General features: G+C 46.0%; 2 protein-coding genes across 2 annotated transcripts; one reads left to right on the forward strand and one right to left on the reverse strand.

The window, feature by feature from the left end:
• Positions 1-48,830: 48,830 nt before the first annotated feature.
• SF3B5 (splicing factor 3b subunit 5) lies at positions 48,831-49,606 on the reverse strand. The gene has a single exon (XM_085611804.1). The coding sequence runs from the start codon at positions 49,492-49,494 to the stop codon at positions 49,234-49,236; it is 261 nt and encodes an 86-aa protein (XP_085467930.1). The 5' UTR covers positions 49,495-49,606; the 3' UTR covers positions 48,831-49,233.
• A 512-nt stretch (positions 49,607-50,118) lies between these two features.
• ANAPC1 (anaphase promoting complex subunit 1) lies at positions 50,119-821,389 on the forward strand. The gene is made up of 47 exons (XM_085611802.1): positions 50,119-50,521; positions 89,570-89,731; positions 106,987-107,038; positions 108,158-108,258; positions 125,878-125,960; positions 178,388-178,461; positions 185,619-185,764; positions 192,933-193,159; positions 211,442-211,648; positions 250,952-251,047; positions 271,367-271,457; positions 271,568-271,633; positions 276,158-276,295; positions 282,996-283,136; positions 301,403-301,463; positions 384,803-384,990; positions 393,677-393,751; positions 400,296-400,561; positions 425,483-425,574; positions 437,379-437,527; positions 459,807-459,885; positions 460,021-460,057; positions 460,213-460,283; positions 492,228-492,406; positions 493,873-494,099; positions 498,967-499,085; positions 504,472-504,743; positions 511,676-511,910; positions 527,383-527,474; positions 545,864-545,998; positions 546,899-546,981; positions 552,225-552,303; positions 560,277-560,351; positions 570,018-570,094; positions 594,078-594,168; positions 594,268-594,321; positions 630,172-630,365; positions 644,316-644,402; positions 665,690-665,807; positions 668,861-668,938; positions 669,128-669,195; positions 698,672-698,810; positions 714,218-714,304; positions 785,862-785,957; positions 786,884-787,082; positions 807,540-807,674; positions 821,016-821,389. The coding sequence occupies exons 1-47, from the start codon at positions 50,291-50,293 to the stop codon at positions 821,129-821,131; spliced, it is 5,868 nt and encodes a 1,955-aa protein (XP_085467928.1). The 5' UTR covers positions 50,119-50,290; the 3' UTR covers positions 821,132-821,389.
• The last annotated feature ends 134,883 nt before the right edge of the window (positions 821,390-956,272 follow it).

A 956,272-nucleotide genomic window follows, 5' to 3' on the forward strand; every position in this document is an offset into this window, starting at 1 on the left:
ATGTGATTCAAGAACGACCCATCTTAAGGAGTCTGCTGTGTGATGGAGACTTTTAAAATGGCAGTACAGTTTCGTGGTCTCCTTTAAGCATCTGATGTTACTTTTGTGCTCTGTAATACGTGTCTTGATGGGTCGTGTCGTCATCCCTATGTAATTCAATGTACAAGGGCACTGTAACAGATAGATACAATTCGTAGAGTTACAATTTGTATGACGTACCAATGTCCAGGTTAAGCTGTCGGACAGAATCAATTCCTTGGTAGTCATCGTCTGTTTGCAGGATGTGCAATTTCCACACGGGAAATGTCCAGTGACTGGTGGAAGCCCCCATAGAGTGCCCTGGGGGTTCTGCGTTACTTTTTTAGGTCTGGTGTGGATCAAAATATCTTTCAGATTTTGCGTTCTTTTAAAAGCAAACCTGGGTTGGGGCAGAGACAGGTTCCCAGCAGCTAGGATGCCCCAATGTTTTTTAATTACTTTTTTCATGTTATTAGAGGAAGGGGTGAACGAAGTGACACAGGTCAAGGTATCGGTTTGTTCCCGGGTCTTGGTCTCAAGTAAAACCTCTCTGGGGTTATTCCTAGCACGTTTCATGGCTTTTGTGATAGTAACGGTTGGGTACCCTCTCTCTTTTAAATTATTTGCCAAAATGTCTGCCTCTTTTTTGTAGTCTGACACAGAGCTGCAATTTCTCCTCACACGGAGAAACTGACCAAAAGGTAGGTTGTCCCTCAGTGCTTTGGGGTGGTGACTACTATACAGCAGAAGGCTGTTCCTGTCTGTTGGTTTTTTGTAGAGGCTAGTTGTCAACACCCGGACTCTAATCTGATGTCTAGGTCCAAGAAGGCAATGTGGGAAGGAGAAATGTGGTTGGTAAATTTTAAATAGGGGTTCTGGATATTGATCCATCGACAGAACTCTTCACATCTGCTCAATGAACCCTTCCAAAGGATGAGGACATCGTCAATAAAACACCTCCACAAAATCAGATTCTCATCAAAGGGGTTGGTGGGGCACTGAATGACCTCTTCCTCGAAAGCTGCCATATAGAGGCAGGCTAGACTAGGGGCAAATGTGCTGCCCATAGAAGTCCCTTGGTATTGGTGGAACAGTTCGTTCCTGAATTCAAAGAAATTCTCCGTTAATGCTAGGGATGCTAGGTCCATGATGAAAGACACAGGAGTGGGTGATGTCCAGTCTTCCTTACGAAGGGCCTCTTCGATCACAGTTAGGGTGGCTTGTTGTGGGATATTTGTGTATAACGCCTCCACGTCTAAGGTGACCAGAAGGCTGATCTCCCCATTAGGTTCAAACCCTTCTACTGTTCTTAGGATGTCACTGGTATCTTTGATATAGGACGGTATTCTTTGGACCAGGGGTTGTAAAAAGTGATCCACAAATCTGGACAGTGGCTCTAGAACGGAACCGATCCCGGACACAATGGGCCTGCCTGGGGTCGGAAAAGTTCCTTTATGGACTTTTGGCAAAGTGTAAAAGTATGGTGTTACGGGATTACGTGTATTAAGGTAATCGGCCTCTTTCTTTGTGATCCACCCATTAGTCTCTGCCTCCAGGGTAAGGCTATTGATAGCGTTCTTCAACCTAGGAGTGGGGTCTAATGTTATAGGTGTATAGTATTTCCGATCACCTAGTTGTCTCCGACACTCTCTCTCATAGTCAAGGGTGGACTGGATGACTGTAGCCCCACCCTTGTCTGCTTGTTTAATTGTGATTGTGTGGTCGTCAGCCAGAGCCCTGGCTGCATTCATTTCCTCTTTTGAGAGGTTATAGAAAGTGTTAGACCTGTCTCGTGTCACGGCAAGATCTTTGAGTATCGCTTTTTCAAAGGTTAGGACTTCTGGGGGAACCATGCCAGCGCTGGGGGTAAAGGTTGATGGATTATGTAGCCCAGTATCTGTGTTATCTGCATCTATAAAAGATTTGTTATGAAAAAAGGCTTTTAGGCGAATCTTTCTAAAGAAACTATGCAGTTCGCATGCTTCCCTGAATTTGTCTATCCTTGGTGTGGGTACAAAACCCAGTCCTTTGCGAATCACTCGCAGTTCAACGTTGTTGAGTGGTCTTTCAGAAAGGTTGATTACTAGGTCCTTCTGCCCCTGCGTTGGCTCCGGGTCTCCATCGGGGGCTGGACTTGGTCCTGCCACTGGACATGCTGTGTTCCTCGCCTTCGCCCTCTTCCTCTGCCCCAGCCTCTGCCTAAAAAAGGTTGGGGGTTGGCTCCTGGATAGAATTGGGGAGGGCACGGGGGAAACATAGGATATTGCCAAAAGTGAGTTTGTGGTGGACCGGGGAACATTGATTCCCCTCGATTATAGAAGGTTCGGTTGTTCTTTCTTTCTTCTCTTTTCCGACCCCAGGCAGGCCCATTGTGTCCGGGATCGGTTCCGTTCTAGAGCCACTGTCCAGATTTGTGGATCACTTTTTACAACCCCTGGTCCAAAGAATACCGTCCTATATCAAAGATACCAGTGACATCCTAAGAACAGTAGAAGGGTTTGAACCTAATGGGGAGATCAGCCTTCTGGTCACCTTAGACGTGGAGGCGTTATACACAAATATCCCACAACAAGCCACCCTAACTGTGATCGAAGAGGCCCTTCGTAAGGAAGACTGGACATCACCCACTCCTGTGTCTTTCATCATGGACCTAGCATCCCTAGCATTAACGGAGAATTTCTTTGAATTCAGGAACGAACTGTTCCACCAATGCCAAGGGACTTCTATGGGCAGCACATTTGCCCCTAGTCTAGCCTGCCTCTATATGGCAGCTTTCGAGGAAGAGGTCATTCAGTGCCCCACCAACCCCTTTGATGAGAATCTGATTATGTGGAGGCGTTTTATTGACGATGTCCTCATCCTTTGGAAGGGTTCATTGAGCAGATGTGAAGAATTCTGTCGATGGATCAATATCCAGAACCCCTATTTAAAATTTACCAACCACATTTCTCCTTCCCACATTGCCTTCTTGGACCTAGACATCAGATTAGAGTCCGGGGTGTTGACAACTAGCCTCTACAAAAAACCAACAGACAGGAACAGCCTTCTGCTGTATAGTAGTCACCACCCCAAAGCACTGAGGGACAACCTACCTTTTGGTCAGTTTCTCCGTGTGAGGAGAAATTGCAGCTCTGTGTCAGACTACAAAAAAGAGGCAGACATTTTGGCAAATAATTTAAAAGAGAGAGGGTACCCAACCGTTACTATCACAAAAGCCATGAAACGTGCTAGGAATAACCCCAGAGAGGTTTTACTTGAGACCAAGACCCGGGAACAAACCGATACCTTGACCTGTGTCACTTCGTTCACCCCTTCCTCTAATAACATGAAAAAAGTAATTAAAAAACATTGGGGCATCCTAGCTGCTGGGAACCTGTCTCTGCCCCAACCCAGGTTTGCTTTTAAAAGAACGCAAAATCTGAAAGATATTTTGATCCACACCAGACCTAAAAAAGTAACGCAGAACCCCCAGGGCACTCTATGGGGGCTTCCACCAGTCACTGGACATTTCCCGTGTGGAAATTGCACATCCTGCAAACAGACGATGACTACCAAGGAATTGATTCTGTCCGACAGCTTAACCTGGACATTGGTACGTCATACAAATTGTAACTCTACGAATTGTATCTATCTGTTACAGTGCCCTTGTACATTGAATTACATAGGGATGACGACACGACCCATCAAGACACGTATTACAGAGCACAAAAGTAACATCAGATGCTTAAAGGAGACCACGAAACTGTACTGCCATTTTAAAAGTCTCCATCACACAGCAGACTCCTTAAGATGGGTCGTTCTTGAATCAGATCCAGGCATTACATCACAAGCCTTGTTTAGATTAGAACAAAGATAGGTACACAGATTGGCATCTGACACAAGAGGTCTGAATGACGACATACCATGGGGTACCTTGACACATTGAGATCCGGATGCATGCCCGAGTTTAACCACCAGTCCTGTCCTCACGAGGGATACAAGGGATGGACTTAGATTCACAGTACTGACAGTGATCGGACATACCCTGTAACCCCTACAGGATATCACTGACATCCACTGACATTGCGAGTGTTCCCGTTATGCCTGTTTTAACACCAACTACCCATTCATATATATATATGATTTCTGATTCATGGCATTATGCACACAATGCGTTGCTTTTCTGGATTAGACAGGGATACACTAGACGAGGACTTTATGAAGTTCATTATCACTCCCAAGAACCCCCTCCTGACCTCTTAGATGCACTAACACCATCTGTTACCTACCGTAACACCCCATTCCAAGATGGCGCCCATAGTCACTCTATGTAGACGGGGTTGTTTCCGAACTAATTCGTCAGATTACAGACGCCCAATCAGAACTCGCTTACACCTTACCGGATTGGTTCTTAACTGAACAGTGGAAATCAAACCACACTTCCCGGTTTCGGCGGAGCGGGGTAGGTTTGCAGACCACCCTTGGGCGACAGAACTGTAAGTAGCTACTTCCGATTAAAATCGTTAGACTGAACGAGCAGAGATCCCCTCTGCTCCGGTGGACGGCTGACCTCGGCTGTTGCAGCGAACCGATCCTTAGGCTACCTCGTGTTCTCTCTTGGGAGACGCTCGGGGCCGGGGGTCGAGTCGCTCCTCGGGCGGCGGCTTCCGGTTACCTTGGTGCCGGGGGACCTTGCTAACTTTGTCCTGACTATACCTAGCACCAGTGAGTGTGTTACTCGGACACACCTACCTGTGTGAGCCTCTTGCTTTACATTTTTGTACTACTATCTACAGTAGGCTAACACGCCACCCCAAGAGGCTCGCCATGTACCGACTGGAGCGGCACTTTCTATAACGTTAGGTGAGCATTACTAGACTTCATAACGTAAGATTTTGAGTGGTTTGGATGTTTATCACTTGACATGTACCTGCACACTGCATCCACCTATGCATGATCACTCCTGTTTAGCGCAACTGCTTTTATAGTGGACATGCATATGAGGAGTCCTTGGCTCCATACTACGAATTGTATATACATGACTAAGTGTGTGTTTTTAATGTACTGTGTTGGCCTGTTTTGCTTCCTCTCTCCTTTTCCTCTAGGCCAATCCATAACGGAAGTGTTTAGTTTTCCTGACACTTCCCTAGGGTAGTTTTTATCCAGACACCACTGTAAATAATTGTTTGCACACCCTCACAATTTTGTAGATAGTTCAATTTCACCGGTCCTGATGAATTGCCGCTGGATCCCCCTGACCTTGAGGCAAGAAACATGTTGACCATCTGAGTAGAGCAGAGTAGTCCCTGACCCATTGTGTCTAGACCACCGCCTCTCATTTCGTTTTTAATAGGGTGGTTTACTGACCGAATAAAATCCATTATTCAGACTAACCAACCCCGTTTTAAAACACACTCACTAACGTCTACACCTACCTGGCCCTCACTTGCACTCACCTTCGGCAAGGAACAAAAGATCTCCGCTAAAGAGCCCCATCTTTGGGTGCCCGTCGGGAATTGCAGCGCCGACCCGACGAGGAGCAAAACCCAGATGATGAAGCATGACACCTAGCTTGCTGGGTGTGTGAGGGTTTTAGTTCCACCAATGTGGGTTCCCCCATCCAACACATGCTAGTACACTCCCAGGCCAACTAGACATTGCTCCCCACTTTGTCTCGATCCCAAGGATGAGTGTATTCTTCACACTCCTGTACAACTAGAGGAACTGTATACCCTTCTCGTATAACTAGTTTATCCATCAACGCCAGGGCGCGGATAATGTACGGCGTATTGCGCATATCGTTGGGAAGGCTAAACACTGGAGGATTCCGGCCTGCCTGTTGTCGCTTGACGCGGAAAAAGCGTTAGACCGGGTTGACTGGACTTTTCTCCGAGCAGTGCTGCGGAAAGTAGGCCTGGGTCCTAAGATGGTGGCGTGCATTATGGCCCCGTATATTTCGCCGGTTGCCAGGGTACGGGTTAACGGTCAGCTCACGCAACCCTTCCCCATCTGTAGAGGCACTCGGCAGGGCTGTCCCCTGTCGCCCCTGCTGTTCGCCCTGGTGGTGGAGCCCCTGGCCATTATGATTCGGCGGTCCCCTGATATCTGCGGTATACCTCTTCGCGGAGTGCAGCACAAGATCGCTCTCTTCGCAGACGATCTCCTTCTCACCCTCTCCGAGCCCCTACGCTCACTGCCGGCGGTGCACTCGCTACTCCGAACCTACGAACGCGCCTCTGGGCTCAAAATTAACCATGCCAAGTCCTGGGCCCTCAATATTTCGATCCCGGCCGAAGAGCTTCCGGCGATCCGAGCTTCGGCCCCGTACCAGTGGGCGGACGCGTCAGTGCGATACTTAGGTCTTAACTTGACTCCAGACCTGGCCACTTGGACGCAGGCCAACTGGCAGGAATACAAAACCTCTGTCCTAGCTGACCTACGGGCGTGGAGGGCCTTGCCGCTCTCTTGGCTGGGCCGACTCAACACAGTGAAGATGTCGATATTGCCAAAGGTCCTCTATCTATTTCAAACTCTGCCAACTCCGATTCCGGAACACCAAATACAGGGGCTTCAACGCGAGCTCAACGCATTTGTGTGGGGGGGGAAAAAGCCACGGTTTTCGAATAGAATCTTGAGTCTCCCCCGGGATAGGGGTGGCCTGGCCTGCCCTAACCTTCTCGAATATTACTGGGCGTCGCATCTTCGCTGTGTCCTGGAGTGGGGGGCGTGGGAGAGTGAGAAGGTGTGGTTCCACATGGACAGGGCAGTCACCTGTCGCCCGCTATGGGACCATGCCTGGCTTCCCCGGGCGGCCCGCCATCGCAGCGCTTACATGGCCGTCCCTACCAAAATGGTCCTGGAGATCTGGGATAAAGTGGCGGTGAGTAGGGGCTTGACCACCTTTCCATCCCCGCACACCCCGATTGCGCGAAATCCGCAATTCCCGCCGGCATGTCGGCCACCCCACTTCGCGAACTGGACGGAGTCGGGCTGCAGGACGATACGGGACCTGTTTCTCGGTGACTCTCTCAAAACCTTTGCACAGTGCAAGCAGGAGTTTGGGCTCCTGGACGGTGACAAATACCAGTACATACAACTGCGTCACTGGATACAGGGCTCGTCTCTGACGCCGGCGGCCACGCGACCCTACACGCAGTTCGAACAGCTAGCGCGTGACTTCGGCAACTACAAGGGGCTAATATCTCGCATATACAAGGTGCTGCAGCGCTCGCGCCAGCTAGACCCCCACCCGTACCAGACGAGATGGCATTCCTCTACTGGCTCAGGCGTCACCCCTGCCCAATGGGCCCGGCTCTGGGGCGACATCCCTAAAATCCTGCGTAGCATTCCCCAACAGGAATCGGCTTACAAAGTAATGACCCAATGGTACTACACCCCCGCCAGACTCCACAAAATGTTTCCCAATTCATCTGCCCTGTGCTGGCGCTGCACCCAGGCGCAGGGAGACTTCATACATATTTGGTGGACATGCCCGCTTCTGAAAATCTTTTGGAAAGAGGTCCTCAGCCATGTAAAAAAGGTACTCGGGTTCCCCCTTCCGGAGGATCCGCTGGTGGTCCTTCTGGGCATTAGACCAGCAACCCTGAGAGCCATGACTGGTCGTGATCGGCACCTTAGCCTCCACATGCTGGGCGCTGCAAAACAAACAGTAGCCCTTTACTGGAAGAAGCCAGAGTCGCCCTCCGTAAACGTGTGGTTTACTCGTCTGTGGCATGTGGTGGCGATGGAGTCTCTCACGGCGCGTCTGCAGCTCCGAGACGCCAAATATAAGAAGCTCTGGAAGCCTTTGGTTGATTACCTGGGGCGGCTAGAGCACGCTCGTCTGCAGCCGCCACGACTTAGAGCCCTGAAGCTCTTTGATGACGTGCTAGATCCCACAGACCCGGGGGGGTTCTGGAATCCCGCAGGGGGTGTATAACATAATTCCCTAGCGAAAGCGTGCCTGGAAGGGAGGAGATCTTGCTGTTAGCGGACTACACCCCGTAAGCCCCCCATCTGATGATGATAATTGAGCGCACACCCCTTCCTCCCCACCACGATTGTTGCCCTTTGCGATGGTTCACACCCCCTCCCTTTTCCCTTGTTCTATCCCCCTGGTTGTTTGGTCGCCGCGTTGGCAATCTTTGATGCAGGGATTGGGGCGGTATCTTTGCCCTGGCATGGCTGCTGGATATTGGGGGTGGAGGGCTCAACCCTTAGTTGCGCTTGCAGTGGAAGGCCTGCCGGAAGCCGACTTGCATAATGCCCTGTACATCATTGATGAAAGTTACTGGACTTATACAGCGTCTCTTCTAGGCGATATTCGCTATAATATGCTATGACTATTACATTGCACGAATGGGGCGCCCTTGCAGTCTTACCCTAACGCTACCTGCCCGGCTGGCCCGTGACAATTGTGACATTCTATTAGCCATGAGTTTCTGCCCTTTATGAACTGTCTATGCAGGGTTGCTGGGCGGGAGGTTTACTGAGGGCTCGACGCCACTAAGGCGGGAGCCTCTGAGAGTAAATGTCTTTGTGGGGGCCGGTTTTTGGGCTATAGGTAATGTTACTTGTGCTAATTTATGTGCCTTTGCTCCTGACAATGATTAGTCACCTGCTGCCGGCCATTATGGTTGTAGGCGAACAAGCTGTGTATGGACTTTTGCACGACCGTTAAAATCAATAAAAGTTGGTTCAAAAAAAAAAAAAAAGCGCACATCCGCGCCAGCAGACACAGACACACTTACACAACACAGAGGTGCAAACAGGGAGACACACCAAAACCCTTGAGAACAAAGGAAGGAGACAGCCTAGTGGCATAGCGACACTTGAGGGGCCCCTGCAAATTGCACAGAGACCCCCTCGCTGTGGACCAGCTGTGAGCTTTCAGGCCTGCTGCCCGTGCACAGTGCCGAAGGGGGCCCTCAGGAGCTCGGGGTCCCCCGCAAAGTGGGGGTTATTGTTAAACCACTGAGCTGGCCTCATATTTAATTTTTGCTGGGCTTTGAACACATCTCCAGTCGGATTCATTTTAGAACACTTACCTGACCGAGCATAGGCTCACAAATCTTCTGTGGTGATCACCACAAACGGACTGCCACGTGAAGGGCCTTAAAGTCTCACACATAAGGCTAGTGCCCTAAGACCCTGCAGACACAGATTCCATTGAGCTTTGATTCGTACCTAACCGATTTTTCATTTGGCATAGTATCAGCAGCACCCTTGCTCACACCATTAACTTTCACAATGTTCATGCGCCTCAGCCCCACAACCAAGAGAAACACAATGAGAACAAGCTGATTTGTGAAGGGCCCCGTGGCTGAACGTGTTACCTGGGCCTCTCACACTGGGTGCCAAGTACTGTTGTGGTGGACTGTATTACCGAACGTGCTGTTAACATGTCTAAGCAATTGATTTAAAAAAAAAAAAAACATGCACTGCACAGACGTCTGGCCATTGAGACTAGAGGCATCATTTGTCTGGGTGAGAGGGGAATAGAATGTACCAGAAAAGGTTGTATATGTGTTCTCTCAGTATTTCTCCTACTCCCTGCCCCTCCCCTCTTCTCTGGTGTCTTCTTCCATCCCGTCCCACCCTTCTCCTACCCTTACTCTTCCGGGGATACCGGTGTACTTAAAAAGAGATTACACCACTTAAAGAGTGAAGAATAAATGTTAACCCTCTGCCTCTACATTCCTTACCAGCTCAGGAGAGGACAAGAAAGCCGGGATCTGTCCTCCATACTCCCTCCTATAGTTCTTTGTCTGGTTTTTGTCTCCATTTGGCTTGACACTTTTTAGGTCTCGGCCTGACGAAAGCAGCGCATGCGGTGCTCTCATCATACAAGGGTTTCTTGGAATCGATACGATTCCAGAAGCTCGCTTTCTGCTCCGTCCGTGTTTTGCATTGGTGCGCGTCATTTTGCGCCACCAGTTATGCACAACCGGGTGTTCTGATTGTCCAGGAGGGTTTTTGTCCCTCCTGGCTACCATCCTGTCTCCTTTTGGCCCCTCCCTCCGGGATTGCATCTTTTACTGGTGGCGGGAGACAGTGTCTCCTAATTAACCGCTAAGCACTTTTTTTTGGTATAGCTTTTCGCCGTCCCTCGCTGATCCTCAGGCTTTGTTTAACGTCCCCCCCTACACATACGCCCGCAAGTCGCTCCTACATAAGGCCGCGCTTGTTAAAATATATGTCTATGTTGTATTTCGGAGATAATCGTGTACATGATTTGTCCTCTGTGTTTTTGTGGCCAGCAGACCTGATGCGCCGAAATACTGGTGGTAGAAGTATGAGGGAACTCAAGCACATAGTATATGATGTGGCACAGCATTGAACCCGTCACTACAGGCGCTGACGTAAGACCGCAAATTAGCTCAGCGCACAGCTTTTCATGGCGCTTTTTGAAATATATGTCTATGTTGCATTTCGGAGATAATCATGTACATGATTTGTCCTCTGTGTTTTTGTGGCCAGCAGCCCTGACGCGCGGAAATACTGGTGGTAGAAGGATGAGGGAACTCAAGCACATAGTATATGATGTGGCACAGCATTGAACCCGTCACCACAGGCGCTGACGTAAGACCGCGAGATAGCTATGAGGGTTTGCGCCTGTATTCGAGATTGGTACGGAATAATAGCAGCTGTTAAGCTCACTGGTGTAATACCAACATCCCTTCTAACAAGGTCCCTATGCAGCACTGGGTTCATACTGGTGCATTCTAGGAACAGCATGCCCACCTCCCTTGCCCTCGGGAGGCACAGTGAAGCTGCGCCTATATAGCGCTGCCGCTGCTCTCTGCCACCGACTCGCTCGTAGACCCAGACAGATGCACACGCAATGTAACATCGCATCACTCAGGTGCGAGTGATGCACCGCACCGTGAATACACATTCTCGGTTAGGCGTAAAGTAATCCAATGTTTGTTTACGAGTTTTGTGGTGCTCCACACGCACGATATGCAACGCAGAATCCGTAGCATTTGTACTCCACACCCTGAAAATATAAGATAACCTCGATCATATATTCCCTCTTGTCATCAAAAGTATCTGTATTGGAAAATATGACTGTGTTTCATAAACGGCGATGCGTTTTTGAGTTTTCGGTGATATTGCAGTGTCATCTTGCATATATTTTGTTACAAAAGAATAAACTGCCTCTGTACAGCACTTGCTGTGTCAGATTCGTGTCTACATGTTGCACTGATTTACTACTGCGCTTGATTTTTCTGTAACAGTGACTGTGTTTTCGTTTTCGTGGAGCCAGTTCAGAGTCGGCTTGCTGGGTTCGGTGAGTGCCTGTAGTCTGCATGGCGCACAAGGACTCGCTTAAATATTAGCGGGTTGTAGGTTCAAATCCTCAGCGTGACCGACTCAACCGTTAATCCTTCTCTTTTTAGGTCTCGGCTAGCGAAGGCTGCGCTTGCGCAGTCTGGCTTGGCGAGATTTCATGTTTTCTAGTATGGGGCTTGAACCCGCCCCTCTTCTCCATTGGCTGGCTTCCTAAACGGAGGCCAGCCATTGGAGGAGAGGGGCGTCTGTCCATTTAAGCCCCGTCTTTTTCGGTACAAAAGGGGGTGGTGATGGACGGAACATCAGAGCCAATCAAACACTCACACCCAGTCAACAGATCTGGGTTTGATCCATCACCGTTCTTTAGCCCACTCTGCCACCCCAGTTCAGACATGGCCATATGCAAATCAGTCTGACCCTGTGCCTCATGGGAAAAGTCCAGCCCGACCTGCCAAGCCATGCCTTCCCTGGACCGGAAACAAGCTTCCTAGGACCGGTTTCTGGCATTTCACCCGTCTTCAGCCAGGCTTGCTTGAATCCAGTGGCAAAGTGAGCAAGGGACTCACGTCTGAGCATACCCTGCCAATTTATGGCGAACAAAGCGGTACAAAAGGGGGTGGTGATGGACAGAGCATCAGAGCCAATCAAACACTCACACCCAGTCAACAGATCTGGGTTTGATCCATCACCGTTCTTTAGCCCACTCTGCCACCCCAGTTCAGACATGGCCATATGCAAATCAGTCTGACCCTGTGCCTCATGGGAACAGTCCAGCCCGAACTGCCAAGCCATGTCTTCCCTGGACCGGAAACAATCTTCCTAGTGGTACTAGGAAGCTTCGGGCTGGACTGTTCCCATGAGGCACAGGGTCAGACTGATTTGCATATGGCCATGTCTGAACTGGGGTGGCAGAGTGGGCTAAAGAACGGTGATAGATCAAACCCAGATCTGTTGACTGGGTGTGAGTGTTTGATTGGCTCTGATGTTCCGTCCATCACCACCCCCTTTTGTACCGCTTTGTTTGCCATAAGTTGGCAGGGTATGCTCAGACGTGAGTCCCTTGCTCACTTTGCCACTGGATTCAAGCAAGCCTGGCTGAAGACGGCTGAAATGCCAGAAACCGGTCCTAGGAAGCTTGTTTCCAGTCCAGGGAAGGCATGGCTTGGCAGTTTGGGCTGGACTGTTTCCATGAGGCACAGGGTCAGACTGATTTGCATATGGCCATGTCTGAACTGGGGTGGCAGAGTGGGCTAAAGAACGGTGATGGATCAAACCCAGATCTGTTGACTGGGTGTGAGTGTTTGATTGGTTCTGATGCTCCGTCCATCACCACCTCCTTTTGTACCGCTTTGTTCGCCATAAGTTGGCAGGGTATGCTCAGACGTGAGTCCCTTGCTCACTTTGCCACTGGATTCAAGCAAGCCTGGCTGAAGACGGCTGAGATGCCAGAAACCGGTCCTAGGAAGCTTGTTTCCAGTCCAGGGAAGGCATGGCTTGGCAGTTCGGGCTGGACTGTTCCCATGAGGCACAGGGTCAGACTGATTTGCATATGGCCATGTCTGAACTGGGATGGCAGAGTGGGCTAAAGAACGGTGATGGATCAAACCCAGATCTGTTGACTGGGTGTGAGTGTTTGATTGGTTCTGATGCTCCGTCCATCACCACCTCCTTTTGTACCGGGTTGTCTACAGGAAGCATGGTGTGCCCTGCCTGAGTGGAGGTGCCACTGAGCATGCGGTGGCCTGCAGAGGCTGTGGCCGCTGTTTGCCGCCTGGCGCAGGCCATGAGTGCGAAGGCTTGCTGTGCACTTCCCAAATGTTTTGCCAATGGTAGAAATGAGTTTGATGTTCTTGTGGGTTGCAGGGACTTCGTAGTGAAGTGGGACAGGGGGTCGTGACGGTGAAAAGGGGCCAGGTGATGAGATTTAGGGTCACGCCCCCAGTTGGCAGTCGCCGCGCTTGAGGGCCGCAGGTGACCGGTAAGGGGCCATTATAGGGCTGGGAGCACAGGGCCAGCTGGTTTGACAGTTTAAAGTCCAAGGGGATGTCGACATGGTCACAGAAGGGCCAAGGGGACCAGTATAGGGCCACTGAAATCGGACTAAGTGGGTGCCGGTGCGCTGCCCGTGACTTAATTGCTCGCTGGCACTCGGGACAGTCTGCCACGGGTTGGTACTGTCTGTATATTTTAGAGATGACCCCGAAGGCATGGATTAATGCAATTGGCAATAAAATCACTGCTCCCAGCTGCCCAAGCCAACCTGTTAATCCGGAGGGTTTGAAACAGGCTGAATTTTCACGTTTGCACGAGTACCCGGGTCCGTAGTTGTGGTGTTACTATTGAGCGGCAGCGTGGCAGGAGCAAGATGTGGTGCATAAGGAAGTGGCGCCGGACAGGAGTCCAGGCTTAGAGTGGCACAATGGTCAGGCGTTCCTTAGAACTGCCTTGCGGTATGTGGCACGCGCGTATGCCGATCCTAGTTTTGCGCTATACTGGGCGTCACGAGGTATGTGTCGCCGCGAACAGCCCTAGGTGAGAATTGGGTTATTACTCTGCCTTCAGTTTGCATTGCGGTACATTTGCCATGGGGGTTACCGGACAGGGTGCCCTGGGTGGGGCAAAGCAGCACACCAGTTAGCGCTCCACCTTTCCCAGCAAGGTAGACGTAAGCGGGTAGTTGTCACTTGAGGTCGAGGAGCGTTTCTTTCAATGCTTTTCCCCATGAAACTAGTCATGCCAACCTGGTTTCAGAGTTTGGAGGGTGCCTGTGTCTCAAAATCGATCAATATTCAAATGAGTATTGGTTGACTCGCTGTCCACTGTACAGGCTCTGGTATCCTATACGTGTCGGGGTCCATGACTCCAGCTTTGCGACTATAGACTCCTGTGGAGTACCCGGTCTCTGGGCTTCATTTAGTTAGCTTTTGTGGCTTCAGCTCCAAAGTTTTCATTTCTGGTAGGGATAGCTCTTCTACAGCCAAGGTCACATTGGGATTACTTTGGAATCGGGTTGTTTGGTTTAAACCTCGGTGTCCTGCCGGTGCCTCTGTGGCATGCGCCGTGAGAAGGCTTTCAGATTATTCCATTTGGTGTGTTTCCACGAACAAGGGTGCATTATCGGCCTAGAACCCATGTAAACTTCCCGGGGCTCTGCCCACACCTAGGAGGACCAACATCACACGAAGCTTCGGGGGAGAGGTCATATATGACATCACAGACTTGAGCTGTGACATTACCAGGGTCTTCCGTGGTCCCAATTTAGACTACAGTTATGGTCTGGCCCAGGGTTGACAAAGGATAGTCATGTTGTTCCTGCATGCACCGATCTCGCAGTACAGCGAGGGAAACAATTTGTCTCCAAGGCGGGGATTGTGCGCCACCACTCCGTTTCCAGAGGGCTCCCGCCCCCGCACCTTGATCACGTGTATGTGTCCTGTCTGGCTGTTGCGGAAGTTGATTAGTGTGTTGGTTCATTCGTGGTTGAGCTCGCTATTCATTGAAGGGAGACGGTTGAGGAAGGGTCAACACGTTAAGGTGACTGTCCCACCAGGTCAGAATTGAAGCATCCGCAGTAGGTTACGCAGGGAAGCTAGAATTTTTTGTCAGCTTTCTTAGACTACTAGCAAGCATTGTTTAAGCCAAAGGCACTGGCATGTAGTGAGGCACGGTGTTTGGGTTTATACACGGAGGCAATGTCATGAGCTGCTAAACTACAGCCTGCCATGCCACCGGCGAACAGCCAAAGGGGGTGAGTTCTGCGAGGTCTTGGGGCACAGCGGGGCCGCTGTCAGGCATTGGCAGAAGCACATACATCCTCCAGTTGTTGTTACCTGTCTTGTGTTCCTCAACCCCCCACCTCAGACATTTAAGGTAACAGACCCCGGCTCTTCAGCAACATCGTGCCAAGGGGGCATGCGCGCCGTGCAAACAAAGAGCCCCAACCATAAGGGTGTCGAGTAGTAAAACTAGTAGATAGGTTTAAGAGGTGTCTCTCTGGCCTTACAGCTGTGTTAAACCACTATCATTTAGAGGTGCGCCCAGGTGAGAATGGGGCGCTCCCTAAGGTTCGGATGACCACTGCTGTTTGTGGTACCTCCCAGCGGAACCACTAGTAGTGTACTGCAGCTAGCAGGAAACTGGGAACCTGGGATAATGACACTGGTACCGCGCTTGGGGGGGTTGTGCTTGGACCATGCCGCAGGCAATGCGCACTTCTTAAATAAGACAGATTATCTAAGCCAGTATGCCTGAGCGGTCTCTCCACAGAGTGAGCGGAACTGGCACAATTCCCACATGGAAGAAGGGATACATGGCAAGGGCGTGAGAGCCCTTGCGCATGGCCACACACTTCAGTTATGAACACTCCTGCGCGTCAGGATTTAGCAAACATAGGGACTGTTCATAGGTTAAATAGAATCCACCTAGCCAGAATAGCCAGAGTAGCCAGGCGGGTGGGGGAGTCGTCACCTAGCTAGCGGGTTGCTGTCCCAGAGATGGGCACGCAGGTTTTCAGGCGCACTCAGTGCTAGGAGAATGACAGCTAGGTGCAACCAGCACATAAACGAGGCCTTGCGAGCCTGGGCGTCGGCGGCCACCCCGCCCTGAGCTGGTTCGGGGGGAGGCAGGTGAAGCAGAGGAACTTTCACGCATGGGGGTGAATTGCTCTTGGCACAACTCCCCAGGCCTGACGGGCCTCTGGTTTCAGCAGACACTATCTGACCCAGGATAGCGTCAAGGGCTTGGGATATAGATGGGGCCATCTATAACCAGCAGGGATGGTTCTCTTTCATCTGGATTGCAGGAAGCTCCAGACAGGAGAGGTGGCAGGTAAGACTATAGCTGCTTTGGTGGGGGGCTCTGGCGGCGACGGTGGCCGCCTCCAGAGCTGTGGCGGAGTTACAGGGCGATCTGGAAGTAGGCCGGTACCAAGGGTACCTCTGCGCTGCACCATAGGGGGTGCCAGAGACAAATCCGAGGAGCCTCATGGGAGGGTCCCGAAAGCCGTGTCGGCGCCCCGCTTTCCTTCGGGCGGTTGTGGGCCTGAACAACCGGGGGTTTGCTATGCTACACTCCGCCCCGGGAAGGGGCGTGAGTAGAAGTTACCAACAGTCACGTGATCCTGGAAGAGAATCACTTGGACGGCAGCATAGGCGGGGTTAGCCCCAGTGCTGCCCGGCTCATCAGGCGGGCAGGCGGCCCAGTTGGTTGCCTGCCCTTGGATCGCCCGTAAGATAACCCATCTATTACATAACGGTGTATGTAATAAACGTGCAGCATTTTGTACCCAATCAAACAGTCTGAGTGTGTGTTATTATTGGGTAATGTATTTTGTTGGAGGGGGACCAAGGGGTGCCAATGGCGATACTATGCCGCTGACCGCGGCCCCCGCAGGGGGCCACTAGAGCGGTCGGCGCCCTAGTGTCGCCTGGGCACCGGTCACCCCTCCCCGCTCCCTCCTGGGGGGGCAGGGACTCCGGCCGGTGTTCCCCTCCTCTCTTTCCTGCCCGGAAGTGACGCGATGGGCGTCACTTCCGGGGCTCCTCTGGGCGTGGGGGGAGGCTATATAGACCTCCCACACCATGCCGGCGACCTCTTGTCGCCCCGCACGCCTCATCCCTCCCTACCGCTTACCCGGCGTGGTTGGCAGGTGGGGGTGAGAATATTCTAATATTTCCTTTTTTCGTTGCAGGCGGAGTTACAGGGCGATCTGGAAGTAGGCCGGTACCAAGGGTACCTCTGCGCGGCACCATAGGGGGTGCCAGAGCCAAATCCGAGGAGCCTCATGGGAGGGTCCCGAAAGCCATGTCGGCGCCCTACTTTCCTTCGGGCGGTTGTGGGCCTGAACAACCGGGGGTTTGCTATGCTACACTCCGCCCAGGGAAGGGGCGTGAGTAGAAGTTACCAACGGTCACGTGATCCTGGAAGAGAATCACTTGGACGGCAGCATAGGCGGGGTTCGCCCCAGTGCTGCCCGGCTCATCAGGCGGGCAGGCGGCCCAGTTGGTTGCCTGCCCTTGGATCGCCCATAAGATAACCCACCTATTACATAACGGTGTATGTAATAAACCTGCAGCATTTTGTACCCAATCAAACAGTCTGAGTGTGTGTTATTATTGGGTAATGTATTTTGTTGGAGGGGGGACCGAGGGGTGCCAATGGGGATACTATGGCTAGCGCCAAGCAGGGAGAACACTCCGCAAAAGCTCCTTGAAGCTCTTGCTTCCTAGTGGGCGAATACCACGCAGCTCCTTCAAGCCGGTGCTGCAGAAATAGCCCAGGCCACTGAGGCTCCTCGAAGATCGTGCACAGGCCACGCAGCTCGCTCAAGCCTATGCTGACCAGAGGGTACAGGCAGTACAGCATCTTGAAGCCAGACAGAGAACACAGACAGCTGCGACTCATTGAATCCGTTACTGCCTAGAAATCAAATCACTCGCCGCTGCCGGGCAGCACAGGTTGCTGAAGCCCCTTGAAGCCCTTGCTACCAGGAGAGTGCAAACCACTACAGCTCATTGAAGCCGTTGCAGTCTAAAGTGCATTACCGTCTAAAACTCGCCGCAACGGCCGGACAGCGCAGGCCATGCAGCTCCTTGAAACCCTTGCTACCAGGAGGGCACACACGATTACAGCTTTTTGAGGCCCTGCCTGCCTATATACTTTTTGGTCTGAAACCCCTTCTAGCTCCTACTGCAGAGACAGCACAGGCCCCTGTGACACTTCAAAGCCGTGCTGCCTAGGAAGCAAAGGCCGCGCAAAGAGCTCAAGATGCTGCAGCTCCTTGAAGCCCTTGCTACCAGCAGGGCACACACGATTATAGCTCATTGAAGCCCTGGCTTCCTAGGGAATTTTTGGTCTGAACCCCTTCTGGCCCATACGCAGAAACAGCGCAGGCCTCTGTGACACTTCAAAACGGCACTTCCTAGGAAGGAAAGGCTGCACAAAGAGCTCAAGATGCCGCAGCTACTTGAAGCCAGGATGCCTAGAGAACATGGCGCTGCAGGACAACGTGTAGCTTAGAAGACACAGGCTATTTGTGGTCTTTGAAGGCCCCGCGGCCTAGTGAGCACCGGTTGCAGCAGCCCATTGAGGCCTGCGCTGCTCACTGACGCCCGTTGCTGCCTACTAAGCTCAGGCCATATAGCTCCTTGAAGCCCCTGCTGCCTAGAGCGTTCCCGGCCGCCACATCCCATTGAAGCACAGGGAGCTCGGGCTTCTGCCAAGCCCCGGAAGGTAGGCCGCCCCAGCTCTCCCACGCCTCCCGCGGCCCTGTGAATAAATGCAGGCCGTAGCAGCACTTTGAAGCCGGCACAGCCTGCCTACAGAACACAAGGGGCTCGCTGCAGCGCCTTGAAGTCCCGACTGCCCAAAGAGAACAGGCCCTGTAGCTCTTCGAATCTCATGTGGCACTACATTGCAGAGGGCTCAGACCTGTCCATCCCATCGTGAACCGAAGCAAAAGCGCTATAGCTCCTTGAAGCCTCTTGCTCCTGGCGCTCTTCCCATAGTGTATCCGGATTATCGGAGCGGCTGTCAGTTTTTGGCTCGGGAACAGGCCGAACCTGCACCGCCGGCCGCCCCGCAGCCTCGCACGGCTATGGTTATGCCAGTAATTACACGGGCGAATTAAAGCGCCACTGGAGCATTTGATGCGGTTTCTATTCTCTAGCGAGGTCTGGCGTAGACTCCTCTCGGGGGCGGGTCAGCGCTTCATTCTCAAGAAGAATGTATGGCGCATTTTATGAACAGAATCAGGGCTTGCTTATTAAATACCAGCAGATCTGGAGAAGGGAAACGGGTGACGGGGAAGGCAGCGCCAAGAGCTAAAAACGGCTATTGAAAAGGAGTAACTCCAATTCCTGCTGAGCGCTACCTCTAGAGGGTGCGGGGGCTCTAAGGGTCCTTCTCAAGAAATACATATTTTAAATGGTTCGAAACTATTTATTTTATTGGAAAGCATTGCAAATTAAACGGTGTAAAAGGCTTAGGGTGTTCAGGTATTTCTGAATGGGAGCCATGAACTACTCCAGCGCCTTAGTGACTGGCAAAATATGCAGCAACTTTATTTCACCACAGCAGCAAATCACGTGTGCGCTTAGCCAGGTTTTTACCATGCGTTGAGGGCCGCTTTGAGGCCTGTGAAGGTTGAGGCCCACCAACTCCTACAAGAACTCTACACCCAAAATTAACAAGGGTTCCCCAGTTCCTCTGTGACACAGGAGGGGTACAATATAGACGTGACATGTGGGAGGAAAACAAATCAGCGTGGGAAGAGGGCCGAATGTTGTGGGAAAAGGAAGAAAGAGGTGGGGTGCAGAAGAGAACATGTGAGGTGGAAACACAAAAACAAGGAGAAAATAAAGACATTTGCTTTGAAAGATTCAGGAAGTGGTTGGGTAAAAAACAAATTTTTAAAATGTGAGGGAGTGGAGGACAGAATGGGTGGCGAAAGAAGAAAGGACCACGCATGGGAGGAGAATAGTGTGGAAACCAGAGGTCACGCTATAACCCAAAAATAGACATAGCCTGCCCTGGGGAGAATAACCTACACAAATAAACATCTGTGGGCAAAAGGAGCTTGTTTTTGAAACAGAGAAATCCGAAGTCGGGGTGAGAGGCGCTCTTGTGTCTGCCATACAGACTTTGTGGAACCAGGATTTGTAGCGATGTGTGATCTTGGGCAAATGACACCTTCTCCCCTGTCCGTCAGGTCCCACATATGTTAAAAAAAAAAATAGAAGTCGGAGCGATTAGTAGAAGGCTACATGTATGAGCAGGCTAAAGGTATCATAGAGAAATAGAAACCTAAGTATCTAAGGAGAGAAGGAGGAAGGCAGGGAGGGTGCGCAGGGAAGAGAGGCACAAGTGCGCGGTGAAACTGTGGAAAAGCATGGGATTAGAAGCATGCCGGTGAAAGTGAAAAGATGATTGTGAAACGCAGCGAGTGGCCGGATTACTTTTGGAATCAGCAGGGAATCGCCTTGTGGGACGGAGTGATACCTATGGGATGGAAGAAGGTAGTTTGTGAGAGGGTGGGATTATTGGGGGGCAGAAATGAGAAGTGGAAACGGTGGAGGGAAGATGGAGGAAGAAGGAATGTGTTGTCAAAAGCGAACTCCGGGGAGTTTGTGGAGGACGAAGGACATTTTCAGGCCAAAGTGAATAGGCTTCTTTCTATGAGAGAAAAGAGAAAAATCTGCGTGGGAGGGAAATCGGATGGAGAGGAGGAAAAAGGGACAGGACAAAAATTGCGGGTAAATGAATAAAAGTTGCAGGAAAAGGAGAAATAGGTGGGAGAAAATGTGGAAAAGAAGGAAAGTTTGTGACAGAGGGAACTCTGCGGGAAAGGAGGGGCATTTGCGGGCGAGGTAAAAGCGATTGCCGTAGCTCCTTTGTATCGAGGAATGTGGAATAGAAAAACCGCTCCATATCGCGATGGTGAAGCGGTTTATAGCAGTGCGGAGAGCACGTCATCTGCTCATGGGTAGATATCTCCGTAAGCAGGAGGTAGAGGGTAGGAAATCACTCCATCTCATTGCGATGAAGTGGTCTATGCTTCTCTGAGCGGAGAGCGTCAGCCCCCACCCCCATAAATGATCAAATACAACTCCACAAAGGATGCTAGAGAACAGAGGGACGATAAACAACTCTTCCTCGCGGTGATGGAGCGGTTTATGGAGCGGTTTATGGAGCTGAGTGGAGTGGGGTAAGCCATACCCGGAATAAATGACAGAGCAACTCTATGTTCAGGAGACAGAGAAGAGACAAGCGCTTGCCATCTGTTTTCCCTCAGCCCTTGTTTATATTTGCATCACGCTTTCACTTTCACTGAAAGAGCTATGCAAAAATTAACATGGGGTTGAGTGAAAACAAATGGCCCGACAAAGATAAGAAAATGCTTTGCGAGAGCTGCAAAGCAGACGAGACTAAAAGGCGAAAAGGCGGAAACAAAAATACCTCATTTCCAATGGCAGGCCACTGTTTAGCATAAACGGTGACGCCAGCCAATGGAAATGAGGGGCGGGGCTTCAAGTCCCCTTCTGAAATCTGCTCTCTTACAATATCTCTCGCCAAGCGAGCAGCGCTTTGCGCTGCAATGCCAGGCGAGACCTAAAAAACGGGGGTACTCCCAACAGGATTTGAACCCAATGGCTAGTATACAGGGATGCTCTGTGCATGTCTTTTTACATATTGTCTAACGAAGAGAAGTGACACGCACCTGAAATTCAGGGTTTTATATGAAACTTATGCAAAATGCAGTAATAGGCGACTAAGTTCCAAGGTATTCACAAAAACACGTGTTATTTGCGCCAGTCTCCATGCAACAAACATACAATGAGCAACAAATGTAATTTAATGTAATATATTGTTGTATGATCAGAACTAAACATAAACTGCATTTGGCAATGCTCATCTGCAGCTACTGAAAAAGAGGAAATGTTAATATCCCTAGATTCAGATGGGTAAAACAGGCTGGAATCAGTGTGCATGTTACAGGCTTTCAGACGCATTAAACTCGGGCGCTTTTCATTTCCTGGGACCATTCGGGGTCACATTTTTCCCTCGCAGGAATCCGGATTCCTTTTATCGCCTTGTGTATGAGGGATGTGTTACAAACGAGTTAGCGATTTAACTCATCTGACTTCGCGAAACCGATTTCATTTCTGTTATTTCTAGTGTTTTGCGATTCAAATGCCTCCTCGGACGTAGTACGCGCTATATCAGCGCTATATAAATTACTCCGTGTTCTGATGCGGTGGGGCAGAGGGGGGTAAAGCGGGGGCAGGCGTGTCCCAAACCTTTGAACACCATCACCCGCCCGGAAGAGGTTGTCATGCAAATGTGCAGATAACTTCACCACCTAGTTTATTGAATTAACAATTGGCACCTCAGTCACAAGCACCCGCTGGCCGTTACCTTTTGGCCCAGGTCGGAGGAGGGCGGCAGCAGGACAAACTCCTGTGTGAGGCTGATTTGGATGGTGAAGGAGACGCCCGAGACACCCGGGCAGGGTAGCAGGGGCAGCAACGAAGGCCCGGGTTCCATGGCGTTTGTCGCACAGGCTGTCCTTCAGGAACTGACTTGCCGGCTCCCGCTCAGCTGTCACCACACGCCTGACAACAAACAACTGACTGAACCCGACTCCCGCAAAAGCTCGCACCAAGTAAATTGATAAAGAATAGTGGGCATCTCAGTGCACAAACATGTGTAGCGTGGACAGTTAGCCACTAGGACCGCACACCAAGGCGGAAGAGACGCCGCAAGCAAAGAGACGCCGTGCACGTCGCAAGCAAAGAGACACCGTGCATGTGCACAATCTCCAGTCCGGATGGGCGAGCCGGAAAGGAGAACGGGAGGGGGCCAATAAGCCTCACTGCAAATCAAAGGCGAACGTTTAACATAAAGTGTGACGCGCGCCAATAAAAAGCAGAGGCGGAGCTTCCACCCCACTTTCACAAGCAAAGTGACGACAATTGATCTCGCAAGCGAGAAGCGCATGTGCTGCGACGCCAGTGAGATCTAACAAGCGTGCAGCGCATGCGCTGCGACGCTAGCAAGACCAAAAAAGGGTAAATTGCAGTGCATCCTAGGTAAGTATCCTTGGTATGATTTGTTCTGTATCTTGATAATTCTGGATGATCGGAGGTGCATCTTCCAGTAACCAATAGCCACGAGACGTTTCATTTTTATTTAAATACTGCCACATGTAGGGCACTGTTGTGCACCTCAGAATATTTAAGGAATGACTAGTTTTGGAACTGGACAATCTTTGTTGGGAAAATGTAGATTTTTCTTATTTTCATCAACTAAAACAAAAGAAGTGAAATGAAGAAGAGCAATGTCATTCATATTAATGACACCGAATTGAGTTAGCTGCCAGTCTTTTAGATTAATGATATAGTTGACCACCCGCTCTCGGTGGAGAACTGGCATCATTATGCACCAATGACCCTCTTATAAGTAAGAAAAAATTGTGCCCGATTAGTGAGGTTGTTTGAACACAGAATTATTATTAGTAGTTATCATGCCGGTAAACTAGAAAAGTTTCTTGGTATTTATAGTTCACAGTAAAAATCCTTGCAGCCTGTGTAATTTAGGGCGATTATGTGATGTTTAATATTTAGGGAACTCTGTAATTCCGAATTAATGTTTTACTTATGAGAACTGGTAGTATAGTAAGCAATAACTTTTAGTCAATCATGACCTCGTTTGAACCTTACTGACTAGAAAAACATAATTTAGTCCTTATATATATAAATTGGTATTTGGATCTCCAAAACTGGCATTATTTTTTCGACCTATCACTCGAATAAAGATTTCATATTTACACTGGGTGCCTGTTATATTTTGTTCTAACAATCAACCTTAGATGACACAAGTCAGCAATTTAGGTAATACCAGTTTGAAGAAAGATGCAAATTAATTTTGTTCTGGCCATAATAATGTTGGAACAAATGTTACACTAATTCATTTTAAAGAACCATTATGAAATGAAGCTGCTGCACTCAATACATTTTTTTTATTTTTAGCTTTATTATTTAGTATGGGTCAACAAATACATCAAATATATTATAAAGAAAGAATTTTGTTGGGCAGATGTGAATATTCAATTGTATCACAATTACCAAACTTTATATGTAAATCAAAAATGTTTCAGGAGTATTTGCAGTTTATATCTTTGCAGAAACTTAAACCATTTTTGATGAGAGAGTTTGTATTCTTTAGAACACCTTCTGAACGATGTAAACGTTTTCATTATACTTATAGGGGGAACAACCTTTACAACGCAACTTTTACAACGCACTACACTTACAACGCATGACACTACAACGCATTTTTAAAAACTACCTTTACAACGCATTCCATTACAACGCCTACCATTACAACGCATAATATTACACTACACTATCCAACACTTACCCTACTGTTGCACCCCCTGGAGTTAGAATAGTAATTTTTACCCCTATACTATCCAACACTTACCCTACTGTTGCACCCCCTGGAGTTAGAATAGTAATTTTTACCCCTATACTATCCAACACTTACCCTACTGTTGCACCCCCTGGAGTTAGAATAGTAATTTTTACCCCTATACTATCCAACACTTACCCTACTGTTGCACCCCCTGGAGTTAGAATAGTAATTTTTACCCCTATACTATCCAACACTTACCCTACTGTTGCACCCCCTGGAGTTAGAATAGTAATTTTTACCCCTATACTATCCAACACTTACCCTACTGTTGCACCCCCTGGAGTTAGAATAGTAATTTTTACCCCTATACTATCCAACACTTACCCTACTGTTGCACCCCCTGGAGTTAGAATAGTAATTTTTACCCCTATACTATCCAACACTTATCCTACTGTTGCACCCCCTGGAGTTAGAATAGCAATTTTTACCCCTATACTATCCAACACTTACCCTACTGTTGCACCCCCTGGAGTTTGAATAGCAATTTTTACCCCTATACTATCCAACACTTACCCTACTGTTGCACCCCCTGGAGTTAGAATAGCAATTTTTACCCCTATACTATCCAACACTTACCCTACTGTTGCACCCCCTGGAGTTAGAATAGCAATTTTTACCCCTATACTATCCAACACTTACCCTACTGTTGCACCCCCTGGAGTTAGAATAGCAATTTTTACCCCTATACTATCCAACACTTTCCCTACTGTTGCACCCCCTGGAGTTAGAATAGCAATTTTTACCCCTATACTATCCAACACTTACCCTACTGTTGCACCCCCTGGAGTTAGAATAGCAATTTTTACCCCTATACTATCCAACACTTTCCCTACTGTTGCACCCCCTGGAGTTAGAATAGCAATTTTTACCCCTATACTATCTAATACTTACCTTAAATGCAATTTACTATTATGCGTTGTAATGGTATGCGTTGTAAAGGTAGTTTTTAAAAATGCGTTGTGGTGTCATGCGTTGTAAGTGTAGTGCGTTGTAATGGATTTTGCGTTGTAAAAAATGCGTTGTAAGTGCATGCGTTGTAAAAGTGTGCGTTGTAACGACATACATCCTACTTATAGTTATGAAGAATATAGTAACGTCACATCTAACCTTCTGAGATATCAGAATTTTTCACGAGGTGTCTTACTAAATGGGAAATCAGCTTTCAGAATACTTGTTCATGTGGTGCTCACATGGTGATTTAGAATAAGTGTGTCAGGCTGTCACTCTTTTAGACTTTAGAACTTTGGGCCAGATAACGAATCCTGCGGTGGTCCATCTGCTGGATTACGACACTCTGAGTCGGTCCGGCGGTGGACCACAGGCTGCGTCAGGGAACCGCTGTTGCTTGGTGGTGGCGCGGGGTGTGATATGATAAGTGGGAGTGGCATGGTCCAGCTGAGCATATTACGAGTTCCTCCACTGCCAGCCTTTTCATGGCGGTAAGCCCGCCACAAAAGGGCCGGCGTTGGGGAAGTCATGCACCCCCGCCATGGGGATGCATTTAGGGGGGCACAACATGTGCCCCTCTGTCTGCTTGCACCCCCAGTTCCAGCACAGCATGCAGTTCACGGCCAATGCTGTGCTCAAACATTTTATGTCATTCCGAATGCAGTGCCCTTTTTTGGCATATTTGGCGGTGCTGTGCTGTCAGAAAGGTGGTGCAGCACCGCCAAAGTAGTAATCGGGCCCTACGTTTTTAAGCATCTTATCTAACACTCAGCATATAGCCCTTTTGTGGTGTAAGATGCGGATGATTTCAATCACCAAGGAGATATATATAACCTCTCGCTGAGCATTTTCAGTTCCTTGCATCTCCTTTTTCTAAATCATATTACGCTCTTGCTTTCAAGAGATATTGCATATAAAAAGGGGCTTGCAGCCTGCCCAATGCTTACCATTTGTTGGCTTCATTCCCACTCTTGTTTGCTGCCTTCTAATTGGCCAGCGCATTCTGGTTTCACTTCCTCTTCTTTTAGCTGGAGCGTAGACCAAGTACTGATTGCTTCCGCTTTATTGCTGTCCTTCTGATTATCGTGCTATGATTGGGGCCCTACTTTTATTTTTCCTTGTCATCCTTGGTGAACCTCTTGTCATTTGTGGCTGTTTTACTATGCCACACACACCTCAAAGAAGCCTTATTCTCCTTTGAAATGGATCTGCTCTTACAGCATGCAGATCCCCCTCAGTCCTGCCTGCCAGTGCTCGACCCCCCCCACTGCAGGCGAGCACAGTTTGAGTCCCTGTGACTCTCCGCTTCACCACTATCTCCCTGTAGTACCTTTATTCTTGGCCTTTATTCCCCCTTACATGCCTTTATTTTTGGACTTTTCTTGTTGCCTTTCTTCTCCTGCCTTCTTGGCATCTCGCCTGATATTTGCATTATTTGCCTTTTTATTTATTTTTTCTCCATCCTCCCCCTCCCTATCCCTGCTTCCCCATACCATTGTTTCCTCTCTCCCTGTGATTTTTCTCGCTCTGTCCCCTCCCGCCGCTGCTGCCCCTGCGCCCGTCTCTCAGCTGTTTCCTGCCCTCCCCCCACCCCTACTTATAGGCAGCCGCACCGCTGGCATGCCAAAGGTAAGCCCGCCTGTGCCCGTCTGAGACCCGCCTGCGACTAGCACCAGGAAGCCTGGTCCTCCGACCCACCAGCGATACGACTCAACAACCCTTCACACACTCAACCCCGGAAGAAACAAATGCCAGCTGTCTGACACCCAACACCACCCAAGGCCAGTTCTCTTGCCGACACCGCCTCCACACTTTCACCCACCTCCGGACCCCCACTGCTGCCACCAACCCACCGGACACCAGTGCACCCAAACCCCTGAGCTGCATCCCCCTCAACGTTCGCTCACTACACAGACATGCAGTAGAAATCTGGGACCTCCTCAGCACCCTCACGCCCGACGTCGGCTTCCTCACAGAAACCTGGACCAACACCAGCTCCGCACCCGACATCGCTACCGCCGTCCCCAATGGATACAAGATCCACAGGACGGACCGCCCCAACCACCCAGGAGGCAGACTCGCACTTGTACACAAAAACTCCCTCCGACTCACCACATCCAGCACGAACGACTCCATGTCCCTCATGGAACACCTGTATTTCCAGATTCAGATCAACCCCAGAACTACTCTACGTGGCACCCTTGCCTACAGTCCTCCCTGACAGCGTGCCTCATTCACCACCACCATTGCAGACCTCAACACGCCCTCGCATCCACAGACTACATATTCCTCGGAGCCCTGAATTTCCACCTCGACAACCCTAGTGACCCCAACTCCACTGCCCTCCTGAACAACCTTGTCAATATCGGACTGAGACAGCTTTTCACCCCCCCCCCCACAAGGCAGGACACACTCTAAACCCCATCTTCACGGAAGGACACAACATTAGCTTCTGCCACACCATGCAACCCATATGGACGGACCAACACTGCGTCCACCTCTCCTTCTCAGAACCCACTGCACACAAGCCCACACCTAGCCCCCGTGCAGGAGCCCGAACTTCAATGCACCATCAACTGCTCCCGCGAAACAGGCACATTCCCCAACGACTGGAAACACGCAGATGCCAACCCCCTCCTCAAGAAGCCCACCGCAGACTCGACGGAAATCAAAAACTACAGACCCATCTCTCTCCTGACCTTCGTAGCCAAAGTCGCCGAGAAAATCATCATCAACCAGCTCACTAACTTCATAAAGGCAAACTCGATCCTCGACTCTTCCCAATCCGGATTCCGCAGCAACCACAGCACCAAGCTGCCAGGGACGACATCTGCACCCTGCTCGACCAGGGCCACACGGCTGTCCTCATCCTGCTGGACCTCCCAGCAGCTTTCAACACCGTCTACCACCGCACACTAACTGCCAGACTCCGCATGGCCGGCGCCCAGCCCCACGATCTTCAACATCTACATGGCACCTCTCGCCAACATCGTCAGAAAACACGGACTCAGAATAGTATCTTATGCTGACCACACCCAGCTCAGCCTCTCCCTCACCAATGAACCCGACATCACCAGACACAACTTCCAGGAAGGTGTGAAAGACGTGGTCTCCTGCCTAAAGCTCAACACAGAGAAAACGTAAGTCCTGGTGCTCAGATCCACCCCCTCCGCATGGGACAACACCTGGTGGTCCACCACCCTTGGCAAACCTCCCACACCCCCAGACCACGCTCGCAACCTTGGCATCATACTTGACTCCACCCTCACCATGAGCCGACAGATCAACGCCGTATCTTCCACATGCTTCAGCACCCTCCGCGTCCTTCGCAAAATCTTCAAATGGATCCCCCAGGAATCCAGAAAAATTGTCACCCATGCACTCATGATCAGCAGACTGGACTACAGGAACGCCCTCTAAGCTGGAATAAACAAATCTCTCCTCCACAAACTCCAGACTATCCAGAACACTGCAGCTAGACTTGTCCTCTGTATCCCACGACAACACCACATCAACCAACACCTACGAGAACTTCACTGGCTCCCCATCGAAAAGAGATTGACCTTCAAGCCCCTCACCCACGCCTACAAATCCCTCCACAACATAAGACCCAAGAGAAGCCATTGATCTTGCCCTGGCCGAAATCCCTTGCATCCGCAGAGCCAGAGAGGGAGGACGATCCTTCTCCTAGATCGCTGCCAAGACTTGGAAAGAACTCCCTCTCAGCATCAGACTAATCCCCACACTGCTGGCATTCAGGAAGAGCCTCAAAACCTGGCTGTTCAGATGAGACGAAGCTGCACGCAACCCCCTACCCCTCACCACCGCCTTGAGATCCACACAGGTGAGTAGTGAGCTTCAAGAATCCCTGATTGATTGACTGATATTTATTGTGACAACAGGTGTTATCAGTTTTTATTTGAACAATACATTTTATCTGGTTCCAAATGCATTTTCACTGCTCACACTTTTGAAACTCTTTACCCACACTTTCAAGGTACTGCCTAACACTGACTCAACAATCGTATCTGCTTTCACAAACCTTCCAGACACCTCTGCTTGTCCATACTCCTACTTGCACATGTCCCACGCTTATGCAATGCCTGGTCCAGCAAGCAAGCCTTCTCCTACATCGCTCCTAAAGCATGGAATGAACAGCCACTTCACAAAAGAGCCTCCTCTTCGCTTCTTGAGTTCCACAAGAAGCTGAAGACCTGGCTTTTCGCGTAGTCCAACTATGCCCTAGGTGTGCCTTAACTCACACCTGCTCATCGCCAGGATACGCTCCCGGGTGATAGTGTGCTCTACAAATCTGAATAACACGACACAACACACTAAGAAATGGGTGCAATTGCTTTCTTTAGGTGATAGTTTTTTTTTGCCAAATGTCATATTTTGTTTCTTTTTCACGCATGGTGATATTAAGTGATTTGCTCAGAATCACAGGGGTGTTGTGCCGAGAACTAACAAGCAATGACAAAGTCAATCGGTCTTGCCTTTGAGACTGTTGGCTCTGCCATTGCCTATTGTTCATGCTGTATGAGGAAAGCCAACTTTGGCAATGATTTTCAGTCAGGCTGTAGAGCAGCAGGGTTATAAAAAATAAAATTGGACTAATCAAGCATTCAGCCCTAATTCACTTTAAAAAAAAAAAAAGCACATTGCATGCCTGCATCATAGCGCTTATTTAAGTTTGGCCTGCAAAGAGCTTAGAACCCGCCCATTACTTGACTCTCACGTCACTTTAGTTTTCTAGCTTCTTATTCATCAGAGCCTGTTCCTCTGCTTCCTTCTGGGTGTCAGTGTCTCTCCCATGGAGCATGGATTAAGAACAGCTTCATGTCTGCAGCCATTGTCCTTCCACTGGCCGCAGGCTCCTGTAGGTACTCTTTTTTAACTTCTTAACATGTACCCTTATAGAGTGCAGGTTTTTGCCGTCTGTTTTCCTCCCACTACCCTCCACCTACTGTTACTACTCTCTACTCTTGCTCTCCACCATCCTCCTCATACTGTCAACGTTCCCCACGTGTTCCACCCTCCTCCCGCTGTTGTCCTCTCCGCTGTCCATGGTTTAATTCCCCCTGCGCCCTTCTCTCACTGCTGTGTTTTCCCCCAACCCCACCTCCTCCCGCTGTCCATAGTTTCTTTCATATACTATGCCCTCCTCTGTTCTGTTGCTTGACCAACATCCCTACTGTGCTGGTTTATTTTTATATGTTGCACAGCAATGAAAAAAAATCTATGACGCAGTCAACGCTAGCCACGTCAATTATTATTATTTTTTTACTTCACGCCATGTTGCACTGCAGGTTGCGCTGCTGTGCAACATGAAGAAGAAAAAAAGATTGGCAAAGCCATGGATCTCACATAGGCGTAAGTCATTGGCTCTGCCAATGCTTGTTTAATTAGTTCTTGCCACACTGCAAAGCATCCGAACTGCTGTACAGCATGGCCACAAAACATAGCCAAAGACAATAGCTCTCATAAAAGAAAATAAAGGGTCTACAACCAGAAATTGACTGCCTACAAAGTCTGATTGACTGAAAGAAAGTGACATTAATGAAATAACTTATAGACCTCCATTCCTTGACCTTTAGCATTATATTTAAATAGTGTGAGACAGTTCGGCGCTAAATCTCATTTTTTAGGTCAAATAATCTTCCAAAGAACCCTTATTTCTCCTGTATTAGCCTAGTATCTCACACTTGAGATGAGGCGGAGAACAGAGGCTATTAGGCGTTCCTACATTGATTTACCATGAGGCTGCATGGCCTAAACGATACAGATACTTCCTGTCAGCACTGAAACCTTTTAGCTGGCTACAAGTCAAGTAGAGCTAAATGATCACCTGCAGGTAAACTATCAAATCTCTGATGCATTCCTTATCTCTAGAGGCACCCGCTAGGACTGTCCCCTCTACTTTTCATCATAGCCCTGGAACCCCGAATCTGGACACTTACAAGAGTGACATGTGTGCAGGGACCTACACTTTCGAAGGGGTTCGATACTGGCGTCTGTGTACGCCAACATACTCCTGTTTGTACGAGACCCTCCCCCACACCTTCCCCCCCCATTATTAGAGAAATCCTAAGGCATGGGGCCCATTCCGGTCTGTCGATAAACTACAGCAAGTCAGAACTATTTCAACTAACAGATGTCACTATTTCCTGGCGTACTCACTGCACTGCTGTGATGATTCCCTTAAGTATCTTGGTTTATCCTTTATATATCAAAACTATGGAACCGCAGTCGAAAATCTCATCACTCGTATTGTCAGGTAGATTTGGCTACCACTCTCTATTGCTGGATGCATCACCGTTATTAAAATGGTGGCGTTTACTCTACCTATTCCTAAACATTCCTATTGCATTAAATAGTTCTTATTTCTTCACGTTACGCAATCTCCTGGCATGTCTCAAATGGGCAAGCTGCCGCAGTCCCAAAATTAAATGGGACTTCGATTCTTCTGTATGCTAAGGGTGGTTTTAGATTGCCGGATCTCCACTTATACTATTTGGTGGCACAGTGACACTTCTACTACTGGTATCATTCTGACACTATTCTCCCCTACTTGAAACCTGAACATGACCAGGTGGAACATCTTACCTCTATCCTTGATTCCCCTCAAAGGGCTACCATGCAAACCCCTTGACATACACACCATCTCGACAACCTGCTGGCTTGGTCCAAACTCTGTAGATACCTAGGAAAAGAGCTTCTGTACTCCCAGGACATTCCCCTTAAAAACAATCCATGGTGCTCTAGGACACTAGAAACATTGGTGCAGCGTACACTTTTTGACTCACCAATTACATACTATGGGTGACCTCTTGACTAACAGCAGAGTAGATCTTCGCACTGAATTTAAGTAGACAGGGCTACCTCCGTAATGGATCAATTTGTTTGCCTCTGTCTACACAACATACTACGTGGCATATTACCTACATACCCCGAGAAGCTGGCAGCTTTTCCCACCAATGACTTTATTGATATCTATCATTCAGAGCTCCAGGCTCATCTCCCGTCTCTACCGTACCTGTTTGGAACTGACACCGGTGTGGATCACTGTATCCCAGGCGGCGTGGGAGTGCAACCTGGACTACGTCCTCCCTGACACGACGTGGCAATACTGTTACACACAAACCAAATTGGTATCAGCCAGCACAAACTTCTCCGCTATAAGTTTCTTCATAGAACGTACGCTGTATGAAAGTAGGATCTGCTTCTTATGGTTACCCCTACATTTTGCTTGATGTTGCAAAGTTTCTGACTAGTCTGACTGGGATCCTGCTAATCAGGACCCCAGTCTATCTGCTTTCTCCCTTAAATTGGTACACTCCAGATTGGATACTGGGGTACCCTTATCAGTCCCTAGTAAATGGTACACATGTACCCAGGGCTTAGGGACCCCAGAGGCCTCCCAGCGGCTGAAGCATGTATTATGCCACCCATGAGAGGCCATGCAAAATGGAACTACAGGTCTGCTGCTGCAATCTGTGTGCGATATTGCTTGCACCACTTACATTAGATATAGGTTCACTATATCTATAGGTCACTACACTTAAAACTTATAAGTCACCCCTATAGCAGGCCTTATCAATCCTGAAGGCAGGGTACTGGGTTTTTAGTGAGAGGGTGCACCCGCATGAACAAAGCCCCTCTGCAGCCTTCGGAGACCATTCTCTTGGATTGTCTGTGACACAGCTGGACATATAGGTTGAGATACATTATAACCGCGCTATCTCAAAAACGGCTGCATAGAAACATATCGTGTTAGGTATCAAACACCTTGGAATCATACCTCCACACCGGTAACCAGTGTGGAAGGTATGATTCCACCCTTCTGAAGCTAGCTTCGATGGGTCACTGGTCTATCCGGTGCCAGCCTTCTCGACCTGGACAGCACAAAATGGATGCTGCCGACCAGGGACACATTTCTGCCCTCCTGCTGCTAGCCAAGCTCGAGCAGAGGAAGGTAGCACAATAGGCATCCTGTCACAGGGAGGTGTGACCACCTCCCAGACAGGATTTAGTGTATTGGGGCTGGGTGGGTGCACTCAGAGTGGCTGAAAGCCTGCACTGGGGGCACATTTGGTGTCCCTGTGCATAGTCCAGATCAAACCAGTTCTGGGAGCCATTTGCTCCTGCTCTGGCGCGAAACTGGACAAAGGACATGGGTGTAACCACCCCTCTGTCCTGACCCTCCCCTAGGAGGGTCCCCCAAATCTGTCCAACTCCCTCTAGTGGGTACAAAAGGGCTTACCTGGCTGTAAGACTTTAGATTTTACGTGGACAAGATTCTACAAGAAGAAACCACTGACCTTCGACCGTCTGGACACTCTGGACTTCGCTGGACTTCGACTCGGCCCGACTTAGTCTCCCTCTCCGTCCAAAGCTTTGTCTGTGCCCTTGCTCTATACAGGCTCCGTGCAGGACCTGAGGTGCACTAAGGACAACCGAAAAATCTCCCTTGGAGTAAAGGAGCATCTCCCCTGCACTAGATGGTGCCACAACCGACTGACAAGTCTGCTGCTCTCGAACTCCTGCAGACTCCGAAGATTTCAGGAACACAGGAGGTGGGTTTCTGAAGGATCCAGAGGATTGATCTGCCATCTCAGCAAGTTTGATGCCAGTATCCCTTGTAGGGACCGCATAACTTGAACCCCTGTGCACAGTGTACATTTACAGTTACAGTTACATATGCTTGTTGGTGATTCCCAAGTTTGTGCATTGGACTTCTTGTTGTCCTGACACCGAGCAGTATTTGCATCAAAGCACTCTTCACACCGAGTGCTCAGTGGGCTGGTACTTTGCAATCTTGCTTGAGGTCCCCTCGTGACTCCTGGTCATTAGGCCTGTGGGTCCTCCTCCGGGTCATCTTGATTTCCGTTGGGCTTCCCTGGTTGCTCCAGACGTGCCCTGACTCTCCATTGCTTGGAGAGTCTTCTAGACCTTGCTGGTCCACACCGTAACCTGCTTGACCTTCCTGCGTGGATTGCTTTTGCCAAGGCTTGTAGGTGCTTCCGCCTAAAACCGATCCCTCAGCACTCGTCATCCTTCGTGGGACAGCTCTCCTCTGGCTCCTGGTTATCGTCGCTGTCTCCTGGTCCATGTGGCTGCAGAGTCAAACATCCCTTCTTGGCACCTAAAGCACCCGACATCAGTGGGCATTAATCTACCGAGCCCCTGGTCACTCTGAAGTGACCCAGACTCTTCCCCCTCTGCTTTCAGGTTCCTTCCTTCTAGGATCCAGGTTTGGATTCCACCGGACCCTTTGCACCTTCACGGTAGCAGTACTTCTTCACAGCCCTCCACTGAGAACGACTGCGGTGTCCTGACACCACTCCAGACCTATTCACCTGGCTGCTCTGGGATAGGTAACTCGGGTACTATGGTATCCACGGGTGGGGTGGGGTGACTTTCCAACCTCTTAAGTTCCGAAGGGTTTGCTCAAAGTCCTCCTAGAAGGGTCCTTAAATTTTAAAACTGCCACCGTGACTTCCCCATAGACTTGTACGGAGCCCGCTGTTGTGTTAGCACACTACACCCGTCCTTTGTGGGGTCCCTATCTACTTACCTTGGGTGGTTCCTTGGGGTCCCAGAAATTCTACGTGCTCTAGACTGTGTCTTGACCCGAGTCGTGGTTGTTATATAACTCTTTTAGTATATGGTTTGGTCACCCCGTTAATTGTGCTACTTACAACTGTTCTATTGATCTTATATTGTGTGCTTTGTGGACTATCCTCGTGTAGAGGATACTAGAGAAAGTTATATTAATACATACATATTTTTATATAACTACTACGTGGTTCTCCTTTCATTTAGTTAATATAGGAGGTGATATTCTGGTAAAACAAGCTGCTTTACATTCCTTCCAGATTAAGCCTGAAGGCTGCTCTCCACAGCTACCACTAGGATAGCTTTCTAAAGTTTATCTTTGACCTCATATATCAAAAGGGTCGTTTGGACTGGTGCATGGTGCCCACTTTAATTAATGGACAGCATATGCCAGGCCGACTTTTCACATACACCACCCCCTTGATTTGCAAAATTAGATCCCTTGCGTTCCCAACGTTGCCCCAAATGTGAAACTGACTGCGCACACTTTATTAATCTAACCTGGAACTGTACCATTGTACAAACATACTGGCAGGTCATATTTGTTTTGATCTCTAACATGCTAGAACACACTGTAGACCCTGAACCCCTCCTAGCACTCCTGGGGTATGTTAAACAACTGAGCCCTTGGCTTAGGCGATTTGCCACCATAGTGTTACTGTTAGCTAAGCATCGCATTGCCCTTGAAAGGGGTAGTGACAGAATACATAAAACGGATGACTGGCTGAAGATTATGATATATTGATAACACTAGCAAACGTTATGCCTTATTACAACCACCCATTTCCAGGTCTGAAGACATCTGGCCACCCCATCACACCTACCCGTTGATGGTGGATTCTGTTACTTCCGACAACGCCTCTATGTGATCCCCCTGTGCTTTAATTTACATACTGCTCCTGCATCTATTTGCCACGAACATTAACCTGCTGTGGCCGGCGCTTCCTGTGCAGATGATACCTAATTTCCCCTTTCAGACCCATCCATCTCCCTGATGGCATTTGCATGCTTTCACATTCAGCTGTATAGGTTCGCAGGACCTGGATACAAAGCACTTCAAGTTGTTCCTCTCCATCTCCAATGATGCAGCCTTGTTAACTGAAAATAAAATATACACATTCAAAAACAAAAAATGTAGAAAGTTGAATTGAAAACCATTAACCTTGTAAAAATACATAGCTGCACTCCAAACGCTTGTGTAACTTAAACACTCATAGCATCGGTTGGATAATGTCACTCACACACCACCTCTTGCTCCTTATGGCAAGTCCGATGCCGTAAGGATTGTTAACTGACAATAACCAGCTCTAAGCTGAAAATACTTATAAGGTACAGAAGATCAGAAAATGTGGACTCAGGCAGTGCAGTCATTTGTAAATCAGGGGTGGAGAGGATAACATAAAAATGAAAGTAACAAGTATTTCTGTATTGGAAGGTGTGCTTTACAAGCAGTCTTTGACAGGGGAGGTGTTTGCCTGCTGTGAAGCGAGTTACAGTGCATCAAGGTCAGAAGCTTGACTATCAGAATCTTCCTCCTGCTGTAGATTTGTGTCATTTTATATGCATGAATGTGAGTGCTGCAGAAGAATACTGTTTGTTTTGTTCTGCTGGGGTGTACGCCTGTCCAGTGCCCAGCTGCATGTGATTGTTATGTTTTGAGGCTTCTCTGGCTATTTCTGGCTGTGATATCATTGTGTGTATGTGGGTGTAGTAGGTTTTAGATCACTTCTTCAGGGTAGTTTATATGGTTTTATGTGAGAGAACGCACACGTCAGTATAACATGATGAATGTATCTTTGAGGTGGCAAACGCTTAAATAACTAGATGAATCAAAGCAGCGGTGTGCGCATGAAGAGACTAATGGCCAAATTACGAGATATTGGCGGAGTGGTGGCGCAAAGCTGTTGTTGTAAAATCTTTATTTCGGCATAGTAGCCATAAAAGAAGAACATATATAAAATAAGCCCCAAAACGGGTTATAATATTAAGAACAGTTAAAAATGTGGAACAGAAACTATGCTTTAATGATTTATACAGATTTCAGTAGTACTCGTCGCTTGGACCACATAGCAGCCAGAAATTTTGAAACAGCGAATACAACAGATCTCGTCACATCTGATTTGAGTATACGGAATGCATGCATGCAGTGAGTGAACCCCAGATTTTTACACAAAGGTACGAGCCAATACCTTCTAGGCTTACTATAAGCCGGGCAAAAAAATAAAACATGTAGTTCATTTTCATTATCACAATTGCAACCGGGACAATTCATTGGAAGATAAGTAGACCACCTAGTCATAAAGGCTCTAAGCGGTAGGGTTCCATATCTCCATTGCAGATACAGTTTCCTGGCTAAAATGGGGTAGATATCGTCTAAAAAAAAAATCAAAATTATATACATGTTTAATCTTTAAAAAGGATTCTGTGAGAGTGCCCACCTCTTGATTATGGAGAAGAGAATCCAACTCACTATCATAAAACAATCTGGAGAGGTGTTTGCGAGAGATCGCGTTGGAACTATTCAAAGGGTCGTCCCATAAAGCGGGAATGCCCAACCTACCACATTCGCTCTTGACATACATAAGCCAGGGTATTTTCCATATCTTGGGCATACATAATAATTATGCCAATTCCAACCTGTAATTTAATAACTCTGGAGTTACCCAGAGCCTACGCCAAAACCTTAAGGGTTTGACGCCAAGCTCATGGGCATTCGGTCTTATACCCAGATCTAACCTCAATGGGAGGAGTGGAGTGCTGGGTGGTAGGGCCAGTAGTTTTTTTAGGAATTTATTTTCAGTCATGCTAATGTCAGACTTACAAACATGACCCCATAGTTCGCCCCCATACATCACCGCGCCCCTGGCTTGTGTTTTATAAATCTCTAATGGTGGTCCTATTGGCTTTATGGTCGACTTGTTAGCAAGCTTTAGAATGCCCCCTGCCAACTGTGCCAATTTCAGTTGGGACTTGGTTTGCTGGGGGGGCCACGTCATACTCTCATTGATAGTTACCCCATGATAATCAAATATCTGGACCCTCTCCAGTCTTGTAGTGCCTAATTTTGGACTGGGGGGCGTGGTCGCTAGTGGATTGAAAATCATAAATTTAGTTTTTAGTGCGTTGATCTCCAATCCCCGCTCAAGGCAAAGGGACTCAAATCCGTCCAGAATGCGTTCAATCCCCCATTCGGGATTTTTAGAGCAGGAGGCTGTCGTCTGCAAACATAATTGCAGGCACCCGGTTTCCCGCCAGCTTTGGGGCATCAGTGTTTCGAACCGTATTCAAATGAGCGATCACTCCGTTGACATAGAGGCAGAACAGGGTCGGTGCCAGAACGCACCCCTGCTTTCCCCCCCCTTTCAACGGGTAATCATGTTGTCAGGGCTCCATCCTTCCCGCACCTTACCCAGGCAAAATTTGCTTTGTGGAGCCTCATCAAAATGAGCAAAAGATGATGACGTATACCCAACACATTGAGCACAGACTACAATTTCTGGCGTGGAACCAAATCAAAGGCGGCGCGTAGGTCCACAAACACCATGTAGAGGCTGCCGCCCTCCAGCGTAACCGTCTTCCAGAATAAAAGAGATAGACGGAAGATCTGATCCATAGTGGACGTGTTTTTCCTAAATCCCGCCTGGTATGGGCTCAATACCGAATGCTCATCAATCCAGTCCTGCAGATGAATTAAAATTAACCTTGCAAAGATCTTTTGCGGGACATCTATAAGGCTGATGGGCCTGTAGTTGGCTGGGAGCAGAGGAGAGCCCCTCTTAAATATAGGGACTATCTCTGCGCCCAGCCAAGTACAGGGCACCTCCATGCCTCTCAGGATGGCATTGAACAAGATGCACAAATAAGGGACCCATGTCCTTGGTTCGTGTCTAAAGAGGTCACCCGGAGGTTTGTCCAATCCCGGGGCTTTACCGGGTATAACTTTACCAATTGCTTCATGGACCTCTTCTAGCGTTAATTCGAACACCTTCTCGGATGAGGTGGATATAAACATGCTCCTATCGATCCCCTCAGATTCGAAACCCTCAACTGAGCTGTACAGGCTCCGGAAGTGCTCCTCCCAAACCTCCGCTGCTATATCGGGTTCAATTGCCGACACCGGCTCCCCAGAGCCAGTGTTGACAATGGACCGAAATTCCCGATGGTTTCTAGTTGCAAGGGCAAAGTGGTTTGAAAAGTCTGGCTGAGAGGAAACTTGTAATATGCTTACCGTCCCGCCAAGCATATTGTGGCCTCTGACCGCCGCTCTTACGCCAGGGAACGGCGTTTCCCTGTCAGAGCCACCAGTCCTAATGCAGTCCGACAGCCTGAGTTGTAATCGGTTGGACCGCCGGACACATAATCTGGCACTAAGTGTCTAATGTGTATTGTTGTTGCTTAGTGATGGGTTAGTAGTCAGACAGATGTTTGAAGCCAAGTTGTGCTCACTAGGATGAAATGAATTGTGTCTGTGACCATGGCCAGAAGAAGCTAATGTGTATGCATGAACTACAGCAAAATAAGCGCATAAATCCATATGAATCTAACATTGAAGTGGCAAGATTAACCTACTACGTGGCTCAGAGCAGTGTTGGGCACTTGAATTTTCATGGGGCTGCTTCAAATGTGCATTGCGTGTGTAGGTTATAGGAGGAATATAACAATAGAGATTTGTTGTCGAGGTGGAAAACACTCAGTCAAATATATGGTTTGGAGCAGTCTTGTACACAACATGGAATACTGGATTGTGTCTAACGAAGGGAAATATCGTTTACAACACCCCCCACCCAAAAATATATAATATTGCATTATTTGGGATCTAGTGGTCTAAAGGTTTACAACCAGATTAATGAAAGAAATTGTGCGGAGGATCATGGTGATGTGTATGTTAACATTCTAGAAGACTTGGACAACTACTACAGGCCCACTTTGTGTGTTGTGATAGAGGACTATACATTTTTCCAAGGGAAAGAAGAATCTATACAGGATTACGTGTCCGTGCAAAAAGATTTGGCCCTCACATGTCAATTCGGAAACCTGCATAACAAGGTCATAAGAGACCAGATAGTAATGCGAGCTGCTAACTCCAATAGTCAAGACTCCTTGTGGCTAAAAGGTTAAAAAAAAACCTAAAAGGATGTCATTGACATTGTTCAAAGAGAGGAATTGACAGGAAGGATCACTAAGGCTGTAGTATCTGAAACAAGTTAAAACAGTAGGAAGTGGCAGTTGTAGTCAAAGCAAGTGGTGTCAAGCTAGCTTCTTAAGCACCATTCAAGAAAAAAAGAGCAAGGAGAAGCCTGAGATGGGGTTGGGGGGGGGAGGTATGTAATGAGTTCTACCCCAAGGAAATGTTATAGGTGTGGTAACACCCGAAAAATGACACAAAATACCCGGCACGTGCACAGAAATGTACCAAGCTTGGCATTAAAGGACATTTCTGAAAAGGTTTGCCAGAGAAAGTCAGGAAATAAAGTTAAAATGGTAGACTAGGAAGGGGAAGACAACTCAGGGCCATCTGATTATTCCGATATTAATATGTGCGTTCTGAATATAGATGACGTGCAAGTACTTAATTTAGAAACAGGAGCTAGTGGTAACAGGAAGAAACCCATGTGCGTGATGTTTATTGGTGGGGTAGACATTTCAATTGTGGCCGATTCGGGCTCACCACACACACAGGACTTGAAAAATCAAAAATCTTTTTACTAGACCTGCTTTAATAATCTACTCAACCTAATTCTAATGTACTTGACCCGTGTACTGGTCTCAAATTGTGTGTTCCTAGGCAAATATTTTGTGTTATGAATCCACCTTTTTCTTTATTATCACATAAGAGAACACCTTCAAATATCCACCTTTTTCTTTATTATCACATAAGAGAACACCTTCAAATATGCAAGTTCACTATTTCTGCTGTACAAAAAAACTATTTATTTACTAGACTTAACATTTGCTCCATGTATAATCAGAATCGAGCCCACATACAGGGTGCACATGATCCCTGGCTTGCCTCTTAGGGCATATTTCCAAGCCCCTATCGCCGACAATACTACACTTTTTCTGACGTTGTGGTGGCGATAGGGGCTTCCTCTTATTTACAAGGAAGAGTTAAGCAACTTAATGTGGGTTAACGCCACCTTGTAACTAAGGCACCCTTTCACACTATACTTAGAATGAAAGGGGCGGGCAAAGGGTGTTACGGTGGGCGTTCCATCGCAACACCCATTGATTTTGATGCTGCCCCATATTTACAACGGCTCGTTTTTGCTGTTTCCATGTGTGCTGTTATGTGCAGCACACAAAAACAGCAAAACACCATTGATTGTTTATGTGAAGGAAGGTGTCCCTTCTCGCACACAAACAATCATTAAAAAAATGACTTCTTGCAACTTCTATGCGTGCTGCATTAAGCAGCACACATAGAAGTTACAAAACACCATTTCAGATTGTTTATGTGCAGCAAGGGACTCCTTCACATAAACAATCTACCCTTGCAACGCAGGCACCCTTGCACTATGATGCAAGGATATCTGCATTGGCGCTACGCGGGCTAAATTAGCGCCAGCGCAGGGGTAAGTGCAGGGCTGCACTGTATCCTTGTAAATATGATGCAGACCTGCATTCCATAAGTGGTGGAGTGCAGCGTTAAGCCAAGGAGGCGAACGCCACACTCTGTTATTACTCGTAAATATGCCCCTCAGTTAAATAATAGCATTGTCATCTGGACAGGAGCAGTAATAATTCCCAGTTCATGTTTAAAAATTCACTTTTCATAACTATATTACTAAAGCATGATGTGGCAGTGCACTGTCATTTACAGATAGCATATTTTCCAGTGAAATGGCCACAAAATGTTCCCACTAACATAGTTTTAATGATAATAGCGCATAATCAATGTTTGAAAATTGGGTTTCAGCAAAAAAAAAAATTGCACATCACCAAGTAAACTGCTCTAATTTGATCCTATAAAAATATTTTTTTCATCACATAATTACAAAAATGGGTCTTCATAAACTAGTCAAATGTATTTGAAGTTCACTTAGCTGTTTCAATTTTGTGTTAGAAAAAAGCCCAACATCTTACAGCCTTTCATTTCACATACTTTGTCACACAGTTCACTTTAAAAGAAAATCCTCTAACTTCTGTCAAATAAAGTAAAATAAATGAAGACAAATTGACTTTTGACCTCTGTCTCTGAAAGCCAGCAAATGTGACAAGATTTAAAGGCATTTGTATTGCGCTTTCACTTTGTGAGCAATAAAGACGCCTTTAAATCCTGTTATCTTGTCACATTTACTTTTTGTTCTGTGACAAATTAGAGAATTTTCAGCTCAGTCCCTAAAATACCTTGTCCTGAATAAATCTTGGTCGACAATGCAAGTGGATTTTTCAAGCCCTGACACAATAGTGAACAAAGATGTATGGGGTGAGATTTGTGCATGCTTTGGGACAAGAGTTGGCATTACTTGATATTACGCTAAAGACATTCACTGGTGAGGCCACTGAAATCATTGGTTACAGAAAACTTAAATTCATGTTTAAGAACAGAGAAATTATGGGCAAACTGTATGTATCTGCTACTGGTCCTTCCGTACTGGGTGGAGAGATCAAGGCAAGTTGGGATGACCTTGAATCCCAATAGTCCAAAACCTGCTTTGATTGTACAACCAGAAGAATAATTTGGATTCCAAATTTCTAGCAAAGTCACCACTGTTTTCACAGGCAATATAGGGAAACTGAGGGTGTATCAACATAAGATCCAACTTAAGGCCACCGCTAAACCTTGAATTCACAAGGTTAGAAACATATTGTGCTCCCTAAATGATGAAGTGAGAATGCAGCTGGTAGAACCACAAAAAGCTGGAGTGACGGAACAGGTTGAATCGTCAGAGAGGGTGGCTCACCTGGTTGTAACTAATAAAGCCAATTTAAAGTTATGCATTGACTTCCGCAATCTTTCTCAGGACATTCTGGTGGACCAGTATCCCCTACCTAGAATCAATGAGATGTTAGCCTGCACCAAGAATGTAAAGTGGTTTTCCACTATTGATCATACTGCGGCCTATCATCAGGCATCATTACACCCAGACCGCATCAATCTCACCACTTTCGTAATGTCATTTGGGTGCTATAGGTTTTAAAGTGTACCTTTTGGCCTAGTCTCAGCCATGGCTATGTTTCAAAGGTTGATGCACATGATCTTCCAGGGAGTCAAGAACCTCCTTATCTTCCAAGATGACATCCCGATAATGGGGAAGAGCATGACCAGAGACTGCTACAGTTACTTAGTCTTTTGGGTTAAAAAAAGCATGATCGCTGAATTCAGCAAATGCAAATTTGCAAAGAAACAGGTTAGTACCTGGGGTATGAAATAACAAGGGATGGGATTAAACCAAGAAGAGAAGCGTTGAACGCCGTCAGAGAGGCGCCAGTCCCCAAAAACAAAGACGACTTCAGGGTGTTTCTGGGATTGGAAGAAGTGCATTTAAAGTCTGAAGGATTTTTCCACTAAAACGTTTGAAGTCAGTCAACTACTAAAAATGAGGAACAAGTTAGAGTGGTCCAGTCAGTGTCAAGAAATGTTCATTGCCCTCAAAGAAGACATTTGAAATGCTCCACCCTTACAAGGATTTGCTAACATTGTCATTACAGATGCCAGTGAAAAGGGGATTGGTGCAGTCCTTACTCAGAAGAATAAACTAGGTACAGAAGACACCATTTCATTTGCTTCCTGTTCACATACTCCCGAGGAAAAATACTCAGAGAGCGGGAAGCACTTGCTTGTGTGTGTGTCTTAAGAGTACGTCCGCCAATTTATTTGGGGCAAAAGAGAAATCTTACGCAGTTACCATATACCCATTAGCAAAGTGTTAGCATTTAGGAATTGCATGCTACATCTCCCAGACTAGCCCTCATGTATGCAAGACTATTTGATTTCAACTACGAAGTTAATACATCCCAGTTTACAAGAATGTGGCAACAGATTTCCTTAGTCGTATGCCACTCCTATTGCGCCGGGAAACCCATTGCGGGTAGCTGTTGCGCGTTATAAGTTCAATAAATAAATAAATGTGCGAAGCCAATCCGTATGTTAGGGAAGAATTTTGTGTAGCTAACATTTCTGAAGAAGTCCCTAACATCACAGGTGAGGAGTGGGAATAAAGCCCAAGAACAAGATTTGGGGGGCTCATTATGATGGCAGGCGGACATCAGTCCGCCCGCCATCATAGCGGCGCTGGGACCGCACGCTAGACGCGCGGCGGTCGCACCAGCCCAATTAGGATGTGCCCGCCAGTTGGGGGGCGCATACTGGCCTTTTAACATTGCGGACGGTGCTGCTGGCTGCAGCACCGTTCGCAATGCCAAAATGCCACGATGTGCATTTCCATGCACAACATGGCAGGCACCACGCGGTGCCTGCCACCTTCTGCATGGGAATGTAGGGGGGTACCAGTGCACCTACACCCTCCCCCCACACTGAGGGGGCCGGCAACAGGCCCCCAAACCAAATCCACGCCAGCCTTTCCATGGTGGCAGCTCCGCCATGGAAAGGCCTCTTCCAGGGCACATCATAATATGGCAGACGGTGCCTGCTAGGCACAGCCACCATATTAGTGGCCCGGTTCCATCCGCCAGGCAATCGGTGCGTCCGCTGCGATACCCAACGCCATCCTAATTTGGCGGTGGGTAAAATGCTCAGTGATGGCGGAAGGAGCGCCGACCCGGCGGTCCTTCCGCCATGATAATGAGCCCCTTGGTTCTCAAAAATGTAAGAAGAATATTGGAAGGTTGGTCTGATAAGAAAGCTATCAGTAAAGAGTTAGTCACATATTGGGAACTTAGACATGAATTGTCCTTAGAAGGAAGATTAATTTTAAGACAAGAGAAGGTGGTACCCCCTGCAACGTTAAGAAAGAAAGTTCTAGATTTTTTCCATGAAGAGCATTTAGACATTGGCAAGACTAAGAATAGAGTCAAATGTCGGTATTGATGGGTAGGGTGCGACACAAAAATAGAAAGAATGGTCAGAATTGTATACAGTGAAAAAATTCAGACAAAACACAAGTGACCCTCAGACGCCCCATTAACTCCCCTTCCCAGTCCAGAAATGCCTTGGGGAAAAAGTAGGTATTGACATAAAGGAGCCTATATGGGAGCGTGAAGCACAAGTGTATGTCGTTATTCTTATAGACCACTTTTCTTAAGTGGCCTGAAATTGAAATACTTCACAGAACTGATTTGAGTAGCATCATCAATATCCTGGACTAAGTATTCACTAGGGAAGGGTTACCAAGTACATTCTTAGTGACAATGACCCCAGTTCATGTCAGAAAATGTCAAAAACTTTGTGGGAAGGAATGGCAGTACACACAAGACAACATCTGTGTACCATCCTTTGTAGGAATGGAGCAGTAGAACGGTTTAACTGTGTCATTAAGGGTATTGTCCAGCTAGCCAATAATAACAGTCTACTACAGAGAAGTTAATTACACAAGACGGTGTGGGCATACAGAATTATCCCCAATGAGAGTACGGTGTCCAGTCCATTTGAGTTGATATGGGGGAAGAACCCCCATATCCAAAGATAACATAGGATGGATGAAAACTGCCAAAAGAGCAGATTGGTCACTGGATGCTGTGAGAGAAAACTTAGTACAAGCACAGAACAAATGGAAAAACCTTTATGACTTAAGGCATAAAGGTAAAGCTGTACAAATCAGGATTGGGCACAGAGTGAAAAGAAGTGGTTTCAATTGGAAAAACCAATGTCGGTTTACTCATCTCTTGGTAGTTGAGACTATTGCAATCCAGTATTGTTAAGAGATGGAAAGAAAGGTCTGGTGCTTGTCCGTGCTCTCCATATGCAAGAACATGGGGGGGGAAGGGCAACGATATCTATAGTTCACAAGATGATAGTGGGTTCCCGGACCAAATGGTGAAAAGCAATAAATTTGAGTGGTTACATGAGGAGGATGAAGCACAAAGTAATGAAGGGGCGGACAACCATAGTATGATAGTGCCTGGTAAGAATGACTGTGTGAACAACTAGAGTCTGGAGAGTATGGATGATGAAAATGATGCCGTGATCAATGAGGATTCTGAAGTTCCCCAGAACCAAGGTAGTCCCAATGACCATGCAAATGACCAGAGTCTGGGGAGTATGGATGATGCCCTGAGCACTTTAAAGTTTCCCGTAACAAAGGTAGTTACATGCAACATAGTGAAACAGAAGACTACCATGTGAGTAGTAGTACCAGCAGGACAGGACGTACTATCATTAAAACTAGTAGGTTTAAGGACTATGTAAATGACTACCTGTTTCCATAATACATATTTATTCATGCATGTGTTGCTGAGCAATGCTGTGTGGCTCTAGCTTGTTTAACTTCCTTGCATTTTGCAGCACTGCAACACATGATGTATCCTTCCTCATGAAGGTGCATTTTACTTTTATATTTACAGATTTCCTCCTAGACTGGGACTACCTCATTTGTATTGTTTAGCTTAACTTGTGAAGAATTCTTCCTTCCAAAGGAGCATCCTTCTTCCATTTTGTAGATTTAAAATGCTCCCATAGGTAATGTATATATATTATTTTTTCTAGTGTAGGTATAAGGGGTGAGATGCGTGGTGATGGTAGGTATTTGTTTAGGTATCTGCATGTGCATCCATTTCACAATAGGACTCAGTACCCTCTGCTATTCACCTCCATTGTAATGTAATCAGCTGGCAATCTAGAATGTCAGCTGATTCATGAGCAACTGTCAGATGCAGAGAGTTATTGGCGGGAGCAGACGCGGTGTGGTTACTGTGCTGTCCTCCCCCCCCCCCACCCCCCGAGTGTGTTAGTGTGCCGATTGTGTTAGTGTGCAAGACTTTAATAAAGGAGTAAAAGTAATTTTACACTGCATTAATTGTTATAAGTGACAAGACATTTGCGGTACCTTTGCACTACTAGAAGGCTCTATGCAATTCAACTGATTTCCACGTGATCACAAAATATTCTTAATTTATCGAGAGTTCTGTTTTAAGGAAAGGCATTGTGGTAGCAATAAAAGGGACAGCAACATCAGTGCCCAATTCCTACACCAACCAAAACTTCAAATAATTACATGTATGTGCCAATATAACCTTGGAATAAACTTCAACCCAACTATGAGCTTGGAATCCTGCACTACAACAACAGCTACTGCCACCGGACACCAACTAGTCAACATTCATAAACTGTGTAATGACAGTAAAACACTACACTCCGTGCTGGTCTCGAGCAAGATGGATGTCTGCGAAAGCTTACTACATGGCCCCCTCCATTACTACCACTGGTCACGGACCTGAATGTTGCCACAAGCACTTTTATTTTTTTAGTTTTATATAGCGCAAACTCGACCCGACGGTATCAAAGCGCTTTACATGAGCACCAGTTGTGTTACAGACGGACAAATTTATTTTATTAGGCACAGGGAGATTAAGTGATTTGCCCAAAATCACAGGATGTTGAGCGCCCCTGCCGAGGCTCAAATCTTGTTTCCCAGCTTCAAGGTTGACTGCTCTAGCCGTTAAGCCACATCCTCTAACCTACCAAAGCATATCACAACATTGTCGTAAGAATGTGATTGTCGGCAAAAGCAGAGCGTCAAACTACCAATTATGTTTCCAATGCCATGAGCAACTTCTCAGCGTACAACATATCTCAAATGTTAACCAGACACGTGTCCCACCAACCCTTTACTTAAAAGTAAAGTAGATTGCACTACGAATTCCAGTGCTGCCTTCTGTTTCCTTACCATCAACTCAGACCACACGAATGAAACTAGTTTGCTGTCGCATCATGCTCTAAATCAGGTATCTCTAAGTAGCTTGTGACCTACTGGTAGGTCTCCGCTACCAGTAAGTGCGCTCTGCTGTGCATAACTCAACCTACTAAATTAGATAGTTTTGCTTGGTTTAGTTAATATATGGGTCCCAAAATTAAAAGTGTGTAGTTGAGATGAAATGAGTATTTTTAGAACTCACAACGAGATGTGTGGAGAAGAACTGTTGGGTTTCTAAAATATATAGTAAGCGGATATTTGAATGATAAGCCATAAAGCACTGGGGAGACTCGTTAATAATATCTTGGTGCCAGTGTAGCTATGGCTTTCATGTATTAACCTTGTAGAAGCAGTCCAGATTGATAAACCCTTTTTCACATTACTGATAGCAACCCTGCGTGATGTACTGAAATGATCATTGTGGGTCATACTGCATGGAGTGTCCACTAATGTAGTAATCTTGTCTGATGTGATCCCTATTTCCACACTAAAAATAATAGTAGCTCGGTATAAATTCGTTGGAACATAAGTAGCTCTTATTAAAGAAAAGGTTGAGGACACCTACTCTATCTCCTCTCTTCCAAGGGCGCCCCTAAAAAGCTTTACTTCTAAATGCAAAGTGGTCACATCTAATCAAAATGAGTTCCATATCGCCTCACTATAATGTTAAAAGTAAATACGATACGTCTCTCGCGTCTTTATATTGGCACTCAAATACCACCAACCCCATTTTGCCCACAATCTCCTCTTAGCTCATATATTTAAAATCTTATTACGAATTGCAAAATTCCTCTACAGTGCATACGGACATCGTGCTCATAAATTATAGCTATAAGCAGACGTGCAAATTACATCCTGTTCTAAACGCTTTTTGAAAAGGACATTTCCCCGAGCTATTCAATTAAATTGCTTTCTAGAGAGGGCCAATGTGAAAGACCGGCGTAGCGGTGAAACAGGTGTGCGCGCAATCGGTAAATAGGATATACGGTTGCAGGGAGATACAGGGAAAAGACAGAGATAACAGCGTCTGTTACCATCAGAAACTGAAATTAGCAGCACAACTGCGTTGCAAGCATACATGCGCCTCATTCTGAGAGACAGCCTAGGAAGCGTAAACATGCGTTCAAAGAATTTACTGAGCCTTTCGGTTTCACGTTGAAAATGCAATACAAACCATGGAGCGTTACATACAGGATGAATGTGTTTATTTAAAAATACTAATTAAAAAAAAAAAAAGTAAGTTGAGGGTAAAAGCCAGATAAACACAATAATTCTCCAATGAGTAAACTCTTCGGTGATTTGGGCTGACATGCTCGACGCGTTGATAATGTTCAAAGGAGGACAGACACCATGAGGAGATTTAAAGGTCGGTTGGGTGGCATGGGGGCTCTTTATCATATGGTCGGGTCACCAAAATCCATCGAGGGCACGGTAAAGGTCCTCTTGATAGCCGCACTTTTGGAGCCAGTCGAAACCCTCACTGCTCCCAATCATCGCACCCAAAGCACATGAAACCTCCTACGGCTTGCTCCAGTTCTCCACCATGTGTGACGTCGCACAGGTTCACACTGCTCCCACCGCTCCGGCGACTCTAGGCCTCCTCGGGTTTGTCAGTGGGCGGCCCGCAGGGTTGGAGCATCTTCTCCATAAGGTTGAAACGTACGCGAGCTTTGCTCTCGTTCTCGGCCACAGCGAAGTAATTGAGCAAGTCGAAGTGACCCATGTAGGAGCAGTAAGAGTCCCGGTGCTGGTTCACCAGCCACTCCCATTTGGTGGTATCAGCGTGGCCAGTGCCAATGTACTTGGACTGCAGGTGCTCTAGTTGGCTGTGGATGGTGTAGCGGTCAGTCATCGCGGCGAAAGAACTCGAGAAACAATCAGCAACAAGAATAACCAAACTCACGTTCAACCGGAAATGTAGTAATTTCGCGTTAGCTTTGTAAAACAACAGGCATTTCCGGGATTCTAAGTGTGTATCCGGGTGACTCTACCTGGGATTGGGCCGCGCCGAGAGCTTCCGATCCGTAAATGCAGCGGCCATCTTCGATTGGTAACTAGGAGCCTTGTGTCAAGGCTCGTCATACCCATGAATCATTACAAAACGTAAAACTTTCAAAGTTCACAATGATCGTGTAATCAACAGCAATGAATCCCCATAATTACACAATGTACTCAAAATATTAGGGCAGATGCCTCCTTCGTGATTGGAATAAAGTAGACAAGCCGTCGTTTTTGTATGTTTATCAAATGTATTAAAACGTTCAATGGCTCCAATACTATTTACTTATCAAATGGCGCTGTTAATGAGCTAATTCAAAAGGTCCGCTTAACTGCACAGACATGAGTTGCCAGCACACGTTCTACAACGTTCAAATCCACTTGGAGACAGACTAGAACGAGACTCGCCTGATCACAGTGACACAATGTGCAGTGCCGATTAAGTCTGTTTTCGCTTTCTCTGTTGCTCGTGCAATCCGTATTTCCCGCGGCTGCCTGTGCTGTCGCTGTCTTGGTGCTGTAGCAGAGACTGCCTCCGCGCTTCTTGGCTTTTCTGTCCTGGTTGGAGCTGAAAGGAATGCTGCGCGGCAGTCCCCTGCAGCGGTAGCGGGTGTGTTGCGGGGCGCGGTGTCTCGCCTCCTCGGAGCCCCATGTCGAGCAGCCTGTATGAGTGCGGCAGGGACAGCATGATCACAGTGCGTGCTCCGCAGGAGTTCCTTCCCTCGGGTCGAGAGCATAGTCGACAGCACCCCAATGCTCTGACCCTGCAGCCGCGCCGCCTTCAGCCAGCCTCTGAGCTCTGCCAATCTTCAGACGGAGGCGGCGCAGCGGCTGGGCTGGTAGGATCCCTGCAGGAAGTCACCATCCACGACAAGCGCAAGGTACTGGTTTCCCAAGTGCCCAGATCAGATAAAGGCAGAGGTACTACTTGCCCAAGATCATACAGGCTGGTTGCTGATGTTTTGTAGTCTAATGTACATAATTCTTACACTGCCAGTAATGTGTATCTACTTTAGACTTTATATATTCTTCTATGCTAGCCATGGGCAACTTGGCTGCTGAAAATATTCTCAAAGTGGTCCATGGCCGGTGTTTTGAGCACTTTAGTAGTCAGTTCAACGACATTAACTATTGTCTCTGTGTCTGGTTGCCATGCAGAATGGAGGGTAAGTATACAACAATTAAGAAAGAGTGTTTCGCGGAGCATTACTTCCTGCAACAGTGTGTCGTCTTTGCAAGTATTGACCCAGACTCGGAATAGACATTATTACACAGTTTAGCTGCATCAGTTGGCGCTACAGTGCTCACTCATGATCATTTAGTTAATCTGAGTCTAAGTATACTAGTGGCATTCTGGGCAGGCAATCAGCCCTTTAGTTCTGTTCAAAATTGGAAGGAGACCCTTCGATGCATCACCCACAAATAAAAGCCTCACGAGTTGTAGAGCCCCCTTCCAAAGTCTACCAATCATTTGTAGTTCTTGCCACCTTGAACATATTTAGTAATCATGTTATATTATACTCCTGTAATTTGGATAGTAATCTCACCAAACGAGATGATCCTTTGCCTAAACCGTTCCTATTTCAGGAGATGAACTAAAGGTTTGTGACTGATAAAAACTTCAAAGTTAGAATCACATAAGTATGTTTTAAATGTTTGAACTGCCCACACACAAGCTGAGGCCTCTCTTCCGAAAGTGCTGTTGTTCAGTTGTGGTTCCTTCATGATCCAGTATCCAAAAGCTACTGTATGGTCATGTCCCTTGACGCACGTTCTAACTCGGCACCTAAGCTGTGCAGGGGAGCAACAACTGAAACAAATCATTTCTCAATAGACATGTAAGATTTTATGGCGTAAGCCTCAATTACATGTTTCTTAACAACTTCAAATCCTTCATTTGTTTTATGTGTCCACTCTAATTTTGACATCTCCTTAAGTAAGAGTCTTAAAGTTTGTATTATGGATATCCTCAAACAAAGCAAGCATAATATTCACAAAGTCCAAGGAAGGACCATAATTTATCCTTATTAGAGGGGGGTGGTGTTTTCTGAATGGCCTCTAAATAACACTTTAGGCAATTTCTTGAAAGTGTAATTGAATGACCACGGCAGTCCACCTCTTCGATAAATAATTTTAATTTCTCTGAGCTGACTGCCATGCTCCTCTCAGTGAGCATCCTTGAAACACACTCAACAATTGCCACATGCTTAGGGGGATTTTCTGTAAAACATAAAATATATATAGACTTGGAAGGCATGCATATTACTAAAATTGCCAAATAATCAATCATCTTTTGAAAAACACTGTTCGCCAAAGAAAGTCCAAAGACAGGAGTAAATATTTGTAGGCTCCAACGGTGTTACAAAAGTTGTGAGATCCTGGGATGGAGACGGAATATATTGATATGCAGAATGCGTGTCTGTAATGGATAAGCATTTAGCATTACCTAGGTTACCAAGTCACCTGTTATGTTCTTATTGAGTATGCAAAGGTCCACACACAGACGCAAATCCATAGATAGTTTTTTTTGGTCAAAACTACTAGAGAAACCCATTCCGATGAATCCGTGGGCTGTGTGATGCCTTCAGAATAAAGCATATCCAGTACTTTTTAAAGATAATTTCAGTTCATGCTTGTTATCTGACATTATAAATTACTTAACCAACATTATGTTTTAACTTGGTGCAATGTTCAACCACTTTTATTTTACCAACACAATTTGTGAATTTTTCAGGGTACTTGACTATCATCTTCAACAATGTGAACAGGAATGTCCCCTAGAACAACATGATTTTCAGAAGCAGACCTTAAAGGCAAACAAAGTTTAGCTAAATTCCTTCAGTCTAATATGTCTTGCTCCTTTACAGCTACACATACTTTCCTTTCCATTTTCCTTCCCAAACATTCCAATGGGCTGACAAAATAACCAAACAAGTCAAAGTCATGGACTCTGAAAGGCTTAGGGTTAATACCTTTGTGTGGCATTACTTTCAAACACACATCTTTATGTGCTTCACACAGCAGACCATTTATCGTAGCTTCAGTGAGCATCCACTTATCAGTTTCTATTGTGAATACCACGTTTTTCAATCTTTCTTCACAATCTTGAGCCAGGCAGCGTCACTACTTTATCTGCAAACTCCCATTTCTTGCTTTACAATCCAATAGAAAATGGCCAGTCTTTCTATAATTATTACACATTTTACATATTGCAGGGCAAGTGGGGTTGTTGCCTAGGTGGTTTCTCGAACCACATCTGTAGAAATTAGCAACATATCTCCTCACATTTCTTTTATTAACTTTATCTTTAGGGTAGATGAAGTTAATGGGTACCCATTCAAACACATTGTTCACTGTGGAAGACCCTTCATTGCATGTTAAAGCTTTTGATGGGCGCATAGACAACCCAGAACCTATCTATCAATTCTAATAAGCGTTGATTTCTGTAAGTTAATAGTCTTTCCTGTACTTTACGTGAAAACCAGTGTAAAATGTTTTTTTCATAAACATCTATACAATTTTCAAAGCCACAAGAAGCTGCTAATCTACAAAGCACAGCTATATATTTTTCGACACTCTATTCACTGTTCTGTTTGTGTTTAAAGAACTTGTCTTTCCAATAAAATACTTGGCTCCTCAGCATACTGTTTCCTCATTCTTTCCTTTGCTTCAATATATTCACCCCATTCTACAAAATTACTTGTGCCGCCTCTACTTCTGGTAAATGTTCAAATACTCTTTTGTCCCCTGGCCTAAACTATTAAATAATAGAATTGTTTTACATGGTTCTTCGTATTTCATGGCATCAATAGCTATCACAGTTTTCAGAATGCTGAATAGACACCATGTCATATACATGATAGCTACACAGTTAGAAGGTATCTGTTCTGTACAACGTTGATGTCAAAGTAGTTGAAGTTTATCTTTCTTTGCCTATTTTGCTGATTTAAATAAAATGAGTATATCAAAAGTAAAACAATGTAAGAACATATTAGAGAACATCCGGTACAACGCACAAGAGACTAGGTTAGAGCTGTCTCACAGGAAAGAATAAAATATTTTGTAGATGTATCTAAGACATAAACAGTACCGACCATGATATCTTGACAAGAGGAAATCTGAAATAATTTCAGAGATACCAAAAACACACCATTGACGCTTAAAGTTCTCAGATGAGCTTCCCAGTTGCTTCTCGATGTTCATGGTGCTATCCACCTAATGCTATTCCAGGATCGGAATGCTTCTCTTTTTTTACTCTTCATTTTCCAGTAGTCAATCCTATAAAACTTTTTAAAACACTACATTTTCCATGACCACTTCATAGACACATGACCAAACATAGAGCCCAAGCCCAATATAGCCTTTTTACAGCAATACAGCTTCCTCTTTGCTTGCTGCTTCACAGCCAGTTAGCCAGTTAAGTGGACTCCTTTAATCTTAGTCATTTTCAGGTCTCGCTGAGTCAGCGCGCATGCGCTACTCGGAGAGACATTTTGTAGTTGACTTTTCAAAGAGCTGCTGGCTGGCCTAGCGCTTGCGTTCATGCGGGCACCCGCCAGCTTTCAGCCCCACACCGCATCCGCCAGCTTTCAGCCCTGCACCGCATCGCACACCACTCGCCAGCCTACTTTTGCCATCGCGCGCGGGCTTGGAAAAACTCTGCAGGCCGGCAGTGCGTGTTTTACCTCCTGCCTCATGTGCATTTCATTGCTGGCACATGGCTGGCGTACACGTAAGCCTCTTAAGGATTATTTGTTGCCATCTTTCTATTTTCACATTTGTATTTCAGGTTTTCTGTGGTATATTTAACAATAATCAAGGTGCACTTTAAGTATGTGCACAGCAGAACATTAATGCTGTATCGCAGCCATCACGCACACCACTCGCGCGGTGCAGATGCTTGTTAAAATTTCTTTCCTGCGTAGCTACAGCACTAACGACTAACTTATCCCCATACCAAGTTATACCAATGCAACCTTTGAGCGTACATAAAAAGTTTGAAATTGAAAAAACTCTGCAGATCGGCAGCGCGTGTTTTACCTCCTGCCTCATGTACATTTCATTGCTGGCACATGGCTGACGTTTACGTAAGCCTTTTAAGGATTATTTGTTGCCATCCCTCTATTTTCAGATTTGTATTTCAGGTTTTCTGTGGTATTTAACAATAATCAAGGTGCACTTTAAGTATGGGCACAGCAGAACATTAATGATGTATCGCAGTCACAGGTGAAAAAAGGTACTAGCCAATCGGAGGCAGCCAACTCTATGGACAAGTCTTGGAAGAGCCAATGGGTTAACATGTATGCTTTTTACTTGACTTGATGTGAGGTCATTGAGTTACACTTTGTGAACACTGAGGAACAAGTAGATGATGAGGAATGGAAGCCATGTCTCTGTAATTGCAGATAGTGCATTTCATGTGTGTGACACAGTAATATATTGCATATTCATACAGTTTAACGTGAGATTCACTTATTGGTAAATCTAATGACTCTACAATATATTCTTAGTATGTGTTCTTGCTGTTCATTTAAACATTTACTTGTTCGCGGCAAATTCATTTACATGTGATTAATTAACAATATGTAATGAATCGAGTCAGTGCTTGCACTTATTCATTCACGATGGACTCTGGAGGCCGCACCCTTTAAATCCTCCTAGTCTGGCAAGTATGGGCACATCTTTCTGTGGATAGATGAGCAGCTCCGCCATTCTTACCCTAATCCCAGGCGCCATCTTTGTACGGGTATTCTAGCACATTCCTGATCTGAGGTGCAACCAAAAACAACCAGCATAGGGGTCTCGTCAGCTGTTCACTCAACATGGTTTCTACTAACTCTGCAAACGGCAATAATTACCAATGTCGAATCAATAGACTCAAAGGCAGGATGCACAACAGGCAACTATAGTTTATAAAACTACCCAAATTCGCACTGTTTGAGAATGATTTACAGCCAGAACACGTCCAATAGACTATAGTGAGACTGTCTGTTTAACTATTTCACAATATTCTACAAAATGTAACTCGGCTCTGAGAACTGAATCCAGATGACAGTGGGGCGAAGTCAAACAAACCACTTCTTGTTTTAGTTTTTTAGCTGATGTGAGGAAGCAGGGGGGGTGGTGAGTACTGTTGACACCTCGAGCTGCTGTTGGAGGGTTTATGGATGAATCCGAGCTGCCTCAGATCAAAAGGTCGGCCTCGGGAGCTACGGTGCACTGGAGGGAGGCTGACAGAGTTCAGGCACTGGAGGCTAATTTCTTGGATGGCTAGAACCAAGGTTTAATAGCTGGTTCAGCGGGGACAGTGATTTAATTCAGCAGGAAGAGAACTTATGGTTAAGGTCCGATAAAAGGTATTACTATTATGTCAACTAAGCGAGGTTTCTTCATTTTTCCTCCTTTATTCCTTCCGTTCTTTTTTTAATCTCTTCTATTTTTTACACTTTCGTTATCTTGTTTCTCACTTTTACCAATATTTCTCACCCATATTCTGCTGTTTTGCTTTGTTCCTTCCGTCCTTTCTTTCTTGATTTTTTCTTCCATTTCGTCACTTTTATGTCTTTCTCAGTTTAAATGTATTTGCAACCTTATTTCTTTCTTTCGCTTTCTTTTTTCTTATCACACTTCCCTCCTTCCATCTCATCTTCCAAGCATCCATTACTCCTTTCTCTTTCCCCGCCTCTTCTTATTTTTTACTTGTTTATTTTCTTTCTGTATGAACGCTTGCATTTTTCTGTTTATTTCTTGTTTGCCTCGTCTTTTACTTTTTTTCTTTCTTTATACCTCCATGTCCACCACAGCTTCCGACATCATTGCTGGCTTTATCCTATCCGTGGCTTTTAGTCTATTTTGCTTTGCCTGATTAGGGTGGGACCTGATAGGAATGAATTTCAAAGAGGGGGGCCTTGTAAGATAGTTGTGAATTAAAAGGTGATCAGAGTGACCCCGCAAGCTGGATTTACCTTACTAGGTCTGTGAAAATTGCATTTAAAACGTTGCTGGCTGTGTGTAGGACCTGGCAATAATTGCTGGAATCCAAGGACACCTAAAGTCTCTCATAAGTCTGTCACGTGCTCGGTACACCCTAGTTCCTGTATTTAGGCGTGCAGAGCTAGACTAGTTCTGGCCGTTAGCAAACAAATTAGTCTCATATTTCCATAGACTAATTTACCACAAATCCTTTTTTTGGTTATGGAGTAGCATGCTACTTGCCGAAAGGTGTTTCAACACCTCATCAGGGGTAGCAAGCAATATATAAATGCAAACCTTTCCCTCTTCTATCCCTCCACTATCCTCCTCAATCCAAAGAACAGACTAGCATATCCACCACTCAAATTAATTTCATATTTCACTATACTAATTCAACACTAATCCTTTTGGGTTTTGGAGCAGTGCGCTACTCACCGGAAAAGCACTTCGACGCCTTCTCAAGGATAGTTAGCGCTATATAAATGCAATTACAATACAATGCATTCTCTGGATCTTACTCTCAGTTTTACCATCCCAGTATATCATTGCAGGTGTATCACTGGACGGCAAACAGTGGTAAGAGACAGATTGCAGATTGGAAACCACTTTGGCTGAGAAGCACAGTCGCAGCACGGTTGATGGTAAAAGGCTGTCTCCGTTCTAAGACTTTGTAGCAGATTAACAAATTGGGTCGCCACAAGGGCCATATATCCTGCCCCATTATGATAAACTTCTTCTTGTGCTTTAGTTGAAGTGTTGTTTTACGACTTCTCATTAGTGAGTGAGCGGTCATGAGGAAGTGCAGTCATCCCGTTTACTATGGGTGTCAAACATGAGAACCGTGTGGGATGGAGCGGTGAGAGGTTGAGGAGGTGCCAATAAGGAATATGAAGAAAATTGTAGGAGGATTCAATGCATAAAAGCAGTGCCTAATTTGTAAAAGAATAAGTGCATGGGCCCAATGTTTTGCCCAGAAGCCTGCAGCCGGTGCTATTGAATGTTGAGGTGCTGAATACCAAGGCTGCCTAGTTTTGATTCTACCTCATGCCTCTTTTATCCATAACTTACGCTTCTTACCGGTTATCTCGGTCTTACAGGTCCAGGCTTTTGGGTCAAAGGCAAATGAGTAACAAGCATTGGCATAGCCAATAGGTCTCGCATTTGGGACCTTATAAGTGTTTAGCCATGCAACAGTTGGTGTTGTTGCACCAAGGATATTCTGCTGCATAACTAAATACTTATAGGGTCCAAAAAGCGAGACCTATTGGCTATGCCAATGCTTGTTATTACTTACTGTTGTTTCCCTTGCTTTAGTTATTGTGTGCAATATTTCGAATGTACTTTGCAGTTTATGCTGTTGTGTTACTGTGACTCTGTTCATGTGCATATTTGGAATTTTATTCCGTGATCAGCTGTTATCACCACATTCACTCAATGTTCGTTACCTTTGATGCAGGAACTGCGCAGGTAACGGAGTGTTTACCCGTCTGGCAGGGCTGGCGTGTCACCCTTGCATCTTTTGATTCTGTGGAAAGGAAGAAGGGGACCGAGGACATGCGACTGATTGGATTGTCGATTCCGGCTATTGCGGGCATGTTTGAACACAGTGAGACGCGTTTGTTGGTGTTCGCCTCTGCCCTTTGTTTTTGGCTCCCATTCTACACCCTGGTGGGTTGGCTTGCTCCCCCAGTGTTAGAACATTTTGCATAGGCTCTTCCTATAGTTCTAGCAGGTCCTTCCTCCACACTTAATTGTAATACAACCACACCACGTGGCAAGACTTTACCTACTTATGGGTTGCTAACTGTTTATTCTTCCTGATTTGCTCCCGATTGGTGGATTGGCCTTGTCCTCCTACTGCACATTGGTCCTTATTACCTTCCTGAGGCTCTTGTATCTCTGCTGGGCAGATACTAAGGATGTCAGAGTATTATGATGAAAATATGGGGGGCTTTTATTATGATGACCCTGAGGGGTCTTTGGAGCAGGACCTGATGGCGGTCTTGATGCTAGGGTACAGCATTCTCTGAACAAAGCGCTTGTGAGGGCTATTGAACCTCTAAAATGACACCTCTGTGGGTATGTAGTGGAGTAAGGTTGCATACCACTCCCCCTTGCAGATTGGGAGTAGCCAGTTGGCTCCTCAAGCCAAGTCCTTAGCAAAAACCCCTAAGGGCCAAACACTGCAGATTTTGAGAAGTTAGCGGATTCACAGGCAAAGGATCACGATTATAGCACTCAACCTGTTCCCACAGTTCCCAATACGAGGCAGAATGACACAAGCTCTGCTTCATCTCAGGGCTTAGACCAAGGAGACACACCAGGCCCCAGTAAGCGCAAACGCAATACACTCCACATTAATGTGCAGGAACTTTGAACCTAGTGATATCATCCACCCGAAGTCCACTGTGTGGCTCTTGCCACAAGAAGTGGCGGATTATGTACAATCACATATCCAGCAAGGGTTCAACAAGACTGTCAGAGCGCGGCTGCGATCCCAGTGCCCCAGACCTTCCAGACGAGCTCAGTGACATCCCAAAGGTAGACCCTACCGTAGTAACTTATCTGAAAAAATACTGTAAGGATCATAAGAAGGGTATAGATCAGGCTTGGTGCGGTTGCCAAGATAAACTACTGAACATATTAAATCCACTCCTAAAATCCTTGGGCTAGATTATCAAACTAAAGAGTCAGCGACCCCCTATTGACACAGATGTCTTGCTCAGCTGGGCCCAAAGAACTGTTTGCCAGCTGGGAAATGTAAACTTCGCCATATCCAGTGAACAGCACTGGTCCATCCTCCTTAAATATGAACTGAAGTTCACCGAGCTCATGTCATCTGAGTCAAGCCCCTTAGCTCAAGGACTGCTGTTTGAAAACCCCTTTCTGAAGTTGTAGAAGTTTGTTGCAACTTACAGTAACTTGGATAAGGCACAGGGGATCCTCAAGAAGATCTTCTGTCCTCTTTTTGACAGGGCCAGGAGCTTCCGGGGATGAGCATTTGGCCGTGGCTACCACCAAGGCCTACAGCGAGGATTCTGTCAACAAGGTAGAGGTGGAGGCCAAGATTAATCTTACAATACCACCTCCTACCCCTCTGGGCCCGAGCCAACATGAATCGTTTCCGGAAGGGGTGATACGGAGGATCGCAAGGCACTTTCCAGGAGTCTGGTTCCATAGGTGACAATCATTCCACTTTCAGAGGTGGTGTTAGTGGGCAGGACCAGGTTATTCCTACACAACTGGCAGAGTGTAATACAAGACCAATGGGTTCTCGAGGCTCTGCAGGGTTACAAGTTAGAGATTTACAGCTCTCCGATGCAGACCTCTCCCCCTCCCACAATGTATTTTTCCCAACAAAAGCAGGATTTTGTCTCCTCAGTCATTCCCCCACCCAGTCAGGTTTCTGAGTTGCATCATCTTAGTAGAAAAGAAGGGAGACCGCTTCGCGCTGAATCTGAGGGGTTTCAATGGTGTGATCATTTACCATCATTTCAATATGGAAGGAATCCATCTCTTAAAGGATATCCTTCAGGAGGGGGATTGTATGGTCTGGTTTAAAAGACACCTACCTAGCAGTCCCTATTTTACTGCCTCATTGGTGCTTTCTTTAGTTCCTCTGGCAAGGCTGTTGTTACGAGTGCTCCCTTTTGGTCCCTCCTCTGTCCCTTGGTGCTTTACAAAGATCCTGAGACCTGTGGTATTTTCCCTGAGAGCCAGAGGTGTTTATCTGATCATCTATCTAGACAACATCATTATCATGACCCCATGTCCTCAGATGGCCCTAACCCACTTCGAGTGGACGATTCTCCTTTAAGATCCTGGCTTCATCTTAAACGCTCAAAGGTCGATCCTGCCTTCCTCCCAACGGCTGGAGTTTGTGTGTTTTCAGGTGGATTCCCTTGGGTCGCAACTGGTCCTTTCAATCCAGAAATTCTGAAACATCAAGAAAGAATTGAGGTCCACGTTGAGCAAGCAGACACTATTCTTGAGGTTGATAACTTGCATTTTCAGCCTGTTAGCCTCATTGATCCAGGCCATATTTCCCAGTTCACTCCACTATTGCGTCCTTCAGAGACTCAAAATTCAGCATCTTCGAAAGGGTCTCCGCTACTAGGAACCGATTCTTCTTCCGGAGGAGGTGAAGACCGAAATATCTTGGTGGTTGAACCACACTGAGGCCAGGAATGGCAGGGCAATTTTTAATATGACTCCAAACATAAATATAAAGTCTGATGCCGGCTAGTGGGGTTGGGGAGCACATTGTGGTCATATCTCCATGGTGGGTCGTTGGTTCCCAGCAGAGCTGGACCTCCCCATCAATTGCTTGGAACTCTTTTGTGGGTTTGTTTGTGATTCAGAGTCTCTCTCCGGAGAAGTCCAACTGTTGCATACTTCTTCATATGGACTATATCTCGGCAGAACGATATGTGAACAAGTTGTGTGGGATGAAATCTTCTTGCAGAGATAGCCAAGAATTTTTGGCATTTTTGTCTCCAACATAGAATATCAGTGGTAGCGCAGTACTTCCAAGACTAGAGCAGTACTATTGTGGACCGGCAGTCTCAACATCTTTTGGACTTTAGTGAATAGAGACTTCACCCAAACGTATTACAAGCGCTCCACTGTCTTTGGGGACCATGCTTAGAGGCCCTTTTTGCATCTCGCCTCAACCGGCAGCTCCTAACATTTTTCAGTTAGCATCCGGCTCCAGAAGCCTAAGCCGCTGATGCGTTTCATCAGGACTGGTCTCCCTTCCTGGGTTACGCCTTTTCCCCCATTTATGATGACTCCCAGGGTTTTGACTATAGTGAAGAGTTTTGACAAACTGCACACCTACTGTTTAACTAATGCTGAAAAGTTCTTACGGTAATCTTAAAGTAATCAAGGGTGCAGCCTTTGAATGCCTGTGCAACCCCTACACAGGCCCTGAAAAGTAACAAAAGTCATTCAAACAGAAGTTTGAAAAAGGCGCACTGTCCACCTGCCCTATAACATTTTGGTTTTATGGAGGGGTACGAAAGAATCTCTGGAGAGCGTGATTTTGAGTTTGAACAACTGCCACCCCCACATAAAATTTACACACTCTATTGATTCCACCACCATTAATTATTTAGACATTCTAATTGAAAGACAAGGTTCCACATTGACAACCAGGATTTTTAAGAAACCGACTGACAGGAATAATGCACTTCACTTTCAGAGCTTTCACTCACACTCTCTGAAAAACCATTTACCTCTATCACAGTTCATCCGGGTGCGTAGAATCAGCTCGGATGACAATCAAGGGAAAATTGACACTGAAATCATGTATCAGCAATACTTGGATAGAGGTTATCCTGCACCAGTTCTGGAAACGGCGAAACTTAAGGCATACAGCATGGAAAGAACGCAACTACTTCGAAAAACTGAGAAATCAGTCTCTAAACGTGAAGTTTGTGTCCTCAAATACTCCACAACAGCAATGGCGATCAAACGGAGTATCCTCAAGCGATGGGAAATCATAGAGCAAGAAAATGATTTTGTAAACGTTTTCCACGCTAAACCCATTTTTGCCTTTTCAAGGTCTAGAAACATCAGAGAGATTCTGGCTAAAAAAATTCCCAATCAATCTACGCTTAAAAACGCAGGGATGCGTAAATGCTATAATTGTGGACACTGTGGGAATGTCATGGTGGGTGATACATTCACACATCCACACACGGGCAAATCCATCAAGCTTAGACATTCCTCTGACTGTAACACTGCCATGGTGATATATGCCATCAAATGCCCCTGTGGCTTTGTTTATGTGGGGAGAACAACCCGTAAAGTAAAAATACGGGTGACTGAGCACAAAAGTGCTATTCGCACTTCCAATCTGAAATCTTGCTTAGCATTACACTGGAACACACACCAGCACACTATACCCCAACTCCGATTCACTGTTCTTGAGCAGATATCTGATTCCATACATGCTGATCCCAACAGGCACTTGGCTCAAAGAGAAACATTTTGGATACGTTTTTTACAGACCATGAGTCCAGGGGGTTTGAATGACAAAATTGAACTTATTCATTTCCTGTGATAAAATGTGGTTGCATTTCATTTAACATCTTGATGAAATTTCACTGCTGAGTTATTAATAATGAGTGAACTTTGCATTGCTTTATGTATGTTTCACATGATTATATACATGTATTTTGCACACGAATTAATTGTATTTGGTTAACAGGCATCTCTGCCATTTACGAGACATTGATTGTTTATGGTGTATCTCCATGTCTTTTCTGTTTTTCACTGGGTCCTTGGTTAGACTGCACCCGTTTCAATATGGCGCTTTCGATAGTCCACTTTTTCTGTCTATGGATCTCTTACTTGTCACGTGATCCGCGACGGCTTAACTACTAACACACTTGCACGACTTGTACTCATCGAGTCGTTGCCGTTCGAAGTCAGAACCCCTCCGAGGTCGAATAACACGCTACAAATGCAGGTAACTTTACTGGCGGCAGGACGTAACTGCTTTTGACAATCTTGAGCGTTGAGACATTGGACGCATTATGCTTATGGCATTATCTCTTCATTTTTCTCGTAGACGTTGTTAATGTGATCTTCACCACATTGTCTCTACTGAATGGTTCTTGATGCTTTAGCATCATGGAGTAGGCAAAGTAAGTGGCACTTCACGCTTAACCGCTTTCCATCACTGGTTCATTCCCTTCGGAATCACGAGAGTGTTTATTTTTATTTATTTTTATCTGTAGCATTCGGATCCTTGCGAGTTGCGATACGGACATCTTGCTTGTGTTAATTCGCACTCGAACGCTGGGAGGTGAGTCCTCCGTTTGCAGACCTTGTCTGATCACGTTGGCTATAAGGCATTTGTCTCACTCGAGCGCACATTATTGAAATCTATTTTTAAGCAAGTTTTATTATCATTTTGACGGGCACTTTTCACATCAAGTTTGCTCACCTGCTTTCACATTTCGAATTCACTGGCGTTTCTTATTTGTATCTGGTTTTTCATTTTCGTTGGGTTTTCTAAGCACCCCACTCATTCATTAATTAATTCTTCCTGTTTCCTATTTCTGTATTGCAAGCTGAAATATTGGCTGGATAACAATGGATGTTAAGGGCAGCACAATGTTAAAAAATGTCAGACATTGACATATATATATGTTTGATTGGACATTTGTATAGTTTTCATTTGAATTGACATATATACGTACATATATATTTTTTCAGTATTCCCTGAAGAAGGTGTTTCACACCGAAATGCATTGGGACACCTTGACGTTCTTCTGAAAATACTAAGAAAATAAAGAAGAATCACAGAATTTATGATGATTCACAGATTTATGTTTGGACTTGCAGTTATTTTTTGATACGTAGACTGTAGCATATTGAAACAGTGGGCAACAAAGAAGTGTTTTGGAATATGTTACTTGTTTACTTCATGTTTAGGACGATGTTTATGATTCAACCTAAATAGGTTGCCTTTCACACTTCAGAATACATATGCTCAGAATTTATCTATCTCTAGCAATTGTTGTACGTTACATACTTATCACATTTAAAATATTGCACCTTATAGGGCAGGTGGACAGTGCGCCTTTTTCAAACTTCTGTTTGAATGACTTTTGTGACTCCCAGGGTTTTGCCACAGTTGAGATACCAGGGAGCAGAGCTGAACATAGTGACCCCGCTTTGGAGAGCGCAAGCTCAGCCCACCATGGAAAAGCATTAAAGGCGGTACCTGTGTTCATTTTCTCTGTTGACAGTGAAGCTCACCAGCTACTTTCTTGGCACTGAAATGACCTTTTCCTACTTTTAACCAGTTAGTAGAAAAACCGATTAATTCTGATTCCTTCCTGTTAGAACCGCCTTCTGGGTCCAGTGGGCCGTCCACATCCACTGATCCTGTTGGACCACCTTTCTCTAGTGAGTTGCAGATGGAGTCTTCCGGGACTTTTGCAAGAGGCTACTTGTTTCAGCGGGTAAGCCTGGTCGTCGGGCACACATGAATGATATGCATACACATGGAGGAGCTGGTGTAGTTGGTGCCATGAATGGGGTGCAGATCCCATTGGAGCAGGTTGTAGTTTGGTCATACATTTTTTGTCCTCCCTGGCCTGGCCTATCGAGCAGCAAAAATGTTCAGGTCCGCTATCTCAGCGGATCATTTACCGATTGATGGTAAACCAGTTGGCGAAAACCCAATAGTGTGTATATTTTGAAGAGGTATTTGTATGGGAAAGCCCCCTCAACCTAAAATTCTGTCTTATGGAATGTTAACTTAGTCCGGAGGTTTTTAGATTTTTGGCCAGACAATAAATATCTATAATAGAAACAATTGTCAGCCAAATTGACCATGTTCTTGTGCCTGATTTCTTGTAAGCGTGTGTCTGACGTATGCGCTTTAGATCTGGCGGGGAGAGTGTTTCTCCTGAGGGTGTTACATTTTCTATTTCTCGACAGACCAAATGTAATTCCAGCTCAGTATCTTAGCGAGCCTTTCCAGATAATTCTACGCTTTGTGTAGTGCAATGTCTGAATGCTTATGAGGCGAGTTCCCCTGATTTTCGAACAGATATGAGAGATCAATTGTTAATTGCTTTGCAGAAGCCTTTTAGTTTGGTAGCATTTGCCAGATGGATGAGATGGATCCAACACGTCACCCTCCGTATCCTAATCACGAGACTCCACGACGCCGGCATCTGCGACAAGGCACTGGACTGGATCCACTACTTCCTCACTGGCCGGACTCAGAGATTTAGACTACTGCCGTTCCTCTCAGAACCTACAGAGATTAGCTGCGGAGTGCCCCACGGTTCCTCCCTTTGCCCCTCCCTCTTCAACGTCTACATGGCCTCCCTCGCAGCCATCATCGGAAGCTACAGACTCAACATTGTCTCCTACGCAAACAACACCCATCTCATCCTTTCCCTCACCAATGAACCCACAACCACCAGAACCAACTTCCAAAGTGGAATGAAGGCCGTTGCTACATGGATGAAAGACAGCTGCCTCAAGCTTAACTCTGACAAGACCGAAGTACTCCTCCTGGGACCCACCTCTTCAGCCTGGAACAACGCTTGGTGGCCAGCCGCGCTGGGACCCCCTTCCATTCCGACGGACCAAGCATGCAACCTCTGGGTCATACTGGACTCATTGCTCACAATGAACCACCAAAACAACGCAGTTACCTCAGCCTGCTTCCACATGCTTCGCCTGCTTCGAAAGACATTCGGATGAATCCCCACAGAATCCAGATAGACGGTCACTCACGCACTCATCTCCAGCAGACTTGGCTACAGCACCGCACTCTACACTGATGTCACCCAGAAACTGCTCAAGAAACTACAGAACGTTCAAAATGCCGCAGCCAGACTTGTCCTCGACATCCTCCCGATGCAGCCACATCATGCAACACCTCCGACAACTCCACTGGCTTCCATTCAACAAGAGAGTAATCTTCAAGCTCCTCACACAAGCCTATAAAGCTCTCCGCAACAAAGGACCAGCATACCTGAACCATGCCTTTCAATCCACGCCCGCGCCAGACAATTCCGTTCCGCCCAACTCACCATAAGCCTCCGTCCCCAGAATCCACAAGACCAGAACCAGAGGAAGTTCATTGTCCTACCATGCCTCCAAGACCTGTAGCACCCTTCCCCTCAGGCAATCCATGTCGCTGACCGAATTCAAGAAAGACCTCAAGACCTGGCTCTTCCAATGATCCTCCACCCATAGGGACCATCAGCCCCACACCTTGAGACCCTCATGGGTGGGTAGCTGCACTTTATATAAACACCTTATTGATGAGTGAGGCCGGTATTGATACCTCTGTTTTAGGCGCCCACTCTGCTAGAGGGGCGATGGCTTTCAAATCATTTGCTTTGGATTCTCATTTTGATGAGTTTTTAAAAGCAACAGATTGGTCAGCAGAATCTACATTTTAAATCATTTTATTATGACCCTATTATTGATTTTGCTTCCGTGGTGGCGGCTCAGTTTTAAACAAGCTTAATCGGAGCCTCCGTTCCTGACACATTTTCTATCATTTGCAACAAGAATTTCAAGTCTACTGAGGACGCGGAGGAGAAGATTATCCCACCCACCTACCCACCCACCCATTTATTAATTTTTTTGCACACACTTAGTTTAATAAATATGTATTTTTAATGATCGTTTTATGACTATTTTCTTTCCCTCCCAGGTGACGTTGTGTATTTGTTCTGATATGTCCCTTTGAATCAGTGTTTACGGCTCCAGTGTTTTACTTCCTTGCAAGGAAATGTGGACAAATGATTCATCTTTCGACGGTGTTTTGAAATTATGGGAATGTGCCTTGCTATTTCCAGAATTTGTCTTGGAATGTTCGATTTTCCTGATGTTGCAGATGGAGGACTTTAGGTTCCATAAAGCCAAGATTTTTGAGCTAGGCTCCTATTGTGACTGCTTGTGATTAATTTTCAGTTGGTTAATGACCCTGTCGTTGCAGGGTCTCGGACTGTTCAACTGTTTTTCTAGGACTGGTGCAAAGAAAGAAGAAGCTGTATTGCTGCAAGAAGGTTATATAGGGCCGGGGCTCTGTGCTTGGTCATGTGACTATGAGGTGGTCATGGGAAACGTAGTGTTCTAAAAAAGTTTTATGTGATTTGCGGCTGAAAAATAAAGAGTGAAAAAGAGAGAGGCATATTCCTCGCCTCCATGTCCTCAATAAAATTGAAAATTATTGTAGTGCATGACAGAAAACTTTTTTTCAGGCTAATCCAAGATGCTAGAAAGCATGTGATGTCATATGTCACTTGCTGTGAACTGCATGGGTATCTGGGAACATCAGTGTATGATCTGCACGGGACCGCCAGAAGCGTGTGGTGCACATGAGTTAGGACACAGCTCATGGGGCCACCCGAAGCCATTGGGGAATACTCTCAGCCTACCAAGGGAAAGCAGTAAAGGCGGTTCCTGTGTTAATTTTCACTGACAGTGAAGCTCACCAGATACTTCCTTGGCACTGGAAGGACCTTATCCACCTTTTAACCAGTTAGAAAGACAGATTGACATTCATATGTGCTGGTTAGTTTCCTGAAGGAAGACACCACACAAAAACTCTCATTGCCAAATTGTGTTGTCTAAGTGACAAATATGCCACAATATCTGATGGAAAATCACCTTTATTCTGAGGATAAGGAACCCATAGCAGGGACACAACCAGCAAGTCCAAGAGCAGTTTAGCAACTGACTATTCAGAATGCATGCTTGCTCCTGAGCTCCCAACCACATTCCATGTGTGTGAGTATTCACATGTGGGTAAGTAAATAATCAACAGAGAAACTCATGTACATACTACTTGCACGCCTGCTTATTACTGATATTTTGGAGCTGAATGTACATCATTATTACACTGTTACTATTGAATATCAGTTTTATACTTCACTAGTTCCTCTATGCCAGTCATGGGCAGGTTGTCAGCTAAAACGATTCTCAAAGTGGTCCATGACCAGAGTTTTGAGCACTCCGATAGTACAATGGGATCAATTGTGTTGTGTGTCAGATTGCTATGCAGAATGGAGTTGTCCGTGTCAAGCAAGGGATTTCTGTGCACTGTGCTGGTTTTGCGGAAAAGTTCCTGACTGCGGTTGGTGCACATCAGCATGCTGATCTCATGGGCTTAGAGCACCGCAAGCAAGCTGCACTGCAACAGCAGGTGACCACAACAGTATTTGGAGATCTTTCTTTTCCTATTGTTGGGTGACTATGAGCACTGCTGCTGTCTAGAGTATTGTCTTGGGCTGAGCTGGACAGTGACAAAGGTCTCTGCTACACTCCATGCTTCATTGAGTAATCCTCTATGTATGTGTAGCTGCGTCCTGGTTCTAATGGTAGTTAGAACGCCTGTCAGGCACATGGCAGTTTATCTCTTTTATTGTTGCAGTCCTTAGTAATGCAAGCTTCTTTGCAGCTATTTGAGTCTTGAGGTTACTGAGGTTGTTTGAAGACAGCCAAACCTGTTTGTCTTTAGACATTATGACCTCTTACCAAATCGAGAGATCGTTGTTTCTCCAGCTTTTGTGTCGAGTAAAATCAATCTCCCACTAGTTAGATGAAGCTGCGTTACTTTTGACTTGGATGCAGCTGATTTGGACATGTTTATTTCTATTGATCATGTTTTATTTTCATATAAATAAGAAGAACATGTCCACATCTATTGCTCCATGACAAAATACTGCACTAAATATGATTCTGAAAATTAAGAAGCATACTGTGATCCTCTGTGAGCGTTCTCACTGCTGTATAAATCGCCTTTTATTTCTACGTTTGTCCTGCATACAAAATTGAAGGTCTCTGTGACTTCATGCATATTAATATAAAGCCTAGATTTCACGTCTTAACAGAAGTGTATGCTAAATATGAGGATCCGATATTTAATCCAGTGGATGTTCTGTTCCTTAGTTTAGGGAGTCTTCGCTAAACTATTCATGTGCCTTTTTTTCTGTTCTTGAATTAACATTTTTTTTGAGTATGGCACAGTGAGAAAAGGCTGCCATGTGGGCATAACACCTGCACTTCCCTGTTCAGTATACCATAGATTGAATAATGAAATACAAAATAATGTACTTCCTTCCCTTTCCTCTTGCCACCACTCCGGACTGTGCAGGATAAATCATGGTAAATAGGTCATAACCCTCATCAAGCAAGCTGGAATGTAACTTCATAGGTCAGGCCACTCTTCCTCTTCAAATAAGCCATTCGTGGTTTAGTTGCTTAGTTTTAAAAAGACCTTCTTTCCAGTGCACGTCTTACATTTTATTCTCATGTTGTGAGTTTCATACAGCTGTCATTCTTGTTGCCTGATTCATGACCCAGTACCAGATCTGAAAGTAGAAAAGTCTACCGCCCGAAGCTACTACTCATTTTTGCTCAGTATAAAACCCTTAATAACACTCCTCATGAACAAGTCACCACCAGCTATATAATTTTCGTGTGGCCATTTTAAGAATGCCTTAGCTGCATTCCAGGGGTGAATTGAGGGTTAATCTCTTGTTGTACAAGAAGGTAATGGTATGTTGTGGTATGGTAGTGTGCCACCAGATAGGCTCAGGTTTCAAGACGCCTTCTAGCTTCATGGCTAAGGCAAACGCCATGTGGCTGGTCTATCTTGGGTAGTCATAAGTGCCACAGAGCACTATGTGCTATTGGTTGGTCCACGTGCACCCATGGTTTTGTCGGATTCATGACCTATCCACCCTGTTACTAACCTCAGGTGCACCGTATAATTGTAACATATTATGTATGCTCCCCAAAACCGCATCTGAATCTGAACTGTCAGTACTCTTAGACAAATGAGGCTTCTTTCCTTCTCAAACACTTGATAATTTATGATTTCAAGGAATCGGGGTGGGATGATCTGAAATAAATATTGGTGGCACGGTGGAGTATTCATTTTAGCCATATTTATTTGGGCCAACCATGACAAATATTGATGTGTAACTCTCCCTGAGTCTGCTCCTCTAGTCCTCAGTGAGTTAGGATTCAGGAGAGAAAAGTTTGAGTTCACTCGGTGAATTCTCAGATACTTAACTTATTGTTAGCTCTCTGAAAGAAGGCATTCTTCAATAACTGTGCTATTTCATCTGATCCACATGTCAGGTTAAGGATCTCTGATTTAGTATGGTTGAACTCAAAACTTGAAGTTGCATGACATTTCCAGCTAAACCACAAGGGCAGCAAGGGAGATCTTTGGTTCTCCTAAGTAGTGTGTTAGGTCCTTTAGCCAATAATCGGGCATAGAAGATAGTGACTAAGGTAAGCTTCCCCACTTTATCAGAAACTGTTATCCCTTTATCGTTATTGGCTTTGCTGATACTGTGTATTGACCTGAGGTTGAAGTCCTGGGTCTGTGTCTAAGAGTGGGGAATACTATTATACACTATAAACTTCTCAAAGGGACTTCATATTTCAGAAATCCATTATGTCCTTTAAAAATTCTCTTGTTCCATTTGGTGCCTTGTAACCAGGTGACAAATTATGGCAGTATTTTCATTGGATCAGAACTATGGTCATAGCTTCTCTAATTATGCCAGGGCTAATATTAAGCCTGGGCTTGGATTCTATTGAGGCTCTAATCATACACTTTTCTGATTATGATATACTTTAAACACACACCAGGGTTTGATGACTCACCGAAATTTGAATATTGAATATTCACAGGCTCTGCTTATGAAGAGGCAGTGTTATGAATGATTTTGCTTCGGTTAGCTTTGTGATCACTCTAGGAATCTGAATATGCCAGCACCTTTCATTATATTGAAGAAGCATCTTGTGAATTACTCTGCAAAATTGATTTTTTACGCATACACTCTATTTCACAAAATGTTACTGTAAATAAGCTCAGACCCTGTTTTTGGACCCGTGCTCAGGTTGCCAGCTGAGGATGAAAGGCGATCGCCCCAGACTGCCATTTTCCTCTTTACCACATTGTGTAATTCTTGTGCGGATTATTTCATCTCAACTGTGCAACAGCTCCTTGATTGTCATAAATGTGAATACATCCCAAGTGCTACATCAAGAACTTGCCATTTATATGTTACAATCAGATAAACTCTGCAAGTCTAATCCGAGTCAGAAATGTATGGGCTATCTACAAATGTAATTTCTCCTTTCACATGCAAATGTAGTTTTTTTTCACTCATGAAAGCATTTACTTGCATAAATGTTTTTACAGGGACAGGAAGTAGGTGATAAGTGTTCCTTCCAGCGCTTGAATACTCAGAGAGATTGTGCGCAACCACAAAACAACAGGTTTAAGCATATTTACCAACTCTCCCCTACCACCATGGAAAATGTGGAGAATTGCCTGCACACGATGTCAGAAGGAAAACTTTGAATAGGTGGGAGGGAATCTCCTTGAGGGTGCTGGGGAATATATTACCCTACCCCTGGGGCTAAAGGAAGAAAAGCTTTTAACATGTGAGTTTGAACTTAAATATTTGTATGAGCAAATGTACATATGTATAGATCAACTTCTGTAAACTCTTCTGAGTTTGTGAATCTGCACTAATGCCAGGACATAGACCTACAGGTGGACGTTTGTGACTTTCATTAAGCGTAGGGCCCTTGTTGATCTGACGCTGTCAATCAGGTTTTACACTGATTTGCCATTATGTTATTTTATATTGGCATGCCTCAAACAGGTTTCATTAGGTGATGCTTTAGAGAAATTATATTCAAATTTTCTTTAAAAAATGCATTGTGGTTTAGTAAGACTGTTTGGAACCGTCGTCCATTAAAAAAAAAATTACAAGTAGTTTTTTTTGGGTATTTTGTTTGCTTCAAACTAAAATCAAAAGTCTTGTTTCCATTCTTCAGCATGTATCTGCATATAATGAAGGAACATTTCGGGAGTATTGTAAATAGCCACGAATTGTTCAGTTTTACAAACGTGAACACATTTGTATATTGGATCTACTGTCATTATTGTAAGATGAGCTTAAAGTCATTGTCTTTGCGTAGAGTGCTCACACTGACAGTAAAGACTTTGTATTAATCACAAATACCATTTTGCACATCTTATACATGTTGATACAAATCTTGTCTTTGTGCCAAATACTCCTGTTTCCTGCAACCATACTCTGACACTTTACATAGGTAGCAAAAGGGTTTGTACGGCACAAGATTAAACCTACTTGTCCTGTGGACAAATAAAGCAGCTGACATGTTGTCATTGACACCAAACAGTATATCCTGGGAATCCGAAAAGGTGTGCCCCTAAGCCGAGATGTGTGTGCTCTGCTTTATCTGCCTGCAGCATGTGGATCTGTCGTTTGACTATTAATCAATAGTTGTTTCTTAAAGATGCATCATTGTTTGTGTAGAGCCTCAAGTTCCAACAGAAGTTGTCTTAAGTAATTTTTCCACTAGTCTACACTTAAGTTTCCTGAAGGGTTCCCCCGTATGCTTGCCTTTTGAGTGTTCTGCTTAATAGATTGTGAGTTAGGATCTTTGTTATTGACTTTCAAAAGAGATTATAGTACACTTTAGATCAGCTTTATGAACTGGGTCCTTGAGCACTTCCACCAAGGTGTTGCTTTCCCTACCTGCTCATTCCCCAGTGAAAGTTCACATCAGCGTGGTCAAAAAAATACTTCCTTTCGGCACTCTTTCCAGTTCCTCTAGCTGCGCTGTGCTATGAAAAAGTAATCAGCAAGGGAGTTTGACCTACGCACATGGGTCTTCTACACTGTGTGCCTTTCTCACCACATGTCCACTACGTCCCCTGTCCAGACCTACACTCCCTAGATGCCCTCATGCAGCCCCTGTCATGCCGGAGACTCCCTGGAACTATTTAAAGTAGTGCTCGAGAATTGGTTGTAATCACCCCCATGATTATGTAATCCAGAGCGATCTCAAGTAATTTGTCTGTAAAAGATGGCAAACGTGTTTTTTTATTACTACTGGGGCTATAGAAATTAACAGGTTTAATATGCGTTCCATTTATTTCCATTACCACCACTGTGACCTGACCTTCCCATTAGAGTTGAATATTTCTTGGAAGACTGCATGGGGAATTGAACTGCTAAAGACTGTTGTAACTCCTACCGTCTTATTGGTGCCCTAGGTGAGGTATTGCACCTGTTAATAATTATCAATCAATCGGGGTTTGTGAAGCACAGCTACTCACCCGAAAGGGTCCCAAGGCGCTGGGGGGTGCGTAGCTCCTGGGTGTTCACCGTAATTCTTCGAAGAGCCAGGTCTTGAGGTCCTTCAAGAACTTGGAGAGTGTTGATGTCTGTTGGAGGCGGAGAGGGAGGGAGTTCTATGCCTTGGCCGCAAGGAGGGAGAAGGAGTGTCCTCCTGTTCTGTTATTCATGATGCGTGGCACCGTCACAAGAGAGCTGGGCTGAGAGGAGGGATCTGTGGGGTGCATGGAACGAGTGGCGGTGGTTCATGTAGGTGGGTCCATTGTTGTGGAGGGCCTTGTGGGCGTGGGTGAGAAGCTTGAAGGTGACTCTTCTTGACGGGGAGCCAGTGTAGTGTCTGTTGGTGATGGCTGATGTGACAGTGGCGCGCAAGGTTGAGGACTAGTCTGGCTGCGGCGTTCTGGAGTTTGCGAGTGAGGTTCTCGTTGATCCCAGTGTAGAGTGCATTGCCGTAGTCTAGTCTGCTGGTAATGAGGGCATGGGTGACGGTTTTCTTGTGTTCAAGGGGAATCCAGTTTAAGGTCTTTCGGAGTAGGCAGAGGGTGTGGTAGTAGGAAGGGGTGACAGCGTTCATTTGGTGGTCCATTTTGAGTTCGTAGTCCAGTTTGATTCCGAGGTTGCATGCATGGTCTGGGGGAGAGGGGGTCCCCGAGGGCATAGGGGCCACCTGGTGTCGTTCCAGGCGTTTGGGCCCATGATGAGTACTTCAGTTTTGTCCGTGTTGAGTTGTAGGCAGCTGTTCTTCATCCACCTGGCAACTGCTTCCATTCCTTCTTGAAAGTTTAGTTTGGAGACGGGTTTGTTGGAAAGGTAGAGGATGAGTTGGGTGTTGTCTGTGTAGGATACAATGTTGAGTCCATGGGATCTGCCGATGGAGGAGAGCGGGGCCATGTAGACGTTGAACAGGGTGGGGCTGATGGAGTATCCTTGGGAAACTCCGCAGGTGGTCGGTTTGGGATCTGAGAGGAGCGGTGGGAGTCTGACCCACTGCGTTCTGCCAGGGAGGAATGTGCGGATCCAGTAGAAGGCCTTGTTCTGGATTCCTGCGTCGTGGAGTCTGTCGGCTAGGGTGTGGTGTGAGGCTGGGTTGAAGGCGACCGCGAGGTCCAGGAGGATGAAGGCCACAGTCTCTTCTCTATCAAGGAGGGAGCGGATGTCGTCTTTTGCAGTGAGATGGGCGGTTTCGGTGCTGTGATTCTTCCTAAAGCCTGATTGGGAGGGGTCGAGGATTTTGTTTTCTTCTAGGAAGGAGGCGAGTTGACTGCTTTTTCCATGACTTTCATCGGATATGGGAGTAAGGAGATCAGTCTGAAATTCTTGAGGTTGGTGGGGTCTGCCGAGAGTTTTTTCAGGAGAGGGTTGATCTTGGCGTGTTTCCAGTCGTCAGGTAAGGAGACGTTCTCGAAGGGGAGGTTGATGATTAGTTGAAGCTCGGGGGCGATTATGTCTGCTGCTCTGTGGTAGATGTGGTGGAGGCAGGGGTCCATGGGGGCCCTGGAGTGGGTTGTCTTCATAGTCTTTAGGGTGTCTTCGATACTGAGGGCAGTCAGCTGTCCAATGTCGGCTGCGTGGTGTGGGGGACGGTGGGTGTGGGTTCTTGTCGAAGTTGTCATAGATGATTTTGATTTTGTGATGGAAAAAGGCGCGGAGTGTGTTGCAGAGATCTTGGGAGGGTCTGATGTCGATAGTCTCACTGTTGGGTTGGGTAAACTCTTTGATGCTGAAGAGTTCCTTGCTGTTGTGTGCATGGGTGGAGATTCTGTCCTGGAGAGCTTTCTTCCTTGAGTATCTGATGAGTTTGTGGTGGGTGTTGATGGTTGCTCTGAAGTTGTCGAGGTCTGCTGGGATGTTGGAGTTCCACCATAGCTTTTGAAGGCTTCTGCAGGTTTGTCTAGATTCTCTAAGTTATTTCTTGGTGTGTGGGTTGGACTTTTTCCTGAGGGGGGCAATGGTGTTGGAGCAGTCGGTGATCCAGTTGCGTAGGGTACAGGTGGCGGTAGTAGGGTCGTTGTCTGTGGGGCTGGGAGCGGAGTCGCTGAGGGAGATGGCAAGCTGGTCGTCGTAGATCTTGTTCCACTTCCTGCGCTGGAGCTGGTGTGGGTGTCTGCGGGGGATGTTTGTTTTGAAGGTCAAGTGTACACAGAGGTGGTCCGTCCATGGGAGTTCGGAGTTGTGGCTGAAGGCGATGGAGTTTCCTGCTGTGAAGATGAGGTTGAGGGTATGTTGATTCTGGTACGATCTGTTTGAGTCCGATGTTTTGGAGGTTGTCAAGGAGGGAGGTGGAGTTGGGGGTCTTGGCGGTTGTGGAGGTGGAAGTTGAGGTCTCTCAGCAAGGTGTAGTCGGTGGAGGTGATGGCTTGCGGGGTGATGATTTCGGTGAGGGAGTCGGAGAAAGGTGCACGGGGTCCTTGGGGTCTGTAGATGAGGGTGCATCGGAGGGTGGCAGATGGGTTGGTCTGTATCTTAAATTGGAGGTTTTCCATCAGGTCTGTGGGTTTGTAGGTGTAGGTGCTCAGACTGAGGTCGGCCTTGTGAGTGATGGCGATGCCTCCCCTGGGGCGGTCCTTCTGGGTGATCTTGTAGCCTTCGGGGATGGCGATCGCGATGTCCAGTCCCGAGGTGGCGTTCGTCCAGGTTTCGGGGAGGAAGGCGACATCAGGGGTGGTGCTGTTGAGGAGGTCCCAGATTTCTGCAGCGTGTCTGTGGAGGGAGCGGACGTTGAGGAGGGTGCATTGCAGGGTTTGGGGTGCGGTGGAGTTATTGCAGGAGGGTGGAGGTGGGTACTGGGTCTCGGCGAAGGTGAAGGGGTTGTGGCAGCGTCGGCAGGTGAAAGGTCCGTGGGTGTCGAGAGGTGAAGATAGCTTGCAGTTGTTGTTTTTGCCGACGTTGAGTGTGTAGAGAGCGAAGGAGGTGTAGTGTTGGCGGGTCGGAGGGCCAGGGTTCCTGGTGCTGGTCGCAGGCAGTCACGGACGGGCGCAGACGGGCTTGCCTTTGGCATGGTGCGGCCGTACATCGGCTGCTATTAAGTAGGGGCCGGGGGAGGGAGGGACAGCTTGGAGGCGGAAGCGGGAAGGGCCGCGGGGGCAGCAGCGGTGGGAAAACTGCAGAAGGGGCTGTGAGGTAAAGGAAAGCGAAAATGGATGGTAGAAAAAAAAGAGTAAGAGATAAAGAAGTTAAGAAAGAATTAAGTTAGAATTAAGGCAATAAGTAGGGAATAAAAAAGGACAAGCATTGGCAAAGCCAATAGGTCTCGCCTATGTGAGATCTATTGGCTTTTATCAATGTTTTTTGCCATCTTGTACAGCAGCACTATGACGCGGTTAACGCTGGCTGTGTTATACAGCTTTTTCTTTACTTTAAGCCATGTTGCAACATGGCTAAGAAACATTGGCAACGCCGATATATCTCACATAGGTGAGACCTATTGGCTTTGCCAATGCTTGTTTTAATTCAGTTGGCTCAAGTGATGTGAAAAGTGACTACAACATGGCCGCGTTGGCAATTCTGCCACTCTGTTATTTCCCCTGTGAGCTGCATGTCAGGGCTTTCAAAACTGGAAGGGCTGCCATGACTCAAGGGTGTTCTGTGACCCCCTTCTAGTGGCCACCTACTGCAGTGCAGTGCTGGCTTGAACATGTTTGCCTGGACTGATTTCGTTTTCCAGTCCACTCTGAATTAAGGATTCAGTGAAAATCCAGGACCCCTAATAACCCTAGCTTTGTCTGTCTCCCTGATCACCCTCTAGCTCTAGTAGTGCTTTTCTGCTTCACGTAGCTCACTGAAACTGCAAGCGGGAGGCGGGCCTCGCAGACCTTGTTCTTCAGATAGTTATCCAATCAGCATGTGATTGGTGTGGTGAGGCTATCTCTGGCTGGCGAATATTTTTATTATCCGAGCTCCAGCAAGATCGCCTCTCTTTCGCTTCTCCCTCTCCAGCAGCTGACAACTCCTAAAAGCTGCCATGAAACTGCAGACCGTCTTGAATGACTGGATCTGGGGCTGGAAAGGTAAGGAGAGAAAGCTGCGCAGTGTTTACCATTGGGATTAAGAAAGGTTATGCAAGTTTACCACACTCCCTGATCCGCCCGAGACCTGAAACTACTCAAATTGTGGTATTAGGAGTTTGTTTGGCTGCCTGGTAATTAGTTGGCTACTTGAAACCATGGTCACGGGAATTAACCAAGGTACAGTTTATCTCCAGAAATCAATGGCAATGGGGATGGATCCTGCAGGTATGAGATGAGGTGCACAAGAAAGAGCCGTAGGGTCCAAGTGCAGAGTAACTGCGGTTGAAGCAGGTCAGAACTGATACATAGTGGCAGAGACGCCTTGTGGAGCCCCCTTCTGGGATAGGTGTGTGCTACGGTTCTGGGTGTATGCGCCTGTGCCTATGGCCAGCCTGTGGAGGTGCAGGCTGGACTGACGTGTTCTTGGTTAAACTGTGGTGCTTCACTACTGGAAGAGGGTGAGATACCCAGGACAGAACTGAGGCGTGACAGAGGTGCGTCAGAACGCCTCAGTTCCTTGTGGAGAGATGGAGTGGGGTAGTTGGGGGCGTGGGTGTTGAAGATGGGGTCACTTTCTTGTATAAGCAGAGGCCTTTTGTGTACCCGGATAGAGGTGCACTCCGTGCTTAGAGGTGTTCACTGTCTTGGAATTGCTAGAGGTACCATGGGCCCGGTATCCATGTGCAGCTGCATGTTTAACAGACACATCCAGGATAGGCCAGGCTGGTAAGGGCTGTGGTTCGCGTGGAATGCATGGAGAGAACAAGCGGAGCTTCTCTGCAGGGAACCTGACCTTCTGCAACACTTAAATCCAGCTATTGACTAATGTGAGCACACTTCTCCTAAGAGCGCCATCACCCTTTAAGTAGTTTGGCGAGGTGGTAAGGCATGACCAAGCAGGAGGTAGTGCTGTCCGCCGTACCCCCATCGCGGATCCCTGCCGGGCGGTCTCGGTGAGTGCCTGCCAGGGCACCTCCCGAGATGAAGCATTAGGGGTTAATATTACTGCCGCCGGCCCGATTCCCGAAAGGAGAGAGTGGCGCTTAATGTGGAAAAGTCACCGCTGCCGGCCCGTGAGCCTCGGGGCACTGTGGTTACTTCCCCACTGACGTCAAGGAAGAGCCGCGCTGGAATTGGCTCCAATGCGAGGCGTTGCCCAGCAACCAGGGGGCTCGTCCGCTCTGAGAGTCGTGCCAGCCCAGGAAGTACGGAGGAGCCCGGGGAGCCGCTGCGAAGCAATCAGCGATCCAACGGAGACCACGCACCCAGGTAACAGCCCCCACCAGTTGGCAGAGCGGAGGCGGGTTACCCTTGGGGACGGGGAGCGTGAGTCTGGGGTGCGGGTACCGCGCTCGGTGCACCGGGCACTTGGGAACTGACTTCCTCATGTATGTAAAAATTGCGCAGACTCCAGTAGAATGGTCCAGGCTCCCCGCCCATAGAGGGTCATTTAAAGAGCTGGCAGTAACGGCGCGCACTCGCGCCGGGTGACAATTGCCTCTAGGTGGTACAGCGAACTCGGGCAACGAAGCGGCAGCTTAGTGGCCATGACCATGGAAAGCTTTTGTCACAAGATGACGTCGGACTGTCCACAGTCCCTACGGGCACGCGCATGCTGTTTGCTTTGGACAAATGGCGAGAGCAGCCATCTTTGTCCATGCCGACGCGTGCATGTGTGCATTTGGGAGAATTGATTGCAAAAGGCCCTTGCATGGCGAGGGCAGCGCATGCGCTGCTTTTTCCAGGCGAGACCTAAAAAATGGCAGGCAAGAGTAACCGGCAGGAGCAGGAGCAGACCGAGGGTGCGGCACAGGGCCTTGAACCATGGTCTGCGGCGGTGAAAGGTAGAGGCACTGCCTGGGTGCGCTGTGGTGGAGCTGTGCGCTGGGAGAGCAGAAACCCAAGGGGTTCTTGTCTAGGTATCCCCTCCCTTTTGAATTCTATATTTAATTTTTTTTCTGGTGTAGGTTTCAAGTGTAAATGTATGTGTATTAATGTTGTTATACATTGCAACGTGATAATTCAGTGCTTGAATATATATTCATGTTTTTTCTCTATTTTTTGAATTGCAATCCCAGTGATGTTTTTTAAAATTAGTAACGCGTCTCTACTTCTCACATTGTTTTTAAACAATAAGCAGCTCTCTCAGAATGTAAGTAAGTGAAAGGTTAGAAGGGCTTACTATTAAACTTTCAACAATGTTTGTCCAGAATATATACTCTGGAAAAGAGTGTTGTGGGATGCAGAGGAAGTCCATACTAAAGACTCGAGACAGGCCGAGGGGCGTAACAAAGGCCTCCGCAGCCCCCGCGGTGCGGGAGGGGGGCCCGAGCTCCAGGGGGCCCCTTCAGCCCAGAAACCTGTCAGCAGTGCTCCTGAGTGTGGTCGGAGGGGGACCCCTTCATGCACTTTGCAGGTGGGCCCCCTCAAGTTTAGTTACGCCACTGGTCAGGCCATGCAGGTCCGTAATCCCCTGCCTTGCTGAAGGCTATGAGGAAGACATATGTAGCCGTTTTACTGCTTATCTGTCCGCTTGCTGTTGCACCAGAGGACAGCCGTGGGTGGCTATTTCTTTGCTGAACACTGGTCCTATGATCCATAACAGAATGCTGGTATGAGCCACCTATTAAACTGAAAGTGGGTCTTGTTTGCTTAGTTAGCCGAGAGAAAAGCGGGGATGGGGATATTGATGTAAATTATACAATCGTAAAGGTACATTATTTTTTACTGCTCTCACTCCTAACAAATGTCATTGCCACTATCTTGTTTATTTTTATAATAGTTAATATACATATTGAGTGCAATTTAATAGGATTTAGATTTTAATACATCTTGTCAAAATATTCCTGTTTTCCTGGTGTTCTTGAGTGTGCTCATTCATAATGAAAGAGAGTTTGGGTTCCACTAAAATCTGAAACTTCACAGGACTGATCATTACCAAGAACACAGGTCACTGATTTAATGCTCAGTGGGTTGCAATCCACCAGCTGTTATGTCTCAGGTTGCCCTGTTGACGAAGTATTTAGCGTAGACAAAAAGGAGAGAGTTTCCCAGGTGTACCAAAAGGGACCGGGTATGTAAGATTAAACAAAAGAAGCTTCCCTTTTGTATTTACTTAGTATATGCCGATAGTCAGTTTAGATATTATATATTGTGAACCCGAGACCTAGAATCTACAGACCATTACACTTCAAGTATCTAGTATAATAGTATTTATTAAAAAAAAAAATTTTCTCAATTTATTTAAAATTATTACAGTCAATGTCACTATAAGTTTAGCAATCAACATTAATTCATAGAATTCATATAATTATCAATCATAAAAACATATATTCAACAAAAATAATCACAGTTACATACAATTAAAATGAACACTCGATAGATCATTTGAATTAACTAAGCATAACAAAATTACAGTAATAGAAAACAACAACAAATATAATTTGTGTCCTCTTGTCGACGTGTTTCGGTGCAATATCTAATATGTAACACCTTCTTCAGGACCAACACATTAAACAGCTCACAATACCGATTAAAAACAATCTATAAAAAAGGAGGATAGATACAATTAGTGTTCATGGTACTGTCTCATTCTCTTTCGTTCACAATATTATATTATATTCATAGGTATCTCATATGGCCCATACAGTAATTTCTATTATGGACCACTTTTAGAATAAGGAGAAGGGACCTATGTTATGACGTAACTCTCATTGGAGGGAATGAATAATTGTCCACCCACAGAATATAAAAGGGGGTGTTTCAATCACGCCGTCATGATATACGGGGGTCTAATGAACAGTGTATACTCCTTCATTTGATATTACACTCTCTGCTCATAAATGAAGAATTTTAAAGAATTTTTGAATAGAAAGGCCCATTTTGGGATCAATTCAGTGATTGTACTTACACTGAAATGGGACTTCAACTCCAATAACAAGGACGACCATAGGAGAGTGTATCAATTCACTGCATGCCTATACAGCAAGACAAACATATAGTCTGAATTCTGGTCATAGTTAAATAACTATCCAGGTATTAAGCTGTGGTCATTTAGTTTCTTTTTGTATTAATGGGGAGTACGCTTACCCAGGTTGTTGCTCAAGCGATTAAGTAAGACGACTCTTCAGTACTTGTGCTTGTGCTATTTAATTCTTTGTTCAAAAGGCTATGTTAAAATACAGAAATTGTAGGTATTAATCCACTCTGTATGTTGATTTTAGCAATATTTTAAAACCAAGACTCTTAATGGAACTCACCATTTGAACTTTAGTTGAGTTTCATATAATTATTCATTCTTCTTTAAAACTCAGTGTGTTGCGTTTTTTCCTTTTTGTGTGTCGCAATCACTATGGTTCTTGGCTTTCAATTAAATTCAAGCTCAGGCCAGTATCTAAAGTTAGAAACGAAAATACGTGCTCTCAGGTTATGTAACCCTAATATTTTAAACATTCAAATCAGTTAATTCAGTACTTTATTTCACTAAACTGCGCAACTATTTTATCATTACCATAGATTTTATTAACCCCGATGTGCGTTCTAAAATCTTCTTTAAATTCAGCACACCACAACAAAACCACTGACAGGCACAGATCTGTCCTACCCCTTTTCCGTGCTCCCTATTCCGTGGTTTACTCTAACATTAGTGCGTGGTTCTCCAATCCTGGTTTTTACGTGAGAGGACCACGTGTACGATTCCCCGTATATTATGGAAATACTTTCTATTTAGTCCTCCAATCTTGGTTTTTACTTGAGAGGACCACGTGTACGATTCCCCGTATATTATGGAAATACTTTCAATTTAGTTCGCCTTTTCTACATTGGCGAGACTGGCGTTACACCTACAGAGATGTTATGTGTGATACTATTAGTAATTATTACCAAAACCGGTTTCCCAATTTTACCTGCTTAGAATTGCGTTTTTTTAAAAAACATACGCTGCCATTACAAAACACAGCCAGACCGACATGTTTTTACCTCGTTAATCCGCGCTGCCTGACGTCTCACGGGAGTTTCCAGATGATGTTTTCATAAGAAGCAACGTCATTTCCTCTTTATTTATACTCTACGTTTGTTGCTTACGTACGTTTATCTGCGTGGCGGCCATTTTAGTAGTCTTTTTCTTTACACTTTGAATCGCCCATACTTTATTTATTACTAAGTTACAACACAGAAGAACCGAAAAAAATACTGTCGTTTAGACATTTATGCTCTCAGTTCTTTTTCTGAACTATGTTATATCTGATATTATCACTCTGCAATCAGTTGCTTACGTACAATTGTCTACGTTTGTCCTTTTCGGTGGTTTTTCTCATTATACTTTAAATAACGTATACTTTATTTATTACCAAGGGCCAACACAGAGGAACAAGGGAAAGTATTGTTTGAACCCTTTTCTGTCCGATGTTATCACCATCCAGTCAGTTGCTAACGTACGTTTATCTGCGTGGCGGCCATTTTAGTAGTCTTTTTCTTTACACTTTGAATCACCCGTACTTTATTTATTCCTAAGTTACAACACAGAAGAACCAGAAAAAGTACTGTCGTTTAGACATTTATGCTCTCAGTTCTTTTTCTGAACTATGTTATATCTGATATTATCACTCTGCAATCAGTTGCTTACGTACAATTGTCTACGTTTGTCCTTTTCGGTGGTTTTTATTATACTTTAAATAACGTATACTTTATTTATTACCAAGGGTCAACACAGACGAACAAGGGAAAGAATTGTTTGAACCCTTTTCTGTCCGATGTTATCACCATGCAGTCAGTTGCTAACGCACATTTGTCTATGTAGCGGCCTTTTTAGTAGTGTTCTTCATTATACTTTGAATATCGTTTATTTTATTATTTCTAAGTAGTAACACAGAGGAATAAGGGAAACCACTAAATTTTAGATTTTTTTACCCTCATTTCTTTGTTTAAACCACTATTATCTTCATATTATTATCCCCCAACAGGGGTGCCCTTTCTTGGCTCGATCTGTCCATCATGTTCGTAAAACAATGATGTTCGACTATGTTATTCCACGAAAGAGATATAAATCTATCAGTTATTGGTTAGTGGATTTCGTGGACATAAACTACAGGGACTACTGTGTTCATAAACACCATTAATCTCCGCAGGTCGTGTAAGTTTTACTACAACTGTACTGTTACTATTGATCCTGGTTCTATATACATTCATGAATAATCAATTGTAGTTACTGCTATTTTGTCACAGATGGTGTGAACAGTATAGACTCTGGATAACCGATGTTATCTAATGATTCTTTCCCATTCCTCTCTGTTATTTAAACCCTGATAATATCTTTTAAATTTAGACATGTAGAATTGTTCCCTTAGCTTTCTTTTTTTATCAATGTCTCCACCTCTTTCTGAAATTCTCATCTTTTCGAGGATAAACCATTTCAGATCATCTTCCTTGTGTCTCATCTCTTGCCAATGATCTACCAATGGCGCATTCTTTTTGCCATTTCTTATGGCTGATCTATGTTCTGTAAGGCGAAGTCTCATCTCTCTGCTGGTTTCGCCTATGTATCCCTTCTGACAGGGACATACAAGGAGGTATACTACATTTTTAGTTCGGCAATTGACCATTTCATTTATCCAATGCGTTATTCCATTTAGTACCACCTTTTGTTCCTTAATGATCAATTTACAATGTGTACAGTAACTACACGGAAAATTTCCTTTCAATATTGTTCCATCTTGAATGTTAGTTTGTACACTCCTACTCGGTTCTCTGTAGGTTTTTACAAGGTGGTTTCGAATGGTTTTGTTCCTTCTGTATGAAAAGAGGGGTTTATTAAGTGGGCTCTTCCCTGGTTTATTTAACAGATGCCAACTCTTATTAATCAGATTCTTAAGTTTATGGCTCAGACCATTGAAATTGCTAACCATCACTATTCCTGGGTCTTTTTTGTTTTTGTCAATGGTTTCAAAGATGCTTTCACGGTTGTAATATCTCGCTCTCTTATGGGCTTCCTTGACGAGCCTTTTAGGGTATCCTCTTTGTAAAAGTTTTTGTTGTAGGGACAATGAGTGATGTTCAAAGTCCCTATTGTCACTGCAATTACGCTTTATCCTTAAAAACTGACTAAAAGGAATACTATCCTTTTGACACTTAGGATGATAACTTGTGTGGTGTAAAAGCGTATTTCTGTCAGACGGCTTAGTATAAAGTTCTACACTAAGTTTTTCATCTTTTGTTTTGATAGTAATGTCAAGGAAGGCAACCGATTCTTTGCTTCTATTGAAGGTAAACTTCAAATTGACATCACCGCAATTGAGCCAATCGAGGAAGGATACCAGATCCTCCTAAGTGTCAAAAGGATAGTATTCCTTTTAGTCAGTTTTTAAGGATAAAGCGTAATTGCAGTGACAATAGGGACTTTGAACATCACTCATTGTCCCTACAACAAAAACTTTTACAAAGAGGATACCCTAAAAGGCTCGTCAAGGAAGCCCATAAGAGAGCGAGATATTACAACCGTGAAAGCATCTTTGAAACCATTGACAAAAACAAAAAAGACCCAGGAATAGTGATGGTTAGCAATTTCAATGGTCTGAGCCATAAACTTAAGAATCTGATTAATAAGAGTTGGCATCTGTTAAATAAACCAGGGAAGAGCCCACTTAATAAACCCCTCTTTTCATACAGAAGGAACAAAACCATTCGAAACCACCTTGTAAAAACCTACAGAGAACCGAGTAGGAGTGTACAAACTAACATTCAAGATGGAACAATATTGAAAGGAAATTTTCCGTGTAGTTACTGTACACATTGTAAATTGATCATTAAGGAACAAAAGGTGGTACTAAATGGAATAACGCATTGGATAAATGAAATGGTCAATTGCCGAACTAAAAATGTAGTATACCTCCTTGTATGTCCCTGTCAGAAGGGATACATAGGCGAAACAAGCAGAGAGATGAGACTTCGCCTTACAGAACATAGATCAGCCATAAGAAATGGCAAAAAGAATGCGCCATTGGTAGATCATTGGCAAGAGATGAGACACAAGGAAGATGATCTGAAATGGTTTATCCTCGAAAAGATGAGAATTTCAGAAAGAGGTGGAGACATTGATAAAAAAAGAAAGCTAAGGGAACAATTCTACATGTCTAAATTTAAAAGATATTATCAGGGTTTAAATAACAGAGAGGAATGGGAAAGAATCATTAGATAACATCGGTTATCCAGAGTCTATACTGTTCACACCATCTGTGACAAAATAGCAGTAACTACAATTGATTATTCATGAATGTATATAGAACCAGGATCAATAGTAACAGTACAGTTGTAGTAAAACTTACACGACCTGTGGAGATTAATGGTGTTTATGAACACAGTAGTCCCTGTAGTTTATGTCCACGAAATCCACTAACCAATAACTGATAGATTTATATCTCTTTCGTGGAATAACATAGTCGAACATCATTGTTTTACGAACATGATGGACAGATCGAGCCAAGAAAGGGCACCCCTGTTGGGGGATAATAATATGAAGATAATAGTGGTTTAAACAAAGAAATGAGGGTAAAAAAATCTAAAATTTAGTGGTTTCCCTTATTCCTCTGTGTTACTACTTAGAAATAATAAAATAAACGATATTCAAAGTATAATGAAGAACACTACTAAAAAGGCCGCTGCATAGACAAATGTGCGTTAGCAACTGACTGCATGGTGATAACATCGGACAGAAAAGGGTTCAAACAATTCTTTCCCTTGTTCGTCTGTGTTGACCCTTGGTAATAAATAAAGTATACGTTATTTAAAGTATAATAAAAACCACCGAAAAGGACAAACGTAGACAATTGTACGTAAGCAACTGATTGCAGAGTGATAATATGAGATATAACATAGTTCAGAAAAAGAACTGAGAGCATAAATGTCTAAACGACAGTACTTTTTCTGGTTCTTCTGTGTTGTAACTTAGGAATAAATAAAGTACGGGTGATTCAAAGTGTAAAGAAAAAGACTACTAAAATGGCCGCCACGCAGATAAACGTACGTTAGCAACTGACTGGATGGTGATAACATCGGACAGAAAAGGGTTCAAACAATACTTTCCCTTGTTCCTCTGTGTTGGCCCTTGGTAATAAATAAAGTATACGTTATTTAAAGTATAATGAGAAAAACCACCGAAAAGGACAAACGTAGACAATTGTACGTAAGCAACTGATTGCAGAGTGATAATATCAGATATAACATAGTTCGGAAAAAGAACTGAGAGCATAAATGTCTAAACGACAGTATTTTTTTCGGTTCTTCTGTGTTGTAACTTAGTAATAAATAAAGTATGGGCGATTCAAAGTGTAAAGAAAAAGACTACTAAAATGGCCGCCACGCAGATAAACGTACGTAAGCAACAAACGTAGAGTATAAATAAAGAGGAAATGACGTTGCTTCTTATGAAAACATCATCTGGAAACTCCCGTGAGACGTCAGGCAGCGCGGATTAACGAGGTAAAAACATGTCGGTCTGGCTGTGTTTTGTAATGGCAGCGTATGTTTTTTTAAAAACGCAATTCTAAGCAGTTAAAATTGGGAAACCGGTTTTGGTAATAATTACTAATAGTATCACACATAACATCTCTGTAGGTGTAACGCCAGTCTCGCCAATGTAGAAAAGGCGAACTAAATTGAAAGTATTTCCATAATATACGGGGAATCGTACACGTGGTCCTCTCAAGTAAAAACCAAGATTGGAGGACTAAATAGAAAGTATTTCCATAATATACGGGGAATCGTACACGTGGTCCTCTCACGTAAAAACCAGGATTGGAGAACCACGCACTAATGTTAGAGTAAACCACGGAATAGGGAGCACGGAAAAGGGGTAGGACAGATCTGTGCCTGTCAGTGGTTTTGTTGTGGTGTGCTGAATTTAAAGAAGATTTTAGAACGCACATCGGGGTTAATAAAATCTATGGTAATGATAAAATAGTTGCGCAGTTTAGTGAAATAAAGTACTGAATTAACTGATTTGAATGTTTAAAATATTAGGGTTACATAACCTGAGAGCACGTATTTTCGTTTCTAACTGTAGATACTGGCCTGAGCTTGAATTTAATTGAAAGCCAAGAACCATAGTGATTGCGACACACTGAGTTTTAAAGAAGAATGAATAATTATATGAAACTCAACTAAAGTTCAAATGGTGAGTTCCATTAAGAGTCTTGGTTTTAAAATATTGCTAAAATCAACATACAGAGTGGATTAATACCTACAATTTCTGTATTTTAACATAGCCTTTTGAACAAAGAATTAAATAGCACAAGCACAAGTACTGAAGAGTCGTCTTACTTAATCGCTTGAGCAACAACCTGGGTAAGCGTACTCCCCATTAATACAAAAAGAAACTAAATGACCACAGCTTAATACCTGGATAGTTATTTAACTATGACCAGAATTCAGACTATATGTTTGTCTTGCTGTATAGGCATGCAGTGAATTGATACACTCTCCTATGGTCGTCCTTGTTATTGGAGTTGAAGTCCCATTTCAGTGTAAGTACAATCACTGAATTGATCCCAAAATGGGCCTTTCTATTCAAAAATTCTTTAAAATTCTTCATTTATGAGCAGAGAGTGTAATATCAAATGAAGGAGTATACACTGTTCATTAGACCCCCGTATATCATGACGGCGTGATTGAAACACCCCCTTTTATATTCTGTGGGTGGACAATTATTCATTCCCTCCAATGAGAGTTACGTCATAACATAGGTCCCTTCTCCTTATTCTAAAAGTGGTCCATAATAGAAATTACTGTATGGGCCATATGAGATACCTATGAATATAATATAATATTGTGAACGAAAGAGAATGAGACAGTACCATGAACACTAATTGTATCTATCCTCCTTTTTTATAGATTGTTTTTAATCGGTATTGTGAGCTGTTTAATGTGTTGGTCCTGAAGAAGGTGTTACATATTAGATATTGCACCGAAACGCGTCGACAAGAGGACACAAATTATATTTGTTGTTGTTTTCTATTACTGTAATTTTGTTATGCTTAGTTAATTCAAATGATCTATTGAGTGTTCATTTTAATTGTATGTAACTGTGATTATTTTTGTTGAATATATGTTTTTATGATTGATAATTATATGAATTCTATGAATTAATGTTGATTGCTAAACTTATAGTGACATTGACTGTAATAATTTTAAATAAATTTGAGAATTTTTTTTTTTAATAAATACTATTATACTAGATACTTGAAGTGTAATGGTCTGTAGATTCTAGGTCTCGGGTTCACAATATATAATATCTAAACTGACTATCGGCATATACTAAGTAAATACAAAAGGGAAGCTTCTTTTGTTTAAATTTAGACGAAGTATTTAGCGCCAGAAAGTCTACAAAACCAATTTCCGGTTTTAAAGAAATTCAGAACGAGTATTTCATTAGTAAAAGCTTGTCTAAAATGATCACCACCCTCACAAATATCCCTTGTAAAAATATTTCATCACAGGCCAAGAAAATCTGCCCTAATTATGTGCCTTTTTAAAAATATGTGACTTTGCATATGCCCTAGGAGGCACTAAGTGCCATTTGCGCATTATTTACAGTTCTGTTGTAGTACTGGAATTTATTTAGTGTTACATTTATATTTAGTGTTATTTAGTGTTATACAAGTTGTAGAGTGGACAATGTCAAGGAGGATTGCACAGAGAAAAGCATAACTGCAGAAAAAGGAGGTTGTGGTAACTCCTCATTTTTAGTGGTCAGTCATCATGAATACTTTCTCCATTTCTCAAGATCATAACTTTAGAAGTGTAGACAAAATGGTAGAATGCTCGGCGAGTGTTACAAAAATGGTGCATGCTGCAACCTGGATATCCTATGAGAGGTCTCGGATTTTTATTGTACACTATAGAGGAAAATGGGGTACAGTAGAATAAAGGAAACAAACCACGGTAAGCAGAGTGTGTGTTTTGCTAAAAGAGCAATCCTACAATTGAAAGACCTGTTATGAGACTGCAGGAAGGGAAGGCTCAGGAGTAACATTAGAAAATATTTTGTTCACACAAGAAGCAGTGGGTGCAGTCAAGTGAAGTGCTGGAGACAAACAGTAAAAGATGTAAAGACTCTGGATAGAAACTGGGAAATAACTAACGCTTGAGACCATGTGGGTTATGTGACCGATTGGGGCCTAACTATCCTTATCTGGGGCCAGTTTCTTTATTTTTAGGAACTTACCTCAAACTCTTTTCTTAAAAGTAATGTTTGCTTGCTATTTTTTTACAGGAGAGCTGGATATTGAGGAAAGGTGTTGGTGCCCCTGGAGAAAAAGTAGAATATGATGAAGAGCTCTACATCACAGGGAATATGGTTATTTGGAGCAAAGGAAGTAGAAGCGATGCAGCTGCAGTTCATAAAGCTTTCACAGTGGATAGCCCGGTTTTACAGGTACTTGCTGTTTGTGTTATGTTTTTTCTGAAACTAAGGGACAAATTGCGGTTGACTACGTCAGTCATTTTGAGAGGGAAATAGAGGATTTGCTGAGTTCTCTAGCATTTCTCTATTTCAAAATGAACCCCTTGCAATGATCCTGAGTCAAGCTAGAATAGACTATCATCTATATGCAGATGACACCCAACTCTACATGAAAATGTCATCCGTCAAAGACATCCAGCACCTAAATAACACTCTTGTCGCAGTTAAAGTCTGGTTGACCAGCAACCAGCTCAAACTCAACCCCAGCAAAACGGAACTCCTTCACATCCATCCCTCCAAAAATCCTTTCCAATAGAACGCTGGCTCGACAACCTCACGTTTGCAAACTGCAAACTGTCCATCTCCAACTCTGTTAGATCCCTGGGGATTACATTAGACTCCCACCTAAGCATTAAAGCCCATATCAATTGCCTCTGCAAAAAGCACATTTTACACCCTGAAGAGTATCAAAAAAGTCAAACTCTTCATCCCCAGCGAAGACCTAAAGACAGTGGTACAATACTTCGTCTTACCCAAGCTACACTGTGGCAACACAATGGTTCCGGGCGCCCCAAAATCTTATCTAGCCCCACTGAAAGCCACTCTCCATGCTGTGGCTAGACTTGTGTCAGGGAAAGGTTCTTTGATCACATCGCTCCCATCCTCAAACAACTCAACTGGCTACCAAACGAGGCAAGGGCCATACTAAAAACTGCCTGCATAACCCACAAAGGGCTCCAGAGTGAGAAGCCAATCTATCTCACGAATAAACTTTCAAAAGCCGGCCAAAAGAGACCACTACGAAGCTCAAACAGACTACTCTTGATCCCTCCAAAATTTAAGAACGAGAAATTGCGCACCCCCTCCTTCTCCGGGAATGCGCTAAAAATCTGGAACTCCCAGCCCTGGGATATGTGGGAAAATCAACTCTTCCCTCACTTCAAGAAGATACTAAAGCTTCTCCTCTTCAACAAATACCTAAACCCACCTTAAAGCTCCTGCCTAGCATGCGGGCTTCCTCCCCACTCCCTCAAAATAAATCTGTGCACCACTACCCCGGGGAAATCTGTGGCTCTAGTTCCCCCTATCCACAAGAGGCCTTATCCCCAGCTACCTCAGGCCTACAACTCCTGTTTTTACTTCTGTTCAGCCTGTTTTGTCGTATTTATTGACAGTATTTGTTTTGCTGTTTTCATTTTACTCTACTTGTAATTTTGTACCATTGCAGCTGTGCTCTGCATAGCGATATGTAATGTGTATACCGTATCTACCTCGAATTAGTATTGACTCTCTCCCCACAATGTCCTTGTACACCTCGTCACATAATGTCACCGCGTATCTATTTGTACCCCAAATGTAACTTAAATATTTAAGCTTATGCAATTTCATACATCGTATACCTCATCACTTTCTATCACTATGTATCTGCATTTACTCCAAATGTATCTCAAGTATATGCTGCTAACTCTGTGAAGCGCTCTGATGCCCTTGGGTCAAATTTGCGCTATATAAAACTCAATAAATAAAATTAAAATAAATGGCAAACCTCTGTCAGTGCCCTATGGCTATCCCTCAATGAACAGTGGTAACACCCTACTCACAGGATTGCTGAATGCTTCTTGGTTCTCTTAAAAGCACCTAACCTAACTCGATTAACAAAATGCATACCATGACCCCATACCTGATTAATCAAACACTGCTACCCCTGTTGTTCAAGCTGATCTTTGTAATTTACAATTTTAAATATCATACACTTCAAATAGCCATTTAACTTGTCCATCAAATTTGTCATCTTGGTCAGATTTCCTGCCAGAGGGGCCCAAGCGCTGGAACAATGTACATCACGTCCTCTCTACATCTAACAAAATGTGTGCACAGGCAGAAATTATGTTATTCCAAGGTAGCAACAGGTTTTCATGAGGAAACTATTTGGAGCCACCCTGGAAAAAATCCTCTATCAATGTTGGTTGTCTTATTTTACATAATATTTCAGCAAGGTAAGGAATCCCTGCATCCTAAAAACCAAGAGCTTTCTGTGGTTAAGCACAGTTCAGGCAAATAGCTTTGTGTGTTTTGCATCATTTTTTCTCTTATTCCTAAAGGTTGACCGTATTGATAACCTATATAGCTACTTCTCTCATTTCTTTGACATTTATTATTCTGACTGCATTCTTTTTTCACCTTTTCTCTGACCTTGCCTTCACTCCACTCTCCTGCTAATCCTTTGCTATGTTGCTGCTGGTCAGTTATGGACTGTTATGTTATGTTATATGAATTTCTAAAACGCATAGCTGCCCAAGGGCTTCCCAGTGCTAGGTGACTGAGCTGAAGAAGGGAAGTGAGTATATTAACAGTACTGCGGGAATAACCATGTCTTTAACTTTTTCCTGACGCTAGATTCCACTTCTTCAAATCTTAATTCAAGTGGCAATGTGTTCCAAAAGCTTAGGTGCCATATGTGAAACGAATCTTGTTGTCTTGATTCTTGTAGTTATGAGAAGGTGTTCTTGAACTGATCTTAGGCTTCTGATGAGGACATATGGCACAGCCATGCCTCTAATTTTGGGACACATCTATTGTTTATTGCCTTATGAGTCAAGCAGAGTGCCTTAAATGTAATCCCACTCTTCCCCCCTCCCCCTCTTACTTTTCTCTTTACCTTGCGTACCTTTCATGCTTCTGACTAGCATCAACCACTTGGCTCCCTGTAAGCTGTGGCCTGGTCAAGGAATTAGAAGATTGTCATTCTAGTGCTTTGAGACACTTGCTTGCACCTCCAAGTCCGTGCACATGTCCAGAAAAAGACTCTCTTAGAAGAAAGCAGTTAGTTCTAGCATAGCTTTTATACAAAGCTCCCATAAAACCCACATTTTACAGAACTGGCAATTTTGTAACTTAAGTGGTAACATTTTGAAACGTACTAAAAATGCAAGTGGTTTTTAAAACCAAATCGTGTCAAATTAAACACAAAAATATTGATACAGTTTTCTTTGCCTATCTTGTATTTTGTTTGTGCTGTTATAATGTTGCAGTATTCAAGAATTATGTGGTATTGAGTAAGTTGAATTGAAATTTCAATTGCAAAAAAAATAAACAATAGCAATGGTAAGTTAACCGTGGATCTCATAATAGCAGGAAGCAAGCTGTAAGTTGATCTCTTCACAAAATCCTACGTGGTGAGCAGAGGAGAGCCTAGTGTGTAAGCAATGCTTGCGGTAAGACGACCTCTCCCAAATTGCTCCATAAGGAACTATTCCATAGCCCAGCTAGCCGTCTTTCCAATTCCAGGTGTAGACATTTCATTACACTGGAAACGTACGTTAAAGTGTACTTGTACTAGCAGAAGTTGATTTATAGCCAGTGCATTAGATCTGGGCTTCTCCTCTTATTTTCCATCCACTCACATTTATTCTTCAGTTTGTTCTTTCTGACAAGCTAATATGCGCATACACACCAGTACTCCAAATGGAGATTTCCAAAATACAGTAAATAAACTAATAAAGCTGATAAATAATTAGCAGTTGGTTAGGTTCACTGTCTCTAATCATGTAAGCATGGTCTGACATAGGCAATTGTTTCTTTTTTTGTTCGCTGCACATAGGTATTGTAAAGGCTTTTAGTATGGTATAAATGTTTCCTGAATCAAAATGCTAAGCACGCTACGTTGGGTTACAAGCATGTTGCAATGCCTTGTTAGTACTGAATGTTGCTGTCTGTGATTTCGAAGTCTATCTGAAGCAAGCAATTTGTACATGTGCTTAGCATATGCTTAGCAGTGGAGGCTTTCTGCATGCGTCCTCAGTTCTCTCTTCCTCCGGACAGAACGGTGTAGTGCAGTGAATCCCTTGCTCCTAAAAGGCATAGTGCAGACAGGTACACTACACTGAAAACATGGTTCCTGGAAGCTTGAAATTTAACTGGCAAGTAATTACAGCTGTCCCATTTGTGAACTGGCAAACCATTTCTATTTGCTAATGACCACTGTGCAAAAGTGAATGCTTGAAGGCAACTACCTTAATTTTTAATAGTCATTCTGCCTAGGCCACTGCATTGTGGAGAAACGTTTAGATAGGACCGCCGTTTCATAGCCATTGGACTCAAAACAATGAAATTAAAAAACTCCTCACAACCCAGACACTAGTATTTGCAGGTGATACGTAGGCTTTGCTAATGCAACAGTAAAATCTTTTCATTAATCGAAAACAAAACATTTTGCCTTGTCGAATGGCGTTTTTGAAAGGCATCAAATGTGTAGTATCCTGCATATATTTTGTAAGGTAATTTACTACCCCTGCTCAGCCAGTGCTTGTGCTCTGACTCATTAGAATGTTGGAGTCTGATGATGCCTCGGAATGTTGGGACTCACAGAGGTGAAGTGACAGTTGGCCATGGGTTGAGCAGCTGACAGGCAGCTCCTGGTCGGACTCTGGTTTACAACGTAACTATTTGATGTTCTGAACTTTACTACCTGTTAACAACTTGAATAAATCATCCTGAATTACATACATAATACAGAGGTCTTCCACCTTTTTGCCCTTTTGCCACACAATGCATCCTCAAGGAGTTCACCGCCTTCCATTCTATTAGGTGAGTGCATTAAGCCTCCACCTCCCTCCTTCATCTGCATTTGCTTGCTATGCGCCGCTGGTGTATCAGGAAGTCCAGCAGCGAGTTCAAAAGGCGTTTTACAGCATTCTAGCCACATTGCGGGATTCCTAGTGACACTGCTTCTCAGCTGTCCTCTCCGGACCACATAGGACAGGGAGATATACCTTCTGCTTCATGGTTCTTTCTGTTAAAGCAAAATAATGCCTTTGGATTTCCTTTTTGGCGCTATTGACATATCTCAAATCTACTTATATGCTTTCTACATGGACAGGAGGTGATTGTCCTTATAGTCACCATGGACTTTGTATTTCCCGCATAACTATCTTGATGCATTTATCTTGCTCAATTTACATGTGTACGTTTTACACATTATTTTAACCACGCTCACGTTTGCCTACATGGGCTACATCCTTCGTGTATGGATTCTGTGTACTTACCTACATTGGGTTCATTGTTCTTTTTACACGTGTATGTTTTACACAATATTCTTCCCTACTCAGGGATGGGTTTCGGTGTAGCCCATTTCCCCATATACTTTCGCCTTCATGGGCTACACACGGTTCTCACCCTTACACAGGGCACCATTCCACGGGTTTCAGTCCCGTTTACATTTACACAGGTACCCTTACTCAGGGCACCGTTGCTTGGGTTACAGTCTCATTTACATTGACATTGCTACCCTCACACAGGGTGCGTCTTATGGGTTTTAGACCCATCTCTACTCTGCACTGCATTGTACCTCTACGTGGGGGTTGTCCTTTCACGGGCATTCACATTATGGGTCACAGTCCCATTCACAGTGCTCCTCACACTCTTGCATAGGAGTAGAAGACGGTCATGGGTTTCAGTCCCATTGGCTGATTTTGTCTTTCTACATTCAGTATTTTGCTGTCTATTTTATAATGCAATTTTACACTTGTATCTCATTCTTATTGGATTTTTTTTTAAATATGCTAATTTTCAATATTACTTTATTCAATTGTCCATTTGGAAATGGGGAGGAGTATAGTGATAGTGTTTGTGTCTCTTCGCTTCCTCCCTGTTTTCTCCGGTTCAGATTTCCTATCGATGATCACTCCTCTTCATCTTTGGAATCTGTTCCATACACATTTCTCTCTTTTTCTTCTTTGGTTCTTAGTCTTTCCCTTTCTGCAATATTCTTCTTGTTCTTCCTGGTTTTGGAGGAATCTCTTCCTTCTCTTCTCCCTGTGCGTGGAGTGGTCTTCTCTTCTGTCTCGTGCCTGGTCCTTCTTTCCTTGCTTGCCTGCCTGGCCAGTGGGTGTGCGTAGGGGTTGTCGTATTTTCTCTTTTCCGCCTCACTTTCCCCTTCTTTCCATTTCATTGTTGTAGAAGTTGGGGTTTCCTTTTGCTAACTTTCACTTTCCCTTCTCCTTCTTGTCTTCTCACTTTTTTTTCCTCGCTCTGCTTGGTTTGCTCTTTTCCTGGACTTTCTCTCTATCACTTCGTTTTTCCTTCCTTAGTATTTCTCCCTTGTTCACTCTCGTTATATTTTAACTTTATTGCATTTGCTCTTCTGTTGGAAGCAAAAGGGATATATGTAGTATCCTGCATATATATTGTAAGGTAATTTACAACCCCTGCGCAGCCAGAATGTTGGGGTCTGATGATGCCTCGGAGTGTTGGGACTCACAGAGGTGAATTGACAGTTGGCCATGGGTTGAGCAGCTGACAGGCAGCTCCTGGTCGGGCTCTGGTTTACACCTTAACTATTTGATGTCCTGAACTTTACTACCTGTTAAAAACTTGAATAAATAATCCTGAATTACATCCTTCCTGTGTGGACCTAGTGAAAGTAGTGTAATATTTGATTACAGGTTGTTTATTTTCCCTGTCAGTCATAATGTTTAGCTGCTGTCCTTCATTTCTACTACTTGGAGCCAACTGAAGAGTCTACGTGATATTTTGATAACAGGAGGGGTTTGTAGTATTTATATTGTACTTGCTTCTCCAGGTCTTGTCATTGCTTCCTTTACAACAAAATATTGGTGTAGTAATGAGGTTCTAGACATTTTTGGAGACACCATCTTGAAAGTGTATTATACTTGTTTTGCGGGCAGTTGTGCTTGAACATGCTCTCTTGAGCTTTTGTCCATGTGGCAGAAAAGCTGTACCAAAAATATTTTGAAATAGATTCATTTATTTGAGATTTCCAAGGCCAGTATATCTTTGGAAACCTCAAGCGCCTACAGGCTGATGATACGTGACAAGATGGATAGAGAGCATCATACGTATTAAATATTATTCAACGATCTTTAAGTACAACCTAAATGTTACTGAAGTATAGAGGATCACTGCGGAAGACTACTACAGAGGACTTCTACTTGAACTGCAAATCTGTCCTCAACCAAAGAGGAGAGTTTGAATAAATAGAATCCATGATTGGAAGATCGAGGAGGTACTTGTGAATGGGATTGTAATTTCTTATATTGAAGTTTATCTGTCTGCTGAAATTAGCATAATTTTTCCAAGCCTAGGGCTGTAAACACTTATTGGACAGGGTTTTATTAATCCTGTTTCAAAGTGATTGGTAGTTGGTTAAAAAAGTTTATGTCCACCTTTAGAAGAAATGTTCTCATGTTCCTCATGCAGTTCAGTATGTGATTACCGGAAGACATGAAGGTATTAACCTGAGGACCAAGGATATGTTTGAGTTATTTATACTAATAATACTTTATGCTTTCTCCTCTTTGCTAATGTTCTGAGGAACTAATTTGGACATCTGTTAAAGCCTATGGAGGTGTTTGGGGAAAGTCAAAAGTACATTTTCACTGAGATTTAGGCTTAACTGAGAGCTTGATTGAGCCATTTCCAAACAAGCTAATCTAGAGCTTGTTGTCATAAAGAAATCGCCACCAGAGCATTCGAGGGAGGGGCTAGGAGGTCAGAAATACATTTAACACAGTAGGCAAAAGGATGGAGCCTTTGCAAACTTTGTAGGACATTGAAGTGGGCAGAAAGGAGAGGGAAGGGTGCAGAACAGCTCCCGCAATTACATAGATAAAAATAGCGACTGACTTCATGCTGTATACTATAGTAGTGTTTTTATGCAGATTGTCAAACGCTGCTCACAAAAAAACTGATCAGTGGGGCTTACTTCATTCTTTAAAAAAAAAAAAGAAAAATGTTATTAGATTTTTTGTATAACAAATTTTATTGAATGTTTAAGTACATCGAACCCTGACTAGCCCTCACAGGTTTGTATATACATAAATGCAACATGTATTGATGATACTATTGTTACATGAGCAAACAAAACGGGCACAAACAGAACACTATGCCCCAGAACCCTGTACATTAATAACACCCATGGACATATGCATATTGCAGGGAATGGGGACTGCTACTATATCTGAGGCCCATATGATTGTACCTCCATTATGACTTCTGCTGGAACACAGATAGCAACAGTATACCTCGATGACCTGCCCACTGCCGGCGAACCCTACCATGCGTCTGGGGGCAGCCCCTCGCATGAAAGACTGCCATCTCTATCTCAATCACCATCCCCATACACCTATCCATAGCTGTCTTCCACACTCCCACCAAGGGCGGTGAATCTGCCTTCCAGTTCTCTGCTATGTAGCGCCTTGCTAGGGCTAGTCCCAAGAACAGAAGATGCTGCTTGTTTCGATTTCCCCCACAGGAAATCGATGTGAAGGAGAATCTGTTTAGGATCAAGAGGAACCTCCCACAACAATGCCCGGGCCAAGCAAGAGGTCACCCCCTCCAGAATAACTGCAATGCTTCACAACTCCAGACTGTGTGGAGGAAGGGCCCCGCCTCAATACCGCATCAGAGACACATGGGGGAGGATATCGCACTGATCCGCCATAGGCGGTGTCTGGTATGATAGGCACTATGTAGATACTTGAATTGGATTCGACGGAAGCGGGAGGATATGTCCGCACTGCAGTGGGCCGCCAACACCTCCATCCATTCATCGTTGTCCAGGTCCTCTATGCCTCCCCTCCAAGTCTCTGGCAAGGCTGTCAAGGTTTTGAGGCTATGTGTAACCAGAGTCTGATAAATTTGTCTAATCCTATGGGCACCTAAATCTCCCATCAACAGCATGTCCTCCAGTGGGTTAAATTCCCGCAATTCTATGTCGGGACCGGAGGCGAGGATTATCCTCTGGCAGCGCGGACAGACTCATTTCTTCAGAATTGGCAGAACGAACAAGGCTATGCCTTTCCCCCGTTTGCCATGATCACGAGGGTCTCAGCCCAGGTGCGACGCCAGAATGCGGACGTGATTTTAATTTCTTCAATCTGGAGGTCTCAAGTGTGGTTTCCGGTTCTTCTGGAACTTTCTTGGGATTTTCCAATCCCACTCCCCCACTTTCCGAAACTCCTTCTCAATCCGGACGGAGTTCCCCATCCATTGATAGAGCAGGGCTCTCTCACTCTCCTGGCATGGAGAATTACAGGGGACGCTGGGCGGTCCCAGGCCTTTCAGGAGCGTCTGAGGAGTTAATGTCGAGGGCTTCTGCCAACAGCATCCTCAAGCGCTACCACTCCACCTGGAGGAGGTGGTATCGTTGGTGTGTGCAACGGTGTCTCAATCCCGTGGCAACGGATGTGACCTCTATTTTGAATTTTTTAATCTCTCTGGCGGAGGAGGGCTTGGCTTAGAGGACTTTCAACACCTACCGTTCCGCCATTTCGGCGGGTCATGCTATGGTTGACGGGTCCCCTGTGGACGAATGTTCCTTGGTCTGTCGTCTCCTCCGAGGCATCCGCCTCTCGCTACCACCTGAGCCTCTTTATTCTCAGCTTTGGGATGTTAACCAGGTGTTAAATTTGTCTTGGCAGCCGAATAGATTCCTCTCTAGGAAAGAGCTATCGGCGAAACTGGCAATGCTTCTTCTATGCCTTATCTCATGCAGAAGGGTTTCAGATGTCAGAGCCCTTGATGTTACCAGTAGAATTTTTCCCCCACAGGGGTCACTTTTTTACGATTCGCAGACGAACGAAGTCTGGAACGAAATCCATTTCTTATCCAGCGTTTCCGGATTCTCCGAAGCTGTGTGTGGTTGCTTGCATTAAAGCGTATGAGGAAATGTCAGAGGAGTTCCGTCCTCTGGGAGAACAGCAATTGCTCATTCCGAATATATGGGAGTCGAGCATGTCGGAACTGTAGGTATTGACCGCATTGGAGTTGGTATTCTTCCTGTAATTGTTGGATTTGAGTACCGTTCCCTTCGTGAGATCCCCCAGTGTAGAAATGCCAATGAGGTCCCAGCCCCGCAAACCCGGCAGCGCGAACACCTCTCGCTACCACCTGAGCCTCTTTATTCTCAGCTTTGGGATGTTAACCAGGTGTTAAATTTGTCTTGGCAGCCGAATAGATTCCTCTCTAGGAAAGAGCTATCGGCGAAACTGGCAATGCTTCTATGCCTTATCTCATGCAGAAGGGTTTCAGATGTCAGAGCCCTTGATGTTACCAGTAGAATTTTTCCCCCACAGGGGTCACTTTTTTACGGTTCGCAGACGAACGAAGTCTGGAACGAGATCCATTTCTTATCCGGCGTTTCCGGATTCTCCGAAGCTGTGTGTGGTTGCTTGCCTTAAAGCGTATGAGGAAATGTCAGAGGAGTTGCGTCCTCTGGGAGAATAGCAATTGCTCATTCCGAATATATGGGAGTCGAGCATGTCGGAACTCTAGGTATTGACCGCATTGGAGTTGGTATTCTTCCTGTAATTGTTGGATTTGAGTACCATTCCCTTCGTGAGATCCCCCAGTGTAGAAATGCCAATGAGGTCCCAGACCCGCAAACCCGGCAGCGCGAACACCTGTCGTAGGAAGTTCCCGTGCCACAACGGGGTCCCCTGGTCAGTCTCCCCCACAAGCCCAGCCGCCGAACAGTCTGCTGCCATAACCGAGTGGCTACCCGGGCTGCTGGAGGAAGATGTTCCATCCCCTAGTCGCTATAAAGGAAGTCAAGGACTGGCCGGTCACCCATCGCCCACCTCTTCACAGCATAAGCTGGATCATCTTGCTCGCTGTAACACCAATCATTAATGTTGAGAAGGTGAGAGGCTGCATAATACGAATGTATGTCGGCAGCAGCGATTTTCCACCCACAGAAGGTGGACTGACTGCAAGTTTGGAAAGTCACTTGGATCGCCCACCAGATCGGACAGCATTCATTTGTTGAAACCACGGTTTCTGAATATCGTAGGGGTAATATTGGAGCCTGTACAACACCTGCGGCAGAGACACCATCTCAAAGATGGCTGACCGTCCCAGCAATGACGGGGGCAATGGGGCCCACAACCGCACCTCTTCTCGAACTCTGGACAACAGAGGGCCAATATAATGGGACCATGAGACCGCTGAATCAGGGGAAATTTAGACACCCCAAGTAATGAAAACCATCAACTTTATGCGTCAAGTCTGCGGCCCATGCCTTTCTGCCCTGGAAACCCACATACCGGAAAACGGATCGACTGTCAGATTCCTGTAGTGCACCGAGGTCTCGCCAAAAAACCCGCATGATCTGCATGATCAGCGGGCCAGAAAAGGCCGGGTCGGTAAGAAATAACAGGACATCATCCGCATATAGTGCTATCATGTTGGATATCTCATTGGACCAATCGAAACTACGCACCAGGGGGTCTTACCTCTCCCATGCAGCCAGTGGCTCCACTGCAAGCGTGAATAACAGAGGGGACAGCGGTCACCCCTGTTTAGTGCCTTTTGTATATAGGGAAAGGGTCAGAAACAATGCCTGCCACCTGAACGGACACCATCAAATCAGTGTATAATAGACTAATATAAAAGAGGAAAGTGGTCCCAGGTTCAGGGCCTACAGAAGGGTAAACAGGTACTGCCTGCTTATCGAAATCGCCTGCCACGTCATCTGGGCCTCATCTAAGTACAACTGCTGCAGTTGTTGCTGGGATAAAAGCAGCTGATGCTGCAACCCCTTTGACATCGCCCTCTAGTGCCTGCATCTGAGCCTCCAGTTCCACTATCTTTTACATTTTGCGTCGCTGATCTCCTGCGCAAAAACTAATGTCCACCCCCACAGTGTGGTTTTAAGAGCATCCCGTACGACCACACTGGAGGAAGCCGTGTCCACATCGAGAAAGAAATATTCCACGACCACCCGGTGGAGCAGGGACTTCTACAACGGGTTATGCAGGTGCCATGGCGACATATGCCATCAAAATGGGGACTGATGAGGACCAGTAAGCAAAGGGAGGGTCACAGGAGAATGGTCCAACAACCCTCCTGGCAAGATCACAACAACCAAGACCCTGGGAACATATGAGCCAGGGAAGAAAGATGTAATCCAGCCTGCAGAAGGATCCATGAACGGCTGAGAAAAAGGTTAAGCCGGCCGCTGCTGGGTGATACGCCCGCCATGCATCTGTCCACCCCAGAGAGCATGGCAAAAGGTGCAGCTTAGATTGGTCGTGCACCATCTATCCTCCTCTAGTGCCAACACATCATTCCAATCCCCACCCACCACGTATAATCCATCTGGCAACTCACCCCAGAGGCGTAAAACTCTATCTGCAAATGCCTGACCCAAGGGAGGGGGGTGCATAGACTGTACCCAAAGTCAGTAATTCCCTCACCGTCACTACGGTGTACCTTCCACACCCTGGTGGGCCTATAGGGAACCCTACGTTAAATAAGAACTGCTGTACCTCGCGAGCCCCTAAGAAACCCTGAGTGGAATATCTGATCAAACATAAACGTACAAGGCATGGTGCCCTCGATTCCATCATATGAGTCTATTGTAGCAGCAATATGTCTGTCTCAAGCCTTTTAACTTGCCTTAGGATTGCCCCACATTTAACCTTATCGAGGATGCCCCGGACATTCCACGTCATGATACGAACCCCCCCCCCGAATCCGTCTATCAAGGTTGTATGTGTCCATTTAGAATTAGGGAGGAAACCATACGAAGTCAGTGTCTGAGGTTCATGATGTACCTGTGTCTTTGCCAACTTAAAACCCAACAAACCCGGATATCAGCAAGACCACCCCCACCCCAATACTTCAACAAACCAGAAATATATGTCACACCAGGTGTGTCTCCTTGGGAGGCTCAGGAACTCCCTTCCAGGTACGCAATCTTACCTGAACCCCATCACCCCCTACCCTTACAGAGGCATGCAAATCTGAGTCCTCTGCCCGTACAACAAGGACACCAGTTGAAGCCGGAATTCAACAGTAGCAGCCCATCATCCCTGACCCCAAGCTCTACATTGTGGATCTTCTTTTTGATTATGGGATCAGCAATTGGAGTGGTATTGGTGTCAACGTTTCTATGTGGATTTCTTTGCTCGATTCTGTCGGTCACCCTGGGAGGAGTCACACTCCAGAGGCGGAAGCGTATGCGGCCGCAGGCGTATCATCTCGTCTGTCCATGCAAAGACCGCTTCAGGTGTTTCGAAGTACAAGGACTGTGACTTGTAGACAACCCTCATACATGCCGGATATAACAGCATATATGAAACATTCGACTCTCGTAATCTGCGCTTCGCCGCCACGAAGTATTGCCACTGTTGTTGAACGATCCTTGTGTAATCTGGGAAAATCCTGATTGTGTGCGAATCATGCATAAGTTTATCATGACCCACGGCGAATTTGAGAATAGTGTCTCTATCTAAGTAATTCAACAACTTGGAAATCACTGACCGGGCGCTTGCACCTGGAGGGGGCTTCCTCCTTAGCACCCTGTGTGACCTCTCAAGAACGAAATATGTGGACCGGGAACCCTCGGGTTTGATGGACCGCAGCCACCACCATACAAATTCCTCTATTGAAGCGCCCTCGCACCCCTCTGGGAACACCACAAAACGCAGATTGTTGGGGTGTGCGCGGCCCTCTGCATCTTCCACCGGCACCGCCAATTCTTGAGTGACTACTGTAAGTTTGTTAACCTTCTGTTGAAGTGATGTCACAGTGTTTTCGACAGTCGACAACCTGATCTCTGCTCCTGTTATGTGAATGACTGCCTTCCGAAGGTTTTGCCTCAACAGGATAGCCCCAGATCCCACCACCCCACTCTTTGCATCCAACATGTTGCGATATTGCGTGGTTGCTGCCAACAGCAGGCCGTTATCCGGGAACTTTGCAGCACCCCCCTCTGCATCGCTAACCCCGGTGTTCATGTAATGGTCCTTGGTTAACGTGGCGGATGATTTGTCCTTAGTCCTGTTGACGCACTAGGGCTCACACGGCACAGAAGACCCCGCTAGCTGCCCGGAAAGTTCCTCCCAGATGGTCCAGCAAGCCTCTTCTACACAGCACCGCTGGGCACCTGTCTCCCCTCAGCAACACTGATCCAGTGTCTATGCGCTACCGGCTGGACCTCACAGACTTGGCTAATCTGGGGCCAGAAGCTGCACCGGGGCCTAGCTCGCCCGCTTATGCAGCCCCAGGACCAGACACAACGTGGACCCCCTAAAGGGATCTTACACGCCGGGCCGCCAACCAGCTACGCACCTGACCAGCAGCAAGGGAGGGGCACTTGTTCCCCAGCAGCACCCCTGGGCCCGATCTTGGCAGCCCGGGCGGCAGGCAGACCCCAGCACAGGCCCCAACCACTGCAGGCCACGGGGGTCAACAGGAGGCTAGATCAGCAGCCCCTGCGCCAACAGCCGGAATGTGGGCCGCATGCAGTTCAGCTACACACCCTCAATTACCACAATAGCCAGTTGGCAACTCGGCCCCACAGGATTCAGCCCGGTCTCCTCGGGGCCACATCAAGCTTCAGCCGCAGCCCCTCGGCCTCAGCCCCTCACGAGCTGGTGGCCGGCACCACGGAGCCACCAAGGGTTGGGCAGGCCCATGCCCGGCCCAGCTGCAGATAGCCGCTAGGCTTGCCCCTTCGCAGGAGCAGACTCCACTTAGGCCCCCTCCGTGTCCAACCAGCAACTGCTGTGTAGACATGGGTGGCAGAGATTCCACTCCGGGTATCCAGCGACCTCTACGATGCCGCCACCCAGCGACGATGGTGTCTCGCCTGTCCCGGGGTGCCTCAGGGCCGTGGCGGTAAGTTATCGGTGTGGGTTGGCAGGATGGTGACGGATGATGAGGCCTGACTGCTCGGAGCGCACTCAGCTAGCTTCTGCCATGCTGGCTCGCCAGGCCACGCCCCCTTTTATTAGATTTTAAACAAAATACAACTATATAAACAATCCCCTTCCATTACTTGCACCTGCCTTGTGGGTGGCCTCCACCACACCTCACCTCAAAGTACGGGCTCACATATTTCTGTTGGATATCTTCTATGACCAATAGGAAGTTATGAAAGTTAGAGCAACCCATCAAGATGTGTTATTACTGAAGAAAGGGAGGGCAGCCTCTGAATGCCAAATTTAGTATGCGATCCATGCATGGATAAACAGTGGTGTCTAAAAGGTTGGAAATATGAAATTATTGGCTAATCTTAAAAAGCGTGTAGATGTATTTCGATGTTCGGAATGAAGGAGAAGGAAACAATGGCTTGTTGATAGGTAACTACAAGCCTGCAGTAATATGAAGTAAGGTTTTTGTAATACAGTAGTAAGAGGTAGAAATGTCCCCTTGGTGAATAAGACTCAGCTGTCCTCCAGTTTTGGTCACATGGATTTGTGTTGTAATTTTCACTGTAGGTATAGTGAAGAGAGTGTTTTATCTGGCCAGAGATTGAGGATTTGATACTACAGTTATGCGGACAGGTATGTAATGAGCTGGAATGTTTTTTAGTTCCTGTAAGATAGGGGCTACTATAGAATTTGAATCGAGGATTGGGAGTGGGTGGGAACCTGGATAACTGGGACCAAGGACGTTACAAAGAGACAAGATATAGAGTAGGACAAGATTAAATAGCATAGCATAGTGTGAGGCCTATTTAGGAGAAAAGATTAGCCCAAGTTGGAGAGATATGTAAACCTGAAAGTGAATAGGAAAAAAAGGTACAGCAAAGAGTGTGGCTGGGAGTTTAAAATGAACTTAAAAGGAGTAAATACTAAATGAGGGTCCTTGGAAGAAGCAGAATGTGTTACGAATGTGAAATTAGGTGAATTGGGGAATGAGTGAGATAAAGGGAAGAAGCAAATAAGGGGGGAAAATGAGTGAAAACTGAGGGAAGGTTAAATGACATGTAAGCATGGGGGAAAGAGCAAAGATAGAAAAATAACAGCACATAAGCCACAGAGGCCTCTGAAGAGTAAGGGCCTAATACCTGAATCTGGGAATTTAATGACAGTATAAGAAAATGGATAACAAAAACCAGACGGCACAAGAAAACATGCCTGGGAGAGTTTATTATTGGCCATCAGTACTAATTATTGCTAGTCCATAATAGCTGTAACATTAATAGTCATTACTATGCGGCTCGCCAGTCAGCGTTTCACGCATTCGTTTTTTTTTCTCAGTGCTGCTATTCTATTGCATACTCTTAAGCATTAAAATTAAGGTAACTTGCTACACCGGTTCTCCATTGTGTGATTATTTAATTGCAGCTTACCCATTCCCCTTTTCTTTAAATGAGTTCTTCAGGATTCGTGCTTCGAAAGCTATATCGGAATCATATTGGGCCATTTTTCATCTTAATAGTTTGGACGTCAAAGGAGCAAATACAGAAATAAAAACATGGCCACAAATTACTAGGTGAATAGGCTAGACTATGACAGAAAAGTAATGTCTCTACATAAGAGCCATTGTTTTAGGCATCTACCCTATTTATGCGGTGTACAGTTGGTTCATACTCTGGCTCTGCTTGTCTTTGGATGTGAATGAAAATTCCAGTTGAGTAACTACTACTTGTAACAATAATACAGCTTGTTTGAGGCCTAGAGTTTCATTGCAAGGCGTGCAAAGCCAGCCAAATATGTGGTTGAGATGTAGAATTGGCAGCTAGGTCACTGTATATGGTGTAGTTTCCAAAGATAGCACTTGGGCATACTAGTGTTAAATAAAATAATAAAACCCAACCTTACCATAGTTCTGTATGGATGAACACTTTGGCCCTAGATTACCTGGTGACTTTGGGTGGATTGTGTACACAAAATACAGTTGCAAATATATTGTCGAAAAAAACTGCCCACTAAAACCTATCGCAACAGTGAAGCTGGAGGTGGTGGAGGGCAACCATTTAACAACACACCAAGGCACCCACCTTGGTGCAAATGAAAGGTTGTATGTCTTGCTAAAGAAAGATTTTTTTTAAATATCTTAAACAGTAACACAATTTGTGTGAAAGTCAACAGTGTGCAATAAGGACACTGAACTGGATTCTATCTGCATAGTTTCAGCAAAAAACATTTGTGGTGGTTTCACCCTCTCTTTGGAGAATAAGGTTTTGAAAGAATGTGCAAATGAAGAGCTTGCTCAAATAGTGGCTAGCCACCGGTCAGTAGATCTTCCCTTTTAGAAGCCCATGTCTTTGTGTTCTAACTCAAATGTATGACGAAGTTAGTAGGAAAACGTATTCCAGTAGTCGGGAAAACACAATTTTAGTGATTTGGTAGCATTTCCGAAACCTAACTGACCATATAGGTAATCCACATTCAGCATTATGTGTAAAGTGTATTGTATTGTATTGTATTGTATATGAAACTTAGCCTAAACCCGTTTCACTGGTTTGTTTGTAGGCTTTGTGGTGTGATTTTGCCGACCCAGAGAATAAATCCGAGCACACCAATGGTAAGTGACTTTTTTGTTTTCCAGTTTTTTTTTTAACTAGATGATAATTGTTTAGACTCCTGCCTCGAAGAGCAGATGTAAAAGCACTTGTCTCCTTTTTGTGCTGTTCTCTATCATTGATGTAATGTATGCGGTATTTCTATAGCGCATCCCTAGCCAAAAGGCAGCTGAGTGCTGGTCGGGGTCAAAGACAAGAATACAATCAACAAGTTGCAGGTCTGGTCGATGGGTTGTGGCAGTTGTAGCTTTGATTGTTACAATTGAGGATTGTGATTCATATATATGCCTGGTGTTATACTTATGTCTTTAGACCACAGTCCATCAGGATGATATCAGATACCCATATTTTTCAATTTGGTTTTCCACGTGTGACTAAATATAGTCCAGACTCTGCTTAAAGAGTATTATGTACTGTCTACTTTTAATGTATTCTCTGTAAATGTTTTTAGGATAAATACATATTATGGATTTTAATAGATTTGTATTCCTTTCAGGATTTGATTTCTGACCCTATGTTAACACAATCCTCCTGGTTTAATAAACAGGTCGGACACCTTTAAAGGAGTCTGTAATCTGTATTGCCCTTGTTTCCTATATGCATCATGATTGGTAATTTAAGCAGGCCAGCGTTCTCTGTGCCCTTAACCCAAGAATGAAGTGTCCGCTGCATCAAGAGTTCACATTGTCGGTCTGGACATAAACCTATTTAATTACAACGCTCATACATTGTATTTGATCATTGAACCTGAACTGAATACAAGTTCTACTCTTTTTAGAAAGGGTAGAGTGACTAGTTAATACATTTAATGTGTTTGGTATTTTAATTGTGTGTCAGAAGTCGCATAGCAAGGTTAAGCTTTGACTGTTAAATATGAAACATCCTGGGTTTCTTTTAACTGATTTTTAGATTAGTTTACTTTTATTAATATTTTTAGCCAAAATAGTTAGCTAAATAAAAACCTTACAGAGAATTAAGGATGTCTGTGATTTTCGGCCAAGGTGATCCTGTAAATCAGAGTGGCATTTCCAAAATCCATGATTTGCAAGCATTATATAAGGAAAAGTAGACTATTTGATTTTAACAATACATTTTTGTCTGTTTTATTCCCTCAATTTCAGGTACTCTGAAGACAGAAAAATGTGTGTGTATTCTACAGAGTTCATGCATCAATATTCATAGCACAGAGGGGAAGGATTACATTGCACCACTTCCTTTTCAGGTGAGAGGAGAGTGCTTCTAGTGATGATGGCAGCACTCAAGAGTAGTTATTCGGCTAGTAATAGACCTGTGAAATGATTTTATGGACAGGAGAAAAAAAGAATAGTTAAGAGAATGGTAGAAATGCGTTTGATGATGTGGTGAATTAAGAACCAATCAAAGTTGATCACCAAGGATGAGGGAAGTGTTTTTTGTACTTTTGTTGCTATGACTGATATTTAATTTTTGGATGTCCAGTATTATTTTGTTGCTATAATGGAAAATGTAGACTGGGAGCTGTGTGCAGCCCAGCCGCGGATATCGCACCCTTGCTGAATGCTTCGTCTGTGAGTGACAGCACTACGGCCTTTCTCAGAATAAGCTGAGAGCAACTGCCTGGTTGATTCAGTGATGTCAAAGCTGGCAGTGCTCGCTTCTTCTCCTTAGATCATTTTTCCATCTGTAGGTTTTGTAACAGACGTTGTTCTTAGAGATGACCAGAAGATACCCTCACATCTATTATCACCTGCGACATACTTGCATGTGAACCATATAAGCTCAGTGAGAACCTCTAAGTGGCTCACTGTATTAGGAAAGTGCAATCCTCACTATACACAACTCCCTTCTACTTCTGGCACAGCATAGAGTCTTGTCTTAAAGATAATTGCACATTTTTCAAGAATGTTCTTCTGAAAAAGTCACAAGGTTAGTGTGAATTTCAGTCTAGTTCATGCAAAAGAGACATCAGACACCTTTTGCAATGTGTGCATTCCCAAGGCCTTTAACACTTTCAGAAGTCTGCACTCTTTTCCAAGACAGCCAGCCTAATCCTCTGTCATCAGAAATTGTATTTTGCACAGTTCACTCAAAAACAGTATTATGTTCAGCACTCTAGATATTTTTAGAAGCTCTTATACGTAGGAAGCTCATGTGACAAGAAGATTTGGCCTGTAAATCAGACCCTTCCCGGATATAGCGATTTGTGATTTGCCAAACAAATCCTGCAAAATCGGCTCCTATGTAAACATCCTGCGATTTTTACAAAAATGCGCACAAAATTAGAATTTTGATCATTTTTTACATAGTGCAGATTTGATCCGAAGTTAATGGAGAGCTTTACATGAGCACCAGTTACAATACACAAGGACATATTCACTCATATTTCAGAATGTTTGTTGAGCTGACGCCCAAACTCAAACCTGGCTCCCCAGTTCCAAAGCGCTCTGGCCGCAGTGCCACACCCTTTCCTCATGCTAAGTTAGACACCAGCCTTTGACATGGCACCGGCTGCTGAACATGTATTGGTGCAAGGGGCCTTTCTTATCTTGTGCCATGGAGTGACATAAAGAGCTGAGTTCAGCTTCAGCTGAGCGCACCCAACATGATGCTATTCAGAATTATGTTAGTGCCTTCGGCTACCTTTCTTTACCAGGTGCAGAGTTGAACTCAACAATGTGTCAGTTTCAGTAACCTGGTAAATGCAAGAATCATTTTAAATTAGCAACAGCATAATTTTCCCGGAGCAAGACCTTATTGTTTTTGAAAGATTTATTTGCCACATTTTTTATTAAACCTTTCAAACTCTTAGAGAGAGAAGAGGCTAACTTGGAGGCCAGAAACAAAATGTGCCTTTGTTCACATTGGATATCTCCTTCCTATCATTCCTCTTTTCTCAGGTTATTGACTTTGCTACCCTCTCCATGTTCCATCTATACGGTTCTAACCTTCCTTCTCCCTTTTGCTTAATTTCTACTATTCTTCACACTATTTCTTCCTCTAACGTTTCCTCCTGTTAAGTTTTATATGTCGATTACATACTTTTTGCCCTTCTGATAAGCAAGCAAGTAAGCAAGCAACGGAAAAAAGGGTATGAAGTCTGAAAGACAACCTTGCAACTGCCATCTTGCTGCAAATTCCTCGTGGATTCCACAATCCAAAACAAACCCCAGAGACATTCAAGCATTCCATATTCGAACTACCCAACATTCCAAGAGCAGCTGTACTCAAGCGCAGCACATATTTCTCCCAACAAACTAATGAGGAAATAATTTAAGGGATAAAGAGAGGGAACAGACAAGAAAAAGTAACCATTAAGCCAAAGAGAGATGGTAGAATAACCCCTCTCGAACAACACTTAATTGATAAGTATCTCAGGCAGAGCTCTGTTTCTCGCACTACATTTAAATCCAACACTGTTGCCACAAGAATGACTCTCAAAGATATCATCACAGGAGTGACTCTCAGCACTACCTCGTTCCCTTCCAGGGCCAGGACATCATTCTCTTTCCAGCTAGACTCAATAGGCTTGGCTTCACATGCTCTAAAACATTCTCATCAAGTAACACAATATTCATTCCATTGTCACTCCCAGTTAAACCAGCTTCTTCCACCGTATGCCATAGGTGCTTGAAATTTGTCCTTAAAAATACAAATCTATTGGAAAAAAAACACAAATGGGAACTTGAGGCTGAAAGGTGCGCATTTTATTTCCTCAGTCAATAGAAATTAGTGGCTAGGCCTCACAGGCCCAATTTTAATGTTTTAAGTGTGGGCAGATTAGAGGCTTGCTTACTTTTAGTATTTTAGCTGTCGCAAGGATGTACAGGCCTAGTTTCTGTGCTTGGTTGTGAGCAGATTTCAGAAGCTGTTTTTCTTTCTTTAGTTGTGTTAAGGATTCAGATGCCACCCCAAGGCACAGCCGCCCAGAAGTCAGCCAGTCAATATCTTTATTTCGGCCTAAGAGGCCATAAAAGAGCAAGCTAAACACATGAATACAAAATATTTAAAACAAAAAATACAGAGCATATAAAAGAGAGAAAAAAGATCTATGTTTTAATGGCTGAGACTATCAGCGGATTTGGGCAAACTCCTTGTTTACCATAGTGGCCTACGTTTCATTCATTTGTTTTAAACACCTTTACACCAATTGCATTCAGCATCATGACATGGACATCAACAAAGGACTAATTTGTTCATGCTGGATCCTCCGCTATGTTGGAGAGGACTATAGTGTATGAAATATAGAAAAACATTTAGGTTTTGTAGAATAATGCATCAAGCAGGGTTATCGTTTGTCACATTTCCAATTTAAATATAAATCAGACTAATGCTGCTCTTATTCTAAGTGCTAGAGAACCTAATGCATTTTAAGATAATATGTTCAAGTAACGCTACCTTAGGTGGGCACATTTTCTACGTACGCTTATGGTCTCCCTGCAGCCAGGTTACTATTCAATTAAACCCAACATTTGTAGTTTTACTTGTCGCCAGATTGCTATAGACCCACAATCATCTTCTATAATCTCTGTCTTCTACTTTACTAAAAAGTATTGGAATTTAAATTTGCCTAGCTATGGAGAAGGTAAGGTTCAATACTATAAAGGAAACGGAGGCGAGGATTATGCTATCCTTTCTTCGCTTTAATCACAAAATTCATAAACTGCAGCCATCAACCCAAAAAACTAAACTTCCCATGAAACCAGGGAAAAAATATGAACAGCAATTTCATTAGTCCCTTCACAGTGTCCACATTCCAGGCTGTATAATACTCCATGTCACTTCCTACAATCCCTCTTTCTTCTCGCTAGTCACGCTATTCCCTCCTTTTCATGCGTCTTGCTTTGACCCATCGTTACCTGGAAAGACAATATGCCTCTGCCAAGGAAGAAACAGCTGAAGAGACTGAAGGAAAGGACTGACCCTTGCTGTGTGTTCTGGGGCTGGCCTGCAGTCTGCTGCTTTAACCAAGGAGAGGCTAAGGGACTTTACTGTGTGCTGTGTCCCCCTGCTTGAAAGGACTTTGCTGTGTCCTGAAGTAACTTGTCCCTAAGGGCCTGAGGAGAGCTGGCTCCCTGTTATGGAATCTCAGGAACATAAAAGTTTCCAAGTGTGTCTCAGCGACGCTGCGTGCGTGTACTTTTTGCAGCCCGAGACCTGCGTAAGAACTGCCCCGTGGTCGTGTGCACCCGGAATCCAAGTGAGTCTCCGCGACGATGTGTGCGTGTGCCCTGTTGCAGCCTGATTGTTGCATTACGCATTGCATTATTTTGGCATTACGAACTGCCTGATCGTTGCATTACGCATTTCATTATTTTTGCATTACGAACTTCTTGAATGTTGCATTACACATTGCATTATTTTGGCATTACGAACTGCCTGATTGTTGCATTACTCATTGCATTATTTTTGCATTACGACCTTCCTGATTGTGGCATTATGCATTGCATTATTTTTGCATTACGAACTGCCTGATTGTTGCATTACGCATTGCATTATTTTTGCATTACGAACTTCATTATTGTTGCATTACACATTGCATTATTTTTGCATTACGAACTGCCTGATTGTTGCATTACACATTGCATTATTTTTGCATTACAAACTTCCTGAATGTTGCATTACACATTGCATTATTTTGGCATTACGAACTGCCTGATTGTTGCATTACGCATTGCATTATTTTTACATCACGAAGTGCCTGATTCTTGCATTACGAGCTGAATAGCATTGCATTAGGTCTGCATTGGATCATCGAGAAATGCTCTTTAATACTGCAAGATCCTACAAGGACTTGTTGGCCTAATAACCGGCAAGTTGAAATATTACAAATATGCATATGTTGGATTTTTATCGTGAGGTCTCATCGTGTATCTTTTTTTATATAAACAAATAATTGTTTTTATAAACTCCTGTGGAGTCCATTTGTGGTGTCATCACTGGGTTACTGAGAGTGTGGTTGCAAATACTTTACACATTTGCCTTGGAGATGAGCCTGGCTGCTCGTGCCAAGCTACCGAGGGGGTGAGCAGGGGCTATCTGAGAAGGTGTCCTTCCTTTCCTTGACTTAGAAGCAAGGGTCCCTATAGGGGCTAAGGTACCTACCTCAGCCAAATGGAGACCCCCAGTTCTAACAGCCCCGAATGCCTTTCTATTAATGCCCGCCTCCTGCATTACCCACCTGACCCAGCGGGCTATTGTGGGTGAAGAAACCACTTTGAACAGTTTTCTGAGCGCTATCAGGAGTTGTTGTTTGCCCGGTGGACGGACTTCCTCTGTAGCCTCCTCATAGGCCTTAAGGTATTTTACCACACAGAGCTTCTGGGAATCCGCGAAAGCCGGGTAGGAAATCGTGCAGGTGTTTGACTTGGTGTGTCTACTCGCTGTGAATGTTGCCCCATCCAGGGAAAAAACTCTAGCCGTAATATCTAAGGCTCGGACGTCGGGGACCCTCCAGCAAGAAAAGCGGCACAACAACATCGGCAGCTTTGCTGAAATTTCTTTTTGCTAGAAGAACCGGTTGGGTTGCCAGGATAAGAAAAGGTTTAACACCAAATTGACGTCCTAAAGGACCGAGTATCGAGGTTTCGGGGGAAGAGACAAACGGATCCCTCTCAGTAATTTACAGACAAAGGGATGCTCGCCTAGAGATACCCGTTCAACTGGAGCGTGCCCCGCTGAAATGGCGGATCTGACGGTATTAATTGACCTATAGGCCAAACCCTTTTCTGCTCAGCTAGCCAAGTAATTCAGAACGTGAGTCAAATCTGAACCCACCAGATCCACTTCCCTTTGCATACACCAGCATACCCATCGCGTCCATGCAGACCGGTAACGCTTAGATGTGCTGTCGGCCCAGGTTCTGGAAAGTAAGAGCTCACCATGTCTCGAAAGGCCTGGGAGTCTCCATCTTTGCCTGTAATTCTCCAGGCCATGAGCTGTACTGAGCCCTCTTCCACCAGATGGTGGGACTCACACTCCGGATTCGTCGGAATGTGAGGAAACTGTGGGAGTCGGGTTGGTGAAGCCCAAGAAAGTTCCAGAAGAACTGGAAACCAAACTTGCAACCTCCAAAGCAGTGTTACCAGTACCACCATTGCCTTCTGCCTGCAGACCAGGGCTTAAGTCTGCGTGATCATCGAGAACAGGGGAAATGTATACCCATTCTCCTGACTCCAATCCTGGATGGATGCGTCCGTCGCTGCTGCCAGCGGGTCCGGCCTCCAACTGATGAACCGTGGAAGCTGGAGGTCGAGCTGGCACGCAAACAGGTTGATGTAGAAAAGGCCCCGACGATCGGCCAGCAGGCGAAAAAGCCTGTGGATCCTGTTTCCAGACACTGGCTACCCACAGATGGCGGAAATGCCAATCCACTAACTGGGTGTCTCAGCCAGGAAGGTACTCCTCCATCACCGAGACCTGGTTGTCCAACCAGAAATTCCAGAACTCCTTGGCCATGTTCGCCAAGCCTCAAGACCTGATGCCTCCCAGATGATTGATATACCTCACTGCCGAGACATTGTCTATATTCAGGAGCATAGAAGTCTGAACCCATTCCTTGGTCCAGCAGAGGACCGCAAACGACCCTGCCAAAAGCCCAGGCAGTTTATATGCAGGTGGTCTTGAGGGGACCAATTTCCGCCAGTGGAGAAATCCACACACCGAGCGCCCCAGCCTGACCTGCTAGCGACCCGACTCTATCACCAAGTCGGGAACGGAACCAAAGGTAGCGCTTCCGTTCCAGCCTCCACTCCAACGTCTCTCTCACTCCGTCTGTCAGGGGAACCACTTGGGAGTACGTAAGACCCTTTCTTAGATGATGCGTCTTCAGACGCTGCAGGGCCTGGTAGTGTAACAAGCCGGGAAAGATCGCCTGAATCGAGGCCGAGAGTAGACTCACGAGGTGCGCGATCTGTCTCAAGGAGGTTCGCTGTCTGGATGGGGTCTGTCGAATCTCGTGTCGGATCTTTGCGATCTTCCGCGAGGGAGGACTTAGAGAGGAGGAGGTGGAGTCTATGATGAAGCCCAGAAAGACCGCCCTCTGCGTCAGGACCATGAGCTACTTTTGAACGTTGATCACAAAGCCCAAGCCCTTTAGAAGCTCTACGGGTATCTGAAGGTGAACCCCCAGTCTTGAGGGGCTCTGCGCCAGAACATAATTAGCCTGACTCCTGGCACACGAAGAAACTCTACCGCCGGCTTGAGGACCTTGGTGAAACACCACGGGGCGGACGAGAGGCCGAAGGCCAGAGTTAGGAACTCGTAAGCCTGCTCACACCACAGAAATTGGAGATAATGACCGTGGGGAGGGAATATGAGAACCGTCAGGTACGCTTCCTTCAGGTCCAGGCGTACCATCCAATCGAATGGAAGCTGCACGTCCCTGAGGAGATGGATACCCTCCATCTTGCTGTGGCTCGTGAACTCCTTGAGGTTGATAACCGGCGTCCGACCCACATTGACCTTGCCGACCAAAAAGAGATTGCTGACGAAACCCCTGGATGAACCTCTCTGCAGCAAATTGCTCCCTTGCGTAGGGGAGCAGAAGCCTCTTCGTCTATCATCGCCGCATCGGCTATGGAAAAGGAGATTCGCAGAGGGCGGTCGAACTGGTGGGGGGAGCCGTCAAACACTATTTGGAACCCCTGTACTGTCTGGAGAACCCAGGCGTCTCCTGTAAATGACTCCCAAGCGGGGAGAAACGGCGCCAGCTGACCCCTGGCCGCAACTGCGCTGAAGGCAAAAAACTCACTGTTGGAAACTCCGCCATTGCCGCCTTTGTATCCTCCGCCGCCTTTGAAAAGTTGTCCTCTTGTTGGGTAGAAGTTGTTAAATCATGGGTTTGCCTGGTGCTGCCCGTGTCCGGAGCCTTTCCCCCAGGGCTGGGGGTTTTGAGATGCGAACCGGCTGGTCAAGCGGCCCCTGCCTCGTCCGGCCCCTTGGAAAACCCGAGGGTGGAAGACTCTTTTAATATTCGTCTGGGCTTTGTGCAGCAAAGTAAAAGTCACAACAAACTTGCCCAACTCTTTGACGAAAGGCTCGCCAAACAAATCCCCTTGCACTACTGCCCTCACCTCCGAGGAGACCAGGTCCCCTAACTTCGGGTCAACCTTAATTAACAGGGACCGTCGGCGCACCGTCGACAGGGCGTAATTTGCGTTCCCCATAAAACAGATGGCTCGCTGTGCCCACGCCAAAAGAACATCCGGGGGCAATGGGGGAACCGGACAGCCGGGCCTCTTCGGCCATGTCCAAAATCTTAGTCATGAGACCAATGGCATCCAGGAGCTTGTCCTGGCAAGCCCGCCAGGACCGATCTATCCCCTTTTTGGGATCCTTAACAAACTTCACCAAGAACGTGGCCATTTTGACATCGATATCTGGCGTAACCACGCCACCTTCCCCTCCAATGTGGGGCGATGGAACTCAGCCCTGAGTCCACTGTGGGCCTCGTTCTCCAAAGGCTTCCTGATGCGCTCCACCACATACTTCGCTGCCTTATCTGCGGGAGACAGTGGATGGACGATGTCGTCCGAAACCAGCATGTCTGACATGCCCTCCTTAGGAGGTTCCGGATGACCTGGCAGCTGCCACGATCTCGAGGAACCCGCTTCCTTGTCTGACTCCTCAGCGGAGTCCGCCTCCTGGGGTTGGGGTGAATCTGGCTGAGGGGTAACAGAGTCAGGAGCTCCTGCAGGGACTCTACCTGTGAGGTTTTAGCCAGGAAGGCTTTCTTAAGGCGCGCAAAGACATCCTTATCAACCCCTTTCTCACACTTCTTCTTTAGGGGGGGGGGGGGGGGGGGGAAGGTCCATCCCTGGTGTCTTGGTCCGGGCCCTTTTCCTGGGGAGGGCTGGGGAAGCACCTGCGCCGACTGTGCCATCTTGGCGCACTCCTGCGCAATCCTATCGGCCAACCTCTGTTCCATGAGCATCATCAGCTCATTGACAGCCTGGTAAATGGAGGTTGTTATGCCTAGCAATGCTTGTTAGGTATGGTGAATGTTCTATATGAAGTCACTATGTTCTGATGTCACAGGGTTCTGGGTGGGACAGTTGGGGAATCCTGATGGCACTGGATGTGTGAAGCGGTGGCTCGTTGAACCTACAATAAAACTTGTTTTTTTACAACAAGTGCTTGGACAATCCTATTATTTTAATAGGCTACAACATATTTTTGGCGACGAGCGGGCGAGCCATCGCAAGGAACATCATATGGTGGATTGGATTTGTCTGGATTTAATCTGGTGTTCCTACATCCGACAGGTCACGACGCGCCGCGTGGTAGCAAAGTTGTGGTACCTTTGGACTTACGTACCAGTGTTGTGCCAGCGCTCTTGTAAAGTCATTTCAGCGAAACAGTTCCAGGAGTTGTGATTTTTAACTCTTAGCGGGACAGCTGAGCGGAAAAAAAAAGGACAACTAACATCGTGGCAACTCCTGTGCCTGTTTCAAGCGGTAGGAATACCTGGTTGTGGAGACGTCGCTGTCGGACAGTCTGAGAGCCGTTGTGAAGAGGCGACGCTGTTCGGTCAATCAAAGAGCCGTTAGTGTGCCAGTGGTTGTTTCCCCGAGGAGCTCTGAAGAGGAGTGATGACGTACTAGAATGGTACGCGACGTGTTGGTGGAAGCTTCGTTGACAGCAGCCTATCAGAGGTAATGTTGACGTACTAGCATTGTACGCAACGGATTGGTGGAAGCATTGTGGGCAGCAGCCTATCACGAGCGAAGACGCTTCCGCTGCGACGCTTCAGACGCGTCAGTTTCTCGTCAAAGAAATCAAAGCTTCCGTGAGGTGCCGAGTTTGTTTTTCTTCGTCCACGTAAAGACCGAATCAGCGGTCTAGGGGCATCGGCTGGTGACTGAGTCGTTTTCAAAAAGACGTGAAAAGTGAATCACTCGTCTGGGAGGCTGTGGACATTTTCGAGGACTTTGAAGGTCAAGTGATTTTACTCCCGTTTTGGTCATTCTTCGTGAGCGTTTCATCCATCCAGTGTGTTTTTTTTTAGTGGTAATCTTTGGACTCCATTTGTGTTATCTACAGGTCTCCTGGCCATTAACTGTTGGGCTGAATTTGGAACAGTGTACTTTGTGACATTTTGTTGGTGTTTCTCTTAGAGTACGATGCAATCTGTAAATCCACCTCCCCCGTTCCTGGAAAGTCCGGGTGCGCCACCAATACAGTGGAGGCAATGGTTTGATGCGTTTGAAACTTATGTGGGGGCCATTGGTGCTTCGCGCTACAGAGCGGAAAGGAAAAAGTTTCTACTTTTAAATTCATTAGGTTTTGAGGGAAGAGAAGTTTACAAACATCTTCCTGTGTTGGTCTTAGCTGAAGGTGAAGTTCTTGATGAATACCAAGAGGCTGTTAAGAAGCTAATAATTAAGTTTGACGTTCAGCCAAGTTTGGTTGTTTTAAGACACAAGTTCTTTAAGAGAGCACAAGTACAAGGAGAAAATGTAGATACCTATCTAAGTGCGTTGAGAAAGTTGTGTGCTGAGTGTGATTTTGGTGATTACAGAGATCAGTTGGTAAGAGATCAATTTATTGCGCACTGCGCAGATAAGCAGATACAACAAAAACTACTCACAATGGGGAATCCTAGTTTGGAGGAAATTATAAAAGTGGCAAAAAGTTTGGAGTTGGCTCAAAACTCTATAAAGGAGTTGGGTAGTGGGTTGGTCACAAAAGATACTGTTAGTGCGGTTGCAACCACTAGTGCTGTGGGGAACACTATTAGAAAAGATAAAAATCAGTTCAAGGGCCCCTTCAAGAAAACTAATATATGTTACCGTTGTGGGTATGCTCCGCATGGGAAGGATAGGTTTTGTCCCGGGAGAAATGCTAAATGTCATAAATGTGGCAGACTGGGACATCTCGCCAAGGTGTGTCAGTCGAACTTGTTGAAAAATGAGAAAGTGAACAGTGTTGGCAAAGACGAGAGTTTGGATGAGAATGAGTTGGTGCAAGAGTTTCAGGATATGATTGTGACTGTTGTTGATGAGAGTGTAGTTTCTGGAAATCCTGCAGATTGTGTGGATCCATATGAAGAAATAAAGGTGGGTGATGTGACTTTGAACTTGTTGGTGGATTCGGGAGCACGTATCACGATGATCACCCATGATTTGTTTAAGAAGTCCTGGGGTAACAGACCCTTGTTTCCACCAGATAGAGCACCTGTCTCCTACGAAGGACGGAAGATAGATCTGGAGGGATTTGTTGAAGATGTGCTGGAGTTTAAGGGGCGCAAGATCCATGGTAAAATCTATGTGGCTGTGCGTGGTCTCAACATTCTAGGGTGGTTTCACCAAGGTTTGTTCGGCATGATATTGAGACCAGGTACGAGTGAACAGGTGTTGGTTGTGCAAGACTGTTTGGGTTCTGACAAATTGGAAAGTGATTTTCCTGGTGTTTTTTCTGATTCGTTGGGGAAAATTAAAGGTTTCAGACACAAAATTAAGATCAAAGATAATGCTATCCCGGTTAAGCACAAGGTGAGGTCTGTGCCTTTTAGTCTTAGAGCTGACCTTAAAGCAGAGTTGGACAGGCTAGAAAAATTTGGTATAATAGAGCCAATTGAGTCTAGTTTATGGCTTAGTCCATTGGTGGTCGCACGTAAACGCAATGGCGAGATCCGTTTATGTGTTGATTTGAGGAGTCTCAACAAGGAAATTTGGGTGGATGCACATCCTTTACCAAAAATTGGGGATTTATTGGAGGAACTGAGAGGTGCTGAATGGTTTTCTAAAATTGATTTAGCTTCAGCTTACCATCAGGTGTTGTTGGATGTGGACTCTCGACATTTCACAGCTTTCAATTCACCTTTTGGGTCATTCCAATTTTGTAGAATGCCTTTCGGGTTGGCGTCGGCAGCGTCTGTCTTCCAGAGAGTTATGCAATCTGTGTTACAGGATGTGAAAGGGGTGGTGATCTTTCAGGATGATGTATTAATTTTCAGTAAACATTTAGATGAACATGACAAAGTCCTTAGAGCTGTTTTAACCACTTTTGAAGAAAAAGGGATTGTAGTTAAGAAAAGCAAATGTGAATTTTGGAAGAAGGAGATAGAGTTTTTGGGACATTTGGTCTCCGGTGTGGGTGTGAGTCCGAGGCCTGGTTTGGTTAAGGCTGTTGTGGAGTGTCCTTGTCCCAAGAATAAAGACGAGCTGCGTTCTTTCTTGGGGTTATGTGAATTCTATTCGCGTTTCATCCCAGGGTATGCCGGAAAAATGAAGGCGCTTTCCAATATGTTGAGATCTAATGTCACGTTTGTGTGGGATGAGTTGTGTCAAGAAACCTTTGAGTTGGTCAAGGCTGAAATGACAAATGCAAAGTCTTTAAGGGCTTACGATCCAATGATACCTTGTATCATTACGGTGGATGCCAGCAACTATGGTTTGGGGGCAGTTCTTACCCAAGTTGTGGGTAATGAGGAGGTTACTATTAGTTATGCGTCTAGGCTTTTGAGAGATGCTGAAGTCAATTATTCTGTTATAGAGAAGGAACTGTTAGCATGCTTTTGGGCGTGTGAGAAATTTAGAACGTATGTTTGGGGCAGGAAATTTCAGATTCACACTGATCATAAACCGTTGGTTTATATTTTAGGAGGTGAGCGTGTAAAGTATGCAACTCCCAGAATTGCGCGTTTGACCACTAAGTTGTTGCAGTATAATTTTGTTACAAAGCATATTCCTGGAAAACAGAATGTCAGGGCTGATATGTTGTCTAGGCTGCCTTTGAGTGATGTTGATCCGTTGGATTTGGAAGAGGATAAGGAGGATTGTTTTATTGCAGTGGTAGATGCAGTTGACAACAAGGCTTGTAGTGAGTTGGAATGGAATGAGGCAGTGAAAGCTGATCTGTGTTTGGATAGTGTGAAAGAGTTTATTGTGAAGGGGTGGCCACGAGAAAAAAATGTTAGTCAGGAAGTTCAACCCTTTTGGAAGGTCTCTGAAGAGCTGTCTATTGAAGATGGTGTGATTATGAGGGATGGCAGGTGTGTTCCTCCTTCAGGCATTCGGTCCAAGCTCATTGATTGTGCGCATGATGGCCATCTGGGGGCTACCATGACGAAAAGGCGTCTTAGATTGCATTACTGGTGGCCTTCTATGGATAAGGATATTGAAGAGAGCGTGAAGTTGTGTGGAGTGTGTTGTGGTGCGGAAAAGAAGCTGAGGGTTGCTACTCCTCCTCTTCAACCTATTGAGTTTCCCATGAGACCGTGGTCGAAAGTGGGGATAGATCTAGTTGGTCCTTTCAACTTTCTTCCGCATAATCTTCGTTTTGCTTTCGTATTAATGGATTTCCATAGCAAGTGGCCGGAGGTGAAGTTTTGTGCTACTCCCACTGCTAATAATGCCATTTTGTTTCTCAAAGAAATTTTCATGAGAGAGGGTTTCCCGGAGGTCATTGTGTCTGACAATGGTGTGCAATTTGTAAGCCAGGACATGGAGGATTTTCTGAAGGAGTCAGGAGTAAAACACTTAAAGAGCTCAGTTGGGCATCCACAGACCAATGGATTGGTGGAGAGAATGAATAGGGTCGTAGGAGATTGTATCAAATGGGCAAAGCAGAACTGTCTTGATATTGAAGGTGCGGTGAGGTCCATGTTGTGGTTCTATCGTACGACGCCTCATTCACTTACCAAAATTGCTCCTTTTGTGTCCTTGAAGGGGAGAATTCCCACTTCTACTTTGTATCCTGCTTGGTTATTGAGGACTGTGGCCAGCAAGGTGTCCTCTAAATTTGATCAGAATGCTTTGGAGGTACGTGTGAAGGTTGCTCAGGAGAAAATGGCAGACAGATATAATATTAAAAATTCTGTCAAGCTGATTGGGATTAATCCTGGTGATCTGGTTCGAATTAAAAGTCCGAGGTACGTCTGCAAGGGTGCAAAGAATTTTGGTGAACCGGTTCGTGTAGAAAGAGTGTGTGGTGGTGCTGTTATGGTTGAAGGTGGACACTGGTGGAACTTGGGCAAAGTAGTCAAAGTTCATTCCGATGTTGGTGTTTCTCCTTCATTGCATTCTAGTTCTACTGGGGGTAGTAGTACTGGGGGTAGTAGTACTGGGGGTAGCAGTGGGTTATGTATGGGGCCCAGAAGGTCCACACGTGTAAAGCAACTTCCGTGGAAGTTGCGGTAATGGGTACTATGATGTGGGGTAGAGTTATTTTGTTTTGTTTTTGGGTTTGTTTGTTTTATCGTGTTCTGTGTGCTTTTGTTTTTGTTTATTTCAAAGAGAGGTAATATGTTATGCCTAGCAATGCTTGTTAGGTATGGTGAATGTTCTATATGAAGTCACTATGTTCTGATGTCACAGGGTTCTGGGTGGGACAGTTGGGGAATCCTGATGGCACTGGATGTGTGAAGCGGTGGCTCGTTGAACCTACAATAAAACTTGTTTTTTTACAACAAGTGCTTGGACAATCCTATTATTTTAATAGGCTACAACAGAGGTATCAATGGCCTCATAGAAATTATCGTCCCACTGTAGGTAGGCTAAGGAGTCCTCCTCCTCGTAATAATCCTGCTCTATTGTTAAGCTACTTGGGGTAATCACTAAGCCACAAGGGTTGAGGCGTCCCTAGGGGAGCAAGTACACGCAGCGTGTGAAGATTTAGGCTGAGGGGTGCCCCAGATAATTCCTGGTGGCCAGAGGCACACAATTTTGCGAGGCACGAGCCTCAGGACACCTAACACCCACCAAATACTCAGGGTATGTCCTGCCTGCAGAGAGGCGTCCCTGCGAAGGCCAGGAGGCCCAGCGCTTCACCTACTCTGACTAGAATCACTTCAGGGTGTAACTGAGTAATGCTTTGGTGCACCGCACCACTACTGGTCTAGACGGGCATTTATATACACAAAAGGGGGAATTGGAATACAGACCCAGACACTCTGGGCGGAGCAACCAGCCGGGGACGCGAGCAGTGACCGGCTGAGCGGAGCGCGACTGGGAATTCCCTCACGGGAAGCGTGATCCGCAGCCAGCGAGTCGTGGAACCCCGCAGCGACCTCTAGCAGACGGAGGACCACACTGTGCTCTCAGGATTGGAAAAGCAGTTGCGTAAGGAGCGCCAAGCGGTCCAGCGACTTAATTAACCCCTTCCCCGCTCATGACGGAACCACTCCGTCATGAGCCACGGGTGCCGTGTGCTCATGACGGAGTGGTTCCGTCATGCTGCGGCCGCTGGCCGCAGCTCCGCCCACGCGGCGCTAATTCCCCGCCTGTGCGGGAGATTAGTGCCGTGGGCGGAGTCATGACGGAACCACTCCGTCATGAGCACAGCTCAACCGTGACTCATGACGGAGTGGCTCCGTCATGAGCACAGCCCCACCGAGCTGCCCCCAAACCCCCCCCAGCGCTGCGGCGGAATTCCTGCCGCAGCCAAGGGGTTAAGGGATCGAAAGTATAAACAAATTATAAACACGCTTCCACTTCCTAGCTTGGCGCCTCACATGAAAAACATTCAGCCCAAAGTAAGGAACAATAAAATGGTACTTAACTAGCTGCCGAGCTGCAAAGAAAGAGGGATTGCAGGAAGTGACATGGAGTATTATACAGCCTGGAATGTGGACACTGTGAAGGGACTAATGAAATTGCTGTTCTGATTTTCCCCTTGTTTCATGGGAATTGTATATCTTTTTGTGTTAATGGCTGCTGTTTATGAATTTGGTGATTAAAGCAAAGAAAGGATAGCATAATCCTCACCTCCGGTCCTGACCTAGAATTAGTATCCAGTCCTTTGATGTCACTTGGTCATTCCGACTGTCTGTTCAAGTAGTAACCATATTTAAAGTCCACAAGTAGCTGACAGATTTTTCATTGCGTCTGGCATTAAAATGTACTGTTCACCAATAAGTGTTGCATTCCAAAAATGCCCTGGCCTTACTTCCACCAAGCAATTACATTGCATCAATGTACCTCAAAGTGAAATCACACCAGAGGCCGTTATCACCGCTCAGTTTTTTCATCAGCCCTCATCCTCAGTCAAAATTCATTGTTAATGCAAACTGCAGCCATCAGGCTGAGGGGGTCTCCATAGGTTTAAATCCATTGGCCTCCCAGTCCCCGAGCTGACTCCTGCCGCCAGCTCGTACTTCTGCCGCCCGCTCGTACTCCATCACAGAGGAGGAATTGCTGCAATGCTGAAGGTCTTCTGACTACCAGCATCTGAGCTCCCCCTTCGGTCTTCCTCAATACGATGCAGCAGCACAGTAGCATTGCATCGAGGAAGACCGAAGGTGGAATTCGGAAGCTGGTAGAAGGAAGACCATCAGACCTCTCTGGCAAGGAAAAAGTAGGTTTAATCACAATGGCCGGGAGACCAGTTACCTCCGTAGAGCTGAAAGGTTGATCTCAATTTGCTGCTCGCAGGCAGTTGCTTATATAGTTTAAAAAGTGATGACCTCAGCGCAGTTATCTAAAAAGCCAATAACTGGTCAAAGAATGCATGAGTTAATGATATACTTTTACATAAACGTTTCATCACCTGTGTCCTTAACCTCGTAACCTTTTCTCTTTATCATGGTTCTAACAAAGCTTTAATGAAACATTAATATGCTTTCCCGGGGTATGTTCATTTTCATTACTCTGCACCCAAGACCTCTTAACTGAATCTGTATGCTTCAGATTAAAGTCGCCTTCGACCAACATTTTCTGAACCACGTCTCAATTAACAACGAGAATGGACTCTGCTTGTGTGCTGTGATTATAATCTCTTCAAGGCTTGTAAACATGTTTTTCTATTTAACTGAGAACCTGCTCGTGTGTCTGCTTTATGGGGATCTTTAACTTACATTGCATCTTTATGAAACCAAGGCATATATTGCTATTCAACCATGTATCGCTCGGCGTTTCTCTCTGCTAATGTCTGCAGTAGTGCGATTTTCTCGCAATTCATTTTCTCTTTAACAATAGTTAAGCACTTACACTGTACCTAATAAATTGTATTGCCATTTTGAAAAATATATCTGTAAGCATAAACTAATCTACTTATTTGCTATGAATATGTTGACTCGCACTTGTATGATAAGGATAAAATATAATTAAAGAGATGTCTATGTGTTTATACATAAACAAACGCGCATTAGAAACCATTTGAGGCAAACTTTCCAGCTGCTCCTGATTTAGAATTTTTTGTCTGTAGCCGATATAACTTGTTTGGATTGAGGCTTCAATGGTGAAACATTTTCAGGGTGCTCTTGGCAAAGTTTCTCCAAGTGACTTCACCCGGGTGAATCCCGGGAACACACGTCTCTGGAGCATGAATAACTTGTCTGTGAATTAGAGTGCCCCATCCCACTCCACTCAGTATTCACATTGACTTCTGATTTAAACGTATTTAAAAGTTTTTCTTTGATAAAACTGCCTTCGTGAAACCTCTACTCCTTTCTCCTTAGCCATCCCATTTTTTGTTTCACGCTAAATTCGATATCTGTAAATTTTTTCCCTGTCCTGTTCATCTGCTTCCCAATTAACACCTCAGGACACACCCAGGGGTCAACATGTAAATGACACCTTATTTGCCTGTCTTGCTGTACTTGCATCTATTCTAGCTCTGCCTTTTCAGTAGCTGCGTTTTTCTCTTGGACACCTTTTTTTTATTATGGTGCTATTGTTCTTACTTAGTTGTGCTCCGAACCTTTGGCCCGCTCCTAGTTTCCCAGAACAGGTATTCTGAGTTTTGGGCAAACGTAGAAATCTTCGAAGATTGCATGAATTCTACATAGTTTTTTCCATATTTTTCACATAATGAGACACTGTCCTGTAAGATTTGAATGTGATATTTGCCAGATTGATCAGTTTACAAGTTCTTCTCGTCCTTTTTCTGTATATGTTATTGTATATTATTTATTATGCTGCAGGTGGGCTGTGTCTGGCCATCTAAATATGGATTGTTGTTTGAGCGCTGCAGTCCCTCACATGAAGTACCACAGAGCCCACCACGGTATGTTGAGATCTTTGTTTCTCCTCACATATATTGCTTTTATCTTTTTTAGTGGATTGTTATCAAAGGCGAGGTGCAGAACCTTTCAAAATGTTATGTTAATTTAATTTGTAGCACGCACAGATACTTGAGAGTGTCCCGGTGCGAAGCACAGAGGAGCAAACGTCTGAAATTAGGCAAATAAATGTATTTTCAAGTTCTTCTTGCAAATCAACAGTTCCTGAATGTTCTGAAGGGCGAAAGGGAGTGCGTTCCATGCAACAGCAGCTTTCCTAGCTAGAGAGCTGCCTCCAAGCCTCTGACATTTAAAGCAGGGGACCTGGGCGAGGCACTGGGACGTGGAACGCAGACATCACGCTGGAGTGTAGAAGGAAAAGCGTTTTTGCAGGTAGATAGGGCTATGCTCATGAAGAGCGCGATGGGCCATAACTAAAGATTTAAATTTGACCCGGTCGGCTACGGGAAGCCAATGCAGAGAGCGTAGGTGGGGTCTCATGCTAATCCTAGAGGAAATCTCAAGAAGAAGTCTGGCTGCCGCATTTTGGACCACCTGGAGTTTTTTTAACAGATAGCCCGGGATGCCCACATAAAGGGCATTAGCGTAGTCCAACCGAGACAGAAAAAGGGCACAGATTACAGTTTCTTTCGCCACCCTAGGCAGTATAGGGAGACACTTCCTCAGGGTTTTCAAAAGGCCAAAGCAGGTCCCAGCAAGTTTCCTGATCTGCGTCGAAAAGGAAAGATTCTCCTTAAACCACACCCTCAGATTCTTGGCGGGCTTCCCTGTAGAAGAGGGAAGAGGGAACTCAGGCGGCCAAAGAGTTTCCCTAAAATTGGAAGAAAAATTTTCATAGAGGAGAATCTCCGAATTTTCTTCATTACACTTGAGTTGTGCGGCAGCTAGCCAATTAAAAATAGAAGTCAAGCAGTGTTGAGCAGAGGAGACAGAGTCAACATTCTTATTCCATGTAAGGAGAAGCTGGGTGTCATCAGCGTAGGCCATAACCTTAGCCCCAAGGTCTTTTGCCAGATACTTCAGAGGTGTGACATAAATGTTAAAAAGAAGGGGGCTAAGGGAGGACCCCTGGGGACTCCTGTGGTCACTGACTGGGAGAAGGAAGAGGACGATGGAAGCCATATCTGCTGAGCCCGTCCTTCCAAGAAGGACCTGAGCCAGCCCCAAGCAGTGTCCGACACACCGATCTCGGTTAGACTCCTGAAGCTACGCACAGGAGTGAATCTCCATGTCACTCTGGGGACTGCTTTTGCCCATGTGCTTTCATGCCTGTTTGGCTCACTTTCATCTCATGTACAGAGAGGTGGATTATTTGAAGAAAGACAGAGACTATAGCTTCAACAACAGTCAGCTCTGACTACCGGAGTGCTTTGCAAAAAGGGGTATTTGTCTTCAGCAACCCTTACAGTTGGTCACTGAGTTACACATAGGCAACATTTCTTTGTAATGGCAGTATCACTAACACATGGAGGTACGAGGGTTGCTTTCTTTTATTGACTGGCTACTTTGTTCATAGCTGTGTGTAGATCAGTTATGGTTTGAACATCTGAATAAACAGAGCTCCCTTCACATGTTGTGAATGAGACCGTACATAAAATGCAAAATGGCATGGCTATTAATGCATCAACGTGGTATCAAAGTGTCAAAATGTAAACTTTGTTAAAGCTCATTTAATTTAAACACAGAGGCCTGCAGTCCAGCCTCTAAATTCCTTAATTCAGGCATCTTATGACGTCTTTAGTTACCTGTCATAGAGGAATGGTTTTGCAGCTCATATGTAATAGCTTAATATCGTTTAGATATGACCTCATAATGCCCGCTTAGTGCCTACCGTCAGGGTGAAAGGCACATCAGGGAGCATTATTAAAGCTGCAGCTTAAACAGAGAAACTGAAACTTGGGTATTCTTCTGCTTTCTTTTTCTAGATGAGCAGTGATCAGCAAAAAGGGGATATTTATGGCAACATGTTTATTTTCTGCAAAATGTATTATAAGAAAAAGAAAACCACACATCATGTTTCTGTGCCTATAGCATTTCTTTAAATCTGATTTGTATTAAATTGATTCTGATATCTTTTTGCAGTGAATATCAAACTGCTTTTCGGTGACTTTAAGTTTGCACTCCACAGTCTACTTTTATTCTTCATGTCAAACATGTTATCTCTTTCATATGAAAGAGCAAAACACCAAGGATTCAAGCAGTATGTGGTAAGGGTGGCGATGTGACCATGTATTATAAGAAATAAAGAACCCGCTGCCATGCATTATAAGGAAATTGTAAGTCACCTTGGAGTTCCATTACATTGTAAAGGTACTCTGCCTTCAGCATCATTACTCTTTGTGATCACGGGGCTCCTTGGTAGCTCACATTATCACTATAAAGTATGATATGGGGTACTTTATCCCATATATGCTTAAAGGTGTGCAGTCAGTAATTACTTTGGAAAAGGGAGTCAAAGTAAAAAGTAAGTCAAGTAATGCACTGGTTGCTGGAATTCCTAATGTGTAGGTGTTAGAAATTCGAGTCTCTAGCTGGCAGGTTGTTACCCTGTCCAAGTAGGGACCCTTCTTCCTAGTCAGGATAAGGGGGGGATACACTCCTAAAATAACCCCTGCTCACCACCTTCACAGCTTGGCATGAGCAGTCAGGCTTATTTCAGAGGCATTGTGTTAAGCATTTTCACATAACCAACAGTAAAACAGTGAAAACACTACAAAAGGACACCTCACAAGTTTTAGAAAAAAAATCCAATATCTTATCTGTATAAAACAAGACCAAAAAAGATAGCAATCCACCATACAATTCTTAGAAACATCAATAAGCAAAAAAAAAAAAAACTTCAAATACAGTTCTTTGAAGTAGATAGCTCTGCCTGGGACTATCAAGGCATCGTAAACAACAAATCCAAACAGTTCTGGATGACTGCTGTGCCACGGGCCAGCTGCGGTGTCAGGAAGATCTGCCAAACAGTACCTTTATAAATGCAGGGGTCAGCGACCTCTCGTTGAGCTCCGAAGAGCTGATGTTGGTTCCGGAGGTCAGTGCAGGAGTTGTCTGGCCCTCGAAGTCACACACATTACAGATTGAATTTCTTGTGGTTGAAGTCGGGAGCCCCGGCATCGCCGGCATCAGGGCTGCGGTGTGAAGTGCAACAGTGCAGCAGTGCGGGTGCGGTGCCCTGAGGCCGCGGTGCAGGCAGCGACACAGGGACGGGCGTCCAGCCGCATCTGTGAGACCTGGACTGCGGTGCAAAGTGATGTGGTGCTGGTCAGGGTGCTGGCAGGTCAAACGGTGCAGGCAGTGGTGACTATATTGGTGTGAAGTGATGCGGTGCAAAGTACGGTACCAACAGGTCGCTGTGCAAGCAGCGGCTTGGTGGTGTCATCAGGCTTCGTTATTGGTGAGACCAGGGAATTCACCTCCCCAGCCCCTGTCCCTCCAAAGCGACAGTCAATCCTTAACCCAGCTGAGGCACCCAGGATGGTTAAGCAAGAAAATGCCTACTTTCTAAAAGTGCAAAAGAAACAATTGATGGACGGAATGCTGGGAAATGCCAACATTCACACCCAGTAACAAGGATCAGGGTTTAATCCATCATTCTTTTGCTCAACAAACCACCCCAGTTTGGACCCAGCCATATGCAAATCTGTCTTGACCCTGTTCCCTGTGGGAACAGTTCAGCTCGAACTGCCAAGCCTGGTCCTCCCTGGACTGGAAACAAGCATCCTAGTACAGGGTTTTCGACCTATGGAAGGACATTTTCAAACACACAACTTAAAAACCATCTTTACTAAAAGATGTATTTTTAAATTCTGAGTTCAGGCATTCTAAGCTCCTTTCTCCCATCGTGTCCCAATGGAAAATTTTACTTGTAAGATGTTACAAAGTATCTCTCATTCTGTCTATTGGGACAGATAGCCTTTCAATAGTGAAAAAATAAATACACTGTATTTCACTATCGGGACATGTCACTCACACCAGTACATGTCCTACCTATCATATACACTGCATCTTGCCCATGTGGGGACCATGGCCCTACCTGACGGGTGTCTTACATGTAAGAAAAGGGAAGGGTTGGGGCCTGGCAAGTGGGTGAACTTGCCAGGTCGACATGTGTGTCAAAACTGCGCGCACACACTGCAGTGGCAGGTCTGAGAATCATCTGAAGGGCTGCTTGTGTGGGAGGCACAACCAGTACTGTAGGCCCACTAGCAGCATTTGATTTACAGGCCCTGGGCACACACAGTGCACTGTACTGGGAACTTGAAGGTAAATCAAATAAGACAACATGGAAGCACCAATCCATAACCATAATTCACATAGGAGCAGTTGCGCTTTAACACTGATCAATAGTGAGAAAGTGCGCAGACACTAAACCATCAAAAACAGAGTCAAAACCTGGAGGGCAGAAAGCAAAAAGACAGGGGAAACACGCTAAAAGATGCCAGGTCTTACATTAGGCCTTTGACCTGCACCTGTTGAGTGGCAGATCACAGTTCCTTTTGTGTCATGTTCCCAGCTGGCAGACGGTGCATGGCACTCTCCCATTTGTTATCTGTGGCCGTCTCTTCTCAACTCATCTTCTCTGTGGGTCTTTGGGGGTGGAGGAGAGGTGAAATTGGGAGCACAACAGTCTTCAATACCACAAATCTTATCAAGATTTACCAGTCTACAAGGGAAATTGTCACCCTCTAAGATGAGAGAGCATATAGACTATTGTAAGCAGATGTCTGTGATGGACCCTCACGAAGTATATTAGTGACGTCTGTATGGGGTTGGAGCACTATTCCAGGGCCTGTGACGACTGCGACTGGATGAGCTCTTGGGTAATACTGACCCATGAAGCTAAACTTTCCATCGCCAAACACAAGAAGGGTGAGTACGTCTACGTGCCTCCTGGTCTTAATAGGATCAGATTCAGAGTCTGGTCCTGGCACATCCTGAATTCCTGGGACCGTCTGCGACATCACAGCAAGCAGAGGCCTTCAGAGAAGCCATGCAGCACCATTTCAGGACTTCCTGCCTCTGTCATTCCTTCAGGACCCGTGGTTCCACAGGGACTTCTGGTTGGACGTCAGCCAGCAGGCCCGCCCTCGGCGGCATCTGTGCCCATTAAATCCTTTATGGGGTTTAGCACCAACTCTGATGCTGAGTTCTGTCCCGAAACCATTCCCTGTGCCAGTTGCCTTTGCATTGACTCTCATGTTGATGGTTGAAGAGGATATACAGCACATCATGCTATCCATCTCTGAGCAGAATCCACCATCACCTCAACTGAGAATGGGCTGAGATGGGCACGCAACCTATATGCAATCCTTCATATTCCGATACATTTTCTTTATCACATGGTAGGGCTCATACTTAAAACAATCTTTTTGACACTGATCTATACAATTACAATACCAATGAAGGGGATGGTTATGTTCACCAATATGATGAGGAAAGCTGAGATGAAAAACTTCAAGTTTCCAGTGGTCTGGATACTTCTCCAGATACTTTCCTTGTGTCTCCCTCTGGCCCTGCCACAGAGGAAGCTCCTCCTTCGCAGTTTATATGTGAAGGTCAGCAGAAGTTCCAGACTTGCAGCTTCCCTCTATGAAAGTGAAGACTAATGTCAGGCCTGAGAGACTCCCAGTAACCATTTAATGAAGCTCTTACCTTTCGTGCATAATCTGTTAATAGGCACCATTGTCCAGCATCAGGCGACCCAATCTTACAATACCCAACCTCAGAGGCATTCACAAATAAAGTAAATACCAACACTTTTCCTTCCCTGCCTCCTGACTGTGAATTTAAAATAATAGAGACATTTGGAAAATGGATGTTAGAAGGATATGTGCTGTAGATGCACATGCTTTGCATACTCCTGCCCTCTAGTGTGGGGTCCGGATGTCTGCAAGTTGTTTTTCTTTGAAGAAGTGTTTCAAGTCACACTGTAAGGTGGCTCCTCCTTTTGGTAATAGTGCGCATGGTCATCGTCTCCATTGTTAGATTATTTTCTCTCCGCCATTGGGTTCGGATGTGTATTTCGGTGATCCAGTTCAAGACCGTTCTCTGGGATCCTTTTGGTGCGCAATCCACTCTACTCTTGTCGGTAGTGTTTCAAACGCTTTTTTCTATCACTCTCATGTCGAAAATTTGGAAAACTTCACTCATTGGGTCAGAACACCACAACTGCGGCCTTTGGGCCTTGCCGTCCAGGTTACCTTCTACTCGATACCATCTCCATCGACGTAACAAGGGGATGGAATGGACTCTGTTTTAATTCTGCCCTCAGTGCTTCTCCAAGTACCCGTGCACCGACCTTCATAAAGTTTGCACATTGTGCTTATCTCTAGAGCACAAAGCAGAAAACTGTGACACCTGTCGGTTGTTCCGATCTAAAAAGACCTTGCAGGACCATCTGGCTCGACATAGGAAAATGCAGAGGCAGAAGCTGGGTTTACAACGCTGTCCGTGATTTTCTTTATTCTGCTCTGCAAGCGAGTAAGCTCCGTCAAAGTAAGTGGAGTCAGCATTGTAAACCCAACCTTATTTGCAGTCGGGTGAACACGCAGAGTACTGTTGCAGGAACTTTTTTTGCATATACGAGAGGCATCTTTTGAAAATAAACCAGCCGGGTCGGAAGTAGAACTGGCAGAGAGGAAAGAGTGATAAGTGAATAGAGATTCTGACAGCCCTGAAGAAGTCGTGGGGTCTCTTCCCCTTTCGACGAAACATGTGTTGGCTGGGCATTTGGAATTAAAAGACAAAGAAAAGTCCAGAATGATTTTTCTTTTATGTTGTTTAATTGAACGTATGTCAATTGTTTATTAGATCTGAAAGAAACACGTTAGTTAGATTCCTCACCTTAGAATATCCCCAGGCGTCAGACTGGATCTGGAAGATTTTTCGTCAGCAATACCCCTTGCGCGTCGCTAGGCGTCGTCTGCGGCTCCGCGTCCGTCGTCGGCGTTGTGCGCCGGAATGACGTCGTCTGAGTACTTAGACGCCGCCCTCGCGCGCTGACGTCAGTTCTTCTTTTTTCCCCGCCAGTAAGCGCAGATCCGGGATAGCTACCCCTTTAGTCATTTTTTGACTAACTTTTTCGATCCTTTTTGATCTTGTCTCGACTTCGGTGCCGGTAGGATGCCTGGTTTTAAAGCCTGTGCTGACTGTAGCCGCTTGATGTCGGTTACGGACCATCACCGCCGGTGCCTTTACTGCTTGGGCCTCGACCACGACGCGGAGTCGTGTTCGGACTGCAAGGCCCTGATTTCGAAGGCTAGACGGGAGCGGTCCCGTAAGCTTCTCGAGATTCACCACTCGCATCCGACGTCACCATCGGTCGTCGGGATCCAAGTCTTCGGGTAAGTCGAAGCATTCCAAGAAGTCCAAGAGGCGACACCGCTCTTCGGACTCCCCTCGCCGGTCGCGCGACTCGGCCGAGGGTCAGGGTGGTTCCACCCCCGCGGCTCCGGCGGAGCTGCAGGCACCGTGCAAGTCCCCATACCCTCCGGTCCCTGGGACTGACGCGACGCCGGCGGAAGTCAGTGCCTTCCTCTCGGCCATGAGGTGACTGGCTCCGCTGTCGACGCCCGCTGGCGCGCCTTCGGGCCCCGCGGACCCGACTGGGCTGCCTTGCCTGCCGGCGGCTCCGGCCCCGGCGCCGTTGACGGCTCCGGCCTCGACGCCGCAAGCGCCCGAGGGACCCGTTCCCGAGTCCCCGCCGACGCCGGTCGACCTCGTAACGCCTCCTCTGCCGGCGTCGACACCGGTACCGACGCCGACTCCGCTTGACGTCGAGCCCCAGTTCAGCCCCGCTCCGGGCCCGGCGCCGATACGGCGTCGATGGACGCCGCGTTCTGCGCCGCTGGAGACACATTATGTCTATCGCCCGGCTCCGCTCCTTCCTCCTGTATACCAGTAATCGGATAATGGGGACAACTGGGAGGGATCCGAGGATCCTATGGCCCTTCAGGCTCAAATGTCACAGGACTGGGCAGATGAACTGGGGGAGGCCAGTGGCCTGGATACCTCTCCAGACACTGGATTCGTCTCTCCTCCGACTGTGGCTTCGGAGGAGGGCGCTGCTTTCTCTGTGGTGCTGCCTAGGCGGCCGCAGCCCTTGGGCTCGAGCTGCCTGCTGTGGCTGTGAGGACTAACGTCCTTACTGAGGTGCTTCAGTCTGCAGCAAGCTCCACTGAGCCTCTGCTGCAGTTCAATGAGGCCCTCATTGACGTTCTGCAGGGCACCTGGTCCAAGCCCTCCACAGTTCCTCCTGTGGACAGGAACGTCGCCAGGCGCCACCGCCCTGCTCCGGGCGACCCCAGTTTTCTGTCCCAACACCCTACCCCTGAGAGCCTGGTTATCCAGGCCTCTACCTCCCAATCCTCCTTCCCGACCGCCCCGCCGGACCGGGATTCCAAGAGACTGGAACAGTTTGGCAAGAAGCTGTTCTCCTCCCTTAGTTTTGGCCTGCGGTCTTTGAACACCGCCTGTCTCTTGGACCGTTATTCCCACTCTCTGTGGGATGCGGTGGAGGACGTGCTGCCCCTGTGTCCGGAGGAGGTCCGGACACGACTTACCCAGGCTCTGGCCGATGGGAGGGATGCAGCACGACATGCTATCCGATGTGGGCTTGACACTACGGACTCGCTGGGTAGGGCCATTTCTATCACAGTGGCGCTTAGACGTCACGCCTGGCTGCGGTCCACGTCATTTTCGGGCGATGTCCAGAGCACTCTCATGGACATGCCCTTTGATGGCACTCGCCTTTTTGGTGAGAAAGCGGACAGTGCGCTGAATCGCTTTAAGGACTCCCGGGCTACGGCCAAGTCCTTGGGCCTCTCGGCCCCGCGGTCGCAAACTTCCGCCTTTCGCCCCTTTCGTGGCCAAGGAAGGGGTGCCTCCTCACGTGCGCCTAGCCACCAGCCGCAGAACCAACCTGCGCGCGGTCGCGGACGTGGTTTCCACCGAGGCGGTTCTGGAGGACGACGAGGTCAGCCCACATCCACCCCGGCAGCATCCGCCTCAAAGCCTTCCTAGTCCGAGCTTTCAGGCCCATTCCACCCCAGTGGGCGGCAGAGTTCGCCATCACCTGCTCCACTGGCGGTCCATCACATCGGACAGGTGGGTGCTGCAAATCGTCCGAAGGGGCTACTCCCTCCCCTTCGAGACGACCCCTCCAGCCATGCCACCGCAGCACCACCGTATCTCGGGGGATCATTTGAATCTTCTCCACGAGGAAGTTTCCGCCCTCTTGGCCAAGGGGGCCGTCGAGCGCGTTCCGAGCCCAGAAGTAGGTCGTGGTTGTTATTCCCACTACTTTCTGGTTCCCAAGAAGGGCAAAGGGGGCCTACGCCCTATCTTGGACCTCCGGAACGTCAATGCCTTCCTCCGGAAGGAGAGGTTCAAGATGTTAACTTTGGCTCAGGTTCTAGCTGCCCTAGACCCCGGAGACTGGATGGTAGCCTTGGACTTGCAGGACGCATATTTCCACATCCCCGTCCTGCCGGCCCACCGGCGTTACCTGCGGTTCACGGTGGGCCAAGAGCACTTTCAGTTTACCGTGCTCCCCTTCGGCCTCACCAGTGCCCCTCGGGTGTTCACGAAAGTGATGGCGGTGGTCGCAGCTCATCTGCGCAGATCAGGGGTTCCAGTCTTCCCCTATCTCGACGACTGGTTGTTGAAGGCGGGCTCGCCCCAGACAGTCGTCTCCCACCTCCAGACTACGGCGGATCTCCTGCATTTGCTGGGATTTTCCATCAACGTGCCGAAGTCACACTTGAGTCCCTCTCAGAAGCTCCTCTTCATCGGAGCGGTTCTCGATTCGGCGCAGTTCCGGGTCCATCCACCGGAACAGCGGGTCCGGGATATACAGGCCCTGATTCCCATCTTTCGGCCTCTATCCTGGGTTTCGGTCAGGCTAGTGTTGCGGCTTCTGGGGCTGATGGCCTCCTGCATCCTACTAGTGCATCACGCCAGGCGGCACATGCGGGCTCTGCAGTGGGACCTGAAGTTTCAGTGGGCCCAGCATCACGGCAACCTGTCCGACCATGTCTTGATCTCGGAGGGCACTGCACAGCAGTTGCAGTGGTGGCTCACGGACCGCGATTGGGTCAAGGGCAAGAGCCTCTCCCTTCCCCAACCGGAGCATGTCGTAGTGACGGATGCGTCCCTCCTGGGATGGGGTGGCCATATGGGAGAGGCGGAGATCAGAGGCCTCTGGTCTCCGGCGGAGTCTCGTCTCCACATCAACCTGTTGGAGTTGAGAGCGATCCGACTTGCACTGAAAGCCTTCCTTCCCTCTGTCAGGGGAAGTGTCGTGCAGGTGTTCACGGACAACACCACCGCCATGTGGTATTGCAACAAACAGGGCGGGGTGGGGTCGTGGACCCTTTGTCAGGAGGCTCTGCGCCTCTGGACATGGCTGGAACACCAGGGCGTCACCCTAGTGGTTCAACATCTGGCGGGCTCTCTGAACGCCAGAACAAACGAACTCAGCCGCCGGTGCATGATGGATCACGAATGGCATCTGAACTCCGAAGTGGCGCAAGGTCTCTTTCAGCAGTGGGGAGAGCCTTGGTTAGATCTATTCGCCACCGAAGAGAACGCGCAATGTCAGCAGTTCTGCGCGTTGGAATTTCCAAGGCGGCACTCGCTCGGCGATGCTTTTCGTCACGAGTGGAGTTGCGGTCTGTTGTACGCCTTTCCGCCTATACCACTTCTGCCCAGAGTGCTGAAGAAGATCAGGCACGACCGGGCCCAAGTCATCTTGGTGGCTCCGGATTGGGCACGAAGGTACTGGTATCCCGAGCTACTCAGTATGTTGACCGATCCTCCGATACGTCTGCCCCTTCGGGAGGATCTCCTGTCGCAGCAGCAGGGGACGGTCCTCCACCCGAACCTGTCCAGCCTCCACCTCCATGCGTGGAGATTGAGCGGCGGCAGTTGATGCCATTTGACTTGCCTCCTGAAGTCTGTGATATCATTCTGGCAGCCAGGCGTCCCTCCACAAAGACGGTATACGCCTGCCGGTGGAACAAATTTGTGGCATGGTGCACAGCAAAGGCTGTGGATCCCCTTTCCGCCCCTCTTTCTGAGGTTCTACTGTTTCTTCTTTCTTTGGCCCGGCAGGGCTCTGCCCTGGGCACCCTGAAAGGTTATCTTGCTGCCATCTCTGCCTTCTTGCGGCTTCCTGATCAGCTTTCTCTTTTCAAGTCCCCTGTAGTTACACGCTTTCTCAAAGGCATTACTCACACGTTCCCTCCTGTCCCTTTTGTAATGCCTCAGTGGGACTTGAATCTTGTTCTCACATTTCTAATGTGTGCTCCCTTTGAGGCTCTTCATAATTGTCCTCTTCGTCTGCTGACGCTTAAGACTGCTTTTCTGGTAGCCATCACCTCGGCTAGACGGGTGAGTGAGCTCCAGGCTTTATCTTCAAAGCCTCCTTTTCTCTCTGTTCATCCGGACAAGGTTGTCCTTCGGCCTCGTCCCTCCTTTCTTCCGAAAGTGGTGACTCCATTTCATCTTGGGCAGTCTGTCACCTTGCCCACCTTCTTTCCGCCTCCGCATCCTTCCAAAGAGGAAGAGAGGCTCCACCGTCTGGACCCAAAACGTGCGCTCTCCTTTTATTTGGACCGCACAAAGCAGTTACGGGTGGACGACCAACTTTTCGTTGGATACGTGGGTGCTAAGAAGGGGAAAGCTGTGCACAAACGGACCATCTCTCGGTGGGTCGTTTTGTGCATCGAAATTTGTTACTCCTTGGCAAAAAAGGACCCTCCTGTTGGGCTGCGCGCCCATTCTACTCGGGCCACAGCGGCTACTACTGCTTTGGGACGGGGTGTCCCTTTGCAGGACATCTGTCAGGCGGCAACGTGGGCTTCGCTACACACGTTTGCCAGGCATTATTGCCTTGACAGCCAAGTCCGGAGGGATGGCTTCTTTGGCCGTTCTGTCCTCCAGGACTTTCTGGTGTGATCTTGGTTCGCAGACCCACCACCGGGGATGGTATTGCTTGGGTATCTATTCTAAGGTGAGGAATCTAACTAACGTGTTTCTTTTAGATGAACAAGTTACTTACCTTCGGTAACGATGTATCTGTAAGAAACGTTAGTTAGATTCCTCACCGACCCACCCATCCTCCCCGTTCTGCGAACTGACATCTAGGGTTAAGGTTATCCTTTTCAGGCCCCTAGATTTTATTTTTTGGCACCAGTGTCGGTCTTTGCATGGCTCTGCGTTCCTGGCGCGGAAAGCTATGTACAAGAACTGACGTCAGCGCGCGAGGGCGGCGTCTAAGTACTCCGACGACATCATTCCGGCGCACGACGCCGATGACGGACGCGGAGCCGCAGACGACGCCTAGCGACGCGCAAGGGGTATTGCTGACGAAAAATCTTCCGGATCCAGTCTGACGCCTGGGGATATTCTAAGGTGAGGAATCTAACTAACTAATGTTTCTTACAGATACATCGTTACCGAAGGTAAGTAAGTAACTTGTTCATATGTGTGTGTGCAGGGGATAAGAACCACAGATTCCTGGGATGATTATGTCATAGAGCCTCCAGGAGACACAGATCCAGATCTTTAACCTGCAAAACCCTCCCCTCCTGATGATAACACCTCATATCAGAAGCCAGGGCAGCTGCATATCATGGGGTCCCTTTACACAAAGAAGCCTTCAAAAAAGACTTTTTATTTGAAACCTTAGGTACTTCACACAAAAAATCTGTCTCATCCCATGTTAAAGGTACTAATATGCCATGCAGAGGACATTTTTAAGGACAGTGCACAAATTATTACACCTAGTGTTGGCAAAGTACAAACCCCCACTATCTGACCCAATTTTTTTATTAGATATCAGCTTCCATCAGACTCATTGGATGTGTCTTATGCTTGCAAAAGGGTAAATTCACAAACAGCTGATTCACCACCTTCTGACAAAGAGTCGAAGCTCATAGATGCCTTGGGCAAAATCATAATCAACCAATCACTAGTGTAAAGCCAATGCACTGGGTCTTCTTGCCAGATACAACAGAGCTCACTGCAATGAGATGGAAGGATTGCTCCAATATCTCACAGAACAACATAACAAAAAGGGACAGGATTTAGTGCAGGAAGCAACATTAATTTCCAGTTCCTCCACTAGGTGTGCATTAGATGCTGCTGACACCGCTGCCAGAGAGATCAATACCAGCTTCCTTTTAAGGAGGCATGCCTGGTTCCGTATCTCTGGTTTTAAACCAGAAGTCCAACAGGCATTATTAAATGTTCCATTTGACAAACAACATCTCTTCAGCCCACAAGTGGATGAATCCTTAGAGAAGATAAAAAAAGACACAGAAGTAGCTAAATCCATTGGGGCACTTCAGACACCTTCCAATAGAGGCTCCTTTTGTTGCATCTTTTACATTACAGAGGATTTTCATAAACCACTTCCACTGATGCCTCCACATCTTCAAACAGGCCACAAAGTCAGTCCTTTCCTTTTAGAGGATTTTACAGGGCAGCTATAGGGGTAACAGATCCAATGGTCGGGCAAAGGCACACCAACCCATACCTTTTCATCTACCACCAAACAATGACTCCATAATCATTCCTCCAATCATCCTACACCTGTCGGGGGTCGACTACAGCAGTTTCTTCCCACTTGGTAGTCAATACCATCAGACAAGTGGGTTTTAGATGTTATCCAACATGGTTATTGCCTGGAACTCACCAGCAATCCTCCCAATATTCCACCTCACACTCACAGGTTTTCTCTGGAACATCCACAACTGCTCAAACAGGAAATATAAGCTCTAATAATAAAGGGAGCAATAGAGCAAGTTCCAGTACAACATCAAGGGTCACGAGTTTACTCCCTTAACTTTACAATTCCCAAAAAGGACAGCTCTCTAAAGCCTATTTTAAATCTAAGGTCTTTAAACCTTTACATACTATTAGAACACCTCCACATGGTAACACTTCAACAAGTGCTTCCACTTCTACAGGAAGGGGTCTTCATGTCAGAAAGGACGCATACTTTCACATCCCTATTCACCCAGCATGTTGCAAATACCTCAGGTTTGTCATAGAAGGGAATCATTATCAATTCAGAGTCCTCCCATTCAGAGTCACCACTGCACCCAGCTTGTTCACCAAATGATTAGCAGTGGTAGTCTCTCATTTAAGAAGAAAACAAATGTCTTCCCCTATCTAGACGATTGGCTTATCAAAGCCAATAAACATCATATGTGTCAACAACACACTAAAACTACCACAAATCTTCTCCAACAGCTTGGATTCACAGTCTGTGTGCAGAAATTCCATCTTCAACCTTCACAACTGCAATCATATCTAAGAACTATGATCAACCCTCCAATAGGTCTAGCCTATCCAAATGCAGCCAGTATTAAAAAATATTCAAGCACTGCTACTACATTTCAAAACAATCAATATCTAACAGTCAACATTTTCATGTGATTTCTAGGGATGATGGCATCTTGCATTGCTATAGTACCCAATGCAAGACTAAACATGCTTCCTCTACAGGAATGTTTAGCAATTCAGTGGACTCAATCACAGGGTCAACTACAAGATCTAGTGTTGATAGTCAGCCGCACCCATCACTCTCTGCAGTGGTGGAACACACAAAACTTATCAAAGGGGCGGCTCTTCGTCGACTCTGTTCCATAGATCGTACTAGCAGCGAATGCATCCCTCCACAGGATGTACAACATATAACAGTTCAACGTCTCAGGGACACCAAACACCAGATTCTTCACATCAACTACCTGGAGCTTCAAGCTGTTCACCTAGCATTGAAAGCATTTATACCTCACCTTATAGGCAAGGTTGTCCTAGTACGGACGGACAATATGACAGCCATGTATTATGTACAAAGTCACACCCACACTCTACAGCTGTCACGCCTCTCTCAGACCATTTGGAGTTGAGCAGTACATCACAAAATCCCCCTCCTAGCTGAACACCTTCCCATGGACGAACAACGATTTTTGACGACCTCCTCAGCAAGATGCAGCAACAAGTCCACAAGTGGGAACTCCACCCAAAAGTCCTTCTCCCATACTTCCACAAATGGGGGTTTCCACAAATAGACCTCTTTGCTACAGCGCAAAACGCAAAATGGCAAAACTTCGCCTCAAGCTTCCCACACCCTCTATCCAAAGATAGTGCCCTATGGATGAATTGGTCAGGAATATTTGCCTACGCTTTTCCGCCTCTCCCTCATCTTCCATTTCTAGTTCGGAATCTCAGGCAGATGTACCTCTCCCTTATTCTAGCAGCTCCCACTTGGGCTCGTCAACCATGGTTTACAGCACTACTCGAACATTTAGTAGTTCCACATGAGAAGCTTCATCTCATGCCAAACCTTCTCACTTAGAGCCATGTCGAAATCAGGCAACCAAACTCAAGGGAACTAAACCTAGCGATTTGGCTCCTGAAGTCATAGAGTTTGGATATCTAAATCTGCCACCAGAAAGCATGAGCATTCTTAAGGAAGCACGTAAATGTACCACTAGAGCTTGCTATGCAGCCAAGTGGAAAAACATGTATTTATTGTAATAATCAAACAAATAACCCACTAAATGCATCTTTCTAAAACATTATTTGTTATCTTTTGCATTTACAGTGCTCAGGTCTGGCATACACCTCTGTACGTTTACACCTTGCAGCAGTGGCTGCGTACCTTCAAAACAGACAACACTTATCTTTGTTCAGAGTACCAGCTTTTATGGAAGGCCTTAAAAGAGTAATACCACAAAAGGTCCCACCTGCAGCTACTTGGAACCTCAGTGTTCTTCTAACAAGACTTATGGGCCCACCTTTTGAACTTTTACATTATTGCCCCCTCCAGGTCCTTTCTTGGAAGGTTGCTTTCTTAATTGCTATCACCTCATTAAGATCTGTGAGTGAGCTTCAGGCACTAACCTTAGAAAAAACATTCTTCCAGCTTCACAGTGATAGGGTTGTTCTTCGTGCCAACCCAAAATTCCTTCCAAAGGTAGTATTTGCTTCACATATTAACAAATCGGCTGAGCTACCTGCTTTCTTTCCCTAGCCAGAGTCGGCAGCAGGAAGGGCGCTTCATATATTAGATGTTAAAAGAGCGTTAATGCTCTTTGACAGGGCAAAGATTTTTGTAAACAAAATAATTTGTTTTTGCATTTGCTCCCCCTGATAGAGGGAAACTGATTTTAAAATCTGGTATTTCTAGATGGATCGTTAAATGTATCCAGACATGCAATATTAAATCCAAAAGGACTTAATCGACACCTCCTAGTGCACACTCTATTTGTAAAATCTGAGCATCTATGGCTTTTTTTAGGTAACATTTCCATAGCTGACATTTGTAAAGCAGCTACATGGTCTACACCACACACATTTACCAAACACTATTGTGTGGATGTGTTAACACGCCAACAAGCTAATGTAGGACAGGAGGTACTATCAACACTTTTTCAACAACTGCAACATCCACTAGTTATCCACCGCTTTTTGGAGGGCGCTGCTATACAGTCTATGCAAAGCATGTGTATCTACGGCACACATGCCTCGGCCGGATTATGTTACTTACACTGTAAGCATCTGTTCTTGACTTGTAGACCTGTAGATTCACATGTGCCCTCCCTCCTACCCGGACACTTATGGTCAGTGCAGTTCTCATTTACATTACACATGCATGGACATCTCTTTAATTACACTAATTCCATTCTCACCCTCTTGCGGGAAAACAATCTAACAATGGAGTCGATGACCATGCGCTCTATCACCAAGAGGAGGAGTCACCTTACCTTGTGACTCCAATCACTTCTTTAAAGAAAAACAACTTGCAGGCATACAGATTTGACACTAGATGGCAGGAGAAGGCACAGCATGTGAATCTACAGCTCTACATGTGCAGAACAGATGCTTACTGGGTAAGTAACAAAATCCTTTCTCCTCAGTAAACCTTGCCCTGAGGTCAGTGAATGCCAGCTGCCATTTGGTTCAGTGCAAGCATGGTAAAATGTTTGGTATACGCTTACTCTGCTTACTACTCAAACCGTACTGGGCCCTTTGTGATTAAACAATCTGCAACATTTCCATTTACTACAGAAGCAATAAACTCTGATGAATCTTTCTCCGCTGATAGGAGGGGTGGAAATTAGGGTAGCCAAATCATCACGTTCGCTTTGCAGTGAGGATATTTAATTCCCAGCAAACTCACATATTTGACATCAGAATTAGGTACGCCACTCTTAAAACCATGCTGTAGAAATAAAGAATAGCAACAGGAAGACCCAAACTCCTTCATAATTCTAATCTGACTTGACTTCTTTAGAACAAAAGCTATGCAACAGCAACACAGTACAAGAGGAGTAATATTTGATGTTCTGATAGAGCTTGCTGATTCTCCCTACAATGCATTTCCATCATTTGTAGATTAGCACAGTTTAATTGGAAGAACCAACAAGACTCAGGCAGGTATTAGATTAATTTGGTTATTGTATTTAAGATCCAAAATTCATAACCATAAGCAATCTTTTTAGAATTTCAGTTAAGAATTTCACAGCTTGCATTAAGGCACCAAATATTAAGGCAAAGCTTTATCAGACTGTTATTATGAAGAACAATTTACAGAATCAGAGTCCCACTACCATTAAGGCAGAATGATAGATAATTTCTCTAACTGCTCAAATCCTACAAGGAAGGGGACAGTGTTCATATTTAAAGTCCATTAAGGGTGTGTTCATTAGCATAGAACAAGGAAATGAAGAATGAAAATGGTTTGGCAAAGGTTTCGGTCCATCGGTTACCGACTGTAATATCAGCAAAGCAGTGCAAAAGTAAGAGAATAGTTCTTAGTGATCATCAAAAATCAATAGCATCCTCTCGCAAGGGGAAAAGAAAATGTATGGTGTACCCCCTCATTTGGAGTTTCTTCTTTTATAAAGTCTCTAGCAAATTCCAGTGAAGTAGCATCACATTACCATTGAAAGACTGTCATATGCTCAGATTCACATAATAACTCCTAGGACACTAGCAACAGTGAGATGCTTTCCCATGCTGGTCATGAGAAATGAAAGATTTTAAAGTCTACGTAGGCCTACATTGGAATAAAAAATAAATACAAAGTATCCATCTAGAGCAACAGTGGAAATCCTGTTCCCACAGGAAAATTTCACCTTGAAGATTGAAGAAACATTTAGGAATGCCGAAAATTATACATGTACAGAACAAATCAAGCAACATTTCACTAATTGTACATGAGCCATTGTATTAGGTCAGGGGAAAGGTCGGCATTCGAGAAAAAGCATTTTCGAAAAAAGCCTTTAAATTGGCATTAAACATTAAAAATTAAATAAACTCTACATCAATATCAAATATAACACAATAAATCATTTCAAATAGGGAATATGTAGAACTTTCACCAGACATTATTACAAGGAAATCGTTCACTTTAGAAATACCCTACAACCACAATTTTAGTCATCACTCATATAAGTATATCATTTTCTAAATTCGTACTACAAAATTTGTTTTTCACTTTTCATAAACTATAGAATCTCTAGTAAAAGTATGGGAAATTTCAAGATCATACCTAGTTTCTACACATTTTTGCACCAACTTTTCTAAATGGTGCATTACAGCAGAAAGCATTGGAATTACGAGGCCACTTAATTAACAACACAATTTCATCAATAAACGTTAAACATCTGAAAGACACGTTAGTGATAGATTCCTTACCTTAGAATATCCCCAGGTGTCAGACTGAATCCGGAAAGTTTTCGTCAGCAGTACCCTTGCGTGTCGGTAGGCGTCATTGTGCTGCTCCGCGTACGTCGCTGGCGTCGTAGTCGCCGAGATGACGTCGTCTGAGCTACTTGGACGCGCCCACGTGCGCTGACATCAGATCTTTCTTTTTCCGCGCCAGCAAGCGCAGATCCGAGAGAGAGCTGTACGCCTAGTTCATCTTTTAACTTGTTTTTTGAAACTTGTTTCTCTTGTTTTGTCGAGTACTCGACTCCTGGTGCAGTAGGGATGCCCGGGTTGAAGTCTTGTAGGGACTGCCGTCGGACCATGTCGGTGGCGGACCCGCATGACGTGTGTCTCTTCTGCTTGGGGCACGCCCATGACCCCGAGGCATGCCCCGATTGTCGGGCCATGGCGCCGAAGGCTTTGTGGGAGCGTTCCCGAAAGTTGTTGGAGGCCCGACAATCTGCTCTGCACCGCTCAAGGTCCCGCTCCCGTGGGAGGTCGAGGGACAGTTCGCAGGGCCGACACCATCGTTCGTCGAAATCGGGGACAGGTAAGTAAAGGCGCCATAAGAAGACGAAGAAGCAACTTCTCTCTTCGTCTACCCCTCACCGGTCGTGGGACGTCGTGGAAGGGGCGGGTGGTCACTCCCCTGCGGCTCCGGTGGAGCCTCCGTTGTTGCCTGCAGCCTACCTGCCTTTCCCGGGCCCGCACGCGACTTCGGAAGAAATACAAGTATTCCTGTCGGCCATGCGCTGTTTGTTTCCTACATCAGAGCCCAATCGGAGCGCCTTCGGGCCCCGTGGACCCGTGGGGTGGTTCTGCCCCCGTGCCGCCGCCTTTGGTCCCGGCTAAGCTGGCAAGATACCCTGTGGTGCCATCAGCTCCGGCCTCGGTGCCGAGCCTGATGCCGCCTCCGGCGTCTGGGCAGACGCTGGACACGACGCCGTTGACTACGGGGCCGGACTACGTCGACCCTGAATTGGTCTATTATCCTCCGATTAAAATTCCAGGTGGTGAGTTTATTCCCTTTCCCCGGGCCCCTCGTCCGTACCGGCCTCTTACACGGCCGCTGGACGAAGGGGAGTACTGGGAGGGGACGGAGGACCCTCTTGCAGCTCAATGCGAGGATGAACCGGAGTGGGAGGGTGATATGGAAAGTCCAGGCGATCTGGATTTCTCTCCCCACCCTGGTACACTGTCCCCTGCTTCCATAGCTATGGAAGATGTTGGGACTTTTTCTGTGGTGTTGCGTAGGGCTGCTGAGGCTCTTAACCTCAAGCTCCCATCTGTGCCTATCAGGACCAATCTCCTGACTGAGGTGATGCAGCCAGCGACCTCCTCTGCAGAGCCGCTACTGCCCTTCAATGACGCGCTTACAGACATTCTATTAAGCACCTGGACCAAGCCTAACACAGGGGTTCCTGTGGATAGGAGTGTGGCACAACGTCATCGCCCGGCCCCGGGCGACCCCAGATTTCTCACACAACACCCAACGCCTGAGAGTCTGGATGTCCAGGACTCTGCCTCTCCCAGCGCATTCCCTTCCGCACCTCCGGACAAGGAATCTAAAGTTTGGGAAAAAGATTTTCACCTCTGCCAGTTCCGGGTTGCGGGCGGTGAATACTGCGTGACTGTTGGGCTGCTATTCACACTCTGTGTGGGACGCAGTCACACAAGTGCTGCCTCAGTGTCCAGTGGAGGCTCGAGCGGTGCTCTCCCAAGCCATTACCGAAGGGAGAGATGCTGCGAAATTCCCTATCCGTTGTGGTCTTGACACTGCTGACTCCCTCGGCAGGGCAATTTCCACAACGGTGGTGCTACGCCGTTATGCTTGGCTCCGAACTACTGGCTTCTCCGGGGATGTCCAGAACACTTTGTTGGACATGCTCTTTGATGGCACACGTCTCTTTGGTTACAAGGCGGATAGCACTTTTGAGATCTTTAAGGACTCCCGGGCTGTGGTCCAGTCCTTGGGTCTTGCCACCACGCGCGCTCCCTTGGGGTATGCTTTTCGCTCCTTTCGAGGTCAAGGTCGAAGCGCCCAAATGCGTTCCTTTCAGAGCCGCTGGCCTGCGCAGCCACAGTTTCAGCGCAGCTGCGGTCGGGGGGGCCCGCCGAAGTGGGTCACGGGGCCAGCGGACCGGTCAGTCCACCACCGCCCCTGCCGCCGCTGCCTCAAAACTTTCCTAGTCTGGTGTTTCAGGCCCACCAGACGCCAGTGGGCGGCAGGATTCGCCATCACCTCCCTCACTGGCGCACCATCACTTCGGACAGGTGGGTTCTGCAGATAGCCTGACTGGGCTACTCCCTCCCCTTCGAGACTACCCCTCCAGCCATGCCGCCTCAGTACCACAGCATGTCGGGGGATCACTTGGCACTTCTCCAGCAGGAAGTTACGGCCCTCTTGGCCAAGGAGGCCAACAAGCGCATTCCGACGCCAGAAGTAGGTCGTGGTTGTTACTCCCACTACTTCCTGGTTCCGAAAAAGGACAATGGCCTGCGTCCTATCTTAGACCTCCGGAACGTCAATCGCTTCCCCCTGGAAGGAGAAGTTCAAGATGCTCACGCTTGCTCAGGTCTTGTCTGCCCTAGACCAGCAAGACTGGATGGTAGCGTTGGACTTGCAGAATGCTTATTTTCATATCCCCATCCTGCCGGCCCACCGGCGTTACCTGCGGTTCACAGTGGGCCACGGGCTCTTTCAGTTCACCGTGCTCCCTTTCGGCCTTACCAGCGCCCCTCATGTGTTCACGAAAGTGATGACGGTCGCAGCTCATCTGCGCAGATCAGGGGTTTCAGTCTTCCCCAATCTCGATGACTGGCCGTTGAAGGCGGGCTCGCCCCAGGCAGTTGTCTCCCACCTCCAGACTATGTCCGACCTCCTGCATTCGCTGGGGTTCTCCCATCAACGTGCCGAAGTCGCATCTGATTCCCTCTCAGAAGCTCCTCTTCATCAGAGCGGTTCTGGATACGGCGCATTTTCGGTTTTATCCTCCTGAACAGCGAGTCCAGGACATAGGGGCTATGATTCCGATCTTTCTAGGCGTGTAAGTGAGCTCCAGGCTCTTTTGTGTAAACCTCCTTTCCTGGCGATTCATCCGGACAAGGTTGTGCTTTGACCACGTCCCTCCTTTCTACCGAAAGTAGTCACTGCCTTTCATCTCGGGCAAACTGTCAATCTGCCCACTTTCTTGCCGCCTCCGCTTCCTTCAAGAGAGGAAGAGAGGTTCCACCGTCTGGACCCAAAACGTGCGCTTTCATTCTGTCTCAACCGCACACAACAGTTCTGAGTGGATGACCAACTCTTTGTTGGCTACGTGGACGCCAAGAAAAGCTGAGCTGTGCACACGCGGACTATCTCCCGATGGGTTGTTTTATGCATTAAAGCCTGTTACTCTCTGGCTAAAAAGGAACCTCTGGTTGGGCTGCGCGCCCATTCTACCAGGGCGACAGCAGCTACTACGTCATTGGGACGCGGTGTCCCCCTGCAAGATATCTGTCAGGCAGCTACGTGGGCCTCGCTGCATACTTTCATTAAGCGCTATTGCCTTGACAGTTAGGTCCGGAGAGACGTCTTCTTTGGCAGGTTGGTTCTCCGTGACTTTCTGGTGTGATTTCACTTCACAGACCCACCACCGGGGCTGGTATTGCTTGGGTATGTAGTCTAAGGTAAGGAATCTATCACTAATGTGTCTCTTTCAGATGCACAAGTTACTTACTTGTGTATCGATATATCTGTAAGAGACATTAGTTAGTGATGGATTCCTTACCGCCCGCCCATCCTCTCCTTTCTGCAAACTGTTCTCTAGGGTTCAGGGCCCTAGTTCTATTGCACCAGTAGTCGGTCTCTGGCATGGCTCTGCGTTCCCAGCGCGGAAAAGTCATGTACAGAACTGACTTCAGCGCATGTGGGCGCGTCTAAGTAGCTCCGCCGACGTCATCTCGGCGGCTGCAACGCCAGCGACGTACGTGGAGCCGCACGACGACGCCTACCGACGCGCAAGGGTATTGCTGACAAAAACTTTCCGGATCCAAGTCTGACGCCTGGGGATATTCTAAGGGAAGGAATCTATCACTAACTAATGTCTCTTACAGATATATATCGTTACACAAGTAAGTAACTTGTGCAACACGTTCATAAGAAACTCTTATTAGTGCAACTCATTTAAATGTATTAGTACTGCATTGCATGCATATTTTCTTCATCTTGCATTTTAAATCACGCTTTTACGGTACTTCTACTACACTTGTCTCAGTTTCATGTGTCTAACATGTGCAAAGTGGACTTTCAGCTTTTCTTGGGTTTAATCAGTAAATGTGTTGTATATTATGATTTTTAAAATCTTGCATCATCAGTGTAGACTGCGACTTTTTTGCCCCTTGTTTGCACAAGTTTTACCGACTGTACTAGATAGCCTTCAGATGTCTCTTACCCATGCTAGTCAAGGAGGTAGCAATGCTGTGAAGTTTGCAATTCATGCCAACATGAACACGACTGACTAGGTTGAGCGCTGGCTACTGTATTGGTTCTTTGCCATGATTTCTGTATGAGGTTTGTGGGCTTCTCCAAAGATGTCCAAGCATCCTCAATAGATATTACGTTTGATGGCTCTGCCCTGGAATGGTTCCACGAGAGAAGAGCCACAGCATGTTTCTCGGGCCTTTTTGCTCCCCCAAACAATTCCCCCAGCAAGTTTACCTCTGTCTGCCTACAGTCAGCAGTGTCAATTTTAAGCTCTTTCCTTCACCCCTCAAGCATCTGCAAACACGCTTTAGTGTGTCCTTACCGGCGCACGGCCAACCTCTAGGAGGCAGGATTTATTATTTCCACCAACGGTGGCATGTCACAACTTCAAACTAATTGGTTCTTCAAATTGTACATCAGGACTAAGCTCTCCCATTTCTTTCTGCCACGCCACACCTTAATCCACAATCCGAACCGCAATCGGAGGAACACCTGTCTGTCTTGCAGCAGGAAGTGCAGGCCAAAGTGGCTATATAGAGGGCTTAGGCCTCAGAAGTAGGAACTAAGTGTTACTCCTGCTAATTTCTTATGTCGAGGAAGGACGGAGGCCCTTATCCTATTTTACATCTTTGCCCTTTCAATGCTTTCCTGCGCAAAGACTAATTCAAGATGCTCACACTAGCCCAGGTCTTTTCTTCTCTGGACACTGGAGACTGGATGGTCGCATTAGATCTGCAAGACTCTTATTTCTATATCCCAGCCCAGCAGGTCTGCAGTCGCCACCTGCAATTCAGTGTGGGCCAGGAGTATTTTTAGTTTGCAGTGCTCCCTTTCAGCTAACTAGTGCTCCTTGGGTGTTCACAAAAGTGACTGTTGGAGGTGGGCTTGCCTCAGGTCATCGTCAATGACCTCATGGCCACAGCTAACATCATCCAAATTCATTATTGGCATGCTGAATTCACACCTGACTCCTTCGCAGGTGCTCTTGTTTATTGGCGCTAGTCTAGATGCAGTACTGTTTCATACCTTCCTTCGAAGCAGAGAGTCCAGGAAATTCAGGCAATGATTCCAATGTTTCATCCTTGGTCCTACATCTTGGTGCAGATGACATTAAGTCTCTTGAGGTTGTTGACCTCCTGCATCCTGCTGGCTATACATACAAGGTGGCACGTGCAGGCTCTGCATTAGGACCCGAAAACCCAGTGAGCACATCGGCATCCAGATTTCAGAGGACTTTGCAAAAGATCTGCTACTGGACCTGATAGGTCCAGTGGCATGCCCCTCTCCTTACAAATGCATTGCTGCTGGGTTGAGGAGGCCTTCTGGTAGACATGGAGATCAGAGTCCTCTGTTTTCTGCCGGAAACTCAAGGGTAATTCACTTTGTGTTGAAGGCCTTCCTGCCTATCCTCTGTCTGAGAAAGGCTGGTGCAGGTGATCTATCAATGTCATGTGGTAGTGCAACAAGCAGGGCCGGTTGGGGTCTTGAACCCTCTATCTGGAGGCTCTGCTCCTCTGCAAGTGGCACTGCTGCAAAGGAAGTTCTCTGGTTGTAAACCACTCTCTGGGATTTCCAAACACCAGTGCGGACAAACGCCCTTCCAATGCCTTAGTGGATCATGAATGGCAGTTGTATCCACAGGTGACACAGGGTGTATTCCAGCAATGGGATAAACACTGGCTCAATTTTTACTTTTTTTGCCACCACTGAGAACACGCAATGTCAGCACTTGTGCATGTTTAAGTTTCCAAAGCAGGTGTATGCCAGTCGTTGGGACAGATTTGTTGATTGATGAGGCACCCGACAAATTGACCTATTACAAGCAAAGTTGTCAGAAGTCTTGTTGTTTGTTCTGTCCCTGGCTGTCGGCACTGTTGGGGGCTGCCATCTAATGGAGACTTCTAGCCGCAGATTCCTTACCTCAGAATATTCCCCAGGCGTCAGAATGAAACTGGAAGATTTTCGAGGATTACCCGTATACCACGGAAGGTGGCGTCGTTCAGTTCTGTCAGCATCGCCCATGTCGTAAGTAATATTTACGGTATATATAAAGGCGCCACTCCGGTGCTCTGACATCAGTTCTTTGCTTTTCCCACCAGATAGCATTGATCCGGTCTGAGTTACCCCTCAGTCACTTTTTGACCGGCTTTTTTTGATGTTTTGCTGAATTTGTTAAAGAAATATTCTCTTGGTGTGAGGTATGTCACCCAAGTAACCAGCTGGTTTCAAACCATGTGGGTCCTGTCACGGGCAAGTGTTGGTGAAAGACCTCCACCTGCTGTCTTTGAAGTGCTTAGAGCTTGACCACAACGACAAGACCTGCGAGAACTGTCATGTCATGCATCCCAAGGCGCCAAAGGAGTGCTTCCTCATGCTCCTAGCAGCTCGACGTCCGTAGACTCCGTGGCGCGTGAGGTCCCGATCACGCAGAAGGTCCCAGGGCTGTATACAGGCCCCCTTCCCAGCGGTCGTCATTGCACTTGAAATTGTCGGGTAAGTACCACAAACAAAAAATCCAGGACGTCGAAGAGCTCTTTGACTTTGCCGAGTCAGTCGAAGTCTTCTGACAAGAGTCAACAGAACCTGAACCCGGTCTGCTACGCACATCCCCGATTTTCCCATAGCTGGAGCGACCCCCACCCAGCTGAATGAGCTCTACGAGGCCATGCACCTCATTTTGTGAAGGCCCGGTCCCTCTGGAGTGCCTTTGGGCCCCATAGACGCGAGAGGGTCCCCTACTGAACCAACACTGGCAGGTTCGCCATTGGCACCAGTTAGACCTCATGGGTCCCCTGCTGGATCTGGAGCAGAGCCAATGGCGAAAATGAGAGCTTCCTTGGTGGCCACGCCAGTGCCTACGACACTGCCCCCATTGTTATATCTGGCTCCAACACCGAGCCGGATGGGTGTTGTCCAACACAGACACCAACTGGGTCCATACTTCCCGGAGGGGAGCCAGTGGCTTATTTGTTTGATAAGCCTGGAGAGGGAGACAAATGGTAGGGATCTATGGATCCTTATGGTTATCAGCTTCCAGATGAGGAACAGGACAACTGGTATGAGGAACTTGAGGAGGTCAGTGGGTTAGACACCTCAGTGGACATTGGCCTGGTCTCTCCTCCTACCATGGCTATGAAGGTGAAGGGGAGGCCTTTTGCAAAGGTGGTGTGTAGGACGGCTGATGTCTTGGACCTACAGTTGCCCACAGTGGCAGTCAAGACAAATGTCTTGACGCAGGTGCTTCAGCCAGAAGTCACCCCTTCTGAATCTCTACTCTCCTTCAATGCAGCCCTTACAGACGTCCTACTCATAGCCTGGTCCAATACCTGCAGAGGCGCTCCTGTGCATTGGATGATTGCCTGCCACCATCACCCTGCACCTGGGGACTCCAGTTTTCTAACCCAGCACTGCACCCCAGAGAGCTTGGTGGATCAAACCTCTATATCCAGAATTAATCCCGGCATGTTCTGTACAACTCCACCCTTTAGGGAATCAATGAGGTTGGATGCCTTTGGCAAGAGAATGTTCTCTTCCACCATCAATCAATCAATCAATCATTTGTAGAGTGCACTAATCACCCGTGAGGGTCTCAAGGCGCTGGGAGGGGGGGTTCAGCTACTGCTCGAACAGCCTGGTCTTGAGACGTCTCCTGAAGGTCAGCAGGTCCTGGGTCTGTCGCAGATGGGTGGGGAGGGTGTTCCATGTCTTTGCGGCGAGGTAGGAAAAGGATCTGCAGACGGTGGTGCTTCTGTGTATGCGTGGGATGGTGGCAAGGGCGAGGTCGGCGGAGCGAAGCTGGCAATTCAGGGTGTAGAAGGTGAGACGTTTGTTGAGGTATGCAGGTCCGACGTTGTGGAGTGCTTTGTAAGCGTTGGTTAGGAGCTTGAAGGTGACCCTCTTGTTGACTGGGTGCCAGTGTAGGTCTTTCAGGTGCGCAGTGATGTGGGTGTGGCAGGGGATGTCGAGGATGAAGCGTGCGGAGGCGTTCTGTATGCGTTGAAGTCTTTTCTGGAGTTTGGCCGTGGTTCGTGCATAGAGGGCGTTGCCATAGTCCACTTTGCAGCTGACGAGGGCTTGGGTGACCGTCCTTCTGGTTCCGGTGGGGATCCATCTGCAGATCTTGCGAAGCATGCGGAGGGCGTTGAAGCAGGAGGATGAGACAGCGTTGACTTGCTGGGTCATTGAGAGCGATGAGTCCAGGATGAACCCCAGGTTGCGTGCGTGGTCGGTGGGTGTCGGTGCGGCTCCCAGAGCGGCTGGCCACCAGGAGTCGTCCCAGGCGGAGGGGGTGGAGCCGAGGATGAGGACCTCTGTCTTGTCCGAGTTAAGTTTCAGGCGACTGTTCTTCATCCAGTCGGGTGGCCTTCAATTCTTCGTGGAGGTTGGTTTTGGTGGTGGCGGGGTACTTGGTGAGTGAGACGATCAGCTGGGTGTCGTCGGCGTAGGAGACGATGTTGAGATTGTGCGAGTGGACGATGTTGGCGAGCGGAACGATGTAGATGTTGAAAAGGGTAGGGCTGAGGGATGATCATTGGGGCACGCTGCAGATGATCTTGGTGGCTTCAGAATGGAATGGTGGGAGGCAGACCCTCTGGGTTCTGTCGGTGAGGTACTGGGTTATCCAGTCCAGGGCTTTGTCGCTGATTCCTGCGTGTGCGTAGGGTGTGGTGGCAGACAGTGTCAAAGACGTCCGAGAGGTCCAGGAGGTCCATCCCAGCACTGCGGTCAGTAAACACAGCGTGCCTGTTGGGCCGTCATTCCATAAGTTACACAAGTGCTCCCTATGGTCTCGGAGGAGGCCCAAGCCATACTCACCCAAACTATTGGTGATCGGAGGCAGGATATGCAATTTTCTGCCCCACTGGTGGTCAGTGACATTAGACTGCTGGATCCTACAGACCGTCTAAGGTGGCTGCTCCCTCCCCTTTGTGACTACCTCACTGCCCATGCCACCCACTTGCGATCGGCTGACGGAGGGCTCTGTCAAGACGTGCAGGCTCTCTTGGGCAAGGGAGCCATAGAGAGTGTGCCTGCATCAGAGGTAGGTCATGGTTATTATTCCCACTACTTTCTACTGCCATAGAAGCGTGGAGGACTTTGTCCTATCCTAGACATGTCTCTATTTAACCTCTTCTTGAAAAAGGAGAAGTTCAAAATGCTCAAGCTTGCCCAAGTCCTGTCTGCCCTGGACCCAGGAGACTGGATGGTAGCGTTGGACTTCCAGAACTCATATTTCCAAATCCCCATCCTGCCTGCCTGCAGGCGTTTCCTGTCGTTTGCGGTTGGGGTAAGAGCACATTCAGTTTGCTGTGCTCTCTTTCGGCCTTACCAATGCCACTGGGCCTTCAGGAAAGTGACGGCGGTGGTTGCAGCCCATCTGCGACAGGTCGTGGGTTCCAGTCTTCCCCTTACCTTGACTATCGGCTGTTGAAGTTGGGCTCACCCCAGGCAGCTCTCTCCCACCTTCAGTCTACAGCAAACCTCCTTTCACTTACTAGGGTTCACTGTCTATGAGCCAAAGTCCTACTTAACTCCCTCTTGGATGCTCCCTTTAATCGTAGCTCTTCCCGACACAGTACAGTTTTGGGAATATCTTCCCGAGCGGCGAGTTAAGGATATTCATACTATGATTCCGATATATCAGCCTCTATCATGGATTTCAGTAAGGCTGACTCTGAAGCTGTTGGGCCTTATAGCCTACTGCTTCCGGCTGGTTACTCATGCCCATTGGCATATGCTCGCTCTGGAGTGTGACCTGAAGGCCCAGTAGGTGCAACATCAGGGGAATCTCTGTGACTTGGTCCAGATCTCGGAGGGAACTTCAAGAGATCTGCCGTGTTGGCTGATGAACCGCGATTGGGTCATGGACAGTCCCCTTCTGCTTCCCCAACCAGATCTGACTGTAGTGATGAATGCGTCACTCCTGGACTGGGCGCCCGTCTGGGAGAGGTGGAGACCAGAGGACTCTGGTCTGGTTGAGTCCTAGCTCTGCATCAGCCTGTTGGAGCTTCAGACGTTTTGCTTGGCAGTGAAAGCCTTTCTTCCTTCGATCAGGGGAGGCTGGCGCAGGTGTTAACAGACAACTCCACCCCCTTGCGGTACTGCAACAAACAGGGCCAGATTGGGTTGTGGAACCTCTGTCAAGAGGCCCTGCATCTCAGGACATGGCTGGAATGTCAGTGCATTTTCCTGGTGGTTCAGCACCTGGCGGTGTCGCTGAACCTCATAGCCGACAAACTCAGCCAAGGATGCCTAGCGTATCATGAATGGCATCTCCATCCTGGTCTGGTACATACATGGTCTCTTTCAGCAGTGGGAAGAGCCTTGGTTAAATCCGTTGGCCAATGCTGAGAACACGCAATGTCAGCAGTTTTGTGTGGTGGAGTTTTCAAGTCGACTAGATGCTTTGTGTCTCAAGTAAAGCTCCAGCCTCCCCTACTGCTTTCTGCCAATGCCACTCCTGCCCAGATTTCTCAAGAAGATGAAGAACAACCGGGCTAAAAAATCATTTTGGCTCCGGATTGGGCACGGAGAGTCTGGTATCCCGAGTTGTTGAGCATGACTATCAGTCCTCCAGTCGGGCTGCCTCTTGTAAAGGATCTCCTGTCGCAGCAACACCTTAATTCGCGGAGATTGAGTGGCTACAGTTGGCAGCTTTCAACCTACCTACTAAAGTCTATAATGTTATTCTTGCAGCCAGGCATCCCTCTACTGGTATTCACCTGCTGTAGGGATAAATTTGTCTCATGTCGGTCTTCCCACAACGTTGACCCCTCTTTCTGCACCATTATCTAAGGTTATCTTGTCTGCTTTACCTTTGGCACAGCAGGGCTCTTCTCTGTGCTCAGTTAAAGCCCATCTCTCTGCCATCTCGTCCTGTATGCAGTTGCCGGACTCACCTCCTCTCTTTAAGGCTATGCTCCTTTAAAGGCCTGCAGCATATGTTTCCCCCTATGCCATTCATCATGCCTCAATGGAACCTCAGCCTGGTCCTCACCTTTCTCTTGTGTGCAACATTTGAGCATTGTCTAGCTGAACATTTCTTACTGACCCTCCCATTATTCATGTCTGTTATCCGATTATTGTTAAAGGGTCACCCTTCTCAGGGCCTTAGCTTGCCGCACCAGTGATCTATTCTCTTAGTGGTTCTGCGCTCCTGGCATGGAAAGTTGTAAAAATAACTGACAGCAGTGCGCCGGGTGGCACCTATATAGATACCGGTCACGTAATTCCGGCACGGACGACACAGTCACGGAGCTGATCTATGGCACCTACTGGTGTGCAAGGGGTAACACTCGAAAATCTTACAGATCCAGTAAGACGCCTGCGGAATATTCTATGATAAAGAAGCTGGTCTTTCTCATCGCCGTAACATCAACTAGACACGTTAGAGAACTGCAGTCTCTTTGTCAACCCACTTTGTACAAATTTATTTCTGGCTAAGTTGATGTTGAGGACCTGAGCTTCCTTTCTACTGAAAGTGGTCACTCAATTTCATGACGGGCAAGCTACTGTGGGCACGGGGAACCCCTAAAACCGTATACTCTAGAGTGACACTTCAGCAGCATGCCCACAGGTGGATGAATTGAAGACGGTTCATTAGGCAATTTGTCTCCGACATAAGGCACCACCCAGCATAAAATACAGTCAGTTCTAGGTAATTAATAGAAATTTTAGGAAGATTTATTACGAAAAGATGCCATACAGAAATTATAAATGCTGGTGCATAAAGTCTTTGCCATGAAGGCTCTCCGTAATGGGACAGTACAGAAAAATAGGAAAAGTAAACGGGGAAAAAAAATTGAAGTCCCAAATGAGCAACGCAACCAACAACAAATTGGACATCATCCCTGGTAGCATCGCAAAGGTCTTAAGGGTTATGTGACTGACCCCCCAAATTTCAGGGTTTATAAAGGACATCTTCTCTTTGAACATAACTAAAACTGCAGATTAATCTTGGTGTGAGCAAAATAACTATTATTTCAGCAAGTCAGAGCACGGTTTTACTAAACATTTATTTATTTATTTATTTATTTAATTTATAAGGCGCAACAGCTACCCAAAAAGGGTTTCCCGGCGCCATAGCAGATCAGCGACTATGATGAAACGGCTTACAGGTTATTGGTTAATGAGCCAAGTATTTAATGATTTGCGAAATTGGACATACTCTGTTTCATTTCGGAGAGCTATGGGCAGGGCATTCCAAAGTGAGGGACCTAGATATGCAAATGACTTTCCGCCCATCCGAGATAGTCTGATTTTAGGAATGAAGAAATTCCCCTGAGTGGATGAGCGGAGATTTCGAGGAGGGACATATGGGCAGACCAGAGATTGCAAGTACTGAGGGGCAACCCCTATTTTGATTTTAAACATGTAGCTCGGGGCTTTGAACTTGATTTGGTTCTCCACCCTGAGCCAGTGCAAATGTCGTAGATGGCCAGAGATAGAGGTGGCTCTAGGAACCCGGCAAAGTAGCCTTGCAGCGGAGTTCTGGACCATCTGCAGCCTATGAGTCACCTCCTTATTTGTACCCAGGTAGAGAACATTCCGTACTCCAGCCTTGAGGTGATCAATGCCTGGACTACTGTTCTCTGAGTGGGCTCTGGTAGCATCCACATGATCTTTTTTAGCCACTTCAGGATGGTAAAACAAGTGGCAGCTACCTTGAAAGCTTGATGATGCATACTGAGTGAGTCATCAACAATGACGCCCAAGTTGCGAACTTGGCAGGAAGGTAAAGGAAGTGCACCCATCTCACACGGTCAATGTTGAGGGCCCCAGAGATCCTTATTTTTCCCAAGTATCAAGACCTCGGTTTTCTCACCGTTGAGTTTGAGGTAATTTGATTGCATCCATGATGCGGTTTTGCTCAGGCCCGACTGAAGGGGTGATGGCCCGGCCGTGCTCTTCATGGAGAGAGAGAAAAGATGATCTGGGAGTCGTCTGCATAAGAGAACCGGGTCAGCCCAGCGTCTTCCGCAACATCAGCTAGAGGTCTGACGTATAGGTTGAAAAGTAAAGGGCTATGAATGGAGCCCTGAGGTACCCCATGGGGTGGTGAGTGAATGTCGGAACTAGATGTGGGGGAGAAGACTTGAAAAGTGCGATTTGTAATAAAAGAAGTGAGCCAGTTCAAAGCTAAGCCACAGATGCCTAAAGATCTTAAAGTTTTAAGTAACACGGTGTAAGACACCGTGTCAAATGCTGCGCTTAAATCCAGCAAAATGAGGGCCACTGTGTCTCCCGCATCCAGATAACAGCACAGTCTTTCCGTTACCCCCAACAGGGTAGTTTCCATTGAGAAGCCAGCTCAGAAGCCTGATTGAGAGGGATGAAGAAACCTTTGGGTTTCTACAATCAAAGAGCTGTGCGTGGACATGTTTTTTAAAGATTTTAGAAAAGGCCAGCAGCAGCGAGATGGGCCGATAGTTGGAGGATAAATCGGGGTCAGCATTGGCCTTTTTGAGGAGAAGGAGTATCATGGCATGTTTCCAGTCAGGTGGGACAATGGCTTCCTGCAAAGAGGCATTCAAAAGGTCCATAACAACAAGCAGAGATGGCGGCGCTAGCTGCTGGAGCACGGAAATAGGCAGAGGATCCCTAGGTGATCCTGATTTAATACTATCTAAAAGTTTTTTTAAGGTAGCTGTGTTTAACAAGGGCCATGTGTCCAAATGGTTAGAAGGTATGTTAGGCGCCCTATCCTGATCAGAAAGCATATTGTCCATAGAGGATGGTACAGATGTTACTATAGGGAAAAGGTGGTTATCATACTGCACACGCACTTTGTCCAAATATATTTCCTCAACCTTCTGGACAAAAAAAGTAGCCAGATCCTCACATTGCTGTTTATTAAGTGAAGGGGGCCAGGATTGTGTTTTGGAACCTGCGAGCTCCTTAACCATACTAAATAGTGTTTTTGAGCTGTTCAGGGCATCAGAGATGGTAGATGAAACATATTCAGCACGGGCTGTTCTACAAAGATTATGATACATGTTTTGGGCTCTTTTGTAACTATGCAGATTCAGGGGTATAATTTCTTCTCCACCTGCGTTCCATTACTTTACATTTGACCTTCTCTGTTTTCAGAATTTCAGTGAACCAGGGTGCAGGAGGCCAATGATTATTAGCCCTTTTTTTTTTTTTAAAGAGGTAGACCGATATCAATGGCATTGAGAAGCCATTTCTACACCGCAGTAGAAAGCGTGTTCACCATTTGTTTAGAAATGGGCATGTGGGAGCACAAAATCTTGTTTAAAGCAGTAGCATCTAGTTTTTTCCAATCCCTAGTTAAAGTTCCTCAGACAGAAATAGTAGGTGCAGAATTCTCAGGGGGTTTCAGACAGAACTCCGTGATAAAATGATCAGACCAGCATATAGGGAGTGCCGGGAACAGTAAATACCGGAGAGACTGGAGAAAATAGGGTGCAGCAAATGGCCCGCCTCGTGCGTGGGGCCAGAGTTAAGTAGGCTAACATTTAATGCTGCCAAATCAGAAATAAGATTAGTGCTAATTTTACATATCTGATCCTCTAAATGTGAATTAAAGTCACTCAAAATTGAGAAGTTGGCTGTATTCATAATCAGAGGAGTTATCAGGTCAGGGAAAGAAGAGGCCCAGGGTGCAGACGGTCCAGGAGGACGATATACGAGCATACCAGAGAAGGTGAATTTTGGGGTCAGGGCCAGCTTAAATAGGGCTGCCTCACAATTCGGAAACTATACATTTTCAAATTTGCATTGGTAGTCCTTTTTAAAAAATAATGGCAATACCCCCCGCCAATCTTAGAAACTCTATCTTTCCTAACTATTGCATAGTTAGATGGTAGGGCAGCAGCAACATCCGGACCAGAACTCTCATGGAGCCAAGTCTCCGTAAGTAAAACGGCGTCCGGTTGTTCATTGACCAATAGATCAAACCTATCGGATTTTTGCTGAGGGAGAGAGCGGCCATTTGTGTTGAGAAAGGAAAGTTCCTTGTTACGTGGGGTTTCCTGATTAGTATTGTTAATTTTATTGCCCTTGAAAATATTTGTGTGACCTTGAGTAGTCTCTAGATAGAAACCGCAACTAGAGCATTTTTCCGCCATGTTTCCTGAATGTAGCCGGGTACACTTGGGGAGCAAAGGATTGTAATAGGCCCTTAATTGGTTAGAGGAGTATTGAAGTCTGGAAGCTCTCTTTGAGCCTGAGGTCATGGCCTCATGATTTCTGTCTTTAAGCTGCTCTTTGGAGTAGTGCTGATGGGAAAAGGGGGGAGGACCAAGGATTCTTGTCCTAGGCCAGGCGCGGACGGGCGCAGACAGGCTTGCCTTAGGCGCGACAGCAGCGCCCCCGCTTCACGCTTCCGCTGCGCGTCCATGGCATCGGCCTCTAAGTAGTCCCCGCCTGCCGCCTTGCGTGTGACGAAGCAGGGGGTGTGCACTATGCAGGTCCGCCCTCCACACAATCCGCAACAGCTGCGGTGGACCGGGGTCAGAGCGTGCAAGCGCGTAAGTGAGAATTTAAAAACAGAATGTAGCAGCAAGTAAAAAATGAAAATAAACTTCGGTTTCTTTTAAAAGCGCTGCCCAGCGTGCTAATCGCCACTTAAAGGCATCCGCTGCGCGTCTGTGGCATCGGCCTCTAAGTAGTCCCCGCCTGCCCTTCTGTCTAAGCACTATCCCACTACATGAATATCGGTCCAGCTGGAGTGGCTGTTGTTATCTGAAGATGGCAGAACAAATTAGTTACAAAAACAACAGTGAACTATTGAGCATGAATGCAATGCGGCAGGCAGCTGAAGAGTGCCTGGGCATCTGCAGTATTACTGGGTCTACGCTGGAAAGTTTTCTTCGAGAACAGCAAGAACAACGTTAATGGATATAAACAAACATAACTTTGCTTGAGTATATACATCAGAAATAATAAACAGTAAACGTGCAGGGTGAGACGTCCATTTTGAACACAATAGCATTGAGACTTAACTGAGGCCTAACTAGCATCAGCCAGTAAAAGGCACTTTAACTAATCACAATAAACTAGTTTCAAAACCAAAACATCTAATAAATGTACGTATGTAAATTCATCCCTAATAGGTCCCAAAGCATATGCAGCCAGTCCATATGTGCTGGTGCCACATGTTGATGCGATCCACTGCTTTTCTGGGGATGTGCAGACGTCTCTAATGGATATTCCCTTTTGGCAAAAATGTTGATAATGACCTTACACACTTTGAAGAAACCAGAGCAACAGCACATTACTTTGGCCCAAAAATTTCCTCAGCAGCCCTGACCCTTCTCAGGCTACTCCTGAGGATTGGCATATAAACGCCGCTAGACCCCGCCATCACCTTAGCAGTCATACCAGCCTTTTGTGGACGGGGATCAAGCGGACATTGAGCATGCCACCAGGACTACTGTTCCTCCAGTCCTCTGCCCCTTCACATTGGCCTCCAACCAACTTTAGTTTATCCTTAGGGCCCACAGCAACCATGTGGGAGGAAGTCAGACATTTGTTTTCCAGGCCATTACATCTAACAGATGGGTCTTCCAGATCTTCCCGCAAGGTTTTGCCCTCTCATTCCATTCAAGCCTTCTTCCTACATGGGAGCGGTATTATGAGGCGCACCTTGCTGCAAGACCTGCCGACTCTACTGACCAAAGGAGCCATCAAGAAGGTGCCGGCCATGGAAGTATGCAAAAAGAACAAATGATGGACAGAATGCAGAACGATGTCATACATTCACCCCAGTACAGAGATCTGGGCCTAAATCCATCTTTTCACCGTGCCATTCCAGTTTGGACCCAGCCATATGCAAATCAGTCTTGACCCAGTGCCCAATGGGAACAGTCCAGCGCGAACTGCCAGGCCAGGTCCTCCCTGGACTAGAAATAAGCATCCTAGGACCGGTTTCGGGCTTTCAGCCCTCATCAGCCAAGATAGCTTGACTCCAGTGGCATGGAGAGCACAGGACCCACGTCTGGGCATACCCGCCCCACTCGGGGTGACAAATGCAAAAAGAACAAATGATGGACAGAATGCAGAACAATGTAATACATTCACTCCAGTACAGTGGTCTGGGCTTAAATCCATCGTTTTTGAAGTATGAGCAGTTTGTTACTCCTGTTATTTTTTTAGTGGACAGAGCCCATTATCCTATTTTGAATCTTTGCCTTCAAAATGCTTTCCTGCTGAAGGACACATTGAAAGTGCTCACACTGGCCCAAGTTTTGTATGCCCTGCATCTGGGACATGCTGGGCTCATACTTTCATGTGCCCATTTGGAAGTCCCACAGCCATTACCTGTAGCTCAAGGTAGGCCAGGAGCATTTTCATTTTTCTGTACTTCCCTTTGCCCCTAACAATGCCCCTAAGGTGTTCATGAAAGTGATAGTGGTAGTTGTGCTGATTATTGTAGTTTGGGATCCTCCCTTAAGTAAAAAAATGGACTTTTGATTGATTTAACTTTGAGAATGCAAGAGTCTGTCCTTGGACTTTGCTGTTGGTTCCGCTGCAATGAGAATAGCGTTTTAATGACCAATAAACAGAATACCACCTTTGTTTATTACCTGAATGTAAACCCAATTAGAGAGGACTATGGTAATTAGGACCTTTTGACAGTTCTCTAAAGGATAATCTTGGACGGTCTACCACACTGAGGCATACTAGTACAAGAGCACATACGCCAAACAATATGTAATAATACTTTGTATCACAATAGTAATGATTATGTAGATTGGTAATGAACTAAAATACAAGCAATATATATATATTTTCCAACTTTGAATTATTTCCTGAACAAAAGTGCACACTAAAATAGAGAAACTAAAGTGCATGAAAAGACTATTGAAAATGCAGTAAGATATATATTATGTTACTGCCTTTGAACTTCTATTTATAGAGATTACTTCTTGTATGTAATTTGCTAGGCATGACAATTAGTTTTATATTTTTATCTGCGAAACGCATGCTGGCTGGTTGTGTTAGTTTGAAATTGATTAGGAACTACAAACCTGTCAATGTGTATATATATATTTTTTTATAACCGAGTTTATTGAGGTTTTTGATAGTACAACATGGGTGAAAAGGCCCAAACACAAACCTCAAGATGTAGTACATTATTGTACAGTACCAGTGTTTCAGGACATCCACAGAGGAATAAAAGAAACTAAGAAAAACCCTGGCACAGACCAGGTACCACCCCCCACTCCGCAAAGAATATCTATCAACAGCATTGGAATGGCGGGGTCTACCAGCTATGAGTATGTCCATGGCCATATGAGCGTATTTCCTGCTCGATGAGGGATTCTGTGGGTCATGTGGGAGGCAGGTCTATACCCCTGTATTCAGCCCATCCCTTCCAGATTTTGTTAGGTTTCTGTGGGCAGCCCCGCGCCTTGAATACTGCTAATTCCATCCCCATGCATTTGTCCATGGCGCATTTCAACTCACCCACCAAGGGTGGAGAGATCCCCTTCCAGTGTTGGGCTATGTCTCTCTTGGCCAGCGTGAGCCACAGGAAAAAGAGGTGTTGTTTGTATCTGTTTTCCACCAATCCCATCTGTGTTATCCAAGAGAAATAACTTGGGTTCAAAGGGGAGCCGCCAGGACAGTACTTGTTCTAAACAAGAAGTTACCCTGCGCCAAAAGGGCTGGAGTGCCCTGCAACACCATACTGTATGGAGGAAGGTCGCTTCCTCCTCGTCACATCTGAGATACGTAGGGGACAGTATAAAACCCATGCGGCAGAGGCAGTACATTGTGTAATACGTCCGGTGTACGTATTTAAATTGGATTAAATTATACTGTGTTGCAATGGTGGCACCAAGGAGGTTCGCCAGGGCCTCTGGCTTGTTGTCATCAATGAGATCCGCGATGTCGCCCTCCCACAGCTCGCCCAGTGTGGTTTGACTATGTGTGACTAGCGTTTGTTATATTTGTCTGATCTTATGGGCACCCAAGTCTCCCATCAACAGTTGCACTTCAACTAGGTGAAATTTGGGTAGGTCTGTCAGGGACCAGCTATATGGTCTCAGTGCATGTCTGAGTTGTAGATATGTATAACTGGCTATGGTGGAGTTGATAATCCGCCTGCGGCTGTTGAAAGGACTTGTGCACTGTCCCTTTCATTATTTTCCCTAGTGTGGATAGCCCGAAGGGTCCTATGCCTGGAACCCAGGCAGTGCAGCGACTTGCCGAAGGTTGGTTCCATGCCATAGTTGGGTCGCCTGCATCAGCCGCCCCATCCATCCCATCCTCCTGACCGTGTATCGCCATAATTGAATTACCACTTTAGCCGCGGGGGTAGGTGGTCTATATTTGCCTGCTTTTAGAGAAAGTCTAATAAAGTTTGATTACCCATCGCACGTCTCTCAACTGCGAAAGTCGGGTCAGTCTGCGCACTGCACCACCATTCGTTTATATTGAGCAGGTGGGAAACATAGCATGTATATCTGCTACTGCGATACCTCCACAATAGGTGGACTGTGTACAGATCCGAAGCGCGCCAGGGGCACCTTTTTGAAAATGGCAGACCGCCTGAATAGGGATAGACCATGCCGTCACATCCTCTCTGTGACATGGTGGTAGGGTATGGATATTATGTGACCAGGAGAGTCGGACAGGGTGAAATATATGCCCCCAAGTACTGGAACCCCCCCCACCCCCTGTGGCATGGGTCAGGTGAATTGCTCATGTGCCCCTTCCTTGGTCTCCGCAAACCGGGAATAGTACTGATTTCGCCGGGTTCGTGCATAGTCCATTGGTTTCCTTGAATACGCAAAGTATCTGCAGGATTCGCAGGCCAGTGAAACCTGGGCCTGTAAGAAAAAGTAAGGCGTCTCCTGCGTATAGTGCAATCCTGTCAGACGTCTCGGCGGACCATTCAAACCCATGCACCAGGGGGTCCTGCCTCACCCATGTGGCAAGTGGCTCGATCGCTAGTTCGAGTAATGGAGAAGATACGGGGCACCCTTGCCTTTTGCCCCATTGGATAGGGAATTGATATGATTGGGCACCAGCCACGCGCACCGAAGCAGAGAGGTCTGTGTAGAGGAGGCAAATACATGAAAGGAACCTCAGACCCAAGTTAAGAGTTTGCAGGAGCAGGAATAAGTAATCCCAACTAAGTGAATCACATGATTTGTCAATGTCGGCTAATAAAGGGGCTGCTGGTCGAGCGTGTTCCAGCACCTTTGCAAGGGAGTTGTGGACACCTCTCATAATATGGCATGTGGATCTATGCAGCATGAAGCCAGCCTGATCAGGATGGACAAGCTCATGGATATGTATAAGGAGATGGTCTGCGAGGACCTTGCCCAGGAGTTTAACTTCAAAATTCAGTAGAGAAATTGGGTGATATGAGGAAGGTTCCTAGGGGAACGCGCCTGGTCGAGTAACACCACAATTGTTGCATTCCGCGAGTCCGGTGGGAGGATCTGTTGCTCGAGGGCTTCTTGAAGTGCTGTTAGCAAATGTGTGCCTAGTGGAGGCATATGAGATCATAGGAATTCACTAGGGAAGCCGTTTGGGCCCGGTGCTTGGTTGGGGAGTAGGCCGACGTGGTGTTAGTGAGTTCTTCTACCGTGATTGGCGTGTCGAGTTGTTCTCTAATGTGATCAGGAACCGATTTTGGTGGTATGTCTCTCAGAAATTCACTAATTTGATCCTGGGATAAGACTTCACGTTCTGGATATAAGCTCAAATAGCAAGATGCGAACGCCTGAGCAACCGAGCGAGGAGTAGTGCATAGGTCACCGTCCATATTTTGTAACGCTGGCCCCAGGGTTGGCGACTGTGCCATTTTACACAAACGGTGTAGTATCCTGCATGGTTTATCACCCACCCACTGATCGCTTGCTCCCTGGCAATCAGGTTCCCAGGGCCTGTGTTCGTTCCCAAAAACTGTACCTTGTACCCCCAATTGGCAATCTCTGGCCACAGGTCATCCCCTGGTAAATGGTACCCAGAGCACTGTCACTAGGGAAGGCCTCTAAGATCTGCAGCACTTATTGTGCCACCCTTAGAGGCCCTGTACCTTTACACTCACACACTGCCTTTGCAGGCTGCCTGTTTTAGTGCGGGACAAAGTGAAGAGTTGACATGGCACACATACCTGTGTGTCATGCCTACAACCCACTGCCCTGACATCGATCAGTCACCATGCTGGGTGCACTATACCAGTGGTGAGGGTACAGGTGCATGGGCCCTGTACCCCTACAGTGTCTAAGTCAATTCTTAGGCATTGTAAGTGCAGTACTGCCATTAATGGTATATGGTGCTGGGAGTTTGTCATTACAAACTCCACTTTACCATAATGGCTTTTCTGAAATCTGAGAAGTTTGGTATCAAACTTCTCAGCACATTAAACCCACACTGATGCCAGTGTGGGATTTAATGAAAAATGCACTGAGAGGGCATCTTAGAGATGCCCCCTGAAAACGACCAGCCTCTGTTGGGTTCCGTGACTGGTACATACCAGCGTACCACCACAAGACATGTTTCTGGACCCCTGGGGTGGGAGCCTTCGCTCCCTGAGCCCAAAAACAAAGCCTTTCCTGGGCGGAGGTGTTCACACCTGCCCCAAGCCAGGAAAAGCCACCTGTGGCAGGGGAGCTTCAAAGGCCTTGCGCCTTTGTAATGCGACCCTCAGCCTCTCCTGCTATTAGGAGCAGGCCCCCTTCCTGTCTCCCCTCCTTTTCGGCGGGAAGATATGGGGGAAAGATTAGCACAGCCCAGAAGGCGTGCCCACCTCTGCCATCCCCACCCCTCAGGAGGGGGAGGCGAGGTGAAGACCACCTTTCAGTGCCTGCCATCTTGCAGATGGCAGGCACTCTCCAATCAGGACTAGGGATTGTGCCCACATGGGGTGAGCACACAAAGGGTGTAGTCACCCTCAGGTCAGTAGCCCATTGGCTACTAACCTTGAGACCCTTAAAACGCCCCCTAAATACAGTATTTAGGGGGCAGCCCTAAACCAAGAAGGCAGATTCCCTCAACCTAAGAAGAAAAAGGACGAAAGAAGACGCCGAGCAGAGGAGACTGCAGAGAACAACTGACTTGGCCCCAGCCTTACCGGCCCGTCTACAGATTCCAGAGATTCTGTGCCAAAATTCGCCTTGTCCTGCAGCCAGCAACCTCCAGAACCCTGGATGGACTGACTGCCTTCAACAAGAGACCGAATATCCTGGGAACAGCAGCTCTGTTCAAAAGAAAAGGCCCAATACAGACTCTGAGCCTGTTGAGGACCAACCTAACGCCTGGAACCACCACTGCACCTGTCGCCTACGGCCCGAGTTCAAGTGTCCCACCAGTCCCAGTGAGGCCCCCCAGCTCTTCAGAGTCCAAGTCCACACTGGGTTGACCCCTCCAGGACTCCTTGACGTCGCCTGCAGCCTCTGCACGGAGACCCCCCCCCAACTGCGTGTGGCCCGGTAAGGTGAAATTCGACCACAAAGACACCCCTGCATCCAGCCGCCCTGCGCCCTGGAGTAGATAACTCGAGGTGCACCTACGTCTCCGAGCCCTCTAACTTACCTGCCCAGCTGTTGGTTCCTCCTGGAATTCTTCCTGGACCGAGCCTGCAGCTGAAAACCAAAACCAAAAATCCCCATTAAAAACAGGGCACCCAACGCCAAACCAGCACCTTGTACCCAGCTGCTCCTGCGCCGCTTTGGGTGCACTTTTTGTTCTAAACAGGGTCCCCCTTTGCCCTCAGCTTAACACCAGGAGCTTTGCTCCCACAACCCAGTGGCCTGCTTGTAAGCAGCCACCTACCGACGGCCCCATACCCCCTATTAGATAACATTGGGCCTCAGCACTCTGCACCCAGGCGCCCTAGTGCCGCTGAGGGTGTAAAAAGAGTGCATCCTTGACCCTGGGGGAACCCTTGTTCTAACCCCAGAAGCTCAACCCCAAAGACCGATTTACTTACCTGGTAACCGTTAACTTAATTTCTCTCCATAAGAACCTATTCACTGTTTTAAGTGTGGAGTTGATTTGCATGTAAACCTAAAAAAGTACAATTGTGCAAAACTGTTTTTACTTACCTTTTCTCTAGGAAATGTCCCAGTGTGATATCTAGGCATATCGCACTGAGTAGAAAAAGTAATCTAAAAAGTAATCAAAAGTAACTAAAACATAATCTGTACAGTAATTTCAATACCTTGACTTATATTTATAATACTTTTAATATTTTTAATACTTGACTTCTATTTCAAACAACTGCCTTTGAACTTGCATTCACTTGTAAAAACTGCATAATATTTTGCAAAGCATTTATTTTTTACCTACCTGTGCCAGGCTTGGCTTGGTTCTAGAAATAAAATACCTTAACAATATTTTTATACAAAACAAATTGGTCTGAGTTCAGTCTTGGAGTGTGTGCAATCATTTGCTGATTAAATATGTACAACAAATGCTTAACACTACCCTCTGACAAAGCCTTGCTGCTCACCCACACTACCACAAATAGGGAGTAAGGTGCTATCTACTTTAACCTCTGCCTACCTTTGGGGCAGAGATATAGTATACCTCTGCCCCAAAGGCATAGTATATACAGAGCCAGCTTCCTAAAAACGGCCTTTGGCCTGGGCTCCCCTGCCCTCGCTCACAGCGGCCTCGACGGCACGCTGACAGGTCTCTAGATCCACGACTTGCGTAAGGCGGTGACATTTCTCCCCCATACAGTAACTGATGTCGACTCCCGCAGAGTGGGCTTAAGGGCGTCTGACAATGTCTTGCCTGATGGGGCAGTATCAACATTAGATACAAGTATTCCGTGACTGCCCGGTGGAGGGTGGTTTGATAGGCTGGATCGCTCAGGAACCAGGGCGACATCCGGTTCCGAAAGGTAACTGGGGAGTGATCCGATATTCCCCGGGGCAGGACGCAAGCCGCCGTGACCCTTTGAATCTGAACGATTGGGAGGAATAGGTAGTCTAGCCTAGAGAGAGACCCATGAACTGCTGAAAAGAAAGTCTATCCAGGTTCCGCTGGGTGGTAGGCTATCCACGCATCTGACCACCCCAGGGAGACTCTTCTCTGTGGTAGCCCAGGCTCTCCGCATGCCACCTGTCAATAGGTGCCATGATATCGTTCCAGTCGCCCCCCATCACCAATAAGCTGTCCAGGAGTTCCCACCCAAAGGCTCAAGTCCATGTCCATGAAGAGGAGCACCACATACAAACAAATTTCTTTGAATGATCACAACCGTTTTAAAATATGGTATCCGTGAATTTTAAAAACCAAGTGATGTTGAAATCACTTGATTTGTGAAATTCACTGTTACTATCTTTTAAAACTGATGTGATCATTCAAAGATATTTCTTGTTTGTATGTGGTGCACCTCTTGTTGCAACATTTGAAAAATGTTCCCTTTGTGAGGGAAGCATCCTTTAGGGCGGAGGATGCTCACAGGGTAGTGCACACGGTATGATATTCAGTGATCCAGTTGACTTAACTTAGGGGTGTTACGGTGTGGGTGCGGCAATCTTTCAAGGTCCACTGCCCTCTGGTAATTGTGTACCCTGTCCACAAAGGTTTCTCCCAGGAGAGTGGGGGCGTAGAAGTTTCCTAACGTCAGCGGTTCCCCTTGTAGTGTACCCGCCACATGGGTGATCCTCCCACCCGGGTCCAACCATACCTTGGAGGATCTATAGGGGACTGCGATGGATCAGGATTGCTGTGACCTGCGGTAAACCCGGAGTGGAAGACCTGATCAAACCCATAGCATCCTTGACATGGTGCTTTAGTTCCCATCATGTGGATTTCTTGCATTAAGAGTATGTCTACACCCCCGCTTCATTTTGTCAAGGATCCTCCGAACGTTCCATGTCCATGATGCTAATCCCTCCAAGCCTATCAATAGATACATCTATAGCCATCAATGTTCAGGGGGGTAGCCATGTGTAGACAGGGTGTGCGAGGACTGTGGTGTCTCGGTGTCTGTGCCTTAACTGTAGTGAACATTTAAAAACTGGATGTAACACTCCCACCCTAATACCTCAGCAAACCTAAAGTATCTGTCGCGGACAGGATGCCCCCCAAACCTCAACGGGAGTCTGGGAGGGCCACCCGCCAAAAGTACCCCAACCTCGCAATACTCTCAACCAGGGTTCTTTAGGGCGTGCAGGTGAAACTTGTTGGGGTCCACCAAGCCCGGTGACTCCCCTAGAGTGGACCAGGCAGAGAACGTCCGTAGGTGGCTAGACCAGGATCCTGTGGCCAGTTCCAGAGCGGCTCCACTATTCTAAATATGAGTCTTCACCCTGCATCTGTGAGCGCCAATTGAAATGAGATCTATGTCGCCATTTTGGTGTGGATTTCTTTGGACAGTTCATCCTGTTGCCTTGAGAGGAATCGGACTCCAGCGGAGGTGGCGTATGTGGCCTAAGGTGAACAGTCTCATCGGTCCATGTGAAGATTTGCCTTTGGGGTGTGGAAGAATAGGGTTTGTGATCGTAGATAACTCTCATCCGTGTGTGTGATAAAACAACATATATTGAATTTTGAGCTCCCGGAATCTGCGCTGGGCAGCGGCAAATGATTGGCCCTGTTTCTGAACGAGCCAGGTGTATTCGGGGAAAATCATGATATTCTGGAAGTTGTAGATGAGCTTGTCTTTGTGGCCCCTGGGAAATTGGAGGATTTCGTCTCTATCCATATAGTTCAACAATTTGATGACTGGTCGGGGCCGCTCCATCGTAAGGGCCATATGGGCTTGCTCCCCAACAAAAAAATGGGAGAGCGAGTCCTCCTGTAGGGTAGATCGAAGCCACTGTGTTAGTAACCCCTCCATCGAGGCACCTTCGCATCCCTCCGGGAATCCCACAAGGCGTAGGTTATTCCGCCTTTCGCGGCCTTCTGTGTCTTCCACCCGTGTGGCTAGTTCCTGCATCACTACTGTAAGTTTGTTGACTTCTTGTTGAAAAGACATTACTGTGTCCTCCATTGACGACATCCTGGTTTCAGCCTCGGTGATGTGGTACACAGCCTTTCTAAGATCTTTTCTGAGGAATGAGACATGTGAGCAGACTGCACTAATTTTGGTGTCCAGCATGTCGAGGGATTGTGCGATTGCGGCAAGCAGGGCAGCGTTGTCTGGGACTGGGCCCCCATCGCGTCACCACTCGCCGCCCCAGCTATGGCGGTGGTGTACGAGTCCAGGGTGCACTATTTTGTGGGGGGGGGGGGAGAGGATTTGTCTTTTGTCATGATGACATGGAGTAGGCCGGACACGGCCTCCATTCAATGTCGCTCTGCAAGTATGGCCTCCTCACTGCAGTCTCTGGCCACTCCGCCTGCCCCTCAGCGGGGGTCAGGGCAAGACACCACGAGCCGGGCCTCACAGAGTCGGTTGGCCCTGGGTTGCAACTCGCACCGGGCCTAGTGCGGCTGTCTCTGCCACCGAGGGACCAACTGCATGCCTGCCAAAGCCCCAGCCCACAGCGCCCCACCCGAGTCACGGCTGCTTCGTCATGTAGCTTGGACCGCGTTCCAGCCAGTATATGTAAAGGACCGGGGCCACCCCGAACCATTGCGCCCCCCCAACTCGGCCCTGCTACACATGCCCATACTTCAACCCTGCACAGCTGAGGCTCCAATCCAGTCTACAGTAAGAAGACGGGGGAGGGGGCCCTCCCACCCCAAGCGCCGCAACACTCTAGACCCGCACTGCGGGCCTACCTCACCAGGCTTGTCTGGTCACTGCTCCTGTAGGGCTCCGGCCCACGCCCCTGCATGTGGTGCCACTCCTAGCTTACAAGGGGTTATCACACAGCAGGCGTCGTGGCCTACAGGCGGGCCCCGGTATAGCTGGCAAAGACCTTCAGGGCTGAGTCAGCTACCTCGCGGCAGCTCCACAGCACTAAGCTAGATTGCTGAGGTGCCACCCACACTGCAACTCCCATTTGCTGTGCGTCCTGGGGGCCCCCGGCCAGCCACTGTGTCGGAGCCCCCCGCTGAGTCGTGAAGATCAAAGCTGTCACCGGGCCCCAGCCACTGGCCGAGATGCGGGCAGGGCGGGGCATGAGAACTTTGTAGGCCGCAGGGCCCCGACTGAGGCGGCCTCTCCAGGGAGCCGGATGCCCGCCCACCGGTCTACACTGCTCATCCACCATCGGCGCGTCCTCCAGGTGAGCCACCACCGGCCGGGTATTGCCTGACCCGCTCACACAAGGGAGTTGTCAGATGATGCTGGATTTAGAGGTTTGGTGGGCTGGAGCTCAACCAGGAAGCGTCTGCCATGATGGCTCGCCAAGTCACACCCCGCCAATGTAGATTTGATGAAGATGAACGGGCTAATCATTTTCTGTATCAGTGGTTCACAAGCTTTTTCAACTTGCGGTTCCCTTGACCTATTGCCCGTTGACCGCGGCTCCCCATTATGTTACTTTTTCTGGTGGGTGGGGGATGCAAGTCTGGCCTCGGGAGCTCTTCCATTTTTCTCTCTGGTAATAATTGGGATGAAGGTAAAGCTGATGAAGGTATTATAATCATAGATGTAATCCTATCCTATCCACTGCAGCGTCCCATGCAGTGCCAACGACTGATTGGAGGGACACAAGTTCCCGGAGAGGAAAGGAAACTCCAAATATTTATATTCTGTAACTGCAGTAAAAATGGGAGCAGCATGCTCCGCAAGAAGGCTTTGCTTTCAACTCCTGGGTGGAAATCTGAGCAGATACCGTCTGGAAACGGAAATTCCAACCACCCCGAATCTTTGCACATGTTTCCTCTTCAATCGTGATCATGGTGTAAGAGTGAAAACTGGCCACTAATAGGGAAGGGTAGAGGCAGACATTGTAGCTGTGCAGAATGGTAGGCTGTCTCTGGTGTGAAGGAGCTGACACTCACCAACCTGGCACCCGCTGTGCCATTTCACGGCCTGCCGTAGCGAAATTCACTTTCATCACGTGCTCTTATTAACACAGCATAGACATCTATCTGTAGGTTGTTTCTTTTTAAATCCCAGAAGCTGACAGAGGCGCGTCTTTTTGATGAAAGAACATTGAAAGGCTTTTGAATACACGCAAGAAAAGTAAATAAAGCAGCGACCCAGGCCGGTGTTTGCGTCTACCTGCGTCTTGTATAAACCAGCAGAAAATATTTCTCTATTTAAGCAAACTGAACGTGCTTAGGTATTGAGTTTATACTGCAAAACCACAGCAACCGCAGTAACAGATGTAGTGGGACAGACAGAGGTGTGTGTCGTGTGGTGTCCTTTTACTATTATTATGAGTGTTAGAATTCTTGTATGTCAGCACTCTGATGTGAGTGCATTCTGTGTTACCTAGATACTTAGAGGAATGTTAGGATTCACTTCGTGTTCTGAGTTGACCGGTGCTGGAGGGTCTCTGTCATCCGCACTGGTGGGTTTACTAATTGCTGAATTGTGAATAAATCATCTCTTCACAACATCGCGTGAGACCCGTTTTTACATTGGCGACGAGGATGGGCTATAAACAATGGTTTAACAGTGAACTCTGTGAATGATGTGACTAATGAGTTAGAGAATATGATTATTACCTTGTATGATTCTTTCTTTGATGTTAATATGATTAATGTTGGATTCAAAGCACCTTTAGGAGAAGTTTTAATTGGAGATGTTGTTTTAGAAGTAATGGCTGATTCTGGCTCTCCAATCACTGTGCTATCTGATGCTACATTTGAAAAAAAGTGGACCGGTATACAACTTTCTGTCACAGATGTCAACCCTAAAGCATTTGGTAATTTTGATATTGAAATGTTGGGTTATTTTGAGGAAAAATTGAATTTTCAGGGACGTTGTATTTTCACAAAAATTTATGTTGCAGTTAATGGTAAGAATATTGTCGGGTGGTACGATCTGGGCAAACTAGGAATAATGCTTTGTCCAGGTACGGATACTCCCATTAGATTACGTGACATTTCTGTTAACCAGATTGCAACACAAGATGGTAATACTGACTTTATTTTATCAAAATTCAACACTGTTTTTGCTGATAAAGTTGGTCACGTGAATGGTTTTATGCATCACATTAAGTTAAAGAAAGATGCTATACCTGAACAGCACAAAGTACGCATGGTACCATTTGGTGTTCGTCAAAAGCTCAAAGAGCATTTAGATAATCTGTGTTCTGAGGGCATAATAGAGTCCACTGATAGTTCAGAATGGATTTCGGCTATTGTAATTGCATTAAAAAAAAATGGTGATTTGAGGCTATGCATTGACTTGAGATCACTGAATAAGAATATAATTATTGACAGTCATCCGCTTCCTAGGATTCAGGAATTGCTCATGGCTGTCAATGGAGCTAAAATTTTTTCCATCATTGATCTCAAGTCTGCATATCATCAAGTAATGTTGGACGAGGAATCTAAAGACTTGACTGCTTTTGTAACTCCTTTTGGAGTCTATAGGTTTTTACGTATGCCATTCGGGTTAGCTTCCGCCGCTAGTGTTTTTCAAAAGCTGGTGGATGTATTGTTTCAAGATGTGGTTGGGGTACAAGCATTTCAGCATGACATACTTATCACATGAAGAACATGATTCCATTTTAGGCAAAGTACTTACCAAACTGGCACAAAGAGGCATGACGGTTAGCAAAGAAAAATGCAAATTTTTTGTGAAGGAAATTGATTATTTAGGACACAAGATCTCAGGAGAGGGCATTGCTCCTAAACTTGATTTGATTAGTGCTCTTAACAATGCTATTAAGCCATATGACAAGGATTCTTTAAGGTCCTTTTTGGGACTTGGAGAGTATTATGCTAGGTTTGTACAGGGCTATGCTTTGGTTGTTGAACCTTTGAGACATTTGCTTAGGAAAGGGACATCTTTTGTCTGGTCTGGTGAGCATGACAAAGCTTTTGTTAGAGTTAAAGAGCTCATTTCTAGGGCTCCTACTTTGAAGACATTTGATCCTAATGGGGAATCTGTGGTAACTATGGATGCCAGTTCTATTGGCTTAGGGACAGTTTTCACTCAGTTTGTAAATGGGAAAGAAAGAACTATTTCGTTCATTTCTAGAGCTTTAAAAGGTTCTGAGGTACATTACAGTACAATTGAAAGAGAGGCGCTTGCATGTGTGTGGGCTGTAGAAAAGTTCAAGAATTTTTTATGGGGACAGTCTTTTAAGTTAATCACGGATCATAAACCCTTGGTGTTTATGATGGATGGTGTACGCTCAGGCAATGCTTCTTCCAGACTCATAAGACTTATTGCTAGGTTACAGGAGTTTAACTTCAAAATTGAGCATATTTCGGGAGGGAAGAACATCACGGCAGATTGTTTGTCTAGATTGCCAGCTAAAGAAGTCGATGAAAGTTCATGTGTTGATAATCATGAATGTGTAGTTGCTTTGGTGGATGTGTTAAATAGTTGTGAGGGAAAAATTTCTGAAGCTGACTGGGTTAAATTTTATGATGAAGATATTGTGATTAACAAGGTCAAAAAGTTTCTTGTTCAAGGATGGCCTCCTCTCAGGAATCTTGAGGCAGATCTGCACAGTTTTGCACACATTTCCAGTGAACTCAGTATTGAGAATGGATTTCTGGTCAGACATAGTATGTTGGTTCCTCACATGGGTCTCAGATCTAGGCTCGTAGAGTTAGCTCACTTTGGTCACAATGGGGTGTCCGCAACTAAGAGAGCTCTTAGACAACACTACTGGTGGCCTGGTATGGATACTTTGGTTGAAAGATTTGTTGATGCTTGTGCTATATGTGTGCGTTCAGATAAGCATTGTAAAGTTTCTTGTGAGCCCGTTGGTTTACAGGAAATTCCCAAGGGACCTTGGGAGAAGGTATCCATTTACTTTTCAGGTCCCTATGATATTTTAGGTAAACAACATAGATTTCTTATTGTTCTGATTGACAATTTTTCCAAATGGATTTACCACACTTTTGTTGAGAATCCTAATACTGACGAAGTGATCACATTTTTAGAGAGGATTTTTATTGTTGAAGGTTTTCCAAGAGTACTTATGTCTGACAATGGTGTTCAGTTCACTTCGTCCAGAATGGTTTCTTTCTTAAAAAAGTGTGGTATTAGAGCTGAGAGAGCTCCTTTATATTGTCCGAGAGCTAATGGTCAAGTGGAAAGGGCTAATAGATTTGTTAAGGATGGTATTCAGTGTGCTTTGGAGAGTGAGAGGAATGTTTTCAATTTTCTTGATGAGAAGCTTTGGGCGTATCATAACATGCCGCACTCAGTGACAGGATTCTCTCCTTTCTATTTGATGAGAGGAAGAGAGTGTTGTACATTGGTGTCACCATCTTGTGAGTTGATGGTTCATAAGGATTTTGAGAAAACATTAGATAAGGTGAAGGACAATTTAGATGGAGCTGCCTTGAGAAATAAGATATATCATGATGACATACATAGAACCAAACACAAAAGTATTTGTGTTGGCAGTTGGGTACGCATCATTAATCCAGGTTTACCACGCAAAGGTTTTTCTAGATTTTCTGCTCCTGTGCAAGTTATTAAGGTCTCGGAAACTGCAGTTTTTTTACACAAAAGGGGATGGTGGAATAAGAGTGCCGTAGTTCTTCTTAAACCTGGACAAGAAAAATTGTTTAATGTGATTGATGCTAATGATTCATTTTTGGATGTTGGAACTTCCAATGAGAAAAGTGTTTGTGGTTCCAATTTTAGACATTCTAGTGATGATACACATATGGCTAGTTCTTCTTCTGATGATAATTCTAAGTCTTGTTCTGATTTGTCCGTTTCTATTACCGATTCTCAGAATGTCTCTTCTTCTGAGGAGATTATTTCCGAGAATGTTTCTTCTGGGGTTCCTGTTAAGAGTGGTGAAATTTCCCAAGAAATTTGAAGATTTTATTTTAAAATGATTTGTTTTCTTTTGTGTTTTCTCCTAAGTTTTATTTGTATTTGTTTATGTAAAAAAAAAAAAAAAAAGGGGACATGTCGTGTGGTGTCCTTTTACTATTATTATGAGTGTTAGAATTCTTGTATGTCAGCACTCTGATGTGAGTGCATTCTGTGTTACCTAGATACTTAGAGGAATGTTAGGATTCACTTTGTGTTCTGAGTTGACCGGTGCTGGAGGGTCTCTGTCATCCGCACTGGTGGGTTTACTAATTGCTGAATTGTGAATAAATCATCTCTTCACAACATCGCGTGAGACCCGTTTTTACAGTGTGCTTGTCTTGTTACAGCTCCCCTACACTAACTCTTCTGCCGTTAATGTGGAGCAAGGGACTGTGGGGATATTTCTGCATATGCCTATATTCTGATCTCACTATCGGACCCTTCTGTTGATCACGTGATCCCATACAGGTCAGGCCCATGCGCATAGATTGAGACACGCAAGTATTGAACATGATTTCTTTCCAGGGCTCCCCTATACTGAGAACAGAAACTGCTCAGCTTTTCACAGTGATGGAGAAACCGATTTGACGTCAATTATTTTCCTTATGTCTCCGGCAAAGTCTAAGCCGGGTGGCCTGCATGATATGCGCGGGCGCAAGAGTTGAAAACGTTGACAGGATTTTCGACACTCCCGTAAAAGAGAAATTTGCCATACATTTTTCTAAAATGCCGTTTTTATGCTTTGCATTATTTTTCTAGCGGTACTAATTTTCTCCCTACCTCTCCTGTGGAATAGCATCCATTGCACGTGAGTCTGTAATTGTTTTTGTTTGTTAGTATCTGTGTGTATGTTTGAGTAGTAATGGTTTCCAAACTGTGCTTGGTTCGCGGGTTTTGGGTAGTTTTGATGGCGCAGTGGGGTACCCTGGTGCACAGATAGGGAACCGCCGTTCCATATCAATTCTCAAACGAAAAATGGACAATGTACATCTAAGACAGGAAAACTTGGACTATAAACCTATTAATTCCAATTGAGATGTGTTAATCCTTTTGATAATTGAATAAATACAGATTTACTCCAATTTCTCTCCTGGAAAATCTTTTTGATGCATGTTTTCTGCACCCTGTTTTGCGTCTGTTCTCATTATACCGGTTAGTATGATATTGAACAGGGATTGGTCAGTTCGGGATTAACCAAATACCACACAATAATCGTTGTACATGGAAGCAGAATTGGGCCTTCCAAACTAGGCTGGTTTAAGTAAGTCTCACATGACCCACCCAGGAGTGTAGTTGGAGCAACCGCAAATCGTTGTTTACTTGTGTGCCAAAAATATGGCACATTTTTCGATGATGCACATTTTTACTTTCTTTTTTCGAATCTTTTTCATTCTGAATGTTTTTGTCTTTCGCAGGGAACCTCTTCCAGTCATATTCAGCATGCTTCACCCATTAGATGAAATAACTCCTTTGGTTAGTAAATCTGGAGGTACGTGTTGCATTGTATTTTGTAAACGCTTGTTTGGGATAAATGATGGATGAGACCGATTTGGTTGGTAGTTTTGTTTGGAGTAAATATTTGCTACTTCTTAAGCATTAATGCTAGTAATGCTGAGTAAGTGACTTTGGTGGTTATAATTTCCAACTAAAGAAGAGTAGATGTCTTTAAAGAATTTCATTGAAAAACACTGTAGTTTGCGTATGACCACAAGAAGAACTATGAAAAAAAGACATAGTTGAGTTAGTTTAGATTGCCCTCTATAAACAAAATGTAGACTGGGTTTCTTACACTATTGTGTTCCTGATTTGCATGGAATGCATTTGACATCTGAATGGAAAGCCATCTTCATCGAATTCTAAAATACATGAAGGGATGCATTTGATTCACTAAGTGCCACTTATATTGTAACCGCATGTATGTAAATGCCAAACACCATTTTCTTATATCTAAAGGAGACCTTTCTCCCCACGCACAGCCCCGCCATTCACCCATGACAATGAAACATTATTTTGAAGGAAGACCCTGATTACCCAGGCCAATTTACTTACCTCCAATATCTCTGGAAAACTAGGCCCCTGCAATTCTCTGCCATTATATCGAATTGCTGGCTGTTTCATCTCCTATTCATGCTGAGAGCTGCCAGGGGAGAAAAAACCAGGGAGCAGAATGGCACGGATTCTGCAGATGGCGTCTTTCACATACTCCAAGTGCATTCAAATGCAAGCTGTAGTTCATTCCTTAATCTACCAAGAAGACAAACCTAGGGTGAAGTGTTGAGCACTGAAAGCCAAGTCCAGGCCATACCAGACTTTGCATGGCTGAGGATCAAACCTCCAGCACCCAGGGCCGGGCAGGATACCTGGCGTTTTTTGCTGGGATGCAGGGTGGGGTCCAGGTTCACTGCTGAGGGGCTGATTTTGTTTCTGGGGAGCTGCCGGTGCTTCTAAATGAACAATACAAAACAAATAGCTTTATAGCGTACTTTTAAAAACATTTGTTTTGCATTGTTTTATAACAAAAGCCCGGTAGCCAGTCTGGCCCTGCCGGCAACACAGAGCCCTCCTGCTGTGCCTTATGCTTTTGCCTCTGTCCTTTCAGAAGGCCAAGCCCTTTGATGATATGAGTGACCTGCTTTCCCACCAGCTTTCCTTCCTCCAACCACTTCATCTGCTGTGGGTACACAGTTAAATGTAATTGTTCAGGAGAGGTTTGATGAGGGGCCTGAGTTTGGAATCCTGCATCTCCAGTCTGCTTTCTCTCCTGCCGTGGTGTTTCTAATTTATAATGTGCTTGTTCCCTTTACTGTTATTCTTCAACTTTGCTTCTTTACTTCAATCTTTCCCCCTCATCAGAAACCTGCTGCCACCTACCTGCTTAACTGGCCATTTTTCTTCAGCATTTGCTGTTGAGATTCATATGTCTACTCACAATGCACTATTGCTCTTTATTTTGAAAGACCACTTCAGATACAAGGCACTTTCCTCAATTCCTCCATTTTGTACCCTCCGTTACCTCTCTTGGGTACATTTCATTGTCTCTTGCCCGTTCAATGCTTTGTAGTGTCCTTAATGTAGCATAAACTGCTACACAGTAATCAATATAACATTTTAGTAAGCGAAACACCCAAAAACAAGTGTCTCTTTTGAAACACTGATATACTTAAAAGATGTGCGATATTTAGAGATTGTGAAACATTTCCTGACACTCTTCTTAAGTAGTTCTTTCATAGGACTGCTTATCTTCTTGGGGAATTGTCCTTTGTAATACAGTAGAGTATTCTTCAAGCTAAAACAAAGATTTGTGCCTTGACAAAGTGCAGGCATTAACCTTTTCTGGAAGCTGCACCAGTAGCAATGACTTCACTCCCAAGTCCCAGCTGATGTAACTGCCCTACGTTCCACATTCAGTTGTTACATATATGTTTTCCTCAGATGCACCATTACTGTTGTTGAGCAGGCAAATTGTCCACAGAAGATGCAAGCTGTAGCAACTATCGAAAAATTATATCCACATCACTTGATTTTCCTATGTATAGCAGTCATGTTGTTTAAAGTTTATTATGCCACTTGAGAGTACACCCATTCATGAGAGATTATAATTCCTCTATTGATCAGTTTCTTGAAGCATAATTATATATCCCACACACAAGATAAACTGCCTGTGTTGTTTTTCTCTCATTCAGCTTTCAGACAAATCTACCACCAACAGCTATTGAGCAGATGTTAACTGAGAAACGCTCTAAGATACAATAATGGCAGTCCGGTAAAATTACAGATGTGTAAAAATGACCAAAAACAAGCCTCCAGAAACACTCCTCTTGAATGGCCTTCACCAGTTTATCAAAACTGTCATTCTTGTTGAATTCCGAAATGCATATTTAGTTTTTTCTCCAGTTCTGGTAGGAACCAGCCTCTCTTTTGTTTCAAAGGGTAGCACTCCTCCTCTGTGTCACCGGTCAACAAGGATTCAACACTTGTGGGCACGAGGCACGTGGATACAGATGCATAACTTTTAAGCAGTAAAGCTTGTCTCTTGACGCCCCTCCAGGCGAATATCATCACATAGTAACTAGTTCAGATGGCCTTCAAAGCATCCATTGTCAATGACGATCTTCGCTGGTTGCACTCGGGGCCGGACAGGGTACCGAAACAGGCCCTGGCAAACTGCTCGGCCGGCCCCCGGGGGAGGGGGAAATGGTGTGGTCGAGCTGTTTACAACGGCCGGTTTCGGCCGATTTTGTTACAAGGGGCCGATATTGCCGGTAACAAAACTGGCCCCCAGGAGCCCCAAACCGGCCCCCACCCTGGCGGCCCACCGGGGAAACGTCCGGTGTCCGCTACGGCCAGTCTGGCCTTGGTTGCACTAGTCCATCAATACCATAGAATTGCATTTTCCACACAGTAGTAGGTTCCCAGGAAAGCGTAAAAATTCAGATGGCCATTAGGATACAGCCTCTGGTGTGGTTGCTCCTCAGGTTACTTCTCCTCAAATCTTGTTGCCACGTTTGTTGTGCATTTTCTTCCAGTAATCACACAGCTACAAGTAGCAATTAAGTGCAATTTACTCCAACATGTGGAGCATTTTCAAACCACACATAATTTCCTGTCATACCAATGGTGAAAGTTCTACTTATAATTCTGGGAATGCTTTTTGGGGCTACATTAAGCACCAAGGTATTTTACCTGAAAAAGGATCACCTTCCTGCCTGGTTCTCTGCCTGTAAAAACCTAATATTCTTTTGGCCCGCTTGCAGTTGTCTTCCCCGACCTAGTTGTATGCCTGCAAAAAAGTGGGACGATGGGGGCTCTGTGGCTCATTTCTCTCATATGACTCCCTATCATATCTGCTGCTTTCACCTGAGATAGTAGAAAAAATTATAAGGATTGAAAATCTTGGACTTCTGTGTATTCTACTAGCATGGATCATGCAGAAATCGAGAAGCATTTTGGCACCCAAGATTCTAGAATTTTTATAGATTGGGCCAACACCACTTCTGTGAGTCACAAAGGTACACAGGACGATGCCCTGCTTGGATGTCTGAAGAAGAGCACATTTTGTTTGCACTCACAGATAAGAATGCAAGAGATGCAACTCTCAATTCAGGAACAAAGGGAAAAACAGCTGTTGGTGTAAGAAAAATGCGAGAAAAACATATTTTTCATAATGTGGACAAAATTGGAGTCGATGGGAGGGAAATTTGTGATTCTGGTCCCAGTTAACCTAGCATTGCATCAAAAGATACACCAGTCCAAGAAATTGCTCTGCTTGAAAATCACCTCTAAACATAGGATTAAAGATATGGGAAAAGGTCTCCTCACTTTGAAAGCGGATGGTATATTTCTCTCTTTTTGTCATTGGGTTCAGTCTACAGGTTCCATAGAGACAGCCATCTTATTTAGCAAGTGTAGGATCCCAGTCATGGTCTCAGAATCGTTAAGGTGTCTAGTCAAGACTCAAATGAAGTTTCTTGACTGTAGAGTGAATCCAAGTGTGTCATGAGGGGCAGGTATCCACGCGACACTTATGACTGAGTAAAGTGGGTTTATTAACAAGTGATTCGGTAAACAATTGACAACAAGAGTCTGTGTTCTCTTCAGGGGAATTACCGTCTTCTCCTTAACATCTTCTCTCGTAGTCCAAGTCCGTCGCTACCTTGTGGCTTGTCAACACAGGGCCCTACCAAAAACAAATAAGAGAAAAGAATATGTCAGTGCATTGCACTGAATATACCCAAATGCGAGAGAGAGAGTGAGGGAGATAACACCCATTCAGAACAGGCTACAGGGTGTACTGGGTCGGCAGACCACCACCGTGGGGTTGGAAGAAGTGAGGCAGAAATGAAAACAACATCCGCGAAATCTCCCAACAGCCAAGAGGTCTACTCGGTTCCTTCCTTCCCTCCCGGGGGCGTTACTCCCGCCCGCCTCCGAGCTCCCAGGAACCTTGCACATACCTGTGCAAGCCACGTTCCTCCAGGAACTTGGCAGGGCGCTTCGTGGTATCGGTGGCCTCCTGGCTCTCCTACGCAGGACTGGTCACCGCCTCTCGGGGTTTCTGGTTCCTCTTTGGTCCCTCTGTGCTTTCGGACATGCCTCAGCGTGTCTTGTCGTGTGGATCCGCAAACTTCCTCCTCCGGGTGCTCACCGACCCTATCCTCGCTTTCTTGTCCCTTTACTCTTTCTGATGCACTGTAACCCCACCTTCAGGGGGTGTGTCCCATCTCTCCATCTTCCTGATCCTTAAAGGGCCCGTGGTATTACGTCTCCGGAATGTCTCCAATGCTTTGTAAATCACAAGACCTGGGAGGCTGAAAGGGGAAAAAAAGGTGTGGCCCATTGAAGTTGAGTCTCGTCCGTGGGATCCGGGTCCAAGGGGGCTGGATCCTGACAAAGTGAAACAAGCAGCATCTGGGGAACTCTTACTAAACTAGGACAGCAGAAACCTTCCGGCCAACATTTTGAAACTGTAACACCTTTTCCCTGGCTAGCTTGCAACATCTTCCATTATTGCTGCCTATTCAATTCACCTTGTTTTTAGCTGTGTTTTACAGACCGCTTTAGCAGTCTTTTGGCAGATCCAATATTTTCATTAAGTACATATACTCCGAGGGGGCTTTTAATCTGTTCATTGCCTCTGATTAGATGGATTTGTTCTTTGTCTCTGGTTTCTGCTCTTAATTTGATGTGTCCTCTTCCTAGTCATGTGTTTGTGAGACAGAAATGCTCCTGGATGGAGCAGTGTCCCGACTGGATGAATGGTATTTTTCCACTGCTGATAGGAGTGAACTCTTTTTTACCTTTGATAGCACACTCCATGAGACTGTATGTGTGTAATTGCTTTCTGTCCTACTTTTTCCTCTCCTTCCTGGTCATTTCAATTCTTGGTTCCCATCCCTCTCACTCTTAAATATTTTTACAATTGTTTTCATATTGCTCACGTCCCTCCTCCTGCATGCTCTTTTTACTTCTCCCAGATGCTCTCTTGCTTGGAAGGTACAGAAAGGTGAGACAGTTTGAAGAATCACAGCTTCATCTCAGTGCTCAGGGCTAAAGGTATTTTAGTGTTTAAGAATATAGAATTAAAAAGATCTTCCAATTTAGTGTATTTTGCTGAATCAACATTATTAGATCATTTAAGAGGTAGCCGACCGCAGGAAACATGACATCCTTGATTTTGCCTGGTTGTAGAGGGGTCAATGGAGAGGCTAGACAGTAGGAATTTTCAAATGGAGATCAATCTAGGCCAGCTTTTCCATAATTAGGGCTTCCGTCTTTTATCCATTAAACCATAGAAAACTATCCTTCATCCAATGATGATGCATTCAACCACTCTACATTATTCACATGATTCTCCATGATCTTCTCCAGACAGATGTGAATCTCATCAGCCCACATGTGGTATTTTACCTGCTGCCGTGTATTTGTGCCACAAAGACTTTTCCTGTCATTACCTGCATTACAAGTTACATACGAATGATGCAGACAATTCGATGTGTTTGTTTGCTCAACTATGGATAAAAGATGGCTTTCATTCGAGAGCCCAACTATTGTGGCTTTGGCATGTGCTGCAGAAAGGCCAGTGACAGCCAAGGCTGCTTACCACATCAGACGTGTATTGGAAACTGCTGAAAAGAGCATGTGTTTCCCTAAACATACAGCCCCATGGCTACAGGTCCTTTATTCTGAATAGTGTACATGTTGGGGACATTTCAGTTTTTTGTTCTTTTTACAACTATTTTATTGATTTTCTTTTTCTTTCTGGCTGTAAAACATCAGCAAACAAATACCAAACGCAATTGGATTGAGGTAATTAAACAGTGTTGTACAATTAGTGTTCTATGCTAGAGAAACCAATTTGTAACTGCAGCATAATAAGTAATCTCTTCTCAGTCCCCTGGAGAGCATTCATACAGAAGATGATCAGTTAGAGAATGAAGCAGTGCAGATGTGCAAAGGGAGCAAACCGTGGAGAAAGTTGATGGGGGGGGGGGGGGGGGGGTGGGTGCGGGGAAGAAACTGTCACTCAAATAAAACATTCCATGGTATCATCCCGTGGCCCCAAACCATTTCAGATTGCCCTGGGTAAACCCTTGCTTCCTATAAAAACTGCTTGACAAGCATACACTAGTTCATATTTGATCACCATTTGACAGTTTTTAGAGCCTCAGTACCACCATTTTCCTGACAATATCTTGATGTACTGTCTTCAAACCTTAATCACAAATCAATGGAGTTTGTTCTTTTCGAATGCCTATTAACCTAGGGTTTGCCTCAATTTCAGGTGAGTCCTTAGTTAATTTTACCAACCCCTTCACAGAACGGATTCAGTTAGGGGCACATCCATAGTGTATGGTAGAAATCTTGGATGTGACTACAAGCCGAAGCATGTAAATCATTGCTGTCCCTACCAAACTAAAACATCTGTGCAACTATGTATTAAACACTATGTAGTATCTTGATTTGCTCCAATCTGAATTCTGCATTCATGGTCGCTTTACGGGGTATGGCATGATTTTCGCTGTTTTAATATGAAACATTCGATTGCTTGTTTACGCCCTCAAAATCTTTGCTTCATCAAGTTTGTTTTGGCACTTGTGCTCATTCTTTTAAACTACAAATGAATGTTGTCCCTTTTGCTGTTCTCAGGGATGTTTGGTTCTTCTCGAGTACAGTATGTTGCAGACCATACACTGAAAATTGTTTTCACCAATGCGGACCCCTCCCTTGTGATGACTTACGACACTCTTCATGGTGTGCACACAGTCTGGGCTCTTAGAAAAGTAAAACTTGAGGTAAGCAGTTTATTTTATCATGTTGTATTGACGTTTACAGTTTAAAGTGCTTAGTACCCCTTACAAGTCTCTGTAGCACGTTTGCAAATTGATACCACACTTGTATTTGAGTGCTTTAGATTGAAGCATGTCTGTCTGCTTTGTGTCACGTATGGTTATTAGTACCAGAGTGTTGGAAAATGGCCCTCTCTGAACTGAAGGGTCACCCCAAACATTTTGCCTCCTCCTCCTCCTCTTTTTCTGAACTCTGTTTTTGTTGGCTTTAGGATTCTGAGCACTTTACTACTTCCAGCCAGTGCCTTAGTGCATGTGCTTCTCCTCAAAACATGGTGACATTGGTTTATCCACAATAAGGATATTTATTTTATCTGTAAGCCCCTAGTGGAGTACACTACCTGTGCCCAAGGATGGTAAATTAAATAATACTAGTGTGCCTGCAGCATTGATTGCCACTTACACAAGTAGCCCTTTAAACATATCTCAGGCCTGCTACTGCAGAGCCTGTGTGTGCAGTTTTGCTACCACTTCGACTTGGCATTTAACACCCCTTGCCAAGCCTTAAATTCCCCTTTTATTACACATAAGTCACCCCTAAGGTAGGCTTTTAATAGCCCATAGGGCAGGGTGCTGTGTATGAAAGATAGGAGATGTACTTTTAAGTTTTGCCTGTCCTGGTAGTGAAAAACACCTACATTCGTATTTCACTTCTGTGAGGCCTACTCCTCTCTTAGGTTAACATGGGGAATTCCTTATTACACTTTTAAGCTGTAATTCCTGATTGAGAAGGCATAGCTCTGTTATGTTTTATATAATTGGAATTGTAATGATAAATCCTCTGTGCTGGTAAAGTTTGATTTAACATTACTATTTTAGATATGCTGCTATTAGAAAATTGTGATTTCTCTGCTCTTAAAGCTCCGTGTGCCTGCAGCCTGTCTCCAATACACCTCTTGGGTGAGTGACAGCTTGACTTTGTTCATTCCCTCTAGACAGCCACACACAAAGGAAGGTTAGGTGTGTCTGAGCGCCCATCTGCACCCTGATGGCTCAGCCTGGGCAGGGTGGGAGGGAGGAGCTGACACATCTGAATAGGCAGTGTCATGCCCCCACACAAAGGGCTGATTACCTCCCTGTATTGAGTCTTGAGCCAGGGCTAGGAAGAAAGGATCTCTGTGCACTTCAAAGACCCTTCTTTGAAGTTGGCCCACTTCAGAGACACAACTGGGTATAAGTACTGGATCTCCGACCCCACCAAATCAGACACTTCTAGACCTGTAAATAACCTTGGTCAGAAGAACTACTGTGCTTCTATAAGGATGGTGACTCTGCTAAACTGCTGCTCTATAAGAACTGCTTTTCTGTTGTGCTGCTCTACTGCCTGTTGCCCTCTGATCCTGTTGAGGGAAAGCTGGAGTCTGCCTTGAATCCAGAGTGATCTCCAAGGGCTTGTTGGCTTGCCTCCTGTTGCTTGAGACTCGGGGGGTATCAAAGTCTTATCACCAGATCCTGTGCCTGTTCCATTAGAAGTGGACCCAGGTGCTTGCTCCAGTAAAATCGACTTATCTCCAACCCGCGTGTAGCCGAACTGGTGCATCAACCCTATTGCGAGAGAATAATCAAAGCAATGCAGTCAGAACCAGCGGACCAACTTAAAGAACCGACGCATCGGAACCAACACGGCTCTGCCGCTTCAGTGTGGGAAGACCGACGCTTCCCCTCGACTGTGTGGAGAATCCCAGTGCATTGTCTATGGAATCAACGCCTCTGGGCACGGCGCATCGCCTACGGAACTGACGCACCACCACCACTGTGTTAAGAAAATCGACACATCACTCCACTGCGGGATCAACATCGATGCATCGCTCAGATGCACCCCGCATCTTGCTGTTGCTGCCAGGATCAAGGGTGTTCAGTGGGCCTGCGTGCCTGCTGTATCTGTCCTGCGCTCCATCGCGGTTGACCTGGACTCTTAACTTTGCCCTGGTCCAGTGCGACCAGATAACCCCCATAGGCGCTTATTGCTTCTAAGCACTATTTTCACATTATATTCTTGAAAAATTCTTATCTCTACTTCAATGTATTGGATTTTTGTCATTTTGGTCCTGTATTATTTATAAAATTAACCTTTAATTTTTATAAAGTGGTGTGGAGTCTTTTCGGTGGCCTCTTAAGTTTAGCCTGCCTACTCTGTGCCAAGCTACTAGAGGGTGAGCACAGTATAATTTGTGTTTTGTATCTGACTTACCCTGACTAGGATTGTGGTTCTTGCTTGGACAGGGTGTATTACTCTACGAACCAGAAACCCAATTGGTAACATCGAGGGCTACAGCTAAAGATTTATTGTGTTCGATCTCTGTGATTTTCTGTGAATTTGAAGCAAAAAGGAATGACAGACAAGACGTTTTTAGCATTATATGCTGGTGTAAGGATGGATAAAAAGTGTGCGAATAAATATGAGAGTACATTGGAGCTGTTTCACTTCAAGTATGTAGCTGCACCAACCTGTGGGTGGAGGGGAAGTGTGAGAAGAAATGTGGTGGTACATGCTGATACCTACCTTCTATAGAGTTCCCTTTGAACTACAATTTATACTACCATGCGTGTGGTGGCTACAGAGCAGTCCAGAGGTTAAAGGACCTACATTTAAAGATTCAGTCTTGCTTTAACTGTAGCATGAGCTGTAGAGCTTCACAGAGGATTTGTTTGGGTAGCAACCAATAGGGAGGTGCATTCGGTAACTAGCCCTGGTGTGTGCTGTGCAGATTCCACCCAATTAGCAGCAGGGAACCACCCTTAAGAATGGGCATTATACTGTCAAAGATAGTGTACACTCAGATTGGTCCATTATAGGGCGAACTTAAGGTCTTCCCTCGTACGACTAGCCATGATATGTAGTGCAAATCAGACAGTGCTAAAGAAAAATTATCCTATACACCGAAGACCTAATCGGGCACCACATGTAAACTGTGAACTAACCCCCCCCCCCCCACTACAATTTAAATTACGTAGCGTATTCTAAATAGTGTTTTCCCTGAAATTATCTCTGTATACAATGCATAGCTGGGTTCTTGCCCCTCGAGAACTTAGGTGGGCACGGATGGCAATTCACCTCGTCCCCACCTGGAGCAAGGCGGGCAGTGTCCTCTCAGTGCACGAAACCTGCAGTCTACAGAAGTCTGTTTCAATGATGGCAACAGGGCAAGCAGTCCACCAGGAACTCTAATGGCAAGTAGTTAGAACTCTTGGAGGATTCTGGCTATTTGCCAAAGTATTTGAAAATGACAAAGTAATTGATGAAGTGATTGATTTGTCAACCCCTTACGCTGACTCTTTTAGCGCTGTAAAAAAGCCGGAAAAACTATTAAAGAAACCAGCAAAGCTTCTAGGTATAGCTTGAGATCAGAAGTGTTTGGAACTTACAAAAGGATAAGTAATGTAGGAGACTCTGTCAACATGAATCGGGGTAATGCTTGTCAAAGCAGTAAAAAAAGGTCAAGGAGTTGAGGCTGGAAAAACCATTCAGGGGCACTCAAGGCGCACAATGATGTTAATAAAAATTTGGAGAAAATAAATGCTAAGTGGCTTAAAATTGCGAATCCTAAAATAAATGACCCCCTAAATAGGTCTTTTTTAAAAGGTTAATGCATGTATCAGGAGTAAAACGGATAGACCAGAGAAGAATAACCAGATGAATCAGAGGAAATATCAGAAAGAGCGTCTAAGAGCCGATGTTGATACTGTGATCGAGAACAGGTCAGGGAGATCACAGAATAGCTGGTCTGTCTATTAGAAGGAATGTGCACGTTGGATAATGGATCTAGCACTTCTAATAGATTTGAAGTTCTAGCAAACCTTACCCTTGATTACCGCAATAACCCTGAGCAACTTACCTCTATCTGTGGTATACACAGTCGTCAGAAATATCACTTAATCAGTTAGTATGTGGGGCAACACAGCAGACTTCTACTGAGAGTGAGGTGATGAACATTCACAAAATGCTCTTAAATATCTCAGTGGAAATGAAAAAACATTTTGAAGTTTCGGAGGCAAATCAAAGAGTGATACTTGCAACATATGCTGCATTTGATAAAGACATAGATAAATGAACAGTTCAAACCGAAGCACTGTTGAAAGCAGTTCAGGACCTTAACACAATAGTAGGCGCAAATACAACAGAAATTTGCCTCTTGAAGAGAAAATAAATTAGAGACACTAGAGCGGTGGGAACGGTGAAAAATAATGTGTGGGTGAATGGAAGGTTGCAGGTATTAGTCTGTGTTATCTGCAGATTCATATTTAAATTTTGTGTAAGAAACCTAGAACATACACAGTGATCCTTTTAAGCTTAGTCCAGCCTGGAAAAGACCAAGTCAAATGTTGGTAAATATTTTAGCGTACACAGTGAAAGAGCAGATTTTAGATATTGCTCTCAAATCTAAATCACTAGAGATGCAGAACATCACCTTTAGTATGCGGTCAGATATCTCATGCTTTACAAAAGATAGCCAGTGGGAGCTAGGAAACAAATAGATGAGCTAAAAAAGCTGGAGGCAGAGGTCCAAATGAAATTTCCTGCTCTGCTAAAGGTCTTGCATGATAATGAGATGCATCATTTCAGTTAACCAGAACTGGTTCACCAGTTGATCTCTCACCTGAAGACCAATAAGAAGAACTCAATTGTGAGGTTTCTTTTTTATCTCAAGAAAAATGTTAACGATCCCACAGAAAGGCTCAAAGAGGCATTATGATAATGATAAAAAGAATAGAGGAGAGTGTTGTCCATGGCGGGGAAGCACAGGGTAGAAGCATATGGAGGAGAACTATTATTGTGTATTGTCTAAAAAGGAGTAAAGTGAGGGATGTATAAACCTGCTGTATGAACCTGTATGCCACCTGTAACTGTACTGTCCCAGCCTGTGGTACCTATTTAACCTAATAGCATAGCTCTGCTATGTACATCCTGAGACTGAGAGATCTCTGTAACAGTTATCTTTCCCATACTGCTCCTTCAAACTGGATTATTGGTTATACCATATGATTTAGAATCTTCTCTGAAAGATTAGCATTGTAAAGTGGAAGGTTAAAGTCATTAAAGGAGATGCATACATATTTAAAACTGATAGACTATGGCAATCTGCATACAAAGGTTTCAGAATGACTTATAAAACATATGGAATTCTGCTGCAAAAAGCCCTGTTTTGGTACCATGTTGACAACATTTTCTTGTCACGCAAATTATTGGGATATTTAATGAGAGCTCCTACAGAACTGTGTATAAAACCTACAGCCTTGTGACCTTTTATTTAAAAATCTTGACAATATACCAAATTTGGCACCATTTTTCACATTTCTGTGAGGGGAGAACAATCTGTGAAACCATCTATGCTTAGTCAAGCCTGCAGGATGCACTTCCTCACTCATTGCATTTTTGTGCATTCTTATTTTACACTACCAATTTCACAGATCACAAGCTACCACTGGTTAGAAGAAAGCAAAACTGCAGCATTCGTGAATTAATGAGATAAAACACCAACTGTGTTATAAAACACTTAGTGTCCATCATTGATTGTAATCAAAGTGACTCTAAGGATCAGCTGTCTAGCTGGCTCCTTAGGCTAGTCAGTGATCCAGATTATGTTGGGATTGTAATAAAAGGTTTTCATGTTTAATGTGTGGTGTAAGCAGCCAAGAATGCCTGCTGTATGTGTATAGTGGTAAGACATTTTTAGAATGCTTTTACATTGCACAGTGGATGTTGCCACACTGTAGTGATGGGTCAGCCACCTTTTCCGTTGAAGCGGTAGCTTTTGATTTTCCTACAACTCTGGTCTCCCTAGAAGGATCTGCAGAAAATGTCTAACTCCTTTAACCTATGAGGGTATTGTTCGATATGTTTTTTGTGCAGTTCCTTGTGGGGCAAAAAAAGGTAAATTGAGATGAAGTAGGGTGGAGGTGGTGGGGCTGTGCTTGGGGGTAGGGGAGGGGTACATTTTATTTTTTCAATTGTAGCTTCTATATGACAGTTTGCCCTTGGCTACACCAAAAGGCGCTGAAAAGATTTATGCCAAATTTGACATGAATGTAGAACTTTGAACAGCAAGTGTGGGTTGGTGTAATTCAGTTCAGCACACCTTTGAATTTTTGTTTTACAAAAAGGTACTGTCGGCTTGACGGGTTAGCACACTTGTATTTCCTGGCTTTTAATTACTTGAACTGTCCTAGAACCCAAATTCAAAAAAGTGATTGGACAAGGAAGCTTTTCACTGTTGGTGCCCACTTTGGGTACGTAACATGAAGGTAGAAATTGGTGGCTAGGGTGGCGAAGTGAGCTAAAGAACGATGATGAATTCAACCCAGATCTGTGACTGGGGGTGAGTGTCTGAAAAGTTTCACCGCTCCGTCCATCACCTCCTTGTGTTTGCTTTAGCTGCCATTACAGGACATGGCGCTTTGTCCCTGCATCCAGAGGGAAAAGAAAAGATCCATATAGAAGATAGAGGGGGCTTTGCTTGATCCCTAGGTACACAGTTGGTAGGCCCAAAGGGACTGCCCTAGGCATTACATTCTAAAACACAAAATATTCATTGTCTGGATTTCCTAACGCTGTGACCTTGTTTGCAGGTCCCCCAAAAATTAATACAAAAATCAGGATTGCTGTCGAAGAAGCTCAGGTCTTGCAGTGAACCTGGGATGCACACTGTCTTCAGCCAAGTGTAGTATGAGTTGGCTGCCTGCCGGGGTTGGGCGCAGCGCCTTGTCTAAGGCTGAGGAATGGAGTCCATCTTAAAAAATTACAAAAAATGGGGGTTGCATACAGTGTTGCTCCTTGTGAATGTATTAGCTCATGGAAAAACATTTTGTTTCTTTCAAACTAGCAGTTTCAATTTGTTTCCCAGTTTTAAAATTCACTTCAAGGTTAGTCCCAGTGTTTTACGGTCAAAAATGCTATTTATGTGAGCCCTGGAGTAAACCTATGGTACCTTTACAATGTGGGAATGTAAAGTGGCTACTCGTGTTGGAGAGTTTTTTCTTGAGAGACATTTATATCATGGTGTTCATGGTTCCTAATATTTTCGATAATGGGCATCCAATTTTAGCTGATTATTTGCAACATGTCATAATTTTAGCTATTCAGTGGTAATAGTCTGTCAATGTTTTATCTTTGCAGGAGCAGAATGTGGTACTGAAGTTTCAAGATCAGTTGGGCACACCACAGCACACAGCAGCGAGCAGCTCTCTGACAGCCCACCTGAGAAGCATCTCTAGGGGAGACTCACCAGCTGTGTCGCCATTCCCGAATTATTCCTCCATTCATAGTCAGAGTAGATCTGTGTCTTCTCCTAGCATACATTCTCGCTCACACTCTCCATCTATATCCAGCATGGCTGCTCTGAGGTATGTGCTTCATTGTGGTATGGTGAAACAATGTTGGCCTTGATTTTAACTTGTGGGAGTTAGAAACACTGTAACGCTCATTCTCACAGTTACACAACTGTTAATGCTTCACCTTGAAATTATGATGCAGCGTATTGTTTTAATCTACAGTGAGCTGTTACCAAATCATCCCACATTTCTTCCATTTTTTTCCCATGAGGTAATGACGCAGGTGGAATTATCACACATCTTAAAATCCTCAAACTGCTGATAACTTTTTTTTTTTACTAGCCGAATCTGGCATTTTGAGGCATTCATGTTGAGGGCCTGTATCGTGAAAATGTCAAGTGTTACGCAGGAGTCAAAGTGTGTAGGTAGATGCAGAGCGGAAGAGAAGAGCGTTCCAATGTTAGGCACTAATGGAGAGTAAAGGTTGTAAAGATTGAAACTAGGTGTGAATGCAATAGTGCAAGAAGTCGAACTTGCCCCACAGAATTGGAGCACAGGTATAGACAATAGCTAGGAATGATGGGCAGGCCCCTGCATCTACTTTATTATAATATTTTGGAAGAAATATAGAATACAAGAGTGGAAAGGGAGCCATCAAATAGAAGATAATGAGAGAGCAGTTGTATGAAGTTTGGAGATGAAAGGGTTGAATGAGTTGAGCACAGATTAGCGAGTTAGTAAAAAGTTGGCAGGAAGGTCAAGAAGAGATGAGTGGTAATCATAGCAGAGTACGGGTGAAAATTACAGTTTTAGAGGATTGGAATCCTAAGAGAAGACACATTGTCTGAATGTTAATGATCATCCGGTGCATCAAACAGAGCCGATGTGATATAACAACCTGCATGTGTATAGAAAGATAGAGGAAGAAAGGGAGGTGAGATAAACAAAATTAAGCAGGAGAAAGAGGAATAATGATTTAAAAAAACACCTGATGGTGTGTTTTTACGCTTCAACGGTTTGAACGTTCAGATGCTTTCACTGGCGAATGATACACCTGAGCTTACTTAAATAGGCAGTGTAAGAAAAATAATGTTTCTAAGCATACCCAGTTAATAATGTTGGTTGTTTAACTAGACATTAAGTCATATTGTAAAACAAAACTGATCTTCGCATGCATCCTGTGTATAGTTTTTTGAACAGCGATAACAGAGCTAGAGAGCCTTGAAAAATATAAGAGCAATAAGAGCCTTATGGTACAATACAGGAACGTTTACAATGAAATTTACTGTTTTATTACGAGATGGGGGCTTCAGTTACTTTCTGAATTGCAGAAGAGCTGGCACAGATCTTATTTTGATAGGGATGTTGATATAATTCCAGGAAGAGAACTTGCCCTCCATGTCTTGGATATTTCAGTGATTTGAATCTGTATACTACCCTTTTCAGGTTAATCTCCTTGACTTGGATCATTGACCTGGATCCTTATGTCCTAGAACTTGGCAATCTTATTGCTGATGCTCTCATGTTTTTCTACCAACAGCTTACACCGATGGATGTTCTCGTGCTTGTTATCACTAAGTAGAAAATAGAGAAAGACCTCTGCTGGGTTTTGGTGCGCTTTCTGAGAATACAGTTTCCTGTTCTCATGCCAGAACACATGTATCCTACAAGGGTGTTGATTGTCTGTTCATACCGGTGCTTATTTCGCTTTATAGTACTTTGGAGTGAGGCTTTCATGGCTTTTCACTCTGTTTATTAAGAGATGGAGAAGGCTTCACAGTTGGTTCCTCTCCAGCTAATCCTTACTCTTCTGCCCTTAATTAGGCATCCTTGCCTTGTATCTTCTCAACTGACTTACCCAAACCTTTACAGTTCATATAACAGATTCCTTAGTTGGGCCTCTTTCTGTTCTATATTGGCTCTTGTTACTTTATTCTCGCACCCCAATTTGTTTTTTTTTTCTTGCGCTATACACTTTTTTTTTTTACCCTTTGTGTTGATCTGCAACTCAGTTATCCTGAAAACTAGTGATCACTTCTAGAAAGAGCTTCCAACCCCAAGAAGCTAATGCTAAGAAAGATCTGTGTCAGCAGTAAGATTTTTCTAGGTTCATTTGTCACAGTGACACTCACAAGTGCCTTCATATGCCAAGGGCTATGCTGGCTCTAGTATTCTGCTCTTTGAAAGCCAAACTGTGCTGTAGATGCACTCTGGTTTGAGAAGCATATTACCAGCAATGATTCAAGTGTTTATGATGAGCCACTGTATAGATACGACTGGTATTGTCCCAATCGACACACTGGTGTTGAGTAATCTAACATGGTGGCTTGACTCTGTCCTCTAGTGGGTCCTCAGATGCAGTTGGTCTGAGAGTCCTCTGTCGCTCCCTGCTTAGGTTAGTATCATTGTGCTGACAGGGGAGATAGAATAGAATAAGGCGGCTCATCAGCCTAGGGTGATGTGTACTCTTGGAATTGGTAATTCAAGTGAGATCCAGGTCAGGCAGCAAATGGTAGCATCTTCTAATTCCATTGCAATTTTCTTTGTACAAAATCTCTTTATGGTCGAAACATGAGAATTGGAAACATGTCCAATTTGCTAGAAGACTGTTCTGTGTCAGCATTGTAGCTGGGATGTCCAGATGTGCCTGAGGTGTGACCACATCTGTCTGCAGTTGCAGGACAGCCCATCAGTAAGGCTTGGGTGGGAAAAGTGGGTGGCTCTCAGGGGATCAGTGTAGAAGCATGGTATCCAACTCATAGGTGCAGATCATTTTGTTGAAATCTGGTCCACATTGGGAGTGCTCTGCAAGAGGATGAGGTCATTTTTGCCTTTGTGGGCCTAACCAGAAAAGGATCATTTATTGGAATGCAGCATGTAACGCTACTTTGATGCTGATTGAGTGGAGAAACCGAGAGTGAACATCTAGGATGGTGTGTGTGTTCCACCATACCAAATGCATTCACAATCGCTCTGTTTTTCACCTTATGGGGGACTCTGCTCTTTGTATTCCATTGCCTTCTTCACATTGGACTGGAATGCTTTCACTCGTCCTGACTGCTAGCGATCTTCATGCATTTTAAGGTCGTCAAGATAGGACCTGCTTCACACCATCACACCACAGGCAGCCGTCGTTATCTCTGCTTCAGCTTGTAGAAACAGCAAGTCTCCTTCTCCTTCCTCAATCCTGGGGACTACTCCATATGTTTCCACGGTGTTCCCAAGCACTACTTACACACAACATATATGATTAAAAGGATCAGTCATGAAGGACTCTATTTCTACAATGAGATCTAGTAGGCAGCCCACCCACTGGTGTTAAAAGAAAAAAATGCCATGTACCTCATAACTATTAATCAAGTACCACACCCACATTAATTGTGTCATGGACTGGTCTTGGGGACAGCAGTCACTATTAAAGGAGTACCACAGTTACTGTACCTCTATTATTGTTAGGCAGACTGTAGTATAGATACATCATAATACGTGTTACACAGGCCTTTTAGCATTGGAGAACATTTTGGGTCAACCAGAATGAGAAAATGAAAAGCAAAATGTCCTAAGGCCACTGTGACAGTGCCTTCTCTCTACAGTGGGACTTACGCCAGGAATGTGTGGAAAATCCTGTCTGTTTCCTGTTTTAGGTTTAAATAAAACCTCGTAAAAACCTACCAAACTGAAAATGTTCGGGTACATTTCAACTGTAAACCACTGTTTGTTGCCGAATAAGCATATATTCCAAGATGGCCGCCTCATCATATTGATAGTGGCATCCTTCTTGTAGTGGGTACTAAGACTCTTATTCTGTGAACATTTGTGGGGTCTGGTGTTGGAAAATGATTTACTAGATACTTGAGAGAAGAGGAATTAGGCTCAAAGTGGTACTAAATATCCAAACCTATTGCAACATGCTGTACACACTCTTTTATATAAACAACTTTGCATTACATTTTTGAGTCGCTTGAGCTGTCTGTCACAAGTTTAGTAGCACTTATGACGTATCAGTAAATGTATAGATACTTTATTATCTTGAAGCTCCCTGTACTGTTGTCGATTGCCTACAGAAATCATGAATATTTGAAACATGTCCCACATTCATGCATCTTTGATGAGTTTTGACTTCTGCCTTACATTTGCTAAACTGATATAAGAATGAACCTATTGGCACCTCTGCTATTCAGATACCAGATTACCAAGATTCTCTGGAAAATAGTGTTGCCCGATTTCTTGTATGTTGTTCTTACAGAGTGACGTGCTTGTGTGACATCTCTGACCAGTAGGTTTCAAGTTTGACTCTCTGCACGGTCATCTGAACCTCCCTTCCTTCTGAGGTAGACCCATTGGTTGCAAATAACTTGTATAATAGTAAAACCTGTTACCTGCAGCAGAAAAACAATACATAACAGTTAGACGTTAATTGAAATGATGTATCATAACAGAAATTGTTCAATGCAAAATATGATTTAGGAGCTAAATGTAAAACAGTTCCATTGTGGTGGGTGTGACATCACTCCACTGTCAGGAAAATGCACTTGTCACCTTGGACTGCAACATCCGTCCGGGATGGGCCATCCCTACTCTGCCTGAACCACCCACTGTGGGTTTTTATTTCCTTGTATGTCAGAGGTGTCTGGCTCCCACCGGTCACTTGGACTCACTTTGGTCTTTTATTTATAGTCATTATTTCACTTTCTCACTTTTATTTTAATTACAGATTTGTTTCCTTGTAGTGTGTGGAGGCAAGAAAGCTTGACCTCGTACACTGGATCTGCTGAGATCCAGTTTTCACTTTAATTTCTCCCTATTGCACCTCGCTCATTACTAGTGTGTTGGCTCAGGGACCGCTCAACTTGCTAGGTCAGGTGGGATAAAAGAGGTTCTAGTGGTGGTGGTGGTGGAGGGAGGCGTTTTGAGGGGAAGGCTGTCAAGGGGCCGTCTCGTGGTTCATTTGAGGGCTGTCCCATGGCTAGTGCAGCACGTCTGGGTGCCAGGATAGTGGAGTGAGTCCAGTGCCACTCAATACCCCACTCAGGTAGGCAAGGGCAGCAATAGTCCAGCCTTACACAGTGTGTGTTCTCCACCCTGATCATTACCATTAGGGAGGTCACCCCATCCCCCTCAGATTCCTACTCGGGTGGGGGGGGGGGGGGGGGGGGGGGGGGGGGGGGGAGGGGTTTTTCCGGTGTTCCCAGGCTACTAAGACTTCTATCCACAAACTAGCTATCAGGCATCTCTGTATCCCTCAGGCATCCTTCTGACGCAAGCTCTTTCTTCAGCCCTAATCCATTGAGTAACAGCCTTCACACATGTTCCCACCTCTGGCCCCTTTCGTGGACTTCTGGGCCATTGCTATTCGCCTCTTGGACAATACTTAGACTAGGTCTAAAAATTTAGAGCCTAACTTCTGGGTGCGGGGTCTCGGGTATAATCCGAGCAGGCAGACCTCTAGGGGACAAGTTAGGTAGCGCCCTAGTGTGGTATTTAGGGTCTCTGTTACCATCTTCCACGATGTACTCAGCCGTGGACAGCTCCAGGTTATGTGTACCTAGTCTGCATCCAGGTGTCTGCATGTAGATCACCTGTAGTCCATGGGGGAGGGGGTGGGGGGGGGGGTCATACAAGTCCTATGGATGTAATTTCATCGTGTTTATTTTAACTTTATATTCTTAGAGACTTTCTTAGGGTATGCCAGTATCTTACGCCACTCCGAGTCCGGTTATCCTGTTCCAGTGTCCCCCCCCTATATTTGTTGCAATGGGTTGCGGGCCATCTCTGATAGTGCTCTTTAAAACTACGCAGCTAAGAAGTACAACTCAAAATCAGGGGCACCCAGCCCTCCCTCGTCAAGTGGGCCCCAAAGAACCTCTAGTGATACCCTCTGGCGGCCCCTGGCCCATATCATCTCTCCAGGTTTTCAGCTACCGGAACCAAGAAACCAGCATTCCTTCCGGCAGATTATTTAAGAAGTAGAGCAATTTCGGGAGCATCATTATTTTAGAAAGTGAGTTCCTGGCCATAATTGTTAATTTGAGGTAGCCCAAGTAGGCGACAGATGACTGCAGCGAGCGAAGGGTTTTTCCCAAATCACCCTCCCGTAAGTCTTCCAGAGAATGAAATATTTGTATACCCAAATATTGAAAGGAGGATGGGGACCACACCAAGTCCAATGTGTAATCCAGAAGCCTCTGAGCGTCCGGTGACATGGGGAACACATATAATCTTTGTTTTATTAACCTGGAGGCCGGAAGCACTTTCAAATCCACCTAGAAGATGCAGTGCAGCCGCCAAGCCCATAGAGCCATCTGCTAGATAAAGTAGGAGGTCCAAATAATGTGTTCTCAGCCCTCGACCATTACACCCTGTGCCCACTCCCCTCAGGTGGAAAAATTCAGCCAGGGGTTTAATGGCCAGCTCGAGCAAGAAGGGGGCATAGTAGGCACCCCTGCCTGGTGCTCCTGTGCACATTGCATTGGGGGGGGAGAAGTTAGTACCCATTTTGACTCGTGTGGTTGGGGGAAGTATAAAGTGATTTGACCCAGTTAGCTCAGCGTTCTCCCGAACCCATCCGACGCATGACCTCAAACAAAAAATCCCAGTGTAAAAAGTCAAAGGTCTTCTTGAGGTCTACCGACATCAACATGGCCCTGGAACAGGACTGCACTCCCGTGTGGTATAGGGTGTGATACAGTTTCCTGAGATTTAGGGAGGTATTGCGGGTCGGTGTGAATCCGTTCTGATCGTTATGAATTAAAGTGGGTATATGAGGGAGCAACCAGAGGGCCAATACCTTACTAAGGATTTTGTAATCAATATTCAGCATCGCGAGTGTACTAAGGTCTGACGTTCGAGCCCCTTGGGTTTTGGTTTTGGAGAGTGGGATCATGACTGCATCTCGGGTGTTAGCAGGCAGTGTCCCAAGTCTTTAAGAGTTGGCATAGAGCAACTCCAGTCTCGGTGCCAGTGTCCCAGTGAATGTGGAGTAAAACTCCACAGGGAGGCCATCTGGGCCCGGAGTCTACCCATGGCCATTTGTTTAATAGCTGCTTGAATTTTCTGCACTGTTATTGGTCCTCCCCAACCCTCCTGGGGAAGCTTTCTTAGTGGCAAGTCGTCCAAAAAGGCAGTCTGGATCCATGGTATGAGCAAGTCTGGCCATTCATAAACCTTTTCATAATATCTTCGGAATTAAGCATTTATGGCCTATGGAGAATAGAGAGACTCGTCATTGCTCCTCTTAATGTGTGTTATGGGTGCTTCTCAGGATTCAAGCCAGATAAGCCAGACCAATAACTGCCTCCGCTTCCCTCGTCCTCGTGGGCCCTAGCTACATAGTTCTTGTAGTTGTGGCAGCATAGTATTTCTAGGGTGGCAATTATATTGTCTCAAGCCTCTTGCAGGCTATCTGCTGCAGATGCTTCAGTACTCAAAGTGTTATCCAGTTCATGCAGTTTGATATCTAGGACCCTAAGTTCCCCATTCAGCTTCTTCTGGACCCTGACTGAGAGCCCTAGGCAGTGACCCCGGACCACCACCTTGAACGTCTCCCACTCGACCAGGCTGGAGGACGCAGAACCCTGATTGTGTTCAAAGTATCCATAGAGTGCATCCTGCAAGAAGTCCCGGAAGCAAGGGTCTTCTAGAGACGATTGGTTAAGCCTCCACATGGGGATTTGGGGGCGTTTCCCAACAGGTTGGAGGCCCAACAGCAGAAGACTGTGTGGTCTGAAAGGGTGCGCCCTAATTATTCATTATACACCACAAATTTACAAAGCCTGAGTGAACTAACAAATTTATCTGTCCGGGTGTGTAATTTATAAATGTATGACTAATAAGAATAATCCTGTGTCTCCCCTTGTTGTACCCTCCAAGCATTTGCACACAATTAAAATCCCCAACAAATTGGAGGTCGTCGGTCATTAATGATGCCAGGGTGGCTAATAGCGAATGAAGGAAGACCATCTGATCTTGATTTGGGGCATAAATACTTCCCAGGGTTATATCCCTGCCCAATAGTCTACCCCTGATCAGGACATACCGGCTCTCTTTATCAGTGGAGGAGTGGTTGAGCTCAAATGGTGTCCCGCTCTGATGCACATCAGATTTCCCCGGGAAAAGTGGAGTATGAAGTGGCTTACAGATTGCCTCTATACATAATAAATGATAGAATGCACTCTGAAAGTCATCCTCATAAAGTTTGTGATGCTCAACGGCAATGTTTTGGCGTGCGACCCTGATGTGCACTCCTTCCGTGCATGTCAATGTAGGTCATAGAACTGGAGCCTGGTCAGGTCCCCCAAACAGGATGCACAACCATCAAGGTAAAAATGATACTATAGTCATAATCTAGTTTAAACGTTACTTCCTCTTCAATTCAAGTAATCCTTTTTAATGCATGGCTTTTCGTGTTCCAATATTACAAACAACAAGTTCATAGAGTTTCCATTCCAGGCTTTTCTCAGCAACACAGGGGGGGTTCAGTATTCCTCAAACGTCAACATGGATGTTGTATCCCCATTGCATTTCGGGCGGCTGCCCTTCGTCAGGTATAACGGTGATGTAAAAAAAAAAAGCATCATAACCAACAGTGTCCTATGCATTTGAAAAAATGCTCTTTTGTTTCTTTAACAACCACATTCATAATGTTCCAATTAAACCTTCCACTGAATGTATCCAACGAATACAATAACTCCACAATACAGGCATATATGAGATGATTAAACTTGAATAAATGTTGTAAACCAATATCGCTTTGATTAACCTAAACAATGAGTGCCAAAACAATTGTGGAGCAAACCAAGTACGTGAAACAAATGGCATACCCTTGTGCTCATGCTAAATAACTGAGAAACCTGCTCTGTGCCTGAAACACCCCGTGAAAATAAACACAAAACGTGCCTGTTAAAAACATAGTATTAAAAACTTGCGCCATGGCACGAATATGGTTAAAAGTATTAATATAATTACACCATGAGCTAAAACTCTCAATTTACCTGTAACTTTGAAACTGAACTGAAATTAACCTATCCATCGCGAATGCTCTGTTGGTCACGCAGGTGAGCCAAATGCTCTTAAATTATAAGAGTGCATTAGTGCTGGTTACGTGACTCAAGGCTAACCAGTGTAGAGAAATGAAGCGAAAAAAATTCTCTGTTTGTTTGTACCGTGCGCATTGTGACACTGAATAAACAAAATACACATGAATAGTCCTAGATAAATCCTTCATCACCTAGGCAACATTGAAGTAAACAAACAAAATGTTTAACAATGGCAACAAATAAAATCTCAAAGTCCTAACAACACATAAAGAAACAATTGATGTCCACATATGTATATAGTTACTGGAACATTAACAATTCTTTGTAAATATGGATATGTATCCAATGTTTGCCGATTTAGATTACTGTTGGCCTTTAAGTACATGCGACTGTGATCAAAATGAACCTCCTGTGCTGCATACACTAAAAAAATGTAACTGTAATCTTGACAATCCTGTTTACTGACACATTAAACACCAAGCAAGGGTGCAAACTATACTGAGGACAGAAAACAAACTGTAGTTTTATACATAATAAATGATAAAATACACTACAAAAGTCAACCTCATAAAGTTTGCTCACCGGCAATGTTTTGGCATGCGACCTTGATGCGTGCTCCGTCCGTGCACGTTAATGTATGTCATAGAACTGGCCTCTCCATCTATAATCAGGCGATGAATATCTTCTCTGGTAAGGTGTGTCTCTTGTAGCATGGCTATCTGCACTCCTTGCCTCGTTAAATATTCATGCATGTTGTGGCTTTTGGAGGCTGAACCCATTGTCCGGCTATTCCAGGACAAGAGGTGCAGTGGGTGGTGTTGTCCTTAGATTTAAATGTGTGTGGTGTATGGTCCACTCAGACCACTCCGGCCCCCTCTGCACTCCCCCCATCTCAACATGTAGAGTGTGAAAAATAATAACAATCCCCAACTAGTAACTCCCGGTCCCAAGAGCGGGCCAGAAACGAGTGGCCGCCCAAATTTAAAACATATGAACATAATCCACAGAGTGTATCTACCAGTCTACTGGCAAGGGTCTACCTAGGAGGGAGTGGGCTGCAGTGTTTAAACATTGCCAATGTGTCACTCCGGGTCTATACAAGGCCATATTCCGGGCACTTAGCCCAGCCCCAGAGTCGACATTAACGCTAACGCCGTCCCGGATCCCACGCAAACCAATATTACTTTACATATTTATTGGTCCCGAGGCAGAAGCCCCTGCCAACTCTGTAACTTACAGTGCTTAGAGGTTCCCACCTTGAGGCTCTTCTCAACAACCAACTTCCATAGAGCCAGAGGCAACAGTTATATAATCAGGTCTTTACCAAATTGCGGTGTCACCAGAGAAAGGACAGTACCATCAACTTGGGAAGATTCCTATTTTGAGAGCACAGATTTGTGTTCATAAGGTGTATCAGTTTCCGAGTACGACCTCTGCATCATCACAAGTTCTGCCACTGCCTGGAGAGCAGCGGCGCCATTCCTGCTTGGTTTGTGATACAGATGGCCTCTTCAGGGTCCTGCCGCATGAGGCTCCATGAGTGCGTTTCTTCGATCTGCCCTGAGAAGCTCCAAGTTTAGGTTGTGGTTTCAGGAGTGCTGATCCAGTTCTGTAGGTTTGCAACAAGCCCCAAGCCGCACCTGGGTCTTTGCAGAAGTGTGGCCCCAACCAACATTATCCATAGCTGGGCTGGGAACTTCAGGGAATATTGTATCCTCTCATCAGGAGGGCCGTCTTGACCTCCAGAAAGGAGGCTTGTTTGGTCTGTACGGCAGCAGTGAAGTCTGGGAAGACTGACACCTTGCTATTGGCCACTGTGAAGGCCCTACCCCCCTCCCCGATTCGTGCCCTCTGCAGGATAACATCTCAATCTTTGTAGTGGAGCAGTCTACCCACCAACGTGTGGGGGAGGCACCCCGGGATCAAGGGGCGCGACGGCACCCTGTGAGCACGTTCAAGTGCAAGAAACGGCGACAGGACCTCCGGTGCAACCTCCGTTTGTAGCCTGTGTTCGCCATATCGTTACTCTCTGTACCTTAAGGGAGCCCCACCACTCTGATATTGTTTCGTCTATTATGTCCTTCCTGGTCTTTTACTCGCCGTTCAAGGACCGCACTCTATCAGTGAGTTCTGTCATCTAGCAAGTCAGTGCCTGGTATTCGGGCCCCAATTTCCCCCATTTTGGTTTCTACTCCTTTGATGCGTTCTGCCAATTTGTGGTGGTCTGCCTGTAGCAGGCCCAGGAATACTGAAACTCTGCTAATATCCTGCTGAAGGGTAGACTTGGTATCAGCAATAGCAGCAAGGATTTTGTCTAATTGGAGGTGTATTGGACCCAATGGGGGATCCAGGTTCCTGGGTTTCTTCAGTTGGGGGCAGGGGTGAGCTCTCAGATCTAGTGTGGCCCGCATGTTTTGTGCTTGATTTCCTCATCTGTTTTGGCCATGTAAGTCCTCCCTCAGATATTTGGGTTGTCGGTCACAAGAGTATCTGATGTGGATGCCCGTGTACAGGCTTCTAGGTGGGGTGTGTGGAATAACTGTTCAGCGTTGGACTGGTCACAGAGATGTCTCTTTGGTCTGGGAGAGGGACACTTGGCCTCAGATGAGGGTGGTTTCTTCAGCCCCGTCGATGGACAAGAGTACCCGAGTCTGTGGTGGACCCACTCCAACCATGGAGGCGGTAAGGTCTGTACGGATACCTTGTCCGCAGCCAGCCTGGGCAATGTGATAGTACCTGGTATGTCCCTGAAAGTTTTAACAACTGCATGTATGTGTGCCACTGCTCACGACCCATTTCACAGGTTGGCTAAGGATGAGCTAGTCCATGCAGTGGCCCAACGATGCTTGCGCAAAAAAGAAGGCGGGGGTCCACAGTGGGTCCAAGCAGTGTTTGTCTGCCGCCTCAGTGTCCCGCCCAAGTCTGTGGTGCGGGCCATAAGGTCTTGACCGAGGAGATGAGGCACGCAGGGATGGCAATTGGGGTGAAGCAGGGGGGGTGTTTGGTGAGGTGTACAGTCACCCAGGTCCATTGGGCCTAGCGAGAGGCTTTCCCTGCACAGCCCCCCACGATGAGGATGTTTAAGTTCCAGTGGGCACAGTGTTGCCTCACAAAGACCTCATGAGGGGTAGTTACAATGGGCTTTCTTACATTGCTGCTGTCTCAACTGGGGGTTTCCTGGGCATCGGCAGGTCCCTAGGGTGCCTCCACGTCTGGATGCCCTATATCCTCTAGTCTCGGGGAGGGGGGGAGGGGGGGGTGGAGAAAAAGGGAAATAAGGGACTGGAATATTGGAGTAGCCCACACCCTTCCAACTTTGTCCTGCAGTCTCCCCTCTATAGGGCCTCGACATAGGCCCGTGACCCTCAATGAGGCTGCCTGTCACCTTCCGACTTCAGCACTCCCTCAGTGCTGCACGCCGGCCGGCCTTTTTTCGGAATATGGGACTCCCATGAGCCCACCTGTATTGTCGCTATTTTCGTGTAGTTTGTGGTGGCTCCGGGCCGCATATGTCACAGGATTAGTGCTGGGCCAGCGCGGATCGTATGTCCACAATCTTCGGCTCGCTGGCCACGCTCCCCACCCACCCTTTCTTAATAAGTGTATCCCTTAGGTTATTAGCTCAGCAGCTGCTAAAAAAACTGCTTAAAGGCTTTTAAAAGTTTACCTAATCAACACCAGTCATTCCCTAAACATATAATGAGATCCATGACTGAAATCCAGATGCTGTGTTTCTTCCTGAGACTTGGTTAATGTAAGGCTCTGCATCCATGATTGCAGAAGCTATCCCTACCTGTTTTTTCTATATAGCATCTCAACCAGGAGAAAAGAAATGGAGACAGTTTTGCCATTATTTTTAATCAAGCCTTTCATTGCTCCATTACAACTATTTCTAATATTATAAATGCAGAGGCTTTAATTTATCATTAAAGCGGACTCCAAATTATACTTGATTCTGCCCACTAATATATAGAATACCGGGCTGTGCTGCCTCATTTGGTAAAGATGTAGTGGAGATGCTTTCAAAAAGAACAATTGATGGACAGAATGCAGAACAATGTCATATATTCACCCCAGTACAGAGATCTGGGCCTAAATCTATAGTTTTTTTGCTCACCATGCCATTCCAGTTTGGACCCAGCCATATGCAAATCAGTCTTGACCCTGCTCCCAATGGGAACAGTCCAGCCCGAACTGCCAGGCCAGGTCCTCTCTGGACTGGAAACAAGCATCCTAGGACCACTTCCAGGCTTTCAGCCCTCATCAGCCAGGATAGCTTGACTCCAGTGGCATGGGGAGCACGGGACCCACGTCTGGGCACACCCGTCCCACTCGGGGTGACAAATGCAAAAAGAACAATTGATGGACAGATGCAGTACAATCACATGGGGATGAATGTTTGCATTGTCCAGCATTCCATCCATCAATTGTTTCTGTTGCATATGTCGCCCCAAGTGGGAAGGGTATGCCCAGACGTGGGTCCCGTGCCCACTACACCACTGTATTCAAGCTAGCTTGGCTGATGAAGGGTGATGCCCTGAAACTGGTCCCAGGATGCTTGTTTCCGGTCCAGGGAGGACTTGGCCTGGCAGTTTGGGCTGGACTGTTCCCACAAGGAACAGGGTCAAGACTGATTTGCATATGGCTGGATCCAAACTGGGGTTGTGTGGTGAGTAAAAGAATGATGGATTTAACCCAGATCCTAGTGACTGGGGGTGAATTTTTGCATTGTCCAGCATTCCGTCCATCAATTCTGTCTGTTGCATAAGTGGAGATGCTTTCACCATACATGATTATAACCTCAACATTTAGGATCCTAGGAGACTTGAATCGTTACACTGATGATGTCTTTGATGGACTGGGAAATCAATTCTTATAGGATATATTCTCTCAAAATCTATCTCAAATAGTCTCATGCAACACGCATGTTGCAGGCCACACCATTGACCTTATTTCACCAACGCTGGCAATGTCAAATGTACTACCCCAGTACCTCTAAATTGTAATGACCATCTAGCATGTCCATCTCTCCATTTGAGGCCTGACCATAAATAGCAATTGTGTGGCAGCCACCTCGATGTATAGACCTTAGCACCAGATAATATGAGAACTCTTTTAACTCAACCATAGCTGTAAATAAGCCACAGCTGACTGGCAACATTGAGGTGAATTCTGAATTCTACCATGACTGGCTCACTTTGGCCCTTTGCATCGTAGCTCCCCTGACAAGAGAAAATGCATATCACTGAACAAGTCCCCTCCTTGGTTTAACATAAGCCTTATGTCTCTTAAAAGAAAATGTCATCAACTTGAAAGAAAACGGTGCAACGACCTCTGTGAGACAGATAAAAATGTACATCGCGTAGCCATTATAAAATACCATAAAGGAATCAGATTGACTATATCAAATTTCTGCACCAATAAGATTGAATTTGCTGGAAATGTCTCTAAAGAAGTATTCACAATTGTGAAATGTATGACTCAGCCCACTTCCTTGATTTAGAAGAGTTTTCATTCAGAAGCTGTGTGCAATTCACTTGCTTCCTATTTCAAAAGGAGAATTCTTTACATTCAAAATTCTTTCACCACCTCCCTAAGTCCATGTCGTATTAGCCTGCAACCCAATGATTCTCCAGGTCTTGGAGAATTCACATTAATTCCATCTTCAGAAATGATTAATATTATTCATAAATGTAATTCTGGTTCTCGAAGAAACCCCAGTCTCCCTTTGTTTCTTAAGTTAGGGGCCTGCATGATTGCTTCTGTTCCCTTTAACATTCTTAACTCTTCCATTCTACAGCTTTATTACCCGATACCTGCAAATCAGCCCAAATCTTTTCAAGAAAAGTAATGCTGACCCCAATATTCCTATGATTTATAGAACAGCATCTTTGTTTCCAACTCATGCAAAGGTGCAAGAAATGCATATCAATCCTCCATTGTCTTATCCTTGTTCCTTGAAACTAACAACATATTAGATGTCTCAGAATGTGGTTATCATTCTTCTTGCAGCATGGAATCAATCCTTCTTTCGGTATCTTTCGAATCCATATCACATCCCATCCTCATTCAGAGGAACATCTTCCTTTGTTCCCAAGGCCTCTGTCTCTTTAAATTGTGGAGTGCCTTAGAGGTCATCTCTGAGCTCACTCCCTTAACTTCTATATGACCCATATGGGAATCCTGATCCGGGGCTTTGGATTGAAGTGTGTCTTATGCAGAAAGGCACATAGTTGACATGATTGATTGTCTCTTTGGCAAATGACAACGATTTGGGCAACAAAGATTTAAGCATCCTAGATGAAAGAGACTTATCACCGATAAGATTGAATTACTTATTTTTGGGAACAGAAGACAGTCTTGGAAAGATCCCTGGTGGTCGTACAAACTTGGCTCACCTCCTTCATCCTCAGAAGTAGTTGGACGTTTTGGGTAACATTCAACAGTCAACTTTTCTTTAAACACCAAATTCATACAGTCGCATTCACCTGTTTTAGGCTACTTTAAACTCTTCACAAACTGCTGGACTTCCTTCACATTAGGGATAAAAAGACGTGCCCCATGCCCTAAAACCTCCAGACTGTATTACTTAAATTCACAGTACCTGGGTGTTAAAAAAGACATATTAACAATCTTGTACAGAATTTAGCATGCATATTATTACATCATCTCTCCAGACAGACATTGTTGGATTTAATCCAAATGAAAGGAATTCCAGAGGCCCCCTATAGAAAAAAGGATCCAATTCAAGACTCTCATCCATAGAGCAGTACACAACTCTGGTTCATACAGTCTTCAGAAACTGTTCAAGTTTCATTTGCCATTTAGAATACTCAAATCTCTTTAAGTTTCTTCTGCGTTTTTCCCTCAAAATGTTGTGCTATCTGGAGGGGAGGCTGCCCTGCATCAGTCACAGGAGCTAAACTTTCGAACAAACTCCCATTAACTCTTTGTGGTGCAGTCGATCGTTCATAAATCTTGAAAAATGTTTACAACTTGGCTTTTTACGAATAACTAAATTCCTCCTTGCTCTTTGTTACCTCTTTCTTTGAGCATTAGTAGTACTTTATGAATCACAATTGCACAAATGCAGAATTGTTTTCAAGAATACAAATTCCATCATATTGAACAGTTACAATAAAATTCCTTTGAACAGCTATATTGTCAAGTTGCGTTGTCTGCTGTCCACAAAATCTTGAATCGGTCCACTAAGAAGAAATAAATCACTGTGATTTTCGTTCCATTTACTTTTTCATTGGCAGTAGGTTTAGTGACAACTTAAAGAAAAGTGTTGGTTCAGTTTTGTTTGAACCTTGCAATATTTCCGGCCATAAAGTCATTCTGTTGGACAAACTTAGGTTTAAATCCATTTTTAGCTTCAATAATAGCACCTTTTTTTGGCATAACTTAAACTCTGTGAAATACTTTCATTAAACTATATGCGTAATTTCAGGCTCTTTACAGTATGTTTTTATAATTTGGCATAAAAAAACTGCTTAGTGTTTTGTGTCATGGTAAATATGGCATGGTTGACCATAAGAGTCTTAAGGGCCTGATGTACAAAGAGAGTTAGCATTCACGAACCCCTTGATTCGGTAGAGTAGAGAGTTTGTGAATGATAATAACCTTTTTGAAATGTGCTAAGCACATTGAACTACTTGAAAATCTTTCCAGAATTGTTAAATGGGTCTGTGAAATGAATTGGAATCGCTATTTGCCAGTAAATTGCTAAGGGAGTCCTTCCAAATACCTATTCCTTAAGGTATGTATTCATATTTTGCGACCAAAATCCGATCGCATAGCATTAATACTCCACCCACTCAAAGAAGGTGATAAGCCAGCCACAAAGGGTAAGCGATCCCCAAGGAATACCTTTCCATTTGTGAATGTTGACAAATTTATTTTTGTTTTTTTAGGAATAGGCAGTGATACATTGGGTATCTGTAACAGTTCATTTTTTATTCTTAAATTAATTCTGTTTTACTTCAAGGATTTTTTTGTATCCATACAAGATTGATTTATTGACATGGTAGTCTGCTGACCACCAACAGGTCACAATCAGTGTGATTATGACCAATTTCAGTGGGTCGCAATTTTTCGCCAACCTCAGGAATATTGATGAGGTAGGTTGAATTGCAATCCACTACAATTCTGTATTTCGTGAGCCGACCTATTAGTACATAGAATGGTTTGCAAAATACTAATGTATTTGGTAGAGATTGGTGCGCAAATTGAGACCACTTTTAAAGAATCTATTATGATGTTTTCCAAATAAAAATAACAATTTGCAAATTAAGGGTCGTAATTTGCAATTTTTTATGTGTAATCTTTGTACCTGAGGACCAAAGTGAGAAGTTAGTTTCATAAATAAGCAACCACTGTGATTCTTACAATTTATTATAATAATGGGAATTGTAAACGGTTGTGTTTACAAAGATTCGAATTTCCTGATTATGAGATGTGCGGTACTGCAGATGTGGTAATTTGCCACCCATAAAAAAAACGATGCTGTGCCGTAATGCCCTGCCAGTACTATTCAATTTTATGACTGTATCAACAGAGAATGGGGAAAAAGTGAGGAGCTGTTTTTATTTCCTTCTCCATGGAGATTATCAGTCACATTTACCACCTGCAGTGAGTAAGTAGTACATGTGAGTGGGGAGTGGTGGGGCGGGAGGGGAGGCCAGGGAATACAGCAGTCTGCAGCTATAGATGCTTCCCCTGTGCTGTGATTGAATGACGGGGGAGAGGGGGGAATGCAGGAAAACCGGTCTGAGCAGCAGTGCAGTCCATTCCCAAGTGATTTTGCCTGCCATATTTTCTGGCCCGTATAATCAGTTATGTTCTTCCTGTACTTGGCAAATCTGGGTGCAGGACCTGCCCTCTCATGATTGAGCAGAATCCCTCGTAAGGATTCTGCTCTCCTCCACATATAATCAGGGCCCAACTGTGATCCACTCTACCAACACATAAATCAAATGATTTTCACTGGTTCATTACCTCAGTTATTGATCAGTGACCTGCTAAACTGGAACATTTCAGTAGACTAGGCCTATAAACTGTTACTACATTTCAGTAACTATTACTTTTCATATTATCGATGCTTTTAATTTTATTTTTTATTTGTTTATATCTTACTCATTTTCAGCTGTCCTTTACCGTTAGACATGGAACTTACAAAAAACAGAAACTAACTGTGGAACTGGCAATATGCAGTACTTAGCTGTATTAAATTCTCCTTTTTATAAAATAAAATTACATCCATGTAGAGAACTCTCTTAAAACATCACTGAAGATTTTCTTCTTTTCAATATTCCAGCCGTTCTCATTCTCCCGCGTTGGCTGTGCACAGTTTTGCAGGAGTGCAGCGGTTCAACTTTTCCTCCCACTCTCCCTCACCAAAGAGACTGAGCGCTTCACACTCGCCGAATAGCACCTGCAGCGACTTCCAGGGAGCCGAAGCGGAGCCAATCGTCCCAGAGCTCTGCTTGGACCATTTGTGGACAGAGAGTAACCCAGCCACAAGGTATGTATTCCTGTGATGGCAAATGTATTCTTGTTACATTTTCAGCCCTCTTGTTAATGTGCTTTGCTTGTTCAGGCACACACATTACTGTCTCAGTTGGTGCTTCTCTTTATTAGATGGTAGTCTCTGGCAGAGGTAATTGTCTTTTTATTTTTTTCTTCAAACTATTGTTTTGTTTTGTACTCATCAACATTAACATCCTGCAGAACTCATAACGTAGGCTATCCAAAAGTTAGCATATCCCGCTTCCGGAAAGACTTACTTCAATTACATTGTATGTCTGACTAACCATATCTTATCAAAAAATGAGAATTATCGTGCCTAAGCTAACAAGGGTTACGAGCCATGCACTGATATAGTAGTCCTCCAATTGGATCAATTTTTCTGGCTGTTATTGGATGCTTACAGCATTTCAGAACCATAGAGTCCATCTGTAGGAACCCGGGTTCACCAGGCCCTATAGGCGGTAGCGTGGCGCGAGCCGGTCGGGCAACCAGAGGGCTATGTGTTAAGCAACCATACACCACACGCTTCTCATGGACTAGAGTCACACACAATAAGGGACGCCACACCGTTTAAATTATGCAAATACTTCAAGTTTATCCAAGTATAGCTGGTCAGATGCAGTTCAGGAAATAACAAGGTAATACATGAATCATAATACCGTTGTGACATTACATTCGACACTCTGGGTGATATCTATGCAGTGCCTAACCTTGTTCTAGCGCCGTGTGCGCTTACGTAAAGTCTTTCCCTGAACCGGCCGTCTAACTAAGCGTAATACTTGAAAGGGGACACATTGGGTTCACTTAACATGGCGCCTGTAGAACTGAGCGCTCCTCGTGATCAAGGGCCCCTAGTACTGTGAAGCAAGGCATATAAACATAGCGCTACGCGCAATCAGTTGCATGTGGATACGGTTGCGTAGAACATGTAATACATCGCGTGACTCGTAATCAGTCGCATGTCATTACCTTTGAGCAGAGCATATAACACAGTGCGCTACTCGCATTCCTGGGCATGTAACTACTTTCGAGCAGAGCATATAACACAATGCGCTACTCCCATTCCTTGGCATGTAATTACTTTCGAGCAGAACATGTAACACAGTGCGCTACTCGCATTCCTTGGCATGTAATTACTTTCGAGCAGAGCATATAACACAATGCGCTACTCGCATTCCTTGGCATGTAATTACTTTCGAGCAGAGCATATAACACAATGCGCTACTCGCATTCCTTGGCATGTAATTACTTTCGAGCAGAGCATATAACACAATGCGCTACTCGCATTCCTTGGCATGTAATTATTTTCGAGCAGAGCATATAACACAATGCGCTACTCGCATTCCTTGGCATATAGTTACTGTCGAGCAGTGCATATACCACATGGGGTTACTCGCCGTCCCGGTCCCTCCGGCTGAGGAAGCAGAGTCGGTGGCGTGAAGCGCCACACGAGAGTAATGTCTGTCAGTACTTTGAACGGCTTCCCGCGGGGAAGATTACTGGACTTGAGGAGCGAGTCCCTATGCTCCGGTGCAGTTCACAGAGCACCGTGCTTAGTAACACAGGAGGGGGGACACGGACAGGATCCCTCGGCGGGTCTCTCCGTCGCGCAGGCAGGGGAGGGGATTCCCACGGAGGGGACAACCCGGGCCAAGTGCGGTGTGGTTTCCAGACCAGCAGGGGGCGCACCAGGGGGGATCTCGGCCTCCGGGCTTACCTCCGTCTCGGCGTCAGCAGGCGTTCGTCCTCACGACGTTGGGGGAACTCGGCCCCGACCTTGCGCTTCTCCTCACACGGCTGCGACGGCAGCGACGGGGCCCCGGACTTCGCCTGGGCCTCGCGACACAGCAGGGCACTCTCCCAGGCCTCCAGGCCGCAGCGGTGAGCGCGCTGGCTTCGTCGTCGCAGGGGGGGGGGGGCTCAAATTAAGGATGGGGATATGGTGCTCAGCGGAGCACGCTGCCGGGGGTCCCAGACCAGGGCAGGGAGCGCGGGGGTCACAGCGCTAGTACCTGGTCGATCCCCGGTGACTTGGCAATCGGCTTAGTATTTTGTTCACTAGGGTAGCTTGGACACGCAGTCTCAGCTCTGGCATTCAAGGCTTACAGCTCGCTCTTGTCATGCAGTCTCAGTTCTTAAAGTTAGGTTTCAGTTCTCAGTTCACAGATGAAGTCTTTTGGCGCAGATGTATCTGGCGCCCTTAAGGGGTTCGGTTACAGGGGTAGGGATGGAGAGGGCGACTAGGTCCTTCCTAGTCAGGCTGGCAGAGAGTCTCTGGGTCCTCCTACTACTGGGCAAGATCAGTGGGATTCACAGGGCACCTCACTCACTTAAGAGGCAGTACCTAAATCCTGTCACTCTCAGAGGCATAAGTCCCTGGCTAGGCCCTACCGCCTACACTCCTGGTGGATTCTTCCAGCTCTGCTTCACCCCAATGGCCAACTCGCCACACAAGCTTCCCTCCCACTCTTAAGTAGCCCTAGGTCAGGTGACCTCTAGCCAAGGCGGCAAAAGTAAAACCCCACCTCCCTTCTAGAAGGTTCCAGCTTCTTCCAGGAGCTTCCCCACTCTAACTATGGGACAAAAAGGCGGGCTGGTATCGCAACATTGTTGTGGGTCCCAGCCAGCTCCTGGCAGCTAGGGTGCTACTATGAAAAACGACCACCCTGCAGTAGCAGGGGTCTGTGGCAGCCATCTTGGGAGAAGTAAGCACCTGCACCTTAACACTACAAAAACGAAAAAAATGAGGGAAAAAGGGCCAAGTCCAACATAACCCCCTTCCAGCCGAAAGCCAGGGTAGACCGATCAATGCCTTGATGGTCTTCCCTGCTTGGGGCGAGAAAAGGTGGACGCAGGCCCGCAACGGCAGGAGCACCGGCAGGTTCTCCGCTGCTCTGGAACCCAATGGTTCCCTAACAAACCTCCCTGGACCAACGAAACCACCCCACTGGGGCTCCCTAGCTAGTTGTGGCCAGGACCGGCCCCTGGGCCGTCCAGATGTCTCTGGCCCGGGTGATCTCGCGGAGTGGGGGGCAGTAGCCCCAGGCCTGTAGTGCCTGTTGACCACTCCGGTCCTCCTCCTTGCAGTCCTAAACTGCCTCTGGTCCTTCCTCCTGGGGTTCACACCCTTAGGCTGACCAGCCTTCCGGGGCGAGGCTCTCCTCCCCCTAACTCTCCTTCTGGGGTTCCTCACCCTACCCTGCGAGGCACCCTCAGACCACCACTTCCTCCTCAGTCTAGGGCCTTGACCCTTCAACTGATTCCTCAACCTAGGGTCTAAACCCTTAGGCTGAGTCAGTGCCCGAGGCGAGACCTTCCTCCCTCTGCACCCCCTCCCAGAGTTCCGCACCCTCCCACCGGGAAAGGTACCCCTGGAAGTCAATCCTGGGGGGACACTGCTGATAGATGTCCCACCCGCCAGGTCAGGCAACCCCTGAGCCTGGCACCCCAGCACAGGATCTAAACCCTGAAACTGGGCCAACCCCAGAACCTCAGGCGCGCTGGTTACAGTCGCCCTGGGTCCTCCTGACACTAGGGGCTCCCCTGCACTGGATGGCACATCGGGACAGCCTAGGCTCCCAACCTGGGGCTCCCTTGCGGAACTCTCCAGGCCCTGAGACTTCGGTTGGGGCACCTCAGGACACCTCCCCGTCTCACGCCTTCCTACAGATAGGTCGTGAGGCCCTACAACCCTCTCTCCCTGGGACCTAGCTGGGCTATCTGCCACTTCTCCCACCTCGCTGGGTTGGGAGATCCCTGCACCACCCCCTTCAGGTTCACACCCCAATGCCTCCTCAGACACCCTGGGGATGTCATCCTGGGGTAAATAAACTTCTAGCTCCTGTGGAGCTTCCGGTATGCTGCCACCAGTGTCCTCACTGGACACACTCATCTGGAGGACACGCAGCTCCAACTCCTTCATCCGAAGCTCGTGCGCCATCCTCTTCTCCTCCATTGCCCATTCCAATTTTGCTAATTCCTTTTCCTGTTCCAATCTGGCCATTTCTCTTTCTTTCTCCTGCCTGGCCAGCTCCCATTTTAACTGCCTCTCTTCCCTTCTGTCCTCATACTCCCTTGGAGACGCGCTCCTGCTAGACCCTGTCTTACTACTGGCCCCAGAACGTCTTCCTGGGGGCACATTCTCGGACATGTCTACATTCAGGATATCTAGGACTTCCTGGGCGCTCTCCTCCTGAGGTGCATCTGGCGCTTCCTGTCCCTCATCGCCTCTCCCTTCTGGGTGGGCTTCTACCCATGCCCTAATGGCGGTACGGAGTTCCGGCGCCTTGGCCCTCCGCATCCCAGGCACCCCCAACTCCTGCGCGAACTCCCTCAGTTGCCTCACAGTGTACCCCTCGAGGTCAGCTAGCCGGGATTCCATTCTGGCAGGTGGGGACCTAGACTCTAAGGAGAAAATTCCTAGGGTGTAGGCAACAGTCAATAGCTAACCAGGCTTCTTGCACTCTCAACCTGGACAGTGGAACTAACAATGCAGCAATCAATGTTTTTAGAGCTTTGGAACACAATAGGCGTTTAATTGTGGCGCCCTTCGCCTCACGGAAGGGTGCTGTATGGTCACAGGTCCCAAGGATCCCACCGCTCGCCAACAATGTAGGAACCCGGGTTCACCAGGCCCTATAGGCGGTAGCGTGGCGCGAGCCGGTCGGGCAACCAGAGGGCTATGTGTTAAGCAACCATACACCACACGCTTCTCATGGACTAGAGTCACACACAATAAGGGACGCCACACCGTTTAAATTATGCAAATACTTCAAGTTTATCCAAGTATAGCTGGTCAGATGCAGTTCAGGAAATAACAAGGTAATACATGAATCATAATACCGTTGTGACATTACATTCGACACTCTGGGTGATATCTATGCAGTGCCTAACCTTGTTCTTGCGCCGTGTGCGCTTACGTAAAGTCTTTCCCTGAACCGGCCGTCTAACTAAGCGTAATACTTGAAAGGGGACACATTGGGTTCACTTAACATGGCGCCTGTAGAACTGAGCGCTCCTCGTGATCAAGGGCCCCTAGTACTGTGAAGCAAGGCATATAAACATAGCGCTACGCGCAATCAGTTGCATGTGGATACGGTTGCGTAGAACATGTAATACATCGCGTGACTCGTAATCAGTCGCATGTCATTACCTTTGAGCAGAGCATATAACACAGTGCGCTACTCGCATTCCTGGGCATGTAACTACTTTCGAGCAGAGCATATAACAAAATGCGCTACTCCCATTCCTTGGCATGTAATTACTTTCGAGCAGAACATGTAACACAGTGCGCTACTCGCATTCCTTGGCATGTAATTACTTTCGAGCAGAGCATATAACACAATGCGCTACTCGCATTCCTTGGCATGTAATTACTTTCGAGCAGAGCATATAACACAATGCGCTACTCGCATTCCTTGGCATGTAATTACTTTCGAGCAGAGCATATAACACAATGCGCTACTCGCATTCCTTGGCATGTAATTACTTTCGAGCAGAGCATATAACACAATGCGCTACTCGCATTCCTTGGCATGTAATTACTTTCGAGCAGAGCATATAACACAATGCGCTACTCGCATTCCTTGGCATATAGTTACTGTCGAGCAGTGCATATACCACATGGGGTTACTCGCCGTCCCGGTCCCTCCGGCTGAGGAAGCAGAGTCGGTGGCGTGAAGCGCCACACGAGAGTAATGTCTGTCAGTACTTTGAACGGCTTCCCGCGGGGAAGATTACTGGACTTGAGGAGCGAGTCCCTATGCTCCGGTGCAGTTCACAGAGCACCGTGCTTAGTAACACAGGAGGGGGGACACGGACAGGATCCCTCGGCGGGTCTCTCCGTCGCGCAGGCAGGGGAGGGGATTCCCACGGAGGGGACAACCCGGGCCAAGTGCGGTGTGGTTTCCAGACCAGCAGGGGGCGCACCAGGGGGGATCTCGGCCTCCGGGCTTACCTCCGTCTCGGCGTCAGCAGGCGTCCGTCCTCACGACGTTGGGGGAACTCGGCCCCGACCTTGCGCTTCTCCTCACACGGCAGCGACGGGGCCCCGGACTTCGCCTGGGCCTCGCGACACAGCAGGGCACTCTCCCAGGCCTCCAGGCCGCAGCGGTGAGCGCGCTGACTTCGTCGTCGCAGGGGGGGGCTCAAATTAAGGATGGGGATATGGTGCTCTGCGGAGCACGCTGCCGGGGGTCCCAGACCAGGGCAGGGAGCGCGGGGGTCACAGCGCTAGTACCTGGTCGATCCCCGGTGACTTGGCAATCGGCTTAGTATTTTGTTCACTAGGGTAGCTTGGACACGCAGTCTCAGCTCTGGCATTCAAGGCTTACAGCTCGCTCTTGTCATGCAGTCTCAGTTCTTAAAGTTAGGTTTCAGGTCTCAGTTCACAGATGAAGTCTTTTGGCGCAGATGTATCTGGCGCCCTTAAGGGGTTCGGTTACAGGGGTAGGGATGGAGAGGGCGACTAGGTCCTTCCTAGTCAGGCTGGCAGAGAGTCTCTGTGTCCTCCTACTACTGGGCAAGATCAGTGGGATTCACAGGGCACCTCACTCACTTAAGAGGCAGTACCTAAATCCTGTCACTCTCAGAGGCATAAGTCCCTGGCTAGGCCCTACCGCCTACACTCCTGGTGGATTCTTCCAGCTCTGCTTCACCCCAATGGCCAACTCACCACACAAGCTTCCCTCCCACTCTTAAGTAGCCCTAGGTCAGGTGACCTCTAGCCAAGGCGGCAAAAGTAAAACCCCACCTCCCTTCTAGAAGGTTCCTGCTTCTTCCAGGAGCTTCCCCACTCTAACTATGGGACAAAAAGGCGGGCTGGTATCGCAACATTGTTGTGGGTCCCAGCCAGCTCCTGGCAGCTAGGGTGCTACTATGAAAAACGACCACCCTGCAGTAGCAGGGGTCTGTGGCAGCCATCTTGGGAGAAGTAAGCACCTGCACCTTAACACTACAAAAACGAAAAAAATGAGGGAAAAAGGGCCAAGTCCAACACCATCCTCCTTCAATAAGGGTGACATAAGTGGCTCCATGCTAAGTTCCATCCAGGGCTCGGAATGCAAATGGGAAATTAGAAACTTAACGTGTGGCAAGTGGTGGAGTACCAGGACAAAGAAGGAACGAGGCCACAGCAAGGATGGAGGGGATTGTGGATGTCTAAAAAAAAAAAGTGATGGTGTCCAAGGGTCTGAGCCTCAAAGGACAGTTGGTAGAGGTTGACCACAGATGGAATGCTTCCCTTATTTACTTTTCTTAATGGCACGTATGAATCTACTAGTAATCTGCAACATTTAAATTTAACTCGGGGGTTATGGTTAGAATAAAGAGTGGGGAGAATGATAGGCCCCATTGTGGATGGTACTACCTTTAAACTCCTGTGTGTATTTCTGATGGAGTTCCTCCACTCGTCAATGCCATTCCTCCAGACCTCTCCATTCCTTGAGCTTTCCTCCTTTTAGTTATGTGCGAAAGTGAGTGTGTCACGGGTACTACCAACTCTGAAACTGCCTCAAAACATCACATTTATTGGCTTCTACCTATGTCCCTGTAGCCAGGATTTGAATGTTTAAGATGTCTTTCCTGCTTGTGAACTTTTCTTCAGTTGGTTTTCCTCCTTGTTTTCGGACTCTGTAGTATTGCTGCCTCGTGGTTCAACTCATGCTCGGTACAGGATTATTCTCTCCCAGTCTGTTGCGCCATTTAGTTGTTTTTTCAAAACATTTTCTACTTCAAAGTCTTGGCCCAGTTTGTATGTTTGCAATAACATTGTTTTCCTTTGCTCCTTGTCCCTGTTTAGTTCACACTTGTGGCAAACTACAACATAGATAGGCAAAACTGTATGGGTGACTGCAAGTATAGGGATATGTGGGGTGAAATCTTTGTGAAGAGTGTAGCAAGCTAAAAGACTCATTGAGGTGATATAAGCATCTGTACTTCTGACCGTAATGTACTAAGTGTCTCATTCAGTTTGTTACTCAATCCAAAAAGAGGGGGAAGAACCTGAGCAAACATGAAGAACAAAGGGGTAATTGTCTATAGGGATCAATCAAATACACTTAAGTGGGGTTCAACAGTAGTGACACTCTCCATTCGATGGGAAAAATATTTGCTAATGCAGCTGAATTTGCTTTAATTTTTTTGTTAAAGATGTCACAACCTTCCAAATTATGTAAAATAAATCAATAAGTAAAAGTCTACATAAGGACATGAAAAAACACATGTAGCAATATTTTACTGCACAAATAATGTCCAGCGCATTAATTAACAGCCGTCATCTATTTTAAATTTAAATTTTGCAAAACTGAATCCACCTTATGGTAGTTCTGTCAATTTAATAAATCTTAGAAGGTACTGGTAGAGGTTTAAGGATAGATAGATGACGAAGAACTTAGTGCACTTTGTATCCTGGAATGTAAATGGTTTGAGGTCTGCAAAGAAGTTAGGTCGAGTAATGGAATTTGTGAAGAGATCAGAGGCGAGCGTTATACTATTGCAAGAGACTCACCTAACAAAACACGAATGTGTGAATGCCTTTAAAAAATGGTCTTGGGTGCAAGATAACGTCTGTTCGGATCAAAGTAGCAACACGAGGGGGGTGGCCATTCTTATAAGAAATAATGCAGGTATTATAGTGGAAAGTCAGCAGACAGATTCTTCTGGAAGGTGGGCCCTAGCCAAGATAAAAGTACAAGGAACATCTGCAATTGTAGTTAGATATTACGGGCCCAATGAGGATAATCCGGATGCATTAATCAAATTGGAACTATGCTTTATGTCTTTTAATACCCCAGTGTTAATTGGAGGGGATTTCAGTCTAGTATTAAATAAAAGCTTGGATAGAACCTCCAAAGTTAAATATGTTACACCACCTAAAACTATGGCAGTGCTTAAAAATATGATTAGAGAGCTTAATTTAATTGATATTTGGAGACATAAGATGGGAGTTAAGAGAGATTTTACCTTTTTTAGTAAAAAGTATGGTCATCATTCCCGAATTGATTCTTTTTTTACTGAATTATGATTCTGGTATCTGGGGTTGAAACGATTAAGCATATACCTGCTATACTTTCTGATCATTCGGTTGTCCTCTCATCACTAAAACCCCCCAATAAGAGGGGTATAACCAGATGGACTCTGGATAGAACAGTTTTGTTGGATGAGGGAGTAATCTACAAAATGAAAGAAGAGGCTGTGATATTTTTTGAAGCTAATAGGGGGTCAGCTAAACTTCAGATTGTATGGGACTCCTTTAAGGCTTTTTTGAGATCTATAGGTACGGGTATTATGGCAAGTAAAAGACGGAGTGCGAGGCACCAAGAAGAAAGGCTGTTGGAAACCATTAAGAATAAAGAGCAAGAGGTACAAAAAGCTTCCCTTGAGAGCTCTAGGAATGTGGCATCTCTTAGGAAACAACTAGAATTGTTGCAATCCGAATATCAAGGAACCCTGGATAAAATATTGACAGATAAATGGAAGGTTAGCAAACTGCAGCATTTTGCGTATGGGGAGAAAAGTGGTGCCTTGTTGGCATGGAAAGCAAAGACCGATAGAGTGCGTAACCAAATAAAATGCCTGAGAGACCATATGACAGGGGACATATTGGATACTAATGCCAAAATTGGGCTGGAGGTCTCTAGACATATGAGTAAATTGTATAAGGAGGATATTTCCCCTGGGAGGGATAACATCGAAGGTTTTTTTAAGGAAATCAAACTCCCAATTTTGAGCGAAGACCAGAAGGCAACATTATCAGCGGATATAACAGAAGAGGAGATCCGACAACAGTTTAGGAAAATGGCTAGAGGGAAAGCTGCAGGGCCGGATGGCCATCCAACCAAGATTGATCTTAACCTCTTAGATGAGGTCGTACCAGAGCTCAGGGAACTTTTTAATTTAATACTAAGAGAGGGGGAAGGTCCTCTTGTAAGTTGTGCTGAGGCATCGGTAACATTGATATTTAAACCCAATAAGGCTCCCCTTGTGGTTGACTCATATTGGACCATATCTCTGTTAAACACGGACTATAAGGTGTTTGCAGGGATTTTGGCCGTCAGAATTGCAAAGATGATTAAGGGCATAATACACAAAGACCAGAAAGACTTTATTCCTGGAAGGCAGCTAAATGAGCTAACTTTTCAAATACTGTGAGTAATAGATTTAGTGGAAACCTATAATCGTCCTGTAACGCTGGTGGCAGTAGATGCCGCAAAGGCTTTCGACCAGGTTCACTGGTCATATCTGTGGGAAGTCTCAAACCTATTCGGTTTTCCCCATAATTTAATAAAGGCCGTCCAACTTTTGTATAAATCACCAAGAGCAATGGTTTTGGTTAATGGGGAGCTAACCGATTGGGTCACTATATTACGTGGATCTAGGCAGGGATGTCCCCTGTCTCCACTTTTGTTTAATATGTATAATGAACCATTAGTGGCATGGATCAGACAAGACCCTGCTATTATTCCGTTTAGAAATGGGAATCTTGAGATTAAGTTAGCGCTTTACGCAGACGATCTTTTACTCTACACCCTCAATCTGCAAGTGTCTGTCCCCATATTAATGGCTAAAGCTGAAGCATTTGGAAGAGTTTCAGGATACAGAGTAAATACAAATAAGACTGAAATTATGGAATGGAACCAACCAGTGCAACAATTACAGGCAAAATCGAACACGCGCAACCTTGGCGTTATAATTACGCAGAAACTGACGGATGTCACTAAAGTAGATTGGGAAAAGATTAGGCAAGAAGTAGAGAAACTGCTGGTTAGATGGGCAAATCTCCCACTAAATTTGTACGGTAGGGTAAACTTTATCAAAATGATTTTTCTACCCAAAATAACTTTTCGTTTTAATTCAATACCATTATTATTTGATAGAATGAAAATTGCTAAACTACAAGGAAGGCTAGGAAGCTTCATTTGGGCTTCCAAGGGCTCACGCATATCTTGGAAGAGATTGAGGAGGGGATTGGAGAAGGGTGGGTTGGCCTTAGCGAAATTGATTACGTATGGGTATGCTGTTCTTTTTAAGAATTGCAGGATGCTTTTAAATAGGGCTGACAGTTCGGCTATTGGTAGTCTGTTTGGAGCCATGCTTGGAGAACTAAGGGAGGGTCAAGACCAATTTTTGTTTAAGTTCGGAGACCCTAAGTTCTTCAAAAAAGTAAGGTTGAAGTTTTACTGGGTGTTTTGAAAGCATGGGTTCATATTCGGAAAAATTTAGGAATTCCATATTACTGGTCTAGGGCCCCGATTTGGGAGTCCCCAGGGACTCCGGACTGTTTGAAGGATTCACTTAGTCTCCCATTAAAGGCTTCGGGTATTTCTTGCTGGGGGGGATTTGAAGATGGGAACCGAGCTAGTTAATTGGGAAACTTTGAATCTAATTGTGGGGGGGCAATTTAACTAGTTTAAAACATTATCAGCTCTCTGGTGGGGAGATCAAAACTGGAGGGAAGAGGAGGATGACACTTGGTTAGTTCAAGCGAGTAAAACTGGTGCTATTAAGAAGGAGGTAACTTTGTGGTACCAATTTCTGATCAATGCAGGAGATGATTTAGAAAGATATTCAGAGGCTCTGGGGGGAGGGAATTGTGAATATTGATTTGAGGGAAGCGTGGTTGGCCTCCTTTGCATTGCTGAGAGAAAGTGTGAACCTGCCTATTTAAAACGTAACCACCTCTTCATTGTATGTAGGGTATATTGGTTCCTGGCGAGACTAGAAACATTTTTAGGGACACATTATGAATGCCCAAGATGCAAAGATCCCGTAGCTGATGAAATCCATATGTTTCTAACATGCCCTGAAATCGAGAAGTTTTGGCTCGAGGAGTGTCAATTTCTAACCAAAGTTACAGGTATCACTGTGAAGGTCAGCCCAGCCCTGGTCTCTTTTGGAATTTGGCATGAAAATACTACTAGCATTAGTAGATTAGACGCAAGATTTATTTTTTATGTAATTGTTTTAGGAAGAAGAGAGATTTGTAAATCATGGAAGGCAAATCTTCCACCGCACTTCCTGGAATGTAAAAAAAAAAAAGTGTTATATATATATAAGTAAGCAGGACCTAATGTGTGAATCTAGCAGTAAAGAGAAAGTATGGCTTAAGTTGGTAGACTGGATCCAAAATCTGTGGTCCAATGATTAAGCCAATATTGAGCTGTCGGTCCTGTGTTCCTTCCGTGTTATTGGCACTCCCGGGAAGGGTGGAATTGGAAACGGCTTTTTTTGCTCTTGATTGGAAGGACTCCAACCTGGCCTGGGTTACCAGAGAAGGGGACGAGTATATCCAGCAAGTAAATTGGCAGAATGAGGACTAATAAAAAAAATGTATAAATCTTGACCCATGCGGGGTTATGACTCAGTTCCAAGGGTTCGTAGTTGATTATATCCTCAGATGGTACACTCCTAAAGAAACTTTGCTTGCACCTAATATTAAAGAGCAAGAAATACTATTAAAATGTGTCCTAACATACATCCTGTGTGCTAATAAAACTAAAAAAACTATTAAGAACAATTGGAAATTGCCCCACAGTTTGAAGTTGTCATTACCTCTTTTTTCCTTCAAAGTACAAGGTTCAAGCAGCTAGACAGTTTGAGAAAAATAAAACATTTATTCTATGTTAGTATTACCACAAGTGTAAGGGCACTTTAGATGCAACAACTGTAGTGTGTGGTTCACAAATAACACCAAGTAAGTGGCAATCAATGGTCGTGTTCTCGGACAAAAGACCTTCTCAAACTGTAACACTAAAAATGTTGTCTATTCCATTAAATACTCTTGTGGCCTACACTACATTAGACTTACCACACAAGAAGTTAGAAAAAGGATAATACAGTACAGATCAAGAATAAGACACAGAGCACCTGGGCACCCTTAGTTGAACATTTTACAAATGCACAACATAATAAATATGACATAATGTGGACTTGGCTCGATGTAATCACCACAGACGTCAGAGGAAGGTGGACTGAGTCACGATTAGTATGATGTGAGGCTGTATACTTAGAAACATTCAGGACAGTGAGCAAGGGGCTGAATGACCATGATGAGATCCTCTGCCTAATGAACAGATAATTGATGAAGTTTAAAATACGCGTTCAATATAAGCATGACTTAAAATGTACTACATAAGGAGGTGACACTTGTGTAAAGGCATATAAGTCATACTTGTGGGACAACCAGTCTTCATCAGTAGGGAACTTATCGTAACTGTGTTGCGAGTCTATCTATCTATCTATCTATCTATCTATCTATCTATCTATCTATCTATCTATCTATCTATCTATCTATCTATCTATCTATCTATCTATCTATCTATCTATCTATCTATCTATCTATCTATCTATCTATCTATCTATCCTAGTTTCCCTAGGAAAAGCATTTTTTTATGTGCTGTTAATTTTGGCGTCGTTTGACGAATCTTTACGAAATTTTCCAAAAAGTTCCTCTTTTCAGATCAGCCCCTATCTTGAAAGTTTGGGGGTGATTCGTCAAGGGGGGAGCTGAGAAAAAAGGGGGGTCCCAAAATGTTTTTCTCCATGCAATTTCCATTGGAAACTTTAGACAAGGCTACAGGTCAAACTGATGAACGGAATTATGCCAAATTTGGCAGGGAGACAGGTCTTGGTCCAGAAAGCACGCTTTTGTTGAAATGGTGTAAATCCGTTCTGTAGTTTTTGAGATTTTAAAGGAAAAAAATATATATATATCTGGGCGTAGCCTAACTCCCGAGCACAAGCTTGCCTCTGACTGGCTGCTAACACTTCAAACCAGGAAGTGTTAGCAGCCATCTTGTGCCTCGCATCTAGTGAAACAAAGGTCCCGGGGCAATTTAATATACCGGAGATTTGTCTGTGCGAGATACCCCTTTCACGCTCCCTCTCCCCACTTCACCAGCTCGCAGCTATGCCTTTAGAAGCCAGTCCGTCAGCTCGCAGCTCTACCTCTGCGAGCCAGCCCATTAGCTCAGAGCTGTGTGTCTGCTAGCAGGCCCGTCGGCCCGTTGCTCACTGTGCGAGTTAGACCACAGCTTTCTGAAGCATAGCCCCCAACAACCTTCTCGGGCCCGCAACTCTCCCTCTGCGAACCACTGGTCGGCTCGCAGCTCTTCGTGTGTGAGTCCTCGGGCCCGCAGTTGTACCTCTGCAAGCCAAGACTGGAAATATATCGCAGCTCTCTATGCGAGATACCCCCTTCACGCTCCCTCTCCACACTTCACCGTCCCACAGCTATCCCTTTGCAAGCACACGGCTCGCACCTTTCCCTATAGCAGTCGGCCCGCAGCTGTTCCTCTGCAAGCCGGCCCGCAGCTCTCCCTCTGCGAGCCGACGGGCCGCATCTCTCTCTCTACGAGCTAGCTAGATTTACAAATTGGAAATAGTATTGAATGTGTTATTTGTGTTGATTTCGTATTTTGGTTGCAAGAATTAATCTTTTTTTAAATTTTTTTTAACAATCTAGTTGATTGCTTTTTTCCCAGCTGTTTGTGATGATACTACACTGACATCACTGTGAATAGTGAAGTTAAGTAGAATCTGAAAACAGCAGAAAAAGGGAGAAAAAAATTTATTCAAAATGTTAAATTATGTTGTATTATTTGATAAGTAACACTGTAATTTCTGAAATATATTACATTGCACAATAGTTTTACAGTTTATTTTCTTTTCTGTACTGGAAAAGTTAGAAAAAACAGTACTAATGACAAATAGCAGAATAGTAGTTTAATATTTTAACCTCTTCCATGCTCATGACGTCTCCCGGCCGTCATGAGTCACGATGGGCGTGTGCGGACGACGGCCGGGAGACGTCATGACCACGCCCGCGATCGGAATGTCAGCATCGCGGGAGCGCTGCGGCGGAATTTGCGCCGCAGCGAAGAGGTTAAAAACCTTTGGAATTCACTGAAAAAACCATAGGTTTTGCAGACGTTCTAGTTAGAAATTAGCATTTAAAAAACCATTGAAATTTACTGAAGAAAACCATAGGTTTCAGGGACGTTATAGTTAGTGGGACATTTCCCTCGTACAAAACCAGAGAAATTCCACCGTTATAGTTAGTTCAGCTAACTATAACTTGCGCCCACGTAATGGACTGCTGATGACCTCACATATTTACATCATTGATGACATGGTCAGTGACATCACTGATGACAACACTGATGACATCATAAACGTGAAAATCTGATGCACCTCCTCACAACTGAATATAACCTTTGATACACCCACTCTAAAATACAGACTACCATTTTTGAAAAAATAGACACGTCAATACCAGTTACTAAATACACACTGACTGGTTCCTAGGTCTACACACACATCCACTCATTTACCCATACAGTCACTCATACATGCAGTCACTGATCAATACAACACTATCATATGCACTAATACTCCTATACAGACACTCACACACTGCCACATATCCAGAGTTACTGACACAGCTAGTCAGTCATGCAAAGAATCAATCATTATTCCATTTACTCACCTACACAGTTATACAGACACCAGCTCACTTAGTCATACAGATACTAACACATAATTACTCTGTTCTAGAATCACTGATCCAAAAATACACGCGTCCACGCAGCCACTCTCACAATTACTGACTCTCACATATACTGCGTTTTACATATGTAGTTACTTGCACACGTACCACTGAAACATCCGTTCACTCACCAACACACCCATAGACACACTCACCCACCCATACAGCTGTTTCCACATTCACTCTTGAACCCATACACCCAGTGATTCAACCACTCACACATCTATGCACAGAGTCACACACCTCCCACCCACACACACAGACACTCAGGCAGCCATGCAAATACTAACGCAAGCAATCAATAACTCGTATCGACACACATGCAGCTACTCACCAACCTATGCATCAGCTTACACAACAACAGACAGACTGATACAGACTTTCACACAGTTTAGTCACTAACTCATGCATTTAGTAAGACACATTTACTCACTCACTTATACAGTCAGTCACGCACCTACTAGATCCTCCATACAGACACTTGTACAACCACTCATTGTTCAATACAGCTTGGCATATATATATATATATCAAACAAATTTAAACTTTACAGAAACACACAGTCACTAGATGATGTCATCAGTGATATCATCAGTGATGTCACTGACCATGTCATGAATGATGTAAAATGTGACATCATCAGCAGTGCATTACAGGGGCGCGAGTTATAGTTAGCTGAACTAACTATGACGGTGGAATTTCTCTGGTTTTGTACGAGGGAAATGTCCAGCTAACTAGAACATCCCTGAAACCTATGTTTTTTTTCAGTGAGTTTCAAAGGTTTTTTAAATGCTAATTTCTAACTAGAACGTCTGTAAAACCTATGGTTTTTTTCAGTGTGTATATTTATGTATGTATATATATATATATATATATATATATATATAATATATATATATTCACTGAAAAAACCATAGGTTTCACACACGTTATAGTTACGAATTAGCATTTAAAAAACCTTGCAAATTCACGTAAAAAACCATAGGTTTCACACATGTTATAGTTAGCTGGACATTTCACTCGTGAAAAACCAACGAAATTCCCCCGTTATAGTTACTGCAGGCAACTATAACTCACGCGACCGCAATCCTCTGCTGATGACGTCAGATATTACATCACTGTATTTAGACACTTATTTACCCATGTCTTCTTCCATTAATCTTTAGCTATACATATATTACAAATATTTATTTTTCAGAAAGACACATATGTCATCAGTGATGTAATATCTGACGTCATCAGCAGAGGATTGCGGTCGCGTGAGTTATAGTTGCCTGCAGTAACTATAACGGGGGAATTTCATTGGTTTTATACGAGTGAAATGTCCAGCTAACTATAACATGTGTGAAACCTATGGTTTTTTAAGTGCATTTGCAAGGTTTTTTAAATGCTAAGTTATGTTTTTTTTTTTTTTTTTCAGGTTTTACACCGTGCGTGCACCGTGCGCTCTCTGTGGGCACTCGGTGCGCTTCACGCACCAAGCGCCCACGGTTCGCAGTGCGCGCAGGGTGCGCGCACCTCGCGATTTAAAAAAAACAAACAATTTTTTTCTCCCTTGGGGGTCCTTCTGTGACCCCCCTGACCAAGGCTAGGGGGTCAGGAACTGTCCACTCTGCCCCCTTTTCACGTTCTCCACCTTTGTTTTTCACCCCCTCAGACTGCGAGAGACAAAATGGCGACCGACACTTCCTGGTTTCGACCGATTCGAATGTTTACCGACATCTAACAACCAATCAGAATTGCGCACGGCAGGGTGCGCGCGTATTGATATTGTTATGCTTTAAAATGCTATTTTCTCAGGAAATACTGAACAGATTTACACCAGACCTGCAAAAGGCACTTCCTTGACCTTATGGCTACCTCTCTGCCAAATTCCACGTAATTCTGTTCAGCTGTTCGGGCTGTAGCTGCGACTAAAGGTCCTATGGACAAATGCATGGAGAAAACGCGTTTTGGGACCCCCCCTTTTTCTCGGCGCCCGCTTGACGAATCACCCCGAGACTTTCAGGGTAGGAGCTGAACGGAGCGCCCCATTAGTTTTGAAAATTTCGCGAGGATTCGTCAACCGGCGCCAAAGTTATTCAAAATAGAATTTTGAGATTTCCTATGGAAACTAGGTTGTAACTATAACTATCTACTGGCGACCGCCAGCAGATAATATATATATAAGTATGTATATATTTGTGTGTATATATATATATATATATTCACTGAAAAAACCATAGGTTTCACACATGTTATAGTTAGCGGAAATTTTACTGATAAAAAACCAGTGAAATTCCCCCGTTATAGTTAGTGCAGGCAACTATAACTCACGCGACCGCAATCCTCTGCTGATGCTAATACTGTATTTAGACACTTATTTGCCCATGTCTTCTTCCATAAATTTTTAGCTATACATATATTACAAATATTTTTTTTTCATAAAGACACATATGTCATCAGCAGAAGATTGCGGTCGCGTGAGTTATAGTTGCCTGCACTAACTATAACGGGGGAATTTCACTGGTTTTTTATCAGTAAAATTTCCGCTAACTATAACATGTGTGAAACCTATGGTTTTTTCAGTGAATTTGCAAGGTTTTTTAAATGCTAATTCCTAACTATAACGTGTGTAAAACCTATGGTTTTTTCTGTGAATTTGTACGGTTTTTTAAATGCTAAGTTACTTTACGCCATTCGTGGCGTGCGCGCCCACTTAACGCAGTTCGTTCCGTGCGCGCACGGTAAGCACGCGGTGCTTACTGTGCTTACGGTGCTTATAAGCCATGCACAAATGGTGCCCTTCGGGCACCATTTGCACACGGGGTGGAGAGAGTGTGGATAATTTTTTCTTTGATTATTTTTGTTGAAAATATTGTGGTTTTTTACACCACAGATAAGCCGTGTACATTTGGTGGCCTGCGGCCACCAAAAGCACAGGGGGTGGGGAGAGTGTGGATAGTGTTTTTTTTTTAATATTTTTTACCGTACGCGTACGGTAAGCGTAATCGGCGAAAGTAGCGAAAAAATAAAAATGGCTTTTTTGGCCTTGGGGTGTCTTGGGGGACTCCCTCATCATGGCTGTGTGTGTGAGCTGTCAAAACAGCTCCTTTACATGTGTATTGGTTTTATTTAACAATCTAACTCTCAGTGCGAGAGAGAAAATGGCGGCCGCCGCTTCCTGGTTTCGGCCGATTCGAATGTTTACTAAGATCTAAGAGCCAATCAGAATCGCGCTCGCGCACGCCACCGTACGCGTACGGTAAGCTTACGGTAAGCGTACCGTAAGCTGGCTCAGATATATATATATTGATTTAAAGGCTATTTTCTCAGAATCTACTGAACAGATTTACACCAAACCTACAAAAGGCACTTCCTTGACCTAGGGACTACCTCTCTGCCAAATTTCTAGTAATTCTGTTCAGCCGTTCGGGCTGTAGCCCTGTCTAAAGGTCCTATGGAAAAATGCATGGGAAAAACGCGTTTTGGGACCCCCCTTTTATCTCAGCCCCCGCTTGACGAATCCCCCCGAGACTTTCAGGGTAGGAGCGGAGCGTAGCGCCCCACCTATTTTGAGAAATTCGCGAGGATTCGTCGACCGGCTCCAAAGTTATTCAAAATAGAATGTTGCGGATTTCCTATGGAAAAGGGGTCCTAACTATAACTACCTACTGGCGACCGCCAGTAGGTAATATATATATATATATATATATATATATATACACCATTTGCTTGAGCAAGGAGACGCTTACACATGTGCCTCTCATCTCTTCCTGCAACAGGTGATTTCAGATTTGATCCATAGACTGCTTAAATATTCTATCTTGAGGACTAAGAGATGCTGCCTACTTGTAAACTTCACAATCTTTCCTGCTGATTAAGATGAACTCCGCAACAATGAACGAAAGTTATCTCGTAATTTCTGCCTATATGTTCTCTCCACTATAGAAGTTTAAATTAATTGCTCCAGAAAGTTGGCGGTATCTACATGCAAATGAGAGGGAATAATGCCCTTTTGTTGGGTAAGGTCATGATTTTATATGGTGCTTGAGTCAGTTTAAGCTAGAATGGTTTATAGGATGCTTTTGGAATCAACCTGAGGGCGAGCTAGCAAAAGACACATAGATGATGGACGGAATGCAGAGCAAATTCAACATTCACCCCCTGTTGAGATCTGGGTTAAATCCATCATTCTTTTGCTCGCCATGACACCCCAGGACCATCCTAGGACCAACACCGGTCCTAGGATGCTTGTATCCAATCCATGGAGGACCTGGCCTGGCAGTTCGGGCTGGACTGTTCCCATTGGACGCAGGGTCAAGGCTGATTTGCATATGGCTGGGTTCAAACTGGAATGGCATGGGGAGCAAATAAACGATGGATTTAGGCCCAGATCACTGTACTGAGGTGAATGTACGACATTGTTCTACATTCTGTCCATCAATTGTTCTTTTTGCATTTGGAATCAACCTTGGCATATCTTTTTTTTCCTTTAGTAAATTAGGGTGGTGCACACTTGGATAGACTGGAGTGCAATGTTGTAAAGTGGAGTGCTACAAAGTGAATCATTGCATGGTGGATTGGAGAGACATGAAGTGTTTACTAGAGGAGATTGGTGTGGAGTATAGGGGGGTGGAGTGCAGTGGTGTGGAGCGGTGTGTTTTAAAGTGGCATAGTGTAGAGTGTTGTGGAGTGGTGTATAATATATAGCGCTGTAGAGATTAATGGTATAGAGTGTTGTAGAGTCAAGTAGCATAGAGCGGTGTGGAGTGGCATACAGTGGAGCAGAGTGGACTAGTATGTCATAGAGTGGAGAGCAGATAAGTGGAGTGGCGTAGCGAGAGCTGCGTAGTGTCTTAGAGTGGAGTAGAGTGTTGTACAGTAGAGTGTAGGGGCATAGAGAGGAGTGTCATACAGTGGGGTAAAATGTTGTGGAGTGGCGTAGGGAAGAGTGGAGGAAAGTATCATAAAGTGGAATGGCGTAGCGTACAAGAGTAGGGCATGTTGTAGTGTGGGGAAATTGTCCAAGATTGTAGTGGCATAGAGTGGAGTACAGCGGAGTATGGTACTATGGAGAGTGGCATGCAGTGTAAAAGTGTGTTACAGAGTAGAGTGGAGTAAATTGTTGTGGAGTGTCGTAGAGGGAGTTTCTTAGCGTGTTGTTGAGTATGGTAGAGTGGCTTAGAGTGGACTACAGTATTGTTTAGTGGCATAGACTGGAGTAGAGTGTTGTACTGTGGAGTAGCATAGAGTGGAGTAGAGTTTGGTAGTGAGTAAAAGGGCATTCTGTGGAGTAACCTGCACTGGAGTGGCGTACAGTGAAGTGTGGTAGAGTGGAAAGCACGTGTACAGTGGCATACAGTGGAATAGTGTACTATAGTGGCATACTGTGGAGTGGAGTACAATGAAGTGATGTACTCTGGAGTGACGTACTGTGGAGTGGCATGCAGAAGAGGGGAGTGCGGTAGAGTAGAATAGCATACAGTGGAGTGGCATGGAGTTGTGTGCAGTGGAACAGCCTAGATTAGATTACAGTGGAGTGGCGCGTGTACAGTGGAGTGGCGTGTGTACAGTGGAGTGGCGCGTACAGTAGTGACATGTACAGAGGAGTGGCGTTCAGTGGTGTGACATATAATTGAATAGAATACAGTGGCGTGGAGTGGCATACAGTGGAATAGCATAGAGTGAGTTGACGTACAGTGGAGTGGCATACAGTGGTATAGCTTAGTGCGGAGTGCAATAGAGTTGAGTGCCGTACAGTGGAGTGGTGTGTAGTGGTGAATAGTGTAATATCATACAGTAGAGTACAGTACAGTGCAGGGGCACAGAGGTGTACAGTGGAATAGCATTGAGTGGAGAAATGTAGAGTGAAGGGGCATACAGTGTGCTGGAAAGGGCTGGATTGTCATAGAAGGAAGTGGCGTAGAGTGTAATTGCACACAGTGGTGTGGCTTAGAGTGCTGTGGCATACAGTGGATTAGCTTGGAGTGGAGTGACTTAGAATGGTGTGACAGTATGGAGTGACATAGAGTATAATAGTGTAAAGTGGAGTGGGGTATACTGGAGTGGAGTGGACTGTGGTACTTGGAAACAGACATAGTGTGAAAGTGGATGAACGAATGTAGATGTAATGTCAGAAATATAGATTGATGTGTAAATGGTCATTTTTGGTGGTATGTGTAAATAGTGTTAAAGTTATGTGTTAAAATACTTAATTTTATATTATGGGGTGTGCAATACCGCGGTATACCACAATACATGCTGATGAGAAGGCAGTATTGGCTAATAGATGTCTTTACAAAATGTAAAACGCAGTCATGTCATTGTTGGAACACTTCCGCTGTGTTCTGGGTAAGGGCTTTAGATTTTTGTAAGAAGTTGGTTATATTGTTCCCTGCCTGTTACCACTTTATTACTTCTGCATGTAAGTGCTATTAGAGAAATGCATTTATATTTTTCTATGTATTTTTACAGCACTTTACAGAGGACTGCACTTTAACAATAAATTTTAGGTGTTCGTGGGGTAGTCCGTAGACTTTTTTTGTAAAGCATTAAATATGTCAAAAACTGAAAATGTACTAAGACTCTTATTTGTAAAATATAGTGTAGTACAGTGTATTTTTTATCTTGTCACATGTTTATTTTGTTTTTTAATGTACCGTCGTAGTTCCTAGGTTGTACTGCACTCTGTTTTATTTATTTTTTATATTTGAAACTTAGAAATAATTTACCCTACCTAGCACCACTTGATCAAAATGATAATAGGTAGGGGGAAAAAAACGATACTTATATTTAAGGACGTGAAACAGAACACATCCAGAGTGTACTGAAAAAAGCATAGATGCCTTTTATGTTTGTAAAGGCAGTCATTAGCCAATCACATAATGGCTTCTCATCGCTATGTTCCACTGTAGTTTCATGAAATACTGTAAAATTTCGTAAAACTATTGCAACCCCAGATATCACTAATTTTAAATGCCTTAAAACTTAAAAATACCTGTAGTACCCAAAAGGATCATCTGCACACCATCATCAATATTCCTGCTGTGTTTAATTCAAATGCTTTCAGCTGTTTTTGCGCTACGAGTGAGTGTGCAGTCTATGGCAAATGCATTGGTATAAAAGCGTGTTTTGGGACACCCCTTTTTTCTTTGCACCTCCTTGGCAAACCTCTGATAAACTTTGCATCATCCGCCATAGTAGAAAAAGGATTAGGTCTGCCAAGTTTTGTGAAGATTCGGCAAACGGGTGCAAGGTTATTGGCGAATAGAAGACGAGGAATCCTAACTATAAAGTTGTCACCACGACTATGCAAAAAAAGAAGCAGAGAACTCTGGGTAATGGATGGCACTGTGCTAATCCTATGCTTAAAGACTTTGATAGAAAAGCAGACATTTGAGGTGAGCAAATTTAGAGTGTCGCTGGTGTTGTGAGTGCTCTATACTGGAGCTGCTTTCCACCTAAACTTGAGAACTACCCAGAGTTCTCTGCTTCTTTTTTAAAATAATTTATGCGTCACTCTATGCCTGAAAGGGAATTGTTTTGACTTGTACTGGGTCCTTCCTTGTGTCTGGACAAAGCTATACCTCTCTGAAGAGCTCTAATGAGAGCGAAACACGTGTCAGGGTTTGCTTTTATTCGTTTCAGGTTGGCTTGGATGGTATTGTATCAATACAAAGCTGTAATACTGTGCCTGGAGTGGTAAAAGGCTTTAATCATTTTACAGCTCGGCAAGGATAGTACTGTGCTAATGCTATGCTTAAAGACTTTGCTGTAGACATGGTAAAAGACTTTGTCCCTTTCTATCTGGGCGTGGATGGCACTGTGCTAATCCTATGCTTAAAGACTTTGATAGATTAGCAGACATTTGAGGTGAGCAAATTTAGAGTGTCGCTGGTGTTGAAAGTGCATTATACTGGAGCTGCTTTCAAACTAAACTTGAGAACTACCCAGAGTTCTCTCAGCTCCATTTCTCCACCTACTGGCAACCTCAGCTCTCTTCTTCGACGGGTGCAAGTAACATGGAGGAGGATCCATGTAAAATATGAAGGCTCTTGTCTTCCAGTAAGACGCACAGCACTCACGGGGCACAATTTAAAAATGTTATTGTGAGGACGCGTTATGGCATATCTGCCTTCCTCCAGCTTGCTTTAACCACAGGCAGCAACTATGTGTCAGTACTTTAAAATCACAACTCAGTTCCATTGGGTGCAGCAGGTAAGAGGAGGAAGGGGATCCCCTTCCTCCTCTTACCTGCTGCAACAATATCTTGTGATCAAGGCCACTGCGTTGGCCGAAACACGTCATGTTCGAGTTTGCACTTTTGAAATGAGAAAATAAACGCTATTGCGGCTGGCAGTATCGTCAAAAAGCAACATGTCCGTCTCTCTTTTCGGTGCCTGGAAGCACCCTTGAGATAGATGGATATAGATAGATATATATAGATGTTTGAGGCATATGAGCTGCAGATTACACACTCTTGCATAGATCGCCATCTGGTGTTGGGCCTGGATGTTTGCAGTTTGTTTTTCCTCTTGGAAAGTCTTTGGAAGTCACGAGGTCGGTGACTCCTCCCTTGGTTCCTATTGCGCATGGGCTTCGGCTCCATCCTCAGATTGTTTTTTTCCGCCATCCGGCTCGGATGTAATATTTCGCGCTCCGGTTCCGAACATTTCCAGTTCGACGATCGAAGCGGAATCCTCGCTCTTCGCGGTATTGTTCAGATCCTGATCTCCTCAATCACCTTCTCTTCGACACACTTTCGATTCCAGTCGTCGACGGCGGCCTTCGGGCCTATCCAAGCTCCGGTCCCGGCTGATGGAGAGAACTCCATTCAAGAAGTGCCCTCGATGTGGGTCCAAATTCCCCCACACCGGTCTTCATGAGGTGTGCAACCTCTGCCTCTCCCCTGAACACGAGGCTCGAGACTGTCCTGCCTGCAAGTCTTTCAGATCCAAAAAGACTATTCAAGATCGAATGGCCAGACGAAACATGGCGCACTCCTCGACCTCCGTTCCAGTCGACATGTTCGGGGATGACGTTGATGCTCCGGGACAGCAGCACACCGAAGAGGACCTCGTCAGTGCTTCCGAAGCCGACGACTCGGATGTGGAGGACATCACCCCGGCACAGAGGGTCGTGAGTAAAATACCCCCTCCCACACCCGCGCCGACACCCAAAAAGGCTTCGGTCACGCCTTCGCCTCCAGGCCTAGGCAAGACCAAAGACAATGCTTCCAAGACCCCACCTTCGGGCCCGGTGAAGAAGCCTAATAAGCCTTCCGGCGGCACGGGCTCGAGCCAGCCTGCCAGCGCTGCTGATAAACACACTTCAGCACCGAAAAAGAGACCGGTTTCTACCTCGACACCGAGCTCCGCACCAAAGCCCTCGGTGTCGAAACCCAGCCTCTCGGTACCGACCAAACATCATAAGGCCCTCGGCACCGACACTCCCGCGCCGAAGCCGGCCTCGGCGCCGACCAAAAAATTGGAGGTTCCAAAAAAGCACGGCACGGACAAGCCTAAAAAGCCATCGGCCCCGAAACCTTCGGCGCCGACCGAACAACCATTGTCTCAAGAACTTTTTACACCGGATCCTTTGCAAAAGACACTTACCAAGGATCCAAAAACTGGACATTTGGCACTTACTGCTAAAAAGAGACATTTGGACAAACCAGCTCCGCCTCCACCTCCAAAGAGGAAAGACTGTGCTACCTCCACTTTCAGAGTGCCTCCTCCACCCTCTCCACCTCCGCCCCCTCCGCCTTCTCCACCCCTGCCTCATCGCTCTCCGACCCCGTCTCCAGACCATGATGATCAGGGGGACCCATACTACGATCCAGCAGATGTGCCACAAGACCCCACCCCTACAGGATCCCCAGACCCATGGGACGATTATAATAATCCAGACATTCCAGATGTCCCACAAGATGACCTTTATCCATCCAGGCCATCTCCACCAGAAGACTCATTAGGTTTTCACCACCTACTTCAGAGGGTGGCACATTATCACGGGGTGGAACTACACACTGACCCGGTAGAGGAAGATTTCCTCCTCGACACCTTTGATACCGCACATAGGTCTACTTCTATACTACCTATGCTCAAAGGGGTAATAAAACATGCGCCAGAGGTTTTCAAAGACCCAGTCAGGGCTAGGGTCCTAAACCCACGCATAGAGAAAAAGTATAAAGCTGCCCCCACTGATCCTGCCTACATCAAAGGGCCAGCGCCACTGGATTCCCTAGTGGTATCCACTGCACGGAAGATGTCAAATTCCCAGGCGTCAGGCGAAGCACCACCACCTGACAAAGAGTCAAAGCTACTGGACGCGTCAGGAAAGCGCACTGCGTCACAGGCAGCCAATATATGGCGTATCGCCAACACTCAAGCGCTATTTGCCAAATACGACAGAGCGCATTATGATGAACTAGAAACCATCATGCACCATCTCCCAGAAAAATACAGAAATAGGGCCAAGGAATTAATTCAAGAGGGTAAGACCATAACTAACACCTCTATACGCTGTGCCTTAGACGCAGCAGACACAGCCTCCAGGGCCATTAACACTAGCGTCCTCCCCCGCCGCCATGCTTGGCTGAGAGTTTCAGGCTTTAAACCTGAGGTACAAGCCTCAATATTAAATCATCCATTTGATCAAGAACATCTATTCGGTCCAAAGGTAGATGAGGCCCCCGAGAAGATGAAAAAAGACACAGATACGGCGAAATCTATGGGAGCCCTGCAGTCACACACTCCTAGGCGCTCCTTTCGCCGCTCTTCCTTTCGGGGCACGGGCAGAGGCTACTCCTCAGATAGCGCGTCCACTTCCTACAGATCCCCTGCTCAATTCACCTTCACAAGGGGTTATCAAAGAGGCGGATATAGAGGCAATAACAATAAAGGCAGAGGCAAAACAAATACCGCCCGCTCTGCCACACCGCCTACCCAATGACTTCCCCCTGCTCCCTCCAGACCATCCCACTCCGGTCGGGGGCAGACTACAAAATTTCCTTCTAGTCTGGGAGTCCATCACATTAGACAGATGGGTGACCCAAATTATTCGTTCAGGGTACTGCCTAGAATTGACATCTACCCCCCCAACATTCCACCCAGGCAACGCCCAATGTCACAAGAACATTCCACGTTACTAAAACAGGAGGTAATCTCCCTCCTACAAAAAGAGGCAATAGAACAAGTCCCCGCCAATCAGCAAAATTTAGGAGTCTACTCCCTATATTTTCTGATACCAAAAAGAGACGAGACTCTACGACCTATCTTAGATCTCCGGCCTCTAAACACATACATGCATTCGGACCATTTTCACATGGTAACACTTCAGCAGGTACTTCCGCTCCTCTCCCAGAACAACTTTCTCACCACACTGGACTTGAAATACGCATACTTTCACATTCCGGTACACCAGGCTCACAGAAAGTACCTCAGATTTGTAGTGGACGGGCAACACTACCAGTTCAAGGTGCTCCCATTCGGGGTCACAACAGCACCAAAGGTATTCACCAAGTGCCTAGCGGTAGTGGCGGCACACCTCAGAAGACAGCACATTCACGTCTTCCCATATTTGGACGACTGGCTAATAAAAGCCACAACCAATGTGTACATCACACCGCCACTGCAATCCAACTACTTCACCAGCTAGGTTTCACGGTGAACCACCGAAAGTCCCAGCTAATACCATCCCACACAAAACAATACCTCGGTGCCACCATAGACACCTCAACAGCCAAAGCCTACCCCAATCCTGCCAGGATTGCAAGCATTCAGGCTTTGCGTCAAAAATTCATACCTCAACACTCTCTCCCAGCAAGAGTGTTTATGCAACTGATAGAGATGATGGCCTCTTGCATTTTCATAGTGCCTCATGCAAGACTCCAGATGCGTCCACTCCAAGAGTGCTTAGCGCGCCAATGGAACCAGGCCCAGGGGCAACTGACAGATCTGGTGTTGGTAGACAGTCGCACCCATCGCTCTCTGCAGTGGTGGAACACCATAAATCTTTCCAGAGGTCGACCGTTCCTGGACCTGGTTCCACAAATAATCCTAACAACAGACGCATCGCTCTCCGGCTGGGGAGCTCATCTACTACACCTCACAGTGCAGGGCACATGGACGCCGCAACAAAAGTTACTCCACATCAACCATCTGGAGTTAATGGCAATCTTTCTAGCCCCAAAATCCTTTCAGACACAGGTTTTAGGCAAGGCCGTCCTTATTCGCACAGACAACATGACGGCCATGTACTACATTCAAAAACAAGGCGGCACACACTCTCCACAGCTCTCTCAACTAGCACAGAGCATATGGAGATGGGCAATTCCACACAAAATCTTTCTCCTAGCCCAACATGTCCCAGGAGTCCAAAACACCATGGCAGATCTGCTCAGCAGACAGACGCAGCAGATCCACGAGTGGGAACTTCACCCGCAGGTTCTTCACCCGTTCTTTCAGATGTGGGGGCATCCACACATAGACCTCTTCGCCACCCACGAAAACAAAAAATGCCCAAGCTTCGCCGCCAGATACCCACACCCATTGTCCAAGGGCAATGCGATATGGATGAACTGGTCAGACAAATTTGCGTACGCTTTTCCACCTCTCCCACTAATTCCATTAGTGGTGCGAAAGCTACAACAGCATTCCCTCACACTGATCCTAGTAGCTCCAACATGGGCCAGACAACCGTGGTACATCACGCTGCTGGAACTCTCGGTAGTACCACACCAAAAGCTACACCTCTCACCATGCCTCCTAACCTAGAACTATGGAGAGATCAGACACCCGGACCCAGCCCAGCTCAACTTTGCGATCTGGCTCCTGAGATCCTAGAATTCGGATACCTTAACCTTCCCCCTGACTGTATGAACGTCATCAGAGAAGCTAGGCGCCCTACTACTAGAGCCTGCTACGCTGCCAGGTGGAAAAGATTTGTTGTTTATTGCCATAACAACACAATCAACCCTCTAGACGTATCTATACAGCACATCATATGCTACTTACTCCATCTACAAAGGTGTAACCTAGCATATACATCCATTTGGCTACACCTCGCAGCAATTGCCGCTTACCTACAAAACAGACAGCACCTATCACTTTTCAGAGGGCCTGCCATTAAATCCTTCATGGAAGGCCTCAAACGAATAATTCCCCCCAGAGTACCACCCTCACCTGTGTGGAACTTAAATATAGTTCTCACAAGGCTAATGGGACCGCCTTTCGAACCTTTGCATAAATGTGAACTGCAATTTCTCACATGGAAAACAGCTTTCCTTGTAGCCATCACTTCCCTTAGAAGGGTCAGTGAGATACAAGCACTTACTATACAAGAACCTTTTCTCCAAATGCACCTTAACAAGATTGTCCTCCGTACTAACCCAAAATTCCTACCCAAAGTCATTTCCCCCTTTCATCTAAACCAATCGGTAGAATTACTGTTTTTTTTCTCGCAACCTCAAACTGTTGCAGAAAGGGCTCTACACACACTGGATGTTAAAAGGGCCTTACTTTACTATATCCAGAGAACACAACCTTTCCGAAAGACAAAACAACTGTTTGTCTCTTTCTCTCCACCACATAAAGGCAACCCCATCTCTAAATCGGGGATAGCTATGTGGATTGTAAAATACATACAGATTTGCTACCACAAGGCAAAACGCACGCTATCTGTTCCCCCTAAAGCCCACTCTACACGAAAGATAGGGGCTTCTATGGCTTTTCTAGGGAACATTCCATTAGATGATATCTGCAAAGCAGCTACATGGTCAACACCGCACACTTTCACTAAACATTACTGTGTAGATGTGCAAACCAAGCAACAAGCTAGTGTGGGCCAGGCTGTACTAAAAACACTTTTTCAAACCACTGCAACAGATACCGGTGGTCACCGCTAAGGTTGGGAACTGCTATATAGTATATGCAAAAGTGTGTAATCTGCAGCTCATATGCCTCGAACGGAATATGCTACTTACCAGTATGTATCTGTTCTTGGCATGTAGAGCTGCAGATCTACACACGCCCACCCGCCTCCCCGGCTACCTGTATCTGTTTCAGTCTATCTTATTTAGATACAACACACATGGGTTTCTTCACTATTATTACTACGCTCCATCTTTCCCTGTTGGCGAAAAACAATCTGAGGATGGAGCCGAAGCCCATGCGCAATACGAACCAAGGGAGGAGTCACTGAGCTTGTGACTTCCAAAGACTTTCCAAGAGGAAAAATAAACTGCAAACATCCGGGCCCAACACCAGATGGCGATCTATGCAAAAGTGTGTAGATCTGCAGCTCTACATGCCAAGAACAGATGCATACTGGTAAGTAGCATATTCCATACATATATATATATATATAATATCCCTGCACATGTCGGGGTTTGCTAAATTGGCGGAGCTACCACAAGGGCGACTCACTTTTTCAGTTGATTGAAACAACTCATAATTACAATTGATGATGACGACTGTTAATGAATGCGTCTGACATTGTTTGTACCGAAAAATGTTGCTAAGTGTATTTCTTCATGTCTGTATGTGTAGTTGTACTTGTTGATTTATTGTACATAATTTGGAAGGGTGTGACACCTTGAACAACTAAATAAAAGCAAATTCAGCTGCATTAGCAAATATTTTTTCATCAAATAGTGAGCATCGCCACTATTGTTAAGTCCCATTGAGGAATATTTGATTGTTCCCCATTAAGTATGCTTGCACATTTGTGGCAGATGCATTTACTTTTAAAGTGAGCTTATTTCATTTGAATTCCTTAGTGGTTATATTTGAACACCCTAGTTAACTGCCATGGTGTCTCCCAGTCCTTTTTTATAAATTACTTTATTTGTTTTGATGTTTCATAAGACAAAGTCAAAATAGAAAACAAATATCCCCTGACGTTTTGCGATCTTAGCTGCTGTAGGTCAGCAAAATGTTCGATATTTCAACAAGGAATGAGGAAAATATTTTAGAGGTGAAGACAAATATTGCATACTGGGACCACAAGTCCACGTTACAGCATAATAGTTGTAGAATGAAAACAAACCACTGCTACGCTCCACGTATTTTCTTATGTTTTTGGGGACATCCATTTGCTTTATATACTGCTTTCTGAGCCACAGCAGCACATCTGTCCATACCCTATACCATTCACCTATGTGTGAGGTAGTGTTTTGCAGTATATCTATTTGCCAGGTTCATGTAACTGAAAGGGAGCCTGAGCAGTATCCAATGCCCCCCTCCTCATTTGCCATGATGCCGAGCAGGGCAGTGCATGGGCTGAGTGTCATGGGTATCCCTCTGACCCGTTCAAGAGCATTGTCTAGTCTGACCCAAGTGGTGAGTGCTCAATAGCTAAAGTGAACAGAGATGGGAACCAAGGACTATCCTGCCTTGTACCACACTGAATCTTGAAGGGTTCTGACAATACCCCATTACCTCAGACTCTGGCAAAAAGAGAAGGGTATATGAGCTTTATGTAGGATTGAAAGAGGGGACCGAAATGTATCCTTTTCAGGAGGATGTGTAAGTAAGACCAGCCCAAGCCTTGCCGTCCACGCCAAAGTGACCTGCAATCTTATACAGTGTCTGGTACTCCTCTTTTTTTTTTTTTAAAGATTTTTATTGAGTTTTTCACACCCAGAGTCCCGAGGACTAACATTACACACATTATCATCATAAAAGGCAAAATACACATTAGGAGAAAACCACTCTGCTATGTTCCCACCTTATATTCCCCACCCACCGCCCTCTCTACCCCCCCCCCCTGTCAGTGTGCCCGCAGCAACCCCCTCATCACCCGCTGCCAATCGGGCCCCATGGTCTGAGATATCCCAGCTCCGAACAAACGGGAAAACCCTGTCAGTGGTCTCCTGAGAGAAGGGGCCCCGCAGCGACCTCCCTCCGCGGCCCTGTTTCCACCCAGACTCCTCATCAGCTGTCAATGTAGAGTGCAGATACCGAGTCCTCCATGAGTGTACCTAAGTAGCCCCGTCCTGCATGGACTCCCCCGTAGCCCCCGCCGACCCTGTCCCAGGTTCCACTCTCCGGTCCATACCTACAGAATCGTCTGGTACTCCTCTTGGGCATAAAACAGTTTTGTTCTCATTAGATCAGAGAGCTTATTACCCTGTCCAGCCTATTCATCAGTATTTTGCCAGGATTTTGACTTTGGTGTTGATTAAGGAGATCAGCCTATAAGAGGGGCAGCCAAAGGGGGGGCTGAGGTCTGGGCTTATGCAAAACACCTGTTCTGCCTCGTAAATCCTGCGAAAGAGTACCCTTCTGAAATGCTTGTTTAAACATATGTAGCATTTGAGGGACCAGGTCAAATGTATAAAGAATTCTATTGGAAAGCTATTGGACCTGGTGGTTTTCCTAACTGGCATATCTCCCTTTTGCTGATCTCAGCTCTTCCTCTGACAGAGGTAGGTCTAAGGTCTTTTTATCCTCTTCCACAGTTTAGCCAGCGAAAGATCTTGTAACATTTGCATTTGTTGTTCAAGCCCCTTCTAGCGTACAAGGCCGCGTAGTATCTGGCAAAAGCATTGACGATACCCTGAAAGTCTGCTGGTACCTCGGACGTAGGGTCACCAATTTGCAATATCAATAAGGATTCTTTCTTGCTATTCGCCAACCAGTAAATTAGTTTCCCTACCTTGTCTCCGATATCTTAAATTTTGTGATAGGAGGCCAACCAGGCCAACTATGCCATCCGTGCAGAGTCAAGTAATGTGGCATTGAGCTCCTCTCTAGCCATTTGCAAATAACGCAGGGTATCTGCTGTGGGAAGACGTCACCACCTCTTCTTCACCACAGCCACTTGACGCTGAAGGTCAGTGACCTCCCTTAGTTGATCTTTTTTCAATTTGACCATGTAGGACTTTCTCTTACCTCTAAGCACTGCCTTAAGAGCCTTTCAAAAGACACTCAAAGAGTAGACTGAGATTAAGTTACATTTAAAAAACAAAGCTATTACCTATTTTACTTCTTCAAACAATTCAACCTCCCACAGGGGCCAGCTGCTCAACCTCCAACCCCTAGCCCACCCCATTCATACCACAGGGAACGCTACTTCCACTGGAGAGTGATCAGAAATACATCTGGGCAGCAGTATATGAGCACCAAATATATTGCAAAGGTTGTCAGCTGGGGCTAAAAAGTAATTATCCTCGATTGAGAGCTATGAGCGTTGGACAGGTGCATGTATTCAAGACTGTTAGTGTTGCGAATCCTCTAGACATCGCTGAGAGCCAGTGACTGCCCATTCCACTGCCCACCCCCACAAAAGGTTTGGCTTTAGAGCATTGGTAGCCAATACTATCCCGGTTGGGATCCATGACCAAATTAAATTCCCATCCCACCACCGTCTGTCCTAAAGGGAGTTTGATCAGCAGGCAAAGAGATCTTAGAAATTGTCTCCTATCAGGGGGAAGGGCACATACAATGCATGCTGGACAGAAACAGTCCAGCATGCGCTCTTGCTTTCTACCACCTCAGAAGCTGGTTTAGATGTGGGAACGCTGACTAAGCCATGTAAACAAGAATAATAAACAAACCACCTACTTCTATGAGCATTAGGAAGCTAATCTATCAACATATAAACCATATATCATACTTCAAAGTGAGAAACCAGCTATAAGGATGAATAAAAGGCTACTTAGCTTGCAATAGCAAAGAAAGAGGCAATAATATGGTGTTTAGTCTGTTTCATGGGCAAGGTTCAAAGTGATTGGTACATTAAACAGTGACTCATACAGGGCTCACACAAAGCTCATGGGAAATATAGTTTTTTTGGATGTTTTACTTACATTGGCTGCTGTGAAAATAAACTGTAAAGAAGCAGAAGCATAATTAGAACTTATGTCCTGACAGAATTCCCATTCAGGTGATTCCAATGGACTTTCAGGAATTGTAACTCCGATTTATAGTATCATTTTGAGTTTGGGTCCCTGGTGCTTTATTGATTATGGTGTTAGTGGTCATCAACGACAAAGCCCAGTTCAACACCCTGAAGTAGGCCTGCATCTCGTAGCAGATATATATTAGTAAAAGAAAAGGAATAAGCATAATAAAGTTTATACTCGAAGATTGAAATTCAGTACAATTTTTTGTCATAAACAGAAAGTCAAGTCTGCAAATGTAATCTTTATCACCTGTTCATCCTATCAAACTCCAGTCTAGCCAACAAATATTTCATTTAGTGTGTTCTAACACAGTGACTTTTCCAGGCCATATTTAGCTATTTAAAAAAAATCATAAACCTAAACGTAGCAATAATTCTGTGTGCAAAATCTTATCAGATATACTGTGTATCACGGCAAAGTTGAAGATTTAGACCTCAGAATAACAGTATCCTCACTAGCCTCACTGTGTGTCTGAGTGTATATTTTGGCGTTCAGTACCCGGAAAAAAAATGCATATAGCTGTAGGAAGCTGTCTTTGTATATGGTATGCCCACTAGGAGGTTATACAGTGCACAGAGTTCAGGGTTTCCCCAAACGTTTACAGGGCTCAATATAAAACCCAAAGTGCTCTAAGTGGCAGGTTGGGCGAGCATCCTTAGGCCTAACACAGAGATGTAAGACATTTATTGCACAACATTGACCAATATGGACACCCCACTCAAAAAGGAGATTCACACCACTATTGAAAAAAAATACTTTGTTTTTAATTTGAAGACCAAGATCTTCGTAATGAGGTAAGTATGGTTTCAAATAAAAATACTTTTCACTTTCAAAAGTCGACACTGAAGCAGTTCAATGTTATCCTATGGGAAAAACAATATCGCGGTTAAACAGGTAAGTATCACACTTACAGTTCCAGTCTTCGGGACACAAGGTCAGCAAGGGTCAGGAGAGTACTAAAACTGCACCACCAGTTGCACAGGGGTGGTTGGGTGCAGAGGTCAAAATTGGAGATCGGCCCAATACGTTTCAATGGAGTCTGGCAGTGCTCAAGGTCACACAGCTTGCAGGTAAGTAGATCGGGTTGATGGTTGCTTTGGGGGTTAGGTTAAGCACAGGGGTGGGGCCCAAAGCTGCACCAAACATACACTACCAGTGGTACGGGGGGCCCTTTGCAGGGTGCAATTTTGTCGTTGGTCACCCAATGCGTTTCAGTGGAGACTTTGTGTTTCACAAATCGGCTGCAGGCATCCCACCGGAGACCAATGACAGCCGAGGTAAGTAGAGATGTAGACGGTAGCAGGTGCACAGTCAATTCTGCTCACCAAGGCGCAGGGGCTTCGGGTGCAGGGGTGGCTTTGGACATCGAAGTTTTCTTACCGGAGCCGGTCGCGGTCAGGGGAGACTCTGGATTCAGGCTGCAGGTGGCATGGTGGAGTCCAGGAGAGGTCAAAAACACTGGCTACAAGGTCTGGATCACTGGTTAGACTTTACTGGGCAGGTGAGCCACTCAGAGTCGGGCGGTGGGCGTTGGGTGCATAGTGGGCAGGTATCTCCGTTCAGCTGGATCTGGAGCCCTTGTTTCTTCTGGGCAGGGCCGATGTTCTTGGGAGATTGGAGTCCTTTTCAAAGGCAGCGGTCCTCCCAGGGTTTTCAGAGGTCGCTGGTGGCAAGACAGGTTGTAGGTTCCTCGAAGCCGGTAGGGCTGGGGACAAGGCCGTCGTGGTCTTCATTCTTCTCTGCAGGGATGTCTTCTTTCTTAGGTTAGTTTATAGGTCAGGGGAGTCCTCTAAATACAACATTTAGGGGGCATTTTAGGGTAGTAGTAGGTAGGGCCAATGGACACCTAACTTGGGGTGACTACACCCACTATTATGCCACCCTCCTATGGGAGGGGGCATAGACCTAGCCTTGATTGGAGGCGTACCTCATCTTTAAGATGGAGGGGACTGAAAAGTGTGCTTAACTTTGCCACCTCCCCCAAAGGGGTGGAGTTGGCAAAGGTGGGCACACCTCCTAACCTTTCTAAGTTTTCCTACCGGTTTTTCCTCCCAAAGTGGGGGGGGGGGGTAAATTGGGGGCTGCCATCTGCTGCTAGCAGCAGAGGCTGGGGGTCACATTACAAAGGCGGCAGGCTTTTGAAACTTCCCCTTCGAGGACTGGGCCATCTTGGGGGAGGAGGTGTGACTCATCTGCCAAGAATGTGCATTGTGTTTGGTCCCAGAGAGCAGAGGCTCTCCAACCAGGGGTCCAGAAACATATCTGTGTGTGTCAGGCTGCCTATAGCCAGTCAGTGCCCACACTAGGGTCAGTAGGCTTTTCAGTGGGCACCTTTGAGGTGCTGTCTGACTAAATGTTTTAATAAATCTCACACTGGCCTCAGTGTGGATTTATTAAAAGGAGCTGTTTGGTATCAAACACTCCTGGGTTCAGTGAAGCCATCATGGTGCTGTGGCACTCAAGTTGTCAAGTTCCCAGCCCATGTACTCTCTATGGCTTCCCTGGCACTTACAATATTAAGAAATAGACCCTAATACTGTAGGGGCATATCTGCTCATGCAGATATGCCCACACCCGAGATATAGTGCACCCTGCCTTAGGGCTGGTAAGGCCTGCTGAGGGGTGACTTATGTATATCTTAGGTAGTGCTCGCTGGCATGGCACACAGGAAGTGTGCCATGTCGACTTGGTCTTTTTTCACCTCACAGGGGCAGTGGCATGGTATTAGTGTGGGGACCCTCTTCAGCCGCCAGGCCCTAGGAACTCAACGTACCATTTACTAGGGACTTACAGATGGGCAGAAGTACAAATTGTTGACATGTTTTTAGGGAAAGGACACTAGTACTGGGAACCTGGACAACAGGGACCCAGGACTATACTGTTAAAGTTGCATCAAAAAGTGTGTGAGTGTGGGGTGGGGGGGTGGTACTGCAAAAAAGCCTCATGTTCTTACAATAGCCTGAGAGTAAAACTATTTTAGCTGAGTGCGTACTGATGGGGTTCAAATTAGAGAATGTGTGGTCGGAGGTACAACTCAGGTTTTGTGTAAGTTTGGTGAGGTTTAAAATTGGAGCGATATATTTGGAAGATTTCAGAAATAATTCATTTCATGCTCTTGTCTGAGATCAGAGTAGATTTCTGCATCTCCCAGGACCAAGCATAGAGAGTTTCTGTCACAGTGAATATTCGTCTTAACTCCTAAAAAATGTGGAGGGGAGGATATATCGACACACGAATGGTTTTGCACAAGAGTTGTTTGATAGTTCTTTATGCCAGAGCTCCCTTGACAACAGGGTCCATGATGTTGGAAAATGTGACTTCAATCTTTTCTGCTTTCTTCAGGCACTACATCTCCGGGAAGGTTCCATCTCCTGAAACTGATTTTAGGCAGCCAAGCATCTGGTCTTGGTGCATGTGCATAGAGCCAGCATTCAGGCCATGGCTCTCAACGCATGTATTTATATAAGCACCTCAATTCTGTAATTCTTCACTCATCTCAGAGTGGCTCTTTTTGAGCCTTATTATCAGAAGAAAATGTACGGTTTCTTATTTAGAACTATTTTTTTAATGCTTGACAGGATGTTTTTGCTTTTTAGGTCTCACTGAGCCAGCGCATGCACTGCTCGGAGAGACATTTAGTAGGGGCTTTAAAAAGTGCTACCACAAGCTGCTTTGGCTGGCCTAGCGCTTGCGTTCACGCGCGCGTGCATGCGCCCAACTGCCAGGTTTCAGCGCCGATCAGGTGCCATCTGTCTTTCCTCTCAACGCATCTCCGCCCCTCCCCTCCCCCACCGCGTCGCGCTGCTTTCACTTTCGCGCGCGGCCAATGCTTGTTTAACATGTATTACACAAGCAATCTGAAATCGTGACAAATATGGACTCTGAAGGTATGAGGCAAAATCTGAGCATTTGATTTCCTTGCTGCAGTTTACTCGTGGGCTGATGGGAATGGGGGGGGGGGGGTCACCTATTTCTTACTGTGTAGGCTTCCTAAATTAGTCCTCTATTCTCCATTCTCTTTCTATGTGCCATTCTGCCCCTCTGTGCACCTATGTTTCCTTCACATCTCTTATAAATTCCTGTCTGTGCTTGTCCTACCTCTTTGTTTCTGTTTCTTTGCTCCATCTTTCTCCTGCATTATGTTGTTACTGTCATGCTCGTCTATCTGTGTCCTTTGTGTCTGTGCTCCGTCTGTATCTCTCAGATTCTGTAGACCGTCTGCGCCCTTTGTCTCTCGATGCCCTTTCCCTCAACCCAAGCCATTTAGTTCATTCTGTGAGCCCTTCAGACTCTTGGTTGCCCTTTCTTTCTGCCCTCTCTTATTTTTTATGCCCCTTATTTCTAACGGCAGCTGCAATGTCACTATGGTCTCCACTGGTGCCAGTTTCACGAAAATATGCATAGTTAATGGATGCACGTTTCCAGAGCTCTGTTCACCTTCCCAGGTTTCCATGCATCACAAGCAGGACGTAGTCCATCCATAGCATTAAATGGAGACAGGGGTTACAAGCTTTCACATGCGGATGTACTTCCGCATCAATCTGTTCTACCATGCAGTATGCTTGGACGCCTTGTTTTAAAATGAGGGTTCAGGCTGGGCTCGGCATAAAATCAGAGGAGGATGGGAGCGATGCCAAGAGACAGGCACGTGACAAACGTACAGCTCCCATATGGAATGCACAGCTTTAATTGGGCACACACTGCCGTCTTCTGAGCACTTCTATATAGACCTTTTTTGCAGGAATTTTTTGTTTATACTCCTGTGGGGTTGACCACTCCACAGGGCTTGGCCAAGTAAAAAATACAATCAGATTAAAAAACAACAGAAGGGGGGGGGGGACCCTAGCCAATCATGGGTGGACTTTATGGTTTAAATGGCCTTTTAGCAATGTATAGTCTAGCAACGGATTTCCCATGTAAGTTATCTATCACACAGTTCATCTTACACAACTCCATTATATGTAGATTTGTGGCTCAGCAGCCCATGCCAGTACAGTATGGTCTTGTGGCAAAGCAAACACATTGCATACCGCTCCTGATGTGCATGGCTCTCTTTGAGAGCTCCTCTAAAGGTATGCAGCACAGAAGGCAGCCCCACATTTCAAATATTCACCGAGTATTGTGAGTACTTGTTCCATAACAGCTTCTTTAGCAGGGGGTCGTCTCTACCCGGTGCACTGCCCTGTTTTTCCCCTCTCAGAAGTCACAGCAACTGCCATTGGCATTGGCATAGCCAATAGGTCTCTCCTTTGGGACCTTATAGGTGTTTAGCCATGCAACACTTGATGTTGTTGCACCAAGGATATTGTGCTGGATAACTAAACACTTCTAAGGTCCCAAAGGCGAGACCTATTGACTATGCCAATGCTTGTTAGTATTGGGTTAGTTGTTCCTGATTTGTGTGAGGGTGGTCCTCCTATAGCTTTATTATTTTAGATGTTTTTGTTAAATAATGTTAAATAATTCACTCAGATATGTTTTGGTATTTTTCTTCTATGTTTCCTCATATATTAACCAAAACCAGGATGCAAGGGATAAAAATAGTAGAGTAAGATGCCAACTGACCATTAGGAGAATTGTTTCCTTTTGTGAATGTATTGTAATATTCAACTTCATAAGGCAGTAAACTATGTTTTAAAAAATATATATATTAAGTTCCCTCTACTATGGTAATGAAGTGGAATTTGACCTTTGCATTGTAGCAATAAATGTGTGAATGCACATATTTTAGTCCAGTTGAACTAAACAATGTGTTATTGGTCCACATTTATTTTCACTGCCATGGTGTATGAGATTGTAAGATGTTGACTAGTACATCAAAACTAGTATATTCATAAATTATTTCTTTCTGTTTTTATTTCTAGGGAAAAAAATTCTCAAGCTCTTAAAGTATTTATCACCACTGATTTATGTGGGCAAAAGTACTTATGCTTTCTGGTCGAATCTCAGTTCCAACTACGGTAAGCAAATTTTGTGTTCACATGGATACAAAACGCAATTTGTCCTCTTATGTTTTGCCTGTTGCAAGAATGTTTACTGGGAGAGATCACTGCTTGTTTGATCTTTTTATATCTTTCTATCCCAATTATACCCGGTTTAAGTCCAACCAAATTTGATTATTTTTTCTTTTGTTTTGATATCAAAATATATCCACCATTGAGCTGCGCAGGAGAAATACCTGTTATTGGTAAAAAGCAAACTTTTAAAACTTTGAATTGAGAAATTGATTTCTAGCTCAAAATGTATCACCTGCTCATTGAAACCTCAGTAACTTTTTTCAGTTAAAAAACTTGTACCATCGTTCATGTCTTTAGATGAATGTCATGAGTTCTTAAACGTGAGCTGTCCTGCTGGCCGGTTTTCAAACAATTGGCAAGATTTTAAATGTGCTGTGAGAAGCTGGCTTAGTATATGGTGCACACTTATGTAAGTGGGCACCCTGCACTAATACAGACAACACTTATGGTGATTTTAGTGGTCTTGGACAACCTTAAAAAGGTCTCTAAGTGCTAGCTGTGGAGAGCAGCCGTCCGGCTTATTCCAGAAGGAGTGAAAAGCAGCTTGTTTTACCAGAGGATAATCATATTGGTATAGATTAAGTGAAAAAGAACCACACAGTGTATTTATAAAAATATGTATTTATTATAAGACACTCACTAAAACATACAAATATCTCCTGCCCGGAGATATACACAATACTTTGCAAATAAAACAGGTAAGTAGCACGAATACACAGTGGTCGCCAGGGGGAGATAAAACTATATACTAAAATAGTTGTATGCGAAATACGACTCCAGTCAAGGTTATACCCAGATGACGTAGAAGTGCCAGGGACCCAAGGAACCGCCTGAGGTAAGTAACCAGGAACCCCATGGAGGCCGTGTTCAGAGTGGGAACTGACTGCGGGCTCAATACAAGTCAATGGGTAAGTTGCGGTTGCAATTTTAAATATAAAGCCAATTTTAAATTCTTGCAAGTGGACCCTGAAGAAATCCTGTGGAAGACAGAAGGTTGGCGAGCCACCCCACCCGTGGTACCCCAGGAACCAGGATACCTACGCCAGGAAAGCCAGGTGCATAGGTGTGAATTGGCATCGGAAACCGCCGTCAAACTCATTGGAGGACTTCAGGAAGGTGCTGCTGCTGGAGATGGTGAAAGTGTCCACCCAAAGGAGGATTCAAGATGAGAAGTACCTGCAAGCAGAAGGAACAGAGTTTATGCCACTAAGGAGTGACCAGGAGGCACGGAAGACTAATGCCCACCGATGTCGGTAGTTGCAGGAGAACTGACGGTGACCTTGGAGTTGCAGCTGTGTGAACCAGGGGATGCTGTGGAAGACCAGAAGTCATTCATGAGCTGTCCCACGTCGGATGTCGAAAGTTGAGGGGTCAGTGTCTGTCGGGAGCATCAACATGCCTTGGCCACTGCAACCAATGTGGAAAGAAAAAAAGGTGCTGGGTCGGGATCAGCAAGGTACAGGTGACTCGCCACAAGCAGGGGAGTCAGAGCAGGCCCCGAGCAATCAGGGGAGCAGTCGCAAGAGGACCTCAAGCAGCTCACCAAAGATGCAGGCCCACAGTGCAAGTAATGCAGTGAGGACAAAAATCTTGGTCACAGGAGATACTGGAGGTTGTGCCTGCTTGGAGCCCGAAGATCTTGGAGTAAGGAAGCCAACAAGCCTTTTCAACGGCAAGTCGACGTGGGGGCACAGGGGTATGGTTCCTGCGGCTCCGACGAGGGATACTGGCCTCAAACTTGGTGAGACGGCAGGGCAGGCCTCGAGGGATGTGAAGAACCACCACCTGTGTTGTTGAGCCTTTCGTAGTCTGTGGGAGCTCAGCATCAGCAGACTGGTCAGCTTTGTAGCGGTGCCTGCAGATGCAGGGAAGTGACACCTTCACTTCAAAGGAGAGACTTCATGTGTCTTGGATGTCCACAGGCCTTTGAAGGTTCCTGTATAGAGCACAGGCACAGACTTGCAGCAGACGAGCAGGGCGACAAGACCAGGAACAGCAGGGGTCTTCCCAGTTGCAATCTCAGTACCTAGAACGAAGTCCAGTGAAGTACAGAGTGCCGAGACGGTCAAAGAAGAAGTGGTGTCTTGATATGAATCTTGTCCCACACCTACAGGTAAGCCCTTAAGTAACCTAAAGAAAGGGTTGGGACGATTCAAGGTTTCCTCCCAGAGGAGGGGTCGGACAGTTGGGAGGATACGCCCATGTCCTTTGTCCCGTTTCGTGCCAGAGCGGGAGCCAACGGCTCCCTGAACTGGTTTGAACTGGACTATGCAAGGAGGGCACCAAATGTGCCCCTCAAGCAGCCTGAGTGGTGCTGGCAAATGCTTCCATTCGGCCCCAATACACTAAACCCTGCCTGGGAGGTGGTCACACCTCCCTGTGACAGGATACCTATTGTTCTGCCTTCCCCTGCTCGAGCTTGGCTCAACAGCAGGAGGGCAGAATCGTGTCTCTGTTCGGCAGCAGCCATGTTGTGCTGTCCGGGTCTAGAAGACTGGTCCCGGGAGCAATGAGGACCTCCCGGTAGAGCTTTACAGTGCATGGAATCATACCTCACACACCGCTTATGGAGTGGGGGTATGATTCCAACATGTTTGATACCAAACATGACAGGGTTATTAAAGCCAGTTTGGAGATGGTCATCGCGTAATAACGCATGGCCACTCTATATATCACAATGGCTGATACACTTACAAACTGTGAAGTAAAAAATGTTTTCCTTTTCGAATCCAATGTTTGCTAATTCATTCACACATGTTATTGGTAACAACTACCAAGGTCAAGTATTCTCAAAATCACTCATTCTATTGGAACACTTAAATGCAAGGCAACGTCAATTTATAAAGAATCAATTAAATGGTTTATTTGATTCACAAAGTTTCTTTAACCACAATCAGATCATAAAAAATGCATTAGTTTTTAAATGAAACAAAGACACATTAAAAACAAGTTAAATTAAAAAAATACTGAATAAAACAAAAGCACAAATCAAGGAGATTTTGAAAAAAGACAGTCAATTTGTCATAAGCCAGTTAATTCGGAAACCTTGTGGGCAACAATTGAATAAGGGTTAACTTCCTCATTTGACACAGGTATTGTATGCCCCCTTCCAAATTTAACACAACGGAATTGCGTCGACGCGTTTCGGAGGTTATTCGAAGTTTGTGACCTCCTTCTTCAGGACTATTAGAAATGGAATCTCCTTATCCATGAACGTTTGCCTAAGGCACAAATGAAAAACAATATTTACTATCAATGTACATGATGTTTTCTTTCCCCCTTTTTTTTGTTTAAAAAACAGGAGTCTAAAACATATATATCATGTCTTACGTTTATGCGACAACTACAGTTATCTAACTATTCATTCTTTCGTACAAACAAGAAATGTACCCTCATGGATATATAACCATAATCATATTATCTAAATTCTCTGGTTTTATAAAGCAACGTAGCCCGCATCAAGAGTGTTTCCATTTAATCACTTGATCCATTACTCATCATTCATACTTTAACTCCACACTAGTAAGAAGACTTAGTGATGAAATCTCATTAGGTTTTTGAGAAACTCACCTGTGCGACCAGCGCACTAGGCTTGCTAATTGGTTTTGCTGCGCTCCTGCGGGAATGGTTTTTTCGATTAAGCACTTCCCTGGGCTGTCAAAGGAATAATAAAACGCTTATTGTATCTCGTTCAATGAGTTTTGAAAATACTCTATCTCTTCTTTTCCTGTAGATTTGAAGCTCCCAAATGGAGCTTCAAAATGGAGGGTTCTAACTTTGACTCCCCTCTTCATCTGTCTACACAGTTAGTATCAAAATTCTTAAAGATACCTTTCAAAGTTCTTCGTGGATGTGGGCAAAGGACATCTTGTTTACTTTCCTCACTGCGTGCTTCTTTGTAGGTCGCTTTGTTCCTACAAACGAGGGAACTACATTTAGTTACGCTAGGGTTGTATATGACAAAGCCTATTAGCTAATCGAAGTCGTGTACCCATTATTAATTGCGTCTATTCTGTATTAATATAATAAATTTGATTTATAGCTCACCTTATGTTAAACAATTCTGAGCTGTTAAGGATTCTTTTACTGCTCCGGGTACAATCAATTCGTGGCTGTGTATAGAAACGAGTGTATGAAAAAAATGTACACACGTGTGTCTTAAATATCACGTTTTTAGCAAAATAGACCTCAACTGTTTTTTAACCAAGCGAAAGAACATGGTAAAGGATATATATACTTCGTGGCATAGTCACGTAGTAACCGCCTGAACAAAAATCTCAATTGGCTGATTGGCGTTTATTTTGAGTGTAGCATGCCGGCCAGGTCTTACGTTATGAATCCACGAAGTTATTTTTAAACGAGAGTTAGTTTAACTAATGGCAACGTATCTCTAGTGCCTAATCGTTAGAGTGGATAATTTCGGCGTGCGGTACCCCGATCAGTCTCGAACGTACCTGTTGAAGTCCGACGATCTACGTTCCCGGGCAGCTACTTCCGCGTCTTCCGATCGCGGCAAACATCAAAGATGGACTATGCGGCTGGGACTGCCTATTTATTCAACGTCAGAGATAGACGTCATAATAGGGGGCCGGCGAACAGTACTCGGCTAGTTCTTTTTTTTGGTTTTTTTGTTTGGTATAAATCTTTATCAAAAAGCCGCATTAGACTATGCTGGACAACGGCGCGTACTCGCTGGAAATCTTGTTCTATATATTTTATAAATTACCTTCTCGTTTGGGCTATGATATTTGTTAAATCTGTCATTAAAACACAGCCATATACTCGAGAACTTAACGTTATGATGTATAAATATCTCATGATATTAAAGTCTCTGGTGAGGTTAAATGTGATAGGGACAAAGACATAATGATGTATATGCATATCCAGAGCAGTGTGTCAAGGGAAAATATGAATCCCACAATATATAGTAGAATTAAAACCTTGGTGTAATGGAGTCAAAGAAGAATATTTTATTTAATTAAACGGACTGGCATCCATATTTTAATTTGATTCTCAAAGAGAGATCTATTATTTAGTCCAGATTTATCCCGAAGGACAGATATCAAGTGCATTGTCCTCCATATTTAAATCTGTCAATTCATCGCGACAGTGCCAAGTTTTCACGGCATAATAATTCGTATTTTTTGGAGACAATGATTGGTAAATGTGATTTAGTTATTATATGTTCTCTTTAAATCACTGGCCTTGCTATTCACTGATAAGTCGTAACTCACAGATCTAGTCTGTTGATCATTTAGTTACGTTACTATTTTCATCCAATCTTCCTTAGTATTGAGGCCTTTATTGACTGTATCTAAAGCGGAAATGTACCATTGTTCTCTATTTTTACGTTTTGTTTCAATATTGCCGCCTCGTTTTGAGCAGCTAATCTTTTCAATAATGTACCATGAGAAGTCCGTATGTTTGTGTTTATATTTAGTAAAATGCTCAACCATGGGAGCATTATTTTTGTTAGTCTTGAGTGCGGATCTGTGTTCTAACAGGCGTGTTCTGAGTTCCCTGCCTGTTTCCCCCACATATGCAAGCCCGCAAGGGCATAGGAGGAGGTAAACTAGGTTGCTGCTCCTGCAGTTGTTAAGTGTTTTAGCAGTCATAGTGTAGTTATTGTAGGTGAGGGTTTTAGTTACAATACAATTGTCGCAAATTGAACAGCTGTTACATTTGTAATTTCCTATTGCTTTGTTCCCTGTGAGTGTAATTTGGTTATTGTCATTGGTTTCTCTATATGTGTGAACCAAATTGTGTCTGATGTTCTCATTACGTCGGAAGGCAAAGATTGGTTTCGGGATTTTGTCCAGTTTTCCGTCATTCAAAATGTGCCAATTTGAATAAATCACATTCTTCAGTCTATTACTGATATTTGAATACTGGCTTACAAATACCAGTTTGGGGTCAGCTGTTGTTTGACTTGCGGAGATTTTTGGTTCTGGATGTATCATACATTCCCTATTGTAAAATCGTGCTCTTTTACAGGAGTTTTTAATTAACTTCTTGGGGTATCCTCTATTTATCAATTTTTCAGTTAGGTTCCCTGCATGTTTAAGGAAGTCCTGCACATTGGAACAGTTTCTCCTAAGGCGGAGAAACTGTCCGAAGGGGATATTATCCCGCTGTGATTTGGGGTGATAGCTATTATAATGTAGGAGTGTGTTTTTGTCTGTGGGTTTGACATAAAGCTCTACTCCCAAAGCTCCTTCCATATTTTTAATGGAAATATCCAAGAAATTCACTACATTTTTGTCAAAGGCTGCTGTAAACTTGAGGTTCTCATCTCCCAAGTTAAGCCATTCAAGAAATTCTTCCAAAGTTTCAACCGTGCCTTCCCAGATGAAGAAGATGTCATCAATGAAGCGGCGCCACAACTTGACATTCTCAAAGAAGGGCGCCGCCTCATTGAACACATGCTTCTCCTCGAAATGGGCCACATAGAGGCATGCCAGGCTCGGCGCACAGGTTGCGCCCATGCTCGTGCCTTTGCACTGAAGGAAAAGTTCATTTTTGAACAAGAACATGTTGTTTTTTAAGACTAGAGTGATGCATTGTTTGATGAAATCTTTATTGGCACCTCTCAGATCTGCGTTGTCGGAAGGGGGCATACAATACCTGTGTCAAATGAGGAAGTTAACCCTTATTCAATTGTTGCCCACAAGGTTTCCGAATTAACTGGCTTATGACAAATTGACTGTCTTTTTTCAAAATCTCCTTGATTTGTGCTTTTGTTTTATTCAGTATTTTTTAATTTAACTTGTTTTTAATGTGTCTTTGTTTCATTTAAAAACTAATGCATTTTTTATGATCTGATTGTGGTTAAAGAAACTTTGTGAATCAAATAAACCATTTAATTGATTCTTTATAAATTGACGTTGCCTTGCATTTAAGTGTTCCAATAGAATGAGTGATTTTGAGAATACTTGACCTTGGTAGTTGTTACCAATAACATGTGTGAATGAATTAGCAAACATTGGATTCGAAAAGGAAAACATTTTTTACTTCACAGTTTGTCGGAGCTCTATTTCCTTTTTGACAATACAGAGCACCTCTCTTACCTTGTTTTAATGATACACTTACAAACCAGGAGAATGGACTCCGAGGGTTGCAGGGGTGTCCTGCTCATGCAGGGGCATCCTCACACTTAGAAATGAACACCCTGCCTTCAGGATTGAAAGACCTGGCTTAGGGGTGACTTATAGGTTTCAAGTGCGGTGACCTCAGATATAGGCAAACCTATATCTGTCGTAAGTGGTGCTAGCACCAGCTTACACAGGTTGCAATGGCAGGCCTATAGTTACAGTTTGAGTGGTCTCCCATGAGTGGCATAATACATGCTTCAGCCCATGTGGGACCCCTGGTGTACGTATGCCCTGGATCCCTCAGGACCATATACTAGGGACTTAAAAGGGTACACCAGTATCCAATCTGGGATGTACCCAAGTACTTACCATGTCAATTTAAGGGAGACTGGGGCCTGGTTAGCAGGATCCCAGCCAGACTAGTCAGAAACAGCGTAGCACCAGGAAAAAAGTGGGTGTAACCATAAAAGCAGTTCCTACTTTCCTACATGTGCTTTTTCACGGCAAAGGGCACCACTAAAGTCGCCCATTTCCTAAATAGGTATTCTTAAGCTTTTCAAAAGAGATGGAGTTAAAAGAAAAAAATATTTTACGGGTATATACTTGCTTTTGCATTAAGAGGTCTGTAACTGATGAGCACTCTTTTCAAATGCTAGACCTTTTTCAGTATGACAGAAATACAAACTTTATGGATTTGAAAGCTTTTGATTTTCAACAAAACAAAATTTCGAAATTCTTAAAAATAAATGTTGGTATTAGGATCTTACAACTTGGTTAATTGGGTATTTTTAAGGAATTTTTTGAATGGCCTCAGCTGTTACAAGACCCCAAGTTTTCCAGGGTTTGGCCAAGAAAAACGCATTAAGCCAAGTCAGAAATGGCCCAGATTTCATTGCCTCATCAAAATCCTTAATGTGGCTTAGAGGAAAGTAGTACATTTCATAGGTAGGCCAAAGCTTCAGTACGTCTTTCAGTTCCAAAGTGCATGGTAGTTATGACTGCTCATCTCAGGGCAGTTAAATGCTTGTGTCTCACCTTTTTTGATGACCCCATAAGGGTGGAGGTCCTCATGAACCTCCAACAAGTAGTTAATATAATACCTTTACTTTAGACATTCTCAATTAAAAGAAAGATGAATTGCAGCTCCTTTGACTTTTTACGAGCAATGGAAGACCTATGGCTTCGAACTGCTTTCTACTGCTTTTGCTCCAGAAGAGAGACCCATCAGTTGTAAGAACATTTTTTAAATTTGTCTATCAAAGAACCATTTTTCACAAATAGTTGGCATGTCTGCTGCACAGCAAAGTAGGATAGAAATTTGTTGAAAAAAATAAATGCTCTAGCTGCACACACTGAAGTGACCTCTGTAGTTCAGTTTTCCACCTCGTATTAATTTGGAATAGTAACACAATGGAGTCGACTTTTATTTTTCTAATCTTATTTTTTTTTAACACTTTTCTCTAAAGTTACAGTTTCTTAATTGTTGCTTATCCCTGTTGTATGCATTTGAAAACATTTGTCTCAGATTAAAATTCTGCCATCAATTAAAGTTCTGCATATCCGAAGCCTGGTTTTGCCTTGTACAATGAAATCAGTTTCTCCTATACACCATAATTCGTCTTACTTTTTGTATGCTCACCCAGATGGTGTCTGCTGTTTTTCTTTTCTTATCTTCTGTACCTGTTTTTATTCTATAATTGAAAGGATATGGCGCCACAATCTTATTTCAGACCCTCCACATTATTCACAGCCAATATACTTATTTTTTATTTTCAAAACATTTGTTAAATGTATGCCTACAAACTTAACTGCAAGATTCCTAGCAACCTAGCAAAATTCCTTTTAAGAGTACTACGTACGTACACAGTTAAAGCCTTTTATATGGCTCCCCTTTGGATCTATGTCCGGCTCAATTATTCAGTCACTCGCCCCTCTTATCATTTCTCCTTTGAATACGATCTGGAACACCTCTTTACAAACTGGTCATTTCCCTACGTCTTGGAAACAGGCTATGCTGATCCCAATTTTGAAAAAACCTGAAGCCGACCCATCGGTGTTCAGTAACTACCGGCCCATCTCCCTTTTACCAAAACCAGCCAAAATACTGGAGAAAGTAGTGCAAGAACAACTTTCTAACTACCTCGAGTCCGGACAACTTCTCCACGATTTGCAATCCGGATTTAGGTTCGGTTACAGTACCGAGACTGATCTTCTGGAGGTGACTGAGACTATTCGCAAATGCGTGGACGCGGGCAAGGCGGCTATGCTTGTGCTCCTCGACCTGTCTGCGGCATTCGATACGGCCTCCCATACCATATTGATATAAAGTCTGTATAGTCTCTGGGTTCAAGGCACCCCTCTGGCCTGGATTAGATCCTTTCTAAGTGGTCGTACTCAACAGGTCCACCTTCAACCTTTTGTCTCAGAGAAGAAAACACTAAGGGCTCTGCCCTGAGCCCACTGTTTTTTAATGTCTATCTATTCCCGCTGGCTACGGTGGTTGAATCAAGTGTGGTCAGAGTGATCTATTACGCTGATGACACTCAACTTGTGTTTTCATTTAGAGATCACTCTGACACTAGTTTCTCTAACTTTAGACGCTGCCTGAGCAACATCTCGTCCTGGATGGCACTTAACACTCTCAGGTTCCACTTGGATAAAACCGAGGTGTTGTTTTTTAATTAAAAAAAATCCCCCTTTACCTTTTCTTTGGTGGCCACCTGAGTTGAACCCCCCCTCCCCATACCGGTGAATTCAGCTAGCAATCTTGTTTCCAATTTGACAACAAATTGTCTTCCAAGGTTCAAATAAATAAGGTCAGCTCTGCGTGCTTTGGTAAGATTCGCATGATCGGTAAAATTCTCCCTTTTCTGCCCATGGACACACATAGGACCATTATTTACGCCCTTATAACTTCACACCTGGACTATGCGAACAGCCTGTATGTTGGAGCACCAGCCTATTTGGTTAAATGCCTACAGATTGTACAAAATGCGGCGGCATGGATGATATGTAACATCCCTTATCGTCACTCAATTTCTCTGCACCTAAAAAAGTTACACTGGCTACCCGTGACTAGCTGCATACAGTTCAAATCTCTGGTCCTGGCTTTTAGAGCAATAAAGGGTCAAGCACCTGCTTATCTCAGAGCCAGACTTAAACTTGCCTAGTCTCATCGATCGCTTAGATCAAATCATCTGTGCCTCTTACGCTGTCCCTGATTTTGTCGCTCCAAAATGGGGGGGCAGAGCCTTCGCAGTTATTACTGCTCAATCATGGAATAGCCTGCCATTGTCTCTTCGTATGATTGAATCTGAATGCCTGATACAACGCAATTTAAAAACCTGGCTGTTTTCCATCCCTTAGCCACGCTGAGATAGTTACTGCTGCCTACCGTCCATAGCGCCGGGACAGCCCCGTTGGGGGTAGATGCGCGCTTTATAAGCTTTATGTTGGAAAACCACTCCCACACTAGAAGGGGTGGTGGTGGTCTTCCGGACACACTGTGGTAGCTTGGCTCGAGTGGTCAGGAATCAGGCTCCGTGCTAAGCATACAACATACCCAAACAATAACCATGCGCGCATCCGTTCCAAAAACGACTCTACACCGTAAAAATTATGAAAATATCTTTCTTTATCTTTTTCTCTTAGTTGCTGATTGGGAAAATAAATAAGTCAATCACAATATACAAATCTTAAATAGTGCCGGTCAAATAAATACTGTCTGAAGATTCAATAAATAGGGATGATCATAAATACAAGGGACATAAGTATAAGTGCAGGTAATACAGGCAATTAAATATTCTGAGGCAATAAATACTGTACCAACAAATATTGTGCACCAACAAGTCCTGTGGACCAATAAATATAGTGAAGCAATAAATAGGTTAAACACAATAAATACAGTGCCCCCAATAAATAATTAAAAGTATACAGCAACACTCATGTAATCAGATCACTTTTCAATTCCTAAGGGCTGATTTGGCCCAGGCACAGCTTGTAGGGTTGTGGAAGGCTTGAGGGGGTCTACTCCCTGGCTGGGTCAAGGCTGAGGCCTAAACTGAGGTAGATAAAAGGGGGGAAATACCAGAGACCTGGCTCTCTCTCTCTCCACACAACCTCTCTAGATTAGTCCCAGTTCACCCCTGGCACAGTCAGGTTGGTTCCAGCACCTCCCTAGCCCCTTAGAGCAGTCTCTCAGGTCTCCACAGGGCCTTAGGCGCCCTCTACTCCACTTACTGCCCTTTTTCTGATGCTCCGACGCCGCTGGAGTCGGGTCGATGCCGTGAGGCGGTTCCAGCTCGATGTCGGCGGCCTCGGCACAATGTCAGTTCTTTGACGACGCCGGCGGCGGCTCCGGTCTCGACATCAGCGGCCTCGGTTCGATCTCGACCTCCGATTCGACGGCGTCGGGCAGTCTCTACTCGATGTCGACTTCGGGCGGCTCCGGTCCGATGGCGCTCTCGGCTTCGATGACGTCGGCCGGCCTGGCCTGGATGTCGACTTCCGGCGACTCCGGGGTGCGATCCTCACCCCCGACCTCCGGTGCTCCTCCTCACAGGTTCCGGGCGACTCCGGAGTGCGATCCTCACTCCCGACCTCCGGTACACTTCACCTCGGTCTCCGACGACTCCGGAGGGCGGACTTCACTCCTCCGATGACGCCGCTCACTCGACCTCGGTTAACTTTCTCCTCGACCTTTGGTATTCCTCACGACCTCCGTCGGCGCCCTCTCACGACCTCAGGCGGCTCCGGGTACGACGTCTGCTTCTTCAGTCAGCGCTGCTTCTCCACCTCGGGCTCCAGGTCTCAGGCTACTCGACGCCGGACTCCAGGGAAACCAGTTTCCAGGTCAGGATCTTGCTGCTTTCTGCTTCTAAGGCCTGTTCCTGCTGTCCAGGTCCTTAGGATGAGTTTTTCTGGCTTCTTCCCACACAGGGCTACAGGCTGGGATCCATCAGTAGGGACTAGTATCAAGGGTGGGTTTATGGACCCCACTCCAGGCACAAGTTTCCACCCCTGCTGCTTCACTCCTTCCTCCTTCACTGTTGTGCTGCTCTCTCTTCACCAGTCAGGTGCCAACTGCCAGCTCCAACTGCCAACTCTCTGTCTTAGCTTCCCAACATTCTAAAACGCCTCCAACTGTCACAGGGTTCTGGAATGTTCTGGAAGGTGCTGGTAGGTTCCAGTGGATGCTGGTGATGTCACAGGTGGCCACCATTTTGTGCTTCAGGCCCTCAGACAGAAGTTTCAGGGGTAGCTAAAATGGCTCCCTGAATCTGCAGCAACACGAAAAAGTCTGGTGGTTCCCAAAAAGGAAAAATTCAAACAGGGTTTGAGGCAAAAGTGGGACAAAATAAATAATGATGAGGAGGGACCACCCAAAGGGCTGTCAGGTCTAACACGCGTCCCCCCCAGCTGAAAGTGGGGAGAGCTACCCAACCCCTTGGGAGTTCTCATCACTAAGGCGGAAATACCTTGAGAGACCGTCTGCATTGGCGTGGTCCACTCCAGGCCGATGTTCCACCTGGAAGTCCATCCCCTGTAGGGAAATAGACCACCTCAACAACTTGGGATTCTCCCCCTTCATTTGCATCAGCCAACGAAGGGGTCTGTGGTCGGTCTGAACAAGGAAGTGCGAGCCAAACAGGTATGGCCGCAACTTCTTCAGAGCCCATACCACTGCAAAGGCTTCACGCTCTATTGCACTCCACTTCTGTTCCCTGGGAAGTAGTCTCCGGGATAGGAAGACCACGGGTTGATCCAGCCCCTCTTCGTTGAGTTGCGATAACACTGCCCCAATGCCATGTTCTGATGCATCTGTCTGGACAATGAACTCCTTGGAAAAGTCTGGGGCCCTTAAGACCGGGGCCTCGCACATGGCTTTCTTCAATCTCTCAAAGGCTTGTTGACAAGCCTCCGTCCAGACTACCCGTCGAGGTTGTTTCTTGGACGTGAGCTCCGTGAGGGGGGCTACGATGGTACCGTACCCCTTCACGAAGCGGCGGTAGTATCCCGTGAGGCCCAAAAATGCTCGGACCTCAGTCTGTGTCTTGGGGGGTTCCCAGGCCATGATGGCCTCGATCTTCGCCTGGAGGGGTTGCACCGCTCCCCTACCCACCAAGTGTCCAAGGTACACTACCGACCCCTGCCCGATCTGGCACTTGCTGGCCTTGATCGTCAATCCAGCTTGTCTCAGGGCCTGGAGAACAGCTTGCAGGTGACGCAAGTGATCCTCCCAGCTGTTACTGAAGACGGCTATGTCATCCAGATAAGCAGCAGAGAAACTCTCCATTCCGGTGAGGATCTGGTTTACCAGGCGCTGAAACGTGGCAGGTGCGTTCTTGAGCCCAAAGGGCATCACACAGAACTGGTAGTGGCCATTGGGCGTGGAGAAGGCTGACCTTTCCCTTGCTCCATCAGTCAAAGAGATCTGCCAGTACCCAGAAGTAAGGTCAAAGGTACTTAGATATTGGGCAGCTCCCAGCCGGTCAATCAATTAATCCGCCCTAGGGATCGGATGAGCATCAGTTTTGGTCACTGAATTCAGTCCCCGATAGTCCACACAGAACCTCAGTTCTGGTTGGGCACCCGGTGGTGCAGCTTTTGGTACTAACACCACCGGACTGGACCAGGGGCTGCTAGAAGGTTCGATCACTCCTAGCTCCAGCATCTTAGTGACTTCACTATGAATGCTGGCCTTCACCTTGTCTGACATCCGGTAGATCTTGGACTTCACAGGTGGGCTGTCTCCTGTGTCCACGCCATGGACGCACAGGTGAGTCCTACCCGGGACAAGGGAGAACAACGAGGAGTACTGCCCCAGGACCTGGCGACAGTCCTCCTGCTGTTCAGGAGTTAGAGATGGGGAGAGAATCACTCCCTCCACCGACCCATCCTTCTCTTGAGACGCAAACAGATCAGGGAGAGGCTCGCTTTCCACGTCCTCTCCTCCGTCAGTCACCATCATCAAGATGACTTCGGGCCTCTCGTGGTGGGGTTTGAGGCGGTTGGCATGTAGCACCCGCAGGGGCTGACGAGGGGTCTTCAGGTCCACCAAGTAGGTAGCCTTACCCTTCTTCTCCAACACCTCAAAGGGTCCTGACCAGCGATCCTGGAGGGCACTAAGCTCTCCTGGTTCGATCACCCACACCTTCTGGCCAGGCTCCAACTCCACCGGGTGAGCATTGTGGTCATACCACGCCTTCATCACTGCTTGGCTGGCTTCCAAGTTGTCAGAAGCTTGCTTCCACAACTTAGCCATTTGGCTCCGGAAAGCCAGCATGTAGCTCACCACATCCTGGGGAAGCTTTCTGGGAGTTCTTTCCCATCCGTCTCTCACCAGGTTGAGAGGTCCACGTACAGGGTGCCCATACAGAAGCTCGAAGGGGCTGAAGCCCACTCCCTTCTGTGGCACTTCCCTGTAGGAAAAGAGTAAACAGGGTAGGAGGACGTCCCATTTCCTCCGCAGGCTTTCAGGCAGACTTCTGATCATGCCCTTCAAGGTTTTATTAAACCTCTCCACCAGACCATTGTTCTGGGGGTGGTAAGGAGTGGTGAACCGGTATGTCACTCCACACTCCTTCCACATTGCCCGCATATACGCTGACATGAAGTTGGTCCCCCTGTCGGACACAACTTCCTTGGGAAAACCCACTCGGGTAAAGATTCCCATCAGGGCCCTAGCCACAACAGGTGCTGTTATGGTCCTCAGAGGTATTGCCTCTGGGTACCGTGTGGCATGATCCACTAGAACCAGGATAAACCTGTGACCAGCTGTAGTTGGTGGATCTAACGGACCCACAATGTCGATGCCCACCCTTTCAAAGGGGGTGCTAACGACAGGAAGTGGTTCCAGGGGAGCTTTCAGCTTCACCCCTGTTTTCCCACTGGCTTGGCAAGACACACATGTCCGGCAGTAGGTATCGGACGACACTTTCATCTGAGGCCAATAAAAGTGTGGGACAAGACGGGCGAAGGTCTTGTCTTGCCCCAAGTGTCCTGCCAATGGTATCTCGTGAGCCAACTCCAGAAGGAAGGCTCGATAACGTTGAGGGACTACCAAGGCTCGTGACGATCCATGTAGGGGTGCCTTGGGTTCACTGTAGAGGAGGCCATCCTCCCAGTAAACACTGTAGTTCCCTTCAACGTTCCCTGCTGCCTGGGCTTCGGCCTGTCGCCTCAGCCCCTCAAGGGTAGGGCACTCCCTCTGGCCCTGGCAGAATTCCTCCCTGGACGGGCCTCCCTCCACGTGCCACTCGGCCGGGATGGGTAGGTCCTCCAGGTTGGTAACGTCCCCCACCGCAGACTCCTGGTCCACCACCTCCGGTGGCCTATCCGTCCTACGGGGTGGGGACGCCGAGGCAGGCTCCTCCTGTCCTCGGTTCTTCCCTTGACTGGCAGCTGGCTGGGCCTTTGTTCCAGGCTCCAGCCGAAATGAACTCCCTCTTCGGGTAGTCGCGGACCTTGTGCTAACACAGGCCCAGTCAGGTGTACCCAGCATCTCGGTGTGAGTCCGGTATTCCACCTCCTTCCAAGCGTTGTGCTCCATGTCATTCCCCAGCAGACAATCGACTGGCACGGCAGGGCTTACGGCAACTCGAAGTGAACCTGCAACCCCCCCCCATTCAAAGGGAACCTCGGCCACTGGATAGTGGCCGGTTCTGCCGTCAGCCATCGCGGCTGGGTGGAGTACATCGGGAATTACCTGCTCGGGAGACACCAGTTGGCTACGCACCATAGTCATACTGGCTCCTGTGTCTCTCAGAGCCTTCCCTCTTTGGCCGTTGATGGTGACCCATTGCCCATACTTTGCGGTATTTGCGGGCACCTGGATCTTAGGAACCATCTCCCGTTCTCCCAGGGACACTAAAGTGACACCCGCCCACTCCCTTCCCTTAGTTAAGGGCATCTCCTCCCCGAGCACTACACTAGCTACTCCGGGGGTCTTTCCTCCAGTGGGAGGGGGTGGTCGTTTCAAGCACCTCGGATCTCCTTTATAGTGTCCAACGCCACCGCACTCCTAGCAATGGACAACCCTTGGCTGCTGACTCTGGCCAGGATTAGGGTTTCTGGGCGGGTTAGCCTTAGGGGTGAATCCTGTTCCCTTCCCTTGGAAATTATTTTGGGGGCCTTTGGAGAACTCCTTTTTCTTTTCCCCTCCCTCTTTCTTCTGGGGGGCGCCCTGTCCGGCCTTTTGAGTATCCCCTCCAGTCCCCCTTGTGGACACCCGGGTACTAGCCCAAATGTCCGCCTCCTCAGCAAGCTTCCGGGGATTGGTCAGCTTGCTATCCACCAGGTGTTGCCGCAGTTCAGGGAAACATTTCTCGAGCAGGTGTTCCTTCAGTACCAGGTCAAACAGCCCCTCGTAGTTCCTCACTTCACTGCCCTGAATCCAACCTTCCAGTGCCTTCTTTGCATAGTCCAGGAAGTCCACCCAATTCTGCGTGCCCAGTTTGTGACTACCCCTGAACTTCTGTCTGTACTTTTCAGGTGTTAGTCCAAACTTTCTGATGAGCGCCAGTTTCATGGTGGGGTAGTGGGTCTGCTCATCCTCCTCGAGGGCCAATAAAGCATCCCTACCAGCTGGAGGCATGTACTTGTACAATCCCCCTCCCCAGTACTTCTCTGGAACCCCATGGGCCCTCAACGAGACCTCATAGGCCGCTAGCCACTTGGCGATGTCGTCGCCCACTCCATAGCTAGCTACTATGTCCTTTGGCAGGTATGGTTTAGGTTCCCTGGTGATCCCTTGGGTTTGGCTGCCACCATTAGGAACAAGTTGTGCCCCGATTCTCAAGATCTGAAGATCTATTTCTTTCAGTCGCAATTCATGGGCCATCCTCTGCTCCTCCTTCTCCTTCTCCAGCCTTGCTAAGTCCCATGTGAGCTGTCTTTTCTCCCTCCGGTCTGTTAACTCCACCTCAGACAAGCCACCGCTAGAGGCACTGCTGCCCTTCCTAGAAATGGTTCTGGGCCCTGTTGACAGGTTCCCCACCTCAGGTTGGTACATCTCAGCCCCCTCGGGGTCAGGCTCTCCATCCCTGTCTTCCTCCTCAGCCTTGCTTTCTCGGCGTGCCTCCCCCCAAGCCCTTAAGCTGGTTTGGAGTGCACCCTTCTTTGCTCCTGGGGGACAGTACACCCCTTCCCGCTGGCAAAACTCCCTGAGTTGGGCCACAGTGTACGTTTCTAGATTTTCTAGTACAAACTCCATCTTGCCCACTCAGGTTAGAGGACAGGTTTTTGTGCAGTAACTATGCAGGGGGGTACCTTTAATAATACCTCCTCCCACCACCAGAGTAAATTTGGAAAAAACAAAAACCCACAATTAGGAAGGCCGCTTTTGAGAAAACTCCCGGTGTAGGCCTATGGACTACCCACAGTTATTGTTGAGTATGCGTAGGCACAGCTCTATCCCACCACTGAACACCAATTTATGTTGGAAAACCACTCCCACACTAGAAGGGGTGGTGGTGGTCTTCCGGACACACTGTGGTAGCTTGGCTCGAGTGGTCAGGAATCAGGCTCCGTGCTAAGCATACAACATACCCAAACAATAACCATGCGCGCATCCGTTCCAAAAACGACTCTACACCGTAAAAATTATGAAAATATCTTTCTTTATCTTTTTCTCTTAGTTGCTGATTGGGAAAATAAATAAGTCAATCACAATATACAAATCTTAAATAGTGCCGGTCAAATAAATACTGTCTGAAGATTCAATAAATAGGGATGATCATAAATACAAGGGACATAAGTATAAGTGCAGGTAATACAGGCAATTAAATATTCTGAGGCAATAAATACTGTACCAACAAATATTGTGCACCAACAAGTCCTGTGGACCAATAAATATAGTGAAGCAATAAATAGGTTAAACACAATAAATACAGTGCCCCCAATAAATAATTAAAAGTATACAGCAACACTCATGTAATCAGATCACTTTTCAATTCCTAAGGGCTGATTTGGCCCAGGCACAGCTTGTAGGGTTGTGGAAGGCTTGAGGGGGTCTACTCCCTGGCTGGGTCAAGGCTGAGGCCTAAACTGAGGTAGATAAAAGGGGGGAAATACCAGAGACCTGGCTCTCTCTCTCCACACAACCTCTCTAGATTAGTCCCAGTTCACCCCTGGCACAGTCAGGTTGGTTCCAGCACCTCCCTAGCCCCTTAGAGCAGTCTCTCAGGTCTCCACAGGGCCTTAGGCGCCCTCTACTCCACTTACTGCCCTTTTTCTGATGCTCCGACGCCGCTGGAGTCGGGTCGATGCCGTGAGGCGGTTCCAGCTCGATGTCGGCGGCCTCGGCACAATGTCAGTTCTTTGACGACGCCGGCGGCGGCTCCGGTCTCGACGTCAGCGGCCTCGGTTCGATCTCGACCTCCGATTCGACGGCGTCGGGCAGTCTCTACTCGATGTCGACTTCGGGCGGCTCCGGTCCGATGGCGCTCTCGGCTTCGATGACGTCGGCCGGCCTGGCCTGGATGTCGACTTCCGGCGACTCCGGGGTGCGATCCTCACCCCCGACCTCCGGTGCTCCTCCTCACAGGTTCCGGGCGACTCCGGAGTGCGATCCTCACTCCCGACCTCCGGTACACTTCACCTCGGTCTCCGACGACTCCGGAGGGCGGACTTCACTCCTCCGATGACGCCGCTCACTCGACCTCGGTTAACTTCCTCCTCGACCTTTGGTATTCCTCACGACCTCCGTCGGCGCCCTCTCACGACCTCAGGCGGCTCCGGGTACGACGTCTGCTTCTTCAGTCAGCGCCGCTTCTCCACCTCGGGCTCCAGGTCTCAGGCTACTCGACGCCGGACTCCAGGGAAACCAGTTTCCAGGTCAGGATCTTGCTGCTTTCTGCTTCTAAGGCCTGTTCCTGCTGTCCAGGTCCTTAGGATGAGTTTTTCTGGCTTCTTCCCACACAGGGCTACAGGCTGGGATCCATCAGTAGGGACTAGTATCAAGGGTGGGTTTATGGACCCCACTCCAGGCACAAGTTTCCACCCCTGCTGCTTCACTCCTTCCTCCTTCACTGTTGTGCTGCTCTCTCTTCACCAGTCAGGTGCCAACTGCCAGCTCCAACTGCCAACTCTCTGTCTTAGCTTCCCAACATTCTAAAACGCCTCCAACTGTCACAGGGTTCTGGAATGTTCTGGAAGGTGCTGGTAGGTTCCAGTGGATGCTGGTGATGTCACAGGTGGCCACCATTTTGTGCTTCAGGCCCTCAGACAGAAGTTTCAGGGGTAGCTAAAATGGCTCCCTGAATCTGCAGCAACACGAAAAAGTCTGGTGGTTCCCAAAAAGGAAAAATTCAAACAGGGTTTGAGGCAAAAGTGGGACAAAATAAATAATGATGAGGAGGGACCACCCAAAGGGCTGTCAGGTCTAACACTTTAAAATAAATAATTCCAGTTTTAAAAATATTACTCCAGGCATAGGTGTGTCTTACTTATGTATTTCCAGGAGTAAGACTGGGTTCTGTAAGTACGTCTTACCTTGTGGAAACTACACATGGTTATACTTTGTGAATCAGGCCTGAATGTTATGGTGTAATGTTAGTCTATGATAAAAGGAAGACGCAGCTATTCATAGAAAAGCTTTGTGAATTTGGGCCTTTGGAGCTGAGGTTGTTTGAATATATGAATATTTGAGAACGGACCCAAGAATCAGACCCCGCATGTTTGTAAAATAATACTAATACTGATCAGTAAAAAAATGACGTTTTTAGGAAAGTTAAGGCTCTATACCTTCCCTTGATCCCATTGCTTCAGGTTACTCTAGTAGTTAACTAAAAGAAGTTGAGCCACTATGAGCCTCTTAGTTCTGATCCAACTTTGCCTGTGCAGTTTCCCTGACTTTCTCGATCTGCACAGTGGCTGATAAGGGGTGTGTTGACAACTATAGCTATAATTTGAATCCTCAAACATAATTGTTTCACATAATGTAAATGATCTGATGCATTTACGTCCAATAACATTTGACACAGTTGATGTCACTACACAACACAAAGTAAATTTGAGGAATGTACCTCGTGTTGATTGTTACAGTTACGCTGTTAATTAGAAAAACATACTGTAACCCATTGTGTATTATTGTGGTAATATTTTTTTATGTGTTTCTTAATATTCAAGCCAAAATGCTGACTTTTTTGCTGAAATATCTTCTTTGTTTTAGGTTTGTCAAGTTTGAAGAAAGTAACGATAAGTCTCAGCTAATTTTTGGTTCTGTCACTAACATCCCAGCGAAAGATGCTGCACCAATTCAGGTTAACTCAAACTAGCCATACCAACAAATACAAGCATAAGAGATCAACTGCTATGGTTATACTAAATGGATTACTAATTTGAGGCCATGTTTGTTACATTATTTTTTTAGAGCATTGATACAGTTCTGGTTTTGGAATGCAGTGGTAGCCTGGTGCTGTACACTGGAGTTGTGCGGGTATGTACTTTTTTATTCATGAATTCAGATTGCTCTATGTAGCTCATCAGCTGCATGTTAGATGGGTTGAGGTCTATGCCAGTTGATTATAGGCATCATTAAGAGTGCCTTATTGAATCCAATGGGGCCAGTAACAAGAGAACAGAAGGTGTTTCCTTCTTTTGTGACTGATATCCGTTTTATTTCTCACAATATTACCCACAGTATACATTGATTTAGCCTCATTTGTGCAAAACAGAATTTAGACATCCAAACGACACGATGCAGGATTTATTTTATTTAAGGTTATTGAAATATTACTCTCTATGGCATCTTATTTACATCCCACCCATTGCATTGAAGAATTTATAGCAAATTGCTAGCAAACAATGTGCTGGTCTTTCGTAAGATAATAGATAAGAAGAAATGCTCATCACTTCCCTCTTTACTGGCTCTAAAATGGGTTGAACAAGAAAATAAATCTAGTTTTAGCGCCCATAAAAGCATTGTGTTCTCTGGAATAAACGTTTTAGGCATCAACTTTATGGTGGCTCAGGTGATATTAAGATGTAATTGTTTTTATTGATTTGAAGAGGGAGAACAACAGCACCCACCTACGTCCACAGGCCAGTTTGGAAATAATAAACCGTCGTGAGAGAAATAGAAATGAGAAGGGACGATGCAGAACAGACCGAGAAATCATAAGAAATTATAAATAGAAGTAGATACTCAACAGCTTAAGTAAATGATGTCGCCAGATGGTAGAGCGACTCTTGCGTAGGCACAATATACATTAACAATAGATAGATTATGCATTTGCCTGAACTTAGTGAGTGAGGTGAAAAACCAGCAAGTACATTGGGCAAGTTAGTTCGACAAACTCGATGGCCAAAAAATGTATAGTGGAGGCACACAATTTGTAAAAACGTGGTAGCGTGTGTGTGACACTCTCCATCAGTTTCTCCATACCGACAATCTCCCATAATTTATGCAGCCAGTCTAGTCTAGTCAGGGCAGTTTCGGTACCCCAGCGGGACAGTAGGATCTGTTTAGCAGCCCCCAAAGCCAAATAGAGGTCTCTCCCAGGCAAGATTTTAAAGGGTAGATCAATGCATTTGGCAATCCCAGTACTGTGTAGCTAGGGAACCTGGACAATTCTGTGCCATACGTGTTGTCAATATCAGACAGGATGGCCACCCAAAATTGCTGAATCTTCTGGCATTGCCACAGCAGGTGTGTAAGTGAGCCCTCCAGACTGAAGCGACACTGGCACTGAGGTCCCCTCCTGGCTTCCAACGGGCCACCCTGACAGGGGGTATAATATCAATAGTGGGCTATTTCAAGAAACAATTTCTTGCCTGTGGTGCTGCGTGAAGAAGCCCTAGCTCTGTGGATAATATCCTGCTATTCATTAAGTGAAAATTCAAGCTCACATTCAGATTCCTACCTTTGCTGCACTGGGGATTCGGTGTGTTGTAGTGGTGTGAGGAGGAAGGAGTATTTGTCCGAGAGGAAGCGTTTGTCCGATTGGCAGGTAATAAACTATTTTTCAAAATTTGTCAGCGGATGACTAGCGTGTGGGCGAATGTGGGGCTGTGAAACCCAGTGCCTCAGGGCGATGTATTGCCAGTATGCCTATCTGGCAAAGCCATAGCCACTGCCGAGGTGGGTGAAGTCCATCAGTGCATTAAAAAGATCTCCAAGTCTTTTATGGTTATCCTCTTGCCTCAAGTTATGTTCACCGAAAAAATCCCAGTACCCTACATTGAAGATGATATCAGAGTATTTATTCTGTCATTAAATTTGCATTCAGGAGAACAAACCTTGTATATCATCAGCAAGAGGTTTAAATGACACTCACCTTTTGTTTCTGGAGCTAACTAAATGAGGAACTGTTGGGCCTTCTATAGGAGTATGGTTTCACAAAACAATGATAGATTGGAGACCACCCAGTATAGAGCGCCAAATTGGCTTCAGAATGTCATACATTACCCTTAGTATTGTCTGTGTGCTTGGCTCATCTTCTCTCACTACCTTCTTGAACTTTTGTTTTCAACTAAAAGTGCACCGCTTCTGTAAGATAATGCTTAGCTACACGGTATTTTCATTACTGATCTTGATATGCTGAAATCAGTAAATCATAATATCGCAAGTGAAGAGAGACTGTGAGAGCTCATTTTGCAAGTCAAGTAGCATCTCAACAGTGACATGTTTGGCTTCATAGCAGTGTCACTAAGTCTTCCCTTATTCATGCCTCTAGAAAGAAGGTGTCAGTCCTTTTTAACAGCTCCAGAGTTATGTGGTACAGTAGGGGTTACATTTGTGTCTGCTCCCACATGAGGCCTAGAAGCTTTGTCTCTGGCCATTTGCAGGATTATTTGTATGCTAGATGTCTTCTGAGAGACGGAAATACTGTAGACCAGTGGTTCCTAACCTTTTGACTTGTGTGGATAATTGTGAAAAAGAGAATTTTAATTATAATGGGAAGGTTGGAGCTTTTCTAAATTCAATAAAGTTAACCCATTGTCCTTAATAAATTCTGCTGGATGCAGTTTCACCATACCATGAATCAATCTGAGGATACCAACATAAGTTTTAGCCTTCAATTTCAAATTCCTCTTGGGGTCACTGGACCACAGGTTAAGAACAACTGTTTTGGACAATAACAACAGCCCTGTTTATCATGATTTATGCAGATGAACCTGTATTCAGTAAGCAACTTACAGCCAATACCACACTTATATCCTCGAATAAATGACCGGATTCCTAAACTGTAGGCTCACCAGGACCTATTCCTTATTGTTAAGAGAATATTGTTTAGCAGTGTTACAATTCCATTGAAGCATCTTCTGTGAAGACCTGGCCATCACATCTTATTGTATATATCTTACTATTGTGGAAAAGAAAATCATGACGAAAGCTATTCGCATGATCTGAGAATGAGGTGGACCTCATAGCTGCAGATTCTCAAAACTGTTGGTCCTCAGACTTAATGTTTTGAGTCTCTTGGTTCTTTATCTCCCTCTGTCTAAACTGGAACTATCTGATTATTTAAACAAAGCTAATTCTCCAAGTCCATGATTCATGTGCCACTAAAGGTACATGGCACCATGCTTTCTTGTTGGCCCTTAAAGGCTTACATGGCTTTCACCACTTATATATACAGTTCATTATATATCTTGGTTATTTTGGCATGAACTCCATACACGTGTGCAGGGAGGGGACATCGATAGTATTGCCTCCTTTTTCTCACGTACTGCAGGAGGACAGAGGAGGGACTAGGATTGAGATTGACTAGGATTAATAATCTTTCTCCCCACACCCAAACCCTCCCCAATTTACTCCGGCTTACCAACCCTCATTTTATTATGGGAATGGGATGGGATCATCTGATGGAGGATGAGGTTGTGATGGCGGATAGGAAGACCTATCCAGCTTCTCCTATTCTATCCTCTCCATTATTAACCCTTTCGAGTCTGCGGTGAGATAGGAAGTGGTTGTGCTGGGCCTTTTGATAACTACTCGTCTCTCCCATTCCACTGCAGACCCTCTTCCTTACATCCCAATTTTTGGCTGTGGCAGGACAACAGGATTTTAAGGAGAAGAGGAATGGAAGTAAAAATAATAGGGTTCAGATATTGCCTATTATCCTATGTGCCCTTCACATTCACTAGGGCAGATCATTGAAATAGTGAGGGGCTGGCAGTAATGTGCACCCTGCTATCTTATCTCCACTCCTCCAGGTTCTGCCCATTATGGATGTTTGGGAGAAGGACAAGGGTGACCGCTCCATCATAGTCTTCCTCTTCTCATGTGCTCCCTGCAAGATTGGCGTTTTGCATTTGATGTTCTGTGTATGCAGTTTAGTTGGGTTTAGTTTGTTCTCGATATTCTGCTGCTGTTTCTCATTAAACGGTTCAGTGATGCGTCTGGCCTTTTATTAGGCCATATGCTCCAGAGAGGGATGTGGGAGTGGGTGGGGGGGGGGTCTACTTTGGTACCCATACTTATAATATACGCCACAAGAATGTTCAGTGATTTACAATAACCATATCAACCATAAACTCCAGCTGCTCTACATGTTTCCCTCATTAAAAGACCACAAAGCAATTGTGGTAGCTTTGATAAATAATGGTCTGAATGTCTCCAAAGCAGCAATTCCAGCAACATTTACAAACTTCAGAAACCTTAATATGGAAGCTACCTCACACACATTGTTTGCCAGTTTTTGACTGCATTTTTTGAAGGTCTATGTCATTCTAAGTAAACAAAGGAATATACAATATAACACCTGGGATTGTCTTGACCCGTATGTCCTCAGTGCTTCTCCACAATCTGTGTAGTTGGCTGTCCACGCCCCAGTTTTCATTCCATGTATACAAGTGTGATGTAAACAAAACCAAATAAGATCTTCCTGTTTCTTAATAGGTTTCTGCTTAACATATTGTGAACTGTTTATTCATATGTTTGTCATTTTATTATTGTTCAAGACCTATCACAAAGCAATGTATTGTTATAGTGTGTTTTTTTGTGCTTTATGAAAAGGTGGGAAAGGTATTTGTTCCTGGATTGCCAGCTCCTTCTCTTTCCTTGTCCAACATGATGCCACGCCCCAGCACACCTCTGGAAAGTATCAGTACCCCTGCCAAACCACTGACTAGGCTCCTTGGCCCTTTAAATGAGGTAAGCAGGAACGGGTAGTATTTGGGCAAGCTGAATTTTCTCCCTTGAACTGTTGTAAAAAAAAATAAAAGCATCTTATTCTCCACTAATATGCCACATCACAGCTTATGGGGCCCCACTGTAAGAGTCATAGTGGTGTCAACTTGGAAGCAGGAATTGGGCTCTTACGAGGGACTCTTCAGCGGAACAAAACATTCCAAAAGGCAATTGTTTTTTTCTTTCTTCTTTTCAAGTAATTTTTCATTGAGCATTGTTCATCTTACAGCATGTACGGGAAATAAAAGCAAATTATCACATGGCATACATAGCAATCTAGATCTACATTATCAAGGACAAAGATTGTATATGCATTTAGGGTGGCTCTTTTACCACCTACTACAGTTTCTCAAAAGGAGCGGTCTACACTTCACTCCCATCCCCCTACCAGATTGCCCCCATCAATCGCCCCTTAAGGCACGCCAGGCTGCCCACACTTTCTCCCATTTCTTGGGGCAGCCCCTGCTCTGATAAAGGACCCTTTCTGCCCTCTGGCACCATTTGAGGTCAGACTCCATTTCCTCGATAGTTGGGGGGGTTTCCTTGCCTCATGTCCGTGCTATGTTGTGCTTGGCCACTCCGCCCCCCACCAGCCAAATCTTTTGATGCGTAGGCCAGGTCTCTTCACCTGATATTGTCATGAGAAACCATTTTACGTTCATGGGAACCTCCCAAGACAAAACGTGGGGCATTTCCTCAGTGACCCCTTGCCAGTACTCCTGTATCACAGCACATTCCCACAGGATATAGAAGAATGTGCTCTCTTGGCTGCACCCCCGGAAGCTAAGTGCTGTGTCTGCTCTGCCTATCCAATGCATCAGTGTCATAGAATGGTAAGACTTGTGCAGAATCCTGTGTTGTATGTGCCAGAATCGGGTGCAAACAGCTATTTCCCATGGGCTCTGTATGACTCTACCCACTTTTCGTCTATTTTGCCTAGGTCTGCCATCCAGTAGTCTCTCAATGCCCCCAATGGGTCCGGGGAGTTATTGACCAGCTTTCTATATATTGTAACGATGCCTTTGTCGAATATGGGCTCTGTGAGTAAACAGTCCTCCAGAGGCATAGCCTCTGGTAGTTGTTCACCCTCTAAGATGTGTTTCCTAAGAGCGTGTCACAGCTGTAGATACCTATATTGCTCTGATTCCCCAGTTCAACTCTTGGTGAAGGACTTCGAACTATATCACGGCCTGTTCCCTCCAGATGTCCCCAGGTGCTCAATACCTATTAATCCCATCTTGAGAAGTCCGTCAAGCCCCCCCCCACCTCATGCAATAAGTCACCATCCCATAATGGGGTCAAGTTGGTGAGTCTACCCCTCCCCTGTGGCCCATTTCCTTTCGATCTACTCCATAGGCCGGTTCTTGGTGGTCCGAGAAATACCTATTCCTTTATTACTAGTAACTGTGTTGCCCAGTAGTATTTAAGGATGTCTGGGACTGGCGGCCCACCCTTTTATACCCCCCTGTGTGACTTACATAGTAATAGTCTGACCTCGTGCTCAATCTTCCGAAAAACTCCAGCGAGACTTTGAATGGCTTATTTTGGAGCATGAACAGGGAGCGCAGAAGGGCCATCATCTTGTATAGAGCCACTCTGCCCATTAAGGACAGTGGTAAAGTCCGCCAGTGAGCAACATCCCCACGCCAAATGGCAATTATCCTGCAGTGCTAGGGGCTTCTGCTTTAATCCTGCTTGTATCAGTCAGGGATGCTGAGGCCTTGAAATTCATTTTATAACTGTGTAGTGCTAATAATCTCAATTCTCCTTAAAATACAGTACATGAGACCTCAAGCATAGCGTGTCCTGTATGTCACTTGCAGCACATACAAGAAAAGCACTGACACATACAGGGCTATTAGATGCTTGGTTTACTTAATCTCTGCTACTTCAATCGTTCTTTATTTGTTTCAGTCTTTTACTTCTGTGAGATGAGCTTACCCTGTGAGGTAAGTTGCTGGTGTCCAAAGCCCCAAGCAGCAAGAAACCTCAAGGTCACTTACTCGAGGTAGTGGTTTTAAAAGGGCCCTTCTCCCCAAATCCTATCTAATTATTTGTTTACCTATTTATAGATTTGAGGGATTTTCCTCCTACGTAAGGAGTGAAACGAGGAAGACACATTAATTTTAATGATGAAAGTAATTTATCGACTTCCTAAACTTCTGTGATGGTATGTGTAAAAGTATCTCTCTTCATGCATGGTACTTCAGTAATTTGAAGTACCCTTTGCTTTGTTGTCTGTGCATCCATCTTAGTGATACACTGCACATGCAAGCAGTAACAATTCAGCAATGCTTTCTACATGTAAGACCCTCAAACAAAATTGAAATGGAGCATCATCCCCTATGCACAACCCTCCTAAGGGCGAATAGGTCAGGCATTTTCTCCCAGGGTAGAAGTCCATCACTTCAAAAAGATGGGTCCTAAAGAACATCCTGATGGCTTTCAGAGTAGCACCTATCTACTAGAGATGCAGCCTCTGCTGCTCAAAGGGGCATCAAGTGGGTGCCGACCTTGGAAATTAGGATGGGTTGTTAATCCCACTATTTTCTCATGCCAAAGAACGGAGACCTTTGTCCTATTTTAGATCTTCTCCCTCCGAATGTCGTCACCCTGTGGAAGGACACATTCAAAATGCTCACACTGGACCAAGTTGCCTTGGACCTACAGGACATATACTTGTATCAGTCTGTCTTGCAGTCCCATAGATGTTACCTGATGTTTAAGGTCAGACAGTTGCATTTTTAGTTTGCTGTGCTCCCCTTCAGCCTTACCAGTCCCACTTTGGTATTCACAAAGCTGATGGCGTGGTTGCTCTCCGTCTTTGAAGGTTTGATGGTGGTGGTGGGAGGGGGGTGTATTGGTGCCATTTTTCCTTTTCTAAAAAACTGGAAGTTAAAGGCAGGCCCACCACAGTCCATCCTAGACCTCCTGCAGACAGTGGCAACATTCCAGACAAGGCTGGGGTTCTCAATCAATGAGCCAAAGTCACCCCTGATTCCTTTGCAGACCCTTTCTTTTATAGGAGCTTCTGCTGGTTACTGTGCAGTTCTGGGTCTTTCCTCTGTCACAATGAGTTCAGGCCATTTGAGCTGTGATTCCTAGGTTTCAGCGGCTGTCCTGGATCTAGTTGAGAGCAGCTCTGCGGCTTCGTGGTCTTTTCATCCTATGCATTCGGCTTGTCCACTTTGCCAGGTAACACTATAACAAGTAGGGAGGTGTGGGGTCGCCAGTTTTGTGCCATAAGGCACTGGAGTTGGCTTGAGCGTCAGGGTTCCTCCCGGATCATGAACCATCTGGCAATACAAGGGTTGTCAAGCTCAGGAGGTGAAGATTAGCGGGTCACAAATGGCAGCTGCATCACAAGATGGCGCAGGTTACTTTCTGATACTGGGCAGAGCCCTGGATCACCCTTTTTGCAAACGTTGAGAATGCATTGTTTCAAAACATCTGTGTTTGTGTTACCAAGGACGCTTTCTTTAGAAGACTCATTCAGGCTAGAGTGGAGCACGTGACTTCTGCACACATTTTGATCTGTTGCCAATCGCCGTAAATAGTGATGGTCTATTGCCTCCTTAAAGTTTGCTAAGGCAACAGGCACAGATAAAATTCCTGGAGACTTCTACAAAACAGAGCCCCAAATATGGACAGTCTATCTAAATCAACTGTGAAATGCAATAGCGGCAGGGGGCAAATTGCACATTTTTTGGTGTGGTGCTGAAATCATAACAATATTCAAAAAGGATAAAGCAAGCGATCCCTCAAACTATAGGCCGGTTAGCCTAATCAATAATGCTCAAAAAAGCTTTGCCAAGTTCGATCCTACCCCACGCTCAAACTTATGGCAAGTTTTGCAATCATGGTGGGCCCAGGACACCTTATCAGACTTATAAGTAAATTACACGAGCAAAATTATGCTCAAGTTCGATGGGGCCCCAATGGAGAACTGACTGATTGTATCCCCATTGAGTGTGGCGGTGTGCGACAGGGCTGATTTCTTGCTCCAACACCGTTTTCCTTATACATGAATAATGTTGTGGATGCTTTGGGACACTGCAGAAATTATTTCCTGCCCTGAATAATATAAATGTACCAATTCTTTTATTTGCTGACGAATCCCTTCATGTTTTCAAGACACCAATGGTGCTCCAAATTTTCATCGACAAAGTCCCATGTTTTTGGTAAATCTAGGGGTCTGGAGCTAAATGCAATTAAAACCAAAAATATGGTGCTTGGTAAGGGCACGAGGAAAAATACTAATGTCCAAGCTGGTAGTGAGCTTTTAGAAAGAGTACATCATTTTAAGTATTTAGGGGTTAGACTCATTGAAAATTACAAGTGGACTAGTGAAATGAACAAGAACACCCTAGTAATTGAACATAATTCTAACGCTATCATCAGAATTTATAAAAAACAACATCACACGCAGTTTCACCAGCCTTGGAAATCTATCGTGCCAAGGCCCAAGGTGCGGCGCTTTATGGCGCTAAGATCTGGGTTGTGCTGACCTTCATTTGTTAACTATAGCTGAAATAATTTTCATTAGGAAGCTGCTTTCTGTTCCATCTAGCTCACCCCTTATCCAATTATATTTTGATGTGGGTCTGAAAAGAATCGCTAAACTGGCTGTTTACATTTTTTTGGTGTATTAGATTTGTCTTTGGCCCACACCTGAGTTAGGAGATTACAAAGATTTGCTCATAGATTTATTAAAAGCTCTGGAAGCTAGGACTCTCCCTTGGGTTAAATTTATTTGTATCTAGTTGGGGAAACTGCGTTTACAAATATATTGGGATGAACCTACTGCAATTGGTAAAGCAGACCCCAGTATCCTGAAGGCACGCTATTGGGCTTATATTAATGATGGCTACATAAAAAATAGCTCAAACAGCAGCCTGACCAACTTGTTTTTAGATTTTAAACCTTCTCCAGTTTTTGAACAATTTTTAGATCTAATACCTTCTCCTCTAGTGAAGAGTTTGTACATACGCTTTCACCATGGGACCCACCCACTAAGATTGTTTACTAAAAAATGGCACTTGTATGGGGATACTACCTCTTGCCCTCTGCGTGGCTTGAGTGATGAGAATGAGGTGCATATAATGCTTTTCTGCCTGGAGTACCATAATACACGTTGCAAATGGATTCTTCAAATTTGCGGTGATATGGGAATATCTAGATATCTGGCAGCATTTATAATTTTACAAAGTGAAACTACTCTAAAAATCATATTTGCAGTAAGCATGTTCTTACAGGCAATTTGGTATAAGACGAATACAATTTTAAAAGTAGCCATTTAACACCATATCCATTTCCTAATAGCTTTCTCCCCAATAAATCATATCCAATTTTTTTAATTATTTATGGTATATATATATATATATATTCCCAAAAGATGCCCTGCAACAGAGACGCACTCCTCCAGCCGATGGGTTTCACAAATATTTATTTGCATGGAACAGATTAACATCTCTGCCTTTTTAAATCCATTTTGCCTTACGCGTTTCAGAGCGTTCGCGCTCTTTCTTCAGAGGCAGATTCAAACACACAGCAGTTCTTAGATTACCCACAGTTCCCTACATGTCTTGATTGAGGCTTCCGGTGTGCCCCTCATAATAGAATTAATTACAGTGCATGACGGAACTTGTAGTTAATGTTTCAATAATTTTTTACCTCCAGTGGTCGTGCGTGTTTAAAGTTATTTTCTTGGACCAATTCTTACCCTCCAGTGGGTCACACTATCTTTTTAAACTGAGAGATCTTAATGGGGAAACTGTGTTTGTAAACTTTTTGCACCCAATTGCAGGTCGTAATTTGTACTGTTTCCCGTGTGGAATTATTTGCACGACGTATCTTGTTGTGTTCTTGTCAAAATATCATTTTAAAGAACCCTTTTGTTGCTGCTACGGATGTAATGTTATGTTACGTTATGAAATTGAAGATGTGCTATGTATTGATTTTACAATTTTTACTCACATTCTCTTCCAGAGTCATGATGACTTGTTATGTATATTTGCTGCTCCATGTTTCTCTTTTTCTGTGTTTTATTATGTGTGTTCGCTTTGATGGTTATCTGCAAACAAATAAAGTAGTATTATATGCTAAAAAAAAAAAAAAAAAGGAATGTCAGAGAAGCAGACCAGATGAAAGAAGCTTTCCAGTGCTAGACTAATGTTCCTGTATAGACAGATTCAAGCAAGTGCTCAAGTTTTTCAGTATCGAGGAAATGTATAATTAAATTCCCTACCTGATTATTAGCCAATTCTGGCCCTTCTCCTTCTAATTATGTATGAAAGTGTTTGTAACTAACCCACATCTTATATTTGGTACGCTCATAATATTTGTAGTACCAAGTGATTTTTTTTTTTTTTGTAAAGAACCAAAAATGTCCGTTTTCATGAGAGAAAGGAGATTGATTTGTGGTTGTGTGAGCATGAGCACAATACATGTGATCTTAGGGAAACTGTGTAAAACATCTTATTGTTGGTTTGAAAATTTCCGTACCTCCCAGACCAATTAATTTTGTTCAGTGACACGAATGGTATACATTGACTGTCTAGCCCCATGCAAAATTGAGAAAATGTAGTCTTTGCTACTGCAGAATGCATAATTGGTGCTAAACTGCAAAAAAACGTATGGTTTTCCTTGTTCATTTCTTTTGCAGGGAGTATTACTGTCACCTGTTCCTGAATTGAGGGATTCATCGAGACTTAATGAGTCCTCCTACATAGATGACTGCACTTTTTATCAACCTGGAACCTACATCCACTCTGTAAGAGATCCTGTCCATAACAGAGTCACAATGGTAAATATTCGTTTTTTATGCTAATTTATGACGGGGTGTAGAAAACTAGTCTCGATCACAAACTTAGGGTCCGATTTTAGATCGACACAGACGAGTTACTCTGTTACAACAGTGACTGATATCCCATCAGCTGAAATATAAATCCCATAAGATATAATGGGATTTATATTTCAGCAGACGGAGTTTCCGTCGTCGTTGTGACAGGATAACCCATCCTCCAAGATCTAAATCGGTCCCTTAATTATCAAGTGCACCTTCGTGATACTTTGGAATTGGCTATTTATGCATCATAGGATCTTCGTTGATGGTCGTCAATGCTAGAATAATTCCCTGCTGTGTGTGTGGACCCCAGCACACCTTTTGGTATCGTTTTTTTCCATGGAAACACCATTATAGAATAATAGAATATCTTTGTCCATGAGTTGATATCTAAATCTGTAGAATGGAAGCCTAATAGAGACCTCATTCTTTCATAAATGTTGAAAATAACTATCCACACTGTTGTCATAGAACTGCATTGCAGCATTAAAAGGCAGTAAAAACAACTCTCAACAGAGAACCTAAAAGCAAGCAAGCAGCCTGTTAGTCTCACATTGATCACAGAGACACAAGAAGCAGTCCAGTGAAAAAACAAAGGTTAAAGGGACATTTTAGTTAGATGAACATTTCTGTTAAAATATACCATTTCAAAAAATCAACACTGAAAATCACCAGTCATACTTATCTCAAGGAACTATAGATTGTGCCCTAAAGTAACTAGAACTTGCACCACCGGCCTTTATCCTTTGTATATTTTCAGTAAATTTCTAAGTTTTTTTAATGTAGAATATTATTACAATTCCAAACTATAACATCACTTCAATCTTTGTTTTTTTCAGTGCCTTTCTCTGTTATTTTTTAACATACAGTAAGAAGTTAATCGCTGTGCAAGGTGTGGGGTTGGGAGCAGGGCTGGGATGCTTGCCAGCCCTGCATCTATCCAAACGCAGGCACCACCCTCTCTTCCACAGCTCAATATGTCATGTAGGGTGTCCTTTTAAGTAAGGCAGACCCAACTGGCTTTATCAAAGGGACAACATATCAACACATATAATGCAGACCTATTGACTTTGTCAAAAACTAGCAAACACAACAAGATGATGGACGGATTGTTGACACTTTTCAACCACTCACCCCCTGTCAAGAGTTCTGGGTTGAATCCATCATTCTTTTGCTCGCTATGCGACCGCAGTTTTGACCCTGCCATATGCAAATCAGCCTTCACCCTGCTCCTCATGGGAACAGTCCAGCCCGAACTGCTAGGCCAGGTCCTTCGTAGACCGGAAACAAGAATTCTGGGACCGGTTTTGGGGTATCACCCCTCATCAGCCAGGATAGCTTGAATACAGTGGACAGAGAGCAAGGGACCCACGTGTGGACATACCCTTGACCACCTATGGCAAACATAGCAAACACAACAAGATGATGGATGGTTTGGACTAAACCATATGCAAATCAGTCTTGACCCTGCTCCTCATGGGAACAGTCCTACCCGAACTTGCTATGTTTGCTGTGTTCGCCCTAAGTGGCCAAGGATATGCCCAGACGTGGGTCCCTTCCTTGCTGTGCCATTGGATTCAAGCTAGCCTGGCTGATAGGTGATGCCCCAAAACCGGTCCCAGGATGCTTTTTTCTGGTCCTGAGAGGACCTAGCCTGGCAGTTCGGACTGGACTTATCTCATGAGGAGCAGGGCTAAGACGGATTTGCATATGGCTTGGTCCAAACTGAGGTAGAATAGTGAGGAAAAGAACTATGGATTAAACCCAGATCATTTGCCGGGGTGAGTGGTTGAAAAGTTTCAGCACTCCACTCTGTCCATCATCTTGTGTTTGGTTGTCAAAAAGTCAACAATAACTGTTATGAAGATTTCATAAATTCAAAAATTGAACTGTTTAATAATAATGATTGTTTCGGGGGCAAGATGGACGCTGACTGATCTCGGCGAAAAGTCGCTGCTACAACCACCCCCCCCCCCCCCTCCCCTCCCTGAAGAAGATACTGGATACTGGACTCAATGGATATGCTGCGATTAAATAGGAAAGAATAGGAAAGGATGGTGATATACTCGCACTCACTTTGCTGGCTGACTGTCAAAGGCTATCTGAGGAGGGCTGCTGCAGTGATTATTGCGGCGAGGTGGCTGCTGCTCGCTTTGCTCTCTCCAAACTTCGCCGACAGGGGGCCGATGGTTGGTGTGAATAGAACGGATCCGAAAGCGGCGAGGATGGCGAGGGATAGATCCGGCGTACCAACGAGATCTACTGAACCTCCTGCTTCCAAAGGGACTCAAATGACACAATTACCCCCCGGGTCTTCGGGCCGTGGCCGAGCGGCATCAGTCAGGGGCAAATCGGCGAAGAAAGCCGGCTCCAACGCTGCCGGACCAGCCCTGAGTTCTAAAAGTGCTCCGGATGTCTCTGTTGCTCGGGATTAACAGGGTGACACGAAGGAACTCTCCCTGCGGCAGTCTACAGTGATTGAAGCGTTCAGGACGACGGCAGGCTCCCCTGTGCAGGCTGTGATTGCAGGTGGAAGTGTGGTGGCGAGTCTGGAGACCGGAGGGCAGACAGTAGCTGGAGACGATTGTGGAAGTCGACCAAGGAGCATAGCTGAACCTGGGGCTCCCCCTGCTGGGGATAAGTGAGCACTGTGCGTTTTAGATGCTCCTGTGCCCTCAACAGATGGTGAAACTCTGGAAAGAGCTGAATTGGACGCCTATGGTAACAAAAGTCATGGCAAAAAAACGCAAAAAGAAGATAAGGGAGAAGACGGATTAAATAAAATCCTAGAGGCAGACGCTATAGAGAGTGAGCTAACCATGGCGTGCTGCCAAGAAAGAGAAGTACAGGCTGTTCTAAATTCTCCTACAAATAATTTTAAAAATAACAGCGGCGCAGACTTTAATGTGCTGGATAAGGAGAGTGTGAAGAATACGCAAGAGCGAAGGAGTAACTTAATAACAAAGGACAGGACACCACTCAGCCCCCCAGATACTGATAAGTTCTATTCTGTAAATGAGGACTCTTTCAAGCAGTGAGGAAAAATCATCAGGAGAATCCGATTCAGCAACATCTTCTGCCTCCCAGGGGGCAGCAGCGCGTAGATGCATGACCCTGAAACGGAGGTCAAAACAACTGTTAAATGCAAGATTGGAAGCTACTGCAGTTAAGGAGCTAAATTGGGATTACTCAGCTACTAGTCAAGTCTATGGGGACACACCAGAAGCACCAGAAGCTCCTGGAGAGGGTGCGGCCCCTCCGGCCTCGCTTGATCTGCTATACTCCACTCTTAAGCAGATGCAAGGGGAGGCCAGGCAAGAGAGCCGCAGAGCACGCCAAGCGACTAAAAAACTTCAAATATCATTACAAAAGGTAAACAAGCTGTATACGGATATGGTGGAAAGGGTGGACCAGGTTGAGTTGAGAACTGAAAAACTGGAAGAAGAAGTAGGGAGGATTCAGGTATCCAAGAAGGAACAGAAAAAACAGACGGAAGACTTTATGTGGACAATGGAAGACTTTGAGAATCGACAGAGACGGAACAATGTTAGTCTCCTGGGCCTTGAGGAAAATATTGAGGGTGGTGACATCTTGGATTTTGTGGTGTCCTTATTGAAGGGCGCCTTCCCGGATCTTTCTCAATGGAACTGGGCCACCGAGGTGCAGAGGGCACATCGGTATCCTCTCACAGCTAGAAAGAGCCAGAATGCAGGACAGACGACACACCCTAGAGCAGTCCTTGTCTATATTGGGAATTTCTTATTAAGGCAAGCTATACTAGATAAGGCAAAACCTCACACTAAACGTTCCTTTGACGGACATACTTTTTTCGCTAGGCCTGGCTTCTGTCATAGCACTGTAGAGAGACGGTGGAGAATGTGGAGAATGCGGCAGATGATTGCACCTTTTCAGGAGAGGGGTAGTGAGGCGTATTTGCTATATCCAGCTAGGCTCAAGGTGGTGCTGAATGGTCGGGCCCGAATGTTTACATCAGAGATCAAAGCACAAGAGTATCTGGAAGAATTGAAAGGTACTAGGTGAGGTGGGATGTGGCCTAGGGGAGGGGCAAAAAGAAAAAAAAAAGGGGAAAAATAACAAGGATTCAAGAAGTCAACTGCGGTTTGGAGGCAGCAGATGGAGGGGGGAAAAACCAGGGGGGGGACACTGTAGCGGCGACTAGAGATGATCAGCAACGCTGCCACATATAGGTCATACGGGACCTATTTGTCTGTGATGGGATTGGGGGGGTGGGGGTCGGGTGGGTGTAAGTACGAGCGAGGTTAGGGGGGCAGGACAGGGTGGGGTAAGACGGGGAGAGGGGGAGGGGAGGGGGAGGGGATGAAAGAACACAACACAGCACAGCACAGAACACTTCGGGTGGTACAAGGGAGATGGCAGATTTTTGGATTAGGAAGGCCACGGCATAGTATTAAGCTTCAACGAAAACATAAAAATGAGTATTAGAGTGGCATCTGTTATTGTCTGTGGTCTTAATGATCAACAAAAGAGGTTTAGAGTTGCTGCATATCTTAAGACACTGCGTATAGACATTCTTTGCCTTCAAGAGACCCACATTGAGGAAACCAGAGGGTACCTTTTGGAACAACTGGGATTTAAGCTCTTATCGCCACTAAACAGGGGGTAAGGACAAGGGGGGTAGCCGTTCTAGCTCGTCATCGGAAATTAGCGATTAAAAGAAAGGCTGCAGATAAATGGGGGCGCTGGGCCTTGGTAGAATGCACATTCCAGGATGAGACATTTACTATCTGTACTGTATATGGATCAACGGCCGATGACCCAGAGCTTCTGACATTTTTGGAAGTCGAACTAGCCTCATGGTCTACCCCAGGGATAATGTGCGGCGATTTTAATATAGATGGTATTGGTAGACCTTGGGGGAGTACCGGAGGGGCTTATGGTGGCCGGAAAAAAAAAGTCTATTACGCCTTCAGCAATCTTTTGCAGAATTATGCTCTGGTAGATGTATGGGGGCGACTCAGGCCTAAAGATACGCGTAGTACTTTTTTTCTGCGCCTCATAAATCAATTTTTAGATCAGATTACTTCTTTGTTTCAAGTACAATGCTATCAAGGTGCAGTATAGAAAAATACCCCCGGGTTGTCTCCGATCATAACCCTTTAATACTCAATGTTACTCTAACAGGGTGCCCTAAGCAGAAGCGAGAGTGGACATTTGAAAGAGGGCTCTTGGTGGAGCCAGAATATCAGATTCATATGAATCAATGGATAGCGTCTTTTTGGGGGGTTAACCGTGGTAGTACAGGGGCAGGAATGGTATGGGACGCCTTTAAGGCTGGAGTTAGATGCGAAACTTTAAGCTATAGCCTGTTACGCCAAAAAAATTAAGTGGCACTTTTGGATAAACTCTGAAAGGCATTAGCATTGGTAGAAGAGGAATTGGTGGCTGCAATTGTTGGTGGTAATTCATTGGAGAATATTATGCTGAGAATTGCAGTCATACGATCAGAGATGGGGGATGTCTCCACAACAAAGATAGCTGCGCGATATTTAGCAGAAAGAGAAATATGCCACGAATTTAGTGAAAAGGTGGAGCAAACACTAGCTGTTAGAATAAGACAAAAGAGTGCTGCAGGAGAAATCTCCAAGATTAATGATAGCAACAGCTCCCCTGTAGCAAACGTATCTGAGATCCGCAATGTGTTTCACAACTACTACCAAAATTTATACAGTGAGGAACAGCTGATGGAGAAGAACGGGATTCAAGAATATTTGGGAAAAATCCCTAGGGAAACTATGCTAGAAGAAGAAAGGGATAGTTTGGAAGGGGAAATTACGCAGGATGAAATTTATGCAGCACTCAGCGATTTACCTTCAGGTAAAGCTGCTGGGCCCGATAAAATTCCTCTTGAATTCTATAAAACATTTAAAGAGGCTATCGGCCCTGACCTGGTAAATATTATAAGGACGGCTCAGTTAGGTCACGCTGTACCCGATTCTTGGTCAATTGCCGAGATAATAGTTTTTCTCAAAAAAGGCAAACCATCGAGAGATCCTGGCTCTTATAGGCCCATCACGCTAATGAATAGCGATGCAAAGATTTATTCCAAGGTTTTAGCAATGCGGCTTAACTTAATTATTGGCAAAATGGTACATCCCTGTCAACATGGGTTCATATTAGGAAGAGGGACTACCCAACATACACGTAGGGTTATAACATTATTCGACTCCACCATAGTCTCGGGAGACCCTATGGCTCTAATTTTAATGGACGCTGAAAAGGCCTTTGATAGGGTCTCATGGGGTTATCTATGGGCTGTTCTAAGTTGGTTCGGGATCGGAGATGGGTATATAAAGGCGATACAGGCTCTTTATAGAGACCCGATGGCTTACTTAAAAATAAATGATGGATATACGGCACCCTTGGTGATTAAGCGTGGTACACGGCAGGGCTGCCCATCCTCACCTTTGCTCTTCGCTTTATATATCGACCCACTTATTCGAAGACTAGAGGCTAATGAAGGAATACATCCAATTATATCACAAGGGTTGGAGACCAAGATACTGGCCTATGCGGATGATATCGCTGTGATAACTTCTAAACCTGGGGAAGCATTAGTGGCAATTGAAACTGAAGCTTTAATTTTTGGTTCGGTTTCTGGATATGCACTTAATCAAACTAAAACGCAAATCGTGAAAAATAAACTGACTGTGATTGATGATCCTAGGGTGTTAGCTTCGGCAACATATCTTGGTATAGTTATAACTACAGATTTAGACACCTTAGTAGATAGAAACATCAAACCGATTGTAAACCAAGTCACGAAAGACCTAGATAGAATGAACAATTTGCATCTATCAATAGTTGGATGCACTAATGTTGTCAAGATGATCATTTTGCCCAAAATACTATATCTCTTCAGGGCAATCCCTTTGGAATTTGAGAAGAGATGGTATGAAATATTAGAGCATATGGTTAACAGATTTATCTGGGCCCACGGCAAAACGAGAAGAGCTATACGATATATGTCACTCCCTAGGGAAAGAGGAGGCTGGGCTGTCCCTGATTTCAAGATGTACTATTGGGCGGCAGCCCTACAATACATGGGGATTTTAGTTGGAGCTCAGGATAAGGAGCCATCAAATGGTCTTCCAGAGATATACAAATTATTATTAGGAGAAGAGGCAAACAACTGTTTCTTAAAGTTTACAGAACCTAGCTACTTTAAGCGGACTAGATTTAAGACGATATTGTCCGCTTATTAAATTTGGAGGGCACTAGGGGAAAAAATAGGTATTGGCAGGATACACTATTACACACCGCTATACAAGAATCCCAATTTTCCGGAAACTTTCTCTGATAGAGTTGTGGCAGATTGGGGACGATTGGGAATTCAAAACGTTGGCGATTATTATGGGGGTAAGGGGAATTTTTTCTTTTGCTGAAATTCAGGCTTCGTACGGGGTGGATAAAAAGCACTTTTTCAAATATCTACAGATTCGCAGTTTTTTAAAGGGGAAAACAGGAGGGGTAATTGGGCTCTCCCCAATAAAAATTATGGATATATTAAAGGGTCAAGAGTGTACCATCAAGAAAATGTATTCTGAACTGGCTTTACTAAAGGCTGATGACATGGAAAAGCAGGGCAAAAAATGGGGAGATAAACTTGGTACAAAACAGGAGGCTTTTGAGAGATCTTTAGAATTGGGGCAAACTGCCCTTTGCTTAGTAGGATTACAAGCCCAACATTATAAAACTATTTTTTCACTATATTATACGCCAGCAAAAATCACCCAATGGGGTGGGCAGGAGGGAACTACGTGCCCCAGATGTGAGAGCTACGATGCAGATTTGATTCACATGATGTCAACCTGTCCCAAGCTGCTGTGTTTAAAAGGAGAAATTGAGAAATTTTTTATACATTCTTTAAAACTTAATATTCATCTCACTTCAGTAGTAATTCTGTTGGGAATTAGGGAGGAGGATGAAGCACTAAAGACCTCAGAATATTTCATATTTCTTTCTATGGCGGTGCTTCGAATCTGTATCTGCACGGCCTGGCTAGACCCTAATCCACCAACTTTTCAGCAATGGATTGCCAGGCTTCTTTCGATTTATAACCTCGAAAGAGGAATTTATGATCGGAAGGGGAAGAGGGGGAAGATATTAGGGGAGCGTATATGGGGTCTAGTTCAGAGATGGAAGAAAGAGTTAGAAGGAAGAACCGTTTGTGATAATTAAGATACATATACATATATATATATATATATATATGAAATGCTCTGTGAGATATAGTACTCTCTCCCAAAGAAAAGGAATGTATTTAGTCTTTTTTTTCTGTGGTGTATCTCCAAACCTATGCTGTATTGTGACTCTACCCTTTCTTTTCCTTTTTTCTTGATTTGGATGGTCTGTACCCAATGTACCCGATTTAAAAGGAATTATATGATTAATTGCTGTGCTTTTTATAAAAAAAATAATAATAATTAAAAAAAAAAAATAATAATAATGATTGTTTCAAAATATGTTCATTGAAGCATTATTGAAAAAACAACCCCTTAATCATGCCTTGGAGTCTTTTTTCGAAAAATCTTCAGGTCACAAAATCTAGCCATACAACTAACCACAAGAGGTCTCTGCACTCCAGCTGAAGAGTATACAGCTCCAGCTGCAGCTCATAGTGCTTTAAAGAATGATTGTAAGCACTCCTAGGGTCATGGATTCAATGACCCCGGAGATTTACTGTGTTTTTTGTTTAATGCTACTGGGTGTACTGGGCTCCCAGTAGCCCTCCAGAGCATTAAAAAGAATGCTTGATGGTACCCCTGCCCATTTTAGGGGCACCACCAAGATCCAAAAATATTATTGAAGAGCCCTTGCAGGGCAATGTGGGCATTGTAGAATGCACCTTGATTGGAGCAGTAAATAATAAATGAGCGGCTCATGTGCTCACTTATTATTCTTTGTATATTTTTATATTTATTGGGTTCCCGAGTGCCCACCCATGGCACCACAATGTTGCTGTAGTTTGTGGGTGTCGGGGGAATCCTAAGGCACCAGCAGTCCCTGCAGGCTACCCAGCCAATAGCCATAGAAGGAGCCAACATTATTTGTTTTTTTTTTTACAGTGGCTGCCCCAGTTCTTACCCGGGGCGCACACAATGTAGTTTACCGTAGGGCCCATGGGGTGAGACCAAAGGCCCCTGTGACCCCTGCCGGCTTATCAGCCGAACGCTCTGTGGGTGCCAGCAGGACATGGGTCTATTCCTTTGCTCCTATCCAGGCAGGTATATATTAACAAAATGGGGTGACCCTGTGTCCCTAGGAACCTGGGTATCTGATATATAAAGAACAATGGTTCCCTTGGGTAGGAACAATGCGTATTGTAGTTAGCCGCAGTTACTTCAGCATAACATATGATACATTTCTGAAAGCAAGAACATTTCTTAAACAAATGGGGAAAGGAACAAGAACACAGAAAAAGGGTTTTTCATTAATTTATGTATCAGAATTATTAGCATTCGTTATGCGAACCAAATTACATAAAACAAAAATACATTGCAGAATTTTTGTACTTCCAAATTCATACAGTGATACACAATGGTGAGATAGTGGTGCTCAGTGGTGATATAGATAGACAGTGCAGTGAGGTGGTAGTGGGGGGATGCGGTTTGTTTTGGAGGGCCAAATTCAAGAAGCAGTAACAAGTAAGTTAAACAAATTCTATAGTTGATAGCGACTATGTCCTGTAATCTGTGCCAAAATAGATAGTCGACCTTGTTACCAGAATACAATCATTCTTTGATCTTCTGTGCAATTCATATCACAGTTGACATCTTGCTAGAATAAACCAAACCCCTTCAATCAATTGCCTTTACCGCCCTTGAAATTCTAGGGCGGCCTCTCCTCCTCCACAGTCCTGATGAAGGCCCGCTTGTGACACTCCACCAAGCGCCCATAGGGTTGAAACGTCGACGATCTATTTTGGCACAGATTGCAGGACATAGTCGCTATCAACTATAGAAGTTGATTCCTTTGTGTTCTACTGCAGCTTCCCAGAGTGTTCCAAAGAACAACTAGAGCGCTAACAGTCTTACTTATGACAAAAGTATGGCACACCTGAAGCCATCTTGATTGGAATAAAGTGGTAACTCTAAAAACATTTAATTTAAAAAGGAACAACATGAGGGGGTTCATTTTGCCATAGAAAGTATGATTAGTGCTGCAGAAAGAAAAATTAGGGCACATTTTGAGTGACTTCTCAAATCCTCTTCTATTTCATTAAAAAATTCTGACATGCAGACTGAAACATGCACTTTCAATACCAGCAGCAGACTTCCCTGGTGAGCAGTAGCTTTACTACAGTGATCTAATAAGCAACTAGAGTGCTAACATTCTGAATTTATGGCAAATGAGTGACACATCTGAATGCCTTCTTGATGGAACCAAAGTAAAACACTGAAAGTATTTCCTACTGAGGAGACTGTAGTTAATGAGGAAATTAGGAAACTTCATAACAAATAAGTCCCCCAAAATGACCACCAGAGACAAATGAGCCCAAATGTAGCCCAAATATCACCCAGATGTAGCCCAAGTATAGCCCAATGACAGAATGTCCCAGAGTGTTCTAACGAACAACTAGAGCGCTTACTGTCTTACTTATGACAAAAGTATGGTACACCTGAAGCCATCTTGATTGGAATAAACAGGTAACACTTAAAACATTTAATTTAAAAAGGAACACAGTGAGGGGGTTCATTTTGCCATAGAAAGTATGATTAGTGCTGAAGAAATAAAAATTAGGGCACATTTTGAGTGACTTCTCAAATCCTCTTCTATTTCATTAAAAAATTCTGATATGCAGACTGAAACATGCACTTTTAATACCAGCAGCAGACTTCCGTGATTAGCAGTAGCAGTGATCTAATGAGCAACTAGAGTGCTAACATTCAGAATTTATGGAAAATGCGTGACATATCTGAATACCTTCTTGATGGAATCAAAGTAAAAAACTGAAAGCATTTCCTACTGAGGAGACTGTAGTAAATGAGGAAATTAGGAAACTTCATAACAAATAAATCTCCCAAGATGACCACCAAAGACAAAAGAGCCCAAATGCAGCACAAATATCACCCAGATGTAGCCCACATGTAGCTCAATGACAGAAGTGTGCAAAACACTTATTTTTAGTTTTATATAGCGCACACTTGTCAGGTATTGGAGTGCTTTACATGACCATTGGTTACATCACACAAGACCAAATTCATTTTGGTTGTAGACATGGGGAGATTAAGTGATTTGACCAGAATCACAGAATGTCGAGCTGAAGCAGAAACTCCAACCTGGTTTCCCAGTTGCAAAGTCTGAAGCTCTGGAAGTAACACAACATCCTCTCCCCTAAGTGCAACATTTAATCAAGTGGTCAACTGGATAAAAAAACATAAAGATTACAAATAATTTAAACGTTCTTTGTCGCTATTTGAAAACTCAGAAAATATGTCCTCATTTTAGTTTTTTAGAGCACTAACCATAATTTTGATGCAAATAAGACCCTCTCATATATGTAATTTCTAAAGGAAATGCTCTAGGTATTACAGTTTTGATTACATCAAGATGACGCCACACTTTTGTAATAAATATAGAATGTTAGCAATCTAGTTGTTCATTGGGATACTGTTGAGAGGCAGAAGCCAGGGGCACGGACTCTGAAAATGGAAGGCAGGTAGGAGAGTGCAGAGGCAACAATTTGACCACACTGGGCAGGCAGGAAGGGCAGTGGCAGCACAACAGACTATGGAGGGCAGTGGAAAGGGGGGCAGGGGCAACAAACCAACAATACAGGACTGGCAAGAGAGGCTGTGGTAATATATTAGACCATTGTGGGCAGAAGGAAGAGGCAGTGGTAGTACAACCATACATGCCAACAGAATCGTTTCAGCCAGGAAACGTCCAATGTCTTTAAGCTCAAATGGGCTTTATTTGATCTGTCTCCTGTCTACAATCTCCTCTTTTTCAATGTAACTCAAAGGGGAAAATCAATACCCCAGTTTTTTTTCAAAATCTCCCTCTTACCAAGTTCAAAATGTTCGCAAGTATGGTACATTGGATCATGGTAGGCAGGAGGAATTGGGGTAGGGACATGGACTCGGATAACAGAGGACAGGAGGGACATGGAGAGGTGCACCAAACTGACCCTACAGGGCAGGCATCAGGGTTTGTAGCAGCACAATACACCACACAGGGCATGCGGGACGGGAGTGCAGCACAACATTCCATAGAAAGCAATAGAGAGGGGACTGGACCATGCACATGGACAACAGAGAACAGAGGGGAAAGAGACAATGGTAGCTAGCTGACCATAATGGACAGACAGGAGAAAAAGCTGCAGCATAACAGACCATAAAGGACAGGAGGTACGGATCAGGGGCATTACAATGGAACAGACAAGCCAGGAGGGAGGGAATAGGGGTCTGCACATGGAAACTGAGGGCTGGGGGCAAGGGGGCAGGGCAGGAGCAGCAAGATGACCATGGAGATCAGGCAGGATTGGCACTAGAAAACAAGACACACCATGGAGAGCAACAGTAAGACTATGATGGCATACACACAGACCGTGGAGGGAAGGTGGGAGGGGGTCATGGGCAGCTAGCTGACCAGACAGGGAAGGTGGGAGGGGCCATGGCAGCACAGAAGACCATGCATGGCAAGTGGGAGGGTTAGTGGCAGCACAATGGCTATGATGGGCTAGAAGGAGGGTGCTGGGGCATGCACAAAGGACCATGGAGGATAGAAGGGAGGGTCAGGACCTGGGCACAGAGAAGAGAGTTCAGGGGAAGGGGCCTCACAACAGACCGCATGGGGCAGGCAGGAGGAGCAGTTGCAGCACAACAGACCAGGGAGGGCAGAAGGGTGTGGCAGTAAAATGGACCATGGAAGACGGGAGGAAGGGGATAGGGGCATTGCATGTGGACAGGCTGGGTGGAGGTGGCAGGGACAGGTTACAGTCATCTGAGAATGCTAGGCAGGTGGGAGGGGAGTGGCAGCTCAACAGAACACTCAGAGTAGATAGGAGTGGCAGGTCCATGGAACATGGTGGGCAAAAAGGATGGAGAAGGGGCATGCACACATACATCGGAGGGCAGGGGGAAAGAGAATAGGGGCAGCAAGTTAAGCACAGAGGCTAAGCAGGAGGTCAATGATGGGCCATAGAATTGGGCAATGGAGGGCAGGAGGAGTGGACTGGTACATCATGCTAAATGGAGGGCAGTGGCTGCACATCAGACCATGCATGGCAGGAGGGAGTCCATGGATTCAGACAACAGAGGATACGGAGGAGGTGATGGGGCAGCAAGCTAACTGTTCAGAGAAGGTGGGTATTAGGAACTTTATTGTTTCTAAAATGTGTGTCTGTGTGAACTACTTAAAATATGAACAAGTATGCAGCATAATCTCACTTATATTCAGGAAGAAGAGGACGTTTGTGACTGTGACTTCGGGCTCACTTGGCAGAAACACCCCCTGACCTTTCAACTCCCATCGCAAAATGTAATGCCCGTGAAAAGGGTAGGTGGACGCAGTGTTATATAGAACATAGTCCTGAGAGCACGATTGAAAATGAAAACTAGATATAGTATATGGTATAAACTATGCACCAAAAAGTGTGATATAAGATGAACCGGGCGTGAAATATAATATGCAATACATTGTGCGCAATGACAGATTCATGGGAGAGAGCGAGATAGCACAGGCACTAGCGCGTGCTATGCAATATGCGCCTTGGAGTGTAATATGCACAGGGCAGTGTTGTGTAACCTAGCTAGTCTCTAAAGTTGTAATATAAAATATGTGCTGGGGAGTGTAACGTTGCATATGCACTGTGACAAAGATATGGATCCCAGATTGTAATATGTATGGCATAGCGCTGTGCTTTATAACATAGGCATCGAGGAAGGCACGTTAGATGGGGCAATATAACCCGTGCGAAGTCAAGTGTGGCATGACATATTCACGGGGTGGTGTTACAGTGCACATGGGCTAGAGAGTGTCATAGCATACGCACTAGCTGGTGGAATACAACACAGAGGTGTGTGGCACTCGGCGGGCACTGGTGGGTGTAACACAGCATTGGGCTCAGCCAGGAGCACGCTATGACTCTCAAGTGAGGTTCGTCTCCTTTCCAGAGAGTAAAATAAAAAGTATTACACATCCAGCTGTGGATGTGTGTTTTTTTAACCATGAGGGGGTGTTTCTTGCATAGTTTGGTCGAATTTTTGTCGAATCCCCTTTGAATGGCTTGGTGTGCGTGTGTATTAAATGTGCCCGTCAATAGCTATCCATGTTTGTATAAATAAACGACAAGGGTGTCTACTTGGAGAGTACCCACCGGCGGGGTGCCGGTATTAGGCACGGTAGGGCGTTAGACACGTCAGAGCTTCACTAGCGGTGTAAATACATTCCACGTGGATTCATTGTATGCATAGTCGCCTTTTAATGAATGTCATGCAAATCGTCATGGTGATAGGTACATACGGTTAGTCCTGCATGTCCTAGGTGTTTCTATAAATATATATTTTTTTTAAATAATAAAAAACAAAGGCCGGCCCCTGGGGATGGGGTCCCCGGGGCCATAAGTGGCCTGAGGAGGGGGGCAACGCAGCCCCCTCCTAAAGAATAAAAAAAAAAAAAGGCCATGACCCGGGGGTTGGGGTCCCCGGGGCCGATTAAGGCCTTGGGAGGGGGGCAAATTTATTTTTTTCAACAAAAAAATTAGGGTGCAGGCCCTGGGGGATGGGTTCCCCAGGGCCAATAAATTAGAAAAAGAAGGGGGTCCACACAGCCCTCCTTCTTAAAAAAAATAAAATAAATAAAAGACTGGCATCGCGCTGGAGGCCACGCCCCCTCCTTGCAGCACTCTGCAAACGCACCCCATGGCCAGTTGTAAGTTGGGGAATTAATTCCTAGTGGGCTAGTTTGACCCTAGGGACCCTCAGGATTCAAATGAACTTAATCTCCCTAAAAACGGCCACAGGGCGTGTTTACACAGTAGTGAAGGGAGGGGACGGGGCCTGAGTTAACGTGTGCAAACACGCCCTGTGGTGCGTTTTAAGTTGGGGAAATAATTCCCCGTCAATCCTGAGAAACCCTGGGGTCCAACTAGCCCACCAGGTGCTTCCAGTAAGCGCCACTGCGCTGCGTTGCAGAGAGGTGGTCTAGGCCATGCCCCTTTTTACATCTCTCTGCAACGCAGCTCTGTGGCGCTTACTGGAGGTACCTAGTGGTCTAGTTGGACCCAAGGGACCCTCAAGATTCAAGGGGACTTGATCTCCCAACTTAAAACGGCCACAGGGCGTGTTTACACAGTGGGGAAGGGAGGGGACAGGGCCTGAGGTGACTTGTGCAAACACGCCCTGTGGCGCATTTTAAGAGGTAGTTTTAATCCCCTGCCCTATTATATACTAGGGGCTTACAGAGGAGGTCATGCTAATCACAAGGGGACCCCAACGCATAGTGTTCCCTAGTGTATGTTGGTGTTTTCACTGTATTCTGAGTGTCTTTTAACATAGCACTGGCTCTAGGACTGGTTAGTCAGACTCAGATACCACCAGCATCTGTCTGAAAACGTTGAGGGTACAGGATGATTTTGCAACAAGGCTTGTTTCTGCTCTTCTGTTTGTTCTTTTTGCACGTTATCCTTCTTCCTGCACTTTTCTTCGTCTTTGAGGACTTCTGTTGCTTCTTTCTGCATTTCTGTTTTTTTCTTTCGGTGCGTTTTTTCTTCTTTCTTCACATGTCCTATCTCTGTAGGCATAGTTAGAAATTAGAATTTAAAAAACCTTTGAAATTCACTGAAAAAACCATAGGTTTCAGGCACGTTATAGTTAGGAATTAGCATTAAAAAAACCTTAGAAATTCACTGAAAATACCATAGGTTTCAGGGGCGTTATAGTTAGCTGGACTTTTCACTCGTACAAAACCATTGAAATTCCCCTGTTATAGTTAGTTCAGCTAACTATAACTCGCACGCCCGCAATGCACTGCTGATGACGTCACATATTACATCACTTATGACACGGGCAGTGACATCACTCATGACATCACTGATGACATCTCAAATAACATCACTGATGACATCATCCTTGTGATTGAGTGGCAGACCTCCTCTCCCCCTAATATAACCTTTGATACACACATTCAAAAATAGAAACTAAAATTTTCAAAACAATGGACATACCAATACCAGTTACAACAACCTATTCAGTAATTCTAAGATCCGCACACACATCCACTCATTCACCAACAGTCCTATACAGTCACTCATACATGTACTCACTCATCATATGTACTCATACACCTATACATCCTGTTACACATCACCACTCATCCATAGAGTTACTCACACACATAGTCACTCATGCTAATAAAGAATCAAACATCCATTTACTTGCATATACAATTATACACACACTTACTTCTACAGAAACTTACACATACTTAGTCTTTTAAACAATCACTTATAGAAACACATACTTATTCATACAGGAACTCTTCCAATCTCTCACTCTCACATATACTCACTTATATACACCAATAGTCACATATACTAGTTAAAATCATATGTAGTTACTCATAAAGACACTATTGAGACAGTCATTCACTCACTAACACACCCATGCACACCCTCATCCACCCATACAGTCCTGCACACATGCTGTCTTCAACACATACAAACAGTGAGTCACTCATTCATGCACCTATGCACTACGTAATACCCCCCACTGAACCATACAGACACTCAGACACTCATACTGATACTCAAAAAAACCAACTAATAACCTATATAGACACTCATGTAGCTACTCACCAACCCATGCAGCCACTTATACACAAAGTGAGAGACTGATAAAGATATTTACATATTTAAACAGTACTCACAAAGCCATGTATTCACTAAGATACACTTAATCAGTCAGTTATACAATCAATTTTTCAAAAACAAATCATCCATTTAGACACTTATATACCCATTTATTCTTCCATCCACCTTGAGATATATTTATATAAAACATATGTAATTTTCAGAAAAACACACATTCACTGGATGATGTCAACAGTGATGTCATCAGTGATGTAATTTGAGATGTCATCAGTGATGTCATGAGTGATGTCACTGACCATGTCATGAGTGATGTAATATGTGACGTCATCAGCAGTGCATTGCGGGCGCGTGAGTTACAGTTAACTGAACTAACTATATCGGGGGAATTTCAATGGTTTTGTACGAGTGAAAAGTCCAGCTAACTAGAACGCTCCTCAAACCTATGGTTTTTTCAGTGAATTTCTAAGGTTTTTTGAATGCTAATTCCTAACTATAACGTGTCTAAAACCTATGGTTTTTTCAGTGAATATAAATATATATACATATTACCTACTGGCGGTCGCCAGTAGGTAGTTATAGTTAGGACCCTGTTTCCATAGGAAAACCGCAACATTCTATTTGGAATAACTTTGGCGCCGGTCGACGAATCCTCGCGAAATTTTCAAAACTAATGGGGCGCTACTTTCCGCTCCTACCCTGAAAGGGGAATTTCATTGGTTTTTTATCAGTAAAATTTCCGCTAACTATAACATGTGTGAAACCTATGTTTTTTTCAGTGAATTTGCAAGGTTTTTTAAATGCTAATTCCTAACTATAACGTGTGTGAAACCTATGGTTTTTTCAGTGAATATATATATATATGGGTATAGTGATTGCTAAATGTGTCTTGCCCCACTTTGGGTTCTGCTTCGGTGTCCAACAATAGACACCAGTGCCTAGTGAGCATATGGGCAGATTTACATGTTGCGGCTCTACAAATGTCTACAATATGGACATTTTTGCTGCGGTAGCCACTTTCCCTCTTGTGGAGTGAGCTCTGCATCTTCTTGGCAATAGCTTGTTTGAAAATGGTAATATAATGAAATCGAATCATTATCCATCTTGCAATGGACTGTTTTAGAAGTGGCTAACTTTTGTCTAATGTCATCTCACAGGCAAGGTGTGGTCAGCAGGAGGGCCCAGTAAAGGGATATGTGTACCAACATATTCAAATACATGCAAGTTCTGGCACATTAAAGCCAGACTCATTGATTTTGCCTATGCTGTGGCCAGCAAACTTACCTCTTTCAGTCGAAAAGATGAGCTAATTGATATTTTTTATGGAAAATTCTTCTTATGTTTTTTTTAAGGCTCTTAAATTGTTCTATTTCAGGAACTCAGCAATGGATCTATGGTGAGGCTGACAATTCCAGAAATTGCAACTTCAGAACTTGGTAAGGGTCATATCGGAAATCAATAATCTCATGTATTTACATTTATTAATGTCGGCTGTGCAGCCATTGAGGAACATATATATATATATATATATATATATATATATATATGTCACCTCTGACAGTAAATAACATACTATTAAAGACGTTTGTCGAGGCCTGATTTGTCACACAAAAGTCAAAGATTGAAGGAATACCTGACATTGTGTCAAGCTGATAATTCTTCCACTCTGTGTGTAAAGAGCTGATAGGAGTCTTTAGGTTGTTGGTTTCGCTGGAATTATGATATAGAAAGGACCCCAGAATTTTGTGTCAAGGCGAAGGTAATAGAGTTGTCAACTGAGCTTAAGAGTCACATTTCTAATACAGCGCAGTTTATTCTTCTCAAAATCTGATAATTCAATCAAGACGGTCCGGGGATCATTTTCAGTTAGGGGCACCTCACACCTTGTTAGGCTCATCTTTCCTGTATTTCTCAAAAAGGTATGGGTGCTAGATCATCACTGAAGGGAATGAGGTCACCAGAAAGCCAAGCTTGCATAAGAAACTCTGCCTGGGCGCATTCTGGATCTAATGTTGTCGTAGAAGGAAAGTGGAATGCAGCTTTTGGGGGTATGCTTTCTGTGCACATTACATAAAGTTGTCATAGGTTGATATGTTTTCTTCTATATGGCTGCTGGCATGTTGCATGGCTGAGTTTAAATAAAGCAGAGCTGGCTGGCACATTGCAGGGCTAAAGGGCTTATGATGTTGTCGATTGCAGCTTATTGAGATGTCAGAGTACTGACACTGTTGGGCCTTTGAGGAGCCGTTGACACTATTAACCATAGCATCCTAATTAAAACACTGAATGGAGCAGGGATAATTGGTTCAGTCATGAAGGAGATTAATTCTTTCTTTGAAAGAAGAGACCAAAGAAGTTTCCTCTGGCTTTCCCATATGAAGCCAAAACTTGGAACTGTTTTGTCCTGCAGGAGTGTCAAGTCAAATAACTTTATTCATATTGAGCAAAGCAATTCATAACAGTAAGAACAAAGTGTATCAAATAAACACACCTCATTACAATATAAAACAATCCACATTTAAAAGATTAATAACAGTTTATCTCACAATTTCAGTCTTGAAACCCCTGATAAAAAACAAGCTAAAAGAAACACTAAGGATTGTAGATATAATAAGGTAGATTTCACTTGTGTAACATTCAAAGATATTACGAGGGGCTGAATATATCTAAAACGAAGGCTATTAAACCTTGGACAAATAAAAACAATGTGCAAAGTATCAGGGAAAGAGACGTTGTCAGAAGTACATGCAGGTAGCTCGACAGTTTTGCGCTAACCAACCTTGCAAAGTATTAGTTGAGGGATCTTATTTAGTCAACAACCTTTTGTGGTATCTGGCCCTCTCAAGTGTCAAATAAGGTTCCAGGCCTCTCCTAGATTTATTCACATGATAATCAATCATTGTGCGCTTAGTCTGTGCTAAAAACCTCCCTCTATCGAACCCACCTTGGCGGCAAAGGCCACTTTCACCCACATGATAACCACTTTGATGACACAGTCCGGTTCAGAGAAGAGATTGGGTCTACTAAGTCTCTCAGAGTATTCTTAATGTATAATAGCCTAGGAATTTTGTGCCTATGGTTCTAACCCATACAGTCCCTTAAAATGAGTCTATGAAAACTAAGCTCTTCTTTCAACCAAATTTAAAGCCATAGGAGTAAGAACCGAAGACGAATAAAGTCTGAAATATAACCCAGACCTACTTCTTCAATGCACAAACTCTGCTGGGATACATTGTGGAATCTTTAATAAATTTCTCAGGAACAATTTTTCCTTCAATCTGGAAAAAACGTATAGAGGAGTATCTCCAGCTCTCACGACCTTAGCTCACTGTGGGAATGCAATTGGCTATAAAAATATCAATAATGGTCTACACATGGGTGCACTCTAGTCCCCAGGAAAAATCACCATACCAATCAAAGGTTGCCAATTGAGCTGGAATCCAACTGAATGCCTAAATAGCGAAAGTTGTCAACTCTGCTAATATGAAGCACTTTAGCTATATACCTCCTGGGTTTGGCACATTTGGGACCAACCACCAGGATTTATGGTTTCGTAAGATTGGTGTTTAGATCCAGATTAATCATAAAATGAATAAAAGAATCTAAAAGCTGCTGCAGGTGTTTAGCTATGCGCATAATTAAAACTGTATACTCTGCGTCTCACAGGGGAGGCTCAAATTGATCCCCAGCCCTCGGAACAGCCTGCCAATGCTGAAGAAAAAAAGATTGCAAACTGTGTTAATATAAAGAATAAAAATAAAGGGTGCCAAAATATATCCCTGTTGTACTCCTCATCAATTTAAAGCGCTAATTGCATTCACCATTTGGGCCACATATAACTGAGGCCGAGAGCTCCTTGTACAGACTAAGCAGGAAAGTGCAGGGTCTACCCTCATGGACCCAATCACGGCCCGAAGCTTAGCTCTGTTAACTGTGTTGAACGCCGAGATAAGGTCCATGAAGGCTGGATGGTTCACTTCCTTCTTGGCCCTAGTATATTTGCTATTATGCAAGTATAGGTTCAGGCTCTGCTTTATTGTGCCCTGACATACTCTGTAGTCCAGGCCGATTTTTTTTAATGTGTGTATATATATATATATATATTACCTACTGGCGGTCGCCAGTAGGTAGTTATAGTTAGGACCACGTTTCCATAGGAAAACCTCAACATTCTATTTTGAATAACTTTGGCGCCGGTCGACGAATCCTCGCGAATTTCTCAAAATAGGTGGGGCGCTACGCTCCGCTCCTACCCTGAAAGTCTCGGGGGAATTCGTCAAGCGGGGGCTGAGATAAAAGGGGGGTCCCAAAACGCGTTTTTCCCATGCATTTTTCCATAGGACCTTTAGAACGAGCTACAGCCCGAACGGCTGAACAGAATTTAATGAAATCTGCGCTTACGGTACGCGTACGGTGACGTGCGCGAGCGCGATTCTGATTGGCCGTTAGATCTTAGTAAACATTCGAACCGGTCGAAACCAGGAAGCGGCGGCTGCCATTTTCTCTCTTGCACTCTGACAGGGGGTTGAAAAACAAAGTGCAAAAACATGTAAAGGGGCTGTTTAGACAGCTCCCAAGCACCTAGCCATGTCGAGGGAGTCCCCAACGATCCCCCAAGTGAAAAAAGGCAATTCTAATTTTTTCGAAAATTTCGCCGATTACGCTAACCGTACGCGTACGGTAATAAATAATAAAAAAAATATATATAGATCCACATTCTCCCTACCCCGTGTGCAAATGGTGCCCGAAGGGCACCATTTGTCCATGGCTTATTACAGCAAAACAAAACATATATTTTACCTGTCACAACGATGCTCATCATATGTCCTCCATGTGCGCACGGTGCGCGAAGCGCATCGTGCGTTCATGGCCCATCTAGCGTAACGTGCGCGCACGGAACGAACTGCGTTAAGTGGGCGCGCACGCCACAAATGGCGTAAAGTAACTTAGCATTTAAAAAACCGTACAAATTCACTAAAAAAACCATAGGTTTCACACACGTTATAGTTAGGAATTAGCATTTAAAAAACCTTGCAAATTCACTGAAAAACCCATAGGTTTCACACATGTTATAGTTAGCTGGACATTTTACTGATAAAAAAACCAATGAAATTCCCCCGTTATAGTTACTGTAGGCAACTATAACTCACGCGACCGTAATCCTCTGCTGATGACATGTGTCTTTATGAAAAAAAAATATTTGTAATATATGTATAGCTAAAATTTAATGGAAGAAGACATGGGCAAATAAGTGCCTAAATACAGTATTAGCATCAGCAGAGGATTACGGTCGCGTGAGTTATAGTTGCCTACAGTAACTATAACGGGGGAATTTCATTGGTTTATCAGTAAAATGTCCAGCTAACTATAACATGTGTGAAACCTATGGTTTTTTCAGTGATAGATATATATATATATATATATATATATATATATATATATATATATATATTCTCGCTCCTTAGTTGCACCAGCCCAGCGCACACATGAACGGTGCTTGTCTCGGCGGGGGTGCTCCCGCCTTCAATATCAGCTCCAGACTGTCAATCGGTAATCGTACCCTTTCACAGAAGACAGCACTCACGGGGGAGAGTTCCGATAGTATATTTTATTTCGGGAACTCTGGGCGCACAACAGTTCCCGAAATAAAATATACTATCGGAACTCTCCCCCGTGAGTGCTGTCTTCTGTGAAAAGGTACGATTACCGATTGACAGTCTGGAGCTGATATATATATATATATATATCACTGAAAAAACCATAGGTTTCACACATGTTATAGTTAGCGGAAATTTTACTGATAAAAAACCAATGAAATTGCCCCGTTATAGTTAGTGCTGGCAACTATAACTCACGCGACCGCAATCCTCTGCTGATGCTAATACTGTATTTAGACACTTATTTGCCCATGTCTTCTTCCATACATTTTTAGCTATACATATATTACAAATATTTTTTTTTCATAAAGACACATATGTCATCAGCAGAAGATTGCGGTCGCGTGAGTTATAGTTGCCAGCACTAACTATTTTGAAAATTTTGCGAGGATTCGTCGACCGGCGCCAAAGTTATTCAAAATAGAATGTTGCGGATTTCCTATGGTAAGAGGGTCCTAACTATAACTATCTACTGGCGACCGCCAGTAGATAATATATGGCGGTCGCCAGTAGATAGTTATAGTTAGGACCGAGTTCCCATAGGAAATCTGAAAATTCTATTTTGAATAACTTTGGCGCCGGTTGACTTATGTTCGTGAAATTTTCAAAACTAATGGGGCACTCCGCTCAGCTCCTACACTGAAAGTCTCGGGGTGATTCGTCAAGCGGGGGCTGAGAAAAAAGGGGGGTCCCAAAACGCGTTTTCCCCATGCATTTTCCCATAGGACCTTTAGTCGAAGGTACAGCCCGAACGGCTGAACAGAATTACTTGAAATTTGGCAAAGAGGTAGTCCTCGGGTAAGGCATGTGCCTTTTGCATATATGGTGTAAATCCGTTCAGTAGTTCCTGAGAAAATCTAAAGTAAAATCATATACATATCTGGGCGGAGCCTAACCACACATCTCATTGTGAGATCTGATTGGCTGTCAGCACTTCATCCAAGAAGTGTTGGCAGCCATCTTGGGACCAATATACATGATAGCACCTCATTAAAAAGCATTGCAGTTAATAGAAGGTTTTAAGACTTTAGTTACATTATAAATCATTTGTTGATGGTACCATACTCATTTTAGGAATTGTGGTATGTTCTAAGGTGATTTTACCATGTGAAAAAGCCTTCTGCTGGGATATCATGAATCATCTTTGAGAGAAAACTATTTTCACATGCTTTTCCCACAGAGGTTTGGAAGTGATCTATAAGCTAAACTGAGAGCATATTTTCTGTAAATTCACATTATCTTTCTCAGTCATGTGAGAATGAAGTCTGACATTCTCAGTAAAACATGTACATCCAACAAGGGCAGAGACGGTCAGTTGATTCCTTTGTGTTCTACTGCAGCTTCCCAGAGTGTTCCAATGAACAGCTAGTGCGCTAACAGTCTTACTTATGACAAAGGTATGGCACACCTGAAGCCATCTTGATTGGAATAAAGTGTAACATTTAAAACATTTAATTTAAAAAGGAACAAAATGAGAGGGTTCATTTTGCCATAGAATGTATGATTAGTGCTGCAGAAAGAAAAATTAGGGTACATTTTGAGTGACTTCTCAAATCCTCTTCTATTTCATTAAAGAATTCTGACATGCAGACTGAAACATGCACTTTCAATACCAGCAGCAGACTTCCCTGGTGAGCAGTAGCTTTACTACAGTGATCTAATGAGCAACTAGAGTGCTAACATTCTGAATTTATGGCAAATGTGTGACACATCTGAATGCCTTCTTCATTGAATCAAAGTAAAAAACTGACAGTATGCCTACTGAGGAGACTGCAGTAAATGAGGAAATTAGGAAACTTCATATCAAGTCTCCCAAGATGGCCACCAGAGACAAAAGAGCCCAAATGTAGCACAAATATCACCGAGATGTAGCCCAAGTATAGCCCAATGACAGAAATCCCAGAGTGTTTTAAAGAACAACTAGAGCGCTAACAGTCTTACTTATGACAAAGTATGGCACACCTGAAGCCATCTTGATTGGAATAAAGTGGTAACATTTAAAACATTTAATTTGCAAAGGAACAAAATGAGGGGGTTCATTTTGCCATAGAAATTATGATTAGTGCTGCAGAAAGAAAACTTAGGGCACATTTTGACTTCTCAAATCCTCTTCTATTTCATTAAAAAGTTCTGACATGCAGACTGAAACATGCACTTTGAATACCAGCAGCAGACTTCCCTGGTGAGCAGTAGCTTTGCTACAGTGATCTAATGAGGAACTAGAGTGCTACCATTCAGAATGTATGGCAAATGTGTCACATCTAAATGCCTTCTTGATGGAACCAAAGTAAACAAGCATTGAAAATGCAATAGGTCTCGCCCTCGTTTAAGTTAAAGCAATTCTGTTTGTAATTAGGTGGCTTTTTAGCTTTGCTTTTATTAGTGTTTTTCAAAATTTCATGTACATAACATGCATATATGTATATGTATGCATGCATTTATATTTGTGTTTATATAGATATGCAGATTATATATATATATATATATATATATATATATATATTTTATATATGTATGTATATACACATACATATATATAAATGCATATGCATATATGTGCATATGTGTGCGTGTAGAGGTAGAGGTAGAGAGGTAGAGAGTAGTAGAGAGAGAGGTAGAGAAAGGTAGAGAGGTAGAGAGTAGAGGATGAGTAATAGAGAGTAGAGAGAGAGTAGTAGAGAGAGTAGCAGAGAGTGAGTAGGAGAGAGTAGTAGAGTGAGTAGTAGAGTGAGTAGTAGAGAGTAGTAGAGAGTGTGTAGTAGAGGAAGTAGTAGAGAGTGAGTAGTAGAGAGTAGTAGAGAGTGAGAAGTAGAGAGTAGTAGAGAGTGTGTAGTAGAGGGAGTAGTGGAGTAGTAGAGAGTGAGTAGTAGAGAGAGTATTAGAGTGAGTAGTAGGGAGTAGTAGAGAGTGAGTAGTAGAGAGTGAGTAGTAGAGTGAGTAGTAGAGAGCAAGTAGTAGAGTGTGTGTAGTAGAGAGAGTAGTAGAGCGTAGAAGAGAGTGAGTAGAAGAGTGAGTAGAAGAGTGAGTAGTAGAGAGTGAGTAGTAGCGAGTAGTAGAGTGAGTAGTAGAGAGAGAGAGTAGTAGAGAGTGAGTGGTAGAGAGTAGTAGAGTGAGTAGTAGAGAGAGTAGTTGAGAGTGAGTAGTAGAGTGAGTAGTAGAGAGTGAGTAGTAGAGTGAGTAGTAGAGTAGTAGTAGAGAGTGAGTAGTAGTAGAGAGTAGTAGAGTACTAGAGAGTAGTAGAAAGTGAGTAGTAGAGAGTGAGTAGTAGAGAGTGAGTAGGAGAAAGTAGTAGCGAGTGAGTAGTAGAGAGTGAGTAGTTTAATATAAAAGGAACACAATGAGGAGGTTCACTTTGCCATAGAAATTATGATTAGTGAGGAAAAAAGAAAAATTAGGGCACATTTTGAGTGACTTCTCAAATCCTCTTCTATTTCATTAAAAAATTCTGCCATGCAGACTGAAACATGCACTTTCAATACCAGCAGCAGACTTCCCTGGTGAGCAGTAGCTTTACTACAGTGATCTAATGAGCAACTAGAGTGCTACCATTCTGAATTTATGGAAAATGTGTGACACGTATGAATGCCTTCTTGATGGAATCAAAGTAAACAAGCATTGAAAATGCAATAGGTCTCGCCCTCGTTTAAGTTAAAGCAATTCTGTTTGTAATTAGGTGGCTTTTTAGCTTTGCTTGTATTCGTTTTTCAAACTTTCATATACATACCATGCATATGTATGCATATATGTATATGTATATGTTTGCATGAATTTATATTTATATAGATATGCAGATTATATTTATATGTTTATATATGTATATATATATATAAATGCATATGCATATATATATGTGTGCATGTACAGAGAGGTAGAGAGGTAGAGGTGTATAGGTAGAGGTAGAGGTAGAGAGTAGTAGAGAGAAGTAGAGAGAGGTAGAGAGTAGAGAGCGAGTAATAGAGAGTAGAGAGTGAGTAGTAGAGAGTAGTAGAGAAAGTATCAGAGAGGGAGTAGTAGAGAGGGAGTAGTAGAGAGGGAGTAGTAGAGAGGGAGTAGTAGAGAGGGAGTAGTAGAGAGGGAGTAGTAGAGAGGGAGTAGTAGAGAGGGAGTAGTAGAGAGGGAGTAGTAGAGAGGGAGTAGTAGAGAGGGAGTAGTAGAGAGGGAGTATTAGAGAGGGAGTAGTTGAGAGTAGTAGAGAGTGAGTAGTAGAGTGAGTAGTAGAGAGTAGTAAAGAGTGAGTAGTAGAGAGTAGTAGAGAGAGAGTAGTAGAGTAGTAGAACATGAGTAGTAGAGTAGTACAACGTGAGTAGTAGAGAGTGAGTAGTAGAGAGTAGTGGAGTAGTAGAGAGTGAGTAGTAGAGAGTGAGTATTAGAGTGAGTACTAGAGAGTGAGTAGCAGAGAGCAAGTAGTAGAGAGTGAGTAGTAGAGAGTGAGTAGTAGAGAGTGAGTAGTAGAGAGTGAGTAGTAGAGAGTGAGTAGTAGAGAGTGAGTAGTAGAGAGTGTAGTAGAGAGAGTAGTAGAGAGAGTAGTAGAGAGAGTAGTAGAGAGAGTAGTAGAGAGTGAGAAGTAGAGAGAGTAGTAGAGTAGTAGAGAGTGAGTAGTAGAGTGAGTAGTAGAGAGTAGTTGAGAGCGAGTAGTAGAGAATCAGTAGTGGAGAGTGAGCAGTAGAGAGTAGTAGAGTGAGTAGTACAGAGTGAGTAGTAGAGAGTAGTACAGAGTGAGTAGTATAGAGTAGTAGAGAGTGAGTAGTAGAGAGTGAGTAGTAGAGAGTGAGTAGTAGAGAGTGAGTAGTAGAGAGTGAGTAGTAGAGAGTGAGTGGTAGAGAGTGAGTGGTAGAGAGTGAGTGGTAGAGAGTGAGTGGTAGAGAGTAGGAGAGAGTGAGTAGTAGAGAATAGTAGAGAGTGAGTAGTAGAGAGAGTAGTAGAGTAGTAGAGAGTGAGTAGTAGAGAGCGAGTAGTGGAGAGCGAGTAGTGGAGAGCGAGTAGTAGAGAGTAGTAGAGAGTGAGTAGTAGAGAGTGAGTAGTAGAGTAGTAGAGTGAGTGGTAGAGAGTAGTAGAGAGTGAGTAGTAGAGAGTAGTAGTAGAGAGTAGTAGAGTACTAGAGAGTAGTAGAGAGTGAGTAGTAGAGAGTAGTAGTAGAGAGTAGTAGAGTACTAGAGAGTAGTAGAAAGTGAGTAGTAGAGAGTGAGTAGGAGAAAGTAGTAGCGAGTGAGTAGTAGAGAGTGAGTAGTTTAATATAAAAGGAACACAATGAGGAGGTTCATTTTGCCATAGAAATTATGATTAGTGAGGAAAAAAGAAAAATTAGGGCACATTTTGAGTGACTTCTCAAATCCTCTTCTATTTCATTAAAAAATTCTGCCATGCAGACTGAAACATGCACTTTCAATACCAGCAGCAGACTTCCCTGGTGAGCAGTAGCTTTACTACAGTGATCTAATGAGCAACTAGAGTGCTACCATTCAGAATTTATGGAAAATGTGTGACACGTCTGAATGCCTTCTTGATGGAATCAAAGTAAACAAGCATTGAAAATGCAATAGGTCTCGCCCTCGTTTAAGTTAAAGCAATTCTGTTTGTAATTAGGTGGCTTTTTAGCTTTGCTTGTATTCGTTTTTCAAACTTTCATATACATACCATGCATATGTATGCATATATGTATATGTATATGTTTGCATGAATTTATATTTATATAGATATGCAGATTATATTTATATGTTTATATATATATGTATGTATATATATATATATATATATATATATATATATATATATATACACATACATATATATATAAATGCATATGCATATATATGCATATATATGTGTGTGCATGTACAGAGAGGTAGAGAGGTAGAGGTGTATAGGTAGAGGTAGAGAGTAGTAGAGAGAGAGGTAGGGAGGTAGAGAGTAGAGAGCGAGTAATAGAGAGTAGAGAGTGAGTAGTAGAGAGTGAGTAGTAGAGTGAGTAGTAGAAAGTAGTAAAGAGTAAGTAGTAAAGAGTAAGTAGTAGAGAGTGAGTAGCAGAGAGTGAGTAGTATAGAGTAGTAGAGAGAGAGTGTAGTAGAGAGAGAGTAGTATTACAGAGAGTAGTAGAGTAGTAGAACGTGAGTAGTAGAACGTGAGTAGTAGAGAGTGAGTAGTAGAGAGTAGTGGAGTAGTAGAGAGTGAGTAGTAGAGAGTGAGTATTAGAGTGAGTACTAGAGAGTAGTAGAGAGTGAGTAGCAGAGAGCAAGTAGTAGAGAATGTGTAGTAGAGAGTGAGTAGTAGAGAGTGAGTAGTAGAGAGTAGTAGAGAGTGAGAAGTAGAGAGTAGTAGAGTAGTAGAGAGTGAGTAGTAGAGTGAGTAGTAGAGAGTAGTTGAGAGCGAGTAGTAGAGAATCAGTAGTGGAGAGTGAGTAGTACAGAGTGAGTAGTACAGAGTGAGTAGTAGAGAGTAGTACAGAGTGAGTAGTATAGAGTAGTAGAGTGAGTAGTAGAGAGTGAGTAGTAGAGAGTGAGTGGTAGAGAGTAGGAGAGAGTGAGTAGTAGAGAATAGTAGAGAGTGAGTAGTAGAGAGAGTAGTAGAGTAGTAGAGTGAGTAGTAGAGTGAGTAGTAGAGAGTAGTAGAGAGTGAGTAGTAGAGAGTGAGTAGTAGAGAGTGAGTAGTAGAGAGTGAGTAGTAGAGAGTGAGTAGTAGAGAGTGAGTAGTAGAGAGTGAGTAGCAGAGAGTGAAGAGCGAGTAGTGGAGAGCGAGTAGTGGAGAGCGAGTAGTAGAGAGCGAGTAGTAGAGAGCGAGTAGTAGAGAGCGAGTAGTAGAGAGCGAGTAGTGGAGAGTGAGTAGGGGAGAGTGAGTAGTGGAGAGTGAGTAGTGGAGAGTGAGTAGTGGAGAGTGAGTAGTGGAGAGTGAGTAGTGGAGAGTGAGTAGTGGAGAGTGAGTAGTAGCGAGTGAGTAGTAGCGAGTGAGTAGTAGCGAGTGAGTAGTAGCGAGTGAGTAGTAGAGAGTGAGTAGTAGAGAGTGAGTAGTAGAGTAGTTGATTGTGAGTAGTAGAGAGTGAGTAGTAGAGAGTGAGTAGTAGAGAGTGAGTAGTAGAGAGTGAGTAGTAGAGAGTGAGTAGTAGAGTAGTAGAGAGTCAATAGTAGAGTAGTAGAGAGTAGTCAGTCAGTGTCAGTCAGTCAGTGTCAGTCAGTCAGTGTCAGTCAATCAGTGTCAGTCAGTCAGTGTCAGTCAGTCAGTCAGTCAGTGTCAGTCAGTCAGTGTCAGTCAGTCAGTCAGAGTCAGTCAGTCAGTGTCAGTCAGTCAGTGTCAGTCAGTCAGTGTCAGTCAGTCAGTGTCAGTCAGTCAGTCAGTGTCAGTCAGTCAGTGTCAGTCAGTCAGTGTCAGTCAGTCAGTCAGTGTCAGTCAGTCAGTGTCAGTCAGTCAGTCAGTGTCAGTCAGTCAGTGTCAGTCAGTCAGTGTCAGTCAGTCAGTGTCAGTCAGTCAGTGTCAGTCAGTCAGTGTCAGTCAGTCAGTGTCAGTCAGTCAGTGTCAGCTAGAGCAGCTCTGCTGACCTGGTTCTCTCTCTCTAAAGCAGCTCTGCTGACCTGGTTTCTCTGGCTCTACAGCAGGTCTGCTGACCTGGTTCTCTGGCTCTACAACAGCTCTGCAGACCTGGTTCTTATGCTACAGAGCAGCTCTGCTGATCTAGTTCTCTGGCTCTACAACAGCTCTGCAGACCTGGTTCTCTGGCTCTACAACAGCTCTGCAGACCTAGTTCTTATGCTACAGAGCAGCTCTGCTGATCTAGTTCTCTGGCTCTACAACAGCTCTGCAGACCTGGTTCTCTGGCTCTACAACAGCTCTGCAGACCTGGTTCTCTGGCCCTAAAGCAGCTCCGTTGACCCAGTTCTATGGCTCTGAAGCAGTTCTGCTAACATGGTTCACTGGCTCTATAGAAGCTCTTTTGACCTGGTTCTCTCCCTCTAAAGCAGCTCTACTGACCTGGTTTCTCTGGCTCTGCAGCAGCTCTGCTGACCTGGTTTCTCTGGCTCTGCAGCAGCTCTGCTGACCTGGTTCTCTGGCTCTAGAGCAGCTCTGTTGACCTGGTTCTTAGGCTCTAGACCAGCTCTACTGACCTGGTTCTCTGGCTCTAAAGCAGCTCTGCTGACCTGGTTCTATGGCTCTAAAGCAGCTCTGCTGATTTGGTTCTCTGGCTCTAGAGTAGCTCTGCTGACCTGGTACTCTTGCTCTAAAGCAGCTCTGCTAACCTGGTTCTCTGGCTCTAAAGCAGCTCTGCTGGCCTGGTTCTCTGGCTCTAAAGCAGCTCTGCTGACCTGGTTCTCTCCCTCTAAAGCAGCTCTGCTGACCTGGTTTCTCTGGCTCTACAGCAGCTCTGCTGACCTGGTTCTCTGACTCTAGAGCAGCTCTGCTGACCTAGTTCTTAGGCTCTAGAGCAGCTCTGCTGACCTGGTTTTCTGCACTCACGACGCACGCACCTGACTTCGCGAAAATATATTTAAAAATAATATAAGTTTCTTATAAGTACAAATATATTATTTTGATGAATATCTTACATAATCTCTTGCCTTAATATGTATATTAAAGACACATACATATCATTTTGGAACATAAAGTTTTTTTTGCCGGAGTCGCGCGCCCCAGCACGTATATGATGTCACGCGGGATCTGCAAGCGTGCAAACATCTCATACCGTAATGCGCATGTGTCACGAATGCGCGGGAGCAGGAGTCGCAGACTGGTCGCATACCAATCGCGCATATCACGTGATATTAAATGTATATGATGTAACTGAAAAACACGCAGCCGTCGCACACCATACACGGATCCTTCATAACTTTTCTAAAATGGCGGCTGGAATGCGCGCACCCACCGTGATGTGTACACTTTGAGTGCGCGACTGCGAAAAAAATTGGATTTTTTTTTTAAGAAAATTATATAAATATATTAAAATAAAAAATGAAAACAAGAAAATTAATCCATATTTCAGTTTTAATTAAACAATGTTGTTTTGCAATTTTCAGAAAAATATATAATGTTATTTAATGAATAAAATATTTATAAATAAACAGTTAAAAAACTGTAGAAAATCAGTACAAAAAATAGATATAACTACTATCACACTTAAAAGTTAGCATTTAAAAAACCTTTGAAATTCACTGAAAAAAACCATAGGTTTCAGAGACGTTAAAGTTAGAAATTAGCATTTAAAAAACCTTAGAAATTCACTGAAAAAACCATAGGTTTCAGGGGTGTTATAGTTAGCTGCCCATTTCACTCGTACAAAACCATAGAAATTCCTCCGTTCTAGTTAATTCTGCTAACTATAACTCACGCGCCCGCAATGCACTGCTGATGATGTCACATATTGCATCATTCATGACATGGTCAGTGACATCACTGATGACATCTCAAATGACATCACTGATGACATCATCCACTTGACAATCCGATACACCACATCATACACTAGTATAACCTTTCATCACTCACTGTAAAATACAGAGTACCATATTTGAAACCATTGACACACCAATACCAGTTACTACTTACCCACTCACTGATTCCTAAGTCTACACACACAACTACCCATTCAACAACAGAATCATCTATACATGCAGTCATTAATTAATAGAACACTATCAAATACACATATATAGACATTGACACATCAGCAGTCATCTTAGTCGGTTATGCAGTCATCCTACTCACTCATGAAAAAATTTTATCGCACTTAAATTTACTCACCTACACAATTATCCAACGACACCTCATTTATTCAAACACATAGTAACTCAGCGTTAATACGTTAAAAAAGCACCATTACATTTATACACTCATTCATATATTTACTCTCACAATCACTGACTCTTACACAAACTTATTTATATACACCAACTCTCACATACAATGCCTTTTATTTTTTTACTTTGTTGAAGATGTACAACTAAAACATATATTCGCTCACCAACACACAAATAAATACACTCAGTCACCCAAACAACTGTTTCCACATGCACTCTTAAACCCATACACCTAGTCAATCAACCATTCACACATCTATGCATAGAGTTACACACACCCCATCCAACCACACACAAACTCAGTGTCCCATACAAATACTCACCCAACTAATCAATAACTAATATACACACTCATGTAGTTAGTGTCCAACTTTGGCAGCATGTTATACAACAACAGAGACAGTGCTGCACACATTCACATAGTTTAGTTACTAATCCATGTATTAAGTGAGACACTTTTAATTACTCACTTAAAAAGACAGTCAGACAGCTACTAAATCCTCCATCCAGACAGTTATATATCCACTCAATCTTCAATACAGATTGGTATATATATATAATACATATTTAAATTTCAAACTAAACCACATTCAGTGGATGATGTCATCAGTGATGTCATCAGTGATGTCATTTGAGATGTCATCAGTGATGTCATCAGTGATGTCACTGACCATGTCATGAATGATGCAATATGTGACATCATCAGCAGTGCATTGCGGGCGCGTGAGTTATAGTTAGCAGAATTAACTCTAACGGAGGAATTTCTATGGTTTTGTACGAGTGAAATGGGCAGCTAACTATAACACCCCTGAAACCTATGTTTTTTTCTGTGAATATATATATATATATATATATATATATATATATATATATATATTCACTGAAAAAACCATAGGTTTCACACATGTTATAGTTAGCTGGACATTTCACTCGTACAAAACCATTGAAATTCCCCCGTTATAGTTAGTTCAGCTAACTATAACTCGCGTGCCCGCAATCCACTGCTGATGACGTCACATATTACATCACTCATGACCTGGTCAGTGACATCACTCATGACATCACTGATGACATCTCAAATGACATCACTGATGACATCATCCATGTGATAAATTACCACATCTTCTCACACCCTAATATAGTTATAGATTGACTGTATCCTGTAATATGGAATGGCTCAGCTCTTTTTTTTTTTTTTGAATTTGGATAAAGTTGAACATCATAGTTAATATCTTCTATAAGCTTATAAACCGTTTCAAATGTTTTTTTTTTTTTAAGGGTTTTTCACGGTGCGCGCACTGTACGCGTACCGTGCGCGCACGGCCGTTTTTTTTTTTATCAAACGAAATGTTTTTTTTAAATTTACGAGGTCCTTTAGGGACCCCCTGAGAAGGTCTAGGGGGTCAGGGAGTGTCTTCCCTGCCTCCTTTTTATGTTTTGGAATTCGGGTTCATAGTAATTCATTTCCGATCCGTGCGTGCACCTTGCGGGCATGAGTGCGTGCACCGCACGCGTACGGTGCGCGCACTGTCTTCGTGTGCGCATGCATGCATGCTCCGTGCGTGCTCCATGTGCGCATGCGTGCGTGCTCCGAGTGCGCATGCGTGCGTGCTCTGTGCGTGCTCCATGTGCGCATGTGTGCGTGCTCCGTGCGCGCACGGTATGCGTACGTGTACGGTGCGTGCACTTTGCGCACACGGCAAGTCATGTGATTACAAAACTACACTTTTCATTGGGTCATAGTAGTTTCTGTTCCAGAATCTTCAAAAACCACACCCACTCCCCTCACTATTTCTACTTATTTCCATTAGCGAAGGTTGCTGAAGAGCTACTCCAGTGAAATGGCAGAACACCAGTCCTCTTCAGACAGTGAGGAGACCTTTCAAAAACCACCAAGAAAGAGCAAACAAAAGCACTCTTTCATTTGGAATTATTTCACTTTTCCAGAGGGGCAAAAAAAAGTGAATGCGCCAAAAGTCACTTGTACAATTTTCGGAAGTGTCCTGTCTAGAGGGGATCCGGCCAAAAAATACTCCTTCAGCATTTATTGCATGCTCAGGCATTTTAAATCAATGCATCCAATTCGGTATGCTCGTGAAACCACAAGAGCCCTAAGGGAGAACCCTCCACCTGGACCTTCTCAGCCGAGCACATCATCTGAGGCTGCAGATTCACCATGCACCAGGCCTCTTGACATCCGGCCCCTGTTCCAAAAAGTGCACATTCATTGCAATATGTGCAATGAGGTAATTTGCTACGGAGAGAGTAGCATAAATTTAATTGAAAGCCGTATACAGCAGCACACATGCTCCAGGTCATAATTTTTTTTTTTTTTTTTTTTGTTCCTGTTGAGCAGTTTTTTGATTCCCAGTTTTGTTTTGGTGCTGTAAAAAAATCCCCAAAAAATAAAAAAATTGGTAAAAAACTAAAAAAAAAATATAAAACAAAAAAAATACAAAAAAACCAGTTCTTTTAAGAACTCACTTCACTTCTCCAAAAAGAGCTATATTCCTAATATACTTTTTTTATTTTGATTGAATGAATGTGTACTGTATACATGAATGATTGAAATGATTGAAATTGAGTGAAGAGGAGGAAAGGACAGACAGAATGGGTGAGAAAATGAAATTATGATCAGTCATGAAAGGGAAGTGAAAGACTGACTGCAACAAAAGGACTAAGGGTAGAGGATACAGGTAAGAAGAGTAAATGAGTAAGGGAATGGCAGTGAGTAATGGAGAGTGATGTAGGGGGAGTGAGAAAAGGGGAGTAAGGGACGGAGATAGGAAAAGGGAGTAACAGATGAAGCGGATGAAGTACAGCAGGGTAAAGGGATTGAAAGAAAGAGAGGTGGAGTGATGGTGAGATAAGGGGTATGAAGATTAGAAAAGGGGGTAAGGGAAAGTGAGAGATGGGGAGTGAGGGGATGGAGGGATTTAGGAAGCTGGAGTGAGAGAAAGGGAGTCAGGATTTCAATGGGCAAAGGAGAGTGAGGGAGAGTGAAGGAAAGAATGCAAAAAGATGAAGGGGGTGTGAGATACAGACAGGAGGAAGTGAAGTAGGAGAATAGGAGTGACTATGAGTAAAGGATAGTGACAGTTAGGGAAGGTGAGGGAAGGAGAATGACGGACAAGGTTAAAAAATTAACATAGATGGAAAATGAGTGATGGAGAGAGGAGTGGTAGAAACAGAGATGTTAAGGAAATTAAGGGTAAGACAGACAAAGGGAGAGAGACAGAAACAGAGACAGAGAGCAAGGAACTGAGAAGGAGTAAGGCAGTTAGAATGACTGAGACATATGGAGACAGGGAGAGAAACATGGTTGAAAAAATAGTGATGGAGGCAGTAAACCTAGGGGAGTAGTAGAGAAGGAGTGAGGGAGTTACGAAAGAGCAGTAAAGGAAGAAGAGGGAGGGAAGGGGAATGAGAAAAGCAGAGTGAGGAGAAGTGAAGAAAAGGGAGCATGAAAGTGAAGGGGTGACAAATACAGATATTTTAAACTTACCTGACCAACAAAATAACTTAATTAGAAATAAATGGGTTTTTTTTAATTACAAGAAAAATGGATTCAATTTTCTAAATTTTCTTTCTCGATTTGGAAAAAAAGTAGTAATATTTATCAATACATTTTAGAATACAGTACACATATTTTCATATATAACAAAGTAATTTTTTGCCCTTTTTTTGCTGTTTTCAGAATATATTGAATTTCACTGAAAATAGTGATATCAATTGCATTCATCACTTAACAGCGGGCAAAAAATAAACAATCAGAAAGATTGTTTAAAAAAGCCCTGAATCTATCCTCAGTAAAAAATACCTTGATAGAAATGTAACATATATATTAAAAATAACTATTTCCAATAAATAACGTCTGTAAATCTTGTTGCTTAAGCACATACACCAAAATAATATCTGTCAAAGAAGTCCACAATAGAAACAGTTACCTTTCCATGAGGCCAAATGGTAATATTTAAATTCTTTTTTGGTTAAATATCCAATGGTAATCCAATAAAATCGAAATAATGGTTTCTTCAGATGCTGCAATTTGTATCTAAAATTTTGGTTTTAGAAAAATTAAGTAGGAATTTGGTAATTCTGCAGGCAAACGTTGCTTGAAAATCAATTGAGAATCATTACACAGTGTCCAGCCTTTTTCACATTTTAGATAAACTGTGCAATAACCAGAAGTTATAGAAGGTCCATCATGGAAAATTATTGCAACTGCAACAAAAGTCTTTCTTGATTTTGACAATTGATTTCCTGTAAACTTCTTTATTAAAGTGTCCAATTTTGTTCCATCAGCTCTACAACGTTGCATCATTAAAATTATATACTGTCCATATTTCTATAAAAATAATGTTGATAACATTTCTGATTTACATTGAGAACATTCCATGTTGTGATTTGCATCTTTAACTAATTTACTAAAAGTCACTGACTTACTCTCTGGTAATGTTAAATAAATGGACCTTTCAGAATCCACATTAGAGCTGCATGTGTTCAAACAGTTTTCACAACAATGTTCCCATTTATAAGAGAGACCAAACATATTTTCTATTTCTACCCCTTCATCTTCCAGTACCATAAGTATATACTTTAAGAATTCCTGTGCATCTTGCTGGACATTTTGTGTAAACTATGTACATCCAGAACATACATCTAAAAGATTTCTAACATCAGAAGCTCTTTCTATTTTAGTTTTATCATTACTCAACTTCTCATAAAGGAAACTCAGCAGAGAACAAAATCTTTTTTCATGATTTAGTATTATCTGCTCTTGCAAACTTTCAAGATAAAATACAACATTCAGCACTACATTAGCGTAGCAGTTGACACCAGAGCTATTTTCAAAATGACAACCAACAACCTCTTCAACATTGTCCTTTTTCTTTTTGCTTGCAATCACATCACTCTCCTTTTGATTTCTGTTCTGTACATCCTCATTACAGATATTCTCAATTCTCCTTTTCCGACAAACAACACGTTTTTCAAACACAGGATACTGACCTAAATGAGGAGCATAGCTTCTTCTTAATCTATTATACTCCTTTACACAATTTGCATCAGCACTCACTTTTGAGTCATTAAAAGTCGGTCATGAATAAACCAGATAATGTTTTCACTCGTGACAAAGCAACATATGCCATACCTTCTTTAAACACACTAGATCAAACGTTTACAAAAGCACGATCTACAGTTAATCCTTGATTTGTGAATAGTTACAGCATATGCTAGAGAAAACGGAAACAGCTTCCTATGTACATATAAGTCTTTCACAAGCAAAAAACGAACTGAACAACGACTAATGTCTTTAACCTCTTCAGTCTGATCAAATTTTATTTTTAAAAATTCAATTCCATCTTTTTTCTGGTAATTAACAAAACCCACAACTTTACCCATAGCTCCATTCACTAAACCTTTTTCTACATTCAAATTACATCTTAAAATTACTCGACAGTTCATACATACATAAAGATTCTTTTGTAAACCAGCTGTTTTCGATATGTTTTTCTCTAGAGAATCCAATTTAGTTTTCAATTTGCCTGTCAATGTAATAGTTATTCCTTCATGCTGTATTTTGTCCACTGCTTCCATTTTCATAATCTCTTCATTTTCCAATTTCAAAAGTTCTTCATTAAATATAGAGCATTCATGTAGTGTTGGCATTAAGCAGATTACAGTATTTTTTTCTGCAATTTTCTTGTATATTTTCTCTGGAACTATTTGTTCTGTTGGAAACAAATTACATAGCAATCAACTCTGTAAAGCTTTTCTGCCATGTTCTGTGAGTAGTCCAATTCTGATATCTTTGAGAATACTTGCATAATCATCATCATTTGCTTGCCGCATATTGGTAATGAGTTCTTTGTACTCAAAGAATGACCAAATATTCACATTACCTATACTTCCTAATGACTTTTTCGTGTCTTCATGTGTAACAGTATTAAATACTGGTTGTCCTTTAATTGGATGGCGGTCGGTTGAAACTAGGTCGGGGAGGTGCTCGAGGGAGGGTGATGTAAAACGAAGTCCTCTGTAAAGTCTCAGTGGACTTTGGACAGATGAGGAGTAGAAGTGGTGGTCATATTTAATGGAAAGGTTACGGGCGGAATAAAACGCAGATTAGCCTTGTATAAATACAACAAGTGAAAGTTGCAGGGGGAAACGAGCGCGTGAAGGCGAGGAGTTATCGCCAGAAGCAAAAGAAGAAGTAGCGCCTACCTTGAGTCTGCCGTTGCCCCTACACTCTCTCCTAGAGTGAGACCCCCGAAGGGGAGCAGGCGATCCCGTGGAGTCCCTGAGACTGTTCGTCCGGGACTCCTGCTCTGGAGCTCTTCAGGGGTCGGAGGGCGGTTGCACAGCGCTCCAACCGAGGCTCCTTGGTCAGCTTGGGCAGAGACAGCACAAACGCTGGGAGTACGAGTCCCAACAGAGCTGAAAGCCCATCGGAGTCAGAGAAGAAGGCTCGAAGGGTAGCAGAGGCTGAGAGGTCCTTTTTTCACACAGCGCAACAGGTAGGGAAACAATCTGTGGGGATAAAACTTTTTGGAGAGAGAAACGCTAATGGTGCTGTGGTGAGGAAGTCATTGGATTTTGGTGTTGCTGGGTTAGTTACTACGCCCCTTGAGAAACAGGGGAATACCGCATTGAATACACAAGCTTTGGCCCCCTGACTGCCCTCGCTGGACCCCGTTGGACCCCGTACTTACTGTGGACCCCGTTGGACCCCGTACTTACTGTGTGGTCTTCCACGTGTGGCACCGCTGTTGCTGCTCCTGCAGTCCCCTCCCTCCCGCCGCCGCAAGTCCTTCGTGGCCGCAGTGAGGAGGGAGGGTGAGAGAGGACTCCATTACCCAGGCTCCCCGGATCCCGGAAGCAGCGTCACCCCTCCCGCGCCCGGAGGCGCTCTAAAATCGGCTCAACACCCGGCGGAGCGGGTGTGACTTCCTTGGCCCCCTGACTGCCCTCGCTGGACCCCGTTGGACCCCGTACTTACTTCTGTGGTCTTCCCCGTGTGGCACCGCTGTTGCTGCTCCTGCAGTCCCCTCCCTCCCGCCGCCGCAAGTCCTTCGTGGCCGCAGTGAGGAGGGAGGGTGAGAGAGGACTCCATTACCCAGGCTCCCCGGATCCCGGAAGCAGCGTCACCCCTCCCGCGCCCGGAGGCGCTCTAAAATCGGCTCAACTCCCCGCGTCGCGAGCTAAGCCCGGGCAAAGGGCGGGCCGTCTGTGGCCGTCCGGGGCCAGAGGAGGCCGGGTCGAGCCACCCCCTTATTCCCGTAACCCTTGCCTCCATTCATTAATCCAGTGGACGCCAATATAAGATACCTTGCTGCTACTGATGGGATTTATGTAACCCAATTGTATGTTTATAGCCCTAGTATTAGCCTGCCATTGACTGTGTTGATCTGGCCCGCGCTCCCTGCTTGTTACACGTTTAACAAAATTCGGAGTGCTTTTGGACGCTTACACACTGCGGTTTCCCTGAACATTGGTCTACTCCTGGACTAAAACTAAACAGCATCCCTAAATCTAATTGCTAATCTAGGGGTCTGATACTGGTTGTTGTATATCACATATTTTATATTTTAGGTCATTTCATAAGAAGTGCTATTCTCATTTGGTAGTATTTGTGTTGGTTATTTTTATCTGTTTAAGGCAACATGCCCAAGTCAGCCGGGAATTCCCGTCCTATTGTCTCCACACTTGACAACTACTTAGTTAAAGTAGTAGACAAGATTAATAAGGAACGAAGACTATCCCTGGGTCTTGGTAGTGTCCCTGACCCCATGAGTTAATTAGTTTCTGCAGAGACCCCTGTCCCATTGCCTACCCCCCTGTTGATTGCTACAATTGAGGATAGCTGTGTAGTGGTCTCTATGGATTTTCCAACCAGGGAGGGTACCGACGAAATAGAGCCACCACAGGATATCCTTGTTGTTGAGGATCACCACAAGGTATCCGATACAAACGAGTCCCTTAATGACTCCGACGCCCTGAGCTCCGTGGTCCCTAAACCTCATAGAGTGTTGAGGTCAGGGAGACATCTAAATAGACCTGTTTCGTCTAAAAAGGGGGGTCGTAAAATTAAAAAGAACATTGTTTCTGTATTAAATGGGGGCCCCACTGAGCTAAATTGTTTACATAATGATGTTAATTCCACTCATTTGAAACTAGCTCCGGATCAGCTTGAGCTGCTTATCGGCATGATTGATGCCAAGTTAGACAAAATTGTCCTTCCACTCTTGGATAAGCTCGAGGCTGTTTCTAGGGAAGTGATTAGATTGGGTGTGTTGGTGCAATCTGGCCTGAAACCAAACAATAGTCCGCAACCAGCTGCCGTAACTGCTGTGGCCGGGGGCAGGACTAGTAAGCCCGTGCAATCCTACAAAGGCTCATCCAGTGTCGGAGTGGTTTGTGCAGGCTCTAGCATTCCTGCACAGCCAAATAGTAGTCCCATAACAGCTATCGAGCAGCAGGGCGTAACTGGCAAATCAAAAATACCGCCCACAGGGGACACTATTAATGCCATTACAGTAACACCTTTATGCTCTAATGATATCCCTTCAAACCCCCCTACTACCTATGCCCTGGGGAATCAGCTGAAGATTACTGAAAGGGGGAAGTCTAACAATAGTGGCCTCTCTCAACCGAACCTCCCACCGGACTGCGCACCATATGTAGCAGTCCTGACTAACGTTACACCAATTAGGGAGGATGGGCCTTATCACTCTATGGAATCACATGACTCCCTTAAAAATAAAACTGTGGCATGGCTCAATCGGGAGTGTGGCTTCCCAGTGGCTCTGGCGGACCAAATCTTGGCTACCACCAGAACCAACTGGATTGGCACGTCCCCGAAGGACATTCCTGGGGATTGCGTTATTATTAATTTTAGTAAGCCTCACCTTGCCACGTCGGCCCTGATTCGAGCCTCCTCTCGCCCCTGTAACGATCAGGGCATTTCACTCCGTCCTTTGGGCTTTTTCTATAGACAACACACTAGCCATTATTCTAGCAACCGCGGGGGGGGAAGAATGAGGGGAGAAGCTTTGCACAGCCTTGCAAACAGTTTCCAGGTGAACACCGCTAATCGTTTCCAATGCTTTAGTGGGTTGGATCAAAACGACTGACTGAAGTTGTGTACGGTATCCCTTGAAACTCCGGTGAGACAGGCTCTGTCTGATATGGGACAAAGTGTTTGTACATCAGGGCCTATGGGTAACACTTCTGGGATAACTGTAGATTGTCCACCTATGGGCAAGGAGGGCGACCTAGTAGGTTGCTCGGCATCATTAATGGAGTCGGGTATGGTACCCCCAGAAATTTCGGAGAGTCAGGTTTCGCCTGGTATGGGTCAAAGTGTTTGTATCTCAGGGCCTATGGTTAACATTTCTGGGACAACTGTAGATTGTACGCCTATGGGCAAGGAGGGTGATCCAGCAGGTTGCCCAGAGTTACTATTGGACACTTCTAATACTGCTATTTCCCAACAGGGTAGTAACTGTCTTCTTATGGGGTCAGGTGCCCCTGGTTTTTCCAGCTGTTATATTGCCAGTTGGAATATTGCGGGTATTCGGTCCAAATCAGATTGTCTGGGTTGGACGGAATTTCTAGCTCTTTTTGATATTATCTGTTTGCAGGAAACCTGGTGTAGGGACTTTAAAGGATATAATGGTTTTGTCTCATACCAGTTACCTGCAACCGGTTCAGTATCGGGTAGAGCTAAGGGGGGCTTTCTAATCTTGATTTCTGACCAAACCCCTCTGCTGGTCAAAAAATACGTACAAGTTGGGGTTCATTCCCAGATTTTATGGCTGCACATAACAGGAGGTAGGAATATTCTTTTAATAAATTTTTATAATAATCTTTTTGATGATACCAGGTATCAGGTGGCTAGAGCACTTTCTAGTGCACTGGATGAAATTCTTAAGGATTCTAATGTTATCTTTGATTTGTTCATGGCAGGGGACTTTAACGCCACCACCTGCTCATTCTCAGATGTCAATGTATGTGGGATGGTGGACTGTCATGGAGACGGAATCCCCCATTTTCAACATAACCACTATGGAGACGGCTTAAACAGTCTCCTTGCCTCACATAATATGTATATTATGGTCAACGAGAAAAATGAACAGGAGGAGATCTGTCCAACTTTTACAGGTCTGGGAGCGAACTCAGTTATTGATTTTATCTGTATCTCCTCGAGTCTTGTGGCCTGGACTACGGCACCCAAAGTCGTAGACATCCAGCTTAGTGTCCATAATTGCCTGATAGTAAAGGCCATGCTATGGGAGAACAAAGGGACCCGTATTCCGGCCTGTATTGTTAACAGCATTGAGCCTGTACGCCCTAATGGCACCAGACTCAGGTGGAAGGGGATAAGGCTGATATTATGTCTGATTCAATTATTACTAGTTGTCTAGCTGGTATTACAGGGATTTTAGAAGATAATCAAGGCACCATTGGCTCTATTGAGCATTTTATTGGTATTAATGCGGTCATCGACTCTAAGTTTATTAGTACATTGAAGTACAAGGAGGATCGTCCGCAGGGGTGGTTCAATTCAGCCTGTACCCTGGCCCTAAAGGAGCTAAAATCAGCCTTATCAGTAACGCCAAGAGATAAGGGTTTGGTTGTAGATCTAAGAGCCAGATAAAAAGAAACCCTTAAACGGAGGAAATTGGAACTCCAACAGGAGGCGTGAGACAATCTGACCCTGGCTGCTGAATTGAATAATTGTACCCTGTTCTGGAAAACAGTTAATTCCCCTTTCCTCAAAGATGTGAAAATTCCTGAATTAACTTCTAACGTCATGAAGGAAGAGTGGGTTTCTCACTTTTCTAAAATCTTTGATTCTGACAGTGCATCTAGGGCTATAGGGTATAGGTGGCCGCACACGCCACTGAATATCACCGTCCAAGAGGTCTTAGATAGCATAAGGGTCAGTAAAGGAGGAAAAGCACAGGGTCCAGACGGGGTACCAATCGATGTTTATAAATTGGTCCCTGAAGTATGGGGGCCTTTGTTAACTATTATTTTCCACGCAGCAGTCTGTAATGAGGTGCCCCCTACCTGGGAAGAATCCATTCTAATCCCAATATTAAGAAAGGCAACCGAGGGGACGTCAAGAACTATCGTCCAATCTCTTTGTTGGACTCCTCCGTAAAAGTAATGAGTAGAGTGCTTCTAGTAAGGTTGGAAGAATGGGCGGAGGACAATGGCATTTTAGCTGAGAGCCAGTTTGGGTTCAGGAAGGGTCGTGGTACGATTGAGCAGTGTCTAAATTTAGACCTGCTCATCGGTAAATATACCCTGGCAAAGACCGGCACTATTTATCTCTGCTTCGCGGATTTGAGTAGTGCCTTCGACCTGGTGGACCATGGCATTCTCTGGGCAAAGCTAATTGAAATCGGGGCTCCTGAGGGCATTGTGTTCTTTCTAGCACATCTTTATACCAAATTACGAGCCTGTGTCCGTTACGGTTCCAATGGGGAATGTACAACTAAGTTTAAGATTGGGCGTGGAATTAGAAAGGGATGTGTGCTGGCTCCACTGCTCTTTACTCTCTTCATCAATGAGATTGATTCATTCCTCAAATCTCTGGCAGTGGATGCTCCCAAAATTAATAAGGACTACGTCCCTGTGCTACTATACGCGGACGACGCGGTGCTTATTTCACGCACCCCAACGGCCTTCAACAGCTGATGGATGGCTTTTTGCAATTTATTAACAGCAGAAAGTTAGTGTTAAATAAATCTAAAACTTATGTTATGGAATGCGGGCGAAGGAATAGAAAGAAACAGTTCTCATTTTTTATGGAGGGTCAGAAGGTCCAGGCTGTTGACACTTTTTCATACTTGGGGGTCACTTTTTCGAATGAAAACACTTGGGCCAATGAACATAAAAATGTCCGGGCTAAGATGCCGAGGAGTGCTCATGGAATCTTTACAATGGCTACGAAACTGGGAGACAGGCGGGTCCACGACATGCTGAAATGTTTTCAGTCCCGTTGTGTTTCGATTGCCTTGTATGGAGCTGGCATTTGGGGCTATGCCCCGGCAGGGTCGCTTCAGGTATTCCTGAAAAGACTTTTGTGCCTGCCAAGCTCTGTTTCTAATGCTTTAGTGCACAATTAATTGGGTATTCACCATCTTGCCGACTTGATTCTTCTTCGGCCATTGATGCTATGGCGCTCCATTTGGATAAAAGAAGAGACTTCATTGTGCAGAGCTATTATCTCTGATTGTCTCTCTTTGGACCATCGTTTAAAGATCCCATGGTTAAAGTACATTGTGGATAATTTTCGTGAGTTCTTTAACATTAACATCATTGCGGATCAATGTGGGGCTACTTAGCTGTCTAAAATCAATCAATCAATCAATCAATCAATCAATCAATCGCATTTATAAAGCGCGCTACTCACCCATAAAGGGTCTCAAGGCGCTGGAGGTGGGGGGGGGGGGTCAGTGCTCGAAGAGCCAGGTCTTGAGCTGCCTTCTGAAGGAGAGGTGGTCAGGTATGGCGCGAAGGTGGCTGGGCAGAGAGTTCCAGGTTTTCGCTGCTAGGAAGGAGAAGGATCTTCCTCCGGCGGTGGCTTTGCGGATGCGGGGTACTGCTGCCAGGGCCTGTCCGGTAGAGCGTAGAGTGCGCGGAGGAGTGTAGAAGGAGACGCGGTTGTTGATGAGTTTGGGTCCGAGGTTGTGAAGGGCTTTGTGTGCGTGGGTGAGGAGTCGGAAGGTGATCCTCTTGTTGACTGGGAGCCAATGAAGTCTCTTCAGGTGTCCGGAAATGTGGTGGTGGCGGGGTATGTCCAGGATGAGTCGTGCGGCAGCGTTCTGGATCCGTTGTAGTTTCCTCTGCAGCTTGGTGGTGATGCCGGTGTACAGAGTGTTCCCGTAGTCCAGGCGGCTGGTGACGAGGGCGTGGGTGACGGTCTTCCTGGTGTCGGTGGGGATCCAGCGGAAGATCTTGCGGAGCATGCGGAGGGTGTTGAAGCATGCCGAGGTCACCGAGTTGACCTGTCTGGTAATGGAGAGGGATGAGTCCAGGATGAAGCCGAGGTTGCGTGCGTGGTCGGTGGGTTGGGGAGTGCTGCCTAGGGCGGGGGGCCACCAGGAGTCGTCCCATGCGGTGGGAGTAGGGCCGAGGATGAGGACCTCCGTCTTATCTGTGTTCAGTTTCAGCCGGCTGTCTGTCATCCAGTTCGCTACTTCCTTCATTCCGTCATGTAGTCTGGTCCTAGCTGAGGTGGGGTTGTTTGTGAGGGAAAGGATGAGCTGGGTGTCGTCGGCGTAGGATATGAGGTCGAGTCCGTGTTTGCGTGCGATGTTCGCCAGGGGGGTCATGTAGACGTTGAAGAGGGTGGGTCTGAGGGAGGATCCTTGGGGTACGCCGCAGATGATCTCCGTGGCTGTGGATCTGAAGGGGGGCAGGCGGACTCTCTGAGTCCTTCCGGAGAGGAAGGAGACGATCCATTCCAGGGCCTTGCCTCTGATGCCGGCGTTGCTGAGGCGGCGTATCAGGGTGCGGTGGCAGACCGTGTCGAAGGCTGCAGAGAGGTCCAGGAGTATGAGGGCCACGGTTTCTCCCTTGTCGGTCAGGGCTCGTATGTCGTCCGTGGCTGCGATGAGGGCGGTTTCGGTGCTGTGGTTGGCCCTGAAACCGAACTGTGTGGGGTCGAGGGAGTCGTTGGTTTCCAGGGCGGTGGTGAGTTGAGCGTTGACGATTTTCTCAATCACTTTGGCGGGGAACGGTAGGAGAGAGATGGGCCGGAAGTTTTTGAGTTCGGTGGGGTCTGCTGTAGGTTTCTTTAGGAGGGCGTTGAGCTCTGCGTGTTTCCAGCTCTCCGGGAAGGTGGCGGCGGTGAGGGAGGCGTTGATGACGTCTCGGAGGTGCGGTGCGATGATGCTGTCGGCCTTGTTGTAGATGTGGTGCAGGCAGGGGTCTGATGGGGATCCGGAGTGGATCGAGTTCATGACGCGGGTGGTCTCCTTGGTGGTGGTAGGGCTCCAGGTGAGGATGGTGGTGATGTCGGTGGCGGGTTCCGGGTGGGGGTTCGTGTTGGCGTTCGGGAAGCTGTTGTATATGTCGATGATCTTGTGGTGGAAGAAGGTTGTGAGGGAGTTGCAGAGGTCCTGTGAGGGAGGGATGGGGTTGTTTTCTGCGTCCGGGTTGGAGAGCTCTTTGACGATGCCAAATAGTTCTTTGCTGTTGTGGGCGTTGTTGTCAAGTCTGTTCCGGTAGGCTGTTTTTCGTGCGGCGCGGAGGTGTTGGCGGGTGGCGTCCTTGAGAGCTGACATGTTCTCTTCGGACTGGTTGAGGCGCCACGTCTTCTCGCGGGCGCGGCATTCTTTCTTGGAGTCCTTGAGGTCGGGGGTGAACCAGGAGTTTTTCTTGTGGTTGTTGGTGTTAGCTTGAGTCTTCAGGGGGGCCAGGAGGTTGGCGCAGTCGGAGATCCAGCTTGTGAGGTTGTTGGCGGCTTCGTTTGGGTCGGTGGTGCTGGTGGGTTGGTTCTGGGAGAGGGTTGATGCGAGCTGTTCAGTGGTGATACGATTCCAGTGTCTTCTTGGTGGTTACTGGGTGTGGTGAAGCACGGTGGTCTTCTTGAAGCTGAAGTGGACACAGCTGTGGTCCGACCAGCTGAGTTCGGTGGCGTGGCTGACGGTGATGTGTTTGCTGGAGGAGAAGATGGGGTCGAGCGTGTGTCCGGCGTGGTGGGTGGGTGTGTTGACTAGCTGTTTCAGTCCCAGGTTGGCGAGGTTGTCCAGTAAGGCGGTGGTGTTTTTGTCGGTGAGGTTCTCCAGGTGAAAGTTGAGGTCTCCTAGGAGGATGTAGTCGGTGGACGAGAGTGCGTGAGGGTTGGCGAAGTCTGCGATGTCTTCGCTGAACTTGGAGGTCTGTACATGAGGGTGCTTCTGAGGGTGGTCTTGGGGTCGCTGTGGATCGTGAAGTGGAGATGTTCGGCGTCGGGGAGTGAGTCGTCTGTGTGGGTCGAGATGCGGATGGAGCTTTTGTGTGCGATGGCGATGCCTCCTCCGAGGCGGTTGGTGCGGTCTTTCCGGATGATTTTGAAGCCGTCGGGGATGGCTATGGCGATGTCGGGTGCCGAGGAGGGGTTCATCCAGGTCTCGGTGAGGAAGGCGATGTCCGGGTTTGTTGAGTTGATGAGGTTCCACAGTTCGATGGCGTGCCTGTGGACGGATCGGGTGTTGACCAGGATGCAGTGGAGATTGCTTCCGGGGGAGTTGTTCTCGGCGGGAGCGGCGTGGGCCCGAAGGCAGGTGAAGCGGCAGTTGTTGCAGGTGAAGGATCCGTTTTGGGGTGGCGTGGTAGCAGCCCGGCGTGCGGCCGGGGTTGAGGTTGGTGAGCGTGGCGGAGTCGTAAGTCAGGCGGGGGGCGTGGGGACCAGGCGGTCGGGCGCTGGGCGCGGTCCAGGCGCGGACGGGCGCAGACGGGGTTGCCTTAGGCGCGCCTTTGGCGCGCCAGCGGCGCGCCCGCTGCGCGCGTCCGCTGCGCGGCCTCGCAGCGGCCGCCATTTAAGGGGTAGCCGGGGAGGCGGGGTTAGCTGGGAGGCGGGAGGTGGGCGGGTAGGTGAAAAAGCGGGGAAAAGCAACGGCGGGAAGGCCTCGAGAATGGCGAGGAGGCCTAGAAGACGAAAAAGTACCGAAAAAGGTACGAAAAAACGGGGAAAAAACGCGGCAGACGAGGAGAAAAGCGGCGGAAGGACGGGGGGGAAGGCGGGGACACTCAGCGAAGGCAGGCACTCGGGGTACACGGAGACAGGGGAGCGCGATCACAACAAGCAGACAGCAAAGGGCACGCACAGGCAAAACCAAGAAGGCAGACAGCAAAGGGCACACACTCGGGGTACACGGAGAGAGGGGAGCGCGATCACAACAAGCAGACAGCAAAGGGCACACACAGGCAAAACCAAGCAGCCAGACAGCAAAGGTCACACACTCTGGGTACACGGAGAGCGGGGAGCGCGATCACAACAAGCAGACAGCAAAGGGCACACACAGGCAAAAACCAAGCAGGCAGACATCAAAAGGGAGAAGGCACACAGGTCTGGTGGCGCTGTGAGGACAGGGGAGCGACCTACCCTGGGGTCAAGGGTCGCTACCACTGCCTCGCAGCGGCCGCCATTTAAGGGGTAGCCGGGGAGGCGGGGTTAGCTGGGAGGCGGGAGGTGGGCGGGTAGGTGAAAAAGCGGGAAAAGCAACGGCGGGAAGGCCTCGAGAATGGCGAGGAGGCCTAGAAGACGAAAAAGTACCAAAAAAGGTACGAAAAAACGGGGAAAAAACGCGGCAGACGAGGAGAAAAGCGGCGGAAGGACGGGGGGGGACGGCGGGGACACTCAGCGAAGGCAGGCACTCAGGGTACACGGAGAGAGGGGAGCGCGATCACAACAAGCAGACAGCAAAGGGCACGCACAGGCAAAACCAAGCAGCCAGACAGCAAAGGTCACACACTCTGGGTACACGGAGAGAGGGGAGCGCGATCACAACAAGCAGACAGCAAAGGGCACACACAGGCAAAACCCAAGCAGGCAGACAGCAAAAGGGAGAAGGCACACAGGTCTGGTGGCGCTGTGAGGACAGGGGAGCGACCTACCCTGGGGTTTTAGGCAGTGTTTTTTACAACAGCTTTCCACCAGGAGGCATCAAAATAGCTCTGATCTTTCATCCTGTGTTTTTTACCATGATTTAAATGAATTTGTGGGTTTTCAACCGTATTTGTCACAAGTGACCTGGAAGGCACATCGGTTTGTGTTGGATAGACTTAGAATGGGTGTAGCCCACAACCTTGCTGCTTTCCCCTCTCTGCATCTACATCCCGCTGGCCCGTATCCCTGTGACAATACTACCTCCCAAAGTACTGTGCACTTTCTTTTGCTCTGTCGGCTGTACAAAAACCTGCGGACTGCATATTTGAAACCCCTGTTTTTTAAATTTGGAGTCAGGTCAATACAAGACTGTATGAGTTTGCTTTTTAATTTACATCACCCTGATGTTTGTTTTTATACGGCTACCTTTCTCCTTAAATCAATTAATTCAAGGAAAAGTATGCTTTTTTAACTGTTTTAAAATGTCGTATCTCCTGCTTTTGTATTTTATATTGTTGTCTTTTAATGTTGTGCTTTTATGGACTTGTCTTTTGTTCGAATAAAGCCTTATGAAAACTGAAACTGGAGTGAGCTGCAGTAGATCCCCAAAAACTATAACATGTTTTCCTCCAAATAACACGTCATAGTCTGTCTTTAGAATTTGCTGCATTCTTAAATGCACAAAGGCAAGCATTAAGTTTGATACCATGCTTACCTCATCAATAATGAGAACTTTCATTTTCTTCAATACTCTTGAAACTTCTAAACATGCTTCTCCTGTTAGCTTGTGGTATTCTATTTTGTTCTCATGCTCTACTGGTAACATTAGCAAACGATGTAAGGTAATTCCTTCTATGTTATATGCTGCGGACCCAGTTGGAGCAGTAACAACACAAGACCATGTTGAATCAGTTTTTTTCTGTAGGTAGCTTCTAATTACTTTAATCAAGAAACTTTTTCCAGTTCCAGCTTGTCCACTCACATACATTCTGATTGGTTCAAATGCTGTGCATGAGCACTCTTTATTTTCATGTAGTAATCCATGATCAATTTGTTTTGTGACTTATTCATAAATTTGTTGTTGTTCATCATTCAGTTGTTGTTCCAAATTTGATAAGTCTATTAAATCTTCCTGAGCTTGATTCATAGCTGTTTCCACTCCAGTCATGGCTATTGCAGCTTCATTTTCTACGGTTGTCCTAGAGGATCTTGACTGAGCGTACCAGAACTTTGACTGTCTTGAGAACTGTCTCTAGCTACTACAGATGCAATTGTAGCTTCTTGTTCAATTTCTTCATTTAACATTTGTACATAATTTGAGAAATTACTGTATTCTATGTTATCTTTGCATGCATTAAAGGAATCTTCATAGCTCTGAAAATCTCCAAGTAATTCATCCTCTGAACACCATGGTTTAAACAGCTGTAAAAGTGCTAAGTAGTAAAATTCCTTTTTGTCAGTAGTGTCACAACTCCGCTTCCTGTGATTAATCAAACTTCCTTTTGTTTGTTTCACCAAACATCCTTCCTCACCAATGACTTTATATTTTCCATTGTTGATGTCTTCTGTGGTATTCCGTTTATAAATGTAGTTCTGCAACACTTCATAGAGGCACATGTTCTGAAATGATGACTTCTGTTTGGGTAATATCTGTCCAACATATTTGTTTTCAAAATGTCTGTACTTTCTGGTTCTTTCTCTGCTAAATATTCAATTTCTTAAATAGATTTCAGTACCCAATTTCGCATTCCTGCAAGGCCTAAACTTACCCAAATTATTCTTCTGGATTTGGAGTACAGACTTGCAGATGATAACCTATCTGAGCATTCGTAAGAGCCAATTTCTCGATGCGATAACATCTTTAAACTGAAACTATATAGCTTTTTACTGACCGTCTTCTCGTGAGAAATCTCTTCCCACATTTCTTTCAATTCCGTTTTCTCAAATTTAGTGATGTAAGATGTAACGTACCGAGCAACAGCAATAGAATTGTCAGCTACATACTGAATATCCATGTTAGCATTCCACATGGATAAAATGACTGGGTTGTAGTCGTTTATATATTTTGACTCTTCTTTTCTTCTTAGGTTGTAGGTATTTTTCGGAGATTTTCTTGTAATGGTATGTCGCACAGCTGACATAAAACTGTTTACTCTTCCTTTTGAAAGAACAGGTCGTGGAAATCCAAATCGACATTTTGTGTAGAATTTATCTTTACTCTTGTACTTTCGTCGACAGTATTTTCCACACCGATGACTTTGGAAACGTAAAACTTGCTCTTTTAAGTTCTTTTCTTCTGTGCTTTTAGGTATAGCACATGTTGCATATTCTTCAATGAAAGATAAAACTGCATCATCAGAATCTGTTCCAAATTTTGGGGCATCCTTGATCCACAACAGCATATGAATATGAGGAGCACCTCTTGCTTGGTACTCTTTTCTCCAAAAGAAATCCACAACTTCTCCAAGAGGTGGATTTTTTTTTATTGCAGATGAAGGACATCATAGCCTCATATCTATGATTGAAATATCTGCAAACATTAACCGGATCCAATGAGCACAATTCTCCTGCTGTCTTGTATTGGATGTTTCAATATTTGAATTTGCCTCTCGAAGAAAATCCAGTAAATCATCCCAAGCGTACTCAGCACAGCTTAGGGTAAGGAACCATGTAGGAGTTCCGAAATTCCGAAACATACATTTCAATTCTCCATGGCGTCGGTACCAATATTCATTAGTTCCACGTTGACAAGCCATCAGATTAATCAATTGAGATTCCAAATGATCATCTCGCTGTTGCACTTTGTTCATAAAATCCTTTGCAGACACATTATGTAGATGTACTCCAGTTTTTAAAATGTGATTTACTGCATAAGATAGTGCAGACAAGTCACTTTCAAATAAAAGATGGAACAAATAAGGAATACTTTGATGAAATCTTGGATCTTCTGCATATAATCTTGTAGTCTGATACTCAGAAGCAGGAATCTGTACTGGACGTTCATCATATCGTCCACCTTTTTCTGTAGGAAACAGCTGGGGAAAACAACGAGCTTCCAAGCTCTCCTTCCATACACTCACAGGAGTTCCTTTTGCTTTTTTCATCTGAAACAGATCAATAGTATTTCCCATAACTTCTTTAGAATGAAGAGGATGTATGCTGAAATGTTCATAAATTTCTTCTTCTTTTGACTTATCCACTTTTTCAATTTGCCCAGTTGGTATTCCTGTGTCTGTTAGTAAAACTTCTTCATCTTCATCCATATAAATTGATTTATAGTATTTATTATTTCTTTTCAAATATAAATTTGCTCTTTGTACTTTTCGTACATCTACTAGCTCCTGCCAAATGTTCTTATTCTTTGTAGGTACACCATTAACCAGAATAACTAATGGTTCAGTTTCCAAACTATCTGCATCAATTGTTTCAATATTTTTTTCAAATCTAATGGCAAATAGACAACTCTTCCTTTTAAACCTCTTTGTAAATCTGAAGGAGGTAATTTACCTGTTTTGGGCTCCATACAAACTATAGTCTGAAACGGATGGACACATTGAATGAGTATAGACTCATACGTATTTAAATCACTAAGTTCTGCAGGAATATCAACCAATTCTAAATTATTATGTACAGCTCTAGCTGGCATTTTATTTTCTTCTAACTTGTTATAACCGTATTTACAAATACGCAAATCTTCATCCAAATCAAAACAATTTTCCAGAAACAAATATGTAGCAAAATTCTTCCACTCATAATTATTTTCTTTTGATTTTTTTCTTATAGAAATCAACATTCCTTGTTTGAGTTTTATAATGGCTTCTCCGGCAACAAATACAAGTAATATTTGGTCTCTCATTAGAGATAATAGTAAATTTTGTCATTTGATCTTCAAATGTTTTACTAACAGTGGGTTCTACATTCTCTTCCACATTTTCTTCAATAACTGTCATTTCCTGCACTTTCTTGCTCTGGACCAAAGTACCAAAACTCAATATCCTCACAAACCTTCTTCACATCTGATACAGATCCACGGAACAGAGCACTATTCAACTCGTGTAACTTTAGTGCTGGCCTTTTAGCAAAATACAATCTTCTCACAAACTTTCTCATTTCAGTATGATGAACTGCCAGCATCCTAAAATGGTGAAAAACACTTTGACAAACTTTCCTAGAAAGGCAAGCCAGAGAATGTCCTTGCAAACCAGTATTCTTTCTCACTCTGCATGGATCTAGTCTTTCAAGCACCTTAATCTTCTGTTTTACACTTTTTTTTACTATATTCTCTTAGAAAGTCACGTAATTTATTAATAGATTCTTGTCGTACAGTACAAATACTACTACAATTCCAAGTGTACACTGGGGCTTTAGGACGTTTCCCCATAACCTCATCAGCTAACACTTCTTCCTCATTTCTTGGAACCATTTTCTCCTTTTCCATTACACAACCATCCTTAACTTCATAAGCTCGACCACTGGTGTCAACTGCATGCAACAAACTATTAGTTTGAAGATAACTCTCTTCATTAAAAAATGGTTCAGTACTTGAACTATGCTTCCATTCTCCTAAGAACACATTACAAAAGTTATTTTTTTTCACTACTCTTTTCCTTTTGCTTTTTGACTTCATTACATTGACTATTTTATCTAATGTACGTATCCTGTTCAAAATTAAAATGAATAGTTTTCTTTTTAATTCCAAAGCCTTTGCAACAATTGATTCAATATGTTTCTTTTTCTTATAAAATTTAGCTTTCTTCCTATATTTTTTCACATCCTTTAGCAAATTGAACATCACTCTTCTCTGAATCATTTTTCTACGAATGTTTTGAAATTCTGTTTTTCTTTTTAAGTCATTCTTTCTTGCTTCTGATTGTACATTAGCATCTAGTATTTTCTGTCTATTGTCTTGTTGTTGTCTACTTGAAACACTATTTGCTGTAGATATATTTTTTACATTTTTTCTATGTTTGAAGATATTTGTAAAAAAATCCTTAGTCTGCTTACCAGAAGACTTTTTCTTTTTTCCAACATGAGAATCTTCAACTAATTTTTGTTGTCCAGTTGGCTTCAAATATAGGTGTTTTTGCTGTTCTTTTCTCTTTCTTGATTTTATAGGCATGTTTAATTTATTTCAGTGTTGTTCACCAATACTTAAAAGAAACTAAAAAAAAAATACCTTCATGTAATTTAAATGTATTACTATATTTTTTTGAGCTTTTCAAATCCTATCATATGAGCTGCCCCTTTCCTACGAGTGCAAGTCTTACAGAACAAGAGCAACACGAATTAAATCTCTGACAACAATTCCTGTGTGCACACAGACTCATGGTGTGATTCTAGGCAGAAAACGATATTTGATTGGCAATTTCAAAGCACATTTACTACTGTGGTAGAGCAAATGATAATTACTGTAACTGCCTGACACATTTTCCTTATAGTTTAGAGAGGCAGAAAAGAGCACATGTCCTAACAGCTACTTGAGACCATGAGCATGTGGAACCTGGGTGAGTGATTAGACTAGAGCAAAGGAAATGAGCCTTGGTGACGTTGAATGTGTTAGCGTTACACACTGCTATCTGAAATACCACACAGTGCTGAAAATTAAGCATGGGAGTGCAGGACAAGCGGTTGGCTGTGTGCTAAGAGTGTGCTTCTGCAGACTGTGTATTGTCAGATGCAAGAGAGATCTGCATGGACGCTTGTACAACTGCATGAAGACTTCAGAGATGTGTGTAAGAGTACATGTGTGGTAAGGGTTAATTGGAGTTTTGAACATGTAGGAACTACCTCACCCATTGCAGGAGTGGAAGGAAAATCTACCCTGTTGTTTTCAAATGTGTTAGCATTTGCCTCTCATTTGTGAGATATTGATTTGTGCTGAATGCTAGCCATCACAGTTCAAGAAAACAAGCTGCCCCTTTCCTACGAATGCAAGTCTTACAGAACCAGACCAACATGAATTAAATCTCTGACAACAATTCCTTTGTGCACACAGACTTATGGTGTGATTCTAGGCAGAAAACGATATTTGATTGGCAATTTGAAAGCACATTTACTACTGTGGTTTTGCAAGTGATAATTACTGTAACAGCCTGACACATTTTCCCTATAGTTTAGAGAAGCAGAAAAGAGCACATGTCCTACCAGCTACTTGAGACTATGAGCATGTGTAACCTGGGTGAGTGATTAGACTACAGCAAAGGAAATGAGCCTTGGTGGTGGTGATTGTGTTAGCGTTACTCACTGCTATCTGAAATACCACACAGTGCTGAATAGTAAGCATGAGAGTGCCGGAGAAGCAGCTGGCTGTGTGCTAAGAGCGTACTTCTGGAGACAGTGTATTGTCAGGTGCAAGAGAGATCTGCATGGACGCTTGCACAACTGCATGTAGACTGCACAGATGTATGTAAGAGTACATGTGTGGTAAGTTTTAATTGGAGTTTGGAACATGTAGGAACTACCCCACCCATTGCAGGAGTGGAAGGAAAATCTACCATGTTGATTTCAAATGTGTTAGCATTTGCCTCTCATTTGTGAGATATTGATTTGTGCTGAATGCTAGCCATCACAGTTCAAGAAAACAAGCTGCCCCTTTCCTACGAATGCAAGTCTTACAGAACCAGCCCAACACGAATTAAATCTCTGACAACAATTCCTTTGTACACACAGACTCATGATGTGATTCTACGCACAAAACAGTATTCCTGGGTGATACCAGTACACCTTAACTTATGGTTAAGACATACTACATAATATCTTACAAGTTCAAGGCAGTTAAATATCTTCCAAAACATAAAATGTAAAACACAACTTTAAAAGAAGAATCACATTTCTATTATTTATATCAAAATGCACCACATACATCCCCTCTCAAATTCATAACTCACCTTTAAAAATAGTTAGTTGAGAAAGAAATGTGGCACTCACACAGCAGATTATCAGAGCCAGAATCTCTGAGCTGTACACCTCTCACCAGAACCAGTAAATGGCAAACTTTCCCTCTCTTTTTTCACACATATACATGTTAACTTCAAATCACAGTGCTTCCCACATTTTTTCAAATGGAAACACACATTTCTATTGGTTGCAAATTTCAACCCTTTCCAAATGATCCCTACCCCCAACATGACTTCTGCCTGCTACCTTAGCAACAGGTCATGGAACACTGGTGTGAGCAGAGAGGTCAGAAGTTCAGCACACAATGTTTCTAATCCAAAGAGCAAGAGTGCTTGACTTTTCAAACCTAACAGCAAATCCAAAGTAATGTTCTGTGGGAACACATTTTTCTGAACCAATACAAAACATGCTTTTAAAAATTTAAACATACAGCCTAGGTTTTAGTGTTGAATGGTCTGAAACAGCCAATGAGTTCTTTTTATTAAAAGAAAAATGTATGTAAGCCTTCATTTTACAACTATCTTTCTTTTCATATTGCCATTCTACTGAAAGACACCTTCTGAGTGCATCCAGATCTCCTTGAAGATGTTCACAGTGTGGATTGTAGGGCATAGCTATGTCTTCTGGAGTGAAAAGTATGCAGAAAAAAGAGGTATTGTGAAAGACCTTGCTTTGCCAAATGTAGACATTAAATGGATTGGTCAGAGAGGGTTAAAGTGGCACCAATTAATGCCTTTGGTGAAATCCTTTCTACATCTCCCACAGCCTGACCTTATAATTGTGCACTGTGGTGGAAATGACCTAGGCACTTTAACTGGGGTAGGTCTGAAAATGCTTGTTAAGGACACCTTTGTGCAATTGATGTCACTTTTTCCACAAACTACCTTTGTATATTCTAATATATGCCAAAGGCAAAAGTGGAACTGGTCCAACCAATATTGTCCGCAGATTGACAAAGCAAGAAAGCACGTCTTTAAGTCTGTTTCTGCTTTCCTCAGAGACTATGGTATGGGTTCTATATACCACAACAACTTGCGTTACACCATGCAAGGCATTTATAGAGGAGACGGTGTACATTTCACAGATGAAGGCAACAGAGTCTTCCTCTTGAACTTTAGACTCTTGTAGGTACAAAAAAACACTCAATGAACACAACAGCTCTTTTTAGAGCCAACCAACACGCACCGTGCGCGCACTCTCAGGGAGACCTAAGGGGTCTTTCATGGTCCCCCTGAGAAGGCCTAGGGGGTCAGGAACTCTCTACCCTGCCCCCTTTTAACGTTCTCCACTTGTGTTTTTAACTCTCTTCTGCCTCTAAAACTCAAAATGGCGGCTAGGGGTGCGCGCACCCCGCGGTTTAAAAAAAATGTTTTTTCCACCCTTAAGGGTCCTTCAGGGACCCCCTGACAAAGGCTAGGGGGTCAGGAACTCTCTACCCTGCCCCCTTTTCACGTTCTCCACCTTTCTTTTTCCCTGTCACACACACAACACACAAAATGGCGGCCGACACTTCCTGATTTCGACCGATTCGAATGTTGACTGTCATGTAACCACCAATCAGAGTTACGCTCGTGCACGTTATGGTGCGCGCACGGTGCGCGGCTATAGATATTTAGGTACTTTTAACTGCAATTTTCTCAGGAACTACTGAACAGATTGACTCCATATATGCAAAAAGCATATGCCTGACCTGAGGACTACCTCTTTGCCAAATTTCAAGTAATTCTGTTCAGCCGTTCGGGCTGTACCTTCGACTTAAGGTCCTATGGGAAAATGCATGGGGAAAACGCGTTTTGGGACCCCCCCTTTTTTCTCTGCCCCCGCTTGATTAATCACCCCGAGACTTTCAGGGTAGGAGCTGAGCGGAGCGCCCCATTAGTTTTGAAAATTTCGCGAGGATTCGTCAACCGGCGCCAAAGTTATTCAAAATAGAATTTTGAGATTTCCTATGGAAATTCGGTCCTAACTATAACTATCTACTGGCGACCGCCAGTAGATAAAATATATATTTACATATATATTAGCGCTCAGTTCGCACCAAACACAAATCACTCATGGACGGGTGCTGTTGTGTGGCGGTGCATTCGCAAATATTCAGGCTCTATTTCCTTTGTTTTACGGGAAAGTAAGCACTCACGGGCGGCGTTTGAAGATATTTTATTCTTCCAGAAACAAACGCGTTTCGGCGGTCTGCCTTCCAAAGGAAATAGAGCCTGAATATATATATATATATATATATATATATATATATATATATATATATATATATATATATATATATATATATATACCAGCATGCACCTGGACTCAGTGAAGCACGAGATGCAATATCCTTTTTAAACAGAGGCGGGGTTGTAACATCCAGCCAATGAGAGTGGCTATATGAGCGTCACAGGACATCAAATGACCCCCAGGTGAGAGGCTCTGTTTGGAAACCGGCACTGAAGAAAGCTTACCTGTTGAAACGCGTCTGCCTAGCGTTTCCTGAACATTTGCAGCTTTTATGCTTGTCAACTATTTGGAATAAATCCTCTTTGTGTACCCCAGCATATGTCGGCCTCATTCTTCGTGTGGAGTGAGGATTGGACTCATACATATATATATATATATATATATATATATATATATATATATGTGTGTGAGGCAATCTTGGGCGATATTGGATGCAGTGGCTGTGCTGCATATCATGAGCACGCGAGGAGTGAGGCGAAGCTGCTTGGAAAATTGCAGCTGACAACAAGGCGAATGACAGAAAACCCAACTGACGCCTTTTCTTGATGTGACGCTGTCAACCGCGTCTGTAGGAACCGAAGATCGAGACGCGGCAGCCGGTGAATCTCCAGGGGTGAGTAAGAGGGGCAGGGAAAAGCGTTGCAGACAGCAGCCCGGAACACTGCGGAAGCAGCTTTAGGGAGGCAGCCTGCCGTCGAACCACGCGTCGAAGAAAGTCATTGTGTTTTGAGCTGTGGTGCAGGAGCTCTTGCTAACGCCCAGACAGGCCTCTAACCTGGTTTATCAACGCCTGCAAAGGAAAAGCAGCCTTAGAATAGAACGCTACAAAGCATATATATTTCTTGTCAAGCATTTCCCCAAATCTTGCTACAAAAGGAAAAGTTATAGCAAGAATGACAGAAAAAGGTGAAAATTCACCCAACGATAAAAACCAAAAAAATCACTCCATTGTAACTAAGCGAAAAGAAATTCAATCCTAATCCCACATATTAACATGGCTGAAAGAAGCAAGAACAGAACGCAAAGAGTAAGTGAGCTGTTAAATGTCAATGCGACACCTTTAACAAAATCCAACATAAGGGAAACACATGGAGAAGGAAAAAAGAGGACAATCGCATGTGTAATTAGAGACTTGCAACAAAACCGCATTTTAGAAGTAAATAAATGGTGAGAGAAAGTCACTCTGGAGAAGTACATTGAGTTTAAGAGAGTACCGGGAGGATTGAGAACCCTAATAATTCCTACTCTGAACGATCTGGAGGTGGACCTAATAAAACAATGGCAATCTGACACATTCCTTTAAATTAATGAGAACTTTAATCATGCACGCAGAAAAGAAACTGTAGAAAATAACAGCTAAAATCAAAGAATTGGAGGTAGAATTAGACAGAAATCCCATAACTGAGGAAACAAATAATTCATTAAAACAATGGAGAAGAAAATAGATAAACATGAAGCAGATGTAGAAAAAAAAAAGCTAATAAATTCAACAGACTTTCACTAGGAAGTACAATATGTACAGGAATAGAGCAGTGATGGATAAATGTACAGGCAACGAAACAACAGGAACTGTGGATAGCTCTGATATAAGCTCAGCAGATGAGGAATCAAACACATCGAACCTGGATTTTTTCAGGGAGATACGATTAGTCCAGATGATAACACGACAAAGAGGGAGCGAAATAGAAACAACATGGGGAAGAGGACAAACCAAAACATAACCAGAAGAAGCAGAAAATGAAGTAAAAAACAAAAAAGGAAGAGGAAAGTAAAAGCAAAGTTAAAGAAAAACGTAACTAAGAAGGACTTAGTGATTAACATTGCCAATAAAATACTAAGTCCGGTCCAAATACAACTGTTCAACAAAGGGCTAACCTTTTGCCCCAATAAAGACATCGACATAAAAATCTTCGTATTGACCTCTACAAATTCTTCAGAAAAATTAAACTTGCCCCCAAATTTAAAGAATGGCTCGAGGACCTGATCTGTAGTCAAGATCAACACTCCATCTATGCAGAAACGTTGCCCAGAAATTCGAGACCAAAAGATATATGGGGACCACTTAAGCAGTATATCTTGCTACATGCCCCAGGAGGCTCCTCATAGGTTACATTGGTCGGCCTGGAGTGTCAATAGCAGCACTTTGGGCGTAGAACAGCTTGGCCTCCTCCAGACAAGGGGACTATAGATAACTGTTTACCTTTGTGGGTCCTGCCATAAGAAACGAGAATGTAGCATAGACTGCTGGCCTATGAACTTGTGGGCTGGATGTGGCCTTCAGCATGGCACGCGGAGGCGGTATGTATTGGATTGTGTATCTCATTGATATATGTTGATGTAATATGTGTCATATATGAAGATGTTGCACTGACTGTTTGCAATATGATTTGGTGCGTCTGATTGTGTATCAGAAAATTTAATAAATAAAGTTAAAAAAAAAAATTTTAACTTAAAAAATACTTTGAAGACAAACCGCAAACCCTAACACGACCAACAACGGTTCGCTTAGACATATCACCTTGAAATCAAGATGATATACCCACCTTAAGGGCATTAACGTCCTTGGGGGAAGGAGAGGAATCTATATCTGGAGAATTTTAACAACGTTTGGAATCAGACAAAGAATTGTGTCAGAGAATGGAGATTGACACATGCAAATGTGGAAACATTGGTCCAAGACCGCAATCTAAATTTTGCCCACAACTCCCACCGGGTAATAAGATCGACCTATTCCAAGTAATCATGGTGGAGAACATCAACAAAATAGCGCTGAATATCTCAGAACTTAACAAAAAGAAGAAGAAAAAATCATGGAATTTAACATCAAGAGAGTACAAAGCCTTCAGAAAATTGAGAGATGATCCTCAGATTAATATCAAAGCCTCAGACAAAGGCAACATCGTAGTCCAGAACCTCAATGATTACATAAACAAGGCAAATAGACAATTGGGGAATGAAGACCACTATGAAAAACTTGCTGAGAACACAATTGAGGCCTGGACTAAAGAGTACCATCTCATGTTACAGGGGTGGAAAGACCATGATCTAATTGATTTTGAGGTATATATGTACCTAAAGATTGACCACCCCATCATGGCAACAATCTACTTACTACTGAAAGTACACAAGTCAATCAGAAACCCACCGGGAAGACCGATAGTAAATTCCATTGGATCTCTGCTGGAAACAAAATCTCGCTTCATTGTCATCTTCTTAATAAATTATGTAATATTTTTGCCATCTTATCTAAGAGATACAATGGACTTCCTCAGCAAAATTAAAAAAATCCAATGGAAAGATGGGTTCATCATGGCAACAATAGACTTAACATCTCTATACACATCAATCCTTCACACTGATGGAATAGCCGCTGTCAGACACTTTTTACAAACGAGTTCCATAAGCTATCTAGAACACTCGGAGATGTTAATAGAAATATTGACATGCTGTTTAAATCACATCATCTTCCTCTTCACAGGTGAATTCTGTCCGACAGAAACCGGGAACCGCAATGGGGACATCTTTTGCGCCGACCTATGACAAACCTTCTTATGGCAGTATGGGAAGCTGAAGTTCTGAAGACTCAAAACCAATCTCACATCAAAATCTGGACAAGATTTATCGACGGTCTGTTTGTAATATGGGAGGGGGATTGCACCGATCTACAGAACTTCATAAACTCACTGAACAAGAATAAATACAATTTATCCTTTACATCCAAGATCAGTGAGTCAAGCATCATCTTCTTAGACGTTGAAGTTTTTATCAAAGACCAATGGTTATACACCAGAATGCACAGAAAACCCACCTTATGCAATAGCATTCTGCAAGCCAACAGCGGACTTCCTCAAAATTAAAATAGAACATAACTTACGGAGTAATGTTGAGAGCGAAAAGAAACTGCCCAGAAGTCTCTGATCTTGACATACAACTAGATAAAATGAATAATCGCTTCCGTGAAAGAGGCTATCCGTTGGAAGTTATTGAAACCGCAAAAGCCAAAGTAATATTGAAACCAAGAGGAGATCTTTAAAAATCACTTTGAGAGAATCCAGAGGAAAATAACAAAGAAGATACACAATCTCGACTCATTATTGATTTTAACAACCAGAACAAAGAACTATAAATCAATCAATCAAAGCATTTGTATAGCGCTACTCACCCGGAGGGTCTCAAGGCGCTTGGGGAAGGGGGGTCCGCCACTGCTCGAACAGCCAGGTTTTGAGTTGCTTCCTGAAGGCGAGGTGGTCTTGGGTCAGGCGGAGGTGGGTGGGGAGGGAGTTCCACGTCTTGGCGGCTAGGTAGGAGAAGGATCTTCCTCCCATTGTGGCTCTTCGGATGCGGGGGACTGCGGCGAGGGCGTGGCTGGTCGATCGAAGCAGCCGAGTGGGAGTGTAGAAGTTCAGGCGATCGTTGAGGTATCTAGGGCCTTGGTTGTGGAGAGCTTTGTGTGCGTGGGTGAGGAGTCGGAACGTGATTCTCTTGCTGACGGGAAGCCAGTGCAGGTTTCTCAGGTGTGCGGAGATGTGGCTGCGTCGGGGGATGTCCAGGATGAGTCGTGCTGAGGCGTTCTGGATGCGCTGGAGTCTTTTTGGGAGTTTTGCAGTGGTTCCGGCGTAGAGGAAGTTGCCGTAGTCCAGTCGGCTGGTGACGAGGGCCTGGGTGACCGTCTTCCTGGTTTCGGTGGGGATCCACCGGAAGATCTTACGTAGCATGCGTAGGATGTTGAAGCATGACGAGGAGACGGCGTTGACTTGTCTGGTCATGGAGAGGGAGGAGTCCAGGATGAAGCCCAGGTTGCGTGCGTGGTCTGTTGGTTTGGGTGTGCTGCCCAGGGCAGGGGGCCACCAGGAGTCGTCCCAGGTGGAGGGCGACGATCCCAGGATGAGGACTTCCGTCTTATCTGAGTTCAGTTTCAGGCGGCTGTTCTTCATCCACTCGGCTACGTCTTTCATCCCTTCGTGTAGGTTGGTTCTGGCGGTGGCGGGGTCGTTGGTGAGGGAGAGGATCAGCTGGGTGTCGTCGGCGTAGGAGATGATGTTGAGGTTGTGTTGGCGTGCGATGGCCGCGAGGGGGCTCATGTAGATGTTGAACAGGGTGGGGCTGAGTGATGATCCTTGTGGTACGCCGCAGATGACTTCGGTGGCTTCTGATCTGAACGGGGGGAGGCGGACCCTCTGTGTCCTTCCGGCGAGGAAGGAGATGATCCATTCCAGTGCCTTCTCCTGAATTCCGATGTTGTTGAGGCGCTGCACTAGGGTGCGATGGCAGACCGTGTCGAACGCCGCGGAGAGGTCCAGGAGGATGAGGGCCGCTGTTTCCCCGTTGTCGAGCAGGGTTCGGATGTTGTCGGTGGATGCGATGAGGGCGGTCTCGGTGCTGTGGTTGGCCCGGAAGCTGGACTGCGAGTGGTCGAGGGATCCATTCGTCTCGAGGAAGGTGGCCAGCTGTCTGTTGACTGTCTTCTCGATGACTTTGGCAGGAAACGGGAGGAGCGAGATGGGGCGGTAGTTTTTGAGGTCGGTGGGGTCCGCTGATGGTTTCTTCAGTAGGGCGCTGAGTTCGGCGTGCTTCCAGCTCTCAGGGAAGGTTGCGGTGTCGAAGGAGGCGTTGATGATGTCCCGTAGATGGGGTGCGATGACGGAGTCGGCCTTGTTGAAGACGTGGTGAGGGCAGGGGTCGGTTGGTGATCCGGAGTGGATGGAGTTCATCGTGCGGATGGTGTCTTGGTGTTGACCGGGGTCCAGTCGCGGAGGGTGGTGGTGGGGGGCGTTGGTGCGGTTGTAGGATGCGTCGGCTGTGTGCTGAAGCTGTTGTGAATGTCTGCGATCTTGCTGTGGAAGAATGAGGCGAGCGAGTTGCAGAGGTCTTGCGATGGGGTGATGTCGTTGTTTCCGGCGTTGGGTTTGGAGATCTCTTTGACGATGTTGAAGAGTTCCTTGCTGTTGTGGGCGTTGTTGTCCAGTCGTTCCTTGAATGCAGTTTTCTTGGTGGCGTGGATCAGTTGGTGGTGTTTTCGAGTGGCGAGCTTGAGGGTGGTCATGTTGCTTGGTGTCGGGTCTCTGCGCCAGGCTTTCTCGAGGGCTCGGCAGTTCTTCTTGGAGCTCTTGAGTTTGTCGGTGAACCAGGATGCTTTCTTGCTGCCGGGTCTGCTGGGAGGGGTCTTCAGTGGAGCGAGGTCGTCTGCGCAGTTGTTGATCCACCCCGTGAGGTTGTTGGCGGCTTGGTTGGGGTTCGCTGAGCTGGCGGGAACTAAGACGGATTGTGCAGAAGAACTGGGAAATATGGATGTTAGATGAAAAGAAACCTGTCTTCACATACAGAAAAACAGCTTCCATGGGAGACATTTTAACACAAAGCCACCTGGAGTTGAAAAAATCGTTTTTGGAAACGCTCAATATTTAGAGCCTGCGAGCATGGCCAAAACGCAACAACTTACCGACTCCAAAATGGGAAAATTGAACGCATACAAGACCACATCACATGTGAATACAAATATGTGGTGTACATTCTAGAATGTCCCTGTAAGAAACAATACGTGGAAAGCACAATCAACAAGTTAAAATTGAGAATCTTACAACACCTACGGGCCATCAAAAATAAGGACTTCACGCATCCTATGGCCAAGCATTTTCATAACTTCCACTCGAGTGACAGCCAACAGTTAAAATACTTTGGCATAAAAATTGTGAAATTAAAAGAATGAGGAGGTGACAGAACATTAAATTTACGACGAACAGAATCACAATTTATTTTAGCAATCGGCACTGAAAACCCAGATGGGCATAATCTGGGTGCAGAATTGCACATCCATCTAAAAAAACAAATGACATTTCAAACTGAAGAAAGAACTTTGCATGGCGATTGAATGTTTGTCCCTGCCAACCCCATTTTCACCCAATAAGAAGTACAATACGGAAAACAAAAGAACAGAGTGAAAAAGATCGTCAAATTGACATACTAGTAATTGAACAGTGCTGTGCTGTTTTGTCGGTCTTTTATTCATTTGACAAAACTCTTACTAAGTCATCAAACATCATGAATTGATTTTTAAACTAAGTCACCAGAAACATAATAAATCGATTTTAATGTAATGTGTGGGGATATTTTTCTTCACATGATTTGACAGAGCTGAAGCACAAAAGTCTTCCATCTCCTCTGCCCTTTTCTATCTTTCCTTTTTTTAATCAAATTGCAGCACAATACAATGACACCAGAATGAACTATAAGTAAAATATATAGCTCTTATATGAGGTATGCGCATACTGTACTTCATGGGAAAATTGATGAAGTGCTTGAAGCACACACCTATTGGTTTTAATTCAAATTGGTTCTTTGCATTGAATAAGATTGAGGATTCTTTTTAAACAATATTGCACTTGCGCACTAGCCACTTTATCAACAGGTAACGTCTCCAGGAATTTCATGTGCAGATATAAATTAACAAATATGTGGAATGAATGATTGCACTTTAGAACAAAATGTATCATGAAGAACAATGGTATTTATACTTTTTGAATGCACATACATGCACTATGGGAAATGCAGATACAGCTATGAAGTAGACTTGCATCGAATTCATATCAAATTGTACTTTACATTGATTGGAACGAAAACAATTTTTTCCGACTAGCATAATGCACTAGTCACTTTATTCAACTGTTGATTTCTCTAGCATTTCATGTACAGACATGTTTTGAGTAATAGCACGTTTTGTCAGAATTAAAATAGAACTGAGGGGATTTTAGACTACATACTTTATGAAAGAGACTCTGAAGAGAAAAGATCATCCCACTGTATATAATTGAATCCATTATTCCTAACTTTCATAAAAAATATTCTCCCGCTTGCACTTTCGGTTTCTGAAAGGTAAATGAATGTACTTTAGAAATGATAAGCCAAATGGCTGCCGAAAATTGCAGCTGTTTATATGTGAGGATTAGCAGTCTAGTTACTGAATAGCAGTAAAAAGCAATGAGGGATTGAGCACTTGAGCACTTTAAAAGATGTTCTAGAGAGGAGGACTCTGTGGTCCAGTAGAAGGTTGGGAGCCGAAACATGTAGACCGTCCTCAATTGTTTGAGTTGCACTATGGTGTGGAAAACAAACACTCCTTAAAAATGTACCTCTGTTGTTGTGCCTTGAACTTTCTCGCCATGCAAGGAGTGTGCAAAGGAGCGAAGGAATCTTGGAAATATATTCTATATTTCACCAAAACCTCAGTTTCCCAAGGGCGGACGATGCCATGTAGTGACAAAATAAGCTTTATTTGTCAGTTGCTCGTACGCATTTCGTCTGAACCAGCAGGCTTGTTCACCAATAAAGTTTTTAACAATTCCCACAATTTTTTAATTCCTGTGCATGTGACGCCAGTCACGTGTTGAACTACACAACTAATACATTGGAAAACAGACTCGTAGTTTTACATCTGTCCCCAAATGAAAACATAATATCAATCTCGCATAGTGTTATAACTGTCAAGAGATGCGTAAATATTTTAATTCAACATTGTAAGGAGCAAATAAATAACAACAGCCAGAAATTGATAATTTCAACCTGCCCTAAACCTCCTACCTAAGACTATGCCGGCATTCACCCCGTGTCCTCCGACTCGCAGATCCAGCCGCATACTCAGGTTGGCTTCCTATAATCATTTGGGCGACGTAGCTCTCTCCGTTAGTGCGATACAGGGGGGTGGTGACAAACAAAGTTTCCTCCTCGTGTAGACCGTACTCAATTGTTTGAATTGCACTACGGTGTGGAAAATAAACACTCCTTAAAAATGTACCTCTGTTGTTGTGCCTTGAACTTTCTTGCCGTGCAAGGAGCGTGCAAAGGAGCGAAGGAATCTTGGAAATATATATATATATATCCAGCTCAGGCTTGCACCAACAATATGATAGGCACTCGAGCGCGGACACGAGCCTCAAGCGGCAGCTCATTCATTCATCAGGAACCACGGACTGCTGATACCTTTAGCATCCCAACCACCACTGCCTGACGCGTTTCACAAATCTTCCTCAGAGGCTGTTCGTGGAAAGGAACATGCACAGTCTGGAACTGCAGGTAAGGAACTTCTTTAATTGCGCGCCCCCTATAGGCTGCTCAAATGAGTCTGCGCATACGCCTTCTGGTACCTGTAGTCACAGAGGGATGTAGATATCCCCACAAAAGTGCGTTCAATGTCCTGCCGGAATTTTCAAGCCCCCAAATGAGCCTCAATAGTCAGGGGTTCCCTCAATTCCAGTGTCCAACGCCCCACATGACGAGGCTGATGCATCATTGAACGCACTTTTGTGGGGATATCTACATCCCTCTGGGACTACAGGTACCAGAAGGCGTATGCGCAGACTCATTTGAGCAGCCTATAGGGGGCGCACAATTAAAGAATTAAAGAAACCAATATACATGATAGCACCTCATTAAAAAGCATTGCAATTAATAGAAGGTTTTAAGACTTTAGTTACATTATAAATCATGTGTTGATGGTACCATACTCATTTTAGGAATTGTGGTGTGTTCTAAGGTGATTTTACCATGTGAAAAAGCCTTCTGCTGTAATATCATGAATCATGTTTGAGAGAAAACTATTTTCTCATGCTTTTCCCACAGAGGTTTGGAAGGTGATCTATAAGCTAAACTGAGAGCATATTTTCTGTAAATTCACATTATCTTTCTCAGTCATGTGAGAATGAAGTCTGACATTCTCAGTAAAACATGTACATCCAACAAGGGCAGAGACTGTCAGTTGATTCCTTTGTGTTCTACTGCAGCTTCCCAGAGTGTTCCAAGGAACAACTAGAGCGCTAACAGTCTTACTTATGACAAAAGTATGGCACACCTGAAGCCATCTTGATTGGAATAAAGTGGTAACTCTTAAAACATTTAATTTAAAAAGGAACAACATGAGGGGGTTCATTTTGCCATAGAAAGTATGATTAGTGCTGCAGAAAGAAAAATTAGGGCACATTTTGAGTGACTTCTCAAATCCTCTTCTATTTCATTAAAAAATTCTGACATGCAGACTGAAACATGCACTTTCAATACCAGCAGCAGACTTCCCTGGTGAGCAGGAGCTTTACTACAGTGATCTAATAAGCAACTAGAGTGCTAACATTCAGAATTTATGGCAAATGTGTGACATATCTGAATACCTTCTTGATGGAATCAAAGTAAAAAACTGAAAGCATTTCCTACTGAGGAGACTGTAGTAAATGAGGAAATTAGGAAACTTCATAACAAATAAATCTCCCAAGATGGCCACCAGAGACAAAAGAGCCCAAATGCAGCACAAATATCACCCATATGTAGCCCACATGTAGCCCAATGACAGAAGTGTGCAAAACACTTAATTTTAGTTTTATATAGTGCAGACTTGTCAGGTATTGGAGTGCTTTACATGACCATTGGTTACATCACACAAGATCAAATTCATTTTGGTTGTAGACATGGGGAGATTAAGTGATTTGACCAGAATCACAGAATGTCGAGCTGAAGCAGAAACTCCAACCTGGTTTCCCAGTTGCAAAGTCTGAAGCTCTGGAAGTAACACCACATCCTCTCCCCTAAGTGCAACATTTAATCAAGTCGTCAACTGGATAAAAAAACATAAAGATTACAAATAATTTAAACGTTCTTTGTCGCTATTTGAAAACTCAGAAAATATGTCCTCATTTTAGTTTTTTAGAGCACTAACCATAATTTTGATGCAAATAAGACCCTCTCATATATGTAATTTCTAAAGGAAATGCTCTAGGTATTACAGTTTTGATTACATCAAGATGACGCCACACTTTTGTAATAAATATAGAATGTTAGCAATCTAGTTGTTCATTGGGATACTGTTGAGAGGCAGAAGCCAGGGGCACGGACTCTGAAAATGGAAGGCAGGTAGGAGAGTGCAGAGGCAACAATTTGACCACACTGGGCAGGCAGGAAGGGCAGTGGCAGCACAACAGACCATGGAGGGCAGTGGAAAGGGGGGCAGGGGCAACAAACCAACAATACAGGACTGGCAAGAGAGGCTGTGGTAATATAATAGACCATTGTGGGCAGAAGGAAGAGGCAGTGGTAGTACAACCATACATGCCAACAGAATCGTTTCAGCCAGGAAACGTCCAATGTCTTTAAGCTCAAATGGGCTTTATTTGATCTGTCTCCTGTCTACAATCTCCTCTTTTTCAATGTAACTCCAAGGGGAAAATCAATACCCCAGTTTTTTTTCAAAATCTCCGTCTTACCAAGTTCAAAATGTTCGCAAGTATGGTACATTGGATCATGGTAGGCAGGAGAAATTGGGGTAGGGACATGGACTTGGATAACAGAGGACAGAAGGGACATGGAGAGGTGCACCAAACTGACCCTACAGGGCAGGCATCAGGGTTTGCAGCAGCACAATACACCACACAGGGCATGCGGGACGGGAGTGCAGCACAACAATCCATAGAAAGCAATAGGGAGGGGACAGGACCATGCACATGGACAACTGAGAACAGAGGGGAAAGAGGCGATGGTAGCTAGCTGATCATAATGGACAGACAGGAGAGAAAGGTGCAGCATAACAGACCATAAAGGGCAGGAGGGACTGATCAGGGGCATTACAATGGAACAGACAAGCCAGGAGGGAGGGAATGGGGGTCTGCACATGGAAACAGAGGGCTTGGGGCAAGGGGGCAGGGCAGGAGCAGCAAGATGACCATGGAGGTCAGGCAGGATCTGCACTAGAAACAAGACACACCATGGAGAGCAACAGTGAGACTATGATGGCATACACACAGACCATGGAGGGAAGGTGGGAGGGGGTATGGGGCAGCTAGCTGACCACACAGGGAAGGTGGGAGGGGCCATGGCAGCACAGAAGACCATGCATGGCAAGCGGGAGGGTTAGTGGCAGCACAATGGCTATGATGGGTAAGAAGGAGGGTGCAGGGGCATGCACAAAGGACCATGGAGGATAGAAGGGAGTGTCATGACCTGGGCACAGACAAGAGAGTTCAGGGGAAGGGGCCTCACAACAGACTGCGCGGGTCAGGCAGGAGGAGCAGTTGCAGCACAACAGACCAGGGAGGGCAGAAGGGTGTGGCAATAAAATGGACCATGGAGGACAGGAGGAAGGGGATAGGGGCATGGCATGTGGACAGGCAGGTGGAGGTGGCAGGGACAGGTGACCGTCATCTGACAATGCTAGGCAGGTGGGAGGGGAGTGGCAGCTCAACAGAACACTCAGAGTAGATAGGAGTGGCAGGTCCATGGAACATGGTGGGCAAAAAGGATGGAGCAGTGGCATGCACAAAGACATTGGAGGGCAGGGGGAAGGAGAATAGGGGCAGCAAGCTAAGCACAGAGGCTAAACAGGAGGTCAATGATGGGCCATAGAATTGGGCAATGGAGGGCAGGAGCAGTGGACTGGTACATCATGCTAAATGGAGGGCAGTGGCAGCACATCAGACCATGCATAGCAGGAGGGAGGAGGCTAGTCCATGGATTCAGACAACAGAGGAGGTGGATGGGGCAGGAAGCTAACTGTTCAGAGAAGGTGGGTATTAGGAACTTTATTGTTTTTAAGATGTGTGTCTGTGCGAACTACTTAAAATATGAACAAGTATTCAGCATAATCTCACTTTTATTCAGGAAGAAGAGGACGTTTGTGACTGTGACTCCGGGCTCACTTGGCAGAAACACCCCCTGACCCTCCACCCCCCATCGCAAAATGTAATGCCCGTGAAAAGGGTAGGTGAACGCAGTGTTGTATAGAACATAGTCCTGAGAGCACGATTGAAAATGAAAACTAGATGTAGTATATGGTATAAACTATGCACCAAAAAGTGCGATATAAGATGAACCGGGGCGTGAAATATAATATGCAATACATTGTGCACAATGACAGATTCATTGGAGAGCGCGAGATAGCACAGGCACTAGCGCGTGCTATGCGATGTGCGCCTTGGAGTGTAATGTGCACAGGGCAGTGTTGTGTAACCTAACTAGTCTCTAAAGTTGTAATATAAAATATGTGCTGGGGAGTGTAACGTTGCATATGCACTGTGACAAAGATATGGATCCCAGATTGTAATATGTATGGCATAGCGCTGTGCGTTATAACATAGGCATCGAGGAAGGCACATTAGATGGGGCAATATAACCCTTGCGGAGGAAAGTGTGGCATGACATATTCACGGGGTGGTGTTACAGTGCACATGGGCTAGAGAGTGTCATAGCATACGCACTAGCTGGTGGAATACAACACAGAGGTGTATAGCACTCGGCGGGCACTGGTGGGTGTAACACAGCATTGGGCTCAGCCAGGAGCAGGCTGTGACTCTCAAGTGAGGTTCGTCTCCTTTCCAGAGAGTAAAATAAAAAGTATTACACATCCGGCGGTGGATGTGTTTTATTAACCGTGAGGGGGGTTTCTTGCATAGTTTGGTTGAATTTTTGTCGAATCCCCTTTGAATGGCTTGGTGTGCGTGTGTATTAAATGTGCCCGTCAATAGCTACCCATGTTTGTATAAATAATCGACAAGGGTGTCTACTTGGAGAGTACCCACCGGCGGGGGTGGCGGGATTAGGCACGGTAGGGCGTCAGACACGTCAGAGCTTCACTAGCCGTGTAAATACATTCCACATGGATTCATTGTATGCGTTGTCGCCTTTTAATGAATATCACGCAAATCGTCATGGTGATGGGTACATACGATTTGTCCAGCATGTCCTAGGTGTTTCTATAAATCTATTTAAAAAAAAATAAAATAAAAAACAAAGGCCGGCCCCGGGGGATGGGGTCCCCGGGGCCATAAGTGTCCTGAGGAGGGGGGCAACGCAGCCCCCTCCTAAAGATTTTTTTTTTAAAAAGGCTATGACCTATAACAAAAACAATTCGGTTGCAGGCCCTGGGGGATGGGGTCCCCAGGGCCAATACATTAGAAAAAGAAGGGGTGCCACACAGCCCTCCTTCTTAAAAAAATAAAATAAATAAAAGACCGGCATCGCGCCGGAGGCCATGCCCCCTCCTTGCAGCACTCTGCAAACGCGCCCCCTGGCCAGTTCTAAGTTGGGGAATTAATTCCCCTTTAAAACTGAGGGTCCCTGAGGGCCAACTAGCCCAGGCCGTGCCACTTTTTACACCTCTCTGCCACGCAGCTCTGTGGCGCTTACTGGAGGTACCTAGTGGGCTAGTTGGACCCTAGGGACCCTCAGGATTCAAATGAACTTTATCTCCCAACTAAAAATGGCCACAGGGCGTGTTTACACTGTGGTGAAGGGAGGGGACTGGGCCTGAGTTAACGTGTGCAAACACGCCCTGCGGCGCGTTTTAAGTTGGGGAAATAATTCCCCTTCAATCCTGAGGGACCCTGGGGGCCAACTAGCCCACCAGGTGCTTCCAGTAAGCGCCACTGCGCTGCGTTGCAGAGAGGTGGTCTAGGCCCTGCCCCTTTTTACATCTCTCTGCAAAGCAGCTCTGTGGCGCTTACTGGAGGTACCTAGTGGTCTAGTTGGACCCTAGGGACCCTCAGGATTCAAGGGGACTTAATCTCCCAACTTAAAACGGCCACAGGGCGTTTTTACACAGTGGGGAAGGGAGGGGACGGGGCCTGAGGTGTGTGGAAATATGGATTTTTATGGTCGGTTATGTCCCCTATCTTGGACCCCAACGGTTTCATGTATAAGTCACAAGTACATGTATGTTCCCTCCAGTTCCGGTTATGAATTCGCAAACACATGTGCGTCCACCGTCAACATGTCCTCTTTCAGATCCGCCATGAATGGGTCAGATATTCCATTCCTAAGTATGAAAGGCCACCGACTTTATGTGGTTCACTTTCCACCTTTCACAGATTCAGGCGAGTAGGCCCGAATTCTGTCATCAAGCCTTTTCTGCCTTCTGCCTCTGAAAGCTCCAGTCTGAGCCTGCATCTGTAACCATGAACTTTGTCTTACTCCCTGCGCGGCTAACGGTGCCTGATCCAGCCCGTAGCCTGCCAGAAAACTGTACTTCACCTTCAAGATTATCTCCTCCGCCCCTCATCCGATGCATTCCTGTCTAGCAGTTTAGGTAAACATTCCTCCAGCTACCGTGCAAAGGGGCCAGGCCTCGCTGTCCTCATGCAAGTAATTCATAGCCCGTTACCATGGAATATTCCTACCCCCTCGCATTTAATGTAGACACTTAGACGCTTGTACACGCACTAACAGTCAGTATAGTCAGTATAGAATAAGATTCTATCCTAAGAGACCTCTCTTTTTGGATAACACAGTTCTTTAAACATAGGATATTAGATATGATTTGGGATTAGGTTGACATAACCCCAGACTTTTGTCTCCACATGTAGAGCTAAATGTCAAGTCCCATTCTCCCCCTAGTTGCACGTCAAATCACACGTCATGCTGCTGCACGCGCATCTCTGCCAAGTATTTTTGCTGACATTGCGAAATTCTTTCATGGAACCACCCATTTGTGACATCATACCTAATGACGTTCTTTAGTTACGCCTAGTTACACCCATTTTAGTTACGCATGTATATCTTTATCTCTGTTATCAACTGTTACGCCTCCTGCATCTGTTTCACTGTAATGCCTCTTCTATAAAAATGATTACCTGTCAATAATGTATTGCCCCTTCCTTCCTGAACTTTCGTGGTGATGGAATAGAAGGCCCATAATTCGAATTATGTTCCTTTGTATAGGAATAAAGCCCGTTCCGAATCTCTAATACCACGGATTCTGCCTCTTATTTTACTGAGCTATTCTTATTAATTTTCCGCATCAAATTAAGTACCGGTAATTAAATTATTTACCACATATATGGCGCCCGAACAGGGACACTTTCTCATCTCACGCGCCGGAGGTGCGTTGCAGACCCGGTCTCCTGCCACAGCTGGACGGACAACAACGCGTACCCACAGGATTTCCTGTATCTCCCTCCTGCCGAGCGGGGGTAACTGAGGCTGCGATCAACACCCAGACGAGGCGGTGAGAAGTGCGAAGTATCCCGACCAGAGCCTAGCTGAGAGAGCAAGATCCGAGGTATACAGAGGCCCACCAGGTTCCGAAGTTCCGAAGTGTCGAGTCGAGTCCAGTCCGGTCCAAGTCCAGTTCAGTTCAGTTCCGAGGCCTTCCGTTCCGAGCTACCCGGTGAGTACCATTGCCGGGGAGGCGTTCTGACGTGCACATAGGTTGTGCCGGTCAAGACGGGTTTGGGTACACAAATCCGGTCTGCACTGTTTCAGCAGTGTATCTGTACTGTTTAGCAGTATATCTAGTATGTCTAGTATATAATTCAGAATTACCTAGTTAGTGCCGAGTATTATGCTTAGTGACTAGATCCCTAAATGGCCATCATTGTTGTTCATTAAATGGTAAATGTTAAATGTTTTAAATACGTTCTGCATATTGTGGTGTGAATGACTGTTCATTATTGTGTTTTGTTGTATTAAACGTGTTCAAAATTAGGTATCAGATCAGTTCTCAATATGCCGCTCTTTTCGAAATTAAGACAGATCAAAACTAGAAAAGGGGTACTCGAAGAAGCTGTTCCCATTCCTCCTAGGGACACTCCAGGGTACTTCATGTATCATAAACATGGCCTAGACGCCATATTATTTCTTGATTTATGGGTAGACTACACCAAGGAATTACCAGAAAGTCAGAGGTGGCCCGCAGCTGGGACCTGGGATGCAGATTGCATCATGAAAGTAGAGGAAGAATTATGGAAAAAGAAAGCTAGACAATCACAGAAAGATGCCATTGAATTATGGCGTAAAGAATCGTATAGACGTACAGAAAAAGCACTCAGACAGGAAGAGAAGAGTAAGGAGAATTCAAATAAAGTCCGAGAAAATCTATTAATTGAAGAAGGTACCCGAGCAAAAGCAGAACAAGTAGACAGACAAAGAAATGCCCTTATGAATGGTATGTATCCTCTTCTGGCCGAAGGGTTACCTAAGGCTACTCCGGAGATACCAAAAGACTTGCCACCTCCGTTGTTTCCGATAAAATCACATCCCAAAGGGCATCCCAGAACCGCAGAAGATGTTTTCCTTTCCTCTTATTTAGACGACGCAGCTCCCGAGTATGCTAATACTGCACCACATAGACCGCCTGCCGAGGGGGTTCAACGCCAAGACCCTCCGTCTGTACCTCCGCAACAACAAACTCCGACACAAGTTCCGGCAAGCACATCTGTTTCTACAGCTGTACCCACACCTATGGTTGCTATATCACGTTCAACGAATCCTTTCACATCCAGCACCCCAGGCGGTGCTACAGGAGGTACAACAAACATTTTTTCCACGCCACCCAGAGTAAATAAACTTTCCTTTCAAGAATTAGCCCACCAACGTACGCCCAAACTAGTAACTCCCGACATGCTTAAGGAACTTCTAGTAGATTGTAGATATGACCCTGTGCCCGGCAAAGAGGATGAAATGCTGCTGGCATCATTACGTATCCGACGAGCTGCAATATATTTAGGGAGGCTACCAGGAATGACTACACATTTAGAAAATATATATCACTTTGTCCAGTCAGGGCGAGATTCTGAAAGTATTAATAGAGCCATGGAGTACCAGAAAGTGGAGATACAGGGGGAACTGTTACGTTTCCTCATAAATTGTGTGATCAGAAATCAAGACCGACCAGGGGTAAATCCGGAAGAAATGCGGATTCTTACCACATGGAGTCGGAATATATCAGAGGGGAGACATGATAGACTATTAAGTATAGTAGCTATGTGCCGAAAGATCCGCAAAGAAGTAGAACGAATACACGAAGAAAGATTGGCGGTAGACCAGCCTGAACAAAATGAGGAGGAGGAAGAATTAGAACTGCCCACAGGACAGTTAGAAACCATGGCCTATGTAGGTAGAGGAAGATCTTGTAATAATACTAGATGCTTTACTGATCCGATACGTCCAGAAAATAACAGAAATTTCCAAACCCCTATAATAAATATAAGGTCCCCCGAACATTCGTTCCAAGCCGCTGACAAATTACTCCGAGAACGAAGGGGTTATCATATACTCGATTCTATGGACGAACAAGAATTAGCCAGGTCAGCCGTTCACTGGGTTGACAGTCCCGGAAAATATAGTGATGATACACTAGCACACACGTTTTTGAACCTCACCCCAGATGAACAGCGTTTAGCTGGTATCTACATGATTCAACAACTCCTTATATTATATAAAAGCCAACACTCCGATCCTGGTCCCTTATCTGATATATTAACTGAATTACTCACGAATAAATGGAGAGGTTCAGGTACTGAGTTAATTAGAGAAATACTAGAATCCAGAAAGCAGTACATTCTTTTTGTATGCCCCGAACATGTCTCACTGCCCATCAAAGAAAGAACGACGTATTATATGGATAGACAGAATCCCTTACGCGAAGTCCACCCGATAAAAGGTGATGACAATCAGTTTAAACGTGTGTTTGTATACACACCCATATCTAAAATGGAACTATTAGAAATGAAGAAAGTGGTACCCAGTCATGACAAAGACCCAGCGGGTTTCCACCGTGAAATTAAAGACATGTTGCTCATGGGAGAGTATACCTATCCCGACATTATGAAAATATTAAAGGTATTAATGCCTGCGGGCATTTATGAAAAACTCAAAGAAAAGGATTGGGAGGTGGGAGACCAAAAGATAGATTGGACAGCATTAGAAAACGAAGAAACAGCTCGAGGTCCAGGTTTAGGGCTTGGGGAAAAGACCAAAATACTACCAGGTTTATTAGTACAGGTACTGCCACGTTTATTAACTACGAAAAAGGAAGACTGGGGTGCAATCTCAGCCTGTAAACAAAAGCAAGATGAAGACACTAGTGATTTTTATGCCCGATTCGAAAAATGTTTTGGTATAAATAGTGGAATAAAAGCAAGTAGCGAATCGTATCCACATCTGTTTGTGACAAAATTAGTTGAAAATGCCCTGCCCCAAGTTAAGAATAGAGTATTGAAATTCGAGAGTACCTGGCAAGGTAACACTCCGTCACAAATGTTACAAATGCTACAGTACCATCACAATAGAATTAGAGAGGAACAAGAACATGAACAAAGACGCATGAAAGACACGAAAATGAAAATGCTAGTTTCCCAGACAGTTCCAGCTGACGGTCATAAAAAGGGTATGACACAGTCCAGTGTTTCAGCAGGTTCTGTAAAAGGGACATGCAACTATTGTAAACAGCCAGGTCATTATGTACACGATTGTCCAGTTTTAAAACATAATATCGCCATAGGTAATACAAAAGAAAGACCACGGCCACTTAGACAGGATCAGAACCAACAAGGAGCCTCGCAGCATGCACAGGCCATGCCAGCTCCGCAACAGTCTATGCCAGCTCCACCACCGCAGCCTATTGCTGCCACACCAACAACGACACGACAGATGTACCAGACCGCACAGTATGACTACCCTGATTATCAACGATACTCATGAAACAGCCTAGAGAGGGAAGTTGGCTTACCCCTTATCGAGGTCCCTGTAGATCAAGAAGGACCTTATGTACATAGTGAACTATTAGGCCAGGATAGAAAATTTTTACTTGATACAGGGGCAAGCCGAACAACTATAAAACGTAGTGAAGTTCCAGGGGCACCCCTCTCAGGCTCACAGAATATCTCCCTTGGTTTTTCAGGAAAACCTATCATTAACGAAGTATCACAGCCTCTTCCACTTACGATTGGTCCCTTGACACGAACTACAGATTTATTGCTTACTAAATCATGTCCAGAAAACCTGTTAGGTATAAAAACATTGAAAGCTCTAGGAGCTATAATATGTTGTTCTCCGGAAGGAGTAAGATTGTTTTTACGTGATTTCAAAGGGCACTATGTGTCCCGAGACATGGATCACCGACTACAGACTTTACCCACACATTTATGGGCGCAAGGCCCTACAGATGTTGGTTGCATGAACATTACACCATATCGAGTCACCCTAAAGACAGGAGTGGTACTACCACGAATGCGACAATACAAGTTACCCCCAGATGCTGTAGTGGCTTCACTGCAAATCATTGACAAGCTTATTACCCAAGGAGTGGTTGTGGAAACCGACTCCAATGTATGTAATTCCCCGATAATTCCGATCCTTAAACGAACTGATCCAAAAGCCCCGCCAGTATATCGATTGGTTATTGATCTGCGCGAATTAAATAAATGTATTGTACCACAATACCCCGTAGTTCCAGACATTTCTTCATTACTGACAGCCATTGATTCCGAAGCAACATTCTTTACTGTAATTGATCTCAAGAATGCCTTTTTCAGCGTCCCAATAGATCCGGAAAGCCAATACTTGTTCGGATTTAGTTTAAATGGACGAAGCTTTAAATTCACACGCGCACCTCAAGGATTCACAGAAAGCCCCAGCATCTATAGCCAAGCACTGAAAAGAGAACTTGACAGTATCCACATGCCAGTCAACACTGCCCTGCTTCAATATGTCGATGATCTGCTGATCACCGCTAGAAGCGAAACTGAATGTGAAAAAGCTTCACTGACGGTTTTACAATTTTTGGCCGAAAAGGGGCACAAGGTGTCCCCTTCTAAGCTGCAATTCTGTGTCCAGCGAGTTGTTTACCTTGGGCACTCGCTGTCCAAGGAGGGAAGGCAGCTTACGTCAGATCGCATCCAGTTAATTGTTAACATGCCAATACCCAAGACACAAAAGGAAGTACGGGCTTTTATAGGCCTCACTTCATATTGTAGGCAGTGGATCCCTCAGTATGCATTTCTAGCAAAACCACTCATTCAGTTGACAACACAGGAGGCGGCCACATCGACTGTCCTCCCTTGGACTCAGGAACATACACAAGCTTTTGAAAGCCTAAAGAAAGCTTTATGTCAAGCACCTGTCCTAGCAACACCATGTTACAGTAAACAGTTTACACTCTTTGTTACAGAACGCGAAGGTACTGCTTTGTCAGTACTCGCACAGGAACAAGCAGGAACACACAAACCATGTGCTTATTTTTCTAGTACATTAGATCCCGTAGCTCAGGCTCTGCCTGCGTGCCTGAAATCAGTGGCAGCAACAGCTTTAGCAATCAGACAAAGCGATGCCACAGTGTTAGGACACCAACTGACAGTACAAGTACCACACGCAGTAGAGGTTCTTGTGAACCGAACGCAAACACAACACTTGACGATAGCAAGACTTACCGGTTACGAATTGACATTGTTTCAGCCACACATAGAAATCAGACGTTGTAGTACATTGAATCCTGCCACACTTTTGCCAGTAAACGGAACAGACCCACTAGCACATGATTGTATTGAAGTTATTACTATCACGACGAAACCCAGACAAGACTTGACAGACGTCCCATTGTCAGATCCAGACCTGACGTTGTATGTAGATGGTTCATGTATGAGAACAAGTACAGGAGAGCTAGTGGCCGCGTATGCAGTCACAACAGACACTGAAGTCATTGAAACATATTGCATAAATACCTTGTCAGCTCAAGCAGCAGAGCTCATCGCTCTGACACAAGCCTGTATTCAAGCCACAAATAAGAAAGTCAACATATACACTGATTCACGTTATGCATTCGGAGTTGTACATGACTTCGGCGTACTGTGGCGAGAGAGAGGTTATTTAACTTCTCACGGTGCCCACATTCAGCACGGACCCCTCATTCATGCCTTATTAGATGCAATACATCTACCCACTGCAATATCAATTATGAAATGTAAAGCTCATACGAAAGTTACTGATATCATTTCCCAAGGCAATGACCTAGCTGACAGAACAGCTAAACAGACTGCTCAGAATCAAACTCACACATCTGACATGACAAAGACAATAGTTCTGACACCAACACATTGCATGACGGTTAAGGATCCCGCTCTTGACGTAATTGACATACAGACACATGCTACACCAGATGAAATAAAGAAATGGGCTGAATTAGGAGGGATCCAAACGAATCAAGGATGGATGACGAAGGAAAAATCTATATGGTTTCTTCCCGACTCAATGGTCCAAGTCATCGTTAACACTATACATAGTCCAGCGCACCTAGGAGAAAAAGCTATGCTAGACAGCATTCAACACATTTGGTTCAACAAACATTTACGAGCAGCAGCTAAACAAAAAGTTCGTACCTGTATGATCTGTTGTCAGTTTAACCCAGGTAAAAGCATTCCCGTAGAACAGGGTGGATTTCAGCCTCCTGATCACCCTTTTGAAGTCCTCCAGATGGATTATATCCAGATGGAACGATGTCGAGGATTCAAATATGTTCTCGTAGTTGTTTGTGCTCTTTCCCGTTGGACAGAAGCCTACCCGGTCTCAGATTACACTGCCCCGACTACTGCCAAACAGTTGGTTCGAGAATTCTTCCCACGGTACGGTTTACCACGTGTTGTCTACTCAGATAACGGCCAGCCGTTCTCATCCGAACTAATGAAACACGTTTCACTTTTGTTAGGCTATCAATGGAGATTTCACTGTGTCCGACACCCCGAGGCAGCAGGTCTCGTGGAACGACATAATCAAACTCTGAAAATTAGATTGTCCAAAATATGTAGACAGAAAGGTGTCGATTGGGTAGTAGCCTTACCAGTTGCGCTCTTTTACATGAGAATGGTAGCACATTCTCGAACAGGGCTATCCCCGTATGAGGTGATCTTCGGTAGACCACCAAATATGTGGGGGACGCCTATACCACGCAAAATAACTGACGTTGACTGTAATATGCTGACAGATTACCTGGCTTCCTTGATGTCTGCACTACAATCTTGTCGTTCACAGGTAGCTGCAGCCTTTCCCGACAACACCGAGGTGAAACCCCATGACGTAGTTCCCGGGGACCTGGTGTTAGTGCGGAATTTTGACCGGAAGACTCAGCTGGATCCTAGGTGGAAATCGCCTCAACTTGTACTACTCACCACGAGGACAGCCGTGAAGATCGAAGGTCGCAAAGGCTGGTTACATTCAAGTCATATCAAGAAATTTCATGGACTACCGTCTGATGTAAACGTTACACCTCGCGTGTCTTCACCGATTGACTCAAAGCTTCCTTTGGTTGAACAAAGCGATAAGGAACTATACAAACTAAAATTGCGGTCTAATAAGTCAGACAATTTGATTGTTTAAGTCCTCTCCAAGGTGAATCGGTCGAATTTGTCTCTGACATGTATCCCCTAGACCTGAATAGAGAAAGAAACGGAAAGATGCAGTTGAAAAAACATGCGTACTGTAAATCACTGCTTAGTCATTGCACAGTGACGTTATTAATTTTGTTTTTCTTATGTCTTTTAATAATCGCTGCAAGTATATTGTTGCACATATATTATCCTATTTCTAAACATGTTTACAATGTTACTGCTGAACATTCTTTTAGTGAATTACCCCCACATGAGTTGTCCTATAGATTTGCGCTGCGCAATAACACTTTTATTAGTATGTTACATCATTCCCATCAGACTAGCAATGCTACAAATTGTTGGATATGTGGCCGACTCCCTCCCTATCAGAACTATAAGGGAGTTTTGCCCCTCTTTCCATATCCGTTCACACACAATGGCTCCTGTGGAGCATGGTTTAGTTTAATTAATTCCTTAGATTCAAACTCAGTAGCTTACCAAGACAACTGGGTATGGGGAAACCTGAACTTAGTTTTGCTTAAAGTCTGCTACCCTAACAAGGAGGGACTTCCCAAAAGAACAGGAACTGATCTAGAAAATGAAGTATATGGATTAGGTAATTTTACACTTAACCTCATGATCCTGAACGTTGAATCTGAAGCTACACCAATATTGCCCGCCATGTCGGTATTCCCAGTAAAAGGGGAACTATGTATAAGAAAGAATGGCTCCATACACATGGGCCATAGTAAATGCACCACTGTGATAAAATTCAGTGATCAAGGCAAGTCTACATTTAGAGCTTCTCGTCATTCCTACTTTATATGTGGCCAGACCGCATATATACGCCTACCTCTAGATTGGGATGGTACCTGTTACATAGCATTCCTCCTACCACCTGTTTTCCTAGCTCCTCCTGATTATCATAGAAATACTCATTTAGTACACAATAGACAGCAGAGAGATCTCCCAATAGTCGATTACACTGAAACAGCATGGGAAAAATACACAGATTTCAATAAAGGTTTCTTCCCCTATATAGGTACAGTCACTAATAGTAAGTTGATACGTAGATTAACCAGAACCCTTGAAGCAGTAGTGAACGAAACTATTTCCGCCTTAGGCAATTTAACAGAAGAGCAGTCTGCTATGCGGATTGTTGTGCTTCAGAATCGTCTTGTCCTTGACGTCATCCTGGCCGATAGGGGCGGAGCTTGTAGGGTCATCGGATCAAGTTGTTGCATTTTCATACCAGAAAATTCACCGTCAGTATATAAAGCCATAACCCGCCTTCATAAGATTGTAAGCCAGATACACCAGAGTCCAGGCACCTGGACTTGGTCCGGTTGGTTCTGGGGCGTGTTGTCAGCCTGGGGATGGAGAATGCTCTCCTTCCTAGGTATTGGCTTTCTCATACTATTCAGTTGCTGCTTATGTCTACAATGTGGGCCAGCGATTTGTGGTCTATGTGCCACCTCGTGTATCCCACATCCTAGTATTCGTTCGAGATCCCGGAAGAAGAAAGAAGAACAAATGATGTTATATGAACAGATCGATGGATTGATGAAGATTGATATCTCCTAAGGGCAAGTAGGGGACAAGGAGGGAATGTGGAAATATGGATTTTTATGGTCGGTTATGTCCCCTATCTTGGACCCCAACGGTTTCATGTATAAGTCACAAGTACATGTATGTTCCCTCCAGTTCCGGTTATGAAGATGCAAACACATGTGCGTCCACCGTCAACATGTCCTCTTTCAGATCCGCCATGAATGGGTCAGATATTCCATTCCTAAGTATGAAAGGCCACCGACTTTATGTGGTTCACTTTCCACCTTTCACAGATTCAGGCGAGTAGGCCCGAATTCTGTCATCAAGCCTTTTCTGCCTTCTGCCTCTGAAAGCTCCAGTCTGAGCCTGCATCTGTAACCATGAACTTTGTCTTACTCCCTGCGCGGCTAACGGTGCCTGATCCAGCCCGTAGCCTGCCAGAAAACTGTACTTCACCTTCAAGATTATCTCCTCCGCCCCTCATCCGATGCATTCCTGTCTAGCAGTTTAGGTAAACATTCCTCCAGCTACCGTGCAAAGGGGCCAGGCCTCGCTGTCCTCATGCAAGTAATTCATAGCCCGTTACCATGGAATATTCCTACCCCCTCGCATTTAATGTAGACACTTAGACGCTTGTACACGCACTAACAGTCAGTATAGTCAGTATAGAATAAGATTCTATCCTAAGAGACCTCTCTTTTTGGATAACACAGTTCTTTAAACATAGGATATTAGATATGATTTGGGATTAGGTTGACATAACCCCAGACTTTTGTCTCCACATGTAGAGCTAAATGTCAAGTCCCATTCTCCCCCTAGTTGCACGTCAAATCACACGTCATGCTGCTGCACGCGCATCTCTGCCAAGTATTTTTGCTGACATTGCGAAATTCTTTCATGGAACCACCCATTTGTGACATCATACCTAATGACGTTCTTCAGTTACGCCTAGTTACACCCATTTTAGTTACGCATGTATATCTTTATCTCTGTTATCAACTGTTACGCCTCCTGCATCTGTTTCACTGTAATGCCTCTTCTATAAAAATGATTACCTGTCAATAATGTATTGCCCCTTCCTTCCTGAACTTTCGTGGTGATGGAATAGAAGGCCCATAATTCGAATTATGTTCCTTTGTATAGGAATAAAGCCCGTTCCGAACCTCTAATACCACGGATTCTGCCTCTTATTTTACTGAGCTATTCTTATTAATTTTCCGCATCAAATTAAGTACCGGTAATTAAATTATTTACCACAGGTGACGTGTGCAAACATGCCCTGTGGCGCATTTTAAGAGGTAGTTTTAATCCCCTGCCCTATTATATACTAGGGGCTTACAGAGGAGGTCATGCTAATCACAGGGGGACACCAACGCATAGTGTTCCCTAGTGTATGTAGGTGTTTTCACTGTATTCTGAGTGTCTTTTAACATAGCACTGGCTCTAGGACTGGTTAGTCAGACTCCGTTACCACCAGTATCCGTCTGAAAAAGTTGAGGGTACAGGATGATTTTGCAACAAGGCTTCTTTCTGCTCTTCTGTTTGTTCTTTCTGCACGTTATCCTTCTTCCTGCACTATTCTTTGTCTTTGAGGACTTCTGTTGCTTCTTTCTGCATTTCTTTTTTTTCTTTCTGTGCGTTTATTCTTCTTTCTTCACATGTCCTATCTCTGTAGGCATAGTTAGAAATTAGCATTTAAAAAACCTTTGAAATTCACTGAAAAAACCATAGGTCTCAGGGGCGTTCTAGTTAGCTGGACTTTTCACTCGTACAAAACCATTGAAATTCCTCCGTTCTAGTTAGTTCAGCTAACTATTACTTGTGCGCCCGCAATGAACTGCTGATGACGTCACATATTACATCACTCATGCCATGGTTAGTGACATCACTGATGACATCTCAAATGACATCACTGATGAGATCATCCTTGTAATAGTGTGGCAGACATCCTCTCCCCCTAATATAACCTTTGATACACACATTCAAAAATAGAAACAATTTTCTAAACAATGGACATACCAATAACATTTACAACAACCTATTCAGTAAGTCTAAGATCCACATACACATCCACTCATTCACCAACAGTTCTATACAGTCACTCATACATGTACTCACTCATCATATGTACTCATACACCTATACATCCTGTTACACAACGCCACTCATCCATAGAGTTACTCACACACATTGTCACTCATGCTAATAAAGAATCAAACATCCATTTACTTGCATATACAGTTGTACACACACCACCCCACTTACTTTTACAGAAACTTACACATACTTAGTCTTTTAAACAATCACTTATCCAAACACATACTTATTCATAGAGGAACTCTTCCAATCTCTCACTCTCACATATACTCACTTTTATACACCAATAGTCACATATACTAGTTTAAAACATATGTAGTTACTCATAAAGACACTATTGAGACAGTCATTCACTCACTAACACACCCATGCACACACTCATCCACCCATACAGTGCTGCACACATGCTGTCTTCAACACATACAAACAGTGAGTCACTTATTCATGCACCTATGCACTACGTAATACCCCCCACCGAACCATACAGACACTCAGACACTCATACTGATACTCAAAAAACCAAGTAATAACCTATATAGACACTCATGTAGCTACTCATCAACCCATGCAGCCACGTATACACAAAGTGAGAGACTAATACAGATATTTACATATTTAAACATTACTCACTAAGCCATGTATTCACTGAGATACACTTAATCAGTCAGTTATACAATCAATTTTTCAAAAACAAATCATCCATTTAGACACTTATATACCCATTTATTCTTCCATCGACCTTGAGATATACATATATAAAACATATGTAATTTTCAGAAAAACACACATTTTTATTTTATTTTATTTATTTTTATTTATTTAGTGTTTTCTATAGCATGAACATGGCCCTGCGTAGGGTATCAGAGTGCTTTACAGCAGCATTTCAGCGAAACAGAACCTTATACGTTACAAGTCATTAGATGCTTACCAAGATTAGAACAAAACATTAGTCATCAAAGGGTAATATATACACATATATATCAGTCAACATTTGAAATACCATGAGTAGTTTAAAGTAATAGGCTACATTTTGAACATATATACAAGCCCATATAAGGTTAGTGAGCGGCTAGCAGGAGCATGGAATAGTCATGAGAGGTTTGTAGATGTCATCAGTGATGTCATCAGTGATGTCATTTGAGATGTCATCAGTGATGTCATGAGTGATGTCACTGACCATGTCATGAGTGATGTAATATGTGACGTCATGAGCAGTGCATTGTGGGCGCGCGAGTTGTAGTTAGCTGAACTAACTATAACTGGGGAATTTCAATGGTTTTGTACGAGTGAAAAGTCCAGCTAACTATAACGCCCCTGAAACCTTTGGTTTTTTCAGTGAATATATATATATATTCCCCTTTTTAAATACTGGAACAATTACCGGCCTGTGCCAAGATAATGACATAGGTCCTCGGAACGCCGCATTCAGATATTGTGTTAACAATAGGGGCTCAAAGTTCAACACTGGCTTTATATAAGTCTCCCGGCACCCTATTGGGTCCGGTAGCTTTCTCTGAGGGGAAGGCTAAGATGACCGTTTTAGCTTCCTCAAAACATAAATTGAGGTGCTCCTGTGTCCTAATTCCTGGAGATGGCGGATTTGGGCCCACTGAACCATAAATGACCTCAAAATGAGAAATCCAGTCACTTTCTAAGACTGTGAGGGCTTAGTTGGACAGACTCTCAGTGTGAAATAAAGGCTGGTTCTTCACTCTCTAAAATGCAGCCATGTTCTTTAACGCACTAGCAGCAAATAAACCCTTCCAAGCGTCCCTCTTAAGATCATTTTTGCACTCTTTGATGTTGAGATTATATTGAGCCCTGGCCTTCCTTACCTCATCCTTTATACATGGCTTCTTGTGCAAAACCGCCATCCTGCCATCAGATCTTTGAGTATTCGAGCATCTCTTATTAAACCTTTTATGCAGCCGGGGGGGTGGGTTGTGGGGGGGGGTGGGGCTGTGTAAGGTCAAACATGACCTTGTAAAGGCGGACTTAACTGCTTTACATATATTGGAAAAGATTCTAAGATGCCTGGATTGGAAACCTCCTCATCTAGGCAGCTAGCAAAATCAGAATGACTCAAGACAAGCAGATTAGCAAGCAAATCCATGGAGACAGTCTTAGCCCAACTGATCATATGTCTCTGGTCTGACGGTACTACGGGCTCCTTAAATGTATAGGGCAAAGCCTCTCGTAAATCCTCCTCCCAATGAAAGATGCTGGGAGTAGGTTGTGGTCATTTTATGCTACCCAAAACTGCCTCAGAATCTATGAGGGATAAAAGAGGCAAGCTGAGGCAAAAACCTTAAAAGACAGCACCCCACCCCAGACAGCAGGTTGACTAAATTATATTCTGTGGTCAGATTGTTTAAGACCTCTCCCTAACGAGATAAAGGATGAGTTGAGAGAGACATCGGTATTATTGCAGACTAGACAAGGATGTAAATTAAAATCCCCCTCTAACCGAATCAGTTAGAATTTAGACAATCCTGGTAATCATCCAGGAACATTTTAAGTTCCATTATAACATCAGTGGCGACCCTGGTTGAAACTGTATTTTACACATTCATTATTAAGAGACTATAGTTATTAAGGGAAAATCAGAAGAACACTTAGTATATTTAGGGATTATACAATACTCTCTCCACTTTGCAATTCAAACTCAAGTTAAGAAGTATCACTCTTGCCCCGCTATATTCCAACAAGCTATCTTAAGAGTCCTGGTAGAGTGTAAAGCCCTTTAATGGTCACGTTAATTGTATCATAGTCAGTCCTGATTGCTAAGCTGGACCAGATGCTCATATCTATTATTCGTCTGTAAACTAGGCTGTGGGCTACAATGGGGCGGATAAAAGAGAACAAATGGATTTCTAGAGGCCAACTCCTTTCCCTGAATGGATCCCATCAAAAGGGGTGGATAAAATTAGCCCAATGAGAGAGCCGAGATGTTACTATTAGGTGCCCGGTCATTACCAATGTTAGGTAAAATCCACCCTACCCACTTAGTATTCCGAAAATCTATGATTACACGGTTACCAGGGCCGGACTTGTTGGTATTACCAGTGCAGCCCACCCTTCAAACCATGACTATCTCGTCAAATAGGCGGGTGGGAGGGGGGATATTAAGGTAACCTGTGTTGTATGCCAATGTATCACTTTATTTTTAAGTTACTCAAAACTTTCAGTTGCAGCCTTTTAAAGGCGGGATATTAGTCCACACCAGGACATAAGGTGTTAAAGGGGGAGGCAATTGTATAATCACCTCACAGGGCTTAATCTTGCTAGTTTCATTCCTCAGAGAGTGATGGATAACACATCCCCCCTGAGAGACCGGCTGCTGAGTTCACATTGTTAATTAAAGGGAAAGGCATAAAAGGATAACTGCTACTCCTGATGCCTCGTGAGTGAAACTGAAAGTCTGGGCACTTATTACTACAAGAGACGACCTCCGATGGAAGCTTGGGGCAGTCTCCAATAAACCCTGAGCACTTCAAGGGCACGGAGAGAACCTCTGTCTGGAAAACTGAGGGCAGACCAGGGGAGGGGCAGGGGCAGGGGCAGAGGGAGGGGGAAACGAGAGCGGGGCGGGCCTTGACTTAAACTTGAGAATTTTTTGCCTTGGAGCCAAAAAATAGATAATTCATTCTCCACTTCCTCTGTGGTCCGAGTGCTAGACCCTAAGGTGTTCCCCTAATTTCCCACCATCTCCTCTAAAATGGACAAACGGCCGTTAAATGCTTCAAGGGCAGAAATAATTTTCAAATCCAGGCCCTGTGGGGTCACTTGACAATTAAGGTACATTTACAATGTATTAAAGGCTTCAAAGGCATGGCTGTTGTCTGAGCTGAAGTCCCCTCTTCCCCCTTCTACCAGGCTTACTTTTCGGTTTAGAACAGCAAAGGGCTTCAAGAGTCTTTTTTTAGGTCGAGCCTGTGCAGCGCATTTGCTGCTCTGCGAGGCATGCTGTATTCGAGAAGGGTGTGAAGCTCCGTCCATTCTCTGCCCATATTTTTCATTGGCTTGTGCCATTGTCCTTTGTAAAGGTTGGCTTCTGATTCATTAATAGGCTTGTTAGTCCCTCTTTAGTACTGCCTTGTCTTCATTTGTAACCTCCTGTGAGGACTGGCTGTTTTACTTCTGTTGTTACACGGTATGTCTTATTTAGCCTGTAAGCACTATTTTATTTAATGAGTTTCTCCTACTGCAGACAGGACATGCTTTCCTGCAACATTCAGCGCATCATGCACACTTTCACTTTCCATGCAGCCAGGACAATGGCTGCTGCTTCTTTGAAATTAAATAGGTCTCGCATTTATTCCAACTGCAACAACGGCGGGCCCTTCTTGCCGCACCTCACACCAGTTCTTGAGATAAATGTGATAATTGTCGTGCAATCCACCCCATACGCCAGCCGCTGAATGGCGCTACTGTGCTCCAGAGCAATACAACATAAACAAATGAAAATGGGGGTGCACGAATGAGATAGTCCAATGAGCCAAAGTTCAAACTAAATGTCCTCTTTAATTTCAATTAAATTTCAGTAGATAAAAGGAATGGTCAGCCAACGCGTTTCATTCCCTCAAGGAGAACTTCATCAGGGCTGTAACATGATAAAACAACATAGATATTACCAATAAATCATAAAGCACAGGACTAGCAACACGAACAAATGACCATATAATATGTAAATTATAAAGACAAAACAGATTTTTGACAACATTTAAAAGTGCCCATAAAATCACATAGATAAACATCTAAAGAAAAGAACAAGGAAGTCGCTTTACCTGCAAGAAAGGCGAGCCAAGTGCGACAGGTAGACGGCTGCTCGGAGAAGGAGACAGCTCTACGCCAGCCTACATTGATGGAATCTTTTGCTACCTCTTCAGGGGCTGCCGCAATACTGACGTCGGAGTTACAGAAGCCGCTCTCAGCCGCTTCAGATATAGCTGAGCGTACCTGTACGCAGCCAGGGATGCCGGCTGAGAGCTCAGAACAATTGGAGGCGCGGTCGGCGCAAGGCAGTAAGCAGAGCCCCGATGTGCAGTCATTTGGCTCGGAAAAGCAGGGATCTCTCACAGCTTCGAGAGCTGTGCATTCTGCAGCGGACCCATTGGAGGTAACGGACTCAGCTCTACAGGAGGTACTGCAGTTAAACTCACGTTGTAAGGTAGGAGTAATAGATGGTGAACAGGAGGGAGGGCAGATACATGCAAAGGACAAAACAAGTGCTGTGAGTAGGGATATTAGGGTTACGGACAACAGTGATAAATTAACTACAACTCTGCTGGACGGGGCTCAAAAACCTCAACTAAAGGGTAAAAGCGATGTGATGACAGAACAGAGCACAATAAGAGGCCCCCAAGACATGGGGAAATTGGAGCTAATCTGCAATTTTGCAGTACCTGCCCCTAATCCTGTTTCACCGGGGGATGATGTTTTTTTCTCGGTCAACGATGATGAAGATGATGAGGAAGACGACGAAGATAACTTAGTCTCAATCCCTGGGTCTGATACAGGGCTTTGCTCACCGTCTTCAGGGAGTTACACAGAAGACTCAGAGCTCGGATCCGATACTTCAGAGCCAGAGGAGAATACAGTAAATAGGGTTTCCTCTCAAAGAAAGTTAAAAAGCGTTAAGGAGAGGGCTCGAAGTAGGTTAAAGCAACTGCAAGATCCTCAACAGTCAGAGGTGGCAAGGAAACTGGATTGGGACTATTCCGCTACTTCCCAGACATACCATGAGGGGGAAGGAGACAATCCGCAATGTCCACCGCAACCATATCTGGCTCAATCACAAGACCAAAATCAAGCATCAGCGCAGGCTCAGGCACAGAACCCTAGCCTTGAACTCTTATTTTCAACATTGAAACAGATGCAGGGTGAGGTGAGGATTGAAAGCCGAAGGGCCAGACAGGCTAACAAAAAAATACAGGGATCACTTCGAAAAGTGAATAAAATCTACGCAGATATGGTGGACAGGGTTGCGGCGGTAGAAGAAAGGACTGGAAAATTGGAAGATGAGGTCGCCAAGTGGAGAGATACTAGGCTCGAGCAGGAAAAAATTGCGACGGACTTTTCGTGGAAACTTGAAGCGTTTGAAAACAGGCAACGGCGCAATAACATTAGACTGCTGGGTGTGGGGGAAGGGAAAGAAGGACAAGACATTCGATCCTTTGTTATAGACCTGCTCAGAGAAGGCCTCCCTGAGATAACTAATTGGGACTGGGAAAAGGAGATTCAGCGTGTTCATCGTTTCCCCATATTTCAGAAGAAGGGAAAACCCCCAGTCAAACCTAGAGCAATTTTGCTATATGTGGGAAATTTTTTATTAAGGGAGGAGATCATGAGCAAAGCGAAACCTGTGGCTAAGCGCACATATCGCGATATAACTTTCTTTGCTCAGCCTGATTTTTGCCACACCACTGTGGAAAGGAGGTGGAGGTTGAGACAGCTTATTACACCTTTTCAGACTATAGGGTACGAAGCTTATCTGATGTTCCCATCTCGTTTGAAAGTAGGATCTGGTGGCCAGTTTAAGGTATTTTACTCTGAAATACAAGCCCAGGAATACCTTAATGAAATAAAATTGTCTAAGTGTCAGGAAGGGCAGGCAGGCAGGCAGCAAGACGAAGTAAGATTAGATTAATTAAGTGTATAGTAGGACAAACTCAAGAACTTAAGAAGAGATTAATATCTTTTATGGATATAAATACTGAACTGTAAGGTAAATTTAAAGCTAGCAATATAAAGCTTGGTTAATTATGGGAATTTGAGGTAGGGGGAGACAATGAAGAGAGTAGGGGGTGGGAGCGGCGAACTGCGAGCGCACGGACACGCATAGGTCAGGATTGACCTATTTGCCAGTAAGGGGGGGTGGGTTCACAGGGTGGGGCCTCTGGGGGAGGGTTGGGGGGGCTGGGGGTGCACGGGTACAGGGCAAGACACATTGGGAGAATGTACAGACACAATATCTAAGGAAAAAGGAGCGGCAGAGATGGATGGTTTGAAGACATGTATGGGGTAAAAAAAAGGAATGCAGACAAATACTAAACTTGAGAAATACTCTAAAGAAAATAGGAGGATCTATTGGTTGAGACAAGCAACAGAAATAACTTAATGAGTATTCGATTTGTTACATGGAATGTATGTGGATTAAATGATTATCGGAAGAGACAGGCAATCGCACAAGTATTAAAGAGGATGAATGTGGATTTTGTTTTTTTACAAGAAACGCATATAATGGGATCACAAGGGCATCTTCTGGGACAGTTGGGCTATCATGTACTAGCATATTCTAAGCAAGGGGCAAAAAATAGAGGCGTGGCTATTCTAACCAGGAAAAAAGATATAATTACAAGGAGAAAGCTAGAGGATCAATGGGGTAGGTGGGCAATGATTGAATGTTTACTTAGTGGAAAATGGATTACGTTGGGGTCGATTTATGGTTCAACCGACGATGACCCAGAGATATTTGAATACTTGGATTTGGAATTAGCTACATGGGCACCGTGTGTTATCCTAGCCGGGGATTTCAATATTAACGGGGTAGATGGAGTGGGGCTTGGGGCTTGGGGCTTATAAGGGTAGGAAAAAAAGAGTATGTCAGGCCTTATCCAGCCTTGCTCAAAACAATGCCTTAACAGATGTATGGGCAAGTTTAAGACCAGATGATGCAGGATATACATACTACTCAGCTCCGCACAGGATACATGTAAGGCTGGATTACTACTTCGTAACCAACCCACTGATCCCTAGCTTAGAGATCGAAAGATCTCCTAGACTATTTTCGGATCACAGCCCCTTGATTTTAAGATTTGTTATGAAAGCTGCGACCCGGAAGGAGAGGGTATGGACATTTGAAAGAGCTTTATTAACTGATGAACAGTATATTCAGCATATGAAACTATTGATAAACACATTTTTTGAGATTAATAGGGGTACAGCGGCAACAGGGATGGTGTGGGATGCCTTTAAGGCTGGTGCCCGGGGAGAGACTCTTAGCTACAGCACGTATAAAAGAAAGCAAGAGCGCCAGAGAAATTCAGAGGTGACTAAACTGCTTCTGGATGCCGAGAAGGAGCTAGAGCAATGTATTTTGCTGGGGGAAGTACCCGAACAAGCTCTTATTAAGTTTGCCAGGGCAAAATTGCGAGCAGAAGAAATTGTGGCAGACAGGGCCGCTAAGATTTATTTGGCAAATAAAGAGAGATGTCATGAGTTTAGCGAGAGGGTGGGACGTACACTTGCCATTCGTACTAGGCAGAAGTTGGCTACAGGGGAAGTTAGGGAAATTAGAGACGATATGGGTAGGTTACATACAGATACTGATGAGATTCGTGAAGTATTTAGGCAGTTCTGTGCGAATCTATATGATGAGCAATCTGGTAAAGAGGATCAGGCAATTGATAAATATTTACGGGAGATACCAGCACCAACATTGATTGAAGGTGATGCTGAGACCTTAGAGATACCCATAGATAAACTAGAAGTTATAACGGCTATTCAGAACTTACCCTCAGGCAAAGCAGCAGGCCCGGACCAAATCCCGATTGAATTTTATAAGGTATTCTGGAATGAGATAATTAGGGATTTTCTGACCACAGTGCAGTTGGCGCAAATCGGAACTTCTATACCAGCTTCATGGGGAGGAGCGGACATTGTGATAATCCTAAAGAAAGGGAAACCACCTACTGAGCCAGGCTCGTATAGGCCGATAACCTTAATGAACGCGGACACTAAGATATATTCAAAGGTACTAGCTATGAGATTTGCTAGTATAATACATACCCTTGTCAGTGATAACCAACATGGTTTTATACCCGGTAGGGGTACTACTCATCATACGCGGAAAGTTGTTACATTATTTGATATTGGAGAAGCTACAGGAGAACCGGTCGCGGCTATGCTCTTAGATGCAGAGAAAGCCTTTGACCGTGTCTCCTGGAACTATTTGTGGCATACTTTAAAGAAAGCAGGGCTTAGGGAAGGATTTGTCAGGGCACTGCAGGCTTTGTATATAAATCCCGTAGCATCGATCAGAGTAAATGCTGGTACTACTACTCCGGTAAAGATAAAACGGGGAACACGACAGGGGTGTCCCTGTTCACCGTTGCTCTTTGCGATGTATATGGATCCGCTAATACGCAGGCTTGAGATAAATGAAAGAATAGCCCCAGTAATTACATGCTTGGGACAATGCAAGATACTAGCATATGCCGATGACGTTGCGGTTATAACACCAAACCCAACAGAGGCAATAGAACAGATTGAGATTGAGGCTAAAAAGTTTGGACGCCTATCGGGCTATGCGTTGAATAGCTCTAAAACACAAATAATTAAGAATCAGTTTGCGCATTGCCTGGATCATAGAGTGGTGGACTCTGGTGTTTACCTGGGTGTAACTATCACCTCTGCCCTAGAGACTCTTGTGGAAAAGAATATCGCTCCAATAATTTTGAAGGTGAGAAAAGATCTGGACAGGCTACATAATCTACATCTTTCTATTATGGGCCGTACAAACATCATTAAAATGTTGATCCTCCCGAAATTTTTATACATATTTAGGGCAATTCCCTTAATGTTTGAGGACCAGTGGTTTAAAGTTTTAGAGAATCTGATAAATAGATTTATCTGGGCTAAGGGTAAGACGAGGAGGGCACTGAGATTTATGGCGCTTCCACGATGTAGGGGGGGATGGGCGTTACCCGATCTAAAACTTTACTACTGGGCAGCTGCCCTGCAATATATGTCAGGTCTTATTGGGGGGGCAGAATCTGAGGGACAAGGACCCCTCAGTACAACTGCTATATACGGCCTAGCACTAGGAGCTGTATCAGAAAATGTGTTTTTGAAGCAGATGGACTCGACCTATTTCAAAAGAACCAGATTTAAGACAGTCAAGGCAGCATTCTGTATTTGGAAAGCGTTTACAAAAAAATTCGGCCTTGGGAGATATAATCGATATACAAGAATGGGACAGAATCCCTCCTTTCCTCAAGATATTTTCTCTGATCTTGTGTTTAAAGATTGGGGAAGGAAGGGCATAAATAAGATTGGTGATATTTTGGATGGGCAGGGGATAATGCAGTTCCTCGAGTTACAACGAAAATTTGGATTGGACCTAAGAGACTTCTTTAAATATTTACAGGTTAGAAGCTATATGGTAACAAAGAAGGGAGGGCCGGCAGGATTTAAGAAAAACTCAATTATGGAGATTATTCAGGGAGGAACTGACTGTACAATTAAAAGAATCTATTCGGAATTGATAGAATCTAAGCAGGATGACTTAGAAAAATGGGCGGAAAACTGGGCAAATAAGCTGGATGTAGGGAAAGAAATTTTTCTTGATTCATTAGAAATGGGACAGAATATATTATGTTCCGCGGCCCTCCAGGCACAACATTATAAAACCCTATACAGACTATATTATACCCCTGCTCGAATAGCGCAATGGGGAGGGACAACAGGTATTAATTGTCCGAGATGCGGAAGCTTAGAGGCTGATATTGTCCATATTTTTGCTATTTGCCCGCATATGCAAAAAACACAGAGAGACATTGAGATTTTTTTTTCTAGGTCACTAGGATTTGAGTGTAGCTTAACACCAGTGATTATACTGTTAGGAGTCAACGACAGAGGCAGGCAACCCGAATATGATTGTTTTATATTTATTGCTATGGCAACTCTGAGACTGTGTATCGCTACGGAATGGCTTACACCCCTGCCCCCGACTTTTCATCAATGGTTAGCTAGATTAACACAGATTTATAATTTGGAGATGGCAATTTATGCAAGGAAGGGGAAAAAGGGAAGGAGATTAGGTAGACAAATTTGGGAGCCCATAACTAAGTGGAAAGAATGTTGTGCAAATTAGTATATCTTGATAGAATATAATTAATAGATATTGTGTTATGTATATAATATATGATTATGTATGTATTGTTTAAAGATTTAAGGAAATAATAATGAACAATGTATAAAAAATGTGGATCAGTATGAAATGTGTCCTGCCCTGTGGAATTCACACGGGGTAATAAAAGTCTTAAATAAAATTAAAAAAAAAAAAAATATCCAATATGAAAAATGAAAAAGTGTAATGGTCATCAATGCGGCAAAATTTGGACGCCATATTGAAACGGGCAATGTAACACGGAAAGGTAGATAAATATGTATTAATTACAATGGTTCATTAGGCAAATAGAAAGTAGTGATAGCAAAACCTATAAGAATGTCAATTTAACAGACAAAAGAATGTACATAACGTCATACATACAAATTGAGACTGCAAATTCAACCCATGCTTGCTATAACTCAATGCGTTGGGATATAATAGAAAGTAACCAATTGAAACTAATAAATTGTCATGGATAAACAGGCAGTTGAGAATCGATATACAATAAATATCAATCTGATTGTTATGAGCCCAAAAAATATATATAAAATTGGAGTGTTATGCTCAATAAGGATAATTAACTGGTAAATTATTAGCGAAAGACAATAAAATAAAATAAAGCATAGGACGTTCCCAGAAAGGAAAATCTGTACAAGTAGGTTTAGATCAACCCCAATAGTACGTGGCATCTTATATCCAGATAACAGGCATTCCAAGTGGCCATAAGGGGGATTCAGATGTATAAGCGCATGGGTAATATATCATATCCCATCGACCAAAAGTGATGAGAATAAAATATCACACCTTCTTTTTAGATGTTAGGTCAGCAAAAATCAAGATACACCATAAAAAGAGAAAAAAGATCCAGTCTCTTGTCACATCCAATAAGACAAGACAAAGTGTGAAAAGCGCTAGGGGCTTAGGTAGGGAACAAGTATTGAAATATGTAAGCCCACCCAAATATCATAGTCTCGCATTTACAAGAGTTTGAGCTATTGGCATTGTAAATGACAATGCCTTTTCTTTATGTGTTAATTATCAAAATGCAAATGCTTGTTCTCACCCTGTTTCCTCGGATAAACCATCCACAGTGCTCATCAGGGCTATATCAGAGTTCTTTTGTTGCGCTCCAGCGCCTGTACCCCCATCAAGATACCTGTGTTATGATCAGTAGGCAAGACGAATAGATGTGGAGCTTGATAAAGCCTCTGTGCGAACTTTTTCTGCAATTTCTTCCGAACAGGTAAGTGCCAGCGGGTCTTCCACATTAGTAATTTCTATGACACCCACCGTGTTATTTAGAAACGTTAAAATGGAGTTACGTGTTTTTGGCCATTCATCTATGACATTGGCAACTATTCTTTCCTGTAGTCCTTTAAGAGGTAGTGAATACAAGACTTCAAATACCAAATACTTGCACCCACGGGTGGAAGTTAGGTGGAATAATTGTCCAAAAGCAATAGCCAGCAAGGCACGTCGAGCACTCATCCGAGCTCTTAGGGGACTAGTACAAAACCAAAGGGATGGCCCAGTTCGTCATCTTCCAGTTGATGACGGACTCAGAACGAGCCCACCTTTGGCCCGGGCTTTGCGCGGTTGTATCCCATGCCGCAAGGTATTCAAATGCGCTATATAGTGCTCAGGAGTGACGGGGGTTGCTCTCCTGCCCCTCAGTGCAGCACTGCAGATTTCTGGGATAGGAAGTCCTGCCGAAATCCCCTTGCCTTAACTCCCTATTTTAGTGTATTCCTTTGGGAAATTAAGGGACTCTAGGGCCTTGTCAAACTACGTGGATGCCATGCAGTGGTGAAAGTCCACCAACTTTCTTAATACAAACCCTTCAAAAGCGGATATTCTGCTCACTTCTCCTAACCCCACTCTTGGAAGGCAAAACATCTCCTGGCTAGAAATCATGGGTCTCCTCCATGCCAGAGAAATTTGGTTGTCTCCGAGGCCCTCGCGTGGCTCACATCTGGAAGACAGTGACTGTTGCATTTGCTTCAGCTAACTCAGCATACTCAATAAAAAAAAAATGGGTGGAAAGTGCAAAGGTCTTTGACAACTGCACCTTGGTTTCAAACTGGCAGGGTCAATGGGCATCCAATCTTACATAGGAATAGAACCAGGGCATGAATTGCTGCTTCGCTCTGTCTTTCGGATCAATTCTTAAACCGTTTCTGGCTTTAGCCAAAGTTCATTGAACGTGTTATCCTCACACTGTTGTTTGCTTTTCATCTTGAAATACGAAAAATGGACTCCTTTATTTCCCTGTAGTACACATAAACGTCACTTGTGTAGCACTGCTTTATGCTTAGTCTAGTTGGTGCCAAGATGTGTAGGAGTAGGCACACTTAATTTGAGCTGGTGCTTTCCGGTGCTTAGTACCAGCACTTAATTGTTAACACTGGGTCTTGTGACAGTCTGCCACAAGGTGGTGCTGTCTGGCTAATTTAGAGTTGAGCACAACAACGGCTAATTTTTAATTCAATACACATTAAAAATTAGTATTCCCTACCACCAAAGAATAGTTTTGGGTGCCTGGAATAGTCTGAATTGCCACACTTGTAGAAGTGTGATAGCTAGTAGCTGTGTTGTTACGATCTTTGGCAGCATGGCAGGGGCAATGTGTGACGTTGGCTGCAGTGGCCGCCTGACAAGAGCCCTGGCTCTTATTATTATTTATTTTTTTGTACAAAATAAGCACTCCACTTACTAGTCCTTATGTCTAGTGGATTGAAAATACTTTGATTTTGAAGGCTATATTATAGTTTTCCAGAAACATGGTCCAGAGTGATTTGTCTAGGGCTTGAATTATACATCGGACACACTGCCTGTTTGCATCACGACACACCCTTAAAACAGTGCACCCAGTGCAGACTGGAACAGCACATTTGATTTCATTAAAAAGTGCTCTGCCCTAAGTGCAAATAAGAAAGCTAACAGTTAGCACCTCTTCTGAGGAAAGCACATTAGTGAAACCGTAGGTGAGTTTTGAAACTGCTGCTGTGTCTTCGAATGCACCTGCCTGCATGGGGATGTAAAGACGTTCCCTTGGACCCACTAGCCCCTCTCAAGGAGTACACACCCTTGTGCAAATGAGGGAACTCACCCTTGTGATTGCGCTGGCATGCATTTTGCTCTATCTGTCTGCGTCCCTTTCTAAAATACCAAAATGTCCGAGGGCAAACACATCTGTTGCAGTTCAGGGGTACTTTGTATGTAAGGCTCCCTGTTTTCCGTTTTTACTGATTTTTACAGATAAATACAGACGCAAAAACATTTATTTTCTGTATTTATTTTTAAACGTGGATACAAGCGGAAATTTGGTGCTTTTTGAGTGAATCTCAAAACACTTTGCCATTACTGCCAGACCAATAACTGTGATGATTGATAGGTAACGAGGTTAACAAAATAAGGAATCTTAGTAAAGAAGCTTAAACAGCTGTAGAAATGCACAAGGCTGATACTGATATGTGCCTATTGTCATCTAAGTGCATTGATTTATCTTCTGCGGGTGTTCATATCACTGAAATTTGGGAGGCATTGAAGCGTGACTGCATATTTATTGGTTAAATGAATGCTGAAATATAACCGTTTCAGTTTTATTTTCTTCACAAAACCCATAATAAATATGGATAAATACAGACGGAAATGTCAAAAAACATATATACCATAAAACCGGGAGCCCTATTTGTATGCTATGCCCCCAGCTCTGTTGCTTTAGAATTTGACTGCCATCAGTCAGAATTCCTCAATGGACTACCATCGTAATTCATCAGTGATTTTATGCATTTCCCTAAAAGGGCATGGTGCTTGAAATGCAGGTATTGACGTAGAGCCGCTTTGCTTTCTTGATGATAGCTTTCTGTACTCTGCAAAAGCGTTGAAAACAAAGCTTCTCATTCTTGTGCAGTTTTTTCCTTGTTCTTTGATTGTTCAGCTGTCAACTTTTATTGCCTTCCAGTCATTCAATAATGACGTGCTCCAGTTTTCTGAGTTGGTGTAGTCCTTGAAGCAGGGAGGGGGGAATCAGCATCTCAATAGCGAGTTAGCCTAATTGTTGAATTTCTGTACTGTATTGATTGGCTTGATTGGCAGTGAAATAGAAAGTAGTGATTGAAGGGTGCTGAGGTAGTGATTTTCAATGCAATAGGAAAGCTTAAATAGAAGCTCATTTCATGGTGGTCACTCCAACTAGAGGGTGTGATGTCCGGTCACGTCAATGGATCCTGAGGGGGTGAATATAGCAGCTAAAATCTGTCTTGTTAAAGGGGTGGTGCAGAAGACCAGTTGAAATAGTCAATGCTTCAGGGATATATTTGGGGGAGGGGTCTAGTTTAAAACCTATCGAGCAGGTCATTAAGGGCAATATTGACAACTGAGTCGAAAGGCTTCTGAGAAGGCTGTATTGTGCATTAGCCATTTGATAATCCCCAGGAAGAAAGATGAGAATGTAAAAAGGTGGGCTTCTAACCAAAATGAATTCACATTTTGCGGCTCATGAATCGAGGAAGCTGGTATGGATTGGAAAGTGTTGAAGACTGCTACAACTTTTCTGTTTTTTTTCTATGTTCAGTTTTTGGTTAGATTTGATAGTGAGGTGTGACTTCAGGGAGCACTTGGGCTGCTTCTTTTGGTAGGCATTTGTGCTATAAAGGATTTTGGTGTCATGATTAGGTTGTGGATGACCAATTTTCTTGAGCATGGATCAAGTGTTAATGAAAATTCTGTGCAGATGGAGGCAGGGAGGGCAGAGTGGGTGCCGCTGAAAGGCGGGAGTGGGCAACTGGGGGAGATCCAGGTGACACAGGCTAAGTGTGATCACTATCCAGATGGCTCAGGAGAGATTTGACCGGGTTAAGAAACTAGAGAGAGATATGAGGGGTGAACTCTGCTCTGAGTAGAAGAGTGGGTATGTGAATGGAGTGGAGTTCGTCCTTCGTACATTAGTTTATATCGTAAAGGTCTTGGACAAGGAATTCTCTGTCGGATTTCTGGGCAAAGAGTGTTTGTTAGGGGGAGAGCATATGAAAAGCAGATCTTTGAATTCAGAAATTAATGTGTTTGAGGTTGGGAGATTATGTCCATTAATGGTAAGTTAAGATATTTGCCGGAGGAGATCATTAGTCAAGGGTAGTATGCAGTGAACAGTTATTTGGTAAGGAATGGATAAGGAAATGTACGTAAGGATATGAGGGGACTCAATATAATCAGAGTTGATGAATGGAAGGAGAAAGAAGAGAAGAATGGTGCCGTGGGAAGAGTGTAGTTCAAAGGAGGTGAGATAGTGAGTGTAACAAGGGATTTGCTGGCTTATATTGTCTGGCGTAAAAATGTCCTAAATTTTGTTTACAAAAGTATCACTCCATTGAGTTGATAATAGAAAACACCCAGTGGGCAATTTTTTCAACAATATATAGGACACAATATGTATGCTAAATAGGCCCGCACATCTCAAGGTTGATCCATCCTTGCATTGTTACTTCTTGGTGAGAGCAAACCTGGTTAAAGTGGTGCATCCTGGGCTCTGGTTGACCAACAATGTTGTGTGCAACTGTTTTCCTGTTGACTTTGTACATATGTGCAGCTGCTCCTGAAATCCCTTTTTTGTATTACATGCAATTCCATCTTGAGCAGATCACAAGGTGCATCTCAACACAAGATATTAGTGGCCAGTGAGTGAGAATTGCATTGCACTTCTTCCTGAGGTTAAGTCAGATAACCTGACATTAGAAGAGTTCTCAGGACTTATTGAATTTGATCCTCAGCTCCTTGTTACCTTGATTGTTCGCATTACCCATGTCTTCCAATTTTCCATATAGCCCTTTGAATTAAACTCAATAGCTCGTGCCAAATTCCATGAACTTGGTACACTGATAATAGTTTAAGAACACTTGTTAATTTCTGATATGTTCTTTTCTGCACGTCTGATTTGTTTCCCCATTTTTGCTTTCATGCAGTTAAAAAGTGTCTGCAAGCCATAAAGTATATTTTACCGAAAGAGATTGCTGTGCAGGTGCTTGTCAAATGGTACAATGTTCATAACGCCCCTGGGGGACCCAGCAACTACTCCGAGTGGAATTTATTTTCAGTTTTTCTCATGAACCTGATGGGTTACAACACAGAAAAATTGCCTTGGACCCGTAATGTAAGTAATATATTGTGAGAAAAAAAAATCTTTATCCTTTTTCTGAGGAGAACACCTGTTTACCCTGTATCTTCTGCTTTGTAATATTTATGCAGAAATGCAAGAAAATTTGAATGCACAGCGTGGCCTGGCACTTTGCCTTTGGAGGGCTACTGTACTGATGTCTGCTCGCTATCTAAAATGGAAGGATGTGATTGTCTTCAGGTTTTTGGAAGGTCGATGACCTGCATCATATTTATGTATATCTTTTGCTGTAGACCTACTTGCCCCTATCTAGGTGACAAAGTAATAACAGTTCACATAGCAAATAGATCTATTGTGGTTAAGCAGAATAAACGAGGAGCTACATATAAAATTGGGCAATTAGACAAGGACAATAGAGTAACATATATTTGGAAAAAGGTTGAGGATAATAAGTAGGTTTGTTGTACATTGGAAGAGAGTCAGATTGAGAGGGGATATTATGGAAACTATCAATACAGTAGAAATGCAGGTGATGACATTATAAAGTAAGTATAAGATGGTATAGCAAGAGAAGGAGCAGTGTAGACGTAGCATAGACAGTTTAGTATGTACTAAACCTTGTGGTGCTCCCAATATTCTTTTTTCCAACCCCCTCCCCCAATCTTTCCTTTCTTTCCCCATCTTTCATTACTTCTTGAAACCCAGTCTGTCCTCGGACATTCCTAACCTCCGAAAGCTTAGACCAAACATCCCCTTCTTCCAGTTGGTGCGTTCGTTTTGCACATATGGTGAACAAGAACTCCGGTCCCTTCCTTAGGACTTCGCATATGGGTCAAAAACGTTTCAGCTTCTGCTAGTTCTGAGAAAATATGGAACAGGCCTGCCCAAAGCAGTACCAGCTGGACTTGGACTTCCTTCGCGCTAAATGTTTCAGCCAGTTTGAACTCCGAGTGGTGATGAGAGGTTTCATATGCAAGATTTGGAAAGATTTTAATGGTGAAATCAGATTCCACTTTAATACAGGTTAACTGATTTCCATCCTTAGCACTTGCCCTGAATTCTGAAGTTCTGAAAGTAGACCAAAATGGTCAGTAGTTTTGATCCTTCTTTAAAAGGGCCAGGAGAAACCCTATGCACTGTTACAATGTAGAGATCTGTATCATTCTCTGATAAACCATACCTGGAGATCAGTTTAGAAAGCTGCTTGACCATGTCCTTATTCTGACCAAAGCTCTCAGGAATCCCACCCACCTTAAATTTGCTCACTGAGATCTGTTCTCCAAGGTTTTTAAACTTGTAATTAGCAGTATGAATCACTTTCCAGTTTTGAGCCATCATTTCTCAGTTAGTTAATAGCACATCTGCCAAATCAGAAATCCTCTGCCTGGCTTCTGCACATCTGGAGTTCAGGACCTGCAATCTTTTGTCAAGCCAGAGCAGCGCCAATTAGATACAAAAGAATATGCACACTGTGATGCTGAAGACATAGAAAACACACTACAAAGTAGAATACACAGATGGATAACGCAATTAATAATAAATGTCATTCACAGAGTCTGTTCTTGTAAGTATTTGAACAGCATAATCAGGGTGAAGCATGAAGGAGTAGCAACTTTGGCGAGATTGGCTGTCTCCTACACACTATGCAAAATGGTGTTTCTTGAGCTTCCTGCGTTCCTCACAGGTCAAGCTTGCTGTCTAGTTTAATGCTTTGGTACACAGTCGTGTGTTCAAAGCCCCCCTCATGCACATATATATACGGAATAGAGACTCAAAAACATTATCATGAATAGACACCTTGTTATGCACCTCAGAGCTGTAAATAAAGAGGCACAGGACTGACATTCTCAGGCACAGAGGCTGCAGCTTTTGTAACAAGGAGCCAGAGTCATACTACTACCCTCAGGGCCTGGGTGGGATAATACCTCCTCTCGCACAGTCAGTACTCACAATGGGGGGGGTGGCATGGGGGCTCAGGGGCTGCTTTCAGCGGGATTAGTAAAGTGAAGTCTTCATGCCCGGCAGTGGTCTCGGCGCCGCCTGGGCTTCTCTGTCAACCTGGAGCAGTCCTAGCTGGTTTCACCTGCCTGCAATCAACAAGGCTATGCACTAAGGACAGGTCTTGACAATGTCACGTGACGCGGAGGGTGGCAAACGGGAAAGCGAGTATGTTCTGCAACGTGATTCGGACTTCTAGGAAATCCCTTTTGTTGTGATAGAGAGATCTTAAATGTGGTGTGGTACAGATATTTCGAAGGGGCCAGCAGGGGAGTGGGAGACATTAAATAATCTAAGGCCCCCAGGGACAAGTGTTGAGTACCAGTCCAAACTAAATTGCCAGTGCTGTATTACAGAAATTGGCAAGTTCCAATTTAAATGTTTAAACGTAAAAATCAACCCAGATTTCCTTGCAGTGCCGATGACCAGCTTCTAGGATGCCCTGCTGATAAAATCAAATGCGTGTGATAGCGAAACATGAAAGCCAGCGCTATGCTAATGAAAGAGAGGCAAAATATTAACAGGCCTGTTTTCAATCACTTTGGAATTCCAAAGGTAAGAGGAGCAGCTGTGATAGTGAGAGCCATGCATAAACAAAAGAAACAAGCATCTAGGGACACCAACACTGAACACAGGCAAGCTTTCACACAAGCAGGCTACAAATAAAAAAATAGTCCCTCAAACCAACAGATAAATAACCAAATCGTAAAGGTACAGTATTTGGTTCCTGCTCCGTGGGAGGAACAAAAGAGAACAAGCATTGGCATAGCCAATAGTTCTCGTCTTTGGGACCTCATAAGTATTTAGCTATGCAGCACAATATCCTCGGTGCAACAACATTAACTGTTGCATGGCTAAACACTTATAAGGTCCCAATGGCGAGTCTATTGGCTATGCCAATGCTTGTTTCTATAAGTTCCTGGGGCGGGGTTGGGGAACACCCTCCAAACAAACACACCTCCCAGAGACAGGGTCACCGCGCTCGCTCTCACTGGGAGCTGCTTCGAACATGTTTTTACCAGAATTGACTTCAGTTCCCAGAATAGAAAGCGCTTCTCGTTGCTTTTCGGCGCTACTAATGGCTGTGAATACATGAATCGCAAGCAATGTATAAATCACAACTGTTGCTCGACGGGGCTAGATGCCCAAATGCAATAGGTTCCAGGACTCCGGGGAAAACTGGAGCGTTTGAAATATCTCTCCCCTTGCCCACGTTTCCAAGGTGTCCTCCTCAAGGGCTGTGTCACTCGGAGTCCAGAAGAGCCCAATGTGAACTGCACGCGCCACCCTCACTGATGGTTAAAGAGTTGAACACCCACTGCCCTGCTGAGGCTTCTGGGATGTTGTGTACATGTGGCCTTATCTGCAGTAGAGCAGTAAGGATGCCATGGGTCCTGGTGCAATCAAGGAACATGGTCCTTCTGACTGCTGTTGGGGTAGCAAACTACAGCAATTATGAGGGCTCAGTGGACACCGGTGCCACTGCACCTGCTGCACCAATGGTAGCTATATAAACACACTCTCCTCTCTCTTCGCCCTCAGCGGAAGGCGTGCTACCTACGTCTGCACATATCGTGTTAAAATGATACAAACATTAAATAAATCAAGCATATCCATGTACACATTGTACTACAATATATTGTAGCATGGGCCCGTTTTTTGGGTGGGGGCGGGGTCATGAATATATTGTTCCCATCTTTAGACATTATGCTCATACACGATTCCTAATAGTTAAACAGGCCTTCATGCCTTAGTGTTTTTGTGTCATTTAGGAATACTTCATTACGTCGTTAAGGTGCAACACACGTGATGCAAAACCAAGAAAGGAACTCTGTGCCGGGCCTGTTTGAGTTAAAGAGCGATTATTATTAAACGCACTAATAATGAACCCAGCCACCTTCTTCCAAGGTTCTTGCTCCAAAAAAGCCCAATCCGACAATCTGTCCCAGTCAGACATTTGTAATGTGGAAACACATTATGTGGAAAGTTTTACTCCTTAAACTCGAGGATTAGTGGACCAGACTTTCCATTTATGCCAAGCTCTTTTAAGGGCAAATTATATTTTTCTCTACTGTTAAGAAGTGGGTACCGAGAGCCAGCCAGCTATAAAAACAATTACAATATATGCATTAAAGCATCTGGGTGCTAATGCGAGAGTGCCCCGCCCCTGGGAAACTACCACCGCACGAACCGAACCCTCTACAATCATAGGACGTTCGGAGCGCACTGTACAAGCAAACACATTTCATAGGAACGATATTTAAGAAAATAAAACGCTGTATAAGCAAAATCCATTCACAAGGATGTTATTAGAAAAATAATTTTAAACGTAATAACTCATCACATAGTGACTAAGAGAATGACTTCGATAATATATGCCTTTGGCATGCCAAGCGATAAAAATTTAAAGCAATATGGCTCTGATTAAAACATACACAGTCATGTATAATATCTGTTGAATACCACATGCGTTAATTATTACGAAAAGTGTATGCAATGCACGCTTATACAACTTTGCCCATTGCAGCAGAAGCGCATTAAAAGCATGGCCATTTTATAAAAATGTCACAAGCATAACTTAAGACACTATAAATACATATGGTGGTGAAACAATACTATGTTACAAAAGTAAAGAATATTAAATATGAACAAAACGTAAACTTTCTCACACAGGTAAACTGTGTATATACATACTATATTATTGGTGTTTCAGGGATGGATATTTTATAATGAAAAAAGCCGCGAAAGTGAAAGAAATGGCCAGCAATGCGGAGGAAGAGATAAGAAAGGCAGATGGCGGCTGCGTGCGTGCACGCGAGCGTTCACGCAAGCTTGAGGCCAGGAAAGGCTTGTTGGTAATTCTTTGAAAACCCACCTACTAAATGTCGAGCAAGCAGCGCATGCGCTGCTCTAGGCTTGACCTAAAAAGGAGGGACAAAGAGGCAGGACTGACCACTAGCAAGCAGGTATTTTTAAAGGACACTGAAACAAACAAATGAAAACAGAGGGATTGCTTTAAGCCCACAAGAGAAGTATATACTAAAGTATATACAAGAGGTCTTGAATGCTCAACTTAAAAAATGAATAGTCCAATCTATTGCTGCCTACGTTCACTGCCCCTTTTTATGATGACTCAATTAAGCACTGGGGGTAAGGAGAGCCAGCAAGGGGGCGGCGGGAACACAAGCACAGGTGTATTACCTGGAAGGGAAAGCTGAATAAGAGGCAGAGATTCCAAACCTCTCCCAGCGTGCGGATTACAATTCTTTCCGTGTACTCAGGAGGATCCGGAAGCAGAATATTGAATAATGAATGTAGTGTTCACCAATTTCTTGTCACCTTCTGACCGGACATGTAGAAACTGCCTTCAGCCACCTCAATCAAGCCTGTACCCTCTGTGACTCTCTGGCCTTGCAAAACAGAACTTACATCACTTCCCCAGAGCAGCAACAAACTCTGCTAAACACGAATGCAATCCTAAAACTCTCAAGCTCCATTCAGCTCCTTAGCAACAAAACAAATGGGAGCAAAAAGCTGCGCGTCATCAGTTAACCATGCTCTAGGTCACCTTGATGGGATCAGTCAGAGAGTGACTGGCGGGAGTCTCCCATAATTTCCTCGTTCAGTGTTGATCAGAGTCTTAATTTAGTAAAGGACTTGGGAAGGATTCTGCCCTTTTTCAAAAGTTGCCAGTTTTTCGTGACTGTCTTTCTAAGTTGACTTCTTTTGGAATTTTTTTTAAATTCCTTTGTACCCCTCATACTTAAACTCCTTGTGCTGCCTAGCGCACTACACTTCCTACCCTCCTCCTAGGCAGTCTTCTCCTTTGACATCTTTTCAGTCTAAAATTATATTTTGCTATTTCTTCACACTGGGGCCCCTTAGTGCTTTGCATGTGAGCTCCTGACCATGACTCTTTGTCGGGCTACTGTTCTCTGTTGTCATCCATCTCATGGTAGATAGGGCCTTTGTGTCAATCTCAATGGATCTACTGCCTTTGGACACCGAGCAGTATTCCTGTGCTAATTAAGGTCCGCTCTTGTGTCTTGAAGGGCTCACTTTTATGCTGCAGTCGAGGTTGAAATGAGAGGTTGCAACCCCACCCCCCGTCCCGTAAGGGACTACAAGCTTTTTTTGGTGGCGCCAGCCAAGAATGGTTACAGGAATACTTCCTTACATCTCTAACAGACTTTTGCTCCTGCTCACATTCTCTTTCAATTATGTGTATACTGCATTCAAGAGAGCTGCCTTCGGAATCTCAACTGTCAGAGAAGCTTGGCTACTGTCTGTGTTCCTCTTTCTGGGATCCAACAATGACATTTTGCTCCTCACCATTGCAAGCAAGGTCTTCTTCATCCAGTCATATTCACCAGCTTCAGTAAGGTGGATGTTCGACCAGAGGTTGTGAAAGGCGCTGCTGTTGCAGGTCGGGCACCGAATGTTACTTGCTGGTGCCCTCCAGAAGTGCTCTGTTTCTTTACTATCAAACACATGAATGTACAGTCAGCTGCAGCTCTGCAAAATCTCCCTCCCTTGATCATAAAATGTAGAACTCAGTTTGTTTTTGGCTGCTGCCTGAAAACCTTAGTGCCCATTCTTTCACTACTTTTTAGCCACTTATAGTGGTTTTCTGCATTGTCTGTTGGTGAATTTGCCTCTGTCAATTTCTGTGGTCCGATTGTGTTAACTTTTGTTTCCTTTGATGCATTCTTCACCTTTAAGATTACCACATTATGCCGACTTCCACTACGGCAGAGTCAGGTCTTTTAGCTTGTTCTTGAGATGCTGGGGGATTCCTATTTCTTCTCATCCTTTTCTCTCCTTCATGCCCCAGTCTTTGTGGGGGTTAAAACATAAATACTCATTGGCCTGACACAAATTGTCTGACACCTCCACCGCCCTTTCTGTTTCTCCCACAGGAGGTCTTGGCTCCTCATACTATTTGAATGTTTGATAATTAGGCCCTGTCTGTTTCTGTTTTATGCTTGCCATTGACACTCTGCTCTCTCTAGCAATCCACTTCATCATATCACACTGAGGTGCCTCTATCTGGTTTGCAGCGGTTACTCCTCCGGCTTTAATCTTTGAAAGAAACTTTAGAGCTCTCCCTTGAGTCTGGGGCTGGTGCATTAGATGTACCAATCAGTGCACGTTATCTCGAGTGACTCGTACAGCTGTAGGCCTCAGTCCATGTTTCTCCAGACAAACTCTCTACCTGCCCTTAGTTGTCTGCATGACCTCTGACCTTCTCTCTGCAGAGACTAAGATAATAAACGCCAACATGCATGGAGCTGTTGTGTGGGTTGGACTGTGCAAGCACCGTTATTTAGATTTTTTATATCTTTTTTGAAGATCCCAAATGTTCTGTGTAATGGCCGACCAAGAAATGGTATTCTGTCTCCAGAGAAATGTGGATTTTCTGTGCAGGAGAGACTCTTGAGAAGCAACCTGTACTCAACATTTTGAACATTTGCATGAAAAATCTATTAAAATGGAAATGCCAAGCTCAAAGTGTAGCAGACATGATGGTCTGCTGACTAGACGTCTAGACTCCTGATGACTATGACTGCTTCCTGCTGACTTAACATCTTCATGATGGTTTCTCAAACTTTTTACAATTGCATTGTTAAGCACCTCTGGTAGAGAGACATGTAGGACGGAAGTGAGGTGCTTGGTCTGTAAACTGTGGGATGAGAAGTTGCTACATAAAGTTAGCGACTTAATCCAGAGTGCCTAGAAAAAAATGACCACGTAAGAGTTCATATTCTTTTGTCTCATTTCCTGGCTTTCTCTGTAAATATTCTTTTTGGACAGCTTTATCACAATGATTAACTTGATAACCTCTGCAAGGTAAAGATGCAGGTGATTGGAACGGTTCTACAAGCTGACACTTGAGGGGTGCAAACACAAATTTCTGGGAAATAGAATGCGTAGAGAAAGTTTTGTTTTTTATTAGAGAATTTACTGAATACAGGTTCACTAAATGTGGGCTGTAGTGGTGTTGCTCAATTGTTTTGGTTGTGATCTATTGCGATCGTGGCCCTGTTCTCTCTCTGTTGTGAGTCACTCATGAATGTCCCTATTCTTTTGGTTGTAATGTAATGCACGGGTGTCTGCGCTCTCTATGTGGTGTTAGGCTTGTCACTTGCCTGCTGCGGTCTTAGACAGCCCCATCATAAAGCAGTTGAGAACTGATCGAAGATAGCAAGCTCCATTATTTCAAATTTCCTAAAACAGGTGGCCGCTCAGTATTCTGGTGGGTTTAAAGTAGAGCTTGCTCACAACGGTGGCTTGTTCTCCTGTATAGCCTCTATGTGTTGGGGCAAAAAATGGGAAGCATCAGGAAGCTTGTACAAAGGGGTACCCTACGCCCAATTATTGACCCTGTATGTTATCTTGAAATTACGTGTTTGGCTGTTCGATCAATTTCTAAAGCGAGGTAATCAATTATTATTGATCTATAGCAAAAAAGAGAACAATACAATATTGAATGCATAACAGATGACGTTGCAGACATCGACACATGGGCCAGTTGGGTACATGGACACTGACTGCCACAGCAATCTTCCCAGCTAATAGATTCCCTATGAAATGTGTTAACTGCCTCATGTGGGTACATGAACTGCACTGCATACTTCATGTCAACGAATTCCAGCTGTTGTCACCTGCTGATTTGTATTGCTAGGGGGTCTTCTGATTCTAATCAATGTAATACATTTTTCAGCATGACTTCGAAGGAGCCGTTTCTCCAATGGTAGCGCCTAAAAAAGCACGGCCTTCTGAAGCTGGATCAGATGAGGTAAGCACCATTATTACAACTCTTACCAAGTAAAATGTTCTGAGTTGATTCATCTACTTACCATATAGATTTTTGCAGAACTGCTCTTGGAAAGTGCAAAAGACTTTCAAATGCTCTTCCCTAAAGGTGCAAAGTTGCACTACTCCTTTCTGCCCCCCAAACATGAGATTCTGGTTTTGTTGCTGTTACTCTCTTGTCCAGTTGCATGACTTTTTCTGATTACGTATACAGCTGTGCTATAGCCAAAATGCAATATTTGTCTGCAAAAGGAAAGTTTAGAAACTTCATTGTTATTGATGGAAGATTTTACACACAGTTAAGATAAAAACAGATGGCTTTGCTAATCGTTAAGACGATGACAAAAAACGAGACAATAGAAGAAAGAGTGTTGAGCAGTGGCTATTTGGTGTCCTATATACTAGACACAAAATATATTTTTCTGCAATTTGAGGATATTTATTTAACAGTTTTATGTAGGACTCCTCCACCATAGCACATTTGTGCGCTTCTCAAAGAACTTAACCCTAGGTTGCTTAATAATATAGTGCAAAACATGGTAACGAAACACTGAGAAAGATGAAGTAATATTGTAGCTTGAGGAGCATTGTTAAATACATTAGATTCTGAAAGTGAAGAGAGTATGGGTTCTCAGGACAGTAGGGATATAGGGCCATATGTATGAAATTAGGAAATTGTGATTATCTAATCACAATTTCCAATGTATGAACCTCCATGAGTTTCATATACCGGTTCCTACTGGGTCGCAAATCAAACCTACTTCATTAATATTAGTGAGGTAGCTCGCAATTTGCGACCCCTTGGAATCGCTAAAATCATGGGGATGATGGCCTGCTGGCATCAGCAGACCACCATATCCGTGATTGCTTTTAAATAAAGCAATTTAAAAAAATGCATCTTGTTTTCCTTAAAGAAAAACGGGTTGTGTTAAAAAACCAAAAAAAAAAAAAAATCTTTTCATTTTTTAAGAGCAGGCACCTGGTCCATGAGACCACTTCCTGCTCTTAAAAAAACGTTTTCACAACATTCCCAAAGGGGAAGGGGTCTCTTGGGGACCCCTTCCCATTTGCGTAAGGGTTACCACCTACTTGAAGTAGGTGGTTAAATGAAAATGTTTTGCGACCGCATTCACGGTCCCAAAACATTCATACATACCGTTAGGATTTACTATTTGGAAGGAACGCCGTAAACACGCACCTTCCAAATACCGAATCCCAAACCCATTTCGCGATTCAGTAACAGGTTACCGAATCACAAAATATGGATCTGATAGAGACTACTAGCCGCAGATTCCTTAACGTAGAATTATTCTCAGGCGTGAGACTGGATCCGGAAAACATTCTTGCCTAGCATCTCTGCGCGCCGGGGTGCGGTACCACACGACTCCGCCCCGATGTCCTCCGCGGGCGTGAAGTCAGCGAGTTCACATAAGCCTCACCCCGGCGCGCCGACGTCAGTTTTCTTCTTTTCCACGTGCCACGCGGATCCGGATCTTGTCCCTGGCCTGTTTCAGGCCTTCTTTTTCCACTTTTAGGCTATTTTCTTGAATAGTGTGCGAATGCCTTCGGGCTTTAAGACGTGCTCGTCTTGCGCGCGCCAGATGTTGGCGACGGATCCTCACCCCATCTGCATGTGGTGTTTGAGGGGAGCACCACGACTCCACGGACTGCAAGGCGTGTCAGCAAATTAAGCCGAAGTCCCGGAGGGAGCGCCGGATGAAGCTCCTTTAGACGCACATGTCCCGATTGGCGTCGTCGCCACTCCAGTCCCCCGCGGAAGGCTTCAAGACCCGCTGCTTCCGTCTCTGACATCGTCCCTCTCCCAGGCCGCAACGGTGTCGCTCACCTGTTGGTAAGTGTCGCAGTTTGTCCCTGAGGCCCGGTCCCTGGCCTGTTGGGGGCATGGGTTCTCTGCGGGTGGTACGACCAGGGCCCAGACGGAGGCTTATGCGGCGGCCTTGCATGCCTCGTTGGCTCTTCCTTCTTTTTCTTCTCTTCCTGGGACGTCTGTGGCTCCCTTGCCGCGTGCAGGGGCTCCTGCGACATCGCCGGCGGCTCCGGCGCCGACAGGTTCGGATCCAGGTTCGGAGGATGTGGTGCCGTTGGGGTGCGGCCCTTTGGGGTTCCCTCCTTCGGTCCACGGTGGCTCTGCTTCGCCGCAAACCCCCACGGGGGTCCCTGTGGTGTCACGGGAGGTTGCCGGGGATCTGGGCGTGTCCTCGAGTCCCCCTCAGTCCTCTGGGCAGGTGATTGCCTTGTCCGAGGCCACGGTGATTCTGCTCAGGCGCCGGTGGCTGCTGGCCCTGGCGGCACCGCAGGGGCCGGCTATGGGTCAGGGCGTGTACCCTGGCCCCTCTCGTCCCTCCACACAGACGGCTACCTCGTCGGAGGTCGAGTCGGTCTGCTGCGCCGCGCGTTGTGGCGGAGGTCGTTCCGGCCTCCCTTTCGGCACCGGTCATTGACCTGACGCCGGTGGCGGTCTCTACGGCGCCGGGGCGACGTCGGCTCGTTGATTCGTCTTCGGACGCCACCTCTTCTCCAGAGGTTCGGCGATTGTTGGTTTAATCTCCTCCGGAGACAGGTCGTCGTGTCGTGGCTTTTTCCCCGGCTTCCTCTAAGGATGGCTCTTCGCCGTCGCCGCGCCCGCAGTCTTAGCCGGAGGTGCCTCAGGTTCCCCATTCATCGGCCCACCCTCCCCCGTTTCGGGCTTGGCCTTTCCTTCCACCGGTTGGGCTGGGGGACGGCCGCCTTAGCTTGCAGCCGTCGCCCACGGAGGAACTGCTTTCCCCGCCGCGGGGCCCTACGGAGGGGAGTGCTGCCTTCGCTCGGGCTGTTTCCAGGGCTGCGCATGGGCGATCCAGCTGCCCGTTTCCCGACGGATAATCTTCTGGAGGTCCTCCATCAGGGTTCTGGTGGTTGGGAGCTCCTTCTTCCCTTCGAGGCTTCGCTCCACACTTCTCTTTTTGAGGCTTGGGGGCGGCCCGCCACAGGGGACCCGGTGCCCCAGCAACTTCTGCACCGCCACCGTCCTGAGCCGCGTGATCCTGTCTGTCTTTCCCTCCCCCCCCTCCACCAGGGGCCCTCTTTTACAGACTGCCTTTCCCTCCCTGCCATCGGTGTTGTCTCCCCCGTCACGGGAGGCCTGCTGGGTGGATTCCTGGGGGCGCAATATCTTCGCCTCCACCAGTGCAGCTTTGCGGGCCCTTAACACTCTTTGTGTATTGGCCCAGGGCCACTTCTTGCTTGTGGGATTCGGCTGAGTCCCTTATGTCTGATGCTTCTCAGGAGGGTGCCTGTGTTGATCTGAGGCACCATGTGTTGGATGGCCGGGAGCTGGCGGCGTTTATTCTTCGCTCGGCTCTGGACATTTCGGAGGTGCTTGGTTGTACCATTGCTTCTTCAGTGGCCCTTCGTCGGCATGCCTGGCTACGGGATAGTGTGTTCCCGGAGAACGTTAGGAAACGGCTGGTGGACCTTCCCTTTGATGGTACTCTTTTGTTCCATTCCCCTGCGGATTCTGCCATTCAGAGGTTTCTTGCGGGGCTTCGTCCTCGTCATCGTCCTCCTCCTCCTCCTCCTCCTCCTCCTCAGTGACCTGTGAGTTGGTCTGTGTTTCGGGGGGTGTTCCTCCGTTGTTTTCCTGGGGCCTTGTTGCGAGTAGCCCCGGTTGTCTGTTTTGTGTGGTTGATGTGCCTTCAGGTCCTTTTGTTCAGACTTTGGTGCTGTTAGCTACTGGTCCGGCCCTGGTTTGACTTGTGGTTTTGGCTGTTTGTAAGCCGTATAGGCCCTGAGATTAGGACTTCTGTGTATTCTTTATTGGCTGCTTGGCAAGCCATCTGCGTTTTTCTCTGCAGCTTTTTCTGTTTTTCCTCTGTTGCGGAATTTTTTTCCTAAGAGGTTTCCCATGTTCTGGGACGTAACTTGCCCTATGTGGGGTACTGGTAGCTATTATATAGCTCTATCCTGTGCTGGTGATATGTGGTCGTCCTTCGGGCTTCTGCTCTCCGTGGCGTCACGGTATGTCTCAGGTGCGATGTTCTTGCTAATGGTTTTGGAATGGCTTGCATGGCGCCCCGGTCCGTCCTTCTCCTGAATCGCTGTATCACGAGCCTAGTCCGGCCCGCTGTCTGTGGCTTTGCGTTGTAGCGGTTTTGCCTTTCTGTCTGCCTTGGTCCTCTGTCTGGTGTTCAAGGGGGGGGGGACTGGTTTTCCTGGTTTTTGTGTTCTGGTGGACGGCTTGGTCCGCCCCCCCCCCCCCTCTCTATCTCTCTTTCTATACACCTTGTTCCACTTCCTTCGTGGATAAGTGTGTGCCGGCCCCTCCCTTGGGGCGGGTCCTGACCCTTCTTGGCCCTTCCTGGTCTCTGCATTTGGCTGGTGCCTAGCTGGTCCTGGGTGCACCGTTCCATGGTGTTGTCTGCTGCTGGCTGTGAATACCAGTGCTAGCCTCTTGTTCTGCTACACCGTTGTTGCCTTTGATGCATTCTCTTGTGCTCTTTTTCTTCTGTCTGCGCTTTGGCGGTGCACCCGTCCCTGCCTTGTCCGCTGCTTGCGGCCGGGGTGTGTACAGCTCTTTCTGTCACTGTGTATGTGTTTCTTCTGGTGGGCCCTGCCTCCGGTTCTATCTCTTCACCCTAGGGGTTGAGGTGGTCCTTGTGTTCCTTGAGGCTTTTAGGGTGCTGTCTGCCCCTGCGGGTGTTGGGCGGTTCTCCCTTGATTTGGCTTAGGATTTCCTGGCCTTTCCCTTCTTGTCCCTGTGGCATGTCCCCTGCTGGGGCCCTGTGTCTCTCCTTGTGGGGAGGCTCTCTCGCAGGCCCATCCTCCCTTTTGGGTATGGCTAGGATATCTATTCTACATTAAGGAATCTGCGGCTAGTAGTCTATATCAGATGTACAAGTTACTTACCTTTGGTAACGATGTATCTGATAGAGACGATTCTAGCCGCAGATTCCTTCATGACCCGCCCTTCCTCCCCGTTCTGCGAGGACCCTCTGCTTGGGTTTCTGCGGTCGCCTCCCTCTGGGTGACTTGTCTTTTGTGGGTGTCCTCTTCGTTTTCTTCCGGTCAGGCCTCCCTACAGCTGGTTTCTCTCCAGCGTGTGGGCCTCCTTTTGCTCTTTTCCTCTGTTGTCAGAGTCTCTGATTCCCACCGGTCTTCTTCGTTGGGAGTTCCTTTTTCCTGTCCTTTGACTTCCTACTCTTTTCAGAGGTTGTGGGCCTCCTTGGCACTGTAGTCTGCCGCTGTATTCCCTGTCCTTTGACTTCCTGCTCCTTTCAGGATGTATAGCCATCCTTGGCGGTGTGGTCTGGGGATGAATTGCTGTTGCTCCTCTGTTCCGGGCTTGTGGCCCTTCTCATTGTGGTTGTGGTTGCAGGCTCTCTCTCTCTTTCTGTCATGGTGCTTTCATATGCATGTGCCTCCAGGAGGGCTCTTGCCTTGGCTTGCACGGTGGTTCCACCGAGTGGTGCTTACGCTTTTCTGGCTATCCTGGTACTTTCGCCTTGGCTTGCACGGTTGTTCCTCAGAGTGATGCTCTGCTCCTTTCCTGCTCTGGCCTCCTGTTGTCGCCTTCTGGTGCCTTAGTGCCACCTGGTGCTGTTTCTCACCTTTTGTTTCTCTCTATTTTGTTTCTCTGTTTTTTCACACACTGTCCCCATGCTCTCCTCACTTTTGTTGTGATGGCTCTGCGTTATGGCGCGGAATAGTTCTCCGAAGCAAACTGACGTTAGTGCGCCGGGGTGGGGCTTATGTGACCTCGCTGACGTCACACCCGTGGAGGATGTTGGGGCGGAGTCGCGTGGTACCGCCCCCCCCAGCGCGCAGAGATGTTGGGCAAGAAAGTTTTCTGGATCCAATCTCACGCCTGGGTATAAGTCTACGTTAAGGAATCTGCGACTAGAATTGTCTCTACCAGATACATCGTTACCGAAGGTAAGTAACTTGTACTTTGATACATGTAAAAAGCCTTTTTTGCTTTCGCAAACAGCCTGATTCTGTGAATCGGCCCGTTTGCGAATGCAAAGTTGGTTGATATATGTGGGCCATAGTTCCAAGACGATGATTCTTCTGATGATGACACCCCGTGAAAGTATGGTCTTATACTTTAAGGAGTTGAACAGCTGAACTGTGAGTCCTTCCTTATTTCACCCGTTCCGATGTTGAGCAGGCTAGTTGGTGAGTTAGTAATACTGCTTTGTTAGACAGGACAGTTTAATCCTGGCTTCCGGGGCTAGGAAATGCAGGTCTCTCTGAATGTGTATCATCAAAATGTGCTGAATGCAGTCAGTGTATGAAATACCTGCCTTGTTTAATAAAGGGCTATTAGAATGCTGTACATGATGAGATCTAAGTGAGGCGGAGGAAGACTATGAGGATGGTGTGCACCTGGCTAATCCTTTGCATTGAGGCCTCATAGTGCTAATCCAAATCCGTGGCGGAGGCTTTTGTCAAGATCGTATGTCTTAGTTGTTTACTCTTCCCAAAGTGTCTTTCATTTTTGTTCCATGCTATCTCTCTTCTCTGTTCAGGATTGGGCCTTTCTGCTGAATTCAGAGTACCATCAAAATGTGGAGTCTCATGTTCTGGCCAGAACTCTGCAGCTGGATCCCTTGGAAAGCTTGTTGGCAAGGGAGAATGCTCCATACACCCTTAGTTTGGACTCCTCTGCTCTTCTTTTCAGCCACATTCCTGCCATCTTCTATGTGCTGCATCTCACCTATGAAGAACTGAAGCTGAATTGTCTAATGAGAGAGAGCATGCGCTCTTTTGTCATGTTGCTGGCTCAGGTGGCAAGGTATGGTCAACTCTCTAAACCTCACCACAAAAAGCAATATTCTACCATGAATACTTTAGCTTTTTTTTAAAACTATATTGACCCATAGTTATACAGTGGCCCCATGTCACGTGTTACATCTTCAGTCGTTTTGATCTTTTATTGGATTGTACCTTATATGCTGAGATAGTGAAATGCGTGTGTCTAATGAATATTCTCTCCCACACATACCTTGTATTAAACATCTTTCCAAGCATCAGTCTTGGTCAGGAAATATTTCAGTAGTACCCATTCTCAGACATCAGGTAGAACTGAGAGTGTTAGAGATGGGCATATTACCAGAAGTGACTCATGAGAATACTGTAGGCGCCACCACTGAAGTTTCAGACATTAAACCCAGAGCCTCTCAGGTTTTCCACCAGTTCCTTTTGAGATTTCCTCATCACATTTCAGCAATTTTGTGACATTCCCAAAGTCTTCAAGCTTTAAGCCTTGTGACTTTTCTTGCTAACAGATGTCCATTACAAACCCACTCTAGGTCGATATACAGTGGCTCAGATCATTACATGAGAGTGTAGACTGCAACATGGTCACTTCATGCATCCCAAGGCCATATGGAAAGCATGAGGCAAAGCTGCACTGGCAAAGGTGAAAATGAGGTTAAGGACCCCCATGATGTTTCAGGCTCTGACTACCAGTCTCTCCCTCTCGAAAAAGTACCAAGGCATCACAAGGAACACAATCAGTTTTCTTAATTAAAGCACAAGGAAAAAAAGCATTGGGGTTCCAGGAATAAGTCGCTCCTCAGGGCTGGTATATGTTTTCAGTCTGTGCAGCAAGCAGTTTTCCCTCACCTGGTGTCTACAACAACCAGATGGAGGCTTTTCTGAATACCATCCTGTTCTGTTTTTTGCCATCTGTCCTGCAATGCCATCTACCTTAGGAAACTCGGCAGTGGTGCGAACTCCCACTAGTACTCTTCATTGGCCTGCTTCGGCTCCCCTTTTTGTTAGCACCTATTCTATAATTTAAAAAAAAAAGCTGGTGGTTGAGGTCTTTGTGCCAGTCCTGACAGTTCTGACTCCCATGACGAACATAATATTACCAAAGAGAGGGAAGCGCTCCCCTGAGTATTTGGATCAGTCTGAGACGCCACATATGACAACAATTATTAAAATAGAAGGCACCAGGTTCCTTGACCTTTTTGGGTTTGAAAAGACACCCTCAATTCCTGTACTTACCAGTTTTTGATCCGGATGATGACTGCAAGGATGATAACCACCTGCCTCTTCTGAATGCTAATGTCTCTAATTTCATGGGCCTTCAAACTACCAGCAGGTTAGTCACCTCCTCAAGAAGAAGTTTACCTCTTTTTTTTTGGCAGACCACTGTCATGCCACGGCGATAATAGGCGAAGTGGCTGAGATGCTGCAGCGTCACTTGCTTAGTGAGGAGTCTCCGTTGAATATTTTTACTAGGATCCTCTCAAAATTTCAGTCTTCTGAATTGCTTTTCAATGATGCCTTGTTTTCTGCTCTGAAGGAGCTTCGTGATGAGCTCTTTTCTGCCTCAGCAGTTGCATGTGCAGCTTCTGGAAACCTTAAACCTGACCAAGTCGTTCTCTCCAGACATACCTCACCTGAGAGCCAAGTAATTCTAGCCTCCTGTGCACCAGAGGCAGCTAATACCTTTGCAACTGTACCTCCTGATAGGGAGTCCAAATAGGGATGCAGTGGCGAGGAAGGCAATTGGCCCTCAGAGAAAACCAATGCTAACAGTCTCTCCCTACGCTCATTCCTACGAGAGATGGCCTCCTTTGCTGAAGTTAGTCTTCCAGAACACATTTCTGAGAATTTGCATAAATTTGTTAAGCATGGCTTCAATGCAGGAAAACTACCAGTGCAGTGGGTCTCTGAATGGATACCAGCATCATCATTCGTTGCCATGCCTAGATGAGAGCCACTGCGTTCTTTGGGGATGTCAGGAGACTATTGCTGACTGCATCCTTTAATAGCGAGTGCCTGTTTTGCGAAAAAGCTTATCACTCTCTAGAATTCTGTAAATGGAGTCGCCCTGAAGCTAGATTTCTAGGGCTTGCTTAAAAGATGTCATTACAGCTATGAAATTTTGCAGAGATTCTGTCACAAGGACGAAAAGGTGTGCACATCTACCTCAGGCAGCCCCACAAAAGCCAATTATGGGTAATGTCCCTATTGGCGATACATCACTTAATGCACATAATGCTGGGACCATTTTGGCAAATGCTAAATGTTAGAATTGAATTTTCTATATATTTTAAGGGCTTCTTGCCACACTGTTAGTATGGCTGCAAATTCCTACTGACAGATGTTGTTGTCAGCCACTATGTTTGTCTGAGATCAACTGGCTCTTCTGGAGATGCCTGAGCTTGTATTATTTGTCTTCCTTTCACGGTGAATGCATGCCTGGTAACAAGGTGGGTAAAAAACAAGTGTTTAACCAACATAATAGAAAGGGAAGGACTTTTATAGGCTCTAATTTTTACAAGCAGAATGTAATTCTCAGCCTCAGTGACAATTGTTTTTACCCTGACACTTTTACAGCCAGCTGCACACACAGTCTCAGACTACTTCAATAGAGATCTCTGTGTGAGTCACGATTTCTCACTGGAGGGGGTGGGTGTAGACCTCCTTGAAAGAATGGAGGAAATGTATCTCCGACCTGGGTCTTGTGGATATGGGTTTGGATGCACCCTTCTACTTACTAAGAGTCCATGTCTTCACTCCTCCCCACATCTTTCCTACATTGAAAGAAGTTTAAACTCTACTTTGCAAGCTTGTTGTAGATCCTGTGCCAGAAACAGCAAATGGCAAGTCATTCTGCACTATGTACTTCCTAATACTGAAGACTGATAGAGACATTTGTTCAATTCTGGATCTAGGATTTTTAAAGAGATTCTTCAGCGATTATAAGTTCTAGAAGGCCAGCCAATGTAAATTCTCCAGCCCCATGTGGTGTACATTTGACTGGACTCCTGTAACTTGATAACCTATGTTCGGGGCATATGAGCTGCAGAATACATACTTGTGCATAGATCGCCATCTGGTGTTGGGCTTGGATGTTTGCAGTTTGTTGTTGTCTTGGAAGAAGTCTTTTTAGTCACGAGATAGGTGACTCCTCCCTTGGACGATACTGCGCATGGGCATCGACTTCATCCTCAGATTGTTTTTTTCCGCCATCGGGTTCGGATGTGACTTGCTGCGCTCCGGTTCTGTACCGTGTTTCCAAACCTTTTCAACGCACAACCCATCACCACTCAACGGTATTGTTTCGTTTGTGTGCCCTTCGACGCTCTAACTCCCAAATCCTCAATTCCGGTCATCGACGTGGGCTGCTGGGCCTATCGGCGCCATTCGGGCCTAAGGCTAATGGAAAGGACTCCATTCAAAAAATGCCCCCAGTGTGGAGCTAAATTTCCACACAACGACCACCACAAGGTCTGCAACCTTTGCCTCTCGCCCGAACACGAGGAAGAGGATTGCCAAGCCTGCGCCTCTTTTCGATCTAAAAAGACTATCTGTGATCGCTGGGCTCGACGACACGTTATGGCTCAACAGGCTGCACAGGTGCCAGACAACATTTTCGATGAAGGCCCGACGTTCCAGAGGCAGAGGTTTCAAAGGAGTTCAACATTGTCTCCGGAGCTGATGACTCCGATGACCACATCACTCCAGGTCAACAAGTGAGTACAAATGCCCCTGCCCCACCCGAAAAACAGAAGGCTCCTGTCAAAACTTTAGCCTGAAGGCCTTAGTCGAGACCGAGGGTAAACTTCAGAAGCCCCACCTCCGGACCCGGGTCTGAAGACAAAGGAAAAGCTTTCTGGCAGCTCGGGACCGAGCAAGCCGCATATCAGTACCCATAAAACACCTTCGGTACCGAAATCAGGGATACACCCTATTCCCGTTACGTCCAAAAAGGCCTCAGTATTGAACCCTTCGGCACCGAAAGACCATAAGGCCTCGGAACCGAACAAACACTGAAAACCTTCGGATCCGAAGAAGATTTCTGACTCGACACCGACTTCTAAGCCAAAAGAGCACAAGGCCCCTCCTACGGCTCCAGAGACCAAATTGGAATCACGTTCGGAACCGAAAAAATCGGCACTGAAAGGAGACAACAAGCAGAAAGAACTGTTTCGGACAGATCCTGTCGATCCGAAACAAAAGACATTACATGTGTACCCTAAAACAGGCCATATTGTCAGTCTCACATCAAAGAAGAGGAAATCTGATACCTTACACTCTCCTGAGGTACCTGCAAAGAAGAGAGACTTTGCAACGTCACCCCTAAGACCCTCTTCTCCTATTCTACCTACCAAACCTTTGTCTCCTATAAACTCTCCTATGCACTCTCCTAGACTCTCCTCATACTCCCCCTTACCACCACAGGATGAGGATGATTTAGGGGATGGGGTGGACATGATAAGGATCCCTTAGATGACCCATCTGATGATAGCACTACTCCACCACAGGATACATGGGATGATTACGACGATCCCACAGATCCTCCAGACCTTCCTGACCCAGATGCATACCCATCTAAGCCATCCCCCCCGGATGAAAATATAAGGTTTAGTCAGCTCATTAATAGGGTAGCGCAATACCATGGATACTACATTCAGACCCCATGGATGAGGACTTCCTACTGGACACATTTGCTCAGTCACAAAAAACAATACATACATTGCCCATGCTTAAAGGTGCCATTAAACTTGCACCAGACATATTTAAAGACCCTGTCAGGACCAGGATTCTCAATTATCGAATTGATAAAAAGTATAAGCTGTCCCCTAACGACCCTATCTACATTAAAGGGCAACTCCCTTTAGATTCTTTAGTAGTCTCCAATGCAAGAAAACCTGTTAATTCCCAAAGCTCTCGTGATGCTCCACCCCCGACAAAGAGTCTAAACTACTGGATGCATCAGGTAAACGAGTTGCCTCCCAAGCAGCCAATCACTGGGGAATAGCTAATACACAAGCATTGCTTGCCATATATGACAGAGCTCACTACGATGAGCTTGAAGATTTTATTCAACATTTACCTGACCAATACTAAGCTAAGGCTAACAATTTGGTCCAAGAGGGCAAGTTAATTATAAATGCATCCATCAAATGTGCCCTCGATGCAGCAGACACCGCATCTAGATCTATTAACACCAATGTCTTACTTTGCAGACAGCATGGTTGCGCATTTCTGGTTTTAAACAGGAAGTGCAAACAACTATCTTAAATCAGCCGTTTGATTAAGAACACCTCTTTGGCCCAGCTGTGGACACAGCTCTAGAAAAAATGAAAAAAGACACAGACTGCAAAATCTATGGGAGCATTACAATCTCAGACACCACGAGGTTTCTTTCGTCGCTCCTTTTATAGGGGCAGATCCAAAAACATTAGCACAGACATTACTTTCTCCTCCTACAAAAGTTCCACACAAACATCCCCCAACAAGGGATATTTTGGGGGGGATACAGGGGAAATAATAACAAGGGAAGAGGTCGAGGTAACAACCAAACCTCTCCTCCTACCAAACAATGATTTCCCACCGCTCCCTCCTGGCCATTCCACTCCGGTCGGAGGAAGACTATCACAGTTCCTACCTTTCTGGAACTCCATCACTACAGACAGGTGGGTAAGACAAATTATCCAGCATGGTTACTGCCTGGAACTTACCACAACTCCCCCAACCATACCGCCCAGTATGCATCTGTTCTTGGCATGTAGAGCTGCAGAATGACATATGCCCACCCGCCTCCCCGGTACCTCTATCTGTTCCAGTGTTGTCTTACTTAGATACATTACAGATGGACATCATTTCTGTTTCTTACAAACTCCATCATTTCGCTTCATGGCGAAAAACAATCTGAGGATGGAGTCGATGCCCATGCGCAGTATCGTCCAAGGGAGGAGTCACCTATCTTGTGACTACAAAGACTTATTCCAAGACAACAACAAACTGCAAACATCCGAGCCCAACACCAGATGGCGATCTATGCACAAGTATGTCATTCTGCAGCTCTACATGCCAAGAACAGATGCTTACTGGTAAGTAGCAATTCCTTTCACATCCTCTTACATTCCCATCTGTGCTTTCTGCGTTTCCTACTGCGGATAGCATTTAGAGACAATTGTCTGTCTGGTAAAGTCATAGTTAGAGAACCATTTTTATTCCTCTCTCTGACCTTCACAGATTAGGCTTTTCTCTCCTGTGTGTGTGTGTGTGTGTGTGTGTGTGTGTGTGTGTGTGTGTGTGTGTGTGTGTGTGTGTGTGTGTGTGTGTGTGTGTGTGTGTGTGTGTGTGTGTGTGTGTGTGTGTGTGTGTGTGTGTGTGTGTGTGTGTGTGTGTGTGTGTGTGTGTGTGTGTGTGTGTGTGTGTGTGTGTGTGTGTGTGTGTGTGTGTGTGTGTGTGTGTGTGTGTGTGTGTGTGTGTGTGTGTGTGTGTGTGTGTGTGTGTGTGTGTGTGTGTGTGTGTGTGTGTGTGTGTGTGTGTACGTGTGTGTACGTGTGTGTGTACGTGTACGTACACACCAGGCACAGGCAAACACGTTCTGTCCTCCGTGGAGGATCCGTACCACCCTCTCGGTAGTGGTAGTATTTTAGGTCCTGCTCGCTCAGCGCAAGACCTTTAGTAGTTGAAAAACAGGGTTTTAGTACTGACCTAGGAATTGCACAGGCTCGTGCGTGTGCTTTTCCTTTTGTGCTACCCCATTGGCCTTTACGTGCATCTTTTTTTATAAAAGACTGCACGCAATTGGCCAAAGGCGATCGCATTGCTCCGCCCATGACCTATTGGTGTCTATTACGCGCTTGGTGCGCTTAATAGACACCAATAGGCCATGTGGTTTCAATTATCATGCCCAGACACAGGCGCAATAATTGAAAGCAGGCTCGCAGTGGTGCACGTGCACCACTCGCGAGCGTGTTTGATTTTCAATCAGAAGTGAAAGCCAACGCTTTCCCTGCCGCTTGTTGACTTCATTACAGAAATTTAAGCCAAGAGATTTTGCCTACATCCTTGGACCCATGTTTTACATATGAAGAACAGAAGTACATGTATTTCCTCATTCCATATAATTTCAACATAGCAAAAAACATTTGCGAAATCAGTTTGATCCGTTTTTGGCCTTTTTAAATCATAATGCAACATGGTCCAAGTTAAATTTGGAGCAAAACCTGTTTGTTCCATTCATTACCACGTAAGCGGTAACAATTGTGCAAAATTGATTTTCTGTCTCTTCACACAAATACAACATGTTATATAATATTGGCATGGGAAATGTTGGCCTGAGTAAATGGAGCAAAAGTTGGGCAATGTAACTGTGCACCAACATTGGCACCAAACAGCAAACGCAAAAGTAAAAACTGCCCCAATCACCTTGTGCAAAAACAATGCTTTGACCGAAGACTCTCGGCAAAAGGGATGTGTTGCTCCAAGTAGGTTGGTGCAAATCTATTTACACTACTCTGCTGCACCGATTTAGTGTTTTCTAATGGGACTCCTGTATGCACTGCAGCCCCGTCCAGACTGTCAATGTCTGTGTTCCACCAAACCCCAGACCTTGAATGGTCTGCAGCTTCCCACGTTATTTTGCTTAAATATGTCCGTGTGTACATCCCTGTTTAAAGCATTGGCCTTGGTTTTTTTTTTTTATTGCAGCTTTCTACCCCCGCGTGCTTTTCCGCCTGTTGCTTTTATTTCTTCTTTAACCAGTAGTTTTTACGAGTGCTTCTCAGGCTCCTCCCAGACTGCAATGCTAACTCTCCCACTTGCTGATGGCCCCGCTTATTTCGTAGTTGGTCTCGCAGGCACGACATGCTCTCCTGCTGTGTGCTTATACTTTCCTCATGACACTGCGCTCTCTTGTAGATTAAAGTTTAATTAATTACATGGTTTTGCAGCCCACGTGGCTCAGCGCTGTGCTTCACTTTTTTTTGTTTCTATTAACTCCTGTTTTCGAAATGTCAGCTGTTTTTCCTCTAAGCGTTTACACATTCCTACTGCTAATACACTTGCAGCGTCTGCAGTTGCCTTTCGATTTGCCGGTCAACAATGTCTGTCCAAAGACAAGACTTGTATCTCCTTTCCAAAGCTCGTACTCTCCCGGACACATCTCTATGTTCTTTGGGCTGCAGCAAGTTCGTAGGCATGACTCCAAGCTCCACACTGCTTCAGCAAGTGCTCCCAATTCACCTTTCTATCTCCCTGATGATTTGCAGCTCTCCAGATCTTTCAGGTTCTGCTTTCACAGGTTTCCAATGTGCTTCCAAATTCTTCTAATTACATTTCCGATTAACTGTCCTGTCCACTCCCAAGGTCAAGTGTTTACAGTTCACTAATATGTCACAACTTCCGGTTCACACTGTTCAGCTACCTTGCAGCCTTAACAATCGGTTCCTTGGTTCTTAGCTGATTAATTTAGAAAACCTCCATATCTACAGATATATTTTAGTGCTTGAAGTGATGAGGGCAGACAGCAACTTTCAAGTACATGTTTATTAGTTATAATGATATCCCCAGCGGAAACGCGTTCTGTACATTTTTTGTTAAAAATGGTACCCATCGCCTGCATTTGATAACAAGCTCATTGATTCCATAAAATAAATTACTTACGTACGTGTTTTGCATGCTGTTATGAGGCACTGGTCCAGCAGCAGTCAAAACGTGTTTCATTTGAACTGTTATGAGGCTTTTCCATGTTTCCACTTATGCATAATGTTTCTTTACTATTGCCAGATACTTAAACATGGCACACTTCTCAGTGATATTGCTGTGTGTGCAGTTGGCTTTTAATGCTGTAGTGGCATTTTCTGCTTTTAGCAGATGTTTTGCAATGAATTCATCAAATTTAGATACTTGTAAAGTGATGTGTTCTTTCTTAATTAAATTGTGTAAAGTATTTCTTGGATTACTGCATCGCAGTGAACAAATGCATTTGACAGTCTACAAAACGACAGACAAATGTAGCGCACCATGTGGCATAATTGCAATCATCATAATTGCACTCGAAGCCACACAGTTCCATGCCACATAATTCAACTCCACACATTTCCATTCCATACCACATAATTCGAGACCATTCAACTTCACAACACAGTTTCACAACACATCACACAACCAATCCACACCACACAACCAATCCATGCCACATACCCAATCCACACCACAGAATTCTACCTTATGTCGCAAAAGCTAACCGCACACCACATTATTCAACTCCACTACATACCACTCCACAATACCATTCTACATAATTAACTCAATGACAAACAGTTACACTCTACATAATTCCAGTGCACTCAATTCCATATAATCACTGTCCACATAATTCCACTGCACAATCATGCCACATTATTACACTACACACATTCTCTCCACACCAAACATTTACAAACCACACAGTTCCACAACTGACAATTCTAATCCAATCCACATAATTCCAATCCACATATGTCCACTCCACCCAATAACACACCAGTAAAAGACATTGTCATGTACAACACCAATAGCTCTTGCAAATGTGAGACCTATAGGCATTGTACAAAATGAATTGAACTTCGCACATCCCGCATAATTCCCATCCAACCCACTCACTATATTCCACACAAGACCACACAATTTAATACCAAACAGTTCTAGAAAAGGCAATATAATTATATTCCACATATTACCACTCAGTACTCTATATTAACACTCCACATAATTACACTCTACTCAAAACAACATAAATACACCCCACATAAATGCAATCTATGCCAAATACCAGCAGTCCACATAAATGCACTCCACGGTATGACACTTAATTCCAATAAGCATAATTTCACTCAACGCTACACACTTCCACGCCACACAATTCAATTCCACACATTTCCAATACTCACCACACAATTCCACACCAAACATATTTCAAATACACAACACAATTCCACAACACATCATATGCCTCCCATTCACACCACAGATTTCCACATCATGCCACAAAATGTAACAGCACACCACATAATTCAACTCCACAACATGCTACTCCGCAACACCAATACCACTCCGCATAAAAAACTCCATAACACATAATCTCACTCTACATAATTCCAGTACTACGTAATCCCATTTAATTACTATTCACATAATTTCACAGCACACCATGCCACATATTTCCACTACACAACTCCACATCACACCACACAAATCCATGCCACACTGTTCCACAATAAACATTTCCAATACAACCCATCTTTCCCTCGCACTTCCACCAATCAGGTCATCTATCCCCTGCATCCCACCCCTCTAATCTCCCCCTCCAATGCCTCTACCCCTCTCATCTCGCAATCTCACTGCCCCAGCTCATCCCTCCCTCTCTCCTCTCTATACTGCCTGCTCACACATGCTACCTTGTTGGGCCTCCTCCTGCTATGCACTGGTCCACCTCTTGCCTCCCCCACCTCTTGCCTACCCCACTCGTCCCTCTCTCTCTCACCCTCTCTCTCGCTCTCTCACACACTCTTCCCGCCTCTCTCATATGGTTGACATCAGGTCTTGGAGCACCATTTTTCCATGCCTCCTCTTCATGGGGTGTTTCTGTGTACCCAGGTGCTCCCTCCCATCTGTTGCCTGCTCTCCCCTTCTTTCTCTTTTTCTCTCACACTCTCTGCTCCTATATACGGAGTTTGTTCACCTCTTCATGCACTGTCATTTTCAACGCCAAGAGCTCTAACTCTTGCAAATGCGAGATCTATTGCATTGCAAATGATTGTTCCCTCTCCTGGGGCATAGAGAACAGTCCTGTTCCTTCAGTTATGTGACTTAAGCATTGTGTATGCCCTTGCTGCTCTATCACAGTTTATAAAAGAGTCCCTCCAGTGGTTTCTGGTCCCTGTAGGAATCCTGGTTGGATCTCAGCTACTCAGTCAGCTTACCTGACCTTGTGCACAGACCTTCAGTGGAGTAACCTCCAAGACAGTTGTCTAGTTGAAGATCCCTTTGGACAAAATGAGCCTAAATTTGGCTTTTTCATCTGCAGTGGCCTGGTTGACCATGACATGTTAATCATTGTTTTTTTGAAATCACAAGAGCAGGACTGTCAACTTTTTAGAGTTAGAGGAGAGACACACTTGTAGCCGTCCTTCTCTTGGTGCAGAACAGTTGACCTAGGCAAAATAATGGCAATACAGTTTATGGACAAAAGTGTATTTTGGGAACCAAACATGCCTAGTTTTCATCATACCTAATCAGTTCTTATTCTGTTTTGGGCCAATGAGGAGTTTTTCAATCCATGTTCGTCAGACCATCGCACCCTTTCTTCTGGCTTTAGACTGAAGGAATTAAATAACAATTTACTGCAATCTTTGAGATGGAGAATCCTGTATGTTATTTTAGCTGGTGGGAGGGTTTGATAAAGGAAGGTGTTGGAGTGTTTCTCCCGACTCCTGCTTCATTGCCATTTGGATTTCTACATCAGACCCTTCACAACTAGGACATATGAGGAATTCTCAGATTCCACTTGGATTGTACCACTCCCAACCAGTCCTCAGACAGGCATTCCTACATAGCCACACTATTTCATGACAAAGGCTTCTAATACTCGATTGCTTGGGGCTCTTATCAGGTGTGCTACACCATGACAAACCTCCCTCTATTGGAATGCAAATCTGTGGATGTATTTAGGGCCAAAGCAGCATTGATGGCTTCCTAATAATCGGTAAAGTATAAAGCGGCTCCTAGTTTAGGCAAAATATAAATCTGAAAGAGACTATTAGTTATGGATTCCTTACCTTAGAATTACCCCCAGGCGTCAGACTGGATCTAGAGAATTTTTCTGCAGCAGTACCTCTGTGCGTCGGTCAGTGGCGTCGGTCGACCCCACGTTCGTCGTTGGCGTCGTGATCGCCCGAATGATGTCTCGGTATCTACTTAGAACCCGCTCCTGCGCACTGACATCAGTTCTTTCTTTTTCCGCACCAGCCAACACAGATCCGGAGAGAGCTGTCCCCTAGTCACTTTTTGACTAACTGTTTTTTCGACTTTTTGTCGACTTCCTTTCGAGTCCCACACCTCGTGTGCCTCTGGTGTCTGTAGCGTGGCCACGACCCGAAGTCGTGCTCTGACTGCGGGAGCGGTCCTGAAAGCTTCTGGAGGCCCAGCAGTCGGCTCCCGCCGCTCGAGGTCCCGGTCGAGAGGGAGGCCGCGGGACCAGTCGTGGAGCTACCACCACCACCACTCCTCGTGTTCGGGTAAGTCGAAGCACATAAGAAGGCGAAGAAGGACTGTTGCTCTTCGCCTTCTCCTCGTTCGTCAGCCGACGAGATGAGGGATGCTGACGGTCGTCATCCTGCGGATCCGCTCGTGGAGGCTTCTCAGTCGACTCTGAGTTTCCCACCCCTTTCCGGGAGTTGGAGCAACCCCTGCCCAACTTCGTACATTTTATGAAGCTCTCCACTCCATCTTTGGGCTGCCCAACTCTGCCGGCGCGTCTTTGGGCCCCGTGTACTCTGTTGAGGGTTCCAGGCCTTTGCCGCTGCAGGGCCCCCAAGGATCTAGGCTAGATCCGGATCGGCACCGGTCGACCTCCCGACACCTCCTCCGACGTCGAATACATTGACGACACCTCTGCCGCCTCAACCGCCGGTTGGATCCCCAGCCGGCGTCGACCCAGACCTCCACCTCGACCTAGATACGGAGCCGGACCGGCGTCAATCGAAGCCCGTACCGGTGCCCACCTGCCATTTTGTGCCAATTTTCTATCCTGGTATTCCCTATCCCCCGAGTGGCAGCCAGGAGAGGGTGAGGAGGACTGGGAGGGGTCTATTGACCCTCTTGAAGACCAACTTGAAGATCCAGACTGGAGAGAGGAGTTGGGTGAGGCCAGTGGTCTGGACGCTTCTCCAGACCTTGGCATGCTTTCTCCCCCTACCGTGACTACGAAGGAGAGAGCCTCCTACGCTGTGGCGTTGCGTATGGCGGCTGAGGCCTTAGGCCTTGAGCTTTCTACAGTGGCAGTCAGGCCTAACCTTCTGACTGAGGTGCTTCAACCGGCAGCGGCCTCTACGGAGCTCCTGCTGCCATTCAATGAGGCCCTCACGGACATCCTTCTGGGCACTTGGTCCAAGCCCAGCACAGGGGCTCCTATGGATAGGATGATTGCCCGACGCCACCGCCTGATCCTGGGCCACCTCATTACTCTACTCTACTTCCAAGGGCTCGGTCCCTACTGCTCCCCCAGATAGGGAATCCAAGAAGCTGGAACACCTTGGGAATAAGATGTTTTCTTCCGCCAGAATGGGACTGCGGTCTGTGAACACTGCATGTCTATTGGGCCGTTACACTCATTCTGTGTGGGATACGGTTAAGCAGGTGCTGCTGCAGTGCCCGGAGGAGGCACGGGCCGCACTCTCCCATGCCGTTGCCGAGGAGAGAGATACAGCAAAGGTCACCATTCGCTGCAGACTGGACACCGCCGACTCACTAGGCAGGACTATTTCATCGTTGGTAGCCCTGAGACGCTATGCCTGGCTGAGGTCAACTGGCTTCTTGCGTGATGTCCAATCCACACTTTTGGACATGCCCTTTGATGGCCGTCGCTTGTTTGGCAACAAGGCAGACCACTCGCCTAAGCGCTTCAAGGATCCTCGGGCCACAGCCAGTTACTTGGGCTTCTCGACTACTTCTCGTCCCATGCAGTTTGCCTTTCGCCCCTTTCGTGGCTACGGAAGGGGTGCCTTCCCCCTCACGTTCCTCCCAGAGCCACAGGCACAAGCTGCTCAGCCTCTGCGCGGCCGTGGACGTAGGACACAGCGTCGTGGTCTGGGGGCCAGCGGGCGGGCCAGTCCACCAGTGCCCCCTCTGCAGCAGCCTCCAAGCCCTCTTAGTCTGACCTTTCAGGGCCACCAGTTGCCAGTGGGCGGCAGGATCCGCCATCACCTCCCCCACTGGCAAAGCATCACGTCAGACAGGTGGGTTTTGCAGATAGTCAGAAGGGGCTACTCTCTCCCCTTCGAAACTACCACTACATCCATGCCACCGCAACTTCATCGCATGTCGGCGGATCACTTGGCCCTTCTACGCCAGGAAATTGCAGCTCTCTTGCCCAAGGGAGCCATCGAACCAGTTCCTGCCCCAGAAGTAGGTTGTGGTTGTTATTCCCACTACTTTCTGGTGCCCTAAAAGGACAAAGGCCTGCGTCCTATCTTGGATCTCAGGAACGTCAATTGCTTCCTCTGGAAGGAAAAGTTCAAAATGTTGACATAGGCTCAGGTCCTGTCTGCCCTCGACTCTGGAGACTGGATGGTAGCGTTGGACTTGCAGGACGCCTATTTTCACATCCTGTCCTGCTTGCCCACCGGCGTTGCCTACGGTTCACTGTATGCCACGAGCATTTTCAGTTCACTGTTCTCCCCTTTGGCCTTACCAGCACCCCTCGGGTGTTTACGAAAGTGATGGCGGTGGTCGCAGCTCATCTGCACAGATCAGGGGTTCCAGTACTTCCCTATCTCGCCGACTGATGATTCAACACCTGGCTGGTTCCCTGAACGCCAGGGCGGACAAACTCAGGTGCCTGTGCATGATGGATCAAGAATGGAGTCTTCTTTCGATGGGGTTTTCAGACGACGGACTCTGTAAGCGTGGCTGCGGGCTCAGTGCTACTTTTCTCCATATCCTATGGGAATGCCGCGAGGTGGCGGAATACTGGCGCCGGGTACATGATAGTATGAGACGAGTCACCGGGGTCGCTCTGCTGCCGGAGGTGCGTCGTTGTGTGCTGAATGTATGGGAGCCCAATGACTGCAATGCGGCTCAGGCTCGGTGGGCGGCCTTGGGGAACATGATTGCAAAGAGAGATATTGCGCAGCTTTGGGGTTCCCAGCGGCCTCCCACCGTGTCCGTCTGGAAGGAAAACATGGACTGGTGCATGTTCAGGGAGAAAACGGTGTATGTGGCCCGTGGTAAACCGGGGGCTTGGGGTAAAATTTGGGGGCAGTGGAACGCGTATCGTGGGTCTATCTGTGCTCCCCCTTTGGTAGATATGTCCGGGGTTGCCTCGTCCCCCTGATCCTTGAGGGTTCCTTGTGCATCTCGTACTTCGGAGTACAGATTTGGTTCTCTCGTTGCCCCCCCCCTCCCTCTCAGGTCTTCTTTTATTGACCGCCCTCGGGTGGTTGGGTGTTGACTCCCCCGGCTGGTGTTCGCCGCCCTTCATAAGTCGTTTCGCCTTGTTTGTTGTATTTTTGTATTTTTCCTTTTTTGTTGTTGTTTATACTAAAAGTGTGTATCCTGATTTCCTTTATGTGCAGTCTGATTTACTGTGATAGTGCGGAGCCCCTGTGGGCTAGCCATTGTTTTCTGATATGCTGGAACACTTTGACTACTAGCGGCCGGCCCTGGTGGTTGTAGGCCCGTGTTTGTAACCCTTTTATGCACAATAAAATCTTTTCAAAAAAAAAAAAAAAAAAAAAAGAATGGAGTCTTCACTCGGAGGTGGTGCAAGGTCTTTTTCAGCAGTGGAGCCTTGGTTAGATCTATTCGCCACCAATGAGAACGCGCAATGTCAGCAGTTCTGCGCGTTAAAATTTCCAAGACGGCACTTGCTCTGCGACGCTTTCCGTCGCAAGTGGAGTTACCGTCTTCTATACACCTTTCCGCCTATACCATTTCTGCCCATAGTGCTGAAGAAGAGCAAGCGTGACCGGGCCCAAGTCATTCTTGTGGCTTTGGACTGGGCCCAAAGAGTTTGGTATCCTGAGCTCTTGCACATGGCCATCGATCCTCCGATCAGACTGCCTCTTCGGGTGGATCTTCTTTCGCAGCAGCAGGTGGCGGTCCTCCGCCGGAACCTGCCCAGTCTCCACCTCCTTGCATGGAGATTGAGCGGAAACAGTTGACAGCTTTCGACCTTCCTCCCGAAGTCTGTAATGTCATCTTGGCAGCCAGGTGCCCCTCCACTAAATTGGTATACGCCTGCAGATGGCGCAAATTTGTGGCATGGTGCACAGCAAAGGCTGTGGATCCCCTTTCTGCCCCTCTTTTGGAGGTTCTCCTATTCCTACTTTCCTTAGGCCAGCGGGGCTCTGCTCTGGGTACTCTTAAAGGCTATATTTCGGCCGTTTTGGCCTTTCTTTGCCTTCCAGATCCGCCTTCTCTTTTCAAGTTCCCTATTGTAAATAGGTTTTTAAAGGGCATTACTCGTCTCTTTCCACCTATCCCTATCATAATGCCCCAGTGGGACTTGAATCTGGTTCTGACTTAGCTGATGTGTGCTCCCTTCGAGTCGTTACATAATTGTCCTCTCAGACCCTCAACTCTGAAGACTGCCTTTCTGATTGCCATCACTGCTGCACGCCGGGTGAGTGAGCTTTAGGCTCTTTCTTCTGAGCCTCCTTTCCTTGCTGCTCATCCAGACAAAGTTGTCCTTAGAACTCGATCTTCTTTTTTTCCTAAAGTGGTTACCTCTTTCCACATAGGACAGACCATCAGTTTGCCCCCCTCCTTCCCGCCCCGCATCCTTCTGAAGAGGAGGAGAGGCTCCACTGTCTGGATCAAAAACATGTGCTCTCATTTTATCTGGCTCTCACAAGACAATTCCAGGTGGATGATCAGCTGTTTGTTGACTATGTGGGCACCAATAAAGTTTGGGGCGTGCAAAAGCGAACCATCTCTCGATGGTCGTTCTTTGCATTAAGATTTGTTATTCGTTGGCGAAAAAGGAACCTCCATTAGGGTTGCGTGCCCATTCCACCAGAGCGACGGCAGCCACTACTGCTTTGGGACATAGAGTCCCCCTTCATTTTTTTGAAAACATAGTTTATTGGTTTTTTGTACAAACATATACAAATCCTTACTTGATATTTATCAGCATACTCACTAAGGATCAATCAAAAGCCCCCAACCAGTTATACAGTACATGGTATGAGGATATGTAAGCCCTTCACGAGCTGTGCATCGGATAAAATGGAAACCTTCGTAACTTAGGCCCTACACTTAAATACTATGAAAACTGTAAGTTCCCTCCCCCCTTCCTCATTCCCCACCAACGACGCAGGTAGCCGTCTCTGTCCTCTTTTACCATACATTCCTAGGAGTAGCTATGTGTTGAGTTATGCGATGTACCCGTCTTGTTCCGGGGCTATCCCCCCATCCGTGACCTGCCCCTCTTCATCGTCGTGTGACTCATAGTCTCGCAATGCCTGTACTAGCGCCTCCCATGCAGCCGCCGCCTCTTGCACCTTATCGTCGTTTCGCCTGCGCACCAACTGATAATGCAGTGCGCTTTCACTGGTGGCCCATTTGAGAAATTCGCCCTTCCATCTTTTACTGGTGGGACCCACTGTTGCTTTCCAACGTTTCGTAATTTCTCATTTTGCTAATAGAAGTCCCAGATCTATGAACTTACTCGTAATCTTATTCTTGGACGTGTGGGGGAACCAGTGTAGTATACTAATGGCCATATCGAACTCCAGTCGCCTCTCTGTCACCTCATTCAGGGTATCCCCCACCTCCTTCCAGTAAAGTCCCATCGCTGGGCAAGACCACAGCATATGTTCCAATTCCACCCCCGCTCTCGTACATCTGGGACATGCTGCCTCTTCTACCTTAAAATATTTCTGGATTTTCCCAGGTGTCAAATATGCTCTGTGGAGGATATAGAAGTGCACTAGTTGAAACCTTGCGTTCCGCGTGCTCTTCCAGGCTCGTCGCACTATCTGCGCCCAAGCTGTCTCAGGGATATCTTTACCTAGATCAGTTTCCCACTTTCCCTTCAATACAGCCAGGGGCGGCAGGTTTTCATGAAGCATTCTAGAATATAGGCACGTGACCGCCTTGAAGGTCCCTGCCGCCATCATGGTGTACTGGCAGGCCATCGACGTCTTAGGCTCCAGCAGCCCCTCCCTCCAGTGCGCCTGAATCGCTTTAGTAAGCGCTGCGTGTAGCAAGAAACCTCCCCTTAGTAGATCAAATCTCTCTTGGAGAGTTTGGTAGGGTAGCGGAGCCCCGTCTTCATATAGATCCCCTACCACTTGCAGTCCTGCTTCTTCCCAGAGTTGTAATTGCCACCAATCTCCGCTGTGCGGTAATGCCGTCAGCATCCCAAGCGGTATCTCGGGCGCATACGGATGTAGAGCTCCCGCCCTGCGTTGGGAACGATTCCAACAGAGTCTGATCGTTGTCTCCTCTGTGAGAAGATCCCTGGGGTCTAGTTTCTGCTGCAAAGCAATATATGAAAGGACGTGGCGCGGTGTTCCCCCTCTCCTCCTGTGTTCCGGTCCTCGGAATACCCTCGCTACTTTTTGTGTGAAGATCTGCAATTGAGCTGCTAAATAGTATAGTTCAAAGTCTGGGACCGCTAGTCCTCCTTCGGCCTTGGGTCGCATAAGCGACGCCTGCGCAACTCTACGCCTGCCCGCACCCCAGAGAAAAGATACCACCATCGATTTCAGGAATCTGAAAGTGGAGCTGGGTATCCACACCGGCAGCCTCCTAAAATAGTATAACAAACGAGGGAGTGCCACCATTTTCAAGAGGGATATGCGGCCTGTCACCGACAACGGAAGGGTGGCCTAAAAGGCCATACTACCTCTCAGCGCTCTCACACTGTGGCCCACATTCCCCTCCAGCGTATCTGCCGTCGTGTGATAGATGTGTACGCCCAGGTATTTCAGGCAGGTGGGTTCCCAGCTCACTGCTCGATTCATGTCCGGTCTAGTCTCTCCTTGTCTTACCGGGAACAGGCATGTCTTGGACAAATTAACTCTCAGGCCCAAGACGTCCCTAAAGTCCGCGAGTAAGCTCTCCGCGCCTGCCATTGCCCTATCGTCTGCATAAAGCGATATATGCTGTTGTCCGTCTCTGCTATCCAGGCCCCTGTAGTGTTGACCTGTCAGAATCTTAACCGCGAGGGGCTCCACCGCCAAGGCGAACAGTAACTGGGATAGCGGGCATCCCTGCCTCGTCCCTCGTTCTACCGGGTATTTCGGTGATCTCAACGATCCCAGTCTCACTCTGGCCACTGCCGAAGTATATAGTACTTTCGTCCATTGTAGGTAATAGAGTCCCCCTTCATGACATCTGTCGGGCAGCTACGTGAGCATCACTGCACACGTTTACTAAACATTATTGTCTGGACAGTCCGAACGGGAGAGGCGGCTTCCTTGGACATTCGGTTCTCCAGGACTTTCTGATGTGAACTTGGTTTGCAGACCCTCCTCTGGGGATGGTATTGCTGGTGTATCTATTCCTAAGGTAAGGAATCCATAACTAATAGTCTCTTTCAGATGAACAAGTTGCTTACCTTCGGTAACGATATATTTGTAAGAGACCTGTATTAGTTATGGATTCCTTACCACCCCACCCATCCTCCCTGTTCTGCAAACTGACTTCTATGGTAAGGGACTCCCCTTTAGGGCCCTAGTTTTATGCACCAGTGGTCAGTGTCTTGCATGGCTCTGCGCTTCTGGCGTGGAATGTCATGTAAAGAACTGACGTCAGCGTGCAGAGGCGGCGTCTAAGTAGATACTGCTACGTCATTCTGGCGATCACGACGCCAATTATGTAGGCTGAGTCGACCAACGGGCAGGGTTACTGCTGAAGAAAAATTCTCCGGATCCAGTCTGATGCCTGGGGGGTAATTCTAAGGTAAGGAATCCATAACTAATATATAAATCGTTACCTAAGGTAAGTAACTTGTTCTTTGCAATCGTTACTGTGTGCTCTAGATGCCAACTTTAGATCGAATACTGAGGTTGGCTAATCAGCGCTTAACTACTTGTGGCTGGTCCTCTAAAGGTTTGGATTAATGTTACCCTTTTTTAGCTTTTTTAAAGTTTATAGTGTTAAAATTCGACCAGAAAAAGGCAGTGGAGATGAAGGGGTGATTACATATTACTCCTCATAGTAATACCTTCACTTTGATATGTTAAGCCCCTCCAGCATTTCTATAGGTGACTTATCTGCTAACCTGCTAAGTCTGTAGGTGTAAGTCTTCGGTTGAATGGAAAGGAACAGTAGTCACACTAAGGAGATTAGCTTAAATGTTGGATTCCAGATGCAAGCAGTACTCCGCGTACACTTGGTTTTCCAAATTAAAAAATCTACTTTAAGATGGGCAGAAGGGTTACAACCCTTTCTTTCATTGAAAGAACCTTACATTAATATTGAGGAGTAAAGGAATCACTCCAGTGAGTAACATGTACAAATAATATATTTTCTGTTTAATTTACCTTTTAATCTCCTCTCTTTTGGTTAGCCCTTACCTCCCCTCTCAACCTAGTAAGCCTTCTCCTGTTCACTAATGCAAATGCATTATCAAATTCCACAGGTTAGACTTCTCTTTGGGTCCTTATCTGACTGAACTCTTTTTCCACTTTTGGCAGTTCCAAAACTTGAGGTGGAAACACCCTTTCAACTGCTCAAGTTCCAGCTTCATCTGATTTTCCTTTGTCTATTGGATGTTCTTTCTTGCGCGTTAGTCTTAACTGATGTGACTTATTCTCCATTGTCCGATCCACCCCCACTTCCATGCCCCTTTCCGAGACATTGACCATATCTGCCTCTGCATCAAAATAGAATCATGTGCATTATCTGTTGTATGTCTACATTTTTAGAAAGTTAATTTGTGTATATGTCTCAATTCCTTCATTAGAAATTGTGTATGCACTCTGCACGGAGGCAGGACGTGAGAACTAAGACCCATAGCAATTCCTTATGTCACAATTCATTTATTATGCTCATTCCTAATAATGCCCAGTATCCTCCCATGTATTACATCACCTTTTCAGCTTGAGAGATGAGAGAACCCCTTTGTGACGGATCTGACAACTCTGGAGACCGAGGTGGTGTTTTGATCACTTTTATTTTCCTAGTCTTTCGTTTATGAATGGGGTAGGGTCTATAGTACGGTAGGGGGGCCTCGGGGATTCTTTCTCTGGGCTCTCTCCTTCCCGCCGTGGTCCTTCCTCTCCGGATTCTTCTACCGTGGAGGTTTACGTTGGACGGTTCTCCCCTGATCTCGGGATCTCATGCGCTCAAAGGAAGAGAGAAAACAGCCCTGAGAACTCGGGTTTCAGCCCGGTCGGATTAGGGGAACGGGGGTGAGGGAACACTTGGTGCACTGGTAGAGAGATCGTGGTGAGGTAGTGCTCAGGAAGGGGTGTGTCGGGATGCATACACCAACGCTAGTGCCCGGCTGTCCCCTTACTCGGTCCCTCCCTTTCTTTCTCCCCAGCCCCGTATGCGCTCTCGTACCTTGGAAAGCCACGCTCCTCCGTGAACGTGGCTGGGCGACTCGCGGGGTCGTTGGCCTCCTGGCTCTCGTCGCTGGGGTTCAACGTCGTCTCCGGCCGTCCTCTGCTCCTCCCTCGCTCCTCCGCTGCTCACCGTCTCGTCCGGACGTCTCCCGCTCTTCTCCGTCGATGCGTCGCCTTCCTCTCCGCCAATGCTCGATGTCCTGCTCCTGTTCCTCGCAACCAACTCCTTCCGCTCTCCGGTGTCCATGCACACTGGGGAATAGGCTGCACTTCCTATATCCGCCCAGGCTTCCTCGTCATCGCTGTTGGGGGTGTGGCTCTCGACACAGGCCTGCCAGTTAAAGGAACAGCCCCCGGGATCTTCAGGTACGACGGGTGTCGGGGTTCCTATAGGGAACCATTCGCTTTGCTGTGGAAGAGAAGGAGGGGAGAGGGTATTGGTCAGAGGCTTGACCTGGACGCCCCGTTCCTCGGTCCGCTTCACCCAGTGACACCCTTACAAAGCTATAGCGAGGTATTGCATCACTTGATGAGACCCAGGTTGAGCCATTCACAGCTCTCTAGTTGGAGGTATTACTAAAAGGTAAATCTGTGTTGCTTCAATATGGGTTTCTTGGAGGCAAACCAAATCCAATTGCAGAGATCTCAACAGCCCTGCTACTTTCACTCTTTTCCCAGGATTATTCAAGCCACAACCATTAATTGAAGCAATCTTGCAAGGCATTACAGGAGATCAGAGGAGTTCCTTCTTCTAGTCAGCCAGGGAATAAGCATCAAAAAATTACAGCGACCTACATTCCTTTGATACTGTTTATACCACCTATTTTGTATGTACCATGATTCACACAAGAAAAAAGAAAGAATAAGAATGTGCATTAGAATGTGCATTATCAAACCACAAAAAACACAAAATTTTACCCATAATGAAACCCCCCTCACCCTAACCCTCTCCCTTCCCTTCCCTTCAACCCCACCCCCACCCTCCCCTGAACAGGCAAATAGGTCAATAAGACCTATACGTAGCCGGTTCCGGGCTGCTACAGTCGCACCCCTCTCCCATCTTCATCTCAGATCTTATGCTAAAACTAACTAATGCCCCCTGAGACCGGGAAAAACTTCTATCCCCCTGACTTACAATAGGAATACATTTTCTCCTTATGCATCCTGCTTTTTCAAATCGTCCATAAATTGCTGGGCTTTGATCTCAGAAAAAAACATCCTGACTCTTCCTTGAGTGATTACTTTCAACTTGGTAGGGAACAATAAATAAGCCTCTGAACCTAGTGCCTGAAATTTTGAGATCAACTGCCTCAGCCTCCACCTCCGTTTAACCGTCACATGGCAAAAATCCGGCCTAGCAAAGAAGGTGGTGCCTTCAAATGATCTCTTGTTATTAGGTCTAGCCTTCTCAATAACTTCCTGTCTAAGGAGGAAATTTCCGAAATAGACTAAAATGGCACGCGGGAAAACTGCCTTGCCTCCACCATCTGCCCATGCCCCTTTTTGAGTGTAAAAGGGAACCTATGCGCTCTCTGAATTTCCCTGTCCCACTGCCACTGAGACTCCGGGAATGCTCCTCTAAATAAATTAACCGCAAAGTGCATTATGTCCTGCCCTTCAACCCCTTCAGCCACACCCAAAATTCTAACATTGTTACGCCTTTGGCGATTTTCAAAATCCTCCATTTTCCATTGCAAATCTTCTGTCACCCTTTCTTGATCTGTTTTAAAAGTCTGCCAATTGCCAAGGTCATCTTCGAGCTTACTCGTGCGCTCCTCCACCTCCGTAACTCTGCCAACCAAGTCATCATAAAGCTTATTAGTTTTCCTCAATGAAGATTGTATTTTTTTTGCGTCTTGCCTTGCTTTCCGGCTAACAACCCTAGCTTCTGCTTGCATCTGTTTCAGCATATTGAGCAGGGTGTCAAAAGGAGCGTTCTGTCTCGGTGACCCAGTGACGTCATCCTCCTGATATGTCTGGGAAGTTCCTGAATAATCCCACAATAATCCTCTCTCCGTGCCTCCCAGCGATCCAGTCTGTTGACTACATGGTTTTGACTTTACCCGTCTCTTCCTCAGGGTCGAGTCGTTACCTGTACCAACACCAATACTCCCCCCAGAAGAACTAGAGTCCGATAATGAGACCTCCTCAGCTTCCTCCACCTCCTCCTCTTCCTCTGTAATCTCCTCGCTTAGCTGCACTGAGAGTGAGTCTGAGTCTTCATTGAGGGAAAAAAACCTCTCACCATCACCTTCACCCGATCCCACATCGCTTTTTTCCATTATCTCAACCTCCTTTTAATCAAGCCGTCTTGCCCCTATTGCCAGGTTAATAGAGTTTCCACCTGTGAGTAGAGACCCCTTGGTCTTTTCGAAGGTTTTGGAGGCCTTAGGAGCTCCTAACTCTGACTCGAGCATCATAATTGCCTCCATCATCTCTGCATCCACACTCCGCCTCTCCCACGAGGTTGCATTACCTGGTTGGGGCTCCTCGGTATGTAGAGGGGGAGAACCCCTTGCGGAGGCTGAGTCTGTCTGAAGCCTGACCTGCTCCTGGGTCCCGGCGGTATTGTTAGACTGCTGGGTCTGCTGTTGCTGCTGTTGCTGAGCAACGAGGGCGTCTGTGCTTGGCGCGCCTCCTGCGTCCTCGAGGACGCCTCCAAGATCGCTGAGTCCGCCGCTGTTTCTGCTTCTGCCAATTTCGCTTCGCGTCCGAGTGCCTGGTGCCACGGGTTGAGCAGAGAATACTTCCGATAAGGTAGGCTGTCTGAGGGGGGTCTCTCTGCTTTTTACTTTGTTTGTCCGATCTAGCAATCTTTTCAGCCCCATCATCGTGTTTTGCCAGCCTCTGACTCTTTGCCTCAGCGGAGCTATCTGGCTGGCTGCCTGAATCAGTAGGGGTGATTGCGACGGTCTTCTCTGCCCTCCTTGTCTCAATCTTCTTAGGCCACTGCGGAGCCGTTGCCTAGTTTCTTGGCATTCGCCGCCGTTTCTTCATTTGAATCTTTTGAGGGGGGGTTTTTGCCGGCCTGCGCTTGGTCTTTTACTTTCTCCCTCGCTTTATCAGCTTTAGCAGGGCGCGGTGGCATTTTGTACAACTGTGTATACCATAGTTTTAGGCTACAACAGGTACTCCAGCAGGTGCTCCAAAATCTCTCAAAGCTTTCCTTCAACCGGACCAGCTCCGATAGTTTAGGCGCTATAGTAGAAGGCCGGATCGGAGAATGTAGATTTGTGTACCAGCTGTAGATCAGAGCCATCAGGGGTCTAAATTATAATAACCAGTGCATCGTCAGTTAGTGCCGATTTTGCTACCGATAGGAGAGGTCAGCAGCGACTACTCAGCCCAGCCCGTCCGCGGCCATCTTGCCCCCGGAAAGGCCAAAAACTGGGAGGTATTTCTAAAGGAATATTAAACTGCATCTCCAAATATGAATGTACATTCCCCAGAGTACTGATGCAACTATGCACCAGGGCGAGGGATTACATTATTTGGTAACCGATTCACTGAGGTTGTTAACATATAGCAACTTGTTCAGTGACTTTGATGGCTAGGAGCAATGATTATATTTTTTAATAGCAGTGTTTGTTTCTGTACTATGTAATCTTCATTTCCTGTGCTTGTATTTGTGTTGTTTAGCCAAACTTCACACCAAATTTTATTTTTATTTTCAGGGACTTGAGATTGGAACAGTATATAGATTTTTACTACAGGGATTATCCAACACTTCTGAAGATCCCAGGTCCAGTCTGTACAAGTTGCCCAGGTTTGTCATCCTCTATGCAGAAGAAAATCAGCAGCATGGAAGTTTGGGACAGGAGGGGCAGGATTTGATTAGATTGTGATATCTGTGCTATCCTATTTTCCTTTCTGAAAAGTTTAATCTGTCTTGCTGTTAGGATGCATTCACAGGATCTCCATTAAGAACTGGGAAACTGCAAAATCTCCTGCGTTGTAAAAACCTTTTATTTGCGTGTTGCCTCATGTCCTTGACTATTTATTTTTCCACTTGACCAGAGCAATCTGCATTGCTCTGGTCAAGTAGGCCTCTTCTGTTGCAGTTCCATTATGAAGCAGTTCTTAACAAACAGGGATGGGAGAACCTCATGATGGCTGTCCATCCATAATTTGAGGAGTGTTTTTGGAGACCTTTATGGTTAGTGGGGTAGACGCATGGGTATGGTGTAGGATGTTCTATCTGAGCAATACAAATTCTGTTGGGATAAGCAGTTTGAAACCTTCCCATCCCCCTACCTATGGGGTTGGTTTGAAAGTAATATATTTATGATTCTGGAGCTCATTTGGCAGGCGTGGCAGGGTCTTCCATATACTTCACAGGTCTCAGTTTTGTCCCTAGTCCTAATCAGACTAAATGAGTCTTTACCATTTACCTAAGAATTTCACTTGAAATGGGTTTTAGAGTTTACGCCTTTTATTCCTGAGCTAAAAGCTCCCTTGCTTTGAAACTGCCAGACTGCTCTTCATTAACTACAAAGAGACAACCTAAGGACATTGATATTTAATCTAAGGAGATATTAATGTCTTTTGTCCCTTCTGCAAATTAATGTAACCTTCCTCTGTAAACAAAAATTTCTCCTGCTTTGCACAAAATGAACTAGGAGGGTCTTCACTACAATATATAGTTAAATTTGTAATAGAAATTCTTCTTCTCCTGAGGTCCCAAGCTTATTAATGTTGAAGAGGGTGTTTCAAGGAAGAAGATCTTTGGAATTTAGGAATCATTGGAAAGACAGCTGCCAGAAGTCAGTTTTTTGTTAAAGCCTCCCCAGTTGTCAGTGGAGGTGTAAATAAGTATTTGAAGTTTTCAAGACATTTAAACGTTATTTTTGGAAACATTTCCATAGCATTGATCCCTTGTACCGTTGGGTGATGATGTGCGAGTCTGCGCTAGCTTCATCTTACCCCGGAAAAGACGGAGTAGAGTTGCATAGATGCACGATCACCTCCATTTCCTTCTGTGCCTTCCGATACGGATCCAGTCCCATTTTGTATGTTTTCTGGCTACAAATTAAACTGTGCTAGGGAACAATTGGTGTGTTGGGTGTTTGGGTTCGGGCACAACTCTAAGTTACGTGATAAGTGCACCCTTGTGCATCTGATGTAATCCGAGACCCGGAGGCGCAGTTATCAAACAAAAGGTAAAATTGAGGCATTCCTATACTTTGCACTAAAACTCTTTAAGTCGCGGACATGAACTCTGCCTTGTCTAGAGTCTGCTGCTGTGACTGTCCAATGTTGCTTTCAAAGTGCTCCTCAGAGCTGAAGTATTCAATCTAATGGAAGCAGAAAAAAGCAAAGTTAGATTCATCCTCTTCCTAACATTCTGACTCCAAGGACAAGAAGCGAGGGCATCACGATGTAAGTCGCACACTTTCGAGGTTTCCAGCCACAGATTAGATTTCTTGGCTGGCCTGACATGCCCCTAATTTTCTGGGCCATCGCCAACTTCACAGCAAATTGAGACTTTCAGAGAGACCTTCTTAAAAATGTTGGATGCACTTCTAGAATGCCTATGGACTTCAGGGGCTTCCATTGGGGTGACTGACAGCACATTCCTCTCTGGCACCTTCTGCATGCTGGAACCCATTAACTGGCCTGTGCTGACTCCAGTACAGACTTGCACTCTGGCTTTGCGGTCCATGCCGATTCCTTCTACTCAGATGCCAGTGCTGACACAGATGTTGGACCCCGGGCCAACTTTGGCTCCTGCTCAACCGATGTCTGGCATTGACATCACAAAAGCACAACCAGTTATTACGCAGCCTGACGCTAACCCGGTGCATCTGCCACGTCTCAAACTACCAGTAAGGCCTCCATTTTGTTTTTGGTTCTTACTCTAATCCTATGCCAGAGCAGGGGGCACCCTAAATTGATGATTGTGATGTCCCCCTCCCCTTCCCATTGATTTACAGAACATCGTTGGGCTTGGATGGAATTTGTCTCTCCACTTTGTCCACCAATGGAAGAAAATGCCTGGTTTGCAGTGGTGGGGTCAGAACAGAGATCTCTGATTGCAGCTAATCTCCATTGAAACCAAAGTGAATGTTCTGACTGAAATTTTGCAGCTGGTGCCAGCAACGTTTAGCTTCTTCTAATGATGCCCTTACAGACACTTTGATGGCTACTTGGTCGAAGCCTTGATCTTGCTTGCCTGTGAATAGGCAAGTGATCAGACATCACAGTCTTGCAACTTGTAACCTGGAGTTTCTCACCAAGCACCCCACCCCAGAGTCTTATTGTGCAGGCCTTGCCCAATAAAGTTAATTGAAACTCATTTCTAACCACTCCTCTGTATAGGGAAGCCAAGAGAACTGATGCCTTTAAGAAATGTATGTTTTCTTCTGCAAGTCTAGCTCTGCAGTCCGTAAATGCAGTGTGTCTGCTTGGCTGCCACTCTTATGCCCTTTGCAATATGGCCAGCAAGATCTTGCACACCTTCCTAGTAAACCATAAGGTTTTTTGTCCCAGAAAATTCATGATGAACCGGATGGGGTAGAATGTTATCCATGCAAATCTTGTTGTTATGGCTTGTCTGGATACTGCAGTCAGTACCTCTGTTGCCCTTCGTAAAGACTCATGGATGTGATCAGCTGAATTCTTCACCAATGTGCACACCACCATAATGGATGTGTCCCACCTCTTCTAAGAAAAGGTGGACTTTGCATTGGAACTCTTTAAAGATAGCAGAGCTAGGGCATGCTCCTTAGCACTATCGATTCCTGTCGAGCAGTTCCCACATCAGTTCTGAAGGGTTTGAATACCACAGCCAGTGATTTGGCAGACACCCCAGTCCGTTCAAGGTTGTGCAGGCGGATCTGGCAGGCACCATGTAGGCCAGCCGAAGGCATCAGTGTTATAATCCCTCCACCCCTGATACAACAGCCATCCAACCGCTTTCGTTTGCCTTTAGCCGGGCATGCCTAACTGGTGGGGTGCAGGTTCAGTATTTCCTTCAAAATGGACAATATATCATATATTGCAAATGAGAATTACAGATTTTTCTTTTAATGAGCACTCTGCGTTTTTTCTCTCCTTCCCATCAAAACAGATTTCGGATGAGCAGTTGCCCATTCTGTTACACGAGGTGCACCTGTTGCTGTCCAAGGCTGAATTGAAAAGAGACTGGCCTATTTCATTGTCCTGAAAAAAGGATGGAGGACTAAAACCTGTTATGGGCATTTTCTCCATGAATGCTTTCCTGTGGAAGGACATATTCATAATGCTTACGCTGGCCCAGATCTTGTTTTCTCTGGACTTGGGTGAGTGGAGGGTGCCCTTGGACTTGCACTTGGACATGCAGGTTGCATATTTTCATGTAGCAGTCCTACAGTCCACGGGCGTTATCTGTAGTTCAAGACTGGGTGCAGGCATTTTCTGTTTGCTGTGCTCCCCTTTGACCTCCCCAGCGCTGCCAGGGTATTCACTAGCCGCGGCCGCTGCAGGTAAGAGCAGTGGGGCGGTGGGGCCGGCTGGGGGGGATTTCGTGATACGACCACGAGGGAAAATTAAATAATTAAATTTCCCTGGTGGGTTGGTTGGTGTTCCCAAAAGTAATGGCAGTGGCCACCGCCCATCTTTGGACATCTGTAGCTCCTGTATTCCTGTACCTTGCCTACTGGCTGATGAAGGCGGGCTTGCTGCACTCAGTCATGGAGGACATCCAGATGATGGCAGAACCCTTGACATAATTGGGGTTTACAATAAACGAGCCAAAGTCGCACCAGATTGCTTTGTAGAGGCTGACATTCATTGGGCCCATCCTGGACACAGTGGAGTTCAGGGCTTCTTATTTCCACAGAAACATGTCCAGGACAGCTGATATTTCATGCTCTGTTCGGTGTAACAGAGATGCTTCTTGGCCTCATGCATACGCCTCATCACCTCTGTCAGTTGGCTCATGTGGGCACTGCAAAGGAACTTTAAGTTCCCATGGCCCCAGCATCGGGCAGTCTTGCCGATACCATCCAGGTGTTGGAGGAGACGGCTCTGGATGTGCAAAGGTGGCTGATCGACAGCAATTTGTCTAATGTCATTGTAGGAAGCTGGCTTTTTATATAGCATACCAAAACGATGTATACTATGTAGAAAGTCCATATAACCTTATTTGGTTTACAGGTCTTAAATTAATAATCCCAAATGGTCTCTTATGTGGATTTGTGGACGAGCAGTTTAGGCTTATCAAAGGGTAGTATTAATGCATTTGTTAAACAGACACAGTAAATAAATGACGCACACACTCAAGACTAATTTAGAAATATTACCAGTATTTTTATATTTATTTTACCAAGAACTTTGTTAATTGGTAACTACTTTTTATAGAGTAAAATGTTTTCTTAAATGCGTTTTACACGGTAGTGCTTTCCTTTGGAAAAAAAGGCATATATTGAATACGGTTCTTTGTGAACAGTTCTCAGGGTCTCCTTAAGGCCGAGATCTTCAAACTTTTTTACTCTGAGCCCCCCTAAGCAAAATATTTTGAGGTCGGGCCCCCCTCCAAAACTTTATGACAAGGATTGAGGGAGCGGGAGGGACATGGCTGTGTACAAGGAGCAGGGCTTATGAGATGATTTCAGGAATATTTTTTCTATAGCTTATGAATTGCACCAAATATGAGACTTGTAAAACAGCAAAAGCATCCAACAAAACCTAATATCCCAAACAAACTGCTCCACATAATTGGGGTGTTGTGAGCCCCTCACACTCTTTGACTACAATGCAACTATACCTGCTGCACTAATGATAACTGCAGTCTTGAGTATCTGGCTACCTCCTTTGCCTTTTTTACCTCTTCCCCTCCAGAATGGATCATCACCTCTGTCCTAATGCTTGAGGGGACAATAAGCTCCGATGCCCCTTTTTTTTAAAAGGTAGACCGTCATAATTGTGATGCAGTGGGCCCCCCAAATCCCAGGGCCCTAGTCCTGCTGTATCTGCTCCTTTATGATAACCAGCAGTGGCTACTTACACACTTGGCAGCAGTACCAGCTTCACTAATGAATGTCCTTTTTAAAAAAAAAAAAACACTTATATTGGCGTATCTCTCTGAAGAAGGGGTCTCTGGTCATTTGTAAACATAAAAATGAGTCCGCATACAGTGCTCCCTATTCTGGGCCTTCTCTTTGACAATATCTATGAATCGCGCTCCTTTCCTCTGTCTTCTAGATCATTACTGTGAGGCCCCAGGGAACGAGAAGATTAGGGCTATGCATCTGAATGCAACCCTGCTGGCCTTCTACCTGCCACCCCATGGACCCAGCTTTCACAAAAAAACTGCCCCTGAATGGCTAATACTGACTTTAAGATGCCTCTGCCTGAAATCGAAGTGTGGGTGGTAATGCAGAAAGTTAAAAAAGAAACCATGGAATTATGAGTTTCTGTAGCAGCTGCAGCGTTTTCCACATAATTATCAGTGTACTGCATTTGCTACATAATCTGCAGATTTCAACAAAAAAAATCTTGATTCTAGCTCAAACGGAACAAAAGTTACTTAAAGCGTGACAAAGTGTTCCGGAGCAGTGGAAGGCCCTTTGCAAAGATTGACTTGTAATCTTGTAGTTGCTTACTGCTGTATTTGGGTGCTACACTGGTGCTAATGAGGTGAAATATTTCCCCTGACAGCGTTACCGTGAGTTAAAATGACAAAATGATGAAGTAATGCTAACCACAAAATGTGGCGCATTGTGCCGCATAATTTACCTTTTCTTGCTGCATAATTTAGTCAAACCTGCCGCATAATGTTGTCCTCTTCTGCTGAATAATTCTAGTGGATCTGCTTAAAGCTTTATGGTGGCAAAGATCTATTCTTTTTAAGATGTAATGTAAAGGAGTTATCAGCTGGGATCTGGAACAGTGGAGACACTTACAAAAATGTCTGCATTAGATACAGTTTGATTACTTATTACTAAAAAGTATGTTTTGTAAGAACTTATTTTATCTCAATCACTGCATCCTTTTGCAGCGGCCTAGCTTAGAGTATGTAAATACTGTTTTAAAATAATGACATATTCACAGTGCTTTCTGCCACAGGCTGGGACCTCATAGCACTAGAAACAGGGCCATTGTAATCATGCGGCAGGAGAAGGCCAAATTATGCAGCATGGATAACTAAATTCTGCAGCAAGCAAAGGCGAATTATGCTTCATATTTTGTGATAGCATTACTTCACTATTTTGCTATTTTTACACTTGTTAACATTGTCCTGGCCTTTATTGCCCCTCATAAGTACCACATTAACACCCAATATATAGCAATAAGCAACAGAAAGGTGACCAGTCAACCTGTAGAAAGGGCCTTCCACTGTGAGGTAACATGTGTTGCTGCATTTTTTAATCTGTAAATCATGCAGCAGACGATAGATTATGTGGCAAATGCGGGAAAAACATAACTATGCGCTGTGAGTGCAGGGTGAGCGTGAAAGTGAAGGGTGAGAATGAGGAGTGAGTTGTCTGAATGCAGGCTGAATTCCCAGACACTTCAAGTTAATCAGCATGTTATTGACGGGGCGTAGGGTTTCAGATATATGTTAAACTATTGCTATTATGGAATTAATCAGGGAATCGAGGGTGAAGGAAATAAATAATGTGCTGATCCTGCAGCAAACTTCCAGTCTTATGATTAGGGTTGGCAGCTCGTTATTTTGATGTTGCAGATGGTACAAAAATAAACAGTCACCTAAAGCCCTATTTTCAGCTCCTATCTGTGCGTACTTCGAAAAGCAAATATGAAGCACTTTTAAATGTGTTCTAGGGTTGCCTGAATGTTTCATGACTGAAAATAAAAGGAACAGACAAAGTCAAATTACAAATGAGTACATACATTTTTATTTAAGACCCTATTTAGTGTCAAAGCAAGGTCTTTGCAGGCTCTTTAAACATACATGGCTGGCATTTTTTCTATTGGCAACCCTTTTTTGTATTCCTTTTCATAAATGCATTTTCACACTACAGCAGTAAATTTACAATACAAATGTAAGGAAGAGGCTGAGTCGGGGCCCGGGGGTACTGGAAAAAGAATAAAACTAAGCCTTGGTAACCAGTTTCCAAAGGTATGCAAATGGTCTTCCCAGCCAAGCCCCCAGCAGCACACCCACTGACCTCTGGCCCCACGGCACTCTGAGGGCTTCGGAGAAAATGAAGACAGCCTGGAAATGCAGCAAATAAACATCGCTGCACTTCCAGGCGTCCTCATTTACATGTCCTTGCAGAGGCCTTTGCGCCCCCCTGGGAACCCAACCACGCCCCCCCCCAGGGGGGCGCGCCCCACAGTTTGAAGACCTGTGCCTTAAGGAATAAAGGTGCTAGGAGTCAGGGTCAAAAGTACCACAGGCAGTTCGAGTTTACCTGCCCAAGAGTTTCTGGGTGCAGAGGTGCTGGACAGGTTGGTAGCCTTGCACGCTACACTGTAGGCAAGGGGGGGGCACCTAGAAACAGGCTGCAGAGGGGTACTCTGGGGCAAGTCCAGGTACTCCAAACGGGGGCTTGATTCATGGGGGGGATCTGGAGGCAGAAAAGCACCACTGGTGTTTGCTGGGCCAGGGAGGTTGGGTGCAGAGAGTTTTGGTTGGCTGGTGCCCGTGTGCCAAAGGCATCCACGGATCTCAGTTAGACCTGCAAAGGGGAACAAAACAGGACTGCTGGGCCACTCTCTGTTCTGGCCACTGAGATGCTGACATCCCTCATCGGCTGCTCAGTCTCTGTGGAGTTGAAGTCCGGTTTGGACTGAAACCAATTTTTGTTGCTTCAAAGGGGTCCGCTACCCTGGGTATTGAGGCAGGGTGGCTCCAGTTGGGCTTGACTTCTTCTTACTTGGTGGGGGGACGGATCTGACCTCCTGGAGCACCGTGACCTCTTTTTTGCAAGCTGCTCCATCGGCGGACCCGGTAAACAGCAGAGCGTGAACCGGACATTGCGGTCGGTGCCTTCAGACTGCAAGGAAGTGGCTCCTCCACTTCAAGGAAGATGCTGACGGCTTGGCGAAGTGCTGGAGGCCTTCTGAGGGTTTTGGAGGCTGCACAGCTGCAGGACGAGTCAGGGTGTCACAATTGTCGGGGCAGAAGCAGGTAGGCAGGCAGGGTTTGGCACCAAAGTCCACTAGCAGTCCACAGTTCCTTCTTCTTAGGCTCTTCTTTGTCCTCATCTTTATTCAGTCTGTCGAATCGGAGTTCCTGATGTCAGGGGGCCACCTAAATACTCAATTAAGGGGCTTTAAGGGGAGTGAAGGGTAGTGGCCTATAGACTACTTACCCTTGGGGTCACTACACACCATTTATGAGCAGTTCCTGGTGGGAGCGGGCATAACCGTGTCCCAGAATTCCTATTTCCACCAAAATCAAAATGGTGAAACCCTTCTTTCGTGGGGCACATCAGGAAGACCACCTTAGGGGTGTGACTGGCCTGGTAGTGCACCACGCCTCCTAGCAGAGATACTTTCCTGCCTGTTCTGGTGCCAAATGGGCCTTAGAGCAGGGGTGGCATCTCCCAGGTCTGGGGGAAGCTGGGGTCGCATATCAAAGGTGGCAGGGGCTTTGAAGTTCCTGGCCTTGACATGCATATTCACTAGCCATCCTGCTGGTGGAGTTGATAACACCTCTGGCTAGAGCAAACATTGTTCCTGACCTCCTGAGAGCTTGGACTGTCACCTCCTGGGGGTCATAAATGCGCCTGTGGTGGCAGCCTGGAAGGATCCAGGAAGCCAGCACACTAGAAGACAAGTAAGGTTTCAAGGGGCACTTCTAAGGTGCCCTCTGGGTGCATGTTAAAATAAACCTAGTACTGGCATCAGTACAGATTTATTAGGATGAGGTGTTTGATACCAAACAACAGTGTTTTCAGTGAAGGCATCATGTAGCTGGGAAACTCGTAATGACCAGTGCATATACCTTAAATGGCTTTCCTGTACACTTGCACCATCTAGCAATTGAACTAGACAGCACGAGGGTATATATGTTCATGCAGATATACCCTAACATGTAATACAATGCACCCTGCCTTAGGGCTTCTAGGCCTGCTGTAGGGTTGGCTTACATATATTCCATGCAGTTACTTTAGGGACCCTCCTTAGTACCTATGCCCTAGGTACCAGGGGTACTATTTACTAGGGACTTACAGGGGTGCTAAAGTCCATGCCATTTGGGTTACTACTAGTGTTTATTGGAAAGAGCACTAGCATTGGGGGGACAACCCCAACAAAATTCCAGTTTCATACAGTTTCCCTTCCCCATACATAGCTAACTGTGATGACAGTGCATCTCTGCTGGACTTTGAAGGTCAGCTGGATGAGGTGGGTATCCGAGGACTTTGGTCTCTAGAGGCGGGTCGGCTCCACGTCAGTTTACTGGAGCTGCAGGCCATCTGACGGTCTCTGAAGGCTTTCCCATAAAGGGGCGTTTGGAGGGATTGGTGCAAATTCTCACAGAGAGCACCACTGGCTTGTGGTACTGCAACTAGAAGGACTCAATGGAGTCCTGGTACCTGTGCAAGGAGGCTCTTTGCCTTTGGAGTTGTTTGGAACATCAGGGCATCTTCATGGTCACAAATCACTTACCAGACGTAGGGCAGATCAGGAGTGGCATCTGCATTCACAGGTGACTTCTGGTGTCTCCAAGCAGTGGAGCGAATGTCCGGAATGCACAGTGTCAGCAATTTTGTACTTTGGTGTTTTTGCAGGAACACTCTTTAGATCATGCATTTCTGCTGTTATAGAGAGAGAGTTTAAACTTAAACCTTCCCACCACTTCCTCTTCTGCCCAGAGATCTGAACAAAATCAAGAAAAACTGGGCCCAAGTCAGCCTAGTGGGTCCAGATTGGGCCTGAGAGTGTGGTATCCGGAACTCCTGAGCATACGCTTATGTCCTCCTATCAGGCTGCCAGTTCTGAAGAACCTCCTGTCATGGCAATAGGGCAGTCCTCATCATCTACACCTCCATGTGTGGAGATGTAGGTGCAGCACAGGACTGCATTTGATTTGCCGGCCCTGAAGTGGTGGATGTCATATCTTGCCGCCAAGCATCCTTTAACAAATTCTGTTTATGCTGGGATGAGTTTGTAACCTAGTGTGGTGCTAACAAAACTGACCCTTTACGGCTGAAGCTATATGACATTATTTTGTTTGCTTTGTTTTTAGCCCGGCAGGGCCTTGCAGTGGGCACTTTAAAAGGTTATTTGTTAGCTCTTTCAACCTTTCTAAGTTAGCTGAACCAACCTTCCTTCTTCAAATCACCTGTTGTGATGAGGGTTATTGCTGGTTTGACACAAGTTTCCTTGTAGGTCATTTGCAATATCTGAATTGATCCTGGCATTTCTTATGTGTAGCCCTTCAAGCTGATTCATAGCTGCTTGCTGCGTCCCCTGACCTTGAAGACTGTATTCCTCATTGTGATTGTGGTAGGTTGTCATGTGAGTGAACTATACATGCTTTCAGTGCAACTGCACAAAACTATGTTTTTTTAAGGCAATCTTCTACTGAGGACTTGGACAACTTTCTGACCTAAAGTAATCACTCCCATTTTATCTTGGGCAATCCATCACTCTACCATTGTTTTTTCTCCTCCTATTCCCTTCGAGGGGAGAGGCTCCACTGGTTTGATCCCAAAAGGACTTTAAGCTTGTGCGTTAATCATACCAAGGACCATTGAGTGGACAATCAGCTTTTTGTGAGGTACAGTGGAGCAAAGAATGAGAAGGCAGTGCAGGAGAGGTACTTATTGAGGTGGATTGTCCTGTGTATTAAGATCTGATATGCACTGGCCAAGGAGCAGTCCTTGGAACATCTAGGAGAGCATTCTTCCAGGCTCCAGTCTGCTACCTCTGTTTTCGCACGTGGAGATCTGCCAGACTGTGACATGGGCGTCAGTGCATACGTTCACAACGCACTACTGCCTGGACAGCCCGATCTGGCGGGAAGAACTCTTTGCGTCTGGGTTCTGCTAGACTTTTTGGTCTGAGCTGACTTCACAGACCCCCCACCTTGGGGAGTAATTTGTTTGGTATCTATTCAAAGGTTAGGAATCTGTGTTAGAACTACCCATCCGAGGAATAAGTTAATTTCCTTTGGTAATGTTTTTTCAGGTGGATTCTCATCTATTTTCAGATTCCTCACTGATCTTCCACCTTTCCGTTCTATGGAGTGGCCAATTTTTAACACCTGGAAATGTCCCTTGCAAGCACTCAGCACACTGTCACCAGTAATTGTTCATGCTCTGCGTTTGAGGGCCCAGAAAGTCTAAGATACGAAACTGCCAACAGTGATCTGGACTGGACTTCTATGCAGCTTCCCTTCGTCACTCATTCTTGGGGTAGTATGAAGCCAGTATTTGAGCACTGTTGTGGAAAAGTGTCCGAATCAAGTATTGCATCTAGGAATATTCTAAGGTGAGGAATCTGTGATTAGATAAGTATCCACCAGGAAGATCTTTTTCAGAGGTATATAACTTGTTCTTTTGGTGTACAATAATTAAAATATTTTGTAAAAAATTCTCATTTTCTATGTCTTTTTTTTCTGTAACAAATTCAGTTTTTTGCCTCCTGTAATGGATTGCATTTAATTCTCAGGCCAAACCGGATTCATGCATCATCCTTCATATTTCACTGATGAGCCTCCAAGCATCTATCAGTGGCTAAGTTCCTGTCTGAAAGGAGAAGGAGCCGATCCCTATCCATACGTACCAGGGATATGTGAGAGGAGCAGGTTGGTGGTGCTGGTACGTACAGTGATAAAACAGAAAGTTTAATTCTTCATGTGTGTCAACATGTTGTTTAGCATGTGTTAGACCTGGCACCATTGGCGTGGGTCTCCCTTCCATTTTTTGCTGTTGCCTCATGTGTTTTTGCTGGTTATAGATGCTTTGGGCACTATGCCACTGCTGTTCAGTGCCACAGTGCAAATGCTCAATATGGTAAATTGATGTATGGATTAGTGACTCCATGATTGGCTTGATTGGTTTACTTGTCTGACCCTAGTACAGTGCACTGCGTGTGCCCAGGGCTTGTAACCAATCCTGCTGGTGGGATTGCAGCACTGATTGTGCCACCCACCGGAGCAGCTTGTAAAGTGTGTCTCAGCTCTGCCATTGCAGAGCCTGTGTGCAGTCTGGTACTGCCATGCTGACTGGGCAAGTGCACCCACTTGCCAGTCCCTACACCTTCCCTTTTATACATATTAGTCACCCCTATGGTAGGCCCAAGGGCAGGGAGCATTATAGGTAAAAGGTAGGACATGCCCTGGTGTGTGTGGCATGTCCTAATAGTGAATTACAGCCATTTTAGTTTTTCACTATTGCCAGGCTACCTGTTCTCCATAGGCCAGAATGGGCAGTTTGATTATTACATCTTATAGTCCTAATTGACTCAGGGAACATGGAAGAAATTCGAGTTTAGAATGCCTGAACTCAGAATGATAAAATACATCTTTTAGTGAAGTTGGTTTTAACATTCTGTGTTTGAAAATGCCACTTTTAGAAAGTAATGATAAGAATAGTGACAGCTTGGCGTGCACTCAAGTTAAACTAGTAAACCTACTTGACCAAATGTACTATTATTGTACTGGTTTGGTGTGCACTACCTGAGGTGGTTCTACCCTGCCACCTGATAATAAAAACATTTGCTAGAGCGCTATGTTCTAGACAGGATGTGCACTACCATATGCACTCAATTGTGAGTGTGTGTTAACAATTCATTAACACTTAAATGTACTCTACTTAATTATACACAATATAAACACGTAATGAAACACGAACTACATAACATAATCAAAAGTATCCAAACGATAACTCAATAAACCAAATTTGAATCCTTCTTCTTGATGTGCTCTTCTTTATTAACACATCTGATTGCAAATCAAAGTTCAAATTGTAAATCCAACAATCCATCTAGTAGAAAAAACTTTACTCAATCCCAATGCATTTCGGGTGATTTCGTCACCCTTCTTCAGGGGTTATCTACAAATGAAATTGACAAAAGAATTCATCACATTCAAAAACATCTCTAACTTGGTTTATCTATAATAAAATCCAAATGCTATTAGAAAAGAATGGTACCCTGCTAACCAGGAGGATTAGAGTGGAGCTATACATATTTGTCAAGGATTGAAGGTTGGACCAGAAAAGTAATTGTGGAACAAGAAAGTCAAAGAACCATATAGCCCTCAGAACACCAGGGTGCCGTCTGTCCCAGTGCGCAGAAAATTTAAATAAATGTGTGTCTGCCAATTTCAATGACAACACTAACTACCTTTAAGTGGACCAACTGTAAGCTGATATTCGAGCCCAAAGCTACTGTTTAAATGAATGATTTGCACTCTGTAGAGCAAAAAACGCCGGTATAAGCACACATTGTTCGTTATAACGTGAACCTCACTGTGACTTGTTATGTTATGTTATGTTAATTTACTTCTTCTATAGCGCTCGGCTACTCCCAGGAGCATCCCGGCGCTTTGCTGAAGAACATTGGCAGACACAACAGAAACGCAACCACAGAAAGGAGATAGAAAGAAGACCAAATTGTCTGAAGAAATAGTTTATTTAGTGAACAGCCACGTTTTAAGCTCCTTTCTAAAGGCGAGGAGACTGGGAGCCTGTTTAAGAGAAAATGGTAGTTCGTTCCACCCCTTCGGGACCAAGTAGCGGAAGGAGCGACCACCCATCCTTGTGCGCCTAATGACCGGGACTGTCATTTTGGATAGCAAAGATGATCGCAAGGCCCTACCCGGTACATATCGGGAGAGACGTTTCCTTAAGTACTTAGGGCCAGAGCCTTGTAGAGCCTTAAAGGCAAGAGTCAGGCACTTAAATTGAATTCTTTTAGCGATCGGCAGCCAGTGTAAAGCATTTAATAGGGCCGTAGCACCAGTTCTTCTTGGGAGCCCGTAGATAGCACGGGCTGCCGAATTCTGGACCACTTGCAAACGGGTCAAAAGATATTTTGGAAGACCCAAAAGAAGCGCGTTTGCGTAATCCAATCGCGATCCGATCAGAGCCTGAACAATAGTCTTCCTATGCTGAATAGACAAAAGAGGAAGGAACTTTCTCAGCATCCGTAAGATGCCAAAACATTTACCAGAAAGGCACGAAACATGTGGCCCAAAGGACAATTCACTGTCCACAATCACTCCCAGGTTTTTAGCCTTAAGGGACACACTGTCAGGTGGAAACAAATCTTGAGGCCACCAGGCTTTCCAGTCTGGCTCAGAGGTGCAACCAAAAAAAAGCAATTCCGACTTGTCGGAATTGCACTTTAACCCATTGCACCTAAACCACTCGAAGACCGCTCCCAGACAATCCTTGATCTGTACGCCATCGAACGTCCCGTCCCTGTCACAGGTGACGAGGAGCTGGGTATCATCGGCGTAAGATATGATCTGGGCACCAAAAGACTCCGCGACTGCCGCCAGAGGGGCCATAAAGATGTTAAATAGCAAGGGGCTAAGGATGGAGCCCTGCGGTACCCCTACCTCTAGCGGAGCCATATCAGCGGAAAAAGGGGGCGCCCAGATCGTTTGTCGGCGGCCGCCCAAAAAGGATTTAAGCCAACTCCACACAGTCCCCCGAATGCCGCACTCCCAGAGTCTTACAAGGAGGCGGTCATGAGGGACTGTGTCGAAGGCCGCCGATAGATCCAACATTACCAGCATGGCCCTTCCTCCAGCGTCGAGCACTTCCCTGATGGCATCCGTGACCTCTAAGAGGGCAGACTCTGTGCTAAAATTAGCACGGAATCCAGATTGCGTGTCATGCAGCAAATCGTGCTCCTCGATGAAATTAGAAATCGTCCGATGTGCAAATTTCTCGGCCACTTTCGCCAGAGCAGGGAGAAGGGAGATGGGCCTATAGTTGGCATGGATGAGGGGGTCCAAGGTGGGCTTCTTGATTAATGGCAGGATCAAAGCATGTTTCCACGCTTGTGGGACTACTCCCGTTAGCAGTGAAGAATTCAAGAGTGGATTCAGCAGGGCATTTAAAGCAGGTGCCACTTTCCCCAGATGTTTAGCTGGGCACTGATCAAGTGGGGAGCCTGATTTCAAGCCTGACAAAAGCTCCAAAGAAGTGTCCAGGCAAAGGTGTGGAAAAAGTGAAAGAGAAGGGCCTAAGCTCTCCATAAGTATAGGGGGGGATGAAGGACCCGTGGCCAACTGAGAGCTAGAGTGGAGAAGGGAGGCTTGAATAGTTGTAATTTTGCTGGTGAAGAAAGTTGCAAGCTGTTTTATCCATTCTTCAGAATGAGTATGAGATACAGTACAGATAGCAGGGGACGTAAAATCCAAAACTACTTGAAAGATTTCCTTGCAGCCATTTTCGGCCTCATCAATTCGTCGCTCAAAATAAGCTTTTTTTTCCTTCCAAATTGACTGATGGTAAGCTTTAGTTATTGCTCGGAATTTCGCTTTCTCAGTCAAATCGTAGGCCCGTCGCCAGACTCTCGCCGCCCTTTTACAGCCCTGCCGCTGCTCCCTTAACTGAGAGGTGAACCAAGGGACAGACGCTCTACGTTCGCCTTGTTTAATCTTAGTTTCGGGAATTAAGGTCTGGAGTCTTGCTGTCAGCCAATTCTGAAAGAGACTAAGATTCTCTTCCAAAGAACCCAAAAGAGGACATGGAAAGATAGCAAGGGCCTCAGATAGCATTTCCGCCGAAAGTAGATGGAAAGGGCGCGAGGTTCGCATGGTCTTTTTGGATTCTCTCACCCGAATAAGAGCAGTGGCAGGTACCGAGAAAGAGACCAAAAAGTGATCTGACCACAGTACAGGTTGTATAGATTTAATCACAATAGCTTTTGTAGAAAAAATCTGGTCAAGAATATGGCCTTTATTGTGCGTCGGCTTCATTAGAAACGGAGATAGTCCTAATGTAGTTGTAATGTCACTTAATTTTATTGCATCGGGGTCCTCTACAATATCCATATGGAAATTGAGGTCCCCCAGAAGGATACAGTGCTCTGATCTAAGACAAGGGACAGAGAGAGCGACTTGTAGTTCATCAAAAAAAGACCCTACCGACCCCGGGGCTCTATACAAGAGGATCCCGGTACAAGCCTGGAGGGGGGAGAGCTGAAGGGTGAAGCCCAAGGCTTCGCATCCCTGAATATTTTCAACCGGAAAGGTTGAGCAGGCAATGTTTTTATTAACCACAAGAGTAACCCCTCCCCCTCTGCCAGATATTCTGTCCCTCCTGAAGATGTTATATTCCGGAGGGATGGCATTGGCTAAGTCAGGTGCAGAGCAATCACTCAGCCATGTCTCCGTAAGAAATAGGCAAGATATATCGGAATTATGTAATAAATTCCAAATATCAAGGGAGTGACCGATCATGGATCTAGTATTGAGAAGAAGGCATTGGTACGGGGCGGAATATTGTCCGGCGCAGTTCTAGTAATGTGTGGAAGCCGCCACCCACAAGCAAGACAGCCTTTCCGAAAAGCACGGCTGCCTGGAAATGAGGGATGACATTGGCCACTAGGGGGGCGTAAGGCAAGTAAATCGGCCGTACTGTAACCTAACATATCCGCAACATAACACAGACGTATTACCTGCAGGTACAGCTATAGACACCTCCGTCCTGCCCCTGACACTCCCGAGACGCAGACGAGCGCAGACGGGCAGGACTCTGGCACGACTCCGGCGCAGGGAGGCGCACACCACTGCGCGTCACCGCTGCGCGTGCAGAAGGCTGGTTTAAATACACCGTCGGAGCCTGCACTGCCCGCCTACTCCCCCAAAATGGCGCCCAACATACACTTGGCAGTTCCCAAACCAAAATGGCTGTAAAGATCTCCCACACTTCCTAATGACGTGATCCGCCAAAGAGCGGTGTAATGCAAGAATTTTATAGTGCAGGTAAGCGGGTTCAGAATATGAATAAAATCAGGGAACAACAAAGAATATCAAATCAAATAGAGTACAAAGGGATTTGTATTTTAAAATAGCGCTAACGAAGTGAAGTACTAAACGGAAACTCACCATTACTTTCGCGTCGCTGTATATATCTATACGAAAATACGAGCAGCAGCCCAGAGTTTAGTACTGTGGTGTGTCTGATGTCCCTGCCCAGCACTATGAAAGGAAAGTAGGAGACATGTCAACCAAGTGCACCTGGACTGACCAGAACTGGTTTGGACTAGGCAAAGGCATCTCTGCCTTCAGAGAACAAAGGGAAAAGGAGTATAAATATTGGGACTCAGACCCAACTTTAGATCACTTCTGGGAATCGAGACAAACCTTTGCTGAGGAGAAGAACCAGGAAGCTGAAAGAGCTCCAAAGATCGAGTCGCGGCTCCAAAGATCGAGTCGCCGCACGGCCGTTGGGCGTACACGCATCACACCAACGTTGTCGCATCGCAACCAAGACGCCATTTTGTCGCATCGCACCGGAGAAGAGTATCGCATCGAGGTGCCAGCGTGTCGCATCGCACCGGAGAGCAGTAAGTAACCGACGAAGTAAGGAAGCGAGCATCAACTCCCCTGCGCACCAGTAAGGAACCGACTCATCCACTCTCCTGCGTGTAAGGAACTGCCGCATCACCTTCCCTGCAACCCCTTTTGTTTTCTTTGCGCTACTCATCTAAGGTACATTGAGAGTAAAGTGTTGCATTTACAACTTGAGAGAACTGAGCTATTTTATAGCATTTGAGAGGCTATTTTTGAGTATAGTATTGTGGATGTTTGTCGTTTGGTCTTGTGTTAAGTCTATATAAAAATACTTATTTTTATAATACAACCTGTGTGGTGTCCATTTGTAGTGTTGTCACTGTATTACTGTATGTGTTCACAAATGCTTTACACGTTACCTCTGAGATAAGCCTGCTTGCTCGTGCCGAGCTACCAAGGGGGTGAGCAGGGGTTATTTTAGGAGTGTAGCCCCTTACCCTGACTAGACGCAAGGCTCCCTATTTGTCACAGGTACCTACCTATACCAACTGGAGATCCCCAAATCTAACAGCATGGCACCAGTATTAATGTGGTGTCAATATGTGGTAATGTGCTAAATCCTTTTATCCTGTGTGTACTGTTGCTGAGGCCAGCATGAACTCTGGGCGTCCAGACTAATTAGAGTACCTCTGGATACATTGTCCTGGGATAGAACATTGCCCTTACTAACCCTCTTTGACTCTTGGGCTGATGTGGGTAAGAAGTTAAGACCCAGCTTTTCGGGAAACATTTGTACACTACAACCGATTTCTGAACCACTGGATCGCCAAGAGCAGCTGTTTAGTTAACTACAATTTCTGGTAGATACCTTTAACCACAGATTCCTCATTAGAACCCCAAGCTCCGGGCTGGATCTAGACGTTTTCAGAGCAGTGCTCCTGTGAGCCTCTAGGTGGCGCCACACATCTCCATGATTACTTAATCCCACCCCAGAAGTCATGGCGGCAAGGTACAATAGGTGCCCCCCACCCTGTGCACCAACTTCAGTTTGTTCCATTCCTCACATTTGGACATGGATCCTAAGCATTGCTCCTTTATACATAAGTTGGTGAATGCTTTCAAAATTATTTTCTTCCAGGTGGCAAAGAAACAGATTTGCCATTGAAGACTACAGGGCTTAATCTGTGCTGTGGCTGACAGAATCAGATGTCAGTAATGGACCTGTATGAAGTGTGCCACTGGTATTTGGGCTCAGAGCACGACTTCAAGTCATGCTAAGAATGTGCCTTCATACAACCGAAGGTGATCTGTGACCGTAAAGCGAAGTTGTACATCTCCAAACACCGAAAGAAGTTACAGATTTCATGGAAGTCCTACTCCAAGTTGAGGGTGTGGACACATGCCCGTTCTGAAGGGCATTCTCTCTACAGATCTTCGCAGTCGAAGTAGTCTGGTAAGCCGAAGTCCAAGTTAAAGAAGAAGCATAGGAAGTCGAAGAGGTACTCCACACCGTCTAGCCTTTCTCTGTCCAAATAGAAGTTGAACATGCATCTAGGAGCCAATCAGTCTCACCTCTGATCCAACAGCTGATCTTGATTCACCCAGAATTCTTCGGGCCAATGGTGATGCCAAAGCAGAGCATTACCTATAGCGAGAGAATGCTGCATATTTTTGGCACTCTTCTGGCTCCATCTGGCAAGCTGTCAGGCGGTAGGATCTGTAGGGCCCTTCAGTGAGGTTACCTCTGGTGGGTCAGCCATTGGCACTGTCTGAGTCCCTCAAACTCACTTTAGATTCCACACCTACTCCGGTACTGACTTCCACTCTGGCTACAATATCTGCGCTGGTTCCTTCATTGACGCCATGATGGTGTTGGCAGAGCTGCAGTTCAAACCCCTGCTCACTCCATTAACCAACCCCAAACCAAATCCATCTTGACCTTATTGTTCTGAATTAGACAAAACACTTACTGTATAATGTAGCCTTCCTCAGAAGCTCCATCATTTTTTTTATCGGATTCCAATCAGAGTTTGTCACTACAATGATTATTGTGATAATGGGGTCGATTTACCCCCGCACTATGACAATTTTGGATACACCGATTTGCAGGTGGCCAGTGGACTTCATACATCCGCTGATATTAGGTTGATTTTGCCTCTTGGATACCCGCGGAGCGGAGTGCTTCTTAGCGATTAGACATGTGCTATGATCCTACATCTGCCTTATGTTGAATCTAAACAAATGTCCTGATTGAGGATTTACTCCCTAAGCCAGCCTTGTCGGATCCCCTCACCTCCATTTAATGAGGCCCTGACGTGACAACCTTATGGGCACTTGGGCAAAACTTTGCTCTTGCGCTCTAATGAATAGGCAAGTAGCCAGAAGCCACAGTCCAGTGACTGGTGACACAGGTTTTCTTACGCAGTATCCTACTCCTTAGAGTTTGGTGGCCCTGGCATTTACCGCAAAGGAAATCCTATTTTTTGTTGAGTTTTTGCTATATTACAATGAAAACAGAACAATAGAGTAGCGTGTAATACATATGTTAATGATACCACAAACATTATCAATTGTTACCCTCCCACTGCCCCACGTCTTATGAGCTAGAGCCCTGAAGAACGATATCACATGTGGAACATAGAATTTTATGTCCTTGGCTATTTTTCATATTATTATCTTTCTAGTCTGTATCTCTTGTCCACATAAACTCGCAAGAGTTGTGGGCGGCCTCTGGGCGTACTGGTGTGGTGCTTTGTTTCCTTTTTCCTCCCATGCCACCAATACCTGCTTATCGCTGTCATTATGCTGCTTTAATGAAAAGGAATGCAAGGAGGCCCAAATGTCTTTGGGTCTAGATTGGAGGGGCATAAGTTCCTAGTAAGCAGACAATTGCTTGTTACAGCACAGTACATCACGTATCCAGTCCTCGACTGTTGGAGGGCCCAACACCAATTAATTGCAATTTTTCTTTTGGCCAGTAACAATGCCAATGCAATACATTTTCTGTGTATGAGTCGGGTGTTCTTGGCTTAACCCAGAAGTTTCACAAGTGAGGTGACTGGTGTATAATAATGAAAGATGTCAAAGATCACCCTTTCCATGCCCGGCCAGTATTTAGATATTTTGGGGCATTGCTGTGAGACATGTAGAAACCTAGGGCTTAGTGTACCACGTCTGCCACACTTTGCATCTGACCGGAGTCTATATAGTGACTCAGTTGTTTGGTAACCCTATACCCAAACTTAAAATGCACTAGGCAAGCCTGTAATAAGGAGATAACGCTCCTGTCTCTTTTCAAAAGAGTTTTCATTGTTGGTCACTTAGGACGGTATATAGTTCGGCTCTCCACTTTTGATTTCAGCAGTTGGTCATATATTGGTGCCTCACCTTGCATCATCCGGTAGATCGTGGCTATAAGTCTCCTGGAAGATGACGTTTTAGTACATCCTCCAATTTGCGAAATACCTGCAAGGAGCTGGGAAATCTATTATTAACTTTCCAACTTCCTTCCCTGAGCCTAAGATAAAGAAAAATATATAATGCAGTTTGATTGGCATTATCATGTATTGTACTGATCGGAAGAAAAGATTCCCCGGGGTAGAGATCCCCCCCCATACAAGTTGGAGTGTGTTTAGCTGTTGACTTTCTTTTGGTCACACTTGGGTTGCAAGCACAGGTTTTAGACCAGGGCCAGGCTAGTGGGGTAAATTTTGTGTAATTTTGCTCAAGCTTTTAGTCGATCCCATTTCCAGGTCACACATCTCACTGTGTTAGTTTGAGTTATTGGGCAGTGTGCTCTGAGAGCAGATTATTTTATTGAGTCACATCGAGCCAATGTTGTCCCGAACTATTGAACTATATAGTTGATATGGTGTAGGAAATCGCCAAAAGTAAATGTAATGCACTTCTGTGCCTAGATAATACAGTTCCAAGTCTGGTTCGGTCAACAACTCTTGTTCGAATATGTGTTATGACCCACCACCTCAATGAAGGTGTTTTATTTGCCCATGCAAGGTCGGTCCATTTCATAGTGCTATTTATTTTCTGTAGACAAAAAAAGGCGTTTGAGAGTGGGATGGGAATGTTGTTGAATATGTATAAAAATTTGAGCAGCATGATCATTTTTGGCAGTGCTACTGACCCGCTAAAAATAGGAACAGCTTGGTTCATTGGTCTGTTTCTCGCTCTGTTTTAGAGCGCAATACCCCATATTTGTTTTGTATGAACACTTTTATATTCCTACTTACCAGAATGTCTACATATTTTACTGAGGTATCCCATTGTAGCAGGTTTTCTAAACCGCATCTGCGGTGGACGAGGTGAGGGGAAATATTACAGATTTAGGCCAATTAATGTAAATGCTTGTAAGGTATGCAAATTTCATGCATTATCAGATGAGGGGTGATAATTTAAGTCAGGCTGTTGCACATGCACTGCGACATCATCCGCATAAAGTGATACTATGATGTATCTAACAGTGAAGCAGAGTCCTTGGTCTGCATGTTGTTGGAGCCTAGCCGCTAGCGACTCCATTCAGATGGCAAATAAGATAGGTAATAAAGGGCATCCTAGCCTCTGCCCTTTCTGTTTTTTAAATTGGGGTTGACAGCATGCCGTTTACTACAATGCGTGTTGACGGTGCTTTATATAAGAGTCCTACCCACTTTGTAAATCCCCTTCTAAAGCCAATCGGTCAATTAGGCAAAAGAGATAGGGACTTTCCAGAAAGACTCCAGCTGGGGGCCAACTGTTGGAGGAGTGCAAACAGAGTTCTATGGTTGTGGGAGGTTGATCTTCCTGGTATGAATCTGGCTTGGTCTGGTCTGACCCAAGTCCAACAACAGCAGTGAAAGCGGTTAACAAGTACTTTAGCTAGAGTTTTATTATCTTTTTTGATGATGGATAATGGGCTGTAGGAATCACACTTGTTTACATTTCTTTTATTGGTTTTCAGATCAAGCATACAACATACAACATACAAAATGGAGTCATTCTGTACTTTTGGTATGTACCCCATCAGGCAGGCTGGCTGAGGTGAGAAACAAGAAACAACAAGAAGAGGAAACACATGAGAACAAGTTCCTCCCCACTCCCAACTCCTCCCCCCTCCTTTAAAGTCCAAGGCGTATACAATAGGTACCTCCAGACTCGTTCCTGGTCCTTAGTTATCTGTCCCTATAGGGCGTGTGCCCGGTGGATTGACGCGTCGTCGGTTGATGCAGTTTGTGGTGGATCTGCTAGGCGCAGCAATCTCAAGTATTTCGGGCAGGTGAGTTCTGTGAACTCCGAGGTTAACAGTGTCAGGAAGGGCTCCCATAGGTCTTGGAAGGAGGCCCCAGGATTGGCGAGTGAAAGGGAAATTTTCCCCATCCCTAGAATCCCCCACAATCTATGAAGCCACCCTAAATGGGAGGGTGTAGTTGCCGTGCTCCTGTGGGATAGGATATTTTGCAGGGCCGTCTCCAGCGCTAGTGCCCTCTGCCTGCCTCTCCGTGCTCTGAGGGGGAAAGTACGGGGATTAGGAAGGCCCAGGAGAATGTAAGTAGGGAAGCGAGGTATTTGGGTGTTGAAATGAGAGTTGATATCGTCCAATACCTGTTTCCAGTAGCTAGACAAGTGGGGGCATTCCCACAGCAAGTGGGTCAGATTTCCCAGTGATCCACTGGCTCTCCAACATTGGGGGCTTCATGTCGGATTGCCTTTGTGGAGACGCAGGGGAGTTAAGTACCGGTATGTGGCTATTTTCGTAGCTGTTTCAATGTTTGCTACGCTATGCACTGCATATTGAGCCCTATGGTAAATATCTGCCCACTCCTTCTGTGTGAGCGTCCTACCCAGTTCACCTTCCCATCTCAGCTGTCTGGGGGATTTCCCTGTCCCAGGGTTGGGTCTGAGGAATCTATAAAGATCTGTCGCCAGGTGCGCATCTGTTTGCCTCTTGAGTAACCACTTTTCAAATGGCGTAAGGGGTCTCTCCGCACCTCCCCGTACCTCTGTTCGAATCTGCAGGTACCGCTAGCGCTCCGTCTCTGGGAGGTTCTGCAGCATGCGTAGGTCAGTGAAGGACAGCGGTCCCTCCACATGAAAGGGGTGTCCTACAGACCGGCAGCCTTTGCTTGTCCATTTTGCGAACGCTGTCCTATCCAATCCTGGTGGGAAGTCAGAGTTAATGACTATTGGTGTAATTGGGGAGGGGAAGGTTATGAGTCCCCAAGGGGTGGCAACCCTGTCCCAAGCTGATAAAGTAGAGTGTGTTACCTTAGATAGGTATACGTTGCGGGGCCTGGCTGCTTTAGTGAGAAAGGGGACTCCCCAGAGTGGTCGTCTGGCTAAGGCTCTATCCATAAACAGCCAATGTTTCTCGGATTCTGGCCGCGACCACTCCACCAGTGGCCGCAGTTGCACTGCCCAATAGTAATCTTGCAGTTTAGGGATCGCTAACCCTCCCTCAGTTGGGGCCCTGTAACTTAACTCCTGGTGTAGTCGCCCCAAACTAAGTTCTCCAAATCACGTTGTAGTGAGTGCAACACTCCCGAGTAGGGGTGGGAGGCAGTGTGAGCATCTGAAATAAATATATTATCTAGGTAAAATTGCCATTTTCATCGCCGCTATACGGCCCAACCACAACAGAGAGTGTGGCCTCCATCTCAGGAGGCTGTCTTGTACATGGTGGAATAGTGCAGTGTAGTTCAGGGAGGTAGTTTTCTTGGTGCTAGCTGTGAGTTGCAGGCCTAGATAGGGGATTGTTTCTTGTGCCCAGTGAAGGTGATGCCTCCGTTGAAGCACCTCTAATGTGGCTGAACTGAGAGAAAGACTGAGGGCCTGTGACTTGTGAACATCAACCTTGAACCCCAACGCTTGTGCAAAGCGTTCTAGTTCTGTCAGAAGGGCAGGCAGTGACTCTCCAGGCCTTTCCAGGGTGGCGACCACATCGTCGGCATAGAGGCTAATTTTATGCTCCTCACCCCCAAACTTCACCCCCACTATTGAGGGATCATCACGCACTCTTTGGGCCATGGACTCCATGTACAGAGCGAACTGGAGTGGCGAGAGTGGACATCCCTGTCTTGTTCCCTGTTGTATGGGCAAAGAGTGCGCTATAAGGCCGTTCACCCGGACAGAGACCACTGGGTTGGTGTACCTGTCGAGCACCCAGTCTATAAAGCGCTGTGGAACGCCAAAATGGTTCAGGGTCACCTTGAGATACAGCCGGTGCACCTTGTTGAAAGCCTTCTCGGCGTCCACAGAGAGTATCATGCGTTTGTCCTCAAAATGTTCAGACTTATCTATGAGGTGCAAAAGCCGCTTGGTATTTTCAGAGCACTGGCATCCCGGGACAAAACCTGACTGATCCGGTGGATCCCAGTGAAGATTTGTAAGTCCACATGAGGAGGGATATAGGACGGTACGATGCTCAATGTCGTTTGTCCTTCCCTGGCTTGGGTATTACAGTGACTAGTGCCTCTAGCATCGTGGGTGGTATGAGAGGGAATGACCCAATCGAGTTGTACACCCTCGCCAGCAGCGGGGCCAGCATGGTGCGGAAGGTTTTGAATAAGATGGAGGAAAATCGATCCAGGCCCGGTGACTTAAGCGGTTTTAGCTTGGAAATGGCAGATATGACCTCCTCCAGCCTAATCTGGGATTCGAGGTCTTCAACTTGGCTCTTGACCAATTTGACAGTCTTTGCCCCATTCAAATATTGGACAGGGGAACTGGGGAGTCCCTGTGCCCTGTATAGGGATGCGTAGTATTTCCTGAACGTGCCTGCGATGCCATGATCCGTGGTCTGCTCTTGCACGGAGTTGTCCATAACCATGGAGATATTGGATGACTGTCGCTGGGCCCTTGGTCTATTGGCCAAGAGTCTCACACACCGGTCTCCCCGTGTTCGGCCCTGTCGGTATCTAGGCCTGCTAGCTGTGCCCTCACTGCTTTGAGTTGTATCCAGACCCTGGGAGCCCCAGTTTTTTAATGTATTTGCTCCAATTCTGTTCATTCGCTGGTGAGCTGGTCCCTCTTTTCCCTATGGGCATTATTGTCATGTGCGGATATAGCTCAGAATTCTCCCCAAACCACCGCCTTCAGGGCGTCCCATAGGATGGTGATCGGGTTGTCTGGTGTGTCGTTGATGACCAGGTATTCAACAATAGCCTTAGTAATTCGCTCTACAACTGTGGGCCTCTGTAGCATCGTCTCCCTGAGCCGCCACAGCCGGCGGGTTGGATGATGGCAGGAGAGGGATATATATATATTGGGAAGAACTCCCTGCATGCTGCCTGCACTGTGAAAGTAAAGTCGAGGTAGAAGAAAACAGAGTTTTCACCTTCGTTGATGTACCTATGCTCTCTGGAGAGGCAATGATAGTTTCCCAATCCTTGAAATTGTAAAGAGACATTCTGTTACTAGGTGAGCAGACTCCCCAGATGGCGGACGAATTTGAAGTGATTGATACTCACGCTCTACTAAAAATATAGAAGTGAAACTGTTTTTCAGAAAGATGCTCATAAGTAACTTTTGCTGTATATTTCCATTTTGCTCTTTTTTGGCAACTTCACGATCTCTAAGAGGCACAGGTTATTGCATTGTGATCTTTATTCAAGTTGATCTATGTGAGTTTCCTCGTTGGCTACATTTGCATTCATGTGATCGAGGCAGTCCCTGAGTGTATCAATCTCAGTCGATTTTCTCCAGGCAGTGCTTCATAGCAATAATAGGTGAAGGTCTAGGTCTTTCTCTAATGCTGGTTGTGCCGGGGAATTTGTGCTTTCTGCCTGTGTTTCAGAAGCGTATTTCCATGCCACAGGATTTTTTTCAAACTGCAGTTTTGTTTGCTTTCGGTCATACTTGCCCATTTTGTTGGATGTGGAGCTGTTTCGGGTGTCCTATAGGGCTTTCCTGTGTGCCTTTGCTATGAGGGTCTGTGCTCAGGGGCACACCTTTGTACTTTGCTAGAAGTTATAAGGTGAAGATTTCAGCTTGTTTCACCCCAAAAAGCACCACCTCACCATCCAGTGAATCAATGAGACTGCCTCTGTTGCATGCCAGCATCACTGGTTCTCTCGTAGGGGATTTCCATGTATAGTCATAAGCACTGAATAGTCCCGCCCATGTGCGGGGAACCCCGTAGCACTTATTTGATATATATCTTCTTCAATATGTATCTTCTTAAGTGTAGAATTTTGTCTTTCTTGAAGAAGGCCTCCATAGACACTTAAGAAAGAGACAGATTATCTAGTCTATATACATAGGCTACAATAGCCAAATTTTTCATCATGAAATCAGAAAAGCGCCAGCGCAAAGCAGATGTGCATAATTTCAAGATGTTTTTGCAAACCGCATAAATCTCCCTCACAAACCATTTTTTATGATAGAGATGAAGGAGGAGGAGGACAGAGTACCCTCACAGGTTGTCATTATATGGCTGAAAAGAGACTTTTCAAACACTCACCCCCAGTCACAGATCTGGGTTTAATCTATTGTTATTTTGCACACCACCTCACCTCAGTTTGGACCCAGCCAAATGCAAATCATTCTTGACCATATTTGTGATGTTGCTGTGTGCGCCTTAAGTGGCTAAGGGTATGCCCAGACCTGGGCCCCTTGCTCCTCTCTACACCACTGGAATCAAGCTGGCCTGGCTGAATATGGGTGATACCCTGAAACCCAGTCCCAAGATGCTTGTTTTCAGTACAGGGAGGACCTGGCCGGGCATTTCAGGCTGGACTGTTCCCATGGGGATCAGGGTCAAGACTGATTTGCATATGTCTGGGTCTAAACTTGGGTGACGTGGTGAGCAAAAGAACAATGGATTAAACCCAGAACTATGACTGGGGGTGAGTGTTTCAACACTCGGTCTATCATTTAATTTTGTCATGTTTCCTTATGGATATGCCTTTCGATGGGTCCTCCTGTTTGGAAAAACAGCAGGCTCTGCTCTGAAGTATGATCTGAAGTCTTAGTGGCCCAGCACCAAGAGAACCTGTCAGACGTAATCCAAGTTTCAGACCAGACTACATAAGAGCTGCAGAGGTCACTGCTTGCTCTCAGCCTGTTCAATGACCAGTCCCTCTGTCTTCCCCACTGTAGTATCCTGGTCTGGTATGGTTTCAGATGTGCCAGTGGAATGTTGATAGTATGATGATAGATGGAATGTTGGGAGTGAGAATGGACAGTTGGAGATGGGCTGAGCACCTGGATGGTTGCTCCTGGTGGGGCTACATTGGGGTTATTCACTTGTTTATTACTGGATTACTACATCTGAACTACATCTTGTAACCAACCTCAATAAAACTACATGAAACTACATCCTGGATCCTGGCGTGATTACTACAATTTTATGGCGACGATTTGAACTAAAGAACCTGCGTCTACAACCTCTGTAACCTTCAATTTCAAGTCTACTTCAAATCTGGAGTACCTACTATCAAGGTACTCCAGGTACCAATCCCTCTCTCTTCCTTTAGCGCTGGGACACACCTGCTGGAGTAGCTGTGTGCTTTATAAATACCAGTCATTCATTCAATCATTCAGAGCTGAAGGTGGGAAGAGATGCATCCCTGCTGTGCTCAGAATATCATCTGGGAGAGCTGGAGATCAGAGGACTCTACTGTCTGATGGAAACATGACTCCACATAAATCTGTCAGAGCTGCAGCCCATCTGCCTGTTGGAGGCTTTCATACCGTACCTCAAGGTAAGGCTGATGTAGTTTCTTAAGGACACATGCGGTACAGCAACAAGAAGGGTGGAATGGGGTTCTCTTGAGCTTGTGCAAAGAGCCCTTTTGGAGTTCACTGGAGCATTATGGCATACCACTGTCATGAACCACCTGATGTGATTTTTAAATGGCAGGGTGGACATGCTCACTCTGCGATGCCTGGTGGATCACAAAACGCTGATTTCATCCTGAAGTGTTGCAAGACATTTTCCAATAGTAGGGAAAACCCTTGCTTGATCTTTTTGCCTCAGTTGATAATGTTCAGTGTCAACATTTTTATGCATTGTACTCTTTCTCTATGAGATACATTAAGGCTGAAGTGGAGCACAGAACTCCTGAACGCCTTTCTGCCCCTACCTCTTCTGTCCAGAGTTTTGAGCAAAATCAGGAACGCCTGGGACGAAGTCATCCTAGTGGCCAGATTGCACCAGGAGAGTGTGCTACCCAGACTATATGGACGTGAGGATGTGTCCTTCGATGAGGCTACCGCTTCGGAATGATCTTCTGTTGCATCAACAGGGAAGAGTTCTGCACCTGAACATGCACAATAGATACTTCCATGCACCAAGATTAAACAGTTGCAGTTGACTGCATTCAGTCTGCCTCCTGAGGTTGTAGATTTTCTCCTCGCCATCAGGCACCCCTCTACAAAATCTATTTATGCAGCTTGCTGGGACAAATTTGTGGCCTCTGCAACACTGATCCCCAACAGGTTAAACTGTCACACAATTTGTTTTATGTTAGGCCCAGAAACATTTTCGTTGGGCACCATTAGAGCTTATTTGTTAGCTCTTGTGGTCTTTATGCATTTGCTAGCCCAGGTGTCCATGTTTATACCACCTATTATGATGATCTTTATTAAAGGTTTGACACACACATTCCCTCCAAAACAGTTTGTAATGCTAAAGTGCAATCTTAATTTGGTCTAAATGTTCCTCTTGTCTACCCCATTCTAGCCAATACACAACTGCTCGGTGCACCTACTGACTGTGAAAACCGTCTTCCTCTTTGCAATCACTTAAGCTTGTCACATGAGTAAACTGCAGGCTCTCTCAGTGCAGCTGCTATACACCAGCTTTTTTCCAGACAAACTTGCTGAGGGCAAGGGCAGCCTTTTTACCTTTTCCCTTTGGACAAGCCATCACCCTTCCAATGTTCTTTGCCCTGCCTTAACCCTCTAAAGAAGAGAGAATTAATTGACTGGACCCCCAAAGAGCTTTCAGCTTTTACATGAATCACACCAAAGACCTTTGGGTGAGCTATCACATTTTTTCAGGTTTCTCAAGGGGTAAGTCAGTGCAGAAGAGGACTGTGTTGAGGTGGATAGCCCTCAGCATCAAGATCTTCTTTGCATTTGTCAAGAGGCTGCCTACAGAAGAATCAAAGGCTCATTTCACCAGGGCCAAGACTGCTTCCACTATTGTGGCACGCAGAGTACCAGCTCTTGGCATCTGCCATGGTGCAATATAGGTGGCAGTGCACATGTTCACGAAACACTACTGCCTTGAAAGCCAGAGCCGACAGGATGTACATTTCACCCGTTCAGTCCCGCAAGGCTTTTTGTTCTGAGCTCACTTTATAGAGCCTCCACCTTCAGAGGCACAGCTTTGGTATTCTGTTCTAAAGGTGAAGAGCAAATAATTTAACTTTGGTAATGCCTTTTCTGATGGATACTCGCTGTAACCACAGATTCTTCTGTGCCCTCTCACTTTCCTGTTCTGTGAAGTGGCCTTATTTGCTATCTAAAAAGGTCCCAAACTAGAGATATGCACATTTGTAACTCCAACTATTTTTGTGCTCTATGTCCGATGGAGTGGAAAGAGTCCAGCAAGAAACTGACATTGGCACACACGGTAGCCTAGATGCTTTGTCACTTCCAGGAAAGAAAAAAGTCAGCTCAGAGCTTCATGGTGCCACCTAGTGGCACACAGGAGGTCTTCTGTGCAAATGCCTGAATCCTTTGTAGAGTCTGGGCCATATTCAAAAAGTGAGTAATCTGCAGCTAGAAAAAGTATCCACCAGAAAGAGCGTTATCGAAGGTAAGTTACTTCGTCTCCAAATATATAGCAGTCCTTCGATTTTGGGATTCCTTAACAGAGGAACAGCAGCACAAAACTATAGGAGCTTTTCATCTACAGGCAGTTTTTTGGGTCTCTACTTTTGGGTTTACATACCCATAAAGAGAAGCTATCCAGATACCCCATTCCCCTGGTACAGAGATCATTTTGGTTCCAACTGTTTGATCACTGGGAAATGATTCCACTATCCCTCAATGACCTGTTATCCCTTCAATGAGTTGGAATAAGTCATAGTACCTTTGTGAGAATTGATAGTTTGTTGGCGCCCAGTAAAAGCGAAGTGTACGTTTTATTCAACATTGATTTCAGTTTATTTGATTGAGGCTAATTAAAAAAAAAAGTGTAACTGAAAAGTACATTTAAATTCAGTTATGGACCAAAGGTATACAGCCTAGGATTATGTTGTTGAACACTTCTCCATAATAGTCTAGCACATTATATATATGTAGGGCACACCTGTAGACTCCCATGGTAAAAAAGTGTCTGCAAACTGGGCAGAGCAATCCATGATGACATTGGCCTACTGTATCTCATGAAAGATATCTAAAACAATCCTCACAACAGTCCAAGCCTCCAGCCCATCCTAGAGACAGGCCCTTAACTCTAAGGCAGTTCCTTGTATATCTCTTTTCCTTCTCAAGCTAAAGACATGAAACTTTAAATATTATTTCTCATATATACTGAACTAAAACTTCTCAAGTGTCCATCAAATAGTTATTTGTTACTGTTAGAACTGGAGTCTCTAGTTGGCAGAGGTAGGTACCTCTGGCCAAATAGGGATCCTTGCTTCTAGTCAGGGTAAGGGGGTACACCTAAAATAACCCCTGCTCACCCCCTTGGTGGTTTGCCACGAGCAGACAGGCTTATCTCAGAGGCATTTGTGAACACATACAGTAATACAGTGAAAACACTACAAATGGACACCACACCAGTTTAGAAAAATAAGTAATCTTTACTAGACTTAACACAAGACCAAACAACAAAAATCCACAATACTGTACTCAAGAATAGACTTTAAAATGGTAGAAAATAGCTTAGTTCAATGTAAATGGTAAATGCGCCACTTTACTCTCAAAGTACCTTGGATGCGTCGCGCAATACAAACAAAAGGGTCGCAGGGAAGGTGATGCGTCGATTCCTGGCTTCGGGGGAGGTGATGCGTCGGTTCCTTACTGCAGCGCAGGGGAGGTGATGTGTCGGTTGCGTACCGGAGAGGAGGTGATGGATCGGTTTCTTAATGTAATCCGGGGCAATGCGACAAGATGGCGCCTCGGTGCGACGCAACGATCCGGTGCGATGCGAGAAAATGGCGTTTAGATTCAATGCGACAACACTGGATGCAATGCGTGCACGCCCGATGGCCATGCAGCAAACTTGGTAACTTCGGAGCCGCGACAGGCCCTGCGACACGAATCACCGGTGATGTGCTGGCGACCTCTGCGGTGGCGACACGCTTCTCCGGTGATGCGACGCACTTCGTTGGTGATGCGGTGGCGAACAGCTGCAGCAGCGGCATGCTTTGGCGATGCGACGGCAACTGCTGCGGCGGCGACGCGCTTCTCCTCGCTGCATCGCTTTTCCAGCTCCCACCGACTCAGTCTTCTCAGAGGGCCCAAACAGTAGGCACCCCTCTGCAGGCAGAATTCCACAGCAAGGGAATTCAGGGGAGATGCTGGTGAAGTCTTATATCCCTGAGACTTTAGGCAGGAGGCAAGCTCTGTTCAAGCCCTTGGAGATTCTTCTTCAAGATTGCAAAAGTACGCACAAAGTTCCTTTTCTCCTTTCCTTGGCAAATAAAGTAACCACTGCAGGCCAACCGCAACAGCACAGCACAGGGGCAGTCTCCTCCTTCAGTTTCCTTGGTTCTTCTCCTTGGCAAAGGGTCGTCTTGATTTCTAGAAGTAATCTAAAGTCTTGGGGTCTGGTCCCCAGTATTCATACACCAAAATCCTGTCTCTGAAGGCAGAGAGTGTCTGTACCTAGTCCAAACCAGTTCTGTGCAGTCCTGGAGCACTTTGTTTACAGAACTCCTTCTTTCCTTTGACAGTGTGGGCCAGGGACATCAGACGCACCACAGGAGGTGGAGCCAGCATTGTGGAAGGCAGGCACAGCCCCATTCAGACCCAGGTGCTGCTCCTCCCACCACTTTACATGCAGATAGGTCTATTCAGCCCTGTGCTGACTCACCCTGTCTCCTGGAATCTCCAGCCCCTGTCACTCACAAACCAGACAGGGAATACACAACCTAGCAGAGGTAGGCTTGGACAGTTAGGCAAGAAAATACCTACTTTCTAAAAGTGGTATTTTCAAACACAGAATGTTAAAAACAACTTCCTTAAAAGATGTATTTTATCATTCTGAGTTCAGGCATACTAAACTCAAATTTCTACCATGGTCCCTGGGTCAGTTATGATTATAAGATGTTATAATCAAACTGCCCATTCTGGCCTATGGGGACTGGTAGCCTTGCAATAGTGAAAATTAAAAATGGCTGTAATTCACTATTAGGACATGCCACACACACCAGGGCATGTTCTACCTTATACTTAGAAAGCACCCTGCCCTTGGGCCTACCTTAGAGGTGTCTGATATGAAGAAAAGGAAAGGTTTAGGGACTGGCAAGTGGGTGCATGTGCCAAGTAGACATGACGGTCAGACTGCGCACAGGCTCTGCAATGGCAGGCCTGAGACACACTTTACAAGCTGCTTCTGTGGGTGGCACAACCAGTGCTGGAAGCCCACCAGCAGCATTTGATTTACATGCCCTGGGCACACATGGTACTAGGGTCTGACAAGTAAATCAAATAAACCAATCATGGAGTCACTAATTCAATACAACACTTTACATTAGGGAGCACGTGCACTGTGGCACTGAATAGCAGTGGCACAGTGCCCAAAGCATCTAAACCAGCAAAACACATAGCAAAAACACAGGCGGCAACAGCAAAAAATGGAAGGGAGACCCACGCCAATGGTGCCAGGTCTAACAGTTACTAAAGTAATCTTACTGACTGAGCATGATATCTTAGAGTTGGCTTAGTCTTCACACCAACCACAACAAGCTAGAAAAAAACTGCATGGCCACGCTTTCTAATTTCTCAAGGAGAAGTTGGAAACATGATTTTCCATGTTATACCAGGTTCATAGTGCATGGTGAGTAGAGGATGCATGCAGTTTCATCTTTGATACTGTCCGGTGGTCCTAAGTCCAAATGGTCGCGAAGAATCTTGGCAATTACTGTAAAGTCTCCTGAATGTCAGTGCATGCAAGCTTATGATATGTGTGGCACACACTTTCGAAAGGAAGATAGAAGAGCTTGATTTTCTTTATGCAGGTGTAAGGACCACACGACGCCTATTCAGATCCTATTCCATAATCTTGTATTCAGATTGCTGTAGATGTTTTCTTGTGCCAATGTACTGTTTTTTTATATGATGAGAGCTCATTCAGTATCAAGCAGAACATGCAGCCATGTTTATTATGTTATCTGATGGATGACATTAGATTAATCAGCAAATATAGTAAAACTCTGCTGAATTCAATTCCTATTTTTGATTAATATTTATCAAACATGCATAAAATATAAGAAGGCGTTAAAATGGTGGTTAAAATAAATTAAACTTAAAACCACTAACGTTAATGCATTTTGTGAACAATTGAGACTTAATGGGAGACATAAGTAGTCATGGGGATATTAAAATAAAGAACCATGACCTTGTTGAATATCCTGTCCCTAAAGAAATGTTTGCATAAAGTCACAGGGTGCAGGAGAGACGATAATTGTATGATGCTGGGTTTAAACATTTCTTATTTTCCTCCCCTACAGAGTGTTGCTTTGTACATCCTAGGTGATGAGAATGCTCTTTTAAATGAGTCATCAAAGTATTTGTCTAAAATAACTGCAGGTACGTTTACTTTTTTGCATAATTATGATTAATTATAAACTACTTTACAACACATTCAGGCCTAATGCTTTTGACACGGGTGTGCACAAAGTATGTGAAGATCCCAATAGAAAAATGTTTTTCTTTCTTTGCTAGGACAAAGAAAACAGCTAAAGGAACAGGATAATAAACGGTAATTATGGCATTATTTAGAGAGGTGTGTGTGTGTGTGTGTGTGTGTGTGTGTGTGTGTGTGTGTGTGTGTGTGTGTGTGTGTGTGTGTGTGTGTGTGTGTGTGTGTGTGTGTTGATAATGTGTTGATAATGTGTTGATACTTTTCTTTGGCAGGCTAAGTTTCAAACAAAACACCTGTGTCTCCAGCCTCTCTGAGAAATTGGTTGTCTGGATGACCACTGTAGGTGAGACTCTTTGTTTTTAAAGTAAAATGTGTCAGTATTACCATTACTAATGTGCTTGGCCCCCTAATAAATTATGTGTGTGCATAGGAATACTAGACGCAAGGAGTTGTGCTCTGACTCCCTTCCCCATAGCAACAATGATATTTTGCATCCTCTACCCCAGCCACACATGTCTAATCTTGCGCAGCAGGACAATTGTAAAACCATACAAGTATTTTGCTTATATTAGACAAAATGAGTGTATCCCCCAGAATTTCAAAGGTTTCTTCAAATAGGTCAAATTCAGTGAGAGTCAATGTGCACCCAATGCGTGAATAAAGAGGAATGAATGATGTCATTTGTAAAGCGCTGGCTTTCACTCCAATGGAGCATCTTGGCGCTGGAAACGGGTAGACTGAGTGTCAAAGAGTGTGAATCTCTAATGTTGCAATGGTCAGATAAGGGACAGGGCCAGACTATCTGGAACTGTGAAGATCCAGGTTTTCAGTCTTTTCTTAAACATGAACTCCATCTGTGTAAGTCTCAGTTGGGTGGGTAAATAGTTCCAAGCTTTTGTTCCCAGTACAGCCATAGATTTTCCTCCTTTGGACTTCAGACGGAAATGGGGGGGGTAACTAGCAGATTTTCCGTGGAGGATCTCAAATTACGTGCAGGTACATAGGCTTTTAATCTGGTCCTGAGGTATTTGGGGCCGCTTTATTTTACAGTTCTGAAAGTTATCACAAGGATTTTGAAGAGAATTTTCTTGTGTATTGGTAGCCAGTGGAGGATTTGGAGGGCCTCAGAGCCAGATGACCCCTTTGGTCATTTCAGTACCATTCGGGCTGCTGCAATTTGTACAGTCTGCAGCTTTTTCAGAGTACTCTTCTTTAATCCTGCATAGAGACTGTTACAATGATCTAGGCGTGATAAGATCAAAGCCACTGCCACGAACTTGCGAGCTATGGCTGGGAGGAGGTCAAAGAATTTTTTCAGCGTTTTTATCCAATGAAAACAGGTTCCTGCTACTGACAATGCCTGCCGATGAAAGGAGAGGGAAGTATCAAATCGGACTCCTAGATTTTTGGAAGTGTCCACTGTATGTGGGGGTGGGGCTGCGTCTGTTGGCCACCACATTTTGGGTGTGAAGATATTACATTTTCCCAGCAACAGAATTTCCATCTTTTGGCTGTTGCACTTAAAATGATTGGTCTTCATCCATTCGAAGACAGCAGAGAGACATTGTTGGAAATTTTCTTCTGCTGCTGTGGATTCTTTATCCAGGATAAGGATGAGCTGTGTATAATCAGCGTAAGACACAGTCTCGATGTCAAAGGATGATACCAGGTCTAGCAGGGGCACCATATATATGTTAAAAAGTGTGGGGCTCTAAATTGAGCCCTGAAGCACACCCGAGAGCAGCTGCTTCTCTGTTGAAGTGCAATTGCAGAGTGTTACTGATTGTCTTCTGTTCCTCAGGAATTAAGTTAGCCAAGCCAATGCTTTCTGTGAGATCCCTGCTCTTCTTAGCTGTTTACCCAGAACAACATGGGAAACATTGTTGAATGCGGCAGAGATTCCAACAGAATCAGAACTGCCATCTTTCCTTGATCCAGTGTGAATTTTAGCTTCTCCGCAGTGTGTAGCAGTGCTGAGTCTGTTGAATGCCCAGCCTTGAAACCTGATTGCCTGGGGTGTAACACGTTGTTTAATAGGAGAAAGTCATTTAATTGCTTGTTTACAAGTTTGTCCGTTATCTTGCTTAAGCAGGGCAGTAAAGAGATGGGTCTAAGATTGGCCAAGGTAGTTGGATCCGGGAGGTGTTTTTTTTGGAGTGGTTTAACCGAGGCAGTTTCCCAGCTGTCTGGTACTACAGCCCGTCTAAGTGAAGAGTTGATGATCTGATTAATAATTGGATTAATAGTATCAATCAGTGCATGTAGAATTTTTGGGGGGCAGGGATCGCCTGGAGAGCCTGATTTGCATGTCAAGATAGCGTGTCTGGACTGTTCGAGGATGATCTCCTTAAAATGGTTTAGCATTGGTCTATTTTCTAGATTTTGATTTGAACTGTCTGTAGATGGTGTATCTGTTAATTTAAAATCCTTTCTAAGGTCTCTGACCTTTTCATCAAAGTAGTCCGCTAAGTGACGGGGGAATTTCCTGATTGAACATCTTAGGGTGGGTAAAGTATTCTACAATTTTAAAAAACATTTTTTGATTAGACGCTGCCTGCTTAAGGTTAGTATAGTGAACTTTCTTTTCACGTTTGATCTTCCTATGATATTCTTTCAGTGCTGCTCTGAAGATAATACGATCATTGTTATTATAGTGCACCCTCTATTTTCGCTCCCACTTCCTGCATTTGACTTGTAGCTCTTTGAGCTGAGGAGTGAACCAAGGTGCTGAGGTTTTCCCCAGGGAGGCTCTACTAAGTGTGGCCACCGGTGCCATTTTGTTGGCTAACACGGGCATCCAATCATTAATAAAAATATTCGTGTCAAGTACAGGGTCCCCTGTTAGTGTGGGTTTACTTGATTCTGCCAAAGTGTGCAAATAAGGACTTGTTAACATTTTGTTCCATTTCCTTTTGATAATTTTACGGAGTTGGTCGGGATTTTGTTTCACTGCATATATAGTGATGTCTGCGATCCCGAAAGGGATGAACTTATGGTCAGACCAGGTTAGTGTGGCCAGAGTATCCACTGTAAGTTTGTTGGAATTCGTACAGATTCCGTCTAGGGTATGTCCAGCCTCATGTGTAGGGCCTGTTATCAGCTGCTTTAGTCCTAGCGTTTCTGTAGCTTCCAGAAAGTATTTTGTAGGTGGGGAGTTATCTGCTTCCAAATGAAGATTAAAGTCCCCTAGTATGGTAAAGTTTGAATATCTTGCTATCCGGGCACTAAGACTTTCAGCAAGGGTGTCTAAAAAGTCAAGACTTGCCCCTGGAGGCCGATAGATCAAGGCTCCTGCAAAAAACACTGAGCTGGATAATTCCATCACATTCTTCACAATAGGTTGCTTTATTTTTCTTTGCTTTAAGAGTCGTTATTAATCACATTTTGTATATGATCAAGACTGACTCCACAACTTGCCAACACATGTTTCACCCAATGGAGGCATGCAAGCCAAGAGATTTTCCACTGTTGTCTTTCTATTATATGAAAAGGGAAAACCCAAATGAAAAATCATTAAGCATCTGGTTACTCTGGTATGAAGCCTGCCAATGATCCAGAAAAGTAGTCCTTTCCCAAAAGTGGTCACTGCGGTCTGTGACGCCAAATGCAGTGACCAGAGGCTTAATGATTTTTCATTTGGAATTTCCCTTTTCATAAAATAGAAAGACAGCCACTGCTCCCCTCCTTTTCCTTGTGCATGGCTGTGCCATGGAGGGTGGTGGTCCCCGTGACCAAAAACGGCCCTGGAAGGCGGGCTGTGCAGCTCCCTCTGCCTTTTAATAAATGGCCAGGCCCCAGGGAGGTGGTGGTTCCTGGAGCTTAAAACGGTTCCAGTTATATGAATAAATACACCCTCGGAACCTGGACCACCCGGGGGCATATAACAAACAAGCGCCGGAGTCCAAGCTTGGTTTTTAATTATTTGGTTTACAGTGGATCCGCTGTAAACTCGTGGTAATTAAAAAAAAAAAAAAAAAGTTTTGGGCCTTGCTGGGTTTCTGGGATACCCTACCACCAGGCCTGGGGGTGGGGGGGGGGGGGGGGGGGTCAGGGTATTCCTACCCAGCCCCCTTCTTTTATTTTTGTCGCCTTTTTTCTTTGGAGTCCCGTCCCCTAAAATACAAATTTATTTACCTTTAATAACTCCAAAAGTACTCTGGACCAAGATTTAGCTTTCTGCCAAATGTGGCTTATTTCCGTTCAGCGGTTCGGCCTGTAGTTGTGTCTAAAATCCTTATGGGATATTGCATGGGGGAAAAACATTTAGGCCCACTCTTTTACTTGGCCCCCACTTGACGATTCACCCCGAAACATTCCACACAGCAGCCAAAGTAAGTTACTTACTAGTTTTGAAAATGTTGTGAAGATTCGACAAATGGTGCTGAAGTTATTGGCACTAGAAAGCTACAAGTGGTTCCGTTGGTTCCGTTGGGTAAGCACCAGGGAGTGCTTATTTTGAACCAAACCGTTTCTTCAAACAAACATTAATTATTATAAACAATCTTGAATGCATCACACCTCCAACAATTTAGGAAATATACATACATTTATTTATTTCTTTAAATTTATTTGCTGTCTTTCTCATGGGAAAAAAATCCACATAAAACAATTTTGCAAAGTCAATAAATACGGGCTGTCAAACAAAAAGACACAATAACAATACGGAGACAATTCAATAAGTGACTGAAGTGAAAAGAAGTGAAATACGTGACATTTCAGATTCAAACATAATCAAAACAATAACATAGATGCTCTGTTCTCCTCTGGTCTTTCACTGTAACATGCACTTGTCTTTTTAATTTCTAGCTATAGTGAGCCTGGACATGAGACAGTTTTTTTTTCTTTTCTATGAGAAAGACAGCAAATCAATTTAAATAAATTCATGTATATTGGCTAAGTTGTTGGAGATGTGGTGCATTCAAGGTTGTTTATTATAATTAATGGGTGTTTGAAGAAACGGGTTGGTTCTAAATAAGAACCCCCTGGTGCTTACCCACCGGAACCACTTGTAGCTTTGTATGTCAATACCCAGGTTCTGAGGGAAACGGTGATCCCATTGATCTTAATGGAAGTTATTGGCAAAACAAAAAAATGCTTTATCTATCGAAACTAGGGGCCTGATTTGTATCCTGGTGGTCTTATTGCCAGTCTGCCGCTGCGGCGAAATCAAGTACTCCACCGAGCTGACATTGTTCTGCCCAGCGCATTTAGGTGTATAGGCGATACACAGAAGGCTGTCTCTGCAGCGGTCTTCTGTGTTGGCGTACCACCCGCCATCGCCGCCTCGACGGCGGGGTTTTGCCGAGCAGATTTGGATGTTCCTGTTGGGCTGCCGATGTCCATTTGGCGTAGGACTGATGGGGACGACCGTGGTGGTAAAAAGACAGGTAAATAATTTTTTTTAATATGTAAGACAAATGTAGGTGATGTGTTGTGACCATTATGTTTACATTCTGCATTGCACCCCACAAACATACACACACCATGCATGCAATGTATAACCACACACCACAAACACCTACCTTCGAGTCCATCGAAACTGGGTGCTGGCCCGTCTCGGTCAAGGTGCAGCAGGACAGGGAGGACCTGAGCGAAGTGGAGTAGGACAAAACCGCAGCCTGAATCCTGAAAAAGTTGAGTTTTCACCCTTTTTCTACCCATTCCACTGATCTGAAGTAGGAGGATTCCTGGAGGAATTCCCTACGAAATAGGCCACATCTAAATGTAGGGGGCGGAAATCCCACCGCCGCCTCCTACAGCCCATCCTGCTGTAGGGGCAGAAAGCGAAGTCCTGGTGGAGTCGGCGGGACTGCAGTGGTTTTTCTCCCATTGCCAGCCAACATCTTAATCTGGCCAGGCAGGGAGAAAGACCGCAAAAAAGCCCACTCCCTCGCTATCTCACCAGCAACTTTTTTTTAAAACATATTTTATTGATTTTCTCAAGACATAGCACCTGAAATGATTATTATTACAGACAACATACTGTTTCCCAACATGGGGAGCATAGCGTTCCTAGGACTAGCATATAAAATACATTGAAAAGGGGCGGGTGGTAAGTGATCCCAGGCGTGTGACTTTTGCATTTTAGCATACAATCTGCGCCATGTGGCAGGTGCAGGTTAGTAGACAATAAAAACAGTAAATCATAACTACCCCGCCCCCCCCCCCCCCGCCCCCCCCACCGCACCATCTGGCTCACCCAGTGTTTGGCCTACTCGGCCTAGAATCTGGCTCAGGTTGCTTAAAATCTCCTTGGTCCCACCAATAACTTAATCAGGCCTTAGGTCCTAACTATGACAACCTACTGACGATAATAATATATACATGTATACTTTCTTCCTGCGGTTGCCAGTAGCTAGTTATAGTTAGGCCTATGCTTCCATAGAAAAAGCGTTTTTGTCTTGCCTATATCTTTAGCGCCGTTTGATGAATCTTCACGAAATTTTCCCAAAAAATGCACTGGTGAATCTTGTTGTGCATAGAAAGTTCCGGGGCGATCTGTGAAGTAGGGGCCGAGAAAAAGAGGGGAGTCAAAATAAGTGCATTTCACATGTTAATTCCTATTGGACCTTTAGTCAAACCTACAGCTAGAAGCAAAAATTTGGCAGAAAAGTTTGGGTTTTACAGATCATGCTTTCAGTTATTTGGTGTAAATCTATTCTGTAGTTTTTGAGAAATTTAAGGGAATAAAGTTAGTGAGATCTGTGGCCGCAACGACTTTGCGAACAATAACAAGCTCATGTGGGGAAATGCAGAGCTCTAATTGGCTGCCAACACTTCAACCAGGAAGTGTTGGCAGCCATCCTGGGAATCTGCTTTAGCCGAGTCCCCCCCAAAAAAGGTAAAAGAAAACGGGGCAGGGAAGGAATACCCTGACCCCCAAGCCCTTGGTCTTGGGGTGCCCCTGAGGCCCCGCCATGGCTTGAAACCATTTTTTTTCAAATTGCTGTGAAAATGCAATATTTGCGAATTTGCTGGAAAATTTCAAAAATTAAAAAAAGCACAGGCTCCTAAACTTGCTTTTAAATAACCCCCTGGGTTGGCCAGGTCCCAGAGACATATAAAAAAATAGGAGCAGGGGCGGACAGGGCCCCCCTCCTAGAGCTTATGAAAGCCCCAGGGACCACCACCTTCCAGGGGCATTGCTTTATATGTATGTGGGGGTTTCCACTCGGCAGCCTCTGGGACCACTCTCACTCCGGGCCACTTATAAATATGTATATGGGCGGGTCCGCTTGGTCCACATGGGCCCCGGACACCACCACCTCTCTAGGGCTAAACATCAAATTAATGTGTTTGGCCGTGGTCATCCCTGGGGACCGCCACGTCTCAGGGGCCATTCATTTAAGTAGGGGGGGGTGTTGCCGTTCCCCCCGCAAACCCAGGAACCAACACCTCCCCGGCGCTAAGTACTGCAATGTAGGGGGCACATGGCTCACTTCCTGGAGCCATAGATGGCCCTGTGGACCGCCACCCCCCCCTCAGGGCCGGCTCCTCCTATGTTTGGTGCCCTCCCCAGGACATTGCTATTTTCTGTAGCTTTAACTCCTGCCAAGTCACAGCAAACACTCTGCTTTCAGCAATCAAGAGTTATGAAAATTGCTTTCACTCACATGCAGCTCCCTGTGTGTAAAAGCAATGCTGGCTCCCGCAGGAGGCGGCAAGCTGGCTGGGACCGCGGGGGCCTTGACGCTCCCCCTGCGGTTCTTGGGCAGTGCAGAAATAGGCAGAATAAAGGTCAGAAAGAGGCACGTTAAAGGTGAGAAATGAGCCGAAAGAGGCAGAATAGAGGTCACAAACAAGCAGAAAGAGGCAGAATGCAGGTCAGCAACACACAGAGAGGTTAAATAAAGGTGAGAAATGAAGAGCAAGAGGCAGAGTGAAGATCCGAAGAAAAAAAAAGCAGAATAAATGTCAGAAATGAGCTGCAAGAGGCAGAATAGAGATCATAAACTAACAGAAAGAGGCAGAATAAAGGTCAGAAACTAACGAAGATGCAGAATTCAGGTCCGAAACGAGCAGAAAGAGGCAGAATAAAGGTCAGTAACAAGCAGAAAGAGGCAAAGTAAATGTCAGAAACAAGCAGAAAGAGTCTTAATAAAGGTCAGAAGGGAGCAGAAAAAGCAGAAGAAAGGTACGAAGGGAGCAGAACGAGGCAATATAGAGCTAAAAACCAGCAACAAGAGGCAAAATAAAGGTGAGAAACAACAAGAAGCAGACTAGAGGTCAGAAACGAGCAGAAAGAGACAGAATAGAGGTCAGAAATGAGCTACAAGAGTCAGAATCGAAGTCAGAAACGAGCAGAAAGTGGCAGAATAAGGGTCAGACGGGAGCAGAAAGAGGCAGAATTGAGGTCAGAACAGAGCAGAAAAAGGCAGAATGAAGGTCATAAACGAGCAGTAAGAGGCAAAATAGAGGTCAGAAAGCAGCAGCAAGAGGCAAAATAAAGGTTAGAAGTAAGCACAAAGAGGAAAATAAAGGTCCGCAATGAGCAGAAAGAGGCTGATTAGAGGTCAGAGACGACCAGAAGGAGGCACTATAGAGTTCAGAAACTAGCAGAAAGAGGCACAATAAAGATGAGAAACTAGCAGAAAAAGGAAGAATAAATGTCAGAAACGTGCGCAAAGAGACAAAATAGAGGTCAGAAACGAGCAGCAAGAGGCAGAATAAAGGTCGGAAACTAGCAGAAAGATGCCAAATAAAAGTAAGCAACGAACAGAAAGAGACCAGATAAAGGTGAGAAACAACCAGAAGAGGCACAATAAAGGTCAGAAACTGGCAGAAAGAGGCAGAATTCAGGTCAGCAACAAGCAGAAAGAGGCTAAATAAATGTGAGAAACAAGCAGCAAGAGGTAGAATAGAGGGCAGAAGGAGGCAGAATAAAGGTCAGAAAAAAGTAGAAAGAGACAGATTAGATGTCCGAAGTTAGCAGGAATTGGCAGAATAAAAGTCCCAAACGGGCAAAAAAAGCACAATAAATGTCAAAAATGGGCAGAAAGAGGCACAAAAAGGTCTGAAAGGAGCATGAAAAAGCAGAATACAGGTCAGAAACAAGCAAAAAGAGGCAACATAGAGGTCAGAAACCAGCAGCAAGCGGCAAAATATAGGCGAGAAACTAGCAGAAAGAGCCAAAATAAAGGAAAGCAACGAGTAGAAAGAGGCAAAATAAAGGTGAGAAACGAGCACAGAGGCAAAAAAAATTCCGCAACGACCAGAAAGAGGGAGAATAGAGCTCATAAACAAGCAGAAAGAGGCCCAGTAGAGTTCATTAACGAGCAAAAAGAGGCAAAATAGAGATGAGAAACTTGCAGAAAGAGGCAGAATAAATGTCAGAAACGAGCAGAAAAAGGTAGAATAAATGTAAGAAACTAGCAGAAAGAGGCTGAATAAAGGTCAGAAACTAACTGAAAGAGGCAAGATAAAGGTCAGAAATGAGCAGAAAGAGACAATAAAAGGTGAGAAATTATCAGAAAGATGGTGAGTAAATGTCGGAATCAAACAGAAAAGAGGCAAAATAAAGGTCAGAAACATGCAAAAAGGCGGAATAAAGGTCAGAAACCAGTCCTTTTTCTCAACCACTCTGCAAAGCAGCCTCTAGGCGCACTACTGGTGGGGGATTGAACCCCTTGGCTGCTGATGGTCGTTGGGGGGCCAATAACCCCTGTTGTTGCTACAAGTAAGTCTATCACAGCGGGATTGCTGAGACCTTGTCAGAGGCCCGTCCCTTTCTTAACCTCTCTGCAAAGGGGTCTCCTGACACACTATTGGTTGGAGGATGAAGTACCCTCGGCTGCTGAGGGTCGTTTGGGGCCAAGAACACCTATTTTTGCCACAAGTAAGTCCCCTACAGAGAGATTGCTAAGACCTTGTCAGAGGTCCCGCCCCTCTTTCTCAACCACTCTGTAGAGGGGCCTTCTGGCACACTACTGTTTGGGGGATGAATTCCCATTGGGTGCTGAGAGTAGTTGTGGGCCAAGAACCCCTATTGTTGCCACAAGTTTGTCCCCAACAGAGGGATTGCTGAGACCTCTTCGAAGGCCCCGCCGCCTTTCTCAACCACTCTGCAAAGGGGCCTCCTGTCACACTACCGATTTGGTGGATGAAGTCCACTTGGGTGCTGAAAGTACTTAGGGCCATGAAACCCTATTGTTGCCACAATTAAGTCTCCCACTGCGTGATTGCTGACACTAGGGGTGAGTGCTCTGGCAAACTACGCTCTGCTGGCGAGTTGGCAGAGTTTTTGCCAAACTCCACGTTTCAAGCAGAACATTGAGTGGCATGACCATGCCATGAGTGATGCAATATGTGAGTTTATAAGCAGTCCATTGCGGGCCGTTAGATATAGTTAGCTCAGGTAACTGTAACTGCTAAATTTCTTTGGTTTTGAACAAGTGAAATGTGAGCCGAATTAAAACGTCCTTGTAACCTTCGTTTTTTTCAGAGAATTTCTAAGGTTTTTTTATTTCCGTTTCCTAACTATAACGTCCTTGTTTACTTTTGGGGGGGGAGGAGTGTAGTTCCTTCCAAATTGTCAATGAAATTGCAATTTATGTTTCAGACTTCAATCCATAACTCGCACCAAATGCAATACTCCTGATGTCACCCTTGATGTAACAGGTGCAATTATAAATATTCCTACAATGAGATTGCATATCATATTAAGAACCACTATGAAAGAGGCTGAAACAGGTTCTGCGCACACGTTAAAGGATATAAACAATGTTGTGAAACCATAGAGTACGGTAAAATACACAGTTGAGGTCAACACCAGAAATGTCTTTGTAATGGGATTTAATAGTGCGTTTCTTCAAATGGTTTGAAAAGGACAAACACAACCAGCCGACACGTGTTTCGTCAACGGGAAACAACCCGTGACTCTTCAGGGCTGGGAAGGACAACAAGGAAACAAAGTAAAGAAACCAATTGGGTCAAAAGAAAATACATCGTGAGAAACGGCGCACGGCACCGAAAGGTGAAGACCCTAAAGGCATGGTGTGCAGGAGGTGACTAGCGGTAAAGGCGAACACAACATTACATAGTTAACAAGGATACTATGCTGAACTCTCTCTCATTATTTTGTTTTGAATGATTCTTTTGTAATTATACCCTGAGCTTTGTATCATGTTTTCGCTTATCATTTGCACTTTGTTGCATGTGTATTTCACCCTATACTGCCGTATTTTACGTTGATTGCCTCTGTACCGTTTTCCTTCTTTTCCAGCCCATTTGGTCTTTATTGAATTTTTTCGCATTACTATCCAGCGCTATCTCTGATTGCTGGTTTCTCTCTTGTGGCTTCCCTCTGTTTTACTCTTTTACTCTGTTTCATTCATTCCAGGATTTTTTCAGTTTCTTTTTGTACTAGGAATATTACAGTTGGCTCTCGTTCACTCTTCTCACTGCCACTTTGATGCTCTTTCTTCTCTACCTACCATACCTTGACATTACTTTTATTACCTCTTGAAGTGTTTTCCAGTCTTTTCTGGTTTCAGTGACGCAAATTTTGCTCTTTTCTGTCTTATTCATTAACTTCTGCCCTTACGCACAGCTTACATCTCTCTTTGCTGTCTCTCACCCCTTTGTGCTGCCTGGCTTTTCTTCCTTTTTTGATATCTCTTCCTTATTATTATAATTTTCAATCCTCTTACGTTGCCCACCCCTCCTTTTTAACTTCCACTCCACTGTACATGGTGGTCACACTCCGACCATACTCCCTCACTTCCGGTCCGCCCTCTATGCCTAACACGGTCTAGTCTTTCTCCGTTTCCTATTTATTCACTTCCTGTTCGCTCGTCTCCTCCCGCTACAGAGCTCGAGACGATTCCACCCCGATTGCCTGAACACAACGGTAAGCCTTCACCAGTACCCAACGGCACGTCACCCTCACTCTTTTCTTTGCCCTTTTGCATTATCTTTTACCCTCAGATCGACCCTTGGATTGACATATCCGTCATCCATTCCTATTACGGATATTTACCCTGAAGTTACCGCTTCTTTGACCGTGGCGTCTCCGCTCATCCTCTACCTTTACAGACCACCGTTGGAACATACGCTTACTGATTACCTTATTAGCCATGGTCATTCTCACTCAGGTAGATTCTCTCTTCTACCTATTTCATTTATGCCCGCTGCTTGTCTAATCTCTTTATGCTCTCGCTTTCCCTTTTCCTCATGTTCTTATTTGACTGTCCTTACTTACTGTATTGGAACCTTTTCTCTGATTAGCACGTTTTGAATTTGTGACGTTTGACGCATTTGTGGCTATTGGTTTACTACAACACCCACACACTTCTCAGTTTCTTGACTAAATACTGGCTTCCGACACTGGTGGGGCTCTCTCCGCACCGTTCTGATTTAGGTTGTCACTTACTCGCGCTGACTCTGTTTTCTACTGTGTGCTGTTTTCTCTCTCCCAGCTCCTCCTTTTCTCGTTCTTTCAAGCTTTTCGCATTTAATTCGTAACCTTGCTTGCACCATGTAGTTCTTTTTGAATTTACCCTCGGCAGTGTATTTGTTTTTATGTGCTTTTGACTCCACTTTTGTTCTCTTTTTGACACCTGCTGATTTTGCACTTGTCATAGGCGACCAGCCTCATGCCTTACAATTATTTGGCCTCCCTCAATAATTGTCGCACCTCTTCTCACCTTGCACTACTTATTTGTACACCATCACTTCGTATCCTTGGTAACTATGTAATGTTGTGTTCGCCTTTACCGCTAGTCACCTCCTGCACACCATGCCTTTAGGGTCTTCACCTTTCGGTGCCGTGCGCCGTTTCTCACCATGTATTTTCTTTTGACCCAATTGGTTTCTTTACCTTGTATCCTTGTTGTCCTTCCCAGCCCTGAAAAGTCACGGGTTGTTTCCCGTTGACGAAACACGTGTCGGCTGGTTGTGTTTGTCCTTTTCAAACCATTTGAAGAAACGCACTATTAAATCCCATTACAAAGACATTTCTGGTGTTGACCTCACCTGTGTATTTTACCGTACTCTATGGTTTCACAACATTGTTTATAACATTTAACGTGTGCGCAGAACCTGTTTCAATTTCAAGTGGGTGTTTCCTACGCCAGAACTCGCAGGGGTTCTTTTTCTGCCAGGGTTTGTTTTCCCCTGATCTTGCAGCACCGTATTTACTCTTCAAACTCGACCCTTGGTGTGTTATGTTTGAGCGCCATTCTTCCTTCACCAACTAAACCCTTCACGGAACCCATTCACTATGAAAGAGGCAACTATATGTAGTATTATTTGATCTGATAGAGACTTCTAGCAGCAGATTCCTTATCTTCATAACAATGCAAGCCGGTAGGTGGTGTAGTTTGGTTCTGCGTGGAGTCGTCCACACCCGAAGTGACGTTTGCGGGGCCTATATAGGCGCCACCAAGACGCTCAGACGTCAGTTCTTTTCTTTCCGTGCTAGCCCGTGCAGATCCAAGAAATGCTACCCCATAGTCACTTTGTGGCTAGTTTTTTGCCTTTTGTTGAAGTCTTTTTTGAGGTTTACCTCCTGGTGTGGCAGGGATGTCATCGAAGAAGGCTGGCTTCAAGCCTTGTAGCGCTGGTCACCAACAGATGTCGGTGACAGACCAGCACCTCGAGCAGGACCACAACCCTAAGGCCTGCCCCAACTGCGGCACCATGCACCAGAATGCTTTGAAGGAGCAATCCCTCAAGCATATGGTGGCTTGAACGTGCAACGCCGCAACTTTAAAGGTCCCGGTCGAGAGGAGGGTCCCAGGAGTGGTCGTGGTGCCCGAAGTCGTCAAGCCATTCAGGTAGGTCCAACACCTAGAAGAAGAAGTTGTTGAAGCGTGCTTCGATTTCAGTTCATCTGTCGGCCGATGAGACGAGGGAGCATCGCCACTCGAGGCCTGGCTCTGTGGTTGAGCAATCGTCTGGGTCAGCTCTGTGCCTCCCCGAGTTTCCGGGAGCCAGAGAGGCTCCCGCTCAATTGAGAAAATTTTATGAGACCATCCACCTCATCTTTGGGTGGCCCGTTACCTCCTCCCTGCCTTCAGGCCCTACGGGTTTGGGAAGGGCCCATACTGGATCCATGCCAGTGGCTTCAGCACCAGTCGGGCCCCAAGGATCCAGAAATAGATTTCGGATCGGCGCCAGTCATGCCACCTCGACATTCCCCAATGCCGATTCCGAAGCTGACTCTCTCCGCGGTGCCACCCCCATTCATACCCCTGACTCTGACATGGAGCCAGAGGGACATCGTCCAGCACTGACTGGTACCATGCCTTCCGGGCTGAAACCTTAGGCCTATCTTATTGGCTAGGATTAGGGGAGGATTGGGAGGGGTCGCTGGACGCTGAAGAATACCTGTCTTATGCGGAACAACTGGACTGGGCTAAGGATCTTGGTGAAGTCATGGGACTGAATACTTCTGCAGATACTGGCAGCTCCCCCCCTCCCACTTTGGCTATGGTGGAGGGAGCTTCATTCGCAGTGGTAGTGTGAAGGGCATCTGAGAACCCCGACCTTGGCTTGCCCTCGCTGGCAGTCAAGACTAATGTCTTGACGGAAGTGCTTCAGCCAGGATGGTCCCCATCATAACCGCTTCTCCTTTTCAATGAGGCACTTACTGATAGCCTGCTAGGGACTTAATTCAAGCCCAACATAGAGGCTCCTGTGAACAGAACGATTGCCTGCTGCAACTGCTCGTTCCAGAGGACCCAAATTCCCTCACCCAACAACCTTACCCTGGTGAGCTTGGTTGTCCAAGCCCCTACGTCCCAGCTAAATCCTGGTGCGTTCCCTACCTCACCCTGGACACGGAATCCAAAAGGCTGGACAATCTTGTAAAGAAGATGTTTTTTACCTACAGTTTGGCACTGTAGTCTGTGAACACTGTGTGCCTTTTGGGCTGCTCTTCCCACCCGCTGTGGGATATGGTTGCACAGGTGCTAAACAGTCCTGTAGGAGGCCTGGGCTATGGTCTCACATGCTATTGCTGATGGGCGGGATGCTGCGAAGTTCACCATCCATTGTAGACTTGACACCACTTACTCACTAGGGAGAAAGGCTTCGTTGACAGTGGCCCTGTGATGCCACACCTGGTTGAAGACAACTGACTTTTCTGGGGATGTCCCGTTCTGACTCATGGACATGCCCTTCGATGGCTCCCGTCTCTTCGAGAAAAGGCGAATTTGGCACTGGAGGACTTTAAGGGCAGCAGGGCTGCGGCCAGGTCCTTGGGCCTTTATATGGCCCTTTTTTACCCTTAATACTCCTTTTGCTCCTTTGGTAGCCAAGGAAAGGGCGTGCAGCCGCGTCTTTACCTGACCTGCCACAGTCGCTGTTCAAACTTTCCAGCTTCTGCATAGCCGTGGACACTGTTCCTAACGGCCTGTGGGTCAGGTGGCCAGTAGTCAGGTCAGTCCACCAACCCCCCTTGCAGCCGCAGCCTCCAAACCCTCCTAGTCTGCCCCCTTATCATGTGCACCCATTCTGCGGCAGGATTCGCCATCATATACCCTCCTGGCAGTCCATAGCACCAGACAGGTGAGTTTTTCAGATTGTGCAAAGGGGATCCTCCCTCCGCTTTTGAGGCTGACCCTCCCTCCACGTCACCCACTTGATCCTCCCTCTGCTTTTGAGGCTGCCCCTCCCTCCACGTCACCCACTTACGACAGGCTGACAGAGGACCAATTGTCTCTTCTCCTCCAGAAAGTGATGGCTGTTTTGGCCAAAGAAGCAATAGAGAGAGTGCTGGTGCCAGAAGTAGGTCGTGGTTGCTATTCCTGCTACTTTCTGGTGCCCAAGAAGGAAGAAGGCCTTCATCCTATCATCGACCTATGCTCTCTCAATTTCTTCCTCAAGAAGGAGAAATTCAAGATTCTCACTCTAGCGCAGGTCCTGTCTGCCCTAGAGACTGGATGGTAGCGTTGGGCTTGCAGGATGCATACTTCCACATTCTCGTCCTGCCTGCCCCTAGGCGTTACCTGTGGTTTGCGGTGGGCCACAAGCATGTTCAATTTGCTGTGTTCCTGTTTGGCCTCACCAGCGTGTCTCGGGTGTTCACCAAGATGATGGTGGTGGTTGCAGCTCATCTTTTGGAGATCAGGGGTGATAGGGGAAAGACTATCTTGATGACTCGCTTTTGAAGGTAGGCTCGCCCCATGCTGTCTTCTCCCACCTCCAGACTACGGAGGACCTCCTGTATTCGCTGGAGTCCACTGGCAACTTGCCAAAGTCACACCTGACTTCCTCTCAGGCGCTCCCTTTCATCTGAACTGTTCTGGACACGGTGCAGTTTTGGGCCTAGTCTCCCGAACGGAGAGTCAAGGATATTTCGGCTATGATTTTGATGTTTCAGCCTCTATCCTGGATTTCGTTGAGACTGACTCTGAGGCTGCTGGTCCTTATGGCCTCCTGCATGTGACACATGCCTGTTGGCATATGCGGGCTCTGCAGTGGGACCTGAAGATCCAGCGGCTGCAGCATCAGGTTAATCACTCCAACATGGTCCAGATCTCAGAGGGAACTGCCAAGGACCTGAAGTGATGGCTTACGAATTGCAATTGGATCATTGGCAGACTCCTTTCCCTTCCCCAACCATATCTGACAGTAGTGACCGATGCTTCACTCCTGGAATGGGGCAGCCATCTGGGGAAAGTGGAGATCAGAGGATACGGGTCTCCGGCAGAATCTGGACTCCAAATCAACCTGTTGGAACTCCGAGTGATCGGATTGGCATCAAAAGCCTTTCTACCCTTTATCCAAGGAAGGCTAGTGCAGGTTTTCACAGACAACACCACCTCCATGTGGTACTGCAACAAGCAGGGCGGGGTTGGGTTGTGTGCCTTTGTCAGGAGGCACCTGCGTCTCTGGACATGGCTGGAACAGCGGGGCATATCCCTAGTGGTCCAACATCTAGCAGGTTCTCTGAATGCCAGAACGGACAGACTCAGCCGACGATGGCTAGCAGATCACAACTAGTGTCTCCATCCAGAGTGGCGCTGGGTATTTTTCAGAAGCAGGGAGAGCCTTGGTTAGATCTGTTTGCCACCGCTGAGAATGTGCAAATGTCAACAGTTCTGCACGTGGAATTTTCAAGGCGGCTCTCTCTCGGAGGCGCTTTTCATCTCGTGTGGAGCTCAGGCCTCCTGTACGCCTTTCCAGACAAACCACTCCTGCCCATAATTCTCAAGAAGATCTGGAAGAGCCGGGCCCAAGTCATTCTTGTGGCTCCGGATTGGGCATGCTGAGTCTGCTATCCCAAACTGTTGAGCATGACCATCGACCCTCCGATCATGCTGCCCCTTCGAGAGGATCATCTGTCTAAGCTGCAGAAGAGGGTTCTCCTCCCAAACATGTCAACGCTGCGCCTTCTTGCATGGAGATTGAGTAGCGACAGTTGATAGCCTTCGACCTGCCACCCACAGTCTGAAATATTATTTTGATTCATCATTTGGGAGCACAGGCAATGGACCTTCATCAAGCTCCTTGTCCCCCTCCTTCTCTTTATTTGAGTACTTGTGCACTGCAGATCAGCAGAGGGACATATCTATCCTATTTCTTCAACATCTTTTTGTTTCTCTTTACCCCTACCATAAACTAACACCTGAGATTAAGCTTTGGTAAGGACATTGGTTCTGAAATTCAAAAAACTCTGTCACTTTTAAGGGCAGATTGGACTCTTTTTACAAGTACCCCCAAAGGAGACGAACGCCATCTCCTCTCTAAAACAACAAATCAAAATAGCAATGCACAGAGCAATCATGACCAAATACCTATGAGCTAATGTAGCCCCCAATGGACTCATCGTAACAATAGCTCCACGACTCTTTTTGGAAGATCTCATCTTTAGACAAGAATGGAGCCAATTTGCACGGAAATGCATGCCAGATTGGCTCATCCTGATTATCAATACCGCCAAACGACTCTCCGAGGCACTTATCATTAAAATTAATATTGCAGAGAACGTTTGGAAAACCAGCAAATCTGGCTTTAAATCACGACTTGCAGAGATCAATATAGAAATGAACGAACACAAGGACTATTTCATGAAGATTACCAAGCTTCAGCAGGATATCAAGAATTTTGAAAGGGAAAAGATCTACCCATACACAAAAGAAGGTTATCTAGCATCAGAAGTGATGCATCCTCTGATGATGGCTCTACAACATCCACTAGATCAAATCGATCCAACAGTGACTCGAGTAACATCAGCTGGGACAGCAACAGGAGAGGCCCAGGACTTTTACCACCATCACAGATGTATGGTTATCACCCACCTGGATATTCAGGAGCACCACCATTATGGTACCCTGGTTTCTCCGGACCTCAACCACGGTTCCAACCCTTCTTTCAACACCAAGCCCCCCAACCTTTTTGAAGCAGAGGCAGGGGTAGAGGTAGAGAAATAAGAAGAAACAACCACAAACTGGTTCAGTGGATGTACTCTGGGAACCACCGGCAAACCAGGAGCCAGACTGCAAAGAAAAATTAGTTGTCAATATATCCAACAGACATCTAACTGCAGATGAAACCACAGTTCTTAGGAAGGGGTTAGGCTTCTTTCCCACCCCTAAAGAAGACCAAATCAGACTAGTTTGGGAACTCAACACCTTCTTCGGGAAGATTAGATTACGGTCCTTCTTTAAAGAACATGAAAACACAAACTCGTCTGATTCAGCATTGAGAAATACATCCATGTTCATACCTTACTACAGCTATGATGGCAAGTGAAATACTCACTTTTGAAAAGGCTGTTTTAAAAGATGTGAGCCATCTAATACCTACAACATCCTTTGACAACTTACCTGCCAGACAGATAAGGGCAATCGTGGACCTCACAACCTACCCGAACATTGTCATCAAACCAGCTGATAAAGGGGGTGTCACTGCCATTATGAATCTAAAAGTACTAAGGTATGCTGTTCCTAGAGAGGCTGTTAGAGATTGTGGAAAAGAGTAAGTCAGGAGGAAGTATCTCCTTCTGGAAAAAGACCCTCACACATCCGGCAAACTAGCTGTCATGTATCGTCAGCAGGTGGCCCAGATGTCAAGTATCATCATCAGGTCTGCTCCGAATCGGGGCGGCACTGCAATCCCCGATCGGCGACCTTAGAGGCGCCTTTTAGTGGAGATCTTTATTCCATTCATTGCCGGTTGGTGAGTGCAAGTGAGGGCCCTATTGTGATGTGCGTGTGAGACTAAGTGTGTTAAAAATAAGTAGTGGGGATCCTAGAAAACAAATTTTAATAAGAAAGGTCCCACTCTTAATTAAAAACAATAACATGCGTAATCTTCCAGTGAGGGTGTCTGAATTACGCTCTAGTGAATAGTGGTCAACATGTTTCTTGCATCGGTCAAGTTGGCCGCAATTCTTCAGGACCAGAAAGTTCACACACTTATTGGTAGTGGTAGCAACTAATACTTACCACCGATACAGCACCCTTATAAGTGGTTACTTTAAGATATAAAATAATACGCCTGTAAAAAAGAAAATGGGTGGACAAAAAGTACACGTTAAATAAGCATATTTGCTAAAAACAATCTTAATTTCAATTCGCCTCATGAACTGCACCCACGAGGTGTCATGCAGTATTGGTGATGTGCAAATTTATAACATGCTAAATAGTGGTCTCTAAAATACTCAATGACTAAGGTAAGGCACTAGTCAAGTGTGACAATCATTACTGCAGAAATGATGTGTAAAAAATGTCGGTGTTAGATGAATCTAAACCAGGCTTGGGATTAACCTAAGTTAACACTGAAGGGAAAATAACACTCACCCTGGTATCCCGGGTCTCTGGTGTCAGCGAGATGGCGCTGAGAAAACACTGAAAAGTACAGTGTTCTGTTGACAAAAAGCGCCCCCCAGAAAAAGGGGTGCAAAGGATTAAATCAGGTGAGTGTGACCTGAACTATTGTTTATCATAATGCTCACAGGTTTGTTAAAAATAGCAATATTATTTAATATCCCTCGTGGGGGACATGTATTTCAAGCGATAACAACAAGATCGTGAGATCACAGTAAGGACAGTAGTACTGTCTATCTTTAGTTTATCATGATGGGAGGGTATTAGTCTTGTCTTAATACTATTCAATAAGGAGTTAAACGGAGTCCCAAGCTCTCCCCAGGACCGTGGTTGGTACTTACGGCAATCCGCGAATCCGAATGCCTTGGTTCCTACCCTCTGACCGCGCCAGCTCGGTGGACAACACTGATCGCTGGCGCGGAGCATACATAGGCCCTCAGAGCCAATCGGAATTCTCGGCTCATCGGTGCATTTCCAGGATGCAGTACGTACGGGAACTATACCCGTCATGATTGGTTCTTGTGTCCGGTCAGGTGGTGATCAGCAACCAATCGGCATTAAGGGGCAGGATTGTCATCCAATGAGAGAAGAAGTTAATGAACTATAACTCATGGCAACAGTCGCTAAGCAACGAGGTGCTGTGGCCGATGTATCGAAACCTGTACCGCCAAGGTGTTCGTAGTTGGGCATGAGAACAAGGCTTGTAGCTGATTTAGCACACAAATTCGAAAACATAAATTGATAAGAGTCGAAAGGTTGAAAAAGGAGCCCACGGTGTTGTCCTCGTGAAAACGCTCATGAGGTAACGCGATTGCGTTTTAGAGTCATTTTACAGTACTCGTAAATGATGTGTGTCATAGGGGAGATGATGACGTGAACCAAAAAATGTGATCCAGCAAATCATACAACTCGTGGGTTATATTAGTAAAAGTAAGTTTAAAGATAAATAGAATACCTATCATACATTAATACAGCAGGAAAGGGTCAGACCCTTTACACAGGTGAGCACTGCTGATTGAGTAACGAGTACTGAAGCTACCAGAGAGATAAAGACACAAGTCAGGAAAGAACTGTGTACAAACTCATTACTGCCAACCCCATCTCAGGCCAGCATTATCTGAATAGGTAATCTGTTACATGATGTGCGCCCAGGGTGGTGGTTCCCAAGTTATAGGCCAGTAAGTAGTTAATCATCAGAATCAGGTATTAAGCAGACTGGACCAAGGGATATCTTCATTCAATCCTGCCTGGTGGGACGATAATCTCATAACCCACCTTTGTTCAACAGAGAACAATTTAGCTTTGCTAATGTTCTTAAAAGATTGGAGGACCGTCCACCGTAGAGAATCAGGGGCGTGTTTTTTGTCAAAGAAATGTTGTCATTTTGGTGTTGACTTTGTTACACCTAAAATTACTCCGATGTTCAATGATTCTGGTTTTAACCGGTCTTGTGGTCATCCCTATATAGGGGAGATTGCAAGGGCATGAAATTAGGTAAATACAATTTTGGGTATTGCAATTTGTATGGGTTCTGTATTGCCATGTGAACCCATTAGGAAATTCAATGTTTTTCATAACTTTGGTGAGGGGGCATACAACACACGTGCCACAAGGATAATGGCCCGTTACGGGAGGTAGATTCCATAGAGTGGCCTGTTTGGTGTTATGTGGTTTGGGTCTCGTGTGTACAAGCCTGTCCTTGAGATTGGTAGTGCGTTTAAAAGCAAACCGTGGGGTAGTCAATGAAAGTATCCCGGTGTTAAGGATATTCCAATGTTTCTTGATGATGTTTCTCAGTTTTGTCGAATTAGGCGTGTATGTAGATACACAAGTAAGGCAATCATCGCTGGTACGATCCCTTGGTTCCAATAGCCCTTCCCTGTTGTTATTGCGGGCACGTTTAAATGACTTCTTTACATCATGACTATGATATCCCCGTTGGAGGAGATTATTAGTCAGAATCGAAGATTCCTGTAAGAAGTCAGGTAAAGAAGTACAGTTCCTCCTAATGCGGAGGAACTGTCCAAAAGGGAGATTTTGCTTAAGAGCTACAGGGTGGTAGCTATCAAAATGTAGCAAACTATTTCGATCGGTAGACTTGCGATGGAGTGTGGTGCTCATCATCTGATCATTAAGTAGGATCAAGAGGTCCAGGAAAGGGATTTGTTTGTCAGATATTGTATGGGTAAACCGCAGATAAGGGTTTAAGGTGTTAACCCATTTGCAAAATTCGTCACAACGGACTCGGTCACCTCTCCACAGAATCAAAATATCATCAATGAATCTCTTCCACAATAAGATGTTAGACCTAAAGGGATTCGATTCGTGGTGAATGGCTCGCTCCTCAGATGCTGCCATATAGATACAGGCCACACTAGGGGCAAATGTACTCCCCATCGAAGTGCCCTGTATTTGATGGAATAATTGGCCCTCGTATTCGAAGAAATTCTCCGTGAGAGCTAGAGAAGCACATTCTAGAACAAAGGGACGCGGTGTAGATGATCCCCACTCCAGTTCACTAAAAACATCCTCTATCACCTCAAGGGTGGCCCTCTGAGGAATGTTGGTGTATAGGGCCTCAACATCCAGGGTAACGAGGAGATCCACTTGTCCCTGGTGTTGAGAACCCTCTAGAAGTCTGAGGATATCCATAGTATCTTTAAGGAAAGAGGGAGTTTTTTGGACCACAGGCTTGAGGAAGTGATCAACAAACTGTGAGAGTGGTTCAAGGAGAGATCCGATGTCGGACACGATGGGTCTGCCAGGAACCGGGTTAGTCCCCTTATGTATTTTTGGAAGGCAGTAGAAGTAAGGGGTTTTTGGTTCAGCAGTCACCAGAAAGGTAGCTTCCTTAGTAGTAATCCACCCGTGGGTCTCAGCATGGAAAACCATCGTGTTAATCAATGTTTTGAGTCGAGTAGTTGAGTCCTCTGTGATTGGTAAGTAATACTTCCTATCACTAAGTTGGCGTTCACACTCCATACGGTAATCTGTAGTTGACATTATTACCGTTGCTCCCCCCTTATCTGCTTGTTTGATAGTGATCGAAGGATCGTCACTCAGTGATCGTAGTGCAGATTCTTCACCAGTAGTGATGTTGTGAAAGGTCTTGGTAGGTTTTATTTGTTTCCAGTCCTTCAGGACTGCCTGCTCAAAGGTTAAGACCTCATTAGGGATCATCCCACTGTGTGGTGTGAAAGTGGAGGGTTTATGTAGCCCCGAGTCTTCAATAGAGATCTCTGGTTCTCCATAGAAATAAGCCTTCAGACGTATTTTGCGAAAAAAGGCCTGTATTTCACACATATCTCTGAACGAGTCGATCCTAGATGTCGGGACAAACCCCAAACCTTTTTGGAGAACTGTTTTCTCAGTCTCATTCAATATGCGGGGTGAGAGGTTGACAATTAACGTCTCTTGTTCTTCGTTTGGCTCCTGGTTTCCATTGATGTTGAGGGTTGATCATGCCAGTGTACCCTTTTCTCTTCTCCTCTTCTCCGCCCTCTTCCTCTGCCCCAGCCTCTGCCTAAAAAAGGGGGGCCTTGTTGGTAAAAGGGGGGAGGGGGACCCTGTTGGAAACCGGGAAAATGCCAGAACGGTGGAGTCGGTTGATATTGTCCCTGAAATGGGATCATCGGATATGAGGGGTAATTCTGTTGCCCTTGTCTATTCCTATTGTTCGAGTAGCCTCCGCTGCTTGAATCACTACTTGTGTTGGAGTTACGTCTAGAGCTATTAGAATCCTCATCTGAGGAGTAGCTGTTTAACACTGATGTGTAGTCTGCCTTAAGATATGGATAAACCTTCTCTTTATCGAATTTTTTAATGTCTTTTTGTAACTTAGTTATTTTTTGTTTCATCAGAAATTCTTTATTTTCTGCTATCTCATTGTTAATTTCTGATAATTTAGTTTTAAAGACAACGGTAGTAAGGGAGACTTTAACAATACCCTCTAAATTCTGGATTCTGATCAGAAGTGCATCCGCTAGTCTCTTTGCTGTGTTGATTATAAGTATCAACCAGTCCCTGGTGCACTTCCAGGACACCAAGGACCATTCCTTCTTGAAGATCATGTCTTCAAGAAAAAGGCGGGGAAAGTTCTTTACTATTAGTCCATTCGGGGCGATATTGGCCCTCAGGTACTCCGTCATCATCGCCCCATGCAATGTGATTTTTAACCACTCTCGTTTCAAGGTAGTCAGGGTCGTTAGATCGTCAGATTGAGCTCCAGAAGTGGAGCTGGTATCTAACCCCAGTAAAGATGGTGTACGTAAAATTTCTGCAGCTGCGTCATCGCCAAAACTTAAACCCTGGCAATCGTCCATGGTAAAGTTGACGCAAGGGGTGAAAAGGAAAGAGGTGAGAATAAGGACAAGAAAACTTTCTGTCCCCTAATGATATATATGGGCCAAGGCTTCAGGATTCTGAGTGTCCTTGGTATCCTAATCAGTTCCTACGAGGAAAACCCCGTGCTAAGTATTATAACAAAAGAGGAGGAACAGGGGGCTATTTAAGACAGGTCCAGCATACTTAGCCCAGGTATGAATCTAAAAGTACAAAGGTATGCTGTTCCTAGAGAGGCTGTTAGAGATTGTGGAAAAGAGTAAGTCAGGAGGAAGTATCTCCTTCTGGAAAAAGACCCTCACACATCCGGCAAACTAGCTGTCATGTATCGTCAGCAGGTGGCCCAGATGTCAAGTATCATCATCAGGTCTGCTCCGAATCGGGGCGGCGCTGCAATCCCCGATCGGCGACCTTAGAGGCGCCTTTTAGTGGAGATCTTTATTCCATTCATTGCCGGTTGGTGAGTGCAAGTGAGGGCCCTATTGTGATGTGCGTGTGAGACTAAGTGTGTTAAAAATAAGTAGTGGAGATCCTAGAAAACAAATTTTAATAAGAAAGGTCCCACTCTTAATTAAAAACAATAACATGCGTAATCTTCCAGTGAGGGTGTCTGAATTACGCACTAGTGAATAGTGGTCAACATGTTTCTTGCATCGGTCAAGTTAGCCGCAATTCTTCAGGACCAGAAAGTTCACACACTTATTGGTAGTGGTAGCAACTAATACTTACCACCGATACAGCACCCTAATAAGTGGTTACTTTAAGATATAAAATAATACGCCGGTAAAAAAGAAAATGGGTGGACAAAAAGTACACGTTAAATAAGCATATTTGCTAAAAACAATCTTAATTTCAATTCGCCTCATGAACTGCACCCACGAGGTGTCATGCAGTATTGGTGATGTGCAAATTTATAACATGCTAAATAGTGGTCTCTAAAATACTCAATGACTAAGGTAATGCACTAGTCAAGTGTGACAATCATTACTGCAGAAATGATGTGTAAAAAATGTCGGTGTTAGATGAATCTAAACCAGGCTTGGGATTAACCTAAGTTAACACTGAAGGGAAAATAACACTCACCCTGGTATCCCGGGTCTCTGGTGTCAGCGAGATGGCGCTGAGAAAACACTGAAAAGTACAGTGTTCTGTTGACAAAAAGCGCCCCCCAGAAAAAGGGGTGCAAAGGATTAAATCAGGTGAGTGTGACCTGAACTATTGTTTATCATAATGCTCACAGGTTTGTTAAAAATAGCAATATTATTTAATATCCCTCGTGGGGACATGTATTTCAAGCGATAACAACAAGATCGTGAGATCACAGTAAGGACAGTAGTACTGTCTATCTTTAGTTTATCATGATGGGAGGGTATTAGTCTTGTCTTAATACTATTCAATAAGGAGTTAAACGGAGTCCCAAGCTCTCCCCAGGACCGTGGTTGGTACTTACGGCAATCCGCGAATCCGAATGCATTGGTTCCTACCCTCTGACCGCGCCAGCTTTGTGGACAACACTGATCGCTGGCGCGGAGCATACATAGGCCCTCAGAGCCATTCGGAATTCTCGGCTCATCGGTGCATTTCCAGGATGCAGCACGTACGGGAACTATACCCGTCATGATTGGTTCTTGTGTCCGGTCAGGTGGTGATCAGCAACCAATCGGCATTAAGGGGCAGAATTGTCAACCAATGAGAGAAGAAGTTAATGAACTATAACTCATGGCAACAGTCGCTAAGCAACGAGGTGCTGTGGCCGATGTATCGAAACTCGTACCGCCAAGCTGTTCGTAGTTGGGCATGAGAACAAGGCGTGTAGCTGATTTAGCACACAAATTCGAAAACATAAATTGATAAGAGTCGAAAGGTTGAAAAAGGAGCCCACGGTGTTGTCCTCGTGAAAACGCTCATGAGGTAACGCGATTGCGTTTTAGAGTCATTTTACAGTACTCGTAAATGATGTATGTCATAGGGGAGATGGTGACGTGAACCAAAAAATGTGATCCAGCAAATCATACAACTCATGGGTTATATTAGTAAGAGCAAGTTTAAAGATAAATAGAATACCTATCATACATTAATACAGCAGGAAAGGGGCAGACCCTTTACACAGGTGAGCACTGCTGATTGAGTAACGAGTACTGAAGCTACCAGAGAGATAAAGACACAAGTCAGGAAAGAACTGTGTACAAACTCATTACTGCCAACCCCATCTCAGGCCGCCATTATCTGAATAGGTAATCTGTTACATGATGTGCGCCCAGGGTGGTAGTTCCCAAGTTATAGGCCAGTAAGTAGTTAATCATCAGAATCAGGTATTAAGCAGACTGGACCAAGGGATATCTTCATTCAATCCTGCCTGGTGGGACGATAATCTCATAACCCACCTTTGTTCAACAGAGAACAATTTAGCTTTGCTAATGTTCTTAAAAGATTGGAATACCGTCCACCGTAGAGAATCAGGGGCGTGTTTTTTGTCAAAGAAATGTGTTGTCATTATGAACTCAGAAGACTACGACACTGAATGCCAAAACCAACTGCCAAAACAGGAACTGCAGCAATCTGAGTAATTACGATAAACAAGCTGACGATCTGAGTAAAAACCTCAAGGCTCGACACTATCCTACCAAAGTAATCTGAAGTGCGAATATGAGAGCACGCAACAACCATCCCAAAGCCTTATTGGAAATTTTTCCCAAACCCAAAGATGAGACTATGACCTGTGTCACTACATTCACCCCGATGTACAACAAGATTAAGAACATCATTTAAAACACTGGAAGATTGCCAACACAGGGGAGCTGAACTTGGAACTTCCTAGATTCGCCTTCAAGAGAACACAAAATCTCAGGGACATCCTGGTAAACACAAGACAGCGCCCCCAGATGACCAAAAAACAAACAACAGTATGGAACTTAATAACAGAACAGTGAAAGGTCATTACCCATGCAGTAGTTGCAGCACCTGTGGTCCCACACGCCACATGAAAAGCTTAGAGATAGGCGATTTCTGATGGACGCCGAAACAACACACAAACTGTAATACGAAAAAATGTGTCCATCTCATTAGGCATGACCACAAGACTAATCAAAACTAGGATTAGTGAGCACAAAAGCAATATCTGCTGCGGCCGCAGCACCGCCAAAATGTGCAACCACTACAATGAGTTTCAACATACCACTGACCACCTGACATGGACTATTTTGGAGGCCAACCCAACCTGGAGTGCCACTATCCTTTTTAGAAAGGGTTAACGTTGGGTTTTCCGCCTTCACACACTGATCAACAGCCTGAACGATGATCTACCCTGGATCGAACTACAATAGCACCTATTGTCTAGGCACATCACCACCATTTCTGTCTTTCCTTAACAATGTCTCCATACCCTGTGTGTCACCTTCCATTCTATAAACAGCCATTTCTTAATTTCTACTAAACTGTAAACGCATGTGGTCTGTGGAGTATGTGCCCACACACACTTGTTGTCTTTGGGCCTTCTCCCCTTTGATGTCATATGTTAGATCTCCCTCCCTCTGGAGACCCCGACCAATCTCTATGGGAGGCATCATAGTCATTCTGTAACCTTCTAGGCCCAGACTAATATTGTGCACTACTTTACGTACACAAGGCCGGTGAATATGTGCACTACTTTATTTACAATCTGCCAGCGAGCATTTACTTGATTGACTCGCATACTCAGCTTGCCCTTTTTAGTACTCTGTTTACTGTTTCCTATGCAATGGCTTTCCTTTCCCCCTGCTCTCTGTATTTCTCGATCCACAACAACCCGATCCACACTGCCATTCGTCATGCATTACCCACACATATACACACCCACTTGCCGATTTTGCCATGTGCTATTCGCCATATCTTCCAAAAAAAAACAAGTTGTGCACTATGGCGTCCCCGTTATATTTTATATACTCTATATTGCATATTTCTATAAGCCTGTCCATGGATATCATTAGCCTTTTACAGCTCCAGAGTGGCCGTTCACATCCAACAAACTCTGGCATGCCACCTTGAAGAAATATTCACCACCTCAATATGGCATCCACTTACCACGCGACCGCGATGCGGCTTCTGGTATTCCGACAGCCACTTCCTGCAGCTGGGAACAACAATACCAGGGGGCACCCCACCAGGCCTCTTCTTCCGAGAATTCAAAAGGTCGGGTAGGTGCAGTGGTTTGTGCCTTTCAACATTACCATGAGTACACTCTTTGGCTTTACAATACAAGAGTATCTTGGTACGAGTTGCGCATACCGGTAATTGTGCATTTCTTTGACACAGATCGTGCTGGAATGCACGCTCTTGTTTGACTCATTGGGATATATTTCTATATCCCATAGGTAAGAGGTCCCCTCATGTTTCCTCCCTTACCTCGGGGCACTATTCACCTTTGCAGAAAGGTTATGCCATTAATGGGAACTATTCTCGCTTTGAAGTAATTGGTAAGCCTACCTTGTTTGTTGACAATCTGTACTTCTCACAGCATTCCTCCGCAATGTCGCTGACATTTGGCATACTGTGCATTTCAAGTGTACTAGTCCCCATACTTACTTGATTACCATTGTGATAAACATGCTGGGGTACCCATCCCTATACCTGTTTGACAGATTTCGTCCACCTCACCATTGTTTTCAAATTGTTCAGCCACTATTGAGACCATGGCTGGTCCATAACTTTGAGGCCAGAAATATTAACATGGTTCACCCTACAGGGACCATCTTGCTGTACTATAACTTATACATCATAGACATGGCTAATTCTTGTATTATCTGTTTGTTTTCCGTTTACCCCCTCCCTCTTGTGGTTTTAAATTGGACAACCTTCAGGGTTCCACTGGTGGCACTACTTCATTTGATGAGGCCACCTTCTATACGCAAACACTGTATGTTACCTTTTCTTTGGTCCTGAAGAAGCGCTATCGATCTCCCCTTGAGACCATTAAGAGTGCGAAACATGTTGACCTAGTACATTCCACATACACATTTGCACAGTATATTAGAGCTACTGAGGGCCATTACTACCCTTGAGCAGCCACCAACCTTTTGGTTTTTTAACTGTTACAGAGGGGTCTCTTTCATTAAACCTGCTCATTACAGATACCCTCTAGCCACTTTTAACTCACCTATCACTTCACGAGCACTACCTTGCACTCATCATACGGCGTATAAATGAAAAGATCTCTGCCAAAGCGTCCCTTCGGGAGACCCGTAGGGCATTGCAGCGCCGGCCCTACGAGGGGCACTGCCCTATGATGAAGCATCACATCCTTGGAATGTGTGAGGGCACCAAGTTAAAGTCACTTTGACTTCCCTTCTGATCTCTCTAAAACAACTCCCTCTGTCTTCTCTTTGGAACAGTCACCCTTTTATTTTGATTGATTCATTATTTGAAAACCCGGGCACTGGACCTTTATCAAGCCTCTTGTCCACCTCCTTCTCTTCTTTTGAGTATGTTATTTTGGCAGCCAAGCGTCTCTCTATCAAGACGGTTTATGCCTGCCGTTGGGCTAAATTTGTAGTATGGTGCTCAGAAAGACACATAGATCCCCTTTATACCCCCAATTCACAGGTGCTCCTGGTTTTTCTTTTCCTTGTCCAGCCGTGCTCTCCTCTGGGCACTGATAAGGGATATGTATCTGCAATTTCTGCTTTTCTTCGGTTTCCTGAACAACCTTCCCTTTTTTAACCACCTATTGTACATAGGTTTTTGTAAGGTTTGCAACATATGTCCCCTCCCACTCCCTTTGTTATGCCCCAGTGGGATCTCAATCTCGTCCTCACCTTGCTTATGTGCGCTCCATTTGAGCCTATGCACAATTGCCCACTCATGCTGTTTATCATCGCGACAGCCTTTCTGGTGGCGAAAATATCTGCCCGCAGAGTCCGTCTTCTTCAGGCCTTGTCATCCAGCCTCCTTTTCTAAACATCTATCCAGACAAAATGGTGCTTCGTAGAAGGGCTTCCTTTCTTCCAAAAGTGGTCACTCCCTTTCATGGATGGCAAACCATCACTTTGCCGATTTTTTTACGCTCCCCTGCATCCCTCCAAGGAAGAGGATCGACTCCACCTCCTGGACCCAAAAAAGAGCATTGCCATTCTAGCGTGACCGTACACGAGGCTTCCGGGTGGATGACCACTCTTTGTGGGATATGTCGGAACGAAGAAGGGCAAGTCTGTGCAGAAGCAGACCGTCTCGAGATGGATCGTGCTCTACATTAAAATCTGCTACGCATTGACCAAAAAGCAACACCCTGATGGTTTCTGTGCTCATTCTTCCAAAGCAAAAGCCTCAACCATTGCGTTAGCTTGTGGAGATCCGGTCCAGGATATCTGCTGGGCAGCAACATGGGCCTCATTGCACACGTTCATCAAACATTACTGTCTGGACAGTCGGGTCTGTAGAGATATTGCTTGGGAATCTATTCTAAGGTAAGGGATCTGTGGCTAGAAATGTCTATCGGATGCACAAGTTACTTACCTTCGGTAACATTGCTAGATAGAGTCTCTACCCGATAAGGCATTACTGAAGGTAAGTGATTTGTTCTTTATGTATCGTTGTTTAGGGATGAGGTGCTCTTAAGTAGTGTTATATTTTTGCATATATATTGTGAAAGGCCTCCACATTGCATTTGTTTGGCAAATTATGGTTTGCATGGCTCATGTGCTTGTTATGGATTCTGGTTCACCCTATAACATCGAATGTAAGTGTGTTTTTCGGTTTTAGCCAGGACACACAGTATTACATTTGTATAAAGTAATTATACCATGCAAAGTGTGAAGACAATAAAGAGTGATTTCTTCAGTTTTATCCTGTTGTGGTAATAAACTGGATTTTGATCTTAGCACTGCAGCAATAAATGTGGAAACATGTGGTGCTTAGTACAGTTGCTCTAAATAAAAGTGTTATTTTGCCTCATATTTTTAAATACCATGATATTAATCTGCAAACATACATCACATTGTTTATGAAAGGAAAATCTACAACATACAATAAAGAATCATACTGGATTGATAATTAAAAAATAAACTAAAGAATAATGTTGAAATGAAGTAGAGTGGAATGATCTTGAAAGGGTTTGTAAAAGTGGTACAATATATGTGCATCCATCACATAAATATAGCAGGCAGCTTTGTGTAGCTTTCTGCCCCCCTTTACAATTGCAATCAATTACAGAATCATTTGTTTTTTCATATATATATATATATATATATTAAAATTGCGAGATGCGTGTATTTTGCGTCTCATTGCTCTATAATCTGTTGAGCAATAGTGACAGTTGTTACTCTGAGATGGAGAGTATTAAGATTAAAAGCACTTGCACTTTATTAATATCTCTGAGCCTGTCTCACTGCCGGCAGTATGGAATGAAGTTATGAGCCTTTAAGGCCAGTCTTGCACATTGAGCAATAAAAAGATAATGAAACACAGTGTCCTGTTTAAAAAAAACTATTTCTGTGGTACAATAAAGTTTTTTGAAAATACACATTACTGTAAGACATGCATAAAAACCCAAGAAAATAAACAAAAAAAGTGAAAAATCAGTAAGAATACTGTGAAAATGCATACAAAAGTAAAAGAAATTTTAACTGAAAGTTTACGAGTATACAAAAGAAATGCAAATTGTAGTATCTTGTCTACTTCTATGGTATCACGTGATGGTAACATATGAGATACAAAAAGTGTCGCATTCTGGCTCGGTGTGTGATCAAGGCAGGGGATCCTGCCGAAACGCGCCATAGCCTGGAAAATTAGCAAATAAAAGACGGAGAAAATATACCTTTGGACTGCAGTGTTGTTTTTCTGATATATATATATATATATATATATATATATATGCATGAAATGTCTCTTTCACGTTCGTTTCCTCGAACAAAGACACAGCGAACCCAAATCTGGTGCAGTATATATATACGCACACACACACCCCTACATTACCTTTTGCCTCATCTGTTGAGGAGTAATTATTTCTAAACTGAATGACAGTATTTTCTTTCAATTTAGAGTATGTTTATATGTGATATTGTATGTTTTAAGGCAAACAGCCAGTTCAATGATAACATACATATTACTTTAATCAATAAATTAGCTACTTGTATATGCTAGTGGGGTTCTTCAATGAAGTGGCTTAAATATTAATCCTACTATCTTTCTCTTTATTAAAGGTTTCACTTTAAGGGACTTGGAATCTCTGCCGTTTGGAGTTGCTCTTCCAGTCAGACATGCTATTCATCAGTGCCGTGAACAGCCTGCTTCTGATTGGCCAGAAGCAGTCTGTCTCTTAATTGGTCGGCAGGACCTTTCTAAACAGGCATGTGAAGATAAAATTCCAAAGGGAAAATCTGTAAGTATCTATCTCCATCTTACATTTTGTACTGACAAACTGTCACGTGTAGCGATTACTTTCATACTATTAAGCTGTGATATCGTTTTACTTGATTTGTGATGCATACTACTTTTACACCTCGTTTTCGGAAACCTTGTATATACAATGCACTCCAGCCATTAAAATGTTTTTCAGAACAGCTTATATTGACTAGAAATAATAGTTTTATTATATTTTAGTTGGCTCCATTAATTGGATTTGTGTTGGAACATTTGCTTCAGCTGTTACAGACTTGGTTTATATCCCTGTATGAGAACCAGCGTGACATGTGCTTTACTCTTAGTAATAAGTACCAAATGCAATAAGACATTCAAGTCTCTTTATGTGATTGATTAGTGCTTGACCTGTAAAGAAAATCTTGCGGACCCTTGTTTGACAAATTCTGTAATACCTGTTTTCCTTTTGTCAAATTTGCAATATGCTGATACTCTTTAGATACGTTTTTCCAGTTTAGCAGGGTCAATATAGAATATATTATAGAATATATCATCCTGCAACACATCTCTTGGTGAGTGAAATGATTGATTACAAAGCTACTCCCCTTCACATTTGAAATGGTGCTCTGTCCATTCCTCAGTCATTGCTGAACTAGGAGAGAAATGCATTGTTGTTAGGTTGTGTGGGTCCCAAGAGGAGAATAATGTGTAAGATAGGCTTTAGGTGATTGAGAAGAGCTGGTGAATAATGACCAGCAATTCCAATATCACCCACTGCATTCAATTAGTTAATACCCTTTCAAGACGATGTATGTCAGTTCTGCTGTTTGGTTATCTTGGGTACATTGTGTTAACTTTTCATGTAAATAAAATAAATATAAGGCTATGACAGAAAAGTTTTTGATGATAATTGATGTCACACTATTTAGTTATTTTTCTTGTCTTGTTCCAGGTATAGAGAATTCCATACATTTTTGTCATTAGTCTTTTACACAGTCTCATGCTTGTTAGTCAAGTAGAGGCTTTTAGCAATGTGTCTTCTGGGTGCAAAGTCAAAGTTGCCTAAAGAAGCACTAACCGTGCTGTGCGAAAATTGTTATTTTCATATACTTGTAATCCACTGATATTCTTAGAGCAATATCGCTTATTTTGGTGAACCTGTGACAAAGTGCATTGGTAATTATGTATGAAGAAATGCCAACAGTATAATAATTGTTTTTCAATGTCTTGATTTTTTTTGTTTCTCCTTCTCTTGATACTAAGAATGCTTTGAAATCTGTGTTAAAATCTATTTCATATACCAACACATGAAAGAGACTTTTATTCAGGTTTACTAAACAAAAAAAATGAAATACATGCATAGTAGTGTTATACATAATAAAAAAGGATTCAGAGCATACATAATAGTTTTAAAGTAATATAATGTTTGAAATCGTAGAGAAAGTGGTATTACCAGTTTGATTTAATTGCCTCTCCTTTTGATTTTAGTCTGTTGGCCAGGTGCTTGCCTCAGAGATCCCAGTTGGAGGTGAAGTGGAAGAGGAAGATGATGGTATGAATGATATGAATCCGGAAGTGATGTCGTTGATATGGAGTGAAGATTTGCGAGTGCAGGAAGTACGTAGACTGCTTCAAAGTAGCCTTCCTGTACGTGTTAATGTTGTACAGATGCCTGAAGTAAGCGACCATGAATTCATAGAAGAGAAAGAAAACAGGTACCCACTTCCATGTTTCTATTAGCTGTGTCATTTGCTCTTAGTTAAGGGACCAGTAGTGTTGGTTTAGTCAAGACTGCAATACACTTACCAAGATATTTATGATGAATGTTCCATTTTCTCTATTCTTTGAAGTAAAATTGTATTAGCACTCTCGCCATGAGACACTAAAATATGTCCAAGCACAAGCTTTCCACATTGGCCGTTAAAAGTTGCCTTTGTTGGTGGGTGGGAAGGAAGCAGATATAGTTAGAAGGAATGTCAGCAGGATGAACATTTAAACCATACCTACTGAAAAATAATAAAACAATGGCAGTTAAGATACATAAGGGTCGAATAAGATCTCAGAAGTTCCAAATGGTAGCAAATGTTTTTTCCATGCTAGGCTGTGACGAGGTCCCAGTAGTCTTGAAGTCTTTGTTACGGACATCTAGATGTACATATATATGCCTCTACAGGGTGTCATATACATGTCTGCCTGGACGTGACATGTTTGATTTTATAAAGTTTGTTTACAAGTTGGGGACGCAGCACAACCCAGAATATATACTTTTATATACTTCTGGTAGGTTCCTGATCTTAGAAATGTCCTTCATGGTCAAACTGTGTCCAAAGATGTTGGCCATTATTATACCACTTAATCCAGTTGCAGATATTCTGTTAAATACTACCAAAACAAGGGGTTGTTGCAACATACTTCAATTATGAACCTTCAGCAAACAATTTGCACTCTGAGAAGAAATACCAGCACTTTTGGACTTTTTTGGTCTCAGGGATGTATACTCTTTGCTTTTCCAAGTGCTAAGCTGTGTGAGATAATGATGATGCCTGAGAGGATGATAGGGATCTCACTTATCTTCTCTCCAACATGGGGCTTCTCATACTAGTTCATAATGCCTCTGGAGTGGACAAGTAGCTCGAAAGGTAGTTTTCTTCTTCCAAATCCCTACCTTCCTCTCGAAGTCCTATAACTCTTTTAGCTGAAGTTTGTAAAACAAAAGCTGCAGTTGCCCTGCATTTTCAGCTTTCTGCCAAGAAGGCAGAATCTAAATTTATATTGGAAATTCTAGTCACTTTGGGCTCTCATACGAGCTTCTGCTATCATTCTGTCTTCTTTCTTTCTAAACAACAGTACATGAACGCTGCGTCTCGCTAAACAACTTCCTAAACAAAACCTGGTAATGCAATTCTACAGTGGTGCTGGCAGGGTAGAGGTGTTCCAAAATGCCGCTGAAAAGCTAATTACATTCAGTTACTCACATTCTTAACAGGGTACTACTCACCGGGAAATTAAATGGAACCATCTTCACAATCAAGGCTACTCTTACAAGGAGCTGTTGCGTCACATGTGATGGTGACATCTGTGGCTGTGCTCCTAGTGCCACTTGGGGGCCACCTCTCATCAGATGGGTGAATTGCTAAAACATTTCACATCTAGCCTAGATGCCTGGGGATTATTTTTAGCATCTTCAAGATGATTACCCGTCAAATGAAAGCATTACCGAAGTTAAGTAACTACATCCACAAAAAGTGAAAACAAAAAAATATTTAAATCCATGACTACACATGCCAAGAATCCATCCGCAATATCCATAGGGAAAGTCCGGTTGATCATCTGGTATATTTGGCTGTGTTTTATAATCCATTTATACCACAAAATAGGAAAATGTTTAAATCTGCAGTGACAATATTATTGCATTCCCTTTGGCCAGACAGAATCTCTTCTAATAGAATTGTCAATTACACCTCACAAGAGTTCAGGGTGCATGATAATGTTTTAGCATCGAAGCAAGGGGATGTGACAATGAAGAGCATCCTGCACGCTTTGGTGTGACTCCTTCTTCTGTGAACTGAAGAAATATGAACTAAAACCCTTACACCCCTGGAACGTCTTGGAGACCTTCAATATCACATATACGTTAGTAACAGCTGTGCATTAGCCTTCAAGACTTTCATCATGAAGATTCCAACACAGACACAAGGAGCCATGACATTGTTAGTCTTGAAATCAGGAAGGGTTCAGGGCCATGGGATTTGTCAATATATATGCCTATAATCAGGAGAATAAAGCAGCCTTCTAAAATCCATCCTTACCTTTCCGTATTCTGACCTATCAAACGTATTGGTTTATATCTTTGAAACTTCCCCCCACTTCATCTTAGAGCTACCCCCTTCTGTTTTGAGTTTAAACAAAAACTGTAATTGCATCTGTTAGTACCAGGAGACTGAGCAGCCGACCCCCGCCCCCATCCCCAAGTCTACCTCACAGTAAATGTGTTATTTGGCTGTTCACCTAACACAATCTACCATCACATTTTCTCTAGGTTATCCACTCAACATAAAAGAACACCATACAGACTATCATTATAGCTATAAACATCACTCCTTGAGAGAGGTTACCTTATTGTGTAAAGAAATGCTGATACAAAGAAATGCAGAAAAGGAACGCAGTATAGGCTTGTCTCTTAAAGAAACCTCTTATGAGTAGCTCTATCTATTTCAGTATGCACAATAATGACTTGTTCTCCAACACATGTTAATATAGAGATTTAGATTTTGTCTGGTTCCTCTCTCATGTTACTGTGTACAGTGCTTTGTTTCTCCACAGCTAGGCGTATGCTATTCAGGTACACATAGGTACATACTTATTAACGCATACATGAGAATAGTATTCGAACAAGAGATTACATTTCATATCAAAATAAGGTTCTTATTGAAGCAACACTCAATACATATGAGCAAATGAAGGGCAGAGTGCATCAGTGCCAAGGTCATTATGTTTTCTTGCACCGGGTTCTACAGCCCACCTTCTTGGAATCTGCTGTGTTGTTCTCGGCCAGGCAGTTCATAGTGTAGAGAAGTCAATGTCAAATGAGACGTTAACATCAATCTACAGAATGCCAGAAAATTGTCCAGTGTATTCAGTGGTCTATGGGTTCTTCAGATTTGCTCTTGACCAGCTGTTTCTGTTCCTGGCTTGAACTGGGATAGGATGGCTATAATCTTGTCACAGAGGTGCTGAGAGTGGAGTGCAGGCATTGTTGTGCATTCCTGTTGTCTGCAAACACTGGGACAACAAGTTTATTGGAATGTGTATATTGCTCCAGCTTAGATTATCTAGAGCAGCTACCAAGAGCACCATCCATTTTTCATAGAATGCTCTGCTTTCTTGGCTCCAAGGTTGTTTCCCTATTTCTACTGATTAGGACGCAGAACAGCCTCCTTTTTCTGTTGTCTTCATAGTTGCCCCTGGCCTATGCCCATGCATGCCCAGGGGTCATGTGGCTAGTTTTGTATGCTGGGAATTTAGTGGCCTGAGAGAATAGCATTGGTATTTCCTTGTGGCCCGTGGGGACATTGTCGTTTTCTCTAAGTTAGCATGAGCACATTACAGCTTGTCAGCTGCTTTGCACATGTTACTACACAAATTTGTTTTCCAACACTTTCGATGGCTGCTTTCACGTGAGAACTCATCGTTGTTTTCACTTTCTGCAGGTCCCTGGGATTTAGTCTGAACATAGTGTGCAGGTCGATAAACAGTGCCCCTTGTTATTTTGTTCTGGTCAGGCCTAATCACCTAGACAAAACATACTGATGCAGCTGTTATTTGGGGCAACGTACTTTGGTCTTATGGGGATACACCAATAGGTAGCACAAACTCTGAGAGGGACCTTTCCAGGGAGAAGAGCGAGACAGCCCCTATGCTGTAGATCTACTCTCTATAGGCTAAGCCAAGGTATGGTGTCTGCTGACAAAGCCCAGAGATCTTCTAACATATAATAATACTGTTTCCTAGCAATGGGAGGAAGGTTAGGCTCTATAGTCTTTTCTCTATTGTCTTTTCATTATGACATCTCCCTTAATGATATATGGACTAGCTGCTATGTTGACTGTACTGTGCATTTTTCAGCTTGTTGTGGCACGCATACTGCATGTTACGGCACGTTAGTTAAAATAAATATTTTAAACTGTTTTGTGTCTGTCAGATCTTATTGTGGACAAGTACAAGAGTGGAGGCGAAAGAGTGTGTTTTGTTACCGCGATTCCTGAGAGATCTGGGAGTGTTGTGTTCTGGGGTGTCTATTCACTTGTTTCTCTGTGAGTGAGTTGGAGAGCAAGTGAGACACTATAGCTAGGCGGTCCTGGGCTTATGGGTACTAAGGTGGTAGGATGACTCATTCCCTATACACCATGGTCCTATAATCCTGCGCATAGTTCTGTTTTGGGGCAGAATCCTTGCAACACATGCACTACATTTGCTGTAGGACTGAAAGATTTAATGATTGTATTTTAGTTCATGCCTTAATATTGCAAATACTACCTGAATATTGCACATAATAATGGTATGTATTCTTTGTTTTTTCTACACTAGAATCCATGCGCACCATGTGACAGTTGCACAGCAAAATAAACAAATTTACTCTAACAGTATTGAAGTTTGATAATCATTATTCTAAATGGAATCTTTAGCCCTCTGAAGAAATGGGAGTTCTTAAATACAGCTTAGGCAACCCATAAACCAAAGGATGTGATAAAACCAAAAATGCATAGATAGCGCTGGTGCTCACAGCATTATGGAAGCCTAGTCTGTGTCATAAGGGGAGCACATTACTGACTGTTCCATAGTGAGTGTCCACAAATTTTCAAAATTTAGAGAAACACAGCTGAAAGTTCCGATTTGAGGGCATAACCATGTACAGTAGGTGAACATGTGACAATACCAGGCTACAAAAATGTTGCAGGAAAATTATTTGTTTCATTTTCTGTTTGTACTGACCATTGGATTATATCATTGACAGTGATGTATCGAAATAACTGCAGTGCAGAACTCATTTTATGCTAATAATGTTTCTGATTTCCATTGTAGACTCCTCCAGCTATGCCAGAGGACAATGTCACTTCCATTAGGACGAGGAATGTTTACCTTATTCTCACATCATCCTGTTCCAACAGAAACGCTACCGATACCTAAGCTGAATCTAACTGGTTTGTTCACATATTTTTCTTTTTCCTTTGTGAAGGATAATTTCAATACAGTAAATATGTTTTTGTAAGCATGCCAACCATTTTGACCCACACTCACCAGAATGGATAGGTTACTTCTTATTCTTCTTTTTGCCCTGTTTTGTAACATGCCTGTGTTTTCTCCTTCTTCCCCAACAATCTTAATGGGCAGATATTTCTTCAGCCTAGCTGTGTCTTATCAGATGTACTTTTCATCAAGTTCTTTGCTGGAGCTGTTTAGTTTAGTCTTGCAATCATGCCAGGCCTTTTCTTCTGATACTGGGCAGAGTCAGTGGTTATTGGGCATTTGGATAGTGGAAAAGGGCTTCTACCATAAGCTCAAAAGTACTATTGTGTTGCTTATTGGATGCTGTTGCAGAATAAGGATGCCATGGCACACCAAGTGTGGTGGGTTTTCCAATAAGTTTTATTGGAGACACAACCTGGCGTCGGTTCTTCCCAAGGTTCCAGCATCAACTAACCACAATGGAATTCGCTCCGCCTTTCAATCTATTCCAGAACCCTAAAATATAATACATGCAATTGCTGCTATAAAATCTTTATTTTGGCATAATAGCCATAAAAGAAGAACATATATAAAATAAACCCCAAAACTAGTTATAATATTAAAAACAGTTAAAAATGTGGAAAAGAAACTGTACATCCAGATTAACGTTTTATGCAGTTTTCAGTAGTACTCGTCGCTTAAACCACTTAGCAGCCAGGAATTTTGAAACAGCGAATACAGTAGATCTCGTCACATCTGATTTAAGTATTCGAAATGCATTCATGCAATGAGCGAACCCCAGATTTTTACACAAAGGTACGAGCCAATACTTTCTAGGCTTACTATAAGCCGAGCAAAAAAATAAAACATGAAGTTAATTTTTATTATCACAATTGCAGCCGGGACAATTCATTGGAGAAGAGGTAGACCACCTGGTCGTAAATGCTCTAAGCGGTAGGGTTCCATATCTCCATTGCAGATGCAGTTTCCTGGCTAAAATGGGGTAGATGTCATCTAAAAAAAGTTCAAAATTGTATACATGTTTTATCTTTAAAAAAGATTCTGTGAGAGTGCCCACCGCTTGATTATGGAGGAGAGAATCCAACTTACTATCATAAAACAATCTAGAGAGGTGTTTACGAGAGATCGCGTTACAACCATTCAAAGGGTCGTCCCATAAGGCAGGTATGCCCAACCTACCACATTCGCTCTTAACATACATAAGGCAGGGTATTTTCCATATCTTGGGCATACATAGTATTTCTGCCAATTCCAGCCTGTAATTTGATAACTCAGGAGTTGCCCAGAGCCTACGCCAAAACCTTAAGGGTTTGACGCCAAGCTCGTGGGCGATCGATCTTATACCCAGATCTAACCTCAATGGGAGGAGTGGGGTGCTGGATGGTAGGGCCAATAGTTTTCTTAGGAATTTATTTTCATGCAATTGCAAGAATAGAACCCATGCAAATGTACACACATTTTAACATTTCACCTTCCCTTCCCTCCTGAGCAAAAAAGAAAAAAGAACAATGAGAAATATATATGAGGAAATGTAGGGTGAAACCTGAAATATTCTGAAAGGTAAGAGGGTGGTATGTGAACCTTGTAGGATGGCCCAGACTACGATCTAGCATAGTCTTCAAGGTAAGTGAGTGGTCTACGAACTCTTGAACTTCTCATAGATGTTTAACCACCACCTTACTCAACAGCAGGATCACCACTAGGACCCCCGTCTACTACCTCTGACTGCTCCATACTTCATAAACCTCGCCGCTGAACATCCATCATCCTCCTACTGTGTGATACAATGCTTTATTTCTGAAATTTCACCTTTTGCCATTTTCCAAAATGACAACATATCTTCCAACTCTGGCAATGCAAAAAGGTCCTCTGAACTTAGAAAGCACCCTTGCAGTCCTTCTTTATTTTATTTTGACACAGTCACCAAAACCAAACATGGTGTTTTTGTTTTCGTCTCCTGAAGATTTGTCCATTCCGCTTCCTCCACTCTTGACCCATTTCTTCAACCAAGCAGATACTAACTTAGTACCTGGCAAACGCCCTAGCATTACCTGGAAGGGAATGTTCTGTGTAGCACTATGCACAGTGGTGCGATAGTCCCACACCATACTGGCTGCCATTTTCCCTATGTCACAATGGTTCATAATGGCCAGTTGAATTGTACCTTCACCAATCTGTTGACCCTTTCTGCTAAACAATTTCCCTGTGAATTATATAGCGAGGTACGTTCATGTCTTATGCCATATTTCTTTACAAAATTCACAATTTTGTGTGAGTTAACTCTTTGCCATTTTCAGTTTTAATACCATAGGAACACCTCCTTCCTCAAAAATCTCCTCCATCACAGAAGTGGTAGACTTTTTAACCGCAGACCTCAGATACACATACAATTCCATCACATGACCAATTAACTCTAAACCAATGGTATGCCAGGGTTCCCCCGGATCATCAGTGTCCCCTCCTTCACTCTTGCACTCTACTCTCAACCTCTTCTCACTCTCCCTACAAATGCAACAACAATCCACCCACCTTTTGATTTGATCATTTAGACCCGGCCACCAAAATTCTCCCTTGAGTCTTTTACTGGTCAAATGGCTCTCATGTGCCAAATCAAATTACCTTCATCTCAAACCTACAGGTGGAGAAAAATGATCTCTCGTCATGATGACATTCTGACCACATAACTCATCTGCAACTTTAAAGTACGGCCGCACAGACTGTGATAATGTGCTCTCCCTTGTTGCACCACACTGAATCAATTTTCAACCATCTTTAAAAACACCTATTGGGAACTTGAATGGATTACTGCCTTTACGAGTAGTTTGTTGAGAGAGGTAGGCTGCTTCTGTGGGCAAAAGTTTAATGTTGTGTTCTTTAAAGAGGTGTGCCATCAGCTGTGTCACACATTGGGCAGAGTTTGGTGGGTCCTGATGTATAAACGGATGTTGTTTCAGATGCTGCATGCATTATTAGAAAAGGCCTATTGCCTTGTTTAATATTTTTTACACTTCATTTACTCCTGTCTGATGGTTTCCATGACTGTGCGTTTACCTATTGCTTCCTGAGATGATGAGCATGTCAGCCACATAGGTGGGGTTCTGGTTGTGATAGCTTTGTAAATGATGCAGCTGTTGTACAAGGGAAACCAGTGGAGTTCCGTCGGATCAGGGTGGGTTAATGTGATCATATTTCTTCAGGTCTTGGATGAGGTGTGGAATGCAGGATGCCCTCATGGGCGTGAAGGGGCACTGTGATGTCTGGGAGGCCGTAGAGCAATGTGTTTCCACCATTCAGATGTGAGAGTATATGGGCTTGAACAGCAGTTCGAAAGTTACTTTTTGAGAGGAACAATTGAATTACATTGATTGCTTTGCCTTCAGGTTTGCTCTTCGATTTGGAAAATGTAAGTCGGGTGCATTCAACCTTATGCCTCCCATTAATTTACTTTTTAGAAATTACCGTTTATGCCTTCTTTTTCCCAAATGATAACTCTTGCAAAAAACGCCATCAATCATCTATCACCTGTATTCTGAATTGGCCATAGGCCTGTAGGCAAGAGTTTTTGCTTTGAAGTTATGGACCCAGTAACAAAACTACAGTAGCTAAACATATTGTCACATTTATTTTGTAAAGTGTATGTGATTGTGAGTTTTTAATGGACACATTGCATTTTTTTGTATGTTTTGATGGTGGTATTTTTTTTAAGTCTGTTAATGCTTGCAATGGTGTGATAAAGATTGCCATAAGTCCTAACAGGAAGCCTAGATCTTCTGCAATATATGCAAAGATAGGTAGGGTATTAATACAAAGCATGCAGAGGATTGTGTGTAAAGTGCTGATCGCAAAATAGTGTAAACATGTACAAATATTCTACAGAGATTGCCCATAGATCACCAGTTCAATCCCAGTAAAATAGCCTACGGGATTAATTCATTTCCTGCACATATCTTTTTGTAACCTGGAGTTTACAAACTCCAATCTCTAAAGCAGAGATGACAAGATTAATATAATTGGTATTGAACTTAATGTTTAAAATCCAGATCAGAGATTTCAATACCATAAGGTATCATAATAATCTAGTGCACCTGCCGCACGGGTGAAAAGGAGGGTGTGTAGGGGATGTGCATGTGACTGAAGTTCAGGTTACAGTTCCATTACTTCATACAGCAGAATTATAACTCGGATACACAGACTCTGGAATTAGTAGCGTTATGCCTTGGGACATACAGATCTATACATTCTCTGACAGTGGGATTATTCTACCTATTACTTTCAAATTATAGCCACAGCTTTCAGACAGGAGGGAACTCCAACAGGTAACACTGATTCTTTTCAGGTCTGGACTTTTACAGCGCTATCCTCTAGATTAAAAGATCATACAGGCTGTAAGATAATGATAGCTGGCCAGGTAACTTGTTCTGTGCTGTGACAGCTATCACTCAGCACAAAACAAAAAACCTATCTGTGACATTGCCTTGATATTGCAGGAGCTTGCCTCAAACTGTAGGACTAATCCACAGATTTCATAGATTTTAAAGGCACAGACTTCACAAACCTATCTATCAGTTTGCTATATCTTAAAGGCTGAAAAACCAGAGCGAAATCACAGGTTACACCAATATTATATCCTTAAATGGACATTAAGAAGCAGAACTAAGCTTCTGGGCTCATGTGTCTGACTGCCTCAGGCGGGTCCAAGAGTGCAGAGTGATCCCTAAGCTCCAGGTAGTATTGCTGTACCCCATACACACCTTGCAAGTCTCAATCAGCTGCAACCCCACACCTTTGGGTCTATAATTCTTACATTCCACAAGCAGCGAAGCCGTACCTCGGGATATACAGATTATAAACCTAATACAGAAGACCCAAAGGTGTGGGGCTGCAGCTGATTGAGAGGGATCAAGTAGAGAAACTTTAAATGTCTCCTATTTTCCCAAGCCCCAGAAAATCGTTTTTTACCAGTGGTGGAAGCGGTGCTATTATTGCTAACAGAGGGCACAGTACGTAAAAACAATGATTTATGTTGGAGAGGCTACTACCAGTATGTAGAGTAAGTTGGCAACAGAATTGGATCTTTGATTGCAGAGTAGTGTATCCAAATAAAATGGCTTTCATGCAAGACAGATTGAAGAATGCATAGAGCCGGCAGCATCCCTCTAGGGACAATGGTTGTAGCTTTATGACCCAGCCAGCTTTTACTTTTAAGTTTGTCACATTCCCATCAGTGAATATTATTTATCAGTAGCACTGCACTTTTTGTATTTTTTTCACCTATTTAATTTACAAAGCATGGTATGTAAAAATCATTTTAATTATTTTTATGCTTTTTTCCATGAACAGGCCGTGCTCCCCCAAGGAACACCACAGTAGACCTCAATAGTGGAAATATTGATGTTCCACCAAATATGGCTTGCTGGGCCAGCTTTCACAATGGTGTTGCTGCAGGGCTGAAGATTGCATCAGCATCCCAAATAGATTCTGCCTGGATTGTGTACAACAAACCAAAAAATGCTGAATTGGCCAATGAATATGCAGGATTTCTGATGGCCCTTGGCCTCAATGGGCACCTCACAAAACTGGCCACACTCAACATACATGACTACTTGACAAAGGTTGGAACTTTTACTAGGTTAAACACAGCAAACCTGTTATTTGCCAACTGGAAGTAATTGATTGTATTTTAATTATTACTCCTTACTGATTGTATGTGAAAATGTGTCTTGTTGTGGACTTCCGTGTTGCTTAGAGCATTTTTCACTTGTTAGTAAACACTTAAATCTGTGGGTGATAGATGTTTAATATTTGCAAGTCTACTTATGAGCTCCATAGATAAGTTACCTCTGAAATCCTGCCTCTCACTAACCTTTTTTTCTTTCTTTTTTAACTTTTGAAAGTTTTTGATTGAATTTAAGGTATACCAAATTAAAATATGCACAATATATGGCAAGCCATACATTTGTTTAAGAAAAGGGAAGTGAACAGTTGCATAAAGTAGTAGATACTGAATTGACTAAATTGGTTGCATTTATAAAGAAATTTAGGTACACAGTGACTCACGATAGGCACAATACCTAAAAGAACCGTATACATATATGTTCAAGTGTATTCTGTTTCCAGCATTAAAATAGATAATTGAAATGTTACAATAAAATATATATGCCTCTTTATCATATGCCCAATAACAAGGCCTAGTCCCTTACAAGAGGTCATTTGGCATAATATGTAGATACTAATGGGAGCCCGGTGATTTCCCAAGCCTCTAATTTACACGCCAGTTCACTCCAGCAGAACCCTTCTAACAGAACTCAACCCTTAATTGGATATAATGATAGTACCATATCCCCTTTATTACAACTACTATCATGGAATGTGGCGGGCATAACTAATAAGCTGGACTGCCCAGATTGGAACGCATATGTCAAAAGCAAAGACATATGTATGTTCCAAGAAACCTGGGCACGCGACGAATTAACTTTTACAGGTTATGCCACATTTTCCACCAGGGAAAAATGGGGTGGTATGGGTCGCCCATCCGGTGGACTTGCAACTTGGGTGGCTTTAGACTTAGGGTGTAGTGCAACTATGGATCCACTCACTAAGGAGGACATCCTTGTTGTGTTATTGGAATGGTCTAACCAAAATAAACTCCTTTTGATAAATGTTTATTCCCGCCCAGTAAATAACGGGCATGAATCCCGCACTATAGAGGAACTCACGGATGTCTTGAGAGAAATCCCGGACGGTATCCCTTTTTTGATTGGTGGTGACTTAAATTGCCACTTTGAGCCACTCCACGGTCCGACCGATGCCCTGACCGACAAAGAAGATGCTTTGTGGTCTATACCTCCCCTTGAGGCACCTGGCCCTCGAGCCTGGACACCATTGGCTGTCCAAATTACAACATTTACCTTAAAGTTCGGAGTTCGGGCCTGCAATGGTCGGATAAAATCTGATATTCCTCCGAAATACACATATAACAGAGCTGGCAGGGAATCAAGACTGGATTATATTCTTGTTCCTCTAGCAACGTGGCCACTCATTGAGGATTCCCGGGTATCCCCAAGGATGGAGAGTGACCACAATGCTTTGGAGCTCGAATATAACCTCCCTGCCCCCGTGGTCAGGAGGGAACAGAGGCCGACCATCCAAAAAGAGCTAGCCCTGGCAAATAACAGACGTAGAGTAAAATGGGATAGATTAGCCTCCTCCCCAGAGAAGCTATCTAGGCTCTATGCCCGGGTTGCTCCTATATTTGAAAAAGCCTCCATAAGCATGGAGTACGACACTATCCCCGAAAATCGGATAGTGTGGGGCACGCTTCACAACAAACTAATATCCGCAGTGTCTGACATCCTCTTTTCATCCCAACATGGGAATATGGACGCCTCCCTCGTCCTACTTGGTATAATTCCACATGCCGGAAGGCTAAAACCGCCCTTCTGAATGCATTAAAGGAGAGGAAGGGTATCGAGGACATTAGGGCAAAACGCTCTGCCTATAAACTTTTGATCCACCATGCCAAAAAGGAATGGGAATATGATAAATGGGAGAAACTCAAAATTACTCTGGCACGAGGAGACTCCCGCTTATTTTGGCGGCTTGTGAACACAGGTTCAGAATTGCTGATCAGTGCAACTGAGCCGAACATTTCCGCCGCCGCATGGGACAACCATTTTAAAGCTTTATATAGTGCACTTGATGATCCCCGACCTAACCCCATTACCTTCGACACAAACAAACCGAGCAGTCTCTCATTTACATTAACAGAGGTACAAGATGTGATAGGTAGGCTACCCTCAGGTAAGGCCCCAGGCCTAGACGGCCTTCCTGGAGATTTATTTAAACATGAACCCGCTGTATGGGCCCCTTACTTATTAATTCTTTTTAATTCTATTCTAGATGGAATGGAGGTTCCATACACATGGCTGGGTGCTGAGATAGTACCAATACATAAAAAGGGCTCCCCCCTACTCCCCTCCAATTACAGACCCATCAGTCTGATTGACGTTCCCCAAAAACTGTTTAGCAGACTGCTATTAAATCGCTTACAGGTCTGGATGGATGAACAGGAGATACTGAGCCCGTATCAAGCTGGGTTCAGAGAGGGGGTCTCCACCACCGATCAGATCTTCCGTTTTAACTTGTTATACTGGAAGACTGTATTAATTGAGGGCGGTACTCTGTATAGCGTCTTTGTCGACTTAAGAGCGGCGTTTGACTTGGTACCTAGAGACAAGTTATGGTTAGTTTTAAAAGATCTAGATGCTCCGGCCGATATCACATCTATGCTAATGAGATTGCACCAGGGCAATTTTGCTAGGGTAAGGTGTGGTAGAGGGGGAGCCCTTTCCGATAGCTTCCCCGTAGACACGGGGATCAGACAGGGATGTGTCCTTGCACCAACCCTGTTCTGCCTCTTCGTCAATGGGGTTATAGATTTTCTGCTAGGGCTAAGTGACATTGATGCACCCAGGTTGAATGGCAGCAGGGTGCCCGCCATTATGTTTGCGGATGACACCCTGCTGCTTTCTAAATCCCCTATGGGCCTCCAGAGGGTGTTGGACGGTTTCATAAACTTTTGTGAGGGCCGCGGATTGGAAATCAACGCGACTAAAACCAAGTTCATGATTTTCAACCCGCTACCCTCATCCCGTCCAAGCCCCTTGATAGGGTCCGTTAGATTGGAACGGGTCTCATCCTTTGAATACCTGGGGGTAACCCTTACCCAATCTATGTCCTGGGACTCTCATATAAACAAGGCGAACTTGAAACTTGTGCAACGCACGGGTGGCATATGCAGGATGATGTCTGGGTCAACATACAAACCCCTCGGCCCTCCCCTTCACATCTATAAAACTCAGGCTAGAGGGGCAGTAATATATGGGGGTGAGATATGGGGGACACATACCCTGCAAGAAATTACAGATTAGCGAAAATAACTTTATTAGACAACTGGCTGCACTCCCGACTAGCACCCCACTCCTACCGTTCAGATTTGACCTTGGTATTAGACCAATTTCCGAGGAGTTGGGTCTAAAACCCCTGACTTTTTGGCGCAGATTATGGAGCTCACCTGATCTGGCCAGCTATAGAGCCGAACTGGCAGAAATTCTGCGCCTTCCCAAACTGTTACAAATACCTTGGTTTAAATATATCAAGCATAGTTTTGATATGCTGGGGAGGCCGGATCTGTGGTCAAATCCGGAGAATGCTTGCTGCAGGATATCCCGTAGTACCCTATCAAAGGTGTATTATGATTACAAGCTACAGGTTGCAACTGAGTCCCTGTGCCAGGAATCCCTTTCTAATCAGTTTCTTACTATTAAAGATCATTATCATCTGGAAATAGTCCTTGACGATATAGCTCCCCAATTAACAAGGAAGCTTTTTATGCAGTGGCGCTACGGTACACTTCCCCTGAGGGCACATGTTGCACACTGGTCTGAAACACACCCTACAGTGAATTGCCCAAACTGTCCATCTAGGCGAGAAGATGATATACATGTTATTTTTTTCTGCCCTGCATATAATACACCCCGAAAATACTGGCTTACCCCACTCCTTAGAAATTTGGGTTTTAGGGAACATTACCCTGCTTACAGAGTCCTAAAGTCAGACATATCCGCACCAACTGTATTTGCCGTTGCCAAATTTTTAACGACGATGTGGTTCATTCGAAACCGATTAATGAAAGCCACTAGTACCATCTGTTAAATAATTTATGTTTGTCTAAAAATGTTTTACTGGATTTAATGTGTTGATTTTCATCTAATCTTACTCTTTTATTGTAAATATGGTGAAATGCTATTGCTTTTATGGTCCGTAGTGACCGAAATAAAGATTATGATTATGATGATGATGATGATGGTAGCTACTAATGGGATACCCGGGGTATAAAAATATTGCGAAACAATTGTTTAAAGGAGTTTGCTGATGAATTGATGGTTGCCCATTATTATCTGGCAATGTTTATACAACTCTTTCCACCTCTTTACATGGGAAATTGTGGTTCATTTTGGTTTACTAGACAACCCCATTAATTGATAATTGGTTTTGTAATCTACTGTTGCTATATATCTCACATGAGGTGATCTAGCATCCTCTTGCCCTCGTATTAAGTAGTTTGTAATTGGACAACACCTCGGGGAGAGTGCTTAAGGAGCATTCTCTCACCACGTCTACAAAAAGCTGCATCTTACCAAGAATGAAAGAAAGTCTAGTTTCAATGTATTTTAGACTTGTTGACATTTTAAAGGTTTTATAGATATTTTTGATTGTAGTGCCCTAATTTTTGTAGCTTTACTTTATTGGGTATATTCCTTCTAAGTGTGACGACAAATGAGAACATGAAAGCGCACAAGTCCATCCTTAGATGTTCACCGTCTATAAAAAAAAATTAGTATAGTTAGCCTCACAGCTTATTATACAATAAAACACAACAGCAGTTTAAAGTCTGTTTAAAAATAGTTTCTGCCATAAAACGTTTATGTTGGCAGTCACAATCTGTTATTGTGAGAGGAGGTAAAACAAAATTTAGGGTCTGCGCTTAACATACTACCACATTTCATATAAACAGACTTTAAAAGTATTTAGAATAACCAAACCTTAACGAAGAGCTGACAAATAGTATATGCCCTAAATCGTATACCAGTCCCTTATACTGAGACATATGCTCTCACTATAACTTATTCCTCCCAGTCTCTAGTGCAATATATTTAAGGGAGGACATTTGCTGCAAATTCACAAAGTGGTTTTGTGTTGTATTAAATTGATCAAGCATGGTTGACTTTGCTTGATCATTGCGCATTTCCCTATAAAGCTTTGGTCTTTGAAAGCTAGCTGTGCAGTATTTTTTGTCTTATATAAAACTAGAACTCTCCACAGCGTCCTTGATAGCTAGGGTGTGGTTTATAGTGGTCAGTGTAAATTAGTCACATTCCTTGTGACTTAGACATGCAAATGATTGATTCATATCTTTTTGGAGAATATGACTTGCTGTTGTATTGGTCCTAATTTCTCTTTGAGTGAATTCTTGCTAGGGGTTAATTGGTGCAACATACATAAGATGAGTTCTTCTTAGCATTACCCCTAAAGCTCAGGCATCTACGTTAATTAACCTAGCCTCAAGCTGTCTCTCTTCAACCAAGTGTGACTTGCGTACTGAGGGGATAATTTAAAAAACCTCCACTCGATTATTTTTAAATAATCCAATTTTCCATGTAAAGCACAATCTGCCCCATATAGTAATGTCAGGGGAATTTTAGATGCGTATAGTTGGAATAGATGAGCAAAATGTCCTTTTCATTTGTTATTACATAAGTTGTGGAGTCCAGCTATTTCCTAATCGTCGACAAGGTGAATACATACATTTATTCTTGTTTTTTTATTCGTCCATATAGGTATTATTTACCAAATATCATTAGAAGAATCTAAATTCTTAGAAATATATATAGATTAATTGCTGCACCAGGTTGCGGAATGCTAGGCCAGCAATAAGCAAATTGATGATTAGGAACACGCAAAACTACAGAGCTCATGATTCCACATTGTTACATCATGCCAAGCTAGGACATTCACTACATTTATGCTCCCACTATGAGCATGATAAGAGTAGAAGGTACACTCAGAAATTAAACTTAGAAAGCATAATGAAGGGACTCAAAATTTTCTAATTACAAGCAACCCAATTGCACTTGCACACAGGACAGTCGCTCGATAACTTTATCACATTTCCATACACATGCCATGCTCATTGAGCAATCCATGTTTACAGAAAGGGGAATTCCCACAAAATGACACTATATGTACATGGGAACAGATCTTGGCTGTGAGAGTGGCTTTTCGGCATAGAATGCAAAATTGCAGCAGTTAGAAGGGGATTAAATTTGCTTGACCAGGACTCACTGTTGATACAGTCCAAGAGCAAGAATCCAACTTTAGTTTGTTTTTATTCTTGACATAGGAATAGATAAATCCAGGTGAAACAAGAGATCCGCTAATATACCATCTCCGTAACTGTGATACAGTAGTAAGAATAGTTAGTTGAGTGGAATGTAGCACATAAAATGAGCACGGTGCATGTTCTCAGCTTGTGTGAACATGTGTGGGGTGTATTTCAAGATGGATAAATACTTAAGGGGTTCAATCTCATGGGGGTCTGAATGCAACTCCTTTTGCACAAGAAATGTATTGTTAACGGATATTTTCTGACTCTTAAGAGCTTTTTTACAATACTTCCTCTCAGGAATTGCAGAATAGACCAGATGGAATACAGAAAACAGGTCACATTTCTTTTGCTGCTCTTGCGCCTAACGCAACATAAAAGGGATAGGTCAAGGCAGAGGAGTTTGTGGGGTGTATAGTGCCCATAAGAAAGCCAGCATTGAAATAGAGACAGAAACATATTGTACAATCATCATCAGCAACAGCTGTCATAATAAGCAAAGCATATATTTTCTTTTTAATATTATCGCATAGTTTACGTATAATCAGAAAAATATTTGGATTAATTCTTTTAACCGCAGTTTCCTTTCTCCCATCGCAGGGCCATGAAATGACGAGCATTGGTCTCCTGCTGGGAGTTTCTGCTGCCAAATTAGGAACAATGGATATTTCTGTCACCAGACTACTTAGCATCCACATTCCTGCCCTTTTGCCACCAACTTCAACTGAACTGGATGTGCCTCATAATGTGCAGGTGGCTGCAGTTATCGGAATTGGCTTAGTGTACCAGGGGACTGCACAGAGGCATATTGCTGAGGTTTTATTAGCTGAAATAGGTAAGAGATGAATGGTGCTTGTTCAGTTTATAAACACCTATGAATGCTGTGTCAATCTTGAGTAGAACCACCTTGTAATACTGCAGAAATGTCTACCAGTATAATCTGTTTTCCTGACATTCTGCCTTCTGTTGTGCCAGCTTCAATTTAGCCTGAGCCTTCAGCAGGCTATAGTGATGGAGCTGGCAAGTGTTTGTGAGAGTCAGAATGTTCAATATACATCTAATGCTGAAAAGTGAAAATAATGTAGCCCTGTATTTATTTATTTATTGTTCCCCAGTTTAATATGCTTTTTGTTTGCCACTTGGTTGATGTTCCACCGATCCACCTTTTTGTTAGAACTTCGGAAATGTAATGTCGCCTTTAGTCAGATGGTGCAAGGACTGTACTTGCAACATGTCCTTTTGTACAATTATTACCCATCTGTTTCATTAAATCTTTGAAATTCAATCTTGAAGAAATGTAATTGAGTTGTGTTACTCCATCCACTCCTTGTGCATGTTTAGTTGCATTACAGTTCTTATTCTATTGAGAATATGATTCAACACTCCATATATAGTATGTCAGTAAAGCCCAAATTTAAAGTAAAACTAACTTAAGAGCACATTAGCGAGCTTAGAAGTCCTTTTGCAATCACACGATAATCCAATGCAGAATATACAGAGATAGCCTTTGTATCATAAACTTCTAGACATTCATTAAAACATGATCCAGCGGAAACATGCATCACCACCAGTCATCCATTTCTGGGTTAATAGTCATGTATAATGCTTTGTGATGGGGTGCAGACTCCACATTTCATATTGTCAGCCTTCAGACTGATGCACGTTTCCGTTTAATCCTGAATTACATTGGATATATGAGTCCTGAAGAAGTTCTTATAAAGAAAATGCATTGGCTACAGCAAAAAGTTGGTTCATGTATTAATTAATTTGAAGAAGTTAATTAAAAGCGATCTCTCTTTGTATTCCTCATTGAATCATCATGTGATCACAAAATGACTTCTGAGCGCACTTATATTCTCTTATGTTGGTTTTACTTTACATTAGTGACATACTATATGTAGAATGCTGAACCATATTTTCAGTAGCGTTAAAATAGATAAATGGTTTTGTTTTATTTTGGAGGACGGGGTGATATGTCCCTGATTTTCGTGCACTTTAAAAGGATCGTATGAAATCTTCTTTCTATCTATGATTACTATGATATATGTGTGGCTGATTGCTAGCGCCACTGCCACCAAAATGTGGATTAACAGTCCTTATTCTAACCTGCAACATTTAGTAGTGCTTTAATACTGTAGGCTGTTCTCTTTAGCTTACACACACTCCAAAGGGTCAAGAGAGGTGACTATGAAATCTGTCCTGATCGCTCTATTTGTGAAGTTTCGATGTGACTTGCAGCCTGCTCCTAGAACGCCCTCTTTGCCTCTCTGACTCATGCCAGCTCTCACAGGCCCCATTTTCTCTTCCAATCCTCTGTGTATACATCATCTACCCTCCCAATGCTTGTGCCATCTACTTCTCTTAAGTTTAGATAATCAGGAAACCACACTCACTTCTCTTACTTCACACCACCCAATCGTCCTATCCACTTCTCCTTCCCTACTTCCCTTCTGACCTTCCAGGAATTTTAACTGTTCTCAACTCGACGAACTCCTTTTGAATGTCTCCCTGACATTTGTAAAAGACTACTCTCCTCCAACAGACCTTCACCTAGGTTTCACATTCATCTTTTCCCTCCTTCTTTTCATCTCCCCTGACATTATGTCTACCGTAGCGATCCCCATATTAAAAACCTAATCTGCTGTTCTGACTACACATATTCATGTAACATAGGTCACACAATAGCACTAAAAAGACTACTCTTTGATTCACCAATGCAGTAGTCCAGCATCAGTGCCTCTGCAGCCCCCTCCAATACTACTTCTGATTCACTCATTCAACAAGTGTCATGTTACTGAAGTTAATTACATCTGGCCATCTCTCCCCCATCCTTTTTGACAGTTTTACTGACTTAGAAAATGATTAGCAAAACATGGTTCAGGCACACATGTCAAACCTACGTACCACTTAGACAGCACTTTCCATGCTCTTCAATTACCTTACCATCCAACCATTTTCTGCATTGTGGTGCTCCTCCACCTTTACACCCATCTCTCTCGATGGGTTGTTCTCCCAGAGTGTCATCCTGGCCCCATCATCTTCTCCTTACCCAACAACCCCACCCAAATCCTCTTTTATTTTTCTCACCAACTCACTCCTTCCTCCATGACTGACTTGTACTTCATGGCAATATGCTATTTAATGCTCAGAACCGCTAAGACAGATATCAAATTCCTCCAGTAGTGTAGCAATGATGCCATGGGGCCTGGTGCAAGGAAGGAAAATATCCCCTCTGACTGCGGTTGGAGAAGTAAATATAACAAAAATCAGGGCTCAGTGGGCCCTTCAGGGCCTCAGTACTACTGCACTTGCTGCATCAATTGTAGCTATGGCCCTGTATTCATCCCTAATTCTAGCTTCCGATAAACAATCTCTCCTTCATTGCCGTCCAAGATTCCACTTTTCTCCGTTAATGATCCACAACTTCAGCAATCAATCACTCCAGTCTCCCTCTAACCCCTTTTGACTATTTTTGGTACACCCACAGTGCTCAGGCTTTCCAGATCCCCCATCCCCTCAAGATGACAATCGAGGAGGCTTCCAGAATGGATTCCTATGCAAGTTCCAAACGGCTGTGGCCAGATAAGTCCAGTCAACTGTCAACTTACCTTGATTCTATATTCCTGTGCTCCCCACTTGATAACAAACATGTCACCACCTCTTAATGACAGAGCCCTCATCCTGCCTCTCAGTGTTCAGGTAATATTATGTCCATGCAACATACCATGGGAATAGCCCCTTCTTCCCCCAATAAAACGTATAATCTCCATAATAGAACTGTTATACCACATACTTCAGTTCACAGAACTTCCTATTTTGTGTATCCTCTGCAGCCACCACACATTCAAACAGTATGATCACTCTCTGCTGTCTAAAGTAAAAGTTTGAGGCATGTGAGCTGTAGATCACATGCTATGTATAGATCGCAATCTAGTGTTGGGTCCGGATGTTTGCACTTTGTTTTTGTTCGAAGAAGTCTTTCCAGTCACGAGGTAGGTGATGCCTCCTTTCGGTGACAGTGTGCTTGGGCATCAACTCCATCCTTAGATTGTTTTTTTCCGCCATCGGGATCGGATGTGCATCTCTGCGCTCAGGTTCGGCACCGCTTTTGGACCCCTTCGACGCGCAATCCACTACCCTTGACGGTATTGTTATCGATCGCGGTTCCCCATTCGACACATATCTTCTCACCTCGGAAAACCTTAGATCGGGAAACTCGTGGCAGGCTGTCGGGCCTACCCGTCCCGACCACGCTAGCGGTTGATAGAACAGACTCCCTTCAAGTTCTGTCCTGGGTGTCGTGCTAAATTTCCACGCACCGACTTGCACGAAGTGTGCAAACTCTGCTTGTTCCCGGAACACGATGAGAAAGACTGCGACGCGTGTCGATCGTTTCGATCGAAAAAGACACTTCGTGATCGTAGGACTCGACACCACAAAATGCAACATCAGAGCAGGTCCGCACCGGACATCTTCGGCGAAGATTCCAACACAGAACATCAAGCTCAAGGAGCTGAGGAGGAAGAACATATCTCCGTGGCCGAAGCCGACTCTGACATGGAAGAAGAGGAGCGGGTTACTCCGGGTCAGCCTACCGTGAGTAAAGATACCACTTTCTGCCCTCAAAAACCAAAGCAAAGGCTCCAGTCCCTCCTCTGTCTTCAGGACAAGGTCGGCACCGACAAAAAGTTTCCGATGCCCCACCCATGGGCCCGGCTACAAAACAGAAAGAGAAGCCTTCCGGCTCGGGCTCGTGTCGACTCCACTCTGGCACAGAACCAACACCTTCGGCGCCAAAACCCAGGTTCAAACATGTGTTGGTCACAATACCACCGTTGCCGAAGAATCCACCTTCAACATCGAAAGGCTTGGAGACTAAATCTTTCACGCCGAAAAAGGCAACTAAGGAGAAAGACACTCCGTGTAAAGAACCTCGGCCTGATGCCCCGCCTTCGGATCTGAAGCAGAAAAAACTTGTGATCAACCCTGAAACAGGACAGATTCATGCCACTCTTCCAAAAAAACCGGAAGATAGACCTACCTGAGAACTACCACATTCCTCTAGAAAGGAAGAGTGTGGGTACTAACCCTTCTCCCCCTTACATTCCACCTCTTTCTCCCACTAATCCCAATTTGCTTATCACACTATCAAATTCACCACCACTTTCACCTGACCCACAGGATGAAAGGGATAGGGATGGGGATCAGGATAGACCACAGGACACTGACGCTTGGGAGGATTATCATACTGACCCAAACACAGACAATTACCCTGATTTGTATCCCTCCAGACTCTCCCCACCTGACGACAACATTGGGTACATTGAAATCCTTAACAGGGCTGCTCAATATCATGGAGTGGAGTTCCATAAAAAGCCTTTAGAAGAGGATTTCCTCTTTGAAATGCTTACTTATTCCCAAAGAGTTACTCATACCTAACCAATGGTCAAAGGCATGCTAAAACACACGGATGAAGTATTTAAAGACCCTGTAAGCACCAGATTAATTACATCTAGGTGGACAAAAAATATAAACCAGCACCCACAGACCCTGTTTACATTAGAGGCCAGCTGCCTTTAAACTCTCTTGTAGTCTCCAACGCTCGCAAAAGAGCTAACTCGCAAACCACAGGTGTGGCTCCTCCTCCTGATAAGGAGTCGAAGCTTATTGATGCCTCGGACAAAAGAGGGCTTCACAGGCGCATTGCCAATGCTCAAGCTCTGTTGGCTCGTTATGATAGGGCTCATTACGATGAGTTAGAAAAACCTCATACAATATTTACCTGATGAACACAAATCTAAGGCTAATGACCTTATCCAAGAAGGTAAACTTATCACCAATACATCCATCAGGTGTGCCCTAGACGCAGCAGACACAACAGCTCGTACAGTGAACACCAGTGTACTCTTACGCAGGCATGCTTGGTTGAGAATATCAGGCTTCAAGCCGGAGGTGCAAACCTCCATCCGTAACCAACCATTCGACAAGGAGCATCTCTTTGGTCCGGCGATTGATACTTCGCTGGAAAAGATGAAAAAGGACACTGAGGTCGCAAAGTCCATGGGGGCTTTACAATTACCTGCCACTATTTATTTATTCATTTGTAGAGCGCCTGGTTACACCGACGGTGTGTCCCTGAGCTAGTACATCGGATCTGAAGAGGTGTTGCTATCATCTGCTTATCCTACCAGGATGCATAGACTCCCTGGTGTAGTCATTATTCCGTTTTAGCAAACAACCAGGTCTTTAGTTGTGTGCAGAATCTACTTTCACATGGCTTTGTTCTTAGGGCCATCGGTAGGGTGTTCCATGTTTTTGCTGAAAGGTATCTGAAGGAGCGTGCCCCCATTCTTGCTCTATATATTCTTGGTACCGTCACCAGTGCTTTCCCCATGGATCTTAAACTCCGTCCCGGGATGTATTGGGTTAGCAGTGGTTGAAGGTATTTCGGGCCGCCTTAAACATGACTCTCTTTTCTACTGGCAGCCAGTGCAGTCCTATCAGGGCTTTCTTGGTGTTAGCTCTTCTCGGCAGACTAAGCACCAATCAAGCCGCCGCGTTTTGCACCCTCTGTAGTTTGGACAGTCCTTTTTTTGTGGCGCCAAGATATAGAACATTCCCATAATACAATTGGGAGGTTATTACCGCATGTACTATTGTTTTCCTGGCCTTGGATGGTAGAAGATCAAGGATCTTCCTCAGGATTTTCATGGCCCCATAGCATTTACCCGCTACCTTCCGAATCTGGCTGTCGAATGTCACTTTGGCATCAAACCATATTCCTAGGTGTCTTACTTCTGCTTTTGGGGTGGGTAGTTGGCCTAGTGACTCAGGCCACCACGCAGATGGCCATATGGTTGGTACCTTGCCCACAACCATTACCTCCGTTTTACTCCCGTTTAGTTTGAGGCAATGGCTCAACATCCAGTCTGCCACCTCTTCTAAACATTTGGAAAAGTGGATTGCTCCCTGATCCTCGTTTTGAGACAGCAGCACAATTAGCTGTGTGTCCTCCACGTAGGAAACGATCGACACTTTATGTTGCTCCACTCGTTCAGCCAGTGGTCCCACATAGAGATTGAATAGAGCGGGACTCAAATTTGAACCTTGTGGGACCCCTTGGGACAAGGGAATACTCTCCGATAGGTGTGTCTTTTGTGCCACTTCGCCTGATGCCACAAGCTTCAAGTCTTTGGAAGAGTAGCTTGTGTGATATGATGTAAAACGCCGCACTGAGATCCAACAGGATCAGTGCGGCCGTTTGTCCTTCAGCTGCATGCTTTCTCGATGCTTCTGTGGCCAGGAGTAGTGCCGACTCCGTCGAGTGGGCCATTCTGAAACCTGACTGAGAGGGGTGTAATAGGTCATTCATATTGATGTGGTCTTCCAGTTGTTTATTAGTTATTTTCTCAGCAATTTTTGCTACAAATGGTAATAGTGAGATCGGGCGTACATTTTCTAACAGTGTGTTCTCGATTGATGGTTTCTTTTTCAGTGGTCTGACAATAGCCTGTTTCCATTACTATCTCTGGTCGTGCTGGGTCTAAGAGGGAGCCAGACTTTATTCCTTTTGATGTGGCTTTAAGTTCTACTAGTTCCTGGATCTTAAATTCATCCAGGGTCACGCCTGCGAAATTTGTTTGGCTTACACAAGTTAGGCTAGTCCCCTGTCTCGCTTCCACCGGGAATGTGTCATAGATCTTTTTCACCTTCTCGGCAAAAAATTCTGCCACCTTATTACAGCTGTCTACAGAGGCAGTTGTGTCATTACTCTCTTTGTATGTTTTGAGAGATTTCAGTATGGTGAACATTTCTTTGGTGGCGTTACTGCTCTTTCAATTCTTTCCATATAAAATATACATCTGGATTTCTTAATTAGTGAATGACATAGTTTTAGTTCATTTTTGTAATTTTCTTTGGCCCTACTACAATATTCCTTCCTCCATATTCGTTCAAGATTTATACCCATTTTTTTGGCCGTTATCAGTTCATCATTAAACCATGGCGCTGTTGCACTCTGTCTCTTAGGAGTCCTAGTGCTCCATGGCGCTATCTCATCTAGTACCTCTGTAATCCATGGTTCCAGTTAGTTATTAGCTAGGTTTATATCTTCATCTAGTATGAGGTTTTTCTCCATCAGTGCCTGTGTAAAAGAAGCGGAATTGAAATTGTTCCACTTCCTAGTAGTAATTTTCTTCGTTGGTTGTTGTGACTTTTTTCTGTGAGAAGGTACTCTGAATGGAACTAGGTAGTGATCTGACCAGGGAATTGGCCATGGTGCTCCCACCTCTATCTCTATAAAATTGGAGAAAATTGGACCTATGATGTGGCCCTTTTGGTGCGTTTGAGTCTCTACTTTTTGTATCAGATTTAGTGTCAGTAAGTCCTTGCACAGTCCTTGCACATTGCGCAGGTTCTGCTTGTTATCGAAGTGTATATTCAGATCACCCAGCACCAGAAATGTTTTATATCGGAGAGCTCGGTGCACTACTTTCTCTTCCAGACTCGCCATAAATTGCGTTACTGGGCTTGGTGGTCGGTAGATTAACAAACCAGCTATGGTGGTATCTTCTGCTGCTGATAGGGTTAATAAAAACGCCTCACAGTTTTCTAGGTCGGCTTGTTTAATCTCACATTTCATTGTGGATTTATGAATTCTAGCGATACCGCCGCCTATTTGGCCTTCCCGATCTTGTCTTGTTAACATATACTCGCTTGGGATCGCATCCAAGACATCTGGTGTGGAGCTCTCGTTGAGCCAGGTCTCGGTCAGGAATAAGGGTTCCTTTCGCTACTCCTTTTATAGAGGTGGGGTGATTTCAGAGGAGGTTTTAGAGGAAATAATGGTCAGGAAAGAAGCAGAGGTAACTCCACATGCACTTCCCCCGCAAACAAACAGTGACATCCCTCCGCTATCCCCTGATCATTCCACCCCTGTCGGGGGACGTCTCTCTCAATTCCTACCTGTCTGGAATTCAATCACCTCAGACAAGTCAGTACTATGAATTATCCAATATGGTTACTGCCTGGAGCTCACAGACAATCCCCCAAATATTCTTCCAAGATCACATGCAATGTCACCAGAGCATCTAACCCTTCTAAAGCAAGAGGTTCACTTTCTCTTGGAAAAACACGCTATAGAACCAGTCCCATTACAATACCAGGGGACCGGGGTATACTCCCTGTAATTTTTAATTTCCAAAAAGGACGGCTCTCTCAGACTTATACTAGACCTCAGAGAACTAAATCTGTATATTCAGTAGGACCACTTTCACATGGTCACACTCTGACAGGTGCTCCCACTCCTTCAGCAAGGTGACTTTCTGTCCACCCTGGACTTAAAGGATACTCACTTCCATATTCCAATTCACCCTGCTCACCGAAAATATCTCTAGTTTGTGGTGGACGGCCAACATTATCAATTTAAAATTCTCCCATTCGGAGTAACTACAGCACCCAGGGCCTTCACTAAATGCCTGCCAGTAGTCACAGCTCATCTAAGAAGACAGCACATTCACATCTTCCCTTACCTACACGATTGGCTAATAAAAGCCAACTTGCATCAAAGCTGTCTACGTCACACTTGAAAAATAGTCCAACTGCTTCTCCACCTTGGGTTCACTGTAAACCTCACCAAATCTCATCTCCAACTGTCCAACACAAAAGTGTTTCTAGGAGTCACAATAGACACTCAAAGCTTTAGCGTGTCCCAACCCAGTCATTATCCGCAACATGCAGACTGATATCTCAGTTTCAGCCTCAATACTCATTACCCGCTTGTGTGTTCGTACAATTGCTAGGAATGATGGTGACTTGCATTTTTATCGTTTCTTACACAAGACTCCAAATGCATCCCCTACAGGAATGCTTAGCACTTCAGTGGAACCAGGCTCAAGGTCAGTTATCAGATCTAGTGTAGGTGGATAGCCGCACCCATCACTCTCTGTAGTGGTGGAACATTCAAAATCTTTCCAAGGGGTGGCCATTCCTCGACCATTCCTCGACCCGGTTCCACAGATGGTGCTAACAGGAGACGCATCGCTCACTGGTTGGGGAGCTCACCTTTAAAAACATACCATTCAGGGCATGTGGACTCTGCAACAAAAACAACTCCACATAAACCATCTAAACCTACTAGCAATTTTTCAAGCATTGAAAGCATTTCAACTTTATCTAGCAGGCAAAGCTGTCCTAATTCGTACAGACAACCTGACTGCAATGTACTACATAAAAAACACAGGGGGGGTGCACTCTCTCCAACTAGCCCAGAGTATCTGGAGATGGGCCATACCTCACAAAATATATCTCCTTGTAGAACAACTTCCAGGAATAAACAACCAAATTGCAGATCTGCTCTGTCGTCAACAACAACAGATCCACAAATGGGAACTTCACCCTCAGGTTCTCCTCCCTTTCTTCCAAATTTGGGGCTTTCCAGAGATAGATCTGTTGGCCACCCACCTAACGCAAAATGTCCAACTTTGCATCCAGGTATCCACACCCATTGGCCAAAGGCAATGCACTATGGATGAACTGGTCAGAGATATTTGCTGACACTTTTCCGCCTCTCCCACTCATTCTATTAGTGGTTCAAAAGCTCAGACAGCAGTCCCTGACACTAATCCTAGTTGCTACCACATGGGCCCATCAACCCTGGCTCGCAACCCTGTTGGAGTTATCTGTAGTTCCTCACCAAAAACTACATCTCACTCCCAATCTTCTCACTCAGAGCCATGGAGTAAAAAGCAAAGTGGGAGCCGTTTGTGAATCAAATCCAATAGGTCGCACCCTGCTCGTCACACCAGCAAGTTGCCCCAAGGAACTGTGGTCAATGTAGTGGCGACGGCGAGTACGCCTGTGCCACAGTGTTTACAAAAAAGTATGTGTCGCATTAGCCATCCCTGGACACGTGTTTCGAGGTAGTTGCCTCTCGTCAGCAGGGAGCAGGTAAGTGTATAGGGGTGCCGCGTGGACTGCCAAAAAGTAATTAAAATAGGTAGAGTACCTCTCATGGCGCGCAGGTGCAGGTCCAAGGCTCGTCAGCCCGATAGCTCAAGGGAGCTGTAATAAATCCAATCCAATTGGCCGCACCCTGCTCATCACACCAGCAAGTTGCCCCAAGGAACTGTGGTCAATGTAGTGGTGACGGCGAGTACGCCTGTGCCACAGTGTTTACAAAAAAGTATGTGTCGCATTAGCCATCCCTGGACACGTGTTTCGAGGTAGTTGCCTCTCGTCAGCAGGGAGCAGGTAAGTGTATAGGGGTGCCGCGTGGACTGCCAAAAAGTAATTAAAATAGGTAGAGTACCTCTCATGGCGCGCAGGTGCAGGTCCAAGGCTCGTCAGCCCGATAGCTCAAGGGAGCTGTAATAAATCCAATCCAATAGGCCGCACCCTGCTCGTCACACCAGCAAGTTGCCCCAAGGAACTGTGGTCAATGTAGTGGTGACGGCGAGTACGCCTGTGCCACAGTGTTTACAAAAAAGTATGTGTCGCATTAGCCATCCCTGGACACGTGTTTCGAGGTAGTTGCCTCTCGTCAGCAGGGAGCAGGTAAGTGTATAGGGGTGCCGCGTGGACTGCCAAAAAGTAATTAAAACAGGTAGAGTACCTCTCATGGCACGCAGGTGCAGGTCCAAGGCTCATCAGCCCGTTAGCTCAAGGGAGCCGTAATAAATTCACTGTAAACCTCACCAAATCTCATCTCCAACTGTCCAACACAAAAGTGTTTCTAGGAGCCACAATAGACACTCAAAGCTTTAGCGTGTCCCAACCCAGTCATTATCTGCAACATGCAGACTGATATCTCAGTTTCAGCCTCAATACTCATTACCCGCTTGTCTGTTCGTACAATTGCTAGGAATGATGGTGTCTTGCATTTTTATCATTTCTTACACAAGACTCCAAATGCATCCCCTACAGGAATGCTTAGCACTTCAGTGGAACCAGGCTCAAGGTCAGTTATCCGATCTAGTGTAGGTGGATAGCCGCACCCATCACTCTCTGTAGTGGTGGAACATTCAAAATCTTTCCAAGGGGTGGCCATTCCTCGACCATTCCTCGACCCGGTTCCACAAATGGTGCTAACAGCAGACGCATCGCTCACTGGTTGGGGAGCTCACCTTTAAAAACATACCATTCAGGGCATGTGGACTCTGCAACAAAAACAACTCCACATAAACCATCTAAACCTACTAGCAATTTTTCAAGCATTGAAAGCATTTCAACTTTATCTAGCAGGCAAAGCTGTCCTAATTCGTACAGACAACCTGACTGCAATGTACTACATAAAAAACACAGGGGGGGTGCACTCTCTCCAACTAGCCCAGAGTATCTGGAGATGGGCCATACCTCACACAATATATCTCCTTGTAGAACAACTTCCAGGAATAAACAACCAAATTGCAGATCTGCTCTGTCGTCAACAACAACAGATCCACAAATGGGAACTTCACCCTCAGGTTCTCCTCCCTTTCTTCCAAATTTGGGGCTTTCCAGAGATAGATCTGTTGGCCACCCACCTAACGCAAAATATCCAAACTTTGCATCCAGGTATCCACACCCATTGTCCATAGGCAATGCACTATGGATGAACTGGTCAGAGATATTTGCTGACACTTTTCCGCCTCTCCCACTCATTCTATTAGTGGTTCAGAAGCTCAGACAGCAGTCCCTGACACTAATCCTAGTTGCTACCTTATGGGCCCATCAACCCTGGCTCGCAACCCTGTTGGAGTTATCTGTAGTTCCTCACCAAAAACTACATCTCACTCCCAATCTTCTCACTCAGAGCCATGGAGTAAAAAGCAAAGTGGGAGCCGTTTGTGATTTACTGTAACTACAATCAAATCAATCTGCTTCATTCCAAAACATCATTTGTTATCTATTACATCTACAGCGTTCCAGTTTAGCATACACATCCATACGCTTACATCTTGCTGCAATAGCTGCATATCTGCAAAACAGACAGCATTTGTCTCTTTTTAGAGTAATTGCTATTAAAGCATTTATGGTAGGACTTAAGAGTCATTCCCCCCAGACTTCTACCTGCTCCTGTGTGGAATCTCAACATTGTTCTTAGAAGACTCATCGGTCCACCTTTTGAGCCATTGGACAAATGTGATCTACAATTTCTCATTTGGAAGGTAGCCTTCCTCATAGCCATCACATCTCTAAGAAGAGTGGGTGAGCTTCAGGCACACCAACTATAGAAGAGCCATGTTTACAAATACACCAAAACAAAATGGTTCTTAGGACCAACCCCAAATTTTTACCTAAAGTCGATTCTGTCTTTCATATCAACCAATCTGTTTAGTTGCCTGTGTTCTAACCTCAACCAGATTCGGTGGCAGAACAGGCTCTTCACACATTAGATGTAAACAGAGCATTACTATACTACATTGAAAGAACAAAACCTTTCAGGAAAACAAAGCAACTTTTTGTTGCTTTTGCTCCACCACATAAAGGCAATCCAATATCTAAATCAGACATTGCACGGTGGATAGTTAAGTGCATTCAAATATGCTACATTAAAGCTAAACGCACATTAACAATTCCCCCTAGAGCGCATTCCACTCGCAAACTAGGAGCCTCTATGGCATTTTTAGGAAATATACCCATAGATGACGTCTGCAAAGCTGCAACATGGTCTGCACCACACACATTTACAAAACACTATTGCATAGATTTGTTAGCTAGACAACAAGCTAGTGTGGGCCAGGCAGTTTTACGTACACTATTTCAGACAGCTACAACAACTACAGGTTAGCCACCGCTATATAGTCTATGCATCATATGTGATCTCACTTACCCTGAACGAAAAATGCTTCTTACCACAGTATGCATCTGTTCTTGGCATGTAGAGCTGTAGAATCTCATGCGCCCGCCCGCCTCCCCGGGAACCTATACCTGTTGCAATACTTTCTTACTTAGATACAATATACATGGACATCTCTCTTTACTACTCTTATTAACTCCATCATCATCCTCTGCGGCAAAACAATCTAAGGATGGAGTCGATGCCCATGCGCACTGTCACCGAAAGTAGGAGTCACCTACCTTGTGACTGGAAAGACTTCTTCGGACAAAAACAAAGTGCAAACATCTGAACCCAACACTAGATGGTGATCTATGCATATCATGAGATTCTACAACTCTACATGCCAAGAACAGATGTATACTGTGGATAGTAGCATTTTCCTTACAGAGCTTTTGTTTCCCGGGTCCATGTGAGTAGCTCATCCAGTTAAGATGTTCTTTTTTCTTTAGCATTCTGGGATTTGTAGTGCCATTTATCCAATAGAAAATCTGAATTACAAGTCCAAGAAAGCAGAGAAAATCATGGACTAGATGAGCTACCCACGCATGGATCTGGGCATCCTGGGTGTTCTGAAATAATCACTGTTACTGCTGGTATTGTTATATGTCCCACTGTCAACCTTTGTACAGCATTTATTGTTGAAATGGTCCGCAAATATAGTACCATAGATATATTATTTCCTTTTATTGACGCACTTTCATATTAAAAAAATAAACTAAACCAACCTGAGAATAAATAAAATGAATCGTAGTACTTCTTTCAGTCAGTGTTTTTCGGATAGTACTGGGCAGTTAGTTGTTTCTTAGTCAAGGAAACGCTGTGAGTGGCCCATAGTCTACCATTGATATAATTCTGCAATGTTACGTTACGTCTGAAGTGGTATTTCCCCTTGCACTTCTTGGAGGTACAGGAATCAAGACGTACAGGAAGCTTGAGGTTTGTTATTTCCCTGTACTACTTCTGACAACTTTTGAAAGTGGGCAAAATATAATCCAGATAGTGGGCATCTCTGGTTCTCATCCTAGGCACATTGGTTACTGTTCCTCCTATTAGTGGTGTATGTTTTCATGGTCCAAACATGATGAGTTACCCACGCACAGCACATAACCCCCAGCAAGAAAGTTTCTCGCTAAGTCTTCTCCCAACTTTTGGGGATTATCACAAATATTTAAATACCTAGTGAGCATTCCTGTAAAGATGATTTTGCCGGAGTAGCTTATAACTGATATTCTAATTCTTTGCCTTTAGTCTAGTTTTGTTTTTACTGTGTGAATACTGTTACTTTGATGCACAGGTTCTTTGGGTGTTTACCCGATATCCTCACTACCATGGGACATGTCATCCACAGTGTTATAGACAGATTGTTTACGTTGTGAAAGCCCTCCCAGAAGGACACTGTCGTAAACACAACTGTTCTCATTTAGTTAGTCTGTTTTCTTTCTATTCCAGCTGTTGACTTTGTTTATCTCAAATGTAAAGTGTGAAGTTGGTAGAGCACACACAAAAATAGTGATATCGTAATGACGTTTAAAAAAAATAAAAAAATTAATGGGCACAGCCATTACAATATGGCCTCTTATTGTATAAACTTATTGTTTACAAAGGTGGATGATTGATGTCAACATGCAGATACAGCAGATGTATTTTATGCCATGTTAGTTTAGTTTTGCAGTAGTCTTAGTGTCTTCAAACCCTGTTTTAGTTTGCAAACTAGGGACAAAATCAGTGACCAAATATAGGATTTGACTATTGATTAGGAGAGGTCTTCATGTTAGAAGTGTTGCCAGAGTTCATACCAGATTGCAGAACCAGGCACTCTCAGTGGGATAGTTGATTCCGTGCAGAAGGTGTAATGGGCAGAACTCTGATAAAGAATAGCTGAACCAGCTATTCAAAGGTATGATGTGCGATCCATCCTGAGAAACTCAAAAGGCAGGTTTAGCATAGCCCTTAGGAATATCTTTAGGATGTTAGGATGTCAAAAACTCGCAATAATCTTTAGAAATGTTTGCATTCTTTGTAGTTACCGTTCATATTTTATTCAATCGTTGTGGTTACCGTTCATATTGTATGCACTAGACTGAGGAATTTAAATAAAAATAAAAAAACATTTTGAATTGCGTGTGGCCATTTCCAAGCGCGGTCTTTAAGTGTGTTATTCATAACGAAAATATTGTTTTGATTGCCACTGTGTCCCTGAACTCATCTAACAGGACTGATAGTAACCAGAAAACACTGCCTGCACAGGGTTGCTGTTCAGGGTTGTGTTAGGGCTGGCGTCCAGCTGGCTTTCTAATTCAGTGTTGGTGCATTGAACTTAGTTTTTGCATTGGGGTTAGAAATCCAACCTTTGTTTTTCTGGGCTCCCACCAATTTTGTATTAACATGTTTCAAACACCGATGCAGGCAGTGAAAGAAATAGATATAGGTATTGCTGTGTGCTGAAAATAGCCTTTATAACATGTCTTTTTAAAATGTATTATTTTAGGACGCCCCCCAGGCCCAGAGATGGAGTACTGCACTGACCGGGAATCCTATTCTCTAGCAGCTGGTCTTTCGTTAGGCATGGTTTGCTTAGGGGTAAGATAGATCTATATATACCTCTCAGTAACTTATACTTTGGCTCCATACTAAAAAAGATCAAAGTTTTGTTTTTCACTAAACCTTGAAAATTGCCTGTATTTAAAATATCTTTTTTTCTTGTGTGATGTTTATAAAAAGTACCTTCTGACAGTGACTTTCAGCTGGAGATTTCTCACCTTTTGAATACTCATCTATGTGTAAGACTGGATACGGAAAATCTTCAGGTTGCGCCTTCGCTTCGACAATGCTCCTAGGTGGATAGGATGTGCATGCGCCTATCTAGGCTCCACCTATACACTCTGACATCAGTTATTTTCTTTCTATGCCAACAAACCTGGAGCTACCCCTTGTTTCATTGAGCTACTTTTACAACAAACTTCTACTGAAAAATCACTGTGCAAGGGAAATATGTCACTTCACAAATATACAGTGTTTAAACCCCGTGGGGAATGTCGCAAACAAATATCTGTGGCTGACCCACATGTTGTTTGCCTGTGGTGCCCAGGGTCAGACGTAGATTCCAAGGCCTGCATTGATTGTGCCTTGATACACCCCAAGGCCATTCGAGACTGGGAGGGAAAGCTCTTCATGGTAAGCACAGCATGACCCTGTGTCAGGATTGTCAAGGTCTAAACATAGGTCTCTGTCATCCTCTCAAGGTCTCTCTTGCGATAGGTCGTCTTCACGATCTATTTCTATATGGAAAGCCATGAAGAAGAGAAAGAAATCCAAGCGGGACTCTGCTCCATCCCTATCTACGGAGAAGTCGCAAGGGTGGCATCGTGCCTCCACGTCGTGCTCTCGAAGTCCCTCTCCTTACGATTCGATTCCAAATGGAATTTCCCAGTTCTCCTACAACACTGCAGCACATCTAGGTCTTTACCGGACACATTCCGCAGCTTTTTTGAACATTATCGCCTCCCTCCAGCATGCTTGCGAGCCCCAAGTAGCCAAGAGGACTCCAAACTAGGCTTCTTCCAGCAGGTCCAACTTTGGCAGCAGTTGGCCCTCTGGATCCGCGCAGGATTCCAAACCGACTTCAGTACCTTTTCCTTTCCGAGTGCCACAACCCACCCCAGGAAGTGATCTGCTGATGCTGGCGCTATCGACTCCTGACAATATCTAACTTATAATGCTGTCTGATGCTGAGGTGCCGCCACCCCAACTTTTACCTTCTCTGGGCTCTCCTTTATCTGAGTTGCAACCTCTTTACCACCCTTCTGATTCAAACACAATGCATCTGCCTTCTGGAAGGGCTGATGTCTTAAGTTGTTCGGCACAGACTATCATAATAAGGGCTATGAAGCTGGGAAAGAAATTGTCCAGCTTTACCTAGAGGACACCTGGTACAAGGACCTTCAGGATGCCAGTGATACGGATACCTCCCTGGATGCTGGCCTAGTTTCCCCACATCACCCTGCCACGGAAGACAGACCCTCTTTTGCAATGGTAATGTGAAGGGCGGTGGAGCTTCTTGATCTTCAACTTCTCACTCAGGAAGTTAAAACCAATGTTCTGATGGAGGTGTTGCAGCAAGGCAAGTCAAGCTGTGAGCCCTTGCGCCCACTCAATAAGGCTTTTACGAATACGTTCCTAGGTACCTGGGCCAAACCTCTTCTCAGGTCCACTTGTGCCTTGCACGACTACTCCCAGGTTTTCTAACCTAGCACCCCACACCGGAGATCTGTATGGTGCAGGCTTTGACCAGTAGAGTAAACCCAAACTCTTCCCCCTAACAGGGAATCAAAGAGGAGATAGACTTTTGGTAAGAAGGTTTTTTCCTTTATAGGTTTACACTTCGCTCAGTGAATGTCAGCTGTTTTTGAGGCAGCTTCATTCATGCCTTTTGGGACTCTTTAATCCAAGTTTTGGCCATGGTCCTGCAAGAAGCCCAAGCCATACTTTCCCAGTACGTGCAAGATGATTCTGACGCTACAGTGTTCCCCATTCTCTGCAGACTGGATGACACTGACTCACTCTGCAGGGCTATTGGCACCATTGTAGCCATTTGCAGGCACACCTGGATGCGGTCCATTGACTTTTTGTAAGGCATCGAACCAGTCTTATTGACATGCCGTTTGATACCCAACGACATTTTGGGGATATAGCGATCTCGACCCTGGCCCTCTTCAAAGATAGCAGTGCCACAGTGAGCTCCATGGCCTTTCTTTCAGCTCCTCCTTGCCAGTGGTACCAGCAGTCTTGCCTCCTCCGAGGCTATGGTAGGGGTTTCCAATACGACAACAGCCACAGGAGGTGCAACAATCACCCCAGCCTTTTTGTGGCCACGGTACCCACAGGAAAGTCCAAAAGGAACAGTGTGCATGCCTGTCTTCTGCTCCTTTTTCCACCCCCCCTCACCTGAGAACCTCCCCCATGCGCACTCATCAAGCCTCTTTTGCTTTCTCTTTACTGCATTCAGCTACTCTGTTGGATGCAGGATCTGACCATTTCTACCAGGGTACAGGGATAACTTTGGATAAGTGGGAACAGCAAAGTGTTCAGCTGAGTTACACTTTGGGAAACAGCCTTTACACTGCAACCGTTACAATGCATGCATTTACCCCGCATGCCGTTGCAACGAAAAAGGTGTGTAGCAGTGGGTAAAAGGTGTTGTATTTAACTCCAACACCTTCCCTACTGTTGCACACACTGGAGAAAATTAATCTATTCCAACTTAAAGCCCTCCCCTGACAGCAAGTCGGGTTAAAGTTTGGCATTGCATCGGCATGCGTGGTAATGGTATGCGTTGTAACGTCACATAACCCTTCCAGGCTTCTTTGGCTAAAGGAACTCTGGAGAGGGTATTTCCAGACGTTGAACAGGGACACTACTTCCTGGTGCCAGAAAAAAAGGACGGAGTCCTCGGTCCCATTTTTGACCTTCACCATCTCAATGCCTTTCTGTAGAAAGAAAAGTTATAAATGTGCACCATGGACCAGGATTTGTCTGCTCTTGAACCTGGATGGTAATGCTGGACCTACAGGGCACTTACTTCCACATCTCCTTCTTGCAGGGCAAAAATCATTACCTCCAGTCCCTGGTAGAGCACTAGCTGCCTCAGTTCGCTGTGCTTCGTTTTGGTCTTACCAGCGCCCCTCGGGTGCTCATGAAAGTGATGGCACGCGTGGTAGCACGTCTCCATCAAAGGTTAGAGGGTTCCAGCCTTCCCCAATTTCAACAACTGGTTGTTGAAGGCAGGCTCACCCCAGGCAGTAGTCAGCCACCTCCTTACTATGGCAGACCTCCTGACATACTTCACTATTAATGTGCCAAAGTCACACCTGACTCCTTCGCAGTCATTCCTCTTCATCGGAGCCAGTCTTGACACGGTGCAGTTATGCACCTATGCCCCAGATAGGAGATTGCAGAACATTCAGGCTATGATCCTGATATTGGAACCTCTGTCCTGGATCTTGCTGAGGATGCTGAGGATGGCTAAGAGGCTGAGGGTCTCCTGCATCCTGCTGGTCAAGCATCCTAGATTTCATATGCAGGCACTGCAGTGAAATCTGAAGTCCTAGTCGGCACGGCACCAGGGGTATCTTTCCCGTGTATTCTGGATTTTGTAGATGACTGAAAAAGATCTGCATTGATGGTTGTGACACTGTGATTGGATCAGTAGCAGACCCGTCCCCTTACCCCACCCAGCGCTCACAGTTGTGTCTGATGTATCACTTCTGGGTTGGGGAGGCCATCTTGGAGAGATGGAGTTCAGAGTAGTCTGGTGTGGAGCGAACGCCTGGGTCCACATCAAATTTTGGAGCCAAGAGTCATCTGTTTGGTGTTGACAGTCTTTCTGCCCTCCATCAAAGGAAAGCTGCTGAGGATGCTCACGGACAACACTACTTCCATGTGGGGTGAGGTCTTAGACCCTGTGCCAGGCGGTTTTGCGTCTCTGGTAGTGGTTAGATCGCCAAGGAATTTTTCTCGCCGACTGCAGGTTCCCTGAATGACAGAGTAAACTAAGCCATCAATACCTTGCGAATCGCGAACGGAAGTTACATACAGAAGTGGTGCAGGGTCTATTTTTATGAATGAGGAGAGACCTGGCTTGATCTTTTGGCCACCACCAAGAACAACAACACAACAACGCAATAGGAGCTACAGGGGGAAAGAAAGGCCAGGCCGCCTCCCACTCAACGTATTATAAACAACAACTAGCCTGACCTACAGTACACCTGATACTGAGAATGCAACACTTGAAGGGTTTCCAATGCTTTTCAATTCCCTCGGAAGTGTGTTCCCTATCACTACTCAGAGTGTCGTGGTGTATCAAATTTAAAATGTCATCAAACCATCATAAGGCAAATCCCACCCAGGAGTGACCTGAAAAAGTGTGGGAAAGGAGAGGATGCACCTCACAGTAGCAACACTAAGGGGGTTGTTGGCTGGTACTCGCCGGCATACCCACTTATCATCATAGGTTACTTTCTCTCCATACAGAACAAGCACTGGCATAGCCAATAGGTCTCGCCTTTGGGACCTTATAAGTGTTTAGCCATGCAACAGTTGCATAACTAAATACTTATAAGGTCCCAAAAGCGAGACCTATTGGCTATGCCAAGCGGCCGCGAATGTGAAAGTGATCGTGATCAAACATCCAATCGGCCGCGAAAGTGAAAGTAATCGCGGTAAAGCGCGGCGCGCGTTCCCGCGCACATGCACTGTAGCTCTAGGCTGGCCTGGTAGCACTTTTAGAGAGCCCTCTCAATAATTCTCCCCAGACCAGCGCATGCGCTGGGTCAGGCGAGACCTAAAAAGAAAGTGTGTGTATTCACTTGAAAATATCTCAAACCCAGTGATGTAAGGAAAGATACTAAAACTCAACTGTAAATGAACTATCAGTGCCTAATGTCTTTGCAAGTGCCCATTGGATCCCTGTGAGAATATAAAAATATAATTCTCACCATTAAAAACCGGTAAAGCTTACTAGCTCAACGTAACTTTATTAGGTGCTGTAAGCTTCCCCAATTAAAAATGGTTTCAGTCAAACCATAATCAATTTTCTAAAGCCAACATGTTTCGTTGCTGAACTGTCATGCACTTTCTTCAGGGCTGTTGGGGTTCCAAATACAAACTTCACGTGAGATTCGCATCAAACCAATTGGTTTCGAAGTCTCCTCGTACCTGCAACCGTCTTAGACTGGCACACGCGTACTCCGATCACGTGCCCCCGGGGTGACTCCCCAATGTCTAGTCCCCCCTGCCGCGTCTCACCAGCGTGTGTGAAGCTCCACCAGGAACAGACAATTTCAGTATATTTGCATGTTAGACTTTCCAAGGAGTCTCTTGATCAGAGGCATGTTTCGAGGACAGTAGAACTCTGGACTCTTGTACACCTGCTGATGCCTCTTTTTTCGAGTTCGGAAGAAGATCAGGACTGACCAGGCCCAAGTCATCCAAGTGGCACTGGACTGGGAAACACGCTGTATCCCCAACTCTTGGACATGTGCATTTGTCCTCCAATCAGGCTGCCTCTTTGGTTCGATCGCCCGTCACAGCAGAAGGGCAGGGTCGTGCACCCATACCTGTTCAACCTGCACCTCTATGCTTGGATATTGAGTGGCGAGAGTTGAATGCTTCAACCTTCCTACCGAAGTCGTGAATATCATCTCGGCAGCCCGGCATCTCTCACCCAAATGTGTATATGCCTACCGTTGTGTTAAGTTTATAGCCTGGTGCTCTGCTAAACAAATCGACCCATTCCGGGCCAAACTGTCTGAAGTTCTGTTGTTTGTGTTGTCCCTCATACAGCAAGTTCTTGCTTTAGACACTGTTAAAGGGGCTCTTTTGGTCTTTTTAAGGGTGACAGAGCAGCCATCCTAATTTAAATCACCGGTTCTGATGCATTTCCTCTAAGGGTAACAACATATGCTTCCCGATTCTCCAGTTTGTTGTGCCTCAACAGGATTAAAATGTGATCCTCGCATTCCTCGTGTACACACATTTTGAGCCTCTCCAAACTTGCTTCGTCAGGCTCCTTACCCTCAAGACAGTCTTTATTGTTGCTATAACATTGGCACGTTTGATCAGCGAGTTGCAGGCCCTTTCTATTAACCCGCCCTACACCATGTCCTACCCAGACAACTGGTTTGGCAGTCTCGAGGCTCCTTCTATGAAAGGTTGTGACTCCCATTCATATTGGTCAGAGTATCACCCTTTTAACATTATATGCTCCACCTCACCCCTCTAAAGAGGATAAGAGGCTTCACCAGTTGGATCCTAAAAAGGTCTCTTAGCTTCTATATCGATCATACCAAAGAACCCGGATTGGAGGATCATTTATTTATCTGAAAGAGACACGTTAGTGATAGATTCCTTACTTTAGAATATCCCCAGGTGTCAGACTGGATCCGGAAAGTTTTTCGTACCCCTGCGTGTCGGTAGGCATCGTCATGCGGCTTCGCGTGCGTCACTGGCGTCGTAGCCGCTGAGATGACGTCGTCGGAGCTACTTAGACGCGCCCACACGCGCTGACGTCGGTTCTTTTTTTTTTTCGCGCCAGCAAGCGCAGGTCCGGAGAGAGCGGTACCACTAGTTAATATTTTAACTTGGCTTCTGAGAACTTGTTTCTCTTGTTTTGTCGAGTTCTCGACCCCTGGTGCAGTAGGGATGCCCGGTTTTAAGTCCTGTAGGGCCTGCCGTCGGAACATGTCGGTGGCGGACCCGCACGACGTGTGTCTCTTCTGCTTGGGGCACGCCCATGACCCTGAGGCGTGCCCCGATTGTCAGGCCATGGCACCGAAAGTTTTGCGGGAGCATTCCCAAAAAATTGTTGGAGGTACGACAATCGGTTCCATGCCACTCGAGGTCCCGCTCCCGTGGGAGGTCAAGGGACCGATCGCGAAGCCGACAACATTGCTCATCGGATTTGGGGACAGGTAAGTCACGGCGCAATAAGAAGTGGAAGAAGCGACGTCGCTCTTCGTCTACCCCTCACCGGTCACGGGATGCGGTGGAGGGGGCTGGCGTTCACTCCCCCGCGGCTCCAATGGAGCCTCCGTTGTTGCCTGCGGCCTACCCACTCTTCCTGGGCCCGCACGTGACTCCGAACGAAATACAGGTCTTCCTGTCGGCCTTGGGCCGTTTGTTCGCCCCATCGGGTCACTCCGGAGTGCCTTTGGGCCCCGTGGACCCGTTGGGTGGTTCTGCTCCCGTGTCGCCGCACGCAGTCCGGCACGATCCCCTGCGGCGCCACCGGCTCCGGCCTCGGTGCCGCCGCCGGGTCCGGTGCCGCCTCTGGATTGGTCTGCTACCCCCCAATTCCAATTCCAGGTGGGGAGTTTTTCCCATTTCCCCGGGCACCTCGCCCTTACCGGCCTCTTCCACAGCCGGCGGACAAAGGGGAGTACTGGGAGGGGTCTGAGGACCCTCTCGCAGCTCAATGCGAGGATGAACCGGACTGGGAGGGTGATATGGAAGGTCCAGCAATCTGGATTTCTCTCCACACCCTGGTACCCTGTCCCCTTCTTCTGTGGCTACAGAGGAGGTTCGGACTTTTTCTGTGGTGTTGCGAAGGGCGGCTGAGGCTCTGAACCTCGAGCTCCCTTCTGTGCCTATCAGGACCAATCTCCTGACTGAAGTGCTGCAGCCAGCGTCTTCCTCCGCGGAGCCGCTGCTGCCCTTCAACTACGCCCTTGCTGACATCCTGGTAAGCACACAGGGGTTCCTGTGGATAAGAGTGTAGCACGCTGCCATCGCCCAGCGACCTCAGCTTTCTCACACAACACCCGACGCCTTAGAGTATGGTTGTCCAGGCCTCTGCCTCTCCAAGCGCATTCCCTTCTGCTCCTCCGGACAAGGAATCTAAGAAACTGGAGCAATTTGGGAAAAAGATTTTCACTTCTGCCAGTTCCGGATTGTGGGCGGTGAATACTGCGTGCCTGTTGGGCCGCTACTCACATTCTGTGAGGGACACCGTGGCACAGGTGCTGCCTCAGTGCTCTGTGGAATCTCGGCCATTACTGAGGGAAGAGATGCTGCCAAATTCACTATCCGTTGTGGACTTGACACGGCCGACTCCCTCGGCAGGGCTCTTTCCACAATGGTGGCGCTCCGCCGTTACGCTTGGCTCCGAACTACTGGCTTTTCCGGAGATGTCTAGAACACTCTGTTGGACATGCCCTTTGATGGCACACGCCTCTTTTGTGTCGAGGCGGATAGCACCCTGGAACGCTTTTAAGGACTCTCGGGCTACGGCCCAGTCCTTGGGTCTCGCCACCACGCGCGCTCCCTCGGGGTCTGCTTTTCGCTCCTTTCAAGGTCCAGGTCGAGGCGCCCAAGCACGTTCCTTTCAGAACTGCCAGCCAACGCAACCGCAACATCAGCGCAGCTGCGGTTGTGGGGCCCGCCGTTGTGGGTCCCGGGGCCAGCGGGCAGGTCAGTCCACCACCACCCCTGCCACCACCGCTTCAAAACTTTCCTAGTCTGGTGTTTCAGGCCCACCGGATGCCAGTGGGCGGCAGGATTTGCCATCACCTCCCCCACTGGCGCACCATCACTTTGGACAGGTGGGTTCTCCAGATAGTCTGAAGGGACTACTCCCTCCCCTTCGAGTCTACCCCTCCAGCTGTGCCACCTCAGTGCCACCGCATGACGGGGGATCACTTGGCACTTCTCCAGAACGAAATTGCGGCCCTCTTGGCCAAGGGGGCCATCAAGCACGTTCCGACGCCACAAGTAGGTCTTAGTTGTTATTCCTACTACTTCTTGATTCCAAAGAAGGACAAGGGCCTGCATCCTATCTTAGACCTCCGGAACGTCAATCGCTTACTCCGGAAGGAGAAGTTCAAGATGCTCAAGCTTGCTCAGGTCATGTCTGCCCTAGACCTGCAAGACTGGCTGGTAGCATTGGACTTGCAGGATGCTTATTTTCATATCCCCATCCTGCCAGCCCACCGGCGTTACCTATGGTTCACGGTAGGCCACAAGCACTTTCAGTTCACCGTGCTCCCTTTCGGCCTTACCAGCTCCCCTCGGGTGTTCACGAAAGTGATGGCGGTGGTCGCAGCTCATCTGCACAGATTGGGGGTTTCAGTCTTACCCTATCTCGATGACTGGCTGTTGAAGGCGGGCTCGCCTCAGGCAGTCGCCTCCCACCTCCAGACTACAGCCGACCTCTTGCATTTGCTGGGGTTTTCCATCAACGTGCCGAAGTTGCACCTGATTCCCTCTCAGAAGCTCCTCTTCATTGGAGCGGTTCTTGATACGGCACAGTTTCGGGTTTATCCTCCCGAACTGCGAGTCCGGGACATTCGTGCTATGATTCCGATCTTTCGGCCCTGGTCCTGGGTTTCAGTCAGGAAGACCCTGAGGCTGCTGGGCCTCATTGCCTCCTACATCCTGCTCATCAATCATGCCAGGTGGGATATGCGGGCTCTGCGGTGGGACCTGAAGTTCCAGTTGGCACAGCATCGGGGAAACCTGTCTGACTACGTCCAGATCTCGGAGGGCACTGCACAGGACTTGCATGGTGGCTCACAGACCAGCGTTGGGTCAGCGGCAGATCCCTCTCCCTTCCCCAACCGGAGCACACAGTGGTGACGGACACGTCCCTCCTTGAATGGGGCGGCCACATGGGGGAGGTGGAGATCAGAGGCCTCTGGTCTCCGGCGGAGTCCAAGCTCCATATCAGCCTTTTGGAGCTTAGGGCAATCCTACTTGCACTGAAAACATTCCTTCCCTCTGTCAAGAGGAGAGTAGTGCAGGTGTTCACAGACAACACCATCGCCATGTGGTACTGCAACAATCAAGGCGGGGTGGGGTCGTGGATCCTATGTCAGGAGGCTCTGCGTCTCTGGACATGGCTGGAACGTCAAGGCATTTCCTTGGCGGTTCAACACTTGGCAGGTTCTTTGAACGCCAGGGCGGACGAACTCAGCCGCAGGTGCATGTTGGATCAAGAATGGCGTCTTCACTCAGAGGTGGCACAAGGTCTCTTTCAGCAGTGGGGAGAACCTTGGTTAGATCTATTTGCCACCGAAGAGAACGGGCAATGTCAGCAGTTCTGCGCGTTGGAGTTTCCAAGGCAGCGCTCGCCCGGAGACGCTTTTCGTCTCGAGTGGAGTTGCGGTCTGCTGTACGCCTTTCCGCCTATACCACTTCTACCCAGAGTGCTGAAGAAAATCAGACGCAACCGGGCCCAAGTCATTCTTGTGGCACCGGACTGGACTCGAAGAATTTGGTATCCTGAGCTATTCAGTATGAGCGCAGATCCCCCGACACGACTGCCTCTTCAGGAGGATCTCCTGTCGCAGCAACAGGGGATGGTCCTCCACCCGAACCTGTCCAGCCTCCACCTCCTTGCGTGGAGATTGAGTGTCGACAGTTGATTCCATTTGACTTGCCTCCTAAAGTCTGTAATGTGATTCTGGCAGCCAGGCGTGCCTCGACTAAAACTGTATACGCCTGCCGGTGGAAGAAGTTTGTGGCATGGTGCACGGCGAAAGCTGTGGATCCCCTTTCTGCACCTCTTTCTGAGGTCCTTTTGTTTCTTCTTTCTTTGGCCCAGCAGGGCTCTGCTCTGGGCACTGTCAAGGGCTACCTTACTGCTCTTTCTGTCTTTCTTAGGCTGCCTGAGCAGCCCTCTCTTTTCAGGTCCACAGTTGTCAATAGAGTTTTCAAAGGCAGTACTCACCTTTTCCCTCCTATTCCTTTTGTGATGCCTCAGTGGGACGTGAACCTAGTTCTCACATACTTGATGTGCGCTCCCTTTGAGCCTCTTCATAACTGTCCTTTGCGGTTATTAACTTTGAAAACTGTCTTCCTGGTGGCCATCACCTCCGCTCGGCGGGTAAGTGAGCTCCAGGCTCTTTCCTGTAAACCTCCTTTCCTGGCGATTCATCTGGACAAGGTTGTGCTTCGACCGCGTCCCTCCTTTCTACCAAAAGTAGTCACTGCCTTTCATCTTGGGCAAACTGTCACTGTGCCCACTTTCTTTCCGCCTCCACACCCTTCAAGAGAAGAGGAGAGGCTCTACCGTCTGGACCCAAAACTGAGCTTTCGTTCTATCTCAACCGCACACAACAGTTCTGGGTAGATGACCAGCTCTTTGTTGGCTATGTGGGTGCCAAGAAAGGCCGGGCTGTGCACAAGCAGACTATCTCCCGATGGGTTGTCCTGTGCATTAAAGCCTGTTACTCTCTGGCTAAAAAGGAACCTCCGGTAGAACTGCGTGCCCACTCTACCAGGGCGACTGCGGCTACTACAGCATTGGGACGCGGTGTCCCCCTGCAAGACATCTGTCAAGCAGCCACTTGGGCCTCGCTGCATACTTTCACTAAGCACTATTGCCTTGACAGTCAAGTCCGGAGAGACGGCTTCTTTGGCCGTTCAGTTCTCCGTGACTTTCTGGTGTAATCTCACTTTGCAGACCCACCACTGGGGTTAGTATTGCTTGGGTATGTATTCTAAGGTAAGGAATCTATCACTAACGTGTCTTTTTCAGATGCACAAGTTACTTACTTGTGTAATGATATATCTGTAAGAGACATTAGTTAGTAATAGATTCCTTACCGCCTGCCCATCCTCCCCGTTCTGCGAACTGTTCTCTAGGGTTCGGGTCATCCCTTTCAGGGCCCTTGTTCTGTTGCACCAGTAGTCGGTCTCTGGCATGGCTCTGCATTCCTGGCGCGGAAAAGTAGTGTACAAAACTGACGTCCGCATGCGTGGGCGCTTCTAAATAACTCTGACGACGTTATCTCGGCGGCTACGACGCCAGCGACGTACACGGAGCTGCATGACGATGCCTACAGACGCGCAGGGGTACTGCTAACGAAGAACTTTCCGGATCCAGTCTGACGCCTGGGGATATTCGAAGGTAGGAAATCTATCATTAACTAATGTCTCTTACAGATATATCGTTACACTAGTAGGTAACTAGTGCATCGGGTTCACTGGGGCAAAGGAAGGCAAGGCTGTGCAGAAAAGGACCAACTCACGCTGGGTCATACTATAAAATTTGCTACGTGCTGGACAAAAAGCAGTGCTCTGGGCTTGCAAACTCATTCTACCAGGGCCAAGTCTGCTACCTATATGTGTGAATGCTGGATGCCAGTTCTGAACAATTGTCAGGCAACTTTGTGGGCATCACTACAAATATCCACAAGGCACTGTTACCTAGACAATCAGGTATGTCAAGGAGGGCACTTTCCCTGCTCGTTCCTTCAGGAGATTCCTCACTGACCTTCCCACCTCCCTACTCCATGAATTGGTCTCTTCACACAAAAAAATGCTAATTTAGGAATCTGCACAATGGTCACAACTAATCTGATTGGTTCTGCTTCTGCGGGCAAAGAAGTTTCAAGAAAGTAACTGATGTCAACGAGCATGTGTGGCTCCTATATAGGTCTGCACACGCCACATCTGGAATGGACCAACTTCGATGTGGTCCTGCCAGCACGAAGTAGTACTGCTAAAGATTTTCTGCATCCAGTCTGATGCCTGGAGGAGTATTCAAAAGGTAAGGAATCTGTGAGCAGTTACTGAAATGTATCTACAAATGAAATCCTTTTACGTACCTTCGAGCATCAGACAACAGTAAATCATTTTCCTCCAAAGAGTGATGGACGTGTAAGATGGAACCTACATCACCAAACATGACAAAGGTGCGCCAACCTGGCTTGGAAACCATGCTCCATGTTTACCATGCTACTGCTGAGCGTGTGTTTAGCAAGTTTGTCATATTTTGTACATTTGATTTACTTTCCTGCTCATTTGAGAAGCACCAGACCCATTTGTAGGTGTCATAGCAAAGATTCCCATAGCTTAGACTCATGGTATGTTGAATTGTGATATGTTGATGCTAAATACAAGGCATGTGACACCATGCAGATTGAACATGAGGATTCTAGTGAAATTGTGCAAGTCTCGAGGTGTGGAACAATCTTATGATAGGAAAGTGGTTTTATGGTAAATGAGTCTTTGTGTCTGAAATCTGTCTGTATATTTATATATATATTTTTAAGGAGCAGCTTAGGTAATCCAGTTGCAGCAGTAGTTATTGTTAACTTGACAAGACGCGCCACTCTCGATATGGAGTTTTCAGGCAAAGCTGTTATCGAGATTTTTATTTGGGGATCGCTTCCAGGATCTTTTAGCACTATGAAAATGGTTCTAGTACCATCCTTGTACACCTAAGTTGTGATTTGAGAATAATTGGAGTCACTTATCTACTGGTTGTATTTATTATTTGGCGACAGTCATGTTCCCTTGGATAGGCCACAAATCCTCCACTTTAAATATAGATACGCCAAGGCCACCTCTCTGTACAGCTTCTACAATTATGAATTTCCCTCCTATCAGGCACAGACCCCGAATCAGAACACTTTAAAACCAGCACTGGCAAAGCTAAAAGCTCTTGCTTACGATGGCTATTAGTTTCGGCAATCATTTTTATCCATCCTGCACAGCACCACAGCTGCTGTACAGCATAGCTGAAAATTATTTAAGAAAAAGGAGTTATGACCGGGCCAGCACTATTGCACTTTTTTAAATGAGAAACAAACGGGTAGTGGTTTGGGGTGCGCGTGTATTAACATTAACATTAGTATTAACTTTAACATCTTACCCTTGGGGGATTAGCAACCCCTTTCTTTTGGGAACCCCAGTCTTGTCCTAATGGTCAGCCTTCTTCCCAAACTCCTGGGGAAGAGACTAAACCTAGGTCCACCCAGTATTGAGGCAATTTTTCAGAAGTACAGTTCATTAACAAATACTCTTTCATCATTAAATTATAAAGGCCATCATAGTCTTGCACCTTATTTCCTTTTATCCAACCACCTAGTGTTTTGCCTAAAATGTCTACAAAATCAACCCAGGACTGACTCGAGGTTTTGAGAGACTCCCTGAATGTAATCCTGTACTCCTCAGGGTTGAATCCAAAGCCCTCAATCAGGGTATCCTTCATGAGGTCATAGGACTCAGCTTCTGCCTAATCCAGTGTCAGGAGTATATCCCTGCACTTTCTTGCGAACAATTCCCAGAGTAGAGAGGGCAGTTCTCTGGTGTAACCTCCTTATTTTACATGCCCTCTCAAAGGCAGTAAACCATTTGGGTAATGTCATCTCCCTCAACATATTTAGGGACAATCCCTTTGGTGATTTTGGCATTGAAAGTATCCTCCTTCTTCCTATTTACTTTTCTGCCACTATTGGCAGATTTTCGGCCCATCTCAGCTCGTTCTCTTTCTTTGGCCAGGACTTTGGGCTCACGGGCTACTCTTCTGGCTAGTCTCTCAGAGCACTATCTTCATCCTCTAGCCCTTCTGTAGGCCCTGAGTTGCCTGGTCTACCCTCAGTTAAGTAAGGCACTCCAGGTACAGGTTTTAGGTAGATGTGTGTATGCACAGCTTCACCCTCTTAAGTTAATTCGGGAGGATCATCCTCATGCTAACTACCCTCATCCTGCCCTTCAGGATGGTCAGTGCCTTCTGTTGCATTGGCTAAATCATACTCTGCCAAGAGCTCCTGGAGCTTGCCCTTGGTAGGATGTGAGACAGTTTTAATGTTATAGTTTTTACAGAGGAGCCTTAACTGCTGGGTTTTAAGCTGCAGATAAGGGGTCAGGTTGCGTTTCTGCACCATATCCCCTGCGGAAGCTATTTCTAGTTAAGTTGGGACCTTTTTTGAAGATTGACAGTACAGTTCGAAACAGACTTTTATGGCCTAACTGACTAGTACACATTTTACATTTCAAATACCAAGGACTGGGGGGAATTTAACACAAGGCCCTAACAGTTTAGATTAAAAACCTTTGGAAAAATCGAAAATTTAAAAAATAATTTTGGACCAATTCAATTGTGGGTTTCCTTGCGGAATCACCTATTGACCTAGCTGTATCAGCAAATGCAAAGTCTTTTACCTCCACCTCTGACCCACTAACGTAGGAAGCTGACTTTTTATGTAGTGTACCAAAACAAGGTACACTATGTAGAATGTCCAGCTGACCCTTATTGGTTTGCAGGGCTTAAATTAATTATCTCAAATGCTCTCTTTTGTGGTAGTGTGGTTGAGCAGTTTAGGCTTATCAGAGGGTAGTGTTAAGCATTTGTTGAACACACAGTCAATAAATAAGGCACATGCTCAAGAAGGAACTCTAGGCCCATCTAAAAAAAATACGTATTTTTTTATATGTATTTTAACACCAAGAATCTCATTATTGGGTAAGTACTTTTCAGGTTATCAATTTTTGCAGGTAAGTAAAAATTCCACAGAAATGCTTTTTTCCACGGTACTGCTTTCCTATGAAGAAAGAAACATATCCTACATACAGGTATTTGCAAACTAATCTCGGGGTCCCCTTTAGGACTTTAGGTGCTAGGGGGCCAAGGTCCAAAGTAAAACAAGCAGTTTGAGTTTACCTACTCCAGGTGCATAGGTGCTGGTCTGGTTGGTACCCTTGCCCGCTACACTGTAAGAAAAGAGAGAGGGGCACCTAAAAACAGGCTGCAGAGGAGGACTTGCTGGCAAGTCCGGGGGCTCCCAACAGGGGTCTCAGTTTGTGGGGTTTTGGGAGCAGGGGAGCACAGTCTATTGTCGTGGACCCGTGCGAGGAGCTCTAGTGCAAATGGGTTCAGTTAACTCGTGCCCATGCGTCAAAGGCACCCAGACCTGCTAAAGGAAAATAAAACGGGACAGCTGGGCTACTCTCCGTGTTAGCCTCTGCGATGCTGGCGTCCCTCGGCGACTGGTCGGTCTTCGCAGTGTTGGAGTCAAGATTGGACTCAAGCAATCTTTGGTTGCTGCAAGGTGTCCTGTACCCTGAATATTGGTGCAGGGCAACTCATGTTGGTCCTGGGGTCTTCACACTTGGTGGGGAGACAGATCTGACCTCTTGGAGCATGGTGACCTCCTCCTGGGTGGCTGCTACGGTTGTCAGCAGAACAGTGAACCTGAAGTTGCTGTCGGTGGCTGCAGGTTGCAAGGAAGTGGCTCCTCCACTTCAAGGGAGATGCTGATGGCTTGGCGAAGTGCTGGAGGCTCTCCAAGACTTTCGGAGGATACACAGCTGCAGGAAGAATCAGGTTGTTGCTGTTGTCGGGATAGGAGCAGGCAGGCAGGATTTGGTGCCAGAGTCCACCAGTAGTTCGCAATGCTCCCTTCTTCGGCTCTTCTTGATCCTTCTTCTTTTTGTGTCAGGGGAATTTGAGTTCCTGGTGTCAGGGGGCCACCAAAATACTCAATTTAGGGACGGTAAAGGGAGTGAAGGGTAGTAGCCTATGGACTTCTTAACCTTTGGGTCATTCAACCCCCCTATATGGCCACTTCCTGTTGGGAGTGTGCATAACCCTGCCACAGAATTGATATTTCCATCAAAATGGTGGAACCCTTCTTTCGTGGAGCACATCAGGCAGCCTACCTTAGGGGTGTGACTGGGCTGGTAGTGCACCACACCTCCTTGGGTGGTTACCAGGCCTCCTTGCATCACAAATTTCCCACCGGTCCTAGTGCCATGGACCTCAGGGCAGGGGGTGGCAACTCATAGGTCTGGGGGAAGCTAGGATCGCATAACGAAGGTGGCAGGGGCTTTGAAGTTCCTGGCCTTGGTGTGCAGATTCACTAGTCATCCTGCTAGAGGAGGTGTGAACACCTTCCTCCAGAGCATTTATTGTTTCTGCCCTCAAGGAGGGTGGGCTCTCACCTGCAGGGGGTCAGCAACAGGTCTGTGGCGGCAGGCCGGACAATACCAGTCAGCCATTATAATAAGAGGCTGGTAGGTTTTCAGGGGGCACCTCTAAGGTGCCCTCTGGGTGCATATCTTAATTAATCCACTACTTGCATCAGTGTGGATTTATTAAGACAGTGTTTGATTCCAAACACCATATGTTTCAGTGAAGGCATCCTGTAGCTAGGGAACTCGTAATGACCAGTACCCAGTGCATGTACTTAAGATGGCTTTGCTGTTCACTTGTACTATCTAGCAATTGAACTAGACAACACAGGAGCCTATCTGCCCATGCAGATATGTCCTCACATGTAATATACTGCACCCTGCCTTAGCACTATAAGGCCTGCTGTAGGGGTGACTTACATATATCACATGCAGTGTCTGTGGGCATGGCCCACAGGGTGTGTGCCATGTCGTCTTTTCACATTTGTTTGCACCGCGGAACCCTTAGGGTGGCACAATACATGCTGCAGTCCTTAGGGACCCTCTTTTAGTACCCATGCCCTAGATACCAGGGTACCAATCACTAGGGACTTACAGAGGTACTAAAGTATGTGCCAGTTGGGGAACAATTGAGCAGTTACCTTGTTTTAGGGAAAGAATACTGGCTCTGGGTACCTGGTTAGCAGGAACTCAATGCACTTTAGTCAAAATTGCATCAAATACTAAGCAAAAAGTGGGGGTGACCATGTTAAAAAGGGACACTTTAATACAACGATCAACTCTTCCTCGAGGGGTATGTAGGACCAGAAAATGGAAGGCTCAAGATGGATAGTGCTATACATTAAGATCTGCTACGCATTGCCCAAGAAGCAACCACCTGAGAGTTTGCGTGCTCATTCCACCAGAGCCAAGGCTGCGATCATGGTTAGCCCACATAGTCCCTCTCCTGAATAGCTGTCAGGTACATGTGTAACAAACACTACTGCCTGGACAGTCTTGTCCATCGCAACGAGCACCTCGCTAATTTGGTCATACAGGATTTTCTGATTTAAAATTGTCTCCACTGGCCCGCCTCCAGGGAAGGCATTGCTTGGGTATCTATTCTATGGTAAGGAATCTGCGTCTAGAAGTCTCTATCAGATGAACAAGTAACTTACCTTCTGTAACACCTTATCTGGTAGAGAGAGTGTCTAGCCGTAGATTTCTTACTAACCGATCCCGCCCTGCAGGCCGATTGTAGTAGGACACCCTTCTCATGGCCTTAGTTTTTTTCAAACCAGTGGTCTGTTCTCATCGTGGCTCTGCGCTCCTGATGTGGATTGTCGCAAAAGTAACAGACATCAGCGTGCCGATTTGGTACCACAGGCGTCACTTCTGGCATGGATGATGCCTATGCGGAGCTGCACAACACCACCTATCCACATGCAGTGGTACTGCCCAAAAATCTTTCGGATCCAGTCTGACGCCTGAGGATATTCTAAGGTAAGGAATCTGCTGCTAGATGGCATCTTAATCATATAAGGCGTTGCTGAAGGTTAGTAACTTAGTCTTTTGGTTTTTGGGAAAATGTTTCAAGATATATAAATGGAGACTGCTCTGAGCATAATTTCATGAACACACTTAGCATAGAGAATGAAAATACTATTTCAGATGTCTAGTATTTCGATTGACGTTTTTTTGGGGTTTCAACATTGATGATTGCACACCATGGATTCTGTATGAATTACCAGATCATATGCTCCTGAGCATGTTGTATGTTTTTCTCGTCATTATAGCACGGCAGCAATCTGATAGGCATGTCTGACCTCAACGTTCCCGAGCAGCTGTACCAGTACATGGTTGGAGGCCATCGGCGCTCCCAAGTTGGAATCAACAGAGAAAAACACAAGTCCCCAAGTTATCAAATCAAGGTGGTACTTCATAAGCATGTGGTTGCCAAATGTTAATATTATCAGATTTACTACGCTCCAGCAATTGAGATTATTTAGGTAATAGGGCTACTTCTCAATGATATGTTCTGAGCAGTTTGGAGAAGAGCAAATGCTCTTTGAACTATTTAGTGAGAAATTATGAAAGTAGGCTCCACATTAATTTGTGGCTGTAGTAGGTTTACAATGTGGGGATTGCATTATTTGTATACTGCTTAATGGTCATATTAATGGGAGATGCTTTCTCTTGATGTACACTCGTGTGCCTCAGTATAGATTAGTCTAAAGGAATCCAGCACCTAAAATTAGTGTTTTTCCTTCTGTTAAATTGATTAGTAATTATCATGTGAAATCCAGACTCCCTTCCTATGTGTGCTCTCTAGAGAGAAACTTGGCTCTTATCAGTAATGGGAACATCTTGCAAGAATCTCTAGATTGGATGAGCTCTCCATTGCTAGGCTACTAAAGTACATGCTACTATGGTATCCGATGTATGGCCTATAAATTGTGTGCAACTGTTTGTATCTTATTAATAAGCTTTTGAATATTGACACACATTTTTGCATAGATGTTTGTACCTGATCTTCCATTGCACATTTGGAGTATTTTGAAGAACATTGTATTATTTAAGACTCCTAAATAAGAAACAAGTTCCAACTAAAGAGCCGAAAAGATTTATATACATTTGTAATACTAAAGAGTCCAGAAAAATAAGAGTATTTTCTCTTGCTTGGAACTGGACTGGGATAGTCAGGGAGAGATGGAGACTTCGGCTTGCAAGGAAAACAAACACAAGGAGAATTGATTAAAGGCTTGGTGGGAAAGTATTCCGTTTGTCATGTTATAAAGTAGTACTTAAAAAAAAATATTGTTCTTTGGCAGGAAGGAGACTCCATAAATGTAGATGTGACTTGTCCTGGTGCAACACTAGCGCTAGCCATGATCTACCTGAAAACCAACAATAGGTATGTTAAGTGTTACGTATAGGATGTGTATGGTGTGTACTTTCTCATTCGTAGCTTGATTTTCAATACGTTTTTTTTTTTCAACTCTTTATTCAATTGCAGTTTTATTAAGACACATTATGCATTTTAGAGGGCTCACTTGTTAATTTCCAATAAATATGTCCTGGTTAATACTTTCTGATAGAGACTTCTAACCACATATTCTTCCCCTTAGAGAACTACTACGAGTATTAGTCCAGATCGGGCAAACTTAGCATTATTTATTAATGCCTGAAGGTGGTGCCTGTGAATCCTAATTGCCGCCACCTGCACCAGACTTGAAGTGCTTGTGCCTATATAGGCACCACCCATGCAAGCTGATATCCATTTCTTTCTGCGCCTACAGACTCTGATCCGGAGATACTTATGGTCTCTGGAGATCATTGTTTTCGAAATGATATCCCAGAGTGCGAGTTACATGTCCCCCAACAAATCAACAAGTTTAAGCCTTGCGGGAAATGCCACAGACAGATGTTTGTGACAGATCCCCACTTTGTCTGTGGTGTCTGGGGTCGTCACACAACTTGGCTGCCTGCAGCGACTGTACCTTGATGCACATGGAGTCGCCAAAGGGTATACCCAGACAAGAGTCCTTGTTAACCGTGCCATACCCGGCTGAAGAGCCCAAATCAGGGCGCTACCGTTCTTGGGTTGCTTGAGCTCCGGTTCAGAGAGGACCTGCTTGCTAGCTTGGGCTATGCTGTTCCTACTGTGCAAATGGTTAGACTCATTGCAAGCATCCTCCCATCACCTTTTGTGTGTTTGACTGGTTCCTGTGTGTTTGATGAATGCACCTCAAGGTGATCCGGGGGCGCAAGTTATTTGTCGCCCGACATCGGAAGAACTGCGCCGGTTTAATTCATGGGGAAGATGGTCCCACTTCTGAAGCCGCTCCTGTGACAAGTAGCCACGGAGGTCACGAGGCGATGATGTGCCCATTTGTGCAACAGGCTGCTTATGGAGGGCCATCAGGGCCCATGGAGCTAGGAGGCCTCCCAACTAGACTCCCTTTGGCTAAGCCTCCTTCGGTGTCAGTTGGGCCCTATGGATCTGTGCCCACTCGTACCAACTCTGGTACTGAACCTGTTTCTGGCATCAAACCCTATGCCGGAGCGCGATCCTCCGACACCAATGTTGACCGCTTGTACTGTCCGGCTTGGAGACGGTGCTGTGCCAACCTCGTACAAGGCTGTGCTCAACGCCACTTATTCCTATCAACACGGTCAAGCAATCCATTTAGCACGGACACTGTTCCCCTGCCCTAAGGCCGGGAGCAGTTTATTCATGACCTATTCGGTACTGTCTTGTTCCCCTTCCAACAGGGTAGGCTAATGAAGAGAGTGGTGCACCATTCGCCATGGTAGTGCGCAGAGCTGCAGAAATCCTTGCCCTCCAGCTCCCTGCGCACAGTCTGTCCAAACCTCTTCAGATCATCTCATGCCTTTTAATAAGGCATTGACTGATACTCTCTCGGTGACCTAGGTCAGGTGCTGCCCTGGGCCCCGGCCAGCTAACAAATTGCCTGCCATCACTGTCCTGCACCTGGGGCCCCAGACTTTCTTACCCAACATCCTTCCCATGAGGGTCTGGTTGTGCAGGTTTCAGCCAGTAAAGTCAACCCAAATGCATTCCCTTCAGCACCTCCGTATAGGGAATCAAAACAGAACATCAATTTTGGGCGAAACGTTTTCTGCTCCATTAGTCTTGCCCTGCTTTCTGTGAATTCAACATTTCTCCTAGGCTGCTTAAGGGCCTCAGTGGCCCAGGTTTTACCATTTGTAACTCAGGATTTGTATATGGGCTCTTCTCTTTCAAGCCATGAAGGATGGCCTTGATGCTGCTAAATTTGCAATTCACTGCAGCCTCAGCACTTCTGGCTCATTGGGCAGAGCTGTTGGTACCAGTATTGCCATTCGGAGACACGCCTGGATACGGTCAACAGCTTTTGCTGGTGATGTCCGGTCAACCCTCATGAAAATGCCATCCAACAGTTCTTGGCTTTTCAGTGACAAGGCATATTCTGCAGTGGAGCGCTTTAAAGATAGCAGGGGTGTCTGCTACTCCACATCAGCCGTCTTCCCAGTTTAGCCCCCTCCATGGCGTTGGCTGGGGGTTTCAGCATCTCCAGCAGAAGCTGCCGGCTCAGCAGCCGTTCCAACCCTTTGGTAGCCACAGCTGGGGTCCCATAGACCACGTGGACTGCAGGAGCAGTGTGCAGACCAGATTTCTACCCGTTGGACTACTGCAGCCCCAAGACTCTATGATGTATCCCTACCAACACACAGCCACCCTGCAGGAGGCAGGTTCTGGCACTGGAAGTGATGTTATGTTGTGCCCGAAAGTCGAGACAGCATCAGGTCTCTTTATTCACAATGTCTGGCGGTCTGCAGAGTTTTTCTTTCACAAAAAAAAAGATTTTCTTTATTTAAGCAAATAAGTGCAACAGTGAACATGTTGCCCATAAACGCACAGGTTTTAAACCCTGAAGGGATTGGGTGTGGGAGAGTGTGGCGTGGGACTGGGAGGGGGGGGTCTAATCAGATGTCACTTATGACCCCATGATTGTTTACCTTTAGTATCTAGGCTTAGAGCATGACTCTCAGGCCCGCGAGTAATACCAGAGTATGCATCCGAAGGCCATTACCCAGTGTCAGGCTAAACACTTTATGGCCTGAGCCAAGGGTGACAGAAGAGGCAGATGCAGATCAAGGCCACGGTTAAGGTCTAGGTTAGCGGGGTCGTTGATGTCGAAATCTTCCAATGACAAGCATAAGAAACTGAGAAGACACAGTTGCGGTAATTGAAGATAAGTCAGTCTCCAAGAGGCTCTCCACCCCACTCAGGCTCGTCTTTGGAGCTGGTTGAAATCAGGCCCTCTTTGGAACCCGACACTAGTGAATGTCCCAGCACTACCGTTGACTCTAGGAACTGGCACCAGCTATGCCCTGCTTTCCTGGCACCTGGTTCAAATCCAGCGCCGTACCTGAACTTCATGGTTAAGGTGTTCAGGGTGGGTGGGTGACTATCCCCTCTGGACCATCTTCGGGCTCCATGGGCCCCTTCGGTTGTTATGCAAATTTTCGCCAGTAGGTTTTCCTATGGCACCGTTCACATCCTTCTTGTTGCTATTGCCAGTGAAGTTTAGCTCCATTGGTGCCTCAATGGTGGCAACTTGGATTCCAGCCAAGCCCCCGGTTCTGGACCAGATTATTTTTCTTTCACAGCCTCCGGAGCCTGTTCTGAGGTCAAGGAGAGTAGTGCAGTTCCTCCTAGAAGAATAACGATATTAGGAGTAAAATTGCTCTTTATATAACCTCATTGGCAAGGATTCGGATCAATATGACCCTCGAGATGCATGTAAGATCCTTGAGGGATTTCTAAAGCTGGCTGAGGGCAGTGGGCTGAACACCTCACCCGAGCAAGAGTTTCTGACCCCTTCAGGCACCCTCGTCCTCAAGGGTAGCCTCCTACCATACTTCCATTAGGAAGGCAGCTGAAACATTGGGCTTACCCATGGTGGAAATTGGGGCCAATGTTTTAACTGAGGTTCTGCAGCCTACCCCCCACTCAGTCTTCATCTATAGGGTGGACCTTCTTTCCCAATCAGAAGGGCAGGTCCCCCATGTTAATCGTCAGAGGCTACTTCTTCATGCTTGGAGATTGAGTGGAGACATTTGTCTATTTTTTATCTGCTTAAAATTGAAGTGGATGTCATTTTGTCATCCCATCCCTCGTCCACTAAAACTGTCTACTCTGGTACGTGGCATGAGCTTGTCTCTTCGACCAGACAAATCTCTTGAAAGCTCGATTATCGGGCGTCTTTAAGTTGAAGAATTCTTTTGCCCAAAAAGGATGCACCGTAGGTACGGTGAAGGGATATCTTGTGACCTTGTCAACCTTCTTCTGCCTTCTGGACCAGCCATCCCTTTCCAAATCCCCTGTTGTGAGAGGACTTTTTCAAAGGTCTGACCAACATCTTCTCTTACTCTCCCTTTGTTTTGCCTCAGTAGTGCTTTAAGTTGAGAATTTATCACAATGTGCCTGTGTGAGTCTTCTCCATCAGGATGGCTCTCCCATACTATTTCTCAATAGCGAAAATGGCGGGTGAGAGAGTACCTTGTAGTTGAGGATGTGGGGGAGTGGGGAATGACTCTATGGAACCAACCTGTTGGGGCAAGGCCAGCACACATAATTAAAATGGAGGCGGAAATGCCAGTGTGCGTGTTCACACCATCTCGCCCTCCCCAAAACAAGCTGTGCTCTTTTTTTTTTAATGTTAGTACACTGAAGGTCGGTTAGCGTTTTCTAACAGTACTGCACAGATCTATTTTTGCAGCATACTTCTGAAAGGAAGCAATCTTCTACCAAAGATTGAAGTGTTGATTTTGCCTTTGGTTAGTAAGCCTTGTCTGTGTTAAGCATCATCTAAACCCCGTTAAGAGATTGATCGTGACTTAATGTTTGTCCACCATACTGAACTGCATTTTTATCTGGTACCCTACCAAAAAGTTATATTTCAAGGAACTGCTAAAGGAACATCCTTTAAAATGTTACCCCTTCTACATTCTCAAACGTGCTGGCACAAAGTCATGGTGCATTTCATTAATCATAAGCTTGGGGCCATTGCAACTGACTGAAAGTGTAATGTGTACCTAACATAAGATACATACGCCAGCTCCAGGAAAAAGAAGGAAATATTCCCTATGTAACGCAACAAAATCTTCACATTTATCTAACTCAATTTATTTTTTTAAATCCATGTGAAATGTAAACTTTTAAGACTAGCCTTTGACGTAAATGATTTCTATTAGATGTATATATGCCAGTTTACCTTGAGGCAATCTTAAAGATCTAACGTGGATCCAATTGTCCGGGACCTACTTTGAATACCCATTCCATAACACGTTTGAAAGCTTTTGTTTAAAGGTTTGTCGTTTATATCATCTGCTTCAAAATGTTGCTCAAGCATGCAAAATTGTATCTGAACTTTGGGAAAAAAAAGATCTGTGTGGAGAACAAGGAAGGCATGCATTTCATTGGTATTTCATTTTCCCAAAAACATTCTCTACAATTAACAAGATGTTGGGGTAAAATTGAAGCAGATACATGTAATCTTAGTTTTGAAAAAAAGTGCTTGCCCATTGTGAATGTGTATATCTGGAAACAGCATGTTGTCTGATTACTTTAATGTTCTATTTAAACAGGTCTATTGCTGACTGGCTCCGAGCTCCTGACACGATGTACTTGCTTGACTTTGTTAAACCAGAGTTTCTATTATTGAGGGTATGTATTTAACATGTAACTGTAGATAAATCTCAAAGTGCTAAGCAATAAAATCATGCAGTGCATTTATGAGGCTTTGAACAGATACGATAAAGATAAGGTTGTGAGCAGAAAGAACATTCATTCTGAAATAATGCTGCTCCTTGTTCGATCTTGGTGCTGTCTGGGTTAAGGGAAAGACCGCACTGAAGAGCTTCCTGGTGCGTGCTCTCTCTTTGTGGTAAGTTGACCACTGCCTATTAGGGTATCTGAAAAGCGGTGTTGTAGACTATTTACTTGCTGTTTTGTTATTGTTGAATTCCTTCTTTACTGTTTGTTGTATTTTTTACTACCCCTCTTTGTTGATCCAGGGTGCTGCCTCCTCTCTCTGGATCTCTTCCTTCTTCCCCATCCACTTGTCACAACCTTGGCATTTGCGATACTTATGCGCTTTTCCCAGGGTGTCTGGCCTGGACTTCAAGCCAAAGCCAACAAGGCTAAAGGGAACTTTGTGTGCAACTAATCTCTAAGACCCTCGGCTGGAAAGCCTGCAATACACTGCTCCTCCACAATTCAACTCTCCGCTAAGCTGCTAGCGACCCACCCCCATCCAACCTGTATTCTCTCATTAATGTGACTTGATTTCATTGCTAGTCTTTCACAAATCTTGGCAATTTCAGCATCAAGTTGGCATTCCCAAACCATAGCTACTGAAGATCTATCCCACACCGCAGTCTGATGAACATTATTAACCTGTCATGCATGTACATTCACAGCTAGGCTTACCCTGTGTGCCAATTCTAATAGTAGGAAATATTTATTGACCACCAGCCTTACCCCTTCCTTTGGGCTGCCAAATAATATTGGTTATGTTGATCTTAAAACCTTCCATAAAGGTCCCACATTCCAATAATACCACTGCTAGAGCACTTTGAACTGTTCCGTATTTGAAGAAATCTTAACTATTCCAGCAACCCTACCACAAGTCTTTGCCTCTAGTTGAATCTCAAGGGCCCCAACCCTTTGACACTGCTCAAATGCCAGATGAATTACTCCCGCCGCCAAGAAGAGTTTACAAAAAAATCTCTCTACTCTAAAATCAAAGGATCACATCCCGGAACTTAAACCGAAGCCCAGCATAGAAGCTGGTTATTTAACCAGCCACTTCTACTATTCGGAATTTAAATTGGGAATGCAAGCCGCTCACACTGAAGATTATATCTGAATTCCACAACCCTGTGGCAACTACAACAAAACCTATCTCTTCTAAATATTTGTGAATCATGCTGGCTGAGGGTTTTGATAAAAAGCTATTGATTTTGGAATCTCGCATTACCGAAACACTGACAAGTATACTCAACTCCCAGCCCAACCCAGGCACAAACTCCATCCTCTTAACCTTTGTTGTAGTCTGTTCATTTTCTTAACTATGTAACACTGATATCCTAGCAGATGCCACCTCCAGCGGAAAATCAGGATCACCAGTTGACCTCTACCTGCCAGCCATCGTCAAGAATCCCCTGTTACTTCCCACAGTCTCTTCAGCAGTTCAAATAATCCAGACAACTGTAGACCCGTCTCTATGGTAAGCTAGTGAAAGGTGTGTTCACCCAACTTAACAAGAGCAGTAACTCCTGCCTGATGCACACATCGTCTTCCCCTAATGCTGTGGTAGAGCATTGTCCATCTTCACTACCTGGGATGATCTCAGATCTTAAGTAGAGAAGAACAGAGATGAAGTCCTTACACCTCTGGACCTGTCTTCTATTTAATATTGCTCATCCCTCCATTCTCCTCGTGCATGCTTATGGCATTAGGGTCAAGGCTGTAGACAGGGTTTACCTCTTCTTCTCGAACATCACACAGAGCATTGCAACTGCAACTGCAACTTTGTCATCACCTCATCCAACTATCTGCAAGGTGACACGGTGCTCTGTGATTGCTCCAATCCTGGTTATAATCTACCTCAGACAATTAATCTATGTAAGTGAATCCTTTGGCACTACCTGCTTTACTTGTGTAGATAACACTCGGACCCAGTTGAAATTTAGACCCCACTTCGATGCAGACTGCCTTGCACTTAGATTCTGCCTGTCCTTCAGGTGCAGGACCCACTTTAGCACCTAGCAAATTTGAAAACTAAATCAGATTGGCACCCATTCAACTTTTCTAAATAAATATGAGGATGAGAGAGCCTTCTGGAGATCAAGTTTCTGAAGAGGTCCTCATACCTCAGAAGGATTCAGAAAAAGCATGCAATACATTTTGGTTCAAAAAGAGAAGAAACCGTTCCGATAACAACTTAGTTTTTTTGTTAAATTCAATATAGCTTCTGTTCTGAGAGTGCCTGCAGCTCACTAATTATTCAAGCTGAAGTGATCGCAACTAAAAGATGATCTCCCATGAAATAACTAACTGAATATTGTGAGAAGTTGGCCTGGTATATGCTTTCCACTAGTTATAGTGGGCACCTTGCACCAGTCCAAACAACCCTTATTGATGATTAGGTTTATGACAACCTTTATAGAAAGCTATCCTAGTGGTAGCTATGGAGAGCAGCCTTCAGGCTAAGTCTTGAAGGAGTGTAAAGCGGCTTGGATTACCAGATTATAACCTCTCGAATAACTAAATGAAAGGAGAACCACACAAGGTATATATATAAAATGTATGTATTTATTTCTAAACACTCTCTACTAACCTCTTTATGAGATTAGAGAGCAAGGCACACAATAATACAGTTCTAAAACGACAGTAAATAGCACAGTATACAATGGGCCCCAGGGGGAGACCAAACCATATATTAAGAAAGTGGTATAAGAACCACGACTTGACTAGACACGGTGCCTAGAGCACTAGAATCGCTGGGACCCCAAGGAACTACCCAAGGTAGTGACACAGGGGACCCACGGGGGACGCGTGCAGTGTGAGAACACAGCCGTGAGCTCCGTACAATCCTATGAGAAAGTCGCGGTTGGAATTTGAGTTTAAGGACACTTAGGAGAGGACTTGGAGCAAACCCTTTCAGACTTAGAAGGTTCTAAGGCCAGCAACCACGTGAGCACCGGAGTACTTGTGTTACCTAACCCAGGGAAGCCGGGTGCATAGGTGTCTAATGGTGTTGGGAATCTTCGATGTCGTCAATGGAGAGTTGCTGCAATGTGCTGCTGCCGTGGAAAGGGAAAGTGTTCTGTGTAATCCAAGCCTGGATCGAAGATGTGAAGAACTTGAAAGCAGAGGGGATAGAGTCTGGGTCACTTGCCAGTCACCAGAGGCACGATAGACGAATGCCCACCGATGTCGGGTGTTTCAGGTGCAATGAGGTGAAGCTTGACTCCACTGCCACGGAGACCAGGAGGTGTCGACGACGACCACAGTCTGCAGGCGAGCTGTCCCAAGAAGGATGTCGAGTGCTGGGGGGTCGGTGTCCGGATTGGAGACCAACAAGCCTTGGCAACGGCAACCAACACGGTAAGAGTAAAACGGCTTCGGTGTGGACCAGCAAGGTCCTGTGGACTCCCCAAGCGATGGAGAGTCAGGGCACGTCTGGAGCAATCCGGTAAGCCCGTTGAAAGTAAAAGTACCCTTCTCAGGGACCCACAAGGCGACGGACAAGGGATCGCGAAGAGACTTCGAGAGGGATAACTAAATACCAGCCCAGGGGTCACTCGAGGAGTGTAGGCAAGTAATCTTCAGTGGAATCACTGCTCGGGGTCGGGGCTACAAGTAGCCCAAAGCACAGCCTCCGGGATCACCAAGAAGCATATGCTGCTGCAAATGTGCACGGTGTCCAGGGGTTCGGGTTGCACAGTCCCCACGAGGGCTTTGGATCTCAGGGTTGCTGAGAGCACGAATCTGCCTCGGCGAAGCTTGGAAACCCATCTCCTGTGTTGCAAAGTCTTCGGAGTCCTTCAAGAGCTGCGTAGTTGCAAACTGGACAGATGCGTCTTTGGTGCCTGTCTTGCAGTGGAGTAACTTCTTTACTCCAAGGGAGATTCTTCGGTCATCCAACGTCTTGTAAATAGTTGAAGTTCTGGAATCTGTAGCAGAGTTTCATCCAGGTAAATCTAAAGTCCTGCAGTCAGGGGTTCCTACTTTATACCCAAGGAAGGGGTGGGGCAAACACTGGGGACCCACCTATGGGAGGGTCAGGACAGAGGGCTGGCTACACCCATGTCCTTTGTCCAGCTTCGGCCCAGAGCTGAGTGCCCCTGCAAGCGGTTTGAGCTGGACTATGCACAGGGACATCAAATGAGCCCCCAGTGCCAACATCAAAGCACTCTTGGAGTGCACCCACCCAGCTCCAATACACTAAAGCCTGTCTAGGAGGTGGTCACACCTCCCTGTGACAGGAAACCTATTGTCCAGGCCTCCCCTGCTGGAGTTTCGTCCAGCAGCAGGAGGGCAGACTCGTGTCTGTGGCTGGCAGCATCCATTTTGTGATGCCTGGGTCTGTGAAGCTGGTACCGGGTGTACCGGTGAAGTCATGTTTCTCCCTCTAGTAGGGTGGAATCATACCTCCCCCGCCAGTTATTGGCGGGGAAGTATGATTCCAAGGTGTTTGACACCAAACACGACATGTTTCCATGTAGCCATTCCAAAGTTAGCATTTACCGCGAAGTTATAATGCACTTAAGAGTATATGGTTTGGCTACATCACAAACAACCCCCAGAATAAAGGTTCCAAAGGCTGCAGAGGGGCTCTGCTCATGCATGGGCACCCTCTCACATAAAACCCAGCATCCAGGATTGATAAGGCCTGCCATAGGGGTGACTGATAGGTTTATATGTGCAGTGATATGGATAGATATAGGGAACCTATATCTAAGTAAGGGTGCCTACACCACCTTACACAGGCTGCTGTAGCAGACCTGTTGTGTAATTTTGAATGGCTTCCCTGGGGTGGCATAATACATGCTACAGCCCCTGGTAGGCCCCTGGGGTACCTATCCCCTGGGTACATAGTATACCATATACTAGGGACTTGTAAGGGTACCCCGGAATCCAATCTGGAGTGTACCTAAAGTACATGGAATCAGTTTTAGGGAGAAAGCAGATAGGCTGTGGTCCTGATTAGCAGGATCCCAGTCAAATTAAGTCGAAAACCAGCAAAACACTAGGCAACAAGTGGAGGTAACCATGCAGTCAGATTCCACCTTCCTACACAAATCACAAGAGCGCCTAAATGCAGACCTGGTCCTCAGAGAGTATGATTAGGATCATATTCATATTCAAAGCCAAAAAGGAATGAGATTTCCTGTTGGAAGGAAATAATCTCAAAAGGCCCACAGTGTGTCTTCGAGCTGCCTAATATTGTTAACACTGTATGGCACGTATGGTATTCTTCCAGAGCCCTATTCATAATCCATGAATGTTAAATAAATATCTGCATGATCAAGTTATAAGTTATGAAACGATTGTGTAATCGGTGCACGTTAGACTGTTGATAACTCTTCCTAAGTCCTCTTATGGAACTTGAACAATTTGTTACTGAAACGATTGCTGGTAACCTGGAGAGTACTACAATTCTATGAAAGATGGAGGTAGTGGCATATCAAAGACGCAGGAACCAGGTTCCTCAGACATGGAGCACTGCATGTTTGATCAAGGCTAGAAAGCAAAAGACACACAATTGATGGACGGAATGCAGAACAAATCAAAACATTCACCCCCAGTCAAGAGATCTGGGTTAAATCCATCATTCTTTTGCTCACCATGCCACCCCAGTTTAGACCTGGCTATATGCAAATCAGTCTTGACCCTGTGCCTCATGGGAACAGTCCAACCCGAACTGCCAAGCCAGATCTTCCCTGAACCGGAAACAAGCATCCTAGGACCGGTTTCGGGGTTTCACCCCTCTTCAGCCAGGATAGCTTGATTCCAGTGGCACAGTGAGCCCAGGACTCATGTCTGAGCATACCTGGCGCACTTAGGGCGATAGAACAAAAGACACACCAGGTTTGATATTGCGAAAATGAGAGTTCTAGTACCGTGCTGCAAAGCTTGATGACCACAATGGATCTGAGGGCAATAGAAACAGTAGAACATATTTGCATTACAGTGGAAGAGAAAATAATTTAGCATTACGCTATGATGGCCTTCCTAAAAGGAATTTGGCAGTGACTTCCTATACGTAACTGTGCCCTCAAAGTGGGCATGATGTTGAGAGAGGCTCCTGAGCTTCTTATTGGAAGTAATCTGACTCTCTGAGAAGGAAGTTTTGTCACATCCTCAGAAGGAAGATGTATTTTTCTTCCCGGACACAAGGAGTAGCAGGTGTGGTGGGTTGGGAGACTGAAAACGTAAACCTAAATCTAGGTCTAGGTCTTAAGATTTTCCCTTAATCTAAAAAGGTCAGTCGAACTTCAGATTCCAGAGAGTTTAAGCTAGATATTCGTGTCATTGTTTCTCTACACATTTGTCCCATGGTCTTTCAAGTAAAAAGGTGAGCTGTGAATAAGCTATAGAGGACCAGCTTATGGTTAGAAACTGTGGCATTTTGTTCTAGGCCAACTGACAACTCTAATTTGTCCCCAAAGCTTTGGTGGCAACCAGTCAAACAAAAAATGTATCTTTCTGTATGTGTTTTATTCAGCAACCAGATATGAAAGGTTCCTATTGGAATAGGTGGCATTCCACTGTAATTTGTAGATTCAAGGCCGACGGCTCTCTGCCCAAGCCAGGTTTTGCTTCTCCATAAGCTCAAGACAAAGGATTGGTGGGTAGGCCAAAGACCATGATCTTACCAGAGGAAGTGTGCACAGAAAAGAATAACAGGTCATTCAGAATGGGAAAAGGAAGAGCAGGGTGGTGAATGGCTACTTCCCTTATGTACTTTCCCCCTGCACCGTCTTTCTCATAAAATGTTACCAAAAAGGCATTATTATACTTCATTATCGATCAAAATACATGTAAATCTGTTCGAATATCCATCTTGGGCAATACTATGCTAGCTGAGATTTATAACGACTTCAATTGGATGTAATGTCACATTTCCAATGTAATGTGTTGCTTTGATGTGAATTCCGAAGGTTGACTCACTGGAGAGCCATGACACCCTCTTACACAGCCTCATGTGTAGTATCATTGTGCAATGTTCTTTTTTTGTTTCACTGCATATTACATTGTAGCTCTTAGTAAGGAACAGAAAACGTTAACTACCTGTTGCAATTATCTCTCATTGTTCATATGGTCTCTATATTGCCAATAAGTCCTATTTAGTGCAATGTGCTATTATTAATGTGCTTTTGTTTTTTTCAAGTTAAAATTACTAGTCATCCATAGACTTAAGGGAGACTTTGACATCTTTAGGAATCAATCATTACTTAAATTTACAGGGGACCTGTAACTGATAACAAAGCAATACTTTGCTATGTTAACTTTTTATTGTTGTACTCATTACCAATTCATGTGTATTCTGATCTTTAGCTCATTAAAGCATTAAAGAACAGGTTTTGTTTTTGCATAATCTAAGATGCAAGATACACAAAGGTTGAGCCCTGCTCTGGGACACCTCTGCGCCTTGCAGTTCACTTGCTTCACAGCATAAACCACTTCCTTAACTGAAGTATCTCATAATCGATGAATATTATGTACGTTGATCTAATGTGGTATCCTTGCTCTGATAATGGAATATCATCTGTTAATCTAAAGAAGATTTCATGCCAGGAGAGAACGGTTTAAGGTAAATAATTTTTTGCTATCGGAAAGCTCAAGAAGGGTAAATAACAAAGGGTAGTCTTGGAAGAGAACAAAGAGAGCAGCCATTTTATTTTGGTAAGCAAGGTTGAGTTGAACTGCAGCATACCATGAACAGTTCAACAGTTTCTTAATTATTTTAGCTGTGATGCTTTCTATTACTTAGAAAATGTTGGCTCTTTTAGTGGTTGTCTTGAAAAGAACAGGTCTGTCAAATGCTTACTGGTAATTTTTTTATAACCTTGCCATTTTTGCTGATTATCATTTCTAATGTTCTTCCCTCTGAACAACTCTTACAGACACTTGCCAGATGCCTCATTTTGTGGGATGATATTTTGCCAAACACCCAGTGGGTGAATAGTAATGTTCCCCGTGTAAGTTCAGATAAGTATTACTTCTCATTTAATGAACAACAAAACAGATTTTCACTATTAACTGTTACATTTGTGGTTCAAGGTAATATTTGCTGTTTATGCATTTAGCACCCAACTCTTATTTCTTCGGAAAGTTGATTATAATGCAGATACAGAAACTTCCAACAAAACAAACCTAAAATCTGTAGAGGATGTAATTTCCAGACATGATCAATTTTCATTAAGATTTTCAGTTTTCTTAGTCTTTTGGATGCAGGTAAACCTGGGCAATTGTAATTCTGTGGGTATGGAAGACCGGATTGTGCTGCAAGGTGGAATACATTCTGCTTCAAGAAAGGACAAATGATTCAGCACACAACACAAAGAAACACTTATTGTGCAGCACTTTCAGTGGTGTTACATAGATGCTTTGACATTTTAACACACATGGATACAAAGAAGATCCCAGTACTAACAACATTCAAAGGCTTCTTAAGAAGGAAAATTAATACATGTTTTGCAGATCGTATTAGGTATGCTTTTGTGTTGTATAGGAGCATTGGAACTTCTTTTTCAGCAGGGTCCTGTCTATGTTACAAAGTAAATGTTTGTGTAATTCATTCACATTGCTAATTTCATTAGAAAATACCCATATCACTGTGCTCTCCTTTAAATAAAATGTATTCCTAGTTTGTTCTGTGCATTTCAATTACAAAGGGCCTTTTCAAGCATCTCTTGCCATCAAGAAACAACCTGCAAATAGTGTAGTACATTTCATATTTAATATTTGGGTCTCTCAATAGGTGGCTCTATAGAATTCAAATACTGAACATACTAATCGGAAGTATCAGAAGTTTGGGTTACTTCTAAAACTGTGCTCTAATAAAATAACTGCAGGTTTAAGAACAGTGTCTGTGCTTTTTTATAGTGCATTCCAGTCATTTGTGTAGTACCAAAGTGCTTTTGGAATCTGGACACTTCTAGGATCCATGTTGATTGGCGTCAAAGAAAGTGATCTGTTGACCATGTGTTCGGTTGTGTTTCTTCTGGTTTATATTCGAGTTATATTAGATAGTTTCTGCTGAGGTTAGAATAAGATGATGCATTGGACTGTGCTTTATAATATTAGCAGTTACTTACTAGATAATGTTATGGATGTGTGTGGAGTATAATGGGCATGGAAGCATATGCTCCTATGCTGATGGATATTTCCTTTTGTTTCGATTCATGACAAAGAAGGACACATTCTTTACATCGTACCCTCCCCAACTAAGTGAGTTGGATATGTTCACACCATCTGAACTGAAGTGTCACCTGGTAAGCAAATCACAGCGAAGAGGGTACTATTGAAATTTTGTAAAGTATTAGCCATAGCGTTCCACCCTCAATTGTAGCATGTATCTGATAGAGACTTCTAGACGCAGATTTCTCACCTTAGTCTATTCCCTGGTCGTCAGACTGCATCTAGAAAATCTTGAGCAATCAACTTCTATTTGAACCTCTTTAATCAATGTTGTAAGATTTCTGGTTAAATTATGCATTCTAGTATTGGTGCTTTCCAAGGCAGATTGAAAGGTAGCTTACATTTACTCTTGAATCATTTGTCCATAGCATAACCTACATGGTAGAATCCTAGACTGACTCCACTTTCTTTTAGCTGGCTTATGTTTTTTTTCAAACACTTTCAGGAATCTCTGCATACGGTTTCTGATGGATACTTCTAACTGCAGAGTCCTCACCTTATAATATTCTGTAGGTCCCAGCCTGGATGTTGAAGCTTTTTCTGGCAATGCTCCCTCACTAGGTGGCTCTTTACAGCTCCCAGCGAGCTCCTTAGCTTCTCAGATGTAATAGAGTGGAGATTCATAAGCGCCACCCCAGCTCACTGACGTCAGTTCCTTTCTTTCTTCATCTTTCGACATGGATCTGGAGCTCCACTCCCTCGTTGGCCTTATGAGGACATGTACAAAACTTTAAAACTAGTGTTCTAGGGATTTATGTCCCCTCCTAAAAAGACAGGCTTCAAGCCATGTCTTGATTATATAAAACAGATATCGGTCACAGACCGACATGTAGTGTCTCTTTGGTGTTTGGGTTCAGTGCACAACTTATATTTGTGCAACAAGAGCGCCCTGAATCACCTACAGGTGATCCCGTACCGAGAGGAGAAGCTCTACGTCTCGGAACATAAGAAGTCATGATTGTGTAACTCCCACATGCATGGCTCTGTCTCCTTTCTAGGGCTGTTCTTGCGAGGGTTCTACTTTGCTGTTGAAGTCCTTCTAAAAGTCCAAACTGAAGTCCAAGCGCAAATATAAAAAAACGAAGTTGGTTTTTAACTCAGCCCGCCAATCTGTGTCCAAGGGGAAGTAACAAGGGCAACAGGAGCTCAGACTCTCTCCTCTCGAGTCCCAGAGCAAGGTACCGATTTGTTACCTAATCCTGGTGCCCAACGAGTTTCGCCATAGCATTTCGAGGCCTTTAAAGAGTCCATGCTGCAGATTGTATGTGCTTTCACGGCTCCCACTGGCACGCTTTTGGGCACCAAGGTTCTGCAGGGTCCTCTACTTGGATTACCACCAGAGGGTCATTCCCTGTCACAGACTGACCCCTTGGAACCTGTTCCAGGTCCAGTGTAGTCTCTGGCACAATACCTACTCCAGCACTTGGACCGGTGGCAGGCCACCACTCATCGACAGCACCAGAAGAGGATCCAAACTTGATCCCGATGTTTTACCCTGGACCGACGGCATCCCAATCTTGACTAATTTAAAACTACAAAATTACTAAAGTACTGATCGCCATCAAACAGTCTGATTCTGCTTAGATACCTCCATCAGGGCGGTTCCCACCAATATTCTTTGTTTGGCTCTGACTCTGAACAAGGTACTCCACCAACCAGAGATGAGTATGATAATGGTAAGGTATGGATGGTGATCTTCCCCCTAATTCTGATGATGACAATTTAGGATGTACAGGAAACCAGTGGGCTTGATAACATCCCCTGATATGGGCTTGGGCTTTCCATTTGGCCCACCAACTGGAGAGGATGTCATTTGTAGCATTGGTTTGATGGGCAGCTAAGGTCTTTATTTGCAGTTGCCTTCTTTTGAGACCAAGACAAATATCCTTATAAAAAGTCTACAGCCAAGGCCTGCCACGACTGAGCCCGTGCTCTCCTGCAACAAAGCCCACACTGGTACCCTGGTGGGCATTTGGACAAAGTCCTGTTCCAGTAAATAGGCAGACGGCTAGGTTTTACAAACCAGCTCCTGGCATCCTTGAATATCTTACGAGACATCTAACTCCACAGAGCCAGGTGGAGTCCGGCTTGAACCAGTAAGGTGAACCTCAATCCTTTCCCCACAATTCCTCTGAATAGGGAGCCCAGGAGGATTGAAGCAGTTGTAAAACAAATGTTCTCCTTGGCCAGCCTGGCGTTGATATTGGTCAATGCTGTCTTTTGGTATGCTCACATATGCCCTCTAGGACATGGCCAGCGGTATCCTGCTGATGGTCCTAGAAGAGCATAGGCCCTCTCTGGCTTGACAATTAACGATGGACAGGTCGCAGGCTTAGATACTACTGACTGCCTGGGGAGGGTGGTTGGCATAAGCATTGTACTCCACCACCATGCATGGATGTGTTCCATAGGATTTTCTGGAGATGTGCAATCCTCTCTCTTATCGATATGCTCTTTGATGGCTTTCGCCTATTTGGTGAAAAGGCTGATTGTTTCCTGGAGCATTTTAAGGACAATAGAGCCACAGCGCGCTCCCTGGGACTGTGGACTCCTGCCAAGCAGTTCCAGAATCAGTTTAGGAAATTCAAGAGCTGCTTCAGGTGCCTAGCATATAGACAGTGACAACCACCTCCGTACTGCAGCACCCACCTCTTTCCTATTTATGATGAGTAAGGGGGTCTCACAGGCACTGTGCAGACTTGCAGGGGCCTAATTCCCCCTAGTCCCCTCTCCTGTGGCGGCAGTCTCTAAACTGCATTAGTTTGCCCATAGTTGCATGCACCCCACCCTGTAGGGGTCTGGATTCAGTACTTCCTTCAAGGATGGTGATCTATTACATCCGACAGGTAGATCACACAATTTGTTGAGCACAGTACTGCCCTATCCTATGTGTGCTCTGCCACTTCTTCCCCTCCACATCTCATCAATTTTCAGAAGAGCACCTCACAATTCTGTCACAAGAGGTGTGAGTGTTGCTTTCCAGAGGCGCTATCCAGAGTATTCTGAATTTTGAAAGAGGAAAGGGAGTTACTCTCCCTCTATCTTTGTGCTGAAAAAGGACAGGGACCTCCAGCCTATATTGGGCCTTCAATCTCTGAATGCCTTCCTGACGAAGGACAAATTCAGGATGCTCATGTTAATCCAGATCATGGCCACTCTGTATCTAGGAGAATGGATGGTGTCATTGGACCTGCAGGATGCATATTTCTTTATACCAGTTCTGAAGTCCCATAGGCGTTATGAATGTTAAGGGCAGCCAGAAGCATTTCCTGTTTGCAGTGCTCCCCTGTGGCTTCACCAGTGCCCCTCACATGTTCACAAAAGTGATGGCAGTGGCCACAGCACACCATCGCATGTTGGAGATAACAGTCTTACCCAGCTTGGATGGCTGGCTATTTAAGGCAGGCTTGTCACAATCCGTCATAGAGAACCTCCAGACTGTCTAAGGCTGTTACTACTGCATGGAGTGCCTGTTCCTTACATCTGCGTTCGTGTCCAGTTTGCACTCCTCCAAGCTGGATGAGCCCTGATACGCGGTTGACTGGCGGCGACTGTGATTGTCTACAGGGGATGCATGGATAAAAACTTGAGAACACTCCCCAGGAGGTGTGCTGCCTGTATGAATACCGATAGCAACCACCTGGCTAAGCTTGAAGTACCAGCGAGGTGAAGACTTATCCCTGACCCCTGATAAAATTGCCGCAAGGTATTGGCAATGAAACATGTTGGCCTTTCCTAATTGAAATGGTCTAAAACATACCGTTCTTTTTAATCTGAGTGTGCTCACAGCATCCAATAACGTATGTACATTTGCGAGCGAGTCACAACTCATTTTAGCTTGGAGAAGTAAGTTTATCTTTTTCTCACTACGGGGTCCAGTTGGCATAGAATGACACAAGCACTCTTTGCGCATTCTTTCACATATCACTTCTGTCTCTTTCTTCACCTCTCAAACATAATTTTGACAACAGTTTCCTTTCTTCACTTTCATGAACGTCATCAATGATGAAAACGTGAGCAAACTGGTGAGTACCAACCACCAGCTTCCTTGGTTATGCCTACGTGAAGTACTTTCTGACCTTTCACCTATTTTTTCCTTCTTGATTACACTAACAAGAGGATTTGCATTGTGGTAGATTGACAAACAGTGAGAACTTGACACATGGATCCGGATTTGACTGGCATTTTTTAGAAGCCAGCATCTGGGCTGAGATATTTTTATACTACCCCGGGATTCTTGAAAAGGGTTGGTGTTCAAGCACAGTCAGGTCTTTTATATATTGTGATGTATTGAGTGGAGGGCGACCTGATTGATAATTCCCTCTTATGCTCCTTATTGTGTATAACTCAGTCTTCAGCCTGCCGCACTGTAGCACCAGGATCCAGGGCCCGATGCACAAAGTTCCCTCTGAGTTCGCTGAGACCTGGAGTGCCATTGGAGAGCACTTGGGACCCCCAGAGGATTAGTTATCGAGCCTGGAAGTATTGGCCTTTAACCGCAATACTGGGCGACCGGTAGTCCAGTGGCTACTGGAGTTCTGCACTGAGAGTACACCAAGAGACATCAACTCTGTGACCAGGACCTCCTTACCCCTTTTGTGGACTGAGGAGTAGTTCAGCAAGACCCACCGACGACAACATCACATTCACAGAATCCTTTGAGCATCTGCAACATCCTTCATCCCTTGCATCAGACCCACTTCTACAGGAAAGCCCTGCAAAGGATAAAATTGCCTGGAACTGACTGAAGACTTCTTTACTTGCTGAGGTAACTATTTCTGCTGACCTTGCTGGTCCTCCAGACTTGCTCCATACTGGAGTTATTCGCCTAAAGTGATTCTAAGTGACCTCACCGCAACTAGCTCTGACTTTAGGGTGAAAAGATTTCTAAGTGTCAAATGCCAGTGCTTGTTCGCAGTTAAGTGAAATAACTTAATTTACTATACCTTGTAAATTCTATATCTCTCGAACCCTCGGTGGATCCTTTCATTGTGGTGTCTAAAAATACATTAAAATAAGTCTATTTTTATAACTTGGTGTCGTATTTCTTTGGTGCCTTGTCGATTTCTTCTCATTTGCTTTACACATGTTCCTGTGTACAAGTGTTGCTGACCAGAGCCACAGCTTTCCAGGGTTGAGCTGAAGGCTGTGCAAACAAAACCTAAGGGTCCTAAAGGGGTTAGTAAGTGTATTACACGGTGAAGTTGCCCAATCACACCATGTAATGCACCCCGTTTCCTCACATACATCCTACTCCGCCGCACCTTCCACCTCCATCAGTGTGGCTGACTGATGGTCACCTATCCATTTTGCAACAGGAAGTTCAGGCCTTTTTGGGCAGAGGTGAGATAGAAAGGCTTCTGGCCTCAGAAGCAGGAATGGTGTGTTACTACTGCTTCTTTCCTGTACCGAAGGAGGACGAGGGCCTCTGTCATTTCTTAGATGTTCTCCCTCTCATTACATCTCTCTGCGAAAAGGGCAAGTCAATTGGGGTTCACTATCAACATGCCAATGTGACACCTGACTCCTTCGCAGATGTTCCTGTTTGTCGGAACCATCCTGGATACCGTGTTGTTCTGTGCTTTTCCCCCAAAGCTGAGAATCAAGAACACTCTCTATCCTGGATCTTGGTGAGGATGGCATTGAGGTTGCTGGGACTATTGGCCTCCTACATCCTGCTAGTCAAGCACGCCAGATTTCACATGTGGGCTCTGCAGTGGGATATGAAGTCCCAGTGGGCACAGCAACAGGAGAACCTATCACATTCCGTCCAGGTTTCAGAGGAGACTACAAAAAATATACACTGATAATTGCTAGACCACAATTGGGCCAGTGGCAGACTCCTCTCTTTACCTCAACCAGAGGTTACAGTGGTGACTGTTGCATCTCTACTGGGCTGGGGAGGCCATCTGGGAGAGGTGGAGATTGCAGACTCTGGTCTCTGGCAGAAACCCCAGTTTATTGAAGTTACAGGTAACTTTTTGGCGTTGAAAGAATTCCTTCATACCATCAAAGGGAGATTAATACAGGTCTTCACAGACAACAATACTTCCAACCAGCAAGCAGCTTGGACTGGAATCTTTGGTCCTGTTCAAAAAGGCCCTGTGCCTTTGGAAGTGACTGACAGGCCAGGACATTTCTCTGGTCATGAACCATTTGGCGGGATTTCTAAACGCTAGGGCGGACAAATCTAGTTGCTGATGCGTAATGAATCACGAATGGCTGGTTGACCCGGATGGGGCACAGGACATTTTCCAGCAGTTGGGAGAACCAAGGCTCAATCTTATCACCACTGCCAAGAAGGCATGATGTCAGAATTTTTCCATGTAAAGTTACCAAGATGACTCTCTCTCTGAGACTCATTCTGCTTACAGTGAAACTCAGTACTCCTGTATACCTTCCCAACTCTACCCATCTTGGATCAAGTTCTGAGGAAGATCAAGACCGACTGGCCCCAAGTTATCCAAGTGGTTCCAGATTGGACCAGAAGGGTTTTGCATGAGGATCTGTCCTCTGATCAAGCTACCACTTCAGGTGGACCTTCTAATGTAATAACAAGACAGGGTCATGCAGGGGGCCGCTATAACCTGCTTCTCCATGCATGGAGATTGAGCACTGTCAGCTAGTTTCTTTTGATCATCCTATCAAGGTCATTGATGTTATTTTGGGAGTCAGTCACCCATCTATGAAACCGGTGTAATCCAGGCGTTGTGACAAGTTTGTGGCTTGGTGTGGCACCTGTCAGATTGTCCTGCTACAAGCTAAACGTTCTGAATTGTTGTTGTTTATTTTGTTGTTAGTCCAGCAAGAACTTGTTCTGGGCTCTGTTAAAGGCTATTTGTCAGCTCTTTTGGCATTTTTACCGTTCAGCCTTTTTTGTTTAAATCCGCTGTAGTGATGAAGTTCTCAAAGATTTGCATCGTTTGTCTCCAGCAAAGCCTTTTATGATGCCACAGCGGGACTTGAATCTGCTCGTTACCTTCCTCATGTGCACCCCTTTTGAGCCAATGCACCATCATCCACTGCGCCTTTTGACATTAAAGATTGTCTTTTTAATTGCAATTATATTGGTTCAGCATGTGCGCACGTTTCAGGCACTCTCAGTCCATCAGCCTCACACATAATTTTCCCTAGTTCTGAGAAAAAGAACGACATTCCTGCCTAAGGCAGTTACACCCTTTCCTGTTGGATAGGCTATTACACTTCCAGCCTTTTTTGCCCCTACTCACCCCTCAAAAGAGGAGGAGAAACTCCATAATTTGAATCCCAATAGCCTTTTGTTTTAAATTGATCGTACCAAAGACAATCAGGTAGCGGAAGAGCACTTTAAGGACTTTTCAAGATTAGTGGAGAAAAGAACAATCTCTAGATGGATAGTCCTCTTCATTAAAATCTGCTATGCACTAGAAGCAGCCTTCTGAAGGATTAAGGGCTCATTCCACTCTAGCCAAGGCTGCTACCTGTGTGCTGACACTCGAAGTGCTTATCCTGGATATCTATCAAGCTGCTATGTCGGCATCGGTACACACTTTCACAAAGCAGTATTGCCTTGACAGTCCAGTCTGTCAGGATCGGCATCCTGCCTGTTTGGTCCTCCTGGACGTTTTGGTCTGAACATTCCACGGACCCACCACCCGAGGAGGTACTGCTTTGGGTATATATTCACAAGGTGGGGATTTACTGTTAGAAGTATCCATCAGACAAACAAGTCAATTACCTTCATTGACACACTCTCTGGTGGATTTCTATCTATATGCAGAATACTCAAACGCTTTCCATTCTCCCCGTTCTGTAGAATGGACTCTTTTCCATCTCAAAAGGTCCCAAACTAGAGTTATGCTCACTGGTCAAGTCAATTTGTTTATGTGCTGTGTGTCTGGGGGCACAGATAAGCCTTCAAAAGTAACTGACTGTCAGCACCTATTGGTGTCATTAAAATGCAGCCCACTCATCGCTTCTGGAGCAGAACAATGTTGGTTCAGAGCCACACGATGCCAGAAGCATGTCTTTTAGGTTTCTGGTTCCATTCTGATGCCGGGGGAAGAATTCATAAGATGAGGAATCTGTGATTAGGTAGAGTACCCAACAGAAAGAGTGTTACAGAAGTAACTTTCCCATCTGGAAAGGTTTCCCTGATCATTGATTAATAGACCCTCTCAATACACCTGTGCGTCACTAAAGCCAAACTAATAAATCCTTGTCGAATGAAGGTTCATTTTTCAGGCCTAATTTTCAGTTTAATAAATCTGTGCATTTGGGTATTGTGGTCATGATTCACTGCAATTTTACAAACATGTTCCTGATAAGTGATTTTTAAAAGGAAAACCCAGAACGGAACACTTGGTGTGTAGCTAGCATGCAGTCATACAGCCACTCTGTAATGGTTGTGAAAATTAGAAGTGGTCTACAATGTCGAGCACATGTGCCTTTCTTTCAATTTATAGATCATTCGAGAGAACAGCATATCCCTTCATGCCACAGAACTGCCAACATCTGAAGACCTGAACCTTGAGACACTGGCGTAAGTAGAAGTATACCTAATGAGGGTACCTGAAGAGCCTTACCATGCCATTTTACAAGCATTGAGTTTTTGTTTCTACATTCATGCAGCACTTATATATTTGATTTCAATTTCTTATGTATAATTTTGACCACAAAATATTGGGACAATATGCTAAAGAGTGTTTTTGGAGATGATAATTTTTTGACTGCTTTGTAAACATTACTGGAAATAAATCACTTGATGAATCTGCTAAAGCTTACCAAACATTTACATTGCTCTTAGAAATGTTATACTGATTTGTGTATACTCAGTTACAAGTAATCTTGTATGTCAAAAAGGATAGTTGTGGAGGGGGTGTGGTTATTGTGCTAGCATGGCCATGCATAGTATCTCTGCGCTCCCATGCGATTTTTCTCTCTGAGGTGTAATCTACATGTACTTACTAGATCACCTGAACGCTGAAGAATTAGGGTTACGTTTATCCACTTAGTAAATCATATGATCCTTGATTATCGCCTGGCCAAGGTCTTGCTTACAGGTGGTCCCCTTCTTCAGCAATGGAGACGGCGGCTAGTGCACCACAGAGAGGAAGACTGGGGGTCTTGTGTGACCCAAGTATTCCACCCATCATTTTTTTGTTTTCCTCTCTGCAGCACCCCATGTTGTGCAGGTATGCCTAGATTGAAGTCTGTGCTCACTGTGCCACAGGACCCAAGCTATAACTCACTAACATGGCCTTACTAGACCGTAACCCATCTCGGGTTACCCGTTTTCCCAGAGGGTTCCTGGCAGGTTGGACTAAACTGTTCATATTGGAGCGGCACCAAGGATTATTTGCCTTTGGCTGGTTCCTGTTTGAGGTAACAGAGGGCAAAAAAATGATGGACTGGAATGTGGCTCATGTAAGTAGCAGTGGCTAAGACTTATTAAAGCATTCCCCAGATCATTTTTTTGTGTTCCTCAGTGCGATACCCTAAAAGCAACAGGTGTGCCCAGGCCTGGGTCCCGGGCATACTATGTTACAGGAATCAAGGCACGACTGACAAGCAAGTGCTCAAGAGTGTCTCTTTTTGACATGGTCACCCCCACCTTTTGCCCTAGTACTGATACTGTTCGGCTGAAAGTGCTCTGGATCCCTGCTAACCAGCTCCCCACTGCCAGTGCTCTTTCCCTTCAAACAGGTAAAATGGTCAATTGTAACCAAGTTGGCAAGGACTTTAGCACCCCTGTAAGTCTCTGGTGAATGGTACCCTTGGTACCTAGGGCATGGGTAATAAAGAAGGTCCCTAAGGGCTGTAGCATTTATTATTCCACTCTAAGGGACCCACACCCAAATTACATGCAGACTGCCAGTGCAGGCTGCATGAAATTATGCAAACCATTTTGAAAACTGGACATGGCACACTTCCTTTGTGCCATACCCGTGCTCGCTGCATATACTAAATGCAAGTCACTCCTACAGAGCACTAAGGCAGGGTGAATTATATGTGAGGACAGATCTGCATGAGCACATATGCCCCTGCGATGTCTGGTTCCATTGCCACGACATTGCAAGTGTTCAGGGAGCCATCTTAAGCACATTTGCTGGGCACTAGTCATTACGAGTTACCCAGCTACGTAATGGCTTCACTGAAAATATTGGTGTTTAGTATCAAATACCTTGTCTTAATAAATCCACACTGATACCAGTGCTGGATTTATTATGACTAGCACCAGGAGGGGGCCACAGAGGTGCTCCCTGAAACCTATCAGTCATTTAGTGTGCTGGCTGATAGGGCTCTTCCAGCAAGTCACCACAGATGAGTTTCTGACCCCCTGCTTGGGAGAGCCAATGCTCTCAGAGGTTAGGGACAATACCTGCTCTGAAGGAAGGTGATAACACCTACTCCAGCAGGATTGCTATTGAATTAGCATACCAAGACCAGAGGCTTTAAAGCCTCTGCTGCTTTTGGGATGCGATCATGGGTTTCTACAGACCTGGAGAGTACTATTCCCTGTCCTAGGGCCCATTTGGCACTAGAGCAGGCAGGAAAATTAGCTAGTCAGTCGGCGTTTTGCACTATCAGTTTGGGCACACCCCTAAGGTGGACTACCTGAAATGGACACTCAAAGAAGGGTTTCACAATCACTAGGAACTGTGGATCAGGTTTATGCCCGCTCTCCCCAGGAAGTGGTCATATAGGGGGTGTAGTCACTTCAGGAAAAAGTAGCCCATTGGCTGCTACCTTACACACCCCTTAATGCCCCTAAATTAGGTATTTAGGTGGCCCCTTGACTCCAGGAACTCGGATTCATCTACTGGGAACCGAAGGAAGGACAAAGAAGAGCAGTCACTGCGAGAACTGAGGACCTTACCACAACTTAGTGCCAAACCCTGCTTTGCTGCTGGAACCAAGACAATTACACCGACCTGACTCATCCAGAAGATGTGCATCCTCCCAAAGCTGTGGAGGACCATCCAGCAACTTCAACAACTAGGCAGCATCTCCCTTGGAGGGAGGAGCCATCCCCCTGCATCTGCAGGCACCAAAAGCATCTGTCTTGTGACCCGTGCTATTGGTAATCAGGCCCACCTAAGGATCAGCTTGACAGTAGGAGGTCCCTGAGGCTGTAGGAGGTCAGCCCCATTTCTCTGCCAAGTTTCAAGACTAGATTGTCCAGGAGCTGTCCTGTACCAGTACCCTGACTACCGGGGCACTTGCACCCACTAAGGCTTGTTTGTGTTCAGTCCGAACACCACCACCACAAAAAACTTACCTGCATGTCGAGCGACTTCAGCAGAAATGAGCTCCACACAAAGAGTGGCCCTGCTGTGTTTCTTTCCCCATGTACTATGAGAACCTCCAGTGCTTAGTAGCCAGCCAATCAGCACCTCTGCTCCCGAGCCCCACAGCCGGAGTACACGACTTCTGCCTGTGTGCCCTTGGCCTATGAGTCCCCATGTGCAGAGCCCCACATTGAGCTGTGCCTGACTTGTCCCCAAGTCCGCGCTTGCAGACTCTGTTGTTTTGACAGGTTCCTTTAAACTTTTCTGCATAGCACTCTAGGCTGCCCATGCGCCCAGCACCTCTGCACCAGGACACCCCAGGGCAGTGTGACCGAACTGTTGGTGGTTTCTTGGAACCTGGGCCCTAAACACCTTAAACCATAAATGATACCTTCTACAACAGTTTGCAAATATATCCATGCAGTGCATGTCTTTTCCTCCCAAAGGATACAATTACTGCATTCGAGGCTCATGCCCCAAACCTGACAGCTGTGATTTTCTGCTGTTTTACCTGTAAAAAATCTATAACAGCTAAAATAATTACCTGATCCCGAAGTTCTTGGTGCCTCAAATTATAAAAAAAATCTGTGCTAATTTTCTAAATTGGTCCCTGATTTTGTTTTTGAGTGTGTCTCTCATTTATTGACTGTGTGTCCAACACATGCTCAACACTCCCCTCTGATAAGCCTAAGCTGCTCGTCCTCCCAACCACTAGAATCTGGACAATATACATGATGTACCCCTACATTTGGTACACTACATAAATAGCCAGCTTCCTACAGCAAAGCCTAACTTGACCTACATCTGTATGGGGTTGCTTATGTATCTGTTTGGAGGGGACCTTGCTGGTAGTTAGAGCTGGAGTGTTTCTACTGGAGCAGTTCAAAGACTAATTTGCTTATGGATGGGTCCTGTCTCAAGTGGTTTGGTGAACAAAATATATCAACTGAAATGTGTCTCTGAGCAATTAACAGTTGCTGAGGTTAATTCAAGCATTCTACCCATCTTATTTTTGTTTTCTCTCAATTTCTGTCATTCTACTGTGACAGGAGCCCCAGCATGGAGTGGAACAGAGACCGGTCTGGTTGGCTCTCTGCTCCTGCTGTGCCCCAAAATGTACCTTCTAATGCTTATCTAAGCACCCCTAATGACCTGGAATTCTGTAAATTGGAGACTGGGGCTTGACCACATTACATCAACCCTACATCCTCATTCGCTTTCAATACTCTTTTTTTCCCCACAGTTAATCCAGAGGCATTTTGGTGAATGAAGACCAGGGTGTTGCATCAGGATTGTGGAAATGCTTAACATGTGCACTATTAAAACATCTGAAGATTGCAAATGAAGATATGAACTGGATGAGGGAGTGAGTTTGTTACACTCAATTTAAACTGAAAAAGCACCCTGAGATAAGGGAAGCAAGTGTAAAAGATATTACTCCTTTAAAAAATGTACAGCCACATCTGCAGGCTGAAGGGGTACAATATCTTACATCTATAAAATTTCGGAGGACATAATCCCAAACTCCTGTTTAGTCTTGGGGTTAAATCAGACAATACGCTAGGAAGGGAATAGCGGATGAAACATGGAAACACCTATGCTATGGCTTAAAAAAGAGCTCTTGCAGTGTTCATGGGAATGAAGACCCTAACACTAGTTCCCAGTGCTCAAGGCGGTTTGGACTCTTATGTAAGTATTGTCACACATGCTGGGACTGAATACAGAGTAAACATTACTGGGTGAAAATCTTATCTGCATTAAAGGAAGTCCTATGTCACGACATGTCCGTGGACATGGCTTTTGTAATTTAAGGCTTGCACTCTCCACTCTTAGAGTGTCAAACAGAGCTAGGTACTTTCTAAATGTTGAATTGTTTGAGGGATGTGAAACTGGCCTTAGCTACTCATTGGCAGCAAAATGGTTCCTCATCTTTCGTACAGTACTTCCTTCTCCTTTGCAACAAAATGTCTATTAAGCGATTGTCATGTGTAACCTACCTTCTGATTGGTTATACAGTTTCTTGACCTCCCTGATGAACATTGAACTTGTTCACTTACTAGGGAATAATTAGAGTCTTGATTGGGCATTCTTTGCGATTAGCTCCTGCTCTTATACTTGTTTAGTGGGGGGTTGATTCCACAGAATGGTTAGCAGCTTAAAGTTTTGGCCACATTCTTCCCCTTATTTGGAGCGATGTTTGGAGGGGAGGAGGGGGCTTCAGGATTTGTTTTCAAATATGATGTTATTAACTTGCATGTTCAAACTGAACGGTCACACTTTTTTTCCTGCATGTGGTATGTCTGACATTTTGTACTACTTATTGGAAAATAAATAAATAAGGAAATATTTTTTTAAGTGTTTGTGAATATAGTGCATAGACATGCACTCAAACACCAAATTCTGTTGTCATTTGAATGATTTTTACTTTCAACCCATGCTGGGTCATTGTTGTTTAAGATGGGACAACACTGACGTAGTTACACAATTTTGGCAGCACGGTGTTTTATTTAGCTGCAAAACCTTTCTCTAACAATCTTCTGTAGATTCACATGGTTTGAGTTATTTCCTTTTGTCAGACAGTGAAAGCCTACTATGTATAACACCGGAGTATTAAAGATATAAATGTAATTCTGATGGATACTTCCACCTACAGATTTTTCACCTGTAGAACAACCCTGGGCGTCAAACTGGATTTGGAACTTCAAAGCTTGGAGGTCGTCAGAGGGCGCTAGATTCAGTTGGCACCGAAAGTGACAACATATGATGCCACCGAGCCCATATAGCACCCATCCTGGCATACCGACTTCAGTTCCCTTTTTTCCTTACCTCTGATGCATATCCAGATCTATTGCTAAAACAAGCATTGGCATAGCCAATAGGTCTCGCCTTTGGGACCTTATAAGTGTTTAGCCATGTTGATGCTGTTGTACCAATGATATTGTGCTGCATAACTAAATTCTTATTAGGTCCCAAAGGCGAGACCTATTGGCTATTCCAATGCTTGTTTAGGACTTGTGGCCTGTGAAGAGGACCATCGAAACTGAACTTGTACCTGGAAATTGTGAAAGAAGCCGGTACCTTAAGGGGGAAGCGTGAGGTAAAACGTGCTGTGAAATGTGAAAGTAACGAGGCCTGTGGAGTGTGAAAGACTGTGTTACAGCGAGGCCTGTGATACAGAGCACGTACTATCACAAACTTGACATTTGTATTCTAGTGAGGACACAGGAAGAAAGCACGAAGAATGAATTACTCCAGTCAAGCATACATTATGTAAACTGCCAGATCAGAGGTGGAGTGTCATCAATCGCACATCTCAGTGACTGCAGAGGGATGACTCGCGCCATCTTCCTCAAAGCTGAACCAGAGATGTGCAATGTCCCTTCGATAAAGCACCAGCTGCAATCACTGCCCACACACCCCTCAGCTCCACCACCATTCCTCCTTTCTTATTGCCTTAAATCTCTGTCCGAACAACTTTTTACAGATACTTAAAAAGAGAGGGGATTGTTTATTGAAGGTTTTAGGAACCTTCACCTACTGTCATGTGCGTTTGTTTCCTCAAATGATGATGAAGGGGAGGGTAGGGTAGGTTTGAGTTCATGGGTGTGGGGAGGGATGATGGGGAGAGGGGGGTGGAAAAAGGAAGAGGAAGGAAAGAAAATGCCTGGGGAGGAAGTAAGAAAGGAACGGGATGGAGGAGTGGATGGTGGTGGGTGGAGGAAGAAATGGAGACGGCAGAAGTAAAGATGGGCGATGGAAAGGACAGGAAAGATGAGACAGGAGGGAAGGAGCAACAGGTGGACATGAAAGGGATAAAAAGAGGCGTTGGAGAGAGGGGGCGAGGGGGAAGGAAGAACGAAGAGGAAAGAAAGCATGGCAAAGGACGGGGAGGCGGGATCAAGGATGTGGGGGCCAAGAGGATGAAGTATGGAAGGAAGAAAGAGAGAAAGGGAAGATGAAGGGATAGAGAGGCGAGAGGAAGAAGGGTATATGTTATTAGAAAACCAAGCACAGCGAGGAGAGACTGCAGAACCCACTTGATAGAGCGTGTTTATAACGCCCAAGTCCTGGACAGAGCGGCTCCCGCTCCGCAACCCCCTTATTTATAGAGAATAAAGTTGTTTTCCGCGATCTGTAACTTTATCATGACGACAGACACCGGCAGTGCCATCTCACTTTGGTTGGCGTTGAATCTAATCTCGAGCTGTATTTGGATGAATATCTTATTTGCACCTTAATAAAAACACATATTTTTTTTAAGACCCTAATCTCGAGTTTTGCTGTCTGGTGACCCTTTGGGTCTGAAGAGCTGCAGTGCTTCCTGCTGTTTATGCCTTTAGGAGCCAACGTCATACTGCTTCGACTTGGCACTTCAATTTATAGCGCTGCAACCTTGTCTATGGAAGATGCTGCTACCACCTTCTCCGTTCGTACCACCACCTCCACCATCTTCTCCGGCCTTGAACTCTGAGCCACCAGTGCTGCAGTCCAACGTCGAGCTACGTGTTCACTCCCTTTGGGAAACACAGATCCTGTAAGAAGAGACATATGAAGCCCGTCTCCATGAACTATTCAAAACCTCAAGACAGTCCCATTCAGGAACCTCTTGATTTTCAAGGTTTGTCCTCTGCAAGCAGACTGGACATCTCGCCAGAGCACATTATGCATTGCCCAACAGGACCACCTACAGCAGAGGCTGTATCACTTCACAAAGTTGTTCCCAAGACTGCTGAGGTGCTGGACTTGAAATTTCCCACCACAGAGGGAAAACTAATGTCCTCACAGAGGTTCTACTTCCTTCGATTACTTCAGCTGAGCCACTTCTAACGTTCGATTGTGCTTTGCTGGGCCCAGTACTAGCTGCACAGGAGAAACCCTCCTCTTCAGCAGAAGTGAATTGCCTTGTGGCCCGCAGGTATCGTTCGGCTCCTGACGACCCAGCTTTCTTAACTTAGCCCCCTCCCATACAAAGCCTACTTATACAGGCCTCCTGTTGGGGCCAGTTTGGTGGCACCTTCCCAATGGTATCTTCTGACAGGGAGTCAGAAAGGATGAAGACTTTGGGAAAGAAAGTCTTCTTGGCAGGAAGTATGGCCCTCGGAACCCGTAATGCAAATTGTCTTCTGGCCCGATATAACCGTGCTTTGTGGGATATGGTGTGAATGACCCTCCCTCATGTACAGCCTGACATGAAAGAACACTTCCAAGAAGTAATAGCAGAAGGCCAAAATGCTTTGCGGAAATACGGCTTGGATACCGTGGATTAGGTTGCCAGAGCGATGGGCACCTCCATCTTGGTAAGAAGGCACGCTTGGCTTCATACTTAAAACATTTTCCTCTGATGTCCAGTGTTTTCTTATGGACCTCCCTTTCAACGGAGTTCGGCCTTATGGAATAAAGGCGCCTCTCCGCTGGAGAGGTTTAAAACCAGCAAACCCACCATGTGATCCTTAGGCTTACAACATCGCCTTCTAAGGAGAATAGAAGATTTCATAGCTGTCGAGGCTTTGAAAGGGGATTTTCTTTTCATCCTCATCAGCACCCACCATCACTCTTCCAGTAACAGCAGCAGCAGAACCCACTTGTCAGACAGTACAGAGGCCGTGGCAAGGCAAGGGGTCGAGGATCTACCCTGCAGCCCTTCTCCTTCCCAGCGCCCCAAGGAAAAAAGGCCTAGTTCTCTTCCTCAACCCCATGCCATGGCTCTGGGAGGAAAGGTGTCCCATTTTCTACATTCCTGGTAGGCCACTACTTAGGATTTATGGATTCTACAAACTGTAGAAAAGGGTTACTCCCTCCCTTCCTGCATGTTCCACTTACCATCCCACCACCCCATCTCATCCCCTCCAACCATCTGTCCACCCTGCAGCAAGAGGCAGCAGCTCTTTTTCTCAAAGGAGCAGTGGAGCTAGTGCCAGAGAACAAAAAGGAACAAGGTTGTTACACATGCTACTTCCTGGTAGCCACGAAGGGTGACAGTCTCTATCCTATCCTAGATCTCATTAGCCTGAACTCCTACCCCAAAAAGGAAAAGTTGACAATGCTGTCCCTAACTCATGTTCTACTGGCGCTGGAGATTGGAGGCCGAATGGTGTCCCTAGACCAGGCTTCTCCAACAAGTAACTCGTGAGTTACTGGTAACTCTATCATCTACCTCCTCTCCTGTGTGCAGACCAGCTTATTAAACTAGAAGGTTTTCCTTTGCTAAATTAATACATGTATACCAAAATAGAAAAACGTATTTGAGACAAAAATGAGTGTATTGTCAGAACTCATAAGCTGATGTTTGGAGAAAAATGGTTTGAATTTCCTAAATATATTTAAGTGATAAACCATGCAGCGTTAAATAAAACCATAAAATGTCCTTGATGGCAGGAGCATTGCTGCTATACTTGCTTTACATCACTTATGTAGAGACATTCCACATTGAGAAATTCCTTTTACATAAATGTGAGCAACTGTTCCTGATAAACCGAGGTGATCACTGCTGTAATGTTGCATATGCTGACCACTAATGTAATCTTGTCTGATGTGGTCTCTGTTGTAACTCTATTAAAATTAGCAGATTCGGATGCTTTGAATTGACCATAAATAGCTGTTTTTACAGAAAAGTCTGGAGACTACTGCCCTAGACCTGCAGGATACATACTTCCACATTCCTATCGTGCAGTACTTGTGGTTTATGGTGGGCTCTTTGCACTACCAATTTGCAGTACTACCCTATGGTCTGACATCCGATCCTCTATTCTACAAGAAGGTAATGGCAGTGGTCGCAGCACACCTCAAACAGTCAGGCATCCCCATATTTCCATACCTGAAAACGACTGGTTCCTCAAAACCAGTTTACTGGAGTTGGTGTAGTGCCATCTGCAGTTAACAGCATCTCTGCTGTTCGACTTGGGTTTTTCGATCAACTAGCCCAAACCTCACCTGTGGCCCTCGCTACAATTCCAGTTGAATGAGTCGGTATTGTATACCAACCTTCTGTCCGCCTTTCCCCCTTCACAGAGGGTTCACAACCTAGAAATTACTCCCTTCTTCCAATCGGGTGTAAGAATTCCAGTCCCGAGAGACCTGCGATACCTAGAACTGTTTGACTCCTGCATTCTCCTTCTTATGCAGGCAGACTGGTACATGAGGACCCTGCAGTAGTGCCTCCACAGGCAGTGGCTACAATACGGGGGAGATCTGGCAGATTCCATTGTGATGTTACCCAGCGCTGCGGCAAAAGTCGCTTGGTGGAGAAATGAGGTGAACCTGACTTACGGGATGGCCATCATTCCTCCGCCACCTATGGCTCTGGTAGTGACAGATGCATCCACCCTGAGGTGGGGTGCTCATCTGGAGGCTCTGGTGATCAGATGGCAGGCGATTCGAGTGGCCTCAAGGCCTTCCTCCCCTCCATTGTCAGTCAGTCCACCCAGATTGTGGCAACGATGGCAAGGTGGTATGTCAACAAGCAAGGGAGGGAGTAGGGTCTCACCTCTTTGGTCTGGAAGTGTTGACGCTGTTGTCTTTGGCACACCATCAAGGGATCTGCCTCACTGCCAATCACCTAGCGGGGTCTCTGAATGTCAGAGCTGACAGTCTGAGCCGGCGTCTTCTTGCGAATCAAGAATGGCATCTTCTGCCGTAAGTAAATCAGAACATCTTTTCCCAGTGCGCCACTCCTCAGGTGGACTTGTTCCCTTCCTCAGAAAATGTTCATTGCCTGCAGGTTTGCGTCCTCCGGTAACTGTTGAGGGCAGACTTGGCAGACACACTTCATTTGAAGTGGAACTTTCAGCTGCACTATATGTTTTCTACCATACCCTTGATACCATGGGCTCTAAGCAAGGTTTTCCAAGACAAGGCTCAAGTCATTCTCATTGTCTCAGATTGGCAGAGAAGGGTGTGATATGTAGACATCCTGCACTTCTCCCCGTTCCTTCGGCTCTGCCTGCCTGTCATGCAGGCCGGACCTTCTTTCTGTCATGGGAATCGTTTTGCACCACAATCTCTGAGACCTCTACCTACATGCTTGGAAATTGAGCAGGGACAACTGACCTCCTTTCAGCTGCCACCGCAGGTGGTAGACGTCCTCTGCGGTTGCCCCTCCACTAAGATGGTCTATTCCAGCAGATGGAGCAACTTTGTTGCATGGTGTAAGGACAATGGAGTGGATCCCTTGCAGGCTAAGGTATGTGTTGTGGTTTTCGCTTTCCTTGGCTCTGAGGGCTTGTGCTATTGGCACTGTAAAATTTTATTTAGCCTCCTTGTGTGCTTTCCTCTGTCTGTCGGATTATCCATCCCTGTTTAAGTCTCCAAGTCTCCCTGGGCCATGCGTTTCCTTAAGGAATAGCCAATCATTTTAAGCAAAACTTTCATGGATAGACTAACAATATCACATTTCTCTAAAAATATAAAGCATCTGAAAGAAACACGTTAGTTAGATTCCTCACCTTAGAATATCCCCAGGCGTCAGACTGGATCCGGAAGATTTTTCGTCAGCAATACCCCTTGCGCGTCGCTAGGCGTCGTCTGCGGCTCCGCGTCCGTCGTCGGCGTCGTGCGCCGGGATGACGTCGTCGGAGTACTTAGACGCCGCCCTCGCGCGCTGACGTCAGTTCTTCTTTTTTCCGCGCCAGTAAGCGCAGATCCGGGAGAGCTACCCCTTTTAGTCTTTTTTGACTAAATCTTTTTTGATCATTTTTGATCCTTGTCTGTCGACATCTGGTGCCGGTAGGATGCCTGGGTTCAAGGCTTGTGAAGATTGTCATCGACTGATGTCGGTGACCGATCACCACCGCCGGTGCCTCTACTGCTTAGGCCTCGACCACGATGCGGAGTCGTGCAACGACTGTCAGGCCCTGACTTCGAAGGCTAGGCGGGAGCGGTCCCGCAAGCTTCTCGAGCTCCGCCACTCGGCTCCGCGTCGTGCGCGATCCCGGTCCAGGAGGAGGTCCAAGGATCGCTCGCGGAGCCCTAGCCGACGCCACCATCGATCGTCGGGCTCCAAGTCGTCGGGTAAGTCCAAACACTCTAAGCAGTCCAAGCGGCGACATCGCTCTTCGGACTCCCCTCGCCGGTCGCGCGACTCGGCCGAGGGTCCAAGTGGTTCCACCCCCGCGGCTCCGGCGGAGCCGCAGGCGCCGCGTCCGCCCCCATACCTTCCGGTCCCTGGGGCTGACGCGGCGCCGGCGGAGATCAGTGCCTTCCTCTCGGCCATGAGGAGCCTGGCCCCGCCGTCGACGCCCGCTGGCGCGCCTTCGGGCCCCGCGGACTCGACTGGGCGACCTCGCGTGCCGGCGGCTCCGGCCCCGGCGCCGTCGACGACTCCGGTCTCGACGCCGCAGGTCCCCGCGGGGCCCTTGCCTGGGCCCCAGTCGACGCCGGTTGACCTTGTCACTCCTCCACCGGCGCCGACGCCTGAACCACCGACGCCGTCACCGGCGCCACCGACGCCGACGCCTGTGACGCCGACGCCCCGGTTTAGCCCTCATCCGGACCCGACGCCGGCACGGCGTCCGCCGACGCCGCATCCGACGCCGCTTGAGACCTACCATCTCTACAGTCCGGTTCCGATCATTCCTCCTGTTTATCAGGAATCGGAAGAAGGGGGCGACTGGGAGGGGTTCGAGGACCCTCTGGCTGTTCAGTCACAGCTTTCTCAGGACTGGGCAGATGAACTGGGGGAGGCCAGCGGGCTGGACACCTCGCCAGACGCTGGATTCACTTCTCCTCCGACCGTGGCTTCGGAGGAGGGTGCAGCATTTTCCGTGGTGCTGCGCAAGGCGGCTGAGGCCCTTGGGCTCGAGTTGCCTGCCGTGGCTGTGAGGACCAACATCCTCACTGAGGTGCTTCAAACCTCAGCAAGCTCCACTGAGCCTCTGCTGCCGTTCAACGAGGCCCTCACTGACGTTCTGCAGGGCACCTGGTCCAAGCCCTCCACAGTTCCTCCTGTGGATAGGAACGTTGCCAGGCGCCACCGCCCGGCTCCGGGCGACCCCAGTTTCCTGTCACAACACCCCACCCCCGAGAGTCTGGTTATCCAGGCCTCTACTTCCCAATCCTCCTTCCCGACCGCTCCGCCGGACCGGGATTCCAAGAGACTCGAGCAGTTTGGCAAGAAACTGTTCTCGTCCCTTAGTTTGGGCCTGCGGTCCTTAAATACCGCCTGTCTCTTGGACCGTTATTCCCATTCCCTGTGGGATACGGTGGAGGACGTGCTGCCCCTGTGTCCGGAGGAGGTCCGGCCGCGTCTTACCCAGGCTTTGGCCGATGGGAGGGATGCAGCACGGCACGCCATACGATGTGGGCTTGACACCACGGACTCGCTAGGTCGGGCGATTTCCACCACGGTGGCGCTCCGCCGCCACGCCTGGATGCGGTCCACGTCATTTTCCGGGGATGTCCAGAACACCCTCATGGACATGCCCTTTGATGGCACTCGCCTGTTTGGTGAGAAGGCGGACAGTGCGCTGAACCGCTTTAAGGACTCCCGGGCTACGGCCAAGTCCTTGGGCCTCTCGGCTCCGCGGGCGCACACCTCCGCTTTTCGCCCCTTTCGTGGCCAAGGAAGGGGCGCCTCCTCACGTCCGCAAAGCCACCAGCCGCAGAACCAACCTGCGCGCGGTCGCGGACGTGGCTTCCGCCGTGGCGGAAATGGAGGCCGACGTGGTCAGCCCACATCCACCCCGGCAGCATCCGCCTCAAAGCCTTCCTAGTCCGAGCTTTCAGGCCCATACCACGCCAGTGGGCGGCAGAGTTCGCCATCACCTGCTCCACTGGCGGTCCATAACATCGGACAGGTGGGTGCTGCAAATCGTCCGAAGGGGCTACTCCCTCCCCTTCGAGACGACCCCTCCAGCCATGCCACCGCAGCACCACCGTATCTCGGGGGATCATTTGGATCTTCTCCGCGAGGAAGTTTCGGCTCTCTTGGCCAAGGGGGCCGTCGAGCGCGTTCCGAGTCCAGAAGTAGGTCGTGGTTGTTATTCCCACTACTTTCTGGTTCCCAAGAAGGGCAAGGGGGGCCTGCGCCCTATCTTGGACCTCCGGAACGTCAATGCCTTCCTCCGAAAGGAAAGGTTCAAGATGCTAACGTTGGCTCAGGTTTTAGCTGCCCTAGACCCTGGAGACTGGATGGTAGCGTTGGACTTGCAGGACGCATATTTCCATATCCCCGTCCTGCCGGCCCACCGGCGTTACCTGCGGTTCACGGTGGGCCAAGAGCACTTTCAGTTTACCGTGCTCCCCTTCGGCCTCACCAGTGCCCCTCGGGTGTTCACGAAAGTGATGGCGGTGGTCGCAGCTCATCTGCGCAGATCAGGGGTCCCAGTCTTCCCCTATCTCGACGACTGGTTGTTGAAGGCGGGCTCGCCCCAGGCAGTCGTCTCCCACCTCCAGACTACGGCGGATCTCCTGCATTTGCTGGGGTTTTCCATCAACGTGCCGAAGTCACACTTGAGTCCCTCTCAGAAGCTCCTCTTCATCGGAGCGGTTCTCGATTCGGCGCAGTTCCGGGTCCATCCACCGGAACAGCGGGTCCGGGATATACAGGCCCTGATTCCCATCTTTCGGCCTCTATCCCGGGTTTCGGTCAGGCTAGTGTTGCGGCTTCTGGGGCTGATGGCCTCCTGCATCCTACTAGTGCATCACGCCAGGCGGCGCATGCGGGCTCTGCAGTGGGACCTGAAGTTTCAGTGGGCCCAGCATCACGGCAACCTGTCCGACCATGTCTTGATCTCGGAGGGTACTGCACAGCAGTTGCAGTGGTGGCTCACGGACCGCGAGTGGGTCAAGGGCAAGAGCCTCTCCCTTCCCCAACCGGAGCATGTCGTAGTGACGGATGCGTCCCTCCTGGGATGGGGTGGCCATATGGGAGAGGCGGAGATCAGAGGCCTCTGGTCTCCGGCGGAGTCTCGTCTCCACATCAACCTGTTGGAGTTGAGAGCGATCCGGCTTGCACTGAAAGCCTTCCTTCCCTCTGTCAGGGGAAGTGTCGTGCAGGTGTTCACGGACAACACCACCGCCATGTGGTACTGCAACAAACAGGGCGGGGTGGGGTCGTGGACCCTTTGTCAGGAGGCTCTGCGCCTCTGGACATGGCTGGAACACCAGGGCGTCACCCTGGTGGTTCAACATCTGGCGGGCTCTCTGAACGCCAGAGCAGACGAACTCAGCCGCCGGTGCATGATGGATCACGAATGGCGTCTGAACTCCGAAGTGGTGCAAGGCCTCTTTCAGCAGTGGGGAGAGCCTTGGTTAGATCTATTCGCCACCGAAGAGAACGCGCAATGTCAGCAGTTCTGCGCGTTGGAATTTCCAAGGCGGCACTCGCTCGGCGACGCTTTTCGTCACGAGTGGAGTTGCGGTCTGTTGTACGCCTTTCCGCCTATACCACTTCTGCCCAGAGTGCTGAAGAAGATCAGGCGCGACCGGGCCCAAGTCATCTTGGTGGCTCCGGATTGGGCACGAAGATACTGGTATCCCGAGCTACTCAGTCTGTTGACCGATCCCCCGATACGTCTGCCCCTTCGGGAGGATCTTCTGTCGCAGCAGCAGGGGACGGTCCTCCACCCGAACCTGTCCAGCCTCCACCTCCATGCGTGGAGATTGAGCGGCGGCAGTTGATGCCATTTGACTTGCCTCCTGAAGTCTGTGATATCATTCTGGCAGCCAGGCGTCCCTCCACAAAGTCGGTATACGCCTGCCGGTGGAACAAATTTGTGGCATGGTGCACAGCAAAGGCTGTAGATCCCCTTTCCGCCCCTCTTTCTGAGGTTCTCCTCTTCCTTCTTTCTCTGGCCCGGCAGGGCTCTGCCCTGGGCACCCTGAAAGGTTATCTTGCTGCCATCTCCGCCTTCTTGCGGCTTCCTGATCAGCCTTCTCTTTTCAAGTCCCCTGTGGTTACACGCTTTCTCAAAGGCATTACACACACGTTCCCTCCTGTCCCTTTTGTAATGCCTCAGTGGGACTTGAATCTGGTTTTGACATTCCTGATGTGCGCTCCCTTTGAGCCTCTTCACAATTGCCCTCTTCGTCTTCTAACTCTAAAGACTGCTTTTCTGGTAGCCATCACCTCGGCTAGACGGGTGAGTGAGCTCCAGGCTTTATCTTCAAAGCCTCCTTTTCTATCTGTTCATCCGGACAAGGTTGTCCTTCGGCCTCGTCCCTCCTTTCTTCCTAAAGTGGTGACTCCATTTCACCTTGGGCAGTCTGTCACCTTGCCCACCTTCTTTCCGCCTCCGCATCCTTCCAAAGAGGAAGAGAGGCTCCACCGTCTGGACCCAAAACGTGCGCTCTCCTTTTATCTGGACCGCACAAAACAGTTCCGGGTGGACGACCAGCTTTTTGTTGGGTACGTGGGCGCTAAGAAGGGGAAAGCTGTGCACAAACGAACCATCTCTCGGTGGGTCGTTTTGTGTATAAAAATCTGCTATTCCTTGGCTAAAAAGGACCCTCCTGTTGGGCTGCGCGCCCATTCTACTCGGGCCACGGCGGCTACTACTGCCTTGGGACGGGGAGTCCCTTTGCAGGACATCTGTCAGGCGGCGACGTGGGCTTCGCTACACACGTTTGCCAGGCATTATTGCCTTGACAGCCAAGTCCGGAGGGATGGCTTCTTTGGCCGTTCTGTCCTCCAGGACTTTCTGGTGTGATCTTGGTTCGCAGACCCACCACCGGGGATGGTATTGCTTGGGTATCCATTCTAAGGTGAGGAATCTAACTAACGTGTTTCTTTCAGATGAACAAGTTACTAACCTTCGGTAACGATGTATCTGTAAGAAACATTAGTTAGTTAGATTCCTCACCGACCCTCCCATCCTCCCCGTTCTGCGAACTGACATCTAGGGTTAAGGTTATCCTTTTCAGGCCCCTAGATTTTATTTTTGGCACCAGTGTCGGTCTTTGCATGGCTCTGCGTTCCTGGCGCGGAAGGCTATGTACAAGAACTGACGTCAGCGCGCGAGGGCGGCGTCTAAGTACTCCGACGTCATCCCGGCGCACGACGCCGACGACGGACGCGGAGCCGCAGACGACGCCTAGCGACGCGCAAGGGGTATTGCTGACGAAAAATCTTCCGGATCCAGTCTGACGCCTGGGGATATTCTAAGGTGAGGAATCTAACTAACTAATGTTTCTTACAGATACATCGTTACCGAAGGTTAGTAACTTGTTCATTTTGTTCCTCTAAATAAAAATCCTCCCAAAGTGCCTGAGGGTGAATGAACCATGTCGAAATTCTTTCATGTGGGGGCAGAAAATGAGGAAGGTTCTGTCCAGACTCGGCTGGCATCTAGGCCACTGCCTCCGGGCGATGTGCCTCCGAAGTCAACTCTCTCTCGTTAAACGGCCCGCTGTGCCAGACTGCCGCCGCTTTGCTTCACTCGCCTACCAATTGGGGAAGCCGTCCCCATGCTCTGATAACTCCAGTTCCCACCGAGGTTTTCTATGCGCACGGCCACCCATGCCCTCAGCCGCCCAACCTCCCTGCTCCTCGGAGCCACTAGTGTGTGCTGGGTGCCATAGTGCTCAGTGTACTCTCCCCTGATGCCGGCCTGCGCTCCTTCAAGGGCCCTGCTTTGGTGGGCGACTGCCGCTCTGCTTCTCTCGCCTTCTGATTGGGGAGGCCACCCGCATGCCCTGGGGACTCTGGTGCCTGTCGAGGTCTTCCACGCGGCCAGTCTGCCAAGGTGCCCCTCATGGCTTCGGCCGCCCAGTCTCCCCACCCCCTCGGCCGCCCAGTCTCACCACCTCCCAGGAGCCGCTAATGGGCCAGGCTGCATTGCTCAGCGCGCTCCATCCTTTTTGATTCATGCCCCAGCACCTGCAAAGGCCTCGGTTCCATGCAGGTGCAGCCGCCGCGATACTGTATGATCGTGCCTTTGCTGCCAGTCTTCACCTCACTGGTAGCGCATTCCCCGGCCGCCAGTTCCCTCTCTATACTCCATCTTGTTCTGTGTGCCATTCAGGATAGTTTTGTGGCATCAGTGAGCCAGATGCCTCTGGGTTGCAATCAGGATTACTGTATGCCGACCGGAGCTGTGCGAGACGGGTCTAGTCGCCCATGTTCCTAGGCCACACCCCAATGATAATACACTTGGAGGCATGGGTGCAGTGAACATTACAGTGGAAACTCCTGTTAAATCTTCCAGTTTACTGGCTATCTTGGGGAGATATTATCCACAAGGGTGGAGAATGATATTGCTTCGCATCCAATTAAAGAGAACAGAACGTCTGAGGATGGTATTGTGCCTGAGGATATGCTGCCTACATTATCAACAGAGCTGGAAACTGAGCTGGCATGGAATCCAGCCGGTTGGTAAATGGAGTGATCGGTACTTAGTTCAGACCTGAGGTTCGGGCAAGATTTTAGCATTTCATTTGTCAGAATAGGCCCATATGCCATTGCTTCAGAACATCACCTGTCCCCAAAACTGACCTTCATTGTAGTCTAGAAGATGCTATTCCTTTCAGATTCCAAGAGGTGGGGCCCCATTTCAAGCCAAGGGTCTTAATCATTTCTACCATTAACTTTGCAATCTCTCCAGCTATCAACTATACCAGCAGCAAAGTCAGCCAACCAGGTTGAACTTCGCACACAGTAGTTCTGTTCGAAGAATGAGACCAAACAAACCTACCTTCATTTAAATCTTCCCCCATGTCCTTCTCTACCAGGAGCAGGATCTTCTAGCACTTCAAGGCCTGAAATGCAGTCACTTCTGACAGATTGGTTCTGAAGATCATTTAATTTAGCCATGGATTAGAATTCCCAAGCATTCCTCTGAAATCCCTTCAATCACTGTTACTGTGTCAGATCCCTCATTATCAACATCTGGGTCACAGGGGCAAAGGAGGTATTGTCTCTAAACAACTAGAATTTTTGTATCGCAACATAGCCAGTTTTAAAGGTTGTAAAAATCATAACCCTAAACTGTGAGACTAAGCAAGATTCCCAAACAAATCATTGTTAAACAGGAGTATTGCGAATTTTGAAATGGATGTGTTAATATCTTTTTTAAGTTATTAAAACATCCATTTTAAAATTCTTTTCTAAGTTAACATCTTTTTGATGTTTCCGCTGGTCACATTCATTACAATGTGATTGTGTGTGCAGTTTTGACATGAATTGCCATCAAATAGTCATCCGGACAATGTGCTGAGTGTTGTTACATTATTGCATATAGATCGGCGTAGTAGTTGACTCTTATGAGAGACAATTCCTTAGTAGGGATGGCACATCCTGTCATGAGATGGAGTTGAACAAACAGCAACTAACTGATCTTGTTAAAGGATGGGCCTCCATTTGTCCTATTTGTATCTCAGACGACTTCCAAATGGAGCACAGAGAAGAGGGTGGTGGAATGCAAGGGAGAATTTCCAAAGCCATATTTTGGAGTGTTTGCTTATGTCTTCCCCCACCCCCTGCTGCTCTCCAAGCCACTTATTTAGGTGATGAAAGAAAGCTGTAGGCCTAACGTCATGGTTCTAGCATGGCAAGGCTGGACTTGTATGTAGATCTCTAAAGGTTATTAGCAATGGCACCAATCACTTTCAAAGCACATCCTCCCTTCCTGAACAAAGAATGTGGCCATATTCTTCACGACAGCGAGTCTTCCTTATAGCTGAATGATTGGCTCCTGAGGACTTTGGATCCCTAGACATACCCTGCAAGTGTTGTCAAAGCAAAATCCAAATTTAAAACCTATACTTTTAAGTGGGTAGTTTCTTTTTTAAGACATGGAAAAGAGCCCTAACCCCCATCAATGAAACCTCATTATATTCTACCTTTCCCGTTACTTTTAACAAAGCTATGGAGTAAGAGCCTAAAAACAGAAACCAACTAATGGCGATTTTTCTCTTTCGGAAGCAATTGAAATCAGTTCTTGTTTTGATGCCCCTTACTTTGTTTCTGAATCTGAAATCTTCAAATAAGAGGTTTTATTACTCTCTAAATATCACAGGTTGTCTAAACCTCTACTGGGGGGGAAACAACAGATCTGCATATCGCTATTGGAAACATAATCAAAGGGATAGACATTATCACTTGACTGTGGCTTTCATAGTTTATCTATGCACCGGAGGAAGACCTTTCTAATACACTGAGAACAAGTTCTTTCAGATGAATGCCAGTAATGGTGCTGCTCTTTGCTGCTGTCACTCTGAGGCATCTGCAAAGCAGTAGCCTGGAAAACGTGTCCTGCCTTCCCAAAGCACTACAGCATGGACATTCAGGCCAAATCAAAAATCTTAATGGAAAAGACGTTGATCAAAATACCTTTCATTTAAAGCTTAGCTAAATTCCTGCCTTCTGCTATTTATTCTGCTGCTGGTTGAGTTTTTTTTTATATCATTATTGCATTTTTTTTTATCATTTTCCTGATACGAACAAACTAAGCATGATACATATCACATTTGTTATTTTTAACAAAATCGTTGTTGCTATGCCATTATGAGCACTATTCCAGGTGTTTCCATCTGTTAACCATAGCACAAGTAGCATCTGTATCGGCGGAGTTAATGTGTATGTACAAATTGGCATGGGTGTCTGTAGCCCACGCGTACTGTCACCTCCAATCAAGGGGCAGGACTCATTTATTACATACGCTTCCCCATAACAGTAATTAACCATATGCAGCCATGACAATTATTATAGGGGTGCGTGGCCCAGACATAATTCAGCTTTAGGATCACAATAAACAATGGTGCATGGGCGATAAACAGTGAATATCACAACGGATTACAAGATATCTTCGTTTATAACATTTTAACCACAACTAGCGAAAATAAAGTAAAAGCATAAGAAAGGAAGATATAATTTAGTTAAAGGAACGTGTATTTAGCGTGTTGTGCGCCTTCCGAGTGGAGTCGTGCCGAGGGCCCTGTGTGCATAGCGGATACGGGTTGCTCTTCGTGTTTTGTGCAAAGGCATAAAAGCAGTAAGGTATCGTGCGTCTGGAGTTATGTCTGTGAAATGTCATGATGGAATGTGGGGTCATTGCCTAACTTGACAGCTGTGGCTGAGGAGTCTTGCGTGTACAGCCCGTCTACCCAAGCTACAAGCTAGGCATCATCTCCCGCCTGCTGCGTGAGAGGTGTATGTGGCGCAGCATTAGTTTGTGTAAGGGTTTTAAGAATATCATCCCAGGCCTGTGCGATGGGAACTTGCGCAACCCAGTCGTTTCCTCCCTATGAAGAAAAGTGCTCTCCGCCTGTGCCCAGGCCTCTAGGGATTTCAACCAGTGGAGTGCCTCCGGAGGGTCTTTGTGTTTCCATCTCTTGGTTATCAATCGTTTCGCGGTTATTAGGCCTAAGTCCCGAAAAATAGAACTTACTTTGTTTGCTTTTGTTTGTTTGTAAAGTCCTAAAATACAGACCTCCCATGTATTTGGTACCTCAGTGCCAGTGCTGCTTGTGAGTGTTTCCGTTACCTTGTGCCAATAGGACAGACGTAGGGGGCAGGACCACATCATATGTAGCAGGTCAGCGTCTAATCTAAGAGATGGCATCTCGGAAAATCAGAGGTGGTGATAGTAAAGTATTTATTGATCTTATCTGGTGAAAGATACGCTCTATGCAATATGAATGTTTGTATAAGTTTAAATCGTGAATTGCGTGGTATGTGTGGCACTGGCTAAGACACATTCCCATTCTTTATCGGCCCAGGACCTACCCCTGTCCTCAGTCCAGCGCGCACGGAGTCGTTGTGGTGGTTTTAATACGCGAGTAAGCAGGGCCTGCACCAGCCAGTGGACCACATGCGACCCCTCCCCCATCACATGCAGATACTGTAAGAACTGATGTGTCGGCGGCTCAGCAGTCAAGTCTCCCCACAATAGCATCAGCGTCCGCATGATGGCTGCATGCAGGAGGACCCACCGGCAAACCAGTATCCGTCGACAGGGTTGCAAAAGGCAGCAGGGCACCATCCGCGAATAGGTCTCTTAGCATCTCCACTCCTGCTTCTGTCCAGGGTGTCAGTACTATGTCCGTTACAAAATCCCTACCTATGGGTGTCCCGATAAGTGGTAGTATTGGGGCATAAGGAATGACATCTTTTGTGAGTTGAAGGCTCCTTCGATAGCATTCTTGGGCTAAGTCTATATGTACCTGTGTCGGGCGGGGAAGTTTCGCCAGTGGGTGAAATAAGCTATAAATCTGAGTCTGTGTCCATGATGATGATTCGGTCGCAGTGCCCATTAGGTTCTTGCCACTCAGCCACTTTGCAACCCATTGTAGCTGTGCAGCTAAGTAATATAATTCTAAATAAGGAACTGCTAAGCCCCCACTCTCCGGTGGTGCATATAATTTCTGCAGTGCTATCCTGGGCTGTCCCGTATTCCAAATCAGACCTCTAACTTATCCCTCTAGCTCCTGAAACAGTCGCACCGGAACATACACTGGGAGGTTTGCAAAATAATACAACAGTCTCGGTAGTACAATCATCTTGGTCAGAGTGATACGGCCCATGACATTTAGCGGTAGAGTCTTCCAGAATTGTATCTGCGCCCTTATGGAGGAAATGGCACGTACCAGGTTACCTTCCAGTATTTCTGCCAGGGACCTGTAAATATATATGCCTAGGTACTTGAATGTGGTCGGGTACCAAGCAAGCACAGTCCCATTAATAACTATGTCAGTCGCAGCCACATTCTCGTGAAAAGAATAGGCGCCCGATTTAGCCTTAGGCCTGACACTTCCTTGAAGTTACGGAATATCTCAGATATGGCCGGCGGTATAGCATGCAAGTCTCGTACATACAGCAACAAGTCGTCGGCATACAGGGACACCGTGCGAAGACCATCATCCAGGGGGACACCCCAGCCTGCGCCGCTCTCCGGGAGCAGAGCTGCCAACGGTTCCATGACAATGGAGAAAAGTAACAGGGACAAAGGGCATCCCTGCCTAGTATCACGTCTGACCCTGATTGTGTCAGATACGAGTTTACCTGTGCGGACCCGTACTGTGGGCCGCTGGTATGGCAATTGCACCAGTTGGATGTACCCATCCCCTAGTTAATATTTACGCAGAACTGCTGCAAGATAGGGCCATTCCAACGAATCAAAGGCCTTTTCTAAGTCCAGCACCAAGCATCCAGACCGCGGCCACTTCTTCGTTGCGTACTTCTGAACTCTAAATAATCTGCGTATATTAAGAAAGGTGCTCCTGGTTGGGACAAATCCATTTTGATCATTATGGATCAAAGCTGGTACAAACGGTGCTATTCGTTTGGCTAGGGCGGAGGCAAGTATTTTATAGTCTGTGTTCAGCAGGGCCAGTGGACGATAAGAACCAACTGGTTGAGTCTTAATTCATGTATGTGATTCTGTGAGATCTATTGCTGTGGAAGATATAGCAACCTGTGCAGTTCTCCAGTGTTGGTATGATTCATAGATTCACATGCAACCTCTTCCCCTTACTAAATGCTGTCAGTTAACTTTCACTACTGATGCTCTTAAAAGCTTTGCTCTGGTTGATTCCAGAGGTTGAAGACCTGAAAGCGTCTGTCTCATACAGTACTTAGAAGGCCTCTGCATAATTTTAATTACGCGAGTGTGGTTGATGTAATTTCTGTTATTTTTTCATAACATATTCTAGGCAAGAGTATGCCACAACACGCAATTTTGCTGCGAAATTTTAGTTCAAAATATATAATTTGGGTAATTTTTTAACAGAACGGCATTTCATTTGGATCATTTGGGTAATTTTTTAGCGCAAAAGAACAAGTCTGAATGCAAACAGCAGTGTTTTCAACGCACGCAGCAGTTGCTTTATTGTGGGCAGTCAACAAACTTTTCAGGTAGAGTTTTACCCAAGAGGACCATTCGGGTAATGTTAGCGTGCAAAACTACAAGTTTGAATGACAGCGGCAGTGTTTTGAACGCAAGCAACAGGAAATGAACGCAAAATTCCAATTTTGAGTTGAATTTGTACCTGAATTGTCCCTTTGGGTAATTTTCGGAATTACCCATCAGTTTTTGTAACTTTGAGGTAATTTCACGTAAGTGCGCTACAGTAAATTACGTGAGTTTTGCACACCCTTAGTGCTAAGTGCTATTAGACCGTGGATTCTCGTCCTGGTGATTGAGAATAATTCAAGCCTGCGAATCTGTAAAAGATGGCAATGCTGGACAGCTGTACTTACAAGTAATATTTTCTATTTACGGGTCACAAAGTCTGCTGTGCTTGTTTTTTGTAATAAAAATTATAATAAATGACATTGATTTACTTTTTTTTCTTCTTAACTAGACAAGCTCATATCTACATTATTGCTGGAGCATGTCTGGCCTTGGGTTTTCGATTTGCTGGTTCGGCAAACACATCAGCATTTAACTGCTTGGTAAGAAAAGACTGATGTACATCGTTTTCTACATTTCATAGGTTCAATATTTTTGTCCTCACTCTTTGCTATGTCCTCTCTTCTGCCCTCTCTCTGTAGTGCAAGTTTGCAAAAGATTTCATTGAGTGCTTGTCAACTGCTGCTGCAACTATTGTAAGTATTTATTTTTAAAATGCTTTTGTAACAAAATAGTGACATTTTTATTTAATTTTTAATGGGTCATGATGTAGTTGTATATCGTTGTTTTGCATTCAAAGCTCTGATACAGTATCATGGAGTGTTACATGTTTTCTAACATTTTGACTTCCTCTCCCTGTCATCAATTTGACTGCAACATTTTCACAAAGTTCTCTATCTTTCAGAGATTATGCCAAGGATATTAGTGGTTATGTTTTGTAATGTGGACACTATCTCCTGTGCAGGTGTGTGTGCCTAGCCATGTCTTGGGTAGGTTGATTAGCTGAAAAGCCAGGTCTTCAGCTTCTTGTGGAATTCAAGAAGAGAGGTGGAGACTCTTATATGGAGTGAGGGGTTGTTCCACGCTTTCGGAGAGATGTAAGAGAATGCCTCTCTTGCTGATCTGGTTCTTTGTATGAGTGAGATGTGTGTGAGCTCTGCAGATTAGAGGTATGTGGGTGTTGCTGGAAAGAGTTGTGACTTTTCAAGTAGGTGGGGCTTTGAATGTCTGTGTGTGGCATTTGAAATGAGCCATTGGAGCTCACTGAAGATTGGTGTGATATGAGTTCTGTGTGTGAGATTGAAGATGAGCCTAGCTGCTGGTGAGTTGCTTGGTGATTCTGAGGTAGAGGGCGCTTCCCTAGTCCAACTCGCTGGTGTCTAAGGTGGGAATGACTATTTTACTGGTGCTGCTTGGGAGCTATTTGAAGATCTCCCGCAGCAGCTGTAGGGTGTGGAAGCAGGATGCAGTGTCAGCATTGACTTGAGCGGTTGTTAGAAATGGGATTTCTGGTTGCCTAGGGCATGCGCCTAAGCCAGGCAGAAACCACCACTTTAATCAGGGCAAGGGAGTTACACGCTGAAGATAACCCCTGCTCACCCCCTTGGTAGCTTGGTACGAGCAGTCAGGCTTATCCCAGAGGCAATGTGTAAAGTGTTTGTGCAACACACACACAGTAGCAACCCACTAGGTACACCACTAAAGAAACTCCACACAAGGTTCTATATAAAAATAGCCTTTGTATTAGTCAAAACACAGAATATTAATCACACAATATACACTGTGCCAACTGGCACTAGGCAATATTTACAGGGGATTATATACACCTGACAGGGCCAATTGGGCCGCTGTCAAAACCATCACAAAGCACAAATAGTAAATGTAGAACTCAGCCAGTAACTACTGGCAAAACACTGTACTCAGCATTATATCCTGCAACATAAATCATATTATGCAATTAGCATCACATTAGGCATAAAACACATTATGTGCCAACCTCATAAGCATAAACACATTATGCAATAACCTCATCAGCATAAATCACATTAGAGGGATACATTAGGGTGCATAAATCACATTTATCATAGGCACCACATAAATCACATTAGGGCCTGGCGCCGTACCAACCTAACACTGACCCCCTGGCCAAGTGGCCTTCTCTCTGGGACTCAAATGCCCTATGTCCAAAAAGTCAGGGCTGGGCTGCCAATGCAGCAGAATCAAAGTGCGCAATTGCACTGGGGAAGGGCAGGAGTGTATCTCACTCCTTTCTTCTCAAATGAATAAAAATGCCCTCAAAGAAATAGTGGCACTGGCACTCCTGTGCCTCCTGGGTCCTCACTGGGACTCTTCACGAATAATCTGGTCTAAACGTTGCAGCTGCCGCTAACTGCGGTGCAGCTGTGAAAATAAGTGTAGGCACTGGCATTCACTATGCCCTTTGGAGGGGTCCCCACTGGGACTCTACAACCAAAATTACCCCTGCAGCTGCCCGCAACTACGGCGCAGCTGTGAAATTTGACCGGGCACCACTGTGCCTGGGGAGCCCCTCCATCTTGGGGCTCCTCTCTTGGAAACCTACCGACCAAGACATGTCACGCACTTAAAGTACATGTCCTACCTTTTACCTACAATGCACCCTACCCATAGGGCTAGCTAGGGCCTACCTTAGGGTTGACTGACATGCAGTAAAAGGGGGGGGGTCACAGACACAGCACTAACTTTAGGTGCCACCTCACAGCGGCAGTAAAACTGCACGCACAGGCCCTGCAATGGCAGAGGCCTGAGAAAGGTTTGGAAGGCTACTTTGGTGGGTGGCGCAATCAGCGCTGCAAGCCCATCAGTAGCATTTAATTTACCAGCCCTGGGTATATGAGATACCACTTTACAAGGGACTGACAGGTATATTAAATAGGCCAAACAGGTGTAGACCAATCTTACCATATTTAACACAGAGAGTACACTGGACAGCAGTGCTAAAGTGCCAAGAGTTCTAAAACCACTAACACCATGTCAGAAACAAGGCTAGGAGAAAGGCAAAATGTTTAGGAATGAACCTGCAAAAGGGACCAAGTCCAACAGCGGTCATTTCCAGTTTTCTATCGATGATGATTCTGAGGTTCCTGACATGGATGCTAGGTGCAGGTAGGAGTTCAATCACAGATTGCTACTTCTGTCTTGTCAGTGTCAAGCTTGAGACAGTTGGCTTTGGTCATGCAAGTGGTAAACTTGTTTCTCAAAATGGGGATCTCATCCGAGAGGGGCGAGTGTGAGTTGCGTGCCATCTGGAGAGGATGTGGATGATGTGTACATGGATGCCGTTGGTCAGATGCGTAAAGAGGGTGGAGCTGAGCGATGAATCTTGAGCCACTCTGCAGATGAGTTCATGGGCTTCTGAGGAGTAAGGTGATGGGCTGACAGCTGGTGTTTTGCCTGTTAAAAGAAGCACATCCATAAGAGAGTGGGTACTTGGATGCCAATCTCGTGCAGGCGCCTGATGAGGATGGGGTGCCATACCATATCTCTACAGAGAAGTGCAGTAGAATGAGGGCTGCTGGTCCTATTTTGTCAGTGATCGTGCAGTTTCATCTGTGTCTGTGTGGTTGGGTCTGAATCCAGACTTTGTGTCTTGGAGGAACTGTTAGTTGCTGATGTGGTCGTTGAGACATTGGTTTGATACGTTTCTCTAAGGTATGGTAGGAGGGGGGATTGCTCTATAGTTGAAGAGACAGAATGGGTCAGCGGATGGTTTCTTGAGCAGCAGGATGACAGTGGCATGTTTCCAGGTGTTCGGGAATTAGGATGAGCTGATAGAGGTGTTGAGAATGTGTGTTTGTGCTTCACTGATCACTCGGAGCCCTTTGGTGAAGGAGTAGTGGGGGCAGGGTTCAGATGTGTCCTCTGAGTGGATGGTCTTGATGGTGCGGCATCGGGCTATCAGGTATGGGTACACTCTTTGGCCATGATGGAAAATTGTGCTGCGACATTGACATAGTCCGTTTGAGGACTGAAATTGCCATGTATGGAGGCAATTTTGGTACAGAAGAATTCTGAGAGCTTACTGCAAAGGTCTTGTTGAGGCACTGCTGTTGCAGGAGGTGCGGTGAAATCTGATGGCTAAGATTTCCTTGCTGCTGTTTGTGTGGTTGTTGATGCAGTCTGCAAGAGCTGTATGCTTGATGTTACATATCTGCTGGTGGCATAGGCGCTGGAAGCAGGGATGCTGAGGATGCAGCAGCATCCCAAAATTAACATGCTGAAGTTCAGAAGGTAAATTAACAGTAAAAAAGCCCTTATATTTTTTTTGCTTGTCACATTTGTGATGCGTTCACAGACCGAGGTAAAATATATTCTGACAAATTGGTGCTTAGTCTTGAGATTAGTGTTTATTTTCTTTCTCGAACTGGAAAGTTAGAGGATTTTGTAAACCAAATTATCTGACAATCTTTTTACATTTAAATACCTATAAATTAACTGTACAAATATTTCAAAACAATATCAGCATTTAGGAAATCAAATATAATTCTGGATTTTTTGTAATTCTGAAGCGGGATGAAAACAAAGTTTAAATAGGATCACAGCAAACCAAGACACTGGTGATGCAAAAATATAAATATTTGCTGCAACTCGCCTTCCGCACAATATCGTTTGTGTGCTTTATAATTCTTTTTTTTATATCGGTGCATGTCGGTGGGAAGCTTGTTGACATTTCAATGGAAAAAGTATTTCCTGTAAATGACAATGCATTACTGCACCATGTTATAATAATATATTTGCAACAGTGGTCTCCAAAATGCACCATTGACTACATAGCACCCGCTAACGTCTCTCCTGCTGACTGGACATGGTTAATTTGCTATACTTGTTCTTTGTGTGCCGTTTGAATTTTGTTCGAGACGGTGTGCAGAGAGGACGGAAGCCCAGTCCTCTTCTGTGATGCTTTTCCAACTGTGTCAGACAGGTCTGGTGGTAAGTCTGTGATGGTACGGGATGGGTATGCTATAACTGCTAAGCGTGTTGTCTGCTCAGCTCATAGTTTAGTTGCTGGCTTGTCAATTGTGTTGTTGATGGAGGAGAAAAGCAGGTCCAATAGGTGTCTGGCGGTGTTGGAGGGTTCGGTAACGTGCTGAGTAAGGCAGAGGTTTCAGAGATTTTCTAGAAGGGACGTAGAGTTTGGGTCGGTGCAGTCTTCTAGATGAAAGATAAGGTCTTCGAGAGGGTGAAGGTGCTGGCGCTGATGGGCGGGCCAAGGTTGTGAGCGCAGAGTAGCATGGCAGAGTAGCAGTCAGTAGGGGGGAGGACGAGGGTTCCCTAGTGCTGTAGGTGGTCCAGGAGCAGACTGGTGCAGATGAGCTTGGTTCGGTTCACCTGCTTTGTTGCATCCGCCATTAAGTCGGTCCTGTAGGTTTGTACTAGTACTGCCATGATTCATAATATAACTAATATTGATAGATCATTATTAAATTGGCTACAAGATTTTACATTTTGTAACATAATACATTTCTGAGGATTCAAAATTGTTTCACAGAATCACTGAATACAAAACAGTGTGCTGTAAACAATTTCAGATACTAAACTGTCACAGTGTGTTTATTTGGTACAAAAGCCGTGGAGTCTGAAGGTGTGGCATGTGTCCCCTAGGTCTGTCCTCAGCTGGATTGCAGCAGGGGGTGGCAGACCATCGCCCTTAGCTTTTTTTTTGTGCCCTCCCCACTTAATCTTGCGTATGGGAAAGTGGTAAATGTTAGCCAGGACCAAGGGAAAGGTTGAGGTAGAAATTAATAAATAACGCCTATGCCTTTTTGCAAGACGGAAATGCAGAAGCTCTCCGAGGCCTCCTCTCTAGATTTATATTGCATCCTGTACATTGCAGTTTTTCTTCAATCTTTCCAGGTTAACACTTCTCCAATATCCAGGCTCACCTTTTATTTTTCTCCAAAGGCTGTGTCTGGAAAGACTGAATCTCTTTGAGCAATTAAAGGGATAGTCAGTAACAAAGGGAGGGGCTAAAGGGGAGCCAAGGCACCCAGTGCAGCAGTAGGATAAGAGTGGCATGGCACACAGGGGCTTGAGGGGCAGGGGCATTCAGAGGCAGGGGGGTGGTGCGGCTTGCAGAGGGGCAGGACAGGATGGTACACAGGGGCTAAAGACGAGAGCTGCCGGGGCCCAGGGACACATAGAGGAGAGGCAGAGGACACCCAAAAGGGCTGCATATAGAGGCTAAATGTGGCTGGAGGCAGGCAAGCCTGATGAGCAAAGGGACTGTAGTGGGGTGGAGGCGAAAAGATGGGCTACAGGTGATGTGGAGGCACACAAGTAAGGTAGATGGCAAGGCATAGCATCACACTACAGGTCTGGAAGTAGCATGGACTTACAGAGGGACTGCAGAGAGGCAGAGGGAACACACAGGGCGAGAGGTCTCGCAGGATTCCTCACAGGGCTGCCAGGGTAGCAAAGACCATGCGAGGTGCAGAGACACAAAAAGCCCATGAGAGCAAATTAGGGATCCTGTGGTGCTAGAGGGAATGTAGGGGCAGGGCAGTACAATATGGCATCAGGTCAGGTCAAGATGGAGGAGTGACAGGACGGCAGAGGCACTTAGAGGAGAGGCAGGGTCACACAGAGAGGGCTGCAGGAGGGGAGTGGTACACACAGAGACCCAGCGTGAATAAGGCAGGGGGGCAGATTTGGCCTGCAGTGGTAACTGGTGCACATACAGGTGATGTGTAGTTGGTGGGTGGCATACTGAAAATCAAGAGGGGCAGGCCAGGCAACAAGTGGCTGCTAGGGTGACAGGGCACATGTAGTGGATACTGACAGCGGTGTGACAAAGGGGAGGTTGGGGACAAGCAGAGGGCCTGGGAGGATGGGTAGAATACACAGGGACTGTAAGGCAGCAGAGTTTGGGGCACTCCTAAGGACTTTGAGGGGCTGAGAGTGACATACAAGGTCTGCAGGGAAAGTTGGCACATAGAAAAGCTACAGCGGCAGCAGGAGGCTACACAAAGTTCTAGCAGAAACTAGGTAGGATGGCACACAAACTTCAGGTGAATGGAGGCTCACATGGGTTAGTCGGGGGTTGATTGGCACTAAAAGGGATGCAGAGGAGTCATTGGACCCACGCATAGTGCTGGGGCACACTGGGCACCAGGGAATTGACAGATTAGCACATAGGGATTTCATCCGGGCAGTGTCACACAGAGTGTTTGAAGGGGAACTGGTGCACAGTGGTGCAGAAGGGGCAAAGGACATTCATTGGGCAAGCAGAAGGAAGGGGCAGAGGGACCACAGAGAGGCTGAGCTGTACAGAGGTACTGCAGGTGGCGTGTGGACCACATACAGTGGTGACCATGGCAGCACACAGATTGCAGGAAGGCTGGGATACACCTGTCACACGTCCGCCCAAGCAGCATCATATTCCAACTGTCTCACCATCATACATTACACACCCAACATGATGTGCCCACAAACCCTCCATCATACCTCCACACAGCCAATATCCTACATCTACTGACTCACCTTCTATAGCTACACAGCCACCATTATTGTCCAAAACACCCAACACCATACATCTGTCCCCCTCACCATCAGCAAGAGTTGGAAAACGATCCCTGTTTGTTGTGTCGCCTCTGAACTCCGTCCATTATAGTTGCAAAGAAGCATTTTGGGCCAGATGTATCAAGATAGTTATTTGCGATTCCCTTATTGCGAATCACAAAGATTCGCAATTAGGGAATCGTAAAATGCCATGTATTAAGGTGTATAGTACACTTTTTGCAAATTCCTAGGGGTTCGCAACTGACCTACTTCATGAATATTAATGAGGTAGGTCGCAATTTGCGACCTCCTAGGAATCGCAAAAATCACTGTGGTGGTGGCCTCCTGAGATCAGCAGACCACCATGTCCGTGATTGCTTTTAAATAAAGCAATCTTATTTTTTGTAAATGAGCCTGTTTTCCTTAAAGGAAAACGAGATGCTTAACAAAATGAAAAAGGAAACGTTTCTTTTCATTTATAAAGAGCAGGCAGTGGTCTGTGGCATATGCGGGCTCTGCAGTGGGCCCTGAAGTTCCAGTAGGCACAGCATCAGGGTCATCTTTCCGATTGCATCCAGATCTCGGAGGGAACGGCACACCCATTGCAGTGGTGGCTAACGAACCAGGATTGGGTCATGGGCAGATCCCTCTCCCTTCCCCAGCCTGGAATGGGTGGCCACATGGGGGAGGCAGAGATCAGAGGCCTCTGGTCTCCGGCGGAGTCCGGGCTCCACATCAACCTTCTGGCGCTCTTGGCGATTCGTCTTGCACTGAAGGCATTCCTTCCTTCTGTCAGAGGAATGGTGGTGCATGTGTTAACGGACACCACCACTGCCATGTGGTACTGCAACAAACAAGGCTGGGTGAGGTCGTGGACCCTATGTCAAGAGGCTCTTCGTCTTTGGACGTGGCTGGAACATCAGGGCATGTCCCTGATGGTTCAACACCTGGCAGGTTCTCTGAACGCCAGTGCAGGCAAACTCAGCCCCCGGTGCATGATGGATCATGAATGGCGTCTTCACTGGGAGGTGGTGCAAGGTCTCTTTCAGCAGTGGGGGAGAGCCTTGGTTAGATCTGTTCACCACCGAAGAGAACTCGCAATGTCAGCAGTTCTGCGCATTGGAATTTACAAGGCAGCACTCGCTCGGCGACGATTTTTGTCCCGAGTGGATTTGCAGTCTTCTATACACCGTTCCGCCTATACCACTTCTGCCCAAAGTTCTGAACAAGATCAAGCGCAACGGGGCTCAAGTCATTCTTGTGGCTCCGGATAGGGCCCGAAGAGTCTGGTATCCCTAGCTCTTGAACATGGCCATCGATCCTCTTATCGGACTGCCTCTTCAGGAGGATCTTCTGTCACAGCAGAAGGGGACGGTTCTCCACTTGACTGTAAAGACTGCTTTTCTGGTTGCAAGCACCTCTGCTCGAAGGGTTAGTGAGCTTCAGGCTCTGTATTCTAAACCTCCATTCCTTGCTTTCCATCCGGACAAGGTTGTACTCCGAACTAGACCTTCTTTTCTTCCCAAAGTGGTTACCTCTTTACACTTAGGACAGACCATCACTTTGCCCACTTTCTTCCCACCCCTGCATCCTTCCAAGGAGGAGGAGAGACTCCACCATCTGGATACAAAATGTGCATTATCATTTTATCTGGATCACACAAAACAATTCCGGGTGGACTATCAACTCATTGTTGGCTATATGGGCACCAAGAAGGGTCGGGCCATGCAAAAATGGACCATCTCTAAATGGGTCGTTTTGTGTATTAAAGCCTGCTATTATCTAGCTAAAAAAGAGCCTCCAGTGGGGCTACGTGCCCATCCCACCAGGGCGATGGCAGCCACTACTGCTTTGGGACGTGGAGTACCCCTCAGTGACATTTGCCAGGCAGCCACGTGGGCATCACTGCACACGTTCACTAAACATTACTGCCTGCATGGTCAAGTCCGGAGAGACGGCTTCTTTGGCCGTTTAATTCTCCAGGACTTTCTGGTGTGAACTTAGTTCGCAGACCCACCTCTGGGGTTGGTATTGCTGGGGTATCTATTCTAAGGTAAGGAATCTATAACTAATAGTCTCTTCCAGATGAGCAAGTTACTTACCTTCGGTAGCGATATATCTGTAAGAGATCTATATTAGTTATAGATTCCTTACCGCCCCACCCATCCTCCCCGTTCTGCGAACTGACTCCTAGAGTAAGGGACTCCCTTTCAGGGCCCTAGTTTTGTGCACCAGTGCTCAGTGTCTTGCATGACTCTGCGCTTCTGGCGTGGAATGACGTGTAAAAGAACTGACATCAGCGCACAGGGGCGGCTTCTAAGTTGATACCGCCATGTCATTCCAGCGATCACGACGCTACTGACAAACGCGGAGTCGACCGACGACACCGCAGGGCTACTGCTGAGAAAAAATTCTCCGGATCCAGTCTGACGCCTGGGGGTAATTCTAAGGTATGGAATCTATAACTAATATATGTCTCTTACAGATATATTGTTACCGAAGGTAAGTAACTTGTTCTTCACTATAAGAAGCTTCTCTCTGAATGAGATGCCTTTCTGGGTTTCCAACGCGATTGTCAGGTTCCATTGATGATAAAAATAATCCACTGCAAATCACTTTCAACATGATTCTGGTTTATCCAGTGATTGACCAATGGAGCAGTGAGTACCTTTCTACGAATTCTGGACTTATGCGGAGTATTTCATAGGCAGATTACTCCGTTTTACAATTGGAAAAAATGTTATGCTTCTAAAAGATGTTTTTTTGTGCAAGCACGCACCCTTCAATAGTTTGGTTACAGCAAATACATGTACCATACTTATGATGTCCTTGAATGGGTGGTAAATTGAAAATTTGTCGCAGGGTGGTTTTAGCAGATGATGTTGAGAGCGCTGCTTGTACTACTTGGTTGCCGACACTTCTTTCTTTTTTGAGTGTGGACTACAATTTAGTAAAAAACTGATCCAGAAAGAAGCACAGGGAGGAATCAACATCACCTCCATCTCGCTTCCATCAAGTATTTTCTCTGGACTCAGCACCATTGCCATATTGGCCTAAAGCCCTGATAAAACCATTTGAGGAACCTGTTAAGACTCCTTTGACAACTCTGAATCTTTCAGCACCAAGAAAGACATGTAAGGTGACTTCCATGTCACCAATCAGAATGTGGAAGCCTCCATCTTCTCACGTCACAGGAATTGACAGACTTCACCTCCGCTCTCCTTCATCTAGAGGTTAAAAAACTCGATCACGTTCAAACTCACCCCACACATATACGAGTGTGACCTCATGTACTGCTCATTCTCCAACTCTAGTATTGCTAGTTGATGACAATATCACATTTCAAGACAGTAAGGAGTAACAAAACGTAACCTTCCCATGAAAACTCTTCAACCTTCATTGTCAGTAAGTCTGGAAACTCTCTAGCGTAGATCAGCCCCTAAACCTCTATTGCCACTAGTCTGAGGACTGTTGGAAATAGCTCAAGAAAAATGACTGCTACAGTAAAAGCAGCAACATCATGTTTACTGAAAAAAAAATACATCTGCAGCCCTGTATCCAGTTTCCCTTGGATCAGATCCTAAGTCAAACTCTGTAATAGTGACAGTGGACAGACAAAAACATGCTTCAGCAAGAGTCTGCTGCTCTTTCAGAGAGAAAGAGAACTGATGTGACTGGCAGGAATATGTGTGGGACTGCATATACCCATTTAAAGAACTCTTAGCACCACTGCTCGGAAGGTAGTACAGAGAAATTTAGGATGGCATGAAGTCTTTTATGGAAGATTTGCCAAAACATCAGCAAAAAGACTTCAGGTAAATGGTGAAGGGCGAAAGTGATTACTGCTGCTGTACATTTGCAGCACTTTCAGCTACTTTCATGGTATTTCGTTCAGAAGTTCTTCATGATTGAGACTATCAACTTTGAAGCCCAAATTAAAATCACTCATCTCCCATTTTCAGGCATGACCTATTTTGGTCAACATACCAAAAAGGAGATGCTTCGCATAAAAAACTAGGTTGAAACATTGAAAGTTGCCAAGTTCGGAACTTTTTCTTCTGATCTTATGGTGTAGAGATGTTTCCCGGTTCCGAGTCTTGAAGGTTCTGGTCTGTCCAAGATAGGGGCGACCCTTTCCGTTAGCTAAGGTGCTGATGACAATTTAACGTCAGGGCAGACAGTGCCTTCCCAAAGGAGTCCCATAGAGGAAAAACCCAGAAGGGAAAAAACCTCTGGTAAAGGTGGAGACTCCAGCAATCCAGGCAACAGGACAAGTCAAGGAGAATACTCTGCAAGGAGACATCAGATCAGGGAAGTAGGAGGAGACTTGCAGAGGAAGGACACCCACAGGAAGAAGGACTACCAACAGGAGCGAAGGAAAGCCAACAGGAGAGAAGAGACACCAACAGGAGCGATGAGTGTTGCAACGCAAGGAAAATGCATTAAATACCCAAGAACAGGAAGCGATGCAACAAGAAAGGATAACTACCATCTTGGATTGGAAAGGAAGAGGTGAAAGGATAAGGAAAACCCCATCTTGGAATGGTGCAGGAAAAACCTTCCCCAGGCACTCTTGGAACCAGACAGAAGAATCATGGGAAGAAGCTACAAGGAAAATGGCCGGAGAAGAGAAATGGCTGCAGGCAACTCACTTATAAGCCTCTCCATATATCCGGTAAGCAGAGGGGGCTCAGGTAGTATTTGTGGGAGAAACTGCAGTTCCAAGAGTGGATCTGCAGTGCTTTAATCATAAAATGGTCAGTAGCGGGCTGCCTCCTAAACTCGCGGCGTGACCTGAAAGAGAAGAGAGGTGCTGTGGGACGCACCTTGGCGCCCAGAAAAGAAACAGCGGGCCGCCGCACTGAACCGCGGGGCACCCAAGATTGAAAAACAGGTGCGGAGCCCGCGGCAGTAAAGCAGGAGGTGCAGCGGGCCGTGACCTTGTCCGCGGCGTAACAGAGAGTATCTGAAAGAAACAGTTAGTTATAGATTCCTTACCTCAGAATTACCCCCAGGCGTGAGACTGGATCCGGAAAGTTTTTTCGTCAGCAGTACCTCTGCGCGTCGGAATGTGGCGTCGGTCGGCTCCGCGTGTCGTGGTTGCTAGTATGACGTCGCGGTAGCTACTTAGACGCCGCCTGCTGATGTTAGTTATTTATTTTTCCGCGCCAGCCAGCGCAATTCCTAAGAGAGCGGTACCTCCAGTCACTTTTTGACTGAACTTTTTGAGCGACTTTTGCCGATGTCTTTTTGAGTCCTAACTACTTCTGGTCCACGTAGGGATGCCCGGCTTCAAGGCTTGCGGTTCCTGTACCCAACTGATGTCGGTGACGGATCTGCACCGCGTTTGCCTCTTTTGCCTGGAGCGCAACCACGACCCCAAGTCATGCTTGGACTGCCTGTCCATTGCTTTGAAGGCTTTGCGGGAGCGGTCCTGAAAGCTTCTTGAGCGCCGGCAGTCGGCTCCATGCCGTTCGTGGTGCCGGTCGTGAGAGAGGTCGAGGGACCGGTTGCGTAGCTATCTCCACTCGTCTTCTAAGTCTTCGCACTCGGTGTCAGGTAAGTCGAAGCAACGTTGATCTTCGACTTCTCCCCATCGGTCGGCTGACTCGACAAGGGATGCGGGCGGTGCCCTTCCCGCGGCTCCGCGTGCGGAGCCTGAAAGGCAGACACCGAGTTTCCCTCCCTCCCTCCCTTCCCAGGACCCGGAGTGACCCCTGCCCAGCTTCGTCAATTTTACGCGAGATTCATGCCATCTTTGGGCAGCCCGAACCCGCCGGCATGCCTTCGGGCCCTGCGGACTCGTTTGTGGGTCCTAGGCCTTCTCTGCCAGCGGCTCCGGCCCATGAGCTTCAGGGCCCCCATGGATCCAGGCCTGGATCCGGAGTGGCGCCGGTTGACCTCATTACACCTCCACTGGCGCCGCTCCCTCCGGCACCACACCCGCATTCGACTCCGGTCGTGCCCCTGGCCGTCGTTGACCGCGGCCTCCATCCTAATGTGGACACGGAGCCGGAACGGCGTCGCTCGATGCCAGATCCGCCACCGAGTGGGGTTTTTGTGCCCCTGTTCATCCTGGGGTCCCTTTCAGGCCAGATTGGCACCCAGAGGACGAGGAGGAGAACTGGGAGGGGTCATGTGACCCTCTGACCAACCAGTTGGAGTATGATCCGGACTGGAGAGAGGACCTGTGGGATGCCAGTGGTGTTAATACCTCCCCTGACCTTGGCATGTTATCTCCTCCTACCGTGGCTACGGAGGAGGGAGCATCATACGCAGTGGTGTTGCTTAGGGCGGCCAAGGCTCTCCACCTTGAGCTCCGTACAGAGGTGGTCCGAACTAACATCCTGACAGAGGTGCTACGCAAGTGAGCTCTTGCGGAAGTGCTGCCTCATTTTCCGGAGGAGGCTCGGACAGTACTCTCCCAGGCTCTTGCCACCGGGAGGGATGCATCAAAGTTTACCATCTTGTGGGCTGGATACCGCCGACTCTCTAGGCAGGATGATTTCCACGTCGGTAGCCCTTCAACGCTATGCCTGGATGAGATCGTCTGCCTTTTATGGGGATGTCCAGAATACCCTTATGGACATGCCCTTTAATGGCTGTCGCCTTTTTGGCGACAAAGCAGACAACTCTCTAGAGCGTTTCAAGGACTCACGGGCTACGGCCAAGTCCTTGGGCCTCTCCAGCCACCCTGCGCAGTCTGCTTTTTGCCCCTTTCGAGGCTACGGATGGGGTGCCCCACTACCTTCCGCCCAGAGCCACAGGCCAACGCTAGTTCCCCAACCTTTGCGTGACCGGGGACGTGGGCACCACCACCATGGTTCAGAGGGCCAGTGGACGGTCCAGTCCACCAACCACCCTCTGCAGCAACCTCCAAACCTTCCTAGTCCGACATTTCAGGCTCATCAATTGCCAGTGGGCGGCAGGATCCGCCATCACCTCCCCCACTGGCGCACCATCACGTCGGTCAGGTGGGTTTTGCAGATAGCCCAAAGGGGCTACATCCTCCCCTTCGAGACTACCCCTCCAGCCATGCCACCTCAGTACCATCATATGTCGGAGGATCATCTGGGCCTTCTCCAATAGGAAGTCACGGCTCTCTTGGCCAAGGGAGCCATTAAGCGCATTCCTGCCCCAGAAGTAGGTTGTGATTGTTGTTCCCACTACTTTCTGGGACCCAAGAAGGACAAGGGCTTGTGTCTTATCTTGGATCTCAGGAACGTCAACCGCTTCCTCCGGAAGGACAAGTTCAAGATGTTGACACTCGCTCAGGTCTTGTCTGCCCTCGACCCTGGAGACTGGTTGGTAGCGTTGGACTTGCAGGACGCTTACTTTCACATCCCTGTCCTGCCGGCCCACCGGCGTTACCTTCTGTTCACGGTAGGCCACGAGCACTTTCAGTTTACCGTGCTCCCCTTTGGCCTTACCAGCGCCCCTCGGGCGTACACGAAAGAGATGGTGATGGTCGCAGCTCATCTGCGGAGATAAGGGATTCCAGTCTTCCCCTATCTCGACGACTGGCTGTTGAAGCCGGGCTCGTCCCAGGCTGTTGTCTCCCACCTCCAGACTACGGCCGAACTCCTGCATTCGCTGGGGTTCTCCATCAACGTGCCGAAGTCACATCTGATCCCCGCTCAGAAGCTCCTCTTCATCGGGGCGGTTCTGGACACAATGCAGTTTCGGGTTTATCCTCCCAAACAGCGAGTCCAGGATATTCGGGCTATGGTTCTCATCTTTCAGCCTCTGTCCCGGGTTTCGGTCAGGATGACCCGGAGGCTGCTGGGCCTCATGGCCTCCTGCATCCTTCTGGTTGATCATGCCAGGTGGCATTTACGGGCTCTGCAGTGCGACCTGAAGTTCCTGTGGGCGCAGCTTCAGGGCAATCAGTCCCATTACGTCCGGATCTCGGAGGGTACTGCACGACAATTGCAGTGGTTGCTCACGAACAGAGGATTGAGTCAACGGCAGATCCCTCTCCCTTCCCCAACTAGAACACACAGTGGTGACAGACGCATCTCTTCTGGGAAGAGGCGGCCATATGGGAGAGGCAGAGATTGGAGGCCTCTGGTCTCCGGCGGAGTCCGGGCTCCACATCAACCTTCTCGAGCTTCGGGCGATCCGTCTTGCACTCAAAGCCTTCCTTCCCACTGTTTTGGGGAAGAGTAGTGCAGGTGTTCACGGAAAACACCACCGCCATGTGGTACTGCAGCAAACAAAGCGGGATGGGGTCATGGACCCTATGTCAAGAGGCCCTCCGCCTCTGGACATGGCTGGAACATCAGGGCATATCCCTGGTGGTTCAACACCTGGCAGGTTCCCTGAACGCCACGGTGGACAAACTCAGTTGCAGGTGGCTGATGGATCACGAATGGCATCTTCACTCGGAGGTGGTGCAAGGTGTCTTTCAGCGGTGGGGAGAGCCTTGGTCAGATCTATTCGCCACCGAAGAGAACGTGCAATGTCAGCAATTCTGCGCGTTGGAATTTCCAAGGCAGCACTCGCTCGGCGACGCTTTTCGTCGCGAGTGGAGTTGCGGTCATCTATACACCTTCCCGCCTATACCACTTCTGCCCAGAGTGCTGAAGAAGATCAGGCGCGAGTGGGCCCAAGTCATTCTTGTGGCTCTGGATTGGGCACGAAGAGTCTGGTATCCTGAGCTGCTCAACATGGCCATCGATCCTCCAATCAGACTGGCTCTTCGGAAGGATCTTCTGTCGGAGTAGCAGGGGACGGTTCTCCACCCGAACCTGTTCAGTCTCCACCTCCTTGCGTGGGGATGAGCGGCGGCAGTTGAAGTCATTTGACTTGTCTCCCCAAGTCTGTGATGTAATCTTGGCAGCCAGGCGTCCCTCTACTAAGACGGTATTAGCCTGCCGATGGAACAAATTTGTGACATGGTGCACAGCAAAGGCTGTGGATCCCCTTTCTGTCCCTCTTTCTTAGGTTCTCTTGTTCCTCCTTTCTTTGGCCCAGCAGGGCTCTGCTCTGGGCACTATCAAGGGCTATCTGTTAGCCATTTCTGCCTTTCTGAGGCTTCCTGATCAGCCTTCTATCTCCAAGTCCCCGGTTGTAAATCGTTTCTTAAAAGGCATCACTCATCTATTTCCTCCTATTACCTTTGTAATGCCACAGTGGGACTTGAACTTGGTCTTGACCTATTTTATGTGCGCTCCCTTTGAGCCACTTCACAACTGTCCTCTAGGACTCTTAACTCTTAAGACTGCTTTCCTGGTAGCCATCACATCTGCCAGAAGAGTGAGTGAGCTCCAGGCTCTTTCATCCAAGCCTCCTTTTCAGGCTGTACATCCGGACAAAGTTGTCTTAAGGACTCGTCCATCCTTTCTTCCCAAGGTGGTCACCTCCTTTCACATCGGGCAAACCATCACTTTGCCCACCTTCTTTCCACCTCCGCATCCTTCTAAAGAGGAATAGAGGCTCCACTGTCTGGACCCAAATCGTGTGCTTTCCTTCTATCTGGATCGCACTAAGCAGTTCCAGGTGGATGATCAACTCTTTGTTGGCTACGTGGGCGCCACAAAAGGTCAGGCCGCACTCAAGCAGGTCGTTTTGTGTATTAAAGCCTACTATTCTCTAGGTAAAAAGGAGCCTCCAGTGGGGCTACACGCCCATGCCACCAGGGTGACGGCAGCCACTACTGCTTTGGGACGAGAAGTCCCTGTGAATGACATCTGTCAGGCAGATACGTGGGTATCGCTGCACACGTTTACAAAACACTATTGCCTGGACAGCCAAGTCTGGAGAGACGGCTTCTTTGGCCGTTCGGTTCTCCAGGACTTTCTGGTGTGATCTTGGTTCGCAGACCCACCTATGGGGTTGGTATTGCTGGGGTATCTATTCTAAGGTAAGGAATCTATAACTGTTTCTTTCAGATGGACAAGTTACTTACCTTTGGTAAAGATATATCTGTAAGAAACATAGGTTAGTTATAGATTCTTTACCGTCCCACCCATCCTCCCCGTTCTGCGAACGGATTTCTAGGGTTAAGACATCCTTTCGGGGCCTTATTTTTTTGCACCAGTGGTCAGTGTCTTGCATGGCTCTGCGTTACTGGCACGGAAAGTCGTGTACAGTGCTGGCGTAAGCGCGCGAGGGCTGCGTCTAAGTAACTACCGCAACGTCATCCCCGGCGACCACGACGCCACCTTCCAACGCGCAGGGTTACTGCTGACGAAAAAACTTTCAGGATCCAGTCTGACGCGTGGGGGTAATTCTAAGGTAAGGAATCTGTAACTAACCTATGTTTCTTACATATATATTGTATCCGAAAGTAAGTTACTTGTTCAGTTGGTCGGTAGAAACAGAAAACATTTTATAGATAATACAGACCAAAGGAGCATAGTGTTTTCTAACAAAGACTTCAGCATCCAAAATGACCTTATTAACTGCAACAAAAACAAACCTAGAAACCTCAATACCATCAGCGGTATAAAAAAAAAAAGAAAACAACGGCTCTTAAGATCTCGCACTTAAATGGAAGAAATTCCTCAGGAAACAGACCTAACTGCTCACCCTTCAGTTACCCACTCCTGTGGGGGAAGTGGTGATGGCTCACCTGATAGAGTGGAAATCTGTGGTAACTGACAAGTGGATTTTGAACATCATTCATAGAGGTTGTTACATTTGCGTCAGGACCCTGCCATGATGCATCTCCCCAAACCAACATTGCTTTCTCAGCTTATCATCGTTCAGGATGGAACTCAGCTCCTGTTAGCTAAAACAAAATTCAAAATATCCCAGATCGTCAAGAAAGCAAATGGGTACTCAAGATATTTCCTAATGCAAAAAAAGAGTCCTGTATACAATATTGCCCAGTATTACATCTGTCTTCTCAACAAGTACATCCCCAAATAAACATTGAGGATGTTGGCTTTTCATCAGACTTTTCTTGATATCAGAAAAGTCGATTGGCTATGCTCTATAGATTTTCAAGATGCATATCTACATTCCAATTGCCACACAACTCAGAAAATATCTAAAATTCCTGGTGGGAAATATTCATTATCAATACACAGTTCTGCCATTCAGACTTAAATCCGCACCAAGAACATTTTCAAAATGTATGGAACTGGTTGCAGCCCATCTACGAAGAAATATAATTTTTTTCTACCGCTATCTAGACGATTGGCTCACAAATCAAATGCTCAAATTAAGGCAAAACAAGATTTTCAATAGCGAATCGATGACAAATTTTAAGGCTCAATATCAATATGAAAAAATCAACCCAAAAATGAGTGCAAATCCTTACTTAGGAGCGGAAATAAAAACAGAAAAAGTGTATTTCGAGGAGAGGGTTTTATTGAAAAATTCAAAAATACCTCAACCTCAAACGTACTTGCAGTCCCACTGCTCCCCAGATTGCATCCCTCCTAAGGTCCATGGCAACTCGCATATACATAGTCTTAATGCAAGACTAATCAGGTGACCACTACAACAATGCTTAAAGAATGAGTGGTCGCAAAAGAAAGACAGTTGGGAGGATCACCTTCTTCTCTTAATCCAAGCAAAGCAGTATTTAGCATGGTGGTGAAAACATTTGAATCGTATGAAGGAAGTTCCTTTTTGAGAAAAACTTGCCCAGTAATGGTGACAGATTCCCCCCTTACAGGTTGAGGAGCTCACCTTGATCACCTGAAAGTCCGTTGACTTGGTCCCCCTCTGGAAAGACCTACCACATCAACTTGCTAGAACTAGAAGCTGTATACCTTACCCTCATAGCTTTCCTACCATTTTAAAGATCAAAACATAATGATACAAACACCACCATGCATTATATAATCAAACAAGGAGGAGCAAGATCAAGACACCGGTTCTTTCAAGCTCAAATAATGTGGCGTTTGGCATTAGCCAGGGAAACTACTCTGACAACTATAAATATTCTAGGGAACCTGAACTAAAGAGTCAATTTCCTCAGCAAACATCACAAGGAAAATGAATGGGTATTAAACAATGATATAGTATCAATTATCTCATAGGAATGGGGATTCCCAACGTTAGATTTATTCGCCATGGCAAACAGCAACAAAAATGCCAAGAGTTTGTGTCCAGGACTCCAGAACACAACTCGAAGTGCAATATACTTTTGATCAAATGGTCGACTTCATTTGTCTCTGCTTTTCCACCAATTCCACAGTTATCATGCAACTGCGAAAATCCATGATCAGAATGCTCCTAATTGCTCTAGACTGGCCAGGCCAATGGTGGTACCCAGATCTCCTACCTCTCCCAATGATCAAACACAGGAGATTACCTTGCATGCCAGATCTACCATCCAGACTTTAGGGCCAAATTTACTACCTTAACCTTTGAATTTGCCTGCATGGCACTTGATGTCAGACAATAGGGACAGTTAAAACTTCTGAAATGTGTGGACATTCTTAAAGAGGCTAAAGGTCCATCTGCAAGAACATCCTGTTATGCATTAAAGTGGAAGCGATTTGAGATATGGTGTTCAACTAATTTCTTGTCAGGAAGAAGCACTTCTTCCATATTTGCTAAATTTAGCAAAATCTAAACTACAGTTCTCTGACATAAAAGTTAATTAAGCAGCTATTATGCCATAAAGGAAACTGACTCATCAAGTTTACGACTTCGTTTAAAGTTTAAATGAAGTTTTTCTTCCTATGAAAAAACATTTTCCACCCTGAGAACTAAACCGTGTACTATCCAGATTAATGAACTCTCCATTTGAAACTATTCATAGGGCAATATTACAGCATCTTTCTTGGAAAAGGCCCTTTTGATTGCTGTTACATCAGTGAGCAGAGTTAGTGTAAGAAATAAGGTTGCTGGGTGAGGGGGGTAAAAACCCTACTCAGTCCTTGTTAGGGCAAAGTCACAAGCAAACACTAAATTAACCTGTGCTCAACCCCCCGGCAACTTGGCATAGAGCAGTCAGACTTAACTTAGAGGCTATGTGTGAGGCCTGCTGAACAAGAGTACCTTAAATCCTGGTTTACAGCACATTGCGAGGTCCTACATCAAGGATGCGTCTCACTGCTGCTAAGATGCATCAGTTACGAGGAGCTGTGGAGCTTCACTGCGTGAACCTCCATCGTCGTCGAAGCTGCTGTAGAGATTTGCGATGAGTGGCCTGTGTTGGAAAAGCTTTGCATAGGCAGTGGTTCAGATACAGTCTGCAAGGTCGATGCATAGTCCTTTGCATCAGGAGAAACCTCACAGCAGAGGCGATGCATCTGTCCTGCTCAGTTTTGCGCCGCTCAGCAGAGGAGATAAGTCTGTTCTGCTGGGTGCACTGAAGGGCTGGCACAGCACCTTCAGGCCCACCTCCAAGGGTCCAGAACAAGGTGGCACCACTGAGCAGGGTAAGACTCACAGATGGCAGAATCCAGGTTCTGGGTTCAAGGTTGTTGGAGCCTTCTTTCCCTGAGGCTCTAGTCAGGAGGCCAGCCAACCAGCATTTGAAGTCACTTTGGGGTCCTAGATTCAACAGATGCATGTCCAGTCCTTCTCACCCAGGCAAGAGAGCAGCAGGTCAGCACAGCAGGACAGCAGTTCCTCCAGAGCAGCAGTCCAGCAGAGTGACAGTCATTTCTGCAGCACACTAGTCCTCCTTCTTGGCAGAGTATCCACAGGTCCAGAAATGCACTGAAGACATGGTGTCTGAGGTCCGATATTTATATCTAGTGCTCTTACACTTACACTGCAAGGCGGGAGAAGCTGCTAGAAATTCTCTTTAAAGTACACAGGCTTCCTGCCTTCCCTGCACTGCCCCAGACTAACTACAGGGGGTATGCAGCCCTTTGCATGGAGGCAGGACGCAGCTTAGTCCAGTATGATTGTGACAATGCCCAGCTCTGCTCTCCCATCCTGGAAGCTTTCTGTCCCTGAGTCTTTAGCTAGGAGGCCAGCCAACTAGTCCTTGGAGTCACTTTGGGGGTACTGGATTCAGTAGATGCCGGTCCAGTCCTTTGCATGCAGGCAAAAGGGCATCAGGTCAGGACAGCAGTCCTTCAGAGCTAGAGTCCAGCAGCGTGGCAGCCATTTCAGCAGCACAACAGTCCTTCTTCCTGGCAGAGTATTCACAGGTCGAGAAGTTTACTGAAGAGTTGTTGTCTGAATTCCTTCTTTTCTACACAGTAGCACCTTTGAAGTGGGGAGAAGCTTCTAGAGGCATGCCTTTGAAGTGCACAGATGCCCTGCTTTCAAGACCCTGGCTCCAGAATAACTACAGTGGGTATGGATCCCTTTGTGTGGAGACATGACACAGCCTATTCAAGTGTAAATGGGGCTGTGCCCAGCTCCTCCCTCTCATCCTGCCAATGATGGCCCATCCAGTTACACCTAAGCTCTCATTATGTGCGACTTTCTAGAAGGAATTCACAAAGCCTAACTGTTGGCTGCACCCATTCATTTATGTGACCCAGAGACAGGCTACAGGCACTAAATGGCTAAGGCAGGAAAATGTCAACTTTCTAAAAGTGGCATTTTAAAAAATAATTGTAATTTCAAATCTGACTTTACCATGAGAGAGGATTTTTCATAACAATTCCAAAGACACCAAACGTGCACTGACTAAATGCCCCCATTTGAAAATTATCACTTACTAAATGTAATAAGGTAACTGCAATGTTACCCTATGGGAGAGATAAGCCTTGAAGTAGTGAAAAACTAATTGAAACATTTTCTTTTACTACCAGTCCCACAATTTAAAGGTACATGTCCAACTTTTTAAATACACAGCACGCTGTTCTCTGGGCTGGTCGGGGCCTACTCTATTTAGGACTTATATGTATTAAAAATGTAGGTTTGTGCCTGGCAAAATGTTTGATTTGTCATGTCTAGATGGCAATTTTAAACTTTACACAAACAGGCTGCAATGGCAGGCCTGACACATGTTTAAAGTGCTCCTTAAGTGGGTGGCACAATCCGTTCTGCAGGCCCACTTGTAGCATTTAATTTAAATGCCCTGGGTACATGTAGTACCACTTTACTATTGACTTACAAGTAAATCAAATATGCCAGTTTGGGGATAAGCCAATGTTGACGTGTTCGTTTTAAGGGGTGAGCGCATGCAGTTTAGCACTGGTTAGCAGTGACAAAGTGTGCAGAGTCCTAAGGCCAGCAAAAAAAGATCAGCAAAAGTAAGAGGAGGAAGGCAAAACGTTTTGTGGAAGACTACCCTGAGGCTGAAAGGTCTAACTGTTTGGGAACTCCAAGCTTCATTGGTAGAACCTGTTATGGTATTCGATAATAACATGGCTGTTTTAAGAACACACCCACCCTTTTTACCAAAAGCAGCATGTGATTTTCACATCAATTAAAATATTACATTACCAACATTCTTCCCCAGTCCCTTTACTCCTGTGAAAGGTCTTTACATTATCTTGAAATTAGAAAAGTATTACATTTGTATTTAGATAAAACCAAAGACATAAGAAAAGCAATACACCTTTTCATCAATTATGGTCACTTCAGAACAATCTATTGCTAGATCGATAATGGCTATTCTTTCACTGTTATTAACTTTCAAACCAACCATTACCTTGAAAGCTTAAAGCTCATACCACAGGGGCACTGCCGCTACAACAGCATGGATTAGAAATGTCCCTGTTGCAGATATCTGTAAAACCACAACATGGAAATCTGTTCACATGTACTAGCCACTCTTGTTTAGACATAGATACCCAAGCTGAAACCAAGGTTCGACAAGAGACTCTCAGGCACTTATTTGAGTAGGCTTTTACATACATGGAATACATTTTCTAGCAGGTGCTATTTTATATATTGACCTTACTACTCTATTCAGGCGTTTAGGGCTATCAATGAAGTTCCTACGATGCAGAAGAAACAGTTACGGACCTGTGGTCCTGGTTTTGCTACTTGTGTATCTTAGTTGAAGTAATAAACGACCCACCGTCCTCCCCGGCTGCTGGGATATTTATCACATATGTGATTATACATGTTCTGTCTACACTTTACCTTGAAAAAATTGAGAGAAACAATTGCCAGTACCAGCATTCTGGAAAGGGGTGCCTCCCAGGTTCTTAAAGGCAAAGGCTTCTTTTTTCTGTCTGTTAACTGTAAAAGGCTGTCCTGTTTTCCTTGTTTATTTTGTTGGGATTTTAGTGGTGTTTTCACAGTGTTTTCCAAACCTTTTGTTCACTGCCCAGCCCCCATAATAGACATACTAACTGTTTTTCCAGGGGGAACAACCTTTACAACGCAACTTTTACAACGCACTACACTTACAACGCATTTTTAACAACGCAAAATCCATTACAACGCATGACATTACAACGCATGACACTACAACGCATTTTTAAAAACTACCTTTATAACGCATTCCATTACAACGCATACTACCTTTACAACGCATACCATTACAACGCATAATATTACACTACACTATCCAACACTTACCCTACTGTTGCACCCCCTGGAGTTAGAATAGTAATTTTTACCCCTATACTATCCAACACTTACCCTACTGTTGCACCCCCTGGAGTTAGAATAGTAATTTTTACCCCTATACTATCCAACACTTACCCTACTGTTGCACCCCCTGGAGTTAGAATAGTAATTTTTACCCCTATACTATCCAACACTTACTCTACTGTTGCACCCCCTGGAGTTAGAATAGTAATTTTTACCCCTATACTATCCAACACTTACCCTACTGTTGCACCCCCTGGAGTTAGAATAGTAATTTTTACCCCTATACTATCCAACACTTACCCTACTGTTGCACCCCCTGGAGTTAGAATAGTAATTTTTACCCCTATACTATCCAACACTTACCCTACTGTTGCACCCCCTGGAGTTAGAATAGTAATTTTTACCCCTATACTATCCAACACTTACCCTACTGTTGCACCCCCTGGAGTTAGAATAGTAATTTTTACCCCTATACTATCCAACACTTACCCTACTGTTGCACCCCCTGGAGTTAGAATAGTAATTTTTACCCCTATACTATCCAACACTTACCCTACTGTTGCACCCCCTGGAGTTAGAATAGTAATTTTTACCCCTATACTATCCAACACTTACCCTACTGTTGCACCCCCTGGAGTTAGAATAGTAATTTTTACCCCTATACTATCCAACACTTACCCTACTGTTGCACCCCCTGGAGTTAGAATAGTAATTTTTACCCCTATACTATCCAACACTTACCCTACTGTTGCACCCCCTGGAGTAAGAATAGTAATTTTTACCCCTATACTATCCAACACTTACCCTACTGTTGCACCCCCTGGAGTTAGAAAAGTAATTTTTACCCCTATACTATCTAATACTAACCTTAAATGCAATTTAATATTATGCGTTGTAATGGTATGCGTTGTAAAGGTAGTATGCGTTGTAATGGAATGCGTTGTAAAGGTAGTTTTTAAAAATGCGTTGTAGTGTCATGCGTTGTAATGGAATGCGTTGTGATGGATTTTGCGTTGTAAAAAATGCGTTGTAAGTGCATGCGTTGTAAAAGTGTGCGTTGTAACGACATACATCCGTTTTTCCAGTGTTCAATAATCATGTCGTTTTTTTAGTGATTATTATAAATCACCTATTTAATTTAAAGGAGATGCAATTCATTGTATTTATTGTCTCTCCATCACCACTATGTCCAATGGACTTATGTTAGACTGTTTTAACCATAGAAAGCTTGTGCATTGCAGTCATTCACACCTCATTACCCTCAGTCACATCTCATTACCTCTCACACTTTGTCTGTGTAGTTTACAGGACTAATAATGGAGTAAAAAGGTAAGCGTGCTATATTTAAATGTTTAAATAAACAAAGTCCCCAACACAGTTTGGGTTCATTCAACAACTCATTGCTGAATATTATGACATTGTAGGAGGGTCATCCCTACCAGCAGCAAAGAACCTTGTGAAGCCTTTAAAAGTTTTAATAAGAGGGAGCTCCGTCGATCAATTACTGCTTGGGATGGATGCCGTCACTCACCGGGCCCCCTTTACCGCAACCTAACGGACCCCTGCATACCACTAACGAGGAGGGTGCCCTTGATGGCGCAGAGCTGTCTGAGGGCCCAATAGAGACAAAATGGCAGGCGCCAAAGGTTTTTGGCGTTGACAGAGAGACACTATACAGTAGGCCCAATTTGTACTGTTGGGCACCGGGGCAGTGGGCGCTTCCTTCCCGGAGGTGCCCGCTGTTCTCCTGAGGGTTGTCCCTTGCTCTGTGCGTGTGGGGTGCTGGTGTCCGCCTGTATTGTGGGCCGGGGGCATGAGGTGGGACGAGTGTGGCCGACCTTCTGCGGCCTTCTCTTCTCCTCTCCTGTGGCGCAGCCGTCCGTCCAACCTCCTGACCCTCTCCCTCACCCTTAGTAATAACAGCCGAGACAGGTGGACCTGCCATATTATAACGCATTTGTGCTCTTCCCGACGGGCCCCTGTCATCCCACCTGCAGTGCTCTTGTCATAGCGGCCTGGTACCCGCCTAAACCGGACTTGCGGCTTATACTCTGGGCTTCTTGACTACATTGGGGTGGTGTGGGACAAGGGTCTGACTGGTGTAGACCTTCTGCTGATTGCTGGTCTGGCCTATCTGGGCACCCGACCCTCCCCCTCCCCTGCACAACCACCGCCACGGACTAATATGCAAAGGAGGGCCTGGCACAACCTGCAGGGGTGCTGGCCTGCGAGTATACACTGGTCCTGGGTGGTTGTTGATCCGTTTTCATCTGGGACCTCTCCTTCCTCGGCCTGCAGCTCCCTTGCGTGTGGCGGTTTTGGCCCCCTTCCCTTCAGAGCTATTTAACTAGCATGTGAAATCTGTCATCCAGGAGCTTGAGTATAGTGGAGACTGACCCAAGGACTCTCATTCAGGGCACCAACTGATAGGACTGTACAACGGACCCCTGCACCTACCAGATATATTTTCAGGAAGACACCTTGCGTCTTCCTTGGTCTCTGAACCGCTGTCGGTCCTAATGCATTCAAGTGACTTCTAGGCCCAGCAGTGCCCTACAAGCTCCACTACTCACCCGGGCCTAGGGTGGGTGCTTCCAGGCTCACACAGCAGAGCCTTCACAGATCACGCCAGCACCTCCGGTGCCAAGTTTGGAACTCAAACCTACTGAGGCCTCCTGGATAGGATTCCCCCTGATTACATGAACGGGCTCACGCTCAGCGGAGGCGATATCTTCGTGCCGGCGGTGCCCTGGCGAAACATTGAACCCTGAGAGAGCATTCCTCTTTCAGACATCAGAGCCTGAACCATGTGACCTGGAGCCCCTGACTTTCTCTACAAGAACCTGGTACCCATCCCACTAAGTCTTCTCAACGCAGTGTTGAAAAAGATGCTTCATTAAAAGACCTGTTTGCCAAGATATCAGCAAAGATGCCTAATCAAGTACGGGAGGTGCCACCAACTATGCCACCCTCTGATCGTCTAGCAGCGGAAAACTCGCATACCGGTGATGCCCCAGTTATGAGGGCTTTTCTGGGACACAGCGTTCTCAGAGGGGACTTCGCAACTCTCAAACAGGGCATAGCTGCGTAGGTGAAGGACCTGTCATGATGTTGACAACCTGGGCAACGAGTAAGCTCCCTGGAACAGACCCAAGACTCTCGGGAGGAGAAATTGGACATCCACCAACAAGAACTTTTATAGCTGTGAGACAAGAATAAGAAGCTTCGCTACCAACTGGAGGATCTTTAGAACAGGTTCCTACGCTCGAATATACCTATCAAAGGAATTCCATTACAGGCGGTACCTGCAAGCTAGAAGATTTCATTGTCTGCTTTTTTCGCCATGTGGCTCCAGCGTTTGCTGATCAAGAGATCATTTACTGCACCCATCGAGCGGGCCGCCCGGCCAGTACTTCAAGGCTGGCCCAGGACATCCTCATGTTTCTTCACTATTACCGGCAAAAAGAAACCATCATGGCTGCAGCGTGGGATAAACTGCAATAGAGTTTGAGGGACTAAAACTGTGGCAGTATCAAGACCTCTCCCCAATAACTTTGCACCGATGAAAGGACCTCCTGCCTTTGACAGACTTACTACGGGAGAAAGGCATCGGGTATAAATGGGGACACCCCTTCCGCCTCCAATTTGTTTGGTACAATGAATTGTGGAGTGAAAGCACTCTGGATGAAGCAAAATCACTGGTGGACATGTCCACACTGCCAGATGACACATGCTTCCTCGCCCCGGAGTCTCCGCAACTGCCACATCGGATACACGCCACTTTACCCGCCAGAGGAAGAAAACGCTATGTAAGCCCTTGGAGACCGAAAGCTGCAAGGAGCAGGCGGCGCTCCTTCAGCAGCTAAAGCGTTGCAATAGTGCCACAGATGCTGAAATTGACCATTGACCTCCTGCATGCTAGACCTAGATCTTCCATGTCAGATTGGCAAAGGGCCCCTAGCTTAACCCTTCTGAGTACAGATTTTCAGCTCACGGCGATTCCCACTCCCCTCTCATTGATGAACTGTAGGGGTGGAGCTCCGTAGCCACACTGAGTTAAAGACCATAGAGATTTATCGCAAAAGACATGGACCCTCTTCGACAGATTAATATAGTTCACAAGTGGGGAAGTTTTTGTTGCACAGTTCTTTGTTCTTTCTTCTATTTCCCCCTGAGTCCCTCAGTCTGTCCTTTCACCCCATTGACACCATGTGTTAATGATTATATTCTGAGGATGGTTTATTTTTCTGTCCGAGCATGGCCCACACCAGCCTACCACACAATCACAGGTAGATGATTACTATTCTCAGCCTTAATGTTAGGGGCCTTAACGCTCTAGTGAAGCACCTGGCTCTTCTATCCTTTCTCAGTGACATGAAGTTTGACATTTGTCTCTTATAGGAGACCCATGTGCTCAAAACCGACTGGAAACGTTTACACTCCCAGTGGTTTGATCCGCAGTATTTTTCTTCTGGGGTAGTGAAGAGGGCAGGGGTTAAGATCCTACTGGTGACACATTTTTCATGGTGAGTGACTTAGGTTCATAATGAATTGACTGGCAAACTTTTGGCCTTGCGAATAGACCTGAAAGGGCATAGGCTCACTCTGCCAAGCCTCTGTATCACCAATGACCATCAAGAAGCTTTCATAAGGGATGCCTGGGTCAGGTATTATCCAGGCAAGACATGGATATTAATGTAGTTGGGAACTTTAACATAGTGATGGGGGCTCAGAGGGATAGATCAATCCACCGACTGGGACAGACCGGTGCCCTTTCGCCCGCAATTAGACAGTTGCTGACAGATGCAGGCCTGAGGGACAAATGGCAACTCACCCATCCCTCAGCCACAGACTACACCTTCTTTTCGGCTGGGCACCAAACGTAGACCAGCATTGATTTTTTTTTCTTACCTCTCCTCATATTACTCCCAAAACAACAGCTGTAGATATTGGTGCGGCAGCACTGTCGGACCATTCCCCTGTTGTCCTCATATACATTCCCCACAGTACCCTCTTGGTCCCGCGGATCTGGCACCTTAATGTAAAACTTCTCACCTACGATCACACATTCACTGATATCTCCACCGCCATCACCTCTTTCCTAGAGATTAACGACACACTGGACACCCCAATTTTGCTGATGTTGGAGACCCTGACGGCAGTTCTGCTCTGCCACTTATTGCTATAGCCACCCTTTTTAACAGACATAGGTTGGCAACTCGCCGTCAGTTGACTATGGACCGTAAACAACTGAAAACTCTGGACATGGGTAGGGCGGAATACGCGCTCCTGCGGGTAAAGCAGAAATATTATGTTGGGAGGGACAAGCCTGGCCGTCTGCTGGCCCACCACCTTCGTGCCCAGGCAGTGAATCATAGAGTGAACAAACTTGTGGAATCTGATGGCACCTGTAGTATCAGGAAGAAGGGATTGCCCATGAATTTGAGGGATTGTACACCACCCTTTACCCAGCCAAAGATCTTTCGGTGGCAGATATTGTCGCTTATCTGTCTGCGGTTACCTTGACTAACATTCTGCTGGATGCTGCCCCCTCCTTCTATAGAGATATCACCACCAACAAAGTCCTCATGACAATACAACACTTGCAAGCGGGGAAGGCCCCTGGGCCTGCTGGTTATGGCATAGAATTCTGTAAGGCCTTTGGTGCATTATTTGCTCCCTTATTAACGCTCCTCTATAATGGATTTAGTGCCAGTGGTACGCTGATGGACTCGATGCAGCTTGCCACTATTATGGTGATCCCCAAGGCTGGCAATGATCCTGGGCAGTGCGCCTCCTACTGTCCGATTTCGCTGCTAAATGTAGACAGCATAATTTTTACAGCAATCATGGCACGTAGATTAGCACTATACATACAAGGACTTTATCTCAGAGAGAGGATGTAGTGATAATATGAAACAGGTTTGTCATCTCTTGGACAAAGTGCAGCATTCTTGCACTCCAGGTTTTTTCCGTCTATCGATGCGGAGAAGGTCCACTGGCCATATCTCTGCACAGTTCTGACATGCAAAGGCCTGGGACCACGGTTTTGTTAATGCTGTTATGCCTCCTCCAAGGCCAGAGTACAAGTTATTGGAATCCTATCCAAACCCTTTCTGATCGCTCGAGGTATCCGACAGGGTTGCCCCCGTCACCCTTATTGTTTGCCATGTATATGGAGACCTTATAAGTGCCCATCCACAATTTGCAGACATCGTTTGGGATGCAGGGAGCATAAAATAATGTTATACACTGACGATAACCTATTAAGCCTGTTTGAGCCTTCTGCTGCTCTGACTGGAGTGATGGGGGAAGTTGAGGCATTTGGGAGAGATTCTGGCTTCCAAACTAATCTGCAGAAGTCCCCTATACTCAATTTGACCATTTCTGAAACAACCCAGTCCCAACTTGCATCCAGGTTCCCATTTACAAGGGCTGCACAAGCGATAAACTATTTAGGCCTCCAAATACATTTTACCTCCGGTGGCAGCCTCTTGGCAACCACGCGATCAGACCTCTCCAGGTGGAAGAGCTACGGCCTTTCCTGGCTGGGCCGCTTGGCGGCGGTCAAGATGACACTCTTGTTGAAAATCTTATATACAATGCAAACGTTACAGCTTCAGCCTCCCCCACGGATGCTAGATAAGTTGCAGTCCCTCATATGATATTTTATTTGGAAGGGCAAATAGGTAGCGGATGGCTAAATCATGGGCGCATCTTTTGCAAGCGGAGGGTGGACCAGGATTTCTTAACTTATAACACTACTACCAGCAAGCGCAGTTGCGATACATGGTGGAGTGGTCCGAAAATCATTGGTGGTTTATTGATCAGGCAGTAGCTGGTATCCCTGTCTGGAAGGTGCCTTGGCTGCCAAAGCCATATAGGCCTGTGGGTGTGTAAATATCTCCAGTACTGAGTGCCACAGTGGGAGTTTGGGATTAGGTGGAACTTCGCCATGGTCTTTCCACTCCTCTGTCTCCACAGACAACAATAATAGGTAACCCAGACTTTTCCCTGGCACAGAGCGGGTCTGCTTTTGCCGCTTGGCAGGAAGCCAGTTGTAAGCAGGTGGGTGACCTGTTTGACATAGATGGCCTTATGGGCTTTTTACAGATTCTGTCTGCCTTTGTTCTGCTTGCTGTCAGTACATGGCCATTTGCCCCTGGCTGATGCAGTCCTGTCTAATTCCTCATGCTAGCTGGGCTCTTACTACCTCAAGTGCATCCTGCTCAACACCCGCTCCATCCACAAGCACGCCGTCGAACTCTGGGACCTCCTCGACACAACATCGCCAGAAGTCGCCTTCCTCACAGAAACCTAGATGAACGCCTCCTCAGCGCCCGACATCGCCACAGCCATCCCGGACGGATACAAGATCACCCGGAGGGATAGCGTCAACCAGACCGGAGGAGACATCGCCATCGTACACAAGTACACCATCCGCATCACGACCAACTCCGACGACACCTTCACCACCGCCGAACACCTCCACTTCCAGATACACACCGACCCCCAAGACGACCCTCAGAGGCACCCTCATCTACAGACCCCCGGGACCACGCACACAATTCAGCGAAGACATCGCAGACTTCATCAGCCCGCACGCCCTCCCCTCCGCTGACTACATCCTCCTAGGGGACCTCAACTTCCACCTGGAGAACAACAAGGACTCTAACACCACCACTCTGCTGGATAACCTCGCCAACCTCGGACTCAAGCAATTGGTGAACACCCCCACCCACTACACCGGCCACACGCTTGACCCCGTCTTCTCTCCCAGCAAGCACATCTCCTTCAGCCATTCCACCGGACTTCATTGGACTGACCACAGCTGCGTCCACTTCAGCTTCAGAAGAACCACGACCCACCACCACCCGCAACAGGTTCCTCGCCGGAGCTGGAGCAAGATCACCACCGAGCAGCTCACCACCTCCCTCAGCCAGAACCCTCCAGCCAGCACAACGGACCCCAACGAAGCAGACAGCAACCTCAAACAGTGGCTGACCGCCTGCGCCGACGACCTCGCACCACTGAAGAACCCTTCCAGCAGACCCGGCAGCAAGAAAGCCCGCTGGTTCACCAACAAACTCAAGGACTCCAAGAAGAACTGCCGCACCCTCGAGAAAGCCTGGCGCCACGACCAGACAACAGACAACATGTCCGCCCTCAAGCACGCCACCCGCAAGCACCACCAGCGGATCCGCACCACCAAGAAGGCAGCATTCAAAGAAAGACTGGACAACAACGCCCACAACAGCAAGGAACTCTTCAGCATCGTCAAAGAGCTCTCCAACCCCAGCGCCGGAAACAACGACATCACCCCTTCACAAGACCTCTGCGACTCACTCGCCTCGTTCTTCCACCGCAAGATCACCGACATACACAACAGCTTCGGCGCACCAACCACGCACCCTACCGCCGAACCAACGCCCCCCACCACCACCCTCTGCGCCTGGACCCCGGTCAGCACCGAAGACACCACCCGCACGATGAACACCATCCACTCCGGATCTCCAACCGACCCCTGCCCCCACCACGTCTTCAACAAGGCAGACTCCATCATCGCACCCCAACTCCGGGACATCATCAACACCTCCTTCTACACCGCCACCTTCCCGGAGAGCTGGAAGCACGCCGAGCTCAGCGCCCTCCTGAAGAAACCAACAGCGGACCCCACCGACCTCAAGAACTTCCGTCCCATCTCGCTCCTCCCTTTTCCTGCCAAAGTCATCGAGAAGACCGTCAACAGACAGCTCGCCGCCTTCCTCGAGACGAACGGCTCCCTCGACCCCTCGCAGTCCAGTTTTCAAGCAAACCACAGCACCGAGACCGCACTGATCGCAGTCACCGATGACATCAGATCCCTGCTCGACAACGGAGAAACAGCAGCCCTCATCCTCCTGGACCTCTCTGCAGCATTCGACACTGTCTGCCACCGCACCCTAGTACAGCGCCTCAGCAACATCGGGACCCAAGAGAAGGCACTGAAGTGGATCATCTCGTTCCTCGCCGGAAGAACTCAGAGAGTCCGCCTCCCCCCGTTCAGATCCGACGCCACCGAAGTCATCTGCGGCGTACCACAAGGATCATCACTCAGCCCAACCCTCTTCAACATCTACATGAGCCCCCTCGCAGCCATCGCACGCCAACACAACCTCAACATCCTCTCCTACGCCGACGACACCCAACTGATCCTCTCCCTCACCAACGACCCCGCCACCGCCAAAACCAGCCTCCAGGAAGGGATGAAAGACGTCGCCGAATGGATGAAGAACAGCCGCCTGAAACTGCACTCAGACAAGACGGAAGTCCTCATCCTGGGATCATCGCCCTCTGCCTGGGACGACTCCTGGTGGCCCCCTGCCCTGGGCACCACTCCCAAGCCAACAGACCACGCACGCAACCTGGGCTTCATCCTGGACTCCTCCCTCTCGATGACCAGACAAGTCAACGCCGTCTCATCATCATGCTTCAACACCCTGCGCATGCTCCGTAAGATCTTCCGACGGATCCCCACCGAAACCAGGAGGACGGTCACCCAGGCACTCGTCACCAGCCGACTTGACTACGGGAACACCCTCTACGCTGGAACCACAGCCAAACTTCAGAAAAGACTCCAACGCATCCAGAACGCCTCCGCACGACTCGTCCTGGACATCCCCCGACACAGCCACATCTCCGGCCACCTGAGAGACCTGCACTGGCTCCCCGTCAGCAAGAGAATCACGTTCTGACTCCTCACCCACGCACACAAGGCTCTCCACGACCTGGGCCCCACGTACCTCAACAACCGCCTGACCTTCTACACGCCCACCCGCCAGCTACGATCGACCAGCCTCGCCCTCGCCGCCGTACCTCGCATCCGCAGAGCCACCGCCGGAGGAAGATCCTTCTCCTACCTGGCAGACAAGACTTGGAACTCCCTCCCCATCCACCTTCGGCTGACCCGGGGCCATCTCTCCTTCAGGAAGCAACTCAAGACCTGGCTCTTCGAGCAGTAACGGACCCTTCTCCCCCAGCGCCTTGAGACCCTTCCGGGTGAGTAGCGCGCTATACAAATGCTATGATTGATTGATTGATTACCCCCTTTGATAAATGGCTCCTTACTTGCTTTTCTGACAAGCGCATCCCCTCTAATATTTATACCTTTCTCACCACCCCGCAGAACCTTTTTAAAATCTCCTGTGTGGTGTAGATGGGAGAAGGAATGAGAACGCATATTTACGGACGATTAAGGGGGCGGTATTTTCTTCACCGCGCTCGTGCCTCTGCCTGCAATATTTCCAGTAAAGAGATGTTTCTGAAGATCGCTCACGACTGGTATTTCACTCTGGCCAGAGTCGCCCAGAGGAATTTGAGTAAAGACAGCACATGCTGGTGCCATTGCAGGCACATGGGCACTCTTACACACTTGCTCTGGCAATGCCCCAAACTTAGGTCATTTGGGATGAGGTACTAGCAACGGTTACTGACATGTTTGATACGTACATTCCAGAGTTTCCCAGCTGTGTATTCTTGGGCCTCCCTAATCCTGTGACGTACCCAGTGAAGTCAATTAGGGGTCGAGCGATTACCCTGGCCCTGGGAGCCGATAGGCAGGTCGTCCTCTCCAGGGGGGCCACTGACGTAATCTCTGTGCATTTTAACTGTTTGCATAATCTTTGGGCAATACTGTGTATGGAGAGACTGACTGCCATTGCGAGACACACCCTTCCCATATTTGAGAAGACTTTGGTGCCCTGTATTAGATATCTCTTGAAGGAGTTCCAAGAATTATCATGCCTGTTATATCTGTGGGTCCTTCGACTAGCCAACCCAGGTCAGGACTTCTCAACAACTACTACCTGATGGCTAATTACTCATTAAACACTTTCCAGGTAATATGGTGCTACAAATGGTGTCTCTTTCCCCTTCCTCCCCCTCTTTCCAGGCTGTTCTTGGTGCAATCCACCCCCCACCCCTGTTTTGTTTGTGAATTTGTTTTGATTTTACTTTAACCCATAGATGATTGCAGTTGATGATTTCCCCACCGGCTGGTGGATGTAGGTGGGCTGCTGTTGTATCACTCTTGCCTTATTGATACGAATAAAAAGGTCTTAAACCTAAAAGTTAGAATTGCTCCAGATTTGTAGTCTAAATAGTTCTAAGGCACCTTAAACTTGAAGCTTTAAGCATACTTGCCCCTGCTTTTCTGCATGCTTTGCCCAACTATATTAATGTGGTGCTGCTGCTGTGTGGACCTTTGTAGATGCCAATTGCCCCCTTGGCAATGGCTTACTTTAAGTCAGGCCCGACCTTTCAAACAATGCCACATTGCCTTTTGGGACTTGAACAGTTGCTGTTAATCAACTATAGACACAAAAACCCCAGCAGCAAAGTGCAGTTGGGTAAAAAGTCAAGATTAGCTGAAGGAATCACACATAATTGGTCACCTTGAAGCTATGAATTTTGTTGGTATGTGTAAGTTCTTGTGTTATGTTTTTACCAGTATCCCATGTGCATAATGACCGCACTCTTTTCAAATGTACCTGTCTCTGCACTTTGCACTGAATGCTTAAATCCTGGGGTCTTCGACTTTTAACCTGCTATCAATACTGACTTGTAAGAAAGGGGGCTGTTGTATCAAATGGGTTTACCCTTTCTGTGTCTTGGGATAAATGCGATAGTACATATTGGCCAAGATTCCTATGAGCCAGCCATTTCACAAATTAGTGAAAGAATTAAACATTGCCAAAAGATCAAATATGGTTTTGATATTCACCCTGTCCTTACAGTGCATAAAAATTAGATCAAACCTAAAAAGAAAATGAATATTCTAAACCTTCAAACTTTAATCCAACCATACAAAATTGGAGGAAACAAAAGGAAGAAGCTACAATATTTTAGTGTCGTCCCTAAATAACAAATCTCAAGCATAATAATCCTGGACTAGTCTTTCCTGCTGCTACAGTGTATTACAAAGTTATATTGTTTTGACCTCTTCAGAAAGAAATAAAAATGACTCATTCTCTCTGTTCTTTTTTTTCTTTGAATGGAACTTTATTTTGTGGCTGTTTCAGTGTTTGTTTACATTGATATAGATGTTACCTTTTCAGTGGAGTTTTATCAGTTAATATAGGTTTAAACCTAAAACTGGATAGCCTAAATGCAAGTTTACAGTCTGCTTTTTTACATTCATGCCTCATTGCAAAATGTTTTCTATTGAAAGATGCTGCAATGTAATTCCATTAATTCTTTTAGAAATAATCTGATGAACATTCATAGAAAATTGCGATTCTGGTCTCATGCTTGGCTTGAAGAACCAAAATGGGCTCTGGTGTGTTTGTGTGTGTGTATATATAGACATACATTGGAAATTGTACAGTTCATTTTGTACAGAACCCATGCTTGATCATTCTACAGAGCTTTTGGTGAATGGTTAATCTCTTCTTTATGAATGGCAGGTGACATGCAAAGTTTCTTGACTAGAAATAGTGATCAAAGCCCCAATTCATTGTAGAATATAAACGTCAACAGTGTAGTTTTTCAGCAGAGCAACAGTATAATAAACCACTCTAATCAATTTATTCTCCCCATCTCAATTTACTTAGACTGGTCCTTATAATCTTGAAACCTGCCTGAGTGTTGTGCTGCTTTCACTTGCCATGGTAATGGCTGGATCCGGCACTCTAAAAGCCCTCCAGCTTTGTCGCTTCATGCTCAAAAAGACTGGAGGTGAAATGAACTATGGATTTCATCTTGCTCATTCCATGGCTTTGGGGCTGCTTTTCTTGGGAGGAGGCCGGTACGTATTACCCTTAATGGTATTTTCTAACATACTCCAATATATATAAATTATTATGTGCTATGTATATTGTGTAATATTTGGGGAATGAAACAAGTCAACAATGATGTACACAAAATGTATGGTAATGGACAAAGCACTCTAAATCATTTCCGACCTCATCACAAGATAGTGGCTACGCCTAGGGGTCATTTCTATCGAGAAGGAGATTGTAACTATATGGGAATGTTTCCTCTGCCTCTACATTGTTTGCTTGAGACGCGATATGTTGACGAGCCTGTGGGTTTAACTCTTGGAGGAACAACGCAACAATCCAGGGAGTTTTTACCACCCCCATTCAGAAATAGCAGTCCTGGTGTACAGAACAGACTGAAAAACACAGTGATTATGGATCCCAACAAACCAGCCGAAACCTTGTGACATCACTTTATGGCAAGGAGCAGATCTCATCAGCAGAAGTCCTTATGGTCCTAAAACTGTGGTTAAGAACTACATTTGTGTGTCCCCCTCACCCTATGTTTGTGACCACACGAACCCCCCACCTGCCCCCGCCGGTGTGACCAGTGGAGACTATTTTCCTTAAGTATAGGGTAAGTAAATTCACCACATAGATATGCTCATGTTTGTAATACGAGTGCTTTTTGTGTGTGTGATTATCACTTTGAATCACTGACCAAAATGACATAGTAATTAAAAAAAAGTTATGGATTGTTCTCAACTAATCATCTGCAAGAAGGTGCATGTAATTACCCCCCTCTTTCCCCTTTACAGGCAGCTTCAACAAGACAAACGGGCACAGTAAGATCTGTTCTTACATTTATAATGGTCTGAGTCAGGACTGTGATGTGTAGGGATCCTGTTAACCCTAATGAAGGCCCAAGACCCTTCTGAGCCTTACATAAAAAAATGGGAGGCAAAACATGTGATTTGGAAGAGTTAGGGCGGCATGATATTCTATTCTATTCAGCAGATTTATAAAGCGCATGGCTATACTACCAGGGCGGCTTCCCAACGTGGTCTGGACTAGCTAGAGTACGAGTACCTAAGGGAATCAAGGGAAAAGATGGGTTTTCAATTTCTTTCTGAAACTCAGAAAATTGTCTTCTAATCCCAAGATGATGGGCAAAGATGGAAACAAAAAAAGGGAAGAAGCAGCCCCCACTTCTGGTTCTTCTAACCCTGGAAACCGTGTGAATGCCCCTGCTTACCTGCTTATATTGTCTTAATCCTATCTGTTGTTCTCTTTTAATAAAGAGATATTGTTTGGACTTGCACCAAGGTAGTTGTATTACTTAATCTGTGTCCCTCACCTATATAGAGCAAACATTTTTTCTATTTCGCTAGTCTTTAGTCAAGACCACTTTGCTGTTATTATCCGAACCAGGTGGGACAGAATCGCCTGTTATAAAGCATACCACAACAATGTGGGTGAGGTTTTCTCTCAATTTTATACTCCTTGCGTTAGGACTCTAGCACATTTAGAACTCATTTAGTGCTTTGTCCACTGCTATACTTTTTCTGTATGCGTCATTGTGGCTTTAGAGGACTATGATAGTAGGTTATTTCCTCTCTGGTTGAAATGGAGACAAGACAACAATCCCTAGCATGACAACACTATGCTAATGACTGTCACATTATGTTTTACTCCATGGCAGTCCGATGATGACACTCAGTAATTGTTTTTCATTCCTTGATTGAACTGGTAGTTGGGGGATTAGGTGAAGGTTATTGTTTTTAAATTGAGGATCATGATAATAGGCTTTGAGTCAGGACTGATAATTGGGAGGAGAAGGTAGTGAATTATTTCTCCCTTCAATTCAAGGGTTCTACCATTTCCCTAGTCCATCGTCCACAGCGTCTACATTTTCTTGAACTTAGTCTAAGACCACAGTTACCCGATAGGTGTGAATGTTGTTTTTTTCATTATTATAGTGCTTGTGTTTTCTTTTTAGCTCTTATCCATTCTCTGGGTCTGGAATGGATAATTAAGAACCCTTTGTTGACTAATTGTGTCCATAGTATCACTTTTCTTTGGCAAATGGACATCAGTTTGTTACTTATCAATTGCTGCGTGAGTACTGTAATTAGCCAGATCCAAGATAGAGCCAATGTTTTATAAGGCTCTGCATCTCTCTAGCCCATGCTTTTTGCAAAGAGTTGGACTGCATGAACTGAGTGTCCAGTTTTCCGATGGTGTTTTATTGACCTGTTGGAGGCTGGGAATACTCAAATGATGTCCTCATGTGCCAGTTTCATTCTGCATATATCCCTCCTCCTGTTACCCCATCTTTACCACTAAACTCATGTGCTTATTCAACCTTAATTGTATGTGATGTAAAACTCCATTTTCTGCCCTGACTTGTTTGTGTTGTCATTTTGAAAAGAATATTGCTCCCTTTTCCTCCTTAAGTGGGGTATGCATTCACACTTAAGTTGATAAAATAAAATTAAATATCACTGAGCCAAATCTGTCAAATCGAAGCATTTGCATTATAATTATTAAGTAAGCACCTTTAATAAATTGCTCCTTTCTGCTAAGTATATGTAATTAGAGGCAATATTTTACCACAAATTTTTAATGTATAGCATAGCTAATACTCCTTTAAATTGTGTAAAAGACTAAGTTGTGGCACTTTTAAATCACAAATCTAGCTAGGGATTGAAGGAGGCAGACTGGTTATCGCCTGTCTCGAGGAGGTGCTTCAGTAGACGCCCAAACCCCTGTCTCCCTACTCCAACCATGACTCTTGGGCCACTGTGAACCTGCGACATGCAACATTTTCCTGCTCCTCCCGCTGTCTTCCTTGTGGGCCTCTTCATTTAAGTGCCTCTTTTGCCTTCTGTCACCTTTATGTGCTTCTTTTTGCCCTCTTCTGTCTCTCTTCATGCATCTACCCTTCTTTCTCTAATGCTTTTGTGTCTCTTTGTGCACACTCTGCTGCATTTGCCTCTTTCTGTTGCTCTTTTTCTTACCCTTTTCACACTTTTGCTCTCTTCGGCTGCATTTTTCCATTTGCTATATTTTTTTAAGTTGCACCTAAACAGCACATGCCATGTGTCTGTGAGACATGTTGTTTAGATACAGAGAGTGTACAGCCAGCTAATAGCTTACTATTTGTTAGCTTATGTGTCGCTCTCATTTCAGGGCATACGGGCATCATGTCCACTTCCGGTGTCTGGCCCTCCCCTAGAGCAAGGACCATGTATGTGTGTCCAACCAATGCTCCCGTTTTCGGAGCTACCTTTTTGTGTGTGTTCAAGCACTCCATATGAGTGCTTGTGTTTTCAGTTTGTCTGCCATATCCCCGTCTCTGAAGCTTCTATTCCCTCCCACCTGTCCCCTTTCCAAGTCGCTTCTTCTCCTTCCCATCCCCCTACCCTGTACTCTATACCACTACAGTCTATTCCACTACACTCTACTCTGTGCTTCTGCTCTTAAAGCCACTGCACTCTGCGCCATGGCACTCTACACCGCCCTGCTCTAGGCACTCAAATTGAGATGGGGAGTCTGCACTCTACTGCACTGCACTTTATGCCACTCTACTTTGCACCACTCCACTACTTTTTACCCCACTGCACTCTGACACCCTGCTCTGCACCACTCTACTCTTCATTACTGAGCTCTGGGCCTCTGAACTCTACACCACTGTAATCTACTCTGCACCACTCTACTACTGCACTCTACTCTGCACCATTTTACTCTACACTACTCTACTCCACGGCACTCTGTGCCACTGTACTCTACATTGCACTACATCACAGCACTCTACATCACAGCACTGTATGCCACTCTACTGCGCTCTACTCCACTCTCCTCTGCACCCTACGCCATTGCATCACTCTAGTCCACTCCATTCTATCCCAGTGCACTATATGCTTCTCTACTCTGCATCTCTCTACTCCACTGCATTCTGCGCCATACACTCTACTCTGCATCATTCTTCTCTACACCACTGCACTCTATGCAAGCCCACTCCACTATACTCTACGCCACTCTACCCTGTGCCACTCCATGCCACTCTGCTCAATGCCACTCCACTCTGCGCCACTTCACTCTACATCACCCTACTTTACCCCACTCCAAACCACTCTACTCCACTCTTTGTCACTCAACTCCACTCGAGGCCACTTTACACCATGTCATTCCACTCCGCTCCACTCCACACTGCTGTACAACCTGGCTAAAAGACATTTACAAAGCATATAGATTTCGCGTAGGCAAAACCCATTGGTTTTGCCAATGCTTGTCTCTTTGCCGGTTGTTTTTTATTTTATTTTTTTACTTTCTCCTCCTCTGCTGGTCTTGTTCTGCTTTCCTACCTATTCCACCCTTTCACACTCCGCTTGAGCGCTAGCCCAATCGCCGCACTCTTCTCTCCTCTCTTGAGTTCCTAATGGCCATGGAATGAGCGTGTCCCTGATGTACCAAATGGGAAGCCTGTCTTCTCCCTTCTGTGCCCCGACAGCACCTATGACCCATTGCCAGCCAACCACCCACTGAAACCCGAGATGCTAATTGGTTGGAACACTCCGTAACCTCAGCCATGGAGGCCCATCTCTGCACTGAGCACAAGCCTTCTTCGCACGGACAGATGGGGCAATCTTCTGCTTCACCTGCCGCTTCTCCTGCACCACCACCGACCTCCACCCACCATCATCCTCCATCCCATCACACCACACACACAACCTCAGCAAACTCTTTGCTGCCTTGAACAACACACACCCCACGCTCACCATTGTACCCCTCAGCACCTGCTCACTCGTTAAACACGCATAAAAGTCAGGGACTTCTCTGCTGACCTGCTATTTCTCACTGAAACCTGGCCTAACCCAGCTTCTGCTCCAAATATTGCAGCCCCCCCCCCCCCCCCCCCGGATAGATTGGAAGACAAGACAGATCCAACAAACCCTGAGGATGGATGACTTGCTATCATCTGTTGCGAGGAACTCAGGTGCTCCCAACCTCCAGTCCCACACCCCCATCACCTAAAAGATCCAACTTCAGCTCCATTCTTCCCAACATCATCGCATCACTGGCACTTGCATCCAACTTCACTCTACTCAGCGAAGTCAACTTCCACCTAAACGATCAGTGCAGCCCCATCCCCACTACTTTCAGGGAGCACCTCAATATTTGTGGACTTGCCCAATGAGTGAACGACTCCACCCACTTGGCCATATATCTTCTTGACTTCCATCTACACCAAGTTTCCCAACATCATGGTAGACAAGCCCATGCCTGTCGTCTAGACGGACTACTTCCTTATTCACTGCAGCCTACACTTACACAACCAGTCTTGATCTACCCACACCACTTGATGCCAATGGAGCAAAATCTGAGACAACTTCTGATTCTGAAACCTCTGGCCCAGACACCCACTGCACTGGGATAACCTAGCATGCTCAATCGTGAACATCAACATGTGGATTACCTTGTGTGTGAACTCCCTGTCTCCTTTGGGAACAACCACCACATCAGGAGCCAAGCCTCAAGCAAGCTGGTACACCCTTGCCTCACGAAGCGTTAATGCAAGCAGCTAGAAAGACGGCAGTGCCACTCCCATGACAAAATCGATAGATTTCTGCAAAGTAGCCCTCCGGATCTACCACCACGCCTCAAAACCACCAAGCATCTAGCCCTCATTGAAAGGATCAAAAACACCTCCAAAGAAATCTTCAGCATCAGCACGACAACAATCACCCCATCCTAAGAACTCTTCACACAACTCTCCTACTACTTCATGAACAAAATCAACATGTACAAGAACTTTGCCGATTACAGGCCCATCTTCATTCTCCCACACTGGAAAACCTAATTAACGCCTGGCTGACGAACTATCTCGATGCAAACCACTCCTGGACCCCTCCTTATACAGATTCAGGAGGTGGTTTGGCACTACGATGGATCAGCTCCTTCCTCTCAGGATGCACTCAAATGGTAAGCCTGGCCCTCTCCTCATCTAATGCTTCCAACCTGAGCTGCAGTGTCCCGCAAGGCTTCTGCCTAAGCCACACACTCAGCCTCTGCCTGCCCCCCTTCACCAGAATCATCCACTCCCATGAATTCTGCATCACCTCCTATGTGGACAACACTCCGCTCATCCTCTGTATCCGAAGACACCTCCACCACGCAAGCCAATGTTGTCATATGCATGTCTTGCATAGCATACTGGATGAAAAGGAACTGCCTCAATCTCAACAGCGAAAAAACAGAAGTGCCCTTTCGGCAAATACACCTCTTATGGTCCCTGGGTTGGTGACCCACTGAGCTAGATGCTAGTCCTTGTCCGTCCAATGCTGCCAGGAACCTGGGATTTGTAATCAACAACAGTATCTCCATGGCGAATCAAGTCAACATCGTCGCTTCCGCATCCTCAACTACTAAAAAAATGGATCCCCATGGACACCTACAAAACCCCTTCATCACCAGCATGCAATCATCACAAGCAAGCCTTCATCAAAACTTCATCACCTGTAAGCTCAACTACAGGAACTCCCATAACGTTGGCATCACTGCCCAACTCTGCAAAAGGCTCCAAGTTTTACAGACCTCAGCCGGAAGACCTACACTGAAACTCCCACACCAGATGAACATATCTGAATACCTCAAAGATCTAAATAGGCTCCCAATCCACAAATGTGCTCCCTTCAAACTCCTCATACACTTTTAAAAAGCACTACACAACAAAGGCCCAGCATACCTTAACCATTGTTTCCTTTTCTACACGCAGACAAGACAGCACAGCCCGTCCAGCTTTCTCCATGCATCCGACAGGCCAGAACCGGAGGTCGAGCATTCTCCTACCTCAGGCTTACAACATTCTCTTGGCACCCTCGTATTCTCTCAATATTTAAAAAATAAGTAATTTACATAAGCTTTCACTAGAGGCATTAATCGAGTCGGGATTGCTGAATAAAACAGTAACACCTAATTGAGAGACCCTTTCGGTGCAAGATAAAAAAGGATCCATAATGCATTATCCAGGGTTAAGCAATCTTGTATAACTGACCTTGTAAAGCTGGCCTCTGAAGTCAACCAAATTGAAGCCTTTAAAAGAAATAGGTGTTGTTTAATAAAGTCCTCTAAGTAGGAAATCCCCAATTCCGTTTGACAGCTCTCAGTAGAACAATTATACAAGATAGACAACAGTCTTCTCATAAAAATAAAAATAAGCCTTTTGTAAACTAGTTATATCTGAATATCCCCCAAATGCCAGCACCCCAAGTTGCCACAGGTAAGAATTTGCTGTTTTATGCTGTAAGCATTTCCCGACATGTTTAGCTGCAATCCTGAAGACAGCCTCTATTGCTCGATCAAATTGTTGCCATATGATGATGTATAAATTCCTCCTGATTCGTGATAAGTCTACAGGTATCCTTATATAGTTAGAGGTTTGAATGCTCCCTACCACTGTGCCACAGATGTTATGTTGATGACTTCTCGCATATTTAAGCCCACAAACCATAGTTAGAGATTTGGAAAGATTGTTTTTCAAATCCAGTTGATCCCTAAAATTTATGAAGACATCAAGTAATTTCTGCAGGCTGTAGGCTGTTCTAGCAATTATCACAGCATCATCTTCACACAGAGCTGGTCTTGGGTATGCCCTCATCAATGGTATATCATGCACCCCTGTCAATAAAAACGTTTCAGATTATTAACATAAAAGGTTTTTTTAAAGTGCCAAAACACAGCCTTGATGAACTCTCCTATTTATTTTGAGCAATTCAGTGCTTTCTCCATTTAGTCCAAGGCACACCTTGGCTGATGCATCCAAATCTGTCGCAATAAACTGGCTATAAGCTTGTCCCCCCTCCATTGATGACCTAGTGGTCCAGAGTTTTGAACGACTGGTGCTGTTAAAGGCACTACTCAGGTCCATAAATGTGTGGTGGATCACTCCATTCTTTGAAACCATATACTTTCTCATCAATATATATAAATTCAGACACTGGTCAACCGTTCCAAGACCTTGTCAAAGTCCATATTTTACCTCTGGGAAGATGGAATTATGCTCAGCCCAAACTTCCAAACATGCACACGGAATTATGCCCTCAATATTTACTGTTGAATCGAAAAGGGATGTGGGGAGATGATTCCTTGGATCAATTTGATCGCTCTTCTTAAATATAGGAACAATTAATGATTTAAGGACTCACAGCTTGCACAGACCTGACATGACCTGCTTAGGGACATGGTTTTAAGTTCCAGTGTCTAACACACTAGGAGGCAGGGGGAGATCCTTGCTGTGCAGGTTTATTTTTGGAGGATGCGGGACCCCACTGCTCGAGATTCTGAGCCTGCCCTGCCCTCAAGTCCCAGGCTGCAACATACCAAAAGGCTGGGGAGCCCATTGCAGCGCCATGCGGGCATATTTTGGAAGCTGCGGGACCACGCTGCATGAGATTCGCAGCCTGCACTGCCATGACCTGCCTGGGACCTGGACACTAAGTCCCAGGCTATTGTACGCCAGGAGGAGAGGGGAGTGCGTTGCTGCGCCGGGCAGGCGTATTTTGAAAGCTGCAGGACCCTTCCAAAAGCCGTCCTGACTGCTCCCGTCTGAGACCAGACCTGACGGGTCGCCCCTGTGACATCAGATGTACCGGTGCTGGAACTATGGAGAAATGCAAACTAACTGCCCCTTTGGGTCCAATGACAAGGAAGGAAAGTTTCCGAGCAGCAGGGGCTCAACCAGGGCAAGTCCGGTATCTTATCGTACTTGTCATCAGCAGTAGGGGTTTTCAATGAAGAGATTGCCAATGTGGAGAAGGAGCTGGCTCATCAGGTTCATGTTGGTCATAATGCCTGTAACCCTGCTTCCCAAAGTTCAAACAGTCCCAGTCCGGTCTGCAATAATGACTCTGTGCCAACAATCATGTCTTAGTGTTCTGGTGAGGATGGGCCCTTTTGTAGAGGTAGTCTTTGAAGGTATGTGTAGAAGTTCATCGGGCCTGCCCTAAGGTAGTTAGTCCCTCCTTCTGAGGATACTGTTTCTGACTCTACCCCTGGCCGAGAAGAGGAAAAAAAGAGAGTGGGCAGCCCAGAAGGCTGATCGTCAAAAAGTACTTTAAACAGTGTGAAATGTTTGGACGGTTTATTAGAGGACTCGGACACCGATAATAACTGGAGTCATACAGTATCGGAAAAGCAGTATTCCAAGGTTGACTCACTTATCAAGGAGCTACTTGAGTCTTACGGCAACCATCTTTCCTTTCATATGGATAAACCTATGGAGTTGGAGGTCATTTATCTAACTGAGACTCTATTAGCTGTTAACCTTGTTTCCTTTATGTCTCATCCTACGCACAGGAGGAGACATACCCTAGACCAGGTGTTCTTGAATGTAGAGCTGGAGGTTGATCTGCCTCTACCTCTGCTTTGGTTGGACCACTGTCTAATCAGTTTTAGATGGCCACTCTCTTCTAAAAATGGCCATAAAAACTCTAACTGGGTAGAAAGTAGACATAGAGCTTTTCACAGAATTTCAGCGGCTGTCCTGGGAGAGGACCTTGAAACCTCCGCCCCTCTTCTTTCAGGGAACCCAGAAGGGGATGTGATTCAGCTAGAAGCCTGGGTGAGGCAGAGCGTTCATGAGTTAGCCTATATGACGATACGTACTACTAAGAACGCTAGGTTTTTGCCCCCCATGTTCAATGAACTCTTAAAACTAATAAAAGAGCCTGTAAATGTTTGGAAAGGAAGTGGGGGAAAAACTATAATTTGGAGGACAAACTTGAGTATAAGTCGGCCTTGAAGGCCTACCACTCTAAAGTCAAGGATACAAAAGAAAGCTAGTTGGATGATAAAATTGAGACATCCAACAATAAAGGAAAGAAGATTTTTAAAATCGTTAAAGCTTTCTCCAATCCGACGTTCATTATCAGAGATCCCCCGCCATCAATAAAATGGACTAACCATTTGGCGGAATTTGTTCATGATAAAATCGTGACTATACAGAATTCCTTCTCTAAGGTGCCTCCAGATGACTACTCTGACTAGTTAGTCCCAGCTGTGGAGCTGTTAGACAGAGAAACCCCCGCTCTCCTGCAAATACCCAGCTGCCGCTAGAAGTATCCCTGGGTATTATTAAGGGTCTTAAGTTAGGTTCTCCTGCTGATCCTTGTCCAGCTCAACTGTTGACCACGGTGGCCACGTCCATTAATCCTGTTTTTAATAAGGTTCTTAATACCTCACTGTCAGCTGGCTGTTTGCCTTCCATTTGGAAACACTCAAATTATTCTGCTATTAAAGAAACTTTCAGCAGAGTCTAATGTTCTAGTTAACTACAGGCCCAGATCTTTACTTCCGGCCTTCTCTAAATAATTGGAATACTATGTGAACACAGTCATTTCGGACTTTGTGGAAAAAAATAACCTTTTGTATATTAGTCAGTCAGGCTTCAGGGCTAACTATAGCACAGAAACTGCATTGATGGAAGTCACAGAACACATCAAAGAAAAGTTAGATCAGGGGGGTAGACGTATTCTAGTATTTTTGGACCTGTTGGCAGCCTTTGATACGGTCCCACATGACATCCTCCTGGAAAGGATTAGGAAGATTGGAATCAGCAGCTCTGCAATAAAGTGGCTGGCATCCTTTCTTGAGGACAGAAGTCAGGAAGTTTGGACTCCTCCCTTTGTGGCTACCATCCCCAGTTTGAAATTGGGTGTCCCGCAGGGCTCAGTATTGAGCCCCACACTTTTCAATCTGTATATGTCCCCTCTTGCATCACTGGCAGAAGCATGCAGGACTAAAATAATTTCATATGCCGACGATACCCAGTTGCTTTTTACATGTGAAAAGGGGGCAGACTTTGAGGGTGAGAAGAACAGAATATGCCTCTCCCGGGTTTTTTAATTGGCTGATGTGGAATCAATTGAAGTGTAAACCTGAGAAAGCGGAGATTATCTTTTTTGGCTCACGTCCCTCGGAACAGTGGAGACTCTGGTGGCCTGGGGATATGTCGCCAACATCCTCTGCTCAAGTCACAGTTAGAAATCTGGGCATCTCTATCGACAGTGCTCTCTCGATGAGATCTCAAGTCCAGTCGGTAGTTGGTACCTGCTTTGGTCTACTTTGAATGCTGAGGAAATTGCTACCCCTGCTATCACTGAATACGAAGAAAATGTTGGTCCATGCGCTGGTTACCTCCAGACTAGAATATGAAAATGTCTTGTACATGGGTTTAGCTGAGTACCTTCTCAACCGCTTGCAGGTAGTTCAAAATGCAGCAGCGGGATTGGTGCTTATGCTTAATCCCTGGACACATATCCCCTCACCTGAAGGCTTTACACTGGCTTCCAGTGATAAGAGGATCAGATGTAAGGCTTTGGTGCTGATTTTTAAAGCTCTACAAGGTATGGGTGCTGACTATCTCAGAAAGAGAGTATCCCATTACTCGCCATCCAGAAAGCTGAGGTCTACCTCTAATGGCCTGGCCTCGGTTCCCAGGATACGCTGAGCCCGATCTGGAGGAATATCCTTTAGGTTCTTGGAAGCCTAAGCCTGGTACCTGCTCCTGGTGACCCTCGGATCTTTAACCGACCAGGCTGTCTTTAGGAAACCGCTAAAAACCTGGCTATTCTGCAACTAGAGGTAATTGTAAAGGTAGATGGCCACCATTAGCGCTGGGACACTTGTGCTGAGTAGCCGTGCACTCTTTAAATGGGCTCATTCATTCATTAATTCATCTAGTTAATATTGAGCATTTAATCTTTGAATTAAAGGGTGGGTAAAACTGCTTAATTGAAACCTGTCTGGTAATTATGGACAATCGATTGTTGCTAGCAGAACCGAGGCGGCATGAGCTGATTTAGTCACTAGAAAATCCAATTAGGCTCCCGTATAGGATCATGGAGGTGTTTGCCGCTCTTGAGAGAGAACCTCTTCTAACATGGGGTCTGATCAAAGTAGTGGACAGGAGAAGTATCCCTCTCAGGTTAATCAAGAGTATCCTCCCGAGTCTGATTCCTGTACCCAGATGTGTAAAATGGGATCTTATAGAGGTACTACTGCTTTTGGCTTAGACAATCTCCATGGTGGGAGTTAACCATCGATCTCCCTACTGAGGCCACTACTTGTGTGGTTGTTAATACTGCTGAAAGTTATATGAAACTTAAAAAGATGCTTGGGGTCTAAAATTAACGATTGGATTAACATGGTCTGAAGAATGGGCTGGATTGGGAAAGATACTAAAATATTTGCAGAAGATTGCGTGATTATATATTTTAATAAGCCTGGGATGGCTACTCGTGTATTGGCTGCCATGGGTTTGTCTAAAATCAGCAAATCCTCACCTATCGCGGCCCTTCCACGATAGGTGAAGTTTTGTTTACTGACCAGAGGTGGTGTGTCCTACCAGTTTTCAGCCAGTATGTCATCATTGATAATTCTCAAGGGTGAGTCCCCTTGAGCCTTTTTCTGTAAAGACACCCAACAAATTTGAACCTCTCAATGCCCTGGATCTCTTTGATTAATTTAGACCACAAGACGCATGCTTGGAAGCGTGCCAGGTCTTTACCATTACTAGTAGTTGTCGCACCATCATATCAAAAGAATTAGAACTCATTAGCTGGAACATTGCAGGCTTAGGAGGCAAGATGAAGGACATTTACTGGCTCAACTTCATTAGGAGTTTTAGTGTGATCTCTTTAAAGGAGACATGGGCCTCATCACATTTCCCACCCAGTCGCTCCTTAGTTAATTTTTTTTTTAAGAACAGATTTTATTAAGCGATTGCATTACAGTTGCTGAGCCCTGACCTCCAGGTACGTCAGCCAGGCGGGTGTATCACAATAACAACATCACAATCCGTTTTGTTTTACTGTTAAACTAAGAACATGCTACTCCTACTTTCAAACCTATACTATCCCCCCACCCTCCTCTCCCCCCCTAACCCCCTGCCCCCTCCTCCCGGTTCCCGCCCCCCCCCCCCCATAGCTCCTTAGTTAATTTTGATACATTTTTATAATGGTAATACTACCTCGCATAATGTGGGTAACATTGATGTTTTGGGCTCATTCATAAGAAAGCTTGACCAGAGGAGAAGTATAGTTGCTAATATAATTCTGGCTGGGGATTGTAATGCAACTCAAAATTTAGAGCCCCGCTCTAACGTATGGGTTAGTCCTCCCTTTTGGGAAAAGTAAAAGCTTTGTGTAGTATAACCCTAACCCACCAGGGTTACCCCTTGGTGGTATCGCTCATCACTTGTCATATATAATGGAACAGCACTGAATTTTTGCATGGTTGTATTGGTGATTTTGTATGTGATATCCTCAATGATGCTATTTTTATGGTAGTTTGTACAATCTGGAATTCAAGGTTGTATAGTTTATCATAGCTGGTGATTTTAGTTTCTGTAAGATTTTTTTGTTTTACTGTTCAGTCCACTTGTCTGATTTATTGTCAAGAAATGTGTATAATTCTGTGTATAGGGTCTCATTTGTGATACATTGTCAACCATCACCCCCTCTTACTGATGTTCTTCAGTGAAATATCAATCCCACTCCTTTTCTCCCTCCATCCACCCCGCAGGGTCAGGCATCTATGTGAATTTTTTATTTTTTTTATTTTGGGCATCTCATTCAATTATTCCAATTTATATTCTTTTACTGTTCTCTGACTTTCCTCAAAGCTTAATGGCCAACAAGCTTGGTATGCTCTTCAGTGCATTTGACTGTTAATGAAAATGTCATACTAATACAAAGCCCTTAAAGGAGTTGGCTCTGACAATGAAACACTATTGTACACAATCAATAATAGCGGAAAAATTGTTTACCTCTAATCTGCAGGCCTTGTGTAAAAATCTCCACAAAATTGACTTTTCTCCTTCAGAGAATGATAACATCAGTTCATTTGAATCAGTTCTGTTTGTGCTGTGTTTTTTATGAATAGTCAATATTGTATTGTTGAGGCATAAAATCCAATAGGTTTGTTTTTTCCCCCAGATATTCTTTGAGTACTTCTAATGCTTCAGTTGCTGCTCTACTCTGTGCACTTTATCCTCATTTTCCCGTGCACAGCACAGACAACAGGTACGTTTTAAATCAAATAATACTATACATTGGCGTAAATAATATTTCTTTACGGCACATATATAAGCATATCAAATAATGTATAATGAGTGTGTCTGATTAATGTTCTATAGCAATGGGCATTAGATGTTTTCAGTACATTTAATTAGTGAGCCACAGTTTTGTAGCTGTTCCCCTTATTCAGATAGCTATCTAACTGTAGATTCCTCACCTTTCAATTCTCATCAGGCATCAGACTGGATCTGGAAGATCTTCAACAGTGCCTCTGTGCACCGCCAGGTGGCACTGATCGCTCCGCACTGACTTCGCTTTGGTCTTGCTGACATCTGTTTCATTATTTCTGCACCAACAGATGTGGATCCAGAGCTACCCCTCGCCTCTTGAAGACTTTTTCTTGTTTCAAATTTACAAAATCCAGTGTGCAAGTGTATTATGTCACCTCTCAAATCCAAAGGATTTAAACCCAGTGGGGAATGTCGCAAACAGATATCTAGGACTGACCAACGTGGGGTTTGCCTGTGGTGTCGAGGATCAGATCATGACTCCAAGACCTCCAGTAATTGTGCCTTAATGCACCCCAAGACCATTTGGGTTTGAAAAGCTAAGCCCTTTACGGTGAAGCACTTCAGGAGCCCCCACTGGGATCGGTTGAGGTCAAAAGGTAGGTCCCGCTCCTAAGGTCGTTCTCGTGACTGGTCTTCTTCATGCTCCAAGTCCTCACAGAAATTGAAAAAGAAGCACAAGAAATCCAAGCGGGAATCTGCCCTGTACTTATTGACTCAAACCTTGAGTAAATGGGCAAGGGCGTCATAGTGCCTCCAGGTGATGCTCCCGAAGTCGGTCCATTTCAGAATCCATTCCACACTGGATTATCTGGGTCCATCGGCAATCCTGCAGCAAATGGAGAAATGTTGCTACACTATGCTGCGTCTTTTTGGCACATTAACAACTCCCTCTGGCTTTGTCTTCAAGCCCAAAGAAGCCCAGGGGCCTCCCATCAGGGCTTCTGCCATCGGGTCCACTGTCAGTGGTAGTTGTGCCCTTTGGATCCACCCATGGGTCCAACTTTGGTACAAGTTACCTCCCTGGCTCCACGACCTGCACCGGACTGCGATATGCCGGTGCCATCGACTCCAGATGACAACAGCCAACCAGTATAGTGTCCAATGCAGAGACAGTGGTACCTTGACCAAGGCTGCATGCTACATTGTCTGAACAGCAGCCCCTGTACCACCGTTCTAATTTGGACATAGAGCCTTCACCTTCCGGTAAGGCTCAGGTCCTTCATGACCTTTTTGGCAAGGATTTAGACAATGGGGGTATGATGTTGAGGGGGTGATTGCCCAACCATACTTGGAGGATAAGTGGTACAGAAATCTACAGAATGCCAGTGTTCTGGATGTCTCCCCAGGCACTGGTCAAGTTTCTCTACCAGGACCTGCCACTGAAGAGGGTGTCTCCATCGCTGTGATTTTGCAAAGGCTGGCAAAGGCCCTTGATCTCCACCTTCCCACTCGGGAGGTCAAAATAAATGTCCTGACAGAGGTGTTCTAACGTGACCAGATGAGTTCCTATCCTCTTTTACCATTTAATTAGGCCCTTACAGAAACACACCTGGGCCAACCCTTGTTGAGGTCCACCTGTGCATCGCCATATTGTCAGACTTCATCATCGTGCTCTAAGAAACTCCGCCGTTCTCTCCCAGCACCCCACTCCTGAAAGCCTTGTGTTATGGGCTTCCGTCACTAGAGTGAACCCAGAGTCTTTTCCCTTTACTCCCCTTGACAGGGAATTGAAGAGAATTGAAACCTTCTCCAAGAGGGTTTTCTCCTCCACAAGTTTGTTCCTTTGTTCAGTGAACGGCAGGGGCCTCTTAGGCTGTTACTCTCATGCATTATGGGTAATCCTTTCCCCGGCCAAGAAGGATGGCCGCAATGCAGCCAAGTTCACCATCTACTTCAGACTGGACACCACAGGCTCCCTCTGGAGGGCTATTGGTTCTGACGTGGTTGTCCAAAGACAAGCTTGGATGCGGTCCACCAGCTTTTCGGGAGACATTCAGGCCAGATTTAAGAATATGCTATTCTGTGACACCCCATTGTTTAATGATACATTGGATTTGTCTCTGGAGTGCTTCAAGGGTTGCAGGGTCCTCCAGCATGCTTTTTGGGTATTTCTTCCACACACTTCGCATCAGCAGTTTCAACCCAATACCTCCAGCAGCCTTATAGGGTGCGTCAATCACCACAGCCTTTAAGTTGTCTGCATTGCCCCTCGAAGAGGGCAAATGGGACTGCGGGCAGCCCTGTCTGCCACTGCCCCTGATGGCAGCAGGATTCAACACTTTCTGTCAAGGTGGCAGGAGATAATATCAGACAAGTGGGTCCTACAACTTGTTCAGCAGGGTACAGGATTGCCGTTCCTTGAAAACTCACAGCACTTTCCACCGACTTTAGAATGGCTAACAAAGGACCATCTGTATCGCTTCTGTTTATATGTTTACCCCTTCTCCGTTTGTTATGCCGTAGTAGGACTTACATTTAGTCTTCACATTCTTCATATGTGCGCTCTTCTCTTTGGCTTCTTTCTCTCAAGAGAGTATTTCTTGTTGCAATAACTTCCAGCTTGACATGTGAGCGAGTTATAGGCTCTGTCAACCGGCCTTACACCACTTTCTACCTATAACAGCTGGTTCCCTGGGCTTGAGCACCCTTCTTTCCAAAGGTAGTGACTCCCTTTAATTGTTTTTAAGAACATCACTCTTCTGCCCTTCTTTGCTCCACCTCACACTTCTGCAAAGAATGAAAGGCTCTACCGGTTTGGTCAGAAAAGAGAACTCTGCTTCAACATCAATTTTACCAGAGACTATGTAGAGTGGCATACTGATCTTAATCTGCTATGCACTGGCCAAGAAACATCCTTCTGAGGGCCTGCATGCTCCCTCTACCAGAGTCAAGGCTGCTACCACTGCCATTACTTGCGGGGGGCTGCAAGAAGGATCCTTTTCCCGCTTAGTTGAGACTCTATCTAATTGCAGATTCCTCACCAACCCTTCTGCCTTCCTATTCTGTGAACTTGTCTCTTTTCCCAATTTAGGAATCTGCACAGTAGTTGCGACTGATCTGATTAGCTCCACATCTCAGCATGACAATCTCAAGAAGGTAACTTATATCAGCACACATGGGTGGTGTCTATATATGGCTGGGCATGTCACTACCAACGAGGAGAGAGGTTAGTGCATTGTCAGTGGCACCACCTGCTGCCATGCAGAGGTACTGCTGAAGATTTTCTGGAACCAGTTTGATGCCTGGAGGAGTATTCAAAAGGTGAGAAAGTTATGGTTAGATAGTCTCTACCAGAAAGAGTGTTACCAAAAGTAAATATCTTGTTCTTCTTTTTCCTTTTTGAAAGGATTTTTGATTTATTGTATTATTTTCACAATTTGGTGTCTAGTGGTCCAACTACTAGATAGAAGAGTCATAATGCACTGGTGTTCGATGTATAAGATGCAGCGGATGGGGAGAGGATTTAACCTTACGGTTAGAGCGGTCGACCTCGAAGCTGGAGAACCAGGTTCGAGTCTCCGCAAGGACGCTCAACAGCCTGTGATTCTGGGCAAATCACTTAATCTCCCGGGCCTAACAAAAATTAATTTGTCCATGTATAACAAAACTGGTGCTCATGTAAAGTGCTCTGATACCCGATGTCTCAGGTCTAGTTTGCGCTATATAAAACTCTAGAATATTTTATTTTTTTAAAGGCATAGGAAGCACGAAAATGACAAGCCTGATCAATGTACGTTTCCTCCCATTAGCAGAATAGCGCTGCCAGTTATTTAGCCTCTTCATCTCCCACATTGCCTTTCTCCCTTTGATGGCTTATGTCTGCTAAATGGAGATTGTTTTAAGTTTGGTTCAAGGGTGTTAGTGTTTGCATTCTACCTGCTTTGTGCTTAGTGCAACCAGTTCGCACAGTTGCGCTCAGTGTTCTAATGGCTAATCTGTGAAGACTTTGTTTGTGTATGTTACTTCTCAACCTGTGCATCATGTCCTCCTCTTTGCTTAGTAGAATTGTTATTTTTTCCAAGTTCTTTGATCGTTATCATCTGATTTTCTTCCGCAATGATATAACTTCCTATGTTCAGTATCTCTCTCACCTAGATCATTGCTGACTGCTTGAGGGGTGTCTCCACTCTTGACTTTGTTTCTGCAGATTATTTGAGTGGCACTTCTTGCATCTGTTAAGAGACCTGGCACCAAAGCTGGTTGCCCTTTAATTTATCTGCTTCTTATTGTGGTTAGGATGCTTGTGGGCTTTCTCGGCCCGGATTTGCAAACAACTTGTGCTATTGCATGATTAGCCAGTCCAATTGACAAGTAACTTGTGTGTTTGCTTTGTATTTTATTGCATGTTGTCATATGATTGTTAACAGTTGAAGTATATTGCTAGGTACCACCAAATAGCCAGATGAATTCCCAGTTTTTGCTCTTGTTGGAGGTTGACATGGTATTGAGGTTCATGTTCCACCATAATTGCACTATTTTGAGATGATGAACCTGTGCTGCGTTTCATCCCCTTTGCAGGTAGGTTTCTTTAGGTCCTTTATAGAGAAAGAGACCTCCTTAATTGGATGGCTATCTTCTCCCTTTCCTTGTATTTTTTTTTACCAGACTGTCTTTTCTAGCGTTTAATATATTTATAGTCTCATCTAAAGTGCACTTATCACTAGACGGTATCTTGGCACTAGTTGCTGGGAATAGACCCACCACCTAGTTCATGTCACTCTACCTCACCCCTTCTAGGCCATGCTTTGTTTTCCCCTCCTCTTCTCAGAGAAATGTTTTGTCTGTTTCAAAAAGGAATACTGGGCATTTTAAAGTAACACAACTGAATCCACCTTGCAAAAACTTGGGGTCCCACAGCCTGCTGTTTAAATGGCTGTAATGATAGATTATAAAGCCTTATCTTCCTCCGAGTGATGTAGAGGCTGTGGGGAGCAAATTGGAATCTACTAAGAAACGTCCTACTTTGTCCCTGCATGTCCCTTTCTCTGTAATCGTCTGCTGCATATTTTAGATCTCTACCCTATCAACGCTTTCCTGAGGAAGTACAAATTCAATATGCTCATGCTAGACCAAGTCCTGTCCGCCCGTGATCCCACAAACTGTATGGTGACTTTGGGCCTGTAGGCCACTTATATTGTAGCATGTGTTGCTGTGGAGTCATATGCTCTGCATACCCCTGCAATCTAGTGTTGGTCTCGGATGTTTGCAACTTCTTTTTCTTCAAAGAATTCTCTTGAGTCACAATGTGTATGGTGACTCCTTATGTGGGCACAGAGCATGGGTGCTGCTCTAATTTGGATTGTTTTTCCGACATCTAGTTCGGACATTTCAATTGAAGCCCCAGAATCCAGACACCCTTTGACGCTTTCTTCCACCATTCCCTGTTGTATTTTGACACTAATCAGAACAGAAAGCAACATACTACTGCTGACTCGCTTCCAGGAGCTCCATTACACAGAGTATTGACAGGGTTTTCACCTCTGTGCTAGTGGCCATGAGCCCTTGTCGGGACGGGGCAGTGAACAGCCGGAGACCAGGTCTGCTGTTATAAGGCTTTATTCCCCTGTATTTACTTTTTCCATACAAGGGCCTTTGTTTGTACAGTTCTTTAGAGGGGTCCGTCTTCCTTGACTTCCCGCGTGGTATAACAGTCCTTTTCTTATCAAGGGCAGTTGATGTTTCCTCTTCTCGGGTAGGGGTAGGAGTCTCTGTATGTGGTTTTCTACCGTCTTCGGATCTGGTCTCGTCCTCCGGGCTTTCCCTCGCGAGTGGGAGAAAAGGACAAACAGGGAAGGGGTCAGTTGTTGTTGGTCAATATAATGGATGATTCCCAAGGGACCGGGAGTGAAGGAGTACACCCAAAACAAAATAGTGCTTTCTAAACATGCACTTTAGTGAAGAATTGGTGGTGGGTGCGCCTAAAGCAAAATAGGGGGGGGGGAGAGAGAGAAGGAACAAAGATGTTGCGATAATTTGAGGTTTGCACGGTTATGTTGGTCCGAAACGCCGCGACTCTACTGGCGCGCTCTCCCGCCTTCCCAACACCCTTGACAGCCGCTCCCGTACCTGTAGAAGCCACGCACCCCTTGGTACGTGGCTCGGGGATTCGCCTGGTCGTTGGCCTCCTGGCTCGCCTTCCGTTGCTCCTTCTTCCGCAGTGGTTCCCGTCTTCGTCCTCTCCGATTCCGACCGTTCCTCCGAACTCCGAAATGCCACCTCTTCCGTAGTCTCCTCCTCCGTGTTCCTCGCGCTGGTTGCATGCCACACCTCCTTCGGGGTTTCCGGATATTTGTCCAGTGAGAGCGCCATGACGTTGCTGGAAGGCGGGGCTTCATGCAGACTCGGAATCGGGTTAAAGGGGCCGTGGTTCTTCTCGTGGGGAGGCGCCATCTCCCAGTCGTCCAGGCTTTCTCTCCAATCTTCCTGATGGGGAGAAAACAGAGGGACTAAAGGGGAAGATGCAGACCACCAGTCATTCGAGCCCGTAGAGATATCGCGTGTCGGGACCCCCTTGTTACAGCCCTGAAGCCACTACTTGATGTTTTCGTCTTCAAGAATGCACAGACTGTGATGGAATTGTCTATATTTCAACACTGCTCTCGCTGTAACGTGCAATACCTCTAGTCAGACCACCACCACATGTGTAATATGTGTTTTTCGCCTTAGCATGCAACCAGTGTGAGGCCTGCCAAGTGTTAAGGACCAAAAAGACTGTGCCACAGAGGGAGACATGCTGGCCACATCATAAGATGTACTACGGACACTCAACGGAGGACACCCCTGATGTCTGAGGAAGAAACTCTGGGCGCCGAGGATTTTTCGAGGAAGCCGAGCCTTCCGATATTCCGGCCCTTCAACTGTTTCTGTAGGTCTTCTCTTCCAGTACTGACAAAGAGCTGGAACAATTCCAACTCGACATCAAGGAAATCATGCACACGGACAACACTGCGGGCTGTGAGTATGGTAGACACTCATATCAAACCCACCAAAGTCTCTCGAGGTGAAGCGTACCACCACCCTTAAGGGGCTAAGGCCATTTGCCCCTCGAAGGCAACCCTGCACTCTGGGCACCACAGGGGTCTGGCAAAGGTCACATTGATACAAAGCCCACAGAGCTGGCAGCACCTACATCCACGGGCTCCCAACATTCCCGACCACCGGTCAAAACTCAAGGCCTGATTATGAGTTTGGCGTAAGGGATACTTGGTCTCAAACGTGACGGATATCCCATCAGCCGTATTATAAGTTCTATTGGATATATTGGGATTGTAATACGGTGGACGGGATATCCATCACGTTTCTGATGGAGTAACCCTGTCCTCCAAACTCGTAATCTGGCCTAAGATTTGAGCCTACTCTGCACAGATGAACCATGCAGGCGTCAAACTCCAGCAGGCCCCACGACGATACAGGCACTGAAAGCCCTTTTGGAGCGGACAACACCTTTGGCAGCAAAACACCAGGAGCCCAGACTTACCAAGGTGCCGAGCCTGCTGACCTCGAAGGTGTATCTTCTGAGAACTTTATCTTCGACATCGAGAACAAGTGGCTCAGAAAGCTCCCAAAATTCTCAGCATCCAATGCTCGAGTGGCTCCAAACAGAGCTCAATGTCTAACAAAAGCGACTGTACATACATACTCAGATTGGAAAGACTGCTACTAAGCCACCGCCCAAGGTAGTCAACACCTTTCCACCTAGGAGGAAGCCGACGTTTGAAGAGGACTTAGCTACAAGTCCAAGAACCGCTTCCAAGCATAATAAGAGGCACAAGGGCACCAGCCTCTTTGCCATTACCACTTCTCCTTCACCTCCACTGCCTCTTCATCTTTCTCTTCGTCTTCCACCTCCTCCTCCTCCCTCCCCTGCTACCTTCAAACTCACTACCAGAGGCATACACACTTGTGGGTTCACCACAATCCTTTTGAGGACTACGTATCCCCTACAAGAAGGATGAGCCGTGTGACATAGCTGGGGAGCGAAGTGGGGGAAACCAATGGAATGATTATTCTTCAGATCCTCCTGGATACCCTGACCCAGATCTGTATTCCTCCAGACCCTCCTCACAAGGTAATACAACCTCATACCACGAGGTAACATAACAGCCAGCCCATTACCATAAAGTGGACCACTATGTAGTTCAGGAGGAGGACGACGACTTAGTCGAGATCCTCTCTCTAAGACAGAGCCTACTATCCAGTTTTTACCCCTATTAATAGCTATGCTAAACCAGCTACAGAGTCCTTTAAAGATTGGTCAAAGCCATTGTAGTAACCCATAGGGTACATTGGAAGTACAAGGCCTCACCTTCTGACCCACCATAAATCAGGGGACATGTTGCATTGCACACCTTAGTCGTCCACTCTGCACGTAAGCATGCAAGCTCTCAAGGGACAGCGGACGTCCTACCTTAGAAAGGAGAGTAAAAAGCTGGACTAAGCAGGCAAGAGGGTAGCCACAGGGACATCTAACCACTGGCACATTGCTAATTCTGTTGACTTACTGGTAAGATATGTTGTAGCCCAATGGAATAAATGTGGGAATTACTTCAACAACTGCCACATGAATACAGGCAAAGGGGAGAGAAATTGGTCATGTAGGTGACTATATGTTGCGCCCTAGATGCAGTAGACACAGCAGCATGAGGAGTGAATACAAGTATCCTCATTCGCCGACAGGCATAGCTTCATATCTTGGGGTTTAAACCTGAGGTATAGCATCACCTACTTTGGTTCGTTTGTTTGGCCCACCGATCAATCACATTTTAGAGAAACTTAAAAAGGATACGGATACAGCTAAAGACATGAGACTTTCTAACCACTAGTCAAAGTGGGTTATTTCGCAGGCAGCAATACCATGCATGTTCTAAGACCACCACCACAGATGTGAACTCTTACCAAAGGCAGCACCAACTCTTTCAGCTTTAAACCTCTACAGGTTACACATGAGGTGGATATAGAGGTACCGGCAGCTGAGAGTGGGCATCGATTAGGTTGTCTGGCACAGTGGGCCTTTTGAAGATTGTGTGACCACAAAGGACACCGTTCCCCTCTGTCTAAGGAACCGGTATCCCCTTTAATTTAGAGTTATTCTGATGTTCTTGGTTCAGGTAGGACTCACTTGAGCACATTTAATATTTGTCGTATCGTTATTTACCTTTCTTTACTCACATTATATAGGAGAATAGGCCCCCTAGAATGAATTGGGACAGAATGAATTGGGATCCCTGGCCCTGAAGAATGCCCTAGACCCATTTGGTCTTTGTAGAAGGGCAGAAAAATGTTGGAGTAATTTTTATGGCGGAGATGGTCATTGCTCTCCCATGGCCGCCTCATACCTTTTTAACCTTACCTAACGTAGCCACTAATAAAAGCAAATAGCCGGAATACTTTAAGATAGTTTTAGTGACCTGGATCCCTTCACTGTCCAGTAGCCTTTATCTAAGAACTCCTTCTGTGTTCAGTCCAATAGGAGGTTGAGTCCACCCTGGAGGTACTATCTTTCCAGGGTGGGGAGAGGTTGCTGATGATGAAGCATGACACAATATTGTGTGTGAGGCTTCCATAAAGAGGACCCTTTCCGTCCTTTGCTTTCTCCCTTTTCAGCACTCGCACATGCTACCCGGGATCATCCAAGTATGACAAACTGATTGTTTATGTTTAGGTATAATCAAAAATTGTGCTCTCTACCTGCAGCTGCCATATTTCTTCTGTTTACAGTCTATTTTCGGCTGCTTACCTTCTCCTCTCTCTGGTGTGTTTGAAATAACAAAGTAACAGCCATAGGAGATTCCGGTAAGGGAACCTCCACCACTTAAACACATTGACTACCTACAACTCCCACCCAACCACGTAACACCTGTTGGGAGGAGAATCATTGGTTTCTTGCCAAAATGGAAAGAGAACACCTCAGACAAATGGGTTCCAGCCATAGTTCAACACAGTTACAGTCTAGAGTTTCACTCATATCCTCAGAACACCTCAGTGAGGACCACTTACACCTAGAGGAAGAAGTGCAAGCCCTCCTACAAAAAGTGTCCCCTCACAAACCCAAGGGAAGGCGGGTTTACTCCATTTACTTTCTCATCCCCAAAAACAATGGACCCCTCAGACATATTCTTGATCTCAATCGTCCCAACCGATACATAGTGCTGGAACACTTCCACATGAAACCCCTTCAGGATGTCATACCTTTCCTGCAGCAAGGAGTCTTCATGACAGCACTGGACCAGAAGCATGCACATTTTCATTTCCTCATCCACCATGACCATAGACACTACCTGCTGTTCATGGTAAGTGATCGGCATTACCAATTCAAGGTCTTACTGGTTAGTGTAACCAGTGTTCATCATTCTTTGCAGTGGTGGAACAGCAACCCTGTTGTGGGGCAAACCTTTCAAAGACCCTTTAATGCAGGTCACTATCACCACAGATGTATCACAAACAGGGTGAAGGGCACATCTCAATCTCTGAGCAGTACAATAATTATGTATCCACAAACAGAAGCGTTACCACATCAACTATTTCAAACACCTAGCAATTGAACTTGCCCTTAATTCCTTTCTATCTCAGATACAAGGCAAGAAAGTGCTTGTCCAGAAACACAACATGACACCAGTGTGCTACCTGCACAAGCAAGGAGACCCCTCTCGCTCCGCCTTTCTGTTCTTGCTCAGACAATCTGGATTTGGGCTCTTCATCAGCGCAGCCACTTTACAGTAAAATCAAAAAGGTCTGTCTGCTACTGTATCCACTGAACCCTGCAGTGAAGGACATCATATGCTAACTCCTTCACCTACAATAATCGGAGTTTGCATACACCGCAAGCTCTAGTTGTCCAAACAATTTTACAGAACCTATTTCAAGCATCTGCTCCATGTTCACGCTAGCCACCTCTTTAACAGAGGGCTGCTTTACAGTCTACGCAGGGCATGTGTATCTACACTACAGCAACACATGCTACAAACTGAAAATGTTACCCTGTAAGCATCTGTTTGTAGTGTGTAGTGCTATATATTCATGTGCGCCTACTTCCTCCCTGGAAGCATGTGGCTCTGGCTGCAGATCTTACTTACTATTTTATACTCCCTTACTTACAAATGCATATGTACACCAGCTTCTCCTACCACTTTATAGCAATCTCACCTGCTGGACTAAATCTATCTAAAATGGAATTGATCCCCATGCACTGTGCACACATAAGAATTAAGTGTCCTATACATCGTGACTGGAGAGAACTCTTTGAAGAAAAACAAGTTGCAAACGTCTGAGCCCAACACTAGGTGGCAAAAGAAGCCAAAGCATGTGAATCTACAGCACTATGCAGCTCAAACGAATACTTACAGGGTAAGTAACATTTTTCTTTCACATCCTCATCCCGAAGACCCATAGGCGCTACAGATGCACAGCAGGCCAGAATCATTTTCAGTTTGCGTTATTTCCTTTTGATCTCATCAATGCCCTTCGGATGTTCACAAAAGTCATGACCGTGATTGCAGTGCACCTGTGAAGGTCAGGGATTCCAGTCTTCCCCCTACCTCGACAGGCTGTCTGTTGAAGGCAGGCTTGCCCCAGGCAATTGGCAGCCAACACCAGACAACAGTGAACCTTCTAACATCATTAAGGTTTACTATCAACTCCAGCTTCTCCTGGGTATTTTTCATATGGCTTCGGCTTTGTGCTTTTGTTTATGGGCCTTCACAAGCCATTGTACAAGGAGTGCTACTGCTCCACATCGGTCTTATTTTTAGGATCATTTATGTTCTAATCTTTCCATATCAGAGGTACCATTTCCAGGAAAGGAATTTTTCCCAGGATTGTTATTGAGTCCAATTCACTCTTTTAAATACTTGCACATACCTTTACCATACTGGTGTTCCTAAGGGTGGGCAGGCGTCCCATTTGACAGGGTTTGCTATGCTAAGATGACTTTTGGCCTCCATCACTATTTTATATTATCCACGGTACACATGGTTTAACAAGGAAAGTTCTGCCGGCCTCCTGCCAGAACTCCTCCTGTTGAGAGAAGTGGAAAGAAAACAGAAAGGAGGACTGTGCTGTCCTCATCTAATTTACTTAACTTACTTCGTGGGGAGTTAGGGGGGTGTAAAGATATCATAGTATCATACACTAACACCCAAAGATCCTCTTGCATTCTGCTTTGCCTTTGATCAGACTCCCGGCTCACAGGTGTCGGGGTGGCAGGATTAGAGACTCTCTCTCACATTTATCCTTCAAAGGTTTGTTCTTTGGGTCCTTGTGCTGCTGCCTATCTCCCCCATTACTGCACTACTTCTAGAGCCTGCTCACTCTAAACCAGTGGTTCCTAACCTTTTGACTTCTGTGAATCCCCGCTTAATCATTACTGGAATCCAGGGACCCTCACGGATTCATTTTTAGAATACAGGGACCACCCCACTTTTTTCATTTTTGAGTTCTGGGTACACCGCCGAGTATATATTGATTATTTGATCTGTAAAGAATATGGAAACAAGCATTTATTAAAAACGCAAATGGCTAAATATTTTATTTAATTCCCAAACAAATTTTACACACGTCAACATTTTTGTCTTAATGGGAAGCTTAGAAATGTTCTAAATTCAATCGAGGCCATCGATTGTCTCTGCTATATTCTGTTTGATGCACTTGTACTGCTCCCACAAATCAATCTGAGTATATCAATTAGATTTTGTGGCTCCAATTTCAAAATCCTTCACATTTACAGAACATTTGAAAGTTTTCAAATTTACATTTAGCTTCTTTATTTATATGCACTTTAGTAATCTAGTAATATCATTTTATGTTATAAGTAGTCGCAGACCCGAATAGCCATCACAGATCCCCCAATACCCCCCCCCCCCCCAACCCCCCCCCCCAGGGTCCCACAGTCTACAGGTCAAGAAGTACAGGGCTTCACACACTCTTTTTATTCTCTGGACTACTCTTATTCCTACCTACCCAATCAGTCTATTTTATTGCCCCGTCCTACCCTGAGAGCACATATTTGCACTCTGAAGCAATTATTGACAGACATAGAACAGTACGCTCCATGCAAGCAAGCAAATAGAATACGCTAAGCACAGCTACACCTTATCAAAACTCAGTTCTACTTGCTGACTCTTGTTTAGCCAATTCACCAGGTCCAGTGCTGGGCCATGCTCCACACCAGTCCCCCTTGAGAAACTTCTGTCTTACGACCTGGCACCTGGGGTAATCGCGAGGGGGCCTGTCCAGTGCTCCCCTGTTCGGTACCTCAGACAATTTCCCACTTGCAATGCACCATCAATAAAATAAAACACAACAGATCGGAAAGCCTAAAAGTCTAACATGCGTTCAGTGCAAAAATAGCCAAAGTGCAGGCAAAACAACAAGCAGCAATTGTCGCTTTAGTGGGCCAGATCATCCACTGATAATTCATTTCGAGCATTTCAAGTTAAAATCCATACATTACAGACACAATTTTATAAAAAAATTCTTTCTCTGCAAGCAGGAGCGGCCCGTGCAGTTAAGAGCGGTAGGGCCGGGTTGGGGGGGTTCGACAGACAACCATGAAGGAAAATTAAATAAATAATTTTCCCTCTTAATTCGAAATTAATGAACCGAGCCACCACCACCCCACCGCTCTTACCTGTACAAGCCGCGGCTGTCTACAAGTCAATGGAAAAATTAACACATGATAGAAACTATTACACCAACTAAGAGCAGGAGGCTGGATCTTCTCTTGAAAAACAATTTTAAAGACCTTGGAGTAGGGGAGCAGAGATATAGCCATATAAACACATTATGAGTGCACTACGATCTTCAATTCACGCTTCTTGCTGCGAGTTCTCATAATAAGGCTACTCTTACAATGGAGTGCAGAAAAACGTGCAATTGTGCTACACTAGATAAAATGGCTTTTAGGCAACAGAAATGCATGAAGCTTTGCAGACATGTTAAAGTTAATTGGCATTTTAAATGAACATAAAAATTACATTGAAATGTGTTCATATAGCTTATTCCATGTTAAGGCATACATATGTAACAGTAGGTTCATAATAAAGCACTGGTATCAAGACATGGAATATATGATTCTGCTTTCTCATCAGTTCGGCAAAGATGTGCTCCCTAATAGAAGTATAGATAGTGATTTCTAATGGTATTGCCTTGTCAACTGAAATAGCCTGGATACTAGCTGGCAGTGACCTTATCTTCTGTGCCTTCACAGAATTAAAATCCTTGCGTATCTTTTTCTTGCACAAATTGTCGAACGTTAGTGTCTCAACCTTGATTTTCAAGACTTGCCAGCTGGGTCTGTAACAGTTTTGAGTACTATGTTTGTTCTAAGCATACTTTAGCAGGGTGTAGATAGGTCTAAGAGAGGTAAGGGCTAGACATTGTATCTGAAAGAGACACGTTAGTGATATATTCCTTACCTTCGAATATCCCCAGGCGTCAGACTGGATCCGGAAAGTTTTGCATAGCAGTACCCCTTCGCGTCAGTAGGTGGCGTCATGCGGCTCTGCGTCCGTCGCTGGCGTCGTAAGCGCCGAGATGACATCACGGAGACTACTTGGTCGCCACCCTTGCGCGCTGACGTCCGTTCTTTCTCTTTCCGTGCCAGCAAGCGCAGATCCGGAGAGAGCACTTACCTTGGTCACTTTCTGAATACTCTTTTAAGACTTTTTGTCTCCCCTTTTTTCTCCTGGTGCTCATAGGGATGCCTTGCTTTAAGTCTTTTGGGGCCTGTCGCCGCAACAGCTCAGTGGCGGACCCCCATGATGTCTGCCTCTACTGCCTGGAGACCGAACATGACTCCCGGTCCTGCCGGGACTGTCGAGCCATGGCCCTGAAGGCTTTAAGGGAGCGGCGCCGGAAGCTGCTGGAGGTCCGGCACTCGTCCCAACGCTGCTCCAGGTCCAGGGACCATTCCCGGGACCGCTCGCGGGGCCGTAGTCGTCGCTCCTCGGGCTCCAAGTCTTCGCCCTCGGATTCCGGTAAGCGACGACATAAAAAGAAGTCGAAGAAGCGTGTTTGCTCTCCGACGTCCCCCCGTCGGGCCTCGGATGCGGACGAGGGGGACAGGGGTTCTGTCCCTGTGGCTCCTTTGGAGCCTGGGAGTCCCACGGTCTACCCGCCTTACCCGTGTCCGTCTGCGACTCCCGAACAGGTGCAAGAGTCTCTTGCCACCATGGACCGCCTTTTTAGGCCTCGGGGTCTCTCCGGCGCGCCTTCGGGCCCCGCGGTCCCGTGTCCAGATCCTGTTGGCCCGTCTGCGCTGCCGGCGAATCCAGCTTCGGCGCCACAGGATCCCACGCTGTTGGCTCCGGCCCCGGCGCCGCGAGGTCCGGCGCTGCCTGCTCCGGCCCCAGTGCCGCCCTCGGCTCCGCCTCAGGCGCTGCAGTGGGTGTCGTTCGTTCCACCCTTGCCCCAGTTCCAGGACCATTTTGTTCCTGCCTGGGATCCGCATTGCGAGACGGCGCCGGCCTGGCCCCGGCCAGTGGCGTTTCCGAAAGCCGTTTGTCCCCTCTCCTGCTCCAGCTCTGCCACTGCAACCACTTCCTCCTGCAACGGAGGTGGAGGATGACTGGGAGGGGTCCGAGGACCCTCTTGCCCGTCAATGTGACTCCGAGCAGGACTGGGTGGACGATCTGGAGGACGCCGGCGTCCTCAATGTCTCTTCTGACCCGGGGTTTGCCTCTCCCCCACCTCTGATGGAGGAGGGCGCTTCCTACACGATGGTGCTTCGTCGGGCTGCTGAGGTCCTCAACCTTGATCTTCCTACGGTAGCTCTCAAAACTATTCTCCTTACTGAGGTGCTCCAGACGGCGTCGACTTCGTAGGAGGCACTGCTTCCCTTCAATGATGCCCTCACCAAAGTCCTGTTGGGCACTTGGTCGCGGCCGGCCACAGGGACCCCAGTGGATAAGAACGTCACCAGGCGTCACCGCCCAGCGCCTGGTGACCCCGCATTTCTGACCACTCATCCCACGCCTGAGAGTCTGGTCATCCAGGCCTCGACGTCGCAGAGTGCCTTTCCCACGGCTCCACCGGATAAGGACTCTAAGAAGCTGGAGCAGTTTGGTAAGCGGTTGTTCTCGACGGCCAGCTTGGGGAGCGGTCAATGAACACCGCCTATTTTTTGGGCCGCTATTCCCATTCGGTGTGGGACACGGTTGCTCAGGTGTTGCCTCAGTGTCATGATGAGGTCCATGCTGTGCTTTCCCAGGCGGTTGCTGAGGGTAAGGATGCGGCCAAGTTCGCCATTCGGTGTGGTTTGGACATCACTGACTCGTTGGGCAGGGTGATTTCTACGACTGTGGCACTGCGTCGCCACACTTAGTTGCGGTCCACTGGGTTCTCGCCTGACGTCCAGAGCTCGCTCATGGACATGCCCTTTGATGGTACTCGTCTGTTTGGCGATAAGGCTGACAGTGCGCTGGAGCGCTTTAAGGACTCGTGGTCCACGGCCAAGTCCTTGGGTCTTTCCACTAACAGCCCGGCCTCTCCTGGGTTTCGTTCCTTTCATGGCCAAGGCAGGGGCGCCCAGGCACGTTCCTTCAACAAACCTGTGCAGAACCAGCCTCAGCGCAGATGCGGCTTCCGCAGGGGCAGCTCGGGGAATCAGACTGGGGGGCAGTCCACCTCCGCCCCCGCTGCTTTTACCTCCAAACCTTCCTAATCCAAGCTTTGTGGAGCACCCCATGCCAGTGGGTGGCAGGATCCGCCACCACCTCCACCACTGGCGCGATATCACATCGGACAAGTGGGTGTTGCAGATCATCCACAGGGGTTATTCTTTTCCCCTTCAGTCCTCCCCTCCCGCCATGCCACCTCAGTGTCACTGCATGTCGGGGATCACTTGCTGTTTCTCCAGCAGGAAGTTACGGCACTCTTGGCCAAGGGGGCCATCGAGCGCATTCCTGGGCCAGAAGTAGTACGTGGTTGTTATTCCCACTACTTTCTGGTCCCCAAGAAGGACAAAGGGGGCCTGCAAAGATCTTGGATCTCAGGAACATCAATCGCTTCCTCTGGAAGGAGAAGTTCAAGATGTTGACTCTGGCTCAGGTCTTGGCTGCCCTCGACCCTGGAGACTGGATGATAGCTTTGGACTTGCAGGACGTGTATTTTCACATCCCTGTCCTGCCGGCCCACCGGCGTTACCTGCGGTTCACGGTAGGCCGCGAGCATTTTCAGTTTGTGTTGCTCCCCTTCGGCCTTACCAGCGCCCCTCGGGTGTTCACAAAAGTGATGGCGGTGGTCGCAGCTCATCTGCGCAGGTCAGGGGTGTCAGTCTTCCCCTACCTCGACGACTGGTTGTTGAAGGCGGGCTCGCCCCAGACAGTCGTCACCCACCTTCAGACTACGACCGACCTCCTGCATTTGCTGGTGTTCTCCATCAACGTGCCGAAGTCTCACCTGAGTCCCTCTCAGAAGCTCCCCTTCAGAGCGGGTCTGGATTCGACGCAGTTTCGGGTTTATCCTCCCGAGCTGCGGGTCCGGGATATTCAGGCTATGATTCTGATCTTTCAGCCTCTGTCCAGGGTTTGTCAGGATGACCCTCCGGCTCCTCGGCCTGATAGCCTCCTGCATCCTGCTAGTGCAACATGCCAGATGGCATATGCAGGCTCTGCAGTGGGACCTGAAGTTCCAGTTGGCGCAGCATCAGGGCAACCTGTCCGATCATGTCCAGATCTCAGAGGGCACTGCACGACAATTGCAGTGGTGGCTCACAAATCGCGATTGGGTCAATGGCAGAGCCCTCTCCCTTCCCCAACCGGAGCACACAGTAGTGACGGATGCGTCCCTCCTTGGATGGGGAGGCCGCTTGGGAGAGGCGGAGATCAGAGGCCTCTGGTCTCCGGCGGAGGCCCGGCTCCACATCAACCTTTTGGTGCTTCGGTCGATCCATCTTGCACTGAAGGCATTCCTTCCCTCTGTCCGGGGAAGTGTGGTGCAGGTGTTCACGGACAACACCACCACCATGTGGTATTGCAACAAACAGGGCGGGTGGGGTCCTGGACCCTATGTCAGGAGGCTCTGAGGTTCTGGACATGGCTCGAACATCAAGTTTGTTCAACACCTGGCAGGTTCTCTGAACGCCAGGGCGGACAAACTCAGCCGCCGGTGCTTGATGGATCACGAATGGCGTGTGAACTCGGACGTGGAGCAAGGTCTCTTTCAGCAGTGGCAAGAGCCTTGGTTAGATCTATTCGCCACCAAAGAGAACGCGCAATGTCATCAGTTCTGCGCGTTGGAATTTCCAAGGCGGCACTCGCTAGGCGACGCTTTTTGTTGCGAGTGGAGTTGCGGTCTGTTGTACGCCTTTCCGCCTATACCGCTTCTGCCCAGAGTGCTGAAGAAGATTCGGCGCGACAGGGCCCAAGTCATCCTTGTGGCTCTGGATTGGGCAGGAAGATACTGGTATCCCGAGCTACTCAGCATGGCGATCGATCCCCCGATCCGGCTGCCTCTTCGGGAGGATCTTCTGTCGCAGCAGCAGGGGACGGTCCTCCACCCAAACCTGTCCAGTCTCCACCTCCATGAGTGGAGATTGAGCGGAGACTGTTGACAGCTTTCGATCTTCCTCCCGAAGTCCCTCCACTAAAACGGTATATGCCTGCAGATGGAACAAGATTGTGGCATGGTGCACAGCTAAGTCTGTGGATCCCCTTTCTGCCCCTCTTTCTGAAGTCCTTCTGTTCCTTCTTTCCTTGGCCCAGCAGGGCTCTGCTCTGGGCACTATTAAAGGTTATCTTTCGGCCATCCCCGCCTTTTTACGGCTTCCAGATTAGCCTTCTCTTTTTAAGTCCCTGGTTGTTAACCGTTTCCTGAAGGGCACGTTTCCTCCGGTGCCGTTCATAATGCCTCAGTGGGACTTAAACCTTGTCTTGACATATCTGATGTGCGCTCCCTTCGAGCACCTTCATACCTGTCCTTTCCGTCTTCTTACTCTCAAGACTGCTTTCCTGGTAGCTATCACCACTGCCAGAAGAGTGAGTGAGCTCCAGGCTCTTTCTTCTATACCTCCTTTCCTTTCTGTTCATCCGGACAAGGTGGTTTTGAGGACCCGTCCTTCTTGTTTGCCAAAGGTTGTCACGCCCTTCCACATCGGGCATACCATCTCTTTGCCTACCTTATTTCCGCCTCCGCATCCTTCAAGGGAGGAGGAGAGGCTCCACCGTCTGGACCCAAAACGTGCGCTCGCCTTCTATCTGAAGCGTACACAGCAGTACGGGTGGATGACCAGCTCTTTGTTGGCTACGTGGGCACCAAAAAAGGTCGGGCTGTGCACAAACGGACCATCTCACGGTGGGTTGTTCTGTGTATCAAGGCATGTTACTCCTTGGCTAAGAAGGAGCCTCCTGTGGGGCTGCATGCCCGTCGACCAAGGCAACAGCAGCCACTACTGCCTTGGGACGTGGCGTTCCCTTGCAGTACATTTGTCAGGCGGCTACGTGGGCCTTGTTGCACACGTTTACCAAGCATTACTTCCTTGACAGTCAGGTCCGGAGAGACGGCTTCTTTGGCCCTTCTGTCCTCTGTGACTTTCTGGTGTAATCTTGTTCGCAGACCCTCCGCCGGGGTTGGCATTGCTGGGGTACCTATTCTAAGGTAAGGAATCTATCACTAACGTGTCTATTTCAGATGCACAAGTTACTACTTGTGTAACGATATATCTGTAAGAGACATTAGTTAGTGATAGATTCCTTACTGCCCCACCCATCCTCTCCGTTCTGCGACCTGAATCTAGGGTTAAGGTCATCCCCCTTTCAGGGCCCTAGTTTCATGGCACCAGTGGTTAGTTTCTTCCATTGCTCTGCGTTCCTGGCACGGAAAGTCATGTACAGAACTGACGTCAGCGCGCATGGGTGGCGCCTAAGTAGTCTCCGTGACGTCATCTCGGCGCTTACGACGCCAGCGACGGACGCGGAGCCGCATGACGCCACCTACTGACGCGCAGGGGTACTGCTAAGCAAAACTTTCCAGATCCATTCTGACCCCTGGAGATATTCTAAGGTAAGGAATCTATCACTAACTAATGTCTCTTACAGATATATCGTTACACAAGTAGTAACTTGGGCTTCATCTCTAAGATGCTCAGCCATGGGTTGGCTCTCCCCGTATCTGAATCCGTCCATTGGGCCTTTATACTATTCATCATATACTTCCCACATTTAGTTTTCAGCATGCCTATCTGCATCCCACTCTAGCATGTCTTAGTTATTTAATGTGCCCTACACCTATGCCTTTTCAATGCTGAATTGTTTCTATGTTGGAACATGTTCTAATTCAAAGCTGCACTCCTTGTAAGAAATCATGGCTGATGGCTTGTTTGACACTTCTTTATCAAATGTGTCCACTTCATGACCCCGTCAATTTGCACGTTTTTACTTCCTGGAGAATGTGCTATGTCTTGGACTTGAGATGACTTATTGATGATTGTTTGTGTGATCTGCCTCCCTGCTACAGCTGGAGGTGGCATTAGTTTACTACTCCAACTGCTAGTGCCCCCCGAATATGTTTCTCACTCTCCTTATACATCTCCACGTTCAACACGTTTGCAAGAAAGCAACTGAAAACTGTGCAGCTGTCACACATTCTGATTTAGCTGGAGTTCTTGAAGTGTGAGATCATTGTGCTCTTGGTGATCTCCTAACGTTTGGTACTGCCAAATTGTACACTCTACCTTTGGTAAATTTATATGTATCTTCCTTTTCATGTACATACTGGTGGACCTCTGGCATGGTCCTTGTTCTTCATGTTATAACATACATACTCTTACAGCTCCCATGCACAGATTTATGACAGCTTTAGGATTCTATTTGGCTACTTGTTAAAAACGTAAAAATATATTTATAGATCACCATGTCCAAACTAAGACTGTGCAAGAGTTTTTACTCCTAGTAAGTTGTAAATAAAAGGAGAGCTTCAGCTCTTTTCTTATTGGTTTTCTATGCTGTGTTATTTGGCAGTCTGTGGGCAGGCCTTTGTCGTGAAACTAATGGATTAAAAAGACACATTATCACATGAGAAGAAAGGGGGTGAGCAAAGAGGTAGAGCAGGACAATGTTAATTTAGTTTTATGAATTGCTCAACTTGCTGCCTCGAGTACAAATTAACTGTAAAGTTTTTCAGGAATACAATGCTAAAAGACACGAACATCTCAGATTTATGCCCCTGGTAAATTGTCTTAAATGGAATGTTCACTGACTTTTTTGACAGATCTGTGTTTTCTGTAAACAGGTATCACCTTCAGGCTTTAAGGCACCTCTATGTGCTGGCTGCAGAACCTAGGTTGTTGGTGCCAGTAGACGTGGATACAAACACCCCTTGTTATGTGCTATTGGAAGTTACCTATAAGGTATTGGTTCTTATTTTCAAGTGTGTTCTGCAAATAATAATCAGTCAAATGCAAAATGTTTTCTGGTGCAAGAGAGCTACTGCTAGGAGTCTTTATGACCAGCCAGTGAAAATAAGTGCGGCCCAATATTTCATGTTATTTGACACAAGATACAAGACCCAACCCTATATCACTACGTTGCACAGGTCAGATTGCATGCTATATCCAGGCTCTGGTGAAATTTAAATTATGTGGTGTAATTTGCATAGTTTCTGAACTTCGCAATTTGCTTGTTAAGTGAAGTCCCAAAAATTACAGAATTCTGCCATGACGTGTTATTTCATGCCATTTATATCAAAAGTTTATCACAAGCGTACAGGAATAACATGAGCGGCTACTGCTTGTGTTTTTTTTTTTTGCTATTTTTTTTTTTTTTTTACTTTGACTTGCATCCTTGTGATACGTTTCTCTCAATAATAATGCAGTAGATGATACATCTGCATTTGGACCAATTTTCCCCGATTAGTTTGCTTAATTATGCAAAAGTAAACTATACAAATTACACACCCCCAATTATTTCCACAGTGTAGCATACCGGACTTGTGAAAATGATACATAACACTTTAGGTTCCCTTATGGAATTGTGTTACAAGAGAACAGCACTGGGCAATACTCCCAAGGTCACGTTATTGTGGTTGAATTTCAGTGCACAAATGTAACCCCTTGTACTATGGATATGGTTCGATACCTTTCGTTATAACTATGGTGCATGAAAAAACAGCATTTAATTAACCATTCACCATGAGCCACTCAAGGCTTTGTTTGTTAATGAGTCATGTCCACTCCCCCTTCAACAATGGTCTAAACAGCATATTGTCCTTTGTGCCTCTGCATAATGCTGTCCATTACTTCATGGGAAATTCGGATGTGTAGAAAAGATCCACTGTTTTTATATTTTGGTGAACACTCTTCCATTATGGCAATTATTTTCTTATTTTAAAAAGTTTTTTAAATATATTTCCTATTTAGTTCCCAGTGGAGTCCTGTGAGAATTACAACCTCCCCCCTCTCAATTGCAAAAAAACCAAGATCAGATATCCCGTCTGATCTTTTGCAGTCATGTGCTCTGTAATCATCAATTTCCATTTTTCATTCTTTATATTTATTCTTATTTCTTTATTTACTTATTATTTTTGTCGATTATGTCTCTTAAACATTCCGCTATTTGACATACATTTTAAAGGAATATTCCCTTTTCAGAGAATTAGTCCTCTTCCTGAGAGACAAGGTAATATGCATTTTCTATAAAGTACAAATATATAAATGTTTTTTTTTAAATGTAGCATTTAATACTTTAAAAAAAAATGAAAAATGCACTGTCAAACCTATAACAGTTCCTTCGATCTGTCAGGCCTATAAACATCTGTTATCACATTTGCATTTTGCATCTGCATGATGTTTTCCAAAATGGTGGAATTCTGCTTTCTTATTTTTTTGAGGCTTCTACGTTTGATAAATGTAATTCCGTACTCTATGATGACCCTCATGGTTTTATCGATAAAATGAAAAAACAAAAAATATCGTCAAATAGCTTCCGCTCTCACATACCATTGCCATTATATTGATGCTTACTCTTCCTGTTTCTTCCTTTCCTGTTTAATGTTCATTGTTCTTAATGTTGTTATATATGAGAAAAAGTTCAAATATAGTTCTTCAATCCGTATGGATCAACTATATTTAAGAAATGAAACCAAAAAGCTTACCTTTACAATAATTTTTGTGTATATTGCCTCCTCTTCAGTGTTTTGATACGAGTATCCGTGATATTTGATGTTATTTCCCCTCAAAGTGTTTTACAGCCGAAGATCCTGAGTTTTTCTGTTATTAATTTGAATAGTATTCATTTCACCTTAGTTTCACTGGTCTTTCCCTCTTTCCTGTGTAGTAATATCCGCATGGACATTTTATTCCATGCGTCGTCTCTTGTGTCGCATGTTGCAGAATTCCTCAATTCAAAAAAGTTTTTTCACTGCATGAATGATTTAATATTCCTCATTTCATTTTGTATTGGGAAGTGAAAAAATGAAGAGATGAAATGTTCCTTTTTTTGTGTGCTCCTATATTTTTATTTTCCAGTCTCTTTACTTACCATCGCATTAATTAAATGATTACCCATATTTTTGCCATTTGTGTAGTCAGTGTGATGGGTTCATTTTTATTCTACAATCTTAGTAAATGCCATGCCATGCCAAGTGAAATACTAATGTTATACCGACTGAATTTAGTGCCGAGGCTGGAAGGAGTTCATAATTCAGCCTACATAAGAGTTTATGAAAGCTGAATATATTAGATGACAGGTTCTAATACTTTAATGTTTGTGTTTTATAGAAATCCCCTATATAGCTTGTTCAGCAAAACAGATTTATTTACTTATGAGTGCAGTGTTATGCCATCATGCAGGGTTGAGTAGATGAGACATATTTTGTCTATTTGCACATTGCTGGTCCCTCTTGTTCCTTTGACGTTTTGTTACATTGCTAATAAGAAAGATGAATGGTTCAAAATTTTAATTTTCAGTTCCGCCAATGACTTTTAACTCTCGGAATTGTCTAAACCAAATATTATTTCTGGCCTCTTTCTTCAAGAGAGTGGTTATTGTATTGAGATTTTCTACCACTTAGCAAACAATATTTCCTTTTTATTTCTGTAGTAAGAACCCTTTGCACACACTTTATGCCCATGCCAAGTACCTGCTATCTTCTTAAACAGTTCAATATATTCATTCACGTACACATACAAAATATGTTTGGTCAGTGTAGTAGTAGTGATGGTGTTAATGAATGGTAACTAGTTTAGTCGGGATATATTGAAGCAACCGTCTTCTCTGTCACTGCATGGACACATCAGGCAAAACAATCTGACAAGAATATTTATAGTTATTAGTTACATTCTGTCTTTAAAGTTTCAAATTTTAATTCAAATTCTAACCTAGGAATCGCTTAAAAGGCTGAGTGAGATTTCTGGATAGTGATGTACGTTTATGCAGTAACAAACACTTTTTGGTAATTATCTAGGCTACCCAGTGGTATCAGGAAACAATAGAAGAACTAATGGCCCCCACTCTGCTACCTGAGCTCCACTTGCTAAAACAGGTAAGAAAATTACATTTTAATGTACTATTAAACTCTTACTCAGTTAAGTCAACATTAGTTTATTGAGAACTTGGCAGTAAAGATGCCACATTGCCTTCCTCACTTTTAAAGAAGTTTGCCTGAAGTAACTGTGCTGTCTGAGTAATTTTGATGAATGGGAGATATTATAAGTTGCCTTTCTGTCCACAGATCAAAGTAAAGGGACCACGATATTGGGAAATAGTGATTGATTTAAGCAAAGGGACACATCAACTGAAGTAAGTAGGTTTGATGATGTGTGTTTGCGGTGAAATGGCCTTTATTTTTCTGGTACTTTAATATTTTTGCAAATTTTAGACTTTGTTTTCATGTCCTTAATTAACACTCTGTTTATCCTCCAAGATTAAAATACTGAAATTTCTTTTTAAAGATTAAATACATTTTGGCTTTTAATTTGTCTCCAGCCAACATTCCTCCGGATAATGTTATTTTCAACGTAGAAAAGTAAACTGTGTCCATCTACTAACTCCAAATTAGATTCATGTTCTGATTTATTTATTAAATATTGATACCCTGGAGTATTGCTTTTTATTCTTAAGTGTGGTTCACAAAACCTACATATTTCAAAAGTAAGCATTTGAGATACAAATATAAAACCTAACTCAGTGGATGTGTGCCTGCATTGGATTAATCCACATAAAAACGTTATGTGCTTTGGCAAACCAGTGCTTGCTTGCTTTCTGCTCTTTAAAATAAAGCCTGTGCATTTGCCAAGCCTCCATCTTTGTTTGTGGAGTCATCCGTTTTTCCACTTTAGAAATCTCTTAGGAAAATCCTGTAGTGATACTTTGTTAATGTTTTTAGGCTAAATAAAAATATGGTATCAATTGTTTTTCACTGTGACAGACTGTGCTTGAGGTGGGATTTACTAACAGTAAAAATTAAGGTCCTCCGTGAAGAATTTACTCCATTGCAGATTCCACATGTCCACATGGAGGACATTTTTAACCTCTTCAATTGCAAGCTTTAGAAAAGACACATCATAGTCCAAAATATCATAAATAATTGAGTGCACGGAAATTATTAGTGTTAGCTTTAAAGTTAACGCTAGGTGAGGGAGTCTCAAAATACAGGAAGTTGCAGGGGTCCGGAAAGGTAGGATTGCAGCATGAACAACTGTTCGTAATAATGGTTTATATATTAAATTATCATTTTTGTCTTGTAATTAAAAAAAAAAAAAATTCCCTTTTCAATTTTTTGGTTTACAATTGTGTTTCAAAGGCTAGTTTTTCTCTTGAGGTTGTGATATATATTCTGTAATTGTGTGTCCTTAAAGCCTGTAAAATATATGGTGACCGGTTTTACATAAGCCAAATGCCGAATGAAAAAAAAATGGGATTGTAATTTGCATTTGTCTGTATGTTGTATTAGTATTGCGCAAACCAAGCCATAAGGCAGTGGTGCTCTAACCAGGGTCAAAGATAAGAATACAGTCAATAAGTGATTAGAGAGGAATCTTTTTTGTGGACTGTTATTGCTTCATGATATTGTGCTCTTAAAGATGTGCGTCTTCAACTACTTTTTTAAATTTAAAAAAGGTTGGCCCGAACCTGATGGATACAGATGTTGCCGATTTTGGGTGCGTTGATGTTAAAAGCCTGTTGCCTTGACTTTTTTTGTTTTTGTTCAATTTGTCGCAGGTGTTCAGAGAACTATCAGCGATGTTGAGCTTGTCATCCAGATAGGCTAGGTTGCTGGTCGTGATGGCTTTGTAAATAATGCAGTTGGCTTTGATGGCAAGGACCCTGGGAGCACAGTGGAGTTCCAGCAGGGTAGTGGATTATGTGATCATATTTTTCAGGCCTTGGATCAGATGAGCTGCAGTTTTTACGATTACTTTAACAGGGGAGAGCAGTGACAGCTGGTAGTATTATGAAATGGTTGGGGCACTCACCATGAATGCTGCTGGCCACAGGGCCCTCCGTCCTGTGTTCCTCTCTCTGCGCCAATCCTGGGAGTGACAAGGAGCAGGAAGGAAAGGGAAGGACTTCTTTCCAAGTGCAGCGTGAATCCAACCTATCCTGGAGCTGCTCTCATGCTGTTTTCAGTATGAGAGCAGCTCCAGGATTGGTTTGAGCAGTCTAACCCGGTGCTAATTATGAGGCTCGGGGCCTGTGCCAGCAATTCCCCGGCGGTTTCTCAGCTCACGGATTGCTGTGTCTGAAGTGTGCATGTCAGATAGGCCGGCTGTAGACAAGCCAGCCAATCTGACATGTGCACTGTGCCCTGGGAGACATCCTGCAATACGCAGGAATCTGCCCCGTCCCCTTCCTCACGCTCCAGCAGCGTGGGCTGGCGGCACACAGAATAATAAAATGGTAATGACCATTTTATTATTCTGTGTTTACCACTGCACTCACAGCAGGTCAGGCGATGATCTTCTGCCCATTTAAAGAAACTGCCGCTGGGGGAGAATGAGTCTGAAGTCTGAAAGGCCATGCAGCAGGGTGTTTCCATCAACAAGATGCGAGAGTAGGACTTGAACAACAGTTTTGAAGTCACTTTGTGGAACGTCTTTCTTTTTTTGTCAATGTGTTCCTTGCGGGTGAGGTTGCTGTCCAGGGTGAATGCAAGTGATTTGACATGGTTGAAAGTTGGGGTTCAAAGCCATCAAAACGTATGTATTCAAGACAGGTTTATTCTATTTCTTTCTTTTTGTTCTTGGCAATTAACAGTAATGTTGTCAATGTGGTGTGAAAAGGTGCTGGATATCCAGGTATGCATAAGGTGCAGGAAGTGTTTGAGGCATTAGATGTATGGAGCATACGAGACTTTCGAATAGTATTTGCTAAATGCAACATCAGCATTGCAGGAACTGTGAGGCAAAAGTGGTGCCGAAGAGTGTTTCAGTTTCTTTGTGGCTTATAGGAAAATGTATTGGTACACTGCGACATATAAAGCAATCTCAAGGCATTAGATGATTACTGAGGACCTGTTTGCAAATTGGAAACGGTCAATGATTAAATGGAAGTGAAGGCACAGCAGCTGGCTCTTGATAAGCAGGAAACAGTTACAAGGACCAATGCATTCGCCTCTGATATCCATTTCACAATGTGCCATTTATTACGGGGTTCTTACTTTGGTTAATTTTAGAGGTCTGTAATGTTCTCCATTGCAGGCCTCTATCCCTACAATTGTGAGCGTTCGTAAGGAGCTGCAAATAAATGACTATCTCATTAATTGTAAAGAGCCATGATTTCTTGCAACTCCGTGTGATCTGCACCTTTGCACTGTGCTTTCTGTGTGTATCTAGCATAGGGCATCCACCTAGTTTGTTAAGAGAGAAATTGAGCTTTTGAGCTGCTTTGGTGGTGATCTCATTGGTTTCCAAAATGTAAGTTTTTTACATTTGGTTTGAGTACGTTAGCAGCGTCAACAATATGACCACATTCTTACGATCATTTTTAGTGAATTTTGGAGATACAAATTAGTGGTTTGTTTGCTTGTATGCTGTATCTTATCTTTTGTAGGTAAACCAGAGATTATCTTGTGCACCTGTCGCAGCTGAAGGTCGCAAAACATGGTGAAAAGTTTTTTAAGACTAAATAGACTGCTTGTGGCTGCATTTTGGAGTCTTCCAATACTTTTCTTTGGGGCACCCAGTTAAAGTGAGTTCCCAAAATCAATGCAGGTTTAATGCATTGATCACTATAGTTTTATTTCAATATTTTTTTGTTAACAAATGTAAGAGAAGGAAAGGGTGTACAGAAAATTTGCAGATGGAAAATAAATGTAGATGTGGCTGCTAATTGGTGTAAGCTCTGTAGCTCAGAGTCTAGTAAAGTACCCAGCTTCCTTACATCCCGCACAAGGTCAGGGCATGCACAAACAAACAGCCAAACAACCATCCATCTTATCTTCTCAGGTGGCTCTGAAACAGCAGATTTTCCTTTATAGACGATTTATTGTCAATGTTTTTTTCCAACCATCTGTGAACAGTCACAAGTGCCTTATGGGCTTACCCAGGAGAAATTGCATATTAAAGAACACTTGTGTATTGTATGTATACATGTAAAACATAAGATCAAATTCCTGTGGCAGATATGTTAATGATAATAAAGAAAAGATTGAAAACCAGAGGTATGATTGAGAACCTATGTAGAACCCCTGAACTCACTAGTTGGGATCATTAATATCAGTTTTGTGCTTCTCCAGCAAAAGGCCTATTACGTTCGCTTTAAATTTCTTAAGAGACTCTCTCTGTACTGAAAGGCATATTGGCAATATCTAGAAGATATGCAGTTACTTTGCTTGTTGTAGATAGATTGTTCTGATATCCTAAATTGGAATATTTACTCAAAACCTCTTCATATTCTGGTGCAGAGAACAAGCTGAAGTTTAGCAAATGCTAAGACTTCCATCCCTGCCCCTATTGTGAAATCACTGGTGTTTGCAAGAGATTATTCCTCTTAAAATGTTCCTATATTTTGTGAAAAAAGAAAACAACAATCCAACTGCAGTAATCTCATTGGGTGAAACTGCCGACACAGCAAGAGCTTTTAAGTTCTCCAAGTTCTCTTGCTGTAAGTTCTACGCAAAAGGAATTCTCCTAGAATACAACTTTTTTTGCTGCTCTTAATAATTATACTGATATATGTTTAGTTGCAAGGTTTTGTGCTTCTAACTGTATGCCCTCTCCTGCATAGTTTGCAGGTTTGCACTCTACTTATTTGGTGTTTTTCCACATTTCATTCAGTAATATTCAATTTACATCTAATGTTTCTAATGAATAATTCTAACCACTGATTCCTCACCTTAGAATACTCAGTAGCCACCAGACGGCATCCAAAAAACTTTCTCATGAATGCTCCGACATCCCACTAGGTGGCACCGTGAGGCCCTGTGCTGATGCCGTACCGCCCCTGAAGTGATTTAGCAGAGCCTCTTATAAGCACGAACCCTTCGCACTAGCATTAGTTCCTTTCTTTTTCTTTTTCTGACATCGATCCAAAGCTCTACTCCCAATGTCGCTGGCCTTCTGATAACTCTTGAAAGTCCACCCCACCCCCAAATTAGAGTGAATCTCAGAAAAACCCCTGCCCGTTCTGTTGAAAGAGGTGCGAGTTTTATTTTCCAAAGGAGCTATCATGAGTATTATGGACTTCGAAATTAGAGATGGTTGCACCTTTTACTTTTTCCTTCTGCTGAAAAAGAATGGGACCTTTAGCCCTTTTTAGACCTTCAACCTCTGAGTGCCTCCTGTGGAAGGACAAATTCAAAATGCTCAAGCTGGGCCAGAACCGGTCTTGTCTGTACCCAAGCGACTGGATGGTTTTATTGGACCTGCAGGATGCATATTTTTATGTACCCATCCTGCAGTCCAACAGACGTTACCTGCATTTCAAGGTAGGTTAGCAGCATATTACGTTTGCCATGTCCCCCTTCAGCCTCACCAGTGACCCTCAGGTGTTCACAAAAGTGATGGTGGTGGTCGCTGCCCATCTTTGGTTGTCAGTATGCTAGTTTTCCCGTACCTCGACAACTGACTGGTAAAAGTGGGCATGTCAGTCAGTCATAGAACTCCTCCAGATGACTTCAAACCTCCTAAAATCGTTGGCGACAAGCCTAATTCTCCCCTGCCTCCTGTTCACAGAGCCTTCCTTTCATTGAAGCTGTTCTGGATACTTTACAGCTCAGGCCTTCCCTTCATTGTAACGGGTCTAGGACATTCGGACTGTGTTCCAGATATTTCAGCCTCCGTCCTGGATCTCATTGAGAACAGCTTTGAAGCTTCTTGGCTTTTAATCCTCCTGCTTTCATCTTGTGGACTACGCCAGGTGACGTATGCGGTCTGTGTAATAGATTATGATGTTCCAGTTTGTTCATCCCCTGGGAAACTTCAGATATCATTTAATTTAAGAGGAGACTGCACACATTCTCCAGTGGTGGCTACTTCTCCACAATTTGACAAGCAGCAGGCCCTTTTCCCTTCCCAAAACAGAGCGATGATGGAACTATCACTGCTGGGTTATAGTAGGCCATTTAGGAGAGGTGGAGATCAGAGGACTCCGGTCTCCAATGGAAGCCTGGCTCTATATCAACTTGCTGGTGTTACAAGCCATTCGGCAGGTCTTGAAGGATTTCCTAGCATCCATCAAGAAAGGGCTGGTGCAGGTTCTCATGGACAGCACCCCCACCATGTGGTAGTGCAACAAACCGGGCAACGTGGGATCCTTGGCCCTCTAGATGCCTCTGAACTAGTTTGGAAAGTCAGGGTATCATTTTGTGACAGCGAACCACATGATTGTATCTTTTTCCCACTGTTGAGAGTATGCAGTGTCAACAGTTTTGCACATTGGACTATCCATGAAAAACTGGCTAGAAGATGCATTCCGGCTAGAATGGAACTTTGAACTCTTGTACACCTTCCTGCCTCTGCCTTTCTTGCCCTCAATTCTGAAAGAGATCAGAACAGCAGTGCTAAAGGCATTCTAGTGGTTCCAGATTGGGCCAGGAGAACGTGTTACTCAGAGGTTCTGGGCATGAGCACCTATCCTGCGATCATCCTGCCACTTCGAGAGCAATAGACTAGGGTCCTCCACCCAAATCTGCACAGTCTACACCTCAAATCATGGAAATTGAGCGGTGGCTGTTGATTGTGCTTGATCTGTCCATGGTAGTGGTGAAAACCATCATCTGATAGACATGTAGCTGCAGATTCCTTTCCTTTGAACATGTAGCCACAGATTCCTTACCTTTGAACTTCCAGGCATCAGGCTGGTTCCAGAAGATGTTTGACAACAGTACCCCTGTGTGTCGATAGGTGGCATTGGTCGACTCCGCATGAAATCATAGGCATCAGTTTAGTCGTGAAGTCTGGGTTGTCTATATAGGCGCCACCCAGGCGCACTGACGCCTGTTCTTTTCTTTCCGCACCAGCCAGCACAGATCGGTCGAAGAGAGCTACCCCCTGTCACTTTTTGACAGACTTTTTGTCAACTTCTTTTGGTGTGCTAGGTATGTCTAGTAAGAAAGCCTCAGGGTTCAAGCCGCCCGGCGCCTATCACCGCTCCATGTCGTTCACTGACCATCCTTTTGGTGCGCCTCTAAAGCTGATCACGGCCTGGTGTTCGGTACCACGGAGGTTGCCTCGTTGATCCCGGTCTGGGGGATCGAAGTCTTCTTCCTCAAAGTCCTCTCGGCCAGGTAAGAAGCACCATAAAAAGCACAAGAAGTCAAAGCATGCTTCGACTTTGTCCTGTCCATCGTGCCATGAGATGGAGGAGCCTCTGTGCTCGAGGCCCCGCTTCGCAGAGCGGGTGCCTAGGTCTGCTCCAAGTTTCCCAACCTTTCCATGGCCGGAAACAACCCCCGCTCAACTAAAATAATTTTTTGACGCCATGTGTGCCATATTTGGGCAGCCTGATCCTGCCAGCGTGCCTTCGGTCCCCACAGGTTCAGCTGATGGAGACCCCGTGGGTTCCTTGCCTTTGGCTACGGCCACTGTGCCACGGGCTCTTCATGGACCTGTTCCCGAATCCAGACCGGCGCCGGTTATACCTCTGCAACCTTCCCAAGCGCCACGTCAGACGTTGAGGCCCTCGCAGTTGACGGCACCCACCGGCGGCACCTGCACATTATCATTCCAGATGAGACGGAGCCCGTCAAGCGTCCAACGATGCTGAGACCATCGCAGACGGAGCAGCATGGCTCCATGCCACTCCACCTGCCATATTCTGAGGGGTTAGGAATGGATGCTGAAGGGTGGGAGGGGCAGCAGAATCCCTTAGAAATATCACAAGCAAATCAAGACCTGAACCTGTATAAGGACCTGGCTGATGCCAGCTACCTGGACACCTCCCCAGATCCTGGTGTGCTGTCTCCACCCAACCTGAATACAGAGGATAGAGCTTCATTCACAATGGTGGTGTGTAAGGCTGGGGAGGTCTTGGACCTGCAGCTTCCTACGGCGGAGGTCCTGCAGCCTGGTGTTTCCTCTTTAGAACGAATATGACACGTTATTTCACATGCCATTACTTTGCATGCCATTACTACGCGGTTATTACTTAGCAATAACCGTTACTACGCAAGTTTTTACTTTGCATACCATTACATTGAAAGTGTTAATGTATACGAAGTCAAAACTTGCCTAGTAATAAAAATGATACGCTGAATAACTTGTTATATTAAAAAAAAAGACATTTAAGCCCCTTTTTAAAATGTTTAAAACACAACACTAATTTTAAATAATAATAAATAGAAATACACTACCCTGCACATCTAAAAATAGAAAACACTACCAAAACACTCAAACACTACACTGCCCTACACTACTGAAACACCCCTACACTACCCTAAACCCTAAATCACTACCCCAACACAACCCTTCCCCTACCCCAGTCCTATCCCTACTCTCAAACACTACCCTTCACGACCCCCAACACTACCCTAAACCACTACCCTACACTACACCACACCACAACACTACCCTAAAACCTAAAACACTACCCCCTGCACAACCCTCCCCAACCCCCACTCCTGTCCCTACACTCAAACACTACCCTGCACAACCCCCCAACACTACCCTAAACCCTAATACACTACCCTACACTACACGTACATCACACCACTACCCTAAACCACTACCCCATGCACGACCCTCACCCTTCCCCAATCCACTCCCTACACTACAACACTACCCTACACGACACCCCAACACTACCCTTAACCCTAAAACACTACCCTACACTACACAAACACCACAACACTACACTAAACCCTAAAACACTACCCCCAGCACGACCCTCCCCACCCCAATCCTGTCCCTACACCCAAACACTCCCCTACACGACCCCCCGACACTACCCTAAACCCCAAAACACTACTCATCGAACACAACACTACCCTAATCCTTCCCCTATAGCCCCTCTTACCTCTCTCTCCTCTTGTCCTTGGTTCTCCTTCCTGCGTCTTCAGAGAGGCGGTCATCTTTGCTCGTCGTTGTGAGGAAACGCCTCAGTTTCCTCACAACAATGTGGTTCGCTTTACAACGCATGCGTTGTAATAACATGCGTGGATATGGCTACGCGTTATTACAGCGCATGCGTAGTAAAGCATGCATAGTAATGGTACGCAGTGTAATGACCCCGTACAAAAGGATGTTTACCCTTTAGAACCCCTGCTGCTTTTAAAAGAGGCCTTAACAGACATTCTACTGGGCACCTGGTCCAAGCCCAGTACAGGGGCTCCTGTGAATAGAACCATTGCCCACTGCCACCGCCCTGCACTGGTTGACCCAGCCTTCTTCTACCCACCCCACCCCACAGAGCTTGGTGGTCCAAACCTCCCCCTGCCACGACGCCTTCCACGACGCCTTCCCTTACACAACCCTAGACAGGGAATCCAAAAAGCTGAACAGCTTTCGCAAGAAAATCTTTTCTTCCACCTGCCTAACATTGCAGTCGGTAAACACTGCATGCCTCTTGGGCCGTTCTCCCATTCTCTATGGGATACAGTTGCGCAAGTGCTGCCCAGAGTCTCTGAGGAGGACTGAGCTGTCCTCTCCCTTGCCATTACAGTCTGAAAGAAACAGTTAGTTATAGATTCCTTACCTTAGAATTACCCCCAGGCGTCAGACTGGAACCGGAGAGTTTTTCGTCAGCAGTACCCCTGCGCATCGGAAGGTGGCGTCAGTTGACTCCGCGTTAGTCGTCGGCGTTGTGGTCGCTGGGATGACGTCGATTTAGCTACATTGACACCACCCTCGCACGCTGACGTCAGTTCTTTCTTTTTCTGCGCCAGCAAGCGCAGATCCAGAAAGCGGTACCTCCAGTCACTTTTTGGCTAACTTTTTCTCAACTTTTGTTGACTTTGTTTTTTGAGTCCATCGACTCCTCGTGCACGAGGGATGCCCGGGTTCAAGGCCTGCGGTTCCTGTAACTGACTGATGTTGGTGACGTATCCACACCGCATGTGTCTCTACTTTCTGCAGCGCGAACACAACCACAAGTCGTGCTCTGACTGCTGGACCATGGGCCGAAGTCTTTGTGGGAGCCTTCCCGAAAGCTACTCGAGGCCCGGCAGTCGGCTCCGCTTCGCTCGAGGTCCCGGTCGCGTAGGAGGTCGAGGGACCGGTCGCGGAGCCAACACCATTCTTCATCTAAGTCTTCGCACTCTGTGTCAGGTAAGTAGAAGCACAAGAAGTTGAAAAAGCATCGTCGCTCTTCGACTTCTCCCCGTCCGTCGGCTGACGTGACAAGGGATGCGGGTGGTGCCCCTCCACGGCTCCGCGTGCAGACCCCTGACCAGCTATGTCAGTTTTACGAAGCAATGCAATCTTTGGGCAGCCTGACTCTGCCGGCTTGCCTTCAGGCCCCGTGGACTCGGCTGGGGGCCCCCGGGCCTTCTACGCTAGCTGCTCTGGCAGCACAGGGTCCCCTTGGATCCAGGCCTGGATCCGAATCGCTACCGGTCAACCTTGTTAAGCCTACCCCGGTGCCGATTCCACCGGCACCACGTCCACCACTGGCTTCGGCTGCGTCCGCAGCCAACTTCCACCCGGCCTCCACCTCGAGGTAGACACGGAGACGGACCGGCATCGACCGAGGTCGAATCCGGCACCGTCGGGTACATTTGTGCCCCTGTTCTAACCAGCCAGAGGAGGGTGAGGAGGACTGGGAGGGTTCTGGGGACCCTTAAACCGACCAGTTGGTGTATGAACAGGACTGTAGAGAGGAGCCAGTGGTCTGGATACCTCACCAGACTTTGGCTTGTTGTCTCCTCCTACCGTGGCTACAGAGGAGGGAGTGTCATAAGTAGTGGTGTTGCGTAGGGTGGCCGAGGTGCTCCACCTTGAGCTACCTACGGTGGCAGTCAGGACTAACCTCCTGGCAGAGGTCCTTTCAAACAGCAGCAAGCTCTTGGGAGCCCCTGCTGCTGTTTAATGAAACCCTCACGGACATCCTGTTGGGCACCTGGTCCAGGCCCACACAGGGGCTACTGTGGACAGGATGATTGCCCTATGCCACCGCCTGGCCCCGGGCAACCCCACTTTCCTCTCCCAATACCTCACCCCTGAGAGCTTGGTGATCCAAGCCTCCACTTCTAAATGCGCATTCCCTAACGCACCACCCGATAGGCAATCCAAAAAGCTGGACCACCTTCGGAAGAAAATGTTTTCTTCTGCCCGCTTGGGACTGCGGTCGGTAAACACCGCATATCTGTTGGGCCGTTACACCCACACTGTGTGGGATACGGTAGTGCAGGTGCTGCCCCAGTGCCCAGAGGAGGCCCTGGCTGTGCTATCCCGTGCAGTTGCCGAGGAGAGAGACTCAGCGAAGTTTACCAATCGCTGTGGGCTGGATACCGCCGACGCACTTGGCAGGACGATTTCCACGTCAGTAGCCCTTCGATGCAACGCCTGGTTGCGATCGACTGGTTTTTCTGGGGATGTCCAATGCACTCTTATGGACATGCCCTTTGATGGACATCGCCTTTTCGGCGACAAGGCAGACCATGCGCTGGAGCGCTTTAAGGACTCTCGGGCTATGGCCCGGTCCTTGGGCTTCTCCACCACCCACACTGCGCAGTCTGCCTTTTGCCCCTTTTGTGACTACGGAAGGGGTGCTCCGCCACGTCCCGCCCAGAGCGACAGGCCAGCGCAAGCTGTTCAGCCTCAGCACAGCCGGGGAAGTGGGAACCAGCGCTGTGGTTCTGTGGGCCAGCGAGCGGGACAGTCCACCACAGCCCCTCTGCAGCAGCCTCCAAACCCTCCTAGTCCGTCCTTTCAGGGCCACCAAACGCCAGTGGGCGGCAGGATCCGCCATCACCTCCCCCACTGGTGCACCATCACTTCAGACAGGTGGTTTTGCAAATAGTCCGAAGGGGCTACTCATCCCTTTGAGACTACCCCTCCATCCATGCCACCTAAGTACCAACGCATGTCGGAGGATCATCTGGCCCATCTTCAACAGCAAGTTTCGGCACTCTTGACCAAGGGAGCCATCGAGCGCGTTCCTGCCCCAGAAGTAGGTTGTGATTGCTATTCCCACTACTTTCTGGTGCCCAAGATGGACAAATGCCTGCATGCTATCTTGGATCTCAGGAAGGTCAACCGCTTCCTCCGGAAGGAGAAGTTCAAAATGTTGATGCTCGCTCAGGTCTTGTCTGCCCTCGACCTTGGAGATTGGATGGTAGCGTTGGACTTGCAGGACGCCTATTTCCACATCCCCCTCCTGCCGGCCCACAGGCGTTACCTACGTTTCACTGTAGGCCACGAGCACTTACAGTTTACCGTGCTCCCCTTTGGCCTTACTAGCGCCCCTCGGGTGTTAACGAAAGTGATGGCGGTGGTCGCAGCTCATCTGCGCAGATCAGATGTTCAAGTCTTCTCCTATCTCGACGACTGGATGTTGATGGCGGGCTTGCCCCAGGCTGTCCTCTCCCACCTCCAAACTACGGCCAACTTCCTGCATTCGCTGGGGTTCTCCATCAACGTGCCGAAGTCTCACCTTGCCCCTCTCAGAAGCTCCTCTTCATCGGAGCAGTTCTGGACACGACGCAGTTTCAGGTTTATCCTACCGAACAGCGAGTCCGGGATATTTGGGCTATGATTCCGATTTTTCAGCCTCTATCCCAGGTTTCGGTCAGAATGACCCTCAGGCTGCTGGGTCTGATGGCCTCCTGCATCCTGCTTGTGGATCATGCCAGATGGCATATGCAGGCTCTGCAGTGGGACCTGAAGTTCCAGTGGGCACAACATCAGGGTAATCTGTCCGATTGCCTCCAGATCTCGGAGGGCACTGCATGCCAATTGCAGTGGTGGCTCACGAACCAGGATTGGGTCGGCGGCAGATCCCTCTCCCTTCCCCAACCAGAGTTCACAGTGTGACCGATGCATCACCTCTGGGATGGGGCAACCACATGGGGGAGGCAGAGATCAGAGGCCTCTGAGCTCTGGCGGAGTCCGGGTTCCACATCAAACTTCGGGAGATTAGTCTTCAACTCAAAGCATTCCTTTCCTCTGTCTGGGAAAGAGTGTTGCAGGTGTTCACGGACAGCACCACCGCCATGTGGTACTGCAACAATCAAGGCGGGGTGGGGTCGTGGACCCAATGTCAGGAGGCCCTTCAACTCTGGACATGGCTGGAACATCAAGGAATATCCCTGGTGGTTCAACACCTGGCAGGTTCCCTGAACGCCAGGGCGGACAAACTCAGCCGCAGGTACATGATGGATCACAAATGGCGTCTTCATTCTGAGGTGGTGCAAGGTCTCTTTCAGCAGTGGTTAGAGCCTAGGTAGATCAGTTCGCCACCGAAGAGAACGTGCAATATCTGAAAGAAACACGTTAGTTAGATTCCTCACCTTAGAATATCCCCAGGCGTCAGACTGGATCCGGAAGATTTTTCGTCAGCAATACCCCTTGCGCGTCGCTAGGCGTCGTCTGCGGCTCCGCGTCCGTCGTCGGCGTCGCGCGCCGGGATGACGTCGTCGGAGTACTTAGACGCCGCCCTCGCGCGCTGACGTCAGTTCTTCTTTTTTCCGCGCCAGTAAGCGCAGATCCGGGAGAGCTACCCCTTTAGTCAATTTTTGACTAACTTTTTTGATCCTTTTTGATCGTGTCTCGACACCGGTGCCGGTAGGATGCCTGGGTTTAAAGCCTGTACGGACTGTAACCGATTGATGTCGGTTACGGACCATCACCGCCGGTGCCTTTACTGCTTGGGCCTCGATCACGACGCGGAGTCGTGTTCGGACTGCAAGGCCCTGACCTCGAAGGCTAGACGGGAGCGGTCCCGTAAGCTCCTCGAGATTCGCCACTAGGCTCCGCGCGCCTCTCGATCCCGGTCCAGGAGGAGGTCCAAGGATCGGTCGCGGAGCCGCAGCCGACGTCACCATCGGTCGTCGGGATCCAAGTCTTCGGGTAAGTCGAAGCATTCCAAGAAGTCCAAGAGGCGACATCGCTCTTCGGACTCCCCTCGCCGGTCGCGCGACTCGGCCGAGGGTCAGGGTGGTTCCACCCCCGCGGCTCCGGCGGAGCCGCAGGCGCCGCGCCTGTCCCCATACCCTCCGGTCCCTGGGACTAACGCGACGCCGGCGGAAGTCAGCGCCTTCCTCTCGGCCATGAGGAACCTGGCTCCGCCGTCGGCGCCCGCTGGTGCGCTTCGGGCCCCCGCGGACCCGACTGGGCTGCCTTGCCTGCCGGTGGCTCCGGTCCCGGCGCCGTTGACGGCTCTGGCCTCGACGCCGCAAGCGCCCGAGGGACCCGTTCTCGAGTCCCCGTCAACGCCGGTCAACCTCGTCACGCCTCCTCCGCCGGCGTCGACACCGGTACCACCCCCGACGCCGACGTCGACTCCGCTCGACGTCGTGCCCCAGTTCAGTCCCACTCCGGGCCCGGCGCCGGTCCGGCGTCGATGGACGCCGAGATCGGCGCCGCTAGAGACACATTATGTCTACCGCCCGGCTCCGTTACTTTCTCCTCTATACCAGGAGTCGGATGATGGGGACAACTGGGAGGGATCCGAGGATCCTATGGCCGCTCAGGCTCAACTGTCCCAGGACTGGGCAGATGAACTGGGGGAGGCCAGTGGCCTGGATACCTCTCCAGACACTGGATTTGTCTCTCCTCCGACTGTGGCTTCGGAGGAGGGTGCTGCTTTCTCTGTGGTGCTGCGCAAGGCGGCCGCAGCCCTTGGGCTCGAGCTGCCTGCCGTGGCTGTGAGGACTAACGTCCTTACTGAGGTGCTTCAGTCTGCAGCAAGCTCCACTGAGCCTCTGCTGCAATTCAATGAGGCCCTCATTGACGTTCTGCAGGGCACCTGGTCCAAGTCCTCCACAGTTCCCCCTGTGGACAGGAACGTCGCCAGGCGCCACCGCCCTGCTCCGGGCGACCCCAGTTTTCTGTCTCAACACCCTACCCCTGAGAGCCTGGTTATCCAGGCCTCCACCTCCCAATCCTCTTTCCCGACCGCCCCGCCGGACCGGGATTCCAAGAGACTAGAACAGTTTGGCAAGAAGCTGTTCTCTTCCCTTAGTTTGGGCCTGCGGTCTTTGAACACCGCTTGTCTCTTGGACCGTTATTCCCACTCTCTGTGGGATGCGGTGGAGGACGCGCTGCCCCTGTGTCCGGAGGAGGTCCGGACACGACTCACCCAGGCTCTGGCCGATGGGAGGGATGCCGCGCGTCATGCTATACGTTGTGGGCTTGACACCACGGACTCGCTGGGTAGGGCCATTTCTACCACAGTGGCGCTTAGACGTCACGCCTGGCTGCGGTCCACGTCATTTTCGAGCGATGTCCAGAGCACTCTCATGGACATGCCGTTTGATGGCACTCGCCTGTTTGGCGAGAAGGCGGACAGTGTGCTGAACCGCTTTAAGGACTCCCGGGCTACGGCCAAGTCCTTGTGCCTCTCGGCCCCGCGGTCGCAATCTTCCGCCTTTCGCCCCTTTCGTGGCCAAGGAAGGGGTGCCTCCTCACGTGCGCCTAGCCACCAGCCGCAGAACCAACCTGCGCGCGGTCGCATACGTGGTTTCCGCCGAGGCGGTTCTGGAGGACGACTAGGTCAGCCCACATCCACCCCGGCAGCATCCGCCTCAAAGCCTTCCTAGTCCGAGCTTTCAGGCCCATTCCACGCCAGTGGGCGGCAGAGTTCGCCATCACCTGCTCCACTGGCGGTCCGTCACATCGGACAGGTGGGTGCTGCAAATCGTCCGAAGGGGCTACTCCCTCCCCTTCGAGACGACCCCTCCAGCCATGCCACCGCAGCACCACCGTATCTCGGGGGATCATTTGAATCTTCTCCACGAGGAAGTTTCGGCCCTCTTGGCCAAGGGGGCCGTCGAGCGCGTTCCGAGTCCAGAAGTAGGTCGTGGTTGTTATTCCCACTACTTTCTGGTTCCCAAGAAGGGCAAAGGAGGCCTACGCCCTATCTTGGACCTCCGGAACGTCAATGCCTTCCTCCGGAAGGAAAGGTTCAAAATGTTGACTTTGGCTCAGGTTCTAGCTGCCCTAGACCCCGGAGACTGGATGGTAGCGTTGGACTTGCAGGACGCATATTTCCACATCCCCGTCCTGCCGGCCCACCGGCGTTACCTGCGGTTCACGGTAGGCCAAGAGCACTTTCAGTTTACCGTGCTCCCCTTCGGCCTCACCAGTGCCCCTCGGGTGTTCACGAAAGTGATGGCGGTGGTCGCAGCTCATCTGCGCAGATCAGGGGTTCCAGTCTTCCCCTATCTCGACGACTGGTTGTTGAAGGCGGGCTCGCCCCAGGCAGTCGTCTCCCACCTCCAGACTACGGCGGATCTCCTGCATTTGCTGGGGTTTTCCATCAACGTGCCGAAGTCACACCTGAGTCCCTCTCAGAAGCTCCTTTTCATCGGAGCGGTTCTCGATTCGGCGCAGTTCCGGGTCTATCCACCGGAACAGCGGGTCCGGGATATACAGGCCCTGATTCCCATCTTTCGGCCTCTATCCTGGGTTTCGGTCAGGCTAGTGTTGCGGCTTCTGGGGCTGATGGCCTCCTGCATCCTACTAGTGCATCACGCCAGGCGGCGCATGCGGGCTCTGCAGTGGGACCTGAAGTTTCAGTAGGCCCAGCATCACGGCAACCTGTCCGACCATGTCTTGATCTCGGAGGACACTGCACAGCAGTTGCAGTGGTGGCTCACGGACCGCGATTGGGTCATGGGCAGAAGCCTCTCCCTTCCCCAACCGGAGCATGTCGTAGTGACGGATGCGTCCCTCCTGGGATGGGGTGGCCATATGGGAGAGGCGGAGATCAGAGGCCTCTGGTCTCCGGCGGAGTCTCGTCTCCACATCAACCTGTTGGAGTTGAGAGCGATCCGACTTGCACTGAAAGCCTTCCTTCCCTCTGTCAGGGGAAGTGTCGTGCAGGTGTTCACGGACAACACCACCGCCATGTGGTATTGCAACAAACAGGGCGGGGTGGGGTCGTGGACCCTTTGTCAGGAGGCTCTGCACCTCTGGACATGGCTGGAACACCAGGGCGTCACCCTGGTGGTTCAACATCTGGCGGGCTCTCTGAACGCCAGAGCAGACGAACTCAGCCGCCGGTGCATGATGGATCACGAATGGCGTCTGAACTCCGAAGTGGCACAAGGTCTCTTTCAGCAGTGGGGAGAGCCTTGGTTAGATCTATTCGCCACCGAAGAGAACGCGCAATGTCAGCAGTTCTGCGCGTTGGAATTTCCAAGGCGGCGCTCGCTCGGCGACGCTTTTCGTCACGAGTGGAGTTGCGGTCTGTTGTACGCCTTTCCGCCTATACCACTTCTGCCCAGAGTGCTGAAGAAGATCAGGCACGACCGGGCCCAACTCATCTTGGTGGCTCCGGATTGGGCACGAAGGTACTGGTATCCCGAGCTACTCAGTATGTTGACCGATCCTCCGATACGTCTGCCCCTTCGGGAGGATCTTCTGTCGCAGCAGCAGGGGACGGTCCTCCACCCGAACCTGTCCAGCCTCCACCTCCATGCGTGGAGATTGAGCGGCGGCAGTTGATGCCATTTGACTTGCCTCCTGAAGTCTGTGATATCATTCTGGCAGCCAGGCGTCCCTCCACAAAGACGGTATACGCCTGCCGGTGGAACAAATTTGTGGCATGGTGCACAGCAAAGGCTGTGGATCCCCTTTCCGCCCCTCTTTCTGAGGTTCTCCTCTTTCTTCTTTCTTTGGCCCGGCAGGGCTCTGCCCTGGTCACCCTGAAAGGTTATCTTGCTGCCATCTCTGCTTTCTTGCGGCTTCCTGATCAGCCTTCTCTTTTCAAGTCCCCTGTAGTTACACGCTTTCTAAAGGGCATTACTCACACGTTCCCTTCTGTCCCTTTTGTAATGCCTCAGTGGGACTTGAATCTTGTTCTCACATTTCTAATGTGTGCTCCCTTTGAGCCTCTTCATAATTGTCCTCTTCGTCTGCTGACGCTTAAGACTGCTTTTCTGGTAGCCATCACCTCGGCTAGACGGGTGAGTGATCTCCAGGCGTTATCTTCAAAACCTCCTTTTCTCTCTGTTCATCCGGACAAGGTTGTCCTTCGGCCTCGTCCCTCCTTTCTTCCGAAAGTGGTGACTCCATTTCATCTTGGGCAGTCTGTCACCTTGCCCACCTTCTTTCCGCCTCCGCATCCTTCCAAAGAGGAAGAGAGGCTCCACCGTCTGGACCCAAAACGTGCGCTCTCCTTTTATCTGGACCGCACAAAGCAGTTCCGGGTGGACGACCAACTTTTCGTTGGATACGTGGGTGCCAAGAAGGGGAAAGCTGTGCACAAACGGACTATCTCTCGGTGGGTCGTTTTGTGCATCAAAATTTGTTACTCCTTGGCAAAAAAGGACCCTCCTGTTGGGCTGCGCGCCCATTCTACTCGGGCCACAGTGGCTACTACTGCTATGGGACGGGGTGTCCCTTTGCAGGACATCTGTCAGGCGGCAACGTGGGCTTCGCTACACACGTTTGCCAGGCATTACTGCCTTGACAGCCAAGTCCGGAGGGATTGCTTCTTTGGCCGTTCTGTCCTCCAGGACTTTCTGGTGTGATCTTGGTTCGCAGACCCACCACCGGGGATGGTATTGCTTGGGTATCTATTCTAAGGTGAGGAATCTAACTAACATGTTTCTTTCAGATGAACAAGTTACTTACCTTCGGTAACGATGTATCTGTAAGAAACATTAGTTATATTCCTCACCGACCCACCCATCCTCCCCGTTCTGCGAACTGACATCTAGGGTTAAGGTTATCCTTTTCAGGCCCCTAGATTTTCTTTTTGGCACCAGTATCGGTCTTTGCATGGCTCTGCGTTCCTGGCGCGGAAGGCTATGTACAAGAACTGACGTCAGCGCGCGAGGGCGGCGTCTAAGTACTCCGACGACGTCATCCCGGCGCACGACGACAGACGCGGAGCCGCAGACGACGCCTAGCGACGCGCAAGGGGTATTGCTGACGAAAAATCTTCCGGATCCAGTCTGACGCCTGGGGATATTCTAAGGTGAGGAATCTAACTAACTAATGTTTCTTACAGATACATCGTTACCGAAGGTAAGTAACTTGTTCGTCAGCGGTTCTGCGCATTGGAATTCCCAAGGCGGCACACGCTTGCCGATACTTTTTGTTGCGAGCTGAGTTGCGGTCTTCTATACGCCTTTCCGCCTGTACCACTTCTGCCTTGAGTGCTGAAGAAGATCAAGCGCGACCGGGCCCAAATCATTCTTGTGGCTTCGGATTGGGCACAAAGAGTCTGGTATTCCGAGCTGCTCAACATGGCTATCGATCTTCCGATCACCCTGCCTCCTTGGGAGAATCTTCTGTCACAGCAGCATGGGACGGTCCGCCAGCCAAACCTGTCCAGCCTCCACCTCCTTGCGTGGAGATTGAGCGGCGGCAGTTGACGTCGTTTGACCTGCCTCCTGAAGTCTGTGATGTAACCTTGGCAGCCAGGCATGCCTCCACTAAAACGGTATACGCCTGCAGATGGAACAAATTTGTGTCATGGTGCACAGCAAAGGCTGTGGATCCCCTTTCCGCCCTCTTTCTGAGGTTCTCTTGTTCCTCCTTTCTTTGGCCCAGCAGGGCTCTGCTTTGGGCACTCTAAAAGGCTACCTGTCGGCTACCTTAGGCTTCCTGATCAGCCTTCTCTTTTCAAGTCCCCTGTTGTAAATAGATTCCTTAAGGGCACTACTTCTCTTTTTCTCCTGTTCCCTTCGTAATGCCTCACTGGGAATTGAACTGAGTTCCTACCTACCTCATGTGCACTCCCTTTGAGCAGCTACATAACTGTCCTGTCACACTTTGAAAACGGCCTTTCTGGTGGCCATCACCTCTGCACGCAGGGTGAGTGAGCTCCAAGCTGTCTCTTGCAAGCCTCCCTTTCTTAGAACTAGACCTTCCTTTCTTCCCAAGGTGGTTACTTCTTTCCACATTGGCCAAACCATCACTTTGCCCACCAAGAGAGACTCCACCGTCTGGATCCAAAACGTGGGCTTTCCTTCTACTTGGATTGCACGAAACAATTCCGAGTGGATGAACAGCTCTTTGTTGGATACGTGGCGCTAAGAATGGTCAAAGCTTCCTATTCTTTGGAAAAGAAGGAGCCGCCAGTGGGACTGCGCGCCCATTCCACCAGGGCGACGGCAGCTACCACTGCTTTGGGATGAGGAGTCCCCCTTAATGACATCTGTCAGGCAGCCACGTGGGCATCGCTGGGCACGTTCACCAAACACTACTGCCTGGACAACCAAGTCCGGAGAGACGGCTTCTTTGGCTGTTCTGTTCTCCAGGACTTTCTGGTGTGAACTTAGTTCGCAGACCCACCTTCGGGGTTGGTATTGCTGGGGCATCTATTCTAAGGTAAGGAATCTATAACTAACTGTTTCTTTTAGATGAACAAGTTACTTACCTTCGGTAACGATATATCTGTAAGAAACATAGATTAGTTATAGATTCCTTAACACCTCACTCATCCTCCCCGTTCTGCGAACTGACTTCTGGGGTTAAGGACATCCTTTCAGGGCCCTAGTTTTGTGCACTAGTGGTCAGTGCATGGCTCTGTGCTTCTGGCATGGAAAGTCGTGTACAGAACTAATGTCAGCGTGCAAGGGCGGCGTCTGTGTAGCTACTGCAACGTCATACCGGCGACCACGACGACGAACATGGAGTTGCACAATCCGGCTACAATGGTAGGCCTGAAGGCACACATCAACAACTATTCCATTTACAAGGGCTGATGGTAGATTGTAAAATCTGTCATCTGTATGCATGTCAAATGCAAGTTTGATATATGAAGATTGAGCTCTAATCTCTGAAGTTTTAGAAAAATCCCTCATCCAGTCCGATTTGCTGCTCTAGCGGACAGAAGAATATTCACAACTTCTGCCCAAAGGTTTAATGTCTGAAATTTATATTATGTTTGGCTGAAGAGGATTGGTACAAGAAATGGCATTTTTTGTTGCCATTTTTGTTTGCAGACAGACTGGTATAAATTGTTTGATAAATTTCCTATAGTTGATCAGTTTAAAAATATTTAGGTAATTGCTCTTCATTTTTTGCCATGTGCTTAAAATCAGTTAACTTTAATTTAGTGCTAAAAGTTCCTAATTCTTCTCAATTCATGTACATTAAAACTGTTTACCATTAAGACCATATGCTAGCATTAGTTAGCTAGGTTAGCAAGTGATGAGCACGGAGGCCATCTTTTAGAGTCGGAAAAATCTGGAAAAGCGTCAGGTACTGGAATTTCCATCACGGTAGGGATTGTATGTAAAGGAAATTCCAAGAATGTATTTGCACCATCTCTAGAAATGGGTGGATTTTACATGTCACCTCAAGTGAAAATGAGGTCTTTAATGTCGATTCTCTTGTTAGTTTAAAATATAAAATTATATAAAGAATAAAACCATACTTTTTTTTTACATACAGTAAAATGCACTCAAAAAACATAGTTCTCCTAAATACATTATTGTCCTAAGATTCTCCACCTTACACTTTATGTGCTGTATCTCCAAGCTTTAGGCAATACTGGAAACACTTTTTCCCCTCAATCCCTCACCAGCCCCACCAAGTGGTGCCATTCGAGTTCAGCTGTCACTCCGCCCCTGCACATAATGACAGTAGATATAAAGCGCCAGTTGGTGGGCTGGTGTTAGCTCATCTTTTCCCCACCTATTTGGTCAGGTCTGGAGCTATCTCGTGAGGTCTCACCAACAAAACTCCTCAACATTTAGACAGCAGATAGGTCAACTATATCCTCTAAAATATTCAAGCCATGTTGTAGATGCCATGGAAAGCTGTCTCTTGCGGATCCACATGACATTTGCATGTAGTGGGATCGGAACCCAGCACCATAGCCTGCGATTCTTGTGTCCTCATGCATATGAAGGCTATCCTGGAGCAGTAGAGTCCCAGCAGAGATAGCCTTTTCACCTGTTCAGACACACCTTCAGTTATAAAGCACATTTTGGGCAAAGGGTGGCTATATGAGAGCCCATAATAATCTCCAGTCTGCCGTCCTATTGCAGTTGTGCTGCCTTCAAGCCCTTCTGGATTTCTCCCCTTATGACAGAATCTTTGTTGAAGCCTCCCATTTTCCACCAACCCATAAATGATCACAACAGAGAGCTGGGTCATTCAGCTAATCAAGGGCTATGACCAAAGAAGGATGGAGGATTGAGACCCATCCAGGATCTCTCCCTTGTGAACTTGTTCATTCAGCAGGACAAGTTAAAGATGCTGTCCCTGAGTGAGGTCTTTCTGGCTCTATTTTGGGGGCCCCTGTAGAGAACAAATTAGAATATTATTATCAATTTCCTGGGAATATAAAACTGCATGATGCCAAACAATACTAAATTATATGTTACATTTTAACAGGATCACAAAACACAATTCATATAGTTCTTGCACAGGAACTCAAAAATCCTTAGACGACAATGGGTAGACAGACAAAAGTCAAATATGTAAAGAAAGTTTGCCTTCCAAGGCGGCCTCTTACAAGATGGGGCCCTGGGCAGTGCACACTTTCCCATGCCTTAAAGTGTCTCTTCCTCAGGTGCGGCAGATCGATTCACGTCCCGGACTCTCCAGGACACATACTCCCATCTTCCAATCTTTCCTGCCCAGAGATATTACCAGAGATTCACAGTGAGTTCCCAGCAGTTCCATCGTTCGGACTGAGAACGGCTCTACATGTCGTTACCAAAGTGCTGGTGGTTGCAGCAGCTTCACAGTAATAATTGCGAGTCCCTTTTTATCCATACGTTGGCAACTGGCTATAGAAAGGGGAACACCTCCAGTGAACAGTGACTTTTCTCCATGACTTAGGCCTTACTGTCAACGCCCAAAAGTCTTCAGAGGGTATGTTTCTGACTGAGACCCATATCCTGGTTCTAACGTTCTTGCATCTGCTTGACCTCGTGCATCCTGTTGACACCAAATGGCTAATGAGGGCCCATCAGAGGTGCCAAAGGTCATAGTCGCTCCAGCATACGGAGGGTTGTATGGCTGTGGTGCAGATCCCCCACTCTTAATTTGGATATATACGGGTGGATAGGTTATTTAAACCTTTTAGTGGGTTGTCATTCCAGCCCGGCTGAGACTAGAGTGTTCACGAACACCTTCTCAGTGGCCTGGGGTGCTCATCTATGCAACATGACAGCACAAAGCCTTTGAGCTGCGTCTGACCAGAAACGGCATAAAACCAGGTCTGGGCGTAGTTCGCGGAGTTTTGTTACGCGAAACTCCACGAAGTTACAAAAAGACTCCGCGAAGTTCCGCGAGTGGCGGAGTGCAGTGCGAACTGCATTTTGTGCTGGTATTCCTGCTGTTCGGGTACAAATTCTACCCGAGCGGCATCATGCGCTAGTGAACTTACTGTTCGGGATCACGAGCGGGGAAAAGACTCCGCTGCACATTGCAAAGCGGAGTTTTCTGGACTTCGCCAACTCCGCAGAGTGCGAAGTGCAGAAAACTCTGCAAACTCCGCGAACGGAGCGAAGTTCATCACCCAGGCCACATAAAACACCCTCAAGCAACAGGCGTTCCCTCTTGAAATTCAGGCATTTCTCTCTTCAGTCCCCTGGAGCAGCATTCAGATTCTGTAAGACAAACCCACTACCATCCATTGTATCAGCAGATAGAACGGTGTGCTGTCATAGGAAAAAATGTACCCATGTAAGTGGGCACATTGACAGGGACTCCTCCCCTTAGCAGCTCATTTTACTGGCTCACTCGTTATAAGAGGGATGCTCTCAGCTGTCGTCAGTGGAGGACTACGATTGGAAGTTGTACCCAGAAGTGAAGAAGGTGATCTAAAGATTGGGGTTTCTGTGTGTGAATTTCTTCACCAGGGCCCAGAACAGTAAGTATTTTTTTCTGTGCTATACACATCACCTGTAACTGGTTTCCATGGAGTGCCTTTAGGTTCATCTGGTCTTTGGGCTTGCTGAATGCATTTCTGCTGATTCTGCTACTGTCCAAGGTACTACAGAAGGATAGAGAACAGTGGGTTCTGGTAACTCCAGAGAGGATCTAGAATGCCAATCTGTTGAAACCCAGGACTTTGACTGCATCACCTGCTAGAGCAGACCTAATTTCCCCGAAGGAATGGTCAGGTCCTCAACTCCAACACCAAAACTCTGCGACAACACGTGGCGATTGATCGGTGCCAGCTAGAGGCCTTTTGTCTTCCTGATGACATAGCAGACATTGTCTTGGCCGCAAGAAGCCCACTTCTAAATCCATCTGAGGAGATTAAGAAAACAACTTTGTTAAGTAGTACAAGTTGGTAGAACTCTACCCCTTTATGGTTGCTGGTAAGGACTATTTCATGATGTATTTTTGTCTTCCTGATCTACCTCTCCTCTTTAGTGCACCACTAGTTGCACTTTTGCTTTTTTTCTGTTACTCCGTTCATTGCACCTCAGTAGGATTTAAATATTGCTTTGAATTTCTTGATGGCATTCCCTCTTTGAGCCAATGCATAGTTGCCCGGCTTGACTTCTTTTACCCTGAAGATGGTTTTGATTCTACAATAACTTGAGCACCTACTGCTGGAGAACCTAAGACCCTCTTTGTTTGTTAACCGTTCACAGTTTTCTACCCAGACAAACTTGGTCCTTCACACCTGCCCATTCCTCTTACCCAAAGTGGTTTCTGCTTTTTGTGTATCTGTCTATCACTTTTCTATCTTTCTTCCTTCCTCTACATCCAGCCAAGGAGCAGGAGCGTCTGCATTGACTGGACCTCAAGTATGAAATGTCCTACTTTATTGAGTGCACTTGACAAGACAGTGTATGATGAGCTCTTTTTCAGCTTCGCAACTCTGCTTGGAGTATCAGAGGTGCTACGTCAGCTGTTGGATACTGGTGACACCGTAGCCCTGATATTGCTCGATTTGAGCGCGACATTTGATACGGTATCCCACACTGTATTATTAAATTCCCTGCAATCTTTTGGCCTTACGGACACCGCGCTTGGCTGGCTTACGTCTTTTCTTACTAAGCGGACGTTTCAAGTTTTTTCATCCAGTGCCTCCTCCGAAATCTATCCCGTTGCCCATGGGGTGCCTCAGGGTTCCATCTTGAGTTCCCTTTTGTTTAACTTGTATGTCAAACCCTTGGCAACGATAGCTGAGGAATCTGGGCTGTCCCTGTTCTCTTATGCGGACGACACCCAGATTATTTTTTCCCTTTCTACGGGTCAGCTATGTGGCCCCTCAGTGCTCCAGACCGGTGTAAGAAACATTGCATCGTGGATGCAAGATAATCTCCTTAAGCTGAACGGCGAAAAGACCGAGGTCCTTATTTTTGGGAAAAATAAAAATCTCTGGGGTCCTCAGCACTGGCCATGTGAGATGGGTGGTCTTCCCCAGCCCTCTGCCTATGTCCGCAATTTAGGAGTCTTGATTGACGATAATCTTTCTATGAAGCATCAGGCCGTGAAGGTGGCTGCCACTTGCTTCGCCATCTTAAAATGGTTGAAGAAAATCATTTGGATGCTTCCGGTTTCCGTCCAGAAAACCATAGTCCAGGCACTCGTGACTTCGAGAATGGACTATGGAAACATTCTTTACCTGGGCTCCAATAAAGATGTCATACGAAAGCTTCAAGTGATTCAAAATTCCGCGGCTAGGCTTCTATGCCACCTCCCCAAAAACTCTTCCACCTTCAGTGCTCTACATAAACTTCACTGGCTTAAGATTGCTAACCGTGTGAAGTTTAAAGCCTTGAGTTTTATGCATAAAATTAAAAGTGGCTCGTCGCCTAAATACTTGCAATCCTTGGTTCATCCCAACCTACCCTCTCGGGCACTGCGCTCGGCCACCCAGGGCAGATTTATGCTGCCTAGAGTTAAATTTGCAAGAATGGGTGGCCGTTCCCTTGCCTATTTAGGTTCGGTGCTTTGGAATTCCCTTCCAATCGCCATTCGCAATGAAACTTTTTTCTGGAATTTTCGTAGATCTGAAAAAACATGGCTTTTCAATCAATAATTACTTTTCTCCACTGCTTCGGGTTCCCTGTCTGGTTTTAGCGCTGGGAAACCCTAGGTGGGTAGCTGTGCGCTCTACAAAACTAACCTAACATAACTTTAGCCCAGAATGGCATGGTGGTGAAAAAACACGCCAATGCATAATCATCCCTCAGATTCCTCGCCTTGCTCCTTCTTCCTCTGAGTTAGTGCTGTGATGAATAAGATCCAAAGGTATGCAAACATGTTATCTGCTGTATTTGTTGCTGTTTTCCCTCTCTCATTTCCTCGCCATACACCACGACCATACACCAGGACAAGCAACTAGCGCTAGTATGCTTATTACCGCCAAATACACTCCAGTATTGTCATGTCCGGAGAGGAGGCGTGACTGAACTAATATGATGCGACACCAGGCAGTACGAAACAGAAAGCGGTGAGGAATCTGCAGCAAGATTATGTATCCACCAGAAATATTGTTACCAAATATGAGTAACCCTTTCTTTTGATCTTTTCTGTTTTGTTCTCCTTCTCATCCCTTCAAAATAAAATTGTTCATATATGTTTTTTTATTTTTTCATAGGGTATTTTGTATGGCGCTAAGGTTTCTTCATGTTAGATTCTATGGCACCTTGTCTCGTTCTCACATGTGGAGGGAGGGCAAGCAACTTTTCCTTTATTCTTCAGGTCATAATAATTTGTTTATTTTTTATATAGAGCTTTATTTCCCCTTCATAAAAGTGCTTCAAATACCTGGGGTTATTATTAGCCAATTTAAAGGTACTCAATGTACTCACCTCTGAAGAATTGAAGTCTGATCCGGCCTTGCTGGGATTGAAATTCATAACCTCCAGATACCTCCTAAATCATTTAGCTCCTGGCATAATTGTTATTCTTGCCCAAATAAGTAAACTAGTTGCCTTGCAGTGTTCCATTAGAGCTGCCAAAATGAGCTCTCTGCTCTCAACACTTCTGCAGGGGTTCCATTTTTGAACATCTCAGACTGAGCATTGTCTGATCTCCATACCTTTGCCAAACACTGTTTTCTGGACTCTGCTTCTCGAGAGGAAACTGTATTTTGCCCTGCGTTGTCTGAACATTTCTTGATCTATGGATTGATTCTTGTTTTTCCTCGTGCCTTAATTCATACGTTTGCAGTATAGTTTTAATCTTTCGAAAGATGACAACTTTGTGACGATTAGTAGCCATTACCTATGCTGGCAGGTACTACTACTACTTTCCAGGTTCTCATTTACCCTTCCACCCTTCCTGTTCCGCAAGTAGCACTTATGTCTACTGTTGTAATCATTGCTCTGGATGGTCCTTTGTCATGGAGATATCGGGCAAATCTGACATCAGAGACACGAGGATCATCTTTGTGGGGCATGCCGCCTTCCCCGACCACACTGTATTTTGAGGGGAGTTGCATAAGGCCCCCTTCTGAGTCATTGAACTTATTTGAATCTTGTCTGTGCATTAAATACATTTCTGGAGCTAGTTAATTTGCTATTTGATGAGTATCCATTAAAAACGGAAAAGTAACAAATGGCTTATCTTTCACCCTGATGTTTGTTTTGTTTTACTAGAAAGCTCACTAATTTAGATAAAATCTTCATATAGCTCGTATTTGACCTTTTATTGTGTTATACTAGAAATTGATATATCTGCACCAGCATTATGACTTTTAGGTTTAGGACTAGCCCCAAAAGCCTCATTAAAAGTGTGATTTTTATTCTGCATATCTTTCACTTTAGATTTGCCTCCTCCTTTTCAATGCACTCCTTGGAATCTAAACCCCAAGCAATTGCTTTAATAGTGTGAGTGTTTACAGATGGGCGACACCGCAATTTATTTTTGAAGACCAGAAATTATTTTTCATCTTCAGAGTTTGATCCAGAAGAGACCAAAGCAGAAAACAAAATAAGGAGGAAGAGAAAGATAGGAAAACCATGGCAAGGGCAGAAAACATTAATAAAAAAAGAACTTGCAAGAGTGAGATAAAGAGAAGTTAAATGTAGGGTAGTTGAAGAAAGAGACATGATTTGGGACAAACAGTGGACAACCTTGGTATTCTGCAACCCCAAGAAAAACTTTGAGTCCCTGCTCTTATTTTTATACTCATTAAGCAACTGTCCCAGAGAGTTTTGTGCACATTAAGTGGATTGCAAAACTGTGGCTGGGTATTGATGGTTTAACGGTTGCACAACTTGTCAGCATGTGCCAATATATTTAGAAAGGGTTTATACAAAGCTTAGTTTGATTGTGATGCTATAAGGTACAGATGCATCAAACTAACCAATATGCATTTTATACATTGGTGAGACACCTCCATTCACATGAGTAATTAATGTACCAGAGCACTCAACATTAAGTAAATCAATGGTGTTGTCACCATATATAGTAATATCCAAACGCATAAAATTAAAAATCAGGAAATATAGATTTCTTGTATTGTGGTCCAAAATACAGCCGACACGTGTTTCGTCACACAAGTGACTTCTTCAAGGCTGTAGTTACATATATTTACAAGTAAATAATTGTGTAGGTGAAACATATAATACAAATACATATTCATGACGATCTACATATTGTTGTTTCTTTCATAGAACGTGATGTGAGTCTATTACAGAGAAAGGTTATGGGGAACCACGAACAAGGCCACTGCATGCAAAATGGAGTAACCTTGATGCAAGCGGGTGCCAAAAGAACCACCAAGCTAGAACAATCTTTTGGTGAAGGTGTTTTTTTATTTTTTTTTAAAAAGGTTGTAACAATGTAATTTTGCTTCAAAGATTCGTAAAGAGTAAGTAAAAAATGTGAGTAAGTGATGAATTGTGTTCCCGGCCACCAGAGGTAAAAAGGTGAAAGGGATAGTTTCAAATTAATCAATATAAAGGAGAACTGACCTAAATGAAATAAAACTGTTGTCACGATCCCGTGGATCAACAGGCCTCTTGGAGGTAAGATTGTAACATGTATTTATTTACTTATAAACTATATGCATCACTCGCATACCAAAAGAATGGCTAAAGGTTTCAAGTACAAGGAGATGATGTTTTTCACAAAGATAAGACATCACCAAATTGTCTTTGTTAGTACTATGTACTGAAATGCAATGGGCATATGTTCTTTTCAAATTAAGCGTGAATTGTGAGGTACATAATTTACGGTTTCTGTTCTATGGATAGACACATCTAAAAACGGTGTAGGACCAAATATTATATTTCATCACTTCCTAATTTTTTAATTACTCTTTACAAATCTTTGAAGCAAAATCACATTGTTTCAACCTTTTGAAAAGAAAAAAAAACCTTTACCAAAAAATTGTTCTAGCTTGGTGTTTCTTATGGTACACGTTTGCATCAAGGTCTTTTGCATGCGGGGGCTTTGTTCGTGGTTTCCCATAACCGTTTCTCTGTAATAGACTCACATAACGTTCTATGAAAGAAACAACTACATGTAGATAATCATGAATATGTATTTGTACTAGTTGTTTCACTTACACAATTATTTACTTGTAAAATGTAAATAATTACAGCCCTGAAGAAGTTACTTGTGTGACGAAACACGTGTCGGCTGTGTTTTGGACCACAATTCGTGTTTCTACAACAAATCTAGGATTCCTGTTTTTTAACTTTATGCGTTTGGATATTATTATATATGGTGACAATACGATTGATTTACTTAATGTTGAGTGCTCTGGTACATTAATTCTTAAGTGGATTGCAGTTTGACTTTGTTTTAAATTGCAGACTTAGTATCTGTTATGTTATTCTGATTTTCAGATCGATTCTTTCGAAGGATGGCATTCTGTACGTAAAACTTCGAGCTGGGCAACTGTCCTACAAAGAAGACCCGAAGGGCTGGCGCAGCCTATTGACACAGACTGTTACACACAGAAACTCAGAGGCACAAGCTTTCAAGGTATTAATTATTGTGTGCTGCATCAGAACTGTTTGGTTTGGTCATGACCAGCTTCCCACGCCTTTACAGGCAGAGTAAATACAAAACTGTGTTTAGCAAATAAAACCCAGCAGTTCTCAGAAATGGCACGCATAAATATTTGACATGATGACCAATATTGTCCACAGTTACTGTAGTTCTGGCAAGCATCCAAACTAAGGTTGGCATTACCGTTTACTACCAGTGACCACATCACTCCACGCAAACCCTCACCTCCTCTGCACATGTCCTCAAAAAACATTCAGCAGCTCACTAATTAGATGGAACAGTGTATGAACACATCACACCATCTCATGACAACACACACCACAAGGTGCCAAACCACATTACATAATTTTTCCACATCACACCTCAGTATACTCCTACACATAACACCATTAAAGTTGCCATCTAGTTAATTACAATGGATGCCCGTGTATATGGTTTTGGTGTTGTAATGTTGCAAATGAAGCATGACGAAGAAAGAGTAATTGCTTTTGCATCGAAAGATTTAGGAGGGTGCAGAGCCACTATTTGGTCATTAACAAAGGGACATTATCTTGATGGGGTATTTGTGCATATAGTGTGTGGTATAAAGTTTGAGATCAAACTTTATCAAAAATCTTTGGTAGATACTTGTACTATGGTATGTGATTAATGCAACACTGCATATTGCAAAATGATTGCAGATTAAGAGTGGGTTGTAATAGACGTGGAATTGGGTTGTAAGGGTGTGAGGAGAAATAGTTGACCAAGAGTGAGTAGAACGGTGGTTTGAAGGAAGTGAAGAAATGTATTCCATAAGGGTGGCCAAGAGTTATGCATAGGAATTATGTTACTGGATGGAGTTGGTTCGGGCAAAATTATCAGAGGTTTAGAGGTGTGATATGCTTATATAATAAACTAGAGGGGCATGTTTTTACATGACCTTGGCTATTGGTAATGTTATATGAGGGCCATGGTGGAGTGTCATTAAAGAAAGGACAGGTTCGGTTTTTTGTGGGCCTCATGGATCACGAAATTAAGAGAATCGTGAGCACTTATGTCTTGCACATCATTCTGAAGTTTCAGGCCTCCACAAAAGGCTCTTTGAATATTAATTTGGTAGTAGTGACCCCCTCTCTTGCAACCAATAAGCCTTGTTTTTCTATTGGTCATTGTGTCCAGAAACTAGGCCCCATAATATATGGCCTACTGGTAGTCATAACAGTAGAGTCCCAACACCTATTGAGATTTAGAAAAAGGTTGTGATGCCCCATCAGCTAGCTGTCCATTTTGGAGCAGCAGCACACATTCTTGAATGACAGTCCACAACCCCTCCACCTTCAGCGGGGTTTTGACATTCAGAACTTTAACCTTCTAAACTTCTGGGGTCCCTTTCTCAGGGTTCAACTCGCTCTGCTTGCTTTCTTAGTCTTTGGTGCCGAGAATGCCCCACTTCTAATGGAGATTTTCAGTTGTCCCACTTTTCAGAGCCTCTCCTCTTTTCTTAGGTTATTCTTCACATCATCAAATAACCTTCCATAAGGGGATGCAGAAAACCCTTCTTATTGTTTGTTTGACACAGTCCTTTCTTTTGTTCCTGCCTTGAAAATAAGGGATCAGTGTGTTTTGTGTCTCATCAGAATATGTGTTTCCCTTCTGCCAGAGCTTGGCCTTCTTCGGTTGGAGACAATACAATAAGTGATAAACTACAATTTCTCCTCTGTTGAGCTCTTCTGTTTTGGGGTCGCCTTTCCAAAATAATTTTTAGGGCTAGCCTAGGCAGCGTGCATGCACTGTCTCTCCAAAACTTCAAGTAATCTGTATCATGGGTGAAACTCCCAGGTAATTTCTCCTGCTGCTTGCCATTTGTTAACTGTGGCATTGCTCTTCTTAGCAGGCTTATGGTTGGCTCTGGATGCGATAAGTCACTTCCGTTTTTTCTGGACGCAGCACCGCCTAACCACAGTTTTCGTCCACTTTCGTGTTTTAATTGTGTCTGAGGGGATCTTGTTTTTAGGATTTTTGCAGCCCAGCATGCTCGCTTGCATGCTTTGATGTGTATAGCGCGAGCACTGCGCCCACTTTCATTTAAGTTTAATGGCTTTCGCTTTCACATCTGTTTAGTAGCACGCACACCACGCTTTCATGTCAGTTTAGTGCTTGTTTTTCTTGTGAGTAGTTTTGTTATCCTTAAGAATCTTAACCCATGTGTGACCAATGCTTTGATGTGTATTGCGCTAGCACGGCGCTCGCTTTCATTTAAGTTTAATGGTGCTCGCTTTCACATCTGTTTAGTTGCACACGCACGCTTTCATGTCAGTTTAGTGCTTGTTCAGCTTGTGCTTACGAGGAATATATTAATGTGGAAACAAAAACAAGTGTATTGGGTCAGAGGCTGCAAATGGGGTGCAAAGTATCAAAGTGCACCAATGGCCATGAGTGGGGTGCTCTGTGCTTGTTTATATAAAGAGTTCGTCTCTGGGGCAGTGTGCGCCAAGCATCAGTGTACACCGAGAAGTGCTTGTTCAACGAGGCGCTGTTGTGATAAAAGGTAAAGACGCAGTCAAGATACACTGTGTTCTGTTTCCAACACTGCATGACATGTGAGGCGATAATACACACATCTAACATGGAAAGCAGCCGAGAAATAACTCGTTGCACGCTGTTGTTTCCAGCCTCCCCTCGGACAGCGTGAACAGAGAGGCCACAACAGTCTCAAGTCAGCCTCCCTTTCCCAGATGGCATCGGCTGAGAGGCCTTGGTAGCCCGGCCCATCCTTCCTCTCCACAGAGCATCAGCAGAGAGGCCTCGGTAACTCAGCCTTCCTCCCCCCCCCCCCCCCCCCCCCCCCTGCTGCCTTCGGACCGTATCAGCAGAGAGGCCACGCAGCACAGCCCTCTTTTGCCCCCCAACCACCACCCTCGGACAGCATCAGCAGAGAGGCCTCGCACCCCAGCTCTCTTCTGCCCCCCACCCCTCCTTCAGGCAGCATCAGCAGAGAGGCCTCAACAGCCCAACCCTCTCCTGCACCACCACCACCCACGCCACCTTCAGACAGCATCAGCAGAGAGGCATAGATGCCAAGGTTTCATATTGCTTGTGTGTGACGTTCTCATAACTTCACTTTAATTCTGAGTGGCATTCAGCGATTATGGAAGACACTTTGTCGCAAGCAAAATGAAGACGAGGGAAACATAAACATCAGAAATTACATGTATTTTTCAAAAATAAATTGACTTCTTCAGGTGACATTCGACATCTTGAAATCGTAAATAATAAAAAAAAAAAAGGCAAGGCATATATGTGCATTCGTCATCACACTGGGCCGCCACAGCAACCTTGATGATTACACGTCATCACACTTTTTTTGCATTTTTTTTTTGGCTGCTGCTCTACAGTATTGGCAAAGCCAATAGTTTGAGAAGCCTTTGCCAAAGCTTGTATCCTTCTGAGTTAAATACACTGAGTAACATCATACTGAGTAATAGTGGCGGTACATATAACAGATACAATGGCAAATACCGAGTCTTAAAACACTATCTGGCACATGCATCAAGCAAAAATCCAGTCGGTAAAATACCGAATCGCTAAAATCACCCGTTAGCGAGTGTGAAAAACCGATTTCCAATGCATCAACCCAAAATGTGAGCAAATAAAGAATCGCTAAATAAATACCGGAAAAATAACTAATCGCTATTAACCAATCCCCAAAATTACCGAATCGCTAAATACCGAAGTCGCAATTACCGGACACACAAATAGCTCCCGGAAAGTGCCAATGGCTAATAACCAATCTGCACCCAATGCAACACCACTCGCAAATACCGAAAATCCCAAAAATCGCTATTTAGCATGAGCAAACTAAGGGGAATCAGAACCTGGAGGTAAAGTAAAAAAAAAAATTGTGTTAAAGAGAAAATAAAATTTACACATGTGCAAATGATTGTGCCAATCAGCAAACCCTTAAATGTGGCCCAGGAGACCCTGTTGGCTAGCACAAAATGGCAGCCCTCTACGTGCTTGCAAGGAGGATGCGAATCAATGCCGCAGGACAGCGCAGGAGAAGGGTCCAGGAGAGAGTATTCAGACTGCACATCACCTTGCTCGGACAGAATGAGGACGAGGTGTACGAGAAGTATCGACTGAATCGTGCCATGATCATGCGCCTCATTGCAGACCTGGAACCACTACTGCAGCACCAGACACATCGGACCAATGCAATCCCTGCGCACGTCCAGGTCCTATGCAGCCTGCACCTACTGGCCTCAGGAAGTTTCCAGGGGGTCATCGCCGTAGCCGGAGGCGTATCGCAAAGCGCACTCTCACGCTTCTTCCAGAAATTCTTAGACGCCATGCTGACAATGATCCACACCCACATCAGCTTCCCCACAACCCCACAGCAGTTGGACCGCACCAAACAGGCATTCTACCAGGTGGCACAATTCCCCCATGTAATTGGATGCATCGACTGTACGCATATCCCCATCTGTCCACCCTCTGCAAATGAGTACATATTCCGTAACCGCAAGTCATACCACTCAATCAACGTGCAGGTTGTGTGCGATGCCAAGCACATCATCACGGACCTAGTGGCACAATTCCCGGGGAGCACACACGACTCCTACATATTCCGACACAGTGGCATCCACAGGCGTCTACTCAACGGAGAATTCGGAGAGGGACTCCTGCTTGGTACGTACACATACCTCTTCCACACATGAGCACCACACATGTCTGTACATCACCATTGCTAAGTCTTTGCTTCTATCTTCTAGGCGACAGTGCATACGCCCTGCGTGAATATATACTCACCCCCTACATCAATCCAGCAACACCACAGGAGCAACGTTACAACGCCGCCCACATAAGCACAAGGAATGTCATAGAGAGGACCTTTGGAATTCTGAAGAGTCGCTTTAGAATCCTACATAAGACTGGTGGCGCCTTGCTATACAAACCTGATACCTGCTGCAGGATTGTAGCTGTATGTGCTATGCTGCATAACATTGCGACCAGAAGGGGGATACCCATAGAGGTTGACAGGAATGACGACCACCGGGATGACCAACCACCCGCCCAACACCGACAGGCACATGTCCCTAACACAGCAGAGGGCCATAGGAGGCGGACATACATCATGCAACATCATTTCTGAAGCAGGTAAGAATGAAACATTACAATTTCATTGGTGTTGCAACTGTTTAATGCACAGGAGCACTGAGGTATGTGCGACCAAACAAGCAATGAAATGAATGCTCGCCAGGAAAAATGTAACAACAAATGTCCGTTTCAGTCACGGCTATGCAGCGTCAGGAAGGGGAGGACCATGGTTGCCCCACCACGGTCAAGTATGACTGTCATTCAGTCTAGTGGCGCTTGCCACGTACGCCAAGCCTCCTCTCAGGTGTCTCCGACGCCTCACCACGGCCTGTCCCCGTGGAGCACCGCGAACTGCGGCGCCTGGTGCTGGCCTCTGCCACAGACACACTGCTCACACTCGAGGCAGCCTCACTGCCGTCTTCCCCTCCCAAAGCGCCAGCACTGAAAGTGCCGCTCTGCAGGTGTTCTACTGCAGCGGTGACCTGCCCCAGAGCCTTGGCAACATCCCCGCAAAAGTGTCCAAGGTCCACCTGCAGTGACACCGAGCGGCGTGCCAACACTGCGGTGCTATTGCTCATCCTTGTGATGGCCTTTGTAGAGGCCGCGGACCTCACCAAGTTATTGACGGTGCCTCCTCCTCTCGCTCTCATGGCCTTCCCTCATGGCACGGGTGAGCTCATGGATGTCCTCCCTCAGGTACCCATTGCCCTCTGCCACCACAGTGGTCATGTCCCTCATCGCCGCAGTCATGGCACGCATTTCCTTTGCAAGGCGCGCTATGTTGGAGCTGATTGTCGCCATGTGTCTTCCCTGCAGGCGCTGGACACGCAGCATCCTTTCCTTAATGCCAGCATTTGGGGTGATATCAACGTCGCCTAAGGAGAGTGAACTGCGCCGAGACCTGCGCCGCTGTGGGAGTCTGGCACGTGCAGGTGGTGCAGCAGGCGGTGTGATGCTGCGCAGACTTTGACCCGATGGTGTAGCGGGTGTTTCCATCACCTGCATGGGCAGAACTTGGGACCTGCATCTCTGCGCTTTAGTAGAAGTTGGAGCAGGTGTAGCTGATGCTGGTGGTGCTGGTGGTGGTGGTGTTGCAGGTGGAGGTGGTGAGTGCGTATCCTGCGCTGTATCCATGTCGGAATCGGCAGGAGTCTCGGAAATAATCAGCCGGCCGCTGTCATCCGAATCCCCAGGAGATGCATCTGTGTGTGAAACAGTGCATGGTTAGTGGGATAGTTACACCTACGTAGTATTGTAAACATACATGTCCCTCTGTGATCCACTAAATAAACAGTCTATATCCAGGTTCAACTGATGTGGCGATTTGTAATTCTATTTTATCCTGTACATGCACACCGGACTGACTTCACTACAACTCCCATGATGCACTAGTGTTAAGAGTAAAGTAGTGTGGGCCAAAGCTGCATGCACACTCTGATCCTGCTGGGGGCATGGGAATGGATTTACGCTATGCTGGGAATGGGCACAGGCATGCATCTTACCTTGGGCACTTGTGGCTGCGCCGGAGGTATCCATCTGGGTTACTCCCACGACGGCCTCATGCTCGATCGTCCCTTCCACAGCTCCTCCAGGGCAGTGTTGGCTTGCACTGTAGAAGGTCCGCCTCCCGTCCTGGATGCCTCCCGGAGCCTCTCCGCAATCCTCTCCTTTGCCCGCTTCCTCAGGTCATACCATCTTTTTTTGAGCTCGTCAATGCTGCGGGGCGTCACTCCAACTGCATTTACCCTCTCCCGGATGCGCTGCCATATGCGCCGCTTCTCACCCTCTGGCACCTTTAGGGACAGCTTACCAAAAAGGCGATCGTGCTTGCTGCTGACTCCCTCTATCAGGTGCTCCAGCTCCCGGTCGGAAAACTTGCGTTTCCGCTTGCGTGCAGCCTCAGCGCTAGATGGTGTTTCCTTATCCATCCTGGTTGTTTTGGAGGGTAGGTCAGTTTGTGTGGCTTCAATATGCTCAGCCAGTCTCCAGTCCCAGCTCCTGTTTGCTCCTCTGGCGAGGCAATGAGGGTGGGGCTGCAGTATTTCCTGGTTGGTGATGTCATAGACACGTTCCCGGAGCGACCCGATCTTTTCCGTAATCGCTATTAGCGATTTCGCTAATACCGAAATCGCTATTAGCTAATTCGGTAATACCGATTTCGCTATTAGCTCTTCGGTGTTTGCATTCCCCGCTATTGGATATTCGGTAAAAAATAGCGATTTTTAAGGAATCGCTATTTTTTACCGAATCTGTTGATGCATTCACAAAAGCGATTCCTTAATACCGATTCCTTATTTCTCGCTATTAAGGAATCGCTTTTGCTTTTGTTGATGCATGTGCACCTATGTACTAATAAATTAATCTTTAACTTCATTTGAGTTCTTGGCTGCAATGCTCGGTTTAGTGAGAAGGAGTGTCTAGCCTTTTGCAAGCATCTAAGGCCTTAGTTTTAACAACAGTTAAAATCCTTGGCTGTTAAGTGTGGGGCCTCTCAGGTTTATTGTCACTTGGGGACAGGCTGTTTCCAGTTTGGGGCGTGTATGTGTAATGACAGTGAACACGTGGGCAAGTGCTCTGTGTTTTTTGGGGCCTACAGCTGTAATGACAGTGGGGTTCACTTCTAGATCGGTTTATTACAGCAGTGTGCCTGGCTGGGAGGGGCCTTTAAATATAAATCGGTGATAGTCATCCTGAAGCCACTTGCCCTTCCTGATTAACCCTCGGCACTTCAAACCCAATTCAACACAGCATGGCACTATCATCAGCACGCCCCGGGAGGTCCCAGTAACAGGCACTCCTAAGAGGAGGAACCCTTTCCCATTCTGCACCACAATGGGCGCCTGCTCACCTTGTATTTCAGAGTCAAAGGAGCAGGGCTGCTGGCTGCAGTGCACACACAGCGAAAGTAAATTAAATTAGGACTGACTGGAGCACAGAGCAAGCCACGCCTCAGTTGAGAGACTCTGAGGCTGAGGCTGGAGCTGCACACACACTTCACAGTGACACTTACTCGTCTGTGGAGCTCGATGAACGGGCCGGCCAGCTGCATGACTGACTTCCCCCTGTACGCAGTCCAAAACTATTGACTCACTGTGGCATAATGGCCCTGCACTGGCTGCCTGACTGCAGTGCAGTCTAAGTATCAGTTGAGGCACACTACTTGTGGGTGCCGGTGGGTGCAATAGGAGGCACGGTGCGAACTGCGGTGGAAGCTGCTTGCTGTTTGAAAACTTTGCACTACAGTGCCCCACCCACTAGCGCGGCAAAGCCAGCCTATAAGGGTGTCTCTGTGTTACACACTAGTCTGTGCTTGTGTGATTGGGCAAAATCAGACTGACCCACCTAACGTCAGTGCTGGTGCCACTGGTGTGTCTGGTAAATTGGCTACATTGTGGCACTGCAAGCTCAGCTGAGCCAGCCCCCGAACCTGCCGCAAGCAGTGCAAGCCACGTGCTGCCATCAGTTTGCTCAGGCACACAGTGCTACGAGCACCCTGGACAGTTATGGAGGTGCTATAAATGCATGACTTCACTTTAATGTTGACCACTTTAATGCCTGTCACAGTAATCAGCCAGAGACGGTATCAACCAGAAAAGAAGCAATCATTTGCAATGCAATAGGTCTTGCATTTGCACAAGGTTAAGATATGGGCATTGTAAATGAAAATTCAATTTTTTTATGTTTTAAAAACCTAAACCTAAATAAAGGCATTGTCATTTACAGTGCCAATAGCTCAAACTCGCGTAAATACGAGACCTATTGCATTGCAAATGCTTGTTGAGCTTTGTTGGGTAGGTATCCACTCTAAATATCCTTGAAATAGGAGTGTAACAGAAACCATTTTATACAGCCGACATTGTTCTTTCCTTCTCATCATTTGGAGGCACACACATACTCCTCCTATTGTAGACTCTAAGCCTACTACTTAAGTCTTTAATGCTATCCAGGCCAGAAAATTGTTTTAGGTATTTAGTTGTTTGGAATTTAGAAATTGCACTGTGATCAGGCTACACACTTTTATCACCGAGATTAAGGGGGCAATACCATGTACACTGCTAAGTGAAATGCAAGTACTGCTGCTTTAGTGAAAAGAGGGTCAGGGCAGGATATGCGCAGATTGGCAAAGCAGACAACAAATCTCTTATTTGATTGTGAAGACCGGAAATATTATGCTAGACAGATGGGGAAATATGGTCACTGAGACTTGCAGCATTGATTTGACAAGTTATTTTGAGGACTGTTGATTGAGACCTCTTGAGTTGTCTCGCCAAACTCTATTTTCCCACAAATCTCTTACATAATGTACACGTAAAGGAGGTTCCACTCAGCGGACTTCATCTATTGGCCTTAAAAATTCCGATTTACATTTTGCTTCGGCCTACCCCAGCATACACCATCAAGTCCGTCCGCTTTAGTCATTGGCTTCCTTCGCTGAGTGACCGCCCAAAACCGCTGCACATAGTTCACATACGCCTAATAATAGTTCCTTTCTTTTTAGTGATAACGCTGGTTTATGGTGTGCTTTCTTATTTCTTTTATTTATCTATAAATAACAGCAATTTATTTTGCTTGCCCTTCAGATAATTTATTTTCTGTCTCCCTTTTAAAGCCTGATTTGACTGCTTGATTAGATCTTGATTTATTATTTTCTTATGCACAAATAATTTAAAAAAATGTATGGCACAACTGAAAGGCTTGTTTAAAAAGCATAACGAGTAAAACAGCCACATCAGTTAATGCTTTATAAGTTTGTTGGTGTGTTGACCTGACCTCTGTCTAGGCAGCACGCTCCCCGGCAGCTCCGCCAGCCAGTCACCGCCTCAGCAGCCCCAGCAGCAGAGTTCGAGCCTCGCGCTCGACTCTGTCACAGGTTTCTGCTTTTTGGGATTTCACGCTCTGACAAGCGCTTGTGTGTGACATTTGTGTTTTCTTGTGTTATTTTGCTCCACAGGTTCTGCTCCTTGCCTAACTCGGCGCCTCCCGCAACATAAGCTCCGTGCCCTCGTTTTAGCCCCGCCCCCTACCTGACTCCCACCCACCACCTCCTCGATCCCGCCCCCCTCCCCCTCGATCCCGCCCCCCTCCCCTTCATTACGGCGACTTCAGCAGCGGGCGCGCCTAAGGCAAGCCTGTCCGCGCCTGGACCGTGCCCAGCGCCAGGGACCCTGGTTCTCCAAGCCTACACCACTACACCCTCGCCAGCCTCCTTGCTCTCAAACCCAACCACCTCGAAAACTGCGCACGAGCCTCGCCCGTTAACACTCAAGGAGCCTTCTCTTGCGCTCACTGCCGAAGCACTTTCTCCATGGACGCCACGCCAGTAGCCAGCAAAGTACTGCCTGCCAAGCCCGCCAACACCATTAACTGCATCCTTCTCAACGTACGATCCCTTCACCGGCACGCCATAGAGATATGGGACTTACTCGACACTCTCGCTCCTGACGTCGCCTTCTTCACGGAGACCTGGACTAACGCAAGCTCCGGATCAGACATCGCCACGGCTATACCAGACGGCTACAAGCTCAAGAGAATTGACCGCCCTAATCGCCCGGGGGAGGCCTCGCCATCGCTCACAAAACCTCCCTCCAACTCTCCACCTCCAGCCCAAGCAGCGCTCTTTCCAGCATAGAACACCTCCACTTCCAGATCCACACCAACCCCAGGACAACGCTACGGGGCACACTCATCTACAGACCACCAGGACCTCGCTCCCAACCCACTACCACCATCATAGAACTCACAGCATCCCACGCCATCACCTCCACGGACTACATTCTGCTAGGAGATCTAAATTTCCACCTCGAGAACCGCCAGGACCCCGAGTCCAACGGGCTACTTGAGAATCTCGCCAACCTGGGACTTAATCAACTGGTAAACACTCCCACCCACATTGCAGGACACACCCTGGACCCCATCTTCGCGGAATGGTCGAACATCCGGTTCACCCACACCACCCGGCACCCCTGGACAGACCACCACTGCATCCATTTCACTTTCACTTCCAGAACCGCACCCAAACAAGCCCCGCGCCCGCCTCGACGGAACTGGAGTAAGATCACCGAAGACCTTCTTAACACCACCCTCCTCCACGACCCCCATCAGCCACCGCCGCCGCCAAGGAACTCCACCGGTGGATCACCAGCGGCGCCGATAAACTGGCCCCTCTCCGGCAGAGAACCACCAAACGCCCTCCTAAGGCTGCCTGGTTCACCACCGAACTCCTAGAGGCCAGACGGGCCTGCAGGCGCCTCGAGAAAACGTGGAGGAACCAGAAGACCACTGAAGCCCACACCGACCACAAGATCGCCATGAAGAACTACCACCAGCTGATAAGGGACGCCAAAAGAACCTTCATCAGGGAAACAATCAACACCACCTCAGCCAACACAAGGGAACTCTTCAACGTCATCAAGCATTTCACCACACCCTCATTCGAAGCCTCTGACATCACACCATCTCAAGATCTCTGCAACAAGCTCAGCACCTTCTTCCACCAGAAGACCATGACCCTTTACGACAACTTCAACGAGCCAACGAATGCCTTCACCCCTACGACCACTACCACCTCCAAACCAACCATCACCACCTGGAACCCCCGCATCCATCGAACTTATTGCCACCACCATGAAGAAAACTCACTCAGGAGCCCCCATGGATCCCTGCCCCGTGCACATCTTCCACAGAGCCTCCAAGGCCATCGCTCCCGAGCTAGCCCGCACCATCAACTCCTCCTTGGCCTCCGGCTCCTGCCCCATGGACTGGAAACGCGCGGAAGTGAAGCCCCTCCTCAAAAAATCATCGGCCGACCCGACTGACCTCAAGAACTACCGACCCATCTCCCTCCTCCCCTTCGCTGCCAAAGTCACAGAAAGGCTCATGAACGCCCAGCTGACAACCTTCATCGAAGATAACTACATCCTTGACCCCTCCCAATCCGGTTTCCATAGCAACCACAGCACCGAGACAGCCCTGATCGCCGCCACCGACGACATCCGTATGTTGCTCGACCAGGGCCACACCGCAGCCCTCATCCTCCTGGACCTCTCCGCAGCTTTCAACACCATCTCACACCGCACACTAACCACCAGGCTCCACAATGCTGGAATTCAGGGAGACGCCCTCAACTGGATCCGGTCTTTCCTCTCCGATAGAACACAGAGGGTCAGGCTCCCCCCCTTCCTCTCCAAACCCACCGACATCATCTGCGGAGTTCCCCAAGGATCTTCTCTGAGCCCGACTCTCTTCAACATCTACATGGCCCCCATCGCCGCAATTGTCAGGCAGCACGGGCTCAGCATCGTGTCCTACGCTGACGACACCCAGCTCATCCTCTCCCTCACCAGCAACCCAGAAGACACTAGACTCAGCTTCCAGGAAGGAATGAAAAACGTGGCCACCTGGATGAAGGACAGCTGCCTCAAACTCAGCTCCAAAAAGACCGAGGTTCTCATCTTCGGACCCCACCCCTCCGCCTGGAGCGACTCCTGGTGGCCTCCCGCCCTGGGACCCCCACCCACCCCGACGGACCACGCTCGGAACCTCGGCATAATCCTCGACTCCTCCCTCTCCATGAACCGCCAAATCAACGCTATCTCCTCCACCAGTTTCAACTGCCTCCGGATCCTACGTAAGACCTTCAAGTGGATTACCCCAGACTGCAGAAAGACCGTCACCCACGCACTCATCACCAGCAGGCTCGACTACGGCAACGCCCTCTATGCCGGAATCAACAAATCCCTACTACGCAAACTCCAAACCATCCAAAACGCGGCCGCCAGGCTCATCCTAGGGACACCGCGTCACAAACACATGACTCCACACCTGCGAGAACTCCACTGGCTCCACGTCGAGAAGAGGGTCACCTACAACCTACTCACGCACACCTACAAATCCCTCAACAACATCTTACCCAAATACCTCAACAACCGAATGAGCTTCCACGCACCCAAGCGGAACCTCCGTTCAGCCGACCTCGCGCTAGCAGAGGTCCCACGCAACCACCGGAGCAGAGCTTTCTCGTACATCGCAGCCACAGTTTGGAACACTCTCCCAGTAGAAATAAGACGCTCGCCAACCCTGCACACCTTCAGATGGGCTCTCAAGACCTGGCTTTTCGAGTGACCGGAGCAGCCCTACCTTTCCCTCCCCCAGCGCCTTGAGACCCTCATGGGTGAGTAGCACTCTTTACCAACACCTGATTGATTGATTGATTGAAGTTTCAGGTTTTTTATTTCAGAGGTATAGCAGCCGTGTTTAGGTGGTAGCAGGTTTTTTATTTATTTTTATGGCATACCGTTCACAAGCTTGCTGAGTCTATGCCTTTCGAATTTGCCAATGCTTGTTCGTTAATAGATTGGGTATGGAAAAGGAAGATGGTACCCATCCTGTTGTATATACCTTTGCAGATATCTTTCTTAAAGGATGTCGCTGTGGTGCAGTACAGAAGGGGCACAAGGGTCTTTTTAATATCTCAAACTTTGTCTTTGAGAACATTGTTACTTTTATGTTGAATCACCCTGGCTTTCAATTATCTTTAATGTTTGTGTAAATAGAGCTCCAATCAACATTCTCTTGCTTGCCCTTGCAGTACTTTCACTATTACCAAGTATCCTTGTGAAATAGTAACGCCAATGTAACACTGTGCTGGTTTGCACTGCTTGAATTTGCACCATACGGTCAAGGAGCAATGCATGTGTTGTTAGGTCGAGCCTGGACAGCGCATGTGCTGCTCTGCGAGGCATGCTGTATTGAGGTATGGCGTATAAGCTCTGCCTATTTCCCGCTTATCTTTTTAATTGGTTCCTGTTACTGCCCTATCAAAATCGTTGCTTTTCATTCCTGAATAGGCTTAGTAGTCCCTCTTTGGTACCGCCTTGTCTGCATTTGTAACCTCCCATGAGTACTGGACTTTTTACTTGTATTGTTACACGGTCTGCTTTATCTAGTCAGTGAGCACTATTTTCTTTAATGATCTTCCCTATTCCACCCACAACGTCGCAGCATGCTGCCACCTTTTATGTTTTTATTAGTCACGTATTTTTTCATTTCCAGCGCGGTCCGCTTTATAGCGGATGCGCTTATTTAATTTATGACACAGCTACTTTCACTTTAGCAGCCGCACTTATTTCTTTCTTTATTTTACAGCGCATCCGTTTTCACTTTAGCGGCCAAGCTACAAAAGCTTTCTTTCTTTATTTTTACACTTTGTGTAAAAGCGCCCCATACGCGCTTTCACTTTAATGTGGGTGTCGCCCCTTTCTTTAGATGCTGCTCACTGTAACCTGATTACGGCAAGCAGCGTCTAAAGAAATAGGCGCAGCCACCATTAAAGTGGTCCTGCATTTGCGTGAGTTTGAGCTATTAGCATTAGAAATGACAATGCCTTTTATATATGTGTTGCTTTGAGAAAATGTAGTCTTAATAATATCCATCTTTTCCTTTTTAATCTTGTCCTAGGACCTCATTAATAAAGCACTTCTACTTTGAAGGAGGATCCTAGAGGCAATTTTATCTGCACACCAACTTCACTCCCTTCACAAAAAACCACCTGCTCCATTGTAATCAGGCGTCTAAGCACACCTGGGATGCACTCGGCACCCCAGGTGGGAACCCGATGATGAAGCATGTCACCAACTAGGTTGGTGGGTGAGGGCTCTTTTTAAAAACCTAATGGTTTCTTCCTGACTCTGATACTCTGATGCATTGAGTCTGGATTCCCCTGCATGATTCGTCCCTATTGTTTGGTTGCTCTGAGAAAACACATAAATAAAAGGTGTTATCATTGACAATGCCAATAGCTTAAAATCTCCCAAATGTGAGACCTTTTGCATTGCAAATGCTTGTTCATACATTGCTTTAGAGTAACTTTCTATGCCTCACCATGATATAATAGCAAGTGTTCTTATCTGTTTTGTGTGTACACATTGGGGATTTCCAATGCACTAAGCAGTGCTACCATTCCACACCGAAGCGAGCGCTTGGTGTGCTTAGCTCTTAAGGCAGTATTTTTTTCCACTGAACATCAAATGAATGAGGAAGTGAACCACGCCTGGATAGACTGATGGAAGAAGTCAGCCTTCATCTCCAACAGTGCCTGGCAAATTGATCATTTTTCTGCTGGGTAACCTGGGATTGCAGCGCAACAGTCATTACCAACTAGCAAGTTGTGGCAATCTAAAATGAATAACTCCGTCATGAAGTATTTGTGACTACATTAATTTGTGAGATTTGTGACAGTAATTTTACATTTTAGTAGTGGTCCAGAAGGTAATTATGTAATTTCATTTGTCCCCTTGACATTCTAGCCAGAAGCAATATCTGCATTTACATCGGATCCAGCACTGCTCTCATTTTCTGAATACTTCTGCAAGCCTACAACAAACATTGGCGAGGTATGCAGATTGATAATTGTTGTTTGATCTTCTCCTGCTTTTATACTGTATTAGGTGTTTAGAGTTTGGTGGCATGTGGCAAAAAATTATAAGATTTTGATGAAATTTCGTTGATCATCTTCAGGGATTATAAGAAATATTTGCATCTGCCTGCAGCTTCGCTTCCATTTAGAATTACACTGGCGTATTCTGTTTTAAGAACTTTAGACAAAAATATGATAATTATATCTATCGGTCAAGTAGAGCATGAGATCAGAATCTCTTTTCAGCAGATTGTTTTGCTAGCTATTATATTCGCAAGGGGAGTGTAGTGGTCACCTAATAAAGAGACTAAAAGACTAAAAATTGTGTCTATAATTGTGCCGCAGAGCTGCGCGCACCAGGTACCACACCGGAGTATGTCCTACATAGGCACATCCCAATAACGATACATAAACAAGCCTTTAACAGTTACCTTTTTCCGATCCTTCGATGTTGATTGGAAACTGCTTAGTGACTTGTTGCCTGGAGACAAGGCTTCCTTTTCATATCCATTGTTCCCTTTTCTGCTTTTCTTCACCTCGTTCGTTTGGCTACCTAATGGTGCAACACCCCAGCTTATAGCCATGTTCATCAAATCCGCAACCATTCACAGCAGGTGACACACATAAGTCCAAACATTTATACGAAAGCAGCAATCTGAAAGAGACTTCTAGCCGCAGATTCCTTACCTTAGAATGATCCCCATTTTTACTTGAACAGTATCCCTGTGCATCGGTAGATGGCATCGTTGAGCTCCGCATGGTGTCATCCACACTGGAAGTGACGTGCTTGGGGCCTATATAGACGCCACCCCTGCGCAGTGATGTCAGTTCTTTTCTTTCCGAGCCAGCCAGCACAGATCCGGAGAGCTAGCTTGTCGGTCACTTTTTGACTGCTTTTTCGACGTTTTGTCACAGTTTTTTTAGAGCGCTTCTCCTGGTGTGGCAGGGATGTCCGCTAAGAAAGCCGGTTCCGAGTCCTGCTGTACCTGTCTTCAACAAATGTTGGTTACGGACCCGCACTTTGTATGCCACTGGTGCCTGAAACATGACCATGCTGTGAAGACCTGCACCTTTTGCCACGCCTTGCACCCCAAGGCCTTGAGGGAGCGGTCACTTCAAGCTCCTTGCTGCCCGACATGCGATGCTGTAACAGTCTTGAACCATGTCAAGAGGAAGGTTTCAGGATTAGTCACAGAGCCCCATATCTTCGTTGCACTTGAAGTAGTCAGGCTACTCGGGTAAGTCCCTCTGCAAGAAGAAGTGTAAGAAGTCGAAGACGTTTTTGACTTCATCAGCCAACGAGACGAGGGAACATCGCCATTTGAGGCTTGGCTCCTCAGTAGAGCCAGCGCCTGGGTCAGCTCTGCACTTTACTGAGTTTCTGGGAGCCGGAACGATCCCAATCAACTTCATGTGTTTTATGAAGCCATGCGCCTCATATTTGAGCAGCATGTTCCTGCCAGTATGTCTTCGGGCTTCGCGCGTTCGGGTATGGTCCCTACTGGTTCCACACCTGCAGCTCCAGCCCTGGCACCATTCGGGTCCCTTGGATCCATATATGGATCCAGACCGGAGCCAGTCGTATCACCTTGACCTTCCTTGGTCCCCATTGTGATCCCCCGCTCCAACACGGAGCCGGCGGAATGTTGTCTGACGCCGACTCCGGGCAAGTCTTCCAGGCCGTAGCCTGAGCCCTATTCCTATGAGCTATGATTGGGAGGTGTTGCTGGACCCTGAGGAATACCAGCATTTAGATACCCAAATGGACTGTTGTGAGGACTTGGCGGAGCCCATGGACTGAACACTTCTCCAGATACTTGCTTAATCCCCCTACTGTGGCTACAAAGGAAGCAGCATCATTTGCAATGGCGATGAGTAGGACAACTGAGGTCCTGGACCTTTACCTGTCCTCAGTGGCAATCAAGACAAACGTTTTGACGTAGGTGCTTCTGCCAGGAGTGTCCCTCTCTGAACTGGTTCTCCAATTTAACGAGGCCCTCAGGGACATCCTGGATGGGACTTGGTCCCAGCACAGCACAGGGGCTCCTGTGAACGGGACGATTGCCCCCCACCACCGCCCCACCCCAGAGAGCCCCAACTTCCTCACATACCACCCTACCCAGAGATCTTGGTGGTCCAAGCCTCCCACGTATATTCTGGTGCATTCCCTACCACCCCACCAGATAGGGAATCCAAGAGGCTGGACACATTAGGAAAGAAGATGTTTTCTTCCCCCAGACTTGCATTGCACCACGTGAACACCGAGAGTCTTTTGGGATGTTACTCCCATGCTCTATGGAATTCGGTTGCGCAGGTGCAGCCTATGGTCCTGGAGGAGGACCAGGCCATGCTCTCCCAGGCTGTTGCCCATGGGAGAGATGCAGCTAAGACCATGATCAGATGTTGACTGGATACCACTGACTCGCTGGGCAGAGCGTTTTTTTCAACTATGGCCTTACGGCTCCACGTCTGGCTGAGAACAACTGGCTTTTCCGGGGGTGTCCAAGCCTCGCTTATAAACATGCCCTTTCATGGCCCCCATCCCTTCTGAGACACAGCATGTTCATCGCTGGAGCGGTTTAAGAACAGAAGTGCTACTGCCAAGTCCTTGGGCCTTTCCATGGCCTCTCGCCACCGCCCAATCCTCCTTTCGTGGCTACGTAAGGGACTTCCAGCTGGATCTATACCCACCCAGCCACTGTGGCAATGCAAGCTTCTCAGTCTCTGTGCAGCTGAAGACACAATACCCACAGACCCCGTGGGCTGGGTAGCCAGAGTTCAGATCAGTCCATCCACCCCAATTCCCCTTCCCCTCTCCCCTGCCCCACCTTTCCCCGGCAGCCGCAGCCTCCACACCTTTATAGTCTTCCCTCTTACCATACAAAATCGGCCTTTCAACCCCCATCAAATTTGATGCTCCCAGACATCACCACTTTTGAAAATCTAGTACTTAAAGATTTTGAGACCCTTAAGAACAATCACTTGTTTATACCATACAATATATTCCTTCAAGAAAAGAAAACCCCATGGGATCTTAAGGCCAGTGATGAAATTGTGATCAAACCGTGTGACAAAGGAGGTGCTATAGTCATCCAAGAAAAAGCTAAATATGACATAGAAATTTATCGCTAACTTAGCAATACATATCACTGTGGACCCCTCAACCAAAATCTGTTACTGTAAATGCAGACTAGGATCCAAACTCTCACTAAAGTAGCAGAAGAAGAGGTATCCGCCACAATGAGTACCTGTTTCTGAACAATAAAAATCAAAGCACACCCATCCTATACACACTACCCAAAACTCACAAGAGTCTTCTATTACCTCCAGGTAGACCCATGCTATTAGTGTGCAGTTTCATTTTGGAGCCCCTTGGTATGGATATTGACTTTTTCATCAAGTACATGGATCCCTTGACTACTTCATATGTGAAAGACACCACTCTTTTTATTAACCTTATCGAAACAGAGGAATTCGATCCCACCACGGATATATTGACCACATTGGGTATAGAATCTCTATATACCAATATATCCCACTGACAGGAGGTATCGGAATTGCACACCAGCCCCTGCACAAATAACTACTGATTTCATCATTTCCCTTCTAGAAATAGCTCTTACCAAAAACTATTTTCTATTTGAAGGCGAATACTACCATCAACACAAAGTGGTATCCATGGGAGCGGTTTTCTCACCGAATTTTGCCATACTGTTTTTTTTTTTTTTTTTTTTTGTTATAAACCTTTATTCAGTAAATCCGGAACACAGCTGTTCAGCTGACAACCCGGAGGTTCGGCAGCTTAAGTTGAGCAACACAGAAAAGCGTTCGCACTGCACTGAAAGGAGAATCAGAAACGGTTCAGTTTTGAATAAACACAAACACAAACCAAACACTAGCAAGGCGATAAGCTTCGAAAGCACATGATGGGTGCCCATCAGGGGGAGCTAGTCCCATTTCGTCCACCAGAAACAAAGCTATAATGAGAGGAGGTAGGGGGAAAGCAGAGACTCATAAAAGGCAAACAGTCATCAACAATAAATACATAGCCGGAAAGAATGTCAAGGGGAAAGTTGCTCCTCAGGCGGATCCGGATCAGGGGGCAGACATATGTCCCCCCTGTAGTGGTTCCATCGCCCCCATACTGCATGCCATTTCCGAGGGCGCCCTCTAGCACAATACACTGTCTTTTCCCTGAGCATGCTCCAATCCATATTTTCCTTCCACGCTGCCAGCGCAGGAGGCCCAGCAGAGCCCCACAGGCGCGCGATGTCCCGCTTAGCCACCATATTCCCCAGGGTCACCCACTGAGTCTGTGCGTCATCAAGATCGGTAGGACCCCAGACGTTCAAGACACAACACCGCGCCTCCGGCTGCATGACAATGCCCGTCACCTCCCCCATCACTGCATGGACTCGCCTCCAAAACTCCACGATCACGCCGCATTCCCAGATGATATGTAAGAAGGTACCCACCATGCCGCAGCCTCGCTTACATAAACCCTCCTCAGAGAAACCCATACGGACCAACCTAGGACCTGTCACGTAGACTCGATGGAGTATTTTGAGCTGCACCAGCCGCAGACGCGACGGAATCGCAACCTCCCTAGGAGAAGAAACTGCATATTGCCAATCTTCGTCATCCAGTTCGAGGCCATCCCTAGTCCATTGATCCCGCAACCCCCGAAGAAGGTCAGCCCGGACATTAATTAGCTTTTTATAGATGAGAGAGATCGCGCTCTCCGGCATATGGCCATCCAGAATTCGGTCCTCCAACGGAGAGGACGCAGGCACCTTCTCACCTTCTACGAGGACTGACCGCAAGGCGTGACGCACCTGGGCATAGCGGAAAAACTCAGTGCTCCCCAGCTCATACTCCTTCTGCAGCTCCTCAAAGGACTTCACCCTGCCCTGAGCCAGCAAGTCTCCGACCCTGGAGATACCGATCAAGTCCCATCTCTCGAACCCTTTTGTATGCCAAAGCTTCCCCAGGATATCAGAATCAAACAACGGGGTAGCGAGGGTAAGCCTGCCCCCCCAACCCAGGGAGTCCGTCGCCAACTTCCACACCCGCACCGCCACCCCAGTGGGCCCCGTAAGGGACGAGTCCAACGACTTCGAGTACAAAGCTCTGTGGTAATTACCACCACGCAGTAACCACCGATCCATGGCATAGCCGGGGCTCAACGCCGAGCCATAGACACCATGATTAATCGCGCACAACTGGTTGGCCCAGTAGTATATTCGAATGTCCGGAAGCGCAATACCACCGTCGTACCACGGGAGCGTCAACTTAGCGATCGCTATGCGCGGCCGCCCGTCCCACAATAGCGAACGCTGGAGGCTCTCGACCTCTCGAAAGTAACTAGTCGGGACCCATTCAAGGGTATTCTGCAAGGCATAGAGGAAACGGGGAAGAGACATCATTTTAAACAACGCGGCGCGCCCGAGGAGGGAGAGCGGCAACCGCCGCCAGCCCGCCGCATCCCGCCGCAGACGCGCCAGGGGGGCGAGCAGATTCTTCTCATATCGCAAGTGGAGTCAGTGGAGATGTAAATCCCTAGATACCGGAAGCCCTGCTGGGCGATCTGGATCGAACAGTTTCGGGGGACAGGCGGAACATCGCCACACAAAACATACAGATATGACTTTCCCCAATTGATAACAAGGCCCGAGTTCCTACCAAACTAAGTCAAGACGTCGCAAACCACTATGAGAGACTTCTGGGGCTAGGCGAGGTATAATAGGATATCGTCGGCGTAAAGCGAGATACGGTCCTCATGATCGGGCGACCATCGAAGCCCACGTATACTCGGATGCCATCGTATCCACGCCGCCAGCGGTTCAAGAGCAAGGGCGAACAACAGAGGCGACAGGGGACAACCCTGCCGGGTGCCCCTCCCGAGCTTGAACGGCTTGGACGCCCTCCCGTTTACCACAACACTAGCAAGGGGACCCTCGTAAAGCAACCTCACCCAGTCCACAAAACCAGGCCCGAAGCCGAACTTGGCTAGCACAGCCCACAGGTATGCCCACTCCACCGTATCAAACGCCATCGTGGCGTCAAGAGATGCCACAATAGCCGGCTCCCGCAGCGTGCCCGCCCTAGCAATCACCCCATGGAGACGCCTAAGGTTTAATGCAGTGTTACAATGCGGAATGAAGCCCGATTGGTCCGGGTGGATCAAATCCTCAAGCACCCGGACCAAGCGGTTCGCCAGGATCTTAGCGAGGATTTTCGGCTCAGCATTAAGGAGCGATATCGGCCGATAGGAACTACACTTGTCCCGAGGCTTACCGTCCTTATGTATCACCACTATGGTTGCCAGTCGTTGATCAAGCGGCAGAGACCCATTCACCCGCGCCTCCACGAACATGGCGCACAGGTGAGGAGCGACCTTATCCGGACAAAGCTTGTACAATTCAATAGGCAAACCATTCGGACCGGAGGCCTTACCCGAGTTCAACGCCCGAATAGCACCCGCTACTTCATCAACCGTTATATCACCATCTAGGTCGTCCCTATCTACGTCAGAAAAGCAGGGCAGAGCGATATCACGCAAAAGGTCACACGAGTCCGCAGTCGGCCTGTCCGAAACCGAGGTGTACACTACGCGGAAATAATCCGAGAAACGCTGGACTATAGCTTCGGGGTCAGTAACAACCTCTCCCTCCTCCATTGTTAACTCGGGCACCACTCTATTGACCCGCTCTTTTTTGTCCAACCAAGCCAGCAGTTTCCCGGCCTTATCCCCAACATCATACAGACGGCCCTGCTGCTCCCTGCCAAGGGTCTTGGCAGCATTCTCCGCCAAATCCCTGTACTCCGATTGCTTCAAACTCAAATTATGCAGAGTGTCCGCTGTAACCTCCTCCTCCAGGGTTACCTCTAGAGCCGCGATCTCATCCTCAATCTGTATCACCTCAGTGTCTTTCCGTCGCTTGACGGCCACCACCAATGAGAGGGCCTCCCCTCTCAATACGGTCTTAAACGCCTCCCACAGAGACACCGCTGAATCAACCGAATCCTGATTGTCCTGAAAATAGTGATCAACTGCCTTCAGCAATGCCCTGCGCGTCTTGGGGTCACGGAAGTACCAGGGGTTAATAGGAGCCACCCTACCCCCTCCTACCCGGCCAATGTCGAAACGGACCCACACCGGCGAGTGGTCAGATATGCCACGTGCCATATGCCTAGCCTCAGAAACTAGCGAGGCATGCGCAGCCAGGGTGAGCAAGTAATCAATCCGGGAGAGACTACCATGCGCCCCGGAGTGAAAGGTATACTGACTCTGGGTGGGGTGCCGGAGTCTCCAGCAGTCCACCAAACCAAAAGTGTCTATGAAGTCAGGAAGCCACTTCTGAGCCCCCCCGGTATCCCTGGGCGGGTGCCTATCGAGCAGCCCAGAACCAACAGCATTGAAATCTCCCCCCACCACTAGCAGCCCCTCAGGGAGTTCCAACAAGGCCCTGCCCAGATCCGCAAACGTGGAGGCCTGCAGGGCCGGAGGAACGTACACAGAAACCAATACCAACGTTCTACCCTCCCATCTCCCGCCACAGCTGCGAACCGCCCCCTATCGTCAACAATGGTGGAATCAACCTCGAGTGGCAGTGAGGCTCGAACAAGTATGCCCGCCCCCCTGGAGCCTGATGAAAAGCCAGAGTGGGCAATGAATTTGTAACCCTTTCTATTAAGTGCATAACACATATTCCCTATAAGATGTGTCTCCTGCAATAGGGCAACATCAGGCGAGGTCCGCTTCAGGAATTGTAAGACGATCCCCCGCTTAATACGATCACCCAAGCCATTCACATTCCAGCTAATAATATTTAGGTCCCTACCCCCCATCCCCACACACCAAGAGACCTCCACCCCCCCCGAAAAGCCACCACCAAACCATCCTGACAACCATTACTACGCCTTGCAAGAAAACCCCCCCCCAACAACCACCCCAACATCCCAAATCCTCCCCCCTCCCTGCACCCCTGCGTCAGCTTACAAAGGCCCTCCAACTTGCAGTGTGCCTGTCGCCCTATCAAAAACAAATCTACAAAAAGAACCCCGAGGGAGGAAAGAGCTCCGAACGGCCCTCCGCCACCCCCCCATTACTGCAGTTAGCCACAAGTCATTGTCCGGGGCAAAAACAAAACAACCTGACACCCGGGGCATCACTCCTGCTCAGCCCGGCCACTGTCCACTCCCGTGACACAGTCCCCGCCGGACCGTCTCCGTGGCAGAGCGTCCAACCAATCTCCGGCCATTTCAGGCGAGTCGAAGAAGAAAGTCCGATCCTCATACACCACACGTAGTCTGGCAGGGAAAAGCATAGCGTACTTCAAATCCATCTCCCTAAGGCGTCTCTTAACCCCCAGGAAACACTGCCTTTGCTTCTGCACCATCTGGGTGAAGTCAGGATAGAAGCTCACAGAGGCGTTCTGAAAAGGAACCGGGCCCGTCACCCGCGACGCTTGGAGGATAGCGTCCCGATCACGAAAATGGAAGATCCGGGCGACAATCTATCTCGGGGGAGCTCCCGCCTTAGGCCTCCCGCCAGGCACCCTGTGAGCCCGTTCTACGGCAAAAAACTTTCCAAGGCCCTTAGGCGCAAGATGGTTCACCACCAAGTCTTCAACGAGTAGGTCCACTGAGCGCTCTTCCGAGGATTCCGGAACTCCAGTAATGCGCACATTGTTGCGCCTGGCCCGACCTTCAAATTCCTCCAGCCGACGGGCGGAGAGGTCACTAGCAGTCCGCAGCTTCTCGACCTCCGCCTGCAGTCCCAAAACATCATCCGCAAGGCCAGTAGTCTTGAGGTCCAGGGACTTGACCCGCTCATTGGTTTTGGCCAAATCACAGCGTATCAAGTTAACATCGACCAAAATCGTGTCCACTTTTTGTGCCAAGGCATCAAACTGCTGCCCGATCGATGTTTGCATCCCCTCAATAGCCCCCATGACATCCTGCAACGACAGCTCCGAGGCCGGGGACGAGTCAGCTTTCTGTACTTCCAGCGACTGTCCCGATCCACCAGGCGACCCCTTCTGCTGGGCATATCGATCCATATTGTTGGATTGGGTATAGCTTCCCCGCCTGGTAGCCTTGAATTTCGGCTTGTCAGCCTCTGCTTTGGCCGACATTGCAGCCTCGATGTAGGCAATTAAGGAGAAACGGCCCTCACCCAGCTAAATGAGACAGGCCGGACCGTCACTCATCGACCAGGGTCGGGCGCAAGTCCTCCAGATGTCCGTGGATCCTCAGGAAGCACTCCCAGGCCGGAGCCAACAAAGGGGCGAGAAAGTGAAAGTGCGGCGGTCTCCATCCGCCCGTTCACACCCCACAGGCCCGCTGTTGTTCAATTAGTGGCCGGGCATCTTGCCAACGCGAGCTCCTGGCATCCCTCGGAGGTAGGCCGCAATCTGCCGTCGTCCACAACTCCGGTCCCCGGCGGGCGATTTTAGCCCGGTCAGCGTCAATCGCCCCCGCGATGACTCATCTGCAGGATACCGTGCATAAGAAACAGGATGAAGTACAGGATAGTTGACGGAGGGCACGAGGGTCTCGGGAGCTCAAAGCTCACGCAGCCATCTTGGTCAAGCGCTAGGCTCCTCCCCTCGCCATACTGTTTTTTGAAGACATGGAGACAAAATACGTCCCAAAAATTGGCAATCCATTTTTTCCCAAAATGTGGCTATGGAAAAGATACACATATACTAAGTTTTTTTGATCTGGTCTGCCAATGTAAGGAAACTGACTTGTGAATGGCTGAACAGCTGCCAACCTGACCTAAGATCCACTCACCAGCAAAGGTAATACCCAAATTGACTGTCTGGATGTCACAGTAAAAATATCAGTGAACCAACTATATGTCACCCTGTACCACAAACCCACAGAGAGGAACACATTGCTCTAATACTCTAGCTCCCATCCTCATGCCCTCTAGGATGGCCTACGCTTATGGTCAATTCTTGTGCATTTGCCACAATTGCAAACTCAGGGAAGATTGTTTTCAGATAAGCTCAGAAACTTGTCAGTAAACTCATGGAGAAGGGGTACCCCAGAAGGCTTATGAAACGCTCACTAAAACGTGCCTGGTATTCACACAGACAATTACTGTTACAACCTAAAAACAAAATACCTTTGCATAAAATCACCTGTGTCACCAACCTTTGTCCCATCAGCAACAAACTGAATAAGAGTATTAGAAAACACTGGAATGTTTTATCCACAACAACCCTGTCGTTATAGCCACTTCTGTTCTCGTTTAAATGAGGACGTAACATCAGACACCATCTCGTTATGTCACACAAACCCAGACATATTGACATTACCCTACACCTTCCTCTGAACCTTCCACCAGTACAGGGTCACTAAAAATGTGGAAACTGCACAGCATGTAATCTGACCACAAACACAAATGTATTCCATCATGAGAACATTCATCAAGATCTTAAGTTCTTTTCAAACTGTAACTCAAGTTATATCATCTACTGTATTAGTTGTCCTTGTGATTTGATCTATACTGGTCATACAACCCAATACAAAAGCAGAATTCATTGCAAAGTGACTACAACACCTCCGGTGGAACTTTTTCTTCTACAAGGCAACACTGAGAATGACTTCTTGTGGCAAGTAATCAACATCAAACCCCAATCCAGTCGAGGTGACACTCAGCACGTGCTCATCAGATTGGAATGTAAGTTGATCTTCAAATACTAGTCCGTATCAAATGGCCTGAACACTCAAGATGAATGGAACACCATTTTATAGACTTACCAATGACTTCACCCTTTAATGGTTTGTCTAGTTGAATACTTTCTATGTATAATTTTTTTGTGTGTTTTGTGGGCCTCCCTCCACACCTTTGTGAAGCATTACTGCTTGGATTCGTAGGTGAGGAGGGACAGCCATTTTGCACGTTCTGTGCTGCAGGAGTTTTTGGTATAGGTAGTCGGACACCCTCCACCGTCTGATGATCACTTCACCCTGCCAGAGATTATTATTATTATTATTGTTATTTAAAATTTTATAAGGCGCACAGCTACCCGGAAGTTTCCCGGCGCCATCGGACACACGCAAAAAGAGAGAGAAACAACTATTGGTTAAATAACCAAGTTTTTAGGCCTTTGCGAAAGTTGTTATAGATGGTTTCGTGCCAGAGTGGCGTGGAGAGCGAATTCCATAGTGAATGGGCCAGGTAAGAGAAAGACGGGCCACCTATACGCGACCGTATGATCCTGGGGACTAAGAATTTAGCCTGAGTGGAGGATCGGAGAAGGCGCGTTGGGAAGTAGGGATGGACTAAGGCACTCAAATACTGTTTCGCTGCGCCCGATTTTATCTTATGCATGTAGCATAGGGCCTTCAATTTGATACGACTCTCCATCCTAAGCCAATGGAGGTCAAGGAGAGAGCCTGAAATGGAGGACTTTTTAGGCACCTGGCAAAGCAGTCTGGCCGTTGAATTCTGTACTACCTGCAGTTTTCGAACCACCTCCTTGTTGGCTCTTAAATACAGGACGTTGCCATAATCCAGCCTAAACGTAATCATGGCCTGGATCACTGCTATTTGTGTGGGAATAGGCAACATCCAGAGTATTTTTTTGAGCCATTTTAGGATGGTGAAGCAGATTGAGGCAACCTTGACTGCTTGCTGCCTCATAGATAGCTGGTCGTCTATGACGACGCCTAGATTGCGAACTGATTGCACCGGTTGAGGAAGATCACCGATTTGAGGAGGCCCCAGAAATCTTTGTTTTTCCCAAAAGTTAAAACTTCAGTTTTTCCACCGTTTAGTTTTAAACTGTTGCATGCATCCAACTGGCTATCTTTTGCAGCCCTACCTGGAGAGATGACACCTTAGATGGCTCATTGGTGAACAGAGAGAAGATTAGCTGGGCATCATCAGCATATGAGAAGATGGATAGCCCAGTCTCTTCAGCTATTGTGGCCATGGGACTAACATAGATATTAAATAGTAATGGGCTGAGAATAGAACTCTGCGGTACTCCATAAGGAGAGGCGTGGGACTTGGAACTAACAGACGGGGAAAAGACCTGAAAAGTCCGGCCAGTCAGGAAGTCCATAAGCCATTTGAGTGCTGATCCGACAATGCCCAAGGATTGTAAGACTTTTAATCTGATAGAGACATCTAGCCACAGATATCAATTTAGAATATCTCCCCAGGCGTCAGAGGGGATCCGGAAAATCCTTTTTCCCAGCAATACCTCTGCACACCGTGAGGCGGCGCTGCCCAGCTCCGTCCTGACGTCGTCCACGGAAGTGACGTCAATGGAGCCCCTCCCGGCGTGCTGACATCCCTTTTCTTCTTTTCTACTTCCTAATGCGGATCCGGGAAAGTAATACCTCGGGCCTGTTTTTGTTACTTACAGGCCTTTCGACGCCTTTCGCGTCCAGGAACAGTGTGTTTGATGACCCTTGCGGGCTTCACACCGTGCTGGTCCTTCTTGCAACAGAGGTCTGCGACGAACCCTCACGACATCTGTATGTGGTGCTTGGGAGAGCACCATGACTCCGTGGAGTGCGCCGCTTGCTGCCGGAACGCCGCATGAAGCTGCTGTCTGCCCGTATGTCCCGAATGGACCCCTTCCGACGCAGGTCTCCTTCTCCAGCGGAGTTGTCCACGAGGCGCCAGTCATCACGGGAGGACGTTCTTGTTCAGGGCAGGTCCCAGGACCGTCGCCGTCATTTGCCTACCTCAGGTAAGCATTTGTCCTCCCCCCCGCCTCCCTGGCGCGCCTCCAGGCCCCACAGGGGGGGAGAGACCCAGGTTGGGACACCGCCGGCAGGTTTACCCTCGGCTCCAATCGAGTGCCCTGATTCTGACACCAGAGTCACCGCAACATCGGGACACGGCCCCGGAGGGGCATCCCACCACGTCTAGCCCTTCCATAGCACTGTCACACAGCCTTCCGAGGCTCCCTGCGACATCGCTGGAGGTAGCTGCGTCGCGGTGCACGACACCACTTCGGCATACTCTGTCTCGCAGGTTTCCACCTCGGGGAATGTTGAGTCGATGCCGGTCTGACTCCAGCTGTCGTGGCCTTTTAGGAGGTCGCCGGCTCCACTGAAAGGGTCGAGGCCTCTTCGGAGGTCGCCGGCTCGACTCGGGGAGTCGAGGCCTCTTCGGAGGTCGGGACCCTTCCAGAAGACTCCGACGCCGGCTCAACTCGAGGAGTCGAGGCCTCTTCAGAGGTTGCCGGCGCTGACTCGAATCGAAGGGTCGAGGCCTCTTCGGAAGTCGTCGGCTCTACTTGAGGAGTCGAGGCCCTCGACTCGAGGAGACGAGGCCTTTTCAGAGGTTGCCAGCTCGACTCGAGGAGTCGAGGCTTCTTCGAAGGTCCGGCTCCACTCAAGGGGTCGAGACCTTTTCGGAGGTCGCTGGCTCGACTCGGGCGGTCGAGGCCTTTTCGGAGGTCGCTGGCGCTTGCTCCACTCCGCCAGTCGGGGCCTTTTCAGAGGTCTCCGATGCCGGCTCGACGTCGCCTCGACGCCGGTACCGTCTCCAGCTTTACTGGTGTAGGACGTGGTTCCGGTGGGTTTACCACCCCCTGAGTCATTTCACTGCTCTCCAGCGTAGGCGCCAGTGGAGCATTGGCCTCCTCATCCTGCTGCTGACCCTCTATTAAGTGGCCGGTTTAGCTTGCGTCCATCCCCTACTGATCACCACCTCGCGGGGCCATGGGGGCTAGTGGGACATTCCTCAGGGTTGTTTACCGGGTTGCAGACATTTTAAGGATGGAGTCGCCCTCAGTCTATAGTCCTTTGGAGCCATTGCTGAATATGCTCCACCAGGGCGCGGGCAACATAGACCCATTGTTACCTTTTGCGGAGTCATTGTTTAACATCCTTCTCGGAATGTGGGCATGGCCTTCCTCGGGGGGGGGGGACCCCGTGGATCGTGCTGTGGCACATCGCCATCGGCCGGCTCCTGCCTGTTTCACCCTCCATCCTGGAGCTGGTGGACCTGTGCTTCAGGCAGCTCTCTCTGTGACTCCTGTTCCGTTGCATCCTCCCACTCAGGAGTCTCGTGGTTGGCGTCATATGGCCGCGATGCGTTTGCATCCGCCAGCCCGGGACTCCGGTCCCTCAACACATTGTGTGTATTTGCTCAGGCTCAATTTGCCCTTTGGGACGCTGTTGAACGGCTCCTTCCCTCCTTGTCAGAGAACTCTCGTGCCAATGTGGTCCGCTAATCTGTGATATGGCGCACTTTTCAATTCGGTCTGCCATGGGCACCGCGATCTCTGTGGGTCGTACTATGGCCAGGTCGGTTGCCATACGCCACCACGCGTGGGTGCGTGCTGGCGTTTTTCCAGAGCATGCTCAGGAGCAGCTTGAAGATATACCATTTTATGGGGTCACTCTTTTTTACACCCATGCTGATTCAGGCGCCTCCTGTATATGTATCTTCCTCGGTTTTAATCTTCGTGGAGGATTTTTGGTTTTGTGACGGTGCCGTCCCTTTCTTTTCTGTTACCCGTATTGGGCTGCAAATGTTCTGGGTTGTGTGGCTGCTCAGCCGTGTGGTTTCCTTATTCTGGTACAGCTGGTTAAGCTGTGTTTACCTTTCTTTTGAGCCTCTGCCTACAAGCTTGTCTCAAGAGGGACCCTTCTTTGTAGGGTTGTGCCTTCCCCTATGTGGGGTATTTGTTGGCAATCGTACTGCTACTCTTCCTTGCCCAGGAACCTTTGACGCACGCTGACTCTTCCTACTGTTGTAGGATGTCTCCTCTGGTGAGATCCATAGGATTAGTTCTCTCCAAGGGTTCCCATTGGTTGTCTACGGTTGGTCTGAAATACATCCCCGCCTCTGTAGGAAGTTTTGTCGCCCTGGCGTGTGCCTACAACCTCGCTGTGCACGTCTTGCCTGTCTATCGGTGGACATATGTCCCTGGGGGGGCAGGTCTTCCCTGGCACGGTCTCTGGTTCCTTGCTTCTTGCGGGACACGCGGTCCGGTTGTACCTTCCTGTTCTGTGCATATTCCTAGTTCTCAGGGAATGGCTCTGGTCTATGCCTTTCTGCCACTGGATCTGTGCTCCACCCCTGATGTTTTTCTGGGTGTGATTTCTAACTCCCATTCTGGCACAGGTGCTTCTTTAGGTAGCATTACTGTGTGTGTATTCTTCTCGACGTTCTCCATTTTGGTGGACGGTGTCGGTCTTTGGCGGTGTAGGCTTTTGGCGCCAGGCTTCTGTCTGTACCTTCTTTCGATCCTTTATGGGCAGTCATATGATCTATGTTTCCTTTGTCTCAAGGGAGACCAGGATTTTTCCCACGCTCGGACATGTGTGCGGACGCGCACCTGAAAGTTTATGGTACGGTGTGCTAGCTGCTCCTCTTACCTCACTGTGGTTTAACCATTTTACTGTTGTTTTTAAAAAAAATACCACTGCCTTATATCTTTATTTGCGGCGATTTAACTTGTTGTGTTGTGCTGATACAAACAGTAATTGCAGAAACAAACTGTAATTGTTACCTGTCACCGCTACTGCACACGTAGAGTTGACTTTGCCTCGCGCTTCCTTCCCCGAGCCGTTCTCCCCGATCCACCACTGGTTGTCGCAATTGAGTGGAGGGAGGTACTTCCGGCCGGGGGGTGGTTAGCGCACTAGCCCTCGCTGCACTGTACTGCTTAAAAGCAGATGGTTCCCGGAGCGCGCAGCGGACGCGCACCTGAAAGTTTATGGTACGGTGTACTAGCTGCTCCTCTTACCCCACTGTGGTTTAACCATTTTACTGTTGTTTTTAAAAAAAAATACCACTGCCATATATGTTTATTTGCGCCGATTTAACTTGTTGTGTTGTGCTGATACAAACAGTAATTGCAGAAACAAACTGTAATTGTTACCTGTCACCGCTACTGCACACGTAGAGTTGACTTTGCCTCGCGCTTCCTTCCCCGAGCCGTTCTCCCCGGTCCACCACGGGTTGTCCCGATTCAGTGGAGGGAGTTACTTCCGGCCGGGGGGGGAGGTTAGCGCAATAGCCCTCGCTGCACTGTACTGCTTAAAAGCAGATGGTTCCCGGAGCGCGCAGCGGACGCGCGTAGCGGGCGCCCGTCCGTGCCAGGACATCGCCAGGCGCCAGGGACCATGCCAAATTGGTCCCATATTCTGGCAAGAATAACATCACTTACAGTGGGGCCGACCTCCGGCTAATTCGGGATAACGATCATTCCCCCAGTCTGGTGTGCTCCAATATGGGGCTGCAATATCAGGAAGGGCCGTTCTCCTGCATCCAATGCAAACACCACTGCAAAATCCCCATTGAAACCCGACAAAATTCCCCCGTAACTACTATTCCTAGACAGCCCGTTACAGCCACTAACACCCCCCTGGCTGCCAATACTATCGATCCTACTCCGACCCCCAAGGCTGCTTCCCCTACATATCGCAATACCTGGAAAGGGATTCTGGGAAATGTAAGATCTCTTCCCAAACACGCCATAGAGATCTGGGATATACTAAATACCGAATCGCCAGATGTGGGCTTTTTGACCGAGACATGGTTGAAACCTACTAGTGGCCCCGCAATCTTGGTTGCCATACCAGAAGGCTACAAGATCCAGAGACTCGATAGGCAGTCTAAAACTGGAGGAGGGGTCGTTATCATCCATAACGAGCGAGTACAAATTACGAACCTCGCACAACATACTAATGCACAGATCGAAATTTTGATCTTTAGGATGGAATTGGTCCCTCACGACCTTTGGAGAGGGGCGCTGGTATATCGGCCTCCGGGCCCCTTCGCGGATTTCTCTACACAACTCATGGAAATAATAGCCCCTCATGTGGTCTCCACTAGTTTTTTTTGCTATTAGGAGACTTTAACATACATAGCGAAAGCTCTGCGCTTCCTGAAATATCATCTTTTCTTACTGATCTATCCACGCTAAACCTCACCAAAATGAATGGTGGCCCTACGCACTCAGCAGGCCATACCATCGACATCATTTTCACTAATACACCTCGACTCACTTGTGAAGCCCCACGCCCTGTGGGCTGGACGGACCATGCACTCATTAATTTTCAAATGCAGCGTCTCCACCCGCCCCCTACATTGGTAGCGCACACTCAATTCTCTTATAGACAGTGGCACAAAATCAGCCCTGAGTCTTTTCCGTTAGCTTTCACACCTCCCAGGTATCCCCTGACTAACAACCTCGAAGAAAATCTCACCCTTTTCGAAACTACTGCCCTAGCGACCATTAATGCGATTGCCCCCTTAAAGACCTGTACAAAAGTTCCCAGACGTACCCTGGCCATATGGTTCACTCCTGAATTGCGCAAGACCAAAAGCCACTGCAAAAACTTAGAAAGAAGGTGGCGTCGCACCCACCTTGAGACTGACAAAGAGAACTATAGAGCCTCTCTTTCTCTATATCACAATGACATTAAGCAGGCTCGCAGATCCCATATAGCTCAGCAGTTAAGACAGGCAGGCAACACTCCCAAAATCCTCTATAAAATTCTGAAAGATTTCATCTGCCCCAAAGCTTGCGATCTAGATAATAACCCCTCCCAGTCTCTCTGTAACAAAATTAGCTCTTTTGTTATTCAAAAAATTGATGCCATTTATGATAAATTCCCCAAAACATGTCACACATCAATGTCAGCCGACACCCTTAAAACCCCCAATGCTGATTGCGCAACTCTGCTGGCCTTCCCCCCCTTTCACATGAGGAGACCATAACACTTATGTGCAAAGTTAAATCTGGTTCTCCCCTAGACATCATGCCTGCAAAGATCTCTGCCTCCCTTGCCCCCATACTTGCAGATTCCGTCAGCCCCCTTCTCAATTCCTCCCTAGAAAAAGGTCTGGTACCCCCCCATCTGGAAAGCGGCCCAGGTCATCCCGCTGCGCAAAAACAACAAAGCTCCTATGGACGACCTCTCCAATCTACGCCCTATCTCCCTTCTCCCCTACTTGAGTAAGGTCCTTGAAAAACATGTGAACAAACATCTCTCGGCCCATATCGAAGTAACTGGCTACCTAGACCCATCACAATCGGGCTTCCGTGCAAATTACAGCACGGAAACCGCTCTGGTGGCCGTTACTGATACCATCAGGCTTGCGTTAGATGAAGGACAGGCCACCCTCCTGGTGCTCCTAGATCTCTCCGCCGCCTTTGATACGGTAGACCACCAGACCTTAATTGGGAGAATAAGGGAGGCAGGACTGGGGGGATCGGCATTGAAATGGATAACCAGCTTTCTAATCAACCGTACTCAAACTCTCAATCTGGGTCCGTTTCGATCCACCACTGAAAAACTGACCAAGGGTGTGCCACAGGGCTCTTGTCTGAGCCCTACGCTGTTTAATATCTATTTGGCCCCTCTCAGACAGCCCAAGCATCCTTCTCCTCAGGTATGCTAGCCATCTCGCAATGGATGAGCAACAACTTTCTCCATCTGGACGCCAGCAAAACGGAAATTATTAGTCTGGTGGCCAACTGAATTGGGCTCTGCCCCTTCCCCTAAAATGACAGCAAAAAACTTAGTGGTGCGTCTTGATCAGGCCTTGACCATGAAAGATCATGTCACCCACACACTCAGCGCATGCTTTCAGGCACTGGGCCTACTGAGGAAAGCTCTCCCCTACCTGCCGGATTCCTTCCGTAAGACACTCGTACAGGCTCTAGTACTGAGCAAATTGGATTATTGCAATGCCCTTATGGTCGCCGCAAATGAGACCGCTCTCAGCCGTCTACAGGTGGTACAAAACACCGCAGCCCGGTTAGTTGCCAAAGCACCCTATAGGTCAGCCTCACTACCTCTGCTTCACCAACTTCACTGGTTGCCTGTGCGCAAACGGGTGAAGTTTAAGCTTTGCTGTCTGACGCACAAGGCATTGTGGGGTTCTGGTCCTCCGTATCTCGCGGAGAGGCTCCTTCAATATATCCCCAGACGAGATCTGAGATCCCGTTCTAAATCCCTGCTGCTAATCCCGAGGATAAAAAGAACATGGTTAGGAGGCAAAACCTTCTCCTACCAAGCGCCTCTAACGTGTAATCAGCTTCCCTTACCACTAAGACAATGTTCTAACTACTCCAAATTCAGAAGGATTCTGAAAACCACCCTCTATTTAGAATAACATTATATCGTTTATCTTTCACAGCTCCGCTAGCGCCGAGAAACCCCCCTGGGGGTGATTCATGCGCTATATAAACTATTTAACATAACATAACAACATAACATTTGTGTTGCATTCTTAACTGTTATGCATCACACCGGTGCCGTGGTACCGCTTGCATGACTCCCCTATTTAGTATTAGTCACTCCACGTACGTGTGTCGACATTCCTGTCTCTTGTGGGTATATTGTGGATTCTTCATGCCACTGCTGTGTTCGTATGCTTTTAATTAGTTTGACTGCATGCCTACCTTCTGATCTTTGCTCAGTGGTGGCTCTTCTCTCTCTGTTGGCACTAGGCTCTGGGCTCAGCCCTGCCACTGTTGTCACATGTCCTAGGCAGTACACATTAATGTGTTTTTTCTTACACCCACCGGCCTCATGCTGCGGCTCCTGTTCTGGGGTGGACAGTCTTGCAACTGTCCCCTGTTTCTTGTGGCTTCCACTGTGGTGTGTGTTCAGGCAGTATGCTCTACCGTTGTCAGTTTGTTTTGACCCTTGGAACTTTGTTCCTCTTGGATTATAGGGAACGATGCTTGGATCCTTCTTGAAGGTCTCGCTGCATTGTTTCCTACGTTGGCACGGACCTTTCTCGTTATGTTTTCCTTTCGTCTGTGTCTGGGCAAGAGAGGTCTCACACCATCCCTCGTCGGATTTGGTGTCTTTACCATCCCTTGTTCATACTTCCTAAGGTGGCCATGGGTCCGATGCCCATTGTCCTGGCATTGTGGTTTCCACCGTTTTTCGTCAGCAGTTGACGAAAGTGTTCTCCTGGAACTTGGTGGTTGTTTCGTAGACCCTCCTCCTATGGAGTATTGCTTTGGTATCTATTCTAAGTTAAGCAATCTGCGGCTAGATGTCTCTATCAGATGGGACAGTTACTTACCTTCGGTAACGATATATCTGGTAGAGACACAGTCTAGCTGCAGATTCCTTAACGCCCCCACCCATCCTCCCCGCTCTGTGAAGGCCTTTTCATATGGTGTTTTTCCACCTAGCCCCGCTTTCTGGGGGCCTTGTTCTTCCGGAGGTGTGCTCTCGCACCTCACTCTGGGGTAGGGTGTGTTGTTCTGCGTGTGGTTTGGCTTCAAGCCCTTTGGCTCGCCACTCCGTTCACGTTTTAAGGTGGTTTAGGTCTGTACTTTTTATTACCTTCTCATGTTGTTCCACCTGTGCTCCTCACACATCAAGTCATTCTGTTTTTCATTCCCTCCCACCGCCCACACGTATGCCTCCTTTCTCTGGCAGTCGGCTGGGTTTGGTTCTCTTTGGTACTACAGTCCTTAAATCTCTTGAGGGTGTGTGTAGTGGACTTTCTAGTGGTCGTTCACTTCTGTCACTTGTATTGCAACATGTTGATTCAATATTGTGGTTTTTTACTTTCACTCCTGTGGTGACAAGCTGTGCCTGGCTAGTCCTATCTTTCGTGCCGCAGTTGTTACCCCTCGAGGTGGGGCACGGCTTGGCACTTTGTTGGGCCCTTGCTTGCAGCACGTAATCTGTGAGCTCCTTTCAGTCCCTCCGGATACTGGGTGTTTTTTTCAGCAATTTTGTTCTTTTTTAACACACTGTTCCTATGCTATCGCAGTTTTTCGCACGGCTCCGCGTTGTGGCGCGGAAAAGTTTCCTGCAGAAAACTGACGTCGGCACGCTGGGAGGGGCTTATATGGCTAAATTGACGTCACTTTCATGGATGACGTCAGGACGGAGCCGGCCGACGCCGCCTCCCGGCGTGCAGAGGTATTGCTGGAAAAAAGGATTTTCCGGATCAAGTCTGACGCTTGGGGAGATATTCTAAGTTAAGGAATCTGCGGCTAGACTGTGTCTCTACCAGATATAGCGTTACCGGAGGTAAGTAACTGTCCAGTAGGTCTGTGCGTGACACAGTGTCAAAAGCGGCACTCAAATCAGGCAGTATGAGTGCCACAGTTTCACCCATGTCAAGACGTTGGCGCAGAGTTTCTGTAACTCCCAAGAGTGTGGTTTCTGTAGAGTACCCAGCTCTAAATCCAGATTGTGACGCATGTAAGATTTTTGGGGAGTCCACAAACTGCGTCAGTTGTTGATTGATGTGTTTTTATAAAATTTTTGAAAAAGCAGGGAGTAATGAAATCGGACGGAAGTTAGAGAGTTCCGACGGATCAGCATTAGCTTTTTTCAAAAGTGAGAGAACCATAGCATGTTTCCATGCCGCTGGTACGGTTGCTTCCTGTAGTGACACATTAGGCAACTCCATAATGAGTTTCAGTAATGATGGTTCTAATTTTTGGAGAATGGAGATGGGAAGAGGATCTTTAGGTGAGCAAGATTTGAGGCTATTTAAGAGGCGGCTGAAGGAGGGGGTGTCCAAAGGCAACCAGTTTTTTAGCGTATTAGTTGGCACGGTGATCTGGGTCACCGGTGGAGTAAAGCAGCCTGAAGCCTAAAGAGATCAAAAAGCCGTTGACAATAAACCTTTAAGGACAATAAACCTTTATGGACTCTAATATACTATAAAAAATTATTTGAATGAGTCATCTCTCTCACTTTGTTTTCACCTTTCTATCACCGATCACTGCACCTCTCTTCTCATGAGTGTGATCGCTGGACCTTTCTTAAAGAACAAAAAAATGTGTAATAATGACAAAAGTTTGCAATGAGAAGGCGTGGCCTGTATGGCCAAGATGACGGGCCGACTCTTTTGGTGCTCCCCGCACTGCTGCTCTTCCTATCGCCTTTCTGGGATGCAGGTGTGCCTTGGATGGGCGGCAACACTGGCCTGACCACCTCACTACCTTGTGGATGCTGCTGGAGCCCTCTTCGGGGGCTTCTCAAGGGCCTCTGAGACTGGATTGATGGAGGTAGCTGGTGGCGCATCCTGCAGGTAATGGCAGGCTGGGGCCGGCCCACCTTTCCCTCTTTCCCTTGCCTGCACTGTGGTGGGCACATACGGTGCACAAGGCTTCAGTTGTGCTTGGCTGGGGGGCTGTCCAGCACCAGGCTGCAGCGGTGATCTTTTCTTTTTGTGGGCGCAAGGCCCAACCATGCCTGTTCCCGGCCCAGGCCCCTGCAAGGCCCACGCGCTGTTGTAAGTATTCTGCATGTGAAACGGGCCATAGGAGGCAGCCGAGGCCTCATGGGTCAGAGGGCCTGTGGTACAAGCCCAAGGAGCATGGAATCTCACTCAGCAGCACCTGCCTAAATTAAAGACTGCCCTTGATGCCCACTAATAAATGAGCTCCCAGGCCTGGTGGTCCCTACCAGGCTATCTTGAGCCTCAGTACGGGCTCCCTGCACATTGCTTTGCCCTGAGGGGTAATAATGCCTGATGGCCCCTGCATTCTCGATTTGCTTTGCCTGCGGGCAAAAGCATTGAACTTACCGTTGTGAGCCTCCGGTATGGGCTGCCCCAGACACTCACCCTTAGGCCTTATGGGTCTGTGACTGAGCAGCGCCGAGAATGGCGAGCCCTGGACATTCGCACCGCAGCCCCCACTTTGGACGTTCTGAGGGTACAAATTACTCCCCCCTGCTACTTACTCTACCAATGAGGGCTCATTGTGCTTGGACCCCAACCGTTTGGACTGTACTTGCTTCAGCCTTTTTTAGCACAAACTAACCAAGGCGAATGAGGTTATGGGCTCCAGGGGGATGGTCTGGAAATGTCTGCTCATTGCTGACCGAGGGACCTCTCTTCCTTCTTTGGTCCAGCCTGGTGCAAGCGGATAGGTTCCCCTCTCGCCGTTGTGGGCCTTCTACAGACCCGGAAGGGGTAGCTATAACCCTGCACTATATCGTCCTGCTCCGCAGCGCTTCAACATAGTCTGGATTTGCTCCCACCCCAGGGACAGAGCCATGGGCCGCAGCAAGGGGCCAGTGGGTCAATGAGCAAGGCCAAAATGGATAAGCACACTGCTCCACTAGGTGACAACTTTGGAAGGTGGCCCTGGGACTGATAACCCAATGCCTAGGGACACCACATCAGTTATCCTACAAGCTATCCAGGAATACAAGATGTCATTGGATACTAAAATACAGAAAGTGGGAGCGAACGTGAACCTACTCCGCTAAGACTTCCTACAAATGGTTTAGAGGCTCTCAGAGGCCAAAGAAAGAATATCCACCCTGGAATTAAAGACCTCTCGACGGATCTAACCCGTGACACGAAAACCCTGCAGGACTGTGTCGAAGATACCGAAGACAGGGCCCAGTGCAATAATCTCTGATTTCTGGAGGGATCCGACGGCCCATCCCCCGAACATTTCTTAGGACAATGGATTCAGTCCTGGATTGCCTCTTCCAGCCTCTCCCCATGTTTCGTCACTGAACGGGCACATTGCTCCCTTGCCCAAGGGCCTCCTCCCAGAGTGCTGCCGAGATCCCTAATAGCACGCTTCTCGAATTACAAAGATTGAGATGCGATCCTAAAGGGCGTGCGCCTCACAAAAGACCTACCTTTCCAATCGGGGCACATCCTGATCTTCCTGGACTACTGCATGGTAAAATCACAGCATACGTCCTTTGACCATGTTCAAGCTAAACTGAGGTTAACGCAGGTCCCCTCATTCTCCTGCACAAAGCTAAGCTGCTGGTGATCCACCAATCTAAAACAGTCTTCTTTGACTGCCCAAAAGAGGCATGGACCTGGCTCACTGAGGAGCAACTGATCACCCCCTACACGCCCATTTCATGGAGCACCACAAGCCCACCCCATTCTTCAAGCCAAGGCCCTGAAAAACTAAAGGGTAAATGCCAGAGAAAGAGGTCGAGAATGCGACAAGCGGGACAACATGAAATGGATCTTACCTCTGAGACGGAATGTGAAAAACGACGCAAATCAGAAGACGACATCTCATGGCTCGTGGCTCTGGCCTATCTACAAACCGGACCTGAAATAACTTTGCATGTTCATGATTCTGATACTTTCAGCATGCCACCACTCTTGTATTCTTTTACAGTTATGTTATGTTATGTTAAGTCAATTTGTAACGCGCACAGATACTCAACAGAGTGTCCCAGCGCAAACTAAGAAAAGGAGCCACAGGCTAAAACATTAATCAAAGAGAAGGGTTTTTAACTTTTTTTAAAAAATCACAGGATCTTGAGTGCAACGAAGCGCCAAGGGAAGAGCATTCCAGGCCAGCGCGGCCTTACGCACAAAGGAACTCCCACCCAACCTCTGACGTGTAAGTATTACCACATAGCGGTTTCAGGGGCGACGGGAAGAGTATAGGGTTTGTGGTATGTGTTTTTGTTCAGTTGGAAATGATTTGCTTTGCTTTGTATCCACTCTGGAAGGGTAAACTGCTCAATGGCCTGTACCATGTGCATGCTCTCCTATTGCACCACAGAGTAATCCCAAAACATACCGCACTGATTACTGGTTATATCAATTGACCCTACCATATCTCAATCTTCCATGGTCATGACGTGTAATGTCAGCCGCTTATTGGACCGTATCAAGAAAGGGCAGTATTTCACTTTCTTTAGCAACATACCCCAAAGTTATATACCTGGCTCACAGGGGATATGACCGGATATTCCACACAGGATACACTAGGTACTCCAGAGGGGTGGCCATCCTCCTACACAAATCCTTGCAAATGGCTATAACCAAAGTCATGATAGACACCCAGGGTAGATAATATTCTGCTGGACGACACAATGGAGGGCAACACATACAGTATCATAAGTATATACATCTCCCTTACGATGCATCAGATCACGCAGATAGTCCTTGGGGAACTGATGGGGGCACTCTCATAGCAGATGACGACACTGGGGGGAGACCTCAACAACATAATAAGTCAGGACAACTGGCAGGAGTCCGAGGGACATGCAGCCAGGGATTAGCAGTCTGGTCGAGAGGTCTCGGCCTCAGCGACTTTTGACAGGTTTAGCATCCAGAGGACCGAGGCTTTTCCCATGTCTCGGCTGCCCAAGGGTCACTATCCTCCATCGATTATTTGTTCTTACTAGCCTCCGATCTCCTTTGGAGCACGGGATCCCAGATCATTCCGAGCTGGATATCAGATCATGCACCGGTTCTACTTCACTTTGAAATGTCCCCCAGAGGCAGCCACCCTATGTGGTGCTTTAATGCCTGACAATAAATTTACAGAATGTTTACTGGATGAGTTTAAGTCCTTTCTTGGGTTGCACAAGTACTCTGTTGAATCATCCGGGACCTTATGAGAAGCGGGCATGGCTTTTATGAGAGGTGTAGCCCCCTCTTACATTCAAGGGACTGACCACGAAAAACATTGTCAAATCACCGAGCTTGAAACCTTGATTATACTTAAGGGAGCCCGGAACACTAAGTGATCCGGAGAAATGCCAACCAGAACTAGACAGTACCTTGCTGCACCAACTATGCCTGAACGAGGCCTGCAAGTGCCGGATGGCCTTCATGTGCTGGGTCTATGAATGGGGAGGCAACCCTAGTAAGCTACTGCACTGTCTCGCCACACACCAATCCGAAACCAGGGTAATACTCTGCATCATAGGGAACACAGGGTGGGGTGGATTTTCTTTTGTTAAATTTGAGGTTTGCAGGGGATTCTGGGTAGGAAAACATTAGGAGATCTACACAAGCTACACCTCCCTGGACTCCCCCAGGTGTCTAGTTTTCAGAAATGTGTGGGTTTGGTAGGTTTCCCTAGATGCCTGCTGAGCCTGGGACCAAAAAAGCAGGTGACTCCCTCGCAAAACCAAATCGTATTTTTGTGATCGATAATTTTGAAGTCTTCACAGTACATTTTGGGCCATTTTCTGTGTGGTACCATTTTTATCGGGAGACTTGGGGTAATGATGGGTAATGCTGGGTCGGTGGAAGTTTGTGACTCCCCACAGATTCCAGAACTTTCCATCACAGAAATGTGAGGCAAATGTGTGTTTTTTTGACAGAGGTTTGCAAGGGATGCTGGGTAACAAAACATGGTGAGAGCCACACAAGTCACCCCATCCTGGATTCCCATGGGTGTCTAGTTTTAAAATATTTACAGGTTTGCTTGGATTCCCTAGGTGCCGGCTGAGAGAGGCTCCAAAATCCACAGCTAGGCACATTGCGAAAAAAGGGTCAGTTATCACTGGAAGATTGTAATGTGTCTACATTGTGTTTTGGACCGTTTCTTGATGCAGGCACTATGTCTACCCACACAAGTGAGGTACCATTTTTATCGGGAGACTTAGCGGAACACAGACTAGTAGAACAAGGGTTATTACCGATTGACTTTCTATGTGTAAAAAAGAAGTCATATTGAAAAGTGTCCTCTAATTCACATGCTAGTATGAGTGCCCACAAATTCGGAGATGTGCAAATAACCACTGCTTCTAAACTCCATATTTTGTTTCCATTTTGGAAATACATAGGTTTCCTTGATACCTATTTTTCACTCTTCATATTTTATCAAATGAATTGCTGTATACCAGTTAGAAAATGAAAAGCCATTGCAAGGCAGAGATGCTTTATTGGCTCTGGGTGCCGTAGGTACTTGGTGAACCTACAAGTCCTATATATCCCCGCAAACAGAAGAGTTCAGCGGACGTAATGGTATTTTGCTTTGAAAAATCTGCCATACTTAGAAGAAGTTACAGGTGAAAAAGTAGGCTCAAATAGCTGTTTTTTCAACTACATTTCAATATTTTTTTATTTCACCTGGTATTTTCTATTGGGAAACCTTGAAGGATCTACACAAATGACCCCTGCTGAATTCAGAATTGTCGACTTTTCAGAAATGTATAGCTTTCTGGGATCCATAATTGGTTTCACACCCATTTCTACCACCAGCTGGAAGGAGGTTCAAAGCACAAAAAATAGGAAAAATAGGCTATGTCCCAGTAAATTGCCAGAACTGTGCAGAACATAATGGTTTTCTGACAAAAGTCTGCCTGTTCCTGAAAGGTGGGAAGATGGTAATTTTAGCACCACAAACCCTTCAGTGATACCATATGCATGGAAAACACAGACTCGTTCTTCTGCAGCACATTTTTCCCAAAAAAAACAAAATGTAGCTGTATTTTGTCTAATTTCTCGGTTCCCTCCGGGGGAATCCACGAACCCTGTGTACCTTTAGAATCCTCAAGATGTTGGAAGAAAAGGACGCAATTTTGGCACAGATATCCTATGTGGACAAAAAGTTACAGGGGCCTAAGCGCAAACTACCCCAAATAGCCAAAAAAGGTTTAGCACAGTGGATTTGGGGGTGAGGTCTAGCAGCAAAGGGGTTAAAGATACCCAAATGATTGCTGCTGTGTTTGCCCACTACTATGAGGAGTTACATGCTCTGCAGATACGACCAGACACTGAAACGACGTCTCTGTTGGTGGAGGAACTCCCCCCTGTCCTGGTTGATCCCCCTGGAAAGGACCACCTTCAACCAGGATATTACCGGGGAAGAAATAGGGGATGCACTGGATGATCTGAACATCAGGTAAAACGCCAGGACCCAACGGATATGCTGTAGAGTTCTATTGGAAATTCCGCCCAACACCGTCCCTCCCCTGCTCAAATTATACAATGAAGCCGTTGCCAAGGGCCATTTTCCCTCTGGGGTGGACCAGGCCACAATTGTTGCACTTTCCAAACCTGGCCGCGCACACAACATGCACCTCTTTCCGACCCACCTCCCTTATCAACAGCGAGACTAAACTCCATTCAAAGCTTCTAGCGAACTGGTTGCTGACAATCATCCACTAGCTGGTTCACCCTGTCCAATGTGGGTTTATCCCCCGGTGTGGCACAAGGCACTGCATCCGCAGAGTACACATAGCGTTATCCCATATTAAAGCCCTAGGAGGTCCTGTAGGGCTCCTTTTAATTGACTTTGAAAAAGCGTTTGACATGGTTGATTGGTCCTATCTTTAATGAGGTACTTTCTGTTGTGGGATTTGGACCTCAATTCTGAGCGTATGTTAGGGTCCGTTATTTTGGCCCCCAGGCCTAGGTGCTGGTCAACAGAGTGCTGTCCGAATCATTTCTGGTATGGAGGGGCGCCGGGCAGGGGTGCCCACTTTCCCTGCTTTTATTTGTGCTCTTCATTAAGCCACTGGCGGTGTGCATTCGATGCGAAGTCCAGGTGCGAGGCTTTGACTTAGGCCTAGCATTGGAGGATCGCATTGTGCTTTATGCAGACAAGGTCATCTTATTCATGTCCTTACCGGCTGAACAAGGCCCAGACATCTTCAAATCCTGGGCATTTTCAGGGAGGCATCGGGCTGCTGGTCAACTGGGGCAAATCTTGATTGGGGGACCGCCAGGGCAAGGCCTGACAATCCTAGATTATGGGTTAGCTTTCAATACCTTGGTCCTGAGAGCCGGACCTGACATGGAGTTTGAACCTTGCTCCTGTGACGCGTATGGCCCGGGAGGACCTCTCGCGGTGGAATAATCTTCCCCTTAACACCATGGGGCAGATCGCATTGTGCTAGATGATGATCCTCTGAAAATTACTCTGCGTTTTACAAAACTACCCTTTACACATACCACAAGTCTGGTTCAACTCTGAGCTGGTTATTATGGGACATAAATTGATCTGGACCAGTGGCAATCTCAGAGTAGCCTTTGGGAAATGCACCTGGGCAATGTACGATGGTGGCCTTGCCATGGCCGATGTGCGCCTATACTATTGGGCGACAGTTAATCCTTATCAACGACTGACTGCATGGAGGGTGGGATGACTCTGCCTACAAGGGTGAACAAGCCATACTGGGACTGGACAATGTCTTAAACATCCTTTACGGTGTGTCCATTCCCTCCAACCTCCCAGAGGTAGCCCAAGTGGTGTTCAGAGCGTAGGGGGGAGCTACCCTCCGGTGGATTGGGTGGAACCGCAAGCTGACGAGGGAAACCCCGCTATGGGAGGGCAGGCTGCTGGATCAGGTGTCTGCCCTAGAAGGGTTCAAGGGATGGGACTCTCTTGGGATATCGAGAATAGGGGAATTCTACTGCTGCTTACAACTTCGACATGCCCTACACACAACCCAGACTCATTACTAGACATTCCTGAGTATAGCCCCTTAGAAAACAAGATTCTTATGGGCCATTTAGACAAGGGGAAGGTATTGCAGATATAGAAGTCCCTAGTGGTGCCCTCACCCATATCCGTGAACCCTCTAAAAGAGAAGTGGGAGAACTGGGTGGGAGAGCTGGACGAGTAGGACTGGAGAGATGCCTGTGTGTCCCGTCACACACCAACAATATCCGCTAGACTCTGCTTTACATATCTACGCCAAGTATATATGACACTCCTCCATATGTGGCGAGTGGCCCTTAATAAATCTCCTGTATGCTACCGGTGTAAAGATCCTATGGGGGATTTCTTTCATGTTGGATGGAATTGCCCGGTGATACAGGTCTATTGGACTGCCATCCTCTATATTCTTTCTGCTGTGGTGGGCACAAATATTGATACCCACCTGAGAATTGTTCTGCTTGGTATCCTAGATATTATGGGTGGGCCTAAGGGGGGATAGAATACTGGTGGATCTGGGCATGTTAATTGCCAAAAGGGACATAGCCCGCAACTGGGCCTCCACAGCAGTCCCCTCGGTTGAGGCTAGGACACGTGGTATGGACTGGTTCAGCAAGCTGGAGGAAACGATTTATGAGACCTGGCACCATTGGCTACTGTGTCCACTTTGGTACTTGGTGTACACCTCTCCAGGACTATTTCTCTAGGCCTCATACACCTGAGACTGTATTACTTACTGACTATTTGCCTTGTGATTTACTCCCAAGCTGCTGCCCATTAATTTACTGCTTTCTTTTGCCTAACTTGCTGCTCTCAGGGTCCTATTTTATTTGTTGGCCTATCATTAACTTCTGTTATACGTGTTTGATGGAGGCGGGCGGTGACTGTCTTTCTTAAAGCTCTAAAATTCACCATAAAGTATGGTGGCCATGGAGGGAGTTAACAGCCCCACTAAAACTAAAAAAATCTAAACAAAGGTCTAAAGACGGCTGGGGGTAACTGTGTTAGCAACAGGATAGATAACCTGCTAGTTGAATGCGAGGAGATTCTGCCCTGGCTCTGCTAACTTCATTCAGCCTCCACGACTTCTGGTTCTCCCATTCTACACACCCAGCAAAAGCGAATCCCAGGCATGAGTGCAAAGTCATCGACGCGGGTTACAACTTCTACCGCTTGGAAATGCTGACAGATCCTGCGTTTTAATTACTCCTGGGTCATCACATTCGGCAGGTGGATTCATTTGTTTATTTGGGCGTAACACTCTCTTCCGGCATGACATAGAAGTTGCCCACAAGCAAGGCTGTTATCAAACAGAGATAGTATGCTCAATTCTTAAAGAGCACTGTGCTTCTTTGACCAAACCCGAAGCACCTCCGAACCCTCACCCTTTTCCCTCCTAGTACCCCTCTTATCCTTTGTCTATGGGCCTGGGTATGAAAGGGATAGAAGGGAAAGCTAGGTTGCACCCTATTTTGTATTGGAGGGCAATCTGGATCTCTCCCAAACTTGACCACTATGCTGCTGCTCCACAGGATGTTATTATGGTTCACCGTTTTAATAAAATCCCTTGGCTCCTACACATTACAAGTCTATTGTTCTCCCTTGGAATGTCTGACTTATGGAATGCTCCAGCCGCTCACCATTTTCCCTCTAAAGAATCTCTGAAACCGTATTGGTTTAGCACGATAGCCTACGGCATTCAAAAAATCTCCCAGTGCCACATTGTTGAGGGAACATTTAGACCCTGTGGTCGCGAGCTGTTCTTGTACCACTACTGTGCTATTGGATAGGAAGTTGTACTTCCAATTCTGAGTTGAGTGCACTGCTATTGTAATCTTTCACTTCAAAATGGTCGCTTGTGGAATCTTCTGACTGCCCCGCGTGCAGCTACTGTAAGGAAACTGCCCCCATGTTGTCTTTGCATGCCCTGCCTACATGCACCCAAACGGATTCTGGATATCACCTATTTGCAGGCGGCTGGGCACTTGCAGGCATTGCACAGCTCTCCAAATTCTCAGAACGACTGTCGGCCTTTGTATGCCAGTGCTAATGCCAAGTACTTGGGCTCAATGTGGATGCTTAGGAGGAAGGCTCTTTCTCGTTAACGGAGTCAGGGCTGCCCCATTTGAGAGATCCCCTGGCACCGCTCTGCACCTTTTACATTTTACTTTCCTTCAAAGGAACGCTTGTGTAGCCACTGCATCTGGCTCTTAATTTGACTTTCATGATGTACTGCATTTTACTTAGGTGCTCCCGATAGAGATTGTTGGTCTTTTTATAACTACGATGTTCGTTCTATTCTTCTTTTCCTTGTCACTGACATTCCAATTTGCACTCGTCTTATCATGAGTATCCTGAATTTTTACTATTTCATATGTGGTTTTATGTACACTTTTATGGCCCTAACAGCCAAAATAAAGGTTTGAGGCATATGAGCTGCAGATTATACACTGTGCATAGATCGCCATCTGGTGTTAGCAATTTGTTTTTCCTCTTGGAAAGTCTTTGGAAGTCACGAGTTCGGTGACTCCTCCTTTGGTTCGTATTGCGCATGGGCTTCGGCTCCATCCTCAGATTGTTTTTTTCCGCCATCGGGCTCGGATGTAATACTTCGCGCTCCGGTTCCGAACTTTCCAGTTCAACGATCAACGCAAAAATCCTCGCTCATCGAGCTTCTTCAGATAATAAATCATCTTAATCACCTTCTCTTCGGCACTTCTTCGATTCCGGTCGTCGACGGCGGCCTTCGGGCCTATTCCGGCTCCGGTCTCGGCTGATGGAAAGAACTCCCTTTAAGAAGTGCCCTCGATGTGGGTCCAAGTTTCCCCACACCGATCTTCATGTGGTGTGCAACCTCTGTCTCTCCCCTGAACACGAGGCCCGAGACTGTCCCGCCTGCAAGTCTTTTCGCTCTAAAAAGACTATTCGAGATCGACGGGCTAGACGCAACATGGCGCACTCCTCGACCTCCGCTCCAGTCGACATCTTCGGGGACGACGTCGAAGCTCCGGGACAGCAGAACATCGAAGAGGAGGACGACTACCTCGTCAGCGCTTCCGAGGCCGACGACTCAGATGTGGAGGACATCACCCCGGCGCAGCGGGTCGTGAGTACAATACCCCCTCCCACGCCGATACCCAAAAAGGCTTCGGTCACACCTTCGCCTCCGGGCCTAGGCAAGACCAAGGATACTGCTTCTCACACCCCACCTTCGGGCCCGGTAAAGAAGCCTATTAAGCCTTCCGGCAGCTCGGGCTCGAGCCAGCCGACCAGCGGTACCGAAAAACACCCTTCGGCACCGAAGAAAAAATCGGCCTCCACACCGAACCCCGCACCAAAGCCTTCGGTGTCGAAACCTGCCCTTCCGGCGCCGACCAAACATCACAAGGCCCTCGGCACCGACACTTCCGTGCCAAAGCCTTCTTCGGCACCGACCTAAAAATCGGAGGCCCCAAAGAAGCACAGCTTAGACAAGCCTAAAAAGCTGTCTGCCCCGAAAACTTCGGCGCCGACCGAACAACCAGTGTCGCAGGAACTTTTCACTCCGGATCCTCTGCAAAAGACACTCACCAAGGATCCAAAAACTGGATACTTGACATTGTCTTCAAAAAAGAGACACTTGGACAAACCAGCTCCACCTCCACCTCCAAAGAGGAAAGACATTGCTACCTCTCCTTTCAGAGTGCCTTCCCCACCTCCTCCACCTCCTCCACCCTCCCCACCTCCACCCCTCCACCTCATCGTTCCCCAACCTTGTCTCCTGTCCCAGACGATTTAGGAGACCCCTATTATGATCCAGCAGATGTGCCACAAGACCCCACCCCTACTGGATCTCCAGACCCATGGGACGACTATAACAATCCAGACATCCCAGATGTCCCACAGGATGACCTTTACCCATCTAGGCCATCCCCACCTGAAGATTCCTTAGGCTTTCACCACTTGTTACAAAGGGCGGCACACTACCACGGGGTGGAGTTACATACTGACCCAGTGGAGGAAGATTTTCTCCTAGACACATTCGACGATGCACATAGGTCTACTGCCATTCTACCTATGTTAAAGGGAGTAATTAAACATGCACCTGAGGTTTTTAAAGACCCAGTCAGGGCCAGGGTCCTAAACCCCCGTATAGAGAAAAAATACAAAGCCGCCCCCACAGACCCTTCATACATTAAAGGCCCTGCACCATTGGATTCCCTAGTGGTATCTACAGCTAGGAAGCGCTCAAATTCTCAGGCGTCAGGCGAAGCACCACCACCTGACAAAGAGTCCAAGCTTCTAGACGCGTCAGGGAAGCGCACTGCGTCACAAGCCGCCAATATATGGCGTATCGCCAATACGCAAGCGCTGTTGGCCAGATAAGACAGGGCGCATTATGATGAGTTAGAGACCATCATGCACCATCTCCCTGAAAAGTACAAGAATAGGGCTAATGAATTGATCCAAGAGGGAAAAACAATAACTAATACCTCTATACGCTGTGCCCTAGATGCAGCAGATACAGCCTCCAGGGCCATAAACACCAGTGTCCTTCTCCGTCGCCATGCCTGGCTCAGAGTTTCAGGTTTTAAACCTGAGGTACAAGCCTCTATATTAAACCACCCATTCGACCAAGATCATCTATTTGGCCCCAAAGTTGATGAAGCCCTCAAAGATGAAAAAAGATACTGACACGGCGAAATCCATGGGAGCCCTGCAGTCACACACTCCCAGGCGCTCTTTTCGCCGCTCTTCCTTTCGGGGCACGGGCAGAGGCTACTCCTCGGATAGTGCATCCACGTCCTACAAATCCCCTCCTCAATCTACCTTCACAAAGGGTTATCAAAGAGGCGGATACAGAGGCAAGACAAATACCGCCCGCTCTGCCACACCTCCTGCCCAATGACTTTCCCCCGCTCCCTCCCGGCCATTCCACTCTGGTCGGGGGCAGAATACAACATTTCCTTCACGTCTGGGAGACAATCACCTCAGACAGATGGGTGACCCAAATTATTCGTTCAGGGTATTGCCTAGAATTAACATCTACCCCCCCAAACATTCCACCTAGGCAACGCCCTATCTCTCAAGAACATGCTACGTTACTAAAACAGGAGTTGATCTCCCTCCTGCAAAAAGAAGCCATAGAGCAGGTACCCATAAATCAACAACATTTAGGGGTCTACTCCCTGTACTTTCTGATTCCAAAGAGAGACGAGACTCTACGACCTATCCTAGATCTCAGATCTCTAAATACTTACATACATTCAGACCATTTTCACATGGTAACCCTTCAACAGGTTCTTCCACTCCTCTCCCAGAGCGATTTTCTCACCACTCTGGACCTGAAAGACGCATAATTTCACATCCCAGTACACCAATCTCACAGAAAGTACTTCAGATTTGTGGTGGACGGGCAACACTACCAGTTCAAGGTGCTCCCGTTCGGGGTAACAACAGCACCAAGGGTATTCACCAAGTGCCTAGCGGTAGTGGCTGCACACCTCAGAAGACAGCACATTCACGTCTTCCCGTATCTGGACGACTGGCTAATAAAAGCCACGTCCTACGAACAATGTGTGCAACATACCGCCGCTACAATCCAACTACTTCACCAACTAGGTTTCACGGTGAACCACCAAAAGTCCCACCTGGTACCATCACACACAAAACAATACCTCGGTGCCACCATAGACACCTCAAAAGCCATAGCCTATCCCAATCCTGCCAGGATTGCAAATATACAGGCTCTGCGTCAAAAATTCATATGTCAACACTCTCTCCCAGCGAGAGTGTTTATGCAACTGATAGGGATGATGGCCTCTTGCATCTTCATAGTGCCCCATGCAAGACTCCAGATGCGTCCACTCCAAGAGTGTTTAGCGCGCCAGTGGAACCAGGCCCAGGGGCAACTGACAGATCTGGTGTTGGTAGACGGTCGCACCCATCGCTCTCTGCCCAGCTACAAAGGTGTAACCTAGCATATACTTCCATTCGGTTACACCTCGCTGCAATTGCTGCTTATTTACAGAACAGGCAGCACCTATCACTCTTCAGAGTGCCTGCCATCAAGGCCTTTATGGAAGGCCACAAAAGAGTAATTCCACCCAGAGTACCACCCTCACCTGTCTGGAATTTAAATATAGTTCACACAAGGTTAATGGGACCCCCTATCGAACCATTACATAAATGTGAGCTCCAATTTCTCACATAGAAAACAGCTTTTCTAGTGGCCATCACTTCCCTCAGAAGGGTTAGTGAAATACAAGCACTCACTATACAGGAACCTTTTCTCCAAATGCATCAGAAGAAGGTTGTACTCCGCACCAACCCAAAATTTCTACCCAAAGTCGTCTCTCCATTCCATCTAAACCAATCAGTAGAATTACCAGTCTTTTTCTCACAACCTCAAACCGTTTCGGAAAGGGCTTTACACACACTGGATGTTAAAAGGGCTTTACTTTATTACATCCAACAGACACAACCTTTCAGGAAAACCAAACAGCTATTTGTCTCCTTCTCTCCACCACATAAAGGCAACCCTATTTCTAAATCAGGGATAGCTAGGTGGATTGTAAAATGCATACAGATTTGCTACCACAAAGCAAAGCGAACGCTATCTGTTCCCCCTAAAGCCCACTCTACAAGGAAGATAGGGGCTTCTATGGCTTTTCTAGGAAACATACCACTAGATGACATCTGCAAAGCAGCGACATGGTCAACACCGCACACTTTCACAAAACATTACTGTGTAGATGTGCAAACCAAGCAACAAGCTAGTGTGGGCCAGGCTGTACTAAAAACACTGTTCCAAACAACTGCAACGGATACCGGTGGTCGCCGCTAGGGTTGGGTACTGCTATATAATCTATGCACAGTGTATAATCTGCAGCTCATATGCCTCGAACGGAATATGCTACTTACCAGTATGCATCTGTTCTTGGCATGTAGAGCTGCAGATCTATACACGCCCACCTGCCTCCCCGGCTACCTGTATCCGTTCCAGTTTATCTTATTTAGATACAACACACATGGGTTTCTTCACTATTATTACTACGCTCCATCTTTCCCTGTTGGCGAAAAACAATCTGAGGATGGAGCCGAAGCCCATGCGCAATACGAACCAAGGGAGGAGTCACTGACCTTGTGACTTCCAAAGACTTTCCAAGAGGAAAAACAAACTGCAAACATCCGGGCCCAACACCAGATGGCGATCTATGCACAGTGTATAGATCTGCAGCTCTACATGCCAAAAACAGATGCATACTGGTAAGTAGCATATTCCTTTTTGGACTTGTCCTCTAATGATTTTAGCTTAGGATAAAGATTTGTAACTAAATTATTTTGTGCTTCATGGCTTCTCAGACTGCAAAATTGTTGGCCCAACTTAAACAACCCTGCAAGAGTTTGAGACTTCTAAAGTAGTATTGATACGGACCCCAAAGTAGTATTGATATGGACCCTGCCACCTTGATATAGCCCTGTGGGCCCATAGGCTATATCCATGGGTTTGAGGACCAAGGGAGATCTAATCTTTGGGCTGAAATCCTTTGGTTTAAATTAATGCAGGCCGCCTCCTCACGAGACTCATTACTTGGGGGCCAAGGCACCAATTCAGAGGCCAAAACTAGGCACTGATTCACGGGCTAGTTCTGGCCACCATAAAGACCTACAATGAATGCAGCTGTGCTACCAAGGATATGTTCATTGTGACTCTAGTGCCCACGCTAAGTAATAAAGGTATCTGCACTCTGGTGGTACTTCAGCTCCCCCACTTTGTCTAGCACTTGTAGCAGAGTGTCAGGTCCCTAAGCAGGCCCTGCAGATCAGGCGAAGCCCACATTATTAGCAGGTTCTCTCAAAGTTCTTGGACAATAAATACTGTGCTCCCAAAAACAAGACTGTTCTTGTCTCCGGGAAGGCCCTGCTTTTGATGGCCACTTTGGTCAAGAGTAAAGCCTTAACCGTCTAGATGGAAAAGTAGGTTTCGCAGCATGAATACCTTTCTGGATTCAAATGCTGTGCATTATTCTGCCCCCTTTTTTTTGGGTGGGTGTCGTCTGTTGCCATTTTGTGCTTTGCCCGTCCTCCTGTGATGTCAGACATGCGCCTCAAAAGCCTCTGTGCATGGTCACCATCTTCAAATATTTTACCTGTATTTGGTTCTGTAACCGTCAGTCAAAATTCTGTGGATGCTTCAGAAATTAAGGACCGAGGTTTGACAGATCGTCGAGGACGGGGGAGAGAATATCTACGACAAAAGACATCTGTGGACGAGAAATGGCAAAGCACCAAAAGCACATACTAGCACTGAAAAGTAGGTGCACCACATGGAATTCACCGACAGGACAACTGACCCATCAAGGGAAATGGAAAACATCCCCTTTCGGTTCTATCCAGAGTGCCACCACAGATTTGCCCAGAAGCACAACCATCCGGTCTGTAACCTCTGCTTTCCCAGGGATCATTTTTTATTAAAACAAATGTTTGAGGCATAGATCGCCATCTGGTGTTGGGCCCGGATGTTTGCACTTTGTTGTTGTCTTGGAAAAGTCTTTGAAAGTTACGAGATAGGTGGCTCCTCCATAGGACAATAGTGCGCATGGGCATCGACTCCATTGTCAGATTGTTTTTTTCCGCCATTGGGCTCGGATGTGTTCATCGCGCTCCAGTTCGGTGTCGTTACCGATCATCTCTTCGACGTGAATTCCCTCACCCTTACTTTGGTATTGTTTTGCTTGCGTTCCAATTCGATGCGCATCTCTCCAAACTTCAAATCTTCGATTCTGGTCGTCGACGCAGGCCTTCGGGCCTACCTGCGCCATCAGGTCTTCGGCTCATGGACAGGACTCCCTTCAAAAAGTGTCCTAAATATGGATCCAAGTTTCCACACACCGATCTTCATGAGGTGTGTAACCTCTGCCTTTCACCCGAGCACGAGGCTAAAGACTGTCTAGCTTGTGCCTCTTTCCGCTCCAAGAAGACGACTCTGGATCGTCGAGCTCTAAGAACCATGGCTCGATCATCGACATCCATTCCCGACGACATCTTCCAGGAAGGCATCAATGTACCGGAGCAGGAGCAGATCCAACACAGCACCATCAGCTCCTCCGAAGCCGACAACTCTGACTTCGAAGACGTCACTCCGGGGCAGAGGGTCGTAAGTACTGACGTCGACCCCTCCCCACCCCCCATTCCCAAAAAGGCTTTGGTCACACCTTCACCTTCGGGCCTAGGTGCACACCGGGACAGAACTTCTCACGCCCCGCCTTCGGGCTCGGCAAAGAAGCAGATATATAAAAGCCTTCAGGCCCCTCGGGACCGAGCCAGCCTGCCGTTGGTGTCGAAACTCCATCCCCGGCACCAAAACACAAACCACTACCTTCCTCCGCACCAACGCCTAGTTCCACATCTACGCCTTCGGCACCAAAATCCACCGGTATGGACGCCCCGGCTCTGAAAAAATAGTCGGAAGCGAGCAAACACTCGGTTCCGAAAACCTCGTGCGCTCAGCCTTCAAAGCCCAGGAAATCCTTGGAGCCGACTAAACTACTGATTCCCATCTCCACTGGCGCTCAGCCTTTGGATCCGAAGACACCATCGGAACCGAAAAAACAACCAGCACCGAAGCCCATACCGGAATCGAAAAGAACTCCCGATTCCAGGCCTAAAGAGCACAAAATGACTCCAAAACCTATAACACACAAACAATCAGACCCGAAAAAATCTGCTCCGTGGGAACATACATCAGAACGGATCCAACAAAAAAAAACACTTCAAAAGGACCCTAAAACAGCTCAACTCATCCTTAGCCCTTCAAAGAAACGGAAAATGGACAAACCTGTACCAGCTCCACTTCCTTTAAAAAGAAGAGACATTGCAACTTCTCCTTTAAGGATTCCTTCTCCACCTCCCCCTCCACACCACTCTCCCATCCCATATTCACCCCCTCACCATCTCCTCCACCTCCAGATGATGAGGACACCTCTGAAGACCTAGGGGATGATCAACCTTTAGGGGAACCCAGTCTTCCTGGTACCCCAAAAGACCCATGGGAGGATTATGATACACCAGATGTCCCAGACACACCTCAGGACGACATCTACCCATCTAGGCCATCCCCTCCTGAGGACACTATAGGGTTCACTCAGCTTAAACACAGGGCAGCAGAATATCACAGGGTGAACTTACAACACAGACCCTGTAGAGGAAGATTTCCTCATGGACACTTTCGCACCATCCCAAAGGTCCACTGCAATTCTCCCAATGTTAAAAGGGGTAATCAAACACGGTCCTGAAGTGTTTAAGGACCCTGTAAGGGCCAGAGTCATTAAAGGCGCTTAAGGCCAATAGAAACAAAAAGCATCTCGAAGTCAAAATTAAATTGATTATGCAAAAGAAAAAAGACTTCGAGACATCCTTCAGAAATTTCGAATCCCTTCAAAGCCCTTCGGGGAATCGAGACAGAAGGAACCGGAGGATGTCGAACTAGACCCTCTGACAACACCGGAGCTACAAGAAGAGCTGTAAATGTTCTTTGAGGATGAAGAACTTGACGATGACCAGAGACTCTTCCTCGATGTTGAAAGCATTGACAAGTGGCAAGATATCGAAGCCGTCTCACCCGAAGAGTAAATAGACTCCTAACCTTTGAGACCATTACCTCTAGACGATATTGCCACGTAAAACTCAGTGGCAAAGAGGACAGCAGACAGGTATATAGTACAACTTGAAGAGGAGAGGGCACAGACCTGCTTTCTCCTCGAAGCTCTTGTGCCCTCACAGAACAAGAACAGGAGCCAATATCTCCAAATGCCACCCACCGTCCTTAAACAGGGAAGATAGGCCTTCAGAAAACCAACAGCCTGTAAGACCATAACCCTGAGAGCGGAGAAAAAGAATAGAACTCCCTCCGAGACCTACTAAATATTAGAGGGAATGCTGCCGCAGACTCCATAATCGTAACCACAGCAAGGAAGAGTGCCAACATCCCCATTTCCATGGACCTTCGCCCAGAGAAAGAGAGCAAGAGGGTGGAACATAAAATGGAGAGAGGAGCAACAACACTGTGGAGGATCCCAAAGTCCAATGCCCTACTAAACCGGTATACCCATCAGCATTGGGAAGAAATGGGCAGGCTCATGAACCAACTCCCAGAGCATTTCCAAAAGCAGACAGCCACATTAGTTGAAGAAGGCAAGACCATTGCCAACACTTGCCTGAAATCCGCCCTCAGCCAGTAGACAGATGGTCAAGGGTACAACACTAAGAAGACCGCCTAGCTACGGGTATCTGAGTTCAAAAGCGAGGTGCAGGCAAGCATCATTAACACTTCCTTCAGTGGAGCGCACCTGTTCAGCACAGTGTCTCAGTTTCGAGGCCACCCGCTTAGAGGGGCATTCCACCACAGACCTCTTACCACCACACAGGCCAAAAACAACCAGCGGTGCAACAGTGGCAACCGCAGACACACCACAATGCCGGCCCTTTTGTGGCAGAGTGGGAGTAAGAGGACAGTTCCCTAGAGGAGCCAGCGTCTCAGCCATGTGGCTCCTCTTGCTAGCCTTCCTGCTCCATAACACTAGTAAGGGGGCAAGATAAAAGCCTACCTTGAGAAATCGAGAATAGTCGCATCAGATAAGTAGATCCTCATTATTGTCTATCACGGATATCGCATAGTACCCATAAAGACACCTCCTGGAGTCAAATCAAGAAAGAGAGCACACTCGAAACAGGAGAGATGCTGCCAAAAACGTGAGGTGCAGGACATCTTGGAAATACTTGTGGTTAATCTTCAACCAAGACCATTATTAATTCAGAGTCAAGTCAGCACCAAGGGTATTCACAAAATGATTTGTCAAAATGGCAGCTTACCTAAGAAGGAACTGGATCCATGTGTACCCATACCTGGACCTCTTCTTGTGAAAGAAAACTCCTTCCAGCAATGCAAGAAGAACATCAGAACGGTCATGAACATCCTCCACAGACTGTTTCACAATTAACCTGGAGAAATCATCCATGAAGCCAGAAAGGGAAAATACCTTTCTGAGGGGAAGTATCAACATAGAGAAGGCAAAAATGTTCCCTACCCTCAAGAGGGTTCAAGCTATCACAGAGCAAGCTCACTGCTACCGCAAGGGGCAGTCTCTGAACGTGAGGACTGTGGGGAAAATAATGGGAATAAGGGCCTCCTGCAGTCCCCTTATAAGGCATGCAAAACCTCACATGAGACCCATCAAAGAGTGGATCAAGAAACAATGGCAATAGTGATTTGGGAGGATCTAGTGTTTGTAAGTCAAAAAGTGCAAGAAGAGATAAAATGGTGGAACAGAACATAACGGTGGCAGACCCTTCACACAGCCAACTCCAACAGTTAGAATCACCACAGATGCATCCCACACGAGCTGGGGAGCGCACATGGGGAGCTGAAAATCAGAAGACTATGGAGTGTGGAAGAAGTGATTCAACAGATCAATATTCTGGAGCTAAAGACTGTTTTCCTGGTCCTAAAGGCCTAGCAGGCACCGGTGCAGGATAAAACAGTGCAAATACAGACAACACAACCAAAATGTTATATCTGAACAAGCAAAGAGGATCAAAGTTGCATGTGCTGTCCAAACTAGCCCAGGAAATATGGGCATGGGCCATTCAGAGAAAAATCACCTTAATGACAATACACCTGCCAAGAGTGCAAAACGAAGATGCAGACAGACTAAGCAGGCAAGCATCCACATCACACGAATCGGAACTAAATGGATAGTTGCTCCGAGAGCTCTTCACGCACTGGGTCAAACCTCAAGAAATCAATCTTTTCGCAACACCAGAAAACGCAAAAAGCCAAGGCTTTGTGTCCAGGTACTTACACCACCGCTACAAGGGGAATGCCCTGTCGATAAGACGGGTCAGGAGATTTGCATATGCCTTTATTCACCAGTTCCCCTCATACCCCTAGTCATAAGCAAGTGCAAACAGTTGTACATGACAAGGATCCTCATAGCCCCACGCTGGGCTAGATAAACATGGTTCTCGGACCTAGTGGAGATGGCACAGGGGAACATAATCAAGTTGCCGACAAGGCACAACATTCTCGCCTTGTAAGTGAAAAGAGTTCACTATCCTGAAGTAAGCACCTCGAGCCTGGTAGCCTGGCTCCTGAGGATATAGAATTTGGCCACCTTAACCTCCCAAAGCAGTCGATGGAAATCCTAAAAGAGGTAAGAAGGCAGAGTACAAAAAGGTGCTATTCAGCTAAATGGCAGAGATATGTCCTGTGGTACAGGAGTAAGGAGCTGAACTTAGGACACCACAATAGACTGATACTAATATCTAATAGACAACACATACCTCGCTGAATGTACACTTAGCAGCAATAGTAGCCTACACAAAAAGACACCTAGAAAGAAGCACGAGTGAATAAAAGGTTTCTAGAGGGGGCAAAGAAACTAACTTTACCCAAGTCAGCACCAATAGCAATGTGGAAGCTTAACCTGGCACTGGCAAAAGTAATAAAGACACCCTTTGTACCACTACACATGGCAGAGCTGCAGTTCCTGACCTTGAAAACCGCCTTCTTAATTGCGATCACATCATTACGTAGATTGAATAAGTGCTAATCACCCAGGAACCCTACCTAAAAATACAGGATCTTCATGTGGACAAAACCTGCACTTCCTCACCAAAGTTATATCACAGAACCACTTGAATCAAACAGTACATCTCCCAGCCTTTTTTCAACAGCGAAAAATGCAGGCCTAAAAAGCCATACATCACGTACGCAGGGTGGTGATGTACTACCTGGAAAGAACAAAACAGATTAGAAAGGGAAACCAGTTATTCGTCTCTTTCACAGATTCAAGCAAAGGATCACCAGTAACAAAGGGCACCATCGCAAGATTGTTAGTGCAGACGATACAGCAAAGCTATTAGGACGCAGGCACACAAATGGAAACAAGACCTAGAGTACATTCCACAAGGCAAAAAAGGGGCCACCTTAGTGTTCCTTGCAAACGTGCCACTAAGCAACATATGCATGGCCGACACCTTCACGAAGCACTATTGCGTGGACATCCAGTTGAACAAAGAGTCATCATTAGGACAGACTGCTGAAGCACCTGTTCACAAACTCAACCTCATTTTAACACTTCCTCCAAGAGAAACCAGAGATTCCGCTACAAAATCAATGCACAGCATGTGAATCAAGAAAAGGATTCATGCTGCAAAACTAAATGGTTACTTACCAGTAGGAGTTGTTTTACAGCTTGAAGAGTTTTCTGGATTAACTTGTGACTCTCCACCTTCCCGGAAAATGAGAAGTTACAAAGAGTGTTACATACTGCGATACCTTAAATCAGATGGACAGAGGTCTCCAAAAGGGGAAAAAAGAATCTGAAGATGGCGACCATACACAGAGTCTTCCGGGACCCATGTCTGAGGTCACAGGAGGATGGGCATTGCACTAAATGGCCACAGATGACACCCAGCAAACATTAAGGAACAAGAGGACTAACAAAGAATTCCTGACCAACCACTAGATGGCAGAATAATGCACATCATATGAATCCAGAAAACTCTGCAAAACTACTCTTACTGGTAAGTAAGCATATTATTAGAGGAGTAGAATCATAAAGACGTACCAGTAGGAGTTCTGCTTCCCTGAGGCACACCAGTGCCATTTTGGTGTGCTGCTGGCTACACCTCTGATATAAATTTGTCTAATACATTTTCTTACTCACAGAAAATTCCCAGGAGAGATTTAACTGTAGCAGCTGTGCAGAAACTGCTGCTGTACTGAGACTTTGTCATATCCTCTAGGACTGACCCTATTCTATCCATGCACAGACAGGAAATGCTAAAGTATTATGGAGACAAGTATGCTAAAAGACAACGACTACCTGATAGTCAAACAACCAGTGGGCAGTCTAATTTCCTGCCATTCCTAAGGACCCCTAATACTATTTGATGAGGTCCATCATTGCGACGCAATAAGGTTCACATCCAAATTTTGGGTGTCATCATCGTGACCCAATAAGGTTAACATCCAAATTTTGGGCTTAAGTTCCCACACAATACTTTTTTTTCACATAAGGGTAGGACAAGCTCACTTACAATTCTGAGGCCTACTGGGATAGATTAGGTTAAGCAAGTCCTGGCCGTTGATCTGCTCAAGGACAGATTAGGCGTGAAACATGTCAACTATTGGTTTTAGCGATGTAGGAACCACGAGTACCTGAGATCCGCATCTTGTGTTTTTAATCTTTGACAGGGCCCCCGGGAATAACATTGATGCATAGGGGATCACTAGTCAATTTTAGCAGTAATTTGATACCAATCTACACTAACTCTGAAATTCACAAATCACCACATTTTGGTCACTCGGCAAAGAAGCAAGATACAAAAAGTTCTCCAGCAAAGTGCCCACTCGAGGGGCCTGTTGAGCACTGCAGCACCAGACCAACAAGGAGCACAGCCCGATGATGACGATGCGTCCATTGGAGGTTGAGGACTTGTGCTTAAAGGAGGTTCCCCTGATGACCCGGACGGGTCCAGTAACGTAATATATGCTGGCCTCTCAAGATTACTTTGATACAGCACGCCTTTTTGTTTTTTGATTTATCTTACATAGAGAGCACGTATGCTGGACCAATATTCCTCTCTGTCCCTCGGTTTTGTAGAAAGTTACCAAGCTTCTGTTCTATTGTATTAAAAAGGGGAAGCATGGTATAAGGGTCATCATTGACTCTCAGTAGACCTGATTAAAGCACCAATGGTAGGGAAATGCATTATGAAATATTCTCAAAACTGTGCTGTAGGGCAAGGTAGTCTGGCTGCACCAGTATGAGCTGTAAGGGAATGTAATCTGTTTTAATTACACTTAATTTGGCTGATGCCATATGCACAAGGTTGCATGCTATATTCTTGTATACAATGCACAGGATATTAGTCTAAAGTATTGTGTCTTTTTAAACATTGACATGAAGAGTCTATCAAGACGGTACCTGGAACAGACTAAATGACTAACCTATATATATTTGTTTTGCTATCTCATTGCTTAGTTGTTTTAAAATAATCAGGTTTTTTTGTAGTGAATAAACACGTTGTTTGTACACTGTATCACTAAGGTCACGTGTATTCTTTGATAATGTCGTTCCTTGTTTATTGAATCTGAATCTTAGATCCTTATCCCACAAACTTTCACAATGATGGGGGCTGTTTTTGACCTAAACAAATTGAGTTAGACAGGTGACCAGAAGGCAAAAAAAGATAAGTCATCGGTAAGTTCCTTTTAGTCTCTGTCGCTTTGCACTCATGCGTCGGTGTTAGCTTGTATGTATGTGATGGTGCGTCGTCATAGGAATTTGTGACATAATTATGTCATCCAAAACATAGTGAGTTTTATGAATGTTGCCATATCAAAAGATTCTGAGACACTTTGTATGTTATAGGATGTCTGATTAATATGTTACTGCATTGTATAATGCAGACAAATATTATTCGGACATTCTATGATGCGCCCCATACCGAGTGGCTGACTAGTCTGCTACCAACCACCACTCTGTATACAAGCCATTTCTCTGGGCCAGAATATCATTTTACATTTTGTTTTCGCAACCGGCTATTCCAGGTACTCTATTCACTGGAGATGTAACATGAACCCAGATTCCTGCCCAAGCCTGAAGTAGTCTGATAAATGTAATAGAGCTATGCGATAAGTTGGGGGCCTGGAAGTCCTAAATCGACAAAGAGCATGAGGAGCTGATTGAATATCTGACAAGGGCTCTGAAGCAGTTGGACAGTTCACAGTCGAATATAAGGTTCCAGAAGAACCATAACATCCTTCCTACCAGGAGGAACATTTAGTTTTACTAGTACTTTCTTGGCACTGATATCAGCAGAACTGCAGTTGTTTAATTTGTCACCGAGAAAGCACTGAATGAGTCAAGGGAGGCTTTGACATACCCTTAGGACACAATAATGTTATTCGCAAAGTAATAGATAACAAGAGTGCACTCACTCTTTCAAAACATACACAGACTGCCAAAGTATTCTTAGTAATACTTTATTTGCAATCTAACATGTTTAAACTACATGTGCACTAAATCATAAGGATCTTAAGGAAGCCCTCAAAACACATGACCACATGTTGGGGAAGAGTTCTGTTGATAAAAATAGCAGGAGTATTGGGCTGGGCTTATCCAGGTCATGCACACCCAGATTGACTACCCATCTGCAGTTGAATGTTCAGTAGTTGTTTCATAACTATTGCTTTGTAAGATCAGGAAATATCTTAAAAACACATATATATCCTCCCCATTTCCAGATATATATTCATTCATGTGATGAACTTTGACTGTGAATAAGCCTACAACTTGTGTATCTCAAATTGATGAAGCCCACAGTTCAAGGCAAATTGTAGTTTGCTTAATTCAGTCGCGAACAGATAATTTGTAGAGTCAGCATGTCCCTGGTCTGAGAGGCTTGACAGCACATCAATAATAAGGAAAGTACTGGACCAGAGGCAGGATTGTTTGCTGCACTCCGTTAAGAGTCAGGGGTGGACTGCAGGACAGAAGTCAGATGTTACTTAAACTTGAGAACAGGTAGTAAAACTGTTATTTTGTTGAAAACTTTCCACAGCTCATTGCAAGAAATTCAAGGACCCAGATACTTTGATCACTGCTGTGTGGAGCGGATACCTGCCAGACAGGAATATGCGATGTTACATCGCATGCGCTACAATGCATGCAATTACAACTCAGTCGTTATAATGAGCGCGTTCTTACAACGCAAGCAAATGCATCGTAAGCCGTTTCTACGACTTGCTGTAGGGGGTGCGCTGGACATAAGAATAGTATAATTTACTATTCCAACTCCAGCGTGTGCCACAATAGGGAAGGTGTTGGAATAACAAATTATACTATTCCTTAGTTTAGCGCGCCCCCTACAGCAAATTGTGGAAACGACTTGCTATGTAATATATTTGTTTATTTATTTTTCAGGGTTTTATGTAGTGCAAACTTGACCCGAAGGTGTCGGGTATCCGAGCACTTTACATAGCACCAGTTGCGTTACATAAGGACACATTAACTTTAGTTGGGCACGGAGAGATTAAGTGATTTGCCCAGAATCACAGGATGTTCAGTGTCATTGCGTGATGGCTTGCGTTGTAACAATGCGGTCGTTGTAAGCGCATGCGATGTAAACGCTGTTTCCCGCCAGACAGGAGATTCGAACAAGTTGGCAATTCTTAAAATATATATATTCTGTTTTTCCTGGAACCACAGGAATCATATTCTAGTGCGAGTTTACGGATTGCCAAGGACAGACATCCCTTTTAGAATCTCTAGACCTAGTGCAAGTCGTCAAGTCTTACTCTGGAAAGTTTGTGTGGAGTAAAAACATTCAGATACAAAAGACCAAATGTGGACACTGCTTTACTGCCAATAGTATAGATTTTGGAAAAGTTTCTAAGTGAGGTATTTTAAGTGGCCTACCCAGATGGGAATCCTGTACTCGCTGTGCCAAAGGAATCAAGCTCCTGGTAAATTCTAAACTATTGGGATGGTTTGCATTCTCTTACAGAGAAGTTGTCACAAGAATTTCCAGTTTGGATGCCTGTAGTGTGGGGCCAAGACTGATTTGCATATGGTTTGACATAGTGAGCAAAATGTGAGGGACTGGAATGCGACCCAGAATAATGACAGGGGTTGTGATTTATTCAAGCATTAGTCTATTAATTTGTAGGTCTGACTTGACAGCATACCTTTCACTAAAACTTAAGTGAACAACAAAAAAAGAGATTCAGAGAGGCCCCACCTTTTTGGTTACCTTGATTAGAGGATTTGACTGGGCCAAAGCTTTGAGCTTCCACTGAAAAGCATGCTTGTATTGCATGTTTTGGCTGGTGGCAACGTGCATACTCAGTGTAGCAGGACTAAGTTATTTATGGTGGCAAGCCAATGATCATGACTATATGCATCACCGGCTTATCATGAAATGTTATGATAAAGGCAGGAAGCATGACATATTTAAGAAAAACATGTGTTAGCATCAATCCATTTAAGGCTGGATGGTTACTACTCCGCATTTAAGCCTGCATAATGATTTTGTTATTTGGATTCTCACACATTACCATTGTATGCAACGGTTTTGGTGACCCACCGGAACAAACCATGGTGTTATAAGTTCTGCACTATAGTGTTCCTTATTGAATATATTAGAAGAGATTTTGCATTTTATTATATTGTTTTGACAACAGTAATTTTGGGGACTTTTCTAATTTTAGGCCTGATGGTTGTCTTGTGGTCCCAGTACAGTCGGCCTGAGTTGGTTATGGTGACAACCCAAACATAACAGTTATAATTGGTTCATTAGAAAAAGGTGTTAGACCTAATGTTTTTGCTATGCAACATATATATTAAACGGCGGCATACAAGGCACTGCCCTCGACTGGATCTGATCGCTCCTCACCGGCAGAAGCCAAAGGATCAGACTGCCACCTTTCCTCTCCGAACCCACGGAAATCAACTACGTAGTCCCACAGGGATCATCACTCAGCCCAAACCTCTTCAACATCTACATGGCCCCCCTCGCCGCCATCGTCTGACAGAACGGCCTCAGCATAGATCCTACGCCGACGACACCCAGCTCATCCTCTCCTTCACCAAGGACCCCACCACTACCAGACTCAACTTCCAGGAAGGAATGCAGGACGTCGCAGCCTGGATGAGCAACAGCTGCCTGAAACTCAACTTGGAGAAAACAGAAGTCCCCGTCCTTTGAACCACCCCATCGGCATGGAACAACACCAGGTGGCCTACCGCCCTCAGCAGCCCTTGACCCCCACGGACCACGCCAAACACCTTGGCATCGTACTCGACTCCTCCCTCTCTGTGAACCGACAGGTCAACGCCGTAGCCTCCAGCTGCTACAACACCCTTTGCATCCTCTGTAAGACTTTCAAATGGCTCCTACCCCGTCCCCCCCCCCCCCCCCCCCCCCGAGACAAGGAAGACAGTCACCCACGCACTCATTACCAGCAGGCTGGATTATGGAAACGTCCTCTACGCCGGCATCAACAAGTGTCTACTCCAGACGATACAGAACACCGCCACCAGACTCGTCCTCTGTATCCCTCGACGCAAACACATCAGCCGACACCTATGCAAGCTCCACTGGCTCCCCATAGAGAAAAGAGTCACCTTCAAGATACTCACCCGCGCCTACAAATGCCTACACAACACCGGACCCCAGTACCTCAGTGACAGAATCACCCTCCAAGTACCCAAAAGAAACCTCCGTTCTGCCAACCTCCTCCTCACCGAGACCCCACGCATCCACAGATTCAGAACAGGGGGAAGATCCTTCTCCTACATCGTGGCCAAGACCTGGAACGAGCTCCTCACCGACATCAGACGCGCCCCTTCCCTGAACACCTTCAGGAAGGCTCTGAAGACCTGGCTCTTCGACTGAACAGATCTGCTAACCTCATATCCCCCTCCCACCTCCCAAGCACCTTGAGACCCTCATGGGTGAGTAGTGCACTTATAATTCCCCTGATTGATTGATTAAATCTAATATTGTGGATTGTTTTTGCACCAATGATAAAGCACGCTGCAGCTTATTTTGTTACATGGCACTTCACAGATTACCTTTGTAGGAAAGGATTTTGATGTTGGTTACACCCTTTGACAATTCCTACTGGGTAGAAGATTTGCATTGTAATAATTCTTGCTAGAATCCCTTTGAAGGGCCTGACAAGCCGAGCTATCTGCCAGGATTTTATAATTTAAAAAAATCATTGCATACATCCCAAATATATATGAGAGAGAGAGAGAGAAAAGAGAGAGAGAGAGAGAGAGAAAAGAGAGAGAGAGAGGGAGGGAAGGAGAGAGAGAGAGAGAGAGAGAGAGAATATCGCGGGTGCATTACAACGCACATTTTACAACGCATGCTGTTACATCGCGGTTTCCACAACGCATGTATTGGATACACAGTGAACAGTGGATGGACTATGACGCACAGAACATTTATTGGATACAACGCTTGAATGGACTATGGTGACGTACACTAACTATGACGTATGGTGACGTTACACAGAGGAGCAGGGAGAACGCCATGTTGGTGCCTCCAAATTGCTTCCGGCTCTTTTCAGTTGGATGAATGATTGGACTCAGGCAAGAACCCTCGACCCCAAACTTCCTCGGAACCCAACATTGCCCCGCTCATAAGAGCATTGCTTAATCGGAACCAGTGGGTATGCCAGATCCAGCAACACTCTTTTGAAAAAATGTAACATGCGGAGAGACCAGTGCCTTCACATGCATAGGGTGGGGACCAGAAGAGGCCATTCATGGATACCCAACTAGGGGTCTGCCAGGAGCTCCTGAGTACAGGAACACGGAGATAAGCATCATGAAGGTACAAATATGCTAGGTTATCTCCAGGCTGGGTCATCGCTGTGATTTGTAGAAAGTTAACAATCTTGAAGAGTAGATAATGAATCCATTTGTTCAAGAGCTGCAGGGGCTCCCTTTGAGTGCAGGAGTGTGTTCGATATCTGAATGCAGATAGTGAGCAAGACCTCCCCCTCTGACCGTGTCTTAATTTCCAAAACGACTTCAGCTCGGGCAAGCACTATCCAGAAAAAGAGCATACAACAAAGCAGCGCCTGGACGCACAATGCATTCTTACCCCGCTAAGGAACGGATTATCTCGCGAGTTACGCCTCAGACCTAGAAGCAAAGCTGCACCGAATCCATCTTTAGCTGGGGATCCACCTATCACCGTCCTACACTTTTTCGACTTCTCAGTGATGGCAGAACTTCCAAAACCCACCACAGCCAGGACAACACCCACCACCTATACCAGCAGCATCAAGTCCTAACAGGAAAACAAGTGTCCACCAAAACCCGAAATCACACGGTCAGCCACGGCCTGAAATGACGACAGGATAACTCCATACACAAAGAACTCACTGTCTGACAGGATATGACTGGGACCTTTTATATTTTATGTTACCTCACTTCCTGCCACAGCTTCAAATGAAGCAGGAATGTATTTTCTATACCATCAGAAGGATTGGATACTTTTAGAAAAAAATTAAGAACTAAATTATTGATTTTACTCAGGGTATGCATTCTAATCAAGATACAATGTGTTTACTGCAAAACGTTTTATTACCCAAAAGGCTCAGGTTACATTTTTGGTGTAGCCAACAAAGCTGATAATCCTTAAAAAAACAATAAAGTAAATACCATTGACGTTGGGTAGTTGCCATCCCTATTATTTACAGTTCTAAGAAACCGTGAATTCGGCTTTAGCAGGTACTGTCAAACTCGAAGTTATTCCTCACTTGTTCCTTGTGCATAAATTGTAAAAGGAGTCACAAGTGCACATGCAAGCAGAGGCTCGTAAACGGACTCAGGCTGCTGTAAATCGAATAAAGTGTGTTATAATAATAAAAATAACCTGTCACCGGGAGATGCGGCTCAAAGTTTCAGCTTTTCAGTCAGCTGTGAGCTATTCATGGTTTCTTAATTGCCATGTGCTCCCAGAGTCACTGCGACTTATCTCCTACAAATACACGAGGGGGATTTTCTGTCATTTAAGCCCCACATGCTGGTCACAGCCACCAGCTACTGGGGAACTCTGGGGAGGTCACCACATTGTATGCACTTTATTATCTAGTAGGTCTTGAGTCTGCTTGGCTTATAAATAATTCAGCCCTGGTCGCCAATTAGTCAACTTTGCCAGCCACAGGAAAAGTTACCCAACTGGCTCTGCTGTAAACATGACGCGGTGTTGCACAGCATGGTGAGCTGTCATACAAGGATGCGAGGCTGGGAGAGGCGGTATGCTGCAGTCAAACAGTAGATTATGCAAGCATTTATCAAAACTACTGCAAAACATATCTGACTCTGGCTGAAATATGCGGCAAAATACCAGCTCCGTTTTGTCCAGCTGGAAATAATTCTGGTGAATGGTTGAGTCAGCCCTGGAACATTTTCCCACTACTCCCTTGCAGTTTCTTCCTCACACCGCCCTTGAGTGACCCAGGCAGCCTCACAGATGTTTACGCTTTTGGCAAAAAAAAAAGCTGAAGCTGTGGTAGGACGGCCAACGCACAAAGAACGGGTTTACACAGACATTATGCGTTGTAATGACGTGCGCGTTTGCAGTGTGCGATGTAATGTACTTGGCAATAGGAAACACTGCATTGGCGTTGTAACGCCGTGCGTTGTGAAAATTGCCGGTGTAACTGTGTTTGCGATGTATTACACGCGTGGTAAAAGCACGCGTTGGAATCGTGTGTGATGTATGAACATACATCCAGATAGATAGATAGTTAGATCCCCTGCATAATCCAAAGGTTAGAGTAAAGTTATAGCTAGGTGAAATGTTCCGTTAAAACTTGATATTTTAAACCCTAAAAACCAAAGTAACAATGACTCGTGCCCTAAGGGAACTATTACTCGCGCCCGCCGTGCACAGTTTTCTCATCAATGCTTTAATTGCAAATGTCGCAATGATATTATCAGTGATTTCATAGAAGATGTCATGTGTGATGTAATATGTGGGGTAATTAGCAGTGCATGTCGAGGGCGCATGTAATAGTTATATCAGTGCACGAGTCATAGTTACTTGAGAGAAATATAACTATAACTAGCGAATTTCTGTGTTTTTTAGAGTTTAAAACGTTACGTTGTTACGACCATTTAACCTTACTATAACATTACTTTAACCTTTGGTTTTTCCAAGTTAATTTCTAGGGTATTTTTTTAACGTAAAGTAATAATTTATTACTATATGTAAATCCACCCCCATGCAGTCAACCCCACGCTGTGCACAGCCTTCAGCTGTGCGCAGAGGGGAGTTATACACAAAGTGGCCAACCACGCAAAAGGCAGCCATCCCTTCGCTGTGCAGGGCCTTTGTTTTTTTATGAAAGGGGCGGGGGACTGTGGCCTACCTACCCGAGCCTTATTAGGCCCTGGGGACACCAGGCCTGTGGGCCATTACTTTAAAAAAAAAAAGGGGTGGGATGGGGTGCAGCCTCTCTCCTTGAGACGTTTTCACCCCGGGGCCCCCATCTCCCTGGGCCTGCATTAATTAGCAGTAGGTGCCCATCCTTTGGGGGCCACTAGGGGAGCCCCAGTCCATTGCTCCCGCCCGCAAGGAGAAGCTACTTATGCTGCTCCCTCCTAATGGGAGCAATATTTCGATCTGTGTCCTTTCGCGCCTCAGGGTGGGAGGGAAACAGATCAAAAGTCTGCTCCTAGCCGGTGGGAGCATTTTCAAAGCTTCAGCTGGCTGGGAGCAGGCTTTGTGTTTGCTCCCGCATGGCAGGAGATTCGATAATGATCCCGCCAAGCAGGAGCAAACACAGATTTTCCTGCCTGCACTGGTTCAGGCTGGGGAAGCACTTTTCCCGGTAGTGTGGGCTCCCCAGGACAAAGCTAGTGAGCCGGCCTGGGGGATTGGTTCCTTGGGCCATTAAATGCTCAGGAAGTGGCAGGGGCATGCATCCCCCTCCCCTTAAAAATACTGTGGAAACACAGAGGATGGGGTCCCCAGGGCCGAAAGTAGCCTGGGAGGGAGGCCACATTCCCCCTTCTCCTTAAAAATAGTGCGGGCCAGGGGATAGGGTCCCTGGGGTCCAAAATGTCCTTGGGAGAGGGCATGCGTGCATCTGCTACTTAAAAATATTGCAGGCCCAGGGGCCAAAAACGGCCTAGAGAGGGGAGTTTTAAAAAAGGAGCGTGAAGACCCTCTGGGACCACAGGCTTAGGAGGTCAGGGTATCCCTACCCTGCACCCTTATCTTTTCTTTTTTTTAGGACTTGTGGCTGAGTCCCGAGTGCTAAGACAGCTGCCACCACTTCCTTGGTGATATGGAGGCAGCCAATCTGATCTCAGCAGATTATCTGTCAGCTACGTGGATCCTCCACCTTTCTAGATATACAAACTTTCTAGATCTACAAACTTTCTAGATATACAATTGCTCAAAAATGACTGTGCATATCAAGCCACCCAGCATCGTATTTATGAAGTTGGGGATAAAGCCAGTAAATTGCTGGCGTGGCTGGATAAAAGAGAGTTGGCGAACAAATGGGTAGCCCAGATAATAGGACAGGAGGGGGAGGAGATAAGGGACAGGGCCGAAATAGCCGGTGCCTTCTCCAGACACTTTGAGCAAGTATACACATCCAGGCACTCATCTACGCAAGCTGAATCGACAGAATTGTTGGCCACCTTGCCGCTACCTACTCTGGTAGCTCAAGATGTGGCGAGCCTGGAGGCAGATCTTACAGTGGAAGAGGTTACAAAGGCCAATGGCTCTCTGCAGTCCGGTAAAGCTATGGGCCCGAGTGGTCTTCCTATAGAATTATATAAATCTAATGCTACTACTATTGCCCCTTTCTTAGCCAGAATGTATGAAGAGAGCCGAGTTCAAGGTGTATTGCCTGCTACGCAACTACTAGCCTCTATTGTAGTGCTCCAATAAAAGGGAAAACCCCTGGAGGACTGTAGCTCCTACTGTCCTATCTCTTTATTAGACCCGGAAGTTAAGATACTGGCCAAGCTTTTGGCACAACACCTCTCTCCATGCCTTCTTAAACCAATACATCCGGATCAATCTGGCTTTATGCCCACCAGAAATATGTCATTGAATCTCCGAAGGTTGTATGTAGTGTTGGGTAGGGCCGCCACTATACAAGAAGTTTCCATTATTATGTCCCTTGACGCTAAAATGGCCTTTAATTTGCTGGAGTGGCCGTTTCTTTTTGCGGAACTTGAGCACTATGGTTTTGGGAGCCGATTCCTGTCTTGGGTGTGTCTTCTTTACGCTGACCCCTTGGCACGTATCTATAGGAATGGTGCCCATTCCTCATCCTTTGTCCTTGGGAGGGGCACAAGGCAGGGTTGCCTGCTTTCACCCCTTCTCTTTGCCCTGGCCCTGGAGCCCCTGGGGATTTGGATAAGGGGGGACCCGCTCATTAGGGGCTTGAATTGGTCACCTGACTGGTCTGAAGGGATTTCCCTCTATGCCGACGACATTCTGTTGAACCAGGCCAGACCTTGTTTCTCTCTGCGGCGTGTCCTCCATATCTTCACTTTATTTAAAAAATACGCCGGGTATACAATTAAATGGGACAAGTCCGTGGCTTATGTGTTGATTGGGGTTCCTTCGATTCTCCCAATGGGTTGTGAGGCCCACATAGTGACTGACGGCTTCCAATATTTAGGAATCTACGTTACGCCAGATCCCTCTGTCTTTTACGAACATAACTTGTTACCCTCCCACTTCGCCTCAAAGCAGATATCCGTCAATGGGAAACATTACCCCTTACATTAATAGGTAGAGCGGCCCTTTATAAGATGATGGCCCTCCCCTGTTTTTTGTACACTTTACAGAACGCGCCCTACTCCGTTCCTCTGCGGTATTTCCAATTGAATGACTCCGAAGTTAGGGCCTTGCTCTGGGACCAGGCCCCCCCGTATCGCTTGTACTAAATTGACAAAGAGCTGTACGATGGAGGTATAGCCCTGCCTGACATCAGGTCTTATTATGAGCCTCCCAACTAGTGGTCTTAAACCGTTGGGTTCATTGTCTTTTTTCGTACCCCGCTTACAGAATGGACAGACACAATATGCTACCTGGCTCCTATCTTAGAGCACTATATGGGGGTACATGCTATGCGCCCAGATTCACTCCCACGTCCACTACTGTGGATATGTGGAATAAAGCAACATGGGCATTGGGGTGGAGAGACAAAATAATGCAAGTTACCTCCCTGTTGGATTCTGTCCGCTTGGGTATGCTTTCCCTGCAGCCGGGATTTGATAAATGGGATTTGATAGGTCTCTCTACAGTCGGGGATCTGTGGGCGAGAGGTAGAGTGATCCCTTTTGCTGATCTACAAAGAGAATATCAATTGCATGATCGGGAAACTTTCTTCTATATGCAGGCCAGAAATGCGTTGTATAAAGTCATTCCTAAGAACTCAGAGGTACCGGCTTCCTCACCTTTGGAGGATAGGTTGTTAGATGACTATCTCCCGGAAAGGGCCATCGCTCTTACCGGAAAATCCTCAATAATACTGCAGACGCTCAGGATAAACTGCGGGATAAATGGGCTGACGATGTTGGAGATCTGGATGAGGATGATTGGAAAGAGGCGCTGGCATCCCCTCGTGAACTAGCGATCTCATCACAATTCAGACTCATATAACTTAAATTGCTGCATCGGACTTATTACACCAGCTCGGTATTAGTCAATATGGGTGTGTTGGGTTCCCCTGCCTGCCCACGTGGTTGTGGCCTAGATGGTAATTATATGCACCAATGGTGGTACTGCCCCGCCCTGCGAGAGTATTGGGAAAAAGTTATTACCGGTATGGCTTGTGTTTGTAATTCCAAAATAGACGACTCCCCCCGAATGTGTCTCCTTAATGTTTGGGACGCCACAGATTTGTCACGTACCGAGAAGTTGTGGGTCACGCTGAGATGTATGCTGCCAAAGCATAACATTGCTAGAACATGGAGGGGTGGAGTTCAGCTGCGTTATAAAGACTGGGAGTCAGACATGGACTGGTGCATGCAGCCTGAGAAGTCGGTTTATGAAAGTAGGGGTTGCCCACAAAAATGGTCCAAAATATGGGGTCCATGGAACGAAAGTAGAGGTTTGTTGTGCACCCCAGTTGTCCTCCCTCCCTAGTGGTAGACGATGAAGATATTTAATTGCTTTAAAATGGTATGACAGTCTATGTTCTTCTGCAATGTTTCCCACGCCTAAATGTATATATTTGCTGTGTCCTGAGCCTTTTGTATTGTCTGATTATCGTAATGTACTACTGTCTTGATTTGATATTTATGGTTTTATTTTGAATAAAAAGATTTATTTTTTTTTTTTTAAATCTACTGTGCGGATTTACACCAAATTACAAAAAGACATTTTCTGGACCAAGATATAACTTTCTGCCAAATTTTGTGGAACTCTGTTCAGCGGGTTGGGCTGTAGTTGTGTATAAAGTTTCTATGGGAAAATGAATCAGGAAAAGGGTTTTGGGAACCCCCCATTTCTTGGCCCCCTGCTTGATGGAACACCCCGATACTTTCCATGCGCACAACTAGTCAAAAAAATTGCACTTTTTTGGAAAGTTTGTAAAGATTCGTCAAACAGGGCCAAAGTTATTAGCAACACAAAAAATGAATTTCTTGTGGAGACATGATCTGAACTAGCCTACACTGTTTCGACTGCCACTGGAAAACACACACCACACTTCTCTCTCTCTCTCTCTCTCTCTCTCTCCATATCCATCCATCCATCCATCCATCCATCCATCCATCCATCCATCCATGACTGCATGATGTAATGGTACAGTTCACAGTGGTCATTGGCTCTCGTGCCCTGTGAGTGATGGCATTTTCTCATCACATATGCACATCCACCTGAAAAGTGTGCCCCTCAGTGTCAGGGCTGATTGGCCAGTCCTTGAGTTCTCAATTTTCTCCTTTCATGTTTCCCCTTTCATTTCTTTGTTTTTCTTTTCCTAATAGAATACTACAGCTCCTCAGCCACTGCTTACGGTCTACTTTCTTGCAGCTCATTTAATCTACAATGCGCTGCATTCGTCACGTCCACTTCCTCAAAATTCCTCTGAATTAGGCGACCTTTATGGAATGCTGGTATCCCAAGTGTATCATTGTTTTAACATTACCTTCTCATTCGTTCTCAATGTGGCTGGCATGCTGGAACCTGAAAACAACAATAGACTATGTACAATGCCACTACAAGTCAGACCCGCTGCTATGTTTAGGTTTCATTATTGCAATCATATGTTATGTTATGTTATGTTATGTTACAGTAATTTATAGAGCGCACGTATACCCGGGGGTGTCTTGGCGCTGGACATAACAGTGATACAAGAATACTTAGGCCCTAGTGCTGGAAGAGCCAGGTTTTCAGTTGCTTCCTGAAAATCGTCAGGGAGCTAGCATTCCTGAGGGAGAACGGAAGGGTGTTCCACAATTTATGCCTGTTGTGTTTAGATAGCAGCGAGTATTCTTTTAATTTAGCTTACATATGTTGTTGAATTTGTGTGTGTTTTATAATGGTTCTATTAGAAGGTGCATGCAAGAATAAATCGATCTATGGATAAATGGATGCATGAGTGCAAATATAAGTGAACAAATGTATGTATGATGAACTATTAAGTGTCTAAACCCATCAGTGACACAAAAGGAACTTTAGTTCTTAAGCCAGCCCTATGGCTTTACCAATGCTGGTTAGTTTTTCTCACTGAGACCGACAGGAAACAGCAAGTGAGAGTTTACTTTGAATTAATGTAGTTTGCTTTCTCCATGCAACACTGGTGCACCACCTCGGACCCATTTTTGACAACAACCCTTATAAGCGCATTACATGTTCTTTGTAACTGTCGGAAATGAAATTGAAGCTTGCTCGAGTGGTTGTTCACAATTCTGAAGATTTTGGTTTAAACGTAATTGGCCTGCATCTCTGTTATAAGACACTTTGATTATGGAAATGCTCTGTTAAAATCTCCAACTGTAAATCCAACAAGGAGGCTCCAAATAATGTAGTGCCGCATTGTGCTGGTGAGATGCTGATGTCAGTTTCTACAGCACAAAACCACCGCCCAATATGGTCTGGTCACCTGTACTCTTTCAAGTCAGATCTCTGGGTTGGTAAGTATAAACGCTATTTTTGTGACTATGAAGGAGTTTAGTGCTCCTCTTCTAATACCACCTCGTTCATCCCATGGCAGAAGCTGTGCAATGTTTTTTCTCATTTCACTGAAAGCCCACCATAATTGACTGAATGTTCCCCAGCCTGTGGAGTTTAGCTCCATTGGTCACCGGTGACTTCTGGCTGTGCCTGTCTCAATCACAGCTTGTTGAGATAACCCTTATTCCACCCTTAACTTTTTCCTCCTCTGCTCTTCTCAGTATAGACTTCCATGTTCAGGGTGCTAAAGTGAGGCACCTCTGACTGACTTACCACAGCTCGTAGACTTTTTAAAAGTCTACACTTTCCATATAGGCTTTAGAGGCAACCAAGAACCACTGTCATTTTGTCACTCCAAGATCACCTCTTTATTGTATCTGATGTGGTTGGTGTAAACATGCTAAGCCTATTAGACCTATCCGCAGCATGTGACACTGTCATTCACTCCGTCTTTGGTAGTCTTGTGGAAGGCCTGGCCTATGAGGCCCAATGTTTTGATAGTTCAAGTCCTTCCAAGCTGACAGCTCCCAGGTCATCTTATTTCCATCCTAAACCTCTGAATCCAGGAGACTGGGTCATGGAATGTGCGTCACTTTCACCCCATATGTTCATTATCAACTTGCTGGCTCACATCATCCACACAGCTTCTATTTATCACATGCACTTGGACTACACATAGGGTCTTCTCCAGGTGGATCGAGACCATTGACCAGGTTTCTGGATTCCAGCTCTGTAGGATTTAGGCATGGGACTGGATCGGAGACCCATTTGTCATACCAAACCTATAGAAAGCCAATATCATGATTAGCGGAGCACTAGTGAACTGTGGGCTTGTTCTCTTCTACAGAACCTAGTCAGGAGCAGGTGCGACTGCCCCGCTAAGGCAGAGGAGCGCCCCCCACTGCTCTGAGAGTAGAAAAAAGGAAAAGAAAATTATAATAACTTAGTTATTATTTTATTTTTCTTTGCTATGGGGCTGGGAGGAGTTGTGTGTGCACTCTCTCAAAGTGCGCATGACTGCTTGGCCGGCCGTCTTGGCCCGGCCAAAGCGTCATGCGCACTTGGCATGATGCAGCCTGGTGAGGAACATGGCCAGGCATTGCAGCATTGTGATTGGCTTAGGGGAGCCTGGGTGCCTCCTGGTTCCGGTTCCGGACCTCCTGGTGGGGAGCATGGCCAGGCATTGCAGCGTTGTGATTGGCTTAGGGGAGCCTGGGTGCTTTCTGGTTCCGGTTCCGGACTTGCCAGGAAGAGAACAAACAACAGAGACGGCTGCGTAAAGGTACGTTTTTTTTGGGGGGGGGGGGGGTTCCCAAATTAACCCCCCTCCACCCAGGCGGTGTCCGCCCCTCCCAAGCCACCCCCTTTCCCTGCCAGCCGCCACTGGTCATGAGCATCTGAGTCAAGCGGGACTCTGATCAGTCCATGAGCCCATTGACACTGGCTACGTCTTCAGCCTGCATCTACCTTATAGGTCTTTTAAAAAAGATTCTCAAGCGCCTCTACCTCCAGGTTGTGCCTGACTCACAACACACAGCAGTAGGATTCAGTGCAGTTTGTTGGTATTGCTGTGACACATCCATTTTGGGGTTTACCGAATTGCTGTTTCACAGATTCCAGGAAGTCCAGAATGCAACTGCTTTACCGACCCTTGGAGCAAGCTACTTTGCCTCACCTTAGCTCCACCCTCTTTAATGTCAACCTTTAAATGCCAGAATCTTGTCTAAAACCTTCTGGATCACCCACTGTGCCTTTTCAGGGTCTACTTCGTGCCTTACTTTCACCTAGCGCCCATGTGATGGGCCTCAACACAGCTGATTTGCAAACATTTACTTAATGGTTTAAACTGACTGCATCAAAATAACCCTGTTTTTTACTGTAAAAATAAAATATATCACCCAGCATCAGTAACAGCCGCTCGGCTCTGGGAAGCAGCACGTAGCTACTTCTGCAAGCAGATGTAATATGTTAAGCTAAAGGACTGGCACGGTAAGTGCTGTCCCCTTCCGGAACAAACGGCATTCTGTGCCAAGTTTTACATTCTTTTTGTGTTTGCTGTCACCGGCTGCGCCCCGGGGTGGTGCAGTTTTGATCACGGTTTGGCATTCTAGCTGAAGTCACAGGTACAAAAATGCACGTGATGACCTTGGTTCTGTGTGTTTACATTTACCACACCTGTTTAACCGGAAGATCATAAAATGTGAAAATAAAACACACCGATATCCGCGTTTAATAAGCGCAATTGGTAAAAAATGAACTTTTATTCCTCATTACTGCTTCTTCCTGCACATCCTAAAAGCAAATCTTATTTGCAGGGGTCCTATTGGTTGAGGACATTTCTGTAAGTCTTGACTGACCTCAGCCACCAAAGACACTGGTTACTTTTTTCTGCTCTTTACAGTTACTTTTTCTGGAGATGTCACATGCCCTCGTTTTTAACATTTTTCCCAATGCTTTTTCAGGCTCATGCCGTCCCATTTTTGCCCCAAATCATTTGGGTTTAAACTGTGTTCAGTCTGTTCAAGTTAATTTCACCAGGCCTACAAGATGTTATACTTGCAGTTTTTAAGAAATTCCTTTGAATCGTGATGAGAAATGAGTGCCTTCCTTTTGCAGTTCATCCCTTTGGACTATCAAATGCCCACATAGTGTTTACAAAGGTTATGGCGATGGTAGCAGTGCCCGTAAATCAGTAGGAAGAAAATGTTTCTCTGTATCCAGATGATTGGTTAAATCATCTCAGCTGGCATTAGACCACATTTGCTGCATAGCCACCTTAGTGCACAATGTTGGGTCTCTATTAACAGGTGTAAGTCACTAAGGATGCATATTATAGGCGCTGTGTTTTGCAAAATGCGTCACCCTGTCAAACAAGGTGAGAACTCATCTGGACATGGTTGCCGGCTTGCATTGCTGGGACCAACTGGCCAATCTCCTCAAAGCTGAAGCGTTCAGACCCATGTGGCTTGAGCTAGCAAAATACGCTGATGCATCTGTACTAAATTAGGAAACATCTTGGTAAAATCTCTGTCAATAGTATTTCAACACTCCAGAAAGAAACCACATAAAAATGTCCTGGAGGTGAGGCTAGTACTGTAATCTAGTCCGTTCTGTCTGTGGTGGTAAGAAAAACGGGTCTAGATCCTCTCTTTAGTAAGTTGTAGCTGATGGACATTAAGAACCTAGACCACACCTTGGGATAAAACGCCACAGGAGGTGCAGGTGAGGAGATAAACAAAAATGTGGGGTGGATGAGGGACGCATCCATATAGAATTATAAAAGAGCACAGTAAGTGGCAGCAGGCTACCCTTGTATAAAAAAAATACCATACAGGATGGTCGCGACTTGGGCAAGTTCAGAATTTGTTGAGGCTTAGACACCACTGATTCCATTGGGTGGGCCATTGGCACCAGTGTTGCCATTCACTGTTATGACTGGCTGTGGTGCTCCAGTTTTTCAGGCGATGTTTATTTGGCTCTAGTGGATATGCCATTTGTTGGGGTCCACCTGTTTAAGGGTAAGACAAACTCGCCTCTCGAACTGTTTAAGGAGAGCAGGACCAGGGCACGCTCTGTAAGATTATCTGTTCCGCCTCGCCAGTCGTATCAGTCCTACCACTACTTTTGCTTCTTCAGCAGAGCTAGCCAATCCAAACTCACAAAACTCCCAGCAGTTTTGAGGTCCAGGCCTTGGTGCCCACTGACCCCTTGGTCAAGGTCACGGTCCACCCAGTCCACTGAAGCCTCATAAGTCAAGTCCCTTTAGATTGTTTTCAGCGGAGCACAGCCACCTGGTGGCAGGCATGATCTTACGATTCTTGCTGGAATGGCAGGCCACAACGTCAGACATGTAATTCCTGCAGATTATTCAGCGAGGCTACCTTTTATTCTCTCGCTGCTGCACCTGCCACCGTCCCCCCAGTGACTGAGGGAGGACCATCTCTCCATTTTGCAGCAGGAAGTGCAGGCCCTTATGGTCAAAGTGTCTGTTGAGAGTATGGCAGTGCCAGAAGTAGCAAAAATGATTCAGGTCAAAGTTTACCTGAAATAACCTGTATGATCTGCAAGTGTGTTTAATATACACAAATTTAAATAAATTCATCAAATTAGTAACAATAAATACCACCATTTGTTTCGAACCACAAGACTGTATTTCTTAGGTTATCACATCACCTTATGATATCCTTTGTATTAAAAAATGAATTACTTTTCATGTGTACAATAGGTCTTTCAAACTTGAAAATCACATTGACATAACATTAACATAGTATCTTTGTATTTTCTTTTCTTTTTCTTCTTCTGTAATGTCCACTGAATTTCTTACGCTACCCTCTGCATTTTGGGACCAATCGTCCCTTATTTAGGAACCACTGAATAAACAGAAATGCAAAAACAATAAATCTCAAGCAACCGTAATGCCAAACCAACCTCTAATGCCAATGTCCCTTAGGAGGATAAAACGGCAACACCAGCATCATAGTCTTTAACCATTAGTTTATCAAACGCGTCATGCATATCGCCAACACAGTGCTAAACGTGCCTATGTCCTTCATGCAAAGTACCAACATAAGTGAGGTCCAACTATCCAGCTATAGTCACATGACTGTACACCCCTTATTTCTAAAAAAGCAAAATATCACAACATGTATTTATGTGTTACACTATACTCACACCAGAAGTGGAATCATCAAGTAGTATCCTAAAATAAAAATATGATGTCTTTATTATCCAACTGATGCTTTAAACCATACTGCCCTGTATTTGCCGATCTCGCCTACCTTCATGTGTTTGAACCAGGACGCTCAAAATTAACGTCTGTTGAAATGATGAAGACACGTCACTACTCAGCTGCACACCAAGCGCCACTCTGTAAAGAATAGATCACGTTATACTGACATAGCCCCATACAACAGTGCCAGAAGTAGGACATGTTTCTTATTCCTACTACTTTCTGGTGCCCAAGAAGGACAGGGGCCCTTGTCCTATTTTAGACTGGTGCTCCCTTAGAATCTCCCTCCGGAAGGAGAAATTCAGAATACTCACCCAGGTCCTGGTCTTTTCTGCCCTTGACCCTGAAGACTGGATGGTGGCGTTGGACCTGCAGGACGCCCATTTCCATAATCCTGTCCTGCAGGCCCATCGGTTCTGCCTACGATTCGTGGTGGAACAGGAGCATTTCAGTACGCTTTGCTCTCCTTTGGTCTCACCAGCGTCCCTCAGGTGTTAATGAATGTGATGGTTGTGCTCACAGCACACCGTAGGAGGTTAGGGATGCCAGTCTTTCGCTACTTCAACGACTACCTGTTGAAGGCGGGCTCACCCCAGTCAGTCGTCAGCCAACTTTAGACTATGGCAAACTTCCTGTCATATTTGGGGTCACACCTACCTCCTTCTCAGGCGCTTCTCAGATGCACCCCTTCATCAGAGCCACTTTGGGCACATTTCGGTTTCGTGCCTTTCCCCTTGGAAAGAGAGTCCCTGACCATTCAAGCATTGATCCTGATTATATCAGCCTCCGATGGAGTCCTGGCTCCAAATCAACCTACTGGGGTCGAGGACCATTCGCTTAGCATTGAAAGCCTTCCTTCCATCCATCAAGAGGAGGCTGGTTCAGCAACAAACAGGGTAGGTGGGGTCAAAGACCCTTTTCAGGAGGTCCTCCGCCTCTGGCAAAAGCTAGACCACCAAGGAACTTTCCTGGTGGCGAGTCGCATGGCAGGCACTTTGAATGCCAGGGCCTACGAACCCAGCGGTCAACGCCTAGTGTATCATGAGTGGCAACTACACCTGAAGGTGGCACAAGGTCTCTTCTGCAAGTGGAGAAAACCTTGGCTCGATCTCTTTGCCACCACCGAGAACGTGCAATGTAAGCACTTCTGCATGTTGGAATTTCTAAGGCATGTTCCTCCTTGAGTGGAAATTGAGATTCCTGTATGCCTTTCTTAGGAGCGGCCGGTCTATTGAGGTTAAGGGGCCACGCCCTCCACCTTTCTCCCTCAAGAACAGTGTGAGTCAGGCTGAACAGAGGTCAGCCTGACAGACCCTGTTGGTTTTCAGGTCAGGCAGCCAGGAGCCAGACATGCGCATTTAGCGCACTCTCCTGGCTGCCTGAGTTGAACTTTGCTGGGCTGAGGAAGTCACAGCTCCTGTGGGCGTGACCTCCTCAGCTCAGCAAAGGTCCCTGAGGCCTGCCTCTCAGTGACGAGGGGTAGCGTCACTGATTGCCTAGCACCTGGGCACTTCAGTTTTAAGCCCTAAAGTCATCACAGAGTGGGGTAGGGTCAGCAGTCTCCCTGACCCCATCCCACTCTGTGATGACATTTGGACTGCTGCCCTCCATCATTGGCTGACCTTAGGGAAGGTAGCAGTCCCAAGCCTCCTGGAACCTCCTAGGCAGAGCTGGCTGCAGGTAAGTTTTTGTTTTTCTTTTAAACTGTTTGGTGAAGAGTGTTGGAAATGAATGTGTTTGTGTGCATGTATGTATGACTGTTTGGTGAAGAGTGTTGGGAATGGATGTGTTTGTGTGCATGCATGCAGGAATGTATGAATTTTTGGGGAAGAGTGCTGTGAATGGATGTGTTTTTGCGCTAGTGTGTGCCTGCGTGTGAATACATTGCTTTGAGTGTTGTGTGTGCGTGAGAGTGAGTGAGTGTGTCCCGCCCCCCCTCCAAAACTTACCAGCCGCCACTGGCCTTTCGACTCTTCACTCCTGCAGCAAATTCTCAAGAAGGTCAGGACCGATTGGGCCTACGTTATCCTAGTGGCTGTGGATTAGGCATGGTGGTGAAGGTATCCAGAGCGCCTGAGTTTGAGAATCCGGCCTTTGCTCAGGCTTGCTCCCTCAGGAGGATCTGCTGTTGCAGCAGCAGGGCAAGGGTCTGCAACCGGGCCTTTGCAAACTCCATCTTGATGCTTGGAGATTGAGTTATGAGAAAGGTCATACCATCGACCCAGAAGCAACGCTCTTAGTCTTCCCCAATTTTACTGTATGCTTGCTTATAGATCTTTTAAATGCGATAAAATCTGGCGCACTCCTCGACCCTGATCCTCTTCATATCCTGCGCCAATCGTCCGACAGTATCGTCCCTACTTTGATGGATTTCTTTAATCTTTCCCCCAGCTGTGGGCTAGTTCCCCTCGCAATGGAAGCATTCGATGGTCAAGCCCCTATTAATCCTGGATTAGATTCTCTCTGCCAGAGCAATTACAGGCCTATCTCCCTGCTACCTGGCCTCTCAAACCTCCTGGAGAAGCATGTCAACAATAACCTCTCTGCCTTCCTGGAGTCCAACAGTGTTCTCCACCCCACACAAATGGGGTCAGACTACAGTACAGAAACAGCTTTTCCTGGCTGTGGTCTAGGAACTCAGATCTCTGTTGGACAAAGGAGGCTCGCCAGCTATCATCCTCTTGGACCTGAGCGCAGCCAGATCACTCCACACTTATCCATAGGATACCTGAAGCGCTGTCGGCACCCATGCTCGGACCTGGCTTTGTTCTTTTTTAATGAACAGAACCTTCCAGGTGCTTGATCACTCTTAGTACTCCTTAACCTTCCCCAATGTTTTGGTGTGCCCCAGGGGTCTTCCCTCAGGCCCACTCTTTTTAACCTTAATGTGTATGCTCTGGCTGAAATTGTTCTTTCTATTGGGTGGTCATTGGTTTCTTACGCCGATGACACCCAGCTGGTGATTTTGATTTCCCAAGGTTCCAGTTACCTCAGTCTGGCCCCCTGTCTTTAGGAGGTGGCCAGATGGGTGGCCAGCCCCAAACCGAAGCTCAATGAAGACAAGACTGAGGTGATGATATTGGGCAATAATTTTAATAAAAAGCTCCCTCCTTTTGTGCAATTTTGCTTGTCGAGACTCCCGAATCCTAAGGGGATGATAAAGAGCCTTGTAAAGATGCTAGACTCTAATCTTACTATTGATTTTCCAGGCACAAACACTTGCAAGCACCTGCTTTGGCATCATTCGACTGCTTAGAAAGATCTTAAGTCTGCTCCCTTACCTAGCTAGATGATTAATTATCCAGGCCCTTATCATCCCCTGCCTCAACTATGGTAATGTCCTCAATCTTGGTTCACCTAGCTATGTCACAAAGAGACTATAGATTACGCAGAATGCCGCTGCTTGACTTCTCATGAATGTCCCTAAGCACCAATCTGTAAAAATGGCCTTAAAGGACCTCCACTGGCTCTCAATCAAGCTGAGGGTCCAGATTAAGACTCTGAATCCTGCACTGGTCGCTTCACAGGAAAGATCCAGTCTTATTAAGACTGATAGCTATCCCCTACATTCCTGTAAGGCTACTTAGATCTTCTTCAGCACATTAACTGCAAGTCTCTAGGCTTAGCAGAGCCCATTAGGGTGTCCGTTCTTTTTCCTACCGGGCCCCCAAACTCTCTTCCTCTGGATATATGCTTGCTCGCCAATGAACTCCCATTCCACAACGCCCTGAAAAAGTCGCTATATAGCAACTAGTTCTGCTGAGAGACGGATTATATGATCTGTGAGCTCTTTCCTGACTTCTAGTGCTGGGAGGCCCCCGGGTAGCCTTGCACTGTATTAGACCTATAGAATTGAGTAGAGTAGTGACAGCTGAACACCTTTGACCTTCCTCTGGAGGTGGTAAATGTCATCTTGGCAGTCATTCGACAAAAACTGTATATGCCGGTCGGCTCAAATTTGTGAGTTGGTGCGGCACTCACCGGATTGACCTCTCCAGGCCAAGTTATCTGACGTTTTGCTGTTTGTTTTGTTCCTGGTCCGACAAGGCTTTTCTCTGGGCATAGTTAAAGGGTACCTTTCAGCTCTCTCGGCTGTTTTACTGTTGCTGGATCAGCCCTCATTGTTTGTCTCTTTTTGCTATGCACTTTTTGAAAGGTTTATTACAGCATTTGGTTCCCCCCCTTTTGTCATGCCGCAGTAGGTCCTTGCCCTTCCCTTCCTGATCTGCACTCCCTTCGAGCCACTTTACAGCTGTCCCTCGCATGTCTTACCCTCAAGACATTGTTCCCCGTCACCATTACTTCAAAACAGCATGAGTGAGCTTCAAGCTGTGTGTGTGAGCCCACCATGCACCACCTTCTTCCCAGACAAGTTGCTATTGCGGACATGGGCATCTTTCTTGCCTAAAGTTGTAACTCAGTCCGCCTCTGTCAGAACATTACCATGCCAGCATTGTATGCTCCACTCTAAGGAGGAGGAGGGACGACAGTGCTTACTCCCCAATAGAGACCTGACCTTTTACATAGCTCGAACCAAAGAACACTGGGTAGATGATCAGCTCTTGTTGGGGTTTTATGCAGCAAATAAAGGCAAGGCAGTGCAAAAGAGCACAATATCCGGCTGGATCATGCTTTTGCATTACGATCTGTTACATATTGGCCAAAAAAGCAGCCTCCAGAGGGACTGCATGCTCATTCTACAAGGACCAAAGTTGCTACCACTGCGCTGGTATGCAGAGTCCCTGTTGTGTACTTTTGCCAGGTGACTATGTGGGCGTCCCTCCATGTGTCCACGAAGCACTATTGTCCGGACAGTCAGGTTCACCGCGAGGGGAATTTTGCCAACTCGGTCCTACAGGACATTCTAGTTTGAGTCCATTCACAGACCGACCTCCAAATAGGTAGTGCTTTGGTGTCTATTCAGAAATTGAGGAATATGCAGCTAGAAGTTTTTATCAGAAGAACAAGTGACTTACCTTCATTAATGCTCTTTCTGGTAGAGACTATCTAGCCGTGGATTTCTCGAAGTCCAGATCCAGGCTGATGCCTGAAGAATATTCAAAAGGTGAGGGATCTGCTGCCAGATAGTCTCTACCAGAAAGAGCATTACCAAAGGAAAGTAACTTGCTTGTTTGTACCTTCAGTTGTGTTCTTTTGTGACTTACTCCCAGAATGTGTTTTTTCTGTGGTTCTGCCAATAGTTATAGAGCTTTGTGCTGTATTATATATGTTAACCTCTTTGTATTTAGGTACGGGGTGACCAGAAGACACTCTACTGTTGAGTCTGAATAAAAGCATATTGTACATATTGTTTTCTTTGTATTAAGTGGTTGCGCTTTTAATTCACTTTTGAGACCAAGGGTCTTTAATGTGATTCTGTCATTTACCATACACTTCTGATGTGAGCTGCAACGGGTTCATGTTTTTTCAGGCTAAAAATGAGTCTCCCGACAAGTTTTTCAGTTTCTGTAGGAGTTTGATTTAGTAGGCTTGCATCTTGTGGTACACAACATTAACATGGTCAAATCTTGACTAGTACTCCCACTACCATGAGGTGGGATTAGGAGTAAATGAAGTGGATGAGGTTATTTTAAAATTTAAAAGACTTCGATTTGGTGGATGAGGTTTTAATTGTGGCGTCCACCTGGAAGTTCATGCTGAAGTGCATTCCTGCGGCACTCTGAGTTTTTTACTTTTGCTTTGTTGGGACCTCGTTTGTCAAAAGGTAGGTGGAGGGCAAACCGATCTTATTTGTTATTTTTTGAGGAGATGTGCACGGCCCGGACGATTTAGGAGTAATTTTAGTCTATGAAAAGTATGAAGCTATCAATTCCATCCATACCTCTATACTTCAGTAGCCTTTGCCTATGATTTCACATTGATTGGGATGTTCTGTGGCCGTAAGTTATATCACTGTGTTTTCTGCATAGTAATGGAGTTAGAGGTGGTTGGAGTCTATGAAAAGTATGAGGTTATCAATTCCATCCATACCTCTATACTTCAGTAGCCTTTGCCTATGATTTCACATTGATTGGGATGTTCTGTGGCCGTAAGTTATATCACTGTGTTTTTTCTACATAGTAATGGAGTTAGAGGTGGTTGGAGCAACGCAGGTCCAGTGGATCTTGTTTGTAAATATTAAGAAGGGGAGGTAATATAATGTGTATGACTGTACTATGCATGTGAACTTATGGAGGAGAGAACATGAGTTCTTCCATTCTCACATTTTATGTGCATTCTCCAAATGGGATTTAAACCATATGTTGGCCTAGCATGAGATGTTGGCAACAGTTTTCGAGTTTGTGGAGCAGGCTGTTGTGTCAGTAGTGTAGAATGCATCTAGGCGGTCCAGTTACATCAGCATTTAGATCATCCTAGTGCTATCTATATCCCATGTTTGGGTCTGCATCTAGATTGTAGAATGTTGTGAATTTCCTGACTCTGTTTTTTCTTGTAGTTGGTTGGTGGCAAGTACTTCGTGTATATTTGATTTCATCAGGATGCCTGAAATTTGTTGAGTGTTATTTGAGCATGTGTGTTATGTGAGAGGGCTTGAGACTGTGAGGGACCTTGCCTTCAGTGTGGCTGCAGTTGATGAATTTGGCTGTGTGTATCTAGAAGGCCTGTGAATAGATGCTACAATAGCATCAATGCGTGGGTCGTCTTGGTCTTTTGCAGGTTCCAAGGAGTCTGCGGAAAGCAGGTGTGAAGTTGAACTTATTTGTATTGCTTTTTGGAGAGCATCTGCAGGGCTGTGCATTAGACAAGTGGTTGATTTTGACACTGATATTTCTATATTGAAATGTCAGTGAAGAAACTGGGTTGCAAAGAGCCTGGGTGTGTGATATGGATGCGCCCGTGCATTGAGGACTTGTACACTTGTGTTAATCCTTAAAAACGTCTTGTGGACTGTTCAGTTTCTATTTTGTTTTTAAAAAAGTCATTTTTGTAGTGAAGATTGGTTGGTGGTCTTCTGAGTAGAAGTGGTTAAGAGGTAGAAGTGAGTATGGGATTTTCAGTTTGAACAAGGCGTTTTTGAGTCTGCAACAGTTCATTTTGGGTTTTGGAAGTAGAGAGTAAACCGTGGATTTATAAGATCTATTTTTACCTTTTTGTAGAGGGGCGAAAGTGTCCACAGTTTGAGCGATGCTTTTCACAAGTGCTAGTTTTGTCTCTAACAAGTCTAAACTGGTGTCACAAGAGAGGTCTTATAGGGAATTATTGGTAGAGTTAACTACTCACTAACCTTATGGGCAAAAGGAAGGTGCGAATTGGCTAAGAAGTCCAAATAAGCACTCCCAGTGCTCTAAATGTAATGGAGCAGAAGGGCAGAGCTTCAGAGTGAATGACTTTATTGAGGAGTATGCAAAACAAGGGAAGAAAGAGAATCAACTACTAGGAAATAAGGATGAAATTAGATACTCCACTAAGGACTGTAATTAGAATAAACATACACATAGTGTAGTGGGCAAAAGAATTTGATTTTTTTTAATTTACCATATTTAAAAACAAAATCTTCACTGTGTCCGCTTTTACCAGCAGACCTACTCCTCTATGCTATCAATACCTGTAAATGTGGGTGTCATTTTGGAATCTTGTGGCTGCCTGTGGGTAAAGAGCTGTTCCTATGTTTGTGCCCTTGATGAAGATGCCTGTTGAAGTTGGTTGCACAGCTCACAACTGTGAGCACATTTTTCTGCTTGAAGCCTACTCTTGCCTAAGTACACTACATGAATGTGCCTCTAGAACTTGTCCTGAATGCAGAACAAGTTCATACATGATTCATACTTTTTGAGTTACTATACTGACCTAAGTGGTGTTTCTTCCCCCACTAGTTGCACTGTGTACTGAAAGCAGAGTCGTGTTGTAAATGCCACTGGAATATATTTTCTGTTCACTGTTAAAAGATAAAACCAAATTCAGCTTTATCTTCAATTTAAGTGAACACTTCTTGATGTTTCTCTCTTTCCCAGAAACAAGACATGCTGGATCTCTTTGCCTCTATTTTGTACGAGTGTGTAACACGAGAAAATCCCGAAATGCTGCCTGCCTACATAGCAATTGATCAGGTGAGGCAGAATTTGTTTAAGAAACTCTAGCGCTGCAGATTGACTGGTCACCAGAGACCTTTGAAGATACAGCGTCAATGTGGTCTGTCAAAAGGAGGTGTCATGTGTTTGTATGATCAGTACTGACTAAAAAGATAGGCAGCATCTCATATTGCATTTAGTAAACAGATATGTGGAATTGTAGCACTTTTTATCTCTTGCCCGCTTCTTGCTTACCCTCTTTTACTCTCTGTTCCTCCTCCTCTGATTACCATCTTCTGTTCTCTTTCTGCCGAAACATTACCTCCATTATCAATTGCAGCCACATAACACTCATTGCACTCTTGGCTCCGCCACCCTCATCCTCAGATAGTCTCTGATTTCTCTTTTGCTTGTTCCAGAGGCTGCATCTGGAGTGTTAGACCACTGTTTCTGCAAACTCAAGATACACACTCAACTGGCACATTTGTTGGCAGTGTAAACAAAGAAGTCAGTGGCCTAATCTCAACCGTAAGCAATGTTGATGCTCTGTGACTGGCAACATGAAAAAGCCTGTTTTGAAATGGTCAATTTTAGTGCATCAGTCTGACCTCATTTGCCAGCACTAAATTTACACAAACACCTGGAGCTAGGTTAATGTGCAGGATACACTGTTCGGAAAACTTAAACCCAGTGGAAAAGAACCTCTTGTCAATAAAGCAACAACTTTCATAAGTAGATAAAAATACAAAGGAATGTGCAGGTACATTTTCCAAGTCAAATATAGGTGTAATTGAACTTGTATCTATTGGTTCAATCCCCATGGGCCACAACCAAAAATATTGTTCATCCTTAGGTACTGACTTGGATCTCCTTGTCCTGGCCAACAAGAGGGATTCACTTCAGATTAGATTTATCATTATTACGTCTCTATGAAATTTTGTGACTGTTTATTTTGTCTGTTCCAGGCTGTTAGAAGGTTAGAAAGAAGAGCCACAACTGAGACCTTTGAACTGTGGCAAATCAAGCTGGTCTTAGAATTTTTCAACTCGAGAAGCCTACAAGAGAGGATGCATCAGAACCCTAGCCGGGCCCTTCTTATGAACTCCGAGCTTCTTCCGTTGATGAAGTGCACCATCGACAATGCTCTCGACCAGTGGCTACAAGGTGATTATAGCCTCTCTGCATGGAACTGCCATATTGTAAACACATGAGGCCATGCTGCAATAGCATGTCAATGCCAAGAACATCTCTTTCATGGAGCAACTGTCATGGTTGCTCACTCACTGGAGCATGCCCTGCTTTGTTGGCAACTTTTGACAGGTGTTTCGGAAATGAGGGTGGTATTAAATCAGTTAGCACCCAGAAAACCATTAATTTTGTGGCTTCCATAGGGATTTTCACTTGGCAGTAGAAAGAGTGCGGGAATGTGCTCATGCAGCTACAAAAACCATGGAAATAATGCAGAAACTAGTCGTTTTTCACCCTGACTGGAGCTATTTCTCAGTCTTCTTTCACTTCTGTACTTCGCTGATCCCATAAGTGCTCATCTCTCAAGAGTAAGAAGGCAATCCTTATGGAAAGTCTCTTTGAGCTCCTGTTAGAAATGGGATTTCTGGTTGGCTAAGGTTTGTACCCAAGCCAGGCAGAAACCACCACTCTAGTCAGGACAAGGGAGTTACACTCCTAAAATAACCCCTGCTCACCCCCTTGGTAGCTTAGCACGAGCAGTCAGGCTTATCTTAGAGGCAGTGTGTAAAGCATTTGCACAAAACCAACAGTAATACAATGTAAGCACTATAAACGGACACCACACCAGTTTTAGAAAAGTATCCAATATTTTTATATAAACAAGAACAAATACGATAAATATCGACCATACAGTACTTCAAAAATAGTTACTTCTCAAAATGTCTTTAAGTTGCAAAATATGTTGAAAAACAAAGTTCGTATGAGTCGGTAGCTCGGTTCGAGCCTACCGCAATGCTGAAAACAACAGTCTCGCAGTTCCCGCTGACCGCGTCGGTACGGGCCAGCAACAGCATGACAGATTCGTTCACAGTACCTTTCTTAGTGTGACCCACACGGCGGTGCGAGTCGGTCTTGGCGTCCGTCGCGGTTGCGATGCAAAGTGGAAGCGGTGCACGGTGCGGTGTCCCTCGATACGGTGCGAGCAACGCCTCGGTGATGATCGTGCAGACGGCGTCGGTGAGACCAAGGCTTGCGGTGCAGGGCAAGTCGGTGCTCGATGCGGTGCTGGCAGGTTGCGGTGCAGGTGACAGAGCCGGTTGTGGCGTTCGTCACGGTGCAAGGTGGAAGCGGTGCAAGGTACGGTGTCCCTCGATGCGGTGCGAGCAGCGGCTCGGTGACTATCGTGTAAAAGGCGTCGTGAGACCAAGGCTTACGGTGCAGGGTGACACGGTGATCGATGCGGTGCTGGCAAGTTGTGAAGCAAGCGACATAGCCGGTTGGCGGGAATTGGCGCTGGCCAAGCCGGACAGCTGTGCGTGACAAGTCAGTCACAGGTGTCGAGCCAGCAGCGACCGTGTCGGTGAGCTCAGGCCAGCGAAGTGAAGCGAGGCCATGCAGGTTGAGGTGTCTCTCGATGCGGTGCAGGCAGCAGCTCGGTGACGGAGTCGGTGAGACCAAGGCTTGCGGTGGAGGGCGAGTCGGTGTGGCCTGCGGTGCCTTCAGTACACAAGGCCAGCGACGGAGTTGGTGACGGAGTTGGTCGCGGTTCCCTCTTCTCTGTGGCAACTGAAACAGCGGTTCCAGGAGCGGTACCCAGAGGTTGGTGAAGTCTTTGCAGTCCCTGAGACTTCTTAACAGGAGGCCAGCTCAGTTCAGGCCCTTGGAGATACTCAGCACAAGTAGAGAAAGTTCAGTCCAGTACTTTCACTGCCCAAGGCAGAAGCAGCAGCTGCCGGCCAACCCAACAAAGCAACAACATAGCAAAGGGGCAGTAATCTTCCTGGCAGCTCTTCCAGCTCTTCGTCTTGGCAGGTTCCTTTGTGTAGGAAGGTGGATATCTGACTATGGTTACCCCCAACTTTTTGCCTAGTGTCTAGCTGGTTTTTCGACGTAGTTGGCCTGAGATCCTGCCATTCAGGGTCTCAGGCTGTCTGCACTCTCTTTAAAATGGACTCCATGTACCCTAGGTACATTCCCAATTGGTAAGGATCACCTTATTGGACCCTGTACAGAGTACCCTAGGTACCCAGGGCATAAGTGTACCCTAGGCCTCCCAGGGGCTGCAGCATGTATTATGCCACCCCTGGTCTGGCCTTCCAATCAGACACAACTGGCTGAACACTCAGCTGGGGCAAGGTCGTGTAATCACCCCTTGCTTAGGTGTAGTATTCCTATACCTACCTTATATATAGACACACGTGTACCTATCAGCCACTCCTATGGCAGGCCTTAACAATCCTGGAGGCAGAGTGCTTGGTAACATGTGAGATGGTGCTCTAGCATGAGCTGAGCCTGTCTGCAGCTTTCGGAACCATGTCCTTATAGCTGTTCTATGATATAGCCTACCATATACTCTTAAAGTGCCTTATAACCTTAAACGGTTATGGTAACTATGGTTTGGCTTTATCAAAACATGTCGTGTAAGGTGTCTAACACTTTGGAATAATACCCCCATCCCATTTCTGGGGATGAGGATATTATCCCTCCTTTCTAGAGGGAGAAGACATGTTGTAACCTACTTACCCGGTTAAAGTTAACCAGAGCCCCAGCATCACAAAATGGATGCTGCTGCCACAGACACGAGTCTGAAGGCCTGCTGCTGGGAGTGATCCCGGCAAGGGAGGCTTGGACAATAGGTTTCCTGCCTTGGGAGGTGCGAGCACCACCCCAGACAGGCCTTAGTGTATTGGGGCAGGGTGGGATGAAAAGAATGAGACATGCCTGGGGCACACAAGGTGTCCCGTGCATAGTCCAGTTCAAACCGGTGCTGAGGCACTCCAGCCCCAGTCCTGGCGCGAAACTGGACAAAGGGAAGGGGGTGTAACCACCCCCCTCCCAGGTCCCACCCATAAGGCGTGACCTAGCAGGTAACCCAGCCCCCCAGATTAGTATAAGAGTGGTAGCTGGGCCCCAGGAGATTAGATTATCCTGAACCTGCAACTTGAACAGAAACTCTGGACCTTCGACATTCGACAAAAGAAGAAGACTGAAGAATCTCCCTTGTGGCCAAGGAGTGGCTACCCTGTGCAAACAGGCACCATCAAGAGACTACCCTTTGCTTTGCTGAAGTTCTACGAGGGACCGACTGCAGAGCCCGACCAGAGCCTTGACTTCCAGACTTCTCCGACCCTGATCCACATCCACAGCCGAGCTGAGATCCGTGGAGGCGACGAGAGACGTGGGACCGGCTACCTGGGAAAAGTGGCTAGTATCTTCCAGCGCAGCTTCTGAGGCACCCTCGAAGTTGTGCACCGGGGATTGAGAAGCCCCAACCCCAAGCACCATCTGCACCGAAGATCAGGACCCCACACTCCACGAGTCCTGCGTGGGGCCCTTCTGCATTTTCCTGCTTGCCGCGCCTGTCCGGTTGCTTGCCCGTTGGCTAATGGCCTCTGTGACGACGCATCCTGAAATCTTCACTGCTGGTTTGGCTCCTCCAGACTGGCACCCGCTTCCTTGCAAAAGAGAAGCACCCCAGACCTCCCTGGTCTGCACCAGAAGCAAGTCCTCCATTCTCCGTGGGTTCCGCTTGCCAAGGCTTGGTGAGTCCTAGTTCAACTTTGACACTGCCGTCAGCAAGAGCCTTCGTGGGACAGCTCGCCTCCGGGTCCTGGTCGTCCTCGACGTCTCCTGGTCCCCGTGGCTGCAGCGACAAGCTTCACCTTTACCTGCAATCTTCACGACATCGCCTGGTTCCTTCCTGGTTCCACGTGGTCACTGGCTAGTGACCTTGACTCTGTCCCTTCTGCTTGCAGGTCTCCTCTCTTCTTGATCCCAGCCTTGGGATCCACCGGACACTCTTCACTGACTGCCTGTCAGCAACTTTCCTTCAGGCATCCATAGAAGTCCACGACGAAACCCGACGCAAGTTCACACCTATGCACCCGCAGCCCGTGGGCTAGGTAACTTGGGTACTTCGGTGCTCACAAGGGTAGTGGCTATCCTAGGGTCTAGTTTCCGAGTCTCGACACTCTAGCTGCTTCAGAAGTGTCCTTAAACTGTTAATTTCTAACTGCTAGTAATTCTATCGACTTTTACGCGTGAGTGTTTCCACTCTGCACCTGAATCCCGTGGGCCTCCCACTTCCTAACTGTTGCTAGTGTAGTGTAGCCCCAGCGATTGCCTAGGCCTATCCTATTTCCGTGACAGTGGTCCTTATACCACTTCTTTAGTATATGGTTTGCGTGGCCCCTAGGGCCTAACTGTATTACTTACCTGTGTGACTTAATGTATGCTTAAATAAGACCGTGTTGTACTTACCTCTAATCTCATAAAGAGTGCTGAGGGTTTGACTAGAATAAATACACTTTATTTTATATATATATATCTGTTGTGGTGTCCTTTCATTTGGTATTCAAGGGATTATATATGGTATCACAGTTGGCTTCACATGCCATTCAGAGTTTAGCCTAAGACTGCTCTTGTCCATGCTACCACTAGGATAGCCAGTCTATAAGGTTGACTTTACAACCAATCACCATAAGGGTTGTTTGGACTGATATAAGGTGTACACTAGAACTAGTGACATCATACATCAGGCCAACTTCTCACACTTGATTCCAGCGAGATGTGTGAAATCTTTTCTATCCCTGAGACTTCCAACAGGAGGCAAGCTCTACTTCAAGCCCTTGGAGAAAATTCTAACAGCAGGATGATGAAAGTACAGTTCAGTCCTTTCCCTATCCAAGACAGAAGCAACCACTGCAGGCCAACCCCACAAAACACAGCATAGGGGCAGTACTCCTCCTCCAGCTTTCCCGGTCCTTCTTCCTGGCAGGTTCCTTAATTCAGAAGTAATCTAAATGCTTGGGATCAGGGTCCCACTACTTATACACCAAAATCCTTTGTCCTCTGAGGGCAAAGTGGCCTTTGCCTAGTCCAAACCAGTTCTGGTCAGTCCTGGAGCACTTTGTTTACATGACTCCTTCTTTCCTTTCAGAGTGCAGGGCAGAGACATCAGACACCCCACAGGAGGTGGAGCCAGAAATGTGGAGGAAAGGCATAGCCCTGGAGCACTCTGATGACATGATTCCTTCTCTCCTTTCACTGTGCAGGGCAGAGCCATCAGACGCACCACAGGGGGTGGAGCCAGCACTGTGGGGAGCAGGCACAGTCCTATTCAGGTCCCAGGTGCAACTCCTCCCTCCCATCTAGATGCAGATCTCTATTCACCACTGGGCGGACTCACCCTGTCTCCTGGAATTCCCCAGCCCTGTCACTCAAACTCCAGACAGGGAATACACAACCTAGCAGAGGCAGGTTTGGATGGTTAGGCAAGAAAATGCCTACTTTCTAAAAGTGGTATTTTCAAACTCAGAATGTTAAAACCAACTTCACTAAAAGATGTATTTTATCATTCTGAGTTCAGGCATACTAAACTCGAATTTCTACCATGTTCCCTGGGTCAGCTAGGATTATAGGATGTAATAATCCAACTACCCATTCTGGCCTATGGAGAACAGGTAGCCTTGCAATAGTAAAAAATGAAAATGGCGGTAATTCACTATTAGGACATGCCACACACACCAGAGCATGTCCTACCTTTCATATACAATGCACCCTGCCCACAGGGGTACCTTGGGCCTACCTTAAGGGTGACTTACATGTAGGTAAGGAAGGTTTAGGGACTTGCAAGTGTGTGCACTTGCCAAGTTGACATGGCAGCCCTAGGCTGCACACAGGTTCTGCAGTGGCAGACCTTAGACACACTTTACGGGCTGTTTGCGTGGGTGGCACAATCCAGTGCTGCAGCCCACCAACAGCATTTGATTTATAGGCCCTGGCACTCGCAGTGCACTTTACTAGGGACTGACAGATAAATCAAATAGCCAATCATGGAAACACCAATCAAAACACAGGTCAGGAATAAATAGGAGGAAAAAGCTAAATGTTTAGGGATAACCCTGCAAAAAGGGCCATTTCCAACAGCTCCATACACTGTCATTGTATTATCTTGATGCAGCCACTTTCTCACTCTCTGTGTCTTATTAAGTCCCCTGATACTAAATCTACTACTTTATTGTGCTTTTGTCTGATCTTAGTGAGCCTTCCAGAGGAGCTTTTAGTCTGTGTTGAGCACTTTTTGATATTCTGTAAATAAAGCCTCATATTTTAATACCCTCTTTTGTTTAGAGTATTCCAATTTAACTCTCGCTCTCTCTTTGCCTGTTATCCCTCAAGTGCTTTTTTCCCCCCTCTCTCATAATCCTCTACTTCAGCTTCCTACTCTGACTTATACCGTTTCCCAATACAGTCACATGTCTCTCCCATGTCCCTTCCGCTCCCATGGTTACATTTCCACCTGTTGCTTAGGTTGTTAAGGTCTCTCGTTTCTCAACGCCTTTAGGTTCTACTCATAACTGGCTACCATTTTAACCTCTCCTGTGATCCTACTTCCATGAGTTGCATCATGATGGGTGGTGACACCTCTATTAGTTAAACAACAACAGATGACTTAGCGTTTCGAGTTGGTCATAGTTTTGGTTTCAGAAACTTCACAAAACCCTGCTTCAAAGTCCACTCACAAATTAGCAAATCTAGATTTGATATCTGTCAAGAGAAACCCTTCTCTCATACACTACTTCATGAAGAAACTAAGTATGAATTTTGTGGCCCTTTGTAATAAGCATAGATGTAGCCGAAGAATGATGATTAAAGTAGGTTTATTATATCTTTAGTACAGGATCACAGAAGAATCAGGTCTTAAGTATAGTAATATAGAAAACCCTACCAGGAGCAGCTCCCTTGCTGCTCAGCCCAATCTCACAACTGACATCCATCCCTAGGCAACCTCCACATTCCATCATTACATCACACACACCAACATTCCACTATCCATCCACACTGGCTGAGCAGCAAGACAGGTAAGCTGGGAAGATACATAGCACCTAAACCCAGATACCACACACCTTCCCCCTTAAAGGAATGCAAACAACTGAATAATACAAGCATAGAGCATGGTCATTGAAAAATGGAAACTTGCAATAAAACCATAAATGAATCCAATACAAATAAACAAAGAATGCCAAAACACATGATCACCTCTTCCCCCTTTACAAATCATATAAAGGAATGCAATTGTCAAACTTTTGTTTCAATACAGAACTCATGCACCACATTTTTTTAAAAACGGAAACAAGCAATTGATTTCTATGCCACCAACAGGACATACTAGTTGGCCAGACCAGTGTGGTGATGGTAACAGAGAAAAGAAAAAAATGAAATTTAAAAGCACAAGGGGTTACTCACATTAAAATAAATCCATAGATAGTAAATAAGTAGGTGCGAATTCACTCACAGGTACCATGTGAAAGTGAAAAAAAACACCTATAGAAAATTATAGCTAAAACCTACTACAACACATACTTAACTTAATAACAATTCCTATGAAGAAACTTGTGAACAAACATGTAAGAATCATGTAGGTGAATAACCCACGGCAGTACTTTAAGTAAAAGTGGAAAGTCACATGCAAAGTACTATAGAAAAAACAAATCACATGTAGAAAACAAGTGGGTGACGAATCCACGGGCACTAAATTGTAGAAAGGTGGAAGGTCACATGCTCATAAGTACACGCATAGCACTGTAAAATGAATAAATGTAATATCATGCACTAAAGGTCAGAAAGCCAGTAGGCAATATCCTAATTAATAAAAGTTCACCTACTGGAATACATAAGAAAACGGAGTGAACAACCATATCACGCAGTTAAGTAATTTTCAGCAAAATGTAGGTGATGTATTCATTCCAAATTGGAAGAACACGGGCTAACAAACGTAAATCTTCAATGAATGAAACTTCCCAAAATGAACCATATTGGTAGAATGGGTTCGACCACTAAAACAGTAGAACAGTTATCTTTAGCTGCTCAAATAAACAATTGAACTGTAGAAATAAATCACCCATTCTTTTTAAAACAGCGCCAATTGTCAAAGCAAACACAGAACCTTGAAATAGAGAATGTAAGTTCATGCACTATGTAGATGAAATGAATTATCAGGATGAAAACACATGTCAAGAAAAGCTGACAAAAAACTAAACAAGTAAAGTTCAATTTCCAAGGATACTTCTCTGCAATTGTTATAAGTTAGTCCCAAAGGTTTTTTTTTTTTTTTTTGCTCCAGTGCAACATGTCTGTTCATTGAGCTTGATTTCCACAGAGCATCAAAGAATTAGCAGGATACGATGTCCTCGTGTTGTTCGGAGAAACTTTATTGTTCCCAAAAAGGTAAACAAACGTGGTTGGCAGAAGCAGCACTACGGAGTGAATACCGGAAGACAGCTTAGGTGCATGACTCTGGTGGAAACACACTATGGCGGCACGTTTCGTTACGCCGTGCCGGGTGGCTCATGGCAGATGCGTGCTCCTCAATGTCACTGAGCAGGGCAACACTGTGAGGCAGTTCGCGAACAGCAGAGACAATGGGACCGGACACCAGGAGCTCTGGTAAGGTGTGCGTGCTGGTGCTTGTTCTGAGCTCGAGGCGCACATTCAAATGTGGTGGCTCGTGGCGTCTCCATTCAACCAGTGCACACGATAACGGCAAACTGACAAAGATAGATAATTGAAAGTTAACACTCACCAATCCATGACGGTGAAAACTATGCTTGCTGTAGCAAAGAAAAGCATTGTCCAAACAGCCTCCGGTGTGATGTGCAAAGACAAAGTGCTAGCTTTCCTTTTATAGGTTACTTCGTACACACTCGAGGTCCCAGTAGAACTGCGCAGATGGTGGTATGAAAGTCCCACGCCGACTGAGTTTCTTATCAGTCAAACTTTTAAGCGTAACAAATGTCACCAGTTGAGAAAAATGGTGCTAGTTAAATCCACTTGAATGCTGGTGCTCAAATAAAGTTGCCAGAAGTTTCTCACTTCCTGTGCAGTGGAACTGCAGGTTAACTTGAAGTTATACAAAAACATTCAAATGGTGCAGCACGCTGCGTAGAGGCAATCTTTCTCTCTTTTTTTTTTTTAAACAAACATCCACGTATGTAAAGAACGTGAAACACTTGGGTGCAGCACACTTGAAGGTATACTGTATGTAGTACAGAGTTGTTTGAAGAGCAGCAGGTTAACTGTCACTAGATGAAAGATCGTAGATTGTGGATTGACATCGGAATCACAAATGTGAAAGCACACTGCTGTTTTCTGCTCTTCTTTTAAAACCTCTATAAATGTAAGGAGGGTGAACATGAATAAATGTAAGGAGTGTGAAGCGCCCAGGGCAGGTGGAAATTGCAGTAGTCCCTGATGTTCTTCCTCACTGGACAGGTAGTGGCCTCAATGACAAGTAGTGACAGGCAGGAAGAAGCGTGACGCTGTGAACAGTCAGGGACTAGCACACTTAACTTGTATGCAGGCAGTAACTGGCACATCCAAAGTTGAGGGCGACCGGTGGAAGGTCACTGGTGGGGCTTGGTCGGGGGTGCCAGTAAGCTTGAGTTGCTTTTGAGGAATTCTTTTATCTTGCGTGTAGATCTCAATCTTGGAGTTTCATGAAGTTTCTTCATGTGTAGGTTCAATCCAATCGTCGCCAAATGTAATAAGCATAGATGTAGCCGAAGTATGATGATTAAAGTAGGTTTATTATATTTTTAGTACAGGATCACAGAAGAATCAGGGCTTAAGTGTTGTAATATAGAAAACCCCACTAGGAGCAGCTCCCTTGCTGCTCAGCCCAATCTCACAACTGACATCCATCCCTAGGCAACCTCCACATTCCATCATTACATCACACACACCAACACTCCACTATCCATCCACACTGGCTGAACAGCAAGACAGGTAAGCGGGGAAGATACATAGCACCTAAACCCAGATACCACACCCTTTCAGCAGCATAGCTCAACAATGCCACGGTGCTCACATCCCTGAAAGATTAAAACTCTCAACAGACATTGAGTCAGCAAAGCTGGAGGAGACTTCACCTCCCACAATTGCTGGTCTTTCACCCCTCTACACGTTGCCCTAGGTATTTCCTTTAGAATGTTCATAGCCTGACTACTAATCCCAAAAATAAACCCTCTATTTCGTTTCGAGATTGCCTATCTCGGGGTGGGGGTTGGTAATACTAACTTTCCCTCAAATGTTTAGCACTTCTCTGAGTGTCACAAGTTAAGTTCAATTAACAGGGTCTTATTACTGATGACTGCAATATGGGTGTATGACCTGCTGAATGCTTATGCATCCACTATTTTTAATTTACTTAAGGCCTCCAACAGACTTTTAATCACTTCCATTTAGTGCTCTCCCACTCCATTACTCCATCCATCTCACTCATGTACTCCTGACTGTGATGAATTGGTTTTCTAATCCCTGTAACCTGTACTATACAATCTAGAAGGAATTTGCCCTGTTTGATTTCGGTGGTGGTTTAGAAGCTCTGTACTTAACCCCAAACTTTTCACAACAATATTTATCACATAACTATTACTCTGCTAACGCTTACCAATCTTCACAGCTCTTCCAAGCCCTCACATGGTCATATTTGTTGACTGTCAGCAACAGTGCTTCTCTGCGGAAAGTTCATGCACAAGATTCAGACAGTGTAAACAATAGACATCATTTATGAATCACAGGTGCCATCCCTAGCCTCCAAAGCGCCATTGTTACAGCAAAAAGAGCAACCCACCAGCCAGTGGAAACCTTGGTCTATATATATTTTATAGTACAGTAGTTCACCTGGAGCACCTTAGAAGAATAGGACAATTCCGTAGTGAAATCTCTGTGCATAATAAATGTATGTATATGAAATTCAGCCATGCAATTATTCTAATCGAACATTTTAATGTATATGTCAATAGAAATTTTCAGCATTATAAATGTTTGCACAATAAAAAGGTGCATGGTGCCCTCAATGAAAAACAGAAGAAACCATAGAAATGATGGAGTGAACACATAGTGAGTGAAACAAAATTGATGTTTACTTGAAGCACGCAATTAGTCTGTTTGAAGTTAAAAGTGTAGGTAGCCTGTGGCTTTATTAAAGCTTCTCAATCTTTGAGTTTGTGTGCTGCTGGTTGTTTGTAGGGTTTTGACCTCTTTTGATCTCTCGAGCAGTCCTCGTGACAACCGTCTCAACTCGTGGTCCTGTTCTCTTACGTGTCACTGCCAGCTCATTACTGTTGAGCACCATTTAGATTATCCTTCACAAGCCACACAGTCTTCCTGTGTTGATGTGACACACCAGCACCTATTCTCTAATGATTATATGGGAATCCATCTGTTACAACTTACAACTCCATTGTACTCTAAGGAACCACTTCCTGTTACATTGTAGTGTGTTATACGTTGGGCCTCATGTTAATGATTGTCTTGTCTCCTCCAGATTAGGCCACCCGCATTTACGCAGGAATAAGTAAATCATATATTTATTCAGCCATGGTTTCACTGGTTTGTTATCATTCATTCATTATTCATTAAGACTTTATTCGGTTATAAAACAATGATAACCATAAAAGTACATAAAAACATATTATATCACATTTCATAATCCACATTTCAAATTTCAAATTTAAACATTTCACATTTCAGATGATTTCAAGTCAATAGTGATAGAATAAAATAAGTGTTAAAAGGCACATGGGCTAAAAAACATTTAAAACAGTATCGATTTTCTTAAATGAAAAACATTTCTAAGAAATACAGAGACCGAGGCTACCGTGAATATATCCTCAAGTTTTCGTATAATCAAAAAGGCAGGTCGGCATTGTCTAAGATTCATATATTTTATGATTAGCTTAATCTACCTTTCCCTAGGAACAACATAATATTTACAAAAGAATAAAATATGAATATCCGATTGGGAGGATATGTTATCACAGGGGCATTTAATAATTCCAGCTGACCAATCATTTTTTACAGGAAAACTCACAGACCTAAAAAGAAACCCAAGTCTAAAACGTATCAGCAGGAACTTTTCATGTTCCGTCAACCGCAGAGTTAAATATGGTTGGATATCCTGCGATATTAAAATCAATTGATGGGACATCACAGTTTTTTTGTCAGTTCCGTTCGTTCTCTCAACTCCTCTAGGTACATAATACATAACCTTTTCAGTTCCTTCCTAGAGATCGTTACCATAGACTCAGGATCATCATAAAATTCCGGATGGTTAATGTGGCCGCAGAAGCTTTTAATATACTTCAGCCATTTCATTCGGTGCACATTCTCCAGATTTAGGGCATCCCTCAATATGAGGCGATTCAAATGGCACTCATTTGTAGTCCAAACCCTATACCACAGGAGGACAGGCTGAATTCTAATGAGGTCCTCAATATATAACATTCCAAGCTCAGCATGGACGTTATAAGTGGATGTGCTTTCTGGGGTAGTTAAAAGAATTTTCAAAAAGCTATTCTCTGTTAGCTGAATACTAGCTACATTTGAGTAGCCCCAAATTCCTGCACCATAAGTTGCCACGGCCACGCAACTGGATTTATAAATACACAATAACTCTTTCAATGGTTTCTTACCCATCTTTTTACTAAAAAGTTTAAGGGCCATTATGGCTTAGTGAATTGCATGTTTCTCCCCTTAACTGCAGCATTCCACTGACCTGAGCATTCAAACATAATTCCTAAATAGGGGAAAGTAGAAATATGTTCTAATGGCTTAGACTCTATGAACATAACTTTTTTCCTCTGTTTAGTTTTAGTGCCGCAAATCATGGAATACGTTTTTGTACAGTTCACCCTCAGGTCCAAACTAGTCATAAAAGTGGAAAAGTAAGTAATCATAGTTTGCATTGCAACAGGGGTCCTTGCCATCAGAACGGCATCATCGGCGTAAATTAGAGCCGGAATGTGGCGTTTTATTGCCGATGGCATATCTATGCAGTCCCTCAGCAAGACATCCTCAAGCCCATTGATATAGATTGTAAATAAAAACGGAGCAAGGACGCATCCTTGTCTTACTCCCCTCGCAATATTAAACATTCTGGTGCATTCTCCCTTTAGACCGAATCTAACTGTAGCCCTAGCCCCATTGTACAACTCCCTTAGGAAACAAATAATATTATCCTCAACTCCCAATCGTATTAAAATTAACCATAGTTTACTGTGTGTAACACAGTCAAAGGCGGAAGTTAAATCTACAAAAGTTAAAAACATTTTCCCGCCCTTAGCCTTGGTATATTTTTCCAATAGAATGAATAAGTTGAGTCCTTGATCAACAGTCCCTACCCCTTCCCTAAACCCATATTGCAAGTCGCTGATAATCTTGTGCTCGTCTGCCCACACCTGCAACCTATCAAGGATAACCCTGCCCACAATTTTGATGGTAGAATCGAGTAGGGATATAGGGCGATAGCATTTACAGCTTTCCCTATCGCCCTTTTTAAAGATTGGTACTATTATTGATTCATACCAGGTGTTAGGAAGACCAAGCTTGCAAGCAGCGTTCAAAAATCTGGTTAATAGGGGAGCCCATAGTGTGAGATTATCTTTAAAAACATCTACCGGTACCCCATCAGGGCCTGGTGCCTTGCCCCCCCTGGCTCGAACTAATACCCTTCAACACCTCACTCAATGTGAATGTGAGGTTCAAGCTCTTAAATTTTGTGTGTATGTTAGGTAAATCTTGCTTTATCGATTCACTCAAAGCGTCAACGGGGCTATAAAGGGACTCAAAATAACTCACCCATTCATTCTCACCGATGGCTATCTCAAGCCTCGCCTTGGTGTCGTCCTTAAAATATGGTGCGTTTACTGCCCTCCAAAAGGCAGTCATATCTCTCCGTTCTGAAGCACTTAGTAATTCCTCCCACGCTTCCTTCTTTAAGCTGGCCCTCCTATTCTTAATTGCCAGTTTATAAGACTTACGAAGCTCTCTGATCTGAATTTTATCCCTTACTTGTCCATTTAGTGCCAATTTAAGTTTAGAGTGTGCCTTCGTACATTCTTGGTCAAACCATCCCTCCTTTTTCCTATTACTGTTATTATGTTTTTTCAAACTAACCCACAAACTTTCCTTAATGCATGTTACAATAGATTTAAAATCATTTACTACTTCTAGGTCTTTGGAAGCAATATCCAAACAAGTATTAAAACATGTGTTACATGTCTTAATTAAGTTAGAAAGAAAGTCAGCAGGTACGATTTTAGACCATTTTATGGCGTATCCGTTTCGTCTAGAGATAACAATGTCTCTAGATTGTGGCCTGGGAATGCTATCAAGGATAACACGAGGGTTACTAAGTTCCACCTTAATGGGAAAATGATCACTGAGAGATAATTCTAAGACGTCGTAATTTCTAACTCTACTCCTAAAGCACGAAGAAATCAAAACAAAATCAATTATAGAGGAGAGTCCCCTACCACAAAAGGTGGGAGTAAACAGAACTTCTGGTTGACATAGTGTATTTGCAAACCCTAAGTCAGTGGTTCCCAAACTGGGGTCCGGGGACCCCTGGGGGTCCCTGAAGCCTCCTCAGGGGGTCCCCGACTACTTTGAAAATCAAATAATATTAACAGACTAATAAAGTGTGTTTATATATATAAAGATGCTAAATGTACAATTGAACATTTTAAAACATACTGTAAATGTGAAGGAATTTGAAACTGGAGGCTAAAAATTCAATTAGTGTCCTCAGATTGATTCGTGGGAGCAGTGCAGGTGCATCAAACTGTATAAAGTATGGATGACGAGTGGCCTCAATTGAATTTAGGAAAGCTCCAACCATTCTATTAAAATTACATTTTGATTTCTTTTTGTATTTATATGTGCCTCCTAATTAAATAAAATGTGTCATTTGTGTATTTTTTGATGAACAATTCTTTCAGTATTTTTGTGTATTGTTTTGCGGTTCAAATCATCATCATTGCTTAGGCCAGGGTCTCCGTCTTCTAGTAATGACTCGTTAGGGGGAGTCCCCGGATTCGAATAATGATTCAGTTGGGGTCCCCGAGTTCCAGTAATGATTTATTGGGGGTCCCCAGAAGTCAAAAGTTTGGGAACCACTGCCCTAAGTCATTCACAAAAAGAATCTCATTTAGGGCGTCGCCCTTACCATTATGTTCAAAATGTGTTGGTGCGGACTCTTTATCCAAAGTTAGACCACAAATTCCATTTCTGGCTCTATTACAAATAGTGCAGTTAAAATCCACCCCCCATATGGCGACACACTCCTTTCCTTTATTACAAAGTATGGAGTTGATTTCCGAGCTAAGTTTTTTAAATACTAAAGCTGAGTCTGCCGGGGGAACATTATTGTAAAAATTAATAACCAGAATACAGAAATTTTTCTTCATGTGTAGGCCAACAATGTGGTAATAAGTGGTATTATAAAAGACCTCGATAGTTTGACAAGTAAAACGGTTAGAGACATATGTGCAGATCCCACCCTTAGCTCTGCCATGCATTGAGCCAATTGCCGGAGTAAAAATAGTTCTAAAACCATTCAAATGATATACGTCCTTCGCCCACGATTCCTGCAGACATATAACATCGTGGTCTTCAATTAGTTTATGCCATATCGGATTATCCAATTTTGCCCTAAGGCCAGCGATATTCCAGTAAATAATAGACCAGTTTTTTTCAGTCCTATTGTGTGTGGCATGTCTTGGGTTGGTGGTATTGGCAATATTCTTATCTGTAATGCCCTTTCTCTCTTCTTGGATTCCCAATTGTGTCATGTCCACCCTTTCATTAAGTTTAAGTTTGATACTAACCAAATCCTGTGCTGCTCGGTCATAGGGGAGCCCCTTTCCCTGACTGTCCTCTACTTGAACGGGGGGTGGCATCAATAATCTGTTCCCGTGCTGGTCAATCCACCCCCCAAGCCTGATAAAGTGTCAAATCTGTTGTGCGTTGGGACATTGAATAAATTCCCTATCTGTTGATAATGGTCAGGGTTATACAGTCTGAAACCACCATGCGTCATAGGCACCCTATTATCATTACGATGATTTCTGACGTAGTGGGGCCTTCCTTCATAGCGTATTGTTTTCAGTCTCTGACCAGTAACAGCAACAGGGGGAGCTGGTGGATAAAAATAACTTAAATCCAAAGACAGAATTTCTCCAGGGTTTCCATAATTTGGAAAGCCACGAATAAATTCGGTAACTCTTGGGTCTCTGAAATTTACGATGATACAATCCCCAATAATATCTTTAGCTGTAGGCCCGAGCCAATTCACTCGGCGAACATTAATGATTTCCCCACATAAATCAGGTCTGAGAGGTCTGTTTTTCCCTAACCAAAACATAACCTTGTTTTTTAATTCAGACGTGGTTTCATCCCTAATGTTACTCCACTCTGGGACCCCTGCAAGTACAATTACGTAGGGATAGGAGTCCGGTGGAAGATCAATTCTCTTTTTATGTTCTTTTCCATTGTTTTCCCTTACTTTTTGTAATCCGGGTGCCATATTATCAGGTACTTCATTTGTACATGAATTAAGGCTGTCTGTATTGGTTACTTTTCTAGCCTTTTCATTTTGTGTGGTGTTATCGGTATCCATCATCGTCATTTCGCCTTCCTGTAGAGCCGAGTTTATGTTACCTTGTCCAAGTGTAGTACTTAGTAATGATGATTGTGTATTTTTGGGTGCTACAGTGGAATTATTTGTCATGAGTTTAGCGTCCCCTAATTTTTTCAGCAAGGCTGAGTTCTCCCTCGTGATTTTTTCCAGGACTTCTAACTGTGTACCTAAGCGTCTGGTACGTTCTAACAATGGGAGAATCAAAGACCTAACTAAATGCTCAATGTTATCCAATGAGCATACTGTATTTCTGTCAATTACAGGTGGACTGTCCGTTATATCAACAGTCGAGTTTGTGTTGTTGGGAACAGTATTTACAACTTGTATGGGGTTTTTATCCCTATATGTTACCCCCTTTTCGTTGTGCATAGGTAGTATACTTTTGCTCTTTTTATTGCGCCCACCCTTATGCTGCTTTCCACCTCGTTTACGTTTTAAACTAGAGACATTTCCCTCTACTAGTTCGCGGTTAGTGCATTCAGATGGGGGGTTATTATTAATTGGTAGAAGGCTTTTTCGTCGTCAGGGTTCCATAGTTGGATAAGCCATGAAGGATTCTAAGCTTGTGTCAACGCCGGTTATATCCAATACTGTAAAAAGATTGTGTTGTTGGCATGATAAATGTGCATTTTGGATCTCTATTGGGTCGGGAGACAGTACATTGGCAATTTTCCCCAAAGACGACTTTCTCATAAACACAGGTTCAAGGGATAGTCTTTGTTCCGTTAGGGCTATCTCCTTCTCCACAACAGTCACAGCCTTAGTAAAAAAGGCATCTATAGTACCAATTATCCCAGTTCCAGCACCACCGGTATGCGGGATATTTTTCAATACCATATTTGCTAAGCCTATCTCAGATGACCAAGACCACACGCTAAATATCTAAATGGATGTGGGCGTCGATAGTATTTACAAAGTAACAGTTAGAATGACGTTAAACTGAATAAAGTCTTGCAACCTTACTGTAATTAAAATCGATAGGGGGAGGCCCAGTCCAGTCTCCTCCGGTCTTTGACGGGCTTAGACGGGCCCGCCCTTGGCCCGGGCTTCGCCCGGCGCGTCCCGCGCGCGATCCCGCGACGCGGGGATCGCGAGGTTCTTTTGAAGTCCGGTGCGAAGGGAGGGAGGGGCCGCTGCTGGTCACTAAGCCCCTAAGCCTCCTGGAGCCTGTAGTCTGCTGCCGCCTCGGAATTGAGCAGTTTCGTCCCTCTCTGGCGCTGCGCTTCCCGCGAAGTGGGAAGCGCGAGGTTCTTTTGAAGTCCGGTGCGAAGGGAGGGAGGGGCCGCTGCTGGTCACTAAGCCCCTAAGCCTCCTGGAGCCTGTAGTCTGCTGCCGCCTCGGAATTGAGCAGTTTCGTCCCTCTCTGGCGCTGCGCTTCCCGCGAAGCGGGAAGTGCGAGGTTCTTTTGAAGTCCGGTGCGAAGGGAGGGAGGGGCCGCTGCTGGTCACTAAGCCCCTAAGCCTCCTGGAGCCTGTAGTCTGCTGCCGCCTCGGAATTGAGCAGTTTCGTCCCTCTCTGGCGCTGCGCTTTCCGCGAAGCGGGAAGCGCGAGGTTCTTTTGAAGTCTGGTGCGAAGGGAGGGAGGGGCCGCTGCTGGTCACTAAGCCCCTAAGCCTCCTGGAGCCTGTAGTCTGCTGCCGCCTCGGAATTTAGCAGTTTCGTCCCTCTCTGGCGCTGCGCTTTGAATTGGTAAAATACCAATCAAGCCAATCTGAATTGAGTAAAAGCAACCCCTGACACAGTGTTTCGCTCTAACTAGAGCTCTTCAGAGAGGTATAGCTCTGTTATCATAAATGAGGCTCTCTGGCTATTACGGCATACCGCTGTTATACATGCACTCTCCTTCAACACCATTACCCCTGACTGGTGTACCGTGCAGTTTCATAGCTTATCTCCATGGACCATGGATGTAAGCAAGTGGCCACTCGTATATCCTGTGGTATGTATCCTTTTTAATATTTCCCAGCCAAACAGTCTATCATTAATACTGACCACTATTGATGGTTATTATCAGTAATACTGACCACTATTGATGGTTATTATCAGTAATACTGACCACTAATAATGGTTATTATAATTCACCATATAGATGTTCTGTGTACCGAGCTTCTGATGAGACCTCTGTACTTCAAAAGTGATTGAGACGTCATCAACAACCAGCAGCACACAAACTCAGTGATTGAGAGGAGATTAGTTAAGCCATAGGCTCATCTACTCCTTCATCTTAAAGTAAACTGTAGTTGTGTGCTTCAAGTAAACGCACAGCGTGTTTAACTCACTGCGTGTTCACTCCTCCCTTTCTGTTGTTTCTTCTTTTTCTCTCTGGGGCACCATACATTCTTATTGTCTGAACATTGATACACTAGAAATTGTCATTCTGACATATGCATTAAAAATGTTTGATTGAAATAATTTCATGACTTGATTACATATGAATACATTTACTGTGCTAAGCGATTTTACTGCTAAATTATCTTCTAATTCGAGAAGAGCTTCAGATGTGGCAAAAGCAGTGCCAATAATAGAACATAAATATTGTTCTGATAAACACAGCTTACATTCTGCAATGTGAGATTACACTTTTAGTTAAAAATAAACACATTAAGTGCAATGTGTACTTTGTAAAATGCAAAATAATATTAAACAAATCAATTCAATTTGTTGCCATGTTTGATAAAAAAACATTTTTTAATAGAGCAGTCATCCCTGTCCTACCTAAGTGTGATAAATCTTTACAAGTGATCATCAATCAAAATGTATTAACACTTCTAAAGCATAAAGCAACCCAATAACATAGTTCATATGCAAAATCTGGTCCATATAAATCAAACTGAAACCTGACCGCTATTCTTTTTTATTTTGTATCTCCTCTTTATCTCCTTGTGATTTGGCAACACGTTTTCTCTTTGTGGTATACACTAGGCTTTAGTCATGTCAATTCTGGTATCAAGATAACTGTCTTGCGGCTTCACTTCCAGCATTTCAGGTCACATGATTTCACTACCTGTGATGTCATTGAAGACAAAGGGTGTGTGATGTCACTTATGCAACCCCTGGCATTATGGTCAATCAAAGTCCATGGAATGGATCTTTTTTTTCCAGGATCTGCTGTTGGAAAGTGAGATTCTAAATATAGGCAGTGGTGGAAATGCAAATATCTTTTGTCCCAGTACACTCATTTCATAAACCTAACATAAAGAGAACATTTCACATCTAAATTTAAAAAGCACTTTCTCAAGCTTTTTCTCCAAGCCTGTAGAACTCGTAAGCTGGGCAATATTTATAACAAGTACTGCCTTTTGTATCTTTTGTTTGTGTCATGGACTGTCATTGGCTACTGGGCTGAAAGTGATGTGGGTACTCTTGTTACAACATACGTGCGGGGACACCAACCCTTTTTGCACTCACATTGGATATCCAGGGGCCCAGTGTCCTAAGCACTTTTCGATTCACCTACCCTGTGATCTGCAAAATCAAACGGTTTGTGAGTGCAAAAATGGTATGTGAAAAGTACAAAGCCCATTTTGAGAGATGGTAATTTCTTACTGATCCGCAAATGGGTTTTGCAATCCATTTTGAATTGCATTCAGGAGGGGCAATGAAAGGGACGTCCCCTCCTAATTGTGGGTCCCAATGCTATCTATAAATGGATTATGACCACAATTGCAGTCGCAAATCAATGATGCGTTACTAACACAACAACGGACATAGTAACTGATTCGCATAGGATGAGGACAGTGGTCCTGGAGACGTGTCAATTTTTAAAGTTGTTACTTTGTCTGGTGCAAGGTTGATAAGCAGTTAGTTCCAACTTCCTGTACTTATTTTGTTAAAATGTTAATATTTGTTCTGCTAAATATTTTTGGGTGCAAGTTGTATAATGTGATCTCGAAGTTCCAGTAAAGGAACATAAAGTAGTTATTTTGCTGTTTCTTGGGTATCTTCCTGCAGCTGGAGGTGACGTATCCGTGCACTCCTACTTGAGTGGTCAGCCTGCTGACGAACCCAGTTTGAATATGCTGGCATGCTTCCTGGTTTACCATTCCGTCCCTACTGCCCGGAAGCTGTTGGCAGGAGTCCTAGAAGGTAATGTTATAATTGATTGATGTGCCCCTGTCGTTTCTCCTGCCATGTTCTCTCTTCTGCTTTCTTCGTTTTTACATCCAGTCACAACCTACATTTCCTTTGTACATGGGAGGGCGGTCGGACTTTCCTGTGAGACTTAGTACTAAAATACCCACATTACCTTGTGTCCAGGCATTAAGATGGGAAGGGACAGTGCTCACTGGACAATTTACGCCTTGTAGGAATAATCTGCTTAAAAGTTATTCTTTTTTAATTGTGTGGCCAGTTTAAAGAGGAGCCACAGTGAAATCTAATCCGAATGTTGCAAATGGAAGAACAGCTTGCTCAAAAATGTATTTGAAGCGTGGAAATCCTTTAGGAACTTTGCAACTGGTTTCAGACTGTAAGTTCCTTGCTCTGTTACAAATGTTGCATGCAAACACTGACTTTTGCGCTCTCTTGCTCACCCTCTTCATCTTGATATCCCTACCTCGCTATCTCTCTCTCTCTCCGACACTCCCTCTCCCATTTGTAAGAAATACACACTGATTTCTTACCACTAGCTTCCTGTTTTCACTATCCAGTTAGTGGTAACTGGCATTTAACATATGCTTTTTCCTACCAAAATCAAGCATCAATCAAAGCTAATAGGTAAGGTGTATGAATAAAAGTGTTTCTTCATTTATTGGTGTGCTTTTAGTGGCACTGGTGGGTGAATTTTAGAACGAGTCAATGGTTGGAATAATCGATGTGTGTGACTGAGTATCTGAATGAACGGGTAAGTGTATGTGGGATGCATGAGTTAAGAGTGCATAGTTTGATGAATGAGTGATGGGTGAAAAGGCAAGTTGACATGAGTTTGTGGATGAATGGATGAAAATGATTTGTTGAGAAGGGGGGAACATGGCTTGCCATCAGTTAAGTAAGATGCAAGAGGATTCTGTTCCGTAAACTACTCAGTATACTGCAGCCCACAGTTTGTCTTGCATACAACTGCTATTTTATGTGCGTGGATTAATCAGCTTAACAATGGAGGCCAGGATTAGTGGGGGGCAAGGGTCATCCAGTGAGAATAGCCGGTTCAGACTCTTCCAATGTGATCTTAGAGAATTCACATAAGTTATTATTGTCTGTCCTCGTATTACCTATTGGTCTTCTCTCCATGCTATAGGTTCGCTTTCAAATTGGAAACTATTTTTCCTAAAAAACAAATAGAAAGTTCCTTAGCGGAAGTTGCAATTGGCACTCTATTGTACGGCTCTCCACTCTACGGCACTCCACTTTACGGCACTCCACTTTACTCCTCTCCATTCTCTGCAGCTCCATTCTACGCCACTCCACTCTATAACACTCAACACTACTCCACTCTGTGCCACTCCACTGTACGATACAACACGTCATCCACTGACCTCCACTCCACTCTTTAACATTCCACTCTGCGAAACGCCACTCCACGCTACTGTAGTTTACAACCCGGCACTATGCTCTATGCCACTCACACTGTGGCACACCCCTCAAACTCTACTCCACTTCACTCTGATACTCAACTTCCCTGTATGACCCTTAACTCTATGGCACTCCACTCTATGCCTCACCGCTTTACTCCACTCTACTCCTCTTTCCTCCACTCCACCCTATGCCATTCCATTGTACAACACTACTCCACTTTATGCCACTCTTCTCCCTTCCCCTTTATGGCACTCTACTCTACAGCACTCCACTCTATGATACACTGTGCCACTTTACTCCACAACACTTCATGACACTCTGCCACACTCCACAACTCTCTACTGCATGCCACTCTGTCCCTCTGCTCCACTCTACTCTGTCACTGTGCTCCACTCTGTCACTCCGCTTAACAACACTCTGCACCATTCCGCTCTATGACATGACTCTCCATGCCACTCTTCTCTCTGCCGCTAACTTTTAGCTATGCTGAACAGCAGCCACGCTGGTGTATAACCTGTCTAAAACACATTGGCAAGACCAATAGTTCTCGCATAGGCAAGTCCTATTATCTTTGCCAATGCTTATTGTACTGTTAGTTGGTGAGACTAAGGCTGTCATTACAAGTGGCCCCGTTTTATGTGCGATTTTATTGAGCATGATAAAACTGGCACTGATATGTGCTCACTTTATTGTATTAATTTGAATTGGCCAAGTCCCATGGCCAACCTGGATTAAACATGCACAACCTTAAATGACATACATACAATAATCAAGTATTCCAGACTTTTTTGCTAATTCTTCAAAAAACTTTTACTTAAATTTTCATTGTTTTAAATAATGCCTAAATTTGCATTATTAATTTGACAATGGTTTATTTGTACAAACAGAATCTATTTGTAGCAAAACAATTTTGCAAGCACAAATGCTCGAGCCCAATGCATTTTGAGACAAAGATGTCTCTTCGTCAGGGGCAAAACCTGTTGATCAAAAAAGGAAAGAAAAGGAAAACAATAAATCAGTTGATGTGTTAGTAACAGCTGTATGTTGTGTGTGATCTATGTGGCTGTACACCCGATGTGCAACCCGGTATTCAAGCATGCTGCGTTAGCATACTTACGACTTGTAGAGCTATTCAAAGCAAAATCACCGACGACCTAAAGTGTAACATTCATTTTAGTGGCTAAAGCATTATAGAAAAATGTGTCTTAGCGTAATATTTCTTACAAAATACCTGTAAATGACCCGATCTAATTTTTCAGTGAAGTGTCGCATGGCAAACTCCTCAGTGGAGCAGAAAATAAAATATATTGCTTAATCGTGGCTCTCAACGTTCAAAATAAACACAAATACGCGTCAAGTAATGACTGCCTGACCCCTTCAGTGATATACACCTTAGCTTTCAACTGCGTGGCAGGAGTAAATGGTAATCCACAGTGGAACTGAGTCTAAAGAACTGTGAAAAACGAAAACACATATCACTCATTCTATTCTGACTTAAAAAGAATGAATAGATGGCGGAATCCACACGATAATCTACTCACCGCTGTTTAAATCACTCTGAAGATGAACGATTATAATTCGTTGATAGACCCTCCTATACCTATAAAACAAGAATGCACGAGTCATAAAAATCTCTACGGTTCAAATAGGGACTCTCATATCAAGGTTCGCAGCCCCGTAGAGCTTACCTTGCAACACGATAATAACCTCTACTGGATGCCAACGCGAATCCCGTGTAAACGATTTAAAGAGCCAGACGATGCGCGGGGACTTCTGACCCGGAAGCGAGTAATCGTATTCGCGCGATAGTAACCTATGTGCGTCGCACAATTCAAGTCCATACTTTCCAATTCGCTAGTGTGGACGCCATGTTTAAACATGAGTGCCTCTTCCTACTGAAGGCTCTCGATTCTCATAATCCTATAAGAACTCACGGGGCTCCATTATAACCAACAAATACACAACTATATCCAGGGTTTATACAACCTATGCATATTGAAGGTGGAAATACTATGTGTGAATACCGTTTGGAAACATAACAGCTATGAAATGCTGTTATCAGCCAATACAATACGCTCGATAATAGCCTAAAAACGGACAGCGTTCATCCATGAAAAATTAAAACCAGGTCAGTATGTGTGTTCTCTGTGTGTCAAAGATGATGTGAAATGGATGTTAACAGATACCAAAAAAAATAACAAACAGATAGTGACATAGCTTTTCATTGACAACATACAAAAATACAACAATCTCTGAGTATACAATCATAGATTTCCCTAACCACAACTCTTTGTTATATGTGTTTTATGTGTGTGTCACTTATAAGTGTGATGTCCTTCGGTTAGTTTTTCTGAATTTAAAGGAAACACAACATCTCACATCTGTCATTTAGCCCCTTTGGGATTAAGGTATCAAGCTTCTTTATCCAAAAGGTTTCCCTTTGCAAGAGTTTCTTGGATCTATCCGTATTTTCTTGTAAAGATACCTGTTCAATAATTTGGAATTTCAATTGAGCTATTGAATGTCTATTCTGTTCCCAATGCACTGCTAAACTGGAGTTCAAATTTTTGTATTTTTAAAAAAATATATATTTTTATTATTTGAAAAACAAAAAACAAACATCAGCAGTTACATGTTCATATGGGATGGGCAGACCAGGGGGCAGCAGCGGTGCAAAAGGCAATACACAAAATACGATTGAGCATGGTGGAATGTCTAAGGCGAAGGGGGATCGTCACATGTAGGGGTTAGGGGGGGCTGACAGATATCTCCTCGATAGGAGTTCCACATGCCCCACACACGAGACCATTTCTGGGGAGATCCACGTGACACATATACCGTCTTCTCTCTGGACATTGCCCAGTCCATATCTTTCTCCCATTCCCATGCCGTGGGTGGATCTGTAGCCCCCCACCGCTGAGCAATATTCCTTTTGGCAAACATTAGCCCCAGAGTCACCCACTGTGTCAAGCAAACATTCCGGTCAGTCGGCTCCCAGATGTTCAGGAGACATCTACGGGCCTCCACTCGGAGCTGCGCTGACAGAACAGTGTTAATAATGTCATGAATGGCATGCCAGTAGGATTGGATCTGTCTACATTCCCAAAGTATTTGGAAAAAGGTCCCCAGCTGGCCACAACCATGCCTGCAGGCGCCCTCTTCCACCCCTCCCTTTCGTACCAGCTGGGGCCCCGTTACATAGACACAGTGGATGATTTTTAATTGAACGAGACAAAGGCGAGCTGAAATTGCCACAACCCTGGGAGAGGAGACTGCCTCCTGCCATTCCTCATCATCCATTTCTATGCCATCTCTGGTCCACTTCTCTCTGAGAGTCAGGAGGGGATCCGGAACGTTATTTACCAGTTTCTTATATATTAGAGAGATAGTGCTGTCAGGGAGATGGCCATCTAGTACCCTATCTTCCAGTTGGGAGGATTCAGGTGGCGTGGTACCGGGCAATAAGTGTGTGCGAAGCGCGTGTCGAACCTGTGTGTATCGAAAGCGCTCAGATTCGGCCAGGCAATATTGCTGCTGTAGCGATGCAAAAGACTTAATATCAGATTTATCCCACAGATCCCGTATGTTCGGAATACCTATGAGATCCCATTTGGCAAATCCCTTACTCTTCCATAGATCACTCAGTTGCTCGGAATCCCATAGCGGCGTTGCGAGCGTTAACTTCCTTTTCCAGCCTAAGCGATTGGTAGCCACATGCCAAACGTGTACTAAATGGTTAGTGGGGCCTGTGAGAGGGTAGCGCTGAGGCCTAGAATAAAGGGCTCTACTAAAAGTTCCTCCCGGGAGGAGCCACCTATCCATGTTATATCCCGGGTCCCATGGCTGACCATATGTGCAGTGGTTAATGGCGGACAAATGTGACTCCCAGTAATACAATCGTATGTCTGGGAGGCTGATGCCACCGTCATACCAATTTAGGGAAAGTTTGCCGAGAGCGATGCGCGGTTTACCGTTCCAGAGCAGATCTCGCTGGAGGCTCTCGACCTCTCAGAAATAAGAAGGAGGGTATCCGATCCATGGAGTTCTGAAGGTCATAGAAGAATCGGGGAAGAGACATCATCTTAAAAAGAGCAGCTTTACCTAACAAAGAGATAGGGAGTGCCCTTCACCTAGCGATGTCCCTGCGCAGCTGCAGCAGGCGGGGGTTGAATGTTTCGGGAATAACGAAGAGAGGGGTCTAAGCTGAGAGACACCTAGGTAAGTAAACCCCTCGGTACAGATTCGCAGTGGGCACCCTGACGGTGGAATCGGGGGCTCACCCGCCTCCACAAACAGGAGGGACTTGTTCCAATTTATGAAGTAGCCGGAGTACCGTCCAAAGGTCGTGAAAATATCCAAGACCGCTATCAGTGAGTTCCTTGGGGAGGACAAATACAGGAGGATGTCGTCCACATAGAGAGAAATCCGGTCCTCAAAGTCTGGGGACCAACGCATACCCCTTACGCACAGGTCCTGACGTATCCACGCCGCCAGCGGTTCCAAAGCCAGGACAAACAGCAGCGGGGACAGGGGGCAGCCCTGATGGGTCTCTCTGCCAAGCTCGAAGGCAGTCGACTTCTTGTTATTAACCACCACTTGGGCCATAGGTTGGGAATATAGTAACTGCACCCATCGTATGAAATTGGGGCAAAACCCAAATTTCTCCAACACAACCCATAGGTAGAACCATTCGATGATGTCAAAGGCCATGGCTGCGTCCAGGGATACTATCACAGGATAACTACTCCGATATTGTGGCCGCCCTGCCCAGTACCCCGTGGACCCTGCGCAGGTTCAGCGCCGTGTTACGATGCCGTATGAACCCTGATTGGTCAGGGTGAACCAGTAATCCAATCGCCGTCAAGAGCCAGGTAGCTAGAAGCTTAGCCAAGATCTTGGGTTCAGCGTTCAACAGAGAGATCAGTCTGTAGGAACCACATTAATTTTTGGGTTTCCCCTCTTTGTGAATAGTGATGATTGTGGCCGTACGTTGGTCTAATGGTAGTATTCCCACGTGCCTCGCATCCTCATACATGGCCCTCAGGTGTGGGGCTAACTTGTCTGGTTTCAGCTTGTACAGCTCAATCGGTAGCCCGTTTTGGCCAGTGGCTTTACCAGGCTTGAGCGATCGTATGGCTGCCGCTATTTCGTCGTCTGACAAGTCCCTTTCCATATACTCATGATCGTCAGCCTGGGCAAGGTGATATCAGTGAGCACCTGGCGGGAGTCTTCGATAGGATAAGGGGCTGTAGAAGTATAGACAGCCTGGTAGTGGGTCGCGAAGCAGTCCGCTATTGCTTGCAGGTCCGACAGAGAAGTACCCTCCCATCCTCGAAGCTCAGGCACCAGTCGGCTAGCCCACTCTTTCTTGTCCAACCAGGCCAAGAGTTTCCCGGCCTTGTCGCCCACCTCATATAAAAACGCCCCTGAACCGCTCTCCCCATGGCTTTAGCCTGATCCGTCGCAAGCGCACTGTATTCCTGCGGCTTTAGGCCGAGTACGTGGAGCTTGTCCGGTGTGACCACTACGTTTAAATCTGATTCCAGTTTTCCCACCTCTTCCTCCAACGCCATCAACTCTTTGCGTTGTTCCTTCTTCTTCCCAGATATTAAGGAAAGGACCTAACTCCATAGCACTGCCTTAAATGCCTCCCAGAGCATCTGCGGGGATCCCACCGAGCCTACATTCTCACTGAAATAGTTATCCATAGCCCCACAGAGCTCTCGGCGGACACTGCGATCGCGAAAATACCATGGATTGATGGGGTGACACGACCCTGTTGGTGGCCTAGCACCACCTGGAGCCAGATCGGTGAGTGATCCGAAATGCCCCTTGCCAGATGCCCCACCTCCCGAACCTGGGCAACCTGGGAAGCAGGTACCAGAAAGTAATCGATTCGAGAGAGACTCCCATGCGCTCCGGAGTGAAAGGTATAGTGCAAAGCCTCGGGGTGAAAGGCCCTCCATGCATCCACCAACCCCAGGGATTCCAGGAAGTCCGGCAGCCAACAGTGCGAGCAAGGGAGAGCCCAGGGGGTGTGCCGATCCAGGTCCCCAGAAACCACCAAATTCAAGTCCCCTCCCAATACCAAGAGACCCTCCGGGATCCCCAACAGCAATGCACCCAAGTCGCTAAACGTGGTGGCCTGAATGCCCGGGGTACATAGACCGACAGGATGGTAATCGGATGGCCTTCCCACATGCCCAAAACCCCTACATATCGTCCTCTAGTGTCCGACCAAGTATTCTGCACCACAAGGGGAAAGGCCTTTTTCATCAGTATGCCAATCCCCCTGGAACCCGTGGTGAAGCCTGCGTGGGCCAATAGGACATAGCCCCCTCTGTGTAATGCCCTGCATGTGTTGCCGACCAAATGTGTTTCTTGTAGCAGAACAATGTCCGGGGCGTGACGCTTAATACTCTGAAGAATGACACTACGCTTAATTTTGTCCCCCAGCCCGTTGACATTCCAACTCAACAATTTAACCCCTCTGTCCTCCGCTGGTGCCATATCGATATATATCAAAACTGACTTCGGTCACCCCCACTTTCCGGAACATTGTGCCACTAGCAGTTGCTGACGTAAACAAAACTTCAAACAAAACATAAAACACTCCCACCCAACTACCCCCCACCCCGCTGCCCTGCCCTCTGGGCTTAAAACTGTCCATGAAAAACTTGCAGAGTGCCTGTCGCCCTAACAACTGTTCAAAAGAGAGAGAAAAAAAAACGGGGGGGGGGGGATGTGGACCGCCCCCACCCAACCCAGCTAATCTACTGTATACCCATCATACTAAGATCATTACGGCCCATGTGAGTCCACGTATCAAAAGGCACAAACACCACATGTCCCCCCTCACCCCACACACACCCCATACTGCCAGAGGCAAGAGCTCAATCCCCGGACAGTTCTTGTCTCACACCGTTAGGCTATTATCAATGTCTCCCTCCCCCTCGGTGGGTCAGACTCCTCTCACCTCTACTCTCAATCCAATCGGCAGCTGCCTCGGGATGACCACACTCGTCCCTCCGCCTCAACCTGAAGACGGGCAGGGAACAGCATGGAATACTTCATTCCCCGCTCCCTGAGGACACGCTTGATCGATATGAAGGATCGTCTTTGTCGCTGTACCCGTTGGGTAAAATCCGGAAAGAAGGATACGACTGAGTTCTCAAATCTCAGGGGGGCTCCGGCTTTGGAGTTCTGAAGGATAAAATCTCTGTCTCGACAGTTCAGGACCTGCGCCAACATGTGCCGCGGGGGAGTGCCCGGCTTGGGACGACCGCCCGGGATGTTTTGGGCACGCTCGACAACAAAGAACTTACTGAGGCCTTTGGGTTTCAAGTGGTTGAGAATAAGGTCCTCAACAAAAAGGTCCAGCGTTTGTCCCTCCGAGTTTTCCAGAACCCCAAGAATGCGTATGTTATTGCGACGCAAGCGGCCTTCATAATCGTCTAGCTTGAGGGCGGCAAAGGTGCGGAAGTCCTGAAGTTCCTTGACCGCCCCTTGGAGTTGTGAGACATCGTCCACCAAGCTAGCTGTCGTAATTTCCACTTGCTTGAACTTTTCACTTAGTTTACCCATATCTGCCCTAATGAGGTTGACATCTATAGCCACCGTGTCCAGAGAAGTCTTGACCCCAGTGATGGCAGCCATAACCTCTTTGAGAGAGATTTCTTGCTCCTCCTCACCTGGTCCTCCGGAGCCTGAATCTCTGGGCTCATGGGTCTGTTGTGCATCTTTGGGGACAGTATAGCGATCCAGTTCAGTTTGTTTGATTGCGTGCTCTTGGATCCACGCGGTCCCGTAGTCTTGATGCGATCCATTGCGACCCGCCCCAGCTCACCCCAACCAGCCAATTCCAGAAGGGCGACGAGGACTCACCGGTGATGGAGCAAAGCTGTTCAACACGGGTATGCAGGGGCGACAGCGGAGAGACCAGCCGAGGATAGACACCACCTCTGAGAATGCGCCACCACCAATAACTACCTCCCGGCCCGTGCACCCTCCTGGCAAGCCGCTCCGCGCTCCACCACTACTCCAGCACGCCCCAGTCGGGCTCAATTCCCCTCACGGCCTCCGGCCCCGCCGATCCCGGACGCCAAAGTCCACTGCTCCGTAGTGTATTCACCAGTGGGGGCACAAGAGGCCGCCCCCGTCCATGCACCGGGCCCAGGACCGCCGGGGCCGGAAGGAAGCAGATTCTATCAGTTACACCCCATAACCCGGGCTGTTGTGCACACCTTCTGGATGAGGGGGGGAAGAGCCCCCGACACAAACCCCACACTTTTCACCGGCCCCAGTCCAACCGAGCCCGCTCCACTCCAAAACCCCAGTACGACCAGTACCACAAGTCTTGCTGGCAATGCTTGTTCAGCTCCCCAGGGCCTGCCCGGCCATACCAATGTCATGGCTCCTCTTATATCCACGGCCCTGGACCAACAGGCCAGCACAGGGGGTGGGAGAGCGGACCCTCCAAGCAGGGTGTGTCCCGGGTCAGTCCGTTGCCGATCTAGTGCTCCGCAGCCCAGCGGTCATGGTGATGGCGTTGAGAACCCAGCTGTGCGCTGTGTCAGCGCTTTGCCCCTGCAGTGGAGGAGCACCACACCCAGCAACACTCCTGGGGATGCAGGCCGCTGGGGGCGTGTGTCAAAAAAGGTGCAGGCGGGCCCCAGATCTCCCGGGGGCAGACGGGTGGCAAAGTTCGCGGGAGGCAGTGAAGATCAGGGATGCGCCGCCGCCATCTTGCGTGTCTCCGCCATCGCATCCCGCATTACCGCTGCAGCTCGTCTCTCCCCCTCTGCTGGAGCTCCGACGAGGTTCTGAGCGCTCCTCCACAACAGCCTTCTCGCACGAGAGCAATAGCCTCATAGGCGGCCGCCACCTCGGACGCCCCCGCTCCCACTTTCACGTCGCTGGGTCACCGCCGAATCTCAGAGGGCCGGACGGAGCCCCGCAGTCGGCCGGGCCCAGTACCATGGGTCGTGCCTGCAGGCCCTGCCGCGGTCCGTACTTCCGGCGGCGATTCCTCTGCCGCTGGGCACCCCACGATCACCGGAGCCAGCGGGATGGGCTCCGCTCGCGTTCCGATTCTGGAATTCTTTATCAGGTAAGTCGGATCTGTAATCAGGATAGTCGTGGGCCGAGTGGGAAGACGGAGCTCCCTCACAGCACGGCCATCTTCAGCCTGTGCTTGGCCACGCCCCCAAATCTTTGTTTCTTATCTTGCTTTTGTGTTCTGTAAGTCGCACCTTCATTTTCCTTTCTGTTTTCCCTATATAAAGTAGTCCGCAAGGGCATTTGATAGAGTAAACCATGTTTTAGGAATTACAATCAGTGGTGCACCTTAATTTTATTTATTCCCCTGTTCTCGGATGTGCTAATGTATCTCCTGGGATAACATTATTGCAATGTATGCAATTCCAACATCTTTTAGTCCCCGCCTTTCCTGTTGGCAACTGAATCTTTTTCTTTGTAGAAAGGATTTCTTTGATATTGCGCGCTCTTGAATAGGCGAAAAGAAGTTTTTCTTGAAATAAACCTTTAAAATCATGTTCTGATTCTAGTAATTCCCAGCGTGTGCAGATAATTTTTTTGATATCCCTTGAAGCTGTAGAGAATTTAGACACAAAAACTGTCCTGCTAGATGTTTGTTTGCATTTCTTTTGAAGTAAATCCTCTCTAGACGCCTTTAATGCACGTTCCATGTGTTGATTCAATAAATCTTCAGGATAACCTCTGGCCAAATAGTTGGCTTTTTGTGCTATTAGAGTCTCTCTGCATGTTGAAGTTTCAGACGATATCCGTCTGGTTCTGAGGAACTGAGATACTGGTAAGTTCCTTTTGAGTGATGGTGGGTGGAAGCTCTCAAACAATAATGAGTTGTTTTTGTCCGTGTTTTTTTTTAATAAACATGTGGTGATTTTTTTGGTCTTTAACTCTATCCAAACATCCAAAAAAGACAATGCGTGCCTCTGAATGGTGTATGTGAATTGAATTCTGGAATCTTGCATGTTTAACACTTGTATGGCTTCTGTCAATGATTCTTCTGATTTATTCCAGATCAGAAAGATGTCATCTATGAATCTCTTTAAAATCACTAACTCGTCTTGCCATACGGGGTTAGTTAAAATATGGTAATTTTTTTATTTCGCCATGAACGTGTTCGCGTATGCTGGGTCGCCTGAAAATCCCATTGATGTTCCCTTCAGTTTGATATAAAACTCATTATTCTATTCGAAATAACTGCTCCACTTGCCATGCGACGCTTCACTGAAAAATTAGATCGGGTCATTTACAGGTACTTTGTCGGAAATATTATGCTAAGACACATTTTTCTATAATGCTTTAGCCACTAAAATGAATGTTACACACCGTTTTTAGGTCTCGCCTACGCAGCGCACATGAGCCGCATAGGAGAGACCTAATGCCATCGGCATAGCTTTGAGGGCAAAAACGTGCACACGTTGCATTGCTTGCAGTGGCAACGCGTGCACGTCTGGCGATTTCATTGCGGGAGCGCGTGGCGCCATACGGTCGCATGCTCCCGCAAGGAAATCTCGTAGGCCCCCTCCCCTGCACGATTATAGCAAAAGTAAACAAGCATTGGCATAGCCAATAGGTCTCACTTTTGGGACCGTATAAGTATGTTTACTTTTGCTATAATCTCTGCATGTAAAGCGTGGGTGCCACGATTATAGCAAAAGTAAAGAAATAGAAAAATACATCTATTTCTTTACTTTTGCTATAATCGCGGCACCCGCGCTTTACGTGCCGCGATTATAGCAAAAGTAAATATACTTTTAAGGTCCCAAAAGCGAGACCTATTGGCTAGGTCAATGCTTGTTACTTTAGGTCGTCGGTGATTTTGCTTTGAATAGCTCTACAAGTCGTAAGTATGCTAACGCAGCCTGCTTGAATACCGAGTTGCACATCGGGTGTATAGACGCATACATCACACACAACATACAGCTATAACTAACACATCAACTGATTTATTGTTTTCCTTTTCTTTCCTTTTTTGATCAACAGGTTTTGCCCCTGACGAAAATACATCTTTGTCTCGAAATGCATTAGGCTTGAGCATTTGTGTTTGCAAAATTGTTTTGGTACAAATAGATTCTGTTGTTTGTACAAATGAACCATTGTCAAATTATTAATGCAAATTTAGGCATTATTTAAACAATGAAAATTTAAGTAAAAGTTTTTTGAAGAATCAGCAAAAAAGTCTGGAATACTTGATTATTGTATGTATATCATTTAAGGTTGTGCATGTTTAGTCCAGGTTGCCCATAGGACTTGGCCACTTTACAATATTACTCACATATGCTGGGCAGGCATGTTCATAACATAGCACACTGATCGTTAAAAAACTTTTTTAAAACACATAGAGGAACATATAAACTTAGAGTGCACACTCCACACCACAGTCTCACTTTATTGTATGCCATATTAAATCACGTATTACAAGTTTTCCCTCCAAAACGAGGCATAACATTCAAACGTGATGCTTACTGCCTCAAATCTACATGTTCATGGATTTACAAGGCTTTTTCCATAAATAAATATCGCCATGTTTGACCTGCAAAATTTATGTAGTGGATGCAATTTCTTTTGCACCAATATGAACCGGGTGCGATAGGGCCTGAATTATCAAACGTTTTTATATTCTTTGTCTGTGGATATGCATCATCAGTACACCATAATTGCTATTTGTGCGGTAACAGAACTTACCGCACATATCAGAAGTTATTAGTTCACTTGTAATCAGGGCCTTAATAACTCTTTGTTGGTCTTTCTCCCGTACCACAAGGAGTCTGCTCAGGTGATTGTTTCCATCATATACTTGATCAACATTTTACCAAAAGTTCTCGTCAATCAATTCCTGTTATTTCTTTCCCCTCTATTTCATAGGCATTGAAACCTTCTCTGAACTGCTCTTGAAATTTAAAGAGATGAAGATGCCAGTCCGAGCATTATTGCGCCTTGCGCCTCTGCTACTTAGCAATCCACAGGCCATGGTGGTTTAAGGATTCCATCTTTGAAGGGACTATGCTACAGCAAGAGATACAACCTCAATATATTTTGCTAAACCTATGACATGTAGTAGAGGAGGCCGTTAAGTGAAATTAACATTTTGATGTCATGGGCAGATGTCTTACAGTGTAAGCTTGAAGATGGTCTTTACTTGCTGCAATTATTGCATATTTCATGTATGATGACATAAGAGTAAGAAATACAACTGTAAAAAAAATCATAAATAAAAGCATTTACTTTTGTACATAAAACTTGCTGGAAAAACGGTTGTCATTATGCAACACACATAATGTTGAAATAATTGTTAAGGAGCTACGTTTCCTCTGAACCATTTTTCCACATCCCCAAACCATGTACTGTAACTGCTATTTAAATAGATTTGATGCTCTTACGAAATGTATTGGGGGAAAGTAACTGGACTTAACTCTTTGTACGATTGTTTTGGCTCCGTTACTTGTAATTTACTATATTGTTAGTGTGCCTCTGAAGAGTTTAGTTTGCTTCTTTTCACAACATCTTGGATACGGTTATAGTGTATCAATTACTGAAGGTGAGTCTCTGTTTCCTTTGAACCATGGAATAACTATTTTACAGGTATGGGTGGGAGAGAGAGAAATGCGAGTGTGTTCTGTTCATGCTCATTTGAATGGCCTCTCTTCTCTGCTCATGATTATTTGTTCTCACTCAGCAAGAACAAATTCTTACCTGAAGGAGATCAAATTAGGTTATCTTTCAAGTTCTTTTTAAAGGGAGAGACTTTGCCATCGTGGTGTTTGCCATTATGTCCTTCCCTGTCACAGCTCAGGTCGTGAAAAACTCTCATCTGCAGTTTTTGTTCTAAGAAGAGAGATACGACTACACTAGCAAACTTCAAATAAGGGAACTCTTTCTTCTGATGGATACTTATAACCACAGATTCCTCAACCTAAGAATATTCTCTTAGCAGTGCTCCTGTACCTCTAAGAAGCACTGTGGGGCTCCCCATTGACTCCGTACAGCCCAGGAAGTGACGGAGCTGATCTGCATATAAGCACCTCTCCTGTGCACCAATATCACTTCTGTTCTTTCTGTGCCTTCGTGTGTGGTTCTAGAGCTCTGCTTCCACTTTCCTCGGTCTTTCAACAACTCCTCAAAACTAAATCCAGTTTTCAGAGGAACGATGTCTCCTTCTAAAACTACAGGCTTCAAACTATGTTGAGACTGCAGGAAACAGATGTCGGTCACATATCCGCACAAGGCGTGTGTTTGGGCTTGTGGCACGGTTCCAAGTCGTGAATGGAGTACGCCATCATACATCCAAATGTTATCCGAGACAAAGAAGCAAAGCTAGCTGTCTGTCGCTGAACTCGAGAAGAAGCTGTGTGCCTCGCTAAGTCCTACTCTGACTCTAGGGTGCAGACCGCTCTTGTTTTCAAGGTCGCACCCGTGAGAAGTTGTCTTTGCGGTGAAATACTCTGGTAAGTTGAAGTTCAAACAAAATAGAAGAAGGTGAAGCAGGAGTTGACCCCATCCAGCCAGTCTCTGTCTAAAGAAAAGGTGCAAGAGTTTCACGACGTCAAATGTTTCCTTACCAATCTACATTGCGGATCCGATTCCCTATCCTCCCCAAATTTCCCAGACCAGATGTAGGAGGCGACACTCTAGATCAAGGACTTTAAAATGGTCACGCAGCATATTTTTGTCACTCTTCTGGCTTCCTCTGATGTGCTTTCAGGGCCCAAGGATTCCCATAGACTCTCTGTGTTGTCTGAACCCCATGCACCCATAATGATTTCTGCACTGACTCTGGTGCAGACATCCCCTCAGCTCCACAACCTGAGTCTGTACCTCCTTGAGGATGTAGGTGTTATGTAATGCAGAGTTTTAGAGCGTACTATCACCCGAGAGGCACTTAACAGGTAGGAATCTAGGGCCTAGTGGAACTATTCGGAAAGCCATGTCTTCATTTCCTTGCATAATTCAAAAGTCAGGATGAGGCTCTTATGTGTAGAGGAAGGTTATGCCACTATGTAGGAAAAGGCATAACTACCGTATCTGGTTTGTGTGCGTGGGATATATGCAAGTTGGAGTCCGGACAATCAAAAGTGTCTGGAAGGTTTGCAAAAGCAGACGTAATTGTTGAGGTATGCTGCGCTGGGGTTATATAGTGCCCTGAAAGTGTTGGTGAAGATTTGAATTGTGCTCGTTTGTGAATGGAGGCCAATGAAACTCCTTCAGGTGTGGTGCGATGCGAGTGCAGCGTCGGAGGTTCAGAGTGATTCTGGCTTCTGAGTTTTGAATGATCTGCAGACTTCTGGTGAGTTTTTTTTGTTGATCTCAGCTTAGAGGTTCAGACCAAAAGGAAACGGTTCAATTTACTGGACCCAAAGGTTAGAGGTTAGAGGTTAGAGGTTGTTCCCCTAGTCCAGCCTGCTTGTGACTTGGGCATTTATGATGGTTTTCTGGGAGCCATTTAAAATCTTCCTCAGAATCTTCAGGGTATGGAAGCATGAGGCGGTGATGGCATTGACTTGGGCGGTCATGTTGAGTTTGCCGTTGATTACCCGGAGGTTCGTGCTGTGCCCCTCCCGAAAGTCGCAAATTCTGTCTTGTTGGTGTTCAGCTTTAGTTGGTTGGTCTTCATCCAGTGGGTGATTTCAGTCATGCAGGCATTTAACTTGATCTGGGTACTGAGCGTCTTGTCCATGAGGAAGAGAATGAGTTGTGTCATCAGCATACAAAAAGGACATTGATGCTGGAAATACGGATCCTGTATGCGTCACTGGCATACGAAGTGTACGGTGCCAAGCTGACTGACTGGGTATTTCCAGTTGAGAAGGAGCCAATCCACTGGAGTGCATTTCCTTTGGTTTCCGATGGCGGCTAGGCGTTTGCACTGAGGATGGCGTGAGAGACTGTGTCAAATGCTGTGGAGAGGTCCAAGAGGATTAGCGCTTCCGTGCCTCCTCTGTCCCATGTCATGCGAATGTCTTCCATGGCGGCAATGAAGACAGTGTCCGTGCTGTGGTGTGGAGGAGTTTGTGGTCATTGAGATATTTGATTAGGTGTCTTTTTATGGTTTTGTCTAAGACCTTGTCTGGGAATGGTAGCAGGGAGATCGCTCTGTAGTTGGCGAGGCTTGAAGTGTCAGCACAGGGTTTCTTCAGCACTGGGAGGACAGTTGCAGCTTTCTAAGCATCACAGAAGGTTACAGAGGAGGTGGAGGCATTCAGAATGGGTGTGAGCATGGCACTGATGGGTTACAGTCCTCTGGGGTAGATGTGGTAGTTGCAAGGTTCCAATTGGGCCCCTTAGTGGATGGACTTCATTGTGGTGGTGGTTACTTCTAGAGCTGATGGGCTATGTTGTTAGCATTGATTCTCTGGATAAGACCAGAAGGCATTTGGCGAGATCTGTTGAGTCCGGTGCTGGTTAAAGTTGCTGTAAATGGCGGTGATTTTGTTGCTGAAGAATTAAGAGAGATTGTTGAAAAGGTCCTGCAAGAGGGTGATCGGGTTGTAGGTGGCCAATGGTGAGGTAAATCTTTCATAATGGCAAAGATTTCTTTGCTTCTCTTGGTGCTGGCATTGATGCAGTCCACCAGAGTGGCTCATTGGTTGGTCCGGATCATTTGGTGATACCGTCCTAGGGTGAATTTTAATAAGCTCCTGGTGGCCTTGTCCTGGCTCATTCTCTATTTGCGCTCCAGTTGTTTGCAGTGGTGTTTCATCAGTCTGAGTTCCTCAGTGTACAAACTGGCCTGGGGGTCTGTATCTTGTTGTAGTGATGTGTTTGAGGGTAACCAGGGGTTTGGCACAGGAGGGATTCCAGTTGTTCAATTTATTGATTGCTTTGGGGATATTGTTGCTGTTTATAGGTCTGTGGGTGTTGTCAGTCTTAATCTGATAGAGACTACTAGCCGCAGATTCCTTCACGTAGAATTATCCCCAGGCGTGAGACTGGATCCGGAAACTTTTTGCCACAGCATCCATGCGCGCCGGGGGCGGGGCGACATCACGCGACTCCGCCCAGGCGTCGTCTGCGTTCGTGACGTCAGCGAGGTCACATAAGACCCCCCCGGCGCGCCCACGTCAGATTTTTTCCTTTTCTGCGTGCAACGCGGATCCGATCCTTGCTACGGCCTGTTGGGACCCTTTTTTCTTCCATTTTTTTAGCGGAACAGTGTGCGAATGCCTTCGGGGTTTTAAGACTTGCACGTCTTGTGGGCATCTTATGTCGGCGACAGACCCTCACCTCATTTGTATGTGGTGTTTGGGGGGAGGATCACGGCACCACAGACTGTACGCAGTGCCACTAGTTGAAGCCGAAGTCGCGGCGGGAGCGCCGGATGAAACTTCTCTCGGCGCATCTCTCCAGGTCGACATCCTCCCCTCGGTCTGCTTTGACGGACGGCTTCAGACTCGGCCGTGGTCGTCGTCCTTGCCTTTCTCCAATGTCACGTGAGCGTCGCTACACGGTGGGTAAGTGTTGCAGTTTTTCCCGGGGGCTGGTTTCCGGCCTCCCGGGGGCGTGGACTCTCCTCGGCTGATGCGGCTCCGCGTGTCGTCCTATCCACCGTTTCCCGGTGTTGGGGCGTCGAACGTCCAAATGGAGACATACGCGGTGGCTTTGCAGGCCTCGCTGGCGTCTCCTCCTCCTTCCCCTCCTGGGGCGTAGGCGCATTCCTCGCTCTGCGCAGGGCCCTCTGCGGCGCCGCCAGTGGCTCCGGCCCCGGCGACGACTGGTTGGGATCCAGGCTTGGAGGATGTGGTACTGTTGGGGTGCGGCTCCTCTGGGGCACCTCCTTCAGGCCACGGCGTCTCTGCCTCGCCGCAAACTCCCGCGGGGGTCCCTGTGGTGTCGCGGGAGGTCGCCGGGGCTTGGGTCGCATCCCCGAGCCCCTCTCGGTCCTTTGACAGGGTGGTCCTGTCTAAGGCCGAGGTGACGCCACTACGGCGCCGGCAGCAGCTGGACCGTGCGGAGCCACAGGAGTCGATGGACCTTCCTCGTCCCGCTCCGGGTCGAGGCCGAGGGAAGACCTCTCGTCCCTCTCCGAGCCCCTCTTGTCCCTCCCCACAGGTGGCTGCCTCGTTGGAGGTTGAATCGTCCCTGGCGCCGCCGGATGGGTTGCCGGGCGATCTTCGCCTCATTCTGGGCCGTGGCTGTTGGAGGGCTTCATGCCACTCCCCAGGCCTGTCTCGTTCCCCTGCGCAGGTAGCTGCCTCGGTGGGGGTCGGGTCGGCGTCACTTCGGCTCCAGCTCTACTCCGGTCTCCACTCCGGTCCCCGGAGCGGGGTGACCCGGAGGCCTCTTGTCCGGCGACGCCGGCTGGTGCCGACGTCCTAACTCAAGCAGCGGATTCTACGGCTCCGCACAGGGGTCGTACCGCGGATTCGTCCTTCTTCTCCGGAGGCATGTATATTGGTGTCATCCTCCCCGGTGACTGGTCGCCGTGTGGTGTCTTTTTCACCGGCATCGAAGGGTTGCTCCCCGCCCTTCCTGGGGCAGAGATGTTCGTCGGAAGAGTGGCAGGTCCCTCATTCTTTGGCTCCTTCTGACTTCCAGGTCTGGCCCTTGCCCGCCTTAGTTTGCAGCCATCGCCCACGGAGGAGCTGATTTCTCCACCGCGGGGCCCTACGGAGGCGGGTACGGCCTTCGCTCACGCAGTGTCGAGGGCTCTGGTGGGAGAATAATCTTACTTCCCTTTGAAGGTTCACTCCTTTCTTCCCTGACGGGGGCTTGGAGGCTTCCTGCCTCAGGGGACCTGGTGCCTCAGCATCTTCTGCACCGGCACCTCCCGGCGCTGCGTGACCCGGCGTGTCTTTCCCTTCACCCCTCAGCCGCCAGCCCCCTTTTGCGGACTGCTTTTCCCTCCCTGCCGCCGCTATTGACTCTGCCGTCCCGAGAGGCCCGCTGGCTGGACTCTTGGGAACGCAACATGTTCACCTCGACCAGCGCTGCCCTGCGGGCCCTTTGTGGTAAATTTTAATTACCTAGACTTAATTTATGCGGTAAAATTCAATAAGAATAACTCAGTAAAAATAAGAGGCAGAATCCGTGGTATTTGAGGTTTTAAAATGGGGTTTATTCCTTACAAAGGAATTGGTTCGAACCAGGCAATCGGATTCCGTCACCACAAAGGTTCGGGAAGGGATAGAGCAATACTTTATTGACAGGTTATCATTTATATAGTCAATGCATTTCAGTGAAGACCTATGCAGAAGGCGTGACAGCTGAGAAGAGAGATAAGAATACACATACGTAATGAAAAAAGGCGTTACAATAGGCGTGCATGAGGGCGTGTACTAGAAACGTCATTCTGAGGATGACACAGGTGGGTGGATCCATAAGAGAATCCTGCAAAGTCAGCAGAAATACATAGCAGAGGTGCGCGCACGGCAGCATGACGTGTGATTGACGTGTAACTGGAGGGTGAAGGGGACTTGACATTTAGCCCTACATGAGGAGACAGAAGTCTGGGATGTCAGAACAACCTAATCCCAAATCGTATCTAATATCTTGTGTTTAAGGAACTGTATTATCTGGAAGGAAAGGTCTCTCAGGCAGAGGCTATCCTATACTGACTTCTAGTGTGTGTATAAGCGTCTACGTGTCTACATGAGATGCGAGGGGCATGGGCCTACCATGGCAACAGAAGCCATGAATTACTTGCACGGAGACAGTAAGGCCGGGCCCTTTGCTCTGTAGCTGGAAGGATGTTTACCTAAACTACTAGACAGGAATGCATTTCTCGAGGAGCGGAGCAGATAACTTGAAGGCTGAATACAGTCTTGGCAGGCAACAGGCCGGGCCAGGCACCGTTAGCCGCGCAGGAAGTAAGACAAAGGTCATGGATACAGATGCAGGTCCAGGCTGGAGCATTCAGAGGCAGAAGGCAGGAAAAGCTCGATGGCAGAATTCAGGGCCTACCTTGCCAGAGCTGAAAAAACGTGAAAAGTACACCATATAAAGACGGTGGCAAGGCATACTTAGGAACGGAATAGTTGACCCATTCAGGGTGGATCTGAAAGAGGACATGTTAACGTTGGACGCATATGTATTTGCGTCTTCATAGCTGGAAGTAGAGGGAACATACATGTACTTGTAGCATGTACATGGAGCCGTTGGGGTCTAAGATAGGGGACACAATTGATCATAAAATTCATATTTCCTCATTCCCTCCTTGTCCCCTACGGACCCTTCATGAGATATCGATCCTCAGGAATCCATCAATCTGTTCATGTAACATCATTTGCTCTTCTTTCTTCTTCCGGGGTTTTGAATTAGAACTTGAACGTGGAATACATGATGTGGCACACAGGCCGCAAATCGCTGGTCCACATTGTAGACACAGGCAGCAACTGAATACTATGAGAAGGCCAATACCTAGGAAGGATAGGACTTTCCATCCCCAGGCTGACAACATGCTCCAGAACCAACCGGACCACGTCCAGGTGCCTGGATTCTGATGTATCTGGTTTGCAATCTTATGAAGACGAGTTATGGCTTTATATACGGATGGCGCTTTTTCTGGAATGAAAACACAGCAACTTGATCCGATGACTCTACAGGCTCCGCCCCTATCGGCCAGGATGACGTCAAGGACAAGACGATTTTGGAGAACAACAATCCGCATCGCAGACTGCTCCTCTGTTAAGTTGCCTAGGGCAGAGGTAGTTTCATTCACTACTGCTTCAAGGGTTCTGGTTAATCTGCGTATCAGTTTACTATTAGAGACAACACCTATGTAGGGAAAGAGACCTTTATTGAAGTCCGTATATTGTTCCCATGCTGTTTCAGTGTAGTCGACAATCGGGAGATCTCTCTGGGGTCTATTGTGTACTAGATGGGTGTTTCTATGATAATCAGGAGGGGCTAGGAAAACAGGTGGCAGAAGGAATGCAATGTAACAGGTACCATCCCAATCTAGAGGTAAACGTATATATGCGGTATGACAACAAATGAAGTAGGAATGACGGGAAGCTCTAAATGTAGACTTGCCTTTATCACTGAATTCGATCACAGTAGTACATTTACTATGACCCAGATGTACTGAACCATTCTTTCTTACACATAATTCACCTTTGACTGGTAATACGGACATAGCAGGCAAGACTGGTGCAGCTTCGGATTCAACATTCAGAATCATGAGGTTAAGTGTGAAGTTACCTAACCCATATACTTCATTTTCTAGATCAGTTCCTGTCCTTTTGGGAAGTCCCTCCTTGTTAGGGTAACAGGCTTTAAGCAAAACTAAGTTCAGGTTTCCCCATACCCAGTTGCTCTGGTAAACTACGGTATTTGAATCTAAAGAATTAATCAAACTAAACCATGCACCACAGGAACCATTGTGTGAGAATGGATACGGAAAGAGAGGCAGAACTCCCTTATATTTCTGATAGGGAGGGAGTCGGCCACATATCCAACAATTTGTAGCGTTGTTGGCCTGATGGGAGTGATGTAACATACTAATGAATGTATTGTTGCGCAGCGCAAGTCTGTAGGGCAACTCATGTGGAGGTAATTCGCTAAAAGAATGTTCGGCAGTAACATTGTAAGCAGAATGAGCACGCTTGAAAATAGGATAGTATATGTGCAACAGTATACTTGCAGCAATAATCAGAAGGTTTAGAAAAAACATAATCAACAATGTCACTATACAGTGACTATGAAGTGATTTACAATATGCACGTTTCTTGAGCTGTTTCTGTCTATCTCTCTTTCGATTTCGGTCTAGAAGATACATGTCAGAGACTAATTTAACCGATTCACCTAGGAGAGGACTTAAACAATCAATTTGTCTGACTTGCTAGACCTTAGTTTCAGTTTGTATTCTTGGGCAGCGGTTTTCTCGACCAGGGGGAGTTTTGAATCAGTCTGTGGAGGAGGGTAGGGCTGAGAGTTCAAATCAGAAGGCAGTCCGTGAAATTTCTTGATATGGCTCGAATGTAGCCAACCCTTGCGACCCTCGATCTTCACGGCTGTCCCCGTGGTCAGGAGTACTAATTTCGGCGTTTGCCAGCGAGGCTCCAGCGGGCTCCTCCTGTCGAAATTTCTTATGAAAACAAAATCTCCGGGAACCACTTCATGGGGTTTCACCTCGGTGTTGTCGGGAAAGGCTGCAGCTACCTGTGAACGGCAAGATTGTAGTGCAGACATCAAGGAAGCAAGGTAATCTGTCAGCATATTACAATCAACATCAGTGATTTTACGGGGTATAGGCGTCCCCCACATATTTGGTGGCCTACCGAAGACCACCTCGTACGGGGATAGCCCTGTTCGAGAATGTGCTATCATTCTCATGTAAAATAGTGCAACTGGTAAGGCTACTATCCAGTCGACGCCTTTCTCTCTACAGATTTTAGAAAGTCTAATTTTTAGAGTCTGGTTGTGACGTTCCACGAGACCTGCTGCCTCGGGATGCCGGACACAGTGGAATTTCCATTGATAGCCTAACAGGAGTGAAATGTGTTTCATTAACTCGGATGAGAACGGTTGGCCGTTATCTGAATACACGATACGGGGCAAACCATACCGTGGGAAGAATTCACGAACCAGCTGCTTGGCAGTGGTCGGGGCAGTGTAATCTGAGACTGGATATGCTTCCGTCCAACGGGAAAGAGCGCATACAACTACGAGAACATATTTGAATCCTCGACAACGTTCCATCTGGATATAATCCATCTGGAGGACTTCAAAAGGGTGATCAGGAGGTTGAAATCCACCTTGTTCTACAGGAACGCCTTTACCTGGGTTGAACTGACAACAAATCATGCAAGTACGCACTTTCTGTTTGGCTGCAGCTCGTAAGTGTTTATTAAACCAAATGTTTTGAATACTGTCTAACATAGCTTTCTCTCCTAGGTGTGCTGGACTATGTATTGTGTTAATGATAACTTGAACCATTGAGTCGGGGAGAAACCATGTAGATTTTCCCTTCGTCATCCATCCCTGATCTGTTTGGATCCCTCCTAGTTCAGTCCATTTCTTGATTTCCTCTGGTGTAGCATGTGTCTGTATGTCAATTACATCAAGGGCGGGATCCCTAACTGTCATGCAGTGTGTCGATGTCGGAACTATTGTCATTGTCAAGTCAGTTGCATGAGTTCTATTCTGTGCTGTTTGCTTAGCTGTTCGGACTGCTAGGTCGTTACCCTGGGAAATGATATCGGTGACTTTTGTATGAGCCTTGCACTTCATGATAGATATCGAAGTAGGCAGATGTATTGCATCTAACAGAGCTTGAATGAGGGGACCGTGTTGAATGTTGGCACCGTGAGAAGTCAAATAACCTCTCTCTCGCCAAAGGACTCCGAAGTCGTGTACAACTCCGAATGCATAACGTGAATCTGTGTATATGTTGACTCTTTTATTTCTGGCTTGAATACAGGCTTGTGTCAGAGCGATGAGCTCTGCTGCTTGAGCTGACAATGTGTCAATACAATTCGTTTCAATAACTTCGGTGTCTGTCGTGACTGCGTAAGCGGCCACTAACTCTCCTGTACTTGTTCTCATACATGAACCATCCACATAAAGTGTCAGGTCCGGATCTGGTAACGGAACGTCTGTCAAGTCTTGTCTGGGTTTCGTCGTAATAGTAATGACTTCAATACAATCATGTGCCAATGGGTCTGTTCCACTTAATGGCAAAAGTGTGGCAGGATTTAATGTACTACAGCGTCTGATTTCTATGTGTGGCTGAAACAATGTTAATTCGTAACCTGTCAGTCGTGCTATAGTCAAGTGCTGAGTCTGTGTTCGGTTTAAAAGAACTTCCACGGAATGTGGAACTTGCACTGTCAATTGATGTCCTAATACTATGGAATCGCTTTGTCTGATCGCTAAAGCTGTCGCTGCGACTGATTTCAGGCACGTAGGCAGAGCCTGGGCTACTGGATCTAATGTGCTAGAAAAATAAGCACACGGTTTGTGTGAACCTGCTTGTTCCTGAGTGAGTACTGACAAGGCAGTACCTTCGCGTTCTGTAACGAAAAGTGTAAAAGGCTTACTGTAACATGGTGTCGCTAAAACAGGTGCTTGACATAAGGCTTTCTTTAAGTCTTCAAAAGCTTGTGTATGTGCCTGAGTCCAAGGGAGGACAGTCGAAGTCGCTGCCTCCTGGGTTGTCAACTGAATGAGTGGCTTTACTAGGAATGCATATTGGGGAATCCATTGTCTACAGTACGAAGTGAGACCTATGAAGGCCCGCACCTCCTTTTGTGTCTTGGGTGGTGGCATGTTTACAATTAACTGGATGCGATCAGGTGTGAGCTGTCTCCCCCCCTTGGACAGCAAGTGCCCAAGGTACACAACTTGCTGAACACAGAATTGCAGCTTCGAAGGGGACACCTTGTGCCCCTTGTCGGCCAGAAAATGTAAAACCGTCAGTGATGCTTTTTCACATTCGGGCTCGCTTCGGGCGGTGATCAGCAGATCATCGACATACTGAAGCAGGGTAGTGTTAACAGGCATGTGGATACTGTCAAGTTGTCTTTTCAGTGCTTGGCTATAGATGCTGGGGCTTTCTGTGAATCCTTGAGGTGCGCGTGCAAATTTGAAGCTTCGTCCATTTAAACAAAATCCGAACAAATATTGGCTTTCCGGATCTATTGGGACGCTAAAGAAGGCGTTCTTGAGGTCAATTACAGTAAAGAACGTTGCTTCTGAATCAATAGCTGTCAATAATGAAGAGATATCTGGAACCACGGGATATTGTGGTACAATGCATTTATTCAATTCGCGAGGATCAATAATTAATCGATAAACTGGGGGTGCCTTTGGATCAGTTCGTTTAAGAACCGGAATTATAGGAGAATTACATACATTGGAGTCGGTTTCCACAACCACTCCTTGTGCAATGAGCTCGTCAATGATTTGCAGCAAAGCCACTACAGCATCTGGAGGTAACTTGTATTGTCGAATTCGTGGTAATACCACTCCTGCTTTGAGTGTGACTCGATATGGTGTAATATGCATACAACCTACATCAGTGGGGCCTTGTGCCCATAAATGTGCAGGGACATTCTGTAACCGGTGATCCATGTCTCTAAATACATAGTGACCTTTAAAGTCACGCAAAAATAGTCGTACCCCCTCCGGGGAACAACATATTACAGCTCCTAGAGCTTTTAGTGTCTTTATACCTAACAAGTTTTCTGGGCATGATTTTGTAAGCAATAAATCTGTAGTCCGTGTCAGTGGACCAACTGCAAGAGGAAGAGGTTGCGATACTTCATTAACAATAGGCTTTCCTGAAAATCCAAGGGAAACATTCTGTGAGCCTGAGAGGGGTGCCCCTGGAACCTCGTCGTGACTTATAGTTGTTCTGCTTGCCCCTGTATCAATTAGAAACTTTCTGTCTTTCCCTAATACTTGACTATGTACATAAGGACCCTCTTGATCTACGGGGACCTCAATAAGGGGTAAGCCAACTTCCCTCTCTAGGCTGTTTCATGTGTATCGCTGATAATCTGGATAGTCATTTTGTGCATACTGGTACATCTGTTGTGTCGTGTTTTGTGTTGCGGCAATTGGTTGTGGCTGTGGGGCGCTACGGTCTGTTGTGCAGCTTGCATAGGCTGTACATTCTGAGGTACTTGTTGTTGGATCTGATCCTGTCTAGGCGGACGCGGTCTCTCCTTGGTTTTACCCGTAGAGATATTATGTTTCAGAACAGCACAATCGTTTATATAATGACCTGGCTGTTTACAATAGTTATATGGGAGCGGGTTGCACACCTTTCCATCAAATTTTATCAATCCTTCCAGTTAATCGTTGCGTGCTCAATGGTGACGTGCCCAGCCCCAACAGCACGTTGTATACTAAACAACATCATCCTGGGGCATGTTTCGTGCCCCAAACCATGGCACAGTTGCTATTGCCTTTGCAATTCATTTTTTTCATGTCATCCGTTTTCTTCCTTTTTCATCCGTGTTTCAACCTTTTTAGACAGTTTAAATCCACATGCAGGAAAAAGCCATTTTTCTGTGTTTCTCATATTCAAGATGGGCCATCCGAACCTCTCAGTCAAGAATACGTACAAATGCAAAGTTCATCAAAAGCAGTTTATTTGAAACCCAATGCATTTCGGGCCCTCCAGGGGCCCTTCGTCAGGGGTAACTGAAAATCACAATTAAACAAGCATTAATGTACAGTGCACTGCTGTGTTTTCTAAGACACATGTTTTTTAAATCCCACTCCATTTTAAAAAAAACATACATAGAATTCAACAATATTATTTGCCCCGATTAAATTTAAAAGCGTCCTATAGTTTATCTGGTGTATGTGTTGCGTATGCATATTTAATTCAGTTGTAATTTCCTAAACATTCCTATACAGTAACCGCGTCACCTATTGCCCTCAAACAAAACCTCATTTTCTTCCCCATCCTCTGTGGTAGCCACTCACTACGAGCCCTTTACCAACATCCCGATATTACATACTCCCTCTCCGTCAAACCATGATTCTTATGCCTTTCTAAACATCTACCCTTCTCTTCACGCAACTACCAAAAACAAGCATCCTGTTTTGATAAATATTCGCGTACTCTCGCAAACATTTTTATCGCACTTCTTTCATTGCGCGGTACTCACCGGGAAGCACGGAACGGAACAGAAGGCCTCGGAAAGTCTGGACTGGACTAGACCAAACTGAACTGGACTCGACTCTTGACTTAGTTACTTCGGAACTTCGGAATCTGGTGGGCCTCTGTATACCTCGGATCTTGCTCTCTCAGCTAGGCTCTGGTCGGGATCCTCCGCACTCCTCACCGCCTCGTCTGGGTGTTGATCGCAGCCTCAGTCACCCCCGTTGTCCTGAGGGAGATACAGGAAATCCTGCAGGTACGCGTAGTTGTCCGTCCGGCTGTGGCAGGAGATAGGGTCTGCAACGCACCTCCGGCGCGTGAGGTGGGGAAGGTGTCCCTATTCGGGCGCCAATTTATGTGGTAAATTTTAATTACCTAGACTTAATTTATGCGGTAAAATTCAATAAGAATAACTCAGTAAAAATAAGAGGCAGAATCCGTGGTATTTGAGGTTTTAAAATGGGGTTTATTCCTTACAAAGGAATTGGTTCGAACCAGGCAATCGGATTCCGTCACCACAAAGGTTCGGGAAGGGATAGAGCAATACTTTATTGACAGGTTATCATTTATATAGTCAATGCATTTCAGTGAAGACATATGCAGAAGGCGTGACAGCTGAGAAGAGAGATAAGAATACACATACGTAATGAAAAAAGGCGTTACAATAGGCGTGCATGAGGGCGTGTACTAGAAACGTCATTCTGAGGATGACACAGGTGGGTGGATCCATAAGAGAATCCTGCAAAGTCAGCAGAAATACATAGCAGAGGTGCGCGCACGGCAGCATGACGTGTGATTGACGTGTAACTGGAGGGTGAAGGGGACTTGACATTTAGCCCTACATGAGGAGACAGAAGTCTGGGATGTCAGAACAACCTAATCCCAAATCGTATCTAATATCTTGTGTTTAAGGAACTGTATTATCTGGAAGGAAAGGTCTCTCAGGCAGAGGCTATCCTATACTGACTTCTAGTGCGTGTATAAGCGTCTACGTGTCTACATGAGATGCGAGGGGCATGGGCCTACCATGGCAACAGAAGCCATGAATTACTTGCACGGAGACAGTAAGGCCGGGCCCTTTGCTCTGTAGCTGGAAGGATGTTTACCTAAACTACTAGACAGGAATGCATTTCTCGAGGAGCGGAGCAGATAACTTGAAGGCTGAATACAGTCTTGGCAGGCAACAGGCCGGGCCAGGCACCGTTAGCCGCGCAGGAAGTAAGACAAAGGTCATGGATACAGATGCAGGTCAGGCTGGAGCATTCAGAGGCAGAAGGCAGGAAAAGCTCGATGGCAGAATTCAGAGCTGAAAAAACGTGAAAAGTACACCATATAAAGACGGTGGCAAGGCATACTTAGGAACGGAATAGTTGACCCATTCAGGGTGGATCTGAAAGAGGACATGTTAACGTTGGACGCATATGTATTTGCGTCTTCATAGCTGGAAGTGGAGGGAACATACATGTACTTGTAGCATGTACATGGAGCCGTTGGGGTCTAAGATAGGGGACACAATTGATCATAAAATTCATATTTCCTCACCTTAACACCTTGTGTGTGCTAGCTAGGGCCTCCTCTTCTTTGTGGGACTCGGCGGAGTCTCTGGGATCTGCAGCGTCCCAGGAGTCTGGCCTGGTGGACTTACGGCATCATGCATTGGATGGCCGGGAGCTTGCAGCGTTTATTCTACGCTCTGCTCTGGACATCTCGGAGGTGCTGGGCCGGGCCATGGCTTCCTCAGTCGCTCTCCGTCGCCATGCTTGGCTTCGGAGCCGAGTATTCCCTGAGAATATTCGGGAGCGACTCATCGACCTTCCGTTTGATGGCAGCCTGTTGTTCCATGCCCCGGCTGACACCGCCATCCAAAGGCTCTTGGCAGGGCTCCGTCGTCCTCCTCCTCCGCCTTATCCTCCTCCGTCCCCTCCTCAGTGACTTCTGAGTTGGGTTGATTCTGGGCCTTCTTAGGCCGGCTGCTCTGGCTGTGCAGTGTGTTTTCTAGCCGTTTACGTCCTTCCTTGGGACTTTGGCATTGTTGGCTGCTGCACGGCCCTTGTGTTGATTGTGTGTGGTTTTGCAGGAGTTGTTGCGCAGACTTGGCTCTAAGATTGGGTCTTCTGCTTTGTTTGGGCTGCTTGTCAAGCCTTCAGCGGGGGTGTTTCTTTCCCCGTGGCTCTTTTGGCTTTTTCCTCTGCGGCGGAAGTTCTAACAAAGAGGGTTCCCATATCTTGGGACTTAACGTACCCAATGTGGGGTAGTGGTAGCTGTCATATGGCTTGCGCTCTGCTAGAGGTTTCTGGTCGCCTTCGGGTGCCTGTTCTCCATGGTGTTTAGGTAGGTTGCTTTTGCTTCTTGAGGTCGTGTGCGTGGCCACTCGTAGTGGTGGCCCTGGCATCTCCTCCTCTCCCTGCTCCTGTCCTGAGGTCTGTATTCTCCCTTGCTAGGCATCGCCTACTCGGCCTTCCTGAGACCTCGGACTGTTCTTCTTGCTTCTGGCTTTGACCGCTGGCGCTTTTCTGACTGGCAGGCTGCTTTCCATCTGGAGTGGGTTCGCCGGCTTTTCCCTAGTTTCCTAGGGTCCTCTAGGCTTCTTCTTCTTCCGCTTTCCTGTCTTGGCATTGGGTGGAAGCTATGTTGCCTTGTGAGGGGAGTGAGGTGCTTCGGCCTCTCAGTCCTTGCCCTTGGTTCCTCTGCTGTGAGTGTACGGGCCTCTTCAGCCTCCTTTCCCTCCTACACCCCTTAGGGTCGGTGGGGTTCTCCTTGTGGGGGTTCCCTTGGCCTGGCAGGGGCAAGGTTCTACCTGGCCCACAGATCTGGTCCCATATGGGGCCCTCTGTTCTGCATTGGCTGGTGGGGTCCTTTCTCAGACCTTCCTTCCCAGGGGGTATGGCTAGGGTATCTATTCTACTTGAAGGAATCTGCGGCTAGTAGTCTCTATCAGATGTACGAGTTATTTACCTTCGGTAACGATGTATCTGGTAGAGACGAATCTAGCAGCAGATTCCTTCACGGCCCACCCTTCCTCCCCTATTGGGTTGGTCTTCGGTACTCGCCTCCCAGTGGGGGTTGTGTCTCCTGTGAGTGCCTTCCTTGTTCTTGACGGGTGGCTCCGTCTGGGGGTGGTTCTTTGGTCCTTTGGAGGATGGGGTTCCGGTGCTCCGGTGCCCTGCTGCTCTGGCTACTCCAGGTTTAGGGGGGGATTGCTTTCTATCCCTGTCCTCCCTCCCCTCCCTTCCTTCCATTGCTATCCTCTGATTAAGGGTCATCTGGCCTTGTCTTTCCCTTGTCCCTTGTGGGTGGTTGCCCTCTAGGTTGGGGTGGCTTGGAGGTTTGTTGTCCCTGTCTGTCTTGGGACTGGTCCCATTCCTTGCTCAGGATGGGGATTGATCTTCCTACGTGTGCCATGCCTTTTACGCCTGTTCTTGCCTCCGGGGCACAGGGAAGGGAGGTTGTGCTGGCAGGGTGACTGCGCAGGTTTCTGCTTGTTATTCTTCTTTCTTCTTTCCCTGCCCTTGGGTTCTGTGATGTTGGCACTACCCTGATGGTGTTGTTATTCACCGTTTCTTTCCAATGTTTCTGCTCTTCCCATACTGTTCCCGTGCTTCCACAGTTTTTTATCTGGTGGTTCCGCGTTGTGGTGCGGTAAAGTTCTCCGAAGAAAGCTGACGTGGGCGCGCCGGATCGGGTCTTATGTGACATCGCTGATGTCACGTGCGCCGACGACGCCTGGGCAGAGTCGCGTGATGTCGCCCCGCCCTCGGCGCACAGGGATGCTGTGGCAAAAAGTTTCCGGATCCAGTCTCACGCCTGGGGATAATTCTACGTGAATGAATCTACGGCTAGAATCGTCTCTACCAGATACATCGTTACCAAAGGTAAGTAACTCGTTCTTCAGTGATACTGTTACAGTTTTGGGGACTGCTCTGGCAGTGGGGTTTTGCCAACGCCACCAGTGCCAGAGGGTAATCCAGTGTGTGCTCCAGTATCTCGTCCAAAGCCAGTTTTGGCTTGACCCCGATTGCAGTCACCTGCCAAATCCACTACAGAGAACATTGTCATCATACAACCAGAGTCTGATTCTATCCTTCTACTGCAGCAGAGGTATACTTATACGCTCCATTGTTTTTTTGGTCTCTGGCTCGGACCAGAGCGTGCCACCACTCAAAGATGACCATGGGGTGGGGATGATTTGCCCCTGATTATGATATTGACTGTTTTTACATGGACTCACAGGAGGCCAGTGGACTTGATACTTCCCCTGATGCAGGGTTGAACACATGTTTTTGGACTCCCAACGGGAGAGAAAGTGCTTCCTTTGCTGTGGTGATAAACTGAAGTTCTGGACCTACAACTTCCTTCTGTTTCAGTCAAGACAAATGTCCTGACATATATTTTGCGACCTGGGTCAGCCTCATTTGAGCCCTGGCTTCCTTTCAATTACCCCGTTATTGACAACTTAGAGGGCACTTGGTTTAAGCCTGTTCTTGCCAACCTTTGAGTAGGTAGGCGCCCAGATGCCACTGACTGATGCACGTTGATCCTGATTTCCCTACAAAACATCCTACTCCAGAGAGTCCGGTGGTCCAGGCTTCCACCTGCAAGGCGAGCCTCAATTCATATCCTGCGACCTGCTGCCAGACATGGAGTTGAAGAGGACTGTGGCATTCTTGAAAAAAATGCTCTCTTCAGCCAGTCTAGCACTGAGGTCTGTCAGTACTGTTTGTTTGGTTGATATACGCACAGCGTCTGGGACATTGCTAGCAACATCTTGCTCGCAGTCCTGGAAGAACTTAGGGCCTTCTTGGCACAAACATTCAAGATGTTCAGGAAGTCAAGTGCGTGAATCGTGCTGGCCTTGATACTACTGATTGTCTAGAGTGAGCGGTTGCCATGAGTATGGTGCTCTGTTGCCATGCATGGATGTGTTTGACAGGTTTCTCTGGAGATGTACAGGCTTCCCTTATAGATATGTCTTTCAATGCCTTATGCCTTTTCAGCAAGAAAGCTGCCTTGGAACGCTTCAAGGAGGGTAGGAATATACCACTGTTCCTGGGCCTTTCACCTCCTGTCAAACCATTTCCTCACCTGTATAGTAAATTCTGTTTCTACTCCAGGGGGTTGGTGTACAGGTAACACCAGTCACCCCAGCCCCAACTGCAGTCACCCTAATCCTTTCAAGGCCAGTGACGTGGATCTGGCACGCAATGAGCATGTAATTACAGGCATCAGTCCTCCCAGTCCTCCCAGTCCCCCTCCCCTGCGGAAACGTCATCCAAACTGACTGCTTTAGCACTTGCCGTTAGCAGCATACAACCATCTTGTGGACGGCAGAATCCTGCCATCCTATTACCAGCATTGGGGTTCTCAATCACTGAGCCTAAGTTGCACCTGACTCCTTCACAGAGGCTTCCTATGGAAGGAGCTGTCTTGGGCACGGTACAGTTCAGGGCCTTCCCCACCATTGCAGCAAGTCCAGGTCATTTGGGCTATAATCCAGAAGTTTCATCCTTACTCCTGGATCTTCATGAGGGTAGTTCTGAGCCTTCTTGCCCTCTTACCCTCCTGCCTCCTCTTTGTTGACTGTGCCAGGTGGCAAATGCAAACTCTGCAATTGATTCTAAATTTGTAGTGGGCCCAGCACCAAGGAAACCTGGTATATGCCAATCAGATTTCAGAGAAGGCTGCGAAGATCAGCAGTGGTGGCTGATTGACTACAATTGGACAATCAGTAGACCCCTCTATATTCCTCACACAGTGCTGGCAGTGTTGATGTATGCTTTGCAGTGGGTTGGGGTGGCCACCTGGGGGAGATAGAGATCAGAGAAATCTGGCTGCCAGCATAAATCTAGCTCCATTTTAGTCTGTTGGAGTTGCAGGCCATTCGTCTAGCATTGAATGCATTCCTACCTTCCTTCCAGGGGAATATGGTGCAAGTTCTCACAGACAACACAAATGACATGCGATGCTGTAACAAGCAGGGCAGAGTGGGGTCCTGCCTTTCTGGATTTGCGTGGAGCGTCACAGACTCTTTCAGGAGACGTCGTCTGGCAGATCACTAATGGCATCTACATCCTGAGGTGGTGTAAGACATCTTCTGGCAGTGGAAATAAACCCTGGATCTTTTCGTCGCCGTCGACACCATGCAGTGTCAACAGTTTTGCATTTTAAAGTTTCTCCACAGAGACTCTCTGGGATCCATTCCAGCTGCAATGGAACACAGGACTCCTGTACGCCTTCCCACCCAGCCTCTCTTGCCCTGAGTTCTATAAAAGATAAGGAACATCCGGGCCCAAGTCATCCTAGTGCCTCCGGACTGGCCCAGGAGAGTGTGGTACCCAGAAATTCTGGTATGAAAGCATATGCTCTCCAATCAAGCTTCCATTTCAGAAGGATCTTCTGTCGCAGCAGCAAGGCAGTGTTCTTCACTGGAACCTGTGCAACCTACACCCCCATGAGTGGAGATTGAGCAGCCTCTGTTGACTGCATATGATCTGCCTCTTGAAGTGGTGGATGGCATCCTTGCCACCAGGTATCCTTCAATGAAGTCCATTTATGCCGAGTGCTGGGACATATTTATTGCCTGATGTGGAGTCTCTAAGACCAACACTTTACATTCAAAGCTGTTAAATGTTTTCTGTTTGTTTTGAATTTGACCCAGCATGGCCTTGCAGTGGGTACTATTATGGATTATTTGTCAGCCCATTTGTCCTTTTTCCATTTACCAGACCAGCAATCCTTGTTTGAATCTCCTGCTTTAATCAGTTTATTAACGGTGTGACACACATTCCCTCCCAAGCCATTTGTAATACCCCAGTGGGACCTTAACTTCTTATGTGCTCATTGGGACCTAAATTATCATGTGTTCACCTTTTAAACTGATGCACAGCTGCTTGTTGCGTCTTCTCACTCTGAAGACTGTGCTCTTCATTCCTTGATATATGCGTGGCTGCAACCTGAATGTTGATACACACTACTGCCTTGATATTCAGGTCCAACAGGGAAGGATACTTTGGCTGTTCGGTCCTGCCGGACTTTTTAATTTGAGTCCATTCCACAGACCCTCCACCTTAAGAGTACTGCTTTGGTATCTATTCTAAAGAGGAGGAATCTGCAGTTAGAACTATCCATCAGAAGCACAAGCTACTTATCCTAGGAATCGCTGTTTCTGATGGATATCCTAACCGCAAATTCCTCATTGCCCTCCCACCTCCCAGTTTTGTGGCACGGCATCTTTGTAGTATTTAAAAAGTTCTCAAGTTAGAGATATGCACCCTGACAGATATTTTTTTTTTTTTTTTTAAATTTTTTTTTTAAAGATTTTATTGTGCATAAAAAGGGTTACAAACACGGGCCTACAACCACCAGGGCCGGCCGCTAGTAGTCGAAGTGTTCCAGCATAACAGAAAACACTGACTGGCCCACAGGGGCTCCACACTATCACAGTAGATCAGACTGCACATAAGGGAAATCAGAATACACACTTTTAGTATAAATAACAACAAAAAAGAAAAATACAAAAATACAACAAACAAGGCGAAACGACTTATGGAGGGCGGCGAACACCAGCCGGGGGAGTCAACACCCAACCACCCGAGGGCGGTCAAAAGAAGACGACCTGAGAGGGAGGGGGGGCCACGAGAGAACCAAATCTGTACTCCAAAGTACGAGATACACAAGGAACCCTCAAGGATCAGGGGGACGAGGCAACCCCGGACGTATCCACCAAAGGGGGAGCACAGATAGACCCACGATACGCGTTCCACTGCCCCCAAATTCTACCCCAAGCCCCCAGTTTACCACGAGCCACATTCACCGTTTTCTCCCTGAACATGCACCAGTCCATGTTCTCCTTCCAGACGGACACGGTGGGAGGCCGCTGGGAACCCCAAAGCTGTGCAATATCTCTCTTTGCAATCATGTTCCCCAAGGCCGCCCACCGAGCCTGAGCCGCATTGCAGTCATTGGGCTCCCATACATTCAGCACACAACGACGCACCTCAGGCAGCAGAGCGACCCCGGTGACTCGTCTCATAATATCATGTACCCGGCGCCAGTATTCCGCCACCTCGCGGCATTCCCATAGGATATGGAGAAAGGTAGCACTGAGCCCGCAGCCACGCTTACAGAGTCCGTCGTCTGAAAACCCCATCGAGACCAGGCGGGGGCCCGTCACATATACACGATGGAGAATCTTAAGCTGGACCAGGCGGAGACGGGCCGGGATGGCCACCTCCTTAGGGGATGACAGTGCAGTCTGCCAGTCCTCATCGTCCAGCTCCACCCCATCTCCCGTCCATGCCTCCCGAAGACGCACCAAGAGGTCAGCCCGATTGTTTATCAGTTTTTTGTAAATCAGGGAGATAGTACTGTCGGGGACATGACCATCGAGTATGCGGTCCTCGAGAGGCGAAGAAGAAGGGACCGTGGTCCCCTCCCCAAAGACCGAAAGCAGGGCGTGCCGAACCTGTGCATAACGGAAGAACTCTCTGTCACTAAGCTCATACTCGCGCTGAAGCGCCGCGAAGGATTTAACCGCACCTTTAACCCACAGGTCCCCCACTCTGCTGATGCCGATCGTATCCCAGCGCTCGAAGCCTTTCGTTGTCCAGAGGCTTCCCAAGCGGTCTGAGTCGAATAGAGGAGTGGCGCACGTTAAACGCTCACTCCAGCCCATCGCAACGTTAGCCGCCTTCCACACACTGACCGCAATCCTGGTAGGGCCCGTAAGGGCCCTACCAGCAGACCGCGAGTAAAGCGCTCTGTTATAGTTACCGCCGGGGAGCAGGAACTTATCCATCTCATATGCCGGGTTCGAACCAGGAGCGTACGTAGCATGATTAATGGCAGACAGCTGGGAGGCCCAATAGTACCGTCTAATATCAGGAAGCGCGATGCCCCCGTCATACCAGGAAAGAGTCAGCTTGGCCAAAGCGATACGCGATCGCCCGTCCCAAACCAGTCTCCTCTGCAAACTCTCCACCTCCCTAAAGTAGGCCGCAGGAATGACATCGAAGGAGTTCTGGAGTGCATAAAGGAATCTGGGAAGGGACATCATTTTAAACAGCGCCGCGCGACCAAGCGGAGACAAGGGCAGCTTACACCACCGAGCCGTATCTGCCCTCAAACGCCGGAGTGGGGACAGGAGATTCTGCTCATAGCGGACCGCCGGGTCCAACGAAACGTACACCCCCAGGTATTTAAAGCCGGACTGAGATATTTGGAGCGGAAGCCGAGGCGGCAAGAGAGGAAGACCACCAGAGATAGGATACACACAAGATTTGGACCAGTTGATTATCAGACCCGAGTTTTTCCCGAAGGAAGTAAGGACATCAAAGAGAACATTGAGCGACTTCCGCGGTGAGGTGAGATACAAGAGAATATCATCCGCGTACAATGAAACCCGATCCTCGAAGCCCGGGGCCCACCGGAGCCCTCTAATCGAGGGCTCCCAACGGAGCCAGGCAGCGAGCGGTTCCAGGGCGAGAGCAAAGAGCAGCGGGGACAACGGGCACCCCTGCCTAGTTCCCCTCCCGAGAGCGAAAGGCCGAGAAACCCGCCCATTGACAACCACCTGAGCCATTGGTCCAGCATAAAGGAGCTTCACCCAGCTAAGGAACCCCTCCCCAAAACCAAACTTCGCCAAGACGGCCCAAAGAAATGGCCATTCAATGGTATCAAAGGCCATCGTGGCGTCTAGGGAAACCAATATGGCCGGTTCAGCGAAGAACTCAGCCCTAGCGAGGACGCCGTGCAGACGCCGTAAGTTGAGAGCGGTATTACGATGTGGGATGAAGCCACATTGATCCGGATGTATCAAGTCACATATAACGCTCAGCAAGCGATTGGCGAGGACCTTAGCAAGGATTTTAGGTTCGGCATTTAGCAGGGAAATAGGCCTATAGGAGGCACAGCGGTCACGTGGCTAACCCTCCTTGGGAATCACCACTATAGTAGCCAGACGCTGGTCGTCAGGAAGGGAACCCCTCTCTAGCGATTCCTGAAACATGTGACGGAGGAAAGGCGCGATTTTATCCGGGCGCAACTTATATAGTTCAATCGGCAGACCGTTGGGGCCCATAGCCTTGCCCGAGCGGAGGGAGCGAATCGCAGTAGCTATCTCTTCGACAGACAAAGGGGCATCCATCAGCTCGCGGTCCTCGACGGATAAGCCGGGCAGGGCAATATCCCGAAGCAGAAGACGAGAGTCGTCCTCATCTCTATCAGACACCGGGGAGTAAACTGCACGGAGGTGGTCAGCAAAACACTCAACAATCTCACCAGGCTCAGTCACACACACTCCATCCGAAGCTCCGGGACCACACGATTCACTCTCTCCTTCTTGTCCAACCAGGCAATCAGCTTACCCGCCTTGTCTCCGGCGTCATACAACCGACCCTGCTGCTCCCTATACATAGTCTTGGCAGCATCAGTGACGAGAGACTTGTATTCAAACTGCTTCAGGCTGAGGGCATGCAGCCCCTCCGGGGTGACACCCGCCTCCAAGGCTGCCTCCAGCCCCGATATTTCAGTCTCCAGCGTCACAACCGCCTCTCTCTTAACCCTCTTGGCCTCCACTATCTGGGACAGGGCATGCCCGCGGAGCACCGCTTTGAAAGCTTCCCACAGGGACACCGAGGACAACACCGACCCCTCATTCTCAGAAAAATATTGATCAATCGACTTAATCAGGCTATCACGGATCTTGGGGTCTCGCAGGTACCAAGGGTTAATAGGAGCGATCCGCCCGGCGGATCGCGACCCGGTGTCAAAAAGCAACCACAGTGGGGAATGATCAGAAATACCCCTGGCCAGGTGTTTGACCTCTTGAATCCGAGTAGCCTGGGCCGCAGGCATAAGGAAATAATCCAGTCTGGAGTGACTCCCATGGGCCCCAGAGTGAAAGGTGTACTGACACTGTGTCGGATGCATTAACCTCCAACAGTCCACCAGACCGAAGGTCTCCAGGAGCCCGCCCAGCCACGCCTGGGCAGCAGGGAGGGCCCTGGGCGGATGACGGTCCAGGTCACCCGAGACAACCGAATTAAAGTCCCCACCCATAAGCAAAAGACTGTCAGGAAGCCCAAGCAACATACGACCCAAGTCTGAGAAGGTGGAGTTCTGGAGGCCCGGGGGAACATAGACCGAGATCAAGGAAAGGGACTGCCCCTCCCACCTCCCAGTCAGAGCCACATAGCGCCCTCTATCGTCTGGGACCACCCTGGTGATCTCCAACGGAAGTGAAGCTCGCAAGAGAATGCCCACCCCTCTCGAACCAGTGGTGAAACCAGAGTGGGCCACAAGTCGATATCCCCCCCTGTTCATAGCCCGACAAACATTGCCAACCAGATGCGTCTCCTGTAAGAACACCACATCAGGAGTCAGACGACGCAGATATTGCAGCACAACACCCCGTTTGATACGGTCCCCCAATCCATTGACGTTCCAAGACATCAATCTCAACCCGTCCCCCCCCCATCCCCTCCAGTAGATCAAGGGCCCCCTAGCAAAGAGCTCAACACCCAAGGATGAACCATAGCCAATACTTCGCCTTGAAAACAAAAAACACAAATCCAAACAACCCCACCCACCCACCAACCCCCCCCCAACTCCAACACCCCCCACCCTGCACCCCTGCGGTCCAAAAAACCACCCCAACTTGCAGTGTGCCTGTCGCCCTACAAACCCCATTCTACGAAAAGACCCCGGAGGAGGGAAGGGACCCGTCCCCGCCCGCTCCCCACACACAACATAGTGAAACAAAATGCACAAAAGAAGTAGAACCCAGCCGAACAGTACAACATGGCCCTGACAGATATTTGTTAATATTCTGAACGTGCAGAAAGAGTCCAGAAAAAAACTGGCATCGATGTGCAGGGTTGGCGCTTGTGTTAGGCTCCGCTCTGTCACTTTCCGTCCAGTACGAAGACACCCAGCAGTGCTGAAACAATGTCTGCATCCAATTTAGATTCTGGGGAATATTCTAAAGGTATGGAAGCTGTTGTTACATATTGCATCCACTAGCAAGAGCATTATCAAATGTAAGTAACTTGTTCATCCTTAAGCACATTGTACCTTTGATCTTGGCAGGAACTGAGCGGTGTAAAAGTCTCTGATTGACCTGTTTGATTTTTTTTTCAAATCAGCAGCTGTCTAGAACTGGGCAATCAACTGTTTTCTCTTAAAACACAGTACACTTTGACCTTAACTCACATCTAAAAGCTTGAAGTTCACCTGTGACAGGTGCAGATGCAAGTCTACTGTGCTGAAGAAAGAAGTGGGAGGTGCCATGCAAATTGTAGCAGACTCGGATTGGCCTGTTTCAGCTTTGGAAACATCTAGCCCCCAGGGCAGCGTGTACTCTGCACATTAAGCGTGTAAAGTGCTGCTGTCCTGTAGGGCAGGGTTCTCCAAAGTGTGTCCTAGAGGGCCAAATCCATGCCCGAAATTTAAGATAACTACATTTATCTAAATAGGGATATGCTAAAAATTTGACATGGATTCAGCACTCCAGGACCAACGTTGGGGAACCTGCTGTAGAGGAAGAGACAAGGTCAGGAGTCTTTGTCCACAAGCTCTGTCACAGGCATGTCATGTCTCGGAACTTCAGGTTCTTACTATAGAAAAATATATATATAACTAATAAAATATGCACCATCTAAGGTTGATGACTCTTAAGATAATCCTTGACCACTATAACGACTTACCAATGGGATTCTAAGCAACTTAATGTACCACCTGGCATGGCTGACCGTATTGCTCCGCATAAAAATAATAATAATTATTAATTAGTGATCACTAATATTTGTTTTACTTATATGAACAATGACGAGGTTTAGTCGATTATGGTGCCAGCTGCAGTACATCCTGCCTCACCCTTCAAGATTTGCAAACTACCATTCCGATGAATGTTGGGACTTGGCAGTCTGGCACTCTGTAAAGAACACACTTAATTTTGCCGCTCCAGATTAGTTCGTACATATCTAATCCTCGAAGGCATCTAGTTTCCTTGATAGACAAATAGCCATATTGATTAACACCCATTCAACCAGTAACCTCATTATTTTACTCCACTTTAGGTAATACTTGAATGCTGTTATTACAGCGTGGAAGTGGCTAGCTTTGTGACTCTCAGCAGCACTTCGCACTGTGTTGGGGTTATCTAAAGGGCTGTTACACAATCTCTCATTGTTTAAGCCCCACATTTCTGACACTTCTAGGTGCATGTTTTTGGTGCCCCGGCACTTAGCACTGCTTTACAAACTATATCTGTGGATGTTTGACCCCAGAAACACAATTGCACCTTCTTGCAGATAGGCTCGGGGAAAATGGGCTTCTTAATAACCTAATTATGTGATGATAGGTTTTCTTTTTCTAGCCTTTTATTTTACTGTAGCAGCTACTTTCCTGTTTTGAAACCCTTCTCGCCCGTCTTGGGGAATGTGTGGTGGAGCTTAAAAGCAGAAGTTCCTCCCGCCGAGGTGGACCCTGGTGGGTCCCTACAGTGTTCTGGGCAGTAGCATTCCTTCATATACTCTGTTGAAATGGGTTCAGCTTGAAAGACACTCTCAATCTATCAGGGAAAATGTAAGTGCGCTACTCACATGTGAGGGTCTCAAGGTGCAATCGAAAGCCAGGTCTTGAGCGTCCTCCTGAAGATGTTCAGGGAGGGGGCGCATCTGATGTTGAGCGCAAGCTCGTTCCAGGTCTTTGCTGCAATGTAGGAGAAAGGTTCTTCCACCTGTTCTGGCTCAGCCAATGTGCAGGGTTTCAGCGACGGCGAGGTCGGCGGCTCAAAGGTTTCTCTTGGGTATGTGGAAGGATATTCTCTCGTTGAGGTATTGGGGGTCTGGTGTTGTGGAGGCATTTGTAGGCGTGGGTGAGTATCTTGAAAGTGACCCTCTTCTCAACGGGGAGCCAGTGAAAGTTCTGTAGGTGTTGGGTGGTGCGTTCGTGTCGAGGAATGCAGAGGATAAGTCTGGCTGCGGTGTTCTGTATAGTCTGGAGCTTGCTGAGCAGACACTTGTTGATCGCGGCGTAGAGTAGTCCAGTTTGCTGGTTATGAGTGACGGCCTTCCTTGATTCAGGGGGGATCCACTTGAAAGTCTTTTGGAGGATTCGGAGGGTGTTGAAACAGCTGGAGGCAACGGCGTTGTCCTGTTGTCATGGAGAGGGAGGAGTCGAGTACGATGCTAGCAAACACATATTGAGTGATCCTTGCTGGCATGTAATCATCAAGCAATCTATGCTAAGATATGTATTCACTAGCATCCTTGTAATGGACTTTGAGAACTTTCCTGACACAAATGCCCTTTGTTTGCATATTTGTAGGAATTTAATTCAGTTACTAACCAAGTATGACAATCAGACTGAAATTTTTGATTGCGCCTTTTATAAATAATAATTTTTTAACAACAAATACCATGAAATAAACCGCCTACCTTTGTACTCGCCATGTCTACTAAATTGGTATTAGATCTCCGCCATTAAATCTATCTTAGATTCACATGCTTTTAATTATTCGCAGTCGAGCTGATAGGGAATACTCAGTAAGAATAAATTATAAAAGCTGTAACATGAAAAGCCTAAAATATAAAAATACACATAACGTAACCTAGTGTTACACTCCACGCATACCACAAGATCATTCTACACCATTTCATGCCTTACCCCTCCACTTACTTAGCAGAATGTCACACCACCCATAATAAAGCACAATATACACATTAGAGTAGTGTTGCATGAAGGGAAAGGATGTAAAGTTACGGCCAGAGCTGCCAACTTTAGAACCAAGTAACCAGGTTTGAGGCCTGGCGATAGCTTAACATCCTGTAATTCTGGGCAAATCACTTAATCTCCCTGTGCCTAAAAAAATAACCTTGCGCAATGTAACCAGTGCTCATGTAAAACTACACAATGCCTTTGAGCCGAGTTTGTGCTAAAACAAAAAAACTGCAAAAAAAGGGATCATACTACAACCCCAGAAAATAACATAACATTGGAAGAAAATACACCACCTCATACTTTACGATTCAAAAACTGCACAGTACTTTATATGACATAACGGTGCCACATAACTTCTAATAATATGTAACGTAGCATCCATCCTGAACGTAACATAAAATAACCAGATAAGATAAAATCACATAACACAACACCTCTTCATCCATCCCTTTTCCTATGCCACCCTTCCTAGCTCAGGCTTGTCTTCACCTCACATTTTGCCTGTTCATAGCAGTCTTCCACTCCACTGTGACTAGAAAACATTGACATCCTCTTTCTGAGCATTCTGGCCAGACAATCCTTCTCCTCAAACCTCTTTAGCTGCCTCATGGACTGTAGGAGAAGTAGACTTAAGATTTGGGGGATAGTGGCATCTAGCGAGAAGCTTGTATGCCTGTGTACATGAGTATCGGTGGCCCTATTGCTGGAGACTGGTAGCTTGCTGGTACTGTTGCCTCTCTTCCAGAAATTGTTGAATGAAGCAAACAAACAGGCACGTGCATCAACGTAGACTTTTACGATTCCTTAATTGCGTTTATTAAGGAATCGAAATTAAGGATTTGCAAAAGCCTATGCATGTAGGAATCGCTATAAAAATAGCAATTCCTACACATTCCTTAATTGTGACTCGGAAATTGCGAGTCGCAATTAAGGAATGAATTGGAGATTGCATGAGCAATTTGCGAGTACCAGTTGGTACTCGCAAATTGCTCATGCAATTTCAAGGGTGCAAGGGTGTCAAAATGACACCTTATTGCACCCCTGAAATTGATCTGTGCACATATGTTGCACACACACATGCTCTAAGGGCATGTCAGTGCGCAACATGAAAATTCGAAAAATGCACAAAAGTGCATTTTTCAAAGTCTTTGCAAATTTCCATGAAGTTCAACTTCATGGTAATTTGCTCCCTCTATTAACGAAATCGCTAATTTTTTTACTTTAATGCATTGTATTTAAGGAATCTCAATTTGGGATTCCTTAAATGTAATCGCAATTTAAGTAATCGCAATTTAGAGATTCCTTAAATTGCGATTTTTGAATTTGGGATGATGCATCCCAAATGCAAAAGCACCGGTCGCAAAGGGGCAGATTCTGAGAATCTGCCCGTTTGCGACCGGTTTTTCCTTTGATGCATGTGCCTGTGAGTTCTGTCCCTCTTATTACATTCCTTACTTTTCCCAGCCCATGGACTACTCCAGTAGGGGGGCAGAAGTCCGACCATCAAACCTAAAGTCTGATGTAGATCTCTGGCAACTAGGCCATGCTGCCCTCAGATCAGAGAGTGACTTGGACTTTCTCTTAACCGAAACAGTGCAAGATGAGAGCACCGATTATCCAACTGCAAGGAGAGACCAAAATAAGAAGCCAGGTTGGTCAGTTTCTGTCATAGCCTTAATCAGCAAGAGTCTAGCCAGCAAAAATCTTGGTGAAAATCCACAAGCATTGCACTAAAAACACTGACACACAATTACCTAATATAAGGAAATGCCTCTTTCTGTATGATCTATCTGAAAGAAACACGTTAGTTAGATTCCTCACCTTAGAATATCCCCAGGCGTCAGACTGGATCCGGAAGATTTTTCGTCAGCAATACCCCTTGCACGTCGCTATGCGTCGTCTGCGGCTCCGCGTCCGTCGTCGGCGTCGTGCGCCGGAATGACGTCGTCGGAGTACTTAGACGCTGCCCTCGCGCGCTGACGTCAGTTCTTCTTTTTTCCGCGCCAGTAAGCGCAGATCCGGGAGAGCTACCCCTTTAGTCAATTTTTGACTAACTTTTTTGACTCTTTTTGGTCAATTCTCGACTCTGGTGCCGGTAGGATGCCTGGTTTCAAGGCCTGCGACGACTGTCACCGACTGATGTCGGTGACCGATCATCACCGCCGGTGCCTGTACTGCTTGGGCCTCGACCACGACGCGGCGTCGTGCTCTGACTGTATGGCCCTGACCTCGAAAACTAGGCGGGAGCGGTCCCGCAAGCTTCTCGACATCGTCACTTGTCTGGCTCGGAAGTCTTCGGGTAAGTCGAGGCACTCCAAGAAGTCCAAGAAGCGACACCGCTCTTCGGACTCCCCTCGCCGGTCGCGCGACTCGGCCGAGGGTCCGGGTGATTCCAACCCCGCGGCTCCGCAGGAGCCGCAGGCGCCGCGCAAGTCCCCATACTCGACGGTCCCTGGGACTGACGCGACGCCGGCGGAGGTCAGTGCCTTCCTCTCGGCCATAAGGAACCTGGCCCCGCCGTCGACGCCCGCTGGCGCGCCTTCGGGCCCCGCGGACTCGACTGGGCGACCTCGCAGGCCGGCGGCTCCGGCCCCGGCGCCGTTGGAGGCTCCGGCCCCGACGCCGCAGGTCCCCGAGGGGCCCAAGCCTGGGCCCCCGTCGACGCCGGTCGACCTCGTTACGCCTCCTCCGCCGGCGCCGACCCCGATACCACCTCCGACGCCGGCTCCGGTCGACGTCGATCCCAGGTTCAGCCCCTGTCCGGTCCCGACGCCGATGCGACGCCGCATCCGACGCTGCTAGAGACACATATTGTCTATCGACCGGCTCCGATCATTCCTCCTGTTTACCAGGAATCGGATGACGGGGGCGACTGGGAGGGGTCTGATGACCCTATGGCCCTTCAGAGCCAACTTGCACAGGACTGGGCAGATGAACTGGGGGAGGCCAGTGGGTTGGATACCTCACCAGACACTGGATTCATCTCTCCTCCGACTGTGGCTTCGGAGGAGGGTGCAGCCTTTTCTGTGGTGCTGCGCAAGGCGGCCGAAGCCCTTGGGCTCGAGCTGCCTGCCGTGGCTGTGAGGACTAACATCCTCACTGAGGTGCTTGAGTCTGCCGCATGCTCCACTGAGCCTCTGCTGCCATTCAATGAGGCCCTCACTGATGTTCTGCAGGGCACCTGGTCCAAGCCCTCCACAGTCCCTCCTGTGGATAGGAACGTTGCCAGGCGCCACCGCCCTGCTCCGGGTGATCCCAGTTTTCTGTCCCAACACCCCACCCCGAGAGTCTGGTTATCCAGGCCTCTACCTCCCAATCCTCCTTCCCGTCCGCTCCTCCGGACCGGGATTCCAAGAGACTGGAACAGTTTGGTAAGAAGCTGTTCTCTTCGCTCAGTTTGGGCCTGCGGTCTTTGAACACCGCCTGTCTCTTGGACCGTTATTCCCACTCTCTGTGGGATGCGGTGGAGGACGTGCTGCCACTGTGCCCGGAGGAGGCCCGGGCGCGGCTTTCCTCGGCCCTGGCCGATGGGAGAGATGCAGCGCGCCATGCAATCCGATGTGGGCTTGACACTACGGACTCGCTGGGTAGGGCGATTTCTACCACGGTGGCGCTTCGATGTCACGCCTGGCTGCGGTCCACGTCCTTTTCAGGGGATGTCCAGAGCACCCTCATGGACATGCCTTTTGATGGCGCTCGCCTTTTTGGTGAGAAAGCGGACAGTGCGCTGGCTCGCTTCAAGGACTCCCGGGCTACGGCCACGTCTTTGGGCCTCTCGGCCCCGCGGCCACAAACTTACGCTTTTCGCTCCTTTTGTGGCCAAGGAAGGGGCACCTCCTCACGTCCGCCAAGCCACCGGCCGCAGAACCAACCTGCACGCGGACGTGGTTTCCGCCGAGGCGGTACTGGAGGACGACGCGGTCAGTCCACATCCACCCCGGCAGCATCCGCCTCAAAGCCTTCCTAGTCCGAGCTTTCAGGCCCATTCCACGCCAGTGGGCGGCAGAGTTCGCCATCACCTGCTCCACTGGCGATCCATCACATCGGACAGGTGGGTGCTGCAAATCGTCCGAAGGGGCTACTCCCTCCCCTTCAAGACGACCCCTCCAGCCATGCCACCGCAGCACCACCGTCTCTCGGGGGATCATTTGAATCTTCTCCACGAGGAAGTTTCGGCCCTCTTGGCCAAGGGGGCCGTCGAGCGCGTTCCGAGCCCAGAAGTAGGTCGTGGTTGTTATTCCCACTACTTTCTGGTTCCCAAGAAGGGCAAAGGGGGCCTACGCCCTATCTTGGACCTCCGGAACGTCAATGCCTTCCTCCGGAAGGAACGGTTCAAAATGTTAACTTTGGCTCAGGTTCTAGCTGCCCTCGACCCTGGAGACTGGATGGTAGCGTTGGACTTGCAGGACGCATATTTCCACATCCCCGTCCTGCCGGCCCACCGGCGTTACCTGCGGTTCACGGTGGGTCAGGAGCACTTTCAGTTCATCGTGCTCCCCTTCGGCCTTACCAGTGCCCCTCGGCTGTTCACGAAAGTGATAGCGGTGGTCGCAGCTCATCTGCGCAGATCAAGGGTTCCAGTCTTCCCCTATCTCGACGACTGGTTGTTGAAGGCGGGCTTGCCCCAGACAGTCGTCTCCCACCTCCAGACTACGGCGGATCTCCTGCATTTGCTGGGGTTTTCCATCAACGTGCCGAAGTCACACCTGAGCCCCTCTCAGAAGCTCCTTTTCATCGGAGCGGTTCTCGATTCGGCGCAGTTCTCGGTTCATCCACCGGAACAGAGGGTCTGGGATATACAGGCCCTGATTCCCATCTTTCGGCCTCTATCCTGGGTTTCGGTCAGGCTAGTGTTGCGGCTTCTGGGGCTGATGGCCTCCTGCATCCCACTAGTGCATCACGCCAGGCGGCGCATGCGGGCTCTGCAGTGGGACCTGAAGTTTCAGTGGGCCCAGCATCACGGCAACCTGTCCGACCATGTCTTGATCTTGGAGGGCACTGCACAGCAGTTGCAGTGGTGGCTCACGGACCGCGATTGGGTCACGGGCAAGAGCCTCTCCCTACCCCTACCGGAGCATGTTGTAGTGACGGACGCGTCCCTCCTGGGATGGGGTGGCCATATGGGAGAGGCGGAGATCAGAGGCCTCTGGTCTCCGGCGGAGTTTCGCCTCCACATCAACTTGTTGGAGCTGAGAGCGATCCGACTTGCACTGAAAGCCTTCCTTCCCTCTGTCCGGGGAAGTGTCGTGCAGGTGTTCACGGACAACACCACCGCCATGTGGTATTGCAACAAACAGGGCGGGGTGGGGTCGTGGACCCTTTGTCAAGAGGCTCTGCGCCTCTGGACATGGCTGGAACACCAGGGCATCACCCTGGTGGTTCAACATCTGGCGGGCTCTCTGAACGCCAGAGCAGACGAACTCAGCCGCCGGTGCATGATGGATCACGAATGGCGTCTGAACTCCGAGGTGGCGCAAGGTCTCTTTCAGCAGTGGGGAGAGCCTTGGTTAGATCTATTCGCCACCGACGAGAACGCGCAATGTCAGCAGTTCTGCGCATTGGAATTTCCAAGGCGGCACTCGCTCCGCGACGCTTTTCGTCGCGAGTGGAGTTGCGGTCTGTTGTACGCCTTTCCGCCTTTACCACTTCTGCCCAGAGTGCTGAAGAAGATCAAGCGCGACCGGGCCCAAGTCATCTTGGTGGCTCCGGATTGGGCACGAAGGTACTGGTATCCCGAGCTACTCAGTATGTTGACCGATCCTCCGATACGTCTGCCCCTTCGGGAGGATCTTCTGTCGCAGCAGCAGGGGACGGTCCTCCACCCGAACCTGTCCAGCCTCCACCTCCATGCGTGGAGATTGAGCGGCAGCAGTTGATGCCATTTGACTTGCCTCCTGAAGTCTGTGATATCATTCTGGCAGCCAGGCGTCCCTCCACAAAGACGGTATACGCCTGCCGGTGGAACAAATTTGTGGCATGGTGCACAGCAAAGGCTGTGGATCCCCTTTCCGCCCCTCTTTCTGAGGTTCTCCTCTTTATTCTTTCTTTGGCCCGGCAGGGCTCTGTCCTGGGCACCTTGAAAGGTTATCTTGCTGCTCTCTCTGCCTTCTTACGGCTTCCAGATCAGCCCTCTCTTTTCAAGTCCCCTGTAGTGTCACGCTTTCTTAAAGGCATTACTCACACGTTCCCTCCTGTCCCTTTCGTAATGCCCAGTGGGACTTGAATCTTGTCTTGACATTCCTGATGTGCGCTCCCTTTGAGCCTCTTCACAATTGTCCTCTTCGTCTTCTAACTCTTAAGACTGCTTTCCTGGTAGCCATCACCTCGGCTAGACGGGTGAGTGAGCTCCAGGCTCTATCGTCCAAGCCTCCTTTTCTATCTGTTCATCCGGACAAGGTTGTCCTTCCGCCTCGTCCTTCCTTTCTACCGAAGGTGGTGACCCCCTTTCATCTTGGGCAATCTGTCACCTTGCCCACCTTCTTTCCGCCTCCGCATCCTTCCAAAGAGGAAGAGCGGCTCCACCGTCTGGACCCAAAACGTGCGCTCTCATTTTATTTGGACCGCACTAAACAGTTCCGGGTGGACGACCAGCTTTTCGTTGGCTACGTGGGTGCAAAGAAGGGAAAAGCTGTACACAAACGGACCATCTCCCGGTGGGTCGTTTTGTGTATAAAAATCTGTTATTCCTTGGCAAAAAAGGAACCGCCTGTTGGACTGCGCGCCCATTCTACTCGGGCCACAGTGGCTACTACTGCTTTGGGACGGGGGGTTCCTTTGCAGGACATCTGTCAGGCGGCAACGTGGGCTTCGCTGCACACGTTTGCCAGGCATTATTGCCTGGACAGCCAAGTCCGGAGGGATGGCTTCTTTGGCCGTTCTGTCCTCCAGGACTTTCTGGTGTGATCTTGGTTCGCAGACCCACCACCGGGGTTGGTATTGCTTGGGTATCTATTCTAAGGTGAGGAATCTAACTAACGTGTTTCTTTCAGATGAACAAGTTACTTACCTTCGGTAACGATGTATCTGTAAGAAACATTAGTTAGTTAGATTCCTCACCGACCCACCCATCCTCCCCGTTCTGCGAACTGACATCTAGGGTTAAGTCTATCCCTTTCAGGGCCCTAGAATTTTTTGGCACCAGTGTCGGTCTCTTGCATGGCTCTGCGTTCCTGGCGCGGAAGGCTATGTACAAGAACTGACGTCAGCGCGCGAGGGCGGCGTCTAAATTCTCCGACGACGTCATTCCGGCGCACGACGCCGACGACGGACGTGGAGCCGCAGACGACGCCTAGCGACGCGCAAGGGGTATTGCTGACGAAAAATCTTCCGGATCCAGTCTGACGCCTGGGGATATTCTAAGGTGAGGAATCTAACTAACTAATGTTTCTTACAGATACATCGTTACCGAAGGTATGTAACTTGTTCTCCTCAAAGTTTTGGACAGATGCTGCTGGTTTTTCATCTCTGAATGCATGGAGGTCTTCTAACCAGACCTCAGTCAGTGCTCTGACCCTTAAAAGAATGTTTGATTGGCCTATGACCAATTGGTAGAATTTTACTTACTTATAAGTTTCTAGTATGTGATAACAAGGGGTACCTAGGATATGTAAGTTAAAGTGGCCCACGAGGGCTGCAGTACTTATTGTGCCACCCTGGATGTTACAGCATGTAAACATGCGCCCCAGCCTGCCTCTGCAGACTGGTAGAGAAGTCTTAAACTGCTAACTCAACTTTGCCATTTACACGAATGGCAAAGCCCAAAACTCACAGGCCTTTCATGTCCTAAGGAAGGGTGCTGTGTATTAAAATGTAAGACTAGTATTTGCATATGTCGTAACAGTAAAAACCCCAGACTGTCATTTCTTCCTGAGTAAAAGCTAGGAGCCCTACCCGGCTAGGCTGCAAACCCGGCTGGCGCCTTCCCCGCCCCCTGCCCGGTTTGGAACAGGTGCCGGAAGGGTGCCTACTGACGCCGATTCCGACGCTGTTTGGGAACTTCTATCCCTATATCCACCGATGTCCATATATTCCACCTGTTCAACAGGCTATGGAGGACTGGGAGGGGTCTGAGGACCCTCTCGCAGCTCAATGCGAGTTACACCCGGACTGGGATATGGATCCGGGGGATGCAGGTGACCAGGAGTATGCTCCGGAACCTGGCGCACTGTCTCCTTCTACCGTGGCTACGGAGGAGGGTGGATTGTATTCGATGGTGTTGCGTAGGGCGGACGAGGCTCTCCACCTCGAGCTCCCTACTGTGGCCGTCGGGACTAACCGCCTGACAGAGCTGCTTCGGCTTCTACGGAGCCACTGCTGCCCTTTAATGATGCAATCTCGGACGTTCTTGTGGGCACCTGCTCCAGTCCCAACACTGGGGCTCCTGTGGACAAGAACGTGGCCCGACGTCATCGCCAGGCCCCAGGCGACCCCGTTTTCCTCACCCAACACCCCACCCCGAGAGCTTGGTTGTCCAAGCTTCTGCGTCACCAAGCGCATTCCCTTCCGCACCTCCGGACAGGGAATCCAAGAAACTGGAGCAGTTTGGGAAGATTTTTTCTTCCGCTAGTTCGGGCCTGCGGTCTGTGAACACCGCATGTCTCTTGGGCCGTTACTCTCATTCTGTGTGGGATACGGTTGCACAAGTGCTGCCACAGTGTCCGGTGGAGGCTCGGGCAATACTTTTCCAAGCTATTGCTGAGGGGAGAGACGCAGCCAAGTTCACCATCCGGTGTGGTTTTGACACTGCTGACTCGCTGGGCAGAGCGATTTCAATGACAGTGGCGCTACGCCGTCATGCCTGGCTGAGGACGACTGGCTTTTCTGGGGATGTCCAGAATACATTGATTGTCATGTCCTTTGATGGCACTCACGTGTTCGGCGATGAAGCAGATTGCGCGTTGGAACGTTTTAAGGACTCACAGGCTACGGCCAAGTCCTTAGGCCTTTCAGTTACACGCACTCCTTCTGCTTCTACTTTTCACTACTTTCGTGGCCAAGGAAGGGGCGCCCAGGCACGTTTGTTTCAGAGCCACAGGCCTGCGCAGCACCAGTCTCAGCGCAGCCGTGGACGTGGGACCCGCAGAGGCGGGTCACGGGGCGAGCGTGCAGGTCAGACCACAACCCCTCCTGCAGCCACTGCCTCCAAACATTCCTAGTCCCATTTTTCAGGCCCACCAGATGCCAGTGGGTGGAAGGATTCGCCATCACTTCCAAAAATGGTGCACCATCACATCGGACAGGTGGGTTCTGCAGATTGTCTGAAGGGCTACTCCCTCCCCTTCAAGACTACCCCTCCAGCCATATCACCACAGTACCACCGCATGTCTGGGGATCACTTGACACTTCTCCAGCAGGAAGTTACGGCACTCTTGGCCATAGAGCGCGTTCCGATGCCAGAAGTAGGTTGTTACTCCCACTACTTCCTGGTTCCAAAGAAGGACAAGGGCCTGCATCCTCTCTTAGACCTTCGGAACGTCAATCGCTTTCTCCGGAAAGAGAAGTTCAAGATGCTCACACTTGCTCAGGTCTTGTCTGCCCTAGACCCGCAAGACTGGATGGTAGCGTTGGACTTGCAGGACGCTTATTTTCGTATACCCGTCTTGCCGGCACACCGGTGTTCCCTGCGGTTTAGGGTAGGCCACGAGCACTTTCAGTCAACCGTGCTCCCTTTTGGCCTTACCAGCGCCCCTCGGGTGTTCACGAAAGTGATGGCGGTGGTCGCTGCTCATCTGCGCAGATCAGGGGTTTCAGTCTTCCCCTATCTTGACGACTGATTGTTGAAGGCGGGCTCGCAACTCCAGACTACGGCTGACCTCCTGCATTTGCTGGGGTTCTCCATCAACGTGCCGAAGTCGCACCTGATTCCCTCTCAGAAGCTCCTCTTTATCGGAGCGGTTCTAGACACGGCGCAGTTTTGGGTCTATCCCCCCGAACAGCGAGTCCGGGACATTCGGGCTATGATTCCGATCTTTCAGCCCTTGTTCCAGGTTTCGGTCAGGACGACCTTGAGGCTGCTGGGCCTCATGCCCTCCTGCATCCTGCTCACCAACCTTGCCAGAAGGCATATGCGGGCTTTGCAGTGGGACCTGAAGTTCCAGTGGGTCAGCATCAGGCGGAGGGCACTTCAAAACAATTGCAGTGGTGGCTCACAAATCAGCATTGGGTCAGCGGCAGATCCCTCTCCCTTCCCCAACCGGAGCACACAGTGGTGACGGATGCGTCCCTCCTGGGATGGGGCGGCCACATGGGAGAGGCGGAGATCAGAGGCCTCTGGTCTCCGGCGGAGTCCGGGCTCCATATCAACCTTCTGGAGCTTCAGGTGATCCTTCTTGCTCTGAAGGCATTTCTTCAAACTGTCAAGGGGAAAGTGGTGCAGATGTTTACAGACAACACCACCGCCATGTGGTATTGCAACAAACAAGCCTATGTCGGGAGGCTCTGCGCCTCTGGACATGGCTGGAACACAAAGGCATTTCCTCGATGGTTCAACACTTGGCAGGTTCCTTGAACGCCAGGGCGGACAAACTCAGCCGCCGGTGCATGATGGATCACGAATGGCGTCTTCACTCGGAGGTGGTGCAAGGTCTCTTTCAACAGTGGGGAGAGCCTTGGTTAGATCAATTCACCACCGAAGAGAACGTGCAATGTCAGCTGTTCTGCGCGTCGGAATTTTCAAGGCGGCACTCGCTCGGTGATGCTTTTCGTCGCAAGTGGAGTTGCGGTCTATTGTACGCCTTTCCGCCTATATCACTTCTACACAAAGTGCTGGAGAAGATCAGGTGCGACAGGGCCCAAGTCATTCTTGTGGCCCCGGACTGGGCTCGAAGAGTTTGGTATCCCGAGCCACTCAGTATGAGCATGGATCACCCGATCTGACTGCCTCTTCGGGAGGATCTTCTGTCGCAGCAGCAGGGGACGGGCCTCCACCCGAACCTGTTCAGCCTCCACCTACATGCGTGGAGATTGAGCGGCGACAGCTAATTCCATTTGACTTGCCTCCTGAAGTCTGTGATTCATTCTGGCAGCCAGGCGTCCCTCCACTAAATCGGTATATGCCTGCAGGTGGAACAAATTTGTGGCATGGTGCACATCAAAGGCTGTAGACCCCCTTTCGGTCCCTCTTTCAGAGGTCCTTTTGTTCCTTCTTTCTCTGCTCTGGGCACTATCAAGAGTTACCTTTCTGCAATCTATGCCTTTCTCAGGCTCCCTGATCAGCCCTCTCTTTTCAGGTCCCCTGTTGTTAAAAGATTTCTCAAAGGCATTACTCACCTTTTCCCTCCTATTCCGTTTGTGATGCCGCAGTGGGACTTGAATCTGGTTCTTATTTGATGTGCGCTCCCTTTGACCCCCTTCACAACTGTCCTCTTCGTTTTCTGACTTTGAAGACTGCTTTCCTGGTTGCCATCACCTCCGCTAGGCTCGTGAATCAGCTCCAGGCTCTTTCCTGTAAGCCTCCTTTTCTGTGTGTTCATCCGGACAAAGTTGTGCTTCGCACTCGTCCTTCCTTCTTGCCAAAAGTTGTCACTGCTTTTCACAATGGGTAAACTATCACCTTGCCCACTTTCTTTCTGCCTCTGCTTCCTTCCAGAGAGGAAGAGAGGCTCCACGGTCTGGACCCAAAACGTGCGCTTTCATTTTACTTAAATCGCACACAACAGTTCCGGGTTGATGACCAGTTCTTTGTTGGCTACGTGGGCGCCAAGAAAGGCTGGGCTGTACACAAGAGGACTATCTCCCGCTGGGTCGTCTTGTGTATAAAAGCATGTTATTCTCTGGCTAAAAAGGAACCTCCGGTGGGGTTGCGCACCCATTCTACCAGGGCGACCGCAGCTACTACTGCAGGGACGTGGTGTCCCCCTGCAAGACATCTGTCAGGCAGCCACGTAGGCCTTGTTGCACACTTTTACTAAGCATTATTGCCATGACAGTCAAGTCCGGAGAGACTGCTTCTTTGGCCATTCTGTTCTCCGTGACTTTCTGGTGTGATCTTTGTTCGCAGACCCACCACCGGGGTTGGTATTGCTGGGGTATCTATTCTAAGGTAAGGAATCTATCAGTAACGTGTCTCTTTCAGATGCACAAGTTACTTACTTGTGTAACGATATATCTGTAAGAGACATTAGTTAATGATAGATTCCTTACCGCCCTACCCATCCTCCCCATTCTGCGAACTGATTTCTAGGGTTAAGGTCATCCCTTTCAGGGCCCTAGTTTCGATGCACCAGTGGTCAGTATCTTGCATGGCTCTGCATTCCTGGCGCGGAAAGTCGTGTACAGAACTGACGTCCGCACGCGTGGGCACGTCTAAGTAGCTCCAGCGACGTCATCTCGACGACTACGACGCCAGCGACGTACGTGGAGCCATACAACGACACCTACCGACGCGCAGGGGAACTGCTGACGAAAACCTTTCCGGATCCAGTCTGACACCTGGGGATATTCTAAGGTAAGGAATCTATCACTAACTAATGTCTCTTACAGATATATCGATACACAAGTAAGTAACTTGTGCTTTAGGCACCTTGTGAGTGGGCAGGATAGTGCACTCTGGGATAGCTAGATGCCACACATTGCAGCAACTCGTCATCAAGCAGTAAAGGTCCTGATAGCCCAATGGCTAGTAACTGCCACATCCTTGAGGGCACTTTCTGGGACCTCTGGTGCCCAGACCTCGAATCACATCTGGTCTTAAGCCACCCACCAGTGTGATGCAGGAACAAAATCCCAGCTTAAAACCTTTTCTGATTGATTCACAATCACAAAGTAATGTCTACATAAAGTGCCAAGAGCAATAGCAGTTGATGAGCATTGCTATGCAAACACCAAGTAACATAACATAACAATAGTTTGTTCTGTGTGCTAGCTTATACACTAGATTGTGCTTTAGGCTGTTTTTCTGCCAATGAAATTAGCTGGGCTCCTCTCCCAGGGTTCCTCCTCAGATTCTCACTGATAGGCATATTACTTGGTGTCTTCAGAGACAGCTTAACATTTCTGAAGTATATACTGCAGTCAAGATTTATTTTACTGAAGAATTGTCTTATCTGTAGGTCAGAGGTAATATTTCTGTTATTTGCTTGGATATTTCTGTGTATTATCTAACTTGATCAGGCATTAGGTCGCCACGCCTTTTCCAGCGGGTAAGTCACTTAATACATGATTGCCACCATCCACCTGGGCCCAATGATCACCTCACACCACCCTTTTGGGTGCAAAGCTCACCTCGTATAGCTTCAGTTCACGGTATGTTTCTGTGTAGTACGAGCAGGTATGCAGCTGAACTCTGAGTAGAATCTGAGACCTGGTAAAGAGGCACCACCATGATGTCACCCTCTTTCAGTGAAAGGGGGACATAGCATGCTTTCTGAATGTTCGGATATCAGGACTGTAGCAACAAAGATAGTGCATATGGATGTCTCCAGTATCTATGTCCTCCCATAACGCTCTGCACCCAACACACCTGTTCTTAGTTTTATATTGTGATGGTCTAGAAAGCATGTCTATATAAAGGGTTGGTGGCACTATCATGAAAATCTTCAGTGCCGATGAGCACCCATTTTGCTGAACTACCCTGCTTAGTACTGTATGATTGCAGACATTACAATTCAAAAACATAAAGCAGTACCCACTTTTCTGTGTTTTCTAGTATGTGCTGCAATTAGTGCGATTTCGCCCAAAACAGGTGCATGGACACCTCCAGAGCTTGTATCCAAATTTGAAGTCTCTTCGCTTCCTCTGCTGCTTTCTCATATATTAGCACTATTCATAGGCTTCTCCCCTATGACCAGGCAGGCCAGGAATAGCCCCACACCGGAAAGTGAACATCCAATATTTCTCATAGAGACTTCTAAGAGTGGATCCTCACCATAAAATATTCCCTAGGCGTCAGATGGTGTCCAGAAAATTTTGAGCAGTACCCTGTATGCTAGTAGGTGACGTTGATCAGGATTACCTCATCCACGTTGGAAGTGACATCGCTGTGCCCATATATGCGCCATCCACGGCACGCTGACATCAGTTACTTTTTTTCCACGCCAACATCGTGGATCTAAAGAACTACCCCGGTCACTTTCTGACCATTATTATTTTTTATTTATTTTTTTTTTTTCCTTTTTTCTGACTGAGCGTTTACTCCCAGTGTGCTAGAGATAGGCTCCCTAACAAACCAACTGTTTTTAAACCTTGTAGAGAATGTCACAAACAGATGTCTGTGCGATCCTCACTTGTTCTGTCTCTGGTGCCCTGGGTTGGGCCACAATCTCCAAGGCCTGCGCAGAGTGCAAGTCAATGCACCCTGAGGAGATCTGCGAGCTGGATATGAAGCTCCTGGCAGTGAGGCAGAAGGCAGTGCCTTGTTCCCCACTGCCGAGGAAGATCTCAGAGCCGTTTCCACGAACTGTCGTCTTCCCACTCCAAAATTGTCATCCTCGAAGTTGGGTAAGTCCAAGAAGCACAAGAAGAAGTCTTCGAAGCGTTCTTCGGCTTCTCTGCCCAAAGGTCTTACTTCTAGTCCCCACTTCCGCACTCCACCTGCGGAGCCAGCGCCGGACCCACACCACACTTATCCAAGTCCGCCAAAGTGATTTCTGCCTAGCTCAAAGAATAATTTTATGCCAACTACGTCATCTAGGGCCCACCGGCTCTTTGATGCAACTTAAGGCCCCATGGAGCCGAGAGGTACCCCTGCTGGAGTGCTTCTAGCAGGTTCGCCCCCGAAACCAGCGGACCGCTGGATCCTTCCCCCGATCCTGTGTGACACCAACATGGGTGCCACTACCAACCCTGACTCCCGTTACCACTGGCGCCGCCGGGCAATGAACCTATCCCGTTCTTCATCTCGGAGACGGAACCGCCTCAACGTCACTTGATGTGGACTCCGGTGCTGTCCAGGTAATACAGACCCCTGGACAGACCCTTTCTGTTTGAAGAAGGTGATGGATGAGGAAGAGTGGTATGACCCTTTTGATGATGACCTCGGTCAGGAAGACAATTGGTATGAGGAGCTGGTTGGCCTGGATACCTCACCAGACTCTGGCATGCTTTCTCATCTGGGCCCTGTTTCTGCAGAAGGCAGCTCTATTTCAACTGTTATATGAAAGGCAGCGTAGGTCCTTGACCTGCAAATTCCAGCTATCGAGGGCAAGATCAACATCTTAAAGGAGGTGCTTCTCCCAGGGATAAGCTCTGCTAAGCCACTGCTTCACTTTAGTGAGGCAATGAGGCCCTTACTGGCATTCTCCTCGGGGCCTGGGCTAAACGTTGCACAGGGCCTCCTGTGTACTGTATGATTGCCTTTCACCATCATCCTGCCGCAGGTGAACCAGTCTTTCTCTCCCAGCATCCCTCCACTGAGAGCCTAGTGATGCAGGCTTCAACAGCTATGGAAAACTCTTTCACCCCACCAGAGAGGAAATCCAAGAGGCTGGATACTTTTGAGAAGCAAATTTTATTTTCACCAGCTTAGTCGGTGAACACCTCATGCCTTTTGGGCCAATAGTCCCAGCTTCTTCCTGTGCTAACTGAAGAAGGCCAAGCCATCCTGTCCCGTCCCTCCGGCTGATGCAACCTCCTAGCCACTTTAGTGAGCCCTCCACCCAGCAGAATCATCCTAATGGCGACAGAATAAGGCACCACCTGCCCCAATGGACGGAAATAACCTCAGATTAGCAGGTACTCCAAAGTGGGCAGAAGGGGTATGCCCTCCCATTCATGAAAACCCCTCTGCCTTTGTCACCATCCCAGAACGGCTGATGAAGGGCCATCTCTCTTTGCTCCATCAGGGAGTACAGGCACTGTGAGCCAAAAGAGCCATCAAGAGAGTGCAAGCTCCAGAAGTAGGGCGTGGTTGTTATTCCCGCTACTTTCTGGTGCCAACAATGGATGGAGGCCTCCACCTCATACTAGATGTGCACTGTTTCAATGCCTTTCTGCAGAAATACGAATGAAAGATGCTCAGGTTCTGTCTGCACTGGATGGTAGCATTGGACTTGCAGAACACACATTTCCAAATCAGAGTCCTGCAAGCTCACAGGCATTACCTGTGGTTCCCGTTAGGTCACAAGCATTTCCAGTTTGCTGTGGTCCCATTCAACCTTACCAGTGCCCGTAATTGCTCGCGAAAGGGATTCAGTGGTTGCAGCTCACCTTCGAAAGTCACAAGTTCGAGTCTTCTCCACTACCTCAATGACTGGCTGTTGAAGGCATGCTCCCCCCAGGCAGTTGTCACCCATCTACAGACTATGGCAAACCTTCTGCACTTGCTGTGGTTCACTATCATCATACCGAAGTTGATACCTATCAAACTACTTTAAGCCCTCAAACCTGTGCTATACTGAGTGCAAATATGGACAAACCCTGACCTAGCCATCTATCGAATAGCCATGAGTGAAATCCGAGCAAGTGATAGAGTGAGAAGCCTCCCACGGTACAACCATATCTTCAGAAGCCTTCTAGCACCAGGCTACGAGAACCTATTGAATAACCCGGAGGTAAAATTACTCCGTCCACCCTGCAACTATTAAAGGATTAGTTCTGGGCTTCTACGAGAGCCAACGAGGAGGGTTCATTCATGACATAGCTCATGAAAATCAAATCCAATACATCATTAGATGCCCATATGAATAGCCTCTTCCCTGCAGTGAGATGGTCATTGTTCATCAAATTCAGATTGGGCATCTTGGCAGTCAAAATGTTTACCAGAAATTGGACTACAAATCGCGAGGCATCCCCCCATCTGTGACTGTAAATAAGACGTGGACCAATCGCTGCTCCACTTTATGCTACTCTGCGCGAAGTCCTTAATAGCCAGAAAGTACCGAAGACTTTTATTCATCAGCCACAATATAAGGCTCTGCATTGCAGCCCTGTTGTTCTGAGCTCTTTGTGGGCCAGTAGCTTCATACATTTATGCTGCATGGAAAATGTTACAACAAGACGCACAGTGTAGAAGGCCTCATTCCCCTCCCAAACCAGATGCAGCTAGATGTGACATTTGCGACTCTGCACACATACAATATTTTAGAATGCCATACCTCCTTTTTTAGACTTTGATATGTTCCTGATGTCAGTAAGATTCCCATAATTATTCTAATTCAAGTAAGACGCACATACTTACGCTGCTTGGAAAGTAACATGAAGTATTATCCAAGACGCGCCCAGACTTACAATTTTACACATGTATTACTGAAACTTTATCTTTTTATATGTGGAAAGTAACAAGTAGAATTATTCAAGATGTGTCTAGTCTTTCAATTGCGATTTTACTAATATATTATTGAATTATGATTTTTTTATATGAAATGTGGGGAAGGGTTGCACGTTTTTAAGTTAGTTCATCCAGGCCAGTTTTTATCAAGTGTGTTAGTATTCTCATGATTTTTGTAAAGGATGATTTTGTACTAGGTCTGTTTTTTCCAGCACGGCTGGAAATGAATTATAATAAGTCTGCCAAGCATAATTTTACATGATAGCCATTCCCGAGCCAGACTTAAATAAAATTGTACTGAACCGATGTTTTATTGTATGCCTTAACTATGTAAAGCTGAAATAATAAATATCACATTCTGAAGCCATGTCACACCTGACCCCCTACCAGACGCTTCCATTCATCTGAGCCATTCTGGACACTGTGCAGTTCTGCTCTTCTCTGGAGCAGAAAATCCAGGATATTTGAGATATGATCCTGAATTTTCAACCTCAATCCTGGATTTCATTGAGACTGACTCGGAGGCTGCTGGGTCTGATGTACTCTTGCATCCTCAGACTTTGTCCAGATTTCGAAGGAGACTGCAAAAGATCCACAGTGGTGGCTACGAACCTCATTTGGGTTAGCAGCACACTCCTCCGCCTTCTGGGCTGGTGCGGCTATCTGGGAGTGTGGAAATCAGAGGACTCTGGTCTCCGGCAGAGTCACAGCTCCAAATCAATCTCCTGGAGCTGAGTGATAAGCGCCTGTCGTTGAAAGCCTTTGTTCCATCCATCAAGAGAAGTCTGTTGCAGGTGTTCACGGACAACACCAATACTACGTGGTAGTGCAACAAACAAGGCAGGTTGGGGGTCATGAACAATGTACTGGGAGGCTCTGCACCTTTGGACTTCGCTGGAGCACCAGTACATCTTTCAGGTCATGCAGCACTTGGTGGGACCACTGATTGCCAGGGAAGACAAATTCAGCCATTGATGACTTGCGGATCGAATGGTGCCACTTCTGTGCGTTAAAGTTTACAAAGCGACTCTTGCTCTGAGATACGTTCCGATTACACTGGAATCTGTGACTCCTGTACACCTTGCCTTCAATTCCACTCCTGCCTCTAGTTCTCAAGAATATAAGACCCGACTGGGCCCAAGCCATCTTAGTGGCTCCATTGTGAGCATGGAGACTATTGTATCCCGAGCTACTGAGCTTGAGCATCTGTCCTCTGTTCAGGGTGCCTCTTCAGTAGGGTAGGGTACTGCACCCTGTCCACCTTCAAGCCTGAAGATTGAGAGGCAACATTTGAGAGGGATTTGTGTAACTTCTTCCTGAGGTCTGTTATGTCATCTTGGCTGCCAGGTGTCCCTCAACAAAGACTGTATATGCTTGCTTGTGGGACAAGTTTGTGGTTTGGTGCTCCTTACGTCAAGTGGGCCCCCTTTCGGCAACTCTGTCAAAGGTGTTGCTGTTTGTGTTGTCTTTAGCCCAGCAGGGCCTTGCCCTTGGTACTCTTAAGGGTTACCTTTCCGCTATTTCGTCTTTCCTGTGGTTGCCAGATGAACACTGTGTCATCAGTTGTGATGTGTTTTTTCAAAGGCTTGCAACATTTATTCCCTTCTTTATGCCATAATGGGATCTCAATTTAGTTTTGATATAATTGATGTGTTACCTCTTTAAGCCCATGCACGGCTTCACTCTACGGCTGCTGACAATCAAGACAGTCTTCCTAGTGGCCATTACATCGGCGTGGAGGGTTAGTGAGCTTCAGGATCTGTTGGTTCTCCCTTCATACACCAGCTTTTTACCCAGAGGCGCAGGATGCCAGATCTTCCAGGATCACCTGTGAAGAGTGTGCGGATGGAAATGATGGGTCAACAGGAGTGAGACCATAGCATTTGGCCAGAAGCCTATTTACTACAGGTGCAGAGGATGGCTACTGCCAGGCTGCTAGGATAGGTTCCACTAAGGCCTCAATAAAAGGCAGTAAGATCTCAGACGCAGGCTTCAATGGTATCAGAAACTCTGTGAGGACATTTTTCTTTTCAGAACCTCAGCTGCTCTATTTAAGACAGAGTGAAATGACAGAATCTCTGGGATGGGTGTTTGGCAGAAAATTCCATGACCATCTCCGGTGAAGTATCAAGACAACTGGCAGAGTAGGCAAAAGGAACATCATAAGAATCTTCACTCCATCCTCACCATGAGGATACAGGTTCAAGATGTCAGAGTGTGTACCAAGGAGATCATTGATCCTTCATCTATAATCTTCAATGAGCTTTTGCACTTCTCTCCTGGACCTCTTTTTAGCAGAAGAGCCCTGAATGCCGCTACATTCAGTATTTAGGGGTCCCCCCAACACAAGAGCTTCAGATTCATCAGCCTGGGAACTGAAGAAGGACAAAGAAGAGCTGACACTGCAAGAACAGATGACCTGCTCTGAAATTGGTGTCAAACCCTGCCATGCTGCTGTAACTTTGACAATTGCTGGAACAACTCGTCCAGAAGCTGAACTTCCTCCCCAAACACTTGGAGGTCTGTCCAGTGCTTCAGCAACCACTTAGTATCTCCCTTGGGGTGCAGGAGCTATCCCCCTGCATCTGCAGGCACCAACCCACTTGTCCGGTACTTCACTGACCATCATGCCCACCAAGGGAGCATCTCGCCAGGAGGAGGTCACCATGGTTCCAAGAGGTCAGCCTCATATCTCCAGCGAGTTTCGAGGCGCTAGACCCTCCAGGAGCCCTCCTGCACCAATTCTCGAGGGATCAGAGCATTTGCCTCAAACAAGGCTTGGTGAGTTTTCTGTCTGAACATCACCAAAACCGACCTGCCTACCGAGGGACATCAGGACCAACAAGACCTACCCTGAGAGTAGCCCTGCCTCCAACACAATTGAGCAGCTGGCCCAACACCTCTGTACCTGAGCCCCACAGCCTAGGTTCATGGGAAACGGACTGCGTTCCCTTGCTCCCGTGACCCTCATGAGCCGAACCCCCCTTTGAGTTCTGCTGGACTTGTCCCCAAGTGCCCACTTGCAGCCTCTTTGGTACAGGTACTGTGGACTAAACCGTGTAGCGCTCGAGGCTACCAATGCGACCAGCACCTCTGCATCCGGAAACACCAGGGTGAACCCAAACTGCTGATGGCTCTTTGGTTCCTGGCCCCATACCACCATCAGTCCTAAAGGAAACCCCCTACTATCACTTGCAAGTATATGTATAGGATGACTGAAGGAAAGTGCCCTTTTTTACATGGTTACCCCCTACTTTTTGCTTGACACATGATGTACTCTGACTTGGCGTGCCCTAGGCCCCTGCCAATCAGGTTCCCAGGGCCTGTGTTCTTTCTCAAAGCTGTACCTTTCTAACCCCAATTGCCACATTTCTGGCCACAGGTAAGCCCCTAGTTAAAGGTACCATGAGTATCAAGGGCACTATGACCAGGGAAGGCCTCTAAGGGCTGCAGCACCTATCGTGCCACCCCTGGGGGCCCTGTACCGTAACACCTACACACTGCCATTGCAAGCTATGCTGTTTTGGTGCAGAGAAAAGTTAAGAGTCGACATGGCACACATCCCTGTGTGCCATGCCTGTAATCTACTGCCTGTGGCCTAGGTTAGCCACACCCCTAGCAGGGTGCACTAGACCACAGGTGAGGGTACCGTTGCGTGAGCACTGTACCCCTACAGTGTCTAAGTCCATTCTTAGACGTAAGTGCAATAATACCATAAAGAGTATATGATCTGGGAGTTGGTCTTACGAACTCCACAGCTCCATAATGGCTTTACTGAAAACTGGGAAGTTTGGTAGCAAACTTCTCAACACATTAAACCCACACATGGGATTTAATGTAAAATGCGCACAGATTGCAACTTAGAGATGCCCCCTGAAAAATGACCAGCCCTGGTATGGTTCCTGAATGGTTGCACACCATTTGCCACCACCAGACAGAGCCTGCACTCTCTGGGTCCAGAAACAAAGCCCATCCTGGGCAGAGGTGTCATGGCTCCTCCTGCAGAATGGGCTGGGTCCACGAGAGGGGAATCTTAAAAGGCCTGCTGCCTTTGTTAGCTGTCCCTGCCTTCTGCTGCCCCCAGCAGCTGGCTCCCAGCGGTTCTGACTCCCACTTTTAGTAAGAGAATTGACTGGAAAACCGAACTAGGAGGAGAGGTGTGCCCACCTTTGCCAACCCCACCCCTCAGGTGGGGAAGGCGAGGTGAAGCATACATCTCAGTCCCCTCCATCTTGGAGATGAGTAGACCCAACCAATTAGGAAGAGGGTCATGCCTACCTCTCACTTGAGGGTGGCATAATAGGGGGTGCACTAACCCCAAGGAAGGGACCCATTGATCCCGACCGGCACACCCCTGTAATGCCCCTAAATTTAGTATTTAGGGGCAATCCTGAACCTTGTCTCCTCAGATTAGAGGAAGAAAGAAGAACCTACCGTCCTGTCCAGACTTCGACCTGACTACAGTGAAACCCTGGCGTGTCCAGCAGCCCTCCAGAGCCCAGATGACCTGCCCTGTACTCACCTTACAGACTCTATCTCCAGTGAGCCCCGGATTTGCTCAAGCAAAGACACACCCACAGAATCTGGATCCAGGCAGCTTCATGATTCTACACCAGACGTCCACAGCCCGAGTTAGAGTGGCCCAACACCACAAGGAGGTCTCCCCAGCGGTCCTGTACTGGGATCTGGTGATCCCCGATCTCCTACAAGCTTCAAGCCGACACCTGCAGCCTCAACCTGAAGGTTCCCGCGACCGGAGATGGTAAGAAGAACCCAATGCCAAAAGACACCCCTGCACCTGATGCCCCATGGTCTTGGGTGGGTCAGCCGACAGTGTCCATTCTTACCTCTCCAGCCGGTGGTCGCCTCCAGGAAGCCTCCCTGCCTGAGCCTGCAGCATCCTTACTTTACCGGAGAACTCCATTGACATCCACAGGATCTCCGATGTCGCCTTTGAACTCTGCACCCTGCTGCCCCTGTTTTGCTGGTGGTGCAGCTCCTGTGCTGACTGTTGGCCCCTGCAGTGCTCATTCTACCCCAGGAGCTTTGCTCCCCCAGCCAAGTGGCCTACTCGGAGGCAGTCCCTGACCGAAGGCACCCTTAGCCCCATTGGCTAACATTGGGCCCCTGCACTCTGTCCCCAGCCTCCCCAGTGCCGCTGGTGGTGAAAAGTGAGTGCCTACCTGAACCTTGTGGAGCCTTGGTTCTAACTCCTAAAAACTATACTTGCAGGTCATTTACTTACCTGTAAACTGATAACCTTCTTTTTCCAATAGGAACCAATGTTGTGATGTTTTGTTCCTAAAAATGTTCTGTTGAGTTGAACTTTTGTATGAAAAGAAATTAACTGTGCTTTAAATCAAGAATGATCATGCTTACCTGTAAGTAACAACAGCCAGTGTGTGGTGTTTGATATATTACCTGAAGATCTAAAAGTAACTGATCAGTAATCCAAAAGTAATCTCACTGTATTTAAAACTGATTTAAAAGTAATGCAACCCTGTAAACGATTCGAATACAAACCACAATTGCAGTTCTGTGTACAGCTTTGCATTTGAAAGTGTTCTTACTTACCTGTGCCAAGTCCTGCTTAGTGCCACAAAATAAAATACAAGCATATATTTTTATACTTGCCTAATTGGTCTGGATTCTGTCTCTGAGTGTGTGTAATCAGTCGGTATTTGTGTGAATAAACGGAATGCTCCCCCACACTACCGCAAAGAGAGTTGTTGGTACTTATCTAATTTAGCCTCTGCTATACCTCTTGGGACTCCGTGGACTTTGTGCACATTATACCTTACTTTGGAATAGTATATACAGAGCCAACTTCCTACAATAACATTACAGCATTCGAGGCTCATACCTCCAAAACCGCTATGTGAGCATTTAATTGTTTCTTTGTAAAAATCATAACTTCAAAAGTAATTACCTGATTCCGATGATCTTAGTGTCTAAAATTAAATAAAAATCAGTTATTTTTTTTATAAATTGATCTCGGACTTCTTCTTGAGTGTGTGTACTACTTATTGACTCTCTGTGTGCAACAAATGCTTAACACACCCTCTGTTAAAACTAAGCTGCTCGACCACACCACCTTAAATAGAGCACTTGGGATTATTAGAGTAAGCCCTCCGAACCAATAAGTTTTGTATGGACTTCTTGGATGGTGTTCCTTGACATTGGCACACTACATAAAAAGCCAGCTGCCTACAGTGGACACCACCCTTCTCTGAGCCTTACACCTTTTCAAAGGATTGTAGACATAAAGTAGTTGGTCCCATCCTTCAAATGAGGCGTGCAAGTTCCGGAATAGTCTCACCTCCTTTGACGGAAGCAAATGTACCCTGCTCAAGCTGCTATTTAGACCGGACTTCCTCTCTCAGATGATGTGCTGCACCCCACACTCCAAGGACTCTACCGACATGCCAGCTGGCACAGGAGGTAGTTCACATCATTATTCCAGCATGTCGCCCCTCTTCAAAATTGGGTAATTCTGAAAAAGACTTCTAACTGCAGATTCCTCATCTTAGAGTATTTCCCAGGCATTAGACTAGGTCCAGAAATTAAAATCACTAACTCTGCATGCCAGCAGATTGGATGGTAACTGTGGACACTTATTTCCACATCCCTGTCCAGCAGACTCACAGACCCATCTTCAGTTCATGGTGGGGCAGGATCATTTTCAGTTCATTGTGCTTACCTTTGGCCTCACCTGTGCCCCTCAGTTGTTTACCGAAGTGATGGCAGTAGTTGCAGCACATCTTCGGAGGTAAGGGGATCCACTCTTCCCCTACCCCAACAACTGGCAGCTAAAGGCAGCCTCACCCAAGGCAATCATCAGACACTTTACAGATGCTCCCTTTCATTGGAGTCAATCTGGACACGTGCAGTGTCAAACCTATCCCCTGAAGCAGAGAGTCCTGGACATTCAGGCTATGATCCTGATCTTTCAGCCTCTGTCCTGGATTTCAGTAAGGATAACTGAGGTCTCTGGGACTGATGGTCTCCTACATCCTGCTCCCCCTTTGGGAGAGGTGGATATAAGAACCTTTGGCAGATGCCCGGCTCCTCATCAGTCTGTTGTAGATGCAAGGAATCTGCTTGCCATTGAAAGTCTTCCTACCTTCAATCAGAGGGAGGCTGGCTCAAGTCTTCATGACCAACATCACTGCCATGAGGTAGCACAACAAGCAGGGCAGTGTGGGATCGTGAACCCTGTATCAGGATGCACTGTGCTTCTTGTCATAGCTGGAACATCAAGGAATTCTGCTGGTGTTTCAGTACCTGGTGGTCTCTTTGAACACTAGGGCGGATGAACGCAGGCAACAAAACCTAGCAGATCACGAACTGAAGTTACAACCAGAGGTGGCACAAGGTCTGTTCCGCAAATAGAAAGAACTTTGGCTCGATCTGTTTGCCACTACTGAGAACACACAATGTCAGAACTTCTGTGTGTTGGAGTTTCCAAGGTGGCTCTCGCTAGGAGATGCTTTCCACATACAGTGGAACTCAGGCCACTTGTACACCTATCCGCCGATACCTCTCTTGCTCCAAGTTCTCAGGGTCATGTACAACTGACCACAAGTTGCAGCTGGTGGTTCAGGATTGGGCATGGAGAGTATGGTATCCTAAACTCCTGGGAATGAACATCTGTGCGCTGATCAGGCTATCCTCTTGTGAGGATCTCCTGTTGCAGCAGCAGGCAGGGTCCTGCATCCGAACCTGCACTCCCTTCACCTCCTGGCTTGGAGTTTAAACTGCAGCAGTGGAGTGTTTTTGATCTTCCTCAAGAGCTAGTGGATGTAATTCTTGCAGCCAGACAACCCTCCACCAAGTCTGTATACTGCTGCCACTGTGACAGGTTTGTGGCCTGGTGCACTGCCAAGCAAATAGGCCCACTACATGCTGTACTGTACGAGTTGAGCTAGTTATAGTTACTTACCTTCGATAACGGCTTATCTGGTAGAGACTCTATCTAGCCACAGAATTCCTTTCCTTAGAATAATCCACAGGCATCAGACTGGATCTGGAAGTTTTTGAGCAGTATATCTGCGCACCGGTAGGTGGCAATGTTCAGCTCCGTGTTGGCGCCATCGGCCCCAGAACTGAAGTGCGCATATCTGTATAGGTGACACGCTGACGTCAGTTACTTTTGCAACTTTCCAAGCCAGGAGCACAGAGCCACAATGACTACTGACCACTTGTGTGAACAAATAAGGCCCAGTGGAACAACGCTCTCAGCTTCCACTTCCCAGACCCTACACACAACCCAGAACAAGCAGCAAAAACCTTTTCCCAGTGGATCACTGAATGGACCTACACTATCGCAAGCTGGTTCACTGAGGTACTGTACTCCACTAAATGCAACTACAGGCAACTAGAAAGGAAGTGGCACAGCAGCAAAACAACGGTAGACCGCACCGCCATCAGGACCGCTCTCAACCAGTACCATCGCCTCATGAAAGACTGCATTGAAGCTAACGCAAACCACAGCAAGTAACTCTTCACCATCCTGAGGGAGTTCTCCAAACCCGCAGCCACAGAGAACAACATTACACGCTCACAGGAACTGTCCAACAACCTTGCTGACTTCTTACATGACAAGATATCGGCCATCTACAAAAACTCTGAATGCCAACCCGCTGCTGCCAACAGCATCAACCAGCTCACATCCACGATCGCAAACCCTGGACTCCTGCTTACCCACAAGCACTTCCTCACCACGCAAGACACCATCTCTATCAGGAACTCTGTGTACTCGGGAGCACCCATGGACCCTTGCCCCCACTACGGCCTCAGCCTTGGATACAAGACAATCAACGAAGAGCTCAGGAAGTCCTAAACACCTCAATTACTGCAGACTCCTTTCCAGAGGACTGGTAATTCATGGAAGTGAGGCCGCTTCTCAAAAAAACATCCACCAACCCAGCTGAGCTGAAGAACTACCTGCTCATCCGCTGCTCCCCTATCCAGCTGAAGTCCTCGTGATAGCGATTAACCAGCAACTCACTCAACATCTAGAAGACCATAACCTCCTGGACCTTTCACAATCCAAATTTGGAGCTAGCCACAGCACTGAGACAGCCCTGATAGAAGCCACCAACAACATCTGAGCCCTCCTGGACCATGGAGAAATGGCAGCCCTCCTCCTCCTGAACCTGTCTGCTGTGTTTGACAGCATCTCCCATCACATCCTGATCAACAGACTTCACCACATTGAGGTCTAGGGAGAGTCCTGAAATGGATCACCGCATACCTCACCGGTAGAACCCAAAGGATACGTCTCGTACCCTTCATGTTGGATCCCAAGAAGATTATCTACGAAGCCCACCCTCTTCAGCCCCTACATGACCCCCCTGGCTGACACGGTCAGATCGCACAAACTTAATATCATCTCGTATGCCGATGAAACTCAGCCCATCCTCTCACTCTCCGAAGATCCCTCCACTGCCAAATCCAACTTTCACAGATGCATGATGAACGTTGCGTACTGGATGAAGGACAACTGTCTTAAACTCAACACAGACAAGATGGAATTCCTCTTCTTTGGGAGCAGCTCCTTACCATGGACGAAACCTGGTGGCCCGCAGAACTCTTGCGACCCCCCACTCCTACAGACCATGCCCATAACCATAGCATCAACCTGGATAGCAAGTTATCCATGAAGAAACCAGTCAATGCAATATCTACCTGCTTCCACACCTTTCCCATGCTCCTCAAGATCTTCAGGTGGCTCCCAGTCAAAACCTGAAGGACTGTCATGCAGGCACTCATCACCAGCAGACTGGACTACGGAAACACACTCTTAAGTAGTAATCACTGCACGCCTCCTGAAGAGATTCCAGATAATATAAAACTCATTGGCAAGACTCATCCTCGACCACCCCAGAAGGACCCACATCACACCCCATCTCAAGAAACTACACTGGCTCCTCATTCAGAAAAGTTTCCAGTTCAAGATGCTAGCCCACGTTTACAAGGTAGTGCAGAACAAAGGACCAGCATACATTAACAGGCGCTCGACGTTCCAACAATCAAGCAGATACCTTTGATCCTCCTCCCCTTCCCTTGCAGACACCCCATGGATCGGCCAAACCAACAGCGGAGGACACTCCTTCTTGCCCCTGTCAGCCAAGGCATGGAACAACTTCCCCCTTCACCTCAGAACAGCACCGTCGCTCCAGCAATTCAGGAAAGATCTCAAGGCCAGGCTGTTTGAATGATCAAACCACCACGCAATAGGCAACGTCTCCAGCACTTTGAGACCCTCATGTGTGATTTGCCATGCTCTATAAATGTGTGATTGATTGAATGAGAAGGGTGTCCCTCACTTTTCAGTCAGCTCACAGAGGAGGTAGGATGGGAGGGTCAGTAAGGAATCTGCAGCTAGATAGTATGAACCAGATAAGACATTACTGAAAGTAAGTAACTTGTTCATCTGGTACAGACCTCTAGCCACATACACCTTACATTAGAATAGATACCCAAGCAATACCTCTGCAGAGGTGGGTCTGCAAAACCAATTTGAAATAATAAAGTCTTGCAGGACCGAATGGGCGAAGTGCCTGTCATTATGGACCTGGCTGTCCAGACAGTAGTATTTGGTAAACATATGCAAGGATGCCCACATTGGTGCCTGAAAAAATATCCAAGACTGCTAATCCGTGGGCTAATGCAGTAGTCGCAGCCTTAGCTCTGGTGGATTGAGCACACAAACCCTCAGGAGGTTGCTTCTTTTCCAGTGTGTAGCAGATCTGGAGGCGAGTACCCTCCATCTTGAGATGGTCTGTTTTTGTACAGCCTTCCCTTTCTTAGCTCCCATGTACCAAACGAAGAGTTGATTGAACTTTTTTGTGCGATCAAGGTAGAACAACAGTGCTCTGTTTTAGTGTCCAGGCGGTGAAGTCTCTTCTCTTTGGAAGGACGAGGCGGGGTAAAGAAGGTAGTTGGGTGATGTTCTGGCCTACATTGAAGGGAGTTACAACATCTGGAAGGAAGCACGTGTTCGGAGGACCAGCGCGTCTGGGTAGAAGGTGGGTGCGCCGAGAGTGCATGCAATTCGCTGTCCCTCCTGCCCAATGTAATGGCCACTAGAAAGGCAGTTTTGATGGTCAAGAGCCTAAGAGGGCAATTGTGTAGAGGCTCAAAGGATGCCCATAACAAAAAGGTGAGAACAAGATTTAGATCCCACTGGACCATAATGAATGGCCTGGGGACAAACGTGTTGCAAGCCTTTGAGAAACCTAACCACAACAGGTGACCTAAATAAAGGAGGTTAGTCTGGCCACCACTGAAATGGCTGAAAGTTAACTTTTAACTGTGCTCACAGCAGAGCTCTGCAGTGCCAACGATAGAGCAAACAGAAGAATCTTGGAAAGAGGTACAGAAATAGGGTAGATGTTGTGAAAATCGCATCATGTCACAAACATATCCCAACAGCAGGCATACCAGCTATGTGGATGGATGCCTGGCTCACAATCAGTCTTCAGGAGGAAGATTGAAAGCTGTCATATGTTGCAACTCAATCTCCATGCAAAAAGGTGAAGGGTGCCAGGTTCAGGTACAGACCTCCACTGTTCCTGTGACAGAAGATCCTCTCGAAGAGTCAGCCTAATCGGATAACCGATGGTCAGGCTCAACAGCTTGGGAACAGCTTGGGAAATCAGACTTTCCATGCCTAATCCAGAGCCACAGGAATAACTTGGACCCAGTCATTCCTGATCTACTTGAGAACTCTGGGCAGGAGTGATATTGGTGGAAAGTTGTACATTGTCCAGAGAGAGAGTTGCCTTGGAAACTCCTGCTGACATTACACGTTCTCGGCCGTGGCAAACAGATCTAACCACGGCTCTCCCCACTGCTGCAAAAGTCCTTGCACCACCTCCGAGTGGAGACACCATTTGTAATCCGCTAGTCATCTGCGGCTGAGTTTGTCCGCCTTGGTGTTCAAACAGCCCGCCAGGTGTTGAACCACCAGGGATATGCCAAAGGTTCCACGACCCCGCCCACCCTGTTTGATGCAGTAGCACATGGCGATGGTGTTGTCTTTGAAAATGTGCACCAACCTTCCCTTGATCGAAGGAAAAAGGGCTTTCAGTACCGAACAAATCGCCCTAAGCTCCAACAGGTTTATGTGGAGCTCGGACTCCGCTGGAGACCAGAGTCCTCTGATCTCCACCTCTCCTAGATGACTGCCCCATCCCAGAAGTGACACATTGGTCACCACAGTCGGCTCTTGAGGGCGAGTGAGAGGGTGTCAACCGCTGACCCAATCGCTATTCCTCAGCCACCACTGCAGATCTTTCGCAGTTCCCTTGAGATCTGGACCATTTTGGAGAGATTCCCCTGATGCTGCGCCCACTGGGACTTCAGGTCCCACTGCAGAACCCACATAGGCTAACAGATATGAGTTATAAGCAGGAGGCCATGAGGCCCAACAACCTCAGGTTAATTCTCACCGAAATTCAGGATAGAGGATGAAACATCGGTATCTTTGCCTAAATATCCTGGACTTGCTGCTCAAGAGGATAGGCCCAAAAGGGCCCTGTGTCCAGAACAGCTCTGATGAAAAGGAGGGAGTCAGGTGTGACTTCAGCATTTTGATAGTAAACTCTAGCGAGTGCAAAACGTTTGCCGTAGTCTACAGGTACGAGATGACTGCCTGAGGGGAGCCCGCCTTCAACAGCCCATCATCAAGAAAGGGAAAGACTGGAACCCCTAATATCCGCAAATGAGCTGCAGCCTCCACCATCACTTTAATGGACACTTGAGAGGTGTTGGTAAGACCAAAGGGGAGCACAGTAAACTGAAAGTGCCCTTGGCCCACCATGATCTGCAGGTAATATCTGTGGGCAGTCAGAACAAGGGATGTGAACATATGCATTCTGCAAGTCCAACGCTACCATGCAGTCTCTTGTTCCAGGGCAGACAGAACTCGTGCAAGTGTGAGAATCCGGATATTCTCCTTTTTCAGGAAGAGATTGCATAGGCACAGGTCTAGGATAAGATAAAGAGCTCTGTCCTTCTTGGGTACTAGAAAGTAGCGGGAATAGCAACCACAACCTACTTCTGATGCCGGCACCCTTGCGATGGCTCCCTTGAACAAGAGAGCCAGCACTTCCTGACAAAGCAAGTCTTCCATCAGTCAGTCGTAAGTGGGTGGCATAGGTGGAGGGGTAGCCACAAAGGGGATGGAGTAACCCTTTGGACGATTTGCAAAACACAACAGTCCGATGTTACTGACCTCCAGTGGTGCTGGTGATGTTGTATCATGCCCACCACTGAATGCCCATGATGGTTGCCGGGCAAATTAAAGGGATTTGGAAGCTGCGGCTGCTTGTGTGGTGGCGGACTGACACGACCTCTGGCTATCTGTCCCACATGCTTTATGGGCTCCGCGTCATTGGCCATGAAAAGGATGGAAAGCCTGTTGGCTGGGAGGGTATGGACGTGGTTGGATGCCCTTTTTGGGGCCATGACAAGGATGGAAGGCAGACTGAGGGTGAGAGGCGCCATGGAAAAGCCCAACTCCCTGGCCTTAGCTAGGCTGTCCTTAAAGTGGTCCAGTACTGAGCAAGCATTCTCTTCGAAAAGACACGAACCATCAAAGGGCATGTAAATGAGCGAGGTTTGGATGTCCCCTAAAAAGCCATTGGTTCTCAGCCAAGCATAATGCTGCAAGGCCACTGACTATGAAATTCCCTCTACCCAGCGAGTTGGTTGTGTCCAGTCCACAACGTATGGTGAACTTTGCCGTGTCCATCCACAATAGCCAGGGGCTCGGGCTTCCTCCAAGACCATAGGTAGCACTTGCGCAACTGAATCCCAGATCATATGGGAATATTGGCACTAAAGGAATGCAGTGTTCACTGACAAGGCTGGTGGAAGAGAACATTCTCTAGCCAAAGGTATCCAGCTTCTTGGATTCCCTATCTGGTGGAGTGGTAGCGTACGTGTTGGGGTTGATCCTGGAGGTGGAGGCTTTGACCAACAAGCTCTTTTGGGTGGAGTACTGCATGAGGAAACTGAGCTCCCCCAGAGCAGGGTGATGACGGTGGGCACTTGTCCTATGCACATGAGCTCCTGTACAGGGCTTGGACCAGGCCCTAAGTAGGACATCAGTAAGGGCTTCATTAATGGGTAGTAAGGATTCAGAGGGGGCAGCCAGGAGCAGACCCTGACTGAGGCTCCGCCAAAGCACGAGACCTGGAGTGCTGATAACCCTGCTCCTCGTCAGAAGACTGACAGGCGCGGCAAAGTCTAAAGCTGCTCCAATTTTTAAAAACATTTTTTATGCTTGTGCAATGTCCTCAATGACTTAGTATGTGATGATGATCACTTTATGTGCATCTGTGAATGGTCCTGGGACCATTCACATGACCGAATTTTGATTGTCACTGAGTTGACTGATGTCAGACAACAAGGAGCTTAAGGGATCACTCCTTCAGCACCATGGCACGGCAGTCCTCGTAGGTCTTGGAGTCATGGTCACTCTCCAAGCACCATAAGCACACCAAGTGTGGGTCTGTCACAGAAAGCTGCCTATGACAGGTACCACATGGCTTGAAACCAGCTGGTTTCTTAGGGTCACACCAGGAGAGAAAAAAGGGTACCTCTGACTGGATCAATGCTATCTGGCACGGAAAGGAAAAAACTGACATCAGCGAGCCGGGGTGCGCCTTTATGGTCATCGCACGTCACTTCTGTTGTGATGATGCTGACGTGTAGCAGAACATGCCACCTACTGGAACGCAGGGCAGAGAAAGGCAAGGCATTGCAGACGAAGTCCATCTCTTGCTGGATTGTTGCTCTGCATTAAGATCAGCTATGCAGTGGCTAAGCCTCCGGAAGGCTTAAGGGCTCACTCTATCAAAGCCAAGGCTGCTACAACTGCGTTTGCACGTGGAGTGCCTGTCGTTGACATTTGCAAGGTGGCTAAATGGGCATCACTCCATATGTTCCAAAGCACTTATTTTCTGTACAGCCAGGTCTGTAGAGAAGGGCACATTGTCCGCTCCATCCTGCAGGACTTTTTAGTTTGAGACAGTTTTCATACCCAAATCCTGAGAGGTATTCTTTTGGTATCTATTCTAATGTGAGGAATCTGTGGTAGGAGTCTGTATCAAAAGAACAAGTTACTTACATTCTGTAACAGATTTTCTGTTCGAGACTCTAAGCGCAGATTCCTCAACGATCCTCCTATCCTACCAATACTGTGAACTGTACTCTTTTTACATAAAAGATCCCAATTTAGGAATATGCACACTGGTCAGAAACAATCAGATTTTGGCTCCACATCTGTGAGCGTGGAAGACTCAAAAACGCAGGTGATCTGAGTGGGGCGATATCGCTACATACAGGGTATTCATTAACAATCGCCCTGAAGGTCTTGGTGGCCACGGGCGATGGTGGGAGGTGACATGGAGGATGTGGACTGGGAGGTGGCATTGGTGCATCCCCAAGAAGTGGCCATCAGGGCACGCTTCTAGTTAATCCAGCTAAGCATCCTGCACAGAATCTACATAGCACAAGACAGGTTACAAAAGATGGGAAAGATACCACTGCCTAATTTCTCATGCTGCAAGGCACACTTTGGGTAATTTTATCACACAATATGCGAGTGCCCTAAGATACAGAAATACTGCGCAAGTATACAGAGGGAATTATGGATATACTGGAAGAGGAGGTCCTGATTAATCCCCTATTTGTATTTCTGCGAGTTCTGGGAGATATCAACCTGCTCTGAAAATAGTTATGTTCTGTTCACTGGGCCTGGTGGTGGCGAAGAGCATGGGTGTGGGGGGCTCAAACGATACCTACCAAGGAACAGTGGATTACAGGAATGGATGTCTGCAAGGGGTCTCAATAATGGTATATGCTGCCAGGGGGTGTCCCTGCAGATTTAAGAGAATATTGGGCTGATGGAGGTAGCTTTATGGCGCAAAACTAGAGAGATCTCAGCCGTCGCAAGAATGAGGCATGAATACCATACACTTAACTGTGGCGAGAGAGACTTGGGTTTTTTGAGGCAACTCCCTCTCCTTTTTCCCCTTCCATCCCCAATTACTTCCCAGAAAGGCAAGATTAGCATGGTACGACACCCTCTGCCTGGCGTACCCTGGACTGACAAAGAGTCTCCTTATAAATGTACTGACGTCAAGTGTATATACACTTACTGCTAATAAAAAGATTTGACAAAAAAAAACAACTGATGTCAGCGTGCAGCCTATATAAGCCTTCTCATGTCCCTTCCGGAGCAGAGCAACATTGATGTGAAGCCACCAACATCACCTGTCATGACGTAGAGGCACTTTTCCATGGCCAGCCTAATGCCTGAGGAATATTCTGAGCTGAGGGATGTGCAGTTAGAAAGCCTCTACCAGAAAAGGCATTACCTCAGGTAAGTAACTTGTTCCTCCTGCACATGGAGAAACTTTGATGCATGGTGTGCGGACAACAACATAGACCCTATGAAGGGCAATTCTTACCAGGTTCTGCAACTTGCGCAATTCATTGACCATAGTGGTTGAGTGATTGATACTATCTGAAAGAGACAATTAGTTATGTATTCCTCACCTTAGAATTACCCCTGCGCGTCAGACTTGATCTGGAGAACTTTTCTTCAGCAGTACCCCTGCGCGTCAGTAGTTGGCGTTGGTCAGCTCCGCGTTCGTCGTTGGCGTCGTGGTCGCCGGAATGACGTTGAGGTATCAACTTAGACGCCGGCCTTGCGCGTTGACGTTAGTTCTTTCTTTTTCAGCACTGATCTGAAGTGAGCGGTACCTAGAGTTTTACTCTCTTTTTGCAACTTTTAGTCGACATCTTTTCGAGTCGATCAACTCCTGGTGCATGCAGGAATGTCCCGTCCTCGATCTGGCTTCAAGGCTTGCGACTCCTGCCGCAAATTGATGTCAGTAAGGGACCCGCACCTCGCGTGCCTTTGGTGTTTGGAGCGCGACCACGACCCGAAGTCGTGCTCCGACTGCCGGGCCATGAACCCGAAATCTTTGCGGGAGTGGTCCGAAAGCTTCTTGAGGCTTGGCAGTCTGCTCCGGACTGCTCGTGGTCCTGGTCGAGAGGGAGATCGTGGGACCGGTCGCGGAGCCATCACCACCATTCATCGTCGAAGTCTTCGTCTTCGGGTAAGTCGGCGCACAAAAAGAAGGCGAAGAAGCATCGTCGAGCTTCGCTTTTTCCCATCCGCCGGCAGATGCGACGCGGGTTGAGGAAGGTAGTCATCTGGCTCCGCCCATAGATCCTGCTGGGTTGACCCGAGACTTCCTCCCTTTCTGGGAGCAGGGGCGACCCTTGCCTAACTTCGTAGTTTTTACGAAGCCCTCCACAACATCTTTGGGCAGCCCGACTCCGCCGGTGCGCCTTCAGGCCCCGCAGACTCAGCTGGGGGCTCTGGGCCTTCGATGCTGGCGGCTTCGGCTCCAGCAGTGCAGAGGCCCCAGGGATCCAGACCTGGATCCGGATCAGCGCCAGTCAACCTTGTGACACCTCCTCCGGCACCAAATCCAGTTGTGACACCTCCACCTCCTCCGATGCCGGTTGACCCCGGCCTCCCCCTCGATGTGGACATGGAGTCGGACCGGCGTCGACTGGCCCGATCGGTACTTTTGTACTACTTTTCTACCCTGGCGTTCCCTATCTAACTGAGTGGCTACAAGAGGACTGGGAGGGGTCTGTCGACCCTCTAGCAGACCAGTTAGAAAACCCGTTTTGGAGAGAGGAGTTGGGTGAGGCCAGTGGTCTGGACACCTCCCCAGACCTTGGCATGCTATCTCCCCCTACCGTGGCTACAGAGGAGGGTGCATCATATGCAGTGGTGTTGCATAGGACGGCCGAGGCCTTAAACCTTGAGCTTCCTATGGTGACGGTCAGGACTAACCTCCTGACTGAGTTGCTCCAACCAGCAGCGGCCTCTTCGGAGCCCCTGTTGCCACTCAATGAGGTCCTCACAGACATCCTTTTTGGCACTTGGTCCAAGCCCAACACAGGGGCTCCTGTGGATAGGATGATCGCCTGACGCCACCGCCGGCCCCAGGCGACCCCATTTTCCTCTCCCCACACCCCACCCTTGAGAGCTTGGTGGTTGAAGACTCGACTTCCAAGGGCGCATTCCCTACCGCATAACCCGATAGGGAATCCAAGAAGCTGGACCACCTTGGGAAGAAGATGTTTTCTTCCTCCAGCTTAGGACTGCAGTCGGTTAACACCCCATGTCTCTTGGGCCGTTACTCCCACTCGGTGTGGGACACAGTCGTGCAGGTGCTGCCACAGTGCCCGGAGGAGGCCCGGCCCGTGCTCTCCCATGCAGTTGCCAAAGGGAGAGATGCAGTGAAGTTCGCCATAAGATGTGGGCTGGACACCACCGACTCACTAGGCAGGATGGTTTCCACGTCAGTTGCCCTGAGACGCTACACCTGGTTGAGGTCCACTGGCTTTTCGGGTGATGTCCTAGCTATACTTTTGGACATGCCCTTTGATGGCTGTCGCTTGTTTGCCGAGAGGCAGACAAAATGATCGAGGACTCCAGGGCTACGGCCAGATCCTTGGGCCTCGCTTCCACCTCGCGCCCAGCGCAGTCTGCTTTTCGCCCCTTTCGGGGCTACGGAAGGGGCGCCCCACCACGTTCCGCCCAGAGCCACAGGCCAGCGCAAGCTGTCCAGCCTCTGCGCAGCTGAGGACGTGGGTCCCACTGTTGTGGGTATGGGGGCCAGCGGGCGGCCTAGTCCACCAGCGCCCCTTCTGCAGCAGCCTCCAAGCCCTCCTAGTCAGGGAGGATTCGTAATCACCTCCCCCACTGGCTCACCATCATGTCAGACAGGTGGGTTTTGCAGATAGTCCGAAGGGGCTACTTCCTCCCCTTCAAGACTACCCCTTCATCCATGCCACCTCAATTCCATTGCATGTCGGAGGATCACTTGGCCCTTCTCCAACAGGAAGTTATGGCTCTGTTGGCCAAGGGAGCCATCGAGAAAGTTCCTGCCCCAGAAGTAGGTTGTGGTTGTTATTCCCACTACTTTCTGGTGCCCAAGAAGGACAAAGGCCTGCGTTCTATCTTGGATCTCAGGAACGTCAACCGCTTCCTCCGGAAGGAGGAGTTCAAAATATTGACACTAGCTCAGGTCTCATCTGCCCTCGACCCTGGAGACTGGATGGTAGCGTTGGACTTGCAGGATGCTTATTTTCACATCCCCGTCCTGCCAGCCCATCGGTGTTACCTACGGTTCACGGTAGGCCACAAGCACTTTCAGTTTACCGTGCTCCCATTTGGCCTTACCAGTGCCCCTCGGGTGTTCGCAAATATGATGGCGGTGGCTGCAGCTCATCTGCGCAGATCAGGGGTTCCAGTCTTCCCCATCTCGACAACTGGCTGTTGAAGGCGGGCTCGCCCCAGGCTGTCGCCTCCCACCTCCAGACTACGGCCGATCTCCTGCATTCACCTGATTCCCTCTCAGAAACTCCTTATCATCGGAGCGGTTCTGAATACAGCACAGTTTTGAGCTTATTCTCCTGAGCGGTACAAAAGGGGGTGGTGATGGACGGAGCATCAGAACCAATCAAACACTCACACCCAATCAACAGATCTGGGTTTGATCCATCACCGTTCTTTAGCCCACTCTGCCACCCCAGTTCAGACATGGCCATATGCAAATCAGTCTGACCCTGTGCCTCATGGGAACAGTCCAGCCCGAACTGCCAAGCCATGCCTTCCCTGGACCGGAAACAAGCTTCCTAGGACCGGTTTCTTGCATTTCAGCAGTCTTCAGCCAGGCTTGCTTGAATCCAGTGGCAAAGTGAGCAAGGGACTCACGTCTGAGCATACCCTGCCAACCTATGGCGAACAAAGCGGTACAAAAGGGGTTGGTGATGGACGGAGCATCAGAACCAATCAAACACTCACACCCAGTCAACAGATCTGGGTTTGATCCATCACCGTTCTTTAGCCCACTCTGCCACCCCAGTTCAGACATGGCCATATGCAAATCAGTCTGACCCTGTGCCTCATGGGAACAGCCCAGCCCGAACTGCCAAGCCATGCCTTCCCTGGACCGGAAACAAGCTTCCTAGGCCCGGTTTCTGGCATTTCAGCCGTCTTCAGCCAGGCTTGCTTGAATCCAGTGGCAAAGTGAGCAAGGGACTCACGTCTGAGCATACCCTGCCAACCTATGGCGAACAAAGCAGTACAAAAGGGGGTGGTGATGGACGGAGCATAAGAACCAATCAAACACTCACACCCAGTCAACAGATCTGGGTTTGATCCATCACCATTCTTTAGCCCACTCTGCCACCCCAGTTCAGACATGGCCATATGCAAATCAGTCTGACCCTGTGCCTCATGGGAACAGTCCAGCCCGAACTGCCAAGCCATGCCTTCCCTGGACTGGAAACAAGCTTCCTAGGACCGGTTTCTGGCATTTCAGCCGTCTTCAGCCAGGCTTGCTTGAATCCAGTGGCAAAGTGAGCAAGGGACTCACGTCTGAGCATACCCTGTCAACCTATGGCGAACAAAGCGGTACAAAATGGGGTGGTGATGGACGGAGCATCAGAACCAATCAAACACTCACACCCAGTCAACAGATCTGGGTTTGATCCATCACCGTTCTTTAGCCCACTCTGCCACCCCAGTTCAGACATGGCCATATGCAAATCAGTCTGACCCTGTGCCTCATGGGAACAGCCCAGCCCGAACTGCCAAGCCATGCCTTCCCTGGACCGGAAACAAGCTTCCTAGGACCGGTTTCTGGCATTTCAGCCGTCTTCAGCCAGGCTTGCTTGAATCCAGTGGCAAAGTGAGCAAGGGACTCACGTCTGAGCATACCCTGCCAACCTATGGCGAACAAAGCAGTACAAAAGGGGGTGGTGATGGACGGAGCATAAGAACCAATCAAACACTCACACCCAGTCAACAGATCTGGGTTTGATCCATCACCATTCTTTAGCCCACTCTGCCACCCCAGTTCAGACATGGCCATATGCAAATCAGTCTGACCCTGTGCCTCATGGGAACAGTCCAGCCCGAACTGCCAAGCCATGCCTTCCCTGGACTGGAAACAAGCTTCCTAGGACCGGTTTCTGGCATTTCAGCCGTCTTCAGCCAGGCTTGCTTGAATCCAGTGGCAAAGTGAGCAAGGGACTCACGTCTGAGCATACCCTGTCAACCTATGGCGAACAAAGCGGTACAAAAGGGGGTGGTGATGGACGGAGCATCAGAACCAATCAAACACTCACACCCAGTCAACAGATCTGGGTTTGATCCATCACCGTTCTTTAGCCCACTCACCACCCCCTTTTGTACCGCTTTATTCTCCTGAGCAGCGAGTCCGGGATATTCAGGCTATGATTCTGATCTTTCAGCCTCTATCCCATGTTTTAATCAGAATGACCCTGAGGCTACTGGGCCTTATGGCCTCCTGCATCCTGCATCCTGCTGGTGGACTATGCCAGGTGGCATATGCGGGCTCTGCAGTGGGACCTGAAGTTCCAGTGGGCAGTGTCGGGGGAATCTTTTCGATTTCGTCTTGATCTTCGAGGGCACTGAACACCAATTGCAGTGGTGTTAAACGAACCAGGATTGGGTCACCGGCAGGTCCATCTCCCTTCCCGAGCCGGAGTTCACAGTGGTGACCGATGCATCACTTCTGGGGTGATGCAGCCACATGGGGGAGGTGTAGATCAGAGGCCTCTAGTCTCCGGCGGAGTCCAGGCTCCACATTAACCTTCTAGAGCTGCGGGCGATCCAATTCCTTCCTTCTGCCAAAGGGAGGGTAGTGCAGGTGTTCACGGACAACACCATCGCCATGTGGTACTGCAACAAACAAGGAGGTGTGAAGTTGTGGACCCTATGTTAGGAGGACCTTCGTCTCTGGAAGTGGCTAGAACATCAGGGCATGTCCCTGGTGGTGGTTCAACACTGTGGCAGGTTCTCTGAACACCAGGGTGGACGAACTCAGCCGCCGGTGCATGATGCATCTTGAATGGTATCTTCACTCGAAGGTGGAGCAAGGTCTCTTTCAGCGGTGGGGAGAGCCTTGGTTAGATCTATTCGCCACCGAAGAAAAAGCGCAATGTCAGCAGTTGAGTTGGAATTTCCAAGGCGGCACTCGCTCGTCGATGCTTTTTGTCTCGGGTGGAGTTGTGGTCTTCTATACACCTTTCTGCATATACCACTTCTAGACAGAGTGCTGAAGAAGATCAAGCGTGACCGGGCCTAAGTCATTCTTGTGGCCCCGGACTGGGCACGAAGAGTCTGGTATCCCGGGCTCTTGCACATGGCCATCGATCCTCTGATCAGACTTCCCCTTCAGGAGCACCTTCTGTTGCAGCAGCAGGGGACGGTCCTCCACCCGAACCTGTCCAGCCTCCACCTCCTTGCATGGAGTTTGAGCGGTGACAGTTGACAGCTTTCGACCTTCCTCCCGAAGTCTGTAACGTTATCCTGGCAGCCAGGCGCTCCTCCACCAAAATGGTATGCGCCTGTAGATGGAATACATTTGTGGCATGGTGCACAGTAAAGGCTGTTGATCCCCTTTATGCCACCCTTTCAGAGGTTCTCCTCTTCATTCTTTCTTTGGCCCAGCAGGGCTCTGCTCTGGGCACTCTAAAAGATTATCTTTCTGCCTTTCTTCGGCTTCCTGATCAGCCTTCTCTTTTCAAGTCCCCTATTGTAAATTGTTTCCTTAAGGGCATTACTCACTTGTTTCCTCCCATTCCTTTCGTAATGCCCCAGTGGGACTTACCTGGTTCTGACCTATCTTATGTGCCCTCCTTTCGAGCTGCTACATAACTGTCCTCTCAGACTTCTGACACTTAAAACTGCCTTTCTGATTGCCATCACCTCTCCTTGCAGGGTGAGTGAGCTTCAGGCTCTTTCTTCCTAACCTCCTTTCCTGGCTGTTCATCTGGACAGAGTTGTCCTTCGCACTAGGCCTTCTTTCCTTCCCGAAGTGGTTACCTCTTTCCACATAGGACAGACCATCACTTTGCCCACCTTCTTTCTGCCCCAGATCCTTTTAAGGAGAAAAAGAGGCTCCACCGCCTGGCTCCAAAACGTGCCCTTTCATTCTATCTGGATCGCACAAAACAATTCCAGGTGGATGACCAGCTCTTTGTTGGCTATGTGGTCGCCAAGAAAGGTCGGGCCATGCAAAAATGAACCATCTCCCAATGGGTCACTCTTTGCATACAAATTTGCAATTCCTTGGCGAAAAAGGAACCTCCCTTGGGGTTGCATGCCCATTCCACCAGGGCGACTGCAGCCACTACTGCTTTGGGACGTGGGGTCCTCCTTCATGACATCTGCCAGGCAGCTACGTGGGCTTCTTTGCACACATTTACTAAACACTACTGCCTAGACAGCCAAGTCCAGAGAGACAGCTTCTTTGGCCGTTCAGTTCTCCAGGACTTCCTGGTGTGAACTTGGTTTGCAGATCCACCTCCGGGGTTCGTATTGCTGGGGTATCTATTCTAAGTTGAGGAATCCATAACTAATTGTTTCTTTCAGACCTTGGGTAACGATATATCTGTAAGATATATGTATTCCTCACCGCCCCACCCATCCTCCCCGTTCTGCAAACTGACTTCTAGGGTAAGGGAGTTCCCTTCCGAGCTCTAGTTTTGTGCACCAGTGTTGAGTGTCTTGCATGGCCCTGCGCTTCTGGCATGGAATGTCGTGTAAAGAACTGACGTCCGCACTGAGTAAGTAGATACCGTGACGTCATTCCGGCGACCACGATGCCAACGATGAACGCGGAGTCGACCGACGCCACCTACCGATGCGCAAGGGTACTGCTAAAGAAAAATTCTCCAGATCCATTCTGACGCCTGGGGTAATTCTAAGGTGAGGAATCAATAACTAATCTATGTCTCTTATATATATATATCGTTACCGAAGGTAAGTAACTTGTTCGTCAAGGGGTATTTAGCGGCATTGACAGCATTCCTCTGTCTGCCAAACCATCCATCCAATTCTGCATTGTGATGTGTTTTCTGAAAGTGTTGACAAATCTGTATCCTCTAACTCCCTTTATTGTGCCCTAGTGGGATCTTAATTTGGTTTTAATGTTTCTTATCGGGGACTTTGAGCACCTACATAGCTTTCCTTTAATGATGTTGACTTTAAAAACTGTTTTCTAGTGGAGATAACTGCAGCCAAATGGGTGAGCGTGTTGCCGGCTCTTAGTTCCTGTCCACCCTTTATATCATTTTAGCTTTACAAGTAGATGTTGAAAACCAGTACTTCCTGCCAAAGGTGTTGATTCCGTTCCTTCTGAGCCAGTCCAACAACATTTTGACCTTCTGTCCCCTGTCACATCCGAAGAAGGGATAGGTCAAGTTTCATAGGTTGTATCCAAGGCAGGTGGGCAACTACTACCTGGACCGCACTAAAGACACACAACTGGATGACCAGATCTTCTTGTGGTACTGTGGTGTCAGGAAAGGCAAAACGGTGCAGATCAGGACCCTTTCATGGCGGATCATCCTCTGCATTGAGACCTGTTATGCGTTGGTCAAGAAAGAATCTCTGGAAGTGATCAGGGCCTATTCTACCAGGGCCAAAGCCTTCACTTCTGCCCTTGCAAGAAGAGTTCCAATTGCAGAGATATGCAAAGCACCTCTGTGGGTGTTTCTGCACACATGCATCAAGTATTACTGCCTGGATTCCAAGGTGCTTAGAAGCGGTCATCTTGCCAGATCCATATTACAAGATTTCCTGGTGTAACCATCCATCAATCCTCCTGGGTGGATATGCCAATGGAATCTATTCTGCAGGTGATGGATATGCAGGTAGAGTATCCATCAGAAGGTAACTATCTTTCCAGCGGATACTCTATCTTCCTGCAGATTTATCACCGACCACCCACCTCCCCTTTTGATGGGTACTTAGAGAGAAAGGTGAACTGTGGTTCCATGAATTCTGAACCCATTCAATGAAGGTTGTCGTATCGTGATGATTTTGGTATCCGCGAACCGCGACTGACAAGTGCGGTATGCGTAAGCGTTTTCGACATGCTACACCGATGGATTCACTGTGTATTTAACGATCTAGTCTGCACCCGTGGGTTCCATTTTGTGCATAACTGCCATTTTGTGGTTGCCCTCACATAGGCTAATGACTACAGGATGACTGTGGCCAAGCGAGCCTCTAGGGACGCATACACCTTAGTTTAAGCTCGTGTTGACTTCAGTTTGACCTGAGTCAACTGACCCTGTTGCCCGAGGCTAAACTTGTTGAGCCAGTACCTTGTTAAGCAGCTGGTCAGATAGAGATCAAAGAGCAGGACATTATTGATTCTATGGCACACGCACACACCCCTCTATCTTTCTCCTCATCTGTTTCTGCTCCTTACTTTTATGGCCTTATGGCCTAATTATTGATTTGGGTTGAGGTCTTTTATGATGGGCCCGTCCGGCCTGTTCGAGCAAGAATGCTGGATTTATGCCTTGTCATTGGCGGTGGGTTGGATAACTGAAAGTGGGTTTGTCGTTATGTGATGCCTCTGTAAATATCATCCTCTGATTGGTCAAGTTTGTGAGTAATTGATGCTAGCCAGGAATGTGGTTTTTGGCATAAAAGATGATGCTCCGCTCTATTATGTTGAGCAGTCTCCTGAGAACATACACCGTGTTGTACTTCTAGGACCTCTGTTACTGGCTGCAGCTAATAAAATTGATCTTTGATGTCAGCAGAAGAATCCCGTGTCTCTGTACTCTAAGACAGGTGAACCCGAAGACTTCGGGCGTGTCCCCTGCGCCGCTGGGTTTAAATCCCGGTTCTTCAGAACAAGACCCCAAATATACATATATTTTGAAACTGTGCTGCTCTATCTATGTAAGTCTGTCCTTTCTCCTCAAAGGCTTTGAAAAAAATGGAGGGAAACTGATGTTGTTGCACGAGGGTGGGCGCTATATGGCTTCAGTGACATCATCTGATGCCACTTCCATATTGATATGGAGCCAGAGCCCCATACCAGCAACATAGGGCTGTGAAGTGCCAGATTTAGACTGATATTTATAATTATTCTACAGGTTAAGAATCTACAAGTAAATAGAGTATCCACCAGAAAGATTGTTGCTGCAGTTAAGTAACTTTTTCTTTTTTTGCACACTAGTTCAGAGACAAATTCTAGATGGAATGAAAGGAAGGACTCATCTATGAATTTCCACTGCTACCTCACATGCCTCGAGTTCTGAGGGAGATTAAGACAGACCAGTCCCAAGTCGTTGTCATCACCCCGGACTAGGCCATCAGAGTGATACTGAGAGGTCCTGAGCTTTATCCTCCAATCAGGCTTCCACTTTGGGAGGACTTCCTGTCTCAGAAACAGGATAGGTCCTGCCTAGGAGTCACCACAGCCTACATCTCCTTGCATGAAGAATGACTGGCGGCAGCTAAATAGGTTTGACTTGCTGACCAAGGTGGGCAGTGTCATCATTGCAGCCAGGCAGCCGCCCACAAAGTCGTTCTGCACTCGGCACAGGAACAAATATGTTTTCTGGCGTGGTCACTGAAACACTGATCAATTACAGGCCAAACTTTCTGATGTTATTTTGTTTGTTCTTTCATTAGCTCGGCAAGACCTTATGGTGGGCACAGTGAAAGATACAGGACTGCCTTTTTTGGCCTTTCTGTTTTTGCCTGCCCAACTACCTTTGTTTGTTGGCATGCCGATTATAAAAGGTTTGGCTTACATGTTTCCTTCGAAATCATTTGGCATTCCCTAATCGTATCTTAACTTTGTCCTGACTTTTCTCATGTGCATGCCCTTCGATCCTGTGCACAGCTGTTCTTTGAGTCTTTTGATGGTTAAACCAGTGTTCCTCAGTGTAATTGCATTAGCATGCCATGGGGCATATTATCAAGACAGGCGATAAAATGATCGCCGCTTTAGTGGCAGAAAACTGCCGCTAAAACGTCGATAATGGGCTTGATAATATGCTCTATGGAATTCCAATTGACGCCCATGTTAGATGTGAAGGAGATCTAACCTGAGCTTCAAAGGGAATTCCATAGAGCATATTATCAAGCCCATTATCGTGTTTTAGCGGCAGTTTTCTTCCGCTAAAGCGGCGATAATTTTATCGCCTGTCTTGATAATATGCCCCCATGTGAGTTGACTGGAGGCACTTTTGGTGCAACCGCAGACACCTCCTTCTTTCTAGACAAATAGATAGTGAGGTCCCTCACGGGTTTCCTACCAAAAACCATGACTCCCTCAAGATTGTCCAATTGACCACTCTCCCAGTGGTTTTTGCCGCACGTCCGCCCTCAAAAAAGGTAGATTCCATTTCCTCAACCCTAAGAGGGTGCTGTGCTTCTACATCGACTACATAAATGACAAGTGTGTGGATGAGCAGCTCTATGTGGTTTTATTTTGGCACAAAACAAGGTAAGGTGGTGCAAAGAAAGCACCGCTCGAGGTGGATAATCCTCTGCATCAAAATCTGCCACAGGGGGCTGCTTCTGTCAAGAAGCAGCCCCCTGATGGCCTGCTGGCCCATTTCACCATGGCCAAAGCTGCTAAAATGGCTTTGGTGAGAGGAGTATCTGTTTGTTATATGTGTGAGCCTGCAATGCCGGCATCGGGGCATACATTCACAAACACTTGAAAGTCCCGTCTGGTGTGAAGGTCCCTTCACTCGCTTGGATCTGCTGGACTTATTGAGGTGAGCTCCTTTGCCAGATGTTCCAGATTTGGTAAGTGCTGCTATGGTGACTATTCTAAAGGTTTGGAATCTGTGGTTAGAATTATCTATCAGAAGGATATGTTAACTGTTATACCTTAACTTCCTTGGCAAAGTTGTCCTCCACACCTTTTGCCATCTTCCATCCTGTTTGCTGAATTTGTTTTTGTAGGCTTTAGGGCTCTCTGCACTTTATCACTGCTAACCAGTGCTAAATTGCTTCTGCTCTCACCTTCAAACATAGTAAAGTTAGACTACACTGAATTGGTATATTTAACTTTACCTATAAGACCTTAGTAAAAGTTACTACCGGTATCCAGGGCTTGTAAAGGAAATACTACTATTGGACCTGCAGCACTCCTTGTGCCACTCACTAAAGTAGCCGTGTAAAACATGTCTTGGGCCTGCTACTGCAGCCTGTGTGGGCAGTCTTAAACTGTCATTTCGACCTGGCAAAATAAACCTTTTTAATACTTATAAGTCACCACCAAGGTAGATTCTAACATCTCATAGAGCAGGGTACTTTGTATTAAAAAAGTAGGACATGTACTTAAGTTTTACTTGTCCTTGCAGTGAAAAACGCCTAAAGTCTTTTTTCACTTTTATAAGGCCTATCCCTACCATTGTCTAACACAGGTTTATCTTATTAGATATAATAAGTGCTAACTTTAGATTGGAAGTAGATGGAAATATACTGTTTGCACTCAAATAAATTGTAATATAAAATCGTCTTTAATGGCGAAGTCGGATTTTAATTTACATTTCTGAAAGTGCCACTTTTAGAAAGTTAACCCAAGGAGATGATAGACGGAGCGCTGAAACATTTCAGAAACTCCCCCCTAGTCACAGATCTGGGTTGAATCCGTCATCGTTCTGAAAAGTTTCAGCACTCCGTTCATCATCTCCTGTGTTTGCTTTGTTTGCCCTAAGTTGGCAGGGTATGCCCAGACGTGGGTTCCTTGCTCACTTTGCCATTGGATTCAAGCTAGCCTGGCTGAAAAGGGGTGTGAAGAAGGGTCGAGGCAGGCCTTTCGTGAGTAAGTGGGATTTATTGTACCCAAAGGAGACAAGACAAGTCCGTCTTAACAGGGGCCCAGAGATAACTGCCTGTCGTGGAATCTCGGCGTCTCACGAGATTCCACGACAGAGTAGCATTCCAAGCACACATCACCACACATCTCCCTTTTTGCAACTTGAAGACTAACCAAACAAGAAACACAAAATAAATGAATCAGCCTAAAAAATGATACCACAATGATACCATAAGAATATCATAACAAACTATGAAATACACTAAAAGTAATACCATGAAGTATGTCATAACAAACTGTAGAAAACAGAAGAACAATACTACACTCTTCTCCCCTCTAGCGGATAAAAGCGCTAGTCACAAATGAAGTCTTGGTATTTGCTGGGGATGAACTTAGGACGAACACTCCTCCTCACAGAACCATTATCCGATTGTGTAGCTTGATGATAATGATCAACATCCTGATCTTTGGGGGTCAAACCAAGATTGGGATCAAGAGCGAGACGAGAGATGTTCCACCAATTTCCATCAGAAAGTTTTGCTGCGTTTTTCCTGAGATCTAAAATTTGCAATGGTGACTTGAATTTAGAGAAACCTTTAGCAACAAGACACGGGTTCTTTACTCGAACCCAATCACCTAACTTCAGTTTGCTGCAATTCGAGTTGTCATGAATCCTTTTTGCGCTTGAAATATCAGAATTGTATTTTGCTGTATTCCAGGAATCATTGATGTCTAAATTTTTCCTCGTACTCGAGGTTATCCAAAAAGGGCAAAGATTAGTTGCAGCTTTTCTTCCTCGCATAAGTTCAAAGGGGGTTTTAGTCGTGACACTGTGAGGTGTCGTTCTGTAACTCCAAATTAACTCTTTCAAAGCAGTCTCAACGTTCATGTTACACTTTACAGTCGATTGTACACATTCAACCAAAATTCTATTAAAACGTTCTACTTTACCATTGCTTTGTGGGTTGTACAAAGGTGTTTTGAGATGTTTAATATTACATTTGTCTAAAAAAGATTTCATTTCAATAGAAACGAATTGAACCCCATTATCAGTTAAGATTTCACCTGGAATTCCTTCTCTTGCAAATACATCTTGGAAGAAATTGATGACATTTCTTGTAGTAGGCTCTGTTACCCCTCTAACTTCTACCCACCTAGACAAATGGTCAATTAAAACAATAAAATACCTCATGTAGTTAGGTAAAGCATGGTAGGGTCCTAAAAAATCTACCCCAATACGTTGCCAAACTCTTTCAGGACAATTGGTTGGAAATTCAACAGACCCTTCAGTTTTTAAAGCTTTATCACTAACTCTGCACTTAGCACAGTCACGCACATACAAATCTATCTCATGATCCATACTGGGCCACCAAAAATTTTCTCTTACTCTTCTTTTTGTGAAAGTGGATCCCAAATGACCCGAGTGGGCAAGTTCAATAATGTGCCTATGGAAACAAGTTGGGGGAACAAGTTTATCACCACGCATTAACTTGTTACATTCTAAGGATAGTTCATCAGAAACTTTCCGAAATGGTTGCAGTTTGTCGGGTAAACTCTTTTCTTTTGGCCAACCAGAAGTGACCATTTGTACAACATCCTTTAAAACGATATCATTGTATAGTTCTTTTACCCAATCATGCTCATCTTTACAAATGCTCGAATCGCCAATGTAAGCGATAAAACATTCTTCAATCTCCAACTCCCATTCAAATTCATCACAATCCTTGATTGGAAGTCTAGAAAGACAGTCTGCTCTAGAATTTTTCCCGCCTGGAATATATTCTACAGAAAATGAAAATTCTAAGAGCCTCGTTGAAAGTCTAGCTATGCGGGCAGTAGTGTGTTTTAACTTCCTTCCTGATAATATATCTACCAGGGGACGATGATCAGTCCGTAAAGTAAAAGGCCTTCCCCACAAGTATGCTCTAAACTTCTCTACACTCCATACACATGCTAGGAGTTCTTTCTCTATAACAGAGTACTTACGTTCAGGTGGACGTAACGTTCTGGAAGCAAAGCCAACAGTTGTCTCATGATTAGCGTTGAGTTGTGTTAAGACGGCCCCTAGACCATACTCTGACGCATCCACGGTAACAAAAGTATTCCTGCCTTCTACAAATGGTTGAAGTGCCGGTGCCGAAGTAATGTCTGTCTTAATTTTCTCGAAAGTATGTTGGCACAATTCTGACCATACAAACTTCTCACCTTTTTTAAGTAAAACTTTAAAGCATTCAGTGATTGTAGCAAAATTTCGCATGAATTTTGCATAAAATTCGCAAAGGCCTAGAAAGGACAGCAACTGCTCTCTATTCTGAGGAGCGGGTGCATCTACAATGCTTCTTACCAGACTGGGTTTAGGTTTTATACCTTGCTCCGAAAACACATGTCCAAGGTATTCAATTTCTTTTGTTTTGAAGGCGCACTTATCTTTTCGTAATGTGACACCTCTCTTCTCTAAAGTCTCCAAAACATTGTTTAGGGATAAATCATGTTCTTTCTCATTGACAGCAAAAATCAAAATGTCATCTTGAAAGATTGCAACATGTTCATTGCCTGTGAACATGTCCGACATGAGTCTTTGGAAGACTGCAGCTGCGGAAGCAATGCCAAACGGCATGCGACAGAATTGGAAGACTCCATCAGGAGTTACAAATGCGGTCAGATGGCGGGAATTTTTATCTAATTCAACTTGGTGGTAAGCCGCTCTTAAGTCTAATTTGCTAAACCACTTGGCATGACCAATTTTAGTTATTAAATCTTCAATTCTGGGAAGGGGGTAATTATCTACCCAAATAGCTTCATTCACACTCCTCATATCCACACACATGCGTAATTCCCCATTCTTTTTCTTCGCCAAAACAATGGGAGATAACCACAATGTTCCATCGGTTTTCTCAATAATACCTTGTGAGCACATATCATCAAGCATGGTAGAAAGGTCATTTCTTACACTGAAAGGTATATTGCGTAGTTTATGCTTTACGGGGACAACGTCATGTTTAACCTTAATGCAATAGGTAAAATCTGAAATTTTGCCTAACTTGTCTTGAAAGACTTTGCTAAATTTTTTTACCCATAAGTTGTCAAGATCACATACTGAACTTAGCCTCTTTTTTTCGAAGGAAATAGGTTGTTCTAACCCTGGTCTAATTGTAATGCCAAATTCAGCTTGGTGAACTAAACCCAAAACATTTATCCCTTTCTTCGCAACATATACTTTACCATGAATTGAATCATTTGCAATCTTAATGTCAGTCCAAAAAAATCCAATAAGGTCTACCTTGCTTCCTTCAAATGCTACAGTAAGGATATCTGGAGGAAGCAAGGTTCTGTTGAACCAATATTTTACAAAAATATCGTTGGAGATAATGGTTATACGTGCACCTGTGTCAACTAACAGCTGTATGGCATGACCTTCAATAGAAACATTAAGATTTGGATCAACTACTAAATTTTCATCATTTGAGTTAACACATCTAACACCTAAGAGTAATTCTTGGTTACTTTCTAGGTTTTCTTCATCAAAATTGTTGCCAAAATCATTTAAAACACAACGTACGTTAGTAGGTTTGCCTGTTCTGCACATATTTTGAAAGTGACCAACTTTACTACATTTCTTGCATTGTTGGCCTAATGCCGGACAAAATCTAAAGGAAGAAACATGAGTAGGCGACCCACATCTATAACAAAATATTTTCTGAATTTGTTGAACAGGTATATTTTGCTTATTAAATGATCTAGGCTTGAAATTGCTTAAAGCGTTCTTAGTAGTATGATTAGTTTTGTTGATGACAGCACCAGCGATGGAAGATTTGGCTAAAGACTCCTCCAGTATCTTGGCGTCAATGGTGGATCCTTCAATACTTTTAGCTATGTCTATAGCTTTGTCCAACGTTGGATTTTTGCAAGCAAGTAATCTTTGTTGTATATTCTTAGAGTAGCATCTAGCTACTAACTGATCACGTATCAGTTCTGCTGTAAAATTATCAAATTCGCACTTAGAAGCTAACATTTTCAGTGCAGTGACATAAGTGTCTATACTTTCGTTGGGTTGCTGTGTCCTAGTAAAGAATTTGTACCTGTGTACTACCATGTTTTTTGTCTTTGTAAAATATTTATCCAATTGAGCAACCGCTGACTCAAATTCATCTAAGTCTTCATTTTCATTAGGGACGTGTTCAGGGAGGTGATCAAATACATTCTGGCCTTCCACTCCTAAATGATAATACATGAGGTTTTTCCGTCTTTCTGGTCTGAACTTTTGCGCATCGATGGCGCCTAGGTATGCTTTAAAAGATCTGAGCCATAAATTCCATTCCAAGGGTGGATCTCCCGGGTCTTGTAGGAATGGTGCTGGTGCTTGAACACTTTGCATAATGCCAAATGAAGATAAAAAAAATTTTTTTAACTTGCACTGAAGATTTCCTTGAATGAGCGTGCAAATCGCTGTTGTAGAGAAAGGAATACAACAAACTATTTAGTGAAACTCCCACTAAAATTGCTGCAATATTAATTATGTGCTTTCATCTTATTTTCCCCCTTTTTTTAATGTAGGAGACCTTAGAGTCTCCATTCGAGAAGTCTTCTTTCTATTTCATGCAGTTGGACGGTAGTCCTATTTTTATTCTGCTGACTTGAAGGTCCCACAATACAGTGCGGTAATCTTGGAAGAGGAAGTCTCTGCAGTATCGGAGTTTATTTTTCATTCGTTTTTCAGGTGAGCTTTTGAAAAGTGTTTATCCTTATTTTCAGTGTGCGAGCTTATTTGATTAGATACAGCGCTCGTTTCTAATCTCTTCGTACACACACACACAGCGCGTGGTGGCCATGGAAACGAGTTTGTTTATGCACGCGCATGGCAGGATTCCGACTCGCGCTCTGAAACGCTGGTTAATGAAACGCTGGTTAATGGTATTTCTAAGTAAAGCTTCACCTTGACGTATATTTCAAAAAAAAAAATATTGTTCTGGCCCTCGTCGTGTGAGGAGCGACTCCGATTACCTTGTTCTCCGGCCCCTGTTCGAGCGACGGTTCTGCAGTCGTCTACCTCGATATGTAAGAGCTCTTCTCCTCGGAAGATCCGTGTGCTCCTGTGTCGATCCCGGTCGTCGCCAAATTGAAGAAGGGTCGAGGCAGGCCTTTCGTGAGTAAGTGGGATTTATTGTACCCAAAGGAGACAAGACAAGTCCGTCTTAACAGGGGCCCAGAGATAACTGCCTGTCGTGGAATCTCGGCGTCTCACGAGATTCCACGACAGAGTGTTACCCCGAAACCGGTCCCAGGATGCTTGTGTCCGGTCCAGGATGAACCTGGACTGATTTGCATATGGCTGGGTCCAAACTGGGGTGGCGAAGTGAGCTAAAGAATGATGATGGATTCAACCCAGATCTGTGACTGGTGGCGAGTGTCTGAATAGTTTCAGCACTCCGTCCATCATCTCCTTGTGTGTACTTTTAGAAAGTTGGCATTTTTCAACTGTGCCTTCTGCCAGTGTCCTGGGGCACATGACTGTGAATGGCTCTGCTGTTGGGGTTTCTGTATTACTTCCAGACATTGACACAAAGGTGGTGTAGGTGTGCACAGGATGTGCCATCCTGGCAGGATGACTGGGATGGGTCTGTACCGAGCCTCACTACCACTTCAATGGGCTTTGACTACAGCATTCAGAGAGGAATCTAACACTAGGCTTACTCTGCCTTTTAGCACCTCAAACAGTATGGAGATTTGACAAGGGAAAGGTGGAGAACTCTCCAGACCAATTATTGGGGGTAGGTCAGGGAATCCCTTACACAAAGGCTAGCACCAGGTATAAATACAGGACCTCCGGAGCCACTCTTTAGAACACTCCTGGACCTGTGCAAGATTTAGAAGGGCTGCCCTGGTGCCAGAGGACCGCCATGCCGAAGTAGTGGCTTGCAGTCTGAAGAAGGAATTTGGATTTGCTTATCTTGATCTCAGGGTACCCAGAGTGACTCCAAGGGTCAGTTGACTGACGTTGTGTGTGAGCTACAGTGACACAACAAGCTTCTGAGGCCTTGATGCACCTGCCCAGCTGACCAGCGGCAACTGGACCTGCCTGAGCCCTGCTGCTGACCTTTGCTGGATTGGGTCTGTATTCCGTAGAGGTGAACCCGCCCCCCACCGGTCCTGGACTCTTGACTTGCATGATTGGAAGCTCCCCCAAGAAGATAAGGTGAAAATCCTGAAGCTTGGACTCCTTGCGACTGTGAACAGGCCCGTTCATACTGAAATTCTGCTGCCTGCTAGGACCGCCAAGGAGAAGCTCCAGTGAGACCTGGTCTTTATGCTGACAATGACTGTCCACGACAATCAGCAATGCGCAACCTGCACTTTGCGCAACAGCAACAACACCACACGCTGACCAGCTATGAAAACTTCCAGCGATGATCGGTTCTTCGTACTATATCAATGACTGTCCTCGATGCTTGACCTGCTCCTCGCGCCGAAGGCATCCTCCTCGTGGCCTCCTCCAACACAAACAGAACTCTTCGCGCTGTACTTAGAAAGTTACTCTTCAACAGGACTACCCTGGTCCGTGTGTTCAACCTGCACTTCTTCGCAGTCGGCCTGAAATTGTGACTTTTCCCCGATGAAGAGCGACCATATGCCCATTGTGGCGCTTTGTGCTTTTGAGCTCTATTTTCAGTATATACTTTGAAATTGAATATCTCCAGCTCTAATGATTGGATTTTTGTTGTTCTGGTATTATTTGATCCTTTCATATTTACTTTTTTTCTAAATTCTTTTGGGATTTTTCTTGTGTTGTGTTGCCACTTTATTACTGTTTGGGTGCTGCATAAATACTTTACACATCACTTCTAAGTTAATCCTGACTGCCTTTGTGCCAAGCTACTAGAGATTTAAGCACAGGTTAACTTAATGACATTTGTGATTCACCCTGATAAGGATTGTGGCTGTTGCCTGAGTGGAGTAGTTTCTAATCCCCTCAACAAATAACCCAATTTCTTACATTAACCTTTCTAAGCTAACGCTCATTCTTGTGGATATTCTAACCACAGATTTCTCACTGCCATCTCACCTCCTCTGTTCTGGGGAGCGCCCTACCTAACATCTAGAATGGTCTAAAATTAGAGGATACGGATACTGTCTCTCAATTTGTTCTGCCTCTGTGTCAGAGGGCACACTCGTAGAAAAACGACTTGAAACTTGCATCAGCATGCAAGGGTGGTGCTTATAAGCAACTCCTGTTTGTCAATTCCCGCACGGTACAGAATCATCTATTGGCACGTGGGAGCATTGCTGAACAATTCTCCAGATCCAGTCTGGCTCCTTCGGTTATTCTATAGGTGAGGAATCTGCGGTTAGATAGAGTATCCACCAGAAAGAGTGCTCTCAGAGGTAAGAAATGTGTTCATTGATGCCATACTTTGACTGCTAAGTTCATGTTACCATCACCCACCATAATATATGCCCCTCAGTGTTTATATTGATATTCTTATGATGTATGCTCACATTGCGAACATTTTTGCGTCACTGGGCACTCTTTATACCCAGACCAAAAGGGCCTAGATATGCTTGTGACACCTCCAATCTTGAAAAAGGAGTCACTACTTAAGACTTCATCTCAGCCACACAGGCACATTTACAAGATAGCATTGCATAAAAAAATTCTCTGAATGTTTTGTAACAAGTATTTACACAGAGAACCCTAAACCAGTGAAACATATAAAAAACAAAAAGAAAGCCATCCTAAAATGTCTCTTAAAAGAGAAAGAATCCAATTGCTTTTAAAAGCCAGCTTAAGGATTTCAAACAGATGTCTATACAGTACTCCTGAAACTGCACAAGAAAACAAGCATTGTCATAGCCAATAGGTCTCACCTTTGGGACCTTATAAGTGTTTAGTTATCCAGCACAATATCCTTTGTGCAACAACATTAACTGTTGCATGGCTAAACACTTATAAGGTTCCAAAGGCGAGACCTATTGGCTATGCCAATGCTTGTTAACTGGTGTGATCATTTAATGGGCCTGTGAAACTGGGACAGCAAGATAGCTATGTGTGATCAAGACAATGATTCTAGTCTTACAATTTCACTTTGCAGATTGTCCTCATCAGGTGCGTTAGCCCACCTGGCTCAATTGAAGCAAAGAAAGACTAAAAGACCCAGAATGCCTTGCTTTTTCAATGACAGCTCGGAACGGGAAACATACTATCCTACAGAAAACTAGCAACCCCACATTTACAACTGATGTTATTGTTAATGCCCATGTTGAATAACAAAATATAATGCTATTATTAAAGAATGCAGTTGCAAAATACATGGCATCTTACAAAAGGATGAATACTAAAGCTTACAGGGCGCAAAAACTTGCACCCGTTGGCATCCTTTCATGGATGCCAAGAATCCCCTTGACACGTCACATCTTTTTCCAGACCTACCTTCTGAGCCGAAGGAAAATTACAATATGGGACTTGTAGTTTCGCTTTAACATTGTGAAACTCTAAGTTATTAACAGTCCAACACACAGGACTACGCATGCCTACTCTGCAGCTATGCTCTTTGTAAAAGATATTTACACAATATTCCCAAGTGGAAGAAACCCACGCACCACTACATACATCACTGTAAAAAGGCTCGCCCCAAAAGGTGACGTGGGGTGGCAAATATCTCGAGTTTCCCAGATCCATATTTTACTAGCTTTTTTCATTGCATTCTGGGATGTAGTCCTGATTTTATAATGGGGCAAACAAGTCCAAGCAAAAGCCTGGACTGGATGAGCTCTCATGCATGGACCTGAGAAACTGGAGTGCTTCAGGATTGTATGGGGTGGGGAATAACAGGGTAAAAGCTTTAACATTCCAGCTACAGTGTCAGCACACTGTAGACACGCTGCTGTGGCGCCTCCGTAACCACATAACAGGAGTCCAATGTTCAATGTCAAAGACTGAAAACCGTGCATGGATAATTCAGAGTGCAAAGACAATGTAAACTGCAGTGCAGAGCATCAGCATAGAGGCACCCTGGACGAGAAGAACTTTCCAATCATCGCAGACCTATGAAAACTTAAACCGGAAGTGGATGCTGTCTGCAAGAAAGTTAACTGTGTTGTGCTCTCTCCTTCCAAAACGAAAGTACTGTCAAGTTCCTCTATCCTAGTGACTTAACCATCCAGTCCATGGTGTATTCTGGTACATGGAGCTGATTTCCTGGTAATTAAGTCTGTAGCATCTTTTCACAACACCAAGATCAGTGCTTAATTTGTGCAGATCACGCAAACCAGCACTCGTTTTTGGTGTCCAGCAGAGTTTGACTCGGAGGAAGAGCGAGAAAAACAAAAAAGGGGAAAGTTGGAAGAGAAAGAGGGAAAAGCATTGAAAAAGAGAGAGAGCAAGGATGAAAGAGAACATGCAAAAATGAGATCAAGGGGCTGGTGGTGGATTAAAGAGTCATGAGGTGGATTCATGACCACGCAGCCTTGGTATTCGACGACCTGTCATGCGATTGCATGGGCTTCTGAGCAAAACTTTGTGCCCCTGCATTAATTCTTTTACAAATGAATCACTGACCACTATCTACTAATACTTGCATTGGTGAACTCAATGTGTCCCCTTTGAGGCATCAGCAGTTAATGCTTGTTCGAGAACCATTGCCTCTCTCTTTATGAACGTGGGACTGCAAGTAGCAGAACGCAAATTTAAAATACCAGAATTTACTAGGTACTCAGACGAGGTCTGCTATGCTTTGGTACCCCTGTTCACCACGGAAATTGTATGGTGCTTTCTAAGCCCTCCCACAGTCACTTCATCAAAGCACTTCATTCAGAGGGCACTCATTTACAAATAATACGTAAAGCTCTATCCACTTTTTTGAAGAACTTCTGCAAATGTTACGTAAGCACCAATTATCAGATTAAGAACAATTTTTCTTACATGAAACAAACAAAAAAACACACGTGCACCAGCCTATTTGTTTCAGCTCTACACTCACAGTCTTAAAAATACCAGATGACTCCATGTCTTCAAAGATACAATGCTCAAGTACTGGACTTCCCTTTTACAAATCATTGTTTTCAGGTGTGTTGGTCCAATTAAATCAATTACATTGAACCAGTACTACGATGCCCAGAATTCATTAGGACGTTAAACAGAACTTCAGGAGTGAGACATGGAGACATTTGGTAAATGTATACGTTTCAGTCCTTTTTACTAAGCCTTCTTGCTCACTAAGCATTGTCAAGATGATGCCACCCTGCTATGTGTCCCTGGTCCATGTATGACGTGCTGCTCCAGTCTAGGTTCACTCTGGGAATTCGAGGGCTTGCAGTCTTGTTTATTCCATAATAAGACAGGACTGAAAGTCCTAGAACTCTAAGGAAAAAGCCTGGACTGGAGCAGCACATCACACGTGGACATGGGAAACTTGGCAGTTATGCTGACAATGGTAGACATGATGCCATGATAACAATCAGTTATAAAAATACTCTGTTTTTTACATATATACTTTTGCAGTTTATGCTTGTGTTGAATCTCCTCTAAATTTCTGACAAAACAAGGAAAGTAATTTTAAGCAAATAAAGGGGGTTTTCACAGAATCACACAACTACAAGATTAAAAGATAACTTAATATAACCAAGATCGAAATATTGCAACCCTGGGCTTTTTTGTTTGCAAATCGTAGTTTCTAGTTATGTTTGTGCTGTGTTGTCCCACAGATTCCCGGAGGGTAAATGTACTAAAAGCAATATCAAAATGGCGTGTGCGCGGGGGTTCTGTTATACAAATCCTGGCCCTGCAATGGCTACACACCGTCGCTACTGCAGGTTGGAAATAAGGCTGATCTTGCCGTGCTGCTGCACTCTCACAGAGCGCCTGGCCTTTCAGAGTGTAGAAATACCTTGGCAACAGTAAGGTGAAAGTAACAAAGGTGCTGCTCCGCTTTGCACCATGAAAGCCTGGGTAACATGAAAGGTAAACCGGTGCTCTTAAAAATCCTGCCCGGTACAATGAGGAAAAAACACAAGTGGAAGCAAGAAGAGGATATATATCTTACTCCTGTGGTGATATGTTGGCCCTCAAGTGCACCTCTGAGGTCAGCCTGTGAGAGGCTGGTGTACGTTAGCACGTGTGCTCCCGTGTTGGTTCACTAGTGCTGCTGTGCCGTGTTTCAGTACATTAGTACAGGGCTGGACGGAGAAGAGCAAACATGCGCAATTACTCATCAAATCTAAAACACAAGCCTGGCTTCCGGGCAGTTTGTAGCAGAGTTTAAAACAAGTACAAATGCGTCTCACTCTCGCATAGCCCGTGGGTTAACTAACGCTTGGTAAACAAGTGGGAGGAATGGGGGGAGTACGGCCGAGAGCAGGGATGCGCAGCGTTTACCTTGCGGGAGCGAGTGCTATAATTGCTAACAGATGGTGCCGCTCACTCCCGCAAGGGAAACGCCAAACGTGCAGGCGTTGCAATAGAAAGCAATGCAAAAGATGCACGTTTTTGGCCAAAAAGCTGATCGATTCCAAAAGGTCCCCTCCTATGCAGCGCATGCATGCTGTGTAGGCGAGACCTAACAATAACAGTGCAGTAGAAATCACAATGTGAAAATAAATACATCTTTTTCAGTAGGTTGTACCATTTTCTGCTCTAACAGAAGAATATATAACCTCTGCTCTGCCCAAGCTAAGAAGATGGCTTATAGAGCACCCACAGCGCCAGTGAGCTGAAAGTTACAGGTTCAAATCCATGCAAGTCAGAGTCAGTCCTCCCTGCAAGATGGGCAAATTGAGTAGCATTGAAGTGAGCAAAAGTTACATGCATTATTTACACATAGAGGTGCTGTACAAAGTGTTATGCCGAGGCAGGTTATTATAATATTCAATAACAGTTTGTTTGGAAGGACACATAAGAAAAGTTACTTGTCTTTTGTGATACTCTTTTCGCAAATGCCTCTCCTTGTGAATCTCCCCAGATTGGATGTGGATTCACTTACAATAGGTTCTTAGTGCTGGCAGGTGGTGCCATGGACTCCGTTGCAACTCTGTCCCACCTCAGGACATGACAATTCGAAGGCTCATACAGGCGCCCTCCCTGCTGGTCTCAGTTTATTCATTGTTCTTTTCCATGTCATCAGACACCGAGCGCAACTGGAAAACTGAAAACATTGACATTCTGCAAAATCTATCTTGGAACCTTATTAACTCCCAGAAGTCTACTCCATTGAACGGGGAGGAGGGCAGGTGCTAAGAAATGTATGGTTAGGCAGAGTATCCACCAGAAATATAATTACCAAAGAGAAGTAACTTAACTTTCAAATGGATATTTCTAATCACAGATTCCTCACCTTTGGTATTAATCCGAAGTAATGTCCCATCCAAGGAGATGGGTCTGAGCAATAAGCTTTATACCAGGAAATCTTGGCAGAAGGAGAGAGGAGGAGAATGACCCTCCATGGAGACCTGAGAATCAATACCTGGTGAAAGTATTGGTATGTGCCCATGTGGCTGACTGGCAGATGACCAGAAGAGGGACACCCTGAAAGAGGGCAGTAGGTTCTGCCTTTAGTGAGCTGGAATGCGCCAAAGGCCCTCAAAAGGGTCCTTTTTGGCAAAGGTATGACACAATTTGATGGAGAGGACAATTCATTGAGATAAGGCACTTTTCGGAACTGCCTTTCTTTTCTTCGCACAGGCAAATCCAATGAAGAGCTGTTCTTCCACCCGGTACTCCTCGGGCCTATCAATGTAGAAGTTAAGGGCTAGGAGTGAATGCAACTAGGGTAGCTTCTCCTCCTTAGAAGAAAGTGACAGAGAGGAAATTGCAGGCAGACTTATGAACTGCCCAACATAAATGAGTGACTTCGCTTTCAGAAGAAAGGATGCACGTGACCTAAATATCAGCTTGCCAGTGAAGAATGTGGGTTATGGTATCAGGACTTGCAATGCCTGCAGCTTGCTGACGCAATGCGCAGAATTGATTACAGTGCGGAACATGATCTCCAGAGTTAAACGTCTCAGGGTACAACTACGAGGAGCCTCAAATGGATCTCACATCAAAAATTTCAGATAAATTTAGGTCCCACAGTGGCAGGGGAAAACTTGTGCCAAAGCACTTTTAAGAAATGCATCTATATGGGTGATTTTAACAAAGATGGATGACTGGTCAAATGAAGAAAGGACAAAGGAGCAGACAAGTAACCTATGAAAGTTCCCACAGCAAAGCCTTGCTAGACCAAAGATATCACAAATAAAAGGAAATCAGAACAGTTATGGAAGGATGGAAAGCAAGCCAAAATAACATCTATTATCTCACATGGCAGATTGAAACTTCCCAATTGGTTCTGCTTAATCTCCATGCCTGGAGGTGTACATTGTGGAATTTGGCCAGTAACTCTCTGCCCTGTTGGTATAGTGGATCTTTCCAAAGAAGAAGTTAAAATGGCAGGCAGATGCTAAGGGACAGCCATGCTGAGTTTCAGACCTTCTTGGACCAAACCAGCGCTACCATAATCACCTGTGCTCAGTCTCATCTGACATTCTTCACCTGCAGGGTCAGTGGCATAAGTGGAAATGTGTGCAGAGTGCTTAAATTCCAGACCTGCCAAGAGGAATCTCTGGAGCTCAGAAGGCAGGACACTGTAAGATTTGGCGCTAGTCAAAATATCTACTAAGGGCACTTATGTTCTTCAGGTTTACTGAGCTTGTCTGCCTTGACATTGAGGGACCTAGCAAGGTGACCTGCTCTCAGTGAAAACTCTCTGATGATCCAACCACTTCAACAGCCTTATGGCCTCCAGAGGGATGTGACCCTACTTCACCAAGCTTGCTGCAGTCCGACGCAGCTATCGCACTGTTTGTGAGTACCCGAATCAACCAGCACTTAATAGAAGGAAGAGTCGCTTTGAGGGCCAAATGGATGGAATGCAACTCCATAAGACTGATGTGATTGTGCTGCTCCATGGAAGACTAAAAGCCTCTCATTTCCACCTCATCTAGGTGACAATCTCAACCCGAAGTAGGTACATCTGTCTTCACTGACACCTATGAATGGGGGACAGTCCACCATTTGGTTTGCTTCTGGTGCTTGGCAACATGCTACGACTCGAAGGACTGCCGATCATAAATCTGTGGCTTGAACATGAAATACCTTAAAAACACAAGAGGTGTTTGGCAAAACAGGAACATCTTGTTTAATTAAACAGTGTGGCCAGGAGAACAGTTACAGGCATAGGGTTTGGGGACTGTCTCAACTTACAATCGATCTAACATGGATTTTAATACAATTCATTGAATGCCATAAAACAGTTCCGGTGATCCTTTTTTGGTCAGGAATGTGAACCTCTGTCTTTGGAGCCATAAATTAATGTATTCGATGAGGAATACAGGTGGTTCTCCACCTTGTGTGGACACAATGTGGCTGGTGGGTAACGTGTCTAGATGTCCGGCATGGGGAGCACGTGATTACTGTGTGTATGTACTGTGTGTCCTGTGTCCTGATTGCCTATGTGTTTCTAACTTCATGTGGCATATGACTTTATGGTGTTTTGGAATGCGCGTACTCCTCCAACCATGTGTGTTTTATTGGGGCTTATCTTCCTGGACCATTGTGGTGTCGCTGTGCCTATCTGTTGGACTGATCTGGGGTTTCCTGTTCACGCGTTTGTCTGCTGGCAACCTGCCACCCCACCTGTGGCCTGTCGGTCACTAAACTTGGGCCTGGGTCTCAGAGTCTGCCTAACTACATACTTCTGAGTCTGGGTTGACGTGAAGTACATAACCTACGAATTTGTTAATAAAGATGCAATTTTGTTTTTATACATGAATGTATTGTTATTCACATTGGCATCGACTTTCTCAATATTAACAAATCCAAGGCAGTTCTGGAGCATTCCCTGAAGCTCCTGGTCACCCGGCGCCAGTCAACTCCGCGACACGCCAGGTCCCAGTCCGGAGCCGTTCGCAGCTCTCATCATCGCCCTCGAAGTCATTGTCGAATAAGGCCCATTAAAACAGCTAAGAAGTTGAAGATCTGTTCAACTTCACCGTGCAGTCCAAGTCTTCAGATGAGGTGCTGCAACAATGCCACTGTTAGAGGCCCTGTTCCCATGTGTAAGCTGCAGAACATGAGTCTGGGGCTGCACCACGTCTCCCAGTATTTCCCAGGGCAGCAGCGACCCCCACCGAATTAAGAGTTTTATGAAACCATGCACCTCATATTTGGGTGGGGCCGACCCTACTGGAGGCTTTAACGCCCCACTTGTTCAGCAGGTACCCCAATGGATTCCCGCCGGTGGGTTCACCATGGCACTAGCCTGGCCCATATAATCCATTCCCGGAACCAGATTGGCTCCGGTCATGAGACCAGGACATTCCCAGGAGCTGGTCCCAGTGTCACAGTTCCTGCACCACTGCGGCACTAACCACATCCTCATACCCAACTCCAGTACCCGACGGCTGGAATTTGACATTCCGAGTTGGATACAGGCCTCCTTTTTAAGATTGGCCCAGTAGGCAGTATAATTGGGAGGGATCTGAGGATACTTACTACCTACCCCAACCACTTGGAGGAGCCCGAAAAGCACTGGTATGAGACCAGTGGTTCGAACACCTCACCTCCCCAGACACTGGTTTAGTGTGGGTACAGAGGAAGGGGCTTAATTCGCCATGGGGGTGGTGAGCGCGGTTGAGGTCATGGACCTTACACTGCCCTTGGTAGCAGTCAAAAGAAACGTCTTGACAGAGGTGCTTCAGTCAGAATTCCCCCACACAGAACCTCTTTTCCCTTTTAAGGATGTCCTCGCAGATGTCCTGCTCCAGAGAATGGGCAAAGCCCTGCACAGGGGCTCCTGTGCACAGGATAATTGCCTGTCACCACTGCCATGATCCTGGGGACACAGCTTTTTCACCTAGCACCCTATCTCAGAGAGCCTGGTCATCCAGGGGTCCACATTCAAAGTCAACCCTTACAATTCCCTACCACACCACTGGATATGGAATCCAAAGGCCTGAATACCTTCTGCAAGAGGATGTTCTCGTCTGCCAGTATTTTCACTGTGCTTGGTGAAACTCACATGCGTCTTGGGCCAATATTCTCACACAGTTTGGGATTTGGTTGCACAAGTGCTGCCCATGGTCTCAGATGAGGCCCAGCCATCCGCACCCAGGCTGTTGTCAATGGTGGGGATGCAGCAAAGTTCCCTATTCACTGCGGACTGAATACGAATGACTCTAGGCTGAGCGACTGCATCACCAGTGGCACTATGAAACCACTCCTGGCAAAGATCTACTGGCTTTTCGGCAGATGGCCTGGCATCCCTTATGGACATGCCCTTTGATTGCACCCGCCTCTTTGGTGACAAGGCAGATTCGGCACTCAAGTGCTTTAAGGACAGCAGGGCCTTTCCCAGTAGCTAGGACTCCCCACTTCCCCAAGCCAGCCCCACTCTGTCTGTCAACTCTTCTGTGGCTATGTTAGGGGCTACCAACTGCGTCCATTCCTCCTCAGCCACCAAGGCCAACAGGCTCCCCAGTCATTTTGTGGCTGTGGACAAGGTTCCCACAGGCCCCATGGGACCCAGGGCCAGAGGTCTACCCAGTGTGCCACTCCCTCAGCAGCCGCAGCCTACAAATCCTTTTAGTTTTCCCTCTTACCATCACGGGAAGCCGGTTGGTTGCAGATCAAGCACCACCTGCCTAGCTGGCAACGGACAAATGGCTTTTCCAAATTATTGAGTGGGGTTATAACCTTCCATTTATTGAGAACCCGCAGCCCATGTCACTATCCTGGGATCCTTGAAATATGCATTCACATGGAACTCATTCAGACAAACTTATAAATATCACAGAACTTTCTGTGTGGATTAAATCCAAGCCATCACAATATTACAACAAAATACTTTGTCAAAAAAATGATAATCAAGCCAGTATGTTACACGGTTCAGCTAACCGAGTTTTATTCGCAATAGAGCCAACAGGCACAAAATTTTTTTTAGATGTGAAGAATATAGTCAAAAAAGAATATAGTCAAAAACAGAGACCCCAGTTGTGTAAACAAACCAAAACGAAACATAGGGCAAAGAGAAATTAAGTGTGCCATGATCACTTTCAGTTTGCCGTGCTCATTTTTGGCCTTATCAGTCTCTCAAGTGTTTACAAAGGTGATGGCGGTGGTTGCAGCCCATCTGCCGAGGTCAGAGGTTCCAGTCTTCCCCTACCTCAATGACTGTTAGTTGAAGACTGATTTGCATCGTCTCCCACCTGCAGACTACAGGGGACCTCCTGCATTCACTGGAGTTCATTATCCGTGTGCCAAAGTCACATCAGACTCCCTTTCATTGAAAATATTCTGCAAACAGTGTAGTTTCAGGCCTATCCTCCTGAGTGGCAAGTCCAGGATAGTCAGGCTATGATTCAGATATTTCAGCCTTTGTTCTGGATTTCTGTGGGAATGACTCTGATGCTGCTGGTCCTCAAGGCCTCCTGCATCCTGCTGGCAACAAAAGCGGGCTCTGCGGTGGGACACGAAGCTCCAGCGAGTGCAGAATCATGGGAATCCCTCCAACCTGATCCAGGTATCAGAGGGAACTGCAAAAATCTGCAGTGGTGGCTGATGATTTAGCAGTAGCAGACCCCTCTCCCTCCCCCACCCAAAGCTGACTGTAGTGACAGGTGCACTGCACGCTGAAACCTCCAAGGCAGCTGTCGCTAAGAGATCCAATCCATCTCAAGTGGACTTCAGGCCTCCTTTACGCATGACTTTGTCTTTTCTTAGAAGTCTGCATTGTTGTTCTTGCAGCTAGGCATCGCTCAACCAAGAGAGTATACCCCTGCCATTGGGATAAGTTTGTGGCTTGGTGTACTTCCAAATCTATCGATCCTCTCTCTGCACCTTTGCCCAAAGTGTTATTATTTGTTCTATCATTTTTCGCAGAAAAGCTTTGTTTTGGGCACAGTTAAAGGGTATCTTTTGCCCATATCTGCTTTTTCTCAGATGCCTGATAGCCCTTCCAGTTCAAGTCACCTGTTGTGACTCGTTTCCTAAAATGACTCCAACACGTTTCATTTAAAACCCTTCATCATGCCCCAGTGGGACCTGAACTTAGTCTTGACTTTTCTTTGTGTGCTCGCCCTTCATCCCATGCACAGCTGACCTCTGCATCTCTTGAGAATCAAAACAGCCTTTCTAGTGCCAATTACATTGGCCAGGAGGTTTAGTGAGCTGTAAGCACTCTCTGTGCACCCTCCATCCACCAACTTTTTTCCAGACAGACTGGTTTTGAGAACGCTTGCCTCCTTTCTGTTGAAAGTGGTGACACCCCCCCACATCGGCCAGAGCATAACATTGCTGCCCTTCTTTGCTCTGCCTCACCCTTCCAAGAGGAGGAGAGACTCCATCCCCTGGATCCAAATCAGAGATGTTGTTGGAAATAGATCGTACCAAAGAACACCATGTGGATTATTAACTCTTCATATGGTACACCTGGGCAAAGAAAAGAAAAGCTGTGCAGAAATGGACCTGTCCCAGATGGATTCAACTCTACATTAAGACCTGCTACACTCTGGCCAGAAAACAACTCCCTGAAGGAGTGCAAGCTCATTCCACCTGATCCAAAGCTGCAACCGCTGCATTAGCCTGCGGAGCCCCTGTCCTGGACATCTGTCAGGCTGTGACATGGGCATCTTTGTACATGTTTACTAAGCACTACTGCACAGATAGTCAGGTCCATCACGATGGGCGTTTTGCCCACTCAATTCTCCAGGACTTCCTAGTCTGAATGTTTTGCATACCCATCTCTGGGGAGGTATTGTTTGGGTACTGATGGAGCGCAGAAACCCTGGTAACGGGGAAAGCAAACCCGTACCAGTATCCTCCCTGCGTCACAGACCCGACGTCACACTAACTCATTCACTCATGCAGTCATTGGTGGGGTCCATAACACCAACAGTCACACTAACCATTCATCGATCTGCACACAGTTGGAGGGATGAGCGGTTCAAGCGCTCGACATGTGAGGGGAGTACCTTATAAACTATAGGGAAAGAAAAGTTAATTAACAAAATATACATCAATATCCCTTCCACCTACAGATCTCAATCCTAAACATCAAGGCACTCCTCCCACGTGGTCAATGGACCAAATAGTTGGATTGGTTGATGGTGATCTAGAACCAGCTAAAACACATTTAAGATTTAGATCTTACCCTTCTTAATAAACCACAAACTCATTCTTTGTTAATCAATATCTGTTTATCTAAAATTTCTTAGAAGAGTTAAATTTGTGTTTGGAAAGTTCATATCAAATGTCAAGTAAATCGCAGAACATCATATTTACCTAATCTGGCTATCTGAAGTCCTCTAAATCATTGGGTCTGCATATTCAAATCTGTTGTCATTCGTTTAAAAGTTCGAAGCTCTTTTACTCAGCACGCTACAGTCTTGAGAGATCGGTAAAGACCAGAGACGTGCAAGCATCTGTCAGTGCCCGTAGAATTAGGAAGAGTTCGTAGTCATCAGGTAATTGGGCAGCATCTGGACCCTTTGGGATTCAGGAATGCAGCAGTCACCCTAAGTAGTAGAGTTCGCGTAGCGTCACCGTCGTTGTCATTGTCATCGAAAGAGCAATTGCCAGTCAATATTTAGCCGTCGGTCAGTAGGTAGGTCCCTCTCTATTCTACCATGTACATTTATAATAAAATCACAGTAAAAAGTTACATTTCGATAATTTTGTACGGTTGTAATTGGTTGGTTGAGATTGTCCGATGGGGTTTAGCACAGTTTGAGGGGTGAGGTCACGAGTTCAGTCCGTACTGGTTTATTGTGAATGTTCATTGTCTTGTCACTTGGCTGTCGTCCCACCGTGACCTTGCCTTGGTACAGTGGGATATGGGTCATGAAGAGGCCGTAGACGTCTTTGTCGCTCATGCGCGGTTTGCTCCGCGCCTCGTGGGACAGTGGCCACTTTGTCGTGTCGTGTCAGCAGCCATTTTAGAATTTAGGCCCAAACGCCAACTTAAGCGAAACAAACACAAAAGAGTAATTAATGCATAGAAATAATAAATCTAAAGTTAACCCCTTACTAATCCCTCTATGTGCTTGTATTTATCTAGCGTATAGCAACATTTAAAGCATTTATATTCACCCTTTTGGTCCTCCTCTCGAGCAACATTACAGAGACATCACAAAAGCTACATGTATCATGCATTATTCTATTTATTACATATACTACTGTTAATATGCATACACATTTTAGTCATAAAGGGTATTTAGCCATGCAAATTGCAAATCCCACGTATATTTTGTATATTAATAATATTGATTAATAAAACATGCAAACTCATTTAATAAAATATTATAGTTAATAGATTATTCAATTAGTGATCACATGCAGAATAGGGGGGTATACAAAAGTTTTTACTACCCGCTCCATCAGTACCTATTCTAAGGTAAGGAATCTGCGGTTTGAAGTCTCTATCAGATGAACAAGTTATTTACCTTTGATAACGCCTTGTCTGGTAGATACTCTATCTAGCTACAGATTCCTTACCCATCCTCCCAGCTTCTGCAAAGGGATTGTTTCAATTAGTATGGCCCCTGCAGCACCTTAGTGTCTGCACAATTGTACCTCAGCTTTCTATTGTGACTCTGTGCTTCTAGTGAGGAAATGTCATAAAAAGTAACTGATGTCAGCACGCTGGGGTGGTGCCTATATAGGCACCATGCATGTCACATCAGGCGCCGACAATGCCACCTCCCTGTGCGCAGAGGTACTGCTCAAAAATGTTGGGATTTAGTCTGACGCTTTGGGAATATTCTATGGAAATGAATATGTGGGTAAATAAAGTCTCTACCAGATAAGGCATTACCGAATGTAAGTAACTTGTTCACCTGTACAAAATGTAAGGAAAATGCCTTCAAGGTACTAACTAGATGGTACTTGACCCGGTCACTTCAGGCTATGTTTGGAACAGCCGACGAATGCTGGAGCGGCTGTCCGATGAGGGGTATGATGACACATATTTGATGATCTTGCCTGCAACCTAAAGATTAGGCTGTCCAGGTAAACTTCGTAAAAGAAATTATGGACTCTCCCTCCCACTCGGACCCAGTTGTGGTCTTGTTGGGATACCCCGAGACCCATTTTCTTCTTGCAGGTAGACTAACCTCTGCCCATTGCTGGGAGCAGCTACACCTCAACTGCTGGGTCTGTGGTGGACAAACATTTGGCATAAGCACACAATGGAAAAACAGTCTACTTTGCTTGCTGCTAATTGCTTGAATTTGCAAGAATATGGAGGCCCTTTAATATTTATATTCAAACTCAGGTTTTGGGGTGGACAAAGGGCACGACATACCCCAGACTTGGTGAGAAGGAGACGTCTTTGTCAAATGTTTGGCTCCTCTGGACAGGGTACCTCTGACCCAGACTCAGAGAGCAGCGGGACCATTGGCCTCCTGCATCCTTATAGAAAGACGACAGGGCTCTATTGTTTATTGTGACCATGGTATTGCTCTGTATTTTGTGATGCCCCCCCCCCCCCCGCCCCAAGGCTCCTTACTAGGTCCCCTTTTGGCGTCCCATCTTTATGCTTTTATGTTATTGATTCTTATTTCCTGATGATGAACTAGGTCAGTATGTTTGTAAACTTTCTGTGATGCTATTCACAAAGATTATAAATTAAGTGTTGAGACTCTGAGGCCCAAAATCAGTCTTAGTCCCTTGTTGTTCTTGAGAACAAAGAACTCAGGATCGTCTCCGCCCTGTCGTTCCCTAGGTAGGGTTCACCTCGGGTATGGTTTAGATTGCTCCCTTGCAAAGCAACATGGTCACTTATTGGAATAAAACTGCGGCATGATCTGCGGATGTCAAACATAAACTGGAGGGATGTGATGTGGGTGCACAGAAAAGGACGGGCATAACCTTGTTGAATATCTGATGGATTCATTGGTTGGATGTGATAGAGCACCAGTGGGTAGGAATTCGCCCCCCCCCCCTGCCCCTAATGCCAGATGGAAGGGAAACTAAAGGGGATTTGGTGGAAGTGACTCTGGGTTAGAAGAAGGAGGAGGACTGCTGTTGTGAGTGACCTCTTCCCTTACCTCAACCCTGCCAATGAAGCTAAAAAAGAGCTGAATTAGTTAAATTGGTTGCCTCTGATGAAGGGCAAGGCTCCTCAATTCACTTCAGAGCTTCTGACACTGTGGTAAAATTGTGGGGTGGGGGGAATTAACCCCATGGAAGGAGCCGTAGCCCCGCCATCCTTCAATCACTCTAAGAACCTACCCTCTCACCACTCATTTGAGGTCCATCAAAAGACATGTCCATAAGTGAAGCTTATGGACATGGAAAACTCGGTTACATGATTTCAAGTACAGCATCTGACAACAACACCAATGCCCATAGTCAAAGCAACACAAAAGGTAGTATCCAGTCACGGGTATCAAAATATACTTCACTGCATCCTGGTCACGCTGTGCAAATGAATTGTGGAAGGCTTCAGGCAAAGCAACGCAAAATCTCATTTGGAAAGTCCAAGAGGAATTGCATGCAGTGACCCAAAAGACGAACTGCATTGAAGTACTGAAACACCAATCTAAGCGATGAAAACCATATTTTGCCCATTTTATTTTTTGTCTTTTACTCCCTGTCCAGTGGAGCAGTGGAAAAGAATTTGCTTTGACTTTGATCTAGGAGGCCTAAACTATAAAAGTATCTGTAGTAAGATGTAATGTCGGAAAGTCAGATCGCCTGGGGCAGGTTCTCTGGGAATCCGGCAACTCACTGGCAGGGTCAGGCATGGATTGGGCCAGGTTGCCATGAGGGTTTCCGTTAAAGCTTTATTGAATGGCAGCAATGACTCTCAAGTGGGGACTTCAAACAGCAAGATTCCTCTCAGACGATTGGCCTTATTCTCCACAGAAGGTAATGGCTGATCTAGCACCTCAATTCTGTGCACTACCACTGCAAAAGAAGCACTTTCTTCCATAGAGTCCTCAAAGAGCAAATTAAGTTCCATCTTTGGTAAGGTGTCCAAGCCTGGAGCATTTTATAGATCAAGATATAGGCCAACATTACTGTAATGAGGCAAAATCAAAAGGTCCTCAACCTCATCGTCGCCTTCATTGTGGGGAACATTCACAAGACACTGAAGAGCATCAGAGTTGAAGTCAATGAGGGTCTCCTGAAATACTGTCTGAGAGCAAGTAGACATGAGGATAGTCATCCTTATCCTGAGGTTGAGCTCTGTTAATGGTATAGCATGCAAAGGCTGATCCCTAGCCAAAAATGTTACGGCTCCACAGTCTAATCAGAATCGGGTACAGTTGTCTCCTGGGACAGGGGCGGCGCTGCTAAGGGAAACACTGGGAGGCCTGCAGCAAAAGATCTGTGGCATGGCTCGGCGCTGGAACCGGAGCAGGCTGGGGTGGAAGAAGGTGAATTGGGAGGGTACACCAGTGGAAGCCTGAGAGGAGGTCCCGATTGATCTTTTAGGCATGAAGGCACGCCACAGAGATTAGGAGCCATCATGAAGAGCTGATGACCCCAAGAAGTTGGGGCACACTTGGTCCAGCACCCACATCAGATTCGAGTCAGACATTGAAGCTGAGATTAGGCATATCATAGCTATAGGTGCTTAATTTACAGAACTGGAAGCAAATCTTTACACCTTCATTTAAAACAGTGGGACGGCTATAGTTGGGTGGGCCCCAATTTAAGCAGGAAAAATGGATGACCTGCTATCCCACATGAATATGCCTCCTTATCCTGCAGTCTTTTTTTCCGCAGGGAATCACAACACGGTCGTTACAATGACCGCATTGTGATTCCGCATACCATTACTCCGCAAGTCGGAACAACGACTTGCGGAGGGGGGCGCTGGATGTTGGAATAGTATAATTACCTATTCCAACTCCAGTCTGTGCGGACAGTAGGGAAGGTGTTGGATTTAATCACAACAAACGCGTTGTGATTCCCTGTGGAAAAAATGTTTTGTTATAAACGTTGTTTACCATCCCACATGGTTATTAAAAAAAAGCCATATTTGATTTGCAGAGGGCCCTCCACAATCCTGGTCCCTGGTGCCACTGTCCTTCTGCACTTTGAAGATCTACGCCACCTCCAATCAACTCTCCCTGTGCATGCCACTTTCCTCACTTCACGTTCAAACTCGGGGAATGCCAGACAAAATATTGGGCTACTCACTGAGAGACAATAACTGACACCTCCCTTCAAAAGCCCGCAGAAAACACTGCTGACGTTGCGGGATCTGTGCCTCCTTCGCCTCAACTAATCCACTTCACACCCAAAAGGTAGCATTGAAAAACACTAGCACCAGGCATGCCTACCGACAACAAAGCCCCACATTTGCGAGAAACACGTTCGGATTCATCCTGAAGGCCCTTCACTGTTACAGCTGTGATGTACAGTTTGTTGAGGATCAGCTCTTGATAACATCTCTCTCTCTGCCACATTGCACTTGATGGTTGAACCGCTTATCGCTTTATTGTGTCTCACTGGCAGCACCGTCTGTTCCTTGTCTGACAAAGCAAGACGGCGTTTTGTAAATGAACTTGCCAAAAATGGGTGGTGCTGAAAAGACGTTTCGGAAGTGTCACAGAGGGCTGAGCTGACAGCAGGCTGAAGAAACACCGGCAGGAATGAGGAAGTGTGCCCAAGGAGCCGTCCTGGGCATGAGCGAGTTTAAGGGAAGGGCAGCAGACAGTGAAGAGAATAAAACATTCCGCGCCCTTGTTCTCCCAGTGAATTATGTCCAGTGTGCTCCTTTCATTTGCTCTACTCACTCTTATTTATTAATAATTCGAATTTAAGTTTATTGGCTCATTGTTAGATGCCTCCAACCAAGCAGCTCTACCCTCTACTTGAAAATACCGCGACAGGAAAAGCAGAGCCTTTACATGAGCACCAGTTGTGTTACAGACGGACGCATTCTTTTTGTTAGGCACAGGGGGATTAACAGGCACATGCATCATTATAGGGTTTTGCGATTCCTTAATAGCGATTATTAAGGAATCGCAATTAAGGAACAGCAAAACCCTATGCATGTAGGAATCGCTAAAGAAATAGCGATTCCCACAAATTCCTTAATTGCGACTAGCAAATTGCGAGTCGCAATTAAGGAATGTCTTCCCATTCATTCCTATGGGCCTCCAGGCCCATAGGAATGAATTAGAGATTGCGGGAGCAATTTGCGAGTACCAGTAGGCACTCGCAAATTGCTCCCGCAATTTCGATGGTGCAAGGGTGTCCAAAGGACACCCTATTGCACCCATGTATGTTCACTCTGCACCAATGTTGCATACACACATGCTCTAAGGGCATGTGTGTGGGCAACATGAAACTTAGAAAAATGCAAATAAGTGCATTTTTCTAAGTTTTCGCAAATTACCATGAGGTCCAGCCTCATGGTAATTTGCTCACGCTAATAGCGTAATCGCTATTTTTTAAACTGTAATGCATTGCATTTAAGGAATCTCAATTAGGGATTCCTTAAATGCAATTGCTATTTAAGAAATCACAATAATTTGCGATTTCTTAAATTGCGAGTGGCAAGTTGTTTCATGCATCGCAAAAGCTATTTTTGCGATCGCAAACGGCCGATTTTTGCGATTCGCGCCGTTTGCGATCGCAAATAGCTTTGATGCATGTGCCTGTATGTGATTTGCCCAGAACCACAGTATGTTGAGTGTCCTTGCTGAGACTTGAACCACATTCCCCAGCTTCAAGGTCAACAGCTATAGTCATTAGGCCACATCCTCCCCCACTTTGTGGCAATCTAGCTTAGTACATGGTGTACACCCATTGGGCATACACGCTGCACTGAGCCAAGGCAACCCTTAGTGATGGTGTAAGAGGTCCCTGTTAACCAAAGCTCTATAGGGCTAGCTGTGGAGAGCAGCTAAGGCTTATCAAGGAGGGAGTAAAGTGGATGCATTTACCAGATAGGATAGTCAGTGAGAGTCACACAGAAAAGAACCACACCATTGTTAGAAAAATATGTACCATTTATTACAGCAATAGTTACTAAACTACTTTGGTATATCTCCTATTCCTACTTTGGTGTACCAATACTCTTTATTGGAAGTAACCAAATTAACAGCGTCAACTCATGAGAAGTATTTATAAGTGAAAACATAGGTGAGAAAATGAGAGCTATTGCACTGGTAGAAAGACATTTCCTCAGCTAAGGCGATATACGTTTTTCCTCACACCATCTACATTTCACTTACACATAGAGGGTCCACACAGACCACTTTTTGGATGTAAGCTTCTAAATGCAGAACCCTGATGTTGTGAATCTTTTCAGGTGCCAGATTGGATGTGGAAGTTCTTTTACATTAGCTCCTGCCTGCTGGTAGGTGGCACCATCGACCTTCAATGAAACTCCATCCTCACTCCATATTTGACAGCACGGAGCTGATATAGGTGGCACACCTGAGCACTGACATCAGTTCCTCTTCGTCCGCTTCCTTCGCTGCAGATGCAGAGGTTAGCTCCTTTTCCCCCCAATTCTTTGAACATTTCAAATCGGAACTTTTGTGACTGTGTTCAGGTATGTCGCCCCCCCCCCCCCCCAAAACAAACTGGTTTAAACTATGATGCGCATGTTGGAAGCAGATGTCTGTCACTGACTAGATCGACATCTATCTATGGTGTCTCTGCATCAAATCTGACTCAAAGTCCTACAGCAAAAGCTTACTGATGTACCAGGAGACCATCAGAGAGTGGGAAGTTAAATTCATCATCACCAGCAATATATATGGGTCCAAGCCGTGAAACCATTCCCTATACAGCTCTGATGAACTATCTTTGGTGAAGTCGAAGTTGAGACCCAAATCAAAAGGAAAACGCAAAAAGTTCAAAACAGGGCTCATCACCTCCACAGCTCTTTCCATGGAGAGGTCCCATAGGTGGCACTCGAAAGACCTGACTTGTGTACAGATCTTCAAGGTAAAGTCAAGAATAATACATTTAAACTTACCAGTATATACTAACTGACACAATATTTTGGTTGTCAATATTTTTGCTACAATAGTCTTTATAAAGAAATGGGTTCACATTTGCCTTCCACTGGGAACCAAACAACCCATTGTAGAGCTTGACTCTCTCAGGATAGCTGAGCAGTCCAAGGACTACTCAAGGGAGGTGACCTGGGCTAGTAATGGCCATTCACTGGCACACAGTAATAACACTCAATAGATAATTGCCCAGTCTGTGCTTTTTCTTTAGAAAAGTAAAAGTGCATTCATTACACACACTACTCAATACTACGCAGTAATTTGCAAATATACATAAGGCTGGTGGAAATACCGTTGGCAACATTACCTTTGACCCCTAACGGTAATGACCCCAAAATTCACAGTACACCCTCACTCATGTACTAAATAGAACATAACTTCTTGGTCCACCCAGGGCCCCTGCACCTCTCCGGTTCCTGGCTGCTACATGCCGCTGCCTAGCTGGGGTGGGACTCAGTCTCCCAGCGTGCCATTGGAGGAAGGAGGCAGGGCTGGCCTCCCAAACACCGTAAAAGCGGCAGAACACTCCTGCAGTGTGGGACGCGCGCGGGTGTTACCGGGACGTGCGCATCAAAGCCCAGACCAAGGGTGGGCCTGTCTGTGCCTGTCAGAGCCGTAAAGAGACTGGGCTGGGCCACTACCCTAAGACTTTCTTTCCTGGACATTAAGGTACTGTTTGAACTAACAACTTTTGTACCCAGCATTAGGTGCTAGACCCCCCTTAGTTATGTTGCCTAACCCCACTTGTTAGTGTCTGTGTAACAATCCTACTTTTTTTAATACATACGAGGATGGGCAAAAGAAAGGCAGTAGATGGCAGGGGTGGAGGAGCAGTAGGAAAAGGGAAAAAAGCTAAAAAAAAACACAAGGCACGCTGGTAGTAACTGCATGCTCAACCGCATCAACAGCTTGCTGATTGAACGTAAAGGTATTTTAGGCACACAAGTTGAGGTTCCTCCCCGTGCCCCAAGCTGTCCCTTACCTAACACAAATACAAGCCTGAGCACCTCGCCTGTGATCCCAAAAATGTTTAAGAAAGTTAAGGCCAGGAGTCCCGTAATATGTGTCCATGTAGCTGAAAGCCTCACTGAGTGAGATTTCCTTTTACCTTCTGACCGAAGTCCGCTGGGCCCTTCTGACCCAGTGATTCTCTGCAGTAATAGATTCACCCCCCTTCTAGACTTGAATGATGCTTCCCAGGACACTATCGAACTAGCAAGAGCTGGTGCCTCGGCATTGCTGGTTGCAGACCCCCAGTACCACTACTCCAGCGCCCCCTGGCTTATCACTGACCTCAGAGCTGGAGTGGTTGCTTTGAGGTCCATGATAGGCAACCTTATACGGACCGGTTAATGAAACAGCGGCTGGAGAGTGGTCACTGAGTCTGCATACACAGAGAGGCCCCACCTCCTTTGGCTAGCAAACCTGCGCACAAGTCATTCAACATCCCATCATCTTTAAGGCGCAGGGGGACTCCCTTTTCCCCTAATAGAAGCGAGTCTGTTTACGCAGCCAAGGTACCCGATCAGAGGGCACATGCTAGGAGCGTCCCAAAAGATTACTTTATTCCGAAACCTAGACCAGGTGGTGGTCAATCTAGTGTGATGAGATACAACCAGCCTCTAGGGCAGAGTTTGGAAAGGCAACAAGCCATCACTCAGGAGTTGCTCGTGACACCATCCTCCTGGAAAATCTACTTGATAAACATACCAAAAATAGTAGCTCAGAAGGGGAGCGAGGGGGAACATTAATTAAGGAACAAATCGATACACTGGATTCGTCACGTGAGAAGATGCAGATCCCTAATACAAGACGATATTTTAAGGGCAAGAAGATGTGAGCCCCCGACTCTCCCATTGACTGTATAGAACCATTACTAAAAGATGGAGGAATGGTTGAAAGTGTATAAGCCCTTGACATCAGAACATGCCCACCGACAAAGTCCAAAATCCAATTCAAATGATACTTACCCACAGGACAACCAGCTGTCATCTCCCCATGCCCAATAGATCGCTTAGGCCCTGACTCACCCCTGGGGGTAAATGGCTGACTCCCGAACACAGATTCCAGGGTCGACAGGTACTCCCCCACTGAACCTTCAAAGCCCTCCCCCGCCCACCACTGGAAGATAGATTGCCACCAAGCAGTAGAAGTGGGGAAGGAGTGGGCTGTTCAGTCATTTGTAGCAGACCATGCACACAGACTCGGGGGGCTTATTAGGTGCCAATATACTGGATAAGAACGTGCCAGTTGTTTCCACCACCAGAAATTCTGAAAGCCCAAGCACTGCTGTGCACATTAATACAGGAGTTGTCCCAAAGCTCACGTTAGTTTCCTGGAAGATGGCAGGGTTAAAGAGTAAACTTTCTCTTCCCCATTGGAAGAACTTTATAGAAGGCTTTGAAATGTGTTTACTACAGTAGACCTAGAGCATAACCCCAATATACAAGTGTGGGTATGTTAGCTGCTGTCTCCCAGCTGTTGTAATGAAATTAGGTCATTCAGCAAAAATACTGATAATATGGGTCAAAATTGCACTTGACTGCAAAATTACTCTCCTCCGCTCAGAAAGCCCGGATATTTTGGGGATATGTCTCAAGGGCCGCTCAGGCAAAACCATTGATATCTACAATTTATATGCCAGAGGGACAAGAGGGGGCACACCATCAGCCACATTCCAACAACTTTAGGAGCTGCTGGACGAGAGAACTACATCGACCCCTTTGCTAATAGTGGGCGATTTCAATATCACATTCGAACCTCTAGATAGAAACGATGTGACGGAGACAAACGTGGAGGATGCTATGTGGTCTGTTCCCCCACTAGATCTACCCCGGTCAAGAAATGTTCCCAAGCTGTGCTCCAAGTAAAAAGTCCTGAGTATCGAGTTCAGGTTAAGGGCAGCAAATGGTAGGACAAAATCTTACTTAATGGGTGCTAATACTTATAATAGGTCAAATAGTCTGAGTCAAATAGACTATAATATGCCAGATCTGAGGCTCTGGCGCAGTCTCATCAACATGGCGTGCGTGTAACAACTGATAGTGACCACAACCCGCTCTGCTTAAATATGATATCAGTTTGGGAGGCAGAAGCTTTCAGGCCATTGTTCACCAGCTTACGAGGGAATTTTAATCAGCTAACAAAAACTGCTGCCTTAAGTGGCACAAGATAATCACATGTGAAGGCAAACTTTCCAGTATGCATCAGGATCTGTTGGTTGGTACAACAGAGTTACTGTCCCTGCTCTAGAAGACAAGAGAGTTAGTGGAGGTCAACAATGCCCATTCCCACTTTTTCGAGCAATTGAGCTCCTATTTCACCGTATCTGGGCATTACACAAACGCCAGACACAAAAACCAGGATCCAAAAACATGGTTCAACAAAGAGTGTAGAACCTACAGAATTCAACTAGCCAAGGCAATAAAACTCAATGATTGTGGACAAATTAGAACTACAAGGAAGATTTACAAATTGGCCCTCTAAAAAGCAAAAGGAGAGTGGGATGAAACCCGATGGCAGCTTATCAAAGAAGCTTGTGCTGTGAGGGACTCAAAAAAGTTTTGGTCATTGATTGTATGGGGTGACAAATCAGGTGCTCCATCACCCCAAACCACATTCTGACCTCAGACTGGTGTGAGCACTTCAAAATACTCAGTTCAGACACTGACATGCTGGCCTCCGTGGCAGATGCTTTAAGCCCCCCTCAGATTATCTGCAGTGACCTCTTCTCCTTGAGTGATATTGAGGCTTCTATTGGCCTAATTGTTCAGGCGAAAGGTCAAGGTCCAGACGGTATACCAGGGGACCTTTTTCTATATGAAAGCCCTAGTTGGTTCCTTTACATACTACTACTCTTGAATGCAATAGCAAGAGGTGCTCCGGTCCCACGGTCCTGGAGGGGGGCAGAGGTGGTCCCCTTATTCAAGGAAGGTGACAGAGACCTACCATGTAACAACAGGCCTATCAGCCTAATAGACTTTATCCAAAAAGTATTCTGCCAAGCTCTTTTACAAAAGATCCAGGCATGGGCTGAAGAAAAAGTTATTTTAACACCTTACTAAGCAGGCTTTAGAGAAATGACGGGGAGAATAGACCAGGTGTACCACCTCCTCCTTTTGTAGTGGAAAATAGTGGTCATCGGCCGGGCCAGCCTGCATATAGCTTCTATTGACTTAAAGACAGCCTTTGACTTATCCCCCAGAAAGAACCTGTAGCAAGTCCTCAAAGACATGAAGATTCCGAGCGAATTACTCAATTTGGTTATACGACTCCACAAAGCCAACTTTACCCGGATAAGGTAGGGATTACAGGGGCAACTCACAGACCCAATCCCAGTTAGCAAGAGAGTGTGCCAAGGGTGTGTACTGTCGCCCACGCTCTTTTCCCTATACATTAATGTTTTAAATTCCTATCTCAGGATACTGCCAATGTTCCAACTCTAGGCGGGGCTAAGGTAGTGACCCTATTGTTCACAGATGACACCCTACTGGTGTCTAAAACTCTGGAGGGGGGGGGGGGGTTACAGTTACTTCTTAAGCGATTCTAAGACTTCTGCGACAAGCTGGGTTTATAGATATATACATCAAAAACAAAATGTATGACCCTAATGCATTAAGGATGGAGAATCTAACTCCAAAACAGATATAATTACATAAAAAAGAAAGAGTCTATGCTACTTTAAACATAAATACATAAACTATCACTGGGAAATTAAGTCTGAGTGCTTTTAATGTATCAGAGCAGGGAAATCCAACATTTAAAGCAATTCTGCCTTACTTTTCTCTTTTGTCAACGAGTTCCTAATCTGAAATATCAAACATAGCAAGCTGAAATTGAATGCTCTACACCACACTATCATACATCCGAGAATTAACATAACATAACAGGTGTATTTGTAAAGCGCACGTTCACCCCGGCAACGGAGTATCTTGGCGCTGAAATAACAGATGTATATTGTTACCCAACTCAATGGTACTCATTTTATCAACCTCAAATGGACGAAATGCTGAGTGGACCCGCCGGGATTTGAATCTGTGACCATGAGGTCGAACACAGGCCCCTGCAGTGGATGCATTAGCCCACTGAGCCACCAGACCCAGCTGTGGGTGATAGTAATATATGTTACTAACTACACCATCAAACTGCAGAATTGTTCACTCAAGCAACTCTAACAAAGAAACAAGCACTAGTAAAGTCAACAGGTCTGGCATTTGCAGGTTGGCAAGATGGTTTATTTTTTTTTTGCAAGCAAATACCACACAAAATAATAAGAAAAAAACCATGCTCCTGCCTAAACATGATAGCCATGCGCTTATAATGAAAATTTTAAATTAAAAAAAATATCTGTATAAGTTTTATTAGGACATTACTGGTGCTTCTGAGCAGGCAGGTGTACTTAGGAGAGATAAAGAAGCCCTTTTTATTTTAATGCACATCGCAGGAAAATATGTTTCTTATTGGTGCAAAGAAAAGGTGGTATTCTTTGTAGTTTAAGCACAGGCAGATGAATAGAAAAATTAGAAGGATAAATAATGGAAAGAAAATAGCATTCATCAAATACAAAGAGAGGTGCCCCACAGACTAAAGGGACAGGGCACCGAATAAGACTCAAAAGTCAAATATATAACTTTCCTCTAGATACACTTATCTGTCAACCACTCCATATACTTTCTACACACATGCATTAATACAGTCTTAAAGGAATCATGAATCCCACGGGGTATCGAAACACTTATAAATCCAATTTAATAAAAATATTACATTAAAAAATACCTAATTTGCAATTAAATACAGAGATCTTTAAAAACATAAATCTTACAGATTTTACAACATAAAAATGAGAGAGACAATACACAGACAATCACATTTGTCATAGGAAACTTAATTTGTGAAGATACATTGAAGCATCACATTGCAAAATACAGTTTTTTATCAAAATGTGATTCTATATCGACAAATTTAACAACAGGGCATAGACGCGTTTCGGTGGGTTGAAGCGAATAGGACCACCTTCTTCAGGACAGTAAACGTATATCTTCTCCTCTCCTAAAAATTCACATTAAAAACCAATTTGAGAAAAAAACATTTATGATCCATATTCTCGTCAAATATCCATCTATAAATAATTCATTACTTAATCCGGACCAAAAACATAAGTATTCCGATATCCCCAAACCCATATGTTTCCCTTAAGATTGAGGTTATTATTTAAAAAAAGTCATCATCTTATCATCCACATACCTGGTATTTATTATGCTACTTTTCATCAACACATGACAACCCACAAATTCCCAGTGCTCTAAACATGACCACCCACACAATAGTGGGGTGTCCCCACATTACCCTATCTCTCATGCTCTTTTATATCACTCAAAGGGTCATTCAACCAAATAAGAATAAGTCATCAGTGAAAAACACTCAATGAGACGCCGTTTATGTTTGGATAAATGCCGGCGGTGAGAACGAGGATCTGCACATGGGCAAATAAATAAAAAGGGGAGAGGGTAAATTGTTATTAGCCCATTACCCCAGATAGTTCATTGGAACAATACACCATAGTTATTTTAAATAGAAGCATACGATGGGAGTGGCCAAGATAGCAGCTTGGTAGGACGTGAAACTCCGTCCCTCTGGCCTCACCGATTTATAGCGTTGTATTTGCCCCATCCCCCGGTCCCTCAATAGCCGAACACGGAGTTGAACCGGCTTGTGCTTCCTCCGGTGCAAGCGTGGAGTTCAGCGGCCGCATCAGCATTCCTGGATGGGTGTACGCCTTGACTGTGATGGAGCTGGTGCGAGTGTGGCAGCAAAGGCAGCAGCGCTTCTGGTGAGGCCTGAGGGGGCACTGTGACAACGCCGAGTGGATGTGCCTCGGAGCCAACGACGGGAGCGGGATCTTCCCGGAGACCCGGCCGCAGACCACAGAGGGTGAGCGGTCTTGCCACGTTAAGCGCAGTAACTGGCCGGCGGGAGGCCTGCTCCTCACCCGCCATCTTGCGTCTCCTCTGCACTGACTGGCCGGGCGCGCTTGAGGCTGCTCTGCCCGGAGCCTTGCGATTCCACCCACGGGGCCTGAGTGAGCATCTTGCCCGGCGACCTGGTCTGCCTGGTGTGAGGCTTGACGCCCGACATGACATGGGACCGCAGTGACTCCCCAGAGAGAAGCCGGCCTTCCGCCCGCCATTTTGTCTCCTCTCTCGACCTTGCTGGGCCGATGCGCTATTGACTGTGCAGCCTGGAGTCTGGGGACTTCTACACAAGGTGCCCACACGAGCAACTGCCCCAACAGCCCACCCAACCCAGTGCGACGATTGGCACCCGACGACACTGTGAACAGTCTGAAGAGCACCACACCAGCCTTCCGGACCCCCGGTGAGTGCGGCCTACATCCCCATAGCGAACCTACCTGAACTTGCCTGACACCAGCGTGCCACAGCAGCGGACGTCCGTAGACCCATTGAGCACCCTATTCAGCTGTTGGTGAAGCGGCCCAGGTCGTTACAGCCGGCCTGATCTACCCAGCCTGGCACAAGAATTGGCACCTAACCACGCAGCAGTCCGGGTGGTAAGTCCCACACTGACCTGCTAATCAGGGACGACAGCTGAGGGTACACAGCTGCTACCGGTGCAGGTGTGGGCAACTACCTGAGGAGGGGCCTCGTACAGCAAGTACATCTTTCCACGAGTGGGCCTCCATCAATATATTTGCTGAATAACAGGCTGGCACTAAGGACTGTCTGTTCCAGCGCTGGAGTGGGCACCTGCGGCTGGGGCTGTTCTCTGGGTGAGTGCTGCTTTGACCATCGCCATTACCAGTGGGGAAGACCTGTCGGCTATTCTCAAGTCTGGCCTGGGCGGAGGGCGGTTGACATCACGCACCTGGCATTGACTGTGAGGGGCAACACAGCTGGTACTCGAGCCCCCCTCCCGGGGCTCTAGCGACTGTTAGTAGTCACCATCTGGGAAACTGTTCCCTTTGAAAGGGGAGAGCTGCTCTACTTCCGGAGAGGGTGCTTGGAACGGCACCTGGACGCTGTGCCAGCCACATTCTCACCTGCGACACCACAGGGCCCTTCATTTGCCTACAGACCGGAATGGACCTGGGTTCATTTACTCGCTGCCCTGCCACGTGGGTGCTGGGATTCGTGGACCAGGAACATTGCGCCGGACACGCACAGCCCGACTGAAAACGACTGGTGAGCTTGGGAGTATATCCACTGCTTGCCTCCGATCTACAGCGACGCTCGATGGCCGGTTGGTCCCTAGGTGTGGACCCCGGCCTTTGCCGCGACACTCTCGCACCCCCGAGCCTGGAGGACGGCTGGGTGTCATCCTAGCGGATCCCTCGTAGCCCTCCCCGCAAACCAAGCACGGCATCATGGTGTCAGCCAGAGTGAAGAGGGAGAAGAACCTCAAGGAATTGCTACTAAAGCAGACGTCTGGCCCAGACATAGCAACCGCACCACCACCGGCGGGATTCAGGGCATCCGGAGCAAATAGAAGGAGCGGACGGACCAGCCACAAAGGCCTTCATGATTGAGCTATTCTCGGCCATTAAAGAGGACATATTAGATTTGAAGGGTCAACTCTCGGCTGATCTCAAAGAAGTCCGGCGAGATGTAGATGAAGTAGGAGAGGGAGTGGACGTTCTCAAGGACCACGAGCTACACCGTGAAAAAGACCTGCACCAGCTACAATAGGAAGTGCTCCGGCTGCAAGACCAAAATTTAGACCACCAGGCCCCTGCGGAGGATCTGGAGAATCGCTCATGAAGGAACAATATCCGCATTTCAGTGATCCCAAGGCAAGCAGAGGGAGATGACCTGCGATCCTATGTCTTGGCTCTCTTTCAGCAGATCTTATGAGACGACGACCTGCAAGAAATTCAGATGGACAGGGTGCATCGCGTTGGCCTGCCCAGGGGAGAGAAGGCCCCCCCTCCGGATGTGCTTGTGTGTGTGCACGACTTCCAGCTCAAGGAGCAGATCCTCTGCAGGGCACGAGTGACCCAGCCGATCCAGTGGCATTCCCCAGCCCTCTTTCAGGATCTCACAGCGTCCACGCTAGCCAAACGTAGAGACTTCTGAGTGGTCACCTCCTGCCTTCACGACAATGGAATTCCCTACTCCTGGGGCCATCCCTTACGCATCATATTCAAGCATCAAGGGAAATTGCGCTAGATCTGCTCTCTCGCTGAGGGTCTTGATTTGCTGGGACTGGACAACACGGCAGACACCAAGCGGAGGGAGATCCCCAAAGGCCGGGCCTCACGTAGACTTTCACAATGGCACACTGTTGGGAAACTGACGGTCTCTGCAAAATCAGACCGAGAGGAGATGGCGAAGGAATGGGAAACGGTGATCTCCTCTCTCTCGCAACCACACGACCGTCCGTGTTCCCCCTTGAGCACCCCAGTTAAGCATACGTGGATGGATGTCATGGAGTGAGGCTGGACGATCATCTTTCTTTGCTGTGTGGAATGCCCTTCTACAGTTCTTGGTTCTCCAGATACTCTGTTCGATGGTCCACCGCCAGGGACCTGGACCCCTTTGACTTTGCCTTGCAGACGGACTTATGTCTAATGTTCCCTCATGAGGTTGAGTTACTTCGGATAGCTTTTTTATGCTTACATGTTGGGGTTATCCATGTTCTTTCTGCACTGGCCCTTTTTGGGCTGGTATTCTTATGTTTGAGACGATTACCACTCGGTTGCTTTTGGGTTTGCTTTTTTCTTCTGGGTTAGGGAGGGTTCTCTCTCCAGTGAGCCTTTTTTTCCTTTGCACTTACTCTTGTCCGGCAAGATCTGTCTCCTTCCCGGGGCCTCTCTTCCAGCCCTGCCCTCCAATGCATCACCCAGGGCCTTAACAGTTGCACTAGTTGGCTTGTCCCCTACAGCTGGAACTCAAAATTGTTAGCTTGAATGCCTGGGGTCTTAATAACCCCTCCTTTCCGTGCTTGAGCACTCGGGTGACGATGTTTGCCTTCTTTAAGAAACCCATTTGCTTCTTATTGACACACGCCGCATGAGCCACAGCCACTTTCCTTTACAATTTTGGTCCTCTGGGAATAGTAAGCGGAGAGGGGTAGCCATCCTATTCTCCAAATGTTTGAAAGGTTCGGTGGTGGGTCCCATCGCTGAGATCAAAGGACGCCTATTAGTGCTGTGCTTCCGTATGGGGCATTCTCACTTCACTCTAGCATCTATTTACTCCCCAAATGAACGACCGGAGAAATTCCTATTGCATGCTTATACTGACGTTCTGCACACGCCGACCCTTCGGTGGTGTTGGGGGGGCGACCTCAACCCGGTGATGGATGCTGGGTTGGACCGTTCAGGCTCGCGAACCAGGGGTGCGGGAGCCCTGTCGGCGGGAGGTAGTGACTGGCTGCACGATACAGGGTTTCGAGACGCCTGGCGCTGCTTACACCCTGACGAGCGGGACTTTTCATACTACTCAGCAGCCCACAAGACCTATGCCCGCCTTGATCACTTCCTTGTTACCCCAGCCGCTTGGACATGCATTACAGACTCTACCATTGAGGCTCCCTCCCTGTCTGATCACGCACACATTACTTTGATCATGCGTTTTCCCTCTGTACGATCTTCCCCCACCTCACACTGACACTTGGGAGATTCACTGCTCCGATCCCCGGCTGTGGTGGACGACAAACGACGATGCCTGATTGACTATTTAGCGATTATTGACGTGGGCTCTACGCCACTAGTAGTAGTAATAAATATCTTTATTCGATATTGCATTAAAACCATAAAAGCACATTGTATACAATTCATTGAAAAAAAGAAAATATATTTTAAGGAGAGTAATTGGTTAAGGAAACTGAGACTAACTGTCTCAGAGGTCTGGGTTAAGTTACTATGAAATTTTAGTGAAATACATGATACTAGTACCATTTAAAACCAAAGATAAAATTTGTACTAAAATTAAGATATTTACAAGTATAAAAACAATTTCATCCATACCGTACAGTTGACCTATACATGCCATACACCTATAGATGAATTGGAATACCCCTCTAATACATTTGATCACGTTAATTGATAAAAAATAATTGAATTCATGATTTTTACTTTCCTGCTTCTTATTGTCCATGCATAGAGCAGGTAGCTAGATAGAGCGAAGACCAGGTGGTGTCACTTTTCAGGATTCTAGTGATCTCGTTTAAGCGGGTAGCTGCTAAAGTCCAGCAAATGGGGTTTAGCCATATTCTTCTTGTTTCTTGATACATCGGACAGAAATACAAGAAATGTGTTTCTGACTCGAGTACTGGATCACACACAGGGCAACAGGGCGAAATATCAACCCCGTTCCAATTGCTAACAAAACTATTAATTGGTAAAATACCATCTAACAGAGTATCTAGCCAAAATCCCTAGTAAAGATGCAGTAAAGAATTTATGTTTATGCCACGAGCATCTCTTTGACGAGGTTAGGGAATTGCTTAGTTGGCCCGTAAAAGCACCGGGAAGTGGTAGCCACTGTACTGGCACAAAGCAAACTTCTTCAAGTTCCTGGTTCAATCAGTTTCAATCAGGATTGTAGAAGGTCCAAGGGAGAGCTTATTAGTGCTCTAAAGCGCAAGGTGCACCCTGAGATTGTGACTTGCAGAGACAAGTATAGGTGGGCCATTACCAGTGCCAAAAAGGAGTGGGAGAGTTCACTATGGCTAACTTTACACATAGCATTAAATGACAAAGATCAACGGTCTTCTTGGAGAGAGGCAACTTACTGGCTCAAGGGAGAGAAACCATTGTTGGAATTTAACATACAGCCTGATGAATGGATGGCTTATTCTGGGTCTCTCTATGCAAAAGATAGTCACATTAGTGGTGAGATGGGTGTCTCTCCAACCGGGGGGGGGGGGTGAGCGGGGACTTTGAGCCCCTGAGCTTTTCTATGGCAGAAACAGATTTGGCGATTTCATCTTGTTCCCTAGCGCGTGCCCCTGGTCCAGACATAATCCCCAATGACTTGTATAAAGAGGATACATTTCTATGGGGCTTGTACATTAATATGTTATCAAATTTGATCCCGTCTGGAGCACCTGTACCGTTATCGTGGCAGGTTGCGGAAATTAAACCCATCTACAAGAAAGGTGACAAAACTAAGCCATCAAGCTACAGGCCGATAACTTTCATTGACTCTCTCCAAAAGATCTTTTGTAAACAAGTTTTGGGGTGGCTCCAAGATTGGATGACAGAGTTCCATGTTTTAAGTGATTTTCAAGCCGGCTTTCATTCTAAAGTTAGCACCTTAGACCAGGTTTTTCGTTTTATTTGTATCTATTGGAAAGAAGTGGAAGCCAAAAGGGGAAAACTATATGTGGCCTCTGTTGACTTGCGCACAGCTTTTGAATCAGTGCCCCAGGCCAAGCTGTGGACAGTACTGAAAGAATTGGGCCTGCCTCCAAATCTTTTAGACATTTTAATTAGACTCCATGCCTCTAATACAGCCCAGGTTAGGAGGGGCCCCAACAATGAAGTTATAGACACCTTCCCCGTAAATCGTGGAGTGAGGCAGGGTTGTGTGTTGGCACCCACTCTTTTTACTCTTTTTAGTAATGGGGTTATTGATTTTCTGGATTGGGATGGTTGCGATGCCCCGAAATTAAACAATAGAAGAGTTCCCGCCCTCTTTTTTGCAGATGATACTATTTTAATTTCTAAATCTCCCCAGGGCCTCCAATAACCTTTAAATGATTGTATTCAGTTTTGTAATGACACGGGGCTGTTTTTAAATGAGGGTAAAACTAAGTATATGATTTTTAACAAGAGAGGGAAAAAACACTCTAGCAGATGCATCAGGGCAGGTAGCACCTTACTTGAACAAGTAGATATTTTTGATTACTTAGGAATTCGTGTAACCCCATTAGTAAACTGGGACGCTCATAGGGAAAAGGCCAAGCTACATCAAATCTTTCAATGTAACCATATTAGTAGGATACACAAAAAAACAGTGTCACGACAGATAGCTCCTGCACTTGAAATTTATAACTCTAAGGTACTGGGGAGCATATTGTATGGTGCAGAGTTGTGGGGGATAGGAAATATATTGCCTTTAACAGTTGTGGAAAATTGTTTTTTAAGATCCTTGGTTGACCTCCCCGCTAGCACCCCCTCAAACCTTTGTACATGGATCTGGCACACAGACAACTGAAACACAAGGTAACTTACAGATTGATAATGTTTTGGTTTAGGTTGTGGACTGTAGAAGAGCTTGAGTCTTACCGTGAGACCTTGTTAGACCTTCTAAGATTCCCAAAGGCATCTAAAATTAACTGCTTTACCACCCTACGGAAAGCTCTAGCAAAACTGGATTTGGATGCCTTTTGGTCAAACCCGGAAAGTATGAGGTAAATGCCAAGAGTGAGAATGAAAGAACAGCTTTGGGAATCTATTTTAATAGAAGATCTTACAGTCGCAGAATCCACTCTAACCAAAGACTTTCTCAAATTTAAATGTTCTCCGCTTTTTGAGCCAACCATCGATTAAATTGTTTGCCGATGGCACGGAAACTTTGTCTGCAGTTTCGTTACAAATTTCTTCCCACTAACCTGTTTTGCTCAAAATGGTCCAGCTGTAATGATTTGGTTGATCTGTGCCCTGCATGTCAAGGAAATCCAGAATCCATAGTCCATTTACTCTTTTTTTTGCCTGAGCTGCCAGTCCCTGAGAAAAAAATGGATTGTCCCGCTATGTTTTCTAGCTGGATGGGGGCATTACCTAGATATCCTTATATGTGCACTGACATTCGCCAATCCACTGTATTTGGTCTTGCTAGATTTTGCCATGCCCTTTGGACTAGATGTAGGAAAATTTGTATGGGAGATACCTTATCTTAAAAAGTGCTGCTTGATTTGAACTTTATGAAACTGTTTACCACTGGCTGTGTAAGCTTGAGCACTAAGCACTTTAACTTCTATTATACATTTGGCTGCTTTTGCACGTTGCACTTTTCAATTGTTCTTGGGGCCCTCCTATTTTGAATTTGTATAAATGTTTTATTGATTTTTTCTTAACTTTTACCTTTTTAATGGCATTGATGGTGCATGTTTTTTAAAGGAAAAACTATATGTGCTGTATACTTTTTAGGATCTGTGTGATCGTAATAAAGTTTGTTGATGATGATATAAAATACCATACCTAAATTTTAGGTATAATATTTTAGCAAGGGGCGTCTCTATTCGATTTAAAAATTCCTCTTGTAGCATGTTAACTTTAAAATTGAGGAACCTGCTTGTCAATTCACCCGCAGAGCTCTTGTTGAGCCAGCTAACCATGACATGGTTCCAATAATTCTTTTTAAGGTGGATTACCATTCTTTTTTCAATTTTGCTAGGGGTAAGCCACAGATCAAACATACCAAGTTTGTTCAACCATGTCTTGATGTGGTTAAACCACTCAATACGTCCTTTGGTATCTAATAGTAGTATGTCTTGAATTGACTCTTTCAAGGGTAGCGGTGAATCATTCGCCCATATGCGCATCCATTAGACTAATGGTTGGAGTGCAATTACGTGAGAAATGCTCCTCATTCCTAAATCTAGTTGCATGGGTATAAGTGGTGCGTTACGGGGAAGTTCCATTATTGATCTGATAAAATTATTTTCGGCTTTCTAAATGGCTGCTACATTTACATGGCCCCATAACTCTGCACCTTATAGCGCTGCCCCAGTCCCTTTGCCTGATACACTTGAGTGACTGGGATCACTGGTCTGAAGCTTGACTTTTTTAGCTTTGTACAAAAGGACGATCCCACATGTTGTAGTGAGAATTGACTTTTTTGTACTTCGGGGTCGCCACGATAGTGTGTTAACAAATCTCACTCCAAAGTAATCAAATTGATTGACTTCTTCCAGCACAGTTGAGACCAGTTTTATTTTTCAATTAAAAGACTTGTGATGATTAAAAACCATGAATTCCGTTTTTAAATGATTTATTTCCAGCCCCTGTTCTTCACAACCCCTCCTAAATTGATCCACTAAATTTTAGAGCCCCCATCGGTGATCTCGAAATGAGCAGGGTGTCATCTGCAAAAAAAAAACCCTCAAGCTTGCAGGCACCTCACATCCTGCAAGCTTGGGGGGGATCACTCCTACAGTCCCTTAGCTGATCAATCAGGCCATTTATGTAAAACGTGAATAATGTTGGTACCAAAACGCATCCCTTCCTTACACCGCGGCTCACCCCTTATCCGGTTAATTAATCCTCTGTTATTGCCCCATCTTTTTTGGGCATAATTTTTTGTGTGGAGTCTGATAAGGATCTGCAAAAGGTTTGGTGGTAACCCAAGGTTACTCAAAGCTGTCCAAAGTTTTCCCCATGGTACCAAATTAAACGTGGCCATTAGATCTACAAACAGCACGTATAGAGAGCCTTTACCTATTTTTACATATTTCCACAGGATCAAGAGGAAGCGAAGCAACTGATCAACAGTGCTTGTCTTCTCTAGAAACTCTGCCTGCACGGGTGATAGTAAATCCCCTTCGCTAATCCATTCATTCACTCTCTTCAGCAATTGCCAACAGAATATTTTCTGTGCTATGTCAATAAGACTTATCGGCTTGTAGTTTGTCGGGTCGCTTTTATCTCCTTTCTTATGGATGGGCACGACTTCCGCACCCAGCCATGTATCTGGTATCTCTGCTCCACCCAATATGGCATTAAAAGGGTAATTTAAGATCACACTCCATATTTGGGGTTCAGAGAGATAAAGGTCTCCTGGTATTAGATCTAGGCCTGGGGCTTTCCCCCACTTCCTGGTCATGATTGCCTCGTGGGTTTCCTCTACTGAAAATAAAAGGCACAGTGTCAGCTTCCCAGTAAGAAAATTCCCTGGGGGCTGCCTCACTTTCCTCTGGTCCTGTATATAATCTACAAAAGTGATCCTCCGAAACCTGTGGGAGGATATGAAAACTATCTTCCACAACTAAACTTTTTGTCCCTTTTACAATTAGGTGCCAGAAGTCTGAATGATTTCTAGTCTGAGCCGCAGCAAGTAGGTCTTCCCACTGCCCTTGATGCCAATTCCTATGTACTTCGTGTTGGGCCTCTTTGTAGGCTCTTCTATGGTTAATAATAGATTATCTTTGGCCAGACTTTATTGCACCCATCAAGGACTGGCGTGCTAATTTACAGTCACCATTAAACCACACTTTTGATTTGGACCTTGTTGTTATGTTCCTACTAGAGGTTTTGTAAAAGAATGTATTGATGTTGCCTAATAAAATCCTGAAAGCGTCTACAATTGATTGCAAGTCCAAGTTATTAGGCCCTAAGGACACCAGAAAATTGGCAACAATGGTATAGATTTTTGACAGGGACTCTGCCTTGTTCCTAATTTGTGGCCATTCAATCATGCTTTTGTTGTTGCTAGTAACAATGTGGTTCTGGGGATCTAGTTCCGCAGATGGACAACGGGAACCAAATACCTCTTTTAATTCTAGAGAGAGGGCATTATGGTCACTATCATTCCTCTCTAGGACCCGCATATCAACAAGTTTTGGCCATAGTTGTATGTCCATCAGGAAATAATCTATTCTTATTTTGGAATTCACCCGCTTGTAGGTATGGTGAAGACCGAGATCTGAGATCGAGCGGCTATGCACAGCTCGTAACCTATATTTGTAGGTAAGGCAAGCCACTTGAAGAGCCACTTTAACATTCTTAGCTAACTTCTAATGACCCAGGGATGGAATGCCCAGTTCCATGTCTTCTTCATCGGTCATGTTAGATGCCAGTGAGTGTGTCAGGTGGGGTTGTATAGTTACCACATTCAGGAACTGTCTCCCCTCAACGCAAGCTGTATTAACCCCTGATGATTCAGTCGGGCGTGGGAAGCACTTAAATTGGTAGCAAGGGGGGGGGGGGCGCTCGTAGCCAAAGCAGCCTATGAGAACAAGACCAGACAGTCCAAGCGCGTGGCCTTAGAAGCTACTGTTAAGGAGTTGGAAGCTATTCACAAACGCACTGGTGCTCCCAGAATTTGGCGGCAGTTAGAAAAAGAGCGCCTTCAGCTTCGGGCGTCTAGACCTTGACCGAGCTGAGCACGCTGTGGTCCGACTGAAGCACAAATACTACGTGGGCTCTAATAAAGGGGGACGTATGCTGGCTCATTGCTTGCGCAGTCAGCGCGCGGCGCAGGCTATCACAGCGATACGGGGAGAGAGCGGGTCAGCGATCACGGATGATGCCGGAATACTAGCGGCCTTCCGCTCATTTTACAAAACTCTCTATGCTGCTGACCCTTCTCTGCTGACTGATCCCACTGAGTTCCTTCATGGAGCAGCGGTCACTCCTCTTCCTCTGGGCAAGGCGGAGGCCCTGGAGGACCCTATTCGTATTGAGGAGCTGATCTCTGCTATCGCCCGGCTGAAGACCATAAAGGCTCCGGGCACTGACGGCGATAGCATGTTTTTTTTTTAATAAAACTTTCTTTGTCGAACTAGCCCCGCTGCTTACCCGCTTGTTCAACTCCTTCGCTGACACAGGGTCCCTTACAGCCTCAATGTTACAGGCCTCTATCTCGGTCATCCCCAAGCCGGGGAAAGACCCGGAGCTTTGTAGTTCCTACTGCCCAATCTCCCTATTGAATCTAGATGTGAAGCTGTTCTCTAGCATTCTGGCATACCGGTTGAACTCTCGCATGCCGGGTTTGGTCAACCCGGACCAATCAGGCTTCATCCCAGGTCGGCAATGTGGGGACAATACCAAACGACTCTGCCACTTAATTGACAAGGTGCAACTGTCTAAAGAAGAAGCCCTACTGCTAGCAGTCGACGCAGAAAAGGCTTTCGACCGTGTGCATTGGCCATATTTATTTGCTACTCTTGAGCGTTATTCCTGGGGCCTATGTTTCGACAATAGATTGGGAGCATCTATAGTTCTCCAACAGCAGCTCTTCGGGTCAATGGCTTGCTTTCAAACGGCTTTGCGGTGGAGAGAGGGACGCGGTAAGGCTACCCCCCTCTCCTCGTTGCTCTTCACCCTTTATATGGAGCCCTTCGCCCAACGGCTTCGGGATAACCCCGTGGCGCAAGATATCCTGTTTGGCTTAGACCACCATCTCATCAGTCTCTACGCAGATGACGTCATCTTTTCGGTGGCTCATTACCTTGACCTCTCTGCCGGCTATTGTGGATGACCTATCGACCTTCAGCCAGGTCTCTGGCTTTAAAATTAATATACAAAAACCTCAAATTCTCAACCTAACTGCAGCCCAGCCAACGGTTGGCGCCTTACGGGCCAGCTTCGACTTCGACTGGGTGTCGGACGGTATTAAATATTTTGGATTGGTCCTCCACAAAAGTCTCGCAAAAACAGTGGACGTGAACTACACGACCCTTCTATTACACATCCGTGCAGACCTGGCCCGCCGGCGGCGCCTGCCTCTATCATGGTTTGGTAGGTTGTCTGCTGTCAAAATGAACATATTACCGCAGGTCCTGTATTTGTTTCAAACCCTCCCCTTGGAGCCCCCGCCGCATTCGCTTCGCCATATTCAAACCCCGAGCGCTTATTATGGGGTTCGATCTCCCCTCATTTGCAAAGGACTTTACTACAACGCCTAAGAAGGAGGGCGGCCTCGCCTTCCCTAACATTACCCGTTACTTCCAAGTGTCACTACTACGGTACCTAGTGGAATGGAACCGTCCAATGACAGAGAAATTCTGGGTCTTCATGGACCAGACAGTGGCGGGCCACCACATCTGGTGTGATGCCTGGCTACCGAGACCTGCTCGTGCCTGGGGCCTCTACTCCTCGCCGGTCACCCACCCCACACTGCCAGTCTGGGACAGGGTCTCTCTGCAAGCTAACTTGACTACGTTTCCCTTGCCAATGACCCTGATTTTCTCAAATCCTGCCTTTGCACCTGGGATGGACAAAAAGGTTGCGGCGCACTGGTTAGAGGGTGGTTGCAAGCGAGTAGGGCATCTATTCGACATTCAGGGTCTCATTCCCTTTAAGGACCTGCAGGAGGACTATGGCCTCCACAGCTCTGATCTCTTCCTCCATTCCCAAATGACGCATTGGATCTCGGGAGCCACGACATGCCCCTTGGCACACCGACCAATGAGACCGTTCAAGAAATGGCTCACTAGTAAAAAGGACGATCATGGGCTTATTTCTGAAATATACTCCTTTCTCACTCAAGGCATCAAGAAAGTCCGCACCCCTTGGCAGAGATGCTGGGAGGCGGAACTGGGACGCACCTTGTCCGAAAAGGAATGGGAGATATTTTCTATAGGTCTCACCACACAGCACACTCAATGGGTCATGCCGAAACTGCCTTTAGGATTGCGTCCTATTGGTACTGTACCCCAGCCCGCCTAGCTAAGTGGCACTCTCATTGTGACGGTCTCTGCTGGTGAGGTTGTGGTAGCCCTGCTACCCTCCTCCATCTGTTGTGGAACTGCCCATAGCTCACGCATTACTGGGAGAGCATATTGGACAACACTGATAAGGCCTTCCACACCACCATCCCCAGGCTTCCGGATTACACTCTCCTAGGCCTACCCAATGCGCTGACCATCCCCCTGTGCTCTATTAGAGGGAGACAGATAGCGCTTGCGTTGAATGCCGCACCCCGGGTGATTCTGGCTGGGTGGAAATCAGATAGGATCCCGGATCACACGCAATGGTTGCATCAACTCTGGTATCTTTTAGGTATGGGGAGACTCTCGATGGTTACTTTGGGAAACTGCGCAGACTATGCCAAGATTTGGGCCCCCTTCATAGCTATCCTCTCCACTGAATTTCAGGAACTGACCAGCCCTAACTATCTCCAGATCCTGAAACTGATCCCTGACGACAATACCCCCGCTGGACTTACAAACCCTTTGGACTAGTAGAGGTTCCGCATTCTACAGTACCTACAGGCTGGACTCTTCCCTTCTTCTTTGTTTCTTGCTCACTGGGGAGGGTGGGAGGGGGTAGGAAGGGATGTTGACTTTTTCCTTTCGTTGTTCTTTGTCTTTTGTTAAAAGCAGAACCACTATTAAGCTTCGATCTGTCACAGGCTGTTGGCTACTGTTGCTCACATGCTTGGCAGCACACTGGAGCATATGGCTATCCATTCGTAGGGGACGTGGTTGTCGATTCTCCCCTCCTTTTTATAAACGCGGCCGGCCCGCTCTGGGTTGTAGGCGACATGCTGTGTTAACTACCAGTTTGTATGCTTTCATTCATTGTCTCAATGTCATGACCTGATCAGACGTCAGCTGGCCCGCTGGGTTGTAGGCATCATTGTCCTGTTTTGCTTTGCCTTGGGTTCTGCCAATAAAAATTGATTTAATACTAAATAGAAGCATACCTATTACGTATGTTCGACTTATTTTATTAGAAGTCCTTTGCACGCTTCATACAATTAGTACATGGGCTGAATATGCTCCACCACTGCTCCAGCACGACCCGACTGTTAGTCCACAGTGTCCCTGTAATGATAGTCATAGTTTGCAAATTTAACAGCACCACCAACTCAAACGTTTGACATTATAAAACAAGTCAGCAGTCCTACTAGGTGAAATTATCATCATTTTGTAATTAAACTTCTACCCTTCATTATCAAATACCTGCAGTCGATGGACATCGATGAAACTACACGCAGGGAGTTAAAAAACACGTCCCTCTGTCGTTTTGAACTAGGCGAAGATTTATGGTTCTGCTTCCGTCCCCGTGACTGAAAACCAAATAACACAACACTCACTTTGGTTATCTTTCCATCCTCTAATGTAGTCCTAACTGCATTAGTTCCAACTAGTAGAACGCACCATAAGGGAAGAAGCTCTCTTATCATTGCGAGTCCTCTAGGGTTTAAACGTGTGTCCGGTATGGTGGCGCAAACTATTACCTACGGCGAATCTTGCGCTTAAAAGCACATTGCACCTCATGGCATCGTCATGTGCACCACTTGATTTGCGTTATCAAAAAGCTAATGTTTATCGAGGGCCCGGGGGCGCTATATATTTGAATTGCGTCAAAATCGAATTTATCTTCTCATATTTAGAATCACAAAATATCCAAGAAACTAAAAATATATACTTTTGCTAACATCAAAACTTTAAAATTCGAATAACAACTACAAAATAGAAAGACCTAATCAAGTATTCTCGTCATATCGTTATTTTTATAAACAAACTTTGAGACATCATGGTCCTTGAAGAAAGTTATATCTTTTAGAGGTAAATGTCTCTATTTTGTAAAATTGTTCCCAAAAATGACTAGGTCCTTATTTATATTACAGCAGGACATTTCCCTCATTTAAACAAAGTTAGTATAGACCCATACTTCAACAAGAGACCCTTGTTTATGAAGAGCCTGGGGGGCGCCATATTTAACTGGTTTCAGAATTGAATAGATTACATTATTCTTATCATATTCAAATCGAAAAGTGCCTGAGTAGCTCTTAAAAACATTGCTAAAATCTGAACTTTAGAATGCAAATGGCTATTTACTATGGATGCAAGTAACTGGGCGGACCAACGATCGGCGGACCTAGACAGTTACAGGAACACACATAGTCATCGGCCCTCTGGCCGTCAACGGCGGCGACACAAACGAGTCACCCTCACACAACTGAGCCCACGATCTGATTCCTTTACAAAAAACTCTCCCGACCTTGAGCAAATCATAGCGTAGTGCAGGAGAGACTACAAGCGGACACTTTGATATGATGAACACTCTGTTGCGAGACAACCACAGAGTGATGCATCCTCTGAGACCTCAGTATCCGGAAAGAGGACACTGCTATGACTAAGCGGGACACTGCGATATAGTATCCCGCACGTTACAAGACTGTGTACCGGACTGAAATGCTGCACGTGGGAGGGGGTGAAGGGGAACCCTTAGGCATCTCAAATTTACCATCTAATAGCAGGCGGCTGTGACGACGGTGGCTAGCGGAGACGTACGGTCACTCCCCTCAAACAACGAACTAAAGACAGTACATGAAGTGTAGTTTGGACGTCTCACCCCGAACGATAGGTCCTTCAAGTTGGGAATGCTTCCCGTTGTTTAGTTCTATTCTTCCCCTATCTCAAGTTCCCCAATTACCCTTAGCGGAGCAAACTAGTGGAAATGTAAAATGTATGTGGGTGGTTGCCATTACAGTGGGGGGACCCCGAGGGTTCAGCTGGGCATCACACATTGACGGACTTCTTTTAGATGTATCAAATGGCAATCCCTTGATTTAACCAAGACTTGAATGATCCTATATCACAATGTCTCCAAAATTCAGTAAAACACTTTTACATTGAAATCTTTCTACATTTATTATATTCAAAACATACATTCTATCATATTAAAAACATATCACATTAGAGTCCCTTACTTGGACTGTTAAAAAAAACATATAATCTACACAATAAAAATAAAAAAGGGGGATAAATTGTTGCACAATAAATGACACAATCAATGACACACCGTTATCGACCCGCATAACAGAGAAAACAACATAAAAGACAATATACTTTGTCATGGGTTGCACATCTAATCGGACCAACAATCTTAACACGTGATGTTCATTTGACCGATGTGCCGATAAATTGCAGTATTCCTAATTTAAATAATTTTAACTGAAACTGGCCATGAATTTTCACAACCCTAAACGAATCACTGTGATGTAATCGCTACTTATTGGTAATACAAATAATATCTATATTTAGCGGTGGGATATGTTGTGATATCCCTGATCGAATACGACATATGCTGACTCTATTGTTCTAATTGGTCTCTGTAGACAGAGATCAGGCCTTACCTCGCGGGTGAGAATAGGTGCATACATTTCTGCTCCATTCTCGATAGAATGAGGAAGTAGACCGGGGTGCCCATTGTCCCCCCTCCTATTCGTCCTGGTGGTAGATCTCCTGGCAATACGTTTACGTCGAGAGTGTGAGACATGGGGTATTCCGATAGCAGACATGGTACACTGTGTATCACTGAATGCAGATGACCTCCTGATATGTCAGAGACGTCACAAGTGACCTCACCCCAATCTGGACGACGTTACTGGAATTTGCGGAGGCCTCCAGCCTTAAAGTCAATTGGGACAAATCCACGATTTATCCATTGAGCCCTCATTTGCCCCTCTAAACATACCTGTTGGAGCTCAGAAACTTGCCTGGAGTGCTGTGGTCCCTAGATATCTGGGGGTGAGGCTGTACCATTCTCCCGAGGACCTATATGAAGGGAACCACCGTAGGGTGCTACCGGGGATACGAACGGCAGTAGGCTTCTGGAAAACACTGCCCCTGGCCCCCATTGGACAAGCTGCCCTTACCAAAATGATCATGGTTCCCAGATTGCTCTATCAGTTCACCAATCTCCTAGTAATACCACCACGCCCTTTCTTTTGGGAGCTGGATACCCTGCTCACCGAGTTGATATGGGGAGGGGGTCGACATAGGGTAGCATTAACCACATTGTACTTGTCGCACTGGACGGCAGAACATCATATAGGAGAAACAGTTCCTGAGAATGCTCCTGCCAGGTACCAAGCCACTGTGCACCTACCCCCTGCAGGTGTCCATAGCCTGCACGTGCATGCTGAAAATCCATCGCATGTCCAGTAAAAAGCCCCTATACTCACCTCTACTCCCACTAGTAGGGTCCACCGAAAGGATAAATACTATACCGCCTGTGCCCTTCAGGTATGGACCAAACACGAAATCACGAAGGTAGAATCCCTGTTCAAAGATGTACAGCTTAGGACTTACCCCCAAATTGCTGACCACCATGACCTCCCGCCGGGTCAGTTCCTGCTACACAGGCAACTCTTAGGCAGCAGCCGTCGCTACTGGGATCTAAATGAGGGGGAGCCTCCGACACACCCGGTGATACACACCATTTTGCATATAGGAGCGGGTAGACTTTTAGTTACCTGGCTCTACAAAGCTGTTCGGGGACTGATCCTCAACCCTCTACATTTGTTACGACAGACATGGGAAAATGAAGTGGGGTGGGTATTTAATGATAAAGAATGGGAGACAGCACTAGAATATCCCAAAAAGGTCTCCAGGAACGTGAGTTTCAAGAACATTCAATTCAATATCCTCCCCAGAGCATACCTCACACTACACCGCCTCCACTGGTTTTATCCCGACACACGCTTTGAATGCCCCCGTTGCCAGACCCCTGACGCGGACTTCAAGCACATGTTTTGGGATTGCCCCACTATCCAAAAGTACTGGCACAACATACACCGGACACTCCGAGTGACGATCAACATTATGACCATGTCCACATGGGAAGCATGTGCCCTCGGGATCTTCCACAGGCGGAAGACCGAAAAGGCGCAGAGCCACTTTGTATCCCTAGCCATTCTCTTAGCAAAAAGGCGAATAGCCATGCACTGGCAGGCCCCGACGGGACCCCGAAGCAGCCTGGGTAGGCGCCATGAAAAAGTGGGGTGCGGCAGAAGAAGAGGTGCTGAGAGACGAGGAAGGTAAGGGAATACGTAAACATCCCATATCTCTGGAGTGGGCACAATTATTATATCAATTCACACATGAAACAGTGCCTACAGAAACACCTGTAGCCTCTCAATCTCAGACTCCACCCCATCCCCCACGGGACCAACAGTGGATAGTAAAAGGCAGAGCCCAGACACCTAAGGCAAGTGCTATGTCAGGGCCACATCAGGTGGTCTCAACAACTACGCCAGGATGATTCCCCATGGCCCTCCCCACACGCATGACACTGCGCCGTGAAATGGAAACACAACCATCCACACAATTGATCTCACAGACATACATTCCGGCATCTCCCCAACCTCTTCCCCAGTTCACCCCCCAAGTTAGTATTTCTGCTTCTTCACCGGCATTTCCAAACCCAATGACTCTCAAACGGGAACGCATTCGTGAAAAATTATCCGTGATAGCACACAAAGGTAAATGTGGGGAGAAAACATCATTCCACGCTCATGGGAAACTAACCCAGCCAGGTTCTATAAAGACTACTACGGAAACAGAATCCGGCAAGGAGGTCCCTCCCAGAATTTTTTACTGTGCCCAGTCTATAGTGTTTGATATGCAGTAATGATCTACATTGTATTCTCCACAGTCATTTTCATCTGTCTGCAACCACATGTCAATATCCTCCAACGATATTATGAGTTAACTTGTAACACGAAATGCTAAATCCCAATAAACAAATTTAAACAAAACTAAATGGCTATTTACTATAAAATAATTCTTTGAACATCAAGGTCTTAAAGAAGTTTATCTTTCAAGAAATCAACAAGTACCCAAGTAGCTCTGAAAAAGCATTGCTAACATCAGAATTTTAGAATGCAAATAGAGTTATCTCATCTTATGGCTATTCTCTATAAAAGAAAATCTTTAGAGCATCAAGGTTTTAAAAGAAGTTTACCTTTTAGAGGGAATTTCCCATATTCGTAAATTTGATGCCTAGGTCACTGTTATTATTGGAGCAGAAACTTTCTCTAATATTGACCGTATTAATTTAGCTACATCATATAATTGATACCACATTATCTTTGATACAGTATCAGGGAACATCCCCAAAAGTAAGATTAAAAGGGTCATTTTCTTTATCAGCTTCATCCAATCTTCTCTCGTATTTAACCCATTTTGAACGGTGTCAAGTTTGGAAATATACCACTGTGCTCCATTTTTACGTTTCAGTTCTAAATTCCCACCTCTTTTATTTCCTGTTATTTTCTCAAGGATAAACAAACGGAAATCTGAATATCTGTGTCCTAGATTGGCATAATGTTTAACAAAAGGGCCATTCAGTTTAACAGCTTTCAATACTGACCTATGTTCAAATAATCTCAATCTTAGTTCTCTACGCGTTTCACCAACATAGCCCAGTCCACATGGGCACAGCAATAAATACACCACATTGGCACTCCTACAGTTATTGATGCTTTTTGTCATCATTTTATGGCCTTTGCACTCCAAAGTTTTACCCACTATGCAATGTTCACATATAGTACAACTCCAACATTTGTGGTTACCAATTGCTTTCGCTATTTGAAGAGTGTCTTGTTGTAAGGGTTTCACTTCCCTGTAAGTGTGACCTAATGATTTACGCAAATTGTTATTCCATTTAAAAGCGAAAAGTGTTTTTTTCAATGTCATCACCTCATTATCATTTAAAGTTTTCCACTTGGAAATAACAATATTTTTTATTTAGTTACTAATACTTGAAAATTGACTAACAAATACTAACCTTTCATCCTTTCATTGGTACCTCTATTTTTCTTAGTGTTGTTAGTTCTGTCTAAAATGCCATCTCGGTTGTAAAAGTGAGCCCTTTTGAATGCATATTTGATCAATTTCTTTGGGTAGCCTCGATCTAAAAGCTTGTCTTTAAGAATATCAGAGTGTTTATAAAAATCCTCCAACGAAGAGCAATTCCTCCGGTACCGGAGGAATTGTCCACAGTGGATATTGTCTTTCTGTGCCTTGGGATGATAACTCGTATAATGCAGGAGAGTATTTTTATCCATGGGTTTAGTAAACAATTCAACCTCCAGAAGTCCACTCTTATTTTTAATAGAAATATCTAAAAAGTTCACCATGGTGTTACTGCAATGTACAGTGAATTTTAAATTAGGGTTCCCCAGCTTGAACCATTTCAAAAACTCCTGTAATTCTTCCTCCTGTGCATCCCATATAAAAACGATTTAGTCAACAAAGCGATACCACATCACGATATTTTCGAAAAATGGTGCCGCTTCACAGAAGATATGTTTATTTTCAAAGTGACTGACATAAAGACATGCCAAACCTAAGGCACATGTCGCCCCCGTGCTCGTCCCCTTACATTGGAGATAAAGTTAATCTTTGAACAAAAACATTATTTTTCAAAACCAAGATTACACATTTTTATTATAAATTGGTTATTTGAACCTCTAGCGTCCTCATCTGTCAAAATTCCTTTAATCACCTAAACAGTATCATCCTGCAGAATATTTGTGTACAACGCTTCTATATCGAGGGTAATTAAAATGTGGGAGTGGTCATTAAACATAGTACCCTTGATAATAGAAATGATGTGTGCTGAATCCTTAATATACGATTTTTGTTTGAACACTAATGGTTTAAAAAAACTATTCACATATTTACTCAAGGGTTCAATAAGAGGACCCAAGCAGCTGACAATTGGTCTCATGGGGGTCCATTTCATTTTTATCTTGGGTAATTCATAAATAGCTGGTATTATGGCATTGTCATTTTTTTTTAAAGACACCTAAATTCCTCCTCACAGATCCAGTTATTTATTTTAGCTTTCTCAAGTAGAGTTCTTACTACTGTTTTCAGTGCATCTAAACTGCTCATAGGTAACTTGGTGTAATGATCAGTAACACCAGGTAATGTCTGTATTCTCTTGTCGTAATCATTAGAGTCAAAGATCACCACACCGCCGCCCTTGTCAGCAGGTTTTATTGTTAGATTGCAATCGTTTTGTAAGAAATAGGTTGCTTCTCTATGTTACTTAGAAATTGTGAAAAACAGGATAGATATCTGTAAGGGCTTTCCTTATATTCACCTCCAATACTCTTTCAAAGGTGTTTACATTTTTACTAACCTGATGGATGAACTGTGTTAATCTGGACTTAGGTTTTAACCCTGAAATGTTCTCATCCCTTGACAGTTCCTATTTCCGAACAATCTTTTTAATCTAATCTTTCTAAAATCGCTTTAAGATACTTCTCTGAATCAAATTTGTTTACATTAGCTCTGGGGGCGAAACCGAATCCCTTTTCTAACACTTCCTTCTTTGTTTTAGTTAATACTTTCTTAGATAAGTTCACAATAGGGAACTTTTTTATCACCAATACCTTTGGTTTCGGGTTTTCAGGTACTCCTGAGGTTGATTTCTCATATGTTGGTCCCTGCCCTGGCTCGAATTCGTCCTTTGTCCTCTTCTCTGTCGGTGGGCTAAAAAAAATCCCAATGTTCTGTTCTTGTCTCGAGGGTCCCTTTTCCTCACTACTGGATCCCGAAGTCTCAGAGAAAGTCACCTGTTTCCTACCTCCTCTAAAATATATGAGTCTTTGGTGGTATTGTTTATCCATTCCCTGTTCTTTTTTCTGTTGAAAGTAATCCTTGTTAGAATATGGGTATATAAGTTCTAAAATAAATTTGTTAATATCTTTTATTTAATTTTATTGTTTCTTATTAACAAAATATTCCTAATACCCATTTACTTCTTGGTTAGGTTTGTCTAATTTTCTTTTTGCCTCCTATAGAGCTGTACTCTCTTTTAAATTACGTTCTAACTCTTCTATTTCTTATTTCTCTAAAACGATAGTTTCTCATGAAGTTTCTATAATTAATAGGATTCAGTCTCTGCTGCATCTGTTCGCTATTTGGATCCAAATGTCCAAGAACTTTCTATTTTCCACGAATATACCGGGCTCATTCCGAACCTGCAATCCACTTGGAATAACTCCTGACTTGAGGTATTCAATTAAAAAAATCAGCATGCAATTCTGTTCTGATTAGTTTTTTCTTTAGATTAAAAACATTTCCCCATGTATCATTATTATTGGAAATAATTGTAAAATTGTTACCATTCTTAGTATTTGTTCTGATAATTTTGTGAAATTGATCTTCGGTGAATCCGAAGGTATTTAAAGGGTCCATTGTGATCCTTCTTATAGCCTAAAAAATTGAATAATTAAATTAGTTTGCCGTTAAAAAATGGTCACATACACGACTCTCCAACCCAAAAGGTTGTTCAGTGTACGTCAAATACAAAGAGAGGGGCCCCACAGACCAAAGGGACAGGGCAACGAATAAGACTTAAAAATCAAATATATAATTCCCTTTAGATACAATTCTCTTTCAACCACTCCATATACGCTCTACACACATGCATTAATACAGTCTTAATTAAAGGAACCATGAATCCCACGGGGTATCGAAACACTTATAAATCCAATTTAATAAAAATATTCCAATAAAAAATACATCATTTGCAAATAAATACAGAGATATTTAAAAACATAAATCTTACAGATATTACAATATAAAAATGAGAGACAATACACAGACAATCACAATTGTCAAAGAAAAGTTAATTTGTGAAGATACATAGAAACATCACATTGCAAAATACAGTTTTTTGTCAAAATATGATTCTATATCGCACAAATTTAACATCAACAGGGCGTTGATGCGTTTCGGTGGGTTGTAGTAAATAGGACAACCTTCTTCAGGACAATAAACATATCTTCTCCTCTCCTAAATGTTTCCATTAAAAACCTATTTAAGAAATAAACAATTATGATCCATATTCTCGTGAAATATATATTTATGAATAATTCATGACTTCATCTGGACCAAAAACACATGTATTCCTATATCCTTGATCCCATATGTTTCCCTTAAGACTGAGGTCATTATTAAAAAAGCATTACCTTATCATCCACATACCTGGTATTCATTATGCCATTTTTCATCAACATATGACAGCCCACACATTCCTAGTGTTCACTCTACCACATTTTCATCAAAGCATGACCTCCCACACAATAGTGGGGTTTCCCGACATCACCCTATCTCTTATGATCTTTTATATCACTGAAAGGGTCATTCAACCAAATAAGAATAACTCACCAGCGAAAAACACTTGATGAGACGCTGTCTATGTTTGGATAAATGTCTGCGGTGAGAACAATGATCTGCACATGGGCAAATAGATAAAAAGGGGAGAGGGGAAATTGTTATTTTCAATTACCCCAGATAGTTAATTGGGACAATATACCATAGTTATTTTAAATTGAAGCATACCTACTAAGTATGTTCGGCTTATTACATCAGAAGTGCCTTGCATGCTTCATACAATTAGTAAGTGGACTGAATATGCTCCACCCCTGCTCCAGCACGACCCGAGTGTTAGTCCACAGTGTGCCTGGAATGATAGTCATGGTTTGCAAATTTAACGGCACCGCCAACTCAAACATTTAGCATTATAAAAAGAGTAAGCGGTCCTACTAGGTGAAATTATCATAATTTCGTAATTAAACTTCTATCATTCATTATCAAACGCCTGCAGTCGATGGACATCCTTAAAGCCACACGCAGGGAGTTAAAAAACTTCCCTCTGTCATTTTAAACTGGGCAAAGATTTATGGTTCTAATTCCATCCCTGTGACTGAAAACCAAATAACACAACACTCAGTAGGCTTATCTTTACATCCACTAATGTAGTCCTAACCGCATTAGTTCCAAATAGTAGAACGTACCATAAGGGAAGTGTTAGACCTGTCAGCCCTAGGGTGGTCTTTCCCTGTATTTTTGCCCTTGCCTCATTTTTTCCACCCTCTTTTTCGTTGGCCTCAGGTCTCCGAGCGCCTTTCCATTGCTAATCAGTGTTTAGGTGCAGGTGCTCTCTTCCCCCAATATGGCTGCCACAGGCCCCTGCTACTGCGGAGTGGCCTTTTTAGTAGCACACTAGTTGCCAGGAGCTGGCTGGGACCCTACAACATTGTTGCGACACCAGCCCGCCTTTTTTCTCCTATAGCTAGAGTGGGGAAGCTCCTGGAACTTGCTGGAACCTTCTAGAAGAAGGGTGGGGTTTACTTTTGCCGCCTTAGAGGGTGGTCACCTGACCTAGGGATACTTAAGGAAAGGAGGGAACATTTTTAGTCAGTTGGGGTGACGCAGACCTGGGGGAACCTATGCAGGAGTTTTAGGCGGTAGGGCCTAGTCAGGGACCTATGCCACTGAAAGTGACAGAGCTTAGGTGCTGCCTTTTAAGTTGAGTGAGGGATTCTGAACTAGCCCACTGATCTGGCCCAGCGGGAGGGGAACCCAGGGACAACCTACCAAGCCTGACTGAGAACTCCCTTCAGTCACCAACTCAACCTACCACCCCCCCCCCCCCCGCCCCCCCAAGGAACAAACCTACTAAGGGCGCCAGATCCAACCAGCGCCAAGAAACTTACCACAGAACTTACCAAAGAAACTTACCACAGAACTTACCACAGAACTGCTGGGGGATCCACCAGGTACCTGCGCTGTGCCACTCCTGCGCTCCCTGACTTAACCTGGGCCCCCTCCCTAGCTTGTTCTGCCACTGGCGTGTTGCCTGCCACCTCCCAGCCTACCTGCCCTGAGCTGGGGCGTCTCTGGGGGAAAAAGGGGGCGCTGGGCGCCAAACCAATCGCCACCCCCCAAGCTGCAGGCCAACCCCTTAATTTCTCCCACCCCCGTCGGGGATACCACAAAGAAACAGCTCACCGCTGCGGCCCGAGGCCGAGAAGATTGTCCCCGCTATCACCGGGGCCCGCGGAGAAGCCCGGGGCCCCGCCGCTGCCATTGCAGCCGATCTAACGCGGCCCCCCCAGGGCGGAGAAGGCCGCCGGAACATAATGAAGGCCTCGGTAGGCCTGGAGCTACTCAGAAAGGGCCGCGCTAGGCCTTGAAGCCGTAGCCTGTGTCACCTGACGGGGGCGGACACCTCAACGCCGCCCCCGCCGCTTCAGGATTCGCTCACTGGGCCACGCCCCCGCAGGCCGCACTGCCATTGGCGGCTGCGGGCGCGCCTCGGCCACAGCTCTTCAATGGTGCGGAGATCGAGGGCCGACGGGGAGATCTACCGGAGGCCCCGCAACGCGGGACTCCCGGCCGTCATCTGTGGGCCCGTCCACTAAGCTTCCCCTGTCCCGGACGGAGCCGGGAAGCTCACCCAGCGAGCGGGAGGGGCTCCAGGAGCTGTGAGCCCTCCCGCCAAGAAGAGACCGGCGCAAGGGCCTAGCGGAGGCCGAATATACAGGTAACCCCCGGGGAGGAGGGCTGGAGGCCCCCGAGGCCCGGAGCATGCCTCTCCACTGGGGAAACCCGTTGTGATGCCGCTGAGCCCCCCACTGCCGCGGAGCGTGAATAAACTGGGCCACGGCCCCCGTCACTGTGTGCCGGATGTGAAGGACAGGGGGGGGATCCAAAGATATTAACACGAGTGACTTCACCCTTACCTGGTGAGAAGGTATATTCCGGCTTGACTGCTGAGGAGTGGTCTCACAAACCCCGCTTAATGCCCGCAGAGAAAGCTAGGGTTAATACTTCGTTAGATTGCCAGGTTCAGAGCTTGGAGTTCTCGCCTAATGATATGCTATGTGCAGCGCGATGTGTACAGGCCATGATTGGAAGCTCTAAGGATTTGCTATGTACAGCGCAAGGTTTATATGCCAAGTTTTGAAGCGCTAATGCATTGCTATGTGCAGCGCTATGTTTATATGCCATGTTTTGAAGCGCTAAGGAATTGCTATGTGCAGCGCTAGGTCTATATGCCAAGTTTTGAAGCGCTAATGCCTTGCTATGTGCAGCGCTATGTTTACATGCCAAGTTTGAAGCGCTAATGAATTGCTGTGTGCAGCGCTTTGCGTAAAGGCTGTGTTAGACGCTCCCCAGGATCACCAGGTGTCACGCTTTGATTCAATGCCAGGTTTTGATGTTTTAATGAACTGCCAATCTATTCCTAATGAAATGCTTTTGATCCTAATGTTGATCTAGATAAAACTGATTGGTTTTATTCAACCTACTGTGTGGTGTCAATTATTGCGTGCGTTTCCTGTCTCAGTGGATGTGTGTGCTGTATGGTCACTTTACACGTAAGCCCTTGGATGCCTACCTGCTCGCGCCATACTACCCCCATAGGGCCTGGTGACCCCCGGTCCTACATTGTTGGCCAGCGGTGGGATAAGGACCTGTGACTATACAGCACCCTCCAGTGAGACGGAGGGCGCTGCAATTAGACACCTATTGTGTATTTTAGCTCTGCCTCTTTTATTGCTGCATTAATTGACCCCCACTGTCTAGACTGAGTGGGTGGAGTCCTGGTTAGCCCAACACTGTTACTCACATCCTAGGGCCCGATTCACAGAAATAATTTAAGACAAAATCCTAAACTTGCTACTTTTGGTATTCACAGAAGTTAGGATTTTGTCTTAAGTTTGTCTTAAGACAAACTTAAGACAGTATTAAGACAGACTTAAGACAGACTTAAGACAGACTTAAGACAGACTTAAGACAGACTTAAGACAGACTTAAGACAGACTTAAGACAAAATCCTAATTTAAGTCTGTCTTAAGTCTGTCTTAAGTCTATCTTAAGTTTGTCTTAAGTTTGTCTTAAGTTTGTCTTAAGTTTGTCTTAAGTTTGTCTTAAGTCTGTCTTAAGTTTGTCTTAAGACAAACGTAAGACAAAATCCTAACTTCTGTGAATACCAAAAGTAGTAAGTTTAGGATTTTGTCTTAAGTTAGTTCTGTGAATCGGGCCCCTAGTATTTTTCTTGCCTTGATGTCTGGGTCCCCATCTGTCACAATGGAGTTCCAGTTAGCCAACCTGGAGGGGTATACAGTAAGGCAGCTGAGAGAATTCAGGCAGGGGATGGGGGTGCCGGGGGTGCGGAGAGCCCATGGACCGTAACTCCGTGCAGCCTTGAGGGCATGGGTAGGGGCCCATCCAGAGGGGAGAGGGGATGGGGGACAGGAGGGGCCAGGTGCACCTCAGGAGGAGAGCGTGCAGGAGGAGCTAGAGCTGCTCAATGTTGATGTATCTGAAAACTTGCCACCATGGAGACGTTCCGGGGCAAGCAGTAGTGCAGGGTCTAGGAGGAGTGCGTCGCCAGAAGAGTATGAGGACAGGAGGGAGGAAAGGCAGTTGAAGTGGGAGCTTGCCAAGCTAGAACACGAAAGGGAAAATAGACGACTAGCGATGGAAGAGAAGAAGCTGGCGCACAAGCTTCAGCTTAAAGAATTGGAGCTGCGAGCTCTACAGTTGAATGCGTCAGGTAATGATAATGGTGGCAGCGTACCAAAGGCTCATCAGGAGCCAAAATGTTATCTACCCAAGGATGTGATTGCCAGTTACACGGTGGGGGATGACATCGCCAAGGGACTGGAGGCGTATGGCCTTG

Source organism: Triturus cristatus, chromosome 6 (genome assembly GCF_964204655.1).
Source record: "Triturus cristatus chromosome 6, aTriCri1.1, whole genome shotgun sequence".
Lineage (NCBI taxonomy): Eukaryota > Metazoa > Chordata > Amphibia > Caudata > Salamandridae > Triturus > Triturus cristatus.

Bases quoted from the DNA above. Each gene is read 5' to 3' on its own strand.
- SF3B5 (XM_085611804.1), bottom strand. From the start codon at position 49,494: ATGACTGACCGCTACACCATCCACAGCCAACTAGAGCACCTGCAGTCC.
- ANAPC1 (XM_085611802.1), top strand. From the start codon at position 50,291: ATGTCGAGCAGCCTGTATGAGTGCGGCAGGGACAGCATGATCACAGTG. The intron at 185,765-192,932 runs GTAAGCAGTTTA...TTATCTTTGCAG, and splicing joins TTAGAAAAGTAAAACTTGAG to GAGCAGAATGTGGTACTGAA. The intron at 665,808-668,860 runs GTATTGGTTCTT...GTAATTATCTAG, and splicing joins TATTGGAAGTTACCTATAAG to GCTACCCAGTGGTATCAGGA.